The 955,045-nt window shown below is 45.6% G+C and overlaps 6 protein-coding genes across 16 annotated transcripts in view; 4 read left to right on the forward strand and 2 right to left on the reverse strand.

The window, feature by feature from the left end:
* Positions 1–77,960: 77,960 nt before the first annotated feature.
* On the forward strand, positions 77,961–149,433 carry IL18BP (interleukin 18 binding protein). The gene is made up of 6 exons (XM_069203741.1): positions 77,961–78,096; positions 97,893–97,967; positions 102,614–102,679; positions 111,028–111,157; positions 135,947–136,125; positions 149,135–149,433. Exons 2-6 carry the CDS (start codon positions 97,901–97,903, stop codon positions 149,167–149,169), a joined length of 477 nt encoding a protein of 158 aa, XP_069059842.1. The 5' UTR covers positions 77,961–78,096; positions 97,893–97,900; the 3' UTR covers positions 149,170–149,433.
* Positions 149,434–162,558: 13,125 nt separating this feature from the next.
* On the reverse strand, positions 162,559–606,146 carry NUMA1 (nuclear mitotic apparatus protein 1). 11 transcript variants are annotated; one of them, XM_069203745.1, is made up of 26 exons: positions 605,938–606,146; positions 573,263–573,323; positions 572,410–572,495; positions 565,544–565,623; positions 531,921–532,009; positions 506,248–506,328; positions 488,228–488,318; positions 475,562–475,694; positions 461,444–461,589; positions 448,440–448,554; positions 438,001–438,118; positions 411,745–411,885; positions 397,193–397,330; positions 359,792–364,159; positions 348,340–348,381; positions 345,954–346,022; positions 345,274–345,384; positions 337,363–337,593; positions 324,737–324,918; positions 314,416–314,671; positions 271,338–271,632; positions 241,551–241,687; positions 211,411–211,617; positions 186,760–186,861; positions 174,687–174,941; positions 162,559–164,831 (listed from the first exon to the last, which is right to left on the reverse strand). In XM_069203745.1, exons 2-26 carry the CDS (start codon positions 573,302–573,304, stop codon positions 164,793–164,795), a joined length of 7,554 nt encoding a protein of 2,517 aa, XP_069059846.1. In that variant the 5' UTR covers positions 573,305–573,323; positions 605,938–606,146; the 3' UTR covers positions 162,559–164,792. The 11 variants fall into 11 exon arrangements, with proteins under 11 accessions (XP_069059846.1, XP_069059848.1, XP_069059853.1 ...); XM_069203747.1 differs by having other exon boundaries at positions 397,208–397,330; positions 565,529–565,623; XM_069203752.1 differs by having other exon boundaries at positions 314,629–314,671; positions 565,529–565,623.
* A 679-nt stretch (positions 606,147–606,825) lies between these two features.
* On the forward strand, positions 606,826–672,569 carry LRRC51 (leucine rich repeat containing 51). Its single transcript, XM_069203756.1, has 5 exons — positions 606,826–606,962; positions 607,688–607,791; positions 639,040–639,245; positions 645,053–645,201; positions 671,067–672,569. The coding sequence occupies exons 2-5, from the start codon at positions 607,710–607,712 to the stop codon at positions 671,203–671,205; spliced, it is 576 nt and encodes a 191-aa protein (XP_069059857.1). The 5' UTR covers positions 606,826–606,962; positions 607,688–607,709; the 3' UTR covers positions 671,206–672,569.
* A 32,281-nt stretch (positions 672,570–704,850) lies between these two features.
* LAMTOR1 (late endosomal/lysosomal adaptor, MAPK and MTOR activator 1) lies at positions 704,851–807,932 on the reverse strand. Its single transcript, XM_069203757.1, has 5 exons — positions 807,759–807,932; positions 758,953–759,095; positions 741,675–741,752; positions 722,168–722,294; positions 704,851–706,326 (listed from the first exon to the last, which is right to left on the reverse strand). Exons 1-5 carry the CDS (start codon positions 807,798–807,800, stop codon positions 706,234–706,236), a joined length of 483 nt encoding a protein of 160 aa, XP_069059858.1. The 5' UTR covers positions 807,801–807,932; the 3' UTR covers positions 704,851–706,233.
* Positions 807,933–875,319: 67,387 nt separating this feature from the next.
* Positions 875,320–892,231, forward strand: LOC138249725 (secreted frizzled-related protein 2-like). Its single transcript, XM_069203758.1, has 3 exons — positions 875,320–876,830; positions 883,003–883,080; positions 889,178–892,231. The coding sequence occupies exons 1-3, from the start codon at positions 876,338–876,340 to the stop codon at positions 889,480–889,482; spliced, it is 876 nt and encodes a 291-aa protein (XP_069059859.1). The 5' UTR covers positions 875,320–876,337; the 3' UTR covers positions 889,483–892,231.
* Positions 892,232–941,986: 49,755 nt separating this feature from the next.
* Positions 941,987–955,045, forward strand: part of LOC138249472 (transmembrane O-methyltransferase homolog) — a 17,202-nt gene continuing 4,143 nt past the window's right edge. The window contains exons 1-3 of the mRNA XM_069203430.1: positions 941,987–942,057; positions 947,419–947,701; positions 950,151–950,347. Coding sequence (XP_069059531.1) covers positions 947,440–947,701; positions 950,151–950,347 — 459 coding nt within the window. The 5' untranslated portion in view covers positions 941,987–942,057; positions 947,419–947,439. The remainder of the gene's footprint in view (positions 942,058–947,418; positions 947,702–950,150; positions 950,348–955,045) is intronic.

Below are 955,045 nucleotides of genomic sequence, written 5' to 3' on the forward strand. Positions count from 1 at the left end.
AGCAACAGTCAACACACAAAGGGCAATTGCCACTCCAAGTCCACAAAGGGTACAAGCATTCCAAAATGTAACATCGACCATACAATCAAACCAACACTACCCAGTAAGGTTTGTAATGAAACTTCTAGGCATGATGTCTTCATGCATAGCCATTGTCCCAAATGCAAGATTACACATGCGGCCCTTACAACAGTGCCTAGCAAGACAATGGACACAATCACAGGGTCAACTTCAAGATCTAGTGTTAGACCGCCAAACACACTTTTCGCTACAATGGTGGAACCCTATAAATTTAAACCAAGGGCGCCCCTTCCAAGACCCAGTGCCTCAAGCTGTTATCACAACAGATGCTTCCATGATGGGGTGGGGAGCACACCTCAACAAGCACAGCATACAGGGTCAATGGGACTATCAGCAAAAACAACTTCACATAAATCATTTGGAACTGCTAGCGGTGTTTCTAGCATTTCAACCACTGGTAGCCCACAAACACATCCTTGTCAAAACAGACAACATGACAACAATGTATTATCTCAACAAACAAGGGGGGGGGACACACTCGTCACAACTGTGTCTCTTAGCACAAAAGATTTGGCATTGGGCAATTCACAATCACATTCGCCTGATAGCACAAGACATACCAGGCATTCAGAATCAGTTAGCTGACAATCTCAGTCGAGATCACCAGCAAACTCACAAATGGGAAATTCATCCCCAGATCCTACAAGAACACTTCCTCCGCCGGGGAACACCAAACATAGACCTATTTGCAACAAAAGAAAACGCAAAATGCCAAAACTTCGCGTCCAGGTACCCCCACCCTCAATCCAAGAGCAATGCACTATGGATCAGTTGGTCAGGGATATTTGCTTACGCTTTTCCCCCCCTCTCCCACTCATTCCTTATCTGGTCAACAAACTAAGTCAAAACAAACTCAAACTAATACTCATAGCACCAACCTGGGCTCACCAACCATGGTACACAACACTGTTGGACTTATCAGTAGTACCCCACATCAAATTACCAAACATACCAGATCTGTTAACACAACACAAACAACAGATCAGACACCCGAATCCAGCATCGCTCAATCTAGCAATCTGGCTCCTGAAGTCTTAGAATTCAGACATTTAAATCTTACACAAGAGTGTATGGAGGTCAATAAACAAGCGAGAAAGCCCACAACAAGACATTGTTACGCAAACAAATGGAAAATATTTGTTTGCTACTGCCACACTAATCAGATTCAACCACTACATGCCTTCACAAAGGATATTGTAAGCTACTTATTACACTTACAAAAGTCTAATCTAGCATTCTCTTCCATTAAAATACATCTCACTCCAATATCTGCCTATCTGCAGATTACACATGCAACATCGCTTTTTAGAATCCCAGTTATTAACCCTTTCGCTGCCAGGCCTTTTCCCCCTCCTGTGCCGAGCCTTTTTTTGGCTATTTGGAGCAGTTCGCGCTTAGGCCCTCATAACTTTTTGTTCACATAAGCTACCCATGCCAAATTTGCGTCCTTTTTTTCCAACATCCTAGGGATTCTAGAGGTACCCAGACTTTGTGGGTTCCCCAGAAGGAGGCCAAGAAATTAGCCAAAAAACAGTGAAAATTTCATTTTTTTTAAAAAAATTGGAAAAATGGGCTGCAGAAGAAGGCTTGTGGTTTTTTCCCTGAAAAGGGCATCAACAAAGGGTTTGCGGTGATAAAATCACCAGCTTCCCAGCTTTCAGGAACAGGCAGACTTGAATCAGAAAACCCAATTTTTCAACCCAATTTTGGCATTTTACTGGGACATACCCCATTTTTACGATTTTTTGTGCTTTCAGCCTCCTTCCAGTCAGTGACAGAAATGGGCATGAAACCAACGCTGGATCCCATAAACCGCAACATTTCTGAAAAGTAGACAAAATTCTGAATTCAGCAAGGGGTAATTTGTGTAGATCCTACAAGGGTTTCCTACAGAAAATAGCAACTGAAAAAGAAAAATATTGAAATTGAGGTGAAAAAAACATCAATTTTTCTCTAAGTTTTACTCTGTAACTTTTTCCTGCAATGTCAGATTTTCGAAAGCAATATACCGTTACGTCTGCTGGACTCTTCTGGTTGCGGGGATATATAGGGCTTGTAGGTTCATCAAGAACTCTAGGTACCCAGAGCCAATAAATGACCTGCACCCTGCAGTGGGTTTTCATTCTATGCCGGGTATACAGCAATTCATTTGCTGAAATATAAAGAGTAAAAAATAGCTATCAAGAAAACCTTTGTATTTCCAAAATGGGCACAAGATAAGGTGTTGAGAAGCAGTGGTTATTTGCACATCTCTGAATTCCGGGCTGCCCATACTAGCATGTGAATTACAGGGCATTTCTCAAATAGACGTCTTTTTTACACACTGTCTTACATTTGGAAGGGAAAAATGTAGAGAAAGACAAGGGGCAATAACACTTGTTTTGCTATTCTATGTTCCCCCAAGTCTCCCGATAAAAATGATACCTCACTTGTGTGGGTAGGCCTAGCGCCCGCGACAGGAAACGCACCAAAGCGCAACGTGGACACATCACAGAAAACAGACCTGTTTTTAGCAAAGTGCCTACCTGTAGATTTTGGCCTCTAGCTCAGCCGCCACCTAGGGAAACCTACCAAACCTGTGCATTTCTAAAAACTAGAGACCTAGGGGAATCCAAGATGGGGTGATTTGTGTGGCTCGGACCAGGTTCTGTTACCCAGAATCCTTTGCAAACCTCAAAATTTGGCTAAAAAAACACATGTTCCTCACATTTCTGTGGCAGAAAGTTCTGGAATCTGAGAGGAGCCACAAATTTCCTTCCACCCAGCGTTCCCCCACGTCTCCCGATAAAAATGATACCTCACTTGTGTGGGTAGGCCTAGCGCCTGCGACAGGAAACACCCCAAAGCGCAATGTGGACACATCACAGAAAACAGACCTGTTTTTAGCAAAGTGCCTACCTGTAGATTTTGGCCTCTAGCTCAGCCGCCACCTAGGGAAACCTACCAAACCTGTGCATTTCTGAAAACTAGAGACCTAGGGGAATCCAAGATGGGGTGATTTGTGTGGCTCGGACCAGGTTCTGTTACCCAGAATCCTTTGCAAAGCTCAAAAATTGGCTAAAAAAACACATGTTCCTCACATTTCTGTGGCAGAAAGTGCTGGAATCTGAGAGGAGCCACAAATGTCCTTCCACCCAGCGTTCCCCCACGTCTCCCGATAAAAATGATACCTCACTTGTGTGGGTAGGCCTAGCGCCCGCGACAGGAAACGCCCCAAAGCGCAACGTGGACACATCACAGAAAACAGACCTGTTTTTAGCAAAGTGCCTACCTGTAGATTTTGGCCTCTAGCTCAGCCGCCACCTAGGGAAACCTACCAAACCTGTGCATTTCTGAAAACTAGAGACCTAGGGGAATCCAAGATGGGGTGATTTGTGTGGCTCGGACCAGGTTCTGTTACCCAGAATCCTTTGCAAAGCTCAAAAATTGGCTAAAAAAACACATGTTCCTCACATTTCTGTGGCAGAAAGTTCTGGAATCTGAGAGGAGCCACAAATTTCCTTCCACCCAGCGTTCCCCCATGTCTCCCGATAAAAATGATACCTCACTTGTGTGGGTAGGCCTAGCGCCCGCGACAGGAAACGCCCCAAAGCGCAACGTGGACACATCACAGAAAACAGACCTGTTTTTAGCAAAGTGCCTACCTGTAGATTTTGGCCTCTAGCTCAGCCGCCACCTAGGGAAACCTACCAAACCTGTGCATTTCTGAAAACTAGAGACCTAGGGGAATCCAAGGAGGGGTGACTGGCGGGGCTCGGACCAGGTTCTGTTACCCAGAATCCTTTGCAAACCTCATATTTTGGCTAAAAAAACGCATTTTCCTCACATTTGAGTGACAGAAAGTTCTGGAATCTGAGAGGAGCCACAAATTTCCTTCCACCCAGCGTTCCCCCAAGTCTCCCGATAAAAATGATACCTCACTTGCGTGGGTAGGCCTAGCGCCCGCGACAGGAAACGCCCCAAAGCGCAACGTGGACACCACCAAAATTTTGGAAGAAAACAGAGGTGTTTTTTGCGAAGTGACTACCTGTAGATTTTGGCCTCTAGCTCAGCCGGCACCTAGGGAAACCTACCAAACCTGTACATTTCTGAAAACTAGAGACCTAGGGGAATCCAAGGAGGGGTGACTGGCGGGGCTCGGACCAGGTTCTGTTACCCAGAATCCTTAGCAAAGCTCAAAAATTGGCTAAAAAAACACATGTTCCTCACATTTCTGTGGCAGAAAGTTCTGGAATCTGAGAGGAGCCACAAATTTCCTTCCACCCAGCGTTCCCCCACGTCTCCCGATAAAAATGATACCTCACTTGTGTGGGTAGGCCTAGCGCCCGCGACAGGAAACGCCCCAAAGCGCAACGTGGACACATCACAGAAAACAGACCTGTTTTTAGCAAAGTGCCTACCTGTAGATTTTGGCCTCTAGCTCAGCCGCCACCTAGGGAAACCTACCAAACCTGTGCATTTCTGAAAACTAGAGACCTAGGGGAATCCAAGGAGGGGTGACTGGCGGGGCTCGGACCAGGTTCTGTTACCCAGAATCCTTTGCAAAGCTCAAAAATTGGCTTAAAAAAACACATGTTCCTCACATTTCTGTGGCAGAAAGTTCTGGAATCTGGGAGGAGCCACAAATTTCCTTCCACCCAGCGTTCCCCCAAGTCTCCTGATAAAAATGATACCTCACTTGCGTGGGTAGGCCTAGCGCCCGCGACAGGAAACGCCCCAAAGCGCAACGTGGACACCACCAAAATTTTGGAAGAAAACAGACCTGTTTTTAGCGAAGTGCCTACCTGTAGATTTTGGCCTGTAGCTCAGCCGCCACCTAGGGAAACCTACCAAACCTGTGCATTTCTGAAAACTAGAGACCTAGGGGAATCCAAGGAGGGGTGACTGGCGGGGCTCGGACCAGGTTCTGTTACCCAGAATCCTTTGCAAAGCTCAAAAATTGGCTAAAAAAACACATGTTCCTCACATTTCTGTGGCAGAAAGTTCTGGAATCTGAGAGGAGCCACAAATTTCCTTCCACCCAGCGTTCCCCCACGTCTCCCGATAAAAATGATACCTCACTTGTGTGGGTAGGCCTAGCGCCCGCGACAGGAAACGCCCCAAAGCGCAACGTGGACACATCACAGAAAACAGACCTGTTTTTAGCAAAGTGCCTACCTGTAGATTTTGGCCTGTAGCTCAGCCGCCACCTAGGGAAACCTACCAAACCTGTGCATTTCTGAAAACTAGAGACCTAGGGGAATCCAAGGAGGGGTGACTGGCGGGGCTCGGACCAGGTTCTGTTACCCAGAATCCTTTGCAAAGCTCAAAAATTGGCTAAAAAAACACATGTTCCTCACATTTCTGTGGCAGAAAGTTCTGGAATCTGGGAGGAGCCACAAATTTCCTTCCACCCAGCGTTCCCCCAAGTCTCCCGATAAAAATGATACCTCACTTGCGTGGGTAGGCCTAGCGCCCGCGACAGGAAACGCCCCAAAGCGCAACGTGGACACCACCAAAATTTTGGAAGAAAACAGACCTGTTTTTAGCGAAGTGCCTACCTGTAGATTTTGGCCTGTAGCTCAGCCGCCACCTAGGGAAACCTACCAAACCTGTGCATTTCTGAAAACTAGAGACCTAGGGGAATCCAAGGAGGGGTGACTGGCGGGGCTCGGACCAGGTTCTGTTACCCAGAATCCTTTGCAAAGCTCAAAAATTGGCTAAAAAAACACATGTTCCTCACATTTCTGTGGCAGAAAGTTCTGGAATCTGAGAGGAGCCACAAATTTCCTTCCACCCAGCGTTCCCCCACGTCTCCCGATAAAAATGATACCTCACTTGTGTGGGTAGGCCTAGCGCCCGCGACAGGAAACGCCCCAAAGCGCAACGTGGACACATCACAGAAAACAGACCTGTTTTTAGCAAAGTGCCTACCTGTAGATTTTGGCCTGTAGCTCAGCCGCCACCTAGGGAAACCTACCAAACCTGTGCATTTCTGAAAACTAGAGACCTAGGGGAATCCAAGGAGGGGTGACTGGCGGGGCTCGGACCAGGTTCTGTTACCCAGAATCCTTTGCAAAGCTCAAAAATTGGCTAAAAAAACACATGTTCCTCACATTTCTGTGGCAGAAAGTTCTGGAATCTGAGAGGAGCCACAAATTTCCTTCCACCCAGCGTTCCCCCACGTCTCCCGATAAAAATGATACCTCACTTGTGTGGGTAGGCCTAGCGCCCGCGACAGGAAACGCCCCAAAGCGCAACGTGGACACATCACAGAAAACAGACCTGTTTTTAGCAAAGTGCCTACCTGTAGATTTTGGCCTGTAGCTCAGCCGCCACCTCGGGAAACCTACCAAACCTGTGCATTTCTGAAAACTAGAGACCTAGGGGAATCCAAGGAGGGGTGACTGGCGGGGCTCGGACCAGGTTCTGTTACCCAGAATCCTTTGCAAAGCTCAAAAATTGGCTAAAAAAACACATGTTCCTCACATTTCTGTGGCAGAAAGTTCTGGAATCTGGGAGGAGCCACAAATTTCCTTCCACCCAGCGTTCCCCCAAGTCTCCCGATAAAAATGATACCTCACTTGCGTGGGTAGGCCTAGCGCCCGCGACAGGAAACGCCCCAAAGCGCAACGTGGACACCACCAAAATTTTGGAAGAAAACAGAGGTGTTTTTTGCGAAGTGACTACCTGTAGATTTTGGCCTCTAGCTCAGCCGGCACCTAGGGAAACCTACCAAACCTGTACATTTCTGAAAACTAGAGACCTAGGGGAATCCAAGGAGGGGTGACTGGCGGGGCTCGGACCAGGTTCTGTTACCCAGAATCCTTTGCAAAGCTCAAAAATTGGCCAAAAAAACACATGTTCCTCACATTTCTGTGGCAGAAAGTTCTGGAATCTGAGAGGAGCCACAAATTTCCTTCCACCCAGCGTTCCCCCACGTCTCCCGATAAAAATGATACCTCACTTGTGTGGGTAGGCCTAGCGCCCGCGACAGGAAACGCCCCAAAGCGCAACGTGGACACATCACAGAAAACAGACCTGTTTTTAGCAAAGTGCCTACCTGTAGATTTTGGCCTGTAGCTCAGCCGCCACCTCGGGAAACCTACCAAACCTGTGCATTTCTGAAAACTAGAGACCTAGGGGAATCCAAGGAGGGGTGACTGGCGGGGCTCGGACCAGGTTCTGTTACCCAGAATCCTTTGCAAAGCTCAAAAATTGGCTAAAAAAACACATGTTCCTCACATTTCTGTGGCAGAAAGTTCTGGAATCTGGGAGGGGCCACAAATTTCCTTCCACCCAGCGTTCCCCCACGTCTCCCGATAAAAATGATACCTCACTTGTGTGGGTAGGCCTAGCGCCCGCGACAGGAAACGCCCCAAAGCGCAGCGTGGACACATCACATTTTTTCATTGAAAACAGTGCCTACCTGTAGTTTTTGGCCTGTAGCTCAGCCAGCACCTAGGGAAACCTACCAAACCTGTGCATTTCTGAAAACTAGAGACCTAGGGGAATCCAAGATGGGGTGACTTGAGGGGCTCTGACCAGGTTCTGTTACCCAGAATCCTTTCCAAACCTCAAATATTGGCTAAAAAAACGCATTTTTCACACATTTCGGTGACAGAAAGTTCTGGAATCTGAGTGGAGCCACAAATTTCCTTCCACCCAGCGTTCCCCCAAGTCTCCCGATAAAAATGATACCTCAGTTGTGTGGGTGGGCCAGGTGCCTCCAACAGAATAAGGCCCAAAACTTGTAGAGATACAGGGGATAGTACTGCGAGTTTATAAGGACATATTCTTTTATACATCTTTAGACTGACTCTGCTTTGGGGACCCACATACGTGAGGTGTCATTTTATTTGGGAGACTGAGGGGAACACTGGGGAGTAGGAATTTTGTGCTGGAGTGGTGATCGTAAGAAGAAAAGTCAGGAAAATATGCTTTTTTTAAGCACATTTTGAGGTTTACAGAGGAGTCTGGGTAAGAAAATGTTGGGGGATCCACGCAAGCCACTCCTCCCTAGACTCCTTGGGGTGTCTAGTTTTAAAAAATGTCTGGGTTTGGTAGGTTTCCCTAGATGAAGGCCGCACACAGGACCAAAAACATAGGTGCTCTCTCCCCCCCCAAACACAGGTAGTTTTGTAATATATCGTTTTGATGTGCCCACATACGTCCGTGATGTGCCAAACACTAAAATTTTGAAAAGAAACACACTTAGGTTATGTGAAAAAGACCCCTCACCCACCAACCAAGTTGGTGGCATGCTTCATCATCGGGGTCCCACCTGAGGCACCTAGCGTGTCATAGGTGTGCTGCGACGCCTGATTACAGCGGAGCAGGTTTGGTCATTTTTACCACACATACTGGTTGGATTTGGCACGAGGGTGAGTGATGGTTCAGTGGATCAAATTTTACTAACAAGAGCTTTCACAAAAATGAAAAGCACTGTTAGTAACTGAAAGGCAAAAAACTGAACCAATGACTCACAGCTCGTGAGCTGTAAAGCCGCGACTAGGCACCAACCGCTTTACAGTCCATTCACACAACTTTCATACATGACACACACAAGGCCATTCACACCGCCAGCCACGGGCCCAGCACATTACAACACTCACATCGACAGACAGCGCCACTCAAGGGCCCATCACTTACATACGCCCACATGCCTGATACAACAATCACACCAGCTGATGGGAGTGTGTGGACTGGTGTTTGGCTTGCAGTGTGTTGCAGTAGCCAACATCAAGTCAATATGTACAGTCTCAGCCAAGCCCCACTCCACACACAATGGCATCATATATTTATTTTTTTTAACAGAGGAACCCCTAACTAAGTAGAAAGAATTACAAAACAACAAACACAAAAGCTCTAACTAACAACATGACAGAAATGCTAACCATGAAACTAAACACATGAAAATACAAAACAGACATGAGTTTACACTCATGGTTGTTCCCAGAAATTCTTCTGGGTGTGGTAATTCTTAAAACAAGCACCGACACACAGCCCAGGCTTTGAAGGACAATCTGGGCAGTACATTCGAGTCTCCCTCCGGATACCTCTTCGAAAACACACTCTACATTTCTTAGCTGGAAAGTCTTTTTTGGGTGTGGGAGGAATGTGCTCAGCAAAGTGGCGATCTTTCAATCTAGCCACATCCTCCACCACTGCTTCTCTAGGAACTCTGGCCTGTTCCACCACAATAAGGCTCTCTATCACTGACTCCTGAAATTTCACAAATGTCATCTTTGAGTCTGGAGACCTATCCCTAAACACAATAAAAGCATTGAAGGTTGCTAAGTGGAAGAGGTGAAGTGCTAACTTCTTATACCAAACATAAGACTTACGAATAGCAGTATAAGGTTCCAACCTCTGGTCAACTATCTACACCTCCCATGTGCTTATTATAATCTAAAATGCACACAGGTTTGCGCACTTCAGCAACCTGGCCCCAAACAGTCACAGGGGAAGTACTCTCATCATGGATGGTACTTAGCATGTAGACATCCCTCTTGTCTGAAAATTTCAAAGCTAGCAGCTCCTCGTTCCGCAAGGCACAGCACTGTCCCCTCTCAAGTTTTTTACAGACAAGCTCCCTTGGATAGCCTTTCCGGTTAGAACGGATTGTGCCACAAGCAACTGTGTCCACTCTAAACAATTCCTTGAACAACTGCACACCAGTGTAGAAGTTATCTACATACAAATGGTGACCTTTGTTGAACAGTCGTCTACCAAGATCCCACACTATTTTCTCAGTAACTCCAAAAGTGGGAGGACAACCAGGGGGGTCAATATTGGAATCCCTACCAGTGTACACACGGAAACTATACACATATCCTGTCCTACTTTCAGACAGCATATACAATTTAATTCCATATCGTGCCCTTTTGCTAGGAATGTACTGCCTAAAAACCAAACGACCCTTGAAGAGGACCAAAGACTCGTGCACACTTATCTCTTTGCCTGGAACATAGACCTCCGAAAACCGATCTACAAAATGATCAAGGACAGGCCTAATCTTAAAAAGACGGTCAGAATCTGGGTGATCTCGTGGCAAGGCTAATGCATTGTCAACAAAATGCAGCATCCTAAGAAGAAGCAAATACCGATTACGACTCATGGTAGCTGGAAATATAGCTGTTGCCATCAAGGGACTAGTAGACCAATAAGAAGCCAGTGACGGCTTCCTTATCAACCCCATCAAAAAAGTCAAACCCAAAAACTTTTTTTGCTCCTCCAAATTTGTGGGAATCCACTGGGCAGCTCTAGAGTGTGGCCTAAGTCTAGCAGCGTTGTCCCTCAAATGCTGCTCCGCATACAAATTAGTCTGCTCAACAATCTCTTCCAAAAACACATCATCCATGAATAACTCAAAGAAATTGATAGGCATAAAGTTCTCTGTATTGGCGTTACACCCCGGGAGACCAGTAAAGGCAGGCAACTCTGGCTGCTCCATGTTTGGGGCAACCCAGACATCAGGTCTTCTAACGGGAAACCTTTCAGCCCCAGGTTGCTGCACTATTGGCACATCAATGTCCTCCTCTAAAACAGAACCTTCATCTGCACTGAGTGTGGCTTCATCATCAGAAGATTCCCCTCCAACAGAAACATCACTGCCAGAATCTCTGACTTCCTCCTCTGCCTCAGATGCAGAGTCCGTCTCATAGTCATGATCAGACTGTGACTCAAAAAGCATACCAACCACCTGCTGAGCGGTCATCCTGCGGCTAGCCATGATCTCTCCTGCTAAAATTAACTGGACAAATTCACCACCAACAACCAGCACTGTGTAAGACAAGTAACAAAGTGTAGCTTTGTTAGTAAGAGTTACAAACTCAAAAACTATACCGCTCACTTGCCTGAAAAAGCTTGATTCACCAGCAACTACACAGCAATCACCAATGATATCCCACTAAAAAGAAAGAAAGAAAGGCAAATTAGAAATAAGACACAACAAATATCATTGTGCACAAACCTAAGGACAATTTCACACACAATCCTGCATTTAGTACACCCCCTACAAACATGTCATTCATGCATGGCAACAATACTCCTTTGGAGTAAATTGTTTTTACTTACCTAAAACATGCAACTGTGCAAACTGCAGGTCAACCACCGCCAAAACCGCAAGGAGCCACAGCAAATAAAGCAAAAGCTTTGAACTAGAACAAAAAGGAGGAATTTTTTTTTTATCACAAATGCAAAGACTTCTTCAGTTGACAAACACCCCACCATCAAACATTTTAGAAATTGGTGCCTAAGTGGATTCTGTCATAGGGGCAGATGGGCCTACTAAAAAAATAGGCCTGTCTGCCCCAAGGAAGCCAGAAAATACCTTTAGTACTGTGTCCCCATGGAGAGCGACCCTTGCCAAAGGGGACAGCCCTCAAACAAAAAAAAACAAAAAAAACACACACAACACTATCCCTGGTGCCTAAGTGGCTTCTGCCCCCTTGGGGGCAGGTGGGCCTAAGAAAATAGGCCCATCTGCCCCCAGGGGGTGTAGAAATGGCCAACAGGTCAATGCCCCCCTTGGGGGGGGGTGCCCCGTGACCAAGGGGACGCCCCCCCCACAAAAATAAACAAATAAAAAAAAATCCCTGGCGTTCTAGTGGTTTCTGCCCCCCTTGGGGGCAGATCAGCCTAAAAATAATAGGCTGATCTGTCTCCAAGGGGTGCAGAAATGGCCTGGGTACATGTGCCCGCAAAGTGGGGGGCGACCCTTGCCCAAGCCCCCCCCCATCCACTAACACACACACACACACACACACACACTATCCCTGGTGTCTACGTGGCTTCTGCCCCCCTTGGGGGCAGGTGGGTCTAGAAAAATAGGCCCATCTGCCCCCAGGGGGGGCAGAAATGGCCAACAGGTCAATGCCCCCCTTGGGGGGGCGCCCCGTGCCCAAGGGGACACCCCCCCACAAAAATAAACACATAAAAAAAAATCCCTGGCGTTCTAGTGGTTTCTGCCCCCCTTGGGGGCAGATCAGCCTAAAAATAATAGGCTGATCTGTTTCCAAGGGGTGCAGAAATGGCCTGGGTACATGTGCCCCCAAAGTGGGGGGCGACCCTTGCCCAAGCCCCCCCCCATCCACTAACACACACACACACACACACACACACTATCCCTGGTGTCTACGTGGCTTCTGCCCCCCTTTGGGGCAGGTGGGTCTAGAAAAATAGGCCCATCTGCCCCCAGGGGGGGCAGAAATGGCCAACAGGTCAATGCCCCCCTTGGGGGGGCGCCCCGTGCCCGAGGGGACGCCCCCCCACAAAAATAAACACACAAAAAAAAATCCCTGGCGTTCTAGTGGTTTCTGCCCCCCTTGGGGGCAGATCAGCCTAAAAATAATAGGCTGATCTGTCTCCAAGGGGTGCAGAAATGGCCTGGGTACATGTGCCCCCAAAGTGGGGGGCGACCCTTGCCCAAGCCCCCCCCCATCCACTAACACACACACACACTATCCCTGGTGTCTACGTGGCTTCTGCCCCCCTTGGGGGCAGGTGGGTCTAGAAAAATAGGCCCATCTGCCCCCAGGGGGGGCAGAAATGGCCAACAGGTCAATGCCCCCCTTGGGGGGGCGCCCCGTGCCCGAGGGGACGCCCCCCCACAAAAATAAACACATTAAAAAAAATCCCTGGCGTTCTAGTGGTTTCTGCCCCCCTTGGGGGCAGATCAGCCTAAAAATAATAGGCTGATCTGTCTCCAAGGGGTGCAGAAATGGCCTGGGTACATGTGCCCCCAAAGTGGGGGGCGACCCTTGCCCAAGCCCCCCCCCATCCACTAACACACACACACACACACACTATCCCTGGTGTCTACGTGGCTTCTGCCCCCCTTGGGGGCAGGTGGGTCTAGAAAAATAGGCCCATCTGCCCCCAGGGGGGGCAGAAATGGCCAACAGGTCAATGCCCCCCTTGGGGGGGCGCCCCGTGCCCAAGGGGACGCCCCCCCACAAAAATAAACACATAAAAAAAAAACCCTGGCGTTCTAGTGGTTTCTGCCCCCCTTGGGGGCAGATCAGCCTAAAAATAATAGGCTGATCTGTCTCCAAGGGGTGCAGAAATGGCCTGGGTACATGTGCCCCCAAAGTGGGGGGCGACCCTTGCCCAAGCCCCCCCCCCCCATCCACTAACACACACACACACACTATCCCTGGTGTCTACGTGGCTTCTGCCCCCCTTGGGGGCAGGTGGGTCTAGAAAAATAGGCCCATCTGCCCCCAGGGGGGGCAGAAATGGCCAACAGGTCAATGCCCCCCTTGGGGGGGCGCCCCGTGCCCAAGGGGACACCCCCCCCCCACAAAAATAAACACATAAAAAAAAATCCCTGCCGTTCTAGTGGTTTCTGCCCCCCTTGGGGGCAGATCAGCCTAAAAATAATAGGCTGATCTGTCTCCAAGGGGTGCAGAAATGGCCTGGGTACATGTGCCCCCAAAGTGGGGGGCGACCCTTGCCCAAGCCCCCCCCCATCCACTAACACACACACACACACTATCCCTGGTGTCTACGTGGCTTCTGCCCCCCTTGGGGGCAGGTGGGTCTAGAAAAATAGGCCCATCTGCCCCAGGGGGGGCAGAAATGGCCAACAGGTCAATGCCCCCCTTGGGGGGGTGCCCCGTGCCCAAGGGGACGCCCCCCCACAAAAATAAACACATAAAAAAACATCCCTGGCGTTCTAGTGGTTTCTGCCCCCCTTGGGGCAGATCAACCTAAAAATAATAGGCTGATCTGCCCTCAAGGGGGGCAGAAATGGCCCTAAAAGACATGCCCCCCAAAGGGGAGCGACCCTTGCCCAAGGGGGCGCCCCCCCATCCACTACACACACAATCCCTGGTGCCTAAGTGGCTTCTGCCCCCCTTGGGGGCAGATGGACCTAAAAAAAATAGGCCGATCTGCCCCCAAGGGGGGCAGAAATGGCCAACAGTTCTCTGCCCCCTTGGGGGGGCGCCCCTTGCCCAAGGGGGCACCCCCTCCCAACATACCTGCACAGAAAATATAATTCCCTGGTGATCCAGTGGTTTCTGCCCCCCTTGGGGGCAGATCCGCCTAAAAAGTAGGCCAATCTGCCCCCAAGGGGGGCAGAAATGGCCGTAACTAATTGCCCCCACAAGGGGAGCGACCCTTGCCCAAGGGGCCGCTCCCCGCCAGCAAGAAACACGAGCAAACAACAAAAAAAACAAATCCCTGGTGTCTAGTGGGCATTCCTGCTGCCCGATCGCAATGCGATCGGGCAGCAGGAATGCTCAAAGAGACACCGGGGGAAAGGAAAAGCCTTTCCTTTCCCCCGGTGCCTCTTTAGCCCAAACCCCCACCCACCGGGAAGAGGAACTCACCTCTTTCCTCGTCGCCGCACAGGAAGCAAATGGCTTCCTGTGCGGCGAAATCCCCATAATGAAGTCAGCGCGCGATCGCGCGCTGACGTCATTATGGGGGGGTGGGGGGGTCGGGGGTGGAAGGGGAAGGGCTTCCCCTTCCATCCCTGACTTTGGGGGGGTGGGGGGAAGCACACAGAGGGAGCGAGAGCGCTCCCTCTGGGCTGTGTGCCGAGGACGTAGTGGTTACGTCCTTGGCACAGCAGCACTGTGCCGCGGGACGTAACCACTACGTCCGCGGCACAGAAGGGGTTAAAGTATTTATGGAGGGACTAAAAAGAATCATACCCCCAAGGACACCACCAGTACCTTCGAGGAACCTTAATATTGTATTAACACGACTCATGGGCCCACCATTCGAACCCATGCATTCTTGTGAAATGCAATATCTGACTTGGAAAGTAGCCTTTCTAATAGCTATCACATCACTTAGAAGAGTAAGTGAGATACAAGTATTTACTGTTCAAGAACCCTCTATACAAATACATAAACATAAAGTGGTTCTCCGTACAAATCCGAAATTCTTACCAAAGGTCATATCACCATTCCACCTAAACCAAACTGTGGAACTCCCAGTCTTCTTTCCACAACCAGACTCAGTAGCCGAAAGAGCACTAATGTATTACATTGACAGAACAAAACAATTTCTTAAAACAAAACAATTGTTTGTAGCCTTCAAAAAACCTCATGCAGGTAATCCTATATCCAAACAAGGCATCGCCAGATGGATAGTTAAATGTATTCAAACTTGCTATATTAAAGCAAAAAGAGAATTACCTATTACACCAAGAGCACATTCCACTAGGAAAAAAGGCGCCACAATGGCTTTTCTTGGGAATATACCTATGACCGAAATTTGTAAGGCAGCCATCTGGTCTACGCCTCATACATTCACTAACCATTACTGTGTAGATGTGTTAGCAACGCAACAAGCCACAGTAGGACAGACTGTATTAAGAACATTATTTCAAACAACTTCAACTCCTACAGGCTAAACCACTGCTTTTTGGGGGAGATTACTGCTTGTTAGTCTATGCACAGCATGTGTATCTGCAGCTACACATGCCACCGAACGGAAAATGTCACTTACCCAGTGTACATCTGTTCGTGGCATGAGACGCTGCAGGTTCACATGCACGTATTCAGTCGTATCTTCACATTCACGAAAACATGCCCATGTGTTTAACGTGGCAGGTAGCCTTCATGAGGATGACATACTCCTTGTCCACACAATTCAAGGATAACCCTCTGAACAGCAATCATACCAATGTGAGCTCCAAATTACACAGTAAACAGATGTTATCGCACTTTGGAACTTAAATCTGTTGAAGAGTACCTTACTAACTATGGAGTCTGTACATATACAATCCAGAGACCATGGTGCGTTCGATAAGCAAGCAGTATGTTTAAACACAAGATGGTAAGAGTCATTCCTTTATGCTATTCACCCTTTAACTGAGTCCCTAGTTTAAGCAAATGCATACCTGGTGTTTCCAAGAGGACCTGTTGGCCCATGCTGCCAGTTCAGGTTTCTTAAAACCATGATGTGACAGAGATTGTCTCGAGATGCAATTTGCACCCTAAGTGAAGATTTAAATATGAGGTACTTCTTTTGTTTAGTTGACCTGTGTGCATGACGTGTCACCTCTTGCTGGCATGGAACTGTAACTGAGACAAATACACCTTAACCTATTGGAAGGTTTGGAAAATAAAGACGTCCCTGTCTTTTCACTCTAAATAAAATGTGTGAACTTTTATATAGTATGTTGCTTGCATTTCCTGTGCTTGATGGGAGCAATATGCCATAGAACTACAGGTCACCAAACTCGAGGCCTATACTCGTGGTTTTTAGTTTTACCAGAAGTTCTGGCGAGGTGCAAATCCCATCTAATCTTACTTAATAAAAGGAAAATACTTTTCCACAATGAACATTTACACAAAACACTTGTAATCATTTCTGATATTTAAACCCTGAAGTTCCTGAATTTGTAATTCATGCATCCAAAATTACTTTTCCTTTGAGTAAGTAGCAAATATTAACTCCCACGATTCCTCGTGTTCTAAAACTTGAAATAGATATGTGCAATTGTATGACTACAGTTTTTGAAATATGATCCAATTGAGGTATTCAAGCTTTGGTTCCTCTTTGTGGTTTTCTGTTTATTGACTCGGACTGTGACCTTGCACTGGGTCTTGCCATCATGTATCTCCCCACACTGGCATTCATTGGGTGGATAATCCTATTGCTTTTGATTATATTATCACAGTAACTCTTTTGGAAACTACCATTGTTTGTGTGGTGTACCTCCAGATTCCTGACTTTACTGTTTTAGCTGGCTGTCGATCTCTGTGCACTGTACCCCTTCTAACCAGCAGTAAAATTCTAGTGCTTCCCATTTTAACATGATGAAATTGACATACCCCAAGTATAATATTAATTTACCTCTAAATTCATAATCTATGGTACAAAGCGTACCCAGGACCTGTGAGTTAAACATCACTAGTTGGCTGCAGCATTATAGTGACAGTGAAAAGATGCCAGATGACTGCACACCTACCATTAGTAGCCTGGCTGATGCACATTTAAACTCAAAATTTGACCTGTTAAAATAACTCCTTTCGACAAGCGTCTACCTTTCTTTTAAATATTAGTAAGTAACCCCTAAGTAGACCCTACTGCCAATAAGGGAGGCTGCATGGCATTTGAAAGTAAGACATGTAAAAGGTCAATATTAAACATGTCCTTGCACTAAAAAGCCCCCAAAAGCCATTTTCATTGTAGCAAGGCTGAACTAATACTGTATCTTTGGAATTATGCTAGCTTGAAAATAATTAACCAAATATTTTCAATAGTCATAACAAATCCAATTGAATGGTGAAGTCAAATGTTTACTAAATATTATGGCAGAGTAACTATTAGAAAGTTACATTTTCCTGCCTGAAGTTGCTGTAAACTAATCTGCATTTTGCACTCTCTCTCTCTTCCGCCAGTTAGTGTGAGGAAACAGGCTTTTGCTTTTTCCCACCTCCCCCCCAACTTTTTGACCCCATTTGGACTACCAGCTGTTGTTTTTTTGTTTTTGTTTTGCCTCTGATAGTTCACTTGTGCCTGCTAACCAGACCTCAGTGCCAGTGTTCTAACCTATTACAAAATGTGTGTTAAGTTGGCTACTCCCAATTGGAATAGGCTGATTTTATTAGTCCATGGTATAGTGAACCCAGGGCATGTAAAACAGACTGCCCCTTCAGAGCTGCAGCACTGCTTGAACCACCCTGTGTGTGACATAGTAAAGCTGGCTCCCCGCCTGCCATTGCAGCCTGGAAGATCAGTTTCAAATTTGCCATTTAAACCAATAGCAAAGTCCCCTCTTCTCTCTCTCTCTCTCTATATATATATATTCCTGCCATCTAGTGTTGGGCTCGGAGTGTTACAAGTTGTTTTTCTTCGAAGAAGTCTTTTTGAGTGGCTCCTCCCTTTCAGCTCCATTGCGCATGGGCATCGTCTCCATCTTAGATTGTTTTCTTTCTGCCATCGGGTTCGGACGTGTTCCTCTTCGCTACGGTTATTCAATTTGGAAAAGGACTAAATTCACCGAAAATCGTCAATATTGTTTTCGATCGCGAAACATCTTGCATCAACACCGGCGAACCACACCTTCGGTCACCCTTCGGGGCTCCTGTGCCCATCCAGGGCCTGGTCGGCCCGACCGCAAGAAGCGTTGAAGCCTCATGGACCGGACCTCGTTCCGATTCTGCCCACAGTGCCACGCCAAGTATCCATACACAGATCAACATCGGGTCTGTAATCTGTGTTTGTCACCGGACCACCAAGAGGATACTTGTGAGGCCTGCAGGTCCTTCCATTGGAAGAAGACCTTGAGGGATCGAAGGGCGAGATGACTGCAAATGGCGTCGAAGAGTACAGAGCACCTCGATGTCAAAGAAGAGGAGATGGCCATCTCCACTCAAGGATCCGATAAGGACGAATCTGACGCGGACCGAGCACCACCAGCAGGCCAGCAAGTGAGTACGCCTGCCCCGACCCAAAGCCACTCCAAGCCCAAACGAAAGGCCTCGGGAATGCCACGGCTCTACCAAAAACAGAGAACAAGCGGTGACCAGGCAAAACCCTCGGCACCGAAGAAGACCACATCCGCGCCGAAGACTTCGGACTTGAGCTGAGACACCGTCTCCAAAAAAGCTCAACATCGACTCATCGAGGCGAAACCTCGAAAGAGTCTTTCGGAGCCAAGGCCTACTGTCAGCATGGGCATTTCGGTGCCGAAAAAAACTGCTTCGGAGCAGAAAAAAGCCTTGTACACTGAGGAACATGGACTTTCAAAACAAATGAAAGAAAGGCACAGATTTGAGGAGGAACTTCAGCAAATGGAGGAGTTTGATGAGACACAATCAAGGATACAGATCCACAAGGATACTGGGAAAATCCAAACAGCACCTCCTCTCAAATTCAAAAGGAAACTGGCTTTCCAAGGACGTTCAGACACTGAGCAGCCAAAGGCTAAGGTGCCCAGAGAGCAATATCTGCCACGCCAGTTTTCCCCAGCACATTCTCCTCAGAGAACTGTTTCTTCTCTTGCCACACCCTCTGCACAGTCACCCACACACACTGTGCAGTCGCATCAAGATACAGACCCATGGGACCTTTATGAGGACCCTGTGTCAGATAATAGCCCAGAGTGCTATCCTTCTAAACCCTGTCCACCTGAAGATAGCACCTCCTACACACAGGTCTTGGCCAGGGCTGCTGCATTCCACAATGTGAGCATGCATACCGAACCATTAGAGGACTACTTTCTCTTTAATACCTTGTCCTCAAAGCATGCTTCCTACCAAAGTTTGCCTATGCTCCCAGGCATGCTCAAACATGGCCAACAAATTTTTCAGGAGCCTGTAAAGGGAAGACCCATAACACCAAGAGTGGAAAAGAAATACAAACCACCACCGTCAGACCCAGTGTTCGTCACCCAGCAGCTGCCCCCAGACTCGGTAGTGGTCAGCGCAGCGAGGAAGAGAGCCAACTCGCAGTCATTTGGGATGCACCACCTCCAGATAAGGAGAGTAAGAAGTTTGACATGGCAGGAAAGAGGGTAGAGTCACAAGCTGCCAATCAGTGGCGCATAGCAAACTTTCAGGCTCTCCTTGCAAGATATGACCGAGCTCCTTGGGACGAGATGAGCAACATTATCCAACATCTCCCCAAGGAATACCAGAAAAGACCTCAGCAAGTGGTAGAGGAGGGACAAGCGATATCTAATAATCAAATAAGATCTGCATTAGATTCCGCCAATACTGCAGCAAGAACAGTGAACACTGCAGTGACAATTAGATGCCATGCATGGCTTAGAGCCTCAGGTTTCAAACCAGAGATTCAGCAGGCTGTCCTAAACATGCCATTCAACCAGCAACAGCTATTTGGCTCACAAGTGGACACAGCCATTGAAAAAATGAAAAAGGATACTGATACAGCCAAAGCGATGTGAGCGCTTTACTCATCCCAATACAGAGGGACATTCAGAAAACCGCAGTATAGGGGAGGTTTTAGACCACAGTCATCAGAACCATCCACCTCTCAAACAAAACCCTCATTCCAATCACAATATCAGAGAGGGGGGTTTCGCGGGTCCTTCAGAGGACATTTCCCAAGGTCCAGGGGAAAATTCCAAACCATAAGGCAGGCCACTAGCACGAAGCAGTGACTTTGCCATCACCCTCCCCCAACACACATCCCCTGTGGGAGGAAGACTGGAAATGTTCCACAATCAATGGTCAAACATAACAACGGACACATGGGTACTATCAATTATCCAACATGGTTACTGCATAGAATTCACACATTTTCCTCCAGATATTCCCCCAAAAGTACACAAACTATTGTCGCAACATCTAACTTTGTTACAAACAGAAGTGCAAGCACTTTTAACAAAACAGGCCATAGAACTAGTACCTCATCTACAAAAAGGAACAGGGGTCTATTCCCTGTACTTCCTTATTCCCAAAAAGGACAAAACATTAAGACCAATATTAGATCTCAGGACCCTCAACCTATTTATCAAATCAGAACACTTTCACATGGTGACACTACAAGATGTAGTCCCATTACTAAAACAGGGAGAATACATGGCAACACTGGACTTAAAAGATGCGTATTTTCATATACCCATCCATCCATCTCACAGAAAATACCTCAGGTTTGTTATACAAGGACAACATTACCAATTCAAGTTATTACCCTTCGGGATAACAACAGCCCCCAGAGTATTTACAAAATGCCTTGCCGTGGGAGCAGCATACATAAGGAGACAACACATGCATGTATTCCCATATCTCAACGAATGGCTAATAAAGGCCAACACTCAACAGCAGTGTCAAAATCACACACGTTACGTAATAGATATCCTACACACACTAGGGTTTTCTATAAATTACCAAAAATCACACTTGCAACCATCCCAAATTCAGCAATACTTGGGAGCTACACTCAACACTCGAAAGGCGATCGCAAGTCCAAGGCCACAAAGGGTGCAGTCATTCCACACCATGGTGCCCAAAATACAACCAAATCAGCAATACACAGTCAGATTTGTGATGAAACTCCTGGGCATGATTGCATCATGCATCGCAATTGTCCCAAACGCACGGTTACACATGCGGCCCTTGCAGCAGTGTCTCGCAAAGCAATGGTCGCAGGAACAGGGTCAACTCCAAGATCTAGTTTTGATAGACCGCCAAACACACTATTCGTTTCAGTGGTGGAACCTCTTAAATGTAAACAAAGGGCGGCCTTTTCAAGGCCCTGTGCCTCACGCCATTCTCACAACAGATGCATTGATTGGGTGGGGAGCACACCTCAACAATCACAATATTCAAGGACAGCGGGACAACAAGCAAAAAACAGCTACACATAAATCAATTAGAACTGCTAGCAGTCTTTCTAGCACTGAAAGCTTTTCAACCTCTTCTAGCTCACAAACACATTCTTGTCAAAACAGACAATATGACAACGATGTACTACTTAAACAAACAAGGGGGAACACACACATCACCACTTTGCCTCCTAGCACAAAAAATTTGGCATTGGACAATTCACAACAATATTCGCCTAATAGCGCAATACTTCCCAGGCATTCACAATCAGTTAGCGGGCAATCTCAGTCGGGATCACCAGCAAACTCATGAGTGGGAATTACATCCCCAGGTACTACAAAAATACTTTCGCAAGTGGGGGACACCAGCCCGAGATCTGTTCGCCACAAACCAAAATGCCAAAACTTTGCGTCCAGGTACCCACACTCTCAGTCCAAGGGCAATGCTCTATGGATCAATTGGTCAGGGATATTTGCTTACGCTTTTCCTCCTCTCACAATCATTCCTTTTCTAGTCAACAAACTGTGTCAAAACAAACTCAAACTAATGTTCATAGCACCAACGTGGGCACGCCAACCGTGGTACACAACACTGTTGGATCTCTCAGTAGTACCTCACATCAAACTTCCAAACAGACCAGACGCAACACAAACAACAGATCAGACACCCCAATCCAGCAATGCTCAATCTAGCAACCTGGCTCCTGAAGTCTTAGAGTTTGGCTGACTAAATCTTCCAAATGAGTGTATGGAATTCATTAAACAGGCAAGAAAACCTACCACCAGGCATTGCTATGCTAATAAATGGAAAAGATTTGTCTTCTACTGCCAAGCAAAACACATCAAACCGTTGGATGCGTCCATACAGGACATCGTAGGTTATTTACTACACCTACAAAAAGCAAATCTTGCCTTTTCATCCATCAAAATACACCTCACTGCAATTTCGGCTTATTTGCAAATTAAACACACAAAATCCTTATTTAGAATACCAGTCATTAAAGCCTTCATGGAAGGACTAAAGCGGATCATACCTCCAAGAACTCCACCAGTACCCTCGTGGAATCTTAATATTGTACTTACACGACTCACGGGTTCACCTTTTGAACCCATGCATTCCTGTCAGATCCAATTCTTAACTTGGAAAGTGCCATTTCTAGTAGCTATCACTTCATTACAAAGAGTTAGTGAAATACAGGCTTTCACTATTGAAGAACCCTTTATACAAGTACACAACCATAAAGTGGTTCTCCGCACAAATCCAAAATTTCTACCAAAAGTCATTTCACCGTTTCATTTAAACCAAACAGTGGAGTTCCCAGTCTTCTTCCCACAGCCAGACTCAGTAGCAGAAAGAGCACTGCATACATTAGATACAAAAAGAGCTCTAATGTACTATATAGACAGAACAAAACCATTTTGTAAAACTAAACAATTGTTCGTCGCATTCCAGATTATCCAAACAAGGCATAGCCAGATGGATAGTTAAAGGTATAAAAACTTGCTACCTAAAAGCTAAAAGAGAACTACTCATTACACCAAAAGCACACTCCACTAGAAAGAAAGGAGCAACAATGGCCTTTCTAGGTAACATACCAATGACAGAGATTTGTAAGGCAGCCACTTGGTCCACACCTCATACGTTTACCAAACACTACTGTGTAGATGTATTAGCAACACAACAAGCCACAGTAGGACAGGTTGTACTAAGAACATTATTTCAAAAACTTCAACTCCTACAGGCTGACCACCGCTTTGGGGAGGATTAGTGCTTGGAGTCTATTCACAGCATGTGTATCTGCAGCTACACATGCCACTGAACGGAAAATGTCACTTACCCAGTGTACATCTGTTCGTGGCATGTTCCGCTGCAGATTCACATGCACCCTCCCACCTCCCCGGGAGCCTGTGCCATTTAAGTTGCAATTAGAAATTGTACATATGTAAATAAACATTCCTTTACCTCAAACTTTGTACATACATATCTATTCCATTGCATGGACATCTTTACTAGTCTCACTCTACCATTCCTACCTTACCCTCTACGGGAAAACAATCTAAGATGGAGTCGATGCCCATGCGCAATGGAGCCGAAAGGGAGGAGTCACTCGGTCCCGTGACTCGAAGACTTCTTTGAATAAAAACAACTTGTAACACTCCGAGCCCAACACTAGATGGCAGGAACAGTGCACAGCATGTGAATCTGCAGCGGAACATGCCACAAACAGATGTACACTGGGTAAGTGACATTTTCCATATATGTCTAACTCCCAGGAAGGCCTATGGAGTCCTAAGGCAGTGTACTGTATATTATTAAATAGGATATATACTTTTAATATATCTGAAGAACAAAACTTCCAAATTGCCGTTTTGGGAGTGGAAATGTTAGTAGCCCCGTTGGATAACACAGAGTTACCGGGTGGCCTCTCAGTCTGGCTAACTTCTGAATGGGACTACTAAAATGGGTACTTCAAGTTATAAAAATAATTGTGGACTTAAACCCAACTTGATGCTCAAGTCCAATTTAATGCCACTTTTAAGGAAAGGCAACGTTTAGAATAGCTTTCCAGTGGCCTTGCATGATTGCTGGCCACTGGCCAGCCTTCTGCTCTCCTGGTGAGTAGTGTGAACGACTCCTGGGCTCAGGAACAATAGTAGTCTGCCACAGAGGGAGGTGTCCCTTCCCTTTGGGGGAAGCAACTCAGTGTGTTGGCCCAAAAGGTGAGCTTCAAAGGCGAAGCCGCATTTGATGGACAAATGGCGATCACACTCTTGAAATGCTCCCCTTTTGTTCAGGTAGACGACCTGGTGCGGTGGGAACCGATAAGGGAGACAAGTGCCTAAACTGGTTTCCCCATGGTGTGTAGCCACATCTCTAGGGTGAGCTACTAAACTCCTAACATCCAAGAAAGCGTTCAGGCATCTTTGAAGTGGGCAAAATAGTGCACTCTGGGATTGTTAGATGCCAGCTGGATGTTGTCACAGGATGATAATTCTGGCAGCCCTTTGGGTAGTGACTGCATCTTATGCCATGGGGCACTTTCTGGACATAAATATGGCACCTCTGGCATCCTGAACCTCCGGTCTTGACAGAAAGGACTGGAGGACTGCCCTGCTGACCCCTGGACCGTGGCATGTGTGGCACACTGTCTGCTCGACTGCATCTGCTAGACCGTGCGCTAGCAAAGAAAGAAGAGTGCCTGTGGCTCCAGGCTTGTGGAAAAGTCACTTCTGAGCCCCAGACTAAAGCAATGGCTCCAAGGGTCAGTCAGTTGATCCCCATGGAGCCACCACCAGGGCCATCAAAGCTGAAGAGACCCACTCTGACAAGTCAGTAGCAACATTCTTTGAATCACCACTAGGTGACCCAAGAGACCGATCCTTGACACCAAAAGTTGCACCTGAGTCTGCTGGACCCGGGAGTGTCTCGTGAGTCCAGATTGATCACTAAAGACAGACGCCAGTCTTCACCAAATGATACAGATGGACCTGCCGTGTACGGAGATCGGTAGCCCAGCCACTGCTGAAGTTCTACTGGTTCAAAGAGGACTTCGAGGGACACCGACCCCTGTGGACAAAATCACCCCACGTTGCCTGTGTACCACAGAATAAGCGCAAGGACACCCCCGTTGACCTAGACCATCTTTCAGCATCCTGCATCCCCAGCATCATGGCCGCTCCATAGAAGTCTGTGGCAGTTTTGATGTTAAAGTGTGGAGCTGGACTTGAGCCTGCTACAGTGACCAATTAACTGTCCAACTACTCCTTACTAGCCCCCCACCCCGACCTTCTCCTTGACCAATTTGCTCACCACACTCGGGTCAGAGTAGCCGAACACAACTCTTTCAACTTTTTGAAATTTTCTAAACTTTCCAGTTACCAATGCTTTTTTGCATTTTAAAATAAAAAGCTGAGATTTACTTTTTACTTAAAAATCTATATCTCTGGGACCTTCTGATGCATTTTGCCCACCTTAGTGTATAAAAATTCATAAATATCTGATCTATTTTTATAAATTGGTGTCAGATTTCTTTTGTGTTGTGACTTTCTCATTGTTTGGTGCTTCTAAATGCTTTACACAAGTTACTTTATTTAAGCTACGCTTCTCGGAGCCACAGCTACCCAGAGTGGAGTTAGAGATTTTACAAACAAGCCTAACTGGACCCAAGGCAATTTTACATTTTTTAATCATTTTCTTTGCAGCTTCGGATGCACATGCTAGATGCAACACCATAAAAGCAGACTATAACACTGCATGCAACATGGCCTTTACCTTACTCTCAAAAGCTTATGTCCATTATGCAGTTACAAGGGGTGGACACTTGGGAGATAAGGGCCCTCATTATATACACATGTCCCAAGAAGCACAAAGCGGTCACCCACTTTTATGACCTGGCCCTGATCATTGCAAAATGCACCATCACTATGAAATGGAAAAGCTCACAGCCCCACTCCAGTGTAACCTGGAGACAGACACTGAGTACACGGACAAGAGCTAAGGCAGTGGTGCTGCACAGGGGAGAGGCTAAGGGAATACGGCACCCAAACGTGGGCTAGACTGATTGCCAAACTTGTGGTCCCACACAGTGGCAATTCCTAATCTCCCTGAGCTTTACTCTTGCCTGGTCCCCACTCCTTGAACAGCAGACCCCTTTATCCTGACTCTGACCTAGGTCAATCTTCAATCCAGATCCTCCCAGTACCAGATTCTCCATCCTAGACAGCCCTCCTATGTAGACCAACTGGCCTATATCCCCAGCTCTCTATTCAGGGTCCTAAAACTCCTGCATTCCTCGTTACTGGGCCCTCATCTCCGGCTACCCCTAGCCACAGCCTGTTCTACTCTCATTCCGCTTCATTCACCTATATGTCCCCGAGCTCGCTTTTTAATCATCACCTTACAGGTGTACAGTTGAATGCAATATTTTCCCTTGTATACGCTTAATGAAGACACTTTGCTTAGAGTTTAAAACACTGTTAGATCTCCACTTGTAGTGACAACTCAGATGTGGTTTGATATGGTACAGTTTCTATTTTGTATGTCTAGCTTTACAAAAAACAATAAAACACATTTAAAAAAATGCGAGTAGCAGACACACCAACGACAGACCTCATGTGGGTCTGTCACTGACATCTGTTTGTACCTTGTAGTATTAAGGGTGGACATGTCCTTTACACACTGGGAACATGTTGAGTGTTCTATCAAGTGACAGAAGTTGATGGGAGAGCTCTGGATCTGCATCGGAAAGCGCATAAAGAAAGGAACTGATGTCCAAGTGTGGAGGTGGCAGTTATTTTGTGGTCGCGATGTCACAGTTGGAGCCTCACAACATCACTAACCGGTGTGCAAGGGAGTTGCTGGAAAAAAAAAAAATATCCAGTCTGGCGCCTGGGGTTATTCACAGGGTGAGGAATATACAGTTACAGGATCCATCGGAAAGAGGCATTTGGATTCCTATATTCAAGAAATGATCCATTAATTGAAAAGCATGATTCTTCCAACCATGACTTGAACAAAGGATACCACCAACTGGAATTGGAAGAATGCTTCTATGTCACCATATTTGCAACACATCTGTTCTTTTTGCTGTTTTGTTAAGATATGTATTTCAATTCTGGCATTTTATCTAGAGCTGAGGTGTTACAAGAGGAGATTGGCAGGGTAATTGTAGGAACTTCGAAGTCCTTGAACTTTAGTGATGACATCATGGTATTTGGCAAATCACTTGAGGAATACTACAACACATTGGTAAAGGTATTGCAGGGTGTTCAAGAAGCCAGCCTGAATCTTAAAGAAAAAGTCAATTTTGGGTGGATCTCTCTGAAGTTTTGTCAGCACATATTCTCACAGGATGGTATGACCTTAATAAGGATTCAGCCTTCATCTGAGTTCCGGCGCCTGACAATGTATCCTCATTGAGATGGGTCTTCGGCATGGCCAGTTATTGCACCTAATTCGTACCCGATTTTGTATCCCTCCCGAGACTTGATGAAAAAGGGACACATCTACAAATGATCAAAGGAATGTCAGTCGGCATTTGAGATAGTGTGATCCAGTGTCTCAGAAGACAAGAAAAGGCCTACTTCAATCCTGAAGTACATTCTGGAATTGTTTTCAAAGTGAGCCCATTGGTGCCATTTTGGCTAAACAGAAAAATAATTCCGTAGCCCAGTATTAGGAGATCGCACTGCAAGTCGTAGTTTAACTGGTCCTGTGAAGAAATTCTCTCCAGCGGAGAAAGAAAGCTTAGCGCAGGTTGTGCTTGCAAGCACTTCCATCTCTTCATCTATTACAAGTCTTTTACAGGATCATTAATCTTCTTATTATAAAACCCAAAGCTAAGATGCCCTCACAAATCGAGAGATGGAGCCTTCCGCCGCAAGTCTATCAATTTAAAATTTAGCACCCACCTGGGCAAGACCAGAACCCTGCTGATTTTGTCTCTTGATTGCAGCTCACCACTTTTAACATGCAACCATCAATCACTGAGGAGTATTTCAGATACATAATCAAGCACACCTGTCCAGCTGCACCCATCAGTGAAGAAATCATCAGAGCTTCAATTGCTGAGTCGTCTCGTAGCGGTATCACGTTAAATTGAGTCTCAATGATGGAGAAATCTAAAAAATTGTGGAAAAACCCACAAATGTTGCAATCCCAAGGGCATGGAAGAAATTTGGAAATGTTCTTTAAGAACTAGATTCTCATCGAAAAAGGCTAGTATTGAGACACACATGACTAACGTCCTGTATATCTCCCCAAAAGCAAGTGGTGAAGCCTGCCATTATGACCTTCATGCCATCATTGTCAGAAAAGACTGTGGCTTGCTTTTTTTAATTAGCGCTTTGAGAAAATGCCAGGAACCTGCCAGATGTGGCAGAGCTCATGGCAAGACAACTCACCACAACCAACCGGAATGTTTCGTCTGTGGTGACTTTACACTTCTGGATATAATCTCAGTGAACCAAACAATTAGCAGAAGGATGGAATTTGCATAGGAGGTGTGGGTGAACAGAATATATGACTTCTGTTTTAAAAATAAGCCTTTCCAACGAAAAGGAACCTGTCTGGTCATGTGAGTAACCTTTAAGGAAGAAGGTCTTTACACAAACTACCACGAAAACTGTGGCTTGTCCAGTAAATTCGGAAACGCTGAGATTAATGAGAATTTAGCACTGTTTGTGATTTTAAGACTCTGCCTCTTCTTTTAAAATGATGCAATATCCCTATGAGCTGGATGTTTGAATTTTTTATTATTTTATGGGTGTTCTTCTTGGATACAGTTTATAATTTGGCGTCCTATAGAATCATCAGGTATATGTTTCGCTCAGGCTGATTGGCTCTTTGGTGATTAGTAAGCTTTGAACAAGCATAATCCTGCCATAGAAGGTAAAATGTTCTAGCTTTTATGAAGGAAACTTTTGATTCTATACGGACAGGCAGTTAAGGATTATCCTGCCCATATTTAATCCAACCAGACATTTAATTGCACCCTACTTTCAAGTTATTGTTCAATTTGCATTATTTTATGTAGAAAAACGTTATTGCTTTTACATGCTAAACAACAGCAGAAGACACTGTGTTCCACCTAAGTACATATTTGAGTAGCTCCAACCCTTCGATACAGTTTCAGAAGCAATCGTTGCTCACATTTCATATTATCTCACAGGAATAGAGGGCTAATTAGCCCCTCAGTTCATGGTAGTCCCAACATTTCCCCCACACCTTTCGGAATTTGTTAGGACATCCTCTTGCTTTGTAAATTATTTCCTCAACTTTTCCACACCAGCCCAGGCCCCTCTTCCACGCTTCCAAGGGAGGTGCTGCGGTGGATGTCCAGTTGTGGGCTATGTCTGGTTTCGTGAACAAGGTGTCCAACCCAATCAGTGACCTATCTCTTGAGGGTATGCTCATGTCTTCCATAATGCCCAGGAGAGCAATCCGGGGCTGCAAGGCAATGGAGATCCCTGTCACTGAGGAGAGAGTGCCCTTTGAGAACTGCCCAATAGGTTTGTATGATAAGACAACTCGAAAAAATATGAAAGAAATCACCAAGTGGAGCATGGAATCTGTAGCATTCTGGGGAGTCATGAAGGCCTGCTCGCCACAAGCATGCAGGTGTTGGGTATGCCTGAAGGAGGAACATAAACTGTACCAAATGAAGCTTGGCAGACATTGCTAGGGTGTGGGCGCCATACAAGTGTCCCTCCAGTCAGCCTCATCTAACTCTCCTACCCAGCCCTCCCACTTCTGTCTCACCATCAGCGAGTGATAGATCTGAGACACCCCACCCAGGTGACTCATTAGGAGCTTACATCCTAGGGGCCATTTTCTGGTACACCACTTGCTGCAGCGTGGTAGGCAGAGAGGGCGTGTCGGAGCTGTAGGTATCAAAAGAGCTGGGAGGACAACATGCTGAAGTCTGTTCTAAGGTCTTCAAAGGGTTTCATGTGGTCCCCCCTGCAAACATCCCCAAGCTTTGAGATCCCTATTCTGCCTCACCTATGGGATCCTTGCAGAGAGGCCACCTGGGCCAACCACGTATCCTCCCACAGTGGGGTCTCCAGGGTAAGCCTGTGATGGCACCCAGTCCAGTGAAGCACAGTCCGCTATGTGTGGAACACCACTTGAGTAACCTCTGGGAGCATTGTTGGGATAGGAGTACTGTAAAGGATGGCCCTCACTTTGTCGAGCCCCAACAGGGCAAGTTCTCCCCTGTAGGTGGGCTCATCCCATACCCCGTGCAGCCAGTCATTAATAGGGAGATGCTGAGTCGCTCAAGGATAAAGCCTCACGTTAGCCCTGGCCAGCCCTCCATCGTATGTCGCACAGGTACACTTCCCCATAGCCACTTTGGTAGGACCACCCCCACAGAGAAACCTGCATCCCATTGCCTGTATGGCGTCAAACCACGCCTGGGGGATAAATAAAGGTACATTTTTTAAAACATATAAGAGCTTCAGAAGGACCATCATCTTAAAATGTGCAAATTTGCCCATAACGTTCAGAGGGAGAGTAGCCCAACGCTTCATGTCCTCTCAAACCTTGCGCGTCACGGGGCACAAGTTAAGACTCCATGTTAGGCCCGGCACCCAGGAAATGTGTATCCCCAGGTATAAAAAACTGATTGGGATTTGAGAGTGCAAATCATCATCCCATTGGTCACCCTGTAGCGGGATCAACAGGGACTTACTCCAGTTGACTCGCAATCCCAACGTGTAGGAGGCTGGCCTGGTTTGTAGTGGGTACCTAAGGTACTTGCACCTTATACAAGGTCCAGTTATCCCTTATTAGTGAAATTTTGTCAGTGTCTAGAAGCCAGGCTGTCTAGAGGTAGCTGTAGGCAGAGCAGCCAAGGCTGAACTTTGAGACATGCAAAGCTCTTTTAATACCACTGTAGTCCCACAGTGCTTACACAAAATATACACTAGTAACCAAAATTAGGTAAGTAAACAGTCATACAATAGTGCAAATAGTGAAAATCACCATAGGTTACAATGGGCCTAGGGGGGATCACAAACCATATACTAAAATAGTGGAATGTGAATGTTGGTATCCCAAATAGGCAAGAGTAATGTGTAGAGGGGCGTTGGGAGTGTAAGAAAACACCAAAATTGAAGTAAAGTACCCGACCGTAGAGCCCAGGAAAACAGGAGTAAAGTACAGCACGTTTCCTCAGAACACACTAGAAGGCGTGATAAAGAATTATGTAAAAACCAAGCAAGACTGCAAGACACCACAGAGGGATTCCTGGACCTGAAGACCTGCGGAGAGAGGAGACCAAATCCAAGAACAGCTGAAGAGTCCAGGAGTAACAGGAGCCCCTTCTAACCCGGATGAAGGTGCAAAAGTGTATTCTTCATTTGGAAGAAAAATTCAGAGAAGCACCAAAGAAGACGGCTGCGGGTTCCTGCTTGGTGCAAACGATGTTCCACGTCGAATGAATGGATGCAGGCTGGTTTTCATCATTGGATTCCGCCAACAAGCCTTGTCACGCAAAAGAAGCATTTGGTGGGAAAAGGCACTATCTGGACCCAGGAAGGACCTGGGGGTCTCAACTCGGATTGAGGAGACAGAGGGGCCTCAGAAGACCAGGGAGCGCCCGCAGGAGTCCCAGGACACAGGACAAAGGAGTTGCAAATTGCAGTCATCGCAGCTCTACACAAAGGGATCCCACGCCGCCGGAGAACAACTCAGGGAGCCGAGCATCACAGGATAGAGTGCTGGGGATCTGGGCTACACTGTGCTTGAAGGATTCCTTGGGGGAAGTGCAGAGAAGCCCTAGGAGCTGCAAAACACGTGGTGCACAGGGGTACTGTCTGGCTCGGGGAGGCAAGCTCTTACCTCCATCAAATTTGGACAATTGGACCTTTGGACAGTCTGGGTCACTTCAGTCCACCACCTGTGTTCCAGGGTCCACGCTCGTTGTCAGGAGAGGGGACCCAGAGTACCGATCATTGCTGCAGAGAGGTGCCCGCTGAAGCAGGGAAGTGACTCCGTCGGGAGATTCCTTTAGTTCTTCTGGTGCAGGATGAGGACAGCCTGTCCTCGGAGCGTGCACAACCTGGAAACTGTTGCAGTTGCTGGCAGGAGCTGAAGTTACAGAGTTGCAGTAGCCTTCTTGGATACTTTGTTGCAGTTGTAGAGTTCCTGGAGCAGTTCTGTGGTTGATCCTACAGTAGAAGGTGAAGCAGAGGTTGCAGAGGAGTCCTGCTGGAGTCTTGTGAAACCGAATCTGAGGAAACACCCAGAGGAGATACTCTAATTAACACTCAGAGGGGGATTGACTACCTAACCAGGTATGGCCCTATCAGGAGGGGGTCTCTGATGTCACCTGCTGATGTCACCTGCTGGCACTGGCCACTCAAATGCTCCCAGAGTTCCCTGACCATCTTGAAAACAAATCTTGAAAAGCTCTGGAGGAGCTATGGGCACCACCCCTGGGGTGGTGATGGACAGGGGAGTGGTTACTCACCTTTTCTTTGTCCAGTTTCGTGCCAGAGCAGGTACTGGGGCTCCTTGACCAGCGTAGACTGGATTATGCAAGGAGGGCGCCACCTGTGCCCTTCAAAGCATTTCTAGAGGCTCTGGGAGGATACCCCACCCATGCCTTATTTCCAAAGGGAGAGGGTGTAACACCCCTCTCCTAAAGGAAATGCATTGTTCTGCCTTCCTGGGATTGAGCTGCGCAAGCTCCAAGATGGCAGAAGCCCGTCTGTGAGGTGGCAGCAGCTGGGGCTACAGCGAAAACCTCAGAATGCTGTTATGGCAGTACTGGGGGAGGCCATGGTGGACCCCCAGAGTGCATGGGATTGTGCAACCAATACTGGAATCAGTATTGGGGTACAATTCCCTGTTCTTGGACACCTTACATGGCCGGAGTTACCATTGTGAAGCTACATATATGTATTGACCTACATGTAGAGCACATTTATAAGGGCGTCCCCGCACTCACGAAGTCCGGGAAAATGGGCCTGGAAGACGTGGGGGCACCTCTGCTAGTGCAGGGGTGCCCTCACACACAGGTACTATGCACCTAACCTTCAGGGTCTGAAGGTTAGACATATAGGTAACTTATAAGTGACCTGGTGCAGTGAAAATGGCTGTGAAATAGTGCTTACACTATTTCACTCAGGCTGCAATGGTAGTCCTGAAGAATGAGCTCCTTATGTGTGGCAAAAGAAATGCTGCAGCCCATAAGGATCTCCTGGAACCCCAATGCCCTGGGTACCTAGGTACCATATATTAGGGACTTAAAGGGGGGTCCAGTATACCAATTTGGAGTGGAATACTGGGTTACCAGTATGTAAATACAAATTTGGAATCAGAGAGAGCAAAAGCACTGGAGTTCTGGTTAGCAGGACCCCAGTGACACAGTTAAGCATACTGACAAAAACAGTGAAACAGACTGAAAAGTAGCCCACAACCTATGAGCACTGGGGTCCCGACTAGCAGGATCCCAGTGACACAGTAAAAGCACAGTGACAAACACTGACAAACAGGCCAAAAATTGGGGTAACCATGCTAGAAAGATGCTACTTTCCCACACAACGCATTGCTGAATAGCTGTATTATTTGAAGGATCCTAGGCCCAGTATTGGCCAGGAGGGACATGAACAACAGAACATCATCTACATAGAGGGCAAAGCAGTTGTCCTGCGTGAGGCCCCAGTAAAAACCCCACACCTGTGAGTCTCATCTCATCCAAGTCGCCAGAGGTTCTACATTCAAGGCAAACAAATGCAGGGGTAATGGGCAGCCCTGGTGGGTGCCCCGCTCAACCCAAAATTCATGTGACAGGACACCATTAACACACTTCCTGGCTCTCAGTCCAGCATACAGGACCTTAACATAGGCTCGGAATCATGATCCGAAGCCCATGTGACTCAAAGTTTCTTCCAAGTTGGACCAGTCGACAGTGTCAAAGGCCTTCTTGAAGTCAATTAGAAGGAGAGCCACTGGGCCTCCCAAATCCCTGATTCAAGACAGGGCCACATGCACCTGATGGGTACAATGTCTGGTACCTCGGCGAGGGATAAACACACATTGGTCTGGGTGGACGAGGGAGGGAATAACGGTCAGAAGCCTGTTGGCCAAGATTTTGGCATAGATCTTTACTTCACTGTTAATCAGGGAAATCGTCCTGAAAGAGATGCAGGTTGTTAGTGGCCGACCTGGCTTAGGAAGGACCACTATCGTCCCTTGATCAATTGTGGGAGGGAGGTGGCCCTTACTGATTGCTTCATTGAAGAACCGAAGTAGGGGTGGAATGATGTCAACGCTGAGCTTGCGTTAAAACTCCATCTGATACCTGTCGTCCTGTCCTGGCGTTTTGGCGGGGTTAAAGTCTGACAAAGCCGTGCCTATTTCCTTCACCGGGATGGCCTGCTCTAATCCCAATCTCTGTAGAGCTGAAAGGCGAGACGGGGGCAGCTCCACTACCAAAGGAGGCTCTAGCACCTGAGCTGGGCATGGCCGAGGTGTGTACAACTTTTCGTAATATTGGGCAAATACTGCTGCAATTTCCAGGGATTCCACAGCCCATTGCCCAGATTCCCCTTGAACTCTGGGAATGATTCAAGACATCACCTCATGCGTGGCAAGCCAGTGGAGCAGTTTACTCGACTTGTCCCCCCGCCCCCATTCGTAGACACTCCGGGTTAAGCCCATCCAACACTTATGGCCTCACCCATACTTAACTGATGGAGTGACTGTGTATCGAGGTTCAATTGGAACCTGTTGGCTTCTGTAAGAGGATCCTTATGCTTGTGAGCTAGGATGGAGGCTTCCAAGTCAGTCATCTGGCAATTTTTTTTATCACGTTGTAAGCCCCCAATATTGTAGCGGGACACATTTAAGCAATGATGGTCTCCTACAAGGTGTCCGCCTACTCCATTGAGCCCTCATTCAGGCCAAGAAACATTGTGAGTTTATCGTTGAGAAATTCAACAAATTTATTGTCTTGGAGAAACCATGTGTTAAAGCACCAGATCTGACATTCGCCCTACAGAGGTGCCCTAAGACAACCAGGGCATGGTCGGATAATCCAAGGACCTATGAGCAGCAGAAGCATGGGTGTACTCTAGCGTGCCAGGATGCCATATATGCCAGGTGTCAGTGAGTCCCAGTTCTTGTGCCAAATCCCCCAGGCCATTGTTGCATCGTTGGGCACCCCCGTAGGCTAAACCAGTTTCTACTTTTCAGAATGTCATTGAAATCCCCACCAATGATGGTCCTCCCAGGTGGGAGTGCCACAGTCAGTTCCATAATGACTGTCAGTGTGCAATGGTGTTGGGCAGGTGGAACATAGACATTTACAATGTTGTACATGATGCCTTCCAGTGTGCCTTTCACTATTATAAACCTCCCCTGGGTGTCGCTAACCACCTTCATGACAGCAGGATGGTAAGGACTTTTGTATGAAGAGAGCCACCTCTCGGGTCCCCTGGTATGACCTGTGTGGAAAACCCTGTCATAACCTTTGCGGGACAGGAAGTGACAGTTGTGACCCTGCAGATGTGTTTCCTGCATCAGTAGTAACCCCTGGGCATGTTGTTGTATGAACTGGAAGAGAGCCCCCATTTAATGTGGTACAGTAGGCCATTAACATTCTATGTTATTACTGTTAGAGAATGCGCCATGGTGAGGGCGGTATGATCAGTGTGGGGATTGTACCTCGTGAGATCATGTCATCCCGTAAGTAGGAGGCATACTGGTGTTCAGGCTGTGTACCAGGCATGTGAGTGAGCATCCCCATGAGTGACAGAACAAGGCAGTGCAACTAGAACAAAAAAACAACAATCAAAATCAAAAACCCCTCCCCCATCTTCACCCTCCCTACACCCCCCAAAGAAGCATCTGTTGCCCATCACCAACAAAAACATAGAACTAACTACGGACATAAGGGTGAGTTGGTATTCAGGCACGCCACATGAACCTCTACCTGCTTCCCTTGACCAGATACATCTAAGATAATGGCGTAGGATACAGTGGTGCTGGTGTGCATGAAGGATCTAGACACTATAAACAATCATCCGGAGGGTGCGGCAGCAGGTTGATCCAGGTCTGTTTGCGCCCCTGGGACATCTTCCTTTTCTCGTCGCCCTTCCCCTCCATCTGAATCTGAGGTGGCGTCTGCCACCCCAGGTCCTGACTGTCCCCGGCAAGAGGTAATTTGTGTTTCATACTCCTTGGTCATTTTGGGTCACATTCTCCCACCCAAGGCAAGTCCAAGAAACCCCAACGAGGTGGGGGATTAGCTGTCAGGGGGCGCTGCTCGGTCAAGCAAGTCCATGCTTCTCTCGGAGACTCAAATAATACAGTTTTGGATTGATGGATTATTCTTTGGGAGGGTACAACAGGATGTAGGAGATATGCATGGAGCGGAGTTTCACCTTGACTTGGGCGAAGGATTTCTGTACCCTGGCCTGCAAGTATAATTGGGGAGGATTAGTATAGTGACCTGGTCCTTATATTTAAAAAAGAGGGCAATTAGTAGTCTAGGGGAGCCCGGGAGGAGGTTGCTGGGCCAAGGAGTGATGTCTGCTCAATTACAAAACAGGAGAAGAAGATTTCAGACTCAAGCTAGGTCCTGAGACAGCGCGCCACGAAGTCTTCAGGGTTCTGGCCCGCCACACCCTCGGGGAAGCCTGTAAAGTTTAGATTATTACACCTAGCTCTGTTCTCGGTGTCCTTTGCACACTCCTGCAGAAGCTTTGTGTCATGGGACAGGCGGATCACTTTGGAGGAGAGATGTTTAACAGTATCCTCCAAAGTAGAGATCGTCACCATTTGGCTCAAATCCTGGTGCAGCAGGGAAACGTCCGCACCCACCTCACTGGCTTTCATTCATAGCGTCTTAGAGTCATGAATAGCTTGGTGGATAATGGGCATGTTGGCCAGGTGCAGACCCGTCCTGCTCCCCAACCCCTCCCCTCACCCCCCTGGTGTCCCATGCACAATTTGCAATGGAGGCTGTGTACCTGTCCATCTTTGCCTGACTTGGCTGGCCTTGTCACGACCCATGACGCCTTATAAACAACAAACCGGATGCTAAGCATGGCAGTGAGAGGTAAGTTGCAGGTTGAGCAGTGCTGGGAAGGCCCGTTCCTGCCTCCAAGCCAAAACCACCACAGACGGAAGCCGACCTGCTTGCACCAGGAGTCAGGCCTTGGCAGAACAAGTAGTTGGTGCTGCTCTGGGGCCACACCGTAGCAGCGAGCAGTGAAGTCCACAAGGTTGCGAGTGGGTTCGCAGGCCCAGGGTCCCCAGTGCGGACTTGAGCAGTCAGATACGAGGGGCCAGCTCTGAGAAGTCAGGCAGGCCTCGTCCAGCCAGTCCAAGGGTGGCACGCCAGGCTACATGCAGCAGAGCAGGCCCCGTTTATGTCCAGCACCTATGACCTGCTGAAGCTCGGAGGTGGGTCCAGCAAGGAAGAAATGTGTCAGGGGAGGGCCCTTAGGGGTAGGTTCAGTGGACCCTGACGCTCCCTTCCATTACACAAAACCCTAAAATTGTTGACCTGCCAGGGCACAGCCTACAGGGCTATGGAGGTTTACTCCTCATGTATTCATTTCCGGGGCCCGGCCCAGCATCAACATGCAGATCGCCCCACAGGACCGCAGGCGGCATTCAGCTAACCTCAGGGCAGGCGATCCGGCTCCCACCACCCTGCCCGGGCTGCCAGAGCAGGACGACATCATTCTCCGTGCCAGGTTCTCGTTAGTCCTAGCCTCAGTCACAGCCTGCTTGCTGCGACTCCAGCGGCTCCAAAAGCAGCACTTACCCCCGGTCAACACCAGAGCCCAGATCCTGATATACAAATCACCCCACAGGGCCACAGGCCGCACTCAGCAAGGCCTAGGTGAGCAGCCCTGCCCCTACCACACTGCTTGGGTCGCCGGAGAAGGACAGTTTCACTCTCCCCTAAGGGAACATGTTTGGCCCCAGCCTTTACCACCGCTCACTGGCCGCAGCTTCAGCAGGTCTGGGCAGATGGCACCTCAGGGCACAGACCTCAATCAGCAGGGAAACCCAGGCCAGTGAAGTTGTGATCACCCCCAGCCCGCCATTTTGAATGCCGTACGTCTCAGGCAGCCATGGAAGCACCGTCTGTCCGGGTCCCCATGCCCACTACTGAGCCACACAGAGGGTCGGGCCACCGTCCAGCATGGACGCAGCAGCCACCCCTGTGGTTTAGCGGCACACCTGCACCCTTAAGCGGCGGTCCAGGCACAGTCGGACGGGAGATCACAAACTTGCACCCCCCATGTTGGACGTCCAGGCTACGCCCCTCAATTTGCATAATTTATGTCATATTTGCTGTTCATTAAATCCTTATTATGGAATCTGAAGATGATTCTTTGTTTGCAACCTGTGGGTTTTGTTCATAGGTTTGTCAGAGAAGCAGTCCTAGGTGGACCCAAGGGGATAGACAGAGCATGGGGTTACAGTTTCAGAGAGTATGGCTTTGCAAAGGCAGAGGACTTTGATGGACTGGATGTGGTTCAATTGTTGTTTTAAACCATGTTTGCTAGTTTTTACCCCCCATGGCTTTATGGGTGTTGCAGGGTTTATTGGATATTGCTAGCTGCAATGTTTTATAATAAAGGAAGATAAAAGCATAATCCTTGTCTGTTTCCATGTTCTTAACAGAATGATAGTTTTGAGGTTTTGCCTGCACAGGACTGTGCTTGTGAAACCTACTGTACTGAATATATCTTAGAAGGGACTTACATCTCACCTTTGCTTCTTATTTGTCCATGTGTCAGTTTACTTTTCCTCCATTTTTATTGCTTGTAACTTTCTCCATTGTGTGTTTCTCTTATCAGTGTCCTGTGGCCCAAGTACTCATTCTCATCCGCTTTGGTGGGTGGAACTTCTTTTTATTACATTAAGGCTACTCAGCATTTGCTGTTTATCTTCCCCTGGCTGTAAACATTTACAGAGTGTTTTTAAATGTAATCTGATCCTGTAAACAAACCTTTTTACCATTGTTGTCAGCTGTATTTTTTGAGGCTCTGCCGCCTTTGAACCAATTGTCTCCTGCCCCCAAGGCTCGAACCCGGGTCCCCGGTGTCAAAAATCACCGCGTCAGGCCTTACTCTAGATCCTTCTCCCAAAACTCCATATCAGTGCATGTGTATACACTCAGTCGACAGTTTATTTGTTTACTATCTCTGCCTAAAGCAAATTACTGGCAAAACTTCTTTCCCCCTCGTTAACATCCACCCAGCCCCCCACCCCCCTTCTCCCTCTGTTCTCCAGCCTCTGCTATGGTTTAATGAAGAGGCTGTGTTAGGGCAGGTTTACTGTTTCAGCTTTTGTGTTGTGCTCTGCGTGATTTAAAAACATGAGTTAGTGGAAAAGGTTGACCTCGGGGGGTCATCTTTGCTGTCTGGTTTTGCTTTAAGACTTGCACGTCGATCAGTCTGCTGTTATAGTTACCTTAGGGCACGACATATAGTTACTTGAGATAACTATAACTGGTGATTTTCTGTGGTTTTTTAGAGCTTAAAACTGAACATTTCACCTAACTATAATGTTACTTTAACCTTTGTTTTTTTCAGTGAATTTCAGTAATATTTAATAACCATACATTAATCCAACCCCCCAACCACAAACGGCTTCTGGCCATGTGAAGTGGGGGGTGGCTGCGGGGCCTGGCCTGCCCTGCCTTGCAGCCAAACCCCCACATGTAGCAAACCCCATGTTCACCAGGGCGTACGGTGTGGATGGCGGGTGGGTTGGTCACTGCAGCCAATCTCCTGCATGCAGCCAACCCTAAGCTGCGCACAGACTTTACCAATGTAATGTGGGTAGTTGGGCTCAAGGCCTGGCCTGCAGCAAAACTCTGTGGCCAATCCCACATTGCCGAAGGCCGCATGTAGCGTGGGGTTAGCTACAAGGCCTTGCCCTGGGGATCCCAGGGCATTTTCTTTTTTGAAGTGGGGCCACGAGGTCCTCCTCCCTGAATCTATTGAGACCGAGAGACCCGCTGGGCCATATATATTTAAAAGGGGGTGGGGGCATTGTGGTCCTCTCCCTGAGCCTCCTTAGGCCTGAGGACCTCACCCCCTAGGCCAATATGAAAATTAAGGGGAGGTGAAGCATGCAACTCTGCTTCCCGAGCCTTGTTAGACCGGGGGGGACCCCATCCTTCAGGGTCACTAAATAAAATTAAGGAGAGGGGTCCACGGCCGTTTTGGTCCCGGAACCCCATCTCCTGGGGACTGGTGGATTTTTTTAGGGGAGGCATTTCTTTGGGAGAGGGAGGTAGGTGGCCCCTATCCTTGGGCCAATTTTGGCCCAATAACCTCAACCCCTGGGGCCTGGCACCACATTCACAGGGTAGGGGGGCAAGTGGCCTCCTCCATTGGCCGGTTTTGGCTCCAGGGACCCCATCCCACAAGGCCTGGGCAACAAAGGATGGGTGCCCATCCAGGGTACCCACCACACTTTCGTTGGGGGTCATGGAGGGAGCGCCAAGGCCCCTAAGACCCCAGCCAGCTCCGGCATTCAATGGGAGCTGGCATTGCTACCACCTGCAGGAAGCAGCTAAAAATTCTGCTCCCTGTGGACGGGAGCAAGGTTTAGAACGGTTTCCCTGCCCACATTACTGCAGACAGGGAAAAGGATCTCAAATTCTAATAGTGGGCGGGAGCATTTTTCAAGATCCCGCCAACTGGAAACGAACTTCGTGTTTGCTCTAGCTTTGCGGGAGGTTTACATTGCTCCTGCCAATCGAGAGCAAACACAGGTGTCCCTGGTTGCGCCAGTGCAGGCAGAAAAACCTCTATGTCTCTGAGTGGGCACCCTGGGAGATAGCATACCAGCCAGCCCAGAGGGGAAGGGGCCACATGGGCCAATAATGGCTCAGGGAAGGAGGCGTCCCTCCTCCCCCTATGCAAATTCATCCGTGTCCCAGGGAATGGGGTTCCCTGGGCTGAAATTTAGAGCCATCTGATTTTGCAAAGCCGCACAGTAAAGTCTATCGGTTCAAAGTTGCTCCTACGACAGGACATTAATACACTTTTTTAAACTTCTGATGTTTCTATAGCACATGAAACAGTCAAGTTTTGAAAAATGAAACCCCACGCTTCAATTTTCTTTTAAGTGTGTGGCCGTAGGGCGTGGGGTGTGAGGAAGTAGATATCTAGTTGAGAAAGCTTATGCGTGAGCAATGCACATGCCTTTACCACAATCTTAGTCTCACTTTGACTTGTTTTTCAACTGAAAAGTGCAAATGACCAAGCCTTTATTTTGACAAATTTAAATTAATTCATTTTTTTTTATTATTCTAAATTACTGATTCAATTTTCACAAGGTTTTTGTGTGTGACTCAAAACCTAGGGATATCTTGGAGCTTGATCTGGCTAGCCTATCAATTCTCACTGTAGTTCAGCTTAGAAGCCTGTGTAAGGACCGGGAATTACCAGCATCTACCAACATTAGAGAGGCAAACTGGTCAAGTCTCTTAAAGCCTGGGCAGGATCCCAGCAAGAAGCCACAGAGGAAGATCCAGAGATGAAAGAGGAGGGGGAGGATGACCCCGCCAACTTCACTGAGGAGCACTCAGAACACCTCTCCACTCACACAGTAACCAGAGCCCTACCTAAAGCTAGTGGAAGGAGAGGATCCACCACAGAAGATGAAGGCCCAGTTAGCTTATGTAGCTCTAGAGGCAGAGAGGTTGGCACTGGCCAAGAAAAGGTGGGCATGTAAAGAGAGAAACGATGGTGGCAGCGAAGAAGAGTTAGGGGTGTCCAGGGATAGTGGGTTTGACCCAACACTATCCAAGGGGATTGTCCCTAAATAGCAGGAGGGTGATGACATTGACAAATGGCTGACAGCATGTGAGAGAGCCCTTAGGATGAGGAGGGTTAGCTCACAGTATTGGGTACACTCTTGTGGGATTTGATCCCTGTAGCTGGGAGGGCTAGGCTCCTGACCCTAGAGACGGAAGAGGCAGAATCTTACCGACATATGAAGAAATGTCTGATCAGTAAGTTTGGTCTTTCCTCAGAGCAGTATAGAATTAAGTTCAGGGACACCCGGAAAATCAGTACCCAGTACTGGGTTTACTTTTTAGACATCTCAGTTAAGGCACTAGAGGGATACAGGGTAAAAAGGTAAGTACCTATGCGGGGCTATGCAATTTAGTCATGAAGGAGCACATCCCGAGTAATTGTACCTCAGAGAAGTTACACCAATATCTGGTTAATGCCAAGCTGTCTTGAGACAGCTGATGAGTGGATGAGAACCAGTGTTTTCAAGAAACACCAGGGGGTGATCAGAAGAAAGGAGGACAGGTCTCCTCCCTGGGGAAAACCCTGATTTTCCAAGATAAAAAGCAAAAGAGTCTTCTAAAGAACCACAAACAAATGCCCAAGGAGGCGAGGGGTGGGGGGCTGAGCCAGTCCAATTCCAAGGCGAGGGGATATCAGGGGAACTACTTATATCCTGCAAAGGCAGGGAAGTTCCTTGACCGTTCAAAGGCAGGGAAGTGCTTTGACTGCTTGCAGTCAAGGCACAAAAGAGGAGATGCCGTCTGCTCAGATAAGCACCCCACTGGTGGGCAGTCCCAAGGGATTGCTAGTGTAGGTGTGGGGCTGGAGGTTGGCCCAGAGATGGGGAAGTGATACACAGAAGTAACCTTAGTGTCCGTGGTGGGGTGAAAGTTGCAGCCCTGTCAGCCTCACCTCCAAGCATGGAGAAGTGCAGGCAGAGGCAAAGGTACTAAGGTTGAGGCTCTGCGAGCTAGTGTGGCTATTGACATGGACGGACTGGTTTCTCCAGCGCAGATCCCACTTGGTGTATTTCACCAGGTAATTTATGCAGACAGCAGAACCAAACTCCATCCCATAGCAATGAGACCCTGGGATGGGGAGGTGTGGCAGGCCCTAAGTGGGTAGTTGTGTCTCCTGCCCTCCCAGTAGAGTGTCTGCTGGGCAATGATCTTGAAGCAACTGAATGGTCAGAGGTGGAAAGAAAGGTCCATGCGCACATCCTGGTTCTCCCTGAGTGGGTATGAGCTGTGACCAAGTAGGAGGCTGCACATCAGGGAAGTGATGGACACTGGAACCCTGGAACAATGGACCAAGCCTCCAGAAGCAATAGAAAGGCCACAGGGTATGGTGAACCAGCCCAAATCACTCCAGACCTGAAGGAGGAATTTAACCCTGAGGGGGAGATCTGACCTCTAAGGTGGGGATCTACCCCTGTGAGATCTGTCTGACTTGGCAGAATTGCAAGGAGCTGGTGGACCTACCAGAGAAGAGTTGTGTCCGAGACAGAGAAAGTGTCCCATTCTTTGGGGCCTGAGACAAGAACAGGGTGATGTCAGTGGATTCCATGGATTCCACAGGGTCTACTGGGAGGATGGAGTCCTCTATACTGAGGCAAACGACCCCATCCAGGGGCAACCAGGAGAGTGGTTGCCCCCAGAAGTATAGAGAATTCGCTCTCACCTTAAGCAATGACATCCCCTTGCCAGGACATCTGGGTCAGACCAAGACCTGGAATAGGCTGGTCAGCCATTTCTATTGGCACGTCTGCCAATGTAAAGGAGTTATGTAGCTCCTGTGTAACCTGTCAGGCCAGTAGCAAGACAGGGGGCAAGGCAAAGTCTCCCTTAATACCACTGCCAGTGGTTAGGACTCCCTTTTAGGGGGCAACAGATATATCTTGGTGGAGGTGGACCATGCCACCAGATATCCAGAGGAAATTCCCCTCAGAACAGTTACTGTTTCCACAGTGGCTAGGGCCCTATTTGGTGTATTCAGCAGAGTGGGTTTCCAAAAGAAGGTGGTCTCAGATATGGGAACAAATTTGATGTCTGCCTATCCGAAGGAGATGTGGGATGAATGTGGTGCTACTTATAATTTCACCCCCCCATATTAACCCCAGACCAATGGTCCGGTGGAAAGATTTAACAAGACCCTAAAAGGTATGATCACAGGTTTGTCTGCCAAACTCAGGAGGAGATGGGATGTTCTCCTCCCAAGCTAGCTGTTTGAATAAAGGGAAGTGCCACAAAAGGCAGTTGGCTTTAGCCCCTTTCAGTTACTGTTTGGATACCGTGTAAGAGGGCCATTGTGTTTGGTGAGAAAGTCTTAGGAGGAGCCTCTCAAGGCATCCAAGCAGAATGTGCTGGACTATGTGGTAGGCCTACAGTATCAAATGGCAGAGTACATGAGAGAGCCAAGCAGCAAGCTGGAGGCCAGCCAAGAGCTCATGAAGCTCTGGCATGACCAGAAGGCAACTATGCCTGTGTGCTATTCAGGTCAGTTGGTGCGGATTTTGGAGCCAGTGGCTGATAGGGCCATTCAGGAGAAATGGACTGGAACCTATCCAATTTTGGAGAAGAAGAGTCAGGTCACCTCCTTGGTGGACCTTGACATATCCAGGAATCCCCACCAATCCTGTATGTCAATAGACAGAAATCACACCAAGACAGGGAAGACATTACCATGCTGATGGCCACAGATGAGGGACGAGAGGTGGAGAGTGAGCTTCTACCAGATCTCCTCTCTACCAATGTACATGTTGGTTTAGTAGTAGGAGTTGCACTCTCTCCCAAGCTGATAGATCAGCAGCAAAAAGACTGCAAACAAGTGTTGAAGCAGTCTGTTGAGCTGTTCTCTCTGATCCCTGGACCCGACACTTGATATGTCCATGACATTGACACTGGAGACAGCCTGCTTGTCAAAAACAAGATGTACAGGTTGTCTGGCCATGTCAGAGCCAACATCAAGACTGAAGTGGCCAAGATGCTATTACTAGGGTTAATTGAGCCCTCGGATAGTCCCTAGGCCAATCCGGTGGCACTGGTACCCAAACCTAATACCCAGCGAGGGAAGAAGGAGTTAAGATTCTCTGTGGACTACAGAGGTTTGAATGCAGTCACTGAGACTGAAGCTCACCCCATGCCTAGAGCTGAGTAGCGTATTGATAGGTTGGGGCCTGCAAAGTACCTGAGTACATTTGATCTGACCTCAGGTTACTAGCAGATTGCCCTAATTAAAGGAGCAAAGAAGAGGTAAGCATTTTCCACTCCAGAGGGCCACTTTCAATTCAAGGTGATGGCCTTGGTTTGCAGAATGATTCTGCCACCTTCCAAAGGTTGGTGCACAGAGTTCTATCTAGGTTTGAATCATTTTATGCAGCTTATCTAGATGAGATAGCTATGTTCAGTTCTACCTGGGATGATCACCTTGTCCACCTTAGAGAAGTGCTTCAGGCCCTGCAGCAAGCAGGCCTGACTATCAAGGCAAGCAAGCACCACATTGGGCAGAGTTCAGTAGTGTACTTTGTAGGAAAGTACACTCTTTTTGGCATGGTTACCCCCAGTTTTTTCCTGCTATCAGTATGCTTAGGTTGTCTTCACTGGGATCCTGCTAACCAGGACCCCAGTGATTGTGCTTACTTCCTTTTAATTTGGTTGCCTAGGACTATTATACACTCCACAATTGGCATACTGGTTCCCCCTTATAAGTCCCTAGTATAAGGTACTTAGGTGCCCAGGCCACTGGGGCACCAGGGGTTCCCCATAGGCTGCAGCATGTATTGTGCCACCCATGGAAGCCCGTGCAAAATGTGTCTGCAGGCCTGCCATTGCAGCCTGCGTGAAAAGGATCATGTACCCTTTCACCACAGGTCACTGCACCAAGGCACTGTAAGTCGCCCCTATGGTAGGCCCACCTAGACCAGAGGGCAGGGTGCAGGTCTCTGTGTGTGAGGGCACCCCTGCATGAGCAGAGGTGCCTCTACGAACTCCAGCCCCATTACACTGTACTTTGTAAGTGCAGGGAAGCCATTTTACCTGTGTACTGGACACCTGTGTCCAGCTACATAATAATAACCCAGAACCTGGGCATGTGTGGCATCAAACATGTCAGAAACATGCTCCAATACTGTTGCCAGTATTGGTTGTATGATTCCATGCACTCTGAGGGTTCCTTAGAAGACCCCCCACCCAGTGTTGCTCCTACCAGTCTTCTAGTGTTTTTGTGGGCAGCCTGTGCTGCTGCCATCCCTCAGATAGGTTTCTGCCCTCCTGTTGCTTGACAAGCTCAAGCAGGGGAAGGCGGTACAAAGGATTTCCTGTAAGAAAGGGAGACAACACCATCTCCCGTGGCTTTAGGGGTTACAAGGCTTGGAAGGGCTGGCCACCCCAAGCAACCGGTTTGCTTTGAAGGGCCCATTTGGTGCCCTCCTTGCATAAACAAGTTTGCACCAGTCCAGGCACCCCTGGTCCCTGCTCTGGCGCAAAACTGGACAAAGGAAAGGGGAGTGACCACTCCCCTGTCCATCACCACCCCAGGGGTGCTGCCCAGAGCTCCTCTAGGTGGCCACTTGATTCTGCTATCTTGAAACCAAGATCTGCATTGTTTTCTTGCCGCAACTGGACTCTTCAGGAACCAACAAGCCTGCAACTCCTGAGATGACCTTGCTTTGCAACTTTGTTTCTCTGGCTCCTTCCAGCAACTGCAACATTTCCACAGCTGTGCATCCTCTGGTGTCAGTGAGACTTCAGCCTGCAACAAGAATCATGAAGTAATCTCCCTTGGAGTGAAGGAGTCACTCCCCTGCATCTGCTGGCACCTACAGTAATGACGTCCTGCTGAATGAATATGCCTTCCTCTGGAACCATGTGGATCCTGCACCACAGGTGGTGGTCTGGAGTGGTCCTCTTGACTTTCTCTGCCAGCTATCCAACTTGGGAGATGGTGAGCCCTTGCCTCTCCATGCAGGACAGTACCTCAGTGCACCGCAACTGTTGCAGCTACCAAGGCTTATTGTCTCTTGCTCGGAGGGATTTTCAGGCTCTGAGTAGCCCCAGCCCCCAGCATTCCATCCTGCCAAACACAGTCTCCTCTCTGCTGCTCCAGCGAAGTGGGACTCCTCTTCAGGTGTGCTGACTGAGCCTCACTGTGACTTACTGTGCCTACTGCTAATGGGTTTCCTGTGGGAGCTGCGACTGCTTCTGCTAGCTCTTCCGACTCCTGAGGGTCAGCCTGGACTGCTCTTCAAGGTACTTACCTGCGCTCTCCTGGTCGCTGGGGGTCACTCAGGTACTCACTTCCTGGGGTTCCTAGTTCTTCCAGCTCCCCTCTAACGACTCCCTATCCTTGGGTGGGGGACTTCACTTCGCATTCCAGTATTTTAATATATGATTTCGTCCTCCCCTAGGGTCCTAACTATCTTTCACTAATTCTTGCTGGTGCTTGTTGTTTCTTGTGCCAATTCCTAATTATTATTGTGTATATATGTAGAGTGTACTTACCTCCAGCTGGGAGACTGCCTATAAGTAATCTAGTGTTGTGTTACTATAATAAAGTACCTTTATTTTTGTAACACTGTGTGGTTCTTTCATGTGTAACAAGTTGCCGAGTGACTATTGTAGGTGCACAAGCTTTGCATGTCTCCTAGATAAGTCTTGGCTGCTCGTCCACAACTACCTCTAGAAAGCCTGGCTTCCTGGAAACTGCCTATATTCACTAATAGGGGTTGCCTGGACATGGTATAAGGTACCAACACGTTAGGTGTCTACCATACACCAGGCCAGCTTCCGACATACTTGGGCCACCTTGTTGGGGGAGGCCATGTACAACCTCTCCAGTCCAAAATCCAGACCATCCTGGATTAGGAGGCTCCTCAAACACAGACTCAGACCAGGGCCTGTCTTGGCCTGACTGGGTACTACAGAAGATTTCTGAAGAATTATGGGACCATTGTGGCTCCCCTGACAGACCTTACCTCCAAAAAGAAACCCAGAAAGGTCATTTGGACCCCAGAGTGTCAGAGGACACTCCCAGTGTTACTGGCCATGGACTACAATAAGGAGTTTATATATTACAGACAGATGCTTGGGGCAGTGTTAGCACAAGTAAATGAAGAGGGCCAGGATCAGCCAGTTGCCTTAATTAGCCGGTGACTACTCCCCAGAAAGTGAAGATGGAGTGCCATTGAGAGGGAAGCCATTGCTGTGGCCTGTTCCTCAAAGAAGTTGAGGCCACACCTGTTTGGTACTCACTTCGTGTTCAAAATGGCCACAGGTGTTATGACTAAGTGTAGGTACCTACCTGCCCTTACTAATAAACCACTTTTCAACACATATCATTGAGAGGTCACAGCTGCGAACTCTGGTTTGCTCCTTGTGACCCCTGGCACTACCTTTGTGACCCCTGGCCTCCCAGGTGGCATAATCAGTGCCACAAACACAGGGGTGGCAATGCACTTCTTGTTTTCTGATACTTTTTCATCGCACTAATAGTGAATAATATTCTATTATTCTCTATTAGTGTAATAAAAAATGGAGCACAGACAAAAAATGGTGTCGGCCGAGGTAAGTAAAAAACTGTGCCTAAATTAATAGTGTGAGCGTGCTTGCAGGTGAGGATGTGTTTGTGTGAGACAGAGAATGTGTATATGTGACCGTGTGTGGCTTTATGTAAACGTGTGTGAGTGAGAATCAATGACAGGTAGTGAATGAGTGTGTGAGATTGAGTGTCAGTAAGTATGAGTGAGAGAGTGAGTGACAATGAACAAGGGAGATAAAGAGCAACTGCAAGTAAGAATGAATTATTGTAAGAGAGTGTGAGTGAGTGAATGTCAGTGAATGAGAGAGAATGCAATGTCGTGCTTGTGAGTCTGTCTTTGGTCCTGGCATACTGAAGGAAAGTCTAGTGTTACAGAAACAGCCATGGCAAAATACTGGCACTGCCATTTATTAGGCAGTTCTCAACATGACAGACGCCAGTGATAAAATACTAGCAGTAATTTCTGGTATAATGGGCATCCATGGTAAGATACTGCTACTGGCATATTAAGGTGATTGTTTCATATGGGGCACCCATGGAAAACTGTTGGCATACCAGAAGAAATTCTTGGCATGGGGCACCCATGACACAAGGCTGGTACTAGTACATTGGAGGTAATCCCTATAATAAGGGTGGGCAACCTGACATATGGGAGGGCAGCAACCATGAGAAAATTATGACCCTGGCATATAGATGTAATTTGTAAAATAATGGTCACCTATGGCATATGAGGAGCATAAATGGCAAAAATCTGGCACTGGCATATTAGGGCCATCCATGGCATGTGGGGTACCCATGACAAAATTCATGCCCTGGCACAATGGAGGTAATTGTTAACACATGAGGACAACTGTAGCACAATTTGAAACAATGGGGTGAACTCCTGGGAGTGTCAGGTTTCAATAGCTTATCACATCGTGAAAGGAGCTGACTATATAATAAATGTTCTGACGAAGCCTATGGAATTTTAGCAAACGTTTGTGAAAATTGTGCTTTAACCCCTTCGTTGCCAGGCCTTTCCCCCCTCAGGTGCCAGACCTTTTTTTGGCTATTTGGGGCAGTTCGCCCTTAGGCCCTTATAACATTTTGTTCACATAAGCTACCCACGCCAAATTTGCGTCCTTTTTTCCATCATCCTAGGCATTCTAGAGGTACCCAGAGTTTGTGGGTTCCCCTGGAGCAGACCAAGAAATTAGCCAAAATACAGCGAAAGTCTCATTTTTTTAAACAAAACAAATGGGAAAAAAGGGCTGCAGAAGAAGGCTTGTGTTTTTTTCCCTGAAATTGGCATCAACAAAGCATTTGTGGTGCCAAAATCACCATCTTCCCAGCTTTCAGGAACAGGCAGACTTGATTCAGAAATCCACATTTTTCAACACAATTTTGGCATTTTACTGGGATATACCCCATTTTTACTATTTTTTTGTGCTTTTAGCCTCCTTCCAGTTAGACATTTCTAAAAAGTAGACAAACTTGTTAATTCAGCAAGGGGTCATTTGTGTAGATTCTACAAGGTTTTCCTACAGAAAATAACAGCTGAAATAAAAAAATATTGAAATTGAGCTAAAAAAAAAACAGCCATTTTTCTCCACGTTTTACTCTGTAACTTTTACCTGCAATGTCAGATTTTCAAAACCAATAGACTGTTACATCTGCTGGACTCTTCTGGTTGTGGGGCTATATACGGCTTGTAGGTTCATCAAGAACCCTAGGTACCCGGAGCCAATAAATAAGCTGCACCTTGCAATGGGTTTTCATTCTATACCAGGTATACATCAATTCATCTGGTGAAATATAAAGAGTGAAAAATAGGTATCAAGGAAACCTTTGTATTTCCAAAATGGCACAAGATAAGGTGTTAAGAAGCAGTGGTTATTTGCACATCTCTGAATTCTCATACTAGGATGTGAATTACATGGCATTTCTAAAATAGACATCTTTTTTACACACTGTCTTACATTTGGAAGGAAAAAATTTAGAGAAAGACAATGGGCAAGTCTCCCGATAAAAATGGTACCTCACTTGTGTGGTTAGGCCTAATGCTCGCGACAGGAAACGCAACATGGACACATCACATTTTTACATTGAAATCTGACATGTTTTTTGGAAAGTGCCTAGCTGCAGATTTTGGCCTCTAGCTCAGCCAGCACCTAGGGACACCTACCAAAACCTGTGCATTTTGAAAACTAGACACCTAGGGGAATCCAGGATAGGGTGACTTGTTGGGCTCTCACCAGGTTCTGTTACCCAGAATCCTTTGCAAACCTCCAAATTTTGCACGAAAAAAAACTCTTTTCCCTCACATTTCCGTGATGGAAAGTTCTGGAATCTGAGAGGAGCCACAAATTTCCTTCCACCCAGCATTCCCCCAAGACTCCAGATAAAAATGGTATCTCACTTGTGTGGGTAGGCCTAGTGCCCGCAGCAGGGAATGCCCCAAAACACAACGTGGACACATCACATTCTCCCAAAGAAAACTGACCTGTTTTTTGCAAAGTGCCTGGCTGTGGATTTTGGCCTCTAGCTCATCCGGCACCTAGGAAAACCTACCAAACCTGGACATTTCTGAAAACTGGACACCTAGGGGAACCCAGGACGGGGTAACTTGAGGTGCTCTCACCAGGTTCTGTTACCCAGAATCCCTTGGCAAAAAAACACTTTTTCCTTACATTTCGGTGATAGAAAGTTCCGGAATCTGAGAGGATCCACAAATTTCCTTCCACCCAGCGTTCCCCCAGGTCTCCCGATAAAAATGGTACCTCACTTGTGTCGGTAGGCCTATTGCCCGCGACAGGAAATGCCCCAAAACACTATGTGGACACATCAAAATTATCAAATACACAACTACACGTTTTTGTTGGGGGGGAAGGGGCACCTGCGTTTTTGGTCCTGGGCTCAGCAGCCATCTAGGGAAACCTACCAAACCCAGACATTTCTTAAAACTAGACACCCGAGGTAGTCCAGGGGGGTATCCCTCAGTGTTTTCTTAACCAGAATACTCAGCAAACCTCAAATGTTGCTAAAAAATCACTTATTTCCCACATTTCGGTGTGGGATCACCGCACTGGGACAAATTTCCTATCACCCAACATTCCCCTTAGTCTCCTGGTAAAAATGATATCTCACTTGTGTAGGTGGGCCAAGTGCCTGTGACAGAGAAGAGCCAAAAACAGGGGAAATCTGTGAGGGGAAACCAAAACGGATCCAAAAGGGCAGTTTGAAAAAAAAAAACACTTTTAGGCTGACAAGTGGGGCAGAATTTGTATTGGTATATATGCGACAATGCTGGGTGGTAGTAATTTTGTGGATTCCTACAGATTCCGGAAGGTTCCAGCACAAAAATGTGGGAAAAATGTGTGATTTCAAGCAAAGTTAGAGCTTTGCAGGGCACTGTGGGTAAGAAAATATTGTGGGATGCATGTGAATCACACCACCCTGGACTCACCCAGATGTTTACTTTTCAGATGTGTCTAGGGCTCATACATTTTTCTAGATGGCAGCGTCCCAAAGTCCAAAAAGTGCAGCCCACACCATTCCAAGAGGGACGATTTTGAAAGTTAGACAAGCTTTCATGGCCCAATTGTAAAACCAAAACCCAAAATAATCAAATGTCCTCTTGCTTGCCGTGGGATAAGATGTTTTAGTGTGCGGGGGGAGCTGAAAGTCTGTTACCCACTTCAGTTGGGGTGGGGGCATAACCATGCCCATACTGGTTGATAGCCACCACCCCACTATTTTTTTTTTATTCCCTGGCATCTAATAGGCTTTCTGCCCCCCGGGGAGGGGATCGGGGGTAATTGCCCCATCTGCCGATCGGTGGGTAGAACAACTTTGTCCCCATTTATTTGGGGTGGGGGTATGGCCATACCCCACCATCTTTTTTTTTTTTAAACAAATCTTCCTTGGTCTCTGGTGGGCTTTCGGCCCCCTTGGGGGAAGATGGGCCTTACAAAAATATGCCAATCTGCTCCCAAGGGGGGCAGAAATGGCCATCAGTAATGTGCCCCCATGGGGAGCGACCCTTGCCCAAGAGGCTGCCACCCCAAACAAAACACACACACACATATACCAATCCCTGGTGCCTAAGTGGTTTCTGCCGTCCTGGGGGCAGATCGGCCTAATAGAAATAGGCCGATGTGCCCCCAAGGGGTGCAGAAACGGCCTAAAATAAATTTGCCCCCAGGGGAGCGACCATTACCTAAGGGGTCGCTCCCCTTGCGTGAAACTGACAAAAAAATCCCTGGTGTCTAGTGGTTTCTGTCCCCCCCCCCCCAGGCAGATTGGCTGAAAAAATAAGCCGATCTGAATTGGCCTAAAAATAATTTGCACCCAAGGGAGCGTCCCTTGCCTAAGGGGTCGCTCACCTCCCATAAAAAAAATAAAACACTAAACAATCCCTGGCGTCTAATGGTTTCTGCCCCCTGGGGGCAGATTGGCCTAATTACAGTAGGCTGATCTGCCCCCATGGGGCAGAAAAGGCCTTAAATAATGTTGCCTCCCTGGGCATTGGCCCTTGCCCAAGGGGCCGCTCCCCTTATGGATAAATAAATAAATAATAACTCCCTGATGTCTAGTGGGCATTTCTGCAGCCCGATTGCATCACGATCGGGCTGCAGAAATGCTCACAGAGGAATCTAAGGAAAGGAAAGGCCTTTCCTTTCCTTTCATGCCTCTGTCTACCCCCACCTCCCGGTCGCTGAGCTTCCAGCACGGTGGGAGTTGACCTCAGATGAGGTCAGTGCGCGATTGCGTCCCTATGTCGTCAGATGTCATTGGGTGGGGGGGCGGAGGGAGTCTGGTGTTGAAGGGGAAGCGATTCCCCTTCCATCCCTGACGTGGGGGTGTCACCTGGTATCTGAAGAGCCAAGTATCACCAAGTGGTTGCAGTAGACAACTCAGAGTGCCTGTGTAAGTTGCGCAGGTTCCCTTTGAGTGGGGGTGTCTCAGGTTCCTTTAGGGTAGCTGTGAGTCCAACCATGCCTGTTGATTGTCTGCTAGGCAATGACCTGGAGGATTCCCCTTGGAGTGAAGTAGAATGCCGGTCACACTTGGAGATGATGGGTCTGCCTGAGTGGGCGTGAGTGACCACCCAGTCTATGGCAGCCCATCAGGGTGATCTGGAGGCCCTGGAGCCTGAAAGAATGGCCCAGATGCCTGCCAGAAACAGGAAGGGAAAGGGGCACTGGAAACTCGCCCCAGAAGTTCCCATGGTCCGAGAGGAGGCTGAACCCGAGGGGGACTCCCCGGAGCCTACAGGGGAATAAGTGGCTGAACTGGGGGGGTGCCTGAGCTGACCCATTGGCAGCAGAAAGGGGGTCCCACCAGGGAAAAATTCTGTGAGGCACAGAAGTCATGCCCTACTCTTGGGGGTCTGCAGTGACAGGCTGCAAACCAGGCATCTGAAGAAACTTGGATCACACTGGATCTATTGAGATGATGGCCTCCTGTATAGTGAGCCCTAAGGTTGCTGAGCCTGGGGCAGCATGTACAATGGTGGTACCCCAGTGCTCCAGAGCCTTCCTACTTTGTCTGGCTCAAGATGTACCTTTAGCAGGACATTTGGGGCAGGACAAGACCTTTGAAAGGCTTGTCACCCACTTTTTCTGGCCCCAAATGCGCAGGCACTCAGATGCACATTGCAGGTCTTGCCAACCTTTTCAGACAAGTGGCAAGAGTGGGGGGAAGTGCACGCCCCCCTCCAACCTTTTCCTGTCATGAGCACCCCTTTCAAGTGGGTAGGCATTGACATTGTGGGGTCTCTGGATCACACGACAGCCATGGGCAACAGGTTTATCCTGATTTTGGTGGACCATGCCACCCGGTACCCAGAAGCCATCCCTCAGAGGTCAATGACAGTCCCTGTGGTGGGCTGGGCATTGACAGGGAATTTTACCCACATGGGGTTCCCCGACGAGGTGGTATCTGACAGGGTACCAACTTCATATCTACATATATGAAGTCTCTGTGGAAGGAGTGTGGGGTAACATACAAGTTCACCACTCCTTACCACCCTCAAGGAAATGGGCTGGTTGAGAGATTCAACCATACCCTAAAAGGCATGATTGCCGGTCTGTCAGACCCCCTGAGGCGTAGGTGGGATGTCCTCTTGCCATGCCTTCTCTTTGCTTACAGGGAGGTACCGCAGAAGGGATTTGGTTTCATCCCCTTTCAGCTGCTGTATGACCAACCTGTGTGGGGACCTTTCAGTCTGGTAAAGGAGGGCTTGGAGAAGACCTCCAGTAAGCCCCTGCAAGAAGTGTTTAGCTACGTGTTGGCCTTCAGAAACCAGACTGCCCATTACAGGAAACTTGCTCAGGAGAACCTAGAAGCAAGCCAGGAGGACATGAAACACTGGTATGACCACAATGCCACTCTGGTTCAGTTTCAGCCTGGCCAGAAAGTGTGGATTATGGCCCCAGAGGAGCCTCGTACTCTCCAGGACAAACGGACTGGGCCTTTTGAGATAATGGGGCCCAAGAGTAATGTCACCTATCTGGTGAACTTGCAGACTCCCAGGAACCCTTTTGGGGTCCTTCACATGAACCGCCTCAAATCTCACTTTGAGAGGTCTGAACTGAATATGCTGTTGGCAACAGATGATGGGGGTGGAGGAGAAGATTGAGCCCCTTCCTGACCTCCTGTCTGCCAAGGAGAAAGATGGGTCTGTGGAGGGTGTGCGACTCTCCCCAACTCTGACCCCAGAGCAACAGAAGGACTGGCTTGGAAGCCCAATCCAATCCCTGGGCCCTTGAAAGGAGGAGCTGGTGGAAGCAAGGCTGAAATCCATGCACCGGAGCCATGCTGGAGAAAAATCGATGCAGCACCTGCATTGCGGCTGAAAACTCAATGCACCACCTGCATTGCGGCTGGGAAATCTACACAACACCCGTGTGCGGCTGCCAAAATCAGTGCATCACCCCTGCAGCGTGGCTCTTCACCACCGTGCACCAGGATTTTGTATGCATTGTCGCTGGGTGTCAAAACCACAGTGAATCTGCGCGGAGCCGAGGTGCATGTCCCGAAATCGATGCATCGCTCTTCTGCAGGAGAGAAAAATGATGCATCACCTACCCGACCAGAGAAGAAATGACGCGACGCACGGCCTCACTTGCGAGTCAGGAAACAATGCATCACTTACTATTCCGACGCACGCTTGCTCGACTTTATTTTTGACACAAACCAGGTACTGTGTGTAAAAACAATGCATCTATTGATTTATATGGATTAAGACTCTTTTTACTTTAAAAATTCATAACATTGCCTGTGTATGTTGGATTTTTGTTGTTTTGGTCTTGTTTGATTTAGATCAATATTGGCTACGTTTCTAAACTGGTGTTGTGTCCCTTTTGTGGTGTTTTCACTGTATTACTGTGTGTGTTGGTAGAAATACTTTACACATTGCTTTTGACATAAGCCTCACTGCTTATGCCGAGCTACCAAGGCAGTGAGCAGGGGTTGTCTTGGGAGTGTAACTCCCTTACGCTGACTAGAGTTAGGGTCCCTGCTTGGACAGACTGCAAACTGACTGCCAACCAGAGGCCCCATTTCTAACACCATTGTTTATAGTTTATAGAAATGTTTTGATTTGACTTATCAGTGCCACTCTGTGAAGGCCTCACTATCAGCGTCATGATCAGTGATGTATGTAGGTATTAATATCCTGTCCTTTTCTCACTTATGTGTGATAGGAACATAATGTACACTTGTTAGGGTTTGTTTATATAATTGGCGCCACAAGTCTGCCTCCTCATCAGTTGTTTGGGAACATACCTGCGTCCTGGGTCCTACATGATCTGTATAAATACATCTCACACGGACAAGGTCATTAGAGGGATTCCTTCCAAATGCCATCTACACTGCACGTCACCTTGCTGCAGAACTCAGCCTTTGTGTCACCACAGAGTCTAACCTGGAGACCTCATTTCAAGGTAACAAGTTTTGGGGGGGTGCTTCTCATGGACACGGTACTGGCAGATTAGGTTTATCACACCTAGCTCTCATTAGGTTAGAGATTAGGGCCCATATTTATACTTTTTGACGCAAAACTGCGCTAACGCAGTTTTGCGTCAAAAAAATTTGCGCCGGCTAACGCCATTCTGAAGCACCATGCGGGCGCCGTATTTATTGAATGACGTTAGCCGGCGTTAGCCGCCGGCGCCGTCTGGTGTGCGTTAAAAAAAAACGACGTACACCAGGCAGCGCCGGCGTAGGTGAAAATGGAGCTTGGGCGTCAAGAAATGGGGCAAGTCAGGTTGAGGCAATTTTTTCGCCTCAACCCGATTTGCGCCATTTTTTTTTCACTCCCAACCCCCATAGAAATGACTCCTGTCTTAGCAAAGACAGGAGTCATGCCCCCTTGCCCAATGGCCATGCCCAGGGGACTTCTGTCCAATGGGCATGGTCATTGGGCATAGTGGCATGTAGGGGGGCACAAATCAGGCCCCCCTATGCCACAACAAAAAAAAAAATAAAATACTTACCTGAACTTACCTTAATGTCCCTGGGATGGGTCCCTCCAGCCTTGGGTGTCCTCCTGGGGTGGGCAAGGGTGACAGGGGGGGGTCCCTGGGGGCATGGGAGGGCACCTCTGGGCTCCTTCAGAGCCCACAGGTCCCTTAACGCCTGCCTTTTGCAGGCGCTAAAAAACGGCGCAAAAGCGGCTGTACGTCATTTTTTTTTGACCCGCCCACTCCCGGGCGTGACTTTTGCCCGGGAGTATAAATCCGACGCACATGCCTCGGAGTCGATTTTTTAGACGGGAACGCCTACCTTGCATCTCATTAACGCAAAGTAGGTGTCCACGCTAAAAAATGACGCTAACTCCATGGACTTTGGTGCTAGACGCATCTAACGCCAAAGTATAAATATGAAGTTAGTTTTGCGTCGAAATTGCGTCAAAAAAAACGATGCAATTCCGGCGCAAACGGAGTATAAATATGCCCCTAGGTTCTATTTGCTAGGAATTTTACATCTCTTGTTTATGGTAAGATGGTGAGGGTTTTTTGAATTCACAACTCTCGTCTTCACAATTATGCTTCTTTTACTGGTTATTATCCTAATCATTGCAGCTCATGCATTTTATTGTAGATTGTAATCTTTTCAATAATTATATTGAAAACTTTTCTACATCTCCTTCATTGCCTGTTTGTGACTGAAACTTATTATTAAAGTGAAAAAAGGATAACTTCTGTTCCACCACGACTTCCCTAAGAGGTCTTATCTAGAAACCATGTATAAGGCTGCAAGAAATCACCTTTTACTGTTTGGGTTTTTGGTGGGGTACTGCATGTGAGCCGGAAGGGTTGGGCCGACAGTTACAACTTGTTGTAGGAGTGACTTAGTCGCCTACAAATTAAAGTGCTGTCATTCCTAAACCAGCAGTCTCGCCTAGGAGTAAGAGTCCAACTATGACATGGCACCAGCAACTATAGCGTTTTGGCACTAATTTACAGGTATCTCTGTCTCAGACACAACAGGTACTCTAAGTACCATTATACGGAGACTTCCGTGGTCTTAGGGATAATCCTCCTCAGCTGATTAGGGAGTACCTAACTAGGCTGTAGGTTGTTCAAGCTTGAACCCTTTAAAAGGATTTCTCCCCATTTGGTGTTCCTTCTCTGTTCTCAATATACAATAAGGTTAGCGCCATAAACATTCCAGAAGGTGTCAGACATGCATTAAAACAACACTTAGACGCCCATGGCTTAACAAATGAGGACGGGATGTCACATTTATCAGGGAAGCTCATGAAGCTTATTAAACAGAAACATTCTATTCCTGGGTCGCCTTTCCTGAAGAAGGTGACAGGACACATACATTTCACATATATAAAATAGTGAACGTATGGATTGGTTTTGTGACTGTTTTCTTTCCCTTCATAAATGGTCATTATCTTACTGAACGCTCTTCTGTCGAGACAGTGGATGAAGTTGTAACACCCTATCTTTCCTCACATAAGGTCCGAAGAGACTTGTCCCTCGTGAACATTTCAGCAGTGCCAATTCCTGATGGGATTGTTTGGGATAAAGTTCCATTTGATATAAATGGACCTACTGAGGTTATTTAAATTCCTTCTGTATGTAAAGTTTCAATGACTGATGTAATCACACCTGGTGTTGTTTCAGATGACTGGGATGTTAAAGCAGTTGATTCTATGCTTGCTGAATTGCAGAATTAGATTGTATTTGAAAGTGTAAGTATATATATGTATATGTAAAATTAATACAAGTGATGATGTGTATATGAACACAGTGAATTATGAGGACATGTTCTGTTATAATCATTGGGGACATCTTTCTGCACCGAGCAACTAGACATAGATCAGTATTTAATTACACACAGTCGGATCATTGTCCAACTCCACCTATGGTGCGCCCCAAAACATATGTAGAAAATTTGCATACGTTTCTGAGCATGAAACTACAAAAGCAGAGTCATATTTGTAGGAAGCTGGCCTGGTGTGTGGTAAGCACCTATGGTGTTATCATCTTGTACTAGGTCCAGTTATCCCCTATTAGTGAGTTTAGACAGTGTCTACCAAGCCAGGGCTCTCGAGAGGTAGCTGTGAATGAGCAGCCAAGACTTATCTAGGAGACAAGCAAAGCTCATGCAATACCACTGTAGTCACACAGCGCTTACACACATGAAAGAACTACACAGTGTTACAAAAATAAAGACATTTTATTATGGTAACACAAATATCAAAATACTGCATAGGTAATACCCTAACTGGAGGTAAGTAAACACACTATTATTTACACATTAGGAGTCAGGAATTAGCATAAAAAGGCAACAGACAACAGTGAAAGCAATTGACAATCCTGAAGGTCTGAGGGGAGCGCAGGGGGGGAGACCAAACAAATTACTAAGTAAGTGGAATTTGAAAGTCAGGCCTCCACCCCAGGAAGTGAAATTGGTAAAGGGGAGCTGGAGGAACTAGGAAATCCACAAGGTAAGTACCAGAATGCCCCCCAGTGACCAGGAGAAGAGAGGTAAGTATCTTGCTTTCCCCAAACCCACCATAAGGACTTCAGAAGAGGATAATGCAAGACCCAGACAAGACTGCAAGAAACCAAAGGTGGCTCCTGGAAGAGGAAGACCATTAAAGGAAGGGGGGCAAGTCCAGTTCATGCTGGAGTGTCCAGTTGTGGCAGGAGACACTACCCACCCATCTGTGGATGCAGGACCAGGTCGACGGTGGATGAAGACAGTCAGTAGTGCAGCACCGGAGCATCTGAAGAGTTCCTGAAGTGATGCAGTTGACGTCCCATGCTGGAAGAAGGATTGCAGTCGGTCAGTCGTGTGGAAAAGCACCAACAAGCCTTGGCAAAGGCAAATGTTGTGGAATAACAAATGCAGAGCTGCCGGGGACCAGCAAGGTCCAGGGGGACTCAACCCATGGAGGGGAGTCCTGGGAGACCCTCAGCAGTGAGGAGAGTCACAGGAAGAGGAGGCAGCCCCCACAGGCAACCCACAGGCAGCAAGCACAGGAGTTGCAGTGAGGCCCATGTAGCACACCTAGAAAGGAGTCAGTCACTGGAGAAGCATGCATAGCTCTGTGCGTCACAGAGAAGAGCGCTGAGGGCTGGGGCTACATGGAGCCTGAAGATCCCTTGGAGGAGATTCCAACAAGCCTTGGTAGCTGCAAGAGGCACAGTGCACAGGGGTACTGTCCTGCGTGGCGAGGCAAGGGCTTACTATCCCCAAAGATGGTACAGAGGACCAAGGGGACCACTCCAGACTTCTACCCATGATGCAGGATCCACGCAGCTCTGGAGGAGAGGAGATCCACGCAGCCGGTCGTTGTTGCAGTTGATGCCTGCGGATGCAGGGGAGTGACTCCTTCACACCAAGGGAGATTCCTTCTTGCATCTCATGCAGACTGAAGACTTGTCACCCTCAGAGGATGCACAGGCGGGGAAATGTTGCAGTTGCTGGAAGGAGCTATGCAAGCAAGTTGAGTGTTGCTGTGGATGCAGATTGTCGGTTCCAGGAGGGTCTAGTTGCAGTTCAGATAGCCAGAATGTAAAGTAAATAATGCAGATGAGTCCTGCTGGAATCTTGCACTTCGAATCTGAGGACCCACCCAAGAGGGAGACCCTAAATAGCCCAGAAAAGGGGATTGGTCACCTAGCAGGGTGACCACCTATCATGAGGAAGCTATGATGTCACCTGCGTGTCCTGGCCACTCAGATGCTCCCAGAGGCCTCTGCCCACCTTGGATTCAAGATGGCAGAATCAAGTGGCCACCTGGAGGAGCTCTGGGCACCACCCTTGGGGTGGTGATGGACAGGGGCAGGTTACTCCCCTTTCCATTGTCCAGTTTCGCACCGGAGCGGGGACTGGAGGTCTCTGGACTGGTGCAAACCGGTTTATGCAAGTAAGGCACCAAATGTGCCCTTCAAAGCATACCAGTTGCTTGGGAGGATACCCCTCCCAAGCCATGTAACACCTATTTCCAAAGGGAAGGGGTGTTGCCTCCCTCTCCCAAAGGAAATCATTTGTTCTGCCTTCCTGAGCTTGATCTGGTCAAGCAGCAGGAGGGCAGAAACCTGTCAGGAGAATGGCTGCAGCGCGGGCTGCCTGAGAAAACCCTGCAAGCTGGTAGAAGCAAAGCTTGGGGTCCTCTAAGGAGCCCACAGAGTGCATGGAATCATACAACCAATACTGACAACAGTATTGGGGTATGATTTCAACATGTTTTGTAAGTTTGCACCGCTTTTGCGTCAAAAAATGACGCAAATGCGGTGCTAAAAAGTATAAATATGGGCCGCCTAAATGCATGGGTTCAGAATGGTACCTATAACTCCACACTTTCAAGTCCCAGCGGGTGGTTCTTTTGGTGTCAGGTTCTTTTTGTTAATTCCTCAGGGGGTTTCAAGATTAGCCGGTCGGACCCTCGCTATCTCTCGGGTCAACACTCGGGTATATTTACCACATACAGTGTGGGTAAACTGTGCCAACAATGGTTGCACACTAACACCTTCGCAGCAGTTAAAGAACATCTCAGTCTCCTATCAGAGAAAGTAGGCTTGCAAGATTTCTTGCTAGGTCCAAGAAAATAACGCTCTAAATGATTCTGTATGCCATATACAATGAGATCTGGAAGCCTTTTCAAATGGAAGCGGCTGCACGTTAAAGGCAGATAGATTAGGAAAATATGGAAAAAGATTTCGCTGTTGTCGATAATGGCATGAATACTCTGTCCAACAGAATATACACGCTTAATAATATTGTGTCATCTTTGATTGACATAATTCAGAATGACATGTCCCTTTGACAACATGAGCAAAGTCAGCTGCGTTCCATCATGCAGTTGGGTTGGATGTTACAGATTCTGAAAAATGGCAACGTCCCATGGAAATGCATCAACAGTAGTGACTTGTTTGCTGCTTTCAATTTATCCAGGGAACAAGAGATAATGGCTCAAAAGGAAGCAAGTTACACCATGTTCAACATAGAAAAGTTAGAAAAGCTGCCTCTCACCGTAACAGACGCCATCAACAGTATGTCTCATACTGGGGTAATAAATCTGCCAATTTCCACCTTTCGTTTCACAAGATGTTTGAAACATTTTGCTGTGGGCAGATACAAGAGGCTAGGAGATAGCCACATAAAAGAAGCGTGGGAGTTGCCTTTCGAGTTCAAATGTCTGAATGGCGAAACAGAGGTCTTTCTGAGCAAATGCAAATGTGAGACAACTGTTAGTCATTCAATGATCTGCAAACAGGTGTCACTTCACAGTTTCTGCAATGCGGGGGTCCCAAAGTTGGCATGCTTTCTGGAGGGTACTCCTGTCTCTTTGATTCTCCAGCATTTCATATACTTTCAAATGGAAGTTATGGGGTCCTGAGCAATCAGAACTGCTGCGGAATGAGACCGGGAATTGCCTACGCAATTTCTGTCTCTCAAATTGTAACTTGTTATGGATATGTTCTATTCCCCCCCCTACAGAAGAGTAGCAGAAATGTGACCTCATATTGACACTACTAATGTAAATGATGACAAGCTAAGCAGACTAAAGGCGCTACTGTTCCAAAAACAAGTGGCGTTGACATCAGCCAGAGAGACATATGGTCTCCAGATAGTGAGATCATCAGCCAAGATAAAATCCCTATTAAATACCAACTTCCCCAAGCACTTTGGAGAGCTGGTCTTCAGAATATTCAACGCCTCGAGCACTGCAGGGATTGTACATTTCTTTGAGGCTGTTGGGTCTGGATTCGTTTCCATCTTCCAGGCTGTCTTCGGAGTAATTCCATCAGCTATCCATTCACTCTTTTCAAGTGTTTTTGGCGGCTTCCCTGTGACTTTGGCTCTGACTGGTGGGATACTGCTGCTGCTATTTCTAATACCCAGTAGATGTGCTTTCTCAGATAAGCGGAGTAATGGAGCTACAACCACCAGCCTATCTGTGCCGTAATCGCATGGTACAGTTCTTTGGTTCTTAAAGAATTAGAGCATGACCAGTCCTGTGGTACGTGCAACCTGTCTTTCATTGCATCTGGTGCCTCTTCGAGTGTCTACTATTGGTGTCCCTTGGCGTTCAGCCAGTGCTTCCTGTGGACAAGGAACTGCTGATGTTCTTGATGAAGGTTCGTTCATGGTCGTTCCCCATGAGATTGAGGTTGATTTGCGAGGCCACTTAGGAGCCACAGATGGTGCACTATTTGACTCCTACGACATCTGGCACTATGGATGGTGCTGCCTATGTGGGTGATCCTGTGCTTGAGGCTTCTGCGTACTTCTGCTCCAGGGAGCTGTCTGCCAATCCTGTGATTGATCTGACGTTGTGGAGTCCTTCTTGGATGTACTCCCATTTGATGACTTCAGAGACATTTTTAAAGATCATGATTATTGTTAAATGATTTGACCATTGGCCTTATTCAAAAGTTTAAAAGTTTGATACTAAATTGCCTTATTAATTCGATTCACATTTGGCCTGCTGTTCTTGTCATGATCAACATTTTATCTCTCTGTATGTTTTTAGCCTAGTTTTTAATTAGATTTTAGCATGTTTTTAGCTCAGAGCATTTTAGCTTAGACTCATGCACCCTCTCTAGCAAGCTACCATCCTTGTTCCGGCAATGGGGAGGGTGTGGTGAATCCAATTCAGTTTTTATTGGGTCTCAGGAGTTTAGCTTAGCCTTTGGCTTGCAGGCCTGTGCCTCCGTCACCTAGTGACTTTTAACCTACTTAGCTTGCTCTCTTTTAATCCATTTGTTTTATTATTTCTTTTAAGATGGCTGCCATTGTTTATAGTCTATAGAAAGTTTTGATTTACATTATCAGTGCCACTCTGTGAAGGCGTCATTATCAGCATCATGATCAGTGATGTACTTAGGTATTAACATCATGTCCCTTTCTCACTTACGTGTGATAGGAACATAATGTACACTTGTTGGGGTTTGTTTAAATATTTGCCACTACAAGTCTGCCTCTTCATCAGTTGTTTGGGAACATACCTGTGTCATGGGTCCTACATGATCTGTATAAATACATCTCGGACTGACAAGGTCATTAGAGGGATTCCTTCCAGATGTCATCTATAATGCACATCACCATGCTGCAGAACTCAGCCTTTGTGTCACCACTGAGTCTGACCTAGAGACCTCATTCCAAGGTAACGAGGGTTGGGGGGGTGCTTCTTATGGACATGGTACTGACAGATTTGGTTTATCATACCTAGCTTTCATTAGGTTAGAGATTAGGTTCCTTTTGCTAGGAATTTTACATCTCATGTTTATTGTAAGATGGTGGGGTTTTTTGTATTCACAACTCTCATCTTCACAATTCTGCTTCTTTTACTCTTCATTATCCTAATTATCGCAGCTCATGCATTTTATCATAGATTGAAGCCTTTTCAATGAATATATTGAAACCTCTCCTGTATCTCCTTCATTGCTTGTGAGTGACTGAGACTTGTTGCTAACATGAGAAAAGGATAACTTCTGTTCCACCACGTCTTCCCTAAGAGGTCTTATCTAGAGTCAGTGCGTACAGGCTGCCAGAAATCACCTTTTATTGTTTGGTGAGGTACTGCTTGTGAGCCGAGAGGGTCGGCTGACAGTTGAGACTTGTTGTAGGATTGGCTTAGTCGCCTACAAACAAAAGTGCTGTCATGCCTAAACCATCAGTCTCGTCTAGGAGCGAGAGTCCAATTACGAAAAGAGGTATATTACATTGCTGCCTGTGCTTCATATTTGTTGCCCTTACCCATCCATCTTAGAGAATCTATCTGCAATATCTTTCAATCTTTTATGTCTGTTTCTCAGTCTCCTTCTTACCTCTCGGTTTCTAGTTCTCCAGCTCCCACCAAATTCACTCTTCTCTCCATCTCTCTCTTTCCCCTGTTTACTTTCAATCTCGTTTCACAAACTTATGCTCTCTCTCTCCCTAGCGCCCTCCTTCCACTCCACCCTTCATCTCTCCTGCTATTCTTCAGTTCACCACCTTCCTTCTGTTTTCCTCTTAAATCGTTCTCGTGTTCCAGATCTTCCTCTTACTCCAGCTTCTCTCTTTCACTCCCTATCCGGCTCCTCTTTCCACCTCACCCTCTTCCTCTACCTTCCTCTCATTCTCACTCCATCCTTCTCGCTTTCTCTCTTTCCTGTTTTCATCTCCTTCATTCCCTTCCTTCATTTCTCACACCCTCTTGTTGGGCAGTAGCTCCCCCTCCTGTGCCCTTCTGCCCCCAGCCCCTGCCTCAGCATGCTCTGTGCAGCCAGTTACCAATGGTAAGTGGGTTGCTGAGACATGAGCTGACTGGGCATCACAGGGTGTGGCTTGTTTCTGTATTTTTTGTAATCGTTTTGCAGTTCAATTCGTCGAACTTTTTTGGGCTGAGGCTCAGTAATGACTTAGTGGGGGCATAGATTCTAAAAAATAATTCAGTGAGGTTCTCTGGGATCCAGTAAAGATTAAGGGCCTGATTTAGATGTTGGCGGTAATGGTCCTGCCTTCGGTTTTCCAACTGAAAACCTGTCTGTCGCTATGACGGCCACCCCGCCTGATTTTGAGGTTGGCGGTCCCATAGACTTTAACCCGCCCAAGTCCTGCTGACTCATTCAATCATTGCCATCCGCCGCGATGGTGCCATAGGAAAGAGTGGCTGATGCAGGGACTCAAGCCACACTTCCTATTGCGCAGATTTGAATGTGCCTTACCGCCAAGCAAAAACTGGTGATCTGACCTCCACTTATGTGAACAAAAGGCCAGGGCACACCAAAGCAAATTTCGTGTGGTTGATCCAAGTGGTCATTCAATCAAAGTTGTAGTCCAAAGAACAGGTGTAACTGTATATTTATTGGCGGATGAAAAGGTGTGGTCAGTATTCAGGTCATAGACCACATGTGTCACAAACAATCCAACAACAGCCAGCAGCCAACACGTGTTTCGTCTCCTAGACTTTGTCAAGGCTTCAGAACAGCGAGGATGTGAAAGTAGAAGTATATACAAGGAGTTCCATGAAAGGCGTGTCTGCGTTTCAATCTCCAAGAAGATCAATGATATCCAGAAAATGGAAGTAATGGCAGGCCATGATAAGCCCGAAACTGCAAATGAAGCCGTGCCGAAGCGTCGGTATGCCGAATGAGAACTCCACTTTTGACTTGTCAGATTGGGGGGGGTGAAAACTCACCATTTCTCCTGATTCCACTTCCATTTCCGGCAGGACATAATTGGACAGGACCCTCTGTCACTGCTGCCATGGGACCCTGGTGAAAACACGACCCCTGCCCCTCCTCGCCCCCCGTCACTGGACACAAAGGTAGGAAGCGCACATTGGCTGTGTCCTTTGGGGGGGGGGGGGGGGTGGCACTGCACATTGGCATGGGACCACTGCAGACATATACATGTCACAGTAATTTTTTTATTTACTGTGACAGGCATACTCCGGAGATCCAGGTGGGACAGACAGGGACACACTGATACACAACACATATTGTACACAACTGCCTTTACGGTGTCAGTATTCTTTGCCAAATGAACACTGGCACCACAATAATGGTACAATCACATTTGTCAACTGTGTCCATGTGTGCACCTTGCAAGGGGACCTGTACCTGTCATGTTGTGCATTGAGTTGTGTGTGTGAGTCAGTACGCATATGTGTGTTTGCCGTATGTACGTGTTGTGTTGTGATGGCAATGGATAATGGTATATATGTGGTGCGTTGTGTTGTGTGTGATGCAGGGGGATGCATATGTCAAGGGTAGAGTGTGTGTGTGTGTGTGTGTGTGTGTGTGTGTGTGTGTGTGTCTTACCTCTATTCCGCAGCCACTGTCATTGCCCGATGTCCATAGAGTCCAGCGATGTCCTCCCTCCATCAGCAAACCCCCTGCAGAATACTGCCTACATGACTGTGACATCTACATATGGGTGGCGGGAACCCGCCTGCCTGATGGTTAGAGAGAGCACTCCGTTGTGGCGGTTGGTGGCTCAGCTGCAATACATCTAACAGGGCAGGACGCCATTGACTTGTTGGTCTTTTCCGGCCCGCCACTGTGGCGGTTTGGCGGTAACACCACCAAGATCTAAATCAGGCCCTAAGTGGGGTCCACAAATACCAAGAGGTTCAGAACCTCTGGGCTAGAGGGTCTGAGCAAGAAACAGGTCAACACCACCACTCCAGCCAGCTAGCTGCCCTACTCAAACCCTTATGAATAGGCCTGAGGTACATCACATGCACATGTTGCCTGCCACAAAAATTATCTCTTTTGGCATAATTACCACCACATGGCAAGACGTCTCTAGTGAACACATCTTCCCTTTGCACAAAGGGGTGTGTTCAATCATGGAAAGCCCCAGGCATCAACTGAAGGAACAGGTCATGCCTTTTGGAGAGACGTACCCTAGCTCCAGGCAAAGGTCTATCTGATGCCGGAGCCAGTGCCTGGGAGTAAAAAATGTATTTGTTCCATTTGTAAGGCATTCGATTGGCAGGGGTGCCTGCCCCCTTGCTTTACAGCTGGGTGGTTATGGTATTGCTTTGCTGGGTGGTAGTGGTCTTACTTTACAGCCAGGTGGGAATGGTCTTGCTTTACAGCTGGGTGATAATGGTCTTGCTTTGTTGTGTGGTGAGGGTCTTGCTTTACAGCTGGGTGGTAGTGGTCTTGCTTTGCTGGGTGGTAGTGGTCTTGCTTTACAGCCAGCTGGTAATGGTCTTGCTTTGCTGGGTGGTAATGGTCTTGTTTTACAGCTGGGTGGTAATGATCTTGCTTTACAGCTGGGTGGTAATGGTTTTGCTTTGCAGCTGGGTGGTAATGGTCTTGCTTTACAGCTGGGTGGTGAGGGTCTTGCTTTACAGCTGGGTGGTAGTGGTCTTGCTTTGTTCGGTGGTAATGGTCTTGCTTTGCTGGGTGGTCAGGGTCTTGATTTACAGCTGGGTGGTAACGGTCTTGCCTTGCAGCTGGGTGGTAATGGTCTTGCTTTGCTGGGTGGTAGTGGTCTTGCTTTACAGCTGGGTGGTAATGGTCTTGCTTTGCTGGGTGGTAATGGTCTTGTTTTACAGCTGGGTTGTAGTGGTCTTGTTTTGCTGGGTGGTAATGGTCTTGCTTTGCTGGGTGAGGAGGATTTTGTTTTACAGCTGGGTGGTAAGTGTCTTGTTTTACAGCTGGGTGGTAATGGTCTTGCTTTGCTGGGTGGTGAGGGTCTTGGTTTACAGCTGGGTGGTGAGGTTCTTGATTTACAGCTGGATGGTAATGGTCTTGCTTTGCTGGGTGGTGAGGGTCTTGCTTTACAGCTGGGTGGTGAGGGTCTTGTTTTACAGCTGGGTGATCATGGTATTGCTTTGTTGGGTGGTAATGTATTGCTTTGGTGGGTGTTAATGGTCTACTTTTACAGCTGGGTGGTAATGGTCTTGTCTTACAGCTGGGTGGTAATGGTATTGCTTTGCTGGGTAGTAGTGGTCTTGCTTTGCTTGGTGGTAATGGTCTTGCTTAGCTAGGTGGTAGGGGTCTTGCTTTACAGCTGCGTGTTAATGGTCTTGCTTTGCTGAGTGTAATGGTCTTGCTTTGCTGGGTGGTAATGGTCTTGCTATTCAGCTGGGTGGTAATGGTCTTGCTTTGGTGGGTGGTAGGGGTCTTGCTTTACAACTGGGTGGTAATAGTATTACTTTGCTGGGTGATAATGGTATTGCTTTGCTGGGTGGTAATGGTCATGTTTCACAGCTGGGTGGTAATGGTATTGCTTTGCTGGGTGTAATAGTCTTCTTTTACAGCTGGGTGGTAATGGTCTTGTCTTACAGCTGGGTGGTAATGGTCTTGCTTTGCAGCTGGGTGGTAATGGTCTTGCTTTGCTGGGTGGTATAATGGTCTTGTCTTGCAGCCGGGTGGTAATGGTCTTGTTTTACAGCTGGGTGGTAGTGGTCTTGCTTTACAGCTGGGTGGTAGTGGTCTTGCTTTACAGCTGGGTGGTGATGGTATTGCTTTGCTGGGTGGTAATGGTCTTGTTTCACAGCTGGGTGGTAATGGTCTTCTTTCACAGCTGGGTGGTAATAGAAAGTCCTTCTCCAAACCTGCAGGAGAAGCCTTTCATGTGCCTTTAACATACGCTGGGGGAGGGGATCCCACCGATGCACCCTCCGTATTTCACACGTTCCAGAAAACAGATCTGTTCTCCTTGCAACAAGACCCTCACTCTGGTCTGTGCTGTTCATACAGACAAGTTAACGCATTTTAACGGAAATGCTAAAGGGTCACCAAGGAATTCCCGCAATCCTGAGCGCCTGGAAGCCGGGGCCTTCAGTGACTCCAGTGCTGATGACAGAGCGCCCAGAGGAAGGCTTCGGAAGCGCTATACCGAAGACTTTCGCGAGCCCAAACCCAGGGCCAGGGCCCCCGGCTTGGTTGGTGGCAGCAGCATTGCAAAGGCCCTTGGGGTGCCTGCTGGGTGGGCAGCAGCAAGTGACGTTTCCATTGATTCCTGCTGGATTCTTCGGGGTGACCTGGCTCCCCTCCAAAAAGCAAACACTTACAACATACTAACAGCTGGGACATTCCCGTACCTCTGTTAACTTCCCATACCTCTGTTAACTTCCCATAACAGTGTGCTTGGAAGGGTAATGGGGGTTCAGCTGGGAGAGTGCCGTGACGCGGGGCCCCACCGTGCGAGGCGCATAGAGCACATTCTGTTTATTTTAGTGATATCGCTGCCCTGCTGTTCCTTTCCAGGGAATCGTGGCTGATGCAGTCCAGACCCCATTCCTTCTGTTATTAAAAGAAAGGGAATTTCCCCGAAGCATGTTTCAGAATGTTCCTGGGAAGTGACCCAGTATTTTGGGCCCGTCGCTCACTCTGCTTAATTTGTGATGCCCGAAACTCCGCTTTGAAGCCGGCGGCCGGTGCGATTAGACGTGGGCGCGCCGAAGACCAAGGCTGGTGGTCTTAAGCAGTGCTTAATTTGTGCTTGTTGTTTCCGGTGCTGAGCACCGGCACTTATTTGTGAAGGCCGGGGCTTATTCTTCTGCCTCAAGCATTTCCTGGGAGCAAAAGACGGAGGAAGGGAAAAACGAAAAAGCGTCACAAAAGGAGAAAGCAGAAAGCTGCAAGAGTGAGCTGAAGGGGCAGGGAGCGGCTGAAAATGTATTGCTGAGGCCCGAGATGGCTTCAGGATTACGCTGCCTCAGTATTCCGTGGTCCCACATTTAATTGCAAGAGGCGCGTGTTTAAGAGGAGGGCTTTGGGCACCGGCACCTTTTTCTTTACAAATTAAGCACTGGTCTTAAGGGTATCTCTGGCCCCTTTAATCCACTACCAGACGTCCCCCTGCCCCCTTTCCCCCGCTCTTGCAGGTCCCTACTTTCTCCCTTTGAGCCGTCCTTCTCTCCCCCGTCTTTCTTATGTGTTTGTTTCTCTCTCTCTTCCACTGATAAATATCTTATGCTTGAAATAAGTGCTGGTCCCTAAGAATAAGTACCAGTAACCCCCACCAGCAACCACTGGCTCAAATTAAGCACTGAGTGACCCTCAAAAGGTATCCCGGAAGGAAAGATTCCTCCCGCCACTAACAGCCTCTTAGGGGTACCAGCTTCTAGTACCACTGGTGTATTTGTGGTACCCGGGCACTGCCTAGTACTTCTTCTGGACTCTAGGGTCGTGTAGGCAGCAGCAGCAGGAACAGAATGCAAGCTCTGAGTCTCAACTCGCACGTCACTGGGCGTCAAGGAAATGTGATGTCACTTCCACTATTCCTGGCATTCTGTGAACGGACATCTGGGCGTGCCACCAGTGACTCTATCCTGAGGGGGTCACCCTTCTAAGGGCCATGTTTACTAGTACTGTGAACCTGGTTTACATTTCAAAAGTGATGCAAACTGGCACGACTCACTGCACCCGCCTGCAAGGGGATCTCTAACCCCCCCCTTAAAAGTGCAAGGAGGTTGCCGTCTGCACAGTGAAACACAGAGCGGCTTTAAAGTTGCCCCTCGGTTTTTCACTTGAATGCGCTGACCCCAGGCAGCGCATTCCATATAATGCTGCACACGCTCCTTGTTTGTACCAGGCGCACTTTTTGAAAGGTGCGCTGGGTGCAGACATGGAACATGAGCCACATTCTGTAATATGGCCCTCAGTGGACCCACACCCCTCCTAGCAACTCACACAAAGAACTTCTGAATAGTAATCTACAACCAACTCACCATGACTGGCCAAGTGAGCGCAGTGTCCGTCTCCCACTTCCAAACACTCTAGATGCTCAGGAGGATTTTCAAATGGCTCTCCAAGGTCACCCTAAGCACTCGTTACCATCAGGCTGGATTACGGCAACGCACTCTACTCAGGAATCAAAGCTCAACTGACCAAAAGACTCCAGACCATACAAAGTCTGTGGCCAGACTCAACCTCCTACGCCACACTCGCATCAGCCCCCACCTCAAAGAGCTTCCCTGGCTCCCAATCAATAAACAAGCAATCTTCATCCTCTCCAGGCGCACACGTATACAACGTAGCCCCACGTATCTCAACACTCTTATAAACTTCCACAAACCTCCCAGACTCCTCTGTTCAGCTGGATTCCTACTCACCCCCCCCCCCCCTGCATACGCAGAGCCAGCAGTCGTACCTCCAGCGACCTCACCCCTAAACCTGCGAGGAGCGGCCCCTGCACATAAGGGCTCCCTCCTTAGGTCTAGGGTTCGGCAAGAAACTGAAGACCTGGGTCTGCACCTAACCCTGACCCTGTCTCGGCCCATACAGCTCCTGCTTCAGCTCCAGGATACCCTCCCAGGAGAGTTAGGCGCTATACAGATACACATTGCATAACAGAAGTGCCCAGAAATAGGGCACGGAGCTATTTCCATGTGCAGTCAGTGTGCCAAAGTACTTGCCCCAGGATGAGCCGACAGGGCCATTTCCCCACATGGCTCGATATGGTGCCCCTTGTAGGGGGACGGCAGGGGGTGTCCAGGCGCTTTACCAACACCTGGTCCTGAAGTGTGGGGAAGCCAGTCTGGAGTGCCATAAATAAAAAATACTAGAGGAATGGGGAGCGTACTACCTGTTTGCCTAGGGTGGGAAAATATACTAACACTTTCCCTGTGTGCCTGCTGGGATCCCCTGCTTGTGAATGGAAAAAGATAAACCAAATTAGGTAACAAGTGCACCACAACCACCCCCGCAGGGAAATGAGAGCGCTCGCTTCGTGTGTCCTCTGACAGAACATGGATGTGATTTTTCACTGTCACGAGGTGTGCGTCACACAGTGGTCACGACCTGGAAGTGTGTGGTCCCTTGTGTGGGGACGGGCAGAGACGGAGCTCGAGGGGTGTTTCCTTCTAACCTCCCTCTCAGGGAAGGCGGGGTAACCAGAGACTGACTAATCCGAGCCACACTGCTCATTCATCCTCACCCCCACACTGACCGGACGTGGTCAGAAGACATAGTTGGGGGGGTGATCCATAGAGGGCCTCTTACAAGTGATGCTTGCTGGTGAACTACTGTGGGCGTTGGGACTAAGCATCTCTCCCGGAAGCAGCTGAGCAAAGCGGAAATGACATGCCACGTGAAGAATACCCACCTGGCCAGTATTTTACTTACATGCCCCGTAGTCTCAGCTAAAGACTGGGAAAAAAAAGAAAATCAGCAAAAGCCTGTGTTACATCTCCTTTGAAATATAGGGTTAAAACACCAAATAAAAGTAACCCACGGGTTCAGAAATATGTTAGAAGCCAAAATATTCGAAAAAGACAATTAAATGGGATAGAGGCAGAAATTATACCTCGAAAGAGGTTACATATGGCTGGTATTTATAATTGTCATCCCAATCAATCAATCAAAGGCATTTGTATAGCGCACTGCTCACCCGGAGGGTCTCAAGGCGCTGGGGGGGGGGGGGAAACGCTACTGCTCGAACAGCCAGGTCTTGAGTTGCTTCCTGAAGGCGAGATGGTCTTGCGTTGTCCGGAGGTGGATGGGGAGGGAGTTCCATGTCTTGGCTGCCAGGTAGGAGAAGGATCTTCCTCCGGCGGTGGCTCTGCGGATGCGGGGGACGGTGGCGAGAGCGAGGCTGGCGGAGCGGAGCTGGCGGGTGGGCTTGTGGAAGGTCAGGCGGCTGTTGAGGAACTTGGGGCCCAGGTCGTGGAGGGCCTTGTGTGCGTGGGTGAGGAGTCGGAACGTGATTCTTTTGTTGACGGGGAGCCAGTGCAGGTCTCTCAGGTGTTCGGAGATGTGGCTGTGTCGGGGGATGTCCAGGATGAGTCGTGCTGAGGCGTTCTGGATCCGTTGGAGTTTCTTCTGGAGTTTGGCGGCGGTGCCGGCGTAGAGGGCGTTCCCGTAGTCCAGCCGACTGGTGACGAGGGCCTGGGTGACCGTCTTCCTGGTCTCGGTGGGGATCCACCGGAAGATCTTTCGAAGCATGCGCAGGGTGTTGAAGCATGAAGATGAGACGGCGTTGACTTGTCTGGTCATCGAGAGGGAGGAGTCCAGGATGAAGCCTAGGTTGCGAGCGTGGTCCGTTGGCTTGGGGGTGGCTCCCAGGGCGGGGGGCCACCAGGAGTCGTCCCAGGCGGATGGTGATGATCCCAGGATGAGGACCTCCGTCTTGTCTGAGTTCAGTTTCAGGCGGCTGTTCTTCATCCATTCGGCGACGTCTTTCATCCCTTCGTGTAGGCTGGCTCTGGCGGCGTCCGGGTCGCTGGTGAGGGAGAGGATCAGCTGGGTGTCGTCGGCGTAGGTGATGATCTTGAGGTTGTGTTGACGTGCGATGGTTGCGAGGGGGCTCATATAGACGTTGAAGAGGGTGGGGCTGAGCGATGACCCTTGTGGAACTCCGCAGATGACTTCAGTGGCCGCTGACCGGAACGGGGGGAGGCGGACTCTCTGGGTTCTTCCGGCGAGGAATGAGGCGATCCACTCCAGGGCCTTCCCCTGGATGCCGGTGTTGTTCAGGCGCTGTACCAGGGTGCGGTGGCAGACAGTGTCGAACGCTGCGGAGAGGTCCAGGAGGATGAGGGCCGCAGTTTCCCCATTGTCCATTAGGGATCTGATGTCGTCTGTGGCTGCGATGAGGGCGGTCTCCGTGCTGTGGTTGGCTCGGAAGCCGGATTGCGAGTGGTCGAGGGATCCGTTGGTCTCGAGGAAGGCAGCTAGCTGTCTGTTGACGGTCTTCTCGATGACTTTGGCAGGAAACGGGAGGAGCGAGATGGGGCGGTAGTTCTTGAGGTCGGAGGGGTCTGCAGTTGGTTTCTTCAGCAGGGCACTGATCTCGGCGTGTTTCCAGCACTCCGGGAAGGTGGCGGTGTTGAAGGAGGCGTTGACGATGTCACGGAGGTGGGGTGCGATGATGTGGTCAGCCGTGTTGAAGATGTGGTGTGGGCAGGGGTCCGTAGGGGATCCGGAGTGGATGGTGTTCATTGTGCGTGTTGTGTCTTCGGTGCTGACTGGGGTCCAGGTGCGGAGGGTGGCGGTGGGGGGCATCGGTTCGGTGGTGGGGTTTGTGGTTGGTGGGCCGAAGCTGTTGTGAATGTTGGCGATCTTGTCGTGGAAGAAGGCTGCGAGGGAGGTCCCAGGGTGCGGGCTGTGGGTTGGCAGAGCAGGGTGACCTATTCGGAGCCAGAGGCCTTGACGAGGCTACAAAATGGATGTCAACTAAAGGTCGCTCTTCTACCCCTGGCACTCACTACCTTGCTACTACTGGTGTCAAAGGTCGTAAAAGCAGCTACAAAAACAGAAACCAGTCAGAGCTCTCTGTAGCGCTGTTTTTTTGTTAGGGTCTAGGCTACATGTGCATGCACAAGCGTCTGTCTCACTTGCCTGACTGTGATGCATGCACAAGTGTCTGTCTCACTTGCCTGACTGTGATGCATGCACAAGCGTCTGTCTCACTTGCCTGACTGTGATGTACGGGCTTGGAGCCCGCCTGTCGCTCACCATTTGTTCGTTTGCGTGACACTCTTCTTTACAGCCTCGTAATTTCTCACTGCACGCCAAGCATCATTTCCATTCCTCTGTGTGGAGCAGGGCCTAAGCACTGATTGATTCAACTTAATCGGTGTCTGTCCTCTGCTCCTGATGTGAATGAGGTACTATTTTGTTCCTTTTAACTTCTAGTGCCCTGCAAGCAGAAGGTTTGTGGCTGGCAAAATATGGCCAGCAGGACAAACAAATTAGCAAAGTTTTATTTTTTATAACTAACTTTTTTTTTATTTTGTCAATTCGTCTTTTCTCACTTTACACTCATGTTATCTTTTGTTTATGCTTGTGGGTGCTGTTCTGAAAAGATGACCATTATCTTGTTCTAAATATTGCAAAGTGACATTGTTTATTTATTATATGTAATTTCTGAAATGATGCTTTAACACATAATCGTGCACTACACCCAAATCCACCTCTTTCCAATCCGCCCCACTATAATTCACCCCAATCCACCCTACTTCACCCCACATAGTAATCGACCCTACTCCAATCCAAACAATTCACCCCAATCCAATCCACTCCAAGCCACCCCACTACAATCCTCCCAACCCACCCAAATCTAATCTGCCCCACTCCAATTTGCCCCACTCCAATCCAAAACAATCTCCCCCGCTCCCATCTGCCACACTCCATCCACTCTGCCAAACTCCAATCCAGAACAATCTGCCCCACTCCAATCTGCCCCATCCAAAACAATCGGACCCACTGCAATCTACTGCCCTCTAGTCCAAAGCATCTGTCCCACTCTAGTCTGCCCCACACCAATCCAAATCATTCTGCCTCACTCCAATCTGCCTCATCCCAATCTTCCCCACTTTAATCCAAAACAATCTACCTCACTCCAACCTGTCCCACTCCACCCTCCCCCGTTCAACCGATCCACCCCACTCCAAACCAACCGACCCCACTACATCTCATCCCACTCAATCCAACCCACCCTACTCCAATCTAACCCACCCCACTCTTATCTAAACCAATCCATCCACTCCATGACCTGGAAGTGTGTGGTCCCTTGTGTGGGGACGGGCAGAGACGGAGCTCGAGGAGTGTTTCCTACTAACCTGTCTTTCAGAGAAGGCGGGATAACCAGAGATTGACTAATCCGAGCCACACTGCACATTCATCTTCACCCCCACACTGACCGGACGTGGTCAGAAGTCATAGTTGGGAGGGGTGACCCTTACAAGTGATGCTTGCTGGTCAACTACTGTGGTCGCTGGGACTAAGCATCTCTCCCGGAAGCAGCTGAGCAAAGCGGAAATGACATGCCACATTAAGAATACCGTAGTCTCAGCTAAAGGCTGGGAAAAAATATGAAAATCCGCAAAAGCCTGTGTTACATCTCCTTTGCTACCCAATTAACCTCATTCCAATCGATTCCACCCACACCACCCAAATCCATCCCACTCCAGTTCACGTTAATCCACCCTACTCCAGTCCAATCCACCCCACCCCAAACCAATCCAGTCCACCCCTTTCCAATTAATCCAGCCACACCAATCCAATCCACCCCACTCAAATATATTTGTTTGCTGTTTTATCTAGCTCAAATTCGACCTGAAGGTATCGGAGCGCTTTACATGAGTAGCAGTTACATTACACAAGGACACATTCTGTTTTTTGGTAGCCATGGGGAAATTAAGTGATTTGCCCAGAATCACAGGATGTTGTGCCAACGCTGAGACTCAAACGTGGGTCCACAGCTCCAAAGTCACCACATCCTCTCCCTAATCCACCTCACTCCATCCCAGTCCACCCCACTCCAATCCAATCCAACTCACTTCAATCCATTCCACCCTACTCCGGTCCACCACATTCCAATCCACCCCACCCCAATCACCCCATATCCAATCCACCTACCCTATCCAATCCACCCCAGTCAATCCACCACACTCAATCCAATCCACCCCACCCAACCCTAGTTCACCCCACCCTAATGCACCCCACTCAAACCAATTCTCCTCACTCTAGACCACCCCAATTATATCAACCCCACTCCAGTCCACCACACTGCAATCCAGTTCACCCCACGCCAATTAAATCCACCTGACCTCACCTCAATGGAATCCACCCCACCAAAATCCAACCAACCCCAATCCACCTCATCCCAGTTCAGTTCACTGCACTCCAATTCAATTCAATCCATCAAGCCTACCCCACTTCAGTCTACCACACTCCAATCCAATCCAACCCACTAAAATCCAATCCATTCACCCCACTACAATCCACTCCACAATGCATACCACCTCATTCTAATTGACCCCAATCCAATCTCACACACCCCACTCCAATCCAGTACATCCCACTGCAGCCCACCACACCCAATACAATGCACCCCACCCATTTCAATCAACCCCACTCAAATCCAGTCCACCCCACTCCACCCCAATCCAATCCACCCCATTCACTTCAATCCATCACACTATATCCCAATCCAATCACCCAACCTCTTCCCAGTTCATTCAGCCCCACCCCACCCCAATCCAGCCACCCACTCCAGTCCATTCTATTCCACCACAAACCAATCCACCCCACCCCACTCCAGTCCAATCCACCTCACTCCAATCCAGTGAATGCAATACACCCCACTCCAGTCCAATCCTCCCTACTCCAGTCCAGTCTAACCCACTCCAGTCCAGTCCACCCCACCCCAATCCGATCCAGTCCACCCCAATCCAGTCCAATCCACCTCACTCCAATCCACTGAATCCAGTTCACCCCACTCCAATCCAACCCACCCCAATTCAGTCCACCTCAATCCAATCCACCCTAACCCTATCAGTCCAATCAAAGAACCCACCCTAATCCAATCTAATCCACCCCACTCCACTCAATCCAGCCAAATCGAATCCACACCACTCTACTCCAATCCAACCCACTCCACCCTATTCCACCCCGCTCCACCCTACAACACTGTGCCACTGAACTCTACCCCCCTCTACTCAACTCTGACACTCTACTCCCCTACATTCACTCTATGACACTCTGTTCCCCCACTCCACTCTGACACTTAACGCCACTAGCTTTTAACCATGCTGAACAGGAGCCACACTGGTGTTTAACTTGGGGAAACACACTGCCAAAGCCAATAGCTCTTCTATAGGTGAGACCTGTTGGCTTTGCCAGTGCTTGTTTCTTTATGGAGTTTCCACTTTGTCCCTTTCCCCTAAACCCCCAGCGGCCAGTAAGTGGCCTTATGGTGGGTGGGTGTGGGGGGCTAAGGATGGTGCAAGAGTTAAAACCTGTGAGAACAGCAAAGTCCAACGGGCGTCTGATGTCATGCCCGCTTCCTTCCAAGCATTTTAGTGAATTGAGGGAAGTCGACAAACTGGCCTCGAGTCAGAGCTGGAAAGTGAAACCACTGAGAACGACGCAGGCATTACTCACAAAGAAAACAGGAATTGGTTTGTTAGTGCTCTGCGGACTTGTGGGAGGGTGGGAGAGGGCAGGGGCAGACCCTCTCTATATAAGCATCACATCTTAATGTCGCGCGCCACCCAGCGGCGCAGAGGTCACTCTTCGGTCTTCAGGGCGCACTTCCAGGTAAGACTTGCTGGGCTCAAGTGTTTCTTTTCTTTCTCTTCTTGGTAACCTCGACCAGTTGGCCGACTGGCTCAACTGAAGTTAACCAGGACCACAACAACCAGAATGCACTTGTTTAATGATAATTCTGAACTAGAAGATGGCATCCCTGGCATCCCAGATGGCATGAAGTTATAGGGTAATGCTAGTATTAGCCTGCAGGGGACCATCTGTACCCCCACAGACACCATTTGAGGGTACAGAAAAGAGGCCACGGTGCATTCACTTTTGAAGTTAAAACACATTTGTCAGAAATTAAACTGCAAATGATGACGCGGTTTATATGCGTGAGGCTGAGAGCCTCGAACTGGCGTATGAGGGGGGCGGGGTCACCTCATCTACAGGGCAGTGTCATACATATGCAACAAGGACAGGACGTTAACACTCAGGCCCAGATTTAGTACCAGCTCACACGGGTTCTTGTGCAGCACTGGGAGGGGCTTCGAGGCGCAAACTGTAGCCATAATGGACTTTTGTGCACAAAAGCTACTTTGCCTCAAAAGTTGTCTCGGGTGCAGTAAAACATTACTGGAGGGTGTCGTAGGCCTTTGTTGTGCCTAATTTATAAATGAAGGTATTTAAGTGTGATAACAAGAGAAGGGTTTGAATCCATGCAGTGAGAAGAAGCACTGAGAGGGGTGAGGAAGGCCCCAGATGTTTATATTTGACAAATGATTCTAGAATGAAGTCTGTGCTGCATTAAGCAGTGTTTCTCAAGTCAGTTCCACACCACTGTATTTCAAAGAATGCACTTTAGTAGCAAATCTGTGTTTATTAGTACACTTCTTGTAAATAACATGATTTATTGGGTAATATTTATTTTTACTGCGATCGATAGCTAGATGGATAGATAGATAGATAGATAGATAGATAGATAGATAGATAGATAGATAGATGATGATGATGATGAAGGCCCCACGCAGCAGGCCTTATGCCAATTCCCTTCACAAGCGGCCCACAAGCGGCCCACTGGCCATAGACCACCCTCATATTTCTTTTCTTTGTTCATCCTGCTGGAGCTCACAGGAACAGACAGGTGCTGTGCTGGGTCTCGCGGGGGCCACAATGGCTCCCACAAGACTTGGACGGGATCCTGGTACACCTCTTCCACCTTGCTACAGTGTATGTGATTTTGTTCTAAATTTTCGGGTCACATGAATTTAGGGGCTCATTACGAGTTTGGCGGTCAGAGGAGTCGACAGTCAAACTCGCAGGATGGGGACCACCGCTGAGCTGGTGGTCCCCCCTCGCCTCTGAGCGCATTATGAGGTTTCCACTGGGCTGACCGGTGGAAGCCTCTGAAATCAGAGGTTTCCACCAGTCATCCCAGTGGAAACTGTACAGCAGCATTGGCCTTGACTCCTCAGGGACCCGAGGCCAATGTCGTCACACAGAGGGGGCCTCCGGCACCCTCAGAATGCGCACTGTCTGCACAGTAGACAGTGCGTATTCTGAGTGTGCTCGGCGGGGTGTCCCCTGCACTGCCCACGATATGGTTGTGGGCATCTGAGGGGCCCCCTCCCCTTGCTTCTTCCAGCCTTTCCATCGCGGGGTCCTTGCCATGAAAATGCTGGCAGAGACCAGAGTTGTGATCAGCACGGTGTTGCTAAGTTCAGCGCCGCTGTGGCGGAGCATGAGTCCGACCGCCGTCAGCCCATCGGGAACCTTATTCCCGGCGGAGGCGGTGGTCCCCTGGCAGTCCGACCACCAGGGCCATAATGTGACGGTCAGACCACCTAGAGTATGGCGGTCCCATTGTCACCACGAGTCTGGCGGTTCTTATACCCCCAGACTCGTATTGAGGACCTTAAACTGCAGCGGCAGTCGCAACGCTTTCTTTCAAGTTGCTGCCAGCTACTCACATTGCTCGCTCCATCAAATCCCGGGGGAGTGAGCCGACCAATAGAAAATAAAGCACTCACTATCAATCAGATTACAAAGTGTTTTTAATCTGCAGTACCATAGGACTGCAAATGAGTATTGCAGAATCAAATGCACATATATGTATACATTTTTAACCTTAATTTTTCAAAAACTACTGAACAGAAGTACACCAAATCACAAAAAAATCTTTTTTCTAGGTGAAGATCTAGGTTTCTGCCAAATTTGGTGTCATTCTCTTCAACTGTTTTCTCTGTATCATTGTCTAATTTTTCCTATGTAAAATGCATGGGGCAAAAAAGTGCTTTGGAATCCACCTTTTTTTCCAATCCCCTACTTGACGGATCACTCTGAAACTTTCCAGGCAGGAGCTGAAATGGATGAATGAACTTTTTGTATATAGAGATGTTTGGTCTTCTTTGTTTGGGATAGTCCTACATCCACATGTGGGAACACGTTGTTTAATGCACGCACTGGATATTATGGAACGAGCCTTACGGCCCCTTCTATAGTACCAGCATGCATCCCCCTGGATGGAAGGGAACCTGCAGAGCTGTTGGCTCAGGTGGAACTGATTCTATTATGCAGCCGTAGATCTCTAGCTCCCTCTAATGCAAGACACATAGAATGCACGTGGACACTGTTTGGTTAAAGTTGCAACCTATAGCTTCATTCTAGCTTTTAAGTGGCAAATGCATGACAGTGTGTGGGCTAAGTAACCCTCAGGAGTATCTGTTCTGCCCCTCACTCTATCTGGCATATTTGAGGTACTTCTCAGTAGGTCCTGGCGTAAATAATTCTTTACATATGGGGAACACCTATGAAGATATGCTGATGCTGGCATACTGCGGGTATCTGTTGGCAACCATGGCTTATTGGGAGTGGAGGGCGGGGGTCAGGTTGGAGTGAGCAAAACGTGGGAATATGCTGGCTCTGACATACTGGAGGTAATTTTTGGCATACGGGTCACCCATGGTACACAGACAGTATTAAAGGCAAAATCTGGTACTCGAGTATTGTATGTAAATCTTGGCATGAGGATGAGTACATGAGAAAAAGATGGGACACTGGAGGTAATTCTGAACATATAGAGGGCACCCTAGGCAAATTGTGCAGAAAGGTTGGTGAGCCCCTGGTAGGTATTATGCCCGTCAGGGGTCACCTCTCCCACTGAACTGATTCTACAGTCATCGGTGGACTCGATAAGGCGCTGGGAGAGATGTCACTGGTGCACAAGTGCCTGTTACTAAGGACTGAACCAACTCTGGCCTGCAATAAACAAACACTGTCAAAATCACTGTCAAATAATGACTCTGCAGTTTCAGAGAAACTATCTGGGAGAAACTCTGACTTTCCCTTTACTTGTTTTTGCAGGTTTATGTCATGCGAACTCCGCCCGAGGGCACCGGAGGTCAAGGCCTCAGGCCACATGTCCCTCACCGGAGCATAAATCAACAATTAAACAGGAATCATTAAACAACGGTTGTAATGATGTAGTGGCCTGCACCTTACACTGTCTGCTGCATACTGCATTGCGATGTCACAACTCCACTGTAATAACTTACTACAGTGCAGTAATGTCTAATTACGGTTGAGCAGAGGCATCACAAGTAGTGTGTAATAAGGAAATCGTAGTGATGTTCTTACACCCTTCCCTGCATTACACACGACCTGAAGCCTCCTCACTTGTAATCAACGGATTCAAGGCACCGGGAGTTACATGACCGTACGGGGCACCAGGGCCGCTTTCCGGGGAGACTTGCAATATCCCCCCCCACAGACACACACACACGATACTTTACAGGGTGAGAAATGTCAGGAATTAAATGTGCCCCTCTTCCACTCAAAATCAAAGAGGGCGCAGTCTGTACACAGTCTAGAGAAGAGCTTTCGGTTGACACAGCGGGATATTGTGGCACGAGAGGGCGCTGCCTGGTGCCCAAAACACAGACTTTACAAAGAGGAAGCCTGGTGCCCAAAACACAGACTTTACAAAGAGGAGGCATTTCACAGCAACACTTCATCCTGTTGTGGTTTGTGGGCTACAGTTTTTGCAGAGCTGCTTATGAAAACAATCGTCCTAGCTGTTTAAGCGTTCTAGAGAAAGCGCTTCGGCCGGTTCCAAGCGCTGTAAATAACAGAGTTTACTCAACTTGACATTGGACGAAGAACATGCAGCTCACTGAGCCATCCTCGCGGTTTGAAAGGAGGAAACGCGGCCTTTCGGCGCCTCTCGGCGCCTCTCGCGCCGCCGGGGTCTTGTAATTAAGCCCCGGGTTTGTAAACTAGTCCGTAAACCAACGCCCTGCATGCCCTGGCTTGGCACGGCAGGGAAAGTGATCTGAATAGCAGCCTTCCTCAAAGATTCATGCTTGTTTTTTTTTTTATACCTAGAGCATGTTTTAAGTCTGGAAAAAGGAAGCTCGCCCAGCTTGTTACTCAACCAGCTCACATCTGGGATGTCTGGAGATGAGCCGTGGCCTCGGTCTGGGAATTGTTCTGCACGTAAAAAAATATTACAGGCAGCTAGTGGCATATTTTTTCTTATTACAAATTAAGTACTGATTTCAGAAATCGCTACTGATTTCAGAAATCGCTTGTATTGGGAACATAGAGGGAAAGGATTGTGGGACCTTTTCACAACCCTAGGCCATGCAGGGGTTAATGTGCCTCTGTTATAACATTGAGCATTTTACTGCTGATGATCTGGGCTTTCCCTGCTGTTGGACCCAAAACTGAACTTAGTGCATCTCTTTAGCACTTGGGCCCCGGGGCAGGGAGGAGGAGTGGTCCTAAGTTCTGAAGGATGGAGGTAGTGTGGGGAAGAGACTCAGAATTCAGTTACAGGTGATATCAGTCAGTATATCCCTCTCCAGCCGGTGCTCTTACTTTGCAAGAGTGAGTTCTTGAATCACGAGCCACAACTATGCAGAGGGCACAAGGCCCCAGTGTTTAATTTGTGCTTGTGGTTTCCGATGCGGAGCACCAGCACTTATTTTTGAGGCCTGACACTTATTTTTTTGCCTCAAGCATTTAACGCAAGCAAAAGACACATATGGGAGAGACAGAGGAAGAGAAAAACGAAAAAGCGTAATAAAGGGAGAAAGTAGAAAGCTGCAAGAGTGGACTGAAGGGGCAGGGAGTGCCTGTAAATGGATTAAAGAGGCCCGAGATGGCTTCGGGATTAAGCTGCCTCAGTATTCTGTGTTCACACATTTAATTGCAGAAGCTGCATATTTAAAAGGAGGGTTTTGGGCACCGGCACCTTTTTATTTACAAATTAGGCACTGCAAGGCCCATCATTATTTCCTGGGGTAACATAGTTGTTGGGAGTGAACCACACTAACTCTAGGCTGCCCCCTGCTGCTTACAGGTAGGAACAATAGAAAGAGCAGTAGTTATTTTGGGAAACGCTCTTAAGCAAGAATGAGGAGTAATTGAATGATCATGGAGAGATTTGATATTCTAGAATGACTTCATGTCCTACTGATATTTGCAAACAGCATAAATGACACGTAAGTCAAAGACAATATTGAATATGATTTTAGTGATATTGGGCCAGATTTACAAAGCAAGGCAGAGAATGGATGGATGAAAAGAGATAGAGAGGAGAGGAAGAGGGTGGGGTTGGTTTGAGCATCTTACCAGGGCTGCTTTGATTCCCAGTCCGGCCCTAGGAAGAGCCAAATGTTAGGATGGTGAGAACACCGGAGTAAGGCAGGAGGAAAGGAAACCTGTTCCACACCATCAATATAGGGAAAGATGACCAAAGGTGGTAGGCTATGTGAGAATTTAATTTTAAAAAGTACAGAACAAAGGCAGTCACTGAGACCCACTGGGGGCCAATGGTCGTGGCGCTACTAGCCGCAAGATTTCAAAGCAGAAGTGTCAGACCTGTCAGCCTTAAGTTGGTCTTCACCCACAGCGTTTGCCCCACCTCTGCTATTTTGACTGCACTTATTGTTGTTGGCCTGAGGACTCTGCACACTTTACCACTGCTAACCAGTGCTAAAATGCTTGTGCTCCTCCCCTAACACATGGTTACATTGACTCATACCCAATTGACATATTTAATTTACTTGTAAGTCCCTTCTAGAGTGGTTTACCATACACCCAGGGCTTGTAAATTAACTGCTACTAGTGGGCCAGAAGCACTTATTGTGCTAGCCACATAAATAGCACCTCCAAACATGTCCCAGTTGTGTCACTGCAACCTGAATGCAGTTTTAAACTACCATGTTTGGACCCGGGGTGGGGGCAGAAACACCCCCCGTGACACCAGGGATAATTATTTTTTCTTTATTTTTTATAGGTGGGGAGTGACCCCCCTTAGTCAAGGGTCGCTCCAGGGGGAGGGGGGGGAATTAATTTTAGCCCATTTCTGTCCCCCTTGGGGGCAGATAGGCCTATTTTTATTAGGCAAATCTGCCCACAACGGGGGCAGAAACAACTAGACACCAGGGAATTTTTTTTTGTGGTTGCAATTGACATGAGGGGAGCGGCCCCTTGGGCAAGGGCCGCTCCCCAGTGGCCAAATTATATTCAGGCCACTTCTGCCCCCAGGGGAAGAAGAAACCCCGTAGACATCAGGTATACATTTTTGTTTTGTTTATTTATTTTGTTTATATGTGGGGAGCGACTCCTTAGGCAATAGGGTCAAAATTACTTTTAGGCCATTTCTGGCTATTTTTATTAGGCCAATCTGCCCACAAAGGTGGCAGAATCTACTAGACACCAGGGATTTCTTTTTTTATATTATTCAATGAGGGGAGCGGACCCTTGGGCAAGGGCTGCTCCCCTGGGGGGCAAATTCTATTTAGGCCATTTCTTCCCCCCTTGGGGGAAGATCAGCCTATTTTTGTCAGGCCGATCTGCCTCCGGGGGGCAGAAACCACTAGGCACTGGGTATTTTTTTTTTGCACCAATTTCACCCAAGGGGAGCGACCCCTTAAGCAAGGGTCACTCACCTGGGTGGTTAATTTATTTTAGGCCATTTCTGCTTCCCTTGGGGGCAGATTGGCCTATTTCTGTTGGGAGGTGGGGTGGCAGAAACCACTTAGGCACCAGGGAATGGTGTGTGTGTGTTTTGTTTGAGGGGGCAGCCCCTTGGGCAAAGGTCGCTCCCCATGGGGGCATATTACTGTTGGCCATATCTGCCACCCTTGGGGGCAGATCGGCCTATTTTTGGAAGGTCCATCTGCCCCCAAGGGGGGCAGAAAGCCCACCAGAGACGAGGGAAGATTTTGTTTTCAAAATAAGAGGTTGGGGTATGGCCATACCCCCACCCCAAATAAATGGGGCCAAATGTGTTCTGCCAACCAATGGGTAGATGGGGCAATTACTCCAGATCCACACCCGGGTGGGGGGGACAGAAAGTCTACTAGATGCCAGTGAATTGAAAAAAAACAAAAAATAGTGGGGTGGTGGCTACCAACCAGTATGAGCCTGGTTATGCCCCCACCCCAACTGAAGGGGGTAACAGTCTTTCAGCTCTCCCCATCACACTAAAACATCTTATCCCATGGCAAGCAAGAGGACATTTGATTATTTTGGGTTTTGGTTTTACATGTGGGCCATGAGAACTTGGCTAGCTCTCAAAATCGTCCCACTTGGAATGGTGGCGGCTGCACTTTTTGGACTTTGGTACGCTGCCATGTAGAAAAATCCACCAGACCTAGACACATCTGAAAACTAAACATCTGGGTGATTTCAGGGTGGTGAGCTTCACATGCACCCTGCACTATTTTCTTACCCACAATGCCCTGCAAACCTCCAACTTTGCTGGAAATCACACATTTTTCCCACATTTTTGTGATATAACCTTCCGGAATCTGCAGGAATCCACAAAATTCCTACCACCCAGCATTGTCTCATTTATACTAATAAAAATTCTGCTGCACTTGTCAGCCTAAAAATGTTTTTTTTTTTTTTTCAAACTGCCCTTTTGGACCCGCTATGGTTCCCCCTCAATTTTGACATGTTTTTGGCTCTTCCCTGTCACGGGCACTTGGCCCACCTACACAAGTGAGGTATCATTTTTACCAGGAGACTGAGGGGAATGGTTGGTGGTAGGAAATGTGTCCCGGTGGGGTTATCCCACATAGAAATGTGGGAAAAATGTGATTTTTTAGCTAAATTTGAGGTTTGCTGAGGATTCACAGTAAGAAAATATTGGGGAATACACGCAAGTCACACCTCCCTGGACTCCCTCGGGTGTCTAGTTTTCACAAATGTCTGGGTTTGGTAAGTTTCCCCAGATGGCTGCTGAGTCCAGGACCACAAACGCAGGTGCCCCGCAAAAATAGGTAGTTTTGTATTTGATAATTTTTATGAAACTGTTTTTATTGACATTTATCCTTTGAGAAACATTGAAAATGATACAACACATCTCACAAAGTCTCCGACAAGATGCCAAATGTGCTCGACCCCCCCCCTCTCAAAAGGGAGAAAGCTTCTCCATACTTATGGGGAACAGAATCACAATGCAATTAAAGCTTGCAACACCTCCCTGCATATACCCCACATGATTGACTGCTGAAGGCACCTTCAGAAGAAGAGACTACACATTAGCCTGGCCTATAAGGAAAGAAATAAATAAAATAAAATAAGATCGGCAATAACATCAAAACTAACATCAACACTTTGGGGCATATTTATACTCTCTTTGCGCCGAATGTGCGTCAAAAAGTTTGACGCACAATCGGCGCAAACACTGCCCCATATTTATACTTTGACGTCCGACCCCGCGGGCGTCAAAGTTCCACCATGTGCGTAATTTTTTAGAAGGGGGAACCAGCCTTGCGTTAATTATATGCAAGGTAGGCATTCCCTTCCAAAAAATGACTTTAAGGCCCGTGCGCCTTATTTATACTGTGATGTCATTTTGACGCACAGGAGGGGGCGGGCCTTAAAAAACGCCGCCCAGCCTGATGGGCGCCGTTTTTTAACGGCTGGGTCAGGGTAGGCGTTAAGGGACCTGTGGGTTCCGAAGGAGCCCAGAGGTGCCCTCCCATGCCCCCAGGGACACCCCCTGCCACCCTTGCCCACCCCAGTAGGACACCCAAGGATGGAGGGACCCATCCTAGGGAAGTTGAGGTAAGTTCAGGTAAGTATTTTTTTTGTGGCATGGGGGGCCTGATTTGTGCCCCCCTACATGCCACTATGCCCAATGACCATGCCCAGGGGACATAAGTCCCCTGGGCATGGCCATTGGGCAAGGAGGCATGACTCCTGTCTTTGCTAAGACAGGAGTAATTTCAGTGGGGGTTGGGCATAAAAAAAAATGGCGCAAATCTGGTTGAGGACAAAATTTTGCCTCAGACCTGACTTGCCCCATTTTTTGACGCCCAAGCTCCATTTTCCCCTACACCGGCGCTGCCTGGTGTGAGTCATTTTTTTTGACGCACACCAGTCAGCTGCGCCGGCTAACGTCATTCAATAAATAAGGCGCCCGCATGGCGCTTTGGAATGGCGTTAGCCGGCGTTAAAATTTTTGACGCACAACTGCGTTGGCGCAATTGTGCGTCAAAAAGTATAAATATGGGCCTTTGTGTCCCGTATTCCTACCATGTATGTTATATAAGCGGGGATTGGGGTCCACAAGGCAAGGCGTGCAGAGGGCCCCAAGACACATCCCCCCCATTCCTCCCCTGAATTACCCCACCTGGACTGAACCCTATAAGTGGAAAAGATGCAGGGCTCTAAGACGTGGACTACAGGTAGTAAGCGGGACGCCCCTGGACAGAAACCTCACCAGGGGATCCCAAATATAGTCAAAACTCCTTCAAGAATTATCCAGCTTGTCAGCTAAGCGCTCCATAGCAAGCCCACGCCAGAGTCTGGAATACCACAATGTCAATGGGGCGGATCCTTTTTCTTCCAGTATGATGCAAGGACAGTCTTAGCTGCTCCCAATGCCAGCCAAAGGATAGAGCAATCACCCTGTGTTTGATGTTGCAGCCCAGGAGCGCGCAGACCCAATAAAACATGGGCCAGTGAAGTTGGATAGGGTGTCCCAGAATCTCTTTTAGATGTGACAGAATTTCCTTCCAAAAGGGCTTAATAATGGGACAGTCCCACCATATATGCCTGAAATCTCCCAACATCCCACAGCCACGCCAACATCTAGCCGATGCCTGAGGAAAGAGTTTCTTAAGCTTCTCCGGGTAAAGATACCAGTTATAAAGAAGTTTATAATGAGCTGCCCTAGTCCCCATGGAATGGTTATATTTGACTATATGCTGAAACAGTCGTGCCCAGAGTCCCTCCTCAACTGGGCCATCTAACGTCCGTTCCCAAAACGCCAAATGACAAGGAGTATACTGTCGTCGTGATGATAACAATAATTTGTATAGTGTGGAAATGCTGCCCCGCTTCAGTCCCCCCTGTTGAACAAATCTCAAAAGGAAGAAGCTCCCTGGTGGCCGCCGCTCTCATATGTGGTTGAGTTACCCAATGGAGTAACTGATTATAGTGGAAGCGCTAGGAGCTGGGAAGATGGAAGTCCCTACAACAATTTTCGAAGGTGCGCACCTGATCCCCATGGAAGAGATCAGCAATCGTAGGACATCTCCCCTCTGTCCACCTATCAAAGGATCCCATTGTGGCTCCAGGAGGGAAGTCTGCGTTATAATGAATTGGGGTATGTGGTGAGGGGAAGGTCGTGAGTCGGAGGGCACTTGTCACCTTGTCCCACACCTTAAGGGTAGTAGCCGTGGGGGTGCTAAGATATGCATTTTTCGGGCAATCACCCCTAGGTTTCCACAACACATCCCACAGTGTCTGCCCCGTCACCGCCCTTTCCATATGCAACCACAGTTTATCTGACTCTCGAAGAGACCACTCTGTTATAATCCAGAGCTGTGCTGCTCTGTAATATAGTAAAAAATCCGGGAGAGCAAGCCCTCCCTTATCCCTGGGGCGTGTTAGCAATTTGTTAGAGAGTCGAGCTATCGTGTTCTGCCAGATAAACTGAGTACACAAGTGGGGCAGTTCAGTAAAATAATCTTGGGGAATATCAATAGGTGGACTTTGGAATAAATATAACAGCCGCGGAAGAACCGTCATCTTAATAGTATTAATGCGGCCTAGCCAAGAGTGCCACAGGATGGACCATCTCTTAAAATCAGTACACAATGGCTTAAGGAGGGGTGGAAAATTTGCCTTAAAGAGGTCTGGCAGCCAAGGAGTGAGCCGAACTCCCAGGTACAAGATGTCTTTTTAGCAAGAGCAAATGGAGAAGCGGGGGCTACCACACTCACTTCTGCAGCCGGAACCGTTAGATTAAGGATATAGGATTTCCCTTTAATCACTTTAAAGCCTGCTGCCTGCTCAAAGCGACTTAGCTCCTCCAATATCGCCCGAAGAGTTTGGCGAGGATTAGTGATAAAAAGTAGAACATCATCCGCAAACAGAGAAATCTTGTGTTGATCGGAGCCAAATTGAACGCCCTGAACACTCAAATCTGCCCTTATCCGGCCGCTTCAGGTTCCACGCTTAGCGCAAAAAGCAACGGAGAAAGCAGGCAACCCTGCCTGGTCCCCCTGGACAAGTAAAAAAATTCGGATATCACTCCATTGACACAAATCCGTGGCCTGGGCCCCGAGTAGTTGCTCATCATCATAGCGATGAACTGGTCCCGAAATCCAAAGCGCCGAAGAGTTGCCACTAAAAAGGACCATTCCACCCGGTCGAAAGCCTTCTCCGCATCTAGGGCCAATAATATAGCTGGGACCTGCTTCTTCTCCACTTTTTCCATCAGATGGATAACCTGTCAGAGCAATCAGATCCTCGGGGTGTGTGCACGTTCCCAACATGTCCACCACTAGGCAGCTCGTAGGCTCTGATAGAATAATCACAGAGACTGAGAGAGTTCAAGCGGGTGAAAAGGGGATTAGGATGGGAACAACTGGGAAGAAGACCTGTAGGAAACAAAAGGTTAGACATACACAATATCAAGATTATATCACATTAATCTTTGCTAGACTATAATTCCAATAATTGTCATGATGTAACCATGGACAACTTAAGCATGGACAAAATAACTAGGCCTTAAAACACCTGGATTCCTGGGAAGGAATCAAGCATGATTAATACAACTTCTCAAAAGAATCTCTTAATGAAAAGTTACATATTGACTAGGAACACAAGAACCTTCTAGAATTATGTTTTCAAAATCAAACATAGGGGGTCATTCTGACCCTGGCGGCCGGCGGTTTGCTGGCGGGAACACCGCCAACAGGCTGGCGGTGTCCCGCCAGCAAGTATGATCGTGGCGGAAAAGCCACGGCCATACCGCCGGCCCCTCCATTTTCCCGCTAGGTCTCCGCCTGGCGGGCATAATCCCCAGGGCAGCGGTGCAAGCACCGCTGCCCTGGGGATTATGAGTCCCCTACCGCCAGTCTGTCCATGGCGGTAGACACCGCCATGGAAAGGATGGCGGTAAGGGGACGCACGGGGCCCCTGGGGGCCCCTGCACTGCCCATGCACTTGGTATGGGCAGTGCAGGGGCCCCCAGGCGTAGCCCCGTTGCGCATTTCACTGCCCAAATACCGAAGAGTAGGCTCTGAAAAAATATTTTTATTGACATTCACAAAGGGGAAGGGGTCCGATGGGGACCCCTTCCCTTTTGCAAATGTGCTACCATCCACTTCAAGTGGATGGTAACTGCGACTTGGTTTGCGACCGCATTCGCGGTCCCAAAGCAACTCTGCATGGCGATGCGGTCGCAAATAGGAAGGGAACACCTTGCTACATCTAGCCCCTAGCTCTCACCATAAAAAAAAGAGCCGGAGGACATGCAGAATCAAAAAACAGCTTCCAGAGCCGAGACCGGTGGATCAATCCTCCTAACCGTGTTCATGGCTGGCCTGCTTCAGGAAAGTTCCATGGAGATGAACACCAGGCGCCATCTTGGGGTCAGGCATCTAGAACAGGCAGGCCCCAGTAAGAAAAAATTAGCCCCAACAATCAAGTTGCAGGGGGCCTACTGCCTCCCCCCCGGGGTCCATAAGGGGGGGTGCACAGCCTGCCCAACCGAGGCCTTCCTTGCAGCTCCCGGCCGAAGCGCAGCGCTGGGTCTCCCAATCTGCTCCCCAAGATCAAACAAAAGTGAAAAAATGAAAAAGCGCCCACGCGTCTCCACTTGCCCGGCCGCTCGTTTAAAGTAAGGCGGCTCCCCACCTCCAGCCGCGTCTCCGCCATCTTCGGCTGCTCAGCCCACCTAGAGGGGTCCCCCTCACCTCACTTCAGCCCGCTCGATTCTTCGGTCTCACTGCATCTCCGGGGAGCCCGTTTGACCCACGGCTCCCCCCAGACAACAGCTATAAGGGGACCGAAGGTGCGGGCTGTGTCGGCCATGTTGGCTGGCCCCGCCCCTGTATATGATCATTTTGATGTGTCCAGATAGTGTTTTGTGGCATTTCCAGTCATGAGCACTAGGCCTACCCACACAAGTGAGGTACCATTTATGTCAGGAGACTTAGGGGAACGCTGGGTGGGAGGACATTTGTGGCTCCTCTCAGATTCCAGAACTTTCTGTCCCGAAATGTCAGGAAACAGTGTTTTCTTCGGCAAAATTTTGAGGTTTGCAAAAGATTCTGGGTAACAAAACCTGGTGAGAGCCCCACAAGTCACCTCATCTTCGATTCCCCTAGGTGTCTAGTTTTAAAAAATGTGCAGGTTTGGTAGGTTTCTCTAGGTGACGGCTGAGCTAGAGGCCAAAATCCACAGCTAGGCACTTTGCAAAAAACAGGCCTGTTTTCTTTGGGAAAATGTGATGTGTCCATGTTGTGTTTTGGGGTGTTTCCTGTTGCGGGCGCTAGGCCTACCCACACAAGTGAGGTACCATTTTTATCGGGAGACTTGAGGGATCACTGGGTGGAAGAAAATTTGTGGCTCCTCTCAGATTCCAGAACTTTCTGTCACCGAAATGAGAGGAAATGGTGTTTTTTTGGCCAAATTTTGAGGTTTGCAAAGGATTCTGGGTAACAGAACCTGATGAGAGCCCCACAAGTCACCCCATCTTGGATTCTCCTAGGTGTCTAGTTTTCAAAACTGCACAGGTTTGCTAGGTTTCCCTAGGGGCCGGCTGAGCTAGAGGCCAAAATCCACAACTAGGCACTTTGCAAAAAACAGGTCTGTTTTTTTTGGGGGAAAATGGGATGTGTCCACGTTGTGTTTTGGGGCATATCATGTCGCGGGCGCTAGGCCTACCCACACAAGTGAGGTACATTTTTTTATCGGGAGACTTAGGGGAATGCTGGGTGGAAGGAAATGTGTGGCTCCTCTCAGATTCCAGAACTTTCTGTCACCGAAATTTGAGGAAAAAGTGTTTTCTTCTGCCAGATTTTGAGGTTTGCAAAGGATTCTGGGTAACAGAACCTGGAGAGAGCCCCACAAGTCACCCCATCTGTTATTCCCCTGGGTGTCTAGTTTTAAAAAATGTGCAGGTTTGGTAGGTTTCCCTAGGTGCCGGCTGACCTAGAGGCCAAAATCTACAGCTAGGCACTTTGCAAAAAACACGTCAGATTTCAATGTAAAAATGTGATGTGTCGATATTGCGTTTCCTGTCGCAAGCATTAGGCCTAACCACGCAAGTGAGGTACCATTTTTATCGGGAGACTTGGGGCAACACAGAATAGCAAAACAAGTGTTATTGCACCTTCTCTTTCTCTACATTTTTTCCTTCCAAATGTAAGAAAGTGCCTCTAATTTACATGGTACTATGGGGACCCCGGAGTTCAGAGATGTGCAAATAACCACTGCTTTTCAACCCCTTATCTTGTGCCCATTTCGGAAATACAAAGGTTTTTTTTATACCTATTTTTGACTCATTATATTTCACCACATGAATTTATGTATACCCGGTATAGAATGAAAACCCATCGCAGGGTGCAGCTCATTTACTGGATCTGGGTACCTAGGGTTCTTGATGAACCTACAAGCCCTATATATCCCCGCAACCAGAAGAGTCCAGCAGATGTAACGGTATATTGCTTTCGAAAATCTGACATAGCAGGAAAAAAGTTACAGAGTAAACCATGGAGAAAAATGGCTGTTTTTTTCACCTCAATTTCAATATGTTTTTTATTTCAGATGTTATTTTCTGTAGGAAAACCTTGTAGGATCCACACAAATGACCCCTTGGTGAATTCTGAATTTTTTCTACTTTTCAGAAATGTTTAGCTATCTGGGATTCAGCATTGGTTTCACACCCATTTCTGTCACTAACTGGAAGGAGGCTAAAAGCACAAAAAATAGTAAAAATGGGGTATGCCCCAGTAAAATGCCAAAATTGTGTTGAAAAATGTGGTTTTCTGATTGGAGTCTGCCTGTTCCTGAAAGCTGGGAAGCTGGTGATTTTAGCACCACAAACCCTTTGTTGATGCCATTTTCAGGGGAAAAAACACAACCCTTCTTCTGCAGCACTTTTTTTCATTTAAAAAAAAAAAAAAAACGAAATTTTTGCTGTATTTTCGCACATTTCTTGGTCTCCTTCAGGGGAACCCACAAAGTCTGGGTACCTCTAGAATCCCTAGTATGTTGGGAAAAGAAGGACGCAAATTTGGCATGGGTAGCTTATGTGGAAAAAAGTTAGTAGGGCCTAAGCGCAAACTGCCCCAAACAGCCAAAATAGGCTTGGCACCTGAGGGGGAAAAGTCCTGGCAGCGAAGGGGTTAAAGAACGTGTGCAGATGTAAGAGAAAACAATTTCCCCAAATTACTACTGAAGTGGGAGCAAATTGCATTCCCACTGTCTAGGTGTCCAGATACCCCCAAGAAAAAGACCTGCTGGGGGCAACCTAATTAAAGCAGCATAAAGCATACACATGTCAATGACCCTCTGGAAGCACTTGTCACTGTCAGCAATGGGTAGAACAGCATTACAAAGATGGAAATATTACTAGGATGGGCATAGTACTTTGCAACCATCCCTTTGTTCCAGCCAAGGTTTTTTTTGGGAAAAACAATGTCTTACTCGCCACTTTCACTCGGGGAGGCAAAAGGCACAAAACAGCATTGCATGAGTTGCAACACCTAATGACGGGGCAGCCTGAGCACCCAGAGCACAGAACTGTATTATCTAGCAGCATAGCTGAAGTGGGTGGCAAGATGGCCAAGGGGTGGCGACTCCATGGCTATTCCATGGAGCAACAGTACATGCAAGGCAAAGCATTTCAGCTATGACGACAATGTTGACGTGCATATTTATGAGAAACAGAGTGAACAAGCATTGGCAAAGTCTCAGCGACAAGAGTAGTTGGCTTTGGCAATGTTTTGTAGCCATGTGTAAGGAAATGCCCCCTTGGCATGGTTACCCCCTGACTTTTTGCCTTTGCTGATGCCAAGTTATGATTTGAAAGTGTGCTGAGGCCTGCTAATCAGGCCTCAGCACCAGTGTTCTTTCCCTAACCTGTACCTTTGTCTCCACAATTGGCTCACCCTGGCATCCAGGTAAGTCCCTTGTAACTGGTACCCCTGGTACCAAGGGCCCTGATGCCAGGGAAGGTCTCTAAGCATTGCAGCATGTCTTATGCCACCCTGGGGACCCCTCACTCAGCACATGCACACTGCTTGCCAGCTTGTGTGTGCTGGTGGGGAGAAAATGACTATATCGACATGGCACTCCCCTCAGGGTGCCATGCCAACCTCACACTGCCTATGGCATAGATAAGTCACCTCTCTAGCAGGCCTTACAGCCGTAAGGCATGATGCACTATACCACAGGTGAGGGCATAGGTGCATGAGCACTATGCCCCTACAGTGTCTAAGCAAATCCTTAGACATTGTAAGTGCAGGGTAGCCATAAAAGTATATGGTCTGGGGGTCTGTCATACACGAACTCCACAGCACCATAATGGCTACACTGAAAACTGGGGGTATCAAACTTCTCAGCACAATAAATGCACACTGATGCCAGTGTACATTGTATTGTAAAATACACCCAGAGGGCATATTAGAGATGCCCCCTGAAAACATACCTGACTTCCAGTGTGGGCTGACTAGTTTTGCCAGCCTGCCACACACAAGACATGTTGCTGGCCACATGGGGAGAGGGCCTTTGTCACTCTGTGGCTAGTAACAAATCCTGTCATTGGTGGAGGTGGTTCTCACCTCCCCCTGCAGGGACTGTAACACCTGGGGATGAGCCTCAAAGGCTCACCCCCTTTGTTACAGCGCCACAGGGCATCCCAGCTAGTGGAGATGCCCGCCCCCTCCGGCCACAGCCCCACTTTTGGCAGCAAGGCCGGAGGAGATAATGAGAAAAACAAGGAGAAGTCACTGGCCAGACAGGACAACCCCTAAGGTGTCCTGAGCTGAGGTGACTCTGACTTTTAGAAATCCTCCATCTTGCAGATGGAGGATTCCCCCAATAGGATCAGGGAGGAGGCACAAATTGGCTACTAATCCCCCAGACCTAAACACACCCCTAAATTGAGTATTTAGGGGCCCCCAGAACCTAGGAAAATAGATTCCTGCAACCTGAAAACGAAGGACTGCTGACCTGAAGCCCTGCAGAGAAGACGGAGACACCACCTGCTTTGGCCCCAGCCCTACCGGCCTGTCTCCCCACTTCAAGAAAAACTGCAACAGCGATGCATCCCCCAGGGCCCAGCGACCTCTGAAGCCTCAGAGGACTACCCTGCATTTAAAAGGACCAAGAGACTCCCGAGGACAGCAGCCCTGTTCCACAAAGACTGAAACTTGCAACAAAGAAACAACTTTTAAATGACTCCACGTTTCCCGCCGTAAGCATGAGACTTTCCACTCTGCACCCGACACCCCCGGCTCGACCTGCGTAGAAACAACACTACAGGGAGGACTACCCGGCGACTGCGAGCCCGTAAGTAGCCAGAGTTGACCCCCCTGAGCCTCCACAGCGACGCCTGCAGAGGGAATCCAGAGGCTCCCCCTGACCGCGACTGCCTACTTCAAAGAACCCGACGCCTGGTAAAGACACTGCACCCACAGCCCCCATGACCTGAAGGATCTGACCCCCAGGTGGCCCTCTCCCTTGCCCAGGTGGTGGCTACCCCGAGTAGCCCCCTCCCTTGCCTGCCTGCTTCGCTGAAGAGACCCCTGGGTCTCCCGTTGAAACCTATTGTAAACCCGACGCCTGTTTGCACTCTGCACCCGGCCGCCCCAGTGCCGCTGAAGGTGTACTTTTTGTGCTGACTTGTGCCCCCCCCGGTGCCCTACAAAAAACCCCTGGTCTGCCCTCTGAAGTCGCAGGTACTTACCTACTGGCAGACTGGAACCGGGGCACCCCCTTCTCCATTGAAGCGTTATGGGCACCACTTTCACCTCTGCACCTGACCGGACCTGAGCTGCTGGTGTGGTAACTTTGGGGTTGCCCTGAACTCCCAACGGTGGGCTACCTTGGACCCAACTTTGAACCCTGTAGGTGTTTTACTTACCTGCAAAACTAACCAATACTTACTTCCCCCAGGAACTGTTGAAAATTGCAGTGTCTAGTTTTAAAATAGCTTATTGACATTTTTTGCAAAAACTGTACATGATATTGTGTTCCTAAGATACCTGAGTGAAATACCTTTCATTTGAAGTATTACTTGTAAATCTTGAACCTGTGGTTCTTAAAATAAACTAAGAAAATATATTTTTCTATATAAAAACCTATTGGCCTGGAATTGTCTTTGAGTGTGCGCCCCTCATTTATTGCCTGTGTGTGTACAACAAATGCTTAACACTACCCTCTGATAAGCCTACTGCTCGACCACACTACCACAAAATAGAGAATTAGAATTTTCTCTTTTTGCCACTATCTTACCTCTAATGGGAACCCTTGGACTCTGTGCATGCTATTTCTTACTTTGAAATAGTTCATACAGAGCCAACTTCCTACATTATGTTGACGTGCATATTTATGAGAAACAGAGTGAACAAGCATTGGCAAAGTCAATAGGTCTCACCGACGAAAGTAGTTGGATTTGGCAATGTTTTGTAGCCATGTTGTAGTGCAATGCAGCCGCTGTGCTGCATTGCTAACACAAATTTTAAAAAGTGTTATGGTGTGGCCCTGGGCAGCAAGGGAGGGAAGGAGGGTGAGAGAGAAGGACACAGGTGAGGGAATAGGACAGCCTGGAGGAGATGGGGAGCACACAAGCGACGGAGGCGGGCGGGGCTCTGGGAACTAGCCAGGCAACTGAGGGTGATCAGGAGGGGCTGGGACAAGCACACAGACAACTGAGAGTGGGCAGGGGATACACACGTACAAAGGAGGGTGTATGGGAGCTGCTGGGCAAAACACACTGACAACCAAGCACTGGGCTTGGGGATTGGAGCAAGCATACAGGCAACAGATGGAGGGTAGGCAGGAGGGACAGAAGTGGAAAACGAAGGGCGAGAAATCACGAGGGAGACAGCTGAAAAACACACACTCTTATAGAGTGTTTAAATAAAAAGAAAAAGGTAGCCCCTAAAAATGAACAGTGGAAGGACACAAACGATGCATGCATGCTCCAGGGGAAGGACAAACTCACGAAGAAGAAGGAAGGCTACAGAAGCAGATTAAAAAGAAGCAAGCAAATGAGAGTGACAATGATGCCGACCAATGGTAAGCAATGCGTGACCTCAAAGCCCTGTGTAAGGCAACAAAAGACCTCACTCACAAGCTAAAAACCAGACCAGGGATAGACATGGGTGAATAATATTGGTGAAAAAAAGAACGTGTTCCAGAGAGTGGGTTGGTTGGAGAACTGGGTAGGTTTCATATGCCAGGTGGCACTTACCTCGCATCAGTGTCTCTAGTATGTAAGAGGCATACTCCAAGCTGTAAACCTCACTCTTCTGTAGTGGGCAAGATCAGAAGCTGTCAATCTACCTCCAAATGCCTAACTGTGTCTTCCCATCTTCTAGGCTACACAATGCTTCTCTCTCTTGGCCTGATGCTCCTGGTGGCAGCTTGCAGTGGCGCTCCCTCCAGTGGTTCAGGTAAGGGATGGGGTTTGCACAAACATGTTACTTAAAGACGATTTGGGTGTCTCTCCCACCGTCATAAGCTATATTCATGCCAGTAGCACTCTTCTTAGGCAGCCATCATGAGACGTCTCCAGGATTCTCACCCTTGTGAGAGACAGTCATTTATGTCCATGTTGACAGGGAGTAAAGACCTCCTGTGATATCAGTCAATCCATGTATCTGTGAAGCCAGGAGAGTCCTTCAGAGTGGCTCCTGATTTCCCTGATATTGATGCTACATGTCCTTGCATGTCAACACATTACTCCATGAAATCTGCACCAATGTTGAGGAGGGAGGTCTTCTGAAATGGTTATGCTACGGGTGGCATGGTGGACAACAAAACAACAGATTGAACCCAGATCTTTGTGACTGAGGGTGAATGTTTGCATTGTTCAGCATTCCGTCCATCATCTGTTCCTTTTGCTTTTGAGGAAAAGTGAGGCAACTAAGGTGGCAATCCCAGGTGCTCCTAATTTTAAACTCTATACCCATGATCTGGTACTATATCTTCAATCTAATATTAAAGTAATTAATTAACTTCTTGATACACTATCATCCTTTACTGCGCTTGTAAGGTACAAGGTTGACACTACTAGAAAGGAAATTCTACTTTTTAATACCAATGTTCACTCACTACCTCAGCGTCTGAAGACAATTTATTAGAAAAAAAACAACCAGGTACCTAGGGATTTGGGTTTCCAAAAAGTATAAAGATGTATATAAACTAAATTATACTCCACCTTATCCATAAGAATAAGTACATGCTGACCACGTGGGAGAAGTTACTGATCTCAATTATAGGGTGAGTAGCAATGGTTAAAATACATATACTGCCTCTTTTAAAATTTTGACTTACACTGATTCAATGCTACTTAACTAATATTTTTTTTCATAAAATCATTTCAGAAGTAAATAGCTTTATCTGGACTAAACATCAACCATGGTTAAGTCCAAGAATGTTAAATCTCCGATGGGAAGGAGGAGGGCTGGATCGCCCCGACTGACAAAAATATTATGTTGCAACTTTTGTAATAACAAATGCTAGATTTTATAACACAACTGGTCCAATTTATTTGCAATTATTTCATAGAAGGGATTGAAAAGCAGGAATTTTCCCTATCATTATCACCCTATTCCTCGTATTTGAAATCCCAAATTAATTAGATTCAGCGCTATAGTCATCTTCAACAAAAACAAATACAACCTGGGCGGTCCCTCAAAATCCCAGTGGTACATGCAGTAACTCCACTCAAACTGATATGCCCCCAGGATCTCCAAGGAAAAATAAGGAAATGATCTGGGAAAATTATAGGATTGGTTCATTAACAACAAACTAATGCCCGACGAAACCGTTCAAATTAAGAAACACCATGTTCGTGGGCAGAAAATAAATGTTCCTATTTGCAAATTTGCTATGTATTGTACAAATAATTTCCTCTACATATTGATGTTTCGAGAGGAACAATTGAGGATTTGTTTAATCCATCAAAAACTTCTAGGAAGTTAGGTCAATGGGTGTGGAGGCTGCAGAGTTGCCAAAACAACTTCAAAAAGCTGTTCGGAGTGATGCAAAAAAAGACAAAAAGAAACTGGTATAAATTGGATCCAGAAAAAATGGGGAAAATATCCTTCATTAATCTCAGGAGGTTCAGAGGACCCAGTTTCAAGCCAATGCACTATGCACAATAGCTGGAATTTGTATACTCCAATACGACTACATAAGTGGAACACAAGTATTACAAATCATAGTCCTTGAAGTCTTGAATGTGAAACTTTGGTCCCTCTGATTTGGGATGGTCTCATGAGTAAAGGAATTTTGGCAAAAAGTTACAACATAGGTTCAGAATTCGATTGAAGTTCTTATTCTACCGGATGTAAGATTGATTCTTTTGGGTAGCTTCAGACATTTGGGGCTAAGACCAAGAGGTGTCCGAACCTGGTGGTTTATATCGATTTTAATAGCTTGGTTCTCGATCACGACTTATTGGAAAGCAAGCGAACCTCTAGAGGTTCAAAGGTGGCTTACCAAGATTTGTATGGTACATGTCAAATAAAATGTATATGCAAAAAGGGTGAGTAAGTGAAAAAAAAACTTTTCGGAAAGACATGGAGGTACTCTGTACAATTTAAAAAGGTAACTATTTGAGTTTGGCAACAGCTACAGCATGAACTGTTCGTGGCTTGAAATGTTATCTTTGATGGTTTTGAGGTTTATGTTACTTTCTTTGTTTACTGTGTATTTATCAGGAAATCTAATAAAAAGAAAAAAGAACATCTTCAAATTTTTGACGTACAAGCATGAGCACCTGGTCCCATCACACATCCACTAAATATGACTATCTGGTTGGCCTATCCTGCTCCCACATGAATGAGGGATAGTGCCTCCATGTGCTTCTTCCTCCCTATCTATGCAGGTTCTTGCCTATCTGGATTCACATTGGCCCCCAGCCGTACTATTGGTCAAATTATAACAGGTAAAACCACAGTGGACTATGAGGTATGGAGGCTGAAAGAGTTGGCTGCTGATTGATTGATGACACTTACATAGCACAATCTATGGACTCGTCTCTTAGTGCGAGGATTCCTACTTTCCCTGTGGGCATCAGAAGTGTTTAGGTGACTACGCAAGGTTTCAGAAGTGAATGATTACACTATTCCTTTCTTCACATCCTATTGAATTTGGTAGGACTTTTTGGGATCTTAGGGCCAGATGTAGCAAGACGTTTGCATGTCGCAAACTGCGAAAATCGCAGTTTGCGCCATGCAAACGGCCTCACGCGATGCTCATTCCCAAATTGTGAGTCGGTACCGACTCGCAGTTTGGGAATGCGACTCGCCAATAGGAAGGGGTGTCCCCTTCCTATTTGCGACTCGCATCGCAATTCAGAGTTGCTTTGTGACCGCGAATGCGATCGCAAACCAACTCGCAGTTACCACCAGTGTCACACTGGTGGTAACTCATGCGCAAAAGGGAAGGGGTCCCCACGGGACCACTTCCCCTTTGTGAATGCCGAAAAAAATATTTTTTCAGAGCAGGCAGTGGGCCTATGGACCACTGCCTACTCTGGAAAAAAACGAAAGCAAAAGGTTTCGGTATTTTTTTCATTTTGCAACTCGTTTTTCTTTCAGGAAAACAGGCTGCAAAATGGAAAAAAAAAATGCTTTATTTAAAAAGCAATCAGAGACATGGAGGTCTGCTGACTTCAACAGGCCACCATCCCTGTGAGTGCAGGGACTCGCTAAGGGGTCGCAAAATGCGACCCACCTCATGAATATTGATGAGGTGGGTCTTTGCGACCCCATAGCGAGTCGCAGAAGGTGTCTGAGACACCATTCTGCATCCGATTTTGCGACTTGCAAATTGCGAGTCGCTCAGACTCGCAAGTCGCAAAATCGGATTTTGCTACATCTGGCCCTTAGGGTCTAAAGGGAACAGCTTATGACTCCTAGGCCCATATTTATACTTTTTGACGCTAAACTGCGCTAACGCAGTTTAGCGTCAAAAAATTTTGCGCCGTCTAACGCCATTCTGAAGCGCCATGCGGGCGCCGTATTTATGGAATGGCGTTAGACGGCGCAATCAGACCGGCGCTGCCTGGTTTGCGTGGGAAAAAACCACGTAGACCAGACAGCGCCGGCGTAGGGGGAAAATGGCGTATGGGCGTCTTAAAATGGGGCAAGTCAGGTTACGTCGAAAAAATCGTCGTAACCCGACTTGCGGCATTTTTTTTCGACGCCCATCCCCCATCAACATGACTCCTATCATTGTAAAGATAGGAGTCATGCCCCCTTGCCCAATGGCCATGCCCAGGGGACTTCTGTCCCCTGGGCATGGTCATTGGGCATAGTGGCATGTAGGGGGGCACAAATCAGGCCCCCCTATGCCACAAAAAATTAAAAAAAAAATACTTACCTGAACTTACCTTAATGTCCATGGGATGGGTCCCTCCGTCCTTGGGTGTCCTCCTGGGGTGGGCAAGGGTGGCAGGGGGGGTCCCTGGGGGCAGGGGAGGGCACTCTGGGCTCATTTTGAGCCCACTTGTCCCTTAACGCCATGCCTGACCCAGGCGTTAAAAAGCGGCGCAAATGCGCCGTTTTTAGCCACGCCCACTCCCGGGCGTCTCTTTTGCCCGGGAGTATAAATACCACGTAAAGGCCTGGGAGTCATTTTTTAAGACGGGAACGCCTCCCTTGCATATCATTAACGCAAGGAAGGGGTTCACGCTAAAAAATGACGCACATTCCGGGAACTTTGGCGCTAGACGCCTCTAACGCCATAGTATAAATATGGCGTTAGTTGGCGTTAGTTTAGCGTCGAATTTGCGTCGAAAAAAACGACGCAAATTCGGCGCAAACGGAGTATAAATACGGGCCCTACTCTCTGATGGTGACCTTAATAGTAACAGGGAGACTGGACAAGAGGTCATACTTCTGAAAAAGGCTCCTTTCTGAATGTCTTGTGACCTTCTACCCTGATTTTTCTATATCCTGTCATCCTACCAGACCTGGAAACCGGTCATGCTGACCACATGGGGAGCACCTACTAGGCCAGTGTTCTTTATAGATCTAAGGGATGCCTGACTATTGCCAATTTATTAAACCTCTAACTTATATTCCAGGTGTCTTCATCAAGTTTGGGCCAAAGATCATTTCTCCAACGAACCGCACAATCACGCCAGCCTCCGGTAGGTACACAGGATTCACTTTTCAGTGTTGCACTTAAAATGTCAAAAATCTGTTGCTCATAAAATTCCAGCTACTGCTTGGTTTTAAAATAAATACTAGGATTTTATTATTTTTTGTGGAATATAAGGTCAGTTAGAAGTGACAGTGGGGCTTCTGGGTGCATTTCTAGCATGTGTGGTTGATGTAAGTGTAGAGATTATAGAAGCTCAGATATCACTTTCTGTTTCTTGTACTCTGGTACATTATGTTGCTTGCAGTTTTATTTTGAACAGTCTGACCTTGTAGGACCTTGATGAGTTGGTTGAGCTGTGTCAAGTGTGCCTGCCCTGCTAAACATTTGCAATATATGCTCCTGCCCCCTTCCTTTTTAGATCCCCCCGGTTATGGCTTACTAAGAGGTTGTGGCTTATTTAACACTTCTAAGTCTTTCAGGCACCACTCAATTAATGTTGTGAGCAACTTCCACATTTCTTCGTAGAAAAACCCACCAGTTTCATAAAGCATAAAAAATATAGCATGGAAAACCAGTGCCTATTCTCTGCCGAGGGGATCCCTTCTGACACCCAGGACTGGAACATTCTTCTTGTGTTGGGCCTTTTTTATAATTCTGTTTGCAAACTTCAGAAGCACTGAATATTCAGGGGCCTGAGAGAGTATATGTGCTAATGCTGTAATAAATAGCTCATAGCTGCAATATTTTGTATGGCACATCTGCAAACTAGAGACAAGCATCCCTTCAGCTGTCGCAGGCAGACCCCTAACTGATTACAAAACTGTTTTAAAGAGTGGTTGACTACTCATCCGCAATGGTGTGTGAAGACTACCATGAGGTGTGAAGAACTAGCTAGTCAATCTTTGTTTTGCTGCTGAGGGAGGTGCCATCAGATCCTTTGCTAATTCAACTTGAGGCAGCACAATCTGTGATGGCGACTGAAGCTGCAGACAGCGCGCCAATGCAAACGTCATCCAACCGGGCAGCGACTCACCATCGTTGAGGGCAAGTCTGAGCGCCATCATGGTGTAAACTCATGGTTACATTTCATGTTTTGCCGTCTCACTACCTCTTTGCATGACCAAAGGCCATCTTGTAAAGGGCCGAGATATAGAAGCACAGTGCCCGCATCATTGTTCACTTCAGTAGTTCCATACTGAACATACTTGGCCGCCATCAGAACTAGAGCACAGAGTTCTTCAATAATTTATCAGCATTTCAGATCAGCTGCAAAGCGATGTACTGTATATTGTTTCAAACTTGTTAGCGATAATAAAGAAACTATAAAACTATTCTGGTGGTAAACATGGGAATGAAATTTGCTGCAGCTAAAAGGGAACATATTAAGATGATTTCAACTCTAAGCAAGGGCACAGAGTACTGCAGGAACATTGGAACATTACCCATTTAACTTTTATGGGTTTGCTCATTTAAATGTAGTGGACATACCTGGGATGACTTTGAACAATTATCTTTGTTTTTTTTGCCAGGATCAGAACAATTCTACACAAGTGGGGCTATTGTTCATTTGAAGGCAGCGGCTGAGCAAACTTGCAGGTGTGCCTTGGTATTGTGGCACTTTTGACTTACTGGAACAGTGTGGGAGTGGTGCAAAGTACAAAGTAATGTTTGTGGAGATGATGTGGGACCACCCTACCAGGAGACCCTAACATAAAGAAGGACATTGGGCCACCTGCACGATTCTTAGGAACAGTGGAATGAAACCTTTAAGCCTACATGGACACCACTGAAGGGGGTATGGTTACATCTAAAACAAGGCCATACAAAGTTAGTTGAAGGAAGGTTCCGATTATAAAAGCCACAAGCCACAAATGTCATAAAAAGGGACACTTTGCACAGGTATACAGAGCAGGAGAGGGAGGTAAGAAGAGTGTTAACAACCTAGTGGAGAGTGAGAGGGAAGATAAGGAGGAAGAGTTAGAGGAATTAGAAGGGTATGTGCTGGTAGTATCAGGAAGTGTAGGAAAAGGAGAATCTCCAAGGTTAATGGAGGGGAGTTGTATGTCAAGAAGGTTCAGAATCTCTGTACACGTACTGGAAAAGATGAATCTAAAAAGCTTCCTGTAGTGCATCTCTGAAAAGCTAAATGTAGGATTTTTGCTTATGAGAAGAATACCACTGAGGTGGTTGGATAGTTTATAGGAGAGTTTTGTAAGAATAATATAATGAATTGCTTTTCAAGAAAAAGATATAGGCTCTGTCTGTTGGTATGGGGAAAACATAAAATGTTAACATAAAATTTGGATCTGAACCCCCAGATCAATCCCTATGTGCCAGCAAAGTGATGGAGCATAATGGGGTTAATGCAGTAAAATGAGTGAGCAGCTCTAGAAGGGAGGATGCACACCTGGAGACTTCAGTGAAAAATTGCAAAGACTCGAGGAATTCCACCGTAAGAATGTCCTAAAGAAAAATGTCCAACTTTATGTTCAGAAACTCCATGGGGCTCTGATGAGATTGCAGAAGGAGAGTTGAGGGAGGAGCTCAGAAAAGAGTCAAAGAAAATATCAGTTAGACATTATAGAGGAAAAAGAGTATGGAGCAGCTGGCTCCTGAGGTTTTGGTGAGCATGCCTCATAGCACATTCAGAGTTTGTATGGATTTCTGTGATTTTAATAAAGACATCTTGAGGGTGGAGGGAAGGCAGCACGCACCAGCTCCTCCTGAACATCACAGAGATGCTGGCAACTGTAAAGGAGGCATCCACTTTTTGGCCTTGGATATGTCATGAGTGAATCACCTGATAGGCTCTATCGGAAGTCACAGCACTTAATATAATTTGTGAGCTCATCTGTACAAAAGAATGCCTTTTGGCTTAACATCAGCATTTACTGTTTTGTAGATAGCAATGTGATGTGAGTCATATTTAAGAACATGAACAGAGCTGCATATTTTCAGGCTAACACCCTGATGTTTGTGTCAAATGAACACCAGCATACTACAAGCTTAGAAGAAGTGTTGAATGCTATGTTTGAGTAAATGGAATGATTCTAAAGAGGCACAAGTGCAGGATCTCCATCAATGGCCTGGATTGTTTGGGCACCAGATCTCTAGCATGGGAGTAGAGTCTAAAGCCAACTTTACAAATGCTATTAAAAAAGCCCCAAGTACTATGAATAAGGAATATTTGAGATCATTCCTGTGGCTTGCCAAGTTTTTCTTTAGATTTGTGTTTTTTTTTGCAGGAAAAAATAAGCATCCCTATCTTTCTTGATCAAAAAGAATGTGAGCTTTTTAAAGAGAGAAGAGTGTGAGTTGGTTTTGAACAGGTGAAGGGCACAGTGACATGTAGGCCACTGTAGGAGTTTGACAAACTTCAGATGTCTTGTGTCGGTTGATGTAAGTGGGTTCGGTCTCAATGTGGTGATGGTGTGAAGTGGTAGTTATCGCATGGAGGGCATTGTGGACTACTCTGTGATTTAGCTTGAAGCTGTAGCACGTTGGTAAGCTGCACACCTAAAGGTAGCTTTGGATAGAAAATTTAACCTGCATATCAACCATAAGCCCAGGAGAGACCTTTTAAAACTAGAAGAGCATAATGCGCAATTTCGAGGTGGGCTAAATTGCAATGCAGACCTCAGAAGTTCTGCCTCAATTTTGGAATACCTTCCCAGCCTAAAAACCGCTGCTGAGTTTCTCTCTCCTTTGCCAGTTGCTGAAGAGATTGATGGAGATGCGAGTGAGGTTGAGAATGGTAATGGGCGCTTTGTCAGCGAGGTTGAGGTGGCGTTGAATGGGGAAATTATCGTAGAGAGGAGGCAGAGGACAGGCCAGATACACCTAATGAGGGACTCTTTCCTCAGAATCTGAGTTGTTTCACAAACGTGGACTCACTGTCTCCAGTTCCATTCTCGAAGGCCCCAGACCTGCCCCTACCATGACAAGCCAGTGGTAGGCAGCCGCCGGGTACCTACTAGCAAAGGGAAGCTTGATTCCTGAAGAATAGTCCAATTAGGAAAATGATTCCCCTCCTGCATTCAGAAACAAACATTTCACTAATCTGATACAAAGGAGTGTACCATTCAGTGTAAACTTCTAAGATATACCTAATCTGTGCACACGTTATACCTTTCCCATGCTCAGGTGAATACAATAGCAGGGTAAGTCTGTAAAATCTAACCATTTCATTACTAAAGTCCTCTCAAATGTAAACATCCCAAAACATTTCCTTTTGTACAAAAAGTGCTTAACATCGAAATATGGGGTTTTCACTCCAACCGCCTATGACTGACACTCTGGGCCTCATTCGTAGATGTAACACACACGAGTAAATTTACTCCAAAAGTGTAAACACGTCTCAACTAAATTGAACTGCCTTTGGGCTATTCACAACTGCAGGGCTATTTACAAAGGGAAATTAGACTTTTGCGTAAATTTCCAACTTTTAGCTAGTCAAAAAATCTGAGTGTACAGTTACTTAATAGAGTTTAAAGTAAACTACACCTGTAAAATACTAAAAGTGTAAGTTACCACTGTGAATAGCCTCTGCAGTTCATCAATAATCTCTAGGCCCATCAGTTTGGTGTAGGCATGTAAGGTACAATTTTGGAGTAAATATAAAACTCAGATTTTGTAAATAGCCAAGAATGTATAAAACTTACTCACAAGTGTAATTTACTTTTGTGAATTCGGTTGTCTGTGTGGGATTTATTTGTACAACTATTTTTTTTGTAACTAACATCAATTGCAAGTGACAACATTGTTGAGTGGGGCCTTGGAAATGCCTCACAATTGAAAATGTAACAATATTGCCTGTTGAAAACATTCCAGTTAGGTCTTTTGAGAAGGACTCAAAAGAGAAACAGTTCTTCAGTTTCTTATTTCTCGTTTGTAGTTATTTGGATATGTTTGGAGTATGTCCCTTGTGTACATGGCAACATGTTTTAACCAATGTATTGGACCAATTTCACAGAGGGTTTTCATCAGGTCTTGTGGCTCTCTAGGGAATGTGGGATGTTTGGTTATTAGTCATACACAGTCTGAGGGTTTTTTGTGGGGGAAGGGTGGCTCCTATTTTATATTGATAGCTTGGCTATTTGTTGTTTGCAAAGGTGTAGTGAGATACGTTTTTGTATATTGGGGATATATTGCGGGTGTTGTACATGTGAAAATAAATTGTCAAAATGAACTATAAGTATTTTAGTCTTGCTCTTTTACAATGGAGGATAAGTTCACGGTCTTTTAACATATGAGACAGATCAGCATGCCTTTAAAAAAACACTTTTTTCACTGTACCTCTTTATTGATTATTGGGTCACATAGCAGTATGTTACAAAGAGGTGGCCATCAGTAAAATTTCTCGATAATGCAATTCAGTGTGTGCATTATAGTAATGTCTTGACACTGAGGAGTCGCGATAACCTTGAAGAAATGAACAATCAAACTGACCATTTAAAGTAAAATGAATGGGGCAATGGAAAGCCTAACAATGTATCTCTGGATATCAGCCCGAGCTGTGGTGTCACTAGTGCCTTAATCTTGTTACCTGGTTGTAATGTGATGCTTGGGGACCTGATAAAACCACAACTTCAGAGGTAGCCCATTTGCGAAGGTCTGTCAGCCACTCACCAAGATCCGGGCCGCGTCGCCTTCCATGACATCGCTATGCGCCTCTCTGTCGGCAACAGTGCCAGACCTATGAACCTACAAACATGTTTAGTGCATTGCTGCTCCTGGAGGAGCCCAAAAGACAAGGTTTGGTGTTCTTGGGTAACGGTCTCCCTACTAGCTCTGACAGCCATCCCAAGAGCGCCCCAGGGGAGCGCTCTATTACCAGCAAAAGCATTACCATGTGCATAAAGTTCGCTTCCTGCTCTCTGCTTCGGGGGCAGGTCAAGGATGCTCCCAGATATGTGCATCCTTCAGGGACGCCAGACTTATCCCTCAAGTCTGTGGCAATGCAGCGTACAGGCAAGTGACTGCCTATCTTGCGGTTCCATGGGTGAGGACTACCTGTAGGAGAGGCGAGACCCCTAGCGCCATCTGTCCACTGAGCCAAGTGCCTGCCACTGGTCTCGCAAGGGCATTATATAACAAAAACTCTCCTGCTCCTACATCGTGCATCGCTTGAATGTCATCCAAGAAGCACAAATTTCCCTCTGCAAATGAATCGCCCCAGATGTGCATGCCCACCTCTCTCCACAGTTGTGTCATAGATCTTGGGTGGCCTTGTACAGTCCCGGCAGTGACCACAGTGGCACTTTCGGTGCACAAAGATGTGGGGGCTGGTGGTTTATGAACATATGTCCTCCAGCACTATTTTCCCACCTTCAGCAGTGTATGGTTCCCAGTGGTCTCTCAGTCGTCACTCAGTAACCAGGCCAGTACGGACTGTCCTCCCAAGTGCGTCAGTGTATCGACCAACTTGGTGTCCCTGGCACCATACACTGTGTCTTAAGCCACTGGAGCTGCACGGATGCGCAGTATAACTTGTAGTTGGGAGCACCTAGTCCTCCCCTCTCCATTGGAGCATATAACTTTCAAAGAGTGAAGGACCACCCACAAACCTCCATGAACCCCAAATCAAGGAGGTGAGTAGAGACTGTAGATCTCTGAAGAAGGATCGCCACAGGGCCACCGGAATGGCCACAAAAAATACAGTAGGCTGGTCAACACCAGCATTTTGGCCATCAGTATGCGGCCGAGCGAGAACGGACAACGGTAGGGCTATCCATCACCGCAGCGCTTGCCTGATTGAAGCCATTGCTTTTCCTTAATTTCCAACTATAACGTTTTTTTGTTTGTTATGAAAACATTGATGCCCAAGTATTTGATGGTCCTGAGTTCCAGGCGTGGGCGTTGGCAAGATCTTCTAGTATCCCTTTCTTTTGTGGAACAGTGGACATAATCAAGTCAAAAGCGAGGGTATGCCGCCATTACAGACGATCTCTTCGCTGAGATAGACTAGTGCATCGTCCGCATATAGCGATATCACACAATTCTTTTTAAATACTTTGACACAGCTGTGTAGATCCAACTTAAGTGCGTTACCCTCTAACATTTGAGCTTAGTTTGTGAGGTTAAATTTATTTTCTTTGAGGCTTAGAGAACACATCAGATTTGACTCCATTGTATGTAGAAGGTGGCATGATGTCCCTTTGCCCAGTGTGGAACAATGTTGGCACCTGCCTGGGTGTTTGGATGCTTGCTTACAGATGAACAGAATTTGCAATTTAGTCTATAATGAATTATTAGACAGTGAGGAACACTGGCCTCGTTTACTCCCTAAAGGTCGGTAAATTCTCCCAACAGAAACAAGACGTGACACACAATATGTGACACGGAGGCCTCTATCCAAGCTCCCACCCACTACCCCAAGAGTATTTCCAGATCGGCAAAAAAATATCAGTGATCTGCCTCGAGAGGAAACTCTGTTAGTTGCTGCATAAGCTGAAGAGAGTGTTAGAGGTGAGGAAAGACATCTTCCCATGTTCATGGATTTCTAACTACTAGGCAAGCAAAGGTGACAAAACAGTCAGTTTGCAACTAAAAATAGAAAAATATTTACCCACTTAGAAGTGTCCCCCTCAAAGTAAGGAATTCGTTTTTCACTCCCTGATAAACCATTTAACTTGTAACTTCTCAAAGCACAGTACAAAAAACTCCACTTTCGAAACGTTATTTAGACCATTAATAAGAACTTTATTTCAGAGAATAACTATGATGCAGTATGTGCCAGGCAGGTGGTGATCAACTCCTGATGAATCAGACAAAAAGTAAGAAGGTGAAGTCGCGTCACACAGCAGCAAAGGACTGCCCAGGCCCATTCATTCTCTCACACTCAGTAAAATCACTGAATCCTGCCATCTACAGATTATAAGGCCAGAAAGTGTGCTAGTGAACAGGATACTGGAAAAAACACATTTGCAGTGATTAGTGGGGAACTAATAACTTGGGGTGGAAGGTTGAGTCCAGAGAGAGAGGTCACAAGAGCAGTATAAAGTGTCTTGAGAACTCCATCCATTCATCCATCCATCCATTCATCCATGATCAGTGATTGGATAGCAGAGAGTGACCGGCATCCTTTGCGGTACAGCAGCATCTTGTTTACTGTCAGTGACTAATTATAATAAATTTGCTTGATGTGGCGGACTGGGGTGAAAAGACCAGTTATTTTTGGACAGGATGAGAGCCAAAGTTTCTAGAAATAATGCAATTCTGAAAGAATGATGGTTTGTAAAGTTCCAACAACCTAACAGAATTTTCGGGTGATAGTGATTTTTGTAGCATTGGCCCCTTAGACTGACTTGGCAGCAATTCCACTTGGGATATCTCCGGCACAATCAATTTACAGAAAATGAACTTTCTCCTCCTTCGCCCTAACTTCTCTCTTAGATGCAGAATTCCAAATAACATGTCAAGCAAACTGCAGCTGGGAGGACTTGCACCTGATCTACTGGCTGGTGAACGGCACCTTTGTGGAGGACCTGTACCCCGATGGGAGAGTGAGTGAAGGCGCGCCACGGTAAGAGGGGTCCCCTGGCCTCAACCCCACCGTCATTGCAAACTATGAGTGCTTGGGCATGCATCCGGGCTCTGCATCCATCATGGTGCCAAGTCTAATGATGCATAGGGCTGAAGGTTGAGAGTATTACGTTGACTTTAAAAAAAACAGCGCATAGATGCGGTTTGAAAAGCATAAACATCGCTTAATGTTTGGACTACTTTACAACAGTTTTGCATATGTACATTAAGCACTTTAAAAACTTGAAATAAGTTATGTTCAAAACTATTCAACATTGGAATTCTACAGTTATGTATGTGTTTAAAATTGTACATAAATGTACATCTGTGTGAACTACGGGGAGGGGACATTGAAATCCAGTGTATTTGCAAACTTCTAACGCCTTAAAAAGCCTGCTATACCACCTGTCTGATGGGTTTGCTGTGTTTTCACATTTCCTTACATTTTGGGGAGGAACAAACCCTTTTGTCACCCTAGTTTCCTCTGCTGCCTCTGGGGGTTCAGCGGGTACCCTTTCAGCCTCTTTGCATCACAGACACTGAGGGTCCCCCTGGTGGCTCTTGGCCTACAAGCGTCCTGGCACTAATAATCAAAAGTGATATATTTACCCCCTCATTTCAATAAATATTTTAATTTTTGTGCAACTTCATCACTTCATCATTAGTAATGATGCTGAGTGGGGCAGCCGCCCCTCCCGGAGTGCGCATGGCTTTCCCCACAGAGCTGTGGTCCTTTCCTGAGGCTGTGAAGCGCTTTCCCATTGGCCTGCAAGGGCCAATACATCACCAAAGGGTCTCCACACTATGGGCCATATGTAGGAACACATTTTCCCATAGACACAGAATGGGTAAAACCCTTTGCTACATCTGGCCCTATGTTCCTCCCAGGAACCTGTGTCCTACCTCTAAACGCACAGCATCCTATCAGGAGGCTAAAACAAGGGAAACAATGTTTGGGTTCCAGCTTTGGATTGTCCTGGGCAACCTAAATGGCAGCTGAACCAAAGTCCCTTGGATCCAGGCAACTTCTGATCTGCTCAAGAAATCATTTGCCTGTATCGATTGGCCGCCCTTGTCTCATCTCGCTGGTCTCGAACACTCATGTCAACTCATACCTCAAGTGATAACCTGTGCAATAGTGCTTCGAAGTTACCGAGTGATGGCCATTGGTGCTTTATGAAACATATCAATAGATAAAAAGAAAAACTGAAAAAAACTGCGTTGGCTCAGTAACTTCTCTCCTACATTTATTTATATGAATTGATTGCATAACTTTTATCCTGACATGAGACTTGGTCATTATTTGTAGCTCCCAGTTCAATGGAGCTGTGAGATGGGAGCATCTCTTAGACACATTCTAAGCCGAACATGGTCTCTTGTCCTTTCAAGGCTGATTTTTCTAACTTTGTTAAAAATTGGCAAATGATTGTAAGAGTAATTTTCACAAAAATGGCCAGAAAGTATTACTCTTGTGATTATAAACTAGTCATCCGGCGCTGTTGAGTGGATAAAGGAGAGAGGCTGATAATCTATAGATCAGAGGCGCACAGTTCTACACCAAGATCATCCACACTTCGTAAACATATAACCTTGGGAATCAAGAAACCTCAAAGCTTGCGCCCCAAATCTTAATTGTCTGAAAAATACTGTAAATTTGGCCAGGCCAATGTTGTAAGCATTCCAATAAATTGTTAACAACCTGGCGCAAACCTTCATGTATATGTGAGGCAAACACAGTCAATATTAACCACAAAAACATAATAAAAAGGAGGGAACTGGAACCCCCCCCCCCCGCCCCCCAAAATGAACCCCACCTTTTTTCTATAAACGGTCAGTCTGGCCACAAAAAGGTTGCCTGCCACCCCATCCAAAGTGAAAAGCTGCCTCAGAAAAATATCAAAATATTGCAGATAAGAAATGAACAATACTTTCAAAATAGGTTCAACTTGCTCTTAAGATGATCTCACACACAGTGTTAAAATGGCACAGGAACTGTGTAGATTTAGCCCCAACAATGTTCCAGATCTGGCTCACAAGTTTCTCAGAAGCCCAAAAAAATCACGTACGTAAGACCCAAAATGAAAACTTACTGACATGGCCGAAACGTGGATCCCTGCCGCTGTGTCCCCTGCGGCCCCGCCCCCTCAGACCCCCATTGGTCCTTCCCTCCCACCTTCCAGTTGCTCCTCCCTCACACCTCCCCTTCTTAATGGCGCCCGCTGCGCGGAGCCCTGTGTGACCCCGTGACCTGTTTTTGGCCAGGAGGCCACTTGGCTCCACCAGCATACCTCTGTGCCCCTGACCCCGCCGTCTGCCGCTAGGAAGAGTTTGAGACCCTCCACCACCCGCAGGCACCCGCCTGCACCTTATCCCTGGTGCCTAGTGGTAGGCATATCTAGTTGTGCTCTGCATTTTGTATTTCGTTATTTCGTTTCATGTAAATCGTTTTTCGTTTTCTGCACTGTTTCTAGTTGCTCCCGTGCCCTTTTTGAATTCCTCTTCGTTTTGCCCTTGTTGTTTGCACCGCCCGTTTCCCAACCGGCTCTTACCGGTCTCCCGATCCTTGCCGCTGCGTCCCCTGCGGCCCGTCCCCCATCGCGCCCTCATTGGTCCTTCCCTCCCACCTCCCAGCTAATCCTCCCTCCCACCTCCCCTTCTTAATGGCGGCCGCTGCGCGGAGCCCTGTGTGACCCCAAGACCTGTTTTTGGCCAGGTGGCCACTTGGCTCCACCAGCCTGCCTCCGTGCCCCTGACCCTGCTGTCTGCTGCTAGAAAGAGTTCGAGGCCCTCAACCACCCGCCTGCGCCTCATCCCTGGTGCCTAGTGGTAGTCATATCTAGTTGTGCTCTGCATTTTGTATTTCGTTATTTCGTTTCATGTAAATCGTTTTTCGTTTTCTGCACTGTTTTTAGTTGCTCCTATGCCCTTTTTGAATTCCTCTTTGTTTTGCCCTTGTTGTTTGCACCGCCCAATTCCCAACCGGCTCTTGCCGGTCTCCCGATCCCTGCCGCTGCGTCCCCTGCAGCCCCGCCCCCCTCGTGCCCCCATTGGTCCTTCCCTCCCACCTCCCAGCTGCTCCTCCCTCCCACCTCCTCTTCTTAATGGCAGCCACTGTGCGGCCACGCCACTGGCGCGCCAGAGGTAAGCCCGTCTGCGCCCGTCCGCGCCTGGACCTCGCCTAGCGCCGATTCCCCCTGGCCCTCGCTGCTCCGACCCCCGAGGCAGCACTACTCCTCCACTAAACTACACGTCCTCAACCCAGGACAGAACCCCGCCTGTGCCCAGGCCAACCCCAAGCACACACATGGACCATTCACATGCCACTCATGCCGTTTTTCCTGCACTCACACAAACTCCAACACCACCAACACACACACCACAACAACACCAACACGCAACACAACAACAACAACAACCCCTGCAACCACCTTACCTGCATACTCCTTAGCACCCGCTCCGTCCACAAGCACGCCATCGAGCTCTGGGACCTGATCACAACATACTCCCCTGACATCGCCTTCCTCACGGAAACATGGATGAACTCCTCATCAGAACCCGACATAGCCATCGCCATCCCAGAAGGCTACAAAATCTCCTGTAGAGACCGCATAAACAAGCCAGGAGGAGGTATCGCCATCATACACAAAAACACCATCAAAATCTCCACCAACACCAACGATACCCTAGACAGCACAGAACACCTACACTTTTTAATACACATCAACGCCAACACCAACCTCAGAGGAACCCTAATTTACAGACCACCAGGACCCCGACCCCCATTTTGCAACGCCATTGCAGATACTATCAGCTCCCACGCCCTCACCTCCACAGACTACATACTCCTTGGTGACCTCATTTTCACCGGGAAAGCACCCACGACTGGAACTCCACAGCCCTGTTGGACAACCTCACGAACCTCAGACTCAAGCAACTGGTCACCTCACCCACTCACTCAGCAGGACACACGCTTGACGCAATTTTCACCTCCAGCAGCCACGTCACCTTTACCCACACCACCAAACTCCACTGGACTGACCACCACTGTGTCCATTTCTACTTCATGAATCCCCTCACCCACCACCGACAACACGCCGCACCCTACCGAAAGTGGGACAAGATCTCCAAAGAACACCTGATCGCCAAGCTCACACAAGCCCCACCCCCATCACCAACGACCCCAACACTGTGGCCTACAACCTCACACAATGGTTAACAACTTGCGCAGACTCCCTCCCCCCATTGAAAAGAAACAACAACACCCACACCATCAAGACCGCCGACTGTTTCACTACAGAACTCCAAGCCTCCAAACGTGAATGCCGCAAAATTGAGAAAGCATGGCGCCAAGAACCCTCAATGAGCAATTTCTCCACCCTCAAAACAATCATACGCAAACACCACCAACTCATCCGGACCACCAAACAGTCTTTCTACACAGAACGCACAGACAATAACTCACACAACATCAAGGAACTCTTTGCCATCGTCAAAGAGCTCACCAAACCTAAATCCAGCACCATTGACCCCCCTCACACCCAAAACCCTTGCAACTCCCTCTCCAACTATTTGCACCTCAAAATAGTAGACATACACAACAGTTTTACAGCATCAGCACACACCGTCACCACCACTGACATGACCAACAGCACAACGCCCCCCCACACCAACCAAATACACACCTGGACCCCAACCAATGACGAAGAAACAAAAAAAAACATGAACTACATCCACTCAGGCTCCCCCACAGACCCCTGCCCCACCACATTTTCAACAAGGCCAGCCAAATCATCGCTCCCCAGCTCTGCGCCATAATCAACAGCTCCTTCGACACCGCAACCTTCCCAGACATCTGGAAGCACACCGAAGTCAACACGCTCATCAAAAAACCCAAAGCAAACCCGGAAGACCTCATGAACTACCGTCCCAGCTCCCTTCTCCCCTTCCCACCAAGGTCACTGAGAAAATAGTGAACACCCAACTGTCTCACTTCTTAGAGGAAAACAACACACTCAACGCCTCCCAGTCTGGATTCCGCAAGAACCACAGCACTGAAACTGCCCTCATAGTCTTCACAGATGACATCAGAACCAGAGTGGACAAGGGTGAGACGGTCGCTCTCATCCTCCTGGACCTCTCCGCAGCATTCGACACTGTATGCCACCAAACCCTCCGTGCACGCCTTTTTGATGCAGGAATCCGACACAAGGCCCTAGACTGGCTCACCTCCTTCCTCACCGAAAGAACCCAAAGAGTTCGCCTCCCTTACGGTCCCCAGCCACCAAGATCATCTGCGGGGTCCCCCAAGGATCCTCCCTCAGCCCCACCCTCTTCAACATATACATGGCCCCCCTCACCAACATCCTCCGCCCCACGGAATCACCATCATTTCTTACGCAGATGACACCCAGCTCATCATCTCCCTCACCAGGAACCCTTCCACCGCCAAGACAAACCTGCACGCCGGACTCCTCGACATCACCAAATGGATGACAGCAAGCCACCTCAAACTTAACTCCAACAAAACAGAAATCATCATCTTCGGCCCCAACAAGACAGCATGGGACACCGCCCTCGGACCACCCCCAACACCCACCACCCACCCACGCAACCTCGGCATCATCTTAGACTCATCTCTCTCCATGGCCCAGCAAATCAACACCATATCGTCCTCCTGCTTCAACACCCTTTGCATGCTATGGAAGACTTTCAAATGGATTCCCTTGGAAACAAGAAAAACGGTCACCCATGCCCTCATCAGCAGCAGACTGGACTACGGCAACGCCCTCTACGCTGGTACCACAGCCAAGCTTCAGAAAAAAGTCCAGCGAATCCAGAACGCAGCTGCACGTCTCATCCTCAACCTCCCCCACCACGAACACATCTCTGCTCACCTCAGATCCCTACACTGGCTGCCCATCAGCAAAAGGATAATCTTCAAAGTCCTTATCCATGCTCACAAATCCCTCCACGACACTGGACCAGCCTACCTTAACGAATGAGTAAACTTCCACGCACCTACTCGACTTCTCTGCTCCGCTGACCTCGCCCTCGCCACAGTCCCCCGCATCCAACGCACCACCTCTGGCGGCAGATCCTTCTCCCACCTCGCCGCCAAGACCTGGAACTCCCTCCCCACCAACCTACGCAAGACCCAGGACCTCCTAACTTTCAGAAAGCACCTCAAGACATGGCTTTTTGAGCAGTAAATGGCCCCCTTCAGCACCTTGAGACCCTAACTGGTGAGTAGTGCGCTTAATACATTTTTTGATTGATTGATTGATTGATTGTATCTGGCCATGTACCCCAGCATCATAGAAAATACATACCAGACAACTGTATCCAGTGAGAGTTCATCTGTACATGCAGAAGGATGCTGGACTGTGAGGCACCAGGGGATGGTGCTCCACATCGGTGCTGGCGGTATCCGCTGGTGCTCCATGATATTCCTGTAGCGGGACACACACAGGTGATGCGGACGAGCCTGAAACAAAGCAACATAGCTCACCTTTGCTAACACTAGAAAGTCACTAGGTGCAGCCATGATAGAGAAAATTACTTCCAGTTTTGCAAATGCTCAGAGCAGTGGGCAGTATTTCAGGAGTAGGGTAAGTGGTACGATCTAGTGAAAAGTTTCTTAAATAATCAACTTATGCTCATAGCAAAGATATGGTGGACAAGAGGACCTTTCTATCAAACAGCCATGTGAATACAATAAAACTCACTTCTTACCCCAGGAGTACAGAGATTTTAGATCAAGAAAGTAATATGTTAATGCAGATAACTAGAACTCCCCCTTACAGTGGTTTTCTGTTTCTTATACATTTGTGCAGTGCCACAATTCAGTATAGTGAGTTGCAAATGAAGTAAATTTAGAACATGGGATTGACTGCTCTGTGAAAAGTAAGTTGTCCAGCCTAGGAGTGAATTCTGATAATGCATTCCACATTAGCGAGGAAGGCCACACACAACCATAGCTTGGTCGTCCTTGAGGCACCAGAATCTTTGATTGCTAGATTTAAGCTGACAATCATACGTCATTTCCATTCTTCAGATGGAGCAGGTCCTTCCTGAAAAGTTTGTTTTTGCACTGTGCTGATAAAGTTGAGATATCCTGTGTGTGACCTTTAACGTGCATGACTACCTCAGTACCAGGGTCATATGAACATGTCTATAGAGTTCTAAATTACATGACGCTGATGTGCAAATTTATGCAAAACCTGCACAAATAACAATACAGAGTCCATCTTGGTGCCAATAAATGCTTGTGCAATAGCAGCCAGAATAACTTGAGAGAGTCTCAAATTATTCTACTCACTGTAGGGCGGAAGTGTGATGATTTGACATCATCATTACTATGTTACTCGGTTGCAATGAGATTTTGATAGTAACTCTTGGACCTGTCAGCTCTTGGCGTGGTTTCTCCTGTATTATTTTGCTTCTGACCTCCTGTTTTTGATCCTGTGCTGAATTTCGTTTTTGCTGGCTTTAGGACTCTGGGGCCCATATTTATACTTTTTGACGCTAAACTGCGCTAACGCAGTTTAGCGTCAAAAAGTTTTGCGCCGTCTAACGCCATTCTGAAGCGCCATGCGGGCGCCGTATTTATGGAATGGCGTTAGACGGCGCAATCAGACCGGCGCTGCCTGGTTTGCGTGGGAAAAAACCACGTAGACCAGACAGCGCCGGCGTAGGGGGAAAATGGCGCATGGGCGTCTTAAAATGGGGCAAGTCAGGTTACGTCGAAAAAATCGTCTTAACCCGACTTGCGCCATTTTTTAACGACGCCCATCCCCCATCAACATGACTCCTATCATTGTAAAGATAGGAGTCATGCCCCCTTGCCCAATGGCCATGCCCAGGGGACTTCTGTCCCCTGGGCATGGTCATTGGGCATAGTGGCATGTAGGGGGGCACAAATAAGGCCCCCCTATGCCACCAAAAAAAAATATAAAAAATAAAAAATTATACTTACCTGAACTTACCTGAATGTCCCTGGGGTGGGTCCCTCCATCCTTGGGGGTCCTCCTGGGGTGGGCAAGGGTGGCAGGGGGGGTCCCTGGGGGCATGGGAGGGCACCTGTGGGCTCATTTTGAGCCCACAGGCCCCTTAACGCCTGCCCTGAGCAGGCGTTAAAAAGTGGCACAAATGCGCCGTTTTTAGCCACGCCAACTCCCGGGCGTCTCTTTTGCCCGGGAGTATAAATACCACGTAAAGGCCTGGGAGTCATTTTTTAGACGGGAACGCCTCCCTTGCATATCATTAACGCAAGGAAGGGGTTCACGCTAAAAAATGACGCACATTCCGGGAACTTTGGCGCTATTCGCCTCTAACGCCATAGTATAAATATGGCGTTAGTTGGCGTTAGTTTTGCGTCGAAATTGCGTCAAAAAAAACGACGCAATTTCGGCGCAAACGGAGTATAAATATGGCCCTGGGTACTTTACCACTCCTGACCAGTGCTAAAGTGCTCTCTGTCTAAATTGTATTACTACTTGTGTGCCTGTAAATCAAAGGCTACCAGTAGGCCTGCAGCACTGATTATGCCACCCACATGAGTAGCCTTGTAAAAATGTCTCAGACCTACCACTGCAGTGTCTGTGTGTGCAGTTTTGTACTGTCAGTTCGACCTGGCAAGTGTACCCACTTGCCAGGCCCAAACCTTTCCTTTTACTACATGTATTTCACCCCCTAAGGTAGGCCCAAGGCAACCCCATGGGCAGGGTGCAGTGTCTTTAAAAGGTAGGACACATACTGGTGTGTTGTACATGTCCTGATAGTGAAATACTGCAAAATTCAGTTTAAACTATTGCAAGGCCTATCTCTCCCATAGGATAACATGGGGATTGCCTTGAAGTATCTTTCAATTTCCCATTGGGAGCAGATAGAGATGTGGAGTTTCCGGTCTCTGAACTCACAATTTAAGAATAGATCTTTTGGTAAAGGTGATTTTTAGATTGTCAAAGTCAAGTTTATTAAATGCATAGTTAATTAAAACCAATACATCGTACATTAAAGTGAATACAACTTCATACGAATAAGTACCGTGCGTTGCCATCTAAAATCCTTCATAATAAATTATTACATAAAAGCGCAGTAAAATGACCAAGGTTATCTACATGTTATACATAATAAAAATATAAACCACTATTATTTGTCGTTACTGACAATTTCCTTATTTATCAGTGTATACACATTATAACCGAGACTCTCATAAATGTAAACATTAAAATGCAACCAATTTCTAGGCCTATACTAATCCAGATTTCTTTTTTAAATATCATTAAAGTGTAGAAGTTTTATCACCATCTTCCTGTCATGTTATAAATACTGTTTTATATACTCCCAAATCGTTAGCAGTTAAGTTAGAGCTTAGAGACACTGTAGTACTTCGAAAGATACTATACGGGGAAACCTTAATCGTCGATGATCTTCAGAATTTCACAACTTATGACCGACAAGGACTGTTAATATAAGAAGACTTTACTTGTTTAACAGATAGAAATAGTTGACTTAGGTTAGCTAGGAGGGTTCCCCTTAATAACTAGCAGCGTGTACCCATTCCGGTAACCTTAAAGGATGAAAAATATGATATTTTGGCATATAGCCTAGTCACTCTAACCAGCCTCAATAAGTAGGAATCATGGGTCAGCTTCTGTCAGCATAAATCAATTCTTGAGCAGCCACATATTTTATTTGTCCTAATTACTAAGCATGTAATAGATTTGTTGATGTCAAACGTAAAAACTTTGCAAATTTAGCATTCAAGATATAATCAGATGGTTTAAAACAGGCAACCACTGCTTCTCTACCTGAACGTATGCCCCTCAGATTGAAGGCTAATTTTAATAGAGTCCTACGCTCATTCAGTAATCCATTACAGATCAGATGGATGATATCTTCCACTCCATCACCACACAACCTACACTGGGGGCCCCTACACATGGGGCTGAGTGGGTGCCTCCTGGATTAAGGGGGAAACAATATTTAATAAGTAAGTCTTCATCAACTTTTTCCACCCAGCCTCCAAGTATGGCTGATATTTTAGGGTTTTATACTCATTCAATACCAACTGTGAATGTGATCTGACTGCTAACAAGGACTTATCCATAACCACTGATTTCTTCTTTGCTATGCGATTTAAGATTTTTTTTAAAGCAAAGCAGGAGATATTTTCATCCCACAGTTCTCGTACCTCGAGATCTTCCGTGGCCTGGTCTAAATACTGTCTAGAATCAGATGTGGGGTTCGAACTGATCTCCTTCCAGAGCGCCTGACAAAGTTGGTTCCGCCTAGTTGACTGTATGTCTTTCCCGATTTTAATATAGCTGCACTTTCTGGCTAAACTTTGATTTAAATACCCAAACTCTAGCCTAATTTGGGCTTGGGAAGAGTAGCCTGGTAGTTGGAATAAGGACCTAAACACTTTCCAATTATTCTATTCAAAATGTCGGCATCTCTTACTCCCGTATCCTATGCTCGACATTAATCTGGCAGCAATTACTTGTAGCAAGGGACGGTATCTTGGGCCGTCAAGGGACCCTTTCAGAGTACGAAAAGCAAGCAATAGGGCATTTCCTTTTCTCTGTAAGTCCTGCTTCTGAGGACGAAAAGAGCCCCACTTATCAAATAATATGCCCAAGTATCTATAATATTTGACTAGTTTTAATTCTTTCCCTTGAATATACCACTTATTGTGTTTACAATTTATTTTTACTAACTTCCATCACTTTGTTTTTTTCTGGTTAATTTTCATTCCATTCTGCTCGGCAAATTAAATTAAATTAACAACGAGCCGACGTAATGCAACTTTAGTTTGACTTAGAAGGACTACGTCAACAGCATATAGCAGGTTAGAAATGGGCATATCACCAACCTTTGGGGGATGGGCATTCACCTTGTTTAGTTTAACTGTCAAATCCGATAGGAAAAGATTGAAAAGATACAGCGCTAATACACAGCCCTGTTTCAATCCTTGCTTTGACTTAATTTTCCTTGATAGAAAGGATCCATCCCCTATCTTTACTCTAACCCATGAGTCTGTGTATAACAACTGTATAGCTTTTAATAATTGCTTGAGTATGCACGAGTGGCTAGCTTTTCCCATAGGTGACTTCGCTGTACCAGGTCAAAGGCTGATTTGAAATCTACAAAGCACAAATACAAGGGCTGATATTTTTGTTTACATTTATCAATAATGGTGGAAAGTGTTAAAATGTTAGTAGCCGTTCCAGGGCCCTTTACATAACCTGACTGATTGGGAGGAATAATATTATTCTCAGTCGCCCAGGTCTGAAGATGCTCCAATAGTAAACCAGCATAATATTTGGCCTCTGAGTCCATTAAGGTAATCAGATGATAATTCTCTAGGTGAAATTGGTTAGCTCCTTTAAAAATTGGGTGGATTATTGCACCTCTCGAAGAGCATGGAATATTTTCCAGTTCCATAGAATAGTTAAAAATTGTGACCAAAATTTCTGCCCACAATGCCGGATTCTATTTAAATAAGGCATTTGGGCCTGGGGTGCCTGCACTCCTGCTATTTTCTATTTGATTAGTGACCTCCACTACTGAAAAGGTTACTTTGACAACATCCTTTTGGACAACAGGGGGCATAATAGTAACCCCTCCTAAGCTTAACTCATTCATTGCCACTCCAGAGATATTAATGTCTCTTTTAATTTCACTACATCCGATGAAGTGATGAACTAAGTAATCAATCCATGAGGATTCCGAAATATTTGAACTAGTGAAAGTTATTGGAGCTTTATTTAATTCATTAATCATTTTCCAGAATCCCTGTGCATTGTTTTTTCTTTACTTAAGAATAATATCTTTGCCCAAAAATCATGACTTTTCTGTAATTTATGATTCCATATTCGTTTCCGATAAATATTGTTAATGTTTTTTAAATCAGCTTTAATTTGAACAGTCAGTTGGGGTTTTCTTAGATAACCTTAAAAGTCTATTCCATTGCCTTCTTAAGTTGATAATGAAAGCTGAAATTGTTATTTTCTTTTTTGTTTTAACCCGCCCCTGGCTCTGATAAGTTCTTTGAGGTCTATCTGTTAGGAGTCTAGTTGCACACCTTTCCAGGAATATCGACCATAAGGTTATTGGGTGGCTAGGCATGTCATTCTGGCATTGGTTGAATAACGCAATTGTAAGTTCACCAATGGATTCCATTGAATTTTCACTCCATGGAAGTTTCTTATAGTTTGTAGTAGTAACATCCCCTGGTAAAGTAGAAGCAGGATTAAACGTGGGGAAGCCATAACCAATCCCCATGCATTGTTGTCCGTTGTCACTCTTATCTGTCTTAATAATATAATACTTAGTTATTAGGGAAAGTAAGGACAGCGAGACCACAGTATAGTCAATTGTTGCTTGGGTTCCAGTAACATAACAATTAGCTGCCGGCAGCATATCTTGTGAAAACCTCCCATTTAGAAACCTGAGCCCGAGGGCTTCCAAGTTTTTTACAAAAGACATTGCCTTGGTGTCGGGTTTGCCTAACCCTAAAGACCCCAGGGATTGCTGCAGGACCGCCCATAAATGATCTTGCAAGAAAATCTGAGCCTTCCTTTCAAAAGGATATAATATTTTCATATTAAAGTCCCCAGCTACTAAAAACTCCAGAGATCCCAGATCTTGATAACTAGTTAATATTTTATCTACCAATTTGCGAGATGCCCGTTTCCTAGAATGTGCGTCTGGGTGAATATAAACATTTATTAATAAGAGTGGACTAGTATACGCTTTATTCCAATCTTCCAGCTTTACTATAAGAAACTCCTCGTTATCCTCATTTACCTGTGAGCATGATATATTAAATCCTGCTGAAATAAAGATTGCCAAGCCCCCCCCTCGGGTGTCCAAACCTTTTTTCCCTTTGCACTGCGGGAAAAAAGCCCGTAAATCCATCAATTGTAAAGGGCTTTATTGCCCAGGTCTCCTGTAAAAAAAATTGGAATATATTTAAAAGACTTGTCAAGTCTTTTTGTTGATAGTTTGAACTAATCCTGTTCATATTCCAGGAGCAAACTTGGAGAGGTTTATCATAAGGAGTTGCCAAACCGTGTCGTGCTGGTCTGCGCAAAAGTCATTGACGATTTTCTTTATGAAGGGCTGCCGACAGCCACCCTAGGTCTAACTGTTGAGAATGATATCTCTTAGTTACCGTGTACCCTGTGTGTTGCTGACCAGCAGTGCTTTGGTTCCCAATTGCAGATCTAAGAACAGAAAAAGGTTGTGTCAGACCTATCAATTTATTAGATTTTGGTGAAATATTTTGAGCTACTAAAGGGTCAGGGTAACCTGTTTGTTGTGGTATTATAACTCCAATTCCCCAATTTAGAAAGGTACTTTTTTCTTTTAGAACCCTCTTAGCCAAATGGGATGTCATCCAGGTTACCAGGGTAGATTTTTTAGAACTGACTTCATCAGTCTTGACCCCTGATAAAAATTCTATGGAAACTATATCAGTGGACTGGGTACCCTTGAGAGCGGGAATAACTTGTAAAAGTTTTAGAATATTACCTCAGTTGAGTATATCGTGCGGGCCCCTGGTCTGGTATCGTGGTTCAAGAACTAATTGTTTACAGCCTGGGGACTGGGGAACTGTGGTTGTAGCCTTCTGTAAAATCGTCCCGTTCCCTAGCTGAGGCTGTCCCCTTTTGATTCCTTACCAGGGACTGGGGAGTTAATTCCCCGTCAGGCTGTCCCTGAATTAATACATTATTCCTCTGGTCTGATCTATTTAGAAGCTCTGCTTCCAAGAGCGGCCCGGGGAATTCATCTGTTCCTTTGACCCCTGGTCTCTCAGCTTCCAACTGATCGATTGCATAACAAATACCCTTTTCTACCCGGGGCTCAACCATATAATCCCCTTGATCTTCAACATTTTCAGTTTTAGTAATGATAATGCCTTGACCCTCTACTTCAATTGTCTCCCTGTGTACCTTTGGATTAATATTCATTTTGGGATTCAACTCCCTTTGCTGTGGTTTGTTATTTGGTGGTTCCCGTTGTGTTGATCTCTTACCCTTTGAGTTCAGAAGATCTTGTTGTTCCTTACTTTTTATTTTCTCCAAGTTAGATCAATCAATAATATTTATAAAGCGCGCTACTCACCCGTGAGGGTCTCAAGGCGCTAGGGGAGGGGGTTACTGCTGCTCGAAGAGCCAGGTTTTGAGCTGCCTCCGGAATGTGAGGTGGTCCTGCGTGGTCCTGAGGTTGGCGGGGAGGGAGTTCCACGCTGTGCGGCGGATGCGAGGGACGGCGGCGAGTGCGAGGCTGGCGGAGCGAAGTTGACGGGTGGGCGCGTAGAAACTGAGGCGATGGTTGAGGTATTCGGGTCCTTTGTTGTGGAGGGCTTTGTGTGCGTGGGTGAGGAGCCTGAAGGTGATCCTTTTGTTGACGGGTAGCCAGTGCAGGTGTCTCAGGTGAGCGGAGATGTGGCTGTTGCGGGGTATGTTGAGGATGAGGCGAGCGGAGGCGTTTTGTATACGCTGAAGGCGTTTCTGGAGTTTTGCGGTGGTTCCTGTGTATAGGGTCTTTCCGTAGTCCAGGCGGCTTGTGACGAGGGCGTGGGTCACAGTTTTTCTGGTGTCAGCGGGGATCCAGCGGAAGATCTTTCGGAGCATGTGGAGAGTGAGGAAGCAGGAAGACGAGACGGCGTTGACTTTTTGGTCATGGTGAGAAGCGGGTCCAGGATGAATCCGAGGTTGTGTGCGTGGTCTGAGGGGGTTGGTGCGGTGCCCAGAGCCGTGGGCCACCAAGAGTTGTCCCAGGCGGACGGGGTGTTACCGAGGATGAGGACTTCCGTTTTGTCGGAGTTCAGTTTCAGACGGCTGAGTTTCATCCATTCTGCGACGTCTTTCATTCCATCCTGCAGGTTGGTCTTGGCGATGGTAGGGTCCTTGGTGAGGGAAAGTATCAGCTGGGTGTCGTCGGCGTAGGAGATGATGTCGATGTTGTGATTGCGTGTGATGTCGGCGAGGGGGCTCATGTAGACATTGAAGAGAGTCGGGCTGAGCGAGGAGCCCTATGGGATGCCGCAGATGATCTCAGTGTGGTCCGAGCGGAATGGCGGAGGTAGACTCTTTGGGAGCGGTTAGAGAGGAAAGAGGTGATCCAGTCCAGGGCCTGTCCTTGGATACCGGTGGAGCGGAGGTGGGATATTAGGGTTTGGTGGCAGACGGTGTTGAAGGCAGCCGAGAGGTCGAGGAGGATGAGGGCGGCTGTTTCTCCGTTGTCCAGCAGAGTTCTGATGTCATCGGTGACTGCGATGAGGGCGGTTTCTGTGCTGTGGTTGGCTCGGAATCCGGACTGGGAGGGGTCGAGAAGGTTGTTGTCTTCAAGGAATTTGGTCAGTTGCTTGTTGACGGTCTTCTCGATGACTTTGGCAGGGAACGGGAGGAGCGAGATGGGGCGGAAGTTCTTCAGGTCGCTGGGGTCCGCCGTTGGTTTCTTCAGGAGAGCGTTGACTTCCGCGTGTTTCCAGCTCTCGGTGAAGGTGGCGGATGCAAACGAGCTGTTGATGATGGTCTGGAGATGGGGGCGATGATGTCGTCGGCTTTGTTGAAGATGAAGTGGGGGCAGGGGTCCGAGGGGGCACCGGAGTGGATGGTGTTCATGGTAGTTTTGGTCTCTTCCGCGCTGATGGGTGTCCAGGCATTGAGGGTGACGGCTGGGGTTGTGGGTTCCCTGGTGGTCGGCGGGGTCTGAGGGCCAAAGCTGTCGTGTAGGTCGGTGATCTTGCGATGGAAGAAGGTAGTGAGGGAGTTGCAGAGATCTTGTGAGGGCGTGATGGAGTTGGAGTTGGCATTAGTGATTGGAGAGCTCTTTGACGATGTTGAAGAGTTCTTTGCTGTTGTGAGTGTTCTTGTCCAGTCTGTCTTTGAAGGATGTTCTTTTGGTGGCGCGGATCAGCTGATGGTGTTCGCGGGTGGCGTTTTTGAGGGCAGACATGTTTTCTACGGAGTGGTCTTTGTGCCAGGCTTTCTCGAGGGTACGGCAGGTTTTTTTGGATTCCTTGAGGGTGTCTGTGAACCACTGAGGTTGGTCTGACTTGGGAGGCGTCTGAGGGGTGCGAGGTTGTCCGCGCAGTTGGTGATCCATTGTTTGAGGCTGAGGGCTGCTTTGTTGGCGTCGGTGGAGATGGTAGGTTGGTTGTGGCTGAGAGTGGAGAGTAGCTGTTCCGTGGAGATTTTGTTCCAATGTCTGCGTGGGATGGGTTGTGTGCGGAGGTGGAGAGTCTTGCGTCTGAAGGTGAAGTGGACACATCTGTGGTCGTTCCAGTGTATTGCGGAGGAGTGGCTGAAGGATACGTGGTTGATGGCGGAGAAGATGGGGTTGAGCGTGTGTCCGGCGATGTGGGTGGGGGTGTTCACCAGTTGCTTGAGACCGAGGTTGTCGAGCAGGGTGGTGGTGTTGGTGTCATTGTTCTGCTCCATTCATTCAGATCCCTGTAATCTTGGTGAATGTGCCCCATCTTATGCGTGTTGAATACTGGGAACAGCTTATTCGCCACTGGACTACTCTTTTTATTAATACTCAAGTCATAGTTCTTTCTATTCCCTTTTCCTGTATCGGGAGAAAAAGAGGTGCTCGTCTCTTTATTGGCGGGGGGGGATGAAGTGGGGGGAGCATCAAGATGCCCCTTATTTTATTCCTAGCCTTCCGTTGTTTTTTCTTTAGTCTTTTCGTAACCGGCTTCTTTGAATGTATTGAGTGAACCGCCAAGTTTGGAGAGGGGGGAGAGATTTCTTCATTTGAAATAGCAGAATGTAAACTTTTCCCCCTCTCAGAAGATTTCAGTGAGCAGGCAGTTTCCCTGGGTCCTCCCCTGTGCCCCACCCGTCTCTTCAAAACATCATATTTGCTTATTGGAGTAATCACTAGCTATACTACCCATACTACCATTTAGGCTTACCTCCTCCCGTTTCAGGGGATTTACTGGGGCTACGGTTTCTCCCCCTTACACCATGTTAAGGATCTCCTTGAGATCTACCATCAATGTATTTAAAACCTGGGAGTATGGCCAGCTTATTATGGGCTCACGGGTTGTAGGAAAGTCCTCCTTTTTGACCTGGTCACCCCCAAACTTTTTGGACAGATACTGGTGGTTACTGACTCTTGGCTGTGCCCTGGGTACTGCTTACCAGTCCCAGGGCCAGTGCTCTGTGTAAAGCGGATATGGAAATTAGGCTAAATATAATTGGCAACATTAACCCACCTGTACGTCCCTAGTAAATGGTAGGGCATGTAGGTTTAGGGACCCCAGCATAGATAGTGCACCCATAGGTGCACTGCTGATGTGCCCAGTGCCATTTTAAATGCAGGTCTGCCTTGCTGGCTGCTTTTAAACTAAAGCTACATGCAAATTCGACTTTGGAATCAAAAGTACTTCCAGAGTCTTAAACTACCTTAATTTTACATATACGTCAGCGCTAAGGTGTACCCTATGTGCCCCTAGGGTTGGGTGCCATATAACTATAAGCAGGGACCTTATAAAATAGTTTTATAAGCCCTGGTGAAGTAAAACAGCCAAATTCATTTTCCCCTCATTGTAGTGAATGACCTCCATAGGCTTGAATGGGGCGACTTTATATTAATTTATAAAGTCTCTTTAAGTGACAGATAACCCAAGTTTGGTATAAAATTAATTGTTATAATAAATCCCACAACTTACAATTGTTGTATTTAATATAACTTGTTCAGGTAAAGAGTTTTAAACTTTGCCTAAAAAGTTGCCAACTTCAGCCCTTTTGTGCTTTGCTATGATTGGCCAGCCTCTGTCAGCCTGACCAGGCTGCCTTGATGAGGTGGGAAGTGGCCTGGGCGCAACACAAAGAGATGTGCCTGGGGGAGGAGATCTTCTCTCAGCAGATAGAGAAGCAGGAAGGGGGAGGGCTGCCAAACTGATCTTTAAAGGCAGGGGAGGACATTTGGAGCAACCCAGCACCTCCCTCACATCCTGCAAACCCAGACAATTAGGTGCCCCCCCTTGATTAGATTAGGAGAGGGCAGGAGAGAGGTGTGTTTAGGATTTTTAGCCACACCAGTGGGTGGGCACAGCCAGATGTAACCTCCAAAAACCATTTTCAGCCATGATGGATTTTTGAGGAATGTTGCTCCCTGGGACTGATTTTTGCCACACTTCCAAGGAAGTGGTCATCACAGGGGGAAGGACCCTGCTCCTGATTGGAGAACCAGGACCCCCCTGTTTTTCACCCAGGAGCAAGGATAAAACTGACAGACCTGCACCCACACCTCAGATCCCTACCAGATCTCTACAAGGAAGAACTACAGGAGAAGAAGGACTGTCCTGCTGGGCCCATGGCCTGCACCTGGACACTGCACTCTGGAGGACAGCACCAGCTGCACACTTGGGCTTCATCACAAGAAGGACTTTGCTTGGCTTAAAACTGGTTCATGGAGGGACTCCCTGTTTGCTAAAGGTGAAAAATTGCTAACCAGAGTCCCCTGCACCAACTCCTGAAGAAACTGACCAGCTCATCACTGTCCAGTGACCGTTGTGGAGTTTGCACCCGGTGCATTCTGGGGTTGTAGTCCGCACCCTCAAGGAGCATCTCAGAGCTTCTGGAACCTTGGGGTGAGCTGTGGACCTCAAAAGAACCTTAAAAGAACATCTGGAAGAAGATCCAGAAGTTTGGAGAACTTATGGAAAAAAGCTCCATAAAGGGACCAACCCGCTGCGGCAACTCTAGGCGGCTTGCCTCAACCGCGACCCGGCCTGACTTGCAGGTGAAGAAAAGCTCCAAAAAAGTGACTAAGTCTGAATGTAAAAGTTGACCGGGACCTCCCAGGCAATGTATCCGAAGAGGGCTCCAGGGATGTCGGATCAAGATTCAGGTTTGCCCTGGTCGAAGGATTTTCATCTAAAAAAAACAACTAAGTCCAAAGGTAAAAATATCCACGAAGGCTCCCACGACACGTATCCAAGGAAGAGTTCTAGGAGGTCAGATTGGACTGGCGACTTGGTCCTGCTGAAGAAAATCTTCAAGAAAACTACTAAATTCGAAGTTAAACTTTGGACCGAGGCCTTCTGCGGGCGGTAGCCGAGCAGGGCTCCATTGCAGTTGGCCTTAAACTTTGACTTTGCCCCAGTTGAGGTGCGACCAGATGACCAGATTGGCGCTATTCGTTTCTAAGCACTAAAAAGCATTAATTCTTTAAAAATTTGTATCTCCAGTTCCCTTTATCCGATTTTATTCGTTTTGGTGTCATTTTAAAGCTAAAAATATTTCCTATTCTTATACCTTGGTGTTGGATTTTTAAACTGTTTCCTGTGTTTTATTTAATTACTGTTTTGTTATATTTTAATGCTTTATGCTTTGTCTCCTAAGTTAAGCCTTGTCGCTCGTTGTCAAGCTACCAAGGGTTGAGCTAGGTTTAATTTACTGAGACCTAACTGGACCTAAGTGGAGGTTAGTGGCCTATTGCTAAGTGTAGGTACTTATCTGCCTTTACCAATAACCCATTTTCCAACACAGGTACAGTCCAATTTGGACTTCTCCGCAAAGTTCTGAGTTCGCTTAATCAAGGCATTTAGGTCGGCCAGCTTCTGGTCAATCCCTGATACTGATTTTGCCATAACATTCAGTAGGTCAACCTGAACGTGCATTTTTGTGGACTGATAGAACAAGGCGTTGAGAGTTAATTGTGAGGTCTTGAAGAAAATATCCAACACATAATTTTGATCTAATTCATTAGAAGTATTTCGGGGGCAGTGGATTCTCGTTAGTAACCTCCTTACCTACATATTCGTGTATTGGTGCCGTTGACGAGTCCAAAACACTTTGCGATCTATGGTCAAGAGCAGAGATATCCAGATGGATGTCTGAAGCAAAGGCTTGCACTTCCTGTAAATTGGCCCCAATATCTTTTATGCCAGGACTTGTAGAAATGTGCATTATGGGGTTCAAATCCGAGTGAGTTCGGGGGAACAGACTGGAATTAAGGTTAAGTGAAACTGTATTATTAATATTATCTGAGTTATGAATGTTTTTTAAAGTTTTATTCTCATCCCACATCAAACCAACCTCCTGAGGCCCCTGAGTGGGTAATCGTATTGTGGAATTCATACCCCTTTTGACAATTACATTTACCTCAAGGGGGAGTTGGATACCTTTTTTTGTTGGGTGGTTAGTTAAAGTCTTCAAAGATGGACACGTGGAAGTGACTGGGGTTGGGGATGATGACCTTAGGGTCAGTAATTCGAAATCACGGATGGGACCCTAGACATTTTCTTTATTTTTATCATCCGTTAATCTTAAATAAATGCCAGTGACAGATTTTTCAATCACCCCCTCCCACTTGGGCCACTGATCGTATAATAAACTACTTTCACTTTTTATAGGGGAAATAGGATGAGGGAGAGCCACTGAGCCTTTCGGTATTGAGAAAATAGCTTCCACTGGGTCCTTCAAGAAGTCGAATTTGTGGGGTATTTTTACCAATTTCTCAAATGGGGGAAATTAAGGACTGTTCCTGATTCATTTTTACTTTCCACTTTAATGCTGGGGGCGAGGAGGAAGATTTGTTTTTCCTCTTATTTCTCTTGATTAGCGGCTGAAAAGCCCTTTCTTTCCCAGAACGCATCTTCAGTGACCTCAGTGTTTCCCTAATCTCTGATTTTAAAATGCGCCGCCACGCCTCAGCTAATTGAGGGCACGAGCACCCGTCAGTAGATATAGGAAAGTGAAAGTGCCATCTCTTCTAGTTTTCTGATCTTCTGGGCACTACAAAGCACCAGGCACTGGAATTTAGTTCAAGTTGTAAATAGTTAACGTCGCCTCACTCACCGGGTCCATGCATCCACTCCACTGCCGTAGCCATGGTCTCCACCAGTCTTTCCACCAATCTCCAATGCGGACAGACCAGAGGGAGCAGGGGCAAGCCACAGCCTCGGGCGCTCCACTCAGTCAGGGGCCAATTTGGGAAAGTCTAGGCTCTAGCGCCGTCTGCTGTCAGGCACCATCAGGCAGCGACAGGCGGCGGCTGGCCTCCTCGGTCGATTTGTCTCCCCAGTTGTGGCCCCCGTATATGGCCCTCGTCACAGTTGTGTCAGTTTGACAGTTGTGGGCCCCGTTGGGCGTCGTTGCAGTCACTTGCTGTTGTTCACGCTGCTCTTCACTTCAGCACCTTCGCTCAACGGCGGCTCTCCTATCCGCCGCTCCATGGGGCCACACAGCATGGCCCTGCTGGGTCTACCGGCGCTCCGGCACTCGAACAGCAAGACTGGTGGACCCCACAGCACAGCAAAACTTACGGCAAGGGTGGGAAATTCAGAAGCTTCGGGCCGGGATGCCCCGGAGCTCTCCGCTCCACTCCACGTCGGGCAGGCACGTATGGCAACATGTCAGCACCCTTCAGCACGTCAGATGTCAGTTTAAATTCTAAGTTTTAAATTGGCTCTTTTAGAAAGTGGGCATTTTCTTGCTTTACCATTCTGTGCCTCTGCCTGGCTGCTGGATACACATCTGGGTTAGACTGACAGTTCGGCTGATTGTGGATTCTCTCAAGACCGTGACACAAAGGGAGCTGAGGTGTGTCCTGCATATCCTGATGGGTCTTCCTGGCCTAGAGTGGAGGGAGGAGCTGACACTTGCACCTGAATAGGGCTGTACCTGTCCTCACACTATACAGTCTCCAACCCCCTAGAGTAAGTCTAGGGCCAGGAAAGGGAGAGGCAGGGTCTTGTTCACTACAAAGTCTTCCCTTTGAAGTTTACCTACTTCAAAGGCAGAAGTGAGTATAAGTATTGGACTGCTGACCCCACAACTTCAGAACACTTCTGGATCAAGAGGAGGAGATCCTGCCAAGAAGAGCTGAAGACCTGTGAGGAGGAGTACGGCCCCTTTGCTGTGTGTGCTTTGCTGGGTTGGCCTGCAGTTGCTGCTTCTGCTTTGGAGAGGACAAAGACCAAACTTTGTGCTGTATCCTGCTTGTGGAGATTTCCCAAGGGTTTGGACTATGCTTGCCTCCTGTTAAGAAGTCTCAGGGACATCAAAGACTTCACCTGCCAGCCCCTGGGTTTTCTTGCTGAGGACCCTGCCTTGCCAAGAGGTGCCCACTCCAGTTACTGGGCCTTTGGGAGTGAAATCTGACATAAAACAAGAAGAACCAGACACACCAACTCCGGACAACTCCATAACCGGCGCCGCTGCCTGACTCTGCGTCGATGCCTGCGCCCAAAGCTGTGGTCCCTGTTCAAATGCGATGACTGTGACCGACACCACAGGCCCGACGCCGCCGCAGCGCCTCTGAAGTCTCGCAACATTGGGAGTCCCGAGTTCTGTGTCACCAACGTCCAAGACACTCAACTCCAGTGTGACGCCTGCGGCCCCGTGGTGCGACTGCAACCCCGAGAGGTCGCCCCATCGCATTTTGACCTACTGGAGTCATCAACCCTGCCAGATTGTAAGGAACTGCCTCCTTGCCGCCATTGTCGCCTCACCTTTGCTGCCTCTGTAAAGAACCGATGCCTTACCTCCCCTGCGTAGCAGTAACAAACATGCGTCTCACCTCCTGCGTAGCAACACAGAACCAACGCTGCACTGGCTCCAGCGACAACTTACCACCCCAACTCCATGCCACGTCTTTGACTCTGCCTCATTTCTAAGGTACTGTACCTGGGGCCTGTGCGACTCCGTGACCATCGCCGCACTCCCTTGCGAGTGGCATCAGACTGTTGGGAACTACTTAGTCAACGCCCTGATAGCTCCATTTGGAGCTATTTTGTTACTAAGCACTTTATTGGAACTTAATCTTTAAACATTGATATCCTTGCTTGTATATGTTGAATTTTTGTCATTTTGCTCTTGTTTTACTTAGATAAATATTGGCTATTTTTCTAAACTGGTGTGGTGTCAATTTGTAGTGTTTTCACTGTGCTACTGTGTGTGGGTACAAATACTTAACACATTGCCTCCGAGATAAGTCTCACTGCTCGTGCCAAGCTACCACGGGGGTGAGCAGGGAGTGTGACTCCCTTACCCTGACTAGAGTGAGGGTCCCTACTTGGACAGGGTGCAAACTGACTGCCAACTAGAGACCCCATTTCCAACAGTAACCCTCACAGTCAAGACCTTTGTGATGGCTACTAAAGCCTGCTGATGACCACTGGGAGCCGAATGGCCCTGGGTTTGGCTCATTTTATTGACTGTGTGTGACAGACCCGCAGGTCTTGGTGATTCATGCTTATCCAGTAGTACAGTAAACAGTGTGGGATACGATGCACAAAGATTGTGAACAGTTCCATTATATGTATTTGTAAAGCGCACTATCACCTGGGGTATCCGGGCACCGAGCAAGTGTGTGCTCCCAGCCCTGCCTTTGGTAGATAGGTTATCAGCAGTGGTGAGGAATCTCACACCCTGTCTTCTCATTATGGTATGAATATGTTGGCCATTGACACTGAGTAACAACAGTGGTAACAGGGAGGTCTGGGGTACTCCATCCGCCTGGGCCAGCTTTAGTGCTGGTGGTGCCCAGTGCTACAATCTTTTGTGGTGTTGCCCCCCCCAAGACCCACTTCTCGGATTCCCTCACCACCACCCTGCAAAAGTGCCCCTCATCCCTCCCCAGACCCTCTCTCACATACATTGTATTTGTTTCAAAGCGCTGGTAAAGTTTGGCTTCAGTAATCCACTCAGCTATCCACACAAAATACAGATCTGTTCTTTGCAGCAGGCACATCAACCCTCTGTGCTACTTTATGGTGAGTCAACACTGTCACTGGAAAAACACTCCATCTCCCCAGCAGGTACTTTATTCACAAAAGTTACCTTGACATTTTTATTGCTGACTGAAAGCTGGATGCACAAGGAACTCTGCAGCAGGTGCTTTTAAATCGTAAGTTATTCCTGAACTCAGCGCACTTCCCCCATAAACCCCCCACCTTGAAGGTCACTGCCCCGCCCCCAGGTCAGTGCTCGGTGCAGCCGCACAGCCATAAAGCCGGCCTCTAAAGCTGCCTAAAGATGGATCAGATTCACAGTTCTCCCACTATACATCTAACATGTTTTTTCAGGATAAAGGGCCTGATTTATGACTGGGTGGACGTGTTACTTCTTCACAACGGTGACGGATAGTCCGTTCGCCAAAATCTAAATCCCAATATCATTGTATGGGTTTCATATTTTGACAGATGGGATATTCGTCACCGTTGTGATGGAATAACCTGTCCAACAAGTTCTAAATCAGGCCCGAAGTCATCAGTTTCTCTGGTCCCCCTGACACCAGCATCACCTAGTGTATTTCTTCTTGTCGCTTTGCTGAGAACAACCCTCGACGCGAGGGACAAGGCGGGACAGGAAGAGGAATGGTTCTGCGCTCTGCAGAGGTGCAGGGGACCAACAGAAGCTGGACCTGTACGTTCACCCCACCAGAAGCCTCAAGCACGAGCATGACGTCAGAAGATAGAGGGAGTACACACCCCAGCCGGCCCCTCAGAGTGCAGTCCACCCCTGGTTTGGGAGGCGCTCAGTCCCAATGAGAGGAAAATCCAGCTATTTGCACTGACAAACTTTTGACACTGAATGCTCTTTTTACCCTGTAAGGCCACAAGTTCACCCACATTTTGTATTGTCCACTATCCACTTTGTTATGTCCTGACTGTAGCCTCGTATTTCTACAATTTGAAAAGTGATCCGTGGTAGAAATGATACAAAGCACATAAAATCACTCAATTGTTTCACAATAACAGATATTAAAATATATTTGGATGCAAACGTCATTCTTTACTTTTTTTTATTTCTAGGAATGTTCCCACCAGGCCATTCTTCATCGTGGAAAGCACCCTCTCCTTCAGAAGCCTCAGCATCAGAGAGTTCAGAAGCAACTTCACCTGTGTGGTCCAGGACCCATCTGGAGTCGATAACAGGAACTTCACCCTGAGGCGCCCACCAAGCAGCCCCAAGGGCCTGGCACACTTTGACGGTCAGTTCAGGTGAACTTTGCTGGGCCTGTGGCCTTGGGAGTTCTGAAGATGGCTGTGTGAGGACAGTGCGTCAAGGAGAGAGAGTGCTGGGCTCTAGAGAACATGTCATGGTGCCATGTTAAACTCCAGAGAGTGCCATTGAGGGCAGGAAGCTTAAGATGGTTTCCTAGGGGCAGAAGGGGCGTAGCTTCGGGGGGTGTTACCAACGCCCCTAAAAATGTATTCTGTAGTAAATAGTTGGGTAGAGGTGCTATCAGTCGGGTATTGTGAGGTGTCTGACTTCACCATGGATTTGTACATGCCCACACTGACAAAAACACATACACACACTCTCGTCTCTGCCATAAAACACATACACACTCCTCTGTCTTTCCACTCCCCATAAGCACCCCTCATGCCCTGCTTCTTGTATAATGTACTCTAACAAGACATGCCAGCCTGACTCTTGGGAAATCTAAAGCTACCGTGGGCGAGAGCATCCCCAGCCAGAGAGTACTTGAACAAGGATTGTATGAATGGACAACCTGAGCGGCTATCTGCAGGCACAGGAGGAATGAGAGGGACCTGCGGTGATACAACACCGGCGAATGAGCCTTTGTAGACAGGATGCTCGAGAGACACTTTTAGCAATAGGGTACAGGAGCTTCTCCTTTGGAGGCAATGACGGATAGTTTACTGAGGTTCTGGGCTGGCGCTCACTTGGCACAAGACATTGTGCAGATTTACTAACCCTTATAGTAGCACGCGGGTGCAGCTGTTCAGCCATTATTAAATCTAGACCAAGATGCTCAGGAGAGACTTGCGGGGACTGAATACCAGAGAGGACCATTGAGGACAAGAAGCTCAGAGAGACCTGTTGGGATAGGATGAGACTAGAGAGCAGGTCTTTGTGGACAGGCTGCTTCAGAGAGACTTAGATAGCTAGATTCTTGGAAGTGAGTCTTGGAGACAGGATGGTAGGGCTTGAGGTGAGGTTCTATATGGCTTCAGTGATGCTACCACGACCTTGCTTCTGGAGACCGTGCACCTCCCCACGAGTTATGTCAGATGTTTCTGGATCAAGCCTAGAGCCTGGGATATTTCAAAAGGTGAAGAATCAACAGGCAGAAATATGAAATATCCATCTCAGTGCATGCGTTTCCCTAGTGGTATATAGGTTTGTGCATTTTGTTTCTCTGCTGCAGGTGCACAACCTGTCTGTTTGCATAAGAGAGCTGCAGAAGAGTTGATTCCCTTTGCAGAAGCTCACAGGAGTCTGCAGTCTAATGGGGAAGAAGATGGTTACAGCCACCTTCCCAAGAACCCCAAGAACAGATAAGAAAGGAATGCATATTTGCGGGGGGGGGGGGGGGGGGGGGGGAGGTAAACAGTGGACACTGCTACAGGGAACCTCCAAAGGACTAGCAAATCTGGGAGGTAGAAGGGGGAGGTGTATGTTTTGAGCCTGCTGCCCATTGAAGCCTAAGATGAGTGGTCACCAGTTTGGGTGAGGCCAGCTGTGCTTTCCATGGGATGGAATCCGTGTGAATGGGCTAAGCCAAGGGTGCCCTGTTTTGTGATCTTTTGAAAGCTTTGAACTCAGCCCTCACTTAGCAGGGACTTGACCACAAAGGAGAGCGCGGAAGTAAACTGAGGAGTAACTGGTTGTGGTAGTTGCTACATCTGACGGTGTTTCAGATCAAAGCTTTGGGTTTGACACATGCGTACTACTCCTGCCTGTTGCCTGCAGGACTGGGACCCAGACCTTCCACCAAGTGGCGGGGAGTCATGTGCGTAGACACCGGAACTGAGACGTCTGGGACTTCCAAGAGACAGAGCGCAGCTGCACATCTAACCCTGGAGGCAAGAGTTGGAAGCAGACAAGAGACTGCTCCGTTAGGTAGGATTGTGACCCTCCCTGACCAAGCCTTGCATGCTTTGTCTCCTAAAGGATCAGTGTTGGCAGATCTCCAGTTAGCGCCCCTGACCACACCAGAGTCGCACAAAACTCTTCTGGTGAAGTTGACCAGTTGTAACTGGTCCGACTGGACTGGAAGATTCATATTTGAAAGAGGAAAGCAAGTTTCAAAACTAAGTTACGCTAAGAACTGGTGTCTGGAGAGAGGACTTTGGTGTCAACATCAACGACTGGGCCAGTAATTTTGGAGGAGGGAAGTGGCTTAGAAAGGCTCAAAGACCAGAAGAGACTGGCTGCTGTGCCGACACATGCCAGAAACACGCACACACACGAAGTTTGGAAGCTGTGAACTGTCCCTGTCTGCACAAGGCGACTGGAGGCTAGAGTAGCCGTGACCTGCGAGTTGTGCCGTGTGACTGGGCAAGTAAGATGCCTGCAGTGGCCACTTGGTAGTACTATGCAGCACCTTTCATTCACTGTCCACGCAAAATGGAAAAGCCATGTGCAATCACTTTAAACTATATAACTTTGCAGTGGCTGATCCAATGTTTGTTGTTTTATCTATTTTAAGTATAATATATCTTGGATTTTATTAACTTGGTCTAGGAGCTTTACAGAGTGGTTTCTTGACGCAAGTGTTGTATTGGTACTGCTAACCTTTAACACACATTCTCTGAAGTTGCCTTCCACCTCTGTCCTGCACTACTAAGGTGTAAATTAGGCTGTTCAATAAACTGTGTTTTGCACAGTGGCGCGAGAGTTTGCCTTACTAGGCAGCAAGGCCTCCCACGGTGCCTACCTAGGCAAGATTACTTTAGTTAAGCCTGCAGCCGAGCCTCGGGCAGCAGAGTTACGATAGTTCTCACTCCCCTCATGAAAGTACACTTGAATGTGACAGTAAATATTGGGTACATGAGTATCCATGTGTAAAGAGGCATCAGTATAGGCTGCACAGATGTTTTCCCAGCTTGATTGTGTAGGGATGTAGCCAATTCAGAAGGCAAGAGGGAAGAACATTATAGGGAGGAACTGTTGCCCAGGAACAGAAAATATTTTTCACATACATTTTAAGTATTTGGTAAGGGTTAGGATTAGGCTGAGAGCTAGGGTGAGGATTGTCGTAATATTTTTAGTACATACTGTATAGTTTACTATTACATTTTTTCTCACTTATATTCTAGATATACAGGGAGTGCAGAATTATTAGGCAAGTTGTATTTTTGAGGATTAATTTTATTATTGAACAACAACCATGTTCTCAATGAACCCAACAAACTCATTAATATCAAAACTGAATATTTTTGGAAGTAGTTTTTAGTTTGTTTTTAGTTTTAGCTATGTTAGGGGGATATCTGTGTGTGCAGGTGACTATCACTGTGCATAATTATTAGGCAACTTAACAAAAAAATATATATACCCATTTCAATTATTTATCATTACCAGTGAAACCAATATAACATCTCAACATTCACAAATATACATTTCTGACATTCAAAAACAAAACAAAAACAAATCAGTGACCAATATAGCCACCTTTCTTTGCAAGGACACTCAAAAGCCTGCCATCCATGGATTCTGTCAGTGTTTTGATCTGTTCACCATCAACATTGCGTGCAGCAGCAACCACAGCCTCCCAGACACTGTTCAGAGAGGTGTACTGTTTTCCCTCCTTGTAAATCTCACATTTGATGATGGACCACAGGTTCTCAATGGGGTTCAGATCAGGTGAACAAGGAGGCCATGTCATTAGATTTCCTTCTTTTATACCCTTTCTTGCCAGCCACGCTGTGGAGTACTTGGACGCGTGTGATGGAGCATTGTCCTGCATGAAAATCATGTTTTTCTTGAAGGATGCAGACTTCTTCCTGTACCACTGCTTGAAGAAGGTGTCTTCCAGGAACTGGCAGTAGGACTGGGAGTTGAGCTTGACTCCATCCTCAACCCGAAAAGGCCCCACAAGCTCATCTTTGATGATACCAGCCCAAACCAGTACTCCACCTCCACCTTGCTGGCGTCTGAGTCGGACTGGAGCTCTCTGCCCTTTACCAATCCAGCCACGGGCCCATCCATCTGGCCCATCAAGACTCACTCTCATTTCATCAGTCCATAAAACCTTAGAAAAATCAGTCTTGAGATATTTCTTGGCCCAGTCTTGACGTTTCAGCTTGTGTGTCTTGTTCAGTGGTGGTCGTCTTTCAGCCTTTCTTACCTTGGCCATGTCTCTGAGTATTGCACACCTTGTGCTTTTGGGCACTCCAGTGATGTTGCAGCTCTGAAATATGGCCAAACTGGTGGCAAGTGGCATCGTGGCAGCTGCACGCTTGACTTTTCTCAGTTCATGGGCAGTTATTTTGCGCCTTGGTTTTTCCACACGCTTCTTGCGACCCTGTTGACTATTTTGAATGAAACGCTTGATTGTTCGATGATCACGCTTCAGAAGCTTTCCAATTTTAAGAGTGCTGCATCCCTCTGCAAGATATCTCACTATTTTTGACTTTTCTAAGCCTGTCAAGTCCTTCTTTTGACCCATTTTGCCAAAGGAAAGGAAGTTGCCTAATAATTATGCACACCTGATATAGGGTGTTGATGTCATTAGACCACACCCCTTCTCATTACAGAGATGCACATCACCTAATATGCTTAATTGGTAGTAGGCTTTCGAGCCTATACAGCTTGGAGTAAGACAACATGCATAAAGAGGATGATGTGGTCAAAATACTCATTTGCCTAATAATTCTGCACTCCCTGTATACCAAGAAGAGCAAGTTACTTACCTTCAGTAAAGCTCTTTCTGGTGAATTCTCTAACTGCAGATTCCTAACCTTTTGAATTCTCACCAAGCGCCAAATTGGACCTGGACAATTTTCATAACAGTGCTCATGGACACCGCTAGGTGGCGCTGTGCAGCTTTGCATAAGCTTTGCTCCACCCTGGAAGTGACAGAGCGGAGCTACATATAAGTGCCACCCATGCTTGCAGATATCAGTTTTTTGCTTCACTATTTATGCGCCGTTCGTCGCAGAGCACAAAACAATGTAGGCACCACTGTGCAGATCTGTAAATTGGGACCTTTTTAGATGGCAAACAGAGGCTGATCCAAACTACGAGGAGATGGGAGGGCGGCGAGGTATCTGCTGTTCAAGTATCCATCAGCATTATCAGAGGTAAATAACTTGTTCTTTCGATAAACATTTCTAACAGCAGATTTCTCACCTTTAGAATAGTGAAGTGGAACCCTCTCCCCCCCAATGTGGAGGGTCTGTGTAGTGAACTCAGACCAACAAATCTTACAGGACTGAAAGGGCAAAATATCCTTCCCATAGGACCAGACTGTCAACGCAGTAGTGTTTTGTGAACATATGCACTGATGCTCATGCTGGAGTCTGGAAGATGTCAAGAACAAGCGCCCTTTGTGCCAACACAGTGGTAGCAACATCAGTAGTGGTAGAATGGGCTCTCACTCCTTCTGGGACTGTGTTTTGGCTGATGCCTTGCCAGTGCTTAATGTGTAAATAAAAAGGTGCCGGTGCCCAAAGCCCTTCTCTTAAACATGCGGCTGCTGCAATTAAATGGGCGAACACAGAATATTGAGGCGGCGTAATCCTGAAGCCATCTCGGCCTCTTCAATCCATTAACAGCCACTCCCTGCCCCTTCAGCTCACTCTTGCAGCTTTCTGCTTTCTCCCTTTGTGGCGCTTTTTTGTTTTTCTCTTCCTCTGTCTGTCCCATATTTGTCTTTTTGCTCATAGCAAACGCTTGAGGCAGAAGAATAAGCCCCAGCCCTCAAAAATAAGCACCGGAAACAACAAGCACAAATTAAGCACTGTGCCTTGTAGATCTTAATGAAGATTGACAAGGTCCTTTTTTGTACAGCCTTCCCTTTATTTTCACCAGAGAACTCCGCTAATAGCGGTTTGTTTGATTGTCCTTAACACATTGTAAAAGCCCTGCTGGAATCCAACCATTGGAGCCTCTCCTCTTCCAAGAAGTGAGGGGGAGGAAAGTAGGCTGGTAGAGTGATGGAGTGCCCAGCTTGAAAGAGAGCCATGACTTTAGGCAAGAAGGCTGCCCAAATCCTCAGCCCCAATTTGTCCAGGAAAAAAGATAGTGTAGAGCAGTTGCACCAAGTGTCTGAGGGTCGCTTGTGCGATGAGCTGAAGCCCTTGCAATGAGGAAGGCAGTCTTTAAGGTCAGAACACGCAGCGAGCACCTGTGCATCGGCATGGAGTTCAGATGAGTGAATGTCAAGACTTAGGTAGGTTCCATTATGGCATCACAAATGGTTTGGGGTTTTAGAGACAGCATCACAACAGGTGGCTTAAAGAAAGACGGTTGGTCCAGAAAACGCAGAGGCTGAAAGGGCGACAAATACAATTTGATAGTGCCCACTGCAAGGCCAAAAACAAAGTATCTAATAGTTTGGTTTGCAAAGGGTTGGTTTTGTGGACTCCTCAACAAGCCACAGATGTGTCCTAGCTCCTGGTGTAAATGGACTTCTTAGATAGCAGCCTGCCAGCAAGGATGACATCCACAACCTCAGGTTGAATGCAGTCAGCTTTCATCGCTTATTGCCCAACCATGAAGGTGGGAGTTATGCAGGTTCAGGTGCAGAACCCTGTGCTGCTGCTGCGACAGGAGATCCTTCCAGAGTGGCAACCAGACTGGGGGACAGAAACTCCTGCTGAGAAGCTCCAGGTACCACACACTTCTGGCACAGTCCAGAGTCACTTGGGCCCAGTTGCTGCTGATCTTCTTCAGATCTCTGAACCAGAGAGGCAACAGCAGAAAAGAATACACGATTCCCATGTTCACTGGGACCTCATATTCCACTGCAGAGTCCCAAGTGCCTCCAGACATAGTTGATAGCAGGATGCATGATTCCAACACACCAAGAAGCGTCAGAGCTGCTCTCACTGAGATCTAGGACTGAGGCAGAAACATCAGGATCATAGCTCTATGTCCTGGACACATTGCAACGGAGCAAAGGCCCTGAACTGAACCCTATCCAGAAAAGCTACAATGAAGGGAAGTCTCTGGAAAGGAGTCAGCCAACCTTTAACACCCAGACATCAAGTTAGGGAAAAACTAATATCCCCAACCTTCGAAGATGGGCAGCGAACACCGCCACCACTTTCCAAGGGCACTGATGAGGTTGCAATGGAGAACAGCAAACTGAAAATGCTCCTGGCCTAACTTGACCCACAGGTAACGTCTGTGAGACCGTAGCACACACAAATGCAAAAATGTGTCCTGCAGGTCCAAAGTCACCATCCAGTCTTCGACATCCAGGATAGACAGATTTGGGTCAACATGAGCATTTTCAATTTGTTCTTCAATAGGAAGACATTCAGAGGGCAAAGAAGCAGAAGTTGCTGAAGCTCTCCATTCCTGCTAGAAGGAAATAGTGAGAACAACAACATGTCCTTATTTCCGGGTCCCGAACCATCTCGAGGTCTTCTTTGGAGAGTAAGGCTCGTACGCCCTGCATTAGAGTGGACAGGCATCTGCTGTGAGAGAGGTGCTTTGGGGCACAATGAAATGGAACGGGTATACCCATGCTGAAGTATCTGGAGGACCTATCTGCTCAATGTGATGGTTCGTCACCCTGGGAGGAAGTAGCGGAATCTGCCTCCCACAGGATGGTTGTGCGCTGCTAAAAGCACGCTAAAGCGGCTTAGAGACTGTTGCCGCAGGGGAGGGGGGGATGGGAGGACTGATGCCCCAAATGACCTGCATGCTGTCAAAGACACGCCCCCGGGTACAAAAGGACTAGGGTGTCTGCAGAGGGGACTGGGATTGCCTGTATGCTAATCCCCTGGAGTAGCCGCTTAATTCATCAACTGGTGAGGAAACAGTCCGCCAGTGGCCAAAAGACCTGGAAAGCGTGGTGGCAAGATCTGGTCAGAGCCAAAAGGACAGAGGAGTCTGAGGGTGCCATTGCACCAGTAGTAGCACATGATCAGCAGAATATTCTAAAGATGATGGTCAGGAGTATCCATGAGAACAACATTTTGCCATACAAGTGTAGACAATATTAGAGTAAAATAGATTGCATATGCTGAAAATATATTTTTGTAGGCAATATTTTACCTACAATAATAATGTACCACAATATTCTGGTACCAGACGTAATATCGTACAACCAAGATGAACCAATGGTGGTGTTAAGGCAGTAATCAACATGTACAGCATTGGAACATTCAAGTCCTTTGAATGTTGCTAAAAAGACTCAACTAGGTAATGAATTCAGATTTTAAGACAGCAGCTTATAGGAATCTAGCAGTTTCAGTAGCTGACCACAAGTCAACCACATTCCAGGGTACTTGTCTAAACTTCACACGTTACTGATGGAACCACAGAAAACGCTAACCTGAAATCTCAAGGCAATGCGGAACAGCTTCAATGCATGGGAAGGAGGTGGACGGGGAGCTCTGTGGGCAACTCTAAGGACAAAAAAAGAGCATTATGTTGCATGTGTGATAACTGAGGAGAGCCGCAGTTAAACCAGGATTAATTGCTAACAAATATACATAGTTCCTTGTGCTTCTGTTCAGGTGAGATGCCTGGCAGCTTTGTATTGTATTAACCAGGGCCACTGGAATTATGCAGTTGTTGTGGTGTTTTCGGTATAATTATGAATTTGCCGCATTTGCCACATAATCTATAATCTCCAGGATAGTCTGCAGATTTCAGCAAAAAAATGTTATTCGCTCAAATGGATCAAAAGTTACTAAAACATAGCAACACTAGTTTGCAGCGCAGTGGAACGCCCTTTGCTACTTTTTGTTGCTAATTTCTGCATTTGTGCCTCAAAATAGTACTGAGGTGAAACCTGTGCCCACAAAGTGTTAACATGTACATAAATACTAAAGTAATGAGGCAATACTAACACAAAATGTGCTGCCTCCAGCTGCATAATTAGCCTTGTCTTGCCATATAATGTAGTCAATCATGCAGCATACTTTGTGTAGTGTCTGATATTGTGCATGCTGTGGCCCTCGCGGTCCTGTGTGGACTCTAGACAGGAATTACGTAATCGGATGGGAGGTGTTAAGGTGTGGTTATAAAACTATGACGCAATGCATTCAGAGCGCGCTAGTATGTTGAACAACAAAGACATCTATGAAAGATGCTCCATGTGTGGCATTTTGATTTCCATGCTTCCGGGCTGGGGAGGTTGCTTCAACTGGTGACGAGTAGGGCCTACGTGCCCCAAAGAAGCAAAGCTGCTCTCCCTGAGAGTTTGCGAAGGTGCAGCAAACTGCTTGTGCGTGCCACTTGTGCCCAAAACCGATGAAAAGCTGTCTGTTGGCACGTGGAGTCATAGCCCTACTCCAGCCCATACGCAGTCACTGAAGAAGTGGAAGGCCCTGCAGAGAAGCGCTTATGAAAAGCCCCCTAAAACCTAATGGTAAGGTAGAAAGAAGAGATAACAGAGCCATCATCAATACGAAGAAAACGCTAAATGCATTGTGGATCAGCACGTGAAGGGCTATGCAATCTCAAAAATCGGGTGTGACGACCAGGCCAAAGCAATGGGGTGTTGCAATGAGAGGTTGCTGGTCCTGCTTTGCAAAAAGAATGCTTTCTGAACAGCACATGCTCTCAATGGCGGAAGAAGGGAGTACAAAGTACACGTGGCTCAATTCCTGAAGCCACCATCTTTGTTTGATACAGCAAAGAAACAAATTCAGAGAAGAAACAGAACATTTGTGGCAAGTGAAGCGCATGGTTCAAAATGTTTGATAACTTCATAGAGGCGCTAGGCAAGACTACAATAAGAAAATAATTAAATATTTGAAAAACCTTGCCAGTAATGGAGTGAAAGAAGGGCAAAAGAAAGTCTCACAAACTCATGCAACATCATACCAAAAGATAAACTACTCATTGGATGCCTAGTTCAATGTGATGACGAATGTCGACTACATCTTCAACCAAGCATGACAAGCTGGTGAACCGAAGGATGAATTTGTTGAGAGACTTGATGCACTTCTCAACCACTAAGTTCTGTGACTTTAATGATGAGGAAGCAATGTGCCTCAGAGTCATTGATGGCTACCTTTCAGATTCCTTCAGAAGAAGGATGCTGAGAGAGCCACTGAGTTTAGAGAAAATGCTAATGGCTGTAGGAATGGAAGAACAAGCAGATCGACAAACTGCTGACATGTAAGCAGGAAAAGAGTAACAAATCAACGTTGATCATGAAAAGCAAGAAAAAGCGCAGAATAGATGCACACAAGTCGACGTATCTGAAGAAGAAAAAGTAATGCTTTCAATGTGGGTTTTCATTTCTCCATGAAGGTAAATGTCCAGCCGTAGGACAGACATGCAAAGGCTGCAGGAAAGAAAAACACTTCATAACATTCTGCAAAGCAAAAAAAGAAACAAAACGCATCACAGCAAGAGAAAATGGACAGCAGAAGGTTCCAGAAACATTCTCGCACTGCCCAAAGGGCAGCATCAGTTACAACAAGGAGAAACCAAGCATAGTCTATCATCGTCAAGTTAGTCATATAAAGGCTCTTCAATGTCATTATCAAGCACTAGTAAAGAAGACATATGTGCACTGAGGATATTGAATAAGAAACTAGCTGCTTGCAAACACGACCCAAAGAGAATCACCAAACAAAGTGACTATCCTAAAATTACATTAACGGTTGCCCCAGAACCTTCATTATAGACAGTATTAGGTCGATTAACATCACGCCATTAGAAAAGTTCAACAGCATGTCTCCTGTGCCACGCCTTACTCGGTCAAACACAAAGGTAAACACTTGGGCTGCTTTAACCATTACAGAGTCAAGGGTCATTTACAGCAAACTTGCGACATAAGGTGACGCCAGAGTAAGTGCCAATTAATGTCCTTCAAGGAACTTTATTTAGTGCATGCCTACTTAGCCTTTTCACTACTGCTGACATGGGACTGATATCTCTCAACTGCAACATCCATGCTCAGGCTGGAATTTTGAGTCAGTTTCCATTGTTGTTTCATGGCATAGAAAGACTCAAAAAGATGAAAGTGCAACTTCATGTTAATGAATACCTTCACCCTGTTGCCCAACGGCACCGCAGTCTCGCTTTTCACTTACAAGTAGCCACTGAGAAAGAACTAAAAACACTGTTGAAACATGACATTATTGAACTCTCCACAGGTTTTGTGTTGTGGGTTTCACCCATAATTTTGGTGCCAAAAAGTGAGCCTTTGTGTGGATAAGTACCAGGCCAACAAAGCAACCGAGAGATAAAGACATCCTGGTCCCCACATAGAAGACATGATCATGCAGCTGAACAGAGCTAAAATGTCCTCCTGTCCTGACCTGAACAAAGGATATCATCAACTCGAGCCGGACAAGAACTATTTTTTCAACTCACGTTGGTTTATTCAGAAGACTGAGATTTGGAGTATCTTTGTCTGTTGAAATATTTCAGGATGTTATTCTCCAAATTATTCAACCTGTTACACATGCTTTAAATTACAGTGATGACATACTGGTATTTGGGGCAACACCAAAGGGGCATGACAAGGCTCTTACGCAAGTTTGTCAATAACTTGCTGATGCAGGTCTTACTCTGAATGCAGCAAAGCGTGAGTTTCACAAAACCAAACAATTTATTTAAGCACATTCTCTGATGGGGGAATGACTCCTGACCCCGATGAGGTGCAGGCACTGCATTCTACCTGCCCACCACAAGAAGTAACCATGCTGCAATCCTTGTAGGCATGGGCAGTTATTGCTCAAGGTGCATTAAGACTTTGCTGCAGTGAGTGCCCCATTGAGAAACATACAGCAGAATGTTCCATTTCAGTGGTCTCCAGAATGTGACCACAGTTTCAAAGAAATAGAACTTGAGATTAAGAACACAACTAAAATGGCCTATTTTGACCCCAAGTTACATACTGAGATCACCGTAGATGTGAACCAGGTGGGGCTGGGGGACAATTCTTGCTCAACACAATGGCCATCCGAATGCCCAAAGACACATTGTGGCCTGTGCCAGTAGAAGCCGGTCTGAAACAGAACATGCCTAATCTCATCCGATAAAGGGGAGGGTGGTCGTAGTGTTGGCCTGCAAACATTCAGGTGTTTTTATATGGGAAGCGTTTCACTGTCATCACAGACCACCAGGCATTGCTCACTATTTTTGGAAACCCAAAAGCTAAGCATGCTACTGCAATGGATGTTGGACCGATCGATGAATGCTGATATGCCTTGTGTCAAAGATACTCCTCAAAAGTGAAAAAATTAAAACATATGCTGATCAGCTCCAAGGTGCCCAGGAAACACTCTTTGAGAAAGGGGACTTGGTACTGGTCAAGCAGAAACTGAAGCAGAAAATGGACACTCTGTTTGCTGTCGACCCTTTGAGGGTTGTCACATGCAAAGGACACATGGTGACCAGCGTATCAGCCCAGAAAATCCATCACGTGGGCTCGTCCCACTCTGAACACCTACCTCAATGTTCGTCAGCTGCAGAGATCACAAGCAAGGCGACCTTGCCTGCACTTCCAGATCGCACATCTGAGCCTAGGTCATGGATGCCCGACGACTGCATCTCACTTACCTCACACCACCCACTCTGGCAGACCAGTGCAAGCGTCTCGGCTGCTCATTAGGGAAATATGAAGCTAATGTTGTTTGTACTTTTATTTAACAAAGGGGCGGATATTGTGCCTTTGATGATATGAGCGCTAGGGCCCTCACGGTCCTGGTTGGACTCTAGACAGGAATTACGTAATCGGAGGAGAGGTGTTAAGGTGTGGTTATAAAAGTTATGATGCAATGCATGCAGAACGCGAAAGTATGCTGAAGAATAAAGACGTCTGTTATACACCACAATGTGCGCCGCATTCCTTGACATGCTGCTGGGCTGGGCGCTACAATTTGTCCCCTGGCACCTAATTCCAGAGTCCCTGGTACTGTTTCACTCGACGGGACAAGGTTTATTTGTTACGGTTGGTCCCTGTCCGTACTTCACAGACCAAAAACAATGGAAAATGTCCTGAACATTTGCCAATCTCAAAATAATTGGAGCAGTCTTCCTTCATGTTTATTTTCCACAGTGGTTGCACAAGTCATGATTATTAACTGAAGCTGTCGTGTTTCTTTCAGGAAACCAGAAGAGCACCAGACTGGAGCCAATGTAAGACGCGATCTCAGCTGGCAAAGGATTGGGCAGCTGTACCCAGCTTCTCCTTGTTGCGACATTCCACCTCGGAGATGAAATTAAAGCCATCACCCCATTGCATACATTTTGATCACTTTTCTAGGGGGGTCTTTTATTTAATTTATCTATAGAAGTTTCTCTTCATGTCCCTTCCATGCTTTTGATGTGCTCTATATGCAAAGCTGAACTCTTTCTGTGCATGTCCAATTTAAATAAAAAAAGAGTTTGTGGAATAGAGAAGGTACTTTTGTTCCAGTTTGCAGTGATAGCATCACCTTGGACCTGAGATCATTTGACATGTGGTACTGGGGATAATCTACTAATGTCCAATGAGAAACTAAAAAATAGTGCTCTGAGACAATGCTTAGAAAGAGTGAATCACATTTACCCACGTGGTATCGATTATTCTTAGATACGTTAAAGGAAAAGGTGAAATGCTGTGAAGTTAGAATGTGGACAATAATCTTCGAGACCAAGATGTTTCCAGGAGTGTTACAGGGACTATGTATAATCCTGGGTGGTCTAATTTTGTGACAAGATTGTATGTCCGGCCTGGTGTACCCAGGTTAAATGAAAACATCCTCTACAAGACCGATACTCATAGGAATCACCAACTTTGACATTATCTTAGTTATTGTACTAGTAGAAGCTTTACAAATGGGTAGGGGTCACCCAGGGAAGGATGGGTTATGAAGTGGTGTAGGGCACCTGCCTTAGGTGGGCATAGATTACTGCCCAAGGAGGAAATTACTAAGAAGTGCGAAATTTAGTCTCACTCTGAACATCTTTTGTTTCATTATAATAGAATTAAACACCAATGGTGCCATTTATTGCTTATTCAATTCTTAGTGTTCTTGATTAGAGTACATGACTTCTCGTCTTTCGTCCTTCAACAGGCTACAGCTAGACAGAGTGCCCACATAATTCACCTTTAAATCCCACATCATGTGTTCAAAGTATATTTACGACATATCTGACTTGCAACCACTGATGATCAAGCTACATATGTGGACATATTTTTTCAGTTGAGAGGTGCCCCAGGAGGACATGCAAGTCCATATATGAATGTGGGCTCAAATTATTGGCCACTATTGACAAGATTGATCCAGGATTATCTACAACATAGCGCATGGTGGTCAGCATGTGCATATGGTAACAGCCATATAGAACCTTGGTGATTACACCAGATCTGGGATTTATGGATCAGTAGAGGGCACATTGCTTCATTAGTCTTTCGCCAGAATAGCAAAAATAGCAATGAGTTTGAGTAAATATACACATGCATACTTACATCTGTGAATCGGGCACACTGGGCTGAACGGAACCCCTCCAACCCATACCATTTGTTTTATTTTGAAGGCGTCCTACGGCTTAACTATGGAAAAGCTGTGAGCTTGTTGCATCCCAGTGAGCTAGAGGCTGCACCCTCGTACACTTCTTGCTACAAAGGGCTTTGTGTGAGGCCCCCCGTGGGCAGTAAGGGGAGGTTGTAATGCCCATTTATATAGATGGCATGAGGCTTCTCCAGTGCCTGTAGAGATGTAAATAAGCTTCTGAATAAAGGGATGGGGAATGTCGATTCAGATTATGTCCACTATGTTGAGGATGTACACACAATTGGCTTGAGCGATTGTACTTATGTTTACGCTGGGTGATGACCGTGTTGGGCATGTGGTCTTTGGTAATGCTCCTTGCAGGTGTCTGCTACATTTTGAAGACTTTTGCGCCTTTCACTCTTGCCATTCTGTCGAGCTTCTGCCTGGACAGATCCCATCAAAATATGACTAGTTCTATTGCTGCAGGCTTCTCCATGTCATCTGGTAAGGGTTGCAACCTTGTTCTAGATTAAGAGATCCCAGATACTTTACATGAACGAGTTTTCTTCCCTCAGTAATATTTTTCCTGGTGGATACTCTAACCAGAGTCCTCAACTTTTTAATCATCCCAAGCACCAGACTAGAGCGATTAAACACCAAACCAGACAAAACTCTTGCAGTAGCTCCTGTGCAGCAGACTGTAGGAAGCTGGCTCTCTATATGGGGCACTAAGAAGAAGTATACTGTCCAGAGAGTACAGTGGATCCCCAATTGGCTTTGCAGAGGCAAAAGTAGATAGGTCTAATGCTCTACTTTGTGGTAGTGTGAACGAGCAGTTAGGCTTATCAGAGGGTAGTGTTAAGCATTTGTTGTACACACACAGGCAATAAATGACACACAAAGAATAAAACGGAGACCAATTTTGAAAAAAAACACTTTTTTGATATATACTTTGAAACCAAAAACTTTGTTACAAGGTAGGCACTTTTTCAAGCATAAATACTTCTCGCTTACAAAAATTGAGATAGGGACATTTTTGAGTTCTTCAATATTAATCTTTGGGAGGAAAACAAAGTCAGCAAACAGGTAGAGTACAGCCACTTACAGGATCAATCTCCTGGGTTTAAGGTGAATAGAGGGCAAGGTCCAAAGCAGCACCCATAGTACACCCTCTGCAGCACAGAGGCAGCGGGTGCAGGGTACAATGCAGCATCGGGTGCCCAATGCATTCCTATGGAGATCAGTCACTGTGAAAAGAGGCTGCAGGCTAGGACTGGCCGTCCTGTTTGGGTGAGCTGAATGGGCTCAGGTCTTGTGATGCTCGAGGACATAGGGACAACAGTGATGCTCCTTTCCTTGGTCCAGGGCGTACAGGTGTAGAGGCTTGTTGGACCATTGGGTGTCTGTCACCGCTGCCTGGGAGAATGCAGCGACACCAGTGGTCCTCTTCTCAGTCCGGGTGCAGTGGACTCTCGAGGTTACCATCAACAGAGGTGGTCGCAGTGGAAGGGGGCCAGCACAAAGGGGCTGCAGGCATCTGTGTGAAGGTTGCAGTTCGGAAACCCACAACAGACTGTCTCTGGAGAGGCTGGGGACCAGATTGGTACAGTTGGCCCACTTCAAGAAGGTCTCGGTGGTGAAGGGAAGGGTGTGGGGTGCAGCAGTGCTGTCTGATGGTAGTGTTGGCGTCTGGAGTCCTCTTCAGCGATTTTTGGATGCCTGCAAGGAAGCAGGGGAGCAGCTCCAGCACTCCACTAGAGTTCCTTGTGCTGGGGTGAAGGCTGGCAGTCTTCCCAGGCTGTTGGAAGTTACAGCAGGTGAAGGACGAGGCGTCCTTCTCACAATTGTCGAAGTCAACAGGCAGGCTGGCAGGGTTGATGCCAAGTCCACCACAGAAATTCCGTTTTTGCCTTTTGCGTCTCTGGGGTGCCATCTAAATACTCAATTTAGGGGGTGTTACAGGTAGTGGCAGGTCAACAGGATACCCAACCTCAGGGTGACTACATCCTTTCTACGACCACTTAAGTTGGGAAGTGGGCATAACCCGGACCCTAGTTGCCTAATTACTTCCAAACCAAGATGGAAGAATTTAGAAAGTGGTGTCCACTTCAGCTCATCTACCTTAGGGGTGGGACTGGCATGAAGTGAGCACACCTCCTAATCTACCTAAATTTCCAGCCTGTCTTGCCGCCAAAAAGTGGGGTAAGGAAAGAGGGGGGTGGTTGTTGGTCATCTCTGCCATTCGGAGAGACCGGGGCCACATTACAAAGGTGGCTAGGCCTTTGAAGCTTCCCCCCACTGAAATGTCCATTTTGCCTGGAGGACATGTCAACATGCCCACCCAGTGCAGGCTTTTGTCTCTGGACCAAGAGAACACTTACTCTCACCTTAGGGAGTCAGAAACATGGCTAAGGTGGCTGAACTGGTCAGGACCAGTTAGTTAACACACTAGTATTCAACAGGTTTTCATTGGCACCGCTAAGATGCCCTCTGGGTGCATGTATTGGGAAAGCCAACACTGGGATCAGTGTGTGTTCACCAATACGAGATGTTTGATCAGCGGCACAGGGTTGCAGGGGGCCAACACAGCATTGGGCACCCAATGCAAATCAATGAGGGAGATCAGTTTTGGAAAAAGGTTGCAGGCTCGGACCTGGAGGCTGCACAACAAAAAACCACAGCTTCCCAGGTAAGTTCTGATGATAGGGGATGTAGGGACACTGATGGTTCATCTCCTCACGTCACAGGGGCTCCAGGTGCAGGGGTGTCCTTTGGCATCAGTAACAACTTACCTGGCAGGTCGCGGTCAGGGGTAGGCTTCGGTTTGAGGCTGAACTTTCAGGCAAAGTTTGGCAGTGGTCAGCCCACGGTGGACTGTGGACCGCTGGGGAACCTTCACATGACTGGTGGTCTACTCAGACCATGGGTGTCTGGTGCAGAGGTAGATCCGGGGCAAATTTTAGGTTCCTCTGGGAAGAGTTCCTTTTCTTTTAAAGTTGGTTTCTTGAACAGGTCCCTGTTCTCTAGAGATCTTGATCTTTGTCGAAGGCAGGCTGTCCTCCCAAGCTTAGGAGGTCACTGGGCAGCAGGACAGATCATCTTTTGGCGCAGGATGATCAAGGGCTGCAGACAGGCCAGTAGGGCCGGGGCCAGGTCAGTTGGGGTCTGTAGTCTCTGCTGATGCGACTGTAGTGTCTGGCTCTTCTTACGTCACAGGAGTTCTAGAGTTCAGGGGTGCCACCTAAATAATGAATTTAGGGGCGTTACAGGGACTGCCAGGTGGTAGCCAAACCTTTAGGGTGACTACACCCTTTTTATGGCCACTTCCATTGGGAAGGGGGTATAAACCTAACCATAGTGGCCTACATTCCTTCCCAACAACATGGAGGAATTTAAAAGCTAGTGTCCACTTCAGTTTGTCCACCTTAGGGGTGGGTCTGGCATGAAGTGGGCACACCACCTAATATGCCTACTTTTCCCACAAGTCTTGCCACCAAAAGTGGGGTCAAGAACAGGGGGGTTGGCCTCCTCTACCATTTGGAGAGGCTTGAGCCGCATTAGAAAGGCAGCAAGGCCTTTGAAGCTCCCCACCCTGGAATGTCCATCCTGCCTGGAGGAGGTGTTAGCACCTCTGCACACAGCAAGCCTTTGTTTTGAGCCCTCTAGAGCGTTGGCTCGCACCTCAGGGGGCCAGAACTGTGTCTAAGGTGGCTGCACTGGTTTTGACCAGACAGTGGCCACACTAGGAGTTGGTAGGTTTTCAGGGGGAACCTCTAAGGTGCCCTCTGAGTGCATGTATCAATAAATCCATAACTGGATTCAGTGAGGGTTTATTAACACAAGGTGTTTGATGCCAAACATCCCTATCTTCAAGTGAAGCCATCATGTAGCTGGGGGAACTCGTAATGACCAGTGTCCAGCACATGTACTTAAAATGGCTTCCTTGTTCACGTACTATGTCCGAGAATCAACTAAGACATAGCAGGGGCATATCTGCTCATGTAGGCATGCCCTAACATTTAATATAATGCACCCTGCCTTTAGGGCTGGAAGGCTTGCTAGAGGGGTGACTTACTTATATTGTATGCAGAGTAAAGGTGACGGCGCACAGGCAGTATGCCATTTGTTTTCATTTTAGTTCTGCACCAAGGCACACAGCCTGCGTGCACTGTGTGCACTTAGCGAAAGGGTCCCTGAGGGAGGCACAATTTGTGCTGCAGTCCTCAGGGGCCTTCCTTTAGTATCTCATGCCCTAGGTACCAGTTACTAGGGACTTTACAGTGGTAGCTTAAGATTTGCCAATTGGGAAAAACGACTGCAGTTAGGGTGGGGGAAGAGATCTGGCACTGGGGACCTGTTTAGCAGTCAAAATTGGACCAGAAACCAGGCAACAAGGGGAGTGGGGTGGTGGACCATGTCCAAAGAGGCACTTTCCTACATGACCCCTGCCCAAATGAGAGGATGAACCTAACCCTTCCCAGGAGAGTATTCATCGTCAAAGTGGAAGAACCTGAAAATACCATCTGCATTGGCACGGTCAGTCCCAGGTCTGTGTTCCACTGTAAAGTCCCTTCCCTGTAGGGAGATGGACCACCTTAACAGTTTGGGGTTTTCATCTTTCATTTGCATCAGCCATCTTAGAGGCATGTGGTTGGTTTGAACTAGGAAGTAAGATCTCAGGTTCTCCAGGGACCAAACCACAAACTAAGACTTCCCTCTAAATGGCACTCCAACGCTGCTCTCATGGAGTTAAAGTCCTGCTAATAAAAGCAACAGGTTGGTCATGGTCATTATTGATTTGGGACAGGACTGCTCCTACCCCATGTTCTGACACATCAGTCTGCACAATTAACTGTTTAGAATAATCTGGAGCTTTTAGAACAGGTGCTGAGCACTTTGCTTCCTTCAGGGTGTTAAAGGCCTTTTGACAGTTGACTGTCCAGTTTACCTTTTTGGGCATCTATTTGGATGTGAGGGGTGCCCCAATGGTGCCATAGCCCTTCACAAATATTGAGTAATACCCAATCAAGCCAAGGAATGCACTGACTTGGGTCTGGGTTGTTGGAGATTTCCAGTCCAGAACTGTCTGGATCCTGGATTGGAGTGGTTGAACTTGGTCCCCACCTACCAGGTGTCCTAAGTATACAACCTGACCCTACCCTATCTGGCACTTACTTGCATTGATAGGGAGGACTGGACTTTTCAGAGCCTCAAGGACCTTTCTGAGGTTGATCAGGTTATCCGGTCAGGTAAAGTTGAAGACAGCAATATCATCTAGATATGCTGCACTAAAGTCTTAACTAAGCAAGGAATTTATTCACCAACCTCTGGAGGGTGGCAGGGGCATTCTTCAGACCAAAGGGTATAACAGTGAACTGATAATGACCATCCGGAGTAGAGAATGCAGACCTTTTTTGACCCTGAGTCAGGCATACAAAAACCATACCTTCTGCCCAGGTTGGTATACAACCAGTGCAGCTTTTTGGTCAAACCAGAGCTTCTGGAGTTATTGGCAGGCCTCAAGGTTTGTGTTTGCTTTTTTCATGTACTAAGCCATCATTGAACGAAGGCCAAGCACATCATCCAGTATGTCCTGCTTGGGCTCTTTGGAAGGTCTCTGCCATCCTTCCTTTACAAGGCAAAGTGGTCCCCTAACAGGATGCCCAGACAAAAGTTAAGAAGGGGAGAAACGCAATCCCTTCTGTGACATGTCCCTGTAGGCAAAAAGCAGGCATGGAAATAGGACATCTCATCTTCTGAGTTGTTCAGGGAGACCACCAATCATGCCTTTGAGAGTCTTGTTAAATCTCTCAACAAGACCATTGCACTAGGGGTGATGTGGGGCTGTGAACTTATAGGTCACACCACGTTCAGCCCACGTGCTTCAGGTAGCCAGACATGAAGTTGGTACTTCTGTCTGACACCACCTTCTTAGGAAAGCCACTCTTGGGAAGGAAAAAAAGCAATGAGGGCCCTTGCTACTGCAGGGGCAGTATTAGTAGTAGCCCTTCGGGAGATTGCTTCAGGGTACCTGGTGAAATGATCCACTACCACAAGTATAAATCTCTTCCCTCATGCTGTTGGAGGGTCCAGGGGACCAACAATGTCGATCCCAACCCTTTCAAAGGGAACCCCAACCACTGGAAGTGGAATTAAGGGGGCCTTTGGTTGTCTATCTGTCTTGCCACTGGCCTGACAGGTGGCACAGGAGTTACAAAACTCCTTTACTTTCTGGGACATGCCTGGTCAGTAGAAGTGGCTGACCAATGGACTCCATGTTTTTGTCTGGCCGAGAGGCCCAGCTAATGGGATCTCATGGGCCAAAGTTAGGAGAAACTCTGCATTGCTGAGGCACTACCAGTCTCTTGGCGGCACCAGGTTTAAGCTCTCTAGCCTCAGCATACAGGAGCCCCTCCACCCAATGTCTTGTGGGTACCACTAACCACCTCTTCCTGTGCAGCAGCCTGCTGCCTCAGACTTTCAAGATTGGGACGTTTGTTGTCCCTTGCTCAGATCTTTCCCTAGAGGGTCACCATGGTCCTAGGAGATCTGCGGTGTAAGGCCCAAGTTCCTGAAGCTCAGTTCCCCATGAGGCTTTTAGGTCTTCTCAACGAGAAGAGAGACCCTGCCCTTTCTCTTGGTGGGTTAGGCCATTATTCCAGGCTACCACCCTACTTTTTCACCCTGTGCTTTGCTCTGGTTTAGAGGCACACCCACTCAGGGATAACTAGCATAGCTACATGGATCTTTCTTTCTATCTCAGCCGAGGCCTCCAGATCATTCCCTAGCAGACATTGGACAGGTGTAGCAGGAAATACCACAACCTTCTTTTGGCCAGTAACCCCTCCCCATTCTAAGGACACCATTGCCATGGGATGGACCGTAGCCTGATTGTCAGCGTTGAGGACAGCATATGTCTCTCCAGGAAGATACTGGTCTGAGGACACCAGTTGCTCAGTCATCATGGTTACACTGTCACCAGTGTGTCTCATTGCTTCAACTTGAATCCCTTTTGAGTCTGTTGTCTGTACTTCTCCAGACTACTGGGCCAGACAGCTACATTTACCCCACCCTCTGAGACTAAAGCTGCCTCAGTAGGCTCACTGACATGGTCAGGGTGTACTTGGAACCCCCTCTGGAGACTTACCACTGCAGGTGCACTAGATGCCTTCTTGGCAGGACAGTTAGGATCTCCAGTTAGGTGCCCATTGGTTTAACAAGTGTGTTACCAAGCCCAATTTTTTCTGTTGTACCCACCCTTGCGCTGATAGTGCACTGAGAAGTCCACAAAGTTAACCCAGGACTGGCTCTGGGTTTTTTCGTCTCTCCCTGGTTTTGCTTCTGTACTCCTCAGGGGACATCCCAAAACCCTCAATCAGGGTAGCCTTCATGAGATCATATGATGTTGCATCCGCCTCATTCATTCAGTGTGAGGAGTCTATCCCTACACTTTCCTGATAACAGTCCCCAAAGGAGAGATCCCCACTGCTGTTTTGCAAGTCTTCTGGGCTGTGAACCCATCACCTACCTCGTATTTTAGGACAATTCCTTTGGGGATGTTAGGGTCATAGTGCCCTACTCTGTCCCGAGATATGGAATTGCTGCCACCATTCATGGATGTTAATCCCATTTCTATTCCTTCCCTTTCTTTAGCTAAGAACCTGTTTCCAGGTCCAGTCTCTTAGCTAGAGACTCTAAGACAGCATCTTCTTCAGAGATTCTATCTCTGGACCTTAAGGAACATGAGCCATCCTCACTAGAGGGAGGCGTCCTAGACATTTGGGGTCCAGATTTCCTCTATTTCAAGTTGAGGAGAGTCCCTCTCCTCCTCTTCATATATTGACTTGTGGGCACACTTTCACTGTGCATATTGTCAGAGACATTGTTTCTAAGTACACAGACTGTTAGTCATTTCCTTACTGCCATAAATATTTACATAAATAATGTGTATATGTGGTATGTTGGGTTTTCCTTTAACAGGTACACTTTTTCCAAGAGCATGCAAGTCACCAAATCTAGGGGAGCTTAAGGAAATGTGTTACACGGATAGTAATATTAGAAGGGACATTATCTAATAGGCTCTTCCCCTGGGTGGGAAATATATGGCACTGAAAATACTCCACTTGACCCAAGGAGGCAGTTTGGGGTGAAACATGTAGCATAGAATTGAGAGATCATAGAACTATTACGGTTCAATTGGTCCTCACGTCTTATAACCTTGTCATGATTCCCCATCATTAATGTTAGTGTAGGAATATAATCAATTTTAGTATTCACTTTTTTTTGCTCATTGTACTGGACACCCACTATTATCACAGATGCACCATCACAGATTACGGAGTGAAAAGATCTTCCAAAAAAAGAGCCACCTATCACCTTGTGTCCAGGGTTGAGGGCAGATCAGACCTAAACTAGGGTGAGTACATTGACTTTGTTCTTCTGCAGGAAGGCATTAAGAGGGCCAAGGTCTAAAGTGGGGCGTCCTTTTTCAGAACCGAAAAGTAGCAAGAATAACCACCACAACCAAATCCTGGTGTTGGTAAGTTCTGTACGGCTCCTTTGGCCAAAAGAGTCTACACTTCCAGCTGCAAAAGACACAGATGGCCCTCAGTCAGCCGGTCTGAGGTTTGTGGCAGCGTTTTAAGAAATGGTAATGTGTAATCCCTTTGAATAATTTGCAGGACCCACTTATCCATTATCACCTGCCACCCTGGCTGAAAATGTTGGATCCTGCTGTCTTTAAGGTTGCCCAGGGTAAACTTGGCTTTATCCTCAAAGTGACTGGAATGGTTGAATGACATGTCTATAAGAATGGCCTCAAGGTCTGCCAAAAAAAAAATAAGTGGACAGCATCCAAGCATGTCTGGGAAGGGCCATACAATTGCCTATGGCTGTACCAAGTAAATCTGTGGTGTCCAGCCACAGCAGGTAATAAACATGGCCTCATCACGACTATCCTCCATAGCCTGAAAGAGGACAGCACTGGCTTCTTTTGGAACCGTGGATAGTACCTGGGCTAGAGATCACCACAAGGCTTGAGAGTAGCAGCCCAAGAGGCAGCTGGTATTCACAGAGCAAAACTCTCCGATTAGAAGACCCTTTTGCCAAATATCTGTATCCTCTTTGATTTCCTGTCAGGGGGGAGTATTTGGAACAAATAGTTAGCAGAATCTCTGCAAAACAAGTGTGCTGCCAGACATGAGCTATTTCAGAGGACAAGAACAGTGTTGGAATCAGAAGGGTAACTAAACAGCTGTGGCTCAAAGCAAGATGTGGGGTTGGTGGAGGCGGCGCCAAACAGCACTAAGTGTTGGATGTCATCGTCCAGAGACATAAATGCGGGCATTAGTGGATATTGTGCAGCATGTATTGTGGCCCGAGAGCAAACCAGCACTGAAATCAGTCCAGAATGAAACTGGAGGGCCCAGCTTGCTCTTAGGGCAAGCCTGCTGTAGAAGCCCAGCTGGGAGGCCTCTCAGCTCCTTGGGGCGCGCAGGCATGTCAGAAGGAGCGACTAATGAGGAATAAGCCACAGCATGGCTTCACAGAACTCCTCAATCCGCTGCCGTCTCTGGAAGCCTGGGAAGTTTAGCTTGCAGTGAGACAAGGGTCAGAATCTACTCTGAAGGGGAATGACATCGGGAGTGAGACCTGGAAGCACAAAGATGCCCTTGAGCCTTCTTAAGCCATCCGGAGTGGTGGGACAAAGCCAAGTTCAGCTTAATCTTCTTGTGTTATTTTCTGACTTACCCCAGGATTTGGGCTATGATGACCATCTGTTACAGGAATGGCCTTGGGAGCAGGACTGGGACCTGTCTTTAGGCCTCAACCAGTCACAACATGGAGTCTTCCGTTTTTTTCACTACAGATTTGCTTCTCATCCTTAAAGGCCTTGAGGTGCATCAAGGCGCTGTCCCTGCAAGCTTTGGATGTGTGGTCTAACCACAAGCAAATCAAGTATGGGTCAGTCACAGACATGTTTGCGACATTCCCCACATGGTTTGAACCCTGTAGATTAGGGTGGTGACATAACTTGCACATTGCAGACATTTGAAAAAGTCAAAAGGACAGTCTGATGCACAACAAAAGGAACTGATGTCAACATTCATGGGCTGTGCCTTTATAAGGCCCGTGTCTCACTTTCGGACTGGAGCCATGAGGGGGGCACCTATCGACCTGCAGGGGTAACGCGTATGACTTTCCAGATCCAGTTTGACGCCTGGACGCCAGGAAGGCACAGGAGTTTTAAAGAAGACAAAGTGGCGGCTTTGCTAAAGCTACATAATGCAACTAGTTACACTAATTTTGACTTAAGACCAAAGTCGGGGTTAATGTAGCAAGTCGTTTGATACCTTTGAGGGCCCACTTTGGTCGCACTGTTAAGGAGTTAGCTCAGATGAGGGGCTCAGCATGTAACCCTGCACTCAGCAACTGGGAGACCAAGTCTTTACACAGGAAAACAGTAGTTCTGAGAGTTTTGCGCCAGTACATGTACATCACATGCCCTGCCTGCATCATATGTTGCATCCTGCCTTTACGGCTCTGTGGGCCTGCCAGAGGGGTGACTTGCCCATATGTCCAGGTTAAGTGGAGGCTTTACCATTGCTTTCAATGGTGAAGTCAGGCTATTGGTGCACAACTACCAGTCTGCAGTATCTGAGTGGAGAGACTTGTTTTACTTGGGGGGACCTCCAGGTTGGCACAATCAGTGCTGCAAGCCCTGGGTACCAGGGTATCATTTACTAGGGACTTACATGTAAGTTAGTCATTTCTAATTGGGTACAGCCAATTAGACATACACTTTAGGGTCCGGGCACTAGCAGTGAGGTCTGGTTTGCAGGCCTCAGTGTACTCCGAGTCGAAACCCCAGCAGCATCTGACAAAAAACTGATGGTGCGACCATACAAAGAGAGGCATTTCCTTACACCTTTCAATAAAAAGACTGAAGAAAATTAAAGAAGAGCACATCAAAACCACCTCTGCTGGACATGCAAGAACAGCTAGATGAAGAAAGAAGAATTTTGCCTAACAGTGGGGGAAGTATCTCCACCGGCACCAAACTGTTCTTCAGGGTGATCTGGCTTTCCTGCTGATCACTAGTGAAAGGACACAAAAAGCAGAAAAAGTTTCCATCCAGTGAAGCGACCAGTTGTGGCTACACTCAGCCTTGTGAAGGCCCTGGTTGGCGGGAGACTGACCTCGATACTAGAAGCCCATCAGAAGGAGCAGAAGGTAGGGAAAGCCAGGAGTGACTTTTCCAGCATTAAGAAACAATGGGACTCTTGGTTGTTGTAGGAAGCAGTGGCAGAGATACATGTCTGGAATCCCCCTCCCCCCCCAAAGAGAACCAGGGCGACAAATCACCGGAGATGACCACTGTGGAAGATTGGGATTTCCGCCACTGGTCTTTAAGACAAAACAGTGTGCTGGTAACTTTCCTTGTTTTTGATTCTGGAGCAAGAGTCGCCCCTCCTGACCGTTTCAGAGTAACATTTACACTTCCATTATTCAGAATAGATTTTTTTTGAGAATTGACTTAAAATTTAAGGAAATCATGAGTCAATTTTTAATATTTTTTTGCGTGAATGGGTCTAGTAACCCACAGGATTTATTTTTTTAAATGTTTCCCAACACTGGCTTTGGAATTTTATTGTGTTTGTCACTGTTTGAACAATTACTCTGCAGAGCTGCCCGTTGCTTGTGCTGCAGCTACCAGGAGTTAAACAGTTTTTCAATGCCCTGCACTATAACCTGAGCAGATCGAGTTAGCTGATAGTTGTGTGCACTTCCAAATTAGTAATCTGGCTTCTGTGTCCGAAAGAAGGTGCATTTGTGTCCTTTACAGCCCACACAATGACAATGAATAATAACATTCTTTGATAATTGGATAACTCTTTACTCCCTCCATGTCACGACGTATGGAAAGGTTTTTAAACTGTGACATAAAGGGGTGTCATGACGCAATCATGGGGACTGCTGCGGCTAACGCGCATGTGCAGCTGGTCACTGAAACACAGGCAAGTCAGTGGAAATCATAAGAAGAAAACACAGGATCAATGAGGAACTAGTTTATTTACAAAAGAAAAATACATAAAAATCAGACAACCTTTTACAGGGGCTGATACGGATTCATGATGAAGACAGACATATGAAATCAAGTAATTAGAGGAGAAAACCTCTAATATTTGAGATGGCTCCCAATCCATGAGCGCGAGATGGTGTAACAGAAATAAAAGCAGATGCATAAAAGCTTCAGATCCAGTGGGTGGATGGCATAACCAGAAAAGACTGGCATTTCATAACCCTGCAATGAAGGGTATCAAAACATCATTTAATTTGCACTTTTTAAAAAATCGATTACATATAAACATATATATGTGTATAGATTTAGACAAAGTGGGAAGGCACGTGTAGTTACAGGACAGAGTGAGAGCAGAAAGCGAGTTTCCTTGGTGAGATCAGTGTCTGGAAGTCCCCTTGTGGTTTAGTTTCCACACATGGATGAGGCTCTCCAAGAGTACTTGTTACTTTCCAGGGCATGCCAGTCCCCAGGTGAAGTTCGCCCTTCTACGAACAGAAAAACATGTGAAAGGCCGACAAGACACAGACGGGAAGAAGACAATGTAGATGATTAAATACGAGTGGAAAGGTGAAGGACACGCCCACATAGGACAGCGCACAGCGCCCACAAGCTTCCTCTACTGGCATGCCAGTGCTGAAGGCTATCAGTCAATATATTGACTGCCATATTAAAACTGATGGAAAATATTCACCACCAAGGATCTGCACTCGTGTGCAGTAGACAGTAGGTATGGCTTACAGTATATACAACAATGAATCTAAGGGGACACAAATATGACCAGAAAGTGAAATACATTCAGTTAACAATCTTATATCTTTGATTTATAAAGCTGAAGCACAGTTTCAAAATGTACTGTGAAAGAAGAAAAAGGCAACTCAACCAAATCATTTCTCTTCAAATTAGCTTTGACCTTTCCAGCCGGACCAAAATGTAAGTTTACAAGCACGAAAGCCTTTGAGCGTAAAGTGTTTGTACTTCATGTTAACAACAGAAAACACCGTTGAAGTTGTTACAATGGATCTCTCAGACTAAGCTACATTAAATGCCAAAAAACAAATATCGCCAGATATTTCTCTCAAGCAACTGATGTTAACTATCCTTCAAGACACTGGATTGTACTGCAGACAAAAAAGTGTAAAAATCTATACTTTGTGCAGTAACAGAGGTGACGCGTGGGGTAAAATAACATTCAAAGTGCAGATCCTTCCATCACCTAGAGAAGCACAAGGCTCTGAGCCTTCACACAATGTGGTCGTAAAAGCAACAGCACAACGTGGGAGCGGGTTCAGATCATGGGCTCCCCCGCTCGGTAAATTATAATGAACCCTTCCACCCGTCCAATTAAACCACTGAAGTGTAGGTTAGCGTCCCGTACAAGGAAAGGTGCAGGAAGGCAAATGCTAAATGCGTGCAAATCAAAATAGACAACAGAAAAAGTATAGTTTTACCATAAAAATCAAAGTCGCTGTACAAAAATGACCTTGTTGAATGACATGAACATAGCTCAGACTAACAGATGGACGTATCAAACCTGTTTTCCTGACTCCAGTGTCACTGGTCAAAGACCAGCTCAAAGGTTTACTTGACTATTAATTTTTTCTGTAACACTTTCCCTGTACCTTCAAGCACCTATATGGCGCTCAAGAAGGTATACTGGTGACTCGGGGAGGGCCAAATCCTCAATTTTAAAGCCTATCTGCACCAATGTTTCAATTGCTGTCTGGATGCAGGAGGAAGGCACATTGAATAAATACTGCTGTTCAGAGTACAATTACGACACCTTTCAACGCAACAACTACTGATTCCTGAAATGATCTTGTTCGTTGATTTTCGTCTCCAGTTTCAGAAGAATAGTATCAAGACTGACTTGTTTTTAGCAAAACCCCCGTCTCCAGCTCCACAGTGCATGCAGCAGGGTGGGTTTGTGCTTTGGTTTCCACCACTGATGACAAATCTAGCAAAAGTAGAGCTTTACAATGAGTCAACACAAGGCTAACACCAGGTGCAGGAGCTGTAACCGGGGAAGAGCTAGCCAGATGCGGGCCAGCTGTTGGGATGCACCAAGACCGCTGCGGCATGCGGGGGGCTCAATGTCTGAACAGCGTAAAGGAGGCCGAGACAGCTCTTCACCGATTAAAAAAAGTGCTCTTCGGTACCCAAGGAAATCTTCAGTAATTCAATCCTTGGACAAAATGTGGTGATGGTTTACGCTTTTCTGTTCTTTTGTAGCTTACGGTCAAAAATCTGAAAAGAAAAAAAATAATACGGGTACATAAGAGAATTACAAATAAGCAGCATTGGAGCATCTGCATTGGTTTTCCAACAACAAGTCTTCATCCGTTAACCTCCATAGAAGCTCCATACATAAGTCAGTTTGATAACGCTGCACAATTCTAGACCCAAAAAGCTTTCTTTTTGTAGCCAGAGACCATATGACATGACATCAGTGAATGATACTTAAGAATTACCTCAAGGCTGACCCGGGGTGGAGGGTGGTGAGGATTTGTCCATCAACTGGAAATATTTGAAGAGGACATACTTCCGTGACATATATACCGTCTTACCCCAAAAACAGCTTAGATGGTTGATTGTGTTCCCCTCCCCGCACCTTTGAAGACTGCCCAGGGAGAAAACTACTCACAAGAGCTTTACAGAAACCTTGACTTGGCACTGAGTTTCGGATGACATGAGGAAACAAATGAGCCAACAGCAGAACTAGATGCTAAACTCCATCTATCGATACGGATAGCCCTTACTTTGAGAACATCTTTCAATAGCCAGAAAGATACACAAAAAGTCAAGTGACAATAAAATCCTTCCTTTTATTCAACCATGCAAAACAATCTACTCATCATATTTGTGCAAGGATTATTTAACCACAGGTGATTGAGTAGATCAGCATGATAATCGGAACTGCTTTCATTCCCATTCCCCACCCACCCACCCACAAATTATGTGGAATTTCAAACTAGGACCTGGAGAAAATACTTAAACTTTCTGGAAAACTTAACAAGGATTCAGTTGGTATTATGCCGTAATGGCAGGCTGGTTAGTTGGTATTATGCCGTAATGGCAGGCAGGTTAAATATTAATGACTTAGCCCGAAAATCGTGAGGGAAATCCCCTCTGCATTAGACAATTTCTTAAACAAGTTACTTACCTTCGGTAACAAATTATGAGGTAGAGACATATTCTCGTTTCGGATTCCTTACCCTTTTGAATTTCCCCAAGACGTCAGTCTGGATTTGGAGATCTTTCCTCGAGCAGGACCCCTACGCGCCGTTAAGTGGCATCAGTTGACTCCGCATCCGTTGGGTTCGCTGGATAGGACGTCGCAGGTCCTATATAGGCACCACACTGGTAAGCTGACTTCACTTTCTTTTCATGACTTTACACGCCAAAAGTGTGGAGCCATGAAGAACACTGAGCCTGCCTGGTGCTTTAGAACTAGGGCCGTGAAAGGTAAGTAACTTGTTCATCTGAAAGACTACTAGTTGCAGATTCTTTACCTATTGAAAAGACACCTAAGCAATATCATTCCAGAGGTGAGTCTGCGGACCAAGATCATACTAGGATGTCCTGCAGGACCGAACAGGCAAAGTAGCCGTTCTCTCTGGACCGGACTGTCCAGGCAGTAGTGTTTGGTGAACGTGAGCAAAGATGCCCACGTTGCTGCCTGGCAGATATCCAGGACTGGATCTCTGTGCGCTAACACAGTGGTTGCAGCTGTTGCTTTGGTGAGAACACAAACTTTCATGGGGTTGCTTTTTAGCCAATTCGTAGCCCATTTTAATGCAGAGAACGACCCATCTAGAGTTGATTCTATTCTGCACTGCCTGACCTTTCTTTGCACCCACATAACCCACAGAGTTGATCATCCACCCGGAACTGCTTGGTACAATCAAGATATAACACCAATGCTGTTTTTGGGTCCAGGCGGTGGAGTCTCTCCTCTTATTTAGAAGGATTGGGGGTGGAGGGTGTTGTGTGTGTTGGGGGTGTAAAAAGTTGGCAAAGTGACAGATTGGCCTCCATGAAAGGGCGTGACCATTTTTGGTAAAAAGGAAGCCCTGGTACGAAGCCACCTTGTCAGGATGGATGGAAACGTGGAAATGAAGGGTGGCTTTGAGGAAAGCCTGCAGCTCACTGACCCTGTGGGCAGAAGTGGTGGCAACAAGGAAGTCTGTCTTTAGAGTAAGAAGCCTAAGGGGACAGTTATGAAGTGGCTTGAAGTGGCAGAAAAGTAAGAACCAAGTTCAAATCCCATTGGGGCATTATGAACAGTGAAGGAGGAAACATAGGTCAGACACCTCAGGAATCTACCAACGATAGGAGATTTAAACAAGAAGGGTTGGTCAGGTAATCTCAGGAAAGTAGAGATAGCAAAGCCCTGCTGGGCTAGAGAAAGAACAAATTGGAGCTCTGATAGAGGGGGTCAACAGACTGGTCTGTGCACCATGCCACAAATTTGTTCCAACGACAGGCATATACCGTTTTGGTGACGGACCCCTGGCTTCGTTTATAACATTACAGACTTTGGGAGTAAGGTCAGAAGTTGTCAACTGCTGCTTTCAATCTCTATACAAGAAGTCGGAGAATGGACAGGTTTGAGTGGAGAACCATTCCTTGCTGCAGTGACCGAAAATCTAGTTTGATTGGAGGATCGACGGCCATGCTCGAGAGCTCAGGATACCAGACTCTTTACGCCCAGTCCAGAGCCACAAGAATGAATCTGACCCAGTCATTCGTGATCTTCTTGAGAACTCTGGGCAGAAGTCGTATTGGGGTAAAGGAGGCCTGAGCTCCACTCAAGACTAAAAGTGTCGCAGAGCGAGTGCCACTTTAGAAACTCCAATGCACAAAACAGCTGACGTGTGTTCTCTGCGGAGGCAAATAGATCTAACCAAGGCTCTCCCCACTGCTGAAAGACCTTGCGCCACCTCCGGATGGGGATGCCACTCATGATCAACCAGGAATTGACAGCTGAGTTTGTCCGCTCTGGTGTTCAGAGCGCCTGATAGAAGGTGAACCACCAGGGATATGCCCTGGTGTTCCAGCCATGTCCAGAGCGCAGTCTCCTGACAAAGGGTCCACGACCCCACCCAACTTGCTTGTTGCAGAGCCACATGACGGTGGTGTTGTCCGTGAACACTGGCACCACTTTACCTTGGAGAGAGGAAAGGAATGCTTTCAATGCTAGCCTGATTGGCCTGAGCTCCAAAATATTAATATGGAGCCGGGACTCTGACGGAGACCAGATGCCTCGGATCTCCGCCTCTCTCATTTGGCCACCCCATCCCAGGAGTGACGCATCTGTCACTACTTGTCAGATCTAGTTGGGGAAGGGAGAGAGATCTGCCTCTGACCCAATTGCGGTTCAAAAGCCACCACTGCAGATCTTGCACAGTTCCCTCTGAGATCTGGACCATGTCGGAAAGATTTCCTTGATGCAGTACCCACATATGCCATCTGGCGCATGCAGCCTCAGTCATTCTCACCGAAATCCAGAATAGAGGCTGAAACATCGGAATAGCCTAAATATCCTGGACTGGGATGGAACATGACAGCCAGTCCTCGAAGTAGGGGAAGACTGAAACTGACCTCCACAGATGAGCTGTGACCACCACCATCACTTTAGTGAACACCTGAGGGGTGCTGGTAAGGCCAAAGGGGAGCACAGTAAACTAAAAATGTTCGTGGCCTACCATGAAATGCAAGTAACATCTGTGAGCAGTCAGGACGGGAATATGGAGATATGCATCCTGCAAATCCAACGTTACTAGCCAGTCTCCTAGACCGCGAGCCCCCTCATCCATGAGGATGTTGGATGCCACATGCTCAGTCATGCAGAGGATGGGCAGTATCCTCGACAGTGGCTGAAGAGAAAGGGACATGACTAGGTGCCCCTTCCATAACCACAAAAGGGGTGAAAAGCAGACTGAGGGGGGGAGAGGGGCAGCTGTGGGGCCCAAGGACCTGGCCATATCCCAGGACTCCTTAAAGCGCTTGAGTGCAGAGTCTGCTTTGTCCCCGGAGAGACGGGTGCATTGAAGGGCATGTCCCTAAGAGCGGCTTGGACATCCCCATAAAAGCCAGACGTCCTCAACCAAACGTGGGACCATAAAGCCACAGCTGATGCGACTGATCTACCTTGTGAGTCGGTCGTATCCAGTCCACATCATATCCTGAATTTTCTCTCCAGTAAGCAACAGCTTGAGAGAGAATCACCCAGGCCTCCTCCGGGACCTGTGGCAGTAACTGAGCAACCATGTCACATAAAGTATGGATATAACGGCCCAAAAGACACGCGATGATCACGGACCGCAATGCCAGACTGGAGGAAGAAAACATCCCATTCCCAGGCTGATCCTGTCTTTTGGATTCCCTATCTGTGGGTGCAAACAGCAATGGGTCTGAGGATGTAGAGACCTGGATAGCCAAGCTCTCAGGGGTGGGATGTTTCATCAGGAACACTGGGTCTTTAAGAGCTGGCCTATGGCAGTGGGCGATTGCCCTATTATCAGCAGCCCCAAGTGATGGGTTTGGACCATGTCTCCAGAAGTGGGCTTCATTAAAGGGCAAAAGGGGTTCTGAAGAGGAAGCCCCAGGCTGAAGTACCTCAGCAGGAGGCTAGTCCTGATGGACACCGAAGGCAGCTCGAGGGTCAGGACCTCAGCCGCTCTCCTCAACACTACAGAGTAAGAAGCTCCCTCCTCCGTTGCAACGGTAGGGAGAGAAAGCATTCCAGCATCAGGGGAGGTGTCCAGACCACTGGCCTTACCCAGGTCCTGAGCCCAGTCCATGGGGGTCATCAAGGTGGAATTCTAGAAGGTCCAGCAACCCCTCCATTCTCTCACTGTACCCATTCCCATAACAAAAAGGGTCAGGATCCGACCTAGGGAACAAGGTCCCCATCGAAGTCTGAATCGGCATCGAGTGATGCCGGTCTGGCTCTGTGGTGGAGTCAACAATTAGAATGGGATTGACGCGACGTGGAGCCAAGCTAGAAGTAGCTTTAGGGACAGCTCTTCTTAAACCCTTCAGATTCACGGCCCGGCACTCTGAGCATGACTTCAGGTTGTGGTCGTGCTCCAAACAGAAACAGGAGGTGCAAACCCGTCACAGACATCATCCGATGACAGGAGTAGTAAGGCTTGAATCTGGTCTTCCATGATGAAATCAACGTACCAGAATGTAAAAAAAGCATAGACAAAAGTCGAAAGTTGAGTCGAAAAGTGACTGTAGGGATAGCTCGCCAGATCTGCGCGTTGTCTAGCGCTGAAAGAAAAGAACCAAAATCAGCATGCCTTGGTGGCGCCTACATTGGACCAGCAACGTCATATCGGACGAACCCGACGCCAACGACGGACACGAAGTAGACTGACACCACCTAAAGCAGCGCAGGGGTACTGCTTGAGGAAAAATCTCCAGATCCAGACTGACGCCTGGAGAAAATTCAAAAGGTAAGGAATCTGCAACTAGAAGTCTTTATCAGATACCCACCTTTTTTCAAAGTGGAAGCTGTAGCCATTCAGGAGCGAGAGTTGCAATAAGAGCTGGGATGCCAGGTCAGGTAGCTTTGCACTATTTAAAAAAACATCTTGAATTGAAGTATGAGTGTAGGAAAGTACCGTCTTTCTTGGCATGGTTACCCCCTATTTTCTACCTGTTGTCAGTGTGTGACTGTCTACTGGGATCCTGCTAACCAGGCCCCAGTAGTTTTGCTCTCTCCTGCAAACTACCCTTTTCTTCCCACAACTGGCATGCTGAACCTCCCATGTAAGCCCCTAGTATATGGTACCTAGGTACTGGGGTTCCAGGGGATCCCTATGGGCTGCAGGAGTTAATCTGCCACTGTTGGAAGTTGGCTCTATATATACTATCTCAAAGTGAGAGAGAGTGTGCACGGAGTCCAAGGGTTCCCCTGAGAGGTTGATAGTGGCAAAATTAGATAATACTAATGCTCTATTTTGTGGTAGTGTGGTCGAACAGCAGGCTTATCAGAGTGTAGTGTTAAGCATTTGTTGTACACACCTGCAATAAATTAAGAACACACACACACAGACTTAACGCCAGGCCAACAAGTTGTTATATAGAAAGATATATTTTCTTAATTTGTTTTTAGATCCACAAGATTAAAATTTTAGGTAAGTACATAAAATGCAAGTTACTTCACACAGGTAAGTATAGAACTTTGATTTAAAACAGTAGTACACACAGTTTTGGTTAAAATGGCAAACAGTTATTTTAAAAATGGACACTGCAAAAATCAACAGTTCCTGGGGGAGGTAAGTAAACGTTAGTTTCTCAGGTAAGTAAAGCACTTACACAGTCAGTCTCCAGGGCATAGGCAGCCCACCGTTGGGGGTTCAAGGCAACCTCAAAGCCAAAGCACCAGCAACACAGGGCAGGTTAGCTGCAGAGGTCAAAGGAGGGCCCAAAACACATAGGTGCCTATGGAGGACAGGGGTGCTCTGGTTCCAGTCTGCTGCGTCCTCGGGGAGAAGACCAGGGGGGGTTTTGTAGAGCACTGTGGTGAGTGGGTGTGTATGTGTTGGGGGAGGAGGGGTGAGTGGGCAACTCACAAAACACACCCTCAGCAGCACAGGGGTGTCGGGTTTGCTGTAAAAATCAATGGAGGGACCCGGGGTCACTCTGGCGATGCAGGCAGGGCACAGGGGCGCTTCTTGGGCCAGCCACTGACTGGGCTAGGATGAGGGCCGCCTGCTGGTCACTCCTGCAGGGAGGTCGATTCAGGGTGTCCACGTCGGAGTCACCTGGGAGTCCTCTCTGCGGTGTTGGTTGTCCTGAACTCGAGCCAGGGGATTCGGGTGCAGAGTGTGAAGACTCACGCTTCTGGCGGGAAGTGAGAGTCTCTTTAAAGTTGCTTCTTTGTTGCAATTTTGTTGCGGTTTCTGTACAGAGCCGATGTCCTCTGGAGGTTCTTGGTCCTTTAGGTGCAGGTCAGTCCTCTGAGTCCTCAGAGGTCGCTGGTCCCGCTGGATGCGTCACTGTGCAGGTTCTTGGAGTCAGGCCGGTAGGGCTCGTGCCAAGTCAGTTGTTGTCTCCATCGTCTCTGAGGGGCTATCAGGTCAGCAGTCCTTCTTTCTTCAGGTTGCAGGAATCTGATTTTCTGGGATCAGGGTCGCCCTTAAATACTCAATTTAGGGGTGTGTTTAGGTCTGGGGGTGCAGTAGCCAATGGCTACTGCCCAGGAGGGTGGCTACACCCTCTCTGTGCCTCCTCCCTGAGGTGAGGGAGGCACATCCCTAATTCCTATTGGGGGAATCCTCCAAAACCAAGATGGAGGATTTCTTAAGGCAGGGGTCACCTCAGCTCAGGACACCTTAGGAGCTGTCCTGACTGGTGGGGGACTTACCTTTATTTTTGTAACATTGAGTGTTTTCTTTCATGTATGTAAGTGCTGTGTGACTACAGTGGTTTTGCATGAACTTTGCATGTCTACTAGATCAGCCTTGGCTGCTCATCCACAGCTACCTGTAGAGAGCCTGTCTTCCTAGACACTGTCTACACTTCACTAAGAGAGGATACCTGGACCTACTGTAAGTACCTTGGGTACTCACTACACACCAGGCCAGCTTCCTACAATGCGTGAGGAGGATCAAACACCCTCACTATGCAGTAGGGAAAACATCTCAATTTAAAAGATGCCTGGAAAATAATCAAAAGTTGAAGAATCTACGGCCAGAAACCAATCTGTATGGAGACAGTAGTATTGTCTGAATAAGCCCAACTGAAACTTTATCTAAAGTGTGAAGCTTCTGGGTAATGCCTTTTTTGCAGGATAAACCCCAATGTTTTGGACTGAAAAGCTGTTTTTATTTTTCCAACTATGAAGGTGCACCAAGTCTCGCTCTGAGTCTTAAAACATTTATGTCTGATTTGTTCACCATAATTGACATATGTTAACTTACTTATAAGTCTTTAGTATATGGTACAGGGGGTAACCAAAGGCTGCAAGCTGAAGTGTCCCTCATGGAATGAAACACTTATTGTGCCACCAAGAAGGTGTGACAGAGCAAAGATTGACTCAGCCTGCCATTGCTGACTGGCAGAGCAGTTTTTGACCTGCTAACTCGACTTTAACAATTAAAAATGACAAGATCGAGACCTCCCTTTTTAAAAAAAATATATATGTCACTCCTAAGGAATGCCTATCGAGCCCTACTGCAGGGGACTGTATATTAAAAAGAGGGACATGTGTTTTTGAATGTTCGAACAGTAAAAACCCCACATTGTTGTTACTACTTTAGAAAGGCTAGTAGCCGCGATGGCGAATACAGGGTTACACGCTGACCACTCAGCTGTGCTAACTTCGCAATGGAACCACTGAAGTTGGTACTTCAAGGTATCAAAAGAATTGGTGCATAAATCCAGAGCTGATGCTCATGTTGATTTTAATGTAACTGAAGTAAATGGCAACTTTAGAAAGTTGCCACTGTTGTCCTAAGTTTTCCAGTGACCGCTTTCCACAAGACAGCCTTCTGCTCTCCTGGGGGAAGGTGTGAACAACTCTCAGGAAGTAATACTAAGGACCTGCCCCAGAAGAGATGCTATCTCCCCCAGGCAGGAGGGACAAACAGGATGTAAGTCTAAAAGGCGAGCTTGAAAGATGAAGCCGGCTTTGAAGGGCAAATGTGAAATACGCAAGAGGGGCTGCTCCTTTGTTCTGATACACAGGCTGGAGACGAAGAGGGGAGAGCAGTTGCCAAACCAGTTTTCCCCATTGGCGTGTAGCTCTCAGGTAGACACAACTTTATGTTTGTGGTTTCTATGGAGGACAGCTGGAATTGTAGTGCCTAAAATGTCCACCAAATCACTGCTACAAGTGGTGAATGAAGCTCTGTCTTGGAGAGTTATTAAGTACACTTGCATCCTGTAAATCAAAGTATATTGCAGGGGTAGCAAGCCATACCCCATGGTCAACATCAGCATCTTGGGGTACCTTACTCTCGCAAAGGATCAGTCAGAACCAAAAACATAATGAAGCCTCTGTTGGTAGATGAAACATAGCAGAGGCACAGGCTTAGAGATTGACTGAATAATGACTGGTTGCGCTTTTGTCATCTCGTAGAATGACAGGTTCGAGCCAAAGCTGAAGTCGGGCACTGGTATTGGCACCAGATTGTCCTCAGCACTGATGTCTGGGTGGCAGGAACCAGTGTGGATCACGGGGCCAGAGTGGAAGTTTGTATAGAGTTGGTACAGGGCCAGTAACCAGTCCCAAGACACCAATGGGAAGGATCTTGCCCGCAGAAACCAAACTGAAGGCCCCTGTGGAGCCCAAATGTGCGCCAGACTTTTGGCATGATGTTGAACAGGTGTGAGAGTGACCTCAGGACTGAGTTGGGGCCTGTGACGTGGAGCGTGAGCAGTACCTGCACGAAGGACATGACACTGTTCAGCAACGTACGGCATCGCCTCTAAGTCTCAGATTGCCTTTGGATGCATGAAGGCACACTTCTACACCTTAGAGTTGTCTCAAGCCCAGATCAATGACATCTCACGTGGGTCTGTAACTGACATCTAACAGCAGTATTGGCACATCGTTCCCTAGCACACTGATTGGAAACGGTTGGAGCTGTTGGAAAACCAACAAAGTTTGGAAAGGAGCTTTGGCTCTTTGTTGGAAGGTGAGAAAAGAAAGCAACGTAGATCAGTGAGCAGGGGTGGTGCTTAGATGCAGCTCCACTTCGTCAATATTGGGGTGGTAATCTTCAAAGGTGGAGATTTGCAATTAGAAGTATCCACCAAATAAGCCCTTACTAAAGATGTCTTTAAATCTATGATAGGAATATGATCTGATATTAAATTAGGCCCTTCCAACTTCTCTGGCTAAATTAAATGTCAAGTTATAGACTACATTAATATGACTAAGTTTTTAAATCTAAGCAACAAGGGGACATTTTGTATACATTTATCAGACGAATTTAGGTATACCGTTACAAACTACCTACATTAATGGTACCTCCTAAATGTAATATGGGAAACATTTTCATATATCAATTACCATTTTTCACCAAGATCATTCATGAACTATCGTGAAGGATCGTTCTGCTGGAGCGTACTATCACTCACCTTATTCTGTATTCTCGGGGACTTTGTGGAAGCTATCCTGGGAGACTTCCGAAGGGGTGAATTTCTCATTGAGCTTTGCTGAGACCGCCCACTGGTGACATTAGCGGAAGTGGCTTTAGAACTATTGCTGCTTCCACGGGGAGAGTTCTTGGATGTGGGAGTCTTTTTTCCAAGTCCTCGACGTAGAAGGGAGTCTCCGATTCTCCTGGGTGTATTCAAAATGCTGAAGGCCATCGACTCTCTCCTGTTTGCCTGCTGCAGAGAAAACAGAAAACAACCCCAACATTTACTTTGTCTTTGTGGGAGTTTTGCAACAATGTCTAAATTTTCTTTCTATGTCCTAAGTAAACATAAGGATGCAGGGAGAGAGTTAAGGGTGCAAGGGTAGCAGAGCAAATGTTTTTGCCATGGTAACAATTGGTGCAAGTTCTTACTAGGGGTACTGTGTAAAACTTGTAGAACTCAGGAACATGGAATGACTGAAACAGTTCAGTTATGGGACACCAAAAAATCATTTGTTTAAAATACAAGACCTAGGAGTAGGGGTACAATAATCCAAACTTTTATAGACCAGAAGAAATTGCAATTCTTTTTAATTGCAAGATACCTAAAGAGGCAACCATTACAAGAGGGGAGGGGGGGCTCATTTAGGTAGTGGATAATGTATGAGCTCAGAAGCGAAACTAGATAGAAGAGGATGAACTCCTTTGTATACTCAAATTCCATAAATAAGCTGCTCCACTTTCATGATAGCTAAATGCTGTAAAAAGTTGTTAATAGGTTAAAAACTCAGAAACATATAGCATAGAAAATACATTCAGTGGCCAGTGCTTTCTCTTCCAAGAACTGGAGTCTCTAATAAATGAGAAAATTAGAATAGTTTGAAATAAAGTGCAAACAAAATAAGCATTGGCAAAGCCAATAAGTCACACCTTTGGGACCCACTTGATTTGCCAATGATTTTTGCAGATGCTGGATAATTGACATTACTGCTATTGGTGTTTCTCATTCTGTAGGCATGAGCATGAGTCACCTGATGTGGAGTGTAAACAATCGCTGGGAGTAGTGTGCTGAATACTAATTTGGGACTTTTTTAGATGTTAGAAATTGGCCACTCCACAGAAAGTGGAGCAGGGAGGCTAGTGAGGAATCTGCAGTTAAGGTGTCTATCTGAAAGAGCGATCCCGATTGTTATGTCTAGCTGCAGATTCCTCACCTTAGAAGAAATACCAGGGCAAGGGTCTGTGGAGAGGGATCAAACCAAAAAGGTCTGCAATACTGAGTGGCAATGTGTTCTTGCCCACATTGCAGCCTGGCAAACATCAAGGGCCAGCAACTCCTTGCATCAACACCGTGGTAGACGCCTTGACACTGGTGCAGTGGTTTCTGTGATAATCTGTGGTCTTCTTCCAGGCCAGTGCGTAGCTTGTAAAATGTGTGCTGGTGCCTAAAGTTCTAATCAGAAGCCTGTGGCTGGTGCAACTAAATGATGGTGTGCCTAACACCAAGACTGTGCAGTCTTGAATCCAACTCAAACCTGTTTCATCCACTACCTGAACACTGCCAGCCCCTTAATCTTCCTCTTGCAGGTTCCTGCTTTCTCCCTTTCCAAAGGCGCCAGATCAGGTAGAGGGAGTGGAGGTTATGTTTCAAAATGAGGATGACAATGGCAGCATGAGGGTTGCTTCAGCTCCTTCTGTCGTTCAAGAGAGCCAGGAAAGGCATGTGGATAACTAGGATCTTTCAGGGGAGCAGCGCCAATGTGTGGGCAATCAGGTAAGAGATACCCCCTTCTTTCCATCTAAGAGCCAAGGAGAGACTGGAAGAATTAATTCACTGGTAACAAGGCAAATAAACAGAGGCTGATTGGTCAGTCCAGCCCCTGGCAATAGTTCAGGGCAACCAACATTCCAAACCTTTTTTTTTTTTCACCCAGTGTGCCACTAGACAGAGTTTCGTCTTAAGCAAGCATTACTCTGATCACCTGTGTGTGTTCACTGCAACACCCTAAGTGACTAAGGGTATGCCTAGACGTGGTCTCCTCTTCAGAGGGTCTCGCATGGAAGTTTGGGATAGGCTATTCACATGAGGAGCAGGGTCAATACTGTTTCCACAAGGTGGGACTCAGTCTTGAGTGGTAAAAGTATGCAAAAAGTAATGGGTTGGAGTGCTACCCAGAGTGATTTCAAGTGAGACAATTTACAAGCATTCCTTTCATCCCCTTTTGTGTTTGTGGGAAGACAAACAAAGCATGGATTCTTTAAACTATTACAGATTTCAGACGAAACTTACGGTTCAATGAACAAGTGGAGAAACCAACCCAATCTCCTTGGGTGAGAAGTCCCTTATAGGTCAGGAGATATCTGCTCTGGTGGAAAAAGGGACCACAGTTCGATCAACCTTACATCCACAGGGCTTTCTGGGCAATTTATTCTTGGTAGAGATGGGAGAAATGGGCCATCAGATGGTCATCAAGATCAGGAATTTCAACGAGTAACCGGTTTATCAGAACTTCAAGATGGAGGCGATTTCTTTCCTAAGAGACAGTCTTTGGTTTGGCAACTAGATGGCATGTCTAGACTTGAATTTACTTGCCTTCTGTAAAGTTAATTCTGGTAAATACTAACAGTAGATTTCTCATCTTCTGCATATACCCAGGCTTCAAACTGATTGAGAAACGTTTAACGCAGTACATTTGCACACCGATAGGTGGCCCTGTGCCAACACTATTCCTCTCTACACCGCTGTTCTGGTCCAGATGTGAAGCGTGGAACCACATATAGGCACTATTGGTGCAGGCTGATGTTGGCACATTTCTAAGGTGTACGTTACCCCAAACGCAGAGCCCAACAGAAAACGGACATGCTGATATCTTTATTTGGAAGCATTTTAGGTGGAAAAGAATCCAGTGCACAGAATGGGAAGGAAGGAGGGTTCAGTGAGGGACCTGTGTTTGGACAGTATCTACCAGAAAGAGCGTTAACAAAGGTTACTTGTGACACTAACCACAGAGCCTTCACCTTTTAAACAAGGAAAAAAGCAGCAGCTCTGGATGGTGTCTCTTTGAACTGGCTTAAACCAAGAAGTCCTGCAGGACCGCGTGGGCAAAATTTCCATCTTAATAGATCGTGTAATCCAAACAATGCTCCTTCATGAAGGTGTGGAATGAAATCTAGATAGCACCCTGGCAAATATCCAGTGCAGGCACTCTGGGTGCCAATGCAGTGATGATGGCCTTGGCTCTGGTGGAATGAGCCAGGAAACCTTCCGGGGGCTGCTTCTTCACCAGTGCGAAGCAGATATGAATGTGCGGTACAATCCACTGAAAGACGCTCCTCAGCACTGCCCTGCACTACTCTGCTCCAGCAAATCCTACAGAGAGCTGACGGTCCAGACGAGATTCCTTAGCACACACTATGTGGAGCTAAGAGCCCATTCAGGATCCAACCAATGGAGGCTCTCCTCCTCAGAGTGAGCAGAAGCAAAGAACATCGCTAGGAGGATGTGGTGCCTGACATGAAAAGGAGACACCAATTTCAAAAAAAGGAAGCTCAGGTTCTCAGGACCAAATTGTCAAGGAAAAGCAGAGAGCATCGTGGGTTGACAAAGGATTTGTAATTCACTTAGGTGTCACGCAGATGTGAAGGTGATGAGGAACGCTGCCTTGAGGCTAAGAAGCTGTAGTAGGTAGCAACGTAGCAGCTCAAAAAGTACACATCAGGAAGGTGAGGACCACGTTAAGGTACCAGTGAGGCATGATAAAGGGGAGAGGGTGGAAGCAAATACAGCAAACCATTAAAATATCGGGTGATTTAAACAAAGAATACTGATCCAGTGATCGTAAAAAGGACTAAATGGCAGACAGGTACTGTTAACTGTGACCAAATCAAGTCCTAGCTGGGCTAGGTATAATACAAAAAGCAATACTTCACATAATTTGGCTCGAAATTGGTCAATCTGTCAAGCACTGTACCAAACCAAAATCGTGTCCTATAGGCAGGGAAACAATGATTTTGTCACAAGACTTCTGGCTGTCAAGATAACATCTATCACCTCGGGAGGGAGATCGTAGGCAGTAAGCTTTCACTGCTCAAAGTCCAAGCATGAAGGTGAAAATTGCACAGGCCTGGATGTAAGACTCTGCCCACCGCTCCAACAGAAGATACTCCCAAAGACAGAGTCGGATCTGAAGACAGATGCTCAGGCCCAGGAGTTTTGGATCCCACATTTGTTGCCCAAAACGGTGGCCCACTAGGATGACTTGGACAAGGACATTCTTGATAACTCATTGCACTCTAGGCGGATTTCATCCCCAAAGGAGACACCTTGGAAACTCCAATGCCAAAAGTTTAGGCATTGCACATTCTCAGCAGTAACAGATCAATGCAAGGTTCTTCCCTTTCCTGGAAAAGAGCTTGCCCCATCTACAGCTGTAATTGCTGCTTGTAGTCTGCTAGGAGTTGGCAACTGAGTTGTCCGCTCTGGTCTTTACAGACCCAGCCATGAGGCAGACCACAAGTAATAGTGTCTAGTGTTCCAGCCACTTCCATAGACTTAGTGTCTCTGCTGGCACAGGGTCCCCAACACCACCCTGCCATGTTTGTTGCAATACTACATGGCGGTGGTGTTGTATTTAAGAATCTGAAACAGCTGCCAACTGATGGATGGTAGGTAGGCCTTCAACACCAAGTGGATGGCACACAGCTCCAGGCTGATGTGGAGCCAGGACTCTGATCTCCACCTCTACCAAGTGGTTGCCACTCCCCAGAAGCAATGCATCAAAGTTAGCTCTGGATGAAGTAGGGAATGAGGTATTCGGCTGACCCAGTTGGGGTCCAGCAACCATCACTGCAGATATTTAGCAGTCTCCTCCAAAATCTGAACGTGATCTGAGCAGTCCGCCTGATGCTGTGCCCACTGGGACTTGGATCCCACTGCAGAGTTACCATGCAGGCCACTCTACCCACGGGGTCTGAGGGGATCGCGTCCTCAGCCATGCATAGGCTGGGAAGCTTGCATGCAATAGTGGCTGGAAGCCCCTTCTGAAGCCACGAAAGGCAGACTGGAGTAGGTGAGGGGCCCATGGACAGGCCCATGAATCTGGTTATAGCCCTATTAACCTTGATGCACTCCAACACTGAGTGAGCCTTTTCTCCGAATAGACTTTAGCCATTCAAAGGGGGTATGTCCATACGTAATGCTTGGACATTCCCTGTAAAGCCAGTTGTGGCGGCATAAGGCCACCAACTTTGAAACTCCTTTGCCCAGTGAGTCTGTGGTGTCTAGTCCACATCAGATTGTGAACTTGGCTGCTTTTCTCCCATCAGAAACAGTTTGGGAGCTAAGCAGGGGTTGCTCCAGCTCCCTCATCTTGTCGGCCGATGGACGGGGTGCAGTCAATCACCTCTTCCTCGTCTTCTTATGGTGGGGCTTACCAGAGTGGCCTGATGACTTGGTGTGACAAAGATCTTGGACTCCCTGACCAATCTTGGGACCTTCTCGACCAGGATTGAGACCGCTTTGGTGAAGCACATCAAAAGGACGGAGCTTCCTCAAGGCCTTCGGATACATTGCGCAGCAGTCGACACAGGTCTTCATGTCGTGGTCGTACTCGAGGCACCAGATGCAAACAAGGTGAGGGCTCGGCATTGACATCTTTTGGTGACAAAAAGTTACTTACCTTTGGTAACGATGTACCTGGTAGAGACAGTATCTAGCCGCAGATTCATGAACTTAGAATCTTCCCCAGACAGCCTGGATCTGATAACTTTTTCCCTTAGTACATCTGGGCGTCGGCAGATGGCATTGCGCGACTCTAATTACGCTGTTCACTGGATGTGATGTAAACGGAGTCCATATAACTCCACTGCCGATACGTTGATGTCAGTTTTTTCCACAATTGTTTTCTGCACTCAAAACATGGAACCACAATAGAAACTAGTAATGGAAACAATATGGATCAAATAAAAGACACGCTTGTGTCAATTATAACCCAAGCCTTAAACCTAGGTGTAGATTTGCAATATGAAATTTATGGAGACCACAGAGGAACTCTTTTTGCAGAGTGGAAATGATCGTTAAGCAATCTGCAGCTAGACACTGTCTCTACCAGATACATCGTTAACGAAGGTAAGTAACTTGTTCATCTAATAGAGATATCTAGCCACAGATTCCTTAATTTAGAATCAGATAACGCATAAAAACCCTGGAGGAGGGGCTCCGAACGGAGACCCTCAGCAGTGTCAAAGTATTAAATGAAACCGGTCGAGAAAGAGTAAAAGACCGGACAAGAAGAAAAATGAGGGAGAATAATAACAGTCAACGACATCTCAACCTGTGGAATTAAGCACAGGTGAATAACACCATAAAACAGAAGGGCACAGAAAGAAGCTCATCCACATTATAGCATAGAATAAACTTATCCACGTTAGCATGTCAATCAAGTGTCATATGTGACTTAACCACAGGGAAAGCCGTTTATGCAGAAGGAAAACTGATTTAGTCCTGAAGAAAAAGACTAAGTATATGGCAAAAAACCCATGAGGAAGAAAATCCTCAATAAGAAAAAAATTGTGAAAAGACAACTGTAAGAAAAGGGATCCAAAAACAATAAGAACATGGGTAAAACCTCACCCATCACCGCACAGTTAAAATTATGTTGGATAGCCCGAAAATTATGTTCTGAGAACAGAAGCGGTCGAGAAAAATGTGAAAAGACCGACATACAGAAGAAGGTATGTGAGCCGTAACATACTGCATTACCAAGGACTCCGCAGAGGAACCAGTGATTAGGAGTCAGGAACCATAACAAGCATGGAATGAAGAAAGCTATGTGAACATGAGCAATCAGTGTAAAAGGCGAAGAGCAGCATCTAAGATAAAGCTACTCGCTTGTTTAAAGGAGTGAAAACCCGTGTATTAACAGAAAGGCAAGACCGTGGAAATGAACACAGCATTGTGATCATAAAGACAAGAAACTGTGGATATGAAAGACTACAAGTGGGTGCATATAGTAGAATGTGCATCTATCCATTCCTAGATGTAGGCCGTAACTGCAGGTTCCACGCTGTTGGAACACAGAGTAGCATAACTGGCAATGGAGCAGAACCCCTCACCATGGAAAAGTATACGTCAAGCAGATCTACACCAAAAGGCAAACATAATAAAGTATGCCGTGCAGATAAAGCAGACAGTTGCCCCAATGAAGAGAACAAGACTAATCATTTGGTACATTAAATACTTTAACCCCAGCAAGAAAGGAGCAAATATAAGAAAGACATCAAGATATGTAAAATACACGTCTACTGACACAGGAGAAAGAAACAACGCCTATATAGTAACAAGCATATATGTAAACATGTGCACACATAGATACAAACATATAGAACAACCACAGATGTACATGTGTTCGTCACTGAAAGCGATTTAACTTTTATTTATTTATAGTTTTATTATAAAGGCAAGAAGGGCCTTGGTATAGAAGTGTAAACAGAGGTCAATATAGGATCAAAGGATGTAGTAGAAATCTCTCAATGGTAAAACTATAAAAGTAACTAGATTCTTTGGAAAGGAATCAGTCCTAAATTAATGAATACATCCAATGACACCCCTCCAAGTGTGAACTCAACTACACAGAGTCATGTACCTATAATGAGGTATCAATAATCAAGCTTATCAAATATGACAGATCTAATATCTTCATGGAGAAGAAGTACCCCTGAAAATGGGCAAAATCCTTCCGAAGGAAGTTTTGCAAGCAAGGGCAACAAATGTAAAAACTACAAAGAGTTAAATAACAAGAAGTCTGCACAACAGACTAAGCAAAATTGACAAAGAGGTACACCTCTCAGAAGACGTATTATGGACTGACTGAAGTTAGGAAAAGAAATAAGAATGTGCAAAGAACAGTTTGACACTATAGAAAAGTCTACACCAAGGTGTAGAAAATACAAACACTGCAAGGAATACGTAACAGAACCCTATAAGACCTGTTTGACACCTAGGTAGCGACCTATGTGCAGTGCTCACATAAAATGGCGTCCCTGCACTCACGAAATCCAGAAAAATGGAACTGAGTTTGTGGGGTGCACCTCTGCTAGTGCCTCACACACAGGTACTTGCACCCAGCCACAGGGGTGACTTACAGTGACCTGAAGTGTAAAAGGCTGCATGCACCCTTTCACGCAGGATGCAATGGCAGACCTGCAGAACACTTTGCATGGACTCCACATGGGTGTCATAATACATGCTGCAGCCCATGAGGATCCCTGGTACCCCAATGCCCTGGGTACCATATACTAGCGGGTTGTATGGTGCAATCCTAATCTTGCTGGATCTGTCAGCCACTTTTGATACCATCTCACCCTTCATATTAACTGATAGTCTTTCCCAGGATGTACTGAGAGGACCAGCTTTGAACATACTTACATTTTTCTTCCAGGACAGTTAACAATTAGTTAAATGCGGGGACTTTAGTTCGTCCCCATTTCAGTTCCCTTGTTGAGTTCCACAGAGGTCCTCTTTAAGCCCGACCCTGTTTAATTTGTAAGTCCCACCACTGGCAGACTTGATGCGCTCCTTTGGATTTCAGATGTCTTCCTATGCCAATGACACACCAATTATGGTCTCCTTTCAAGATATGACATTGGACTTAGCAAAAATATTTCAGTCCTCTATGACAGAAGTAAAAAACTGGATGGATCTAAATTGGCTTAAGATGAATGGGGGCAAAACCCAGGTCATTATATTTGGTGCCAATTCATCTATATGCATTCAAACTAGTGGCCAGAGTTGTGTGGGACACGAACAGTCCCCTCTGCCGTGGTCAAAAACCTCAGGATTGTCTGTGACTCTGCCTTAACCTTCGACACCCAGGTTGATAAAATCACCAATTCATGCATTTGGATTATTAAGATGCTTAATTGTTCCTTTCATACCTTGGGACCCTAGAGTAACGGTAGTTCTGGCCCTGATCGGATCAAGGCTACACTACTGTAACGCCCTGTATCTTAACATCAATCAAGCATCTCTAAATAAGCTACAACTTATTCAGAATCAAAGTGCGCATCTGGTACTGGGTCTAGACAAGTTTGCATCTGCCAAATTAACTCCACTAGCTACCGATCAGGAAACATATAATTTTCAAAACATTGTGTCTTGCTCACAAGGCCCTATATTTACATGGCCCTCATTCCTCTCTTCCATCTATTAAGTGGTACATGCCTGGTCGCCCCCTCAGATCAGCTAATCTTAGGTTAGCTTGCCCTCCCCTGACAAAAAAAGTGAAATGGGTGGGTTTGGGGGGGGGTCGAAAGAGGAATAGTTTTTCAGCAGCCGCTGAAAGATTATGGAATTCCTTCCCTTTCAAAATTAGGAATGCCCCCATTCTTCTGTCTTTCCGCAAACTAGTCAAAACTTGGCTATTTCAATCCTAATTGGGAGCTGCAGCAGAAATCTTGTTTTGCCTTCTTAGTGCTTTGATACCTCTGGTCAAAATGCGCTTTATCAAATACACCTTACATACACATACATACATACATACTTGTATGGGGGCAGCAGTATGCCAAATGTTGGGTGAAAATGGTTCAAGTAACCATGTTAGAAGGGAGATAGCATAATCACTGTGGTCCTGGTTAGCAGGATCCCAGTGAGCACAGTCAAACACACTGACAACAGGCAGAAAATGCCATGCCAAGAAAGAGGGTAATTCCTACACCTAGTATTGCACATGCATTTGCGGTTTCTTAAGCGTGTAACGTGCTGATGATTTATAGTCTACTGTGGTCTTCCCACGTGTTGATGTTAAAAGAGTAGCTCTAATTTAGTGCTGTAGTTTATTTTGAGCACTGACAAAGCTCTGTTTTGCTATAAAAAAAACACATGCAAAGACACCACGTATAGTTATCCGTTCCACCAGGGTAAGCGTATAACACTTTGAAGTTACATTTACTCAAAATTTCACATCACATTGAGGATAAACAATTTCTGACTTTAGCTGTACTTCTGTAAACGCGGAACGCCCTAATATTCCAGTTGCATTTGCTGTTCTTAAGCGTGCAATGTCCCGATCGTTCTATGGTTTAGTGTTGCTTCCCCAAGCAGTTATGTTGAGAGTAGTTCTTGACTTCTACTGTTTCCAGCGCGATTGAAAGTTCTGCTGCATTTATCTGTGAAAATATAGTGAGTCCTTTGAACTTCCTTATTTTCCACTTCGCTTACTAGACATTGAATAATTCATAAATATAAATCTCTTTGGTTCACAGCCTTTCTTAAATTTGTTTGTGTCTTTGGCCAAGACTATTGTGATTTCCTCCCCATGAGGCAAGACGTTTGGTTGTCTATAAGTTATATTGGCTATTGAATATATATATATATATATATATATATATATATATATATATATATATATATATATATATATATATATATATATATATATATATTTCTTCTATAAGGTTGCACTTGAGCACTTCACTTAATTTTTTCCACTTCACATGGTAATAATTTTGCACGTTCCCAACACGGGTTATGGTAGACTAATTGATTTGGGGCATACTGATGGATTCAACTTTAATTTGCCATTTTCAAATATATACTAGTTTTTATGGGGTCTTCGTCTCATTTCCTAAAATCTGATTGTTTTGGGGATGATCTCTAGTACAAGTGAGACAAACGTCAATGCCAATTCTGACTCTATACAAATACAACTATTGGATCTTTATTATATTGATTCATCGTGTGTGATGCATCATTTTTGGAGCGGACTTCTCAGACAATCTCTGATTTTAGCAAACTGTTCAACTATGTTTCACAGGATTAATGTCCCTATGGAACTTTATGATTAATATCCTTTGCAACTTCATTAAATATAAAGAAGTTTTTTTTCAAAATTTGCTTTAGTATGCACCTTATTTCAGCTTCTTTTCCTCTTCTTTTTCATTTATCTGTGTCACAAATTGTGTATTCAACTAGGTTATGTTTGATTCTGGAGTGTCACCTATTAGGACAAATATCCCAAAAATATATGAAATATTTAACATGATTCCCTTGTTAGCTCATTACTCGCCAATGCAGACCCAAACAATGTCACCTAATGGTGCGCAGGGGTACTGCTCGAGAAAAATTTCAGGTTTTGATCTGACACCTGGAAAAATAAAATTCAAAGGTAAGAAATAAGCAGCTAGAAGTCCATCAGATTGTGAAGCTCGTCAGGCACACATGGTATGGCTGTCTCTCTCTCTCCTGGCCCCTCTGCACAGGGGCGTCGGGCGTCCCCCAGTGGCAAGGATCGCCAAGATCTCTATATCCCTGCATATCCTCACAGCATATGTGGTGCTCAGAACTCCAGCTCAGCCTCACAGGTCCAGCCTTATTCCAAGTCTCTTGGCCAGAGGGGCACCGACAGACCGGCAGGCAGCGCCGGCACTCAGCTCTGGGCGGCAGACCAGCTGTGCCACGGCCAAAGTGCAGCCAGTGCCACGCTCAGAAATAAACTGCGAGCCGACTGGCAGGCTGAAGCACAGCACTCTGCTCCCTTACTGGCTAGGCACCTTCAAGCAGCCAGTGTCCCCTGGTGCTGTGACACTGGCCCAGCAGCTAATGTTTTCCAGGGTGCCCCTCTGGTCTGAAGCGGTCACAGGATAGGGTGTCAGCGGCACATCCGCAGTGTAGGCCTCTTCCGCACATCTGCTTCAAGGCGCCCGCACACCATCTGCTAGTCCTCTAAAATGGCACATCACTGTGTCCCAGGTCCATGTACTAGTTCAGAGATGCACTCGTGCCTGATCTGGGGAATTGTATGGCTCAGTGGGACTGTGACCTTATTGGAGGTTGGAGAGCGCAGCCACCTTGGTTACACGTTGTGCATCCAATGCACACTTTCCAGGCATTCTTTGCTGCCATTTCATTTACTAACTACTGGATTAACCCGAAGGATCGGGTGAGTGCGTGATTCTCCTTCAGGGAACAAGAATCCCGGTCAGACTGATCTTGATAGCTACAGCATGAGTGAAATTAACCACCAAAAAGACATTATTAACAAAAGAGCGTGCAAAGGTATACACGGTTTGCTTACCGGCTGGTTCCCACTCTTCTTTGTCTCCAACGTGCCAACTTTACGCCTACTTGCGTCTTTGGGTGTCATTGGTCGTGGAAAACAATTGACTGACTTCTTGGACTAGACAAACAGACATTATTTTAAAATCATTTGTTTCTTGCAATCCACATTATTTTAGGCTTAACAGGTTCAATACATGCACGTCTCGTCATTAGAAAAAACATACTTTTTTAATCATCTAGAAACACTTCTGCAATCTATTAACATGTGAATAGAATACATTGTGGTCATTCACCGAATTCCCAAAATTAAGATGCCGCTGGTGCACACGAGGTAAATGTGGAGTGGGTGCTGGCAAGTACTAACCACATGCCAGGAGATCATTTAGTCTGAAACGTCGTCTTACTGTTGAATATCTCTACAGCAAAGCCCATGTCTTTCAGAACAATATTACCAATAAACAACTCATGTTTTACTCCCAGTTCCCTTCATTAGTAAGCCACTCCGGGTCGCTCATTACACACCAGCCTCGTTTCACTGCGGAGTTCCCCATCTAAACCCATTTGACCCACATTCTAATGTAAAGTTTGCTTACTTTCGATAATGTTTTTTTCTGATTGATATTTATTGTTTTAAAGGGACAGATTTTCACTGTGCACTGCAAAGCACAACAGCTAAGTCACAGCGAGAAACACTGCATTTTAGAATACTGTTCACACCATCCAAGAAGACTAAGTATTCAACAACATTGAAGTACATCTTTCTTAGAGTTTCACATGAAACGTGCTTTGACCTCTACGACCTGAGCCCAGTATTTCGCTGTAAAGACTGGACCAATGCTGCACCTCAGTGGTGAGACCCAACAAGGTTAAGCATTGATAGGGGTGCTCCTGTCCACATACAAAAAGAATGTGGTCTGCCTTCAGTCGGTCCCAGTCTGTAGTAACAGCACACAAAACATGATGCATTGCAATGCAGCCCTTAAGAATTACTTGTGGGCAAGATCAATTCAGTCTATCACTTTGTATTCATCTCGAATAAGAGTCCAGGCAATAATTTCTTGCAATAGTCTGTAATGAAACAATTAAGAAATTTACACATTTCATTTGCAAGTTTGCCTCTGCAACTGTAAAGTGACCCCCTAAAATAGGAAAATGGGTTTTCCATTTGGAAAGATTTTCTGAACATTCCACCTGCAAATCATCTGCATAGCGAATGTACATCCATTGACTTCACAGAAGAGACTACTCCCAGGAAAACCATAAGGTTGGTAAGAGGTTTAAAGAAGAACCATTAGGTTGGTAAGAGGTTTAAAGAAAATAAACTAAATAGTTGTAAGGGAGAATCAATCAAATGTTTTGACTAACCCAATGGTTCCCAAACATTTTGAGCCTGTGGCTCCCTTGACTTATTGGCCATGGCTCCCAGTTACCTCACTTTTTTTTTTTTTAGGGGTGAGGGGATGTAAGCCATGTCCATGGAGCACTTCCATTTTTCTCGCTGATTGAGATGAAGCCGATAAAGGGCTTCTGCAATAGGTGTGTCTTCCATAACCCGGCCACATGGCATTACCACACGGGTTACTCGGGCCACAAATGCACATTACAAAAACCTAACACGTTTGATTTATTTGCACTGTGATTACTACCGTACAGCTTCGTTCTAAACGTAATGTCTTTAGAATGGAGCCGTAAGGAAGTATGAAAGGGAAAGAATCGCAATGCAAATAAATCAAACTTGTTAGGTTTTTGCAGTGTTACGACGTAAATTGTAAAACCCAAATTGTTTAGTTTGTTTCCACTGCAAGTCTCTCTCTTTCATACTACCGTGCAGCTTTGTTAGCTGTACGGTGGTAAGAAAGAGAAATACTCGCAGTGGAAGCAGTGCTTACTTTGAGACCGTGGGTTCCAGTGGAGGGCACCAGCAATTAGTTTTCTGCATCAGGCATTTAATGCGATCAAAAGACACATATAGAAAAGATGGAGAAAGAGAAGGAGGGAAGAGTTCCACATTGGGAGAAATCAGAAAGCTGCAAAGGTGAGCTTAAGGGGCAGGGAGAGGCTAGATTAAAGAGGCCCAAGATCGCTTTAGGATTACCTGCCTCAGTATTCTGTACTTGCGCATTTAATTGCAGCAGCTGCATATTTCAGAGGAGAGCTTGCAGCACTGGCACGTTTTTATTTACAAATTAAGCACTGACTTGATGGGTTTTACAATTTACAACATAGCATTGCACAAACCTAACAGGTTTGATTTATTTGCACTGTAATTCTTTCTTTTTCATACTAACTACTGAATGGCTCCGTTCCAAATGTAAGATGGCTATAGAATGGAGCCGTGCAGTAGTATGAAAGAGAAAGAATCGCTGTGAAAAAAAAAGAAATCACACATGTGAGGGTTTTGCAATGTTACGATGTAAATTGTAAGACCCATCAAGTTACATTTGTTTACACTGCGAGTCTTGCTTTCACACAGTGAAAGCATTTCCAATGTTCCCAAGGTGTGCACGGCGCCCCTGGAGAGTTCTGAGGGCACCCCGGCGCACACTTTGGGAAACACTGGACTAACTCCTTAAGAAAAAGGACAGTTATAGTGAAATTGGACCAACGCTAGGACGACCTTTTAAATTCCACAATGAACATCACTTAAGCATTTACTGTCCCAGTGTGTTAAGCCTACCCAAGGCAGAATGTAAGAAATTGGGGGATGAAACTCTAATCAAGCAGCAACCACAGTCCTTGTCAGAGTGAACTCACGAGCAACCCCAAATTAACCTGTGCTGAAATATGCAGTTTGATCAAGTCTTACCAGAAAAGGCATTATTGAAGTTAAGTGATTTGTTCTTATGATAGACTTTTAACCAGATTCCGCACCTTGTGAATGGATCCCAAAGCAGTACACCTCCTTTGGTGGTGGGACTGTGGAATGGCTCAGACCAGGAAATCCTACAGGACAGAATGGATGAAGTGCCTGGCTGTAGAGGTAGTAATGCTTTGAGAATGTGAGGTGGGATGCCCACGCACCAGTGCAGTGGTAGCAGCTTTCATTCTGGTGGAATGAGCATGAAAGCCTTCTGGGGACTGATTTTTGACTGTGAGGATTTGGGTGTATTATATGGTATGGCTCTGCAGCCTTACCTAGAATACACCTGCAAAAATAGTCTCGGGTTCAGTAATAACCTTAACCTTGACTAGTGATGGCTTTCGAGCAGCAAGGCTTGCTCAAAGGAACTTAGTGTAAAGCATTTAACAGTACCAAACAACGAAATAGGAAAGCTACACTACACTAAAGAAACACCAACAATTTATAAAAATTGATATTTTTTTTTATAAATTGAGAGTCCAAGATGAGCAAAATCCACCAGAGGGTTCCAGAGATATACATTTTTAAAACTCTATCACTTTTTAATTAAACCGCAATCAAGCATTGGTCAACTTAATGTGTGCAAACTTACAAAAGGTTTGTAAAGATTCAGTTTGGTTACTCCGGCTCGGTTTGGGCAACCAAATCAGACAGGATGGTGATCTGCGGGAGCCAATGGGGTAGATCTGGACAGTTACCTGGCCACCAGAGCATTTTCCAGTTCCAAACTTTAAAGCACAACCGCCACAACCTTTAATGGAGAGGTCCTGATGCTGGAGATACAGGATAAAAAGATTCTTAAAGATGCTCTGGTTGCTGTGCAGTCGACAGGGGTGCATTTGTGGGGACTCCTCTTCCACAGGTCGTATGGGGCGACTTTGGCCAGAGGTGGGGGGTCTCACAAAGTCCTCTCTGAGACAGTAGAAAGCCAACTGCTGCTGGGCTACCGGTCTCCAAACAGGGGGTCACAGCAACATTCTCTAGAGGAGGCTAGTGTCCCTCTTGGGCGACCAATTTGACCACTGATGACACTCCCGGGTCCAGGTGACTTGGTTGCAACTTTTGTCAATCAAAAAACAATCTTCTCTTGGGGTGCCCAATGGCAGTCAGTGGTGATTCTTCTGAAGTGGCTCCTGACTTGCCAGCCTGGGCTACTTCAGCTCTAGTCCAGCTGGTAACCCTGTATTAGCCAACGCGGCTACTAACTTTTCCACAGTAAAACGACAACTTCGAGGTGTTGTTGCTAAGACATATATAAACATATCTCCTATGTAATGATATAAAGCTCCCTGCCTTAGAGCTAGATAGGCCTTCCTTAGGGGAGACTTACCTATATTGCTATTGGAAGTGGTGGCTTTGCTATTAGTTTGAATGGCAAAGTCGAACTAGCAGTGTAACCCACTGCTCTTCCAGTCTGCAGTGGCAGGCCGGGAGCCATTTTGCACTTTGTCACACAAGCTAGCACAATCATTGCTGCAGCACTGGGAGGGCAACTTGCCTTACTTGCCCTCGGTACCATATTCTAGGGACTTCAATTGGGGATAGCCAATTCAACACACACTTAGGCGTTAGGATACTGGCACTGAGGTCTGGTTAACAGGCCTCAGTGCATTCAAAGTCAAAAAACCTGCAGCATAATCCAATATGAAAAAGGTATTTCCTTGCACTAGCCCACAGCAGATCTTGATGCAAAGTACAATCCATCTCGAGTCCTCTTTTCCACCGCTTAGCCTTTCTTAGCCCCAGAGAATCAGGCGATAATTTGGACACCCCGTCAGCGGTCTCTGATTTGGTCCATAAAGACACCAAGTGACCATTTAGGGTCAACGTGATGAAGCCATTCTTCGTTCTTGGAGTAATAAGATAGTGCACAGGAAGCTGGCAAGGTGATAGATTGAAAGGGGTGAGTACCTTGGGCAGGAATGTCACTTTTGTATGGGAAAAAAGGTGCAGATCGAGTCAAGGTTCTCCACATTGTTAAAAGATACATGATGGGTCCAAATGTAGGAGAACAGTGTCAAACTAATTTCCAAACATTATGCAGGCTGTTTGTCTACCTGAAACATGTTTGGCCGTTTACTTTTATCAAGATCATGAATAAATCCTAGAATCTGTGACAGACCGATTCCTAGGAGTACTCTTGCAATTCGGAGAGCTCCAAAATAATTAGAAAATGAGTCAAAATGCACAGGTATGACCTTGTGAGTACAAATTTCAATCTTGAGTCCAGCTTTTGTGAATCAAACTATTGTGTGTTTTATTTAGTATTTATCACTCTGATACTACTGATATGACCCCGAAAAACTGTACAAAACCTGAGCTGTTCCTCCAGTCTTATTGTTACAGATGTAGCACAATGATCAGGCTCGTCAGTGGTGCAGAGGAGATACATGGACAGGGAGGGTAACCCTTAGGTTCTCCAGTGCACCAATCTCTTATGGTTGATTCACTAGGTATCAGTGCGATCACGGAGCATACTTTAAATACTAGACATCACTAGATCACTACGTGGTAAGATGTAGTTCTCAGGGTCTAAAGTGATGGGCATTTTTCTAAAGAGGGAGGTTGTACTGTCAAGTCTCAATTGCTCTTTAGAATGGCAGGTGATTTGAGAGCTTTCCGGTTCACACTAATAGAGAGCTGCTTCCTTTTATTGCTCTGCATCAAGAAGGGAGCCCCAACAATGAGGAACTTGCTACGGCTAAGAATGTTCACAATAGGTGCTGTTTATGATCAGCATATCCTTCATGATGGGCATGTACGAAGCTTATGCTAAAGAAAAGATTTGCGTGCATTATAAACTGCACGGTGTTCAATGTAGACGAACTTGACAAATACATCTGGCCACAATGAACCAGCGAACTACTTGCACTAATGTAACTTGATCTCTACATTGAAGACGCTGTAGTAGTAATAGTCTGGTGGCAGAGTTCTGGATTCCAAGTTAAATCTTCTTGTGAGGCACTTTCTCCATAACCTCTCATCAACAAACACTTTTTGAACCTGGACACACCTGTTTGAAGAGGGACCGAAGAAAGCAGGAAGAACTAGGTGGTCATGGAGAAGGGGAGGCAATATTCTCAACTCACGTAAGTCAACAGACCGGAGGCTGTTTAACACCTAGTCAAACTCCAGCATTCCTACTAAGGAAATATGAGAAGAGAGGAGCGAGGAATTACTGGAGACAAGGATGATCCAGCAGTTCACATGCTAAACCACAGGGTAAATGTGATGTAAAGTCCCCAAGACCCAACTCCATTGCGGTCACACCCTCCAATCCATCTTGGACTACACTCCTTCCAAATTCTGTCACATCTGTTGTAAACAATACCACCATGAATGTTGTCTCCTCTTATTATTTGTTGAACTGGGAAGGGGACAGAGCGCCAAGACGATCTGATAATGACCCATATAGAACACCTGATGAGAGAGAGAGAGAGAGAGAGAGACCGGAACACATGTTCTCTTATCAATATGTTAAGGTCATCCAAGAAACATCCCTAGATAATTCAAATAAATGTAGTTCAAACTCACCTTGTTGCTTATTTTCTTGAAGATGTGTGTAGGATACCTTCTCTGGCACCTATAATTTATACACCACATTCCTACAACTATGTCAGATGTTTATATTCCTGATAATGTTTAGTATTTAAGGACTACCACTCGAACCCTTAGGTAGAGAGGTTCTTCATCCTAGATTGTTCTGCAAGATACCATCCAAAGCTGATCTTGGTTATAGCCAGCAGTTAGAGAAGCTGATGCTTTCTGCCCGACGCTGGTAAGATCTGGGTACCAGAGGAGGGTTGCTACTGCAGCATGTTTGCTTTTCACAGGGGACACTTCCTCCACAGCTCTTCTGATAACAGCTTGAGTGGTCAACAAGGTATGCAGGTCGCTGTTTCTCCCCAAGAAACTCTAGTGTGCAAGTGGCCGTAGTACATGCTCCCCTAGGGTAGCGCATAAAAGTAGGTTTTGGGGGATTAGGCTTTTATATTACTTTTTAACCATGATAGAAGTGTTAATTTTATTCTTGCTATTTGCCACGTTCCTTCTTTTCATATTTATGATATCTGTGTGATCATTTTAGATGCGCTAAGAAACAGGTTCACCCTGTTGTAATAAATATTTAGTTAAAAGTGTGTGTGGAGCTGTGAAGAATGATATAGGTTTAATGTTACCACGATGCCCCTGATCACCTTTCGTGGATTGTTAGTAACCCAAAAGCAATGATTTCACTTCTATTATGTATTGAGTGGAGGTTTGTAAGACTACAATAGCTTGTCTTTCCCATTCAGCTCTGGTGCATTGAACTGAGTTCACTTAGGTCACCCGTGGGTGGGAAAGCAAACCTTTCACAACCATGACAGTCATAGCTTAAGCAACAACTTTACAACAGACTGTCCAAACATTAAGCAGGTTAATACAATACTTTTGCTCAGCAAGATTTTCAGAAAAGCTTTGTGCATGAGGTGGTTAAGTACAAACCATCACCACGTTAGGTATATAGTCGGTAACTTCTTTTATTGTTGGATACTTCTAGCCACAGATGTCCTTGGGAAACGATGGTGTAGGGTGGTTACACTGAAAGTGCCTCTAGTTCACTCATGTGAGGAGGTCAGGAAATGCAGCAAGCAGCTATGCATCAGCGCCAAGGACGTATACATAAAAAAATAAGACCAAATTATGATCTCACTGCGACATCACAATCAGCATGGGTGATTTGAACAAGGACGGTTGGTCTGGCAAACAAAGAAAAGCCCAACAGTGGCTTTTATAGTGGCCACTGTAAGGTCTTGCAGGGTTAAATATAAAACAAAGAAAATGAGTCAAAAGTATTGCCTGTAATGGTCAGCGTTGTGGTCACCAAACCAGAGGACAAATTTGTCCCAGCTTCCAACATAACTGGATTTTTTGGCAACGGTGACATCCACAATTTGAACAGCAAACCGGACAGTCAAATGCCGTTTCATAATCTTCATGCGTATAGGGGTAGACTGAAAATTCAGGATGGAAGACCATGCTCTGTTGCCGAGACCCTGAGGGCCAATACGAAGTGGCAATTTGATTGGTGGAAGGATGCTCATTCTTTGGAGTTCTGGGTATAACATACTCTTGGCCCTATCTGGGACCATTAGGATGACTTAAGGCTGGTTGTTTCTGATCTTCTTGAAAACTCTGGGCAGAAGTGGTATGAGTGGGAGAGGCTTACAGAAGGCCTGAGCTCCACTAAAGACAAAAAGCATCTCCAAGCTAGAGCCACCTTGGAAACTACAGTGCGCAAAACTGCTGACATTTCATGTTCTTGGAGGTGATAGACCTAATCAAGGCTCTCCCTACTCTTCAAAGAGACCTCGTACCACCGATAGATGGAGGCGCCATTTGTGATCAGCTAGGCATATTCAGTCCACCCTGGCGTTCAGATAGCCTGCCAGGTGTTGAACCACCAGGATATGCCGTAATGTTCAAGCCATGTCAAGAGATGCAGGGCCTATTGACAAAGTGTGGTGTTATCCGTGAACACGTGCACTAGCATTCCCTTGACGGAGGGTAGAAAGGATTTCAATGCCAGTCGGATCACTTGGAGGTCCAACAGGTTGATGTTAAGGCCGAATTCTGAAAGCCACATCTCCCAGATGGCTGCCCCATCCCAGGAGTGATGCATCTCACTGTCAGAGCTAGCTGGAAATAGAGAGAGGTCTACCTCTGATCCAATCGCGGGAACCACTGCTGATGTTTTTTTCAAGTTTCCTCCGAGATCTGGACCATGTCTGAGACATTCCCCTGGTGCTGCGCCCACTGGAACTTCAGGTCTCACTGCAGAGCTTGCATATGCCAAAGGGCATATGTCACCAGCAGGATGCCATGAGTCCCAGCAGCCTCGGTAAGTCTCATAGCCTTAAAATCCTAGATTTGCCCAAAAGTACAGTGTGTCCAGAACAGCTCAAATGAAAAGAAGCACCTGAGAAGGAGTCACGTGTGACTTTGGCAAGTTGACAGTGATCCCCAGTGAGTTTAAGAGGTCCGCCATGGCCTGTAGGTGGGAGACTACAGTCAGAGGCAAGCCCGCCTTCAAAAGCCAATCATCAAGATAGCGGAAGACTGGCACCCTCTGATCTCCACAGATGAGCTGCAACCACCAACATCACCTTTGTAAACACTCTTGGGGCGCAGTTCAGGCCAAAAGGGGGACATGGTGAACTGAAAATGCTCATGGCGGACTGTGAATCGCAGGTAACGCCTGTGGGCAGGCAGGACAGAGATGTGCAAGTATGCGTCCGGGAAATCCGACATCATGCTCCAGTTTCCCAGGTAAAAGGCAGACAGGACTTGTGCAAGCATTTTGATCTTTTTTCAGGAGAAGGTTGAGAAGACGCAGGTCTAAAATAGGATGAAGGCCTCCGCCGTCCTTGGGAACCAGAAAGTAGCGGGAATAGCAACCACAACCTACTTGTAATGTCTGCACCTTCTCTACAGCTCCCATGACCAAGAGAGCTAACACTTACTGACGAAGTAAGGCGAGTTGGCCCTCAGCCACCTTGTGGTAGGTATGTGGCATAGGTGGGAGCGGTCGGGAAGGGACTAGCTCCAAAACTCAACAGTTGGATGTCATGGACCTTCAGTGGTGCAGGTGATGGTGTATTCCTCCCTCCCACTGGATGACTATGGTGGCTGGAGGGTATATTGAAGGGGTTTGGAGGCTGCAGCTGCTGGGGTAGTGGTCGACTGGTTTATCCTCCGACTGCCTGTTCAACGTGGTCTGTGGGAACTGCGTCCTCAGCCATGAAAATATTGTGTGATTTGCTGGCTGGGGAGGCTGTGCATGTGTGATGTGGTTGGAAGCCACTCCCATGGGCAAAAACAGTGCCTAAGGTGGACTGGGGTTGGCGAGGAACCATGGAAAGGACCAAGGATCTGGCTGTAGCTCTTCTGTCCTTAAAGAGTTCCCACGCTAAATCTGTCACGTCTCCAAACAACCAAGAGCCACCAAAGGGCATGTCCATGAACAAGGCCTGTTCATTCCCTGACAAACCAGTGGTTCTGAGCCAGGCTTAAAGGGCACGGACTATGAACTTGCTCTGTACAGCAAGTCTGTTGTATCCAGCCCACACTGTATGGTGAACATGCCTGCGTCTCTCTGTACGGAAATGGCTCATTTTGAACGGTGACCCCAAAGTTTTTTCAGCTGATGATGCTGTTTTTTTCGACTCAGTGCACTGAGGCCTGCTAACCAGACCTCCATACCAGTGCTCTGACCCTAAAGTATATCTCAAATTGGCTGTACTTTATTGGAAATAGCTTACTTACCTGTAAGCGCCTAATATATGGTGTCCTGGTAACCAGAGAATGTAAGTTAAAGCTGTACCCCAGGGCTTACGGCACTGGTTGAGCCACCCTGCAGGTCACCCACATACGAGTCCCAAAGTCTGCCACTGCAGGCTGATAGAACAGTCGTGCACTGCTATCCCAACTTTGCCATTGAAAGCAATATCAAAGCCACTACTTTTCCTGTATATCTGTGCAAGTCACCCCTCTGGCAGTCCTACAGAGTCCTAAGGCAGGGTGCAACACATGACACGGGAAAGACTAATTTTTCATGTACCGACAATGAACAAAAAAACTACTGTTTTTACTGTGGAAAGACTGGGTCGCCCAATTGAAGAGTACAGGATTACACACTGACCCGTGCAGCTGCGTTAACTCATGAACGGTGGAACCAAAGTGGGCACGTCGAGGTATCAAACAACTCGTTAAATTAAGCCAGACGTGCGTCACAAGTTGAAGTTAATGTAACTTGTTGCAGTGTGCAGCTTTTACAAAGCTGCCACTTGGTTGTTCCAAAAACTCTTGTGCTTCCCTGGGCACCATGGAGTCTGGGCCATGAAACAGCTTTACGCCCTCCTGGAGAGACATGGAATGGCTCTCAGGAAGGAAAACAAGGAGGGATTGCAGGCGATGGAGGTGTTACCATCCTCCACAGGAAGCCACTTGGGTGTGAGCCCCCAAAAGACAGGCTTCAAAGGAGAACCCACCTTTGAAGGGCAGATGTAGAACACTAAGGGTGAGGGTTTCACATTGTTTAGGCAGAGAGGCTTGCACGGGGAGCAGAGAAGGTAAACCAGTTGCCAAACCGGTTTCCTCAGGGGTGTGTAGCCTGAGGTAGCCACCCCAGTGGTGGGCTAGGAAGGTCTGAACACCGAGAAAGGGGTCTTGCCATCTTGGGCGTGTTCAGAGTGGTGCAACCTGCGATACTGAGATGCCACACTTCACAGGAAGTGGTCACCAGGTGGGAGGGAACCCAGTAGACCACTGGCAACGAACAGCATACTGCCCTGAGGGCATTTTCCAAGCATAAATGGGGCAGACCACAGATCAACAGACCGGGAAGAAGGACTGAAGGACTGCCCAGCCGCACCTAGGGACCAGCAAAGAGAGGCAGCACCATCAAGGAATGTACCTGCTGGCTAGCGAAGAAAGGGAATGTACTGTGGTGTCCTGCACATGGTGCAGCTGTTTCCAGAACCCAGCGAAGAGGCTCTAAGGGTCAGCCGAATGGTCTTCTGACAGGAAGACAACAGCTGAAGAAGCCTCATGGGGCAAGTTGGTAGCCCAAAGTGTTTAAGGTGCATCTTCCCCTCCGTCCAGAATTGCACCTGAGGTCAAAGTGCCTGTGAATGCTGTTAGAGAGCTGCTGGGCCCCTTAGAAGAAGAGTTAATGACCCATGAAGGATTGGCCTGTGACCGTAATACTGGGTGACTAGTACTTCAGTATCAACTGGACTTCAGCTAGACTGGATAGGACCTTGCGGGATGTCAACATTGCAACCAGAACATCCGCACCATCTTCGTGGACCAAGGAGTCCCTGGAGGAAAACCCATGTTGCACCCACATCGTCCTTCGAGTATATTCTTCATCCTTCATCCGTTGCATCAGAACCACTACAAAGAAATTCATTGCAACAAGGATAAAGTGCCTGGAGCTGCTTAAAATCTGTTTTTTTTATTTAAAGTTAACTGCATTACCTGCTTTGAAGTTAACTGGTCCCCCTGACTAGTTCCCTGTTAAAGATGTTCACCAAAAGTACATCTACTTGACTGCGCTGACAGTTACTCAGGTTTCCCTTGAAAAAGTTTCTAAGTATCAAATCAGCTGAATTTGCCAAGGCTTGTTCACGGCTGAGTTAAAATGCTTTGATTTATAATTACTTGTAAAATCCATATCTCCGGTGATCTTTTCAAATGTGGTGTCTAAATTCTTATAAAAGTAAACTTTTCTTATAAATTGATGTATTTTTTTTTTTTTTTATTGTTGTGACTATTTCGCCTGCATTTGTTTTGGTGCTGTATAAATGCTTAGCACTTGTTCCTCTGTGTAAGCCTTGCTGCTCAGTGCCACAGCTACCTAGGGTTTAGCTGAGGGTTTGACAGATGAAACCTATTGGACCCTTATGGAGTTGGTGAGTACTACATGTTGAGGTTGCACACCCACACCATATACTACTCCCCATATCCTCACACTCTCCCACCAGCAAGTGCTTGAGAGGAAAGCTCTGGCCTCCTCCAAGACCATGGACACCATTTGCACAACCTGGTCCCAGATGGTATGGGAGTATGGCCCCAAAATGCATGAGGTGTTCACCAACTGCAGTGCCAGGCAGGAGGAAGAGAACATCCTCTTAAAAAAAGAATCCAGAATTTGGATTCCTTGTCCAGTGGACTACTTTGGAGGTGGAGGTCTGGACCACCAAGCTCTCAGGGTTGGGGTACAAGGTGAGGAAACTGCAGTATCCTGGGGCAGGGAGATAGTGGTGGGCATTCTATGCACAGGGGCCCCTGTGCACGGCTTAAATCGGGCCCTAAACAGGAAATCATTAAAGGGCTTCATTAAAGGGGACTAACAGGTCGTTGAGGGCAACTTTCTGCTGAAGCACCTCCGTCAACACATTCTTGACTGCCACTGAGAGTAGTGTAAGATCTAGGACCTCACTCACCCTCTGCACCACCATTGCGAATGAGGCACCCTCCTCCATATCCACAGTACTGGGAGAGACCACACCAGTGTATGGGGAGGTGTCCAATCCACTGGCACCTGCCAGATCCCGATACCAGTGGTCCTTGGGATCTTCCAACTGCTATTCATAAGGGCCTGCAAGCCCCTCCTATTCATCTCCAAATCTAGGCCTGTCATATGAACTGGGGTAGCACGGTGAGTAAAATAATTGAAGGATTATACCCAGAAATGTGACTGGGGTGAATGTTTGATTGGTTGGTTCCACATTCCGTCCATCATTTGTGTTTGTTTGCTTTTGTCATATGAATAATGCAGGGGCTCCCTGATTGGGGATCTGCCCTTCATCAGCACCGTAGCCGGCGTCAGATGCTGGCCGCCTGGCTCTATGTTTAAGTCTAGCATGATGGGGATATCTCTGCCTTGGGGCCTTCTCCAGATCCAATGGACAGAAGACCAGTATGGGGCCCCTCCTGAGCCCGCAGGTCTTGAAGGCGCTCCAGCAGGACAGTGAGGCCAAAATATGAGGTTCATGACCTCATAAATGTTGCGTAACTGGGTGGGAGTTGTTTCAGCTCCTGAAGCTTGCTCATCTCGTCAGATGACTGTGGCAGACATGGTGACATCAGCGATCTCTGACTTCTTGCTCTTCTTGTGCCTGTGGGACTTACCCGATTATCCAGCGACCTCCACTGCAACAACGAGCAGTTGGAGTGGGTCTGCGACCGAGCTCAGGACTTTCCTCTCAACAGAGATCTTCAACGTTGGGGTGTCTAGGAGCTGGAGACACCAATCACAGCAGTCAACACAGGTCTTTGTGTCGTGGTCATGTCCAAGCACCACGAACACACCAAATGTGGGTCCGTCAGACAGGCGCCACACTGCTTGAAATCAGCTTTCCTAGCTGATATTCGGGATGCACCAGGAGACATGTTTCGAAAAATAAACCCAACAAAAATAAATCAAAGAGTGTCAGTCCCCAGATCTGCGCTGACTGGCGTAGAAAGAAAAAAACTGACGTTAGTGCACTGAGGTGGCGCCCGTACAGGCACCGCGCACGTCACTTCTGGTGCAGATGCCAACCACCAGCATGCAGTGGTTAACTGATCACCATAAATTTCCATTTCTAGTTTGGAGCCAAGGAAATATTCTAAGGTAAGGAATCTGCGGCTTGAAGTCTATCAGGCCAAAAGTGACTTGCTTCCAAAACAAGTTTATGTATCAGACAGTAATTTTTGTGGCAGGAGAGCCATAATTTGCATCAAGACTGTTCTATCGATCTCAAATCCTAGCACTATAATAACCCTACTTTGGTCCCATTAAAAACTAAAGCCAAACAAAGTGAAATTCAGAAACTCATTGGATAGCAAAAATTTAATCTCAAGACCAAACCAATACAGAGTACAGAATAAAAAAAAAAAATGTTTACCAGCCATAATATTTAACCTTTATTTTATAACGATCTTATTGGCATTTTGATTTTTAAAGACTCATGCACCAAGCACGTCACAATACCTAAAATCAGCTACAGATTTAAGGAAAAGTGTGGCTTAACAGTGCAAAAGCCACAAAGGACATTAGTAGTACTGAAGGCTTCTCAAGAGAACAATGGCTTTAAGGGTATTTTGTACAGACTAACAAGGTACTTACCTTCGGTAACACATTATCTGGTAGAGACTATCTAGCTGCAGATTCCGGACATTTGAATTTCACAGGAGTAGACTGAATCCAGAAACTTTTGCGTGAGCAGACACTGAAGCGCGCCATTCAGCGTCACTGCCGTTGGATGTGACATTGCAGTCACCTACATAGGCACTATCCAGGCGCGCGGACGTCAGTTAAGTTTTACATGACTTTGCAATCCAGGAGGGTGTAAGGAATCTGCAGCTAGAGTCTAGTCTTACAGAAGGTAAGTAACTTGTTCATCTGATAGAGACTTCGAGATGCAGATTTCTTATCTTTGAATGGATACCCAAGCCATTCTATCATGGCAGTGACCTGCGGAGAAATTTCCCTACATTAGGAAGTTCTGCAGGACCAAATGGGTGAAATGCCCATATATGCAAAACTGTCTAGGCAGTAATGTTTCACAAACATGACTGTCTAGGCAGTAATGCTTCACAAACATGCAGTGATGTCTGTAGGAGGCTGTCTCAGCTTATGGTGTACACCTATGGTGTGGCTCCCTATAATGAGTCCAGGCCAACCTTAGTGACAGTGAATAGTTGTCAGACAGCAAAAGCTCTCTAGGGGTAGCTGAGGTGAGCAGCTGAAGCTCATCAAGGAAGAATATAGAACACTTGCAATACCACAGTAGTCGGACAGTAACTCACTCACCTGAAAGAACCACACAAGTGTTGTAAACATAAAGGATACTTTATTACAGCACTATTAGACTAGCACTGGTATATCTCCCTTTGGAGATATCTACACACAATACACACACAAGATACCCAGCACAAATAGCATAAAATATAGAGGGCCCAATAGGAGGGGTGGGGGAAAACCATATAATAAGAAAGTGGAATGCGAAATAGTGAACACAACCAAGGTAAGAGTGTAGATTGTGAGAGGCTTGGGGTAGATGAAAACACCAGAGGTAAGTACGGTAAGACTCCCCAGCAACCAGGTGCAAGGTAGTTACCCACCCAGTCGCCCCATAGACTGACATAGGGAGTAGTGGTTGGAGTTTGAGAGATTCCCAGTGGACCCCCGAGGAAACCAACAGACGAGGAAGGTTGGAGAGTGCCCCCACCCAAGGATACCCAGAAGACAGGAGTACCTACACCAGGGGACCCAGTTGCATAGGGGAGAAGGGACTCTATGAAGTTGGTGGAAGCCACGGATTGTCCAACTGTGGTCACGACCCGTGGACCAGGCCGGTGGTACACAGGGATGGATTCCAGACATGGCGGACTTGAAAAGGAAGGGGACAGAGTCCAACATCCTTGGAGGTGCCCAGGCTGTGCAGGTGGCAATGCCCCACCTCTGAAATGTGAAGTTCCTGCAAGTCGGTGGAGGAAGAAGTCCAGCTGCGTGGTCCATGAGCTGCAGCAGATCCCAGGAGTCACCTACAAGCTGTCCCTCGATGGTCACCAGATTGCAGGAGGGCCAGTAACAAGCCAGGTCATCAACAAGCACTGGCAAATGCAAGCAGAGGCTGAAGCTGTATTTGGGGACCAGCACAGTCCAGGAGACTCTACCCTTTGGGAAGGGGAGGAGGGATGGCAATCAGGGCTGGCCCTCAGCACAGAGAAAGGCTAGCAGAAGTTGTTGGAGCCCCCAGGAGTGAGAGACAGACTATGGACACAGCGAATCAAAAGGAGGGCTCACCAGCACAACAAAACAGAAGTCCCACATTGCAGGATGGGGTTTATCTTTGAGTTGCAGTGTGTTGGATGCTGGGGCATCTTTTGCCTGAAGATTTCCTGGAGGAAGGGTCAACAAGCCTTGGCAAGTGCAACAGTTGCGGTGCACAGGGGTTCCAGTCCAGTGGCAGGAGCAGGGGACCCCAGTCCCCCAAGTTAGTCAGAAGACAAGCTGGACCCAGAGGACGCCACAAACTCACCACCTGTGAAGCAGAGCCTTTTCGATGTATGTGGGACAGCAGACCCCAGCAGCAGATAGACGTTGACTTGAGGTACCTGTGGATGCAGGGGAGTGACTCCTTCACTCCAAGGGCGATTCCTTCATGCTTACAGGTGCAAACAGAGTCTTTGTGACCCTGTAGGATGCAGGATCTGGAGAAACAATGCTGCAATGGGAGCCTTCCCACCAGAAGCAGACTTGTTTGGTTCAAACGCAGTCTAGCAGCGGTTCCAAAGGCCAGGAGCAGAAGATGTCTTGCAGGGAGTTCCTTGGAGAGTCTTGCTCAATGAATCTGAGGACCCACCCTCGGAGGAGCCCTTAAGAACCCTAAAAGGGGGTTGGTCACTCGCTGAAGTGACCCACCTATCAGAGGGGGTCAGGGACGTTATCTACCTTCTATGTGATTTTATGCTTCTGGACAGAACGAGCTTTACAAATGCAAAATACAAATACAATCTACCTGGCCTAACAAGTCAGTTGCTCCCAGGGGCCTCTGCCCATCTTGTTTCCAAAACAGCAGAATCATGCAGCTACCTGGCAGAGCTCTGTGCACCTCCCTAAGGGAGGAGCTGGAGAGGGGGTGGTCACTCCCCTGTTTGTGCAGTTTCATGCCAGAGCAGGAACTGGGGTTCCTGAGCTAGGGCAAACAGGATTATGCAAGACGGGCACCAATTGTGCCCTTCAAAGCAGTCTGGTGGCGCTCAGATACCACCCCACCCCAGCCCTTAGGCACCTAATACATAGGGGAATGGTCGTCACACCTCTCTCTTGCAGGAAATACTTTGTTTTACCTCTCCGGCCTGAGCCAAGTTTGCCAGCAGGAGGGCAGAACAATGTCTGGGGGCAGCAGTAGCGTGGGCTGGCAGCTAGACCCCGTAAGGCTGCACAGGCATAAATGGGGAATACTCTAAGGAACCCCCATAGTACATGGTATCAAGCAACTAGCACCAGCACTAGCACTGCTTGCGCTGAAGGGCCTACCAGAGGGGTGACTTACAATGTCGAAGTGCAATGACCAGGATATAGGGCAAGCCTTATTTATATCTGTGGTGAAAGGGTGCATGCACCATTCCACACATGTTGCAAGCACAAACCGCCAGACAGTTTGTATGGGCCCCTGATGGGTGGCACAATACATGTTGCAGCCCATGGGGACCCCTGGTGTACCAATGCCCTGGGTACCTAAGTACCATATACTAGGGACTTACATAGGTGCACCAGTACGCCAATTGTGGGTGTGAAAAGTTTAACAGCAACTACATTTAGAGGACAGAGCACAGACACTGGGGTCTGATTAGAAGGATCCCAGTGAACTACAGTGTATACACACTGACATCAGGCAAAAAGCTGGGGTAACTATGCTAGAAATATGGCACTTTCGTACAATGCCCATGTTGCTGCCTGACAAATGGCGAGTATGACGACATACTAACAATTAGAGCTGTATCTCCTATAAAGATCTCTACTCTGAAGATTCACTGGATTCAACATGTCAGCGAATATTTGAACTGATACTATGAGTATTGATCTGTGCGATATCAATTCGATCTTTGGTGCAATAGACTTTGATTGAACTATCTATTGAAGACTCTTTGGAGACCATTCATGCTCTATTGTGATATCGATTGTGATTTATATTTGTAGTAGTTATGGTTTTGTAAGAATAGATATGTGGTCTATTGATGTCCCAAAGAATATAGTGAGATGTGTAATCGTTTTTATGTTATGTTGTGTGTTTGTATGTTGTTGTGTATGTGAGTGTCGTCTCTGGTTTTGTTTGTCTATTTGAACTTTTTCTGTCTTTAATTGAAAAAGGGAAAAAAGGGGGGCTTTTTTCTAAGCTTGTTCAAAGAGATTTTGTATGATTTTGAATTCCTATGTATATTTAAGGTTGGGTTGGATCATAAAAAGAAGAAAGAATTTATAAGACTTTTTTGTGTTCGATTGAGTTGCCTCTCTTAAATACAGAAGAGTGATTCATTGTTTACTTAGTGCTGCCTGACAAATGTCCAGGACAGGAACACACATAGCCAATGCCATGGTCTCAGCTGTACCCCTGGTGGAATAGGCCCTCAGGAGGTTGCTTTTTGACCAGTGCGTAGCAGATGTTTATACAGAGAACGACCCAGTGCAAAATGGTTTGTTTCTGTATTGCCCAACCCTTCTTTGCTCCCACATATCCCACAAAGAGTTAGCCGTCCACCCGGTACTCTTTTGAGCGATTAAGGTAGAACAACGCTCCTTTTAGGTACAGTCACTCCTCTTCCTTAGAGAGATACAGTGAAGCAAAGAAGGTGGGCAGGGTGACAGTCTGTCCAAATGAAATGGGGTCACCACCATTTGGAAGGAAAGAGGCACAGGTACAAAGCACCACTATCAGGAAACACATTGAGATAGAGAGGCCTGGATGACAAATCCTGCAGTTCACTCACCCTCTAGGCAGAATTTATGGCCACGAGAAAGGCTGTTTTGATGGTGAGCAGCCTGAGGGGACAATTATGTAATGGAGCACATATCAGGAATGTAAGAACCATGTTCAGGTACCACTGAGACATACTGAAGGGCGAAGATGGAAACACATGTACAAGCACTTTAAAAAACCTATTTACAATAGGAGATTTAAATAAAGCAGATTGGTCAGGTAGCTGCAGAAAAGCGGATGGAGCAGGCAGATAGCCTTTAAGAGTGACCAGAGCAGAGCCCTGCTGGGCAAGGTATAGAATGAAAAGAATATCAGAGAGAAGCAGAGAGAGGATATTATAGACTCCTCTGTACAATATTTTACAAATCTTTGACAATGGCAGGTGTATACCGTTTTGGTGGAGGAACGCCTGGCTGCCAAAATAACATCATGGATTTCGGGAGAATGGCACAAGGCTGTCAACTGTTGCAATTCAATCTCCACGCATGAAGGGGTAGGGTTGGACAGGTTTGTGTGGAGGACCCACCCCTGCTGCAGCAACGGAAGATTCTCCTGAAGGGGGTAACCTGATTGGAAGATCAATGCTCACTTTCAGAACCTTGGGATACCAGACTATCCGTCCCCAGTCCAGAGCCACCAGATCACTTAGGTCTAGTCATTCTTAATCATCTTGAGAACTCTGGGCAGAAGTGGTATGGGTGGAAAAGCATACAGGAGGCCTGAATTCTACTTATGTTGAAAAGCGTTGCCAAGCGATTGCGGTCTTGGAAACTTCAACGCGCAATACTGCAGACATTGAACATCCTCACCAGGGGCGAACAGATCTAACCAAGGCTCTTCCCACTGCTAAAAGACACCTTGCACCACCTCTGAATGGAGATGCCACTTGTGATCCGCTAAGCATTGAAGGCTGAGCTTAAATGACCTGGCGTTCAGGGAACCTGCCACGTGCTGAACCACCAGGGTTATGCCCTGCTGTTCCACCCATGTCCAGAGACGCAGGGCCACTTGACAAAGTCCACTACCCCACACCGCCCTGCTTGTTGCAGTACCACATTGCAGTAGTGTTGTCCATGAACACCTGCGCTAGCATTCCCTTGACAGAAGGAAGAAATGCCTTTAATGCCAGCCAGATTGCCTGGAGCTCCAGCAAGTTTTATGTGGAGTCCAGATTCTGTCAGAGACCAGAGTTCTCTGATTTCCACCTCTCCCACATGGCTGCCCCATCCCAGAAGTGGCGCATCTGTCAGGTCTGGTTGGGGGAAGGGAGTGTAGTCTGCCTTTGGTTTTTGAGCCACCACTGCAGGTCTTTTGGAGTTCCCTCTGAGATCTGGACAAGGTCTGAGAGATTCCTCTGATGCTGCTCCCACTGGAACTTCATATCTCCCACTGCAGAGCCTGCTTATGCGATCTGACATGATTCACCAGCTGGATGCAAGAGGCCATAAGGCCCAACAGCCTCAAGGTCAGTCTCAAAGAAACCCAGGATAGAGGCAGAAATATCAGTATCATACCCTGAACATCCTGGACTCGCTGCTCAGGAGGATACGCCCAAAACTGCAGTGTCCAGAACAGCTCAGGTGAAAGGGAGCATCTGAGAGGGAGTCAGGCATGACATTGGCCTGCACAGATGAGCTGCGACCATCACCATCACCCTGGTGAACACCCGAGGGGTGCTGGTAAGGCCAAAGAGGAGCACAGTAAACTAAAAGTGCTTGTGGTCTACCTTGAATCACAGGTAATGCCTGTGGGCAAGCATAATGGGAATGTGGAAACAAGCATCTTGCACGTCCAATGCTACCAGCCAGTCTCCTTGGTCTTGGGCAGATAAAACCGGAGCCAAAGTGAGCATCTTGAGTTTCTCCTTCTTGAGGAAGAGATTGATGGTCAGTAGGGCTAGAACAGGGCAAAGACCCTTGTTATTTTTGGTTATTAGAAAGTAGCGGGAATAACAATCACTGCCTACTTCTGACAACGGAACCCTTTCTATGGCTCCCTGGGCCAAAGGAGCAGAAACTTCCTCTTAGAGGAAAGTCATGTGATCTACCGCCAGCCATTTGTGTGCCAGCAGTATTGGGGGAGGAACGGATTGGAAAGGCAGGGCGTGTAACCCTTCTGAATGATTTGCAGAACCCATGCGTCCGATGTAATGGACTGCCAGTGGAAGAGATGATGTTGAAAGACGGTGGCTGGTATAGGGTCCACAGAAGGGGAGAAAAGCAGCCTGGGGTAGGGGTCGCTAAGAGGTCCAAGGACTTGGCTGTAGCGCGTCCCATCAAAGGGCAGGTCGATAAGGTTTGCCTGGAAAAGCCAGATGTTCTCAGCCAGGCGTGGCACTGTAAGGCCACTGTCGACGAAACTGCTCTGCCCAGTGAGTCAGTCATATCCAGGCCACACCTAATGGTGAACTTTGCTTCATCTCACGTCTTTCACTGCTTGAGAGAGGTTGGCCCAGGCCCCCCTTGACCTGTGGCAGCACTTGCACAACCGTATCCCATAGGCTATGGGAATAATACCAGAAAAGGCGTGATTTGTTCACCGACCTCAATGCCAGGCTGGTGGAAAAACACATCTCCTTTCCAAGTTGGTCCAGCTCTCTCGGGATCAGCGTTAACTGGCGCAGAAAGAAAAGAACTGATGCCACGCGGAACCAAACATAGCCACCAGACGGCACAAGCAAGGCTCTGCTCACACAAAAGTTTCCAGATCCAGTCTACACGTGGGGAAATTCAAAGGTAAGGAAGGTTCAGCTAGAAGTCTCTATCTGATATTTTAGATCTGAATTTGGGTTTAGAATGCCTAGGAGAAAGGAGAGGCCTTTGTCAGGACACTGTGATCCCACACTGTAACTCTAACTCTGAACTATAAACCTAATGGAGGTCAGCAACTAAGCGTAAATGGAGAGATTGAGATCAGACCTGGAACAAGTAGGTTAGCAGGTAACACAGAATGCCTAGGGGATGTGATGGCCAGGTGAGCAGTCATGTCAGTCAGGGTAAGGCAGTGTCTCATCTTTGGCTGATTCTTTATGAATTTTTAACATGGTGTTGAAGTCTCTGGCAATTGAGCATTTGCACAGATCTCTGGCTTCTTCCATGTAGAGGGCCTTACTTTTAGCTTCTGCCCACTTAATCTCTTGGCTCCATGTATGTGGGGGGAATTCTTGATTTCCAGTTTGCGGTGATTGCATATTTGGCTAAGCACAGGTCAAAGTTGAGAAAGCGAGCAGCTACTTCAATCTTTTTGGGTCTTCTATATAGCCCTGGGCACAGGTTTGCCAGTGGTGGATACAAGACAATTTCCTACCTTTGACCAGTAGGGTAGTAAGGAGAGTCCTAGTATTTAATATTTCTAATGCAAATGCATTTAGCAGACACTACAATCAAAACCATCTTCAATGTAGGTGAACAATGCATCAATATATCCTCTAAATATTGCACTTCTAAACATTGTTTAATAGGTCCTCCCGATCGAACTCATAATTGACCCTGACCATCTACTGACCCACACCCACCACAGAAATCTGAGAACTACCAGATATAAAACCCTAGTGATAGTCATCAACTGGTCCAAACCTAGCAATCCTAAGTAAGGAATGTTCAACCTTCCCAGTAGATGACAATGCTCTTCATAACACATAGATAAGAGACCTTGTCTCACTCCAAGGCCAGATATTCAGCACTGTGGATCACCAGGCATTCCTCTGCAGAGGCTCTCCAATACAGTCCTGAAATGGACCTTATTTGATAGGCATCAAGGTATACAAAAAGGAGACTTCAAAAATCCTTGCGTCCGTGACATGTCGCATCCCCAGGATTCTTAATGCCTACAAGAAATCTCTGGGGGCGTTTTTTCAACAACCAAAACACTATCTCAGTTCAGCTCAGCACCAACATATACCTCTGCCTTATAGCCTCATTAGACAACAACCATTATGTAAGAGCATGATTAAACAACGCTGAGACTTGGCAGTGTACGGAGGTCACGGATCAACAGAGGCTCAATATTTAACGAGCTCATCTGGGCTCTCCATCCAGGCACTGGAAGGTTCTTTCTCTATCCCTCAACATCACAAGGAGTGAATCTGAGAATTCTAACCTTCTTTCTATGTTTTAAACATAACGGCAAACTACCTCAAACAATAGTCATGATTGAGTGAACTAAGCAGTTGATCACAGGCCAGTGAAGGCACTATAACACAACTCCAGCTCTGAGAATTTCACTGGCTACACCCAACCACTAGTTCACTGTACCACCTTTCAAGGCAAACACCAAGAAGAGTACATATTTATTGGCAAGGATCCTCATTATGTTGCTACAAAACATTTTCATGGTCAAAATGGGATGTAATAAAAACAAATAAACAAACCTTCTCCCCAGAATTAAAGGATAAAACAAGCTCACGTCTGCTACATCACTATATTTTGAAACATCCTCCTGTTGGAACGGAGACTTGAGCTACAGATATATTTCCACAACTAAACTCCTTCTACCTGACCTCATTCTAAAGTTGTCAGAGCCTAATTCAAAATGCCAGGTATAACCAATAAGTAAACCCCTTAGTTGGGTAATGCTCTCCACTATCTCAGAGGTCTAGAGCTATGCTACAAAAAAAACCTACAACTTCAAATGCCTAATATTTTGAATGCATATTGGCATGTTTTTCACATTGCCCAAACATTTAGAAAAACAGTACTATAATGCCAGGGATGCAGAGCATGCCATCTGCTGCAAAGCTCATAAAAATGTGAGGGCACTTACCTTACCATGCAGAGAAAGACCAGATGAAGTAGTGGCATTTCACACAGCGTTGCTTTGAGACAACATGCAACCTGCAGATTATCTCATTAACTAGCCAGCTATGCTACATAATTATGAGTGGACACTGTAACTGGATTAAGAAGAATAGTTGCCGGCTCCCTGAACTATTTCAGCTGATTAAGGGGTGGATGAGTTCATTGTTAGTCCTCTTCCCACAAGAAAACCATAAAGTACTACTGGCTCCCAGTCTTCCTGGGGTTTACCAACATCCCATCACACCAGTTCAATTTTAACAGTATGAAGGAGCATAGCACACACAGTATGTATGTATTTCTATTGTGCAAACCTAGCCAAACAGCAGCAGAGCGGTATTGATACATTTTTAGACAAATATTGTATTTAAACTTGACCTAAATTGAAGAGAAAGGCTAGGGAATTCTGTAATTCTGGATATACAACTATCCCATCCCTCCAACTTGCGGTACATTGGATGCCCTGTACATATGATATCTGTTGGACCTACTGATCGTGGACAATAGCAATAGCCCCAAAGGACTGCTAGTCCAGGAAATGTCGAATCACAACTAGTTTAAGGAGAGTATGATAATGCAGAACACTTTCTGCAGTGGTGCAACGTAAAATTATCAGGACTACACAGAATGAAGCGGGATGCCAAGTCTCTAATATCTCTCAAACATTTATTGGCGTTGGGTGAAATGGGGCCCCTCTTAAAGGAGAGGTGGGGAGCGCCTGTGGCACAGGGGATGCAGGGGTTTGTGTTACACTCCTGCCTTTCTGGAGATACAGAGAACGTGCTAGCAATGAATGACTGCACACATACTCCATCTTGGGCGCAACTTCATCAGCAGTGTATGGACAGGTATGCTTGTGTAAGGGTGCGAAAGTGGAGTATCAGCAGCCTATTGAAATGTGTGATAAGATGGGAAGGATCTCACAAGACATGCACATGTAAACGTATCACATAGGTGTAAAAAAAAAAAAAAAAAACTGGACTAGTGCATGGTCGTACCTCAGGGGTTTCTGGTCCCTGATGAGTATTTTCCAATGGTCGCTTGTTACGAGTTGTAATGTTGTTGCTGATGCCTGGCTCCAAGGTCATACGGCGTGATGAGATGGCCTGAATTTGACTTGGAAGCATAGTGCCTCGGCGCAACGTCTCATTGGGGTCACCAGTCTTCATCTCCTCATCTGTAATTCTGAACGAAGCAACGGTTGTCTAAGGAAATGAAACAAGGGTAAACGTTCATGCACCTGCCATAACAGTTTCACTCTTGATTACTAGTAGGTTGACTGAATTATGCAAAATGCAGCACTGGGCTGCTTCAAGATGCCCGTGGCATGAATAATGCAGAATACAGAAGAACAGCTGTGGAAGGCCTGGCAAGAATACTTTAACATATTCAGTTTTCTGCGAGCTCCGCTTCATGCTGCACAGTATTGTAAACCTGAACTTAACAGTTTTCCATCCACTGCAAAGCAACCGCTACTGAATACTTAAAACAGGTTTGTGTTGGATTTATCATTTTCATTTAATTTAGCAGTATTGTAAGGAAGTGGGTGTTTTATATGGTGCGGTTGTGCGACCTCACCGCATTGTACACTCACAAACCCCCTTTAGGTCCAGTAGGTTTTGTCGGTTTGTACACTCACAAACCCCCTTTAGGTCCAGTAGGTTTTGTCTGTCAAACCGTCAGCTCAACCCTGGGTTGCTGTGGCACTGAGCAGCAAGGCTTACACAGGGAATAAAGTGTAAAGCACCAAACCAGCTGAAGAAATCACAACATCCAATAAAAGTGACAATTTAAAAAAAGAGACCTTTTAAAATAAATTTAGGTGCCACAACGAAAAAGATCCACAGGAGGTAAGGATTTTGTAAATAATAAGTAATACATTTTTTCCCCTCAACTGCTAACAAGTCTTGACGAACACCGCTGGGGAAACCGGTTTGCCAACTGATTTCCCCTCTTTGCTCCCTTTGACAGCCTGCTAAGTAAACAGTTGGGCAGCCCTCCCCCCTAGTGTGACACAGCTGCACTTCAAATGAGGCTTCTTCTTTGAACAATGCATTTTGGGGCTTACACCCAAGTGGTTTCCTGCAGGAAATAGGCAACACCTCCCTGGCCCGCAATTCCTCATTGTTCTTCCTGAGTCTTGTTGGCACGTTTCTCCAGGAGAGCAGAAAGCTGTCTCGTATATTTTCAAATTAACAGGGTGGCAGCTTTGCAAAAATTGCACACTACAAGTTACATTGATTTCAACTTGAGATACAAGTCTGGCTTAATGTAACTAGTTTGATGCCTCTGAGAGCCCACTTTAGTAGCATAGCTGAGTGGTCAGCATGCAATCCAGTTCTTGCCAATTAGGTGACCACAGTAAAATGGTGTGTTTTGCGTGTGTACTGTCAGGACATGTAAAATACAAGTCCTGACTTTGTGAAATGTTGCATCCTGCCTAGGGACTTGACAGGCCCGCCAGAGGGGTCATTTAAACATATGTACAGAGGAAATAGTGGCTTTGCAATTATCTTCAATGACAAAGCTGGGTAAGCAGTACAAAAATGCCCTACCAACTTGCAGCGGTGGGCTGGGGGACTCGTTATACCCAAGGATACCTCCAGTGTGGCACAGGAGGGATCTTACCATTTTGGGAGAGGACAGAATGGTGCATCCTGGGGAAGCCAGATGCCAAACAGGAAGTGGCCACCAAGTAGGAGGAAACCTGATAGCTCATTGGCTACCAACCACATGCTGCCCTGATAGCTCTTTCCGAGCCTAAAGGGGGCACCCAGACCTCAAATCTCAACCAACTTGAAAGGACCAAAGAAGGACTGCCCTGCTGCACCAAGCACTGTGCTTGCTGTGTCCAGCCCAAGGGGAAGCTGTCTCCAGAGGTCAGTGAAATCAAGTCAAAAGACCCCAAGGGCCAGCTGGCTGACCTCCTGTTCACAGCGTAAGGACACAGCTGAAGAAGCCTGCTGGTGCAAGTTGGTAGCCCAAAGTGTTCAGGCTGTTACCACGCCAATGCAGCACCTGGGACCAAAATCCGATGCAGAGTTGCACCAAGTTCGCTACGCCCAGGAGTGCTGTTGGAGTTTTGCTAGGACATTTAGAAGGAGTTTTGCTGGGACCTTCAGAAGGAGACTTGCTATGACTTTAAGAAGGAGACTTACTGACCCAGAAAAGATTGGCCTGTGACTGAAAAACCAGGTGACTAGTAGTACAGCAGTGACTGGACTTCGGCCAGACCGAAGAGCACCTCGTGGGATGTCGACCCTGCACCCAGGACTCCGTCACCATCTTTGTGGACCCAGGAATCCATGCAGAAAGACACTTGATTGTGTCACAGCCAAATGCATTCTTAGAGCATCTTCAGCATCCTTCATCCCTTGCAGCAGGACCAATTCATAGGACTCCATTGCAACAGGGATAAAGTGCCTGGACCTGCTTGAGGACTGAATCTTCTGTATAGGTAACTGTTCTTGAGGACCTTGCCGGTCCCCCTAAATAGTTCACTGATGACGTTGGTTGACCCAAGTACTTCTAAAAAGAAAGGAAAAAAAAAAAAAGCTTCTAAATGTTACATTTGCTGACCTGGCCAAGGCTTGTTTGTGGTTTAGTGAAATTGCTGGACAGGTTACGGTAGCAGGCTGGCTCTGTTTTTGGTGTGGCACTGTTGGAAATTGGGTTTCTGGTTGGCTAGGGTATGCACCTCAGTCAGGCAGAACCCACCACTCTAGTCTGGGCAAGAGAGCTACACACCCAAGATAACCCCTGCTCACCCCTTTGGTAGCTTGGCACGAGCAGTCAGGCATATCCCGGAGACAATTTGTAAAGCGTTTGCACAACACACACAACACATGTGACGCACTATCCCCACCACAAAGGAAACACAACACCAAGTTATATGAAAATATACTGTATTGTACACAATGCAATTATTCTGCAGCATAAGCAGTAGTTAGGAAACACATTATCACACTAAAGCACTTGTCATAAGAATATCATAAATGCCCATTTTAGGAACATTAGAAAACGTATGGCAAGTCATAAAAACATATTAGCATGGTATGCCCATTAAAGAAACATTCCCCCCCCCTGGCAAATGCCCCCCCCCCCATGCCCCCCCCCTCCCCCAAGCACCCCCCCAATGCCCCCCCTGCCCCCCCTCCCCATCTCCAGCCCCCCCCCCCCCCATCCCCAGCCCCCCCAAGGTCTGCACTGGACGTCCAATGCGGGGGGAACCACAAAAACCACCCCCAAAGAATGATGCGGCGGCCCAGGGGACCTCTGATGAGGTTTCCACCCCACCCGCCATCTGACTGTACACGAAGGGGAGAGCGGGGACCCAACGAGCCTCAGCCCACCCATGCGCTCCTCTGGGAGCAAGTATTGAGCCCACCGAAGGCTCACAACTGATTCAGCCGTGCCCTGGGTATCCTGCCCGACCGGCAGGTGACTTAGTCTTCTTCCCTCTGCTGTGGCAGTGAAGGGCCCTAAGTCAGGGCCTTCTGGTGCCCCAGGGGCGTTCCACGGAGCAAACCTCGCCCTGGGGACACCGATAGGAGTATGCTTGCTCCGGTTCCCAGCCAATGGATTTTCCTCATGCCCCGGGGGCACTGTGAGGTGCGGTTCACTCTTGCCTTGATAATACAGCCTCCCCGTGCTACGGCGGTGAACACGGGGCAGAGCGACAGGGCACCATATTAAGCCCGGGTCGCGGCGGTGAACCTCCTATGGCACAATGGCGCTCAATTGCTAAGGCAATGAGGGTGTAGCGCTGTTCCCAGGTGCTAGTTCTAGACAAGGTGAAGAGCTTTTCCACAGCGCTAGTTCTGGACACCTATGAGGCACTCCTCATGCTTAAGATCGTTACAGGGGTCAGGGGCCACAGCACCCTGCCCCTGGGAGACAAGAGTCAAAGAAAAAGGCCCACAGGTGGAGGGCCCAGCAGCAGGCCAGCACACAGGATGCAAGCAGGTGGCAAGTCCTTCAAGTGACCAAGCAGGTCACAGGTCAGCACAGCAGCAGCAGTCCATGGCGGTTCCTGGCGAGTCCCTCCAGCCTTTTGTGTGCAGTTCTCCAAATTGTAGGGAAAATTACCCTGTACTTATACTCAGTCCTTACAGTGTTTTACAATGGTGGGGGAGAGGAGGTTCCAACCAGTTACAACTGGTTCTGGGAGTGCCCCCTCTCTCCTCCAGCACAGGCTCCAACCATCAGTGGGGGGTAAACGACCCTATTATCTGAGGCCCGGGCACAGCCTTTTCAAATGTAGGTGTGCCCCCCCTCTCCCTTCTCTCAGCCCAGGAAGACTATTCAGTATGCAGATGCACCTCTGTGACACCTCCGCCCTCCCTGTGTACAGGCTGTCTGAAAAGTATGCACAACCCCAACTGTCAGTCTGCCCAGACGTGGACTGGAGTCAAGCTGCAAAACACCAGAGTCATAAGCCCAGAGAAATGTGCACTTTCTAGAAGTGGCATTTCTGTAATAATAATAAAAAAAAATACACCTACACCAGTAAGCAGTATTTATTATCACCATTACAACGTATCAAACATGCCTACGCTACCCTTCATAAATCAGACAATACCTCTTACATATAAGGCAGGGCATTTCTAATGCAATCCTATGAGAAGGCAGCACTCACAGTAGTGAGACACCAAGTTGGGCTGTTTGTCACTACCAGGACAGGCCACGCAACCTGGCACATGTCCTGCCTTCTACATACATGGCACCCTGCCCATAGGGCTAGCTAGGGCATACCTTAGGGGTGACTTACATGTAGTAAAAGGGGAGTTCTGGGCCTGGCAAGTACATTTAGATGCCAGGTCCCTGAGGTAGAAAAATGTGCACACAGGCCCTGCGCTAGCAGGTCTGAGACAGGTTTGAAAGTCTACTTCAGTGGGTGGCGCAAGCAGCGCTGCAGGCCCACTACTAGCATTTAATTTACAGGCCCTGGGTATAGAGATACCACTGTACAAGGGACTTGTAGGTAAATTAAATATGCCAATTAGGTATAAGCCAATCATACCAACTTTAGATGGGAGAGCACCTGCACTTTAGCACTGGCAGCAGTGAAAGTGCTGAGAGTCCTAGAGCACACAGCGACAGATCAGAAAAAATAGGAGGCAAAAAGACTGGGGATGACCCTGCATAAGGAAAAAAGTCCAACAGGCACCCTATTCTGAGTCGAGACAACCCTTAGTGATAGTGAATAGGTGTCCAGATAGCAAAAGCTCCCTAGAGGTAGCGGAGGTGAGCAGCTAAAGCTTATCCAGGAGCAAATTAAAGTACTTGCAATACCACAATAGCCATACAGTAACTCGCTCACAACAAAGAACCACACACGTGTTGCAGAAATAAAGGATACTGTGCTACAGCACTACTAGTAAACTGACATTGGTATAGCTCCCTTTGGAGATATTACACACAATAAATACACAGAATAACTATCATAAATAGCATAAAAAAAACACAGGGCCCTAGGGAAGGGCCAAACATACTAAAAAAGTGGAATTTCTAACAGTGACTCCAGCCAAGGTAAGTGTGGTAGCTAGCTAGGGGCAGCTAGGCACACCGAAGGTAAGTAAACTAAGTGACCCTAACAACCAGGAGTAAAGTAGTTACCCACCCAATTGTCCCATAGACTAACAGAGAGTAATGGTTGGAATTTGTGGAATGCACGACCCTTCCCAGTGGACCCCGAGGAAACCAACAGGCAAGGGGATGGATGGAGGATGCCCCCACACCAGGATGCTCAGAACACGAGAGTATCTACACCAGGGACCCCGATGCAGAGGGAAAGAAGGGGGTCTCACTGAAGACTGTGGATGCCTAGGATTGTACAGCTGCGGTCACGACTCGTGGACCAGGCCAGTGGAACCCAGGGATGGATTCTGGACATGGAGGACCTGAAAAGGAAGGGACCAAAGTTCAGTACACCCTTGGAGGTGCCCAGATGGCAACGCCCATCCTCCAGAAGGTGAACTTCTTGCAAGTTAGTGGAAGGAGAAATCCAGCTGTGGGGTCCAGGAGCTTCAGAAGATACCAGGAGTCCCTGAGGAGCTGTCCCTTGATGGTCGTGGGATTGCAGGTGGGTCAGTGACTAGTCAGATCACTCACAAGCACTGGCAAATGCAAAAAGGATTTCTAGAAGACTTCACAAAGTTTTGGGGACCAGCAAGGTACAGGAGACTATGCAGGAGGGGGAGTCAGAGCTGTCCCATCAGCACACAGGAAGACCAACAGAAGTCGATGGAGCCCCCACGAGTGACCCCACATGTGCTGGACATAGGGAGTCACGAGGAGGCCTTACTAGTCCAGTAAAACAGAAATCCCACATCACAGGAGTCGCAGGATGTAAGGAAATGCCTCCTTGGCATGGTTGCCCCCTGACTTTTTGCCTTTGCTGATGCTATGTTTACAATTGAAAGTGTGCTGAGGCCTGCTAACCAGGCCCCAGCACCAGTGTTCTTTCCCAACCTGTACTTTTGTATCCACAATTGGCAGACCCTGGCATCCAGATAAGTCCCTTGTAACTGGTACTTCTAGTACCAAGGGCCCTGATGCCAAGGAAGGTCTCTAAGGGCTGCAGCATGTCTTATGCCACCCTGGAGACCTCTCACTCACCACAGACACACTGCTTGCCAGCTTGTGTGTGCTAGTGAGGACAAAACGAGTAAGTCGACATGGCACTCCCCTCAGGGTGCCATGCCAGCCTCTCACTGCCTATGCAGTATAGGTAAGACACCCCTCTAGCAGGCCTTACAGCCCTAAGGCAGGGTGCACTATACCATAGGTGAGGGTACCAGTGCATGAGCATGGTACCCCTACAGTGTCTAAACAAAACCTTAGACATTGTAAGTGCAGGGTAGCCATAAGAGTATATGGTCTGGGAGTCTGTCAAACACGAACTCCACAGCACCATAATGGCTACACTGAAAACTGGGAAGTTTGGTATCAAACTTCTCAGCACAATAAATGCACACTGATGCCAGTGTACATTTTATTGTAAAATACACCACAGAGGGCACCTTAGAGGTGCCCCCTGAAACTTAACCGACTATCTGTGTAGGCTGACTAGTTTTAGCAGCCTGCCACAAACCGAGACATGTTGCTGGCCCCATGGGGAGAGTGCCTTTGTCACTCTGAGGCCAGTAACAAAGCCTGCACTGGGTGGAGATGCTAACACCTCTCCCAGGCAGGAATTGTCACACCTGGCGGTGAGCCTCAAAGGCTCACCTCCTTTGTGCCAACCCAGCAGGACACTCCAGCTAGTGGAGTTGCCCGCCCCCTCCGGCCAGGCCCCACTTTTGGCGGCAAGGCCGGAGAAAATAATGAGAAAAACAAGGAGGAGTCACTGGCCAGTCAGGACAGCCCCTAAGGTGTCCTGAGCTGAGGTGACTCCAACTTTTAGAAATCCTCCATCTTGCAGATGGAGGATTCCCCCAATAGGGTTAGGATTGTGACCCCCTCCCCTTGGGAGGAGGCACAAAGAGGGTGTACCCACCCTCAGGGCTAGTAGCCATTGGCTACTAACCCCCCAGACCTAAACACGCCCTTAAATTTAGTATTTAAGGGCTACCCTGAACCCTAGAAAATTAGATTCCTGCAACAAGAAGAAGGACTGCCCAGCTGAAAACCCCTGCAGCGGAAGACCAGAAGACGACAACTGCCTTGGCTCCAGAAACTCACCGGCCTGTCTCCTGCCTTCCAAAGATCCTGCTCCGGCGACGCCTTCCGAAGGGACCAGCGACCTCGACATCCTCTGAGGACTGCCCCTACTTCGAAAAGACAAGAAACTCCCGAGGACAGCGGACCTGCTCCAAGAAAAGCTGCAACTTTGTTTCCAGCAGCTTTAAAGAACCCTGCAAGCTCCCCGCAAGAAGCGTGAGACTTGCAACACTGCACCCGGCGATCCCGACTCGACTGGTGGAGATCCGACGCCTCAGGAGGGACCCCAGGACTACTCTGATACTGTGAGTACCAAAACCTGTCCCCCCTGAGCCCCCACAGCGCCGCCTGCAGAGGGAATCCCGAGGCTTCCCCTGACCGCGACCCTTTGAACCTAAAGTCCCGACGCCTGGGAGAGACCCTGCACCCGCAGCCCCCAGGACCTGAAGGACCGGACTTTCACTGGAGAAGTGACCCCCAGGAGTCCCTCTCCCTTGCCCAAGTGGAGGTTTCCCCGAGGAATTCCCCCCTTGCCTGCCTGCAGCGCTGAAGAGATCCCGAGATCTCCCATTGACTTCCATTATAAACCCGACGCTTGGTTCTACACTGCACCCGGCCGCCCCCGCGCTGCTGAGGGTGAAATTTCTGTGTGGACTTGTGTCCCCCCCGGTGCCCTACAAAACCCCCCTGGTCTGCCCTCCGAAGACGCGGGTACTTACCTGCAAACAGACCGGAACCGGGGCACCCCCTTCTCTCCATTCTAGCCTATGTGTTTTGGGCACCACTTTGAATTCTGCACCTGACCGGCCCTGAGCTGCTGGTGTGGTGACTTTGGGGTTGCTCTGAACCCCCAACGGTGGGCTACCTTGGACCAAGAACTGAACCCTGTAAGTGTCTTACTTACCTGGTAAAACTAACAAATACTTACCTCCCCTAGGAACTGTGAAAATTGCACTAAGTGTCCACTTTTAAAACAGCTATTTGTGAATAACTTGAAAAGTATACATGCAATTTTGATGATTTGAAGTTCCTAAAGTACTTACCTGCAATACCTTTCGAATGAGATATTACATGTAGAATTTGAACCTGTGGTTCTTAAAATAAACTAAGAAAAGATATTTTTCTATATAAAAACCTATTGGCTGGATTTGTCTCTGAGTGTGTGTACCTCATTTATTGTCTATGTGTATGTACAACAAATGCTTAACACTACTCCTTGGATAAGCCTACTGCTCGACCACACTACCACAAAATAGAGCATTAGTATTATCTCTTTTTACCACTATTTTACCTCTAAGGGGAACCCTTGGACTCTGTGCATGCTATTCCTTACTTTGAAATAGCACATACAGAGCCAACTTCCTACACAGGACAGGAGCTAATCTTCGGTTTGCAGAGTGCTGGAGGCTGGGGCTTATTGGAGCCTGAAGATGAAGATCTCCTGGCAGAAGAAGCAACAAGTCTTGGCAAATGCAACAGTCAAGGTGCACAGGGGTGCCAGTCCAGTGGCAGGAGCAGGGGCCCACAGAATCCCAAGTTGGATAGAAGATGAGCAGGACCCAGAGGAGGCCACAGACTCGCCACCTGTGTTGCAGGATCTTTAGATGTTCATGGACAGCAGACCCCACCAGCCGGTCGATGTTGTCTGTAGGTGCCTGCGGTTGCAGGGCAGTGACTCCTTCACTCCAAGAAAGACTTCTTTGTGGCTTCTACTGCAAACAGAGCCCTTGTGACTCTGGAGGATGCACAGCCTTGGATGTTGCATAATTCTTGCAGGATCCGCAGAAACAATGTTGCAATGGAAGCCTTTCCACCAGAAGTAGACTAGTTCCGTTCCGACTAAGATCAGCAGCAGTTCCAGAGGCCAGGAGCACGTCTTGCAGAGAGTTCCTTGTAGATAGGAGTCTTGGTGGACAAATTTGAGGACCACACCCACGAGTAACCTTAAAAGGGGTTTGGTCACTCTCTGCAGTTACCCACCTATCAGAGGATGTCAGGCATGTCATCTACTTGACCTAACTAGTCAGATGCTCACAGGGGCCTCTGCACATGTTATTTCCAAGATGGCAGAATCAAGTGGCCACCTGGCAGAGCTCTGTGCACCTCCCTACAGAAGGAACAGTGTGTAGTCACTCCCCTGTCCATTCTGTAGTTTTGTGCCAGAGCGGGAACCCAGGGGTTCCTGAACTGGTTTATGCAAGGAGGACACCAAATGTGCCCTTCAAAGCAGTCTGGTGTTGCTCAGAGGCCACCCCAGCTCTCCTTGCATTCAATACACGGGGAGAGGTGGTCACACCTCTCCCTTGCAGGAAATCCTTTGTTCTGCTCCGGCCTGAGCCTGGCTCACCAGCAGGAGGGCAGAACAGTGTCTGGGGTCAGCAGCAACGTGCGCTGGCAGCTAGACCCTGTAAAACAGCACTGCCAGAAAAGAGGGATCCTCAAAGGAACCCCCAGAGTACATGGTATCATGCAGTTAACACTGGAACCAGTGAAGTTGCATGATTCAAACATGTCTGATAGCAAACATGCCAAGGTTCAGAGAAACCATTTTTCAGCTGGACCACTCATGTTGACCAGTGTCCACTAAATAGCTTAAGATGGCTTCCCCGCACTTAGAGTCCAGGAATTGGCCTGTGGTCTGTAGGGGTACCCTGCTCATGCAGGGGTACCCTCACACTTAGAGACTTGCACCCTGCCCTTGGGCTGAAGGACCTACCCGAGGGGTGACTTACAATGTCTGAGTGCAGTGGTCAGGGTTGGCAGTGTGCATGCACCATTTCACGCAGGCTGCAATGGCAGACCTGCAGTCACAGTTTGCATGGGCTCCCAAGGGGAGCATGGTGCTACCCATGGGAGACCCCTCGTGTCCCAATGCACTGGGTACCTACGTACCATATACTAGGGTCTTACATGGGGCACCAGTATGCCAATTGTGGGTGTAAGAAGTTACCAGCAACTACATTTAGGGGACAGGGCACAGTCCCTGAGGTCCTGGTTCAAGGGATCCCAGTGAACTACAGTCCAAGCACACTAACATCAGACAAAATGTGGGGATAACCATGACAGAAAGATTGCACTTTCCTACAGTTACTTACCTTTGGTAATGCCTTATCTGGTAGAGACTATGTCTAGCTGCCAAATCCTCTATATAGAACCCTTGGCCAAGAGAGCCACAGCTTCCTCATGGAGCAAGATCAAAGGATTGCCCATCAGATAGTTGTGTGCTGAAGGTATAGGAGAAGGGGACGATTCGAAGGGAAGGAAGTAGCCCCTTTGAATAATCTGCAATAACCATTGGTGTTACAGAACAAGATTAGGAGGGCTTGGAAGCAGTAGATGCTGGTGGGGGGTGGAGGTGAACGACCTCTGGCTACCTGACACACAGGATCAAACTGCACCACGCCGAGCTTAGGGAGCTTGCACTGGACAGTGGCTGGCATAGGGATGGTGCAGTGGCAAGCCCATTCCACAGCCACGAAAGGTAGACTGGGGACGAAGGGTCACAGAGCTGTAAGGACTTGGCCATCGACCACAAGCCTTTAAACCGCTCCAGCGCAGAGTCTGCCTTCTCTCCGAAGAGACATGTCCCATCAAAGGGCATGTCCATAAGGTTTGCCTGTACATCCCCTGAAAAGCCAGATGTTCACAGCTAGGAATGACGGTGAAGCACCACCGTCAATGAAACCCTGCCCAGTAGGTTGGTCGTATCCAAACCACACCTGATGGTGAACTTGGCTGCATCTCTCCAGGCCTTTTACTGCTTGAGAAAGAATGGTTCAGGCCTCTTCCGGGACCTGTGGCAGCACATGCACAACTATGTACCACTCTGTGGGAGTAGCGGCCCAAAAGGTATGCGTTGTTCACCGACCACAGCGCTAGACTGTTGGATGAAAACATTTTCTTTTTATAAGGTGTCTAGCCTTTTGGATTCCCTGCCAAGAGTAGCAGCATGAAACACGCCATGGAAGGTCAAGGCTTGGACAACCAAGCTCTCAGGGGAGGGGCGTAGTGTAAGGAAAGCTGGGTCCCCTGGGGCGGGAGGGCAATTGTCCTGTTCACATGTGCCCCTGTGCTGAGTTTGATCATGTTTCCAGTAGGACATGTGCAAGTGTTTCATTAAAGGAGAACAGGGGCTCAGATGAGGAAGCTATGGATGAAGTACTTCTGTCAAGATGTCCGTCTTGACCTCCTCAGAGGGTTGTTTGAGGACCTCCGTTGCCCTCTTCAATACCATTTCAAAAGACTGTCCCTCCTCCATAGCCACAGTAAGGGGAGAGAGCAAGCCAGTATCAGGAAAAGGATCTAGTCCACTGGCTGTTCCCACCTCCTCACATCAGTCCAATGGTGTCTCAAATGGTATTCTACAGGGTCCAGTGATACCACCAATTCCTCTCCCATGCCAAGCCCTTCAGAATATGGCTCAGCAGCAACGCAGGACACGTATGAGTCCTGTCGGCACCGTTCTGACAGTGATCTGGGATCAGAACGGGACTGGAGACACCAGTGGGCGCTGATGGCATCAGTGTAGGAAGATGGCTTTGTATATACTATAACAAAGTAAGGTACAGTGTGCAGAGTCCAGTCGATCCCCAAAGGATTTACAGAGGCTAAAGTGGATAATACTAATGCTCTCTTTTTTGGTAGTGTTGTCGAGCAGTTAGGCTTATCAGAGGGTATGCAAATCATTTGTTGTACACACAGTCATGAAACGAGGCACATACTCAATGACTAACTCCAGTCCAATGTTTTATGTATCAAAAATATACTTTATTACTTTATTTCTAGAACCAAAAGGATCTTTGTTGTAGGTGAGTACTGTTCTAAGTTTGTATTAAGCTTATATATCAAATGCACTTTGTTTATGTTTTGCAGATAAAACAGTTTATAAGTAACACTTTTCAGTTTAAAAAATAGACAGTGCAATTTCTCATAGGAAGCAATGCAGTCCTAGGAGAGGAAAAGTGTTAAAACAGTTTACAGGTAAGTACTTGACTTACGATACCAGTCTTTGAGGGTTAGGATGTCTAAAGGATCAAGTTGACCCCAAACGCACACCACCAGAAACACAGGAGTGGCTGGGTGCTGAGGTCAAAGTTGGTGTTGGGTTTTTAATGGAATCCTATGGAGACTTGGGGAATTCGGAACGAAGCAGGTTGCAGGTAAGTACCCGCGACTTCAGGGGACAGACCTGGCTGGTTAAGCTCAGCACCAAACACACACAGGGGCGGCTGGGTGCAGGGTGCAAACAGCGTCAGGCGCCCAATGCTTTTCGATGGGGGAACCCATGGAGTCAGAGAGATGCTGCAGATTGAGGCCAGGGGGTTGGCTGCAGAAAACCAAAGGCTGGACAAGTGGGAGAGGCGCCCGCTGGACCACAGGTCTGATTCACCAAGGCCGGGGGGCTGCAGATGCAGAGTACCTTTGGGCATCGGGAATCTTCGTCAGATAGTCGCGGTGTCCTCTGGATTTAGGCTGCAGGCGTTGTGTTGGCCTAATGGGGCCAACCCAGGGTGAACTTGAGGTCAGTATCATCTGGGGACTTTATGTGGACCGGTAGGGTTCGGGTGCAGAGTGGGCAGGGCTCATAGATCCAGAAAGGTTCGGGAGTCCTCCTTGGATGTTTCTTGTGGACAGGGCCGCTTTCCTCAGGAATTCTTGGTCTTCTAGTAAGTAGGAAGTCCACAGGGGTTGTTGAAGAGCAAGGTTCTGAGGTGCCCCTAAATACTAGATTTATGGGCGTTACAGGGGTCAAAGGGTAGTAGCCAATGTCTACTGTCCCTGAGGGTGGCTACACGTTTCCTATGCCCACTACTTTTCGGGAAGGGGGCACATGACTATCCCTAGTGGCTTCTCCCCTCCAAAGCAAGATGGGGGATTCTGCAAGGAAGGGTGGGTAGGTGGGAAGGGTGGTAGGGGGGAGTGTTTGGGGTGGGGGGGGAGGGGGGGCGAGGCAGGGTGTCACTTCAGCTCTGGAAACCCAAGGTGTGATCACAGTTGCAGTGGTCACACCTTGATTTTCCTAATATTCCCGCCGGACCTGCCGCTAAAAGTGGGGCTTGGGCGGTGACCTACACTAGCAGGAGTGCCCAGGGGCTGTGTAAGAGGAGGCTTGAGCCTTGAGGCTCAACGCCAAGTGTTGCAGTTGCTGCAGGGAGAAGGTGTGAAGCACCTCTGCTCAGAGCAGGCTTTGTTCCTAACCCCAGAGAGCACAAAGGCTCTCACCCCATGGGGTCGGAAACTTGTCTGTTAGCCGCAGGATCTCATAGACCAGTCAGCCTTCAACTAAAGGGTTAGGTAAAATACAGGGGGCATCTCCAAGATGCCCTCTGTGTGCATTTTGTAATATATCCAACCCTGGCTTCAGGGTGGGTTTATTATTCTGAGAAGTCTGATACCAAACTTCCCAGTATTCAGTGTAGCCATTATGGAGCTGTGGAGTTCGTTTTGACAAACTCCCAGACCATATACTTAATATGGCCACACTGTACTTACAATGTCTAAGAATAGACGTAGACACTGTAGGGGCATATTGCTCATGTAGCTATGCCCTCACCTGTGGTATAGTGCACCCTGCCTTAGGGCTGTAAGGCCTGCTAGAGGGGTGACTTACCTTGCCACAGGCAGTATTTTGTGGGCATGGCACCCTGAAGGGGATGGCATGTCGACTTTGCCTTTTTCTCCCCACCAACACACACAATCTACAATGGCAGTGTGCATGTGTTAGGTGAGGGGTCCCTTAGGGTGGCACAACATATGCTGCAGCCCTAAGGGACCTTCCCTGGTCACAGGGCCCTTGGTACCACTGGTACCTTTTACAAGGGACTTATCTGTGTGCCAGCGGTGTGCCAATTGTGGAAACAATGGTACATTTTAAGTGAAAGAACACTGGTGCTGGGGCCTGGTTAGCAGGATCCCAGCACACTTCTCAGTCAAGTCAGCATCAAAATCAGGCAAAAAGTGGGGGGTAACTGCAACAGGGAGCCATTTTCCTACAGTAAGTAACTTGTACATCTGATAGAGACTTCTAGTTGCAGATTATTTACCTTAGAATAGATACCCAAGCAATGTCATCCTGGGTGGTGGGCTGCGAACCAAGATCATACTAGTAAGTCCTGCAGGACCAAATGACCAAAATGGCCACCCTGACGGACCTGACTGTCCAGGCAGCAGTGCTTAGCAGACGTGTGCAGGGACGTCCACGTAGTTGTCTGGCAGATATCCAGGACAGGAACTCAGAGTGTGAACGCAGTGGAAGCAGCAGGTGCCCTGGTGGAATGAGCACGCAAGCCTTCAGGAGGTTGCTTTTTCGCCAAAGCGTAGCACATTTTGATGCAAAATAGCACCCATCGAGAGATGGTACGCTTTTGGACCGCCTTCCCTTTTTTCGCACCCACATACCCAACGAACAGTTGATCGTCCACCTGGAAATCTTTAGTACGATTGAGGTAGGACGCCAACGCTCTTTTTGGGTCCAGACGGTGGAGTCTCTCCTCCTCATGGGAAGGATGTGGGGGTGCGTAGAACGTAGGCAGAGTGATAGACTGGCCTACATGAAAGGGTGTAACCACCTTAGGAAGAAAGCCCTAGTGCGCAACACAACTTTGTCAGGGTGCACAGACAAGTATAGAGGTTTTGAGGAAAGGCCTGAAGTTCGCTCACCCTGCGAGCAGAGGTGATAGCGACCACAAAGACAGTTTTGAAGGTGAGGAGCCGCAAGGGACAATTATGCATTGGCTCAAAAGGGGTACACATCAAGTAAGTACAACATTAAGGTCCCACTGAGGCATGATAAATGGAGTGGGAGGAAATAAATGTGTGAGCCCTTTTAGGAATCTATTCACAATAGGAGATTTAAAGAGTGAGGGCTGATCAGGTAGCCTAAGAAAAGCTGAAATGGCAGATAAATACCCTTAAGGGTGCCCAAAGTAGAGCCCTGCAGGGCCAAAGAAAGAATAAGCAGAAAAACCTTGGATAGAGGGGCGGAAAGGGAATCAACAGATTTGTTAGTACACCATGCCACAAATTTATTCCAACAACAGGCGTATACAGTTTCGGTTGATGGACGCCTGGCAGCCAAGATAACATTGCAGACGTCGGGTGGAAGGGCAAAAGCCGTCAACTGGTGTCGCTCAATCTCCACGCATGAAGGCGGAGGTTGGACAGGTTTGGGTGAAGAACTGTCCCCTGTTGCTGCGACAGAAGATCCGCCCGAAGAGGCAGTCTGAGTGGAGGATCGATGGACATGCTCAATAGCTCTGGATACCATACTCTCCGTGCCCAGTCCGGAGCCACCATGATGACTTGGGCCCGGTCGTTCCTGATTTTCTTGAGAACTCTAGGCAGAAGAGGTATAGGCGGGAAGGAGTAAAGGAGGACGGAGCTCCACTCAAAACAAAAAGTGTCTCTGAGCGAGTGCCGCCTTGGAAACTCCAACGTGCAAAACAGCTGACATTACGCGTTCTCTGCGGAGGCGAACAGATCTAACCAAGGCGCTCCCCACTGCTGAAAGAGACCTTGCGCCACCTCCGGATGGAGATGCCATTCGTGATCGGCTGTGCATCGACGGCTGAGTTTGTCCGCTCTGGCGTTGAGGGAGCCCGCCAGATGTTGAACCATCAGGGTAATGCCCTGATGTTCCAGCCATGTCCAGAGGCGTAGTGCCTCCTGACAGAGTCCAGGACCCTACTCCGCCCTGTTTGTTGGAGTTCCACCTGGCAGTAGTATTGTCCGTGAACACTTGCACCACTTTCCCTTTGAGAGAGCGAAGGAATGCTTTCAACGCAAGCCTGATCGCCCAGAGCTCCAGCAAACTGATATGGAGCCCAGACTCCGCCAGAGACCAGAGTCCTATAATCTCTGCCTCTCCCATGTGGCCGCCCCAACCCAGAAGTGACGCATTTGTCACTATAGATAGATCTGGTTGGGGAAGGGAGAGGGATCTGCCGTGGACCCAGTGCAGATTTGAAAGCCACCACGGCAGGTCTTTTGCAGTCCCCTCCGAGATCTGGACCAGGTCTGAGAGATTCCCCTGATGCTGCACCCACTGCAACTTCAGGTCCCGCTGCAGCGCCCGCATATGCTTTATGGCATGTCACTAGCAGGATGCAGGAGGCCATGAGGCTCAGCAGCCTCAGAGTCAGTCTAACCTAAACCCAAGACCAAAAGATCGGAATCATAGCCTGAATGCCATGGACTCGTTTTTTAGGAGGATAAGCCCGAAACTGCACTGTGTCCAGAGCCGTTCCGATTAAAGGAAGCGACTGAGGGAGTCAGGTGTGACTTCGGCAGGTTTATAGTGAAACCCAGCGTGTGCAGGAGGACTGCCGTAGTCTGAAGGTGCGAGACGACTTTCAGGGGCGAATCCACCTTCAACAGCCAGTCGTCGAGGTAGGGGAAGACATACACCTAAACCTGCGCAGATGAGCTGCAACCACCACCATCACTTTCATGAACACCCGAGGGGCGCTGGTAAGGCCGAAGGGGAGCACGGTAAACTTAAAGTGCTTGTGACCTATGTAGGAAGTTGGCTCTGTATGTGCTATTTCAAAGTAAGGAATAGCATGCACAGAGTCCAAGGGTTCCCCTTAGAGGTAAAATAGTGGTAAAAAGAGATAATACTAATGCTCTATTTTGTGGTAGTGTGGTCGAGCAGTAGGCTTATCCAAGGAGTAGTGTTAAGCATTTGTTGTACATACACACAGACAATAAATGAGGTACACACACTCAGAGACAAATCCAGCCAATAGGGTTTGTTATAGAAAAATATATTTTCTTAGTTTATTTTAAGAACGACAGGTTCAAATTTTACATGTAATATCTTGTTTGAAAGGTATTGCGGGTAAGTACTCTAGGAACTTTGAATCATTACTTTAGCAGGTATACTTTTTGCATAAAACACAATAAGCTGTTTTAAAAGTGGACACAGTGCAATTTTCACAGTTCCTGGGGGAGGTAAGTTATTGTTAGTTTCAACAGGTAAGTAAGGCACTTACAGGTTTCAGTTTTTGGTCCAAGGTAGCCCACCGTTGGGGGTTCAGAGCAACCCCAAAGTTATCACACCAGCAGCTCAGGGCCGGTCAGGTGCAAAGGTCAAAGAGGTGCCCAAAACACATAGGCTATAATGGAGAGAAGGGGGGTGCCCCGGTTCCAGTCTGCCAGCAGGTAAGTACCCGCGTCTTCGGAGGGCAGACCAGGGGGGTTTTGTAGGGCACCGGGGGGGGGGGACACAAAGTAGCACCGAAAGTACACCCTCAGCAGCGCGGGGGCGGCCGGGTGCAGTGTGCAAACATGCGTCGGGTTTCCTTCAGTTTTCAATGGGAGACCAAGGGGTCTCTTCAGCGATGCAGGCAGGCAAGGGGGGGGGCTCCTCGGGGTAGCCACCACCTGGGCAAGGGAGAGGGCCTCCTGGGGGTCACTCCTGCACAGAAGTTCCGTTTCTTTAGGGGCTGGGGGCTGCGGGTGCAGGGCCTTTTCCAGCCGTCGGGAAATGGAGTTCAGACAGTCGCGGTCAGGGGGAGCCTGGGGATTCCCTCTGCAGGCGTCGCTGTGGGGGCTCAGGGGGGACAACTTTGGTTACTCACAGTCGTAGAGTCGCCGGAGGGTCCTCCCTGAGTTGGTTGTTCTCCACCAGTCGAGTCGGGGTCGCCGGGTGCAGTGTTGCAAGTCTCACGCTTCTTGCGGGGAATTGCAGGGGTCTTTAAATCTGCTCCTTGTAACAAAGTTGCAGTTCTTTTGGAGCAGTGCCGCTGTCCTCGGGAGTTTCTTGTCTTTTTCGAAGCAGGGCAGTCCTCAGAGGATTCAGAGGTCGCTGGTCCCTTGGAAAGCGTTGCTGGAGCAGGTTCTTTGGAAGGCAGGAGACAGGCCGGTAAGTCTGGGGCCAAGGCAGTTGGTGTCTTCTGGTCTTCCTCTGCAGGGGTCTTTCAGCTCGGCAGTCCTTGTAGTTGCAGGAATCTAAATTCTTAGGTTCAGGGAAGCCCTTAAATACTAAATTTAAGGGCGTGTTTAGGTCTGGGGGGTTAGTAGCCAATGGCTACTAGCCCTGAGGGTGGGTACACCCTTTTTGTGCCTCCTCCCAAGGGGAGGGGGTCACATCCCTATTCCTATTGGGGGAATCCTCCATCTGCAAGATGGAGGATTTCTAAAAGTCAGAGTCACCTCAGCTCAGGACACCTTAGGGGCTGTCCTGACTGGCCAGTGACTTCTCCTTGTTTTTCTCATTATTTCTCCTGGACTTGCCGCCAAAAGTGGGGGCTGGGTCCAGGGGGCGGGCATCTCCACTAGCTGGAGTGCCCTGGGGCATTGTAACACGAAGCTTGAGCCTTTGAAGCTCACTGCTAGGTGTTACAGTTCCTGCAGGGGGGAGGTGTGAAGCACCTCCACCCAGAGCAGGCTTTGTTTCTGTCCTCAGAGAGCACAAAGGCTCTCACCGCATGAGGTCGGAAACTCGTCTCAGCAGCAGGCTGGCACAGACCAGTCAGTCCTGCACTGAACAATTGGGTAAAATACAGGGTGCATCTCTAAGATGCACTCTGTGTGTATTTTTTAATAAATCCAACACTGGCATCAGTGTGGGTTTATTATTCTGAGAAGTTTGATACCAAACTTCCCAGTATTCAGTGTAGCCATTATGGAGCTGTGGAGTTCGTTTTTGACAGACTCCCAGCCCATATACTCTTATGGCTACCCTGCACTTACAATGTCTAAGGTTTTGCTTAGACACTGTAGGGGCATAGTGCTCATGCACATATGCCCTCACCTGTGGTATAGTGCACCCTGCCTTAGGGCTGTAAGGCCTGCTAGAGGGGTGACTTACCTATGCCACAGGCAGTGTGAGGTTGGCATGGCACCCTGAGGGGAGTGCCATGTCGACTTAGTCATTTTCTCCCCACCAGCACACACAAGCTGGCAAGCAGTGTGTCTGTGCTGAGTGAGGGGTCCCTAGGGTGGCATAAGACATGCTGCAGCCCTTAGAGACCTTCCCTGGCATCAGGGCCCTTGGTACCAGGGGTACCAGTTACAAGGGACTTACCTGGGTGCCAGGGTTGTGCCAATTGTGGAGACAATGGTACATTTTAGGTGAAAGAACACTGGTGCTGGGGCCTGGTTAGCAGGGTCCCAGCACACTTCTCAGTCAAGTCAGCATCAGTATCAGGCAAAAAGTGGGGGGTAACTGCAACAGGGAGCCATTTCTTTACACAAGCCCCCCCCAGCCCACAGGCAAGGAGACTCAGCCAAAGCTGGGAGAGTCTTCCTAGTCTGTCAGGCGAGGAAGAGTAGAGGAAATAGGCTGGTTTGTTGCAGGGCCTACTCTGCCTTACATCCTCCTGCTCAGGTCATTCCCCCTGGGGAACTGACCCACTTCCACAGTAATAGGACCTAGTCTGAATTGCCTCTTGTCTGTGTCTTTAATGTCTCCACCCATTCTCTCTATTTTGAGGTTAGAGGTATCCACCTCTGCTAATCTTATCTTAGCCAGGGTCACCCCTAGCTTACCCAAAGAGGTTACCCAGAGCTGGAGTAACCCCACCATGACCAACAGGGTCAGGGGGCCTAATTTGCTATTCGGCATGGGGTCAAGACCACCATGCCAAGGATAGTGCAGCCATAAAGGCTAACACCCAGCAGAGGCCACTGACAGCTGTCAGTGCCCAGAACCACACCTTTAGCTCTTCACCTACAAGGGAAGGGGCTAAGTTACAGGCTTCTTTGGGTTCAGGGTGCCTGTCTGCTGTATTAGAGTGGGGGGTTACCACATCTTGTAGTAAACACCCTTCTTCCACTCTTTCTTCTGTTAGCTGAGGAGCCACACACTCAGGCTTAACAGTTGCCTGACTAGCCAGGACTTCTTGTGAGTAAGGTTGGACTGTACCAGTGCCACTTTTGGAGTTCTCCCCTACTGGAGCAGAATCTCCTTGGCTTGCTGGAACCTTGGCTAAAGGTTGCCCACCTTTCCTAGTCTGTTTTCTTTTCTTTTTCTTCTGGGGCCTACTTGCAGTTACTGCAGGGGCAGGACCTCCAGAATCCTTGGGAGAGGACTGGCACTGGACCAGTTCCTCTCTTGGGCTCTGACTAACCTCTGGGTAGTCATTTCCAAGGAGACAATCAAGGGGGAGGTCTGTACTGACTACCACCCTTCTCCAGCTAAAAGTCCCACCCACTTCTATGGGCACAAAAGCCACAGGCCTATCAGTGACCCTGTCTGGGCTAACTCTTACTCTGGCCATCTCACATGGGATGTACTGGTTTGAGAACACCAGCCTGTCATGCACAATAGTGTGACTGGCACAAGTGTCTCTCAGGGCAGTGGCTGGGATTCCATTCACCAGTAGGTGGTGGAAGTGTCTACTTCCCTCTGGAATCTCCAACTCACCTGTTGGGCCCATTTTCCAGTTGAAAGCTATGAAGACCTCCTCATCTGAGGAGTCATCCCCAATGGCTACACTGGTTACCCCTGGGATTTTGCTAGGGGGTTTGTTTTTGGGACAAGAAGTGTCCTTGGTGTGGTGCCCTGTGTGTCTACAGTTATGGCACCATGCCTTAGTGGCATCCCAGTTCTTACCCTGGTACCCACCTTTGTTTTGGGTTGTGTCTTGGGACCCACCCACCTGTTCTGGTTTTTGGGGGCCTACAGAGGACTCTTTTTCTTTGTTTCTAGTGTCACCCACTTTCTCCTGGGGAGGTTTTGTAACCCCTTTCTTTTGGTCACCCCCAGTGGAAGTTTTGGTTACCCTAGTCTTGACCCAGTGGTCTGCCTTCTTTCCCAATTCTTCGGGAGAAATTGGACCTAGGTCTACCAGATACTGATGCAACTTTTCATTGAAGCAGTTACTTAAAATGTGTTCTTTCATAAACAAATTATAAAGCCCAACATAGTCATGCACTTCATTTCCAGTTACCCAACCATCCAGTGTTTTCACTGAGTAGTCAACAAAATCAACCCAGGTCTGGCTCGAGGATTTTTGAGCCCCCCTGAATCTAATCCTATACTCCTCAGTGGAGAACCCAAAGCCCTCAATCAGGGTACCCTTCATGAGGTCATAAGATTCTGCATCTTTTTTAGAGAGTGTGAGGAGTCTATCCCTACACTTTCCTGTGAACATTTCCCAAAGGAGAGCACCCCAGTGAGATTTGTTCACTTTTCTGGTTTCACAAGCCCTCTCAAAAGCTGTGAACCATTTGGTGATGTCATCACCATCTTCAAATTTAGTTACAATCCCTTTGGGGATTTTCAACATATCAGGAGAATCTCTGACCCTAGTTATGTTGCTGCCACCATTGATGGGTCCTAGGCCCATCTCTTTTCTTTCCCTTTCTATGGCTAGGATCTGTCTTTCCAAAGCCAATCTTTTGGCCATCCTGGCTAACTGGATGTCCTCTTCACTGGAGTTATCCTCAGTGATTTCAGAGGTGCTGGTCCCTCCTGTGAGGGAGCCAGCATCTCTGACTAGTATTTTTGGAGTCAGGGCTTGAGAGGCCCTGTCCTCCCTAGATAGGACTGGTAGGGGGGAATCTTCCTCCAATTCACTATCATCTTCCTCTGTGTTATCCACAGAGGGGTTGGCTCTATCATACTCTGCCAACAGCTCCTGGAGCTGTACTTTGGTAGGTCTGGAGCCCATTGTTATTTTCCTTATGTTACAGAGTGACCTTAGCTCTTTCATCTGGAGATGGAGGTAAGGTGTGGTGTCGAGTTCCACCACATTCATCTCTGTACTAGACATTATTCTTCTAAAAGTTGGAATGCTTTTAAGAATCTAAAACTAGTTCTAGAATCTAATTCAAACTTTTACAAACTTTTAAACTCTAAAAGAAATGCTAACAGGGACTAACACAAGGCCCTAGCAGGACTTTAAAGAATTTAGAAAACTTTTCAAATTGCAAAAATCAATTTCTAATGACAATTTGGGAATTTGTCGTGTGATCAGGTATTGGCTGAGTAGTCCAGCAAATGCAAAGTCTTGTACCCCACCGCTGATCCACCAATGTAGGAAGTTGGCTCTGTATGTGCTATTTCAAAGTAAGGAATAGCATGCACAGAGTCCAAGGGTTCCCCTTAGAGGTAAAATAGTGGTAAAAAGAGATAATACTAATGCTCTATTTTGTGGTAGTGTGGTCGAGCAGTAGGCTTATCCAAGGAGTAGTGTTAAGCATTTGTTGTACATACACACAGACAATAAATGAGGTACACACACTCAGACAAATCCAGCCAATAGGTTTTGTTATAGAAAAATATATTTTCTTAGTTTATTTTAAGAACCACAGGTTCAAATTTTACATGTAATATCTTGTTTGAAAGGTATTGCGGGTAAGTACTCTAGGAACTTTGAATCATTACTTTAGCAGGTATACTTTTTGCATAAAACACAATAAGCTGTTTTAAAAGTGGACACAGTGCAATTTTCACAGTTCCTGGGGGAGGTAAGTTATTGTTAGTTTCAACAGGTAAGTAAGGCACTTACAGGTTTCAGTTTTTGGTCCAAGGTAGCCCACCGTTGGGGGTTCAGAGCAACCCCAAAGTTATCACACCAGCAGCTCAGGGCCGGTCAGGTGCAAAGGTCAAAGAGGTGCCCAAAACACATAGGCTATAATGGAGAGAAGGGGGGTGCCCCGGTTCCAGTCTGCCAGCAGGTAAGTACCCGCGTCTTCGGAGGGCAGACCAGGGGGGTTTTGTAGGGCACCGGGGGGGACACAAAGTAGCACCGAAAGTACACCCTCAGCAGCGCGGGGGCGGCCGGGTGCAGTGTGCAAACATGCGTCGGGTTTCCTTCAGTTTTCAATGGGAGACCAAGGGGTCTCTTCAGCGATGCAGGCAGGCAAGGGGGGGGCTCCTCGGGGTAGCCACCACCTGGGCAAGGGAGAGGGCCTCCTGGGGGTCACTCCTGCACAGAAGTTCCGTTTCTTTAGGGGCTGGGGGCTGCGGGTGCAGGGCCTTTTCCAGCCGTCGGGAAATGGAGTTCAGACAGTCGCGGTCAGGGGGAGCCTGGGGATTCCCTCTGCAGGCGTCGCTGTGGGGGCTCATGGGGGACAACTTTGGTTACTCACAGTCGTAGAGTCGCCGGAGGGTCCTCCCTGAGTTGGTTGTTCTCCACCAGTCGAGTCGGGGTCGCCGGGTGCAGTGTTGCAAGTCTCACGCTTCTTGCGGGGAATTGCAGGGGTCTTTAAATCTGCTCCTTGTAACAAAGTTGCAGTTCTTTTGGAGCAGTGCCGCTGTCCTCGGGAGTTTCTTGTCTTTTTCGAAGCAGGGCAGTCCTCAGAGGATTCAGAGGTCGCTGGTCCCTTGGAAAGCGTCGCTGGAGCAGGTTCTTTGGAAGGCAGGAGACAGGCCGGTAAGTCTGGGGCCAAGGCAGTTGGTGTCTTCTGGTCTTCCTCTGCAGGGGTCTTTCAGCTCGGCAGTCCTTCTTCTTGTAGTTGCAGGAATCTAAATTCTTAGGTTCAGGGAAGCCCTTAAATACTAAATTTAAGGGCGTGTTTAGGTCTGGGGGGTTAGTAGCCAATGGCTACTAGCCCTGAGGGTGGGTACACCCTTTTTGTGCCTCCTCCCAAGGGGAGGGGGTCACATCCCTATTCCTATTGGGGGAATCCTCCATCTGCAAGATGGAGGATTTCTAAAAGTCAGAGTCACCTCAGCTCAGGACACCTTAGGGGCTGTCCTGACTGGCCAGTGACTTCTCCTTGTTTTTCTCATTATTTCTCCTGGACTTGCCGCCAAAAGTGGGGGCTGGGTCCAGGGGGCGGGCATCTCCACTAGCTGGAGTGCCCTGGGGCATTGTAACACGAAGCTTGAGCCTTTGAAGCTCACTGCTAGGTGTTACAGTTCCTGCAGGGGGGAGGTGTGAAGCACCTCCACCCAGAGCAGGCTTTGTTTCTGTCCTCAGAGAGCACAAAGGCTCTCACCGCATGAGGTCGGAAACTCGTCTCAGCAGCAGGCTGGCACAGACCAGTCAGTCCTGCACTGAACAATTGGGTAAAATACAGGGTGCATCTCTAAGATGCACTCTGTGTGTATTTTTTAATAAATCCAACACTGGCATCAGTGTGGGTTTATTATTCTGAGAAGTTTGATACCAAACTTCCCAGTATTCAGTGTAGCCATTATGGAGCTGTGGAGTTCGTTTTTGACAGACTCCCAGCCCATATACTCTTATGGCTACCCTGCACTTACAATGTCTAAGGTTTTGCTTAGACACTGTAGGGGCATAGTGCTCATGCACATATGCCCTCACCTGTGGTATAGTGCACCCTGCCTTAGGGCTGTAAGGCCTGCTAGAGGGGTGACTTACCTATGCCACAGGCAGTGTGAGGTTGGCATGGCACCCTGAGGGGAGTGCCATGTCGACTTAGTCATTTTCTCCCCACCAGCACACACAAGCTGGCAAGCAGTGTGTCTGTGCTGAGTGAGGGGTCCCTAGGGTGGCATAAGACATGCTGCAGCCCTTAGAGACCTTCCCTGGCATCAGGGCCCTTGGTACCAGGGGTACCAGTTACAAGGGACTTACCTGGGTGCCAGGGTTGTGCCAATTGTGGAGACAATGGTACAATTTAGGTGAAAGAACACTGGTGCTGGGGCCTGGTTAGCAGGGTCCCAGCACACTTCTCAGTCAAGTCAGCATCAGTATCAGGCAAAAAGTGGGGGGTAACTGCAACAGGGAGCCATTTCTTTACAACCTACCACAAATCGTAGGTAACATCAGTGGGCAGGCAGGATGGGGATGTGGAAATAAGAGTCCTGCAAGTCCAACGCTACCATCCAGTCTCCTGGGTCCAAAGCAGACAGAACCGGAGCCAGGGTGAGCATTTTGAATTTCTCCTTCTTGAGGAAGTAGTTTAGGTCCTGAAGGTCTAGGATAGAATGTAAGCCCTTGTCCTTTTTTGGTATCAGAAAGTAGCGGGAATAACAACCACGACCTACTTCTGGCACAGGGGCATTTTCTATAGCTCCCTTGGCCAAGAGAACTGCGACTTCCTGGCGGAGAAGTGCCAAATGATCCTCTGGAAGGTGATTGAAGGATGGTGGCATGGGTGATGGGGGAGCAGGTTCGAAAGGGAGAGAGTTGCCCTTTAGAACGATCTGCAAAACCCACCTGTCTGTCGTGATATGTTCCCAGTGGGGCAGGTGATGGCGAATCCTGCCACACACAGGACTGGAGAGAGGGGACGGAGTAGGAGGGTTTGGAGGCTGCAGCGGGGGCAGAGGTGGACTGGGCAGACCTCTGGTTCCCTGTCCCACGGCCACGTGGGATTCTGAGTCCCTGGCCACACGTAGGCTGAACAGCGTGTGAGGCATGGTGGCTGGGTGGAGGACGCGACAGGGAGCCCCTTCCGTGCCCACGAAAGGGGCGAAAAGCGGATTGTGGTGGGCGAGGGGCAGAGGAAAGACCGAGGGACCGAGCGGTAGCCCATGAATCCTTGAATCTCCCCAAGGCTGAGTCCGCTTTGTCTCCGACGAGAGGGGAGCCATCAAAGGGCATGTCCATGAGTGACTGTTGGACATCCCCTGAAAAACCAGAAGTGCGTAACCAGTCGTGGCATCATAAGGCCACCGCTGTAGCAACCGATGTGCCCAGAGTTGGTCGTGTCCAGCCCACAACGGATTGGGAACTTTGCTGCATCTCTCCCATCGTTCACAGCTTGGGAGACAATAGCACAGGCCTCCTTCTATATACACAGCAGGACTTGCGCAACCGTATCCCACAAAGAGTGGGTATAGCGGCCCAAAAGGCACGCATTGTTCACAGACCGCAGCACGAGACTGGAGGAAGAAAACAACTTCTTGCCAAACTGTTCCAGCCTTTTGGATTCCCTATCTGGGAGTGTGGAAGGGAATGCGCCTGAATAAGAGGAAGCCTGTATAACAAGACTTTCAGGCGTGGGGTGTTGGGACTGGAATTTAGGGTCGTTCGGAGTGGGTTGACGGTGGCGTGTGATAGTCCTATTCACAGGAGCCCCTGTGTTGGGTTTGGACCATGTACCCAAAAGGACATCGGTGAGGGCCTCATTTAATGGCAAAAGGGATTCTGAAGTAGAAGCCCCAGGCTGAAGCACCTCCGTCAGGAGATTAGACCTGACCTCAACAGTGGGAAGCTCGAGACCAAGGACCTCAGCTACCCTACTGACCACCATACCATAAGTAGCTCCCTCCGCCGTAACCACGGTAGGAGGAGACAGCATGCCAGCGTCCGGAGAAGTATCCGGACCACTGGCTTCGCCCAACTCCAGCTTTTCCCGGATCTGCGCTAATTTGCGCTGACAGAAAAAGAACTGACGTCGGTGCTATGAGATAGCGCCTATATAGGTGACCACGATGTCACTATGGCACATAAGATGCTGCTTGGAACTTAACGAAGGCACCCATCGGCGTGCTGGGGTACTGCGCACAAAACAAAAAAAAAATCTTTCAGATCCAGTCTAACACCTGGGGGAATTCTAAGGCAAGGAATCTGCGTCTAGATGTCTCTATCAAATAAAACAAGATAGTAAAACCACTGAGTTGGCTCAGCACCTTGATTTGTGCATGACCCATTGTGACCTGATTTCCTGCTGCATCTACGCGTTTGCTATCTGTATCAGGAGAAGGTGTATCTCCAGTACTCTGGGAGGCTGCCCTATTCCTTGCAATTGTTACAACCAGGGTATCAGCTGTTGGGTGTCCTCTGATATAAAGTGTATCAGTAGGGGAAGTCTTGTATTTCGGTCCAGTGCATGGTGTTAATACCCTAGATTTGACTGGGTCTTGGAATCTTTCAGCATTGACCCTATCATTGGTAAGTACAGAACGTAGCGTTGTCTTGGAGTGTCTCAAAAAAGTAAGTTTCTTCCTCCGTGGTATGCATCTGCAGTATGCTAAATGACACCATGGTAGGAGGAAGCATAGTCATGCGGTGACGCTTTAGCTGGGACTGGCACCTTTAAGTCTGGGTCTGGTAGCACTACAATGTACGCGTCCCAAGGTTCAGGGCTTTGGGGAGTGGCTCCCTGCGAGCCTGTATAGTGATTAGGGTTCACAGTGTTTGCATTGTCTGGATGTGTGATTGTTGATGACAAAGGTTGTGGACGTGGTGTAATGTCAAGAGGCATGGGACTAGTGACCTTATGCACCACACGCTTTTTTCTTTGGAAAAGGCTGATGCGGTTCAATGTCCAGCCTTTTCAGTTTGTGGCAAATGTTCCTCTTCCAGAAAACACTTTTTGACCATTATTTCTTTAAGATTTCAAAAACATTTCCCTTTTTATCTGTTGCTCTTTTTTAGGATCCCAAGATCTTACAAGTTTTTTTCTTCTTGTGCTGTAATAGAGCTTTGGATGACAAGGTTATCGATGTCAATGATTTCTTCAGAGTCAACGTATGGCTTGGCTTTGACAGGGCATGCTGTGCCAACACCGTACATTTAGTCTGGTCCAACGGCTTTGTCAACCCCAAAGGAAGGCAGGGTGCTGAAGGTTTTTATGTGCCATAGGGTGCACAAGTATTGGTGGCTTTTTGGCACAGGGCGCTACTGTGAGGGATGTGTGTCCCATGTCTGTCTTGTGGTCTGGAGGGCAATCGGGATCGAGCTCAGTCTAATCCTGCCTCGCTCCAAGGCACACTTGGTGTCGGCCAGAACCCAAAGGATGAGGCACATCAAGGGGATGGTAGGAGGGATGAGGGGGTAGTCCTTTGGTATGTGCAGAGGTCTGGGAACCTCGAGTACTCGCGGTCTGTGGTGTTATATTCGTCCTGCGTCCCGAATCAGATGCTGTCTGTATTCCAGAGGTTCCACAGTCCATATCGACTTGTCGCTGTTTTCCTGGTCATGTTGGCTGGAGTCACTAGAAGCAACAGTGCATACTGCACAAGATAGTGCCCTGCTTACACAAGAACGTCCGTTTCCTCCTTGTCCCCAATTCTAGCTGCCTCTCCCGCTATCTCCATAGTATGAGCTCGGCATCTGTCGTGTCTGGAGCGTAAAGCTTTCTTATTCTTAAACAGGCAGCACAGTCCTCCGCGCTGTGCTCCAGCAGTAAGCAGAGGTTGTAGACCTTGTTCTGGTCAGAGCATGAGTATTTTGTCCCACATTGAGGGCACTTCCTGAAAAGTCTCTTTTTAATCTTCCCTGGAGTCAGGCATTCTCAGTAGAAATTGGAAGGGGCTCGTGTTGAAACTGACCCAAACGGAAAGGTCAGTGAAAACTTGAATCTGACATCGGATGAGGCAGAGTTGGATTCTTCGAGTAGAGGCCGCTACAAGTCCGCTGCGCTTCCAAAGGCTGTTAAAGCCTCAGAAATGCAGACATCTGGTACAATTTGTCTGAATCCGATGGCGGAGATCATTCGAAGACTGGAGCCACTGAACGTGCACAATCTCTCGACCAGGAGACTCAACTACAGCAATTAAGGACTCCTTCGAGAAAAATAAGTTGTAGAGTCTGAGACCAACACTAAATGGCAGGAGTGTGCACAGCCTTTGTATCTGAAGCAAACACATGATAACGAATATCTATATTTCCCTCCGAGGAAGAGAGAAACTTTTCAGCAATGGAAGGAGTATACCCCATACAGGGGAACATATTTTGCAAAAGGTATCTCAAAGTGTCTGCAAAGTTCAAAAATCACATATGGGGTATCGTAGAGCCAAGTCTTGAAACCTAGAGCAACCAGAAACTCCACTGCAAACAAGGTATCTCCAGAAACTATTGGACTTCACCTAACATCAGTAAAACTGCATCTAACTCCAGCATAGAAACGTTGCTATAGAAGATGTGAATACAAGGGCAGCATAACATACTAAAGTCTTATGAAAGATCAAGGACATACTTATAACGTTGTTGCAGAGAGGTCATGGGAGTAAGATGGCGAGATGCTCAGGGATTGTCCTTCCCAGCGAGTCTCTCAGAACGGATCAACAGTCTACACACCAAAAAGGTTAAACTCCTAGCATACTTGCTTTTAGCAGCAAAGTTGGAGCTACTAGTGACATGCGAGACATCAAATAAACACACAGGAACCTGGCTAATAAGGATTTAGTTCAAACGGGAGATGGAAGAGCTAGCAAAGAACAAAGAAGAGAGGCAGAATCATGAAGACTTGAGGCCACTAGTGAAGAAACCTAGCTTAGGACTCTTGAGACGCGAGTTACTCAAGATTGAAAGCCCTACACATCACAGAAGGAGTGCCTGATGAAAATACCAATAGGTGACTGCTGATGACAGAGAAAGCAGAGGAAGATTTAGGGGATTTGACAGGATTATTGTTGTATGGGTTTTCTTTCCTGGAAACAATATAATGCTATGTGTTTTTAAAGCACTAGGGTGTTTTAAACATCAATAAAATTGAGTGAAACTAAAAGTCTATCCTCCAGGATGTACCTTTTAGAGAATAAAATTGTTACTGGGTAAGTAGGCCCATCATAAACCTACCACTGCCAAGACACCACATTTTTTTGATCGATCAAATCAGACATCAATATATTTAAGTACAAAAAAAACTGTTTGCCCCCTACCCTCGACTCCAGTGGGTAAGATGTTTTAAGATGAGGAGGGCAGACCCTATTCCGCTGCTGTAGCTCAGCTATCCTGTTAAAATCTTCCAGTGGGTCTGGTTCGTCCTGGCCTGCACCAATGTAAAAACTATTTCTGCCTAAAACAAAGGGAGAGAGGGAAGATTATACTTTGCATAAAAGAAAAGATCAACATCAGATGATAGTCACATTTAATTAACACAGTATTGTTTGTGAATAAGCTGCTTCTCAACATATGTCCCAGCCAGACAGTATTCAACAAGTTGTAACCCAGAATGGTTGACCATGGGGCTCTAAAAAGTTTCTCAACCCCATCCCTGCAGTTACTGAGGAGCCATAACGTAAAACGGTGCTCATATCCAGTGGCAACAAAAAGGAACATTAAAAAGTGACAGGTAATAAAACTTAATTTGCATCTGGCAACATTTTCGCTGCTTAGTAATAACCCAATACAACAAAAGAGCAAACAAAGGGATATTCTATCTCATGTATAAAGATCACAAAAGCCTGAAACTCAAATCTAGTCTTGGCAATCAAGCAAGGCTTAGCATGAAGCTGGGCTAAACTTCATGTGTGCACAAGGTAATAGACAATGTCAATCATATTACTCAGATAACTGTAGACTATGCAAATTGTAGGAAGCTGGCCCAGTGTGTGGTAGCACCTATTGTATTACACCTTGTACTGGGTCCAGGCAAACCCCAATTAAATAGTCTAACAGTGTCTAGACAGCAAGGGCTCTCCTGGGTAGCTGTGTTGAACAGCCAAGACTTATCTAGAAGGCATGTGAAGAACTTGCAATGCCACAGTAGTCACACAGTAACTTATCACAGATGAAAGGAACCACAGAATGTTGTAAAAATAAAGGTACTTTATTATAGGCACATGAAACTAGACTACCATTGGTATATCTCCCTTGTGAGGTATGAACACACAAGATATACACAGGTATTCAGGAAAAGCATTAATTAGCAAGGTCCTTATACGGGGTCAAACCATATCCTTAAAAAAAAAAAATGGAATGCAAACGAGTGTCCCCCACTAGAGTGTATAGAATAGTTAGACATGCGCTGGAGGAGAGTAGAAACCGAAAAGGTAAGTACCTAGAAGATACATAGCAGCCAGGTGCACAGAGATAAGTTAGCCGGTTTTCCCCATAGGCATGGGGTCCTCGCAGTTGGAGAATGCAGAAGCAGGCCCAGGCCAGTGGAACCCAAAGGTAGATTCCAGATGAAGAAGACCTGCAAAAGAAGGGGAGGAAGTCAAGTCCACGCATGAATAGCCACGTGGGGTAGGAGCCAATGCCCACCGTTCTGTAGCTGAAGATCCGGGTTGACGGTGATAGGTGCAGTCCAGCTGCGGGGCTCTGGAGCTGCAGAGGAGCCCCTGAAGTCACCTACGCGCTGTCTCTTGACCGTCGTTGGACTGCAGATGGGACAGTGATCAGGATGCCCACCAACAAGCAAATGCAAGAGGAGCTGTTGGACGTTTTGCAGAGCTGTGGAGGTCCAGAAAGGTCCCGGGGACTAGACCCTTGGAGGGGAGTACGGACTGACCCTCAGAAGACAGGGGAACCAGCAGTCAGTCGGAGCCCCCACATGCAACCCACAGGCAGCAGGCACAGTAAGTTGCAGTGAGGCACAGTCAGCACACCAGAGGATGAGGCCCACGTCGCTAGAGCAGCAGAGAGGAGACTATCCTTGCAGAGATAGAGTGCTGGGGGTTATGCTACTTGGAGCCTGAAGATTCCTGGGAGCAGGAGTCAACAAGCCTTGGTTGGTGCAACAGTCGCTGTGTACAGGGATTCTGTCCCAGTGGCAAAGGCAAGGGCTTACCGTCTCCCACGTTGGACAGAAGGCAGAGAGGACCTAGGGCATCCAGCAGAACAAAAACCTGTGCTGGAGAATCTTCGCAGATCCGGAGGACAGAAGATCCCACCAGCCAGGTGTTGTTGCCTTAGGTGCCTGCGGATACAGGGGAGTGACTCCTTCACTCCCAGGGAGATTCCTTCTTGCTTTTCTTTTTGTTGCATCTGCAGTCTTGCCAACCCTTGAGGATGCACAGCCATATAAATGTTGTAGAATGCCAGCAGGAGCCACGGAAACAATGTTGCAAGGAGAAGTCTTCTCAGGCATTGCAGTCTTGTTCGGTTCTTGTGCTGCCTAGCAGCAGTTCCGGAGCCCACGAGCAGAAGATGTCTTGGCAGAGAGGTCCTGGTGGAGTCTTGCACGACGAATCTGGGGACTCACCTTGAAGGGAGTCCCTAAATAGCCCCAAAAAGGGGTTTGGTCACTCTCTGGAATGACCACCTATCAGCAGCTACCTGGCCTACCCAGTCTGATACTCCCAGACGCCTCTGTACACCTTGGTTTCAAGATAGCAGAACCAAGTGGCCACCTGGAGGAGCTTTAGACACCACCTTAGGGGTGGATCTGGAAAGGGGAATGGACACTACCCTTTCCTTTGGGCATTTCGCACCAGAGCAGGGACCAGTGGTCCCTGGATTGGTGCAAACCGGATTACGTGAGGAGGGCACCAAATGTGCCCTTCAAATCAGTATGAAGGCATGGGGACGCTACTCCTCCCCAGCAACACCCATTTCCACAGGAGAGGAGGTTGTACCCCTCTCCTACAGGAAATCCTTTGTTCTGCTGATCCCTGCCTGAGCTGACCTGGTCAAGCAGCAGGAGGGCAGAATCATGTCTGGGGGCTGAAACACTGCGGGCTGCCCGCAGACCCTGGAATACAGGCAGAAGCAGAAATGGGGGATCCTCTAAGGAATCCCCAGAGTGCATGGAATCATGCCACCAATACTGGAATCAGTATTGGGGTATGATTCTGACATGTTTGATACCATATATGCCCAGGTTCGGAGCTACTATTATATAGCTGGACCACAGTGGCCAGTACATAGCTAAAATGGCTTCCCTGCACTTGCAAGTCCAGGTAATTGAAACTGGAGCTAGTAGGGGCACCTCTGCTTATGCAGGAGTGCCTACACACACAGGAAACTGCACCCTGCCCTTTAGGCTGAGAGAGCCTACCACAGGGATGACAATGACCTGGTGTAGTGACCAGCAGTGAAAGGATGCATGCACTTTTCACACAGGATGCAAAATGCAGGCATACTACATGCCTATGAGAGACCCCTGGTGTATCAATGCCATGGGTACCCAAGTACCATCTACCAGGGACTTATAGGGGTACACCAGTATGCCGATTGTGGGGTGTTAGAGGTACCAAGACAACCAAATATGGAGGAGAGAGCACAATCACTGGGGTCCTGATTAGCAGGATCCCAGCGAACACTGTCTAAGCACACTGACATCAGGCGGCAAAAAGTGGGGGTAACCATGCCTGAAAGAGGGTACTTTACTATACAAATAATTTATATTTAAGTTGTGCTAGTAAATTTATCTTGTGGATTAACTAAAAATCTGGCATGGTTCCAAACCTTTCAAATCAAAGCTGGCCTGTGCTGACGTTAATCTCAAGTAGCCTAATATCACTCCATAAATGTAGGCAGTGTGTTTGTGAAGCCTTCTCTATTACAGACTTCGAATTTATTGCAAATAACTAAGTTGATGCTCATTGTGACAGGTCGACTGAAGAAATAAAGCTTATACAGAGTCCAGAGCAGAAGATTTTTTACAGCCTCTGTGGGATTGGACAGAATTAGACACAACAAGGCTGGATATACTGTTTGACATTCAGAATAAAATAGGAATACAGAATACAAATATAAATCTGATTTTGTCGAACACTGCAAGGCATGCCTACACTACACCCTCTAGTAGAATGGGTTATTACTGGTACCAAGAAAAGATCAGCTTTCTTTCTAATAGCCTGATAATTTATCTAGATGTAGACTCTTCGTCATTTTTAATAGGGTGACCTGAGCACAGCTTTGAAAGTGCATTAGATTGCACTATTTAACAATTTATGTTTTTAACTCTAAGTGGCCCAAACAGGTTCCTGTTACATGAACAAAAATTGCTTTCGCCTAGCATAGCAACACGGATAGGCTAATTAATGTGACATTCTGACACAACTTTCAGAAGGCATGGGATTCTGTAAAATCAGAAAACAATACCAACTTTTCTAGTAGAAGTAGTGGTTATAAGAAAATGTGGGTTTAATGCTGGAAACTTTAACTTGCATGTCTATATTGTCTCAATAGGAGGATCCAAATTCTTAGAAAAAACAAGCCAAGTTTCTACATGGCACCAGAGTTTTCAAGGAGGACACTCTTGAGCTCTCTGGCATTCACGTTTAGAAATATGGATGTACACAATTTGCTTAAAGATTTTTTTATCAATATGCAGTTTTGACTAACAGGCAAACTGATTGACCAGTACTGCAGCAAAGATTTTTGCAGACCTTGGTAGAATTAAGTATAGACAAGTGAAGCAAATCAAACAAAACCTTTTTAGTATATCAAGTTTATTTTATGAACTTCTACAGAGCAATCATGTGGATAGAAATGTCTATAAACGGGGACTTCAGGAGCCAAGCAGTGAATGTATTGTGAGTTAATATAAGTCCTCCGCTCTTGAAAAAAAAGCTCCACCAGCAAGAACACTGATATTCTATAGATGAACATATTTCTTACATTCAGTAACACTTTCTGGAGGATATTATATATAACCACAGATTTCAAACATTAGAATATTCCCCAAGGAGCAGCATGGATCATGAGCTATTTCATAGCAGTGCTCCCACGTGTATCTAGGTGGTGCATACAGCAATGGAAGTAAATGCCACCCATGCAAGCCAATGACACTATTTCTTCCTTTCTGCGTCCTCCAAGGCAGAGGGTGATAAAGGTGACAACTGTTGCACATAGAGTGCCAAGTACTAGCTTAGGACCTTTTAAGGTGTCAAACAGACCACTACACATAACGAGAAGGTGGTATGATGGTGAGGCAGAACAAGTTGCTTTCAGTAAAGAGCTTTCTGGTAAAGACCATCTAGCTGCAGAATCCTCACCTTTTGAGTATACCCCAGATGTCAGACTGGATCCAGTAACTTTTCTGCAGTACCTCTACAAGCTAGAAGGTGGTGCCATGCGGCTCTCCACCGACGCTGTTCCTGTTCGGAAGAGACGTGCAGGACTTAAATAGGCGCAGGTAGAGCTGATGGACCAGCAGGACAGGAAAGTGGAAATAGGTGTCCTGCAAGCTAATGCCACTATCTAGTCTCCACGGGCAAGGGCAGACAAGACACAGACCAGGGCAAGCATTTTGACTTTTGTAGGAAGCTGGCTCACTAAATATTATATAAAAATGAGATATAGTGTGCACAGAGTCCTGGGTTTCCCCAAGAGGCTTGACAGAGGAAATAATCGATAATACTAATGCTCTATTTGCGGTAGTGTGGTCAAGCAGTTAGGCTTATCAGAGGGAATCAGAGGGTAGTGTTAAGCATTTGTTGTACCCACACAAGCAATAAGTGAAAACACACACTCAATGACTTAACTCTAGACCAATAGGTTTTTATATAGAAAAATATTATTTTGTTAATTTATTATTAGAACCACAAGATTAAGATTGCAGGTAAGTATATTAAATGAAAAGTACTTTGCATAGGTATAGTCAGAACTTTGAACCAAAACAGTAATGTACACAGTTTTTCATAAAATGGCAATAAGCTATTTTAAAAGTGGACACTGCAATTTCAACAGTTCCTGAGGGAGGTAGGTACAGTTAAGTTATCACGGTAAGTAAACTTACAAGTTCAGACTTTGGGGCATAGGTAACCTACTATTGGGGATTCAAGTTAACCCCAAGCACCCAGCATCATCAACACGGGGCTGGTCAAGTGCAGAGGTCAAGCAGGAGCCAAAATAACATGGGTGCCTAGGGAGAGAGGAGGTTCTCTGGTTCCGGTCTGCTTGTGGGGTGGGGGGATTTGGGGAGGGGGGGTTTGGAACACAGTGTGCAGCCTGCTGGTTGTTGCTGTACCGGTGGTGGATTTCTCACGGGCCTGGGGGCTGTGGGTGCAGTACTTCTCCAGGTGACTGATATCTTCATCCCGGACAGTCACTGTCGGGGGGGCCTCCGGATTCCCTCTGCAGGCATCGACATGGGGGTGCAGAGAGGTCAGTCCAGGGTGGACATGTCGTCAGAGTCGCTGGGGGATCCACTCTGGGTCGTTGGTTTCTCTGGAAACGGGCCAGGGGCGTCAGGTGTAGAGTGGTGGGGACTCACGCTTCTGGAATGTGGTGAGAATACCTTTAAAGATGGTTTCTTCTTTCATGGTTGGACAAGTCCACTCTCCACAGGAGTTCTTGATCCTTCTTAGTAGGTGCAGGGGAGTCCTCCGAGTCGGTAGAGGTTGCTGGGCCTGCAGGATGTGTCGCTATTTGTTGTGCAGGTTCTCTGAAGCAGGAGATAGGCTGGTAGGTCTGGGGCCAAACCAGTTGTCTTCCTTCTTCTCTGCTGTGTTTTTCAGGTCAGCAGTCCTTTGTAGGTCGTCAGGAATCTGAAGAGCTGGGTTCAGGGTCGTGCCTAAATACTTAATTTAGAGGTGTGTTAGGGTCACAGGGCAGTAGCCAATGGCTATTATCCTTGAGGGTGGCTACACCCTCCTTGTGCTCCCTCGCTTTGGGGAGGTGAGCACATCCCTATCCCTATTGGGCTAAATCCTCCAAGACAAGATGGAGGATTTTCCAAGAAGTGGATCACTTCAGATCTGGTCACCTTAGGAGTGGACCTGGCTGAGGGGGTGGTGACTCCTTGTTTTTGTCATTATTTCCCCAGACTTGCTGCTAAAAGTGGGGGCTGCGTCCAGGGTGCGGGCATCTCCACTAGCTGGAGTGCCTTGGGGCAGTGTAACACCAGGCTTGAGCCTTTGAGGCTCACAGCCAGGTGTTACAGTTCCTGCAGGGGGAGGTGTGAAGCTCCTCCACCCAGGACAGGCTTTGTTTCTGGCCACAAAGGCACTCACCCCATGTGGTCAGAAACTTGTCTGGAAGTGGCAGGCTGGCACAGACTGGTCAGTCACTAACAGTAGGGCTAACATACAGGGGGCATCCCAGGGGGATGTTAAAAGGTAGAGAAGGCTCAGAAGCAGTCTGACCAGTGTACAGGAGTTTTGTAACAATATGTTTTTACTTCAACAGTGGGAGGCTTAATGTCAAGGAATTCTGCAGTCCTCTGTATAACTATTTTAGCCAAGGGCTTCAGCCTTCCTACACATACCTACACCATAGTATGCACATTCTTCAGTGGCTGGTCAGAGAGAAAAGGGGAGGTGTCTAGCCCATTATCGTCTTGCAATCTTGGAAATCTTTGTCCTAGCTGTCAGAATAGAGCTCAGTAGACTTATCACCCTGATCAGGATCATTATTAGAATCTGTGCCAAATTTATTTTGATAATGTCTGGCGAGAGAAAAGTAATCAGTCTGACTCGGATGGGGCATCTGTCAAATTCGGACCAGCGTAGAGTTGGTGTCAGAAAAGAAAACCAGGATCGCCACCTCGACTAGCTAGCTAGTATCTGCGTCAACATGCCCAGGTCTGGAACGGGTAAAGGTGCCATTTGTAAGCGAGTCTGTAGCGAACGGAGGAGCTTGAGCATAACTGAGTGAAACTTTAGTTTGACTTGGCATGGATAAAGGCCCAGGAAACTCTGGTTGTGCCAGAACCAGCAGTGAAATCGGCTTCGAAGTATGCAGATTTCAACAATAGGAACAGGACTTGGCGCCACCCATGCGCTTGGTCACATGAGTGTGAAAGAGTGGAACTCCACTTCAACGTCTTATGCTTAACTGAGGATTTTCAGCTTAATGAAGACCAGCCTCGAGAGATGCTCCAGGAACAGGAGTGGTAGGGTTATAAACTTTAAACTTGCAGCAATCCCGGTGCTGCGTCTTCTTGTGCTTGGTGGAGTAAAGTTTCCCCTTACGTTCCCTGACGGCCTCAGGTTCAGTAACATGCAGTTCCCACAAGTCTTGGAGTCTTGGCTCGACTACAGACACCACAGGCAAACCTTGTGAGGCTTTCTGTGATGACAGGGTTCCCAGGGCACCAGGACAGTCCGGGGTTACTGGGCTCTTGTTGCATCAACTGGAATGGTTCAATGCTGGTGTCCTGGGACCACAGTATTACTTGATCCCACACTGGATAACCAAGTACTCCTCAACAGCACTTGACACTCAGGTTAGCGAGACAGAACAGTCCAAGGCTTACTCAGAGGTCAGATGGGTTCTACATTCAGAATACAGTTTACACCGTAATACCAATGTAGGAAGCTGGCTCTGTATGTACTATTTCAAAGTAAGAAATAGTGTGCACAGAGTCCAAGGGTTCCCCTTAGAGGTAAGATAGTGGCAAAAAGAGAATTCTAATGCTCTATTTTGTGGCAGTGTGGTCGAGCAGTAGGCTTATCAGAGGGTAGTGTTAAGCATTTGTTGTACACACACAGGCAATAAATGAGGAACACACACTCAAAGACTTACTCCAGGCCAATAGGTTTTTATATTGAAAAATATATTTTCTTAGTTTATTTTAAGAACCACAGGTTCAAGATTTACAAGTAATACTTCAAATGAAAGGTATTTCGCTCAGGTATTCTAGGAACTTTGAATAATCAAAATATAATGTACAGTTTTGACAAAAATGGCAATAAGCTATTTTAAAAGTGGACACAGTGCAAAAATCAACAGTTTCTGGGGGAGGTAAGTAATTGTTAAGTTCACAGGTACGTAAAACACTTACAGGTTTCAAAGCTGGGTCCAAAGTAGCCCACCGTTGGGGGTTCAAGGCAACCCCAAAGTTACCACACCAGCAGCTCAGGGCCGGTCAGGTGCAGAGGTCAAAGTGGTGCCCAAAACACATAGGCTTCAATGGAAACAGGGGTGCCCCGGTTCCAGTCTGCCAGCAGGTAAGTACCCGCGTCCTCGGAGGGCAGACCAGAGGGGTTTTGTAGGGCACTGGGGGAGGAGGGGGCATCAACGATGCAGGCAGGCACGGGGGGCTCCTCGGGGTAGCCACCACCTGGGCTAGGCATAGGGTCTCGCCTGCACTGGAGTTCGGTTCCTTCAGGTCCTGGCTGCTGCAGGTGCAGTGTTGGTTACAGGCGTCGGGTCCCTGGTTACAAGCAGTCGAGGTCAGGGGGAGCCTCTGGATTTCCTCTGCAGGCGTCGCTGTGGGGGCTCAGGGGGGGTCAACTCTGGCTATTCACGGGCTCGCAGTCGCTGGGGAGTCCTCCCTGTAGTGTTAGTTTTCCACAGGTCGAGCTGGGGGCGTCGGGTGCAGAGTGTAAAGTCTCACGCTTTAGGCGGGAAACGTGAAGTCTTTAAAGTTGCTTCTTTGTTGCAGAAGAACGAGTTACTTACCTTCGGTAACTACTTTTCTGGTGGATACATTAGCTACCTGTGGATTCCTCACCTAATGAATACTCCCCATGGCGCCAGCATTCGACGGAAATCTTCTTCCTAGCTTCTGCACGTCGACGAGGACGTCACATTTGCCCACGTGACGCCGTCTGACGTCATACAGGCAATAAGAGGTCCTCGCTGACGTGCCGACGTCAGTACCAACATTTTTTACGTGCTTGAGAACAATAATCCCATGTAATGAAAAATAAAGGCAACATTTCATAACATCGCAAACTACACCTCATTGTAAGAAGATGGCTATAGATTTAATAAAACCTCTTTTTTTTTTTTAACAATACATATATACACTAAATATTTATATACACAAATAAATATATATATACAAATATCCATATATACATAATCTACACCAGTCCTCAAAACCAAGAGGAGCAGGCTCAAGGATTACTTGGTAAGACCAAAAAGGCACGGGGAGGCGGGTGGGACCGTGAGGAATCCACAGGTAGCTAATGTATCCACCAGAAAAGTAGTTACCGAAGGTAAGTAACTCGTTCTTCTGATGGATACAACTACCTGTGGATTCCTCACCTAATGAATAGAGTCCCAAAGCAGTACCACGCCCGGTGGTGGGTGCCTGTATGGTCAAACCAAGAAATCCTGCAGCACTGACCGTGCAAAATGGCCGTCCCTTCTGACCTCAGAGTCCAAGCAGTAATGCTTCGCAAAAGTGTGAAGGGACGACCAAGTTGTGGCCTTGCAGATGTCGACCACAGGAACACCCCTAGCCAAGGCCGAAGTGGCCGACTTAGCCCTGGTGGAATGGGCTCTAATACCATCAGGAGGATCCTTCTTTGCTAAAGAGTAACACATTTTAATGCAAAGAACAACCCACCTGGAGAGTGTTCTCTTGTGGACTGCCTTTCCTCTCCTCCTGCCCACGTATCCGATGAAAAGCTGATCATCCAGCCTGAAATCCTTCGTTCTGTCTATGAAGAAGCTTAACGCCCTCTTTGGGTCCAAGCGATGAAGTCTCTCTTCTTCCTTTGAAGGATGAGGCGGAGGATAGAACGTGGACAGCGTAATTGTTTGAGCCAAATGAAAGGGTGAAACAACCTTCGGAAGGAAAGCAGCCTTGGTCCTCAACACCACTTATCCCCATAAAAAGTTGTATAAGGGGGTTTTACCGATAAGGCCTGCAACTCACTCACTCTCCTTGCAGATGTTATGGCCACCAGGAAAACTGTTTTAATCAATAAGAACCTTAATGGACAAGAATGCATAGGCTCAAAAGGGGACCCCATAAGGAAAGTCAGGACTAAGGACAAATCCCATTGAGGCATAACAAAAGGTTTTGGAGGGTATTTATTCATAAGGCCCTTCAAGAATCTAAGTACTATAGGAGATTTAAATAACAATGGTTGGTCTGGGACACAAATGAAGGCTGACAAGGCAGACAAGTAACCTTTAATAGTAGCCACTGCACAACCTTTCTGCGCTAAAGACAAAGCAAAAGATAAAACATCTGACATATGATCACGTAAGGGATCAATCTGTCTCTCCCCACACCATGCCACAAATTTAGACCACCTATTAGCGTAGATAGATTTAGTGGAGTGTCGCCTGGCCGCTAAGATAACATCCACTACATCAGGTGGGAGAGAGAAGGAACTCAGGTTGCCCCGTTCAATCTCCAGGCATGAAGGTGCAGGCTCTGGAGGTTGGGGTGTAAAACCTGCCCCTGCGAATGCGAGAGGAGGTCTGCCCTGAGAGGGAGACGGAGCGGAGGGCACATTGAGAGTTGGAGAAGGTCGGAATACCATACCCTCCTTGGCCAATCCGGAGCTATTAAGATTACTTGGGCCCGGTCTTGGCGAATTTTCCTCAATACTCGAGGAATCAAGAGTATGGGGGGGAAACGCGTAAAGCAACTGGTCGCACCAGGTTCTCTGAAAGGCGTCCCCCAAAGCCCCCTGCACCGGATACTGGAGGCTGCAGAATAACGGACAGTGCGAGTTCTCTCGAGTGGCAAACAGATCTATCCGAGGGATCCCCCACATTTGGAAGATTTGACGGACTTGATCCGGATGGAGACGCCACTCATGGTCGGCCGAGAAATGGCGACTGAGACCGTCCGCACGTACATTCAAGACTCCGGCCAGATGATTTGCTACCAAGCAAATCTGATGGTCCTTTGCCCAGGACCATAGTCGAAGAGCTTCTCTGCAGAGAAGGTACGACCCTACTCCTCCCTGTTTGTTTATATACCACATCGAGGTAGTATTGTCCGTCAGGACCTGAACCGACTGACCGCGAAGGGATGGGAGGAAGGCCTTGAGAGCCAGACGTACAGCCCGCAACTCCAACAGATTGATATGAAAAATCTGTTCCTCTGGAGACCAAAGCCCTTTGATCTCCAGATCCCCCAGATGAGCTCCCCACCCTAGAGTGGAAGCATCCGTTATGACCGTGGCCACTGGTGGCGACTGCGTGAACGGCCTTCCTTGTGAAAGATTGTTGCCCGCAATCCACCACTTCAAGTCCGCAGCAGCATCTCTGGAGATCTTGACAGAACCTTCGAGATCTCCTTTGTGTTGAGACCACTGCCTTCGGAGGCACCACTGAAGAGCCCTCATGTGCCAGCGATCATGCGTGACCAACAGTATGCAGGAGGCAAACAGACCGAGCAGACGAAGGACCTTGAGGACTGGAACGACCGCTCCACTTCGAAACATTGGAACCAACTCCTGAATATCTCGAATCCGCTGAGGCGGAGGAAAGGCTCGATCCAATGTTGTATCCAGTACTGCCCCTATGAACAGGAGGCGTTGAGAGGGCTCTAGGTGAGATTTGGGCACGTTCACCGAAAAGCCCAGGTCGAACAACAACTGGGTTGTCGACTGCAGATGATGCAACACAAGCTCCGGGGACTTGGCTTTGATCAACCAGTCGTCCAAGTAAGGGAATACTGCTATCCCCTTCCTTCTGAGCTCTGCCGCAACCACCGACATCACCTTCGTGAAGACTCGAGGTGCCGAAGTAAGACCGAACGGGAGGACCGCAAACTGATAGTGCTGCGACCCCACCACAAACCGGAGATACTTCCTGTGTGACTTGAGTATCGGGATATGAAAATAGGAATCCTGCAAGTCGACAGACACCATCCAATCTCCATTGTTCAACGCCAAAAGCACCTGAGCTAGGGTCAGCATCTTGAACTTTTCCTGTTTGAGGAACCAATTCAAGATCCTCAGGTCCAGGATTGGTCTCAACTGACCATCCTTCTTGGGAATCAGGAAGTACCTCGAGTAACAACCTTGACCCCTTTCCTGCTCTGGAACCAACTCCACCGCGCCCTTTAAAAGGAGGACTTGAACCTCCTGTTCTAACAACACGAGGTGGTCTTTTGAACAATAAGATGGGCGGGGCGGGATGGGGGGTGGAAACTCCTGAAAGGGAAGGGTGTAGCCTTTTCCCAAGTTGTCTGATGTAATAGCTGATAACCCAAGTGTCTGATGTAATAGCTTCCAACTTGTGAAGAAAATGCAGTAACCTTCCCCCTACAGGAGAGGAGTGAGTGGGAATTAGTGGAAGCCTAAGGCTGCTTCCCCTGCTGCACCCCTCCAGAGGACGAGGAAGAGGCAGAGTGCTGCTGAGAGGCTCCCCTGGTGCGGACCCTACCACTCCCTCTAATTGATCTAAAGGTGAGAGAAGAGGCAGGTTGTTGGAATCTCCCCCGAAAGGAAGAGGAGGAAGAGACACGCCCAAATCCACGAAACCTCCTAAAAAATCTGGAGGAGGCAGAAGAAGCGGCTTGCAGTCCTAATGACTTGGCTGTGGCCCTGCTTTCTTTAAACCTTTCCAAGGCCGAATCCGCTTTGGCCCCAAAAAGTTTGTCCCCATCAAACGGGAGGTCCAACAGGGTCGACTGCACGTCCGAAGAGAACCCTGAGTTGCGAAGCCAAGCCTGTCTCCTCGCAACCACAGCCGTGCCCATCGCTCTAGCCACTGAGTCAGTTGTGTCCAACCCAGATTGGATAACCTGGGTTGCAGCAGCATAGGCATCCGACACGATATTCAAGAGCCCTTGGGGAAGCTCCGTATGCGATGATGTTATTTCGTCCATAAGAGCATAGATGTACCTCCCCAAGATACATGTAGCGTTGGTGGATTTCAACGCCATGCTACAGGACGAAAATATTTTCTTGGATTGTGAGTCCAACTTCTTGGAGTCTCTGTCCCCCGGCACCGTCGGAAAAGATCCAGGCGCAGAGCTAGAAGAACAGGAAGCCTGGACCACCAAGCTCTCCGGCGTAGGGTGTCTGGACAGAAAGTCAGATGGTGCAGCCCGATACCTCCTGGCCACAGCCCTATGCACCGCCGAGGAAGATATTGGCTTCTTCCAAACCTCCAATACCGGATCAAGCAAAGCCTCGTTAAATGGTAAAAGAGGCTCTGCTGCAGTAGAGGCCGGATGTAGGACCTCAGTTAATAAATTCTGTTTCGCCTCCGCTACCGGCAAAGGCAGTTCGAGGAAGTTAGCTGCCTTTCTTACTACAGCGTGAAAAGTGGCTGCCTCCTCAGTATACTCCCCTGGAGATGACAAGTCCCACTCAGGGGAAGTATCCAGCCCACTAGCTGTATCCAGTCCATGAAGACCTCTTATTGCCTGTATGACGTCAGACGGCGTCGCGTGGGCAAATGTGACGTCCTCGTCGACGTGCAGACGCTAGGAAGAAGATTTCCGTCGAATGCTGGCGCCATGGGGAGTATTCATTAGGTGAGGAATCCACAGGTAGTTGTATCCATCAGAAAGTTGCAGTTTGTTGAACAGGGCCACTGTTCTCGGGAGATTCTTAGTCCTTTAGATGCAGGGTAGTCCTCTGAGGATTCAGAGGTCGCTGGACCCTGTTGGATGCGTCGCTGTTGCAGTTTTCATCGAAATAGGGAGACAGGCCGGTGGGGCTGGGGCCAAATAAGTTGTCGTCTCAGTCTTCACTGCAGGGCTTAAGGTCAGCAGTCCTCATTCTTTAGGTTGCAGGAATCTATCTTCCTCGGTTCTGGGAGCCCCTAAATACTGAATTTAGGGGTGTGTTTAGGTCTGGGAGGGCAATAGCCAATGGCTACTGGCCCTGAGGATGGCTACACCCTCTTTGTGCCTCCTCCCTGTGGGGAGGGGGGCACATCCCTAATCCTATTGGGGGAATCCTCCCTCTACAAGAGGGAGGATTTCTAAAAGTAAGAGTCGTAAGAAAAGAGGGGTGCACTGTTCCAAAATAAATGGGACTATTTTCTACAGGAGCGAGAACCCTCAAGCATCACATTGGATGTAAGATTTCATCATTGGGAAAGATCCTCGTTAGGCCGGCGCTGTAACAAAAGGGGTGAGCCTTTGAGGCTCACCGCCAGGTGTTACAGTTCCTGCAGGGGGAGGTGAGAAGCACCTCCACCCAGTACAGGTTTTGTTCCTGGCCACAGAGTGGCAAAGGCACTCTCCCCATGTGGCCAGCAACATGTCTGGTGTGTGGCAGGCTGGCAAAAACTAGTCAGCCCACACTGGAAGTCAGGTAGGTTTTCAGGGGGCAACACTAAGATGCCCTCTGGGTGTATTTTACCATAAAGTGTACACTGGCATCAGTGTGCATTTATTGTGCTGAGAAGTTTGATACCAAACTTCCCAGTTTTCAGTGTAGCCATTATGGTGCTGTGGAGTTCGTGTATGACAGACTCCCAGACCATATACTCTTATGGCTACCCTGCACTTACAATGTCTAAGGTTTTGCTTAGACACTGTAGGGGCATAGTGCTCATGCACCTATGCCCTCACCTATGGTATAGTGCACCCTGCCTTAGGGCTGTAAGGCCTACTAGAGGGGTGACTTACTTATGCCACAGGCAATGTGAGGTTGGCATGGCACTCCAAGGGGAGTGCCATGTCGACTTAGCCTTTTTCTCCCCAACAGCTCACACAAGCTGGCAAGCAGTGTGCATGTGCTGAGTGAGGGGTCCCCAGGTGGGCATAAGACATGCTGCAGCCCTTAGAAACCTTCCCTGGCATCAGGGCCCTTGGTACCAGGGGTATCAGTTACAAGGGACTTACCTGAGTGCCAGGGTTGTGCCAATTGTGGAGACAAAGGTACAGTTTAGGGAAAGAACACTGGTGCTGGAGCCTGGTTAGCAGGGTCCCAGCACCCTTTCAAATCATAACTTAGCATCAGCAAAGGCAAAAAAGTTAGGGGGTAACCATGCCAAGGAAGCATTTCCTTACAACCAACTAATAAGATCAATATCCAATCTGTGCTTTACTTTATAAAAGAAAAAGAAAAATACTTTAATATACACACAAGAAAAATATACAACACACAAATCTAAGCTACACAGTAAAAACCAGAGGTCTCTACCACCCTCTGGGCCAGAGTTCTGACAACTTCAGTAATTTGCCGCCTTGACATTAAGCACTATAAAACAGTTAACATTGTATTGAAGAGATCACATTACATAGGGATACTTTTCAAAGCTAGAATAGTACCAATACTTGTATTACAGTGTTAGGGATTCAGAAGTTGATATGAAGTCAAATGTTTCTGGTACACCCACCACCCAAAGTGACAGAAGTGCCCACCCTTTCTTGCCACTCTGGCCCACCCTTTCTATCCACAGAGATCTGGATAGGACTAACAGGTGTCTTGGCACTGTTACTGGAATTTCACTGGGTCGAGTAGTTACTGGGCTAGCTGTAGGAGGGTAGTGGCTAGACAAGGTGCTAGTCTACCCTGATTCCCTCAGATGACACAGAAGAGGCGGGCCTGTACCATAGATCATTGGCCACAGTCTATATTTTCGAATAGGTGGGAACCCACAGGGACGGTGCTACTTGCTACTAGTGCAGGACAAGCAAGGGCAAAGCTGGTGACTGTGCAAGTCCTGAAGCAGGAACCAAGGGTTCAAATGGCAAGTTCTTCAACAGGACACCCTTTTCCCAGCTACAGATGACAACTGGAAGCACCCACAGTAGTTTCCTTGTGTTTCAAAGACTGAAGACTCCACAAGCCTCAGGTATGTCCGACTCTGCTCTGGTGCCCAGCTGACCATCTGCCGCCCAGCTCCTTCTGACAGACTGGCAAATTCTTTTCCTCAGTAACCTGCCAAAGAGACACCTTTTCAAGTTCAAACCCTATTCTCAGGGCTTGCAGGAATGACAATTCAACCTCTGGACTCCACTGCTGGATCGCAGCTTCCTCTGCAACCCCTTGTAGATGCCTTATCAGAGAAGAAATCAACCTTCAACAAAACTACTGGCCAATGAGGCCAGGCGTTTAGCATTCCTTGAGAGACAGGCTAACACAATCAGAGTCTGCTTCTTTAGCATCCTGGGTGACCCACCAATTCTGGGGCATAATTCCTCTATGATGACTGTGTGACTGTGAGAAGGGCGCTCCCTGTCTCTCGGTACCTGCCTTTCCTATCCCCAGAGAAGAATTTTAATTAACTCTAGGCCTGCAGGCCTTAACCATCATCCAGCAGAATTGGGGAAGATTGTTCCAGGAATAGGGGTCCGAGCTAACTACAGATAAGAGCTAGGGCATACCCTAACCCACCAAGCTTTTCCTCAGAATAGGGAGGGGCACGGGGTTGGAATATCCAGCAGAACAAATACCAGCTAAGCTCACATTACAAACAATGGCTCATCATCCTCACCAAGTCAACCCACTGGCTCTCAATACACACAACTCGCGGACAAGAAAATAACCCAAATGAGTGAGACTGAACAGACTATTTACCAGGAGGGATCTGCTAGCCAGCCCCTCCTAAAGAAGAGGGTACAGGTACCCCGGAGTATGGAGTATGTAGGTTTACCACTGCCTGGGTAAAGAGGCCAGAATAGGCCTAAGGCTGACGTCCTCCTTCGGAATGAGGAAGTCTCAAAAGCAACAACCCCGTCCTCTTTCAGTGTCTCAAACCCTTCCCATATAACACTGGGAACCACCAACTCCTCATGTGATAGCATGGATATGTGCTCATCAGAAATTTGCTCTGGTGTGCGAGAAATAATAGGCGTGGCATAAAGAAAAGGCAGGACATAGCCATTTTGCACAATCTGTAACAACCACCTGTCAAGACATGATGGAACACCAACCAAGGAGTAAATATTGTGCCCCTGCAGCGTTCTCCTTGTGTCCCCAACCAGTTTGGCATGCACCATTAGGTAAACTAAAGTGGTTTGTTGGCTACAGTAGCAGGTTAAGAGGTAGTTGACCTCTGGACCTACACCTGTGCTGGCCCGCACCCTGCCTGCCACACCTGCATCCTAAAAAGGATTGAGGCGTCTTCTGCATCACTGTTTGGAAGGCTGACTGTCTATATGCCAGCCCTTTGGAGAAGTATCTCGCTTTTCCGAACTGATGCAGGAAATGTTTTGCAGGAGTCAACAGCCCAAAGGAGTACACAGTAGCTCTGCTACCCTTAAAAAAAGCCCTACACACAGTCCACCTTCTCAAAGAAGGGGTGGAACCACAAAAAGACATATGTAAAAGTGAGCCTAGCACCTAGTACAGACTCTTCTCTCCAGTCCGTAATAGGCACATGTGTGCAGGTAAGATTTGGTTGCCTCCTGCCCATCATGAATCATATGGGATGCAAAGGCCCGAAGGTCTTCCGGGACTGCTGGCAAGATATCACAGGCAATGTCTCAAAGAGCATGTGTGCAGCAGCGTAGCAAACAAAGAGCATTTACAGTGCGTGGTCACAAAAAAGCCTGTGCTTTCCAAAATTATAAATCCTCTTGGATACCCATCAGGATAAATGGTTAGAAAGTAGTTGTTCACCTTGCTGGTTTAAGTCTGCACAATAAGACTCCCTGGAGTGGGAAGCTTGGTGAGGTCTGGCCAAATGCCTATTAAACAGGAGTGCAAGAAACAGTTTCAAGTAAGTGGCTAACAAAGTATCAGAGAGAGCATTGTTAAAATTAAGCAAGAGCTCAGAAGATGCTGGCCCAGGCTGGAAAATCTGTTAGAACATTTGTTTTTGTTAGGGAAGAGGGTAACTAATTGTAATGCCTCAGCTGCCCTCCAGACCACCATTTCAAATTAAGCACTTCCATTGGCTGCCCAAGTGGAGACTCGACATCCGTCTGAGGCTAGGTTGTCAATCCCAATACCATTTTCAAATACATGCACAAGGCATTATTAGTATAGGTTGGGGGAGCAAGTTATATCCCTTATCAATATCTTGAGGTGCCTCTTGTGCTGGTATAGGGTCAAAGTCTAAACAAAAGAGATAACGGAGCCACTGCTGATAGGTGTGACATGTCTGAAGAACTGTTAGAGTAAAGTTGCACAATGACAATCTGCCCTTGTGTTGCATTGGCCCTGCTCGAGCCAAGGTCAGTTCAGTTTCAGACACTGCTGTTGGCTCTAGATCATCCTCAAGCATCAGTACCATAATCGGTGTAGCGGGGACTGGTGTGGATGTAAGGTAGAGTAGCAGCATGAACCAGAGTTGGTACAGGACTGTTAACAGGCCCCAAGGGGCCAAACAGTGCCAAACATTGACCTGGTTGCGGTACCCTGACTGGAGGCCACTGCGGCTTCATGGGGCCCAAAGACATGCCAGAGGAAGCTGAAAGCAAAACGAAACTTTGCAGCATGGCCACCTTGAAGGGTCGATGAACAACTTGGAAATTCAGGGTACGCCAGAAGCAGTCAAGGTATTGGTTCTGTTGCTACAGACCCTGAAGGAGTGCAACTGACAGTGAAGTCGGGGACCTTGAGACTGGTAGGATGGCATCAAGTCACTTTTCTTGCGTTACCTTGTCCTGAAACTTTGACTTAATGGAGACGTTTGAGCAGGAAGTTATGGTCGCAGGAACGGCCTCAGGATGTAGTCCTCACTCATGACACTGTGCGGGATCTTTGCAAAGAGTGCATCTTCTTGCATTTGGTGAAATACAGCATTAACTCCCATAGTGGATCACATTTGGATGTCTGAGGTTGCACCTATTGCACAACTTACAAAGACACCTCGTGTCTGACCAATATCCGCTGCCAACAGTCGTGGCATGACTACAAACCTGTAATTTTGGGTGGGAACGAAGTTGGGAGTGGACCTCCGAATCTGCATTGAAATGCAAGGAAAATAAATGACATCAGTCCATAGGAGTGCCACTATATGTGGCTTTGCTACATCACTTCAAGCACAGCCACATGACACCACCTAGGAGCATGCAGGAAGTTTACCGGATACAGTTTGACACCTGGGGAATATTCTAAGGTGAGGAATCTGCCATTACAAATATTCATTGGAAACACTGTGTTAAAAGCAGACATAAGTATGATCAACCCCTTTGGGAAGGAACCCTCCCCCAACACAAGAACCTCACTTCCATTCCACCATCGCCTCCCCACTATTACACCCCACTCTTGAAGGATTTAGTTTGCTACCGTAGTGCTGGAATACTATTATAGAACTGTCTCGTCTTACAGCCTGTGGTCGCCCTGATGTGATTAATAACATGTTTTTACTTCAGACAGACAGGTAGAAACCAGATATTTGTTTTGCTCCAGAACATTTATAGCGGAGCCTCTTGCACTGCAGTATTTTTATATGTATAAAGAAAAAAATGATTAATAAATCATTGAAAAAAGGGAATGTTTGTGATACGTACTTGGGAAAAGAAGAAAACAAGTTACTTACCTGTAACTGTAGTTCTCCAGTATTGGAATCTTTCATAGATTCACATGCTTGAATCATTCCCCGTCGTCGAGATGGGAGTCCCGGTATAATTTTCATAAGTAATGTTAAAACATATTGAAGAGAAAAAAGGCCCTAGGCCTCTTCAATTTGATAGTCTATCAGAGTCATTATGTAAAAAGGACCAAACTTGATCCTCCACCAATCAGGCGACAGCACCCTTCAGAACCTCCTGAGAGAAGCTCTAGCACCTCAGATTTTCAACGCACAAGTGCGTATATTACTATGAGTATATGTACTGCTAGACAGAAAGAGGTGAAGTGAGCTTCTCCGGGGAGGTGGGTGGGTCGCATGTGAATCTATGAAAGATTCCAATACTGGAGAACTACAGTTACAGGTAAGTAACTTGTTTTCTTACTCCAGTATTGGAACTTTCATAGATTCACATGCTTGAATCAGAGAGCAAGCAATAACTATGCACATTGAAATATGACAACTCCCTTGATAAACAGGTTATCTTATGCCACAAAACCTTATCATCATGTATAAATTAATGAAGCATATAATCATACTGACATCTGTCTCTCTATATCTACATATACATATCTACACATCTATGTATACACACATATATATATATATATATATATATATATATATATATATATATCTCTATATAACCATATAAGTATCTTCTTATCTCTAATATAAATAGGAATATTCCTATGAAGATACATGATGAAATTTGAATAACAAACCAGTATTGTAGTATTTTTAGATACATTTTTTAATGTGCATACCTTTTCTAGGATGGAGGGATGTAGGAGAAGTGGCTCACCTTCACCTGAAGAGATTCCTGAGAACCGCTTGGCCCACTGCTTCCTCTCCATGCGAGAGGGACTCCAAGCAATAGTGTTTAGTAAAGGTATGGCAGCTCTTCCATGTTGCTGCCCTACATATGTCTTGTAGTGGCACTCCGGCAAACAGTGCCGTTGACGACGAGACCTTTCTCGTCGAGTGAGCATGCACAGATGACTGCAAAGGTTTGCCCGCTGCTAGATGACAGAAGCGAATAGCAGAGGCGATCCAACTTGAAATACTCTGCTTGGATAGTGGGTACCCCTTCCTAGGGGCACTGTATGCCACAAATAGCTGATTAGAGCGCCAAAACGCTTTTGTCCTGTCCAAATAAAATTGAACGCATCTTTTCACATCTAGAGAATGTAATGCTCTCTCCGCTGGAGTAGATGGACGAGGGAAAAAAGACTTGAAAACCAGAGGTTCGTTAATGTGAAAGTCTGACGGAACTTTAGGAATAAAATGCGGGTTAGTGCGCATTAGTAGTCTATCTTGTTTCAACTGTAGGAAAGGCTCTTGGATGGAGAGCGCTTGTACCTCACTGACCCGCCTAGCTTATGTAAGGGCTATTAACAAGGCGACCTTCCACGATAAATGCTTGAGGGACGCACGGTGGATTGGCTCAAAAGGATGCTTCATCAGTTGCGCCAAAACAATGTTCAGGTTCCACGAAGGAGGTGGAGGTCTCAAAGGAGGGTAAACCCTGAATAATCCTTTTAAAAATCTTTTAATCAGCCAAGAAGAGAAGAGCGAGGGTGTGTCATCCGAACGCCTGTATGCAGCTATGGCTGCTACATGAACTTTAATGGACGAATGTGCCAGGCCAGATCGAGCTAACTCTAAGAGATAAGGCAAAATCTTTTCTGGTGGTGAAAGAAACGGGTCGATTTGACACTGATGACACCAGGTACAGAATCTCTTCCATTTACACTGATACGCCTTGTTCGTGCTATCCGCTCTGGCCGGTGACAAAATATCTCTGCAGTCCAGCGGGATATTCAAATGCGCAAATTCTCTGTGGTGAGGAGCCATGCCGCTAACCGCATTGACTGCGAATCGGGGTGTCGAACTTGGACGTTGTTCATGGTTAGTAGAGGAGGTAACGGCTCCAGCGGAATATGAGGCTTGACTGAGAGAATGAGGAGCTCTGTGAACCAATGTTGGCGCGGCCAGTACGGGGCTATCAGTATGAGAGTGCACGGTTCTGTTCTCATCTTCGTGAGGACCCTTGGGATCAACGGAATGGGAGGAAAGGCGTAAGCAAAGATGTCGGACCAGACTATCGAAAACGCATTCCCCCAAGATCCCTTTTGGTGATGCCAGCTTGCGAAGAACTGGCATTTGGCGTTGGTCTTCTTCGCAAACAGATCCACTGTTGGTGTTCCCCACTGAGAAAAAATCTGGATGAGTATCGTCTGGTCTAGTTCCCACTCGTGGCAGTCTGATTTCTGCCTGCTGAGTGCATTGTGAGAAAGTAGCCTCTTTCTAGCCTTGTTACCCCCACTTTTGGCCTGTTTGTGAGTGTATGCCAGGGTGTTTTCACTGTCTCACTGGGATCCTGCTAGCCAGGGCCCGGTGCTCATAGTGAAAACCCTATGTTTTCAGTATGTTTGTTATGTGTCACTGGAACCCTGCTAGTCAGGACCCCAGTGCTCATAAGTTTGTGGCCTATATGTATGTGTTCCCTGTGTGGTGCCTAACTGTCTCACTGAGGCTCTGCTAACCAGAACCTCAGTGGTTATGCTCTCTCATTTCTTTCTAAATTGTCACCAACAGGCTAGTGACCAATTTTACCAATTTACATTGGCTTACTGGAAAACCCTTATAATTCCCTAGTATATGGTACTGAGGTACCCAGGGTATTGGGGTTCCAGGAGATCCCTATGGGCTGCAGCATTTCTTTTGCCACCCATAGGGAGCTCTGACAATTCTTACACAGGCCTGCCACTGCAGCCTGAGTGAAATAACGTCCACGTTATTTCACAGCCATTTTACACTGCACTTAAGTAACTTATAAGTCACCTATATGTCTAACCTTTACCTGGTAAAGGTTAGGTGCAAAGTTACATAGTGTGAGGGCACCCTGGCACTAGCCAAGGTGCCCCCACATTGTTCAGAGCCAATTCCCTGAACTTTGTGAGTGCGGGGACACCATTACACGCGTGCACTACATATAGGTCACTACCTATATGTAGCTTCACAATGGTAACTCCGAATATGGCCATGTAACATGTCTATGATCATGGAATTGCCCCCTCTATGCCATCCTGGCATAGTTGGCACAATCCCATGATCCCAGTGGTCTGTAGCACAGACCCTGGTACTGCCAAACTGCCCTTCCTGGGGTTTCACTGCAGCTGCTGCTGCTGCTGCCAACCCCTCAGACAGGCATCTGCCCTCCTGGGGTCCAGCCAGGCCTGGCCCAGGATGGCAGGCCCAGGATGGCAGAACAAAGAACTTCCTCTGAGAGAGGGTGTGACACCCTCTCCCTTTGGAAAATGGTGTGAAGGCAGGGGAGGAGTAGCCTCCCCCAGCCTCTGGAAATGCTTTCTTGGGCACAGATGTGCCCAATTCTGCATAAGCCAGTCTACACCGGTTCAGGGGACCCCTTAGCCCTGCTCTGGCGCGAAACTGGACAAAGGAAAGGGGAGTGACCACTCCCCTGACCTGCACCTCCCCTGGGAGGTGTCCAGAGCTCCTCCAGTGTGCTCCAGACCTCTGCCATCTTGGAAACAGAGGTGCTGCTGGCACACTGGACTGCTCTGAGTGGCCAGTGCCACCAGGTGACGTCAGAGACTCCTTGTGATAGGCTCCTTCAGGTGTTGCTAGCCTATCCTCTCTCCTAGGTAGCCAAACCCTCTTTTCTGGCTATTTAGGGTCTCTGTCTCTGGGGAAACTTTAGATAACGAATGCAAGAGCTCAGCCGAGTTTCTCTGCATCTCTCTCTTCACCTTCTGCCAAGGAATCGACTGCTGACCGCGCTGGAAGCCTGCAAACCTGCAACATAGTAGCAAAGACGACTACTGCAACTCTGTAACGCTGATCCTGCCGCCTTCTCGACTGTTTTCCTGCTTGTGCATGCTGTGGGGGTAGTCTGCCTCCTCTCTGCACCAGAAGCTCCGAAGAAATCTCCCGTGGGTCAACGGAATCTTCCCCCTGCAACCGCAGGCACCAAAAAGCTGCATTACCGGTCCCTTGGGTCTCCTCTCAGCACGACGAGCGAGGTCCCTCGAATCCAGTGACTCTGTCCAAGTGATCCCCACAGTCCAGTGACTCTTCAGTCCAAGTTTGGTGGAGGTAAGTCCTTGCCTCACCTCGCTGGGCTGCATTGCTGGGAACCGCGACTTTTGCAGCTACTCCGGCCCCTGTGCACTTCCGGCGGAAATCCTTTATGCACAGCCAAGCCTGGGTCCACGGCACTCTAACCTGCATTGCACGACGTTCTAAGTTGGTCTCCAGCGACGTGGGACTCCTTTGTGCGACTTCGGGTGAGCACCGTTTCACGCATCCTCGTAGTGCCCGTTTCTGGCACTTCTCCGGGTGCTACCTGCTGCTGAGAGGGCTCCTTGTCTTGCTCGACGTCCCCTCTCTCTCCTGGTCCAATTTGCGACCTCCTGGTCCCTCCAGGGCCACAGCAGCGTCCAAAAACGCTAACCGCACGATTTGCAGCTAGCAAGGCCTGTTGGCGGTCTTTCGGCGGGAAAGCACTTCTGCACGACTCTCCACGGCGAGAGGGATCCGTCCACCAAAGGGGAAGTCTCTAGCCCTTTTCGTTCCTGCAGAAACCGCAGCTTCTTCTGTCCAGTAGAAGCTTCTTTGCACCCGCAGCTGGCATTTCCTGGGCATCTGCCCATCTCCGACTTGCTTGTGACTTCTGGACTTGGTCCCCTTGTTCCACAGGTACCCTAGATTGGAAATCCACAGTTGTTGCATTGTTGGTTTGTGTCTTTCCTGCATTATTCCTCTAACACGACTTCTTTGTCCTTAGGGGAACTTTAGTGCACTTTGCACTCACTTTTCAGGGTCTTGGGGAGGGTTATTTTTCTAACTCTCACTATTTTCTAATAGTCCCAGCGACCCTCTACAAGGTCACATAGGTTTGGGGTCCATTCGTGGTTCGCATTCCACTTTTGGAGTATATGGTTTGTGTTGCCCCTATCCCTATGTTTCCCCATTGCATCCTATTGTAACTATACATTGTTTGCACTGTTTTCTAAGACTATACTGCATATTTTTGCTATTGTGTATATATATCTTGTGTATATTTCCTATCCTCTCACTGAGGGTACACTCTAAGATACTTTGGCATATTGTCATAAAAATAAAGTACCTTTATTTTTAGTATAACTGTGTATTGTGTTTTCTTATGATATTGTGCATATGACACTAAGTGGTACTGTAGTAGCTTCACACGTCTCCTAGTTCAGCCTAAGCTGCTCTGCTAAGCTACCATTATCTATCAGCCTAAGCTGCTAGACACCCTATACACTAATAAGGGATAACTGGGCCTGGTGCAAGGTGCAAGTACCCCTTGGTACTCACTACAAGCCAGTCCAGCCTCCTACATGCATCCGCTGCCTTGTTGTTTATTCCCGGTAAATGCACCGCTGATATTGTGACGCCTTGCTGCGAGGCCCAGTGCCAGATCGCTTGGGCTTCCCTGGAGAGGGTGAGAGATCTTGTACCTCCTTGTTTGTTGAGATAGTGCATCGTAGTAGTGTTGTCCATTCTTATCACCACTCGCGATCCCTGGATTCTTGGAAGAAACGCTTGTAAGGCGAGGTTCACTGCCCTGAGTTCTAGCCAATTAATATGTCTTGATGTCAGATGAGTTGGCCATTTGCCACGTATCTTCAGGTCCTGTAATACTGCGCCCCAGCCTTCCAGTGAGGCATCTGTTGTTATGGTCCACGGGGCTGGTTGTTGAACGAGAGGCCGATAGAGAGATGATGCTTTTGAGACCACCACTTGAGGGTTTTGAGCATTGTCGGAGTAATTTGTATCTGGTCTTCGAAAGTTCCTGATACTTGAAGCCATTGACGGTTTATCTGCTCCTGCAAGGGGCGCATCTTTAGCCGACACAAAGGGATCAGAGGTATGCATGAAGACATCATGCCCAATAGAGATTTGAAGAGACGGACTGTAACCTTTCGTCTTCTTTGTATGAAACTTCCTAGGGTTAGTAACCTTTGTTGTCTCTCTACCGTGGGACATGCGATGCCGGAGTCCGTGTTCAGTTCCGCTCCCAGAAAAGTAATACTGCGGCCTGGTAGAGGGTTGGACTTCTCCCAGTTGATTGTGAATCCGAGATTGGTCAGCAAGGAAACGCACCTTCTTGTTGACTTGTGTGCTCTCGTGTAAGTCTTTGCCTTTATTAACCAGTCGTCTAAGTATGGAAAGACCTGGTGCTTTCTTCTCCTGAGAAAGGCTGCCACTGGTGCTACGCACTTGGTAAATATTCTTGGGGCTGATTTGAGCCCGAAGGGAAGGACGCGATATTGATAATGGCTGCCGGCTACGGTAAATCTCAAAAAATTTCTGTGGGCAGGGTGGATTGGTATGTGGAAGTATGCATCCTTGAGGTCTAGTGATGACATAAAATCTCCTTGATTGCAGACTGATCATTCGAAACGATTGCTTCTTTAGGTATACATTTAGTTGCCTTAAATCGAGGATCGGTCTCCAATCCTTCCACTTTTTTCGAATTATGAAGAACCTGGAATAAAATCCTGTTCCTTGTTGATTTCGAGGCACTTTCTCTATAGCTCCCTTGAGAAGGAGCTTGTAGACCTCTTCTTTGAGTTGTTGAGGGTATCTTGAAGGAGTCCTGCAGGGAGGGTTGGAGGGAGGTTTTTGGACAAATTCTAAAGTATGGCCCCGTTCCACTAATTGTAGGACCCACTTGTCTGACGTAATAGTTTGCCATTGACTGAGAAATAAGGAAACTCTTCCGCCCAAGGTGACAGGAGGAGGATTGGGCGTAGCCGGAGCCTCGAGGACATCAGGTTCTACGAGCTGCATCCCTAGCAGGGCGGGCTGAGCGTCCACGGCCTGCCGGCCTATTATAAGCCGGTTGAGTCGATTGTCTTTGGGAATAGTACGGCCGAAATTGTTGTGACGATGATGGGTAGGAAGAGTATCTCTGTTGTTGATACCATTCTCTGTAAGAAGGCTGGCCACGCCCCCTAGGGCGAAAGGACGACTTCCGATATTGCAGGGTTCCTAGTGACCTTGCAGTGTCCGTGTCTGTTTTAATTGACTGTAGGGCTTCGTCCACATGTTTCCCAAATAACGCTTGGCCATCAAAGTGTAAATCTAGGATCTTATTCTGGACTTCTGGACGAAAGGAAGTGGCTTTGAGCCAGCCCGGCGTTCTTAATACAGCAGCGCCTGCTAGCTGTCTGAAAGCAGTGGTCGTTATATCCATTGCGCAGTCTATCAGCTCTGCAGACGTACGTTGACCCTCTTGCATCGTCTTATTTGCCTCTGATCTTACGTCTTCCGGCAGCTGAGTAATAAAGGGTGCAATATCTGCCCAAAGTGGTCTGTCATATCGAGACAAAATAGCCAAGGAGTTGGCAGCTCTCAGAACTAGGCTGGCCATAGAAGAGAATCTCTTTCCTATGTTACCTAGCCTTCTACCATCCTTATCTGGGGGCGCGGAAATCGGAGCAGAAGGATTCTTTGATCTCCTTTGAGCCGCTTGAGCTACTACCGAATCTGGAGGAGGATGGCCTGTCAAGCATGCTGGGGCATCATCGGGAGCTTTGTATTTCTTGTCTAGACGTGGCAAAACTGCTATGACAGTTGCTGGACTAGTCATGACTTTAAGGCCCTCTTCCCACAAATAGTTCACCATCGGGATGGAACGCACAGACTTCTGAAAGGGCTCTTTAAAATCATAAAGGAAACAATCCGTTTGCTTCGTAGGTAGCGGTAATGCAAAACGCTTGGCTGCCCTCTCTAAAAGATTATGAAAGCCTCCAATGTCTTCAGGTGGGGACTCCACCTTCGAATGAGAAGGAGAAGATGGAGCAGGAATAATATACTCGTCCCACTCTGAGTATCTATGAGCTCTCCTTCTTCTTGATCTCCATCTGAGATGTCAGTGTCCTGGGGAATTGTCATGTCTGGGGTAGCCACATCTGTGAGATGCAAAGACGTCGGTCTTTGATGTGGAGTAGAAGGACCAGAAATGGGCAATGGATGAGGTTGTTCTCCCTCTGGAGGGAACCTTCTATTGTAATCCACCAACATGGCTCTAAGGCCAGTAAGCAGGTCGGAAGGGATATACGCTCCCTGTTGATACTGCTGATGCTCCAAGGAGGCCTGGGGATCATAAGCTTCCTCAAATTCCTCCTCTTCCTGATATTTTACATTTAATTCAGAGGGGCTGTGAGCTGTACCAAAAGGCCCATCTTCGTCCGAATCTTCATCTCCCTCCAAAAGATGTACTGGTACCAGTGAGGATACCTTACTAGGTGAAGTGTGGGTTGGAGTTAACTTTTCCGTTCTTTTTTGGTATTTTTCCCTCGTCGACGATCTCGTCGACGACGTGTAAACTGACTTTGTCGTAGACGGTGCCGTCGATGCTGGTCGCACTGTTATTTTAATAGCCGCAAGCTTCGCCGATGATTCTACCGTCGACGAAGTCGACGACGACGGTAAGGCTGACACTGACGTAAGCGCTGTCGACGAGGAAGAGGTGTATACGGTCGTCGACGCTGAAGTCGTCGTAGTTCTCGTCAACGGTGGTGTACTCATCGACGAAGTCGCCGATGGAGCCGTGGACGACGGAACACCTGAAGTTGCTAGAGTCGTCGGCAATGCGCCCACCGACGGTGCCGTCGACGGGGAATCCGTCGACGAGGACTTTTTTCCAGTCACAGAAGATGGTTTTTTGAAAGGCACAGATGGTGGAACGGATGAGGATTTTCTGTGCCTCTCAGAACTGGAAGAATGTTTCTTTCCCTCTTTACTTGAGTCTAGTTGGGGAAGAGGATGGGCTGCGACCCTTATAAGACCCTGAAACAGTCTTTTTGAGGGCTTTGCTTGAGGTTTGTGAGGGAGATCTAGAGCGTGATCTTGCCCTTTTAGTTGATCTCTTGGAAGTGGAAGATTCCTCACTCTCAGAACCAGAAACTGGATCCTTCCTATGCTTCAGTTTCTGCAGCCATATTAGTAATCTGCCTTCTCTATCCTTTAAGGTTTTAGAAGAAAAAGTACAGCAAATCTTACAGTCTTTGGCTGAATGATCTGGATAGAGGCAGTAAATGCAATCTTGATGAGGATCTTCAGAATGAAGTCTTTTCTTCCCACAAGTCTTGCAGTCTCTAAAAAGACTTTTCTTTTCCTTGTCAGACATAGTTGGTAAATAGCTGACAAATCAAAATAATTGAGTTTCTCCGAGAGAAAAAGAGTTGAATAAAGGTGTGAAAACAGAGCAGAGCTCTGAGGAGACTCCCTAGCACGACGTGCGGTAGAAAATCTGAGGTGCTAGAGCTTCTCTCAGGAGGTTCTGAAGGGTGCTGTCGCCTGATTGGTGGAGGATCAAGTTTGGTCCTTTTTACATAATGACTGATAGACTATCAAATTGAAGAGGCCTAGGGCCTTTTTTCTCTTCAATATGTTTTAACATTACTTATGAAAATTATACCGGGACTCCCATCTCGACGACGGGGAATGATTCAAGCATGTGAATCTATGAAAGTTCCAATACTGGAGTAAACGTATCATCAGCCACCTGCAACAAAATAATTATTCCTCTTAGTAGGGTCTCCCAGCAAGTGGCACTCTTACCACCAGCACAGAAGACGGGAGAATCAGGACCAAGAGAAGTGCCTATTCCCACAACATACCAGCTGTTAAATGGAAACACTTACTGGTAGCGCCATTATTGCTCCCTCCCAGAGACAGCCTCTTGGAGCTCCGAGTTGTCGGTTTATAACCGGGTAAGCTCATCAAAAGTGTGTGACCAGCATTGTCTTCTGAAGATGTAGATGTGATGCTTCCCAAAGACTCCTGAGATGGAAGGCTGGTAAGCGCAGGGACAGAGGCAGCAGCTTTAGGACGAGACACATTCCTGGCATTCCCCTGGCTCAGGCTTTGATGCGATTGCGTGGACCTCAAACTATAGAAGGAATTGTTTGCACTATCGGGTTCCTGCTCTTCTATTTTCTGAAAGAAAAACACATGCAATTCAGTTTGGAATAAGATAGTAGAGGCAGAGTGACTTGGAAGCTGATGGTGGAGCCATGTGTGTGAGATAGACAAGTTTTTGACACTTAATGGACTATGTGTTGGACAACTGTAATCATAATAATTTATATAGTCGGACATGAAAATGTTAACTTCCATTCTCTCTCGACAGTAAGGATCCATGGAAGTCTTCCATTTGGTCCCTCCCACCTCTACATTGCCAGTTCCATTCTGACAGATCACTACATCAAGATAACTACATGACCAATGTCCGAAAGTAGGTTATACATTTGGGAGGGTAGTACCACTGATAGCTGAATAAACACTATTTGGTTAGGTTAAAACTGTTCTTCTGGAATCTTAACTCAACAACTGGAAGTTACCACACCTCAACAGCAAACCTCAGAGAAATACATGTTAGGTTCAAACAGTACCAACAAATTATAAGTCAAGTAAACAACATGTTCAAACAAATTTTAGAAAATGAAGAAAAATGTTATGAGCAAAAAGAAACAATTCAAATCAGCTAAGGATAACCACAGGAAAAAAGTTACATCACTTTGGTAACATTCTTTATGGTAGATAGTTTATTCATAGATTCCTCACTTTCAGAATAATCCTGTCAAACTATTTTCAAAGCAATTATTCCTCTATTATGGTAGGTGGCACTGTGGAACTCTGCAACAGCCGTGCACTGACCAATATGTCACAGTCTGGAGCTACATAGAGGTGCCATCCCTGAGCGCGGATATCAGTTTTTCCCTTACCCTATTCCACAACCTCAGACAAGGATCAAACATGACAAAGTAGATATGACAGCAGTCCCCACCACGGAATAGGGAGGAAAAAGGGTGGTAAGAAATCTAAGGTTAGACAGGGTATCTACCAGAAAGAATGAGACAGAAGAGAAGTAATTTGTTTGAGGAACAGAGTCAAACTAACAAATCCTGCTGAACCAAACAACCAAAGTGGCCCTCTCTGTGGGCTTGACTCAACACAATAATGCTTGGTGAATGCATGCAAGTACACCCATGTAGTAGCCTGGCAAATGTCTAGGGCACAAACACAAAAACATGAAGGTACACTGTTCCAAGAAATGAAAAAACCCAAGGGGACCTGTTACTTCAGGAGTAAGAGCCCTCAAGCATAACAATGGATGTCTGGCTTCATCATTGGGAATGCTCCTCGTCAGGCCGGCGCCGCAATGCCTGAGGGGCTCCCCAAAGGGGGGCTCATAGCCGTACTACTCTTATAGTGACTAGTGTGTTCAACTATATAGAGAAGGATACCTTATTACAGGCACCAAGAAAAACAGGTGAGAAAATTTTTTAATTGGTTCTTCATCTCAAGAAGCATCATAAATTTAATCAGTTCGAATGAGACGAAGCCCAAGATTAAAACAAAACCGAAAGTAAAACTTTGAGTGGTGATGCTCAATTACTCTAAAAAAAAAAACAGAACACACAAGAGGCCTGAAACTGTCATGGAACCTCTAATCATGGGTCAATATGTTTCGCGTCTAGTGGTCCAGCCGGATCAATCGACGCTTCATCAGGACCAAAAGAAAAATAACTTCTCCAAGTAACATAACTAAATATGAACCCTAATATGGGGGCTAAGACACAGTCACTTACGTTAACTCAACTGGCTAAGTCAAAATAGGTTGCCCTGAAAAACAAAGAGTTGAGTAAGTCAGCAACCCCCCTCATCAGTCTTGATTAGGGCACAAACACCCCTTATCACAACTGTAGAGGCAGATTTGGCTCAGGAATAGAGTGTGCGCAGGCCCAAAGGGGTGCTACTTCTTGGGCAGTACTGTATAGCGACCAATTTCTGTGTGCTCAATATAGGAAGCTGGCCTGGTATGTGGTGGACATCTATGGTGTTGGCACCTTATATCAGGTCAAGGCAACCCCTATTGGTGAAGGAAGACAGTGTCTAGGAAGCCAGGGCTCTCTAGAGGTAGCTTTGGATAAGCAACCAAGACTTACCTAGGAGACATGCAAAGCTCATGCAATACCACAATAGTCACACAGGAACTTATCACATATGAAAGGAACCACACATTATTATAAAAATAAAGGCACTTTATTACAGTAACACTACACTAGATGACTTATAGGTTGTCCCCTAACTGGAGGCAAGTACACACTACTTACAATAATAATTAGGAATTAGCATAGGCAACAACAAGCTTTGGCAAGAATTGTAGAAAAGGAGTTGGGGCCCTAGGGGAGGACCAAATCATATACTAAAACAGTGGAATGCGAAGTGAAGCGCCCCCACCCAAGGACATGGTGTAGTTAGAGGGGAGCTGGAAGAACGTGGGACCCCTAAGGTGAGTACCTAAGTGACCCCCAGCGACTAGGAGAGCAGAGTTAAGTACCTGGTCTTCCCAAGGACTAACAAGAGGACTTAGAAAATGGATTGCGCAAGAACAGAACCAGACCAGGGGAACCCAAAGGTGGATTCTGGAAGAAGAGGACCTGCAAAGGAACGGGACAGACTCCAGTCCACAATGGAGTGGCCAGTCTGGGCAGGAGCCAATACCCACCCTTCTGTGGATGAAGATCAGGGTCGACGAGGGAAGGAAAAAATCAGCTGTGGAGTCCAGAAGCTGCCTCGAAGTCCTTGGAGCAGTGCAGATGTCCCACATCGGTCACAGATGGTCAGTGGTTTAGGAGAACCACCAACAAAGCCTTGGCAAATGTAAGAGGAAGCAAAAGAAGAGTTGCAAGGCTGTAGAGGACCAGCAAGGTTCAGGGGACTCGATCCTTGGTGGGGAGTCAGCAGTCACAGCCCCCACAGATAACCCACTTGCAGCAGGCACAGTAAGTTGCAGTGAGATGCAATCAGCACACCTAGAGAGGAGTCCCACCTCGTTGGAAGGAGCAGGGGAAACAATGTTGCAAGGCGAGGTCATCTCACGAGTTGCAGTCTTGTCAGTTCCTGAAGTGTCCAGTTGCGGTTGCCAGAAGTAGATGATGCAGAAGAGTCCTGGTGGAGTCTTGCAGGCCGAATGAGGGGACCCACCTGCAAGGGAGTCCCAAATAGCCCTAAAAGGGGGGTTTGGTCATCTTGCACAGTGACCACCTATCAGGAGGGATCTCTGACTTCACCTGACTGACCTGGGCACTGAGATGCTCACAGGGGCCTCTACACATCTTGTTTCCAAGATGGCAGAACCAAGTGGTCACCTGGAGGAGGTCTGGGCACCACCCCTCGGGTGGTGATGGACATGGAAGTGGTTACTCCCCTTTCCTTTGTCCAGTTTGTTGCCAGAGCAGGGACCAAGGGTCCCAGGACTGGTGCAAGCCCGTTTATGCAAGGAGGGCACCAAATATACCCTTCAAAGCAAACAGGTGGTTTGGGGAGGTTACCCCTCCTCAGCCTTGTGACACCTATTTACAATGGAGAGGGTGTTACCTCCCTCTCCCACAGGAAATCCTTTGATCTGCCTTCCCCTGCCTGAGCTGGTCAAGCAGCAGGAGGGCAGAAACCTGTCTGAGTGGTGGCAGCAGTGTGGGCTGCCCGTAAAACCCTGGAGGACTGGTAGGAGCAAGAGTGCCTGGAATCATACAACTAATATTGGCATTAGAATTGGGGTATGTTTCCGACATGTTTGGTACCAAAACATCCCCATGTTCGGAGTTACCATTATGTAGCTGGACCACAGGTAGTGAGTGACCCGTGGCCAGTACGTGGGTAAAATGGCTTTCCCACACTTGGGTCCAGTGCATTGGAACTGGAGTTAGTGGGAGAACCTCTGCTCATGCAGGGGTGCCCTCACACACAGGGACCTGCACCCTGCCCTCTGGACTAGGAGGTCCTACCATAGGCGTGGCGTACAGTGACCCGGTGTAGTGACCTCTGGTGAAAAGGTGCATGCACCTTTTTCCACACAGGCTGCAATGGAAAGCCTGCAGACATTTGGCATGGACTCCCATGGGTGGCATAATACATGCTGCAGCCCATGGGGGACCCCTGGTGTCCCAATGCCCTGGGTACCTGAGTGCCATATACTATGCGGCAATTATGTCGTGCACATAGGTCCTAAGTAACCAGATCTGGAGGGAGGGAGCACAATCACTGGGGTCCTGGTTAGCAGGATCCCAGTGAAAGCAGTCTAAGCACACGGATAGCAGGCAAAAAGTGGGGGTAACCATGCCAAAAAGAGTACTTCCCTACAGTCACCTCTAGATTTTCTTTTGAGACTAACTTGCTGGTAATTTTGAACTCAGAAACTGCTATCCAGTACACAGTGTATGTGCTCTGAACCTAAAGCATGTCCAAATTGGCTTACAAGGTGAATGGCACATTTAACCATCCTATTAGGACACTGTATATGGTGCAGAAATACACACATTAAATGGAATGTTAAATGCCACTTGTGGAGTGTAGCACCTTTTGAGCCATCCACTACATTGGCAGTGAAAACATAGCTCAGGCCTACCCTGTGCAGCCTGTCGGCAGTAACTTTATCCCAGCTGCACAGACCTGACAATCACCTTTTTGAGAGGTAGGAAAACCAGATTTTAAGTATTAAATAATTCACCCCTAAGAGCGTCCTGCTGCCTACAAAGTAGGGTGGAACATTTGTGACATCTGAAATGGCATATTTCCCCAGTAACTAGGCCCAAAACACCATTGTCACTGGCCAGTCTAACTAACTTGAAGGATAAGTTAAAGTATAGATTATAAGTTTAAATCTATAACTTTACAGACTCCATTCAAAGACTTATTTTATTTATAATAAAAATTCAATTTGATGGTGGAGTCGGGTTTTTATTAAATATATTGGCAGTCAATCTTTTTCAAAGTTACCTTCACCCCTGCCTGAAACTGCAGAAGGTTAATTTGCATTAGCTCACCAGCAACTGCTCAGCCAGCTCTTTGTCTGAATTAGGTGTGAAACAAGTGTGAAAACTGGCCCCAGAGAAGGGGCAATGGCCTGGGAGTTTGGAGGTGTCACCTTCCCCAAGTAGAAGACCAGATGGTGAAGGCCCAGGAACTTAATTTACTTCAAAGGGGCCTTCCCTGTCGCAAGTAAATATTAGGTGTACCTGGCAAGGCCCCAGCTTGTCTCCCCGTAATCAGGCCAGCACTAAACTCAGTGGGAGGAAAGCTACCCCCAGAGCCAGTTTTGAATGATCACAGAGGAGGGGACTGCTCATTTGCCTGACTGCAACTCTAGGTCAGCACAGAGGCTCTACACAAGGGAAGAGGGTTTTCTCATCTTGAATTTTGAGACTAAAGGGCATTGTCGGATTATTTGTAGTAAAACAGGAACTACTGAAAAATGAAAAGGGTTGCCCCAGGGAGCTTTTAACCCATTGGTTACAGAGTGCCCAAAAGCCATCCCCATTCCCTAGCTGGTTAAGGCATAAAGGTGTTATCACCTGGAACCCTCTTCGAAACAATTACTGGACCTGAACAAGATGAGAAGAGGATTGGACCAGCTGTCTCTTCCCTGAAGGACTGGACCTGCTCCTTCTTGTACCTAGTACACACAAGTGGACTCCCGTGGCCAGTTGGCTGACTTCCTGTGAGGCAACAGGGGCAGAGCAAGCTGCAAGAGTTCTTTTACAGAAAAGTACCCAGTTAACCAGTAGCAACTGGAGCTAAATTAGAGTTTGCTCTTGGTCTCTGCCTAACACCCTGAAAATGTCTAAGTGCCCTCCTCTGAGATCCTGGAGGCCTTAGGTTGCATGGGCACCTGAAGAGTCTGGGCACTTTGATAATCTTTTCCTCCAGAGCTTCAGGGGGGCCTGCCAGAAAAAGTACTTGACAAGCATTTCTCCAGAATTGAACTGATTTTCAACTTCATCTTGGTCAAGGGACCCAGTACTGAAGAACTAAGAAAAAACAAAACGAAGTTCCATTCTGTATTGGGAATTGGAACATTTTCATTGAAAAGTCTCCAATGCTCCAGAGGTACTAACTTCCCTCAAGTAGGTGGCCTGTGGTTTCACAATAGCAGCTAAAATGTTACAGGCTGCCCACTCAAGGAGGATTTTTCTTCTGAAAAAGTGGCAAAGTCCCTTTCTGTGTTTGGACCCGGACACTTTTTAGAACTGTTTGACTTCCACAATTTCAACGTGAACAATACACTTCTATCTGACTAGGGCTCCACTGCAGTCAGCCCCAAATTGCGCCTAGGTCCCGGTCTACCACTTCCAATAACAATCACTGTTGCTTTGAGCTTTTTGGTACCATTTGCACTTACATCTTTAAAAACTGGTCAAGCACAAGTTTATTTTATTTAATTTGTGACATCTAGCATGTGGTAGCCTTATCCTTTCAGGTGGACACCCGAAATAATCCACTTTCCTACGTGCAAGACGGCATGTCTGTATGCAAGCTGCAGGCTCAATTTCTGCACTGCAGCCTTATTAGCACCCACAAGGCAAACAAAAAGCTGGTCAGCTACAACACATTACTTTGTGCGCTTGGTGTAAAAGCTGAATGGTCTCATTGCAAGGATGGTTAGTCAAACATAAAAATAAAAAAAAACAGACAGGGCAGTCCTGTAAGAATTAGTTGTACCACTTGCAAAGCCTTGATAGGCCAACAACAAAACAAAACAAAAAAACAATAAAACCTCTGATAAATCAGCCTGCAAAGAATATTAGTGATGGTCTCTACACCAGGCCACAAATTTCTCCCAGTGTCCCGAATAGATAGAATTAGGTGAGGTGCGTCTGACTGAAAATCACATCCATTACCACAGTCAGCAAACTGCAGCTCAAAATCTATGCACAGAGGTGTAGATTCTAGGGATTTGGTGCAAGACTCAGCCCTGCTGCTGAGCCAGGAGGTCCTCCGAAAAAGGTAGGCAAATCTTAGGGCAAATGCTCAGCTTCAACATATCAGGGTAACACACACTCCTGAACCAGTCCAGGACAATCAAAACCACATTAGCACATACTATCCTGCTCTTCATCATAACCGGCGGTAGGGGAGCTAACAGTGGGAAGCTGTACAGAAGGCCTTTGCTCCATAACAGGTGGAATATAGCCCCCCAAGGGTCCAGTAAGGCAATATTCTTAACAAAGAAGTGACTTACCTTTGGTAATGATTTATCTACTAGAGACATTTTCTAGTTGCAGATTCTTTCTCCTAACCAGGTGTCTGGTCTCCAGTGGAGTTTAAGCTTCATATAAACCTTTTGGTGCTCAGACCGTCATTGAAAGCATTCTTTCCCTCTCTCAAAGGGAAAGTGGTGCAGGTGTTCACGGACAACACTACCGCCATGTGTTATTGCAACAAACAGGGTGGGATGGGGGTCGTGAACCCTTTGTCAGGAGGCTCTCCGCTTCTGGACATGGCTGGAACATCAGGGCATATATCTGGTGGTTCAACACCTGGTGGAGTCTCTGAACACTAAAGTGTACAAACTCAGCTATCAGTGCCTGGTCAATCATCAATGGCGACTTCATCCGGAGGTGGCGCAAGGTCTTTCAGCAGTGGGGAGAGCCTTGGTTAGATCTGTTCGCCTCTGCAGAGAAAACGCAATGTCAGCTGTTTTGCACCTTGGAGTCAACCAAGGTAGCACTCACTTGACGCTTTTTGTCTCGAGTGGAACTCAAGCCTTCTTTATGCAAATACCACTTCTGCCCAGAGTTCTCAAGAAGATCAAAAACGACCTGGCCCAAGTCATTCTTGTGCCTCCAGACTGGGCACGACGAGTATGGTATCCCGAGCTCTTAAGCATGGCCATTGATCCTCCGACCAGATTGCCCCCTCTGGAGGATCTTTTCTTGCAGCAGCAGGGGACGGTTCTCCACCCAAACCTGTCCAGTCTCCTCCTCCTTGCATGGAGATTGAGCGGAGGTAGTTGACAGCTTCTGACCTTCCACCCAAAATATGCAATGTTATCTTGGCAGCCAGGCGTCCTTCCACCAATACCATATACACCCGTAGATCGAATACATTTGTGTTATGGTGTTCAGACAAGTCTGTTGACCTAATCTTCTCCTTTTCCGTGTTTGTTTTTTGTTTGTCCTTTCTCTGGCTCAGCAGGGCTCTGCTGTGGGCACCCTCAAGGGTTATTTGTCTGTCATCTCTGCTTTTTTCCAATGCCCCAATGGGATTTGAACTTAGTTTTTACCTGTTTGATGTGCGCTCCCTTTGAGGCACTTCACAACTGCCCTCTGTGTGCTTACTCTCAAAACAGTCTTCCTTGTAGACATCACCCCAGTGAGTGAGTTGCAAGCACTTTCTTTGAAGCCATCTTTCATCTCCACCCACCCTGACAAACTGATGCTTCGTCCTAGGGCTTCTTTTCTGCCTAAAGTAGTCACGCCCTTTCATGTAGGCCAATCAAATACCTTGCCTACTGTTTTCACCCCCTCTCCCAAATCCTTCTAAAGAAAAGGAGAGAAGTCCACCGTCTGGAACCAACATGAACTTTGGCATTCTATATTGATCATACAAGAGTTCCGGGTTGATGATTAACTCTGTGTGGGTTATGTGGGTGCAAAGAAAGGTAGGGGCAGTGCAGAGGAGAACCATCTCTAAATGGGTCGTTATCTGAATTAAAATGTGCTAGGCATTGGCTAAAAAGCAATCCCCAGAAAGTTTGCACACTCACTCTACCAGAGCAACGGCTGCAACCACTGCATTAGCACATGGAGTTCCAGTCCCGTACATCTGCCAGACAGCAACGTGGACATGCTTGCACACGTTCACTAAACACTACTGCCAGGTCCGAAGGGACGGGTACTTGGCCCATTCGGTCCTTCAGAACTTCCTAGCATGGTCCTAGTTCGCAGACCCGCCTCTAGGGATGGTATTGCTTAGGTGTGTATTCTAAGGTAAGAAGTCCTTAACTAGAAGTCTCTTTCAGATGAACAAGTTACTTACCTTAGGTAACAATTTATCTGGTAGCGACATTCTAGTTGCAGATTCCTTACAGACCAACCCATCCTACCGATTTTAGGGACCGGGACTTCCTTTCCAGGGCCCTAGTTCTGGCGCACCAAGGTCCGTGTTCTTCATGGATCTGCACTTCTGACGTGGTAAGTTGTGAAAATAAACTGACATCAGCACACAGGGGACGTGCCTATATATGACACGCAGTGCTATATCTGGCAACAACAACTCCAACAGACACGGAGTCTACCAACACCACCAAACGCATTGCAAGGGTACTGCTTGAAGAAAAATCTCCAGCTGGGGGAAACTCTAGAGTGACGAATCTTCAGCTAAAAGTTTCTATAACAGTGGTTCCCAACCTTTTGATTCACGTGGACCCCCATTTTAACATTAATGGAACCCAGGGACCCCCACTGAATCATCACTGGAATCTGTGGACCCCCGCCTGAGTCATTACTGGAAGCTGGGGACCTAATTTGTCAATATTTGTTCATATTTTTTAATTTTCTAAGCTTTCGCGGACCCTCTGAGAAGGCTTCGCGGACCCCCAGGGGTCCCCGGACCACAGGTTGGGAACCACTTCTCTAGAAGATACTGTGTGTTCTCTGCAATGGCAAAAAGATCATAAAACAACATACCAGTGGTCATAAAGTCCTGAGCCACCCCTGGATGAACACTTGCAGAATTAAACTGCTCTGACATTTAGAGACTGTATAAGGTCACTGGCTAACAGTAAGATCAAGTTCCCCTGTTGATACAGCAACCTCCAAAGTCGCAGTGCCTCAAGGCACAAGACAAAAGACCTCTATGCTGCCCTGCTTGTGGCAGACCAGATTATTGTTGTTACCCATCAAGATCTGCACTGGCCTCTCCTAGATGGATGAGATGAAGGTTTTAAGAGACATCCAGATGGCACAATGCTCCAGAAGGTTAATTGCCTGGAGACCACATACCTCTTATATCCAACTATCCCAGGTGATACCGAAACACAGAGAGGAGGCATCCATCACTAGTCTGAGTGAGTTAGGGAGTGCAGCATGCGCCAGATGTTTATGCCCACCTATTACCAAAGATGATCCTTGGCTGGCTCCACTGAGATGCAGATATTGCCCAGCAGACAGCTCGGTGCTGCGCCCACTGGATATGGAGCACCTACTGCTAGACTTGCATGTGCCACTGGCCACAAGGGACCAGGAGAATACATGAGGTCAGAAGCCTAAGATGTCTCCTCACCAAGACCATGGATTGAGAGAATTATTGGTATCATACCCAAATGTCAGACTTTCTGCAGGGAAAGGGAATCCTCTGCACAAATGTTAAATGGGATTTTGGCCTGCTGGTGACAAACCCCAGGGATGACAGAACAGAGACAGTTGTCCAAAGGTTGTCCACGACTGACTGGGGGGAAAGAATCAGGGCCTGAGTGAGCATTTCAGATTTGACAATCTGTAAGAAGGTATTCAGTGGCAAAGATCCAAAAAGGGCCTGGGCCCACTATACTTCATATGCACCAAAAAGTAGAAGGAATAGCAACTAAACTACCGATCCTCTTGGTGGCCCTTCTGCCCAGAAACTTGACGTCTTGCAAAAGTGGCAAAAAAAAAAATGCCACCGCTTAAGCAGGGATAAAAAGGGAGGGGCACTTGAAATGAATGGCACGGCATAAACCTTTTGAACAATCTGCAGCACCCACTAATCTGAACTGGTGGAGTCCCAGGTGGGTGGGAAAAACAGAATCCAGAAGCTTAGCGGCTGTGGATGGCCCCCAAAAGGAACAATCAGAGGAGCTTGTAAGCAATTACAGGGGGTAATGCTGTGGTATAATGCTGCCCTTCATGGCATCCGCAGCATCAACCACCACCACCACATCCTCTAGTGCTTCAAAGCAAAGTCTGCCACTGTCAATATGCCATTTCCCCCAGCTTACGAGTTCAAATAATATATATAAATATATAGAGAGATATTTAATCAAGTACAAGCTTCTAATTCCGTAGGCTGGGCTGCACACAGTAATACTAAACATAGCTTGGGAGCAAACTAGATCACAAACTACTAGTTGAAGGAGCCTCCTATAAACTGTGTTGCTGGTGAAAGTGATGGGCTGGTGAGAGCAAGTTGTGGGGAGCAGGCAGTAATGTGGCTTTCTTTGAAGGGTTCTAGCGCAGTCTCAGCCTTCCACCAAGAACAGCCTGAATTCATCAATGAGCATGTTGCACTACAGCTGCCTAGACATTGCCTGAAAATCCAGAAGAGCACATCCAAGCAAGATGCCCGAGCACAACTCTGGAGGCATGTCGCAGCCCACAGTGTGCAATGTCAGGTCCTTCATGCTATAAATGATTGGCAGTCTTTTCCAACTTGAAACGGTTGGACAAAATTTGTACTTTGAATTCCTCAGGAACAGCTGGAAAGATTATGGTGGCTGTAGCCTTGTCCAAAAAGGACAAGTTACTTAACTTCGGTAATGCCTTATTTGGTAGAGATCACCTAACTGCAGATTCCTCACCCAAGAATTTCCTGGTGGCAGGCTGGATTGGGAAATGTTAAGCAGTGCCTCTGAATGCTGGTAGGTGGAGTCAATCAGCTGCATGTCGATGTCAGAAGCCGCAGTGCCTTCGTGAACGCCACCCCAGCGGGCTGACATCAGATTCTTTCTTGACCGTTTCAGCACCAAAACTGTGGAGTCATGTTAAAACCAATATACCAGTGGTTAACAGTGTGCAGAATCTAGGTGGATGTTTTGAATAAGAGTCTAGTCTGCAGAGCAGGGATGATGGGAGAGTTGGTGAGGAATCTGTGGTCAGAGGGAGCCTATACCAGATACGGTGTTACCGAAGATTAGTAGCTTGTCCATTTGAAAGACTTCTAGCTGCAGATTCCCCACCTTAGAATAGATACCCCAGCAATACTTCCCCATTGGTGGGAATGCGAAATGGCTAGACCAAAAATCCCTTTAAAACTAACGGGCAAAATGCCAATCATACCAGACGTGGCTGTTAAGGCTGTAGTGCTTGGTAACCGTGTGGATGGATGCACAAGTGGATACCTGACAGATGTCCAAGAACCCTTGCACTAACGTAGTAGTGGCAACCTTTACCCTGATGGAGAGGGCATGCAGCACTTCAGGCAGTTTTTTTTTTGCCAACGTGTAGCATATTTTGGTACAGAGCACAATCCACTGGGAGAGGGTGTGCTTTTGAACAGACTTGTCTTCTTTTGTCTCTGCAAACCCAATAAAGAGCTGATCTTGCACCCTAAGTGGCTTGGTGCGATCAATGTAAAAGGAGAGCCTGTTGAAGGTCTAGGGGATTGAGTGTCTCCTCTTCCTTGGAAGGTTGAAGCGAGGCATACAAATTAATTTGTGATACTTTGACCAACATGAAATGGGTAGGCCACTTTTGGGAGGAAAGAGACGTGTGTCCTGAGGACCAACTTGTCCAAAACAAATGTGGTGTTAACAGAGCTTGAAGCTTGCTGACCCACCTTGCTGAGGTAGTGGCCACCAGAAAAGCAGTCTTGAAGGTAAGGGGCCTTAAAGGACAAGAATGGAGAGGCTCGAAAGGAATACACATTAGAAACGTCAAAACGAGGTTTGGATTCCACTGGGGCATGACAAAAGGGGCATGAGAAAAAGATGATGTAAATCTTTTAGGAAAGGAGTAATAATTGGTGACACAGATGAAGGTTGATCTGGCAGCAGCAGATAAGCCAAGATTGCAGACAAAGAACTTTCAACAGTGGCCAAGGCAAGGCCTTCAGGGAAAGGAAAGAAAAAATAAAACGTGACAGAGGTGCAAAAGGGGGAGCCACCTGAAGTGTGGAAAACCATGCCACAAAGTTCTCCCAAAGGCAGGCGTAGATGGACTTAGAAGGATGACTGGCTGCCAGAATAACATCACAGACTTCCGGAGGAAGTTGAAACACAACTGTTGCTGCTCAATCTGCACACAAGAAATTGACGAGTGTGCTGTCTCGGGTGCATCACCCTGCCCTGTTGCTGCGACAGGAGGTCCCACCGATGGGCCAGCCTGATCAAAAAAGCATCACAGACTCAGGAGAGCTTGATACCCCACCCTCTGATCCCAATCTGGGGCCACTAGGATGACTTGGGCCCAGTTGGTCTGCATCTTCTTGAAGGCTATGGCAGTAGGGATATCGGTAGAAAGGTGTACACCAGTTCTGAACTCGACTTGAGATTAAATGAGTCCAAGTGGGAGTCGCCTTGGGCACTCCAAAGTGCAGAAGTGATGACATTGCACCTTCTTGGCGGTGGTGAATAGATCGAGCCAAAGCTCAGCCAACTCCAGAAAAAGAGAACACCACCTCCAGATGAAGAAGGCAGTTGTTGTCTGCCAGGCACCTCAGCTAAGGTTGTCCACCCTGGTGTCCAAGTGTCTCAACAGGTGCTGAACAACCAGGAAAATGCCCAGGTGGCACCAGTTTCATAGACTCAACGCCTCTTGGCACAGGGTCCACAACCCCACACCACCCTGTTCGTTGCAGTACCACATGGGGGTGGTGATGTCAGTGCACACTTGAACCAGCCTTACTTTGATGGAGAGTAGGAATTATTTCAGTGCTTGATGGATTGATTTCTGCTCCAACAGACTGATGTGGAGCCGGGACTCTGCCAGAGACCAGAGTCCTCTTATCTCCACCTCTCCCAGATGGCTTGCCCCAAACCAGAAGTGACGCATCTGTCACCACGGAGAGATCCAGTTGGGGCAGGGAAAGGGATCTGCCGCTGACCCAACTGCCATTCGTTAGCAACCATGGAAGATCTTTTGCCCTCTGATATCTGGACCAGGTCAGAGAGATTCCTCTGATACTGGGCCCACTGGGACTTGAAGTCTACTGCAAAGACCACATATGCTAACAGCCATGTTGTACCAGCAGGATGCAGGAGGCCATGAAGCCCAGCCTCTGAGTCATTTGCACCGAAATCCAGAATAGATGCATAAACATCAATATACCCTGGACTCGCCGCTCCGGAGGATAGGCCTGAAACTGCACTCTGCCAAGAACGTCTCAGATGAAAGCAAGCGTCCGAGGGCATTAGGTGCAACTTCAGTACATTGATGGAAAATCCCAGCATATGCAGGAGATCTGCCACAGCCTGGAGGTGGGAGACGACTGCCTGTGGCAAGCTTGCCTTCAACAGTCAGTCATCGAGGTAGGGGAAGGCTAGAACCCCTGACCTCTGCAGATGTACCACAACCACCCTGATGAACACCCGAAGGGCGCTGGGGAGGCCAAAAGGGAGCACAGCAAACTAAAAATGTGTTACACCAACTGTGAACTGCAGGCAGGACAGAGAAATGAAAATAACCTTTCATCAAGCCCCATGCTACCAGCCAGTCTCCGAGATCCATGGCAGACAAAAAATGAGCCAATGTGATCATTTTGAACTTCTCTTTTGGAGAAAGTAAGTGAGAGGGCATGGGTCTAAGATGGGATGGGGACCTCCACCATCCGGTACCTGAAAGTAGTGGAAATAACCACACCTCCTCTCTGGCACAGGCAATCACCCTCCCGCTAGCCCCTTGACCAAGAGGTGCTGCACTACCTAGTGAAGCAAAGAGATGGTCCTCCATTATCTGTTCTTTGGATAGTTAGAGGGTATCTACAAATGGTAGGGTGTACCCATCTGCCCTATTCGGAGCACCCACCCGTCTGATGTGATGCTGGGCCATTGGGACAAGTGATGTCTGATTTAACCACACAGGGTGCATGGCTGGTTTGAGGGCAAACCTAGAGAGATATGAAGGCTGTGGCAGCAAGTGGAGTGGGGGACAGGGCAGGTCGCTGAGCATGGTTCATGCATCCTCTTTGGGTTATATAGCTCTTTCTCTAAAAGGACTGTGCTGGCTGTTATACCAGATAGACCTGGTTCTGTGGACATCCAAAATTGACCCTCCCGCAGCAGCAGTATGAATGGAAAGACTGTTGTGGGCCAAAAGGGAGAGGCCAAAAGATCAGGCCTGGACCCGGCTCTGGGAAAAGTGATCAAGCGCCAAGTCAGCCATCTTGCCGAACAGGTGGGACCCATCAAAGGACATAACAATCAAAGATGACTGAACATCTCCTGAGAACCCAGTGGCCCGCAACTAAGTGTGGCAGCGAAGCACAGCTATAGAGGCCATGGCTCTACCATGGAAGTCTGAGTTATCCAGTCAACACCATAGGGCAAACAGCCACATTCCTGAAGTTCAGTAAAGTCCGACTGAGAATATGACAGCCCTCCTTGGCAGCATAGGAGGCAGCTCCTCAACCGAATTCCACAACACATGAGAATAGCAGATGAAGAGGCATACAGTGTTTACTGGCTGCCAGGCAAGGCTGGTGGAAGAAAAGATGTTCTTTCTGAAGGTATCAAGCCTCTTGGATTGCCTATCTGGTGGTATGGAAGGAAACACTCTCCTGTTGATTTTGGCTATGGAGGCCTGAACAACCAGGGTCTCTGCGGGTGGGTGCTAGGAAAAGTAGACTGGGTCTACTGGGGTGGGACGATGCAGACGGGAGAGCAGAAGAGCCCTTAAGTAGGGTTTGGCCCAGGCCCCCAGGAGAGATGCTGACTGCTTCATTAAAGGGCAGCAACGGTTCTGGGGCGTCTGCTCAAGGCTGAAGCACCTCGGTCAAACCATTCAACTTGACCTTGTCAGCAGGGAACTCATAGTCCAGGATCTCCACCGCCCTGCACATCACTTTGGCAAACGACCCACCTTCCTCTGATGCCTACCACAGAGGGAACAACTTGCCAGTGTCAGGTGAGATGTCCAGACCACTAGCATCTCTCAGCTCCTCATACCACTGTCATCAGCAGGGTCCTCCTCCAAATGACCATTCACCACCTCCTCATCCCACCATAAGGGTCTTAGGGTGACTCGAGAAAGTCCAGGAGTTCGCAAGGTCACCGTGGCGCTGGACTCGGGAGTCAAGGGGATCCGGTTTCACATCTGGAATGACGATTGGCTCATTGTGAAACTGCGCTGGGCTGACCAGAAGCGGGGTAGGTGGTGGTACCCTAGGCAGAGGTGGCCTGGCTCCAGAGAGAGTTCCAGAGGGTCCAGCTGGCATTGACGGCAAGCCTCCCAGCTGTAAACCAGCCAGGGCACCTCTTGGATCTGTGGAACCCAAAGGTACGGCAGAGAGCTGGGCCCTAAAGATGGCATTCATGGTATCAAAAAATTCCCCCAACTGGGCAGGTGCTGCCTGGGTGCTTGGAGACAACTTCTGCCATGAGCCTCATAGCACGCGCGCGGATCGCTTTCAGGTTCATGGACTTGCACAGGTGCCAGAGACTAATCAAGTGGGGATCTGACACAGACATCTGACGGTGACAATTCCCACAAGACTGCACAACTCAGAAAATAGATATTCGACCAAGTCAAAAAAAAGTTGACCAAAAAGTTGTTAAAGTAGCTTGCCCGATCTGCACTGTTGGGGAGGAGAAAAAGGAACATACATCAACATGCTGGGGAGTGCTTATAAAGGCACCAGGACGCCACTTCCAATGTGGACAGCATTACTGTGAAGCAGACTGACACTACCTACCAGCGGCCAGAGCTACTGTTAAAGATTTTACCGAACCAGTCTGACACCTGAAGGGGCTATTCTAAAGTGAGTAATCTTCAGTTATAAGTTGGCATGCATATAACGGCCCTATGGGAAGACAGTGGTCAGAGACCGTATAAACTGACAGATGAAAATACTCTGGTCAAAAGTGTCAATACTCTGACTCTCTATCTGCCAGCCAAGAAGGGAAGGCGAGCTTGCCGGCTTGAGGGTGCCTATACCACTAAGATTGCTAGGGTCAGCTTTTTGGGCAAGAAAAAATTGATCACAAGGGGACGTTGTGTGTTGGTTTGCCACTTGGCAACTGAGGGAGTCCAGCATGACTTCAATCAAGCAGGCATAAAAGTGTCTGTTAAAGCTTCACAGAGGCAGCAAGGGCACCACTGCAGCAATCCAGGCTGCAAGATTTATCAACTAATTAGCCTTGGTTTGTGTTGTGGGCAACAGTAAATCAATACGTTCTGCTGCCCTGTGGACAGCCACTGAAAAGGAGGCAGTCTCTTTTGGAAGAGATACTAACCCACTCTCAGCAGACATGTCTAACCCACTTGAATTTTACAGGTCAACATACAATCCAGCATCAGTTTGAGGGGAAGCAAGTTGTCCACCTCCTCATTATTAGCATCAGTTTGAGGTGGGGGCAAGTTGTCTACGTCCTCATAATCACAGTGTGTGCTCTTAAGTCCTTGAATGGAGCCTGAATCGGAGACAAACAGGGCCTACAGCCTTTTCTAAAACTAGTGCTGAGAAAGAAGCTGGGGCTCATTTAACGTTATTGGGGGCTGTGCTTTGATGATATGGTAGTGTGATATAAGTTGGGCACAAAGTGAAGTTGAGACTCTGTGCACGGGTGGTGCGATCGGGATCAGAGAGGTCCCCAGCACCAGACTAGAGCAAAGACCAGCAAAACACCAAAAGCAGGTGCAGTCAGGTCAGTCAGCACTGGGGAGGGGCTTGCCAGCAGAAAACGAACTCTTGGCCAATACCGCTGCATGGAGTCCAAACAGCGTTTCAGAGGGAGCTGGAGGCACCTTGAAACTATGCAGCTTTGCCTCCTTTAAGGCCGTTGCTGTGGCCATAGATAACATGGGAAACTTGGAACAAGCCGCACAAGCTTTGGGATGTGCTCAGAGTTGGAGGAAGCCGGGGGAGTTAGGCACTAAAGGACAGGTTACTTACCTCCGGTAACGCATTTTATGGTAGACTATCTAGCTGCAGATTCCAAGCTGATGCCTGGAAATTCTAAGGTAAGGAATCTGCAGCTAGAAGTCTATCAGATAATGCATACTGTACATTTTTTCGCCACCGATGCAATAGCAAGAGGAAGACAAATTCCTGGCCTTTGTGTATGACTTGGACTTACCTGAGGAACTGGATAGAGAAAACTGCCTGCAATTAGTAGGGGGAATTGGGAACATTGTTTTCAGCATGAACTCTTGTGTTTTGCTTCCCCCTCCTTGAGCTCCATGGACACAACACACATGTTGCACAACTTTTAATGATGACAGGAACCGAAGCACCACAAGTAAATATAGTGTGAGGTTGTGACAGACATCTGGTTTATGCAGTTGCTGCATCGTTTAAAGCCAGTTGGGTAGGAGTAGTGGTTTGGTGGGGGTGGGAGTTATTTTCCATATTTGGCATCAGTACAATCAACTAAGTTGGGAGCGGTGCTTCAGATACACAAAGGGTGTGGAAAGAGAGCAGATATCAGCTCGACACACCGGTGGAGCATATATGCAACTATAACTAGTCACTTCCAGAGCAGTGTGAGCACTGGAGCAATTGGTCTGAAAATCCAGGACTATTCTGGTATTATTCTAAAAGTGAGGAACTTGCAGTTAGAAGTATCCATCAGAAACAAAATTTTGTTCAGATTTTAAATCAAAAAAAGGACCTAGAAAAAGTAAAGTGCTCATGAACTTACTGGGACTTACTAGGACCTAAGCATGATTTCAGGCTGAGTGCACTGGAGTAGATGATGGATACATTAAGTGGTCATCACAGTCAAAAAGTGTTTATCTCTGGTCTTCTCCCTTTTATGAAGCGCAAGATCAAGGTCTAAGGCTGTTCCTCAAATTTGTGTAAGTCATTGTCGAGCTGAGGCTGTTGGTTCTGACACCAAAAGCTCTGGACAGGACAAAGCTGAGTTTCATGTCCAGAAAGGCTGGTTCACCATTAGGAAAGATTTGCCACCGACCACTAACAAGGATGGAAGCTGCATCTGGGCAGAGCTCCACTAAGCCCAATATGTTTACTGCTAGGTACGGCTGAACCAGCTTCCAAAAAGGCAAAAAGCGAGTTGGGCTGCCTTCTGAGCAGGTTGCTGGGCACCAGGTCTAGGCAATCAGTTCTTCTGCAAGATCCTGTCCTAAGTACTGAGCTGAGGCTGGAATCCTTGAGCTTTTTGTTCTCTGGAGCAGGCAAACAGGAGGTCAATCATATGACTCTTGGTGAGCAGTTTTAGTCCATGGAATCAGGAGTCCTTTTCTTCCAACAGTGTCTATTTTTTCAGAAGTGGTCTACGCAGAACAGGGATGTGTTGAGGAGGTCAGGTAGCCAGTTATTTGAGATTTTCTACATCAACTCCGGTCTGTTGCTTTACACCCACCTCCTTTGGCAGCACTTCCTCTTGGATTTACTGTGAAAATTCCCAGAAACCCCAAGTCGAAGATAGCTATGCCTTGTTCCACACCAAAAGGAGCACCTACTCTGTTGTAGACTCTTGTTATGTTAACAAGACTGCCAGATTTTGGGCGGCAGCACCAGCAAGCGTGGGTGACGGAGTCTGATCCCACACCATGTGACAGCTGTCAGCCTAACCCTTTCTGCCTAGCAAGCAGCACCTCACAAATACCAGAGGTAGAAGTGATTTGTGGCAGCCTATTGCATGACACTCAGGGACGTTGTGGTGGAACAGATCTTACATATTTCTCTCATTTATACAAGACTCACACATGTAAGGACAAAACAGAAGCAGGATCTTGGTTCAAAAGATTTAATTGAAGCAACTGCGTAGTATGAAGAAAGACTATTTGCGATTATGAGGATAATGAAATAGTTATAACAACAGTGTCCATGAAAGTGAAACAAGAAGAGACTCACCATATTGTCATAATAGTGTGCCTAACATTCCTACCTACACTACTAAGTTTATACACAAGAGCAAGTAGCGGTGATAGCCCTAATCCACCCTTCTGGTCCCGAGACAGAAGCCCAAACCCTATACCTGTGCTGAGGTAAAGAAGGCCTGTTAGTCTGCTGATAATACTCCCACGTAAATAAGGAGGAAGAGGAACCAGAAGGTTTCGACAGAAACTGTGACGACGTGCAGCATAAGAAGGCAAACTGGCTTGATGAACAAATAACGCTTTTTCTAGTGGATACAGTTGCTACCTGTGGATTCCTCACCTTATGAATTCTTCCAATGCGCCAGCATTCAACGGAAATTTTCTTGTCAGCTCTTCACGTCGACGTCACAATTGCATGGCTCCGCACGCAACTCCGTCTGACGTCATTGTGGCAATAAGAAATCCTCGCCGGTGTGCGGACTTCAGTTTCACAATTTTTTACGTGCTTTCAAGGTGAACAGGTGAATACTGACCTCACAAGAACAATATATGCCAACCCAAATATAAACCACAATATTGGTTTATATAAAAACACCAAAAACATATATATACATTTATTATAATAATAAAAGAAGTCTTGTTATAACCAGACAGGCAACGGGAGGCGGGTGGGACTGTGAAGAATCCACAGGTAGCTACTGTATCCACCAGAAAAAGCGTTACCAAAGGTATCTTGTTCTTCTGATGGATACAACTACCTTTGGATTCCTCACCTTATGAATAGAATCCCAAAGCAGTACCGCACTCTGAGGTGGGTGCCTGACCGGTCACACCAAGAAATCCTGCAACACAGAACGGGCGAAATGGCCGTCCCTCCTAACTTCAGAGTCCAAGCAATAATGCTTTGCAAAAGTGTAGAGGGAAGCCCAAGTAGCGGCCTTAAAAATTTCAGCAACTGGGACACCTCTAGCCAAGGCCAAAGTAGCAGATTTGGCCCTGGTGGAATGGGCCCTAATACCTTCAGGAGGAACCTTCTTTGCCAGTGAATAACAAATCTTTATGCAAAGAATGTTCCACCTGGAAAGGGTTCTCTTGTGGATGGCTTTGCCCTTCATCTTGCCCACATATCCAACGAAGACACGAAAGTCTTTTGTCCTTTCAATGTAAAAACTTAAATCCCTTCTTGGATCTAGGTGATGAAGTAGTTCCTCCTCCTCTGAAGGATAGGGAGAAGGGTAAAAGGAAGAGAGTGTTAGATTGCCTTATATAAAAGGGAGTGACAACCTTAGGAAGGAAAGCCGCCCTGGTTCTCAGCACCAACTTGTCAACATGAAAGGATGTAAAAGGAGGTTTCACACTAAGAGCATGAAGCTCACTCACACGCATAGCAGTTGTGATAGCTGTGAGGAAAACTGTTTTCAAAACTAAAAATCTCAATGCGCAAGAATGAATAGGCTCAAACGGGTATAAAAAAGTAAGAACCAAATTCAAATCTCACTGAGGCATGAGAAACAGAGTGGGAGGAAGCTTGTTAGTCAGGCCTCTCAAGAACCTAATAACTATAGGTAACTTAAATAAGGAAGGCACAGAAAGGCAGACAGTGTCGATAATTAACCCTTCACAGTCGCACGTGCACATACCTTCTGTGCAAAGAAAAGGGCAAAAAGCAAAACATCAGACAAACTGGCCTTCAAGAGATCAATATGTTTCTCTCCACACCAAGCAACACATTTTGCCCATCTGTTAGCATACAGTCTTGGTGGAGTGTCGCCTGGCTGATAAGATAACATCCACCACTTCTGGAGGGAGAGAAAAAAAAACTCCGATTGCCCCGTTCAATCTCCAGGCATGTAGGCACAGGCTCTGGAGGTGGGGATGTAGGACCTGCCCCTGCGACTGCGAGAGGAGGTCTGCCCTGAGAGGGAGACGGAGCGGAGGACACAATGAGCGTTGGAGAAGGGCTGAGTACCACACCCTTCTTGGCCAATCCGGAGATATTAAGATGACTTGAGCCCGATGGTGACGAATCTTCCCCAGAACCTGAGGAATCAAGGGTATGGGGGGGAACTGCGTAAAGTAACTAGTCACACCAAGACATCTGAAACGTGTCCCCCACCAGATACTAGAGGCTGCAGAACGTCGGGCAGTGTGAGTTCACCCAAGTGGCAAACAGGTCTATCTGTGGAAAACCCCACATCCGGAAGATGTGAAGAACCAGGCCTCGATGTAAATGCCACTCGTGATCGGTCGAGAAATGCCAACTGATACTGTCCGCACGTACGTTGAGATCTCCGGCCAAATGGTTTGCTACTGTGCAAATCCGATGGTCCTGTGCCCAGGGCCAGAGCTGCACAGCCTTTCTGCAGAGAAGATACAACCCTACTGCTCCCTGCTTGTTGATGTACTACATCGGAGTAGTGTTGTCCGTCAAGACTTGACCTGACAGACGGGAGAAAGGCCATGAGAGCCAGACGTACTGCCTGTAACTCCAACAGATTGATGTAAAACATCTGTTCTGCTGGAGACTAACGACCTTTGATTTCCATGTCACCCAGATGAGCTCCCCACCCCAGAGTCGAAGCATCCGTTATGACCGTGGCCACCATAGGTGGGAGGCTAAACGGCCTTCCTTAGGAAAGGTTGCCGTACACAGCCCACCATCGTAAATCTGCTGCAGCGTCTCTGGAGATCGCAATCGACTCCTTGAGATCCCCTTTGTGTTGAAACCACTGCATGTGGAGGCACCACTGGAGAGCCCTCATGTGCCTACATGCATGAGCGACCAACAGAATGCAAGAAGCGAACAGACCGAGCAGACGTAGGACCTTGAGGACTGGAACAACCACTCCATTTTGAAACATTGGAGGATATACCCGATTCAATGTTGTATCCAGTACTGCCCCTATGAACAGGAGGCAGTGAGAGGGCTCCAGGTGAGACTTGGGCACGTTTACCGCAAAACCCAGGTTGAACAACAACTGTGCTGTCATTTGCAAGTGATGCAGCATAAGCTCTGGGGACTTGGCTTTTATCAGCCAATCGTCCAGGTAAGGAAATACAGATACTCCCCTTCCTTCTGAGGTCCGCTGCAACCACCGCCAAAACCTTTGTGAAGACCCGAGGTGCGGAAGTAAGACCAATAGGAAGGACCGCAAACTGGTAGTGTTGCAACCCTACCACGAACCAGAGATCGTTCCTGTGCGACTTCAGAATGAGGATATGAAAATAAGCATCCTGCAAGTCGACAGACACCACCCAGTCTTCCTTGATCAATGCCAGAAGCACCTGTGCTAGACTCAGTATTTTGAATTTCTCCTGTTTGAGGAACCAAATCAAAATCCTCAGGTCCAGAATAGGCCTCAATTGACCATCCTTCTTGGTAATCAGGAAATATCTCAAATAGCATCCCTGACCACTTTCCTGCTCTGGAACCAACTCCACTGCACCCTTTAACAAAAGGACTTGCACCTTCTGCTGAAGGAACAGGAGATGATCTTCTGAGCAAAACGAATGACAGAGAGATGGGAAGGGAAACTCTTGAAAAGAAAGGGCATAACCTTTCCATCCAAGAAGAGAGAAAACTAGGGCAGCTTTCCTTCTTGGGTTCCCCCAGAGGAACAGAATGATGCAGGAAACTGCTGGGTGGCTCCTTGTGTTCTAACCCCCCCCACACCCCCCTAAAAGACCTATAGAGAGGGTTGGCAGGCTGCTGCATGCTGGACTGTGGCCTTCCACAAAAAGAGGACCCATGGCCAAACACCCTGAACCTCCAAAAAGATCTAAATGGTGTGGCACTGAAGCCTGTAGCCCCAAGGACCTAAGCCATGCATACCTCCTGGTCGCCACCAAAGTGCCCATTGCCCTGGCCACTGAATCAGCTGTATCCAAACCCAACTGGATAATCTGCTTGGCCGCCGCTTGAGTATACAAAAGGAGCTAATCAAACTGCCCCTGAACATCCTGAGGCAAGCTCGCCACAACAGCTCTTGCCGTGTCCATCAGGGCATGAACATACCTCCCCAGCACACAGGTAGCATTGACCGACTTCAAGGCCATTCTGCATGAGGAGAAACCTTTCTTGGCTGCTTGCTCCATACTCTTAACTCCCTATTCGATGGAGTAGCAGGAAACCAGCCAGGTGCAGATTGGGCGGAACAAGATGTTTGAACCACCAAGCTCTCAGGAGTTGGATGTTGAGAGAAAAATTGAGGATCGCAAGGAGCAACTCTATCTCCTAGCCACAGTCCTGGAAACTGACTGCTGGAGTCATGACAGGTTTCCTCCAAATGTCTAAAATGGGCTCAGTAATGGCATCATTAAAAGGGAGTAGGGGCTCCACAGACGTAGAGGAAGGGTGCAACACCTCAGTCAAGAGGTTTGTCTTCACCTCCGATGTCTGTAACGGAAGTTCAGAGAATTCACCAGCCTTGCTTATAACACTCTGATAAGATGCTGCCTCCTCTGTGAATTCACCCAGGGATGAAATATCCCACTCAGGGGTGTATCTCGCCCACTTGCAAAGTCCAGACCCTGAAATTCCCCCATAGGCTCAGGAATATCCCCTTCCTCCAACAGCTGTTGCTGATATTCCTGCTCCTCCTTGACCTCAGTCCGTCCTCCAATCTCGGCGTCGACAGAGAATTAGCCCACATCGTTGATGCAGGTTTCAAGGCAGATGGACGCTCTGGCGGAGGAGATGGTGGAGATATACTGCGTCCTGTTTGGGATCCATCCCGAGCCAGCATCGACGCAGTTGGCATCATCTGGGGATGCGACGTCATCAGTGCCGAACCAGCACCTTCAGCTGGATAGAAGGGTACAAACTGAGCCTGTTTCTACGGTGCCGGCGAACCCAAAAAGAAAGCTAATGGACCCGTGGGAACAGTCAGTGCACTAGCAGGGGCCATAGCCTTGTTGAAAATGCTAAACATAGCATTAAGGGACACCGCTGGATCTGCTCCCGGAGTCGGGAAGGCAGGAAAACTCTGCTTATCTTGAGGCACTTGGGTCAGATCCGAAACTTGCGCCACCGGCTCCTGACCTAACAGGTGAAAAGTGAATCTGAGAACTCGCCGACCTCAATGACGGTGCCAGAGAAGCCTGTGTGCTCTGAGGAGTGATAGTTGGACTGACCTCCCACGCCATACGGCATCATCTCGGAGGGGACCGAGACCGATCTCGAGAATCGTGCTGGAGATCGATGACTTATGTGAGAAAGAGTCCCTCGCCTTAGATCTTCGATGACCCTTGTGCCCCCTCTTAGCTTTTGCCAAGAAGAGCTTAGCCTCTTTCTCTAAGGCCTTAGTGTTCATCTGCTGGCAGAACATGCACCCCTCCACGTCGTGGTCTGAGCTTAGTCACAGATCCTCATGAGGACTGCTTGTGGTGCCTGTCATTCGACCCCGCACTCATGACAAGGCTTAAAGCCTGATTTCTTTGGTGGAGCCATTGTAACCAGTACAACAAGAACACCTTCTAAACAGTAGCTGTTCGTGAGCCAGGAAAAAAACTTCAGCGTCAAAGGCACAGAAAAAAGGCAACTGATGTCAGCATACCACGATGACGTCAGACTGAGTCGCATGCAGAGCCGTGCAATTGTGATGTCCTCGTCAATGAGAATAGCTGGGAGGAAAATTTCAGTTGAATGCTGCTGCATTGGGAGAATTCATAAGATGAGGAATTCACAGGTAGTTGTATCCATCAGAATGTCCCCTCTAAGATGATATAGGCAGTGTGATATTTTATAAATACATATCTGTTAATCTAAGAACTACCCTTAAGTGACAACATATTTTTCTGTGTAGGATAGAAAATGTTCCTTTTGCACAAGCAACACCCGGTAAACAGTCTACAGCCTTGGGTTGAGCAGGATGAAAAATGTTGTGCAAAAAAATGAATACCAGATTCTGCAAGGAAGGACAACTGATAAAGCGAAAAAACATCTAAAATTAAGTTTTGCTAAAATAATATATTTTTTTAATAGGACACAGCCAGCATCAGTACTCTTTGGTGAAGAGGTTGGGCCAAAAGGGAGGACAGGTTCCCTGGACTGATCTTTAGTGTGTCAATAAGCCGATTCACAGCTGAGGCAGAGGTAGGTTTGTCCCATGCTGCTTTGATGAGCCCAAGTAGGGCTTTATTGAAAGGCAAAAGATTGCAACTGTCACAGTGGGCTGCAAGACCACAGACAGTATATTTGATAGGAGTAATTCTAAGATCTATTCTGCCTCCCTTAACACTGTGTGGAAGGATATCACTTCCACAGAGACAGAACTTGTAGGACATTCTATCTCTTATCAGTTGATGTTTCCAGCGCACTTGCATTGTGAAGAACCAGGTAGTCTTCCTTGCCAGGATACAGAGGGGTAGTACATTTGCCCTCTCACTGCTATCATTATCAAGTACGAGCAGATCAGGAATTTGAATAGGGTCAGATTTGTACCCAAAGATGTGCTGCACATTTTGCAATTATTGTTGGCATGGGACGAGAGCTTAAAATGTGAAACATCTCTATGCCTGGCCTCTTTTGCTAATCTATGGGTCCCCCTTCTTGACCTGTGAAAGAGATTATTAGTCCTAGGAAAATTCCTGACAAGGAACTGGTCCTTGTGGTACACAAACCGGTATCACCTACAGTGCAGAGACTGGCAGGAGCATCTGTGGAATAATCACTGGAGAAGGGCTGAAGTCAGGACTGGTCCAGTCGAGGCAAGCGGTGTTGCCAAGTGGGAACACTGGGGTAGAAAGGCACAGATGGCTGACCACAGTCACTCATTAAGGAATCCTTAAATTAACGCAGGTGCTTCAAAAGCAAGACAGATTTCTCCACAACCTGCCTGAATAGTTATGTCATGGCACTGTGGAGCTAAACTGGATGGGCTCTCAAGCACTAGAAACTCGTGGTAAGCCTTTATTGGCGCTGTGCATGGGAACAACTCTGGAGGGCTCAGGACAGGACTTGTGCAGCTGCTGGAGCAAGTTGCAAAAATCTGGCGGCACCATTGGAGAGGGCCCTCAAAAGACTCAATGGGGAGTCATCATTGACTTCTTATGCTACTCTTTCTCCATGGAAGGGAAACAATTTTGACAATTGTCAAAGGCAATAAACATTTTGGTCTTGTGTTCTTTGATGGCGCATGAGTCAGACTTTACTGCACAGTCTTGTGCCGTACTTCAACCTCAAGCATCTTAGAGCGACATCATCTGGGTTTGAAATAGACATTTGTCCTTTTTTAAGTATGACTGGGTTTAAAGCCGGACTTCTTCAGTGAAGACATCCCTACATCTACACTGCAACATTATGGAAACAAGCTGAAGAAACACAATGGAAACATGAAAAAAACCAGACAGCAATGCTGGATTCCTGTCAAAGTAAGTGGGGGAGGAGAACCAACAGTGCACTGGAAAAGGCGCACTACATACCTTCTGTGAGACAATGGGTGCACAGCTTCTGGGGTTGAGATGGAGCAAGCATACACTACCGGCATAGGTGCTATGAAACGTTTTCTTACACAGTCTTGCACATGGGGATGTTCAAAAGGCGAGGAATTTGCAGGTAAATGTATCCTTCAGAAATCGGTTTTCCTACATAGCATAGGCACTTTTACTACCATGTGGTACTGCACTGCTTTCAGACTGCAGCACAGTGGTGCATCTTGCAGCCATACAATTGTCATATGTGGCTGGTGAAGCCCACATAGGATATTGAACTTCTATACCACCGGTGCAGTTTTTGCTGCCAAAACCATGGCCATATAGACCAGCATTTTCAATGCCACCGTTCTTGCATTTGTTTGAGTTAGAGCTATTCACGTTGTAAAGCACAAAACAAACCGCAAGGGGGTATTGTGCACTGCGTGGAAAATAAACAGATAAAGTAGTCTGGACTCCAGGCTGAAAACATCAAGCCTCATATGTTTTTGGTACTTTACCGATGCTGTGTCGGTGGGCTAAACACCGGAAAAGGCTTGACGTATGCGGCCGTACACAAATGAAAGCAAGCGGATTTTAAAAGGCAAGCCCACGAACCAATATAAGTGACTGACGTGGCATGGGCTTGGTTTCAAGCCCACAGAGAGATTACAGCATGGACGGAGCACTTTGTGCTCGCCCATAAAAAACTAAAGAGACAATTGGGTAAAACCAATTTTAGTAGTAACGCTTTAGTATAAGAACACACACCCCGCAGTCATGATGCCTGCCAAAACCAAAAGGGACCCGAAAAAGGCAAATATAGGAGGGGCAATGAAACTAACATATGCAGAGACCAGAGAAAATGCATGGGACTTCACACAAGCTGTTGCCTCATTTTCTAGACTGCATCCCCATGCTAGACATTTCCACCAATCTTTTCCTGAGTGAAATTAGCAGCTTCCCTCAAAACCGATGCCACTTCTGCAGTAGGGTTAGGAAAATAACCCCTTGCACAGTTCCTTAGTCAGCAGGACTAATGACTCCACAAGTAAGCTACCCCTCTGGGTAGTATGGTTCAGATATTCCTCTCCAGCAGAAGTTCCTCCTTTCTCCAGGCAGTCTACAACTCTCTCTTCCAGGGGTTGTGCCTGAGTTGTCATCCCACCAATCGGAGATCCTGGATCTGGAGGCCAAGCATTTCCCATCCATTCTGCTGGGTGTATTGGATACTGATAATGATAATGATCCAGGAGAAAACTGTCGCAATGACCTGGGTTTTCCTCAGTGTTTGTCCTAGTTTAACAGAAAATGACCCTTCTCTGGAGCTAGTTTTAAATCAACTCCAGACATTTTATTAGATCTAGACGGTTAAGGCTAAAGTCCTTATTACTCAACGTTTAGCTGGAAGATGTGGTGGACATGTGAGCTTTCCGTCACAGAAAAGGGAGATGCCTTCACACTCTGCTTCTACACAATACCGTCTGAACGGTGAAAACAATCATATAGTCCTATGTATTATGTTGGTGTTTTACACATGCATGACAAAGTATTAATATTTAATAAGCCAATAAGGATTTTTTATCTTGGTTTGAAGCATCCATTAGCTTTAAATATGTTTGCTAAATTTCATGGTTCTAGTAGGCCCAGAAGGCAAGTTATTCAAGGTTGTCCATTTACATGTCTGCAAAGCATAATTTCCCTTTCAAACAGGGAAAATGAAAGTGGGATTTTAGGAGATCAGATACATTGTTACTGTCCTAAATTTGTCCAATTATGATGCTCCAACCCACCCGTTTTTAGCAAGAGTCCTAGTCTGTTGAAATGACAATTTTCCTTGATTAACTGGTTACAACCAAGTGGGGCAGGTTCAATTCATCCAACATCCCTGTGTACCATTCACACAGAATCCAAAGGAGATTATCCCCATGTAGCTTAGCACAACAGCCAATCATGCTCACCATGATGCACACGCAAAGTGTACAGTGCACACACTTTCATACATGTCTTTGGCAATCTAATCCAAGCAACTCAGCCCAGACCTCCACAGGCGTAAGAGGTGTGAAACAATTTACAGATTATAATTAAGATTAACCACAGCTTGCAGTTGAGTGCCTTTGTGAAGGATGCTGACCACACATCAGAATTCCAAAAGGTCACAAAACAGAAAAACACTTTGCTCATTTTCCTAACAGTCCTCATTCAATCAACCGTCATCTCTTGAGTTCCTATTGCTGAAATCTGACAAATCGTGTGCAACTCTGATACAGTTCCTACCAATTACACTATGAAGTGTGCTTCAGTGTGACTTATTCCCCCTGCTTCTCCCTTTAGACAGCACACAAAACCATGCACAAAATAATGTTCTAGAACCAACACTAACTCTTCTTTGCTTCATCGTTTTGTCTTCACATAAAACGCTAGAGCCTAAAAACATGCCTACCAAATCCATCACCAATTGCACTCATCCCATCAACCACATTGGCCTCTCCATGCATTTTGCATATCTTGCATGGTCTGGAAAGAACACTGCAGAAGGACAGGCTAATTCTGCTGAAACTATGTGGGCAATTAGGATCAGTTTGTAAAACAACCGTCTCTACTAAACATTGAAAGGGCTCCTTTATAGAAAAGGCCTGTAAGTCCCCTAGTCGTCTTGCCAATACGAAGATAAGCAAGAGCCCGGTCTTTCAAGAAATGAATTTCAGGGAAGCAATATGAGTTGGATCAATACCATGCTCTTCTCCCACAGACCCAGAGGGCACTGTATAGGAGGAACAGCCCTGAACAGCCCTTCAGTACACTGATTTATGATTCCTTGGGAACAGTGACAAGGAAGTGTCTTCTGACATCCTAAATCTTGAGACCGTTGCCAGCTGGTCTCTCACTGAAGAGTTATTATGGCCACTACCTGCAGGGTACAGCAAGCATAGAAGTATTTGATGAGACTGTATGGAAAATGTATGGACACCTTACCCTCAAAACAAGTCCAGAAAGGTTTCCACTTGGCCTTGTAAGTTTTTGAGGCTGCTGGTGCCCATTTCTACGCCAGGGTGTCCCTGCAGTGCAATGGAATATCTAATTGACAGTAGTCAGGCACTGTGCGGTTTAGCGGAGTGACTTCATGAAGTAGCAGCTCTCTGTTTGACCTCGAGGAGAGCATGCGGCGCACCTTTAGTGGTATTGCTGGATATACAGAGTTCACCTTCATCAGTATTCTAGAGGTCAGGGGAACTGAGGAAGGCATAAGCGAAGAGTTCGACCATTTGATCAATAAAGCATTGTCTTCAGTTCCTGGGTGGCAGAAGCTCCTGGCTTATTCATGGCATTTCTTGTTCCCGGACATGACTAACAGGTCTAGCATGGGGGCTGCTCCACATGCCAAAGATGTAGTCGAGTTGCTGTAGTGGTGCTCCTGTTTGCTGCAGTCAGAGTGCAACTGAGAGCATCCACTTGGTTGTCGTAACATCCTGACAGATGTTCCACTGCGATGTTCACATAGTTGGAGATGGACCAGTCTAATAACATTTGTGCTTCTTCAGAGAGGGACCTTGCTCCCCTTTATTTTGTGATATAACACATCGAGGGGGTATTGTGTCCTGAAGAGAATGACCTCCTGCCATGCCAACCTCGGGAGGAACACATGTAGGCTCAGTATTATGGCCCATAGCTACAAGATGTAGCTGAGGAGCATCTGTTTCTTGCCTGACCGGCCACTGGTCATTGGCTCCTGGTTGTGGGCTTTTCCATCCCTCTAACAATGGATCGTTTTTCCTTAGGGCTAAAATGCATTATGTGAAACCTCTTCAAAACAACTGGTAGTGTCTGAAACCAAGAAAAGGAGTTGAAGTAAGCACAATATTGCTAGGCTCACAGGGAACATGGCACACCTGTATTAGTCTATGTTCTGGAAACATCCACATGCTTACCAAATAAAGTTTGCCTATCAAACGGCATATATAAGATTTTATCTTGAACCTCTGATCGGAAAGCAATAGAGTGAAGCCACCCCCTTTGTTATATGACCACAGCCTGTGTTAGAGCCATCGATGGCTACGTCAGTGATGGTGGCCAACACATGGGCTTCTTCCTTGACTATAGCTTTGGCCTCCTCTCCTCGGTCTTCATGTACGAGATAGATGGTGAATTGTTATACCACACTGGACAACCATAACGGCCAAAGTGTTGGCAGCCTTGTTGTTAATTGCAGCCACAGAACTGGCCCCCAAGGCCCAAGCTGTGAATTCTCCAACCGTCTGTCTAGCAACGCTAAGGCTGGAGTGACAGGATTTTTACAGCATTGTTGAGCCGCTGCTAGAATAACAATCTGCTTCGGGGTGGCCTGTCAAGCATGATGGTGTAATTCAGGAGCCCTGTATTTTTTCTCCTGTTGGAGGTCCCCTGCGTGCAGCATAGCTAGAGTACACATTAACGCGAGGCCTACTCACCACACAAAATCCAGAATTGAAACTGACTTCATTTCTATGGCTGATCTTTCAAGTCCTAAAGAAAGCATTGTTGCTCCAAATGATGTCATGGGGAGGCATAGAGTTTTAGCTGCTCTCTGCAACAATATATAGAAAAGAGCAGTGTCATCTGAAAATTATTGCTCTGCAGAAATCTCGTTCTCTTCTCTTGGCTGAACAGTCTTAAGACTCCTCTTCATGTGGTTTTCCATAAACTTCGCCTTCCTCCCCTACATCACTCAACTGGGTCAGAATTGTAGGTATCTTCCTCACCCATGTTCCTATGTGATGGTAGAACAGAGTTGTAAAGGAGGCTACTGAGGAGGTAACCTCTAACACTGGTTGAGGTTCAGGGCAGTGGGAAGGTGAGTTGGGGGGCAGGTTGGAGAAGTCAATGCGTGCACAGATGAGGTGGCGGCACTGATGGTCCAGGTAATGAACAAGTCGAAAGATGGACACGGCTTTGCTCAGTGAGCAGTTTCTGAAAAGTACCCACAATGGTTTGCAGTGGAGACACGAAGGCAATGGATAATTGCAACATCTGGGGTTCGCTACAGTAGTGATGTGGGCCACAATGGTTGCAAGCTGTGGACGATTTTCACCTACAAATGTTTGAGGATACGCGCCCATGGAAAAAATGGTTTTGGCAGCGTTTCATCCTTCTCTGTCGCAGATGCAAACCTGCCTATCAAGAGAAATGAGCAGTCACTCTTGTGAATATTCACCAATTGCCCTTCAAAAGGCGGGTTTCCCCTTTGAAGTTAGCCTTTCGGGCCAACACCCGTGTGGCAAGTGGTTAACACCTCCTCCACAGCAGCACGCCTCCATATTAACCTTCCTGGGAGTCGTTTACATATCTTGCCAGGTGGGCAGAAGGCTGTCTCATGTCCACCATCTGCAAATGGCAACTGGGAACCTGGACAACAGAGTGACAACTCTCTAAAAGTTGCCTGTGTCAAAAAGTAACAAATTCGGCTTGGGCATCATGCCGGGTTTAATGTAACAATTTGTTTGATACCTTGAAATACCAACTTTGGTAGTTCCATTCACAAGTTAGCACAGCTGAGGTGTTAATGTGTAACCCTGGATCTCCCAATGGGGGCAACTAGCCTCTCATATTGTAAAAAATGGCAATTGCATGTATTTACTGCTAGAACGTTTAAAATACACTCTACTTTTTGACATGCTGCACCCTGCCTTAGAACTAGATAGGCCTGCAACAGGGATGGTATACCCACAGCTCTACCTACCAGTCTGCAGTGACAGGCTGGGAGATAAGTTTCACCCTGTCCCACTCATGGAGGCACAACAGGAGCTACAGTTCCCGGGGGGATACTAACTTAGAGGCCCTGGGCATACAGTAGAGACTTGAGGTTCCTTATGTGTAGGACGTTGGCTCTGTGTACACTATCTCAAAGTAAGGGATAGTGTGCACAGAGTCCAAGGGTTCCCCTTAGAGGTAAGATAGTGGCAAAATTAGATAATTCTAATGCTCTATTTTGTGGTAGTGTGGTCGAGCAGTAGGCTTATCAGAGGGTAGTGTTAAGCATTTGTTGTACACACACAGGCAATAAATGAGGAACACATACTCAAAGACTAAACTCCAGGCCAATCGTTTTTATATAGAAAAATATATTTTCCTAATTTATTTTAGAACCTCAAGATTTGAAGTAAATACCTAAAGAACGAGTTACTTACCTTCGGTAACGACTTTTCTGGTGGATACATTAGCTACCTGTGGATTCCTCACCTCATGAATACTCCCATGGCGCCAGCATTCTACGGAAATCTTCTTACTAGTCTCTGCACGTCGACGAGGACGTCACTGTCTCGCACGCGACGCCGTCTGACGTCATACAGGCAATAAGAGGTCCTCGACGACGTGCGGACGTCAGTACCAATCATTTTTTACGTGCATGAGAACAACCAGGCAATGCAATGAAAGAACAAAGCAACATCCATTATATTGTAAAAATACACCACATTGTATGAATAACTGTAAATCTTTTTTTTATGTACATATATATATATATATATATATATATATATAACTCTTTCTTTTTAAAAATATATACACACACCAAGTATATACATAAAGATATATACACATATACCCATATATATATATAAATATATTATATATATACATCTATTGCACCCTCAAAGATCAAGAGGAGCGCACTCAAGGATTACTTGGCAAGACCATAAAGGCAACGGGGAGGCGGGTGGGACCGTGAGGAATCCACAGGTAGCTAATGTATCCACCAGAAAAGTCGTTACCGAAGGTAAGTAACTCGTTCTTCTGATGGATACAACTACCTGTGGATTCCTCACCTCATGAATAGAGTCCCAAAGCAGTACCACGCCCGGCGGTGGGTGCCTAAATGGTCAAACCAAGAAATCCTGCAGCACTGACCGTGCAAAATGGCCGTCCCTTCTAACCTCAGAATCTAAACAGTAATGTTTTGCAAAAGTGTGAAGGGACGACCAAGTTGCGGCCTTGCAGATGTCGACCACAGGAACACCTCTGGCTAAGGCCGAAGTGGCCGACTTAGCTCTGGTGGAATGAGCTCTAATGCCCTCAGGAGGATCCTTCTTTGCCAAAGAGTAACATATTTTAATGCAAAGAACAACCCACCTGGATAGTGTTCTCTTGTGGACTGCCTTTCCTCTCCTCTTGCCCACGTATCCAATAAACAGCTGATCCTCCAGCCTGAAATCCTTTGTTCTATTGATAAAGAAGCTCAACGCTCTCTTTGGATCCAGACGGTGCAGTCTTTCTTCCTCTTTGGAAGGATGAGGCGGAGGATAGAACGTGGACAAAGTAATTGCCTGAGCCAAATGGAAGGGTGAAACAACCTTCGGGAGGAAAGCAGCCTTGGTCCTCAACACCACCTTATCCCCATAAAACGTTATATAAGGGGGTTTAACCGATAAGGCCTGCAACTCACTCACTCTCCTTGCTGATGTTATAGCTATCAGGAAGACTGTTTTTAAAAACAAATACCTTAAGGGGCAAGAATGCATAGGTTCAAAAGGGGACCCCATAAGGAAAGTCAGGACTAAGGACAAATCCCATTGCGGCATAACGAATGGCTTTGGAGGATATTGATTTAGAAGACCTTTCAAGAATCTGATAACAATAGGGGATTTAAATAAAGATGGTTGGTCTGGAAGACATATGAAGGCTGACAAGGCCGATAAATAACCTTTAATGGTAGCCACTGCACAACCTTTCTGCGCCAGAGATAGAGCAAAAGACAAAACGTCCGATAGATGAGCTTGTAAAGGATCAATCTGCCTCTCTCCACACCACGCAACAAATTTAGACCACCTATTAGCGTAGATAGATTTAGTGGAGTGTCGCCTGGCCGCTAATATAACATCCACTACCTCAGGCGGGAGAGAGAAGGAACTCAGGTTGCCCCGTTCAATCTCCAGGCATGTAGGTGCAGACTCTGGAGGTTGGGGTGTAGAACCTGCCCCTGCGACTGCGAGAGGAGGTCTGCCCTGAAAGGGAGACGGAGCGGCGGGCACGTTGAGAGTTGGAGAAGGTCGGAGTACCACACCCTCCTTGGCCAATCCGGAGCTATTACGATTACTAGAGCCCGGTCTTGGCGAATCTTCCTCAATACTCGAGGAATCAAGGGTATGGGAGGAAACGCGTAAAGCAACTGGCCGCACCAGGTCATTTGAAACGCGTCCCCCAATGCTTCCTGCATCGGATACTGAAGGCTGCAGAACAACGGACAATGCGCGTTCTCTCGAGTGGCGAACAGATCTACCCGAGGAAACCCCCACTTCTGGAAGATTAAACGGACTTGATCTGGATGGAGACGCCACTCGTGGTCTGCCGAGAAGTGGCGACTGAGACTGTCCGCACGCACGTTCAAGACTCCGGCCAGATGGTTTGCTATCAAGCAAATCCGATGGTCCTTTGCCCAGGACCATAGTCGAAGAGCTTCTCTGCAGAGAAGGTACGACCCCACTCCTCCCTGCTTGTTTATGTACCACATCGTGGTAGTATTGTCCGTTAGGACCTGTACCGACTGACCACGAAGGGAAGGGAGGAAGGCCTTGAGAGCCAGACGTACAGCCCGTAACTCTAACAGATTGATGTGAAAAATCTGTTCCTCTGGAGACCAAAGACCTTTGATCTCCAGATCCCCCAGATGAGCTCCCCACCCTAGAGTGGAAGCATCCGTTATGACTGTGGCCACTGGTGGCGACTGCTGGAACGGTTTTCCTTGTGAAAGATTGTTGCTTGCAATCCACCACTTCAAATCCACAGCAGCATCTCTGGAGATCTTGACAGTACCCTCTAGATCCCCTCTGTGTTGAGACCACTGCCTTCGGAGGCACCACTGAAGAGCCCTCATGTGCCAGCGAGCATGCGTGACCAACAGAATGCAGGAGGCAAAAAGACCGAGCAGACGAAGGACCTTGAGGACTGGAACTACCGCTCCGTTTCGAAACATTGGAACCAAATCCTGAATATCTTGAATCCGCTGAGGCGGAGGAAAGGCCCGACCCAATGTCGTATCCAGTACTGCCCCTATGAACAGGAGGCGCTGAGAGGGCTCCAGGTGAGATTTGGGCTCGTTCACCGAAAAGCCCAGGTCGAACAACAACTGGGTTGTTGACTGCAGATGACGCAACACAAGCTCCGGGGACTTGGCTTTGATCAACCAATCGTCCAAGTAAGGGAATACTGCTATCCCCTTCCTTCTGAGCTCTGCCGCAACCACCGACATCACCTTCGTGAAGACTCGAGGTGCTGAAGTAAGACCAAACGGAAGGACCGCAAACTGGTAGTGTTGCGATCCCACCACAAACCGGAGATACTTCCTGTTTGACTTGAGTATCGGGATATGAAAGTAAGCATCCTGCAAGTCGACAGACACCATCCAGTCTTCCATGTTCAACGCCAAAAGCACCTGTGCTAGGGTCAGCATCTTGAACTTTTCCTGCTTGAGGAACCAATTCAAGATCCTCAGGTCCAGAATTGGTCTCAAACGACCATCCTTCTTGGGAATCAGGAAATACCTTGAGTAAACTCCTTGACCCCTTTCCTGCTCCGGGACCAACTCCACCGCGCCCTTTAAAAGGAGGACTTCCACCTCCTGTTCTAGCAACAGGAGGTGTTCTTGTGAACAATACGAAGGGCGGGGCGGGATGAGGGGCGGAAACTCCCGAAAGGGAAGGATGTAGCCTTTTCCCACAACACTGAGAACCCAAGTGTCCGACGTAACAGTCTCCCATTTGGTGAGAAAATGCTGTAATCTTCCCCCTACAGGAGAGGAGTGAGTGGGAAATGGTGGAAGCCTAAGGCTGCTTCCCCTGCTGCACCCCGCCAGAGGATGAGGAAGAGGCAGAGTGCTGCTGAGAGGCTCCCCTGGTGCGGACCCTACCCCTCCCCCTAAAAGATCTATAGGGGTGGGAAGAGGCAGGTTGCTGATATCTTCCCCGAAAGGAAGAGGAGGAAGAGCCACGCCCAAATCCACGAAACCTCCTGAAGAATCTGGAAGAGGCCGTGGAAGAAGGAGCTTGGAGTCCCAACGACTTAGCCGTGGCCCTGCTCTCCTTAAAACGTTCCAAGGCCGAATCAGCCTTAGCCCCAAACAGTTTGTCCCCATCAAACGGGAGATCCAACAATGTGGACTGTACATCTGCCGAAAAGCCCGAGTTACGTAGCCAGGCCTGTCTCCTTTCCACCACAGTTGTGCCCATTGCTCTGGCTACCGAGTCGGTGGTATCCAGTCCCGTCTGGATAATTTGGGTCGCAGCAGCCTGGGCGTCAGAGACAAGATCCAAAAGACCCTGGGGAAGCTCTGTAAACGAAGAGGAGATGTCATCCATCAGAGCATGAATATACCTCCCCAGGATACAGGTCGCATTAGTGGCTTTTAACGCCAGACTGCAGGACGAAAAAATCTTCTTCGACTGCACCTCTAGCTTTTTTGAGTCTCTGTCCCCAGGCACCGTCGGGAAAGAACCAGGCGCTGATTTGGACGAACAGGAGGCCTGCACAACCAAGCTCTCCGGCGTAGGGTGCCTAGATAGGAAACCAGGATCAGTTGGAGCCGTCCGATACCTCCTGGCCACGGCTCTGTGAACTGCTGGGGAAGATGCCGGCTTCTTCCACACCTCTAAAACCGGATCCAGCAGAGCGTCATTAAAAGGTAATAGAGGCTCCGCCGCGGCTGAGGCCGGATGCAACACCTCTGTCAAAAGGTTTTGTTTCGCCTCCACCACCGGCAAAGGCAGGTCCAAAAAACTAGCTGCCTTCCGTACCACTGTATGAAAGGAAGCAGCTTCCTCGGTATATTCCCCCGGGGACGAAAGGTCCCACTCAGGGGAAGTGTCCAGCCCACTGGCCGACTCCAGTCCACGCAGCCCATCACCCGAGTCCTCTAGCTCTCCTTCCTCTAGGGCTCGTTGGTACTCCTGCTCCTCTAGTACCCGGAGAGCACGCCTCCTTGAATGCAGTCGTTGCTCAATCCGCGGAGTCGACAACACCTCCGCCGAAGTCGGAGATCGGCGCCGATCTTCCGAAGCCACCGACGCCGCATCCGGCGCCACAGGTAACTTCGGCGCCGACTGAAGAGCAGATGAAACGGATGGACCCACCGGAGTCACAGGCCGAAATCTCGACGTCGACGGGATGGAAATCCCTGGGGCCAATCCCTCCGAAGCCATCGGAGCGGCCACCGGCGCCGACACTGGCGCCGAGCCCACGTTCCCAAACGGGAGAAAGGGCATAAAGGGTGCCGGCCGAAGAGGCGCAGGATCACCCAAAGAAAAGGCCAAAGGCCCAGCCGGAGCACCCCCTGGAGCCATCTGTTGGAAGATGGCATACATCGCATTCAAGAATGCGGAACTATCGGCTCCAGGGGTGGGAAAAGCCGGATACTGGGGTGCCTGACTCGGAGGCGACCCCGACGTCGGCCTCGGCGTCTGCGCCGGAGAAAACACCTGAGGCTCCAATACCTCAATCACCGACGCCTGTCCAGGCGAAGTTGGAGACGTCGGAGAGAGCAACGGCGTCGAAGGATGCGGCGTCACCGTGGGGCTGACCTCCCATGTCCTCCGGCGCCGATCCGGAGACCTGGAACGAGCCTCCCTTGAATGACGCCGAGATTCTCTACGGCGCCGGGAGTCTCGATGACGCCGATGTCTTGGAGAAGACTTTTTCTTGTGATGCTTCTCCTTTGACTTGGCCATAAACAGCTTCGCCTCGCGTTCTTTAATGGCCTTCGGATTCATGTGCTGACACGAATCACAAGTCGAGACGTCGTGGTCGGAGCTCAAACACCAAAGGCAATCGGAATGAGGATCCGTCACCGACATCTTGCCTCCACACTCACGACAAGGCTTAAATCCAGACTTTCTCTGCGACATTATTTCCACAGAGAAAGAGTACGCAGCAAGATATACACTGTAACCGCAAGAGTAACAGTTGCTCCCTCGAAGATAACCGTTTCGAATGCACGGAAAAAAAGGGAACTGACGTCCGCACGTCGTCGAGGACCTCTTATTGCCTGTATGACGTCAGACGGCGTCGCGTGCGAGACAGTGACGTCCTCGTCGACGTGCAGAGACTAGTAAGAAGATTTCCGTAGAATGCTGGCGCCATGGGAGTATTCATGAGGTGAGGAATCCACAGGTAGTTGTATCCATCAGAAATGCAAGGTACTCCACACAGGTAAGTAAGGAACTTTGAATTAGAGCAGTAACATACACAGTTTTAGTTAAAAAGGCAATAAGCTATTTTAAAAGTGTACACTGCAAAAATCAACAGTCCCTGGGGGGAGGTAAGTAAGGTTAAGTTTCTAAGGTAAGTAAAGCACTTACAAGTTCAGTTTCCTGGGCATAGGCAGCCCACCGTTGGGGGTTCAAGGCAACCCAAAAGTCACCGCTCCAGCAACACAGGGCCAGTCAGGTGCAGTGGTCAAAGGAGGGCCCAAAACACACAGGCGCCTATGGAGAACAGGGGTGCTCCGGTTCCAGTCTGCCAACAGGTAACCTGCGTCTTCAGGGGGAGACCAGGAGGGGTTTGTAGAGCACCTGGGAGGTGGGGTGAGGGGGCACACAAGTAGGCACACAAAACACACTCAGTGGCACAGGGGTGGCCGGGTGCAGCGTGCTTAGCAGGTGCCGGGTTTTCAATAGGATTCAATGGAGGGACCCGGGGGTCACTCTAGCGGTCCAGGCAGGGCACAGGGGGGCTTCTCGGGCCAGCCATCGACTGGGCTAGGCAGAGGGTCGCCAGATGGTCACTCCTGCACTGGAGTTCGGTTTCTTCTGGTCCTGGGGGCTGCAGGTGCAGTGCTTGGTCCAGGCGTCGGGTTCTTTGTTCCAGGCAGTCGGGGTCAGGGGGAGTCCTCTGGATCCTCTCTGCATGCGTCACTGTGGGGGTCCAGAGGGGTCGTCTCAGGTTACTCACGAGGTCGAAGTCGCCTGAGAATCCTCCCTGCAGTGTTGGTTCTCTGGAGCTCGAACCGGGGGCGTTGGGTGCCGAGTGTGAAGTCTCACGCTTCCGGTGGGAAGAGTGAAGTCTTTGAAAGTTGCAAAGTTGTTACTGTTTTTTAACAGTGCCGCTGTTCTTGGGAGTTTCTTGGTCTTTCGGGTTCAGGGCAGTCCTCTGAGGATTCAGAGGTCGCTGGTCCCTGACAGATGTGTCGCTGTGCAGGTTCTTTGAGTCTGGAGACAGGCGGTAGGGCTGTCACCAAGTCAGTTGTCTCCATCGAGTCTGCAGGGCTTTCAGGTCAGCAGTCCTTTTTATAGGTTGCAGGAATCTGATTTTCTGGGTTCTGGAATGCCCCTAAATACTAGATTTAGGGGTGTGTAAGTCAGGAGGGCAGTAGCCAATGGCTATTGTCCGGGAGGGTGGCTACACCCTCTTTGTGCCTCCTCCCTGAGGGGAGGGGGGCACATCTCTAATCCTATTGGGGGAATCCTCCAATCTTAAGATGAAGGATTTCTAAAGGTAGAGGTCACCTCAGGACACCTTACGGGCTTTCCTGACTGGTGGGTGACGACTCCTTGTTTTTCTAATTATCTGCTCCAGCCTGCCGCCAAAAGTGGGGGCAGTGGCCGGAAAGCGGGCATCTCCACTAGATGGGATGCTGTAACAAAGGGGGTGAGCCTTTGAGGCTCACCGCCAGGTGTTACAGTTCCTGCTGGGGGAGGTAAGAAGCACCAGTGACAAAGGAACAAAGGCACTCACCCCATGTGGACAGGAACTCGTCTGGTTGTGGCAGGCTGGCAGAAACTGGTCAGCCTAGCACTAGGAGTCGGACTGGTATTCAAGGGGCATCTCTAAGATGCCCTCTAGGTGCATTTTACAATAAATTCCACACTGGCATCAGTGTGCATTTATTGTGTTGAGAAGTTTGATACCAACCTTCCCAGATTTCAGTGTAGCCATTATGGAACTGTGGAGTTCGCATTTGATAAACTTTCAGACTATAGACTCTTTATGACTACCCTGCACTTACAATGTCTAAGGTTTTGCTTAGACACTGTAGGGGCATAGTGCTCATACACATATGCCCTCACCTGTGGTATAGTGCACCCTGCCTTAGGGCTGTAAGCCCTGCTAGAGGGGTGACTTACCTACGCCACAGACAGTGTGAAGGGGGGCATGGCACTCTGGGGGGAGTGCCATGTCGCCTTAGTCATTTTCTCTCCACCAGCACACAGAAGCTGTGAGGCAGTGTGCATGTGCTGAGTGAGGGATCCCCAGGGTGGCATAAGACATGCTTCAGCCCTTAGAAACCTTCCCTGGCATCAGGGCCCTCGGTACCAGGGGTATCATTTACAAGGGACTTATCTGGGTGCCAGAGCTGTGCCAATTGTGGGAAAAAAGGTACAGTTTAGGGAAAGAACACTGGTGCTGGGGCCTGGTGAGCAGGGTCCCAGCACACTTTCATAACTGGCATCAACAAAAGGCAAAAGGTCAGGGGGTAACCATGCCAAGGAGGCATTTCCTTGCATTATGCCAATTAGGTATAGGCCAATCCATGATGCATGTCTAAGGGTCATGGAACTGCTACTGAAGTCCTGGACAGCAGGCCTCAGTGCAATCGCTAAATCAAAAAACCAGCATCAGTCCAATACTTTGGGTTTGGTCATGCAAAAAAGAGGCATTTTCCTACTCTGCTTTATTAGGATAGTCTAAAAAATAATTGCATTCCTACTTATTGTAGGACAGTAGCTTTACCCATCCCCTAATAATCAATGAGTTAATCACAGACATTCAAAAGGATCATTTTGAAATTTAGCTGTACCCAGATGCCTGCGTGCTGTACACATATAGGCAGTACTCCCAGAAAAGAAAAAGCTAATGAGTACATCGCAGACAAAATGGTTATGCAATGCGACGTGACAAGAGAGTGTTTACAAGAAAGGAGGGGGGGAGAGGTTGGGTTGTTGCAGGGTATGGGGATTTGACAAGACTGCAAGGTCAATGCTGGTCTGCTATCTGGATGGCCAGGTAACATTTTTGGACAAACATACAACTTTGTGAATTAGGAGCATGCTCACATGCAAAGACCAGGTAAACTTGATTTAGTTCAGCTACCAATAATAAACCCGAACTAAACCATAAAAACTTCATAACATGCAAAATACCTAGAGGAAAGACCCTTCAGTCTTCATCTTAGAGAAAGTTATCCCAGTTAAGAAAAAAAGTAAAGAAAGCCCCCCAAAAACAGGTGTTTAATTGAAATATACGCCACACCAAAGAGTATTTTAGAGATAAAGTTTGTGAAGAAAGGACAAGTATATGACTATTATAAAAAAACATGTGCAACATTAAGGAGAAACAGCATTATTGATCATAAAAATAATACTGTCTTACTCAGCTGTGTCCATTTGCACTTGGTTAAGAGATCTTCACATCTGTGAGCTTTGGAATCAAGTTGAAATGTTGAAAATATTTATACAGCATTCAATATTTGAATTCTTGAAAGAAAAATATTTACAGTTAACAGGTGAGTGCTGCAGGCCTGGACTTTCATTTAACAGCCTAATGGTGTCTGGGAATTGTGGTCTGTTTACTTCAATGGACCCAATTGATCAAACACCAAAAACCAAAGACCTGCAAAAGAAAAATCCAATAAGGGAGAATTGTGTCCTTATTCATGTTGAGGCGGATGGGGCTCTCAGGAATAATCTAAACTAAGAGCTGTAAAAGAGAGCTGCCCTGAACGTAATTAAAACAGTTTGCAAACACAGAACTATTATTCCATCGCAATCTACGAGGGGGCCAACCTAATAAAATTGATCATATTTTTCTTTAACACAGATGTGAAGGTCACCCTACATGCAAATGTCCTGATGTGTCACACCCTCCATACCTTGATCATTGTGATATTAATAACCTGTGTGGTGCGTCTGCGTGCTGAGCGTGTCTTCCTTGCGGAGTCGAGAGAAAATTCATCCAAAGAGCCGATGCTGCTCTCAAGCTTGCACTGCATACGGTTGGGAATGGGTGTGAAGTAGAGGCTCTCAAGAGACTCCACCTTAGGAGGGAGGCGCTGGCAAGTTAGAGAGTCCAAACTACCACTCACTGTTGCAGTACTTGCTGTTTCCGGCTGAGATCGCCCATGTTTCCTGTAAACATTAAACATAATAGTGTCACATTCAGAAGGTAGATAAATCCTTTAACTACTACAGGCAGACACTAGAGCAACACAAACTTTTCCCACATTGCTCTCCCCATCTGATCTCTGATTGCATCAGGACTGTAAAGAAAAAGCACATCCCTAGCAGAAGACCATAGCAAGTGCACGTCAGCTGCTGATACAGCTGGGGACACAGCAGTTGTTACAATGATTTAAGATTTACAGTTAAATGGGCATCACCATGCACCTTGTAAGTGTAATCACACTAATGATTAAAGCAATCATGTCAAAAGATACCAGAAACCAACAAAATGGTGCCTTGGGATTAAGTCAGAAAAAAGAATCAAGAACCAAGAATACCATTACAGATAATGTCTTGCAAACTTTAGGGAGGGTCTCACATTTTTGCTGAATCTCCCACACTTTAGTGGGAGAGGTAATAGTAGAAATACAGTTAGGTATTGGCTTCTTGGCAGAGTAAGGAATCCTAGAGAGCTTCAGTCACACAGATCTTACAGAACAGTCACATACATAACCGGTTCAACAACAAATAGGTAGTACCGAGTAAGCAGTACAATTATGGAGCTATGTGATCAGGGGAGTAAGACCACTACAGAAAGTCAGCAACTTGGTGAAGTCCTTTGAGTCGCACTGAGAACAAAAGCAAGAGCCTTAAACTGAGGTAGGCATTGTGAAGTCTTGCTGAGCACAAGCATGTTTCCTTGCTGCGTTGTCGGCTGGCCTGCAAACCAGTGTTTTTTTACAGTGGTATACACAAGTATATAAATCAAACAAACCGAGCACACACCAACATACAGCTTTTTAGACCATAATGTCACACTAGTAAAACCTTTCCCCAATTAATCTTGGGTGATTAGCAGCTCTGAATTCAATCTTTACAGTTTCTCCAGGTCTTAAGAGGAGCTTCACTTGAGATCACCTGAAAACCTGGAGGCTGTGCATGTGAATTTGCATGTTATTCTCATCAATTGGACAAAATCCAGGTGCCCTGATGATCAGGAGCCATTGAGCCAATTTAACATTACCATAGAATTTAAGGTGGCAGGTCGTCCAGTCTTACAAATCAAGCAGACTTTGCTGTGGCCAAGGAAATCCTATGGCTTGTGTTTGCTATGGTAGTCTTACTAGCTAGGAAAAAGCAGAGCCATCTAGTGTTATGTCCCAAGAGAGAGAGAGGCGGCTTGAGATGCTGTGCCCGTGAGTTACAGAAAGGTCAAATTTCTGTTGTAATTTAGGGCTGCAGCTGTGTACCAGTGCAACTATGCTATATGTCAGAGATGTTGCACTCTTAAAACATCTGCAAGCAGTTGGTGTCTATTTTCCACCACTGAGGTGTGAGCTGGGCAAAGACCACTATAATCCGTTGAGTGGTATGTCCAAACATCTGTTGTGGTGTTTACATCCCTGAGGGGCGATGTGGTAGAGTTCTTTTGGGGTCATGGAGACTGTTCTGGGACTCATGGGGAAGGGTCGGCCAGGTGTGTAATGCCTGTATAAATGCATTCAGTACCAAGGCAGGCCTTGCAGCCCTGTAAATTCCCCATTCAATGACTGCCACCTACTGAGACACTTATTGTTCGTCCCAGTCTAATAGGACTGCCTCAGTTGAATTGACTCCTTGCACTTTCAGAACAAAACGAGTTGCAGTTCATTTCACGGTAGGGTAACAGTCAAAGCCTATTTTTACAATGGGTTCATTGCCCCCTGTCCACTATATTTGTCTCTTTCCCATTTTTGTTTCCTGTGCCTGAGCCTCGGGGGTACTTTCAGTCCCATCTCCAGTTATTTTCACTACTGCTTGTGCCTTCCTTCAGGCCCAACAGCCTTCACCGTGGATCTCCGGGCTGTTTCATTCAATAGACTGCTGATCCGGGACACTGAACTCTTACAAATCTGGAATTTTCACAGCTTAGAACTTTTTCTTCAGGTACTGAGATTCTTTCCGGAACACACTAATTTCCAATATGGCTTACTTTTAAGTTGAGCAAAGTGGCTACTGGAGAGCCCCTACATCATTCAGAACATGACTTTTAAAGTAACACTCTGTAGAATATTCTCTGCACAGTTTACTCACCTTGTGAATCTCCCCAGCCATCAGATATGATCCTGAAAATTAAACAACTCGGTCCTACTGGGAGGTAGCACCATTGACTGTCAGACTCCATCCTGAACCAGGCCTGGACACAAAGCTCCACAGAAGTCCCACCCAAATGACCTTTTACATGACCTTACACGTGGATATTAGCTATAAAATTAAAATGAACTAGCAATGTGAAAATCTAGCTTAGAACCTCACTAAACCCTGAAATTTCACTACAAAGAATGGGTAGGATGGTGGAAGGTAACCAATCTGCTGTTAGAGTATCTACCAGAAAGAGTTATCAAAGGTAAATAACCTATTCTTCTCTTCTTCTGATGGATACTTCCAAGAGTAGATCCCTCACCTTGTGAATCTTTACCTAAGCAATGACCTGTACAAAAAGGTGGGTCTGAGAAGTTCACTTTACACCAGTAAGTCATAAAGAACCGAGCAAATAAAAGGTCACTCTCTATGAACCTATAAATCGATGCAGTACAGATGCCAAAGTGACTGCCTAGCAGACGGTCAAAAAAAGGTACATCTGACTAAAGTGGTGGCCTTTGTCCTGGTGCAATAAGCCCTGAAGCCACAAGGGGTCTTTGGGGCCAAAGTCTAACAATTTTTATTCAAAGGAAAATCATTAAAAGGTCAGTGTATACTCCACCTTTATTTTCTTCAAACCAGCAAATTCACCCAAAAATTAATTGTCAAGCTGATACCTCTTAGTTCCATCAATGTAGAAACTATAGTTCCACTGTGGATACAAAGGAAGAAGCCTCTCTTACTTGGAAGAATGTGGTGGAGAGAACACTGGAAATGTAACGGATTGCCAGACATTGACCTCCGAAAGAGATAATGCGCCTATGAACAAGTTTCAGGATAAAAGACTGACTGGGAGGTTGGAACGACAATGCCAGTATATTACTCGCTTAACATGATTAAATGATCACCATGAGGAATAGGTCAGAGGTCAACAAATGTAGGATATAACTGTGAAGGGTCTCAAACAGCACATATGAGCGACACAAAATCCCACTGAAGCATGATAAAACGAACTGGAGGAAACATGACAAAGATCTTTTAAAATGCATCACTGAATAACAAATGCGATCAGGCAAGCTCAGCAAAATGCTGAGGGTGGATAAGCGATGGCTAACTGACCACAACAAATTGTTGCAAGGTCAGAAATAAAATCAACATAACGTACGAGAACTTCATCTGTAGAGAGTCAATCTACACCTTTGCACCAGGTCACAAACATTTGGCCAGTAGGCTGGGAGAAATGTATTTGTTGGAAAGAGATGGGCAGACAGAATGGCATTTACAATTTCCATCATGGAGTAGACTGAAGGTTTAGATTAAACACTGTGCCTCATTACTGGGATAGCAAACGTTCCCAAAGAGGAAGTCTAACTAGAGGACAGAGGCTCAGGGGTACCACACTCTCCAAGCCCAACATGGGGCCACCAAGATCAGCTAAGCTTGATCATGCCGGACTTTTTTCAGGACTTGCGAAATAACGGCAAACGAGGGGACTACCATATTCCATCTCTGGTGGTAGACACTCGTGCTTAACTTGATTATAAAGAGTATGTCCACATTGATTTTGAGTGATTCAGTGAGGTGGTTTCCAAAGTCCAGCCAGCACCAAAGACTCAAGAAAGTGAATAGGATCCTACTCTGACCTCTCACATGGCAGGTATCTTGTCTGTTTTTGGACCGAACTGTCCTTGATGGAAGGCAGAAAGGCCTTCCAGGGCCAAATTGATGACGCAAAGCTCCAAAAGATTCCTGTGATGGCACTACTCCATCTGAGATCAAAGACCTCTAATCTTCATGCCATTCAGGTGGTCTTCTCAACATAAATTGGATTGATCCTTCATTATCAAAACTTTGGGAGGAGGAAAAGTCATCTGTTACCTACGACTGAAGGTTGTGGGCTACATCATCAGATGCAAATGCTGTCCACAAGGAATCCCCATCGTTGGACCGACTGCAGACAAAGGTTCCACTGAAGAAAGCTGCATATCCCAATAATTGCAGACACAGAGGAAGCCGGAAGACATTGGTTCTCACATAAAATATTGGGATCCATGCAATAACATACTGGATGCTCTGTGGTGGTGGAAAAGTCTTCAGGGCAACCATATCCTGAATAGTGCTGATAAAGCGAAGTTTCAGATGACAGAAGGCAGGAACTGGGATAATTGATTGAAAATCCCAGGTAGAAGACAACTGTGTTAAGGTGGGAGAACTAGCAGAGACACGTGTGCCTTTAGCATCTACTTGCTGAGATAAGGAAATAAGTGGCTCCCCGAAATGTGTGAATTGACCGCAACCTTCATATAAAGATCTGAAGAGTCGATGGGCAGGACATTGAATTTGAGGTCGTCTGATCAAACGACAAAGCATAGATGCTTCCTGAGGGCCTGCAGGATAATCACATGAAAGTGAATGTCCTGCATGCCCAGGGTTATAATCCAGTCATCAGAGGTTCAAGGCAAAAAAAAACCTCAGCCACTGTCATTCTGAACAACTTAAACAACTGGAGGAATGGGGGAACAACTGGAGGAATGGGGGAACAACTGGAGGAATGGGTTCAGTACATCTCAGATACAAAATCAGTCTCAGCCCTTCAGCCCCCTTTATCCTTCCTTGGGGAATCAGAAAGCACCCACAATAGCAACTCGTGCTCCTCTCCGCCTTCTCATCACTCCTCCAGAGAACAACATCAGTGTTTCTTTGGAACGGATAGTAGAATCATTTGCTAATGTCTGATCAATAACTGGAAGAAAGCTAGAGGCAAGTGAGGAAGCAGAAGAGTTGAGGAACTGTAGAGAAGAGAAGGGAATTAACATGCTGAACGATTTCAAGGACCCATTAGTCCAAACAAATTGAGCACCAGTGGGGATCTGTGCAGCTTGATGAGGGGATGAGATAGGTGCGTCAGAAAGATGCTCCTTTTGACAAAGGTGTGACTATAAAGGGCGTTGCCCCTATCATGGACCAAATAACAAGAGACCCTCAAATTTAGGGTGCCCTGCAAAGCATTTACATAATGAGAGGTAGGACTTTTTGCTGGGGGCATCATGCACAATGTCTTGTAGGGTGTACTAGAGATTCAGATTTAGGGTAGTAGGGATCCTTGGCCCTAATGTATGCCCGAGACCCTTAGGGGCTTGTAGGAATGGGCAGAAACATGTTGGCTTGAACAGGTGACATGAAACATTTTCAAGGGTTCACCGTATGTACGTTTTTAATAATATCTGTGTTCCCCACTAATAAAGGAATTACCAGGGGTAAGCACAAGGTATTTTTAGGAGTCTGGATCCCAGTCTTTTTATCCAGTAAATATTTATTAGGAACTCCCCTCTGCTCAGAGGAGACAGACGGTTGAGTCCGCCCTGGTGGCATTGATCCTACCAGGGTGGGTAGTAGAAGCCCAGGATGAAGCATGACACTATTAGGGGTGTGACGCTTCTACTTCCAGAAGTGGAAATGACCTCAGTGAGGCCGTGCAAGTTTAGGAATTGACCTTGATAGGTATTCATGCACGAAGGAACTGGGAAGGTGCCTTCCCTGGGTCAGTCATATTTTTGTGTCATAGGCACCAGTAGGGGTAGACAGCCACTGATAAGCTCATGGGTAGAAAACTAAAGAGACTTTGTGGAACCGCCACTGAAAAAAAGGAGCAGGATTGCTACTGCGGATAGCCTTCTATTCTGTCACCACGAGAAACAAAAAGATTGAACTAGCAGCAGAATGGACTGTAAGAGTTACCTCTGGCGATAGGCAAGACTCCTCTCAAATATACCTAAAGCTTCCTATACTAGTAATAGAATTGGCAATGAGGGGAAAGTAACCACAAAGAACGAGCTGTAGATCGGCTTTACTTAGAGCGTTCTAAAACAAAATCAGTTTTTCTGCCAAAATCCATTAAAAAACATGTCCAAGTGAGAAGTTCAAATACCACCAGGTGGCATGCATCCAAGCGTGACGTCTCAACAGTACTGGCACTCATAACTCAGGCAACAGAATACATTGCATCTAGGGCAAACTTTAAAATATGTTTACTGTGTTCTGGACACCTGACACTGCTTGGGCAAAGGACTAAGTCTTCAGGCAAAAAGGGTAAAACCTAATTTTCTGTGTCTCAAAGGGTGGAATTTTAGTAACTCAGGAGACTAACTGCAAAGGATCAAAACAGCAGGCTTGTCAAAGAAAAGACAACTTTGCCCAAAGCATCTACTGCTTTTGACTCACCATCCAGTTGGGGACTAAGTAAGAGTTTGGACAGACTGTGGAAGTTTGAACTACAAAGCCCTAAGGAGTAGGATGTTGCTTTTGGAATGTCAGTGCAGGTCTGTGAGGTCTTCCAACAGGGTCCTCGCTGATGTGTGAGAAAGATATAGAATACGCTGCCATGAGGGACTGAAGTTAAGGTGTTGATAAAGCCCCGTAATGCTTCCAAAGTTGAAAGCCAAGGCAGCAAGATTTCAGTCTGGAGGTTGGCTCTAGTCTCCACTGTGGGGAGCTGAACATCTAGTACCCCTGCAGTCCCATACATCACTGCAATGAAACATTATTTTCGGTTTAGCCCCCAAGTGTTAATTCAGTTCAGCCTCTGGTGATTGGTGTTTTAATAAACAAGATCCAAGCCAGTATTCGTGTAAGCAAATGGAGTATTAGTTGAGAGGGGTAAGTATCCACCACAAGTAAAAACCACAATCCATGTCCACTAATACCCAAGCTTAACCCTCCAGTAGCTACGGCACAAAGCAGACAGGCTTAAATTAGAGACAATGTATAAAGAATGCATGCAGTACAAAAACAACAGTCAAAATGCAAAACAAATACCAAAATAAATTAAGAAAACAGAGTAAAATTTAATAAGGAAAATGATACGAAGAAGACAAAAATACAAAAAGGGGAACAGGTGGTATTTTTTAATGTTTTAAACAGAAACAGTGCTTATAAGCACAAAGTGCCAATGATAGTCAATTCCAGCAGCGGAACTGGACCTTGATGCACTTGGACAGTGAGCATGATAAAGCATGGGTCTGATACTCTAACGAGGTTCGCCCTTCTCTAAGATTTTACCTTCTTATTTCAGTCCTATAAGTCACAATCCACCACAGAAACACACTTCTAAAGCCACCAGAGCCTCAAGAAAAGGCCCTTCTAAGTATTTAATGGATGTCAGGAAGAAGCCAACAGCAGGGTCCAGTTGCGACTGGTCAGCTGTAGGAAAAAGCCTCTTGTAGTTTGTGCCCCTGTAGCTGTAACAGGAGGTAGGCTTTTTGACACTGTGGAGTCCACTTTGTCCTAGGTATAAGACAGAAAGCAGGTCCAGGCTTCTAGGCTCTTCTAAGTTCTCGGACAGCAGGTTAAGTCCCCTTCTGATCTTCCTCAGGTCTGAGAACGCCCTGAAGTAGGTGCTTGGAGGCCCCACAGCCACGCCTGGCATGAGATAGTGGGTGGGAATGAACCAGGTGCCACTGTAACCAAAGGGGTCAAGGTTCCCTGAGCTAATCCTACCCACTGTGGGCATTTTCAAAATAGCCAAAGTCTTGCGCCACACCAAACTTTGGCTCTGAGGGCGAGGGGTGTGCACGGAGCTAACACCAAATTCCATTTAGAAGCAGCCCCTGTACTCACAACCTCAAAGACAGAAGCCTGGTAGAACAAAGCCAAGTATTCAGCAAACAGACATGGGATACATAAGGTCTATTTTGGCTTCCTGCCTTCATCCTTTGATAAGAATACAAAATGTTAAATGTAAACCCAGAAGTCCTCTCAATGGGGCTTTGACTGTGTGATGTCAAAAAGAAGCTCAAGAAGCCCAATGTTCCTGGGGCCTGACTAACTAGGAAAACAAAAGAAATACCCTGCCCAACTGTCAGCTAGCACTTGTCTGTGACAGGGGAAGTCTTTGAAGTGTGCTGATCAGTATTGTTACGAGTCTTTATTGGGTTTAACCTTCAATGTTTTGAACAATAGATCAACAATCTGCTTCATTATTCTACAGCCCCTTGCCTGTTTTACCTGCTCCGTAACTGCAAGCGTGCAAATCTTTTGCCTGTGTACTGAAATCATGAAGTAAAGAATAATTAAGTGACCAGTTTTTGTTCATTGTACTATGTCGTTTCTTCAACAGCACAATGGTTGTTTAACATTAGTAAAGATTACCAAGTAAATTAATATATAGCATTCAGTTGACGTTTCACAAACGTATGCATAACACTGCTGGATGCATATTATCTTGACGACCTCTCCTTAATAATTCTGCCCAATCTATAGGTTTCTATGATGTGTGAGAAAACCAGGACAACTTTTATACATCAGGCATTTTAGAATTTTAGTTGCTATTTTGCTTATTATTCTTTCAACCTAAATGGAAGTAAGTTTGCCGTTATTGCTTTCAGATAGACATTTTACTTGGTATGCACTGAGAGAAGCAGAGGGAATTACAATCATGATAATCACCTCCTCCTGCCGAAAGCAAGAAAATTATTAAGCCTGTAGCACAGAAACAGATAACATTGAAAATTACTGATATGAGCACCATTTTGGACAAAGTGCAACTGTAAGCCAGAAATTGCACAACGCTAATTATTGAGATGAAAACTGAAAAACCTGTCAGGTGAAAAGACTGAATTAATTTACCATTTCCATCCTCTATTAAAAAGAGAAACAAAACATCAACTTGTGTAAGGAATGACAACTATGATCAACATTATCTTCTTAGCTACTGGCACACTTATGCCATTTTTACAACTGCCTTCTGGCAATCTGGTTGGCAATTTAAAGTGAGCTTAATCAATTAAAGCAGCAACAAAAAAAAAAATCAGCACATCTTGGAACATCCGGATAGTGTATAACTTGATGCATGTCGTCAACACTCCCACAATCCAAGAAATCTGGAGGTAATTGCAACTTTTACTTTATGAAGCACTAGTTGTACAAAGATAGAATCCACGTTCTCCGAGCGTGCAACAGCCCCCACCTTTCCAAAAGATGTCAAATGCCTCGTGATCCAGAATAAAAACAATTCTTGCAGAAAAGTGGATTTTTTAAGGCGGGGAGGTGCCCACTTCAAAGGATAAGGTCATACTGTTATATGTCACACAAATTAAATTAAATTAACTTGATTCCTCCGCACTCCGGCTTAAATCAAAGGAAATGGGTAAACTATTTAAGCAGTACGCTAACCAATTGATTTGTGGGTGGGTAGATGGGTGTTTTGGGTTTGGGGGGAGGGAGATGGAGGATTTTCTATGCACATGTCAGAGCCTGTTCTGGGCCGAGTTACTGGGGGAACATGCCAATTTTAACATCATACATGTTCCACTCTTAACTTGAAGCACCCTACCTAGTGGGTGTCAAGGTGCTTGTAGGGGTGAATTAGTTAATATTTAAAATCAGATTTTACTTCTCTTAAATGGGTGATTTTGACAGGTAGGTGCAAAGGGTTCTTACTGCTTATGTGCGGCTACACAGGGGAAGCCTCAAGCCATGCTTTCACTGCCACTGTGATGAATGGTACAATAGGTGCTGCAATCCACATGTGGCATTTAACTTTCCATGCCATGTATGTACTGCTGTACCTTATACTATGGTGTTGTAAGAAAGTTAAATGTGCCTATAAAGTATTAAAACAATGTAGACATGTTATTAAGGGTCAGAATACACACACACACACACGGCACTGGAGAGCAGTGCTCCTGGAGGGAAGATCCCCAGTGTTCAATTTTAAGATTACCAGCAGTTAAGTAATACAAATTAAAAACATATATATGGTGGTGACCACTCAAAAACAGGTAATTTCGCAACAATAACCAACATTACAAATGTATACACACCATTGCTGACAGTAAAGTATTAGTCATGTAAGGCTACAAAACAAAGATAGGCCAAACAGTGAATCCATGTGTACTAGGTTGACTCCAGTACCTGGTCGAGTTCAGTGGAAGTGCATCATCATCACTTAAGTCTAGGCTGTCTGTGCTGACGTCAGGTTTGCTCCTGTGGCGTCTAGTGTTCATGGCAATTGACGGGCTCTCCCTAGACTTGAAAGTATCTGTCGAAATATGGAAGCGATCACGTTCCCGTATCTGCCGATCTGCAAATGCAACCTGTGGAGTTTTCACAGAGACAACAGGTGATGAGAAGCTCCGAGTCAGTTCATTCATATGTGTAAACAGAACCACTGTGAGGATTGCACCAGAAACAAGTGAAAAAGCTGTAACAGTTTGGCCACAGAGACTTCCACTCTCGATCTAAAGAGTTTAATTGTACTCATTTTAAGCTTTCTGTGGCTGAACTACCAAAATCACCAATTAAATTCACTGAATGCCTATTGCATTACTAATAAAAGTGTAAATTTCTTAAGAACTCAAGTTTTAAAACAAATAAAGCATTCTCTAGTTTCCTCAACATTAATAAATTGAAATCAGTAGCCAGCTACAAATATTCTTCCAAACCCAAACATGGAAATCATGTTGCAAATATGTTAATTGCCAGACTTGGGCAGCAACTGCATGCCTTGTTCAATATGGAGGGTCCTACCTATCGAAGGCATGAAAGGACAAGATAACTGCAGCAAGGCTTGAATGCACGCTTTAGGGTCTTTCTCGCACTTTCTGCTTTGGATTTGAAAGTTGAAAGCTTGTTTGTGGTTACCCCCAGTACTATCATTCTGACCTTCGCAGCCTTCTCAATGAATTGTGTGGAAATCCTAAAAATTGCATATTCACATTTAAAAAAACTTCAAAAAGAGTACTGTTTTTTAAGAGCATTCCCTAGAATACACTTGTAATATATCATACCAGCAGATAGTTACACAGATGCAGCTTACTTGGATTGTCATCTGTCTTTACAAATGCTCCCTTACGTTGGCTGCGATTACCCGTTAAAGATTCATGTTCACTTTATGATCCTAGATTGATAAATTTTCCATAACCTTTAAAAAGATTGAACATAGACTTATAGTTGATGTAGCGGGTGATACTGGCCATTAAAGGCCAAATCCTGCAATAAAGGCCAGAACTGGAGGAGAGGGCCTCTAAAGATCGATATAGCTATAATGGGCTATAAGGCTATTAGAACATTTCACCCCTTGTCTAATTAGAAAATAAAGGCGTCTCTGAGCCTCAGGGGGTTGAAATCCCGAGGTTCTAAAGACTTTGGTTCACAGCTGCTCCTTTGATTGTTCAACAGCTAACAGACTTGCACAGGGCCTCAGCTGTTGAACGTTCACAGCAATAGCTGCGAAATGGGCTGAAGTCTGCCCCTCGTTGTCCCAGGGATCGGTTATGCTACATTTTCTCACCCAGCTGAGTCAGACAGGAGCTAAGCAGCATTCCCCATCCCTCCATCTGAAGCTTAAGTGGCTCAGATCTACAGGAGGAGGTAGGGGAAGGCTCTGATGTGCCCTGCAGCACAGCGTTTGCCATTTACTTTTCCCTTCCCACTTGTATTTTGGAGAGGCAGGGGAAAGAAAAAGGGAGAGGCTGTGTTTTAGGAGACAAATGATGAGAGCATCAGGCCTATACCAGCTCATATAGGCTGCTTCTGCTCCAGTCTTCAATGGAGCTCTCAACATTCCAATGTTCTAATGGTTATTTCACATGATCAAAGTGTATGAAAATTAGTTACTTACCTGTAACTGTAGTTCTCCAGTATTGGAATCTTTCATAGATTCACATGCTTGAATCATTCCCCGTCGTCGAGATGGGAGTCCCCGGTACAAATTTACACAAGTAGTGTTGAAATATATTAACAAAAGGGCCCTAGGCCTCTTCAATTTAACAGTCTATCAAAGTCGTTTTTAGGAAAAGGACCAAACTTGAGCATCCACCAATCAGACGACAGCACCATCTAGAATCCTCCTGAGAGAAGCTCCAGCCCCTCAGATTTTTCAAGCACAAGTGCATTAAAGAGAGGAAAAGAGAGAGAGAGAGAGAGAGAGAGAGAGAGAGAGGAGGGTGAAAGTGAGCTTCTCCGGGGAGGCGGGTGGGCCACATGTGAATCTATGAAAAGGTTCCAATACTGGAGAACTACAGTTACAGGTAACTAACTCAATTTCTTACTCCAGTATTGGAACTTTCATAGATTCACATGCTTGAATCAGAGTAGTGAGCAGTACTTATGCACATTGTACCTTTGTAACTATGTATGTCACAAAACACCTGAATATATAAAACATGTGTGTGCGTGTGTGTATATATATATATATATATATATATATATATATATATATTTATCTATCTCAAGGAATACTTCAAACAAATACCATATGTCAATCCCATCTTTACTTCTGTTCACTTTTTTATATTTCCTTTTTTTTTTTTTAAACATGAAAAGCCTTGAATCTGTAGCCTTACATAAGAGACAAACAATGTGCATACCTGATCTAGGATGGAGAGATGAAAGATGGCTCACCTTCACCTGAAGAGGCTCCTGAGGACTGCTTGACCCACTGCTATCTCTCCTTGAGATAGTGATTCCAAGCAGTAATGTCTTGTAAATGTATGACAGCTCTTCCACGTTGCTGCTCTGCAAATGTCTTGCAGGGAAACCCCAGCAAACAGCGCTGCTGAGTAAGAAACTGCCCTTGTAGAATGATGAATGCAGAGGTTTACCCGCTGCTTGATGACAGAATCGAATGGCTGAGGTGATCCATCTGGATATACTCTGCTTGGAGAGTGGTTGGCCTCGTCTGGGTGCACTGTAGGCTACGAACAATTGATTAGAGCGTTGAAAGGACTTAGTTCTGTCTAAGTAGAATTGAACACATCTCCTAACGTCTAAGGAGTGTAATGCTCTTTCTGCAGGAGTAGAAGGATGTGGAAAAAAGGTTTTGAAAACGAAGGGCTCGTTGATGTGGAAGTCCGAAGGGACCTTCGGGATGAAATGTGGGTTTGTGCGCAGCAGTAGTCTGTCTTGTTTAATCTGTAAGAACGGCTCTTGTATGGAGAGGGGGTGTACCTCACCGACGTCTGGCTGATGTGAGAGCGACCAGTAAAGCAACATTCCAGGACAGGAATTTCAGAGAGGCTCGATGATTTGGCTCAAACAGATGCTTCATCAACTGTGCTAAAACAATATTCAGGTTCCACGAGGGAGGAGGAGGTCTGAATGGGGGAAGACCCTGAAAAGTCCTTTCAAAAACCGTTTGATTAAACGAGAGGAGTACAGCGAGGGTGAAGTCTGAGCAACCCCTGTATGATGCTATTGCCACCAGATGTACCTTTATGGAGGAATGTGCCAGGCCTGCTTGCGCTAAGTGCAATAAATATGGCAATATTTGTTCCGGCGGTGAGGATAGTGGATCAATTTGCCGCTGATGACACCAGAAGCAAAATCTTTTCCATTTGCAAGAGTAAGCCTTATTAGTGCTATCCGCTCTAGCTCTGGACAAAATGTCCCTACATTCCTGTGGGATATTCAGATGTGCAAACTCCCTGTGCCTAGGAGCCATGCTGACAATCGCATCGACTGAGGATCCGGGTGTGATATTTGTCCTTTGTTCATTGTTAGTAGTTGTGGAGACTGTTTCAGTGGAATGTGAGGCTTCATTGATAGAAGAAGCAGCTCCGCAAACCAGTGTTGGTGAGGCCAGTAGAGAGCTATCAATATCAGAATGCATGGCTCTGCCTTCATCTTCGTGAGGACTCTTGGGATCAATGGAACTGGAGGAAAGGCATAAGCAAAGATGTCTGACCAAACTAGGGAAAACGCATTCCCCCAAGATCCCTTTTGGGGATGCCAGCTTGCGAAGTACTAGCATTTGGAGTTCCACTTGTTGGCAAACAGGTCTATTGTTGGTGTTCCCCACTGGGAAAAGATATAGTCCACTGTGGACTGGTCCAGCTCCCACTCGTGGCAGCTCGATCTTTGCCTGCTGAGCGAGTCCGCTACCTCGTTCTCTATCCCCGGCAAATGCACAGCTGTGAGTGGGATGCCTTGCTGCGAGGCCCAATTCCAAATTCTTTGGGCTTCCTTGGAGAGGGTGAGCGATCTCGTGCCTCCTTGTTTGTTGAGGTAATGCATCGTAGTGGTGTTGTCTGTTCTTATTACTACGTCTGATATTTTTGGGAGAAAAGCCTACATAGCGAGATAAACTGCTCTGAGCTCTAGTAGATTGATGTGCATCGCTCTCAACTCTTGTGGCCACTTGCCACTTACTTGAAGATCCTGCAAAACTGCTCTCCAGAGATGCGTCTGTAGTGATGGTCCACAGAGCTGGACGATGTAAAAAGGAAAGGCAGACTGACAGCTGATGTTTCTGAGACCACCATGTCAGGGCTTTGGCTATTGCTGGGGTTATGTTTATTTGATCTTCGAAGCTTCCTGGAGCCATTGACGGTTGAGGAGTTCCTGTAGCGGTCGCATTTTTAGTCTGCAGAGAGGAACCAGAGGTATGCATGATGACATCATTCCCAACAGGGATTTAAACAGGCGGACAGAAACGTAGCTTCTTCCCTGTATTGACTTTGCTAGTGTCAGTAACTTTTGTTGCCTCTCTATTGTGGGACACGCCATGGTGGATTGTGTGCCCAGGTTTGCCCCTAAAAAGGTGATACTGCGTGCTGGCAGAGGTTTGGACTTCTCCCAATTGAAGGTGAGGCCTAAACTGCTTAGCAAGCAAACGCACCTTCTTGCTGATCTGCGCGCTCCTGCGTAGGTGCTTGCTTTTATCAGCCAATTGTCGAGATATGGAAATATTTGGTGTTTCCTCCTCCTGAGGAAGGCTGCGATTGGCGCTAGGCATTTGGTGAATATCCTGGGAGCTGAGTTTAGGCCAAAAGGGAGGACACGAAATTGAAAATGGCTTCCGGCTACCATGAATCTCAGGTATTGTCTGTGGGTAGGGTGGATGGGAATGTGGAAATAGGAGTCTTTTAGGTCTAGTGTAGACATTAAATCTCCCTGGTTCAGATGCAGGAGGACATCCTGCAGGCTTATGCGGAACAACTGCTTTTTTAAGTAGATGTTTAGTTCCTGTAGGTCGAGGATCCGCCTCCAATCTTTCCACTTCTTGCGAATGAGAAAGAACCTGGAATCAAACCCTCTTCCTCGCTGTGACCGAGGTACCTTCTCTATAGCTCCTTTGAGGAGCATCTTGTTGATCTCCCTCTTGAGTTGTTCTGGGTACCTTGAAGGAGTCCTGCGAGGAGGATTGGAGGGAGGCAGTTGGATAAACTCCAGAGTGTGGCCCTGTTTAACTAATTGGAGGACCCACTTGACTGATGTGATGACTTGCCACTGCTTGAGGAACAGGGATATCCTTCCGCCTAGAACCAGAGGAGGAGTTGGGTGTAGCCGGCACCTCGGATGTATCAGGCTCTACGAGATGAGTCTTTAGCGGGCGAGTTGAGTGCCCCCTATTGCCAGATCTACCATAAGCTGCTTGCGGTGGCTGCCTTTGTGGGTAATATTGATGGAACTGGTGAGATGAGGAAGGATAGGTTGAATATCTATACTGCTGATATCCTCCTCTATATGAAGGTTGTCCACGTCCTCTAGCTCGAAAGGAAGGCTTACGAAACTGGAGAGTCCCTGATGATCTTGCCGTATCAGTGTCAGATTTGACAGATTCTAAAGCCTCGTCAATATGTTTACCAAATAATGCCTGGCCATCGAAAGGTAGGTCTAAAATATTATTCTGTACCTCAGGCCGGAATGATGTAGCCTTTAGCTAACCCTGTCTCCTAAGTACAGCCGCACCTGCGAGCTGACGAAATGCTATCGTGGTTATGCCCATTGCACAGTCTGAGTTCCGCTGACGTGCGCGGACCTTCTTGCAACGTCTTCCTTGCCTCTGATCTTCCGTCCTCCGGCAACTGGTCAATATGGGGAGTGATGTCTGCCCATAGCTGTCTATCGAACCTGGCTAACACAGCCAGTGAGTTAGCAGCTCTTTTCACTAGGCTAGCCATTGAGGAGAACCTCTTCCCAATGTTGTCTAGCTATCTTCCTTCTTTGTCTGGAGGTGCAGAAATCGGAGCAGACGGATTCTTGGACTTCCTCCGTGCCACCTAAGCCACCACTGAGTCCAGATGGGGATGACCTATTAGACATGCTGGGGCATCGTCTGGTGCCTTGCATTTTTTGTCCAAACGAGGCAGCACTGCTGTGACAGTAGCAGGATTGTGCATCACTTTTAGGCCCTCTTCCCACAAGTAGCTGACCAGCGGAATAGAGCTCAGATTTTTGAAACGGCTCTTTAAAATCATAAAGAAAACAATCTGCCTGTTTTGATGGCATTGGCAAAGCGAAATGCTTAGCTGCTTTTTCCAGGAGATTATGAAATCCTCCGATGTCGTCTGGAGGGGACTCCACCTTTGATTGGGAAGGAGGAGGCGGAGCAGGAATAATGTATTCATCCCATTCGGAATGAGTTTCAAGAAGCTCCCCTTCTTCGTGATCACCTTCCGACATGTCAGTGTCCTGAGGAAAGGTCATATCCGGCGTAGCCATATTTGTTAGAGGTAAAGAAGCTGGTCTCTGACGTGGAGTGGTAACCCCGGAGAAGGGCGATGGAGGAAGTTGCTCCCCTTGAGGAGGAAAATGCCTGCTGGAATCAGCCAGCATTGTTCGGAGGTCAGATAGTAAAGATGTTGGAATGTACACACCTTCTTGATATTGTTGTTCTCCTCCATAGAATTGAGGGTCATAGGTTTCATCAAATTCGTCTACGTCCTTCTATTTGACGTTTAATTGAGATGGGCTATGGGCTGCCCCAAATGGTCCCTCGTCGTCCGAGTCTTCATCTCCCTCTAACAAGTGCACTGGTATGAGAAAGGTCACATACTAGGTGAGGTGTGCTTTGGGGTAAGTCTTTCATGTGTTTTCTGAAGTTTTTCCCTCGTCGATGGCACAGACAGTCTTCGTCGACTGAGTCGCCTATGACGAACGCATGGAGATTTTGATCGATTAGAGCCTTACCGAAGAGTCTACCGTCGACGAGGCCGTCAACGATGGTAAAGCCGATACAGTCATAACCGCCGTCGACGATGATGAGGTGTAGACGTTCGTCGACGATGTCGTCGTCAGAACTGTTGTCAGCGGTGGAAGGGTGTAGGTCGTTGGTGGTGAGAAAGCACTCACCGACGGTCTCGTCGACTGAACTTTTTTTGTAGAAGTAGATGAAGGCCTTTTGAAAGGCACAGATTGGAGGTACAGAGGATGACTTTTTATGCCTCTCAGAACTGCTGGCATGACCTCTCTCCCCTTTCCTGGAAGATTTTTGAGGTGAAGTAGATGGGCTGCGGCCATTGTAAGATCCCGAGGCAGTCTTTTCGTGGGCTTTTCTCGATTGTTGAGAGGGAGATCTTGTGTCTGATCTCACCCTTTTTGATGACTTTTTAGATATTGAAGAGTCATCACTATCAGAGTCAGAAACTGGATTCTCTCTGTATTTAAGTTTTTGCAGCCAAATCAATAATCTGCCTTCTCTATCCTTAAGAGTCTTAGAGGAAAAGGTACGACAAACCTTCCAGTCCTTGGCTGAGTGGTCTGGATAGAAGCAGTATTTACAATCCTGATGAGTCTTCAGAATGTAGTCTCTTCTTACCACAAGTTTTGCAATTTCTGAATAAACCCTTCTTCTCTTTGTCAGACATATTGAAGGTGTTATTCCAATCAGTTCAAAGAAGTTTTTCGTAGAGAAAAATATGTTGAAGCTAATCCAAAAGGTGTGAAGAAAGAGCAGAGCTCAGAGGAGACTCCCTAGCACGACGTGCGGTAGAAAAATCTGAGGTGCTGGAGCTTCTCTCAGGAGGATTCTAGAGGGTGGTGTATGATTGGTGGATGCTCAAGTTTGGTCCTTTTCCTAAAAATGACTGATAGACTGTTAACTTGAAGAGGCCTAGGGCCCTTTTGTTAATATATTTCAACACTACTTGTGTTCATTTGTACCGGGAACTCCCATCTCGACGACGGGGAATGATTCAAGCATGTGAATCTATGAAAGTTCCAATACTGGAGTAACTTAAGATTGTTTTTTCAGTGAATGATTAGGGTTACATTATGATACAGCAAAACAAGTACTTGGAGTTTACCTCCACTTCAGTTCAAAGCGGTGAGGCACTGCAGTGTGCGCACTGGATGTAAGACAGGACTTACTGGAAATAGTTACATACCTTTGGTAATTATCTTTCTAGGGAAAACTACTTGTATATTCTCTGGCCTTTTGAACATCTCCAGGCACCAGATTGAATCTGAAAATTTAGTAACCACTCTCCTGGACAGGAATGAGGCACCGGATCCACCCCAGTGCCAGATTGAGCACAGATATGACGTCACTGGAGCTGTATGGTGTCAGCCACCTCCATTTCATAAATTCTTTCCAAGCCAGCAGAATGAAAGAAAGCTGTACTTCAAATGGTGAGGTCAAGGTGAAGGAGTGTTGCTTGCCGTGTTGCCTTTGGGCTTGCCTCAGTCTCTATACTGCTCAAGAAAAAAACGGTTAGGCTGTTTGTATGAAGTCAGCTCTTTATATGATATATCAAAATTAGATATATCGTGCAAAGAATGCAGGGGTTACCCTTACTAGTGGACATAGGATTGCTCTAGCAATCCCAAGAATCATTATGATCATGTAAGTACGTTTACGAAGAAGAATACTTCTAGGTTTAGAAAAGTCGACAATGCATTTGTTAGAAGTGGCAATGTTATCCTATGACAAGAACAAGTACTGCATTAAGGTATAGTACAGCAACTTCCGAGGCCAATCTCCTGGACATTATTTAAGTACTGGGCATGGGTCAGGACCACACGAACAGGTCGCAACGGGCGGTGCTCCGGCAGCTAGGTGGTGAGGTACAGCGGTGAGTGCCTCATGTTACTCAGTGGAGCTCGGTCAGGGTGAGATGATGCTGTAGGTGAGGACTGGGGTACAGTTATGAGGAACCAACAAGGGGGTTCTGTTCTTGAGATGTCTGGGGGACACCTAAGGTCCTCTTCTCCACAGGCCAGGGGTAACCGGTGCAGAGATTATTTGAGGCGTCAGGTTTTCTCCACCAGAGCACTCGCAGTTTATAGAGCCTGTGTAGAGGCAGCAGGCGACGTCTTGGGGGTCCAGAGTGGGCAAGTACACAGTGGGCTTCATTTCAGGAGAGCTGGCGGACCACGCTGGCACCACTGCTCTACTTCAACTCGGGCTGTGTGGCAGGAGTGCAGTGGTGCTTCCAGATGTCGTTTTTTTCGGCGGTCCGGAGTCCTTTCAGTTTGTTTTGGGGTGCCTGCAAAAATGCGGAGAAGCAGTTCCGCTCTTCCACTGGAGTTCCTGGGTCTTTGTTGAAGGCAGGAAGCCCTCCCAGGCTTTGGACAACATCTGCAGGACAAGATGACTTTGGCCCAATTCGGCAGAAGCAGCAGACAGGCCGGCAGGGCTGGTTCCAGGTCAGTTGCTTATTCCTTTGCATTTCAGTGTCGTCCTCCTTAGTTCGGCAGGAATCTGATTTTCTGATGCCAGGGGCTCCCCTCAATATGGCATATAGGGGAGTTTTGGGGAGTGTGGAATAGTAGTGAATGGGCTACTTGCCTCTGGGGTCACACGCCCCCTATATAACTACTTTCTACGGGAAGGGGGCATAACCCTGTCCCAGAGTTCCTACATCTGCCAACACCAAGATGGCAGATTTCTAAAAGTTGTGTCCACCTCAGGCAGCTCACCTCAGGGGTGGGATTGACCTGAGGAGGTGGACACCTGTCTAAATACAGAATTTCGTGCCAGTCCAAGTGCCAAATGGGCCCTGTGGCAGGGGTTGGGATCTCTCCGGTGAGTGAAGCCAGATCTGCATACCAAGAGCGATGGACCTCTTTGAAGCCCCCTGCTTTGTAATGCAAATTTGCAGGACATCCTGTAAAACACCTCTCCTAGAGCAGACTTTGTGATTGACAGCCCGAGAGCACAGGCCATCACCCAAGGAGGTGTCTGGTGGTGGCAGACTGGCTAGAACTGGTCATTCTCAGTGCGGGTAGTTGGTAGGTTTTGAGAGGGAAATTCCAGAGTGCCCTCTGGGTTCATGTGCTAATAAATCCATCAGTGGCATTGGTGAGGGCTTATTAACAGGAAATGTTTGATACCAAACATCCCTATTTTCACTGAACCCATCATGTATCTGGGGAACTTGTATTGAACAGTGTCCAGCATAGGTACTGTACTTCAAAACGGCTTCCCTGCTCACTCGCTATGTCTGAGAATCTACAAAGAGAGCAGGGGCAGATCGGCTCATGCAGATATGTCCTCACATGCAATATAATATCATATGCAATATAATGCACCCTGCCATAAGTTTGGAATGCCTGCGGTAGCGGTGACTTGCATATATTGCATGCAGTGTTTGGGGACATGGTGCACAGGTTGTGTGCCATGTGTTTTTGCTTTTAGCTGCCTCAAGACACTACAGCCTGCAATGGCAGTCCATGTGTGCTAGATGAGGGGTGCTACCTAGGTACCAGGGGTACTGTCGCCTAGGGATTTAAAGGTGGGGGGGCCATGAGAGGTGGGGGGGGGGGTTGTGGGGGTAGGTGCACAAAAGAATTGCCATTTGTGTAACAATTGTACAGTTTCAAAAAAGATTTGGCACACGGGGGCCCAGTTAGCAGGAACCCAGTGCACTTTCCGTCAAAATTGCATTGAATACCAGGCAAAAAGTAGGGGTGACCATGTTCAAAAGGGGCACTTTCCTACATTGTTGGACTTGCTGGGGTGGTTGGTGCTGACTAAAGGACTGCCCCCTTCAAGTAGCCCTGCAACACTACACTACCTGTGGATGTCTGACTTGGTAGACATTGCCAAAATCATATTAATCCTGGGACTACTCCACCTTACCACAAAAGAGGGGAGAGCCATGAAATTGCCAAGAAGAGTGTGGCATTCACGGGTTGCTGCACCATGCTCGCAGTAAACAGTTTCACCCATGGCCTTTATTTTTTTTTATCTGTTCATTATTTGTCAGTATTCTCATCTTGGCACATGGCCAGATTGGGTTGCTTCTTTGTGCCTGGCCTCTTCAACCAGTCATCGTACCTCTCTTCCAGTGTGAACTTAAACACCCTTCATTTGAAGGTAAGGGCCTTAAAGAGGCATGGGAGATCGTCCCTACTGGAGTTGGTGCTGAAGGAACCTGTAGGGTTCTAGGCATTGGTGTGGTCACAACTGCCACAGGAAGATCACCCTGTGGCAGAGGTCTGGGGTTGAGTGGTGCCAGCTGTACCCCAACGGTGGCCTCTGAATGGATCCATGGGTAGCATAAACATACCAAAGAAAACGAGGAGCAAGCACAAGCAGTGCCATCATGGCGTGTATTAATTGTGCAGTTTTGCAACCGCAATTTCGGGTAGGCTGGGCCCCAAATAGGAGTCTGAACAGGGGTCCGCAATGAGGAAGAGGTTGGAGCAGGGTAAGGTTCTTTCCTACGCATTGGGTCTGCCATCTCCAGGTCTGAGAAGGACTCTACTGGAGGTGGTGAATGGTAGGTAGGACTACCCCTGTATCAGGAAAAGCATCTGGTTAATGAGTTGTCCATCTTATTTGTTTTCCTTCTCTTTTGATGACTTTCAAGGTTGAGACCAGTGCAATGTGCAACCTGACAAAGTAGCAACGTCGCTGTGCCTAGCTCTCAAAGTGTGTGCCATAAATTGTGTATCCTTCTGCTCCTCAATCGTCTTAGGGGGCATTACGCCACACATGTTCCAGGAACTGGAATTCTGCTTCAGCCTCAAACACCACAATCCGATCTAGTAGGGGTCGATGTTCACATCTATCAATTGCATAAGTGGAAGGGTTTCAACCCTGATTTTTGTGTTTTGGGATAGGGAGAAGATGCCGGTAAGCACTGCACTGTAAAATAAATGATTTTTGTGAGGAAAGGTGATCAGCTCATGAGCAGCGTTGAAGGGTGTTGAAAAATAGAACGGACATCAGGATACCACTATAAGGGAACTGACATCAGGGCACATTATGTGGCACAACTGACATTACATCCATGTGGCAATCTATGCCAAAGTGGAGTCCAACCCACCTTCCGATGCACGAGAACTATTAAAAATGTTCTGGATCCAGTCTGGCTCCTAGCATAATCAAATGGTGTATAGTCTGCAGGTAGAAGTATCCATTCAAATTCGTTTTACTGTGTGAACATTTTAGCTTTAGTCAAAAAATGAATGTATTCAAATTATCCCGTGACATTGCCTTAGAATGATTTGATTAGCATGTTACAAGCTTTGAAACAAACAACATTTTAGCATTTATGAACCAATTAATAGCATAAAAACTGAACTGTATTACAATACAAAATAGTAGATGTATTCACTTTGAGTATAGGTGGTTTTGGTGCAATTGCTTTGTAGTTCTGACAGCCATTGAACTGTCTTAAAAGGGAGCACCAACGCTTGTGCTGTAGTTTAAACGAGGGAGAGATCTGAAGCAAAAGAAGCAGTCACCTGTGACAGTGTTTGTCTGTTCTACTTCAGATTGTCATCAGTTCCAAACTGAAAGTAAAAAAAAAAAAAAAAAAAAAAAATGCAGAGCAGACCAATGATACTAGGGATGTAACAGTTTTTACCTGCGCTTCCAAGCTGCAAACCTGACTGGTGAGATTTTTGCAGGTTTGTTCAGCATCCTTAAATTGCAAACGAGTGAACTGCAGTTCTTTGTTAATGTGCTCTAATTGAGAATTGAGTTCAACATTCTCTTGCTGTAGCTGCTCCCGCACATTCTCCTTCGACTGCAGTTCATCACTTAGTTCGTGTATTTGTTGCTTCTTTGCATCATAATGAAGTTTTGCCTTTTCAAACTGAGGATTTAATGTTAAAAACATGTTAGGAGAATGTAATTTTACGCAATAGTCTCACACATACATCACTCAAGTACATTGGCATGAAAAGAATGTGCATGTGCCTAATACTAATCATTTAGTACAGTCAGCATCATTTATCCAGAGACACAATATTCCAATTTCTGACAATCATAAAAGAATAAAATGGAAAGTTACACCCAGCCTCAGGTAGTAACATTTTAAACAGGAACTCTCCTACATTACAATTTTTCAAAATCTTTTGAAGGCAAATTGAGAGACTTAAGAGACATTAATTTTAGCTATAAAAAAAATAATTGAAATAGTTACTTACTGGTATGAGCAGTTTAGCAGCGTTAGTTTTTTGCACTCACACCGTGTACATTATTCTAGTGGTTGGGTCTAGAACTCTCTTCTCAATCCTCTGATTCTCTTTTTTGTGTAGGGCATCAGCATCTGTTACATTTGGTGCCCTGTCTGTCCTTTTGTGACCTAAGATGTTCACCCCGGAAGTCCTTGTACATGGTCGCCAACATCAGATTTATTTCCACCATTAGGGACCTAATTTTCACTTTTTTTATTTTGTATTTAATTATTTTTTAAGGTTTGTCAATTTCTCTCATAATTGTTTGCCTTGGTCATCTTGTTTCCTGGGGAGGGTGTGGGTCCCATGTGAATCTAGAAAATTCTTCAAGCTGCAAAACTACTTTTACAAGTAAGTAATCATTTTGTTTTGCTGAGTCCATCCTTGCTGGAATCACATGCTGTACATTCATTCTGTAGTGGTGTCATTGGCTGCCAAAGGTGTTTAAGTTTGAAACGAGTTGGAATTTGCAAACAAATGTTTTAGTATTTTTTGTTCCACTTGTGATTCCCTATTCACCTGATAGTCTAAGCAGTAGTGTTTTGTGAACTTATGGATTGATGATCAAGTGGGCATCAGACATATGTACCTTAATGGGACTTTAGCTAGGAAGGCTGGGTGGCTCTCTTCCTTGTGGAGTGTGCACAGGGCCTTGTTCAAGTTGCATGCCTGCTTTCTTGTGGCATATATGAATGTTCTGGCCTACCCTTTTTGCAACTGTACCTTTTGAAATTTGTGAATCCTCAGTCTTCCCTGCAAAGGATGCAAAGAACTGGCTTCCTTTCGCAGATTGGTTTTGTCCTCTCCAGGCACGTCCAGTGTGTGCAAAGCTCTTTCGGCTTGAGTTTTCTGTTACTGAAAGAAGCCTAGCATTTGATTGGTCAGTTTTGTGTGAAACTACAATACGACGTTTCGCAGGAAGTGAGAGCTGGTTTGCATGACCACCTTGTCCTTGAGTATTTGCTAGTAAGGCTCTTGAGTAGTGAGCTCTTGTAGCTTTCTTATCCTGCTTAAGGACCTCATTCCAATAAGAAGGGCTGGCTATAGCGGCACACATGTATCTTCTGTCTTGTGAGGCCTAGGGTTCTCTCATCAGCTGTGTTAACACCTCATTGAGCCTCCACATGGGTGTTGGTGCTGCTCTTGGTGGGGCTAATCTCTAAAAACTTCTATCAACCTTTTGATCAATCGTGCAGTGAAGAGACTTCTGCCTATGTGCCCCAGATGAATTTTCAATGAGGAGGTTAAATTGCTGTCTAGAAAATGTGTTCAGTATCAGATGACAGCGGTGCCATGTTGTTGAACAGACCTGTTTTTTGCATCACTTCACAAACCTTTCCGACTTTGATGTGTATTATCTTTTTGCACTTGGTCTTCGTGTTTCTCTCCGGACTTCTGTTGCACATTCTAGAAGACTTAGATTTCTAAATTCTATGCCTTCAGGAGCCATGCTGATAAGCTCAGTAGTGCGATGCGGTCATCGTGCCCCTTGTCCCATCTCTATCCCCACTCCCAGACGTCGCAATGGAGGAGGCTTGAGAGTGCTTCAATAACCAACATGAAAAGGAGGGAAGAGAGGTGGGAGGCCCTGTTGCGTCCCTCTCCTAATGGGAAAGTCAGAGATCACTCCATTCATCTTGACTTTAGCTGTGGGGTTGGCATACAGCATGTGGATGAACCTTCAGAAACAGGGTCCAAAGCCAGTTTGCGTCAGTTCGCGCGCCAAGTAGGTCCAGTCGACCTTATAAAAAAAAAATCTCAATGTCAACGAGAAGCAATGCCAATCAGGGTGCGAGCAGATGAGGATGAGCCAAAAACATGGAGCCGCCAGAAAACACTGCATCCTCCGGGTTTGCATTAAACCACACTGACGGGGTGTATAAGCGGGTTGAGGATATGCTTGAGATGAGTAGCCAGGATAGTAGCAAAGATCTTAAGCTTCCTGTTGATAAGTGAGAATGGACAGTAGTCCGAACAGGAGGATGACGGTGGCTGTGTCTTTGGTATTACTGCAGTAGTGGCAGTGTTCATCTTGGGCAAAAACGTGCCTCTCTTGAATACCTTGTTAAAGACAGCAAGAAACCAGCATGTCAGGGTCTTCCTGAACTTTGTGTAGTCCTCTGTGGGGAACCTGTCTGGGCCTGGGGTTGCTCCCAGAGGCCACCACCAAGATGGCTGCTCCCACTTCTTTGGGGGTCAATGGCTGGTCTATCCTCTGGACCTCCGAGGTCAGCTGGTGAATGGGTACTTCACACAGAGAGTGAGGGTCTGGTTCAAGTATAGCTGGTGCAGCATACAATCGGCTGCAATGTCTTGAAGGGTGTGGCTGTTTTCATCTGTGATTTCAAGGATAATTTGGTTTGTTTGCAGTCGTGCGGCTAGCAAGTATTGGAGCTTACCGTTTTCATCTCCCCATCCAAGACTGTCAAGGCACGCTACATCTGTTTTGCTGTCTCCTTCGACAGGAGACAGATCTCACGTATGATGTCCAATTGTCGGGGTGCCTCTTCCCTAGAATCCCCTGTGAGGTTCGCTCCCAAGCAAAGAGCACGGGCCTCAGTTGGAAAATTTGTTAGGAGCAAGCTTCTTCTTTTTCACAGATCCGACCCCTGCCATATCCAGGATGACAGTCTTATTGACTGCCCAAAGGGTGCCAGCAGAATGGACAGAGCCCTTTTGCGTTGGAAGTAGGATTTTAGATCATCTTCGAGAGCTTGTGTATAGGACTGGTCCTGACGGTACAACACCTTCAGATGCCCATGGGGGCACCAAGGCACAGAAGAGGCGGCACGTGGTCGGACATTCTTTGGGCAAGAATTTGGATTTGAGACACTCGGACAGTCCCGGACAGCAAGAAAAGGAGTTAATGTGGGATTAGATATGGTGCGACGCAGAGGTGTACTGGCGGCCGTGAGGATTCCATATCCTTCAGACGTCACAAAGACTAAGAGCAGAGGTCCAGTCCAGTTCAGGAGACGAGCATCGGCTGGACGAAAGGCAGGGCACGTAGAATCTATGTAAAAGTGCTGGGACCACATTACAATCACCTCCAAACACTGTGAGCCCCTCAGGAAGGGTCAGTAGGATCTTGCAGAGCTCCCGAAAGAGGGCCTCTAGGGCTGTGGGCAGCATGTATACACTAAATGTTGTCTGTGTGCCTCTCAACCGTTACAGTAAGGGCAAGGAAACGGCCAGAGTGTCCCTTGTTTCAGGGATAACTGACATGGGGAAAGAGAGACCGTAGAATCGCCACCCCACAGACACCCCAGAGTGTAACCTGAGCCAAAGACCCTTTTATATCCCTGGTGCGCTAGAGAGGAACAGGAGTTCCCCAGCAAATGAGTCTATTGAAGCATCCAGGTGTCCAGGAGGTACTGTTGTGCATAGTCTTCAGGACTGCTGTAGGTTTCACGGAATCCAGAGGTCTATTAACTTTCCAGGATGTCACCTTAATATAGCCCATGGTGGTGTGGAGTCAGTTCAGTGGGCCAGGGAGGCACAAGGCTGGTGTCGCTGAGAGGAGGATCCCCTAGAGCATTTGGTTACTATGTGTGTGTGTGGTAATGATAGATTCGGAGCATAACGTAACATGAGCAACTGTGGTGTGTGCCTGAGTGAAGTGTAGAGAAAACAGTACGTAAACAAACTAAACCTGTTCTAAAAACCCAACTGAACTCTATCACTTCCCCCAGCCACCCCCATGGTGGAAGGCAGGGAAGAGTGCATCACAGAGATGAGGTTTTTAAGGTGAGGTTGACGTGTTTGGTACTCTGCCTCTATGGGAGTGGGTTCAGTTTCAGAGTGGCAACCGATGGGGTAGGGGAAGAAGCCACTGATTGGTAAAGTGGATACTTCAGTGAGCCACGTCCAGGCAGCTTCAGTGCTGTCCAAGAAGTGGGACTTATTGGCATACACAATTCTGAGTTTGGCAGGGAACAGGAGTCTATAGGAGATGTATCACTACCAAAAGAGTATTCCTCCTGTCTCATAACACTCAACAGGATGAGAAAAGTGCCTGCCTCACCTAGACCTCACCCCTACAGGAGCGAGGAAGGAAAAGTTCTCATCTTTTACTATATAACCCTCACATACACAATTAGTGTTATGCTTCATCATCGGGTTCACCCTGACTCCTAAAGGTCAGGGAAGGTGTAGGAAGCTAGCCTGGTGTGTGGTGGGTACCTAAGGTAATTACACCTTATAGCAGGTCCAGATATCCCCTAAGAGTGATGTGTAGGCAGTGTCTAGGAAGCCAGGGCTCTCTAGAGGTAGCTGTGGACGAGCAGCCGAGTACTATCTAGGAGACATGCACAGCTTATGCAATACCACTACAGACACAGTACTTACACCCATAAAAGAACCACACAGTGTTAAATAAAATAAAGGCACTTTATTATAGTAACACAAATACTAAGATACTAGATAGGCAATACCCCAATTGGAGGTAAGTAAACACACTATTAAGTACACATTAGAAGTCAGTGATTAGCATAAAGCGCTATGTCAAACAGTAAAAGCAATAGAAAATAATGAAGGCCCGGGGAGGACAAACCATATACTAAGTGGCATGCCGAAGTCGGGCCCCCACCCAAGGAAGTGGAATCGGTAGAGGGGAGCTGGAGGAACTAGGAACCCCAAAAGGAAAGTGCCAGACTGCCCCTCCCAGCGACCAGGAGAAGGAGTTAAGAATCTGCTTTTTCCCCAAATCCACCAAAAGGGCTTTAGAAAAGGATAAAAGGATTATGCGAGACCCAGACAAGACTGCAAGAAACCAAAGGTGGAGCCTAGTAAAAGACCACCTGCAACGGAAGGGGACATGGTCGTGACGAGATGTTAAAGTATTTAAATGGCACGCACTTCTCCAAAGCGACACTCCCGCTCAGTAACTAATGTTCACCTCTCCGGTGTCTGAATCTCGAGGGCCCAAGTTGGAGCTGAGTCTAATAAACTGCAGTCTTCGAGTCTCGGCATGCTGTGGCGTGCAGCACTGGACCGCTAACTTGTCAAAATGGCAGCCTCCCATGGAACGAAGGGAGGTACGCAAGGGCCTCTACCACCCCAAAATATATCCTCTTCATTTTGAACATTGGGAACCTCAAGGAGCACCCCCCTTTTTTAAGACCAGGCCAGAGACACCCAAGGGGCAAATCAAAGACAACCCCAAGTTCAATGGGCATCCGACCAAGATCAAGGGAGGATGACAACAAGGAGCATGACAATGGAGAGTACACAGAATCTGGACAATCAAGCAGGCCCAAACAGCCGCACAGTCTAGCAGTAAATCCAAGTGACAAAACACTGACTGACCCACAGATGTGCGTCCTTGATAAGTGTTTGTGTTTTGTCTCAACAGGCTCCCTGGACAAATTCAGATTGTGCATAGAAGTAAATGATTTTATTAGGAAAATCAAGTTAAGATCCTTTTTCGAAGGTCATCCATGGACGGTTCAACCCAAGGGGACACAGATCTAGCAAGAAGTCGTCCTTCACAGCCCCAGTACATCGTTGCGAGTAGAAATCCTCACCTTTGAAAAAGCAGTCCTAAAAGATATCAGTGTGATCAATCCAAACACTTTGAAGGTGTTCCATAACACAACAAAGGACGAGAAAAAAGACTTACAGAAATTGGCTAACACCACGAACACAGTAATAAAACCAGCAGATAAGGAATGTGCCATTGTGATCCAAACCATAAAGTTATTGTACAGAATGTCTGAGACTACTGGGCGATACACGCAACTATAAAAAACTCAAGGAGTATCCAACTGATTCTCTCATGACTATGATCAATAGTATGGTGGAGCAAGCTCTTGCGCACAATTGTCTCCCAGAGAGAAGGGGATTTCCTAATCAATAAAAATCCAGTAACTCCATATTTCTATACCATCCCAAAAATCCACAAAAACCTCGAAACACCTCCTGGTAGACCCACAGTATCAGGTATCAATTAGATTTTGGAAACTTTGTCCTGTTTCAAAGATGCTTTTTGAAGACCCCATTGTCCACAACACAGATATCTACCTCAAAGATATGAAAGACATACTGTGTCTCTTGAAAGACAGTCTTTGACCCAGAAAATGAGATACTGATAGGACTGGATGTGGAGAGCCTATACATGAGTCTCCATCGCTCTGACACATTACGTATAATTGAGGAGGTTATCTTTGACATAGATCGGGACTACTAAACACCAAGCAATGTGGTTATGAAATGTTGCTTCTGGGCCTTAACAAACACTTTTTGGAGTTTGAATGAAATCTGTACCTTCAGAAACATGGAACCAGCATGGAAAGCACTTTTGCTCCTTGCCTGGCGGGCTTCTGTCCATCATCTTGAGAATCAGAGAATTCTAAACCCTACTAATCCATACAGAGAGAAGATAGTATTGTGGAAAAGATATATTGATGATATACCTGGTTATCCGGAAAGGGGAACATACACAAGTCAGGACATTCCTAGAGTGTTTAAACAGAAAGGACCAGTTCCTGAGATTCACCCACACAATGAGCATGGAACAACTGATCTTTTTAGATCTAAACATTATAGCCACCAATGGTTCCCTTAAAACAACCACTCAGGAAAAACTGCCAAAAACTGTTTATTTCTGTATGATAGTGCCCACCCCGCCATTTGAGGGAGAACCTTCTGTTTGGACAATTCCTCAGACTGAGAAGGAATTGCTCAGAGATAACGGATTACAAAAAACAAGCCCAGAATTTAACATCTAAGCTGGAGGGAAGGAAATACCTCCCAAGAATAATCAATCGAGCCATGAAACTAGCTCACAATAACAGAAGCCCTTTTAAACACCTCTCCTCAAAAGGAGGAGGAAAGACAGATATGTATTACAACATTTAACATAGCCTCAAATCCAGTAAGCATGATCATCAACAAACATTGACGTATCCCGCAACAGCAGCTTATTAAATATGCCCAAACCCATGTTCTCACATAAGCAAGGGGAAAAGTCTTAGAGATATGATTGTGCACACCCGTCCAAGTCATTTCCGTAAGAAACCAGACAGCATCAACTACCTATCACCACCCAAAGAACACCATCCCTGTGGTGGTAGTTGTATTTTGTATGTACTAAATATGTATGAATTTTAAATATATTTGGAAACTTATTTTGAAAATAAATGAATGTATTATATAGGGTTTCCCCCCAAGAAAAAAGTTAAATGGATAAATAGACTAATTAAGATGAGTAGTGTGATGTAGAAATGAAATAAATGAAGAATAGCGCTACTAGGTGAATGGGAAACCAGGCTGATATAGAATAGTATGAAATTGCTCATCTGCGCCAAAAAGCTCACCTGTGCCTTGTAATGCTCTGCCGCCTGTTCCTTCTGAAGCAACTGCGCCTGGACTTCTACGAGCAGCTTCTTCTGATGCTGGACCTCTTCCTGCAGTTCACCTTCACGCACCTGCGGCATTTAACACAACAGAACTGGAATGTGAATATTAGTTTGTGTAAGATCTATCACATCGCCTACAAATACCAACAGAAGGTGGAACCACTTCAAACATATATTGCACAGTAAATGAAACAAAACCATTGTGCTAATGACACACATCAGTATCGATCCTAAATCAGCGAAGGTAAAATGTACTAACATTTTCATAAAGACAATAGCAAGTAATTAAATTGTCTGAAGTACATAAGTATGCAACGTATTCCCTTGCAGTATGAAATAGGGCCGGGAAAATTCCTTTTAGCACTTTGCTACAAACTGAACATTAATGCAGTTATGAAACTGTGTTCTTCGTGGCATGCAGAAAGACATCTGCTGTCTACCTCAACCCAAATTCGATAATTACCTACAAAACACTTGCCAATGTGTCCTAGCATAATACTGGCAAGTTGGCTGCTGATTCTTGCTTCTAAAGCTGCCAAAACCAACCTTTAAATATACCCAGCCCACACCCGCTTGAAGCAGGTTTAGATTTCTTACCATTTATCAGCAATTCACATATAACTTATATTCCAACTTACATTTAGCTTATGTAGCTGGGTTTTGGAGACTTTTTCTTGGTGGCTCAAATTTTCATTTAAATCTTCCAACTACTAGGAAAGGAAAAGGTCAAGCATACTTGCAGGACCTGCGCTTCACATAAGCGAGCTATATTGCAAGATTAACTAACAATCACAATAGCTTTGGGGGTGGTACTTTAACTATTTGAAACTATTTGCTTGGTTAAACTTATGTTACCTAAAACTGAAAATCTATCCTTTTTCTTACAATGCTCCTAAAATGGCTTCATCAAAATCACGTGTCAATTAGGACGTTATCTTTAAATCTAATTATATGGATGTTTACCAACAATACACCCAACAGCTCCCTTCACTGGTACGAACCACAGGAGAAACGAGGTAAAACCAAGAAGTCATGACTTAATAAAACTAGCCGTAAATGGTAATACTCTGAGTTTAGTAGACATTATGGAGTGCTTTAAGTAAAGTGACCCCTTTGCTTTGCTATAGAGGCAAAGAACCACATCTCTCTCACTTAATGATCTATACTATAGGCAAGAGAGCAAGCGATGAAGATGTTGTCTTTATATAGATAAATCATAGTTCATCTTGTTCAAACGGTAAATGTTTCAAAGCGCAGAAGGGAAGAAGTGGCCAATCCTAGATTCATTTTGGATAAAGTGGGTATTGTCCACATTATAGTTTCCACCCACATTTGTCACATACAAAGAAAAGCACAAGTTGGAGCGGCAGAAACCAGCAAACAGATGCAATAAAGGAGACAAAGCAAATGTGATCACTGTAATAATCAAGTAGAGCAAGCAAAGAAGTGTTTCCGGTGTAAGCAAAGAAAGACTGCATGCACTCGGGTGAAACGTAAGCAGCAAAGAACTTTTTTTAATAGGAAGGTGTGATTTTAGGAAAGAATATTGATTAGCCCCAAAGTAAATCTGCTAGCTGGAAAATGTAGTCTTGTATGCTTGCATGCACTGGTTCAGTTTCACTTTAGACTGGCACCTCAAAACCCAGGCTGCTTTGCAAGCTGTGAGATAAATGAATTTCTGTTTAATAACCGAGGAGCACTACACTAGGGATGACAATCAACACAGAGTTCACTCTCCTAGTTTTTTTTTTTTTTTTTTAAGTCTCTGGTGCTTCAACCTTTTTTTTGCGACTGCAACACAAACAAACCAAGGAACAGTAGAGCATTGGTTTTGTGTGGATGTTTATTTCCTAGAGTAATAGTACTCTTGAAAGGTCCTACGAGGAACACTGCACATCTCTGAAGACTATATACAGGTAGCTAGAAAATTCCACAGTTTAACACCTTGTAATATCAGTTTTCTCCAGGTGGAAAGCATTCTTATGGGTGGATAGTCTTCTGGGAAAAGAAAGAAATTAAGGCAAAGGTATGCAGGTTGTTTGATGCTAAATAGGCTGCATGCTTTTAAGGACTTGAAAGTAATACGTAAATATGTATGCCATCTGGAAAAGTATTTGGAATTATTTAATACTTCATAACTTAATGATGTTCTTTTACCAGTTTTTGTGATTGGCTAACTCTTGAAAACTGACAACTCTATCAAAACAAAATCCTGAAAAATTAAAAGCTTCTACTTTCAAAAAATTGTAAATCAAGTATTGTGATGCATGGTTTTCAGGACCAATCATGTTTTTGAAGTAATCAGTAATTGTTACCTGGGCAAAGCTCTGATAAGAACGTGTTCAGATTCTTTGTAGTAAGGATGGTTGTGGGATGGACATAAGGCTTTATGCTATTTGAACAGAGGAGAATTAACCCTATGACATCATTCAATGCATCAAAAAGAGGCAGAAGGCTTTCAGGGGTTCTTTTGCCATCATTATTTAGAATGTTTTTGCCTAGAAGTCTATTTGGTTGTAGTCCTCATGCAAATTTTGTCACTTCTATGACATGATCTAATGCTATTACTAGGATTAGAACTTGGAATTGAGGAATGTTCACTCTGATTAATGGGTACAAAACAATCTTTCCATTTGCGAGATTAGCAGAAGCACTGTTGGGAGCAAATGGCAGAAGATTGGGGGCGGCAGGAGAGGGAAGGGCTGGAAGCAAAAAGGTGCTGACCTGCGTAATGGCATGGAGACTCCGAAAGGAGCAGGTGCAACTTCTTGTACATTAAGGTAGACATGTGCATTGAGTTGGGTGTTTGAAGCATCGGTTATCATTCACGATCCAATGATGCACGAAAGAGCCCTGGGCAACGGAATGATTATCTTGAAAATATAGGATCCCACAGCAAACAGTCGATAATGTAAATGGCAGCCATACTCAATACTGGCTGATGGCGTTAAGGCTTGCCAAGGTTAGCTGCATGCTTGGTCACCGCTTAAGCAGTTGAAGGTGTATGTTCTGTAAATATTTTACCTGCTTAGTTTGCTCATTCTTTGATAGCTCTAAAAGTTCAACCTGCAACAAAGGAGCAAGGAACAAATTAAACAATTTCAATATGTGGATAATATTGCTTAAGTGCGGCAGGCATAGTGGTGCTCAACTAAAGTGCTAATAAGCAACCACCAAGACACCATTAATTAATAAGGCTGGTAGATCATGTATATAAACATACAATTGTATTCAAAGGCTAGGGCGACTGGTGGAAAAATGTCAATTTGCTTAGGAACCAGTACCTGAAACTCAGATTGGCTCTTCAAGTTGAAAAATCAGCATTAGTAATATCCAGAAGCATGTTAAAAGACCACTAAATAATTCTTTGAGGCTAGAGTGTTACACTGGTCCGCGAAGCTTTAAAGGATACAAAACTGCAACCTCTCACTATAAAAAAATCATGTTTCCTTCCACATGTACTTTAGGCTTTATTCTCAATACTATAAAGGAAATAAAAAGTGGTTTGTGGTTTAGCTACGGCAGGAGTGTTTTGGTTAATGTGAAAGACTCAAGTGAATCAGAGCAATCCTAGCTACTTTACTACTTTACATTCAGCTCCTACTAAATTCGAGCTTCAAACAGGAAATAACCTCAAAGAGTTAAAAGGCTTCTAAGCTCAAGTTTACATCATGAGAAATACTGTAACCACTGCTGCCGACCAAGAGAACGATGCATGCAAAACTGATGAAGCTGTCTATTCCGTCTTGAGAAGAATTAACGTCACTGCGCAGAGGATTCTACAGTCCTCTAACATGAACCATTACCCATTTTTTACTACTCTCTAACCTTATTGCTGGAATGGGGACCAGACTGTTAAATAGGATCACTGCTGTGTGGCACGAGGAATGTTGCAGAAAAACGTTGGCAATATAGACAAGCAAACCTGACTAAGTTTTTGCAGTGATTCCAATCAGACATATACAAGTTACTCAATTTTGTAGCTCTGGTAAATATCTCCAAGTCGCATCCCCCAGGATATTAACATTTTTACTTTTTTGATACCACACATACCCATGTACATTCAAGCACATATGTATGCTTCCTTCCTAGTATCTGATAATGGTAATGCCATCTTGAGGGGGTATTTGACGACTAACATCACCTTCGCTATGCTGAGTAAATTATTTGCATTCCTCTTCCTCAGACATATGGGACGGCTCTCTAGTTCTCAAACCTTTTTCCGAGGACTAGAATTAATATTTTATAACCCAAGAGTTCATATCTGGGTTTTTTTTTCTTTAACTGGGCGAAAGGTAAGTGCTCGAGATCAAGTGCACACTTTGGAAATTATATCCACAAGGACATGGGGCCAGAAGGCCAACCAAGATGCCCTTGACACTACAGCAAAAACATGCACACCTTTCGGCAGAGTAATGCCATTGCACATGTACAATGACATTATGCATGGATTAACAAAGTGAGAACCAGTGAATGCCTGCTTGTCAACCACCATAAGTGTCACAAAGTCTGGCCTAATGCACTTTATAACAAATAACAGAGAATGATATCCTTAGAACAATACTGTGCAAGAACCCACCATCAACCCCCCCCAAAAAATAAAAAACCCACAAATGGAGGAAAAGTATAAGACTCCTGTGGCAGGAAGACTACAAGCCTTTCATCTCAGGCTCTATGGCAGAAAGACAGCAGCTCGTCCCATCCCTACAGATGCACCACAAAAAAACAACTTCAAAACACCAGGAGACTGGCACCGGTAGCAATGAATCAAACACTAGAGAGCTTAAACCCAGGAGCTTTTTTTTTTTGTTTTTTAGTAGGAGACTACAGATGCAGCATACCATCAAAATATCAGTCAGTTAATTATATAACTAAAAATTATTAGTGTCTGTGACTGCCAGCAGCAACCAGATAGCACTTAGTACTCAAAACCAACTTAATAAATTAATTTTGGAGACTATAAAGGGTATTAAACTTAAAGGCTTGGCAGAACTCTTCTGTGAAAGAGCCCAGTGATAATATTCTGATCGATTTCCTTTAATGTCAACAACTAGTAGAAAGAAAACAGCACGGACAGTTTCAAACTGCAGTTTAGCAGTAGGACAGAGCACCTCAAAGAGGTAAGGGTTTTGGGCAGCGCTAAGGACAGACCATGAAGCTCAAGTAATAATCAGTTGAGCCAGTATGTAGCAACAAATTCTGCAGAATTTTGGAGCAGGTAATGGGAGGGAAGCCATACTGAAACCGGGCATTGCGGATTAGAAAGCGGGTACTCCTAACCCGATATCCTGAAATATGCCATACCCATGATGCATACAAATTGAGCTTACTATTGATTCTTTGATGTAAATACAATTCTTAACATTAAACTAAATTATTATTTTTATCCATAAGTAGTAGCAATAAATTAACATTATTAGCTATGAGGTTCTATTTTAAGCCCAAACATCCGTTGTTTTCTAAAGGAGGCTCCTGCAGTCACAGCTAGCCTCCCAGATGCTATTTCCTCAGGGAGTTCCAAAAGCAAACTGGTACGGAAAGAGACGAAAAATAGCATTAAGGCTCTATGGAGTACATGAAGCTCAAGCCAATTTTAGAAGAAAAGTTCTTATTCACATTCCATTTCTGAGATAAACAAGTTAAGTGCATCCATCTCACAGACTCTGAGTCAAAGTAACTGGATAAAACTGATATTTAACGTAAACATACGGAAAATAAAACTATGGTTCAAAGGCACTAAACTTAAGTCCCAAGAGGCGACAGGGTAAGAAACATTTTTGGGGAATGGAGGGACATTATTTAAGACCTTTCAAGTAAGCATGGATGTGCAGATTCTGAAGGAAGCCGTGAACTTCTACCAAAAGGACATCTAGATGGAATTGTAGTATGGAACAAGATGAAACGGAGATTTGCTCTAGTAAAAAGGGAAATAACTGAGTAAACCCAATTAATTACCTGCTGTATTCACTTGTCGGAGATCAGTCCTATCGGTCATTCCTCTAGAAAGTGATGAAACCAAACAATTCCTCCAGTACCCAGATAAGAATAATGGGAAGTCAAGTAACCAACAACAAAGTGGTGTTCTTAGCAGTTGCCAGCACAGGGGGTGTGGAGGATTGATGGCCCACTCGAGCTGCTACCTTTGCCCAACCTGCTTTAAATACTGTTGCTAAAGCTGGGGCAGGTGTGGAGATAATCGACAATGGAAGCATCTGACACACACCTTAGAGGGGTCCTTTACTGATTGAGACAGATGAAACCGGTAACACTAGGCGGAGAGCCTTAGCAGTCACTCAAATCTTTCAATTCCAGTGTCAAAAAGCCTCTCTTTTTGTAAACGAAAGACTAGAGGAGCAAAGCTTTGAAGTTGGGCTGGATTGTTCCTATTGGAGAAGCATAAACGGTAACTTGCATGGGGTACCCGCATCGACAATAACAGTAAGAAAAAAAAAAGTCACCTGAAATCTTGTCCAAAATAATCACCTGTGGCAGAGATGATTTCAACCCATCATCTTTGTGATGGGGTATGCACAATGGTGAGGTTAAGTGTAGGACTCAAGATGGTACCCAGCCTGAAAACGGGTCTAGCGTTGCTTATGTTCCCGTCAAGCTCAGGGACAACTGTTACTTTAGAAAAAGAACCAATTCTGATTTGCAAGTCTGATCCTTGTCTGGAGTGACGAAAAAAGAAAATGGACTAGAGTGCAGCCCAACATAATTACCAGATTCAGCTATTTCAACCATCACACATGCTTAGAAAACCATTAAAAAATGGTCAAAGGGATTCTGGCACGTATCATCAGCACCACATTTGTAATAATAGAAAGTCATATGGCAGTCTTATCAACTGAATCAATGGTGGGATGCAATGCCTAATTAAAAACTTTGTCAGATCAAAGCTGCTTGAAAGCACCCTGTATGTGATGCAACATGAATACGTTTTAGACATCAGCCTCAAAACATACAAAAGCGTGTGCTCCAATAATCTGGGTTCATGTGCCTAGGCAAGTTTGAGAAGACCCAAGCTCACAAGAGTAGGACCATTGGCAAACTACGTAAGCAACACTGACCTGCCTGCACGTTCAACCGAGGGCTCGTTTTGCCAAAACAAGTATCTTTGGCATATCACTAACATGAAAAATAGTTTAGTTCCCTTCCACTGCTTCAGGAATTTCGTAGCCAGGCAGAGGCAATACATACGATTCTACAGAGCACATGAGGACCGGGAAGTCATACATATGGTGATCAGAATTTGATGACCTAGGAAGGGCATGGATTTGTGGGAACCCCTGGAGACTTAAGGAAGTCATCTAGTCAGGGTAAATAGACTATTGTTAGAAATGACCCTGAATAACAATATTGAAATACCCAACAGAAACAAGCAAGGGGGGCACAGTTTTTTTTAAAAGAAAAAACATACCATACAGCAGGGATGCTGGAGCTGTAAGGAATTAAAGTGGTGAGACATAAGTAGGACACTGAACTACTTTGCAGATGTCCCCTACTTTCACCCCCTTTAGTACTACTAGATGCTGGTTTTCAACTGACAGTGCACTAAGGCCTGCTAACCAGACCTCAGTGCCAGTGCTCTAGTTCAAGGTGTGTAATTGTTTTAGAACTGGCACCAGACTTCAGCACCTCTGTAAGTCACTAGTAAATGGTACCCATGTTACCTAGGGCATGAGTACTAAAGAGGGTGACTCAGCTGCAGCATATCTTATGCCACCCTAAGTAACCCACACAAATATTGCACACAGACTGCCATCGCACACCAGCCCGTGCTTTGCCTTTCTGTTATTCTAAAGGGTCCACTCATCCCTCCAATTCTTCCCCAAAGCCTAACCCTTCAGAATAGGGTGCAGACGGCAACCTAGGACCGCATGCCGAGGTGGCGACTGTAGGTGACCATGTCCTCACATCAGGCATGTATGACGCCGTGAAAACCGCACAAAGCCATCTACCAGCACGCAGAAGTATCTCACGAAAAATCATCTGGATCCAGCCTCACTCCTGCGGAAGTTCAAAGGTAAGGAATCTGCGGCTAGATGTCTATCAGATAGTGAGATTTTAAAAACACACACCAGTTTCAATTCACACAAAAAAGAAAGCATTGGCACTTATCTTTTTTTTTTTATATAAACACATTTATTTGTATCACTTATGTCTCCTGTAAGAATATGCCCTCTAAATAAAAATTCTGTATTACGTGCCCTCTTATTCTGTGTATTGGATCCATGTACAACCATATGAACCACTTCTCTAAGATAGTTTTAAAAGAAATAATTCAAAGATCAATTCATCTTTTTGTTCTTTCCTCTGAAATAATCCTTAAAATTGTTCACAAGTGAGTTTTTTTTCTTTGTGTTTATAAATTATTTTGGTCCAACTTCAGCCATTTATGGACCTACCCCTGGTTCTCATTGTGAGAAATGTATTTTCTAACTGCTCTGCCCAAGTAGTCAGAAGTGTCCAGGCTAGAGTGGATAATGTATTTTGCCAGGTCCTAACCTTCTCGGATGGTTTGAGCCAAATTGAATGAAATTCCTTCAGGACACCCTGTAAGAGCTAGTCAACCATGTCCACAAGGCATGGGTACTAATCAAGCAGCTAGCATTAAATAACCAAGAACATTTGCTTCCCAACGGCATCAAGACGTCATCGCGGAGAAAGCACTGGTGTTCATTCTACTGGTGGAAGCTTTAAGAACAAGTTACTTACCTTTGGTAATGCCTTATCTGGTAAAGACTATCTAGTGGACGTCACTTCCAGTGAGGACAAGGCAGACGATGCACAGGGAGCCGCTCAATGCCACCTACTGGCACACACGGGTCCTGCTCACAAAAAATCTTCTGGATTCAGTCTGATGCATAGAAAAATTCTTAAGTAAGTAATTTGCAGCAGGAAGTCTCTATCAGGGAGGAGGCACAAAGAGGGTGTAGCTACCCTCCAGGACAGTAGCCATTGGCTACTGCCCCCCAGACCCAAAAACACCCCAATATTTAATATTTAGGGGCGACCCTGAAACCCAGGAAATCAGATTCCTGCAACCTACAACAAGAAAGACTGCTGACCGGAAAGCTCGACGGAGACGACAACTGACTTGGTCTGTCTCCAGACAGAAAGAACCTGCACAGTGACGCATCCAACAGGGACCAGCGATCTCTGAGGACTGCCCTGAACCCGAAGGGCCGAGAAACTCCAGAGAACAGTGGCACTGTTTAAAAACAGCACAAACTTTGCAACTTTAAAGCAACTTGGAAAGAATTCTCTTCCTGCTGGAAGCGTGAGACTTCACACACTGTACCTGACACCCCCAGCTTCAGTTCAGGAGAACCAACACCGCAGAGAGGACTCCCAGGTGACTACGACGACGTGGGTACCCTGAGTCGACCCCCCTGCACCCTCATAGCGACACCTGCAGAGAGGATCCAGAGGCTCTTCCTGACCGCGATTGCGTGGTAGCAAGGAACCAGACGACTGGACCAAGCACTACACCCGCTGCCCCCAGGACCAAAAGGAACCACCTGCCAGTGCTGGAGTGACCAGCAGACGGCCGTCATCCTAGCCTAGCCGGTGGCTGGCCCAAGAAGCCCCCCTGTGCCCTCCCTGCATCACCCAAGTGACCCATGGGTCCCTCCATTGCTTTCAATAGCACACCCGAGGCCTAATTTGCCTACTGCACCTGGCTGCCCCGTGCAGGTGTGTTTTGTGGGCTTGTGTGTGTCCTCCCCAGTACAATACACAACCCCCCTGGTCTGCTCTCCGAGGATGCTGGTACTTACTTGTAAGCAGACTTGGACCGGAGCACCCCTGTTCTTCATAGGCACCTATGTGTTTTGGGCCTTCCTTTGACCTCTGCACTTGTCCGGCCCTGTGTTGCTGGTGCCGTGGCTTTGGGGTTGCCTTGAACCCCCAATGGTGGGGTGCCTATGCCCAGGAGACTGACTGTGTAAGTGCTTTACTTACCTGAGAAACTTACCTCCCCCAGGAACTGTTGATTTTTGCAGTGTCCACTTTTAAAATAGCTTATTGCCATTTTAACCTAAACTGTGTGTACTACTGTTTTAAATCAAAGTTCTATACTTACCTGTGTGAAGTACCTTGCATTTTATGTACTTACCTCAAAACTTGAATCGTGTGATTCTAAAATAAATTAAGACAATATATTTTTCTATATAAAAACTATTGGCCTGGAGTTAAGTCGGAGTGTGTGTTCCTTATTTATTGCCTGTGTGTACAACAAATGCTTAACACTACCCTCTGATAAGCCTACTGCTCGACTACACTACCACAAAATAGAGCATTAGTATTATCTAATTTTGCCACTATATACCTCTAAGGGGAACCCTTGGACTCTGTGCACACTATCTCCCACTTTGAGATAGTATATACAGAGCCAACTTCCTACACCAACAGCCGGCAATTTTTTGAGGATGAATTGGTTGAGGGACCATAGATCTAGTATTGGGCAATACTGTATTGGTGGACTAGGAAATACTGTGAGTATACCCCCTTGTGTTCCTGAGGAGGTGGAATTCCTTGTATTGATTTTTTGGCAAACAGGAGTTAGGTCACCTCCTGATTGGCAGGAAGATGGGAATTTGATGCAAGTTTTAGAAGGACAAGAAGTGGGAAGGTCAAGAACCAAATGGAGTAACCGCCGGTTGGTCGTTATCGATTTCCATTCTTCCACATGAAACATCACTTTTCCGCCTACTGGAGTGAGAAAATGGAGGGGGGTTTGGGGGTATCTAGTTCATGAGGAATTCTTCTTGTAAAGTGGGAAGTTTTTCCAGAGGTGATTCTCTGTTTTGATGGTATTGAGGTTTTTGGATCTACTTTTGTTTGAGGCTGATATGGCAGTTCGGGTGTTGGACTGATGGAAAAACAATGCTCCTTTGTCCTATATGGAGTACAGAATATTTTTTGCTCCTCCAGAACAACCAACTATATTGTCTCTGTTTTATTTTCCATTCAAATTATTTCCTCTTCTGTATGCTGATCAAAAAGACATACCTGAAAAGGGAAGGTTGGATATATTTAATTGAGCCTCAGGTTTTAAAGTGAAAAGCCGTAACCAGGAATAGTGCTTTAAAGAGATACGATGACAGTGGCTTGTAGCAGAGAGTTCTACCAAGTCTACAGCAGCACTGATAGTTTGGTTTGAGACCAAGGAACTCTCATTAACCATTTCTATAAAGCCTTGTTGCCAATGTTTTGGCAAGTTTCCTATAAAAGACATCATGCAGTCCGGAACCTCCCTGTGGTACCTTCAAAGGAGTCCCATTGCGTTTGCATTTAGAGGTGTTGATGCAGTTCCACACGTCTTGGTGTCAGCTGCATCGTTTCTCTTGCTCCCGCTTGGAGGGCAGCCTCAGACTCTGGTGATAAAGCAAGTTTTAACCTCACTACTGCTGCTGCTTTCAGAGTTTGGCTTTGGATCTGACCGAAGAAAAGCAGGATCCTGGTGGGAGGGGCGTATTTTTTTTTTTTTTTTTTTTTTTTAGCTCTCAAGGTGTTCACTCTTTTACTGTAGAAGAATTCATTAACATTTTCTTGCATCATCTCCAACAGTCCTAGAACTAGTGGTAAAAGAAGCATTGCAGATGCCCTAGGCTGGAGTGTTTGAGAATAACAGACCGAGAAGGGGGATGTTTAATTTTGCTGCTCTGTTTGGTAGGAAATCTTGAAAAATTATGTAATCAATTGGTGATACTCATGATAACAGAGCAGGAGATGATGGGGTATAAGATACCACATCCGTATCGGTGTTAGGAGACTGTAAACTTAAACAAGATTGTGTACCTCTAGACAAAGGAGACTGTGAGGTGAACTTTGTCTACGTCTTTGTGATGTAAAGAAATTGAGGTTTCCACATTCTTACTGGTGACACAGAAGTCGTCTTAGACGTTTACCTGGGTGGCAAAAAGTTCAAAGGTGTCAAAAGAGACGTACTGGATCTTCAAAATGGGATTGTTAAAGTTTATAGGCCGATATGGAAGTGGAGCTGGATCCCTTGATTGATGGAAAAGAGGAGGAGGAGTAAATGGTGATTCTTTTGTGCCTTTTTTCGGACTGGACATGATCATCAATGGGTGAGGATCTTGCAGGCTGTGAAATGCATTGTTTGCTCCATAGATGGAGCAACAGATCATGCCTAGATATTTGTAGAAGTCAGGTACACATTTGTTCATCTTTTTAGCTTACCCAGTAAATGGTTTTGAGCACATCAGCCAGGTGTCTCAAAATAGTCCTCAGTAATATCAATGTCATCCTCCCGTGACAATGAGAATGGTGGAGTTTTTTCTCCATTCATCTACTTCTGTAGTGGTCATTTTCAGAGGATGGGACAGGCAGATACTGGTTGTGAGGCAGATCTATCTAGCTGGTTCTTTCTTTTTCTGCCCTTATGTCTTCTACAATGTCTCTCAAACAATTCCCTGTTTGCCTTTCAATGTACATTTGGACATCTATTTACAGATGCTGCAGTCAGAAACAGATTAAGACAGGGGTAGACATTCTACACACACTGTGCACCTGTCACAGCCTTCTTGGGACACCGAGAAAACGGATGGCATTTCCACTAAAAATCCAGTCAAGCTGGAGAAAAAGTGATTCACTTGACACAAGCTGTTAAAAGAGGTTGAGTGAAGCCAATGTAATTATTATTCAATAAAGAACAAATGTTTAGTTTGGGGTATTGGGGGGCTCAGCAGTCTGCCTGGGACCATTCTCTCATGAGCCAGAAAAAATAATTGAGTAAGATAGGCAACTTCCAGTCCAAGGCATTCTGGGAAGAGGTGCCTCAAGTTTCTAAAGGGACAGGCTCAACTTTCATTGTGCTAAAGTTCTATGTATAAGTTTGTAAGAACTCTGTTTGACAGTCATGAGGAACAGGGTCAAGACAGATTTGCATATGGCTGGTTCCAAACTGGGGTGGCATGGTGAGCAAAAGAATTATGGATTAAACCAAGATCTGTGACTGGGGGAGAGTGTTTGCATTGTTCAGCACTTCGTCCATCATCCATTTGTGTCGTTAGTTTAAGATTAGACAGTTGAATATGCTCATTTCCTTCATATTGGGAGGTATTAGACGAGCATCCGTGCTGTGAAGATCAGTCGAAAAAAACACCATAATAAAAACACTGAAAGCAGGGGTCACTTAATGAAGACATTTGGGGTGTAAACGTAAGCTCACTCACTAGGCAATCTACATGGAACTGTAAGGTTACTGCTTTAGGTCTATTCAAAGTGTCTGACAAACAGAATAGCTAAACCAACACAGCTTTGGGTCCTGTAACTATATGGAGGATTAGGAAAGCTGGAGAGTTCAAGTTTCCTGCGGCAATGTGCATACTCCAATGCAGGCCATTACACTGTGTGTGCACCTGCCATCACTCCAGGGTCCAGAGGCAGCGAGAGTCAGGGCTGGAGACCAGTCACAAGACGTAGAGAGTTGCAGCACAGGCACCCTGTTCTGCCTGTTCTTACAATTTATTAATTTAAAACTCTAGCTGTTGCATAGACACAGTAGCTGTAATGTTGCAGATGAAACTAAGGAGAGTTTAAGCAGAGTATTTACCTAGGACTCCTAGATTGTGACAGTGCCAAGACACCAGGTACTCAGTCCTAGGCTGTCAATTCACAACTCTGCGCTCTAGTAACAGTAAAGTCAATGCTGCCAGCATGGTGCCTGGTTAATATAGAGGGATTTCAAACCTGTGAACTGCTCCACAGCATTTTCAATTCCTACATTTTGTTTTTACTACGTTATTGATGCTTAAGTAAGACATAACACTAACTAGTGCACACAATGACAGTCAGAGTATCTTTATTTCAGGTAATGAAAACCATTGCACTTATTGTACGGACATCAGCGTTAAAATATTAAGATCTTGATATATATATCCACAATAAAAGAGCATCATAATGTTTCAGCCAAGCTGATGAATGCAGGATATTAGTGCAATTGTAATGAAGGCACGAAGCATAAAGAAAAAAACAATTCAAATGGCATCAGCAAATTGCTATATTTTTTTCCCTTAGTCAGCAGAATGATTGCTGTCAATTTCAGTATCAATGGAAAGGAAAATTATACAAGTTTACGAATAACTATATCCATGTGTTCATATTCAGCAGTAGAGGGGGAGAGACAGCTTACAGATGTCACTGGAAGTGCAGAAGCAATGCATTGGGCAATAACAAATAGTATCATTATTTCTCATTGGTCATCACTATGACCATGCTTCAAATTAAGGTGCAAAGATGGCAGATGATAAGTGCAAATCTGACAAAGTGCAGCACAATAAAAATGTAACATAGCACACATGGAATCTCAGCATCACTATTTTCCAAATTCCTTAGCCAAACCAGATGGGTCGAGAGAATAGTATAAAATCCAACTGAAAGTGCTCACAGTGACAGTATTTCCTTTGCACTGTAGAGAATTACAAAAGTACTGCTGAAAAGCACTTACCTGAGAAAGGAGTTTTTGTCTCTCCTCCTGGAACCTCTGCCTTTCATCAAGCACTTTCGATTTGGCATCATTATATTTAACAGTCATCACTTCCAAGTTTTTGGTGGCCTGTTGGGCGCTCTCTTTGATTTCATCAACAAGCTTTTGATATTCTAATTTGAGTTTGGATTGGAGATGTTCCAGTTCTTGGGCATGCTGCACCTTAATGATACTTAGGTCAGTGTCAAGAAGCCTTTTGCCTTGGCTGATTTCCTCAAGGAGTTCTTTGTTCTTTTCAAAGAGTTGATGGTTAGATTGTTCAAGTCTGCACACTTGCAATTGGATGCTGGCATTCTCAGCTTTTAGAGTCTTCACCAGAAGCTCCTGCTGGGAGAATCTCTCTTTTAAACTATGGAATTCAGCAATCTCCAAAGCAGTTTTTTTAACCTCTATTTGCAAACACTCCAACTCTTTCAGTTGATCTTCTATGACTTTCCCTTGTGTTACAGAGAGTCCCACCTCTTTTTCCAGCTGAAGGTTCTTCTCAGTTAATGCTTCAATCATGTGCTGGGCACTGGAAAGTTCCTGCTGAAGAGAAGTAACCTGCTCCTCCTTCATTGCAGTCTTATGCTTCCAAGAGTTCACTTCATGATCAAGCTCTACTTTCACTGCTTCCTTAGCAGCCAGCTCCCTTTTCAACCCCTCAACAACATACATCTGCTCTGCTTGTTTTTTCAAGTCCGACAGATCTTTTGTTGAAGCCTCAGACGCAGAAACTGCTATTTTCAATTCAAGCTTGCACACACGCTCTTCCAGTTCGCGATTTTTTCCAGATTTCTCATCAATAACATGATTTAGGCGGGCACGCTGCTCCTCCACCTCAGATACTCTCAAGCAATAGTTTGCTAGCTCCTGCTCCAAAGTAGAAATTGCTTTATTCTTTTCATCAACTTCCTGAAGGCTCACAGCAACTTGGGCCTTCCACTCATCTGAAGCCTTCTGCAGCTCCTGCGCTTGAGACTGCACAGACAACAACTCTTCTCTTACAGAATCAGCTACTTTTTTACTGCTGTCCAGGTCTTTTATTTTATCTGAAACCTCTGCTTTCAGACTTTTTATGGTGCTCTCTAGCTCACTTTGTGCTACTCTAGAAGCTTCTAAAAGTCCTTCCAGCATGGAATTATTTTCTTTCTGACTAAGAACCTCCGTTTCTAGGGCACGCAGGCTATCTTGTTGGCATTCTGCAGCGTGTGCTTTCTCTGAAGCAACCTGGTTAGCCTGGGATGCTTCCTTTTGCAGTGCCGTTATAACCTCTTGCTGCTCTCTGCATTTGGACTCCAGCTCCTTCACTTTAGAATGTAGTGCAGCAATGTCATTCAGATTTTGTTGTTGCAAGTTTTGGCTGGTTTCTATTTCTTGTGCTTTTTCACGAATATTCTGCTCTAAGACTTCAATTTTCTTTTCCTTATCAGCTATTGAAACTTGCAAACTGTTTATTTCTGTAGTACTTTCTACAGCAGCTGCTTTATAATTCTGGATCTCATTTTCCTGTTTGGACACTTGTTCTTTCAAAGCTTTTAGGGCAGCCACCTCCTCTTGGAGAAAGGTCACAGTCTCATGCTGAGCTCTTAATTCTTCACGTTTGGACGTAGTCTCCTCCACAATTTTATTTAGCTGTCCTTCCTTCTCATTAATAAGCTGACTCGAGTGGGACAATTTGCTTTGCAAAGTGGCGAGCTCAGCTGTTTGCTCTTGGATAGTTTGTTCCAGCTGCGTCACTAAAGCAACCTTGGAAGCCCTCTCTGTTGAGAGATCCGCCATGATGTGATCTTTATCCTCTGTTAGTTGCTTGATTGCCTTGTCCCGGCAGATCAAATCAGCTTCTAGGGCATGCAGGCGATTTTGCTGCTGTTCCGCTGCAGACGTTTTTTCTGAAGCAACCTGGTTAGCCTGGACAACCTCGTTCTGCAGTGTTGCTATAGCACCTTGCTGCTCTCTGCATTTAGACTCCAGCTCGTTCACCTTAGAATGCAATGCAACAAGATCACTTAACTTTTCTTGCTGCAAGCTTTGGAGAGAGTCCATTTCTTGAGCTTTTTCACAAATGTTTTGCCGTAACAACTCAATTTCTTTTTCTTTATCAGTTACTAAAACCTTCAGGCTATTCACTTCTGTAATGCTTGCGTCAGCAGCTTTTCTATAATTGTCTATCTCATTTTCCTGTTTGGACAGTTGTTCTTTCAAAACTTTCATGGCAACCACTTCCTCCTGGAGAAAGTTCACATTCTCTTGCATAAGCCTACATTCTTCCTTTTTGATGGCGGTCTCATCTGTAATTTCTTTTAGTTGCCCTTCTCTCTCATTCACTAGCTGGACAGAGCGAGACAATTCACTCTGCAAAGTGGAGAGTTCCATTTTCAGCTCTTGGATAGATTGATCCATCCGTGCCACTACAGAAACCTTAGATGCCTTCTCTGTGTCTAGATCTGCCATCAAGTTACCTTTCTCCTCTATTAGCTGCTTTATCTCCTGATCCCAGTGGGCTATTTCGTTCTCATGCTTTTGTTGAATTTCTTTCATTCTGACCTGCAACTGCTGAAGCTCACAGGACAGCTTCTCTGCCACCAGTTCTTTTTCCTTAACCATCAACAGATTGGAGTCAAGAATATTCATTCTTTCAGCACTTTCCTCACCAAGTTGCTTGAGACTTATTTCCAGTTCCGTTTTCTTAAGCTTGTGATCAGAAAGCTCTTTTGAGGTGCTGTCTAGGTTCTCTGTCATTTTCTGTAACTCCTTCTCCAACTTAGAAACATGTTCTACTCTTGCTACTTGATCCATCTCCAGCTTCTCTTGCAAGGACTGGACAAGATCACGGAGTCTTCTTTCTTCAGACACCTTCTCTTGTAGGAGAACATTAGCTTTAAAAAGATCAGACTGGAGCAACACAAACTTTTCATGCTGTTCAGCATTCATCTGTGTTGTGTGACCCTCAAACTCTGCTAGCTTAGCTCGCTCCGCCTGAAGTTCATGGGACACTTTCTCGTGTTCATCTTTTAACATTTTAATGTGATCATCCATTTGAGAGACACTCTTGGCTTCTCCCTGTCGAACTTCTTCGCAGTGCTTACGCCAGGAACTTACCTCATTAATTAGCTTTTCACATTCAGCTTCTTTATCCGTAATAATGGCAGACATTTGAGAAATTTCAAGCTGCAGTTTTAGGTTTTTATCATGGTGAGTTTCTTCTAGCTGCATCATCTGAGCTTCCATCTTCTCAAGTTTCTTTTTTTCCTCACTTAAGTCTTCTTGAGCTTGATCTCTTTGGTGAGACAACATCAGAATCTGACTCTCTAGCTCAGACAGCTTCTTGCCTCGTTCTTCAAGACAGTCTGCATATGTCATCCTCTCCGTTTGCAACTGACTCTGCAAATTTTTTATATTTTCTTCCGTGGAAAGAAGTTGACTTTTAAGCTGGACATTTTCTTCATTCAACGACTCATTGTGAGCCAACTTATTTTTATATACATTCAGCAGAGTCTCCTGTTCAATGAGCTGTGACTTTAATGACTCAATGGAATCAACATGAAGTTTACACTGTGCCTCATGTTCAGCATCCAAATTTTGGCATTTACCAATCAGATCAAGAATGGTACTATCCAGCTCTTGTACTTTTTGGGACAATTCAGCCTTTTCCTTCTTCAACTCCTCTGCATCAGCTTTGCAAGTTCTACTAAGATCTTCCAAATTTTTGATTTCTTGAGACAATGCACCAAATTCGGTGTCCTTTATGTTCTTGTATTCATTATACTCTAACTTGACTGAATCTCGTTCACCAAGAACCCTTTCATGCTCTTCTTTCAACCTCGCCACCTGGCAGGCCTCATTTTCCATCTTCTGGGTGCAAACCACAAGTTCGCCCTCTGTATGCTTCAGAGTTTCATTAAGGCTGTCAACTTGGAGGCTTAGTGCCTGAATACTCTCTTTGGCAGCTTCCTCTTGCTTCTGATAATCTTCCACTAACTGCCCCTTCAGTCTTCTTTCCTCTTCCACCTGATGTATCAGGCCCTCTACCTCTTGATCCTTCTGTAACAGGCAGGCATTTAACCTTGACATTTCAAAATCAAGGTGATTTATTTGAGTAGTCAAACGCTCCTCTTGAGCCCGAGCATCATGCTCCAGCTTTTCCTTCTGGACAGTCATTTCAGAAAATGAAGTCTGCAGCTTTGCAAGGATGTCAGCAAGCTCACTTTTTTCTGCATCAAATTTGGTCTTTTCAGAAAGGAGCTCTGCCTGCAGTAAGGCTTTCTCTTGCTCAAGGAGGCTGATTTTATCCTGAAGCTCCTTTACTTTCACAGTTAGCTCCACCACTTCCTGTTTCAATGCTTCAAGCTGTAGAGGGGATTAAAAAATGTTGTTACGAAGTATTATTAAAAAAAAAAAAAAAAAAAAAAAAAAAAGATATTGCAGACACTTCGATACAAATTGATGGTGCCATAAGACACTGACTCAAACAGAAGGAAAAATGCCAAAATGTTAATATCCAGTTAATAGGTATAAATACAGGGAAAAGAAAACCAACCTCCAAAACAACCTGAACTTTGTTTTTAATAGAGACCTAAACTAAACCTCTGCCTAATGTTGTTAATTACATTTCTATTGTTCAAATGGTTCGTATTGTTATTGGCAGAAATAATTTCTGTATGGTTTCCAGCAAGCCATTAACATCGGGGTAAAAAAACAAGTTACTTACGTTCGGTAATGCTTTTAAGTGGTTAGCAACTCTAAGCACGGATTGCTCAGCTTAAGAATGTTCCACAGGGCCAGGCGAGGTCCGGAGAACGTTATCAGCAGTGTTCCCATCCACAGGTAGGTGACATGGTCACATTCAGGACAATATGGAGCTGCACAAAATGCCACCTATACACCAAGTCAGTTTCTTCTTTTACTTTTCCACAACCTCGGACAGACAGCAAAACAAATTTGTGATAATTTGCAGATTGTTTACTTGGGATCCTTTTAGGTGTTTGAGACCACACTGCAAGAGGGGGCGATTGGAGCACCAAGGAATCTTCAGTTGGACAGGATAGCCACCAAAAAAAGCCTGATAAAAGTTAACTTGTCCTTCTGACAGATTCTTCTAACAACAGCTGAATGGTCCAAAGACAGAGGGTAGTGGGAGTGTGTCCTTCCCTCCAGACAAAGCTGTTAGGGAAGTAGTGCTTTGTCAACTTAAGCAACAACTCTCACAGTGCAGCCTGAGATGTCAAGGACATGCACCATGTAAGCCAATGCTATAAAGCAGACTCCGCTCTGGTGAGATGGGGTCTCACAATCAGGGGGCGATGGTTGGAGAGTGTACAGCAGGTTTGATACAGAGTACTATCCACAACCACCAGGGCTTCTTTATGAACAGCCTTCCCTTGCTTCAAAAACTGTACAAATAATTGATTGTCCACTCTAACGCTATTGGCACTATTTATTCTAAAATCTCAAACTACTTTACAGGTCCAACTTCAGAGCCCCTTCTGCTCTTTTGATTGGTGGCTGGGAGCAAAGAAAGATAGAAACTTTGATTGTCAAAAGTGTAAGAGTCGCAGCCTTTGGAAAGGAGGCTGTCCAAGCCTGCAGCACCAATGTGTTCAAAAGCAGTAGGGTAGTTGCAACGAAAGTGACTGCAGTTCACTCCCTCAACGAGCTGACATTATCACAAAGAGGAAGACTGTTTGCAGGGTCATGGGACACAGCAAGCGACTGTGCAGAGCATTGACATCAGAAAAGTCAGGACCAAGTTAAGGTCTCACTGAGGCATCACAAAATGTTTGGGATGAAACTTGTCTCAAACCTTTTATGAACCACATCACATCTGGTCATTTATGAATATAATTTAAAGAGCACATGGCTGCTTCCAACGAACGTCCCAGTGCCAGAATTCTACTGTTTGAAAGCTACCCTAAACACAGATTAATGGAATACAGCAGCAGCAGACTAAACAGACTTTTCCAAAACTTTGGGGCAAAATATCTTAAAGGAACAGCCACCTATTCTAGCCGTATAAATCTCAAGGACCATTGTCAGCACAGAATCAAGACAGCAGGGACACTGAAGGAATATTACGGTTCCATTAGCTGTTGAAGGTGGCATGGACCAGTAGTGAAGAAATGTGTAGAACAAGACTTTGAAGTGGATCCGCTTATCAATTGGCAGCCAGTACAGTTCTCCAAGACCTGTTCTGATGGATGAGCACCTGGGAATGTTTAATAACAGACAGGATGCTGAGTTTTGAACCTTCTTTAGACATTGTATCTGCATCTGAGAGAAGCCTAAGCAGAGTGTGTTACTGCAATACAAAAGGGAGAATTATCAAGGCCTGTTAGTGTTCTGAGCTAAAGTGGGAGTGGGTAGACGGGAGCTGGCAGACCTTAGTTGCAGACATCTTAACGTCTGCAAAACAGCTAGCTGACAGTGTGTTAACTTGGTCATCATTTGGTTCAGCCAAACTCCTAAGTTTTTTTTTTTTTTTACTTTGGGCTTTGAATGAGGAAAATACCCTAAACTAGTCCGGCCATCACAGAGGGACCAATATTGGCATGGTTCCCCTGTATCATCGCCGCAGTTTTCTCCCCATTGATCTTCAAGCTATTGCAGCTCATACACTCACCCACTTCGGTAAAGACAGATTTAAATAAAATACTCTGACATTAGGATTTTGAATGTGTGAGATCACCTTTATATCATCTACATAGGAAAACAGAGTAAATCCAAACACTTCCACAATACTCACACCATAAGACATATGTAAACATTTGAAAGAGTGGCGACAATGGTAGAATATTTTTTTTTTTGGAGCGAAACGTTTCATGGCTACTTGGAATGATCTATCCTGCAAATAAAAACTTAACCAAGACAAAGTCTTGTTACAGATCCCTCACTCAAGCATTTATTTTTTTAAAGGATATTATGGGAAACCAGAACGAAGGCCACGCTCCGGTTGAGTGGGATAACTACTGCAGACCACCCTTGATCTATAATCAAGCATAGATTCTTAGTAGAGGAAAGAAGGACAGATTTTGTGCAGTAAGAGGGATGAAAACCTGATTAAAACCAGTGTAAAAGTTTATTGGCTACAATAAAGTTAGAGAGCTCTTTGTTCACCTGTTTTCCACTACCTTGTTGTAGAACACTAACAATGAACCAGACAACAATTTACTGATTTCACTGGATCTATTCTTGGGGACTTCGAGAGTAATGATTACTAAATGCTTTCAGAATTTAGGAACTGATGCTGAAGTAATTGATACATTCAATAACTCACACAGTATGGGATCAATGGAAGTAGAACCTTTTTTTCCATAATAATTGAAGTTCGGGATCTAAAAGACAACCTGAATTAACAGATTTGTAAAGAGACTGTATATCATCCCGTTGAATGATTAAACTTTGATAGGTAGTGGTGTTCCACTTCTGTTATTTCACACGACTTATGTGCCAAGCAATCCCTTGCCTCCATTGGAAAGGTAGCAAATATATATATGCTTAACCTTTTGAAACAGGAAGCCAAATAATTGCATCTTGCAAATAGGATAACTGAAGGAGTAACAAACAAGGACAGCTGTTCTGACAAATACAGAAGGGGCCGAGAGGACCAACAAATAACCTTTTCCGGTGCCTACTGTAGGGTTTGATGGGCTAAAGAAAGAACAAACAGAACAACTAAAAGCTTAGCTTACAAAGGTGCAGTGTTTCTGGGACCACACCAGATTAATTGTTCCAGGGCCCAGCATATAAGAATCTCGTGGATGGGTGTGTACCAATAAGGATGACATCCACCACTTCAGTCAGAACTTCACATAGCCAAATGCTGCCGGTGCAACTCCACAAATGGCAATGTCATTTACAGTACATCAGATGAAGGACCCTGCCCTCCTGCTGAGAAACGAGATCCTCCCAAGGAAGTAGCCTGATCAGAAGACAGAAGTTAATGTTCAAGAGCTCCAGGTACCAGACTCTCTAGGTCCATTCTGGAACAAACAGGATTATTTGAAAATGTTGTTCTACACTTCAGAACTCTGGGCAGGTAAGGAAGTGGTGAGAAGCCATACTGAAGTTCTATAATTTCTCGCCTTCGGAATGGGCATCCCAATCAGTTTTAGTGTGGAACTACAGTGCTCAAAATCACTGATCCTGCACATTCAACTGAGGTGAATATTTCTAGCCAGGGCTCTCCCCACTTACTAAATATGGCCTTAAGCCATGAACCAGAACCGGAAATTTAGGCGATTGGTACCTACATGATTTTGTTTTGCAAGATATGGATGTCTAGAGGTGGAAAATGTGACAGCAAGTCATCACTCTGCCTTTTGTCTCATATTATTGGATTAGCAACCATAGCTGAAAAAAAAAATAACGGTTTTCATATTTTTGAAAAACAGCATGCATACACATCATAATTTGTGGAACAATAAATCTAATTCCACCAGATTGGTTAAATTCAATATAATTTGAAAATAATTAGGATTATTAATTGTCATAACAATATAGTCCTTAAAATAACAAAACTTCATTGTATCCCTCATATTGATATAGATTATGTGCATAATTTTCACTTACAATTTCCAATGATAATAGTTGTCACATCTTGCATAGGCAATGTATGACATGAGTGAACATAAACAATTTTATCATTCACATTAGTCGTCATCTTCTGACTAGGTGTCGTTCTCTCGATCGGTTTGATTTTCACAGGCAGGAAGACAACACATGGCAGTGCACTTGAGGTATTTAGACAGCAGACATATGCTGGCAGTTTTCAGATCCTAGTGCAGCTGAAAGCTAGTAGATCAAACACAGGCTGAGGTGCTCGCTGCCCCTCCATCCAGTGCACTACAGGTTGCTTTGCTCCCTCGTGTTTGTCCAACTTCCACCATCTACCAATTGGACTAGGTGTCTGTGGATCATTCAGAAGACATCTCTTGCTTGATAATTTGCACGTTCGGCGTGTTTCTTCAGACAGTCCCTGCAAGGTGGAAGTTGATGACTGTCTTTCTCACCCTTCTTTGCGCAGAATTGGTGATATCTCAAGTCATTCACATGATGAACCCAAGATTTTGGTGCGTACAGCAAGAATGAGAAGTGCTCCAATTTGTCTATTAGTTCTTCAGAGGGATCCCATTCATCTCTAAGCTGTGAAAATAACGCCCTGTGCATGTCTGGTGGCAGACAGGATTTTAAATGCACTTACTTCTCCTTTTTCCTCAAATGCGATTACTGTGTCACATCCGGTAAACGTATGGAGGCATCCCATAGCTCGACAAACATTTTCGCCAAGAGTCAAAGCTATTTTCTCAATGTTCAGGACTCGCATGCATATTTTAGTACCACATTTCAGAAATAATTTAGCCATGATTTTGTCATGGAATCCCAAACACATCAGTGTCGTCTGAGATGATCATTACTGTCTCATAACCCTCATTAGCAGCATGTGCTGTAACAAACGACCATCTGCTTTTCGTGACTCCCTTCAGATGTGATTTTGTAGTAATTATCTGCACAGTTCACAAAAAGACTTACTCAAGTTTTACAAAATACTATGGTTTCCTCCATTCGTTAATGAGAAATGCAATGAGAGTTTTATTCCTGACGTGGCTTTGGAATTTCCTCCACTGTCTGACAATCTGGGAAAGTGAGATGCTCTAACTGGTGCCCAAGTTCTTCCCCCTCCAATTGTCCTTTTGCCATTCTTAAGGGATGTCTCATTATGTGTATCGGACACAAAATAAAGTCTTTGACTCCTATTTCCTTCCTGCAAAGCCATGGACAAGACAAGCATAGTCACCTCACACCAAAGTTTAATTCCTCTCAAAGTTTAATCCCTCTCCTTTTGCTCTCTGAACAAGAACCATACCATCAATCAGCATGGTTGAATTTCCAGGTATTTCCTCAGCAGGGGTAACGTTTTTCCGTAAGTATGTTGCTTAAACACCTTTGTCTTTCTCAACAGACCTTCTGGAGATGATAAAGCCCACGGTAAAGGTCCTAAGGGATGAGAGAGAGTACACGCGCCATTTGAAGGTTCTGAGTCTGTGCTGCCACAATGATTCAACCAAATAGTGCTTTGTCTGCTTTTATGATGATTGTCCTGCCATTGCCGTTCACCATCATCTTCTTAGACAAGTTAGTGAAGGTCTCTAGTTTGTTCATTTTGTCATGAAACTTCTTAATAGGTGGATTATTCTCAAGTCGTTCAAGTTTGAAGTCTGTAAGCAGTGTTCATCTATTTCATGCACTTTCATTAACTCGGATACAATGTCTTGAGATGTCTTTTTTGACATGGAGGCTAATGAGGTCATGTGGCCCAACCAATGGGGTTATACAGCTTTGAACCAGACTAACAGCTCCCGTAAGAGTATCTTTCTTTTTTTAAGTTCATGACTTGTTTAGGTCTACGTGAGTAAAATCAGATCTGTTGTTACGAAGTTTCCCTTATCTGACTCAAAAAGATGCTTCTGTGTTCAGCCATCATATGATATCTTTTCACAGCACCTGCCTTTAGGTTAAACCTTGTCGTACCACCCAGAGTCTGTCTTTGTAGCCTGTTACCGCTAGCCCTTGATCGACCAGAATTCGTCCAAACTGATTAACATCTTACAGTTGAACTGCAAAGCATCCGTTGATGAAGTTGTGGTGTATTTCTGCATGTTTCACTACAAGTAATGACATTTCAGCATAGTATAAAGAAAGATATCTAGCATAGTTGATCCTGTCATACCCAAAACACCATAGGATCATAAAAAACATATGGCGGGAAGATGTAAATGCCAATTTCCTTCTCGAACAGCACGCACCAGAGCCAGCAAGACATTTTCAACAATACCCACATACGACATCCAAAATGGAGAGATATCTCCATTGTCATGACAAAGATGTTCCAGGAATACCGCCCAAAGCTGTTTTACTTTGGCAAAGGCAGCATTCTGCAAGAGGTCATCTAATCTCTATAGGCATAGGTCTTTAACAAAGTCATTAACATCCTCAATGAAGGAGTAGACTACCTGAACGTTCTCTACGTAGTTCTCCACCCAGGGGATAAATTCCTACCAAGCCAGTCTCAACATAGCTTAATACACACACTGATGATATGTATCCTTCTGCTGTCATGTTTGCTTCAATGCCAGGGTTGCAAAGGCAAGCATCTTGAAAGCGTTTTCCAAGAATGGATGACATTGCAAATGGTGTGAAAGGTGCCCATTCAAAGAACGATTCTGACATACATTGCTTCATGCTTCACACAATCTTACTTGCTTTTGCGCAGAGAGGTTGATCCATGACCACTACAATTTTCGCCAAATGCAGTGATTCCCTTATCAGCTTTGACGGTTTCAAAATTTCAAAACAGTTGTCACCTCAGTTGCAGGGTCATCAATGGTGGGCAAGTAGTCAATGGAATTCTGAGGTACATTAACTGGGTCTTTAGTACTTGAGTTATCCTGTCCAAATTGGTATTATCCGAGCAAAGCTCGTTTCTTGTCTTGAAACGACCCAAATTATGTTCTTATTCTGTGCAAGCTTCAGTTGGGCAACACATTCCAGCAGGACTTCGGTACTTGTCATCAATGGGTGAGCCCCAACTCAGTCACCAGAAGCATACATGAACAATTCTTCAGTATTTGTGGTGGTCAATGTTCTTTGCTTTTGTTATTCGATGTTTGATAGAGGAGCTTTAAAGGGTTGTGGTCCAAACAACATAGGCTGCGCAGCTACCATTGACTCAATGAGTTGTCCTCTTACCAGTAAGAGTCTCTTTGAGCCAATCAATATTTTCCCATGGTAAGTTAGTGGAGACATGAGGCTAATTGTTGACAGGAAAACAGTTTGCTCATTTAAGGTAGCAGCAAGTTTCTGAAGACACAAGGTAGTATCATTTTCTTCCATTTGTGAATATGAGATCCAATGAACAAGTCTGTTTAGAGTAAAAATAATTTCAACATTGCCTGTCAGTGCTTATACCGTGAATGGGAGCAACAATTGCTTGGGGTTTCTGCTGGCTATTTGTGACTGCAAATATAATGTCCTGACTGAATGATTGCATAAGTAAGGTGACCCTTTTGGACAGCTTTGTGTTTTCTGGACCTCCAGTCAGAAATCCTAATAGGAATTGTTTAAGGTAATCAGGCACTGTAAATTAATCTTTATCAACGTCTGATGGATGACATGGCCATGATGTTGATATCAAGTTTGTTTTAATCATTGTTCTTATGTGCAATGATGTTTAAATCAATGACCGTTTTCATGTCTGATGCCTTAACCTTTAAAAATTGATTCTCTTTTCAAACTCTGCTTTTCTCTTACAATGTCTTGTGGAACAACACTATCAGGTTGGGCCAATCATTTTCCTTGGTTGTCTGGGAATATGCGGAGGCTGTCACCAAACTCAAGAGTCCAATTTACTTCTAATATGCTTCTTTGTTGATTAGTCTATTCCCTGTATTCCTCTATGTGTCATGAGGGTTTCAAACATTTCAGTAAGTCGTCACATGTATTACCTCTGTTAGGAATAATCACACTTCTAATGCATTGAAATAGTTCATCATATGCTTGATCTCCATTTTTTTTGTAATGATCATTGTTTTGAGTGCTAGAAGCATGATCTTCCTCCTTTGCTTTAAACCTTGAATAGTTCAGATAACAATATGCATGATAATGGGATTCTGTAGCCACTATGTCCCTATTACAAACTACTACGCTTTTTAATCACAATTAATGGTTGCACACTCTCGAAGGCTTTTGTCAAACCTATGATCCGTGGCCTTGATTAATTTCTCACATGTTGAAGTGCCCTTGTAGCCTTTTACCTTTCCACAAAATGAAAATGTCACTTACCCAGTGTACATCTGTTCGTGGCATCAGTCGCTGAGATTCACATGGTATGCATGAGCTCGCCATCTGGTGTTGGGTCGGAGTGTTACAAGTTGTTTTTCTTCGAAGAAGTGTTTTCGAGTCACGGGACCGAGTGACTCCACCTTCTGTGCTCATTGCGCATGGGCGTCGACTCCATCTTCGATTGTTTTCCCCGCAGAGGGTGAGGTAGGAGTTGTACTATAGTAATAGTGCCCGCGCAATGAAAAATGTAAGTATGTACCTATTAAAGGATTAAGTAATATATATACAAATGTACAAAATTGAAGGTAACTTCTGAACTGCTACAGGCTTCCGGGGAGGTGGGTGGGTCCATGTGAATCTCAGCGACTGATGCCACGAACAGATGTACACTGGGTAAGTGACATTTTCAGTTCGATGGCATCTGTCGCTGTAGATACACATGGTATGCATAGACTAGTAAGCAGTTAGTTCCCCATAAGCGGTGGTTTAGCCTGTAGGAGTAGAAGTTGTCTGAAATAGAGTTCTTAATACAGCTTGACCTACTGTAGCTTGTTGTGCGGATAGCACATCTATACAGTAGTGTTTGGTGAATGTGTGAGGCGTAGACCAAGTGGCTGCCTTACATATTTCTTGCATTGGGATGTTTCCTAAAAAGGCCATTGAAGCACCTTTTTTCCTTGTTGAATGTGCCCTGGGAGTAATGGGCAGTTGTCTTTTTGCTTTAAGGTAGCAGATTTGGATGCATTTAACTATCCATCTGGCTATACCTTGTTTTGATATTGGGTTACCTGCATGAGGTTTTTGGAATGCAATAAATAGCTGTTTAGTTTTTCTGATGTTCTTCGTTCTGTCAATGTAGTACATTAATGCTCTTTTGACATCTAATGTATGTAGTGCTCTTTCAGCCACAGAATCTGGCTGTGGGAAGAATACTGGTAATTCTACCGTTTGATTTAGATGGAATGGAGAAATAACTTTTGGTAAAAATTTTGGATTAGGTCGTAGGACGACCTTATTTTTATGTATTTGTATAAAAGGCTCTTGTGTTGTGAACGCTTGAATTTCACTTACTCTTCTTAGAGATGTAATGGCGATGAGAAAGGCAACTTTCCAGGTGAGGAATTGTATTCCGCAAGAGTGCATGGGTTCGAAGGGTGGGCCCATGAGTCTTGTTAGAACCACGTTTAGGTTCCATGAAGGAACAGGTGGTGTTCTTGGTGGTATAATTCTTTTAAGCCCTTCTATGAATGCTTTGATAACTGGTATCCTATACAAGGAAGTTGAATATGTAGTTTGCAGGTATGCAGATATTGCTGCAAGGTGTATTTTAATAGAAGAGAAGGCTAGCTTTGCTTTTTGTAAATGGAGCAAGTAATCTACTATATGTTTTGGAGTTGCCTCTAGTGGTTGTATCTGATTATGATGGCAGTAACAAACAAATCTTTTCCACTTACTTGCGTAGCAGTGTCTAGTGGATGGCCTTCTGGCCTGCTTTATGACTTCCATACACTCTTGGCTAAGTTGTAAGTGTCCGAATTCTAGGATTTCAGGAGCCAGATTGCTAGATTCAGCGATGCTGGGTCCGGGTGTCTGATCTGTTGGTTGTGTTGCGTTAACAGATCTGGTTTGTTGGGCAGTTTGATGTGTGGTACTACAGACAGATCTAGCAGTGTTGTGTACCAGGGTTGTCTTGCCCACGTTGGTGCTATTAAAATGAGTTTGAGTTTGTTTTGACTCAATTTGTTTACTAGGTAAGGAAGGAGAGGGAGAGGAGGAAAAGCGTAAGCAAATATTCCTGACCAGTTCATCCATAGGGCATTGCCTTGGGATTGCTTGTGTGGGTATCTGGACGCGAAGTTTTGGCATTTTGCGTTCTCTTTTGTTGCAAATAAGTCTATTTGTGGTGTTCCCCAGAGTGTGAAGTAGGTGTTCAGAATTTGTGGGTGGATTTCCCATTCGTGGACTTGCTGGTGATCTCGAGAGAGATTGTCTGCCAGCTGATTCTGGATCCCCGGAATAAACTGTGCTATTAGACCAATTTGATGGTGGATTGCCCACTTCCATATTTTTTGAGCTAACAAGCTTAACTGCGTTGAATGTGTTCCTCCTTGTTTGTTTAGATAATACATCGTTGTCATGTTGTCTGTTTTGACAAGGATGTATTTGTGGGTTATGATTGGTTGGAAAGCTTTTAGTGCTTGAAAAACTGCTAATAATTCTAGATGATTTATATGCAGTTTTGTTTGATGTATGTTCCATTGTCCTCTTATGTTGTGTTGATTGAGATGTGCTCCCCACCCTGTCATGGAAGCATCTGTTGTTATTACGTACTGTGGCACTGGGTCTTGGAAAGGCCGCCCTATGTTTAAATTTATACTGTTCCACCATAGAAGCGATAGGTAAGTTTGGCGGTCTAGCAACACCAGATCTAGAAGGTGACCCTGTGCTTGAGACCACTGTGAGGCTAGGCACTGTTGTAAGGGCCTCATGTGCAGTCTTGCGTTTGGGACAATGGCTATGCATGAGGACATCATGCCTAGGAGCTGTAGTATTGTTCTTGCTTGTATTGTTTGGTTTGGAGACATGTGTTGAATGACCCTGTTGAAATTGTTGATCCTTTGTGGAGTTGGCGTTGCTACTCCTTTTGTCGTGTTTATTATGGCTCCTAGATATTGCTGTACTTTGCTTGGCAGAATGTTTGATTTTGCAAAGTTGACGGTGAACCCTAAATTGTAGAGGGTTTGTATGACTTGATTTGTGTGGTGTGAGCATTGTGTGAGCGAACTGGTTTTGATTAGCCAGTCGTCTAGATACGGGAACACATGTATTTGCTGCCTTCTGATGTGTGCAGCGACTACTGCTAGGCACTTTGTGAATACTCTTGGAGCGGTTGTTAAACCAAAAGGCAATACTTTGAATTGGTAATGTATTCCTTTGAATACAAACCTTAGATATTTCCTGTGTGATTGATGGATTGGTATATGGAAATATGCGTCCTTGAGGTCTAGGGTTGTCATGTAGTCGTGTTTTCTGAGCAATGGTAACACTTCTTGTAGTGTGACCATGTGAAAGTGGTCTGATTTGATGAATGTGTTTACTACCCTGAGGTCTAGAATTGGTCTCAGTGTTTCGTCCTTTTTTGGTATCAAGAAGTACAGTGAATAAACTCCTGTGTTTATTTGTGTGCTTGGTACTAATTCTATTGCATTTTTTTGCAGTAGTGCTTGAACTTCTATCTCTAGAAGTTGTGAATGGTATTTTGATAAATTTTGTGATTTTGGTGGTATGTCTGGAGGGAATTGCATGAATTCTATGCAATAACCATGTTGGATAATTGCTAGGACCCATGTATCTGTAGTTATTTTGTCCCATGCTTCGTAATATTGATGTATCCTCCCCCCCACTGGTGTTGTGTGGGAGGGGTGAGTGACGTGTGAGTCACTGCTTGTTGGTAGTGGTTTTGGGGCTTTGAAATCTTCCTCTATTCCTAGGAAATTGCCCCCCTCTATACTGGCCCCGAAAACCTCCTCTGTACTGTCCCTGGTAGGTGGGCGGTGCGGACTGTGAGGTGCTAGCTTGTGTGGCCTGACCCCGAAACCCTCCTCTAAAAGGTGTTTTGCGGAAGGTGTTATAAGATCCTCTGCTCTGCGGGGAGTAGAGTGCGCCCATGGCCTTGGCAGTGTCAGTGTCCTTCTTGAGCTTTTCTATAGCTGTGTCGACCTCCGGACCGAACAGAAGTTTCTCGTTTACTGGCATGTTAAGCACTGCCTGCTGAATTTCTGGCTTGAATCCAGACGTTCTGAGCCATGCGTGCCTACGGATGGTAACCGACGTATTAATGGTTCTTGCGGCCGTGTCTGCTGCATCCATGGAGGAGCGTATTTGATTGTTGGAAATGTTTTGACCCTCCTCAACAACCTGTTTTGCTCTTTTTTGCAGATCTTTTGGGAGATGTTCAATGAGATGCTGCATCTCATCCCAGTGGGCTCTGTCGTATCGCGCTAGCAGCGCTTGTGAATTTGCGATGCGCCACTGGTTTGCTGCTTGGACAGCAACCCTCTTCCCGGCTGCATCGAACTTCCTACTTTCTTTATCTGGGGGAGGTGCATCCCCAGAAGTGTGTGAGTTTGCCCGTTTTCTGGCAGCCCCTACCACCACAGAGTCTGGTGGCAGCTGAGAGGTGATGAAGACAGGGTCCGTAGGAGGCGCCTTATACTTTTTGTCCACCCTAGGCGTCACTGCCCTACTTTTAACTGGCTCCTTGAAAATGTCCTTTGCATGGCGTAGCATGCCTGGGAGCATCGGCAGGCTTTGGTAGGAGCTGTGGGTTGAGGAGAGGGTGTTAAATAAAAAATCATCCTCTACTTGTTCCGAGTGTAGTTCCACATTATGGAATAGAGCTGCTCTAGCCACCACTTGTGAGTAGGCTGTGCTGTCTTCCGGTGGTGATGGCCTAGTTGGGTATGTGTCTGGGCTGTTATCAGACACTGGTGCGTCGTACAAGTCCCACGCATCCTGATCTTGGTTGTCGTGGCTCATGGCGGTGTGAGCTGGCGAATGTGACGGGGTGTAAGTTGGCGAAGCCGGAGTTACAGGTGGAGGCGAGGGAGGAGGTGTTACCTTTTGTGTTGTTTGTTGCTGAGGAGTAAACTGAAGCGTTCTCTTTCGTTTGACAGGTGGAAGGGTACTGATCTTCCCAGTCCCCTGCTGAATAAAGATACGCTTTTGCGTGTGATCCACGTCAGTGGATTGCAGTTCTTGTTCAAATCTATGTTTCTTCATTTGAGAAGACATAGAATGCTCTTCGGTATAGGAGCCAGAAACAGGGTCTGATGTAGCTTTTTTCGGCTCCGAAAGCCCTGTCGATTGTTTTTTCGGCTCCGAGGTAACCTTCCTCTTTTTCTGTGCCGAAAATTCTTGGCCTCTATGGTCTTCGGCGCCACTGTCTCGGCGTCGATCGGTGTCGACACCGAACTCTCGGTGTCGATGCTTCTGTTTAGCACTCTCTCGGTCCCGAGGAGGCTGCGTGCCGGTGTCTCGACCGAAGTCGGACGATCTCGACACTGAATGGGCCTTTTTCGGTGCCGATTGTTGGTCACCGAGAATTTGGGTGGAGCCATGGCCGGTTGGCAGTGGCGTCCCCTGGGCCTTCTTTCCTTTTTTAAGGTTTGTTCTCGACGTCTTACTCACAGTTCTTGTAGAGTGTAGCTCGTCGGAGTCTGAATCCTGGATGGAAAAGGATTCCTCCTGTTCTTCTTCTGTCTCGAACTGTCGACGCTCTTTTGGCGTGGACGCCATCTGCAGTCTTCTCGCTCGACGGTCGCGCAGAGTTTTTCGGGACCGGAACGCCCGACAGGCCTCGCAGGATTCTTCACTGTGCTCGGGTGACAGGCACAGATTACAGACCGAGTGCAGGTCCGTATAAGGATATTTGTTGTGGCATTCGGGGCAGAATCGAAACGGGGTCCGATCCATCGGCGTTGTCCTCCACGCGGTCGGGCCGACTAGGCCCCGACGGGGTGCCGAAATCTACCCCGAAGGGCACCGAGGCGCTTCGATGTTGAACGCGTCGTCGTATGTGTCTATCTCTAACCGGATCGCAACGATACCGTCGAAAATCTTCCGTCTTCAGCTATCTTTCCGTTCCGAAACTCGGAGCGACAGGAACACGTCCGAACCCGATGGCGGAAAGAAAACAATCGAAGATGGAGTCGACGCCCATGCGCAATGAGCACAGAAGGTGGAGTCACTCGGTCCCGTGACTCGAAAACACTTCTTCGAAGAAAAACAACTTGTAACACTCCGACCCAACACCAGATGGCGAGCTCATGCATACCATGTGTATCTACAGCGACAGATGCCATCGAACTATATATTCTTCAGCATACACGTTTGACTTTAATGATGTTCTTCTGTTTAAGCATTTACTCAGGCAGTCACTCGTTCCAGCATCACTGGCACTTGCTTCAGCTTTTCTCTTAATAGTCTGTAAATCGCTCTTCGTAGTAAACAGGCTCCTGCACTTCCTGTTGTAAAATACTGGGGAACCAGGTTGCTTTCCACATTTCTCCCAATGTCGAACAGTGGAATGTAATTCCTTACTTGAGCTGCCTACAACAAAGTTTCCATGATAAGTAGTCTTGCAGGCTTGTCAGTGTAACTCCATGTTGGACATTTGACCATCAATTAATTATACACTAAAGGTCAGAGGAACAGGATGTGCTTGTTTGTCTTCTTCATGATGCTGCATGGTTATTCACCACCAGCTCTGAAAAAATAAATTAATTAAAAAATGCTTACATTTTACTTGGTGCTCTTATCATAATTACTATTGGAATAAATATCATCAATTTATATAATCACATTTACTGCAATTATTTAAAAAAAATCCATTTACATCAAAGTATCTTGGAAGTGGAGTGGTAACCAGACATCTGCTCTATTTGTTTGCTCTGACATACAGGGACTATGCCAGGTGGTTGGCTAGAAAGACGTTCTGCTGCTCCAGCAAACTCCAGAGATGTAAAGCCTCTTGGAACAGGATCTAGGACACCACTCTGTCCTACTTACAGCAGTAACATATGGGGGAGAGGTGATGTATGTGTGAACCTGCACCAGCCACCCCAACAGACAGCAGAAAAGCCTTCCGGGCAAAACAAATGGTCTTAAAATCGACATGGAGTTGACTCAGCTGGAGTACACAAGCCTCCAAACTACACCTCACCCAAATGACACCCCACAGTCCCAACCCCAACAGCTATACATCTATAACAACTGTGAGCTCTTGCTGCCGGACAGAAGGGAATAGGTGAGCCACCATCCATGGAGTTTAAAAGGCAGCCTTAATTATGGGCTCATAGGGATTTCAGCTTTGATTGCCATCACCCTAATGTGCCACCTGATATAGTTGAAAAGAAGGATGCACAAGGCAAGGAGAACAAGATGCCTCGTTGTCACACTAATCGAGACCTAGGACCAAACTGGGTGGGGGTGGGTGTTGGAATAATAAATAAAATCAGGATCACAGCCCAAATGTCCCAAACTTGCAGTGTTCAACAAATGGTCTTGAACATCACAGTGTAAGGATCGTCCTAATGAATGAAAGCCTCTAGAAGGATTCAGCTTGTTCATGGTAAAACCCAAAGATGTCTACGACTGACTGGTATTAGCTTACATTCACCAGCCACTCATCAAGTTAGCGAAATACAGTAACTCCCAACGACTGGCAGCAACAACTGCTATCAGTTTGTCGCCCAAGTGGCTGAGGTGAGGCTGAAGGGGAGAACTGCAAATTAAAAACACTTCTTACCCACCTTGAATGGTAGGCGCCAAGACTAGATCTCCCTCCCCGATGACAACATTCCAAGAGCCAAACTAGATTCCACACCCAACCCTCACACCCTACCCTACCCCACCACACCCTAACCCACCCAGACACCAGACTAGATATGAAGAATGACAGCAGTGCTCCTGCACACCCATGAGTGCGACTTTACAATGGCTATATGAAAATACACATCCTGAAAGACCAGAGGCAATCGTGTATCTGGGGTCCAGGGTGCATGGAATCTGAGTCACAGTAAGCCTTTTCAATTAGCTGTACTACAGGATGGTATTTAGTGGCCTAAGGTCTGGGACTGGGCAGAGGCCCCTGTCCTTTTTCAGAAAAAGGAAGTAGAACGTATAACAGCTTTTGCGGCTCTCCGAGTCCAGTACTATTCAATGGCACCCTTTCAGAGAACGATATGCATATCCTACAGCATGATGTTACTTAGAAACACATTCTGGCGCAGGAGGAGGTTGTGATGAGGAGGGAACGAAAGGCAGCGCATAGACCCTTTAAGCAATCTGCAAGACCCATCTGTTGGACACCACTTCCTGCAAAATGGAAGGAAATATTGAATCCTAATCACCAGTCGGGCATGACCGAGCCCAAACTAAAGTGGCTTGGTAGTTGTTGCAGCAGAGGAGGAGGAACTGAAGGACTAGTGTTCCTGCTGTCATCTACATGATGTCTGCCACATCTACAGCCCACAAAGTACTTCATAGTTTGCTTTTATCATCAGTTGGGGAGGTTACCTTTACCTTTATGCTGTACTCCCCTAATCAGCCCATAAATTTGCAGAACTGATGGGGAAATGTTTGCCGGAGACAATAACCCAAAGGGCCTTGATGCAGCCCTACAGTCTTTGCACTTTTCCAGGACAGAGTCACCTTCTTCCCAAAGAGTCTTGACTCAAAGGCCATGTCCATCAGCAATGCTTGAAAAATCTGATTAATCCCATTCATGGCTGTCTTCAAAGTAGAACAAGCATAACAACTATTTTCCAGTGCAGTCTTTGCTGTCAAGACTTGCAGAGGTAATCTTATTTCATAGACTGCATGAACCAGGGACACCCGAAGGTCTTCCAAGAACACCAGGAAGATCTCACTGGTCATGTCTCATAATTCATGAATATTGCAGACTAATAGACTGTTTATGGACCACAGTGTCAAAACAGCAGAGCAAAACATCTGTTTGCCAAAAGCATCAATTTGGTCAAAGTAAACAATTCGTTATTCTGAGGTAGGGTGCTTGGTGATGAATCTGAATCAGCAGGCGCAAGTCTATCATTTGTCGTGGAAACTACAGATTAACAGATCAACAAGAACATGGTTTAAATCACGCAGCCATCAAGGTGTTCATAAGGGAGTCATTGAAAGGGAGTAAGATCTCGGAAGTAGCTGTTCCAGATTGGAGAATCTGTTTAGACATTCGCCTTAGTCTTAATAAAGAGAAAATGCAATTTTAGAGCCTCAGCTGACCGACCACTGCAAAGGAAGCACTTTCCTTCTTTAGTGCTCCAGGTGGTGGGTGAAGCTCTTTCAGGGGAGGTGTCAGACCAACTGGAATTTGTATGCCAAAGCACAGGGCATCATCAGTGAATAAGGAGAAGTGAGCCATTCTCCTCTTCATCAGCATTATTTTAGAGTGCTCCCTCTTCAGGTACAGGGTCAGAGCTAGTGCCACAAAGAGCATATAGCTTACAGTCAAAGCTGAGTTGCAGTAGTGGCATTGGATTGGAATCAGGTAGTGCTATAGTCATTTCGAAGTACATTATCAGTTGAGCCGGGTCAACTTTGCTCTAGGATCCTGCATATGTGTTTGCAGCAGGTCATAAATTGGCACCAGTAACAGGGGCAGCAAACGAGCATGGGCTGTAAGGTCACTGTGGGAGCTTGAACCAGCATCAGTACAAGTCCAGAAATTGCTCCCAAGAGGGGGCCGGGAGGTAATGAGACTGCTGTAGGAGAGGGGACCCGTCGGTGGCAATTGAAGGCACGCAGGAATGTGAAGCACAGCAAAGTTTTGAAGTATGACCTACTCAATACTTCGACTTGCTGCAGACTCGACAACAGCCTGGGGAACTCAGTAATCCTCTGAACCAGCTGAAGTATTGGCTACCGGACTGGAGACCTTACTGTTGTGCAGCTCAGATCTCAAAATCCTTGTGCTTTATCTTACGAACCTCAGTGACAGGATGCTTTCTTACCCGTACATATGGACTTTGAGTTAAGTATTTGAAATGGCCACAGGAGCGACTGCGTCCTAACCTTCTTATGCTCAGCAAAGCACAGCTTCACCTCCTGGTCTAGGATCATTTTTGAGGGAAATTCACATTATTTGAAGTCATGAAAGCACCTAGGCACCTAAGACAGTCCTTGGTGGGGTCCATGAGAAAAATGATGTGGCCACCTTTGCAAAGCCTAAAGCCTTTATGAGAGGACATATTCCCTTGCACACCCTTTGAAAAACAATTTGTAAATGACGAAGTTGGGCAAAAGTTTAGAGTGCAGACCCTGATCTGCATTACAAAAGAAATTGAATCACAAGCATGTTGCTGACATTCGGCTCCATTCCATCCTTCTAGGGCAGTAGAGAGCTGGCACCAAGCTAAATTTTTCCAATTACCAGCATTTCTGAGCACTGCCAAAAATGTATCCAGACCCAGTCTGGCTTGTGTTCAATACGCTAAAGTTAGGAACCTGCAGTTTAAAGTGCCCATCGAAAACCTGGTTATTTAATACTCAAATATCAGAGCAGTGAAGAACCTGAGTTCAAAGCATGTGTTTAGCTTACAAATTACTTAACTTCTGTAATGTCTTTTTCTGGTAGAGACTAACTGCAAGTACCCCATAGTCTAACTGGCCCGGAAAATCTTGAGCAGCACACCTGTGCATGCCAATAGGATGCACTGGGTGGCGCCCCATCAACGCCAGTGTCGTAAGTGATTTGCGCTGTGGCTATATGGGCACCACCCCGGAGTGTTCACGTAAGTTTCTGTCATTACTATTTGAGCCAAAAACGTTGAGCCATAACAATATATGACCAATGTGCAGACGCTAACATGAGTTTTCAGTTGAAGTGCCCCTTTCGCAGAACGGTTAGGAAGCTAGGAAGGGAGGATAGGTGAGGAATCTGTGATTAAATAGAGTCTCCACCAGATAAAGCATTGTCAAAGTTAAGTACCTTGTTCTTCAGACAGAGATTTCTTGCCGCAGATTTCCCATCTTAGAATTGACACCCAAGCAATACTTCTAAGGAGGTGGTTAGGCATCCAGCTTACATCAAGAAGTCCTGGAGGACCGTATGGACAAAATACCCGACTCGACAAATGGCTGTCCAAGCTGTAGTGAAGGGATGTATATGAATCAGCTTGGCAGATGTCCAGGACAGGAAACTCGTAGACTTACCCACTAGTAGCAAAAGTGCTTGATTATTATTATTATTATTTTTTGTTAAGTGCCAGAACCCATGTCATAAGGATACTGCAGACTGCACCACCCATTGCTCCTGCCATTATTGCCAATAGCAGTACCAAAACAACATACCACCACACTCCTAAAAGTGTGACAATTCAGATTATTCCAGGTCACCCAAAGCTATAAGAATGGTTTTGAATGGTCTTGTAATGTTTTAAGGAATATTGAAATATTAAACGCTGTTGTACTCATCCCTAAAGTAGACAGTGCCATCATCTGATGGACAGTCACAAGTGCTGGTGTTAAGAATTGAGTGCTGATGCCAAGCACAGGAAAACACCAGCTCACATTAAGCACTGTGTAGCGGCCTGGGCCCGCAAGAGACTGCTTCTTAGCCAATCAATGTCAGATTTTGATGCAGAGTACAATCCATCGAGAGATGGCCTGTTTCTGCATTCCCTTGCCCTTTTTTGCTCCAGTGAACCCAATGAATAGCTTATCGTCCACCAGATGTCCTTTGGTGCTGTCAATGAAGGCAAGATCTCTCTTTTGGATGCAAACAGTGGAGCCTCTACTCCTCTTTAGAAGGAGGAGGTGGAGAAAAGAATGAGGGCAGTGTGATGTTTTTGGCCACCATGAAAGGAGGTGACCATCTTAGGCAAAAATGAGGCTCATGTCAGAAAAACTAGTTTGTCTGGGTAAAAGCTGTTGCAGTGAGGGGTAACATAGCTTGAAGCTCACAAACCCTCCTGGACTGATGTAATGGCGACCAAGAAGGCAATCTTGAGGCTCAGGTGTCTAGATGGACAACTATGCAAGAAGTCAAACAGTCATCCCATGAGAGATGGTAGAACCAAATTAAGGTCCTGTTGAAGCATGATGAACCGAGTGAACAGGAACCTTTGTTGCAAGCTCTTAAAAATTAGAGTCACTTAACAAGGGAGTGTTTCTCTGGCAACTGCAAAAAGCAGATATGGCCAAAAGGTAATCTAATGCTTCCCCTGGCAAGGCTTGGTGGGCTAAGGACAGCATGAACAGGAAGCCGTAAATTTGGTCAGCATGATGGGAGGAGAACAAAGCAACACATTTGTCCCAGAAGCAGACATATACAGACTTTGTTGTGGAATGTCAGGCAGCCAGAATAACATCACAGATTTTGGGAGGCAGATAAAAGGCAATCAACTGTTGCAGTTCAATCTCCACATATGAAGGTGGAGTGTGCATTGGTTCGTGTGGAGGACCCTTCCCTGCTGCTGCGACAAAGTCCTCCGGCAGACAGTATGATCAGAGAACAAATGCTCATGCTCAGGAGTTCATGATACCAAACTATCATTGCCCAGTCCACAGCCACTAAGATGTCTTGGAGCCGGTCAGTCCTGATCTTGAGAACTGTGGGCAGGAGTCCCTGGCTCCAGTTTAAACCTAACATCTCCGAGTAAGAACCGCTTTGGAAACTCCAACGATCGAAAAACCTTACATTGTGTTCTCAGCAGAGGCAAACAGATTGAGCCAAGGTACTCCTATTTTCAGAACAGACTTTGTGCCACCTCTGAATGTAGATGTCATTTGTGATCTGCAGGGCATTGGCAGCTGAGTTTGCCCACCCTGGCTTCAAGAGATCAGAGCAGGTGCTGCACGACCAGAAAGATTTCAAGTAGATCAAACCAAGTCCTAAGGCAAAGGGCCTCCTGGCACAGACTCCACAACCTCACTTCACCCTGTCTGTCGCAATACCTCATAGACATAGTGTTGTTTGAACACATGAACCAGCCTTTGTTTGATGGATGGGAGGAGGCTTTCAGTGCCAAGCAAATCAGTTAAATCTAGACGACTGATGTGGAACTCAGACTCCACCACAGACCAGAGTCCTCTGATCTTCACTTCTCTCAAGAGGATGTCCCAACCCAGAAGTGATGCCATCAGTCACTACTGTCCACTTTGAATCGGAATGGAGGGGTGGCGGGGGAAGAGGGGGGGGGAGGATACTGCTGGTCCAACTGCAGCTCGTTAACCACCACTGCAGAGTCCATCAAAGTCTTCACCATGTTGGAGAGATTCACCTATAGCTGCCCCCACTGGGACTTCAGACCCTCACTACTGAGCCGACATATGCCACTGGGCTTACTTCACCAGTACCCTCAGAGCCAGTCTCACTGAAATCAAGGACAGCCGTTGAAAAATCAGGGTCAAAGCCCGAACGTCCTAGACTCAGTGCTGTTCCGTGACTGTCCTCCAGAGTGCAATTTCTAGAATGGCCCAGATAAAACAATGTCCGACAAGTCAGGTGTGTCTTATGAATGTTGATAGGGAAGAAAATAAGTTACTTACCTGTAACTGCAGTTTTCCAGTATTGGTATCTTTCATAGATTCAGATGATTGAATCATTCCCTGTCGAAGTGTGATTCCCACGGTAACTTAATAAAGCAGCATATATATATCACAGGCTATGATGGCAATGAAAAGGTCAGTTTAATAGCCTATTAGTGTCCTTTTTCAAAAAAGGACCAAACGAACTATAACCAATCAAGCGACCTCACCTCACCTTTTAGAACACTCCCAACAGAGGCTGATTCCCTCAGATTTTCAGATTCGCACCTCGTGTGAAGGGAGTCTCCCTGAGCTCTGCTCAGTTCTTCAGCTTTTACTTCTTTTTGGATCATCCAAGATTATATCCTGTTGCATTTCTCTAACCCTGGCACTAATATGTCAGAGTAGCAGAAAACAAGGTAAAAGACTACATAAATATGTCTAACCTTTTCCTCAAAAACTCACATACTGAGAGTTGAGGCTATTATTGGGATTACAATATCTGAAATCTGTCACTAATGAGGACAGTGAGGATTCCTTCACCTCATAGGAGAGGTCAGAGGGAGACGTTGCACCAGGCTCCCAAGAAGGCGCACAGAAAAGCCATAAGACTTACCATGAGTCTTCATAAGGCACTACTCACAGAGAAAAGAAGAAAAAAATTTATTTGAATAAGACCCTCCACTCCCTCTTCAACTACATCATTGAGACCCTCGTAATCTTACAGTGGGGCGTCTGAAAACCGCCTGTAAAATCATCATTAACAGGAATTACTTTGAGGAAGTTGATGACAATGTTGACTATTACCTCGTCTACGAAGGGCCTCCTTTATGATGGCCTCATCTATGACTGTTGTCTACTACAGTCATCGACAGTGGAGGTCGTCCGACCGACTCTCATCGACAGTGGAGGTCGTCCGACCGACTCTCATCGACAGTGGAGGTCGTCCGACCGACTCTCATCGACAGTGGAGGTCGTCCGACCGACTCTCATCGACAGTGGAGGTCGTCCGACCGACTCTCATCGACAGTGGAGGTCGTCCGACCGACTCTCATCGACAGTGGAGGTCGTCCGACCGACTCTCATCGACAGTGGAGGTCGTCCGACCGACTCTCATCGACAGTGGAGGTCGTCCGACCGACTCTCATCGACAGTGGAGGTCGTCCGACCGACTCTCATCGACAGTGGAGGTCCTCCGACCGACTCATCGACAGTGGAGGTCGTCCGACCGACTCTCCGACAGTGGAGGTCGTCCGACCGACTCTCATCGACAGTGGAGGTCGTCCGACCGACTCTCATCGACAGTGGAGGTCGTCCGACCGACTCTCATCGACAGTGGAGGTCGTCCGACCGACTCTCATCGACAGTGGTCGTCTACGGCGGTCGACGACAAAGGCCTCATCTACAATGCTCGTCTACAACAGTCATCCACAACATTATCTAATGTTGGTTCTCCATTACAGCCTCATCTATGATGGTTCTCTATGACAGCCTCATCTAGGATGGCAGTCTACAACTGCCTCAGATGAAGTTTGGCAATCAAGGTCTGTATCACCAAGTTCTTTGGTGCTGGTTGAGGACAGCTGGGTCCCTCCAAGAAGGTGGTAGCAACAAGCAGCTATCCTGTGCACTGGAACACCTGTGCAGGACTTGGTCCAAGTCCTCAGGAGAGTGTTCAAGAGAGCTTCCTGTGAGGAAATCGGGGCCTCTGGAGTGGATGTTAAGATGCTGGCTTTAACATAGACAGAAGGAAGCTGCAGGTCAAGGAGCTACGCTGCCCTCCTCACTACCATAGTGAATTTTGTGCTTTCCTCTGTGGCAGGTCCTGGAGAAGAGACCATGCCAGAATCTGGAAATGTGTCCAATCCACTGGCTCACAGCTCCTAGTACTAGGTATTACCTTGGTAGGGATGGGAAATCTGTCAGTGGGGTCAAATAACGGAGGACAATCAGTCATCACCCCACTCCCCTAAAATCTGCTTATGCACCAGGCCAGTCAAAGCCTAGAGACAGCATGTTTGACCTGCACAAGTGATGTGGATAAACTGTGCTGGGGTCTCTGTCCAGTGGAGCATTCTGACTCAGGAAGATTGGGACGATGTCATTGGGTTGTGCCAGCAACATCAAGTATGGCATTGGAGGACATGCTCAAGTGTAGGCCTCGGTGCTGGAGTTAGACTGGATCCAGGTGCAGATCCAGAGGATCTAGCTGCGTCAGCACCAGGCTCACCAGCAGTAGCCTAACTGGGGCATTGCTCAGCTCTGTAGTCCTCAAAGGTGCTCCAGAAAGAGCTGTGAGCCTAAATATAGACACCATGGCAATATAAAATTCCCCGATTTGGGCACTGTTCCCCTCCAGCTACAAGGAAGATTGGGGAAGCAGAGTGGACACTTCCTCCTACTCCACAGGCAATGTGTAGGAGCAGGGCCTAGAAGCACAAGATTGAGGAGAAGATGACGCACGCTTGGACATTTTGTGCTCCTTTTGATTTATCCCAATTTCGATGACGACCGACCATGAGACTGACTTTAACAGGCCCTAGATCTTCCTTGGGAGCAGGATAGAACCGATGCAGTGCTTTCTTGTGCTGCGCTGCTAGGAGCTTCATAAATCACTCTCGAATTGCCTTCAAATGCATTAAACGGACAGTCGGCACAGGATTTGTGGTCCGAATCCAGACAGACCGACCGGTGATCAGAAACGGACATCTGCCTGACATTACCCGCAAGGCTTAAAGCCAGCGGGTATTATTAGGGGACATATGTCCCTAGAACACTGGTTCCAAGTTCCTTAAAAAAAAAACACCATAGACAAAGTCAAAAATGAAGGCCTACAACTGTTTGCATGCTGAAGTGGCACCTTTAAAGGCACCGCAAACGTGACTTCCAATGCGGGGCTGATAATCACCTACAGGAGCGCGCGCGCACAGCTACTGATCAAGATTTTCTGGATCCAGTCTGAAACCTGGGGACTATTCTAAGATGAAGAATCTGCAGTTAGAATTCTATATCATATATATATGATCCTATCTATAGCTAACCAGTGCCACACACACCACGATATTGTATTTTGGCATGACGATACTGTCACTTGATATTGTGATATACATCTGACAGGTCAATACATCTGGCACATCACTTCTAGTAATCCTGCAAGGTGTGGAAACGATTGTGATGGTATTTGATCTAGTTACCGCTGGAACAATTTGCAATTCTATTAGTAGCTCATGACTGTATTTATTGCTCAGAAGTACCTCTTGAGAAAGAAAAGAATGGAGGCCCACGTCTAATCTATTACAATAGGTATGAGACCTCTAATCATACTAACAAATTGACAATAGTGTCGCAGTCGGTTGACGTGTTCGACAACCACATTCTTCCAACTAATTTGAGGCAGCACAAATTGATACTGCATGGCTCAGAGTATCTGGAATAGCTGTAAAGAGCCCACCAACATCAAACCTTGCTTCTCAGGTTTGATACTTTAGTAGAATAGAGATCAGTAAAAATACAAATATTAGCTTTGTAACAAATATGACAAAATTGGAAACCAAGCATATGCACCATACAGCAGGTTGAGGGGAGAATGTAACAAAGTCATAAGACAGAGCTAGAAATAATGAGAAAGAATGGAGACAGATTTGAAGAAGCATGTGCATGTCAACTAAAATGTATTACAAAGGATTAGTATAAATAGCTCAAGATAACGAAAATTGTAGTGGCAATCGGTAGTGTCTTCTGCAGACAGTACTTAACACAATGAAAATGGATTTAACATCGGAGCTCTAAATAGAGAACAACCCCCTCCCAACTTTCTCAGTCCCTTCTCTCCAAACTACATTTTACAGGACAAGAGACGGGTGAACGCTGTTTGGTCATCAGGAATAGAGGACTTAAGGTTACCAGCACCATTCTAATTAATGGAGCTACAATTTAGTTAATGTTGCATTAATTGTTATGCCCATTTCAAGACTTCCCTATGCTATACCATATTGTCACATTCTGGTTGAGCTGAAAACTACTTCTCAAAGTTGTGCGTGTCAACCATAGGCAGCAGCTATCAAGCACCTGCCTGCAAGACTAACAAAGACATGATCCAGTACAGATGCACACCCTCAACAGTAGCTGTAAGGAAATGGCTCCCTGTTGCAGTTACCCCCCACTTTTTGCCTGATACTGATGCTGACTTGACTGAGAAGTGTGCTGGGACCCTGCTAACCAGGCCCCAGCACCAGTGTTCTTTCACCTAAAATGTACCATTGTTTCCACAATTGGCACACCCCTGGCACACAGATAAGTCCCTTGTAAAAGGTACCAGTGTTACCAAGGGCTCTGTCACCAGGGAAGGTCTCTAAGGGCTGTAGCATGTGTTGTGCCACCCTTAAGGACCCCTCACCTAACACATGCACACTGCCATTGCAGAGTGTGTGTGTTGGTGGGGAGAAAAAGGCAAAGTCGACATGGCATCCCCCTCAGGGTGCCATGCACACAAAATACTGCCTGTGGCATAAGTAAGTCACCCCTCTAGCAGGCCTTACAGCCCTAAGGCAGGGTGCACTATACCACAGGTGAGGGCATAGCTTATGAGCAATATGCCCCTAAGTGTCTAAGTCTAGTCTTAGACATTGTAAGTACAGTGTGGCAATATTAAGTATATGGTCTGGGAGTTTGTCAAAAACTAACTCCACAGCTCCATAATGGCTACACTGAATACTGGGAAGTTTGGTATCAAACTTCTCAGAATAATAAACCCACACTGATGCCAGTGTTGGATTTATTTTAAAAAAATGCACACAGAGGGCTTCTTAGAGAAGCCCCCTGTATTTTACCCAATCCTTCAGTGCAGGACTGACTGGTCTGTGCCAGCTCCCCCCCGCAGGAACTGTAACACATAGCAGTGAGCCTCAAAGGCTCAGGCTTCGTGTTACAATGCCCCAGGGCACACCAGCTAGTGGAGATGCCCGCACCCTGGACACAGCCCCCACTTTTGGCGCAAAGTCCAGGGCAGATAATGAGAAAAACAAGGAGGAGTCACCCACCAGTCAGGACAGCCCCTAAGGTGCCCTGAGCTGAGGTGACTCCTGCCTTAAGAAATCCTCCATCTTGATTTTGGAGGATTCCCCCAATAGAAATAGGGATGTGCCCCCCTCCCCTCAGGGAGGAGGCACAAGGAGGGTATAGCCACCCTCAAGGACAGTAGCCATTGGCTACTGCCCCCCGCCCCCAAGACCTAAACACACCCCTAAATTCAGTATTTAGGGGCACCCCAGAACCTAGGAAATCAGATTCCTGCAACCTGAAGAAAGAAGGACTGCTGACCTACAAGCCTCCAGAGAAGGAGGAAGACGACAACTTATTTGGCCCCGGCCCTACCGGCCGGTCTCCAATTTCGAAAACCTGCTCCAGCAACGCATCCGATAGGGAGCAGCGACCTCTGATGCCACAGAGGACTGCCCTGGACTACAGGACCAAGAAACTCCCGTGAACAGTGGCCCTGTTCAAAATCTGCAACTTCTTTGCAACAAAGTAACTTCCAAAGACTTAGTTTCCCACCGGAAGCGTGAGACTCTACACTCTGCACCCAACGCCCCCGGCTCGACCTGCAGAAAACCAACACCGCAGTGAGGACTCCCTGGCGACTGCAAGCCCGCGAGTAACCAGAGACGACCCCCCTGAGCCCCCACAGCGATGCCTGCAGAGAGAATCCAAAGGCTCCGCCTGACCACGACTGCCTATAACAAGGGACCCGACGCCTGGAACCAACACTGCACTTGCCCCAGATCCTTGATGATATAACCTTCTCTTCAGCAGTAGTAAGCCCTGCATCTAAAATAGCTTTAAAATAGCCAAAACAAGCTGAATTCAATTGGGTGGAATGACAGTAGTTTCAAGTGTTCACATGTAGCCTCAGATAATATGGGCCAAAAGACCAGGGCCTAGCTAAAGGCAGATGATGACATGATGCTATCATCAAGCAATCATGTATGTGTCAGAGTGCAGGGCAGCAGTGGTTTGACCATAAGGACTCTACTTGGGTCAACCCCTGTACATCAATTTCTTTGTATTCCCGGTTCAAATCTGCAGAAGGGGTGCTTTGCTACCTGTCTGGTGAGCTCCACAGTTGTGTTTTCTTTAGTGCATGATTGTCCATGTGTCCAGGAGTCTAATAAGAGGATAGTTACTGGATGTTTGTCTTTCAGCAAGAAATTAATCTGTCCAACACATTACAGAGTTTCTCATAGGGTGCAACATTTTTTGTTGCCAAAGTGAACAGAGGAGAATGTGTTTGTGATTCTCTCACCTTCATCTGGCAGGTGCATCTTTCAATTGTAGCAGTATTCCATTTATTTCCTGTTATCTGCTGTCTGGAAAAGTATGACTCAAGAATAATCAATAGCTAGTGTAGCTGTCATATGAAAAGCTATCTTTGCAGGATCCCTTTGAATAGGCTAAAGGCATCTTGAATCTGTTCTGTACATAATCTGCCTAGGTTTGCTCTGATAGTGATTGAAAGTATTGTCGTATGAAATGGGTCCTTTTTCCTGGAATGGTTGATTTTCTATACTGAAACTTTCAGCTTCTGATGAATCTTGATAATGTCATTCCTTGGCTATCAGTTTTTCCTTCTAGCATCGCAACAAGGTCATTCTTTGTATTCATCATCCTCAAAGGCAGAGATTCCAGGAGCAATGCATGCGCATTTTCAATACTTAAGTAAGATGCGTTAATCAATAGGAAAGCAGAAGCAGGTTCTGAATAAAGTGAGGACATACGCCCTTCATGGCCTTGCCCCAAAAGGATTCTGTGTTATGGTCCAGCTGATTTTCCTGGCTACGCTCTTGGCATGCCAAATTATTTTGTCAAGACGCTCTGACCAAGAATATTTTTTTGTAATTTTTAACCCAAGATGGGTAAAGAAGAGCTGTTCCTCCAGTTTTATTTTCGTTCTCAAAACACCATATCCAAGACTGTCAATTAATTTGAACTACTTATTATAGACTGTGAAGAACGATGCACGATTCTTGCTGGACATATTCAATATATCTTTAAGTCTAAAAAAGCATCCGAGTTGAAGGTGTTTCAATACTCAGCACAGAACTGAACAAAATAAACATCTGCAGATTTCTGAAGAAATTTCTCCTCAAGGTGTGCTTCTTGAGACTGCTTGGAGTAACTGCATCGACAATTTAGTCTGATAAAATGTTCTCCAAGTGAAAAGATCAATGTTCTGAAGAAACAGGCTCCAGACATCAGTCAACTGATGTAGGATGGCAACTAAAAGTGCCAATCAAAACCACAAATATGTGGCAGATTAGCAATATCCCAGCTGTGTGCACACTGGGTCAGATGTGAACTGTCAATTTTTAGTGCATTGAGGAGTCGGAAGAAAATATCTACATCATCATAGGATTATACTTGTTTGAGTGTTCCAAGGCGAGGGTAGCTAAGGAACAGAGGATGTACTTCTTGCCAGTGTCACATACCCACACTGATCTAATGAGTACCATACCTCTTACACTTTCCATCCAGCAGACCTGGAAAAAGGAGGACATCAGAATGCACCCCGTTCTACTGGAAGCATTTGAAGGGTCAACATCTACACAACTAAAGTATAGTTTTAGTACAAAAGAAGCAAGAAGGCACAAGCTTCCTACCTGTAATTGTGGTTTTGCACCTTGAAAAATCTAGATTCCCATGCTTCGCACAATTCCGCTATCTAGTGGTTGGGTGCAGAAGGGTCTGTTTTTCTCTCTACACTTTGTTAGTTTGTGTGTAGGAGTTGACACAGCCAGAGCGCTTATATGACATCAGCCGTAATCCCATAATGCCCATGTGCGTGCGCCCACTATTAGTTTTTTTTCCCCTTCCCACAACCTCCTGTAACAGGGAGATGGGAGGGTCGCATGTGAATCCAAAAGAGTTTCAAGATGCAAAACAATTAACAGGTTATTCCTCAGGGATTCAGGATGGTAGTGCCGGGATGCGAAGGGCTGGCATTTTGAGTCTTCTGGTGCTGCAAAGAGGGCTACGTTTGGTTTTCCCTGTAGGTTGAAGAGTGTCTCTACTATGGACTGTATTATCTCCCAGTCACAGGTGCAGCTTGTTTGCCTGCTTAGCTCATCTGCTGTACATTTTCCATTCCTGGGACATGGTTTGCTACTAATGAAATGCTCTCTGCAATGTCCCTCTTCCAATTCTTCTGGCCTAACTTTGACAGAGGAAATGATACTGCCCGTCCCTCTCTCACTTGGCTCTAAAAAGCCTTTCTGCTAGACAAATTGTTTTTAGCATTAGAAATTTGATGTGTTTGGCAGCAAATTGTTCTGGCCACAGCCCCTTTATATTTTTGGTTGTTTGTGTGTGCTTCCCCAAATTTCAGTTAAAAAAGGTTGCAAGACTTGTGGCACTGCTGCAGTGAAGTGCCTCCCTTTGAGTGTATTCCCTGCAACGCACTACATCAGTCCCTTGCTAACCTTGTCTGATACAACCACTAGACCCTCTCAAGTGCCTGTTCCCTGTGACCACTGATTGTTCACCTAATCCTGCCACAGTCTCATGTGTATTCTCAAGTTGGGATTGTGGTGGATACAGGAAGCCATGATCCCTAGGAGATTCATTAAGATCTCCATCAGACTGACACCTGGAAGAGGCAAATTTGTGCGAGCATGGTCTGGACCGTCTGTGTTGTTGGGTATGCCTGGAAACTGCGGTAATGAATGTTGGTACGAGTCATTTCGCATGTCAGTTGGAGAGAGTGAGGTAAGCAGCAAGGATGCTGCTCCTCGTAGGGCATTTACTTTGTTATCTATAACCTAAGAGACGACTTGCTAATAAATATCTCTTGAACCTACGTGACTGCCTACCTGACTTCCTGCTAACAAGAAACTCATCTTCGATTACAACAGTAATGTTCTCCCTTCATTATAAACCTTAGCTACTATGCATGTGGTCTGTGAGTTTGATTATGAGGAAGTAAGTGTCCTTGAGATCTACTTCTTTCTGGCAAAGGTATGAGATCTTGCAAATGTTGTCATTGGAAATTTCTGTCTATGTACCTTTTTACAAAGCACACGTCTAGAATATGCCGCATTGTCAGGTCTTGTTTTGGCACAAGAAAGTAAACTGAGTATACACTTGTGTTTCTTTACTCTTGACACTTCCTTAATAGCAATCTTTGTCAACTGCTTTTTGTAGTAGTCTTTGTAGTCTCCATCTCTTCAAGCATTTGAGCCACTTCCAGACGAAAGAGCTGATTTCCTATGACAGGCTCATCAATGATACTGCAGTGTACCTCGGGCATTAAAACCTGAAATTCACAGCCACACGTCTCCTAATGACCAACCCATGGCCAGCTGTCCACTAGCTGTCTCCGCAGCATGAAAGGCTAACTTTAGGAAGGTGTTAGAGAAGTTCTGTCCTCCCTCAATAATACTTTTAGCCTTTTTGTGCTACTTCACGGGGATGTTGGACTTAAGGTGTTCCATGTCCTCCCAGTATTGGTGGACTTGGTGTAATAGGAGGGGGTTAGAGTTAGCAATCCACCACTGTGCGGCTGCAGCTCTCTCCATCTTTCTCCCTAGAGATACTATCCATTTACTCTTTCTGGCAGAGGTTCCCTGAATTGCTGTGGACACAATTAGGGAGTCCGGTTCTACTTGGGGTGACCCTCTGTACTTGTCTACACATGTAACCACCTTTGACAGCTTAGGGGAAAACCTCTCTTCCTTGCTGTACTATGGTGGGAAGCATAGCGAGAAACGGAATCCTCCATTTCCAATCTGAAAGCTTCTGCTGCCTTTCTAACAGCTGTATGGTGTGTGGAAATGTCATTGCAAGGATATGGTCTTGTGGGGTAGGATTCTAGCTTCCTGAGGTGAGTCATTCTCCACAACCTCCCACAGGATTTCTTTGTGTGGCTCGTCCAGTTCCAAGTCTTCAGGGACCATGCTGAAACACACTACACCCTCCCCCAAATATCTGTCTTCTCTGTGCTTCCTTCATATTCTGTCATTGAAGCTTCCTGTGTGGGTCAACTAACACCAACTGGCCTTGCTTCATACAAATGAGTCACAGCTTCCTCTACGCCCCTCTATCTTATTCTCATTAGGTTTTCTATTTCAGCATACAACACTCTTCTTTCAAAGTCTGGTATTTTAGGTTCTACAGGGACATTTTTGTTCTAGGGAGATCGCCCTCCTTCCCTCTATGCACTCGATCGTTCTGAAGCCAAGGTGACACCTCCTCCCTCAAAGAAGCACCTCTCTTCTGCTTTTGTATCTGACAAGTTAACCATATTTGTGTGTGTCTAACCTGCTCGAACTGTTATGCCTGGTAACTTGGGCCTTTGGTTCAAAGTACGCCCATCGGACACAGTCCTCCAACTTTTGTCTTAAGGAAGACAGAATATACAGATTGGATAGTCAATCAGCGAGGGCGAACTTTCACTGGCACTAAACGCAAAACTTGAGGAGTGAGTTCGTACTCTAAAATAGCGCAGAGGAACCCCTGGGATCCCCTGCCAAAACTCCCAGACAAAACCCTGGAAAATCTCTCCTCAGTGTCCAGCACCAATCTTTGTTCTTCTCTCAACCGCTTTCAAATGTTCTCAGGACTTTGACAATCATCATCGCAAAAAATGTCAGGAGCTCTCCGATGCAAACATCTCCATACGCAACCGGGGAAAATAAGATGAATCTAAGAGGGTTGAAACGCACATGGGCATTGTGGGATTTAGGTCAACATCCTACAGAGGCTCCACATATGTCAACTCCCACACACAAACTGAAGGTCTTTGAAGGAAAACAAAGATGCTTTCGGGCACAAACACTAGATGCAGAAGTGTGCAAAGCGTATGATCCTAGAAAACAGTTTATCTTGCAAAACTTTGATGGGCATTAAAAGGAGCTTTTATACTTTAACAGGTTCATTGTACAGTCCATGCATAGCAATATTTTCGAAGATAAACGAGACAAAGTGGGAAGGGTGCCTCTGTGAAGCCATTTGGCAAAAAGTCTCAAGCTGAAAAGCAGCCATTTTAAATAAAAAGGTGTGTCAAAAAGAGCAAACACCAACAATATGAGCTCAGGCCAGTTTGCAACCCACGTGTTTGATGAGAAAATTAAACAGATTAGATCAAATCTGGGGTTTACAACCAATTCTATGAAGGAAGGAACATATAGTGTTTTTTTCAATGCGTTGATTAAAATGTTTTGAAACATTTCTGTGAACTACAAAGCACAAAGGCACCAGACTGAAGTTCAGAAAAGGAAGAAGAATTTGTAGAATTTGTGCAGAGGAGAAGTCCAGATAAGTGTTCTGGAATCCAATATTACTCTTTGTGATACACAGATGTTCATCTTAATTTATACAAGCTTTACTAAACAGTGGTAGTCAATACTATACTTCATCTTGTCCTTATGGCCTTTTTCCCTTGCCACAAACCCCATGCACCCCATGTCAATGCTATACATTTATAAGTTAAAATTATCCACCTACAGTATGCATCTGTACCTTCAGGATATCGCCCATAACTTCTCCTTTCTCCTGTGTAGCGCACTCTGCCATCTTTTCCAATTGATCTTCGAGCAAAGAGATTTTACCCTGCAGGATGAGAATGTACTCTTCCAGGCCTCTCTGAAAAGAATCAAGAGCAGAAAAATAATTATATTTCTATACAAGAGAAAACTTTGGAAAATAAAGCCCTACATCTATAGAAATGTTTAAGTACTTACCCGAACCAATACATTGAGTGTGATTATGAAAACAATATCAGAAGCACGCAGGAAAGGAATTTATTACATTAAAAAAAAGCCTACTAATAGCCAAGGACAGTTGCCCAATATAGCACTGGAACAATAGACAGCTGAGCTGTCAGTTAAAACTTCTATTCTCCCATGGGGTTCAAAATAACAATCCGTTTTTTGCCAAGAGGAAGTAGGCGGGCAGCAAAAATCTGGTAAGCATTAGAAGTGTCAGAGAAGCACACGGATAGTACATGTGAAGGAATCTTGAATTACCAGAAAATAGCTTTTTTTAAATAAGGTGACTAAAAGTGGTGACAGCATAAAAAAGGACAGCCTTCAAACTTACAAATTACAAAGGACGGCTTGTCCAAACTGAACATCAGTCAAAAAAAAAAAAAAAACTGAAGCCACAAGAAATGCTTGTGGAATGCTAGATCTCGTATGACGACCTTAAAATGTGCCAATCTCTTTCAAGGAGATTATTCTTCATGTTATGTACGTGTTTCAAACTATACTCCTTCACTTCTCATCCATCAAGAACCTTGCCTCAAAGAGTGGTCTGAAACTTCTTCCCAATTCACAGATGACTACTAGGGCATGTTGATTTTCTAAATACTTAAAGTACGCAGAACTGAATAGTTCAAATGCATTTTGAGCTTTGGAAAAGGTATCTATGCAAGTAGGTCCAATCAAATCTCCTTATGTTGTGATAAATATGATGTACTCATTTTTTTATATGCTTTCAGGGTTGCTGTTCTTTAGAGGCAGTCCCCACCCACTGTCCCTTCCAATGCAGAGAATACCATGACTGTCGCATGTTGCAAGTCGTTTGGTCTCATATCAAGTATGAAGGTCTTTAGGTGCACTGCCATGATGTTCAGTCTAACGGATGGTTCAGCTAATGGGAGTATACCCAGTCATTTAGTACTATTTTATAAGCTTCCAATAGTTTAACATCCTCATGCAGGCCTACACGAACATGGACCAGACTACATCCACCACTGACTGAACTTCAACCAACCCACTAGACACCTGCACTCCTCCTCACTAACCTTCGCACCTACACCCCAAATGCATCTCAGCGGTGGCCATTCCTTCTCCTACATTGCCACCAAGAACTGGACGACCTGCCCCATAACCTCAGAGCACCCTCCTCCCTTACGGACTTCAGAAAGAAACTCAAGACCAGCGCCGCATAAAAGCCAGGGGTGATAATGCAGTGCTCTACAAATACTGGTTGACTGAATAAGAGCCTTGTATGGAAATTCTTTGCCCAGTCATGTCTTAATTGATATATCTTAGTGACATCTATGTACAATTGTCTTAGCCTGCCTATAAAAGGCCTCAGAGCTCTGATACCAAGTGTTATCCCTGGTTTAAAGAATCTAATCTAATCATCTTAAAGAAAGAGGTTCCAGCTAATGACAGTGGGAGTTAGCTCCAGCAGATAGTGGTATCTCTAAGAAGCAGGATTACGTTTCACTCCAAAAAGTATTTTCGGTCACTGGTGATCTCTATTACTAAATAGCAGAACCATCTTCCCACATGTTGCTATGTCGATCACCACCTGGGAGGAAAGTCCATTGCAGCCCTGGGTAGAGTGGATTACTCCACGATATTAGAATAATAAGAGTGTTTTGGAACTCAATATTTCCATTAACTGGAGTAAACGAGTGTGTATTAGCCAGGAAGAACATTACATTTTATACAACCCTCAGCAAATTTTGTTGGGCTGGTGATTTAAAAAAAAAAAAAAAAAAAATCCCCCCCCCCCCCCCCAAAAATAAAAAAATAATAAGAATAATCAGATAACGGTCTTTAAAGAGTCTACATGACTAACCCTAGGCAACATACATCAGCCAGACAGCAGAATAAATATAGTAGATGGGCACATAACTACATACCTTCAGCAAACTGAAGCCAGTAAGTTGCTGCTGTTCAATGCCACACAAAGAGGTGTATATTCTGGACACTAGTGTGGAATCCTGCCCTGTTGCTTGCACAGGAGGTTCTCCAGAAAAAAAAATGCGCAGGTTCAAAAGGTGGGAATCACATTCTCCTGGCCAAGTCTGGAACAATTAGATGACATGCCCGGTCTGTCCTGGTCTTCAGAATTAAAAGCTGTGAGTAAAGAGGCATACAGAAGGCTAGTGTTCTGCCTAAGGACCACTTACGCCAAAATCTAGTGTGCAATAATTGGGATACTCTTCACAGCAGTAACAAAAGGATGCAAGCAAGGAGGTCCCTAACAGGCGAAGGTGCCACACACCACATCCAGACAAAGACATTTGTGGTCAGCCAGGTAGCGGCTGACCTAATCCGCCCTTGCATTTTAAGGCACTGTTAAATGGTTTAATGTCAGGGAGATCCCTTAAAGGTCCATGTAGGAAAGCATCCTTTTGACATGGTTAGTCCACATGTTTGCCTGGTTTCTGATGTGGCTACGACTGTTAGTGCACTGGGTCCCTGCTAACAAGGTCCCAAGCACCAGATCTCTTCCCCAAAACTACACGGTTGTTTTGCACAATTGGCTAACTCTTAAGATATCACTGTAAGTCCCTAGTAAAAAAGCACACCTGGTACCTAGGGCATGAGGTACTAAGGAAGGTCCCATGGGGCTGCAGCATCAGTTGTGCCACCCACAGGGACCACTCACAAAACCCACACAGTACTGCCCTTGCTGACAGTGTGTGTTAATGCAGGTTAAATTGAGAACATGACCTGTCATACACATCGCTGTGTGCCAGGTACCCTATCACTGCACGTGCCAAGTGTAAGTCACCCCTAAGGCAGGGTGCATCAAGGCACATGTGAGGGCATATATGCATGAGCAGATATGCCCCTGCTATGTTGGTCGATTCTGAGACATAGTAAGTGAACAGGGAATCCACTTTAAATGCATGTGCTGGATACTGGTCGTTGCTGGTTCCCTGGCTACATGATGGCTTCTCTGAATACTGGGATGTTTGGTATCAAACATCTCAGAAAATAAAATCCCTCACTGACCCCAGTGATGGATTTATTAACAAATGCACACAAAGGGCACCTTAGAGGTGCCCCCTGAAAACCTATCAGCTACTAGTGTGCTGACTGACTGATCATGACCAGTTCAGCCACCACAGGTCACCCCTAACCCCATCTGAGGTGTATCACTGGTGTCAACGACTTCCCCTGGCTCCCCTGAGCTTGAGTCCACCCTGGCTCCACCCATTCCAGACTCCCCAACGATGCCTGCAGCCTCAACCTGCAGGACACCCTGACCGCGAGTGCTCCAAGACGAGAAAACCAGACGCTTAAAGACATTCCTGCATCCGCTGCACCTGGGCATTGGAGAAGAGAACCAAAGATGCACCTAAGTCCCTGAGCACCCCAGGTCTATTACCTATCAGCTTTTTGTCCCCCAACTGGCTTCCTAGCAAGAGACTGTAGCCTGTTTGTCATGAGGTCCAACCATAGAGAACCAATGGGCCACCTGACGACTTACTGCAACCGGACGGCCACCTGGTATGACCTGTTGGTGTAGTTCTGATTAGTGCCCAGCAAATACCTTTGCTCCCTGAGCTTCTCGTCGTAAGTTGTTGTTGTTAACCCTGTGTTTGCTAAACATTGTTTTTCTCTATAGGATAACATTGAGGGAACTCTTGGGTTTGTAACATATTAAAAAAAAACTTATTTTTCTAAATTGGTCTCGGATTTATTCAGTGTGTGTGTCTCATTTATTGCCTCCAAGTATAACAAATGCTTAGCATTACCTGCTGATGAGCCTAAATGCTCGCCCACACTACCACAAAACAAGCATTAGTCCTACGAACGTTTGCCTCTGCAATACCAATTCAGGATCCACTGGAGACTCTGCACAGTGCACTTCATTTTACTGCACTATATGGAGAGCCAGCTTCCTACAGCCTCAAAGAAATTCATAACAGAATAGGACACAGGCCTCTGCCCTTTTTCGGCACTAGCAATTAACAGGAGTAACACCAAATTCCAAACTCCAAGGCTAGCACTATCTCTATGGCTCACTTCACCAAAAACCGTGGATGTCCTGTAGCAAAGTGGACAAACAGTCCTCTGAAACGAGCTCTGATTTGGTGGAAGATATGAAAGGGCAGAAAGGCATGGCAGATTGTAGCCCTGTTCAATTATCTGCTGGACCCATCTGTCGCATGTTATGGACTGCAACCCTTGGAGAAAATGACTACTTTTGTCTCCCACAAGGTGGTCATGTACCTGTATGGGCAAACTAAAGCGCCTCGGAGGTTGCAGCCAGAGGAGCAAAGACTGGGAGGTTTGTTGTCACTGCAATCATGGATGTTTGCTGCTGGACCCTGCTAATCTGACCCTGAAAAGACTGGGGTGCCTGTTTGGGTAGATGGCATTTGCACTGCCTGTGAGCAAAATCCCTTTCAATGCCTCGAAAAAGGCAAAAGTTGTTGGGGATTCTTCCTTGTCTGACTAGGGAGACTGAAGGATTATATTACCGCTCTACTTTGAAACACTCTAGAGCAGAGTTGGCCTTTTCCCCCAAAGAGGCGACACCCGTTAAGTCTGTGACACATGTTAACTCACCATTTACAGGTGGCAAAAACAAAGTTTTGCCTAGTTGGCTAAGCAGGTATCAGTCAAGGCTTTGTTGAAAGGCAACAACATGTTCTGCCTAGGCTGTTGGACTTCTTTGAGTACATCGATTCTGACTTTGACATAGAGCAATTTTAAGTTCAGGATTTCAGATGCCCGTCTGATGGTGACAAACTGAGGAGGTTTCTTACGTTGAGGCAGGAGGGGTACAACCCATAAAGTGTCAGGCGAAGAGCTCAGTCCACAGGCTTGTCGATCCTGATATAATTGTTTGTCATCTTATTGTGAGTTCAGTTCATCTGCATCTTTTTCAAAGGCTGCCTGGCTTTAGTAAAACTCCATGCCAAAAAGTTTGTTGAGCTTTGGGAGTGAACCTCTAGGCAAAGATACAGTTTTGTGGGAATGTGGGAATTTGTTGCTCTGAGATTGTACCAGTTCGCAACCTCAGACATGACAACAGGATTTGAGTTGTCCTCCAGCGTCTGTGGCAGCACTGATGCAGCACGAACGGGCATGGATTGTGGTGCTGGATGTGGCGTTTGCTTCAGAGTCAGAGCTAAGCCTGCAGTTGGTCCTCGAGGCCCACATTGCACAGTGGGAAGTTCTGCCACCAGTTACCCAAATGGCAGAATCTGAAGATCCATGGGGCATGTAGGCCCACCAGAGGGAGCAGACAGGGTGGCAAATATCTCCAACATGGCTTCTTTGAACGCCTCAAACAGTTTCAGCATCACCAACTGACCGGCAAATTCAGGGTGCAGTGGTTCAGCTGTAGAATCATCTCTGCGGTGAGAGACTAGAACCAGGGAGTGGGGCACATTGATGCCCAAAAAACAACTCAGGAGAGTGCTGAATCTGGGATAAGGCCAGCATGGACTTCTTATGCGTCTCTTAAATTTGGACATACCCAAAGACGAACCCCAAAGAAGACCAGACAAGCAATCAGCCCAAGAAAGAATAAATATGCCATATGTAAAGCCCAGAGCTGTCTGACAGACGTACTGGCACTGCTAGCTGGTTACAAGAGTGTAAAAGATGTCGAGACTATTAGCAAGACTGAACTGATATGGTGACATACAGGAAGCAAACATAAGGAATTTAAGTGTCCTGAAATAGATTCCTGACTGGGGATCTTTTGCATAGTCAAGGTGAGAGGTAATCAGAGTGAACAGACGTTTTGCTAGTTAATTCCAATACAGGTTCCAGAATAATTTAGATGCTTTAGAACAGCAGGAACCAGTGACCGCCTTCACCTGCAGCATAAAGGGCAGATCTTCATCAAGCCTAATTCCAAGATTTCTAGCCTCCTTGGGGGCTAAGCTCTGAAAGCCACCTGGCACTGAAACAGATATAAGGAGAACGATGAAAGAGCAGACCTTCAGCTTTAGAGGGACTGGATTTTAAGCAGCTGTGCCTCATCCAGTCAGATACTCTCAACATGGCAGGTCTGGAAAGAGTGCTGGAGTGCACTGTTAGCCTCTGAGAAGGACAGCAATAGCAGAGTACCATCAACATACAACACTACCTTATATTCCAAAATCAGAATCATCACAGCAAGTGGGGTGGGGGCATTTAAACGCTGAAGTGTGAGGCTCAAGCCTCTGCCATGTTTAACTCCATAGCTCAGGAGCTTTGGAGCAGTTGATTAAGGAGGAAGATGATTGAAAACCATCAGATAAAAATGACTTAAGCCACTGTACAGCAAGGACAACAAAGCCACTGCTACTTAAGCGTTGCACCAGTTTAGGGTGAAAAACAGTGTCAAAGGCTGCAGAGAGATCTAATAGGACCACTATAGCTGCGCACCCCTGATTAATACTAAATAAAAAAAAACAGACTTTAAGCAGGACAGATTAGGTGTTCTAACAGTTTGAATCCAGACAGTCATGCAAACAATTATTTGATTCAATTCAAGCACTTAAGACCGTGCAGGAAACATGGAATCTGGCCTGTATTGCTAAAGGCCTCTGATGGCTTTTTTTTTTCCTTTCCTGGGGAGAGGCACTAAGTATGCTTGTTCTTAGGGAACAGCAGCCTATTGAAGTGAATTATTCAAAAGTGCATTAAATAACTGAAAGGATGCAAGGCTTTAGATAGAATTACAGAGGTACAGGGATCTAAAGGTGATCCTGAAAGGCTGTTCAGAGAAGCATGGGTTGAAGCTTCTAAGGAAACGCTCTTAAAAGAAATAAGCCTGAGGCTGGAAGCTTTATTGCTTACTGAGATGCCAGTGGTGGATGAAGCTGAACTGTCAACCTGAAATTCAGCACAGATATTATCAGTTTGCTCCTGAAATAAACAGAGTGCTTGGCTAGAAGATGGCTGCAGAGATTTGAACGCTGGGCACAATAATCCTGCCAAATATTCCCATTACAGGTGGCATCACAAGATAAAACCGCCTGCATCAACTAAACAGATGGTATGCAGTGCCTGATCAAGATGGGAAATTGCTTTGAGCTCCCTGTGCGGCTTCCGATTGATCTTTCCCTCTTGCCGGACTGGGTCCAGCCAGGCCGCCCAGACGCAATGAGCAGTAGGCCTGTGAGTGCTGCGCTGGCAAGCAATGGGAGTTAAAGGAGGCGGCAGCAGCCTGAGAGGTATTCAGGGCCACACTTGCTGCAGGGTGAAGACAGGCGGGAGATTGCCACTGCTTGCTGTGGCCTGCAGGCTGCAGCATTCTGCAGTATCAGGTGAGAATACAGAGACTAGTTTCTAATCTATCCCCTTAACTAGTGTGATGCCCTTCCTCCCCCACTTTGCTGGTGATTCTGGAATCAACACTGGAGTGGCCCTATAATTCACTTTCCTGGCCCAGCATGATGAGCTCGGAGGCTGGCATCATCTGCGGGTGTGGGATGTGACAAGGCGAGAGCAACAACAACAGACTGTGCTGGGGGCCCCGGCATGGTGCTGTGGCGTGGACTGACCTAGAGAGGGTCTGCTTTGCCTGCTCACTCAGAGTCCCCAGTTGGCCACTGGGATGCCTGTCGGTGACTGAAGAGTAGCGGAACGATCCTCATGACTGACTGCAATGCCAGTAGCATATTCCTTTGTGGTGCGCGCTGCACCGTGTTGACTCAACAACACAATGGCCTCTGCACTTGCAAAGCAAGACAAAAGCATTGCTGTCACAGAATCTCTCATATCCTCCAAAGAGGACACCACAAATAGCACACCAAGAAACACTGAACATGCAAAAGGCCTATCATGTCATCCAGGTGAAAAATAAAGATCTTGATACCCTATCCCCGGTGTAGTAACCAGTGACTGGTGGGATTCCAAAATCAGAGCTGATGCTTTCTCTCCACTCTGCACCCTGGAACAGGCTCACAGTGGCCCCTCCACCTCCTAATGCTTCCCCCCCAAGACCTATTACAGCCATCCTGTTAAACCACTGGGATCGCAACACGGTCCTGTGTCTTGGCCTAGGAGAGACAGACCTTTATGCACGAGCGCACCAGAATAGCCATCTATCCAGATTTCCCCAAAAAGTGCAAGACAGTGTCTACAAGCCGATCATGAGCAAAATGTCAGGAACGCATCCCCTACGTAATGCTATTCCTCACATGCCTGAGGATCACCTATGAAAAAACATTTTTTTTTCCGGCCCAGAGTCAGTTTCATGTTTCCTATGTAAAGTTAAAGAAAAAAAGAAAGGCGGAGGGGGCGGCGGCATTGTGGGCTAGTCCCCCCGGATGCAAAACTCAGTGATGTAGAATGAATCAATGAATCCACCCGACAAAGGTGCCCGTGAACAGTAAATCCCCACCACTCCAGGAGCATTAAGTTTTGTTGACATTCTCATCTTCCTGGTTCTGTGTAGCCAGTTAACCACAGTGGTCCCCCAGATACTAGCTGAAGTCTTCTCACCAGCCTCGTGCATTATACTTTTCAAAGCTATATGATGCCATTGTATGTCTTGTCCTTTTTCTTATTTTGCTATAACCTGAGCATTATACGGCGACCTTACTGGCTCCTACGGATTGTGATGCCTGTATGTATGTCTGGCAAGTGGCTCCAAAGGGAGTCCTTCTGACACGGTTACCCCATGCTTATACATGGCCCTATAGAGCTTTAAGGACAAGTTATCATGGTAAAGTTTGGCATGAATATTTCACCGGCATGTTGAGGCGGCTTGTGTTTGTTCGTGTGGCGGAGGACAATTGCAATTGCTCAATGCAGCACAATGATTCCACAACTAGGGCAGCTGCACATCACAGTCACGGAAGTGAGGCCACCGCCAGCTTGATGGCCTCAGAGTATAAGTCTACTACCTCTGAGAACCTTAAAGCATAGTATGTGTGGGCTGTTGGTAAGCCCCGCAAGACTAGACAAGTACTGGCTTACTTGCACCGCCACAGGGTTGACATAGTAGTCCTTCAGGAGACTCATGTTATGGTGAAAAAACAGCCAGCGTTGCTGTATGTTTGTGTAGGAAAGAACCCTATTTTTGGCATGGTTTCCCTCCCCCCCAACCCCCCCACACTTTTTGCCTGTCAGTGCGCTTAGACTGTTTTCTCTGGGATCCTGCTAATCCGGACCCTAGTGATTGTGCTCTTTACCTCCAAATGTGGTTACCTTGGACCTTTGTGCACTTCACAAATGGCAGACTGGTGTCCCCTTGTAATTCCCTAGTATATGGTAGTTAGGTACTGAGGGCATTGGGACACCAGCAGTCCCCCATCGGCTGCAGCATGTATCATGTCACCCATGGGAGCCCCTGCAAAATGTGTCTGCAGGCCTAACATTGCAGCCTGTGTGAAAAGGTGCAGACATCCTTTCACCTAAGGACACTAACACCAGGTCAATGTAAGTCAGCCCTATAAAAGGCCCTCCTAGCCCAGAGGGCAGGGTGCAGGTCCCTGTGTGTGAGGGCATCCCTGAATGAGCAGAGGTGCCCCTACGAACTCCAGTGCTAACACACTGGACTTCCTAAGTGCAGAGAAGCCATTTTATCCATGTACTGGCCACAAGTCCAGCTATATAATGCTAAGACCAAACCTGGGCATGTTTGATGTCAAACATGTCAGAAGCATAGTCCTATACTAATGCCAGTATTGGTGGCATGACTGCGTTGACTTTGGGGGCTCCTTAAAGGACCCCCCCCCCATCCTCCCTCCTCCCTCCCGGTATTGCTCCCACCAGTCGTCATTGGTTTTTCGGGCAGCCCGCACTACCACCCCACAGACATGACCAGCTCATGCAGGGGAAGGCAGCACAGAGAATTTCCTGTGGGAGAGGGAGGTAACACCCTCTCCTCTTGGTAATAGTTGTTACACGGCTTGAAAGGGGTAGCCTCAACAAGCCACCAGTATGCTTTGAAGGGCACATTTGGTGCCCTCCTTGCATAAACCTGTTTGCACCAGTCGAGGGTCCCTGGTCTGTTAAACTTGTCAAAGGAAAGGGGAGTTACCACCCCAAGGGTTGTGCCCAGAGCTCACCCACATGGCCATTTGGTTCTGCAATCTTGAATCCAAGATCTGCACAGGCCCGTGGGAGCATCTGAGTGGCCAGGTCAGGCAGGTGACGTTATAGCCCCCACCTGAGAGGTGCTCAACTTGTTAGGTGCCAATCCCCCTTCCAGTGCTATTTAGGTTCTCCCATCTTGGGTGGGTAGTCGGATTCGATATGCAAGACTCTACCAGGACTCTTCTGCATCATTTCCTTAATCTTCTGGCCACTGGACTCTTCCGGAACAAACAATCTGCAACTTCAGTGACAACTCCGCTTTGCAACATTGTTTCTCCGGCGACTTGCAGCAACTGCAACATTTCCCTAGTTGTGCATCCTCTGAGGTCAAAGAGACTTCAGCCTGCACTAAAAAGTAAGAAGGAATCTCCCTAGGAGTGAAGGAGTAATTCCCCTGCATCTGCAGGCACCAACTGCATCGATGACCAGCTGCATGGTTCTGCTCTTCTCCGGAACTGCATGGATCCTGCATCACAGGTGGTGGTCTGGAGTGGTCCCCTTGGTCGTCTCTGCCATTTGGGAGATGGTAAGCCCTTGCCTCTCCTGGCAGGACAGTACCCCTGTGCACCGCAACTCTTGCAGCTACCAAAGTTTGTTTGCTCCTGATCAAAGGGATCTTCAAGCTCCGTGTAGCCCCAGCCCAAACACATCGTCCTGCCAGGAACAGACTCCTCTCTGCTGCTCTAGCAACTGGACTCTTTTGGCATGCTGACTGAGCCTCACTGCGACTTTCCTGTGCCTTCAGCCAGTGGGTTGCCTGTGGAGGATGTGACTGCTTCTGGTGACTCTCCTGACTGCTGAGGGGCACACCGGACTTCCCTCCATGGGTCGCGTCCCCTGGGCCCTACGGGTGTTCTTTAGCCTTGCAACTTTTTTTGGGTGGTTCTCCAGCACCACAGACCCACTGCAACCAGAAAGCCGACGTGGGACTGCATCACTTCAGGGACTCCTCTAACACCTGTACTGCACAGCTGGTCATCTTCCCCCATCGACTTGGTCCTGCATCCATAGAAGCGTGGGTAGCGGCTCCTGGCACGACCAAACACTCCATCATGAACTGGACTTGGCCCCCTTCTTTTGCAGGTCCTCCTTCTGGCAGAATCCACCTTCAGGTTCTTCTAATCTGGTCTGGGTCTTGCACAATCCTTTTCCTAAGTCCTGTTAATTTTGGGGAAAACCAGGTAATTATCTCTGCTCTCCTGGTTGATGAGGGTCATTCTGGTAATTACCTCTTGGGGATCTTAGTTCCTCCAGCTCCCCTCTAACGACTAGATAAAATGGAACAGGCACCAGTGCACAGAGGTAGTGCATATATGGGTGCCCTGATGTCACATGCGGGGCAGGATAGATCCGAACTGGAGCCACACAAGTTACTTAGTAGCCAAAGTTTCCAGCTGGGGAAATGCACAAGCTGAGAATTATGTAATTTTAAGTCTATCAGAAATACAATTTTCAAAATCTTTTTACTTTTCTGTTACTTTGCTGCTACTGTTTTGCTAATACTGTTTACATCGCATGTAAGTTTAAAATAGACATCTTTTTAAATGTTACTTTTGAATTGGCAATGCACGTTATGGATGGGTGGGGACGAGGGGTGAAATCAAGACTCAGGCTTAGATGCATGGTTTGGCCGCGTCTAGTGCAAACTTCCTGTTGTAGAAATTCACAGGCACCGTATTGTATAACTCCGGACCGACTACTTAATGTGCACCAGAGTGTGGATGTGCTGCTGGCATACCAAAGGTGTGCGAAAACACAATGCCGCCTGTGCCTGTCCACTCCTGACCGGACCAGGGGCCATGACCCCTACTCGTGTCATTAGAAGGAAGGTAAGTAACTCTGCAGATGAGTCGCAGCTTTTGAATCAGCCGATAAGCAGTGCATGCTCTCATACAATTGAGCAGAGCGAGGTCTAACAGACATGTGGGGAATGTAAGCTTAATGTGACTAACTTAAAATTACCTAATATTGGCTTAGGCCAGAGGGAAGGAAAGTAATTTCAGATCACTTTTAAAACACACCTTGGAGCTGTTTACATTTCTGGAGGATAAGCAACCAGCAGTCATGTGTGTTACTGAAACATGGCTCATTGATGAAGGCTCAAAGTTGCACTGCCCCTCCCGCAGAGTTACCTATTTGCTAGGTGCGACAGCAGCACTGAGCCTACTTTATCTGATGCAGTCTTTGATACCATCTCCCATCCTGTCCTAATTCAAAGGCTGGAAGAAACTAGTATCTTGGTGATAGCGCTTAAGTGGCTTGCCTCTTTTCTTGAAAATAGACATTGTCAAGTAGGTGAAGAAACCTAGCTGTCCAAACTTCACTTCCTAAAATGTGGGGTTCCTCATGGTTCGTCATTAAGCCCCACTCTATTTCAATTCTATGTTCTTCCGCTGGCAGAGATTGTGCATGCTTATGAGCTTTCAATTGTGTCCTACGCAGATAACGCACAAATCGTCATCCCCCTCTCTCCGCATAAGGTAAAGACGTCTACCCAACTTAACGGCTGCTTAAAGCAGGTAGTAGACTGGATGTTTGCGAGCAGTCTAAAATCAAACGGAGAGAGGACAGAAGTGGTAGCGTTAGAAATAATCCTGCTCACTGGCTGTAATTGGGCTGGCAGGACAATCTCTGCCTACAGCCCATCCCTAAATCAGAGATCTTAGAGCCTAGGATTTTGGATCGAAAGCAAACTTTCTGTGGAGGTCAAGGTCATAAAATAGGCAAACTATTACCACCTACTCAGGATACTGAAAATTGTTAAGATGGTTTCCGGAACCCTCACGTAGAGTAGCTGCGTAGGTTCTGGAAACATAACAGATAGATTATGGAAACTTGTTATATTTGGTGAGCTCCAAATCTGTTGTGAAAAGACTCCAGATAATTTAAAATGCCACAGCTCAGGCCCTACAAACAATTCCCAAGTACCAATCGAACGCAGCGGCCTTGCACTGGTTTCCAGTACAAAAAAGAATCCAGTTTAAGTCACTGTCTTGCTCTTCGAGCACAGTACAAGGGGCCTTGGCTGAAAGAGATTTTTAAAGCCCTATAAAAAAAACATTGCGCTCACCTTACCACCAACTGTTTGTGAACCCTAGGCTGGGGGACATTCATTTGGTTACCTCGCTCCCAAACTCTGGAATACTCTGCCAGTGGAGTTGAAAGATTGAGTCGGAACTGAGAGTCAGAAAATGATTAAAGACTGCTCTTTTCAGGAAACGTGTATGCTCAGGGCCATGTAACAGATTTTTCTCTAGCGCTGGGTGGCCCCTCGGGGTAGTGGTAGAAATAGAAGTAGTAGAAATAGAAAACTCTCAGACTCCTTTCTGAAGTGCTGGGTCAGTTCTGGTGATAAGGATGTTATACCAGGTCTGGGGGTGAAGACAGAGAAGGCTGGTTGTCTTGTCATCTCATTTATCCAGGTTTTTTTTTTGCTTCCAGTCTGAGAATAGCCCAATTAATTCCCTACTGTTCATTTAGGGTAATTATTTCATACAAGTGGTGTGGAGGAGTGCCAGTTCTAGTGGCCATACATTTCATGTTGCTTAACTTGGATTGTGCTGGCATGGAGCAGGAGCCAGTCTAGTCCAGGTTTGGGGCTCATAGCATACAATCTACCACTAGAACATCATAGGCAAGATCAAAGGGCTGTACCAAGTCTTTTACGAGACCGTTAGGTCAGTATTCATGCCCTTTACCCTGCATAAGTAAAGGCACGATAGGCAGCTGGTGCCGATAGGAGTACTGTTAGCCAGTTTACATGCATTTTGGGACATATGTTGGAAAGTACTGGATTAAAAAAGGAAACTAATAACTAATCCATTGAAATGGGTAAGGTGCAAGTAAGCTATAAGTCGCCAATGGGAGGATGTTATAAAGATGTCTAGCAGTTTAAATATCTAGAGTTACACACAACAAAAACAAACGTGCAAGTTAGAGGAGAACGTGGTCTACCAACTATTAAAACAGCATCTCAGCTACGAAATCCTTTACACCAAGGCTTTAAAAATAAAATGTCTTCTACACAGTCAATGAAATACAGGTATTCGACCACTTATTTCTAGTAGTTTCCAAATTCTTATAAGCAAGCTTAGCAAAGTTTTACATGCAGCGTTCACTGAATGTTTTTGCATTACATGCACCAATTATGTGGCTGAAGTTTAACACATTTTAAATAACACATCTTCTTTCAGCAATATATAAGCAAAACATAAGCACGGGCAAAGCTCACGGCTTATAATGGATGTTTGTGCATACCTTTTCATCAAGAGCAATGACAAGGTCTGACTCCATCTGCTTTTCTTTTAATTTCCACTCATGATGAGCCTTTGCATATTCATCAGAAATATCATTTAGTTCACCCTTAGTCCGCGTTAAGCGATTTTCAGTTTCACGCACCTGAATCAATAGAAGCAACAGTTTTATTACAGACAAGTTTGTTTTGCACTGCAGGTTATTCTTACCTCATTTTTTTTAGGAAGTAACACTTACAGAGAAGCGGTTCTCCTAAAGTTGCGTATATTTGTGCAAAACAACACTATTTTACGTGTGTGCATAACAGTACACAGGGTGTCTGATTTTCGTTTTAATAGAAAATTGAAGACTGAAGTAGTGGCTTAAAATCTTTGGTAAATTACGGAAACCTAAGCTTTCATTTGTTGAAACATAAAACATAAAACAGGCAGGTGAAAAATGCCATCTGCAAAGCTGAAGGCTTAAACATTTTAAACACCCACATATATTAGTAGCTTGCACAACAGGACAAACTATTTATCAAAATGGCAAAGCCACCAATAAGAGGCAAAGTATAACCATGTATGTACGAACAGTGTTGCTCGTAAGCATCTGAGAAACATCTTACACTCATGCACTGAGACCTATGGACTTTCCTTTGGCAGAAATCTTTAGAGTGGATCATTATCTACCTGCACAATCCACACATCTTGAACGTTGATGAGTACTACTAATCGCAGATCCCTCACCATTACAATATGTGCCAAAGCAGTCCCTCCAAAGATCTGATGAATGCATGCAGATAAAAAATAAAATAAAATCTTGCCAAACCAGCACATAGGCAGTGTGTCATGAGACCTAGGTGCAAGGAAGGTAATGAACCTCCTGCCTGCTGTTCGAATTACAGCAATAATCAGGGTTCACTGGCCTCTGGGCCGGAGCGCACTGCACCTGCTTCACCAATGGACGCTACACCCCTGTGGTAAAGGCCAAATAGGGTCTTCCGTAGGACCAGACTATTAAAGTATTAGTCTTTTGTGAACGTGAGCACAGATGCCCACATCACAGCACGGCAGACGTCCAGAATTATTGGCAAATCCCTTGCCAGTGCCCTTGTAGCAGCCTTGGCCCTGATGGCATGAACCGGGAAACGTTTTCGTAGCCTGCCCATAGCAGAATTATAATGAAGAGGACTACCCACAATGATACAATGGCAATAAGACCACTTTTGCACCAACAAGCTTTTCTTGTTCTCAGTAAACACCACAAAGAGCTGATCCACACAATGGTCTCTTCTACAATCAATGTAGTAATTCAAAGTTTTTTTTAAGGGCCAAGCTGACGGAGCCTCTTCTCTTTCAAGGGGTGTGGCAGGAGGAAAAAAAAACTCTAGCAGGGTGATTGCTGGTCACAGAAGGGTGACACCATCTTTGGCATGGAGGCTGTCCGAGTGCTAGGCACCGATTTACCAGGGTAGAACGCAATGAAGGGAGGCTGAAGAGTGCACATGTAGCGCAGTTACATGGCTCCCAGAAGTGATGGCGATATGAAAAACTGTCTTTATTGTCAGAAGCAACAGAGCAACTGTTTATAGGCTTGAAAGGCAAGCACTTAAGAATGGTCAGTATCAGATTTTGTTCCCACTGAGGCATGACAAAGGTTTGGAGGGAAGGGATGCATTGGGCACATCAGGAAATGCATTACAATCAGTGATTTAAAGAGGGATGATGAGCCAGAGGCAAGAGAGTCGACATGTAACCCGTAACTGTGTTCACTGCACAGCAGATTGTTTGGCAGGAGGAGGGTCGTGATGACTAACCATATCAAGCCATAAAACTTACCCATCTCTGATCACAGAAGCATTTTGTAGAGAGCAATCAGGCTGCAGGAATGGCATCTAACCATTTCTAGCAGAATGTATTCAACTGCAGCTGCTCAATCTCCATGTATGGCGGTTCTTGGTTGTAGAAATTCAGGTGTACAACCCTCTTTTTGCTGCGCAAAAAGGCAGTGCTCCTGAAAAGGCTGTGCATCAGACAGTAAATGCTCAGGCTCAAGAGTTCAGGGTAACTCACTCTCCTGCCACAGATCCAGGGACATTAGAATGTCTTTGATCCTGCCTGTCATGACTTTACTCACAGATCTAGAGAGGCAATGTAGTGGGAGAATACGTACAGGAGACCAATGTCCCACTGGTGACAAAGCATTTCCAATTAATTTTTTGGCCAATATTCGAATGCGCAGCTTAGATCGATCAAGATATCCCTCCTCAGGACGGTGGCTCCACTTAGGATCTGCCAGCTGACATCCGCTCTGTTCCTCTGCTCTGGTGCCCAGGGACTAAGCATGGTGACTGACTATCAACAAAATCTTCTGCTGGTCCAACCACCTCCAGAGACACAGGGCTTCCTGGCTCAGGATCTAGGACCATACCAATGTTGCCTGTAATGTTTTTCCTCTGTGCGCAGCAGTGCAAGATCTGTGTGCAATGAGGTCAAGGCTATGTGAACCAAGGCACTGATCTAGCTGGCGAGCCCTGCACTCACCAATATAATCTGTGGCAAATACCACCCCAAACTCTTGTTTATATAGGGTCTTGAGGCAGTTCTGCAATGTAGATAAAAACCCTTATAACATGAACTGTTTACTCTTGTGCACCTTCACCTTGTGTTTAAAACAAGGGCAGGGATCAGAAGGTTGTACCATTAGAAGATTTTACTGAACAGTGGGCTTGATGCAAGCATTCAGAAGACTGTGGCAGCTATTACTGAGCAGGAACTAAGATCTGGATTGGACTGAGTGAAATATGTTGCATTTTTTCCCACTAATTCGCTGACAGACACCCGGTCAAGGGCAACAAGTTTTTATGTTTACTTTGTCCTTGGGACAAGTAGGCCCAACCCTCTGCAGCACAAACCCTTTGGCTGCCTGTTTACAGAGAGTGGAACTCTCTGCAGTTGAGGTAATGTGTTTCCAAAAGATAATGCTGTTCGAACTTGTATTTATGGTTTATTATTTGAAAGTCTTCATTATTAGGGTGAGTGCTGTAAATAAATGTTTTAAGGTCACACTTCACTACTGACATTGGTTCCAGTACAAAACAAATAAATGAGTATACACATATTTGAAAAGTTTAGGCTATGGGGCTAAGTATAATGCTCCCAGAATGCTCTCTGATTAGATGCAAATGAAGTGTCATTTAGTAAAATGTGTTGATGCATGCTAGTATTTCCCAAAAATATTTCTAATGGAAAATCAGTGTAACCATTTTCAACACGATTATGGGAAGCATAAAAATAAACAAACACTGACAAAGCCAACTGATCTGACTTTCTTTTATAGAAGTCTTTTAGTTTCATCAATGCGTGTCTTGTTTTGACATGGCTTTTGTAACACTTTATTGTTGTGGGAGCTACCAGGTCCTCAACATTGTAACAGACACTGGCAAAAAAAAAAAAAAAAAGTTTTTGAACTCTAAAAGCACACGTTGCCACCAGTGGCATAACAAAGGCCCCGCAGCCGCCCTCCAGGGGGCCCCTTCAGCACATCACCTGCCCTGAGTGAGTCTGGAGAGGGGGCTCCTCCATGTTATTTGCAAAGGGGCACACTCCAGTTTCGTTACGTCACTGATTGCCACTGTAGTTCCTGACACTGAACAAAACTACTTTGTGTGCCAATATGCTCCTTGTGGAAGAGCAGAATGCGATCACTCACAGTAAAGCCAGCCAAAAGAGAGAGAAATAGAAGTTTAATAAAAACAAAATGTCTTTGTTAACACCAGACCTAATTAGGGACCAAGACCCACATGTAGGTAGCTTTTTGCATGTTGCAAACAGCGACTTTCGCTGTTTGCGACGTGCAAAAAGCACATTGAGATGCACAAACCCAGTTTTGCGATTCGGTAACCTGGTTACCAAATCGCAAAATGGGTTTGCGACTCGCAATTAGGAAGGGGTGTTACCTTCCTAATTGCGACTCGCAGTGCAATGTAGGATTGTTTTGTGACCGCGGGCGCAAACCAATCGCAGTTTGCACCCATTTCAAATGGGTGCTAACACTTTCGCAAAAGGGAAGGGGTCCCTATGGGACCCCTTCCCCATTGTGAATGTCACTGTAAACATTTTTTCAGAGCAGGCAGTGGTCCTGTGGACCACTCCCTGCTCTGAAAAAATGAAACGAAAACGTTTAATGTTTCGTTTTTGTAATGCATCTCGTTTTCCTTTAAGGAAAACGGGCTGCATTACAAAAAAAAAAACCTGCTTTATTGAAAAGCAGTCACAGACATGGTGGTCTGCTGTCTCCAGCAGGCCACCATCCCTGTGAGGGCCGCCATTCGCAAGGGGGGGTCGCAAATTGCGACCCACCTCATGATTATTCATGAGGTGGGCATTTGCGAAGCCCTTGCGAATCACAGATGGTGTCAGGGACACCATCCTACATTCAGATTTGCAAAATTGCGAGTCGCTCTGACTCGCAATTTGCGGGTAGCAAATCTGAACCTACCTACATGTGGCCCCAAATTCTTAAAGAAAGTCACAAAAGTGCACCCATGGTATATGTCGTACCCCTATAAAATATTTGTGAACTGTATTTTAGCATGGGTAAATACAATGTGTAGATTTGCTCATGTGAAAATCTATTGAGCATTTGCAAGTTCATTTTCCCTCCAGTCACTTTCTTCCCAACTCTGGAAGAAGTTCTAATTCTGCCATTGTCAAGAGTAAATGTCCAACCTTTCTTATTATTAGAAAATATTAGAGAGAAGCTGGTGAAAATCTTTAAAACATGCAGGTTAGTAGGTTTGCAGACTCCAAAGCATTCCAGCCCTGGAACTCTTGCTTTCTGCGTCCTCCAGCCTCAGTATGCAGATCTGCAGAAAGGTGTCAAAATAAGGAAATTGCTACAGTAGGGATTGAAACTGCAAGTATTCAAGTCCTACTATGGTAGTAGCTCTGGCATAATCAGAGAGGCTATTATCAGAGCTCTTACATAATGAGATTGCTGCCATAATTTGTCGCCACACTACATGGCACCAAAGGGACAAGTAGATCTTTTTACAGGACAAGTAGATTTGAGAAGCAACCTGTCCCCTGGACAAGTAGATATTTTAATAAATTCCACACCCCTGTTTACCATTCTAGCTAAGCCCAACACAAAAGCCTCATTTAAAGAGCCATCTGCCCTCCTTTTGTTCAAGAATGATCATGGCTGGGAGCGGACTGGAACGCAATACTAAGATGCCAATTCAATGAAGTGGAAACAAGGCAAGTTATCACTCTACAAGTCAAGTACTTAAGATAAACACCTAAGGCAGGTTTTTGACTTTGTTCACCCATTGCATATAAGCTCTATGTACTATAAGATAACATTGTGTGCTAAGAATGCATAGGTGGGAGAAACAGTCAGGATTTACAATGTAACAGTGCTTGGGGTTGTCTGTAGTTATAAGACATCATTACTATGCAAAGTGACCGTTTTGAGCAGCCCTAGAAAGAACTCCGTAAAGTTTTAAACCCATTACTTGATGCTAGTTCATAGCTCACTGTGCTATATTGGAGTTGCAATCTATGAAATCCAAGTAAGAAAATGTGTCAAAAGCAAAAACACACTTACCTAGTTGCATAAAGTAAAAATATGATCTGCATGTTACCCAATGAGCTTTACAGGAGAAACACCAGCCCTCTATGCAACATTAAAAGGTCAAAACTGCTACTAGACAATACTCCTGTCTCTACACCAAAGTTATCTTACTTTTATTATTATGCCAAGACTTACTGGACAGTCCCTGCAGACGGTGCCTAACCTCATAGGATGCTTTAAAATGCACTCTTTGTGACCAGTTAAGCTCATGTGTGCCCTTGGAGCAAGTTTCTTAGCAGCATGGTTTTAAAAAGTAAATGTGTAAGCTGACAGCGAGACTGAATTTCATGACTCTATTTCTTTTGACTACACCCCCTGTGTTGTGATGCCTTGTCCACCAGTTTATGGTCTCCAGGTGTAAATGGCTTCCAATTCCACCACTGAAAATCACACATCAATGTGGTCTTTGTAGTGGTTTTGTGGAAAATTTGTAAAAAGTTTATGATTTCGTAAGATCAGCACCTACAGGTTAACAGTCTAAAATACCTTTTCATTACCTTAAATCCCCAGGTTCTAGCAGCACCTTATGTAAATTGAATGCCTGTGAAGGGGACACACTCTTATTTGTGCTTCGACCCAGCTTCCAATTTCCATATATGTGTGTGTGTGTGTGTGTGCATATATATATATGACATTTTCCGTTCAGTGGCATGTGTAGCTGCAGATACACATGCTGTGCATAGACTACAAAGCAGTTTGTCCTCCTATAAAAATAGCGGTGGTCAGTCTGTAGGAGTTGAAGTATAGCTTGACCTACTGTGGCTTGTTGTCTTGCTCAAACATCTACACAATAGTGTTTAGTGAATGTATGTGGTGTTGACCTAGTAGCTGCTTTACATATTTCAGCCATTGGTATATTTCCTAAAAAATCCATTGTAGCACCTTTTTTCCTTGTGCTTTAGGAGTAACTAAGAGTTGTCTTTTGGCTTAATGTAGCATGTTTGGATGCATCTTACAATCCATCTTGCCAACCCTTGTTTTTAAATGGGGTTACCTCTATGAGGTTTTTGGAAAGCTACAAACAGTTGTTCAGTCTTTCTGAATGGTTTTGTTCGGTCTATATAGTACATTAGAGCTCTTTTAATGTCTAATGTATGTAGAGCTCTTTCTTTTACAGAATCTGGCTGTGGGAAGAAGACTGGTAGTTCCACTGTTTGATTTATATGAAAAGGCGAGACGACTTTTGGCAGAAATTTGTGGTTTGTTCTTAGTACAACTTTATGTTTGGGTACTTGGAAAAACGGTTCTTCAATAGTGAAGGCTTGAATTTTGTTTATTCTTGGTAAAGACATAATTGCGACTAGGAAGGCAACCTTCCATGTTAAGAATTGCATTTGACATGAGTGCATAGGTTCAAATGGTGGGCCCATAAGTCGGGTAAGCACTAGGTTTAAATTCCAAGAGGGAACTGGAGGTGTCCTGGGTGGAATCCATGAAAGATTTAATGCCAAGAACCCTAAATAAGGAGCTGTGCTGTATATTTTGTAAATATGCTGACATTGCAGTAAGATGTATTTTTATGGAAGGGAATGCTAAATTTGATTTTTGTAAGTGAAGTAAATAGCATGCAAAATCTTGTATTGATGCTGTAAGAGGGGCAATCTGTTTAGATTGACAGAAATATACAAATATTTTCCATTTGTTAGCATAGCACTGTCTAGTAGAGGGTTTTCTTGTGTGTTTAATAACATCCATACATTCGGATGGTAGTTGTAAATATCCAAACTATGACCTCAGAAGCCAAATCGCCAGATTGAGTGTTTTGGGATTTAGGTGTCTGATTTGTCCTTTGCTTTGTGTCAACAGATCTAGTCTGTCTGAGAGTTTGGAGTGTGGTATTACTGAAGGGTCTAACAATGTTGTGTACCACGGTTGACGGGCCCATGTTGGTGCTAAAAGTATCATATTGAGTGAGTTTTGACTCAATTTGTTGACCAGAAACAGAATGAGTGTGAGAGGGGAAAAGCGTAAGCAAATATCCTTGACCAAATGATCCATAAAGCATTGCCCTTGGATAAGGGATGTGGGTGTCTGGATGCGACGTTTTGGAATTTTGCGTTTTCGCTTGTGGCGAACAGATCTATGTTTGGAGTTCCCCATTGTTGAAAGCATTTTTGAAATACTTGAAGGTGACTCTCCCATTCGTGTGTTTGTTGGTGATTTCTGCTGAGAATATCGGGCAATTGGTTGTGTATCCCTGGAATGTATTGTGCTAACAGGTGAATTTGGTTGTGGATTGCCAATTTCAAAATGTTTGGGGTTAGAAGGGAGAGTTGGGACGAATGTGTCCCTCCTTGTTTGTTTAGGTAATACATGGTTGTCATGTTGTCTGTTTTGACATTCTTCTGTGTGAGAAGAGGTTGAAAAGCTTTGAGTGCTAGGAAGACAGCTAACTAAGTGATTTGTGTAGCTGTTTGTGTTTAGCATCCCATTGTCCTTGAATGTTGTGATTGTTGAGGTGAGCTCCCCAACAAATCATCGATGCATCTGTTGTAATTATGGTCTGAGGCACAGGGTCTTGAAATGGCCGCCCTTTGCTTAGATTTATGGAATTCCATCACTGAAGGGACATGCATGTTTGGCGGTCTATCAACACTAGACCTTGTAGTTGACCATGTGCCTGTGACCATTGTTGTGCAAGGCACTGTTGCAAGGGCCGCATGTTTAGTCTTGCATGTGGAACAATCGCAATACATGATGCCATCCTCCCTAAAATCTTCGTGGCAAATCTGACAGTGTACTGTTGATTTGTTTGTATCTGTGGGACTATATCTTGGAAAGCTTGCATTCTTTGCGTATTTGGACATGCTAGCGCCTTTTGGGTATTTAGTATTGCACCCAAATACTGTTGTATTTGTGCCGGTTGTAGATGCCACTTTTTGTAATTTATTGAGAACCCTAGCTTGTGCAAGATTTGTATTACAAAATCCGTATGGTTTTGGCCCTGCATATTATTGATTTTATTAGCCAATCGTCTAGATATGGAAAGACATGTATATTGTGTCTTCTTAGGTAAGCTGCGACTACTGCTAGGCACTTTGTGAATACCCTTGGAGCTGTTGTTATTCCAAAGGGTAACACTTTGAACTGATAGTGCTTTCCTTGAATGACAAACCTGAGATATTTTCTGTGCGCAGGGTGGATGGCTATACGGAAATACACATCCTTGAGGTTTAATGTTGCCATGAATTTGTATTTTGGAGTAGTGTGATAACATCTTGTAGAGTTACCATGTGAAAATGTTCTGACAGGATGTAAAGGTTGAGGGTTCTGAGATCTAATATTGGTCTGAGGGTGCCATCTTTTTGGGGAATCAGGAAATATAGTGAGTAAACTCCTGTCCCTATTTGAGCTTGTGGTACGGGTTCTATCGATTGAGTAATAGAGATCTGACTTCTTTCTGTAACAGATTGATGTGTTCTGTGGATGGTTTGTGTGACCTTGGTGGAAGGATTGGGGGAGTTTGTATCAATTCTAGGCAATAACCATTGTGGACAATTGATAGTACCCAATTGTCTGTGGTAATGTTTTGCCAATTTGCGTGGAACTGTTGTCTTCTTCCCCCCACAGGAGAGGTGTGGAAGGGGATGAAGCAAGTCACTGCTTAGGGTGCTGTGGATGTTGCTTAGGGGTTGGAAATTTCCCTCTATTTCTGGGATACTGCCACCTATATGTGCCCCTAAAACACCTTGTTGGTATTGTGGTTGGTAGGTTGGTTTTGCCTGCGATGTGTATGCCTCTGCTGCTTGTGTTCTAAATCCACCTCGAAACTGAGGTTTCCGAAAGGATCTCCTGTATGGTGTGGTGTGTAGTGCACCCATTGCTTTTGCGGTGTCTGAATCTTTGCGTAATTTCTCAATGGTTGTGTCAACCTCTGGGCCAAAGCGTTGTTTCTTATTGAATGGCATATTCAAACACAGCTTGCTGTATTTCGGGTTTAAAACCGGAAGACCTGAGCCATGCATGCCTAAGTATTGTCACTGCAGTATTGACACTTCTAGCAGCGGTTTCTGCTGCATCTAGGGCAGATCTAATTTGATTATTTGTAATGGCTTGCCCTTCCTCCACTACTTGTTGTGCCCTCTTCTGGTGTTCTTTGGGGGGGGGATGTTGAATTATGTCTTGCATCTCATCCCAATGGGCCCTGTCGTATCTAGCTAACAGTGCTTGTGAGTTAGCTATCCTCCACTGATTCGCTGCCTGGGATGCAACGCTCTTCCCTGCAGCATCAAACTTTCTGCTTTCTTTGTCAGGTGGGGGAGCATCTCCTGATGACTTGGAGGTTTGCCCTTTTTCTAGCAGCGCTGACCACTTCTGAGTCTGGAGGTAATTCATGTGTTATGTAATCAGGATCAGAGGGAGGAGGTTTATACTTTCTCGATTCTGGGTGTTAGTATACAAGCCTTAACGGGCTCACTGAATATCTGATCGGCATGTTTTAACATGTCTGGGAGCATGGGGAGGCACTGGTATTTTGAATGTGTTGAGGATAGGGTATTAAACAAAAAATCCTCTTCCGGTGGTTCAGTATGCATGGTGACCCCAAGGTATGCTGCAGCCCTAGCTAACACCTGATTGTACACAGTGCTATCCTCAGGTGGTGAAGGCTTAGAGGGATAGCTGTCTGGGTCATTGCTAGGAATGGGATCTGGATCATAAAGATCCCATGGATCTACACTGTCCTGTTGGGAGTCAAAAGAGTGTGTGGGTGACTGCACTGGTGTAGGACTGGTAAGAGGAGAGGTATGCTGGTGTGAGAGTGAGGAGGAGGAGAAGGAGGAGAAAATTGAGGAGGTGGTGGTGGTTTCTCCTTCGACTTTGGCACTTTAGCTGGAGGCTGCATAGTGTCCAATTCCTCCTGAAAGGCTAGCTTTCTCTTTGGTTTTAGAGGATGTGCTGTTAGGATTCTGCCGGTTTCCTTATGGATATGAATCCTGGCTTGCCTTTTGTCCATCACTAAGTACTGGCTGTACTTGAAACTCCTCTTCAGAGGTTTTGTGGCTTTTTTAGTCTCTTTGAAAGTCCATGCTCCACTATATAACCTGGCCTTTTCGGCTCCAAAGCCGTTTTTTTCGGGATCAAAAAAAGATGGTGCAGTGGATGATCTCGGCTCCGAAAGGGATTTCCGAGTTTGACTCCAAAAACTTGTGTTTGCTCGAGTCAGACACTGAGCTTTTTATTGCCTCCGATGTTTTTGGAGGAGTGGCCTTTTTTTGGTGTCAAACTGGTAGTTTGGTCACCAGTAGTCTTTTTCCGGGCCAAGCCATGGCCTTTCGGCAGTGGCGTACCCAAGACCTTATGTTTTTGTCTTTGTGAGGGTACAGGGGCAGGCGTACTCACATGCTGTCCTGCCATGACTGGTCTGTCTTCCTCGGATGCCTGTTCAGAGTCGGAACCTCGAACAGAGACTGCTGTCTGCATGATTTCTTCCCCTACACGTCGAGATGTTCGGTGCTTCTGGACGCCATCTCGAGTCTTCGTGACCTCCTGTCTTGAAGAGTCTTTTTGGAACGGAAGGATCCACAGGCCTCACAATTTTCTTCCCGATCTGGGGAAAGGTAAAGATTACAGACAAGATGTTAGTCTGTATAAGGATATTTTGCGTGGCACAGAGGACAGAACCAGAATGGAGTCCGATCCATGAGGCTTCCAAGCAGTCAGCACAACTAGGCCAGAGTTGGGCGCGCGCGCCTCGAAGGGCGAGTACAGTTGTCTTCTATGATGGTACCGATGTGTCGAAGGAAGATGTAAACCCGATCGATACAATACCAACGAAAATAAAGCGTTTTCAAAGTTTTCCGATTTGAAATTTCGGAGCGAGAGGAAACACGTCCGAACCCGATGGCGGAAAGAAAACAATCTAACATGGAGTTGATGCCCATGCGCAATGGAACCGAAGAGGAGTCACCACTCGATCTCGTGCTTCGAGAACACTTCTTCGAAGAAAAACAACTTGTAACACTCCAAGCCCAACACTAGGTGGCAGAAGTATAATGCACAGCATGTAAATAAAACACATCAATAGCTGCTGTGATCTGTGCTGCTGCTTTGTACTTTTTATAATGCACTGGTCCCAGAATATACCATTTTAGCATAAGGAGTACGGGGGAAAGGAGGTTTGAGATCCAAGAAATTAACAGGGAGAGCCGAGCCAAGAGTTGGCTCGGGCTCCGAGAGCCCTTGCACGAGCCTTGAACATATTAGAATGTAAATAATTCAACAAACATGCTCAAATATGATACGCTTGGCTTCAAAATTTAAGAAAGTGTTTTTTCAACACAGATGCATTTCCCCTTTGCACAGCAGATTATTTAGAAAGTATTTATTAAAAGTGAGTGTTTTTAACCATGAAGTAAAAAAACAGTCAATCACATAACTTTGAGCAGCTACTCATCCTGTGGCTGAAATGCAGGCTACAGAGACTTCAATAAATAAATGCTTACGCAATACATTCATTCCTGCGTTGTGCCCATAAATGCTGCTGCTAGTGAATCATTTTTCACTTCTATTTACCATGTATTGGGCCGCAGGGAATTAGAACGTCTTAAATGAGCGTGTTACACCACACAAATACATTCATTTTGTGTAAGGGATTTGTCCAGAGTCACAAGATGTTAAAATGCACAGCTTGGCAGTATTTTTCTCATACCTTTTACGGGGGTGCTGCCTCCACCCAATCAGTCTTACTAAGACAGGAGGAAAAGTTGTACGTGCACAAGGCTGTTTGGGTTATCTATTTATAATTCCCAAAGGCCATTCGGTTTATTGTTCTGGATTCCTCAAATTACAACATGATCACCCACAGCCAACTGATTAAATACAGAGTCGCTGGACCTGGTGTGGCAATGCAGAGGACTGCAGTTAGGACAAAGTGCCCATGGCAGAACAGACTAGCCTTCAAAAAGTGCTGCGCACTTCACCAACAAAGTGATCAGTTTTTTTGAGCCCTCCAATCAGGCTGTATATTAGTACCTGCACCAGGTCTCCCTTGGATAGTCAGCAGGAAGGCTTTCCAGGACAGGCGAGGTTGCTCAAAGCTCCAAAAGGTTGACAAGCTCCAGAGTAATACATCCATCAAATAGCACTCACAACCCAGTAGAACAATTTACTTACTTTCAGAAACCCCTTGTCTGGTACAACCACAAACTCCTCACCTTCGAATATTCCCCAGGGGTCATACTGAATCTGGGCACTTTTTTTAGCAATACCTCTGTGTGCCAGCAGGTGGCGCAGACAGCTGTCAGTCGCTCACGCCAGTAGTGACAAGCAGGAGTTCATTTAGGTTCCATCCATGCATGCATGCTGACAGCTGCTTTTGTAACCTTCCGCGTCCACAAACACGGAGCCAAATACACCTAGTTATGACCACTGTGCAGATTACTACACTGGAACCTTTTTAGATGGAGACCAGTTTTGCAGATCAGGAAGGAAGGAAAGGTTGTGAGGAAAAGGCAAATCAACAGTGTCTCTAATAGAAAGGGAGCTACAGAATGTACCAAACTGGTTCTTCTCAGGGAATTCTAACCACAGAATCCTCACCTTAGAATAGATACCAAGGCAAAACCATCCAGGTGGTGGATCTGCCAACTGTTTCAAATCGAAAAGCCGTGCAGGGCCGAGAAGGTGAAATATCCATCCAAGGTGGACTTCGTTGCTCAAACAGTAGTGGTTCCTGAACATACTGAGGAATGCCCACATAGTTGCTTGGTAAATATCCATCTCAGGCGGTACTCATGCAAGAGCAGAGGTAGCAGCCTTAGCCCTGGTGGAGTGAACCCACAATAGGCCTTCAGGAGGCAGCCTCTTCACCAATGCAAGCCCTTGATGCAGAGCACTATCCAGTGCAAGATGGCACACTTCTGCACTATCTTATCCTTTTTTGCTCCTGAGAACCCAATAAAGAGCTTTTAATCAACCCAGTGCTCTCTGGTGCGACCAAAATGGAAGCATAGAGCCCTTTTCGGGTCTAACCGGTGTAGTATCTCCTCCTCCCTAAAGGTGTGAGTAAGAGAAAAGAAAAGTTAGGTGAGTGATAGTTTGGTCAGTGAAAGGGAGTCAACACCCTTGGGGAAGAGAGGCATATGTCCTTAGAATCAACTTGTCAGGACAGAAAGAAGCGTAAGGAGGATGCGAAGGAAGAGCCTACAGCTCACTTATTCTCTGTGCCAATTTTATGGCCAGGAGGAACATCTTCAGGATGAGCAATCGCAGGACTGTGCAGCAGCTCAAAAGGGGATAAAAGGAACAGTAAAAAACAAAATTAGGTCCCACTGGCCCATAAGGAAAGGAGAAGGGGGAAACAAATGCTGCATATACTTGGTGGATTGACAGCTGGCTGCCAAAATGGCATTCATGACTCCAGAAGGAAGGTCAAACACACACTGCTGCTGCTACTCAATCTCCAAGCATGGAGGTGGAGAGTGTGCGGCTTGGTGTGCAGGACCCTGCCTTGCTGCTGCGACAGGAGATACTCCTCGAGAGGCATTTTGATCAGAAGGCTGATGCTCATGTTTTCGGGACACTACACTCTGCGTGCCCAAACAGGAACCACTAGAATGGCTTGGGCGTAGTCAGTTCTGATCTTTAGAATGCAGGGCAAGAGAGGAATCGGCGGAAAGGAAGAAAAAAAAAAAAAAAGGAGCCACCACTGGTTCAACTCAGAACAAAACACGTCTCCAAGTAAGAACCTCCTTGGAAACTCCAACATGCAGAAGTGCTGAAATTACATGTTCTCTTCGGTGCCGAACGGATCAAGCCAAGGTTCTCCCCCATTTGCAGAAGAGACCTTGCGTCTCCCCTGGATGCAATCGTCATTGATGATCCACAAGGCAACGGCTGTGTTTGTCTGCCTTGGCGTTAAAAGATTTGAGCCAGATATTACACTACCTAGAAGATCCTTTTGTGGTCAAGCCACAGTATGGGGCGCAAGTTCTCCTGGCACAGGTCCACAAACCCCAACCTTCCCTAGAATTCCACCAGGGGATTAGGGGAAGATGGGGTGCTCCTAAACAGCTGAACGAGCCTTCATTTGATGGACAGCAGTGTGGCTTTCAATACCACGCAGATGGCTCTTATTTTCAACAGGTTGATATAGGGATAAACCTCTTCCAGATACCAGACCCTCCAACCCAAAAATGATGCATCAGTCACTGTAGAAAAGTGCCCCTTTTTCACATGGTAGCCCCCACTTTTTGCCTGGTATCTGATGCAATTTTGACTGACAGTGCACTGGATTCCTGCTAACCAGGTCCCCAGTGCCAGATCTCTACCTAAAACTATGCAATAGTTCCCCAATTAGTCATACCTTTGGCACCCCTATCAATCCTTAGTAAATGCTACCCATGGTACATGGACATGGGAACCAAAGAGGGCTCCCAAGGGCTGCAAACATGTATGATGCCACCCTCAGGGACCCCTCATCTAGCACATGCAGACTGCCATTGCAGGCTGCGTGCTCTGAGGCAGCTAAAAGTGAAAACACAACATGGCACAAAGCCTGTGTGCCACGTTCCCTAACACTGCATGCAATATCTGTAAGTCACCCCTACAGCACACTTTGCAGCTCTAAGGCAGGGTGCATTATATTACATTTGAGGACGTATCTGCAAGAGCAGATATGCCCCCACTATGTCCGTCGATTCTCAGACGGAGAGTGGACAGGGAAGCCATTTTAAGTACATGTGTTTGACACGGGCCTGGCTAGAAAAATCTACTCGACCACTCGCTACGGCAAGTTTTATTTTTATGAGGTCAAGCTATTTTTAGGTTCCACTTGACCCTTCTGGCGAGTGTACGATGAAGAGGTGCTCTGTTTAGTCAGAAACTGAATTAGCAATTAAGATGCCTTTAAATCTTATTCTTGTCACATATGCTTTGTGTTCAGAGACAGAGGTCAAAAGTCAGTTTGTCTTCTTGCAATGCAAATACTTTTCCTTGCGACTGCAGAGTTCCAGGCTTTTGTAAGGTGAACTGTTTGACCTACGTGAAATGAAAGGCTTTTGGTATCAGGTTTTTTCTAACACAACATTTACATAACTAAGTCAATTTTACAAACATTGCAACAAATATTTCAGTAGCTGTGAAAGATCAATGTTGAACTTCTGTGTGATGAAAAAAATATTTTAATAGTATGAAAAATTCAGAACACTTTTCTTGGTGATGTGCAAATGATACATGTTTTCTGAAACCCAATGTTCACAGATTATTGTTAATACACTACATAGTTTTATCAGTAAAGCTGCAGGTTAGTGGAAAGGGTTTGGACATTGCTTAGAAATTTACAAGTCTGTAAATGACAGTGCACTACCAGAGTATTTTGTAATAATAAACTTATTAAAAGTGAGTGTTTAAACAAACTGACAAACACTCCTGCCATGATGGCAAAGCTATTAGTGAACTTAGAGGCAAGTCATGCATGGATCATGAGTACCCGACATGTGGGCTAGATTTATTACACATGGAACAAACGTTTAGTGTATTTAAATAAACAAAGGAGGATTTTTTTCATTTTTTTTTACAGCAGCAATGAAATGCTGAACTCATGTTTGAAGGTGCACTCATGTGAGAATGAAGAATGGAGAAAAAGGGGACTGTAAATACTGTTTAGAAATCTGCCATCCTAGTGTTGTCAGATTTAGGAACTCTGGGGCATGGTTATGTCCACTTCCAACAGGAATATAGGGGGTGTAGTGACCCTAGAGGCAAGTAGCCCATTGGCTACCCCTGAAACACCCCTAAATGCAGTATTTAGGAGAGCCTGTGGCACCCGGAAATTAGATTCCTGCTGACCTATTAAAGACACTCAAGAGCCACAAAAGCAAAGCATGAGGAATAAGCACCTGACTTGGCCCCAAGCCCTGCCAGCCTGTCTGCTGTTTCTACCGATTTGCGCCAAAGTGACTCTCTTTGCAAGCTGCTGTGCCTCCAAAAGCCTGGGAGGACTGCCTGCCTTCAAAGACCCAGGGACTCCCGTGGAGCAGCAGAGCTGCTTCCCTACACCTTGCAGGCATCTCAAAGAGATCTGAGACTTCTCCATACCAGAAAAACCCAATACCGGAAAACACTGCACCTGTGCCGCCTAGCCAGAGCTGAAGTGGGCCAATGGTGCTAACATGGTCCTCAAGCTCTCCAAAGTCCAAGCCCACTTTGGACTTGCACAGTGGACTCACCAACACTGCCTGCAGCCTCTTCCTGCAAGCCCTTTCAACTGAGAGTGCTCCAGGTGGAGAAAACCAGATGTCTTAAGACACCTCTGCATCCGTTGCCCCTAGCCTGTGGAGAAGAGAAGCAGAGAGAACCCTTTTAGGACTTCAAATCTACTGCATATGCATTGATTAGCAGGGTGCAGAGCTATCCTAAAATCGTTCCAGCAGTGTCAGCCTTTCCCCTAACAGGTGGTGGCCATCAAAGGTAATGTCCATAAGATAGGCCTTGAAGACCGAGAGAAACTGTATAGCCAATGGCTTTGTCTAAAGTGTCCCTGGTATGCAGCCCACAGGAAATATTTATCTGCATCCTGGCCATCTGTAATCACTTGGGTCAAGATTACTAAGGCATTCTCTTGGACCTTCGGCATAACCCAGGCAACTGAGTCCCATAGGAAGCTGGGGTAGCCACACACCAGGCATGTGGTGCTGACAGAGCACAATGCCAAGACTGGAAAAAAAATACCTTTTGCATCCATATCAGTAGTAGGGAACGCATTTAGATTCACTTTGGCCGTAGATGCCTACACCTCCACACTTGAGAGGGTAGGGTGTCACAAAATCAGGGGCCCAGGCACAGGACGATGACAGGCAATTTGCTTGCTGAGTGGTGCCTCAGAGTACACCTTGGTCTAACTCTCCAAAAGGACATCCGTCAAGGCCTAATTAAAGGGCAAGAGGGGCTCAGAGTTGGTTGGGCCTGGCTGAAGGACGGCAGTGAGAATATTAGTTTTGACTTGCAGATCAGTAGTTTTTAGTCCAAGATGCCTGCTGCCCTCCACACCACCACAGTGAACAACAGAGTCTACTCTGGCTGTGGGAGAGTCAAGGCCAGAGTCCACTGAGGTATCCAGGCCACTAACATCCAGGTGTCCCTCATACCAGTGGTCGTCCAGAGGGGAGCAAAAGCATCCCCAAAATAGCCACCATCAGTCATCCCCCCAAACAGATTGAATCAGAGGGATTACCCGTAGCACAGAGCAGAAATGGCATCAAGGTAGACTTCAAACAAGGTTGCAGCTCCACAACCTTGGAGTTGGACAGAATCAGCACATGAATGTCATCCAGCTAAGTTTATAAGGAAAATTTGCATTGATGGATCATTCTCTGGCAAAAACCTCTGGGTCAGAAAGAGGTCCAGATCCAGAGGCAGACAATGGGCTCCCAAAAGGCACAGAGGAAGGTTTCACCAGCAGTAACAAGTGGGGCTCTTGGGGCCCAGAGGTCGTGCCAAAGATCAGACCCATTGTATCACAAAACTCATGCAGGCTGGAGTACCTCTGGGAAATTCGGGCTGATGTGGGGTCAGGGTCAGTGTCCGCTCTGCAGAACAACTGCGGAAGCATGTGGCACAATGATGCCTTTGTGACCTGTCCGGGGCCTTGGAGGGGTGCCACAAAGACAAGGTTCGATTTTACGTTGTCTTAGACTTGGCAGATGACTAGGATGATGGCCTGTCATGAGAACGGTTCTGTGAAAGATCGGGATAGTCACAAGATTTGGAGCTGCATGGAGCCTTGAGGTGCCAGTCAACCAAGAGTCTGGTATCTTTTTCCTGGATGGGCTTCGGATATATGGAAGCACAGGCGCCGCAAGTCTTGGGGTTGTGGCTCGATCCCAGAAACCATAGACAGACCAAGTGGGGATCAGACACACAGCTGCTTATGAGAATCCATCCAAGGCTTACACCCTGTGGACTTGTGAGGGGACAGTTCTGTTGCAAACTGATGAAAAAGGTTTGGGAAGAAAAACATGAAAAAGGATGACCAAAAGACTGAGGTATCTCCAGATCTGCGTTAAAGGAGACAGAAAAAAAGGAACTTATTCCAGCACACATGGATGGTGCTTAAATGACCCCGTGCATATCACATTTGGCGTGGATGATGTTGACGCAGAGCTGTACACTCCATCTTCCAAAGGCAGAAGTACTGCTCAAAAATGTTAATGAATCCAGTTTAATGCCTAGTGAATATTCCAAGATGAGGAATCTGTGGTCAGAAGTGTATCAGAAACATCTGTTACAACTGACACGGAGTGGGGCAAGGGAAAATGTCCTGCCAATTGTTAGGTTGGCACTAGTCTGTTACATGATTTCCTGAGCAGCCTCTTGCAAGATCTGAACCGAATTTGAAAGGCAAAAATAAATGAACCCAATGCAACAGCAGGTTCTACTGCAGTGTCAACATATACCATCTGGCATATGGGAATAGCGTGATGCATAAAGCCAGGAGCCCCACAAGGCATAGAAACAATCTTAAGGAGACCCAGGACAGAGTCCGGAATGTCCCAAACTTGCTCCCACCATGGAAAGTCCCTGAATGCTACTGTGTCAATGATAGCTTGTGAGGGAATCTCCAATAGGGTTCATGGACTTCAACCCACCACAATGACTTATCCTGGGGTGAGTATCCTGCCCCCTACCAGAGCACACATGACACACTTTGCTGCATCCAGTCCATCTTGGATCACCTGGGGCATTAAGCCAAAACTATCTCATAAGGCTGGTCAGTGTGCTGTCTGGCCAAAGGTCAGTCGACCAGAGGGGCTGAGCATGACTTAGACCAAGTGACAAAGAGGCCATCTGCAAGGGTCACATTAAATGTAATAGTGGCTCTGATGAAGTTTTACCTGGTTGAACATTCAGTCAAATTGGCTATAGTTTCCAAAGTAGGCAATTTTTAACACTGGCACTTCTGCTGCTATAAGCACTGGAGCAGCAAAATAGCCCTTTTTCCGATGGTGGCCCAGGTGATGAATTCAGCTCAGTCTCTGGTGAAGTACCTACCATGTGGCATTTTGTGGGCCTAAGTACAGGCCTTCATCAACGTAAAATGAGGGGAAGAGAAGAATGTCCACTCCTTTCTCATCAGTGTTGTGAAGGACATTAATTATGTCCTGGACCACATCGGGTTCATATAGTGCCCATATTCCTTATTCTAATGGTTCAGAGGAAGAGAATGAGGCTGGAAGTCTGCCTGTGCATCCACTGGTCAACCATCTATTTTATGGCACAACATTGATCTGTCACAGCAAGTATCAGTTCAGGTTAAGAGACCAGTTCTTAGATTTAACCCAGTACCACTGCAAGCAAAGAAGGAATTGACATACACTGGTCCTTGAGTGCAGGTCTAGACTGGCTTCAGTACTGGGACCAAGGGGCCAGTCTGCCAATATAAGTCCACCTGGAGACCACTGGCTCCATGGGGCACACCAGCATCTGAAAGATCTACAGAATTGCATTTTTTATGGCCACAATTTCAGCCAACCTGGGGTATTAGGAACGTGCCAGGAACACATAAGGTAAAGAATGGGATTAAAAAGATGCTAGAAATGAGTGACCCTTTGATAGGCTCCCTTATGACTTCTCTGATTTTGAGGGGTGGGATGAGGTAAAATCCTATGTGGCTTTCTTCCCCTTATGTTTCTTTTCGACTCACCAGGGGACTTGTAATGAGAATGGCATGTGAGTGGCCCTGCAACACACAGCAAGACTGTTGTTTGGAATAGGATCTTTTCTTGTGTTTGGCGATTTAAACCTTTGTCTGACGCTTCCTGATCGCCATCAGGTACAAGAGGGAACATTTATTGCACAACTTAGAGTCAGGACTGGAGTTTAGGCACCAGAGGCACACAGTGTGAGAGTCTATGACCGACATCTGGTTCCTGCAGTAACAACAGAGCTTGAATCCTGTCATTTTACATGGAGACCTCTTTCCTGGCACACTGACAAGCCGACGAAGTTGGAAAGGGATCCATATTCAAGGTTATAATAAGGAAGGAACTAATATCAACCAAAGGCGTGATACGTATATGTAGCTTTTCTCCATCACTTCCAGGAAGCAAATAGTTACCACAGTGCCAAACTGCATCACCCACTGGCATGCATTCAACATTGCTCATAAAGGTTCTAGTACAGTCCAAAGCCTTAAATTATCTTAAAAGTCAGTAATCTGAGGTTAAAAATATCTCAAAGATTGACGCTTTTGTCCTCAGCACCAACCTATCTAGGAAGAAAGAGGTAAATAAGGGGGGGACAATGCCTTCACTTCCCCAATGTGGCAAACTGAGGTAACAGCAAACAGAAAAACATTTGATCAGAAAACAGCAACATGTGCTATGAAAGGTGAGGGATGGAACCTGCAAGTCAATCCCTGAAGGAATCTCATGACAATGGAGGACTTCAAGAAAGCTTGTTCAAGCAAACAAAAGAAGGTTAAAAGAGCTGAAAGATATCTTAGCCCACAGCAAAAAAATAAACATTAGAAAAATGCAAATTAGGAGGATCAACCACTTCCTCAGGAAACCAAACCGCAAAACTGATCAGATGTCCAGATTTGGTGAAGGGATAACCCACTGATAAGATGATGTCCACAGTCTCTGCAAGTAATCCAAGAAAAAAAAGCTGCTCAGTTCAAAATCGACAAATAGGTGGCAGGAAATGTAGAACCTGCCACGCCAACTGGGAAAGCAGGTCTGCCTTAAGGAAGTGGAAAAGGACAACAATGGGACAAGCAAATCAGATTCCTCTACATCTGTAGTGTGACTGAGAACACTTGAGCTGCCCTGCAAAACTTCCTCTACCCCGCCGAGCAATTAGAGAAGACAGAACCCAGCGTAGAAGAATTCCCACCTCAAATAAAATTAGTTTCCCAGGGACCCCTCAGACAGAAACTGAAGACCACAACAATGTTTATTCTAATAAACAGCAACATATTCCTCCAGAAGTGACCCAGAGGAAAATGATGGCCTGAACCATTCACGAGTAAAGCAGCCACACTTGATCAGCCAGGTGGCAATGATTGTGGTAGTCCGGTCTCATGCTCAGAGAACCCGCCAAAGGTGGACTACAAGAGTGAACCCGAAAAAAAGCCTACAGTTACATTATTTATTTATTTATTTATTAAACACACACAAGGCATGTGTGTCTTGCCTCCCTACTCCTAGACATACAATATTGATACCTTTTTGTCTGTAAGGACTCAAATCATTAGACAGTGAATGGGGTAAGAAGACCCTTAAAGCTAGACAGATCGCCTTAAGTAAGATACAGTTACTCCTCTGGAGACCAAAGTCCTCGGATCTTCAGCCCCTCCAAAGAGGAGTCATCTTTCACCACCATGGCCACTGCTTCAGACTGTTCTACCACAAGCAAGATTTTTCATTGCCAAGAAAAAAAAAAAAGATATGAACCTATCTCGATTCATCCAGATGCAGCAGAAGAACACTCCAGAGGGAACCAACCGGACGCAGGGGCATTCATGAAAGGCAACCACATGTGCCAATGTGCTTAAGTCAGCACCAAGATACAGGAAGCGAAGAGACCCAGAAGGCGTTGAGCTGGTAGGCTGGAAGAATAGTCCCCTCCGAAACACCAGAATGATGTTTGATGGCCAACTCTTCTGGTGGAGACAGTTGTGCCCTGTAAGATGACCCTGAGAGATCCAACTCCTCCCAGATAAAAATTTGAGGCAGAGCGATAACTAAGTGCTGCTTGGGAGGCTGACTGGAAACCCTAAGTGAAACAGCAGGGAGCTACAGGAATAGAGAGATCACCAATGATGCACTGCACTTACTGCCATCACCATGGTAATAACCTAAGGTGCAGATGTCACTCCGAACAGGAAATCTGCAAATTAAAACCGAGCCTACCACAAAGTGCAGGTAACTCCTGGTACGACTGGAGGACTACTAGGAAAATACGCATTGTGCAAGTCCAAGGATGCCATCCAGAACCAGTTCCGTAGCACCTTTGCTGAACAGGGGTTGAGACCTCTTGTAGGATACAAGCATGAATGACACGAATGACAGAACGGAGGGAATTAGAAAAAATAACTCTTGAAAAAATAAAAAGGGGGGCTGGGTGGGGTGGGCATAATCATAGTCCATTATCTTTAGAACCCAGCCGTGCATCATAATGGTTTTCCTATATGGCAGGCAGTAAGACACCATGGCCTCCCGAAGGATGCATGTGCTCCTTAAGAAGCAAGCAAAAGCGATTTTGCAGATGGAGCAGTGAAAGGGAAAGAAGAATGCTATTTATAGCCATGATGTTCCCTGGAACTACTGCACTCATGTAAGGTGTTGTATGGGTTTGCTAGAGATTATGCTGCTGGATAGGTGTCCTTGGAGAACATGCAAAATGCGTGACCTGACCGGTCAGGGAAGAGAGCCACAGGGAACCAAGTTAGTAATTCCTCTTAATAGGAGAATAGGGGTCATTGACTCATCGCTATTAGGTTAGGATGGCTGCCACCTCAAAATTTGGTAGACTGTAGTTTGACCTTTCAGAGGATGGCAGCAGATAAACCAATACCAAGTCGACGCTACTCAGATCAGGACTAAAAATTTATCCAGCTGCATCATGACCATCCCTAACAACCTCCGCAAAATGGTCATGCAATGATCTGGCAATTTAGGCACAATCATCTGCGACATTTCCCATTACACATGAACATAATGCTCCCAGAGATGGGTTGTATTTCAGACGTAAGTGCCTGATGGCCGTTCTGCACCCCAATAGTTTCCATCTTCTGGGAAGCTGCATGGAAAGTGCCAGGGCTGTGCCTGGAGAAGGGTGCATTCCAGCACCGGATTACCCATCAACAACTGAGTTGTAAGGAACTTAAGATTCACATCAGCGGAGTAATGTAGGCTTGACAGCCCAGAAGGCTTGTCCAACCAAGTTAAAATTGTTTCCATCAAGGCTTCACTCAACAGGAGCATGGGTGCTAAGTTTCTCATTGCAAACTTTCAGTGATATTTAATTTGCTTTCCTTCATGGGTAGATTAGTTCCAGAATCTGTCACCCTACTCTAGACTTCTGTAAATGATGTGATCTCCTGCTTGGGAGGCACTAAAGGGAACTCCATGTCAAGTTCTGAAGAGGTACCTAGGCTACTATAATTTAGTAGGGCTAAACAGTCAGCATCAGTGCTTGCGAGCAAAAGAATATTGTTCTATTCACTATCATTATCACGTAACACAGTCAGGCACCTGGATCTGATCAGAGTCTGAACCAAATGGGTCATACAACTTCTCACAGTATTTAACACTTGCAGCTGCCTATAAAGAGATTCCTCCACTAGCTGTTCTGCCATGTAAAAAGCAACAGGGTGGTTTACTGCTAGAAACAGAGACCCAGAATATGGTGCTGTTGTGGGTGATGCAGGTGAACTCTTCTCAACAGAAGCACTGCCAAGGCCAGCAGGGTACTAGGAGGCTGACAAGTGCAGACAGAACATTCAGGAAGACGAACAGCTCCATGGGCCCCAATGATGCATCAACTGGATAGTGGAGGAGTAAGGGCAGCATTGTATGAGTGAAAGGTAAAACTGCACAATATAAGCTACATGGGGTGGGAAATTTGGGTAGGACTAGTTTGGCCTATGAAGTCAAAGCCTGAGGTAGGTATTCATTGAGCTGGTCCTAACATAAATGTAGGTAACAGATTGGAATCCCCTTCTTTGGGGGCTTCTTCTGTTTTTCTGATACATCCTGCAATATCTTGAGTTCTTTACTGATCAATGGTGAGTGGGTGTATCTGGATCAAGATCTGGATCAGGATAGAAATCTTCCTGTGGTTCTTCAGGTGCCCAATGCCACGAACTTTGGCTTCTGCTTTTTCATGACTTTACTGTGCATGACATCCCTAAACAAGGAGTCCAGCGGGGATCAAATGTCTTATTACCAGGATAGCTAATTCAGGTAATGGGAAAAAAACAGCACATTTGACCACATAGGTGACTTTTAATGTGTACGCAAACTGAAAAACGCCTACCTCTTTTTTGCAAGAATATATTTCTCTGATTAAAGTACAACAAAGGTGCTGTACATAAGGTGATAATAGTGTAGACGATGCACTGCTGAAGAATGTGTGAAGATAATATTAATGGATTTAATATTAAAGAATCTGATATAACACTGGCTGCATCCAATGGTTGATGCTTGGCTTTCAGACACAGAGAATCTTGCCATCTATTTTGTGCTGTATTCTCATAGATTAAATCACTTTACAGCCATGGGTGTACTTGTCATCTTACTAGGCATCCACAAAAAGGAAAAAAAACAAAAGGCCCAAGTGAAAGTGTGTATAAATAGATCTGTAGCAATAATCCACTAATCTACGTCAAGAAGCCATTCTATTGGCATGAAGATTTAAGGAGGGGCTTGATTCTGTGAAGAAAATGTCCACACAAGGGTACCAGAGCTGTGTTTCCTGCAATAATTATACAATTCATGTCCATTGTCATGAGCTTGCTACAGTGAACCAGTCTTTTACTATGCAAGATACAAGATGCAGATAAAAACATCTTTTACCGGATATGGACGTAGCCATGTGGTCACAAGAAAGTATAATTCAATAAGCCTTTCCAAAATGAATGTGGAGCACTGGGGGAAAAAAAAAAAAAAATCAGTCCTCTGTTTACTACAGGGCACGTGCTGCTCACTGGAATCAGATAATAGAAGAACTCTTGGGAGTGTCTTTCTCCTCTCCAAACGACAGCAGCCATGAAATTACACTGTGCACCCATTAAATGATTGTCATTTATGCTAACAAATGTGCCCTTCATTCCATTACCTGGGATTACCAGTCTTGGTAATAAAATAAACCACAGGACCCATGTTTAGTTAACTCAAGTAACCCACTCAGACACAGACTGATTGGATTAGTCCTTGTCCATGTACAATTAGCATGCATGACACATTGCGCAGGACCGGAAATTGTGCTTTGCGCCCAGGTCAAATAATCAAAAATGGTACAGTTGCTCCGTCACATCAAGAGAATAATATACTAGACAAGGCAAACATTACAGGAGACGATGCTTAGGATGACCACTCTACCTGTAAAATAAGCACTAAGGAACTTTAAAGAAACTTCCAAGAGCTGTGCAGTAGGAAAACGTCTGGATAGGTGGAAGGAGCATCTCTGGAGGTCAGAGAAGGGAAATGCAGTGTGATTATTTGGAGAACCCTTCTGTGGCATTACTTCGAGCCCAAGAGGAGCAAACATCAAAACACCCCATATTAGAAGAAATCACAAATAAAGCACGTGAACTTCGAAGTGCTTATTGGATGAGCCAGCTGTGTGTGTTTATTGAATTTGGCAAAGTGGAGAAAAAGGGATTAAATCCTGGTAAGCTAAGCAACACAGCATCAAGCGTTCTTGGTAAAGACATTCTCTGGAGCAGCATTGCAAGTTAATGACTGAATGGGGCTGGAATACAATTATAGAAAATTTGAACTCAACTTTTCTACTTGACAGAATTTTAAATAAGCCATACAATTAAAAGCTGAGCCAGGGGAAATTAATGAGAGAGTAATACGTAAAAGGACATCAAGCGTAAGTAATGTAAATACTCCAGTGAATGTATACATCTGTGCTTGCATACAAGAGCAGAGACCAAACATTTAGAAATGCTAATTATAGTGTCTGAACCTTATAGGAAAGATCTCCTTTTTCTTCCAAAAGCTCATCAATCTTCCGTTCATTCTGGCTCTTGTCCGTCTTTAATCCTTGGCATTGCTTCTGAACATCACGAAGCCGAATCAACAAGCTGAAGAAAACAGAAGAGGGCAGAGAAGAAGGGGTTAGTCGGATGAGAAGTTATTAACTCAAGAAATTTAATCAATGAAAGTAACATGTGTGCAGCTGTACAGCTAGAACCTTGGTGGAAAAAAACTGAGGTTGGGAAAAGGATTGATGGTCATGTGAAGTGAATACAGGAGTCCTGTTTCAATACGATTGACAAACGCAAGAGTGCTATACATGTATAATCCTAGTTTAGTGTGGAAGAAAATATCCTTTTACATAAAAAATAACCCATCCTCAATCACAAAGGGAAAGTAGGAGATACCATTGCGTGTTCTCTGAAATAAAACAGACTAACTCAAAAGATACAATGGTGAGGTCCATTAGGCCCCACTCAGGCTTATACCCAAAACCTACAAACCTACCAGTCATGCTTGATGAGAAAGACTCAACAACATCTTGTGGCATGCTTCCTCTTCAGCAACCTCACCACCCTGGTAAGGTGATATCAGAGAGTCTGCCTGTCTGTCCAAACAACAGGGCTGCCCCTCTCCCAAGTGCTCCCTCTATTGCTCTTCAAAGGCAGCTTCAGCTTTGAAGTTCACCTTTTGGTCCAAAACCTGTGTGGCTTCCTGCAGGAGGGAGGTAACACCTCTCTCCAGTGCAGGCCCCCATAGTATCCTTTCCTGGGAGTCCTTTGCACGTCTCTCTGGGAGGGCAGAAAGCTGCCTCATGCTCAAGTTCAATGTGCAACCGTTAAGGGCAGAAACGATTGAAGGCAACAAAGTGGCAACTTAGTAAAAGTTGAGCACTAACTTTTTACATTAATTTCGACTTGAGAACCATGTCGGGCTTGATATAACGAATTGTTTGATACCTTGGAGCATCAACTTTGGTTGCACTGTTCAAGAGGTAGCACAGCTGAGGGTCCAGCATGTAATCCTGCTCTTGCCAAAGGGGCAACGAAGCCCTTCCACAGTCAAAACAACAGTTTCGGATTTTTGTTGTCAGAACATGTCAAATAAATGATCTGCCTATGGAATATACAGCACCCTGCGTTAGGGCTCAGCAGGCCTGCCACAGGAGTGATAGTGGACTTTGCGATAGCTTTTAATGGCAAAGTTGGGCTAGCAGTTAGTAATAGCACATCCAGTCTGCAATGACAGGTAAAGTTCTGAAACTTACAGGCCCTGGGTAACCTATACTAGGAACTTACAGGTAAGATAGCCTTTGCCAGTTGGGTGTAGTTAAAGTAACACGTTTTGGGGACAGTGCACTGATAATGAGGTCTGGTAAGAGGCCTCAACGTGCACTTAGTCTAAAAATAAAAAAAATCAGCAGCATCAGTTGGAAATCAGGGGCATTTCCTTGCAGTACGTACCAGCAGTTTCACCTACTTTGCCTCCATGGTCCCAGGCGCATTTGTTGTCTAAACGAGGAGCATGGGACAGATAAGTCAGCAAACTTCAGCTCATCATCTGAAGGGGGGGAGGTGTGTCACAAGGGAGTGAACATCTTGTACAACCCTGTTGAGATGCTGGAAAATGTAGTGCCTACTGGGCCTGGATTCACCAGGTCACAAGCCAGATACAGCAAAGTGGCAGTTCAGCCTGTAAATCTTTTTATCATATATATATATATATATATATATATATAAAAATACCCAAAAAAGGAATTATTGAAGTGTAGTAAAACGTATACAGTGAAGATAAGTCATGTCCTCTTCTAAGGCATAATACATAAAAGAGAGGAAACTTATCTAAAAACGGTTTACCAAAAATATTTGTAGGAATTACTTGCAGGAAAGTGCCTCTTCTTCACATGGTTACTGTAAGGAAATGCCTCCTTGGCATGGTTACCCCCTGACTTTTTGCCTTTGCTGATGCTATGTTTTGAATTGAAAGTGTTCTGAGGTCTGCTAACCAGGCCCCAGCACCAGTGTTCTTTCCCTAACCTGTACTTTTGTATCCACAATTGGCACACCCTGGCATCCAGATAAGTCCCTTGTAACTGGTACCCCTAGTACCAAGTGCCCTGATGCCAGGGAAGGTCTCTAAGGGCTGCAGCATGACTTATACCACCCTAGAGACCCCTCACTCAGCACAGACACTGCTTGCCAGCTTGTGTGTGCTGGTGAGAACAAAATGAGTAAGTCGACATGGCACTCCCCTCAGGGTGCCATGCCAGCCTCTCACTGCCTATGCAAGTATAGATAAGTCACCCCTCTAGCAGGCCTTACTGCCCTAAGGCAGGGTGCACTATACCATAGGTGATGGCACCAGTGCATGAGCACTGTTCCCCTACAGTGTCTAAGCCAAACCTTAGACATTGTAAGTGCAAGGTAGCCATAAGAGTATATTGTCTGGGAGTCTGTCAAGCACGAACTCCACAGCACCATAATGGCTACACTGAAAACTGGGAAGTTTGGTATCAAACTTCTCAGCACAATAAATGCACACTGATGCCAGTGTACATTTTATTGTAAACTTCACCCCGGAGGGCACCTTAGAGGTGCCCCCTGAAACTGTATCCAACTATCTGTGTAGGCTGACTGGTTCCAGCAGCCTGCCACCCCCAAGACATGTTGCTGGCCACATGGGGAGAGTGCCTTTGTCACTCTGTGGCCAGTAACAAAGCCTGCACTGGGTGGAGATGCTATCACCTCCCCCAGGCAGGAGCTGTAACACCTGGCGGTGAGCCTCAAAGGCTCACCCCCTTTGTTCCAGCACCGCAGGACACTCCAGCTAGTGAAGTTGCCCACCCCCTCCGGCCACGGCCCCACTTTTGGCGGCAAGGCCGGAGGAAATAATGAGAATAACAAGGAGGAGTCACTGGCCAGTCAGGACAGCCCCTAAGGTGTCCTGAGCTGAAGTGACTAACTTTTAGAAATCCTCCATCTTGCAGATGGAGGATTCCCCAATAGGGATAGGAATGTGACCCCCTCCCCTTGGGAGGAGGCACAAAGAGGGTGTACCCACCCTCAGGGCTAGTAGCCATTGGCTACTAACCCCCCAGACCTAAACACGCCCTTAAATTTAGTATTTAAGGGCTCCCCTGAACCTAGGAAAATAGATTCCTGCAACTTACCAGAAGAAGAGGACTGCTGAGCTGAAAGACCCCTGCAGAAGAAGAAAAGAAGACACCAACTGCATTGGCCCCAGTCCTACCGGCCTGTCTCCTGCCTTCTAAAGAAACCTGCTCCAGCGACGCTTTCCCCAGGACCAGCGACCTCTGAATCCTCAGAGGACTGCCCTGCTTCAAAAGAAACAAGAAACTCCCGAGAACAGCGGCCCTGTTCAACAAAGACTGCAACTTTGTTTCAGAGGAGCAGATTTAAAGACTCCTGCAACTCCCCGCAAGAAGCGTGAGACTTGCAACACTGCACCCGGCGACCCCGACTCGACTGGTGGAGAAACAACGCTACAGGGAGGACCCTCCGGTGACTCCAAGACTGTGAGTAACCAAAGTTGTCCCCCCTGAGCCCCCACAGCGACGCCTGCAGAGGGAATCCCGAGGCTCCCCCTGACCGCGACTGCCTGACTCTAAAATCCCGACGCCTGGAGGAGACCCTGCACCCGCAGCCCCCAGGACCTGAAGGATCAGAACTCCAGTGCAGGAGTGACCCCCAGGAGGCCCTCTCCCTTGCCCAGGTGGTGGCTACCCCGAGGAGGCCCCCCCCTTGCCTGTCTGCACTGCTGAAGAGACCCCTTGGTCTCATTGGAAACCCGACGCGTGTTTGCACACTGCACCTGGCCGCCCCCGCGCTGCTGAGGGTGTACTTTTTGTGCTGACTTGTGTCCCCCCCCCCCGGTGCCCTACAAAACCCCCCTGGTCTGCCCTCCGAAGACGCGGGTACTTACCTGCTGGCAGACTGGAACCGGGGCACCCCCTTACCTCCATTGAAGCCTTTGTTTTGGGCACCTCTTTGACCTCTGCACCTGACCGGCCCTGAGCTGCTGGTGTGGTAACTTTGGGGTTGCTCTGAACCCCCAACAGTGGGCTACCTTGGACCCAAATCTGAACCCTGTAGGTGAGTTACTTACCTGCAAGAACTAACAATACTTTACCTCCCCCAGGAACTGTGAAAATTGCACTGTGTCCACTTTTAAAACAGCTATTTGTGTTTTATGTGTAAAGTATATATGCTACTGAAATTATTGAAAGTTCCTAAAGTACTTACCTGCAATACCTTTCAAATGAGATATTACATGTAGAATTTGAACCTGTGGTTCTTAAAATAAACTAAGAAAAGATATTTTTCTATACAAAAACCTATTGGCTTGGAATTGTCTCTGAGTGTGTGTTCCTCATTTATTGCCTGTGTGTATGTACAACAAATGCTTAACACTACTCCTTGGATAAGCCTACTGCTCGACCACACTACCACAAAATAGAGCATTAGTATTATCTCTTTTTGCCACTATCTTACCTCTAAGGGGAACCCTTGGACTCTGTGCATGCTATTCCTTACTTTGAAATAGCACATACAGAGCCAACTTCCTACAGTTACCCCCACTTTTTGCCTGGTACCTGATGTGATTTAGACTGAAAGTGCACTGGGTCCCTGCTAACCAGGTCCACAGTGCCAGATGACATTACCAAAACTGTTTAAAGGCTGTTAGCCCCACTGTTGAGTGCAAAGTTACAGGCTGACATCTCAGGCCTGCTAACTACTGAATCCGATTTAATGGTTAAAATCGAATTTAATGTCACTGGTGGGCAAAGTGCAACTTTAGTAAGATGCTACTTTGATGCTTGAGGTTTCCAGTGCAATTTGCAGCTGCACACAAAGGTCTGTTCTCTGGAATCCTGGGAAGAAATGCAAACAAACCCCAGGAAAAACTACAAAGATGTGCCAGTGGAGAAAACGTTATCTCCTTCGGGCAGGTTAAAGTCACATAGGAGGTGAGCCCAAATGGCAAGCTTCAAAGCTAAAGTCCCCTTTTTTGATGAGCAAATGCGACGTACACAAGAGAAGGGCTCCTTTGTCTAGGTAGACAGAAGGGCATCAGGGACAGCAAGGGGAAAACACTTGTCAGATCGTTTTCCCATAGGCCTGTGACACAGAGGGAGCCACACACCTAGGGTGGGCTACCAATCCCCACTCAAAAAAATAAGTTTTCAGCCATCTTGGGAGTGGATAGAATAGAGCACTCTGGGACAGAGGAAGGAAGGTGTAATCAGGCGGGAAAGATCCAAGTAGCCCATTGGCTATTGATCTCTACCTCCCTTAAGGGCACTTTTTAGCAATAAGAGTCGCAGCCCTAGCCCCTGGAACTAAGATCTAAATCAGATTTGAGAAAAGGACTGAAGGATCGCCCTGCTGACCTTGGATCTGGCTAAGGAGAGGCTGCACTGAAGCTAGACTGCACCTGCTATTCCTTGGGCTACAGAAGAGAAGTTTGTGCCTGTGGTACCCAGCTTGTGAATAAATCAACACATTAATGTCTGGTGAAGGTATGGCTGGAAACCCAAGTAGCAAACTGGCAAATGTCAAAGATAGGAATGTCCTATGCTAAGGCTGTAGATCCAGCCATTGCTTTGGTGGAATAAGCTCTAAGGCTCTCAGAAGGATCCTCTTTGGCCAGGTTGTAACAACTGCTTGCAGATGAAAATCTAGCAAGACTATCTTAACCTTCCTCTACAGGAAACACCAAAAACCTGCTAAAGGAGATGAAAGCAAGACCAGCAGGTAATCACTGCGCTACCCTCAGTCATTCCCCACCTTACATATTGCGCAACAATCTGGTACACAACATATATGCAGATGAATAGTGTCAAGAATCACTACTGTAGTGACAATATAAAACAAGAGAAATATAGAGAATGAAAAAACAAATAATATGTACAAAGGCCGAACACTGTAACAACCCTGGTGACTTCTGGATGTCGAACAGTGAAAGATTTAACTTTTGACTTGGACCAGTCTTGTTGTTGACACCACAGGTGCTTGGCAATGTAGAGTTTGCCACAAGATCCTGTATGGGCTTCACTGAATCAACAAGGAGACACCAAAAGACTTGGGGTCGTGGCATTAGCTAAGGCAAATTTGGTGGTGATCTGTCACAGATCTTGGTTTGTGACACTCCCTACCGAGATTAAAACAAGTCATTTTAAAATGAGACAAGTCCCTCACACACTGTAAAACAGATTTTTGATCAAAGTAAGGGTTTTAACAAGAAGAGAGGTAGCTCTGGATCCATGTTTGTTGGTGCCGAAAGAAAATAAATGACGTCAGCACACAAGAGAGGTATTTATATAGACCCTGCACAATTTCTGGAGCTGAACAGCGCTGGGGTTCTGTAGAAAGGTTCACTGGTCCAGTCTTGTGCCTGGGGAATATTCAAAAGGAGAGGTGTAGGAAAGCAGCTTCTTTCTAGCTTGGTTACCTCCACGTTTTGCCGGTTTGTTTGACTGTGTTCACTGGGATCCTTCTAACCAGGACCCCAGTGACTGTGCTCTCTCCTCTAAATTTGGTTGATGGTAACTTTTTCTTGCCACAACTGGCAAACTGGTTCTCCCATATAAGTCCCTAGTATACGGTACCTAGGGAGCTAGGGCACTGGGGTTCCAGGGGATCCCTATGGGTTGCATTTATTCTGCCACCCACAGGGAGCCAATGTAAAGGGCTCTGCAGGTTGCCATTGCAGCCTGCGTGAAACAGGTGCATGCACCCATTTTCCCTACAGGTCACTGTAAGTCACTCCTATGGTAGGCCCTTTCAGCCCAGAGGGCAGAGTGCAGGCACCTGTGTGTGAGGGAACCCCTGCACTAGCAGAGGTGCCCCCATAAACTCCCGATCCATTTTCCTGGACATTGTGAGTGTGGGGACGCCATTTTACACGTGTACTGGACATAGGACACTAACTATGTCCAGCTACATAATGGTAACTTCGAACCTGGGCATGTTTGGTATCAAACATGTCAGAATCATATCCCAATACTGTTGCAAGTATTAAAAGTATGATTCCATGCACCTTGGGGGGTTCCTTAGAGGACCCCCAGCATTGCTACCACCAGCTTTACAGGGGTTCCCAGGCAGCCCAGCTGCTTCCACCCCTCAGACAGATGTCTGCCCTCCCACTGCTTGATCTGATCAAGCCCAGGAAGGCAGAACAAAGGACTTCCTTTGGGAGAGGGAGGTAACACCCTCTCCCTTTGGAAATAGGTGTGACTGGCTTGGGGGGAGTGGGGGTAGCCTCCCCCAAGCCACTGGTTTGCTTTGAAGGGCACAATTGGTGCCCTCTGTGCATAAACCAGTCCACACCAGTTCAGGGACCACCTCCCCCCCCTTCCCGGCTCGCCCCAAGCCTCCCCGGTCCCTGCTCTGGTGCAAAACTGGACACATACCCCAGGGGTGGTGCCCAGAGCTCCTCCAGTGGGTCCCTGGGTTCTACCATTTCCAAGGTTGGCAGGGAAATTTGGGAGCATATGAGTGGCCAGGCAGGTGACGTCAGAGTCCCTCCTGATAGGTGATCACATGGCTAGGTGACTAATCCCCCTTTCAGGGCGATTTAGGGTCTCTCACTTGGGTGGGTCCTGAGATTTGGCTTGCAAGATTCTAACAGGACTCCTCTGCAACCTCTGCTTAGACTTCTGGCCACTGGAACCACAACTGGACCGTCCAGGAACCGACAAACGCTGCTACAACAAAGAAAACGCTTTTGCAACTTTGTTTCCACGTCTCCCGCCAGCATTGCAACATTTCCCCGGCTGTACATCCTCAGAAGACTGCAACTCTTCAACTTGCATAAGAAAAAAGAATCGCCCTTGGAGTGAAGGAGTCACTCTCCTGCAACCACAAGCATTAACAAGCGACAACCAGCTGCATGGATCTCCCCTCATCATGAGCTGCGTGGATCCTGCATCACGGGTGGTGGTCCAGAGTAGTCCTCTCTTGGTCCTCTCTGCCGGCTGTCCAACTTTGTTGGAGGCAGGCCTTTGCCTTCCCACGTAGGAAAGTACCCCTGTGCACTGTGTCTCTTGCAGCTGCCAAGGCTTTTTCAATCTCCTCCAAGGGATCTCCAGGCGATGTGTAGCTCAAGCAGCCAGCACTCCATCCTGCAAAGCACAGCTTCCTGCATGGTTTTCCTGCGGCGTGGGATCCTCTTTTGTAGTGCTGCGTTGGCTTCTTGTGCAACTCCTGTGTCCCCATCCTGTGGGTGCTGCCTCTGCTCCTGTGGAATATCTGCGACGCTGAGGGTCGCCTCTGATGCCCCCTCCAGAGTCGAGTCCTCCTAGGCCTTGCTGATTCCCGGCAGCACCTCTTTTCCTCTAACCGCAAGTTTGCATTTGCCAAGGCTTGTTGGTGGAATTCCTGCACAGACACCAGTCTGCAAACTTCCTTCAAGCTTGGGACTTCATCTGCATCCATCAGGAACTCTTCTCCGGCTCCAGGACTGCAGAGCTGACCTGTTCAACACCGTCGACCAACTCCTGCATCCACAGCTGGGTGGGTAGTGCCTCCCACTACTCCTGGACTCCACTGTAACTCTTGGTCCTATCTCCACAGGTCGTCTTTCTTCAGGAATCTACCGCTTGTTTTCTTGCAGTCTTCTCTGTGTGTCTTCCTTTACCTTCTTTTGGTTTTTTGTTTAATGAAAATCCAGTGTTTTACTCCTGCATTCCTGGTCGCTGGAGGGTACTGTGTTAATTACCTCTGTGGTTTGCTAGTACTCCCAGCTCCCCTCTACACATTTTACTTACCAAGGTGGGGGGGTACCTTAATTGCATTCCATTTTTTTAGTATATGGTTTGTGCTCCCCCTAGGGCCACTACTGGTTATTGCTATTCGCACTGTTTGCCAACATTTGCTATGCCTGTTTATGAGTACTAGTGTATATATTTAGTGTATTACTTACCTCCTAAGGGTGGGTTACCTTTCTAGTATTGTGTGGCGATTTGTTAAAAAAAGAAAGTACCTTTATTTCTGAACAACTGAGTGTTTTCTTTCATGTGTGTAAGAACTGTGTGACTACAGTGGTATTGCATGAGCTTTGCATGCCTCCTAGATATGCCTTCGCTGCTCATCCCCAGCTACCTCTAGAGAGCCTGGCTTATAGACACTGCCCATACTTCACTACTAGGGGATACCTGGACCTGGTATAAGGACCTTAGGTACCCACCACACGCCAGGGCAGCTTCCTACAAGAGGAATATGCAGATAGAATTCTCTATCAGTAAACACTTTACGTTTAACAAATGCTAAGGAACACAAATGAACAGTTCTTAAAGTGCAAAGGTCAACTATCATGTTATTACCACTGTATATTGTTTTGTAGCTAACGTAGAAAACCATGACTATGGTCTCAGATTTCAATGTGGAATCAGTTTACAAAAAAGTAATGCACACGAACAAAAAACATGGTACAAAACCACACATGTAGCGCCACTGAGTGTTATTTACTATTAATATTGATGAGACAAAGTCATTATGCCCCATTCGACAGGGCCTCTCATGAGTCATGACGTTTCCCAAAACTCAGCAATGGTGATAAATAGCATTTCACAATCTTTACATCCGACTTGTAACTCTACATGCAGGGATTTTCTTGCACATTTCTTATTCCATACTTAACCCAACACTTTTATAGCTAGTGTCTAGGAGCTAAACGTCTGCTATAACAACAAGTGATATGATAGAACAACAAAACTTCAAAGGCTAAATATAGCAAAAGCTAGCACAGACCACATATGATCATGAGGAACGTGGAGGGAAGATCCATAAGCTCCAGGTATCCTTACGGAAGGCCAAACCATCCTAGCAGCCCTGCCTAAGCCATTTAGAGCATATTTTTACTTTTCTATCAGCTGCCATATAGAGCACTATTTAATTATATATCAATTTTCGAAGAGTAAGAAAATGCATGAGGAGGTATCTTTACTTGTGTGAGAATTAGTGTGGAGATGGTGTTGGAATAACTGACATGTAAGGGGTCGCGGCTCATTCTATTTCTCATGTACCTTGTTATGCAAAAAGAAATGCTTTGAATTACTTATAAGCCACTATACCATGAATATAGATATATTGTAAGCACACTATCATACAATATAAGCCAATAATAAGATTCATAGAATTGCAACAGAACATTATGCAAGAGTGCACAAGTTACAGGTGAGAAATTAAAAGATAAAAGCCACAACTAGACATTGTGTGGGGCATGCTTAAGAGAAGACTAAGAAAACCCCATGACAGTAAAGGACTTTAATGTAGAGAGTTTCAGGGAAGAGAACATTTCAGAGGATAAAAAAAAACTATTAGAGCAAGGCCTGGAGTTGGGTCTCCTATATATCATAGTTGCATTGAAGACCATAGGAGATTAGGCAGGACAAGAATCAATAGTTACCTTTCATTTCTTTCTCGAAGCTCCTCCAGTTCTGTCGGCTCTTGCTGGTCTGCCTGCTTCTCACACAGACTAGTCAAGCGTTCAATCCGCTGTTGCAGCAATAAAATCTGTGATTCTGGGTAGATAGGTAAAGAAAACTGTGAGCAGATTGTAATGATTTCTAGTTGTAAAGTATTAAAGCTATCTTGTTTTGGGTTCAAACCCATCATAACTAATAACACACCACAGAAAGGGAACCTGTCCTCATCAATGTAAAAATATAAAAACTGATAATAAAAAATCTGCACAACCACAAACTGAATTACCATTCAAATAAAGGGAAGAGGGAGAGAAAAGGTCATCATTATTTCTTCCTGAAAAGGGCAACACAATGAAGCTTTATTAAACAAGATGGCGGCAAGAAAGACTTTTCTAAGATTATTCTGCTGGAAGTTTGTTTAGTAATGTCACTAAAGTACGGTTTCTTCCTTTTGTTTTGTCCAATTTTGTGTGCTTAGATTGAAGATGCAGGGTTTAGAAGCATGTTTTAAGTCTGATTTAATTATTGTAAACACTGTAGAAAATCTAGGAATATTAAACCTTATTTGATATTTTGGCAGTGTGTAATAATTTCACTAACTGGTGAAATAGTTAGCTCAGAAGAATGTTGGCCAATATGTACTAGCACATTTACCCACATACACTGAATGAGAAAAACCCTTTGATAAATCAGCCACTTTTTCCAACGTGCCAGCATTGATAGTAGGTCAACTGCCAAAGACCACATGGTTAATGCATTTAATGCAAGGAGCAGAGAAAGGTGTCCTGCACACGGGGCAGTGATGAAATCATGACAAGACTTTCAACATACGAACAGAATTAATAGCTGCAAGGTGCCCCATTGTGATGTGTACTACCTTAAGCTAATCTTGGCTTTTTACCCAACTTCACTTTATTAGGTTTTTTGAGTTCATAGTTCCAATGTTAGCAGCACAATTCCAAGTTCCAGACTACAATGTGATGTTTGTTAAAAGGTCAGGGGATACTGAAAGTGAGACACTTGCAAAGAGGACAATTGACAGCTGTGAATGTCCACACAACAGCAACACCACATTACTGTGGTCATGCACAGAGTGCAGAAGAAAAGTGGCAAGTATGCTTAAAGCTTCAAGTTTGAGGTGCTTTAGAATGCAGGGCTACAAACTAATCTGGTTAGATTCAAAATGGTAAAGGTTTCACAAAGTAATATACTGTTGGCAGGGTTGACCACCCATACAAGGTCATAATATTCAGAAAGAAGCAGGTGAACGAGCCCTCAACTGCGTCCAGAAATTTGTTTAATAAACATTTTAATACGGCACTCAAACTTTTTACATAAATTATGTCATGTAACCCAGAGAGTCCTAATTGAGATAGTCTGAGAGGTAATGAATGCAAGTGAGTGCAATACACATACTTTCCATACTTAAAACTGTCTAGCATAACTCCAATAGGAAGATACTACATACCCTGCATTACTTCTTTAAATTAGATCTATGCCGTTTACCATTCACTTCAATAACATGTTTTGTTAAAAGGGGGAAAACAATCATTTTACCTATTTTGGAGGTTAGGCAGCTGAATAAGCACTGACGAGTACTGATGTCAAAAAGCTTGGAAAACACTGAGAAAACATCACTGACATTCACAAAAAATAAACACTGAAAACACTTTAGCCTAAATATGCTAGTGGACAAACAATAAAAGAACTAACCGAAAAGAGGAACAAAGATTATTTTGGCATATCTTTATCTAGTGCCAGTGCGATGAGTTGATAATTTAGGAAACTGGATAATTTGGGGAGGACAAGAGCCCACCTCAAAGGATAAGGCCACAGACTGTTACATGTCACAAATTAAATATAGTACAACGTGTTCAATCCATGGTAAAGTAACAAGAAACAGTCTTCAATCAAAGACAATGAGTAAAGTTTTAAGCATGACATACACAGCAGAAAAAGTCTCACAAAGCACAGACCGGGAAAGATGGGATTTGAGGCAGATCACAGTAGGTTCATGGTCAAATACACCAAGCATATTGGTCTCAAACTCTGGAATTCAAAAAGTTCGAAAAAGTTCCAAAACTCCCAATCCAGAAAGGGTAATTGGGAGAATTTTTCTTCTCAAAATGTGTCAGGGTGGGATGCTACTAAAATTGTAGATTTAAGCCTGAACACAGAGAGAGACTTAGTTGTTTTTTCATGGAGGTGCTGGGAGCATTGACCAGGACAAAGCTGAAATTTAGTCTGACACTGTAGAGTTGCCAGTTGGATACTTTTTTTTCCACATAAGGGAGATACTTAATACATGTGGGTTGAGCCTTGGATCATAATGCAGTCTGAAGGCCAATAGGGAGGAGGGGCTTTGACAAGTCACGTCCATGATGATGTATATAAACACACTAACATTTGGAGCACTGACCTAAAAATGAAATGAGGTCCCAGGCCGGTTACTCATGTAACCTCACGTGAGGCAGCCATGATGAAATGGTTACTGGTCTAAAATTTTCTTTTTATTTTTTTTTTATTTTAAGAAGAGTGAATGGATCCCAGTGACTTGCAGCGATTAATTCAATGGGAACCAACAGTGGCATAGAGCATGTCTAGTCATTAAAAAGTATCCACAGGGGTATAGTCTAAAATTAAATAGACTTCCAATTAAATCCTGTAGTGATTAATGTAGGTCATAGTCAATTTTAAGTTAACAGTTCTGGGAAAGGGGTGCTGCTGGAAATCGGTGCAGCTCGATAACATGGGTTTTCTGGGCTTGTCGCGAATGCTATTTTTTTTCAAATATGAGAAAGATTAATTACTCTGTAAATTGCCTCATGTGACGTGTTCATATAGGAATGGATGTGTTCTACAGGATCATAAGTATTTGACAGCATGACGTTACCAACTCAGAATTTCATCACACATTCTAAGACATGCTGCTTCACAAGAAAATTCTTTCCAAGGTTACATGAAATTGTACATTTGAACAGATTTGTTTTACTTACGTTTTTTGACTTAATATTCAAAAATGTAGTATTAGAGGCATACAATTATAAAGTGAAACAGTACAACAGGCAGAATGGAGGAATTTTTCAGACAAACCCCAGATGTCAGAATTTTGTTAAAGGTTTTCGTTTCCTTATAAGGTAATCATTATCGTGAGGAGCATTTTTGAAAAATCTGGTGCTTGACTTGATATGCAGACCCACATTCCGGCCAGCTGTAAGGACTTCCTGGAAGCGGTACTGCAGATTTTCTGGAACTTGAGGAACAGTCTGTTCCCTTCCGAACAAGTAATGGTCATTGTTGGAAGCTGGCCCAGTGTGTGGTGAGCCAGGTCCAGGTATCCCATATTAGTGAGGTGTAGGCAGTGTCTAGGAAGCCAGATCTCTCTGGAGGTAGCTGTGGATGAGCAATCAAGGCTTATCTAGGAGACATGCGAAGCTTATGCAATACCACTACAGTCACACAGCACTTACACATATGAAAGAATCACTTTGTTACAAAAATAAAGGTACTTTATTATAGTATCACAAATACGAAAATACTGAATAACCAATAGGGTAGGTAAACACACAACTATGTACACATTAGGAGTCAGTGATTAGCATAGAAAGCAACAGCAAATAGTAAAAACAATAGCAAATAGTGAAAGCCCTAGGGGGAGACCAAACCATATACTAAGTGGAATGTGAAAGGTGAAATGTGAAATCAGAAGAGGTGAGCTGGAGGAGCTAGGAACCCCAAAAGATAAGTACCAGGGTGCCCCCCCCAGCGACCAGGAGAGAGGACGTAGGTACCTGGTTTTCTCTCACCAACCCACAGGAGAGCTTTGGAAAAGGACTGTGCAAGACCCAGACAAGACTGGAAGAAACTAAAAGGTGGATTCTGACAGAAGAGGACCTGCAAAAGAAGGGGACCAAGTTCAGTTTGAGTCGGAGTGTCCGTCTGTAGCAGGAGCCACTAACAACCCTTCTGTGGATGCAGGACCATGTCGAAGGTGGATGGACAAAGTCAGCAGTGCAGCACAGGAGCAGAAGAGGAGTTCCAGAAGTGATGCAAGTGATGTCCCATGCGGCAGTTGTGATGCAGTCCGACAGTGGTGCTGGAAAACCACTAACAAGCCTTGGCAAATGCAAGAGTCAGAGAAAAAGGTTTTGCCAGGTTGAAGAGGACTAGCAAGGCTCAGGGGACTAGACCCAAGAAGGGGAGTCCAAGGTGACCCTCAACAGCTGGGAGAGTCACAAGAAGAGGAGGCAGCCTCCACAGGCAGCAGGCACAGGAGTCACAGTGAGGCCCACTCAGCACACATGAAGAGGAGTTGCATGTCGCTGGAGCAGCAGGCAGGGGACTGTGCTTTGCAGGGAGGAGTGCTGGGGGCTGGGGCTACACGGAGCCTGAAGACCCCTGTGGAGTATGAAAAAACTAGCCTTGATAGCTTCAAGAGCCACAGTGCACAGGGGTATTGTCCCGCATGGAGAGGCAAGGGCCTACAGTCTCCCAAGTTGGACAGCTGGTAGAGAGGACCAAGGGGACCACTCCAGACCACCACCTGTGATGCAGCAGCGACGCAGTTCTGGAGGAGAGGAGATCCACGCAGCCGGTTGTTGCAGTTGGTGCCTGCAAATGCAGGTGAGTGACTCCTTCACTCAAAGGGAGATTCCTTTTTTGCTTCTTGTGCAGGCTGAAGACTCTATGCCCTCAGAGGATGCACAGCCAGGGAAATGTTACAGTTGCTGGAAGGAGCCAGAGAAACAATGTTGCAGAGCGGAGTCGTTCCCGGAGTTGCAGATTGTCGGTTCCTGAAGGGGACCACTTGCAGTCCTGGTGAGCAGAAGGAGTAAACTATGCAGAGGAGTTCTGCTAGAATCTTGCAAGTCAAGTCTGACGACCCACCCGGGAGGGAGACCCTAAATAGCCCAGGAAGTGAAATTTTTCACCTAGCAGGGTGACCACCTATTAGGGAGAGTCTGTGACGTCACCTGCCTGATCTGGCCACTCAGATGCTCCCAGTGGCCTCTGCCTACCTTGGATTCAAGATGGCAGAATCACGCGGACACCTGGGGAGCTCTGGGCACCACCCCTGGGGTGGTGGACAGGGGAGTGGTCACTCCACTTTCCATTGTACAGTTTCACACCAAAGCAGAGACTGGGGGTCCGTGGATTGGTGCAAACCAATTTACGCAAGGAGGGCACCAAATGTGCCCTTCAAAGCATACTGGTGCATTGGAGAAGCTACACCTCCCAAGCCATGTAACATTTATTTCCAAAGGGAGAGAGTGTTGCTTCCCCTCTCCCAAAGGAAATCCTTTGTTTTGCCTTCCTCTGCTTGAGCTGGTCAAGGAGCAGGAGGGCAGAAATCTTTCTCAAGGGTGGCAGCAGCGGGGGCTGCCCAGAAAACCCCAGAAGACTGGTAGGAGCAATGCTAGGGGTCCTCTAAGGAGCCCCCAGAGAGTATGGAATCATACAACCAATACTGGCAACACTATTGAGGTACGATTCCAACATGTTTGATACCAAACATGCCTAGGTTCAGAGTTACCATTATGTAGCTGGACATAGGTCCAGCACACAGGTAAAATGGCTTCCTAAAATGGCTTCCCTGCACTTACGAAATACAGGTAAATGGAGCTGGAGATCGTAGGGGCACCTCTACTCAGGCAGGGGTGCCCTCACACACAGATACCTGCACCCTGCCCTCTGGGCTAGGAGGGGCCATGGGGTGACTTACAGTGACCTGGTCCAGTGACCTGTAGTGAAAGGGTGCATTCACCTTTTCATGCAGGCTGCAAAGGCAGGCCAGCAGACATATTTTGCATGGGCTCCCATGGGTGGCACAATACATGCTGCAGCCCATGGTGAATCCCTGGTACCGCAATGCCCTGGATACCCAAGTACCATATACTAGGAACTTATATGGGGCACCAGTATGCAAATTATGGGGTGTGCTAAGTCCTAAGCAACGAAAGTTAGAGGGAAAGAGCACAGTCACTGGGGTCCTGGTTAGCAGAATCCCAGTGAACTCAGTCAAAACACACTGACAGCAGGCCAAAAGTGGGGGTAACCATGCCACAAAGCGGGTACTCTCCTACAGTCAAAATGCACCAACAGACTGATGGCATTCAGTGATTTCAAGGACATGCTGCAAGCGGTGCAGCCGTTCTTACCCCAGACTTCCAAGCACTTGGATTCTATATCAGATGAGGTGGGGTTCCCCATCAAGGCTTCAATAAAGGGCAATAATGGGTCGTAGGCTGGTTGAGCAGGAAGAACAACCTCCGCTAAGACAGTTGTTTTAAAATCAACTGTTAGACCGAGAACTTCTGCTGCTTTTTTAGTGACGGAATGGAACGAGAAATCCTGGAGTAGGGGTGCCCACATGGAACTCCATTTTCACTTTTGGTGATGTGTCAAAGCCACTTGCAGAAGATAGCCTAGCAATATCAATAGATACTGTGGCAACACTGACCTAAGCACCACTGGTGAGAGTGTATAGTTGGCAACCGGGGTAAAGGATGGACTCGGGACAACTGGGCCAATGCCATACGGCATTATGGGCATGCTCACGGGACCTGGTTGATTCCTGCTGAACATATTGAGTGTGGTATTACAGAAGGTGACTGGATCTGTGCCTGGAGCAGAAACTCTGGGTGAGTCATCTATGACAAGATGGTGCTCAGAAAATGGAAGGAAGTGAGTGTGTGTTTGGGATTGGTAGGTTGGGGAGGTGCCAGTGAAGAAGGCTCAGATTTCGGCATCAGCAAACTCAGGGATCTGGTTCAGCTGAGGAACAGGCACAGAGCTTTCAGGGTCTGGTTTGTACGTCACCAAAGGGGACTAACTCCAACTCAAAGGAAGATCATCCCTCAAACGCTTCTTGTGCTTCTTACGTTTCTTCCTTCCGGTCTTGAAAGAGGAAGGCGATCAAGTACTGTCAATGTAGGAAGCTGGCTCTTTATATAGTGGGCCAAAATTAAGTACACTTTACTCCAGGTAAACCCCAATTGGCTGATAGAGACAAAATGATAAATGCTCTCTTTTGTGGTAGTGTGGATGAGCAGGTAGGCTTCTCAAAGGGCAGTACTAAACATTTATTGCACACACAAAGGCAGCAAGTGACACTGAATAAAAAAAACAAACACCAATTTATAAAATTAGCAGACATGTGAATTTAGATACCGAGATCAGAATCGGATGAGAACTTTGAGAGATGAATTTTTATAGGTTCCTAAAGTTCACACAGTGCAATTTCTGGAGAAGAACTTTTATCCTATGGTGGGAAAACAAACTGCATTTAGGCTCTTGTCAGCAATTTACAGGACTCCTCTCCAGGACTTAAAGTGGGTATGGGGCAAGGTCCAAGGAATCACCAACAGGTCACATCAGGAGCCTCTAGAGCGTCTGGGTGCAGAGGTGCTATTCAGCTTTGGGATCCCTAATGTTATCACATGGGAAAAGAAACGTATACTGCATTCGGGCACTTAGTAACAACTTACAGGACTGCTCTTCTGGAGTTAAGCATGGGGAAAGGTCCAAGGCATAACCAACAGGTCACTTCAGAAGGCACTGGGGCGTCTGGGTGAAGAGGTGCTTTTCAGTATCAAATGTCCTGTTCACTTTAATGGGAAATGGTCCTATCACCAAGAGGCTACAAGCTGGGACTGGAGGACCAGTCCGGTCAAACCCAGAGTGGGGCTCAGTCCTTGAGATGCTCAGGAATGCAGGGACACTGTTGGTCCACTGCTCCTCTGGTTGGGATGCAGTGGTGCTTTTAGGTATCAGGTGCGTACTGCGGGAGACACTTCGGGTTGACTGGGCCTGCACAAAGAGGCTGCAGGCAGCGACTGGGAGTCCAGTCTGGGCAAACCCAAGGGTGGGTTCAGCCTTAGATGGTCTCAAGACCCTGTTGGCACCGTCATCTCCCTCGGACTCTGGCTGAGGGGCGTGGCTGCAGAGGTACTTTCAGGTGTTGGGTGGCCAGGTCAGAGGCTCACTCTTTGTCTTGGTTCTGCAGAAAAGGGATAAACAGAACAGCTGGGCCACACTTGATGTGTGTCTCAGTGCCCTAGAGTCACTCGATGTACAGGTTTGTCTTCCTCAGCAATGGTGCCCGGGCTGGACACAACAAGCCTTGGTTCCTGCCTGGAGTCTGGTACCCTAGGTATTGGTACTGTGTGGCTCGGGTTGATCCCAGTGTCCCCACTCTTGGAGGGAGGACGGATCTGACCTGTGGGAGCACAGCAACCTCTTCTTCGGCACTGCAGTATCAGTAGTCCCGGTAAGCAGCAGGACCGTGAACTGGACCTTGCTTCTTTGGTGCCTGCGGTTGCAGGCGAGTAGCTCCCCTACTCTAAGAGTTCTCTAGCACTGGCAGCCCTCCGTGTTTCTTGGAGTCTGCACAGCGGCAGGACAAGTCGGTTTCTCCACAATTGTCAGGAGCAGCAGGCAGGGTTGACAACAAGTCAGCACTATTCTTTGTACACTCCTCCTTTGTGTCCATCAAATCTGAGTTTGTGGCATCAGAGGTGCCACCTAAATACTGTATTTAGGGGTGTTACAGAGTGTGACAAGTAGTTGCCAATGGGCTACCTACCTTTCGGGTGCCTGGCCCTCTATATGACCACTTCCTGTGGGAAGTGGGCATAACTCTGACACAATGTTTACCATTCATCCTGCTTGGAGGAGGTAACCACCTGCCAGAGCAGGCATTGTTTGCAAACTCAGAGAGCATAGGCACTCACCTCCAGGGTGGCAAGCTCATCTGTGAGGGCAGGCTGGTCAGGACCAGTCAAACAGCACACTAGTAGTTGGCAGGATTTCAGGGGGTACCTCTAAGGTACCCACTGGGTGCATGTATTAATAAGGCAATCAATGCAATCAGTGTGGGTGTATCAATATGAGGTGTTTGATACCAAACACCACAGGTTTCAGTGAACCCATTATATAGCTGGTTAACTCGTTTTAGCCAGTGCCCAGTAATACCTTAAGGCGGCTTGTCTGTTCAATTGTACTGTCAGTAATTGAACTGGCCAGCACTGGGGGGAAATATCTGCTCATGCAGATATGTCCTCACATGTAATATAATGCACCCTGCTTAGGGCATTAAGGACTGCTCTAAGGGTGACTTACAAATATTACATGCAGTGCTAGGGAACATGGTACACACAACTGTGCAATGTTGTGTTTTCACTTTTTAGAGCATCTTTTCACGCAGCATGCAGGGGCAGTCTGCATGAGTTTGCTGCTAAGTTCCTTTGAGTGGCACAACATAGGCTGCAACTCTTACAGACCCTCTTTAGTACCTATACCCTAGGTACCTGAGAAACCACTTACTAGGGAATTCGAGATGTGCTAAAAACCTTGCCAAATGGGATCAGTTGCCTTGGTTTGGTGAAAGCACACTGGGGACCTGGTTAGCAGGAACTCAGTGCACTCCAGTCAAAGTTACATCAAATACCAGCCAAAAAGTTTTGGGGGCGGGGGGGGGTTACGGCGACAAAACCCCAGCTTCCTACATGCAAGAGAGACTACTCTTGCATTCACAAGATATGGCCATGAAGAGCTTAGCCTTGTGATCCTTAATGGCTTTCGGGTTCATACGGAGACAGTTGTTTAAGCAATTAGAAATGTGGTCAGAACCCAAGCCCAGAAGGCAAATAGAGTGAGGATCACTATTGGACAGTGCATAATCTGAGCTGGTGGTTGCCAGTGGGAATCCCTGGCACTTATGGTTGGGGAACACCACTTGTTTTTCCACATCAGATAGCAAGTGAGGAAAAAACACAGAAAGAATGACAAAGACAAAAAAGGTCAGAAAGGGAAACAGGAGGAACCTGTAAGTGAGATAAAAGGGACAAGAGGTTTAAAAAGGCATGAGGTGGACACAGGACTACCAGCCTTTGTATACAGAGCACAAACATTTACTTGCTCTGGCCAGGGGTCTTCTGCGCAGAGTTTTGGGGACTGGCATATTCGTTTTCAAATTAACAACTGGAGATGGACATCTGTTCATCGCAGTCCCTACAGGGCTTGAAGCCAGAACACATCAGGGGACACATGGTACTGCAACAAGGAAATCATTTTTTTGTGTGAGAAACTCAACTCAGGAGCGAGCCAGCTACAGATCCATGTTGAAGGAGCAGAAAAAAAAAGGAGCAGAGATAGGTGCACCAGAGCCAGCCTATATGGCTTTCTGGTCGTTATACTGTGTCACTTCCTGTGTCTCTTGAAACCAGCGCACCCTACCTGGGACATGAGAGCTTTGAAGTTTCCAGATCCCATTGGACACCTGACATCGTTTCTCATCCCACGCTCTTACCATAAGCATTGGATTTTGTTCTTTCAAAGGTTTAGGGTTCATCTTCTGTCAGGTGTCGACAACCTGGTTGGATCCCGGTCACCAGAGCCCAATTTTGTGAGCATAGTTGATTGTCAATCTGACTAATTATCTCATCAGGGACGGATTACCTCAGCGGTGAAATGGCCAAAATAAACTGCATTTAAAACATACAAAATGTAAGAATGTTGAAAGACAACAGAACTCCTGAGGAGAGTTGAAGATCTCTAAAGGCGTTGAAGGAGCAGAAAACAGATCTTTAGTCGTAAAGCTGTCAGGGGTGCTTTAGGTTTCCAGTGACGACATCACAATGCAACATGGGAACATGTGGAGTGACGCCCCTACCAACGTGGAAGAATTATAGCAAAGTTTCCAGTCCAAGTTGGCACATATGGGTATTCAAAAGATGGGGAATCTGCAGGTACATGCGTAAATCAAAGTGTGCTTTTTATGATTTGGTGTCAATCTGTCAGGAGTCTGAGAGATTGAGGTTAAAAATAAATAGATGTTGCAATGGTTGGGTACGGAAGAGTCTCGTTAGTTTCTTTGCACTTTTAACTTCAAATAATAGAGCAATCTGATTGGTCACGAGGGCCCTTTTTACGCAATGGCCATCTCACTTTTGAGTGATCCACAAGAGCCCTTGCTCTGATTGGATGTCTGCAATATACAGAAATATTGTGGCTAACAAAACAGTACTCAGGGACTCTGACTTTGTGTCCTGAAAATGAAAAATAATTAATAAGGGCCTACCCTGATTCCCTGGCTCTTTTAGGGGATTTCAATTAAGGGCCGGAAGTGATGGTGAGTTCAATGATTTGTGGATATCTCACCACGTGCGCAAACCGGCTCACACTTCATGGCAGTGTCGGCCCTGCAGGATTTTTCGCTTTGTTTCTTTTTTTTAGTGGAGGTTCCTCCGTACCCTGCTCCCCTTCCCAAACTCAGCCCTGCAGTACAGGTGCCGAAATATTCATCAGCAGGAACAACGCAGCACAAAGTCCACATACTGTCAAACATATTTATCAAATAATCATGAACCCCTAGGCAACCCCATGCTAAATGTAGAAAATCAGCATATTTAAGCGCAAATCTGCAATATGCAGATATTACCATGTGAACAATCCTGTTCAGTCAAGCTAGTTTATAGTACATGAAGTTCAAAAACTGGAAATGCACCAATATACGTCTGTAGTTTGACAAAACAACCAGTCTGCAAACAGAAACCTTTTCAAGTAGCATGATCAGCAGAGGAATCTACGTCTTCCTCCCATAATTTCTGGACGTGATGCATATGTTCAGCCTCATACACACACACAGTTTCTTCCACGGCATAGAGGCACAAATGCATGTCTTTTGACTAAGTAGCAGGTTCTGTGATGGAATTGGAATAAACATTCTTTACTGCCTGTCAAATAGTAAAAACATCTTGGCCAGAGAAATTTCTGAACATCTAGGCAGGATGGGTCTGCCACACCATGTACAGAATGAGGAAGTGACAGACTCTGCAATGGGCACCATGTCTGAACAAGAAGCTAGGCTCAAATCACGATGGCACTAAGTCTCTGAAACAGAAGAGGGTTTCATACCCAGAGGACATTTTGCTCCTGAGAAAGTGTCACCCTTTCCATTGACGATAAAACTGATCTGGCTCAAATAGGCCACCTTGCAGAAGAGGATAATTGTACTTATTTTCTAGAAGTAATAGAGGCTAGGAATAATCGCAAGTGGCAAACCTAGAAAACATTGCAAACAAAGCTATAGTCGTATTTAGAACCAATTCTTTAATCATGACAGCAAGAGACAATCTGGGTGATCTGGATCACATCCAGACTCCAAGTCTGAATCTGCCTTAGAAATCATTTAGATTCCACTTCCTCAAACAGTTTTTAATGGATTGGGAGTCAGAATGCTATATGGGTTGGGCTCAGATGTGTGTATCATTTTGGAGCGCTTTGGCTTTAAGAAATAAGACACTTTACTAACCACCTGGTCCCTTTTTGCAGGCTGAAGCTCTTTATCTACAGCAGAAACGTTAGGAACTGGTCTAAGTAATTCACAATAGAATTAATAAAATGTATTGGTTAAAGAAGTGCTGGTTGAGGAATAAATTAACATTCTGGAGCGCTTATATAATCAGGAGAAAAAGCTGGTGACATAGCAAAGGAATACTTGGTCAAAATGTCCACAGAGGCCACCAAAACCTATTGCAATCGTTCACATAGTAGTCTTGGAGTGTTTAAGTAGGCTGGAATTACCATGCAGCAATTCCACCTGGTTAAGATAAGGTACTTCCTTAACATATTACTCCAGACAGTTTTAATGAATAATTAAGACTAACAGATCAGAAAAGGAAAATAAAGTGGCTTGTTTTGTTTTTATCAAACATCACATGATTAACCAGTCTAACCCATTACCACAACAGAAATTCAGACAGGCAACACCTGGTGTGGCAAGGCTACGTATAAAAAGGGGACAAAGCACTATTCGCACAGACAATGTGAAATCTAATGCAAATAATTTGTGCTCCATTTCACATTCGTGGCAGGTTTCAATCGTCAGCCATATATATTACCAATAGACCTCAACTTGATGAAAGCCTATACCTATATACTGATGAAGCAATGTACACAAACAAAAACAAAGGTTCTACCTTACCTTTCTCGGTAAGGCACTTTCGGTTCTCGGACAACTCGAGCTCCAGTTCATCTCTAAGCGCTCGCTCATCTGTCAGCTGCTTCTTGAGGCGGTGCAATCTGAACTGCGGGGTGTGGAAGACGTCATTGATGGGTGAGGAAGGTGAACTGCAATGGAAAATGACCACTATTATAATACCCCACTCCCGTAAATTGGGAATGCCAAAATATGGCTACTCATCAGCAAGCAGGATTATTAATCCTTTTAAAAGCAGTTAATGTGGAGGTGCACTAAAACTTTCACACACGTCTATATGCATATCCACAGTGCTCGCTCACATGCATGGATGATAATAAATCAATATACCATCTTGTCTCCGGCATCTTACCTCTCAACCCCGTTTCCTGCACGAATGAAACGCACCTTAATGCATTTGCGGTTAGGTAATATTTCTACAAGGGCTAATACTCCATGGTGGAGAAATCCCATCTCAGACCAGTAGACACAGTGGCTGGCATAAGGAAGACCTGATTCACATTGTATCTGCTCTGGCCTACAAGAACTCAGTCGAAGATGTTTGAGAATGAGTTTCAAAGAATGTGATATTCGGACACAATAGCAAGTCTAAATTCGCAGGGTCTACAGCTAAACTGCAAATTACTGAAATTCATGACCAAAGCTTTGTCATTAAACTGCTGAATGCAGTTTAATCAAGAAGCAATAGACGCTTACTAACACATAAAAAAAAAAAAGGTAACTACTAATACTGTATTTTAGATATCTATGTTTTCGGCACTTACACTTTCCAAATCACTTCTCAGTAGTTACAAAGAATTAGACTGGAAGCTATCAATAGGTTTGAAGTTCTTTAGCTGATTTTTTTCTTAAAGAACAAGTTACTTACCTCCGGTAATGCTTTTTCTGGTGGATACAATGGCTACCTGTGGATTCCTCACCTTATGAATTCTCCCATGCGCCAGCATCCGACAGAAAATCTTCTTCCCAGCTCTCCACGTCCAGACGGCACAATTGCACGGCTCCACGCATCTCCGTCTGACGTCACCATGCCAATAAGAGGTCCTCGCAGGCATGCTAAAGTCAGTTTCACCCATTTTTTACGTGCCTTTGAGGCGAACAGGTTAAAACCGACCTCACAATAGCTCCAATAAATACATAAAACCACCATGATGCAATATAATCAAACCATTATATATATATATATATATACATACATATACATACACACACACACACACACACACACACACACACACACACACATAGAAAAAGACATCAATATATATACACCTATAACCATATATGTTAGTGCAACCAGACAGGCAACGGGGAGGCGGGCGAGACTGTGAGGAATCCACAGGTAGCTATTGTATCTGCCAGAAAAAGCGTTACCGAAGGGAAGTTAGTTGTTCTTCTGATGGATACAACTAACTGTGGATTCCTCACCTTATGAATAGAGTCCCAAAGCAGTACCGCACTCGGAGGTGGGTGCCTGACTGGCTACACCAGGAAAACCTGCAATACAGATCGTGCAAAATGGTCGTCCCTTCTAACCTCTGAGTCCAAGCAGTAATGCTTTGCGAAGGTGTGGAGGGACGCCCAAGTTACTGCCTTGCAAAAATCCACCACTGGAACCCCTCTTGCCAGGGCCGAAGTAGCGGACTTAGCCCTGGTGGAATGGGCTCTCATACCCTCCGAGGGAACTTTCTTTGCCAACTAGTAGCAAACCTTGATACAAAGAATGACCCACCTGGAGATTGTTCTTTTATGGACTACTCTGCCCTTCCTCTGTCCAATATACCCCACGAACAGCTGGTCCTCCAGGTGAAAGTCTCATCATTTCGATATAAAAACTAAGAGCCCTTTTAGGGTCCAAACGGTGAAGCCTCTCTTCCTCCTTTGAGGGGTGAGGAGGAGGGTAGAAAGATGGGAGAGTAATGGTCTGCCCTATATGAAAAGGAGTGACAACTTTTGGTAGGAAGCCGCACTGGTTTTCAACACTACTTTATCCGGGAAGAACAAGGTAAAGTGGGGTTTAACAGCAAGAGCTTGAAGCTTACCAACCTGCCTAGCCGAGGTTATAGCAATGAGAAAAACTGTTTTAAGCACCAGAAACCTTAGCGGGCAAGAGTGCATGGGTTCGAAAGGTGACCCCATTGAAAAGGTTAAAACAAGATTTAGGTTCCACTGAGGTAGATGAAAAGGAGTGGGAGGAAATCTATTAACTAAACCTATCAAGATCCTAATCACAATAGGCGATTTAAACAAGGAGGGCTGATCCAGGAGGCAAAGAAAGGCTGACAGAGCAGCCAAAAAACCCTTAACTGTAGCCACTGCACAACCCCTCTTTGCTAAATCTAAAGCAAATAATAAAATATCGGAGAAGTGGGCCCTCAAAGGATCAATTCGCTTTTCTCCACACCAAGCCACAAATTGAGCCCACTTGCTGGCATAAACTGTCTTAGTGGAGTGTCGTCTGGCCAATAAAATAACATCCACTACATCTGGTGGGAGAGAAAAGGAACTCCAGTTGCCCCATTCAATCTCCAGGCATGGAGGTGCAGGCTCTGGAGGTGGGGGTGTAGGACCTGCCCCTGCAACAGCGAGGGGTGGTCTGCCCTGAGAGGGAGACAGAGCGGAGGGCGCAGCGAGAGTTGGAGAAGGTCCGTGTACCACAACCTTCTTGGCCAATCCGGGGCTATTAAAATGACCTGAGCCCGATCTTGGCGAATCTTCCTCAGAAACCAAGGGATCAAGGGTATAGGGGGGAAATGCGTAAAGCAACTGGTTGCACCAAGAGATCTGAAACGCATCCCCCAAAGCTCCTTGCACTGGATACTGGAGGCTGCAGAATGACGGACAGTGCGTGTTCTCCAGAGTGGCAAACAGATCTATCCCTGGAGAACCCCAAATCTGAAAGATGTGCAGAACCATATCCGGATGTAGACGCCACTCGTGATCGGCCGAAAAATGTCGACAGAGTGTCCCGCACGTACGTTGAGCAACCCGGCCAGATGATTCGCTATCAAGCAAATCCGATGGTCCTGAAGCCAGGACCAGAGACGCAGAGCTTCTCAGCAGAGAAGATACGACCCTACTCCTCCCGGTTTGTTTATATTCCACATCGCAGTAGTGTTGTCCGTCAGGACCTGAACTGACGGACCGCAAAGTGATGGGAGGAAGGCCTTGAGAGCCAAATGTATCACACGCAATTCTAACAGATTGATACGAAAAGTCTATTCCACTTGAGACGAACAACCTTTGATCTCCAGGTCCCCCAGATGAGCTCCCCACCCTAGAGTGGAAGCATCTGGCATGACCGTGGCCACTGGAGGCAGCAGTGAAAACGGCCTTCCTTGAGAAAGGTTGCCGTCCACAACCCACCACTGCAGATCAGCTGCAGTGTCTCTGGAGATCATTATCGACTCCTCGAGATCCCCTTTGTGTTGATACCACTGCCAAACTGGTAGTGTGGTGACCCCACCACAAACCGGAGATACTTCCCATGCGACTTGAGTATAGGGATATGAAAGTAAGCATCCTGCAAGTCGACAGACACCCTCCATCTTCTTTGTTCAACGCCAGAGGTACCTGTGCCAGAGTCATAATCTTGAATTTTTCCTGTTTGAGGAACCAATTAAAAATCCTCAGGTCTAGGATTGGTCTCAAATGACCGTCCTCCTTAGGGATCAGGAGGTATCTTGAATAACAACCCTGAACCCTTTTCTGCTTTGGAACCAACTTTTTGACAACAAGAGCTGAACCTCCAGCTGCAACAACAGGAGATGGTCTTCTGAACAAAACAAGGGATGGGGAGTGATGGGAGGGGGAAACTCCTGAAAAGGGAGAGCATATCCTTTTCTCACAATGTTCAGAACCCATGAGTCTGATGTAATTAACTCCCACTCGTGGAGAAAAAGATGTAATCTTCCCCCTACAGGAGAAGAGTGGTCGAAAATGGGGAGCAAACTAAGGAGCTTCCCTTGTTGTAGTCCTCCAGAGGAAGAGGATGATGCAGGGTGCTGCTGGGTCCCCCTCATGTCCGAACCCTCCTCCGCCCTCTAAAGGACCTATAAGGGAGGCTGTTGGACTGTGGACTGGGGTCTCCCACAGTAGACGGCTCCCCTGAACCTCCGTAAGGACTTGAAAGGGGTAGCAAAGGAGGCTTGCAGACCCAAAGACTTCGTCGTGGCCAGACTATCTTTAGAGCGCTCTAGGGCAGAGTCCGCTTTATCACCAAATAGTTACTCTCCATCAAAGGGCAAATCGAATAAAGTAGTCTGCACATCCGAAGAAAACCCAGAGGACCTCAACCAAGCGTGTCTCCTGTTAGCAACAGAGGTACCCAATGCCCTGGCCACCGAGTGCGTGGAATACAGACCAGACTGGATTATCTGTTTTGCTGCAGCCTTAGCAGCAGATAGACGTTTGCCAAATTGACTCTGAACATCCCGCAGCAGATCAGGAACTATAGCCCTAGCAGAGTCCATCAAGGCATGGACCTATCTACCGAGAACACAGGTAGCATTCGCAGCCTTGAGAGCCATGCTGCAAGAAGACAAATTCTTCTTTGTCGGTTGCTCCATCCTCTTGGATTCCTTGTTCGATGGAATCACAGGGAAGGAGCCTGGAGTAGACCGTGTGGAGCAAAAGGCCTGAACAACCAGTCTCTCCGGGGTAGGATGTTTCGATAAGAACCCTGGATCTCCCAGCGCCACTCTGTACCTCCTTGCCACAGACCTATTTACAGCAGGTGACGACATAGGCTTCCTCCAAAGCTCTCAGATGGGCTCCGTAAGAGCATTGTTGAACGGAAGCAAAGGATCCGCAGAAGCCGAAGAAGGGTGTAGGACCTCCTTCAAAATGTTTGTCTTAACCTCTGCAGCAGGCAATGGAAGATCTAAAAAGTTAGCCGCCTTCCTAATCACCGTGTGGAAGGAAGCTTCCTCCTCCGTGAAGTTCCCCAGTGACGAAAGGTCCCATTCCGGGGAAGTGTCAAGCCCATTGGCCGAATCCAGCCCTTGATATTCTCCCAAGGGCTCCACAATTTCCCCCTCTTCCAACAACTGCCGCTGGTACTCTTCCTCTTCTAAAAGTCTCAAGGCCTTTCTAGGCGAACTCAGTCTGGCCTCTAACATCACTGCCGACATAGAATTGGCTGACGTAGATGACACTGGCTTCAAAACTTGAAGACGCGGAACATGAGAGGAAGGTGGGCTTTGGTCGAATTCATCATTCGGATCCGGTGCCGGAGTGGATCCCAGCAGCACAGAGGACACTTGAGGCTCCACCATCAGCGTCGACTGACGGGGCGATGAGATCGGCGCCATAGGTCTAGAAGACTATATCATCATAACCACAGGACCTCGAGGCGACGTCATCGCCACTGAACTAGCACCCTCAGCCGGATAGAAGGTGCTGCTTTGTAAGGAGCTGGGGAGCCCAACGAAAATGCTAACGGACCCCTAGGACCAGCCGGTGCACCAGCAGGGGCCATAGCATTAAACATCGAGAACATGGCATTTAAGAATGCAGCCGGATCCACTCCCGGAGCCAGGAAGGCAGGATACCGTTGGTCTCCATGTTGCACCTGTGCTTGTTGAACATCGGAATCATGAGCAGCAGGTGAAAATAGAGGACTCTCCGGAGGTGCCACTACCTCGAAGACTGACGGCGCCGGAGAAGCCTGAGGGCTCTGTGGTGAAGACCTTGATCTTGACCAGCTCCGAGCCGAACAACGCCAAGTCATGACGATGGCGTTTCTAGTGTCTTAGATGAAGCACAGGAAGAGGACCTGCAATGACTCTTATGCCCCTTCGTCACCTTGGCGAAAAATAGTTTGGACTGTCTCTCTTTCAGAGCCTTAGGATTCATGCTCTGGCAGGAAACACTCCTCGACGTCATGCTCAGAGCTTAGACACCAAAGGCAATCGTCATGAGGGTCAGTAACCAACATGTGACCCCCGCACACTCGACATGGCTTAAATCCATATTTCCTAGAAGGAGACATTGTAACTAGAAACCGGATTGAAACTAGTAACAAGATGGAACACCTCCAACAGTAGCAAGAGCTAGGAGAAAACCGTTAGCGTCAAAGGCACGGAAACAAGGGAACCGACGTCAGCACACCGGTGAGGACCTCTTATTAGCATGGTGACATCAGACGGAGTCGCGTGGAGCCGTGCAATTGTGATGTGGAGAGCTGGGAAGAAGATTTTCCGTCAGATGCTGGTGCGTGGGAGAATTCATAAGGTGAGTAATCCACAGGTAGTTGTATCCATCAGAACCTATGTTTTATTGACATATTGATTAGCATAAAACCTCCTAGATGATTCATTTCTTTCTTTTTAATGAACGTCGTTAAGAGGTTAGGACCATAGGCACTTTATTAGTATAGCTGTTCATTATTTTAACGTGTTAATAGAAACGGATATTATTTTTATCTTGTTATAATGGATATCATGTAAGTAATGTTTCATTGCCTAAATTGTTATGGTTAAAATAGCGAAAAACAATATGCTGAGGAGCATGATGAGCACCTGAACCACAATGAGTGGACAGGGCCAGACAGGCAACACTTTTCAGAAGCTGGTAATGTTACCATACGTTTTCAGCAGCCACCACCATCTCATCATCCTCCACATTGTCAGTTGGTCCATCTGTTACTTGTTAACTGGACCACAGTATCCTGAATCGTTCTTCAAACTAAGCTACACTGTTGATTGCTTATTACTTCAATGAAGATTCCTGTGACAGATCTGGCATTACAAATAACTTTATCGCTGCACCTCCAGAGCACGTCACCCCTGTGGCCCGCCCCTTTACAAGGAAACAATAAACACTTTGTTATTGTTTCCTTGTAAAGGTTGTAGAGCTGCCGCTGCTGGCGGGGGAGGCGACTCTCCTCTGCCCTCATGGAGGAGCCGCCCCTGCTAGAACCCCAGACAATGTGAAGATGGCTAATTGTTAGGAACCTGTCTGTTCATCAGGAATCTAGAATGAAGAAGATTTAGCAGAATAATTCAAGAGAATTATAAATGGCTACTACACAACAACATCCTGCACAACATGTGTGAAGGAAGCTGGCCTGGTGTGTGTTGGGCACCTAAGGTACTTACACCTTACACCAGGTCCCCCCTATTAGTGTAGTGTAGGCAGTGTCTAGCAGCCAGGCTCTCTAGAGGTAGCTGTGGATGAGCAGCAGCCAAGGCTTATCTAGGAGACATGCAAAGCTCATGCAAAACCACTGTAGTAACAGCATTTACACACATGAAAGAAAAACTCAGTTCCAAAAAAAATAAAGGTACTTTATTTTTGGTCACACAATACCACAAGATACAAGAAGGGCAACACTCCACTAGGAGTTAAGTAATACACTAATTATATACACTAGTAAACAGCAATAGGCATAGAAAAGGTTAGAAAACAGTGCAGTTGCAAATGACCAATTGTGCCCCTAGGGGGGAGCCCAAACAATATACTAAAAAACATGGAAGTCGAATACAGGACCCCCACCTAGGTAAGGGGAATGTGTAGAGGAGAGCTAGGAGTACTAGAAAACCACAAGGTAAGTCACACAGTACTCCCCAGCGACCAGGAAGTCAGGAGTAAATCACTGGAATTTCCCCAAACCACCCAAAAGGAAGTAAAGGAAGAAAAGAAGACACCGAGATAAGATTGCAAGAAACCAGTGGTGGATTCCTGGAGAGGAAGACCTGTGGAGAGAGGGGACTAGTCCAAGAGTCACAGTGGAGTCCATGAGGAGTAGGAGCTACTACCCACCCAGCTGTAGTTGCAGGAGTTGGATGACTGTGATAAGGTCAGCCCTGTAGCCGGAGAAGAGTTCCTGAGGGATGCAGATGAGGTTTCACTTTGGAAGAAGGATTGCAGTCAGGTGTGGTGCAGGAATTCCACCTACAAGCCTTGGCAAAGGCAAATGTTGCGGTTGGCGAAAAGTTTAGCTGACAAGGACCAGAAAAGCCCAGGAAGACTCAATCTAGGAGAGGGGGGTAGGGGGGGGGGGGGGGGGAGTCAGAGGGGACCCTCAGCATCACAGAGAGCCCACAGGAGCAGAGGCAGTACCCATAGGAGTCAGACACAGGAGTCACAGAAGAGCCCACGCAGCACGACTGAAGTAGGGTCCCACGCCGCAGGAGAACCACGCAGAGGGCTGTGCGTCGCAGGAAGGAGTGCTGGGGCTGGAGCTACACGTAGCCTGAAGAGCCCTAGGAGGAGATGCAAACAAGCGCTGGCAACTGCAAGAGATGCATGAGGGTACTGTCCTGCGTGGGAAGGCAAGGGCTTCCATCCACCAAAGTTGGACAGCTGGCAGAGAGGACCAAGAGGACTATTCCGGACCACCACCCGTGATGCAGGATCCACGCAGCTCAGGATGAGAGGAGATCCACGCAGCCGGTCATCGCTGCAGTAGGCACCTGCAGATACAGGGGAGTGACTCCTTCACTCCAAGGGTGATTCCTTCTTCCTTCTCATGCTGACTGAAGACTTGCGGCGCTCAGAGGATGCACAACCAGGGAAATGTTGCAGAAGCTGGACGGAGCTAAGGAAACAATGTTGCAAGAAGAGTCTTTTTCATGGATGCGGATTGTGAGTTCCTGGAGGGTCCAGTAGCTGTTCCAGTGGCTAGAAGTCTTGCAAGCCGAATCTGAGGACCCACCCAAGAGAGAGACACTAAATAGCCCTGAAAGGGGGATTGGTCACCTATCCAGGTGACCACCTATCAGAAGGGGGCTCGGACATCACCTGCCAGGACTGGCCACTCGGATGCTCCCAGAGGTCCCTGCCAACCTTGGATTCAAGATGGCAGAACCCAGGGACCCTCGGGAGGAGCTCTGAGCACCACCCCTGGGGTGGTGATGAGCAAGGGAGTAGTCACTCCCCTTTCCATGGTCCATTTTAGCTCCAGAGCAGGGACTGGAGGTCCCTAAACCGGTGTAGACTGGTTTATGCACAGAGGGCACCAAATGTGTCCTTCAAAGCATACCAGTGGCTTGAGGAGGCTACCCCTACCAAGCCGGTCACACCTATGTCCAAAGGAAGAGGGTGTGACCCCCCACTCTCCCAAAGGAAATCTTTTGTTTTGCCTTCCTGGATTTGAGCTGTTCAAGCAGCAGGAGGGCAGTCTGAGGGGTGGCACCAGCTTGGGCTGCCTGGAAAACCCTGGAAGACTGGTAGGAGCTATGCTGGGGGTCTTCTAAGAAGCCCCATGAGTGTATGGAATCATACAACCAATACTGGCAACAGTATTGGGGTAGGATTCCGACACATTTGATACCAAACTGGTCTAGGTTCAGAGTTACCATTATGTAGCTGGACATAGGTAGTAACCTATGTCCAGTACACACAAAAAAAATGTTGTCCCCGCACTCACGAAGTCCATGAAAATGGCACTGGAGTTCGTGGGGGCACCTCTGAAAGTGCAGGGGTGCCCTCACACACAGGTACTTGCACCCTGCCCTCTGGGCTAGAAGGGCCTGCCATAGGGGTGACTTATAGAGGCCTGGTGCAGTGACCTAAGGTGTAAAAGGGTGCATGCACCCTTTCACGATGGCTACAAAAAGCAGGCTTGCAGAACACTTTGCATGGGCTCAGTATGGGTGGCATAATACATGCTGCAGCCCCTGGGGATCCCCTGGTACCACAATGCCCTGGGTATCTATGTACCATATACTAGGGACTTACATGGGGGTACCAGTATACCAAATGTTGGTTGAAAGTGGTACAAGTTACCAAGTTAGAAGGGCGAGGGCATCATCACTGGGGTCCTGGTTAGAAGGATCCCAATGAACACAGTCAAAAACACTGACATAGGCAGAAAATGGGGGTAACCATGCCAAGAAAGAGGCTACTTTCCTACAATGTGCAAATGGGGCTTTCCAGAAGTCTGCTTATTCGCCAATGCAGACAACAAAAAAAGTTCCTTATTAAGCATCCAGGCATTAACAAGCAGGAATGCAGGGGAACACTCCATTGATCAGCTGCTCAAAGATATTGGTCTACGTATTTCATCTAATCTCACCAACTCACACATCTGTGCTAAAAGAAAAAAAAAACTGAAGGACAGAACAGCGATGTTCCTCACTGCCCCAGAGCCACAGCAGTGAAACACTGATTTTGTACAACTTCCAAAAGAGCTGAAGAGACTGTTGTGCAGACCTGATCTAGCCAAACTCGAGGGGCATATCCTCCGCCTCAGTCTTCCATCATTAAACTTGGCAGCATGACTCCTGAACTTCCATTATGTTTAATAAACCTTTAGAAGATGGCATACACATTCTGAAAAAAGCTATACGCCTACCACCTGAATGCCTATTCTTTTAGAAGTAAGGTTTCGCATTTGGTGTCTCCAAAACACCCTTGACCAAGTCAAAAGTGAAGTCAAAGCAGTAATCCCTTACCTTAGTTAATTCTGCAAACATTTTCCCCTTTTCCTTTTTTTGCACCTTATTGATAGAGGGCTTACTATTCTAGTCAATGCTTATCACTAACACTGAAGATCTTCTGTAGGAGTCAATATTTACTGATCTGCACTCCTAGTTCTCTATAGGCAAACTTCGCCCGCTCAATTTCCTGGGAAATGAAAGGTAAATAGCTTTTCCCTTTTTACCTTGATATGTTAACTTCATACAAAGAAATCACTCTCACCACCTACAGGAAATGATGGGATACTGGTGGCATTATGCATCTTACGCAGCAGCAGGTTTCCCACCCTTTCCGGCTTCAGCCCATTAGGCCAAATGGTTATTGGTTTTTTCTCAACCGGTCTTTAAAAAGAATTTGCCAACGTGTTTTCCAGTGCTTAGGTTTCTATTAAAATTGGTTACTTTTTAAAAGTAAACGGTTGAAAACTGCCCAACACAGGGGTGGGTTGTGTGTGTGCTTGTGATGACACTGTGTGCACATGCAAAAACACAGTTGGAACAATTCAGTACATTTGACTAATAATGAAGATTCCCTGGAGGAGAATCTTCCATACTTTGAAAAATGTAAGTTTTAGAGAAATATGTTTTTGGAGGTTCACCGCCACTTTTTGCTAGATGTTTCTGGTTTCTCGACTCTGAAGTGCATTTGATCCGGCTGTCCAGTCGCAAATGTCTGGGCACTGAACCATCAAAGCGTTGGTACATCTGGCTAATCACTGATTGGCATATTTAACTTACTCATAAGTCCCTAGTAGATGTTATAAGAGGCACCCACAGCTAGCAAGTTAAAATGTCACTAGAGGACTGCAGCACCTAATTGTGCTACCACTACAGTGACAAAGTGAAAACATGCCTCTAGGTCTGCCACTGCAGTCTACCCAGGCAGATTTTAAAATGCCCCCCTTCATGCTCAGATCTTCCTTTTTAACATCTGTAAGTCATCCCAAAGGCAAACCTTAGTAGCCCAGAAGACAGGGTGTCTGATCTTCCACACGTCAAGCGGTAAGTTCCATTCTGGACCACTCAATATAGCTTTTTAAGGTATTAAATAATCATTACCTTAGGCCCAACTTACAGCTGGCACCAAATTTAAAGCAAATTTTAAAACAAAGTTGACTTTAGCATGTCCCCACGTGTTGCCCAAAGTGCGGGAAGCCCTTTCTGACAATCTGACGATCAGTAGCAGCAGATTGTCACCTGAGGCAGCCTGCTGCCCACCCTGCAAAGAGGTGAAAAGTGCTCTCCGGAATACGGATCAAAGAGACCATTTGGTGGCAGAGGCGTGACCTCCTCCAGCAGGATGGCTAGGGGGCTGTGGCCACAGATGCACAGATGCCCTACTTCAGAGAGGCTGACTCCCCTAATAGGAAACTGAGGCACACTGCAGGCTTTCAGGAAGGGCAGCTAATTGGACTGAACACACCTCATGGTAGTTCCCAGAGCTACGATCCAGGGAAGAAGGGTCCCAACATCTTGGATTTGGGCAGAGATGCACTGTGAGATTGTTTAGAGCCAGCCCCACAGGAAATCAAGTTAAAGTAGTAAGGGTTGACCCGTGGGATTAGCAGCCCTATTGGTTAGTGTGTCCTCCCCAAACACAAACTTGAATTTGGCATAAAAGTGTCACCCCTTGGCACCAAGTCCTCAGATCCATACGCAACCAGAAAGAAGACATAGTAAGGACTGCAATGCTGCTCTTTGGACCCTGCAAAGAGATGCTGCCCCAAAAACTGGACTGCACCTGCTGAAAGCGAAGGACTAACAGAGGACTGTGTCTGCTGTGCCCACTTGTGGAAAAGAGTTCCAACTCTGGAAGGCAAAACTCCAAGAGCTAGTTGGCTAAACTCTTGTTATGCTTCAGGAACATCAAAACCTAAAGAGCCTCCGCACTCCCCAGGAGTCCAGTTTCCCAAGAAAGACTGCCCGCTCCTAGCCGCCTAAGTGCCTGCGATTTCCTAAGTCCCTAGGACCCATAGCCAAAGCAGACACTGGTCGCTAGGAACAAATGAATTGCTTAGTTGTAAGAAATCACGTAGACTGCTGTAACCGGGACCCCAGTTGACCTTTGGCTACTTGACCTGCTCTGGACATCCCCTCATGCAACTTAGATTAAGTACTGAGGCCAGAGACGGCGCTGGACACCCATGGATACCAGGGTGTCCCAAGTACACTTGTTGCATCACTCCAGCATCCACATCACTTCTTGGTTGGACTGCAGTAAAGGAAAGTGCACTGAGGACTAAGACAGCTGGACCCAACAGGTAATTGTCTTCCTGGAGCAAAGTGTTAAACTGCTCACAACAATTCATTGCATTTCTTAAGGGCAACTTACAATGATTTACTTAGTTTAAAAAATGTATATCTCCAGGTTGCTCAATAGATTTTTATAATTTTAGTGTCTAATTTAAGACAAAGATAAAATATAGTTATAAATTGGTGTCAGCTTTTTGTTGTTTCTTACTTGACTGTTTGGTACTGATAAATGCTTTAGACTTTTTAGCTTTGAGTTAAGCTTGACTGCTCTATGCTATAGTTACCCAGGACTGAGCTAAGAAGGTTATTTAAGAAACCTAACTGGACCTGATAGATTGTGATATTACATGATTAGGTTTCACAACCACACCGCATGATCCACTTTCCTAAAGTGTACATTTCCGGTAATGTGAAGGAGATTAAGACATTTAGCATCTGCGTTTAAATGACACCTAAAATGTTTCAATTCAGGTTGGCTTGTCGAGATTCTATTTTGCACTTAGGCAACCCAGGAGGCGTGCCGGATTTCCAGTCAGCCAACAGATCTCTAAATCACAAAAGTGAAGAATAAAATAATTCACTTCACCGTAAATCGTTTATTTGTCTTTCTTTTAAATACTGTGTATGTTCCAACCTTTGTAAATGTTACCATGTTAAACTCGCCTTGAAAGGCCTTTTCTGGTTATGGTAGTTTCAAGGACGACATTCTGACATCCCCTTTTCACAGAAGGATTTTCAGAAGCAAGGTGCTGGATTCCTGCAATTAATGGCACCACACTATGTTCAAATAATAAATCTACAACTTGCAACTTTGCATCTAATCCAACAATGTTTCCTCTAATCGGCATTGACTCAATTAGCATACAGGCAGCCAAACTGTTAAGCATCCAATTTCCCTACTTACGGGATTAACAGTTCCTAATCAATCCAAAAATAATATTCAACATTTGCTGAGCACCGAAAGTAATCAAAAGTAGATGAACTGTTCTTTACAAAACGCCAAACTAAAAGGTTTCACTTATTAGATCTAAAGCAAAACCAAAACAATGAATATGCAAAGAGGACTCACAAAAGAAGCCAAAGTAGTGAGTCATAAAGAGACTGCAGGGCAAGTTCTAGCCCTTACTCGGTGGCACAAACAGAAAGAAGGCGTGGCATGCAGGGAATGCACAAAGCCTAGAGGGATGACAAAAATAGTGATAACTGGTTACAAATCACCTGGCAAATTTAATCTGAATTACAGAAGCTCAGGATGCGGATGAACAAAGAAGCATCAGTGAAGGTATTAGGTGCATAATCATCAACTTGCATATGCTGTTTGAGGATACTCAACCAGGAGAGCAATCTCCACAGTGAAAGCATGCAGCTGTTTATTAAATGGAAGCATGATGAAAGGAATGCACATCAACAAGAGAAGAGTACATACTTTTTTACAAATGAAGTTGACGCTATCTTGTGCAAATCTATGAAGCGGACCTCAGGCTCTCTTCTCCGAATTACTGGAGAAAGTTCTTCATCCATGATGGTGTCAACTGTGCCGTAGGAGGATGACAATAGGGCTAAAAAGAAAAAAAGAGACAGGTCTAGAGTTAACTACAAAGACATTTACATTTAGCACATCTACACGCTTCTCAAAAAAACAGAAAGCTGCATATTGTTTCAACATTCATAACTGTTTTAATCTAAGTTCAAATTCCAGTATAGTTCTGAACATTTTTTCTCAACTAGGCTGATAGTTGATGCTCTCTACTTAGAATTTATCCAAAGCGGTCTTATTTGCTGAAGTTTGCATTAACGTTTATCACTCTGCATTGTGCTAAGATTTGCCAAATGATTTCACAAACCAAATATCTTAAATGTAAGAGTCTATTCCACTACGTGTAAATAAGATGCTTACCTAGAATTACAATCCCCACCAACCCCAGTTATTCTCTGGTGCACTTGTAGGCAGTATAACAGACAAACCTTATAACTTAAATCACCTCTAAAGTGTTAAAGTAGTAGTTATGTTGATTTTTAGTTTTAGTTTTTCAAATCCAGTTAATTAATCACGAGGTTCACATATCAAACCAATTTTCATTCTCGTAGTTAAGTGAAATATTTCCCATTCGTATTCTGAATTGCTACAGCCAACACATTGTGGACAAGCCACTTCCTCAAAGCTGTTAACCAAGTACATAAAAACGAACAGTCCCAATACGTATACAACACAGATAAAAACATTTACACAGTTACGATATACATTCTTCAAAACTTCATCACTATCTTCCATATATTTCATAAGAAGTACTCATTAGAAAAGAGTAAATAGTGGAAAAGCGCTTGTAGTATATCAAATAACATGTGACAGAATAAGTTGCACATTTGTCATTGGGCCCAACTGTAAGCATACGTTGCGGCTCCATGGTTTCCTTTAGGTACATATGAAAACAGGTCTCCATCAAACATTAGTATATGGCCTAAATGAACATGTTACTTACCTTTGGTAACACTGTTTCTGGCAGATACTCCAACAGATCCCTCACCTTGTGAATATTCTCCTTGGTGTTAGACTAGACCTCTAAACTTAAAAGTAGATGTGAGCGCACAGGGAGGTGGGATCATGTTATTCAAACCACCATCGTTCCGCTCCAAAAGGGATGAGGGGGGCAGCATTTAGGCAATACCTAGGTGCCGTGGCGTCAGCTATTTTGCAGGCTTGACTGCGCCCTCAGACACAGAACCCATCAGCAAACTGACTTGATCAGAGTGTGGATCTCTAGGTTGGAACCATTTTAGATAGAAACTTTAATTTCCCCAAATGAGGAGGTGGAACTGCGGTGAGGATTCTGCAGTTAGAGGATCCACCTGAAAGTTACCAAAGTTACGTAACTTATTCTTCTGATAGATACTTCTAACCGCAGATTCCTCATAATGTGAACATATACCCAAGTAGCACCTGCCTAGGTGATGGGTCTGTGGAATGACTTAGGCCAAAAACTCTTGCAGGACCAAACTGAAAAACAAAGACTAAAACAGAGAAGTCTTTGTAAGCTAACATGAAAACTATGAATATCTTAATATGATTTAGCTAAATTAACCCAGGATTTAGCACATGAATGACAAAGCAATTCCTGTATTAAGGGCCAATACTGATCTACGAAGGAGGAAACATACATACACACACAATATATAAATATATTTCCCCCAAAATAATGGTATAAAAATTGCACTCAACTGGCTGAAAGGCAAATATGTAATTTCTGCTGTCACCTAAGTTTTCTGATGTACTGGACATATCTTTAAAAATGTACTACATACTTTTTTTTAGTATATACTTTTTGTTCTCTAATAAATACTTTCAATAAAACATGTAACAGATGCATGTGTTTTTGGATTGTATACTGTAACTGTGTACATGTTTTATCTGTATTGTTGTATATACAAAATGGCTGTTTTTGCATGCCTTTAAGTGGCTTGCCTGTGAAACAGAACTTGGCTGTAGCAACCCAGAATACGAATGGAAACTAGGTGAATGGAGAAGTTAGCACGAATATTTTTCCTACCATGTCTGATACCATTTGCTGTGGCCAAGAATTATTGGCTCTAACCTTGTATAGGGGTTAAATGTCTCACCGTGTTGAGTTTGAATCAAGTGGATAGAGAGGGCCCGAGCTGTCAGCAGTGAGGTTGTTCAAGCAATCCCGGTCCACCTCTGAAGGATGAATCAGTAGCACAAAGCTAGACTTCTGAGTGTTCGTCTGGTCATCTACCACCGAGCATTTTCCATATTCCAGATGTACTGCTACTGAGGTGATTAGATTACCTAGTCACTGTTTCTACTATTGGTCTGTTGAGAGGCGACAGCTGTCACCTTCTCCTCGTCCATCAAGGTCACCTCTGCCGTAAGTGCATCCTGAAACTTGGGACCTCCCATCTGCATCTCCCTCCCACTAGCCAAGTGTTTATTCCCTTGGGAATTTTAATCACTGGTCAGCATAGCATGACTTAGACTGAGCACTCAGTTCTGTAATACCCCTAGCGCACAAAGAGTCACCAAGAGTTTTTAAAGATCATAATGTAGGAGGGACTTCATTTTGCCCACTGTGTATACCACTTTTATTACTCAGTGGTCTTTACCAGCTCTCTGATTCCCCATTGATTTTACCAAGAGTTCCAATGGCTGTACTTGTGTCATTAATTTTACAGGGGACAGAAGAGAAAGTTACAGCTGCAGGGCCATTATGTTAAATACTGCTAGACTCATTTTTACTCAAACGCAGAGCTTCCTGCAAGTGAAATCCATGCTTCAGCCAAGGCAGTAAATACTCATACAACCAGAAAAGATGTTTTGTCTAACAAAGTATCCCTCTTAAATGCAACACTGTTACGTTGCGTTGCTGCTGCTCTGTGCAGAAATGCCATTCATGTGGGTGAGTAAACTGGCTTTGGAGAGGGAGGTTGGGAGAGCAACCTGCACAGATCTGTATTCCTAGTTTTTGACCCCGAGCTACATCCGCAGGGAAGCAATTTTTCTCATTTAAAATTACTACTTTGTAACTCTTCCTAAAAATACTTAAAACAAAACTTTCCCCAAAAATATTCCAGGACTTTTGTTAGAGTAGAAAATAAGCCTTCAGGAATATTTGGGGGAAGGGTATTCTTGCCCCATATATTCTAGGACTGGAGTTAGAATATTAAATTTAACATTCCTGTGTCTCCCATGCCCACTGCTGCCCTCAGGGTACAGTTCACGGCAAGAAACACAAATAACCACGCAGCCCGCTGTCCCCAACGGCATCCACAACCAGCGCAGCAACAGGCGAGACAGCAGCAGAGCGTTGTAGGGGGCGGCAGTCTCAGGAGCAGCTCCTGCTCCAGCACCAGTGACTGGCTCACCAGAAATGTCAATACCAGGTACCCAACTGACAGAGACCCGCTTCCTTGTGAACTGGGAACGTGGCTGGGCCCTGTGTTGCTACTCCTGTGTGCTTTAGTCATCCTCCGTGGCCACCATGACTTGTGCTCAGCTGCCAAGAAGCCATCTTTATTGTCCAGGTCAAAACAGTTCTTAAGGGCAGTGAGCAGTGCTTTTAAGAATAGGAACAGCATTTGTCACGACTTGCACATCCGCCAGTCAGACAGTAGAGAGAACAGAAAGCAGGAGTGCACCATTGGTAGGCTCAACCTGCGACCACATTTTCAGGGGGTCTTACACCTGGTGCAGGATCTCCAGCAGAGTGGTGAAGGCGAAAGTTGCAGCATCTACCCCAAGGGCAGTTAAAGAGCGCAGGGTCCAGCTCGGACCTCCTCAAAGTTGAAGGATTTGGAAAATCATTAATGGCAGCATTACCTTAGAGTCCTGAGAAGGGTGTGATTCACAGCAGTACATTGTACAGCTGTTTGAATCGATTTCCTGGATTTGTTTGACTGGGACTGACAGACTCATAATGCTCATAGGCTTCCAAATGCTGTAGAGGCAAAATGTGCAACTTAATCCCCTCAAAAATGTTAGAAAGCAAGTATGTTAAATTTAGGCTATCTGAAAAAAGTTAGCTGTCGTGTGAACCTAATGGGTCACCCTGTCAATTGAAAACTATGGGGTTTTAAGAAAGGGTTCAGACATACAATCTGAGTTTGATATACAAATGTGCCATTATATGCAGATAACTTATTTTACTAAGTCAGCAGCATGGCCACTACAGCCTGACAATTGTATTAAGCAACTTCTAGCAACAAGTGTTTTAAAAATTAGCCTATTTGTAAAAAATAAAAAATAAATAAAAAAATAAAATTATATGGATGAGTGGCCAAATGGTTAGAATGATGAAAAAAAAATGGTACTGGCAGACCACTTAAAAAAAAAAAAAAAAAAAAACATCACCACAAATCCCATATGTCAAATATTTTCAAACATTAAATACATCACAGTCTAATTTTGGACTTTGATAACATTCACCGTGAAGTAGCAAGTAGCTAGATGGTCCCTGTAGACACTTATCGAGCTATTCCGCAATTTTATACCCTCCTCCTTTACTGCAAGGGAATTTTTGCAACAATGTCCTTAATATAAGAGCTCACAAGCTTACAGCTTACCTGTACCCTACAATAGCACTGGGCAACACTACTCATGCAAGCTGAGGTTCATAATGGGAAATGCAGGATGGCAAAGACCCCAGTAACCATAAGATGTGGCAAGGACTCCCCGGCAATAGTCTCAGAAGACTATAATCATTGAGACTAATACAAGATAGTCACTTCCCCAATGGAAATACGCTTGCCATCTGTGTGCAGTGCTATGGTCATTGGAAATGAACGGACTGACCTAGGGTTGAAGTCAATTTTATGTCAAAGGATATTGAGAGTGGCTAGTCTTTTGGAAACGCTGCACAACGGAGATTGAGGCATTCATTAGACTGCTAAGAATAACTCAGGATATTGACATTTTCATGTATGCTTCTTGAAGGTCTAGAGAAAACATCTAGTCCTGTTGCAAGAGCTGAGGGCTCACTTGGTGGAGTGCTAACATTTGGACTTCATCTCTTTTTAACCATTTGTTTTCCAATTCAGTTCGCTGATGGGCTTAAACGTTCTCATTAACTTCTTTTGAGACAGCTGGAATGGAATAAATTGACTTTTTCCTTTTGGGAACAGGGGAGCCGTTCCTCAGCTTAATTCGCCTACAGAATGTGTACTTCCTGAGGGAGATTGTTCTGTTGCGTGTGGTAAAGCATCTTTGGAGAAATGGCTAAGGTGGGGATCTGAATCTCAAAGTATAGCAATTCTGCACAATATATGTTTATTAATATACGACTGTCTTGCGAGCTCTCAAAGACTAGATGGTGTATGATGCTTCCCTCTACAAGTGTGGTGCAATTAAAAGGGCAAAGAGAGGTATCAAGATTTTCAGGGTGCTTCACTGTTGAAGCAGATAGCTGTCTATTCTCACTCCCTTTCACGGGCTGCCTGGGTTGTTATTAATGCTTTTGCTGTGACTTCTGGTACTGCTGGCACCACAGAAGAATTTGAACCCTCTGTTGTGAATTGGGTAACTCAAATACTTTGTTCTGCTATTTCCTGAACTCTTACCATTTCTACAGAAAGTTTTCATTGCTTGCTTAGCCTTGCAATATAAAGGCTAGAAATGTGCTGCAAGGCAAGACCATGAATAATCACCAATAGCACTGATTACCAGATTTGTGAACATCATGCCTTCATGCAAGACTTCTTGAAAGCCTTCCCCATCTGCTGGGTGAGCTTCTCCAACTACCGAATTCCATAATATATAGCTCTGCCTAGTAGGGCAATAGCACTGGCTGTCTGCAGAGCCACAGAGGTTCCACTAACGTTGCCCACAGGACCAAACATTTTACTCCCTTTTTTATAAAGGTATGTTAACTGTTAGAGCCCTATAAAGGCATTTCTCCTTCAGGTGACAGCTGGTCCTTCAACATTGAGCCTTTTCTTGTCACACAGTAATGTTTCAGCTTCAAACCAATTCTAGATGTCAAGCGCATTAACACCATACCAGAACTCATTATCTTAGAGATCAACACATACTAACAATTTTTAGAGGAACAACTGAAAGCTGTGTTGCTGAAAGACTTGTCATGGGCTTACCAAGATATTACAGGGGCTTACAAGACACCTACAGCTTACCATTGGTTGACTTTCAAAATCATTTTTGTTGCTTCGTATTTAGAGGCCTTCCTTGTCCCAAAATGCCCGTTTTGTGTTGTCACTTCCCTGGAGAATAATCGCCATCATTTCAAATTGTCTGGTTTCTATCTTTCCACTGCTGACTTTTAGGAAAACTACATTTTTAATTTTCTTTAAACACTCTTTGAAAGTGCAAGTTTTCCAAATTTCTCCCTTAGCCTGCTTTTCCTCCACGTTCCCACCCCTGCACCACCTCTACCAAATAATGTTCGGTCTTGCAAACACTTGTGCTTCTCCTATTGTGCCCTGTGTTGCTCTTACTCATGTACTTTTTTTCACCTCTCTGCACACACTATTGCTTCGTCCTGTACCCATTCATTATTGCTTCCTCCTACTGGAAACGTCTATGCTGGCCCCCAAGACCATAGCCTAGAGACACATGCTGTAGGAACCTGGCCTGGTGTGTGGTGGGTACCCAAGGTACTTATACCAGGTCCAGGAATCCCCCCTTAGTGAAGTGTACGCAGTGTCTAGAAGCCAGGCTCTCTAGAGGTAGCTGTGGATGAGCAGCCAAAGGATTATCTAGGAGACATGCAAAGCTCATGCAATACCATTGTAGTAACACAACATTTACACACATGAAAGAAACCAGTGTTACAAAAATAAAAACTTTATTGTTGGCACAGATCACAAATCACTAGACAGGTAACCCACCCTTAGGAGGTAATTAATACACTAAAAACATACACTAGGAATCAGAAATAAACATAGAAAAGGTTAGAAAACAGTGCAAAAAGTAATACTCAATAGTGACGCTAGGGGGAGCACGCAGAAAAAGCAGAAGACACACAGAAGACACACAGAAGACACACAGAAGACACACAGAAGACACACAGAAGACACACAGAAGACACACAGAAGACCAGTGGTGGATTCCTGAACAAAGAAGACCTGTGGAGAGAAGGGACCAAGTCAAAAAGTCACAGTGGACTCCAGGAGGAGTAGGAGGTACTACCCACCCAGCTGTGGATACAGGAGTTGGTCAACGGTTCTAAAGAACAGGTCAGCATCGCAGCCCAGGAGTCAGATAGAGTTCCAGATGGATGCAGAAGATGTCCCACGGCAGAAGGAAGATTGCAGACGGGTGTCAGTGCAGCATTTCCACCAACAAGCCTTGGCAAAGGCAAACTCACAGTTAATGGAAAAATAGGTGCTGCTGGGGACCAGCAAGGCCCAGGAGGACTCAAACCAGGAGGGGGTGTCACAGGGGACCCTCAGCGTCAACACAAGAGCAAAGGCAGCATACACAGGAGTCCCACGGGACAGGGACACAGAAGCCACAAAATAGGCCCACGCAGCACTAAAAAAAAATGGATCCCATGCCGCAGGGGAACTGCGCACGAGGCTGAGATTTGAACAAAGGAGAGCTGGGGACTGGAGCTGCAAGTTGCCTGAAGATCCCTTGGAGGAGACGCAAACAAGCTTTGGCATATACAAGAGACGTGGTGCACAGGGGTACTTGTCCTGTGTGGGAGGGCAAAGGCTCACCTCCACCAAAGTTGGGCAGCTGGAAGAGAGGATCAAGAGGACTACTCTGGACCACCATCTGTGATGCAGGATCCACAACTCAGCAGGAGAGGGGATCCATGCAGCCGGTCGGCACTTGTCCTAGGTGCCTGCAGGGAACTTACTCCTTCACTCCAAGGGAGATTCCTTCTTCTTGTGCAGGATGAAGAGTTGCAGTCTTCTGAAGATGCACGGCGAGGAAACTGTTGCAAAGCTGTCAGGAACGCTGGACACAATGTTGCAGAAGAGTCTCCCTCGTGAATCTGCAGCTTGTGGGTTGTTGGAGGGTCCAGACATGGTTCCGGAGGCCAGAAGTCGAAGTAAAGGTGGCAGAGAAGGCCTGCTGGAATCTTGCAAGCTTAATCTGAGGACTCACCCAGGAGAGAGACCCTAAAAAGCCCTGAAAGGGGGACTGGTCACCTAACCAGGCAAGCACCTTTCAGAAGGGGGCTCTAATGTCACCTGCCTGGCCACTCAGTTGCTCCAAGAGTTCCCTGCCAACCTTGGAATCAAGATGGGAGAACCTAGGGCCTTTCTGGAGGAGCACTGGGCACCACCCCTGGGATGGTGATGGAAAGGGGAGTGGTCACTTCTTTCCATTGTCCAGTTTTGTGCCAGAGCAGAGACTGGGGGTCCCTGAACCGGTGTGGACTGGTTTATGCAAGGATGGCACCAAATTGTGCCCGTCAAAGCATAAAAGCGGCTTGGGGAGCAGCCTCCCAAGCCAGTCACACCTATTTCCAAAGGGAGAGGGTGTTACCTCCCTCTCTCAAAGGAAATCCTTTGTTCTACCCTTCCTGGGCTTCATCAGATCAAGCAGCAGGAGGGCAGAAACCTGTCTGAGGGGTGGCAGCAGCTGGGATGCCCGAGAAACCCTCTAAGACTGGTGGCAGCGATGCCGGTGGTCCTCCAAGGAGCCCCAAGAGTGCATGGAATAATACTTCCAATACTTAGAATAGTATGATTCCGACATGTTTGATACCAAACATGCCCAGGTTCAGAGTTACCATTATGTAGTTAGACATAGGTAGTGACCTATGTTCAGTACATATATAAAATGGCATTCCTGCACTCACGAAGATCAGTAAAATGGTGCTGGAGTTTGTGGGGGCACCTCTGCTAGTGGAGGGGTCCCCTCACACACGGGTACCTGCACCCTGCTCTCTGGGCTGAGAGGAGCTACCATAGGGATGACTTGCAGTGACCTGTAGTGAAACCGGGTGCATCACCCGGTTCACGCAGACTGCAATGGCAGACCTCCTGAACCCTTTGCACGGGTTCCCATGGGTGGCAGAATAACAGCTGCAGCCCATAGGGATCCCCTGGAACCTCAATGCCCTGGGTACCTAGGTACCATATACTAGGGACATACATGGGGGACTCAGTATGCCAATTGTGGTACAAAAAAGGTACAATTTAGAGGAGAGAGCTACTGGGGGGTCCTGGTTAGCAGGAACCCACTAGACACAGCCAAACATACTGACAAACACGCAGACAATGGGGGTAACCATGCTAAGAAACAGGGCACTTTCCTACACATGCATAATACAAAACGATGCTGCTGCATTAGGACTTTTTTTTGCATTTCAATTGAATGCTTACAATAAATAATGGAGACCCCTTAAAGAAGAACTACAAGCACTGCATCTCTTCAGGAACTTATGACCATCTTTTCTTTTTGAAAGCTTAGCTGTCCTTTTTCCGGCCTGACCTCAAACAAACATGGAGGGCTAACTTTGCTATCTAGTTGACAGTCAAAGTTAACTCAAAAGTCACAAGCAAGCTGATCTCATGAAAATTGTTCATTGGCTATGGTCAAAGTGAATTCTAGTAACAACCATGCAAAATGCTAGATACAAATTTAGATTGGTATCTCAGTCCCAGAAGATGGTATCACCTTGTTTCTAATAATTGTAAAATCTCTTCTTTAGTTGCATTTTAAAGCTATAGCATTAGCTGGGTACTGACTGTATCAACTGCTAGAGGCAGAGCCAAGCTGTATCTCAGTTTGTAACCTGCATCCTCTAAGTATTGAGTGACTCTTTAGGTTGTCAAAGTGAAGAAAATACTAAACTAAGGCATCAGGTTGTCAGAAGAGAAGAAGAGAGGTGGTAGTCGCTGGACTCCAGTGGAAGAAACTAAAGGCTGTTCTAGGATTCCTATGAAAATGCCCCACCATGGAAGGCAATGTCCAAGTCAAAAATAATCTTAAGAAACCAAAAGATTGCCATGTGAATAAATTACTTCTTATACGGCATAAAACCTTCAACTGCATTACTGGAGGTTGGACAAGAAGGGCACAAATGTGAACTATAATCACATGGCTGACAGCTGAACTTCAGAACTTCCCAGTCATCTTACCGAAAATAAGGAATATGGGAATTCCTACTGAACAAAGGTCTCCCTTCCACAGATCACCTCCACAATGCTGCCCCACACATCCACAATAGATATGCTGCTTCCCAATTGCACTTCATTAGATTCAAGGCTGTGCCAACACATCTGTGGGAGAACAAACCACCTCAACCTAGAACCAAGCTAGTAAAAACATTCTGCGCATCCAAAATAGTCCTTGTTGTAGACCCCCATCTATTGATCTTTGAAGTACATAGTCAAATCCAGACCCCAATTAAAATTTAAACCAAATGGCCCCTGCATGAAGGTCATCACCTGGATTGCAAGGAATAGTCTTAAGGAGCACCAGATGGTTGTGTTCATTGGGTCACGTACAGCCAAGCACTGAACATTTTATAACATCTTTAGAGCCAAATTTGTTAAATAAAATGAAAATATTCCAAAGCTTTGACCTACACAAACACCTATTCAGTTTTAGTAAACGTTCTATGTAAGTGACAAAAATAAATGGAAACCAAAACATAGTAACTTATACTGTCAAAATAAAGGCCACTTAAAATTTTATGATCTGTTATCACCACTACACACTTGCTCCAAACACATAACATGCAAACCAAAATTAAGAATTATTGCAAGAAAATGAACTCTATTTGAAATGATGTCCCCAAAAAGTCAACATTGGCTAAAAATGTGAATACGTTAATTTGTAAAAAAAACAACGCGTCCACATTTTGTGGTCTACTTTTATTGTTTTATATAGGCACTATTTATCAACCATGCATTTGCACAAGGCACTTGAACATCAAGGGAGGGAATATATACAGGGAGTGCAGAATTATTAGGCAAATTAGTATTTTGACCACATCATCCTCTTTATGCATGTTGTCTTACTCCAAGCTGTATAGGCTCGAAAGCCTACTACCAATTAAGCATATTAGGTGATGTGCATCTCTGTAATGAGAAGGGGTGTGGTCTAATGACATCAACACCCTATATCAGGTGTGCATAATTATTAGGCAACTTAACAAAAAACAAATATATACCCATTTCAATTATTTATTATTACCAGTGAAACCAATATAACATCTCAACATTCACAAATACATTTCTGACATTCAAAAACAAAACAAAAACAAATCAGTGACCAATATAGCCACCTTTCTTTGAAAGGACACTCAAAAGCCTGCCATCCATGGATTCTGTCAGTGTTTTGATCTGTTCACCATCAACATTGCGTGCAGCAGCAACCACAGCCTCCCAGACACTGTTCAGAGAGGTGTACTGTTTTCCCTCCTTGTAAATCTCACATTTGATGATGGACCACAGGTTCTCAATGGGGTTCAGATCAGGTGAACAAGGAGGCCATGTCATTAGATTTCCTTCTTTTATACCCTTTCTTGCCAGCCACGCTGTGGAGTACTTGGACGCGTGTGATGGAGCATTGTCCTGCATGAAAATCATGTTTTTCTTGAAGGATGCAGACTTCTTCCTGTATCACTGCTTGAAGAAGGTGTCTTCCAGGAACTGGCAGTAGGACTGGGAGTTGAGCTTGACTCCATCCTCAACCCGAAAAGGCCCGACAAGCTCATCTTTGATGATACCAGCCCAAACCAGTACTCCACCTCCACCTTGCTGGCGTCTGAGTCGGACTGGATCTCTCTGCCCTTTACCAATCCAGCCACGGGCCCATCCATCTGGCCCATCAAGACTCACTCATTTCATCAGTCCATAAAACCTTAGAAAAATCAGTCTTGAGATATTTCTTGGCCCAGTCTTGACATTTCAGCTGGTGTGTCTTGTTCAGTGGTGGTCGTCTTTCAGCCTTTCTTACCTTGGCCATGTCTCTGAGTATTGCACACCTTGTGCTTTTGGGCACTCCAGTGATGTTGCAGCTCTGAAATATGGCCAAACTGGTGGCAAGTGGCATCGTGGCAGCTGCACGCTTGACTTCTCAGTTCATGGGCAGTTATTTTGCGCCTTGGTTTTTCCACACGCTTCTTGCGACCCTGTTGACTATTTTGAATGAAACGCTTGATTGTTCGATGATCACGCTTCAGAAACTTTGCAATTTTAAGAGTGCTGCATCCCTCTGCAAGATATCTCACTATTTTTGACTTTTCTGAGCCTGTCAAGTCCTTCTTTTGACCCATTTTGCCAAAGGAAAGGAAGTTGCCTAATAATTATGCACACCTGATATAGGGTGTTGATGTCATTAGACCACACCCCTTCTCATTACAGAGATGCACATCACCTAATATGCTTAATTGGTAGTAGGCTTTCGAGCCTATACAGCTTGGAGTAAGACAACATGCATAAAGAGGATGATGTGGTCAAAATACTCATTTGCCTAATAATTCTGCACCCCCTGTAGAAAGGTAACAGTTAAACACTACAGTAAAAACAAAATAGGATGCACAGTAAACCGGGCAAACTCGAAGAGCAGTCACTCCAATACTCATTCATCAATCTTTGCCCTGAACATGCCTGAAAGCTCGCCCCATAAAAAAGCTAATAATTTAGCATCATCTCTTACCTTCTTTCTTCAAAAAATTTGTCAAGGTGTCATTCAAACAAAGATTATCTATGTTCTCCACCATAAAGCGCAGAATGGAGGCCAGCTCTGCCTAAATGAGGAGTAGACAAAGCAGGAAGAGCGTTGAACTAAAACTTGATATATACTTTTTGCAGTAAAGACAAGAGCACTATAATGAATACAGAGGGATATTGAGGACTTTGTAGGACTGAGCAACTACATGTTAATAGAATAATCAGATATACATTTTCCCCTTAGTTGTACCAATATAAAGCACAGAAGGGTGCCTGCGACAACTCATCTCAAACCATACTGCATTCAAACGTCATGGGGTCTCCATCAGGAAAAGGACAGTTGTTAGACATCTGGTGAACCCTGCTAACAATCAGAAGGAAATGTCCATTTATGCAAATTATATATACTGCAAAATTTGAATGGCTAGCCAGAGCTTGACTCACTTACAAAACTCAATTGTATGGAGTCACTGCCTTATCAAAGATCTCAAAACAGCATCAACCAAGGTGACAGCATAACCCAGTCACTGCTATGGGTTTCTTGCAGCAGTACTAATCCTCTGAGTGTACCGAGTGATTCAGTCACAGCTTTAAGAGCAAACCCCATTGATGCCAATTTTAAAGGCTTGGCCGATTAAAACTGGAAGGAAATAGTCATGCCTCACCTTGGTCCCTATATATAAAGTTCACAAGGGATCAAAATGTTAACTTCTATTATGATGGGGCTATTTGAACAACATGTGCTACTACAAGCATTTTACCATAATTAAAAGGCATTGCAACAGTTGGTAAGCAAACAGGTGAAGAACTGAAGGATCTATAATGAGGCAGCATAACTGAAGCCCCAGAGAGCATGCAGAAAAGAGTAATTTTGCACTACACAATGAATAAATGAAATGAACACTGGTTATGTCAAGCAGTTTAGCACCTGGTCCAAGCACTTCTGAGTTACCTGACTGCTGAAGTTAAAAAGGTAGATTTCTCTGCAGACAAGCAAAATGTGTTCAGAAAGCTTACAATGCAATTTGTTGCCCCTTTCTGCACCGAGAGAAAAGCCTCGAATAATTGATGGGGACTGTGTAAGCAATGCTACCTCTGTACATTTTTAGATGATGAAGAGGACACTCCACAGAACAGTGAGGTCAGAGGACGGTGCAAGATCTGTGGATAGAGTATCAACCAAAACAAAACATAACCAAAGAAAACGAGTTCTTTTCATGGATACTTTTAAACCACAGACTCCTTATTTTAGAATACATACAAAAGGAGTACTTTTCAAAGGAGTACAGTCCATGGAGTAGACTCAAACCAAAAAGTATTGCAGAACGATGTGAGCAAAGTGGCATTTTTGCCACAATTGAGGTCAAGATAGTAGTGCTTTGGGAATGTATGCACTGATGTCCACATCACAGGCTGGCAATATCAAGGACTGGTACACCTCGAGCAAACTCAGTGGGAGTAGACATCACCCTGATGCAATGGGCTCCCTGCCTTTCCAGAGGCTGTTTTTTTGGCCAGTGCAAAAAAAGATCTTGATGCAGTGGACTATCAAGTTTGGCAGGGTCCTATTCTGCTCAACCTCATTCTTTGCGGTTTAAAAAAAAAAAAAATCCACTTGATGGGCCTTGATACGATCAATGCAAACTCAGTCTTTCAGCACTTTTGGAGTCTCTCTTTCTGAAAAATAACGGGAATCAAAAAAGAGTGACCGCATGCCCAACGTTTGATTCACAACGTTACGCAAAAAAAATTGTCAGAGACTTTAGCATCAAACTGCCTAGAAGGTGGTTGAGTAAGATGGTTGCACTAAAAGTGCTTGTAGTTAACTAGTAACAAAACGACCTATTCACAATGAGGAAGACAGTTTTCAGGGGAAACAGATGAAGCAAGCAACTACATAAAGGCTCGAAGAGCATATATACAGATAAGTAAAGTCCCAGAGGGTCATCACAAACAGATTGGCAGGGACAAGTGCGTCAAACTTTTAAGAAACGTCATAACTAGCAATTAGAACAAGGGCTGCTGGCATAGCCAATGCAGATTAGTCAAAGGGGTCAAACAGTAACATTTTACAGTGTCAACTTTTAGACCTTAATGTAGACGTTTGACAGTATCGCTTATAATGAGTCAATGTCTAGGGAATCACATCAGGTTAAATCTTGTCTCAACGCAGAAGAAATTCACAAAAGGGCACTTAGTAATATCCATTACGTCAGATGTCAAATCAAAGGCAGTTACCACTGCTCAACTTCCAAGCAAGGAGGAGTAAATAGAGGCTGGGATGGATGGCACAGCCCAGATGCTGAGACAGGAGATTCTCCTCGATGTGAAAGCCAAATCGCAGAGCAGATGCTCATGCTCACAAATTCTTTGTGTTTCACCAAATTTCTCCAAATTTAGGGCAATAAAGCTGACTTGAGCAGAGTTGTTCTTGAGCATCAGAACTCTGGTTAGCGGCAGAAAGCAGTATGTTACATCTGTCATCTTAGTGTGGTTTCCCCTGTCTTTTTGCTTCTGTCTTCCTGTTTTTGATACTGTGCTGAATTTTGTTTTTGCTGGCTTTAGGACTGGGCACTTTACCACTGCTGACCAGTGCTAAGGTGGAAGTGGTTCCGTCTATAATGGTATTGGTGATTGATTTACCCGATTGGCATATTTAATTTACTAGTAAGTCCCTAGTATAGTGCACCACGTGTGCCCAGGGCCTGTAAAAAAAACAAATGCTACCAGAGGGCTGGCAGCACTGATCATGCCGCAGACATGAGAAGCCCTGTAAGCATGTCTCAGATCTGACTGCAGTGCCCATGTGGGCAGTTCTAAACTGCCATTTCGACCTGGCTCACTCCCTTGAGTGTCGTTGGACTGTTGGGAACAACTCAGTCAAGACGCGTAATAGCCCCACTTGGAGCTATTGGGTTTTCAAGCGCTTTACTAAGATTTAATATCTGAACCTTTGGATCGTACTTTTGTAAGTTGGATTTTTGCTGTTTTGGTCTTGTTTCACTCAGATAAATAATGGCTATTTTTTAAAACTGGTGTGGAGTACATTTGCAGTGTTTTCAGTGTGTTACTTTGTGTGCCTATGAATACTTTACATGTTGCCTCTGAGATAAGCCAGACAGCTCGTGCCAAGCTACCAAGGGGGTGAGTGCAGGGGTTACCTGATCTGCGCAGCTCCCTTACCGTGACTTGCGTGAGGGTCCCTACTTGGACAGGGTGCAAACCACTGTTAACTATATACCCCATTACCAACAGTACAAGAATCCTTCTGTCTTTCGCAGCCAGAATAAGTCTTGTAACACTTGCTCTTGTAGAAACTCCAGTGTGCCAATTTGTTGACACTGCAGGTTTTCAATAATCACAAACAGATCTAGTCAGGGCTCTACCAAGTGAATAAATACTCCCTACACCACCTCAGGATGTAGATGCCACTTGTGATCTGACAGATGACATCTGCTCAATTCATCCATTCAATGAATCAGTTATGTGGTTGGAGAAAAACATTCTGTTGCTGCAGCCAACACACAAGTAAATCTCTGTGGCGTAGGCCACAAAACCCGATCTGCACTGCTTATTGAAGTACCACATGGTTGTATTGTTGTCAGTGAGAATCTGCACCAGCCTCCAATTGATGGATGGCAAGAAAGCATTCAGGGGAAAAAAAAAGATGACCTGCGTCTCCAGTAGGTGAATGTGGAGCTGGGTCTACCATTTCCCCCAGGTGACCGCCACCTTCCTCCTAAACACACTATCGGATGGATCATTCACCCCTGTTAGCTATGGTTGGAAAATGGAAAAGTGGTCAGTTGCAGGACAAGTTATGATCGATCAGCTCTAACTGAAGATGTCCTACCTCAAGACTTCAAAGGGTCAAAAAGGCAGCCAATGCTGTGCCTACTAGGAAATCAGGTTCAACTGCATGGCCTATATGTACCACCTAATATAGCTGACAAGGAGGATGCACAAGAAGACTGAAGGCCAATCTTACGTGGATCATAACCGAAATATTGGGATCCACCTGGTCAGGAGTCTGGATTTGCTGCCAGGGAGGAAAGGCTATTATAACACCACAATCTCCAGAACCACCCGAACTAATATAAGTAGTAGGAATTTTGCATGTATATGGTGACCCTCCACTGTCCACAGGTGGTCTACAAATCACCGTGGAGAGTCCACCCTTGCAACCAGTCATTTAGCTATAGGAATACAGAAAGTCCCAACTGATGTGGGTGGGCAGTTACAAATGCCATCACTTCATTGAACACCAGAGAAACTAAGATGAGGTACAAAGGGAAGCACAGCAAATTGAAAGTGTTCCTGGTGCACCTTGAACAGCAGTTAACACGTGTGGGACTGCATAACAGGTATATGAAAATACACATCCTGCGACCCCCAAGGACATCATATAGACTCCCTGTGTACAGGTCACAGGATGTTGGCCAACATGAGCATTTTGAACAACTATTAGAGTAAGGCATGGGTGGGTAGGGATGTTGAATGTAGTGGATATGCCTGAGGACCCAGTCCTTCTGTAGGACAAACAAGTAGCATGAACAACCATTGCCTTTTGCTGACTCGTGTACTGGTATTAATGACCCCCTGATGTTTAAGAGGCTTAGCTCCTGCAATAGAATGGTCATATGCTCCTCCCAAATTTACTCTCATGCTAGAGAAATATCAGGTGGGGAAGAAATGAAAGGTAGGGTGTAAACCTTTGAACAATTTGCAAGATACATTTATCAACTGTGATGGATCACTAACCTGGGAGAAAGTTCTGAATCCTGCATCTCAGCAGTTGGTGGACTAGGGTGCCTTCTGGCCTGCACGATGTCTGCCACAGTGGTGTCCCAGAAAGGAATGGCTGTCTGGTGCATCACTACCTGGGAAGGCTCTCAGTGCCTCTAGGCTAGCCTCTTAACGAGCCCCTAAATGTGCATAAGTGATGGGGAAATTACTTTGCAGGAGTCAACACCACCAAGGAATGCACTGTGGCACTATTATCCTTAAACCGATCTTGTAAGAAACCAGCCTACTTGTACAGACAAGATACAACAATAGGCATCTATCAGCGACTCCAGTATATCTCCCGATCTGCATGGTGAGTAATTTCACATAACACAATCATATTACACGAATTTTATCTTAGTTGCAAGCTCACCGTCTCATCCTGGCTGTGATGAATAGAGTGGACATGCCTTAAAATATGGGTATCTTAAAACGCCTCAAAAGAACTCTGGTAAAACGTTCCTAATAAATACTGGCAACACCATTTTCAAGTTAAACTTTTCCCTTGACATTGGGCATAACTTAACTAAATTGTTCTGTTTTCCCCTAGAAGGCTGGCTCACTATATGGTGCACTTTAAAGAAGTATGCTACGCAGAGAGCCCAATGGATCACCAATCGGTTTCCAGAGGCAAAAGTAGATAGGTCTAATGCTCTTTTTCTGTGGTAGTGTGGGCGAGCAGTAAGGCTTATCAGAGTAGTACAAAGCATATGTTGTACTCAGAGGCAATAAATGAGACACACTCAAAGAATAAACCCAAGACCAAATTAGAAAAAACTTTTTTTTATGTTTCAAACCCAAAAGCTTCGTAATCGGGTAAGAACCTATTCAACCATGAATGCTTTTCAGTTTAAAAAATAAAACAGTGCAATTCTCAGAGTTCTTCAATTTTAACCTATAGAGGAAAACAATGTTGAGCAAACACAGGGTTAACAACGACTTACACAGCCAATCTCAAGGAGTTAAGGTAAGTACTGGGCACTGATCAGATTTACACCAGCAGGTCACTCTGGACAGCACTGGTACAGTCTGGTGCTGGATGCCCAATGGTTTCCTATGCGAGTATGGTCCTCATGAAGACAGGCTGCAGTCTGTGGCTAGGAAGCCAGTCGGGGACAACAGGCAGGTAGGTAGTAGACTTGGGGTGCTTGGGGACATAGGTACACTTTTGGTCTTTTTCTCCACGGCTCAGGGGGAACAGATGCAGGGGTGTACTTGGTGTCTGATTTCTCTGTCCAGGAGCACTTGTGGTCAGGAGGTCCTGTGTGTTGAGGCTGCAGGGGCCACAGAGGAGTTCAGCAGGTAGGAGGTGTCCAGGGTGGACTCAAGCTCAAGGCAGTCAGGGGACATCACTGGCACCAGTGACCCACCCCAGAAGGAATCAGGGGCGACTTGTGCAGTAGTTGCTGGAGGTGCTGGGATTTCTCTCACCACAAGGCTGCGAGAGAGGGGGCCTGCGTGCAGGGGCTGCAGGCAACTTGGTGGAATCCAAGATGGGTGAGCCCACTCTGGTCAGCTGCAGCACCTTGCTGGAACCGTTGGCTGGCTTCACCCCGAGTCGTGGATGTTGGGTGGAGAGGTCACTTTGGCTGTTGGGTCTTTGCTGTCCAGTGCTGCAGAGTCCTTTCTTGAGGCTTTGTTGGAAAGCAGAGCAACAGCTCACAGGAGTCTCAAGAGTTTATGGAACGCAGGCAGTCCTTCTGGATTTCTTGGAGGCTCAGCTGCAGGATGAGTCATCCTTTTGGGCCGAGTCAATCAAGGTTGCCAGGCAGATCAGAGGGGCTGATTCCAAGTCAGCTGCTGCTTCTTTTCCTCTTCTGCAGGTGCAACTCTTCTTTGTCCTTTGCTACTTAGGTCATCAGGATCTGAGCTCTACAGTTCAGGGGTGCCACCCAAATTCTCAATTTAGGGGTGTTATAAGGAGTGTCAGGTGGTAGCCAACGGGCTGCCCACCTTTAAGGTGGCTACACCCTTTCTCTGACCATTTCTGCTGGCAAGTGGGTATAACCCTAACCCTAGTGGCCTAATCCCTTTCACACAAGATGGAGGAATTTGAAAAGTAGAGTCCACTTCAGCTCATCCACCTTAGGGGTGGATCTGGCATGAACTTGGCACACCCCCTAATCTGCCTCATTTTCTCACCTGTGCTGCTGCCAACAGTGGGGTCAGGACAGGAGGGGTCAGATTGGTCATATCCACGATCTGGAGAGACCTGGGTCACATTACAAAGGCAGCTGGGCCTTTTAAGATTCCACTCCTGAAATGTCCACCCTGCCTGGACAGCGTGTTAACACCCCCGCCCAGTGCAGGCTTTTGTTTCTGATCCTCAAGAGCACTGGCACTCACCTTGTGGGGCCAGAAATGAGTCTATAGTGGCTGAAATGTTCAGGACCAGTCACAGTCAACCCACTAGTAGCTGGTAGGTTTTAGACGCCCTCTGGGTGCAGTTATTAAAACATCCCTCACAGGCATCAGTGAGGGTTTATTAATCCAAGATGTTGGATACCAAACATCCATATATTCAGAGAAGCCATCATGTAGCTGAGGAACTCATAGTGAACAGTGTCCAGCACATGCATTTAAAATGGCTTCCCTGGTCACTTACTATATAGAATCGACAGTCAAAGACAGTCGTGCAGATATGCCCTCACATGCAATATAATTTGCCCTGTCTTAGGGCTCTGAGGCTGTGTAGAGTGATGACTTACATATATTGCATGCAGTTCTTAGGGGGCATGGCACACAGGGTGTTTGCCATGTCGTGTTTTCACTTTGGTCTGTACCAAAACATGCAGCCTTTAATGGCAGCTGGTCATGTGCTTGCTGAGGAGTCTCTTAGGGTGGCACAATTTGTGCTGCATCCCTTAGGGAACCTCCTTAGTACCCCAAGCACCAGGAGTGCCATTTACTAGGGATTTGCAGTACATGCTAAACGTTTTGCTAATTGGGAAAAGTGACTGCAGCTATTTTTTTTGGGGGGGGGTGGGGGGGGGGCTGGTTAGCAGGAGCCTAGTGAACATTCATTGAAAATTATAGCACGAATCAGGCAAAAAGTGGGGGGTGACCATGTCAAAAGCGAGACTTTCCTACATTTCCCTTCAGTGAATACAGGAGTGCCGCTCGTAAATCTACAACAGATGCAAGAGGCAAAACATACAGGTAACTAACTTTCCTCTGCAGCATAACTTAAAGAGTTATATTCCGCTGACCTACAAAACCATAATTCTCTTGAAGTGTTACTGGAGTTAAGGCAGCTGCTACTTCTGTATGCCCTAATCCCCATTCTGGGTGTTCTTGAATAAAAAACTACTGATGCTTAGTGAAGAACTCAAGAAGCTCCAGGAGGCAATCTTACACACTATGCTACACACTATTTTTGTATGCTAAATGTCCTCCTGATGCCCACATGAGCATCATCTGACTAATGTATGCCACGTTTATGAGCAGCGCGTCTGGCTATATCCATCTCACTGATTCTACTGCCCTTCCACAAGTGATATATATATATATATATATCTATATATATATATATATAAAACTCTGTGAGCAAAAGATTTTCGGACTGTATCAAGTAAGTGGCTGCGGCATTATCTTCTGTTGAAGGATTTATGAATGTTGTAGAAGGGCTCGCGACCCTTGTTGCAGCCAGTGACTGACTAGCAATTTTTAGTAACAGTGGAGAATATGAATATATATATATATATATATATATATATATATATATATATATATATATATATATATATATATATCTTGAAGAACATGTAATTGCTATCATTTATAAGTGATGCAACAGCTATGGAAAAGGGTAAGTTCAATTATTACATTCAATAAGTGCACAACTGATCACACATTTGTGTAGCATACGCAAGTCAAATGTACCAGTGTCTTTATAAGATGGAACCATTCCATTTGGCATGAGAGAAACCTGCCCAATTAATGTTAATGGATAAATGTGTACATAAATAAAGAAGGAAAATTCACAAACTCAAATCTGAAACTAGGGGCTAAAAACTAAGTTGGTATCCTCAGATGAGACTGTAGGAGCAGTTCAAGTGTATCAAAAAATATAATATGAACGATGAGTGGCCTTAAATTTAGAAAAGTTGCGACCTTCAAATTACTGTGTATACTTTTATATTAAATAAAACATTTAATCATTTATGTGTTTGTTTGATGAAGGTTTGTTTCTGTATATTTGGTTTCTTTTGTTGTTCAAGCCACTGAAAATGCTTAGTCAGGGGCCCCTGGCTTCCAATAATGACGCAGTAGGGTCACCTGAGTTCAAGTAAAGATTAAGTGGGGGCCCCCAGAATTCAGAAGTCAAAAGGTTAAGAACCCATTGTAAACAACTACAATACTAAGACTTCATGAGCCAGACAGCTAGGCAGAGTGGTTTTGATTCTGACTGAGCTACTGTCTGTTGACTGACAGCTATTTGATATGGATAGGCTGACAACTCGCAATGATGCAGAAGGTTAAAAGTCTCTAGCACAATGTACACTTGACAACCGGCTCCGGAATAACATGTTTCACAACCACTGCATTGCGTGATTACAGAAAACCAAACGGACAGCCTAATAAGACTAACGCCTCTTTAGGGGATCACCCAAAGAGCAAGCCACTCTAGGATGGCTGACTTCCATCTGTATGCCCAGTCTAAGGCACGACTGTACTTGGGTGGCAGCCAATTCTAGAAGAGAAATGCAGGTCTTACTGGAACTCCACTGGGGGCATTGCCTACACGCTCTCCTTGGTAAATTTGTTTACTATCTGTTACACATACAGAAAATACATCCTGAAAACTTCTGATCTTATTGACACAATCTCCCAAATAACTTCTAATTGCAACCCCTCCACTGTACTCTCCCCTCCTGATTTTCTGCCATCTTTTCTTTCTTTTCACCTCTGTTCCGCGTCCAGTTGTCTCTTTACTCCAGTCTCAACTCTTCTCTACTAGCGTTACTATTCCTAATCTTTAGTTGGTCTTTGATTTTCATCTAACTTTCTAAAGACTATATGTTGCTCAATTGGTAATATCAAGCCAGCATCCTATCTCCCTACGTTCCCTTAATCTAGGAAGGACAATGTCCGTCTAACTAACACAGCTTTGTTACCTCTCTATATTCTGTCAGTGTTTTATCCATATGAATGCTGGCTTTGGCTGCACCACCCAAAAAAAAAAGGATAGGGAGGTGATGAAAAGGCCTATTGGACGTGCTGTTGCCCAGCTTCTTTCAAACTTTTCCAATGCTGAATCAGCCTTCTTGTCAAGTAGGCAAGATCCACTGAATAGCAAGTCCATTGAAGAGACTTGCACGTCCCATGAGAAGCCCATGAATCGCATCAAAGCATTATGCAGAAACACCTCAATAGTGTCAACTGACCTACTGAAGCAGTCTGTGTTGTTCAGCCCTGACTGGATGGTGTACTTGGGACCATCTGATGAGAGGGTTTGAGAATGGCTGGCTCAACATTCCTCAGGGACTGCTGGCAAGACCTTGGCGACCATGACCCATAAAGCATGAGTGTATCACACCAGTAAACAGTTGGCATTGACGGATCGGAGGGCTAGACAGGCAGATGAGAACTTCAGCTTCATGAATAGCACTGTTTTGACTCAGTCAGGAGTCATCATGGGCAAAGAATTGGGGATCACTTTATTGATGCAAGCCCAAATCACTACGCATTTCTGGACTAAGGTGCAGCGCCAAAATAAATATAAATACAAATCAGGATTGCAAGGTGCCAATCTGTGGCATTTGGCAAGCAGCACAATCATTTGAGGACAAATACCAGGATTGGACCAGGTGACCAAGAGAGAACGTCAGGGATTCATTATATGGAAGTAAGGGTCCTGATGAAATTTGTCATGTGGTAAAATATCTGCAAATACCTTCGTTTTAACATCCTAAGGTGACTGTTGCAAGCTCAGTATTTTTGGTGCTCCTTTCACTGAAACTGCAAAGGAGGTACTCCTCTTCAGCTAGTGGTCCAGGGGAACAGAACGACCCAGTGCCTGGGGAAGTGTCCAGCCCACTGGCCTCCTTTAAGTCCAAATAGAAATTCTCATCCTATTGTTGTGGATAACCACCATCTCCAAAGGCAGGTTGGCTCAGGTGAAAGTCCGAACTGGAAACATACTGGAATATTGTTATGGCTCTGAGACAAAAGGCAGGACTCTGTCAGATTCTGAATATACTGGAGCTGGTTGTGCCTGTACAGATTCAGAATGCAACCTTGGTCGGATCTCAGATGAATTTGGCTCAAATTTTGATCTGACAGAGCGAGTCTTGCTTCAGGGGATTCGGTATCTGCATCAATGTCAAAAGGACCAACTTGGATTTTCATGTCACATTGAAACGCAGCACCAGAACAGAACCAGAGACAGGTATGGAAGGCAATGATAGCGCCAATGGCAGATCTGCTGGTGGTACTCTGACTGGAGGCTTCCATGGATCCTTGGAGCCTAAAGGAGCATCAGGGGGTACCAAATTAGTCCTAAAGTTAGCAACAAGACCTCCTGAAAAGCTTCAGTCTTTTGCAATGTTGCTGATGGACCCAGAAAGACACGTTGCAGCTAGATCAATTGAGGTATCAGCTCATCAGCAGGGGAGAAGGAGCGTGACTGCAAGTTAACCCAGATATCCTTGCAACTTTTCTGGTTGACTGGCTTGACTAGGATGAATTCCGCTTTGCCTTCAACTTAAACACCTGAACAGCGACAAGCTCCTGTCAAGAGAGCAGTCCGAGAACGGGGACAGGTTCGCCACCCTCAACCTAGCTAAAGTACAGCTTCACATTCTGGATCAGGTTCATAAAGGCACACACTTCCCTGTAGCTGTGTGCTGAGCCCAGACACCAGAGGTACACCTCATGGTGATCTTTCAGACATTTGCTCACCAATACAAGCCATAAACCCTATACTTTTACGAGTGGCATAGTTCCCTTGCACACTGGAAAAAGTAATTTGCGAGGAAAAAAAAACCTGGGAGGAAGCTCTGGTCGGCATATGAAAGGGAGGAAAGAAAGGAGCTGATGACATGCAAGGGTGAGGGGACTATATGTGGCTCCACCATCACTTCCAGTTGGAAACGTCAGCAGGGAGCTGCATGGCACAACCTAACAGCCAGTGAAGCATTGCAGCTAAAAGAACGAGTTACTTACCTTCGGTAACGACTTTTCTGGTGGATACATTAGCTACCTGTGGATTCCTCACCTATTGAATACCCCCCATTGCGCCAGCACTCGACGGAAATCTTCTTCCTAGCTTCTGCACGTTGACAAGGACGTCACTCTAGCCCACGCGACGCCATCTGACGTCATACAGGCAATAAGAGGTCCTCGCCGACGTCAGTACCAACATTTGTTACGTGCCTGAGAATAAAAGGCCATTGAGATGAAAGAACAATAGAAATATTTAATGATATTCCAAACAAACACATCATTCTGAGAATTCAGTCCTTTTTTTTTTTTAAAACAAATATATAATTATATGAACAATATATATATATATATAAATATGTTCATATGCACAGAATATATACAAGTCCTCAAAACCAAGAGGAGCACACTCAAGAACTACTTGGTTAGACCAGACAGGCAACAGGGAGGCGGGTGGGACCGTGAGGAATCCACAGGTAGCTAATGTATCCACCAGAAAACGCGTTACCGAAGGTAAGTAACTCGTTCTTCTGATGGATACAACCAACTGTGGATTCCTCACCTATTGAATAGAGTCCCAAAGCAGTACCGCACTCGGTGGAGGGTGCCTGAATGGTCAAACCAAGAAATCCTGCAGCACTGACCGTGCGAAATGGCCATCCCTTCTGACCTAAGAGTCCAAGCAGTAATGCTTCGCAAAAGTATGAAGGGATGACCAAGTTGCGGCCTTGCAGATGTCAGCCACAGGAACACCCCTAGCCAATGCCGAAGAGGCCGACTTAGCTCTGGTGGAATGAGCTCTTATACCATCAGGGGGTTCCTTCTTTGCTAAAGAGTAACACATTTTAATGCAAAGAACAACCCACCTGGAGAGTGTTCTCTTGTGGACTGCCTTTCCTCTTCCTGATCCTCCAGCCTGAAATCCTTTGTTCTGTCTATATAAAAGCTTAGCGTCCTCTTTGGGTCCAAGCGGTGCAGTCTCTCTTTTTCCTTTGAGGGCGGAGGATAAAACGTGGATAGAGTAATTGTCTGGGCCAAATGAAAGGGTGAAACAACCTTCGGAAGGAAAGCAGCCTTGGTCCTCAACACCACCTTATCCCCATAAAAAGATGTATAAGGGGGTTTTACCGATAGAGCCTGCAACTCACTCACTCTCCTTGCAGAGGTAATTGCAACCAGGAAAACTGTTTTAAGAACCAATAATCTTATGGGGCAAGAATGCATAGGCTCAAAAGGGGACCCAATTAGGAAAGTTAAAACCAAGGTCAAATCGCATTGAGGCATAACAAAAGGAGATGGAGGGAATTTATTCATAAGGCCCTTCAAGAATCTAAGCACTAATGGAGATTTAAACAAAGAAGGCTGGTCTGGAAGACAAATAAAGGCTGACAAGGCAGACAAGTAACCCTTAACCGTAGCTACTGCACAACCCCTCTGTGCTAAAGACAAAGCAAAAGATAAGACATCTGACAAATGAACATGTAAGGGATCAATCTGCCTCTCTCCACACCAAACCACAAATTTAGGCCACCTATTAGCGTAGATAGATTTAGTGGAGTGTCGCCTGGCTGCTAAGATAACATCCACTACATCAGGCGGGAGAGAAAAGGAACTCAGGTTGCCCCGTTCAATCTCCAGGCATGTAGGTGCAGGCTCTGGAGGTGGGGGGGTAAAACCTGCCCCTGCGACTGCGAGAGGAGGTCTGCCCTGAGAGGGAGACGGAGCGGAGGGCACAGTGAGAGTTGGAGAAGGTCCGAGTACCACACCCTCATTGGCCATTCCGGAGCTATTAAGATGACTTGGGCCCGGTCTTGCCGAATTTTCCTCAACACTCGAGGAATCAAGGGAATGGGAGGAAACGCGTAAAGCAACTGGTCGCACCAGGTGCTCTGAAACGCGTCCCCCAAAGCTCCTTGTACCGGATACTGGAGGCTGCAGAATAACGGGCAGTGCGAGTTCTCCCGGGTGGCAAACCGATCTATCCGAGGAAACCCCCACATCTGGAAGATTAGCCGGACTTGATCTGGATGGAGACGCCACTCGTGATCGGCCGAGAAATGGTGACTCACGTACGTTCAAGACTCCGGCCAGGTGATTTGCTACCAAGCAACTCTGATGGTCCTTTGCCCAGGACCATAGCCGAAGAGCTTCTCTGCAGAGAAGGTACGACCCTACCCCTCCCTGTTTGTTTACATACCACATCGCAGTAGTGTTGTCCGTCAGGACCTGAACCGACTGACCGCGAAGGGATGGGAGGAAGGCCTTGAGAGCCAGACGTACAGCCCGTAACTCCAACAGATTGATATGAAACACCTGTTCCACTGGAGACCAAAGCCCCTTGATCTCCAGGTCCCCCAGATGAGCTCCCCACCCTAGAGTGGAAGCATCCGTTATTACTGTGGCCACAGGCTGAGCTTGCGAAAACGGCCTTCCTCTGGAAAGATTGCCGTCCGCAATCCACCATTTCAAATCCATGGCAGCATCTCTGGAGATTCTCACCGATCCTTCGAGATCCCCTTTGTGTTGAGACCACCAATGAAGAGCCCTCATGTGCCAGCGAGCATGCGTGACCAACAGTATGCAAGAAGCAAACAGACCGAGCAGACGTAGGACCTTGAGGACTGGAATGACCGCTCCACTTTGAAACATTGGAACCAACGCCTGAATGTCCTGAACCCGCTGAGGCGGAGGAAAGGCTCGATTCAATGTTGTATCCAGTACTGCACCTATGAACAGGAGGCGCTGAGAGGGCTCTAGGTGAGATTTGGGCACGTTCACCGAAAAGCCCAGGTCGAACAACAACTGGGTTGTCGACTGCAGATGATGCAACACAAGCTCCGGGGACTTGGCTTTGATCAACCGGTCGTCCAGGTAAGGGAATACTGCTATCCCCTTCCTTCTGAGCTCTGCCGCAACCACCAACATCACCTTCGTGAAGACTCGAGGTGCTGAAGTAAGACCAAACGGGAGGACCGCAAACTGATAGTGCTGCGACCCTACCACAAACCGGAGATACTTCCTGTGCGACTTGAGTATCGGGATATGAAAGTAAGCATCCTGCAAGTCGACAGGCACCATCCAATCTCCAATTGTTCAGCGCCAAAAGCACCTGAGCTAGGGTCAGCATCTTGAACTTTTCCTGTTTGAGGAACCAATTCAAGATCCTTAGGTCCAGGATTGGTCTCAACCGACCATCCTTCTTGGGAATCAGGAAGTACCTTGAATAACAACCTTGACCCCTTTCCTGCTCTGGGACCAACTCCACCGCACCCTTTGAAAGGAGGACTTGAACCTCCTGTTCTAACAACAAGAGGTGCTCTTCTGAACAATAAGATGGGCGGGATGGGGGGCGGAAACTCCCGAAAGGGAAGGGTATAGCCGTTTCTCACAATGCTGGTAACCCAGGAGTCTGAAGTTATGACCTCCCACTTGTGGAGAAAACTCAGTAACCTCCCCCCTGCAGGAGTGGAGTTGGTGGAAGCCTAAGGCTACTTCCCCTGCTGCACCCCTCCAGAGGAAGAGGAAGAGGCAGAGTGCTGCTGAGTGGCTCCCCTGGTACGGACCCTACCCCTCCCTCTGAAAGATCTATAGGAGAGAGAGCAGAGGTAGGTTGCTGGAATTTCCCTCGAAAGGAGGAGGAGGAGGAACCACGACCAAATCCTCGAAACCTCCGAAAAAATCTGGAGGAAGTAGAAGAAGTGGCTTGCAAGCCCAGCGACTTGGCCGTGGCCCTGCTCTCTTTGAACCTTTCTAAGGCCGAATCCGCCTTGGAACCAAAGAGCTTGTCCCCATCAAAAGGAAGGTCCAGTAGGATCGACTGCACATCCGAGGAAAATCCTGAGTTACGAAGCCAAGCCAGCCTCCTCGTAACTACAGCAGTGCCCATTGCCCTAGCAACCGAGTCAGTTGTTTCCAACCCAGATTGGATAACCTGAGTTGCAGCTGCCTGAGCATCCGATACCAGGCTTAATAGTCCCTGAGGAACCTCCGTATGCGTTGATGCAATCTCGTCCATCAGGGCATAAATGTACCTTCCTAAAATACATGTAGCATTGGTGGACTTCAATGCCATGCTACATGAAGAGAACACCTTTTTGGATGCCATGTCCATCTTCTTGGAGTCTCTATCCGAGGGCACAGCTGGAAAAGACCCAGGAGCAGACCTTGCCGAGCAGGAAGCCTGGACCACCAAGCTTTCAGGTGTTGGATGCCTGGTAAGAAAACCTGGGTCAGCCGGTGCAACCCGATACCTCCTAGCCACAGATCTATTGACAGCTGAAGACGACACCGGCTTCTTCCAGACTTCCATTATAGGGTCCAGTAGCGCTTCATTGAATGGCAAAAGTGGTTCTGCCGATGTAAAGGCAGGGTGCAACACCTCTGTCAACAAATTCCTTCAGGCACCGGCAAAGGGAGATCCAGGAAACCAGCTGCCTTCCTGATAACAGAATGAAAAGTGGCCGCCTCTTCTGTGTACTCCCCAAATGACGACAAGTCCCACTCGGGAGAGGTATCTAGGCCACTAGCAGTGTCCAGTCCATGGAGACCCTCACGAGAGTCCTCACTCTCTCCTTCCTCCAGGTTTTGTCCCTCTATTCTCGGCGTCGACATGGCGTCAGCGGACATCGAAGAACGACGCCGATCCTCGGATCCGTCCGACGCCGGGTCTACAGGCGCCATAGGCCTCTTCGGCACCAAACGAGGAACCGGATGGAGTGAAGACTGCCTCGGAGTCGTAGGTCTAGACGGCGTCACTGGCTGTAACATCGAAGCCGCCGGAGCCGAAGCGGTCGGAGCCGAAGTCTCAGGAGCCACAGGAGCCGATACCGGCGCCGAGCCCACGTTCCCCAGGGGGAGAAAGGGCATAAAGGGTGCTGGTCGAAGCGGAGCCGGAGCACCCATGTTGAAGGCCAAAGGGCCCGAAGGACCAGCCGGTCCACCACCTGGATCCATCTGTTGGAAGATGGAAAACATCGCATTTAAAAATGCGGTACTATCAGCTCCATGGGCCGGGAAAGCCGGGTACTGGTTCAAAGGCGACACCGACGCTGGTCTCGACGTCTGCAAAGACGGAGAAAACATCTGAGGCTGCGGAACCTCAAACACTGAAGGTGGTTGGCCCGATGACACGGGCGAAGTCGGTGAAGCTGGAGAAGGCAACGGCGTCGGCGGCTGGGGAGTGACAGTGGGACTGACTTCCCAAGTCTTCCGACGTCGAGACCTCTCCCTACTCGACCGGCGCCGTGATTCTCGACGACGCCGGGAGTCCCGATTACGCCGATGAGACTTTGGTGACGAGGATTTTCGATGACTTCTCTTTTCCTTCTTTTTCGACTTTGCCAGAAAAGGCTTGGCCTCGCACTCTTTCAGGGCCTTAGGATTCATATGCTGACAAGAATCGCTCTTGTCAACATCATGATCGGAACTAAGACACCACAAGCAGTCAGAATGTGGGTCCGTTACTGACATTTTGCCCCCACACTCACGGCAGGGCTTGAATCCTGACTTTCTTTGCGACATTGTAATCTCAAAGAAAAAAATCTATCCAAAAAACACACTAACTGTCGAACAGCAACAGTAGCTCCCTCAAAGATAACCGTTTCGAATGGCACGGAAAAAAGGGAACTGACGTCGGCGAGGACCTCTTATTGCCTGTATGACATCAGACGGCGTCGCGTGGGCAACTGTGACGTCGACGTGCAGAAGCTAGGAAGAAGATTTCCGTTGAGTGCTGGTGCAATGGGGGGTATTCAATAGGTGAGGAATCCACAGGTAGTTGTATCCATCAGAAAGGTTCCAGATCCAGCCTCAGGATATTGTATAGGTAAGAAATCTGCAGTTACGAGCATCTATCAGAAAGTCAACTACATTGATTAAAAATAAAGGAAAGGGTGTGAAACTGAAGAAAAAAAAAAGAAAAAAAAAAATATCAAATGTATTAAGTTTGCATTCAAATTGTAACTTAGACTATTGACTTCATTACATGGAAATATATGTAAGAACAACAAATCAAAACCAAAATCTTACTTTCCCTGCAAATATCAAACTAAAATTCACCTGAATATTGAAGTCAAGTTCCTGGATTTCCACAGGCCGTATACTGCTCATTGTGGAGTAATATAAGAGAAGTGTAATGACCTGCAACAAAACACATAAAAACATGAAACTGAAAAAAAAAAAATCAAGTGGTATTGATCACTTTCTGAAAATGCACACACATTGATCCTGGTAGAATATAATGGGTTTCCAATAAATTTGGCAGAGTTTGCGTTGTGACCAAAATACCCAATATAAAATAACCAACTGTGTACCAAGGTGTATTTCTCAAAGGGAAATACTTTCCTAGCGCAATAAAACTCGTAGATAAACAAAACCCATACACAGTTTGAGCAGAGGCAGGTGGATTGATGCCACCAATGAGTGATGCAGACTGTTCCTGACAGTTTCTCAGTGCACTAATCATTACCTCTAATAGGATTTCCAATCCCTAGTGCTCTGTAAAATGGTGGGGAGGCCATACGTACAGGATTTTCTAATATAACAAAATGCATTTGGGACTGTGTAGCTGCATGAAAGTATCTTCAGTAACCACAGTGGATATACTGCAATAGATGGTAAAGATGAAAACTTCCTGTGTGACAGAATTATGCCCAGTCTCTGTTGACTGGGAATCAATTTCAACTTAATTTCAGTGAGTGACCCAATGGGACTTGTCCTTTTTTGTATTGACACTGGGGATTTTGGGCAACACGGCAATAAGCCGACAGGGTGAGCAGGATACTTCTTTAAGCATATAAACTACAAGCCAGTACGAGCAGAGATACAACAATTAGTAGTTTGCTCCTCAAATTCCTTTGTTCTTCTGCTTTTGTAAAGGATTGAAAAGGTGTGTGTGTGTATGTGATGCTGTGGAGGAAGCTGGCATAAGTAATAATAGTGAGTATGTTTCCGTACAAGTGTTTTACATATTTCAGGAACATAGGTCTTTTTATCAAAATACCACTGCTCAATCATTTAAGTCACATGCTGGTTATTAAGAGAACACCAAATAAGGAAAATACCAAGGGGAAGAGGTAAGATTTATCGGCTGTCAAGGCAGAACCTGTATTATTCCCCTTCCTCTGTAATGCACAGCAACCAATGAAAGACATTTTGCTAACACCCATGTGACTTTATTATGCAGACTGCAAGTCTCATATTTAACATGCTATCTAATATATGGGTTGGTAAATTAGGAGTCTTACAGAAACAATAGTGAGAAATATGTACTCATTGGCATCCTGAATAATTAAACCTAGGGGCTTTTTTTTTTTTTTTTTTTAGGGACACACTCTTTGTGTTGGGTTTGCTCAATCTAAATCACTTGCATTGCTTTGAACAGGAATTATTGATGTCTTGTGTGACAATTTTCTAGTTTTTTTTTTAGGCTATACTATGTGTGTTTATTTTCTTAACATACATTAGATATGGTACTCTTGCAGGTCTTTAGGATTTATTTGTCTGAAGAAATCTGTTCTCTTTATTGCACACAGAACATAAGTCCACCTCTGACCTGGATGCTGCTACTGAAGACCAGAGTTATGCAGCAATTTTCTGTAACTGGATTGGCACCTTCTGGAGCCACCCCACACTCAGCCTTCTAGGTTGCTGCTCCAATGCTCTCCTCTCCTATCACCACAAAAGACTCGATGTTCTACAGTAGTTATTTCCAGGTGATATATTTTAGACTGACCAAGATAATTGCCTATGAGACTCTAAACATCAAACCTTTTGTGTTTTTACACCCAAGCCATCAATGGAAAGAGTTGCTGCTGACACTTTTCCATCCACCGCCGTCCCCACACAAAGTAGCAAGAACTTGGCAGAAGGCACTCTTCACTTAAAGTAGGTATGACTAGGTTGCGATTTTCCAATTGGTTTGGTCCTCTTGGAGAAAGCAAGGGTATTACTCTTAAAAAGTCACTAGAGATGTTCTACGAAATCATAAATGTGTCCACCATCCACTTCTGTTGCATGGCTAGTAATACAGCAGCACTGGTGGCATCAACGGTTTGCTCTCCGTAACATTTTTCCTAGTCCATGTCTTTTTAATTCAAGGTGCCCCCTAACCTACAGCTGAAATGCATACTGGATGCTTTACTTCACTTGAGACTGAGGATACCTCAAAATGATTTGGCCACCAGCCTTGTTTTTCAGGGCGAGTCACCTTTGACTCTTAGCTACTGGTTAGTGGTGGGTTCAAAGGTTTTTGGAAGAGAAGTGTGGCTGTGTAGGAAGCTGGCACTCTATATGGTGCATTAAAAAGTACACAGTGCAGATAGACTAATGCTCTACTTTGTGGCAGTATGAGAGAGCAGTTAGGATTATCAGAGGGTAGTACTAAACATTTGTTGTACTCAGAGGTAATAAATGACACACTGTCAAAGAATAAATCCAAGACACTTAGAAAAATAATACTTTTGTTTATATATATTTTAAACCAAAGAACTTCGCTACATAGTAAGTACGTTTTCAAGCATAAATACTTTGTTTCTAAACTCGACAGTGCAATTTCAGAGGTCTTCAATGTTAACCTATGGAGAAAAACAGATAATCAGCACACACAGTTAACAATGGCTTACCGTAATGATATTTGTGTTTCGACCACTGACTCCACGTTGCACTTAGCCTAGCAGCACACCATCACATTAGTGACCACCAGCTTCATGATGCCTATTGACTTTAGCATTAGCCAATGTCACGTTAAAAGCTGCAAGTATTTTTCCATGCTCACGTTAGACAATGTGCTCATGTTTTTATTCTGCATGTTTGTGTGCTCTTTCTCACCAAGAGCTTAGGCTGATAAGAATGTACTGGAATGATGTTTACGGTATGCAGGGAACGGTTTTGTTTTGAGAAAGGGCACCTTGGGATCTTGGTCAATTTCAGACGTGTTCTTTTCAAAGCTGACCTGAAGTAGCCAGCATTTTTTTTTTTTTTTAATAATAAACCTATGGAGTGTGAGTAGGTTTCTAGACTTATCCTCTCGTTTGATTAAAGTATATAAGAGGCCGAGACCAGATGGACCGGGGAGAGACTCAGATCTCGGACATGATCAGGACACTGAGGTGTCATCCTTCCTGTGAGGATAATTGATCTCCCTCTCGTTCTCTCGCCATGATCAATTCTGGGATCTGGCGGTCTGATGCTGATAAGGGGGAGATGACGCAGATTTGCCCGTGCCTCATGGTGATGCATTTTTTCAATTCTTGTTATCTGCTTTGCATTGTGATAGACAGATTTTATATATATACTTACATATATATATATATATATATATATATATATATATATACACACACACACACACACACACACACACACACACACACTTGCTGTGTATACTGCAGTGGGGAATCATTTGTACATCTTTTTATGTCATTGCTGTGACCATTTTTAAACGTGTGCTTTCAGCATGCTAATCTCCTCTACGAACCATGCAGCATGATTTAATAAAAGTCGTCTTTAGACTAAGAAGCGCATTCCAGAGATTTTTATCAGTGTATGAGTGTTTTATCTCAGTCATCAGTGAAACAAAACATGTACGAGGCCAATATCTGAGTTAAGGTAAGTAATGGGCACTGATCAGAACCACCCCAGCAGGTCACTCCAGGCAGCTGGGTGCAGCAAGGCATTGGGTGCCCAATGCTTTTCAAAGGGAATTGGTCCTCATGAAGACAGGCTGCAGACTCTGGCAAGGAAGTCAGTCGGGGATAACAAGCAGGTAGGTTGTAGACTTTTGGTCTTCCAGGGCCCAGGGACGACAGATGCAGGGATGTCCTTAGGCATCGGGTTCCTCTGTCTGGGAGCACTTGCGGTAAGGGGGTCCTATGTGTGGAGGCTGCAGGTGTAGTTGAGGAGTCTAGCAGGAGTGAAACTAGGGTGGGCTCGAGCGAGCCAGTGAACATCATTAGCACCAGTGGCCCACCACAGAATGGGTCGTGGGCGACAGGTGCAGTGGTTGCTGGACGTGTCAGGTTTTCTCTCACCACAAGGCCGCTGGAGAGAGGGCTTGCATGCAGAGGCCTCTTGGTTTCATGGAGGCTCAGCTGCAGGACGAGTCATTTTTTTGAGCAGACTTTGAGATCAACAGGCAGGCTGGTACCAAGTCAGCTGCTGCTGCATTTCCTTTTCTGCAGGTGCGACTCCTCTCTGCCCTTTTCTTCTTAGGGTCTCAGGATCTGAATTCTATGGTTCAGGGATGCCAGCTAAATACTCAATGTAGGGGTGTTGCAGGGAGTACCAGGAGGTAGCCAAGGGGCTGACCACCTTTAGGGTGAGTACACTTCTTATGACCACAGCCCCTGGTACGGGGACATATCCCTAACTCTAGTGGCCTAATTCCTTTCCAAACAAGATAGAGGAAATTAAAAAGTACAGTCCACTTCAGCTCGTCCACTTTAGGAGTGGGCACACCTCCTAATCTCACAATTTTCCCACCTGTTCTGCCACCAAAAGTGGGATCAGTAAGGAGGATGGGGTGGGGGAAGGAATCCGTCATCTCTGCCGTCTTGAGAGACCTGGGGCACATTATAAAGGCAGCTAGGCTTTTGAAGCTTCCCACCCTGAAATATCCACCCTGCCTGGGTGAGGTGCTAACATCCCCGCCTAATACAGGCTTTTGTCTCTGTCCCTCGAAAGTGCTGGCTCTAATCTTGGGAGGCCAGAAACAAGTCTAAAGCAGCTGAACAATTCAGGACTAGTCAGTCAACACACTGGTAGGTTTACAAGGGGCACCTCTAAGGTGCCCTCTAAGTGCAGTTATTAATAAATCCCTCACTGGCATCAGTGAAGGTTTATTAATCCAAGATGTTTGATACCAACTATCCCTATATTCAAAGAAGCCATCATGTAGCTGGGAAACTCGTACCGACCAGTGTCCAGCACATGCACTTAAAATGGCTTCCCTGGTCACTATGTCTGAGAATCGACAGATGCAGATATGCCCTGACATGTCATATTTCATTGGGCCTTAGGCTGAAAGGCCTACTAGAGAGGTGACTTACATATATTGCAAGCAGTGTAGGCTGTGGGCCATGTCGTGTTTTCACTTTTGTCTGCACCAAGATACACAGCCTGCAATGGTAACCTGTCATGTGCTTGGTGAGGGGTCCCTTAGGGTGGCACATTTCATGCTGCAGTCCTTAGTGACCCTCCTTGGTACCCCGAGCCCTAGGTACCATTTACTAGGGACTTACAGTGGGTGCTAAAGGATTTGCCAATTGGGAAAAACAACTGTGCAGTTTTGGAGGAAAGATCTGACATTGGGGTCCAGGTTAGCAGGACCCCAGTGCACTTTCAGACAAATTACACCAGAAACCAAACAAAAAGTGGGGAGGGTGACCATGTCAAAAGAACCACTTTCCTACAGGCTGCACCTTAACATAGCTCCTCCTACTGAAGGCACCCCCTCTGGTGAAAATATGGTAATGCCCAGAAAAGGGGATCCATTTTCCCCTCAAAACTGAATACATCTGACGGTCACTTGGTCAATATGCCCTGAAAGGCATAATCTAGAGACATGCTGGGAGAAAACAGGGCTGATTGCAGAGGCCCCATAACTTTTTGCCCCCATTTTCCACTTTTTGCTGGTGTTTTACTGACTTTAAAGGTGCCCTGGGTACTGCTAACCAGTCCCAGGGCCTGTGCTCTGTGTAAAATGGAAATGCAAATTAGGCTAATTATAATTGGCTAAGTTAACCTACCTATAAGTCCCTAGTATATGGTAGGGCATGTAGGTTTAGGGACCACAGCATAGGTGGTGCACACCTAGGTGCACTGCTGAGGTGCACAGTGTCATTTTAAAAGCAAGCCTGCCTTACTGGCTGCTTTTAAATTAAAGTTATATGCAAATTCGACTTTGGAATTAAAGGTACTTCCAAAGTCTTAAACTACCTTATTTTTACATATAAGTCACCCCTAAGGTGTGCCCTATGTGCCCCTAGGGCTGGGTGCCATGTAACTATAAGCAGGGACTTTATAAAAATAGATTTATAAGCCCTGGTGAGGTAAAAACAGCCAAATTCGTTTTTCCCTCATTGAAGTAAATGGCCTTCATAGGCTAGAATTGGCAGACTTTATTTTAAATTTTAAAGTCTCCTTAAATGTTACATACCAAGAATTTGGTATCAAATTGATTGTTGTAATAAATCCCACAACTTCCAGTTGTTGGATTTAATATAACTTGTCCAGGTAAAAAGTTTAGACTTTACCTAAAAAGTTGCCAATTTCAGCTCTGCATTGTTTTTGCTGCTAAGCTCTGATTGGCCAGCCTGCAGCAGCTTCTGCCAGGCTGCCTTGATGAGGTGTGAAGTGGCCATACTTCACACAAAGGAATGTGCTTGGGGGAGAGAATCTCCCCTCAGCAGATGGTGAGGCAGGAAGGGGGAGGGCTGCCAAACTGGTCTTCAAAGGCAGAGAAGGACATTTGCAGCACCCAGCAACACCCCCACATCCTGCAACCCCAGACAGCTAGGTGCCCCCTTGATTAGATTAGGAGAGGGCAGGAGAGGGGTGTGTTTATGATTTTTAGCCACACCAGTGGGTGGGCTCAGCCAGATGTAACCTCCAAAAATCAGATTCATCCATGTTGGATTTTTAGAGACTGTTGCCTTCTGGGATGGATTTTTGCCACACTTCCCAGGAAGTGGTCATCACAGGGGGACGACCCTGTCCCTGATTGGAGAACCAGGGCCCCCCTGCTTTTCACCCAGGAGCAAGGATAAAACTGGCAGACCTGCACCCACACCTCAGATCCCCTCCAGAATTCAACAAGAAAGGAACTAAAGAAGAAGAAGGACTGCCCTGCTGGACCCCTGGCCTGCACCTGGACCCTGCACTCAGAAGGACTGCACCAGCTGCACACTTGGGCTTCACCACAAGAAGGACTTTGCCTGGCTTCAACTGGTTCAAGGAGGGACTCCCGGTTTGCTACAGGTGAAAAATTGCTAAACCAGAGTCCCCTGCACCAACTCCTGAAGAAAGCGACCAGCTGACCACTGTCCAGTGGCCAAAAAGGAGTTTGCGCCAGGTGCATTCTGGGAGTTGAAGTTCGCACCCCCCAAGAACCATCACAGAACTTCTGGACCCTTGGGGTGAGCTGTGGACCCCAAAAGAACCTTAAAAGAACATCTGGGTGAAGCCCCAGAAGTTTGGAAAAGATTTGAGAATTTTTGGAAAAAAGCTCCAGAGAGGGACCGACCCGCCGCGGAAATTCTAGCCGGCTTTCCTCAACCGCGACCCGGCCTGACTTCGTGGTTCGTCCCGGCAAAGAAAAACATCCAAAAAAGAGACTAAGTCCGAACGTAAAAAGTTGACCGGGACCTCCCAGCCATCGTATCCGAGAAGGGCTCCATGGACGTCGGATCAAGATCCAGGTTTACCCCGGTCGAAGGATTTTCATCTCGAAAAAACGACTAAGTCCGAAGGTAAAAGTCTCCACCGAGGAAACCCACATCGCGTATCCGGACAAGGGCTCCAGGAGGTCGGATTCAACTGGCAGGTTCGTCCCGGGGAAGAAAAACATCAAAAAAGAGACTAAGTCAGAAGGTAACTTTTTAACCGAGGGCTCCCGCGACTTGTAGCCGAGCAGGGCTCCATCGCGGTCGGCCTGAAAGTTTGACTTTGCCCCGGTCCTGGTGCAACCAGATGACCCGATTGGCGCTTTTTGTTTCTAAGCGCTAGAAAATAATAATACTTTAAAAATTCATATCTCCGGTTCCCCTGAACCGATTTTAATCGTTTTTGTGTCATTTTAAAGATAAAAATATAAGCTATTTTTATAAATTGGTTTTGGATTTTTAAACTGTTTCCTGTGTTTTATTTAATTACTGTTTTGTGATATTTGAATGCTTTACACTTTGTCTCCTAAGTTAAGCCTTGACGCTCGATGCCAAGCTACCAAGGGTAGAGCTGGGATTAATTTACTGAGACCTAACTGTACCTATGTGGAGGTTTGTGGCTTGTTGCTAGGTGTAGGTACCTACCTGCCCTACCAATAACCCATTTTCCAACACATGCCAACACATATAGGTAGGGCTATCCTTTCACAAGTATGTAGATCCTTTTCCAACAAAGGCTCTGAGACTAGGCACAGGATGTAAAATTTGATGATTTCCTTTACTCAAAGCCAAAGGAGTTCTTTCAGTGCTGAGTAACGTGGGCAGGTTTCCTCAGATTCACCCTGCGTTGATTTTTGATCCTCACTCATCTCAATCATTTCCATCAAAAATTTGAATCGCAATCAGTTGGTCTTCTTTGTAAGATTAACTATGAAACAAGGTACCAATAGCATATCTATGAAAAGAAATAAAGGCTTTATTGATTTCAAATTGATACTTTGTTTGTAAAAGTGAAAGAACCTTTACTAACATCAAATTAAAGACAGACGTAAAAAATGATGTGGAAGCCAGGGTGAGGTAACTTAATTGTTAATAGACCTATAAGTCCATGGGTTAGGCAAAGTCACCACCTCTCAGATTTTGCTTATGGCCGCTACTAGTAGCTTCTGGGACATCAATATGAAAAGTTGAAATAACCTTTAGGACTCTAGAAAGTGCAATGCAGGGTAAAAGACCCAGGTTCCAAGTAAAAGCAAGAAAGTAGACCTCTAAATTTCTATTTATACGTCGCTGTACACCCTGAAATCTAAAGATCTTGCCCATTTCTACAGGAAAAGAATGAAGGAACACTAAGGTAAGTCATAGATCTTTAGAAGCCTAGCAAATCACTCTTTTCTTAGAACCATCTCATTGGAACACCGAAAGCACACTGCATCATAGCTCTGTCACATTCCTATACAGGGAGAAAATACACCAGAGAAAATCCTCCAATGGCAGTAGAGCAAGTCTGAAACAACTGTAAAGAACATTCATTAACACCGATCACTTGGAATCGTCACTCTGGAAATTCAATTTAACACTCACTGGTGTCATCCTGCTGAGAAAAACAATTCATCTTATTCTCACGTTCAACCATTATTCCTATAGGAAACGATAAAAAAAGCTGAAAGCCACCTGTTTCTTTCTCTATTGTCTCTAATTCCCACTCACACGATTCACATATTTGCTTTTACTTTCCAGCCACTTTAGTAAGCAACTCTCCCCAGGGTTGGACAACTCTAATAGCATTAGCCTCTACAGCACATCAAAGTTATATTTCTTTATGAGGATTCTGCGGCACACAACTTGTGCATCAGAATCTACACCAAATATCTCATTCTGGTGGAAACTCCTTAGTATTCCTCAGACGTTCAGTTGTATTTATAGGGGGCATGACTATAAGGCCAAAATCTCTCTTCAAATTCTCTAAGCAGTCTCAATTCGATTTCAGCTGAAGGTTACTGCACACTGTTCAAACTGGCCCTTGCTATATCTGTCTGATCTCATCCTTTGCCTCCAATGTGGCGACTCTCCGATCCAGATGACTCACGACCTTCGGATTATTTTTTTTCAGTCATTTTTTGATTTCCATGACCTTTACCAAGAGAAACATTTTAGACTCAATACACATGCTGGATTATTACAGATCTCCATAGATATTTCCAGCCTACTAATGTGTGATCATCACCCACAGAACAAAATACCAAACTAAAGTGCATCCATTGGCATCACTGTAGGGAAACAGAGAAGTTATCATATAGCCCCTTCGAACTGAAGTTTCATACCTGATCTCAGATCAATAAATTACCCCCAGCTACAGTAGGCATTACTGGAGACTAAAGCACACCAAGTTTGTGTTTTGGAAGCATCCTAAGTATACGTAAAACTATTGGATAAAACCAGAGAAACTTACATCAAATTGCTCTTTACCCTAGTCTTTTCCAGGAACAGGTTTAGTTTTTAAATATGACATTTTAAAACGTACAAATGCAAAAACTTTTAAGCTTGTCTGCAATAGATATTAAAAACAGGGTTGGCTTTTTTTTGTAAACTTTGTATGGTGCAATATATTGTATATTTCTCCATATTTCATCTTTCTTATCTTGATTGGTCTTTACTTTAAGCGCATGGACATGAGATTGTCTATAAAGATATGTAATAAATAACGGAGCAACACTGGCTCGTATTTACTATGACAAGAGCACAGTATTTATCACCAGCATTTATAAACCGCTCAGCAATCATTATCAGCAGACCTGCACCATAATTAAGCCATCTTGGCTGATAACACTATTCCAGAACACTCGAGGCTCAGACTCATCATTTGGTTTTGAAATTGTTGGTTAACAAGAGTTAATCATTTTTAAAAGAAATAAAATGCCCCTTTAGACATGATCACCGCCCACCTTTTGCCTGGTAACTGACGCACTGGGTTCCTGCTAACCAGGTCCCCAGTGCAAGATCTTCCCCTTTAGTTGTGCAATTGTTCATCTTTGGCAAGACCTTTAGCACCCTTGTACGTGCCAAGTATATGGTACCTCTGGTACATAGGGCCTAGGTGCTAAAGAGGGTCCCTAAGGGCTGCAGCCAGTAGTGTGCTTCCCTAAGGGACCCCTCACCACACTCATGCAGACTACCACTGCAAGCTGCGTGAAATGATGCAAACAAATGATAATGCAACATGACATACCCCCTGTGTGCCATACCTGCAAACACTACACATGCAATATATGTGAGTCACCATTCAGCAGGCCTTACAGCCCCAGGGCAGGGCGCATTATGCTACATGTATGGACATATCTGCACAAGCAGATATGCCCCTATGATTGTCGATTTTTAGACATTGCAAGTGAAAAGGGAAGCCATCTTCAGGATATCTACTGGGCACTTGTGATAACTAGTTACCCAGCTACATGATGGCTTCAATGAAACCAAAGATGTTTGGTATTAAAGAACAAGTTACTTACCTTCTGTTAAACGTTTTCTGGTGGTGAATACAGTATCTACCTGTGGATTCCTCACCTTTGAATTCGCCCAATGCGCCAGCATTTGACGTAAAAAAAAAATCTAGCTCTCCATGTCGAAGAGGACTTCACAATTGCATGGCTCCGCATGCAACTCCGTCTGACGTCATCTGAGCCAGAAGAAGGGCTGACGTCAACTTCACCAACTTTTTCTTACCGTGCCTTCAAGGCAAACGGGTGAAAAACAACATATCACACACACACACACACACACACACACACACACACACACACACACACACACACACACACACACACACACACACACACACACACACACACACACACAATACAACCCACATTACTCTTGGTATGGCCAGACAGGCAACGGGGAGGCGGGTGGGACCGTGAGGAATCCACAGATAGATGCTGTATCCACCAGAAAAGGCGTTACCGAAGGTAAGTAACTTGTTCTTCTGATGGATACAACTACCTCTGCATTCCTCACCGTTTGAATAGAATCCCAAAACAGTCCAGCATTAGGAGGTGGGAGCCTGACTGATTAAACCAATAAGTCCTGTAACACAGAACGGGCAAAAAGACAATACCTCCTCGTTTCAGAGTCTAAACAATTATGTTTTGTGAAAGTGTGGAGGGAAGCCTAAGTTGCTACTTACAAATATCAACAATAGGTACATTCCTAGCCAAAGCAGAAGTGGTAGAATTGGCTCTGGTGGTATGAACCCTAATGCCCTCAGGAGGATCCTTCTTTGCCATCGAATAACATCTTTATGCAAAAAATGACCCACCTTCACAGAGTTCTCTTGTGGGCGGCTTTGCCCTTCATCTTGCCCACGTAGCCAATGAAGAGCTGATCATCAGGTCTGAATTCTGAAGTCCTTTCCACATAAAAGCTCAGGGCCCTCTTAGGACGCAGATGATTCAGCCTTTCCTCCTCCTTCGATGGACGGGGAGGAGGGTAAAAGTACAGAGGGGTTATAGATTATCCTAAATGGAAGGGTGTCACTAAAGTAGTTTAGGTAGGAAAGCCACCCTGGTACTCAAAGCCACCTTATTAGCATGGAAAGTAGTATAAGGAGGTTTTACACTAAGAGCCTGAAGCTCACTAACACACCTAGCCGACGTGATGGCTATTAGAAAAAAAGTTTTAAAAGTAAGGAGCCTCAACGGGCAACTATGCATCAGTTTAAATGGTGACAAAAGTCAAGACTAATTTCAAATCCCCCCCGAGGCATTATGAATGGAGTGGGAGAAAATGTATTTGTTAAACCCTTAAGGAACCTTAACACTGTAAGGGACTTAAAGAGGGTTGATCAGGTAGACAAAGAAAAGCCGACAGCGCAGATAAATAACCTTTCATTGTTGCAACTGCGCACCCTTGTTGCGCTATGGAAAGAGCAAACTAACATTCGACAAATGGCCTTTAAAGGATCAATGTATCTCTCCTCACACCAGTTTACAAATTTGCCCATCTGACAGCATAGACAGTCTTGGTGGCATGTCGCAAGGCTGATAAAACATCCACCACTTCTGGAGGGGGAGAAAAGGAACTCAGATTGCCGTATTCAATCTACAGGCAGGTAGGTAGGTGCAGGCTCTGGAGATGGGGGTGTAGAACCTGTGACTGCGAGAGGAGGTCTGCCCTGTGAGGGAGACAGAGCGGAGGGCACAGTGAGAGTTGAAGGTCTGTGTACCACACTCTTCTTGGCCAATCCGAGGCTATCAATATGACTTTGGCCCGGTCTTTGGGAATCTTCCTCAGAACACGAGGAATCCAGGGTATGGGAGGAAACGCATAAAGCAGCTGGTTGCTCCAGCTCTGCTGAAACGCATCCCCCAATATTCCCTGCATCAGATACTGGAGGCTGCAGAACAGGCAGTGTGCGTTCTCATGAATGGCAAACAGGTTTATCTAAGGCGTTCCACACGAATGGAAGACGTGAAAAACCACCTCCGGTTTGAGACGCCACTCATGATCAGCCAAAAAGTGCTGGCTGAGACTGTCCGCAAGAACATTGAGAAATCGAACATGGTTTGCTACTATGCAAATCTGATGATCCTGAGCCCAGTCCCAGAGCCACAGAACCTCTCTGCACAGGAGGTACAACCCTCCTCCCGGTTTGTTGATGTACCAGATCGCAGTAGTGCTGTCTGTCAAGACTTGCGCCAACTGAGCGCGAAAGTACAGGAGAAAGGCCTTGAGAGCCAGACATATCACCCAAACTCCAACAGATTGATGTGAAACATCTGTTTTACTGGAGACCAAAGACCTATTATCTCCAAGTACCCCAGATGTACTCCCCCCACCCTAGAGTGGAAGCATCCATTAAGACTGTGGTCACTGGAGGTGAAAGACAAAACGCCCTTCCTTGAGACAGGCTGTCATCCACACTCCACCATCGAAGATCCCGCAGCAGTATCTCAGGAAATAGTTGACTCATCAAGATCCCCTTTGTGTTGCAACCACTGCTTGCAGAGGCACCACTGGAGAGCCCTCATGTGCTAACGTGCGTGAGTGACCAACAGAACACAGGAAGCAAACAGACCAAGCAGACGCAAGACCTTAGGGACTGGAACAGATGCCCTATTTTGAAAAATTGCAATCTTAGCCTGAATGTCCTGAATCCTCTAAGGAGGATGGGGAAGGCATGGTTTAATATGGTCTCCAATACTGCCTCTATGAACAGGAGGCGCTGAGAAGGCTTGAGGTGAGATTTGGTCATGTTCAACAAAAAGCTCAGGCTGAACAACAACTGGGTTGTCACCCGCAAATGGTGCAACATTAACTCTGGTAACTTGGTTTTGAAGCCAATCCTCAGCCAATGAGCCAGATAAGGAAATACCAATATTCCCTTCCTTCTGAGATGTGCTGCAACCACTGCCATCACCTTCATGAAGACTCGAGGTGCGCAATTAAGACCGAGTGGATGAAATGCAAACCTGTAATACAGCAGCGACCCTACCATGAACCAGAGCTACTTCCTCGGTGACTTTAGAATGGGGATGTGACACTACGCATCCTACAAGTCGATAGACACCATCCCAGTCTCCCTTGTCCAGCGCTAGACGCAACTGAGCTTTAGGGGGAGCATTTTGAACATCTCCTGCTTGAAGAACCAATTCAAATTCCTCAGGGCCAGAATGGGCCTCAAACGACCATCTTTCTTGGGAATCAGAATTCAGAATCAGGACTTTGAATAACATTCCTGACCCATTTCCTGCTCCAGAACCAACTCTACTACAACCCTTTAACAGTAGATTTTGCACCTCTTGATGAAGCAACAGAAGATGCTCTCCTGAACAACAAGAATGTTGGGGAGGGAAGGGCATATCCATTTCTCAAAATGCTCAGCACCCATCAGTCTGATGTTAACAACTCCCACTCTGGGAGAAAATGAAACAACCTTTCCCCTATGGGCAACACATGCTGCTTAAAGGTTAGAGAACTGGGTCTGCTTTCTTGACAAGTTACACGCGGAAGAGGAAGGCTGCTGGGCGGTACACCCTGCAATCTAAATCTTTCACGACCTCCAAGATCTGTAGAGGGTTGGCAGGCGGTTTAACTTGGAGCTGCTGCCTTCCTCGAAAGGAGGATCCATGGCCAGACACCCTGAACCTACAGAATGGTTTATAGGTTATGGATAAAGTCTGAAGGCCCAGATTTCACAGTAGCCCTACTGTCTTTAAATCTTTTCAGTTTTTGGACCAAAAAGTCTGGATCCATCAAATGGCAGGTCCATTAGAGTAGACTGTACATCAGAGAAAAATCCAGACCCTCTGAGCGGAGCATGCCATCTGGTTGCAATGCAAGTCCCCATGGCTCTAGCAACAGAGTCCGCAGGGTCCAGGCCTGATTGAATCACCCGTTTCGCCTCCTGTCCTGCAACAGTTCTTCAAAATAGCCCTGTCCATCCTGCTATAATTTAGGGATGACTTCCTTTGCCAAGTCCATCAATGCATGGATGTACCTTCCAAGTATACAAGTTGCATTAAATGACTTCAGAGCCATGCTTCCTGAAGAGAAAGTCGTCTTTGCAGATTGCTCCGTACGCTTTGATTCCCTATCTGCAGGAGTTGTAGGAAACGACCCTGGAGCCAATTTTGAGGAGGAAGAAGCTTGCAACACCAATCTTTCAGGAGTTGGATGCGGACTCAAGAACTACAGGTCACCTGGTGCAACTCTGTACCTCCTGGGTATGGATTTGGACAATGCAGGAGTAATAACAGGCTTTTTCCATATTTCCAATATCAGCTCAGACAACGTTGCATTAAACGGAAGAAGGGGTTCTGAAGACGAGGTTGTAGAATGTATAACTTCTGTCAAAATATGTGTTTTCAATTCCAAAGCAGGCAGAGGCAAGTCCAAAACTTCTGCTGCCTTCCTAATTACTCCATTGTAAGAAGATACTTCTGAAGAAAGCATACCTCCAGGAGATAACTATTCATATTCAGGAGATGTATCACGTCTAGTTGCTATATCAAGTCATTGATAATCATCGTAAGATACTGGAATCTCCCCTTCCTCCAGCTGTTGCCATTCCTCAAAATACTGCTGTTCTTCTAGCAGTCTCAAAGTTTCCCTCCTCGATTTCAGACAGGATTCCTGGGGCAACGTCGATAAAGAGTTTACTGACGTCGATGAAGCTTGTAATGGCAAAGGCGAACCCGGATGTGGCACTGGATCCTTGCTCCGCACCGGAGTAGATTGAGCTGATGTCAGTCAAGGTCTATTGGACACTGGTATCGGCGCCATCATCTCCGGAGGTGGTGTCTTCTTTGGTGCTCAGCCAGTCCATTCATATAGAGTCGAAGGCAGAAAAGGAAAGAATGGAGCCTGCCTATACGTCCCGACATCGAGATCGTAAAAGCGAAAGGACCCATGGGGCAAGCAGGCGCACCAGAGGGGACCATCACTCTATAGCACTTAACACAGATGGATCCGCCCCCGGAGTTGAGAAGGCTGGTTACTCTTGGAGGTTGGACTTGATCTGTCGCCTAATCTTCCAACTTCTGACCTTGTGCGGATGCAGGAGAAAATTGAGCCACAGGACTCGAAGGTAAACGTCGATATCTCCACTAAAGACAGCGCCGGAGATGCCTCAGCTGACTTCGGTTGGGGAGATAAAATGGGACTCACTTCCCAAGTTGTGTGGCGCCGTGATCTCGAAGTCAGAGATACCGACCTAGGTCTGCCATCTCAGGATGAAAGACACCTTGATCCATGATGAAGTTGCTTCTTGTGCGATCGACAGGTATGTGCAACAAAGTGTCCTTCCGAGTCCCAGATCTATGACATCCTCTCTTCTCATTCTTGGCCTTTGAGAGAAAGCTTTGCCTCTCTTTCAGAGCTTTCGAATTCATGCTCTGACAAGACAAGCAACCTGCAACGTCGTGGTCTGAACTTGAGCACCAGAGACAGATGTCATGCGGGTCCAGTCACCAACATATGACCCCCACACTCAAGGTTTAAAGCTGGATTTCCTCAGGGGAGACATTGTTGCAGTAAAAATATATTCCCTCGAAACAGTTGTAACACAACGGAGAGGTAGAAAACAGTGTTGAAGGTGCAGAAAAAAGGAAACTGATGTCAGCACGCCGGCAAGGACTTCTTATGGCTCCGATGATGTCAGACAGAGTCACGTGCGAAGCAGTGTTATGACGTCCTCGTCGACATGGAGAGCTAAAAAGAAATTCCCATTGAATGCTGGAACATTGGAAGAATTCAAAAGGTGAGGAATCCTCAGGTAGTTGTACCCATCAGGACACCTCGTATTAATAAACACACACTGATTCCAGTGATTGATTTATTAACACATGCGCCTAGAGGGTACCTTAGAGGTACCCTTTGAGGCCTGCCAGCCTCTAGTGTGCCAGCTAACTGGTGTAGTGCAGCTTCCCATCGCAGAGATGTTTTTTCTGATTTCCCCCCCCCACTCCCTTTGCAGGTGAGAGCCCGTGCTCTGAGGCCAGAAACAATGCCTACTCCACAGGAAGGTGTTCATACCTCCTCCAGCAAGGTGGCTAGTGATCTGACATTTAAAAGTCCCTGCCGCCTTTGATATGTGACCCCCAGCTTTCCACAGACCTGAGAGTTGCCATTCCTGCCCTGAGGGCCATATGGCACCAGGACAGGCGGGAAATTAGTTATCCAGTAGGTGAGGTGCACTTCTAGGCTAATCCCACCCTTAAGGTGGGCTTCCTGGAGTGACCTATGAGAGGATTCCACCAACTCTGGGTCAGGGTTATGCACATTCCGCACAGGAAGTAGCCATATAGGGAGTGTAGTGATCCGAAGAGTACATAGCCCATTGGCTACTATCCTTCACTACCCTTAAAACCCCTTGATCTAATATTTAGGGTGGCCCCTGGCACCAGAAAGGCAGATTCTACTGACCCAAGAAGAACAACAGCAAAGAGCTGCAAAAACTAAGGAGCAGCAACTGACTTGGAGCCCACCCTGCCTGTTGTCCTAGACAATTGCCCACAAGACTACTCATCTGTAGACACCTGACCGCTTGACCCCCGAGTGCCCAGGCCCTGTAGCCCCCTAGGTCTAGGTACTGCAGATGGTCCATAAGAGCTGCAGCACAACTTGTACCACTCTGAGGGACATAGTACCAAACTTATATAGACTGCCATTGCAGGCTGAGTGACAAGGTGCTCCCTAAAAGTGAAAACACGACATGGCACAGTCTGTGTACCATGTCCCCTAAACACTGCTGCAATATTTGTAAGTCACCCTTATAGCAGGCCTTACAGCCTTAAGGCAGGCTGCACTACACTACATTTGTGGGCATATCTGCAAGAGCAGCTATGACTCTGCTATTGTCTGTCAATTGTTAGACATAGTAAGTGCACAAGGAAGCCATTTGAAACGTGCTGGGCACTGGTCAATTCAAGTTCCCTAGCTACATGAGGGCTTACCTGAAAATAAGGATGCTTGCATCAAACTTCTCGTATTAATAAACACTCATTCCGGTGGCAAATTTATTAATTCATGCACCCAGAGGGCACCTAAAAGGTGCCCTCTAAAAACCTACCAACTACTGATGAATTCACTGACCATTTCTAGCCAGTTTGCCACCAACAGACGAGCATATGACCACCAAAGTTGAGAGACTTTGCGCTCTAGAGGTCAGAAACAATGCATGCTTGGGCTAGGGTGTTGCACACTTGTTGGCTTGGTCAGACTGCATCCCCTGTCCACACCTAGGTACTGCGGGCCCCCTGCAATCACAAGAAACTCCCGCAACGGACCCAATGCTAGAAGACACCAGTGCACCCGAGCCCCACAGGCCAAGGAGAAATGGACCGACAGGGTCTCCACTTGTCTGAGAACCTCAAAGGTCGAGCCCTCCTGTGGGTTCTCCTGGACGGACCTTCAAGTCCATCCCTGCAGGAACTTTGTAACCATACCGATGCCCATAGACTTACGCGTGGTACCAGATGATGAACTGTACCCCAGCACCCAGCCCAGGTGACCTATTGGTGTGGCCTTGGACCTTGCCCCATACTTATCTTAAGTCCAGGAGATTGGTCCTGCAAGTTTCTGTACTCTATGTGTATGCAGTGTTTGTTCTTCCCCCATAGGTTAACATACACTACACCCTCCCCACTGTCAACTATTAAAAAATCTAAAAATTTCTAACTCAAAAAATACTCAACTAAATCCAGTTATCTTGGTATTTAAATTGATATAAAAGTATGTGTTATTTTTATAAATTGGTGTTGGATTACTTTATCGAGTGTTACCCTCACTTACAGTATGAGTATGCACTACCCTCTGATACGTTCGACCACACCACCACAAAGATCATGTGGGATCTCATTTGTGCCTCTGTGATACCTCTGGGGTGTGTCTGGAATCTTTGCACAGTGTACCTTAAATGTGTCCACTATATAAGGAGCAGCTTCCTATTTTGCCCTGCAGTTAATCAGCCTCCAAAAGCCTGGGAGGTCTGCCAGCACTTCAAGAAGCAGCCAGCATCTCCTGTACAGTAGCTGAGCTACTGCCCTGCAGTCTGCAGGCACCAAAAAGCCCGACAGCAAGAGCCTCTGCCAGTGTGACCCCGCCAGACAAACCAGCACTGCACACAAGCTCCGCAGGCAAAGTACCAGTGAACCGATGGTGCCCCTGAGCCACAGAGGCCCTCAAGAGCCAAGTCACCCTTTTGGGGTTAGCCAGACTCGTTCCCTGACCGCAAGTTCTTTCAGTATGACACACAAACCCCAAGAGCGTCCCACAGAGCGACTACAACAGACATCACACCACTGCACGAGCCCCCTAGCCTGGATTTACGTGGACAGAATATCTCCGTATGCCCAAGACATTCGAGACCAGACCCCACCCAACCCCCGTGGATTCCGCCACACCGGATTCCCAGTCCTTACTCGCAGCCTCTTTTCACTAAGACAGTTTCCCAGTGAACTAAACGAGGCACCTGACGCTGAAACGCCCCTCTGCACCCGGATGCCCCAGAGCAGACCAAGGTGACTTATTGGTGCTGCCAAAGACCTTGTCCTATGCTTACCGTAAGTCTTTGCCAAATACCCGTTTGCAGTATATATTTTTTCCCCACAGAACAACATTACTGCCTAAAAGATGCAAGTACAAGTGTATTTCTGTTTACTTAAAAAGTGATAGTTGGTAAAGTAATTACCCAATTATGAAGTTCTTGGTGTAAAAAAGGTATTAAAATGCGTTCCATTTCTACATTGGTGTGGATCTCCTTTTTTCTGTGTGTTTATGATTTATGGGCTCCGTGTAAGCAAAAATTGTGTTACACGTCCCTCTGATAAGCCTAAGGCTGCACGACCACACTACCACAACAAGAGTACTTTGGGATTATTAATGCAAGCCCTGTCCACTTACAGGGGATACTTGGACTCTTTACATAGCATATCTCTTTCTGGGATACAATATAAAGAGCCGACTTCCTAAAGTTTTGATTAAATAATCTGCATCCATATCAGTAGGGAATTTAGGGTGCATCTGGTTCCCCAAATAGAAATCAAGACAGAACCTAGGCAATTTGAAAAAGGGCAGTCAAGGTCCACATTAGGAGTAAACCAAGAAAGTGATTTTCAATAAAGCTTGGACATTTAAATGACATACGACATATTTGTGGAATGTATGCTCGCCCCAAGAGTCTCTTTACATCACTGGCTAAGAACTGGTGTTAATTGATAGCAGTGATTTTATAAAGCTCGGAAGTGTGAAAGGCGAAATGGCCACTTCTATATTCAAAATGAGGTCCATAGTGTCAGCCACAGACTCCTGCAGTGCATGCATTACTTGAGTCACCGAGACACAACTATGTCTCTTTAGTAGAGAACAGTGGTCTCCCTTGTTGAATTAAAAAGCCACTTAGAATACAAAAGACATATCAAAGCTCAGGTGCTATGACACATAAACCATAAATACTGCACAACTTATGAACCATGTAATGAAAACAACAGCATGTCACAAGGATCTACTTTGAGAAAAGGAGGGCTGCAATGTGAATGGATCGAAGCCTGAAAGTATCTGTCAGGAAATCTGCTATCAAGAACCAGATAAAGACATTTCCCACATAGGTGCAAATTTATCCCTCTAAATTGCACAGCCACATACGTGGTACAGCAGAAGAAAGTTATTGCTAGCAAAACGTTTTGAGCATTTTTGCCTCACAGAATAATGTATGCCAATCATTAATCACTCAAAGCAGACAACCATTGCTCTAAAAAATTATTATAAGCAGCACATTGTTTACCCGGAGGCAGTTAAATGTACAAGTTAGAAACTAACTATGGTTACTTATTGCTTGTTTTTAAAACTTTTCACATTTCTTAGTGCAATTACCCCCAGTGATTGTGGAAGCAGAACACTACTGATTATGTTGGTGGTTTCAAGCAACAGGAGGTTGCTCAAAAGCACTAATTTAAAAAAACAAATCCCAATTTTCAGATTATTTCAGTTATTCAGGTGTCTTCTAAACGGGTGAGTCTTAATTAGGAATACCATTAAATCGCATAACTTCTTGGACCCTGTAAATTTCTGATTTGTCATTGTTCTAAATATATACCCATTAATGTGGGAGTGTATAAACAGGTGTGTCTCAACACATTTTCCAAATCTCGTCTTCCCTCAATTATTGCTAATGTGGATGGTGAATTTAAAAATGGATTTATAATTCAACATCTGATTCCACCATTACAATAGGACTAAAAGAATATGTTACGTTCAGTAATGCTTCGTCTGGCGAAAGGCCTTTTCATAGCAATAGCTCCTGCACATCAGCAGGTGCCATCATCGGACTCTAGAAGGGCTTTGCTCCATTTCTGGAATTAAGGGGACAGCCACACATATAGCCACACCAGCACAATTATGTCAGCTTACCTTTGAACTCCTCTGGACCCTCAGAGACCAATCATCCTTGTCAAACCAGGAAAACTGAAAACCTTAGCAGACCCCAGAAATGCACTCCTAAGAATGGGTTAGGAATCTGTGATTAGCTACAATATTCACCAAAGTATTATCAAAGGTATTGAATGGTGCGCAGTACCTCCCAGAAGGTGGGGATCTGGTGCACAGGGCTACGCAGGTACAAACTGGCCGATTCTGCAGGCTGTATTGTTGAGACAGGAAAGGTCTGTACAGAAGCCCACACATAAGATGGCCAACACTAGAACAACTATTGTTAACACAGTTGTGTCGGCATCTGGTAGAAGGGGCCTGCAGAGCCAACTTCACAGTCCCTGCAATAGGTCAAAAACTGCACTAAACCAGAACAAACAGATTTGGTAGTTTGGTGTCAAGCCACAAGCTTAACATCCACTATTTCAGCACCTTAGTGAAATGCTCTCAGCTTGTGCTACTCAGTCTCCATACACGGAGGAGTAGGTTTTGGAGATTACAGTGCAGGACCCTGCCCTGTTGCTGAGATCTGAGGCTCTGAAGATCAACAGCTTTGAGTACCACACCTTCCTAGCCCAACCCAAAAGCCTTGTTAATGCTCTCTGAAGGGGCTAATCATGATCTTTTTAAGAACTAGAGGGAAGAGAGGTTAAGGTAGTAGGGAACCAGGAGGCAGTGTCCTATATACAGATGGAATATGTCTCCCCCAGAGAATCTCGTCTGAAACTCTTATACAATACTGTTGACAGCACCTTCTCAGCAACGCCGAAATTATCCAACCAGGAAATGTCCCACCAGGCAAAGATGTCTTAGACAACCTCTAGATGAAGAGACTACTCTTGGTCGGCAGTTGAATCATGCTGCGCTCAGCCGCTCTGGCATTCAGTGAGCCTGCCAAATGATTCACTTTCAGGGAGATCACATGAAGACACACCCATTTCTAGAGTGTCTCCTGGAACAAAATCCGTGATCCCATAACACCTGGTTTAATACAGTACCACAGGTTAGTAGCGTTTTTCTTTAAAACCTAAAACTGCTTTCCGTTGATGGATGGAAGGAAAATCTTCAAAGCTCACCAAATGGCAGGAGGCTCCAGCGGCTTAAAGTGGTGCCTTTGCTCTGTCATGGACCAAAAATCCCTTGATCTCTGCTTCTCCTCGATGACCTTCCCAACACACATGATGCATCCAGTCACAACTGTGAACACTGGATGGGGTAGGAAGAATGGTGTGCTGCAGGTCAGACTGGTGTCTGACAGCCACCACTGACGGTCCTGGGCAATCTACTTCAAAATGTGGTTGCCCCAGTGCCGAACCCACTACAAACAAGGGTTCCACTGCAAGGCCCACAAGTGCCAATGGGAACAGAGGACCAGCAGGATGCAAAAAGGAAAATAAGCATTCAAATAATCTGTGCTAGAACACAGGAGTGAGCCGAAAACATTGGATCATAGCCAGAACATGTGCATCACTGTGGGGTAGAAAGGCCTTGAACACCACTGTGTCCTGGATAGATTCTATAAAGGAAATCCTATGCACAGGCTGCAGGTGAGATTTAGCTTAGCTGATAGATGACCTAAGGGATGGTATTAAGGTGACTGATTTGTAGGTGGCCCACGAGTGAATGCAGTAAGCCGGGTCCATGCCAGATTTTTAGCATATCCACATTTAGAATAATGTATATTTCTGAAACATCTTTTCTAAATGTGGATATGCTAAAAATCTGGCATGGACCCGGCTCTCCAGGACCGACTTTGCAGAACCCTGCATTAAGCCCACCTTCCGCAGCCAGCCATCAAGAAATGGTAATACATTTATCTCCAACCTGCAAACATGGGCAAGACCAGGGTCCAAAATTGCCCAGAGTCTTCCAGAGTTATTGGGCAGTAGCATTCACTATAATTCTCTACCTTAGGGAATCTCAAAGGCCCTTTTAACCAGTAGCGAGAGCACTTCCTGCACAAGAAGAGAAGGATGATCTGCAGAAGTCTGCATAAACACAGATGGGATATTAAGGAAGGGTTGGATGTAAAGGGGACCTTGTTGACGATATTAAGCACCCACAAGTCTGACATTATACCATGTTTGCCACTCAGGAAGAATTACATTCTGGCTCCCCATCAGTAATGCAGGACCATGGGATGAGAGATGGCCACATCTGCAACAAGGGAGGAGAAAGAAAACTGCTGCCCTTTGTTGGTGGTGTCCATGGCCTCTGTCGCCACACCCTGTTGAGCCACAAAAGGGGTCTACTGACAGCACTATGGGTTGTCTCTAGCAATAGGAGACACCCTCAAAAGTATCTAAATTGTTGGCGGATTCGACAAGCCAGAGAAAGTACAACTAGTGGGCTGTAGGCACAATCCAAACAAATCCAAAGTAGAATAAGATTTTGACCCGAAAGGCCTGGAAGCGTTGAATTACATGTTTTCTAAGTCCACAAGGGATGCTTGTCTGCATGTTCCCAGAAAATCCAGTCGTGTTATACCTGATCACAGATCTGAATGTATTTTGTGGCACCATATCCGCCTTGGATTGTCCGAGCGAAGGCCTTCCAGAATTTGTCAGAGACAGATGGCATGATCTCACTGTACATATTTTACATGATGTGCTCCGCAAGGTAGACTGAATTCAGGGATATAAATGCCAAACTGGCAGAAGGAAAGGCCTTCAGAATACATCAGATCATCAGCTGTCCACAGAAGCAGCAGAGACCGCCCTATGACTAAGCTTGCTGGTTAAAAAGACAAGATCTCCAGCAGCTGGCCTACGTCTGTCCATCCACTGGACAACTAACTGTGGAAGTGGAACAAACGGCCATTAATGTTTCTGTCAAGGCCTTGTTAAAAGGAAGCAATGGTACTAAAGGAGGTCAAGTTGCAAAATTTCAGTAAGCTTACCTTAGAATCAAAGTAACTGCAGGTCCATCATCTCTGCTGTTCTGGAAGGGGGAGTTCCTAGTGGAGAGTCCAACTGTGTCTCATGGAAAGTATCTAGGTCACTGGTCTTCAGTAGATCCAAGTACAAGCCATCATCAGTCTAAGAGCGGGCAAAAGGGTGGGGGAAGCTTAGGAGGGAAATGGGGCAATTCACCCCTCCTCATAGTCACCTTAGATGTGCAGAACGTTTTGAAGCCCTTAAATGATGTCTGATTCTAAGGTTTCCAGCCTACGATACTACTGACATTGAGGGAGAGGCAGAGTGGCATCTCAAGGTGGAGGATGTGTCTAGGTAAACTCATTACAAGACATAGGCCTGGCAGAGGCAGATGGCTGTGGAATGGAAACCGGCATCAGGGTCTGATCCAGTGCTGGCACTGCTGGAGTCAGGGGCAGCACGGAGACAGACTGAACAAACAGGGCCAATGACTCAGAATTGGAAGAAGGGGCCAGTACCACTACAGAACCATAGGAAGATGCACAACATTAAGTAGATGGCTGAAGTCTGAACACCTGCCAGGAGTGACTGAAGGCTCCTGCAGTTCAATGGGCTCCGAAGGGGCTCAACAGAGAGCAAGTATGTACTGAAAAGTTGCAGCATGGGTTGCCTAAAGGTGGACAGGTAAGCCCTGAAAGCACTGGAACCAGCCTGGAAGCAGGTGCAGAGCCAGACAAGGCCAACAGAGGTCTTTGTAGTGCCAAATGTGCAAATGCTACCGCAGGATCAGAACCACAACTTGGAGCATGTCCACTTTGGGACGTCTTAGTATACTTTGCTGAATACAAAGATATAGTTATCACCTACTCCTCCCAGATTGCCTACAGGTGCATGACAGTATTTATGGCGTGACAGTACAGTTCATACCCTAGAAACCACAGCTAAACATTGTGTTGATGAGTCTGACAGAATTGCATTAGCTTCCTATATTCTTGGTTGTGCTTAAAGTCTGTTTTTGAAGGGGATATTTCCTTCACATATGGTCTACTTTCTTGAAAAAGTAATCTTTGTTGAAAAAAAGCAATTTTGGTGAAAACCCACATAGCTGGGAGTGAAGCACCAGATTTGAGCTGTTGGGACATGACAAAGAAGAAACTCATGTAATCGCAGAAAGAAGAAACTAATATAACTCTATAAAAGTATTTCGTGAATCAAAGCAAGGTTGGTGCAGTTTGATAGCACCACCTGCCAAAACACGCGAGGTATTACAATGTAGCATTCCGGATCTAGTGTTGTGCCTAGGGAAGTTCAAATGGGGAGGAATCTGTGCTTACAGGTATACCCAGTAAATTACAGCTATTGTTTAATACGTATCCTAAAGACCAGATCACCTTGTACAGAGCTACACAGCACACATCTGGTCTAACATCATCTCAGTTACATTTAAATGACATGAATTTTTCAATATGAGCTAAAAAAAAAAAAAAAAAAGATTTGAAATATGTTGTTCTAAAGCTGTGCTAGTGTGGATATAGTTTAGTTTTTTAATAGTTACCTTGCACAGCTCCAATTCAGACGGCACCCCCTTGAGGAATCCCTGCCAGTCCAGCATACATTCTGTTGTTGTGCCATACCTGCAGTGTCCTGAAATAAGAGAGAAAGCAAACTTCCATTACAATGGCTACAGCAGTTCTACTTCTAGCTGTTTCATCTCCATAACAGACTTAATTTCCTGCTTTTAATTTTTTAAGATGGGGATCCGTTGGAGGCATTCTTCCCAATGCACAAGGTCTTAAAGGGAGGGGGGGGGGGGGAGAAATAGGAGGGCAAGCTGGAGCCCCCAGAAATAAGCAAGAGGATCAACACCTGCTAAACCGGATGTTGCGAAAATGTGTGCCAACACAGGTCCCCATCAGTCTTTAGTGTGTGGGGCAATGTTTGGTCCTGACATCTGTAATCTCTTATTGTATGTACCCAATGTCGAATTAAGGTATAAGGCGAATCCCTTGCCATCTGACCCACAAATACATAGAAAAAAAGCAGGAACTGGGCTGGAGTGGTGGTGATGTGAGAGTGGGGTGAGAATTAAGACTAAAATGAGCAGGAACCTTTGGAGGACAAACTCAAGTACAATGATTTATCTCCCTAACTTAACTTACTTGGCTTAATGTTTAGGCTCAGTGTCGGATATAACCTTGATAGTCAGTGAAACAAAATTAAGAATTGCCCACTGTAGTAGGAAAAGAAGAAACATCTGTCCACAAATGAGAACAAAAGTCCACATGCAATTAAAGTAACCTAAAATACGTTAAATTGTATTACACACGGAAAAGATTAAGGGAGGGGGGGGGAGGTTCCTCCTTTTTTAGCATCAGATTGTGAAAATAATCAAATGGCGTAGAATTATGCAAAATTGGAAAACATGTTTTAATTAATTGTTTCTATTGCTAACCATTATTAATTGCACAAATAGATAGTAAGATGCTACCCACAAGATAACGGATATTTCTAGAGCATGAGCTGCTGTCTGCTGGTGTCCTTGAGGGAGAAATACATAGAAACAAAAAAAAAAAAAAAAAAAAGAGAAACAATATTAGAGGAAGAAAAGAAACCGACATGAGAGAAAAACACTGCTAACCATATGAAACAGTGCTTCCAGCTAAAGATATGGAGGATGCAGTCTGCTGAAGGTTGAGGGCAAAACCGTTCCAAAGTCTAAGCATCAGGACCCTGAATGACTGTGCCCCAAAACATGCCTTGTACAAACGAGAGAGAATGAGAGGTGTCCTAACCTAAGGGGCTTCCTTGAATGTTAGTGTAAGATCAGAAAGGACTGGCTCTTGGGGCTGTTAAGTTAATAGGCCCTAAGGCAAACCAAAGTATTGAACTTGATACGCTGTTGGACCAGTAGCTAATGGAGAACATTGTGGGCATCAGATTAGCAGCTGAATCTAAAGCCTGGTAGCAACGCTTAGACATGTTTTTGACCCTCAAACTGAATATGAGATTCAGGAACTAGAGGTAAAAAGAATTGCTGTAGTCCAACTGAGACAAGTGAGCTATTGAGTCCAGCTCACTTGTACCAAGGGAGGAATGGCAGGATTTTTAAAAGGTCTTTAAGCACCAGAAAATTAAATTATATTCACATCCTCTGAATCAAATCAACAAGAGGGGTCTAGGTTTAACTGTTGACACTAGGCAAAGAGAGCCCTCACCACAAAGATGAAGGCCTATGATCCTTCCTCTAACCAGCCTGTGTCATGAAAAATTAACATTTGTTTTGTTTATCAATACACTTCAGAAAGTTGGTTACCATCCATGATTCTGGAGCCGTCAGGCAGTCTGAGGGGCAGGAAAGTAAAGCGATGTAGGGTTCATGAAATGGACAAGGATCTGTATATTGTTGGCCTAAAAATCACACAGAAACAAACACCTGAAGCAGTCCCAACAAGAAGCAGTAAAACAGCCAAAGCCACACACATGCTGTTTACAGAATATCTCAATCTCTGTGTTTTGCCAGATATGCCTTTCTAAACCAAACACTATGCAGCAACAGATGATTCTTCAAAACCGTTAAGGGTACAAATTAACACGTATTAATTAGACTTTGTTTTTATAACTAGTGTGTTCTGCCAAGGTAAGAGTTTAAAGACTTGGTTACAAATGCAACAAAGCACTGTCAAAGCCAATAGCTCTGGTCTTAATTTGCTAACGCATGCAAAAAGCATTTGTAAATACCTTTGTAGGCGTATTAAAGTCAGACCTATTGCCTTTACCAGTGTTGATGATTAATTACAGCTCTGTAACATGGCATCACTGCCTGAAATTAATCAACTAATTTATTAGATGTAAACAGACTGAAATAGAAGTAGATGGGCTTGGGTATACAAAGAAAAATTGTAATCTTTGAAGAGTTCTGTAACGAACAATGGAAATTATGCAAATATGTACTGGAGGAGCACCAGTTTTAAAGACCCCTCTCTGCTCAGTACAAACGCTACGCTGTGTGACTGCTTAATGGCCTTGTGCATAAGTAAACCAAATAATGTCAACTTTATAGCCAATTTCTTTTAAATAATACCAAACTACCAGAGCATAAGTGTGTGCTGTGGAAATACAGAATGGCCATCCCTCCCATGAGGGGCTAGGAATAAGGTACCTTAACAGTTAGTTACAATGCCCTTGAAATCCAAAACCAATATCACCTCTCCCAGTCCCAAAGTGTGTCTTGCTCTCAATTCACCACAGTACATATAGAACAGAGTAATACTGTGAAATTTTGGGAACTCTGGACTACTATCTACTGCCCCTCATAGGTGGACAAGTTTTTATGTGCGGAGGGACAATTTATAATGCCTTCAGATAACATTTTGTGAGGTATGTTAAGAAAGGCTCCTAAATCTTGTTAAACTAGGTGTGTGTTAGTGCATGGTAGCCGGGTGGTGTGTAACCAGGTCTGGAGGCTTAGTGGACTAATGTGTTACCTGAAGGGGTCTAATCATGGTCACAGGTTCAGATCCAGGCATGTCCAATAAGTCTTTCATCCTACTGAGGTTGATAAAATGAGTACCATTGAGTTGGGTAACAAATGTTGATAGCATCTGTTATTCAGCACCAAGACACCCTTCTGGGTGAATGTGCACTTTACAAAAACACATTATGCTATGTTAGTGCATAAGCCATGTATGCAAACGCAAAATTCTTCCAAATTCCAGGTTGTAGGAAGCTGGCCTGGTGTGTGGTGGGTACCAAAGGTACTTACACCTTATACCAGGTCCAGGTATCCCATCTTAGTGGAGTGTAGGCAGTGTTTAGAACAGCGGTTTCCAAACTTTTTAATGCCACACCCCACCCCCTCTGTTGAAAAATAAAAATCATTGCCCCCCTGAGAATGTTTCACAATTATTGTATAAAGCTGGCAATGTTTAAATAAGTCTAGGCTTATGTAAATATTGCAGTTAAGTACTGTTACCTTTTTAAAAATGCAATAACATGTTTCTGCTTAAAACAAAGCCCTGTTATCTGTAGGTTGCTTCTTTTGGCCAGAGCCTTTCACCTCCCCAGCCCAGCCACCCCCCCCCCCTCCCAAGATCACCTAAGGCCCCCTAGTTTGAAGACCCCGGTCTTGAAGCCAGGCTCTCTTGCGGTAGCTGTGGAGGAGCAGCCAAGGCTTATCTAGGAGACATGCAAAGCTCATGCAATACCACTATAGTCACACAGCACTTACACACATGAAAGAACCACAGAGTGTTTAAAAAATAAAGGTACTTTATTTTTGGAACAAATCACCACAAAATACTAGAAGGGCAAACCTCCAATAGGAGGTAAGTAATACACTAAAAACATACACTTGTAATCATAAATAGGAATCAAAAAGATTAGGAAACAGTGCAAACAGCAATAACCAATAGTGACCCTAGGGGGAGCACAAACCATACACTAAACAAATGGAATGCAAACACATGAGCCCAACCTAGGTAAATAGAATGTGTAGAGGGGAGCTGGGAGTACCAGAAAACTACAAAAGGTAGTTAACACAGTACACCCCCCACGACCACAAATGCATAAGTAAATCAATGGATTTTCCCCAAACCACTCAAAAGGAGGAAAACAAGAAAAAGAAGACACCTGGACAAGACTGCAAGAAAACCAGCTGTGGGTTCCTGAAGAAAGACGACCTGTGGAGAGAGGGGACCAAAGTCCAAGAGTCACAGTGGAGTCCAGGAGGAGTAGGAGCTACTACCCACCCACCCAGCTGTACTTGCAGGATTTGGTCGACGGTGATGAAGAACAGGTCAGCCCTGCACCCCTGGAGCCAGAGAAGAGTTCTTGATGGATGCAGATAATGTCATACGCTGGAATGAAGATTGCAGAAGGGTCTCAGTGCAGGAATTCTACTAACAAGCCTTTGCAAAGGCAAACTCGCGGTTAGTGGAAAAGCAGTGCTGCCAGGGACCAGAAAGGCCCAGGAGGGGGATTCACGGGCTACCCTCAGCATCGCAGAGTTCACAAGAGCAGAGGCTGCACCCGCAGGAGTCCCACAGGACGGGGACACAGGAGTCGCAGAAGCCTACATAGCACTACAAAAAGAGGATTCCACGCAGGAGGCTGTGCTTTGCAGGAAGGAGTGCTGGGGGCTGGAGCAACACATCGCTTGAGATCCCTTGGAGGAGATGCAAACAAGCCTTGCGCAGCTGCAAGAGACGCAGTGCACGGGGGCACTGTCCTGCGTGGGAAGGCAAAGGCTTACCTCCAATAAAGTTGGATAGCTGGCAGAGAGGACCAAAAGGACTACTCCTGATCCATATAGCCGGTCGTCGCTTGCTGAAGGTGCCTCGGTTGCAGGTGAGTGACTCCTTCACTCCAAGGGAGATTCCCTCTTCTTGTGCAGGCTGAAGAGCTGCAGTCTTCTGAGGATGCATAGCCGGGGAAATGTTGCAAAGCTGGCAGGAGACGTGGAAACAAAGTTGCAGATGAGACTTCTTCATCGTAGCAACGTTTGTCGGTTCCTGATGGGTCCAGTCGTGGTTCCAGTGACCAAAAGTCAAAGTAGAGGTTGCAGAGGAATCCTGATGGAATCTTGCAAGCTGAATCTGAGGACACACCCAAGAGGGAGAAAGGGGGGGATTGGTCACCTAACCAAGTAAGCACCTACCAGGAGGGGACTTTGACGTCACCTGCCTGGCATGGCCACTCAGATGCTCCCAGAGGTCCCTGCCAACCTTGGAAACAAGATGGCAGAACCCAGGGACCCTCTAGAGGAGCTCTGAGTACCACCTTGGGGTGGTGATGGACAGGGGAGTGGTCACTCCCCTTTCCATTGTCCAGTTTTGTGCCAGAGCACAAAGGCCCCTGAACCTGTGTGGACTGGTTTATGCACGGAGGGCACCAACACTGCCCTTCAAAGCATACCAGTGGCATGGGGAGGCCACCCCTCCCAAGCCCGTCCCACCTATTTCCAAAGAGAGTGTGTTACTCTCTCTTCCAAAGGAAATACTTTTTTCTGCCTTTCTGGGCTTGATCAGCTCAAGTAGCAGGAAGGCAGAAACCTGTATGAGGGGTGACAGCAGCTGGGCTGCCCGGAAAACCCTGCAAGTCTGGTGGTAGCGATGCTGGGGGTCCTTTAAGGAGCCCCCAGAGTGCATGGAATCATACTTCCAACAATCGCAACACTATTGGGGTATGATTCCAACATGCTTGATACCAAACATGCCCAGGTTTGGAGTTACCATTATGTAGCTGGACATATGTGGTGACCTATGTCCAGTGCACTCATAAAATGGTGTCACTGTGATCACAAAGTCCAGAAAAATGGGCCTGGAGTTTGTGGGGGCACTGCTGCTAGTGCAGGGGTGCCCTCACACACTGGTACCTGCATCCTTCCCTCTGGGCTGAGAGGGCCTACCATAGACTTACTCTGACCTGGTGCAGTGACCTGTAGTGAAAACGGGTGCATACACCCATTTCACGCAGGCCTGCAGAACCCTTTGCATGGGCTCCCTTATGGGTGGCAGAATAACTGCTGCAGCCTATAGGGATCCCCTGGAACCCCAATGCCCTGGGTACCATATACTAGGGACTTACGGGGATGGGTGGAGGGGGGAACCAGTATGCTAACTGTGGGAAGTAAAAGGTACAATTTACAGGAGACAGCAAAACTACTGGGGTCCTGGTGAGCAGGGTCTAGGTAGAGACAGTCAAACACACCAACAGGCAGAAAATGGGGGTAACCATGCCAAGAAAAAGTAGTTTCTGAAAAGGGATTCAGTCAGTTTGAAATTATTTTCTAAATCATCCCAGCATTATAGTAGAGTCGGATTAGCAGCTAGCATGCTGAGGGACATTTGTTTCCCTTTTAGTATGTCAGGTAGGTGTGTCTATTTGGTAGGCCCAAGATGGCATAGAAGGCAAATTTAGGGATCCAGATTTGAAATACATTTTCAATATCATCCAGTGCTTCCTTCTAAAGAACCAAACCCTAGGGTAGGCCCACAATAGTCAGTTTTGTCCCAGTTACACGTCCACCAGCACCTTCATTGGTTCTCCTTTTGTCCCATTCATTTAATTATTAAAAATGGGTGTAGGACCAATATCCTCTTATTTTAAGAAATGTTTTGGTAAGGGATACTACCAGGCAAGCATTGTGGGATCTATTGTGGATCTGCGTCCATTCATCATCCAAATCTCTACATTCACAGTTCTCCATTTCATCTAAGAAGTCAGGTGTGCAGTCATGCATGGGCTGGCCAGCAGTAAGTGCATATATGCCAAACAAGCTTATTGTCTTTTAAAAGCAGGCATAACTCAGATACTGCTAAAACCTAATGTATTATCTGCCTTTAATAACATTGTTCCAGTTAGTGGATTCCATATTCTATTTCTTTGGAATATTTTGAAAACCTTTAATGTTTGATTTGTACAATAGGTCTCCAAATCTGAGGTTTGTGTCTTGGTGTCTAGGCCAGAAAGGACTGTATATTCTTCCATGAAGTAAACATCGGGTTGTCTAAAATCAGTGAGAACAGGGAAAGAAATGACGTATGCTCCTTTTCCCCTGCCACCTAATCCCAATCTGCTTCTATGTATATGGGGAAGAATTGAGTCCCAAGCACAATATTTTTTTGGAGTCAGGAAACCATACGAACAGATCTTCCCGAAATCACCTGGTCACAAAGCACAAGAGTTTGTCTCACTTGCTTCTCTTCTACTCCACCGGAAAGAGTAGCTGAGCTGCTCAGTAGTAGCTTACTATATCAGGGACCTCCATTCCACCTTGATGGTCTTGCGTATGAAGCATGCTTTTAGGCACTCATGGACAATATTTCCTCCCACCACCCCCATAAAATTTTAGAATGATCTTTGGAGCTTATGAAAAAAGGATGACAGGACAGTAAGAGGGATAAAGAACATGTAGTGAAGAATTAAGGGAAGAATGTTCATTAGGGTCGAGCCTGCGTTGCATGCGCTCGCACATGCGTATCGCAGCGAGACGCTTTTGTATTTAGAAAAGGGCTCGGAGCCCTGTCAACTTCACGTCAGTGTTTTTTATTGGTTCGTGGGCTTGCCTAATAAAATCTGCTTGCTTTCATTAGTCGAAGGCAAGCATACGTCATGCCTTTTCCGGTGGCTAGCCCTCATCGAGCGCAGCGACTAAGTACAGAAAACATGCGAGGCTCGCTGTTTTCCATCGGGCTCGTGGACTTCTTTTTCTCTAATTTACAAGCGCGATCTCGCTTGGCAGAAGTCAAGCGCTTTACATACTTAAATTCACTTTTTCGGGTTGTGTACATAAATCCACCTTAGCCCGATAGGTGAAAAGTCGGGTTAGGAGTATACAACGCGATCAGCTCTAACATGAGCAAACGCGAGACCCGTTGCATTGTAAACGCTTGTTTTTGTTGTTGTAATTTTACAAGACCAGGAGAGGTTCTTCGCTGACCATTTCTGCACGTCAGTGCAGTGGTGCAGGAGGGGTATGTGAGTGGCATCCACCAGCAACAAGTGCAAAAAGTGGGTAATTTTTATTGCCTACATAGTGTATTTTCAGGGCAGCCCACTGGAAAAGTTTGTTACAACAGGATTCTGTAAGCTCCTTTCTCGGAAGGAGAGGTTAAAGCGTTGTGATGTGTTAGGTTTACTTTCAAGGCATATAGATCTCTATTCTCTCAATTCCTGCATACGAAACTGGTTAGAGGCCTCAAGATCCCATTTCCGTACACTGTTAATTTGTGGGTGTTCAACCCTATTCGGCCACCCATAATGTCACACTTCCGGATTTGCTCTGCCAAGGTTCCATGGTTAAAGGGAATACAAGCTGTGACACAGGGCAATATTGTTTGGTCCATCGCATTATATAAATCTTCTTTGAGTGAAAGTCATTGCATCCTGCCCTAACATGTTGCCACATAGGACACATGATCAGAATTTAGGGCCAAATCTGAATCGTTTCAAAGGTATGGGCTAGGAACCCCAAGTGCACACCAGTAAACGTGTTCTCTGGAACAAGGGAGTAGAAAATGCTTTTCAGTGCCCACTGGACCTGTGAAGTTAAATGCAAAATATTTTTTCCATGTTCCTCACAGAACCTCCCTGTGATAAACCCAGATCTGCCTGGATTAATCAAATTTGTAACGCTTAAATTGAAGGCTTGCCGTCTGGATTGCTATGAGTAGTCTCAAGTCCACATTTAACAAGATAGGGTGGTACAAGCCACAAATTGTGAGGTCCTTCACTTGTTTATGAATAACTAATTGTACTTTGTCATAATATTTATCACCTGCCCGGTGGTGGGACGAGACAAACTGCACTGACTAGCCGACTGATCTCCACAGCGGGGCGGCCGACCAAAAGGTAGTAGAACAGGGTGTAAACAAATCCCCACCCCCACCCACCACCCCCTATCCCAATCCCTGGGAATTGGCAACAGAAGATGGCTGGTGGAGGCGAGGACAACATTGGAGGGGGATTCCAGGTGACCTAGAGAAGGTCTGCGCGCAGTGCTTGGCATATCCTAATTCTGGTGGGAGAGAGAGTTTTATCCTCTTGGGCACCAGCAGCTGAAGCTATCAGCCCACAGCAGCCTCAATGGTATTCCCCAATTCAGCCAGGAAGTAACAGCTGCTGTTACCAGGTCTCCAGTGACCGAGCTTTCCCAAAACTCCATAGTTTGTTCTCCATGATTGGCACACTCTTTAGCACCCTCTTTATGTCCCTAGTAAATGGTACCCCTGATACCTAGGGCATAGGGTACTGAAGAAGGTCCCAGAGGGCTTGAGCACCAGTTGCGCCACCCCCCAGAGATCCCTCACCAAACCCACACATTGCCATTGCAGACTGTGTGTGTTGATGCAGGTAAAATTGAAAACACTACTACCTGTCTCACTCCCAGTGTGCCAGGTCCCCTACCACTGTATGTGCCAAATGTAAGTCTCCCCTAAGGCAGGGTATATCAGGGCACATGTGAGGGCGTGAATGCATGAGCAGATATGCCCCTGCTAGGTCTCAGAGTAAGTGAACAAGGAAGCCATTTCCAAAACATGTGCTGGACACTGCTACATGATGGCTTCTCTGAACACAGGGATGTTTGGTACCAAACATCTCAGATTAATATATCCTCACTGATTCCACTGAGAGATTCATTAATAATGAATGCACTGCTGGACCTGGCCTTTTTTGCAGGGTCATCCCCAAACCTTTTGCCTTCCTCCTCCTATTTTTTCCTGACCTCTTTTTGTTGACGTTAGGTCTCTAGCACTGATCAGCAGTGGTAAAGGGCTCAAAGTGCATGTGCTCTCCCTTCTAAAATTAGTGTGATTGGCTTACACCGAATAGGCAGATTTAATTTATCTAGAAGTCCCTTGTACAGTGGTATCTCTTTACCCAGGGCCTGTATATTAAATGCTACTTAGAGGGCCTGCAGTGCAGCTTGAGCCACCCACAGAAGTAGCCTTTCAAACCTGTCTCAGGCCTGCTACCACAGGACTGCGTGCAATTTACTGCCACAGGGACCGGGCATCTAAAGTTTCTTGCAAAGCCTGAAAACTCCCCTTTTAATACATATACGTCACCCCTAAGGTAGACAGTAGCCAGCCATAAGGGTAGGGTGCCGTCTACGTAAAAGGAAGGACATATGTCTTTATGTACTAGATGTCCTGGTGGTGACAACCAGCCTATCTAGTTTTACTACGGAGTGCTGCCTCGATCATAGGATTACATTGAAAATGATGTAACACATGTCTAGGTGGTATTGTCTGATCTGTGAGGGATGGCGTAGGCATGTTTGGTATGGTTGGAATGATAGTACAAAATGCTGCTTACTGGTGTAGATGGACTTATTATAGAAATGCCACTTTAGAAAGTGGGCATTCCTCTGTGCTTATGGTGTTTTGCAGCTTGCCTCCAATACATGTCTGGATCAGAATGACAGCTGGGCTTTGTTCATACTTTTCAGACAGCCTGTACACAGGGAGGGGGGAGGTGTCATCTGCATATTGAATGGTGTTCTTGGGCTGGGAGAAGGGTAGGTGGGGCACACCTGCATTTGTAAAAGCTGTGCCCTGGCCTCACAAAAAGGTATAGTTTACTCCCATACTGATGTCTGGACCCAATGCTGGAGGAGATTCCTAGAACCGGTTAGTGCTGGTCTGAACCCCTTAACCCCCTTTATGGAAGCTGCGCAAAATTAGTTTAAGTACAGGGGGCTATCCACCACATTTTTAGAGCACTTTTGTAATTGGGACTGAACCTTTGCCAGAGGGACTGCTGGACTACACAAAGGACTCATCTGGACTGCTTTTCACTTGTCCTGCTGCCTGGTGGCTGCTAGGTGACCCTATGGACTCATCTGGATTGCTTTTCTGTATTTTGACCTGCTGCCAGTGGGGCGTCTGGATTCTGGGGGACTGCCAGGAGGAACTCCCATAGTGACCTGCATGTGCTGGCCAGCCTGCGTTATCTTAATTACAAGTTTTCTCCTGGGAGTGGCTGGCCAGACTCATCCAAGCCGCCTCACCCTTTTACTAGAGCATGAAGAACGCTACATAAGGGTGGAATCAGTGCAGGGTGAGAGCACATTATACTTTTCGGTGTGGTGAGCACTTCCTATGGTGCAAGCAGACCGGAGAGTGAAGCAGGCTTTGTTACTGGACTCCGTGACCGCCGCACCTCGAGGACCCCCCCCCCCCCCTCAAAGGGACCCCCCTGATAGGCTGCCCGGAGCACTGCTCCCAGCAAAGCAACAGCCGCACCTGCAGAATCCCCGTAAAGGGGCCCTGCCAGTCAGGCCGGAGTGCCTCTATCACAAAAGCACCTGCTGTACCGTGAAGACTCCAGCCCCCAGCATGGCCCGACTCCTTCCGCGTGTGGAGGGATGCCAGGGGAGGTGGCATGGGCCAGGCACTGGTAAGTAGGGCTTCAGCTGTGGCCCAGTCTCCAGTAGTGACGGTGGGGGGAAGGTACTCTGTGGGGCCGCCGCACAGCATGACCAGAAGACATGGACAGCAGCCCCCCCATCTCCACTGTAGGGTAACTCTCTCCAGTTTATGAGCTTCCGTCCTCCCTGAGGCAACAGGCCCGGAAAACAATCTGGACTTCAGGGGAAGGAGGAGGACATGCTATGACTCCCTTGTGGCTGCGCCCACACCCGAAGGTGACCGTGTGGGCAGCAGTCCCTGTCTCTTGTGGTATTTAGTGTGCGGGGAGTATACACAAGAGAATTAGAAGAAGGAAAAGGCAGAACAAATGAAAGAGAGAGGAAGGGAGGGTGTAACCACAAGAGCAGCGTCTTGCATTGAGAGGAACTAAGCCACAGCTCACGAGGCCCTGCTCTACCCCAGAATGAGATCTCCATTGTGAATCTTTCTAATATGATACTGGATGCACAACAAATAAAGATTCTTACCAGAGGTTTGAGTTTTGTTCCTACTTCCCTGCCTGATTTTTCTGAACTACATGTCAATATGTAGAAATTCATTCGCAAATGTAAACTGTTCAATTTTTTCCATGAAAGAAACAAAGGCTTCTCGATTGCCGAATATCTGTGTGCCTGGCAATCTGACCATCAAAGATTCAAAGGATATACAGACACTCTTATCCTTAGAGCATAATACCGATTTTAGTTCTACTCCTTCGCTGTTGGAAATCTTATCTGATTTGGACGTTGATCCATTTCTGAGTGTCGATAGTGGTCTTAAGCCAACTTCCAAATTCACTCCATCCCTACCATCTGACAATGCTATTGACATTTTCCATAAACATGTTACCATGAATCTTTACAAATTGGAAGATCTATATGTAACGAAACGTAGGAAGACTACACAACACACCGAGACAAGAACAAGAAGCTATATACCCACTCTCTAAAGCACATGATATTGTTATTAAGGAGGCAGATAAGGGGGCGGTAACATAGTCCTGATGAATAAAGAGGACTATGCTAAGGACATTGATAGCTTTCTGACACCTCTGCCTATTGCAGACTTTCTCAGAACCCGATAAAAAAAAAAAAGTCAACAGAACTATACAAGAGAAAGTGTCATTGGAGAGACAGTTGCCTCATAACAGATATTGAATATCGGTACATATACAATTCTACACCTAAATCACCATGCATTTACATTCTTTCCAAATTACATTAAAAAATATATTTTTCCACCCGGCAGGCCCATCATTTCAGGGATAGGAACACCTGCAGAGGAACTATCAGAGTATATTGACATTTTTCTGCAACCCTTTGTATGCAAATTACCATCATACATCAAGGATACTAAGGACCTACTGTGCAAGGTCAGTGATTATGCGTGGACCAAAGGCCACTTTTTGGTTACCCTTGATGTTGTTTTGCTATACACTAGCATCCCCAGGGCGAAAGGTATTGTCGCTATACAACATTTTCTTGACAAGCGGGATGCAACCTTTCTTGAACATGCCAACATGTTGATGGATCTCATAGAAACTGTTTTAGACAACAATGTTTTTATACACAATGGTTCATGGTACCGCCAAATACAAGGAGTAGCCATGGGGGTGAACTTTTCTCCATCCTATGCGAACCTATACATGTTTTTTTTTTAGAATGAACATTCATGGCAAAAATGTTCTCCTGAACTAACCCAATATGTTCTATACTGTGGTAGATATATAGATGATGTAATAATGTTCTGGTCTAGAGATGCCAACTCCTTAGGATTGTTTATACAGCATCTTAACACCAATGACTCCAACATCAAGTTTTCAAATTTTCACAGTGACACTAGTGTGGATTTCTCACCCTGTATACTGATGACAAAATATGTTCCACAATATACAGGAAACCCACAGCTTGTAATTCTATACTACATGCCACCAGTTCCCATCTCCAATCACAGATTAAGGCTATCTCTTATGGAGAAGCTACCAGAATCAGCCACAACTACAGTCAATACGAGATATTTATAAGTGAGCTATGGGGAATGGAACAGCGCTTCATAACAGGGTTATTCCAAAATCCTCCTAAAAGAGACTAACAAGAGAATCAGAAAGACAAACCGACAGACTTTCCTCACTGCCCCTACCATAGGTAAATGCAAGGAACGCAATAACTTGTCTGCGACCATCCCCTATAGCACCCTAAGATCCACAAGATTCTCAAAAAGAATTGGTTCTATCTGTTAAACACCATGAAAAAAGGGATCACTGATAGATCCAGTATCATACATAGCAGGGGGCACACATTACGCAACCAGCTATGTCACAGTTTCATGCCATCTACAACAAACGAACATGGTTACCCAAACCGCCCACTGCTTTTCACAAGTGTGGACACTAACATCTGTTATGTTAAAGACAAGTTGGCTACCTTTCGATACACCACCAAAAGATCTTACAGATCTCAAAGTTTATTAACTGCAATACCAGATATGTAGTATACTGTATAATATGTGTCTGTGAACGTATCTATATAGGTAGCACCATCAGGCCTTTCAAAGAAAGGATTCAAGAGCACATTAGGGATATCAGGCACAACAATACTGATTATCCATTTGCAACCCATTACAATTCCATACAGGGAGAGAGAAGTTCTGGGAATTACTGTACATGGTATTGATACATTGGGTATCTGTCCACGAGGTGGAGACAGGACCTTAATGTTAAGACGCATGGAGAGCAAGTGGATCGTTAAACAGAGCAGTGGAGGAAGGGCTCAACATTGAAAGACATCTTTCGGTAAGGCATGTATACTGTCTTTTGGAGTCATGCTGTACATGCATTACATTTGGTAGTGCATGCACGGAACGCAGTGCGATCGACATACGGTAAGGCGACATGCGCATACAATATTTTCCTGCTGTTTGGGCGGACATTTCTGTGCCTATATCGGGCATGACTAATAACCTTTTGTGAAATGTTCTCTCTCTGAACCGGCACTTTCATTATAAGCTATCCACAACATATATATAGATTTTTTATTCCCGGCCAGACAGGACCTCATTTCGTATCCCTGTGCTTCCGATGAAAAAGCTAGTTTACAACTGTCCAAGCGCATAGTATTACCGCTTCTTTTATTTATTGTTTCTGTTTTTTGACAAGTGATTTCCTTGCATTTATTAAGTTTCCTCTAGACGTGGGCTTTTTGCTGCCATGCCCTTTGTTCTGTAGGACTACTGTGGAGCTATATAGTACACCTACAAGGTTTACATTTTATCACTTGCTTATCTCGTGATTATGCTTTGTCACTCGGTCACAGCCTTTATATTTTACCTGCTCCGTTCTCCATATTATATTCATCCTTTTTACATCTAGAATTATGGCCGTTGCCACCAACTGTTTAATTTAACATCACAGGATTTGGCATCTACGACAAAAGACTTATGTTGGTTCTCTAACGGGTGAACCTCCAACATCCTTATGGTATGTCTTATTATTTTTTAAGTTTTACTTTAAAAATTTTTCCTCTGATTTAGTCTATTAATTTTTGTTTCACTTTATTTTTATAGGAAGTCCTCACTTGAGGTTGTTCACAGATTGCATACCTTCACTCATGTTCTTACTTCACCCAATGGTGGCTGCATAGTGTGATTTTGGGTCTAACGAATCAGGATTTCTTCTACTTCTGCCTCCTTACACGTGTGGTTGTATACACCATGTATTTATTACACTCTAGCACACTCATGGTACACTATTTTATAGAGTTTGCCTAGCACGGTTTGGACTTGGTAATTCACGAGTAGTAGATTCCCTGTTTTATCGTCCAGTGACGTGACTGTATTTCTCTTTTGTATGTCCACTTCTACAGCCTTGCGAAAGTCTTGTTGACCAAACACATGTTGGCTGTTTATATATAGTTATAGCATGTATATATGTATTTCTTTCTTGGGTTTTGATAATTCAAGTACCCATGATTGAATTTGACTGCCACATCGGGTTTCATCAATGTTCACCCGTTCGCCTCTAAGGCACGTAAAAAATGCTGATAACTGACGTCTGCACGTCGACGAGGGCTTCTTATTGCCTAGATGACGTCATGCGGTGTCGTGTGGAGTTGGGCAATTGTGACGTCATCGTTGACGTGCAGAGCTAGAAGAAATTTCCGAAGCTGGCGCGATGGGAGAATTCTTTAGGTGAGGAATCCACAGGTAGGTGTATCCATCAGAAATGTATTTATGCTTAAAAATGTACTTCCTTACAACAAATGCGTAACAGTACCCTCTGATAAGCCTAATTGCTCACCCACACCATCACAAAATAGAGCATCAGTCCCATCTACTCTTGCCTCTGCAAAACAATTGGGGATCCACTGCAAATTTGCATGGTGTACTTCTTTTTAATGCACCATAAAGAGAGCCAGCTTCCTACACCTTCCCTGCTGCTGCGGATGAAGATTCTCCGTCCCCACCACCACCCCGCCCCCCTTGAAGGGGCAGCCTGATCAGAGGTTCGATGCTCATTTTTAGAAGCTCAGGATACCAGACTCTCCATGCCCAATCTGAAGCCACCAGGATTACTTTGGGCTGGTCGTTCTTTATCTTCTTGAGAACTCTGGGCAAGAGTGGTATGGGTGGAAAGACATACAGCAGGCCTGAGTTTATTTGTGACGAAAGGCGTCGCCAAGCAATAGCCACCTTGGAAACTCCAACGCGCAATTCTGTAGACATTGAGCGTTCTCTTCAGAGCCGAAGAGACCTAACCAAGGCTCTCCCCACTGCTGAAAGAGACCTCACGCCACCTTCAAGTGGAGACACCACTTGTGATCCGCTAGGCATCGACAGCTGAGTTTGTCCGCCCTGACTTTCAGAGAGCATGCCAGGTGTTGAACCACCAAGGATGTGCCCTGCTATTCCAGCCATGTCCAGAGAAACAAGGCCTCTTGATAAAGGTCCACAACCCCACCCGCCCTGCTTGTTGCAGTAACACATGGTGTGGTGTTGTCCGTGAACACCTGCACTAACTTACCCTTGACAGAGGGAAGAAATTCTTTCAATGCTAGTCTGATTACCTGGAGCTCCAACAGATTGATGTGGAGTCCAGATTCCGCCGGAGACCAGTCCTCTGATCTCTATCTCTCCCAGATGGCTGCCCCATCCCAGAAGTGACGCATCTGGCTCTACTTTGAGATCTGGTTGGGGAAGGGAGAGGAGTCTGCCTTTGACCCAACTGCGGTTCATCGCCCACTACTGCAGGTCTTTCAGTTCTCTATGAGATCTGAACCACAGAGAGATTCTCCTGATGCTGCCCCCACTGGAACTTCAGGTCCCACTGCAGAGTCTGCAAATGCCATCTGGCATGATTTACCAGCAGGATGCAGGAAGCCGTAAGGCCCAGCAGCCTCAGAGTCAGTCTTACCCTGAACCCAGGATAGAGTCGAAATATCGGTATTATAACCTGAATATCCTGGACTCGCTGCTTGAGAGGATAAGCCCGAAACTGCACTGTGTCCAGAACAGTTCCTATGAAAGAAGGCCTGAGAGGGAGTCAGGTGTGACGTTAGCACCTTTATAGTGAACACAAAAGGTTCGCAGTAGTCTGTAGGCAAGCTCGCCTTCAACAGCCAGTCGTTGAGGTAGGGGGAAGACTAACCCCTAAACCTGCGCCAATGAGTTGCTACCACCGCCAAGGGGCACTGGTAAGCCCAAATCGGAGCACGGTGAACTGAAAGTGCTTGTGGTCTACCTTGAACCGCAGGTAACACATATGGGCAGGCAGGATGGAAATGTGAAAATACTGTATGAAAGTACCCTCTTTTTGACATGGTTACCCCCACTTTTTGCCTATTGTCAGTATGTTTCGACTGTGTTCACTGGGATCTTGCTAACCAGGACCCCAGCGACTATGCTCTGTCCCTTTAAATTTGGTTGCTTGGACACCACACACCCCACATGTGGCATACTGGTGCCCCATTCTAAGTCTCTAGTATATGGTACCCAGGGGATTTGGGCACCAGGGGTTCCCCATGGGCTGCCGCATGTATTATGCCACCCATGTGGAGCCCATGCAAAGCGTGTCTGCAGGCCTGCCATTGCAGCCTGCGTGAAAGGGTGCATGCAGTATTTTCACTACAGGTCACTGTAAGTCACCCCTATGGTAGGCTCTCTTAGCCCAGAGGGCAGGGTGCAAGTACCTGTGTGTAACGGCACCCCTGCCCTAGGAGAGGTGCCCCCACAAACTCCAGCTCCATTTTTATGTACTTCTTGAGTGCGAGGATGCCATTTTTCGCATGTACTGGACAGAGGTCAATATCTATTTCCAGATACATAATGGTAACTCCAAACCTAGGAATGTTTGGTATCAAACACATTGGAATCATACCCCAGTACTGTTGCCAGAATTGGAACTATGATTCCCTGCACTCTGGGGGCTCCATAGAGGACACCCAGCATTGCTCCTACCATCCTCCTGGGGTTTTCCAGGCAGCCCAAGCTGCTGCCACCCCTTAGACTGTTTTCTGTCCTTCTGCTGCTTTAACAGCTCAAGCCCAGGAAGGAAGAACAAAGTATTTCCTTTGCAAGAGGGGGTAACACCGTCTTCTGTTGGAAATAGGTGTTACATGGCTTGGGAGGGGTAGCCTCCCCGAGCCACCGGTATGCTTTGAAGGGCAAATTTGATGCCCTCCTTGCATAAACCAGTCGCACCAGTTCAGGGACCTCCAGTCCCTGCCCCGGGTCGAAACTGGACAATGGAAAAGGGAGTGACCACTACCCTGTTGAGCACCACCCCAGGGGTGGTGCCAAGAGCTCCTCCAGAGGGACCCTTGATTCTGCCATCTTGAATCCAAGGTGGGTAGAGGCCTCAGAGCGTCTGAATGGCCAGGTCGGGCAGGTGATGTCAGAACCCCTCCTGACAGGTGGCCACCTGGCTAGGAGACGAATCCCTCTTCCAGGGCCATTTAGGGTCTCTTTCTTGGGTGGGTCTTCCAATTCGGCTTGCAAGATTCCAGCAGGACTCCTGTGCAGCCTCTACTTCGACTCCTGGCCACTGGAACAGCAACTGGACTCTCCAGGAACCGACAATTTGCATCCACGATGAAGACTCCGCTTGCTACATTGTTTCCGCGGCTTCTGAAAACTTCTGCAACATTTCCACGGCTGAGCACACACTGAGGGCGGCAAGTCTTCAGTCTGCACCAGAAGTAAGAAGGAATCTCCCTTGGTGTAAAGGAGTCACTTCCCTGCATCCGCAGGCACCAACTGCAACGACGACCAGCTGCGTGGATCTCCTCTCACCCTGAGCTAGGTGGATCCTGCATCACAGGTGGTGGTCCCCTTGGTCCTCTCTACCAGCTGTCCAACTTTGGTGAAGGTAAGCCCTTGCCTTCCCACGCAGGACAGTAACCCCGTGCACCGCCTCCCTTGCAGCTACCAAGGCTTGATGGCATCTCCTACAAGGGATGTTCAGGCTCCGTGTAGCCCCCAGCACTCTCCCCTGCGACGCACAGCCCTCTGCGACTCAGTCTTCATCCTACTGTCGACCAACTCCTGCAACCACAGTCAGGTGGCTAGTGGCTCCTGCCACCATCAACACTCCTGCACTTGGTCCCCTTCTTTTTCAGGTCTTCCTCTTCAGGAGCCCACCACTGGTTTCTTGCAGTCTTGTTTGGGTGTTGCATTATTCTTCTTTTTAGTCCTTTAGGAGGTTTCGGGAAAATCCAGTAACTTACTCCCTTCTTCCTGGTCGCTGGCGGGCACTGTGGTACTTACCTTTTGGGGGGTCCTAGTTCTTCCGGCTCCCCTCTACAGAGTCCACTTACCTAGGTGGGGATCCTGCATTTGCATTCCATTTTTTTTTTTTTGTATAAGGTTTGGGCTCCCCCCTTAGGTCACTATTGTCTATTTGCAATTGCGCGGTTTTCTATCGCTTTCTATGCCTATTTCTGATTACTAGTGTACATATCTAGTGAGTTAGCTCTTTGTGAAGGGTTCTTTATCCCGAGTTGAAGAGATATTGGAAGAAGGCGACAGACTCGGCTTTTATGGGGTTAGTGAGTTTATTTCTGTTCGTTTGCGCTAGACAACTATATTACTTTTCAAAGTTGTCTTGTGGTCAGACTCCAAAGAAATTAATATGAATCCCTTTATTCTTTTTCAGGGTTCGGTGGTGCTCCGGGAATAGCCTGGTCCGGTTTGGAGAGAGGTCTCGTTCTCCCGACTCTCAGTGACACCGGATTTCCCAAAACAAAGAATGAGAAAGGAACAGGTAAGTGGGGGAAAAAGTAATTAAACACAGTTAATTAAGGTTAGTAGGGCGTGGAGGGGGGGGGGGGGGTTGTGAGAGTGGAGGTAGGTGGGGGCTACTTTTCCTTCGTGGTTTATTCTTTGTGAACTCTTCGTGCTCCCCTTTTATTCTATCCCACTGCTTCCTGTTTGCGGCACTTTGTGCTATTATAGTCAGTTAGTCTCGGTCTTATTTACACCGTCTCCCCTTCTCTGCAGGATCTCAGCCCTTTCCCCTTAACGCCCCGTAATCCAGCTAGCCACCCGGAACCCCAGTCCCACTGTCAGTACGCGCGTACCTTGGTTGGCCACGCCCCTCCAGGGACGCGGCCGGCTTCCAGGTGATCTCCCGACTTCTCTCGAGCAGGGGCGGGAGGCTCCCTGAGCTTTCCGCTCCTCAGCAATGCCTCTTCCTTCGTGGCGGGGTTTCCCTTCCCGGTCGGCGGCCTGCGGCGTTCCTCCTCTCAGCTCCTCGTCGATCCAGCGTGTCTCTCTCTCCTCCTCGCGTCGTCGTCTCCTCGTCCGTTTTCTCTGTCGGGTATTTCTTCCTGACAGATGGCGTTGGACGTCATCACGTCCGGAGTTTCTCGGGTGCCCCCGGGGTATCCCTCGGCGGTTGTCCTATCTGCATATGAACCGGCGTCAGGAGGCGCCCGGTTACACTTCCCCTCACATGAATGGGGCTGGTCGAGCCCCACAAGACCCGGAAACCGGGATAAATAGTCAGCCTGACCCATAAGGTCACCAGGGAGATGGCAAACCTGGAAGGAGAAAGGTTGGAGCTCTATAAACCATCTCAATATACGACTGTTGGTATTCTTATATCTTGAGAGCCAGGTAAGGGGTGCATGGTCTGTATACAACAGGAAGGGCCTGCCCAAAAGGTAATATTGGAGACTTTCGATTGCCCACTTAATGGCAAGACACTCCCGCTCTATAATGGGATACTTCTGTTCTCTGGGAAACAGTTTACGACTGATGAAGACGATGGGATGGCTTATTTCGTTTTCATCTTTTTGAAAAAGGACGGCTCCCACTCCGACGTCGGAGGCATCAGTCTGGAGATGAAAGGGTTTTTCAAACTCAGGGCATTTTAAAATCGGTTGAGTAGTGAGACACCTTTGTAAGGTATGGTAACTATGAAGTTGAGTCGGGTTTAGTTTCGTGATATTGTTGGGCTGCCCTTTTCTTAAAAGGTCGGTTAGGGGGGCAGCCAAACTGGAATAGTGTGGGATGAACCTTCGATAGTAACCTACTAGGCCTAAAAAGGAACGAACCTCCTTTTTCGTGGTGGGAGCATTGGTGTGCAGGATGGCTTCGATTTTATTCATTTGGGGTCGAAGTATGCCTTTCCCAATGTGATATCCCAGGTAGGAGATATCATTAAAGGCCAGTCGGCTCTTGGCGGGGTTGGCTGTCAGTCCAGCCTTCCGTAAAGCCGAAAAGATTTCGTCTAGGTGTACCAAATGGTCTTCCCAGGTCTCACTGAAAATAACGATGTCATCCAGATAGGCCGCCGCGTATCTGTTATGAGGTCGTAATATAGTGTCAATGAGACGTTGGAAGGTGGCGGGTGCCCCGTGTAACCCGAAAGGGAGAACATTAAAGTGATACAATCCTGAGGGAGTAGAGAAAGCCGTTTTTTCTTTGTCTTCGGGGGCCAGCGGGATCTGCCAGTATCCTTTGGTCAAGTCGAGGGTAGACATATATTTAGCCTTTCCCAACTTTTCTAGGAGTTCGTCTATCCTCGGAAGGGGATACGTATCAAATTGCGATATGGAATTGACCTGTCTAAAGTCAATACAAAAGCGTATAGACCCATCAGGTTTGGGCACCAATACTACTTGCGAGCACCAGGGACTTTGGGAAGGTTCTATGATGTCTAGGTCTAACATTTTCTCGATTTCGTTTTCTACCAGGGCTTTCCTAGCTTCAGGGATACGATAAAGCCTTAATCGTACTATCTTCCCAGGTGGTGTGATGATTTGATGATGTACCAGTCGTGTTCTACCGGGCATCGAGGAGAACACCCGGATATGGTTATCGAAGAGTTTGTTTAACCGTCTATTTTGGTGAATTGAGATATCTGCATTTATGGTAGGAACTTCCCTCCCGCCAGGGGGATCAGTGGGACACCACCCTATCTCTAATTCCTTAACGGTGTTAACTAGACAGCCTTGTCTCTGGTCGCTCAGAGGTTCTTCCCATCGCTTTAATAAATTAACATGGAAGATCTGCGACCTATTGGGATTATCTTTGAGCTGAACTTTATAGGTTACAATTCCTATTACGGGGTATGGTCCCTGCCATTTTGCTAACAGTTTGTCGTCTGAACTGGGAAGAAGCACTAACACCTTATCTCCTATGGAAAAAGATCTTAATTGGGTATGCCGATCATAATTCCTCTTCTGTTTGTCTTGGGCCCTCTCCATGTGTTCCCTTACGCTTTCCCATACTGTGTGTAGGTGGGATTTTAACTCACGGGCATATTTCAGAATGGTCTTTTCTCCTTCTTCCTCTTCCCATATTTCAGCGGCCATATCTAGTAGGGTCCGGGGTTGTCGCCCAAACAACAACTCAAACGTACTATGGCCCGTAGAGGCTTGTTCATGGGTCCTAATTGCGTATAATACTAAGGGAAGTTTTCTATCCCAGTCTTTACCTGTCTCAGAGATAGATTTCTTTAGTAGAGTCTTTAGGGTACGGTTGTACCTCTCCACCAAACCATCGGTTTGTGGATGATAAACCGACGTCCGCAATTGTTTAATCCCTAATAACTGACATATTTGTGTCATCAAGTTGGACATGAATTGGGTACCTTGGTCCGTTAAGATTTCCCGAGGAAACCCGATTCGGGAGAAGAACCCTATCATGGCGTGGGCAACACTCTTGGTGTTAATACTAGAGAGGGGGATAGCCTCAGGGTATCTCGTGGCGTAATCAACTAATACTAATATATAACGATAGCCTCTAGAAGAGGGCAGAAGGGGCCCAACCAGATCCATCCCTATTCTGGAGAAGGGAACATCAATGATGGGAAGGGGTTGTAAAGGGGCCTTTCTCCGCGAGCCTGGATCAATCAATTGGCATTTAGGACACTGTTGACAGAATCTCCTAATCTGGGGAAAAAAACCCGGCCAATAGAATTTCCTCAACAAATACTCTTCTGTTTTCTCCCTTCCATAGTGGCCACCCCCTGGCTGGCTGTGCGCTAAGTGTAGGACTTGTTGCCTATAAGGTTCGGGAACTATCAATTGTTTCTTTTCTTCTTGGTCTTTGTTAGTGACTCGATATAATAGGTCCTTAACTATGGTGAACGAGGGACCCTTATCCTGGAGGGTCCGGGGTCGTGCACTCTTCCAGGCATGAACCAAACTGGGGTCTTCTCTTTGGGAGGTCCGGAAAGGGGGAAGGGTGGTGAGGGCAAGAGCCTTTGTAATTACCCTCGCGGGACTTGAGTTCTCTTGTGTGTAGGCTTTCTTAATTTTTCTTTTCTCATTCCGGGAGGGTTTAGGTCGTACCCTCGGAGGTGACAGAGGTATGTTGGAAAAGGGAGCGTCTTTCCACCAGGTATTCGTCTCTTCGACCTGTCGAACACTATCCAAGAGTTTCGAGAATTCCAAAAAGTCAGTTCCTATTATGGCTTCTTCAACTAGCCGTTCTACTAAACCCACCCTTATGGGGGTTTCTTTTCCTTCCCAGGTGAGGGTTGTCCAGATTAGGGGATATTCTCTGGTTTCCCCATGGATACAACAGATTGATACCGTAAGTCCTGAAGTGAAGTGAGGTTTATCGAATAAACCAGCCCTGACTACAGATTGACTGCACCCTGAGTCGATGAGGGCCACTGTGGTTTTCCCATTGATAACCAGTCTCTTTTTATAAGGGGTTTCTCTTCTCCCAGTATAAAAGACTCTCCCCCTAGTAACTCCTATTTCCATGGGTTCTGTTTTTTCTGTTTTCAGGGGGCAACCGCGAGCTATGTGCCCCCATTCTCCGCAGCTAAAACACTGAGGTTGTTGTATGTATGGCCGTTCAAGTCCTTGTGTCTTCCCTATGTCCTCATTGATTCTTCGCCCCACTGACGAGGATGCCCCAGAACCCTGACGCAGGGGACTAGGTGCTGATCGAGGAGGTGGGATCTTGAATTCGAGGGAGCGATGAAAGGCACAGGCTAACTCGATGGTGGTATTGGTATCTGGGTTTGGATGTTGTTTGATCCAGTTGCGCGTATTAGGGGGTAGAGCGTCTAGGTATTGTTCCAAGAGCACGATCTCAATGATGTCTTCCCGGTTAGTCCCTATGGGACCTAACCATTTGAGACCCAGATCTTTAATCCGGAAGTATAGGGCCCGGGGATTTTCGGAGGGCCCCCACTTGGCTTTTCTAAACCGGACACGATAATGTTCAGAATCAAAACCCACCCGTTCTAAGATGCTCTTTTTAATATCCTTATACGGGGTTGTTCCGCCTGGGTTTACCGCTTGATAAGCAGATTGGAGAGTTCCCGTTAATAAGGGGGCGATATATTGGCCCCATCGCTCCAGAGGCCAGGTAGCGGAAGTAGCGACCCGTTCAAAATTGGTGAAAAAGGCATCAGGGTCTTCACCTTCTTGATATCGTTGTAAGACCGAACTGGGCACATTCGGGTGTACTCGGGTGGCAGCGATTGTATCCGTGAGATTTTTGATGGCGGTCTCATGAACCAACTGGTTGTTGGCCATGATGGTGGCCTGACTTTTAAGGGCATTTTGTAGGGCCTCTCTTTCCAACTTAGCCTCTTTCTGTTGCTCTTCCCACACTATTTGCAGGTGCCTCTGTCCTGCGGCCAACTGTTGCATCATATCGGACATTGTTGGCTTTTCTTCCATGGTCTAGAAGTCCCTGTCGCCTGTTCCAATATCCCACTTCTGACACCACTGTGACGGGTTCTTTATCCCGAGTTGAAGAGATATTGGAAGAAGGCGACAGACTCGGCTTTTATGGGGTTAGTGAGTTTATTTCTGTTCGTTTGCGCTAGACAACTATATTACTTTTCAAAGTTGTCTTGTGGTCAGACTCCAAAGAAATTAATATGAATCCCTTTATTCTTTTTCAGGGTTCGGTGGTGCTCCGGGAATAGCCTGGTCCGGTTTGGAGAGAGGTCTCGTTCTCCCGACTCTCAGTGACACCGGATTTCCCAAAACAAAGAATGAGAAAGGAACAGGTAAGTGGGGGAAAAAGTAATTAAACACAGTTAATTAAGGTTAGTAGGGCGTGGGGGGGGGGGGGGGTTGTGAGAGTGGAGGTAGGTGGGGGCTACTTTTCCTTCGTGGTTTATTCTTTGTGAACTCTTCGTGCTCCCCTTTTATTCTATCCCACTGCTTCCTGTTTGCGGCACTTTGTGCTATTATAGTCAGTTAGTCTCGGTCTTATTTACACCGTCTCCCCTTCTCTGCAGGATCTCAGCCCTTTCCCCTTAACGCCCCGTAATCCAGCTAGCCACCCGGAACCCCAGTCCCACTGTCGGTACGCGCGTACCTTGGTTGGCCACGCCCCTCCAGGGACGCGGCCGGCTTCCAGGTGATCTCCCGACTTCTCTCGAGCAGGGGCGGGAGGCTCCCTGAGCTTTCCGCTCCTCAGCAATGCCTCTTCCTTCGTGGCGGGGTTTCCCTTCCCGGTCGGCGGCCTGCGGCGTTCCTCCTCTCGGCTCCTCGTCGATCCAGCGTCTCTCTCTCTCCTCCTCGCGTCGTCGTCTCCTCGTCCGTTTTCTCTGTCGGGTATTTCTTCCTGACAGATGGCGTTGGACGTCATCACGTCCGGAGTTTCTCGGGTGCCCCCGGGGTATCCCTCGGCGGTTGTCCTATCTGCATATGAACCGGCATCAGGAGGCGCCCGGTTACACTCTTATTGGAGGGTTGCTTCTAGTGCTTTTTTCTAATTGTGTCTCTAGAATAAAGTACCTTTATTTTTTAAATACGGAGTGTTTTCTTTCATGTGTATAAGTGCTGTGTGACTACAGAGGTACTGCGTGAGCTTTGCATGTCTCCTAGATAGGCCTTGGCTGCTCATCCACAGCTACCTCTAGGGAGCCTGCCTTCTAGACACTGCCTACACTACACTGATGAGGGATACCCAGACCTGGTATAAGGTGTAAGTACCTTAGGTACTCACCACACACCACGCCAGCTTCCTAGAAATACGCATTCTGTAAGTCTGGCACTACCTACCAGTCTTCTTGGTCTAGGGCAGACAAGACTCGAGCAAAAGTGAGCATCTTGAACTTCTTCTTGAGGAACAGATTGACGGTCCGCAGGTCTAGAAAAGAAGACATTTGCTCTTTTTGGGTATCAGAAAGTAACGGAAACAACAACCACTGCCTACTTCTGATATCAGGACGCTTTCTTTGGCTCCCTTGGCCAAGAGAGCGGTAACTTCCTCTCTGAGCAGTGACAAATGATCCTCCACCAGCCGTTCGAATGATGGCAGTATTGGCCAAGGAAAGGCAGGGCATAGCCCTTCCTAATGATCTGCAGAACCCAAGCATCCAATGCAATAGATTGCCGGTGAAGGAGATGATGTTGAATTCTCCCTCCAACTGGGCAAGCATCAACTGGGCTGCAGAATCAAACTAGGAGAGCTTGGAGGCTGCAGCTGCCAGGGGTTGGACAACATCTGGCTTCCAGACCCTCTAGGTCTGAAGACACCAGGGCTCATGTCCTTGCGGAGCTTGGGAAGCTTGTGACGGACAGTGGTTGACATAGGGCTGGTGGGTGGTATGCCCCTTACGGGGTCGCAAAAGGCAGACTGTTAATGAGGGGTTGGCGAGAGGCCCAAGGACTTGGCCATAGCCTGAGAGTCCTTGAAGAGCTCTGGCCCAAAGTCTGCCTTCTCGCCAAACAAGCGAGTCTCATCTAAGGATGTGTCCATAAGGTTTGTCTGAACATCCCCCTAAAAGCCAGATGTTCTCAGCCAGGCATAGCACCATTGCCGACAAAACCGTTCTGCACAACGAGTCAGTCATATCCAGGGCCACACCTAATGGTAAACGCTGCCGCATCTCTCCCATGTTTCACTGCCTGTGAGGGGATGGCCCAGGCCTCCTGTAGGACTTGTGGCAGCACTTGTCCAACCTTATCCCACAAGGTGTGCAAGAAACCATCCATAAGCATGGGGTATTCACTGACCTCAATGCCAGGCTGGCAGAAGAAAACATCTTCCCACACTGGTCCAGCCTCTTGGATTCCCTATCCAGGGGAATGTAAGAGAATAGGCTGTGGGAAGTTGAGGCATGGGCAACCAGGGGTGTGTTGTTGTCTGAGGAAACTAGAGTCACAGTCAGTGCAGGGTGATGCTGGGGGGCAACAGTTCTATTTACAGGAGCACCTGTGCAGGGCTTGGACCAAGTTCCCAGCAGGATGTCAGTAAGTGCTTCGTTTAAGAGCAAGAGAGGTTAGGAAGCGGAAGCCCCAAGCTGAAGCACTTCAGTCAAAAGGTTAGTCTTGACAGCCATTGAGGGCAGTTTGTAGATGTCCGCTGCCCTACACAACCCCATTGTATAGGAAGCTCTCTCCTCCACAGCCACAGTGGGAGGAGAGAGCACGCGAGTATCTGTAGAGGTATCCAGTCCACTGGCCTCTCGTAGTTCCTCATACCAGTCCACAGACCTCACTAACTGGTGTTCTAAGGGGTCCAGTGACCCCTTCCAATCTTCTTCCGTGTCGATGCTGAAAATAATGCTCAGACAACGATCTGGCACCTGTGGGTGCTGTCAGCCCCAGAATCTGCATTGTGCTACACCATTCAGGCTCTGGACGGACTGGAATAAGAATGGGGCTGGTGGAGCCGGAAGCATCAGCATCTTGTGCCAGAGAAGGACGCATGAGTATGACCGGCGCCGATCTGGATTCAGATCCATGAGACCCCATCAGAGCCAAGGCCAAAGCCATCGGCACGGAACCTGATGGGGCCTCCTCCAACTCCGCGGGTCCAAAAGCACTTCAGAGGGGTTGGCCCCCCCGAATATGCTGGGTATGGTCTCGTAGAAGTCTTTCACTTGAGCGGGAGTCGCTCCGGCTCCCGGAAATGGAGGGATGTGCTGAGTCAGATATGGCATCGATTCCATGGAACCATGCCTGGAACGCTGAAGTTCTTAACTTGACGCATCAGCGGATGGATTAGGCGAAGTCAAAGCCCGTTTAGATGATGACGACTTCTTGTGCATCTTGCCTAAGAACCTAGAGTGGGAGGAAGAGAACCTGGGGCTCCTGGAGCAGTCCTGGGACCTTTTCCTCGACCAAGACTGTGACCTCCTAGGAGTTGCATCAGTTGACAGATTACCAGGCCGCGAGCAGCTTTAAGGACTGCTCCCTCAAAACCTTGGGTTCCATTCCCCGGCAGTCCAAGCAAGAGTGAGTCATGATCACGCTCGAGACACCATAGGCAACAAGGTGAGGGTCCTCACCGACCTGGTGAGGCGACAGGTGCCACATGGTTTGAAACCTACCTTCCTAGATGTCATCTCAACACACAACCAAAATACTCAACAAAATGTCGACAAAAGCCTGTCAAAAAACGGCTGCGTGGTGGCTCTCTCCAGAACTGTGCTATCTGTCGTGGAAAGAAAAGAACGCATGGGTGGCGCCTATATAGGTGATCGCGACATCACATTGGGCGACAACAACGCTGACAACGCAACGCGGAACCCAAAGGAGCCACCCAACTGCACACGGAGGTCTACTGCTCAAGCTAAAAATTTCGGATCTAGTCTGACGCCTGGGAAATTCAAAGGCAAGGAATCTGTAGCTATAAGTTTCTATCAGAAGTAAGAGGTTACAGATCACACACGGTTAGATAGCCTGGGGGAGTACCTAATGGGGGCTTATCCCCCACCCCAAAACGTTGAAGTATCCACTAAATTCCAAAATTTAGAGCTCGTGGTGCTAAACGAATGATTATCATGAACTGGAAAGCTTTTACTACCCTCACATTACAAGTGTGGAGACAGTACGCAGTCACCTGGGCAGAAAGAAAGTAGAGAATTATAGAGAAGAAAACTGGGGGCTACGTAAAACACCAACTGTTTTATATTGGGATACAACAAGTAACAAAAGTTTAAAAACTATAGGACGGAGAACAAATCAACATCCTGAATATGAATTCATTTCTCACTGAAATGCAGACCCTGTGCAGCCCTAATAGCTACAGACTGCTGCACCTAGAGAAAAGAGACTCCCTCTTGGCTTTGCAAACCGCTCCCTTGCACATTTCGGGCACTGTTGAATCCCACAGCTCAGCTGCACAACCTGCCACAGGCACTTATGCACTTGCTCTATTATTATTGCTCGCAGATAATGTACTATGAGGAACAATAAAATAAGATTTAGAAATACTCTGTCTAGCACGAGATGCACACTCCAGAGGGTGGGGCAGGTTGGAGGATAAGTTTCAGTAAGGGGCTCCACGTATGGTAACGATGCAATAATGCAGACTGGTCATATATTTGAGTATTCTGATGTAAACGTATGGAGATACACACGACTAAGCATACAAGAGATCGTATTGAGAAGTACGGAAAAGTCAATAAAAAATTGCCATCCCTATTACTCCAAGGAGCCTCATGCTGCTCTCTGGTCTCTCCTGTAGGCTGCTGAGGTGGGGACTTGACTGCTTTCCATTAGGAAAATGCCCAGTGGTTCCAGTCTAGTGCAATAAATTTAGGGGTCTTCAGGCCAAGTGTGTTGCGGAAGAAGGTCTGCACATAGCTTCAGGTCGCCCCAGCTTGAGGAACACTGCTGATGTGATTATTTCTTTAGGGCCTATTTTCAAGGACTTCAAGCTTACTCTGGAAGGTGATCTTTTGGTCTTTCACTAGGCTGGTCTGTTTAAGTCTTGTTCTTCGTCTCTGCAGTCCTTCTACCTCTATTTACTCCATATATGTCTTCATTTCATGGATGTCTTGCCAGCTGTCATTCTGTGGACCAGGTAGGACTACTTTGGTGTCTGTGAAGACTCCTGTATTTATTAGTGTATAAAGAGGACCACACCTCAAGTAGCAGATGCACCTGTCTTTTTGAGCATCAATAATAGCAGGAGAAGAAACTCTTCCCTCATGAACTGAAAGCACAGCTTGCGGAGAGTGATACTACTCTTGCAACTACCCATTTAAGGTGATGTTCAACCAAGACAGAATTCCTCCAAAACAGTAAATAGGTGCAACTATATCCATGGCGACTTCAACCCAGGGATTATTATTATTATTTTTTTTTTTTTTTTTAAGAACGGCCACAGGTGACGTTGTCCCACTTAATTTTCTTCAAGACTGAAAAATAATTAAACAACAAATGATATTTTTATTGATGAATAGGAGTGGAACATATGGGCAAGAAACTGAAATCTCGGGGCTTTGGTCCCTGTGCAGCTTTGCTTTCATTGGAGGATCTGCGAACCAGTTGGGAAGGAAGAAGAGTAGAGCCAGAAAGACAGTAATTAAAAGAGTGTGCGAAATTCTGTAATTTGGATTCGCATAATTTTGTCAAAATTACACAAAAATTACATATTATGCAAAATGAAAATCTGTTATTTTGCGCTATATATTTTAGCGCAAAATGCAAACTAGTATCTATTTTTGATGCAGATTCATTCTGCGCAAAATAAAAAAAAGTGCAAAAAGGGTCAAACATGTTCTGTTCCTGTGCGTTTGCAGTAAATATTTACTTGGAATGGCACATTTGGGGTGTATTTAAGCAAAGAGGTATAATAGCCCAACTCACGTTATTGTAATTAGAGAAGATTGGGTATGCAACTCCAATTCGGGTAGAAAAGTGAGTGCTCCAGCGCAGAGGCTAGAGGAGGCTAGTGATACTGGTTCCACTGCCAGCAGCACTCACATAGAGTTGTCCAGGTCATTGAGAACCCCAAAATGAAAAATAGAGATTAAGTTTGTACCGATCTTTAAACTTAAGTTACATACAGCCCCCAAAATCATCTGCCCCAGTTTCAACTGCTACGCAGGAACAGAGGAGTAACAGGAGAGCCATACATAAATAACATGCCTTGTGTACCTGCTACAAATGTTTAAACAAAAATAACCTTGTTTGCTGCCACCCACATACCATCCCCTCTGCGTCTTCCATTCTTGCAAACCTGTGTTCTGCTCTCCAATGGAGCAGAGAGTTTGTGCCACAAAAAAGGCAACTGACATCAGCATGCCAATGAGGACTTCTTATGGCTCCAGTGACATTACACAGTTGTGTGCAGAGCCGTGCTATTGTGAAGTCCTCGTCAGCGTGGAGAGCTATGGAGAAAAGTTTCTATGGAATACTGGTGCATGGGGATATTCAAAAAGGTGAGGAATCCACAGGTAGATTTATCCATTAGGATAACCTGGCTCGCCAACACCCACATACCACCCCCTCTGCACCTTCCATTCCACTCCCGAACCTGTGCTCTGGTCTCCAATGGAGCAGAGAGTTAGTGCCCCAGTCACACGTTCTTTGAGATGTCAGAACAGACTGGAATTTCTTTATGACAATGCAACAGGGCAAAATTGTTCAAAGAAATGAATAACCATATTTATAATCTGGTAAGTGGCTCTCAGTGAGAGCCGTAGATCATAATTCCAGTTACCGAAACCGTACAACAGTCTGCTTAACTTGTGCATGAGCAAATAGCTTCTTTTTCCTGGGGTCTAGTATGTGCAGTAGAAGGTATTATCAAAAGGGTGGAATTCCATCTGCTTGGAACTTTTGACTTGGGAGTCAGTTAGACACCTCTCACCCTCTGGACATAGTCTTGGATGTGCAAATTAATTAGGTTTATCGCCACAAGCAGCTGATAAGTGCTTATTGTGTTTACAATTTTGCTAACATCCATTAAATGACATTTGGGGCTGATAATATCTCAAGTTTTAGAATCATTTAAGAGTTTGGCAAGAGGGAGGATGAAAACGAAGGATCTTTCAAAAGAAATCAATTTGGGTGTAACAAAACCTCCTTTTTAAGCAACATCAGGTTTTCAGACATCCACAGATTTGGGAACCAATGCTGTTAAAATGAGCATTTGGGCAGATTGTTATTATAGCAAAGAACAACTTGGTATTTGTTCTGGGAAATGTTTCCTAGTATTCAAAGTAGTATGTACATTTTACCAAGCCAGAAATGTGTTTATTAAAAGCAATAAAAGTGATAGCACTCCTGGTGTAAGGACATTTTGCTACAATTTCAACTGTGTGCAATGTCTGATATTGCAGCACATCGCTACAAAATGACAAACATTGAGCACAAAAAGGGATAGGAAGTTACTTAAGATTACCCTAAAAGTATAAAAATGCCCTGTTTAAATAAGGAAATCCATGTAACTTACTGCCCCTGCTGTGAATTTAATGTGGCTACCATATCACTTTAAATCATTGATTAGTGTGTTATCACACAATAAAAACACTAACGGCAAACAAATAATATGCCAAAATGTAACATTGCATTCTATTTAAACAATGTAATTTTGCAAATATGGAATGAAAGCTAGATAGGGCTGGGACAGTCCGATGCATGTTAGAGTAAGGCAATGGAGTGACTATGCTCAGTCCTAACTGGCATCAAATGGTTTTATCTTTACCTGAAGACTTCCTCAGGGGCCAATCTTTCATTTTGTTTGCATGTAAATATATCTCAAAAATATTTAGTATATTAAAGTGCTTAATATCTCTCTCCAAGTTAAGATGAAGTCAACTAAGCAGTACAAAATCCTATCTATATAGAACAAAAATAAACCAAAAACAAAACAAAAAATGAAGTGTTTCCATGTCAGAAAGGGTGGCAGATTATGGTTTTGAGTAAGTTGAGCGGAGTAAGGAGATAGACAAAAACAAGCACAAGTTGCAAAATTACATTAATTATTTATCTTCCAATTGCAATAATGGGCTAAATATCTCTGCAAGCCATGCTTGGTTAAATAAACTCTGTTTGCTGTTGGGTTTTCCTTTCATTACGGAGTGTTGGGGATGGGCTTGCCATTGTATTTAGTGTTTAAAATTATCAGTCAACACCCCATGATGGAAAAGGATAATTTACTTATTTTAAGCTTAGTTCTCCATCAGAGGCATATTATATTAACTTTGTAACAACACCTGCTATCGCTAAAATCCTTTCAACAAAGAAATATCCACATCCTATTAAATATGTATATATAATAAAATACTTTTAAAAGTTCAAATGGCTGTTATTGCCATTTTATAAAAGAAAACAAATAAAATGCAACTTTCTTTATGCACTGACCCAGGATCTAACACATACAAGGAAGGATCTTTACGGTTTATGGATTTTAACGGACACACAACTTCATCTGGAAAAATGCAGAAGGCACTAGAACCATGATCATTCCATTTAATCTTTGTGTCAATAGCATCAAATGTTTCCTCATCAAGCCTGGCATTCTCTTAGTCCACTTCTAAATAGACTTAATCAATTCTAAATTAATACTTCCTCTATGTTTGAGTGAAGGCGCTAATACTGTAACAGACATGAGACAAAGACACCATGGTCACGGGGTGATAGCTTTATCAATCCTTATTTGTTAGGTTCAATCCAAACTGCTTAACAAGACGGTAAAGACAATTTTGAGGTTTATAACACGTAAGCTGCTTTTTCAATTTCTAATTTATCAATTTTGTATTAAGAAAAAACACCACCGAGCTGCTTTTCAAATTTTTTGTGATTACACATCAGAACAACAGAAGTCAGGATTGTGCAAAATATGTGACTATATAACACATGGACTTTGCAGTAGCTGGCTCACAAGCAAAGAGCTGCTATTATTAATCCAAAGAGTCATATTATACTAAACGTAAAGCCTACAAGGCCACACATCCACAAATTATTCATGGTCTAAACTGCATTGTATAGCCCATAACAAATTCTCCACACAGAACATGGCATACACTGACTGCACACTCCCCAAGCCTTCATCTTTCACAACCTTGCTTCAGTCAGTCACCAGTACTCACTGCAAATGCTCTTACTCGCAAGAAAGCTGCTGATGAATTGAAACCTTTCAGGAAAGGGCTGATGTAAAATTTCTTTTCCCTCTTCATTGCCACTTCTGAAACAAAAATATTTAAAGACCATGTTAAGTATAGTACTGATCTGATATACTGAAAATATTTTGTTATTGAAATTATTCATATGTATAGACAACATTGGTATTAATTATTAGAGCACTTGAAGGACAGTTCCACTCCCAGCGTGAACAATATTACTAACAATGTAGTTGAGGCGCAGATGTTATTTTTAAGGATTATGTTACCTAACAGTCTAATGTAAACTAAATAATAAAGAATACATATAGAAATAAGGCTGTTATTGCAGACAATACTAATATCCAGTGAAACACCATGTGGATACAGTGATCGGGTACAAAAACAGCTAACCAAATAGAATAAACAGACAAGAGTACTAGTAGAAGCAGGAATGCTCTAGAACATTAGGGCTCACCCACCTTATGTAGCGCCATGCAAAGAAATCCACCAACTTTATAATTATGGTGGAATTTTACACACACAAAAAAAGAAAAAAAAGGAAACAAGCGCCAGAATAACCAAATCAAAACCTCTGACTCCTGACCAATTAAAGAAAAGGGTGACCCGAAAGCAAGTCTGGACATAAGAAAAAGAAACTTAACAGTTACACATGATCTCATCCAGAGCACTCAAACGATCACCAATGTGATGATGCAAGTGTACGCTGATGGGATTAGGAAGGATCTGAAGGCCCTGACCAACAGAATGAAAGACACTTTTCAAAAGTCAACCAGAAAAGTGTGTGACTGAGATAAAAAGAATAAACTGTAAGAGAAGCGGAAACCTGCGACTGTTTTAATACCCGAAAGCACAGGAAATCTAAGCTAAAGCTCCAGCAGAAAGCTATGGTTTGTTCCCTCCAGAGTGCACACCCGGTTTCCCCAAAGTGCCAGTATTTTTCATTGATGGCTCTGGCTGCTCCAGAAACTACGGAGAAAGCCTTTCTTACGCTGCTGCACATCTTTTAAAAAGACAAGAATGAGAATTTTAGTATGTCTCTTGGTGGGTGGCACTGCAAGGAGATCAGAGAAGCCTGCCAGAAGACAGGCGCACCAGGCTCTGTGATGACAGGAAGCTGCTCCATTAGCCTGGAGGTGGCAAGCACACATGGAGGCTTCCGAGAGATAGCTAAACAGGCCCTGGCCAACGCAAACACAAATAAATTAGAAGGCAGTAGCATAAGTGGTTTTGTATGCAAAGCCAGTTGGTCACGCCTACACTAGTTATTGGCTTTGTTATTGTAGCTACTGGATATTTAGCCATGTTGCACAGTAGCCGTGCTATACAACGTAGAGAAAAAACATTGACAAGGCTAAGTCGGCGAGACCCATTGGCTTTGCTAATGCTGGTTTCCAGACGTACCTATGAAGCAGCACAAGCTGCCATGCTGCAGTCTTAAAGTGCTTTGATACAGTACAGACTTTAAAAAGGTAAAAATACAGATTGTTTGACACTATAATTATGTTGTTCAGGGTAAAGGAATACTAGTGTACAAAGAATTGCCATGGATTATGATTATATATATATATTGTTGTTATTTTTATTTAGCATGAGTGATGCCACTTCAGGCTTTGGTGTGTGCTATACAATAGGTATTTGATAAGTAAACATTGTGGCTCTGAAATGCATCCCAGTGCGACTGTTGCAAAAGTCTCTGGAGGGCATCTGGTCAGAGATGAGCTGCTTGAAATATGCAAGTTACATCACTGTGAGACCAGGAGCTCTAGAGAAGAATGAGTTCACTTTCTGACCGCCATTTTGTTATCCGTTCACATCTTAATTCTTAGGACCGCCCAATGAGGGTGTACATGTCAGCTGCAGCATGTCAGTGCAGCATTTTGACCCACTGCAATTGGCTTCTGTGCAAGAAGCTACTTTGGGCTCTAAACCCTTCCCAATCCATTGCAAATAATAATTAGCAGTAATTAATTATCCCCCCACACACACACACACACACGACCATGGTCAAACAGTTTGATAAAGAGTCAAAGCTTTGTCAGAGTACACTCAGTACTGTTACCTCCCTAGAGTAATATTCCGCATGTGTAGGGGTGTAGATTTCATCACCTACTTAGTCTTACTAGCAAACTTCAGTCTGATTCAAAGTACTCTCAACTTAGACAAAAATCTGACCAGAGAAAGGAGTACCAATGGTGATTTCCCATGAGCACATGGTTACGTAAAATGGGAAGATAGGAATTTAAAAACCACATCACTGTTCCACACATTCCAACTTGCCCACAAGCCAACAACCTAAGTGTGGGTGGATTTGATGGCACGACTAAAAATGACCTGATGGCACAACCGAGAATGATGTTATGAGGTATCTCAAAATAGAATTTGAAAAATTTCATGAGTTTAAGATCGAGGACTAAAATCTTTAGAAGAGAAGTGTCTATACGTAACTACAGATTTCTTTTTCTTAACTTTGCATCTCTGCTTGTACTGGTGGCCAGGGGAGACTACAACCCAGGGAACAATTTCAATCAACAGAAGGAACCACTGCTCTTCAGGATCTTAAAGAGGTTTACTCAAGCAAAAAGGAGCTGTGAACACTAACGCGTTTCAACTCAGATGGAGTCTTGATCAGGGTTAGCAAGTCCTACATCCATTTCAGTTTATATATGTTAAGCCCGCACTGCCTACAATTAAGCATTCTGAGAACTGAAGTCCATACATTAAACACAAAATTTTTATGACAAATCATGTCAGTGAGTATTAATGAGGAGGAAAGAGAAAAGAAAATAAAAATATATATATTCAGGTTCCATGTACTTCTAGCTGCAACTATAAAAGCAATATTCATACTATGTTAATTAGCATACGAGATGAACAGAATTCCCCCCCCAAACCAAAAAAAAAGAATACTTATGAGGCAATAATAATAATGCACCATGATAATAATGCAACCAAATAATGCAGTCTTTGGGACTAAGTGCCCAGTGTCAAATTAGTACTACATGAGCATGATGCACATGTGTGGATGTCATGCATGAATATAATAATGCAGCATGTCGGGCACAGTGCCCATTATAGCTCAACGTTGGTACATTCAGTTCTTTAAAAATAATCTATTTGCGCAGTAGCATTGGCACCTTAAAACTAGTAAAATGATGAAGATATTTGAAAGTAGTCTATTCAGGTAAGGCCAATAACCCTTCAGATTTGTGAAACCTTACAAGTCAATGAAGTCTTTATTCGATATTTCATCATAAAAGACATGCTACACGTCATAATACTTATAAAATTATCAGTGCTAACGATTAAAATAATAAATACAATGTTTCATAAAAGCTACTAAGAACGTATTAAATCTATCTAATGCTTCATTTGTTAAATATTTTAACATATTAAAAAAAAAAAGAAGAACATTACTTTAAAAACTCAGTTCTAAAATTCAAGATAATTTACTTATCTAAAACATATAGCTGTTTTAGTAGTTCAGAACGAATTATCCATGCCCACCCCAGGAATTTGGCCACCCCTATTGCTATAGAAGGTGAAAGATCAGTTTTAAGGATCCTACAAGCAGTCTCGGCCGATTGTGTGCCCAGACTTTTGCATAGGGGTACCAACCACTTCTTCCTTGGGGCAGCATATAATGGACAGACAAAGAACAAATGGCTCACATTTTCCCGCATTTCAGTACACAATGGGCATTTATCTGGGCCTCCAGTGCCCCAGGTTGAGGTTAAACACCTTAAAGGTATTGAGCCCACTCTAACTTGGTGATATAATTTGCGGTCCAGAGGTTTTGTAAAACCTTACATTCATGCAACCTCACGGAGCAAATAAAGTCCTTTATAAACATATATGTAGCTCCACATCTGCATTGAGTCCATGCGGAACCTTGGTACGTAGCTTCACACTAAGCTGCGTAGTGTGAGTGTGTGTGTGTATACACACATTTATATATATTATTGTTTTTCACTCCCCAAAGGCAGGCGTCAGCGGAACTGCCAAAACAAGGAGGCCAACTGTCTCCGGGATTTATTTCCTGTGCCAAATCAGAAATGGCTCTGATGCTTAGAGAGTGAGCTCAATTAGTTTTATTGTCAGTCCACCATAACATGTTTCGGACACCACAAACATCACTGCTCACATGAAAAGAGCACAATTTGGTAGGATAAATTTAAAAGCAAAAAAACATATCCCCACCTCAAATAAACAAAGACATTCTTTGATGAAAAAGTTAGCTGGAAAAAAAAAAAAGGTAGTGTGAAAAATTACTTCAATTAATTGACTTGCATAAAACCCACCTTCCACAAGCCCAAACGGTCCTCACAAGAAATCATTATGTAAGTGAATAACAAATTAATTGTGGTAAATATATATTGAGAGTCTGCCTCCATTCAAGCAAAACCCGTGCATTATTCAGCAAATCCATTATCAATCAACCATGCAACTAATTCATATGAAGCAAACAAAACAATTTTATCTAAATAATGGGGTGGGTCTGGCCCATGCTGACATCACAACCCACCCTCTCTTAACGCCTCAGTCTTTCTGCTCCCACGCGGACTAAAACATCCCATACTATATAGCAAGAGGACAACCAGAAGAGTGGGGCTAAATCCCAATATTGTCGCACTTGCCATGGTGAATCACTGCACTATTTAGGCTTCTGCAGTACACCATCTGGTGAGAACTACCAGACCCAGACAATTCAGAACACTAGACACCGAGGGGAGTCCAGAATGGTATGCCTTGCATAGATCCCATGACATTTTCTTACCCACAATGCTCTGCATACCTCAAACTCTGCCTAAAACCACTAATTGTCCTTGCATTTCTGTGATGTAAACTTCCAGAATACACAGGAATCTACAAAATTCCTACTGACCAGCATTCCCCCACCTGGTCCAATACAAACACTATCCTTCCTGTATGGGTGGACCTAGTGTCCACAGTAGGAAAAGCCACAAAACTTAAAGTGGAAATGTCAATATTTCCTGTAAAAAAAAAAACCGAACCTGACTTGTCAACGTGGTTAACCAAGTTACCTGGGTAGGTGCTTGGCCACCCCCTTGGGAAACCTACCAAACCCATACATTTCAGACAACTTGACACCAGGGTAGTCCAGGGTGGTGTGCTTCATGTGGATCACACAACTTTCTTATCCACAATGCCCTACAAACCACAAATTTGCTTACAATCTCTGGCAGTTTCTTAAAGTTACTGTCACAGAAATATTAGGAAGATTTGTGCTTTTAGTCAAAGTTTGAGGTTTGCAAAGCTTTATGAGTATGAAGTCCTTAGAAGAGCCATACAAGTCACCACACCCTGTAGTCATCTTGGTGTCTAGTTTTCAAAATAGTAAATGTTTGTCAGATTTCCCTAACTGCTAGTCGAGTTAAGGCCAAAAATCCACAGCTAAACACAATGCAAAAAAAAAGAAAAAAAAAAAAAAAAAAAGGGGGGGGGGGTGTCAGTGGAAAAATGTGATAAGTCCATGCTGCATTTTGAGCAGTTTCCTGTCGCAGGCATTAGGCCTACCCAAACAAGTGAGGTACTATTTTTATAGTAAGACATGTGGGAACAAAACGCAGTAGCAGATTTGCGATTATCAATTGGATGCTGGTGCATTTGTGCCTTCCAAATGTAAGCCAGTGTGTTAGCAAGAAAACATTGTGAAAAATGCTCTCTGAATCACATGCTAGTATGGGTACCCACAAATTCGGAGACGTACAAATAATCACTGCTCCTAAACTCCATATCTGATGTCCATTTCAGAAATACATAAGTTTCCTTGATACCCATTTGCCACTACATATTTCACAATATGAATTGGTCTATACTCTGTACACAATGAAAAAATATTTTAAGGAGTAGGGCAGTTGTTGGCTATGGAATCTTGGACAACTGACAAACCCAATATATCCCTGCACCCAGAAGCATCTAGTAAACATAATAGTATATTGCTTTTGTTAATCAGCCTTCCTAACAAAATGTTAGAGATGAAAACTTTCACAAATGGCCATTTTGTCCTGCTTATTTTTATGTATTTTTTTTTATTTGAACTGGTTCTCTGGGTAAACCTTGAGGGTTCTACACATGACCCCTTCCTGAATTCAGAATTTTGTCTACATCTATAGCTTTCCTGGATCACACATGGGTTTCACACTGGTTTCCACAACAAACTGGACGCAGGCTGAGAATAGGAAAACAATGGGCTATCTCTTTGAAATATGCCAAAAATTTGGTAAAATAAATAATTCTTGATTCAGCTCTGCAGGTTACTGAATGCAGGGAAGATTGATTCTGAGTTTAGCACAGTAAACCTTTTGTGGATTACATTTTTGGGGGGAAAACACTTTTTACGGAGCCCTTTTTCTGATTTTTTACCCCCAAAACACACACATTTAGCTATATCTCAGTCATCTCCTTGGTACCTTCCAAGGGAATGCACAAACCCTGGTTATCTTTAGATTCCCCAGGATGTTGGAAATAAGGACACAAATGTCTTATTGGGTGGGGGGGGGGGGGAATGTTATTGAGCCCCAACCGTAAAGTACTCAAAATAGCCAGAAAAGGGCTCAGCATTAGAGAGGAAAAGCCCAAACGCTCAAGGAGCTAAATAAGATTAGGAGTGTTGACATTTTGTAGTCTGATTGTACCACAACATAGTGATGCTAAGGTAAGACATTATTGCTGGCACTTACAGACAAAGGTCCTGAAATGATCGAATGATACAGAAATGGTATAGGATGCTCCCTTCAAGTACTGGGTTTGTTAAAGTTGGAATGTACAAACGACACAGAAGTAGCCCATCAAACGCCAACCCTTTTCTTTGACTGTTAGTCACTTACATTTTTTGTACTACTTTGATGAGAACGGTTCCATCCACAAGCTGAGTCAGGTGCTCAACTGGATCATGTACTCGAAGACTGTTGATCTAAAAAGGAAAAGAAATCAGCCACATTAAGTTCCCTGAAATGATCCATGTGGAGATGAGCCTTTAAAGAATAATGTGTTTCCGCTTTACAGGTATTTAATTCAGAAGGCTGTTAGAGAAATCACTATTAAATGCACATTGACTGTGTCCATAACTGAATCACCTATCAATATCCATTAGTTTAGCAAAATCAGCTGTGGAATTTCTTGAGCTGGAGAGAGACAACTGGAGATAGTTCAAAACTTTGAGCACAAGGACTCCATACTCCAAAGTGCCTCTGTTCTGTATACTTATTTCCTAGACTCACTCAGTGGGAATGACTGCTTTAACTCCTGTACCCCTCCTCTGCATCAACTCCCCACCATTCCCTCTCCCACCTGTTGCATGGCTTACTAAAGTTGTCCCCAATTAGTTCAAAATCCCCGCCAAATCACCCTAGATATGCCCCATTTTTAAATAATATTAACTATTACAGAAGTCTGGAGTGTTACACCTATGGTTCGCAGATTTTGCTTGTGGACAGGACACATTTGCAGCATTACAAAAACTATGGAGCCTGTGCACAAGAGTACCATTCTTCCTAATCAACTTAGCTTCGCTACCTTATTAAGGGGCCTTTTGTTCAAAATCTAGCCTTGATTTCCACATCTTGAAGGAACATTAGTTCTGCACAGATACATAATATCTGAGAATATGCTGACAAATCTCACCCATCTGGTTTCAATTAGTGCCAGCTGCAGAGCAAAAAAAAAGATCTTTTTACTTACCCAGGCGAGGAGAGCATCCACTATGGAGCGGCAAAGAGACATCTTGTCATTTGTCTATAAGCTGGAGGAAAGAAAAAAAAGATTTATTGTATGGTCCAGAAAAAACAAATGCTACAATACCGCTAGTCCATAGTACACAGAAAGCAGACAATTCCTTTCATACAAACAAGAAAAGGCAGTGTATACAGCAAATAAATATTAAATACCTAGAACAAAAAACACTGCCAGAAAAGACTATTTAGGTGTTAACAACCTGGCACTTTCACAACTTTAATAAAAACATTTGTTTGTTGCCTATGCTGCAAAACAGAGGTGGCAGACATTCAGGTGACCAACAAAACCTACACAAGGAAGGGATGTACGTCTGTAAAGTATTTGTACTAGGGATTTTCAAAATGTAGAGATTCCTAAAATAAAACTATCCACAAATTTTCAGTAAATAAAGACAGTTACAAAGGTAGCGGCTTTGTCAAAAAAATTGTGAGGCAAGTATCGGCACCCTACGCACATCTTGCGCCACAGAGCTATCTTACCTTAAAGCTCAATCTTGTAGTGCTACTGGGTGTACATCCGCTATTTTATAGCACTACAATGAGTGACAATTATAACAATTCATTTTAAATGGACAGTGCTCTTGGAGCAGGTTAAGTAGCATCTTCAAGTGACTGGTGTTTGAAGTGCAAACAGCCTAAAACTAAATTTCTTAATTGAGTTTCTCTTCCACTATGTATTCAAAGTAAACCTTGTAAATGAAGATATACATATATGTATATATAATAATAGATACACACACGGTCAATCTTTATTTCGGCAGTATAGCCATAAAAGAACATGTTAAAATGCAACACAACAACATAAAACAAATAAGCAATAAAACAGTTCGCGTTTTAAAAGCTCAAGAATTAAGACACGAACAGCAATGTACAGGATAAAACCATATGGATATTAAAATCAAACAACTAAAAGGGAAGGGGTGAGGCTGTAAAAAAACCTGTACCTCACCTGGACAGCACTTTCTGCCTACTCCTCCACATGTGCAACAGAACCTGAGAGACAGCAAAGACAATAGACAAGTATAACTCTGTAGTACTCCAAAGGCTGCCCTAAAATTCCATAAGACCAAGCCACGGCAGACAGGTAGAAACCATTTTCTTCTGGCCCCCATGATCGGCAAGGCAAAACAACAAAGCATATTCGGATGATTCTACCACTGGTGGTCAGACTGGAAAAAAATGTCCCTGTTCGCTGGAATGGGTTTTCCACTTAGAGAAGGAACCAAGGAGCAAAGTCCCCAAGCGAAATTTGAAATATAAGCTTTTCATAGATGGTGGTTCAATCTCAAAGAACTCCTCAAATAGACACACCACTTTAAACTCCAAAGGAGACACCGTAAGGGACCCGACCCTGGAAGTGTCGGGAATGAATTCTCAACATAGCTCCAGTAAGCACCTTTCAGGTCAGACTTAGAAACTGAGTTAATGGCTGCAGGACAGGACCGTAAATGTTCAAACCTAATCTGGCCCAAACACGCTTTCAGGGACCGCAACCAGGAAATTTTAGCAGCGCCATACTGTCCTAACACATCTTCCAGGGCCTCGGGGAAAGAGGTGAGCTCGGGAACTGACCAAAGTCTCTGCCAATATAAAAGGAGTCTTAACCCAAACAGGTCACTAACCTGCCTTACAACACAATCCGACCACAAAGGAACAAGTGGAGTGCTTACGGGAAGGTTGACTAAATTTCTCAGGAAGCGATTTTCTGATATTTCGAGGGCTCTTATATCATGGAATCCCCAAAGCTCCCACCAGTATAAGGTGGGCCCCCAGGGTCTGGCATTTGTAGAGCCCAAGGGTCGGTGACACTGGTCAGAAAGAGGAATGAGCCTTTAAAGTATCTCCACAGTATTGCTCCAGTTAAAGTCTACGGAGCTCGACAAGAGGACATCAGTCGAAGCTTTCAGTGAGCATAACCCTTAGGTATTTATTCGAACACAGAAACCCTATACAATGGCACTCCATTAAGGGTCGGGTTAGAGCGAGAGGTTGGACAAGGGTTAAAAACCATACATTGTCTTGCTGGGGTTAATCTCCAGCCTTTTTTGTCTGCAGAACGACTTGAAGCAGTCCAAAGGCCTCTGAGCCCCTATTGGGGACTCTGATAGCAAAAAGAGTGTCATCCGCAAACAGGTGGCAGTGGTCTTAACTCCAGCTAGAGTGAGGGCATTGTGTTCGCATAGTAGTAGCTGGGAAACTCTCTCATTAATATACAGAAGAAAAAAAAGGATCGGGGCCAGCACACACCCCTGTCTCTCTCCCCTGTTTACTAGGGTAGATTCAGTCAGCTCACCGTTTGGCATACATCTAACTTGAGCATAACTGTTGGAGTGTAATCTAATGATAGTGCTCAAAAGATAGCCAGGAACTCCCAGCTCTTCAAGGACTGCCAACAGAGTATATCTGAAGACAAGATCAAAGGGGGACTTAAGTTCCACAAAGATAACAAAGTCTGACACCCCCACATTGTTAAATATTTCATATATAGAAGTTACAAACGGAAAACCTGGTCAATTGTCCCAACACGATCTCGAACCCAGCCTGAAGCGGGCTTAAAACATTTGAGTCAGAAATCCACTCGTCAGCCTATTCAGAACGATTTGACTAAACAGCTTTTACAAGCTGTCAATAAGATGGATTGTTCTGTAGTTAGGTGGTAAAGATCTACAGCCCTTTTTTATCGGTGAGCGCAAAGCGCTCCGTCCCATTCTGTAATCTCTCTTTGGGCTTCAAACCACGCCCATGTCACGTCAGTTACATTGGTCGTGGGCTTGCCTTTTAAAATCTGCTTGCTTTTATTTGTGAAAGGCATATATCATGCCTTTTCCGGTGTTTAGCCCACCTACACAGCACCAGTAAACTACTAAAAACATACGAGGTCGATGTTTTCAACATGGTATCGGGACTACTTTATCTGTTTATTTTCCACGTAGCATGATCGCGCTGCGTTTTTTTTTCTTTACAACGCTAATAGCTCTAACTCGAGCTAATGAGAGACCCGTTGCATTGAAAATGCTTGTTATGGATTGGGACCATTTCGGCCCCTGCCCAAGTAGAAGGGATAGGCGCGCCATTCAGTATGACACTAAAAAGCAAGGCTAGATAATGGCACCACATCTCTTAATATGACCTAAATAGGAAACGAGGCACCTCGTCCAATCCAGGAGATTTATTGGGTGTGATCTAATCTAATGTATCAAATCTCAGAACGGGAGATCTGGTGGGTCCAGGATAACGCGGTCAGAGCGGGATGTCCAGCCAAGGGGGAAGGCAGGTGACTGATTACTCAGTACCCCTTGGCTCTCAATAGAGTGGGTTCCTAGCACTGAGACCTGGTCCTTAACGCCCGATTATAAATTAGAAAAAAGCTCTACCCAGCATGAGTCAGGAATGTTGCTATCCAGTGGGGGCTTTTTACCAGTGGCACCATCAGCAATATCCGCAAAAAGGAGCGGTAATCCTCATCTTTTATGGCACCCAACATTATAATGCACTTGGCACGCTCCCAGATCCACTTATCGCTAGCAATAGTAGCTTTTTAATGTACACATATGCATACACACATTTACAAAAAAGTATGCAAACTTAGCTTTTTTAATACTGTCAATACCGAATTGGTGACTGTATTAAATCAAAGACTCTAGTAAATATAGCATTTTACACAATAGAGCGATGTTAAGGACTCCACAGTGCTCACAAATTAAACAATCTTAAATAAAATATGCTAAAAATTATATTTAATCTCAAAAAGCACACATTATTATAGCAGTTAGTCGCTGACACTTAAGGAAATTAAGGTATGTGAACGTGCTCCTTGTTTAAGGACAGAATCTCGTAACTCAGGAAAGTTATACAATGGCCGTAGTGGGCTGATCCATTGCTATACACGGGCGGAAGAAAAAGGTGATTGACAGAAACAGACCAATGGATCACGAGAACTGCCTAAATACCGCTTATGAGTATATTATACGCATAATATTTGTAAAATCTAAACATCTTGACTAACACCAAATCTAATAAAATCAAAAGGTCTTCGCCATGGCTAAACCTAAAAAATAAAAAAAATGGTTACTTACCAGCAGGAGTAGTTTTGTAGCTTGAAGAATTTTCTGGATCCACATGCTGTGCATTATTTTGTCATCTAGTATTTGGGTCCGGAATTATTGTCCTTTTTAGGGCCACGCCTGCGACACCACATGCACTGCATGCGCTCTCGCTAGTAAAACTATTGTTTTCAATAAAGGGCTCGCAACCTGCCCATTGCTTGAGCCAGTGTCACTCTGCTTTGCATCCTAAATGGCCATGGCCAGCAAAGACTGTGCGTCACTTCTGTTCCATTCTCTGGAGCACGGACCAAGCACAAGTTGTTGCTGCTATCCATTCCCACACCTATGACAATACTTTCCCCATACCTCAGCTCTCACCCCCCACAACATGTCCTACTTGCTCGCACTACTGTGCCACCCGAAAATTTAAAAAAAGTTATGATGCAGCACCAGCGCTGGCCACATCATTCCGCTTTTTTAATAATTTTAATTTTGGCCATGCTGCACAGCCACGCTGCTGTACAACAAGGATAAAAGGCATTGGCAAAGCTAATAACTTTTGCGTAACTGGGACCTACTGGCATTATCAATGCTTGTTATATAAAGCAACCACGAGGCAACAGTAATGCATTACGCAAGTTGACATTCATTTTTACAACTTAGATTGGCTGGCTTTGGAATCGGGCACTCGTCCTAACACCCCTTTCAGAGACATTTTCTTCAACCTGGGAGTCACGCGGTCCCGTCATTTGTTTACATACAACTGAAGACTAGACGCTGCAGAAGGGCGCAGTTCAAGCTTCCAGTTTCTTGTGGCACTCATAACTTATTGTGCAACAACACCCAGGAAGATGCTTTTTTTTAATTTTTATTTTTTTACATAGGTAATGTGCCGGAAACTCGTGATGATGAGATGGCTACAGTGAGCTGGTCACGGGGTTATCTGCATGGAACATGCACACCTAAGAGTAAACTAATTTGCAAGTCCTTTAATAGCGACGCCAGCTCATCTTTTTTGGAGGGTGCGAGGATGTCAGGAAACCCCCCCTGTTTTCTTCTCTATTAGACATATGTCATAAAGCAGAAGTGAGCGTGGGTGAAATTGAAATGTCTATGCAACAAGTTCTGCACTTTGTGTAGTTTCATCATTGTAGCCAGAAAGTGGAGAGACAAAAAAATAATCATTTGCAATGCAATGGGTCTCGCCCTTGATCGAGTTAGAGCTATTAGCGTTGTAAACTCCTAACCGGACTTTTCTTGCCACATAAAATGAATAAGAAAAGTAATAGTTGCACATAAGCGAGCCGATTCAAAGCGCCACAGCCGCCATGAGGGCAACTGAGAGACACAAAAGAACAAGAAGTTCGCTTACAGTCAAACGTATCGGCAAAAGTGCAATTATCCATGTAACGGGGTCGGTGTCTGAAGGCGGTAACTAAACGGCCCCAAGAACGGACAAACGTAAAGCATTTACCAATGAAAATAAAGGAATTGTGAAGGGCAAGCCCATGAATGAGTGATAGTGATGGGCGTACAGTGGGTGTGGTTAAGTGGCCAGATATATACCAATACATCAGAAAAGCAGCGCTTGCGCTGCTATGCTTGACCTAAAAACCACTGTAGGCTTTTTGTATGCACCAGACAGAGTTACTGATCTTCCAAAACACAATTACCACCATATCTATATAAGGCTTTTTAAAGTTACCTTATTTTCATTGAAACATTTCTTACCACCACCTTAATTGTTTACGTGGAAAAATGTTGGTGCAAACAAATTAAAATTACATCAAGACTGGCAACACTACCATCCAGTCAGCTGGTGACCCATCTACTGCACATGTACAGCACGATGTTAAAAGGACTGTCTTAAGGACAGGTTACCTTTCCTATTGCGCTTTAATCCACCATAAACACTGCATCAAAAAACTGAAGAAAAGCTGAATACATGACAAGAAGGAACAAGGAGGTAGACTAAAGAAGTAAACAGGGGCAAGATGTCACATATTGTGGTCAAAATATGCAACAATGTGGAATCCACATTATTGACTACCACTAAATTATCACTAAGTAGGTTTAGTGTTAGGAGAAGTAAATATACATACAGCTTGATGAGAAGAGGGAAATAGATAATTTGGTAGCAATGTTGCATGTCGGAGTTTTTTATGTCCGTGGTTTCATGTACCACGGAAACAACGCATTCACCTCCACATGAAGGACTAGTTTGCTGTAGGGTGTCAGCCTTGCGCCTCCAACTGGCAACAGAGCATTTGCACTGCAATGTGTGTAGGAAAGTACCATCTTGCTGGCATGTTACCCCCATTTTCACTGTATATGTGTTTGTTTTTGCCCATGTGTCACTGGGATCCTGCCAGGCAGGACCTCAGTTCTCTTAACGTATGCCCTGTATGTGTTCCCTGTGTGGTGCCTAACTGTATCACTGAGGCTCTGCTAACCAGAACCTCAGTGTTTATGCTCTCTCTGCTTTTAATATTGTCACTGCAGGCTAGTGACCAATTTTACCAATTCCCATTGGCACACTGGAACACCCTTACAATTCCCTTGTATATGGTACCTAGGTACCCAGGGCATTGGGGTTCCAGGAGATCCCTATGGCTGCAGCATTTCTTTTGCCACCCATAGGGAGCTCAGACAAATCTTACACAGGACTGGCACTGCAGCCTGAGTCAAATAACGTCCACGTTATTTCACAGCCATTTTCACTGCACATAAGTAACTTATAAGTCACCTATATGTCTAAACCTCATTGGTGAAGGTTAGGTGCCAAGTTACTTAGTGTGTGGGCACCCTGGCACTAGCCAAGGTGCCCCCACATTGTTCAGGGCAAATTCCCCAGACTTTGAGAGTGCGGGGAAACCATTACACGCATGCACTACATATAGGACACTACCTATATGTAGCGTCACAATGTTAACTCCGAACATGGCCATGTAACATGTCTAGGATCATGGACTTGTCACCCGAACACCATTCTGGTATTGGGGGGACAATTACATGCCTCCCCGGGTCTCTAGCACAGAACCCGGGTACTGCCAAACTGCCTTTACGGGGTTTCCACTGCAGCTGCCAACACCTCAGAAAGGTTTCTGCCTCCCTGAGGCTTGGGCAGCCCAGTCCCAGGAAGGCAGAACAAAGGATTTATTCTGAGAGAGGGTGTTACACCCCTCTCCTTTTGGAAACAGGTCTGAAGGGCTGGGGAGGAGTAGCCTCCCCAGCCTCTGGAAATGCTTTGATGGGCAGAGATGGTGCCCATCTCTGCATAAGCCAGTCTACACCGGTTCAGGGATCCCCCAGCCCTGCTCTGGAGAGAAACTGGACAAAGGAAAGGGGAGTGACCACTCCCCTGACCAGTACCTCCCAGGGGAGGTGCCCAGAGCTCCTCCAGTGTGTCCCAGACCTCTGCCATCTTGGATTCAGAGGTGTTGGGGCACAATGGACTGCTCTGAGTGGCCAGTGCCAGCAGGTGACGTCAGAGACCCCTCCTGATAGGTGCTTACCTCTTTCAATAGCCAAGCCTCCTTTCTCCATAGCCAATCCTCCTTTTTTGGCTATTCCTCAGATAACAAATGCAAGAGCTCACCAGAGTTCCCCTGCACTTCCCTCTTCGACTTCTGCCAAGGATCGATCGCTGACTGCTCCAGGACGCCTGTAAAACCGCAACAAAGTAGCAAGACGACTACCAGCAACATTGTAGTGCCTCATCCTGACGGCTTTCTCGACTGTTTCCTGGTGGTGCATGCTCTGAGGGCTGTCTGCCTTCACCTTGCACTGGAAGCCAAGAAGAAATCTCCTGTGGGTCAACTGAATCCTCCCCCTGCCAACGCAGGCACCAAACTTCTGCATCACCGGTCCTCTGGGTCCCCTTGCATCCTGACGAGCGTGGTCCCTGGAACACAGGCGCTGGGTCCATGTGTCTCCCACAGTGCAGTGGCCCTGACAGTAAACAGGTGTACTGCGTGATCTGCAGCTGCTCCAGCTTCTGTGCACTCTTCTAAGGATTCCTTTGTGCACAGCCTACCCTGGGTCCCCAGCACTCTGTCCTGCATTGCCCAACTCGGTGAGTTGGATTCCGATGTCGTGGGACCCTCCTTTGTGGCCGAGTCGACTGCTGTCCTCAGGTCTTCTAAGTGCCTGTTCCGGTACTTCTGCTGGTGCTGCCTGCTTCTGCGAGGGCTCTCTGAGTTGCTGAGCACCCCCTCGGTCTCCTCCTCCAAGGGGGCAACATCCTGGTCCTTGCTGGTCCCAAGCAGCACCCAAAATCCTCAACCGCGACTCTTGCAGCTAGCAAGGCTTGTTTGCAGTCTTTCTGCGTGGGAACACTTCTGCAACCTCCAGCACGCCATGGGACATCTCAAAGGGGAAGTTCCTGGTACCTTCTGTTGTTGCAGAATCTTCGGCTTCTTCCACCCGGAGGCAACCCTTTTGCACCTTCATCCGGGGTTTCCTGGGCTCCTGCCCTGCCTTGCAGGTCCTCACGTCCAGGAATCCGTCTTCAGTGTTTTGCTGGTGCTTGTGGTTCTTGCAGAATCCCCCTATCACAACTATTGTGTCTTTCTGGGGTAGTAGGGTAACTTTACTCCTACTTTTCTTGGTCTTGGGGTGGGGTATCTTGGACACCCTTACTGTTTTTTTACAGTCCCAGCAACCCTCTACAGCCTCCCATAGGTCTGGGGTCCATTCGTGGTTCACATTCCACTTTTGGAGTATATGGTTTGTGTCGCCCCTAGACCTATGTCTACCTATTGCATCCTATTGTGATTCTACATTGTTTGCACTACGTTTCATACTGTTACTTACCGGTTTTGGGTTTGTGTACATATAACTTGTGTATATTTCTTACCACCTAAGTGAGGGTATCCTCAGATACTTTTGGCATATTGTCACTAAAATAAAGTACCTTTATTTTTAGTAACTCTGAGTACTGTGTCTTATGATATTGTGCTATCTGATATAAGTGGTATAGTAGGAGCTCTGCATGTCTCCTAGTTCAGCCAAAGCTGAATTGCCATAGCTACCTCTATCAGCCTAAACTGCTAGAAACACCTCTATTCTACTAATAAGGGATAACTGGACCTGGCACAAGGTGTAAGTACCACAAGGTACCCACTATAAGCTAGGCCAGCCTCCTACATATAGGTCTTGCATTTTCTTGAGTTAGAGCTATTGACATTGTAAATTAATAACTGGACTTTTCTTCAACACATAAATTGGTTAACCCTGCCTCATAATTTTGTCTTTTCCTGCCATATAATTCCAGTGGCCCAGCATTTAACAAAAGCACTTCCATTTACCTTCTTCCTCCATCTAAAAACATACAATTATCACATAAACCTTTATCAGAAATAAACTTTTGGCATTAGAGTGTAATGCTCAAACCACCATAAGAAAGAAATCATTTGAGATGGATTGGAGGGTGAAAGGTAAGAGGGAGTAGGGAGTAAAGATGGAGAGGACAAGTGGCGTAGTAAAGGTGTCCTGGGCCCTGGAGTAAGAAAAGAAAATGGTTGACTGGAATTTCTTTAAGAAAATAGAGCAGTGATTAGAGTTGAGTGAGGTTGTTAGGTCTGAGCCCCGGCACCACTGCACCTGTTGCACTATTGATAACTTAGCCTCAGGAGGGAAAAAGGATGGGGCACCAAAAGAGAAGCAAAAGGAATACAACAGACAAAAGGAAGAAAGAGAAGGGGTCGCAAAGAAATAAAAGAAAGACAAGGAAAGAACAAAAACATGAAAAAACAACCAAGAAGAAATAGAGCAAACATGAGACAAAAGAAAAACAGGGAAGGAAGCTAGCGAACGAAAGAAAGAGGAAACAAACAATGAAAAGTGTGAAAGAAAGAGAAAGATGAACATTAGAGAAAAAAAGAGGGATAGTGAGAGAAACAAGAAGCTAAAGAACCAGGGCATGTATGTACTGACATTTTCCATAGACACAGTATGGGAAAACTACTTTGACACTTCAGATCCCGACAAGTAACTTGTGGCTTCCATATACAGGCGGGAGAAAAGAGGAATTTATAGTAAAACGTGAAATGACAAATAATGATAAGAAAAACACCATGGAAAGGAACGAAGAAATATATATATTTTTTTAAGTGAAAGGACGCATATCGAGTCAAAGGAGAGAGCAAATACAAAAGAAAGAAGGGATGAGAAAAATAGTGAAAGAATGAACATCTAATGAAAAAAAAAAATACACTAACGAAACAAGGAAAGAAATTACCTAGTTTTGGCGAGTTTGAAAGAGGAGGTAGGAAGAGGGAAATTAAAAAAAAAGAGAGAGGAGTAGAAATAAATAGTTGAAAGAAATAGCCAAACTTAACATGTGGATTTTAAGAGCTGGAAAGAAAAAAGTGGAGTAGAAAGAAAACATTGAGTGTAAACAGAATAAAGGAAAGAACGGAGTGAAAGAGGTGAAAAAGACCCTCCCAATTAAAGATGGCAGTTAAGAATAGATTGAATTGGCTAACCTACATCCTCAACCATAAGTCAGAATGTGAAACAGCAGATGGCACTGCAGAACAGCAGGAGGTGCATTAGCAGAGTTTTATGTCAACCCCAATACGGCAATATTGGGGCGCTTCAGATCAGGATTGGGGGTATAGACAGATCTGTGTCCCGACCCAGTGCTGGAATAGCAGAAAGGCAGCATGTGAGGAATGAGAAACGGAGTGCTGTGTAATTCTTTATACTGGAATAGTAACAGGCGCACAGTCAGGAGTGAGGTATGTTAATGGAGCTATGTGTGGAACCTAGTATTGGCGTGCCAGTGTTGACAAGTGTTAGGAGGGAGAGGGAGACTTAGTACTGAGAAAAATGTGCACTGAATGTGAGAATTGATGGATTCAATTAAATTGATGGATTCACAGCAGAGCTGTGGTGGTCCCCATCAAGAGTGGCTTCGGATATTAGACTTGAGATGCACTGGCTGAGCTGTGTTTTGCTCTTGTGGGTCCAGTACTGGCTTGGCAGTGGGACTGAATATTAGAATTGAGCTGCTGTAACAGAACTGTATGTGAGCGAGGTCTCAATATAGTGAAGGAAGTGACCTCGAAGGGGTGGAACGGAGGAGCACTGATGGAGCTGCACCAGAGGTCCCAGTACTTGAACAACAGAGTGTACTGACTGCAAGGACTGAGGTGCTCTGGCAGATAGCATGTGTGGGGATCTGGTACTGGCACAGCTGAGGGCTTGGAGTTTGTGAACTGAGGTGCACTGATGGAGCTGCGAGTGGGATCCAAGTATATAGCGGAAGTGGGCACTGTCTCCAAGGATTGCGGAGGATAGGTAGAGTTGGGTGCCTGGGCTATAAGCAATAAAAAGCGATCTTCCGCCCTGGGAACAACAGGCAGGCACACTTGGTAAAGAAAATCAAGCTAAGGAAGGGCGGGAGCCAGGCAGCTGAGAGACTGTCTGGATAGCCTAAGCCCAGAGCAAGAATGCTCTGCAAATGAAAAGGGAAGCTTTCCTGGATAGGAGCAGGAAACAAACTAAAAACTAAAGTCCCCTATAGACCAGATAAACAGGACAAAGTGTAATTATACTGTAGTTGGTCCCTGCACCCACACAGAAGGAGGGACAAGAGGCATAACTGACCACTAGCAAGCAAGAATTTTTAAATGACACTGAAACTAACAAATGAAATAGCTGGAAACCCACGGAAGAAGTGTACTTTAAAGTATACAAGAGGCCATACGCTTAAGCTCAACCTAATAAAAGAGGGAGGCAGGCAAGGAATGAGCAGGCAAGCGAAAGAGGTAGTAGAAGAAGGTATTAAGTTGTTTTAATTAAGTATTGTGATTAGCTAACTAATGCTGCTAAGATTCGATAAGCTCTAAAACTTGTCACATAAAAAAGACTCAGAATATCCAAAGTTGCATACTATTGACTTGGAGAGGCTCAAAGGAGCTTGGGACCACAGAGAGCTCTCTCAAGACAGAACATGCCATGCTCAGCCCGACACGGGCAGATGTGAGGTCAAACTGCGACGGAGGATCCGCGTGAGTCAGAGGGGCTGTGGAAATGCTGGAGGCGACCCGCACGGTTTAAGACAAGGCCATGACGGCACAGAGATCCTTACACAACGAATGGAGGCCCAGACAGGTGCGACGCTGCATGCTCCTTGCCGTTAGGTGGAAGAGAGCTTCCATAGCACAAAATTGGTTGAGATCGGCCCAGCAGAAGCGGGCTCGAGATGAGACCGATGACAGAGCCTCGATATGTGGAGAAGCACCTAATGGGGACAGAGAAGGTGTTGGAGGCGGAAGGCCGGAGAAGGTGCAGGCGCAAGGTTGAGCAGAGCAATCTGATGCCTGCCCTCTGCGTTGTACTACTATGACCGCCCGCGCGGGAGGCTCTGGGCGCATGGATACCACTGTGAATGGTCTAACAGTGCTCATCAGCGCAGAGACATAGGGGCTCGGGACGCGCACCCCATCATACACCACCACAACGGGGGTGGGAGGTCCTCCTGTGGCACCTCTTGGGCGAGTGCATCCCACACATCAGCCAAAGCGTGAACCATGGGCAAAACTGATAAAAATCCAAATAAATTGCACTTCGACCAGCGAAAACCACAGAAAACTGCAGGCGAGCGAATGACAGCAGCTCCACCTGAAAGAGAGGATATGACTCAGGTGGAAGAACAGGAGCTGAGGCAGATACTAGCCGCAATGCAGCAAAGCCTGGCTCAAATAGATATCAAGATCGACTCTCTATTCTTCAGAATGGACAGGATGACAGAGAGGCTAGACAAACACGCGGAACTCGGAAAGACGCATTTCAGATGTAGAGGACAGTTAACCATGACCTCCAATCAGACCAAGACGAATAAAACATTGATGGCTTTACAGATGAAATTAGATGGTTTAGAAGCCAGATCCAGCAGGAATAATCTCCGCATAGTGCATAGTGGGTGTAGCGGAATCCACTGACATTGACAACATGGAAGGATTTATTGAACGCCTACTCGTTCAACTGCTGGGTCGCGACACGTTTTCCAGTACATTTGTGGTTGAGAGAGCGCACTGTTCGCTGGTGGCCCAGCCGCCCCCGGGAACCCCACCAAAACCTATAATAGTCAAATTATTGAATTACAGAGACCGTGATGCTGCATTACGGCGAGCCAGAGAGCTCAAAACACTTCAACATGAAGGAATGACGATCTCGCTTTATCCAGACTTTACACAGCAAGTGCAAGAGGCAATAAGACAATTTATCACAGGGAAGCGACAGCTACGAGATCTACAACTGGAATACCACATGCTGGACCCGGCCAAGCTGCTTGTGATGGTGGATGGCAAGCCGCTCTTCTTCACAGATCATAAACTACTTACCTAATTCCTGAAGCAACAGATAGTCGGGTGGGGGCAGGGACGAGAAATGGCAGGCACCCCCGCATGAGATGGCCATGACCAGAACATTAGAGACTGCACGTGGAGAGAGTGCCTGCGAATGCTGGGGGGTGGGGGGGTTCTGACAAAAAAGCAACCGGGACAAATAACGGTAGGATTTGAAATTTTAACCTGTACACTAAAGTTAGGCAGTGAAAAAGCATAGCAAGGCAAAAGGTACGGATGGGAGACTTACGGAGTAAGACACGCAGTAGCTAGATATTAGGCCACCACAATAAGGCAGGTGGCTGGCACCAGATGGACGATAAGGACCAGCCGGACAACATCCACCCTAGCGTGTGGAACACTTACTGAATCGAGGGGGAGTTACTCTGCTTAATGGGCAGGTGGGGGAGTGGGATGTGTAACTGGACAGGCGAACTGGGGCAATGCCCGTCTTGGGTGAGGGGGAGGGGACACACAGGGAGTTATCAGTTCGGATGGTTGTACTAGTAAAGCGATTGTAGACTCGAACACAAAATAAGACAGGCATCATGATCTACACATCATGTAACCAATGACAAACTATACTTCAAAACCAGACATCGGTATGACTTTGGGCATCGTTCGAATGGTCACATGGAACGTTAGAGGGTTAAATGATGCCAGAAAAGTGAGAAAGGTAGTGGCCTACCTCCAGAGACAGAGTGGACCTAGCTATATTACAGGAAACAGACCTGACGCCAGCTAGCACCATGCTTACTCCCAGGAGAATGCAGGGACAGATTCTAGCAGCAGGGTTCATGTCCCATTCCAGGGGGGTACTGATATGGGCATCGAAAACTCAGGCTTCTGCCTCCGGGAGCTTGCAACGGAACCTAATGGCAGGTATATAGTAGCGTGCTGCAGTAAAGGGGACCTCAGGTTTCTCATGATTGGGATTTATGGCCCCAATTTTACTACGATTTGGCAGCCAGGACGGTCACCTGGGGGGTCTCCTGCAGATAGGGGGAGGAGATTTCAATTGTACCTTAGATCCTCTACTTGACAGGTCAGGGGGCACACATAGAAAACCAGCCTCTGCAGCCAAGGCGGTGAACACAATAGCAGCAGAGTTGGGATTAGTGGATATATGGCGATACAGATAACCCACAGGGGTAGTCACCCACAGTACATGATTTACATACACAAATTGACCTCTGGCTGGCCTCTAGGAGCATCGCTGGCTGCACGCAGGTGGTAGAACCCTGGCCCAGAATATACTCAGATCATTCATCAGTCCCATTAGAGATAGCACTGGGTCCAAAAACAATCCCCCCTTTCAAGTGTAGGTTTCCCTCATACTCGTTATTAGACTCTGCATTTCGTTATGTTAGCTACTGCAATTAAAGACTTATCAGATAAATGTCAGCTCCGTAGACAGCATGTGCACGGTTTGGGAAACATTTAAAGTGCATATCCGTGGGATCACCACAGCAAAACATGCAGGGGTCCTAAAAATCAATTCATGGGTGCCTGGCCCACTTGGAGAAAGAACTCGTCCAGTTAGAGCAGGAACACTTGCTCATGACAGATACACATTCTAGGCCGTATACACACCAAGTTAGTCGAATTTTAGGACACAGCACTCACTTAAGTTCAACATATGGGGAAATATGCAACAGCCCGTATCTATGGGGAGGGAAAGAGACCAGGGGTGGTACTGGCGGGCATAACATGCCCAAACAGAGAGAAGGACACGATTATGACAATACAGGATGAGGATCTTAACGTGACCACGGATCCCGAGCGAATAGCAAATAGGTAACGCGAGTATTATGCGGCCCTCTATAACTCTAAAATAGCCCCAAATTGAGACACCACGTCAGATTACCTGATGCACATCGAAATGCCGTGGCTGGCGGATACGGATAGAAAGTCCCTTATGGTGCTTCTGACCACTGCAGAGATGAGCAGGGCCGTCAAGGGAATGGCAGAGGGGAATGCCCCAGGGCCAGACGGGTTGAAGCCTTCCAAGATCTATTGTTTCCACACCTGAAGGCAGTGTATGAAGAGATGGCAGAGGCTGGGGTGATGCCTCCCTCCAAGCGAGAGGCAATGCTCATTGCGTTGCTGAAGCCTGGCAACTATCCAATGCAATGCTCATTCTATAGGCCGCTATCATGAATAAATGTTGACACCAAAATCTACACTAGGATCTTAGCAGACCGGTTGGCCACACTTTTACACAAGTTGATCAAACCAGAGCAATCAGGGTTTATCCCGGGCCGTAATCTCACAGCTAACCTCCGCACAGTGTTTGGTGTCATGCAAAACTTATCCCCTGAGACGAAAGCTGTGGCGGTCTTCCTGGATGCAGAGAAGGCCTTTGATTCTGTGGAGTGGCACTTTTTGACAGCGGTCCTCTGGCGTTTAGGGGTGGGGGAACGTTTTCTTACAATTAGTGAAAACTTTAGACAAAAAACCTTTGGCTAGGATCAGAATTAATTACTCGATATCGGATGCACTACACATTTCCAGAGGTACAAGACAGGGGTGTCCGTTGTCGCCCCTGTTGTACACGATTGTCACGGAACCACTCGCATGTACATTACGGGAATACCATGGACTTTGGGCCTCAGATTCCAGAACTACAATCTGGTGATCTCGGCATATTCGGATGCCACCTTACTATACATCTGAGACCCAAATCGTAACCTAGCACTGATATTACGAGATATCATAAAACATGGCGCCCTTTCTGGTTTGTAGATCAACTGGGACAAATCCATTGTGTTCACCCTGACACCACCCACAACTCCAATAGACATGGAATTCCTCCTTAAGTGGGAAACAGGATCAGTTAGGTATCTAGGAATCCAGATCCACACAGACCCCAAGATAGTAATGACAGATAATTATCATGTTGCAATTAAAGTGCTGGTGAGAGATGTGGAGAGATGGATCAGACTGCCACTCTTGTTGATGGGACGAATAGCCCTCATGAAAACAGGGGTGCTCCCGAGATTTCTGTTCCTCTTCCAGAATATCCCTATGCATTGCGGAGGGCGTTTTTTGCAACCTTGAGGACCCTGCCTATCCAACTAGCCTGGGCAGGAAAGCAGCCGAGAATTCAGTGGCGGATATTGACCCTGCCGTACGAGATGGGGTGACTTAATGCACCCGATCTAGAGACGTATTATAGGGTAACTCATGCTAGGTTTGCCCACACCTGGATACATGGTTCTCATGAATTGCCACACTAAAAACTGGAAAGCGAGTTGGCTGCCCCACACTCTTTGCCTAACAGAATATTAGAATCACCATCCGCCGATATGGGGAATTTGCCTCTTTAAACACTACTGTACATGCCTGACATAGCCTGATGACTAGACAGGGGCTCTCCCTACTGTATTCCCCTCACGTTCCTCTGGAGTGGTGTGCATGGTATGCGTTGGGGAGAGGGGGGGGGCGACAAAAAAGCTGTGAAGGTAATGCATAAGTTAAATAGCAAGACAATGGGAGACTTTCCACGAGGGCGGCATGCACACCTGGGCAATGGTGGCAGAGAAGGTGCAAGTACTGACCCTGCTCGTGCAATATCACTATTATAAAGTCAGACAGGCAATGGGCGCTGTTCTGGGCGAGGAGCTGCAGGAACCACCGGACATACAATAACTCTCTCTGATTATTACAGATACGCAACCCCATCAGTTAGTGTCTAGACTTTGCACAAACCAGCAGAAGGTGCATGTGAATGAGCCGATAGAGGCAAGAATCGAATGGAAGAGAGATTTGGGAATACAATTAACTGACGAGCACTGGCAATACTGCTCAATGACCCGCAGGATCTCTGTAAATGGCAGACACCGCCTGATACACTTTAAATACATAAACTGGGTATACTATACACCCCTCAAATTTTATAAATATGGATTGGCACGGAGGCCACCTGCCCTAGATGTGGGGGAAGACCAGGCGGGTTTCTTGCATATGGCATGGTCTTGTCAGGAAATACAACAGTTCTGGGGTAAAATATTTGTAGAACTAGAAAGTATGGGGGACAACAGCTGGAATGCACACCTATCCTGTCGCTGCTCGGCTACGACAGGGAGGTGCAGAAAACGGATTGACTTCTGATATCTATGGGACTGATACTGGCAAAGCGGAGGATAGCCATGAGATGGGATCGAGGGCCACTGCCGATGGTTGGGGAATGGCACACTGACATGTTCTACTGCAACACACTAACAGATGCATACAATGAACTGGGTCCGCCAACCAGCAGACCTACACAATATTGGGGCACTTATAAGTACCTGATTGGTAAAGAAACAGGGGAGCCCGAGGGAGGTGGGTGTGCGGGCACAGGTAACGACAGACCCCATGAATACGCTGCAAGTTCCTAATGGGCTCTGGGTACCAACGGATGACTGAGACCTAAAATGTATCAAAGTTTGAGGGCTCGGGAGGATACTGGGAGGGTCCTCATCGAGTGGTTCTGTTTTGGTCCGAACTCATTGATGTAGTAAGAGAAGATACAGGTTATACAGTATTCAACTGAGATTTACATTGAAACTTTAATGTGCGATGATGTAACTGCACCTTGTTTAAGAGTTCTAACATAAAAGCATAAAGATATTAAACATATATATATATATATATATATATATATATATATATATATATCCCTGATATTAAGCACCTTTTCACTACGTTTATTGTGCTCCCTTCTAAGTAAAAATTACAAAGAAATACGCAGTTGATGGCATTGAGAGCCTCATTTGTGATGATGCTGGTGAAGATCCCCTTTGGATATTTGCCCCTTGAACCCTCTGAAAGAGTTTGCTAACACGCCCTTAGAACGCTTTGCTCAACTTTTCCATACAATTAGAATGTGATTCTGTAGCTGCCGGGTTTACTGCACAATTTGCCTCTTCTTGTGTATTATTTAGTCAACCCTGACGCTTCATTTTGGTTTTCCATGGCCACCGTTTCAGTAGGCCTACGAAAATAAATAAAGGTCATGCTGGAAGAGAGGCAGAATACAGCTCAAACATAGAACAGCTTAGGAAATCGATGCATATGTGGACTGGGAGGTTATGAATAGGATTTGGGGGATGACACTATGCCACAACATAAACAACCAGTGGCCTTACTAGAAGGAAGTGGGGTGCGCTAATGTCATTAACAATAACTTCAGACACCATAGCATTTGCATCTCTACCTCTGTCCACTTTTGAGGCTGCTAGTCTTAGAAGACATCTGCAAGATGCAAACTTGCAGCAGCCCCACGGTTAACTGCAGAGAAGGTACAACCCTCCTCCCGGTTTGATGATGTACCACATTGCGGTAGTGTTGTCTGTCGTGACTTGTACCGACTGACTGCGAATGGACAAAAGGAAGGCCTTGAGAGCCAGACACATCACCCTAACTCCAACAGATTGATGGGAAACATCTGTTTTACTGGAGACCAAAGACCTTTGATCTCCTAGTCCCCTAGATGCGCTCCCCATCCTAGAGAGGAATCATTCGTTATGACTCTGGTCACCGGAGGTGGAAGACAAAACAGCCTTCCCCGAGGCAAGTTGCCGTCCACACTCCACCACTGAAGATCCGCTGCAGCGTCTCTGGGGATTGTTATTTATCCTCAAGATCCCCTTTGTGTTGCAACCACTGCTTGCAGAGGCACCACTGGAGAGCCCTCATGTGCCAACGTGCGTGAGTGACTAACAGAATGCTGGAAGCAAACAGACAGAGCAGACACAGGACCTTTGGGACTGGAACAGATTCTCTATTTTGAAAAATTGCAATCATAGCCTGAATCCTCTAAGGAGACCACTTCAAAGAATAATCGCAATAAATGTCAGGGTGAACCCTCAAAGTCACTAAATTAACCTGAACTCAATGCCCTGGCAGATATAGCACAGAGCAGACAGGCTTAACTTAAGGCAATGTGTAAAATATTTATGTAGTACCAAAAAAGTAATGAAGTTGAAATGCAAAACAGTGAAAATCCAAAACCGATCAAAAACAGAGCAGAATTTAATAAGCAAAGTGACACAAAAACAACAAACCTCTAATAAAGGGAACTGAGATATGATTTTTTTTTTTTATAAGTTTTATGTAGGAGTAACTCCAAGAAGCATAAAGTGCCAATGAAAGTCAATGATCACAGTAAATCAGGACATAGGCACAATTTGAGGATGACTCTAAAGGAGTGCACATCGAATACACTAACCAGGTTCGCCCTGGTCATAGATTTTACCTTCTAACTTCAGTCCTTTAAGTCTCAATCCACACAGGAGTGCACTTCTAAAGCTCCCTAGAATCGCTGAGGTGGCACTTGGAGACACTCGGGTGGTAGGCAGAGGTTGAAAAGCAGGGTCCAGTTGCCACTGGTCAGCTAGGCAGTTACAGGAAAAGGCCTCTTGCAGCCGATTGTGCCTTTGTTGCTTTAACAGGATGTCAGCCTAATGACCTTTGGAGTCCAGTTATTTGTCCTTGGTACAAGAGAGCAGATCCAGTCCTTCAGGGCTCTTCTGGGGTGGCAGACAGGGAGTTCCACCATCTTGTCATCTTCCACAGGTCCCCAAATTTTTCTTAAGTGGGTGCTTGGAGGTGCCACTTTTATGTCTGGCACGATCTAATGGGTGAGAATGACTCCTGGGCATGCCCTAACCAATGAGGTAAAGTTCCCAGGGAAAACCGTGCCTACTATAGACATTTTCAAGATAGCAAAGTCTTCGGCCACACTAAGTACAGGCTGTGAGACCAGGTGCATGTGAGGGAAGAATGTACTATGGTAATCCTAGTGTCTGCTAACATAATTCAGAACCACTGTTACACTGTACCACAGGCATTCATGTCCCAAAAAGTAGTAGGAACATGGTTAACCACGGCACTTATGTGCCAAAGTATTTTTCAACGTGTCCAATGCTAACCCAATTTTATGATGTTAAAGTAGCAACACACGTCGTTTCAGAAGCTGTGGTCTATTTTCCCACTCACTACAAAGTAATATTGGAAGTGATGGAAGGCCAGGCCATAGATGTTCTGCTGTGTTACTACATCCGGTTACTCGAGTATCCTCCCAGGTGTGTCTGCCATACAAAGGTAGCACATGGACTACAGCTTACGAGCTCTAGCAAAAAGTATTGCACACGTGTACAAATAACAATGCAACAGTACATCAATCACTGAATAAAAAATTCAAAGGATTTTTATATCTGAACCAAATGAATTTCCTTTTTATATTATACACACAATTGATCCCAAAATAATCATTCCAACAATCCAATAAATGTATTCTCGTAAACGTAAAGTCCACAGTTCAAAAAGTCTCTGATCAAAAAAGTTCCAAAAGCATTTCAGAACTTTGGGTTTGTCGAAATAGCTACAATTTGAACTATATTTGGAAGGAGGTCCTGAAGAAATCCAGGGGCACTCCCCGGATGAAACACGTGTTGACGGACAGACGGAGAAGCTTGACAAGATTTGGAACTTTTTGGATCAGAGAGACTTTTTTAACTCTGGACTTTACGTTTACGAGGATACATTTATTGGATTGTTGGAATGATTATTTTGGGATCAATTGTGTGTATAATATAAAAAGGAAATTCATTTGGTTCAGATATAAAAATCTTTTGAATTTTTTATTCAGTGATTGATGTACTGTTGCATTGTTATTTGTACACGTGTGCAATACTTTTTGCTAATTTTCAGATAACTTTTGGGTTATCGTGGGGTGGTTGGAGGGTGAAACCCTAGCGTTTGCACTGTGTAGGTTTGATATTATGGGTTGTCGATTTAGAGGGTAGGAGCGCCTTTTACTCTTTTTCACCCTCTCATTTTATATGTACAGCTTACGAGCTATACGTACTACAGCCCACCTGATGCACATACGATTGAACACAAAAGGAATTCCATAAAATAGGAAATACAGTACTACAATATGCCCAGACACCCATGATCAACCAAACTTCTGGGAGATGAACGGCACCTCCCACACAACTGTAGGCTTTGGATATTGCACTATGTAAATGCATTAAGACATACGACCTTCTTGCCTGTGACTTTACATAAAAGGATTCTGTTGAGCTCAACACAAGCTTTGTCAACTCAAGTGACCCAGGAAGTGCTTCAGTTGATATTTCTGTACATTGGAATGATCAAATCCAGCTTCGCAGCCACTTATACAAGCTGTTAAGAAACAGCATCCGCACCTTCAGTCAAGATGGATTTGCAGGCAGCGGAAAGAGACGGGGTCCAGCAAATAGGAATCAGTGCACCAAGGATGTATTTCAAGGACTTGCAGAAAAGGGGGCTCTGGGATGACTTTAAGGGGTAAGGTAGCTAATATGGGTTACTTCCCTCAACTCATACGAACCCCCACAAGGCTTGAAAACAAGACGTGAATGTAACGAGCTAGCCAGTGTAAGGAGAAGCATCACAAAATGAGGGCCTAGGAATGGGCGTGCGATTGCAATGAATGCGGATGGGGAGTCAATGGATCCGAGGACGGGGGGGGGGGGGGAGGGGAGTCAATGGATCCGAGGACGGGGTGGGGGGGGAGGGGAGTCAATGGATCCGAGGACGGGATGGGGGGGGGGGGAGGGGAGTCAATGGATCCGAGGACGGGATGGGGGGGGGGGGAGGGGAGTCAATGGATCCGAGGACGGGATGGGGGGGGAGGGGAGCCGGTCTTAACTTCAAAAATGGCGGCGGAAGTTAAACTACATTATAGGCTAGATTTGACCGAAACCCTCTGCTTGGCCTGGCCCCTATTTAGGACGTTTGCCAAACACTCCCTTCCGGAAAGAAAACATTCGAGTTTAAGCAACATGACATTTACAGGAGATGAGAACAGCACTAATGGAACACAGATTTAAGGCAAATGTTCTTTTAGAGTAGTAAAAAAAAAAAAACTATAACACTACTGACCTGTTGGGTGTACTGAAACGATTAAGTGCCGTTTTAAAAGTGCCTGAAAAGTCACTGCTCTCTCCCTTGCAGTGCTCCCCTGGAAGCCCGGCTTCCAAGGCCCTTGGCGGGGTTATTATCTTGCAGCAGAGCAGATTCCTTTCCTGGTCGGATACCCAGGACTCTGTGCGGGCGGTCTGTGGCTGAGCCAAGCGGGGGCTCGGGAGGCTGCAGCTGGCAGGGACCCATGGAGGAAGCGAGGCCACGGCACTTACTGATAGTTAATAGAGCCAAACAGGATTACCGTATGCCGACTCCGTCAAGCAAGCTTATCGCGTGATTAATTGAAACCTTCACAATGTTAAAATCTTTCCAGTGCTGGAAACATAAAATCAAATGCATTCAAGCAGAAATGGAGGGACACTGAAAACAGAGTAGAACGGCGCTGTGTGCAAAGAAAAAGACCTAGAATTGTAGCAGCAACAAGGGGGCGTACGTAAGTATAAAGTGCTTGGTGGTAACTAAGGTGTTTACTTTAAAAGTTTGAAAAGTACCTCTAACAGATAAAATGCTGGTAACAAGAGGTTGTATGCCAATGGTGGCGAGAAATTCATATACAGAACAATAGAGCGTTGTTGAATGGCAGGTTGTGGACACAGCCCAACCCTTCTTAAGACTTAGGCTGCATAATGCTGCAATAGTCTCATACACGTCCTGCAATGTTTCCCAGGTGGAGGCTGCGCAGCTGGTAACTGCCCAATGGGGCTCGATAAGTCCGTGCATGCTGACCCTTTCAACGCTCTGTCAAACAGCAGCCACAAAACAACGCAAAACAAAAATCAGCCCACAGCTGACCATGTCACCCTAGGGCAGTGGTCTTAAAACGGTTTAATGTCGTGCCCACCCATTGAAACAATATCCATCACCCCCCCCCCCCTCCCCACCGAATTTTTCACAACTCTATTAAATTGGCAATTTTTTAAAAGTCCATATTATTTTAAACATTGCAGTTAAGTTATCTTACTGTTTTAAAAATGCTATCAAATACATGATGCTAAACATAAAGCTTTTGCCTACAACCCTGGGGCCAGCAGCGTAACTTAAGTTAAAAATTGAGCACAACAGAGAAGGAGGAAAAAAAAAGTTGCCCCACCACTATTAATTCCCCTTTCTATTAGCGTCTATGTGGTCAATTATATTGGCACAATACTAAGTCAGACTGTGGATGTACAGGACGAGAGCCCCAGGGTAATCAAGGTCTTTGCTGGGGACGTATCTGGTATCAAGCAGATTAGTCGCAAGTAGGTCAGGCATGTCAATTCTTGGATCTCAGAGGAAAGGAGGTGGATAAAGGTGGCCACATGTCAGCGTAAAAGGTGCAGTCCAGTCAGCCAAAAGGGATAGCTTCTCCATCCCCTGGATAAACCACAGTTTATGGAACCAGGAGGTGTGGTCTGGTTGTCTATCTGTGCCCCAGAGTGAGTATAACCTGATGTGCTGCCCCCAGGGCTAAAACCATATGCCTACCTCTATTGGAGCGTAGTGGGTAAGTCAGGGGATTCGGAAGTCCCAGAATGGTTTAAGCTCCACCCAGGTAGTTCCCTCCTCCTTTCCCCAAAATCTGATTCCAGGATTTCTGTCTTCTGTGTATTACTTTTGGACCCTTTCTCAACACAATTAGAAGTACATAGGGTGTCAAGTATCCTATCTTGTGAAGACATTCACCTGCAATTTCACCTTGTGGTGACTTCGTTGCTAATTGTTCACCTGTACCTTCCGTAAGTGGTTACACTGTAGGTAATTGTTCACCTGTAAATTCCACAATGTCTTCCAACCAAACAGAATCCCTAATCCTACTCGTCACTTCATCTTCATAGTCCTTCCATTGATCCTTTGAACCCAAAGCCACACGCCTGAGATTCCATACCTTACCACTCTCAAGACTGACAGCATTTTGCAAAATCTCCACCACTTGTTCCGATGGAAAAACAAACTGACTTTCACCCTTCTCACTCACACCCAGTCTCCAATAGAAGTGGGGGGTGGGGGTTCTGCAGGGTAGAGCCCCTTCCCTTTTGACACATACTCTCAGCTTCGATATAAATGACAAAATGTGTTAGTGATGACCCATTGCAGAGCAGTGTACTGTGGCTTATTTTTTCAGCTTAAAACAAAGCCCTGTTATTAGCATAATGTGCTTCTTTTGGCCAGAGCCTGGTGCCCACCCGGGATCACTTGAGGTCCACCCCCCTAGTTTGAGACCCCTGCCCTAGGGTGACAAAAGAGGGAGGAAGCACACTAGCTAGTCTTGGTCTCCTTTTGCTTGTTCTCTACTATAATTAATAACATTGGAATTCTCTACATAACACTTCTCACTAAATGGTGCCACTTCTGGGCAACTAATATTCACACCACGCCTACTATCACCAACGAGACGCTGAAGAGCTTAACACTGGGCAGCACGCACTCTGGTTCCGAACCCCAGGTAAGCAGAAAGTCCAGTGGTTACTGGTTTGCTGCCAGTCACTGAGAGCATCTTCTGTGCTCTCATGGAAACCACTCAATGCATTTGCTCCCAATTCTTTCAGGGAGATTAAATTACTAGGAATTAGCTATAACCACTGGTGGGAGAGGGTAGGTGGGTCCATGCAATTGCTTGGGAGGCTTCATGTATTAGGTATTGTTAGGATGCAGATGTATGATTTAAAGGCTGTAATGTTTGAAATGAGGTATGGGCAAATTGCACAAATACATTAATGAAGATTAAGGCAAGCATGCATGTGAGAGTGTTGCGTAGGCTCTCATTATCCTAATGAGACTACTGGATTTTTGGGCCGCAAGATCGTTCAGTGTGGGGGACTAAGTCTAACCCACGGCGAAGGACCCTTGTCACCCCAAATCCGGGTTGAGCTCCGGCTAACTAGCAGTGCCTTATCTCTCCCAAAAGGAAGAGACAATTGGGCAGCCAAGCACATGACATCTTAGTGCTTCCCAGGGAAGTCGTGGTCACTCCGGTCACAACCAGTCCTCTCGTACACAGTGTGGTCTCATACATAAATGACAAACGCAGTTTGAGTTTTAAAGATTGGTTTAATAAAACAACTGCATTTTAGATAAGGCGTGAGCCGCAATAACCAGAACCATACAACACAGTAGGATTGAAATGGTAACGAGGAGAGTGAAACATAAGAATAATGCTATCATAGTGCAACTAGAGTACGTTCTCTCTCTAAGTTATATTTTGAGCACAGCATGTGAAGCTCTAAACCTGCCTTTCAGGTTCCCCCGGGAGGACATCGACCCTCATACTCGAGCAAAGGCCTCTGATCTGGATCAGCATCAGCAACAGGTAAGTCAGCATCTAGTTGTGGGTTCCTTGTCGGAATCTCCCTCTTACGTGTACCAGGACTGGGAAGTGTTTTTATAACTAACACGCCGGTGTTCTGAGAAACGTCCCTACGTAAGAATGTGTACTTTCTACAAACCCTAAAGACTAAACTTCTACCACGTCTATCGACAATGTACCAGACTGTATCCTTGACTGAAGCACAGAGCGAGCAAGAATGTATTGTTTGAGAACTTCAGTGCTGAAGTAAGCTAAACAGTGTGATAGAAGAAAATAAAACAAGACCGTGAAACTGGTTATTGTAAAATAACAGTGCGAGGCTAAATAAAATGCATCTAGGGCAAAGTGCACAGAGGCCTAATACTTTAAGCAAACGTGCAAAAAGCTACATTAAAAATGGCTACACTACAAGAGTAGGCATGCAGGGGGTGAAAACAGGGAGAGGTTAATTTTAAAGAACAAGCATCAGCAACGCCAATATGTCTCGACCTGTGGGTAAGAAAGATGGGGGTGAGAGGAGAAAAAAGCAACAGGGAATGAAATAAAGAAAATAGTACTCAATTCACAAGAAGCAGCGGATGGACAACAGAAAGACACTAATAAAATGGTACTTGGTCAGTGCTCTTAACAACAACAACAAAAAACAGGAAGCAGCATCAGCAAGCACTAGCCAATTAGGAGGCAGCAAATAAGAGTGATAATGAAGCCAGCGAATTCTAAGCAATGGTTGGCTCCAAGCCTCTTATTACAAACAAATCCGCTAGCAGTGACAGCTCATGCTGTCAGCAGACGAGACCTAAAAAACAAACACCAACTAATATTTTAAGACAAGGGTCAGTTTTAAATGCAGATTTTTAAGAATGTAGTGGAAGCTTTAGACATAGATTAGGTTAAGGCAGCATTCAAGTCTGGTGAAAGAAAATATTTTTTTGGATACGAGGCAGTGCTGTGTTTGGTGCTCTTCATGGGTATTAGCACCAGGCAAATAGTCTGTCCGCTGCTAGGGTGCGCTGTACCACCACTTCAGCAAGGACAGGTGATCAGCTCAGGGAATAGAAGCATGAAGTAATGCTTTTGTAGCATCCAGGAATATTCTGGCTGCCTTGAGCTGGGGATCAAGTTGATGTAGTAGGCCACATAATGTACGTGGTTACGGGAGAAAGAACACCCTGGTATGGATCGCTACTGTTCAGTGGGAGAAGAGGTCCCATTTTGTTTGCGAGGGACTTAGCCAAGATTTTGCAGGCTACGTTTATTAGGGACAAAGGATGGTAGTAGTAGTAGTAGTATTTATCTTGGGTTTTATCATGTTTTAATAAGGTGACCAAGAGGGCCTCTCTTTAAAAACAGAACAAACAACAACAAAAAAAGGAGGGGGCGATGGGGGAGCTCCCTGTTTGTAGATTTCTTCATGCATGTCTAGTAAATGTGGGGCTAGTATGTAGACATTCTTTGTAGGGCTGGACCGTGAACCCGCCTGGGCCTGGTGCTTTGCCCCTAGGTTCTTTGATTGTCATCAGAGTGCTTAGATATTGGCTGTGGGCCTCTTCTAGACAGGATACTGCTACTGTGACAAAATGGTCAGAGTCAGTGGGATTAAGCTGTGTGTGCAGCCCCTTGATAAAGGAATTACTAAAGGTATGCCTGTTCCCATTCCTGTCAGAGTGTCAATGCTATAGCCACAGGGATGCGGTAATTACACTTCCACTGTGCCGAGGAGCTGCCCTCACCTCTACTGTGTGCCATGATAAGCAAGGGACAGCCAAATTGATCCCATTTTGTTTTTCTAACTTATACTGTGCTACAGAATAAGCGTGAACATCCAAAGATGATAACTCCAGCATTTTCAGAATCTTTTTTTATCTCTGCAATATTTCCCCTTAAAGTTTCTCATGTGCTATTATGAGATTACTCTTTCTTTTGCCTGCAGCTCTTGATATTTCCTTATATATGCCTTCAGCAAATGCACTCACTTGAGTGGAAGTACCTATTCAACCCACTTACCAGGCTGGGATTTTGTGATGCATTTAGAAAATGTTTTAAGCTCTCCTACCCCAACACGCCCTCACAAGACCTTTGCAACTCCCTCGCCACCTTCTTCCATCGTAAGATTACCGACCTACACGACAGCTTCGGACTCCAGACCCAGCCGACCACCACAGAACCCACAACCCCAGCCATCACCCTCAACGCCTGGACCCACATCAACACAGAAGAGACCAAAGCCACCATGAACTCCATCCACTCCGGTGCCCCCTCGGACCCCTGCCCACACTTCATCTTCAATAAAGCCGACGACATCATCGCCCCGCACCTCCAGACCATCATCAACACCTCGTTTTCGTCTGCTACCTTCCCCGAGAGCTGAAAACACACTGAAGTCAACGCCCTACTGAAGAAACCTACGTCTGACCCAAGCGACCTGAAGAACTTCCGCCCCATCTCGCTCCTCCCCTTCTCTGCCAAAGTCATAGAGAAGACCGTCAACAAGCAGCTTACCAACTTCCTTGAAGACAACAACCTTCTCGACCCCTCTCAGTCCGGATTCCGAGCCAACAACAGCACAGAAACCGCCCTCATCTCAGTCACAGACGACATCAGAACCCTGATGGACAACGGAGAAACAGTCGCCCTCATCCTCCTCGACCTCTCGGCTGCCTTCGACACTGTCTGTCACCACACCCTAATAACCCGCCTCCGCTCCACCGGGATCCAAGGCCAGGCCCTGGACTGGATCGCCTCCTTCCTCTCCAATCGCTCCCAAAGAGTCTACCTCCCACCTTTTCGCTCAGACCCCACCGAGATCATTTGCGGCGTCCCACAAGGCTCCTCGCTCAGCCCGACACTCTTCAATGTCTACATGAGCCCCCTCGCCAACATCGTACGCAAACACAGCATCATCCTCACCTCCTACGCCGACGACACTCAACTGATACTTTCCCTCACCAAGGACCCCACCAGCGCCAAGACCAACCTGCAAGATGGAATCTAAGACGTCGCAGATTGGATGAAACTCAGCCGTCTGAAACTGAACTCAGACAAAACGGAAGTCCTCATCCTCGGTAACACCCCGACCGCCTGGGACGACTCCTGGTGGCCCACGGCCTTTGGCACCGCACCGACCCCCTCAGACCACGCACGCAACCTCGGCTTCATCTTGGACCCACTTCTCACCATGACCAAACAAGTCAACGCCGTATCATCCTCCTGCTTCCTCACCCTCTGCATGCTCCGAAAGATCTTCCGCTGGATCCCCGCGGACACCAGAAAGACCGTGACCCACGCCTTCGTCACGAGCCGCCTGGACTACGGCAACACCCTATACGCAGGAACCACCGCTAAACTCCAGAAACGTCTGCAACGAATTCAAAACGCCTCCGCCCGCCTCATCCTCAACATACCCCGCAACAGCCACATCTCCTGAGACACCTGCACGGGCTTCCCGTCAGCCAAAGGATGACCTTCCGTCTCTTCACCCACGCACACAAAGCCCTCCACAACAAAGGACCAGAATACCTCAACCGTCGCCTCAGCTTCTACGCTCCCACCCGTCTTCTCCGCTCTCGCCGCCGTCCCTCGCATCCGCCGCTCCACGGCGGGTGGGAGGTCCTTCTCCTACCTGGCGGCCAAGACTTGGAACACCCTCCCCACCATCCTCAGGACCACCCAGGACCACTCCGCATTCCGGAGACTACTCAAGACCTGGCTCTTCAAGCAGCAGTAACCCCTTCCCTCTAGTGCCTTGAGACCTACACGGGTGAGTAGCGCGCTTTATAAATGTTAATGATTTGATTTTATCGGACCCCCAACTACCCATATAGTTGGCAAAATGGCCAGGTTTCAGCGTCCCTGATGATCACTAGGAGAACGCAGCAGTGGTGCCCACACCTACCCATCTTTTTGATACCTATGGGGTTACTAGCCGCCCCTCTCCGACAGCACCACGCTGAGAGGCCTCAGCTTCATATTACTGTTATGTCAGTTTCCATATGAAGGTCCTTTTTCTTTCGCTAATAAATTTGGTGTCGTTTGATGAATCTGAATTAAACTTTCCTAAACATAAGTTCTTAAACCTCAACACCTTCTTGAAAAGTTTCCCATCTATCTCTCACGTTACTTTAATAATACATGAAAAACACAAAATTGCATATGCTCTCAAATGGCTGTCATGGAGAAAGCTATCTGTAAAACAAACTAGCTGAAAGACTGTCTGAGCAAACACTGCACGGGCATGCTACATAGTTGGGTATCACAGTTGGTTATCAACATACACGCTACAAGTAAATAAGAGAAACAAACTGCACAAAAAAGAACTCACATACAATTAACAGTACATATATTCTTATTAGGTGGGTGTTGATGTACTCACAACATCACTGTAGAGCAATATACATGGTGCCTAATGTTTTAAAATAACGAGTGCCAGGGCCCAAAGATTTGCTCAGAAGCCAGTGGCCGGTGCCATTGTATGCCAGAGTGCCAAATACCAAGGCTGCATAACCTTGATTCCACGTTATGCCACTTTAATCCAACAGGCACTCCCCCCCACCCCTTTATCTTACTCTTGCAGTCTTAATTTCAGCATCTCTCACATTTTTTCCATTCTTTCTCTTCCTCCTCCTTCCACTTTATGCATCTTTCTTGCTCAGGGTTTAAGTTTGAGAGGAAAAGTAAGTTCTGGTCCCCAAAAAGGATTGCCAGCAGCCCATCCTACAAACACTGGCTCAAATTAAGCACCGACTATAAAAAAAGAGTGCTCTTCTAACCGTAATTCTAACACCCACACACCACAGTTCAAGTAAGCCAAGTGATGGATATGAATTCTGCAGTAACACAAAATACATTACAGACATTTAAATTGGCAGGGCGCTGCACAGGCTAAACAATCCAGTCAGCTCATTAAGCACCAGGCCAGCATTTCGACTGCACTCATCCACCTTATATGAGGCATATAGACCACAAATATCCTTAAGCTGCCTAGCACTGATCTTCACTTACAAACCAACACAGGGCTGCAAAGTATTCCTTGAAATATGGTTCAGAAGATAAACAGAATGGCACTGCAAAGCCATACCAATGTCAAAATGTGTGTCATATCAATACGCAAATGGCTGCCCAAATGTAATTGTCTCTTAATGCGAAACTATATAAAAAAAAGTATAGCTCTTTTTTTCAACGTTAAAGAGTATAACGCTAAGGTGGCTTGCTATTAATCAAATATTTGTTCAGTAGTGCCTGACCACTGACCTCAAGTGGTGAAGTACCATAAAGGAGACGTTACTAAATAAATATGAATATATTTTAATACACAAACTATGTACTGCAAGTGAGAAATCGAAATAAGAGGATTTTTGGAGAAGACTTGCGAACCGTATCTTGTTCGTATACATGAACGGTCAATAAAATAAGTGCCAGCTTCTTTACCCTATCTTACAATGCAGATATTTACAGTAAAAACAGATTAAATCAGTGTTTTCCAAACTGTGGGTCAGTAACCACTGATGAGTAGTGAGCTGTTTGTTGGTGGGTTGCTACAGTCCCAACAGTAAATAAAAATAACTTTGAATTCTGTATTTATCTTGTCACGTTTGCTGACCTTCTAAGACAGAGGTCAAATGTCATGCTACGTCTTCTGGCAGATTGCTGCTTATTGTTTCAACATGCGGAATGGTATTTACACACTGCTTTCACTTTGCAGTCAAATTAAAGGGAATTATGGGACACACTTGCTGGGGTACAGGGAGTGTGATCAGAATAGCTCTAAGATGTCATTTTCTGTAATACACAACAAAACAAATACCTGTAATGGAATTTTAAACATTCAGCAGTTAGGAAAACGAAAACAAAGCATGTAGTTTTGTAATGCTGAAGCGTGATTAAAACAAGGATTTTAACAGGATCAAAACAAATCAAGGCACTTTACTTGATGATGCATAAATGATAAATATTCACTGAAATCCGATTTCCATACATTATCACTAGTGTGCAGTATAGACAGTAAAACGATGTCTGTCCAAATGTAGGTGCCATTTCATTGGAAATTGTGCGTTCTGTAAATAACAGTTCGCTATCACACGATGCTTTCATTACATTAGAAAAAGTACCCGCCTCATGTCCATTAATGCCAAGTGGGTCGCCAAAGTTAGTTTTCCTCAAAATTGGGTTGTGGTAATACAACTTTTGGTAAACATTGAGTTAAATGAAAGAAGAGATCCAAAGTTCAGCCTCCTCAGTCAATGTTTAACTTAGCATAATTGAGGGCGAGGTTTCCCAAGGATCAAGTCAGCCAATCATGTAAGTCAAAAGCTCGGCAAGTTTGTACAACGACATAGCTTAGCAATACTTGGATTCTAATGCATTAACGGGCACAGACCGGTGAGCCTTCCAGGGCTTCCTTAAACGTATTAATAGTGAGCCAGATCCAAGGGGACCACACATCCTGCACACTGCGTTCCCCCTAACGAACTAGTAACTTGTGGAATGGAAAGGAACAGACCCTCTGGGTAGGGGGCACCATGAATGTTGTGCACAGTATCCTGGGGCGTCTGTTCTCCTGGGGCACCTCAGGATAAACCCGGTTGGCAGGTTTATTTCAAACAAGTAAAGTGCCCCAAAAATGTAATTGCAACCAAAATTTAAAGTTGGATAAAAATATGCACTGAGTTTACTTCAAAAGCGAAAAACATGCCAGCCCTGGAATTGCTTCATTGTGAAGAGTGGTGACGGAGCTGTCAGGGCCCGAGACCTGAGGGGGAGTGGAAATCAGGGACTCCGGCTGTCAGACGGGCGCAGCTGTCAGGAGCACAAAATCCAAAGCCCTCCCCTAACTAGATGGCCTGATGCCCTCTGGGGACACGACCGGACCGGCTGCGGAGTAACGGGGACCCGGGGCACACCCGACCCCTCCACCCCCCAAAAACCTGCCCCAAACCCAGAGAGGGGCGCACAGGGAGGGTTGGCACGTCTTTTCAACACTAACCGTCAAACACCCGGGGTCCCTCTGCGTCACCGGAAGCGCTGGCGAAGGTCACACGTAGGGGAGTGTGCGTGGCTCGCGCTCCTCCGGTCGCCTCCGTGCCCCCTCTCACCGGCGGCCCCTCCCGGCCGCGCGCGCACCCAGGTACAATTCAAACCTCAGCGCCGCGCGCTGCCATTGGCGGATACTCCCTGCGCCACGTCGACCTATCAGAGACGTGTTTGTGTGACAGAAAAAAACTCCGAATATAGCCGATTGGTCAGTGAATAAGGGTTAGGCGAGACCTGTCCCCCAAGCCACGACGGCTCTCAAACGTGTTAAACGCGGCGGCCATCTTAGGGGGGTGTCATCCAGGTATAAAACACTAGATGTTGGAGGTAAAAGAGAAGGGTGTTTTTTTATTATCATTATTAAATGGAAAGCAACAATCCCATGATTGCGGGCAAATCGCTTAATCTTCCGGTGCCTACCAAAATACCACTGTGTCCTTGTGGAACGTACCTGGTGTTCATGTAAAGCGCTCCAATACCTTCGGTTCGAGTTCGCGCTATATAAAACTGCAAAATTACAGTGTCTATTATACTCGAGAGCAACTTCTTCGTTACAAATCCCCTATGTTTGTATTTTCTGATTTCTCTTCCAGATATAATTATTATTAATCACATTTATTTTTAAAGCAGTCTGCTTTTATTTAAGAAAACAACACTTTCCGGCGTGTGGCAGTTGGCACAGCCAGAGCTTCGAGATAATTTTGGCGATAAACGTATTAACAGGTTCAAATAGACTTCTCCGCGAAAGGTCTGGAAGGTGTCGTTTTTCCACTCCAACATGGCCGCTAAGTGGAGGCCACACGATGTCCTTCTTTCGTGTCTACGCCGCGCACCGTTGCCATGGAAACCGTAAACGCGTCTCTCTAAGGCTTGAGGCTGGAGCTCCGGAGCAGGGCGCCCGGAGGAGGATGGAAAGGGACCGGAGCCACTGACCCAGCGCGGGGCAGCGGGGCGAGCACCCCCGCAGGATGACACGAGGTAAACTCTACCGGGCCGAGGCCGCTGAATCACCAGCTCCTAACTGATAGGCGACCTTCGCACCAGACTTCACACTACACACCACCCTACAACCTCACAACGCACACAGCTCACACGAACTCTGACCCATACTTGGCACACTCCACTAGTCTCCCTGGCAGCGTGGAAGTGGGGATTTGTGGCAAATATTTATAACTAGAAGAGAAAGACTACAAGTCCCAGAATGCACTTTGTGTTCCCCAGTAATTGACTGATTAAAGCTGTTACACTACACACAGCAGCACTGGGAGTTAGAAATTGCAATTGTATGTGAACAGGCACGCTTTGTGGCTTCCATTTTTGTTTATCCACCTCTATTTTTAGAGGATATAATCTACTGTTTCATAGTTCATCCATTGCTTAAGATGTTTTGCCCTTTCAAAGCTCGATAATGCATTGAGCTGCATGTATAGACCCATTTATGTAAGGTCGAGATTTTGAAATGCTTATTTTTAAATCCACGCTTTACTTCTGGACGTCCTTGCTGTTTGTTTTTCACATGCATTGCCTTTCTTATTCAGGTGCCTCGGTGGTTTGTGATTTATTTGTGCTTGTTACCAGTACAAACAATTTCTGCGACTCAGTGAAATGTTTCTTCTGTATTGACCTGCGGACTTTAAGTGGCATCTACGGTAAGAAAATGTAAGTCATTTTCACAAGACTATAATGCAGTCTGTTCATTTTAGGTTCTAGGAGATCTGCTCAAAGATGAATCCGACGATTTCTGTACAAGAAGCCCTGCTGGGGCCACCCGTGGATTATTCCTTCAAATGCATCAACACCGTGGAAGGTACCACTCTGTCTTAATTATGGTTTCTATTCTGTCTGTGCTGGGGATGTAAAGGTAGACACAGTCCTTTAAGATTGTGCAGTATGTGTCTCACTGACACTCGGTGCACTACAGTAAGGGGCCGGAACACAAAGAGTAAGCAAGATGGGCCTGTTTGTGGCTCTGTTTTTTATCTAATACAAAATGCACTGACGTGAAGATACAGGGACACAAAGGGTTGCATTTCAATTTTTTTTCCGTGCGGTTCTATTGATTATTTATCCACTTCTTCACTCATAAATTTCAATTTGTCAGAGTTTGTGGCCCGAAACGGCCTATTGTATGTATACATAGATTGACCACACTGTACTTAAACTCCCTGACTACACTTTGCACGAACACCCAGTATACTCATAGATCCACTGCTCCAGTGAGAGGCTTCCAGAACCATGCATGGACTCACTACATTGCATAGGCTCACCAAACTACAAAGCTCTGTACCCACTCACTATCCTAGGCATAGACCCCCTTATTACTTTGGGCATTTATTAACTGGTCCCTCCTTAGTATATTCTGGGTCCAGTAGTGGAAATATGGTTAAGAAAACCTTAAAAGGCCAGTGTAGTGGGGGCATATTAATATAGCCGTACAGGACAAGATCTATACATTGTGTGCCTATGCAATCATATGGTGACTAAGGATTTATTTTATTTATTTATTTTTAAGTAAGTGAGCATCAGTATTTCAGAGTACATCACTTGCTAACATCTGCACCCCCAATAAGCGTCACGCAAGCCATTCTGAAGCGACCCTGAATATGGCTGTGGCGTTGCACAGGGTGTTATTGGTGCTCTTCACCATGCCAGGGAATGGGCATCATGTTTTGTAGGTGACCACTTTGACATCAAAACACACCCCTTTATAGACTCCACTCTTTTCCTCTCATAATCGTCTTCCATTGTAGTACCGGCCCTTATGATGAAGAGGTTGGAGTCTCCTGCTACACAGAGTGGCCTTAGAGTCTCAGTAGCAAAAAAAAAAAATGGATGGTCACATTGTGCAAAGACTACACATTGTGTAATAAAACACAAATGCAAAGTGTTTTACTCTTCACAAACCTTTACAGGGTGGCACATTTTTGTAAAATCCTTTCATACAAGATTTTCTTTCTGCAAGGAAATTCTCCCACTAATAGTGACTTCCGTTTTTCTCTCTCATTTTTAGCAAATATTTGCAAAACTTGCACAATTTTGAGAAATCTTCGAGAAGTTTGGAGAGGAAAAACCCTGTAACTTGGCAACTCCTTGTTAGACAAAAACATCTATGTTTCGAATCTTTTCCTTAAAACAGCAACAGAGCTTTTAGAGGATAGTATTAGGAAGCTGTATTTTGTTTCTTGTAGAATAAAACAAAAATACTTTGTAATGATTTGGTGCATACAACAGTTTTAAATTGCTACTTATCTTCAGTGTGTCTGCTGTGGTGTATATCACCCTCTTTCTTTTATAGCAACCTGGGCTAGATTAAGTAATTTGATAGAACAGAGCAAATTTGTCTGCCTGAAATACCTTAGAAAGATATGTGAATACGCACAAATGACAAGTTTATATGTGTTCATCTAATTCAAGCCCAGAAACAAAAACAATACCCCCCACTCTAATGTGCCTAATACTGCAAATCTGGTATAATGACGACATTGCTTCATTTGTTAACAGATTTTCCGAATGTACATTTTTACTAATCCTGATTCAGGATTCTGAATTTTAACCCCTCAAAATGTACTTCTGGTACAACTAAGTTAAACTGAACCCGGTTGTACATGTGTTTCCAAAATCTCACTTAAACTATAGCACCCCCACACCTTCTCCCCCCCCCCCTCCGAATAGATGTTTATAGAAAATACGAACAAGAGGTCAGTTCAAATTGGGATGCCTGAAGAATTAAGGACATTTGAAATAAATAATTTACTCTTCATTTATTTTAAGATTGTTTTTTTATAGCTTCAGCCACATTCTCCACATCACCCCCCCCCAACAACATAGATTTTTATAGAGAACGGCAAGAAGTTGCCTGCTCGAATTCGCAAAATCTAAGACATAAGGGCATTTGCAACAAATAACTGACTTATTATTTATTTTATTTAAGATTTTTATACAGCGCGTCTCTTCCCAAAACTCCATGTCAGTTCAGTCTACAGGGATCAGACATGGTGCACTGATCTTGATCTATCAACATTGGGGTTCAGAGCAAGTAACTATTTCTGCACCGCGCTGTGTCCCAATCTTTTTTCCACAAATCTATTGCGGCGCAGAATGGGCGTTCAGTAGCAGGGACCAGGCTTCCAGTGGTGCAGCAGGTGCAGTGGCACTGGGGTGAGGGGGGCCCACTGAACCTCGATTATTGCTGTATTTCACAGTTTAAATAGTGGCCATGGGCTCTTTTCTCTACTCACACTGGGGTCCATGTGAAACTGGTTACACCACCGTTCAGTAGGATTCACAGAAGTCCTACCTGATAAATATTAATGTGTTAGGATTCCCTCTGAGAATCCTGCTGAGTGGCTGTGGATGCAGTAAAGGCAAAGAACAGAAGACCTCCATCACTGGACTGGCAGCAGAAAACTTCTGCATTTGCAACCCCGCCCCTTAAAGCGACAGGTGCTTCAATCAAAATAAAAAAAACGTGCATGACACAAATCAGTGTTTTTTTGCACGCAAAGTCTGCATTTGCCACGCCAGAGGCTCTGCGATTGGAAAACTCTTCAGTGTATTGTTCTTTTTAGGGTCGAGCCTGCGCTAGCATGTGCTTGCTCATGCATATCGCTTGCGAGACGCTGTAGTAGTTAGTAAAGGGTTCGGAGCCCTGTCCATGTCACGTCAGTATCTTTCATTGGTTAGTGGGCTTGTCTTTTAAAATGCATATGTCATGCCTTTTCCGGTGGTTAGCTCTCCTCGAGCGCAGCGACCAAGTACTGAAAACATACGAGGCTCGCTGTTTTCCATCCGGTTTGTGGACTACTTTTTTCGCAGCGGGATCTCGCTTGGCAGAAGGTGAGTGCTTTGCATGACATCGACCCCATTACATAGTTAATTGCACTTTTGCCGGTTACATAGATAATTGCACTTTTGCTGATAGGTTTCACTACGAGTGAACTGTAGCAGCGCGATCACGCTCTTCTTCTTTTTTTTTCTTTTTTCTTTTTTTTTCTTTTCCATTTAATGTGGCAAGAAAAGTCTGGTTGGGAGTTTACAAATGCTAATAGCTCTAACTCGGAGAAATGTGAGACACATTGCATTGCAAATGCTTGTTTTCTATTGGTCCCTTTTAATGTCCAACTTTTATACATTCATCAGGGTCACAGACTCCTGAGACTCTACTCAACTCTACGTCGATCCTTGCACTCACACAATAATACTGTTGTTCAAATGTGTGTGGGTGTGCGCAGTGCTTAATTTGTGCTTGTTGTTTCCGGTGCAGGGCGCCTGCACTTATTTTTGAGGGCCGGCGCTTATTCTTCTGCCTCAAGCATTTGCTGCGAGCAAAAGACACATATGGGAAAGACGAGGAAGAGAAAAACGAAAAAGCGTCACAAAGGGAGAAAGCAGAAAGCTGCAAGAGTGAGCTGGCGGGGCAGGGATTGTCTGTAAATGGATTGAAGAGGTCGAGATAGCTTCAGGATTACCCTGCCTCAGTATTTCCTGCTCCCACATTTAATTGCAGCAGCCGCGGGTTTAACAGGAGAGCTTTGGGCACCAGCACGTTTTTATTTACAAATTAAAAACTGGGTGTGCGTGTGCGTAGCTGTGTGTGTGTGCACACCTGCACCATAGCATTCTGTCCATTCGTCTGCCTTCAGTTATCGCAGACTCTACTCACATCTCCGCTCTCACACTACACTACATTTGCTCACTTATTTAACGCACATATATAGTTCAGGTTTTCTCTACCATGTTACCCAAGTGTAATACAAAAAGCAGTTTTATGTTGATAATAAGACATCAGTACCTTTACTTAACAGTACCATTTATTTGCGAGTTTTCGTGATCACAGTTCACTTCCTCGGCCTGTGTGCGAATAAAACCTGAAATCAGAACGTGCACAACTTTTCTTGGACTAGTTCCACACGTGTTCTCTAACTCTCTGTCATTTACAGTGGAGGTATGATTTAATATGATGCAGCCAAGGCAGGCATTTCTCTTACAAGTACCACCCCTAGTAAAGTCACAATGAACAAGAATGCAGCCCTTCTCATAGACCCTGAAACAGAATCCAGGATTACTCTAGTTTTCATGCGCAGGACAGTTCGGGATAACAGACCCTGGAGCTCATGAGAGGGCAACAAGACTAAGAGAGATGCAGGTTTGAGCACTTCCGGGTCACCTTCTGAGAAGCTGCTGTTCTAGTGTACCCAGGGGGAGCCAGAAATGGAACTGCCCCGCACTCAGAAACAAAACTCTAAGAGAAACAGTAAGCCCGACACTTCCTAGATTAGTTCTCTTCACCTGCACGTCCTCCGATCTATCCATTCATCCTTCCATCCATCCATTCTTTGACCCTTCACCCCGTCCTTTTATTGTCCCAACAACCCACAGTCTTTCCTTCCAATCATCGGTTTACTACCTCGTTCATCATTCCTTTCATCTTTACAACCACCTCTCCAGCCATCGTTTAATCAAACCTTCCATCCCATGACCATTCCCTTCACAAATCCATTCACTCTTCCTTTGATTTGTGCCAACAGCCTTTTATCCAACAGCCTTTTATCCAACAGTTCTTTCATCCATCCATCTCTTCACCCTTCCTTCCAACCTTTCATTAATGGATCCTTCTCCCACCATCCAACCTTTCATCCATCCATCTTATCACATGTATTTTCAACCTTTCATTAATGGATCCTTCTCCCACCATCCAACCTTTCATCCACCCATCTCTTCACCTTTCCTTCCAACCTTTCATTAATGAATCCTTCGCCATCAAACCTTTCATCCATCCATCTTATCACCCTTCCTTACAACCTTCCATTAATGGATCCTTCTCCCCTGCCATCCAACCTTTCGTCCATCCATCTCTTCACCCTTCCTTCCAACCTTTCTTCCATCCATCTTATCACCCTTCCTTCCAACCATTCATTAATGAATCCTTCTCCCCCACCATCCAACCTTTCATCCATCCATCTTATCACCCTTCCTTACAACTTTACATTAATGGATCCCTCTCCCCGCCATCGAACCTTTCATCCATCCATCTCTTCAAACTTCCTTCGAACCGTTCATTAATGGATCCTTCTCCCACCATCCAACCTTTCATCCATCCATCTTATCACCCTTCCTTCCAATCTTTCATTAATGGATACTTCTCCCCCACCATCCAACCTTTCATCCATCCATCTTATCAGATGTATTTCCAACCTTTCATTAATGGATCCTTCTCCAACCATCCAACGTTTCATCCACCCATCTCTTCACCTTTCCTTCCAACCTTTCATTAATGAATCCTTCGCCATCCAACCTTTCATCCGTCCATCTTATCACCCTTCCTTACAACCTTCCATTAATGGATCCTTCTCCCCTCCCATCCAACCTTTCGTCCATCCATCTCTTCACCCTTCCTTCCAACCTTTCATCTATCCATCTTATCACCCTTCCTTCCAACCTTTCATTAATGAATCCTTCTCCCCCACCATCCAACCTTTCATCTATCCATCTTATCACCCTTCCTTCCAACCTTTCATTAATGAATCCTTCTCCCCCACCATCCAACCTTTCATCCGTCCATCTTATCACCCTTCCTTACAACATTCCATTAATGGATCCTTCTCCCCTCCCATCCAACCTTTCGTCCATCCATCTCTTCACCCTTCCTTCCAACCTTTCATCCATCCATCTTATCACCCTTCCTTCCAACCTTTCATTAATGAATCCTACTCCCCCACCATCCAACCTTTCATCCATCCATCTTATCACCCTTCCTTCCAACCTTTCATTAATTAATCCTTCTCCCCCACCACCCAACCTTTCACCCATCCATCCATCTCTTCACCCTTCCTTCCAACCGTTCATTAATGGATCCTTCTCCCACCATCCAACCTTTCATCTTTCCAGCCACTCATCATTGTACCTTCCCTTGTTGTTTTCATCCCTCTATTTCTCCTGTCACCTTTCCTTCATATTATCTCCCTTGCTTCTTGCCTTCCTTTTGCCCTTTAACCCATCACGCCTTCCTCCTTTCCATTCTCAATCTATTTTTCGATCAGATCGTCCCTCTTAATCCCCTCTCTCCCAACGCACCCTGTTTGCTGGTTATAGTGTACTTTTATATTTATATTTTCATTTGTTTTCTCTCTCCTTGCTGAGCCTGGCTCCCTCAGCAGCTCCTGACCCCACCCCGGTGCCCCGCCCTGCTCTCCCCTGGATCAGACTCTCACCCTCTGTGTGCAGCCCGCAGAGAGGAGAGGCTAACTAGGAAATACATCAAGAGTCAGTGGGGCCGGATGACCAGGCCAGCCGGTGCAGTGACCACCCCCACTTAAGATGCTAAAGTGTGTGTGTGTGTGGGGTGGTTCCCTACCCCACTGTCTTGCACGGTCTCCCCCATGCTAAGCTCACCGGGAGTCTCTCATACTAGGCAGGACTGTGATGCTTGAAGTCTAGGGGTAGAAGGAGTCGCACGTCTGAATGGGGCAGATCACTCCCAGCTCTTGCTGGTGTCTCCGAGAGAGTGTTAAACCTGTGTCCGGACCATGTAAGGTCCTCTCTGAGAGGCCACCAGGGCAAGCGTCATCAGCCTGGTGGCATTCCACTACCATGGTAACAGATTATAGCCAGCCACCAAGCCTGCTACTTCTTTTAGGAACCCAAACAGAATTTTAGGTTCTGTTTTTTCATTGAGTAAGTACTCTTTGTTCAGGCATGAACCGTAGGCTGAAGGGAGAGGACGTGGGTGAACGTGGCATAACCTCCTCCGTCACCTCTCATACACACAGACTGTGCCACAAATCACCACGTTTCCTGGATTTCCCGGATCTCCAGAAGTGTCCAGCCTGCATACACTCTCCACTGGATCTTCCCTCTTGGATCGCCTTTCCAAGCACCGGGCTTCAGCCCCTCTTGTGCACTTGCTCTACCTGTTGGTAGATCATGACTTTTTTTTTGCTATAATCCTAAAAGAAGCTTGAAGCATCAACATCCCTTTAACAAGGAATATTAATAGTACCAGTGGCTCGTCGGTCTTTCTGAAACCATTTTATTGGCATTTTTGTAAAACACACTGCGAACTCCACATTTGACATGTGTGCTCATCTGTGAGCAATGCATGAACATCGACTGTCTCTTATCTCCATGGGCACCATGTGACCCTCCAGCGAGCAATGCATCTTCCACTAATCACAGCTGTGGTGAGACATGGACAGATAAGGGAATATAAGAACATTGCCAGCCTTGTACTATGACTCCCCTTTAAACACCCCCAAGTATGAGGGCTTCTGCTGCATTCATTTATAGTCTGTTATTACCCCTTTCTTTTCCAGCTTTTAGCATCTCAACAAGGCTGAGTTCTTTCCTCTGTCTGAGCAAAGAAAGATCTTACCCTGGTATGATACTGGCAGATAGGCAGGAGAGAGGATGCAGTGATGCCCCCTGTCGTGCCAGCAGTCACCGCCTATCTCATTCTTTTGTTTTCTTCTTTCAAATGACTCCTCTCTGAGGTCCCTCAAAAAATGTCTCCATCCTTATTGAACTCCTCTTTAGAATTGTCTTTTCATGTTTTCCTCCAGGGATACAGTTACTACGGAACCTGGTTCCCCTTCGTCAGCATCTAATCTTTTCATGGGCTGCATCGCTGACCCTACAGTATACATGTGTCGCTCACATAATGTTCTCTTCTCACATCAAGAATGCCACTATCAGTTCTTTGGGTTCTAGGATTCATCCACTGCCACTCATCCCAGAATCAGAAGGTTTCACAAGTGTAATTTCTTATTCTGTGGCTCCTCCAAGCACCTATGGGTGGTGTCCATCTTTGGTTGCCTTACTCTCAATACAGTCTAACTTCCTAGCTTCTTTAATTTAGACCTCATTTTGATCTATCTTGACCTCATAACAAATATTAAAAGGAAAAAACGTTTTAGAAATAGCCTTACAGTTTCCAATATATTAAAAATCATCCTCTACAGAGGCTTGACTATTTTTTTTTTTTAAAGGAATTCACACTAGAATGTGCCAATCAACGCATTAGACTATCAAGATTTTTTGTGTATACAGTTGACTCTGTTGGTGATGTTCAGTGGGATTCAGACCTTTTGTGTGGATGTAAGTCAGTCTCAGTGGTCCTCATGAAATGGTGTCCCTTGTCAATAAGCACAATTTTCCTGCTATAAGTAGTTTCCTATTTTCATTGTGGTGAGTTACACTTGTTTTTAGTACCTTTTAGGTGGTTACCTGACAGAAAGAAGCGTAAGTTGATTGTGGAAAGGTCTTTTTTTTTTTTATTGAAAGTAACAAGCAAATTAGGTGTATAGGTAGATTGTGAATCTTGGGGGTAAAGTTCAAGAGATCACCTTGATTCAAATCAATTAGAATCCTACTATCAAAAAGCATATTCGGATTCCGCGTACCCAATGGGACGATACATATGGCAGATACGCGCTGTCAAAAAACTGGTAATGTGACATTTGATTGTGGAGACAATATGTCTCTAGATTTAGTACCCATTGCATCAATTGTGAATGGAAGACCGCCTCAGAGCCTTCCTGGTTGACAATTTGTAATGATAAAACATATTCTTGATCCTCTTTATTAGTATTTATTTTCTTTATGGGCTAATGCTTTGGTATCTAACTGCAAAGACATTTGCTATAAGCTGAAAGGATGAAAAGTATGATCAATTTACACTTGACACTCCCTAATCTTTGTCTAATTAAAGTCCTTCTGTTTCACTCTCGCTCTGTCGTGAGCGCCGAATTGATGGAGTATAACATATATTATTAATTGCTGGCAAACTGCAAGGATTGGGGATCGACTACTGCAATGCCCTTTATCTAAATATCAACAAGTATTTGCTGAAGAAACATCAAATTGTTCAGAATGCAGGGGCAAGGCTTATCCTAGAAATTCCCAAGTGCCAGTCTCTCTGATGAACTTCCTAAGCTGCACTGTCTTCCAGTTAGTAGGTGAATCCGTTTTTAAGCTTTATGTATTGCTCAAGAAGCCCTGTGTAAGTCAGGACCTTGTGCCATCGGAGCCAAATTTCATTGGTACTTGCCCAGCAGGTCACTTTGTTCTTCCAAGCATAACTTGGTGGTGATTCCAAAATGTCCGAACTAAGGTTGGGAGGAAGATCCTTCTCTGTGGCCCCACCTAAGCTGTGAAACACCCTACCACGTCACCTAACTGGCCTTGAGAATCCTCTGGCTTTTAGTAAGGCCCTTAAAACCTGGCTTTTCTCTGCAGAGTTTTTCTGATTCCCTTGGGCCCCACATGGTTGCTTCTCTGGTCCCTAGCCTAGGTGGACTTATTGCCTCTAACTCCTTGACGCCACTTGGTATTTGTGTGCTTTATAAATCTCTTTCATTTCAAACCCAATCCCTTCGGATGGATCTCCAAAACTTCGAGTTTCTCTGCCCATCTAGATGATGATCAGTCTAAGCTTGGTCTCAGTGCCAAGCTGGCATTCATACCTGCTCTTCCTTTCAGCTTGTTCTTCTGTCTGTGATGTTGACGAGTGCTCCTACTGCTGTTTGATTCGATCTGTGAGCTGCAGTGGGTGGTTTCTTATCAACTTGTGCACGGCAGGAAGTCCATGCTAAAATAGATTTCTTTAAATAATTTAGGTACAACAGCTCAAGTGTACTGGTTGTGTGGCACTACTACTGAGGTGGCATTGTTGTGTAAAACTAGCTTATAGCCTCTTCCTTTTTTAAAGCACTATAAAAAAGTTCAGCATACATTTCTTGTCCCAGTTTGTGTTTGTGTTTGATCTGTCAGTTTGAGTAAATGCTAGTGGTCCTTGTTTGTCTCGCCTGCTAGACAAAGCAAGCTGGTTGCAAAATACCTTCTGTGGCTTTATCAAGAACTTACATTGGGCTCACAGCCCACCTATTGCTTACCTTTGGTTGGCATTATTGTCACTCATATTCGGTTGCATTCGTATCCAATGGTCTTTTTTTGTACCATACTGTATTTGTATCTCTCCTGGGACATCCGTCTTTGCCATCCTTTTGACTTGATAACTTGTGTTCCTCTTGTGCTCGCTTATAGGAAACTACTTTTTTCTTTTTGGTTAAGTGCTCCATGAGAGAGTGCATGTGTTTTCCAGCTCGATTCTTTGTGTGCTTTGCCCTCTGCCAAATCCACAGCCCCCTCCATGTTGCTCTCACCTTTATGTGAGTCTCGGTCTCTCTTGTGATTCTCCACCCTGCACCTATATTGTTCTCTCCCTCGTTCACTCTACTTCAATTTCATTTTTAGGTTTCGCCTAGACAGTACATGCGCTGTCTTTGCAAGAGATTTTGTTTACATGCAGTGGGCTTACAGTCCGTTCAGAGCTTTACCATGGGTTAGCTTCAGTGTCGCACTCATTTGCTTTGCCCCTGTCTATCATGGCATGCATGAGTCATGCCTTCTTCTTTTGTTTGTCCCTCCCCTGGAGCATGGACCAAGTACTTGTGTCCTTCCACTGCTCTATGATTTTGGAGCAATTTTTTTGGGGGGTTCAAGCATTCCACGAGTGCTTGTATTTTCTGTCCATCACCCATATCCCCATCCATGTAGCTTCTAAATCCTCCAGCCCACCCTTTTCCATGTTGCTTCTTCCCCCCCCCGCCCACCCCCCTACCCAACAATGTAAGCAAATCAGTGAATCTATTACAACGAACAGGTCTGTCATTGTGGCACAGAATGCACCTATCCTTGAACTGTATAGTGTGACCGTGATCCTGCTTATCTTCTAAATAAAGAATGTCCCAAATATCATTTAATGAGTAGAACATTGTTTCTACTGTGTTCTTCTAATTTGTCCATAATACAATGTTCACTGTTGCACTGCCTCTGTAAAACATTGATAAAACCCATGAGATTGGCTTCTCTTTATAGATTAAGGAACCCATAGAACTTGAACTGAAGCTCTGACATAGTCCTTTGACTGGATTCTTCTAATTTACTGCACTTTTTTGCCACTCTAATGTGCACCACTCCACTCTATGCCACTGCACACTACACCAATCCACTCTGCGCCACTGCCCTCTATGCCGTTCAACTCTAATCTACTCTGCACCACTGCAGTGTGCGCCACCCCCTTCTATGCGACTCTACTATGCACTACTGTACTCTATGCCACTGCATTATATGTCACTCTACTCTGCACCACTCCACTCTATGCCACTGCTCACTACACCACTCCACGTCACTGCCCTCTATGCCATTCAACTCTAATCTGCACCACTGCAGTGTACGCCACTCCATTCTGCCATTCTACTCTGCACTACTTTACGCTAAGCCACTGCACACTACACCACTCTACTCTGTGCCACTGCCCTCTATGCCATTCGACTCTAATCTACTCTGTACCACTGCCCTCTACACCAGTAAACTCTAATCTACTCTGCACCACTGCAGTGTACGCCACTCCCTTCAATGCTACTCTACTCTGCACTACTGTACTCTATGCCACTGCACATTACACCACTCCACTCTACTCTGTGCCACTGCCCTCTATGCCATTTGACTCTAATCTGCTCTGCACCACTGCAGTGTACGCCGCTCCACTCTATGCTACTCTACTCTGCACTACTTCACTCTAAGCCACTGCACTCTACACCAGACCATTCTATGCCACTCTGCAAAACTCTATTCTGTGGCACTGCTTTCTATGCCACTCTACTGTATTCTGCACCACTCCATAGCACTGCACTCAACTCTGCACACCACTCCAGTCTGTGCCACTCCACTCTGTGCCACTCTACTTTATGCCACTGCACATCATTTCACTCTGACATTGCACTTTACACAACTGCATTCTATCCAACTGCACTCTACTCTGCACCACTCTACGCTACTCCACTGCAATCTACACCACTCCACACTATGCCACCGCACTCTATGCCACTCTACAACACTGTACCCCGCTACACTCTACACTACTCCATCCTATGCCAATCTACTCTACTCCACTGCACTCTGTGCCTCTGCACCACTCTACACTACTGCACTCTATGCCCCCTACTCGCCACCATTACACACTACGCCACTGCACTCTATGCCACTGCACTTTGCACCACTCCACTCTGCACCACTGTACTTTACTCTGCACCACTCCACACCTCTATATTCTACGGTGCACCACTGCACTCTATGCCACTGCACTGTACACCACTCAACTCTTCTCTACACCACTCCACACCTCTCTATTCTGCAGCACTCTACTTAACACCACTGCCCTCTATGCCACTCTACTCTACTCCGCACCACTCCACTGTAAGGCACTCCACTTCACAACACTCCTCTCTACTCTGCACCACCCCACGCCACTTTACTGTACTCTGCACTGCTCCACTTTATATCACTCCACTCTATGCCAGTGCACTTTACATGACTGCACTCTACTTCACACCACTGCATCTACGCCACTGCACTCTACGCAGCTGCTCTCTATCTTCACTACAGCGTACCCCACCCTAATCTGCACCACCCTAATCTGTGCTACCCTAATCTGTGCCACTCCCCTCTGTCACTGCACTCTATGCTACTCTTCTCTACTCTGCACTGCTCTATTCTGCACCACCCTACGCCACTGTTCTCTACACCATTCCGCTCCATGCCATTCCACTCTGTACCACTGCACTGTACACCACTGTACTCTGCACCACGCTATGCCACTGCACTCTATGCCACTCTTCTGTATGCCACTGCACTATACGCCACTCTGCACTGCACTAAATGCCACTGCATTTTAAGCTTCTTTTCTCTGCACCACTCTACACAGCTGCACTGCACACCACTCTGCACTACTCCACGCCACTGCACTCTACACCACTCAACTCCACTATATGCCACTGCACTCTGTGCCATTCTCCTCTACTCCACTCTGTTCTATGCCACTGCAGTAGCCACTGTACTCTACTCTGCACCACTCTACTCTATACCACTGCACTCGCCAACCGACTGTATTCTGCACCACTTTACTCAATTCCACTGCAGTCTATTCTCCACCACTCTACTCAACTGCATTCTATGCCACTCTTCTCAACTGCACCACTGCAAGCTACGTCACGGTACTCTGCACCACCCTACTCCACTCCACTCCACTCTACGCCATGCACTCCACTCTACTATACTCTGCACCACTGTACTGTATGCCACTGGCCTCTATGCTACTGGACTCTAAACCACTGCCCTCTATGCCAGTCTACTCGACATCACTCCAATTGACTCTACACCTCTTCACTCCACTGTACGCCCCTGCACTCTGAGCAACTCTACCCCAATGTACACCACTCCGCTCCATGCCACTCCACTCCACCGTACACCACTCTAGGCCTTTCCACTCTATGCCACTCTTCTCTATGCCCACCTCTCTATGGCATTGTACTCTATGCTACTCTACTTCACACAGTCACACTCTGCGCCACGCTACCCTGCTCCACTCAATGGCACTCTACTGTATGCCACTTCATTCTGTGCCACTTCACTCTACACCACTCTACTCCACTGTACACCACTCCACGTCACTCCACCCCACTCTACACTATGCCACTGCACTCTACGTCACTCTACTCTGTGCCAGTCCACTCTACTTTATGCCACTCCACTCTTCACCACGTCACTTCCGTCTATGACCCTTCTCTGTATACCACTCTACTCTACACCACTCCACTTACGGTGACCAGACGTCCCAGATTAGCCCGCACAGTCCCGGTTTTTAAGGACTGCCCTGGCGTCCTGACCCGTCTTTAAAAAAAAAAAGAATACATGTACCTGATTTGAGAGGGGGTCTGGTGAGCACACACATTTATCCCAGTGCAGTGAAGGCCCACCTTTACACTTGCCCTCTCATCACACCCGGGACAGAGTTTACTTGAACATAGTTTCCTGCTGTGCTGCCTGTGCTGGGTAAATCAGTCTCAAAGGAGCCCTTCCCCGAGGCCAGGATCATAAACCTCCTCCCCTTGAAAAAAGCTTTGGAGAGTCTTTCATTTTCATGATATGACTAAAGGTTGGTACGGGTCACTGTAGTACCAATATTTAGTCCTAGTCCTGTGTCAATGGACGTACCTGGTTTTTGTACTGAAAATCTGGTCACCCTAACTCCACTCTACCCCACTCCAAGCCACTCTACTCTCCTCCACTCCAAGCTACTCTCCTCCACTCTAAGCCACTCTATTCTCCGCCACTCTCCTCCACTCCAAGCCACTCTACTCTCCTCCACTCTACCCCACTCCAAGCCACTCTACTCTCCTCCACTCCAAGCCACTCTGCCCCACTCCAAGCCACTCTACTCTCCTCCACTCCAAGCCACTCTACTCTCCTCCACTCCAAGCCACTCTACTCTCCTCCACTCCATGCCACTCTGCTCTGCTCCACTCCACTCCAAGCCACTCTGCTCCACTCCAAGCCACTCTACACTACTCTATGCCATGGCACTGCGCCTCACTTCAGTATGATGTACAGTGTGGCTAAACGACATTGGCAAAACCAATATCTCTTATATAGGAGAAACCTATTGTCTTTGCCAATGCTTCTTTTAATTTACTGATCCATTTTGCATTGTTAAATAAATAATATCGCCCCAACTTCTTTCATAGGCATACGCATGCATGGTGATAGAAAAAGATGGCCCCACTTCCTTCAGAGACATACGCATGCACGGTGATGCAGCCACGTCATTGCAACTTTGTTTTCTTTTTTCTTTTGGCAGATGCAGCCCAGCATCATAAAAAAAAAAAAAAAATGTGTTCCCGATTGCTGTACAGTATCACCAAAAGGCTTTGGCAAAGCCACGAAGTCTCAAAGGCGAGACTTATTGGCTTTGCCAATGTTTGTGTATACTTGCTAATTAGAAAATACAATTATAGACTTGTGTCGATTTAAATGTGAGTTGGGATCTCTTCTTCCCTTGCAGCTGCTCTCTGGAAGACAAGTGCTGGGAATGACAGTGTTTTGCCTCCCATACTTTGCTGTTTTTTATACAGATGATGCTTCAGCGAACAGCAAAGCGCTTGGGCCCCATCCCTTGAACACCAAAATTGTACACCCTTAGTTCAATGATAAAGAAATACTCACCTACCAGAGAAATGGACCTTTAACACATCATCACAAGTTGAACCAGGTTGTAATCTGTGATGATAACCTCCAAACAGATTGGAAGTGCACCAGACCGACTCTACCACTGCGAGGCGATACCATATTAATTGTATAAGTTTCATGTTTGTTCAAGTGCTAGTTAACTAGAAAGATGTCAGCTCACTCTCCCTTGGAAGAGCTTGACATGTTAGTATCAACGTCTGACAAAGAGCCATCATGGAATCGTTCTATGCAGGTGAGCACAAGACACTGTTAACAGTTCTCTACAGAACTCGTGGTGGGATAGAACTCAGAAAATATACTAAGAGAGGAGAATGAGCTTTAAAAGGAAGGGAGATGGGAGGTTTTCGGACCATAAAGAGGACTTTAAGGCTCAGAGCTCTGGTTCTTCGCCTGTGGTCCAGGGAGCCCTGGTGCTCCGTGATGTCTACTCAGTGGGCCGCGACTGCTTAGAAAATTAAATAATATCAACAGATTAATTGAGTGTACAAAAGTAAAAAAAAAAAACTCCATTTAAAATTGAAAGTTCTAAGACGTCCTGTAAATGTGAATGACTTTGAAATCCGTGGCTAGAGATGAGTTGGGGTGCTCAGTGATTGGGGGGAGCAGTACACGAGTCTGTGCTCTTTCACTCTCCACATCATCAACATTGCTTAGGCCGGGTCCCCGGCTTGCACTCACTGGGGGTCCCCGGATTCCAATAATGATTCGGTGGGGGCCCCCAGATTGCTGTAATCATTAAATTGGGGGGTCAGGCGTCAAGGGGATAAGAACCACTGGCTTGGAGGGTTCGTGGAGAGGGGGAGGACGGAAGTCCATGAGGTGAAATGACAAACAGGCGACAGGAGGGAGTGCCAGAGGGAATGGACAACATGATGAGAGAGGGAAGGCTGGCCAGATGTGAGGTACTGTGAGAAAGGGGGAGGGGGCCAGATGTGAGGTACTGTGAGAAAGGGGGAGGGGGCCAGATGTGAGGTACTGTGAGAAAGGGGGAGGGGACCAGATGCAGATGAATGACCGGATAGCCACAGGGGTGCGCGTGCACTTAATAAATGTCAGTAATATCGCACATTACCAGCGATCTCCGGATCCTTACCTTCGAGGCAGAGAGCTGATGAGTGACCTGAGCCTTGCAGGGAAATAACAAAAGCGCCTGATTGAAGCATCAGGCAGGCTCTAATGGCCCGGGTCATTGCTGTCATGGAGAGGCTCCATTTCCGGGGTACAGGAGAACTGCCCAGCGCCAGGCAGGCTTCAAGGAAGCTGGTGGTTGCAGCTGAGAGGAAGCAGGCCAAACACAAACATGCCCTCCTGTCCTGCAGCGATGGCTGAGAGCCTTGTCAGGTCAGACCCCGTGGCAGGAGGAGGCAGGCTGATCTAGCGCTTGGTGACCAGCACTGGGAGAGAGTTCAGTGGGTCTGCTTGTGTAACGCTTCCTGAGCAGCTGCTGAAGTCTGAGCAACCAGATGACAAAACACCAAACAGCCTTCATCAGGCGTCCACGAAGACCCACTCCACTCCTTACCCCCCAGGAGAAGCCTTCCTCTGCAGCTCAGGGCACAGTCCAAAGGTAGCTCTGGGATTAGATTAGGGAGAGCGCGGAATGACACCACGCGCCAGGAATGTGACCAGTGGCAGGCAATGACATTCCAGCAAAAGTGTGGTCTGGTCCGGGTGTCTCTATGATGTTGCTAAGCTTCCCAATCAAATTACATTTCCATAAATAAAAATAATACTATATCTGTGGCCCTAATTAAACGTGGTCTTGTGTCAAGGATTTCAGAACAATACCAAAATAACCGGAGCAGCCCTGCAAGCCCAAAACTTGGGGCAACAATTATATTGTTAACCACTATAGTTCCAAGAGAATTATTAAATAACAAAAACAAGGGGGGGGGGACGGGGGAGTGCCAACACACAATAAAATGCAAAAACAGAAGAATAATTATTCACAAATCGCATTTATACCACTAAAACATGCCTCCACAATTTAAACTGACATACAAGTACACATAATAAACAGTGTTTAGACAAAAAAAGTGATGGATCCAAATTTAAAATAAAAAACAAGAAAACCCCAATGAGTCTACACAAAAAAAAATTGCTTGTATCCAATTAGCTTGAGAAAGCATCAATGACGTTTCGACCCCTTGATGTTTCCAGGATCATCATCAGGACACTAATAACGGAGCACGTACAATAATATTCTCTCCTACCGTTATACATCAATCAGCAAGAAAGAACCAATCTTGTTTCCAGAGTATTGAAGTAAGCCCAAATGACTCCAGATTTGTATAACCACTCCACTATCACTAGTTGGCACAAACAGTCAAAGAGAGCAAGACAAGAACCTAACAATCAAACCCAATATACATCGGTAGTACAAATTAATCTAACTAAAGGTAGCCCGACTGCTTCACCCTGACAAACTCCTAGGTTGCTAACCCGAAGGATTTCAGAACAGCATGTAGAAAACATTGTAACAAGTGGTACAGGAGTACGAAAGTGCACTCCTCAGCTATTGATCTTGGGCATAAATGGAAAACCAGGGCTTGGTGACTCCACGCTTCTTCAACGCAGGGGCCCCCATGGCCACCATGACGTCTCCACTTCCAGGTCTCCATGAGAGACGAACAAGGAATAGGTGGTTGAAAGGCTGTTCGGCCGCATCCATTTGCACCCTGTAAGGAAATGCCTCCTTGGCATGGTTACCCCCTAACTTTTTACCTTTTGTTGATGCTAGTTATGATTGAAAGTGTGCTGGGATCCTGCTAACCAGGCCCCAACACCAGTGCTCTTTCCCTAAACTGTACCTTTTGTTCCCACAATTGGCACAGCCCTGGCACACAGATAAGTCCCTTGCAAATGGTACCTCTGGTACCAAGGGCCCTGATGCCAGGGAAGGTCTCCAAGGGCTGCAGCCTGTATTATGCTATCCTGGGGACCCCTCACTCAGCACATGCACACTGCCTCACAGCTTGTGTGTGCTGGTGGGGAGAAAATGACTAAGTCGACATGGCACTCCCCTCAGGGTGCCATGCCCACAACCCACTGCCTGAGGCATAGATAAGTCACCCCTTTAGCAGGCCATACAGCCCTAAGGCGGGGTGCACTATACCACAGGTGAGAGCATAGTTGCATGAGCACTATGCCCCTACAGTGTCTAAGTCAAACCTTAGACATTGTAAGTGCAGGGTAGCCATAAAGAGTATATGGTCTGGGAGTCTGCCAATTACAAACTCCACAGTTCCATAAAGGCTACACTGAAATCTGGGAAGTTTGGTATCAAACTTCTTAGCACAATAAATCCACACTGACGCTAGTGTGGGATTTATTGAAAAATGCACACAGAGGGCATCTTAGAGATGCCCCCTGTATACCAGTCTAATTCCTAGTGTTAGGCTGACCAGTTCCTGCCACAACCAGACTAGTTTCTGGCCACATGGGGGTGAGTGCGTTTGTCACTCTGTGGCCAGGAACAAAGCCTGCACTGGGTGGAGATGCTTCTCACCTCCCTCTGCAGGAACTGTAACACCTGGCAGTGAGCCTCAAAGGATCATGCCTGTTGTTACAGCACCCCTGGGCATTCCAGCTAGTAGAGATGCCCGCCCTCCGGCCACTGCCCCCACTTTTAGCAGCAAGGCTGGAGGAGGTGATGAGAAAAACAAGGAGGAGTCACCCAACAGTCAGGACAGCCCCTAAGGTGTCCTGAGCTGAGGTGACCCCTGCCCTATGAAATCCATCTTGGTTTTGGAGGATTCCCCCAATAGGAATAGGGATGTGCTCCCCTCCCCACAGGGAGGAGGCACAAAGAGGGTGTAGCCACCCTCCAGGACAGTAGCCATTGGCTACTGCCCCCCCAGACCTAAACACACCCCTAAATTCAGTATTTAGGGGTGACCCTGAATCCAGGAAATCAGATTCCTGCAACCTGAAGAAAGGACTGCTGACCTGAAAGGCCCGCAGAGACGTCAGGGATGACAACTGACTTGGCCCAAGCCCTACCAGCATGTTTCCTGACTCAAAGAACCTGCACAGCGACGCATCCAGTGGGACCAACGACCTCTGAGGGCTCAGAGGACTGACCTGCACCTAAAGGACCAAGAACCTCCCGAGGACGGCGGCTTTGTCCAGAAAAAAACACAAAACAGCAACAAGAAACCAACTTTAAAAAGACTCTAACTTCCCGCCAGAAGTGTGAGTCTTCACACTCTGCGCCCGACGCCCCCAGCTCGAGTTTGGAGAAACCAACACTGCAGAGAGGACTTCTAGGCGACTCCAACGATGTGGACACCCTGATTCGACCTCCCTGCACCCCTACAGCGACGCCTGCAGAGAGGATCCAGAGGCTCCCCCTGACCGCGAGTGCCTCATAACAAAGGAACCGGACACCTGATCCAAGCACTGCACCGCAGCCCCCAGGACCGAGAGGAACCACCTACCAGTGCAGGAGTGACCAGCAGGCGTCTCTTATCCTAGCCCAGTCAGTGGCTGGCCCGAGAAGCCCCCCTGTGCCCTGCCTTCATCGCCAGAGTGACCCCCGGGTCCCTCCATTGTTTTCAATACAAAACCAGATGCCTACTTTGCACACTGCACTGGACCGCATTTGTGCCGCTGAGGGCGTGTTTTGTGTGCTTGTGTGTGTTTCTCCCCCCCCCCGCCACCCTCGCCCCCATTGCTCTACAAAAACCCCCGGTCTGCTCCCTGAGGACGCAGATACTTACCTGCTAGCACACTGGAACCGGAGCACCCCTGTTCTCTATAGGCGCCTATGTGTTTTGGGCCCTCCTTTGAGCTCTGCCCCTGACCGACTCTTTGTTGCTGGTGCTGTGGCTTTGGGGTTGCATTGAGCACCCAACGGTGGGCTGCCTATGCCCAGGAGACTGACTGTAAGTGCTTTACTTACCTGAAAAACTAACTATTACTTACCTCCCCCAGGAACTGTTGATTTTTGCAGTATCCACATTTAAAATAGCTATTTGCCATTTGAATCAAAACTGTGTGTACTACTGTTTTAAATCAAAGTTCTATACTTACCTGTGTGAAGTACCTTGCAATTTATGTGCTTACCTAAAATTGGAATTTTGTGGTTCTAAAAATAAATTAAGAAAATCTATTTTTCTATATAAAAACCTATTGGCCTGGAGTTAAGTCTTTGAGTGTGTGTTCCTCATTTATTGCCTGTGTGTGTACAACTAATACTTAACACTACCCTCTGATAAGCCTATTGCTCGACCACTCTACCACAAAATAGAGCATTAGAATTATCTAATTTTGCCACTATCTTACCTCTAAGGGGAACCCTTGGACTCTGTGCACACTTTATCTCACTTTGAGATAGGATATACAGAGCCAACTTTCTGCTCCTACACACCCGACTCATGTCCTTGACTTTTGGTATTTTCTCCCTGTGGGACTGTATCTAAGGATTGGGTAGGACTGTTGTGGGTTAGTTCCTTTGTTTGCTTACCCACTTTGTTTGAGATCTTTGCTCCTTCCATTTGTTAGCTTGGTTGTTACTTCTCCCATCTCCTGTCAGTCCTGAAGGTTATCCTGGAGCCCTTCTGGACCAAGAGGAAAGGCCGTGTTTGGTCTTTACTATCTTCATAATAAGAATCTTCTATTACTCTAAATATATTGTGGTATTTATCTGTGGTCTTGTTTCTCTGCACGTTGGCATCCGCCTGAATCTCAGAACACTGCAGCATTTCCCATTGTGGTAACTGCATTACCTTTTGACTGCCGTCTTCATCCATTTCTAGTGAAATGGTCTTTCCTTTCCAAACTCCTGCTCTGTGGATTCACTTTTTAAGTGTGATACTCAGCCCTGAGTGAATTGTAATGAGCCAGTTTTAGGTTTGCACTGGAGATCCACAAGGCATCCCTCTCTGGTTCTTGATGCCTTGTCCGGTGTGGTCTAGGAGTCACTAAAGGTAGTGAGGATTGTTAAAGGGTGTGGCAGCCACAGATCTTGCTAAAAATGAACCTCTGAGTATGGCTGTCATGTCACACTCTGAGGCCTCTGAATACATAAACTGTGGTCTACAAAGGACCATGAATTACCACATAAATATCTTAAAGCTCAGAGCAATATTTCTCTTCCTGAAAGTTTTCTTAACTTTTGGATACACAGAAAACAGTTTTAATTTTCATCAATAATACAATAACCTGGACAGAAGACAATCCATCGACACTCTAATTTCTCAGGCCTCAAATTCTAATTTCTGTGCTCTTTACCCACGTGAATTTGTACTCTGGCCTTGGAAAACCACATAAAATGCACATCTGCTCACCTAACCGTGAAGCAGGTAGACTCGACTCATTCAGCTTAACAAGACTCCATACAATTAGTCACACTTCCTGGATGCAATGGGATCCCTAGTCGTTGATCAGAGTTTACGGAAGTTTAATCTCTTCACCTCCAACCAAAGTGGGTCCTGGTGCATTGTGGGTGGTACGCTCTGTTTCTGATTACTGTTGAATGAAGAGCGCATTATAATTCATGTGTAGGTTTTTGGATGATTTTACAGCGGGAACCTCACTGTTTTGTTCTCCCTGCTGATGTGGTTCCTGCTATTAGGTCCCTCCTTGTTGGTGATCTTTTTTTTGCTTTTGTTGACTCTCCGGAGGAGACTCCCCACCATGATCAGCTTTTTTTTAAAAATGGTTTTGGTATGACGTTTCCCTATTATGGTCCCCCCACATTATTATAAATATGAAAGTAAATAAGGTAGGGATTTTTTGGACCCTGCAGACAAGTTGTGAAATTCGCTGCCCCTCCAATTGCATATTATACACCGGCTACTGATGTTCTGGAAAGACAGTAAAATCTTGGATGGATGACTCCAGCCAGTTGTACACGATAAGTTATGACCATATTCATCAAGCAGCTTCAGCATTAGTGCAGCTTCTCAAGTATTAAATAACATCAGTATTCCCACTGAATTTAGTACAACCTGTTTTACAGATACTATAACCATTCGGCTTGCTCCATTGGTTCCTTTCCTTTGCCCTCTCCTTGGATATTCGGTAATGTAGGCCAAACCTTTGCTAAGCCTACACATCGCGCACCTGGAACAGGAACTCTGACAGAGGCGCTCATCCTAACGGAGGAAAGAGGTGAAAAACATCCACACATTTGTGTCCCGTCTTCTGGAGAGAATACATTCCCTGGTCTGGAACCGGCATGACCACGATGCAAAAGCTTTTCAAACCCGCCAGCAACATGAAATTGGTGGCGTCGGAAATTGACCAGCGTGGTTAGATAATGCTCACAATAACTCTTGAGACAATCTTCGTGAAGCTACAGCTGTCACTTACACTCTTTACTGCTTTGGGAATCTTCTAGTGTCCAATGACTGCAGACCTTTAGAACAAGGTGTCTTCTCTAGTTTATTTCTAGGCTGTAGGTATCTGGTGGGGTTTCCAGACAAATCTAAAAGCATTACTTTTGTGATAATGTTCTCTAGGTCGACTTTATTATTCCAGTGGTTCAGCACTGTAGGAAAGTACCCTCTTTTTGGCAAAGTTACCCCACTTTTTGCATGCTATCAGTATGCTTGGACTGTTTTCACTGGGATCCTGCAAACCAGAACCCCAGTGATTGTGCTCCCTCCCTCTAAATTTGGTTGCTTAGGACTTTGCACACCCCACAATTGGCATGCTGGTGCCCCCAAACAAGTCCCTCGCATATGGCACTTAGATAACAGGGCATTGGGGCACCAGGGGTTCCCCATGGGCTGCAGCATGTGTTATGCCACCAATGGAAGCCCATGCAAAATGTGTTTCTAGGCCTGCCATTGCAGCCTGCGTGAAAAGGTGCTTGCATCCTTTGTACCACAAGTCACTGCAGAAGATCACTGTGAGTCACCCCTATGGTAGGCCTTCCTAGCCCAGAGGGCAGTGTGCAGGGCCTTGTGTGTGTGAGGGCACCCCATGCATGAGCAGAGGTGCCCCTATCAACTCCAGCTCCATTACACTGGACTTAGTAAATGAGGGGAAGCCATTTTATCCGTGTAACCAGACACAGTGTAACTACCTGTGTCCAGCTACATAACGGTAACTCCGAACCTAGGCATGTTTGGTATCAAACATGTCGGAATCGTACCCCAATACTGTTGTCAGTATTGGTTGTATGATTCCATGAACTTTGGGGGCTCCTTAGAGGACCCCCAGTATTGCTCCTACCAGTCTTCTGATGTTTTCTGGGCAGCCCGTGCTGCTGCCACCCCAAAGACAGGTTTCTGCCCTCCTGCTGCTTGACCAGCTCAAGCAGGGGAAGGCAGAACAAAGGTTTTCCTGTGGGAGAGGGAGTCAACACCCTCTCACCTTGGAAATAGGTGTTACATGGCTTGGGAGGGGTAGCCTCCCAAGCCACTGGTATGCTTTGAAGGGCACATTTGGTGCCCTCCTTCTAGTAACCGGTTTGCACCAGTCCAGGGACCCTCGGTCCCTGCTCTGGCGTGAAACTGGATAAAGGAAAGTGGAGTGACCACTCGTATGTCCATCAGCACCCCAGGGGTGGTGCCCAGAGCTCCTTCAGGTGGCCACTTGATTCTGCCATCTTGAATCCAAGATGTGCTGAGGCCCCTGGGAGCATCTGAGTGGCCAGGTAAGGCAGGTGCCGTCACAGCCCCCTCCTGATAGGTGGCCACGTTTCTAGGTGACCAATCCCCCCTCCCTGGGCTATTTAGGGTCTCCCTCTTGGGTGGGTCCTCAGATTCCACATGCAAGATTCCACCAGGACTCCTCTGCATCATTTACTTAATCTTCTGGCCACTGGGACCGGAACTGGACTCTTCAGGAACCAACAATCTGCAACTTCAGCGACGCCTCTGCTTTGCAACATTGTTTCTCCAGCTTCTTCAGCTCCTTCCAGCAACTGCAACACTTCCCTGGCTGTGCATCCTCTGAGGTCAACAAGACTCCAGCCTGAACCAAGAAGTAAGAAAGAATCTCCCTTGGAGTGAAGGAGTCACTCCCCTGCATCTGCAGGCACCAACTGCAATGACGATCGGCTGCGTGGATCTGCTCTCCTCCGGAACTGCATGGATCCTGCATCACAGGTGGTGGTCTGGAGTGGTCCTCTCTGCCAGCTGTCCAACTTGGGAGACGGTAAGCCCTTGCCTCTCCTTGCGGGATAGTACCCCTGTGCACAGTGACTCTTGCAACTACCAAGGCTTGTTTGCTCCTGCTCCAAGGGATCTTCAGGCTCCGTGTAGCCCTGCCCCCAAGCACTTCCTCCTGCCAAGCACAGTCTCCTCTCTGCTGCTCCAGTGACATGGGACTACTCTTCAGGTGTGCTGAGTGGGCCTCGCTGTCCCTGCTGCCAGTGGGTTGCCTGTGGGGGCTGCCTTCTCTTCTGCAGGCTCTGCCAGCTTCTGAGGGTCACCTCGGACTCCCCTCTAAGGGTCGAGTCCCCTGGGCCTTGCTGGTCCTCTTCAGCCTTGCAACACTTTGTTTTCTTCTTCTGCATTTGCCAAGGCCTCTTTTTGGTTTCACTGCACCACTGACCAACTACAACCAGACCGCCAACGTGGGACACCATCTGCATCACTTCAGGGACTCCTCTTCATCTCCTGTGCTGCACAGCTGGTCTTCGTTCCCTGTCGACCTGGTTCTGCATCCACAGAAGGGTGGGTAGTGGTTCCTGCCACGACTGGACACTCCATAACAAACTGGACTTGGTCCCCTTCCTTTGTAGGCCCTCTTCTGCCAGAACCTACCTTTTGGGTTCTTCCAGTCTGGTTTGGGTCTTGCACAATCCTTTTTCTAAGTCCTTCTGTTGGTTTTGGGGTAAACCAGGTACTTACCTCTACTCTCCTGGTCGCTGGGGGTCACTCTGGTACTTGCCTCTTGGGGTTCCTAGTTCCCCCAGCTCCCCTCTAACAATTCCACATCCTTGGGTGGGGGACTGTATCTCGCATTCCACTTTCTTAATATATGGTTTGGCCCTTCCCTAGGACCCTCACTATTTTCTATTACCTTTGCCAATTCTTGTTGTTTTTATGCTCCTTTCTGATTGCCATTGTGTATATAATTAGTGTGTTTATTTACCTCCAGTTGGGGGGAACTGCCTATAAGTATTCTAGTATTTGTGTTACCATAATAACGACCCTTTATTTGTGTAACACTGTGTGGTTCTTTCATGTTTGTAAGTGCTGTGTGACTACAGTGGTATTGCATGCCTCCTAGATAAGCCTTGGCTGCTCATCCACAGCTACCTCTAGAGAGCCTGGCTTCCTAGATACTGCCTACACCTCACTAATGGGGGATATCTGGACCTGGTATAAGGTGTGTAGGAAGTTGGCTCTGTATGTACTATTTCAAAGTAAGAAATAGCATGCACAGAGTCCAAGGGTTCCCCTTAGAGGTAAGATAGTGGCAAAAAGAGATAATTCTAATGCTCTATTTTGTGGTAGTTCGGTCGAGCAGTAGGCTTATCAGAGGGTAGTGTTGAGCATTTGTTGTACACACACAGGCAATAAATGAGGAACACACACTCAAAGACAATTCCAGGCCAATAGGTTTTTATATAGAAAAATATATTTTCTTAGTTTATTTTAAGAACCACAGGTTCAAGATTTACAATAAATACTTTAAATGAAAGGTACTTCACTTTGAATCAGCAAAATAGCATGTACAGTTTTGGCAAAAATGGCAATAAGCTATTTAAAAACTAGACACAGTGCAAATTTCAACAGTTCCTGGGGGAGGTAAGTATTCGTTAGTTTTGCAGGTAAGTAAACCACCTACAGGGTTCACAGTTGGGTCCAAGGTAGCCCACCGTTGGGGGTTAAGGGCAAACCCAAAGTTACCACACCAACAGCTCAGGGCCGGTCAGTTGCAGAGGTCAAAGAGGTGCCCAAAACACATAGGCTTCAATGGAGAAGGGGGTGCCCCGGTTCCAGTCTGCCAGCAGGTAGGTACCCGCGTCTTCGGAGGGCAGACCAGGGGGGTTTTGTAGGGCACCAGGGGGGACACAAGTCAGCACAAAAGGTACAGCCTCAGCGGCACGGGGGCGGCCGGGTGCAGCGTGCAAACAGGCGTCGGGTTTGCAATGGAGTTCAATGGGAGACCTGGGGGTCTCTTCAGCAAAGCAGGCAAGCAAGGGGGTGGCTCCTCGGGGTAGTCACCACCTGGGCAAGGGTGAGGGCCACCTGGGGGTCGCTTCTGCATTGGAGGTCGGATCCTTCAGGTCCTGGGGACTGCAGGTGCACTGTCTTTACCAGGCGTCGGGTTCTTAGAAGCAGGCAGTCGCAGTCAGGGGGAGCCTCTGGATTCCCTCTGCAGGCGCTGTTGGGATGGGGGTCAGGGGGGTCAACTCTGGCTACTGACAGGTCCGCAGTCACCGGGGAGTCCTCCCTGTAGTGTTGGTTCTCCGCAGGTCAAGCCGGAGGCGTCGGGTGCAGAGTGGAAAGTCACACGCTTTCGGCAGGAACCGTGCAGTCCTTTAAAGTTTGTTTCTTTGTTGCAAAGTTGTTTCTTCTTTGGAGCAGAGCCGCTGTCCTCGGGAGTTCTTGGTCCTTTTAGATGCAGGATAGTCATCTGAGGCTTCAGAGGTCGCTGGACCCTGGGGAACGCGTAGCTGTTGCAGTTTTTCTTGAAGTGGGGAGACAGGCCGGTAGGGCTGGAGCCAAAGCAGTTGGTGTCTCCGTCTTCTCTGCAGGGCTTCAGGTCAGCAGTCCTTCTTCGTCTTAGGTTGCAGGAATCTAGCTTGCATGGTTCTGGGGGCCCCTAAATACTCAATTTAGGGGTGTGTTTAGGTCTGGGGGGTTAGTAGCCAATGGCTACTAGCCCTAAGGGTGGCTACACCCTCATTGTGCTTCCTCCCTGAGGGGAGGGGTGCATATCCCTAATCCTATTGGGGGAATCCTCCATCTGCAAAATGGAGGATTTCTAAAAGTCTGAGTCACCTCAGCTCAGGACACCTTAGGGGTTGTACTGACTGGCCAGGGACTCCTCCTTGTTTTTCTCATTATCTCCTCCGGCCGTGCCGCCAAAAGTGGGGCCGTGGCCAGAGGGGGCGGGCATCTCCACTAGCTGGAATGCCCTGGGGCGCTGTATCAAAGGGGGTGAGCCTTTGAGGCTCACCGCCAGGTGTTACAGATCCTGCAGGGGAGGTGAGAAGCACCTCCACCCAGTACAGGCTTTGTTACTGGCCACAGAGTGACAAAGGCCCTCTCCCCTTGTGGCCAGCAACATGTTTGGTGTGTGGCAGGCTGCTAAAACTAGTCAGCCCACACTGGAAGTCGGGTATGTTTTCAGGGGGCTTCTCTAAGATGCCCTTTCGGGTGTATTTCACAATAAAATGTACACTGGCATCAGGGTGCATTTATTGTGCTGAGAAGTTTGATACCAAACTTCTTAGTCTTCAGCGTAGCCATTACGGTGCTGTGGAGTTCGTGTATGACAGACTCCCAGACCATATTCTCTTATGGCTACCCTGCACTTACAATGTCTAAGGTTTTTCTTCGACACTGTAGGGGCATAGTGCTCATGCACCTATGCCCTCACCTATGGTATAGTGCACCCTGCCTTAGGGCTGTAAGGCCTGCTAGAGGGGTGACTTATCTATGCCATAGGCAGTGTGAGGTTGGCATGGCACCCTCAAGGGAGTGCCATGTCGACTTAGTCATTTTCTCCCCACCAGCACACACAAGCTGGCAAGCAGTGTGTCTGTGCTGAGTGAGGGGTCCCCAGGGTGGCATAAGACATGCTGCAGCCCTTAAAGACCTTCCCTGGCATCAGGGCCCTTGGTACCAGGGGTACCAGTTACAAGGGACTTACCTGGATGCCAGGGTGTGCCAATTGTGGAAACAAAGGCACAGTTTTAGGGAAAGAACACTGGTGGTGGGGCCTGGTTAGCAGGCCTCAGCACACTTTCAAATCAAAACATAGCATCAGCAAAGGCAAAAAGTCAGGGGGTAACCATACCAAGGAGGCATTTCCTTACAAGGCGATAACTCCATAGGTGTCCATCACACACCAGGCCAGCTTCCTACAAGCACATTATTTAAGAAATGTGTAAATTCAGTCTTGGAAGCCCATGGATTTTAATTAATGAAGGATACCCAAGGGCTTCTTCCACCAGTGATCATTAAAAAAATAAAGTAGGACTGGAGTCATGATTGAGAGGTTATCTAGGCTCGTCTTCTAGAAAGGCATTGCTTACACTGGGATTGGGATTGTGTAATATCCCTTTTTTGAAAGGGGATTTTAAGGGAAATCAAAGTCAGGAATGGTTCTGTATCTTTAGTGGCCCAGCCGTGGCAGTGCTACTGCATCTCACACAGCATTGCCTATTCTTAATTCCCTGGAGAAGCACATTATCGGAAAAAATATTTGGAAGCTATGAAAATCCAAGCAGACAAGGAATTGTTGACTTCCACCATCTTCTAAATCTGTGTGGATTAATCGCTGTAAATGTTTGGAGCAATGTACTATTATGGTGCATGGGATGCCTTAAATATTGATGATATTTTATGATGAATGAAGAACAAAGGTATGGCCATTTACTTATATTTGATTGATGTAAAGACAATTTATCAATTTTCTGGTAAACTCTACAAATGTTTTTTTCAAACAAATGTCATTTGAGCATGTGAGCCATGTGCCTGGGTCCATGTGCAGCTATCCATTCTCTCAGGCGCTTCTTGTTCTTAGGCACATGCTGTCTTGCGAGGGGACCGGCCACCCTCAGTGGTGCAGCCAGTGTCATGGATCCTAGTGCATAATAGGAAATTGCCCCCTGGCTGCTGTTTGAGTTGGAAAATAGATCAGTAATCAGGGTTCCTGGGGCCACTTAGGCCTCAGGGACCCGGTGCCACAGCACCTGCTGCACCAGTGGAGGCTATGCCACTGGCCACCCTGTGCGTAACGGGTGGAAGGAGCGCAGGTCTTACAAGGTGGGTTTTATGAAACTTCTTATATTCATGGAAAGAGGAACTTGCAGTTTCATGTTTTTATTGAATCAGGTGCTTCTTAAAATATGTGCCATTTACAGAAATTCCTTCCACGTTTGATATTGTTGTCGAGGGGTATGAATGGGAGTAGGGGGGGCAGTTCTCCTCCAGATAGAAAAACAAGCAACTCGTGTTGTAGTGCACAAAAAAACGATAGACTGGAATTCGGCCCCAAGGAATTCTCTGTGATTGAGATAAATTAAAGCATTCCACCCATCACTTTTTTGTTTATTTTATAGACTTCTTTTCTTTTGATATGACTTGGAGGCAACCCCGTCATATGTTTTGGTGCAGAGGAAGGTGATTTTAACCAGTCATGATTGCTTCATGTACTGCCAATGCAACAGGCAAGAGTGACGTATGTGAAACGTCTGTGCTCAACGTTTTGAGATTTGAATGTCCCATGACTGGGTGCTTCAAGTGGAGGGATGACCCTCCTCAACATTTTCCCAATCATGGAAATGAAAAAGTCTGGCTTGGTCTCCAGCTGAGGGCTGCTTCTAGAATGCATGTTAAATAGGCCGATAAACAAAGTTTGAGGTAAATCCTCAAGGAAATCGGCACATTTAAATGAGAACCTGATAGTTATTGCTCCTGAACTACTCTATTCAGATTTCCTTCACCTGTCCTTGGTTACAGACTCAAATCTTCCCAGGAGGCTGGAGTTTTGTGTCTATTGTTATTTCCCAGTAATGAACAATTGTATCTTTTTTTAAGCATAGGAATCTCCTTAAACACACTCTTGCTCCAGTTTTTTGTCACTATCTGTGATGATAAAATACTTCTTCCTGCTTCAAAAAGAAATCCATGGTGGTGCTGGGGAAACATAGGTCAAACGCCACCTGATGACCATTAATTGGGATCTCATGTACGAAAGGGTTTTGTGACCATTTGCAAAATTGTAGGCTTTGCAACTGCAAAACCCAAAGTCACATTGCTTCGAAGGTACTCTACGAGTTGCAGGTATCTGCAAAACTTACTCTGTAAATGTTGCAACTTCTTAGGAAAAGGGAGTACGAAATAAGCATTCCCCCTACATAGCGCATTGGAATGGAGCGCATCAATGATGGGGGACCTAAATGGTGGTCACAAACCATTCATTGGATATTGACAGCCGGAAGATGCTGGTATTTACTAGCAAAGTAGAAGCTGTCCGTGAGCACCAGTTCCACTAAGGGAATGGGGAATGTGAACATTGAGGTTGAGCGTGCAGTGTTCCTATGGATATCTGCGTGATATCCCACTGCCCACAGCATCCTGCCAATTTTACTCTTATGAGGCAGGGCTGCAATAAAAAAATAGCCACTCTGTGAGTGAGTGCAGAGATGCACTCCCATCCCTCGCAGCCCCTCATCCCTGCATTTAAAGCAAACATAATCCTGCCTCACTAATTTTAATGAAGCTCAATTCTGTGAATCCTGCCTAATAGTTATTTTTGAGCTGTGATGATGCATCTATCACAGTACAAAAAAGTCTAGGGTTGAAATTTAGTTACTGTGCAAAAACAATGACTGTTTTGTGACCTGGGAGAAGTACATCGCGTGCTAAGTCCCTTGGATATTACACTCCAGGTGTTGCAAGAGTTTTGTGGTCATTTCCCTGCACTAAGAGATACTTTAAACCAAATGTGGCCTTTCTTGGAAGGTTAACCTGGCGCTTGGCAGGTCCAGCTCAGATGACTTGGTACTTAGAAAGTCCATCACAGTAGTATTTTGTTAAATAGGCTTGAGCTCTACAATTGGAAGTACTTACAAACATACAAACATAAATACCTAGAAATAGAACACTGTTAAATTGGCCTAATTTAACAAACTGTATGGACTGTTACCTTTGTGTAGTAATATAATTATTCTTAAAATACACTGTCATGTCTTAAGAGAACACTTCTGTTGTGATGCATATAGATTGCCTGTATCTCATAACAAAATGAATTGCAAAAATGTGGATTGTAAATGAGTAAATAATATAAATTAGAATGATTGTTTACCTGCCTCTTCCTTCGCCCACTGTAGATGTGCTGCTAGAAGAACCCCGGGTTGGCGCCAAGCCGCTGAAACACTCAGTTGATGGGAAGGTGATCACCCAATCAATCAGATTGAACAATAACACCCTGACGGACCTGACTGGTTTCAAGGATATGACTGAACAGGTCTTGGCCGACCCCAGCCAACTCCGCTGGATCGACCTCTCTTTCAACGACTTACTCACCATTGATACTGTAAGTTGGAATCACCAGGGGAGATGATATCGGCTCACGAGAGCTTAGGACATGTTTGGTAACTATAAGAGATTCAGTGTATTTAGAGCAGGAGATCATGATTTCAAGCTTCTTGACTCCAAGTCTTTCAATCAAATTTTCCTCCGTATGGAATAAGCAAAAACATTCAATGTAAACAATGTTGTAAGTTTGAAAAAAGAGCCGAGCCATAGAAAGATGAGGTAAGCTCTGTAGACTAAAGCATCTCCTGCAAGGATCTCTGTAATAAGAGAGTAACACATTTTAATCAGAGTAGACCAAAGATGTGCAATAAAGGTCCATGAGGGCCAGTTGTGGGGCAGATTTTCGTGATAACAACACATAAGTTGCATTCCAGGCGGTGGCCCACAATAAAGCCCTCATTTTGAGTTTGGAGGGTGGCAGAGGCCGCCTGCCAAACTCTTTAGGACGAAAAACTGCCACTCCGGTTTTCTGCCCGCTGGCCCTATTATGAGTTTCCCGCTGGGCCACTGGGCGGAAACAACGTTTCAGCCCGCTGGCCTAGCAGGAAACAGGTCACAACATTGACACCGGCTCGTAATCAAGCTGGCGGCAATGTTGCGGTGCATCGGGTGCGACAGCAACTGTTGTGCTTTTCACTGACCGTAATTTGGGCAGTGAAAAGCACGACAGGACTGTCCATGGGGGCCCCTACACTGCCCATGCTAAGTTCACAAGGGAATTCGTTTGAGCCTAACAGGAAATTTAAACTGTACATAGTTCAAGGATTTAATGTATTCATACAACTAGATTTTTTTGTTCTGAATTAATGTGATGTTTTACTGGCATCTCTTTTGTTATAGTTACTAGATACTTTTCTCTTGCGTGACAGTCGGATAAGCACAACATATTGCTTAATATGTAGTGGAGCCACTACTCTTTAACATTAAGAATTGTTTTTACCACTTGCCTCAGGCGGAGAAAAGTGTGGATCCGCATTCTGTGAGATGCTCCTGAGCCAGGCGCACTTATGTTTGAGCTGTACCTAGACAAAGTTGGTGTACTCCGAGTTGGAGAAATGAAGGTTTATCCAAATGTGGTCTTGTGGATTGATCCATGTTCAGAAACTCTGTTCCCTCTTGTTTCTACTGCCATGTAATTGATAGAAACTGCAAACAATGGCACGAGTGGTTGGTATAGGACCGAAACGTGTCACAGCAATCTTTCCTACACCAGACACTCCTGGCAGCAGACATCCTCTAGCAGCTATTCCTCACCAAGAATTATTCTGTAATCACTGATGTAGGTGTGGTTCCCTATTGAGTGACATTCTATGGTGAATGCAGTGCCAAGTGGCAGAAGTGATTGGCTCAGTGACCTGTATCCATGCCACTCTAGTTTCTTTTATTGTGCAGTGCTTCACACTCCCAACTTGGATGCTTCCTTACAGCACAGACCAATAGCCTCCCTGATTCTGCTCTATGTGCAGGAGTTCTGTTCTGTGTCACCTTCATCTGTCCTTTTTAATTTTATTTTTAGGTTTGCTCTGTAAGAGGACTTATCTATCTCAAAAGACTGTTTTTTGTACAAATAAATCATGCACAATGCATATACACATGCCGGTCAGAGGGCTTTATTCATTGGTTTGTTAAATTGTCATTCACAATTTGCTTCTGCCCACCACAGTATACAGCACGGTGCAATGGGTCTGACCACTTTATCAATTGCCCCCCTTCACTTTGAATGATTGCACAAAATCTTTGCACATTGCTCACATCTACCTAAAAAAATGTTCCTTGTTCTTCAGTTGTAAAGCTTGAAAAAACAGTACTTATTTATTGTATTGATTTTTATGTTAACCTTAAAATTATGGCTATTAGATTTGCCTGTGCTCCTCTTTAAAGTCTATAACCTCATAACATCGTAGCTGCCTGCAATTTGAGTGCTCGGTTAGGTGGTCATTTGTAATTTTAATATTCAAAATAATGATAATAATTATGTGCACAACTGAGACTTGATTTTTTTTTTTTTTTTTTTAACATCACTAGTAAAACAGATGCAGCTGTGAATGTCCTTTAAATTTATTTATTTTTTATTGCAAGAACAAGGTGGTCACATTTACATGACGGCATATTTTATTTGTTTCCTTTTTCATTTTTGGATCATATGCTTGCAATAAAAAAATGAAGAAACAAAGCATTGCACCAGCTTGCAAAGTCTAGACAGATTGGCTTTGCCAATGGTTGTTTTCTCTTGTGTCCTTCTTGCTGTGAGCAGCTTGCTGTATACCCATAGTGCCAAATTTCAAACCATGCACCCAGTTTGCAGCCTGAAGGTCACAGCAGCCGACCCCCGGAGATATTGCTATATTTTTCTAGGTGCTCTCCTCGAGGTTAGTTCCTGATATGTCTTTGTGATGATGGCAGTAAGGTCTCAGAGGAGCTGTCTCCAAGAGATGTCTGTGCATGGACTCTTCATCTCTGCTACAAGAAGCTTTGATGGTAGGATGTGCATGTGGGCAGCGCTGCAGGTTTCTAGTCCTCGCGTTTTACAAATCATTTTATCAAGTGACTAAGGGCCTAAATACTAAGCCAGAGTTGCAAATAGAGGAGGGCCCGCAGGCAAATTAATACGGCGAGCTGAGATGGAGCCCAGCCATTCTTCTGACTTTGCTCAAGAAGTTCATGCACAAGCAGGGCCATGAAAACATTTGGCATGTATATTGTGCAACAAACACAATGTAAAAATATGACACCATTCTATATCAAGGTTCAAAAAAGTGTATTTCATTAACATGCAGATGCGATTCAGGTTAGTACATCAGATTATGCCACTGCATAGACGAGACATTTATTATAAGTGATGGTTTTTAGGAACATTCATGGCTCACCCCGCCTCCCTCCACCTCTCAAAGACCATGCCATTAGTGAGCAAAGATGCGAGTGGTCATGTAAACCCTAAACGTGGGCTATATTCTTATTCTAGATGGAGAGCCATTATTCACAATTAAATGAAATGTAAGAGGCGCTTGTACCGCGCACTTCCTGAACTCAAGAATGTAAACGTTCTCTAGTGCTAAAAAAGAAAAAGGAGCCCACCTATGCTCCTTCTCAGCATGCACTAGGTTACGGGAGGAGGAGACCAATTTTTTCCATATGGTGTGGTCCTGCCCAGTGATCGCTCGATACTGGGGAAGGTGTTGCGCATTCTGTGACAGATCCTGGAGATCTCCCCCCATGTAGTGCAAATGGTCCTACCTGAAGTGGTAGATGGACCAAAGGGGAAAGCACCCTTATTGCTAAACGTGAGATCACCCGAGCCTGGAGGGTGGCAGACCTACGCTCGAGACTGATTTGGCTTAAAGAAATAGAGCTGTGCGCCAAGCTTGAAGAACCGATGTATGCAGCCAGAGGATGCTCCCATAGACATAAGAAAATGTTGGGACGATGGTGGATGCACTACAGACTAGAGTGACTGGTGTACTATTGGGTCTGCACTAATGCCTATGCTGACCACATGTATTGTTTGGTTTTCTTTACTATATTGCTTATACGAAAATTAAAATAAATGCTTACAAAAAAAGAGAATATGGAAGCTCTGTGAAATAAAATATGTACCTAGGATCCCACAATTTGGACAAGCATAGAAGCCAGTACTGAAATGAAACCACCAGTCTCTGCGTCTCTCTCGTTTACATTAAAGGTGAATGTTTTTTGTCTTTCATTTTTGGATCAGAAGGAGGAAAAATGGACACAGAGAGACATAGGGCTGACACAGGGTCCCCAGACTGAACTGCCAAGCCAATAATGCATTTATTTGGGGGGTGTCACACCCCAAACACCCCCCTGAACCTACACCCTATTGCAAACACAAAATCAAGGGTTCCCTGTGCTGGCACTACAGTAATTTAAGAGAAAAGGAGACCCAGAATCCTTGTTCGAGGCCACCTACTTGGGGGTTAAACATCTCAAACCCAACGGTATACGTCACTTTCCCTCATGGTCCCACATCTATTCCTCCTGCTGAGAAAACAAAGTCACAGGCTCTGGACGTTCCTTGCAAATTGCACCCTCGCTATTCACCTGCCAAAAAATGAAAGGATGTGCAGGACTTGCTAACGCCCTAGCCTCTATCAAGGCAACAAAGTATTGCAGGTACCAAACAAGGGCAAGCTCGGACACCGGGAATAACCACACAGGAAGATTGCCAGGACCAGTGGTGTAACACAAAACGGTGCCCACCCCCCCTGCAGAATGTTAAGAGTGGTACCTGAGTCTCCCACATCTCACAGATATTCATTGGCCTTGGGCTGATGTTGCTCCTCTTAAGGCTTTGGGGCCCATGAAGGGTTTCCACCCCCTCTGCGATGCTGTTTTAAGTCCCTGGACAGACCCTTCCATGCACATGGCCACTGTGTCAAGAGTTATCTGAGGGAAAAAGTGCCAGTGTCAGATGTTCGGACAGCGCAGTAACTGAGAGAAGAGAAAAAGGGAAGGGCTTGGCAGTCTGGCACCCCGAGACACTCTTGACTACCCCCTCTTACCTCCCTCCCCCCTCAGAGGCACTCCTGCTTCAACCTCAGCCAGAGGCAGCCCCATCCGTCCACTGTCCCAGGCTGCCTAAAGCGCTCCTCTTGCCCATTTCTCTGACAAGCGCTTGCTTGCATTCTCACCCCTCACCAAGAGCTCTTGCCCGCACCACCCTCCTGATGCACACAAGGTCTTCCCATCCATCCTAAATACAGTAGTGATTGGTGAGCCCAGCCAAGACAGAGTCAGAGATAGTGTGTGTCATGGTGTCTGAGTGCTGTGCCCATTGGCCAACCTGATCAAATGCTGGGCCTCACAAGTTGGTGGTGTATCCTGGCATCTTGCAGGCCTCCATGAGATGATTTCCATTGTCAACTCTTGGTAAAGCACCAGCTCTCATATAATGCTGGAAACTCTTGGCAACTTGTGGATGCCTGTGGTATAATGTCCACGGCACTGGCCCTGGTACACGGATACTAGTTCCTACTGTCCACGGTATGATGGTGTCTAGCTCTAGCATGATGTTGGTGCTTCCAGAAAGGAGGAAATTCTTGTCATTTTTTGGGCATTTGTGGAATAATGTTCACCTTGGCATACGGATGGTAATTCCTGGCATATTGTGGGCCTACATTATACAGTGATGGTTCTGGAATCAAGGTTGTAGTTTGGCCCATGTTGTGGACTTCCACCACCCGCTGTTGGTAATTCTTGATTTATTATGGGCATCCATGTTACTCACATCATCTTTAATGCTGGCTGACCTACCTTGAGCACGCATATCAGGACGGTGCCTAAAGTGGCGTAATGCTGGCCCCGGGTTAATGGTGGTAATTCCTAGCAGGTTGTCAGCGGCTGTGTTATGGTGGTACCAAGGCATCAATGTCAATAATGTTGAATAAAATGAAGTGCAGACAGGAAAAGAGAAGGGAAGAACCAATTCAAGTGAACATGTATATCCTGGACACTAGCATATGTGCTTGGCCAACCCTTTCTCAAAAACACAGGGAAGATATCTCTATACAAATGCCAGGCTTTGCGGGGGAAGTTGGGCAAGGGAAAACCTATTGCATTTGAAAATGTCAGTTTCTCTTCGGCTTTGTCAAAAATATTTGATTACATTTTTCTATAAAGTGCATGGCTGAATTCATTTTTTTATTACTTTAGGCTTTTTTAAATTATGCATTTTTCCTCAAGTTAATTAGTTTTTTTGTTCATTAACTTGGAGAAATTGCAGTATTCCATGTATGGCATCTCACACTTTAGAAGTCTCTTGACACAATTTTCTTTTTTCTTGCTCAGATCCTTACCCTCTATCCCAACCTCTATGTCCTCAACCTCCATGGGAATAGCATCAAAGAACTTTCTGAGGTTAATAAGCTGGCAGCTCTTCCCAATCTGAGAAGCCTGACCCTGCACGGGAACCCAATTGAGTCTGAGAAAGGCTACAGGTATGACTTAAGAATAATGTATTAATTAAAAAGATTGCCTAATAAGTGTTGAATTAAATAACCTCTGATTGTTGATAGAGACTGTTAACACATGACCATTTTAGTGCTTGGCTGCAGCTATCTGCTGGCAACGCTAATGAGTTCAATACTTCCTGAGCCATGGCAGATCAGATGTTTACATTGTGCTTAGGTTGCAGGTGAAAGGGCTAGAGTCACGCTCTGCTGTACAATTTTATATACATTTAATAATGGTGCCACCTTGTGCCTACTTCGTGTAACATGGGCACCCCAGATGCTTTGGCTTAGCCCAATGCTTGTTTAGTAGTTCTCGCTCAACATGACTGCTGGATATCTCAGCTCTCTTTAACACAGATAACCATTCAACCCTCATCCACTCCATGGAGTCTAGGATGGGATTCACTAGCAATGCCCTTCACTGATTGTCCTCCTACATTTCCAGTCAACAGTTTATTCACACCTCAAGGTCGCTTAAAGTTTGCCATCACCTGCACAGTCCTCCTGAGTTTCTTACTCTCTCCTGTCATCTTCAGTGTCTACACGGAGCCCTACTAACAGATAACAACATCAAGAGTCACCAATATACTAGTGATACACAACTCTATTTATTTGAAAGTCTCATCCACTTCAGACGTCCAGTGTCTCAAACACTGCCTGCATCTCATCCAGACCTACATGACCATCTCCTAACCGAAGCTCCACCCAGCCAATCAGATTTCCTGTTATTTACCAAGAGCAACACACATGTAATAGCATAAACCTGACTCAATGAGATGAGCGTTGGAGACATTGAACCCTGATCCAAGTCACTTGGATTCACCCTGGACACCAACCTAACCCTCAAGGGACATGTTGCCAAAAAACAAAGATGGCCTTGTACCAGCTCAATCTTCTAAAGAAAGTGAAACTGCTTCTTGTAGAAAGTAACTTCAGGACTGCTGTTCAAGCCCTCGTACTCTTCCATCTTGATGGTGGTTGCACCATGCTCCATGGCCTCCCAGATTCCAGACTGGCACAACTTGGGAGCATCAGGCATGCTACAGCACTTCTCATCTAGGGCCAGGAGAAATATGATCACATCACTCCGTGATGGGTCTCAGCTGGCCCTCCTTGCTGGCCTGCTTCACCTCCAAAGCCGGCCACATCATTTACAAAGCCATCACAACCCACATCCTCGCTTATCTTGAAACCAGCTCAACATCCCTGGTTGTTCTCTGAGTAACACCCCAGAATCCATAAGAACCACTCCAACTCAGCTTCAACTTAGGAAAGAGATGAAGACACCCACACCTCTTTGAAGAACACTACATCACAATGCTGTAGCCATCCAATAAACCCCAATCTTTCCTATGTTTTGACTGTACGCCTCCTTTGACTCTGGACAGCACTCTGCTTCCTTTTATGACTAGGTTTGCACTATACAAATACTACATGTATGATGTGCATCCTAAGTAGATGAATCCATCTCGGAGCCAGGAAGGGACCTGTTCAAGTGAAAGGGTTGGATAGAAGACAACACAAAAATATTAAGTCTCACAAGGATCGGATTTTGTACTGTTAGCCGTGCACTGAACCAGGGTAGTAGAGTCCCAAGTACAACAACTAAACAATTTCAAGGAATAAAACATCTCAACCAAATTGCAAGTTTGTTGGACACTGGTACTCCAATTGAGCTTGAAAGTCTATGGTTGCTTCTTGTTGTGTAGATAATAAAATCTTTGATCTTTGTTATTTAGGAACAAAGTGCCTTTTCCTATAAAACAGCACTGTCAAGGTGTTTGTTGGTTTTGCTTTTATACTTGAACTTTTCCGATGTTGTGTGATGTGACTTAATGCTGTTGTGTGGTGTTGTTTTATGTGATGCTAAGTTATGCTATGTGTATTTTGTAAAGCGCACAATCACTCCGAATGGTATCTAGTACTGAACAGGTTTGTGTTCCTAGCCCTACCTATGGTAGGTTGGTTGATTGAATAGCCAGGTTTTCAGCTTCTTGTGGAATTTAAGAGAGGAGGAGGCCCTGAGGCTGTTTCATGGTTTAGGAGTGGTGTAAGAGCATCCCAATTACTAACTTTATCCTAATTACTCTTACTTTACCATATATCTTCTAATACCTCTGACTTCATCCAAGGGTAAACTAACTCTACCATTGTCAACCAAAGAAGGGACACTGAAGTTGTGTAAAATGGACCTTAGCAGACAAAATGTCATTATCCAGCATGGAACACCAGAGGCTGGATGCACTCCAACAGCTGTCAAACCAATGGGTTTTCACTGCTGTAAATGAAAACTACATTAAGAAATTGTATAGTTGAGAATTCCAGATTCATTCACATGTAACCACCGAAAACAACAAATAGAATATAAATATCTCCCTTTAGTGTCACATATTAGTAAATGTAAAGACTCTGCCTTGCTTTGTGTGGAAATTATGTTGTGTTAGCTGCAAAAGAGGCACAAATTGAACAGTGGACTCATTGCAGAGGAAGATAATTAAAGTTCTGCCTTAAGTCAACTGCATGTTTAGGCAACTCTCCCTAATATTGTGGATGGAAACAGAAACCGAAAACCCGACCTCCAAACTCCCGATGAGGAGACCCCCATGGTGCTGGTGGGCTCCACACAAGCCCCATTATGAGCTTTCCACTGGGCTGACTGGCGGAAACCAAGGTTTCCACCGGTCAGCTAAGTGGAACTTGTGCGGCGGCACTGAGCTCGACCCCCCATGGACCGAGTCCAGTGCTGTCGTACATGGGGGCGACCAACACTCTTGGAACGCACACTGTCCGCTGAGCAGAAAGTGTGCTTTCTGAGTGTGTGGGGGGAAGGGCACCTGCTCTGCCTATGACCATGTCATGGGCCCCACTGTGGCCCCCAGCACTTGTTATTCGCCAGCCTTTTCATGGCTGACGGAGGACATGTTGGTAATCAGCACGGCGAAGCTGACTTTAGTGTCGCTGTGACTGATTACAACCATGACTGCCATCATCTCATTGGGATCAGAGATCCTGGCAGAGACGGCGGTCTGACCGCTAGGGTTCTAATGTGGCAGTCAGACCGCCACAACTCCACCAAAAGGGTGGGGGTCTTAGGATCGCCAGACTCATCATAGGGCCCTAGAACAGAGGAGGATGTTGCAGCTTTCCTCACTTCCCGCTGGATCGCCTTGCCAATGACAGAATAGCCTGAAAAATTGCCTTGGCTGTAGAAGACATTAATACCCTGGCACTGTTTTTATCAATAGCTGTATGACACCTTCATCCTTTGACCATTCCATAATGCACATTTTCTGTCTCTACTCCTTACACAAATGTTTGTTACTTTTTGGTTTCCGAATCAGCTTGTGTGTGGGCAGATGTGTGCATTTTCCCTCTTCTTCTTTATTCCTCTCTTTTTTTTCTAGTTGATCACTCTAGAGCCTTTTCCTCCTTTTTCTTTCCTTCTCTCCTTCCCCTTCACTTTACAGCTTTCGATCATTCTCCCCTGTACCTTGGAATTCATATGTATCCAGCCGCCTTGTACATTTTGCTCTCTCCTACTCCCTCCTCTATCTCTCTGTCCATCTCTATCTAGCTGCTTTACGCCTCTCACTCCCCCCCCCTCTGCTGTGTCTCCCTGTCCATCTGTATCTAGCCACTTTACACCCCTCACTCTCCCGCTCTGCTCTGTCTCGCTCTCCATCTGTATCTAGCTGCTTTACACCCCTCACTCTCCTGCTCTGCTGTGTCTGTCCATCTGTATCTAGCTGCTTTACACCCCTCACTCTCCGCCCTCTGCTGTGTCTCTGTCCATCTGTATCTAGCTGCTTTACACCCCTCACTCTCCGCCCTCTGCTGTGTCTCTGTCCATCTGTATCTAGCTGCTTTACACCCCTCACTCTCCCCCTCTGCTGGGTCTCGCTGTCCATCTGTATCTAGCTGCTTTACACCCCTCACTCTCCCCCTCTGCTGTGTCTCTGTCCACCTGTATCTAGCTGCTTTACACCCCTCACTCTCCCCCTCTGCTGTGTCTCGCTGTCCATCTGTATCTAGCCGCTTTACACCTCTCACTCTCCCCCTCTGCTGTGTCTCTGTCCATCTGTATCTAGCTGCTTTACACCACTCACTCTCCCCCTCTGCTGTGTCTCTGTCCATCTGTATCTAGCTGCTTTACACCTCTCACCCTCCCCCCCTCTGCGGTGTCTCTGTCCATCTGTATCTAGCTGCTTTACACCTCTCAATCCCCCCCCCCCTGCTGTGTCTCGCTGTCTATCTGTATCTAGCTGCTTTACACCCCTCACTCTCCCCCCACTGCTGTGTCCCTGTCCATCTGTATGTAGCTGCTTTACACCTCTCACTCCCCCCTGCTGTGTCTCTGTCCATCTGTATCTAGCTGCTTTACACCCCTCACTCTCCCGCTCTGCTGTGTCTGTCCATCTGTATCTAGCTGCTTTACACCCCTCACTCTCCCGCTCTGCTGTGTCTGTCAATCTGTATCTAGCTGCTTTACACCTTTCACTCTCCCACTCTGCTGTCTCGCTGTCCACCTGTATCTAGCTGCTTTACACCCCTCACTCTCCCCCTCTGCTGTGTCTCGCTCTCAATCTGTATCTAGCTGCTTTACACCCCTCACTCTCCCCCTCTGCTGTGTCTCTGTCCATCTGTATCTAGCCGCTTTACACCCCTCACTCTCCCGCTCTGCTGTGTCTCTGTCCATCTGTATCTAGCTGCTTTACACCTTTCACTCTCCCACTCTGCTGTGTCTGGCTGTCCATCTGTATCTAGCTGCTTTACACCCCTCACTCTCCACCCACTGCTGTGTCTCGCTGTCCATCTGTATCTAGCTACTTTACACCTCTCTCTCCCCCCTCTCTGCTGTGTCTCGCTGTCCATCTGTATCTAGCTGCTTTACACCCCTCACTCTCCCCCTCTGCTGTGTCTCTGTCCATCTGTATCTAGCCGCTTTACACCCCTCACTCTCCCGCTCTGCTGTGTCTCTGTCCATCTGTATCTAGCTGCTTTACACCTTTCACTCTCCCACTCTGCTGTGTCTGGCTGTCCATCTGTATCTAGCTGCTTTACACCCCTCACTCTCCACCCACTGCTGTGTCTCGCTGTCCATCTGTATCTAGCTACTTTACACCTCTCTCTCCCCCCTCTCTGCTGTGTCTCGCTGTCCATCTGTATCTAGCTGCTTTACACCCCTCACTCTCCCCCTCTGCTGTGTCTCTGTCTATCTGTATCTAGCTGCTTTACACCCCTCACTCTCCCCATCTGCTGTGTCTCGCTGTCCTTCTGTATCTAGCTGCTTACACCTTCCACTCTCCCCCCTCTGCTGTCTCTCCCTGTCCATCTGTATCTAGCCGCTTTACACCTTCCACTCTCCCCCTGTGCTGTGTCTCGCTGCTCATCTGTATCTAGCCGCTTTACACCTTTCACTCTCCCCCCCTCTGCTGTGTCTCTGTCCATCTGTATCTAGCTGCTTTATACCCCTCACTCTCCCCATCTGCTGTGTCTCTGTCCATCTGTATCTAGCTGCTTTACACCCCTCACTCCCCCCTCTGCTGTGTCTAGCTGTACATCTGTATCTAGCTGCTTTACACCCCTCACTATCCCCCTCTGCTGTGTCTCGCTGTCCATCTGTATCTAGCTGCTTTACACCCCTCACTCTCCCCCTCTGCTGTGTCTCGCTCTCCATCTGTATCCAGCTGCTTTACACCCCTCACTCTCCGCCCTCTGCTGTGTCTCTGTCCATCTGTATCTAGCCGCTTTACACCTCTCACTCTCTCCCCTCTGCTGTGTCTCGCTGTCCATCTGTATCTAGCTGCTTTACACCTCTTACTCTCCCCCTCTGCTGTGTCTCGCTGTCCATCTGTATCTAGCTGCTTTACACCTTTCACTCTCCCCTCCTCTGCTGTGTCTCACTGTCCACCTGTATCTAGCTGCTTTACACCTTTCACTCTCCCTCCCCTCTGCTGTGTCTCGCTGTCCATCTGTATCTAGCTGCTTTACACCTCTCACTCCCCCCCGCTGCTGTGTCTCGCTGTCCATCTGTATCTAGCCGCTTTACACCTCTCACTCCCCCCCTCTGCTGTGTCTCACTGTCCATCTGTATCTAGCCGCTTTACACCTCTCACTCTCCCACTCTGCTGTGTCTCTGTCCATCTGTATCTAGCTTCTTTACACTCCTCACTCTCCCCCCACTGCTGTGTCTCGCTGTCCATCTGTATCTAGCCGCTTTACACCTCTCACTCCCCCCCTCTGCTGTGTCTCACTGTCCATCTGTATCTAGCCGCTTTACACCTCTCACTCTCCCACTCTGCTGTGTCTCTGTCCATCTGTATCTAGCTTCTTTACACCCCTCACTCTCCCCCTCTGCTGTGTCTCGCTGTCCATCTGTATCTAGCCGCTTTACACCTCTCACTCTCCCACTCTGCTGTGTCTCTGTCCATCTGTATCTAGCCGCTTTACACCTCTCACTCTCCCACTCTGCTGTGTCTCTGTCCATCTGTATCTAGCCGCTTTACACCTCTCACTCTCCCCCCTCTGTTGTGTCTCGCTCTCCATCTGTATCTAGCTGCTTTACACCCCTCACTCTCCCCTCTGCTGTGTCTCGCTCTCCATCTGTATCTAGCTGCTTTACACCCCTCACTCTCCCCCCGCTGTGTCTCTGTCCATCTGTATCTAGCTGCTTTACACCCCTCACTCTCCCCCTCTGCTGTGTCTCACTCTCCATCTGTATCTAGCTGCTTTACACCCCTCATTCTCCCGCTCTGCTGTGTCTGTCCATCTGTATCTAGCTGCTTTACACCCCTCGCTCTACCCCCTCTGCTGTGTCTCGCTCTCCATCTGTATCTAGCTGCTTTACACCCCTCACTCTCCCCCTCTGCTGTGTCTCGCTCTCCATCTGTATCTAGCTGCTGTACACCCCTCACTCTCCCCCCGCTGTGTCTCTGTCCATCTGTATCTAGCTGCTTTACACCCCTCACTCTCCCCCTCTGCTGTGTCTCGCTCTCCATCTGTATCTAGCTGCTTTACACCCCTCACTCTCCCGCTCTGCTGTGTCTGTCCATCTGTATCTAGCTGCTTTACACCCCTCACTCTCCGCCCTCTGCTGTGTCTCTGTCCATCTGTATCTAGCTGCTTTACACCCCTCACTCTCCCCCTCTGCTGGGTCTCGCTGTCCATCTGTATCTAGCTGCTTTACACCCATCACTCTCCCCCCTCTGCTGTGTCTCGCTGTCCATCTGTATCTAGCCGCTTTACACCTCTTACTCTCCCCCTCTGCTGTGTCTCTCTCTCCATCTGTATCTAGCTGCTTTACACCCCTCACTTTCCCGCTCTGCTGTGTCTCTGTCCCTCTGTATCTAGCTGCTTTACTACCCTCACTCTCCCCCTCTGCTGTCTCTGTCCCTCTGTATCTAGCTGTTTTACACCTCTCACTCTCCCCCCTCTGCTGTGTCTCTGTCCATCTGTATCTAGCTGCTTTACACCCCTCACTCTCCCCCCTCTGTTGTGGCTCGTTCTCCATCTGTATCTAGCTGCTTTACACCCCTCACTCTCCCCCCCCCACTGCTGTCTCGCTGTCCATCTGTATCTAGCTGCTTTACACCCCTCACTCTCCCCCTCTGCTGTGTCTCGCTGTCCATCTGTATCTAGCTGCTTCACACCTCTCACTCTCCCCCTCTGCTGTGTCTCTGTCCATCTGTATCTGGCTGCTTTACACCCCTCACTCTTACCCCTCTGCTGTGTCTCTGTCCATCTGTATCTAGCTGCTTTACACCCCTCACTCTCCCCCCTCTGCTGTGTCTCGCTCTCCATCTGTATCTAGCTGCTTTACACCCCTCGCTCTCTCCCCTCTGCTGTGTCTCGCTCTCCATCTGTATCTAGCTGCTTTACACCTCTCACTCTCCCACTCTGCTGTGTCTCTGTCCCTCTGTATCTAGCTGCTTTACACCTCTCACTCTCCCACTCTGCTGTGTCTCTGTCCCTCTGTATCTAGCTGCTTTACACCTCTCACTCTCCCCCTCTGCTGCGTCTCGCTGTCCATCTGTATCTAGCTGCTTTACACCTCTCACTCTCCCACTCTGCTGTGTCTGTCCCTCTGTATCTAGCTGCTTTACACCTCTCACTCTCCCCCTCTGCTATGTCTCTGTCCATCTGTATCTAGCTGCTTTACACCCCTCACTCTCCCCCTCTGCTGTGTCTCGCTCTCCATCTGTATCTAGCTGCTGTACACCCCTCACTTTCCCCCGCTGTGTCTCTGTCCATCTGTATCTAGCTGCTTTACACCCCTCACTCTCCCCCTCTGCTGTGTCTCGCTCTCCATCTGTATCTAGCTGCTTTACACCCCTCACTCTCCCGCTCTGCTGTGTCTGTCCATCTGTATCTAGCTGCTTTACACCCCTCACTCTCCGCCCTCTGCTGTGTCTCTGTCCATCTGTATCTAGCTGCTTTACACCCCTCACTCTCCCCCCTCTGCTGTGTCTCGCTGTCCTTCTGTATCTAGCTGCTTACACCTTTCACCCTCCCCCATCTGCTGTGTCTCGCTGTCCATCTGTATCTAGCTGCTTTACACCCCTCACTTTCCCGCTCTGCTGTGTCTCTGTCCCTCTGTATCTAGCTGCTTTACTACCCTCACTCTCCCCCTCTGCTGTCTCTGTCCCTCTGTATCTAGCTGTTTTACACCTCTCACTCTCCCCCCTCTGCTGTGTCTCTGTCCATCTGTATCTAGCTGCTTTACACCCCTCACTCTCCCCCCTCTGTTGTGGCTCGTTCCCCATCTGTATCTAGCTGCTTTACACCCCTCACTCTCCCCCCCCCACTGCTGTCTCGCTGTCCATCTGTATCTAGCTGCTTTACACCCCTCACTCTCCCCCTCTGCTGTGTCTCGCTGTCCATCTGTATCTAGCTGCTTCACACCTCTCACTCTCCCCCTCTGCTGTGTCTCTGTCCATCTGTATCTAGCTGCTTTACACCCCTCACTCTTACCCCTCTGCTGTGTCTCTGTCCATCTGTATCTAGCTGCTTTACACCCCTCACTCTCCCCCCTCTGCTGTGTCTCGCTCTCCATCTGTATCTAGCTGCTTTACACCCCTCACTCTCCCACTCTGCTGTGTCTCTGTCCCTCTGTATCTAGCTGCTTTACACCCCTCTCTCCCCCCCTCTGCTGTGTCTCTGTCCATCTGTATCTAGCTGCTTTACACCTCTCACTCTCCCACTCTGCTGTGTCTGTCCCTCTGTATCTAGCTGCTTTACACCTCTCACTCTCCCCCTCTGCTGTGTCTCCCTGTCCATCTGTATCTAGCTGCTTTACACCCCTCACTCTCCCCCTCTGCTGTGTCTCGCTGTCCATCTGTATCTAGCCGCGTTACACCCCTCACTATCCCCCTCTGCTGTGTCTCGCTGTCCATCTGTATCTAGCTGCTTTACACCTCACTCCCCCCACTGCTGTGTCTCTGTCCATCTGTATCTAGCTGCTTTACACCCCTCACTCTCCCCCTCTGCTGTGTCTCGCTGTCCATCTGTATCTAGCTGCTTTACACCCCTCACTCTCCCCCTCTGCTGTGTCTCGCTGTCCATCTGTATCTAGCTGCTTTACACCCCTCACTCTCCCCTCTGCTGTGTCTCACTGTCCATCTGTATCTAGCTGCTTTACACCCCTCACTCCCCCCACTGCTGTGTCTCTGTCCATCTGTATCTAGCTGCTTTACACCCCTCACTCCCCCCTGCTGTGCCTCACTGTCTATCTGTATCTAGCTGCTTTACACCCCTCACTCCCCCCACTGCTGTGTCTCTGTCCATCTGTATCTAGCTGCTTTACACCTCTCACTCCCCCCACTGCTGTGTCACTGTCCATCTGTATCTAGCTGCTTTACACCCCTCACTCTCCCCCCTCTGCTGTGTCTCCCTGTCCATCTGTATCTAGCTGCTTTACACCTCTCACTCTCCCCTCTGCTGTGTCTCACTGTCCATCTGTATCTAGCTGCTTTACACCTCTCACTCCCCCCACTGCTGTGTCTCTGTCCATCTGTATCTAGCTGCTTTACACCCCTCACTCTCCCCCTCTGCTGTGTCTCGCTGTCCATCTGTATCTAGCCGCTTTACACCTCTCACTCCCCCCTCTGCTGTGTCTCACTGTCCATCTGTATCTAGCCGCTTTACACCCCTCACTCTCCCACTCTGCTGTGTCTCTGTCCATCTGTATCTAGCTGCTTTACACCCCTCACTCCCCCCACTGCTGTGTCTCTGTCCATCTGTATCTAGCTGCTTTACACCCCTCACTCCCCCCCTGCTGTGCCTCACTGTCCATCTGTATCTAGCCGCTTTACACCCCTCACTCTCCCCCTCTGCTGTGTCTCGCTGTCCATCTGTATCTAGCCGCTTTACAACTTACTTGTTCTCTGCTCTCCATCTTTACACAGCTGGCGTACACTCCTGCCTCCCCACTCAACCCTCCACCTTGCTACCCATCTGTACCTCACCCTGTGGCGCTATAGCCTGCTTCCACTCCCCCCCCCCTCACCCCAGTAGCTGACTCTCCATCTGTTTGATTCACACATGCTGGTCTCCACCGCAGCTCTCTCCCCTTCTAACAAGTCTCCACACATCTTTACATCCTCCTTGTATATCTTCTTTTCCTCCTCCTCTCCACCTCTGTATCTTGCTACGCTTTGCCCTCCTTGTACTCTCCACTCGCCGCTCTGCACTCCCTCACCTCTAAGCATTCTCTCCTCTTTCCAAGGGTCTCTAGCTCCTCTGGTTTCAGCGCCTTGTTCCCTGTTTCACCCGCTCCTCCTTCAGTTTTTCCTCCCAGGTTTCCTTTCTCCCTTGTACAGCTTTCCCTCCTCTCTCACTCGCTGTACTGCCCCCCCTTTAATTTCTTCTCCCCTTTATCTCTCTTCTCACTTGCGTCTCTGCACTCTCCCATCTCCTCTCTTGTAACTGTAGTTTATATAGTGCTTACTACCTCGACGAGGCTTGCAGCGCTGCATGCCGGCAGCACAAGGTTGGTGGTTAGTGCAGTGTTCTTTGTTGCTGTTGCTTTGGGGGCGGGTCGTGTGCGCTCAATGAGACCATTCCCTGCACTGACTCCAGATTGTAGAAGACTGAATAATAGGAGTTGGTGTTATCACGGGGGGTGGGGGGGGCAGTGATGGGGTTCCTTGTATCACTCCACCTCCTGCACTCTCTCCCCCCTGCAGACACTTCTCTGTATCCTTCTACTGTTCTGTGATTCTCAGTTCACAAGACCCCCCTCCACCCTTCTTTCACACCAGCCTTCTCTCTCCATCACACCCTGTCTCAGGCCGTCCTCACCCTCTGGCAATCCACGCTGCGTCTCTCCTCTCTCCATGGACGTCACGTCACCGAGGTGCCAGAGGAAGTGACATCACGCGCCCTTTCACCACCACTTACACACTCACACACAGACCCTCTCACTCACACTCTCTCACACACAGACTCTCTCTCTCACTCACACACACTCACATAATCACACACGCAGACTCTCACACACACACATCTCTCACACACACTCACATAATCACCCACTCAGACTCACATAATCACCCACACAGACTCTCATAATCACCCACACAGACTCTCTCTCATACACACTCTTTCTCTCTCTCGCACACACACAGACTCACATAAACACACACTCTCACAAACACACACTCTCTCACACACACACACATTCTCTCACACACTCTCTCCCTCACACACACAATCTCTTACAAATACACACACACTCTCTCACACACACACAGACTCACATAAACACACACAGACCCCCACTCACACACTCTCACACACACACACACTCACACACACACTCTCTCTCTCTCATAAACACACTCTCATACACACACACTCTCACACAGACTCTGACACACACACAGAGATTCTCTCACATCAACACACACACTCACTCACACACACTCTCACATAAACACACACAGACTCTCTCTCTCTCATATATACACACACACACATACAGACTCTCTCACTCACACAGACTCTCACATACACACACACAGATACTCTCTCTCACAGACTATCTCTCTCACACACACTCTCCCTCTCACTACACACAGACTCTCACATAAACACACACACACACACACAGACTCTCTCCCACATAAACACACACACTCTCTCATACACACACACACTTTGTCACACACACACACACACACACACACACACACACACACACACACACACACACACACACACACACACACACACACACACTGTAGGAGGCTGGACTGGCTTGTAGTGAGTACCAAGGGGTACTTGCACCTTGCACCAGGCCCAGTTATCCCTTATTAGTGTATAGGGTGTCTAGCAGCTTAGGCTGATAGATAATGGTAGCTTAGCAGAGCAGCTTAGGCTGAACTAGGAGACGTGTGAAGCTACTACAGTACCACTTAGTGTCATATGCACAATATCATAAGAAAACACAATACACAGTTATACTAAAAATAAAGGTACTTTATTTTTATGACAATATGCCAAAGTATCTTAGAGTGTACCCTCAGTGAGAGGATAGGAAATATACACAAGATATATATACACAATAGCAAAAATATGCAGTATAGTCTTAGAAAACAGTGCAAACAATGTATAGTTACAATAGGATGCAATGGGGAAACATAGGGATAGGGGCAACACAAACCATATACTCCAAAAGTGGAATGCGAACCACGAATGGACCCCAAACCTATGTGACCTTGTAGAGGGTCGCTGGGACTATTAGAAAATAGTGAGAGTTAGAAAAATAACCCTCCCCAAGACCCTGAAAAGTGAGTGCAAAGTGCACTAAAGTTCCCCTAAGGACAAAAGAGTCGTGTTAGAGGAATAATGCAGGAAAGACACAAACCAGCAATGCAACAACTTTGGATTTCCAATCTAGGGTACCTGTGGAACAAGGGGACCAAGTCCAAAAGTCACAAGCAAGTCGGAGATGGGCAGATGCCCAGGAAATGCCAGCTGCGGGTGCAAAGAAGCTTCGACTGGACAGAAGAAGCTGAGGTTTCTGCAGGAACGAAAAGGGCTAGAGACTTCCCCTTTGGTGGACGGATCCCTCTCACCTTGGAGAGTCGTGCAGAAGTGTTTTCCCGCCGGAAGGACGCCAACAAGCCTTGCTACACGCAAATCGTGCGTTTGGCGTTTTTGGACGCTGCTGGGGCCCAGGAGGGCCCAGGAGGTCGCAAATTGGACCTGCAGAGAGAGGGGACGTCGAGCAAGACAAAGAGCCCTCACTGAAGCAGGTAGCACCCGGAGAAGTGCCAGAAACAGGCACTACGAGGATGCGTGAAACGGTGCTCGCCGAAGTTGCACAAAGGAGTCCCACGTCGCCGGAGACCAACTTAGAAAGTCGTGCAATGCAGGTTAGAGTGCCGTGGACCCAGGCTTGGCTGTGCACGAAGGATTTCCGCCGGAAGTGCACAGGGGCCGGAGTAGCTGCAAAGTCGCGGTTCCCAGCAATGCAGCCCAGCGAGGTGAGGCAAGGACTTACCTCCACCAAACTTGGGCTGAAGAGTCACTGGACTGTGGGGGTCACTTGGACAGCGTCGCTGGATTCGAGGGACCTCGCTCGTCGTGCTGAGAGGAGACCCAAGGGACCGGTAATGCAGCTTTTTGGTGCCTGCGGTTGCAGGGGGAAGATTCCGTCGACCCACGGGAGATTTCTTCGGAGCTTCTGGTGCAGAGAGGAGGCAGACTACCCCCACAGCATGCACAAGCAGGAAAACAGTCGAGAAGGCGGCAGGATCAGCGTTACAGAGTTGCAGTAGTCGTCTTTGCTACTATGTTGCAGGTTTGCAGGCTTCCAGCGCGGTCAGCGGTCGATTCCTTATCAGAAGGTGAAGAGAGAGATGCAGAGGAACTCGGCTGAGCTCATGCATGCGTTATCTAAAGTTTCCCCAGAGACAGAGACCCTAAATAGCCAGAAAAGAGGGTTTGGCTACCTAGGAGAGAGGAAAGGCTACTAACACCTGAAGGAGCCTATCAGCAGCAGTCTCTGACGTCACCTGGTGGCACTGGCCACTCAGAGCAGTCCAGTGTGCCAGCAGCACCTCTGTTTCCAAGATGGCAGAGGTCTGGAGCACACTGGAGGAGCTCTGGACACCTCCCAGGGGAGGTGCAGGTCAGGGGAGTGGTCACTCCCCTTTCCTTTGTCCAGTTTCGCGCCAGAGCAGGGGCTAAGGGGTCCCTGAACCGGTGTAGACTGGCTTATGCAGAATTTGGCACATCTGTGCCCAACAAAGCATTTCCAGAGGCTGGGGGAGGCTACTCCTCCCCTGCCTTCACACCATTGTCCAAAGGGAGAGGGTGTCACACCCTCTCTCAGAGGAAGTTCTTTGTTCTGCCATCCTGGGCCAGGCCTGGCTGGACCCCAGGAGGGCAGCTGCCTGTCTGAGGGGTTGGCAGCAGCAGCAGCTGCAGTGAAACCCCAGGAAGGGCAGTCTGGCAGTACCAGGGTCTGTGCTACAGACCACTGGGATCATGGAATTGTACCAACAATGCCAGGATGGCATAGAGGGGGCAATTCCATGATCATAGACATGTTACATGGCCATATTCGGAGTTACCATGGTGAAGCTACATATAGGTAGTGACCTATATGTAGTGCACGCGTGTAATGGTGTCCCCGCACTCACAAAGTTCAGTGAATTGGCTCTGAACAATGTGGGGGCACCTTGGCTAGTGCCAGGGTGCCCTCACACTAAGTAAATTTGCACCTAACCCTTACCAGGTAAAGGTTAGACATATAGGTGACTTATAAGTTACTTAAGTGCAGTGTAAAATGGCTGTGAAATAACGTGGACGTTATTTCACTCAGGCTGCAGTGGCAGGCCTGTGTAAGAATTGTCAGAGCTCCCTATGGGTGGCAAAAGAAATGCTGCAGCCCATAGGGATCTCCTGGAACCCCAATACCCTGGGTACCTTAGTACCATATACTAGGGAATTATAAGGGTGTTCCAGTAGGCCAATGTGAATTGGTAAAATTGGTCACTAGCCTGTTAGTGACAATTTAAAAGTAATGAGAGAGCATAACCACTGAGGTTCTGGTTAGCAGAGCCTCAGTGAGACAGTTAGGCACCACACAGGGAACATACACATGCACACCTATGAGCACTGGGGCCCTGTATGACAGGGTCCCAGTGACACATACATATAGGCCACAAACCTATGAGCACTGGGGTCCTGACCAGCAGGATCCCAGTGACACCTAACAACCATACTGAAAACATGGTGTTTTCACTATGAGCACTGAGGCCTGGCTATCAGGATCCAAGTGAGACAGTGAAAACAGTGACAAACACCCTGACATACACTCACAAACAGGCCAAAAGTGGGGGTAACAAGGCTAGAAAGAGGCTACCTTCTCACACAACCCCCCCCCCCAAACGAAGGACAATAAGGCTAACCTTGGCCAGTTGAGACTTTATTGTCTAAGTGGTGATAAGTAGAGAGTAGCTCTGCAATAGACTGGTTACTCCCTTTATCATCCACTATATGGTTATTTCCCTGTGGGGATGTAAACCACCCTGTTTGAAGTTTTTTAGCTAAGCAACAATGTGAAGATGTATTTTCAGAGTTTCTGTCAGTAAGTTTTAGTTTAGAGCAGTGGGAATTGTCCACTGAACCTATTTGTAGTGATGGAAATGCCAGACAGGGATGCTGTCTCAGAAAAGCCATAGCTGGGCAAAAACTTTGTCCATCTGGCTGGAAGAGAGAACAGGGATGCTGTTTCTCTTGAGTTGGAGCAGGGCAGGGATGCTGTCCTATGAGCTCCACACTAGGGCAGGGATGCTGTCCTAAGTGTTGTGAGATAGTGCAGGGTTTCTGCACTAAAGTTTCTCTGGGAGGGTTGGAGGGATGCTCCATGTTAACTAAAATGGTGCTGTTTTTCTCACCAATGTTAGTTATCCCACAGAGAGGTACTTCCACCTCAGGGAGTCCAGCTTTGCCAGCTGATGATTCCCTTGGAACAGGTGCCACCCCAGGAGAGGTTTCTCCCACCACAGGAATAGTATCCTGAATGGTAGGGTGGTTAGGGGATACTGTGATACCCTTTTTACCTGTTGATGGAGAGGGATCCTGAGTTTTCAGGCCTTCTCTCCTTTGCTTTTTCATTTCACTTGAAATGAGAGGGAACAATTCCTCAGGGATGCCCAGCATGGCTGCATGGGCATAAAACTCTACATCAGCCCAACCTGAGGCCTCTAGGTCATTACCTAAGAGACAGTCTACAGGTAAGCTAGGTGATACCACCACCTGCTTAGGGCCAGTAACTCCACCCCAACTAAACTGAATTATAGCTAAGGGAAGAAACGTAGTGGAGTTATGGACATCAATAATCTTATACTGTTGTCCAATGATGTGTTGATCAGGGTGCACTAGGTTTTCAGTCACCAAAGTGAAACTGGCACCTGTGTCCCTGTAGGCCAAGGCCTCAACACCATTTATTGAAACTGTCTGCCTGTACTTATCCATTGTAAGGGGACAAGCAGCCAGTGTGGCAAGGCCAATGCCACTAGGTGTGACAGAAACTGTCTTGGGACTGATGACATCAGTTTCCACTATGGACCCATAAGTGAACCCAACTACACCCTTTGCTTGACTGTTGCCAGCAGTCCCACCACTAGTACCACTACTGCTAGGGGCACTAGAGCTTGATGTATTAGTGGTGGTAGGCTCAGGGGGTTTACCTGGACAGGACTTATCCCCTGGCCTGTGGCCTCTATTTTTACACACAAAGCACCAAGGCTTTTTAATGTGTGCAGGTTGGGAAGAAGAGGAAGAATTTGTTTTATCCCCACCCTCTGAAGAGTGTTTAAGATTTGAAGTGGGATCTTTGGTTTTACCCTTATCCCCATGCTTATCTTGAGATTTTTCACCATCTTTCTTCTTATTGCCATCTTTGTCACCCCCTGTATGAACTTTTCTGTTCACCCTTGTTCTGACCCATTTGTCTGCCTTCTTTCCCAATTCTTGGGGAGAGGTCAGATCAGAGTCTACCAGGTACTGGTGCAACAAATCAGACACACAATTATTAAGTATATGCTCTCCCAGGATTGTGTTATACAGGCTTTCATAATCAGTAACTTTACTGCCATGTAACCACCCCTCCAAGGCCTTCACTGAATGGTCAATGAAATCAACCCAGTCTTGTGAAGACTCCTTTTTGGTCTCTCTGAACTTTATCCTGTACTGTTCAGTGGTTAAGCCATAACCATCCAGGAGTGCATTCTTAAGAACTGTAAAATTATTGGCATCATTTTCTTTCACAGTAAGGAGCCTATCCCTACCTTTTCCACTAAATGATAGCCATAGGATAGCAGCCCACTGCCTTTGAGGGACATCCTGTACAACACAGGCCCTCTCAAGTGCAGCAAACCACTTGTTAATGTCATCCGCCTCCTTATAAGGGGGAACTATCTTGTGCAGATTCCTGGAATCATGCTCTTTTGCAGGATGACTATGGGGAATACTGCTGCTGCCACCATGGGTATCTAAACCCAACTTCTGTCTTTCCTTCTCTAATTCTAAAGACTGTCTATCCAAATCCAGCTGTTGCTTCTTGAGCTTCAGTCTGGTTTGTTCCACTCTCAATCTATTGAGCTCCCTTTCTAACAATCTGTCATCAGGGTGGGTGGGAGGGACATTTCTAGATACAGAGGTATGATGGGAATGAACAGAAGGAGACCTGTCCCTTACAGAGGGCACCCTAACAGCTTGGCCACCAGTATAATGTGAGAGCACACCATCAGTATGGTGTGATTCAACCTCTGTACCAACTATGCTAGACTGTCTAGTAATGGGCAGGCTGAGAAGTTTCTTTCCTGAATCTTTTCCTGGGGGAGTCCCTGGATCAGATTGAGAACCATTAGCTACTTTTTCACCAGATTGGGCACTTATGGCCTTATCCTGTACTCAGAACTGTTAATTAACATGCTTAAAGGAAGGATTCTTCCCTACACTCAAACCTCTCTCTATGCAGAGACTCCTTGCTCCTTTCCAGCTAAGGTGATCATATGCAAGTTTGGACAGTTCAACATTTTTTCCTGTGCCAGACATTTTTTAGAGAGAGTTAAAGTGATAGAAAAAGAGAAAAAAGTTTTCAGAACTTTTTGGAAAGACAGAAAAAAACTTTTTAAACTTTTAAGAACTTTTTGAAAGTTTTAGAAGTACTTTTCAGCACTTAGAAAAGAGTGAAAAGAGGAAATGCAAAACTTTTTGGCTATGTGTATATACACTGACCTTGTTTTGTATATTTTTCTCTTATGAAAAGTACAATGACAAGAGTGGTAAGTAGTCTCAAGCACTTATCCCACCACTGCACAACCAATGTAGGAGGCTGGACTGGCTTGTAGTGAGTACCAAGGGGTACTTGCACCTTGCACCAGGCCCAGTTATCCCTTATTAGTGTATAGGGTGTCTAGCAGCTTAGGCTGATAGATAATGGTAGCTTAGCAGAGCAGCTTAGGCTGAACTAGGAGACGTGTGAAGCTACTACAGTACCACTTAGTGTCATATGCACAATATCATAAGAAAACACAATACACAGTTATACTAAAAATAAAGGTACTTTATTTTTATGACAATATGCCAAAGTATCTTAGAGTGTACCCTCAGTGAGAGGATAGGAAATATACACAAGATATATATACACAATAGCAAAAATATGCAGTATAGTCTTAGAAAACAGTGCAAACAATGTATAGTTACAATAGGATGCAATGGGGAAACATAGGGATAGGGGCAACACAAACCATATACTCCAAAAGTGGAATGCGAACCACGAATGGACCCCAAACCTATGTGACCTTGTAGAGGGTCGCTGGGACTATTAGAAAATAGTGAGAGTTAGAAAAATAACCCTCCCCAAGACCCTGAAAAGTGAGTGCAAAGTGCACTAAAGTTCCCCTAAGGACAAAAGAGTTGTGTTAGAGGAATAATGCAGGAAAGACACAAACCAGCAATGCAACAACTGTGGATTTCCAATCTAGGGTACCTGTGGAACAAGGGGACCAAGTCCAAAAGTCACAAGCAAGTCGGAGATGGGCAGATGCCCAGGAAATGCCAGCTGCGGGTGCAAAGAAGCTTCGACTGGACAGAAGAAGCTGAGGTTTCTGCAGGAACGAAAAGGGCTAGAGACTTCCCCTTTGGTGGACGGATCCCTCTCGCCTTGGAGAGTCGTGCAGAAGTGTTTTCCCGCCGGAAGGACGCCAACAAGCCTTGCTACACGCAAATCGTGCGTTTGGCGTTTTTGGACGCTGCTGGGGCCCAGGAGGGACCAGGAGGTCGCAAATTGGACCTGCAGAGAGAGGGGACGTCGAGCAAGACAAAGAGCCCTCACTGAAGCAGGTAGCACCCGGAGAAGTGCCAGAAACAGGCACTACGAGGATGCGTGAAACGGTGCTCGCCGAAGTTGCACAAAGGAGTCCCACGTCGCCGGAGACCAACTTAGAAAGTCGTGCAATGCAGGTTAGAGTGCCGTGGACCCAGGCTTGGCTGTGCACGAAGGATTTCCGCCGGAAGTGCACAGGGGCCGGAGTAGCTGCAAAGTCGCGGTTCCCAGCAATGCAGCCCAGCGAGGTGAGGCAAGGACTTACCTCCACCAAACTTGGGCTGAAGAGTCACTGGACTGTGGGGGTCACTTGGACAGCGTCGCTGGATTCGAGGGACCTCGCTCGTCGTGCTGAGAGGAGACCCAAGGGACCGGTAATGCAGCTTTTTGGTGCCTGCGGTTGCAGGGGGAAGATTCCGTCGACCCACGGGAGATTTCTTCGGAGCTTCTGGTGCAGAGAGGAGGCAGACTACCCCCACAGCATGCACAAGCAGGAAAACAGTCGAGAAGGCGGCAGGATCAGCGTTACAGAGTTGCAGTAGTCTTCTTTGCTACTATGTTGCAGGTTTGCAGGCTTCCAGCGCGGTCAGCGGTCGATTCCTTATCAGAAGGTGAAGAGAGAGATGCAGAGGAACTCGGCTGAGCTCATGCATTCGTTATCTAAAGTTTCCCCAGAGACAGAGACCCTAAATAGCCAGAAAAGAGGGTTTGGCTACCTAGGAGAGAGGAAAGGCTACTAACACCTGAAGGAGCCTATCAGCAGGAGTCTCTGACGTCACCTGGTGGCACTGGCCACTCAGAGCAGTCCAGTGTGCCAGCAGCACCTCTGTTTCCAAGATGGCAGAGGTCTGGAGCACACTGGAGGAGCTCTGGACACCTCCCAGGGGAGGTGCAGGTCAGGGGAGTGGTCACTCCCCTTTCCTTTGTCCAGTTTCGCGCCAGAGCAGGGGCTAAGGGGTCCCTGAACCGGTGTAGACTGGCTTATGCAGAATTGGGCACATCTGTGCCCAACAAAGCATTTCCAGAGGCTGGGGGAGGCTACTCCTCCCCTGCCTTCACACCATTTTCCAAAGGGAGAGGGTGTCACACCCTCTCTCAGAGGAAGTTCTTTGTTCTGCCATCCTGGGCCAGGCCTGGCTGGACCCCAGGAGGGCAGCTGCCTGTCTGAGGGGTTGGCAGCAGCAGCAGCTGCAGTGAAACCCCAGGAAGGGCAGTCTGGCAGTACCAGGGTCTGTGCTACAGACCACTGGGATCATGGAATTGTACCAACAATGCCAGGATGGCATAGAGGGGGCAATTCCATGATCATAGACATGTTACATGGCCATATTCGGAGTTACCATGGTGAAGCTACATATAGGTAGTGACCTATATGTAGTGCACGCGTGTAATGGTGTCCCCGCACTCACAAAGTTCAGTGAATTGGCTCTGAACAATGTGGGGGCACCTTGGCTAGTGCCAGGGTGCCCTCACACTAAGTAAATTTGCACCTAACCCTTACCAGGTAAAGGTTAGACATATAGGTGACTTATAAGTTACTTAAGTGCAGTGTAAAATGGCTGTGAAATAACGTGGACGTTATTTCACTCAGGCTGCAGTGGCAGGCCTGTGTAAGAATTGTCAGAGCTCCCTATGGGTGGCAAAAGAAATGCTGCAGCCCATAGGGATCTCCTGGAACCCCAATACCCTGGGTACCTTAGTACCATATACTAGGGAATTATAAGGGTGTTCCAGTAGGCCAATGTGAATTGGTAAAATTGGTCACTAGCCTGTTAGTGACAATTTAAAAGTAATGAGAGAGCATAACCACTGAGGTTCTGGTTAGCAGAGCCTCAGTGAGACAGTTAGGCACCACACAGGGAACACATACATATAGGCCACAAACTTATGAGCACTGGGGTCCTGACCAGCAGGATCCCAGTGACACCTAACAACCATACTGAAAACATGGTGTTTTCACTATGAGCACTGAGGCCTGGCTATCAGGATCCCAGTGAGACAGTGAAAACAGTGACAAACACCCTGACATACACTCACAAACAGGCCAAAAGTGGGGGTAACAAGGCTAGAAAGAGGCTACCTTCTCACACACACAGACTCTCAAATAAAACAGACACAGACTCACTCACACACACACACTCTTACATAAACACACACAGACTCTCTCTCTGATATATACACACACTCTCACTCACACAAACTCTCTCACAAACACACACACAGACTCTCTCTCATATACACACACACACTCACACACACTCACACACACACACACTCTCTCACACACACACACACACACTCTCTCACATAAACACACTCTCTCACACAATATAGATGTAAACGCCTTTTTACTTGCCTCAGCTGAGAGGGAAAGGCCTATTCCAGCTTATTGTACTCAATCTCTATTACAATAATAATGACAAGTGTAATTTCCTTCACTATGTGTGTGATAGAAACCTGACAGAAAGCAAGGAGGGTGGAATGGTGCCTCGGGGGACATTTATAAGAACCAGCTCTGCGCGAGCTGCTGCTCTATTCCAGATCTGTCCCCCCTGGGGCCAGGGGTCGCCCGTCTCCCCTTCACCTGCTCGCTTCTACATATTTTCGCTTTGTTTCCCTCCAGCCTCTTTCTGTGCACGCCTGCTTGTGCAGGGAGCCTCTACGCCTTCCCTCTGCCACTCAGATTTAAGACAAAGCCAGCCCCCTCCTCTCTGGGCCCCGGTTCCACTGTACCGGGTGCACCACTGACAGCTACGTCCCTATAGGTGGGCAAGTCAATAACAAAACAATGACAGCCGAGCCGAGGGCCTGGCTCAGATCTTGGAGCCTGTGCACGAGCCGAGCCCTGAAAATATGCCTTATGCGAATAAAAGAACAAACCACATACAGTGTTATACAGTCTCCTGAAAGTTCAAAAAAGTGTATTTCTACATGTGGAACCTTTCATATTAATAGGGCGCGTTATAGCGCTTCATTGAGTAGTTGTTACAATTATAGTTCTGTACAACCGGTAGTCTGAGCTCACATATTCCAATGTGCTTTCATATATGGTAATGAATTAAAAAGGAGTTTTTTTGTTTTTTTTTACCCAAAACCACACAATGTAAGCAGGCAAGCTGAGATTTATCTAGGTTTTCAGCCTTCAGTCTACACAAGTGAAATTGTCTTTATGTGTCTTTCTTTATGTTAAAGGTTTGTGTTTACCTCTTAGTGCAGTGTTTTAAAGCAGAGCGCACACTCGGCCGGAAGGTTTTGGAGCGCTTTACACGCGCATCAGTTACCTTACACAAGGTCACATGCATTGTTGACAGGCGCGGGGAGATTAAGAGATTTGCTGAGGATCACAGGCTGTTGAGCCGACGCCGAGACTTGAACCTGCCTCCCGAGCCCCACAATCGGCAGCTCTGGCCCTAAACACCGAGGCTGGAGCTCGGCTCGCCGTGGGCTCGAGGTTCCAGCAGGGCCTGGAGCCGGAGCCGGGCTTCAGACTCTAGTTTCAGTGGCTCGCGCCCGTCTCTATACAACCCTGCCCACACACCTCCTGACCTCGCCCCAGCCCCCCGTTCCATCTATTTCTCCCCCCCCCCCCCTCCCACCACTGTTCTACCTCTTTCTCCCTCCCACCCCCGTTCTGACACCACAAGCATGAGTGGTTCCTTTAGGGCAGTGACGCGCTAGTAGAACCGTGAATTGTAATGCGAAGGCGCCCCCTAGCGCCAGCTGTGTGCACGTGCTACAGGGTTCCAGCCCACCTGCAGACACTGTGGAAAACCGGAGCTGTTCCCTCACATGACCCGAGCTCAGGCTCTGTAGTACACACTCAGTCATGAGAGGGAAACCAGCATTTGCAATGCACTAGGGTCTCGCATTTCTCTGAGTTAGAGCTATTAGCAGTTGTAAACTCCCAACCGGATTTTTCTTGCCACATTGAAAGGAAAAAAGAGCGCGATCGCACTGCTGCAGTTCACTATCGGCAAAAGTCCAATTACGTAACCGGCAAAAGTGCAACTAACTATGTAACAGGGTCGATGTTATGCAAAGCGCTCGACTTCTGCCAAGCGAGATCGCGCTGTGAACAAAAGATAAAAAGTAGTCCACAAACAGGACGGAAAACAGCAAGCCTTGCATGTTTTCAGTACTTGGTCGCTGCGCTTGAGGAGGGCTAACCACCGGAAAAGGCATGACGTATGCGTGCCTTCCACTAATGAAAGCAAGGAGATTTTAAAAGGCAAGCCCACGAAACAATGAAAGACACTGACGTGACATGGACGGGGCTCCGAGCCATTTTCTAACTCCTAAAGCGTCTTGCAAATGAAAAGCAAGCGCATGCGACGCAGGCTCGACCCTAATAAAGCTCCAAAGAGCCAGACCTAAACACGAAGACAAGAGACGAGCCTGTTTCTGCTGAGTTGTGTTGACGCAACAAGTAATTGTTTATGCAGGGTGGGGGAAAGAATGTCTACAAATGGGTAGTCACAGGCAACATCATTTTTAAACTTCTGGCTACAGTACAAACAAATAAGCATGCAAAGACAGAATTGAAAACAATGGTTTGTGGTCAGTGCACTGAGTGAACGGCACAGTGCAGTGCAAACTACTGAACGAAAAAAGGGGCAAACATTTCTTTTAAAGAAAATACCAAAGGCAAATCACACACCCACTAGTCTGCAATAAACTATTTTATCATATAAGTCCTGAATCCCAAACAAAGGAGAAAAACAGCAAAGCTCGTAAAAACTAATATTGCAAAGCATTAGAATGATGACGTTTCGACCCCGATGGCTAAACTGATCAGGGTCATCATCAGGACAGTTGTTGAAAGACATCTGAAAAGAAAATCAATCTAAAGAAATACCAAAGATATAAAATATGAAAATTATAGGGAAACAACTTGTAGGCCTGAGGAGGGAAGACTAACCCACTAAGTTCAGCCCTTTGCTGTGAGTGGATTGGCCCGTTACCTACAGCCTCTCATTTTCATTAACCTCGGTCTCCTCCCGTTGTGTGGTTGTGAATAGTCCTGGTTCTATGGCATGCATACAGGTTCCGTGAGGTTTCCGCTTGCAAGTCGGCTGCCCCTTTCTGTGGGAATATTTTTGCCTCTTGGACTAGGCTTCCCTAGTTATTCCTTGTAAATTTGATGCTTTGTCTGCATCTCCCATTTTGTTCTTTTCAGCTTTATGTCCTGTTCCTCCTTGGGCGCTAGAGGTTGTTTCCCTATAATTTTCATATTTGATACCTTTGGTATTGATTTATGTTGCTTTTTTTTTTTTTTTTAAGTGTCTTTCGGCAACTGTCCTGATGATGATTCATGCTCTGGTGCTGAGTCGTGTTCATGGACAAGAGGCTGGACATCCCAGTCCTTGATGACGGACGCATTGGTGCTTAGTTGTGTTAAGGGACAGCGGGCTGGACACCCCAGTCCTTGTTGATGAGTTGTATTTATAGACCAATCAGTTTACCGGTCCTTTATGATAAATGCTCTGGTGCGGAGTCATGTTTATGGACAAGGGGCAGAGCACCCCAGTCTTTAATGACAGATGCTGTGGTGCCGAGTAGTGTTTATGGGCAAGGGACAGAGCACCCCAGTCCTTGATGATAGATGCTCTGGTGAGTCATGTTTATGGACAAGGGGCAGAGAACCCCAGTCCTTGATGATAGATGCTCTGGTGAGTCATGTTTATGGACAAGGGGCAGAGAACCCCAGTCCTTGATGATAGATGCTCTGGTGAGTCATGTTTATGGACAAGGGGCAGAGCACCCCAGTCTTTAATGATAAATGCTCTGGTGCGGAGTCGTGTTTATGGACAAGGAACAGAGCACCCCAGTCCTTAATGATAGATGCTGTGGTGCAGAGTAGTGTTTATGGGCAAGGGACAGAGCACCCCAGTCTTTGATGATAAATGCTTTGGTGCTGAGTCATTAGGGACAAGGGGCAGAGCACCCCAGTCCTTGATGATAAATGCTCTGGTGCTGAGTCATGTTTATGGACAAGGGGCAGAGCACCCCAGTCCTTGATGATAAATGCTCTGGTGCTGAGTCATGTTTATGGACAAGGGGCAGAGCACCCCAGTCCTTGATGATAAATGCTCTGGTGCCGAGTCAGGTTTATGGGCAAGGGGCAGAGCACCCCAGTCCTTGATGATAGATGCTCTGGTGCTGAGTCGTGTTTATGGCTAAGGGTCAGAGCATCCCAGTCCTCAATGATAGATGCTCTGGTGCTGAGTTATGTTTATGGGCAAGGGGCAGAGCACCCCAGTCCTTGATGATAGATGCTCTGGTGCTGAGTCATGTTTATGGGCAAGGAACAGAGCACCCCAGTCCTTGATGAGAGATGCTCTGGTGTTTATGGACAAGGGGCTGGACATCCCAGTCTTTGATCCTGATGCTGAGTTACGTTTATGCTATGCTCTTCCATAGGACTATGGGAGCAGCTATACGTAGGGCAGTGGTCGTTCAATTGTGCTGCAATGACTGATTTTTTTTTCTTTTCTTTTCTTAATAGAAATTACGTTATTGGTCTGCTGCCTTGGCTGAAATCATTTGACTTCAGTGGAGTTACCAAACAAGATCGAACAAATGCAGAAGTCTGGAAGAAAATGAACATAAAGCATAAGCGCATGAAGAAAAAGAAGAAAGATTAACCTGGGTCTTAAATGCAGAGGTATATGGTCATCCAGCTGCCTAGCCAATCACAGGGGAAAAAGGGAACGCCGGATACCGCGGGCATTTAATCCATGTGCTGTTTGCCCGACAGGGTGACCGACTGGTGCCTCCTGGAACAGGACTGTACAAGCAGTACATTGAATAATTGAGGTTTACCACTCTTCAGGACTATCCTCGGTCAGACTCCTACTTCTACCGCTGTCTCGCCTATAAGTAGCCTTCAGATGATTCCAACCACGACCCTCTTCAGCTTGACAAATGGACCATCAGCGGTAATAGTCAGGACACCGGCGCCTTCACCATCCATGGACCGTGTGTTGGGACAAATTAAAATCCTACTGTAGGAACCACCGGCAGACATTAGCTCAAGGGGCTGTGAAGATCCAAACTTCCACCCGGAACCAATGTCTGGAGGTTGTCAGTGCTCAGAATGCAAAGAAACTGGAAAGTAAAATCAACAAGGACGCATGAAATATCCTCCTAAATTTTGTTCTGTTGTTTTTTTTTATATAGTACTACACACCAGGCTAATACCTTCTGATAGCGTTGACTTGGGGTCAGGAGGTATGTAGAACGGGGAGAAGATAGCGGTAATGAGGAGGAGGCCTTACGGCTAGAGCAGTCGGACAGTATGGCTTTGATGACTCGCCATCAATGTCTGCCCATTAAAAATAACAATAAAATCACACTAAGTGATAGGACATCTGTACACATTCCCTAGTTGTTGACCTCAATGTTTGCCTCCTCGATGACCAACGCATCACACGGGAATCATTCTATATTTGCAGGCTTACTGCTTTTACCTAGTCATAATGTTTTTAATTACTCAGCTATTGACTGCTTTTCATCCATCTCCCTGATCTGTTTCTTCGCCTGTCAAATGAGTAATCAAAAACACACTCTATGGATGTCAACAGTTGACCACCGTGAGGACAACCCATAACGATGGTTTGATCATGAAAATAGAAAGAGGACTCTGTACCTGACTACTTGCATTTGGGGTTGTTTCATCAGTTGCATTTGATCAGCAGATACTGGGGGTCCATTGTTTTTTTTGTTTTTTGTTTTTCCTTCTCCCCACCACAATCTATTCATCCTTGCCTTGAATGATCCAATGGGAACTCTCCATTCACAAAATGATGTAAATTGGTAAGAAAACAAGTGGAAGTGGTCCCTTGTGAGCAAGCGAAAGGCAGGGCTGGGGTGGTGGTGTGGGGTAACTGTTGACTAATAGACCTTTTGTTTACAGCAGATCAAAGATTTTACTCTAAAAATATGTATTGTCAGAAGTCTAAAAAATATCAAATTTCTGTTTTTTGAAATAGAAATAACATTACATTTGTACGTTTTGTGGGAATAATGTAAGCTAAGGTTTGATTTTAGGTATGGCTGGGATGTTAACCTTCCAAGAGGGTTTTTAAGGGTATACAAGATCAACTAAGAAAATAGAGTTCCTAACTGTTGGTGAACAAACCTACACTTTTTAATGTTTACAAATATTAATTTTTTGAAAATATTGTTGACTATTGTCCCTAAGTGGATAAGAAGACGTGCGAGCAGTGCCTGAAGGATGCATTGACGTTTGTGTGCCAAACATGTACACCATCGCCACAAGAGTCTGGAAATCAAGCCATCAATATTGGGAACTAAATGGGACGTCTGCACGCCAAAGAAAACCTAGTTGCCTTTTTATGATTAAGACTTGATTGTAACTGCAAGTTCGACAAACAAACAGGGACTAAGATATTGCCTGGAAGTAAAGAAGCTAAGGTGAAATGGTTCTGTAAATTACATAGAAGGTGCACAGGGGTTGTAAAAAAAAAAAAAAAAAGGGAATTTATTAACAGTAATTGACAGTACTGGGTAAAATTTAAGAGGAGTAGTGTGAAAATGCTTATGATTAGCGGGGGCTTTAAGAGTGTTCATAAAGTTACAATGAAGAGAGAGAACACCTTTGCTTAGTATTGTAGTGAAAAAGGAAATTTATACAAGTCACAAAAATCATACAGAACTATTTCTGTGAATGTGTTTTAAGATGACACGTGCTGGGGGTAATAAGGTGCCTTCACGAGCAGTCAGTGGGGGCATTTAGGGGGGTCACGCACCACAATAAAGCAGGTTTCACTGGCTGTTGTACCTGATTTCTTCCCATCTCTAGACTAAGCAGTGTGTGTGGTACCTGGCCTAGCCAGTCTTTATCGAATGGCAGGGGGCAGCCTGCGTGTGACCGTGAACTGGGTGGAGTTCGCCAAGTGCTGGCGTGAGACATGCCCCGTTCACTGGGGGCACTACGTGTGGTGGTCGGTGTACCCATTCTCCCTGTAACGAGTGTCAGTGTTGTCCTCTGAGATGAGTCTTAAGCATTCTCCAACTGTCTCTATCCTGCACATGAAATGAAAATACATTTTATGAAGCATGCAAGTGCCCTTGGCTTCTTGGCGCTGCCAAATAACAGAAGGGGAAAAAAGACAAGAAAAGATAGAGCAACTAGCCTAGGTGTAGAAAAGCTAGGTCTTAAGCTGTCTCCTGAAAGATAGCAGAGACATGCATCTCTTTAGGTGAAGAGGCAGAGAGCTCCAGCGCTTGGCTGTGCCATAGATGAAACGTTCCCCCCCCCCCCCCCCTCCAATTTGCTCTTTTGAATTTAGGAATGGCTAAATTAAGGCATTTGAAGGATCTTAGAAGGAACGTACCAGAGGAACCCTTTCTTTAAATACACAGGACCTGTGCCCTGTTGGGCCTTGAAAGCGATACACAACGCCTTAAAGTTGCTACATTTGTGCACTGGAAGCCAATGAAGATGGACAGCAGCATGAGAGGTGGATTCATGCTTGGGGATGCCCACCATTCATGCTTGGGGATGCCCATCACCATACAAGCTGCCACATTCTGTAGGACCTGCATTTTGTTCAAAAGCCTCTTCTGCATATTGATACAAAGAGCGTTACAATAGTGTAATGCTGGGAGAATGAGGGCAGTGATGACTAGTATCCTATAAATCCACAGAAATAAATGGAAGCACCTTCCTTAGGATATTGAAGGTCGAAAAGGAAGAGGAGGTCACTGAGGTAATCTGTTGTCGAATACAATCCCTCGATGTTTAACTTTGTGGGGCTGGGACTGGTATATCTCCTAACTCTGACGGCCACCAATCTGCAGACCAAAAAGAAATATTATTCCCTAATAGAAGAACTTCCGTTTTACCAGATTTCAATTTTGGGCAGTTCTTGGGCATCCGGAGACAGACATTTTGCATACAGCAGTGGAAGGCAGCCGCTGCAACCCCATGACCTCCAGAGTGGGAGACCACTATCTGGGTGCCATCTGACCACGGAGAACCCAAACGTTTTAATGAGGTTGGCTAGAGGCATGACATATAGTTTGAACAGAGGAGGGCTCAAGGACAAAGGAACTCCACAGGGAAGGGAGAAGAGACCGGAAGTGAAACCTTCCACAGCCACAAATATGGCTACACGGACACACTCCAATAGGTGGACAAACAGCTTTTATTCACAGACATTCCCTGAAGCGTGAGACCGTACAAGTACCCGGATTCCAACATATTCAATGTCTTGAAGTGTAAATGAAACACAATCGCTCAACTTCATTGCTGTGCAATGTTATCCCCCAAAGCAACAGGCAAAGTAACAAGTTCTTGTATAAGCTCACGGAGTACATTCTCTCCAATATCGATCTCCAATGTCAAATTACTAGGAGATTTCAGTACACACTGGGGTGACAGTTCTGCTACCTCTACACTGAGACATTACCTCTCAATAGTAGTATTGTATGTCAGGGCAGGCAAGCCCCCCCCCCCCTTCTCTCTGGGAGCTCATTTAAAAAAACAAAAAATAAATTGCCCCAACTACACAACAACTAACACCTTTTTTCTGCGAATATAGTCACTCCTGTTTCAGGGTGTGGACTGGCAGTGTTTGGAAAACGTACAGCAAGTGTGTACATCCATCTTACGCACATAGATTCGCCTAGGGATTACATGTATGCGTCTCCCCTGTCTCAGGTCCTCTTGTACTTGCCTCCATCCCTGCAGCCAGCTGTGTCCAGCCTTCCAGAGTGTTTTTCAAGCAGTACGCCAGGATGGAGCAGGTATTGTGTCCTAAGACTCACTACACATTCTTGAGGGAGGGAAATCATTTAAACCCCAGATTTATTCCCAAGTATTTTAAATCCAGACACTCCCTCAAGATGTCCTATAGGTGGCTTAGAAGTTTCTGGTTCCATGGCCACCAACGTGTAATCACATGCAAATAGTAATGTTATCTTCCTTCCCGCCGAATGGGACGCTGTAATAATCTGGTGGCCTTGGATAGCTATAGCAAGAGATTCCGCTGCCAGTGCAAAAATGTGATGTGATAACGCGCACCCTTTGGAGAGTACAACTCTGTGATCAGCTTCCGTTTACCCTCACCCTTGCCTAACTGAGCTTCTTATGGATAACCTGTATCCATCGGTATTATGGAGCCTAGGACTAACCTCTGCAGAACGCTGCTGATGTGGGCAAAATTCACTTAGTCAAATGCTTTTTCAGTGTTTGGCGATAGAATTATATCCAAAGATGTTGTCCATTCTCTTTTTCCACGTGATGCGCTACCCTTCTTATTTTGCGACAGCCGTGCTTGTCCTTAGGGACGCCATCCTGATACGCCTCCACTACGAGCGGCATTAAAACGTGCAGTCTAGAGGCCATATTCTAAATAGTTTGACATTGGTATTTACATGGGCAGTGGTGCTAAACTATCCACACTTCTCTGGCTTGGGATTAGTATTGTCTGCCTCTTGCCATGATCGAGTCTCACCCCCACCTCAACAAAGATATTAATTAGTTAGCCAACTCTGACCTTATTTGCGGGAGGCACATTTTGTAAAATGTCCCCGGAAGCCCACCTGGCCACAGCATTTTACGTGGGTTCATGGATTGGGAATTTAAGTGTATTTCTTCACCAGTGATGGGAATTTCTAGTGCTTCTGCACACTCCTTTGATAGGGTTGGGATTTTACCCGAGTAGACAAACCTACTAAGATCCTTTACGTTTTGTAAACTCTGGAAAAACCTCTTTAAGAGATACCTTTTGTCCTGGTCTCCGACTGCTCAGATCCCTTGCTACTTCTGATGTGTGCTCTTGCTTACTCCGCTTATAATCTGGGAGTTACCACAGGACCAATTTTGTCTTTCGTTCCATAGATAATTTGTACTAATTTCAGAAGTTTCTGCTTTATTCTTTTGAGGACAACTAGCTGCCCATGCAGTATGTGTAATGGCCTCCACACCTGACAGGTGGAAGCCTGCTTGTCCAGCGACTCATAAATTCCAGTTTCCTGTATGTGATTATCTAGTGCAATTTGTTGCTATTTGAGATGGCACGGCTATTATCGTCCCCAGCACCATCACTTTGAAAGCAGGCCATTGTAGCAATGAAGAGGCATCTTGCTCTCACTATTCAATTGGAAAACTCCCATGATTTCTTTAGCCATCTCATTTATGCTGGGTCTCTAAAAGTCCAGTCTAAATTGCAGTTCCTCGCTCAAACCGTACAATATCTGTAAGTGCACGGGCCGATAGAGATCTGAGCTCTCTCTACATGCTCTAGTGACCTAACTAGTCCTTGTGTCAAGAAGGGATAGTCTAAGAGAAAGTGTGTCTTATGCTTATGAGAAGTAAGAAAGACTTTGTCCTCAGGGTGTGGTGTGCGCCAAGCATCCTCAAAGCCATGGCCTCGCACCTCTGCCTACAGCCACTTGGACATAGCATCAGTGACTGATTGGCAGACGTCTTTTTTTTAAAATCTAGATCTGAGTCTTAGACCAAGTTGAGATCCCTCCTTTAGAATCACATCCCCTCACCTGGTAGCACCAGTTCTTCTACTCTTCTTTGTAGGAATTGCTCTTGAGCCTTGTTTGGTGCATGCACATGAATCTAGCATTACATTCTGTCCCCACGCCCTACTGTTGGAAGTTCTCGCTGCGGCACTTGCTTATACAATATGGACACTGTTCTATATTATACACACGTTGAGAGCTATAGACCCTGCTTTTCCTTCTTCCCATTGTTGTTCCCCGTTCTAATTTCCTCCTCTGTTCCCCTCCCTTTCTTGTCTATTGGTATATGCCGCAGGATGTTGGACTCTTTTGAGCATCTAGGTTTAATTTCCATTTTAGAACACCCACTTTGGTCATTTGTGTCAGCGGCTGCCCAGAAGTGGTTTGGTGAGTGTCAATGCCTCACACAGGGGTGGTTTCATGTCAATGCCTCACACAGGGGTGGTTTCATCTCTTTAGGGGTATTTTTTGCAAAAATATTGTGTGTGGATCAAGGGGCATATTTATGACATAGTCATGCAGTACAGCTCAGCAAGTCACTGCTGCGCTGCAGAGCGTGACAGGGAAAGGGCAGGAATGCACTGTACTGAAGTCAACCTGGCACCTTCCTGCATTTTCCCCAACATGGATGCCCTTTCGGCAGCCTAGCAGCAACGCAGGCACCCTTGCACCATGATGCAAGGGTGCCTCTGTTGCATGCAGGATTGTTTTTGTACAGGAAGTGTCATCTTCCTGCACAAAAACAATCCCCTGAGGCATTCTCCTCTTTCTGTGTGTGCTGCAGAATGCACCACACATAGAAAAGGGGACAAAACAAAGACAAATAAAGATATTTCTCCTCGTTACGCCTCACCTGCGGAGGCAGAGGTTTTTGGCACATTTACAGGTCGACCCCTTCTGGTAAACCCGGGAATGCGTCAAAATCTATGGATGTTGTGTGGGAACACTAATGTAAATGCTTCCCAACCGCAGAATTATCCACCACAGTGATTTGAGCTGCATTGCATTACTCGTGATTTTTGAAACCCATCGGAGCCACGCAAGGTGGCCTTGTGTGGTTTCATCAATGTCATTTTTCAGCTGCATCGCTCTTGTACCACGTTGAGTGGTGCAAGAGCGACAGAGGGGCTTGAAAATATTTCTGTTAGTGGGGAAACGTAGCCCAATAATCTCTGCTTCTTGCTTGTAGAGTTCAGATCCCACACATTAAATATTGGTTTGAATGAGTTTGGTGTTGTCCTCTTACAAGGGCCTACTCTTTTGATGCCTGCTCCTGCATTCTCACACTTTTTTCCCTCCTCTTTCTCTTTAACTGTAATCCAGCTAATTATTCCCGAACAGCAATTTCTATTGGATGCCCTGCAGAGCCCCCAAGATACCGTAAACCTTCCGCTCTAGTTGTTTTAAGATTTTTAAAAACTGATCACTTCAAATCACCGATATCCACAGTGGTAATCGTCTGGACCAAACACCCTCCCAACTTCTACCTTCAACTTATAATAATCACTTCTAGCCTCTCCCAATTATTTCCATCGTGAATGGTAGTTTCTTAAAGGTTACTACACTCCAGACTGTAGTTTGCAGTGACTCACTAGAGTCCCTCATATTTAGCCAACAGTCACACTTTTTGAGTTCCTCTTCTGTCACTGCTGCGTGTTGACTTTATCCTGTTTCATTGTGACTTAACGTTCCCTTTACTCTTCCACTCGTCCGTGTCCAACTTCATGGTGATTGCTACCGCCCTGGCTTGCCACTGATTAAATCGGTGAAGTCATCTGTATCAGGTTTTCTTCTGGGAGAGCTCAATGGTCACCAGTTGTAAATTTCATCTGCGCTGACAGTCGATGCTGCTGTTATAATAGAGATATTCGACTCCCATTATACGCACTAGCCTTGAGGTACCTAGCTTTTTGAAGAACATTCTCATTGAGGCAGTAGGCTGCCATTTTGGACACAGTCTCTCTAAGCCACATTCCAGCTTCTTATGACCTTTCACCAACTCAATGGGCTCTTAATCTGCCAATCTGAAACTCAGGCTCTTCTTGCAGTCAGATTTCACTGGAACTACCATAATTGTTCATCTTTATCACCTTTCACAAGTTCTCACCACATTCTCAACTCCAGCGTGCCACAGGCAAATTTGTCCATCTTTAATACGCACTTCATAGTCTGCGCCTCCAATCTCCATCATGGCTCCTTTTTCTGTAGGCCTGTGTATGGAGTGGTAATGTCTATGTAGTTTTAACATGCAGCTGAATGCTTAGATCCACCTACCCTGTGGTTGCCCTCCTCCATGTCTGCTTACATGCACCACTATTTCACTCTGTCATCCACCGCTTCCCAACTTGGGCTTCTTTGAAGGGAGCTGTAGCACAGATGGGAGATTCCAGGCTTTAGGTTTGATAATATTTTATTTAACTCAGACCCCAACAGCCAAAGATCTTTTAACCAGACAGCAAGATTCAACTTATCAAAAAGACCACAACATCAGGATCCTGGTACCATTGGATTCTACTATGGGGAGAGAGAACTACTACAGCAGTGACCCTAGAATCTGAAGTCATGTGCATTGCCACTGAGGGGGCCTCGCTTAGGTGGCACTGTCACTTTGCGACTGGCTCTACATGCCTATCCAAAACATGTTCCTGTGGATGAGGTTGCTATCAAGCTTTAATCAGCACCAGATGGGGGGCTGCACCAGTTCAGGACAAAGTGCCTATAGGTCTAATCCTTGTGACCCCAAGGCTTTTGTGCTGTTGCCACTTGTCTCACTCTTCTCCGGTTTGCTGCCTCCTGCCCCATTCAGTGTCGTGGCCTGCCCTCTCTTCTGTGTGCTTGCATGCCCTCATCAAATCCCACCTTTATGTCAGTTTATCTGTCCTTATGCTCTGGATAATCTTCGGTCTCCTTTGTGCCTATCCATCGCGTCAGGTCTGACACCATTGCTGGTCATCAAAACTGTGGCACCACTGCCATTTTGAGAGATGCCCCACTAGGGCGTCTTCTCCAGTATGCTTTTCCACGGCAGCCTACTTCTCAAGGCATCCTTGCAGGGTCTGCAAATCCAAAGTCACGTTTTTCGAAGGGAAGGCGGGCAAGGATCTGGTCAGTCATGGAGCTCAAATGCAGGCCTAGTCTGCAGCTGCCATCTTGACCTGAGCCACCCTTCGCTGTTTACCATTTATTAGTAGTTTTACACATAGGGCGTACAAGACCAAATGGGTGACAGAGTGATTAACACATTAGGCTAACATGCAAGAATTTATTGACTATAAGGCGTTTCAAAAAGATACCCAAGGTTTCACATCATCAAATGAAGGATACATTGTGATAAAATATACAGGGAACATATGACAAGCACTGTGTGACTGTAATTATGATCTATTCTAAAATATGTATGCCGTCTCTAATAAGGGGATTATTCACATACAAGTTAATAGCAGTAAACACAAAGAAAGCTGTTACAGACGGTAGTAACAGTCATGGGTACTTGTGCAGTGAACCCACACTACTTTTTCTGTTGAATGTTACATGGCTCAGGGCAGACCTAATGACTGGTGGAATAGAGTTCCAAACCCTTGGGGAACTTCCTTAGAAATATTGCCTAAGTGTAGTTGCCTTCTTAAAGGTTGGACTTTCAAGCAGAAGAGTTTCATGGTAACTGAGCTGATGCTGGACACCCAAGAAGACCGGTCTCGGTAGAAGACAGATGGGGTCACACGGTGAGGACCTTGTATGAGGTGTATGTCAGTCTGAATAAACTCCTTGCTTCTGAGCAAGACATTTCAGTGAGATCAAAACTGGCAAGATGTGAAAGAACTTTCTCAAGCACATGACCATCCTGGTAGTCAAAGTGCAACTTTGACAGGATCCTGGTAGTCAAAGTGCAACTTTGACAGGATTCAAGTAGATATTTCTTGAAGTAATGAGCGCCCAAATCCAGTCTTGCAAGCACAGAGGGCTGCACCACTTGGTTGCAATCCAGTTTTGTGATGAAAGATTTAATCCCATAAATGATTAAGATTTGATTCTATGCCCCTTTGCAAAGCGGGTTGATGGTTGCTTCTTCTCGTCTTAGATGCAGATAAGAGTTGTAGCACATTCCAGAACAGTGGCACTCTAGTCTAGCGCTTTGACTGCATTGAGCCAAGATTGGGGCTGTTGGGAGGCGCAGAGCTCAGCAGGAACTCCTTTTCAGTGGGTTTAGTTTCAGATGACTCCGAGTATGCATGTTTGACTGACTACCTTCCAGGACCGTGCATTCGGGGGGGGGGGGGGGGGGGGATCATTTTTAGATACAGCAGTGCCATCCACATAGAATTGGATCTGATTTAGAATGAATGCAAAATGGTCCATGTAAAGTCCGAAGCACGTGGGAAAGGGAACTGAAGTTTCTGGAGCCACTTGATGTAGCAAAGCTGGGATAGAGAACGGGCTCTACTGTACATTGACTCTGGTTACCTAGCTGTCACAAGAACCAGTGGAGAATTGTGCCATTTAAGCAGCATCTTTTTAATTATCCTAAAGACAATAGTGTGGTTCACCATGTGAAAGGTCCAGGAGGATGATCAGTTAGGAGTATCCCGTCTAGAGGTCTTAAGGCATCACCAATTATTTTTAGGGTTGTGGTCTCAGTGGTGCATTCGACACAGACCAAAATTAGAGTTCATCAGGAAGTGTTCCTCTATAAAGCTCTTGGGTGGTGTCTCCGTGCAACTCTTAAAAAGGAATATTAGAGCCGCGGTGGAAGGTGATCATATCCTCCGGATCTGGGAACCGTCTTCTTTTTTATGTAATGCAGAGACCTGGCTTATGCTTAGGCAGCCTGGGATTATTACTTTGTTCAGAGATGTGGTTATCAGGTCCAACCAGTAAGATGGGCAGTGGTGGCCGCTCTCTGAGAAGCAGGGTGTAGACAGGTTGCAACAAGTGGTAGGGACTGTGTGCTCCTGACAATGCGGAGTAGTTTCTCAAGAGGTCTCACGAAAGAGCAACCATGAAGCCTGACAATTCTGTGCAATATTGCCACTATCTTGCGGTGGGATGGCGAGGTCTATCTTTTCTACCTCCTCTACAAAGAAGGCAGCGGATTCCTTATAGTATTTGCAAGAGATACTGGAGATTGCTTAACTTGGGCGCAAGTGCATTGTTTCACACTCAAACTCTGCTTTGAAAATTCCATATTTATTAGAGAATTTTACTTTACAGTTGTGTTAGACTAGTTCAGTGGCACACAGCATATTTATTTCTACTTCATGTTTTTTGGGGTTACCCTTGCTATAATCCCCGTTATGAAAGTATCGTACTAGGCCGTAACCTCGTGTATCTCAGGCTCTTATGGAATGGTTAGCCAGTTGTGTGCTACTTCCAGGTCTAGAAGAAAAGCAACATCATTCTTCAGGCATCTGACCCATGGCTTAGGTCTACTGTTTGGGCTTGAACTCTGGAGAAGTAGTGAGAAGGTAATCAGACAAGTCTAATGGGGACCAGGTTATCAGACTCAAGCAACTCTTATTCTGCAACGAGGACTAAAGCGACGCAATTAGCAAGCATGAGAGTCACGCATGATGAAGGTTATTGTGTAGGGAGGAGGAAACCAGCTAAACAATAGAATCTTTTAGGACTGCCCAGCTTACAGTTAAGACCCCTATAAAATATTGTTGCCCGAAGGGATCAAGTTGTTAGTAAAGAATTCAATAAATTGTTAAACGAATGCTGGCCTGTTCCCTGGTGGAGGTTGTAGGGCTCGGGAATTTTTAGGCGGTGGATGGAACATTTTTAATTGCAAAGTCAGAAAGTGTGTGTTTTTAAACTTGGTAGCTGAGGTCTCCTCTCCCCCTTTCCAATTTGGTATGTGCTACTGAGGCACATGATTGACTATTGTGATGGGACAAGTTCCAGTACAGATGATCAAGTCCAAAATATTTCAAGGCACTGAGGCATTCATCGCTCACTCAGGAGCGAAGGAAGGAAGTAAGTTGGTGCAGTTAGTTTCCCTGGTGGATTCTTTGGTGCTCAGATGCCTTCAGGTGCTTTAGATTAGAAAGACCACAGTAGGCTGTGGTGTTGTGGACAAGTTAATACAAACAGCCTGGCCTTCTGATGATGGGCAGCCTTCCTCTCTACACTGCAAGGTGAAGAGGCCGTGGATCAAGCCATTTACTCGTTTGAAAGGTTCTGGAGCAACTCTAGTACCAATGTTTTTGATAACTGACTGGGAAAACACTATCAAGAAAAGTTAGGGTTTGAGAAAGGAGAGGGTTTGAAGCAGTGCACTGACATCAATTTCAAGCAATTTAGACCAGCGTTGTATTTATTATTTTTATATAGTGCTGCCCCTTTATAAGAGTTGGAGAGCTTTACAGTGCAGAACAACATCGGACAATGAATTCTCTATACAGTATAAACATAACGAGCAATGGCAAAGCCAATATGTCTGCTCTTATCAGGTAACACTTGAAAACACAGGCATGTAGAAATATATTTCTATGCACGTCTGACTCAGGCAAAGTTCTGTCGTCCTAGCGGTGTGGTGTTGGTGTTGGTACTGGTACTGGTGTCAGTAGAGGTAATGGTGGTGCGTTGGTAGTGTGTGGTGTTTATATTGGTGGTGGAGGATGGTAATGGCGCTAGTGGCATTGTGTGTATGAGAATGGGCCTGAATGTGCCAAATGGTGTGGTAGTGGAGTGCACTTTGTGATGGCCGAGTGTACTGGATGTGAAACAGTCCCTCATGCACTGCAATGGAAGCACTCTATAGGAAAAAGATTGATACACCCCACAGCCAACTACACAAGGTGGCCGACGAATCCCACTCTGTGTCTAGCGGTAACAGAGCATGATACAGCTAAAGAGACCTGTAGCTAGACCTAAATACGGGTGGGTGTTTAGTAAGAAAATAACACTTGTTCATAATGCCACTTGCTGGCAAATGAGTGTGTTGTCCGGAAGAAAGGATGAAAGGTTTTGGAAAACATACTCAAATCAGGTAAATCTCAATTTAGACTCCCTATATTTTCCTATAGGAGGGGTCAAATCATCAAAGATTATGTAGTTCACTCAGTTCACACCACTATTATGCCTAAAACTCGTATCACAAAGTCATGGGACCTTACAGAAATTACTGGCCACTGCCCATGAACAGAGGGACAGATTTATCAAATATTCACTGCAGGAAAGGGCAGGAATGTGCCAAATTTAACATTATACAGTGTATCCCTGTTCTTTGCCTGCGCTACTGCACAATCTGCAGCCTAGCACCAACGCAGGAACCCTTGCGCCATGGTGCAAGCGTGCCTACATTGTAGGAAGGACTGTTTCTGCGCAGGGAGGGTCACCTTCCTGCACAAAAGCAATCCACTGAGGCTTTGCCTTCTTCTTACATATGCTGTGGAATGCAGCACACATAGAAAGGGGGCAAAGAACCATAATTCTTGTTGTTACACCTCCCATGGGAAAGAGTAGCATTTTGAGGCATTCCCATGTTTACCGCTAATGGTAAATCTGTGAATGCACCAAAATCCAAGGGTGGATGCTTGGGAACACCCAGGCTGCACCCACGGCACGCCTCCCTGGGGCAGAGTAACACAAGGCAGTGACTTGCACCGCTTTCTTACTCCAGATTTACTAAGCCGCACAGGGCCATGCAAGGTGGTCTTGCGTTGCTTGGTAAGTCTGACTGGAATTGCGTTGCCCTTGCAATATCCTGTGCGTCGCAAGGGCAATGCAATCCCTTGATAAATTGAAAGCTAAATGCGTAGCTGGTCATTTTACGTTTAGTACTAAAACGCTCAGCTACAAACTGAATATTGACACTATTATATCCCTAACAAACCCTGATTCCACCAATGGGACATATTGCATCTGATGCTCTTGTGATCTGATTTATGTCGGACAGAGTACACAATTCATTAAAGTAAGAACTGGGCAACACAAGAGACGCATATGCTGCAAAGTCATGTTTCATGGGCAAGGGTCCCACTGAAGGAGATATGGAACGGCAGATAACAGAGGCAGCAATCAGTCCATCCAGAGGGGGGCTGGACTGGTTCTACAGCGGTTGGAATGCAGATGGATTCAGAAGTGCAAATCTATAGGTCACAGACTCAATGAGGTAAAGGAATGGCAGAAGTTTGTCACACTGGCGAAGAACTGCTGTGATCATGAAGGACACTGAAGAAACCATTTATGCGTTCAGACAAGTCTCTATGTCAGTTCTTTTCTGCTGGCTAGTTATCAAATGACATGATTGTACAATGTAGGTTTCTGACAGTTACCACTGTTTTTTTGTCAGCTGTGTTTATTCTTGGATTGGTCTACTTCTTCCACTTTTTGTTACTTCTTTCCTAACTTCTGATGATCTCAGAAAAGGGAAATGGGTTGCAAACTTACATTAAGGATGTGCCAATGTCTGCACCATTAAAAAGTGTATAGACAGCCTTCCTTTAATTTTGAAACTTATTGAGCTGTATACACTCGCGCAACTGAGACTAAGATTTAATCTATCTCCATAGTTTTTCCTCAGGCTCAATATTCATGATTATATGCAGCCCAGTTTCCTTCATGTGGGAAGCCTTTTTGACATTATTGGTCTATATTCTCCACCGTATTATGATCCACGCCTTGTTCGCGTCTTCTTTCTTTAGAAACACACATCAATGGCAGGCTTATATCTCAAGGCCATAGATACACACATCTCTGCATGCTTCTTTATCATGGCCAGGTAGTGAGGATAGAACAGCCACAGCCTTGATTCTTTCTTGCACTACCAAGCCAGGACACCAAGCTCTTTAGCGGGATTACCTCTCGGATGACGCATAGGAGGGCTCCTCCTTGCCACAGCCCTTTGCACGACCACCGCACTGGATCTATTTCTTGCAACGCGCCATAAAAGCATGACGCTGGTACTTCCAGAGTGGTGATCCAACACTCTCTACTATCGGGTGAATTTCCCTTTCTTTTTGGTGTAATTGAGGCCTCTACCCATATCACAGTATTTTTACGTTATTTAAATTTTGATTTTACAGCGAACATCAATGTTCCTCAATACAGCTGCTCCGTAACCTTTAAGGGTACCATAGTCGTAACTAAGTGCGACTCTTCCTTAGACACCTCTCAGTTGCGTACTCAAAGTTAATTGATTGGCTCATACATAACGTTTTTACATTTTCATTTGAACACAAAGGTCCAGTCGTATGTGTACTATCTGCGAACCTACACAAAGGTAAAATTATTTATATCCCTCCAGCTCTGACCGCCAACAGCTAACTGTATGTGCGATCTATTCCCTTTGGTTATTATCCACGCATCTAAAATCTTCATGTTCTGATGAGATCTTATAATTAATGTAGAGGTTGAAACGCCGTGGACAGCAGAACAATCAGGCTTGGTCCTTTGAATATATTTATTGTGCTTAACTAGTGATGTACTCCAGATTTTAAATTCAGATTAAGTTGGCCGTTTGTACCGTATAAATGTACACACATCTGTTTCTATTTTCTGTGTTTTGTTTTATCATTGGGGACACTAAGCACACATTCTTGTGTTATGGTGTTGATATTACACAGGTGAATATTCAAAAATAAATTACTTTACTGCTGCCTGGACTACGGCAACACCCTCTATGCTGGGACCACCGCCAAGCTCCAAAAACGCCTGCAACGTATTTAAAACGCCTCGGCCCGCCTCATCCTCGACGTACCCCGCAACAGCCACATCTCCGCACACCTGAGACACCTGCATTGGCTCCCAGTCAGCAAAAGGATCACCTTCTGACTTCTCACCCACACACACAAAGCCCTCCACAACAAGGGACCGGATTACCTCAACCGTCGCCTCAGCTTCTACGCCCTCACCCGTCTCCTCCGTTCCTCGGGCCTCGAGCTCGCTGCCGTCCCTCGCATCCGCCGCTCCACTGCGGGTGGGAGGTCCTTCTCCTTCCTGGCAGCCAAGACCTGGAACTCCCTCCCCACCAGCCTCAGGACCACCCAGGACCACTCCGCATTCTGGAGACTCCTAAAAACCTAGCTTTTCGAGCAGCAGTAACCCCCCCCCCCCCCCCCTTTTCCCCTAGCGCCTTGAGACCCAACCAGTGTCCCTTGGGATTGTAGTTACCCAGTGTTGTATAGGTGTTACTGTTTGTTTAGTTTCAGCTGTCACAGCATGAGCTCCTGCTGTTGTGCACTCTGCTTGGCGCAGGCTCTTGCTGTGACTTCTGCTGCATGTTTACGTCATTAGGTTCTCTGCAGCAGCACGTTCTGTTTATTTTCAATAGCGTGTGTTTTCTTTTATATGAGTCTCGTAAGTTTCAGTTTGTTATTTGGTTGTTGAAGCTGATGGCTCGTGTGCAGGTAACATGTTGTATTTTGAATGGCACAACTTGAATTTTAAATGTAAGTGTGACATCAGTAGGACAGTTTTCTCCTTGTTACCTGTGCTCATGTCATGTTGGTTGTGAGCTCCTATTTTGAGGCAAATTAAAGAACTTCTACACAGGATCCTGCTTGGCCAGCCTCAATTTATTTCCATTTTAAGGTGCTTGCAACATTTGGCGACGATTTTCTTACTTTTTTCGGTTTGCCTTAAGTTCATTGGAGCTCACAACTGCATCGTTCCTTGTTTTAAGTATTATTGAATGGAATCGTTTTTGAGGGCACCTCTTTGTTTGCTGAGTTGCAGTCTGTTTTGTTCCTGCTGTTGACTTTCAGGACCGCCTGTCGTGTGAAATCCGGGAGTGCTCTGCAACAAACTGACGTCTGTTTACCTTTCAACCTTCCTTGGATGGTTCCTGGTGTTTCCTAATGGATTGCTCTGTTTGCTGTTTTCTCATGGCTGTGAAGTGACGCCTGAATGTAACATTCTTCTTATCAGCCCTTGAACATTTCTGTGTTGTGCTTGCAGTGTTAATTCTTTCACTGCCAAGCATCCTTGAAGCACAAACTTATTTCTGGTCTGTTTGGAACACCAGGAAAGGACTCTTTATTCCAGTGTTAATTACAGCTTCAAGATTTCAACACGGTGATGAGCACACCATCGTGTTGGTAACTGTTTATGTGCTTGCACCACGGTGACAGGCACACCTTTAGCAACTTCAAGTTTTGAAAGACTTCTATATCAGTAATGTTATATTCAGTGCCATGAAATTTGGTTTGTCTTTAATTTAGTCATTTTAGTTTTACAATGTTTGCAATTTAAAATTATCACAGAGTGGCTATTTGTTGGGTCTTAAAGGGAACGCAAAACAGAATTTCTAGCTAGTATGTCTTCTGAATCTGCTTCTAACTTGGCTAATATTGCCCCATTCCTACAATGTCCTGGTAAACCTCATGTTAAATGGCCTATTTGGTTACGTTCATTTGAGAACTATCTGGTTGCAGTAGGTGCTGATGGTTTTCCACCTAAGCGTAAAGCCGCCATTTTATTTAGTCACCTGGGGCATGAAGGCCAACAAGTGTTTGATAATTTACCCAAAGTTATTCCATCTGAAGAAGCGGCTGGTGATTGGAATGAATTTGCAGAAGCTATTGCACGTCTCCAACATAAATTTTGTGAAGAACCAAGTGTCTTGTTAGAAAGGTTTAATTTAAAAAAAAAAACAGGCAGCAGATGAGTCTGTGGAGGATTTTATTTCAGTGTTGAGATCTTTAGCTGTCACATGCAATTTTGGGTCAGCATTAGATACGTGTTTACGTGATCAATTTGTTTACAGTTGCTATTCCAAGAAGATTCAAGAGAGATTATTAAGTTGCAGGGATCCTTCATTAAGTGAGGTGCTGATGTTAGCTAAAAGTATTGAACGCTCTATTGTTTCAACTCAGGTAATAACTCAAGAATATATCAGATCATCTTCAGTTCTGGTAAATTCAGTTAATGAAGGAGAGCATGTGGATTATGTTGGTGTCAAGGGAAGGAATGTTAAGCCTTTTGTTAAGAAAAGTAATCAGTATTGTTTTAGATGTGGTTCTAAATCACATTTGAGCAATTTTGCACAATGCCCTGCTATAGGTAAATGCTGCACTAACTGCAAAAAGGTAGGACATTTTTACAGTGTTTGTAAAAGCAGTAAAAATGTAAAAGTACATAGCATTGAAGTAACAGAAGACGAGGATTTATTGAGTTTATCTAGTATGGTACTGAACTTAGATACTGGCACTTGTAAAAATGGAGTAATCAAAGACCGTGTTTGCCAAGTACTTTTAGGCAATATGATTTCTATCAATATGACATGTGATTCGGGGGCACCCATCACAATAATTTCAGACACTTTGTTCAACTCTCATTGGAAAGGTAAAGTGATATTAAGTAAACCAGATGTACACCCTAAAGCTTATGGGGATCAAGATATTGATCTGTTGGGGTATTTTGAAGAACAAATCGTTTGTTTGGGAAACAGTATTTGTACTAAAGTGTATGTGGCTATTAAAGGAAGGAATATCGTAGGTTGGCAGGATTTAGCCAAGTTAGGCCCCATGCTTGTGCCTGGAGCAGATTTGCCTGTGAGGATATGTAACATTCCTGTATCCATGGTTCAAGTTCAGGAGAAAAGTTCCGTAAAAAAGATTTGTGACGCTTACCCTGAGCTCTTTAGACACTCTATTGGTTGTTTTAAAAATTACACAAACACTATTAGGTTAAAGAAGAATGCAATTCCAGTAATCCATAAAGTTCGCCCTGTACCCTTTACCATCAGAGCAGAATTAAAAAGGTTATTGGACCGAATGGTAAATGAGGGTATCATTAAACAGGCAGATTCTTCTGAGTGGGGTCAGTCCCATTGTGATCGTTCGGAAAAAGGATGTGGACATAAGACTCTGTGCTGACCTTCGCACATTAAATAAAAACATTGTTGTTGAATGTCACCCATTGCCCAAGGTGCAAGACTTGTTAGCTAACATTGGTCGTGCACGTTTTTTCTCACTATTAGATCTTAAATCAGCGTATCATCAAATTCCGCTCGATCAGGTGTCACAAAATCTCACCACTTTTATAACACCATTTGGTGCTTTCAAGTTTACAATGCTACCTTTTGGCCTGGCTTCAGCTGCCAGTGTCTTCCAAAGGTTGATGGACACAGTATTGGAGGGCATAGAAGGAGTTCAAGCTTTTCAAGATGATGTACTCATCTTTGCAGAAACTCTGAATGAGCACAATAGAATTTTAACCAGGGTTTTTGATAAATTTAGGGAATTTGGAGTTACTCTTCGGTCTGATAAATGCAAAATAAATGTTCAAAATTTTTACTATTTGGGTCATATGGTTACCCCAAATGGTATGTCTCCCAAATATTCATTAATTTAAGCTATTCAGGAAGCAAAGCCTCCCAGGGATAAGGTTACCTTGAGATCGTTCCTAGGCTGAAGTGAGTATTATTCACACTTTGTTATGGGGTATGCATATATTGTACGGGCCATTAAGAAACTTGTTAAAAAAAGGCACCAAATATATTGGGGCTGATGATGTTGAGAAAGCATTTCAGAATGTCAAGACATTGATAATATCAGCTCCAGCATTATCACCTTTTGTTTCTTGAAAGAAATGTATAATTACTGTGGATGCCAGTCAAGTTGGTCTGGGAGCTGTACTATCGCAACGGACTGAAGGCAAAGAAAACACTATTGCTTTTGCTTCACGTGCTCTGAATTTGGCAGAGTCACATTATAGTACAATTGAACGTGAAGCACTAGCGTGTTCATGGGCAGTGGAAAGATTTAAAAACTACATCTGGGGCACTCAATTTGACATGTTTACGGATCACAAGCTGTTAATTCATCTCTTAAATGGAAGTGGAACGGGGAAAGTGTTGTCACGTTTAGTGAGACTGATTTCAAGGTTGCATGAATTTGATTTTGTTCTGAAATATATCCCTGGAGGTAAGAACGTTAGAGCAGATTGTTTGTCAAGGTTACCAGTTTCGGATGAAATTGTAGTAAATTCTGAAGAAGAATGCGTGGTGGCATCTATAGAGGACATTTTGCATAATACTGGGTCACTTTCACATGAAAAATGGATAGAGGCTTCTCACAATGATCCTATTTTTTCCAAGGTCACAACTTATATGAAGAACAGATGGCCTCGTGAGAGAAATGTGGAGGTGGCATTACGTCCCTATATTCAAGTGTCTGACGAACTATCATTGGTGTCTGGTGTCTTAATGCGTGCTGACTTGTGTGTCCCTCCAAGTTCTTTAAGGGAACTACTAATTGAAGAAGCACATAAAGGGCATTTGGGCATAAGTAGCACCTGTAAAGCTCTCAAACAATTTTATTGGTGGCCAGCAATGGAATCCCAAGTGGCCACTTATATTGGTGCGTGTGCTACTTGTCTGGTCTCAGATAAACATTGGAAGTTGCAGGAGACACCTATATACAACACTCCTTATCCTGACATGGCATGGGAAAAAGTGGCAATAGACATTGCAGGCCCTTTTGAGTTGCTTCCATCTAGTCAAAAGTATATGATGGTTTTAATTGATTATTTTTCTAAATGGGTGTATATTGATTTTGCTACAAATACGAATACGGACACAGTAATCACATTTTTGCAGAAGATATTCAATATTGAAGGTGCACCAAATGAAATGAAAACAGATAATGGTACACATTTCACTTCGCACAAAATGTATGAGTTTTTATCTCAGCATCACATAAACCATAATAAAGTGGCTCTTTATTCCCCTTCATCTAACGGTTTAGTGGAGTGTATGAACAAATTCTTAAAGGAAGGTGTTCAAACCGCTTTAGCGATGGGTCAGGATGTTAAAATGTTTTTAAAAGAAAAAATTTGGTCATATTTAACCACTCCTCACAGTACTACTGGTGTTTGTCCTTTTGTGTTATTACGCAAAAGGTTGCCCAGATTTAATATGTTACCGGATTGGATTAGAAATTTGAACAAAGACAAATTTGAGGATTTATCTAAAGTTGAAAGTTCAGTGATTAAAAAACAAAATCGAACAAAAGAACTGTTTGACAAGAAATTCAGAGTTAAATTAGTTGATGTTCAGGTTGGAGATTGGGTTTTAGTGAGAGTACCTTCTAGGGTTAAAAAGGGAAGTTCTAAATTTTCCTTACCTGCCAGGTTGAGAACATTTCTAAAGGTTCTGTGTTTTTGTCGAACAAAGGTTGGTGGAGCAAGAGAGACATTGTTAAAATTTCTAAAGAGCAAGCAAAGAAAATATTGTTAGTCAGATCAAGAACAACAAATCAAGAATATAATTTTGTGGGTGATCAACAACTTATGAATTTCTCTCAAGTTGATTTGAGTAGGCCAACGTTGGAAACACAATTGACGGAAGGTTCTGAAGTTGTGGGTCCGTGTGGTGAGGAAAGTGCCTCTTCTGGGCAATCATTACATCAACCTTCTTCAAAAGTGAAAAGTAGAAATTATCGCAATGCGTGTATGCCTGTCAAATTTCAGGACTATTATGTCTCTTAGCTTTTAAGTTTTAAGTCCTGCACTGGCTTCTTAGGAATTGTGTAAATGTAATGACAATGTGTATATATTTTTATATTTATGTGGTTATTTATTTATTTTTTCTTTTGTATTAAAGGGGGGGGGGTGTTGTATAGGTGTTACTGTTTGTTTAGTTTCAGCTGTCACAGCATGAGCTCCTGCTGTTGTGCACTCTGCTTGGCGCAGGCTCTTGCTGTGACGTCTGCTGCAGGTTTACGTCATTAGGTTCTCTGCAGCAGCATGTTCTGTTTATTTTCAATAGCGTGTGTTTTCTTTTAGGAGAGTCTCGTGAGTTTCAGTTTGTTATTTGGTTGTTGAAGCTGATGGCTCATGTGCAGGTAACATGTTGTATTTTGAATGGCACAACTTGAATTTTAAATGTAAGTGTGACATCGGTTGGACAGTTTTCTCCTTATTACCTGTGCTCATGTCATGTTGGTTGTGAGCTCCTATTTTGAGGCAAATTAAAGAACTTCTACACAGGATCCTGCTTGGCCAGCCTCAGTTTATTTCCATTTTAAGGTGCTTGCAACACCCAGGCTCCCTCAGACTAATGGGCGTACACCAGGGTTAGGGTTTAGAAATAGGCAGGAGCGGTACAACGAAAAAGCCTTAGTATCACAAGTAGCAGTTAAACAAATGTTTTCGTTTTTCCCCATAAACTACAAGACATCTTATTGCCACCTAACAAATTCAAGCAGAGTTTGATAACAAGGGACCCGCCTCTTTCAAAGACTGTGGAGCAGTCAACAGAAGATGCCCCAATTACTCAGCAGTAATGCTCATTGCTCCTAGTCCAAGCAATCAGTGATTACTGATCACAGGCATCTCATCTCACTGAGACCAGAAGATCCAGGAAATGATGACAAGGAAAGCCTCGCTCGCAGGGTTCGGTGCTATCATGACGCTTCTGTGTTCAGCATCCTTCTGACATGTGAAGCCTAGACAAAGTCCACGGTCTATGGGTGGGCATGCAGGCTGTAATTAACAGGATGACTAGGACAGAGAGTAAGAAAGATTGCTGGTAAGGGACAGCAACAATACCAGTGTCCCACATCCCAGTCACTTTGCTAGTGAGGAACACCAAAGCCACTCTGCCTTTGTCTCAAAAAATGAGAAACACAAAGGGATTTGTCAAAAAGCAGAGGCACTGATTTATGCACGCTTTAATCCAATCTTTACATTTTTAAAGTCTGTAATTAAAGATAGAGCAGAAAAAGCTAGATATGCTGGCCCTAAGAGCCAGAATCCATTGTTTTCAGGGTAAAATCAATCTTCTGTGCATAGTCTTTGATTACTGCCTGCTCAGCCATTGATGTCCTGCTCACCCTGGGATTATGTGCCACAGTCAGGTACTCTAGAATTAATAGCCACAAATGGCCAGCACATAAATAGTGGTAGATTATTCTTAACTGGGTCTGTCCATTTCCTCCTCACAACATCCACGAAATAAGGGTGAAAAGAAAGAACTGTTTAAGGAGAACTCTGGAACTGACTTAAGACACTGTCTTTGGAGTACTTTCTTTCTCTAAAGCTGGAAACCTGTTTTCTTTCACATGGTTTGAAGTAACAGGAAGCAAGTCTCTTCCAACGCATATACCCCTTTGATCCTCCTGAGTTAACTCAGCCTCTTCTCTCTCCCATTCAGAACCTTCTCAGCTGGATGCATTGCCTTGATGTTCCTCCTAAAGATATGAGGACTCAAGGTTGGGCTTTTTTTTTTTTTTTTTACACCTCCCAAAGTCTAAATTCCAAATGTTCAGCATCACCTCATCCATATCAAAAGAGCTACTTACTATGTGTTCTTTTCTTGGGATGAGAAAATCTGGATCAGGAGGCGGCAGAGGAATAAACGTGGCACCACCTCTTCCTGTTGCGTTTCCTCGTTCACTGAACTACCAGAAACTGAAGTCCAAATTTACAAACAATGCCACATTTTCATGAATAACCAGAATAAAGCACTCAAATGGCCGAGCTGCACTCATCACCTCCCAGAAAATGAATGCAATTACACACATGCACCATGCTTCTCTTCCATGTTACTCATGCTCTACCATTTCATGCTACCGTTCTTCAAGGCCTTTCTTTGCAGCAAAGGCAAAACACTGTCAGAAACCTTTCTTCCGTTTCAGAACATTTGTCCAGCCAGACACGGTGCAAAATAAACTGTATAAGTATCTAAATAAACTTGGCCTAAATAGTTATCTTGCATACATGTTTTGGGGAAGCAGCTCAAAAGGCTTTCTTTGCAATTCCAAAATCATGCAAATTTCTCTACCACTGCAAGGGGACCAGTGGAGACACCTCAGGAGGTACAGTTAACATCAGTGGTAGGCTAGCGAGTCAGTAAGGGAGAGGTATAGATGAGAGGATTCTTCTCACCAGTACGTGGAGGGGTCACGGCGAGCAGGGACAATTATTTCAAAATGGTAGTTGGTCGAAGAGAAAAGGGTGTCAGTCACAGAGAAAAACATTCAAAGATTTCTTTACAATTACATCAGATATTCCCAACATGTGAGTGGATGCTGAATATGTATTTAATAGCATGAACTGTAGACACATGATTCGGAAAACTTGATCAAGCACGGTAAAGAGGCAGTGCGCACAGTGGAGATATGGGTCACATTTGCTGAGTAATGTCTTTGTAGTGAGGTGAAAAATCTGGTGCTCTGGGATACAGTGGGAGACCTTGAAAGGCTGGATGGACTATAGCATACTCCTAGTTGTTGGCTATGGGGTATACCATTTAAGATCAGGCCCAGTCGTAAGCCCCTGCTTCATCTCACCAAGACCAGGAAGTGTAGTCAGTGTGTCAGGCAGAAGGCAGAACATGGAATTATCTCTATGTGGGTGCAAGAGGTCTACTGCTTGGCTTGCTGTTATGAAGTCTCTCTTAGGGTTGATGTTTCCTCAGGAAGGAGAGTTTGTACCCTACTGACTTGGCTATTTATGTTTTGTGAGGAGGTTGGTTTAGAGGATGAAACCAAGTGATTTAGGTTGGGGTAATCTGTGGGAATAACACATTTAAGTTAATTTCAAAAGTGAGAGCTGAGCTTCTAGCTGTGATTGCCAATTACTACTGGTGAACATGAGGAATTCTATACTTGTCAGTTTGAGTTTTAGAAATGGACAGAACATCAAACTGTGCATGAGATCACAATACGTTTGGAGTCAATGGACGTTGTGAACAGTGTAGATTTTCAGGTAGATACCTGCTCCTTAGGATTCCCATTTGTAGATGTATTTTGATACTTTTGTAAATCGAGTAGGCATAAGTAGTCCATAAATAACATAAAAAATAGGCAGCGTTCTTTTCAATGGCTCTCTCTCTCAACTATTAAAACACAGCAATTTATGGCACCAAGAACTTGAGTTAACATTGATCTCAACAACCCTATATTATGGTGGCCAACTACTGAACAAGACTGTGTTTGCTAGCAAGATTTGCACTTTCTTGTTGTGCATCTTACTTCAGAGGTAGAAAGCATTCAGGGGTGGAAAAGTGCTCTCTTATTATCGGTAATTTAGGTTTGACTCTTTCCTGTGAGGACCAATATCTCCTATAATTCAGTTTAACTAGGTGTGTACCCCAAGTGTGATGCATCTTTTGTAAGGATAGCTTTGGGGTCTGGTGTTCCGAAATTTCAGTCCCTTGTGGTATGGATAATGATCCACCATTTCAATTATGTCTGCATCTTGCATTACTGAATTAGTTTATGTGCATTTGGAATCAAATGAGAACATGAGGTCTTCGTGACAACTCTCCTACTGAAGTTCTCCATCAGAACGGACACGGCTACTTCAAGTGAATCTGCTTTTGCAAAGCTGCCTTTGGTATGCAGTAGTAAACAGTCATTTCCGTATTGAGTTGTGCCCAAAGAGAACTTTCATGTTTTCCTGATGTGTGATGATTTATTTATACCGACGGTTAAATCCAACTGGTATAGCCGTGTGCTGAATGGATGGGGATGTGATAAGTCTTCTCCTCCAATAAGGTGATTGCCTCTTGAAAGCCTGTCATGTGGAACCTGTCCATCTTGGCTAACCTATTTACAAACACAAGTCCAGCATAGGTCTTAATGCAAGAACTTATTTTGGGAATCAGGAAGTAAAGCGTTTACTTTGGTCTGTTTCTCTCCATCTAAGACTCAAACCTCCTCTGTCACATTCATTATTCAGAAGTGCTGACCCTCTTGTTGTAGAAGTTCTAATTGATCTGTATGGTAAATGTTTGTCTCTGAATTTATTGTGGTTGGCGTCTTTAGGAATTCTGTGCAATATCCATTTTATCACATTTAGCACCAATTGCCTGATCTTTAAGAAAACGTATTACGGTATTCAGAACCCTACTAGTGACTAATGCTGTTGAGAAAGGATGAGTCATTGTGAAGAGCATCTACTGAGGTCTGACCGCCACTTTTTCCTCCCCCGCTGAAATTACATTTGGGCTGATAAGGTGGTGGAAAAAGGTCTCATGGAGGCTGTCTAAAGGACTGTTTTGCATCAGGCCCTTCCTTGACCTGCCCTCTCCTCTCCTCTCCTCTCCTCTCCTCTCCTCTCCTCTGAAGCCCCTTTGAAGGTTCCTCTTCCCTGTAAGACTGCTATTACATTACCTTTGAAACCTGAAACGTGCAGCTATCTGGATCTACATAAAACCGTACCTGTTGCCAATCATCTTTTAGTGTTATCCGTTGAATCTAATGCTGTTTTAGGAGCAGTGTTGGAAGTACTTTTTTTTTTTTTTTTTTTTTTTTTTTTTTGTTTTACTTTTCCACTGTTGATTTTGGCCTCTTCTGCTATTCTTCGTATAAGTATTTTATTACGTTGTATACATTGATGCACAGTTGGCGTACATACCTATTCTGAAGTGCATTTGAGTTAGCTATACACCACTGCTCTCTCCGCTTTCTTGCCCTAAGCCCATGTCTCTTTGTCTGGGGGAGCATTGAGTAGTTGGTCACTGTAGGAAAGTACCCCTTTCTGACATGGTCACTCCCACTTTTTGCCTGGTAAACCAGGTCTCCAGTGCCAGCTCTTTCCCTAAAACTGTACAATTGTCAACCAACTGGCAATAACTTTGCCCCCGCTCCCCTCCCACACCTCCAAGTCCCTAGTACAGGGAACCCCTGGTACCTAGGGCATGGGTACCAAAGAGGATTCGTAAGGGCTGCAGCACCAATTGGGCCAACCTCATGGACCCCTCACCTAGCTCCTGCAGCCGGCCACTGAACACTGTGTGTCTTGGTGCACACAAAAGTGAAAACCCCGACATGACACAGCCTGCGTGCCATGTCTCGTAAAACTGCATACAATATATCAAAGTCCCCCCTACAGTAGGCCTTACAGCCCTAAGGCAGGGTATTTTATTTTACGTATGAAGGCATACCTGCACAAGCAGATATGTCCCTGGTATGCCTTTGTTGATTTCAAGGCATAGTGAGCAAACATGGAAGCCATTTTAAACACATGGACACTGGGAACTACAAGTTCCCCAGCAACATGATGGCTTCACTGAAACAAGTGATGTTTAGTATCAAGCATTTCGTATTAATAAATCCTCACTGATGCCAGTGATGGAGTTAATCCATGCACCCAGAGGGCACCTTAGAGGTGCCCCCTGAAAACCTACTGACTAGCAGCGTGGGGGCAATGTCTAGTTTTAGCCAGCCTCCCACCACCAGACACAAATCTGACACCTGCCCTCCCCTCAAGAGTGAGACTGTTGCTCTTGGGCGGTCAGAGACCAAGCCTGCTGTGGGAGAGGTGCTTGCACAACCCGGCCAACAGGATGACCTGTGAATCTGCATTCCAAGGGAGAGGGGCTTGAAGGAAGCACCACCAGCCTTAGTTTTCAGATTTGGCTTCACTCAAATGAGAGTTGCCGACCCCTCTACCCCAGGGCCCGTTTGGCATCAGGATGGTATGGAGTTTAGTTTTCAGGGAGGTGTCTCCATCCCTCAGGTCAGTCCCAGCCTTAAGGTGTACTGCCAGATGTGGCTACAACGTTTAGAAATCTGCCATCTTGGTGTTGGCAGATTTAGAAACTCTAGGATAGGGTTATGCCCACTTTCCACAGGAAGTAGTCATACAGGTGTTGAAGTGTCCATTGGCTACTACCCTACACTCCCCTAAGTGCCCCTAAATCAAGGATGTGGAATTCCAGGACATATTGTTTGGGGTCAAGGCAACAAGTTTTCATGTTTATTTTGTCCTTGGGACAAGTAGGCCCAACCCCCTGCAGTACAAACCCTTTGGCTGCCAGTTTACAGAGAAGGGAACTGTCTGCAGGTGAGGTGATTTGAGTGTTCATATTCTAATGCTGTTCAAACTTGTATTTATGGTTAATTATTAAAAAAGCCTTCATTGTTTTAGGGTGATTATTGTAAATAAACATTTTAAGGTCACACTGCACTACTGACAGTAGTTAAAGTAAAAAAAATAATAATAATAAAAAATAAAAAAAGTGTACACACATTTTGAAAAGTTTAATAATATGAGTCTAAGTATAATGCTTCCAGAATGCTCTCTGAATAAAGGCAAATGTTTGCAGAAGATTGTAAGCAAGGGTGATGATTCCTCGCTTTCAAAATAAAATGTTCAGGAAAAAATAGAAGCAGGGAAAAAAAAGTTTCACTACTATGAAATTTTACGTGCTATTTCTTTGAAGCGTAATTTAGCTAGTATTTCCTAAAAATATTCTGAATGGAAAATCAGTGTAGTCAGTTTCAACAAGAGGGTGGGGGGGGGGAAGAGGGAGGGTTTGGGGTACCCAAACAGGCACACAACACACCCTCAGCGGCACAGGGGTGGCTGGGTGCAGTGTGCAAAGTAGGTGTCAGGTTTGCTACAGAAAGCAATGGAGGAACCCGGGGGCACTTAGGCGATGCTGGCTGGGCACAGGGGGGCTTCTTGGGCCAGTCACCGACTGGGCTAGGAAGAGGGCTGCCTGCTGGTCACTCCTGCACTGGAATGTGGTTCTTCTCGGTCCTGGGGGCTGCGGGTGCAGTGCTTGGTCCAGGCGTTGGGTTCCTTGTTACCAGGCAGTCGCGGTCAGGGGGGCCTCTGGATCCTCTGCAGGCGTCTCTGTGAGGGTGCAGGGGGATCGACTCAGGTTACTCATGTCGTCATAGTCGCCTGGGAGTCCTCTCTGCGGTGTTAGTTCTCTGGAACTCGAGCCGTGGGCATTGGGTGCAGAGTGAGAAGTCTCACGCTTCCGGCGGGAAGAGAGAGTTCTTTGGAAGTTGTTAAAAAGTTGCAAAGTTATTGCTGTTTTTGAACAGTGCCACTGTTCTCTGGAGTTTCTTGGTCCTTCGGGTTCAGGACAGTCCTCCAAGTCCTCAGAGGTCGCTGGTCCCTGTCGGATGCGTCGCTGTGGAGGTTCTTTGAGTCTGGAGACAGGCCAGTAGGGCTGGGACCAAGCCAGTTGGTGTCTCCGTCGTCTCTGCAGGGCTTTCAGGTCAGCACTCCTTCTTTCTTCAGGTTGCAGGAGTCTGATTTCCTGGGTTCAGGTCGCCCCTAACTACTAAATTTTGGGGTGTGTTTAGGTCTGGGGGGCAGAAGCCAATGACTACTGTCCTCGAGGGTGGCCACACCCTCTTTGTGCCTCCTCCCTGAGGGGGGGGGGGGGGGGGAGAGACCTATTCCTGTTGGGGGAATCCTCCAATCTCAAGATGGAGGATTTCTAAAGGCAGGAGTCACCTCAACTCAGGGCACCTTAGGGGCTTTCCTGACTGGTGGGTGGCTCCTCCTTGATTTCCTCATTATCTCCTCCAGCCTTGCTGCCAAAAGTGGGGGCAGTGGCCGGAGAGGGCGGCCATCTCTACTAGCTGGGATGCCCTGGGGTGCTGTAACAAAAGTCATGAGCCTTTGAGGCTCACCGCCAGGTGTTACAGTTCCTGCAGGGGGAGGTGAGAAGCAACTCTACCCAGTACAGGCTTTGTTCCTGGCCACAGAGTGACAAAGACACTCACCCCATGTGGCCAGAAACTCGTCTGGTTGTGGCAGGCTGGCAGAAACTGGTCAGCCTAGCACTAGGAGTCGGACTGGTATTTAGGGGGCATCTCTAAGATGCCCTCTGGGTGTATTTTACAATAAATCCCACTATGGCATCAGTGTGCATTTATTGTGCTGAGTAGTTTGACACCAAACTTCCCAGATTTCAGTGTAGCCATTATGGAACTGTGGAGTTCGTGTTTGACAAACGCCCAGACCATATACTCTTTGTCGCTACCCTGCACTTACAATGTTCTAAGGTTTTGCTTAGACACTGTAGGGGCATAGTGCTCATGCACATATGCCCTCACCTGTGGTATAGTGCACCCTGCCCTAGGGCTGTAAGGCCTGCTAGAGGGGTGACTTACCTATGCCACAGGCAGTGAGAGGAGGGCATGGCAGTCTGAGGGAAGTGCCATGTTGACTTAGTCATTTTCTCTCCACCAGCAAACACAAGCTGTGATGCAGTGTGCATGTGCTGAGTGAGGAGTCCCCAGGGTGGCTTAAGACATGCTGCAGCCCTTAGAGACCTTCCCTGGCAACAGGGCCCTTGGTATCATGGGTACCATTTACAAGGGACTTATTTGTGTGCCAGGGCTGTGCCAATTGTGGGAACAAAGGTAAAGTTTAGGGAAAGAACACTGGTGCTGGGGCCTGGTTAGCAGGGTCCCAGCACACTTTCAATCATAACTGGCATCAACAAAATGCAAGAAGTCCGGGGGTAACCATGCCAAGGAAGGCATTTCCTTACACACAGTAGTTCCTGGCACTGAACAAAACTACTTTGTGTGCCAATATGCTCGTTGTGGAAGATCAGAATGTGATAACTCACAGTAAAGCCAACCGATAGAGAGAGAAATAGGTTTAATACAAACAAAATGTCATTGTTAATGCCAGACCTAATTAGAAGTCACAAAAGTGCACACATGGTATATGTCTCCGAATTAGTGGATTTCATGAATTCACAAGAACTTACAGAAGTAGGCCATGAAACTGTACCCCTAGGAAATAATTGTGAACTGTATTTAAGCATGAGCAAATAAACATGTGTAGATTTGCTCCTGTGAAACTATTTTGAGCGTTTGCAAGTTCACTTTCTCTCCAACCACTTTTTTTTCCCAGCCCTGGAAGAACTTCTACTTCTGCTATTTTCATGAGAAAACTTCCAACCTTTCTCAATATGGTAAAAGATTAGAGAAGAGTAGGTGAAAATACTTAAAACATGCAAGTTAGTAGGTCTGCAGATTCAAAGGCATTCCAGCCCTGGAACTATTGCTTACGGCTTCCTCCAGCCTCAGTATGTAGATCTGCAGAAAGGTGGCAAAATGAGAAAATTGCTATAGTATGGATTGAAATTGCAAGTATTCAAGCCATAGTATAATATTAGCCCCGGCATAATCAGAGAGGCTATTATCGGAGCTCATACATAATGAGATTGCTGACATACTTTGTTGCCACACTACATGGCACCAAAGGGACAAGTAGATTTTTGTACAGGACAAGCAGATTTCAGAAGCAACCTGTCCCATGGACAAGTAGATATTTAAATACATTCCACAACCCTGTAAATGCAGTAGTTAGGAGGGAGCTTGGCAGCAGGAAAGCGGATTCCTACTGACCTAAGAAGGATGACACTGAAGAACCATGAAAGCAAAGGAAGTAGCCCCTGGCATGGACCCAGCCCTGAGAGCCTGTCTATTGTTGATGCCAAATTGCACCAAAGTCGTTACGCCTTGCAGCTGTTGTGCTTCCAATGTCTGGGAGGACTGCCTGTCTTCAACAAAGAAACAGGAACTCCTGTAGAGTGGCAGAATTGCTTCCTTGCATGTTACTGGCACCCCAAGAAAAACTGCGAGGACTCCGGACCGCCTATAAAAAAAAAATGTTTTTTTTAAAAAAAGACACCTGAAATCGCCACCGCACCTGTGCTGCACATCCCTAGTTGAAGTGGACCAACCGTGGCAATGTGGTTCCCTAGCCCTCCAGACAAATCCAACTTGGACTTCCTCACTGTGGATCTCAGACATTGCATGCAGCCTCTGCACGCAGGACCCCTCAAACTTGAGTGCTCCAGTGCAGAAAACCCAACACCTCAAGACAAATCTGCACCCGTCACCCCTGGCCCATGGAGAAGAGGACACCAGGTGATCCGACACCCCCTGATATCCAAAGATTGAAACCCACTCGGTGGTTCCCCGTGACTGGATCCCCATTCCTCACCTGCAGTGTTTTTTTTTTTTACAGGTCCGATCCCTACTGAATAACATTGGGCACCCGGCCATCCCTGTGCTGCCCGGTGTGACCTATTATTATGGCCAGACCCTTGCCTAATACTTACCTTAAGTCCAGGAGATTTGTCCTGTAAGTCACTGCACTGTAACTGTTTTGCGGTCTTTGTTTTTCCTCCACAAGGTAACATTGCAGGTTCCAAAAATTGCAGTCGACCTTTCAACACTGTAAAAATTTATTCTGGTGCCAAAACATGTATAAAGATACAAGTTAATTTGGGAAATTTGAGTAGATCTCCTTCCTGAGTCGTGTGTCTCATTTACTGACTGTGTATTTGCAGATGTCTCACATTGCTCTCAGATAAGCATAAGGCTACTCGACCACACTACCCCCTAAAAAGAGCACCTTGGGATTGCTGGAGCAAGCCCCTGTCCGCTAGTAAGGGAACCCCTGGACTCTTTGCACACTATATCTCATTTTGATATAGCCAGCTTCCTACAGTCATGCTCCCTCTTCCTTGCTGTGGTCACTAAATGCTAATCGGATTTCACATATGTCAAACTACTGAGGATCTTGAGGAGAGGATTTGTATTTCTTCTCTCTACACAGTGTAATATCCAAACCGGTTGCTTCCTATTTTGCTGAAGTGTGGTAGGTAAAATATTAATTTCTTTTAAGAGTACCCAAGTAAGAAACATTAAATGTATTCTTCTTCCACCTCTATTTGGTCTCCACAAGTGTCTGGTGCTCTTTTAATCAACCCATGATAACTACGGTTTAAGGGTAGGCCTGGATGCCTTTTCTTTCAATGGATCTGGACGTCTTTCACTTTGAGGCACCCTAGACATAAGGTCTTATATCTTTTGTGATCGCTGTGGCACAAAATATATGGTGTGAAACTTCTTTGATATCAGAAACTGAGTTTTACTCACCCGCTTGTCCCCCACAAGCCTTCCAGAAATACATTCTTCAACCATGTCATAAACATCTTGAAAAGCCTGAACCCTCGATCCCCCGGTTAATCATCTGATGGACTGATGCCCTCGATGTCATGTCTTCTTCCTTGGGAGCTCTCTGGACAACCCCCTGAACCCAATGCAGAAAAAATATGGAAAACAAGGGTTGCATAGTATGGTATTGTGGCCTTATGATAAATGTTGTAGTGACCTGAGTCGACACTCTGGAGAAAAACTTTGTTTAAAAAAAAAAAGGTAGAAACAGTTCCTGAACCAATAACAAGATGGTGGAATAATGTACAGAATGTGAATCTACCAGAGATTCATACAACAAAAGGAAGGAATGCTTGTGTATGGGAGGTATAAGAAAGGTTGGTCACTAGGCCACACCCCAATTGCTGCACTACAGGTAGGCAGGCTGAAGAGACCAATCAGGGGAGATGTAGAGAGGCCAGTAGACGGGGTCTAAAGAACAGCAGCTGGCCTCACTGCCCTCTACTTTGAGGCTTAGGTGGAACAGGATGGAAGAAGAGGCCAAGAATATCTGTAGACTCAATGAACCCAATTGTCTCACCTCCTAATAATTGCATTAACATAAGCATCCAAAAAAGAAGAGTTGGCGTACCTGACAAAGCCAGACCTACACAACCTAAAATTCGGACATGTCAATTTATCACATTAGGGGCACCCAAATTTTATGACAGCGTAATCAGTGGCGCCTCTCTTGTGGTTTACAGTGTCATTTCATTGGCTTTTTTCATGTATAGATTATATGAAGAATTCTTTACTGGTAATCAGCAACCATTGACTGATAACCACCATGATAGCAAAAACAGAACAAATTACCCAATGGGCAATATATTCTGAATGACTCATACCTATAAAAAATTAAAACAGTAAAAAGTAATTTTGTGTTCTTTAGATTTGTACTTCTTATGATTGAAGGAACTTGGAATTACATCAAATTCTGGAGCAGAAGCAAATCAAATTAGAAGAATTAGTTTTCTATATTTACAGATTTGTGGCTCTACATTAGGCTCACAATTTCAATGAGGCATGCAATAGCTGAAGGGGCACTGCAATCAAAGCTGTGGCCAACACCTCTAGACTAAGTGCATCAAAATCAGGCAAAGAATAAACAGACAAAGAATGAAAAGACAAGGTATTGATGAATATATTTATATACTGTGACAGAAAACAACCCAACCATTCGAAATGTAAAAAATAGGTGTGTTAGAAAGTACAAACTTTCTGACATTTTCGGTTCTCACATACACACGCTAGTCACAATTATTGGCGGTGCTCGGTTAAAAAACAAAACAAACAATAACAACAATAATCTGTCTCCAAGCCATATTATTTCTTTGACCGTTTACGGGTAGACTGCAGGTGCAAAGGTACGGTCCTTACCAGGAGCTGAAATGTTATTCCACTTGATAAAATATAAATTCTTGTAAACTAATCAAAGGCAGGGGGTCTGAACTGCAGCCCTTGGGGTTAACCACAGACATAAAAAAAAAAACTAAGTCTGAAGCAAAGGTTCAAGGTATTGATCTAAATGAATTGGGCTTCTTGGTGTTTGTTCCATCTTTCCGGACCATGGCTAGGACAATGCCAATAGGTAGGCCTTAAAGTCGAGAGTTTTAAACCAGTGGCTTTAGGAGAACTCTCATTTTTCACCAGAACAAAATATTTCAGTTTACAACTCCCCAGTATGATTACTAAAGGTAGTGATTTTAAGATAAACAATAGAACACGTGATCGGAATACCGTCAATCTATCGTCTAACAACGATGAGCAAAGGAATTTTTTGGACTGAACTCAACTTTTCGAACACAATAAAGAAGTGATGGTTGTACCTAGAAAACTACTTTCAAGAGATCCAACAAGTGCTTATGGGATCATATCGCAAAAAAGCCTTCAGAATTATTGTTTTTAGCACATCTTTGTTCAGAGTGGAGAAATCCAGATCCAGCTAAGAGACAATGTGGGCTGCGGTCTTATTGCTACAGGTGCCACTTTAAGTCCTTGTTGGGTGTGGAAAGTCCAGTGGTACAGTCTTCATATTTTACAATTATGTGTGTGTGCGTGTGTTGGAGGGGTGGAGAAAGAAGTACTGAGAAGGAACAGTACACTGAACTATTTTTTTCGACCAAAAGGTTGGAGAGTTCTGTATAAATACCCAAAAATAAAGTCAAACCATTCCTTGAAGGCAGTATAAGCCTCTCGTGAACATGTCTAAATCATCTGAAGCCCTGGATTTGAAGCATGCTGGAGGTATCATGGGGAAGCGATCTGTACAAGCGAATCATTGTATTTTGACTTTCACATTCCAAAAACTGGAACGGGAAGCACCTGGGTGCTGGTAGGTGCGACTCGGTAGGTGCTTGCCAATGAGTGGTTGCCTATTTGATTAGTAGTAAATCTTTATATCTGTACACATTCCCTAGTGGCAGATGCCATTGTAGAAAGACTGAGCGAGAAACGGGAAAGAAAAAAAGAAAGATAGTGAGAAAGAAAGAGAGAGAAAGCCAAATGATCTCATGGAATCCCAAACTGTACAACCAAGTCTTCTTTCGCATCCACACGAATCTGTGACAGTGCACTAAAGGCGTAAGCAGCAATCTTTGACACCTGGAAGAAAAAGAACGTGAGTCAATAAAAGTTGTTTATGCTCTATATCACACTTAGAGGAAAGCTTAGCTCCCAAATACCATCTACAAATATTAACAAACTGTATCACAGTGCACACAATAGCAGATTAGGCAAAATTCAAGGAGCACCATCTGTGAAAACAATTTAGTATATGAGAGCATGTTGGAATTTAGAAATTATGAAGGGAACGAGTTTGAGAAATAAACTGCTCCAATGTGAACATTTACATTTTTTAGAAAACTATTTGGCACACACACGATTTTATGGAGGTATACACAGCAATAAAAGACCTAGAACCAACAACATCACATTGAAAAACACACAAATGTGTCGATCCACAAAGCAAACTTACATGCCTGCGACCGAGCCTGGAGCTCAAAAAGTTCATTTTCTAATTGAGAATGATTTCAATCCCTATCAATCTCTCCTATTGTTTCCGATAATACCGACAATGATGAACTCTTTAATGGAGTATTGAACCCGGTTGGATCCCTACATGCAACACTGGTTAAACAGCCTTAAGAAGCATTTTCTGGTCCTGCCATTTGGTGGAGCTACACAAGGTCAAGTGGACTGATGCTGTACAATACTTCCAGGAGTGCAAGCTTTTTACAGTCGCAATGGTCATGCACGAGACATTTTTTGTTTGCATGACTAAGCTGTCTCCAAATTTACATCACTCAAGCTGTAACCCTATGAAGCATTAAGATCCAGCTGTGAATCTAAAGCGACCAACCAGTGTGGAGAACCACTGCTCGAGAAGTCATTCATTTTTAACTTGTGAGCAAGAGTTCCCATTAGTAGAATCCCTACAGTAGAGGACTTTCCACTCCAAATCTGGAATGCCAAAGGTAACAGCAGAAAGCTGAATGACTGCCGTAACAACAGGAGGCTTCAGGGTCATGGAAACACATACACGTTTGAATGAAATAATGAATTAAATAATAGCATAGTTCATTATTGGCTATCACAGCTATAGTTATACATCACAAACCAATTCTTCAATAACTTTTGATAATGTCTATTACATAAGTTGAGGACCAGTCATAGATGTGCATCATAAAAATACACAATTGTTAAGTACAAGAAGCACAAAACAGTGTTTAGTAGCGCTATCATGAGGCACAGAACAATTCTGTGAATTGATACCCGACAATTTAATTCTGCATACAAGAAACAAAGATATGTTGCAGTCTTGTAATGTGCTTATTACACTTGGGTCTCTGTTAGATTGTCAGGATTATATTACTCAGAAAGTTACAAGGTGAATTAAATTCTCAGTTCATATTTATAAATCATGACACTTGCCACAACCTTAGCAGCAAACAGATGAAATGAGAATGTTAAAAAGCATATTTGCATTAGGTCCATCTGAGGGCCTCCTCTTGTACAAGAAAGCCTCCTCCCAAGCAGCAATGTTCTGTTACTAATTCACCCAAGAAGCAGTGGCCCATCAAACTGCACTGCAGGGTTATTTAAATGATCAAGATTATATTGAACGTAATCATCTGTAGTGCAGTAACAGTTTTGAACCACAGACACTTCTTGCTGGAGGCTTGTTCATTTCAAACTAGGCTTGCATCATATGTGAAAAAAGGCATTAGTCAAGTGGGATTCTGAAGGAAAATGTAACTTCCCCTGTAACCATCTGTTTGTGGCTTGTAGTGCTGTATATTCACATGCTGTGCATATTCCTTCCATCTAGTGTTGGGCCTGGATTTGTGCAAGTTGCTGTTCTTCAAATAAATTCTCGAGTCACTAAGTATAGCAACTCTTTTTGCTGGTAATGCGCATGGTAATCGGCCCCATTGTAGATAGTTCTCCAGCACAGTGGGAGATAATGCAATGGAAAGTAAATTGATCTACAGAGAAATGTCTATACGAAATAGGGAAAAAAGAAATGGTAAGAGGTACTGCAACTGCCATACGTGTCCAGGGAGGCGGGTGGGCGCATGTGAATCTACATCACTACATGCCATGCACAGATGCTTACAGGGTAATTGACATTTTCCGTTCGAGGCACATGTGGCTGTAGATACAGATGCAGTGCACAGACAGTAAACCAGTGCTCCCAAAAAGTTGTACCTTGCCTACGGGCGTTGCAGCAGACTGAAAGAGTGTACAGAGCGCTGCCTGATCAACATTAGATTGTTGGCAGGCTAGTACATCTACACAGTAATGTTTTGTTAAAATGTGCCAAGTGGGCCAAGTAGCTGCTTTGCAGATGTTCCCCAGGAAAGCCATAGAGGCTCCTTTCTTTCTTTCGAGTGGACTGGGCCCTAGGAGGAGTGTGCAGAGTCCCCTTAGCTTTATCATAGTATGTCTGGATGCTTTCAACAATCCATCTCGCAATGCCTGACTTGGATAGATCCTTCCTTAGAACAGAGTCAGGAAGTTTAATGGACTGCCACGCTCAAGACATATTGTTTGGGGTCAAGGACAACACATTTTCATGTTTCTTTTGTCCTTAGGGCAAGTAGGCCCCACCCCCTGCAGCACTAACCCTTCGGCTGCCAATTGACGGGGAAGGGAAACGGTCTGCAGTTGAGGTAATATTTGTGCCCGTATGTTAATGCTGTTCGAACTTGTATTTATGGTTCCTTAATGCAAAGCGTTTATTATTAGGGTGAGCGCTCTAAATAAATCTTGTAATGTTACACTGCACTACGGACAGTGCTTCCAGTAAATAAAAAAAAGTGCACACAAGTTTGAAAAGTTTACCAATAGGAGACTACTTATAATGATCCCAGAATGCTCTCTGATTAGATGCGAATGTTTGCAGAAGTTTGTAAGCCAAACTAATGATTCTTTACTTACAAAATAAAATGTTCAGAAAAAAAAATGCAGGTAGGAAAAAAACGTTTTGCTAAATTACTGTGAAATTTTAGGTACTATTTATCTGAAGCATTATTTAGTAATGTGTGTTGACTAATACCAGTATTCCCAAACACGTTCATAATGGAAAATCAGTGTAACCATTTTCATCAAGATTATGGGAGCCATGAAAATAAATAAGCACTGGTACAGCCAAAAGAATCGTACAGTGCTTGTCAGTCTTTTGGTGGGGTCAATGCATGTCTTCTTTTGACATGGCTTTAAAAACACTTTGTTGCGGGAGCTGCCAGGCCTTCACCACTGTAACAAACATTGGCAAAAAATAAAGTTTTTTTTGCCTCAAAAACTCCACACTACTGTGTGTGCCAATATGCACCTTGTGGAAAAGCAGAATGCTACCACTCACAGTAAAGCCAGCCTATAGATAAATAGATACATAAAAAGAGAAATAGAATTTTAATAAAAACAAAATATCTTGGTTAATGCCAGACCTCATTAAATTCTTAAGGAAAGTCACAAAGGTGCACCTATGGTATTTGTCTTTGATTTAGTGGCTTTCATGAATTCACAAGAATTTGCAGAAGACCAAGAAATCATACTCCTAGAAAATATTTGTTAACTGCATTTTAGCTCAAGCAAATATCCATGTGTAGATTTGCTCATGCGAAAATCTATTGAACATTTACACGTTCTTTGCCGCCAACAACCTTTTTCCCAACCCTGGAAGAACTTCTACTTCTGCCGTGGTCAGGAATACATTTCCAACCTTTCTCAGTATGGGGAAAGATTAGAGAAAAGCTGGTGAAAATCCTTAAAACATGCAAGTTAGTAGGTTTGCACAGACTGAAAGGCATTCCAGCCCTAGAACTATGGCTTACTGCTTCCTCAAACCACACTATGTAGATCTGTGGAAAAGTGGCAAAATAAGGAAATTGCTATAGCAGGGCTTGAAAATGCCAGTATTCAAGCCCTACTATAGTATAAACCCTGGCATAATCAGAAAGGCTATTATCAGAGCTCTTACATAATGAGATTGCTGCCATAATTTGTCACTGCACTACATGCAAATGAACAATACATTTTGTTTTCTTTTTTTTTTACAGGGCAAGCAGTTTTAAGAAGCAACCTGCCCCATGGACAAGTAGATATTTTATTAAATTCCACACCCCTCACTAGTTAAGGTGGAAGTGAAAGACTACCCTAGAAAGGAATTTTGGGTTTGTGTGAATGCCAACCTTATCCATACTAACTTGGAAAAAGGGTTTTTCCAGGGTTAATCCCTGTAACTCACTGACATGCCGGATTGACGTGATACCAATTAGAAATGCTTCCTTTGCAGAAAGAAAGGCGCAGGAGTAGAGGGGCTTAAACGGAGGACCCATGAGTCTTGAGTATAATAATGGGATTCCGTGCTGGGGCCAGTGGGTCTCAAGGAGACATGACCCTTTTGAAACTTTCCATGAAAGCTTTAATGACTGGAATCTTGGAGAGAGATAGGTTGTCTATTTTGAAAACAGGCAGCCACATTCCTTGTGAATACTTACACATTCAGGTGGAAGATCAAGGTACCCACTTTATGACCTCAGGCGCCAGATCGCAAGGTTGAGAAACCTGTGATCTGGGTGCCTGATTTCTCTGTGGTTCTGTATGAGAACGTCAAGCCTGTTGGGGAGCTTCTCCAGTGGAACCAGAGAGAGGATGTCTGTCAAAGCCTACAAACCACAAACAGAAGGAAAGGGAGCGACAGAAAAAGAGTTGACAAATATCCCATACCAGTTTATCCATAATACATTGCCGATGGACTTTGGGTGCAGAAACCTGGAGGCAAAGTCTGGGAATTTGGCGTTTTCTGCCGTTGTGAACAGGTATATTTCTGGAAAGCCCCATCTCTGGAAGTAGCTGAGGAGGACCTGCGGCTTTCTCATCCTGCTGAGGAGGTTGACAAAGCCATTGCTCATCCCCGGAAGGTACTTTGGTAGCAAATGGATTTTGTGGTGGAGAGCACACTGCCAAATGCTTGGAAATAGCTGCAAGCGCCGGGGCCCTGGTTTCTGAAGTTAATGCATTGCTATCATATTGTCTATTGAGACAAGAACAACCTTGCAGATCAGGTGAGGACTGAAAGTCTTCAACGCTAGGTGGGCGGCTAGAAGCTCCAGGTAGTTGATATGGAGGCACTTGTGTCTGGGCTCCTATTGGCCTTGGATAGTCAGATCATGCCCCATTTCGTAAGAGAAGCGTCTGCTGTAAAAGTCCTCATCAGAACTGGGTCGAGGAAAGGCCGCCCCTGCAACAGGCTGTTGCTGCTCTCTGCAGTGGTGGAACACCAAATGCGGCAGTAGATCAACACTAGATCATCTCAATAACCCTCTGCTTGAGACCACTGTAGCGCTAGGCATTCCTGCAACAGATGCATGCGTAATCGGACATGGTGTACTATGGCAATGCAAGAGGCCATCATTCCTAGAAGGTGCATGACTGTTCTGACCGTGAACTGTTAATCTGGTTTGATAACAGGAAGCAGTGCCTGAAAGGACTATATCCTGGTAGTGTTCGACAGGCCATGCCTACGTCTGAGTTGGGCATAGCCCCCAGCTAGGGTTGGATTTGGAGGGGTTAGATGTGGGATTTTATGGCATTGATGGTAATCCCTAACTCGTTAAGGTGGTCTATTGTGACCTGAGTGTTCACAGCATTGCTGGTGGGTGACACTTGATCAGCCAGTTGTCCAGATAAGTTAAGACATGGACACCCGGTCTGTGTAGGTGTGCACCACTAGCGTGAGGCACTTGGTGAAAACACAAGATGTAGTGCTAACCCTGAAGGGAAGCACCTTGAATTGGTAATGTTTTCCGCTGACCACAAACCTGGGATATATGCAATGAGCTGGATTTATTAGCATGTAGTTGTCCTTCAGGTGGAGCGCAGTCCTGAAGTTGCCTTGCTGCATAAGCAGAATGATATGCTGCAGAGTGACCACATGGAACTGTCCTGAAAGTATGTATTCCTTTAGGGGCCCGAGGTCCAGAACAGGTCTGAGGGACCAGTCCTTTTTGGGTATTATGAAGTACAGAGAGTAGACTGCCGTGCCCTGCTGATGGTAGAGGATGGGTTATATAGCCCCTTTGAGAAGGAGCGATTGGACCGCCTCCCTGAGAAGCTTTTGGCGTGCTGGAGAGAGTCTGTATTTACAAGGTGGAATGGTGGTAAGTTTGTAAGTGAGCTCCAGTAACAAATATGTTGGATAATATCCAACACCTACTAGTTTGGGATGACTGTTTGGCTTGTGGGAAATAAACATTGGAGATGCCCCCTGACCGATGTTGAGTAGTTGGTGTTGGGGGTGGGGGTCAGGGTTTAGTGGTGGTTGCAGCTCCTTTAGGTGAGCCACCTTTATCTCTGTCTTTAAACCTGTTGCCTCTGTAGGACCCTCTGAAGTAACCCCTGGGAGAGGAGTGGTGTCCCTGGGTGCTCTATTAGGACTTAGAGGCTTGAAGACCACCTCCCCTGAATCCTCCATGATAGGGTGTGTGAGCAATTAGTCGAGGGAGCAAGCGTCTGAAGTGCTCCCCTGCCTTAGCTGTCTCCATATCTTTCTTGATTTTTTTTTTTTTAAATATTTGGTCCACCTGTGGGCAGAAGAGATGCTGGCTATCAAAAGGCATGTTCAGCAGGTCCTAATGAACCTCTGACTTGAAGCCGGAGATACTGAGCCAGGCGTGTCTGCATAAAAACTCTGGAATTAGTTACCCCTGGCAGCAGTGTCTGTGGCATGGATAACATCCTCTAAAGCGCAGTATCAACCATGCAGTGCCTTTACCACGCATGTTTTTTGGTGCTTTTACAAAGCATGCTTTTTACCACGCATCGTACGTCTAGTGTTTTTTTTTGTTTTTATTAATTGGTACGATTATTTTAGATTAAGTCATAACAGCAGTGCAGTACAGAAAGTAGAACAGAAATAAATATGTTAAGTCTAGTTAAGGAGAGAGAGAGAGCATATATATATATATATATATATATATATATATTTATTTATTTTTTAATTTTAAAAATTTAGATATATACACACATATTCACTTTAAAAACAAAGGTTACAGGGACATTATAGTTAGTTTTCTCAAGTAATTATAACTCGTGTCGTAAGGTAACTATAACTCGCACCCTTGTCATGCACAGTTTTTTCGCCACAAATGTTACTGTAAATATTAGATTGATTTTATCAATGATCTTATCAAAGATGCCCTGAGTGTCGTAATTTCCCAGTCCCTGAGGCCAACCTCTCTAAACAGCCAACCTCACTCTGCACACAGCCCTTTGGCCTTGCATGGCAGGAGTTGGCCGCAGCCCATCTTTCAGGGCGTGGCAATAGGTGTATTGGAGGTGAGAGTGGCTGTGAGAGTGCATGCATCAGTGTCTGAGTGAGGGTGTGTATCTGCGCAGGTGTGTGAGTGGGTGCATGAGTGTGTCCGTGGGTCTGTGAGTGGGTGTGTGAGAGTCTATGTGGGTGTGTGAGTTGGAGAAAGATTGAACGAGGGAGACACAAATTGTGAGAGGGAGAGAGTTTTTAGGCTTTGATGCATGATATACATAGAATGATATATTTCTGCACAAATTGAAAATAAAAATGTATTTCTCAATTTAAAATAGTAAGATCAACTTTAAGTATGAGCCTTAAACATTTGCAGTTGAAAAGAAATTAAAGGAGGGAAATGACTCAACCCCTCAACTGTAAAGTTATTTTCCTTGCCCTTTATGGGCTATCCGGGACCGCTGAGAGAGCTTTAAGGCCTCCCCCATGGTCCCTGCTCATTATTTTATTTTATATTTTATTGTGCACTCCCCCCCCCCCCAAGATATAGCAGGAGCCAGCGCTGGCAGACCCCATGGCCATCAGTAGCCCCTCGAGGGGGATTGCTCGTTTCCCCCCCCCCCCCTCCAATGTGGCATTGCCCCCAGGGAGGTGGTGGTCCCCAGGGCTTGGAGGTCCAAAATGGACTCCCTTTCTATTATGTTAACATATGGCCCAGGGAGTTGGTGGTCCCCGGGGCTGCGGGGAGAGGGCGTGTAATGTGGTGGTGGCATTAATGTAGATCATTACCCCAGGCAGGTAGTGGTCCCCGGGAATGCGGGAAGCATGTGGTTCCCCCGCACTATACAGGGAGTGCAGAATTATTAGGCAAATTAGTATTTTGACCACATCATCCTCTTTATGCATGTTGTCTTACTCCAAGCTGTATAGGCTCGAAAGCCTACTACCAATTAAGCATATTAGGTGATGTGCATCTCTGTAATGAGAAGGGGTGTGGTCTAATGACATCAACACCCTATATCAGGTGTGCATAATTATTAGGCAACTTCCTTTCCTTTGGCAAAATGGGTCAAAAGAAGGACTTGACAGGCTCAGAAAAGTCAAAAATAGTGAGATATCTTGCAGAGGGATGCAGCACTCTTAAAATTGCAAAGCTTCTGAAGCGTGATCATCGAACAATCAAGCGTTTCATTCAAAATAGTCAACAGGGTCGCAAGAAGCGTGTGGAAAAACCAAGGCGCAAAATAACTGCCCATGAACTGAGAAAAGTCAAGCGTGCAGCTGCCACGATGCCACTTGCCACCAGTTTGGCCATATTTCAGAGCTGCAACATCACTGGAGTGCCCAAAAGCACAAGGTGTGCAATACTCAGAGACATGGCCAAGGTAAGAAAGGCTGAAAGACGACCACCACTGAACAAGACACACAAGCTGAAACGTCAAGACTGGGCCAAGAAATATCTCAAGACTGATTTTTCTAAGGTTTTATGGACTGATGAAATGAGAGTGAGTCTTGATGGGCCAGATGGATGGGCCCGTGGCTGGATTGGTAAAGGGCAGAGAGCTCCAGTCCCACTCAGACGCCAGCAAGGTAGAGGTGGAGTACTGGTTTGGGCTGGTATCATCAAAGATGAGCTTGTGGGGCCTTTTCGGGTTGAGGATGGAGTCAAGCTCAACTCCCAGTCCTACTGCCAGTTCCTGGAAGACACCTTCTTCAAGCAGTGGTACAGGAAGAAGTCTGCATCCTTCAAGAAAAACATGATTTTCATGCAGGACAATGCTCCATCACACGCGTCCAAGTACTCCACAGCGTGGCTGGCAAGAAAGGGTATAAAAGAAGGAAATCTAATGACATGGCCTCCTTGTTCACCTGATCTGAACCCCATTGAGAACCTGTGGTCCATCATCAAATGTGAGATTTACAAGGAGGGAAAACAGTACACCTCTCTGAACAGTGTCTGGGAGGCTGTGGTTGCTGCTGCACGCAATGTTGATGGTGAACAGATCAAAACACTGACAGGATCCATGGATGGCAGGCTTTTGAGTGTCCTTGCAAAGAAAGGTGGCTATATTGGTCACTGATTTGTTTTTGTTTTGTTTTTGAATGTCAGAAATTTATATTTGTGAATGTTGAGATGTTATATTGGTTTCACTGGTAATAATAAATAATTGAAATGGGTATATATTTGTTTTTTGTTAAGTTGCCTAATAATTATGCACAGTAATAGTCACCTGCACACACAGATATCCCCCTAACATAGCTAAAACTAAAAACAAACTAAAAACTACTTCCAAAAATATTCAGCTTTGATATTAATGAGTTTTTTGGGTTCATTGAGAACATGGTTGTTCAATAATAAAATTAATCCTCAAAAATACAACTTGCCTAATAATTCTGCACTCCCTGTATAAGATGAAAGCCTCCGGGAGGGGGTGGTCTCCAGGGCAGTGGGGGGTGCGAAGTCCCCACTCCTCAAACTCCCGCTCCCCCAACTTCCTTGTTGAAGTGTTGTTAGCCGATCAGATCTCAGCACGAGATCAGGAGAGGTGCGAATCCTTAGTCTCCCTATATATACAAAATTAAATTTACTTTAATTTCTCTAAAACTACTGAACAAATTTACATTAAATAGCAAAAGGCCTCTTTCTGGACCAAGAGCTACCTTTCTGCCAAATGGGTTGAGATTCCTTCCAGGGATTTCAGCACTATCCTTGGTTTCAGCACTATCGTTGTTCAAAATCCCTTTAAAAAAGTGAGTGGGGAAAATGTGTTTTGGGGGCCTTTTTTTTTTTTTTTTTTACTCGCCTGCTTGATTGATCAACCCGTTATTTTTCCTTCGAAGAAGTGTTTTAGAGTCACGGGATCGAGTGACTCCTCCTCTTCTGTTCCACTGCGCATGGGCATTGACTCCATTGTTAGATTGTTTTCACACAGAGGGTAAAGGAAGGAGTGATAGAGTATGTAGGTACAAAGTAAGAGATGTACATGCTAATGTAAATGTATATACATATGTACAAATGTATGTAACTTAAACAACTACAGGCTTCTGGGGAGGAGGGAGGGTACATGTGAATCTGCAGCGGAACATGTCACGAACAGATGTACACTGGGTAAGTGACATTTTCCATTCGATGGCATGTGTAGCTGCAGATACACATGCTGTGCATAGACTACAAAGCAGTTTGTCCTCCCATATATTAGTGGTGGTTAGCCTGTAGGAGTTGAAGTTGTTTGAAATAATGTTCTTAAGCAGAGTACCAAAATGCCTGCCAACACTTCCTGGTTGAACTGTTGGCAGCCAATCAGATATCAGCACGGGGCTAGTTAGATCCGCGGATCCTCCGCATCCTGAGATATCTATATTTTTTTTAGCCTTTAATATCTTAAAAACTACTGAACGGATTTAGACCAAATCACATAAAGCACACTATCTGGAACAAGAGCTAGATTCCTGCCAAATGTGGTGTATTTCCGTCCAATTGTTTGGGCTGTAGTCATGCTCAAATCCCTATGGTTAAATGCATGGGGAAAACGTGTTTTGAGACTCAAAATATCCCCCACCCTTTTCTCAGCCCCCACTTATCGGATCACGCAGAAACGTTCAAGACAGCAGCAGTACCAACTGTTGCATTACTTTTGAAAATTTTGTGAAGATTCGTCAAGCGCTGTAACGTCGTACAACCCTGCAGCATCTAGGGCACTGAGAATAGGAGTGTTCGGTATCTGCTTGCCCTCAGACTATTTTGTGTCCCCTCTTCGTGTGCTCCTCTGGGAGGTATTGGAGGAGCTTTGTGATCTCATCCCAGTGAGTGCAATCGTATCTTGAAAGAAGGCCGACTGAATTGGCGATATGCCATTGGTTGGGTGATTGTGCGGCTACGCTTCTGCTTGCAACATCTACTTGCTTACTCTCCTTCTCTGGTGGCGGGGCTTTCCAACTGGCCTGGAAGTCTGCTCGCTTACGAGCAGAAGTGACAGTCAGGAACTGGCCACAAATATAAATGGGGTCAAGTAGGGCAGATGTTACTTTTTTTTATTCACCTTAGGTGTTATGTCCCCAGCTCGGACGGTGTCTTTGAAGATGTCAGGAGTGAGGTAGCATGCCCTTAAGCACAAGAAGGCGATGAGTAGAGCAGTGAGTGGAGGAGAGGGTTTCAAAAAGTAAGCCCCGCTCTAGGGGTTCTGTGTGAAGCTCCACCTTATGGAATAAGGCGGACCTAACAAGGAGCTCCTGATAGGATGTAGAATTGTCCAGAGGGGATGTAAAGGCAGGGTACAGAGGTCAAGGTCTGTGATCCACAGGGGTCTGAGTCATAAGAGTCTCATGGGTCACCCTGCGGAGGAGTGTCAAATGTACTGTACCCTTCCCCATGCCCATCCATGTCAAGTGAAGAGACCCCCAAGGTTTGATGTCAAGGGGGTCCCCTTGAGAAGCAGGTGGGGAAGGTGAAGGCTGAGGAACAAGGATTAGGGGATGGTTGTGGGTGGGGTAAGAGACTGGTAGCCTTATCTGCCTTTTGAGCTGTTTTGGTGTAATTATAATGTACAAGGCCTTAACAAAGCTGGTGTTTGAAGGGTGGAACAGTAGCAAACCCCGAAGGACAGGCAAGGATCCAGCCCGTATGCGGGTGGACGATCAAGTGTTTCTGCCTTGTGTTGATCTCCTTCTGCAGTTTGTGGAGAACCGGTTTGACCGAACCAGCATAGCTCCTGCTGCTCAATTCCAAAGGCAGAGTGCTGGTTGAATTGAGAGGGGTATCGAGGGAGAGGAAGTTGCAGTACTCACAGACTGCTGGGCTGAGGGAAGATCCTCGATCTCCAGATCAGAGCAACAGATTTCCTTTGGAAAGAAAGCCTCTTCATCTGTAGCTGAAGGTTGTGGATGATGTTCGTCCTTGGGACCTAAGTGGACTAGGGTGTTGTTGGCGCTCCTGCATGACATCTTGAGACAGCGTGCCCGACAGTCGCAAAGAGTCTTCTTGGAACGGAAGGAGCAACAGGACTCACAGGCAGCTTTGTTGTATTTGAACGACAAGCAGAAATTGCAGACCTGATGGAGGTCAGTCAGAAGATATTTTGTGTGGCAGAGAGGACATTATTGGAATGCCATTTTTTTCCATCACTGTTGGAGCATGGTGGAGAGACGCAGCAGAGAGGCAGGAATAAGCCCCAAAGGCCTAGGAGTTCGCAATGCAATACAATATAGCCTGCCCAGCTCTTGGTTAATAGCAAATGCTCCAGTTATCCTGCTGCTTTCATTAACACAAATCAAGGTTGTCATCAAAAAGCACACCATGTAGATCAAACACAAGAGCTGTTGGACAACCAGCAAAGAAGGAGTTATCAGTAGAGGTGTGTAGTTCTTCCTATCAAAAAGATCCACAGAGGTAAAGGAAACCATCTCCTGCTGAAACATGTTCCACAGACTGAATGTTTAGAATGCAACACTAACAATCATCAAGAAATTTGATGGGGACTAGTACTTCTTAAAAACATGACTAAGAAAAAAAAAAAAACATTTTTGCTACACTTCATGTAAAGCATTTTAAGTAATTATTTTTATGCAGTCCAGAGAAATGTCAAGTAATCAAATGTCAATACAAATCTTGCATGGAAGGTATAAGTTTAAAAAAACTTGGGAGAACAAAAAAGTAATGGATAGTGTTGATTTCAGCCGCTGCAATTACTCCAGGCAGCATTCCAGTCAATCACTTTTTTTGTTTACTGTGCCACGACACACTGGGACCAAAATATGCAAATTAGCCTTAGCAAACAACCCCCACTGTCCGGCTACACCCTTTCTGAAAAAGGGACAAATACAACCACAGACCAGTTTTGGTCTTGTGCCTTGCGAGTCAGGTGCAGCATCAGTCTTCTAGCACAGCAAGCAAAGGACCCACACCTGGTCACAAATATGCCCACGAAATCATTTGCCCTTTGGTTGCCCTCTAGGTGGCTCAAAGAGAACCCCTTTCCAAAGCTACAGGCTGACCAAACGTCATCTCCCCAAGGTAGAAATTTGAGGTTCAGTCCAGTGAGGAGTACAAATATGCAGGGCGCATGAGGTGTCTGCGGCCTATAGGCCAGAGCTGGGTGTTCAGCTAAAACAGACGAGAACCGGTGTCTTCAAGGAGCTGAAGTCCTTTATAACTCTTCAATGAGGTACAAAGGAGGACGACCAATAGGAAAAAGCATGAGCACAGAAGGCACCAGAAAAAAAAAAAAAAAAAAAAAAAAAGAGTTGGCCATTCTCTAGACAAAATGATACGTGCCCGGTGTCCGGAGTGGAGCCTGGCTGTGGTTGCACATGTACCTAGACAGTTATGTCTGCTCAACATTCCGGTCCCGATTCTCAAGAAGGCTCGAGGTCACAGGCCTAGGAAGCAATGGAGGTTGAAACTACTGGATTAGATGGTTAGCTAAAAAGGTGTTGTTCTACAATAAGGTTGTAAAGGAAGCTTGTGAGAGGGGAGACGCACGTGTTACAAAAACCTTCTTCATTGAATTTGTGAAACGTAAAATGGACTTAGGGTAGGTGTTAAATAGGAAGGCTAACTCAGTAACATAATTTAAAGAGCCCTTGGACAAACAGGCGCTGCATTACTCGTAGCAAAGACACAGCTGGACCCAATATATGGAGTTACAGCAGAGCAGGAAATGTGCAGACGCAATGGGAATGCGGTTAGCGTGTGCGGTGTGTGTGTAAATCCTCAGGGAGCGGGGAATTTATTACATGGAAATTGTCTTTTCAAACTAAATGGAGTTCTGTGTGAAGAAGAGGAATGAAAACCAAGTAGGTAAACGCTAGGCCAACAGAAAAAAACATAGCCCCATGAACGGACAACACACACAAAAATAACTCTAAGCTAGAAAGGCTGACAGTTTTGCAGAGGACACTGGCTGCAAGACCACAACAGCCACTTACAAACCTCGACCCGGCCTTCCAAATCAAAAAATCAGATACTGTGCAGGTTACGACCAGGGTCTAAACCATTCCGTGGCTTGTGAACATCAGAAACAAAGAACCCCAAGACCAACTATACCGCAGTCTGTTAACCTGGACAGACTTCCTGGGAAGCAGAGGGTAAATATCAGCGCCAAGGAAAGAAGAAAAATAAAACTATTTGGGAAGGGGTGAACGGGTTCAGTCACATTTCTTCATGTGCATGTGCAATACAGTTGCTCAGAAAAAAACATTTTATAATTCAAAACCCTCCACTTAATGAGATTTAAAGGTACTTTGAAAACTCAGTGTCTCTTTGAGAGGACAGAAAATCTGTTAGGGTGGTTGTTTTCCCACCACTGAAAAGTTAGGGCAGAAAATGAGGAACTGTGGAAGGCAGAGTCATGAAAATGTGGTTAACAACCAGAAACGTGTGTGGTGATACATTTTGGAGGTACCATTCCAGCCTGGAAATACACAAGCAAGCAATTTTGTTAAAGGCAAGAATAAAGATCTTTTCAGGCTTAAAATGGAATGAAAAGCTCCCATATATTATGAAGTGCAGCTCAAGGTGTTGCCCCAGGGGGAACTTTTTCGTATGAAAAAAAGAGTTAAATGTACATTATTGCATGAATTAGTCATGAATAATGTTTGTGGAGTAGGAGTATTACTCTTTGGACTCCTTGTGACTTCACCCAAAAAATGTCTAAAATCAACTTCAAATTAAGAAGCAAATCTCGGGGAGTAGATTGTAAACTTTCAAGCAGAGCCCTGTGAAATGGGATTGAAACGCAGTCACAAACCACCAGCTGCACAGCACACGACATTTTCTATCATACAAAGGGATCTCCCAAATAATCTTTTTCATTCTTCATCATTATTCCAGGACCAAAAACCATCGCCAGGTTCAACATGTCTGCCAACGATGCTGACTTTCAGCTCTTTCAGTGGGACAGCGTCTGAGTCGTGGGCGACTGCTCGCAAGTGGAAGAGGCAGAATGGAGAACTACAGGGTGCGCCGAGAAACAAAGTAGGATACAGGGGCCATTATGGTAATAATTCAGAGACGCCGTACCCTGAATGCCTACATGGCCGCCTACAGCAACAGCTGTCTTGACGTTACTGATACCAATTAGTCAATTTTCATTCAGAAGAACATTTTGATGTTTTATCAATGCCCTGTACAAGTCTCTCTCTCCTTCTGTATTTGGAAAACACAACACAAATTGTTTAGGAAACAAAATATAAGGCTTTCCAGAATAATATCCGATTCCTGTTTACTGCTGGAGAAAAGGAATATCTATCGAGTGCAGCAGAGAGGGAGCTTTAAAAAGGCCAACTCACATTTTCAAAAAATGTAGTTTCCTTATGTCCACGTCCAGCATCCCACCATGCAGTCATTAAGTTATGGCCAAAGAAGCTTTCAAGCACTGGTGCCAATAGATGTCGAGCAAACAACTGCATTCAGAGAGCGGCCTGTGAGAAAGGGGGGGGTACTAGTGTGGCTTGGTTTCATTTTTGCTCAGCAGAAATTCCCATTTTACAGTTAAACGCACTTATTGTACAATAAAGAAAAGGGTGTTCCTTTTTTTGGAAAGGCTGGGGGAATTCCTCTCTTATGTCTCCTTTCTATCTTGACCACCAGTCGACCATAAACCCCTATTCTTTGCAAGTCTGCTTAGCGGAAGGCGGGCTGAATAAATGGGTAATGTTAAAGTTGCTTGCACTCACCTGCTGTATGTCTGCAAACTGGACTAGGTCGCTTGCGAGCACTTGGTGCGGTTGGTTGGTCAGTGAAATCAAGGGTGGTAGCTTCTTCCAAGCCGTCAGGCTATTACTCAACATCGCCAACCTCGTGCTACCGGGGAAAGAAAAACCACAAGGAAACCACCGTTAGAGGCAAGGATGACCACAAGTACAGAGCGCTTCAGCATGTGCAAACTGAAACTGCCTTTCTGTGAGCTTCCTTCCTTAAGACAGAGAGACAGACCCCTACACCCACCCCGCACCCCTCCTTTAGTTGTTGCTTGTCTCCTCCACTGTGGCCGCCTGGAGCCAAACATCACAAAGACAAAAGGAGCAGATAGAACACATCCAGACATTTATCCTTAACAGAGACAATGATTAAGTCACCATAATAGGGCATGAGAGGCCATATCATTTATAAAGCCATCTCAGGGTGCTTGGCAAAATTCAACTCTTACCCTTACACTTGAATAGGCTGCAACAGAAACCACCACAATACTCCCTGTTCCAATGCTTAATTTCATTTTTGAGAGCAGTCGTACCCAAAGTTACCTAAGAGCATGTATTGGTCACTACAGCTCTCAGTCTTGCCCCACTGCTGTGCCTTGTGCTTGGAAAGGCCAAGCAGAAGTCTCAGAGCATGTACTGCATGGTACGGCTATTCCTGTAAATGTGATGCCCAGCCTTGTGCATGTAGAGCCTTCACAGAAGACAATCTACGTTTCACCTTGTATAGCTGATAAACGTGCTGCTAATATTTTCAAACCAATCAAATGTAAATAGTCAATTGGATGCCGCTGTGGTCACACTACTTAAACGTCAGCTCAAGTTACCTTTCGCCCTCCATGTCCACAAACCCTTTCACTCATGCTCATCTACCAACAAGTGACTGCTTTAATCATTTTTAAGACTACACTGTGCATTACATGGGGACCGGTTATCTTGTTCCTCCTCAACACACTGAAGCTAAAAGTCACTGAAAAATCAGTTTTTAGGTGCAGGGCGACTGTAAGGGTAGATTCCAACTACTGCTGGGTCTGTTTAGGGTCAGAGTCCGATCACAATAAAGCCCTGAAAACACCAAGGAATACAGCATTCTGGTGATAAGACCCCTCCTCTCCATGTCTACCTTGCTATCTCCACAGCCTTGATTACCACTAATCAATGCAACACCAACAGCGGCTGCACACCGTCCCTTTTCAATCGAAATCACATCACCAACACAGAAACATCCAAATTAATATGTGTGACTTCCCTGAAGATTCCCCACTCACTCATATCATTCCATCTCTACCCAGACAACCCTGGAATAACAGCATGGGATCAACACATCAGTTGCACCGATGGTGCCAAACTCCACCTAATAGTAGTAAAAGTTTCCAACTAACTCTTGCCAGAGACATCTTATTACCCAAACAACGAAAGGCCAAGGCAGAATGCAGGCTGGTCATTTCAAATAACTGGACGTTCCTGCTGTTCAAGCTTTCTGAACAACGTCAGATGTGAGGAAATGGGTTGTATTATATGATAAGGTATGGTTGTGTGATCTTACTGTGTAATACAATTACCAACCCCTTCAGGTTCAGAAAGTTTTGTCTGTAAAACCCTCAGCTCAGCCCTGTGTAGCTGTGGGACTGAACAGCAAAGTTTTCACAGAGGAAGAAGTGTAAAGCATTTAAACAGCACCAAAGCAACTGAAGAAACCGACACCACACTCAAGAAATAAAACACTAATTTATAAAAATAGATTGTATTTTTTAAGAATCTAGACACTAAAACGAAAAAGGTCCGCCAGACAGTTCCAGAGATATAGATTTTACAAGCAACAATAAATCAAAGCTAATTCACACAACCGTGAACAAGCCTTGGCAAAGTCAATGAATTGGTCAATGAATTTTCAAGGAGAACTCAGGTAAGTGTCCCCGTGGTCAGTTGGAAGTACGTGGGGCGACCAACTCCAGGAAGGAGCTACTCATGGTAATCAGAGGACAGTTACCTTCACAGAAGAATCAGTCCTTAAGCAATTCCAGGTACTTTATCCATGTTGCAATAGATTCCTATGAAGTGGCCCTGATGCAAGGAATGAAGCATACTGAAGATGCTCCAAGGATGCTATTGATGCAATATAGTCGGCAGAGGTCTTCCAGCAGGGATTCCTTGGTCCACAAAGATGAGTGTGTCCTAGTTGCATGGTCAACGTCCCACGAGGTCCTCTCTGGTGTGGCAAAAGTCCAGTCGCCACTGGAATACCAGTTGCCTGTATCTGTCACAGGCCAATCCGTCCTGGGTCAATAACTTCATTTCTGCGAGTCCCAGCAACTCTCACACAGCACGCCCTGACAACAGTCCTGGGCTCAACGAACTTGGGTACAACTGTGTGTGTCCAGTCTTGGTCCTCGGTGCTGCGCGGTGCCAGTAGTAGCAACTTTGAGACTTCTTTCAGGTCACCCTTCAGTAGCAAAACAACTAGCTTCTTAGCAGATATGGTAAATGGTCTTGTCTGACAGACGATGGAAGAGAGGCTTGTGAAACAATACAGTAAATGATTCCAAATATTTTTTAACACCCATGTCAGATACGTTTCTCCCCTACGCGAGTGAACAACCTCAATTTCCCCCACAAAAATAACAATAAGAAAGGAAACCTGGTATTTGCCTGCCTGTTTAAGCACCCATTCTATGGGCACTTGTGTGTGAAAGTGAGTGCTCTCGCGAACACGGGGCTGCTACTGCTGCGATGGCTACTAGCTGAAGGTCTTATGACCCCATTTAAGCAACTGCTGCACCCTCAATGCATAGGAGAAGTGCCATGTAATTTTGATCTTCACAAAGACCTCATTAGCTTTGGGGCATGATATGTACAATGTGACTGTTGTCTCAAAATCTGTTTGACTGACTGCAAGAACAGCATGGTGGGTATATTTCAGCCACCACTGCCTGCTGCATCCTGGGTCATCCAGCGGCACAAACTGGCAACACCCCTAACCTCTTGCACAAATTCTGCCTTCCTACAGTGTGTCCTACAGTGTGTCTGCTAGATGATGCCTTCCATCTCATCTGATGGAAACTTTCCTAAATGCCAAGTAAAGCATGTGAGTAAATGGAAGCATGGCTGAAATCAAACCCACAAATCAACTGGTTTTCTTTGAAAGTTAGGAGGTGGTCCTTTCTTACTGGAAGGATTGAATAAATGCTTGTGAGCCGAGAGTACCACCAGGGATATAAAGGAGCAGCTTTCTACTTGCATCTCATACATGGCAAAACTAGCTGGGCCTTTACTGCTTTAGTACAGCCTTAGTAATTAGCGAGAACACTGGTTCAAAGTGGTCTCATTTTTTACAGGATTATTAAGTACCTGATTGGTCAGTACAAAGTCAGTAGTGAATTGACCAACATATTCGTTTTAACAGATACAGCAAATAAACGTAGAACAGAAAAGAATTTAAATTCACACTTTCAGTAAGTGCAATCATCAACAGCAACTGAATTATTTGCTCAAAAATAGAGATCACACATTGTGTCTGAATAAGGAGATCCTATTCTTCCTCACGTCCTCCTCTCCCTCGCTACGCGCAGAAGAAGCCTTGCCTGGTGCGGTTTGTCTTACCTAAACCAAATGTAGTTCTCCATCTAGTGAACTAATCTAGTAATAATGTCAAGCATCGCCCTAAACACCAAGCTCCTTATTTAATGCCAAAGAACCATTGAACTGGGCCTCCTGATTTAAATTAGATGGAGATGAGAATGGGGAAACAGGATGAGTCTAAGTTACCTTACAGGTTCATGAAAGCGTAAGGGATCCACTGCCTGTGTATCTTTCTTTCCAGAAGAGTAGAAGGAGCCTTTGTTATACAGCGGATAAACTGTCTTCTGGGGGAGACAGTCTTTAAAATCTTCCTAAGCTCAAGAGTTATCTTGAGGCCGACGACTAAGCGAATGGGGTGAATTTTTGACAGAAGGATGAGTTTCGGTTCAAGGAAGCTTGTCAACTCCAACCAGATGTTGGGGGTCGAGATTTCAAGTCTATAAGGTCAGTATTCATGTGCCTTGAGGCCAATGTCACAATATGGGTGTCGGCAGGGCTGTATAGGAATATCGTGGAATCAAGCATTGCCTTGGATTTGGTGGACATTCCTTAACTTAATTAGCCCTTTGAAGAGATCTGTGCATCAAAGGGGAACTGGGTCCGGTCTTTATTATCCAAGGAACTGGCTTCGGTTTTATTATTCCCAGAAATTGACATGGAGTTTTCTCAAAGTCATCCCGCCATTCTCCAGTGTATACTTCCTCATATTCTAACTCAGTGGTTCTTAACCTTTTGACTTTAGGGGACAACTACCCCCCCCCACACTTAATTATTACTGCAAGCCGGGGGCTCCCACTGAATCATTATTGGAATCCAGGAACCCCCACCAAATCACTATTGGAAGCAGGTGACCGTGGCCAAAGCATTTCAATGATTTGAACTACAAAACAAAAACACAGACGTTCATCAAACAAATACACAAAATGGTGAAATATTGCATTTATTTCACAAGCAAATATTAAAATAACCAACATTTTAAGGGAAATTAATAATGGAGCTTTTCTAATTTCATTTGAGGCCTGAAAACATACATACTATATTCTGTTTCATCGACTGCAATGCTCCCATGAAGCAATCTGAGGATACAAACTTAATTTTTAGCCTTAAATTTCAAACTTGTCACATTTACAAACACCTTTCAGAGTAGGCTTTGCGGGCACCCAGTTGTCCCATGACCATAGATTACGAACTACTGTTCTAACTAGTAGACTCCTTCGAGGGTCTCAGTACAAACCTCCTTTTCTTTCATGGCATAACAAGACCAGCATGGTTGTTTATTTGATACTATCTCTTACATACCAAAATGCGTGACACAGCCACCATCTGGTGTTGCAGTGGTTCCGGGACAAAGAAAGGTTTCAGACATCCTGGGACGGCTTGCGTTACATGGGGCGGGGGAGACCAAAGAGGGGTATTTTTCATGATCTTGAATCCAGCTTCGAACACCAACCCATCAGAAAGTCATTTTCATATAACCTGATGCAGCAAGTGCATCTCTGCGGAAAAAAGGTTTTGCAGATGTGTTCCTGTTCCAATGCAGTATTTCCATGAAGCTGATGGAAACTTTCAAAGGCGTGTTTTCCCCATTTCTGAAACAGAGTGCCAGTGGCATCAAACCAATCAGAAAGGCACCTCAACTGTGTGGCACACAAAGCTCAAACAAATATCTAGAAGTTAATAGGAATGTGCGTTACGCAGCAGTGTTTGTAGGTATTCCGAACCTGCCTGACGCCTTGCGTTTCAAACCTGTTCAATAAAATGGCTGCTAAAAAAAAAAAGTCTCAAATCTGAAAACACAAAAAATAACAGCTTCATTCTCTACCTACATCTCTACAATATATTTAATCAGCTCATTCCCTCAGGATAGCTAATGCATTTATTTTTCTTCAAGTGCTCCAAGAGGATGCACTCTAAATATAACCATATTCAGGCACATGCAGGACAGAAGAGAAGAGATGATATCACTGGCACAGCAGGGGCGGAGAGGAATGGTCAAACAGCGTGGCTTCAGAGTGCTAGATATGTGATCAGGGCAAGGAACTGAAATATGTTTCTATTTCCTTGTCTAGTCGGCTTTCCAGCCTGGTCAATAGCCAAAGCCATTCCCAAGGGACAGAGAAGGTTAAGCACAATGATCTGGTGATCTTGGGAATGGACGATTCACTTTAATACTTTTCTGTCTAACATTTAGATCTACGGCTGCTGCTGGCAGCGGAGAGTTCTTCAGATAGAAGGAGGAGCGGAGGGACCAGTTGTTTGGAGCAATTTATACTGAAGGACATGGAAACAAACACCTTCTCTGCCCATTCTTCATTAGAGCCCTGAAAGGCTTTTGTCTTTAATGGAACATTTATTTTCATTTTTGACAAATGTATTTTAGGGGCTGTTACTGTGGACAGGGCATACTTGACCTCACCCCTGGTACTTATGTGGTTTATCCCGCCCAATCACGAGGTGCTTGGAGCAGCACATGAGAGGCACCTGGTACCGCCTAGTGTGGTGGTGGACGCGTAAAACAGAAGATGGTTCCACACCTATTGACACTACTTTAAGCAGGCTCTGAGGTAAACGTGATACTGCACACGCAGAAGGCAGGCATTGCTTCAGTTATTAAAGTCATCACAGAATCCTATACAATGATAGTATCCTTATTACCAGAGACCACTGCTTCTTGGGATAGCCTACAGACCAACAATACCTGTACTTATACAGTTTAGATTACTTGTGGGATTCTCTCTTTACAGTAACTTCGCAGTGACAACATCCTTTTGTTTATTTTTTTGTCAGCCAGCACACTTCACACTCACTGGCCTTATTATAAAACATGCAAACTTTAGACAGGAAAGATTTTATTCTTTTAATAGGTATGAACCTTACCAGCCCCCTGTCCTTCCACACCTGTACAACTAGTGTATTCGTGGGGCACCTGCTGCATTCTTATTCATGGGTCCAGAAAAATGTTAATAATTATAGGGCATGAATTACAATGACTCCTTTAGGGTGTGGGCAGGTAACAAGTGTTTAGGGCACACACGCTCTAAGTCCCTGCAGAAAAGATGGCAATTTGTGCTTGAATGACTGGTATCAAAACCTGTGGGACATCACGATAGAAACTGCATGTGAAAGAGACCGAATATCTGACCCTCTTCCTCAGCACAAAAGAAAACAAAAAATACTAGTGAGCCAAATGTTCCCAACCTAAGACTGAAACTGGAATTGCTTAAAACCAAAATGGAGGCCCTTCAACCTTAAGGAGAGGCTTAGAGCTTCAGCTGAACCTCAGGCTTAGGCATAAAATGACAATAAAACCTAGAAGGTTTCTACAGGAGTCTGGTGAAGAGATCACAGAAAGAACCAGAAAAGCAGGGGAGAATGCCCATGCGTGCTGTGGGACTGGTGAGAATGCTCATGCGTGCTGTGGGACTGGTGAGAATGCCCATGCGTGCTGTGGGACTGGTGAGAATGCCCATGCGTGCTGTGGGACTGGTGAGAATGCCTCTGCAGGTCCAGAGGTTGCTCAGACCACTGGATTTCTGGGCCTGCCAGCTGCAACAGAAGGTTCAGTAATGAGAAGAAAGTGGATTAAGTTAAACACGCACTTCAGGCTTTTGTGGCTTACTACGTGCTAACCTTTCTGCAGGATAAACCGAAATTCTGGCACATGCTTAATGTCATTTTCGAAAACTAAGCCAATAAAAGTAAGCTAAAAAAAATAACAACAGAGTCAGTGTTAGGAATGACGTAGTTCCGTAAGAAAGGGTACCGAAGTACTGGTGAAGTTAAGTAAATGTTAAAAAATGTTAAAGAACGAGTTACTTACCTTCGGTAACGACTTTTCTGGTGGATACATTAGCTACCTGTGGATTCCTCACCTCATGAATACTCCCATGGCGCCAGCATTCGACGGAAATCTTCTTACTAGTCTCTGCACGTCGACGAGGACGTCACTCTAGCCCACGCGACGCCGTCTGACGTCATACAGGCAATAAGACGACGTGCGGACGTCAGTACCAATAATTTTTTACGTGCATGAGAACAACCAGGCAATGCAATGAAAGAGCAAGGCAACATCCCATTATATTGTAAAAATACACAACATTGTATGAATAACTGTAAATCTTTTTATATAAATATATATATAAAACTTTCTCTTTTAAAATATATACACACACCAAGTATATACACAAAGATATATACATATATACATATATATAAATATATATTATATACACATCTATTGCACCCTCAAAGACCAAGAGGAGCGCACTCAAAGATTACTTGGTAAGACCAGAAAGGCAACGGGGAGGCGGGTGGGACCGTGAGGAATCCACAGGTAGCTAATGTATCCACCAGAAAAGTCGTTACCGAAGGTAAGTAACTCGTTCTTCTGATGGATACAACTACCTGTGGATTCCTCACCTCATGAATAGAGTCCCAAAGCAGTACCACGCCCGGCGGTGGGTGCCTAAATGGTCAAACCAAGAAATCCTGCAGCACTGACCGTGCAAAATGGCCGTCCCTTCTAACCTCAGAATCTAAACAGTAATGTTTTGCAAAAGTGTGAAGGGACGACCAAGTTGCGGCCTTGCAGATGTCGACCACAGGAACACCCCTGGCCAAGGCCGAAGTGGCCGACTTAGCTCTGGTGGAATGAGCTCTAATGCCCTCAGGAGGATCCTTCTTTGCCAAAGAGTAACATATTTTAATGCAAAGAACAACCCACCTGGATAGTGTTCTCTTGTGGACTGCCTTTCCTCTCCTCTTGCCCACGTATCCAATAAACAGCTGATCCTCCAGCCTGAAATCCTTTGTTCTATCAATAAAGAAGCTCAACGCTCTCTTTGGATCCAGACGGTGCAGTCTTTCTTCCTCTTTGGAAGGATGAGGCGGAGGATAGAACGTGGACAAAGTAATTGCCTGAGCCAAATGGAAGGGTGAAACAACCTTCGGGAGGAAAGCAGCCTTGGTCCTCAACACCACCTTATCCCCATAAAAAGTTGTATAAGGGGGCTTTACTGATAAGGCCTGCAACTCACTCACTCTCCTTGCTGATGTTATAGCTATCAGGAAGACTGTTTTTAAAACCAAATACCTCAAGGGGCAAGAATGCAAAGGTTCAAAAGGGGACCCCATAAGGAAAGTCAGGACCAAGGACAAATCCCATTGCGGCATAACAAATGGCTTTGGAGGATATTGATTTAGAAGACCTTTCAAGAATCTGATAACAATAGGGGATTTAAATAAAGATGGTTGGTCTGGAAGACATATGAAGGCTGACAAGGCCGATAAATAACCCTTAATGGTAGCCACTGCACAACCTTTCCGCGCCAGAGATAGAGCAAAAGACAAAACGTCCGATAGATGAGCATGCAAAGGATCAATCTGCCTCTCTCCACACCACGCAACAAATTTAGACCACCTATTAGCGTAGATAGATTTAGTGGAGTGTCGCCTGGCCGCTAATATAACATCCACTACCTCAGGCGGGAGAGAGAAGGAACTCAGGTTGCCCCGTTCAATCTCCAGGCATGTAGGTGCAGACTCTGGAGGTTGGGGTGTAGAACCTGCCCCTGCGACTGCGAGAGGAGGTCTGCCCTGAAAGGGAGACGGAGCGGCGGGCACATTGAGAGTTGGAGAAGGTCGGAGTACCACACCCTCCTTGGCCAATCCGGAGCTATTAAGATTACTAGAGCCCGGTCTTGGCGAATCTTCCTCAATACTCGAGGAATCAAGGGTATGGGAGGAAACGCGTAAAGCAACTGGCCGCACCAGGTTATTTGAAACGCGTCCCCCAACGCTCCCTGCATCGGATACTGAAGGCTGCAGAACAACGGACAATGCGCGTTCTCTCGAGTGGCGAACAGATCTACCCGAGGAAACCCCCACCTCTGGAAGATTAAACGGACTTGATCTGGATGGAGACGCCACTCGTGGTCTGCCGAGAAGTGGCGACTGAGACTGTCCGCACGCACGTTCAAAACTCCGGCCAGATGGTTTGCTATCAAGCAAATCCGATGGTCCTTTGCCCAGGACCATAGTCGAAGAGCTTCTCTGCAGAGAAGGTACGACCCCACTCCTCCCTGCTTGTTTATGTACCACATCGTGGTAGTATTGTCCGTTAGGACCTGTACCGACTGACCACGAAGGGAAGGGAGGAAGGCCTTGAGAGCCAGACGTACAGCCCGTAACTCTAACAGATTGATGTGAAACATCTGTTCCTCTGGAGACCAAAGACCTTTGATCTCCAGATCCCCCAGATGAGCTCCCCACCCTAGAGTGGAAGCATCCGTTATGACTGTGGCCACTGGTGGCGACTGCTGGAACGGCTTTCCTTGTGAAAGATTGTTGCTTGCAATCCACCACTTCAAATCCACAGCAGCATCTCTGGAGATCTTGACAGTACCCTCTAGATCCCCTCTGTGTTGAGACCACTGCCTTCGGAGGCACCACTGAAGAGCCCTCATGTGCCAGCGAGCATGCGTGACCAACAGAATGCAGGAGGCAAAAAGACCGAGCAGACGAAGGACCTTGAGGACTGGAACTACCGCTCCATTTCGAAACATTGGAACCAAATCCTGAATATCTTGAATCCGCTGAGGCGGAGGAAAGGCCCGACCCAATGTTGTATCCAGTACTGCCCCTATGAACAGGAGGCGCTGAGAGGGCTCTAGGTGAGATTTGGGCTCGTTCACCGAAAAACCCAGGTCGAACAACAACTGGGTTGTTGACTGCAGATGATGCGACACAAGCTCCGGGGACTTGGCTTTGATCAACCAGTCGTCCAAGTAAGGGAATACTGCTATCCCCTTCCTTCTGAGCTCTGCCGCAACCACCGACATCACCTTCGTAAAGACTCGAGGTGCTGAAGTAAGACCAAACGGAAGGACCGCAAACTGATAGTGTTGCGATCCCACCACAAACCGGAGATACTTCCTGTGTGACTTGAGTATCGGGATATGAAAGTAAGCATCCTGCAAGTCGACAGACACCATCCAGTCTTCCATGTTCAACGCCAAAAGCACCTGTGCTAGGGTCAGCATCTTGAACTTTTCCTGCTTGAGGAACCAATTCAAGATCCTCAGGTCCAGAATTGGTCTCAAACGACCATCCTTCTTGGGAATCAGGAAATACCTTGAGTAAACTCCTCGACCCCTTTCCTGCTCCGGGACCAACTCCACCGCGCCCTTTGAAAGGAGGACTTGCACCTCCTGTTCTAGCAACAGGAGGTGTTCTTCTGAACAATACGAAGGGCGGGGCGGGATGAGGGGCGGGAACTCCCGAAAGGGAAGGGTGTAGCCTTTTCCCACAACACTGAGAACCCAAGTGTCCGATGTAACAGTCTTCCATTTGGTGAGAAAATGCTGTAATCTTCCCCCTACAGGAGAGGAGTGAGTGGGAAATGGTGGAAGCCTAAGGCTGCTTCCCCTGCTGCACCCCGCCAGAGGATGAGGAAGAGGCAGAGTGCTGCTGAGAGGCTCCTCTGGTGCGGACCCTACCTCTCCCCCTGAAAGATCTATAGGGATGGGAAGAAGCAGGCTGCTGATATCTCCCCCGAAAGGAAGAGGAGGAAGAGCCACGCCCAAATCCACGAAACCTCCTGAAGAATCTGGAAGAGGCCGTGGAAGAAGGAGCTTGGAGCCCTAACGACTTAGCCGTGGCCCTGCTTTCCTTAAAACGTTCCAAGGCCGAATCAGCCTTAGCTCCAAACAGTTTGTCCCCATCAAACGGGAGATCCAACAATGTGGACTGTACATCTGCCGAAAAGCCCGAGTTACGGAGCCAGGCCTGTCTCCTTGCCACCACAGTTGTGCCCATTGCCCTGGCTACCGAGTCGGTGGTATCCAGTCCCGTCTGGATAATTTGGGTCGCAGCAGCCTGGGCATTTGAGACAAGATCCAAAAGACCCTGGGGAAGCCCTGTAAACGAAGAGGAAATGTCATCCATCAGAGCATGAATATACCTCCCCAGGATACAGGTTGCATTGGTGGCTTTTAACGCCAGACTGCAGGACGAAAAAATCTTCTTCGACTGCGCCTCTAGCTTTTTTGAATCTCTGTCCCCAGGCACCGTCGGAAAAGAACCAGGCGCTGACTTGGACGAACAGGAGGCCTGCACCACCAAGCTCTCCGGCGTAGGGTGCCTAGATAGGAAACCAGGGTCAGTTGGAGCCGTCCGATACCTCCTGGCCACGGCTCTGTGAACTGCTGGGGAAGATGCCGGCCTCTTCCACACCTCTAACACCGGATCCAGCAGAACGTCATTAAATGGTAACAGAGGCTCCGCCGCGGCTGAGGCCGGATGTAACACCTCTGTCAAAAGGTTTTGTTTTGCCTCCACCACCGGCAAAGGCAGGTCCAAAAAACTAGCTGCCTTCCGTACCACTGCATGAAAGGAAGCAGCCTCCTCAGTATATTCCCCCGGGGACGAAAGGTCCCACTCAGGGGAAGTGTCCAGCCCACTGGCCGACTCCAGTCCACGCAGCCCATCACCCGAGTCCTCTAGCTCTCCTTCCTCTAGGGCTCGTTGGTACTCCTGCTCTTCTAATACCCGGAGAGCACGTCTCCTTGAATGAAGTCGTTGCTCAATACGCGGAGTCGACAATGCCTCCGCCGAAGTGGAAGATCGGCGCCGATCTTCAGAAGCCACCGACGCCGCATCCGGCGCCACAGGTAACTTCGGCGCCGACGGAAGAGCAGCTGAAGCAGATGGACCCACCGGAGTCACAGGCCGAAATCCCGACGTCGACGGGATGGAAATTCCCGGGGCCAATCCTTCTGAAGCCACCGGAGCGGCCACCGGCGCCGACACTGGCGCCGAGCCCACGTTCCCAAACGGGAGAAAGGGCATAAAGGGTGCCGGCCGAAGAGGCGCAGGATCACCCAAAGAAAAGGCCAAAGGCCCAGCCGGAGCACCCCCTGGAGCCATCTGTTGGAAGATGGCATACATCGCATTCAAGAATGCGGAACTATCGGCTCCAGGGGTGGGAAAAGCCGGATACTGGGGTGCCTGTCTCGGAGGCGACCCCGACCTCGGCGTCTGCGCCGGAGAAAACACTTGAGGCTCCAATACCTCAATCACCGACGCCTGTCCAGGTGAAGTTGGAGACGCCGGAGAGGGCAATGGCGTCGAAGGATGCGGCGTAACCGTGGGACTGACCTCCCATGTCCTTCGGCGCCGATCCGGAGACCTGGAACGAGTCTCCTTTGAATGACGCCGAGATTCTCTACGGCGCCGGGAGTCTCGATGACGCCGATGTCTTGGGGAAGAAGACTTCTTGTGATGTTTCTCCTTTGACTTGGCCATAAACAGCTTCGCCTCACGTTCCTTGAGGGCCTTTGGATTCATGTGCTGACATGAATCACAAGTCGAGACGTCGTGGTCGGAGCTCAAACACCAAAGGCAATCGGAATGAGGATCCGTCACCGACATCTTGCCTCCACACTCACGACAAGGCTTAAATCCAGACTTTCTCTGCGACATTATTTCCACAGCGAAAGACTACGCAGCAAGATATACACTGTAACCGCAAGAGTAACAGCTGCTCCCTCGAAGATAACCGTTTCGAATGCACGGAAAAAAGGGAACTGACGTCCGCACGTCGTCGAGGACCTCTTATTGCCTGTAGGACGTCAGACGGCGTCGCGTGGGCTAGAGTGACGTCCTCGTCGACGTGCAGAGACTAGTAAGAAGATTTCCGTCGAATGCTGGCGCCATGGGAGTATTCATGAGGTGAGGAATCCACAGGTAGTTGTATCCATCAGAAACATACAATTACAAGAATCTAAAGTTAAGTGATGCGTGAATGAACAAGAATTTCACAACTTGCGGTTGAAACGCTCAAAAGGTTTTAATTCATCGATTTCCTGACATGGTTCACAACTGTATGTGTTATTAGTTTTATGACGCAAATTGCTTAATCTCGGTTCATTACACGTGCCCAGATTGTGAAACCAGATATCCCTTCTAAATCTCCTTAAAAGCTTGCTAGACAATGAGATGCAGTTTATGAACATATAGTTCTAGCAAACGCGATCAGGCAAGAAAAATAAAGCTCAAACAATCTACACTGCCAAACAGTTTAAAGACAATAACAATGCCACAACAGTTTTACCTGCCTGCCCATTGTGAGCGACAGCAGGAGTGAAGAGTGGGAAAGAGAGCAAATGAAAGCATTTCTTCTTCTTCTTCAGCAGGTTGGTGTCAATGCCACCCCCTGCTCCTTGGTCCAAGTGTGAAAGATTGAGCAGAATCATACAGTTCAGGTGAGACAGCAGTGGAAGACATCAGGACATGTGCTCATGGACACTCTAACTCACTGGTTCCTAACCTGTGGTCTGGGGGCGCAAACCCTACTCAAGGGTCTGCAACTTCTTAGACAATTAAGTAATATTAAAAGATGAATGAAGTGTTATAAATAAAGAAGCAAAGTGTAAAACTGACATTTTTAAAACATTCTGCATATGTGATGGAATTTGAAATTTAAAACTAAGAACTTCGGCTCTTCAGACTGATTTGTGGGAGCAGTACGAGTGTTTCAAACCGAATCTAGTATGAACAATGAGCGGCTTTAACTGCGCGTAAGTAATCTTCCCATTACCAGTAACCCTTTGATTTGTTTATATTTGTTTTGGAATAAAATACAATATTTAATCATTTGTGTTTTTGTTTGATGAATGCTTGTCTCAGTTTCTTGGGTATTGTTTTGCTGTTCACATTGCTGAAAATATTGGGGTTCCCAGTTTGCAGTAATGACTCAGTGGGGTCCAGAGATTCCAATAATAATTCACTAAATGTTAAGAACCACTGCCCCAGATTAATATGTTAACCCACCGAACAGAGGGAGGAAGAAGCTCAAATTTTAAGTGAAATCGTGTAAGACATCTTTGTTTACTGATTTTAAAGTGCGAGTGGCCGATGAGATACCACAACACCTATAGGGATCTGTCCCTGCTTGAAAGCTTTCTCTTCTCTTAAACCATCAACTGGGAATGCATATGATTCAGAATCGCTAAACATGGAGGCAGAAGGTGGATACTTAACAGAGAGTTTAGGCAGCGATGAGGGAGCGGTCATTTTTCATAGCAGACTTTGGACCCGAAGTCCAGGAAGAGCTTGGGGAGCTCTTGTGGTGACATTACAAGCTAGGCTGTCTACCGTGCGGCTTGGTCTACTGCCTCCAGTGTTGGTGAAAGACTAGCACAAAGTCGGTCTGCAGTTGGGAGGATGGTCTTAAGGAAGTCAACCCTGAGAAATACCTTGGCCATCAGATCAGAGAGCTCAGTATCGTGTAATTAACTGAAGGGGATTAGTAAGAGCCAGAAGTACAGCAACCTCAAAAACCCTTGTTTTTAGGCTAGGGAAGAGAAAGCCAACCAGGATCCGAACACATCACCTCTAGGTCACAAACAAATGTATGGCACCACCACCCTTTGTTACCACTTTACGAAAACTTTATGAGAATAATGAGGCTACTCTGTCGAGGAGCTGTAATGTGCCATTGTAGGAAAGTACCATCTTGCCTGGCATGTTACTCCCATATATCACTGTATATATGTTGTTTTAGTCTATGTGTCACTGGGACCCTGCCAGGCAGGGCCCCAGTGCTCATAAGTATGTGCCCTGAGTGGTTTCCCTGTGTGATGCCTAACTGTCTCACTGAGGCTCTGCTAACCAGAACCTCAGTGGTTATGCTCTCTCTGCTTTCCAAATGTGTCACTAACAGGCTAGTGACTAAATTTACCAATTCACACTGGCATACTGGTACACCCAAATAATTCGCTTATATGGTACTGAGATACCCAGGGTATTGGGGTCCCAGGAGATCCTATGGGCTGCAGCATTTCTTTTGCCACCCATAGAGAGCTCTGACAATTCTTACACAGGCCTGCCAGTGCAGCCTGAGTGAAATAACATCCACGTTATTTCACAGCCATTTACCACGGCACATAAGTAACTTATAAGTCACCTATATGTCTAACCTTCACCTGGTGAAGGTTGGGTGCAAAGTTACTTAGTGTGTGGGCACCCTGCAGTAGCCAAGGTGCCCCCACATCGTTCAGGGCAAATTCCCCAAACGTTGTGATTGTGGGGACACCATTACACGCGTGCACTATACATAGGTCACTACCTATGTATAGCGTCACAATGGTAACTACGAACATGGCCATGTAACATGTCTAAGATCATGGAATTGTCACCCCAATACTATTCTGGTATTGGGGGGACAATTCCATGATCCCCCGGGCTGTAGCACAGAACCCGGGTACTGCCAAACTGCCTTTCCGGGGTCTCCACTGCAGCTGCTGTTGCTGCTGCCAACCCCTCAGACAGGTTTCTACCCTCCTGGGATCCAGGCAGCCCTGGCCCAGGAAGGCAGAACAAAGGGTTTCCTCTGAGAGAGGGTGTTACACCCTCTCCTTTTCGAAATAGGTGTGAAGGGCTGGGGAGGAGTAACCTCCCCCAGCCTCTGGAAATGCCTTGATGGGCACAGATGGTGCCCATCTCTGCATAAGCCAGTCTACATCGGTTCAGGGATCCCCCAGCCCTGCTCTGGTGCAAAACTGGACAAAGGAAAGGGGGGTGACCACTCCCCTGACCAGTACCTCCCAGGGGAGGTGTCCAGAGCTCCTCCAGTGTGTCCCAGACTTCTGCCATCTTGGAAACAGAGGTGTTTAGGGCACACTGGACTGCTTGGAGTGGCCAGTGCCAGCAGGTGACGTTGGAGGCTTCTTCTGATAGGCTCTTACCTCTCTTGGTAGCCAAACCTCCTTTTCTGGTTATTTAGGGTCTCTGCAAAGGGGGAATTCTTTAGATAACGAATGCAAGAGCTCACCAGAGTTCCTCTGCATCTCCCTCTTCACCTTCTACCAAAGGATCGACCACTGACTGCTCCAGGACGCCTGCAAAACTGCAACAAAGTAGCAAGACAACTACCAGCAACATTGTAGTGCCTAATCCTGCCGGCTTTCTCGACTGTTTCCAGGTGGTGCATGCTCTGGGGGTAGCCTGCCTTCACCCTGCACCAGAAGCTCCGAAGAAATCTCCTGTGGGTCGACGGAATCTTCCCCCTGCTAACGCAGGCACCAAAAGTCTGCATCACTGGTCCTATGGGTCCCCTCTCATCCTGACGAGCATGGTCCCTGGAACACAGCCACTCTGTCCAAGTGACTCCCACAGTCCAGTGACTCTTCAGTCCAAGCTTGGTGGAGGTAAGTCCTTGCCTCCCCATGCTAGACTGCAAAGCTCTGTACCTCGTGATTTGCAGCTGCTCCGGCTCCTGTGCACTCTTCCAGGATTTCCTTCGTGCACAGCCAAGCCTGCGTCCCCAACACTCCTTCTTGCAGTGCACAACCTTCTGAGTTGTCCTCCAGCGTCGTGGGACTCCCTTTTGTGACTTCGCGTGGACTCCGGTTCACTTTACTTCTAAGTGCCTGTTGGGGTACTTCTGTGGGTGCTGCCTGCTTCTGTGAGAGTTCTCCGAGTAGCTGAGCGCCCCCTCTGTCTCCTCCTACAAAAGGCGACATCCTGGTCCCTCCTGGTCCTCAGCAGCACCCAAAAACCTCTACTGCGACCCTTGCAGCTAGCAAGGCTTGTTCGCGGTCTTTCTGCGTGCGAACACCTCTGCAATCTTCATTGCGACGTGGGACATCCGTCTTCCAAAGGAGAAGTTCCTAGTCCTCTTCTTTCTTGCAGAACTTCAAGCTTCTTCCAACCGGTGGCAGCTTCCTTGCACTTTCAGCTGGCATTTCCTGGGTTCCTGCCCCCTCTCATCACGGTCACGACTATTTGGACTTGGTCCCCTTGTCTTACAGGTATTCAGGTCCGGAAATCCGTTGTCAGTTCACTGCTGGTGTGTGTTCTTCCTGCAGAATCCCCCTATCACGACTTCTATGCTCTCTGGGGGTAGTAGGTGCACTTTACTCCTACTTTTCAGGGGCTTGGAGTGGGGTATTTTTCAAACCCTCACCGTTTTATTACAGTCCCAGCGACCCTCTACAAGCTCACATAGGTCTGGGGTCCATTCGCGGTTCGCATTCCACTTTTGGAGTATATGGTTTGTGTTGCCCCTATACCTATGTGTTCCTATTGCAAACTATTGTGATTCTACACTGTTTGCATTACTTTTCTTGCTATTACTTACCTAATTTTGGTTTGTGTACATATAAACTTGTGTATATATATATATACATATATTACCTTCTTACTGAGGGTACTCACTGAGATACTTTTGGCATATTGTCATAAAAATAAAGTACCGTTATTTTTTAGTAACTCTGTGTATTGTGTTTTCTTATGATATTGTACATATGATATAAGTGGTATAGTAGTAGCTTTACATGTCTCCTAGTTCAGCCTAAGATGCTTTGCCATAGCTACCTTCTATCAGCATAAGCTGCTAGAAACACCTCTTCTAGACTAATAAGGGATAACTGGACCTGGCACAAGGTGTAAGTACATCTGGTACCAACTACAAGCCAGGCCAGCCTCTAACAGCCACCTGTTGCCATAATAAACATACTTTGTCGAGGAGCTTTAATATACCAACTGAAATCACAATGAGGATACACTGTTGAGTAGCTTAAATAGATTATCTGTGACCACTATGAGGATACTCTGTCGAGGATCTTGAATATAGTTGAAAAACCATAGCTAGCACATCTTTCGAAGGGGAAACCTGCAGCATACCCTACCATCTCCTGCTGTCACCTGAATGCCTCACACAGGTCTTTCTGCAGTAATGTCTTGTTCGAGGAATCACTGCTCCATCGTTAAGCACGTCCTTCCTCTTCTACGTCTAGTACCTCTATCCCATCCAGACTCTTCTCATTCCATGCCTTCAAGCCAAACACTTTCGTTATAAACTTCTCTCCATTACCCAGCTACGTATTTTCTTATTCCTCAATGCTTAAACAGCCTTTGCCTCTTAAACCTCTTGTTCTCCATTATTCTCTTTTTTTTTGTATGGGTTCTATTCTTGTCACTTTGTACCTTTTTATTTCCAACATCTGCTGCAGTTCCACTGTTTCTCTCCACTAGCCTCACTGACTTCCGGTTCCAAGTCAATCTGTGCCCGGGTTCAACAGGTGTCTGGCACTAATGTGGGGAAGGTGTGTTAGTAGCCCGAGGGTTCAGAGTTGGCTGCACTGACATCCACATTGATGCTATTGTACGGCCACTTGAGTGCTGGGCTGGAGACACCACCTGTGTAGTCAGGACTGGAGAAGGGAGCTCCAGTAAATCAGGGATCGCCCTGAAAGATGGGTATGGAAGGATGGCACATCCCGGTGCTTCATCGATGGAGGGGAATTGGGAAGCTTTGCAGAAATGGTTACGAGATCTTGGCAAGCTGTCAGGCCACATTCTTGCTTCAGACTCGAGTGCACTTTTACTACTCAGGCTAGGGTTCATGTGGAGTCTTGGGAAACACTGACTCAAAAGGTTAAGTCACTAGGCAGTACCTTGGACCCCTTTCCAGCTTTAGATCTGGACGCACTTTACTGCTCAGGCTGTCCGCAAGACATTTGTCAAGTAAATTCTATGTGGCAAAAAGTCCACAATATTCAATACAGGGCACTAGTACTGTTGTAGTTCTTAATATTCTACCACCTACCACCATGAAAGGCTGTTGCCTATCAGTTTCAGATGGTCGAGGTCTCTCCCATTCACTGTGCATAAATGTCATTTTCAGTAGGACATCAAACATGTCCCAATTTGGAACACAATCTGCCCTTTGAAGCCTCAGGTTAATACAGGTATTTCAGGAAATGGAACAATGGAGAGGCAGGCACACAACACAAGGTTAGAAGCCGCACCTAATAACAGAGCAACACCAGATGGCCCAAAGAATGACTCCACGAGTCCCTCAAACATGCTGATTTGATCACTTGTTTTGCAGGTTGTCTCTTACCTGTACTGCCTTGCTCGGTCCATGTACTCGTGCTGTTCCATGCCCTGCGAATCCGCAGCCGAAACATCAATTATATTACTGTGGGAGTAGACAAACAAAAAATAATATTTCTTTATTTCATTACTAATTTCCATGTCTAATGTACAGTACACACCACACCATTTACAAAACATTCACCCTAGGGAGGTTGATTAAATTCAAATGCTCAAGGATTTTATCAAGGATTACTCTGGTTGCTGGAAATACAAGGCTTCGGTTGGCTTAAACAAGTTCATGCTTTGAAACTATTCAGATATTAAAATGGTTGAAGACTGAGAGCCAGGAAAAAATAAACATAGTTAGATGTTTCGATCTGTGTAACTGCTATGGTGGCCTATTTTCTTTTTATATAAATTCAGATGAAAGGTGATCAAATAGGAGAGGCTTTGGCTTGTCAAAGGCATCTCAACTGAGTAAAGGATAATTTCTAGACACCAGAGGAAAGATACACATTCTGAACTCTGTAGTGCATTTCACTAGATTGAAGGGAGAGGGTACTCCCAGATGCCCACATTTACTACCATTTACAAGGAACATGGATTGCACTGGAGGATGACTGACTATGGAGAGATTTTATCTTAACCGTTTTTCCCCTGGATTGTGCAATATTGGAGAGTGGGGATCTCAAATGTAGATAGATCTTGATGTGGATATGAATAGCTCGGAGAAAATATAAAATGAAATTGTATATTAATAACAGAGCAATGCAGGCGTTTCTGGAAAGAAAGTTGTTGAAGGCACTTTTTCTTAATTTAGGAACTTTTACTTTGACTTATGATTAGGGAGCATTCTACACTGCTTAGAATACATAAAGTAGTAATCTGTAGCTCCGTGTTGACTTTGCAAGTCTTTTTTATTCGAGTATTCACCTTCTCCATGTAGTTGTTTTGCAGAACTATTAGTGGTGGAATATTTACTTAGTACTCACAGACGAAGTTTAGTTTAAATTACAATGTTTAGGCTTTTATTTCGTGCTAGAATACATACAATCTCATAATAAAGAGAGCAGATTCCATGGTAAAAGTAAATGGTTAAAGCGGGCAGCCACACAGTCAAATGGCAGTGAATAGTGATCATAGAAGCATGACAAAGGAGGGAGTGGACAGCAAGGTCATATCTGTATTTTTGTACTATACTGTATTATTTGTGTAGTGATTATTGACCTTATGTCAGGTGCTGCAGTGCCTACCCACATAGATAGCATACTAAACCCTGCTGCGGTGAGATTGGGAGAGTGCTGTCTTTGCTTTGAGCTCAAGAAGGAAGTACGTCCATATCATTCGTTATAACCACTGAGGTGCGAATATCGTACTAAAGAATGCAGCACTTGTAGGTACGACGGATTTGGGTCAGACATGCATTATTACAGTTTGCTAGGGAACTGATTCGTTATGCAGGTCCATTTACTAGAATGTTAATTTTTCTCTTCTATGTTCTCAATCTGATTTCCAGTGTCGGCTTTATCAGGTCATCCACTCCACGAGGTTATAGATTTGGGGAGGTAAAGTGTGTAGAAAGAGAGAGTGAGGGGTAATCCAGAGTTATTCCTGGACAGACTTATATGCCTGCCCCACTAATGAGGAATTAGGTAGTGAATTGTATATATCAGATCATATAGGGAACATGGACTCTTTAAGCTAAGGGTTACCTTCAGAATGACTCAAATTACTGGTCTCCCTCGTGTGGTAGGAGGTAGGGTAGACCTTATTTGCTACACTTGTGATGACTGGGGAGTGACTATGGTTAGAATCCTCAGTCTCAGTCAGGAAATGTGTTTGCAGTTGCTGAGCAGTACTGGGTACTTTTAATATAAAGTGGAGAGGCTGAGACACCGTATTTATTACATCTCAACTGCATGTCAAGTTCACTGGACAAAGGTCACCAGTTTAGGTAGGGTACATGCGTCTGTCTTCTTGGTGAGAGTTGCTGTTCTGGAACATACTTGCACCGATTATCATTCTGGGTTCTATGCCAAGGTCAGAAGCGGATACAATTATCTCTGGAACATCCAGGTTTTCACTTCTCTTCTGAACTTTGCATGCTCGTGAAGGCTTTGAATCTAAATTGACAATGAGTTCTAGAGCTTGGCTGCTTGTATCAAGGACTCAAAGCCTCCTTTGGACTGATTGATGATCCTTGGTGCTAGTCTGGAGTGCAGGGTCCCATCATGTTTGCATTGCTTTTATTCAATTTGTAGGTTTAGTGACCTTTCGTTTGGGAGGGTCTGAGGATGATGCAAAGTGCCTTAAACAACGACAGTCTATCTACATGAAGCCAGTGGAGTGCTTGCAGGGCTGGAGTCATGCGCTCTCTGGGGTGAAGGCAGCGGAGCGTTCTTGGTCCCTTGCATGTATAAGCCTGATCATACACTTCACTCTATGATTTCCAGAATGCGAGCTTCACCATGAACATTACTCAAATCATTAACCATATCCAACACTCAATACTATATCTTACAACTTAATCATATACTAACTGACATTTAGCCAATTTCTTTGTCAGCGGGTTCACCATAGTAAAGCACCCTTCTCATGCAACATGCACAAGAAACTGAGCTTGACAACAGCACATTACAATACATCTCATAGGTTACACACATGGACCTTTCCGTCCAACAGTCTAGCCCACTTAAGGGTCACCACCCATGACACAATGATGCATAAAACACTCTCCTCTTGGTCGAGCAGTTCTAGTTATCATTTACATTGTGAAAGCAAAATCCATTATAACTTCATTATTTCTAGAAAAAGGTTACACTAACCTCTAAAACCACTAACAGGACTAAAGAGCTCACTGTGCCCTGGCGACGTGCTCTAAAAAATGCATCTCCTCATATTTTCTCTTCAGTGAACTCATGTCCTGAATCAGTGTCTTATGCAGCACCACGCCCTTCCAATAGTCCAATAAAGACAATGTCACCCAATTGTTACTTCAGATACAAATCATTTGAAATGGAATCTGAGATACTAAATAACATTCAGATTTTGATGTCCCCAAACAAGATGGCTATGTGGCCAAAAAGAGATCCTCTGAACAGGCCTGGAAGGCAGTTATCTAGCACCTACTATCTCTGCTGTTACTATTTCACACACCTCAAAATTAGTTTGGGGGAGAAATCCAATGGGTTATTTGCTCAATTCATATTTAAAAAAGGCACGGATCATGATGGTCCAAAATAAATACACTGAGCAACTTTAAACCTATACTTAATCTCTTTACAGCTTGATAATTAAAATTTTACTTAACAGCTTTGGGAAAATTGATCTCTGCGTCTTGCGTGCACCCACAATACAATCTACAAATGTAATGAAGAGTTTAGATCCCTGGGGTCACCTCTACTACTTTCTACTAGCCCAACTTGCTGCCTGTTAGCTCCCAATTATCATTTAAAATACTAACTTATATGCAATATATAAAGTCATCCAAATTAAAACTATCAACACATACTGGCCCCACCTAATGAAAATGCGCCTCAGCTTGAGTTATTTTTTTCAGTGAGATTCTAGTTTTTTTTTAGCAATGTAATATTTAATTACCATACTTTAATTCAACTACAGCCAACATCCCCCATGCAGTCAACCCCACGGTGTGCACAAACTTTGACCATGCGCAGCGGGAGGGCTGCCCGCAAGGCCCGGGGTAGGCATATAAGTCTGACTGGATATGCATACGTGAGTGCACGGGCCAGTGCACGGGCCAGTGCACGTGTGACTGAGTGGTTTTGTCGGTCTGTGAGTGGTTGTGTGAGTGTCTGTATGGCTGTGCGGGTGTGTCATTGAGTGCGTGAGCATATATGTGGGTGTATATGACTGAGTGGGTGTGCGAGTGGTTGCAGAGGTCTGTGAGTGTGCAAGTGGCTGCATGAGTTGGTGTGTGTAGTAGTGGTTTTGTGGGGTAGTGGTTTTGTGGATCAGTGGGTGTGTGGGGTAGTGGTTTTGTGGGTATGTGAGGGGTTGCATGAGTGGGTGGGTGCGCGCGCAAGAGTTTTTGTGAGGGAGTTGGGTGGATGTACGGGTGTGTGAGTGGCTGGGTGCGGTAGTGGTTTTGTGGGTCTGTAAGTAGATATGTCAGTGCGTGAATGGGGGTTTGTTGTTTGAGTGTGAGTGGGTGTATGTATTTTTTATTTTATTTTTTAAATTGTGGTCTGGATCCATTGTGGATTCACAAAGTGGGCCACACTGAGTACTGCATTTCCTCAGTGTCCCGATACACAAAACGGTAACTGCAACTTTTCTCTCAGGTTGCGGCAAGCAATCATGGCATTGCTGTTGGCGTTTGGATTTGTGAATCTGCCGCAGTGGATCCGTCTCTCTAGCTATACATCAATATTTTCTTTAATAACTCCAAAACTACTCAACAGATTTACACCAAATTACAAAAGAAAAATGTTACTTACGCAGTAAGCATCTGTTTGTGGCATGAAGTGCTGTAGATTCATATGCTCTGCATGCTCCTGTCATCTAGTGTTGGGTTCGGAGTGTTTCAACCTGTTTTTCTTCAAAAAAGCATTTTCGAGTCACAGGATCGAGTGACTTCTCCTTTGGGATGCTGCGCATGGGCATTGACTCCTTGGTGAGATTGTTTTCCGGCAGACGGATGAGAAAAGGAGTGTATAGGAAGTATAGAGAAAGATGCCCATGCAGATGTATTTACATATGTACAACTAGATACAGATATAAAGCAACTGAAATGGCCAAAGGCATCAAGGGAGATGGAAGGCGCATGTGAATCTACAGCATTACATGCCGCTAACAGAGTAACATTTTCCATTTAATGGCTCGTGTTTCTGTAGCTACACATGCTCTGCATAGACTATAAAGCAGTCCCTCCATGAAAGCAATGGCTAGCCTGTGGGAGTTGCAGTTGATTGGAAAAGTGCTGCTTGGCCTACACTGGCTTGCAAATATATTTACACAATAATGTTTTGTAAATCTATGTAGTGTGGACCATGTAGCTGCTTTACAAATGTCAGCTATGGGTATGCTTCCTAGGAAAGCCATAGTGGCTCCCTTTTGCCTGCTAGTGTGTGCTCTGGGAGTGACAGGAAGTTGTTGTTTTGCTTTCGTTTCACAGGTTTGAATACATTTAACTATCCTTCTAGCTATGCTGCTTTTGAATATTGGATTGCCTTAAAAAGAAAGTTATACAAAGCTGACTCATATTTCTGACCACTCTTGTTTTATCAATGTAGAACATTAATGTACATTTAACTTCTAACGTGTAAAGCAACTAAGTCAGATTGCGGACGGAAGACTTGTAACTTAATGGATTGATTAATATGGAATTGAGAGATCACCTTAGGAAGGAACTTCGGATTGGTGGAAAGAACCACCTTGTCTTTATAAATCTGAAAGAATGGTTCTTCCAAGTTTAGTGCCTGGAGCTCACTAACACGCCTAAGAGATGTGATAGCAACTAAAAAGGCCGCTTACCATGAGAGGTACTGAAGAGGACATGAGTGAAGTGGCTTGAAAGGAGGGCCCATGAGCCTTGGAAGGACAATATTGAGGTTCCATGATTGTGCAGGGGGCACTTTTGGTGGAACAGCCCGTTTAAAACATTCCATGAATGCTTTATTTACTGGAATCCCAAAGAGGGATTTTTATTGTCTGTTTTGCAAGTATCCAGCTATAGCAGCGAGATGTAAGCCAATGGAGGAGTAAGCTAAGTTATAAATTAGCTTTTTGTAAATGATGCAAGGAACAGACAATGCCTTGGACAGTAGCTTTGATGAGATTAATATGTTTCGATTGACAGTAGCAAAGATTTTCCACTTTGCAGCCTAACATGCTCTGGTGGAGGGTTTACAAGCTTCTCTAAGGATTACCATGCACTTACAAGACAGCGCTAAATAACCAAACTCTAAGACCTCAGGAGCCACATCGCAAGGCTGAGAGACCTGGGGTCTGGGTGTATGACTTGACCTTGGTTTTGAGTGAGAAGATCTGACCTGCTGGGAAGCTTATCGTGGTGGGGACTATTGAGAGATACAGTAATATGGTAAACCAGGGCTGGCATGCCCATGTTGGAGCTACAAGGATCATTTTGAGAGATGTTTGCCTGAGCCGTTGAACTAGAAATGGAATGAGAGGGACAGGAGGAAAAGCATAGGCAAATATCCCTGACCAGTTCATTCATACAGCATTGCCTTTGGATTAAGGGTGAGGGTATGTGGAGGCGAAGTTTAGGCATTTTGTGTTTTCTGCTATGGTGACAAGATCTATTTGAGGTGTTCCCCATTTTCGGAAGTAACTTTGAAGGACTTATGAGTGAAGTTCCCATTTTTGGACTTTTTTTATGCATCTTCCTGAGCAGGTCTGTAAGGTTGCTGTCCATTCCTGGAGATACTCCACCACTATGTGAATGTGATGATGGAGAGACCATTTCCATGAGAGTGTTGTGACAATTCCAGTGACCTTGTCCCCAGCTGTTTTCATTGAGAGGTCCTGAAGATGAGCGCCCCAGCTTGTATGTGAGGCATCTGTAGTGAAAGTGATCCGAGGCACAAGGTCCAGAAAAGGAAGCCATTTTAAGAGATTGGTGGTGTTCCACCATTATAGAGAGAGGTGAGTATGGCGATTTAACAACACTAGATCTTCCAACTGACCCTGTGATTAATCCCACTGATAAGACAGACATCGCTGTAAAGAACCCATGTGAAGTCTGGCAAGGGGAACAACAGCAATGCAGGAGGCCTTCACCCTTAACAGTCGCATTATGGTCATGACCGTGTAGTAAGTATTCTCTCGAAACTGGGGGAGGGGAGACTCAAATTTGTGAATACAGGCCAGATTGGGGTATGCAATCCCTAATTCTGCATTGAATATAGCTCCTAAATATGGCTGCACCTGGAGAGGTTGAAGATGGGATTTGAGTAGGTTGAGATGAAACCTAGGTTGCGCAGAAGGTCAACAGTCATTTGAGTGTGGGGTTCACATAGTGACAATGTGCTGGCTTTGATGAGCCTGTTGGCTAGAGAAGAGAATATGTGTACATTTTGTCTTCTGAGGTGTGCTGCTACTACTGTTACGCACTTTGTGAAGACCCTGGGAGCTGTGGTGACTCCGAAAGGTAGAACCAAGAATTTATAGTGTTTTGGTGTGCAGGGTGAATGGGGATATAGAAGTACGCATCCTTGAGATCTATGGCAGTCATAATGTCATCATTTTGTAAAAGTGTGATAACATCTTGAAGAGGCCTTAGGTCCAGAATGGATCTGAGAGCGCTGTCTTTTTAGGGAATGAGGAAGAATAGAGAATACTCCTGTTCCTTGATATTGTATTGGAACTGGCTTGATGCCCCCTTTGAGAAGAAGGGATTGTACTTCTTGTTGGACAAGAAGGTGGTGCTCCTGTGAGAACTTGCGAGACAGAGGGGGAATGTTTCGAGGAGTAATAATGAGCTCCAGACAGTAACCATGTTGGATAATGCATAGGACCAGTGGTCCAAAGTGATGTTGACCAATTGTGTATAGAAATGTTGATGTCATTCCCGGACAGTTTTGGGCTGGGTAGGTGTAGATAGTCACTGTTTAGCTCTTATGTTAGAGGAGCGGGTGGTGGTGGTGGTCTTAGGTCTATCTCTTGTGGTGTTACCTGTATAGGTGCCTCTATAGAATCCTCATGAGTAGTAGCTGGAAGGCTGTCTGGCCTGAGATGTGGAGGCCTCTGAGGTTGATTTGTAACCACCTATGAATGTGGTGTGACGAAAAGTGGCTTTTGGTGGGGGGGGAAATTGCAAAGCAAAGGGCATTTTTAATACGGCTTGGTGTGCATCAGGTTTAACACTTCAACCCCTAAGCCAGGAGTGTCTCCTAACTAAAACAGCAGTATTGATACCGCGTGTAGTAGTGTCCGCAGCATCTAGTGCAGATCTAATGGCATTATTACTGATTGTCTGCTCTTCAGTGACAATCTGCTTCCCCCTTTTATGGTGCTCATCTGGCAGATATTGGAAGAGCTCCTCCATTTAATCCCAGTGAACCCTATCATATCTCGCAAGTAAAGCTTGTGAATTGGCAATACACCAGTGATTGGCTGCTTGCATAGCCATTCTTTTACCTGTGGCAATCTTTTTACTCTCCTTATCTGAGGGAGGAGAGTCCCCTTTGGCTTGCCTATTGGCCGGTTTACGTGTTGTAGTAGCAACAATAGAATCTGGTGGGACCTAATATATACAGGATATCAGGGTGCAGCCATGTGAATTTTATTATCAGCTTTAGGGGTGATAACCCAAGAGGGAACTGGTTCCTTAAATATGTCCTCAGCATGGCAAAGCATGCCAGCGTGCATGAGGAGGTACTGAATATCCCTGTGTGGACATTAGGGTATCAAAAAGAAAGTCTTGTTCAATGGGGTCAATGTCAAAGTCAACATAACGAAAGGCAGCTGTTCTAGCAATCACCTGTTGGTAGGATGTAGCATCCTATGGAGCTGAAGGTCGTTTGGGGTATAGATCTGGATCCCCAGAGAGTATTTCAGGGTCATATGTATCCCTGGAATCTGTGCCCTGGTGTGTGTCACCCACGTCTCCCCCAATAAATAACAGGGAACCCTGTGGTGTTATTTCTGTTGTAGAAGGGGAGGTGTGTGAACAAGGAGGGGATGAAGGTGGAGGAGAGGTAGGTGATAGAGGTGATGGAAAAGGTAATGGAGGAGGAGGAGGAGGAGGAGGAGGAGGAGGAGGAGGAGGAGGAGGAGGAGGAGGAGAAGGAGGAGGAAAAGGCCTGTGAATTGTGATAGCTGTTTCCCTAATCATCTTTGGAGGTGGTGATGTGTCCAGAGCCTCCTCAAAAGATAATTTTCTCTTGAAGGTAACAGTGGGGATGCAATGATGCACCCTGTATCCTCCTGGATGTGGTGGGAGCGCTGGTGAGCATCCATAGTAACTAAAATGGGTTCAACTGGAGATGGAGTGGCCAGAGATTGACTAGAGTCTTTCAGTTCTGAAGAAGTTGAATGCCTCGTTTTCGGCACTGAAGATTTCGATCAGTGCGCTTTCGTCTGGACCAAAGCGGAGGAGCTGCTTGATTGGCGCGGCACCGAAGGGGTCGGTGCCGAGGTTCAAGGTGGAATGGGACTGCTGTCTTGGACTGAAGATGTTGAGGTCTACGCTGAAGAAGTTAACTTGGTCTTGGTAATTTTCTGTGCCAACAGAGAAGGCAGGGCATCCGAGCTAGTTTTTCGGAGTCAGCCATGGCCCCGAAGGCAGTGGCAGTCCAGTGACCCCGATAAAGGGTTTTTTGGAAGTCTTAGAGGGGGCAGGTGGGGCAATGGTACTTACAGGTTGCACCGGCTTCACTTCTTGGCTTTCTATGTTCGACTGGAAGTTGGTCTCAGAGTCCTCTATGGAGGAGGCCTCCTCTTGTTCCAGGTCCTCCAGGGTGCGCTCCTACCCGAAGATGTCCGGAGTTTCTTCTTGAATCTTGTGTGCCATCTCTAGTCGGCGAGCTCTCCGGTCCCAAAGCGTCTTTTTCGACCAGAGGGATCTGCAGGCGTCACATGTGGCTTCTTGATGGTAAGGAGAGAGGAACAGGTTGCACACCAGATGTTGGTCGGTGTGTGGAAATTTGGAGTGGAACCCGAGGGTAAAATCAAAACAGCATTTTTTTTATATCAGCACAGTATGCTGTCTGGTGCCCCAAAGGGCATTTGGTCGATTCCCAAACCGAGGGAATGAGACAAATGCAATAATAGGGAAATGCGATAGAAGACAATACCGTTGATTTAAGGAAAGTTGTAGGAAAGATTTTGAAACTGGAGCAAAGGGAGAACGGAGCGAAGAGACATGGAGAGAAAACAATCTCACAAAGGAGTCGATGTCCATGTGCAGTATCACAGAGAAGGAGTCACTCGATCCCGTGACTCGAAAATACTTATTCGAAAAAAAGCAAAAAAACAACTTGCAACACAACAAGCCCAACACTAGATGGCAGGAGTATGCAGCGCATGTGTATCTACAGTCACACATGCCACTGAACAGACATCTTTCTGGAGCAAGATCTAGCTTTCTGCTAAATCTGGTGTAATTCCCTTCAGTGGTTTGGACTGCAGGCGGGTCTAAAATCCCTTTGGGAAATTGCATGAGGAAAATGTGTTTTGGGGACCCCCCGCCCCCCCCCCCCCCCCCACACTTTTTTTTTCTTTTTTTCTCGGCCCTCACTTGACTAACCACCCCAAAACTTTCCAGACAGCAGCTGAAGTGACTGGCACACTAGTTTTGAAAACATTTTTAAGGTTTGTCAAACAGCGCCAAAATTATTAACAAAACAATAAACCGTTTGTGCCATTTGAACCATCAAGCTGCTGAAAACAATCTGACCTCAACACGTGTGCCTTAACACTAACAGTATTGCACTAGTGCTATAAAAAAAAATCCCAACTAAATTGCTACTTTCCCATGGCAAAGATCGGCTGCCCTCACTGCCATTGCCCAGACACCAATTTGACGCACGTGATGTGCACCTCTCCTACTCTGCAAAGCTACTGGCACTCAGTTTACACCACCCTCTGCGAGGTCACCGAGTTGCCCGTTATCAACACATGGGAGGCATGTTCCCTAGGTACAGGCAGCATCAAAACGTATACACCCACTTTGCAGCCATGGCACTCCTGCTTGCTAAACGCACACTCACACTTCATTGGCACTCCCCGACAGTCCCCCAGTAGCTACATGACACGGAGCGGTATGCAAATGTGAAGCAGCGGAGAAGGGTGCCCTCCGGTACGAAGAGGTGCGCCACCTGCACAGATGACCCATCTCCTCTCAGTGACCTACCCTTCTCATGCACTTAAAACAGGAGGTAAGATCCGACCCTTCCAGGCGCACTGCGATTCTTCTCACTGCATTGGGATTACCCAACATTATCGTCCCATCCAACTCGATTGCCCGCACACACTCAGTTATCACGACTACCCTTGGCCCACCCACGTGCCTTCACCATCCCACCTAGCCTACACTTCTAATCTTGTATGTACAACTTTGTATCCACAGCCGGCCCGCCCCTTGCCCCAGTTCATTGCCTCTCCCCAGTGGTACATAAGTGAGCATTTCTTTTATTCTTTTCAAAAGTACGTTGTGGATGCTACTAATGGTGGATGCGCTCACAAACACGGCACTCCTGCTGAAGTGTACAAACATATTGTTTTTATCCTCTGTCTGGCATCATATTAATCTGCCTCTTTGTCACCAAAAATGGTTGTTTAATTGTCAAAACCCAATAAAAAAAATATATATATATATATATATATATATATTTTAAATCTGCTAAAAAACTGATTCAACTTGGCAAAGGGCAAGTAAGTCGGACTGCTTGATAGGAATCGGCACTCAGTTATGCATTGGCACAAAGCTCTGGCACTTGAATTTCACAAAACCTTAGATTTCATACATCCATATCACCGATTCTCACAGTACAAAGTTAAGCTCTTTTAATAGTGCAGAACAATCAATCTTCACTAAGCATTACATCAGCTGATTCCATCTGGAAATATATTACTCATGTCAAGGGGCTGACTCGCAAAGCACTGCCAAATGCCACAAAAATATTTGATTCCTGGCTATTTTCAGAGAATAAAAATACACCCACAAACAGGAAAGGAAACAAAAAGATTTAATTCATAACTATTTTCAGCGAAAACAGGGAAGGCAATCAAATGGATGAAGTTGTGAACTTTGTTCTTAGCATGGAGTTCTGCAAGATTTTGTTTGGGCATATATAAAAACTGTTTTGCTTCACTGTAGTTTCTAGGTGGTTATATAGTTATGTGTATGGCATGGCAGCAAAGGTTTATAAAAAGAACTCTGACAACGCTCAATCTTTTCTCTGATGGGGGAGGGGAGGAAGAACTACAGAAAGGGACAAAGTCTAGCACCCCTCCCCCCCCACACATAATTGAACACTGATACCTGAAGTCCAGTGACCAATGATATTCCACTGGAAATATATTTTATTAATGACATATTTATTTTGTTAACAGTCTTTTTTACTCGAAGTCTGATGTTTGCTCATGGTGATACATGTGACTAGTAACATTTCAAACGTGGTGGTTAGGCAGGAGATTTATCAAGTACTTGACAAGGTGCAGGGAGAGCAGTGCTTGGCAGACAAGTGTCAAACCAACAAGTCAAATACGTACAATTTAAAAACACCAAATTTGATAATGAAAAGCAGACCGTTTGTAGACACAACTCGAACATTAGGGAATATAAATCAGTCTGATTTGTCAAACTGCACCTTGTAAAGCGCTTCATAAACCTTTTATTTTCTACTGTGCTATATAGCAATTACCTTACGACATTATCCAACTAACTCGTAATAAGAGAATACAGACTTATTTGTACTCACATCCACAGCCCTTACATGGTTGCAAAGGCTTGTTAGATTAAGTGATACTGAAACAGCGAAACAAACGCATGAAAAGTTACAAAAGTATTAAACCGCACTTTGTCTGGAACTAAAAGGAGGAGTACAATCTGAAGGCGAGTTATTACAGAGCCTTCATTTTGGAGAAGACGGCGTCTTGGGTGCACTGATGGGCAAGGTCTTCTTAACACACAAAAGCCAAGACCAATGTCAGGCCAGCTGATGGCCTCACCAGGGCGCTTGAGTAGCTAGTTTTATGCATGCTTGTCTAATGTAAGCCTCGCTCCTCTCGAGCAGAACAGAGGCTGTAGTTATTTATGAGAACATGCCTCTTTCCTATACACATTATTACAAATGGCGGTTTACATTCTTCTAGCAGCGACCTCTATGTTGTTACAATAAGGACCTTATTCAGTGCGCCATCCAAGACATGTTCTAATTCACAGAGGAAGTTATCTCACAGGCACAAGTCACCAGAGAGAAAAAAAGAAAATGATTTCCTTCTGCAAATTTAATTTTGGAGATGCGTACAAATTACAGAAACTGAAGGTAGTGCCTCAGTATAACTACTTAATGAGCATTCCCCCCCTCTACCTGTTGCCATTCTGTGCTAGATGGACAGGAATGCTGAGACCTTCAAATGCTTGGTCAGGAAACAGACCGAACATTACCAGACTGTACACGTCCACCACTGCAGGGAGTCTACAGTTACCAAGCATGGGGCCTAACTTCTAGAACATCAGTTGTCATAGGCGGCCAATATGACGTCAGACTGGTCTAATGCCACGACCAACACCCACCCCTCTATCTAACCCCTTCCCCCCATTAAGGTTCACCTCAGAACGTTCTTTCCTGAATGATCTACCTAGCCTAGGTGCCCTACACTGTGGAAGTCACATGGGTCATGATCAGTAACCCGGACAAGCAAGGCTACACAAGATGCCTGGACATTAGTGCTGACGTGTGAATTATATCTAAAATTCTAGATGCAGAGACTCTCTTGTGGAATAATGCTGACAAGAAGCTTGGGAGGGGAGCAGTTTCCACTTACCCCTGTGGGTAAAGGTGGAATTAAGATGCTAGATGACTTGTTACATGTGGATTCACTGAAATCATTGTAATATCGAGGGAGGGATACGGACTGCCACATTCACAATCATGGAGGCACGTACCATTAATATAATGCATATGAGGCCAATGTGGGTCTATTAATTGTTTGAATCCCAGTCCTTTCACACATGATGAAATGGAGCAGGGTTCTGAGACACATCTGACGTACACAATGCCCCAATCTCAATACTTAAGAGTGCACAACTGCACTAGCCGACTCGGGCATCATTTGATTGCATGAATCAGAACTGGAAGGCTTTGCTCCACATGCATGATAAATCTGAGGGAGATAGGACTCAAATTCACTTATTACAGAATTACATCAGATTGGTAGAGAACCCCATATAAACTTCTTAAAACCAAACCAATACCCACTGACCACTGTTATAGATGTATGTAGCCTGATGTAAGTGTTATGGTCATGCCCCAGGTGGATGGCACATGCTGACAACTACCAGTTCTAAAGTCGCCCCAAAATGCCATTTCACATGCTATGACTGACTTGGAATCTGCCCAACTGCCCTGGATGGCAACTTATTGGACAGTGGTAATACTATTTATTCTTAGACACTAGAAGATGGCCAAATATCAACCAGGGAGAGTGCCCCCTGAAAGGGATACGGTTGGCATCTAGTAATTCATCATATACAGACTGAATGACAGTGTTGTTATTTTTGGGTATTGATCAGTGGGCTGTTCCTGGAACAGAGTGAGAGGCAATGTTCGTAACACATCAGTTCCACCTCTATGACAATCTCCATCACTGGTCTTGCCTATTCCAGCCACACACTATCCTAAATGCTTACATTAAACGTCACTGATCTACAAGCTTGTCTGCCTCTAAATGCAACCACCTTATACCTAGTGTCCTTATACCCTTCACTCATGCTCTCCCCACACTCCGTTATGGGCACTACTCACTCTCTCCTAGTTACTAGGAGTGGGCAGAAGTAAAGAAACTCATATGGGCATACGCAACTCTAAGGTACATGGCTCCTGGGACCTACTGGTTTTGTGATGCTAGTCCACTAGACATAACACCCTGATTAGGATGTCAGTCCTTCATCAATGCAGGGATACTATCCACGTTCCATATAATATTTTTCAATGTGTGTTAATGAATGGAGTACCATTATTTGGCATAGTACATACATGCCAAATACTTGATACTTCTTGGCCATGTGAGGTCGTGAATATTAGGAAACCTGCAGGCAAAGCAGAGGTGTTGTCTGTAACATTGTCCTCTAGTGCTTTTAACAAAATTAAAGGCTTAAAAAATGAATAATTCCAGTATCCCCTCAATGAAGTGAGTACACAAATGTTTACAACAGAAACTGAAGGAAAGGCTAGACTATAATTTGTTGCCAAGATCTCCAAACTCTGCTGGGAGGCAATCCAAGCAAGTGAAAGAAGATGGGCAAGGGAAGTAAGGATTAGATTAAGAGATATTACCTTCCTACATTCTGATTGTGATACGATTGCATCCTGGTCCCCATTCCAAGGTAAACAGATGTTACAAGAGTCGACGGCAAAGGTGGCTGGGACGCTTGACCTGGCCTACTTGAGTGAGAAACCCTCTATTAGTTTTTTGTTGTCTTCCTTAGTCCGGGATACGGTCTTCTCCTACTTGGTGCAGGTACCGGACCCGGGCCTGCAGAATGAGATCTTAAGGGTAAGGGCAGGATGTAATCCAATCTATTGATCAAGCACTCATATTACCATGATCCAGGATAACAATGGTATTTGCCCTTGCCCCCTGATCGTAAAATGTTCTTTGCTGCATATACTTATGGATTGCTTTTTATCTTCCTAATGGGATAAAGTTTTTAAAACCATTGTTTTTTAAATATAGAATAGTGCGAATGTTAGAGGCAGTAGAGCTGCTGTCAGAAATACATTATTTTGATGTGGCAGAAGGAATTGCGCAATTTCTATGTTGAGTTAAACTGAGTTTTACTGTTGGGTCACTGTAGGGTGGGGCCGAAGGGTGAGGGGATTGGGTTTTAAGCCATTTTAAATTGTAACTTCTAATTCTTGTTTAGAATGTTTAATGGACAAATGTCTTAATAAACTTGTTTTCTACCTACCGACCAAAAGAGCATACGCCTGACCAGAAACCCAAGACTAGGCCAGAACACAGGAAAGAGGCTGGTATTAAAGAGGGGTGCTGCACACGAAAACAAATGAAAATAATCTCTGCTTATGTTGTAGACTTTGGTGGCAGCAATTGGTATGGATACTAATGCTATTACTGGGATATGGCACAATGTGCACCATACCTGAAATACAATCATCCCTCGAGATGCATTATTAATACCACAGGATGAAGGAATAGAACTGATTTTTAAAGATAAAAGTAAAATCAGAGAATATGAGCAGAGGTTAAAGCTTTCTAGGGGATCCCATTCAGAGAGAAAGGAATGGACATTGGACTGATGTACCTTAGGAGCATCTATTCCGTTTGGAGCCACTTGATTACCATTTAGGTAAAATCAGAGGTTACTATTGAAAAAAAGGAGGATAAATGCCATTGCAGACCTTAAGAGTGCTGATACCTTAGATATCTTCACTCATGATGCTTTTTAAAAACCCAGCAGTGTCAGCTGTGCAGCTATTGAGCCAACAATCTAGTACTCCCTGAGGAATACGTAAGGTGAAATGTTGTAGTGGAAATATATTTTTTGTTCGTTCGCGAGTCCACCTGTTACTTCTTTCTTGGATATTGTATTTCTTTGTGACGCATTGTCTCTTTTGGGATCTGGATTTTTTTCCCTGGCTGTGTAAATCTCGTCTCTTAGTTATGTTTTTTGGGGTGGGGCATCAGACCTAGCGGAAACAATTTTAGGGATCTCTCTAATCACATTCTGACCACACTTTGAATAGTTTGCGTGATGTGCTCCCAGAAATTTTTATTTTAATGCAATTCCAAAACATGTGCAGGAGATCCACCTAGTCTGGGTGACATCCTAATCAGTCAAACAGTTGTAAGGTATGTATGGGAATGAAACTGTGTTAAATTAGTTTAAATGGAACATTTCTTGAAACTGTTTTAGAGGAAGCTAAAGCTTTACCCCATTCCTGCTCAGACATGTCAGTGTTTAAATCTAGCTCCCACACTGAAGTCTGCTTTAGTCATTTGCGTTGAAGCTGTATATATTCTAGTGACTGCTTTCTTAGCACTACGGACGTTCAGGATGGTTTCTAGCACTGTGTGGTTCAGAGGAGGCTGAGGCCAGATATTTTTAGCATGTTTAAAATTGCTGTTCTGGAGTGGGATGTTCCAACTGAAGTGTTGGGAAAAAGAGGGACACAGTGACAATATATAAGTCACCTAGTTTAGTCACGCTGGCATCTGCTCCCCCAGTGGCATATTAAGGTGAAGAGACCCTATCTGTGGATTACCAGAGACGGAGCTTTAGGGCAGATAAAAATGTATTTTGTGACTTACTAGCAAAATGACAGCCTCTCCTACCAACTCTCGAAAATCAACATAGTATCCGCAATCTAAATAATCCCAACTGTCACGTCCTTTGCTCCTTCGGGTCACGTGGTTTGCATGGATGCCTCATTTATTGTAATTTGTCAGATCAGATTATACCAGTTCTCTGGCCTACCTGTTGTCCTATGGCAGTGATATTTACATTTCTGAGCAGACTGTTTGGAGGGTTAAATCATTCTGTATAAACAAATCCATCTACACAACTAAAATCACAGAATATTGCACACCACTAACCATTACCTACCACCCTCATGCTGTACACTTACAGTGCTGTTTTAGCAAGGATGGACGACAGCATGGCCTGCTCATCTGTCCTCGTTGAGGAGATGGTGTAGTTTTGCTCTGATCCATTTGGAGCCTTGTTGAGTAAACTGGAATTAGGCAACAATGGCTTTGTTTCATCATGTTCCTGAGGAAAAGACAACTGGTTATTGAGCTTATCTATTACCCTTCTGATAGCTATATCAAAATATACAAGTTTAAACTCTACTCAACATAGGATAAGACAACACCACACAGCCTGAATAATTACTGGAATTGAGCCTAGGGTGTCTTCTTAACCACACCATGACAAATGTATGCTTAGAAAGACTACAAAATGCTTGTCTTCCAATCACTTTCATCATCAGTAAAAAAACATATTACTTATGTACTTAACTGAGGGTTTGGTAAAATATACATTGAAAACCAAACAAACTGTCTCGAGGTTTACTTAAAATTTACTCAAGTCACGATAAATATATAGATAATATACATATATACACACACACACATTAGTTGATAAGGATGGGTGTTAGAGTAGCATTGACTAACTGAAGGTGAAACTTAGTGGAAGTGGCAGGCTGGTCCTGAGCAGCCAGTCTCCTATTGGAGAGGAGATGAAACTTGTCGGACATCCATAAGGGGAAAGGTGTGGAAGGTCACGAGTGGAGGGTGAGGACCAATTACGTCTCAAAGGTAAAAGGTGTCTCAGGGCAAACCAAAGTTATGCAGGAGATCTGCTAACTTTTATCACAGTATCTAGGTAGATATTGTGGCATTTGGACAATTAGAAAATATTAACCCATCTCAATAACCAACATCTTGACAACTAGCAGATAGCATTGCATTCTATGAGTAGCAGACAGAGTGATATCTGGACAGCTAGCAAACATATCTGAATAGCTAGTATTCACTGTGGCAGATGATATAGCATAGTTAGGCGACATTGTGGCATCAGGATAACTGGTGAACATTGTGGCATCAGGATAACATATAGACACGTATCTGTACAACTAACAGACACTGGCATCTGTAGACCAGGTAGATAAGCAAAGTCAGCATTGGATAAATGTTGAAAACAGAGGGGGCAACAGGTCAATGCATGTCTGCAAAGCATCACATCACATTTCTGAGGAGGAGGAAGCTTCAATTTCTTAGCAGATCTTGCAACTTTAGAAGAGAAGCAAAATGGTAAGCCCTCACAAAAACAAATTTGTGGTATTTACTCAAACGTCCGTCAGTTTTCATACTTTCACCTCATAAGATCACTGTTCTAACCATGTTACATTTCTAGCTACACAAGTCAAAATATTAAAAGTAACCAGATCCACCTAAGCCCTGATTAAGGTTCTCCTTTTACTTTCTCATACACAGGATATCTTTTCTGCTGGGGTGAGGAATTTGCATCAGCCCCACCGTCAATAGTATTGGCATCCTCTACTACATTTGCGTGTTGCCTAGGTTTCTTCGCTAGTGTAACACACACCACTTGATATAACTCTACAATTGTTGGTACAGGCCCCAAGAAGCTGCACATCTGTGGTGAGCAAATAGCATACGTAGATTTCAATTCCACAGCTGATTAAACCAGGTTAGATTAACACGGTTGCTTTTTCTAATTGCATGCTACAACTCAGATAAAACATTTCTGAACACCAGTTTTAAAAATGCTCAAACTTCAGTCACGATTTCAAAGCAAAGGGGAAGGAAGAGGTAGTAAAACCTGGCATCATGCAGTGTGCTAAGTATCAAATTACCATGCTCTATGTTAATTTATCGATGGTGCACCACAAAAAAGGAAAGGTTGGCACCCCAAAATAAACTTAATAAAAACAGACAAATATTTTTATTAAGTCGCTCGTACAGCATAAACATCTACAGCAGGGTTAAGGAAATAATGGAATGGGAAGAAATGAAGACATAAAAAGGAAGGACACTCACTTTTCAGAGCCTTACTGGCTCCCTTGAACATATCCAAAGAAACACTCAATACACTCATACTGTTGAAAGCAACAAAAAGTACACTCAAGCCAAGTGTTTCAAGATTGCTCCACTCCAGGTTGAGTCTCTCACTAACTGTGGCTAGTTGGGCTTGAGCAACTACAACGCTCTAGGATGGCACCTGAATTGTTCAAGCCTCAGCCCCGCACCCCCACCCCACCCCCACAGCCAAATCTCTTAGAAAGGCCAGAGTGACTTAATCCCTCTTTACTAGTTGTCACTGCCAGGTAAGTCCAGGCAGTGAGTTAAGTAAGAGGTAGATAAAGGAAACACCTCCCAACCCCATTTCACACTTTTACTTCCCTTTCTACATTACGTCGGTCCCTCTCCAGATATGGATTATTTTATTTTGAATTCTTTCAGAACTGATGGAAAGAGTGATGGGGAAAGCAGCAATACTACATCTCAACCGTTTCCCCTGTTCCTTCTGGTCCACATTTCCAAGCGGCTTGCAGTATTTACAGTTTGCCTCTTTACATCACATTTCCAACCCTTCCCCTTTTACTTTCGCAGTGCTTCTCTCTTCCTGCGAGAGAATCTAAATCCCCGACCCCTACTTTCTTATTATGTGGACTTCTTTTGTACTTTAGAAGAAATATCTCATGAGTATCATAGGAGGTGGTCATCGGACATTGGATCTAATGGACATTTCATTTACCCTTGGTTAAAAACTTCTCAACAGATCGAGATAATCAACTCAGATTAGTCTTCGAATGCAGGCAGTTCTCAAAGCACAGGCACCACACTCGCAACAGGACTGGACTAGGTGGTTGTTGTGGCGGAACAAGCCCCTCGGAGTCACGGCTCTGAGCGAAGACTTGTGGTTTTACTTCAAGGTTGCATTATACTGTTCTTATCCAGCAAGATACAAAGAAAATCATTCATATACAAAGGGTTACGTTTCTTTCGGTTACAAAATAGTGTTTAGTTTGTTGCACAACATCTATCCACCAATTGTATCACTAAAGAACAATTACCCACTACACCAATTAAACTAACTATAATAATCTGCGAATTGCATCATGTGAAGGAAAGAGACATTGTAAACTATTAAACTGAGGCCTGGGGTTTATAGCATTGAACTGGTTGCATGGTCTCTCCGTGAGCAGCATTCTTCAACTTAAGGTCTCTTTCTTCTTGGGTTGAGTATGATGGTCTTTCACACCTTTATACTATTTTGTTGTTCCAATGGAATGATTTAGTAGTAATTACTTTTGTACTTAACGTGTTCCAGTATTTCTAGCAATCAAGAGCCATAACAATTATGTTATCCTTTATTGGCCAAGGTAAAAACTCAAAGATAGGGGGATGCTATTTTGTAACAATTCTAGTCACTTTTCCCTAGAACTGCCCTAGAATCCTATGGCATCCAGTCTTTTAAACCAGCTCAGAGAGTTGAGGGAACACAACAGACATGGGTGCAAGATGGAAGTCACAGATCTGAAATTCCTAGAAAATGCAAGGGCTACACTGTGAAGAACCTGGGGGAACAGACAGTAAACACACAAACTGTTCCCAGTGGTATCGGTTAACGGTGGTTCAAAACTCAGAGGAGTACTGCTACTAACATAGGAATCGGAGGGTCCTGAAAAGTCTTCTCTATGAGAAAAAAAAATCTATCCAACTCTCACACCCACGTACGTGCATTGTGACAAAAGGATTAAAAAGTAACATGCTATAGCATGTGTAATTAATTGTGAAGGGCAAAGGTGAAATTGCAAGTAACACACCAACAGCGAACAAAAAAAATAAAAGTTAAAGTTCATGTTACATACTGGAAGTTATATTTATGTAAATTAAAGTATTAGCTGAACATTTCAGTCAGAAGGAGTGAATATGGTCTTGGAAAACATACTTAAGGAGCTACAACGCTGAGGAACCCCAAGTCGTATGCGGGGCAGCCTGAGAGGATGGTGAAAATAAATCACTAAGTGAAACATAGCAGAGCAGGAGACCTATTAATGCAGACCATTTACACGGGAACACAATGACGCAAAGGAACCATGTGCTTTAGTAAGCTACACTAACTTGAATAGTTAGTAACTGCACCACAAACATAGAAGGAACAATTATCCCAATGAACTATTCTCATCGCTGCTGGTGTGAATTGAGTGCGCCAAGTTTCCCACAAGCACAGCTCATCTCCATTTGGCACATAAGTACATTTTTGCATAAACTGCATATTTAAAAATATTTCTAGCTCAAAACCTATAAACGTTTATTTCAACAACACTGGGCTGTGTGTGCAAGCCCATTCTAGAAACCTTGTAACAGTAAAACACTCACATTTCAGCTGTTAACAACTCTACAGCCCCCGGTAAGCCCCTTCGCAAGGAGGCAAAGGCCGGACTCTGCTCCTTGGAGTGGGATTGCGGCCTAATGCAAGGACAGGCCAGTCCCCTCTGCATTGTACTCATATCTGTTGTCCCAGATGTTTAGTGGGCTTTCTACTAATGTGGGGTATGGACTGGGGAGGCATAAACGACTGCCACGTTTGCCAGGTGACTGGGAGAATAGGAGGCAATTGGCCATGGTGGGGACCGCTTTCCCCAATACAAACAATTGCCTGGTGCGTGGTTCCTTGCTCAGGGATTGGCCTCCCCTGGCAATCCTAGTGCACGTCAGGTGACCAGATTTTCAGAATGAAAAACCGGGACGGGCACAGACATAGAAATAGGACTAAATGTTCTATTAGTTATCAGGGCATATAGTTAGACAGATAGATAGATAGATATTTTTTTCCACGCTCTGTCCCAGTTCTGTGAAGAGCTCCAGGTTCCATCTGCTGGTGGGCCCGGGCTTGACCTACGGGTTCTGCAGCCCTGATTTACACCTCATTAAATCCTGCTCTGCGCTTGAATGAGTCGAGGCAGCGCAGCACAAGAGTTTCAACCAGTAAACTTCAGCCCCCAGTTTCTGGGAGGGCCGGCTGAAATGTGAGCCTTCACAACAAGGTGAAGAATGTGCAGGTTCAACTGACCCTCACTTAAAAAAACCATGACATTTTACTGTTTTAGAGTAATGTGTGGGGACGCCGGGCTAGACCTTCAAAAACCAGGACTGTCCGGGTAAATCCGGGACGTTTGGTCACCGTAAGTGCACGGATACGCTAGACAGAGATGCCGCTGCCAAAGAAAGCTTTCCTTTTTCATCAGTACCTCCTTGTTGTAACCACTGCTGAGTGCGCAGGGACAACAAAGGGGAGGGTCTAAGCTGGACTCATCCATAGCACAACCTGAGAAATGCAAAGCCCAACCCATTCTTCATAATGTAGTGCTTAGTACTCACTCGCACTCAAACTACTCTCTGGACACCTATCATCTCCTTTCATAAGTGGGCAAATCACAGTGGCAAAGACACACTTGACTTAGTTTCCAAAAAAAGCCTAGAGTCCCACATCATTCCGTCCCCCAGGAGCAGAAATAATAACCACCGCACACAGGTCTGGCACTACCTTTAATGATTAAAGACTAAAATTACCAGACCCAACAGGCACCAAGGCTCAGCTAGACAACTTCTACAACAACACATCCTCCAGCCTAAACAAGCCAGCCACAACAAAAATGAAACAGATTAAGCAGAGGATCAAAATGGTTCAATTCGGGAACTAGCTGAACTGAAAAAGACCAAGTGCAATCAGGTTAGTATATGCAGTGCCAGATTACCAAATAGACTAAGTAGGCCCGCAACAACAGATCAAATTAATACTGATTTGTTCTTGAAAAAAAATAAAAGTCAATCTTTCTTAAACTGTTGCCAAAAGATAGAAAAACATGAATCAACTCAAAGAAATGAAAATTCTTGGTTGCATGCTTTTACAAGCAAACTGAAAAACAAAATATTGCAACTCATGTTCACAGCCTGTATTGTCAGTTTTCTGCCTTCTGTGAACAATTCTATTAATGAATTGTGAAATTTGTCATGAGACAGTACAAGCAAACGGAAGAGAGCTGTATTCAACAGAGGACTACTGTAAACTTACTACATGGGACAGGTAGTTTTGTTAAATAAATAAAAATCCACAAACAGATTTGTAATCGGCTTTTCCAGTTCACCATAAAAAGCACTGCACCCTCACTATTGTAGTGCTTTCAAACCTTTTGACTTTTGTGGACCCCCACTTTATCATTACCGGAACTCAGGGACGCCCACTAAATCATTAATGGAATCTGGGGACCCCCCCACTGAGTCATTACTGAAATCTGGGGACCTGATCTGCAACTATTATTTAATTTTCTAAGCAGTCACAGACCCCTTGAGGAGGCTTTGCGGAAGCACAGGGTTCCCCGCACCACAGGTTGTGAACCACTGCTCTACTGGGTCACAATTCACCCACCCAAAAGGACCAACAGGCAAATAGGTAAGTTATAACATGAGTTTGGTGTATGCCGGAGCAATGCAGGCGGTCTGAGTGATTGTTCCATTAAGTTTGTATGCCTCTTAAATGAATACTGTTTGCATAAAAATGAATATATCCAATTTTGATGTACAGATATAGGTTGATGAAGCACAAAGGACATGTTGCAGGCATATTTTTTTCAACTAGCCTCTGCAAAATAATTTTAAAAAACAATGGATCCCAACGGGCACAGAGGTTTCGATTGAAAGACTGGAATAACAGAACCAAAGAGTAACAGAAAAGGCAACAGCAATTCCAGTACTCTGGGAGGGTCAATGTGAAACTTAAGCTACTGCAGTATTGGCTCTCCCTAATGCTTCGGTGCAGTAGTCCTTAGCCTGTGGCTTGAGGACCTCTGGTGGGCCACGAGGCCTAGTCAGGGGACCTGTGACTGTTTTACAAAATTAAGTGATGTTAAAACGAAAATATTAAAATACAGTACATACAATTGAAGAAGCAACATTGAAAATTTTCTACATTTGATTGAGAATTAAAATATTTCAATATTTGAGCATTTGTGTGGTGTATTCTGGTTTTTGCATTTTTGAGGACTGCTTTGAGGTTAAAGTCTTAGAAATTACTTAGGCCGGCGGTCAATGAGTTTCAATAATTCAATAATGACTGAGTGGGGGAGGGGGGTCCCTAGAATAAGTAGCGATTCGGGGTGGGGTCGGGTGTCAGAACTGAAAGGATTGAGAACCAATTCTTTAGAATTAAATTGTTCAGTTAGAAAAGTTAGAAAATACTTTTATATAACAGTCCCTGCTGATTGGAAAATGAATTTAAAATACAGCAAAGCCAAACATTTACTACAGTGCTTAGGTTGTGCAGTGTACGGTCAGAGGATGTTTAACTAGCTGGCCTCAAGCTTCTTGCAATCAGTCTCAGCAAAACTGCGGAGACTTATACACACGGGGTTGCAGCCATTTTAGCGAAGTGTGCATTTTAGCCATTTTAGCTGAAATGCACACTTCTAGTGCAATTGACAGCTGGAATGTGGCTTCTGTCACTGGTAGAGGAAGGGGAGATTGCCAACCAATATTTTTCATGTTTCCTACCCTACTCTTGAAACCGAATGCCACACAAAGTTATTTGAGAAAAAGACAAATATTGCATAACTGTGGTGAAGTACGACATGCACATAACCTCTATTTTAGATTGCACATTTTAGCTTGGCATCTTTTTTAACTGTGACTTTTAATATTGTTTTACACTCATGCGGTAATGTACTGAGAAGGCACTGTACATGCAGCCTTCTACTTGTAAGCGCTGCTGCCATGCAGTCTGTACACGCCACCCAAGACTAGGGACACAGAACGTGATGCCCTTGTATTATGTTTATCCGTTGGAGACAGCTCTGTAATTGCAGACACAACAGTGCATCAGCTCTGCACCTCTGACACAGTGAGATATGAGTAGTGCTTTCATTATAAAAACTGCTTCTGTGCTACATCTGGGAGAGGAGCACTTCTGCTGGAATTATCTTGGAACGCAGTGTACTGGGACCAAGATGCAGCCCTGCTGACTCTGACCTCCATCCTGCATGGGATGATAGCCTGTACTACATCAGACCGGCCTCCTGGCTTTCCAATACATCTTACCCAGGTGTTGGGGGTTATGCCATCCCAACCGATCCGGCAAAGGGTACTCTATGCGCTTGATAATGTAGGTAGTCATGTATAGGAGTGTAGCAACACACTAACAGTATCGTTGAACTGTATCTTTTTCATCATTCCTATAATGGTGGTTACCAAGCTTTGCTTCATCTGCCTAAGAATCGCAGCTCATGCTTTCTATGTAAGAATGCGATTCTTGCAATAATTGTTTGAAAAGACATTTTCATATCTTTCTCGTGTCTTACCTTGGGCTTGCAAAGTAACAACAGAAGGGTAGATCCATTTCCACAATTTCATTGTGAATCCGAGAAGTCATGTTCAAGGTTACAAATACTCTATGCTACCCTGGGAGGTTTAGGGGTTCAGATGGGGCACTGGGAGCAAGCTAGGAATTGTGTTAACATTTCCTGATGGTATAGACGGAATAGAGTCCCTCTATCCTGAAGTTTGTTGATCCAATACAGCGTCCTACTTAATTCATAGGTACCGTATAACATAACCAATTTTGCATTTGTAGTTGTGCAAAGGAGTTAGTTACTGATCATATTATTTGTTACAGAGAAGACCATCTTTCCAAATATTTATAACTAGCGACAGTTAAAAGGAAGAGGATCAAATGATGTACACCCTTGGGAAGGAAGGGGAAAACACATAATGGTTCATCTGCCAAGAAGGAATTTGGTCAATAAAAAAGGCACAGGTAATGATCTCATGCAGGCAGACAGGAAAGGACAAGTTTAAAAGCCTTATCAGTCTTCTCAGTGGAACCATGTTTAAATGGAATACTTTTTAATAATGTATATCAGTCTACAAAAGTAAAAGTTACTTAACGTTGGTAGGGATATTCCTGGTGGACACGTCAGATAGCTAACCTAAAGAAAATCCTATCAGGCGTCAGACTGGTCTGGAAACATTTCCTTAGCAGTTCTTGTCCAATTGGTTTAAGCTGCAACTCCTCCCACCAGACATGACGTCACCAGAGTATGTGTGTCAACCTGGGCACTGACACCAGTTCCACACCGCAGCAAAGATGTGCAGCCAGCAACTGAGAAAACAAATGATAACGACAAAAACTACACCTAACACATTTATGGACCATGAGATCTTCTTATATAAGGCACTAAATCATCAGGGGCAGAAGGGAGGTTTTGAGGAGTCTGCATGAAGATTATGTATCCAACAGCAATAGCAACAGCGAAGGTAAATTACTTTTACTTCTGACAGACACATCTTCCTGTGATTTCTACCCTTAAGAATAAGTCCCAAAGCAATACTTTCCAGGAAGCAGGAATCAACAGTGCTGATTAACCAAGGAAGTCATGCACCTAGCCCTGGCAAAGTATCCACACAGCATTCTTGGGCTGTGAGGCTGTAATGTTTAGCAAACGTATACAGGGATGACCACGTGGATGCCCTGTGGAGTCAAACAGCAATGCGCTTTTGGTGAGAGCAGTGAGGCAGACCTGGATCCAACGGAGAGGGCACGAAAGCCCTCTTAGAGGTCTCTCAAGGCCAGTGCATCTCAGGTTCCTTAATATAGGAAGGCTCAACAAGAAATGTTGAGTCTAGTCACTGCCTTGCCTTTCTTATTTCCAGTAAAGCCCAAAAAGAGTTGGTCATTCATAATGTTCTATCAACTGTGGTTGCTGTAAGCAGTGGAGATGGCATGCTTTAGGTTCAATCTATGTAACCACTCCTTGCTCTGTATGATAGCAAGGGGTTGGGGAGCAACATGTGGGGTGAATAAAAAAAACTCCACCACAGAAGGGTAAAAGTCATCCAATCAAAAGGATTGGAAAGTAGCTATGCTAATCCGGAGGGACAAACATGAAAAGACTAAGGAAGGCAACCGAAAAAGCAAGCAAATGAGACTGCCAACCAGTGATAAGCAATAATCTGACCAAAAGCCCACTAAGTACTGGAATTGCACACTATAGCTCTTTACCAACAGAAATGTAGGCGAGACATAAAAATCAGGCTTTGCTAGGTTTTTTACCCTCTGCAAAAACCTATTTGTTGCATTACTTTTCACTTGCCATTTTTATTTCTTGCTTACAGGCAAATTTAGCTTTCTATTGACAAGAGACATATTGTATTCAATACATACTTAGACTGGGCGTTGCATCCTCATGATGCAATGGCTTTCCTGTCTATCTCATTTCTTTGAATCTGATTGGATGGCTTTACTCCCTCTTCTTTTTCTTTGTCTCATCCCATGACTGGATGACGTATACCCCTCCACTTCCTGTGACAGACCTACAACTCCAGTGCACTGGGGATTATTTCAAATTTTGTTCATTTTCCGCCCCCACTCTCTTTAGTAAAATGTAAGCATCCTCAGCCCCAGTTTGCCCACCAACTACCTTCCTCTCACTGCTGTATCAGGTGGTGGCAATTGGCAGAAAGGTTTAACTATTGTTAGATGGCCGGCTGCACATGCATGCCTGCCTGTTAGACCTGGCATCCTTGCCGTGGTTCCCCCCTAATTTATTTTGCGTTCAGACCTCCTGTTTTTGATGACTTTGTTTTTGCTGACCTCAGGCCTCTTCCACTTCACCACTGCTAACCATTGGTAAGGTGCTTGTGCTCTTTCCCTACAACATGGTAACATTGGCTTATACCCAACTGACATACATCATTTACTTATAAATCCCTGCTAAGCTGCACTATGTGCCCAGGGCCTGTGAAATGGCAAAATAAACCTTTTGCCAGGTCCAACCCTTCCTTTTTAAACACATGCAAGTCATTCCTCAGGTAGGCCCTAGACCGCCTCAAGGGCAGGGTCCAGTGTATTTAAAAGGTTGGACATATACTTATAAGTGTTGCACGTCCTGGTTGTGAAAAACTCATAAATCTGTTTTTCACTACTTTAAGGCCTATCTTTCCCATCGGGTAACATTGGAGTTGCCTTATAACATCTTAGAAGAGTCATTTCAAATGAGAAGGGGATAACTGATTCACGTTTGGTGTCTCTGGAATCCCAATTTAAAATCTTAACTTATGGTGAAGTCGGATTTTAAACTATAATTCTGAACATGCCACTTTTAGAAAGTCTGCATTTTTACCTTAGTCATGTGTTGCCTGCAACCTGTTTCTTATTACATGATTGTGTGTAGTTGGCAGTTGGGCTTTGTATATTCCTCCTCAAGAGCCACACACAATGGGAGCTTAGGTGACAGTTGATGGGACATCCTGGTAGGGTGAGAGGGAGGAGCTGGGTCCAGTCTCACACCTGAATAGGCTGTGTCCTGTTTCCACACAAAGGGCTATATATCCCCTGTAGTTAGTCTGAAGCCTGGGAAGGTAGAGCATCTGTTCACTTCAAAGGCATGCCTCTAGAAGCTTCTCTACACTTCAATGTCACAACTGTGTATAATAGAAGGACCTCCGACACCACTTCAGTACACTATTTGACCCGTGGATACTCTGCCAGGAAGAAGGACTGCTGTACTGCTACAAGGACTGCCACTCGGTTGGACGGCTGCTCTGAAGGAACTGCGATCACGCTGTGCTGTCTTTGACTCTGTCCAATGCAACTAGATAACTGTGGTTGGCGCTTTATGCTTTTAGGTGCTGTAATGCAGTTAAAAAAAAAAAAATCATAACTTTGGTTCTACTGTTTAGATTTTTTTTGTTTTGGTCTGGCTTTACTTACTAAATTAAGCTTTGTTTTTCTAACCCCGTGGGGGATCTTTGTGTGATGTTTTCACTGTTTTACAGTTTGAAGTGTTACAAAATACTTTACACATTGCCTTTAAATTAAGCCGGACTGCTCTGTGGCAAGCTAAAAGGGGGTGAGCACACGTTAATTTTGGGCTTGCTTGTGCCTTACCCCAACTAGGATTGCAGTTGCTGCTTGACAAGGGCTCACACCCCATTCAACCAATAACCCAATTTCAATTAAAGCTCAACAGCCATAGCTGAATGATTTCTGATAGCAAGAAAAGAAGCAAAGGCAAAGCCAAGAGGTTTCATGGGCGAGACGTTTCACTAAAACCAGTTTTTAAAAATCCAATGTTTCAAATTTCACAAACCTCCAAAAACAGGTACATCTTTTAAAATGATCGAGAAAAAGAGTTATAATAGCAACAACATAATAACATATACATAATATAAATAAAACCATAAAAGTACACTTAGGAAACCAAGATAAAACATTGAGACAAATACAGCACATTAAAAGCAGAGCCATAATAGTTATGTACAGTACAAATAGCTTTCAAGCAGGTATTATAATGACTAGCATTAGCCAAATTTAAAAGGGTCTGAAATCGCCAAAGCAAACATTTCAAAATTCAATTCCAAGATAATAATCAGGGCCACTGGAATTATGCTACAGGAGAGGGACAAATTCTGCAGCAGGATTGAGTACATTATGCAGCAAGAAAGGGCAAATTATGCAGCACATTTTGCAACAGCATTACATCATTACTTAATCATTTTTAAACCTAGCATCACTTTCTGGGCATTGGCTGCACCTCATTAGCACCAATTTAACACCGAAATATAGCTAAAAGCAAACAGGAACCTATTTGACCTATGTAGAACTTGCAGAGGGGCTTTCACTGCGCGGCAACCTCCATCACTGCATTTTTAGTAACTTTTGAACCTTTTGAGCAAGAAACAAAATAGTTATTTTGTTAAAATCTGCCGATTATGTGGTGGATGATGCATTATGCGGCAGAAGCGGCAAATCTGTACTTATAAAAAAAGATTTTAAAAAAAAAAATTGTCACAGGCGCACAATCAAATAATTCCAGTGGCCCTGATAATAATTAAATATTGACCAGAACCAAAAATAGATATTTACGTGGCTTGTGATTTATGCTGCAATAAAATGAGGACAATTATCTTAAGCAAGACATCAGAATGGGGTGAAAGTTACCAGTGGTCCCCCTATAAATGTCTGGATAATAAAATATCAATACCACCAAACTCTAGGCTGTCACTTTGATATTTACACCTCTGCACCCAAAGTGAATTTGATCAGATAATAGACATTCTTTTTGAGGCTTCCGTCCCTTATGTACCATGCGAAGTTTAAATATATTGATATCCGCAAAAAAGTATGAAATCTAAGAATACGCAATGCCCCCGTGCAAGGGGCAACACCCACGTGGTGACAAATCAGTTGAATGCACTTAAGGCGAGGCTGACTATACTTTGGACAAAAAAAAACAAAAAGTGGGCCTCAGTTTCCCCGGATGACGAGCAGAAAGGACATTTCCCTGTATCACCTTCTTTCCCCTTCCATTTCACAGTCAATATGTTTACAGGAAGGGAACCAAAACTAAAATGAATGTACTAAGTATTAGCTGTGTGGGGAGTAATCCTAGTCAACAGCGTTTCATATTTCGGCACACACTTATGAGCTAAAAACTTCTCAGTCAGACTCTCTGGGTGTGATTTGCGCCAGACTTCTGAGAGAATATGATACCAGTATGACCTCTTAAGCGGAGTGCCCATATTTCCTCTCATATTTTCTGGGTCTTCCCACACTTTAGACAAATGTAAGCTAAGGTAGAGCTCTTTAAACACCTTAAGCCAAGGCGTGCAACAAATCTTATCAAGAGCAATCAGCTCCTTCAGGGTCATTTTATATTATGCCAATTCTGAGATAGTTCATAATCTGTCCACTTAATTAAGTGATATTGTCAATCTTCTGGAAGTTCAGATCCACCTCAGAGGTACCATAGCGGTACTGTTAGGCAAATTAAGCGATGACCTTACAAATCTGTTTCTCGTTCACAAAAGCAAACTGACATCACTATATCTCCATAGTTCTGCCTTATAGAGTGCTCTGCCCAGAGCTGTAGTTCTATGAACTTGCAGGACCGGTGATAATGTTCTACTGAAAGTGTCTTCATACACCTAAATAATCAAAATTCCTGACTCCCTCAGTTGGTGTCCCGTCCACCTCCATTTTATTTTTGAATTATCGGTGAGGGTTTAAGACCATAAACTTATTGATTTTGAGGCCTCTGCTCTCACAAAACTTTTGAAATTGCCCCAGCAATACTTGAAGGCCCATAAGGGTGCGAGAATTGGCAATTGCTATGTTTGGAGCATCATGTTGGCCAACTATTCATCCACTCTAGAAGACTGTTGAAATACAAATAGAACAAGGTGGGGCCTAAAACACACCCCTGTCTAAACCAACAAATAATGGGAATCCTATCAGTAAGATCCTCAGAACTATTACATCTAACTTGGGCATGTGTGTCAGTATGCAGTCTAATAAAAACAAACAGACGTTTAGGTATAGCCTATTGTTTAAGGAATTCCTAGGGACCAAGTCAAATGCAGCCCTCAAGTCCATGAAAGTAAGGTAAAGATTTTATTTTCCCAATGTAATGTATTCCTAGCAAATAGCTGAAACACCTGGTCCATGGTAATAATTTTCGCACAGAACCCAGCTTGGAAGTCAGAGAAGATCTGATGATCTTTCATCCAGGTCTGGAGTCGCAAAAGCACATGCCTAGCAAAAAAAAAATGTGTGTAGTGTCTATAAGACTAATAGGCCTATAGTTTGCTGGATTATTACTCATTGCCTGCTTATAGAGACAATAATGGCCCCTCTCCACAACTCAAGTAGATCTTTTTCCCCTGCAACAACATTGACAAGGGTATTAAGATATGCGGCTCAGAAAGAAACAAATCGCCTGGAATACCATCGGGTCTTGGTGCTTTACCCCGCTTCAGTAAGTGTAGGGCTACCCGAGTCTCTTTTAATGTGAAAGGCCACACATATGGCTTCCATTCGAACACTTGCAACCTCTGAAAGCCCAGCTCAAGAGAATCATGACAAATTGTCACAGGCATTTCTCGTTCTTTAAAAAGGGTAGTAAAATGGGAGATCCACTAGTCAGCAGAGACAGACGAATCACGTTGAAGTATACTCTATCTATTGCCAGAGGCAATAAGTCTCTAAAAAGCTTGGGTTGTTTTCCTTTCACAGTATCAGTGAGTTCAACCCACTAGGACTCCTCCTAATCTTCGCTTTTAGCCAGCCCTGAGGATTAAATGATAATTCTTTCAGGCCCATATCAAATCAGGTTTTCGTCTGTTTTTACAAGTTCAAATCAACATGTGCTTTGCCATTCTACACTACCTTGCAAACCATGGGCAAGAAATATTAGATGTAGCCTTTTGTTTACCATGAGCAGTAAAAAAAAACAGTTGTAAAATAAAAATTACGAAGTCAAAATTATACCGATCAAAATCAGCTGAATCATGATTGATTGACAGTTGTTTTTAGTGGTGACCTAGATGCAGCAGGTGGTAAAAAGTGGTATTATAAGTTTAGCTAATGAATAGTCAATTATTCTGCTTTATCAGCTGAAAAAAGCAAACAAGCTTTAACAAAAATGGAGCATAAGCAGAACAAGCAGAAAGAACTAGCATCTGCAATGCAATGGGTCTCGCATTTGCTTCAGTTAGAACTATTAGCGTTGTAATCTTCTAAACAGACTTTTCTTGCCACATAAATGGAAAATTAAAAGTAATACAGTTTGACATAACCCAGCCGATTCAAAGCGCCATCCCATAAGCGCGAAAGAGACACACAAAAGGAAAAGGAAGTTCGCTTGCAGACAAACATATCGGCAAAAGTGCAATTAGCCTTGTAACAGGGATGATGACCAAGGCGGTAACCAAACCGCCCCAAGGAGGAATAAACGTAAAGAATTTACCAATGATAAAGGATTTTTGAAGGGCAAGCCAATGAACAAGCAATAGCGATAGGTGTGATGTGGGCATCGTTAAAAGCCCAAATAGATAACAGGTCAGAAAAGCAGTGCTTGCGGGCTGCTATGCTCACCTAAAAAAATACTACTGTCAACTTTCATGCAATAAATCTTAAGGTCATATACACGGGTTGACAGGATTGGTGGCAAGCCGAAGCCATTTACTTTTATGATAAAAAATAATAATAAAAAAAAAAAAATTAACTATAGCAGAGGCTGAAGGGGGTTTGGGGGGGGGGGGGGGTGATGATTGATCGCATTATGCCAGTATACACAAATGGACTCACTGAGACATGCCTTATTTAATTTCCCAAAGGAAACATTCCCTAAATATCTCATTAGTACACATAAATAGGCAATATAAAGAGGATGGCACATGGTGGGTAGCGGATCTGCTAATAGACACCATAAACTCTGAGCTTTGTTGGTTTAAAGTTACGATAACAATAAAAACAAGCAGTTGCAATGACACTATGCCTGTCTATACAGGAAAGTTAAATGACAATATTAAGTATTAAAGGAAGATACCATTGGGATGGGTATGTATTGGTGTGCACGAAAAGAACTGTACAATAATATTGGTATTTAATAGGTTAAAAGCCCAGTGACAGATGCAATGTCAATACAAGCCTAAACATCCATGCAGATTAATGTCTGCCCTCCTCCCATCCGTGCTGCTGCCAGGGAAAACACCATAAATAATCCAGTGTCTAAGACATCTTAATAGCATTACAATGTCATATGTGCGTGTGCCCCTGAAAGTTAAAATCACCACAGCTGTGTGGAGGGCAGGCATTTGTTTGTGGAAGCACACGATTTCTGCCCAATGAAAATATGTACGCCCAGCTCCCAACATGTGGTCAGAGCCAAAGCCCCTCTACTGGTGATACTCACATAATAATTTGGGGACAGCTGCGTTGTCAAGCCAGACCATAAATTTAGAAATCGGGCATGAGGGGGGCGTGGCCGGGCCACGAAACAAGATGGCCGCTTAGAGCGAGAGCTCCGCGCCGAGGCGGTCCCGGAGGGGCGACGGGGGCGAGAAGACAGCCGGACAACACACCGGGTTCGGTGCCCCTCCACCCCTACAACAGCGGCGACACGGAACCATGTCCGGGGACCCCGTAGGAGCGGGACGCAAGGCAGGAAACTCGCGACTCGCCCCAGGCCGATAAGGCCTGGAAAAAGGGGGCGGAGTCGCGTCTTCGGAAGACCGCGGATGGCATGCCCGTAGCAGCAAGGAGCAAGCTGAACAGGCCGCAGGGACTGCGGGAGTCGTGACGACCCGCATCCATCTCCCTACAACGCCAACAAACACCCGTGGACCTTCCCCCCCCCCCTACAGGGAGACGGGAAGACACAGCAAAGGGGTGCGGCCCCTTCGACAGCCGGGAGAGAAACCCAAAGAGAGGTAGGATCGAATCTCTTCAAAATAAGAACGGCATCGCCGGAGGCAGAGGCACGACTTCTCTCCTCTTTTCCATCACAGAGGGACAACAAAAACCCTCCCGCTGAGATAATAAACTTTCTCCCCCCCCCCCCCTCCAGACAACTAATACTGAGGAGGGCAGAGGGGCACGACGGGAGGCACGTGGAGGCGAGGGGACGAGAGGGGTGAGCGACTGGGGGGGCACCGGGGATGAGGAGAGCCAAGAGAATAGAGATACAGGAGAAGGGAGTGGACTGACACCAGTGTAAGCCACCGAACATCTATATCCTTATCGGAATCTACGGAGGGAATCTCGGGCCCCACGTGGTCAGACTCTGTAGACAATTGAGGCGATGCCCGGCAACAAACCGAACCATAAACCTGTCAGCAAGCCTGCACGACAACTATTATTCTCAGAAGCGCTACAACACAAACGCCTAACCCCCACGAAGATAAACCCTCAAACATCGCCACCTTTAAACGAGTTCACCACGATGCCTGATAAAGATCAATCCACGACTATGGACAGGATACTACAAGAGATCACCACCGTCAGCCGCCGCATAGAGGGGATGGACGCCTCTATAACTTCATTGACACTAGAAACCAAATCCATGCGATCTGACATTGCCGGCTTTCAATCTAGAGTGACAGGGCTAGAACAACGCATGGGATCACTAGAGACGCAGATTAACACGTCTCAGGTGCGAGAACAAGACTTCATCTACCTCAGGAGCAAACTAACGGACATGGAGGACCGGAGCCGGAGAGACAATATCCGCATACTTGGGATCCCGGAAAACGAAGAAGGCTCGGATATGCAGACTTTTCTGACCTCCACTCTTCCAAAAATGATTCCATTGGACTTTGACCCGCCGCTAGAATTCCAACGGGCACACAGGATAGGCCCAAAACGCTCTGACAACTCCTCAAGGCCCCGCCCAATCATCGCATGCTTGCTGCGGCATAATCAAACCCGACAAATACTCCAAGTAGCACGCAACCACGGCCCTTTCCGAATAGACCAGCACGAGATCCGAATAACCGCCGATTACTCCAAGGAAACCAACGAACGTAGAAAGGCTTTCCTAGCCCTACGACCCCGGCTTCGCAAACTAGAGATGAAGTACGGTCTCTTTGACCCTGCAAGAATGTGGGTTACAAAAAATGGAGTATCCAAGGACTTTTATAACCCCGACGAATTGAGACTCTTCCTTGACTCTTTCCAATCACAGCCTATGGACTCTTACAACACAGACAGTGAGCATGACATTGCAGGAGGCAGTGATAGGGCCGAAACCCCCCACTTGGGAATAGAACAGGTGAAGACGGCTCTACACGACACCGGAGCCAGTCATAGAGGTAGAGACATGGAGAGACTAACTAGATCATATGATGACAGGGGTCAGATTCTACACGCAGTAGTAACCCACACCCAATTATCGGAAAGAGACAAATCCCGCTCCCCTTTAAAGCCTACAACTGGGTCTTCTTGAGAAGGTAACGCGACAAGACGACTTATGGGACTATCGCCAGAGAGTCGAAAATAACAACTATAGACTCCGCGGAAGGATGAGTACCTTTCCAGATCATATGTGTATTACTATTGTAATTGTCTAAGACTGCTAGTATCAATGTTAAAACCAGATACATGAAAAATATATGCTCTTTATGACTAGAGCCGAGGCCCTATAATGGAAACTACCAGTACATCGTTATTTGCCCTCAGTACACAACAGATGACGATTACTAGAACAGGGATCAGACCCCACCAACTCACTGTATGTTGAATAAGGGCCCGGTCCCGACCCTATAACCCTATAACAAGGTAACAAGGTAACAGGGGCATTAAACAGATAACAAAAAATAAACACTAATTAACTATCATGGAACTTACCTTACATTCCACACACTACAAAGTATCTCATGGTAGTAAACAACAAAGTATGTGAAACTTTCCTAATACACACCACACTCGACCAGCGCCGACATTAGACCCGTTTAGCCCCCATTATCACCCCAAGGGATGGGACTAGACAACGTAAAGATAAATTAATTCCAATACAGGGACAAACAATACGATATAACCTGAAACATATCAAAGCTCCCACTACTTGACTTTACCTTATTCTACAATAAGAAACTGGGGGAAAAAAAATAGAACACGAGGACATAATACAACATAATACCGCATAACAAAGCGAAATATTAGGACATTCTACACTGCCACTCCACACCACATTATAACATCACAATGTAAATTATAAACTATTAGCTATTCTTTTCCCCAGATGTTCGCACCTACCCCCATCCTAATTATTATTACTATCTTAAACTATCACCAACAACAGAACGACTATGATGGTGGCACATACCAAGCAAGACCTTAGTAGGTCAGTATTATGATGTAATAATACACGGCAAGGAGTTAGTAATAGGATGAGATACGCACTATCCTCGCGTAACCCGGGGCTCAGCTACACTCATTACCTATCCTACGATTAATAGAGAGACGTTTGGCATAATGGCTCCTAACATGATAATGTGATAAGATGCCAGGATATGTTATGTTGATCAACCTAATATGTCATTGAACAGTTGTAAGGCGAGATGAGACGAGGCAGTGTTATAGTTGAAAAGAAATGCTCAGGAAGTATTATATTATACTGTATATTGGTATCTTTATGTACCCATGCATACGCGAGAACTATAATACTCTGTTTGAGCTCTCTCCCCCCCCCTCCTCTGCCCTGCCCCCCCCCCCTCCCCTCGCCAGCCGGTCTCGGTCTTTCTGTCTGCCCAGTCCCTACTTTAATCTACGACCCTATCTTATGAACTCCTAAACACCCTACGATACCATACAACATCAAGTACTAGGCACAACATCCTAAACACCATACCCCATCAACACCCGACACCCCCTCCCTCCTCTCCAGCGCCGCTCAGGTACTATAGTTATTAACCGATCATTACTTCTGCCAATATACACTTTAGTTATATAACTAATACACTAGCCACTAACCACCGATGAACAGACCCACTTCCCGATACATAAACATAAGCACTGCTGTGTGCCCCCCCCCCCCCACCCCTCCTTATCACCGACATATCGATAACTGGCTGTCTGCTGTTTCCCCCCTTCGCCCCCCCGATCGAGATCGCCCGACGGCACAAGAGCTCCGAGAGAAATCGGTCCCGCCGTTTACAGACCTAACGAACGAAGGAGGTTGGACTCCTAACCTCCCTCATCCCTACCCTTCTCCACTTCTTCCCCCAAATTGCACGCTCTCTTGCTATACTCTCAATCTCAACTTCAGCACACGCATCCATCCCTTCCCCCCCTTCTCCCTCTTTTCTTCTCCCTCTCATTTCTCCTTGCCTTCTTTTTCCCTCATATTTCCCCTCCATCTGGCTCTCGTCCTACTTATATTACCTCTCTTCCTTCACCCTCTCCTCTCTCTTCTCTTTCTTCTCCAGAGGATTCCCTTGGCCTCCACCAGCTCCTAACCCTCGTATAAAATAAAATAAAATAAAACACCGTATCATATCGAAACACAACTCCCACTCTAACTACTAAGTCAATATCTCCCACAGGGTGCTTACTTACTCACAATTATCCAATATGTCGAAGCCCCACCCTCAAGCGACGCGACCATTACGCATACTCTCTTGGAATGTACACGGCATGACGAGCTATGTTAAGCGGAAAAAGATACTGTCCTATTTTCAATCCAAAAAAACAGATATAGCCCTGATTCAAGAGACACACCTTGACACTCTGGAATCCAGTAAACTTAAACGGGATTGGGTAGGGAGGGTTGCCTTCAGCTGCCGTCCAACGAGTCAGGAATCTGGAAGTAACGGACCCCGCAAATGTGGAGTGGCGATACTAGTGCGTAAATCCCTCCCGGTCACTATCATTAAAACCTGGAATGATACGGAAGGAAGGTATATATTTGCTAAATTAAAACTAGGGGACACTGTTTTATGCGTGGGATCCGTTTACGCACCAACCGGCCCAAAACGCCCATTCCTTCTACAGCTAAATCGCCTCCTGACAGAAATCGGAACTACTCGATACATAATCGGGGGAGATTGGAATCTCGTCCAAGACGCCATAATGGATAGGACAGGCCCTGTCGATGTATGTAACAATCACGACAGAGCGCTTCTGACAGACCTGACCACTGACGTCGGTCTGGTGGACTGCTGGAGAATACAACACCCGAAAGATAAGGAATATACTTTCTTATCCACCGTCCATGGCACCCAATCGCGTCTGGATTATTTCTTAGTATCACACACTGTAATCCCTCATATACAAGACACCTGTATCCTAGACAGTGGGCTCTCAGATCACTCCCCAATACTAATCCGGATCCAGGTGGGACTCTCCTTCTCTGGTCGTAAACCATGGCGATTGGCTGTACACAGATATCGCTCTCCTCAAGGGAAGGAACAATTAAAAGCTCATGTAACCACATACATGGCCGAGAATTCAGGCACTGTATCCTCAAAAAGGATCCTATGGGCGGCAGCAAAAGCAACCCTAAGAGGGAATATGATGCGAGATGCAGCACTGGCCAACAAAGACAGAATAGCCCGCCAAACCACCTTAGAGACCATGATACGGGACCTCACTAAACAATATACCGCCCAACCATCCCCTAGGCTGCGACACGCCTTAGAACAGGCCCGCATGGCACACAATGAACTCTATACATCTCAGGCGGAATACGCACTGCAAAAATTGCGAGGCCGCCATTACGAACAAGGGGAAAAAGCAGGTCGCCTCCTAGCGGCGCAGCTCCGACAAAGAGAGGCAGCCTCTGCCATTGCGGCCATAACATCTTCTTCAGGAGCAGTGCTAACTCGCCCACAAGACATTGTAAACGAGTTCGCCAAGTACTACCGACATTTGTACACTCCTGAAACAACGACAGATCAAACACAAATGGAGACATTCCTTGCCGCGGCCAATCTACCCCGTCTGTCTGAGGCAGGCAGGGCCCTCTTGGACGGTAACATAAGCAAAGAAGAGATAACCCAAGTTATAACAAGCCTCCCCTACCATAAATCACCAGGAGAGGACGGATTCCCTGCGGAATTCTATAAATGGGCTGGGGAGGAGGCAATAACCGCAGTACATGAAGCACTGACGGAAGCATGTCAAGAAGGCTCCCTGGGCGCTCTATCCAATAAAGCCACGATTGTCATCTTGCCTAAGCCAGGGAGGGACCCCCTTCTTTGCGGCAGTTACCGTCCTATCTCCCTTTTGAATGGGGATGTCAAACTCCTAGCCAGTGTTCTAGCAGCGCGGCTCCGCAAGGTGATACCATCGTTGATTCACAATACCCAAGTAGGATTTGTACCAGGCCGTACCTCCAGAAATCATATGCGAACTCTTTGCCATACACTGTTAGAATCCATACAATTACCTGACGAAGCCCTAGCCCTGTCCCTAGACGCGGAGAAAGCATTCGACCGCATTGAGTGGCCCTACCTATTCACAACCATGAAGCATTTTGGCCTGGGGGAACAATTTATCTCTAAAGTACGTTTATTATATGACCACCCCACAGCACAGGTTAACTGTGGGGGCATCATGTCAGACCCATTCCCTATCGGAAGGGGCACACGCCAGGGATGCCCCTTGTCGCCACTTCTATTTTTATTGGCCATGGAACCCCTAGCTGCCACCATACGAAATTCTCACCAAATAAAAGGGATCCATATCACCGGGGGCATATCCAAAATATATCTCTACGCAGACGACATTCTGTTAACAATGTCCGATCTAGAAACCTCGCTCCCAGCACTACTTTCCACTATAGAAGACTTTGCATCCCTATCCGGATATCGGGTAAACTGGGATAAAAGTGAGGCACTACCATTATCCCGCATAACGACGAGGGCAGCGATACATGGCCTTCAATTCAAATGGACCCCGACCCGCCTTAAATATTTAGGAACGTTTATTAACAGAGGTCTAGAACATATGGTCAGGGACAACATAGACCCCCTTATATCTAAAATGAAACAAGACTTTGCCAAATGGTCCCTACTAGGCCTGTCCATGTGGGGCAGGACACAGGCGGTCAGAATGGTCACCTTACCACGCTTCACATACGTGTTAGGCATGCTTCCCCTACAGATACCTCTTTCCTCACTCCGATTAATAGACGCATCCATAAGGGCCTTCGTCTGGGGCTCCTCACGCCCAAGACTGAAACCTGCAATAATACTGGCACGACGGCTCTACGGAGGATTAGGACTACCCTCGGTAGAACAATACTCTCTGGCCCTCCAACTCTCACAGCTAATATATACGCTTCCGGATATAGCCGATCCACCGCAATGGGTGATCACAGAGAAACTCCTATATGGACAGTATACGGAGATGGGAGGAACATACGCCGACCACGTTCCTTTAACTAACCCCATCCTCAAGGCTACAAACACAGCGTGGTGCAGAGCCCATCGACTACTAGGAGTACACCCCTCCCTGCATACTCAGGCTCCCATAGCAGGGAATAAAAGCATTAAAATAGGAGGGACTATTCTCAGATGGCCCCAATGGTCCGACGCAGGTATTCACAATATATCTCACATAATAGATGGAGATAGCTTCCGCACATTCGCCTCCCTCCAGGAAGAATTCGGTATCCAAAGTAACCAGGAGTGGCGATATCTACAGCTCAAACACTGTATGCGGAGAACATTAGGAACCCCCCCGTGGCTGCTCAAAACCTCACCCATCGTCACCTATCTTCAGAAATGGGGCCGACAAAAAGGCGTCTTGGCTGGCCTCTATGCCGAATTAACTAACCACCTTTACTCTCAGCCTTTACTTGAACGACTACGCTTAAAGTGGCAGGACATACTAGAGATAACCTACACGGACGAAGAATGGCCAGACATACTAGAAGCCCTCGACAGGGGCGTACGTGAAGCACGCCTGAAATTTTGCCTATTTAAAATCCTTCAGGGATGGTACTGGACCCCCGTTAAACTTTTCAGGGCAGGGTTGATACCTCACGCGAACTGTTGGAGATGCACAGAGCCATATTGCGACCAACTTCATATCTTATGCCACTGCCCCACGGTACAGTCACTATGGGACGCGGTACGCCTCGCCTTATCGGACTTCATACAGATACCAAAACCGACCCCACCAGCATTTATCATTCTACATGACATTCGCCCGTATCCCTCCCTATCGCGGGCACATAAACGATTAATCCATACGGCGCTAGCCACGGCCAAAATATGCATACTCCGGCACTGGAGATCTAGCATTGCCCCCACACCCATGGAATGGATGACGGCCATGTATCAAACGGCTACCCATGAACGAGTGATTTATAACCTACAGGACCAAGCAGAACAGTTTGAGGAGGTCTGGCGCCCATTCTTGAAGAGACCATGAAGCGGCTGGTGGATGACCAACGGATGATCAATGTTCAATGATTAGGGAATATTAATTACCAATCACCCTCTGAGAATCCTAGACTCCGGAAACACATTTAATCTCCTATTGCCCCCTCTCTCTCTCCCCATCTACGCTATCCTCTCTTCTCTCTCTCTTTTTTCTCTCTCTTTATCAATCCACAGGCCTCTAATTTTGTCACATGCCCGAGACCCTGAACTACCCAACATAGTAATACAAGTCGCTTCCTAACACAAACAAGGACTGAGAAATCAACTCATATAAGATGTAGACACTCTCTAACCGACCTTACCATACCTATCATACATATTATCTACCCCTAGATAATAACTTGCTACAGACGGAGAAGTACAGAACGATCTACTCTTAGGCCTGAACAAGCTAGTCTCAGGATACAAAGACCCCCTGCCTACCTCGAGTCTCTTCATTCTACATTCCCCCGCGATTACCTTTCCTCTTTCTCCCTCTTTCTTTCCCTTCCCTCCCCCTCCCCATTTCATATGACTATTTTGCCTCTCCCCTATACCAAGACCAACCCCTCCTACACAACTCTATCCTCGCTCCCCCTCCCTTTACCACCCCCCTCACCTGTTTTCCACTCTTCTTCAAAATAAGGGTATACAACTCAACTATGCCACTGGGAATTTTTACTTACCTGACAGTACATGTATATATGCTTACAATGGAAATAATTGTGGTAAACGAACAAAAACAATGTTTTGAAAGCTAAACAGTTTGTTTATATGCTGTATGTACCGCCTTATATATTCTTAATAAAACTTTTGAAACAAAAAAAAAAAAAAAAAGAAAGAAATCGGGCATGAATTATTATACTTTATCTATGTTTTGACTTCCTGAATACTTAGTTTTTACGATTTTAGGAAAGGCAAACTGAAATTCAGTAATAAGGGGGCATTTTATAATGAAGACAACTGAGAGCTTTCCATGGTGTGAGTCAGCTGATGGGGTCCTGATAGGTCTCAGAAAAAACTCAAGGCAAATAATTTGCTGTGCTTTCTCATGCATTGAGAAGCAGGCCATTTCACTGAGATTGGCATGTCTTGTGACACAGAGCTCATGTGACCTCTCTGGAAGCTCTGCATATGAGAGATGGGACACACCCGGTGAAGATGTCTGGATAAAGAAGTAAAACAACAGACAACAGGAGGAAAGAAACTAGAAGCTGACACTAGAGCGATTGCAGAAAAGCCATGTTTTAGGCAACTTTCAGAATCTGAAATGGTTAGCAGGGGGCATGGCAAGGCAGCAGCTCTCACTGGTCTGTGAACATTGTTCGCATCCTCCCAACAATAGCTCATTTCTCTTCAGTTGCAAAGCTGGTTTTAAGTGTGTTATTATTTACATTTTATATATATATTTTGCCCGTGCCCCTATTTAAAAGGTTTATATTATAAATTGTTTAAGTAATATTATATCTGCCTGAAAGTTGAGTTCTTGCTTATGTCTGGATTTATTATTTTCTCCTTCACAAATAAGAAAACGAGTGACACAATTGAAAGGCATTTTTAAAGACCATCACGAATAGAACACCCACATCAGTGCTTTATTGTTAAGTATAAAGTGGCCAGGATATTTTCTTTGTTTGTGTGGCAGATGTGTGCCATAAAAAATAAATACAATATTAACAATCGCACGTGCTTGCCAATGAGCTTTTGGTTTAACAAATGGGCTTGCTCACTTCCTGGAGCTTCCTGTGCTTGCAAGCCTCCCAAGCTGAACCCTGGCACTCTTAGGCAGATGGTGGCAATTACATAAAAAAACTAATCATCTTGTCTCATGTCTTACTCCTTTTTTCAGCTCACTTCTAACTCATCACTCTCTGTACCTTTCTTTCTTTCTAGTACCTATCTCTACACATGATTAACTACACCTTTTTGCTCACCACATAGTCATTCACCTCTTTGTACACCTCTCAATACCACCGCTCATGCTCCATTTCACCACCTCACCCCCTCTCTCCACCACTGAGCGGATATCTGCACTCTTGACTTCCTGTTTTCATGTCTCCTCTTTCCTGCCTGCTCGCCCCAACCTTTCACTTTACCTCACCACTCACTCACTTCTCAATGCTCTTTCTGCAAGTCTTCCATCTCCGCTACAACTACCTTACCTCTTCTCTATCTCTACCCCTTCCATGTATCAATCATTACCTCATCTCCCTCGACTACTTTCCCTATTGCAATTCACCCTCCATACCTCCTTTGTCTCTCCCATTACATATTTACCTATCTCACCAGTCTCCACTTCACTCTCTTGCTACATACAGACCGACCTCATGTCTTTCCGCACCCTAGTCTCTCTACTACCAGTTCATTTCTTTGTCCCCTCAACCCTCGCTTTACCTGACCTGTCCTCCTATATCTCTTCTCATGTTACTCCTCTGCATCACTGTGCGGACTCTGCATCGCGTATCACTTTCTATACTTCTCTGGCTACCTTTACATGTTCACCTCTACCTCTCTGCCCCTACTCCTCTCTAACCACTCTCTCTAACTCACCTCTGAAGCTGACCCATAAGTGTACACCACCCCTCTGTCTACGCGTAATTCTGCCCACCTCTGGCCCTCTCCCTCACTCTAAACCTTTAGTTATTCCTCTAACTCATTTCCTACCTATCTCCATGTAGGTTATTTTCTGGCTGCCTCGCCTTTACTCTCTGTATATTATGTCTCTCTCCAACTTATCTGTAGCTTTACCTCCCCTCTCTCTACTTTACCTCCTTCACTACGCCTCTCCGTTCTCTATACCTTGCTGCTCTTCGCTGGTCTACCCACCCCCATCCCATGTGTTTCTCAGCCGAGTCGGAGGCCACTATCTAGGCAAACAGTGTAAATAAGGAAGGAGGACCGGTGGGCCAAGGAAAGGGAAGAGTCAAGAAGAAATGTCAGAATTCACTCTCCAGAGTTGGGGAAATCCTGGGGCAGTGCTTTGGGTTTCACTGTTGTAGCAAGTTTGCTGGCTGAATAGGAGCATCTGTTTGTGATTAGGAATATCCTGTAATTAAAGCTACAACTGCAAACTGAATGTAAAGATATCTTATTAAATTATTATGCATTACACACCCACCAAGAATCCATGGAGGTGATAAAGCGCCATAGAAAGGGAGGCTGCTTCTGTTGCCCAGCTTCCATCTTTGTGTCCAGTGTGTAAATCTATAAATTCCAGACGAAACTTGCCCAACAATCTCACATTTTACTTCAGCACCACTCTCATATAGGCAATAACATAGGGAAACATGGGAAAAACACTGCTAACACACTGAAACCCATAAAGCTGATCAGTTGGCTGAAACCACATTCAGCTTGCTTTATTGAAACGCACTGGTGGAGAATCCTGTCCCACTGTACTCCACAAAGAAAGAAAGCAGACTCTGCCCCCCCCCACCAAAGCAACACCATATTAAACCAGTACCAATAACTACAGTAATACTTTAAAGCACCAAACTATTTCAAAACTAGCGCCAGCTGCTACAGGTACTTGTCTTAAGCCAGGAGAACACAATCTAGGCCAAATGCATCAAATTTAAACATATGGGGAAAGGAACTTGGGATCAGATTCTCTCCTCGGCTTATACATTTCTCCTGTCTGTGTGCAAACTTGTTTCCCTCCAATTGTGTACATGATTCTTAGTGCTGAGTTTGTAAATAAATAATTGCCAGGGCCCTCGTGAGGAGGCCATCGCATCTTGCACCACCCATTGCCCCTGCCAGTGTTGCCAATGACAGCACCTAGACAACTAATAACCATCACACTGTGTGACATTTCAGACTGTCCGAGGCCCGCAAAGCTAGGCGAAAGGCTTGGGCAGGCAACAGGTATTAGTTACTTTAATATATTTTGAATTAATAAACAACTATTGATCTGCTAATCTCTAAATTACACAAATAGCAAGCCCATGAGCCAGCTGTCATAAGTGTCAATGTTGACAATTAAGTGCCAGTGCTGAGCACCAGAAAGTGGTGGCTCAAATTAGGCACTGATTCCAGGTGTACAGGACAAAAAAAGAAAGGCACCTCAAAATTGTTCCTTATTGACACCAACATCCACTGCACCCGTCATCGACTTTGATATAAAAATGTTTTCTTTTATTTACATACAAAGACATTTGTGATGCCTCAACATCCACTCTTTCTTGGTCTAGGTTATTTTACTCTGATCCAGGTGATACATTCATTACCTATCCTTTACCCTTGATGCCCTCTACTATATTGATACATCTCTCCCCCAAATCTGTGTCCAATTCCCTGTCCGTTATGGCCTCAAATTGCACTGGGGCATTTAGGAACTCTCAGGTAATGCTGCAAAACATGGGAATGTCATTGGAGCTGTATTCAGGGGTTCCAAAACAGGAGGCTAGTGGGTTAGCAACACAAGATGCATCCTTTTGAAACAACTAAGCCCCAAAATTGTCATAATGTGATAAAATATAAAATAGGGAGTAGAACAGAGATTTGCTAGAGTTTTCATGTTCAATCAATTTTTCTCCTAACAGATCAATGTTGAAGCCCTACAAAAACCATCAAGTACTGGTCCGTTGTTGCACAAAATGCTTAGAAACAATTATGTTTGTAAGCAGTGCAACATACATGTCCTCACATAGTGCTAATTAGAGGGTGGCATGCCATGTGTAGCTTCTCTGGTAACCTCCAGGTAGAGGTAAAGAGCTCTGTTCAAAATAATGGAAAGTAAGCTATTTCTGGGGATTCCAACTGGCAAAAAAGGATACATAGAAGGATTTTCTGTTAACATATTTCTTTTGACTGAGCAGGCCTTTTTAATCGCTAAGCTCTGATAAAAGTCTGTCAAACATATACAATAGAGCTTTCCTTTCAGACTTACAAGGCCACAAGCCATATCAGAAGCATCAGTCTGTTTTCAACTTCTGAGGACAAAGCTTGAACAGGTGACATTGTTTCAGAAAGTGCAAAATCCAGACAAATTCATAGATCGGAGACACACTAAAGGGGTCATTATGACTTCGGTGGACGGAAAAGCCCATCCACCTAAGTCCCGACGGGCAGGTTGCCGCCAGTGCGACCGCCTTCCTGTGGGCCCCATTACGAGTTTACCGCTGGATCAGCAGGTGGAAACAGTGTTTCTGCCCTCTGGGCCAGCGGGCAAAGGCCTACAGCATTGTCTCTGACTCATAATAGAGCCGGCGGAAATGCCATAGTGGGTAGGGTGCAAAGCAGACAGTGAACATCGCGACGGGGCTGGCCAGCGGGGTCCCTGCACTACCCATGCCAAGTGCATGGAGAGTTCAGCACCCCATCTCTGCCAGCCTTTTCATGGCAAAAACGCTGGCGGAGAAGGGACTCATAATCCCCAGGGTAGCGCTGCCCTGGTGGATTAGGACCCCCAGCACCTCCAAACAGACGAAAACTCTTAATCTGGAGGTGCTGGCGGTCCAACCATGGCGCTACCGCCACAATCGTAATGTTGAGGTTGGACCGCCACATTGGCCCTGGCGGTCTTAAGACCGCCAAGGTCATAATGACCCCCTAAGTCTATAATTCTACTTTCAAAGCAGATGTCTACAATTCTTAGCTGTTACATTACCAAGCACAGCATATTTTTATTCCACTGCTCACCTGGTGTCCATTGGAGATGAGCAGCAGAAACATCTCCATTCAAGCAACCGTGCTATGGAAGGATCCACGATTTGATTCCAGAGCTATCAAATACCACTTTAATTTCATGATGTCCTTAAAAATCCTAGTTTTCCACAGTAGTGCTATGAGGCCGTCTGTTCTATTTAGCAAAACCCCTGGCTGCCCACCAAGACACAAAGAGGTTACTTTAACCAGATGCTGTCTAATTAGCTTGGAACACAGTAGTTTCTTTAAAGAGCTATGTACCTTTTTGTCCCCAACGTGTGTACTTGGCTAATTCGGAGGCACCTGCACATGCTCGTTAACTGAAAGATAAACCACAGCACGGTCTGAGCAGAGCCTGGAGCCGAGCCCAGGTCTGAAGGACTTCAATACCGTGGAGAGGATCAAGACACGATATAAAAATCTGGTTTTGTGTGAAGGCAGACAAGCATCCATTCATTAGAAGACTATCGAGCATCACAGGTAGACTGTTGGAAGTCTGAAGAACAGAACTTTGTACATTTTGAAACAGACAGAGAACTAAGAGAACCCAGACTCAAACACACATATTTTTAAGTGGTACATAACCTGATCTCATAAATTGATCTCCTTCTTAATAACGCAAGGAAAATGAGCGCATGACCTCTGCAGGAGGTACAAGGCACCAGGCTCAGACCTGACACGTGCATTCAGCCTGCCCTTCCTCATCTCACTACTGACTAGATGTGTGGCAGGTTGTATGTTGGAATAACGCACAGCTTTAACACGCATGATGTTACACCAGGGGCATTATAAAAAAATGCATCTTTATAACGCATATCGTGACAACGACAGGAATTAGGGAAAGTGTTTGACTTTGGAGAGGAATAATTTACTAATCCAACTCCAGTCTGCACGTCAGTAGGGAAAGCGTTGGACTTTGAAGCCCAATGCCGCTTTCCCTAAGGCATGTCATTGTAAAGATGTGTGGTTAGGTAATTCGTGTGAAAGATCCATTTGTTGGAACACTTGCGATGTAACAGCATGCGTGGTTCGGGCCGCATTGTGAATGCTGTTTCCCATGCAACATGTACTAAAATCGACCAGTGATTGAGTCTTCCATCCCTTAGCTAAACTGGCAATTTTGATACCTCAGAACTAGAATGATGGCACCACTTGGAGATGATGGATAATCACAACTATGTGTATCCTCAGTCAGTAGCGGTCCATCTCAAAACCTCTTTGTGTATGTTGCTGCTGCGCCCAGCTGTGAAGAGTAGAAGTGAGGCATGGGATGGATAATCATTAGAAGCATTTATATGGATTGGTAGCAAGAGTTTGAGTGCCTCTTTAAGTGCTATGTGTGTACTGCAGAGAGTACTCAACCTGGGTCCTCGCTTCTATGCAGCTGCATGTGTTCAATTATTTTGGAAAAGTGTGAGAACAGTCAAAGCCATACAAGCATGCAAACACCAACTTTAAACTAGTTTCATACAGTTTAACCATTTTGAGTCTCATGCATCCGAAGAGTCCAGTAATGAAAACAGTTACACTTGGAAGTAAAAGCCTTCACTGACTGTTGTATAAACACAAGAACACCCGAGAGCAGCAGAACAGCAACATAAGAATGGATAGTATGAAAGCAGTCGATGCCACTGTCCTGGGGGTCTACTCAGGAGACGCAAAGGAGCAACCCACAGGCATGGTCACTATTCATGTCACTGTGAATATGCTTCGGAGTATTCACCCAAGAGCAGGAAGGCTTGAAAAAGAACAGAGGTGAAAGCATATACTCGATAGTACATGCCTTGACTGACTATATTATAAACATAGTCTAAACAGGAGCAGTAGAGCAGCAACACAGGAATAGGCAGTATGCAATCAGCAAAAATTATATTCGGGGGGGTATTGCCAGGAGTGGCAGAAAAGCATTCAGAGAATGGGTGATAACTGGGTCTGGGTGTGTTGTTCACTGAACATGTTAAAAGATCTAATTAGACTATGAACATGAAAGGGAGCTGAGGAAGACATCAAGATGGGAAATAAGGACAGACCAGAGTGTGGGTTCCGACTCAATGAGCTTCCAGGTTCCAACAAACCCATACTGGGGGCGTATGCACAAGAAGAGATTCTTAGCTATTCCCTGGAGTGAGCCCAAAAAGAAGTGGGTTTAAACAGACAAAAGAATGTCTTGCTGGGACAGGCAGAGGGCAGTGCAGGGCAGGAGGGAGTGTGACCAAGCTCACATGACTCAGGATTCTAGGTTTCAAACTGTAATTCCAAAATTATATATATTTCCACCATCGTCTGTGCACATTTCTTAGTTTTTTTCTGTAAAATGTAACAGTTTGCCTTTGTGCCATCTCCTCCTTATAAGAAATTTTAAAAATGTTTTACATACTTTTGCATACTTTTCCTAGGATTTACACTGGCTCCCCATAAACTCATGTGCAAGGTTACCATTTGATTTTTTTACAGATCTATTTAACTAGTCAAATTAATGGTTCTCTATCAGAAAGAAAATAAAATACATTTTCTTTTCAGTGAAGGTGTTAGCTGATCGTCCATCTGGTCCCCCCGCTCCATAAATGAAGACAGGTGTAGTAACCAATCCCAATCCAGCGGCAGGTTTACACTGTAACCTATTATTTGGAGACAATTCCACTTGTGTTTTTTGTGATCCAAGAGTCACTACTGGCCTTTTACCTTTCTCTTCAAAAAAGGAAGCACTGCAGCCAGATCTGGGATTAACACCACACGTAGCAGTCTGAAGAAATGGACAAGAAAATTAATTTCTATTTTTATTTTAGGGACTTACTCATTCAGAATATAGGCCATATTCAGTGCAGCAGAAGCATCCAGATTATGAAGTGTTGTTGGAAACAGAAAAAATGTGTGTGTTTCTTATGTGCATGTGCGAGTGTAGAGGAGTACAAGTCATGGGGAGACTATAGTTATTTATGTACAACCAAAATGATTTACAGAGTTGTATACATTTTCAATTTGAGATGTGGGGAAGATACAAGGCAACTAACTAGCCCAAATCAACCAACTACTTCTATTCCTGATCAGAATATTATCCTCGCCTAACCCAACTTAAAAACTAAGCTCCTTCTCACAATTGCATGCACGCAAACCCATGCCAGACCTGGAGGTCTGAACTCACAGAGAAACGCCTGATGTTTTTCAGCACTCCAATTCCCGACACTGTGCCTTGGCACATCCAGTGTGGTTGACTGCCAACCACGACAGTCCTGACCTTGCCTCATCCCAAGAGGATTGAACAATGATGACTGTGTGGTTGCACCGACCTAATAAAATGAGTTGATTACCTTAACTGTGTATATTCTGGGGGAGGTGGGGAAGACAAGCACGGGTTCAGTTTGTCCTCCTACTAGGACGGAAGAAAGAAGGAAAGGTAAAACCTTTCCAGAACTCGGCCCTGAGCAATCACGAGAAGACTTTACCCTTCCCTCACACTCACCCACTCTCTCTCTCTCTCTCTCTCTCTCTCTACTCTTTTTGTCCTCTGAGGGTTCTGGCGGGATCAGATTGAGAGAATATGTTTAGTAGTTATGCAGTCGTGATGTTAAATGTTACCATTTTCCAGGCTGGTGGGATCCTTGTATATGAATTGATTGCCGCTGCAAATGTTACTGAAACACAGTGGTTCACTGAAAGCTAATTAGACCCATTCCTATGAAAGTCTGTAAAGGTTCAAGTGAACATGTGGGAGCAAAATGGTGGGGGGTGGGGTGGTGTGCAGGGGTGTACCGTGGGATCTATTATATGCACAAAAAGTGAAAGGATGTTTTATCATTAGGAATGAGCAGAGTATTCCATTGAAAGGCAGGGTGGACAGAACCACATGGACTCCACAATGTCAGTTTCCACATTTTGCCTCTGACCCAATAAACAATCTTGTGATACTATCATCCCACAGGGCCCTAGGGAGTTTTGGCCATTTTGGTTGGCAGCGGGTGTGGAATATTTTGGTCAAGCTAAACAAAAGTCACTGAAGTTCCAATCAGATTGGCAGGAAATGTCCTTATTCATCAGTAGTATAAATGAAATGGGACATAAGGAAGCCAGGATTCTGCCCAGGAAAAGAACATTTGGAAAGTGCGCAGGGGCCTCGTGCTTCAAGAGTTTAAGCAGCTCTGTCACACCTCATCACATCTGTAAACAGCAGCATTTGGGCTTTATTTGGAGTCCTGCAATCAAGCCACAGGCAACACATTTTTAAGAATAAATATTGATCAGTGATATCCTAGAGATGTCCTACCAGGATGATAAGTGGCCTGAACCACAGTTTTTAAAACTGGTTTATGATTTTAATTAGGAGTACTCTGGAGCAAAGGCAGGAGTTAGATATGACCGGGATATTCAACTCCTAAAGAGAACCAGAAGCACAACATGCCCACAGAAGGCTACTTCTATCTCTAGAATGGATGATGAAGGTATTAGGAAGCAACATTAGAAAACATTCTTTTACTGATTGGAGAAGGGAATACACTGAAAAGACATCCAACTCAGGGAGTGGAAATAGACCGTGCTGGTTGCAAATCTACAGAACATGCCTCAGTCCTCAGACACCGAGTTCTTGACCGTCACTTTCCGGCCCATAGGTCCTACTATCAAGGGGCACAAACCAGTGTATTCAGCAGCGGTCACCTCTGTGCGCCTGCGGAGTCTCTGAGAAATGAAAAGCACTCCCAATTGAAGGGCAGCCAAGGATAAAGGACTCCAACACATACCTCAATGTGTGGCCAAACATAAATAGCAGCACCTCGCAGATATCACCGCCCCCTTTAAAATAAATGGGAAGCCCTTCTTCAACTGAACATTTATCCAGAGCGTGCACGTATTAGGTGACAAGCTTAATATGAATATACACTTGTCGTCACAACATACACAGCTCAGCTTTCAAGTCACATTTTCTTTTTTTAGCACAGCAGAAACTTTGGGTACACGAAAGGAATTTTAGGCCCAGCTGCTCCGCTTTCCTGCCTCCAAGGTACCATACATTGCTGGTTTTCCAACAATTACCCCTGTAGATACACAACTTGAAGAGTTCTGCCCAAATAAGAGGAGAGCATGAACTGTGGCAATTCCAACTCCGCAAACCACATCTAGCTGCCAACTCTTTGACCAAATTAAACATATGAGTGTAAACTTCAAAAGCATTCCTGAAAATAATTCAAGGAGGTGCACTGGACACCAAAAAACTGAGGACTTTTGCACGTGCGGTTTCAAGTGCTTCTCGTATTCATCCAATATTTCGTATGCCACAACCTGGCAATTTAATAGTCAACTTAAAGGTGAAATGACGCAACACATAGCTGAAGAAAGTCATTTGGTAGACCTTGGCTTACCAAATACTTCTTCTTGGTCATCTTTGATTAAATATGCGCAGTTAAAAGAAGCACTGCTTTCTTGGCAGATTGTAACAGAGGCATACACGAGGCAATCATTCAAATATATCAGCCTCCTTTTCAAAGAAGAAGGGTTGTCATTATCAGGGAATAAACACAATTATTTCACTACAGTTTACAGATGGCAAGAGGCCTGAATCTGCACTTGGGTCTTGCAATGCACAATATTATGTACTATACAACTATGATCCTTGCTTTTCCCAATAGGGACAATACAGAGTTTTGTGAATGTCACTCAGTTCCCAGACTGCCAGGCACGTAAACCGCTCCAGCTCTGCAAACACCACCTGTGCTAAAGGCCATGTATACCTAGTGCCGTAAAAACACCACATATGGCATTTGGATTCATTATCGCCCCAGATAAATATTTGCCATGCAGTAAAGCATGCCAGTAAGGAGATATTGAGCACAGAAGGTGATAAACAGATCTGAATATGAGCATCTTTTTGTAAGGCCCTTTAAATTCCATGGAGACTGTAAAAGCCCAGGAACAAAATGTTGTGACTGGGATACCTTGAATCTCTCGAAGCTATTCTAGCACCAAGGATAGAGCGCCAGTCACTCAGGCAAAAACTGATGTACTCAAGCATTACAAGAAGTACCCAGTCAGTGGCTCATGTACTTACACACGCCATGTGCCGACCAGGATCTGGATAAGAGCGTTGGAGCCCAATGGCTTTGAGTTGGTGCTATATAGAAACATGCCAATAAATGTAAGATACCGCTCTATGGTGGCTACATAGCTAAAAAAGCATGAACCATGGCATTTCCAGCAATTCATAGGGTTTCAAACAAAATGTTAAGAATCTATACCAAATTAGTTCCTGCCCCGTTGCACAGGTGGTGTCTACCAGGCAGAGGCCAATTTGCTCTCATACTACGTTTACAGAGCTAATCTGCAGTTATCCATTTCTGCTCTGTCAGTGGCACCAAAAATGCAGTTTTGCTTGTCTGCATAAAGTAGAAGGGCATTTTCAACTTCTTCCTTCTGGTTTATAGATAACAGCAGATAGTAAGTGTCCGTACCTCTCTATTAAGTAATCAAGAAGCCAAAACCACCTTGAGCCGGTGGGGAGAGGGTACTTCTGTTTCAATTCTTTGGACTTCGATGGTCATGGCATAGTGCCCCTCCATGCCACACTATGACCAGGATGCTCAGGGAAGTGGCGCACCCTCATACACCCTCCACATACATCAAAACCTTTGATACAGTGGATGCAAATTGCTACCCCACAGGTAAAACATGCTTTCATGGAAAAAGCAGCAAATGTATGGATAAGTCTCACAGCAGGAGTAAGGAAGATAACAATAGTAAATAAATTAACAAGAGTAAGGAAAGGAGACAGGACTTTACTGGGCAAGAACAACAATGGAACCCATGTAGGATGAGTAAAGACTGGAGAAGCAGAGCACACCTCATCTGAGATTACGTTGTACATTTCAGTTTTCCAGTGATTGAGGAAGTCAGTAAGGGTACAGACATTTCACAAACATTAAGCTCATTTTAGCTGTGTTGAAGAATTGAATCAATTCAGCTAGAAAGGGCATAAACTAAAGTTTTTGTAATTAAAAAAAAAAAAAAATCACAAAAGTCTAACTTTATTCCATTTTAACTTCCAAACCTTATATGTTAAAATACATCAATGCACAAATAAATGGTAGTTTTCTACTACACAAGCAGGACAAAGGCAAAATTAGTATAAGGCGGATCAATGTCAGAGGGGATTGCTCTTATCGGCCCAAAGAATAGAAAGTTTTGTGCCTAAAGTATCTGCTCTCAAAAATGTACTAATGCCAATTTACAAGACTCTTCTGATCCGACATCCACTGCAAAAAGCTAGTTCGGAAAGCTCATCTGGTAGGGGTTACCTTACCATCATAACAGAGCTGAAGCAAGATGAGGTCCATGTTAAATCTTGTAAACGACTTCCTTTGGAAACCGAAAGAATTACTTCTTCTGGGAACTCACAAAGTGGCGGAGGAAGCAGCAACAAGCAGAGCGAGTTAGAGGAAGCCGTATCAGTGACATTCGGCTTATGATCTAAAGAACACATGCAGTATGACTCCAAAAATATTGTCAGCAAGAAGCAGAGCTCCAGTAAATCTGCGCTGGCGTAATTTATTAGCCACAAACAGACCATATTTACAAATCAAACGATTTTGCAACTTCGGTTGACACAAATGTACAAACTTGGTCCTGAATCTGGCATTACAACAACCGATCAGACTAGGCATGGCTGCAGTCTCCAGCCATGGCCCCACAATTTACAACAATGGCCCAGCCCAAGTCACGTGGTTCCATGCACTACTGCAGCCTAGATGTGTGTGTGCTGGTTAGTATGAAAAGCAACTAGCAATGGATTCTGCACGTGATGTAGCGGCCGTAATGCTGCAACTGGGGTCCTCATATCTGTGACGTATCAAGCTAATATTAGGAACAACATATTAAGTCAAAGGGAATTATTTTTGATTCATAAAGTGTGGAAATATAAACCAAAAAATGCTGAGCCCAATCTTCTCTTTAAGAGATATGGACCCATACATTTTGCCACCCATGGGTGACCGATTTGAAGAAGTGTGGCACAATGGTTAGAGCGGCAGACCCTGATGCAGCGATCTGGCCCGGGACCAGGGTTCAATTCCCGCCTCGGCGGGTCTTGGGCTCAATTCCCTTGGACCAGATAATTCTCGCCTTGGTGCTCTAATTAATGGGTCCCACTCTGTAACTCTGGGCAATAGTTTGCTTAATCTCCACAACGGCCATGACAGCGCTTGGATGCCTGGCTTCACCCTGAGGGTGCCCAGGAGTGGGTGCCTCCCAGGGAAAAGCCAGGAGGGGTTCCACAGCGGTATGTGTACAGCACCTTGAGACCTTAACGGGTGAGAAGTGCGCTATACAAGTGCGAATTACAGTTTACCGATTGAGTGCGGCACGTCTATTTTCAACATCAGTAGTTCCTGTGCATGAACAATGGCTTAAAAAATATACACCATCCTTGTAAGAATGTTGAATAAAGAACTAGAATGGAGACACAGCCTTATTAATTAGCATATATGAACACTGCAGCCACTGACCAGGGAACATAACCCCTTCTACAACATATATTTTGATCCCTTGAAACGCACTGATTTCGCGAGATAGCACACAACACAACAGTGAGGCCACAATGCAATTACAGGAAACACAATCATTTAGGCTACTTCTGTCTGCTGAATGAAGATAATTGGAACTCAGCCTTAATCATAAACAACCCAAATAAGCTTCTCCATCAACCATGTTCATGTTATTTGAACACTTCATCAATATTAAAGACTATCATTATGTCAAAGAATGTAAACAACTCCAGTGCTAAACTAAAAGGCATCTTTGTTAAACTGTCTACGCCACAGCCAGACAGCAGGTAGGAAAGTGACGCAAGTACGTTGATGTAAAGCGAAAGCAATAAGCTGAACTCCTCAATTTCCATCATCTTTGTTAATACCTCTGTTCGTCTACCAAATATACCAAAACATAAATGACAAGAAGGAACTTGCAGAAGAGTTGCCCTTCTCCCACTCTGTACCTTTTGTACAGCGTATAGACTGAGGGCATCACTAGATAGTTTTTCATACAAAATTGCACCGAGGTCAGATCTGCCTCGGAAATAAAGTGACATTGACCATTGCGAATAAATTAAATGTTCTTCTATTTAAAAAATATGACTGGGCTGTAGCAGCTACTTTGGGGGCCGGACACCTATTGATAGGCAGAAGAGAAGTTAAATTACAAAAAGAGTTGACCAATGCCGTCAGGGAGATAGTCAAAATCAGACAAGAGGTTGCCATATGTCAGAAACTGGACTTTCTCCTCTAGGTCTTCAGGTAACCACTGATGTTAAGCGTATATGGAAGGCAAGTGTGCGGATATCACTTGAAAACATGACACACAGCAGAATCAGTGTGTTAAAAGAATGAAGGTTCTTGTTTAACCGAAGGTGCTAGTTGAAGCAGAATCCAAACTGATTGTTGGTTCTAGGTGAAACGTGTAGGTTAATCACTTGAATCTTCAACTATGTCAGGGCTGGAGTGAAAATAAGCAGAATCATTTAAAAACACATTTTGCATCCAACAGCTCTCAATAGTGTTTTCCCATTTTGACCAAATTTACCTCAGATTTAAATAGTTTAAGGGAGTGAAGGTAAAGGAATGCCTGAATAGACTTTTTGTTTGGCAACCCAGGGCTTTAAGTTTACAAGCCGAAAATTGTGGAACTGAGCCTAAAAGCAGAAAAACAAATACTTGTTGAGTGGCTAAAGAGAACTCAGTGAAGACTGTGAATCCAGTGCTTTGTATATTACTACTGGCTAGCAGTGTTGAGAAACCTGATTCACTAAGATAAACGTCCTAACAAAAAGGAAGTCAGAGTCACGAGAAAAATGATTGCACAACGGAACAAAAAACAAACTCAAGTACTGTTACTGAACAGGGCGTGGATGGTCTAATGTAATAACTCAAACTGCCTCCTCTCCTAAACTCTGGCAAAACGTATATATCTCACAGCAAAGTTTAATAAAGTAATAAGGACAGCGAGTAATACTGTTACTAGGCTACAGAATAAGACAGAAAAATACTATAAACATACTATCAAATGTAAATTAATGCGAGAACAAAGATACTGCAAACATAGATTTTTCTTTAATGTGGTTTTAACAGATCAGGATGTTTTACTGCACAATCTAACAAGACATCTATGATTAAAGAAAGAGCATATTAAAAGGGCTCTAACTTTTTTTTTTAGCATCCATTAAAATCTTAGAGTTAAATGTCAATTGAACACCACTTTAAAAATAACAGAATCAAGAACAACAAAGCCAGCTCCAAGCCAACTTAACTATCAAATCCTCAAGGATCCCATGCCTACCCACTCTCGCAGCGAATTTGCCATTTCTTTTCAGTATCCCTGTCACACTGCCCTCTACTCCTGATATTACCACATAAAAAATGGTTTTCATCATATTCCTGCTTTCTGAATTAAGTTGGTTCTATGTACCTTTTCTATCAAACGAGTGTCCACTAGCCTGCAAGATTACTGTAAAACCTTAAAATGTTGTTTTAGCACCGTAATATCTTCATCAGTACGACACACTCCTGTCCGTTCCAATAAAGAGGCTTTTATAAATAACTGTTGCTGAGAGTTAACCTTTGAGAGAAAGAGAGAAAATGCTTTTCTAAATTGGAAATAGCCCAATAACCCTTAAACAGCATTTGTTTTAGGTAAGTTATTTTTTTTAAATAATTTTGAAATCAATATTTGGATTATTTTGTGTATTTTATATTGTTATAAGACACTGGTTATTAAAACAAATTTAGTTTGTTTTTTAAATACAAAAGATGCTGACAATGTAGTTAACCTAATTAATGAATGTGAAATACAAACATGTTTTGTGATTTTTCTTACAGTGTGCATTTCTCAGTATTAGGTTACCTACAACAGGGCAATAGATTGTGTTTGTCTGCACACCTTTTATGTTATAAGATGACTAACTAAACAGTACAGAACTACTCTCAAAAGTCGTTTTTGGTCTTAAAATATACATATTTCCTGATTAATTTGCAATTGCTTTGTGGGCTCTGTTTGCCTGTCAGTTAAGCTACATCTTGAGTTCATTCATTTTCTTAGCCCCATGAGGCATTCTGGTAGGTGTGTGCATTTTCACATAAAAAATATTTCAGTAATATGTTCATCCAAAAAAATGCATGATCATTGGGGGCAGAAGTGACAGCTTTTCCAGCAAGCCACTAATTCATACCCTATTCACCAGATGTCCAAAGCTTGCTAATATCAGCCAATAGAAACTAGGTCTGAACCATGGGCCTGATTACGACCTTGGCGGATGGGATACTCCATCACAAACGTGACGGATATCCCGTCCGCTGTATTACAAGTTCCATTATATCCTATGGAACTTGTAAAACGGCAGGTGGGATATCCGTCACATTTGTCGCTAAGTATCCCATTCGCCAAGGTCGTAACCAGGCCTTATGTCTCTTCAACTAGTCTCTGTTGCAAATCCCGAGTTCTCCCTGATCAAAGACTCCCCCCCCCCCCACATGTTGGACGTAGCCACTTAATTAACTACCGTGAAAATATTTTAATGATTTTAGCCAAGGTATACCTGTGAAACAAAGAGCTTGGTACAGATTATACCATCATTATTGTAGCAATGAGTCTGTCAGTGGAGTATTCAGGTGACTCTCTGGCACAAGCATCAAAAAGACCCCCAACCACATCAGAGAGTCCAGTACATGGTTAAACAAAATGAACATATTGTAATGCTCAGTTAATGGAAAATCTTAGGAATGGAGCATTTTTTTTTTTAAATAAAGTAACTTAAACACCTCTCTCTGTGGGGATTTTTGATTTGCTAACAATTTGTGTGCATATATATATATATACACATATATACATACACAGCTTTGTAGCTCCTCCCCTTGAGAGGACCTGACCGTATTAAGGTATAAGGAAGCGATAGGACGGGTTTAAGCAGCAAGGTGGTTGAGTCAACTTATCTTGGTAAACCTGTTAAAATCAACTTGGTTTCTTTTTGCACAGCCTTACATACTTTGTTTTTAGTTCTCTGGCACATGCTCAGTTCTGTACTTTGGTTTTTCAGACAATAGCAAGCCATTCAGTTTATGTTCTTCGCCTACAATCTGTAGGAGTGTTCTCAGCTTTTCCTACGTTCTTCTGAGATTATGGATGCTAGAGAACATTTTGAGCAGTTTATCACAGTAGTAAAGAGGTTCCAGTCTGCAGTTTCAAAACTTCTTCACAATTTGACATATTTTTAATCTACAATGACCCATTCCTCTCTGCCCACTTGTCTTTTTAAGTAGGCATATAAGTAATCTTCAATCCCTGGTGGTTTATTCTTTGAGAATAGTGCTACCTGTGTAAACACTAAAGAATGATTCGATATGATATATTAATGGCACCCTTTGAGGCAGTGAGAACAGAAGGACATAAAAATGTGTTACTGAAAATGAAATTACCTCCCCTGAATATAAGTAGCAAGCATATGAAATGAAGGAATCGTTAAGGAGTGGAATGCTAGATCTCAGCAACATGTGACTATCTAGTTGATAACCACAGCTAATACTCCTTCTTGCCCTGATGACATCAACCCTCTACCACCTCCTCTGGGCTCTACAGAATTATTCCCACTTTTGCACAGGACATGAATACTTTGTATGCAAGCATGTGCTATATAAATCTCATCCTGGGTTTATTACACCTCTGTCTAACAACACAATACACAGAAGATTTTGGTTTACACGACTAAACAATCCTATATTTCTGTCCACATCCTTACTTATTTGGAAGTACTGAAGTAACAAAAAGAGACCTGCGGCACTCAACAGAATACTAAAGATGGGGATAAGAAAATCCTACCTTCGTGAGGTTGGTAAGTGAGGCGCTACCTTTCTGGGTGTTCAATTGCAAGCGCTTTGCTGGAGGAGCTCAGCACTAAATTTAAAGCGCTTTGTTTTCATTATGGCCCCTTCCAGAACCTCATGTAGATCGGCTCAAGTCTCAGATTTGGATGGAAGCTATTGCAAAGCCGTCATCACAGAGCTCCGTCTCCAAGTTTGAGTAGTCTGAATGATAATTAGTTGATACCGTGAGGGATGGTTCCTGGTTGGTGAGTAGTGGTAGGTCAAATGAGAGGAAGTATTTTGGGCATTTCCACCCATAAGGCTTTAAAGGCAGCACTAAGGACCTTGAATGCGACCCCTACATCCAAGTTGAGCCTGTGAAGTACTTTCGGGTGCTATTTTGATGGGGGTCACTTTTGACAATGTACAGCAGTACTCTAGCTGCCAGATTTTACACCCTTTGGAGTTGAGTAATGTATTAGCGGTGCCCATCTATTTGACAGAAGTAATCAAGAAGTCTTGGTCTGCACTGTTGTGAGCACCACAAGGTAACATGTTTAAAGGGGAGGCAGAATCTTCCAGGAGATAAGTTATGTACAAAGTGCTAACTATCGGGGTGAGTAAATATATTCTGTACAACAAATTGCAGCAAATAATGCAACATCTCCTTTGAAATGTTCTACGAGTGTACTGTCAAAGTCAAAAGTAACTCTGGACCCATTTGAGCAAAACTAATACAATATTAAAATATCTGGTCTCTGCAGTCTAAATGTATTATGTTAACCAGATTGTGTGTTGATTCTTATTAGAGAAAATGTAAGCTATATGCCACAAATATCTATTAAGAGGTTCACCATTTGCTTCCATCAAGACAGTAATGCTCTCTACGAGTCTATAAACACCTTCCCTATAAAAAATGCTCTAAAGGTGGCATTCAGACCTCCGTTTATATCCGATAGCTGAACTCAAAATAAGCACCTAACCTTACTTCAAATAAGGTACATAATGTCAGACCCAGCAAACACTAATGAGGTAAACACTACAGTATACACAGCTAAAGGGCTTCCAAGAGGAAGCAAACATATTGATTTGTGTTCACCACCATATTAATCAACTAAATAGTCGGTTGGTGAACTAGGCTGCTAAGACAGCACTCTTATAAAAGGCCAAAATTGGCAGAAAAACAAGGGGGGGGTGGGGACAACTGGAGGATTGAGTCCAATTATTTTCACAAAAAATCCTCAGATGAAGTGAAGAATTAAAAAACAGATGCTCATCAACACGGTGGCCTCTTTTCTATTCCTCCATCAACCCTAAACTGAATGCAGCATGGGTGAAGCAAAGAAGAAGATGAATAAGGGGAAGGAAGAAGATGAATAAAGGGAAAGAAGAAGATGAATAAAGGGAAAGAAGAAGATGAATAAAGGGAAAGAAGAAGATGAATAAAGGGAAAGAAGAAGATGAATAAAGGGAAAGAAGAGCCAAAACAAAAAGGTTATAACGATGGGATGCAAGATTATGAGCGATATGGGAACACATTATTTTATTTTGAAAACCATGAAATGGTATGCATGGAGGAGAGGGATGGAAGGGTCAACGTGAAATTAGATAAATGAGATGATTACTGGAGAAAGCGACATGGGCAGCAGGGGTACAAACTTCCTGCCGATGAAAATAAGCAAGATGAAGAGAGAAAATCAGTAGATCTTGTTTTTATAAGTAATCTGCTACATGGAGTCAGAAATCTAGGAAGAAAGTGGGGTGCAGGAGAGCGGGGATCTCTTTGGAAACCAAAGGTCGAGCACGGTGTGGAGCTGGGCGCATCCACTGTGAATGGCTGGAGGCCGCGCACTGTTGGCTTTAAGTATGGTAACAAAATATTACTAAAAACAGTCAATGAAAAAACAAACAAAGTGACAGTACAATTAGAAATTGTTATAATATTTTACTTTTCATTTAAAAAAACCTTATAAATTTGCTGGAAAAAAAAAAACAAAGGTTTAGGTGACATTATAGTCAGGTGAAAATTTCAGTGCCAATGTAATGTTTAAAACATACAAAACTACTGAAACTTCCCAGTTATAGTTAAATCCGGTAACTACAACTCGTGCCCTAAGGTAACTATAACGTGCACCCTTGCTATCTACTGCTAATTACACCACAGATTACATCATTCATGACATCATCTATTACACAATTAATAATACCACGGCAACATTTGCAATGAAATTATTTTAAACAACTTCCATGGGTGGGGCGCGAGTGATAGTCACCCTAGGGCACTCTCTTTGAATGTTCTACTTTTAAATACCATGACCTTGACATATGGGAAATAGGGCCTACCTAGGGGTGGCTTACTAATATTCAAAACGAATGTTTTGAGCTGTCAAAAGGGGTTATTTTGAGCGGTTAAATTGCAGTTTTTAAAACTGCTACAGTCAGGCTACAATGATAGGCCTGAAGCCATGCTTGCTCTGATACTGTAGAGGAATGTGAATAAGTGCGGCCGTCCACTATTGACATTCAATGTCCAGGCCCTGGGCACACTCAATGCCATTTACAAAGGACTCACAAACTTGTTAAAAATACCATTTAGGAGTATATCAATTTGACCATGTTTAAAAGGCCACTTCACTGTTGGTTAACGGGATAAAGTGCAGAGAGTTCTAAAGCGAGCAAAATTGTAGGGGTGAAAAAAAGGTGAAAAATCCAGAGTGACCAGACAGAAAAGGCAGATTTCCTACAAGGGGGAACAAAGTATGAAGATAAATATAGGTACCCAGTGAAAAGGGAAGAAAACATTATTAAAAAATTATGTGCAAGAGTTAGATTAAGGGGTACAGAGTGTATAGCAGGGAAACAGAGGCACAGGTGGAATCAAGACTAGACATCCTTCGCATCCTCACCATGCAGAGGTACAGGAGGGGGGCTTCTGAGAAATGTTTGGGGCCACAGCAGTTATTCTTTTACAAATTAAGTGCTACTTAAAATAATTTTAGGAATGACAACACAATACCATCAACTCAGAGTTGCACAGCACCCCTCAATGTAGGGAGGTGGTTTGTATATGTCAGCGCTCAGGGCTAATGTTTCTTCTTCTCTGGTTCTTTTTTCTCCATTTCTGTTTCTTCTATTGTGATGAACAATCCAAGGAGTGAGCAGATTGTAACGGCAGCTCATCTTAAATATAGAACGTATGACTGATGAAAAACCAAGACTGCCACATCCACTAAAAAGGACTCCCTCTAAAGCATACCGTGGGGGATGGGAGGGGTTAAACCCACTAAGGACCCAGTAATGTTCTTCTACAGACTTTTTTCAACATCTGGAAGAAAGAGGGCCTGCAAAGTAAGTCTGTGAAATTGAGAACCGTTAAAACTGTTTTTTTTAAATACACTGATGTAGCTGAATGGGTGTTTGCTATTGTAATTACTCTCGGGCAGGGCTCAGATTGCAAACACATTTGGTAACACCATAGATAATCTTCAGAGAAAATCCAGCGTGGATTGCCGAATTACTGAACGAAGTGCAGGGTTGTAAACTAAGCCAAGCCTATGTTTAAAGCATTCTTTTCATTTTAGCTGATTTGTTGATTTTTTTAACCTTTTCAATATATGTTACGTATACAAGGTTGGCTGGTCCACCAATAAAGGCAGAAAGGTAAGCCAAGTGTTGTTACAGTATCACTGGTTAAGAGTAGATTCTCCTCTGACATGAAAGGACTAGTTTTGTGAAGAGAAAAAAAAACTGTACCAGCTTAAGGTCTCACAAACGTTAAGCGGTTTGGCCTCAATCAACGAGTGAACATCTGAAAGAGGCTATTTGGTATGTATTGTTGTTATTCCCGTTGCCCAACCATGAACTCCAAAGTCTTCTATAGCAGCTACGATAGAAGAGAAGTAATCACCCAGATCTCCCAAAAATCACACGCAAATTAGAACACTAAACCGTCCAAGGAACCGCTCTGTGACACAACAACGTTGGTTGGATCATTCAAACAAGCAGAAACGTTGAACTGCGCACAGCACAGATGTCGTGCACTACCTTAGGACATGCATATAATGACCTAACCATTCCACAATTCCAGCTCAACTGAGCACCAAGCGTGACACCGTTTACCAGCACTGGAATCATACTGCAAATATAGAATGGAATTTCCAAGAAGTGTTAAGTAAATGTGAAAGAGCAGTGTACTAATGAAAACACTGGCAAAGGACTGTGAAAACCTAGGACTACACTCTCGTCCTAAGGGCAACAATATTCTGAAGAAAAAGGCATGGCAAATTCAAGAGGGACCCAAGTAGGCGATTCAGTGTCATTAATAGGGTGCATGCTGAAGTGCCCACTTAGAGCAATCCTGTTTAAATAAACTGCTGTAAGTGACCCTTTTTACTGACAACTTACACAAAAGGAAAGAGGGGGCTCAGGGATGGGATCCTGTACGCCAGAGCGACAGAAAAATACATTGTGCCCGTTACCGCCTTTGCTGTGAGTTTGTATTCCTCAAGTAGTACGGCACTCATTTTTATCACATGATAGTTTAATCCCTATAGTCAGGCAATTACTTTGATCAGGAAAAAAAATAGTAGGAGATGCACCAAACCCTGCCCACGCTTCTACATGTTCTACCTCAGAACTATGTGCAGAAAGGATCAGTGCACATCTGTGAACTTGCTGGCTCCTGAGCGTGGACGAAGTATGATATTCGAGAGGGAGACCCCATTAAAGTGAAAATGAGAAACCCCAATTTAAGAAGGTGATGAAGATTTGCAAAGTGAGTTACCTTATAGAATCCTAGGCCGGCGTGTTTTTACTAAGGAACATGGTTATTACTGATCGTCACTCAAAAGATGCAAGGTTAGCAGCAGTGCCAGTGAATCAAGCAGGGACTTTATACAAGGGCATTCCTGGGTAGCTATTGCCTGAACTGAAGATAGGCTTTAAAGTTATTTTTATTTACATGAAATGACAGCTGTCAAAAGACTCATGTTAAATAAAAAACACATGGTTTAACATTAATTTTATTTTTTTACCAGCATGAAGATGTTCCCACAAAGAACGAAAACTGTTTTACCTCCTAAGAAATTGATGAACCCCAACTTTTAAAAGTTGTCAGCAAAATATTCGCCATTTAAAAACCTAGCCTATCTGTGGCCATCCTGTCCAGGGATGCGGTGAATACCAAGCAACAGCTGTGCTGCTTTGAATGCGACTCTTTCCACTCCTCATATAATTTCTTCCCTATTCTGTCGTCACCAACTTCCGCCACGTAATTTACCACTGACCTTTCTACTTCTCTCACTTCCTCCTGAACCATCATAACCTTGGCGCCAGTCTGGCCCCTCTTGCATAAAACTGAGACCCTCTTTTACTTACATGATCACGTTTCCCCCCCGTGCTGCCACCTCTTGCCTAACCTTGGACCACAGAGCAAACCTTTAGCCCGTCCATCAGCAGCTGCACCATCAACTCCTGGAACTGCCAGGGGCAATAAATCTAAGAAATAAATGAATGCAACAAATACATGCACCTGTGGGCCACACCTGGCACCTCCGGCTCTCACTGCATCTTTTTACAGCCCTCCCCTCATGCCAAGCACTTCGTGTCCCGCCCTGCCCGCCTCCCCTGGGGCCAGGCACTCCTCCACTTCACCCCATGTTGGTGGCAGCCCCTGGACCTCACTCCGGGAGCCTGGCTCCGCTGCACCCCGGGCCGCCCAGCCTCACCTGCGCGTTCCCCTCGTTCTCGTTGCTGTAGCAGCACCCCATGGCGGGGCAGCCTGGGCCGCTCGCGAGCTCCCGCAGCAACAGCACCAGCACCCTCCGGGTCCTCCCACAGCGCCCCTAGCAGGCGGGCAGCATCACATGACAAGCCCGGGCTGCAGGGACAACAACCAGCGGCGGAACTTCCGGCTCCGCTCAGCTGTGGCCTGAAGCCGCCCTCGGCTGCGGGGCGGGGCGGCGGCCATCTTAGAATGGTGCCGCTCCCGTTTAAAAGATACTCTCATAACATATACTACAGAGACAGAAAGTCTAAATTTACCGTGCTTCTATACATTCAACACCTTGTCACGAAACACACAAATATGGCTATTTGTGACTGTGTTTTTATTAAAACTGTATTGTTCGTTTAATATAAAACAAACAATGATTAGGTGATGACATTATTTAAAATGCAGTAAATTATGCCGCTATTTATTCAGATGTTTTGGGGTACCTTCCAGTTCACTGCCCTTCACACATTGTATCAGCTATGAGGCGATGTGAAAAAAGTGTCCTTTTAGTTGTGCAGCCGTTGTCCTTCTTTTATGTCATTAGCCACAACAGCTGAGCTCTTAGATTATTTAAAGGAAAGTCTAGATCTACGGAGCCCCAGTCCAGTTAAGGGCTGTATTTTTCGTCCTTAGACCGCGGTGCCCCGTTTAAGTAAGGAGATGGTACTCTTCATACTGAGAAAAAAATAATTTTGAAATGAATGACTTTCCTTGAAAGTTAGAAGTTGCAGATTATACCCTGCCAAGTTTCCCAGGTCCATGCGTGATATGCTGCGCCAGGTCACGTTACTACTTTGAATTCTGGAACTTGTACTCTTATGTATTTCGTTTTAAAACAGGACTACAAGTACCAGAATTCAAATGATAACATCTGTGCTGCAGCGGGACATCATTTATAAACCTGGGAAACTTGGCAGCTATGCAAATTATTGTACTAAAATATTACAAAGAACACTTTGATATAACGGAATATACATACACTATCCCTTCTTGGAAACCTCCACATGAATTTCGAACTCCTGTCCTTCGAAAAAGGACCTCAAAGCTCTTCTCTTTAAAAGACACATAGGTTAATGCCATTAACCTTCACTCACTCTTGAATGTCTATTTTTTAATTCTCCGCTTACTATATCTCTGGTGTACTCCTGTGATGATTGTTGGTTACTTGCCTCTTGTAAAGCACTCTGCTGCCCATGAGCCATGTCCTCAGGGCAGTGCATGGCGTAACAGCTGCTGCACCAGTAATTACCCAAAGGCAGAATAGATACAACCTCATATTGATGTAAATATGTGCTCAATGCACACAATCAACCAAATGAGGCACATCATTAATATGGTGATTATAAGAAATTGGATTATTATTTGGGTTGGGCTACTGCCAGCTTCAAGGAAGAATGACAACCATTGTCAGGATGAACCCCCCAAGTCACCAAATTAACCTGAACTCAACCTCCAGTAGTTTTGGCTCAGGGCAGACAGGCTTAACTTAGTTCAACGTGTAAAGTATTTATGTAGTACCAAAACAGCAATAAAGTCAAAATGCAAAACAATAGAAATCCCAAACTAAATTAGAAAAGTAAGGTAAATTGTAATTAACAAAATTACAAAAATCCAATAAGAGAAATTGGAGATATGAAAGTTTTAAGTAGAAATAGGGCCAAGAAAAGGTAAGCACCAATGAAAGTCCATTGTCACAATAGACTGGGACCTAGATGTAATTTCAGGCTGATCGAGATGTAGCACTGGTCAGATACATCAACCAGGTTAATTTCAGTTAAAGATTTTAGCTTCTGACTTTGGGCCTGAGTTAGATCTTGGCGGTAACGGTCCCAATGTTGTTTTTTCATCAGAAAACTCATCTACCGCCTTGGCAGTCCACCCGCTCAATTTAGATATTGGCAGTCCCATAGACGATAGACTGCCCGAGTCCTGTCAATTCTGGCCAGAAATCTCCACCACGTCAACAGCGCCATTGGAAATAGTGCCTGGCAGCGGGACTCCAGCCACTGTTGCCTCCAAGCCAATCACAAAGTGCCTTCCCGCCAAGCCAACTGTGGTGGGGAACCCCCCACACCTGACATGGCGGATTGGAAGGAAAATGTGGTAATAATTCACCTTTTTGCCCATTTCCACTTCCGTTTTCGACTGTACCCGACTGGACAAGACCTGCAGTAGCTGCTGCCACTGGTTCACGGAGGACAGAATAACCCGTCATCCCTGGAGTCAAAGATACGCATTCCGGACTACTAGTGTACATGGTTTGGTCACTTCACATTAGCTCGGGACAAGTGTAGTATTATACATGTCACAGTAATGTTTTAAAATAGTACTTGTGACATGCATATGTCTTCAAAACAACTGTGTCAGACATTCATGGAGACACACCTACAAAAATCGATTACATACACAAGTTTTAATTTTGGTGTAAGTATTAATTTCCAAATGAATGCTTGCACCAAAATCAAAATGACAACACAAATGTAAACTATGTCCATGTGTGCACTTTGCAATCAAACCTGTAAGTGCAGTATAGTGCTTCCAGTTGTGTATGTGAGTTGCCACATATACGTCACTGGAACAATAGTGTTATTCCAATGACAATGATTTGTACATCAATACACAATGTGGGACACACTTTGTGAAAATTGGACTAAAGTCCTTCTACATGTACTCCTACTCTCATGAATATTTTGGTGGCAATGTATACAATATGTGTTAGTGAAACATGTTAGGATGATGCAATTTCCCCTGGCTGTGTTGCCCTTACTTGTCTCCTACCTATAGTCCAGGGGTGTCCTCCTTATGAATGGGCATCTATTGGGAATATGTCTGGCACCTCACAACTTTTACTTGGGAGGGGTGTGCGTGGTTTGGCTAGTTGGGGTTGAGGGAGCTGGAGTGGGTGGTGTGGTTGTGTCTTTATGTGTGCCACTTGCATGTGGGTCTGATCTTTGTTGTGTATGTTTGGTTGTGTGTTGTGTTGGTGTGTGTAGCAGTCAGGTGAGTGTTTTAGTTTTGTTGTGGTCGTTGTTGTGATGTGTGTAGTTGTGCTTTTGTGTGAGTGTGTTTGTACAGATGAGTGTGGCATTGTGTTGGTAGTTGTGGTTGTGTTGTATGTCAGCGTAGTATCAATAGTCTATGTATATTTTGTTTCAGGATGTAAGGCATTGTGTGTTTTCTGCATTTACGTGTTGTGTTGTGGTGGAATGGCAAATAATTATGGTGTGTATGTAGTGTGTTGTGTACTGTGTAATGCAGGTGGACATATATGGCTAAACCACATGGGGTGAGTGTTACTTGCCTTTTTACCCTGGTCGCTGCCATTGTACAATGTACATTGGCTCCAGTGACAGTCTCTCTCCTTCAGCAATCCGCTGCCAGGACAACGTCTGCAGAACTGTAACATCTCAATATGGTTGGCCGGAGCTCACCAGCCTGACAGCTAGGAACAGCACTCTGTTGAGGCAGTTGGCAGTTCAGCCGCAATACTTCTAAATATGGAAGTTGGAACTCCGTCGGCTTGACAGAGTACATGGGACCGTGGCGGCAGCAGAACAGCAGTAATTCCATCAAGATCTGAATCAGACGCTTTGTCTTTCAAGTCTCAATCTCCCACAGGCATACACTTCTAAAGCTTCCAGAGCATCAGGGGAAGCACTTAGAGACTCACAGGATGTTAGCAGAGGCCAACAGCAGGGTAAATTCCAGATCCAGCTGCCACTGGTCAGCTGGGTACTTCCAGGAAAAGACTACTTAAACAGCATTGTACAGCATATTCTCTGACAGTATTATTTTCCCTAATTTTAATACAAATAAATACTATCTTGCAAAAGTCTCCACTAATTAATGCCCATTTAACACCTGAAAACAGGAATGAGCAACGAATAGGTAACCATTTAACCTCTGCAAAGAGTTTGCTCCTGTGCAGCATGATTTGTGGTACTTTTTAGGTCGAGACTTCCATACTTCATAAGCTGTCTTGTTCCAAAAGACACATTAGGGAACTTATAGGGGCTTATAGTCCACCTGATACTTATAATTTGTTGGGTTTATTGTCACTCTCATTTGCTTGTTTCTTATTCAATTGTTTTTTTGTCCCAGCTTTCTACTCTTGTATTTTTCCCTCCCCTGGAGCATAGCCTCCTTACCAGCTCCCTGACTAGATGGGTTCTGTCCTTCCACTGCTCACTTTTAGGGAGCTAACTTTTCCATTTTGGCTAAGCACTCCTTGGTAGGGCATGTGTTTTCCAGCTTTCTCCTTCTTGTGCTTCTCTCCCGCTCTTTGTGTTGCTGTCTACCTTATGTTGCAAGCACTGTCTCATGTGCGTCTCCATTACAAAGCTCCCTGCCTGCCCATGCTCTGTGTTGCTTTCATGCTCATGTGCTTCTGCCCCACTCCTGAGTTGCTCTCCAGTGTGTACAGCTTTTCTACTCAGCCAACTCGGTTCCCTGTCCCCACCCCACCCATTCCTTTTTAGCTTCACACACCCACCATCTTTTTTAAGTTTTGGAGAGGACCAGACATCAAATTGCTATTGGCTTCTCCCGTCTTGAAAACAAATAGTTTTACACTACGTTTTTCTTTTTTATAATTTACTGATCCACCTCAGATTCGTAAACTAAAAAACAAAATGGTGCCCACATTCTTTTACAGGGACGCATTCATAATGATGCATGTGTGTACCTACAAATGAGGTGGCAACTTATTGTTTAACTTCTGGCCATTATACATAGCGTTTTGCTGATGGAGTACAGCATCACCAAGAGGCATTGATGAAGGCCCAATCTGCTTGCTTTGCCAAGGCTTGTTTTAGTTACTTTTGATCCATTTGCACTAGAGCCCCTTTGAGTTTAAACCTGCAAACTATGATACAGATGATGGATTGTGTGGCAAGTGGGAAAATGCTGCTGCTGCTGCAGGATTGCTTAATTCATGTGACCCTGTTCATTATACTCTGCCCAGTAGATGGGTAGAATAGGCATACATCCAGCACCTTTGTGATTTTGTAGGACCACATAACGAGATTGTTCCTAAAGGTACCCTGAACCCTGTTGTCCTAACAACTGTCCATATACATTGAGTCTTCATTTTGAGTGGGATTTTTAAATTCAGATGTAGGTTGGTTCAGCTCTCACAGCAGGCTAAATGTTATACCTGGGGTGAGGGCAAGAATCATGATGTTTTTGTGTTCACTGTTTTGCTGTGTATACTTCAGGCCCTGGGTGATGTATAGCCTTCAAGAATTGATTTCTCCTAAAGAGTACTGCTTGAGTAGTAACCAGGGCACTCCTAGAGATTTTTTCAGGGGTTGGATTTTCTAAGACTGTGTGTTCTGAACAGGGAACAAACTTTGTCTCCTCATAAATGAGAGAGGTGTGGGAGCAAGCTAGTGTGACCTATCACGTCTCAACATCATACCACCCGCAGACTAATGGGTTGGTGGAAAGGTTTATGCAGACTTTAAAGGGCATGGTGAGAATTCTGCAGTAGAACCTTAAGAGGAAGAAGGATCTTTTCTTAACCTACTGCTTATTCTCCTACTGAGAAATTCAACAAAAAGGAGTGGGATTCAGTCCCTTATAGCGTCTGTTTCGGAACTCAGTTCACGGCTAACTCACTTTAGTCAGGGAAGGTCGGGAAGGAACTTCAGAGTCACACCTGAAGGATGTTGTGGACTATGTGATTAACCTCAGGAAGCTGATGATACAATACATGGGTCTAGTGAAGAACAACCTTCAGGCTAACCCAGAGCTGACAAAGGAATGATATCAGCAGAAAGCAATGGTAAGTGGGTATCAATGTTTAAAAAAAATCCCTCTCTCGACCTATTTAAATTATGGAACTTTTTTTTAACCAAAAGTAAAGGAGTTAGTAAACAGCACAACTTGGCCCTCACAAAGGGATTAAGCAAATAATGCTAATATGTCTAAGAAAAGGCAAATCTTTATGCATTTTCTTCACCCAGGCAAATAATATGTAATGTAGTTCAGACTGAAACTGCAGATAATAGGAGCTAAGACAAGTGGCAAAGGGACCTAAGAGATATACAACAAAGGCTTCTCTGCCAAGATAACATGATTCTAATTTTCTCACTTACAAAGCTCCAGCTGTTACAGACAAGAAAACCTGCACATCTTGGGATAGCACAGGACTACATTATGAATGTGTTTTAAAACAACCTGGCCTATATAAAAGTGCATGTCTTATAGTTGTAAAACTATGCAAATATTAACAGTTCCCTCCCTTTTGCACCTTGTGGTACTAATCTAAAACCGACTAATGGCATACATTTGAATATATTTTTGCTTGGTCTTAATGTTGTTCTGTTTTTCATCACCACATTCTTTGTTAGTATCATCAACAGTGTTTAGTGGATTAGTATTGGCAATGCCTTTATTAGAACCAATAAAATGAGCAATGTACATTATTATTTGTATGTTAAGTATAATCAGTTTTACTGCAAGAAATATTTTGAATATCTTCATTACTTCCTTTCCAAAAGAGCTGGTATATCCTCCCGTGTTAATTCTTAGCTTTTCTTGGGTATTTTAGACAATGTGCTTAATCTGTTTCTGCTCAGGAATGCAAATAGAAGAGTTTGGGATAAAAAAGCAGCATTCAGACACAACAGTAGCACAAACACCTTATTTTTACAAAATGTATAATGCACCAATTAACACCCTAGTGGGTATCCTGATGTTACAAGCTGATCTAAAGTACAGTGTAAGAGGAGCAAAGGAAAATATGAGGCATTAAAATAACCAGGTCTTGAGTAGTTTTCTAAACATAGACATGCTTTTAGTAAGATGTATATTTAATGGGATGTTATTCCAATGGTAAGCAGCAAAATAGGTGAAACAATTTTCCTACAGTGTAACAGGAGCCAGTTGAAGATTCTGCAAAACAAGCACAGGCCCTCCCATAGCAGGCCACAGAGACGGCTGTCATCTGCTCTTTCATTGCCAGGCTGTTGTCAATGATCACACACAGGTTTTTTTGCTGATTTCTTTGAAGTAAGGCGGAAGACCAAGGCTGCATGGCCACTAGTTGTCTAACCAAATGGAGTTGGCCTTTCCAAAAAGGATGGCCTTCTTCTTCTCACCATTTAGTTTATGGCAGTGGTCGGGCATCCATGCAGCTAAATTGTTAAACAGTTCACAAAATTACATCTGGTAGCTTCAGAATCATCAGCAATCAATATTATTAATTGTGTATCACCTGTGTATGATACTATGTTGAAGTCATTAGATCTTACAATGGCCGCCAAAAGGGTCATATAGATGGTGAACACTATGGGCTCACAGCCCAGCCCTGAAGAATGCCACAAGGAATTATCACAGATTCTGATTTTAATGGAGGGAGATAGATAGATCGGGATCTTCCAGATAGGAAGGGCCAAAACCATTTAAGGGCCTTAGAGAAAAGGTCTATCTCATGCAGCAAATTAAGCAGGATTGCATGAAAAACTGCATCAAACACTGCTGAGAGGATAAAGGTAGCAGATTTGCCCACATCTTAAGGAAGCCTGATGTAATTGACAGCAGCTAATAAGGTAGTTTTGTACTATGTGGTGCTCTAAATCCTGATTGGAAGGAGCCTAATAGGTTATTGATTTCCAAGTAGGATGAAAGCAGAGAGTTGATTACCTTTTCTATGATCTTAGTTGGAAATGTTAGCAGGGACATAAGGCAATAGTTAGCCGTATCCGGTGGACCAGCCAAAGGATTTTTAAGTTGTGGAAGGACATTTGCATGTTTCTATGCAGTTGGAAATTCTGCTGCATCAAAGCCATTTAACTAGGGACACTAAACAAGACCTGAATATGGAATTGGATGTGAAAATATTGTGGGGACATGGGTCTTCTGGAAAGCCTGATCAGATAGTGTTCCATAGCCTTTTCAGCTGTGAAAGAGGTAATGGCTTCAAAAGATGCAGAAGATAAATCTAACATGGGCTTGGACTGGTCCATATCGAACTGAAAGGAATCAAGGACCGGTTGAGGGGCAAAAGTATCATAAATGCTGTTGATTGATCTCTGAAGTAGATGGAGAGTGTGGAACAAAAGGGAAGAGTAATTGGGATGAGATGCCTACAGGCTGAGAAGTGAGTAACTTCCTTCACAGTTTTGAAAATGTTGATGGAGGAGTTTGGACCCAATACAATGAGAAAAAAATTCAAAACCAGCTTGTCAAATTATTTTGTGATAGCCTTCAAGACTTGATTTGTACTGTCTTCTATCTGCCTCTAGCTTAGATCAACACCAACACCGGTCATGATGTTTAATTTTGCATTTCTGATCTCTTAATTCAGGGGTATACAATTTGGCTACTGCTATTTGTCTTAGCTGTTTTGCAGTCTTCAACAAGCGCTATATAATCTAGTGCCACGGTAACTGCAGCATTAAATTGAGTGACAGCCAGATTGATAACTTTGTGTTTTTTAGAATATGGCGCTAGAGTGTGATTATTTCTATTAATTAGAGCTAGAGGTCGCTAAGGTGTAGATTGTAGATTTAGATTGAGCATTACGGTAGGCCTTGGGCCATACCTGTATAACTAGTACCAAATCATACTAAAAAAATACCCCTGCCTTCCCATAATATACTCATGCACTAAAGTAAAATATATCGATTATGCTCAGAAAGGCTCATTCTCTGCATAAATATTTAATATTCCTTTTCAAATTAATTCTACATATAAAAATATAGCACAATTTCCCTCAAATAATGGTACAGTTTATAAGAGAATATTGCACAACGTGTCTCCAAAATCATTACAATATGTAGTCAAAAAGTGCAGATGACATATACAAGAAAACATATCACACTCTTACACACCTACTGCATACCCATTCATAACATCCTTAGGTTCTCATAAAAATATATGCATCTACTGTGGAACACTTTACTCACATGGCAATAATCAATATAATTGGAATGCACAGCCATTTAATTATTTATTCTCAATTTGTGTTTATTGTCTTTGATGATTGTAAATCATATGAATTCAATCAGTGGCTACAACATTTTCTCTTCATTATTCTTTCTTAATTTGTAGCTATTTTCTTTAATAACTTTAGATCGCATATATTTATTCAGTGCCTACAGCATTTTTCTATGTGTGTTTCAGCATAAAATACCTTCATCAGGGCAGTCAGTTTGCACTGTGCCAAAGCCGACCTGAAGGTGCACAATATGAGACCTTTCTGAGTAATTTCAAACACTATTGGTTTCTGTATTCATTATAATTTACTAATAAAGTCCTCCACCGTTAGTGAAACACCGTTTCGGGGTAAATCGTCTTATCCTCTTAATATATGCACAAACCCAAGTGCAAGGCCTATTCCAGAAGCATGTAAACCCTCAGGAAGGACCGCAAGACCTGGCTCTTTGCTTGAGCAGCACGCCCACAAACAGCGCCTTGAGACCCTACAGGTGATTAGCTGCGCTTTAGAAATGACTTATTGATTGATTGATTGATTGGAGTGTGTACAAGCTCCATCACCTACTCCATCACCACACCTTAACCTCAATCCAGTTCGTACACCAATCGAGGCACCACCACTTCACCCCCTCCTGTAACTCATGAAATCATATTTCATATCAGGAATCAATGAACTAAGACCTCAAGCTCTATCCGTGGTAATATAGCCCCCTATATCTCGTCCTTCTTAACGGCTTAGATGTCCCAACTGTTCATGTTGGTATAGAATGGTCTATAGGGTACAAGCACAACAAAAGTTGAGAACATTCTCCAGGCTCTAATACCCAAGTTCTCAGGCCCTCTCATAATACGTTAGCTACCTGTTCTTAGCACCAAACTTCTGTGATGTAGTCCACACATCAACCTCACAGGTTTTAGGTTTTATCTTGATCTCTATGGTTCCGATACCTGGAAAAAGGGACCCAAAAGTCACACAGCCATTCTTATAATCTAGCAAGTCTTGCTCCAAGAAACAGGGCAATGCGGTTAACATTATTTGGTTGTGCCCGCCATGCCCTAATACTCAGGGTCTAAGCTGCGTTGCGCATACCTATTCCGATCTAGCGGGCGTATCCTAGCACCTTTGTTGCATCATAGATTCATCCGTCCGTTCAAGATTGCCTGGGGGCAGTTGCAACAAATATCCATGTTACTGCCCAACAAGGTAGCCAGTCTGATGTAACTACTGCATATTGATTTCGTGTTAGCATCTCTTACATACGTAAGTAAAATTCTACTTAATTACGAGTCGGCTTAGTAAGAGCCCATCTGACCTCCTGAGCGTATCAACGGGATAATGGCTTAGCAATAATTTAAAGCCCTCAAACCTGCAGAGGTCCCTCTGCTGCTTCTATGGCCCCTCCTTACCTACCATGCTTGTGGGTGTAATACTCTCCCAGACACACGTGTATTGGCACTGCTCTCCCACCAACATTAATTGAAAGGGGAGACTGGATTAACTCTTTTCTTAAATAAAGGAACTGTCCCTGTAACCACACCCTGTATGTCTAGATGAATACCAACGCTTCAGTTAGAGTTGGCGCAGCGCTGCCTCAACTCAATGACTAGGGTAGAAAGTGTCAAGTAGTGTTTGTCAATTGCAGACTCCGTTCTGGGGAACACAATTTGGCTGCCATTGAAAAGGAATGCTTTGCGATAGTGTGGACCCTGAGAAGGTTCTGCCCTTACTTGTGTAGTACCGAATTGTGGTCTAGACAGATCACAAATATCTCAAGCGGTTGATGGCAATGAAGGTTGAGGATACCAAGTTGGTGAGATAGTCTGCATCATTGCAAGGCCTAGATTTCAACGGCAGAGCACAAAGTCATGGGAATGCAGATGGATTTCTCAGCAGCTCCGCGTATCCGACGACCATACTTCCCCAACAGTGGAGAAGGTTCTTAGTAGTCCGATCTTGGGAGGTTGTCTGGTAGGTTGGAAATGTCTTAGCATGGTAACCAGCCCTGTCCTGTGTGCCTCACTACATGCAAAACTGGTATTCTGACATTTTGTTTGGTCTATAACCTTATCTAGCTAGTCTAGTGAGTGTGCAGAGGCCTACGCCTGTCCATGGTAATGTAAGTTCCAGGTCCTGTTATGTGACCTTGAGGGATGCACCAAGCAAGCCCAATAGCTGCAATAGGACTACTCTCCATGCCCTGGTTTAGTCACATAAAGTGGTGCTGGCAATGTACTGGGTTTTGTGAAACATTAGTTATTACCAGACCCTTTTTCTGTGGTAGAGTGGAGGGCGGTTTACTGACCATGACTGGACTGGCTACTGGGTGTTTCGGTGTGTGGGATGGTTTTGTTGCTGGGGAACTGCCGGGTACGTTCCTACTTACAGCACTTCTAAATAAACAATGCAAAAACAAATGCTTTAAAAGCATGTTGAAAGTGTACTTTACCCATTTGTTTTTGCATTGTTTATTTAGAACAAAACACATGGTAGCCTGTCCGCTCCTGCTACTGACTCCACCTGTACAAAGTTCTGCTTTAATGTGAACCCCAGACCATTGCATGAACTTTCTGTGAACGTGTGTGTGTGTGTATGTGCATTGCATGTGTAGCATATGTGGAGCAGTAGGACTCTGGGGATGGTCAGAGTCTGAGTGCAGGGACATCTGGGATCCATTTTGGATAGCCCTTGCTTTAGCATGGCACGAAATAGACATCAGATACAGCTTACTCCGACAGTGGCAGTATATTGACGGCATTCCTTTAACAGGAAGATTGAGACCCAGACACTGTGGAGGATTGGGGGGTGAATGGAGTCAGGGCTATCTTTAGAAATCCAAGGAGATCCTTGTTAGCAAAAGCATGACGATTAGTGATTCTCAACCACTGCCATCTGGTAGATGGTAAGGATCAGTGGTGGGAACGCAGTTTTTGTTGTTTCAGGTAAGAAAATTTCGTAGCAAGTCTGCTCTTTTGTCTTTCCCTGATTACTCCTTCAGGAGGTCTGAGGACAGCCAGGTAGAGAGATCTTACACTTCATTGTGCCCTTGTTGTGGATACTCCTGCTGAGAGCCGGCATCATTGGTACCTGGTGTGAGAGCCATCACGTTTCACAAATGCTGTGCCTCACAGATAAAAGACATTTAAAAGAGAATCAACCCAAATAGTTCCAGAGCCTTAGATAGTGGATCTACATTCCCTATCTAGAAAATGGGTATAGGAGTTCAAGTTTGTGTTGCCCAAGGAAGGGAGTGATGCACAGAGCAATCATAGGACAGCTATGAGCAGGGCTGGTGTCCGCATTACACCAAATCTCCTAGAGGTGTGGAGACATTACCTGCTGCCTCCAGTTCTTGCTGGAGGAGCCGAGGATCTGCCTAGCACCTGGAAGTCTACCCGTCTGCCTGCTGAGAGAGGGAAATAGAGTGTCTGGCCCTTCAGGAGGAGAGACTATCTAGGGTGAGAAGCCCAGCATCTTTCAGGTGTGAAAAACACCCAAAAGAAGCTGTTTGCCTGTGGAGAAAAGCCAGAGAGGCTCTTATTGTGTGGATCTCTAAGTCTCCTTTAGCCATTCCCTTTCTGAACCTTATCAAGTCATTCAAGAGTGAAGCAAAATTGTGTCACCCAGCACCCTGCCATGTGCCCAAAAGACTGGTGCTACCGCTACCTTGCTTCAGGTGTGCTCCAGGAAGAACCACCCTTTTCACAACCCAAGATGCTCACCTGCAAAAGATCCTGCCTGGAGGCAGCTGCTCCTGTGCAACCAGCCTTGGAGACCACAACTACTGAAGATGACCGCCGTTGTGCAGGACTGCTGCACTGGTCCCCATCAGCAATCTGTGACCCAAGTGATGCTGTCACCAATCACTCCAACACTGAAGCTGCTGCTACAAGGACTGGTTCACTGAACATGCCCACCTGCACCACCAGACCATCTGCTCCACTGAGCAGGAAAAGCAGGGACTAAATGCACACAAACTGAAAGACTAAACACACAGATAATTCTGATGTGTGAACAGAATAGTTTTTGCTCATGCGAACAAGTTGTGGCAAAAGCCATTGAACTAATCCACGCATTAGCCAATAGGCAACTCAGAGTGAATTTGAGATTACAACCCTATAGCTACCTCTGTCGAACTGTGTGGATTTCATTTTACTGAAAGAATAATGTTCTTTCTTTTTGACTAAAGATAAGTATTGGCTGGACATTAGATTATGTCTATTGGTTGGCTGTTGAATTCTGTGCTCTTGACCCCATACTACCTACCTGGGAAGTCCTTAGCTCGTCACCCTCCCTACCCTGAGAGTCATTTGGGGAAAGGGTTGTGTTATGTTTACAATTGTTCGTTCTCTGCACCCCTGCCCCCCTTTTCCTAAGCATTGTTCTCACTCAGAACGTTAAACTTTTACTGTTCTCTTTTTGGTATTTTGTACCAGTTTCTCAATTCCAGACATGTTAAAACATTTTCTCTATTCACCTGAAAAATGTGTTATCCCCTGCTTTACAGCGCTTTGGGTGTAGAGGGCAGAGAACAAACTGTTCGGACTTCCATCTCACTAGAGGTGGGCCTGCAGCTGCATACAGCGGAGTGGTGAGACTGTGGCCGTAGGAACTCTGAGGGTATTTGACTGTGAGCACTGCCCTTCTGACTATCTGTGCCTCCCCTTTGATGACAGGCATGTGAACAGAGCTTCAACTACTAAACAAAATGTATGCCCCTGTTAGAAATTCAGGCTCTAGTGTGCAGAGGTACGCATCCTGTCCAAGTAAGGACCACAATCCTAGTCAGGGTAAGTCAACTATGCAACCTAAGTTAACCTGTTCTCACCTTCTGGTAGCTTGGCGCAGAGCAGGCAGGCTTCACTTAGAAAGCAATGTGTAAAGTATTTGTGTGACACACACAGTAATCACAACGAGAACGCCACAAAAATACTCCACACAGGTGTAGGAAAAGAAAGCTTATTTATCTGTGTAAATGAAGACCAAAATGACAAAAACGACAAACCGACAAAAATCCAATCACTAGATCATAAGGTACGCTCAAATACCTGCGAGGATTGTTGCAGCTGCGGTAGATGTCGGCTGGCCTCATCAATGGGGCCCGCTGTGCGGGGAGGATGTTGTGCTGCGAAGCAGCTGTCCAGGCAGGTGCTCCTGCTGTCTGGATGTTGGCGGCTTCTCACAAGGGACCCCCGGCGCTCAGAGAGAAATCATGCTGCGGTGGAGTCAGTCGGGGAAGTCCGCCGGCACTTAGATGACAGAGAGGCTTGCAACGAGTAGAGAGGGGGAGCGCTGCTCCTAGGATGATCAGTGAACACAAGTCTCTTGGTGCTGGGGAACGGGGCATTGTTGAAGATAGATCCAAGGCTCACATCGTATCAGAGTCTAGTGACAGTCACACGTGGAGTAAATCTTTGATGTCACTGAGATTTCCCACAAAACAGGAGGCAAGCCAACAAGCCCTTGGAGTTCCTCTGGGATTTAGTCCTTGGCAGGGAAGAGATCAGCAAGCAGCAGGGCAGCACAACAAGGCAGGGTCAGTCTTGGCAGAGTCAGTCTTGGCAGAGTGGTGAACCTGGCAGCACAGCAGTCTTTACTCTGGCAGAATTCCATTTAAGTCCAGGAGTGTACTGATTTGAGTGGGTCAGAGACTCAGTACTTATACTAGAAAGTGCCTTTGATGTAGGGGATGACGAGGGACGGCTCCTCCATTAGGGCGGAGGAGTGTTGCCCCCCGCCAGCAGCTACAGTTGCAAAACCTTTCTTTTAAAGGGGTGGGCTACAGGGGTGGCGAGCAGCGAGGGGGAGTTCACAGCACTCCCGCTCACTGCGCATGTATGTTTGGCCGGCTGTCTCAGGCTTGCCAAACACACATGCGCATTGTGAACTCTCCAGCCCGGCAACATAGTTGCTGGGCTAAAGAGAGCCTGCACAGGCTCCCAGTCTGCCTGGGAGCACCCTGGCTGGGTGATCCCAGCCAATCCTGACGCTGCTCTAAGCAGCGTCAGGATTGGCGAAGGGCAGGCTGGGAGCCTGTGCCTGCAGCAGCGACGGGAGAAAGAGGAGCGGCACGGCAGCAGAGAAGGTAAGTGTTTTTTAAAATGTAATTTATTTGAATGTTTATTCTCCTCCACCCTATGCGCTGCACCGCCCCATCCCTTCCGCTCCCATTAGCCGCTCCTGGGGATGACTTCAAAAAGTTTCTGTGAAGTGCACAGGTCCCCCTTTTAGCTCAGCCCCGGCTCCAGACATTGAAAAGGGCAGGCATTCCAAGATAAAAAATGCTGCTGGTCTAGTTATTTAGCCACTGCCTCAGCCACATTGAATCTGTTCCTGGAGCCCATGAATAACGCTCATTTGCCAAGGGAAGCCCTAAAGAGGATGTTAAAGTCCAAAGCAAAAGTATATCCAGGAAACAGGACATTAGTGAAATCAAAGGTACCTGTGGAATAGAGGGCCTAGTTAAATCATATGAAGCTGCCCACTCACAACCATACTTGAACGCTGCCTGGGTAGACAAGCTCTAAGGAATATACTAATCACATGGTTACTAACCCTGTCTATAAATGAATACAGGGCACACTGGAAGAACACTCCTAAGGCCATCGAAAAGTGTTGTTTATGTGCAGCCTTCCCCGAATCTGCTATCCACATCATAGGTTTTTGTCCTGCACTGCTCACCCAAACCCAGATTTATCTAAGGCCTGTCTTTTATAAAAGGGTATAAGAACATGTAAAGATGCCTTGATACTCATTTATTCATTAGAGACTGTAATAGACCTGGCCCAGATCAGCAAATTCATGGCCATTGCCGGACAAAGTTTGCAAAATAACTGTCCACCTTTCGCGACAGTGCACGATTAGGGACAAACATAAGTCCTTTTGTTGCACGCTTCATCCATGTGTGCCAGTCTCCGCTGACTTCAGATACACAAATATAATGTTCTGCCATGACCTTGCATGCTGATTACTGTGATCACCTGAACACCCAGTCTTTGATCTTTTTCATAAGTCGGTTTGTATTTACAAGTGGCCAAATTTTGTTGCTGAACTTTAAGTCAGAGACTCAGAATCTTACATACACTCTGACAATAATTAAACCTTTCATGAGAGGTTAGATTGTCTTGCGTGACACACTTTAGCGAAAGGACCCGTAAGTATAGATGTCTTGTAAGCTGCACTTTAAACGTTAATTAACATTCATTGTACTGTTCTTTTAACAGCCTTTGTTCTAAGAGCGCGCTGGAGTTTTAATCGAGAGAATTTGTAATTTAAGCTGTTCATTTCTTTTTGCTGCTTCTGCCGTGTAATATAAGAGTTCTTTATGGAACTTAACTTGTCACTACATCAATGTTATCTTCCTGTGACAAGGTATAACGACATATTATAACTTGCGTTATTTTAAAGATGTGATGCTGCTGATTCTTTTTATCCTGAATATGACTCTGATCTACTTGTAATGGTTTTAAGTAGCTATACAATAAACAATAAAACTACTCTGAAAGGGACCGGCCTCACAGTCATGGAAAACGACTTTGGGAGTTTTTCTCTACTTACATGGAACCCTGCGAAATGGGCTACCTACAGTCTACTTTAGGGGTGATTTATTTGTAAGAAAAGAGGAGTTTAAGGCTTGGCAAGAGGTTCTAAATGCCAAGTCAGGTGGCACTGAGACAGCACACACAGACTCTGTAGTGGCAGGCCTGAGCCATGTTTACAGGGCTACTTAAGTGGGTGGTACAATCTGTGCTGCAGGCCCACTAGTAGCATTTAATTTACAGGCCCTGGGTATACGCTATACAACTTTACAAGGAACTTACATGTAAATTAAATATGGCAATTGTGGATTCACCAATGTTACCATGTTTAGGGGAGAAGCACATACACTTTAGCACTGAGCAGTGGTAAAGTACTCAGAGTCCTAAGACCAACAAAAAGATACAGCAACAAAACGGGAGGTAAAAGTCAGAATGTCTGGGGTAAGACAACCCTAAGGATTCCAGGTCTTACACATGTTCCCCCCACCTGATAGTGGGGGCAGCTACTGAATCCTCTTGTGAGTTCTCCTCAATAAGGTAGAAAAACCTAGACAGACAGTCTGCTTGGCGTAGTCTACTCCAGGTTCCACCCCGAAGTCCATATCCTGTAGAGGAATGGACCTCCTCAACAGTTTTGGATTTTTGCCCCTCATATGCATTAGCCACTTGAGAGGCCTGTGGTCAGACTGAATCAGGAAGTGAGTGCCAAACAGGTATGGCCTCAACTTCTTCAGGGCCCAAACCACAGCAAAAGCTTCCTTTTCTATAGCACTCTATTGTATAGACAGTATCGCCCCTACGCCATGCTCTGAGGCATCAGTTTCTACCTACATTTCAAGAACTTAGGCAAACATTTTACAATTAAATTTCTATTAATAATCAATATCCTCGATTTTGCTTTCCTATTTCCAGAATTACCACTAACCTCTGAGTGGAAATCATAAGTGAAACCATCACCATAATCTTAAAATACAAAATAAATAAAAAACATAATGTTGGTTACCTAACCAAATGTTATATTAGAAGAATATTGATATTCTAAAGCTGTAAAGCTGTAAAGCTATACTACTTCCTCTTCTTGCAGCCTCTTCCTACATTCATAATCCATTTAATTAAAGAGTTGTTTTTGCTATTTGTTAAATACAATAAAATTTCATTAGACCCACCAAAGAAATTCCAGCAAATCAAAGGTGAACCACAAATAAATGGAAAAGGTGGAAAGAAGAATCCACTATATATTTAGTTGTAGTACTAGCAGACAAAAAGCCAGTTGAAAGAAGAACATGTATTCTTCTGTACTCATCGGGCTCAGAGGGACAAGAAATTGTCAGATCACTTTCATAAATAAAACCCCCAGAAGGGCATGATGAATATGCGAAATTCGAAAAGTCCACAATGAGATTAGAAACAGGATTCAAGTCTACTAGCAGAACAACCTTGGGAAGGTATCATTTTTATATAAAGATGCAGAAGGAAAGAAAAACATCTGATAAATTATTGATAGCTTTAAGAAAATTGTCTAACCCTTTCAACTTTGGAAACATATCTAATGAAACAATGTGTGACCAACTCATAGTGAATACTAACAATAAATGTATATAGGAAATACGGAGATCCCACTTTAGAAGAAGTAGGCAATTCAGAAAAAGATATAGAACAATCCATGTGTTTAGTGAATGAAGTTACTTAGAACCATTCACATTAAAAATAAAATGTAGTCTGTTACATGAACAGTCAACAAGGTAAAACGGAAGTAACTAGAAAAAGGCTAATGTAAATCAGAATGTTTTGCTATAGATGCTGATATTCCTCATACATAGCAGAATCCAAAAACTGTCATCCAGTTAACAAAGAATGCAACATATGCAAACGAAGAAGACTCTTTGAGGGGGCATGCCAAGATGCAAAAATAATTACTAACTCTAGAATACTGCAAATTACAGAAGAACATATTGCGAGTACAGAAAAAAACAATGAGGACAAAGTGAAAAAGAATATTATTCTTATGGTTTATGTTGAAGATGATGCAGACATAAATGACTCTATCAAACCACCCAAGTGTGGAATTCATGCACATAGTAATGATTTATCTATCATGGTAGATTCTGGGTCACCGTTCATCATAATTTCTAAATCATACTTTGTTTATAAATTAGCTAGATATGTTAAGCAAATGCTTAACTTGTATGTTCATGCTATAACATTTGATGGTCACAGAAACAATTTCTGGGGGTTACTTGTTTCTATACTAAACAGCAAGGAGACCACATATTGTGTTGAAAGAACTACACATGTCTACAAGTTATGTAGAACCCATTAGCAGAAGATCTTATTTTGGTGACCAAGGATATGAACATGAAAGAACAACTTATTGTCTCTTCCCCAGATGTATTCAGCAAAATAATGGGAAAACTTCAAGAAGTTGAACTCAAAATTACATTGAAAGACACTGCAATACCAGTAAGAAACAAATTAATAGGCATCACATTCAGTGTCAAGAAACATCTACTAAAACTTTTAGACTATCAGAAAATGTTATTGAAGAAACAAACTCTTCTGACCAGATCTCTCCTATGGCACTGGAAAAGAAGAGCAGTGGTGACATTAGGAAATGTGTGGACTTTAGAGCTCCTAATCACAATATCACTGTGGATTGCAAAATAAATGACTTGTTATCCTTATTAGACAAACTTATTTTGTCAACTCTGGATCTACTTTGTGCAGATCACCATATAGAACTGTCAAAGAGTTCAAGACAACTAACAGCCTTTATTATTCACTTTGTCTTGTTTCAGTATAAAAGAATGCCATCAGTACTGTGATCAACTGCTTCAGTCTTTAAAAGCATAATGTAGCACACTGGACATTTTCAATAAAGCAATCTTTTTTTTTTTAAATGCAGCCCATTTTCCTTAAAGGAAAACGGGATGTGTTTAAAAAAGACAAATTAAAAGTTTTCTTTTCATTTTTTAAGAGTAGGCAGTGGTCCAATGTTTTCGCATGCATTCAAAAAGGGGAAGGGGTCCCTTGGGGAGCCCTTCCCCTTTGAGAATGGGTTACCACCAATTTAAAATTGGTGGTAACTGTGATTGTTTTGGTATTAGGAATGGACGCCCTTGACATGCCCCTTCCTAATACGGAACCGGTATGTAGTCGCAAATCCAAATAACAAGTTACTGAATCGCAAATTGGAGTTGATGCACACCAAAATGCAGTTTTTGGGCCGTTGGGCCATTTGCGATCGCAAAACTGTTTGATACATCTGGCCCTTTGTTTGGGGCAAGAAATTTACATTGTACACAGAACATAAACCTTTAGTTCAGATTTTATCACCAGGAGGAGAAAGGAATGCTACAGCTCACATCGCAAGATTCAGTTCAAAACTTCAAGAGTATACCTTCGACATAGCCTTTGTTCCAGATCACAAGAACCAACCAACATGCTTGTGTAGGCTACCCTACCATAGTAACAATAAAGGCAATAAATATAATAGACAAATAATATACATATAAATGTACACCTATACAAACATACAGATAAATATAAAGAGATAATAAAGATAATGCTAATTTGACATTATTGCTGTGTAAGAGATGTTTGGGGATTCAACAGGAGAGGCTTGATGACGATTTGTGGCTTTTTTGAGAATTCTAAAGATGAGGATCTCAAACTAGTCAAAATTATACATGACATCAATAGGATTTGAAAATCTGAGGCAAGCTTCACACATTGAAGTTTGGCTTAACTCACAATTTAATTGTGACTTGCTTATCCCCAACACCTAGAATGGTGGCCGAGGTTCATGGTACCAGTCTTGGTACTGCAGACCCTAACTGGCATATTAGGTGTCTGGGATATGTGAGCCACTAGGGAATCTTGTGACTTTCTTTTAAACAGGGAAAACATTTTGGTGGGGCGTCCCCCACTGTGGCCTGGGAGGTCAAGCTGTGCCTACACTGCACTAATATGGCATCAAGTTGTATAGGTCATTTAAGCATAGGACACTGCTCTGATGGCTGACTATAGTAGGTGTATAGAGACTGATTGAATTCTTAGAAACATAAAGTACAGCTTTTTAACTAGAATTCAACATCTGTAAGACCAAGGGAATATTTCCATATGCCCTGGGTAATGGGCACACAGACAGTGCTTGGGAAACTCCAACATTTTGAAAATGTCCGTCTCTGAAGGGGGTCACCCCAAACATTTTGCCTTCCTCCTCCTCTTTTGCTGACCTCATTTTTGTTGGCTTTAAGACTGAGCACTTTACCACTGCTAACCAGTGCTAAGGTGCATGTGCTTTCTCCTCTAAATATGGTAACATTGGCTCATACCCAATTGGCATACTTAACTTACTTATAAGTCCCTAGTAGAGTGGACTGCATGTACCCAGGGCCTGTAAGTTAAATGCTACTCATGGGCCTACAGCATTGATTGTGACACCCAAAAAGGTAGCCCCTTTGCCCTGTCTCAGGCCTGCCACTGCAGAGCCTGTGTGTGCAGGGTCACACTGCCATGTCAACCTGGCAAGTAAACCCTCTTGCCAGGTCTAAACTTTCCCTTTTTATACATATGTCAGGTAGGCCATGCATAACCCATAGGGCAGGGTGCAGTGTATTTAAAAGGCAGGACATGTACTTTTAAACTCTCGATGTCTTTGTAGTGAAAAACTCTCAATTTTATTTTCAGTACTGCAAGGCCTAGCTCTCCGATAGGCTAACATTTGGATTACCTTATTACATTTTACAAGTGTAATTTCCAATTGGGACAAGATAGATATTCCAATTTAGGTGTCTCAGGACTCACATTGTAAAATTACAACTTATGGTGAATTTGGATTTTAAGTTGCAAATCTAAAAGTGCCACTTTTAGAAAGGGGGCCTTTTCCTTGCCTAAACCATTCTGTGCTTTCTGCCTGTCTCCAATACACGTCTGGGTGGACGACAGCCGGGCTTTGTGCATTTTCTACAGACAGCCACACACAAAGACAGCTTAGGTGTGCCTGATGGACCATTCACTTCCTGATGGCCATCACCAGGCTGATGGGTCTTGCTGGGCTTAATGGGAGGGAGGGGCTGACAATTACACCTGAAGAAGCAGTGCCTGTCCCCACACAAAGCGCTGATTACTCCGTACTGATACCCTGAAGCCAGGGCTGGGAAGAAAGGACCTCTCTGTGTTGTGTAGCCATTTTAGTTATAGCTTCATACATGTTATTTTAGCAAACTAGGCCTGCCGCTGTGTACTTTAACCTAAATATATTTTATTCAGCTTTGTTTTTTATTATTTTAACAATAGTCTCATAACTGTCTTATGTTATTATTTCCATCTAGCTGTTCCTTGCCTAGGTCAGCACTGCTTTCTTAAACAAGACATTTCTTTCACTCTGTGCTTTTCTCAAGGCTGCGGTAAGATAGGTTGCCGGCAAAAGTGGAACGCTTTGTCTCCGATGTTCAGAGAAACATACTCACTCTTATGTGGGGATTCTTTCTCAGAACATCAGCTGTTTTATTCTAAAAACACTAATTTGACCCATGTACGTTAGAGGGAGATTCCAGCCAGATAACCACGACTGTATGCGGATTGCTGAGTGCTTCGCTGCAGCTTCTTATGTAGACTAGAGGCCTCTTGCTCAGGTACGAGGGATGATGTCTTCCCAGGGGAACCTGAAGGGCAGAAATAGAGCTTAATATGCTGTGCTCTAACATAGCCTAGATAGGACTATTCTTAACGACCGAAGTGACAATATGGTAGCGTTATTTTTGTGTTTTACTCTCCTCGTCACAATTTTAATCCTGTCATGTTTCATCATCCTAGTTTTTGCAATACATGCTTTATTATCTAAGATGCAGTTACTTCAATAAAACCTTATTGAACTATACCCTGCCTCTGATTGTCCTTGCATATGTGAGACTAATGTAACTGAGAGAAACGGATGAGATCTGAGTGACCATGATTTCCCTGAGGAGTCATTTGTGTCATGCGCCCGGTTGCCCAATCATCCCTGCTCTAGGGTGGAGATGAGGCACTGCTAGTTAGCCGGAACAAAACCCGGATTAGGCTGACAGGTGTCACTTGTAGTGGGTTCAGACTCAGTCCAGTAGTCTCATTAGGATAATGAGAACCTACGCGACATCTGCAATTCAAAGACCCTTCTTGAAGTCTCTGCTTCAAAGGCTCAACTTGGTACAAGTACTAGGTCTTTGACCCCATCAAATCAGTACACTTCTTCACCCGTGAATACTCTGCCAGGATGAAGGACTTTTGTGCTGCTTAAAGGACTGCTAGTCTGCTGAATCCCTGCCTTGCTGGACTCTTGCCTTCCTGAGCTGCCCTGCTGCCTGCTGTTCCCCTGCCCGGAAGAGAAGGACTGGACTTGCATCACTTGAACCCACAGTGACTCCAAGGACTTGCTGGCTTGCCTCTTGTTTTCTAAGTCTCAGGGACACAAAAGACATAGAACCCTCCTGTTCCTACACTTGGGCTTATCTGCTTGTGAGTCTGTCCTGCCAAGTGGTGCCTTGGCCCTTCAAAGTGGACCTAATGGTTTGCTCCAGTGGAACACACACATCCTCTGCTGCAAGAGCAGAATTGATGCATTGCACTCTGAACTGTCGCATCACACTGGGAACCAATGCTCCGCACCCGACGGATCACTCTCACTGAGTGGAGAAGATCGAAGCATTACCTCTACAGCGTGGAAAACACAGTGCATCGCATTCGGAACTGCCGCACTTCATAACCGATGCTTCGCTCACAGACCTGAAACATTGCCACAGTTGCATGGAGATATTTAACGGAACACCTTACCTGCATGGGAACCAACCATGCTCCTGCCTGTTGCGACCAGGATCAAGGTACTTTTGCACCAGGGCCTGCGTGGGTCCTGTATCCAGCCTGTGCTCCATTGCAGGTGGCCTGACTCTTAGCTTTGTCCCAATCCAGCTCGAACGATTAACTCTTTGATTGCTATTCGAGTCTGAGCGCTATACTTGCATTTAATTGTTAAAAGATCATATCTTGACTTCTACTGAATGGAGTTTTGGCATCTTGGTCTTGTTTTATTTATAAAATCCTGAATTATTTCTAACCTGGTGTGGAGTCTTTCTGTGGTGTTTTCATTGTCTTATTGTTTAAGTAGTGCACAATACTTTACACATTGCCTCTTAATTTAAGCCTGACTGCTCAGTGCCAAGCTACCAGAGGGTGAGCACAGGATAATTTAGGATGTGTTGTGACATACCCTGACTAGGATTGTGGTCCCTACTTGGATCAGGTGCATACCTCTGCTAATTAGAAAGCCCATTGCTAACACCAACCAACTGATAAAACCTTTTTGTTCTTGAAGCTGTATTTTAATGCCATGTTGAACTGGTCAATGTACATGGGAGAGTTTCATGAAGAAGTGCTATCATTATGTAGCTGAAACATGTAGGGTTAGGTAAAGGTACTTGCCCTGATAAATCCAAGTTTAAACTTCACTGGTAGCACTCTATGATTTAATTTCTAATTTTGGTTTAAGAATGTATTTGACAATCCAATGATGATTTATGTACTTTCCATTGGTAAACAAGGGATTGCACTGGTGAAAAGTGACCCAATCCAATATTTTCAAGCCTGTGCACTCTTTTGCACAACAAACCTTAATGCACTCACACTGCTGGTTGGCACAAATATTAGACGATTTCTTTTTGTAAATTTTCTTTCTTGGTGCAATTCTTTTTTTTCTGTGCAGCAATTTTAAATTGTTGTGTATTCATTTAAATTACCTCCATTTAATATACAACCATTTCATTGAATCAAGTGATTTCTACATCTCTTCCTTTTTATTTCAGAATGCGTTTTGCGCTGATCAGGGGGAAATTGGAAAACATTTAGATCACTCAATAATGTACTTTATTGTATTAAGGCATACTAATCAACTTTTATATATTCTACAATTACTTTTTGCATTCAGCATTAAATATGTGTCTGCCCTCTTGGATTTGTAAATTTAAAAGGAAAGAATGGCCGGCACTGCATCATGACACTTAAATGTGCACGTGCGTAGTGATGTACATGTACGTCATCAAGTTGGACTTCTGTAGTGTCATGATGCATACGTGCAAATGCATGATCACAGAACATATTCATCAGTGCTGGGATTTTATTTTTTGGGCACATACTGTTCAGCATCTCCAATGACCATTTTTAGTTTGAGTTTTGACAGCACAGCTTTCAAACAGACCTACTTCTAACAATAAACTTAGAGTGGCTATTGGGTCTGCCCCTTTAAACCATTGACCTTCTTCCACCAGCATCTTCCAGCGAATGGCTTGAGACTTTGTCATTCACATCTTCGATCCGCCCCGTGGCACATTAATCTCTCATGTAATGACATTGGCTGTTTGGATCTATCCTTCCATCTGCACTTGACCTATGTCAGGGCTACTTTACTACTATAGCGCTCTCTGTCCACTGTCGGTGACTCCCTCCCATGTGTTTCGCTCTAATGTGCTAACACTGTACGGCTTGTCGTATTAATCCCAGCACTACTGGCTTTAGGTCTCGGCTACAGATGGCTTTGGCTGTTGGTAGACAGACCTATTGTTCCCAATCCAATAAATATACTTGAAGTGGGCTTTGGGTCATCCACTTCTTCATGATTGGATAGATTTGTGGTATATCTTAGTTTTCGCCTCTTGTTGCATCAATTTCCTCCCTATTCTAGTTTGTTACGCTCAGGAGCATTTTGGTCGCACAGAGTTCTGATTAGATGAGAAGTATCTCTCCATGGCATACTCAAGGACTGTTTTTTCAATTGTTTTGGGCACTGCATGGGAGTAGACGTGTTTCCTTGATCCCCCTTTTCCCCTTTATGATTCCCCAACCCACCCATACACTCTCTTTTCACACGCCGCCCCATTCTCAAATCCTACTTGTCTGCTCAACATCCTTCTGGCCATGGCTTGTGTCTGTATTTATTTACTTCTGTCATACGAAGGATTGACAGCTTTCAAGTGCTGTTCTTTCACTTGCTTCCTTTTTTACTCCCCCCATCCATTTAAAAAAAAAACCTTTTAATTTACATTTTGAACATTGCCATCAGCCCTGTTAGAATAGTAAATTTAAAATAACCACCATTTATCACGGCACATGCCCAGGCTTGCGCCGCAATGCACGACGGGTCACATGTCTCATGACGCGTGCATCACAATGCACAAGAAAGCATGAGTGGCCATTGTGGAATGGGCTTTCGGTGTTTGTATGCCAGTAAACAAGCACTGACAAGAAGTTTGGACTTTCAAATCTGAGATGTATTGGCGTTGCTTGTTTCCTTTGGCTGATGCTGAACAGCATTGACAAAGAACATTAGCAAACCCAAAAAGGCAAGATCAATTGACTTTGCCAGTGCTTGTTTCCTCTTAACGCAGTTGTGGGCGCTATCTCTTAGATAATCTGCATGATAAATGTAGCGCAGGTATGCGGAGTCTAGGACTGTGTTGTCCTCAATAATAATTGAGGAGGTGTGTCCCTAAAGACAAGATTCAAAACAGCATTTCAAAATACAATTAATAAGTTAGAATGCACTAAAAAAGGAGAATTATATCAGTATTTTAGGAAAACATTGAAGGTTTATTGAAATATTAAAGTACAAGAAGGTAAAAATATAGTAATCTCAATAGATCAATCAAAGAAGATTGAAATCAATTACCGTACAGGCTCTCAGACTTTGAACAAATGAAGCATTAAGTGAAATCTGCAAAATAGACGAAGTCAAATATGTGCAGCAAATCAATAGAAATTGTGGCAGGATCCCTAGTAGAGACGCAAAAAAATTACTCACCCCCTAACTGATGGTCTTTTATAGTAATTGTCACCATAGAATGTATTAGGAATTGCATAATCAGCATTGTGTGTGCAGATGCATCAACATGGCAACAGAGCACATTTCAGCATTGTGGAGCGTCATATAATCCCATAATCCTAGCACTATCCCACGTGAATAATGATTCACCCCTTCTGACCAAATGATATAAGAAGGAGTCAGAACAAACTAGTTACATGAATAATGAAAAGACTCATGAGTGAACAGACTACAGCCTGCAAGTAGCAAGAGCCTTGGAAAGTGTGTAAAGGCTTCCTCCGGAGTTCTTTGAGGACAACATGTCATTACAAAACACACAGTGCACATTTTCCTGCGTGCAGTGCCAGTAAAATACAAACACACAATGAATATTATGAAACTGCATCCATTGCATTTCAGAAAGTAACCGAGGCTTAGTTGAGGCCTAGTTTGCCTAAGCCAGAAAAACATACTTCTGCATGTCACAGCTTTCTCGGTTCAACTGTAAAGGACTCATATGAAGCACATTTAGGGCCATATGTACGAACACTTTTTCCCATAGACACAGAATGGGTAAAAACCTTTGCTACATCTGGCCCTTAATTCTAAAAAGGAAATAACAGGGTTGACGTGCCACTTGCGAATGATGGTGTAGGTGTGGAAATTCCAGTTCTCTTCAAATCATCATTTGTTGTGCCTTAGGATTTTAAGCAGCAGTTAGCCTGCTGGTAGGGGCTCCTGTGCTCCCAGATGCTTATCAGAGCGAGCCCTGTTACAGCCTGCAGCCTCTACAGCCACCGAGGCTCACAGCTTCTAAGCTCTTTCAAGTCTGAACTGTTTGACAACTATGCTGTATGCATTAGGGTTGCTTCTTGAAAGGCACTACCGTTTTGCACTGGTGATTGGATTACATTAAACTAAGAGGATAGTCTGGGTTTAATTTAGGGCTGCTTCTTTGAAGAGCACTGCCATTTCACAGGGATGACTGGGTTTCATGTACCCACAGGACAGTCCTGGTCTAACTTGCACTAATAAGGAGTATGTTAACATTCTATATTAACTCATGGGACAAAGATATTATTGACAAAGGATTCACCAATTGTATAGTCTTTTTGCATAGTGTGTAATGCTACAGTAATTTCTAAGCGCTGTAAATATTAGGTAATACTATTTCATAGTTTTTTGGTACTCAGTTATTCACCCACAGAAGGATGAACGCCTAAGGTGGCATTCTGATCACAGTAGATATTAGCAGTGAGTGATAAACAGCGCTTAATTTGTAAATAGTTAGGTGCCAGGGCCATTCTCAGGGGGCCCCTGCAGCTTGTATCATCCATTGTCCCTGCCAGTGCTGCCAATAACTGTACCAACACAACAGGTAACCCTCACATTCCTACAGTATAGGTGTGGCAATTCTGGCCACTCAATGCAATAAGAATCGTATAGGCCACATTTTTAATGCATATTGAATTATGAATCGTGGCAGGATCTCCACACTTGTGGCAGGATCTCTGCAATGAGAGACTGCAGTGTGGAGATCAGCCACAAGTGCGGGGACACCACCACAGGTGCGGATCCTCCATCACCTTGTGACTCATGCCCTATCTTTTGTGCTCATCTCAAAATTACTCAAACAGTGCCACCATGTGGTGGACTGTCATAAGTGCTGGTGCTGAGAATGAAGTGCCAGTCTCAAACACCAGAAAAACCACTGGCCCAAATTAAGCACTGGCGATAAACCATTATGACATTACTGAACCTAGATTAGTGAAATGAAAAAAAGAATATCCAATTAATTAAAGGCTTCACTGGGAGACAGCTTCAGTTTAAAGTGGTTTTTGGTTTAAGGATATTTGTTTTACAAATATATATCCATTATGTGTTATTAATGAAAAATCACACAAACATTTTGTCTTAGTTACTAGTATAGTAATCTAACCTTTATCGCATGTACCATGATCATCACTGCTTTTCAGTTCATGCCTCCCTTTTTCTTTTACTGTAGTCAGGAACACATTTTATGAGTGGGGTGCTACCAACAGCATTACATCACTGAAATCCAAACTTCACACAAAGAGCAAGCGTTGGAAATGAGCCACACCTTTCCAGCAAGAGAATGGTAAGGGGATGGTATGTGGTCGGTGGTACATGTTGTAGCACACCGTCACATATATATTCCTAAAGCATGGTGCGGTCATGCACTGCCACTTGCAGACGGCACATTTTTCATTGCATTGACCTTCAAATGTGCACAGACATGCAGTTTTACTGATAAAACTACAAAGCATACAAATGATATGTGTGAAAATTGGATTTCGGCACATATTTATCATTTGTGCACCACTGAACAAAGTGGCATGGTTTGTTTTGATTGTAATAAAAGCTTTGTTTCCATCACACTTAAGAACTAGAAAGATGTACTTCAATTGTGCTTTCCTAACTGCTGATATACTTTGAAATATTTGTACAGTTCACTTGCAGGTTTATAAATGTTGTTGTGTGTTAGGAATCAAATAGTCACCCTACAGTCTTTCCTTTAACACTTTAATTACCCCCAACAATAGTCACATGGTTCGCTTTACAAAATCCACTCACTTTGTAGTCAAAGAGAGAAAAGTGAAAATCAATCTCCATACCAAAAGAATAAGCAGTAATGTGCCAGTAGGCATAACCTGACATATGATCTCTGCCTCTGAAGGAACAGCAGATGCGGCAAGATACAAACAAAATATAAAGGCATCTTTATTGCTCGTCCACCCTCTGAACTCAAGCACAGTTATGCTGGAGGTTCTGCATCAGCCCCCTGACATAGCTATTAAACACAGCATTCTTTACATACTTAAGTATGGTAGGTGCATTTGTCTTGAGCTCTCAGAACCTGGTGTGTTCATGTTGTAATTGGTTCTGTTTTGTATTGTTTAGAAGTGAATGATATTGGTTGGTGTTAGGAATACACTGGTGTGACGCTGAGTGTCAGCACAGCATGAGTGGTGTCGCGGAGGCCCTGTATGGATCTGTGTGGAGTATGTGTGTGCGTGTGTGTGTGTGTGTGTGTGTGTGCTGAAGGACACTGCTGCTGGGCTTATTTTGCTGCAGTTTAAGAACATCAGTTTCTTGGCTTCTGGTTACTGTTATATTTTGAGACATCTTTTCCCGTTATGTGGTTTTTGTTACAGAGGTGCTGTTGAAGTGGAAAATACTTAGCAACTCCTGGGAGCCATCTTGTGCACGTGATGTTGTCCCTGGTTGTGTGTAGTGCGTGCTGTTTGTGTATAATGGATGTGCTGAAGGGGTGGAAATGTTTAGCCAGCTTTATAGCTTAGAGCAGTGTTGTGCAGGTGATGGGGCCAGGGGTTTCTCTCATGTGTAACTTTCATGTAGTGCAAATGATGAATCTAACATGTTAAGAGCTATATCTAGCTTGGATAAAATGTATAATTCAGAAAGATGAAATCAAGACACAGAAGTACTGAAGCAGAGATAACTGAGTATGTTCTTGAGGGAGTATATATAGGACAAGCCCAATCCCAGAGGGCGGTGGAACTCCTTAAGTAGGTTCAGGGAGATCCATCCGTTGTGTGCCAAACCATGGGATCATCTTTGACTCCCACTTAGCATTAAATGCCCACAATGCTAACGGATAACATTTCTGTCTATTAGATCTGAGAACGTCGAAGAACATTTCATCATTTCTGTCCTTCTCACATAAAGTGACTATGGCAAAGGCCTATAAGAAGCCAAGTAAGATCATGGCACCGCCATCTTTTTTGGACTTCCAAAGAAAAGCATCATGTGCCTTCATCACGTCCAAAATGCCATAGTCAGACTCCCGTTCAATTCTAGGAAGTCTGACCATGTCTCTGTCTACAGACAACACTGGCTTCCTACAGGTAAGGTATGCATGTGTCTCAAAAGCTACTATGGCGCCAGACCATACTTCTTGCTCAGAAACTGCGCAAATATAACTCAGTGTGACCTCTGAGCACATTAGCATATTACAGATTGAAATCCTTAAATATAGGTATGAGAATGGGAAGGCAGGGTCTTCTGTAGGTCAGGTCCATACTAGAGCATGTTTCCCTTTTCTCTTTGATAAGAGCAGAACCTTCTGAGATTCAGGGTGTTTGTTCAGTAACCACCAATGGATTTTTTGCAGCACGGCATCTGGAAACAAGCACCTAGAAACTCTTGGTTGAGTGATGGTGCACTCCACAAATTGCTAAGTAAATAAAATAAATGAATAGAAGCAGGCACAAAGGTTTGCAAAAACAATGAGGATCCACCTAGCACAGTCAAATGAGGATAAAAACCAAGGCGCATGGCTGTATTGTGTGTGGTAAGTCAGAGGGGGTGTGGTGAGATGGGCTTGGGTGTAGGGATGGAGGGTTGGATGTGGAAGAGAAGGCCGGTTCTGAGGCCTATGTTGGCCAAAAACAAAGGAACGTGCACTGCCAGAAGTATCACAGTCCGGCTCTACGTCATCCTCATGCTTCTTCATGGGTTCCCCTCTTTACAATGCTTGTCCTCCCACTTAACAAGTGTACATTGTCGCTTCCATCCTTTCACTGGTCTTTGGCCCATCACGTTGACCCAAAAGTAGGGCATACTAGTCCTGTGCTGGTATAGAGGATTGTTTGTTCTCTGAGTATGAAGGCCTGACTGAGCAGAATCCCCAGTCCATAGGATATCTTCTCTGCCATAAGAAAGGCAGTGATACCTTTGAAGGACCATCCTTTCACCATCATTATCTTGGAGATGTCCTGAGAGACGGTGAGCCTATCAGCTACTGTATGAAATGACCATTTTTTGCATGGTATATCCGCAAACTGTTGCCTTCACTGTTTTGCTAGCTGTGGGACTCTCTGCACTTAACTCCTGCTAACCAGTGGAAAGAGCATGTGCTCCCCAAATCAACATGATGACATTGGAAAACACCTGATTGGCATATTTAACGTGCCTATTAGTCCCTAGCATATGGTACAAACTGTACCCAGAGCCTGGACGTTAAATGCCACCCGTGGACTGCAGCACTCATTGTGCCATCCACTGCAGCAGCAGTACAAACACTGCTTCAGGCCTACCTGCGTAGCCTGATCGTAGCAGTGTAAAAACTTCAATTTGACCTGTCAAACTAAACCTTTTTAATAGGTCAAAATCCCCCTTATAAATATTAATGTCACTTCTATGTAGGCCTTGCTGCTCATATGGCATTGTGCTGGACAATTAGAAATATGACATGTACAAATGTAATAATCACATGCCCTTGCGGTGACTGGTACTTAAAAGCTAGTTTTCACTGTGACAGGCCTAGCTGCCCTATTTTGAAAACCAGAGGACACATAAAAAATTGTAATACTGTATCTTGGAAATCGGACTAGCTGAATAAATAATTAAACAACTATTTTTAATAGTTATTAAAAAGCCATTTCGATTGTGAAGTTGAATATTTCGTAAATATTATGGAAAGGAAGTTTTAGAAAATCACCCTTTCCCTGCCTGGGGTTCCTAAAGCCTAAATTTTCAGTTGCTCTCCCACTTTGGACAGCCAGTAATTAGAGTTCAAAGAGGTGTGAAAACTGCTCCCAGAACAGAGACCAGGGTGTGTGAAGGTGTTGTTGTTCCCTTGACAGGATGACCTGTGGAGTTGGGCCTAGGAACTCCATCAACTTCAATGAGGTCTCCTCTGCCACAGGCAAACATTAGCAGACAACTGGGCACTGTCCTTTGATTGTCCTGCCCAACCAGGCACTCTGCAATCACAGTGGGCCTCTTGTTGACATTACAGTGGAATGTCATTCATGCTTGACAGGTCTGCTGGTGTTTACATATAACACTGACATACTTAAAAGCAAGGGAAACAGGGTGCCAACATAATTCTTGTGTAATAACTATTGCTGCAAAATTTTATTTTGTTCTACCAGACTTCATTCTTTAGGTTTTGTTTAGGGACAGTGACTACCCATGCTGGACATTAGTGTTAGATATGGGAGAACACTAGGATTACCATAGTGCACTCCCCACATACCACCAATCCTCAGACCCCCAGTTTATTGTGGTTAAAGACTGGAAATACCCAAAGTGGGTAGAGTTGACACTAAGGGAACTTTTATCCAACAGGTTAGGGTGTGCATAAGAGTCATTATCATAGGCATCCACCCACTAGCTCATGCCAGTCATAAATGTGCATCTCCAGGCACCCACTTCAGAACACTTCCAGTTGGACCTGAGCAAGGTCAGAAGATAAATCAACTTGGCTTTAGAAGTGTACTCCTGTGGTAGATTGGGATTTAAAAGACTAAAGTTGGAGGGTAAAATCTTTTACCAGGACAAAACTAGTAGGTGTATCCAACCCGCGATCTGTCGCTGATAGTCACAAATAGTGCCTAGATCCTGCTCTATTGTGACATTGACTGTTATTGGCACTCTATGCTTCTTGATACCATTCCTACTTAAAACAGCATATCCCCAGTTCCCATTATCAGGTTTATGCCATTTGTGTGTTGATTTTGATTATTAAATGCTGCTCTATTATTCTAATTCACCCTGGGATTTTTATTATATTGCATTTCAACTTTATTTCTGTTTTAGTACTGCATAAATACTTTACACATTGCTTCTAAGTTAAGCCTGTCTGCTTTGTGCCATCGCTACTAGGGGTTGAACTCAAGTTAATTAAGAGACTTTGAGGGTTCACCCTGACAGGGGTTGTGATTATTCCTTGTGGTGGGTAGTCACCTCGCCAAATAACAATGCAATTTTTTACACCCATGAAGATAATTTAATATTGCTTTCGAGCTGTACTGGGTATGTCTTCCTTAATTCTGTAGCAATGGATCCTTAATGTCATCTCCAGAGGAGTAAGGTCTCACTTGGCCTGAAGTAGGGGAAATCAATCACTCAGCGTGTCCTGTCCAAGTTCAGCTTCGAGTCATCCTGGAATTCTGGTTATTCTTTAAATAGGTCCTAGAGACAGCATCACAAGTCCCATTGTTAAGTGTGTCCCTCTTACACTGGTAGTGTTCAGTGACCTGTTGTTGCAGTGATTGTCTACCACTAAGGCACTCATTATGACATTGGCGGTAACTGTACAGCCACACTGGCGATGGCGGTCGGACCACCACCAGGCCGGCGGTACAGACCGCCATATTACGACCACAGCGGTCAACCCACTGAAACAAAGCCAGTTTCCCGCCAGTCCCGCCAGTGTGGTCTGACCGCCAACTATGATGGTTGCCGTCTCCAGGCCAGCGGTATCCACTGCACCACCCACCCTATTACGACACTGCAGACCGCCATGATTTCCAGGGTGGGATGACCGCCACCCTAAGCCTGGCAGAAACAGCAAGTAGAAAAGGACCCACTCACCTCCACGGACCCAGACGACTCCGCTGAAGCCATGGAACGCCACCTTGAAGATTTTACAGTGCTCTTCCGTGCCTTCCTCCTCTATGACCACAAACACCCACGCCATCAGTGAGTACACCTGTAGAGCACACAAGGTGGAAGGAGAGAGATACACACCCACACACAAAATACACACCATGCACGGACTCCAACGCGCACACACGCTACACGACACAAGTACCACGACACACGACACACACACACACACACACAATACACAGCCATGCTAAACACACACGTCACATACACACACCTCGGATCAAAACCACACAACCACACTAACAAGCAGAGACACACAAACCAATACAAATACACAACAATACATGCAATGGCCAAATAAAAGAAAGAACAGTGAATTTGAATAAAAAAATGGCTAGAAATTCAAACTGTACAGCACATGATAGATGTATGGAAACTTACTTGTAAACACAAAGACTCAACAAATGCATGGTAAGTAAACCAACAGGAATCCATTTGTCCAAATTTATATCACATCAAATGTAATGCAAATGTGCAACAAACACAACAAGGCCCGTAAGCCAGTGCAAAGTCCAAAAGTCTTAAGTGTCCCTGGCAAAGACTCCAACTTGACTACTGACAGCCTAATGGCCTCCACAAGGTAGGGGCATCAATGGGGCAGGCAGGCACCTCAAGGGTCTGTGGATGGAGGTGTGGTGGTGGTGGGGGTTTGGGTTTGGGAGCGGGGGTCTTTGGGCTTTGGCTTGGGAGGGGGGTCCTTTGGCTGGAGAGGGTGTGGGTTTCACCTTTGCTTTAGACGGAGAGGCAGGGACTTTGAATCTATGTTTTGGGGCAGGTGTTTGTTGGGGGACAGAGGGAGGCTTTTTGGCAGGTGGAGGGGCAGCAGAGATAGAAGGGGGGTCATGGGAGGATTTGAAGGTGGAGGGACTTGGCCTGGGGAGGGAACCCTGACAGCAAGGGGCAATGCAGGGTGGGACCGGTGCAGGGAACAGGTCAATGTGGGCAAGGAAAAGATTCTTAGGAACACAGGGGATAGATTTGGAAACAGGTGTTGGAGTGGAGGTAGAGGGAGTGATTGTAGGACATTTAGGTGTGCTGGACATGTTTGTGTGAGGTGGAGGAATGTTGAGTGTCTGAGTGAGGGTGTTTATGTGTTCTGGGAGGGGGAGAGAGGGTGGGAGAGGACAGACTGGTCGTGGGGATGACTGTTATGGTGGTGTCTTCATGTAAGGTGTGTGTGCTGCATGTGTCAGTGATTGTGGATGTGGTGAGTGCGGATGTGGTGCATAGGATGCATGTATGAGTGTCTGCTGTTGTGGCGACTGCGGGCAACACAGAAGTGGTAACAGGAACTGGGAGTGAGGATGCAGTGCTGGCAGGTGTGAGTGGTGATATGACTGTAAGGGAGGAGGTGCTAAAGGAGACAGGGGAGGTAGTGGCTGATGTTGTGTCTGCTTTTGTGTGTTGAGATTGTGCATGCTTGTGATGTGATTTGTGGTGCCTGTGTTTGTCTTTGCGTACCTTGCCTGTTGATTTGGGTGAGTGCATCTCTGTATGTGTAGCTTGGCTGGGAGAGGAGAGAGGGCTTTGGGATGGGGCACAGGTAGCAAGAGGGAGGATGGAACTACTAGGGACACTGGGTGCCATCAATGAAGAGGCCAGAGCCTGAAATGATCTCTGTAGGCCAGTCAAGGCACTGTGAATGCCCTCCAGGTAGGCATTACTCTGCGGCATCTGGGATGCCAGGTCCTGGGTGGCATTCATGAAGGTTAACTGCCCTACGGAGATGGACCTCAGGAAGTAAATAGCCTCTGCATTAAGGGCAGCAGGGCTGACTGGGGCAGAGGTGCCTGCGGCTAAGGAGACGCCCACCCTCCTGGGTGAGTGGGCATGGGCAACTAGTTGGGGAGCTACTGGGAGGGTGGTGCTGGTAAGGGGGGTGGTGGGCGAGGATGGTGCTAGGATGGTCCCAGAAGGTTCCGCCACTTCCAGGGAGCTTCCATCAGAGGGGGAATCAGTATCAGTGGTTTGTGCTCCAGTCTCCCCTATGGTGCTCCCCTCGCCCTCCAACCCACTGGTCCCCTCGGCTTCAGTGGTCACTGCCTCCTGGGTCCCGTGGGCTGCAGCCTCCCCACTCGCCGGTGCCCCTACTTCTTCGCCTGCTGATGCTAATACACACAAGGATAGGATAGTACAAAAAGGAGGGGATGGGGTCAAAAAGATGGAAGCATAGGGTCAATACCAATCCCCATTGCACATAGGTACATTTCAACAACATGACTCTATGAACATTCCTGAATGCACTCTCTACAGCGTCAATGGAGATTTCACTACACCCACTGTGCATACACTCTGATGTGCATGCACAATCATGAAACCTCTAAAATAACTCTCAGGTACTACTCTGCACTGCCATGGCTCTTGTATACAGTATCATTACTGTGAGATTTCAGTCCATGAGTGACATTTGTACATTGTCATACCTACCTGTGTCACCAATAATGGACATGAATTGAGATGTATTGGAACCAACTTAAGATCCTGTATGTCCATGTCATATTCTACAATTTGGTACAGTAAAAATGCCATGGCAACCTGTTGCACAGATACTCACCTATCACAGCTACTAATATTCACAGCACAACTTTATCTTACCTACATTAACTGTCAAAACTACACTAGACATCCTTTATCACATGGTTAACACACCCTTTCCAGTCTAAAGCAAACAGTACAGGAAACGTACTCTGTAACTCCCCCCCTTGTGACTGCTGTGTTGCTCTCAAGTGCTCATCCAACTCCGGGTAAGCCACCGCCAGTATGGGGGCCATCAGGGGGATCAGGGTCCGACGGGCACCCCTTCCTCGTTGGGAGGCCATCCCCAACAGGGCCTATGCGGTCTTCCGGGCCCAGCGTCTCAGGTCCTCCCACCGCTTCCTGCAGTGAGTGCTCTGCCGGATATAGACACCTCCTTGGTGATGGCTTTCCACAAACCTTTCTTTTGATGGGCACTGACCTGCATGGGAGACACCGAAGGAAAGGCACATTAATGTAGACCCAACAACCTACCACATTCGTAGGCCTACTAACATTTTACATATTAGCATCGTACACGACTTCACACTTCCACAACATTCCTACCAGTTATAACCGTAGGGATACCCTCCACTGGAACATCCTGCATAGACATACTAACACACTTACATATCCATATAGCAACCAAAATAACCATAATGCGACCTACCTGCTGTTCTGGAGCCCCATACAGCTTTGTGTACAGGGGTAGGATCAACAAGTTTCTCCACTTATTCTGTTGTGAAGGCAGGGCCTTATCCCCTATAACACGCGCCATCGTGGCTCCCAGGAACACGACACAGCAGCACACTCAGTGGAGTTCTTGATGGCTGGAGAGTCAGGTGTCAAGTAAGATACACTGTAGAAAATGGCGGTCATGGCCTGAGCAGTCTGCACTGTCACCACTGGCGGTAATCATGATTGGTCCTTGTGTGCCATAGATATCAATGTTAACCAATGAGGAGTTGCACAGCAGTTCTGACCACCTACCGCCATGACGGCATACGCTGGCGGAATGAGTTCACCGGCATCTCTCCCCTGCATACAGGACAGGCAGCAGCCATTTTGCACTGTAACTGTTACAAAAACATAATTTTAAAGCGTCACTACACATTTCTATCATGGACATGTGATAAGTTATGCTCTGGGACTGTGTACATTACACTCAGGCAGTATAAACTTTGAGTGTGCACAGATACAGAAAATGACATCATGACCGATTGGAACTAAACTTACATATTGATGGTGACTGTACACTAGTAGTCACAGACAACCATCTTACTGATGTAATCCTTTGAAAATCCCAGATGTATGTGCAACTAACATTAGTATTTAAACAGCTCGGCACTTTGAAGTCTGCTTTGCATGCAACAAGCTGTAGCAGATGCGATGTTGATTCTCCATTTGTGACCATGTAGTAGGATGCTTGAAGTGTAATCGTTGACCGTCTTGTGTTGTATGCCGAGTGTAGATGACAACCACTGTGGAGGGTGAGGCATGCACCTGTGCACCAGCCCCTTGTTGACTCGGCAGGGATGGCAGAACGCCACATCATCTCCCACTATCGACTGAACTGTGCTACAATCAGGGAGCTGTGTACCCAGTTGGAGTCTGATCTGCTGCCAGCCATTCGACAACCTACAGTCATTCCTCTAACTGTGCAGGTGCTATCCATTCTCCACTTCTTGGCCGCTGGCTCTTTCCAGGGGATAGTGGGAATGGCAACAGGCATGTCTCAACCAGCGTTTATAAATGTGTTGATGAACGTCTTGTTTGCCTTAGTGAAACATATGGAAAGCTACATTCAGTTTCCCCATACTGTATATTTGGCCAGTGTGAAGGCTGGTTTCTATGCAATGGGACATATCCCTCATGTGATTGGGGCCATAGATGGCACCCACATTGCATTAATACCACCCAGGGCTGATGAACAAGTATACAGGAACCGTAAGAGCTTTCACTCCATTAATGTGCAGATGGTCTGCTTAGCTGACCAGTACATCTCCCAGGTGACTGCAAGCTTTCCAGGGTCTGTCCATGATTCATACATCCTCAGGAATAGTACTGTCCCACGGTTTTCTACAAAGAGTGAGGGCCTACCTCATTGGTGACTATGATGTGTGTATATGTAATTATTGTTACCCCAGCCTTCCTACTCAGTCTGCATGTGACATAGTAGATTGTAAATGTTAGTTTACCCTATCCACAGGTGATTCCAGCTATCCCAATCTCTCCTGGCTACTGACACCGGTGAGGAATCCAAGGACCAGGGCTGAAGAACAGTACAATGTGGCTCATGGGAGGACAAGAATGGTGATCGAAAGGACATTTGGTCTGTTGAAGGCAAGGTTCAGATGTCTGCACATCTCTGGGGATTACCTTCAATACTCACCACAGAAGGTGTGTCAGATTGTGGTAGCCTGCTGCATGCTCCACAATCTGGCACTTAGGAGGAATAGATGTAAATACTTGGCATCCAAGGGTGTGAGCTGTGTAGTACAACTACAATGAGTGTCTATTACTCAGTTCATTACTGTAAGATGCAACAATTTTCTTGTCTCATAGTACCTGAACAGGGTTATGGTCATGTGTGCAATTGCACTGGATTGTCTATAAATCTGTAAACCTACATTTTAAATTGTTTAACCCCTTCGCTGCCAGGCCTTTTCCCCCTCCTGTGCCAGGCCTTTTTTTGCCTATTTGGGGCAGTTCGCGCTTAGGCCCGCATAACTTTTTGTCCACATAAGCTAACCAAGCCAAATTTGCGTCCTTTTTTTCCAACATCCTAGGGATTCTGGAGGTACCCAGACTTTGTGGGTTCCCCTGAAAGAGGCCAAGAAATTGGCCAAAATACAGGGAAAATTTTGTTTTTTTCAAAAAAATTGGAAAAAGTGGCTGCAGAAGAAGGCTTGTGGTTTTTCCCCTGAAAATGGCATCAACAAAGGGTTTGTGGTGCTAAACTCAGCAGCTTCCCAGCTTTCAGGAACAGGCAGACTTGAATCAGAAAACCCAATTTTACAACACAATTTTGGCATTTTTCTGGGACATACCCCATTTTTGCAATTTTTTGTGCTTTCAGCCTCCTTCCAGTCAATGACAGGAATGGGCATGAAACCAATGCTGGATCCCAGAAACCTAAACATTTCTGAAACGTAGACAAAATTCTGAATTCAGCAAGGGGTCATTTGTGTAGATCCTACAAGGGTTTCCTACAGAAAATAACAACTGAAAAAGAAAAATATTGAAATTTAGGTGAAAAAAACATAAATGTTTCTCTACGTTTTACTCTGTAACTTTTCCCTGCAATGTCAGATTATCGAAAGCAATATACCGTTACGTCTGCTGGACTCCTCTGGTTGCGGGGATATATAGGGCTTGTAGGTTCATCAAGAACCCGAGGAACCCAGAGCCAATAAATGAGCTGCACCCTGACGTGCGTTTTCATTCTATACCGGGTATACAGCAATTCATTTGCTGAAATATAAAGAGTAAAAAATTGCTATCAAGAAAACCTTTGTATTTCCAAAAAGGGCACAAGATAAGGTGTTGAGGAGCAGTGGTTATTTGCACATCTCTGAATTCCGGGGTGACCATACTAGCATGTGAATTACAGGGCTTTTCTCAAATAGATGTCTTTTTTACACACTCTCCTATATTTGGAAGGAAAAAATGTAGAGAAAGACAAGGGGCAATAACACTTGTTTTGCTAATCTATGTTCCCCCAAGTCTCCCGATAAAAATGATACCTCACTTGTGTGGGTAGGCCTAGCGCCCGCGACAGGAAACGCCCCAAAGCGCAACGTGGACACATCCAAATTTTTGGAAGACAACAGAGGTGTTTTTTGCGAAGTGCCTACCTGTAGATTTTGGCCTCTAGCTCAGCCGGCACCTAGGGAAACCTACCAAACCTGTGCATTTCTGAAAACTAGAGACCTAGGGGAATCCAAGGAGGGGTGACTTGTGGGGCTCGGACCAGGTTCTGTTACCCAGAATCCTTTGCAAACCTCAAAATTTGGCTAAAAAAACACATGTTCCTCACATTTCTGTGGCAGAAAGATCTGGAATCTGAGAGGAGCCACAAATTTCCTTTCACCCAGCGTTCCCCCAAGTCTCCCGATAAAAATGATACCTCACTTGTGTGGGTAGGCCTAGCGCCCGCGACAGGAAATGCCCCAAAGCGCAACGTGGACACATCCAAATTTTTGGAAGACAACAGAGGTGATTTTTGCGAAGTGCCTACCTGTAGATTTTGGCCTCTAGCTCAGCCGGCACCTAGGGAAACCTACCAAACCTGTGCATTTCTGAAAACTAGAGACCTAGGGGAATCCAAGGAGGGGTGACTTGCGGGGCTCGGACCAGTTTCTGTTACCCAGAATCCTTTGCAAACCTCAAAATTTGGCTAAAAAAACACATGTTCCTCACATTTCTGTGGCAGAAAGATCTGGAATCTGAGAGGAGCCAAAAATTTCCTTTTACCCAGCGTTCCCCCAAGTCTCCCGATAAAAATGATACCTCACTTGTGTGGGTAGGCCTAGCGCCCGCGACAGGAAACGCCCCAAAGCGCAACATGGACACATCCAAATTTTTGGAAGACAACAGAGGTGATTTTTGCGAAGTGCCTACCTGTAGATTTTGGCCTCTAGCTCAGCCGGCACCTAGGGAAACCTACCAAACCTGTGCATTTCTGAAAACTAGAGACCTAGGGGAATCCAAGAAGGGGTGACTTGCGGGGCTCGGACCAGGTTCTGTTACCCAGAATCCTTTGCAAACCTCAAAATTTGGCTAAAAAAAACACATGTTCCTCACATTTCTGTGTCCGAAAGTTCTGGAATCTGAGAGGAGCCACAAATTTCCTTCCACCCAGCGTTGCTCCAAGTCTCCCGATAAAAATGATACCTCACTTGTGTGGGTAGGCCTAGTGCCGGCGACAGGAAACACCCCAAAGCGCAACGCGGACACATCCTAAATTTTGGAAAAAAACAGAGGTGTTTTTTGCGAAGTGCCTAACTGTAGATTTTGGCCTCTAGCTCAGCCGGCACCTAGGGAAACCTACCAAACCTGTGCATTTCTGAAAACTAGAGACCTAGGGGAATCCAAGGAGGGGTGACTTGCGGGGCTCGGACCAGGTTCTATTACCCAGAATCCTTTGCAAACCTCAAAATTTGGCTAAAAAAGCACATGTTCCTCACATTTCTGTGGCAGAAAGTTCTGGAATCTGAAAGGAGCTACAAATTTCCTTCCACCCAGCGTTCCCCCAAGTCTACCGATAAAAATGATACCTCACTTGCGTGGGTAGGCCTAGCGCCCGCGACAGGAAACGCCCCAAAGCGCAACGTGAACACATCCAAATTTTTGGAAGACAACAGAGGTGATTTTTGCGAAGTGCCTACCTGTAGATTTTGGCCTCTAGCTCATCCGGCACCTAGGGAAACCTACCAAACCTGTGCATTTCTGAAAACTAGAGACCTAGGGGAATCCAAGGAGGGGTGACTTGCGGGGCTCGGACCAGGTTCTGTTACCCAGAATCCTTTGCAAACCTCAAAATTTGGCTAAAAAAACACATGTTCCTCACATTTCTGTGCCCGAAAGTTCTGGAATCTGAGAGGAGCCACAAATTTCCTTCTACCCAGCGTTCCCCCAAGTCTCCCGATAAAAATGATACCTCACTTGTGTGGGTAGGCCTAGTGCCGGCGACAGGAAACACCCCAAAGCGCAACGTGGACACATCCTAAATTTTGGAAAAAAACAGAGGTGTTTTTTGCGAAGTGCCTACCTGTAGATTTTGGCCTCTAGCTCAGCCGGCACCTAGGGAAACCTACCAAACCTGTGCATTTCTGAAAACTAGAGACCTAGGGGAATCCAAGGAGGGGTGACTTGCGGGGCTCGGACCAGGTTCTGTTACCCAGAATCCTTTGCAAACCTCAAAATTTGGCTAAAAAAACACATGTTCCTCACATTTCGGTGACAGAAAGTGCTGGAATCTAAGAGGAGCCACAAATTTCCTTCCACCCAGCGTTCCCCCAAGTCTCCTGATTAAAATGATACCTCACTTGTGTGGGTAGGCCTAGCGCCCGCGACAGAAAATGGCCCAAAACACAACCTGGACACATCACATTTTTTCATAGAAAACAGGGCCTACCTGTGGATTTTGGCCTCTATCTCAGCCGGCACCTGGGGAAACCTAGCAAACCAGCGCATTTTTGAAAACTAGAAACCCAGGGGAATCCAAGATGGGGTGAATTGTGGGGCTCTGACCAGGTTCTGTTACCCAGAATCCTTTGCAAACCTCAAATGTTGGATAAAAAAACATGTTTTCCTCACATTTCAGTGACAGAAAGTTCCGGAATCTGAGAGGAGCCACAAATTTCCTTCCACCTAGCGTTTCCCCAAGTCTCCCGATAAAAATGATACCTCACTGGTGTGGTTAGGCCTAGCGCCCGCGACAGGAAATGGCCCAAAACACAACGTTGACACATCACATTTTTTCATAGAAAACAGTGCCTACCTGTGGATTTTGGCCTCTAGCTCAGCCGGGCCCAGGGGGGGCAGAAATGGCCTAAAATAAATGTGTCCCCCCAACCCCCCTGCCCCCCCGGGAGCGACCCTTGCCTATGGGGTCGCCCCCCCCCTTGCGTGACATTGGTGCCAAAAAAAAAATCCCCGGTGCCTAGTGGTTTCTGCCCCCCTTGGGGGCAGATTGACCTACAATCGGCCAATCTGCCCCCAAGGGGGGCAGAAATGGTCTAAATACAATTTGCCCCCCAGGGGAGCGACCCTTGCCTAATGGGTCGCTCCCCATCTCTACAAAAACAAACAAACAAACAAAAAAAACCCACAAAAAAAACAATTTGCCCTAGCGCCTAGAGGTTTCTGCCCCCCCCGGGGGCAGATCGGCCTAATACCAATAGGCCGATCTGCCCCCAGGGGGGGCAGAAATGGCCTAAAATAAATTTGCACCCCCAACCCCCCCGGGGAGCGACCCTTGCCTGCAAGGTCGCTCCCCTTGCGTGACGGTGCAAAAAAAAGATCCCTGGTGCCTAGTGGTTTCTGCCCCCCTTGGGGGCAGATTGACCTACAATCGGCCAATCTGCCCCCAAGGGGGGCAGAAATGGTCTAAATACAATTTGCCCCCCAGGGGAGCGACCCTTGCCTAATGCGTCGCTCCCCATCTCTAAAAAAACAAACAAACAAAAAAAAAACCACAAAAAACTATTTGCCCAGGAGCCTAGAGGTTTCTGCCCCCCTGTGGGCAGATCGGCCTAATACCAATAGGCCGATCTGCCCCCAGGGGGGGCAGAAATGGCCTAAAATAAATTTGCCCCCCTCACCCCCCCCCCCCCCCAGGGGAGCCACCCTTGCCTACAAGGTCGCTCCCCTTGCGTGACGGCGCAAAAAAAAGATCCCTGGTGCCTTGTGGTTTCTGCCCCCCTTGGGGGCAGATTGACCTACAATCGGCCAATCTGCCCCCAAGGGGGGCGGAAATGGTCTAAATACAATTTGCCCCCCAGGGGAGCGACCCTTGCCTAATGCGTCGCTCCCCATCTCTAAAAAAACAAACAAACAAAAAAAAACCGCAAAAAAACTATTTGCCCAGGCGCCTAGAGGTTTCTGCCCCCCCTGTGGGCAGATCGGCCTAATACTAATAGGCCGATCTGCCCCCAGGGGGGGCAGAAATGGCCTAAAATAAATTTGCCCCCCTCACCCCCCCCCCGGGGAGCGACCCTTGCCTATAAGGTCGCTCCCCTTGCGTGACGGCGCAAAAAAAAGATCCCTGGTGCCTAGTGGTTTCTGGGGGCAGATTGACCTAAAATCGGCCGATCTGCCCCCAAAGCGGGCAGAAATGGCCTAAATACAATTTGCCCCTCCAGGGGAGCGACCCTTGCCTAAGGGGACGCTCCCCATCTGTAAAACACAACAACAACAAAAATCCCTGGTGCCTAGTGGTTTCTGCCCCCCGTGGGGGCAGATCGGCCTAATAAAAATAGGCAGAAATGGCCTAAAATAAATTTGCCCCCCAAGGGAACGACCCTTGCCTAAGGGGTCGCTCCCCTTACGTGAAAAACAAACAAACAAAAAAAACTCCCTGGTGTCTAGTGGTTTCTGCCCCCCTTGGGGGCAGATTGGCCTCATAAAAATAAGCCAATGGCCTAAATATAATTTCCCCCTATGGGAGCGACCCTTGCCTAAGGGGTCGCATCCCACACCTAAAAAACAAAAGAAAACAAATAAAAAAAAAATTTAAAAAAAGTATCCCTGGTGTCTAGAGGTTTCTGCCCCCACTGGGGGCAGATCGGCCTAATAATAGGCCGATCTGCCCCCAGGGGGGGCAGAAAAGGCCTTAAAAAAAAATGACCCCCTGGGAGCGACCCTTGCCCAAGGGGTCGCTCCCTTCTGTCAATTTCATCTAAAAAAAAAAAAATCCCTGGTGTCTAGTGGGGTTTCAAAAGCCGGATTGCAAGCAATCCGGCTTTTGAAACCCTCGGAGAGACTTCAAAGGGAAGGAAATACATTTCCTTCCCTTTGAAGCCCCTCCGGGCCTCCCCCACGTGATCGAAAGAGAAATGCTGAGCATTTCTGTTTCGATCGCGCTGGAAGCTCTGCTTCCAGCACAATGGGGGAGGTTGTGTGATTGTCAGCGCGCGCTCGCGCGCTGACGTCACAGGGGGGGTGGGGGGGGGGTCGGGGGTTGAAGGGGAAGGGATTCCCCTGTCAGCCCTGACCTAGGGGGGTGGGGGGGCGGCCCTCGGGAGGAGCGCTAGCGCTTCTCCCGAGGGCAGCATTCAGGACGTAATGGTTACGTCCATGGCGCCACATGGGCGCTGCCATGGACGTAACCATTACGTCCGTGGCGGGGAAGGGGTTATCCATCATGACCTGCAGGTACATACTGTTGGCACCAGTGCAATTTATATGTGATGTACATTCTGTGCTATCACTTGCAGAAGTGCTGTGGATGATGTTTCACTACTCTTCTCTCTCTGCTATCTGAGGACCCAGGGATGTGTGGACACTGACTTTGCTGCAGGGAACCGGATGTCAGAATGATACATTCACATCTTCACTGTGTTTTAATACTCAATTTCTGTGACATGTCACACATTTGTTGCACTATTACAATGAGTAAACACAAAACACCGTAACTTGTGTGTAAGTGTATTTTTTGTGAATACCAAAGGGTGGGTAGGGTGCAAAGCAGTGGGACCATAGAGTTCAATAGCATCAATCTGTAAGGCCAAGCAGTTCGTAGCACAGGTCCAGTATCCATGTGGCATTTGAAAATGGGGCTATGGCAGTAGAGAGTCAACAAGGTATCTCAGTGGAACACAAGGGAGACAGTTTTTGAGAGGCTCATTTCCTCGCAGTGGGGTTGGTCTTGGCTTCAGTCCCTGCAGGATGTCTGACTTTGTGACCATGTTTGCGTGGGGGGTTCCTCAGCTACAAGGGGTGGCTCAGTAATGGCTCGTGAGACTCAGGCATGGCCACCATCCCACTAGCTGCAGCAGATGTAGAGGGCTGGTCAGTAGGTTGGCTAGTGGAAGGGGCCTGGTGGTGGGTGGAGTTCTCATGCAGGACTGTGATGAGCTCCTGCATCAAGCCTTTCATGGAGGCCATGGTGGCATTGAGGGCATGCCACTCCTGCAAGGCCTCCTGGTGGTGCTCCCTCTGCAGCCTCAGGTATACCCCAACATGTCTAAGATCTGGCTCATCTTGTCCTGGGATAGGTTGTATGCTCCCAGGACTTGTACTATTGCCTCATGGGCAGGTGACTCTCTGGGTTGACCCACCCTGTGGCCCCCTGGCACCTTCCCACTGGCCCTAGCCGCCTGTTCCTGTGTCTCCGCCACGGTGTGCCCACTCCCACTTACACCAGGACCTTCATCGTCTTGTGTGGTGGGTGCTGATTCAGGTCACTGTAAAGGTGGCCAAACTATGGATTGACGTGGCCTGGAGACACTGGCTCCGGGGGGGTTGGGCGGCAGGTGTTGTGGTGGCATAGGTTGTGGGGGGCTCTATTGTGTCCTGGGTGAGGCTGGTGGAGGTGGACTGTCCAGAGAGACTGGATTGGTCAGGTAGGTCTTCCAGTTCCAGACATCCTATGTCGCTGTCATCATGGGGGTCTTCATCTGGTGGAGGACTGGCTGTACGTGGCACTGGTTGTCTGACGAAATTCTCAGTGGCACCTGTGGATAACAGGGATTGTTATTCACATCTGCCTGATTTACTTTACAGGGGCTGCAAGGTGAGTGCTATATGTCATGCCTCAGTACTCATGTGTAGTTTTGCGAGGGGAATGTGCATTGTTAGGTGGCTAAAGGGTGATGCATTGTGGGAGTTGTAGTGTTTAATGCTGTACATGCATTGGGTGCATTTGGGTGTGTAGACTTAGGGATTGGTGTTAGTGGGGTAGGGTGGCCATGCAGGGGATGGGATGAATGCATTACAGGTATACTTGATACAAGGGGTTTATAGGTGACTTACCAGTTTCCAGTCCTCCGGGGTTTCCTGTGAGACCATCAGGGCGCAGGATCGCCAAGACCTTCTCCTCCCATGATGTGATCTCCAGCGGAGGAGGTGGGGCACACCGCCAGTCTTCATGAGAACGATTTGGTGTATGGACACCATAGACCGGACCTTCCCACTCAGGTCATTCCACCTCTTCCATTTGTCATCCTTTGTGCATGGGTGGCTTCCCTCTGAGTTCACCTTGTCGATGATCTTCCGCCATAACTCCATCTTCTTTGCCACGGACGTTTGCTGAACTCGTGCCCCGAACAGCTGTGGCTCTACCCTGATGATTTCATCCACCATGGTGAAAAGGGGGTGCTTTTGTCGGGACATGGTGAGTGTGATGTGTGTGTTAAATATTTTAAGTGAAGTGTGATGCGTGAGAATTGTGCAGGTGTCTGTGTGCAGATCGATCTTTAGTGTGGTCGTGCAATGTATGTCAGTTGTTTGTCGTAGGAAGGGATTGTGGATTGTGTTTTATAGTGAGGGGAGTGTGGTGTGTGTATGTGTTTCAGGTGTGGGATATTCAAATAGGCCAATTTGGTGTTGTGTTGTAGTGGAGGTTCTATTTCAGCTGCCGCAGTACTGATTGCCAACGGATTACCGCTGTGCTATGACCGCTGTACTGATTTGTAGGTCGTATTGGGGAGCGCAGTCTTTTTCTGCTGTGGTTCTCTGCCGCCGTCGTTCGGCTTGACGGTGTCGGATTTGTGGCTGTGTTCTGGCGATTTTGTTTTTGTGTGTCGCAATTGGGTGGGTGGATTACTGCCACCACTGCAGTCTTTAAGCAGCCACCAGCATGGCAGTGTTCAGGAAAGACCACCAATGTCATCATGAGGGCCTAAGTGTTGTTGTTGCTTTTCCAGTGTGGCAGCTGTGACTCTACATCAAGGTAATGGTGTTCATGTGCTTGCTCAGCTGAGGAGACTTTTAGTGGCCTGCCCTAGGACTCAACTATCAGTTGCAAATTATTGACATACGAGGCAGACTGAGAATGGGTCTTGTTTGAGAAAGGCCAAGTTGTTCCTTATTTTTAGGTCTCACCTAGACAGCGCATGCACTGACGCTTCGTATCAGTGGGCTTGGAGTCCACCCGTTACTACTGGTTGGCTCCATTGTCCCTCTCCTTAACTCACTTCTTATTGGTCAGGCGTAGGCACCCTTCCTCTTCGTCCGTCCCCCTGGAGCATGGCTGCATTACTTGTGTCCTTCCTTCCACTGCCCAGTTTATAGGCACTACATTTTTTCTTGGGCTTAAGCACTCTGCATGAGAGCAGCTTTTTCAGCATCGCCCTCCTGTACTTCTCTCACTCCTTCTCTTCATATCTCGTGCTGCTTGTTGCTTTTTTCCACTCACCCCAACACTTTGTTTTTTGCAAATGCTAACAGCACGTAGGCACGGATAACGAGTGATACGCCCAGAATCACAAGATGTTGAATCGACGCTGAGATTCGATCCCTGTTCTTTAGATCCAAAGACGGCAGCTCTGGCCGTTGCACCACATGCTGTTCCCTTCTCCATACTTTTAGCATCACTTCCCACCCACCATTTCTCCCTTTTGCACACCCCGCTCCCCTCTCACCCCCCACACTTGTCTAAGCCAGTAGTCTCCAAACTTTTTAATGTTGCGCCCCCCCCCAGTTAAAAAATAAAAACCATTGGGCCCCCCACTCAGATTTTTTCACAATTATTTTATAAAGATGGCAATGCTTAAATATGTCTAGACCTATTTAAACATAGCATTTATTTAAGTACTGTTATCTTTTTTTAAATGACAAACATGCTTCTGCTAAAACAAGCCCTGTTATCTGTATAATGCTTCTTTTGGCCAGAGGCTGGCGCCCCCCCCCCCCCCCCCGAGTCACTTGAGGCCCCCCCTAGGGGGGCCCGCCCCCCAGTTTGAAGACCTCTGGTCTAAGGAGTTTCTGTTTGAGACAGCTCTACTCTGGGCATGCGCCGAGGCGGGGATCTTCAGAAACGGAGGGGACTAGTGTATCTTTAAATGCCATCACATAACCCTGCTTCACGCCGCTTTATATGTCTAATGGCCCCCTCTTTCCAGGAGTGGTTGTTACATAATTTGAATTGCAGTTTGTCTGCTGTTTACGTGACAAGTATTGAGCAGGCCTAGGTTGGAGGGAGAAGCGGTCGGGCGATCTAAGTATGAAACTCAGGACATTACAGAATTTCTCTAGACAGGTATTCCCAATTCTGGTGCAATCTCTTATTTTCCCCTAGACCGGGGCCGATCATCATGTGGATATAAGAAATTACTTTTGAGAAGAGAATTAAAAAGACCACATTTTTTCCTGACTGACTTTCTAATCAGATTGTTTTATATTTGTTTTCCAGAGAATGCTTGTGCCTTTTTTCCATTTGAAAGCTTAAACAGCAATGATGTAAAACTTTTGTGTTTGCTTTTTTCTACCCAAATAATGTTTAGAATTGGTGCCAACGGTTATTTAGGGCACCCTTTTGACTCCCCCCATCCCTGCTGAGCACCCCCAAACTCCTACAGTGGAACCAGCCCTGACGCTAGGTCCCGTGATGGGAGCAGAGCGTGAACCCTCCCGACCGTGGAGTCATGAAAGCATTGCTGCTGTTGTGGGCTATCAGCCATCTTCCTTCACTCTCGATGCCCCATCCCAATTTTGCTGCTTGTCCTCTCAGTTTTTTCCACCGCTGTGACGTGCCTACTTGACTGTATTCAAAGGTTTTTGACCTGTACTTTTCAACTGACTAACATGATATTGTACCTACTTTTTTAAAAGCTTTGGTGATAGAGACACAACACTTTGCTTAAAAGGTGATGGCGGATTTCAGTTACCACGGCACTAGAATTCTATAGGCAGTTCTCTGTAGGATCATCATACGACCTCATGTCACCATGACGCAATTTATGCAAACCAGGTTTTTGCTTTTATGCATCATTATTTTCAGGGGCGTTAGTCCAGTTGGTTTAGTTGGACTGAACCAAGACTACGTCTCCCAGAAATGCCATGACTGACAGGAGCCAAGATGTCCTGAATCATGTTTAATCCTTAAACTGAGCAGGAGAACCCTGGTTACCTTCCTGCGAAAAACAAAATATCTCTTCCTTGTGGTGGCTTAACGGAGTCCCTAATCCTGCAATTAAAAGTGGACTGTTTGCACGGTGAGAGCCCTTGCAAGCTAATGCCAACTCCGGTAAATGAATGCGCTTTTGATCTGACATCATTTGTAACAAAACAATTTGTTTGACAGCAGTAGGGCTAGCCAAAGAATTGTGTCCTAAGGTCACTGTAAGCCAAACTTTGGCATATACATTGATGTCCCAGAATCTCACTGCATTCCTCAGAAAGACGCGGCCAGACTTGCCAAGTGAAATAAATGTCACATTTTTGTGCCCTTCTTCCATTTCTGGCCTGGTATGGTAAGGCAGAGGTTGACCCTCTCCAGTCCGCGGCACTGGTGATTTCATAATGTATGCAACTGGTTAGAAGGACCATGAGACAGTGAGGAGTTTCTTATGGCACTTTTCTTAGAAGGCCTCAGTTTTGGCTGAACCACCATCTTCAAACCTGAAAAATACTACATCAATTAAATCTTTTGCTCCTTGTCTCTTTCTTGCTCTCTACCTGCATCTGTTTCTCTTTTCTTATGAGTTTCTCCTCTGTCTACATGTTTCTTTTTTTCATTTTATGTTTTCTCACAATTCCCTCTCCCCTTCTCCTGTGTCTTGCTTGTCAATCCCAATATCTTTCCCTCACTCTTTTAACTCTTCTGATTTCCTTCAATATCCGTTTCTATTTTACTAGCTATCACTTTCTTTTTGATTCTATGACACTTCTACCTTATGCACAATTTTATTTTCCACTGTCTGGTATTGTCTCACAGCTGATTCTCTTGTTCTTATGTCTGGATTCTTTTTCTCTCTTGATCTCATATGTGTATGTTCTCTCTCTCTCTCTGTCTTCTACATCTCTTGCTCTCTCTCACTTTTTTCTTTGTCTTTCCCCCATCTTTCACTCAGTACCCGTTATTCTTTTTTTTAAATTCTCTCTCTCTTTTCACATCTCCATTTCTCTATCTTTCACATTCCCTTTGTGACTGTCTGTTCTTGTCACCTTTTGTCTTTAGGTCGAATCCTACCAGATAGTGGAGCTGTCTGATGGTTTCCTTACGACTTCTTGTGGGCAATCTCAAAGCTTCCTTGGGAATACATTTAGCCAATTGCTCACTCCACCCAATCTACCCCACTCCACCTAATCTACTCTGCTCCACCCCAACCCAACCCACCAAACCCATTCCACCCCACTCCACCTAATCCACTCCACCCCACCCAAACTCACCCAATCTACCCCACTCCACTCTACCCCAATCTACCCCACTCCATTCTACCCCACTCCACTCCAGCCTACCCCCACTCCACTTCAGTCTACCCTACACCACTCCCCCTCGCTATACCACCCCACTCCCCCTCAATCTACTCCACTCAAATTTACCCCACTTCACTTCAATCTACCCCCTATATATCACCCTCCACTCCGCCCCAATCTATCAAACTTCACTCCAGTTTACCAGATTCTAATGTACTCCACTCCAGTTTGCCCCTCTCCACTCCTCTTCAACCTACCCCACTCGTCTCTACCCCAATCTATTGCACTCCACTCAATTCCTTCCCGATCTACCACACTCCAACTTACCCACCCCACTCCAATCTACCCCACTCTAACCCTGTCCACCCCATTCCAGTCTACCCCGCTCCAGTCTACCCCACTCTAATATACCCCAGTCTATCCCACTCCAATATACCCACTCCACTACAATATACCCTTTTCCAACCTACCCCACTCTACCCCACCCTGCACCAATGTATCCTACTCTAATCCATCTAATCTACCCCACTCCAATCTAACCCACTCCAGTCCACTCTATCCCAATCTACCCCACTGCAATCAATAACAATCTAGCCCACTCCAATCTACCATATTCTACCCCACTCCAATCTACCATATTCTACCCCACTCAACCCCACCCTGTCTACCCCACTTCACCCCACCCAATCAACCCCACTCCATTCTACCCCAATGTACCCTTCTCCAATCTACCCCACTCCAGTCTACCTCACTCTACCCCAATCTACCGCACTCTAATCTACCCCACTCTAACCCACTTCACTCTACCCCAATCTATCCTCACTCAACTTCATCCCAATCTATTCTACGCCAGTCTACCTCACTCCAATCTACCCCACACCACACCAGTAAATGTTAGCCATGCTGAATAGCAGCCACAGTCGTGTACAACATGCCTAAAACACATTGCCAAAGCAATAGCTCTCCTGTAGACGAGACCTATTGGCTTTGCCAATGCTTGTTTACTCTAGGATGGTCAGTGAGATGACATAGGTGATGATCTGCAAGTCACAATTTCGAATGCTGCGAAGGCCAGCATAACCTTCCGAGTTCGGTGAATGAAGTACTATTAAATGGAGTTACAGTAACACCTGTTCACAGTGTTTAGAAGCAGCAGAAGAGTGACATAAAGCACTACATGGCTAACGAGTAATTATTAAAAGAGTTGTATATCTTCTTTTATTACAGGGGCTGTGGATGAAGCATTGATAGATGGCTCCTGGCGGTGATGGGCTCTGTACCAGGGCAAGCTGGGCATCCTCCTTTCGTGTTTGCATGGAGAGCATGCCTTCAACGGACCATGATGGCGCCAACAGAACCCAAAGGGGGCATCATGACCATCAACGAGGTGTATGCAGGGGGCCCCCAGCCGCATCAGACCCTTCCAGGTGACCCACAAACTGTCTTGGCAACTGTAGGTGCTCCCCAGTAGTGCTCCCCAGTAGTTGGGATGGGTGCAACTGGGGCAGCCTTCAGTCTCCCATTGGCAGTGGGCTGGGCAATTCTCATTAATTCATGCCAAACCCCAGGCTCGTGCCATTCATGTTAACCACCTGCGGGCATCATTCATTCACTGAGTGAACAGCAGTCAGTGTCTCCCCTGCTCTGGGAGAGCTTCAGTATGGGCTCGAGGCTGGGCTGGAAATAGAAAACATTTATTCCCTGATCCCAAGCACTGGGGGCAAGGGAGGGGCGGTGGACTGAGGAGATGAGTCTGATCGCCAATGTATACATTTATCTTTTTTTAATCTTTGCCCTAAAGAAATGGCAGCAGGACAACATTGACAGGAACTCTCTTCTGGATTACTTATTGTTCGCGACAGACTGCATGTTAAAATGTCAGGCGGTTAAGGCACCTCCTGCAGACATCTTTTTGTACCCAGCAAGTTCCAGGATATAACAGCAGTGAGACAACTCTGGTGGTTCATGCACTTGCTAGAGAGATTGGACTCAGAAGGTCTCATGGAAGCCTGGTGGGCCCGAAGCAAAGCACAGGGTGTAACCTGCAGGTCCCAGATTGGTGTTTTATGCAGAGAACTCATTGATAGTTAACCGATGGAGCACAGATTGTGCTGCAGAGATCAATGTGTTACCTGCAGGTCACAAGTTACAGTGCTTTGTAATACAGTTTAAGGAGTTATCAGCCAGCACCAAGGAGCTACACACAAACTTCAAGGCAAGTGTTTATGTCCTAAATGTTCATTCTCTCACTCTGTCGTTATCTAAGGTTATACTAAAACACTCCTTTGGGTTGTAATAACACTTTTAATCATTTTAATCTCCCACCATTGAGAAAACTAATGGAGACCGGAGAATAATGCCTCTTTTGGGGTAATGTATTACATTGTAAAAGTTACTTTCTGGCAAGCATGATGTACCACTGGAGCAGGTTACTCGCTCAGTATTCCATCACCAGAAACACACTTCTCACAAGTCATCAGCCTTTCTTCTACTTAAAGGTGCACCCCTGGACAGCAGTTGTGTTTCAACAATTCCTTGATTGATGACATACCTTTATGATGATCATAAGCACATTCCAAATTGTCACATCTCACACCTTCAGGTGCACACAATTACCTGCTTACTTCAACAACTCGCCATTACAGCAAAGACATCCACAACATTGAAAAAAGACTTCGTACTATTTCCACATTATCTCTCATATATATTCCCTCCATTATTGCACATGACAACCCTCCACACCATCTCCAGCCTTAGCAACATCATGTTCTTCTCTTCCTGTGCAGAGCTCCCTGGCTGAACCCCTGGGCATCTCAGACACTCACAAGCTTCTCTTTGTGCTTTCCGTGGCTTCTACCACACTGAGCTGCAGACCTCAGCCACGCCGTGCACCAAAGCAACCACCTGGAAAAACACAGCTCAGTTGAGCACACCATGCCCGAGCTGCCCACAAAGGAACCTTCAGGCACCGGCGAGAACACCAGGGAGATATCTCTTGTTGTTTTGAATGGTCCTGGTTGTCCTTGGTCATGGCAGCACCTTGAGACCCTCACTGGTGATTTGCAGCGCTTTATAAATCCTGATTAATTGATTGATTGATTGATTGGTTGATTTTGGATGGTCCTGGTATCTCTGACAGTCTCAGAAGTCCCGTAGTCGTAGTTTTATTTGAGGAATCTCCAGGAAAAGAAGGTTTTGGACCTTTGGCTACCAAGGGTGTCTACCAAAGATGTCATCATGGTAGATTGGGGTGCAACACCAGATTATTTGTAGGAGCAGGGGAGATGGACATACCAGGAAGGTCTGAACTCGAAGAGAGTGCATTGGCGCAGATGAGAAGCAGGGGTCGGCTATACTGATTCATACAGGCCAAGGTCTATGGACTGATAGTGCACAATGTGTCCAGGCTCTGACAGAGCTTGCAGCACAGGCACTAATGTGGGAAATATGCCAGATGATGTCTCTAAGATCGGTGCACAGTCAGTGAGGGAAGACCTAAGCCATGTGTTTGCATCTTTGTAGGGTTTCTGCCTCTCTCACTGTTTTTGTCAGAGGTGTGAGACTCATCTTTTATCAGGGGAAGAACCTTTGCACCTTGTTTCTACACCAAGGAGACGCGGACCCGGGTAGGTTGCCCGCCGGCAGGAGGCTCCGAAATCAAGGAGGTATATACCTGACCATTGGTCCGCTCTGTCCCATGTAGCACGCTCCTTAATGGGGATGAGGGCGACTGACAGGATTAGTGATCCCATATTAGTGTGAGTGACTGGATACAGTTTGTCCTGACAAATACAGGTATTAGTTTCTTTTGTACTTTACATAAATAGGAGATACATCTAGTCTATTTTTTTGGTCCTGAAGAAGCGTCACTGGACCCGTTTGTGTCACGACTCACGTGCTGCTGGCGCCTGGAAACCGGAGATCTAGTGGCGTAGGTCTTGAGGGTTCGGCCTTGGCCCAGAAAAGGGCGACTCTTTCTAGTAGCCATGGTGCTGCAGGCAGTGGAAACGCCAAGAACAGACCGTGCCCTTTAGAATTAGTGCCAGAGGGAAAAAACCCCAATAAAGGGGAAAAAACCTCCAAAAAATGGATTCCTGAAACGAAAACAAAACCAGGAATCAAACAGGAACAAAATGCAGGTAAATGCAAAATAGAAAAGATTCAGAACCGAAGGCTAAGAATCAGGAGCGAAGACACAATCTGAGCAGAAAGTGATGCAGCGCAAGGAAAGGGAGAAAACAGAGCCCTTATATACCAAGAAACAGGAAGTGACCAACAGGAAGTAAAAAGACACCATTTTAGATAGGGAAAAAGTACATAGGATAGAATAGAACAGGAACCATAGAAAATAGGGACCAAGGAATGCTGGGAAGAAAAAGGTAACATGGGAAGGGGGAAAGACATAAAGAAAGGACAGAAAAATGCCTCGAAAAGCAAAGAAGAAAAAGAAGAAGAAGAAAGAAAAAGAAACAGGTAAGGAGGGGTCAGGGGAGAACAGGGACACAACAGAAGGCAGAGCGAGGCCCAAAATAATATCTGGGGCCTCGCGCTGTACAAAGAAGACTCGGGGCGCGCCGCGTCTTGAGAACGCGCTGCGCGGCGCGAGCCGAATGCTCGGCTCGCGCCGCACCACGCGGCGCAACAGTAGGTCCCCCCCCCGAAGGTCTAGGTTTGAAGGGAAACAAACGATGAAAACGAGAAATCAAAAGAGGGGCGTGAACAGAAGAAGCATCTTCCCAAGAGCATTCACTAAGAGGATAACCCTTCCAGTGAATCAAATACTGAAGACGCCGGTGAAAAAGGCGAGAGTCACAAATTTCTTGAACCTCATATTCAGGGACATCATTCACCAACACAGGAGGAGGACAAGGAAACTGACGAGAGAAAGGATCAGGGACATAAGGTTTGAGTTGGGATACATGAAAGACCGGATGAATTTTCCAAGTATGAGGCAAGCGAAGACGAACAGTGACAGGATTGAGCAACTGAAGAATACGAAAAGGCCCATAATAGCGAGGCGTGAACTTATTCAGAGAAAGGCGAGAGGGCAAGAATTTGGAAGAAAGCCAGACTTTATCCTGAGGGTGATAATCAGGAGTGGGTCCACGTTTCTTATCAGCGATCTTCTTCATATATCTCTTAGTGTGCAATAAATTAGATCTAATTAGCTTATGGAGTTGCAGGAGACGTTTGGAAAAAGATGTAATGGCAGGCAGAGGAGAGGTAGATTGAGGAGCAGTAGGAAAAGAGGTCGGATGATAGCCATAGGAACAGAAAAAGGGAGTGACCTTGGAGGCACTATGGACAGAATTGTTGTAGGAATATTCAGCAATAGGAAGATAAGTGTTCCAGTTGCTTTGGGTGGAATTACAAAAACAACGAAGGTATTGTTCTAGTCCTTGATTCAAACGCTCAGTTTGTCCATTGGTCTGAGGATGGAAACCGGATGATAGTGCTATATTGATATTTAGTGTCTTGCAAAAATGTTTCCAAAACCGGGAAATATACTGGGGACCCCTGTCAGACACAATGGTATGTGGAAGTCCATGGAGACGGAAAATATGGTCGATAAATATCTGGCTCAATTCTTGGGATGTTGGTAATTTCTTTAGAGCAGTAAAGTGGGCCATCTTAGTGAAAGAATCAACATTGACCATGATAACCTGGTTTCCAGCTGATGGCGGAAGTGAACACATAAAGTCAGTGGAAATAGTATGCCATGGCGTTGGTGGAACTGGCAAAGGCTGTAGTAATCCTGCAGGTCTGCTACGGGGAATCTTGACTTGGGCACATATGGGACAAGCCTGAACATATCTTTCGACATCTGATTTCCAGGTAGGCCACCAGAAAGATCGCGAAAGAAGTTCTTGTGTGGCCTTAATACCTCTATGTCCAGCAACCGGTGAATCATGGCACATCTGTAATGCTTTGTCTCGCACTCTGTTAGTAGGGAGGAATAACAGCTTCTGATGAAAAAAGAATCCTTCTTTCTTGCATAAAAAGGTTCTTAATTTCTCTATTTCGCTATTAGACAGGCTGGAATACTCCAGTTGTACCTCATCCAGAAAAGATTGAGCAACTCCAATGATCTTACTAGGCTCCAGTAGAAACTGAGATGGGGAAGGAGTACAATCTGGATAGCGTCGAGACAGAGCATCAGCCAGAATGTTTTGAGATCCAGGAATATAGGTGATGTAAAAGTCATACTGACTAAAGAAAAAGGCCCAACGCGCCTGGCGACTATTTTGGCATACAAAATTACGTAGACATTGCAGATTACGGTGATCTGTTCTCGCCTCGAAAGGCTCCTTGGATCCCATCAGAAACTGTCTCCATTCGATGCAGGCTGTCTTCAGAGCTAACAACTCTCTTTCTAGTACTGAGTAATGTTGTTCAGCTCAAGAGAGAATATGGGACAAATAGAAAACAGGATGTTCAAGACCATCATCTTCTTGAAGTTGAAGCAAGACTGCTCCAATAGCTTTTTCGGAAGCATCGGTAACTACGATAAACTGTTTATTGGTATCTGGATGTCTCAAGATGGGAGCTTGAGTGAATGCCTTCTTTAATTCTTGAAAAGCTGTTTCAGCCGCCTTGGTCCAGACAAACCCCTGTTTTAAATTTTCCTTCTTTAAGGTATGGGTTATATGGCTGGTCTGTTTAGCAAAGTCTTGAATGAACTGTCGGTAAAAATTTGCTAATCCTAGGAAACATTGTGTTTCTTTGATAGAAGAGGGAGAAGGCCACTCTAGAATTGCTTGTACCTTTTCTAGGTCCATAGCTATGCCGGTGGAACTTAAATGATAACCCAGATATTTGACTTCCGTCTTATCGAACTCACACTTTTCGGGTTTACAGAATAGTTGATGTGCTCGGAGTCTGTGAAGGACTTGTTTCACTTGAGAAGAATGGAGTTCGGGGTGTCTGGAAAAAATAAGGATGTCGTCCAAGTAGATTACGAGTGTCTGGTTCAAGAGATCGGAAAATATTGAGTCCATAAACCTTTGAAATATAGCAGGAGCGTTCGTAAGACCAAAGGGCATGACTTTATATTCAAAATGACCGAACGGTGTCCTGAATGCTGTTTTCCACTCGTCTCCTTCTTTTATACGTAAGAGGTGGTAAGCTCCCCGAAGATCCAACTTGGTAAAACGTTGAGCCCCTCTGACTGCCTCTAAAATATCCTTAATGAGGGGCAAAGGATAACGATCCTTAATAGTTATCTTGTTTAGGCCTCGAAAGTCTATGCAAGGACGAAGATCTTTGGTCTTCTTAGGTACGAAAAAGAGAGGAGCCCCTGCTGGAGAAGATGATGGAACAATGAGACCACCCTGTACATTTTCCTCCAGATACTCCTTAAGAACTTCCTTTTCAGGTTCCGTGAGAGAATACATCCTCCCAAAGGGAACGACTGTTCCAGGTTCCAAAGGAATAGCACAATCGTACTCTCGATGTGGAGGTAATACAGGTCTGGATGGTTTTTGAAACACGTCTTGGAACTCTAAATAATGTTCAGGAACCCCTTGGACAATGTTGATGGAATACTCCGTAGTACTCTTCATAGGTGTTAATTTGTTTGGTGACCAATATTTATCGGAAGCAAAGCAATTTTCTTGACAAAACTGTGAGGATAAAGAAATTGTCCGGGTTACCCAGTTCACATATGGGTTATGTCTAGTAAACCATGGAATTCCGAGAATAATGGTATGGTTGGGAGATGAAATGAGATCAAAAGAGAGGTGTTCCTGATGATTACCAAACTGTAAATTTAACATCAAGGTCGTAGTATCGACTGGACCTGAGGATATTAAAGATCCATCCACGGTGTGTACTTGTTCAGGAATGTCTTTGGGTTGAGTGGGAATTTGCAGATTAGTGGCCCATGTCTTATCCATGTATATACCACTAGCACCACAATCCAATAATGCCATAGTTCTTTCTTGGCGGCCATCAGGTAGTTGTAATATGACTGGTAACACAAACAAGTAAGTTGTATTGTCGTTGAATGAGCTGATAGAAGGTATAGCCGATGATCCCGTCCCCTCCCTTCTTACAGAGGACGGGAGGTGGCGTTTCCCAAGGGTCTAGGTGGACGTACAGGACATGTACGAAGCATGTGACCAGCAGAACCACAGTAGAGGCACAATCCCTTCTTCCGTCTGTCTTCCTTCTCACTAGCAGAGAGTGGCCCTCGAGTAGTATCCACTTGCATGGGTTCCCCTTCTATATCTTTAGCAGGAGGACGAGATTCCTCAGGATGAGGTTGATACATCCGTGAAGAGCTTGGCTGAGACGATCCTCTACTCCTTCTCTTCTCCATTCGTCGTTCTTGAAGACGATACTCGATGGAAAGTGCTTGATCCATGAGGCCACGAAGATCTTCAACTCTGGTGGAATGTACTAATTCATCCTTAATTTCTTCCTTAAGTCCTCTGCGAAACAAAGTTACCAGGGTACGCTCCACCCAAGTGGTCTCTGCCGCTAATTGACGGAAACGTGTAATATATCGGAGGACATCCTGGGAACCTTGCTGGATATCACATAATGCTTCCTCTGCCGAGGCTTCCAATCCTGGGCGACTAAACATTTGTTTGAAGCGGGTCACGAAGGCAGAATAGTCCGACAATACTGGATCGTTGGATGACACCATCGGGGTTGCCCAGGCCAAGGCAGGACCGGATAATGCACTAATAAGATATCCCACCTTTGTCCTGTCATGAGAGAATTGGGTAGGTCTGAAGGCGAAGTAAACCGTTAATGCATCCAGGAATTCACGCAGTTTAGTTGGTTCACCAGAGAAGCGAGGCGTAGAGGCGGAGATAGTCGGAACATCGCCACTGCGGAGGGCCAAAGCCTGTCGTAAGACCGCATTCTCGTTGCGCAATTGTTGCAATTCCTGAGCTTGTTGTTGAATAGTAGTCAAAAAAGATGAATCAGAATCTGCAGCCGCCGCCACTGTGTCATCCATAGTGTCAGAAGATGTCGGAATGGTTCGGCGCTGCATTCTGTCACGACTCACGTGCTGCTGGCGCCTGGAAACCGCAGATCTAGTGGCGTAGGTCTTGAGGGTTCGGCCTTGGCCCAGAAAAGGGCGACTCTTTCTAGTAGCCACGGTGCTGCAGGCAGTGGAAACGCCAAGAACAGACCGTGCCCTTTAGAATTAGTGCCAGAGGGAAAAAACCCCAATAAAGGGGAAAAAACCTCCAAAAAATGGATTCCTGAAACGAAAACAAAACCAGGAATCAAACAGGAACAAAATGCAGGTAAATGCAAAATGGAAAAGATTCAGAACCGAAGGCTAAGAATCAGGAGCGAAGACACAATCTGAGCAGAAAGTGATGCAGCGCAAGGAAAGGGAGAAAACAGAGCCCTTATATACCAAGAAACAGGAAGTGACCAACAGGAAGTAAAAGACACCATTTTAGATAGGGAAAAAGTACATAGGATAGAATAGAACAGGAACCATAGAAAATAGGGACCAAGGAATGCTGGGAAGAAAAAGGTAACATGGGAAGGGGGAAAGACATAAAGAAAGGACAGAAAAATGCCTCGAAAAGCAAAGAAGAAAAAGAAGAAGAAGAAAGAAAAAGAAACAGGTAAGGAGGGGTCAGGGGAGAACAGGGACACAACAGAAGGCAGAGCGAGGCCCAAAATAATATCTGGGGCCTCGCGCTGTACAAAGAAGACTCGGGGCGCGCCGCGTCTTGAGAACGCGCTGCGCGGCGCAACAGTTTGGGCCTCTGGGAGACGCGAAACATGTTGACCTTTATGGGGGATGGCGTGGAAATTCCCCACCCCAATCCTAGAGTGATTGACCATTAACTCTTTTTCACTCTTATGATTTTAATCTTGGCCTCTGACCCACACATTCTTATTAAATAGACTCTTCTTTGAGGTTCAGTGAGTCAATTTTAGATTTCTTTTTCTTGATCTCCTTACTTTATGCACACACTTAGGGTCTTGGCATCATCTCAGACAAGAACTCCGGCAAAGAGCCCCCCCATCTGGGGTGGTGCCCGTCAGACATTGCAGCGCCAGTCTGATGAGGAGCAACTCCGATGATGAAGCATGACACCTATTTGGGTGTGTGAGGTTTTTGCTCCTAAAATAGGACCCTCCCTTAGTTGCTGTCTTTTTTCCTAACTGGAACAGTGTACTTTTCTTGTTTTACACCAAGGAGCTTCACTATAGATTCACTCTTGTTCCTTTTAACCCCTTTGTGCTGACATTGAGTGCAGGTTTTAGGTCCCAAAGACCAGGTCCCTGCTTCTCGGTTGTTAGCAAAGGCTCCACCTTGGATTCTAAGCCTGGCTGCCTCTTTGCTCAGGTGGCTGGTCTTTCCCATAAAACCGGCTTTCAGTTTGGACTGAGTGGTAAGGACTGGAGAGAAAGGGCTTGACCAAAGAGGTGGCTGTGTCAGTGCAGGTTCCAGGAGAGCCTTGAGTCAAGACTGGGTGTGCTTTCAAACTTGGGCCCATATTTATACTTTTATAGCACTGCATTTGCGTCATATGTTTTACGCAAAATCGGCGCAAACTTACAAAATGCTATTGTATTTTGTAAGTTTGTGCTGATTTTGCGTCACAAAACGACGCAAATGCGGTGCTAAAAAAAGTATAAATATGGGACTTGGTGTTCAAAGGATAGCATTCACTCTCTGTTCTGGGACTCCCATAGGATTCTGGATTCTTATACTTGAGGGATTCCATAATCGTTAGATGCGGTGACTTGTCAGGTGCAGAGGGGCAGCAGCCTAATGTTTCCCTCAAACCTGGGGCTATTTGGAGTCCCTAGAGGAACTCTTGCTTGAGTTTTTAGAATGTTTTTAGTTACTGAATCCAATGAATGATAAAGCCCTGAAACCAGGACCCTGAAGCTCTCAGGGGCACGTGCAGAGGTAATGGCCAGAGAAGAGCATGGCCCTTCCTTGAGCACCATGTCAGTGATCTTCAAGGCTGAGATCGGCAGGCCTGTAGAGCAAGGGGAGTCAGCGGGGTGTCTGTTTGGGCCGTGTATGTTGATATTGACCTCCTAGGGGGCAGCTGCTGATAATGAATAGAAGTGGCCATCCGTGTGAGCAATGGCGGAGGGAACTGCAAAACACCATCTTCATGCCTTGAGGTGCTCTTGTGAGCACCCAGCAGCAGCCCTCCACTCATGCATGCATATTTCTTTCCTACCAGTGTGACACCGACTAAGCTACTCCACAGACCGGTATGTCATTTCCATCCCTCAATGTTGAAATGAGTGCTCCATTAAGACACCAGGCTTCAAATCCTCCTGTGCTACTTCTGGGTGCCTCTGCTCCTCTTGGCTGTAGAGTTCCCATCTTCGTCTCTGGTCTGCCTGCCCTTTTCCCTCTGATTTTCAGCCTAATCATTCTTAGCAACAAATGTCAACCCTCACCAACCTTTGCTTGCTTCGTCCACGGAGAGTCCTACAGTCATCGACTTCCTCCTTGTTTCCCATGCTTAGTCGTGGCTTAGGTCTCAACTTCCTTTCATCTGTTGTCTCACACAGGGGAATAGGAGTCTTGGTGATAAGACATGCCATGTCATATATGTCCAAACTGAGAAGATAGTAACAATGCTAGCACACACACCCTGGGCTGAAACCTTCAAAGGGTAGAGTGTGAAGGTTTAGGAGGCCACTAAGGAAAATCTCCCCATGGAGCGTACAGATCTCCCCATGGAGTGTGAGGTGAAAGGAACAATATGAAGTGTGATGAAGACACAAATCTGTCTGGTTATCCCCCTCCCTTCCTGAACGATTACCTCTTCTGCACATGAAAAAAGGCATGAAATATAGCGCCTAGAGGCTTTGATCAAAAGGGGCATGTAAAGACAATCTTTTGCCAATGGGTCCACCAAGGCAACGAGGACTTAGCACCAGGAATTGTACCCCAGTCACCTGTACTTGAACGGGCCCCACAAGAAGTCAAGAGCTCTGGAAGAGTCCATGGGAAGAATTGCAGTGATCAGAGAGAAGAGCAAATGAGTGTCAGTGACTTATACAGCATGACCCTAGCTGCAAAGTAGCAATGTGAGCTGTGGGGTTTACAGCGGGCAGTTCGCAGTGCATAATTTATTAAAAAAAGAGGGCCATGGACCTCATTAGGAGTTCACTGTAGTGTGCACCACCCCTTGCCTCTGCCTTCACTGCCAATGCCATGCTAACGCCACTACTGACCATCACACTCGTATCAGTGTGACAATTCACACAATACCTTGTCCCTAAATCTATAAGAATGGCTTGGGCAGCAGGTATTACTCATGTGTTATTTATATTTATTTTAAAAATACTTGTTGTGCTCTACTATAAATTAGACAGTGCTACCCTGTGGCATACTGCCATAAGTGCTGGTGTTGACAATTAAGTGCTGAGTATATAGCAAATATGGCTACTCGAACGCACTCCAGACAACCACACGGCACTCAAGGATGCCACACACAAACACCACCAACTCATCAGGCTAGCAAAAAGATCCTCCTTCAAAACCCGCCTACAAAACAACGCTCACGACTGCAAAGAACTTTTCAGCATTGTAAAAGAACTTTCCAACCCAAACGCCACTGTCAACGACATCACCCCCTCCCAAGAACTATGCGACGCCCTAGCAACCGCCTTCCACCAAAAAATCACGGACATCCACGACAGCTTCAACTCCCCTCACACTCCGGACGCTCCTACCCCACCCACCACGAGCTCCACCCGCTCCAGCCGACTGACCTCCTGGACCAACATCAGCGACGGTGAAACCCGCAAGACCATGAACTCCATCCACTCCGGATCACCATCAGACCCCTGCCCACACCACATCTTCAACAAAGCAGACACAGCCATCGCACCACACCTACGGAAAGCCATCAACATCTCCTTCGAAACTGCAAGATTCCGGACAGCTGGAAACACGCCAAAATCAACGCCCTTCTCAAGAAACCAAAGGCGGACCCCAAGGACCTGAAAAACTTCCGGCCCATCTCTCTGCTCCCTTTCCCGGCGAAGGTCATCGAGAAAATCGTCAACACTCAGCTCACTCGGTACCTCGAAGACAACATCATCGACCCCTCCCAGTCCGGCTTCAGACGCAACCACAGCACCGAAACTGCCCTCCTCGCCGCCACAGACGACATCAGAAGCCACCTCAACAATGGAGAAACATCAGCCCTCATTCTCCTAGACCTATCAACAGGCTTTGACACCGTCTGTCAGCACACCCTAAAATCTCGCCTCCACGCAGCAGGAATCCAGGACCAGGCCCTCGAATGGACCGCATCCTTCCTCGCCGGCAGAACCCTAAGAGTCCGCCTCCCCCATACCAATCCAAAGCCTTCAACATCATCTGCGGCGTACCCCAGGGCTCATCCCTCAGCCCGAGGCTGTTCAACATCTACATGGCCCCCCTTGCACAAGTAGCCCGTCAGCACAACCTCAACATCATCTCCTACGCCGACGACACCCAACTCATCCTCTCCCTCACCAAGGAACCACACACCACCAAAACCAACCTCCACGAGGGACTAAAAGCCATTGCCGACTGGATGAGAGACAGCCGGCTAAAACTGAACTCGGACAAAACAGAGGTCCTCATCTTTGGGCGCACCCCCTCCGCCTGGGACAACTCGTGGTGGCCGTCCACGCTGGGTCCCCCACCGACACCCACCGACAGCGCACGAAACCTCGGCTTCACCCTCAACTCCTCACTCTCCATGTCAAAGCAGGTCAGTACCATCTCCTCCTCCTGCTACAACACCATCCGCATGCTTCGCAGAGTTTACAAATGGATCCCAACAGAACCAAGGAAAACAGTAACCCAGGCCCTCGTCAGCAGCAGACTCGACTATGGCAACGCCCTCTACACTGGTATCTCATCCAAACTCCTCCAACGCCTCCAACGCATCCAAAAAACGCCTCTGCCCGACTCATTCTCAACATCCCCCGCCACTGCCACATCACCCCCCACCTAAGAGATCTTCACTGGCTCCCCGTCAACAAGAGGATCACCTTCAAGCTCCTCACCCACGCACACAAAGCACTCCACAACACCGGACCGACCTACCTGAACAGCAGACTCAGCTTTTACACCCCCACCCGGCAACTCCGCTCCGCCAACCTTGCCCTCGCCTCCATCCCCTGCATCCAGTGCAGATCCTCCGGCGGCAGATCGTTCTCTTACTTCGCTGCCAAGACCTGGAACAGCCTCCCGTCTGAACTAAGACAGACCCAGGACCTTCTTCCCTTCCGAAAACTTCTCAAGACTTGGCTCTTCGAGCAGTAGCAGCACCCTCCCCCCCACCCCAGCGCCTTGAAACCCTCACGGGTACATAGCGCGCTTTACAAATTGATTGATTGATTGATTGATTGATGTCTAGCACCGGAAACCACCAGCTCAAATTAACCACTGATAGAGCAGAAGAAAGGGAGTTGGAAGGAGAGAGCAAATGAACCAGCATCAAGGGTGGGGATGTACGATGCACATTGGAAAGGGGAAGGGTGAGGTAGCAAGGAGAGAAGCAGTCCTGCAACTGGGATGAAAAGCAGAGGCAGCGGAAACTCTTCGGGGGTGAATTAGCATCTTACGGAATCCTTTAAGAAGGTGTTTCTTAAGGAGACGGGTTCTCAGCTGCTTGTGGAAGTGGAGAACAAACAACAGAAGATGTCTGGCCACCGAGAAGGCCGGGCACGGAAGACTTACCAGGCATGAGCGATACGGGGAAGGCTGCAGCACCAAAAGGGAGTTTCTACATAAATAGCAATAAATCGCCAGGAATGGCGAGAGGCCACCGTACCCACTAATCTCAGTGTCCAATGGGGAAAGAGATAAGTTAAGGATATGGGGACCAGGATCCATCACACTGCCAAGGGCTGGGCAAGTGGGAGGGGCTAAGAGCTGCAATAGCAAGGTAGTATGTCAGGGTCCTAAAAAGCTTTCTTCACATTGTGAAATTGAAATGTTGGTACTTACATCAAGAGCAAGTACTGTGAAGACGAAGAGATGACTGAGTGCAAGGGATTAGTTGTGCCTAACCAGTCATTCAGTTCTGTGTAAAACCCACTTGCTTAACCAGCATCCCTGGTGTCACCAACTTGGCCAGTGTGCCAACTTAGAAAGTGTGGGGGTACAAGAGGTGGGTGGATTGGAAGGACACTTCAGTTTACATCAGGGAGCCCTGGCCTGGGCACAGCTTCTTTGTGGGGCTGCTCAGAGCAGGGCAAGGCTTTGAGTGGGCCGGGTGCTGCCGCCGCTGACCACTGGCACTTTTAAAAACAGGGCATCGAAACGGGTCCCTATCGGGCTCTGTTTTCAAGCCATGGCTTTCATGTGCCATGCCCTGCCTGTGCAGACTGGTGAGGGCATGTTTAACAAAATGGCTCGGGCATCCTTACATGAGTCACACGGATTCTTCTGTCATCAATCTGGAAACTGACAAGTAATTGGAAGTGAAGAGATGTTATTCTCATATTTTAAAGGAATCCCGGCAGCCTCTATTCCCCTTTCCTCTCCCGGGGTCGGACAGAATGGCCACAGTCACTTACAAGCCTCTTGCAGCTGCTGTGAATGATTCTCAGCAGAGCTGTTGAAGAATTATTCCAGGTCATCAGGGCAGGGCTGCAGGACAGAGCCGGCACTATGAGGGGCCCCTGGCCCAGAGCCCCTGTGCCTTAAAGCGTCTCTGCCTCAGAGATGCCAGCCCCTCGCAGTGCACCCCTGAGCTCACGTCCCCTGTAGAACAGCAGTGCCCATTGAGGGCACCGGAGAGTCCCCTGGGCCTGGTCCACGGCGGAGCACAGGGTGGCCACTGTCTGCTCGCCTCGCCGTTTTACCCACATAAGTTTATTTTTCACGTGCAACAAAATGTTTTTGCGTTTTTCTTAACGTCCTCGGGAGCCTAGGTCCGAGAATTAAATGTATAGAGAGGGAGTGGACTCAGGGGTGAAGATTTGTGCGCTCTCGGCAGCATTTTAGACCCACTTGTTTATTTTTCACGTGCAACAAAAATGCTTTTGTCTTTTTTCTTAACCTCCACCGGGGCCAAAGCCGGAGAATAAACTATACAGCGGGGCAGTGGGCTCGGGGGTGGATTTGTGCGTTCTCAGCTGTGTTTCAGGCCGCTTCTCAGCAGCTGCTTGTGGGGGGATGGACCAGGGCCCTGGGCTGGAGGGCAGCTCTGTGGGAGAGGTGTAATTACACCCCGGGTTTACAGCCCCTCATAAGCCCGGGATTCCTGCTGGTAAGCCCCAGACAGCCCGCACCCCTCCGTAGCCTAAACATCAGGCGCAGGGGCCAGGTGCGCACCGGCCCCCAGGGAGCCACTCGGCCCGAACAACAGGCTTCTTTTTCGGAATATGTGGGGGCACTGCCAAGAGAGGGGAGCCAGGGCAGCCTGTTGCGACTCCGACTGGCCTGAAAGCTGCTGAATAGCTGATCCCCGGCCCGTGAGAGCCCCCAGGGCCCGGCTGTGGGCCGGGAGCCATGCCCTGCCCCTCCCGCGCCTGGAGGAGAGCACAGGGGGGAGCCTGTCTCTGAAAAGCTCAGACCTCCCTCCAGCCCCAGGCGAGGTAGCCCCCGGCCCAGGTGCAGAGCGAGGGAAGGGGCTTTCCAAGAAGTCGAACTCTGCATTTTAGCCCCAGACACGACATTCAGGGGACCATCGAGGGCGAATTTGGAGACAGCGACCGCAAGTAATGACTCTGTCTTTAAATCTTTACAAACTGAAATAGACAGCATTTGAGGAGATTTTCAAGAGAGGAGAAAAGGAAGAAACTGCTTTTGAAGCAAAAAAAGTAAATCATTGGAGGAAATTTTGGAGACTGCGAAAGAGAAACATTATTGGAGAACATTTTGAAGAGAGGAAGAAGAGAGCTGCCTCACACTTTTTTTGTGGACAGATATCTAAGATGGACAGTTGCCCAAAACCTAAGCCGGTCAGTGGTTGATGGTGTGTGCTGGATGTGACGCCCATGCTACATTATAACTGGAATCGCAACAAGTCGGTAACAATATCGGACCCTCTCTTTAGCTCACTTAGATCGCGTTGACTACGAGTGGAAGAGAACAGGAACTGAAGAAGGTGGTGTTTGCTGCAGAGGATGCCACCAACATCGGTCCTATGCTTGGAATAGGGGTGTCCCCTCTGTATGTTGAGACGATAGGGCGACAGGTACAACTTCAGCCATCTGGCCTGGACCCAGAGAAGACCTTGTGTCAACCTCCAGAGAAGAACAGCAACTATTGACTTAGGGACCCTGCCATGAGTCAGGCTTCCAACTCTCTATAAAACTGCCCTTGACCGGAAAGCACTTTTATTTTGAAGGCACTTGGAGTGGTGACCTTCGGGTACCTGGCCATTCAGGGTCTTTGGTTTCATTGGCACCATTGACTGTAGAGACACCAGAAGCGTCTCATGATGGGTCTTCTGACTGCCTTCTCTTTCCTGGTCCTGGGCTCCATGGTGGCACCGGCCCACATGTTCCCTTTCATCCTGACGCAGCTCAGTACCAGGAAGACCAGCTGCAAGGCCATCCCCAGCAGCATGAACCTTTGCCACGGCGTGGGGTACAACGAGATGAGGCTGCCCAACCTCCTCGGCCACGACACCCTGAAGGAGGCCACCCAGCAGGCGGGCTCCTGGGTGCCCCTGCTCTCCAAGCAGTGTCACAAAGACACCAAGAAGTTCCTGTGCTCTCTCTTCGCGCCGGTCTGCATCAGTGAGCTGGACGTGCCCGTCTTCCCCTGCAGGATGCTCTGCGAGGAGGTGCGGGATGGATGCATGCCTGTCATGGCAGCCTTTGGCTTCCCCTGGCCAGACATGTTCAACTGCAGTCAATTTCCACCAGGGAACGAGCTTTGCATCCCCACGGCCGACTCTGAGGACCAGATGTCAGTGGCGAGGAACGGTGAGTGAGGGCGGGACGGTTGCTTTTGATTGACAGAATGTCAAAATGGTAAGGGCAAGTAGAGGTAACATTGGAGGGTGGCACTAAAGGGTTATCTCCCACCAAACAAAATGCAGAAGGATCCAGTGTCTGGTGCCTCTTCCAGGTGGGTGTTCCCCCGCTAGAGTCCACTGGAAGGACTTGGGGCATAGAGGGTGTTGTTGTAAAGCCCTCTTCTGCTCTTCACACTCTTCTCATGTTCTTATAAACAGGGGGAATGAGACATGACCCCTTAGTTGTGTCTCTACAAATCTTAACCTGTTCCCAGCATTAAAGTATACCCCCTGGTGGTGCATTGGGTGGTGGATTCCACTAGATCTAGGATGATCTCAGGGGGGGGGGCAGTGGCGTCTGCAAAGAATCTGAGGCTAATCTGCAGGCCACTGATGTGGACAAGCCAAAGCAGCCTTTCATCTTTCCACGTTTGATAAAAGGAGTGCCATTGAGATGGCTAATAATAGCGTCTCCTCTGTTGGCCCCAACAGGAAGTTCAGTGTGTGTTGTGCATTAACCACACGAGCAATATGTCATTGTATCATCAGTAGTATAATTTGTGCCTGGAATGGTACAGGCAGCTTGGTGGCTGAGAGCCAGCACCTTCCATCCCTAAGAAACCTCAAGCGTCTCCTGGTGCCAACAGGGAGCGGTGTCCTCCACTCTGGGACATCTTAAGGATTTTGGGGGCCCTGAGTCAAACATATTTGGGGTACCCAGTTCAGACCAGCTTTGAATGTATGATCCAGTTTTAGCTCTTCCATGCCCTCTTTGGCCAGGTCACTGACAGCGCACAGGCACACCGGTCCAACTTCTGGGGGCCTGATTCACAAAGGTATAGTTACACTTTTGTGTAAGTTTACGTTTTGTTTGGTATTCACAAAGGGATTTATTTATGAGTGTGGGTTCTCCGCACATAGACTCCACTTGTAAATATACTACTCGTAAATCCCGTTGTGAATAGCAAACAATCGTAAACTTACACAAAAGTGTAAACTTACCTTTGTGAATCAGGCCCTAAATTTGTTTACATCTAATGTTCGGGTATAGTGACGTGTGTATTCAGTATTGCAACACAGCAGCAGCTCACTCAAATTATTGCAAATAATCTCTGTGTCCCCCTCCCGTTTTATCTACGTGAGGTTCTGTTTTGCTCTAAAAGAAACTTTTTCTAATGACGTTGCATGAAACATAAACACAGCTTTTCTCTGCAAAGTGTCTGTAGTAGACTCACATCACTCACATTACAAATAAATTAAAGGAAAACGGTATTCAAAACAACATTTTGAAGAATTATTCAAGGTCATCAGAGCAGGACTCGGCAGAGCAGACCTGGCTCTGTCAGGGCCCCCCCGAAAAGCTGGGGTCCTAGACCTGAGCCCGCTTTCCCCAGCCTTAGGACGTCTCTGCCTCCACCCTGTTCAAGGTTTGGCCTCACTCAGAGGCGGGACAGACTCTTCCCTTCCAAAGTGTGCCCTGTTTGGAGTGGGACAGGCGCAGAGTATAGACCAGGACAGATGTGCCGGGGCCATTACATATATGTGCAGGACAATGTCACATGCCGGGGCCACTCCTCGACAGAGCAATGATTTCGTGCCAGTGTGATTGGTACCTGCCAGTCAGTGGCCACATAGGGAATTCTGCCTGTTATCACCATCATGTCCAGCGGCCTCCAGGGGGCAAATTACAAATATACATTTGTAAGCATGAATCATCAGTTACCCCTTTTTAGGTCGAGCGCGCAAGCGCTGTGACGTGTTGTAATCTATCTGTGGGCTTTTGATCACGCCCACTGCAAGCCGATCACTATCACTCGTTCGTGGGCTTGTCTTTCAAAAATCCTTTGTTATCATTGGTAAATGCTTTACATTTGTCCCTCCTTGGGGCAGTTTGGTTACCGCCTTGTTTAGGTCTGGCATTAGCCAAGACCTTTTGGTTTTACTAAATGTATAGATCTAATATACTTCCCTATAGGGGCCTCCAGCCAGTCCTTTTCAGATATTGTTCTGTTGTTGTGTCCATTACAGTTTTCTTCCAACTACTACAGCATGCAGCAGGGGGCAGTGGGTCAGCCCACTTCACCCATTGGCGGACCTCACTGTAATTGACAGGATGCTGCTGTTCCTTCACAATGAGCACATGCACTAAAAAGTAGTTCCCTTAATGCCAAAGGCTACTATAGCAGCATTTCTTTTTTGACATCCAAAAATATTTTTGGTCTTAGTCATTTTTTTTTCAAATAGTGGCGAGTCCCTCTACTAACACAACTTTACAAAAACTATGACAAACTAAAACAAGCATTGGCAAAGACAGAGGTCTGGACTAAATGCCAGACCTATTGGCTTTGCCAGTTTCTGTTAGAGAGGTATCTCATCACACTTTACCTCCATTGACTTGAGTTGAACTAGCGGTGGGTCAAAATGTGATTCTGTTATCGGTTATATTGGCTTCATGAAAAAGCACACCTGGGAGCAGCCTAAGCCCATTTCTAAATGAGACATGATGCTTTGACTGGTTGATAAAACCGACTTGTGCTTCAAACTAAACAATGCTATTGATCAGCTGACAGAAACCGTGTTCCCTCACAGCCATGTGCCTTCAGGGTGTGCCAGGTCTGCACTGCTGTGTGTACCCAAGGTGTGTGCTGGTGTAGGCCCCTCGCATCTGAAAAGGTTGTTTCTCTTGACTCAAGTCATTAAAAAGTTCTAACTTGTTATTGTTGGCTCGGGATGCACGCCGGATCCTAAGCATTTCCATCCATATCATCGGACACCTGGGGGTAACAAGTTCCGTACAGATGGTGTGTGGGTCCACATAATGTGTTTTCAGTGGTGATTGTGCAGTTTTATATATTTCAGATAGGTTTGCGGATAGAATCAGCGTCAGCGACCCCCTCGAGCCTGTGCTAGCTGCTGTTTTTAAAGGACACCTCAGTTAGCAAGTAATAGAAGCAACGGGCGCACAGTGTGATCTGAGGCGCATCATGTGCAGAACACATACAGAATGTTCGCTCCCAGCAGTCAGCAACAGCCTTTAAGCCCCCTCCCTCCACGACCCCGGGGAATATCAAGCAAGACCATGAGAGTCTTTTTTACCCTGTCTGCCACAGCCTTTTACCTGTCTACCTGTAGCCACATGGTGGTGGAATTTAACGCGACTCTCATCCTTCAAATGCTGCCCTGGGGGGCTCCTCAACACTGCAATGCTGCCAGCTTGTACTCTATTGAAGTGCATTGTGTCAGAGGCCTAAAACAGAAACCTGCCCTCGACAAACTATGGGGGTTGAACAAGGGTCTGAACCTCCAAATAACTGCTAAGTGGACTCTTTAATCATTAGACTTCAGTGAGGCCCATTGCCAGCTCCTCCCAACCCCAAGAACCTACCTGTGGTTCTGCTGGAGACCGCCGGATGTCTTCTGACCGCCTCGGACTTAGATACTTTTTATATTTAAAGCTGCACAGATAGATGGTATTTTGGGCAGAGGCCTGAAAGGAGGAAAGGGGCTGGGACCGCCCTGGGCCTCTCAGAGGCACCGTTCACCTCAGCCCTGCTATTCACTAGCTGCAGGAGTACAACTTCACTAACAATTCCTGAAACAGACACCACCTACTGGGGACAGCCAATGACTCTTACAGCTTTCCCATCATGTAAACTAAAAGTCGAACATCTGACATTGTACAACAGTAACGCGATTGCAAGTGCATCTTAATTCTCACAGCCTGTGCGGTCTAGTATTCTGACTTCAGGATTTATGCCATTAGATGGGTCTGCTCTGGGCGTCTTCAGGCGTGTGCACTGCAATGGGGGGCAGCGTTAAATGAGTGACAGGACAGGAGGGTGCAATACCATGTCCACCTCAAAAAGAGTGACATCAGATCCACCACCTTGAACCCAAACAGGCAAGAAGTGGGGTGAGTACTCACCTGACATTGGACAACTTGAGCTCTCGGCACCAGGGGATGGACCAGTGATGTGTGGCCCTGGTTTGGTGCCAGGTGCACCAGGGGATGGATCAGTGATGTGTGGCCCTGGTTTGGTGTCACGTGCACCAGGGGATGGATCAGTGGCGTGTGGCCCTGGTTTGGTGTCACGTGCACCAGGGGATGGATCAGTGACGTGTGGCCCTGGTTTGGTGTCACGTGCACCAGGGAATGGATCAGTGACGTGTGGCCCTGGTTTGGTGTCACGTGCACCAGGGAATGGATCAGTGACGTGTGGCCCTGGTTTGGTGTCACGTGCACCAGGGGATGGATCAGTGACGTGTGGCCCTGGTTTGGTGCCACGTGCACCAGGGGATGGATCAGTGACGTGTGGCCCTGGTTTGGTGCCACGTGCACCAGGGGATGGATCAGTGACGTGTGGCCCTGGTTTGGTGCCACGTGCACCAGGGGATGGATCAGTGACGTGTGGCCCTGGTTTGGTGCCACGTGCACCAGGGGATGGATCAGTGACGTGTGGCCCTGGTTTGGTGTCACGTGCACCAGGGGATGGATCAGTGACGTGTGGCCCTGGTTTGGTGTCACGTGCACCAGGGGATGGATCAGTGACGTGTGGCCCTGGTTTGGTGCCACGTGCACCAGGGGATGGATCAGTGACGTGTGGCCCTGGTTTGGGCCCACGTGCACCAACAAACAAAGCTCTGCCCCCTGCACTATGTCTCCAAGTTAGCACAGGTGATGAGGCCACACAGAAGAGACACAGATGAATGCATAAGTGGCTGTCTGATCTTAGGTGCCACAAACCCTGATGGAGTCCTCCAGTGCTCTCCCTAAGTGGGCTGGTGCAGCTGCTGATGGCACGGTGCCTGGTGCCCTGTCGCGTGTACATGCAACAGCAGTCTGGCCTTCCTTTGTTAAAGACTATGGTCCCACCCTGGACCGATGCACAATTTGGTTGCGCTCGAGCATTTCGTCCATATCTCTTTTCAAAGGACATCCGGGAATCATACTACATGTGTGCCACTTCCTGGATAGTGCACATCTGGAGCCTCATTACGTGGCTCCTGCTACGTCTCACAGACCCCAGAGGAGCAGGGGACGGGTTAACAGACCTCACAAAAGGGACCTTATATTCTGACCCTGAGTCTGTCTCCAAGAACCTCTTGCCTGCGTGCTTGCTTCAGTTATATGGAGCATATATATGGAGCATGTATATGGTCTCAAGTATTTATGTCATTTGCATGTGGCTACTCCATGCAATGACGGATGCCCTTTTGCGAATGCAGGACCAAAAAACTTGTCGTCCATGCAGTGGGGTCCACAGAAGCAGGTGCCGCACCTTCTGAAATGCCAAAGTGCCCCAGAGTGAAGAAATGGCCACAAACTGGTTGTGTGCTTCCTGGTGAGTTCTCATCGGGGAGCACTGTGAGGCCTCTGCTTCCTTGGGGGGGTATGAGGATGTGACTTGGGAGAAAGAGCTCATCGGATATGCAGGCCTGTATACAGGGATACATGAAGGACCGGTTTGGCAGATTTAAGCTATTCAACTGTACTGATGTCTGTGCAGTCAGCAAATCAGGTTGTTCCCCCCATGTTCTTCAAATTCTCTAATTTTTAGGTCGAGCATAGCAGCGCGTAAGTGTTGCTTTTCCAATGTGTTGTTATCTATTTGGGCTTTTAAACAGGCCCACCTCATGCCCATCACTATCACTCGTTCATGGGCTCGCCCTTCAAAAATCCTTTGTTATCATTGATAAATGCTTTACATTTGTCCCGCCTTGGGGCAGTTTTGTTACCGCCTAGGACACCGACCCCGTTACATGGCTAATTGCACTTTTGCCGATACGTTTGACTGTGAGCAAACTTTTCCTTTTTTGTGTCTCTCCTTCACGCTCATGCCATGGCACTTTGAATCAGCTCGCTTATGTGAAACTGTTTTATTTTTCATTTTCAATTTATGTGGCAAGAAAAGTCCAGTTAGGATTTTGCAACACTAATAGCTCTAACTCGAGCAAACGCGATACCCATTGCATTGCAAATGCTTGTTCTGGTTTTGCCATGGTTGGACATTCTCCGAAGCCATACCCATCTAGCCAATGCCCGTGGGAGTCAGAGCCATCATTGAGGTACCACCTTGCCTTCAACATGTGTGGAACTGCATTTGGATCTTGCTAAATTGCGTATATTTCTCCCCGACCAGATAACCCATGTGCTGCCTGCATAAACCGAGGAGAAAATGAGAAGGAGTTTCTGGAAAACTTCTGTGCCAAGGATTTTGGTGAGTAGCCCACATATTTCTGAATGTCATAAATGGTTCTTCTGTGAGCATATTCATTGTCTGGTTAGTCCGCCTAAGACTGTTCTTAGCAGCGAGTGGGTTCTAATTTTTAAGGTGTTGGTTTGCAGTCAGCAGAACATGCCCTTGGTAGACACTGACAACACAATAGGACATATGCACATTTATGAAAGGGGCATCGCGTAGTGCCAAGAAACATTTCCAAGAAGATAAACAAATACTAGGTGGATTTACTGTGCAAGAAGCCCGATAATTAAATAAAAGAAATGGACTTTGCCATTTACAGGCAGAGAAATAAGGATGATACGGAACAATACATGCAATTTTGTATGTGTGTATGTGGTGCTTGTACAGCATAAGCGCTGTACATTGTCAAAGGCAAAGATTCAGTCAACAAGTGATTGGATGGTACCTGGCTTGCAAGAGCAGAAGTGGATTGTTACTCTACCATGCAGTGTGTTTTTTTAAACAAGTAATCATAATAGTCCAAGGTCAGCTCATGGAAACAATGGGCCTGATTACAACTTTGGAGGATGGTGTTAATCCGTCTCAAATGTGACGGATATCCTGCCCACCGTATTACGAGTTCCATAGGATATAATGGACTCGTAATACAGTAGGTGGTATATCCGTCACATTTGGGACGGATTAACACCGTCCTCCAAAGTTGTAATCAGGCCCAATGTCTCTTTTGCAAGCACAACATGTGCAGGGCTTTTCCTTCTCTGGTGATCCTGCCTTCTGAAGGTATTTGTCTTTTCATTAGTAAACTATTGACAAATTTTTGGAGCAACACTTAAGGGTGGATGCTTCTCATGGTGAGGTGCTCTCAGGGGTGTAGTTTCAGGGGGGTGTTTTGGGTGTTACACCTCCCTAATAAATGTATTATGTAGTAAATAGTTGGGATCAGCTGCTTCAAGTCGGGTTGGTGAGGTGTCTCATCTAGGATTTTTACTCTCTCTCTCTTTCTCCCTGTTCTGAAGTTCTTTAAAAATGTTGGCTCTTTTGTTTTAAGTACTACTAACAATCCACACTGCTCCCAGTTTCCCCGGCCCTTTAACCCCCGCTCATGTCCTGCTTCTCAGATAATGTATGTTAACAAGATATGCACGCGTGATTGTTGGGAAATGTGAAGCTCACTCGCCCCCAATCTTACTGACCAAACTACACCCCCGGGTGCTCCAGCTCAATTGATCTGGTTTCAAAGGCAGGCTGTGGATGGAGAGAAGTCTCTGTCTCACAAGGTAGATGCTCAAAGAGCACAAAGAAACTGCTTAAGAAAAAGGTAATTGGGGTGGTGTTCATCTCTAATGTCAACTCGGGAATACCGTGCGACCAGAATCCCATGGGCAAAGTATGGAGAACCAACATATTGTGAAGGGAAGTGCAAAGGTGTACTTTAAATATATGTACCTTGGCAATGTACACATCTTCAAGGTACGTAGATGTGGGGTTATTAATACATCTATACTTACTTATACACGCTTGCCTTCTCAATATTTTGGCCCTCGATATTTTGGCCATGATATTCTGGTAGCACAATGTTTTTGATGTCACTATTTTGACACACAATAGATGGGGCTATTATTGAAAGTGAACTGGTTTACGGCGTTCAGAAATGGGTATCTTTGGAACATGAGTTCTTCATGGCAGTAGGTCGTGGCAAAACAACTTCCCAGCCCTGAGAGGCAAGGACAGATTCCGGATAGCGACACAGTTGAAGTCCAAAAATTCAAAATGGATAAAAAAATCCCTGGAATCAAATAGATGTTCCACAATGTCAAGCTAAGTGATGGCGGGGAGTTAGACTTTTTTAGTATGACCTTAACAATAATTGTGGATTTTCAGTTTTAAATTGTTTACACTTTATCATCAGTATTAGACCTGGCCTGATGCTAAAAAACAAAACTCTGCCCAGGCTTCTCATGTACAGAACATGGGGAGGCCAGGGCCTTAGTGGGGGTGTACTTCAGGGGAAACAGGGAGTTGGGCATCCCTGTCTGAGATGATGCTCTGCTCACCTCTCACTGGGTCCATGAATCCCAAAACAAAAATAGTCCTTTCTTTATCTTTTTGGGGGTGGTAACTGCTCCTCTGACACCCTTCCCAACGTCGCTAGGGACAAGGAATGCTCCTCTGAGCCATCGCTGACCCCTTTTCCAGGACACAGGCTGGAAAAGGCATCCCGTATGGCCACCACAACAGAAACTTCCAGTTACTGTTAGCCAATCAGATCATCCAATTTCGCAGACCTTCCAAGGTTCCACAAACTAACATTCAAGATATATAACTTATTAACCGTTGGTGCCTGCCTATACCTTTTAATAAAATGACTATTTCAAAAACATACCAAACAGATTTCCATCACATCAGAAAAAGGCCTTATTCTGAGTGATGTTCATGTTTTATGCCAAGTTTGGGGTAAATCCGTTCAGCAGACTTTGCTATAGCGAACAGCAAACATTTCTATGTGAATGACAAGGTTTTTGACACCCTCCCTTTCAACTCTCTGTGCCTGGATGGCACTGTATAAAACAGTTAAAGTGAAGTTGTGGCTATGGTTGGTTACAGCACCTTAATGGATGTTTAAATAAACTCTAAAATTCACTTGAAAACAGTTAGTGTGAAGTTATGGATACCAACTAAACCTAAAAACCAAATAAATCCACCAGTTATGGTTTCTGGACAGATTTCATGGAGATTCGTTGAACAGTGCCAAAGTTATTACGAAAATAAAAAACACAGCTGTACAATGGAAACTCCCTGACAGCTTTATCTTCCTTCATCACAACTTGCAAAGACTTATGAGCAGAAGTAAGCGGTTCCCATGCACTTATACTTGATGACACACATCCTGATGGCTTTCATCCACAGCTATCACTCAACGATTTCCCGGAACCAGATCCTCCAACAGCTGTTTAGTGTGATTCCATGACTGAACACCAAGCAGGAATAGGGCCTGGTTACGACCTTGGCGGAGGGGTTACTCCTTCACAAGTGCGACGGATATCCCGCTCGCCGTTTTACAAGTTCCATAGGATATAATGGAACTTGTATTACGGCAGACGGGATATCTGTCACGTTTGTGCCCCTCGTTGGGCTGGCACGGCAATGCACAACAGGCCCCTCAAGGAGGCTCTGTGCAGGAGGTCCTTAAATTAAAAAATCAGCCAAATGTAGACATTTCTGGACTAAATATGTGAGTGGAGTAGAATGACCAAAATGGTGAGAACAACAATTAAAATTAACTAAACGAACCTCTAAATGGATTATTTAATTTTATGAGGGCCTTTGTTAAGAATAAAAACAATTGGGATCTGGGGGAAATAAGGTTCCATAAGATCTTATCTAGGTCAACTTGTGTCTTGTTCTCTTGGAGTCCCTAAGGAGATCAGTGGCAATTCATCCAGACCAATTATTTAATGCCTAATCTACTTATCGGTCTGTGTCTATTTGCAGAAATATTGAAAAAGCGCACCCATACGGACCAACACTTAGTGTCACACAAGTAAAAACAAACGTTATCCCTACACTCAAGGGCTTTGATGTTTTGCTGTAAAAGGGCCTGAAAGGTGAAAGACAAGAAAACAGAATGGCACATAATATACCCAATCTCTTCTTTAGTTGACTCCTGCGGCAGACATTCCTGCTCTTAGGACCTGCCCCTAGCATCCCATTCATCCAAGCCTCATTGTGCACGGCTGAAGGCCACACATTGCATGGGTTGGTCGAAGAGACAGGCCACAGGCATCCATTGCCTGCCTGAGACATTTGGCCAAGTTCAGCAGGGGTGCCCACAGAGCCTTGCCAAACTCTCAATATAGCCTACCCCTGCTGCACAGTGCACACTGCCATGCACAATTGATGCCCAGGGTTAGGAAAAGATGCCCCAACCCAGATAAATAAATAATCCTTTCCCCTCCTTAGCAACAGTCCCCCACTAAGGCATGGGATCCAAATTCTGGCCCACTGTAAATCATTGGTCAACCACTGTCATCCTTTTTGGAGGCCAATGTTTGTTTAGGTTTTCATGTGTACCGAGGACTCCGCACAACCACAAAACAACATATTTGTGACTATGTAAATCAAAGCAAATGAGAAAAAATTGATGGTTCTAGACAAATGGATTCCAGAGACATTGGCGGAAAAGCGTCAACCACTAACTTGTTATTTTGGGAACCATTCTGTTTGGAAGAGAGCAGAGCATGGTTTTTGCACTGATGAGGGCTGATGAGGTTCATCTCCGTCTGAAGGCATTTAATGTAAACTTGGTGATGGTATGAAAGCCTGAGTGGCCTCAGTGTGGGGAGCCTGCTCACTACCAAAATATTGTGAAGGTAAATATTCAAAGATCAGTGGTGCTTTCCCCTTTGCTGACTTAAAGTTATAAGTATAGCCCCCTATGCCATTTGTTACCAACTGAAAACTGGACCTTTAATTCAGGACTTAATTCATTTAAGTTCCCACTGGGTGGAAAATGAGGGCTTTGCTCAGTAATTCAAGTGAGGCTTTCACCTTTGCTGTCTTAAAGTTCATTCAGTTGGGGCATCAGCCTTTAAATACTCCTGTTTACCCAGAGGATCCAGTCCCTAGCTCCACCAATGCTATAGCAAGAAAGAGAATTAGCAAGAGATGGGGTGGGGTTTCTGTTTTTTTTTTTTAATTATCAGACACCACCTGCCATTCCTCTTGGATTAGAGTTTGAATCTCTTGGTGCATTTCCTTCAGTCTACCTCGGCGGCAACCACCAAACCTTGGGCCCACTGCACATTGAGTAGAGTCCCTGAAAACATGCAAGTGCCCCTGTGATTAGCTAGCTAGTTGTGGGAAAACAATTATATTGTCCAGCAAAATTTCCCCAAAGGATGTCTAAAAATTTAGAGATGATAAAGACAACGATGTAGGCAGTTCAAAACATGAATTTTTGCATTGCCTATAATTTACTAAACCCCAAAGCTTCGCTCACTGATTTAAAGTTATTTATTTGGACATCCAGTAATTTTGTCCCTAAACTTAAGCTTGTCACTTTACATTTTGGAAAAAATAAACTCTGTTATTCTTAAGAATAGCTTAATATTCATAAAAATAAACTCACTTTTGTCATGAAATGCCAGCTTGTCATTTTTGGTGGTTGCGTATTCGGTGCACATACATCAATTTGCCATTTTCGTCAAATGCCTGCGTGTACTATTGCCATGCATGGATTCATTTGGCCTTGGCTCAACCTCTCATATTATGAAAGCCCACAGTATGCGGAGAAGTAACACTTTTCTGCTGAGGCAGCAGTGTAACACGTGTAGGCATCACTGTCCCATGGATATCCACAAGAGGTCAAAAGTAGCATTATTACGCAAGGGCCATCATCATACAAGGGGCTGAGACCGTTCATGCCACAAGAGTCAAAAATATGTCCCAATTACTACCATTGTGCCAGAGCCCAGCGTTATATTTGGAATAGGCACCATTAAGCTTTGGATGCCCACTGTATGCTAAGAATTGGAACCATTATGAGAATTGGAACCATTATGCCAGAGACCAGCATTATTTTACGGGTGGGCACCATCAGATCATGGGTGCACAAAGTTAGCCAAGAATTACCACCAGCATGCCAGGGTTTCCCTTCAAAAAGCCTGTTACACCAAAGATATTTGATTGTTCTTATGATGGTGGGTTAACCTGGTAAAGAATTTTGTTTTGCAACTGGAGAATGTTGTTGGGTCCTTCTTTTAAAATGTGGTATTATTGCCACTCACTGGGGGATATTTTCTACATACAAAATATTGTGAGAATGCCGCCAAAACCTGGAACTCCCTCCCCGTCGACCTACGACTGACCCAGGACCTCCTGACCTTCAGGAAACGCCTCAAGACCTGGTTATTTGAGCAGTAGCAACCCTTCCCCCTCCCCCCCCAGTGCCTTGAGACCCTAACGGGTGAGTGGCGCGCTTTACAAGTGATTGATTGATTAATTGATTGATATTGACTATACAATTGCATAAAATCATCAGCAGTGTGTATGCTATCCCTGTGTCTGGAGGGTTTTAATACAGATGTGCTTGTTTGTGGTCTCTTGCCTCCAGCTTTGAAGATGACCATCCGAGTGGTGTCCAGCCTGGATGGAGACCTGATGGTGATCCCTGAGGTCAGGAGCCGGACCCTGTACCGGCACGAGGGATGGACAGAAGAAGAGCTGAAGAAGACAGTGCTATGGCTGACAGACGGCGACACTTGCAGTTGTGAAGAAATGAAGGAGCCAGGCGCCATCGTTCTGGCTTTAGGGCACAAGGTAGATAATCGGCTGGTCATCTCCTGGGTGAGGAAATGGCAAAAAGGCGAGAAAGATCTGAAGAAGTTTACCAGGGTTGTGCGGAAAATGCATTGCTAATTCAGGGTTGACACCTGGATAGTGCTTTAGCTGCAGAGCTCATATCCAGCTAATTTGTTGGGGTTTCTATTCCTTGTCGGGACATCAGCAGCATTAATTTTAAGAAGAGGACGCCAATCGTTCCTAACTTTACCTTTTTAATTTTTTGTAGACACTCTGCGCGTATATTTTAATTATTCCTGTTAGTTTTTTAGCAAAGGTGGCACCTTTGTTGTTGTAGTTAAAGAAAGCTGAAACTCTAGTCATTGTCTGCACCTTGTTATATTTTTATTGGACACCAGTACAACTTCTCCCCTGGCACAGCTGGCCCTCAGGTGGGATGATAGCTTAAGAGCTGGTAAAACAGAACATCGATGCCTTATTTTTTGGGGGAAAGTGTATGAATGACATAGATCAATTGTTTACAAGTTGAAACACTATAAGTTTACTATACTTTCACTTTCACGATGCACTAATCTGTCATTAACAGATGTGTTTCACGGTTCTTTTGAGATGAGACAATTTTGTGGGGCCATATCTTTCACGACCCATACCTTACAGCTGTTAGTGGCCTTGATACCGTCATTTGAGAGCACCCTGCCAGCCACTGAGAAGTAAAGTTTGTAAAGTCACCACAATATGGAATGATATGCCTTCGATATTTGTTTGGAAAAGCTGCCTTCCTGATTGGCTGAGACAGTTATCTAATAATGACACCATAGAATGTCACTTCAAGTGGAACTCAGGGTTATAGCTTTCAAGATAAATTATGTTTAGTATGAGGACTGAGTGAATACTGCTCATCACTGGAAAGAATCAAGGCAGACGAAATCTCAAGCAAGCGTTGCGCTTTACGTCTACCATCTGCACACCAACCCAATCTCCACCGACTCGTTACGTTAGAAGAGATGTGGCTGCTAGCCTTTTGTGACCTTCTCGATGCAGGAGCATTACACAAAGAGCACATCTGAGAGACGAAGCGGAGCAAAGGATACATGCTTGGGTTAAGAAAGGTGTAGGTTGTGGGATTTAGGAGGACTGGAGATGAACATTTTATATAGGAATCTTAGGCCATCGGTTCCTCCACCCATAGACAGTGGGTGAAGGTGGACATCTCATACACTGATGTCCAGAGTTCACCCCGGCGGCCCAAAATTCACTTTTCATAAGTATTTAGCTGAAAAGACATGGTATGGCAGCCACAATCTCAGACGTTCAGTGATCGCAGTATGTCAGAGCCCTTTTCTAGGTGGTCCATTGAGGCATGCTTTAATTACAGCACAGGAAGAGAGCAAGTTGGGTGAAGGTTGATTGGGGATGGCTGGAGAGATGCCTGGTGTTTACATTAGTAGGCACTTGAGCGGTGGGTCCATTGTGTACATTTTGGGGAACATGGAAACATTCTTAGTGCTGAGAAGGAAATTGTTGCATCTCATGTAGCAGACGAAGAACCACGCTCGCTGCAGTCAGTCTACTACACAGCCCGTATGAAAAACCAAAACACGGCAGAGAGGGCAGTTCTGCGTGAAGGAACCCACAGCCGTGGTGTCCTTGCAGGATCCCAAGACCACACATGAAAAGAAGTTGTGCGACTCACAGGCCATTGGAACATCACACCTCTTCCTTTGGTATAGATGTTGCGGGCTTACTTGCGGTCCATCAATTTGATGTTCAGACAGTTCAAGTGTAAAAGCAAATTTGGGTTCAGTGCATGAGTTACTTATACCTTACCTTCTCCTTACACAGCCTTGCTTTGGTGAGGTGCCCTGGTGGACTCTGCGAGGCACATCCTTAGAACAGGATGTGCAAGTTAGCAACAACAGCCTCAATTAACAGATCCTCACTATACCTGGGTAACTAAAGTGTGCAAATCTCTACCCCCAACCAAAAAAAAGACCAGAACCTGAATTCTCAACACCTTTGCTACAAATGGGCTGCAATCTGTACAAGAAGACACGAGTGGCAGGGTCACAGTGAGGTGGAGACTGCGGATTCAAACAAGAGTTGGTCAACATGTTCAGAGTGACATGGGGGAATGCTTTTTAATGTTTTGTTAATGTTGCTGCAACACAGGCCTTGCTGTATATTAACAGAACCTTTTTTGTGCATTATGGTGAATGGGAAGGTACATGTGCAAGGCCTGAGCTAATGTGAGCTTGATAGAAATGCAGACTATTAAAACTGCATGTGCTTGATTACCACATACTTTTCTGTTGCTGATAATACCTGGCCAGAGTAGGGATTGTTCCACCCTCTGCAGCATCTAGCATTTCATGGTAGCTAGAGATGCATTTCAGTTTAGAATGACCTTGTGTAACTAAAACAGACTCAAAGAAGATAAAGCATCTCCAATGAGATTCCTGAAACTATAACCAAGTCTATCTTCTGCAACAAGTACAAGAGCCGAGCAGGGAGCCCTCTCCACCCCACCATGTGTTAAAAATGTATAAAATGTACCATTGTTTGGGGTTGGGCAAGCCAGATGGACAGGTTACTAGAGGGACCTCCAGCTTCTAGCCTAATAGCATAATGTATATGGGGGCTATACATGACTGCATAGAACTCAAAGCCAGTAATAGATGTGGTCAGCAGTCAGTAACCTATATAGAGTTTTAGGCTAATGGTGTAGGGGTGTATAATGAAATATGATTGGTGTATATCTCATGCCAACTCTAATCATTGTTTTGCTGAGCTTTTGATATTTATTTTGGTAGTTCCTACATGCTGAGTAGAACAATACATAATAAATAATGAGTTTATTGTAAAAATACAGTACTTGTGTGTGTAATAATTTCAGAGTTTGGGGCCTGCCCATGAGAGGTCTCTGACAGGTCTGTCTGACTCATAGCACATCTATCCAAACAAGCATACATCATTCAAAGCGGTGAGCAACACCTGCCAATTCCCTTTTCTCCACAAATGTCACAGTTTCCTACTTGGGCTTAGGATGTCTACCGACTGTGTCCCCAATAATGTGGGAAACAGAGCATGGAGCCTTATGCGTGCTGTGATCTGTATGGATTTATTGAAACACCATTAACTTTCATAGAACACAACCTTATTCCACAGGAAGTTACCACACATAACACAGGAAGTACTTCATGACTGTTAACTTTGCCCAGAAAAACCTGGCCAACACTAACCAGCTATGTGCCACCCCTAGAAAGAGGTAGGTTAAACACAGAGGAGCCTGGGGAAATGCTGAATACTGCAACAGCGAGGCGCCGAGGTGACGGGCAGCATTCAAAACTGAGAACACTCAACCACCTACCATTATTCCACAGACTAATGATGTGATAATGAACTGTTGCCCAGCAAAGCAGAATGAAATTTCGTTTTAGATTGCTAGAAAAGTCTCAAAATCTCCTAAGTAACACTTTTAAACGCAACACTTCTCTATTAGTTCTAAAAATAAATTGTTAGAAAAAGGGATACTTCCCAAAGTGTTTATTCCCAAATACAGTGTAAAAGGGGTGAATGAATTAGAGGTTTGGGGTTACATATAGGGGCTAACGGTATGGGAAAAAGGTTTGAGGGTGTAGGGCTGAGAGTTGTAATTAGTTTACGTTTTGAGGTATAAGGCTCAGGCAGTGAGCGTCCAGGCGCGAAGGGTTAGAAGATAAGGTACCGGTTTATGGGTAAGATCGTAGGAATGAAAGAGTATGGGGGTAGGATATAGGGTTGAAGGTTTAGGGTTATAGGGCCATGGGCTTGGAGTGCAAGGGATATCTGTATAAGGTTGTGGTTTTAGGATATAGGGATCGCGGGCATGGAGTTAGCGATTAAGGGGCAGCTCTATAAGAAAGTGGCGCATCAGTCCCGATGCACCACTTTTCTGGCATCCCCCAACCACCACCTAACGACACCATGGTTGCGCCGTATTTATAATATGGGCAACCATGGTGGTCATTAGCACAATAGCGTCACAATTTCTGACGCTATTGCGGCGCTTTGCTGCACAAGCGTAAACATTGTTGACACCAGTGCAGCAAAACAGAGGGAGGCCCATAGATTAATGAGCACGCGTTAAAAACGACGGAAAAAATGGAGCAGTGAAATGTTGTAAATTTCACTGCGCCATTTACGGCCCCTGCATACATTATGCCTGATGCAAGCATAATGAGGTGTAAGGGGTCACAGAGTGGCACAATGCAAGCATTGCACCACTTTGTAAATATGGCGCAGGGAAATTGCCTCCTTAACTCCACATTAGTGTAACAAAATGACACTAGTGTGGCGCAAGCAGGCACAAGGGGCTTGTAAATATGCCCCTAACAGTGCATGGTTTAAGTGTTTGTGGTATCAAATTAAGGGTTTGGGGAAGCGGTAAGGGTTTGGGATACCGGGTTGCAATTCAAGGCATTGGTATATAGGGGTTTAGCAATTAGGGTATAGAGTTAGGGTCTACAGTTGAGAGTTTCAGGTACAAGATTTAAGGGTATTGGATTTATAGGGTTAAACCTATGGGGTAAATGGTTGAGTACACAGGTTAAGTATGTGAGTTATGAGTTTGGGATACAGGATTAAGGAATTGACGTATAGCGTTAACGGTATGGGGTTAAGGCTTAGAAACAAGAGTTAGAGGTTAAAGGTTAAGGGTATAGACTTATTGAAGAGTATCAGTTTAGGGATTATGGTAAGGGGTTGCAATTAAGATTTTGGGATAGAGGGTTAACCGTTTGGGGTATAAAGTAAGGGGTCAGAGTTCTAAGTTTGATCTCCCTGTTTTGATTTGTTTAGTGCTGGAAATGTGTTTAAGAAGTGTTAGCAAAAAAATTAAAAAGTGTTAATGTGTCTAAATTATTTTTGGGCTGTATAAAAAACAGAAACACTGCACTTAATAAAAAAAATTTAAACACACTTCACTTTGAAAGTGATGCAATTAAAAGTATTAAAAAAGAACTAATGCTATTTCTCAGTAAAATAATCAAATTAACAAGGTACAGCCCTAGAAAAACCTTGTGTATGAAGCAGCGTATCCTTATTCTATGCCATAGGGTAAACACAGAATAATGAGCCTGTGACTTCCAGTGGCAATAGTGCCCAATCTCCATCAGCGTCAATCATGGGGAAGCTTATTTGCAACCCTGTATACTACCACACATGGTATTCCATCCATAGCAGCATTGCCAGAGGCCCTCAGACAATTACAGAAGGAGCACAGTACCTCGCCTGCTGCAGATCTTGTATGAAACTAACAGGGGATAGAGACACTCTAGCAGATATAGGGGCTCATTATGAACTTGGTGGTCCAGACCGCCATGCCGATGGTGGCGGAAAACACTGGCATGGCTGTCTGGACTGCCATATTATAAACAAAGGAAGACCGCCACAGGTGGCCCTCCGCGACCGCCAGGCTACCGCCGCCAGGCAGCCTATCGATGGCTAATTTCTCTATCCGACAGGGCAGCGCTGCAAGCAGCGCCACCCTCTGGATAAAGAACCGTTGTTCCTCCAGCCTTTCCCTGGCCCCTCCAGCCTTTCCCTGGCGGTTTCCCCCGCCAGGGAAAGGCTGGTGGAAGGTGTGCTCCGGCCCCCCCAGGGGCCCTGCACTGCCTATGCACTTGGCATGGGCAATGCAGGGGCCCCCGTGCACAGCCCCGTCGCGCAAGTCACTTCCCAATTTACGGGCAGTGATATGCGCGACGGGTGCTGCTGCACCCGCCGCACTGCGGCATTGGCGACGGCTCCATGTGGAGCCATCGGCAATGTCCTGGCCCAGCATTCCGCTGGGCCGGCTGGCGGAAACACTGTTTCTGCTGGCCGGCAAAGTGGAATGTATATTATAGGGCCGGTGGGGTCTTCTACAGGCTGGCGGTCTGTATTTAGACCGCCAGCATGAATACAGCGGGGAATCCCGCCGTATTCATAATGGCCCCCATAGTTCTTGGCAGTATAAAAAGTGACGCAGCGCTTTTGGCCATTCGCCAGAATATGCACCTTTTCCACAGAACCAGAGGTAAATGCAGTTGCGAAGGATTATCTTATATCTCAGTGGGAGAAGCACAGAAGGTACTGAGCCACAGAAATCTCAAGTGAATGTTACAGAAAAGAAACAACATCCGCAGAGATCTCAAGGGGAGAATTTGAAAACCCGGAGTGGATTCGATAGAAAGAAGTTTGCCTACCTTTGTTTAAGTTGCATTCATTGAGTGCCTACTAACCCTGACGAGGCATTGAAGCGCTGTACGGCGAGAAGCACGCTACCCGGAAAGATGAAGGAGATCTTGAGGTCTATAACCTGAAAATAAGACCTCTGACCCCTTGACTCCCAGGTATCCTCTACCTCATGACTGATACTAACAATACTGTTTTTCAAGCACTCTAAGACAACAGGAGAGCAAAACAAGGGAATCGTGGGGGTAATCATGTGCTGGACACCGAAAGAAGGCAGCTACAACAACAGTAAGAAAGGTGATTACAAACACAGGTATTGGTGATTTAACTTTATGGAGAACACAGTCAGATACACAATCATCATATATATTCACCTCTCTTATTCTGTCAAGGGGCAAAGAAAAGGGGCAAAGAAAACTCCAGGAGCAGTACAGGTCAGCAGAAAAGCACTGGTAGAAGGCAAATGCAAGAGAATAAGAAGTACATAAGTATAAACACTGTATAATGTGAGGGGGAAGCTGGGGGAAAACGGCAGAGGAAGACCACGTCCAACTTTCAGCAAAAAACGAGGTAAACCCATCAACACACAAAGTTGAGAGCCATAGACTGAAAGAAAAGTGTTCTCTTATGCTGTCACAACCACCCATGCTGTGGAACAGGACATTGAAATTAATTCACATGGCGGCCATATTGAATAGGGAAGTTAGTCATAGAAATGTATGGCCTTGACAGAATTCACTATGGCCGACTTATGCAGCAACAATACCAATTATAGGCGAGGCATTCCACTTTTTTACTGGCCTCTTTGTGTCTCCAACTCCTAGTACACCTATGTCTCCCAATGGAACTTTTGCTCCACAGTCTTCCAGCGGAATACAGGGAATCCGCACCCCCTTAACCTTTTTAATCTGTATCCTGACAGTACCCCCTTTCCAGCAAACACTCTTCTTTATTAAGGAAGAAAGCATTGATTGCTGGTTCTAAATGAGCGATGACACAAATTATCCCTTGGTGAACTCACAATTTTGTTTCCTTTTCTGAAATCGATAGCTTCCTGGGTTCAGTCATGGGTTTCATGCTTGTTCCACTACAAATAGAAAGTAGATAGAAATCACAAAAAATAGAAACATTTGACTACCACTTAGAAAATTGCAAAAACTATTTTAATGTTTGTTATTTTACAACTTTGTCTGTTCCTGAGAGCTGGCAAAAGGATGATTTTAGCACACCAAGGGCCAGATTACGACCTTGGCGGATGGGATAATCCGTCACAAACGTGACCGATATCCTGCCCGCTTACAGGTTCCATAGGATATAATGGGGCTTGTAATACGGCGGGCGGGATATCCGTCACGTTTGCAACAGATTACCCCATCAGCCAAGGTAGTAATCAGGCCCTAAGCCTTCAGTTGCTGTAAGTTTTAGAAAAATCTGCACTTTTGCACAGCACTGTCTTCTATTTTTTAAACAAATGCTGCACTGCAGCTCTTTTCTTTCGTTCCTTCCAGGGAGATCCCCAAACCATGGGTATCATTAGAATCTGCAACAAGTGGGAAAAAAAGCATTGATTTGGCCTGGATACCTTGTGTAAAAGAAAAGTTAGGGAGGCTTGAGCCCGACCAGCCCCAAGCATCGAAATAAGGGCTCGGCACCAGGTGGACCTAGCAGTCAAGGGGTTAAAGGACCCTTTGACAATGGTTTTAGCCTGGAAACATGAAACACGAGGTGTATCTACCATTTGGTTGGAAAAGCCAGCCTAACAAACCCAGGATTTATGATTTTTGAGATTTGAAAAGGGTCAACAAAATGTGGAACCACAAAGTTGTAAGTAACAGGTGGGGAGCCATAGAGAATCATCAACTTGATAGGAAGGAGCAGAGCGCGTGTGGATATCAGCATTTTTCTTGTATGAAGCCCTTACTATGTAAGGAGATTTAGTGACATTGTAGTTTAAAATATGCAAAGTGCAAATGTGTTTCTGGTCAGATGGGACTGGTCCTGCTGGAAATTTAATAGGCAGCATACAGGGATGGAAACCATATGAACAATAACATGGAGAGTAATGGAGTACGCTGCGTGGTGAATTATTGCAAAAAAACTTAGCAACCGTCGGTCTGATATTGAGTGAGAAAGCAGGGATGATATTGCTCTGCTCTACAGCCTGATTTACTCTTGCTGTTTGGTCACCTGACAGGCAATGGAAACTGCTGGACTGAAACTCTTCTGTGCCTAACCTTTGAGAAGTGATGTCCAAAATTGTGAAGTGAATTGTGTCCCTCTGTTTGTTATTGTACTATGATGTAAACCATGATACCTGACTATTTCTTTTAAAAGCACCTAGCCTAGGACTGGTGCTGATTGTAGTATCTGGAGTGGGATAAGCTGTGCAGTTTTGGTAAATTAATCCACCACTAACAAAAGATCCACTACACTATAATGACCACCCTAAATCGGGTGGGTAGTGCAATGCCCTTCCTCTGACAGCCCCTACTCTGTTGAGCCACTAGAGTAAGCTTTCCCTCAATGGAGCCATTGCGGGTTCCATCCAAGGAGCCATTGCATGCTCTGTTGATGGAAATCTTATTAACTGACCATCTTTAACTGAGGAAACTGGACCAAGAGTTTGGCTCTTAAATCCAATTTTGTAAAAACAAAAGCTGAGCAAAAGAAGCACAGAAATTAGTGCTAAGAGATATCTATTTTTGATTGTAATAATGTTTGTCTCATGATAATTAATACACAGACACAGTCCTACATTCAACATTGGCTCAAACAATATTGGAGCTTCAGCCACATTGTATAAATAAATAAATCACTTGGCAAGATTTTCCTCTGTGTATTTCTTGAGCTGCTTTTTTCCTTGACAGTGAAAGCATAGTGCCCACGATAGATCTTGAAGCTGCAGCCAGGATCTATGACACAGTCTTATCCCCTTTGCGGTTGTAATTCTTCATGTGATTTTTCATCAAAGACATCTAAGAAGGTAACAAGGCCTTCTCTTCATCAGTAGTTTAATGTTCCAAAGGTGACAACATCTGTGTTGCTTCAATAGGACTTGTAAGAAGACAATGATCTTTACAAAAAGTGGACTCAGATGAAATAATATTTTTAGCTCAATTGATAACTGCCTTGTGTGCGTAACCACAGAGTACCCGAAGTAGTCGTAGAAAACGCTGTTGCAGGGATAACATCAAAGAATAATGATTCTGAATGTTCACTCAAGGTGACCAGAATCAGCTTGCTAGTACCATCCATAAAATTTCTCAATGTGGGGTGTCCCATCCACAGCCCAGATAGGGTGGGTTCATATTTTAGATTCCAAGGGTATGTCATGTAAGGGATTAATTTTTTATCCAATAAAACCCTTGAGGTTCTGGAATCCAAAAGAGCAACTGTGAAGAATGGCTGGGTTCAAAATGACAACAAAACATGGATAGAGAAAGTGACAAAAGGAAATAGTAAAGTTAACTGATAGTTCCATCGCCTACTATTGAGGACCGGGCAGGACCATTTCCCAACAAAGGCGAACACTGTTTACAAAATGTCTGGCTTTTCAAAAATATAAACATAAGTGGCCTTTCTCTTGGTCTTCTTTCTCTTCTGGTATCACTTTTTGCCTTATGTTTCACAGCTGCATAGGTTCTTCGGTAAACGAAATTTGTGGACACAGTGTTGGGCCTCTCCCCCCACCACCCAGAGAGGTCCTGTGTCCATTAGCACGTTTTAAATAGGCAGTGGGCAAAATAAATTCTTGCAAGGATTGCAACCTATGAGAAATAGGCAGCTGTGTTGGGAGAGGCTTGGGTATGCATAAAGTACTTAAAGCCAACCCCCAGGCCAACCACTGCCTGTGATCCAAGACCCTAGAAGGAGCAGGAACTCCTCTCTTGCAGTTCTTACTAGCTGGTTTCTCCGCAGACAGCCTCCAGTGGTCCTCCGGTGTACAGCACACCCCCGAAGAACGTTAGAAGGAAAGGAAGAACTGAGTTTAGGAAGGCAGAATAATGAGAAAAACAAAGAACAATAATCACAGATGCCAGAAAAAGTAGACATTTCCCAAGAAAGGTGAACCTGGGACTCCGAGGTGACTAGTTGTCGTTGAGTAATCTGAAGAGAGAAAAAAGATAATGGGTTTGATGAAACCTTGCACAAGGTGAAAGTTAGCCCTCATTGTGGTTAAAGCTTCAACACTTTTTGCTGTGTGTCTGTATCATGGCAAAGTTATTCCGTTTGCCTATAATTCCACCTACGTTGAGGTTTGCCCCTTCCGGAAATAGAACTTCCAACAACCAATTAGGGCCCAGACTGCGGGCCGCGGCGGTGAGACATCGACAGCTGAGCCTCATCAACGCTTATCAATGAGACTATTTCTACCCGTCCCCCGCAGGCCACTTCATGCAAGCGGTCCTGTCGAGAGGTCGGTCTAGGCGCAGAGCGAGCACCCACCTTTGATGTAGTGAGTGTACCGGCCATCTAAGGACGCACAGATAAGAATTCTCTCCTCTCTGCCTGCCTCGTTTCTTTCCTTTTGCAGACTGTTTTTTCTTCGCATTTCATTTTTATGTATTTTATTTTAACATCATTATTATTTTTTCATGCTTTTCCTTCTGTCAACGTTTTTTTCACTAGGACTTTCTATTCTTTAGTGTTCTTCTCACTTCGAGGTACATTTTCTTCCCTAATAACTATCGCACTTTCTTCTTCCTTTTCCTTCTTTATTGCTTTGCTCTGCTCTTTTCTTCTCTTCTCCTCTTGCTTTCTCCTTCCTTTTTTTTTTTTTTTTCTCTCTGCCTTCTTTCAGCGTGTGTTCTCATTTTGACCAGTATTCCTAGGTTTGAACACTCAACTGGGTGTCTGACACTTGATGACCTTGTCCTCAGGTGCTTAGGGGTCTTTGTCCCCTCCTTGCCCCCCGCTTGCTTTTCCTATCCCCTTCCCTCCCCCCCTTTTTTATTATTATAATTTTTATTATTATTTTCATTTCTTCATCTTTCCCTTCCTCCGGTTACCCTGCCTTAGAGTCTGACTAGAAGGGGACGCTCCCTCTCCAGGACACCAGAGGCCAGTAGCCTCTAGTGATATGGTAAGAATGTCTCCCTTGTCTTTCTTCCTTTATTACACCTCACGCCATGACGTGCCATATGATTATTTATGTGTAATATTCCTTATGCATCCAGTACTACTGAGCCTTGCATGATTTCTTTCACGTTTGTTGTGGACTGCTGTGGTTTGCTTAGTCACTTTATCGCCGACAGTACTGTTCTGACGTGTTTTCTCCTTCAGGTCCCCCCAGGTATTCCCTTGATAAGGTAGGCCCCCCACCCGTTCGGGTGACATTTATTATATTTCTTGATTACTATTAATTACTTAACATGTATAGTAGGGATCCTTCGCCCTGATGAATGCCCCGAGACCCTCCAGCTCCTCGTTGTGGGCAGAAACATGTTGGCCTTTTTCATTTAGATAGGAGACCCAGTGAGTCATTGCTCTCACTTGGTGTCCCAGCCTTCTTTTTAATCACACCAGACAGAACCTTCAATTAAAATACACATACGGGTATCTGTCTAGGTGTTTTTATTTCTTAGTCTAGCTGGATCCCCTTTTCCAGAATCAGAATTGATTTACGCACTCCCTCCTGTTCTTTTAACTGAGAGGTTGAGTCCGCCCAGGTGGCATTGCCCTACCTGGGTGGGGCTAGGTGGTCATATGATGAAGCATGACACCATTGAGTGTGTGAGACCACCTAGTCCGTAAAGGAAATTCCCCTTTTCTCATCCCACACACTAGAATCCACTGCTGTCCCACCTCCAGTCGAGGTTTACGAGGGACATAGTGCAACAAATGTTGCACTATTGACCTGCCCCCGGTATAAGAACCCCGTACTCTCATTTGTGTTTTTATAATTCCACCTAGTCATATTTTTTTCTAGCTATTCACAATGTCTGAACTTTGGGAATGAGGGCCAAAGACGCATAGGAGAGAAAACCCAGGTGAAATACCTGGCTACCAAGGAGTGTATGATCAAAACACCTTACACTCAATTTTAAGGTTATTCATCTGAAGTCGTAGAAAGGAAATATAGGCGACCAGTGGATGAGGACTGGGTAGGAGACAGGATCAGTAGGTGTTAACACTCATAGGGCCAGATGTATCAAGATATTTTGAATTCGCAAACGGTGCGAATCGCAAGATTCCACCGTTTGTAAATGCAAAATCGCCTTTCACAATGTATGAAAGGCATTGCAGTGCAATTTTAGGGAATCACAATTTGCGATTGTGTCTCCAAATAGGAAATCACAAATTGTAATTCCCTAAATAGGAAATCGCAGCACCCTTGGATTTGCATTACCAAATTTGTGAATTCCTAAAAGGAAATTGCAAATTAGAAAATGCAAAATCATTCACACCTTTGTGCCTTCAGGCCCATAGGGATGAATGGAGTCCCATTCCCTAATAGCGATTCCCTAATTGCAACTGCAAATTTTAAGAAATCACTATTAGGGATTCGCTATTTTCTTACATACCATTTTGCATTTCTCAAATAGCGATTTCTTAAAATTCGCTATTTAGGAAATGCAAATCGGTACTTTGATACATCTGGCCCTAAGTCCCTAACTGTACTGACTTGGGCGTGGATGGTGTGTCACTTCCTCAGGAAAGGCATTAGCTGGGTGGGTGTAACTGATCTTGACAGGATCAAAAGCCCATGAATAAATGCTTGGGTGAGCATGTTGGATAATCAAAATTTAACTTTGGTGAACATAACCAACAAGCTTACCGTAATACAGAACAACAATAGTGAGTTAGGCCGGACCATACCTCAGTCTCGGGAGCTTACACAAGCAGTGGGCCTAAGACTGGATGGGATGCAGGATCAACTCACAGGGCAAGGCTGAAACCTTGGACCCTCCCAGCTCTGCATGATCCTCGGCCAAGAACTGTGTGAAGGTCTGCTACCTTCACAGGTGCTTCTACATCTGCGCAGAACCTTCTGTCAGCGACAGCACCAGCAACAACCACTCCTGTAGAACAACAGCCTTAAGCACTTAAGTAGCCTTAAGCACCTCCTAAAACTTTTTTGGAGAAGCAAATTTGCAACCTTCATGAATCAGTGGCAGCTATTTTTTATGTGCTGCCTCACATACCTTCCAGATCAACAATCTAGGGTGCTGTTTGCGCTCTCATACGTGAGTGGCGCTACAGCATTGCTTTACAAGAAAGGGGTGATCTAACTTTGTATGATTTTCAAACTTTTAAACCAGAAATGAATAAACGGTTCAACAAACATACGTTTGCTCAAGCGGTTGACGTAGAATTGTTGAACTGCACCCAGGGACACAAAACCTTAGGCACGTACCTAACGTCTTCAGCCACCTTATAGCAGAGGATAAGTGGCCTGAGGCTAAAAGGGCGTCTCTGTTCTATCGTGGATAAAGGGACGAGTTAAAAGGCTTCTTAGCTCACATGGCGGATCCACCCTAATTCTGCGAAGAGTTAATTGACTTAGTGGTTAAATTGGATCGCAGACGCTTGGAAAGTCACTCTGAGAAATGGAAAAGTGAACGCAATGGTTCATGATTTGGGACGAAAATGTTGAGGTACCTAAGGTGGTAGACAAAAATGAGCCTCTGCAGATCAGTGCAGCCAGAGGGCCAGTATACAAAGAAGAAAACTGCGACGCAGAGATCAGAAACTCTGTTTGTACTGTAGAGAAGGAGGACATTTTTAGGTTGAAGCCTACCAAACAGCACACTCCCACCTAAACAAAAAACATATATATTTTTATTATGGATTAAGAACTTATAACACTGATATATACAATTAATTATAAATAATTATATTATCCTTTAATAAAAGAATGTTCTATTAATTTATACATTCAAAATGGTTGCTAAAATATTTTATAATTAAATAATACATGTTTTTTAGATATGTTTTAACATTAAATTATATTTCTTTATTTCTTTCATTTTTTCAAATAATTTAATTTAAATTAACATTATCATTTGCTTTTGGGCTTTTGTTTTAACTGTTCACCACCATTATTTTCTAAGGAAGGGTGTTGCAGTATCAGTGGTTGGCCGTGTGTGGTACTGCACTTACTTCAGCTCTGAGGTGGAGTAATTTACTACTCTTTTAAGCCCCTTTTAGGTCGAAGCCTACGAGACAGCCCAGCTGTCCATTTGCTGAAGGCTTTTTGGTGACATTCTGAAAGCTGACCTAAGAATGTATTCCACCCATTGCTTACCATTGGCTTTGTGTTTTGTGAATCGTATTTGCTTGCTTGCTGTATGCTGGCTTTATTTGTTTTAGGCTGTTCAACTTGAGGTTGCCCTTTCCATGGAGTACAGCTTATTTATTGTTTTCTTCCATGAGTGCTTGCTTTCTGTAAACAGACCTTTACACTTTGTTCTTATCTTGTCACATTTGCTGTGCATTCAAAGACAGAGGCCAAATGTCAGACTCCGTCTTCCAGGGAACAAAAATTTAAATGTCTGTCAATGAACTGTGCAGATATTTCAGAATATTATCAGAATTAGAAAAGTACAAATGAAGCACATTCTTTGTAATTCTGAAGTGTAGTGAAAATAAATATTTCAATACATTCAAGATGAATCAGTACACTAGGTGAAGACATTTCCACACATTATCGTTTGTGTGCTGTATAGTTTTATCAGTAAATCTGTATGTCTGTGCAAATGTAATGGTCATTTAAATTGAAAATGTGTGCACTAACACACCATGTGTACTCTACTCAATGCTACTCCATTCCACAACACTTTACTCCACACTACACCCCTACACTCTACATCACTCTACAAAACACTATTACAAACCACTCCATTCTGTGACACTCCACTCTGCGACATGCCACTCCACTTTACATAATTTTGCTCCATTCTACATCACACCATATCACCCTGCTCCATTCTAAGTCACACTACAACATGCCACTCCACTCTACAACATGCCACTCCACTCTATGCCACTCTACGCCCTCCACTCTAAGACACTCTCTGACACGCCACTCTACGACACACCACTCCATTCTCCTCTACGACACACCACTCCACTCTATGCCACTCCACTCTATTCTACGACATGGCACTTCCCTCTACGCTACTCCACTCTATGCTCCTCCACTCTACGCCACACCACTCTACTAACACAACACTTTACGCTACTCAACTCCATGACACAACACTCTACAATACTCTACTCCACTTTACACCACTCCATTCTATGACACTCCACTCTATGACAGTCTACTCCACTCTACCCCACTCTACACTACTACTCTTTACTCCACTCCATTCTACTCTACAACACTTTACTCCACTCTACACCACTCTACGACACTCAAGTCTATGTCATTCCACTCTGACACTACTTCACTCTACCACACTCTATGACACTGTACGCCCCTCCACTCTACGACACTGTACTCCACTCTACGCCCCTCCACTCTACAACACAGTACTCCACTCTACAAAACTCTATGCCACTCTACTCCACTCTATGCAACTTCCTCTACACCACTCCATGCCATGTTACTCACCTATACTCTATGACACCCTACTGCACTCCACTGTTTTACACCACTCTATGCCACTCCACTATACGCCACTCTATGCCACTCCATTCTATGACACGCTATGCCACTCCATGCCCCTGCACTCTATAGTACACCACTCTATAACACAACACTCTACCCCACTCCATTCTATGACATGACACTCTAAGACACTCTACTCCACTCTACTCTATGCCACTCCACTCTACTACATTCTACTCCACTCCTCTTTACCCCACTCCACTTTACCACACTGTACAACACTTTACTCCATCCTAGACTACGCTACAACACTCCACTCTACACCATTCCACTCTACTTCACTCTATGACACTCTACTCCACTCTTTGCCACTCCACTCAGTGCCACTCCACTCTACTCTTTGACACTTGACTCTACAACACTCCACTTGATGACACTCCGCTGTACAGCACTCCACTCAACAACACTCCACTGTATGACACTCCACTCCACTTGATGACACTCCAGTCTATGACACTCTACTCCACTCTGTCACTCCACTCTACAACTGTCTACTACAGCCTATGCCACTCTACTCTACAACACTTTACTATACACAGCTTCCTCTATCCCACTCCAGGCCACTTTATTCCATTCTATTCCACTCCACTCTGCTCCACTCTATACCAATCTCCTCTATTCCATTCTATTCTATGACACGCCACTTAATGACACTCCACTGTACAACACTCCACTCAATGACACTCCCCTCTATAACACTCTACTCTATTCTATGCCACTCCACTCTATGACAATCTACTCCAGCCTATGCCACTCTATTGTACAACACTCCATTAAACACAACTTCCTCAATGCCCCTCCATGCCATTTTACTGCACTCTACATCACTCCAATCTACTCCACTCCACTGAAATCTATGACATTGTACTCCACTCTTCGCTACTCCACTTTACAACACTATGCCACTCCACAACACTCTAGTCCACTCTATGGCCCTCCACCTTATGCCCCACCACTCTACTCCCTCTATGACACTCCAGAACACTCTATGCCACTCCACTCTACAACACTCTATGCCACTCCACCCTACAACACTCTACTCCACTCAAAGATACTCTATGCCACTCCACTCCATGACACTCCATAACACTCTACGCCACTCAACTCTGTGCCACTTCATGACACTCCACCCCACTCCATGACACTTCACTCTGCTTCACTCTACTCTACTCTATTCCACTCTTTGCCACTCCACGACACTCTACACCACTCCACAACACTCTGTACCACTCCATACTATGACACTCTACTCCACTCTATGCCTCTCTACTCTACTCCACTCTACACCACTACATGACACTCTATGCCACTCCACAACACTCTGCCACTCCATTCTATGACACTCTACTCCACTTTAAGCCACTCCACTCTATGACAACCTACTACACTCTACGCTACAACACTCTACTCCACTGTACGCAACTCCCTATACAACACTTTACTCCACTCTACGCCACTCCATTCTACTCTATGACACTCTACTCCACTCTACAACACTCTACAGCCGTTCACTCTACGCCCTTTAACTCTACACCACTCCACTCTACACCACACCACTCTACAACATGGCACTGTACGGAGCCAAGGGTCTCCAACGAGTAGCTCGTGAGCTACTATTAGCTCTCGAGCTACCCATAAATAGCTCTCCTGTGTGTAGCTCAGGCTACAAAAACTGAAAAGTTTATATTTAAAATAAACATGTAACTTGTCTGATGTGGTCAGTAATAAAATTCTAATAATATTTGTAGCTCTGGATGATTTTCACCAACATAAGTAGCTTTTACTACAAAAAAGGTTGGAGACTCTGAGTCTACGCCACTCCACTCTACGATGCAAAACTTTATGGCACAACATTCTACTCCCATCTATGATGCTCCACTCTACAACACTTTACTCCACGCCACTCCACTCTACAACACACTACTCCACTCTCTGCCACTCTACAACACTCTACGCAGCTCCCGCTATACCACTCCATGCCACTTTAATACACTCTACTTTATGACACACTACTCCACTCTATTCCACTATGCCACCCTACATCACTCCACTTTATGCCACTCCACTCTACAACACCCTACTCCACTTCATTCCACTTCACTCTACGACAATCTACTTCGCTCTACACCACTCTACTCTATAACACTTTACTCTACTCTACACAACTCCCTCTATGCCACTCCATGCACTTTACTTCGCTCTATGCCACTCCACTCTGCTCCACTCTACTGTACGACACTCTAGACCACGCCACTCTACAACACTCTATTGCATTCCATGACACACTGCTCCACTGTACACCCCTTTGCCCTATGCCCCTCCACTGTATTCCATTCTACAACACTCTACTTCCTCCATGACCCGCCACAACACTCTATGCCAATTGACTCCACTCTACGACACTCTAGCACTGCTCTCTAGGAAACTCTACTCCACTGTATGACACTCCACTGTACCACACTCTACTCTGTGCCCTGCCACTCTACACCCTTCCATTCTACTCCACTCTACTCCCCCCTTGACACTCCATGCCACTCCACTCTACGCCTCTCCACAACAGTTCACTCTACTCTAATCCACTCCACTACACTTTACGCCACTCCATTCTACTCCACTCTATTCCACTCCACTCTGTGACAATCTACTACATTGTACACCACAACACTCTGTTCTACTGTATGCAACTCATTCTACACCATTCCATGCCACTTTACTCCACTCCTCTCTACTCGACGACATTCTACTCAACTCTGCGCCACTCCACTCTACAACACTCTACTCCATTCTGTGGCACTCTACTCCACTCTATGGCACTCCACTGCATGACACTACTCCAATCTAGGTCCCTTCATCCTATTCCATTCCACTCCAATCCTCTGCACTCTACTCCATCTATAATACTCTAGGCCATTCCACTCTACTATACTCCACAACATTATGCCACTCTACAACACTTCACTCTACTCCACTTTACTCCACTCCACTCAATGACACTCTACGCCACTCCATGCCACTCTTTGCCACTCCGCAACACTTCACTCTGCTTCACTCTACTCCATGCTACTCCACTCCATGACACTCTACGCCACTCCACGACACTCTACGCCACTCCATGACACTCCACTTTATGCCACTACGCTCTATGACACTCCACTTTAACCCACGCCACTGCCCAAATTAGAGTAGCGTTGAGGCAGCCCTCATGGACGCTGTGATGTTGTTCCTGCTGTCTTGTTTTTTTAACACTTCTTGTTCAGCAGTCTGATAGTGTCCTGGCTGCGACTGTGCTGAAGCGCAACAGAGATGGTGAGTGTGTCTGCTAAATAAGGAGTGGTGCTGGTCGTGATGGCTTTGTATATAATTCAGTTTGTTTTGAAGATGGTGCAGGCCTGCAAGGGGAGCAAATGGAGTTGCCTCATGTGATCATATTTCTTCAGTACCTGGATGAGAAGTGCTATGGCATTTAGGATACCCTTAGGGTGCCAGTGTGTAGAGTCTGCAGGCCATGGACAAGGGCATTACTAATATCTAGATGCAAGAATGTCAGAGCCTGAACAGCAGTTCTGGAGTCGCTTTCTGGAAGAAATGATTTGACTTTCCTTAGACAAGAGAGCTGGCACTAGGCCATCTTTGTTTTTTGCAGTGTGGTCCTTGATGGTGAGGTCGGAGTCCACTGTGAACCCAAATGACTTGGCATTTGGTGAAAGTTGGAGCTTCAAAGCCATAAAGGTTCACGTCATTGAGCCAGATCTGTACTGTTTCTTGTTGTTCTTGACAAATAACAGGAATTCTGACTTGGTTGAGTTGAGCTTCAGGCAGGCACGGGACATCCAGATCTGGATGATATTCAAGCAATGTTTCAGGTGTTGGATGTCTGAAGCAGACAAATCTTTCAAGTAGAGTTGTGTATCATTGGCATATTGGTGAATCTTAATGCTGCTATCTGTAAGTAGAGCACCAATGGTCTCCTTTAGAGGTTGAAAATGACAGGCAACAGTATGGAACTCTGGGGGACTCCACCTGTGATAGGGATCTTTTGTGACTTGGAGGTGCTTCTTTGAACAAACTGGTGTCGCTTTGAAAGTTGGGAGGAAAATCGAAGGACACTGCCAATGAATCTCTTCAAGGACTCCAGAGAGCGTATGATGGTTTCATGGTCCACTGTGTTGAAGGCAGCTGAGAGGTCCAGCAATATCGGGAAGCAGGGGTCATCTTCATCAGTGGTCCAGGGGCATCATCTACGATGTGTAAGGCAGTGGTTTCCATGCTGAAGCCAGACTGGTAGTCGTGCAGGAGATGGTTAGCGATGATGTGATCTTGGATTTAAACACACTCTACTTTTTCAGTGATCACGCAGATGAATGGTGGGTGAGTGATGTGCCAGTAGTTGGCAAGGTCATCAGCAACTAATGGTGGTTTTGTAAGGAGTGGGCGGATCTGGTCTGTCTTGAGAACTTCTGGGAAGATACCTTGACTGAGAGAGTGATTGACAATGGCAAGTGGGGTAAGAGAGCGTCCCTAGAGAGAGCTTTGATGAAGGTTAATATTTCACTGACCTACCACCTTCTTCTCACCATCTCCTCTCAACCTTTCCTATTCCTCCCCATCCACTGTCTTGCCACCTTTTCCACACTATAGCCCCCGATCTACATCCTCACTGTCTAGGACTAATGCCTTCTCACCCACTCTATCACCTCCACCCATTGTCGCTCTTACCACCCGCTCGCTAGTCCTCACCCATTCTTCAACCTCTTCCTACGTTCTTGTCCCAAAGCCAATCTTTGACCCTCAACCACTTGCCCAGTGTGGACTCTCCATTATTCCCCATCCATGCACCACAGTCTCTCTAATTCTTTCTTCACTTTCAAACTCCTTAACATTCACTACTTATAAAAATCAAAGAAAATACAGAAGTTCTCATTTTACTCAAATTACACAAAATATGAGACTTTAGGAATTAATGCCTGTAAAACCTGAAACCTTGTGTTGCATTTCTCCTGTGTTAGTTTTAATCTGCTCTTCATTGTTTCAGAAAGGGCCCCAGCTTTCCACTTTTTGACTTTATAGCTCATTGGTGCAGCGCTAAGAATATATCAGATCCAGATGTTTTTTGGACTGGAAATAAAAGATTACAGGGCCGCGCTGACCTGTCGGGAAATCAAGAGATATCACAACAGATAGCAGGACAGACTGTTATCTGTGAAAGGCAGGTAGGGCTGGGCGGAGTCAGTCACGTTTCCTGCTCCACAGATATGCAAACGGATGACCCTTAGACAGCTTCTCCTGCCTTTCAGTCCTGCTCTGGAAGTTTATATTTTTTACATTTAATGATCCACTGAGACTGTTTTGGGCAGGGGCGCGAGCTGGCGTAGAAATCCTCCAGCCACTGCCAGAAACAAGTTCACATCACGACAGCGTGACCCTGACTGACCGCGAGGTGCCCGTACAGACATAAGCTATCAGGGCAGTTCACAGGGTGATTTTCCTATACATTTTATGGTGCTGGAATAGCACTTTGTAAGGAATAGTAAGAGAACTCGTATCCCAAAGCTGAAGTGAACGTCACGCAAGCATCACTTAGCACTCAATGAGGCATCGACCTCTGTAATCACTTCCGGCGGGGGCTTCCAGCTGTTTCCGCCGGCGGTCACACAGTTTAGCAGTTCACTGAAGCGGGCCATAAAGTTTTACTGCGGTTGCATTTGCTGCTCACTAGTGACTAGATCAAGTGAACCCTGATTCCGCAGGCCAATGAGGAAAGGAGGAGTTCAAAGGGCATTTGCCAAAGGCTCTTATGTTGAAAAAGAAAGTTTTATTGCCTATTTTTGCAGTGCTGGCTTTTAAAACACTGATAGCAGAAACCTTGAACAATACGAAACTGCAGAGCAGGTTTACTCGAAGAGTAAATGTGTTTATAAACTATCAAAAAACACAAAAGTGAATAGAACCAATGGGCCCTGCCTGACACAGGCAGGTGGCGTCCCTTTAGCGGTGGACCTCCCCAAGGTGGCCGCCCCATGAAGTTAAACACTATGGGCCTGATTACAACTTTGGAGGAGGTGTTAATCCGTCCCAAAAGTGACGGTAAAGTGACGGATTTACCACCAGCCGTATTACGAGTCCATTATATCCTATGGAACTCGTAATACGGCTGGTGGTATATCCGCCACATTTGGGACAAATTAACACCTCCTCCAAAGTTGTAATCAGGCCCTATGGTTCTTGGAGCCTGCACTGTGCCACTGATGCATCACTCACTGCAGCCTTAGGAGACAAGATCCGTGGTCATCCTTGACAGCTGACCAATGGCATGTCCGCTGTAATACTCTGGGGGCCACCAAGAAATGCTAGACTCAGTCTCAGCGAAGCAGTTACAGACCTGGAAGAACCTCAGGGAAGGGGATTTGACAGCCTGTCCTGAAAGCGGAGGTAGATAGCTGACCCTAGTTCTCCTGATGGAAGGGGAGCAGACCTTCTCTTTGAAAAAGAAACAACCAAGGAAGATTGCGTCACTTAGAGACTCCGCTCCGGGTGCATAGCTGCTCTGAGGAAGTTAAAGCTAGGACACACTAGCGCACTGCTCTGGGAGCAGTTGTCGGCTCTCTAGAATGCCTGCATGGAAGCCTCGAGCTTGTCCAGGAGGTCTTGCTTTGCAACAAGATCAGCCGGTTGTCTTAATGCTTGGCAATATTCAAGAGATCTTTCAACTGGTGCACAGCAAGGTGACAGTTTCCACATCAAGGTTGGGCTTCATGCATGTGGAGCAGGTCCTCTTCCATGACACACATGAGAAAAAAGACGCCAGAGATCTGAAACTGTAAAGGCTTGTGCATGGAGAGACTCGAGCAGTGGAACCAATTAAACCTGAACAGGAGGAATAAGATGTGTTCAGGACAATGGGATGACGTAGACAAGAACAAGCTGAAGGAGACACAAGAACATCTATTCTGTTGATGGTGCAGTGAAGGTTGTCTCTTTATGGGCCGATAACATAACTCTTGGAATCTGGAGAGAGTAGCCTAAAGATTCCAAAGCTACTACTCTGTAGAGAATCAAGGAAAGGAGAGAGAGGTTCAAGAGGGAAGCTTGCCAGACCTCTGGACCAATACAGCTCCAAGACATGCCATCCAGAAGTTCGGGGACCAGAAAAAGTTAGCCAAGCCGAAGGTTGTCAGTCCTCAGAACCTATTAACAATTCCAAAAATCCTTACTATTCAAAGAGGGTCTGGTGAGCTCCTAGTGGACATACCAGTGGAACTTGAAGGTAACTAACTTGAATGGCGACATTGGACAGTGGCCACTATGACACTGCGTATGCGCTGCTGAACTGGAATTGTCACATCCACCTGCCACTGGAACCTTTAGAAAGGCTAGTTTGCTCTAGGAGAGAGTGTGAAGATCCATCTCTCGCTTCCCAGGAAAGGCTCCTGTGTGCCTAAAGAAATGAGGTTGGCTCTGGTCCGCTCATTTCCTGGTGTCAGAGAGACGGCATTATCGTGTATCATCAGAACACGGTCTGCCATGTTCAGCATAGTATCCTAGCAGTGCCTGGTGCATAGTAGAGATGAGGAGTAAGGCACCAGAGGCTGGTCACAATTCACCCTGACCACGGTGCCAGACGCTGAAAAGAAAACCTCCAGCATACGCTGCACCAGGAGCGTTGACATCTGATCAACCTATAAGTAGGACACAACATTCTCCTGAACACAGACAATCACTTCACCAGAAGATCCTGGGGCTTTGCATCTACCTTTGTTGGGGTGTACATAGACATCTGCAGGATCTAAAACTGCAGGGATCATCTCAGACTTTCTAGGTGTCTTCTAGTCTGGAGGCGACGCTCACTGTGTGGCCAAAACAATGATTGAGGCGAGAATCTCCACAGACTATCATATGTTGAAGAACAGTCACAGAGCAGTACACAGTGTTTTTTTCATGTTAATGATGCATTCAACACACTTACTGGAAGATGCTTGCTCTCAGAGCTGGATCTGAGGACTATCAGATGGCCAAGGGGAAGAAGATTGATAAAAGGCAGCAGTCAGCTGTCCACTGCTTTGCTGGTAGTTCAGATGTTGACCCATGTCATCTCTGAAACATTGGCAGTATTCTAGAGGCTCGTGGAGGTGGTTGTGGGCAACATGAATTTATTGGAATACTTTGTGCATCCACACAACCTAACTGACAACTTTCACATCATCAACAGCTTTGCTAAGGTCCTTCTTCTCAAATGTATGCCTCAGGAATGCTCATTAGCTTCCACAAAGAAGACAAAAAGTTAGCTGTTTCCTTCAAACACATACCATTAATTTGGAGTTCTTGTAAATCTGCCATTACTGCTGGGGTTACTTGTGTTGCCTTCTACTTCAGAATCTTTCTAGACGAGACAAGACACCAAAATTAGCCTTGGCAAAAGTGTTAAAACCAGTTGTACCCTTCAGCACTTTGCAGCCAAAATGGGGTATTTGGGCACCCCATCCTTTTCTGAAAGCAGCAGCCTAGTCTGCAGCGACGGAAAAAATGCCAGAGTACCAGAATGGTTGGTGCCACCCTGGGCACTGAAAGTACAGCAGTACCATATCACATGTTGATGTGCCCTTCATCATAGCTGGTGTACCATGTAATTGGCAAGCCATCACCCTATGCAGAAAGCACTTATGCTGCAAACGTCAGGCATTATAAATATTCACATACAAGCAGCTCTGGGTGCAGAGCCTTTCATTTAAACATCCTCCCTGTTCTGGTGTGATGTGGACAACTCTCCCAGGCAACTTACACACCTACCCACAAGTGTTCCCAGTGTGACCATCTCACAGTGTGTCCCTGTTTCACACTCGCTGTATATCAAGCTATCCAATTGTGTCTTTATGTACTGGCAGAATTCAGAAACAGCGTATGCCCTTCCTCATGTGCAAAATGAAGAAGTAACGCTCTTCGCCCATCTGTAGGGTCGCCTGAAGTGGTCGGTCAGGCTGGCCATCCCCATCTGCCACCTTGGACCAATAACACTTGATGGTTATAGAATGGAAGCGGGGTGATTGATGCTGTCTATGGCACCTCTTTGTGGACCACCACAGGACCAGTCACTGGCACTGTGAAAAGCCCAGGTCCCAACTGAGTCCATTTGCCACCTTCAAGGCGCGCACAACAGTCATCCACCATGGAACTGACCAGACAATCAAATATGGCGTGCCAGCCTGAGAGTGAGTGCTTCATTCCGAGGTCCGCGTGGTAAGCATACTGCAGCTGATGCATTAATTTGTTGAGTTGGCTCTGACACACAGTCACAGTCACTCCAAAAAGAATTTGCTCCGTGGAGTGTTTTTCACACTGTGGATAAAGAGATCAACAGTTGAGATGAACAATTCTCAGGGTGCACCTCAACTTTGACTGCTACAACCTTAACAAAAACTTTCACATGACCAAACCCTCATCAACTCGATTTGCCACAACATTGACAAGTCTCTAACAGCAAAGGGTGAAGTAATGGAGGGTAAGGACCACGGCACTCAAGATCGAGCTATACAACCGTAATCCACTCTCTTTCGCTGAAAGGGGACCATCTAGGTGAGCATGCCTTCCAATAATCAAACAGAATTCTGCCAAAGTAACAACACAGAAGTTTCTCCAATTGCCAAATTGGAGACCTTTAACCACTCATTTATTTATTTACTGCGATAGATTTTTCTTCCCTTCTCCTGCTGGACGTCTCCTCCACGTTTAATACAGTTCACCACTCTCTTTATTACAGAGGATGGGCAGCCTCCAAATTCAAGACACTACACTCAAATGCAGCCTTCATGTTTTTGCTTGAATCTGTTTATTGAAATTTAGCTTTTACAATATGTTGACAGGGCTAAAGACAAATAACAGATGCTGCCTAGATGTACATACTTGCACAAACAATGGGACTCGAACATGTCAACCCCTGCAATAGGTGAGGCGGAAGACCAGCAGAATCATAGCTGTCTTTGAAAACTAGGTCATAAATTCAAATGCATCCTTCATACTATCAGTCATGCCAAAGAATCTCACTTCCTTCTTTCCTGTGCAAATCTTTCCTCTCTGATACAGACGTCTCTCGAGGCTCCACCATCACACCCTTTTTCTCCAACACCTACCTGAGCCCTCTCCAGGCACCATCAAATTCCTCATCCTCTGTTGCTCCAGTAACACTGATGACAACCAGATAATCCTCAGGTGGAAAACCTTTGGACCTAGATACCTTCTCCCTGTGCTCCTAGCAGTACCCTGATGAAAGTTGTGCAACCACCTCAACTCTCCAAAATCAGAGACCCTCACATACGGAAATTGGCCCACAGTGCTCAGTGGTCCCACTGAATCAAGATCATAAGTGACCACAACCAGCGATGGGAGGAACCTTCAGATCAAGACTGGCCCTGCTCCTGACCAGATTCAAGTTCAGAAAGAACCTGCATCGGTGGGACATACTTTGTGATTCAGACAGGCAAGCCCTGGAACTGTCTCAGCACGAAGCAGAAATCTTGATTAACCACTAGAGTTCTGAAGAGCTGTAAAGATGTGAAGTTTCCCAGCTGACTTATCCGCCCACCTTAACCAAGACTACCTTACAACATAGGTTCTGCCAATGAGCTGAAACTCCAAACAGAGACCTTGATCCCAGCCCGAAATGGGAAGTATTGGCAAGCTCAGTTTTGATCTGGCTGACATGCTTAAGTGCAGACCAGGTCCACAGTGTCATCGCTCGAGTATTCAGTGGTTCCCAACCTTTTGACTTCTGTGGACCCCCATTTTATCAATACTGGAGCCCGGGGACCCCCACTGAATCATTATTGGAACCCGGGGACCCCCGCTGAGTCATTTCTGATAGCTGGGACCTAATAATATTAAATTTTTTAAGCAGTCGTGGACCCCCTGAGGAGGCTTTGCGGACCCCCAGGGGTCCCGGCCCACAGGTTGGGAACCACTGATCTAGACCAGTGGTTCCCAACCTGTGGTCCGGGCCCCCTGTGGGTCCACGAAGCCTCCTCAGGGGTCAGCGACTGCTTAGAAAATTAAGTAATATTAACAGATTAGGTCCCCCAGTTTTCAGTAATGACTCAGTTTGGGGGTCCCCAGATTCCAATATAGATTCAGTGGGGGTCCCTGGGCTTCAAAAATGATGAAGTGGGGGTGCACAGAAGTCAAAAGGTTGGGAACCACTGATCTAGACCAACCTTTCCCACATACGTCACATTTTAAACACACTGTACCAACTGAGTAGACACGCAGCCTCCCAACAAGTGCATATTCCTAACACCGTCTGCATCATTGACATTTCAGCGTGCAGATCCCAAGTCTGCAACAACACGACTGGCGCATCCTCACCCCTCACACACATCACCCAACACTTTCCACACACCTCACACTACACAGGTTACTATGCCAGCCATTGTATTGCATTCTCTTGTACTGTAGCATTTGTAAGCACTTATCCATCTGTGGGTCAAAGAAGCGCTTACCCACCTGGATAGCAAGCTACACCGTGTAGGGTGTGTGGGCAGAAAGGTGTTTTGTTTTCACCCTATGTGTGAAGTGTTTTCATGTGTGATGACCACCAAAGTGCGGTTATTGCATTATGTGACCCAGCACCTGGCGGAATGATGGGGGGGGGGGGTATGTGAGAGAGGGTTGTACAAATTATAATTGTAACAAGGAGTGAAACATAAAGGCAGCTCCTCAGCACCAGCCTAGCCATGTGGGCAGTGGGATGGGGTGTGTGTACGGGAAAAGGGGGTAATCAGAGAAGCTCCAGTAATCCATATGGACCCGGGTACCAGGCACAGATGATGTTGAATGAATAAAAGGATGCCAAAATGGAAAAAATAGGAATTGCTGACATGAGCAGGAAGCATGCACTTTTTATTTTATATTCAGGGAGACTGTCTGTTGCTGAACAAATACCCCTGATGAATGATGTAGGAGTGGAAGAGCAGTGCTTAATTTGTGCTTGTTGTTTCCGGTGCTGAGCCCCGGCAGTTATTTTTGCGGGCCGGGGCTTAATCTTCTGCCTCAAGCATTTAGTGCGTGGAAAAGACACAAATAGGAAAGACGGACGAGGGGGAAAACGAAAAAGCGTCACAAATGGAGAAAGCAGAAAACTGCAAGAGTGGGCTGAAGGAGCTGTAAATGGCTGTAAATGGATTGAAGAGGCCCGAGATGGCTTCTGGATTACGCTGCTTTAGTATTCCGTGTTCGCACATTTAATTGCAGTAGCCGCGGGTTTAAGAGGAGGGCTTTGGCTATGGGCACGTTTTTGTTTACAAATTAAGCACTGTGGAAGAGCAATCACTGCTGGCACCCTGAGCAGACACTACACAATCTTTAAAAGGCCCAGACATCACCACCCGCAGCTAGATTGAAACAAGACAGCATTGTGAGCAGGGGGTCGACATCCCAAGCCCCTCTCGGGCTCCCAGTCAGGTTGTGCCTTGGTCCTTGCCCAGAATGGCCCCTTGCGCGTGCTAGAGTGAGAGACAAAACTCTTGGTTGGCAGCTGCCCGGACAGTGCAGGAGGGAACCAGCCTGCTCTCGAGCCCAGGGCTTTTCTTAGATCCCAGAAGCACTTGCTCTTCCCAATGTATAAGGGGGCATTCTCCTTATTCGTTATTCATTATTCGTAGTGAATGACATTTCAGATTAAAAAATGATAGTTTGGTAAAAGGAGATTTCCACCGCTTCCCTTGTTTCTGCTAGAACAGCAGCGCGACATGAATTCGGTGGTTCTGGTTTGGTTCAGTTTGGACCAGCTTTTTCCTGACCTACGAGCCTTGTGAAAACCCTTTCTGATGTCTTCACGTGTAAACATACCTTCAGATCTCACTATCTGGCCCCGTCCACCCCCTCCCAAAAGCTTGCAAGCCAACCCCTGCTGAGCCACTCTGCTCCCACCTCCAGCAAGGGGCCTTTGATCTACAGCACTAGCAGCCCAGGGGGTCATTTCCTGTCCTAGGCCCCTCACATCCACCCTGCAGAGCCTGGATTGACTCTGAGCCCGTGTCTGCCTTGGGGGGAGAGCAGAGGGGTTTGCGCGCCTTTTCCACCCAAAATTCGTGTTTGCCAGGGAGGGTTTCTCAAAGCAGGCAGCGCTTCGAGTCGACACCTGTGGCAAGGCCATACCACATAAATGATATTCTACAAATCAAAGCAAAAATGTAGCAAAGGAGGCTAAAAGAGAAGAAATGCTGGAGAGGGCGCCTCGGGACGGTGGACTTCGGCCACTTAACACTCCACCGACCCTCGCCCTGACCCACTGAAAGCAGCTGGGAAGCGCTCACCTTGCTAAGGATATTTAGAGGCGTCAACAGCGCCACCTAGCGTTTTTCCTTTTCGTATCTTGACACATTGAATTTGAAAAACTACCCAAGAGTTATTTATGGTTATAAATTTCATTATGGGCCTAGGGCAGGGGGGCTCTTGTTATGGTTCAGTGATGGATGCCACTTATATTCATGCACCCATTATACTGATGACGTGTCATGTGTAGTTTCAGGGGAATCCTGTCAGCCCCAGGGCTTGAATAACATCAGTTCACCCCTTCCGTTTTTAGAAGCTACTGCAACAACTATTTGTGCGCCAGTGTGTTGCCCACCCCCAACCTCCTGGAACAAAAAATATTTAGTTATATATTTGAGTACTTGCTATAGCGTGGCATTTTCACTTGTTGGAGTCTCCAGAGATTTGTTTAATTCAGTGAGAAACTTTGTTCTTCCGAACACTCTGCATGGGTTTTCCATCAGGAGTAGCCTTTGGTGCATTCTACGAGGCTTCTAAGCACCCATTTAAATTGTAGGGAATGGAGCGCATAGAGCTCTCTCACAGGAGATGTGGTATAACAGGTATAGCTGCCCACTTTGTAACTAAGGAAAGAGGTACGAATCCCGGCGTCGACTCAGCATCCTGTGATCGTGGATAAATCCCTTGTACTTGTACTTTTTTGTAGAAAAGAGAGAAGCAGCGCCATCGAAAGCCTACATGACATCACCTACTGGCGGTCGCCACTAGGTAGCTATAGTTAGGGCCATATTTCCATAAAAAGGTGTTTTTTTGACGTGCCTATATCTGTGGCACCGAATGACGAATCTTCGCAAAATTTCCCAAAAAAGTGGCCGGGTGATTCTTGTTGCACACAGGAAGTTTCGGTATGATCCGTCAAGCGGGGTCCGAGCAAAAGGGGGCTAAAAAAAATTGCGTTTCCCATGTAAATTCCCATAGGACCTGTCAAAATAGGACGCGCCCTAAGGTAATTATAACTCTCAACTTCGCCGTGCACGGCTAATTACTCCACATATTATGTCATTTTTGAGACCCTGTATGGCATCTGTGACATCACTGCAATGTTTGCAAGAGCATTATTGATAAGAAAGCTGTGCATGGCAAGGGCGCGTGTTATAGTTACCTTAGGGCGCGTGTTATAGTCACCTTAGGGCGCGTGTTATAGTTACCTTAGGGCGCGTGTTATAGTCACCTTAGGGCGCGTGTTATAGTTACCTTAGGGCGCGTGTTATAGTCACCTTAGGGCGCGTGTTATAGTTACCTTAGGGCGCGTGTTATAGTCACCTTAGGGCGCGTGTTATAGTCACCTTAGGGCGCGTGTTATAGTTACCTTAGGGCGCGTGTTATAGTCACCTTAGGGCGCGTGTTATAGTCACCTTAGGGCGCGTGTTATAGTTACCTTAGGGCGCGTGTTATAGTCACCTTAGGGCGCGTGTTATAGTTACCTTAGGGTGCGTGTTATAGTCACCTTAGGGCGCGTGTTATAGTTACCTTAGGGCGCGTGTTATAGTCACCTTAGGGCGCGTGTTATAGTCACCTTAGGGCGCGTGTTATAGTTACCTTAGGGCGCGTGTTATAGTTACTTGGAAGAACTCTAACTATAACTGCTGAATTTTTTTGGTATTGTACGAGTAAATTCAGAACCTAACTATAACATCCCTGCAACCTTTGTTTTTTTCAGTGAAAAAAAAGGTAGATATATATTCTTTTTGTTTTCTTCATCAGTCTGAAGAAAACACCTGGACCGGACTCACAGTGGTACACTAGATTCATTTTTATTTCTTCAAAGACCAAAAAAACCTGACGCGTTTTGGTCTCACAACCTTGATCACAGGATTTTTTTTTAGTTGTTGCGTCGTCACGCTATATATGTTAAGCACATGTCCTTTTTCTCTTTCACCAATTAACTCAACCAGGCTTAAATACATTTTATCTCCCCCATGTCTTTTACTGCAAAAAAAAAGACACGCTGTTTTACATATTATCAATTTATGTGTGCTGAAAAAGGAAAGTTTTAAAATGAATGGAAAACAAATTCAGAACCACAGCGCTCATTGAGTATAGCAACTTGTAGTCGCGTTCACTCAGGAATTCTCTTCGTCAGGAATCTTTCCTTTGGAGTGCCAGTCGAATCCCATAATAATTTAAACTGATTCTGCGGCATAATGCTAGTCCAGTGGTTGGAATGTATTCAATGTGAATCCGTGGCAAGAAGAAGCAATCAATGCCAATTAATGCTCTTCATACTAGAACTTCCCTTTTCATGTATGCTTGTGTGCTTTTGAGTGCATTCTGGGTATCGTAGTTTATACGAAATAAAACCTAAATCGTATTTCTGCCCCACTCTCCCACCAGGAAACAAAACTGATCAATATGATAGGGTTACAAGTGATCTATACAAATTCAGGAGAGCAAAAACATTTTATAACTTAAAGAAAGGTGAAAGAGAAGCGCAGAAAGCATTACAAACAGATTACACAATAGAAATTAAACCAGCAGACAAGGGGAGCAACATAGTGGTTTTAAAGAAAATTGACTATGAGAATGAAGCTTGGAGCCAAATGTCAGATATCACATGTTATAGAGAAATTTGGAATCTAATGCTGTTGAATCACACAAAGAGCAACTATTTCAGTTATCAGAAACAATTGTGGAAGCTAATTTGATACATTTAGATGAAATACGTGGTGATTGAAAATTCCTTCAATTTACTTTTTGCCAAAAATACACAAAAGTCTCCAAAATCCACCAGAAAGACTAATAATATCAGCGGATGGCTACTTGTTTGAACCAGTCTCTAATTATGTGGACAAATAAGGGACTTGAAGTTCTATTTGCAAGACACAGGGGGCCTCCCACGGCATTTACACCATATTCCGTGGCAGGACACATACAAAATGGTAACTGTGGATGTGGTCTCTCTACGCTAGTATTGAACATCCAGCGGAACTTGAAGCTTGCAGATACTTCTTGATGAAAAGAAACATTCCTTACTATGATCATACAAACATGTTATTAAACATGATTCACCTTTGTCTGGAGAATAATATATTTTTGTTCAACAAATACATTTTTCAACAAATGAAAAGGACCGCCGTGGCCTTTTCAGTTTCTCCAAATTTTGCCAATCTTACAATGGGATGGTGGGAACACCATCAGGTCTGGTCACCTGGAAATGATGAATACGTATCCAAAATAGTGGGGTGGTTACGTTTTATTGATGACTTATTCATATTATGGGATGGAACAAAGGAAGAGTTTGTGGAATACTTCACAATTCTCAATCACAATTCTGCAAAACTGAAATTGACTTATGAAATTAGTGACAAAAAAGTGATATTTCTGGACATTGAAATTTATATAGGAGATGGAATGATACAAACACTACATAGAAAAGAGACAGGAACTAACGCAGTTTTTCATGGAAAAAGTGGAGCATCCCATATGGGGACTTATTAAGAATCAGGAGAAATTGTTCTCATGACGAGGAAGAACTCAGACATATGAACCAATCAGTGTAGCGCATCAGAAACAGGGGGTACTCCAATGAAGTCATAAAAACCAGTTTGGAGAAAGCAAAAAATAAAAACAGGACACATCTGTTGGTGGAAAAAACACAGAAATCGGGGGCAGACGAGGCAATCAGATGCGTTCTATCATAGTCAGGAAAGCAGAGAAGTACGTAAAACACTTGGAAAACATTGATGGTTATTAAAATTGGATACAACACTGAACCCCGTCATTGGAGATCACCCTGCAGTAACATACAGGCGAGCACCCAATATACAGGACACAGCAAATAATAACAAACAATGGCTTCAGAAACCTGGGTTTTATAAATACCATCAGTGCAAAGCCTGCAAGATAGCAATCACCCAACAGGAATATGACACCATCAATGGTCAAAAAAGAAAAATCATGCAACATCTAAGATGCAAAAGTAAATTTACCGTCTACATAATCGAATGTCCATGCTCAGTAAAACATGTAGGGAGCACCATCTGTGAAGCCAAAAAAAGAATCTTGGAACACATAAGGGCCACTAATCATAAAGATCGCAGCAAAGCAGTTGCCAAACATATGGACGAAAGCATGAAAATGACTGGAGGCAAATGCGATATTATGCTATTGATCGAGAGGTAAAATCAGAAAGAGGTGGTGATAGGGAAACAATATTGAGACAGAAAGAGTCCAGATATATTTCATCACTACGAACATTAAATCCTGGAGGACTGAACCAGGATGAAGAATTGCATGTACATTTGTGATTCTGGCGAACTTGCAAAGAATAAATAGGGGATGCAAAAAATCTTGGAAACCTCAAAAACAAACAAGCAGACAGTTCATGGAAATCAACATATGTTTCTTGGGAACAGTTAAGCATAGTCGAGTGCTGATGTGAAGTAAAATAAAATAAAAAAACATGATTAACTTTAATTTGGTGCAAATTTCATTGTGGAGGACTAATAATTGAACATGAGGACAAGATGGGGTGGGACAATGTCAAATGCCACCAAAAGGTCTAATCTGGGGAACCACATTCGAGTCTCAGCTCAACATCCTGTGATTTTGGGCTAATCACTTAGGGCCAGATGTATCATCACGGCCCTTTGCGAGTCGGAAATAGCGATTTTTAAGAAATCGCTATTTCCAACTCGCAAAGTGCCATGTATCACATTTGCGATTCGGTAATAGCGATTTCTGAAAAATCGCAAATGCTATTACCGAATCGCAAATTGCGATACCGGCGAAATTTTTTGCATTTCCAAAATTGCGATTTCTGAACCAGAAATCGCAGTTTTGGAAATGCAAATGCCCTGGGTGCTGGGGGCCTAAGGCCCCCTCTTCTGCACCCCAAAAATGTTTTGGGGGTCATGTAAGGTGCACACATGCCAAAAGGGCATGTGTGCTTTACATGTTCAATTTAAAAATGCATTTTACCACCTGGTTTCATTTCATGGTATTTTGCATGTGCAAAATGCCATTCTGCAAAAAATTGTGACTCGCAAAACCAGGTCGCCCGCAGGAAATTGCAATTTTAGTGATTTCTTATTTGTGGTCTGCGAATGCCTTTCATGCATCGCAGACCACTTTTTTGCACTCGCAAACGGCCGAATTTTGCGATTCGCACCGTTTGCGAGTGCAAAATAATTTCATACATCTGGCCCATGATCTCCCCGTCCCTAACAAAAATCAATGTGTCCATGTGTAATGTAACAGGTGCGCATGTATCGTGCTCCAATTCTTCAGGTCGAGTTTGCGCTATATAAAACTGAAAAATAAATCATTAATAAAAGCGCGGCAGCATTTTTCTTTGATCTGAGGTCAGAATGATGGAATCACCCACCTCCTGGAGTGCTGTCTCAGTACTGTGACCTGGTTGGAATCCTGACTGAGTAGGGTGCTAGAACCTAAATTGCTCAAGGTACTCAGATAGTTGAGTATTAATCAGTTTTGCCAACATTTTAGAGGCTGAAGGTAGAAACGAGATTGGTCTAAAATTGGCCAACTGTGCCCCTTCCGCTGTCGTTTTTTTAAACAACTGAATTACTTTTGACTGTTTCCAACTTTCTGGCACCATTGTCAACCAAAGAGTGGAGTTGAACAGTTGGTTATAAACAGGGTTGACAACTGTAACAGCAGAAGGCAAGATTAAGCGGAGACAGGGATCAGCGGGGACCCCGATTTACAACTCACTATAGCTTTCTCAGATTCTTCCAATGAGAAGATGGTAACCCATAGAGGCTTGCAGCTCTGTCTGACCTTGGCTGCCCGACATGATCTGAGATACAGAAATCACTGGATTTGGGTCTAGATTAATAACACTTCTAGCTACTTTTTCTTCAAATAAATCAGATATCTTCTCGCACAATTAAAAAGATGTTGAAATAGGCTGCACGCTGGCGCTTGGGTGAAGGAAATTCCTAACAATTTTAAAATTTCATGCAAACTGCGGAAACAGTGCTTTTAAAGTGAGGAGCTTGTGCTGACTTTATCGGTGCATGGTATTTTGTTAGGGCCTCTTCATGACTGGCCTAGTCTTCAGGCAACTAGTGTCTCATCTATAGTCTCTGAAGTTTCTTACAATGCTTTTTATCCACTTCTAGGGCAGAGGAAAACCAAGGCGTTGAAGGTCTACTTCCCTGGATGGAAACCGATTTTAGAGGTGCCAATTTTTCGAACATTGACCGTAGCCGACTGTCCGCTGCTTCTACGTCTCTCACTACATCATGCAGAGCTCTGGCCCAGAGTTGTCAAACAAGTTCTCTAACTCTAGAGGGTTCATCTTGCTCCAGGCGCAGTAGATAGCTGATTTAACAGCGATATCCCTCATCGACTTGCCCTCAAACCACCGCGAAAAAGGAATCAATGAGTGGTATGACCATGTAATGGCCAATAGGTCCTCTAAAAATAGGGTTCTATTAGAGAATATGAGGTCAACAATGTTCTCTGCCTGATGAATGGCGATGGAAACCCATTGAGACAAATTAGGAGATGCCACCTTCTCTAGAAGTATGGTGGTACAAAGATCCGAGACATTGTCCATATGTAAAACAAAGTCCCCTAATAGAGTAAAATTGGAGTATTGGAGGGTCAGCTGAGTAAGAGCCTCATCTAAAGAATTAATAAATTCTCCAGCATAGTCTTGGGGGGGGGGCTGCAACTAGCGCCCCAAGAAGGATAACCATGGAGGAACCTATATGCAAAACCCCAGAGATTCTTCCCCTTAAAGGTCTGGTGGACTAAATGCAGAACAGTTGAAGCCTTTCTAAAGGCAATGGCAACCCTCCCTCCTTTTTAACACACGGGTGGCTACCTGAAAAGCGAGCTCAGCATCCAACAACAGTGAATCATTCATCCATGTTTCTGTCAGGAAAAGAATTTCCAACTGATGCTCGCTAAGAGGTTTGTTAATAGAAGGAGCATTTTTATGGAGGGAGCAAATATTAATCAGCTCGGCCCTAACATGGCTGTGAGCAGTGTGGACATACAGCTGCCCTCCTGGCTCCCTCCACCGACCCGAAACAGCCGCCTTCGACAGGAAGTAAAGATACTTTCTCCTGTAACTCGTGTGGGGTGTGAAAAGATGTAACTCCTGAGAAGAACAGCAATGAGTAGAACCAGAAGGTACTTTACAATGGACAGCATGGTAGGTGGTGGCCAACAGCTGCATGTGACCAGAAATACTCACATTCGCATCCCTGGCAGGTCTGATTCAATCTCATGTTTTCCTAAGACTGATAAAATGACTTCCATTGAGCTGTGCAGTAATGAATACATATTAAATTCTCAAGTTGGTGTAGTGAGAGTCTCTCTCTCTCTCTCTCTCTTTCTCTCTCTCTTGGTTTCTCTCTCTCTCCCTCTCTCTCTCTCCTCCTTTCTTTCTGTCTCTCTCATTCTCTCTCTCTCTCTCTTCCCAGTCCTTACCGAAATAGACACTGCCACATCCGGTGCACTTATTTACAGTGATGACTTATGAACCAGGACTGCAATGAGGAAGACCAGGACTCGGAGTAATGAAGAATACTGGTGAGTAACCGGAGCATGTGCCTGTGATGGGCTGCTGCTCCTGGAGGCCAGTGTGAGAGCCCAGCTGCGCTCCATATGACTTTCACGATCTGCTCCTGGACTCTACAGTAGTGTCACAGGGGGCTGCACCTTCACACTAGCTAGTGTCTCACCAGTGCTTAATTTGAGCCAGTGGTTTCCAGTACTCGACACAGGCACTTTATTGTCAAAACCGGCACTTATGACAGTCCACCACATGGTGGACTGTCTGTTCAATTGAGAAATGAACACTACAATAGTCATTTATTAAGTTAATTTACATTAAAAGGACAAATACCTGCTTCCCAAGCCACCCTTGTAGTACTGGGCGCTTGAGTAGTGTGAATCGTCACAGTTATAGGAGTGTGATGGTTAGTACTTGTGATGGTGCGGACATTAGCAGCGCTGGCAGAGGAAAAGGGTGATGCAAGCTGCAGTGGCTTCCCAACGAGGGCCCTGGCACTTAGGGGGTTATTCTAACTTTGGAGGAGGTGTTAATCCGTCCCAAAAGTGACGGAAAAGTGACGGATTTACCACCAGCCGTATTACGAGTCCATTATATCCTATGGAACTCGTAATACGGCTGGTGGTATATCCGTCACTTTACCGTCACTTTTGGGACGGATTAACACTCCTCCAAAGTTAGAATAACCCCCTTAATGTTTTACAAATTAAGCACTGTGTCTCACACTAGTGTGCTTGCACCTTTGTATTCTGAATGCTGGGCGTGGCGACCAAGAGCAGTAAAAGGCAATCTCACATGCAAGGGCAAGACCCCAAATGTCATTCAATACCCTGCATCAATACAACACTCGCCCCCCTCAGTGCTTCTCATCCTCATTTGTGCAATCCCCACAGGGCCCTCTCTTGGATCCAACATCTGTCCACACCAAGACCAGAGCAGAGGGTGCAGAAGGAACTGCAAGGATATGGGCTGGTGCTACACCCTCACTAATACTGTCACCATCCCCCCCGCATTTCTCCATATAAGGGAAATTGTGGGTCACGTGGCTAGGCCAGTGAAATGACACAAGATGATGTCCCCTCCCTGCAGAATGTTAATAGGGGCCCCTGAGTCTCCATATCTCACAGATATTCATTGGCCTTGGGCTGAATGGGGGAGGGGCTTACTGAAAGGTTGGGGGCTCCTGATGCGTCAGAGCGGCCTCTGTGCCGCAGGGACAACATGGGCTACGCCCCTGGGTAGGCATCACCTTGGCAGCGGCTGAGGAGACCTGCGGCACAGTGAAGGAAGCTCTCTCGCTTCCCACATAACAAGACACACTGGGATCGTCCTCAGATGACCACTCAACACCACCACACATACTGGGGAAGGGATGTGGTATGACAGCCAGAGCTTTGGAACTGGGGACCAGGTTCAAATCTTGGCGTTGGCTCAACATCTGGTGATCCTTAGCAAACTATTTAATCTTCTGTGCCTAAAAAAAATAAATTGGCTTTTTGTAACAATGTCACAGGTGCTCATATAAAGTGCTCCAATACCTTCCGGTTGAGTTCACCCCACAGAAAACTGCGGGCAGTGAGTGGAGGTGCAGAACTCAGAAGTCCCTAGACAACCCATACTGAGGCAGCAGGGGTCAGGGAGGAACCACCCCAGAGAGAACCAGATAGCACACAGAGCAGCGGCACTGGGACTGGGGGTGTGGGTGGGGCTGCAGTACCCCCATAAAACTTGAAAGAGTTTAGGTAGAAAATGAACAATAAAGGAACCAATGAAATGTTTCTCTTCTGGCAATATTTGTTGAGTTCTCGAAGTTACTGGCCAGGATACCCACTTTAATAATTGTTCCAGCATCACTGACAAGAAGTGAGCTGGCCTTGACCCATGCCAGGATCCCAAAACTAGATGAATCAGATGCCACCCAGCCAGTGATGCTGGAACAAGTTACAGGGTGAGAGTGCTGCTTTCAATGTTGTGTCACTGAAGTCATCGGGATTGTGAAAAATCCAAGCGTCACACAAAGAGCAAGTGTAGCGAATGAGCCGTGCTCATTCAGCAGGAGAGAGGTACGAGTGTTGGATGTGGCGGTGGTACATTTTGGAGCACACAAGCAAATACATTACTAAAGAATGATGTGGTAGCTCACTCTCATTAAAGGACAGCTCAGTTTCTACTGAAGTCACCACTATATTTGCACAGCCAAGCTGTTTCAGCGCACAAACAATAATGTGTGGGAAATGGGTTTTAGCTTATATTTATCGATTGCACATCACCAAGTAAAGAGTCCTGATTTGTTTTGATAATATTAAAATCTTTGTGTACATCACACTTCATAATTACAAAATAATGAGCTGCGGGTGTGCTTTCCCAGAGGTGAGACAAACATCAAGAGTAGAACAGACAATAGGAATAAATATGCAGAAGAGACTGAGGGAAGGTGCTGTGATAACGCGAGCTCGGAGAGCAATAGAGATAGCATGAGACTTGGGGCAAAGTCAAGACAAGAAATCAAAAGCTATCAGGCCCTGGGATGATTAATGCTTCAGTGGTACCAGGCACTAACACAGGAGCTCAGAACAAGGTTAACAAAAATAACAGACTCAGGCATGAGAAGAATCCCTGCAAATTCAGCTCATGCGCAGCGCTAGCAGGTATCCGAGGTCCATGCGTAGTGCGCTGGTCCACCCCACGTATTTTCTTTGAATTCTGGGACTTGTAGACTTGTTTATTCCATTATAAAATAAGACTACAAGTCGCAGAAATCAAAGCAGAAAACCTGGTCTGCCGCAGCACATTGCACATGAACCTGGGAAGCTGTGGCAGCTATAGCAAGGTCAGAAGAACAACAGGAAAAAAAGAGGCATGCAGGAAATCACTGTACCAAGCTAAGGTGGAAAAAGGTGGGACTACGAGGCAGGGAAGAAAGAACTCTAATCAGAATGCTGCACCGGGCAGCCACAGGAAAGGAGGCCGAACACTGCAGTGGACAAATGCGGATTCTGCTCAAAGGCAGGATCCCCAGTGCATACACCTGGGACTGAAAGCAGCAGCTCCCAGAAACAGCAGCTAATACCACACATTCTGAAGAAAGAAAGCAGTCTTACATCTCTCCTTTCAGGTAACACCCAGACAGGGTGGGTCTGATTGCAACCCAGAACAGGTGTGAGCTAGCTGCAGTACAGTGACAGGTGTGAGCTAGCTGCAGTACAGTGCAGAAGAGAGCCCATGTCAGGTGTGGGCTAGCTGCAGTACAGTGACAGGTGTGAGCTAGCTGCAGTACAGTGCGGAAGAGAGCCCATGACAGGTGTGAGCTAGCTGCAGTACAGTGACAGGTGTGAGCTAGCTGCAGTACAGTGACAGGTGTGAGCTAGCTGCAGTACTGTGCAGAAGAGAGCCCATGATAGGTGTGATCTAGCTGCAGTACAATGACGGGTGTGAGCTAGCTGCAGTACAGTGCAGAAGAGAGCGCATGACAGGTGTGAGCTAGCTGCAGTACAGTGACAGGTGTGGGCTAGCTGCAGTACAGTGACAGGTGTGGGCTAGCTGCAGTACAGTGGCAGGTGTGAGCTAGCTGCAGTACAATGACGGGTGTGAGCTAGCTGCAGTACAGTGACAGGTGTGAGCTAGCTGCAGTGCAGTGCGGAAGAGAGCGCATGACAGGTGTGAGCTAGCTGCAGTACAGTGACAGGTGTGGGCTAGCTGCAGTACAGTGACAGGTGTGAGCTAGCTGCAGCACAGTACAGCAGAGAGCCCATGACAGGTGTGAGCTAGCTGCAGTACAGTGCGGAAGAGAGCCCATGACAGGTGTGACCTAGCTGCAGTACAGTGCAGAAGAGAGCCCATGACAGGAGTGAGCTAGCTGCAGTACAGTGCGGAAGAGAGCCCATGACAGGTGTGAGCTAGCTGCAGTACAGTGCGGAAGAGGACATTTGAAGTCCCTCCTCCATGTCGGTACCTGATGGAATGCATGGTGATTCCACGAGGAAACAACAAGTGGACAGAAGTAAACTTTTGCATCGAACATGGAATGGATCTTGGTTTGGGACATGGCAGGAAGGAATGCAAGGGAGCACAGACACAAAGGCATGCTTGAGATGAAACAGAATTTAAAGTATAATAGGGTTCAGTAAAGATTTGCTCCCCAACTAGCAGTGAAGCCATACAAGTACCATCAATCAACATTAGTTGGGAGGCAAACCTTGGCATGGAATGTGAACCGGATCTGGATTCCAAGAAGATTAAGACGGCCTGTGTTTGAACAATGGAGCGTGGCCCAGGTTCCACACTAGTGTTCACCACAGACTCAGGGCAGAAGGAGGTATTCAGGTCCCACTACCGATGGCAGGATGGGAGGATCCTGCAGAGAGCTCTTGCCTTTAGGATGGCTTTATTCCTCATCACCCTTCAAACTCTGTAAGTTCAGGCGCCTTTCTTCCTCCTTTAGGTACGTCACATGTCGCCATTTTTGGCACCTGAATTGTGGAGCGACCCACCCTTTAAACTCGTCACCCTTCCTGATCTTAGAGGCACTTGACCTCCTGGCTGTTCTGTAACAAGCTTTTAATGATTGGCTGTTTGGTTTATTTGGACATGGAGGTTAAGTTATTGATTGATTTGTAGCACCAAGAAGCCGTGGGATAAACAATGTGTTCAATGAGCAATACATCAAATCACATGACGTGGTAGTTACCTCTGCGGGGCACAGCCACTTTACTCCCCCTCTGCAGCATGCGCACAGGAAGGACCCACCTCCCCCACCAGCTCCTTGAGCTGCCAACGGCCGCAGCATGGTCACCCACTCTGTACCCTACGACTGCTATGTCTAGACATGAGAGGTGATAAAGTGTGTCTTACAACTCACATCAGATATTTGTGGCAAATATGAAAGGATAGTAATCTCCCTAAAGTGGAGGTTCAGAGGAAGAGTCTTTGTGACATGGATTGAGTAAACAACAGAAATACCACCAGAGTAGAAATAATTATTATTTTGTATTAGCAAGTATTGCAAAGCCAATAGGCTTCACATTTGGGACCTATGTGTTTGCCAATGGTTTTTAGAGATTCTGTCCAACATCCCCAATGCTCTGCAGCATGGCTAAAGAAGAGGAAAAAAGAAGTATACAAAAAAGTGATGGATGGAGTACTGAAATTAAACTTAGCCAGCGGTACCTACCCGAGCTGCATCCCAGGCTGCCATTTTGGTTGGTAGAAAGAGCTGTTTCTTAGCCTTTGTTTCTTGTAATATGCTTCACAAGGACAAAGAGATTTACATGTAACAGTGCAGGAGACCACATGTCGCTTTACCAGGAGCGTTGAGGACAAGACACATAGCGATGTGATGGTGAGTATGGTGAAGGAAAGAAGGCGGACGAGGTGAAACCAGTGTGGAAGGGGATATGAAGAAGGTGAAATGCACTTCTAAATGTCATGGAGCTCCTATGTAGTCCTGGATGTTCGAATTCCTCATCTTGAGAACATTTCCTGAGTCAAATTAGGGATTCTGAACATTTCCATCAATAGAGGGGGTGGTGGATAAGCTGTGCCAGAGATACTTGGTGGGATCATGGGGCTTGGACCTTCAAGGTAGACTCTAAATATGTGAGTTTTTAGTCCATATCTCAAAGCCAAGGTATTCCTTGCTGTTCTCAGGGGGAGAGACAGATAGCTCCAGGGGCTAGCCGCGGAACCTGAAAAAGGTGGAGAGGAGATGCCGTAAAGAGCAGGGCCAGACCGGCCATTCTCATACTCTAGGATTTTCCCGGTATGCGGCACACTAGGCCTGCTTTCACCGGGATCCCTCATTGTCCCAGTCTGATCGCGGCCTCCACATCGCAAACTTGGTTCAGCACTTTTGCCAGGGCTGATTTTGGTTTCCAGTCCGGCCCGACCAGCAACTCAGGTTAACCAACATAACAAGAAAAACAGATTTGTGCTAGATGTCTTGCACGTGTTCATAAATGTTCTTTCCAGATGATTATTCCCACCACCTTATGATGTCTGTGTCCAAAAAAACAATAGTTGGACGATTTAATTCGAAGTAAATTCATTACACTCACAATTATAGCCACTTAAAGAATATATTTGTTGTGTGTTTTCCAGGAGGAACCATAACTGCTAACGATACCACATAAACAATCTGTCAGCAGCTTAAATGTGGAAGTTCAAAAGACACTAATCGAAACTAGTGGGTAGCAGCGACTGAGGTCATCAGGGAACATCCCGTTCCTAACTACCTATTGCATTTGTTGACAACTAGACTGCAACTTTGAACAGACCTCAAGTTGAGTAAGATGGTGCTCTACAGCAGGGCCAGCTCCAGCGATTGTGGCACCCAGTGAGACAATCTTTTTTGATGCCACCTGCCCAAAACCTCCTTCTCTACGAATTCCCTCACTACCACACTCAACCAGTGCCCCTCATCTCTTCTTAGCTCTTTTCTAAGATGCACTTCATTTGTTTTATAGTGCTACTCATACCAATGTAGGATGTCAAAACTCTTTACATCACACACACATTACAGTGCCAATGAATCATATGTGTGTAAATCAGTCTATAGGAAATGTTACATAAAATGGTAAGGATTACCGGGTGTAGGAGTCACATGTCACTGATACTAGATGGTAGCCAAATTTGTAATTGTAATTAGATAGAGCTTACTACACCTGTCAATGGCCCTCATTACGACTTCAGCAGTCTTTTTAAAAGACCGCCGAAGCCGCTGCAGACAGCATACCACCAGTGCTGGTGGTATGTTGCCCGCCCTATTAGGAGTTTTCTGGTGGGCCAGTGGGCGAAAACAGCATTTCTGCACGCTGTCCCAGCGGAAAACTCACCACAACATTGACTCTGGCTCGTAATCGAGCCGGCTGCAATGTTGTGGTGCATCGGGTGCGACAGTACCCGTCGTGCATTTCACTGCCCGTAATTCAGGCAGTGAAATTCACGAGGGGGCTGTCCATGGGGGCCCCTGCACTGCCCATGCCAGGTGCATGGACAATGCAAGGGCCCCCATCAGGCCCCCAGCACCCCCTTTCTGCCAGCCTTTGCATGGTGGTGAGACTGCCATGCAAAGGCTGGTGGAAAGGGAACTCGTATACCCCAGGGCAGTGCTGCCCTGTTTGATTGCAACCCCAGAGACCACCAGGCTGTCGACAGGCGACATTCAGGCAGTGATGGCAGTCAGACTGTGGCCGATCTGCCATGGTCATAATGGGGCGGTCAGACCACCCTGTCTGCGGCAGTCCAACCGCCATTGCAGGCCTGAATCGAGGAAATGAAAGCTTCTCTCTTTTTAATTACCGGGTCTCCTGGTCAGAGACTGCAAAAGAGAAAAAACAACATGATTGTAATCTTCTGTTGAGATTATAAAAGAAATCATACAACAACACTGTGCTATGCCATTTACGCCAGGCAGATGGGTAGCGCTTATGAGTGGAGTCTGACCAGGAAGCAGATATAAGGAGATAGATTGCTCCTAAAGCTGTGGCACAGACCAACGTTGCCTGAAATGCACCAGGCCATAAGCTGTAGTTTCTTTTGCATGAGGAGAGGGTGGGGATGACCTGTTGGATCTAAAAAGAGATTGGGAATGAGGGAATTTGAACTGGAGGGTCCCAAGACATTTCTGGTAGAATTGGAAACCAAGACTGAGCTCTCCATATCAGAGTGACAAGGATCAGTTCTACTTTCTGTTGTAAGGCAGGTGAGACAACACTCAGAATCATTATGAATGGCGAAAAAGCATAAAGAAGATTGTCCATTGTTGGAGAAATGCATCTGTGGCTATGGCCATTGGGTCCGGACTCCAAGAGAAGAAGCGATCTAGCTGGTGTGAGAGACGAGAGGCAAACGGGTCTATGTGGCATTGGTCTCATCTCAGTTGAAGGGCCTGGAAAACTGATGGATGGAGTTTCCATTCGCTTGGGTCCCTGAGGAGTCTGGAATTCCAGTCCACTGCCACATTGACCTGACTCTGTAGATATACTGCTGTCAGAGAAATCTGATACTGGAGGCAGTATTGCCAGAAGGTTTTTGTTATCTCCACTAGGACTCATGAGTTTGTCTCTCCCAGTTTGTTGATGTAACAGACTGCAGATATGTTGTCCATTCATAGAAGTACACAACAATTGGAATGCAGGGCTAGCGTCTTTATCCCGTAGGAGCCATCGACCGCCTGTGGAAATGGTACCACATCTGGTGCCCCAGCCCAACCTCCTGGCTTCCGATTCTACAATGACATCTGGTCGAGAGACGAAAATGGCTCTACCATTCCAAGACGACATGTGGTCCAGCCACCACTGCAATTCACTGTGGGTCTCTGGAGTGAGGTCTATGAGCTCTGTGTACAATATATTTGTATCTTCAGGGTGCATAAATGTGGATTTAAGAATGGTAAATCTATACATTTCCTCTATCCGCACTCAGCTTTCGATATTAGTCCCTCGATGTTCCGTCCATTATATCAGCCAATTACGATAGTCCTCTCCTTGATATTACGAAGTACAATCGATGTAGATCTTATAGGACTCCATCATTCATATCACTCCCCTGGAGTGACGTGCTACCCGTTCGCAGCGGATCTTTGGCGCCTTGTCAGGGGTATGAAGCACTGTAACACAGTGCTTTATTTGAAAAACAATACGTGCCGGTGCCCAAAGCGCTGCTCGGACACCCGCAGCTGGCGCTATAAAATGTCAGAGCATGAATAGCAGGGGTGCGTGGTCCTGAATCCACCCCAGGCCTCTTCAATTCACTGCCAGGCACCCCTGCCCCGTCACCTCGTTCTTACAGGTGCCTGCTTTCTCCCTTAGTGACACATTATCTGTAGTTCTCTTCCTCAGTTTTTTCGTTTGGTTTGTTTTCCCTTGTGTTGGTCCCGGGAAATCCCTGATGTGGAGAAATAAATGCTTGTTCTCAAAAATATGTGCCGGTTAAAAGTTTTGTGAAGGAGATCAAAACAGCGGGGTCTCACTCTGATGTTTTTCTGGGTAGAAAGGACTCTATCAAGTTCAATACCTGGTCTCCTACACCATATCCCACGAGTCCATTAAAAAAGACTCAAAGTCTATTTTTAAACTAAAGCCTCAGCATTCAGTTTATCAGTCTTTGCTGCTCCAAGTGAGCACGTTTTCATTGTTTCAGTGAATGATCTAGAGTACGTTACCATTGACTAGAGTGCATTATCACTAGTTAGAGTGCATTGTCACTAGTTAAAGTGCATTATCACTGGCTAGAGTGCATTATCATTGGCTAGAGTGCATTATCCCTAGTTAGTGCGTTACCCCTAGCTAGAGTGCATTATCATTGGCTAGAGTGCATTATCACTAGCTAGACTGCAATATCACTAGCTAGAGTGTATTATTACTGGCTAGACTGCAATATCACTAGCTAGAGTGCATTATCACTAGCTAGACTGCAATATCACTAGCTACAGTGTATTATTACTGGCTAGACTGCAATATCACTAGCTAGAGTGCATTATCACTGGTTAGACTGCAATATCACTAGCTAGAGTGCATTATCACTGGCTAGAGTGCATTATCACTGGCTAGACTGCATTATCCCTAGCTAGAGTGCTGTATCATTGGCTAGAGTGCGTTATCATTGGCTAGAGTGCGTTATCATTGGCTAAAGTGCATTATCACTGGCTATAGTGCATTGTCATTGGCTACAGTGCATTATTATTGGTTAGAGTGCATTATTGCTAGCTAGAGTGCATTATCACTTGCTAGAGTGCATTATCATAGGCTAGAGTGCATTATCGCTAGCTAGAGTGCAATATCACTGGATAGAGTGCATTATCGCTAGCTAGAGTGCATTATTGCTAGCTAGAGTGCATTATCACTGGCTAGAGTGCATTATCGCTAGCTACAGGGCAATATCACTGGCTAGAGTGCATTATCACTGGCTACAGTGCATTGTCATTGGCTACAGTGCATTATTATTGGTTAGAGTGCATTATTGCTAGCTAGAGTGCATTGTCACTTGCTAGAGTGCATTACGATTGGCTAGAGTGCAGTATCTCTAGCTAGAGTCCAATATCACTGGCTAGAGTGCATTATCGCTAGCTAGAGTGCATTATCATTGGCGAGAGTGCATTATTGCTAGCTAGAGTGCATAGTCACTTGCTAGAGTGCATTATCATTGGCTAGAGTGCATTATCTCTAGCTTGATACAATATCACTGGCTAGAGTGCATTATCGCTAGCTAGAGTGCATTATCATTGGCTAGAGTGCATTATCGCTAGCTAGAGTGCATTGTCGCTAGCTAGAGTGCAATATCACTGGCTAGAGTGCATTATCGCTAGCTAGAGTGCATTATCATTGGCTAGAGTGCATTATTGCTAGCTAGAGTGCATAGTCACTTGCTAGAGTGCATTATCATTGGCTAGAGTGCATTATCTCTAGCTTGATACAATATCACTGGCTAGAGTGCATTATCACTAGCTAGAGTGCATTATCATTGGCTAGAGTGCATTATCGCTAGCTAGAGTGCATTGTCGCTAGCTAGAGTGCAATATCACTGGCTAGAGTGCATTATCGCCAGCTAGAGTGCATTATCATTGGCTAGAGTGCATTATCATTGGCTAGAGTGAATTATCTCTAGCTAGATACAATATCACCGGCTAGAGTGCATTATCGCTAGCTAGAGGGCATTATCATTGGCTAGAGTGCATTATCGCTAGCTAGAGTGCATTGTCGCTAGCTAGAGTGCAATATCACTGGCTAGAGTGCATTATCGCTAGCTAGAGTGCAATATCACTGGCTAGAGTGCATTATCGCTAGCTAGAGTGCATTATCACCAACTTTCATACTTGATGTGCACCCTTGCTGTTGCTTGGGATGCGTCATGATAGCAGTTATCTCATAATAACGCCTCTTAGAATGTTCCTTAATGTTGTAATGTACCAAAGACCTGCTGTATCCATCCTTCTACTCTTCACTAAGACAACCGAGTTCCTAGACATTGTTTAATGTAAACCTTTTTCTACACGTCTGATTGCAATGTTCCAAAGTTAAATAAATGTTGGACCAAAAATAATCTTCGGCCATTAAGTTAGGAGAAATCCCACTTTGCAAATATCAAATACAAGTAAATCTCGGATATGTTGAATTTTCTGAATGTCTTAATTTAATATGTGCAGGCAACATTCATGCAACATGTTTATTTGACATGTACACGAGCAGTTCTCACTGACACAACCCCAAAACCCCAGTCAATTGAACTGCAATAACACTAGCTAGAATGCAATATCACTGGCTAGATTGCATTATCCCTAGCTAGAGTGTGTTATCATTGGCTAGAGTGTGTTATCATTGGCTAGAGTGTGTTATCATTGGCTATAGTGCATTGTCATTGGCTACAGTGCATTATTATTGGTTAGCCAGCATTATTGCTAGCTAGAGTGCATTATCACTTGCTAGAGTGCATTATCATTGGCTAGAGTGCATTATCGCTAGCTAGAGTGCAATATCACTGGCTAGAGTGCATTATCTGTAGCTAGAGTGCATTATTGCTAGCTAGAGTGCATTATCACTGGCTAGAGTGCATTATCGCTAGTTAGAGTGCATTACCGCTAGCTACAGTGCAATATCACTGGCTAGAGTGCATTATCACTGGCTACAGTGCATTGTCATTGGCTACAGTGCATTATTGCTAGCTAAAGTGCATTATCACTTACTAGAGTGCATTATCATTGGCTACAGTGCATTGTCATTGGCTACAGTGCATTATTATTGGTTAGAGTGCATTATTTCTAGCTAAAGTGCATTATCACTTGCTAGAGTGCATTCTCATTGGCTAGAGTGCATTATCGCAAGCTAGAGTGCAATATCACTGGCTAGAGTGCTTTATCGCTAGCTAAAGTGCATTATCATAGGCTAGAGTGCACTATCATAGGCTAGAGTGCATTATTGCTAGCTAGAGTGCACTATCATTGCTAGAGTGCATTATCGCTAGCTAGAGTGCATTATCGCTTGCTAGAGTGCATTATCATTGGCTAGAGTGCATTGTCATGGGCTACAGTGCGTTATTATTGGTTAGAGTGTATTATTGCTAGCTAAAGTGCATTATCACTTACTAGAGTGCATTATCATTGGCTAGAGTGCATTATCGCAAGCTAGAGTGCAAAATCACTGGCTAGAGTGCATTATCGCTAGCTAGAGTGCATTATTGCTAGCTAGAGTGCACTATCACTGGCTAGAGTGCATTATCGCTAGTTAGAGTGCATTATTGCTACCTACAGTGCAATATCACTGGCTAGAGTGCATTATCACTGGCTACAGTGCATTGTCATTGGCTACAGTGCATTATTATTGGTTAGAGTGCATTATTGCTAGCTAAAGTGCATTATCACTTGCTAGAGTGCATTATCATTGGCTACAGTGCATTGTCATTGGCTACAGTGCATTATTATTGGTTAGAGTGCATTATTTCTAGCTAAAGTGCATTATCACTTGCTAGAGTGCATTATCATTGGCTAGAGTGCATTATCGCAAGCTAGAGTGCAATATCACTGGCTAGAGTGCTTTATCGCTAGCTAAAGTGCATTATCATAGGCTAGAGTGCACTATCATAGGCTAGAGTGCATTATTGCTAGCTAGAGTGCACTATCATTGCTAGAGTGCATTATCGCTAGCTAGAGTGCATTATCGCTTGCTAGAGTGCATTATCATAGGCTAGAGTGCAGTATCATAGGCTAGAGTGCACTATCATAGGCTAGAGTGCATTATTGCTAGCTAGAGTGCACTATCATTGCTAGAGTGCATTATCGCTAGCTAGAGTGCATTATCGCTTGCTAGAGTGCATTATCATAGGCTAGAGTGCATTGTCGCAAGCTAGAGTGCAATATCACTGGCTAGAGTGCTTTATCGCTAGCTAAAGTGCATTATCATAGGCTAGAGTGCACTATCATAGGCTAGAGTGCATTATTGCTAGCTAGAGTGCACTATCATTGCTAGAGTGCATTATCGCTAGCTAGAGTGCATTATCGCTTGCTAGAGTGCATTATCATAGGCTAGAGTGCACTATCATAGGCTAGAGTGCACTATCATTGCTAGAGTGCACTATCATTGCTAGAGTGCATTATCGCTAGCTAGAGTGCACTATCATTGCTAGAGTGCATTATCATTGCTAGAGTGCATTATCATTGCTAGAGTGCATTATCGCTAGCTAGAGTGCACTATCATTGCTAGAGTGCATTATCGCTAGCTAGAGTGCACTATCATTGCTAGAGTGCATTATCATTGCTAGAGTGCATTATCATTGCTAGAGTGCATTATCGCTAGCTAGAGTGCATTATCGCTTGCTAGAGTGCATTATCGCTAGCTAGAGTGCATTATCATAGGCTAGAGTGCACTATCATAGGCTAGAGTGCATTATCATTGCTAGAGTGCATTATCATTGCTAGAGTGCATTATCATTGCTAGAGTGCATTATCGCTTGCTAGAGTGCATTATCATTGCTAGAGTGCATTATCATTGCTAGAGTGCACTATCATTGCTAGAGTGCACTATCATAGGCTAGAGTGCATTATCACTAGCTAGAGTGCACTATCATTGCTAGAGTGCATTATCATTGCTAGAGTGCATTATCATTGCTAGAGTGCACTATCATTGCTAGAGTGCATTATCATTGCTAGAGTGCACTATCATTGCTAGAGTGCATTATCATTGCTAGAGTGCACTATCATTGCTAGAGTGCACTATCATTGCTAGAGTGCATTATCGCTGGCTAGAGTGCATTATCATAGGCTAGAGTGCATTATCATAGGCTAGAGTGCATTATCATAGGCTAGAGTGCAATATCACTGGCTAGAGTGCATTATCATTGCTAGAGTGCATTATCATTGCTAGAGTGCATTATCATAGGCTAGAGTGCATTATCATAGGCTAGAGTGCACTATCATTGCTAGAGTGCACTATCATAGGCTAGAGTGTACTATCATTGCTAGAGTGCATTATCATTGCTAGAGTGCATTATCGCTGGCTAGAGTGCATTATCATAGGCTAGAGTGCATTATCATAGGCTAGAGTGCACTATCATTGCTAGAGTGCACTATCATAGGCTAGAGTGCACTATCATTGCTAGAGTGCATTATCATTGCTAGAGTGCATTATCGCTTGCTAGAGTGCATTATCATTGCTAGAGTGCATTATCGCTAGCTAGAGTGCACTATCATTGCTAGAGTGCATTATCATTGCTAGAGTGCATTATCATTGCTAGAGTGCATTATCGCTTGCTAGAGTGCATTATCGCTAGCTAGAGTGCATTATCATTGCTAGAGTGCATTATCATTGCTAGAGTGCACTATCATTGCTAGAGTGCATTATCATAGGCTAGAGTGCATTATCATAGGCTAGAGTGCACTATCATTGCTAGAGTGCACTATCATAGGCTAGAGTGCACTATCATTGCTAGAGTGCATTATCATTGCTAGAGTGCATTATCATTGCTAGAGTGCATTATTGCTAGCTAGAGTGCACTATCATTGCTAGAGTGCATTATCATTGCTAGAGTGCATTATTGCTAGCTAGAGTGCATTATCGCTGGCTAGAGTGCATTATCATAGGCTAGAGTGCACTATCATAGGCTAGAGTGCACTATCATTGCTAGAGTGCACTATCATTGCTAGAGTGCATTATCATTGCTAGAGTGCACTATCATTGCTAGAGTGCATTATCGCTGGCTAGAGTGCATTATCATAGGCTAGAGTGCATTATCATAGGCTAGAGTGCATTATCATAGGCTAGAGTGCAATATCACTGGCTAGAGTGCATTATCATTGCTAGAGTGCACTATCATAGGCTAGAGTGCACTATCATTGCTAGAGTGCACTATCATTGCTAGAGTGCACTATCATAGGCTAGAGTGCACTATCATTGCTAGAGTGCACTATCATTGCTAGAGTGCACTATCATAGGCTAGAGTGCACTATCATTGCTAGAGTGCACTATCATTGCTAGAGTGCATTATCATTGCTAGAGTGCACTATCATTGCTAGAGTGCACTATCATTGCTAGAGTGCACTATCATAGGCTAGAGTGCACTATCATAGGCTAGAGTGCACTATCATTGCTAGAGTGCATTATCATTGCTAGAGTGCACTATCATTGCTAGAGTGCACTATCATTGCTAGAGTGCACTATCATAGGCTAGAGTGCACTATCATAGGCTAGAGTGCACTATCATTGCTAGAGTGCATTGTCATTGCTAGAGTGCATTGTCATTGCTAGAGTGCACTATCATTGCTAGAGTGCACTATCGCTTGCTAGAGTGCATTATCACCAACTTTCATACTTGATGTGCACCCTTGCTGTTGCTTGGGATGCGTCATGATAGCAGTCATCTCATGATAACGCCTCCTAGAATGTTCCTTAATGTTGTAATGTACCAAAGACCTGCTGTATCCATCCTTCTACTCTTCACTAAGACAACCGAGTTCCTAGACATTGTTTAATGTAAACCTTGCACAACACGTCTGATTGCAATGTTCCAAAGTTGAATTAATGTTAGACCAAAAATAAACTCCGGCCATTAAGTTGGCAGAGAAATTCCACTTTGCAAATATCAAATACAAGTAAATCCCGGATATGTTGAATTGTCTGAATGTCTTAATGTAATATGTGCTGGCCACATGCATGCAACATGTTTATTTGACATGTACATGGACAGTTCTCACTGGCTTAACCCCATAATCCCAGTCAACTGAATAATAGTCCACTTGGCTAAACCATGAAACTAATGTAGAAATGAGCCCAAGGTCACACAACAGGTGAAAGAAAGTTAAGAGAGCGGTGTTTGAAAGGATGGCGTGTGCCTTGCTCTGGCCCTTCAGCTGTCGCAGTGCAGGGCAGCGGGAGGGAACCTGAGCCCGGGCCTCTCAGGTGACCGGCCTGGGATCCATTATTGATGAGCAGCCGCCGTCCGGCGCCCAGAGCGTCACCGGGGCTCAGAGGTCTCTGCTCGAAGCTGCTCTTCTCTGTTCTTCGGACGCAGGCCCTTGCCTCACTGCAGGGGCGGCCCATAGACCAGAGAGCGGCACATCGGAGACCGACAGGTGAGAAGCGGCGAGAGGGAGGGAGGGAGAGAGAGACAAGGGGAGAGAGAGATGGGGAGAGAGACCGGGAGAGAGAGAGAGAGAGAGAAAGGGAGGGACAGACAGGGAGACAGAGAAGGGGAGGAAGACAAGGATGTGAGAGAGGAGAGGGGGAGAGAGATAGACAGGGAGAGAGAGACAAAGAGAGAGAGGGAGAGAGAGACAGGGAAAGAGAGAGACACAGAGGGAGAGACACAAACGGGGAGAGCGAGAGAGAGAGAGATAGAAAGAGAGACACACAGGGAGAGAGAGAGGAAGGGAGAGAGAGAGAGAGAGAGTGTGAGGGAGAGAGAGAGACAGTGAGAGAAAGTCAGGGGGACAGATAGACAAGGGTGAGAGAGAAAGGGAGGGAGGGAGAGACAGAGAGAGACAGGGAGAGAGAGAGGGAGGAAAAGAGCGAAAGGGCAAGGGGCAGGGTGAGACAGAAAGAGAGAGGAGAAAAGAGAGGGGGACAGGTAGCGGGAGAGTGGGAGTGTGAGAGAGAGGGGCAGGTGGAGGGAGAGAGAAAGATGGGGGGAGAGATAGAGAGAGTGTGTGTGTGCACGTGTGTGTTTTTTGTTCGTGTAGTTGTCTAGGGGTTTACAGTCTGACCGCTACATCCATTGGCCTCCTGTTGTGTTTTTCACATTTTCTCCCTCACAGTCCAGCTCACGTAATGGGGCAGAGGGTCTGCCCACTTCACCCATTGGCTGACGTCACTGTGAGTGACAGCCTTCTGCTCTTTCACGAGCAGCACCTCCACACACAAAGGTGTTTCTTTCTGTACCAGGGAATATTATGGCAATACTCGTATCTGAGACAAAACAAGTATGTTTGCTTTTGAGACAAGGTATTTAATTTTAATAACAGCGAGGGACTAACACCTGTAACATTAAAGTGTTACAAAAAATATGACAACACGATAACATCAAACTAAAAGGCTGGCACCCAATGCCAGACCTATTGGCTTTGCGTCTGCTTGTTGAATATATCTTAGGGTCTGATCTTCATACTGATGTAGTATTAATTTACGGAGTTTTATAAAGTGTTGTTTGTTGCCTTTTGCCCAATTCAAAGCTCTTTTTAGCACAAAGCAGTTCTCTTCACATGTGTTAGGCTATTAGTAGTGTTGTTGAGGTACTGGAGTGCTGGATGCTCTGGTTCAAGTGATGTAGTGGTCCTTAAGAAGGGATGCTGGAGGATAACAGGAAAAAGGAGGCACCATGGAAACCTTAGTGATGGTTAAGGGTCTAGTTTGGAGACAACGTGATTGTTCTTTGGCTTTCTTCACTCTCTATGGTTAGAATCCTGATGAACTTCTTGTGTAGGATCATTGGTTAGGGCTGGGTGTGCTAGTCAACTTGTCAGCCTGAAGTTCTGTTTCCACTGCATCCTTCTATTTCTGGTCCTCCGCATCAGTGAGTGCATCGTCGGGTCAAAGTAGACTTTGGTGATCACGTTCAATCTTACATGTTGGTGCAGACCTTTATGCTACGACTGCCTTTGCAAATTCCTGTCTAACCGAAATGTTTTTGGAAGTATTACAAACTGAAGGATGTTGGGATGAGGTCTTTGTAAATGGTTTAATGCATTCCTTAATTTTGGCTCTTGGAGACCAAAAGGTCTGCTGTCAAGTTTTTATGGTTGACTCCAGGTTGGATGATCTCATAATACTTTGATGGTCATCTCAAGAGCAATTGTGTTGATACCATGATACTAGTGTTCCATTGGTTAAATAGAGTCAAGCAATTGTGTAATAATCGCGAATCCCACGATGGGCTGATGAGTGTCTACGTTATACACAGCTCCTCCTAGGACAGCGAATGGATCCCGAGGTGGATCAATTCTCAACATCACGCTTGAGTTCCTGCACCTCATGAGCTTAGGCAGAAGAAGTGCATCCGTGTGTTAACAATAATAGCAATTCTCATATCTCACAGGGCTTTGAACACTTCAGTTCACAACCATCACAACTTCCAGAAGTAACAGTCCATTTATCCAATTACCAACAACTCTTGGCGGAAGGGATCAAACACTTTCATTTATTTAGTATCTCCACGTATAGTTCATAAAAACTATCCTAATACAAATCATTAAAATAGATATGCACCATCATTTTAAAAACATTTAAAAATACCATGACAAATATTAATTGAATAAGGTGAATACAACAATGTGATTACGTCAGCTATTGTATATATCAGTTTACAAACACAGCCTTTAAAAGCATATACAGAGCAGGGCAGATAAAAAAGTAATCAGGTAAGGTCCTGGACAGAAGAATTATATAACTTACAAGCTTGATCTATTTGGAGTTGATTTTTAATGTCCCCAACAGCAGACTGTCCTTTAAAGGGTATACATGATAATCGTTCCTAGACCTGTAACATGACAAGTTACTTTCCATTCTCTTCTTTTAAGCACCTTATGTTTTTATTTATTTCCCCGCAGAAATCAATAAACTTCTTCCTATTTTTTTCTGACTGACTGTTCACTGCTCTTAGCAGTAGTCATTATTTTTACACTGTTGAATCCACATGACCCAAAATCTTTCCTGTGTTTTGCAGTTGTTGGCATTGAGCACTAATTTGCCTCAAATAGGTTCATCAACAAAAGATCCAAACTTACACATAGAAAGAGTGATCTTAATTCTGTCAAACACTCATCTGAAAAGTAGTTTTCAGCGTGTACCCTTGAATAAAATGTGACACTCAATAGAGCAACACTGATGTAAGGCTTAAAGCAACTTTCCAAAGTAAATTACTACATTACTTTTTCAAATTATTTTAAATGTCCACTTCCTTCTACAAGAACTAATCTTGGTGATGTCCTAATAACTTTTGTCCCTCAGACCCCAAACAGTGCACCATGACCTGACATCCCACAGACAGCTGTCATCAGTATTGTCATTGGTTAAATGTACTCCCTTTGCTGGTTTCCAGGAGACATCAGGTTGTTCTTTCCATTGTAACAGCTGCTGCATTCTGAAAGAAAAACAAAAGAAAGAGAAAAGGGAACAAACACTGAATTAGAAATGCACTAACGTAATAGTTTATTTATTACTTAAATATTTTTATATAGAGATGCTACACCAATTGGCCACAAATCAATTTACAGGAAACAATAGGTCAGCCAACAAGATAGTTGATGCAAAAGCAATAGGTGAAGGTCCCCAAATTCTGTGTTCAAATTCAGATTATGCTTCCTGATAGCGTGCACTTGTCATAATGTTCTGCTATTTCAAGGATGTATGTGTACATGTCTCAGATGTCAGCCTTAATAAAGAATTTCACATTCTTTCCATGTATGCCCACCACATCTGTAACACGCAACTTTTGTGTGTGTGCATCACAGGTAATTCAAATTGTTGATGGTGAATACCTGGAATACGAGGCATAAAATGAAGATCAAACAATGTACAGAGTCTACCCACTGAAAACCACCTAGACATTGACTTCTGAACTTTAACGATATAATTGCCCAGACATAGTTGAGGCCTGGTGTAAGGTGGCCAACTGTAGAGCAGGCTAGAAGATATGACTCCTGCTGGCACATATTCCCTTTGTAGTATGGCTGCAATATGTGCACATATGTGATAAGTATAAAAAGAGGATGTGTCAGTCAAGGAAAGACATAGTTTAGAATACAAAGCAAATAACCATACTATTATGGAGATATGAATCATACATCTGACGATGCAAAATTCCAACAGGCACTTCATAAAAAAATTAAATGATGGTCTCACTCAAAATATTGGGCACAATATTCCAGAAAAGCCAGCAAAAGACCTTATGCAAGAATTCGCCAGAAGGTTCTAGAAACATAATAGATATTTACACCACAAAAGAAAATAGAATGTAAAAGAAAGTGTTGTGCTGTTTCTTCCTAGCCACCTGCCTCTATCCCATCCCCGCGTCGCACCAGATGTGGTGTCCAGCCGGGTGTGAGAGCTGAGCCCGGCCTCCACACGTCACGCACAGTGAGTGAGGCTTGAGCAATAGGTGTGTCCAGTAAGCAAGACCCCACCTCACATGCTTGGTCTGGTGCACTGATGTGTCTTAGGAGGTGAGCCACTAATAGGTACATTCATGTGATAACTTTGGACCTTATTTAGATTTTGGCAGATGGGGTACTCCGACAGCAAACTTTGAATGTCTTCAGAGGAGGTGCTGTGGCTGCAGCCCCCCTGAAAGCATTGAGAGTTCCTCCACGCAGGCTGAGCTCTCTAAACATGGTGAGTGATTGTCATTGAGAGGGAGGGCGCAACACAGGCCACAGACCATTTGAACAGCGTGAAAAGGGGTGCTTACTTAATACGGGTGCACATTACAACTTATTCCTGGGCAAACCGCCTTACAAAACTAAAACCTCGTTATACATCAAATGAATTATCCAATACCCTACTCCCACCCCTACAGTCCCACCCACATATCCCACCCCGCAAGTAACTCATTGATATTGTAGCGCATTACGGTCCCACACAGATACCCAACCCTGCAAGTAACTCATTGATATTGTAGCGCATTACGGTCCCACCCACATACCCCACCCCATAAGTAACTCTGATATTGGAGCGCATTAAGGTCCCACCCACATACCCCACTAGCAAGTAACTTATTGATATTGTAGCGCATTACGGTCCCACCCACATACCCCACCCTTCTAGTAACTCATTGATCTTGTGGCACATTTCAACATTTTCAACCCTAACTTTCCTCTGCAGCCCATGACTGCAAGTATTAACCTATAAGCAACTAAACATCCTATTTTTAACCTTGAACTTCCTGCCTACCCTCACTTTCTCTGTGTTTCGCAAATGGCAATGCCAATCAAACTTCTGTAAACACCTGCAAAACTTTCCAGGCCACGCTAAGCACCTAGCCTAAGGCCTAATGATAAACCACTAGGATGAATAACACTACCTCCCAAAGCTGCAAAATAAAGAGATGGGTGGGTGGGGGAAAAGTGTCACCCACTGGCTCCCTGCCACCAGCCACTAGGTCACCTGTATCTAAAATGGTGGCAGGTAGCCCCTAAATAACCCCTTGGGCTACATTGGGCTACATCCTATCCCAAATCAAAATAGCAGTCGCATGCCTGCACCACTCTCCCAAACCCCTGGGGGGCAGACTTTCATTTGGTCGGCTGCTCCCCAAACACCCAGTGTGGGCTGTGAAGGCTATTACCTGTGCTTCCTTGGTGGAGGGTGGGTCACCTTCTGAAGCCCAAATCAAGCTAGTTTCTGTAAGTTGGGAGTCCTTTATTGGACACAGAATATGAGGGACAAATTAAAAAGTCTATACCTAATTCTTCTCACGTAAACCTGCCGCTGTTCCATTCCAGGCTCTTCCTCCAGCTTCCAGGATGGTCTCTCCGGCAATAGCACTGGCATTCATTCCCTTCATAATCACCTTGATCATCCGCTACCGTCATTACTTCCTGCTCTTCTACCGGACGGTGATAGTGCGTAAGCTGCAGGACTACCTGACGGGCATCCCGCGTGAGGAGCGGGCCTTCCAATACGTCATGACGCATGCCATACCTGGAGACCCCCAGCACGTCCTGGACACCTTCGACCAGTGGTGCTACCACTGCGAGTACCTCAGCAATGTGGGGCCACAGAAAGGTATGTGTTGCCACTTCACAGGACCTGAAGACAAGTCCTTTGATTCACTCCCTGCGCTCATTTCAAGTGTTACTCACAGGGTGTGGGTGGCACAAAATTTGTTACGATCTCTTTGTATTTTTTTCTTTTACATTTTGTATATTGCACACAAGACTCTACTCCCTGCCATGCCTCTAGATTGCCATTCCAGTTAGCCAAAATATTAGCTTAAACGTGTGTACCTGTGAGATACAGGGGTGTAGCTTCTAGGGGGGGAGTTTGCGGTCTTAAACCCCCCTAAAAAGTTTATTCTATAGTAAATAGTTGGGTACAAGTGCCTTCAGTCGGGTATGGTGACCTGTCTGTCAGATTTCACCTGAGGTTTTTACATGCACACACATACACGCACACACACACACACACACACACACTCTCTCTCTCTCGCTCTCATCCCAGTTTTGAAGGCCTTAAAAATGTTGACTAGTTTGAAAAATGTTGTGTTTTAAGTACCTCTAACAATCCGTCCAGCTCTCTCTATCTTTCTCCTGTCCCGTAAGCCCCCCCATGTCGTGATTCTCATATAGGGGGTTATTCTAACTTTGGAGGAGTGTTAATCCGTCCCAAAAGTGACGGTAAAGTGACGGATATACCACCAGCCGTATTACGAGTTCCATAGGATATAATGGACTCGTAATACGGCTGGTGGTAAATCCGTCACTTTTCCGTCACTTTTGGGACGGATTAACACCTCCTCCAAAGTTAGAATAACCCCCAAAATGTCTTAACAAGATATCCCAGCGTGACTTTTGGGAAATCTGAAACTCTCCAGTCGCCCCCACCAACCCCCCCACCCCCAGTCTTATTGACCAAGCTACACCCCTAGTCAGATATGATCATTTGTAAACTTTAGTAAAAGTAATAAAAACACAAATATTACGCGAAATAGCAATGTACTGAAGCTGACCCCTCTGCACAAACATGTTCTATCAAAGGAAGTGACATCATAACCCATTGGATGCTTCACCTCTTACAAGTCATGCGCCCTCCCCGCGCACAGCAATGGAAACAAACAGCATACTACACCCTGTGCATAATAAGCACATGAACTACATACCGTTTACAACGGTAGCATTTCCACCTCTGTAATTGAGGCTGGTAGATTTCTCTAAAAAAAAAAAAAGTTATGTAATCCTTAACAACTTTGATAATTTAGCCCCCACTGAGCCCTGTGCACCAAACCTTGTTGAAATGAATGAAGTGCAGGAGACATTTGGGGGCATATTTACAAGAAAGTGTCGCATTATAGATGATGCACCACTTTTCTTGCGCCCCCTTACTGGAACGTAACAACACCATGGGGGCTCCGTATTTACAATACGGCGCACCATGGTGGTCGTTAGCACAATAGCGTCAACATTTTTGATACTATTTGACACTAGTGCAGCAAAGCACAAGGAGCCCCATTGAATATAATGCTTAATTTGAATGCCTGTTCTGAGCAGGCGTTAAAAATGATGCAAAAATGGCAGTGAAATCTTGTAAATTTCACTGCTTCATTTTTTCAGACCTCCCAGTGCCGAAACGCCCCCCTTGCATACGTTATGCCTGGAGCATTCATAATGTGGGGCAACGGGTTACAAAGTGGCGCAATGCAAGCATCGTGCCACTTTGTAAATATGGCACATTGGAAATGCCTACTTAATGCCATATTAGAGTAAAAAAAAAAAGACACTAATGTGGGGCAAGGAGACACAAGGGGCTTGTAAATATGCCCCCAGGTGCACAATGGCCAGGGGAGGGGGGCACAGATACAAGGTCATCCCAAAAGGTGAGGAGGGTTGAAGGCAAGGAAGGGGGAAGGAACAAAGGTTGAGTGTTAAATAAGGGGTAAACGTATAGGCAGAAATGTAAAGGGAGCAGTGAATTGTGGAACATTCTAGGTGAGGTTTGGGTGGCCAGATGCCTTGAGATAATAAAAATGTGGAGCAAGTACACACCAAACCAAGAAAAGGCATAAAATAGACATTTCTTCTTCCCCTGCTTTTGTAGTTCAGAATGCTTTCACACAAATGTTTGTTTTTCGGCAAAAGACAGATGAGCGCACTAGTCTTTTGGATGCTGTAGAGATATGGCTTTCTCATCTTACTTGCAAAACCTTATTTTTCAGGCAATTCTCGTGACATAAGTTAACATACATGAATTTAAATTGAAAATGTGTATATAAAATTATATAATATAATTTAATATATAATTTTATATTTTCATGTCATTGTATTCCTGAAAATATGGCATGGCAACAATTCCTTTAGACCCACATTGTACAACCCTGGTATAAATCACACGTTGGGTTTTAAATGTAATCTACAGAATTAGGAAAGTCACAAGAAAGTCTTATACGCCTTCTACTATCCTGGCTTCACATGCCTTTATTTTTGGTATCATGGTCCGTTGGCCTTCTGTTTCCTTCCAGGTAAGATCTTGGATCGACTGGTGTATGAGAAGGCCCCTCTTAACGTGCTGGAGCTGGGAACATACTGCGGTTATGCGACAGTCCTAATCGCCCAGGCCCTGCCCCTGGGGGCGCGGCTCTATACGGTGGAGATGGATCTAAATAACGCGGTGGTGGCAGATAAAGTCATCCGCCTGGCGGGGTTTGATGAAGACACGGTAAGTAGTGCAGCTCCTGTGTTGGGTTCTACTTACTCCTGTTACACAAAGGGCCTCTCCGGATAAATGAGGCAACCACTCCCCTTTTTTCATGTGCCTAGCCTTTAGTGAGGTGTACAACCCAAGGGGACAATGCATCAGGTCAGGATGTGCCCCACTGGTGGCACCTGGTCAACCTATGGTGTTGCAAAACTATTGCATTGCTAACAAATTAACTTCTTGTTTAGTGGAAACTATTCATTGAAGTCAGTACTGATTGGTAAAGTCTTGACCCAGCAGGTTTGTGCATTTGGTTATTCGTTGAGTTATGGAATGGAAGAATGATATCTCTGTCTGTTTCTTAGAAGTCAAATGAATGTTGAAGGCATGCGTGTTCTCTTCAGGGATCAGCTATTGCCAACATCCAACGGGTTGCTAGAACCACAACGTGCAAAAGTGTTCATGACTATGGGCCAGATGGAAGAAGGTTGTTTGAATATCTTAAGAGGTCGAATCTGTATTTCGGACCATTAAGAAATGCAAACTGGGCTTTTCTAATGGACAAAGCCCTCTATAAGGTAATGCAAATTGCAATTTCTACCCTGTAGAAATCACAATTTGTGATTCCCAGAATTGGAAATGCAAATAGGGGTTTCCTATTTTCATTTCCTAATCTGATGTACCATGCATTTCCAAAATGCAATTTGGGCATTTTGGAGATGCAGTTACCACCGACTTCGAGTCGGTTGTTACCAGGTGCAATGTAAAACAAGCATTTTCAATGCAACAGGTCTCGCATTTGTTCGAGTTAGAGGTATTGGTGTTGTAAAGCAAAAAAAAATGCAGCGCAATCGCGCTATGTAAAATGCAGCGCGATCGTGCTGCGTGGAAAATAAACAGATAAAGTAGTCCGGACTCCAGGCTGAAAACTTCGAGCCTCGTATTCTTTTGGTACTGTACCGGTGCTGTGTAGGTGGGCTAAACACCGGAAAAGGCATGACGTATGCATGCCTTTCACAAATGAAAGCAAGTGGATTTTAAAAGCCAAGCCCACGAACCAATGTAAGTGACTGACGTGGCATGGGCGTGGTTCCAAGCCCAAAGAGAGATTACAGAATGGACGGAGCACTTTGTGCTCGCCATAAAAAAAGCACCCCAGTATATACAAATTGCTTTGAATATAGGAACACAAATAAAGTTAGGTGCCTATTACTAACTACATACCACACCTATAGTTTATAAACGTGTTGCTTACCTAGTTAGCTTATTACCTCCATTAGAAGAGAAACAGTGTATGGAAAGAGAAACTAACTTTATATGAGAAATGCCAAGAACCCAAAAGAAGTGTGTTGGATGGAGGGCACAAGCTCCAGGTGACTTTGGGTTTGGAGGAATGCCGGGTCCTTGAGGTGCCTCAGCGTGGTTTGTGCTCAGATCGATGCTGGTGGTGCAGTGTGGAGTCGGGTGCCCATGCTCATTGGGCTCTTTGCTTGGTAAGTTCACTTGAGAAGACACTGGTGTGGACACTGAAGTTGTTTAGGTCCTGATTGCGGGTGGCTGTCTCATGTAAGTTCAGTATTTCTTTGTTGCGGGGTTCTTTCTGGTCGCGAGCCACATGTATTGTGTTATTCATAAAGAATCTGTAGAGTCAGGAGGTTTGTGATGTGTATAACATCAAGATGACCTGATGGTCTTCTGGGTATCGTAGTTTTGCAGCCAGTCTGTGGGAACTATTACATGTAACTTTCTCAGTGGTGAGAACATTGTCTAGAAGTGTTTATGGAGACTGTCTCATGAATTCATTGGGGAGTGGGTCTTTGTTTTATAGAATGCACTGAAGAGTTCTAGTTCTAGGGAAAGTATGTATTCTGGGTATCACAATTTCAAAACACACCTATATGATTTATTCTATGTACCTCTGTATGAGGTAACCAACTAGTCACAGGAACATAGACCTGAAGTGTTTATGGTGAATGTATCACTGCGTCTTTGGATACTGGGTCCTCATGTTATGGAATCAGTGCTTAATTTGAGCCAGTGGTTTCCGTTCAGGGCATCAGCACTTATTTTTGAGGGCTGGCACTTATTCTTCTGCCTCAATCATTTCCTGGGATCAAAAGACACATATGGGAAAGAAAGAGGACGAGAAAAACGAAAAGTATCACAAAAGCAGAAAGCAGAAAGCTGCAAGAGTGAGCTGAAGGGGCAGGTTGTGGCTGTAAATGTATTGAAGAGGCCCGAGATGGCTTCAGGATTCCACTGCCTCAGTATTCAATGCTCGCATATTTAATTGCAGCAGCTGCAAGTTCCATAGGAGGGCTTTAAGCACCAGCACATTTTTATTGACTAATTAAGCACCGTGTGGAATACATCAAAGAGTTCTGGTTCAATGGAATATATATCTTGTGTAGGTGCTATACATCCTCTTGGCTTACTAGCTTCTGCTTCCCTGTTATTTGAGTAGCTGGTGTCTGGAGTTTTATCTTCTCTGTTGTCTGTCAAAAATATCTATGACCATTGCTGAAAAGGTTGCAGCAATATTTGACTTTGAGTTATAATACATATAGGATGTATTCCACTTTGTTCAGACCCATCTGGTGTGTGTCACTAGTCAGTATCATGTGAGCCTCCTCTTTGAGCAGTTGTTTTTCTGTCTCCTCTCCTCAGGGGTCTGAGTTGACGCGCAGAGTACTGTCCATCAAATGTTTTGTTCTGAGGGTTCATATTGTAGAAGTGTTCCTTTCAGGACATTGGGTGTTTTACACCTTATCCTAGATTTATGCAGGATTATTTTAGATTACATTTTTTTATCACTTTTGCCAATGTAGATCAGGGTACGTGGACACAGGACAGCTTGCAACACCGGCTGCTTATTGTAGGTTGTAAAGGTTTGTAAATTATTCATGCTTGGTTGTCACATTGTTATGTAGTAATTCATTTCCTTCAGTGGTTTGATCATTCACCCAGGCTAGTACCACATTCATGACATCCTGATACTGGCAGTATAACTATTTTGAGCCTTTGCAATCTCTTGCCTGACTATTAATATATAACAAAAAAGATGGGGCAAGTCTTACAACCCCAAGAACCAGGGCAGCATCACTGTATCGAAAGGGTCAGATCTCTCAGGGGAAGATATTTTAAAAAAGAAAACATGATTCATAACTTAACAACTAAAAAGACAAATGATTGCAAATGTAGGACCTAATTCTAAGGTAAACTTACACTTTTGTGTAAGTTTACACTTGCTGTAATAACTTTACTACTCTTTGATATTAACAAATTACGAGTGTAAGTTTACTACTATTTTGTAAAATTACCAGTAGTAAAAATATACTGGTTGTTTGTGAATACCAAAAAGTGGTAAAGTTGCTGGGGCAAATGTGAGCTTACTAAAAAGTGTAAGCCTACCCTTGTGAATCAGGCCCGGACAGATTCACAAAAGAAAACCATACGCTTTTATGTTTGTTTACACTTGTTGTAGTAACTTTATTACTGTTTTATTATTCACAAACTGCAAGTGTAATTGTACCATTAGTAATTTTACTACTACTAAAAGGTAGTAAAGTTACTAGAGGAAATGTAAACTTACACAAACGCGTAATTTTACCTTTGTGAATCAAACCCATGAATGGTGAGCCACCAGCGCAGAAAAACAAAAGCAACCAGCGGAGAGAAAGAAAAAAACAGATCCAAACATTCTACAGTACAGAGATATCAACTGAAGAAAAATCCTAAAATATTGTGGCGGTCAGTGCTTGATGTGACAGGAGAGGTGTAAACAAGGATTGTTAATGTTTAGTGTCCTTGTTGATTGTCCTAAGGTTGCTTCTATCTGGCTTTCTTATGACTCTGTCCTGATGAAGGGCCTGGTCAAATAAACCATTGGGCCGAAATGTCAACACTTTTTCTTACAATATGTGCTGCTTTATTAATGAATTATATTACAACCACGCGAGTCCTGTGACAACAACTGGTTTGTAAGATCTTGGTTGATACAGACTATTGTTTGATAGAATTGTATTTGTTCAAATGGTTCTCACCTGTTACATCACTATGGCCCTCATTACAACCCTGGCGGTTGGTGGAATAGTGGAGGTATTACCGCCAACAGGGTGGCGGTACCTACATCCACTATTATGACATTGGCGGTTTGGCCAAAGCCAAACCGCCAATGTACCACACCAACCGCCACAGCAGTAATGACCGCCGGACTGGAGACTGCAGTCTCCAGCCCAGCGGCCGTCACTAGGCCGCCCATGGCATTTTGACCCCACCCACCGCCATGGTTTCTGTACCGCCACTGAAACCATGGCGGTAGGCACTATAGGGGTCTCCCCTGCCCCTCTCCTCCTTCCCTAAAGTTCTCCCCCTCTCCCCCTCCCTCTCCCGACCCCCCTGCACATTTACACACATACATGCACATACATACACACACATACGCATACACACATTTACCCACGCATTCATACATTCATACACACTCACAGCAACACTCACAAACATACATCCAGGCACACAGGCAATCTCACGACACAACATGCACATACACTCACACCCACTCATGCACACATGCATTACACACGCATGCACGCATTCACACACACTCACACCCCCCCACCCCCATACATGCACACAACACCCCCTGCCCCCTCTCCTGTTGGAGCATTCGACTTACCTGCATACAAGGGGGTCCTCCGGCAGGGGACGGGACGCGAC

Source organism: Pleurodeles waltl, chromosome 8 (assembly GCF_031143425.1).
Source record: "Pleurodeles waltl isolate 20211129_DDA chromosome 8, aPleWal1.hap1.20221129, whole genome shotgun sequence".
In the NCBI taxonomy this organism is placed as follows: Eukaryota; Metazoa; Chordata; class Amphibia; order Caudata; family Salamandridae; genus Pleurodeles; species Pleurodeles waltl.

Bases quoted from the DNA above. Each gene is read 5' to 3' on its own strand.
- LAMTOR1 (XM_069203757.1), bottom strand. From the start codon at position 807,800: ATGGGGTGCTGCTACAGCAACGAGAACGAGGGGAACGCGCAG. The intron at 759,096-807,758 runs GTGAGGCTGGGC...TCTTTTCCTCAG, and splicing joins AGAACGAGGGGAACGCGCAG to GAACATGATGAAACAAAGCC. The intron at 722,295-741,674 runs GTAAGAGACAAC...TTTCCCCGGTAG, and splicing joins GACCGAGCAAGGCAGTACAG to CACGAGGTTGGCGATGTTGA.
- LRRC51 (XM_069203756.1), top strand. From the start codon at position 607,710: ATGAATCCGACGATTTCTGTACAAGAAGCCCTGCTGGGGCCACCCGTG. The intron at 607,792-639,039 runs GTACCACTCTGT...CGCCCACTGTAG, and splicing joins ATGCATCAACACCGTGGAAG to ATGTGCTGCTAGAAGAACCC. The intron at 645,202-671,066 runs GTATGACTTAAG...TTTTCTTAATAG, and splicing joins GAGTCTGAGAAAGGCTACAG to AAATTACGTTATTGGTCTGC.
- IL18BP (XM_069203741.1), top strand. From the start codon at position 97,901: ATGCTTCTCTCTCTTGGCCTGATGCTCCTGGTGGCAGCTTGCAGTGGC. The intron at 97,968-102,613 runs GTAAGGGATGGG...CTTATATTCCAG, and splicing joins CGCTCCCTCCAGTGGTTCAG to GTGTCTTCATCAAGTTTGGG. The intron at 136,126-149,134 runs GTCAGTTCAGGT...TGTTTCTTTCAG, and splicing joins GGGCCTGGCACACTTTGACG to GAAACCAGAAGAGCACCAGA.
- LOC138249725 (XM_069203758.1), top strand. From the start codon at position 876,338: ATGATGGGTCTTCTGACTGCCTTCTCTTTCCTGGTCCTGGGCTCCATG. The intron at 876,831-883,002 runs GTGAGTGAGGGC...CTCCCCGACCAG, and splicing joins GATGTCAGTGGCGAGGAACG to ATAACCCATGTGCTGCCTGC. The intron at 883,081-889,177 runs GTGAGTAGCCCA...TCTTGCCTCCAG, and splicing joins CTTCTGTGCCAAGGATTTTG to CTTTGAAGATGACCATCCGA.
- NUMA1 (XM_069203742.1), bottom strand. From the start codon at position 573,304: ATGTCTCTTTGCCGCTCCATAGTGGATGCTCTCCTCGCCTGG. The intron at 572,496-573,262 runs GTAAGTAAAAAG...TTTCCTTTTTAG, and splicing joins TGGATGCTCTCCTCGCCTGG to ATCAACAGTCTTCGAGTACA. The intron at 438,119-448,439 runs GTAACTATTGAT...TGTTTTCTTCAG, and splicing joins CTTCGAGAAAGAAATGAAAG to CTTGTTGATTCGGCTTCGTG.